The sequence below is a fragment of the Ornithorhynchus anatinus genome, chromosome 14 (genome assembly GCF_004115215.2).
Source record: "Ornithorhynchus anatinus isolate Pmale09 chromosome 14, mOrnAna1.pri.v4, whole genome shotgun sequence".
Lineage (NCBI taxonomy): Eukaryota > Metazoa > Chordata > Mammalia > Monotremata > Ornithorhynchidae > Ornithorhynchus > Ornithorhynchus anatinus.
The window spans coordinates 17,687,696-18,739,440 of record NC_041741.1 but is presented as its reverse complement, the minus strand read 5'-3'; the positions used below and the strand labels follow the sequence as shown (position 1 = coordinate 18,739,440).

At 46.8% G+C, this 1,051,745-nt stretch overlaps 9 protein-coding genes, 5 long non-coding RNA genes, 5 other non-coding genes and 1 pseudogene across 37 annotated transcripts; 9 read left to right on the top strand and 11 right to left on the bottom strand.

The window, feature by feature from the left end:
* Positions 1–4,894: 4,894 nt before the first annotated feature.
* TMEM19 (transmembrane protein 19) lies at positions 4,895–25,381 on the bottom strand. Of its 9 annotated transcripts, XR_003764317.2 has the most exons (9): positions 24,696–24,753; positions 23,956–24,111; positions 23,449–23,562; positions 19,693–19,830; positions 17,825–18,079; positions 13,438–13,647; positions 12,390–12,585; positions 11,375–11,466; positions 9,477–9,553 (listed from the first exon to the last, which is right to left on the bottom strand). XR_003764317.2 is itself a non-coding variant. In XM_029078869.2 (8 exons), exons 2-7 carry the CDS (start codon positions 24,086–24,088, stop codon positions 12,422–12,424), a joined length of 1,014 nt encoding a protein of 337 aa, XP_028934702.1. In that variant the 5' UTR covers positions 24,089–24,111; positions 24,696–24,753; the 3' UTR covers positions 4,895–5,869; positions 12,390–12,421. The 9 variants fall into 9 exon arrangements, 7 of the variants coding, with proteins under 7 accessions (XP_028934702.1, XP_028934703.1, XP_028934700.1 ...); XM_029078869.2 differs by lacking the exons at positions 9,477–9,553; positions 11,375–11,466 and adding an exon at positions 4,895–5,869; XM_029078870.2 differs by lacking the exons at positions 9,477–9,553; positions 11,375–11,466 and adding an exon at positions 4,895–5,448.
* A 5,822-nt stretch (positions 25,382–31,203) lies between these two features.
* THAP2 (THAP domain containing 2) lies at positions 31,204–38,246 on the bottom strand. Its single transcript, XM_029078460.2, has 3 exons — positions 38,128–38,246; positions 35,479–35,674; positions 31,204–32,078 (listed from the first exon to the last, which is right to left on the bottom strand). Exons 1-3 carry the CDS (start codon positions 38,196–38,198, stop codon positions 31,689–31,691), a joined length of 657 nt encoding a protein of 218 aa, XP_028934293.1. The 5' UTR covers positions 38,199–38,246; the 3' UTR covers positions 31,204–31,688.
* Positions 38,247–38,767: 521 nt separating this feature from the next.
* On the top strand, positions 38,768–90,021 carry ZFC3H1 (zinc finger C3H1-type containing). The gene is made up of 37 exons (XM_029079308.1): positions 38,768–38,870; positions 39,252–39,296; positions 47,006–47,416; positions 49,166–49,230; positions 52,160–52,358; positions 52,798–53,021; positions 55,415–55,538; positions 56,606–56,703; positions 58,511–58,720; positions 59,024–59,188; positions 60,864–60,968; positions 62,963–63,100; positions 63,379–63,500; positions 63,917–64,063; positions 65,737–65,911; positions 66,280–66,411; positions 66,766–67,308; positions 67,666–67,775; positions 68,742–68,873; positions 68,970–69,091; positions 70,374–70,475; positions 71,429–71,545; positions 72,222–72,405; positions 74,899–75,085; positions 76,471–76,659; positions 77,448–77,685; positions 78,197–78,302; positions 78,394–78,592; positions 78,887–78,981; positions 82,449–82,559; positions 82,866–82,970; positions 83,121–83,286; positions 85,623–85,723; positions 87,884–87,985; positions 88,539–88,578; positions 88,907–88,969; positions 89,099–90,021. The coding sequence occupies exons 1-37, from the start codon at positions 38,768–38,770 to the stop codon at positions 89,234–89,236; spliced, it is 5,613 nt and encodes a 1,870-aa protein (XP_028935141.1). The 3' UTR covers positions 89,237–90,021.
* LOC114816761 lies at positions 70,800–70,916 on the top strand (annotated as a pseudogene).
* A 7,088-nt stretch (positions 90,022–97,109) lies between the features above and the next one.
* Positions 97,110–199,778, bottom strand: LGR5 (leucine rich repeat containing G protein-coupled receptor 5). Its single transcript, XM_029079307.2, has 19 exons — positions 199,713–199,778; positions 199,423–199,553; positions 164,477–164,548; positions 140,046–140,117; positions 136,342–136,413; positions 127,764–127,979; positions 125,785–125,856; positions 118,680–118,748; positions 117,121–117,192; positions 115,813–115,884; positions 115,646–115,714; positions 115,443–115,514; positions 109,755–109,820; positions 109,485–109,556; positions 107,834–107,905; positions 107,192–107,317; positions 105,411–105,556; positions 104,218–104,301; positions 97,110–99,686 (listed from the first exon to the last, which is right to left on the bottom strand). Exons 1-19 carry the CDS (start codon positions 199,776–199,778, stop codon positions 98,602–98,604), a joined length of 2,706 nt encoding a protein of 901 aa, XP_028935140.1. The 3' UTR covers positions 97,110–98,601.
* Positions 176,472–176,609, top strand: LOC114816800. Its single transcript, XR_003764607.1, has one exon. It is a non-coding gene; the product is annotated as a small nucleolar RNA SNORA7 (small nucleolar RNA).
* A 41,369-nt stretch (positions 199,779–241,147) lies between the features above and the next one.
* LOC114816850 lies at positions 241,148–241,284 on the bottom strand. Its single transcript, XR_003764655.1, has one exon. It is a non-coding gene; the product is annotated as a small nucleolar RNA SNORA7 (small nucleolar RNA).
* A 1,489-nt stretch (positions 241,285–242,773) lies between these two features.
* On the top strand, positions 242,774–247,197 carry LOC120638804. The gene is made up of 2 exons (XR_005660761.1): positions 242,774–242,824; positions 246,942–247,197. It is a non-coding gene; the product is annotated as an uncharacterized LOC120638804 (long non-coding RNA).
* An 80,726-nt stretch (positions 247,198–327,923) lies between these two features.
* Positions 327,924–353,917, top strand: TSPAN8 (tetraspanin 8). Its single transcript, XM_007666314.3, has 9 exons — positions 327,924–328,012; positions 328,117–328,291; positions 334,325–334,387; positions 336,758–336,895; positions 339,494–339,568; positions 339,652–339,759; positions 342,227–342,364; positions 346,504–346,587; positions 353,637–353,917. Exons 2-9 carry the CDS (start codon positions 328,232–328,234, stop codon positions 353,688–353,690), a joined length of 720 nt encoding a protein of 239 aa, XP_007664504.1. The 5' UTR covers positions 327,924–328,012; positions 328,117–328,231; the 3' UTR covers positions 353,691–353,917.
* Positions 353,918–491,352: 137,435 nt separating this feature from the next.
* PTPRR (protein tyrosine phosphatase receptor type R) lies at positions 491,353–685,231 on the top strand. 3 transcript variants are annotated; one of them, XM_007666312.3, is made up of 14 exons: positions 491,353–491,635; positions 508,402–508,706; positions 576,043–576,156; positions 587,634–587,789; positions 592,747–592,857; positions 600,267–600,436; positions 637,915–638,101; positions 643,177–643,261; positions 655,389–655,468; positions 656,023–656,160; positions 669,530–669,640; positions 670,852–671,009; positions 671,427–671,540; positions 684,039–685,231. In XM_007666312.3, exons 1-14 carry the CDS (start codon positions 491,578–491,580, stop codon positions 684,130–684,132), a joined length of 1,881 nt encoding a protein of 626 aa, XP_007664502.1. In that variant the 5' UTR covers positions 491,353–491,577; the 3' UTR covers positions 684,133–685,231. The 3 variants fall into 3 exon arrangements, with proteins under 3 accessions (XP_007664502.1, XP_007664501.1, XP_007664503.1); XM_007666311.3 differs by having other exon boundaries at positions 600,174–600,436; XM_007666313.3 differs by lacking the exons at positions 491,353–491,635; positions 508,402–508,706 and adding an exon at positions 567,542–567,560 and having other exon boundaries at positions 600,174–600,436.
* On the bottom strand, positions 583,355–616,941 carry LOC103170030. The gene is made up of 3 exons (XR_485930.3): positions 616,743–616,941; positions 612,259–612,370; positions 583,355–584,035 (listed from the first exon to the last, which is right to left on the bottom strand). It is a non-coding gene; the product is annotated as an uncharacterized LOC103170030 (long non-coding RNA).
* Positions 638,341–638,478, bottom strand: LOC114816766. The gene has a single exon (XR_003764573.1). It is a non-coding gene; the product is annotated as a small nucleolar RNA SNORA7 (small nucleolar RNA).
* Positions 663,567–663,704, top strand: LOC114816775. Its single transcript, XR_003764582.1, has one exon. It is a non-coding gene; the product is annotated as a small nucleolar RNA SNORA7 (small nucleolar RNA).
* Positions 685,232–685,936: 705 nt separating the features above from the next.
* Positions 685,937–788,736, top strand: PTPRB (protein tyrosine phosphatase receptor type B). Its single transcript, XM_029078476.2, has 34 exons — positions 685,937–686,028; positions 687,251–687,646; positions 702,078–702,337; positions 718,024–718,312; positions 732,668–732,946; positions 735,582–735,839; positions 736,722–736,985; positions 740,021–740,290; positions 741,075–741,335; positions 742,390–742,656; positions 748,096–748,359; positions 751,178–751,441; positions 753,056–753,319; positions 754,444–754,707; positions 759,612–759,881; positions 760,545–760,808; positions 763,167–763,430; positions 764,617–764,898; positions 765,314–765,592; positions 767,379–767,528; positions 768,038–768,281; positions 770,860–770,966; positions 771,757–771,856; positions 772,996–773,079; positions 773,506–773,523; positions 773,649–773,730; positions 774,130–774,220; positions 775,337–775,413; positions 776,563–776,697; positions 779,798–779,920; positions 780,132–780,295; positions 783,595–783,730; positions 787,059–787,179; positions 788,402–788,736. The coding sequence occupies exons 1-34, from the start codon at positions 685,974–685,976 to the stop codon at positions 788,422–788,424; spliced, it is 6,669 nt and encodes a 2,222-aa protein (XP_028934309.1). The 5' UTR covers positions 685,937–685,973; the 3' UTR covers positions 788,425–788,736.
* On the bottom strand, positions 732,327–737,802 carry LOC114816368. 2 transcript variants are annotated; one of them, XR_005660797.1, is made up of 4 exons: positions 737,701–737,802; positions 736,658–736,774; positions 735,563–735,826; positions 732,327–732,953 (listed from the first exon to the last, which is right to left on the bottom strand). It is a non-coding gene; the product is annotated as an uncharacterized LOC114816368 (long non-coding RNA). The 2 variants fall into 2 exon arrangements; XR_003764135.2 differs by lacking the exon at positions 736,658–736,774.
* On the bottom strand, positions 771,202–802,406 carry LOC114816369. The gene is made up of 2 exons (XR_003764136.1): positions 802,059–802,406; positions 771,202–771,838 (listed from the first exon to the last, which is right to left on the bottom strand). It is a non-coding gene; the product is annotated as an uncharacterized LOC114816369 (long non-coding RNA).
* Positions 802,407–804,475: 2,069 nt separating this feature from the next.
* On the bottom strand, positions 804,476–848,663 carry KCNMB4 (potassium calcium-activated channel subfamily M regulatory beta subunit 4). The gene is made up of 3 exons (XM_001512240.3): positions 848,163–848,663; positions 831,210–831,337; positions 804,476–806,132 (listed from the first exon to the last, which is right to left on the bottom strand). Exons 1-3 carry the CDS (start codon positions 848,496–848,498, stop codon positions 805,964–805,966), a joined length of 633 nt encoding a protein of 210 aa, XP_001512290.1. The 5' UTR covers positions 848,499–848,663; the 3' UTR covers positions 804,476–805,963.
* Positions 848,323–853,335, top strand: LOC103170029. The gene is made up of 3 exons (XR_485929.1): positions 848,323–848,474; positions 850,527–850,573; positions 853,141–853,335. It is a non-coding gene; the product is annotated as an uncharacterized LOC103170029 (long non-coding RNA).
* An 8,637-nt stretch (positions 853,336–861,972) lies between these two features.
* CNOT2 (CCR4-NOT transcription complex subunit 2) lies at positions 861,973–981,616 on the bottom strand. Of its 8 annotated transcripts, none has more exons than XM_007666304.2 (16): positions 981,530–981,607; positions 950,196–950,268; positions 921,586–921,708; positions 896,948–897,014; positions 891,003–891,150; positions 890,208–890,390; positions 887,517–887,596; positions 884,535–884,660; positions 880,604–880,728; positions 879,162–879,282; positions 878,897–879,053; positions 876,426–876,487; positions 876,288–876,337; positions 872,880–872,980; positions 870,383–870,527; positions 861,973–863,164 (listed from the first exon to the last, which is right to left on the bottom strand). In XM_007666304.2, the coding sequence occupies exons 1-16, from the start codon at positions 981,532–981,534 to the stop codon at positions 863,078–863,080; spliced, it is 1,653 nt and encodes a 550-aa protein (XP_007664494.1). In that variant the 5' UTR covers positions 981,535–981,607; the 3' UTR covers positions 861,973–863,077. The 8 variants fall into 8 exon arrangements, with proteins under 8 accessions (XP_007664494.1, XP_007664497.1, XP_028934428.1 ...); XM_007666307.3 differs by having other exon boundaries at positions 950,196–950,339; positions 981,530–981,576; XM_029078595.2 differs by lacking the exon at positions 981,530–981,607 and adding an exon at positions 979,102–980,663.
* Positions 981,617–1,016,120: 34,504 nt separating this feature from the next.
* On the bottom strand, positions 1,016,121–1,016,258 carry LOC114816869. The gene has a single exon (XR_003764674.1). It is a non-coding gene; the product is annotated as a small nucleolar RNA SNORA7 (small nucleolar RNA).
* Between the last annotated feature and the right edge of the window lie 35,487 nt (positions 1,016,259–1,051,745).

The window sequence follows — 1,051,745 nt, the reverse complement described above, 5'->3', positions numbered from 1 at the left end:
ACAGGGACCCAGGGGTGGTTCTTAACTTCTCTGTGCCTCAGTGACCTCATCTGTAAAATGGGGATTAACTGTGAGCCTCACGTGGGACAACCTGATTACCCTGTATCTCCCCCAGCGCTTAGAACAGTGCTCGGCCCATAGTAGGCGCTTAACAAACACCAACATTATTATTACCCCCGGGCAGACACCGGCACCCTGTATTGTATTTATTATTCTTGCATTTCCTGAGTGTTCACTACGCGCCAGGCACTGTACAAACCCCGGAGGTGGATACCAGCAAATTCGCATTTAAGGAGGAGGGAGAGAGGACAGGCATCGAATCCCCATTTTTACAGATGAGGAAACTGAGCCCCGGAGAAGTGAGGCGGGTTGCCCAAGGTCACCCGGCAGGCAACCGGCGGACCCGGGATTAGACCGTGAGCCTGTCACTGGGCAGGGATTGTCTCTATCTGTTGCCGAATTGTACGTTCCAAGCGCTCTGCACGTGGTAAGCGCTCAATAAATACCGTTGAATAAACAAGGTAAGCGCCGGGCGAGAATACGGGGGTTGGAATTAGACGCGGTCCCCGTCCCTCTCGACGTTGTCGAACGTCCCGTCTGGCTCTGCAGGCTCGGGATGTCGGGATGTCGATTAGACCGTAAGCCCGTCAAACGGCAGGGACCGTCTCTATCTGTTGCCGACTTGTTCATCCCAAGCGCTTAGTACAGTGCTCTGCACATAGTAAGCGCTCAATAAATACTATTGAATGAATGAATGAATGAATGAATGTCTTTCTGGGGCTTCCGACGCAGCTGAGCGTCAGCACTTCGGCTCCCGAACTTCCGGGAGAAGACGACTTGGTGTAAGAAATTGTGTAGGCCGGTCTTGGGCGTGGAAGGAGGATAGTAGCTTAACAAATGTCGCCGTTATTATTATTAGGATTCGGGGCAGCGTAATATTGATTTGGGGGTTTGTTGAGCACTTTGGCCGCCAAGTACTTTAAAGCGCTGGGGTCGACGCAAGGTAGTCGGATCGGGCACGGTCCCTGTCCCAGCGGGGGGCTTCCCAGGCCGAGGGCTGGGAGAAGAGGTGTTGAACCCCCATTTTGCAGATGAGGAAAGGGAAGCAGAGAAACAGTAGAGGACTTGCCCAAGGTGTCTCAAAACAGGCAAGTGGCAGGGCTGGGGTTCGACCCCAGATGTCCTGCCTCCCCAGGCCTGGTCTTTCCTCACGGTTTCTCAGTGACACCTTGACGCTTCAGGGCTCGGGGGCGGAGGGAACGAAAACAGGACACCGGCAACTCGCCATCACGTTTAGATCGATAACCGAGATAACGGCTGTGGCTACTGGCTTCTGCTTTCCGTTCTTTACTATGTGAGCTCCTGGCAAGCCAGGAAAACCCCTGATATAGGAGCTACTTTGCTTTTGTCTTTTTTTTCCTTGAGGAGAAGCCACTCTTACGCCATGATTAACTTTTAAAATCTACCCCGCACCACCAGTTCACACAAGACTCGAATCCGGGCCCCCTTCGCCTCCGTCTGCAATCGTTCCGGTAGTGCATCCGTAGGGTTTTCTTGGTCAAAATACAAAGTGGTGGCATTAATATAAATGATTCACAGCATATATTGAAAGATGCGTAGATAAGTGCCGTGGGGCGAAGATCAAATGCCCCGAGTTCCCGGATCCACGGGACGGCACGGACGACGCAGAGGGGAGAGGGAGCCAGGGAGAAGAGGGTCACTTGGAGATGTGACCGTGATGATGCTTTGACGCTGGGGAGAGGGTGGTCTGGTGTTTACGGAAGGGAAGTACCAGGGTAGGGGAAAGATCTAATAATAATAATGATTATTTGTATTTATTAAGCGCTCACTACGTACCAAGCACTGCTCTAAGCCCTGGGGTAGATACAAGGTCATCGGGTTGTCCCACGTGGGGCTCACAGTCTTCATCCCCATTTTCCAGATGAGGGAACTGAGGCACAGAGAAGCGAAGGGGCTTGTCCAAGGTCACACAGCAGACAAGTGGCGGACCCGGGATTAGAACCCAGGTCTCTGACTCCCAAGCCCGGGCGCTTTCCACTAAACCGGGCCGGGTCGGCGGCTAGACAGGATCAGGACACGGTAAGCTGGTACCGGAGGAGCGGAATACGAAGCCTGGGCTGTAGTAGACGATCAGGGAGGTGAGGTAAGATGGGGAGAGCTCACTGAGTGCATTAAAACCAACGGTAAGGAGTTTCTCTTTGACGCAGAGGCGGACAGGCCGTCGTCGGAGAGACTCGAGGCGCGGGGAAGACGTGGACTGAACTTTTTTTTTTTAGAAAAGCGATCCGCGCAGCAGAACGAAGGATTCAGCGTGTCACCAGATCCCGTCGGTCCCGCCTTGACATCTCTAAGATCCGCCCTTCCCTCTCCATCCAGACCTCTACCACGTTAATTCGGTCGCGTATCCCCGCCCGCCCTGATTACCGTTTCAGCCTCCTGTCTCTCCCCGCTCCCTCCACACTTCACTCTCCTGCTTGGATCATTTGCCAACAAAAATGATCAGGTCACGTTTCCCCACTCCTCAGGACCCTCCGACGGCTGCCCGTCCACCTCTCCATCCAACAGAAACTCCTCACCGTCAGCTTGAAAGCATTCGGTCACCTTGTCCCTTCCGATCTCGACTCTGCTCTCCAATTATAACCCAGTCCACACACTTCACTCCTCTAATGGGACACTCCTCACTGCGCCTCCGTCCCGTCTCTCTCACCCCCGGCTCTCGCTCGCATCCTGCCTCTGGCCCGGAAAACTCTTCCGTCCTCGAATCCGACTATTACCCTCCCCGCCTCCAAAGCCTTATTGAAGGGACACCTCCACCCCGAGGCCTTCCTTAAGCCCTCCTTTCCTCTTCTCCCACTCCCTCATCCCTCCGACTTGCTCCCTTTATTCATCCTCCCTCCCAGCTCCGCGGGACTTTTGCACGTAACTGTAATTTATTTATGTATGTCAACGTCTGTTTCCTACTCTGGACTGCACGCTCGTTGTGGGCAGGGAATGTGTCTGTTTACTCTTACATTGTACTCTCCCAAGCGCTTAGAACAGTGCTCCGCACACTAAGCGCTCAATAAACACGGGTGACCGGAGTGGGGAAAGGAGGCGGAGAAGTCGGCGAGGAGGCAGACGGAAGCAGTCAATACCGTGGATCGATGCCGTTCGATGGCAGCCGACTCTTCCGTACGTACCCTGAACCCTGGGCCCGGTTGACGGTCGCAGGAGAGCATCACTGATTGGTGCTAACACTCATTCAGTCGTATTTATTGAGCGCTCACTGTGTGCAAAGCACTGTACTGCTTACTACTGACCCCCATCTTCAGCCTGTTTTTTTCAGGTAGCTCCTTTCCTTAACACTAATAATAACAACGTGGTATTTGCTCGCACTTACTATGCGTTAAGCCCTGGATTCAGTCCTAGGTAGCGTCACCGGTCCCGTAAGACCCGAGTTCCGGGCTAAGACTTCCGCCCGCCAGCACGAGCCCGGGGGCTAGAAAGGACAAGCCGAGAAGCATTCAAAATAGGAATCTTGATTTATTTGGTCTCACTCGCACACGGGCGAAAGCAGAATCACGGAAAGGTAGGCGCGCACCGTCACGGCCAAATAAGCGGGCTCCTCGACGTCGTCTTAATATACTAACCTGTCCCCCCAATCCCTTGTACAATGCGGATTGAATGCTTAGTTTGTATCGTCCCAAGCGCTCCAAACAGTGCCTGACACCCAGAGAGCGCTCTGCAAATTTAAAAAAGACCCGTTCCCTGCTCCTCTGCAGTCCAGAGCATATTCCAAGCTTCCTCAAAATTGATGGTTGGATGGGGGTACGAGATAAGAGGTTGTGGGGAGGCACGAGGCCTCATAGCTGCTCCTTTAACCTCCTTCTGTATGCCTAGGTGACAGATCCACATTTCCATATCACTAAGGAGTCAGAGGTCATGGGTTCTAATCCCGGCTCTGCCGCTCGTCAGCTGAGTGACTTTGGGTAAGTCAATTCACTTCTCCGTGCCTCAGTTCCCTCATCAGTAAAATGGGGATGAAGAGTGTAAGCCCCAAGTGGGACGGCCTGATGACCTTCTATCTACCCCAGCGCTTAGAACAGTGCTTGGCACACAGGAAGCGCCTAACAAATGCCATCATTATTATCCAAGCACGTTATGCCGCGCTAAGCTCCATCACGTGCATGGGAGGGAAGGAAAAAAAGGTCACTCGGAGCCGGTTACGGCATTCAAGGACGACGACGCTGACCAAGGACGAGACCTGTTTTCAGGCGTATGAGAAGTAGGTGAAATGTGCAGGGGCAAAAATTAATCCAGAGAACTATTGAATAATAAGGTTGGGGCGGATGGCCACACACGGACAACGGTCCATGGGGTGAAACCAGAAGGATCCGTCACTATTTTAGGACCTCTGTTCCAGGGACAAGACGACATCAGAGAGAATTTGGAGAGAAAACTGGAAGGGGGCGGAAAACGGACAGAGCTCCAAGAGGTGTGGAGATCATCGCTCGGTAAGGGTGGTAAACTTTTATTCCCAATGTTTTTTTAATACATCGCTCACATACAGATGATACCCGGGAGACTCTTATTTTAGGACCTCGTCTCACTCTCTAAAGGGAGGAATGGGCCGGGGGGCACCAAAGGAGATAAAACTTAACCGGACACGACGGATGCGGCTTTGGGGAAGATCCAAATGTGTTTCACGGACTGATTTTTATATATGTAAAAGCACAAAAGTCACCAGGAGAGACTGAGCAATGTTTTAAAAGTCCCATCCCGCAGCCGGCCGAGCAGGAGGAGAGCCGGGTGGTGGCAAAGCGGGGAAAGTGGGTTGGGAAGAAGCGGTGACGGAGTCGGTAGGACCGGGAAATCGGAAATATCAAGGACGAACTTAGAATGGAAAGGATTTATTATCATAAGGGGTAATTTTACATAAGCCCTGGAGTCGGGTTCAGCAGGAGTGATGCACAGTAGAGGAGATGAAAGAAACCCCCTACAGTTTGAACAGGTTGAAACTCAGGGAGGCAGAGGGATGTGGTATGGATGACAAAATGCGGTAAACCAAAGGTCAGAGGCAACATGACTACTGGGGGAACTGCGGAGGGAGAGGAACAAAACGTTCTGTCAGCGAGATCTCTGGAGGACTCGGGCAGAGGAGTCAGTTTCAATTGCTATCTACCCCAGTGGTTAGTGCCGTGCTTGGGAGGGTAGAATACAACAGAATTAGCGGCCCCTTTCCCCACCCAGAACAAACTCACCCTTAAAAAACAAACAAAAGACACCCAGAGGGAAAGGGCATATGGATGTTTTAAAAACCTACCAATTCGGAAGTGATGAAACCGCATCCTGGGGATGAACTTTTTATGGAAGGGGTAGAAAAAAGAAGGGTTCAGAAGCAGCCCCTAGTATGGTTACATTCTGAAGATCGCTAAGGTAAATTGGAAACTGCAAAAAAAAAAATAATCAGGGAACACAGTTTAAGAATCTTTAACCTAGCTTTGGTTGTATGAACTCAATGTCAAATTAAAAAAAAACAACACACACACAAAACTTCTCCAGACCAGACCAATCGCAATTCTTTTATATTGGGAGGGGGGATGAGGGTCTTAAGGTGATCCGATACTTGGAGGGGTGCGGGGTGATGAAGCGATGATTAAAAAAAGAGATGGTGATAGAAGGAAACCTGAAGAGGACGATGAGGGAGAGGAAGGAAAGCAAGAGGAGACGGAGGGAGAGCGCTTTAAGGGTGCTTCGAGTTAGAAATAACTACTCGATTCCAGAAGACCTTCCGGTCCCTGATATTCCCGTGACTATCCGCTGGACAGGGATTCTTCTCTTCCTTACGCTGCCTACTCCCAACGTGAACCTTTGAGGAAAAATACACGTTAGAACGCGCATGGAGATTGTAGGTTAACCTGAGTGGCAGACGACATAGCCCCGGGTGGCTCAGTGAGTGAGAAACGGACCCGCAAGACCTGTCCTAAAATCTCTTTCTGGAGCAGCTTGGCGCCCCGCTGGAAACTTCCAATATTTAGCCCGAGGATACTCGGGCTGCAGGACCACTCGAGGCTCGCCGGGAGCCGGGCTGCTGAAAAATAAACCCCAGCCCCACGGCCCTTAGGTAAATATCCTCCTATCGGTCAACGGTATTTATCGGAGGCATGGGTGGGCAGAGCACGGGAGGGTACAACACAACAGAGTCGGTGAACACGTTCGCTATTTCCCCTCTCCGTAATCTATTTCAGTACCTGTCCCCACCTTTAAACTCCTTGTAGGTAGGGATCACGTCCACTCTATCGCACCGTTCTTTCTCAAGCGATTAGTACAACGCTCTGGATACGGCGAGTCTTAGATAAATGCCGCTGATGGATGGAAATGAACACGCTCCTCACCTCCGTCACTCCAATTCGGAGCTAGGAAATCTAAGATCTAAAGTGGAGAGAGCAAGGTTTAAATCCAGATCTGAAGTGGAGAGAGCAAGATTTAAATCCAGATCTAAAGTGGAGAGAGCAAGATTTAAATCCAGATCTAAAGTGGAGAGAGCAAGGTTTAAATCCAGATCTACAGTGGAGAGAGCAAGATTTAAATCCAGATCTACAGTGGAGAGAGCAAGATTTAAATCCAGATCTAAAGTGGAAAGAGCGCTGAGCTAAGCTTTGAGACTTCAGCACTGGATTTCCCCAAAGGCTAAGAGAAAGCTCTGTCAACCATAAACCTTTGCCCTTTCGGGAACAAGGTGTGGGGCACCTAAATTCGGATAAAAGTCATGGAAAGAACCTCAGTGCGGTGGAGTAAAACCCTGGACTCACCCTGAAAGAAAGTTCCTTGAGTACCCAGAGCCCGGAGGATTGATTTGGAACATGAAAATCTACCACGGTAGGTGAACGCTAAGACAAATCTGTACTTCGATTTTAAAAACCGGGCATCCGTTGGCCCATTAGACAGAAAATATTTCATTATCTTCAAATGGACTCTTTCAATTTGTGGGAGCTGGTTAAAGATTAAAGATAAAGGTCAAAGATCAATTTCATCACATCATAAATTCATTTTTCTGACCAAAGGATTTTCCTTTTTTAGAAACTCACATCCCTGATTTTGCATTAAATAATATCACTATCCGTATTAATAACTCCAACGTACTGAATGAGAACACGAAACCAAAGTATCTATACGAATATTCAAAAAGAGTATACGATAAAGAAACACCTCTCTGCTCTAATTTTTTTTCTCCAACTTATCCACCTGCACGGTATTTAGTCTTCCTACTCTAACCTCTGGCTAAGATTCCTTCGGATCTTGATCTCTCCGTGTTCCTAATTTCATCCCTTTCCCGTGTCAGCAAATCTTCTCACTTTGGTCTGATTTACAATCCAGTTTAATGATATTCTCCCCTACCATTCCTTCTTAACCTGAATTTTAGTTAGGGCAGTAGTCCACGGATCTCTGTTTGACCCATTTAATACTTCCCACGCCAGAAAACACAGAAGCAGCGAGCGAAGAGAGGTCGGGCCTGGGAGTCGAAAGGACCCGAGTACTAATCCCAGCTCCGCCACTCGTCCGCTGTGTGACCTTGGGCCAGTCACTTAGCTTCTCCGTGCCTCGGTTACCTCGTCTGTAAAACGGGACACGTACCGGGTCTGACCTGATTAGCTTGTACCTACCCTGGCACGTAGTAAGCGCTTAACGAGTACCACCCAAAACCCCACGAACGCACACGTGCTCTTACACGACTTCACGCAATAGTGCCAACTACTTCAGCCCTTACGTCGTCCCCGTGCTTGGTACGCTGCCTGGCACAAAGGAAGCGCTTAACAAATACCGTAATAATGCCAAGATTTTAATTTTAAGAATCTGCAACTTTGAATCCTACATACACCCGACCCATTTTGGCGCCTCTGTGCCTTTCGGTTCTAAAAACTAACTCTCAGAGATGAGAGTCTGCAAGCCTCCTTTACCCCATTAACCTGCTTAGAAAACGATCCACCCAGGGCTGATTTATAACCACTTCAGAGATGGCCTGAGCAATTCAAAAATCTAACGAGGAAATCGTAATGGTGATGGGGAATCCCATAGGGCCCTTTAAATCACGTTCACGGTGGTTTAGAAGGAAAAAAAAACCACGAGACGGGGGCCTACGAAAGTAACGCTAAACACAAATCCGTCCACTGGAAAGCACTTAAGTCTGGGATCCGATGCAAAGGACCGGCGAGACCTAGCGGTTACAGCACGGGCAGGGGTGTAAGGAGGACCTGGGTTCCAGTCCCGGCTCCGCCACTCGTCCGCTGCCTGACCTCGGGCGAGTCACTTCACTTCTCTGTGCCTCAGTTCCCTCATCTGCAAAATGGGGATTGAGACTGTGAGCCCCGTGTGGGACAAGACTGGCCAGCCTGATTAGCTTGCACCCACCCCAGTGCTTAGAACAGTGCCTGGCACGTAATAAGCACTTAACTACCCTTCAAAAAATAAAAAATTCACAAAAAGTATACCCAAAATTAAACATTCACATTTTTTTAGAGACACCCCTTATCAAGCGGTCCTAATTCAGTGCAACATTCATCATCATCCAGAAAAACTAGGGTAAAGAGACAAGAGAAGCGGCTTGGCCTAGTGGCTAGAGCCCGGGCCGGAGACAGAAGGATCCGGGTTCTAATCCCGGCTCCGCCACTTTGTCTGATGTGTGATCCTGGACAAGTCACTTCACTTCTCTGTGCCTCAGTTACCTCATCTGTCAAATGGGGATGAAAACCGTGAGCCTCACCAGGGATTTGGACCATGTCCATCCGACTTGATTAGCCTTCTTCTACCCCAGAGCTTCCTACGATGGCTGGCACAGAGTAAGAGCTTACATACCATAAAGGCATATAAAAACGTTTTTACTGCTCAACATGAGAAGTTTAAACTGGATTCCTAAACCAAATTTAAAAACAGCTTCACGAGAGGAGGTTAAAAACATTCACTAAATTAATTACATACTGCCTGCAAATGGGCATTATGAACATAAATTCTTATCTCCATCACAAAAGAAAGATTTTTCAATCTCCCCGAATCGCACTCGTTCCCCTCAAATCTCGGCTTAGAGGCTTTTCCAACTCTTTGAAATCTGAGACTACCTAGTGCATTTATTTGCAATTTTTCATCAGACAAAACCTGGAGAGTGATCGATCCAAAGCCGAGGCTTTGGACCCTCGCGGCTTTCCGCCAGGTAAGCAGGACAGAAAAAAGGAAAGTTCCAATTCTGACAGTAATTTTCTTCCACCCTCTTTCGCCCGAATCAGGTAACATTCACTGGCATGTGGGTGGGCAGCACGGGTGGGATCCAGGTTGTTCAATTTCTTCATCCATTCTCTCGCTCCCCAAGGTCGCGGAAACCGAGAGATGCCGCGGGGCGGGGGAATCCGTTCCGCTTCCCAGAGGATGTGGTAAAGGAGCCGCTCTTCTCCTCTAAGGGTCCGTCGTCATCCGGCTGAAAAGCGGTCCCGACAAGTCCCCGGGGGGATGTTCTTATTCGGCGCCTCCAAGTCCCGGCTAGCTCACCGGAGCTACGGTCGTCCTGGGGTTCAACGACAGAGAAAACCCGTGAAAAAGGCAGCGGGAAAACGGCGGCCCCGTGGGACGCCGGGAAGCGGCTGCAAAATCGTGAGAGCGACCGCCCCGGGGAGAGGGGGCACCTGTCGCTCGGCGAACGGGCCGACAGGGCGCCGACTCCCCAGCCCTGGATCGGGCTGCCGGAGCAGACGGTTCGGCGACGGATGCCGGGGGCGGGCATCCATCCGGAGAAGACGTCCCCTTCTCCGGGGGCACCACAGAGACTGTCCTCCCAAATTGGCCGAGAGCCCTACGTGGCTCACTGATGTCCCTAGGCCAAAAGGGCTAAGCAAAAGCGCTTCGCTCTCCTCCTTAGTGCACACGGCCCTGTCGGGTCAAAGAGAGGCAAGAGAAAAGGATCCGGAGAGCCCTACGTATCGGCTTCCCAAGCTGACGAGCTCAGAATCACGGGAGATTTCAAGGCAAGAGAGGGTGGTCACGTTGAATTTCCTCCGGAGTACGATGGATACGGGAAATAATAATGACGGTTTTGTTATGCGCCGGGCACCGTTCTAAGCGCTGGATGCACCGGGAGCTACACCAGCGGTGTCCACTGACCGCGTAAAATCATCCGACACCATCAAAAGGCCGTGGCCCTGAAAAGGGCCGCGTCGATTTGGCAGCCTCGAGAAATTCACCGACGAGGAAATGGTTTATTGAGGAGGAGTGCCAGGTTTAGTCCTTTCCCCCATAACCAATGGACTGAGAAGCCTAGCCTAGGCTGGAGATGCGGCCCGGCCTAGTGGAAAAAGGCCAGACCTGGGGGCCGGAGGGCCTGGGTTCTAATCCCGACTCCGCCACTTGCCTGCTGTGTGACCCTGAGCAAGTGGCTTAACTGCCCTGGGCCTCAGTGCCCTCATCTGTAAAGGACGGATGAAGACCGTGAACCCCGTGTGGGACTTGGACTGTGCCCGACCTGATGATCTCTCTTAACGTGTGAGCCCCTGGCGGGGCGGGGATGTGTCTAATTCTCCCCTGCGCATTCTCTCCCAGAGCTCGGGACGGTGGTGTGCACAGAGTAAGCCCTTAATAAGCACCACTACTAGTAGGCCGCCGTGCCGGGAGAGGCCACGGGCCGCGAGCAGGAGTCAGACCAGCTCAACGGACCCCAGGCACCTTCAAAAATCTTCGAGACGGTCCCGCGGGAACTGCCCGAGGAAGCTGGCTGCGCTGCGGAGGTAAGAGACCGGGGAGCCCGACGAACCATCTTGAATTGCTTTGCGGTTATAGCACAAAGCTCCGGTCTGGCGGGCAGTCTGAAGCAAAGCTCACTGACGCACCAGTCCACACCCAGGAACGCTACACAGGTCAAAGGTTTCCGCTGACAACCCGGGAAGAGAAAACGGTTTCTTCACGCTCAGGTCGCCACCTCCTCTCCAACTTCCTCATCCTTCCCAACTCTCTCTCAAAGAGATCTATCCCGCTGAATCCATCCCCTCTCGCTTGCTCCCACCCTTCTTCCCTTCCCGCCTGCCATCTTCAACCACGCACCCCGATGGCTCCCCTCCGTCTACCTTTACGTGCGTTCAATTCGCCTCCCTACGGGTGTCCCCGCAAGGCTTTATTCTGAGTCTCTTTTCACTTTCTACTTAGGATGTTCATCTGTTCCCCCCATCTCAGCACCTTTCTCTATGCGGACGGTTCCTCAACCCCTCTCCCCGTCCGCCATCTCCTATTTCCTCTCCCCGCGGCACATCTCCAGAGGGATGTCCCACCGGCACCTTACGACACCCCGAACACCCTTCCGTCCAAATCCTCTCTCCGCTACTTAATTTTACAGTCGTACCTGACACTTTCTCAGGGCTTGCAACCTCGGCGGAGTCCTCGAATCCCCGCTCTCCTCCCTCTGCTACTCTTCCAGGTACTTAGTACAGTGCGCTGCACGGAAGAAAGCGCTTAATAAATATCACTGACTGACTGCGTCAGCCTTCTCGGCCACATGTGCGGCCACGGATAGGAGCACCGCCTTGGGAAATGAAGGACAGTCATATTCATTCGTTCAACTCTATTTACTGAGCGCTTACTGTGTGCACAGCACTGTACTAGCTGCTTGGGAAATGCAATTCAGCAATAGAGAGAGACGATCCCTGCCCACACCGGGCGGACGGTTTTGAAAGGGGGAGGCAGACGTAAAAAGCCATCGATATAAATGGAATCACGGCTATATACACATCAGAACGAGTAGAGAGGCATCGGTATAAATAGAATTATCGATATATATACGTATACTTAAGTGCTGTGGGGCGGGGAGGGGGGAGAGCAAAAGGGCGCGAGTCGAGGTGACGTGGAAGGGTGGGGGAGCTGAGGAAAAGTGGGGCTCAGTCTGGGGAGGCTTCTTGGAGGAGGTGAGCCTTCAGTAGGGCTTTGAAGGGGGGAAGAGGGATTGTTTAGCGGATTGGAGGAGAGAGGGCGTTCCAGGTCAGAGGTGGGAGGCGGGCCGGGGTCGACGGCGGGACAGGCGAGGTGGAGGCCCAAGGGAGAAGGTGAGCACCAGAGGAGCGGAGTGCGCGGGCTGGGATGGAGAAGGAGAGAAGGGAGGTGAGGTAAGAAGGGGCAAGGTGACGGAGAGTTCTGAAGTCAACAGTGAGGCGTTTTTGTCCGACGTGCGCTCTTCGGCTCTAAAGATCTCAACTGTCGCATGAGGTTCCAAGCCAGGAGAGGTTAAAATGAGGATTCCCCCTCCCAGTGCTTAACAAATCCCCCCACCTCCACCCACCCACGCATCAAAAAATAAAATAAATACCCATTAAAACGTCTGTGAGGAGAAAGCTCCCGTCCACGACCTATTTCTGTGAACTCACCATGGTTTCGGATTAGAAAGATTAAACGCGGCTCACTCTCGGGGCCAGAACGCCCAGGCTACACTAGGAAGCAACAGAGCGATGAGTACGGAAGAAAAGAGATTCACTGCATTGTTATCGAGGATCGGTTTCCCAGAGATGTGTCTCACAGCATTTCTAGGATGGTTGACGACGAGGCCGGTTTTTTCATCCAGACCTGGGGTGGGAAGTAAAGGAAGAGTCAGTTCTCAAGCTTTGCGGCACGAAGCGGTCTCCCAGAGACAGCTAGGGCGGGCATTCTGCCAAAGACCGACTCCTCTCACACCCACTGAAACTGTCTAATGCTTAATAAAAACTATTACTGCTGTTCAAGGGCTGGGATGGATACGAGAGAAGCAGGTCGGACCACTCGTTACTCATTTCCTCGATGCTCGTGATACGGACGGCGGGGGGGGGATATCGCCGATAGGCTTACGAATGCCGAGGATGCGGAACGCTCTCTGAGGTTGCCCTGCTCCTCATTTCGCACGAAAGAGCTACGGCTCCCGGAAATGCTAGCACGGAGTCTCCGACTGACATTCTCCTATGAGGAAAGAAGCGAGGAGGGCAGGAGGGGGGAGAGGAAGAAGAAAATCCCCGCGGAGAAACCCGAACGTCAATCGTCTGGGGAAAATAAACGGGCGAAAGGCATGCTTTCCATCATCTACTGGAAATCAAGCCTTTCGGTCCGGGATGTCCAGGGAAAGTTTACTTAGCGGTAACACGGCTCTTTTCACCCTCAACTCTCTCATCTCTTCTCCTAAGATCGCTCTTAATGTGGCAGAAACACATAAGCAAATTCTAGAAGAATCTTTGCACGTCCTGAGCGGTTCCCGATGACCGTAATTTTTCATCATTCTAGGGCTGAAAACTCCTTGCAGGCAAGACTCCTGTCACACACGTGCCTAGGCCCTTTCCGTCCACTGAGGAGGTGCTCCGATACAATCACCAACGGCACCCTCCCCGCCGACTTCCGCAACCTCCCGGGGCGCAACGTCGCCACTGAAACGAAAAGACACCACCTACGTACCGGTGAACTGCATTGTCGCTCCCAAGTAGGAGTCGAGGACCGACCCTAGTAATCCCGCCAGAGCGCCGAATGCCACGAGTGGCCACTGGGGAGCTGAAATGTCCAAATCGTTCACGAAAACCAGCTGGGCGAGAAAATAGGCCACGCCCACGAACGTGCCACCGAGGAGGCTCGAGATGACGCCCACTAAGGTGATCCCGCCGTGGGTCCCTGGAGAATAAAAGGGGTTCTTCGAGAAAGGCGCGTTCTTAAAGGACGATCACCCTGCCACCGTGAACCGGGACGTACGGATAATTAAAAATATAACTTCGACACCCGGGGGTTGCTTAGTCCCGGGCCCCGCCCAAGGGGAGCTTTCAGTCTAGAGGGGGAGAGGGACATAAAATTACGTATCCGTAATCTGCTATAACGTCCGTCTCCTCCCGCAGACTGGAAGCTCCTAGAAGACGACGATGGTTGTCTTACCTGTGAAGCACTTACTACGGGTCAAGCCCTAGACCGAACTCTGGGGTGGATACAAGATCATCGGATAATTACGCGCGCAGCCCAAGTAGGAGAGGGAACAGGCACTGAATCCCCATTTTGCAGATGAGGGAAATGAGAGACAGAGAGAAGTTAAATGACTTGTCCAGGGTGACCCAGAAGGCAAGTGGCAGAGCCGAGATTAGAACCCAGGTCCTCTGACTCCCAGGCCCGTGCTCCTCCCACTAGGCCACGCTGCTCCTCGTGAACGGGGAATGAGTCGACCAACTCCGTTAAACTGAACTCTCCCAAGAGCTCAGCAGAGTTCTCGGCACACAGTAAGCGCTCGATAAATACGTTTGACTAAAAATGAATACCGGGCCATGGAAAACAGCGGTGTAAAAGGATGTGTACATACATGAGAAGCAGCCTGGCCTCGCGGATAGAGCACAGGCCTGGGAGTCAGAGGACTTGGGTTCGAATCCCTACTCTGCCACCTGTCTGCCGTGTGACCTTGGACAAGTCAATTACCTTCTCTGTGCCTCATTTACCTCATCTGTAAAATGGGGATTAAGCCTGTGAGCCCGGGCGGGACAGGGACTGTGTCCGATCTGATCAGAGAAGCAGCGTGGCTTAGGGGGAAGAGCACGGTCTTGGGAGTCGGAGGACCCGGGTTCTAACACTCTGCTGTGTGACCTCGAGCAGGTCGCTTCACTTGCCCGTGACTCATTTCTCTCATCTGTAAAATGGGGATTAGGACGATCAGCTTGTATCTACACCAGCAGTCGGTTAAGTCCCTGCCACACGGTAAGTGCTTAACAGATAGCAATAAAAAAAAAACCTACCTCCCCTTTCATATACAACACATCACTACCCTCCCCATCCTCAAAGGCTTTCTGTCTTGTCTTCTGCTGTGAGGTCGTCTCCGACCCACAGCGACACGATGGACGCATCCCTCCCGGAACGCCCCGGTCCACCCGGGGTCGTTCCGGCAGCGTATCCGTGGAGTTTTTTTTTGGTAAAAATGCAGAAATGGTTTACCAGTCCTTCCTTCCACTAGGTAAGCCCCAATCTCCGCCCTCGACTCTCTCCCGTGCCGCCGCTGCCCAGCACGGGGGAGTTTTGACTGTAGCCGATGGCCTTCCACTCGCCGGCCGCTGGCCGAGCTAGGAATGGACTGGACTCTGCTCGACTCTCCCTCCCGGAGCGGAGGTAGAGTAGTGGAATCTCTCCAGGTGTGACCCTGAGAGGGGCTTAAAAGCCTCACTAAAATCTTCTCTCCTCCACTCGGCTTTCCCTAAGTCCTCATTTCCCCTTCTCTCTCTTCCTTCTGCTTTGCCTTCGATCTGTACTCGAAGAAATCGATTTTCACCGTCCACCAGGCCCTACAGCACTGATGTACAGATGTGTACTTTATTTTAAAGTCTGTCTTTTCCTCTAGACTGTCAGCTCCTGGTGGGCAGGGAACTGCTATAACTGTCTAGTGTCGTACTCTCCCAGCTGCTTAGTTCAGGGCTCTGCACCCAGGAAGTACTCAATAAATAATAACGTTGGTATTTGTTAAGCGCTTACTACGTGCAGAGCACTGTTCTAAGCGCTGGGGTAGACACAGGGGAATCAGGTTGTCCCACGTGGGGCTCACACTCTGAATCCCCATTTTACAGATGAGGTAACTGAGGCACAGAGAAGTTAAGTGACTTGCCCACAGTCACACAGCTGACGAGTGGCAGAGCTGGGATACCACTGACTGACTGGTTGATATAAGTATATTCTGGTCCTTCCTTCTAGGGGGTCTCTTCAAAGAGAGGCCTCTCCTACCTGGATTCCACCGTTAATGGAGAAGACCAGCAATTGTTGGAAAACCATAGCAAATGTGAGTATTGGCAGAGGACTATATACGGCATATGGAGGGAAATCAGACGGGAAGAGAGCCAAAACATAACTCCTTTGCTCGGAGGCCAAATTTAAGCAATAGCGTTGGCCGAGGGTGTGAGATGTACAGCGAGCAGATTTCGGTCACGGAGAAATAACCAAAGCGGGCTGAGGTGGGAGAGAAGTCCGCGAAAGAGCCAACGGGTTTCCACGGGAACGGGTCCGGCAAAAATCGAGGTCATAAACTCATAATCGGAGAGACAACGTTCTCTGGCGACAACCTGACCGACGGAATTAGAAACGGCCTGGCCCGGCGGAATGAAGGACCTGGGATGAAGGACCGGGGTTTGAATCCCAGCTCTGCCACTTGTGTGGGTGACCTCGGGCAAGTCGTTTGGCTTCTCTGGGCTTTAGTTTCCTTACCTGTAAAGTGGGAATTAAGACTGGGAACCCTGTTTGGGACAAGGACTGTGTCCAGCCCGATTATCTTCCATCTACCCCGGGGCACAGCTACGGTGCCTAGCACGTAGTAAGCGCTTAACGGATATCATTAAAAAACCCCAGACAACGATCGGGAAACCCAGTTTTTGGGGAGCGGAAGAGTCCGGGGGATAAAGTCCCTCCCGCTCGGCTCCCACAAGTTGAGAAAAGAGAGTAAAAAGACTGGGGCCCAAATTGGTTGCGGCTAAAAGGGAGTCGGATGTCGGCCGGGGCTGAGCGCAATCAATGGTTTTTTTACCGCGTGCTACCTCGGTGCAGGGGACTGTACTAAACACTGGGGAGAGCGTGGTAGGCAGGTGATAGACGTGATCTCTGCCCTCAAGGAACTTCCATTCTACCAGGGGATTCAGCCAATAAAGGAAACTGCAAGAGAGGCATCCCACGGGGTATACAGACAAGTAAATGTTGTGTTGTTGAGTGCGGGGATTAAGTGCACGGGAGAGGCAGAAGGGAGGGTAAACAGAATCTATATGAGGGCCTGGAGAGCTAGTCTGGGTGCCCTGTTGGCATTTAAACACACCACAGACTCAACTAATTGCATTAACTGTCACTGGGAAACAGTAATCCTGAACTGACTCTCAAGGAACGATCTGCCAGGCCACTTTTAAGGTTTCTTTCATTTAAGGTTCGGAAAAACCCACAGGCTCTACGTGGGTAGAACGCAATATTTTATTCTCGAGGGAGCTACCGCGTAGAAGCCGAAGCCCTCTACGCCGTGAAGACCGTGATCTCCTCGTGGGCGGGGAACGTGTCTACCAACTCCGCTACGCTGTCCTCTCCCAAAAGCTCAGTACAGCGCTCCGCACAATGTAAGCGCTCAATAAAGGCCACTGATGGAGAGGAGTGATCATTAGAGAGTCCGGTTGAATGAGCAATGTTTGGTTTAATGTTTTATGGTTTAAACAGCAGAGGGAGAAAGCCAATGCCAAGAACGGGGAAGAACGACCGGCATTCTTCTTGCCGGAGGATAAAGTCAAGGGCACGAGAAATGTTGGCATGGCCTCCGGGAGCTGAAAGTGGGAACAAATGTCTGACGCCCACCTGACCGCCAATTCCGAGACCGAAGCAGCTGTAAGGTAACCTTAAGACAAACCCTAGGTGAAAAGTCCTTCCTTTTTCCTTAATAATTCTCAAATTCCCTAAACGGAAATCGTACGTGCTCGACTACCCCTTTAAATGGTTACGTATATAACTGTAATTTATTTATATGAATGTCTGTCTCCTCCTCTTGACCCTAAGCTCACTATAGGCAGGCAATATGTCTGTTTATTATTATATTGTACTCTCCCAAGCGCCCAGTACAATACTTTGCACACTATAATTCCTCAATAAATACGCTTGAATGAACAAATTCCCACAGAACACTGCATTTATCTCTAGATCGCGGCTTTCTTTGACCAAATACCACACGGCAGGAGTACTTTACCAAACTGTCTCCAAGCTCGACTGACGAAATTTTCCAACTTAGAGAAATGAGAAACGTTCTGGAAAGTCACAAACAGGGAGAGAGTGTATGTAAATCAAGAGATAAGAAACACGAATAAAAACTCACCGACTGGAACTTTCTCCCACGTTGTTATCAGCCTCGGCTGGCTTTTACTCAGGACGGGACCAACTTCAGAAGCCCAGGTATCTCCGGCGGAGCAAGCCAACGCTCCCAAAAGGGACAAGCACATCCACGATGCAGTATACTGTTTGGTAAAATCGACCGGAATTTCCCCGGGCCCATTTTCAATCATATACAGCAGGGCCAATTCGGTGGGCACCGCTCCGTTACAGAAAACCTGAATCCAATTCCTCTGTCCACCTGAGAAAAAAATCAGGAACAGTTTTCATCTTCAAAGCACGGGGAAGGGGGAAAAAACCCCCAAACTACAATTCGTGGTGACAAACGACAAAATTTTAAATAATTTGAAATAACTGTACAATACCCTGACAAGTACTGTCGCATATTTTGAAAGCAAATGTTTTTTTCCAACATAATAATGACGATGGTATTTGTTAAGCGCTATGTTGCAAAGCGCTGTATGAGATGAGATGGGATGGGATGAAGGTGTCTGAAACACACGCAAGCCCACCCCATATGCATTCTATTTTATGACATTTTCCACACCCAGTCTCTTGAACGTCACTTTACGTAGCCTTCAAAATATAAAATAAGCTCAATATTTATTCATTCAATTGAATTTAAGCGCTATCTGTGCGCAGAGCACCGTACTGCGCTTGGGAAAGTACAATCCGACAATAAACCGTGACATGCCGTCTGTGGGGGAGACAACAGACATCAATACTATTTATTGCTACTGTTTTTGTCTGTCTCGCCCGATTAGACCGTAAGCCCGTCAAAGGGCAGGGACTGTCTCTATCTGTTACCGATTTGTACATTCCAAGCGCTTAGTACAGTGCTCTGCACATAGTAAGCGCTCAATAAATACTATTGAATGAACGAATACAGATAAATAAAATGACAGATATATACCTAAGTGCTGTGGGACCGGGAAGGGAGAAGAGCAAGGGGGAGCAAGTCGGGGTGATCCAGAAGGGAGTGGGAGATGAGGAAAAATGGGGTTTGGTCAGGGAAGGCCTCTTGGAGGAGACGGGCCTTCAATAAGGCTTTGAAGGGGAGAGAGTCATCGTCTGGTGGATTTGAGGAGGGAGAGAGGCCAGGGGCAGGATGTAGGCCGGGGTCGTCGGCGAGACAGGTGAGTTCATGCACAGTGAGAAGGTTGGCACGAGAGGAGCGAAGTGTGCGGGCTGCGACGCAGAAGGAGAGAAGCGAGGTGAGGCAGGAGGGGGCAAGTTGATGGACCGCTTTAAGGCCAACGGTGAGGGGTTTTTGTTTGATACGGAGCTGGATGGGCAACCACTGGAGATTTTTGAGGATGGGGATGACACAGAAAGATGTAGAAAGATGATCCGGGCAGCAGAGTGAAGTAGGGACTGCAGTGGGGAGAGACGGGAGGGTGGGACCGTCGGCAAGGAGGCCGATGCAGAAATCTAGGTGGGATAGGATGGGGGACTGTATTAACGTGATAGCAGTTTGGATGGAGAGGGACGGAGTTTAGCGCCGCCGCGGAGGTGGGACCGACAGGATTTGGCGACGGATTGACTAGGCGCTTGAATGACAGAGAGGAGTCAAACGTAACGCCGAGGTCACAGGCTTGTGAGACGGGAAGGATAAATGCACGATTTAAAAATCTACGAAATGACAGATTCTCTTCTTATCCGTTTCAGTACACTAGGCGACTCTTGGTGTCTGTAGATGTGAGAGCAGACTTATAAATTTCACAGTGCCAGACGATCTAAACATCTGATAGGAGTTTAAAAACCAACACCCAAAAACAAGACAGCAGAAGACGCTCTGATGTCACAGTTCCTGAGACGAGAGTGGTTCTGCGGCAAGTTTACTCTAGTGCTCACCTTCTTTATACTCGGAATCTATCAATTTCTTTGTTTTGCCCTTCCATTTAGTGAGTTTTGAGGAAGAAAGGAAAAACATCAGCAAAGCGGTGAAAAAACTCAGATTAGCGATGGTTAGGATGAAACCAACAACAAGTCCTGGAAGAAATAAAATACAGATAAAAGTTAGCTGACAGAAATCATTACTTTTTAAGTGGCGATCTATATGTTCGAGACATTAATAATAATAATAATAATAATGTCGGTATTTGTTAAGCGCTTACTATGTGCAGAGCACTGTTCTAAGCGCTGGGGTAGATACAGGGTCATCAGGTTGTCCCACGTGAGGCTCACAGTCTTCATCCTCATTTTACAGATGAGGTAACTGAGGCTCAGAGAAGTTAAGTGACTTGCCCACAGTCACACATTACCACTGTACCTATTTCCAAAGTATCTACACCACTTTAAGCTGGGGCCTTGCCCATCATCAAGGGCATTTATTGAGCGCTCACTATGCGCAGACCTCCATATTGAGCGCTTGGGCTTTACGATTAAGTTTTTAAACCACGACGGCTGGGTGACTCTTTATAATATCTTGATGTTCTCTTGTCTGTCTCAACACAGTTGCCTTTCGAAGCACACCCACTGATCCCTGATGAAATTTATAAAACGAAAGAATTATTCTAAACTTTAGGTTGCCTCTTAATGGCGACGTCAATGAGCGCAGTCAGACGCTCACCAAGAACCCACTGCGTGTTGAAATTTGCGGTTTCCGGAAACGGATCAATTTTTCAACCTCGAGAGTTCCGCACTTAGTCCCGAGCGCTGCTCTCGAACGGAATCACCGCGCCAAAGAGTTACAATTTAGCCATCTGACTCACTGGGACCCTGACCGAGATTAGATTATTTCATGGAGGAGAAGACCAACGTAAAAGTTAAAGCCCAATTCTCCCAACTCCTGAAGTTCGCCCCTGAAGCAGTAAATTCGTTTCTTTGGGAAGAACGGCGATTCTTCAAGACCGTCGAAGGTGGCAGAGCAGCAGGGGTGTTTGAGATCTGTCACACCGCAACTCCAGTGGTCTGAAGAAGGTGCCTCCACTTCAACTGTATCAAGCATCAGTGGGAAGTTACATCTTGGGCACCGGGTGAATCGATCTCCGATTAGAGCTTCGAGCAGCAAAAATCGGTGATATTTCTTCAGCACGTTCGCAGAGCGCTAAGCGCTTGGGAGAGAGGCGGCGTGGCCCAGTGAGGATGGGCCTGCAAGTCAGAAGGACCTGGGTCCTCATCCCGGCTCTGCCGCTCGGCTGCCGTGGGACCTTAGGCATGTCACTTCTCTGCGCCTCGCTCGCGTCATCTAGAAAATGGGCGTTAAGACCTTGAGCCCCACGTGGGACAGGGACGGTGTCCGACTCGATTCGCTTTTACCCACCCCGGCGCTCAGTCCGGTGCCTGGCACGGAGTAAGCGCTTAACAGAGACCCCAACACAGAGTTGTTAGACACGATCCCCGAAATTAAATGCTTGAGCTCTTCCCACAGGATGAAAACACAGCGAGGAGATCGGCCCACAATCAGGTCCACTTTTTTTGACTTGGTTTCGAAATACACACCCTGCCCGAACAAGATCAACGTTATGCAACATAACAGTGTCGACGTCCTCACGAGATACCTTTCTGGCTTGACTTATTGGCTGAGTACATTTCCGAAGCGCTCTCACCCGGTAACGGATCATACACTCAAAAGGAGAACCATTTGGGGAAGAGCTTAGAGTAACTTGTGGATAAATCTAGATTCACATCTCTTTTACTGACGTTGTGCTTCTAGTTCCTCTTCCCTCGCTCCTTCTTCCCCAGTACCGCCTCCGGAGGGAAGGATTTTCACTTTCCTATCTGCGGTCAGTCCAGCTGCATTAAAATAAGTCATTTAAGGAGAGTTTACTGCTGCATTTCAAACGTTGCCCTCCGACGAGAGGTCTCTGAAGTGCTTGGATCTGCACGGCAGCGGTTTGGATGGAGAGAAGAGGGCAGATTTTCATTCGTTCAATCGTATTGATTGAGTGCTGTCTGCAGAGCACTGTACTAAGCGCTTGGGAGCGTACAATTCAGCCGGAGAGATGATCCCTGCCCATAACGGACTTACAGTCTAGAAGGGGGGAGACGGACATCAAAACAAGTAAGCAGGCATCAACAGCAACAGTATTAAGAGAATTATAGAGATTTACACATCGAAACAAGTAAACAGGCATTAGTGTAAATACATAGAATTATAGACATGCGCATATTTAGCAACGTTGTGAAGATGGAACTGACGGGAATTGGTGACAGACGTTATGTGGGTGGAACGAGAGACGAGCAGAGGATGACGGCATTGTATTCTCGAGCGTTTAGTACAGGGTTCTGCGCATAATACTATATGTATTTAGCATATACCGTGCTCAAGACTATTGAAAGAGACAGTTTTCTATTCACAACCACCTGGAACACTCCCGTACAGGTCAGTTTGCCAACCTACTTCTGAGCACTCGCTAGTCGAACGCTCAATTTTCCTTCTCCCTCTTAATGAGGAGCTAGAGTCAGTATTCACTGCTAAACTGAAACCCAAAAAGGGCGGGAGACACCCCGCTAGCTCCCAAGCACTTAATATATCGTTCTTCGGATGTTCTCGGCGGACTGATTTCTGGTTCATGACTTCAAGTGGCCAAGTATCACGAACTGCTGGATAGTACAGACAATCCGAAGCGATTCCACAGAGCAGGAAGGTGACGGCACGCCGTTAATTTTCGAGACCCGCCAACGTGATGGATGCGAATGGCTGTTTCTTGGGATCACGTCTGAAACGGCGCCTTTAGCACAGTTCTGGGAAGTCACGGATTGGACAGGAAAACGGGGACGAAGAAAATAGGTTGGGCAGGTTGAAGACAGACTGAATAAATCCCGCGTTTCTACGAAGACGGATTCCCAAATCTACAGCTCAATCGGAGGAAGGTATTAATGGAGCACTTACAGTGTGCAGGGCAGACAGAGGCTACATTATAATAAATCGGTAGACACGATCCCTGCCCACAGTGAGCTTACAGTCTAGGGGAACACCACGGACCCAAGAACAGCAAAGCCTATGGGTTTCGGAGAGAATCCGTGGCTATTCTGGAGTCAGGGAGCCCCAGCAGTCAAAAGTGACCACATTTCCGCTTTAATCCCCGTGCCCCTGCTTCTCCACAGGCAGCTACAAAAAATGATGGGTTTCTAGAGGCACGAGGAGCTTACCCGAGGCACGAAATGGACATAAGGAGGGCAATTCTAGAACTGTTTCACCAAAGATCTTTTGGTGGCTGTTACCGGAGGCAGAATACCGGGTTGGTCAACCACCGACTTGAACCGCACTGGCACTTTCTTCCGTTCTCCCCTTTCCTCCCTGGCGGCGGCAAAGCTATTTCCTTAGTCCGAAAGGGGGTTCCTAGAGAATAATCTATTCACAGCAGTCCAAGAGCCAAACGATTTGACTGCAAGTCTGGACCACGCACAGACGTCCCTTGACTTATTTCATAAGAGTTCGGAACGTTGCAACATCCACCGACTGTAAATGAGTTTATCATTTTCTAATTGCCAACATCACGCACTTTGTCAAAGCGATACGAGATCCTCAAGCGCCTAGTCTACGTTCGTCCTCCACGTCTGCACTGGCTTTAGGAGAGAGAGGAGTTCAAAAGGTAAACTGCAGAAATCAAATAGTTTGCCGCCCTTAAATACTCTAACAGTTTAATTCCAATAAATAAATACCTCCCAAAGCTCCACCGTGATCTAAGCTCTTCTTCTTAAAGCCATTTGAGACGATCAAAACCGGAACGACCACCGAAAATAACCAGCGCCAGGGAGAGACGGGACGTAAGTTACCTGAAACATGTAAACAGGGGGTTTTCCGGGGTTATGCACATAAAGGTCAAGATACAGATGTTGTCGGTATTAAAAACCGTCAACGGAAGCTTTGCCAACGAGGAAGCGTGAAAAACACATTTGCAGAAAACACTGTTTTACCATTCACCGTTTCCTTTCAGAGTTACCATCGTAACTATTACGGGGCGGGGAGACAGACACCGAGACGAGTAAACAGGCATCGATGTAAATAGAATCAGAGAAATGGAAATATATACACAGGCGCTCTCTCCCAAGCGCTTAGAACGCTGCTCGGCACACGGTCGGCGCTTAAGAAATACTGTCATTATTACCGGAGTGCTCTGCACACACGGTAAGAGGTCAAAAGAAACCACCGATCCGGGGCTCACTTACCATAATAGGTACTTGCGGTCATAGAGATGATCCAGAAGGATAAAGAAATGCAGATGATGACGCTCAAAACGACTATATTGGTCATCATTTTGAAATATTCTTTGCAGATGCTGTCGGGAAGGAGGACCGTCATGGGCCGGCGCGGCTCCCGACCCCCTGTGGGGGAAGAGAAGTGGAGGCGGGCGGTGAGGGCGGGAGGGCCATCGGTCACGGGCAGGGTCCGGCCCGCGGCTCCTCGAGGGGTTGAGGAAAAGGCGGGAAACGCTGGGGCCGCGGAGGCTGTCGGGAGGATGGACGAGGGGCCGGGGGCCGACCCGCCTCTGCCCACCGCGGGGGCTGTCGGAGAATGGACAAGGGGTCGGGGCCTACGGAGAATGGACGAGGAGACGGGGCCTACCTGCCCGGCCGCGAAGGCCGTCGGGAGGATGGACAAGGGGCCGGGGGCCGACCTGCCCGGCCGCGGAGGCCGTCGGGAGGATGGACGAGGGGCCGGGGGCCGATCTGCCCAGCCGCGGAGGCTGTCGGGAGGATGGACGAGGGGCCGGGGGCCGACCTGCCCGGCCGCGGAGGCTGTCGGGAGGATGGACAAGGGGCCGGGGGCCGACCTGCCCGGCCGCGGAGGCTGTCGGGAGGATGGACAAGGGTCCGGGGGCCGACCCGCCTCTGCCCGCCGCGGGGGCTGTCAGAGAATGGACAAGGGGTCGGGGCCTACGGAGAATGGACGAGGAGACGGGGCCTACCTGCCCGGCCGCGGAGGCCGTCGGGAAGATGGACGAGGGGCCGGGGGCCGACCTGCCCGGCCGCGGAGGCCGTCGGGAGGATGGACAAGGGGCCGGGGGCCGACCTGCCCGGCCGCGGAGGCCGTCGGGAGGATGGACAAGGGGCCGGGGGCCGACCTGCCCGGCCGCGGAGGCTGTCGGGAGGATGGACGAGGGGCCGGGGGCCGACCTGCCCGGCCGCGGAGGCCGTCGGGAGGATGGACGAGGGGCCGGGGGCCGACCTGCCCCTGCCCTCCTCGGGGGCTGTCGGAGAATGGACAAGGGGCCGGGGATCTACCTCAGCGGCCGCGGAGGCTGTCGGGAGGATGGACGAGGGGACGGGGGCCAACCTGCCCCTGCCCACGCTCGGCCGCGGAGGCTGTCGGGAGGATGGACGAGGGGACGGGGGCCTACCTGCCCGGCCGCGGAGGCTGTCGGGAGAATGGCCAAGGGGCCGGGGGCCGCCCCGCCCGCCGCCGCCGCACCTCACCGAGGCCACCTATTGATGGCGGGGGAGGACCGGGGGCCGCCGAACCGCCGGGGAGACGCCCTCCCGGGCTGAGGGGAGGAGAAGGCCAAGGCCGCGCCGAGGCGACGCTCTGCCGGTGGCAAGGGGGAAGGCGCCGCGCCTCACCGGAGAGCACTGCACTGCGCTGAGGCGACGCACTGCCGCGGGGGGGAGGAGCCACCGCGCCTCGCGCACCGGGCCGACGCCCTGCTATTGGACGGAGAGGGACTAGGGGGCGGGGCCGGTTTATGACCCCGCCCCCGTCCCGCGCATGCGCCACGCTTAACCCACTCCCTACCACGCGCATGCGCCGGCCCCAACCCATTTCCCCGCCCCGCGCATGCGTCGGGCCCAACCCACTCCCCTCCCCCCCCCCACCTAGGGCCGCGCCTTTTTCCCCCCAAAAGGCATTTATAATAATGTTATTTGTTATTAATAATAATAATAATGTTGGTATTTGTTAGGCCTTTACTATGTGCAGAGCACTGTTCTAAGGGGCATCAGGTTGTCCCACATGAGGCTCAGTCTTCAACCCCATTTTGCAGATGAGGTCACTGAGGCCCAGAGAAGTGAAGTGACCTGCCCTCGGCCCCACAGCTGCCAAGTGGCAGAGCCGGGATTCGAACCCGTGACCTCTGACTCCCAAGCCCGGGCTCTTTCCACTGAGCCACGCTGCTTCTCTATTTACTGAGCACTCTGCTAGGCGCTGGCGTCGACCAAAGCCGACGGGGCCGGGCGCGGGCCCTGTCCCGCCAGACGCAGCGTGGCCTGGTGGATGGAGGCAGCAGGGTTCTAATCCCCACTCCGCCACTCAGCCGCTGTGTGACCGCGGGCCGGTCGCTTCATAAATAAAAATCAAAATAAATGGTGGCATTTGTTAAGCGCTTACTATGTGCAAAGCACTGTTCTAAGCGCTGGGGGATATAGGGTGATCAGTTTGTCCCACGTGGGGCTCACAGTTTTAATCCCCATTTGACAGATGAGGTAACTGAGGCACAGAGAAGTTAAGTGACTCGCCCAAGGTCACACAGCTGACTAGCGGCAGAGCAGGGATTAGAACCCGTGATCTCTGACTCCCAAGCCCGCGCTCTTTCCACTGAGCCACGCTTCGTCTGTCTGGGCCTCAGTTCCCTCCTCTGCAAAATGGGGATTTTACACGCCGACGGGGATTGGGACTAAGGCCCCCAACCCAATCCCTTTGCTCTCCCCCAGCACTTGTGGGTATAGGTACATAATTAGAATTCTATTTATTTTTATTCATGATGAGGATATATCTATAATTCTACTCATAATGATGCTACTGAAGCCTGTTTACTTGTTTTGATGTCTGCCTCCACCCTTCTAGACTGTGAGCCCGTTGTGGGCACGGATTGTTTCTATCCGTTGCTGAACTGTACTTCCCAAGCGCTTAGTACAGTGCTCTGCACACAGTAAGCGTTCAAGAAATACGATTGAATGAATGAATGAAGGATGTCCAACCCAATTATCACGTATCTACCCCAGGGCCTAGACCGGTGCAATATTATATTACATAATAATAGCAATAATAATAGTTATTATTGGCATTTGTTAAGCATTTACTATGTGCCAAGCACCGTTCTAAGCACTGGGGGGGATACAAGGTGATCAGGTTGTCCCACGTGGGGCTCACGGTCTTCATCCCCATTTTCCAGATGAGCTGAGGCCCGGTGAAGTGACTTACCCAAAGTCACACAGCTGACCAGCGGCGGAGCTGGGATTAGAACCCACGACCTCCGACTCCTAAGCCCGGACTCTTTCCACTGAGCCAGGCTGCCACTCAGCTTCTCCATAATAATAAAAAAGTGGCTCGTAGTTTAAATAGGGAGGAGGAGGAGGATTTAATCTTTTTCTTTTTTAACAGATGAGGAAACTGAGGCCCAGAAAAGTTAAGTGACTCCCCCAGGGTAATGCGGGTCCTCTGACGCCCAAACCCGTGCAATTCCACTAGGCCGCACCGCGCCCCGGGTGAGTGCCGACTCACGTGGCCACGGGATGGGAGGCAAGCACTTAGCCCGGTGTTCTGCGCCCAGGAAGAGCTCGATAAAGACGTCCGATTGGGAAGGGTCGGGGAAGAGCGAGGCAAGGCGGGTGGGGCACGAGGAGCGGGGTGAGGAGAATGGAGTCATCTCCCTCAGAGCTTCACCCAAAATCACACGTCCTCCGAGAGGCCAGCCCCACAGTAAGCCTTCCTTTCCCTTAATCGGTCAGTCGGACACGTTTACTGGGCATTTACCGCGGGCGGCCCGCCGTACTGAGCACTCGGTAGAGTATGAGAGAGTCGGTAGACACGGTCTCCCTTCGGCGTCACCTTTGGATTTGGATCTGTGCCCTTTGAGCCGTTTTTTCCATGATATCTGTTAAGCGTTCACTATCTGCCAGGCATTGTACTAAGCAAGCACTGCAGTAGATAAAAGGTAAGCAGGTTGGGCACGGTCCATATCTCACATAAAGCCCTCTGCCTTAATCTCCATCTCAGAGATGAGGTAACTGAGGCACAGAGAAGTCAGGTGACTTGCCCAGGGTTACGCAGCAGACCCGTGATTAGAACCCAGGTCCTCTGACTCCCAGGCCTGTTCTCTTTCTATTAGACCACACTGCTTCCCAATATTCACTCCACCCTCAGCACCTAATGATGATAATGTTGGTATCTGTTAAGTGCTTACTATGTGCAGAGCACTGTTCTAAGCACTGGGAGGGATGCAGGGTAATCAGGTTGTCTCACAGTCTTCATCCCCATTTTCCAGATGAGGTCACTGAGGCCCAGAGAAGTGAAGTGACTTGCCCAGAGTCACGCAGCTGACGAGTGGCAGAGCCGGGATTCGAACCCATGACCTCTGTCTCCCCAGCCCGGGCTCTTTCCACTGAGCCACGCGGCTTCGGTTATGGACGTAACCATCATTTAATGTTTTTCTCCCCCTCCAGACCGTAAACTCCTCGTGAACAGAGAACCCGCCCGTACCGTGCTCCTTGTACAGCTCGTATTTATTGAGCGTTTACCGCGTGCGGAGCAGAAGCAGCGCGGCGTAACGGACAGAGCACAAGCCTGGGAGTCAGGAGGTCGTGGGTTCTAATCCCGGCTCCGCCACGTGTCTGCTGGGTGGCCTTGGGTGAGTCACTTCACTTCTCTGGGCCTCAGTCGCCTCCTCTGTAAAATGGGGATTGAGACTGTGAGACTGTGAGGGACTGGGGTCGACATGATTAACCTGTATCTACCCAGCGCTTAGTACAGTGCCCGGAACATAGTAACCGCTTCATAATTATCATCGAGGAGGAGCTGGGCTGGAGCACTCGCCCGTCCCAAGCGTGAGCAGTCTCATCCATCCCGTGAGCCGCCGAGGCCGAGCGGGTGCAGCCGGGCGAGAGGTTCGCGCCTTACCTCCCTACTCGTGTTCTGAAGAAATACCTTAAGCAATTTTGATCTTTAAAGCTCGTATTTCTTTGAATTTAGAGAGACGCAGGGAGGGACATCTCGGACAACGGCACGCAGTGAAAGGACTCTAGAAGAAAGGTGTGAGGATGACAGTCTGCGGGGGGGAATTCACGAATTGTCTGCGTGTGTTTGCCCGCGCGCCTGTGTGTATGTAAGAGAGGAAGGGCACGGAGACAAAACGACAGTGGGATTCCCAGCGACGGTCAGGTGTGAACTGCCGAGGTGTCGGGCTGCGGCTTTGAGAGCAAATTCTTCCAAAAAAATTTGAAACAGCCGTCTCTTTTCCATAGCGTTACCTGCCATTTTTTCTGAGGTGCCAAAAGATGCTACTGGCCCGAAGAAAAAGAAGGGTGGGAGGGGAAAGCAAATCGATAGACCTGTATTTACTCTTCTAACCGTTACCACATAATTTCTTCCCTTCCCCCCAGATTTTTGGGGAGGAAACAAAAGATTAATTTTCTAAGGAGCGGGAGTGGTGTGAGCCAGGGTAAGAAGAGGAGTAATAATAATAATAATTGTGGTATTAAGTGCTTACTATGTGCCAGGCGCTGTACTTAGCGCTGGGGTGGATGCAAGCTCATCGGGTTGGACACGGTCCCTGTCCCAAACGGGGCTCAACATGGGAGAATTCAAGAGACGTGGTTCGGTCTAAATGCCCTCTTACATTTCTCTTCCTTCTTTCCTCCTTTTTTTTTTCCCTTCTTCTTTTTTCTCCTTCCTGCTCCCCTCGTCGTTGGACGTAATTCCCCAGAAAACAGCCCCTGTCCCGTTTCTGGATTGGAAAAACTATGCAAGTACATTCGGTGGGTACCACGTGCCACGTTTCAGGAACGCAAGGAAAACAAGGTTAATTTAAAGCAATGAAAAATTTTGCAAGGCCAAAAAAAAAGACACATTTCTGTCATTTTTAAAGAAAGAGTGGTTGTGTTTGATGAATAAGAACCTAAGAAATGCCATACTGGGTTGGACCAAGGGTCCATTCAGCCTAAAATTCTGTCTCCAACAGTGACAACAGATTGTCTCTATCCGTTGCCGAACTGTACATTCCAAGCGCGTAGGACAGTGCTCTGCACCGAGTAAGCACTCAATAAATACGATAAATAAATAATAATCGTCTTGTCTTTAGCCGTCGCGTCGTCTCCGTCCCGTGGCGACGCCACGGACGCAGCTCTCCCCGAACGCCCCGCCTCCGTCTGCGATCGTTCCCGGAGTGGATCCGTAGAGTCTTCTTGGTCAAAATCCGCATGCCGTTTACCGTCGCCCCCCCACGCGCCGTCAACTGGAGTCTCCGCCCTCGACCCTCTCCCGTGCCGCCGCTGGCCGGCACGGGTGAGTTTTGCCTCGTAGCCGATGGCCTGCCGCTCGCTAACCGCTGGCCGAGCGAGGAATGGAACGGACAGGCCTCTGGCTTGACTCTCCCTTCCGTAGCCGGACCGGTAGAAACCTGGGAACTCTCAGGAAGGCTATTTTTGCTGCCTTCCTTGACAGCCACCCATAAAATCTGTCTGATCTTAAAAAACAGATGGTGAGAATTCTTATTTTACGTAAGAAAACCAATCCCTAGTTAAGCAGTGCTAGCTCTTTGAATATATCCAAAAGAAAAGTAACTATGGGAACGTATTTGCCTGCTCACAAAGAATCATATAGTACAGGGTATTTCCTCCTGTTCCCACCATTGTGAGGATTTTTCTATCTCCCCAGTCGACTGTAAATTTCTCGACGGGAAGGGATCCGGTATTTTGCTTCTGCTGGAGTCTCTCCCTTATGTTTAACACTCAGTAGGTACTCCAAAAATACCACCGATTGATACATGCAACCCAACTGTATTGGAAGAAACGATTTCAATTATCCATCTGTGCAATAATTTTAGTCAGTGCTAGATGTGAATAGAGTCTCAAAATAAATATTAGAGTCTCAGTTCCAATTTTTACAGTTTTAAATTATCCAAGCTCTGGGTGAATCCTGGTGAAAAGCTCCATGACCAAAAATGGGAAAAATGTGTCACTCTTCACAACCAGATTACGTTCAGGATTGACTCATGTTTTGGTGCTGACCCTTAATGCTACGGTCACAAGATGCACGTTATCCTTCCTCCCCCACACAAAGCTGAATGAAAGAATGAATCCATCGATCCACGGCATTTACTGAGCGCTTACTATGTGCAGAGCACTGTACCGAGGGCTTGGGAGAATACAACACGACAGCCGAATGAATTTAGGTCATTTCTTCTGCTATATTCCTATTTTCACATCTTATTATGCCGGGGACTTCATTTAGTTGGGATAGTCTGGTTAGCTTCGGCACTGGGTGATTTCAGGAGATTTTACATTCATCATTTATATATTCACCATTCAGAAAATCTAATATTCCTATGAGGTGGGTTACTGTTTCCCCGCTTATATAACTAAATAAACGTGTCCAGTCGAAAGATAGGTGAAGTAACTTCTCGCAAGTTTGTCAGTATCATATTTCGAACTCGGGGATTCAGGCTAAACAACCTTCCAGAGCCACTGGGCCAGACAGCACAGAACTGGCTTTTATAAAATCATTTTTATTTCTACAAGTCCACCTCCTGCATCATCAAATACAGAACGGGACATCCCCTTCTTAACGCCCCCCCCGCCCCGCCCCCCTATTCAAATGTCTATTCTAATATATATTAAGCACCTGAAAATTTTTCCAAATATATTACCCAATACCGAGATTATTTCTTCAAAAATAGGTTTTCGTTAAAAAAGAATGTGACTTGTAAACGTCTTCACAATGCAAAACTGTTGAAAATGTAGGTAAGCCCCACTCAAGGCACTTGGGAAAGACTCACGAAAACGTAATTACCTTTACCAGGTATCGTGACAGAGTTTCCGTAAGCGATATTGAGCCCGTGAGGCGGTGTGAAGTAAAAAAACCTCCCGGGAAATCGACTTGCCTCAAAATTGCCCTAGCCACCCAATCGCCTGAGCACGGCGTTCAGGGCGAGTTAATCCCCTACGTTGAGCTTGCAAGATTTACTGTAGATTTAGAGGGCTGGAACCGTCGGACGATCTCGTGGATCCTGTTCCGGAATTTTGAAATCTTCCATGGGAAGGCTGCTTAAGGCACTCGGCAAAATGTGTTCTGATGTGCCCCTGGGCAAAACGTTATTTTCTTCCAAGCTCTTCACCAGACAGGTAGTTTTAATCCACCTCCTCGTTGCTCTGCGTTCTTTCTGCAAACAGTTCTTCATTCTTTTTCTCAGGCTCGCTATCTCCTTCTCCAGTTTAATTATCTTCTTCTTTGCTTCCATGGGACTTCCGAAGGCATAGCTGTGTTCAAGTAATACTTGCTGACTGCTGATATTTGCTTTGAAATGAGGTGATCCTTCAGGGGAGCAAGGGTTTCTCTTGAGAAGAGTTCTTGATTTGGGTTTCTGTTAGAAATAGAGCGACAGCGTCAAACGCGAAAACGGAAACGAACGGAATTACAAACCACGAACGTACCGTGATTAGATTGAGAACAGTGTGACTAAATTACTAACCTTTCAGAAATAAACTTTTGCCAGGAAGGTGCAGGTAAGGGGCATATAAATCTGGAGGGTTATATAAAAAACCTAGTAAACCTCAGTTTTCAACTTTCAGACAAGGACTTCTGGCTAATCATCTCCCCCCGCATACTCTTTTGGCTTTTCCTTTTAAAAAAATACATAATTACCGTCCAATTTTACAGAAAAATAGAACTCAAAACTAAACATTCAACCCCAGAATGGCACATTAGACAGTAAAGCATTTTTCTTTTCTTTTGAAACTACGGGTTTCAAAAGCATCCTAATAATTATAATAACAGGAATAATAACGATGGCGTTCGTTAAGCGCTTCCCACGTGCCAGGCACCGTTCTAAGCGCTGGGGCCGATATAAGGTAATCGGGTGGGACACGGTCCCTGTCCCGCACAGGGGTCACAGTCTTAATCCCCATTTTACCGATGAGGTAACCGAGGGCCAGGGAAGCGAAACGACTTGAGCAAGGTCGCCCGGCAGCCAAGCGGCAGAGCCGGAATTAGAACCCATGACCTTGCGGCTACCAGGCCCGTGCTCTATCCACTAGGCCCTGCTGCTTCTCTGATAATAATAATAATAATAATATTTGCACTTATTATTTCCTTAAAAATAACAAATCACGAATCAGGTACCAAACTCCGTACTCCGCACTGGGGTAGATATAGAAGATAAACGGGTCTGGTTCTGTCCCCGCTGCACGTGGCGTTCACTCCCAGGAAGGTACGGTATAGGCGTTTTTACAATTATACGTAATTCGCGTTCACGGGCCGCGTGAAATTATACGGGAGGCAAGTTTAAAGGTGAGGCGTGCTCTTTCCTCCTATTATAAGAAGCTTTTTTCCTCCAGGAAAGCAGCGGCTTGGTAGTAAAGAGCCGAAGGTCTTCTCCGTTGTCCCCCTGGGGCCTCCCCACTCCCAGCCGCACAGCACGTATGTCCATATCCTTCATTTATTAGTATCGATGTCTATGTGCCAGACGGTCTGTCCGTCGGTCTCCCCCTCTAGGCTGTAAGTTCACGGTGGGCGGGGAATGTGACTTTTAATTGTTGAATCTGTACTTTCCCAAACACACGGATCACACGTCGCCCTCGCCAGTTGTCCCATTCAACTCCCTCCTCGGGTCCCCTGTGCCTCCGTCTCCCCCATCCCTTGCCCCCCAGTGACCTGGCCGCTTATTTCATTAACAAAATTGATCCCATCAGGCGTCATCTCCTGAAAATCTCCCCCGCCCCCCATCCAGTCCCTCCCATCTCCCGCCCCCGCTTCTACTCTCCCATCTTTCCCAGCACTGTTTCCGGAGGACATCTCCTGCCTTCTCTCGGGATCCATCCCCTCCACCTGTTCACCCAATCCCGTTCCTTCACACCTCATCAAAACTCTTGTCCCCTCCCTAACTGCCATCTTCAACCGTTCACTCTCCAGTGACTACTTCCCCATCGCTTTTGAACACGTCCACGTCTCCCCTATCCTTAAAAAACCCTCCCCTGACCCCCCACCCCCAACCCCGGGTCCGTCCGGTTATCGCCCCGTCTCCCTCCTTCCATTCCTCTCCAGAATCCCTGAGCGAGTTGTCTACACCCGCTGTCTCAAATTCCTCTCCTCCAATTCTCTCCTGGATCCCCTCCAATCTGGCTTCCGTCCCCTTCGCTCCACAGAAACCGCCCTCTCAAAGGTCACCAGTGATCTCCTCCTTGCCAAATCCGACGGCCTCTATTCCACCCTTAATCCTCGTCGACCTCTCAGCTGCCTCTGACCCCGTGGACCGCCCCCTTCTCCTGGAACCGTTACCCGACCTCGGCTTCGGCGACACCGTCCTCTCCTGGTTCCCCTCCCATCTCTAAGGCCGCTCATCCTCAGACTCTTACGGGGGCTCCTCGCTTGCCTCCCACCCCCTAACCGTGGGGGGCCCTCAAGGTTCATTTCTGGGTCCCCTCCTTTTCTCCGTCTACACCCACTCCCCTGGAAAACTCATCCGCTCGCACGGCTTCTACGTTGATGACACCCAACTCTCCCTCTCCGGCCCTGATCTCTCTCCCTTTCTGCAATCTCGCACTTCCTCCTGCTTTCGAGACGTCTCCACTCGGATGGCCCCCCATCGCCTCAAATTTAATACGGCTAAAACCGAACCCACCCAAACCCCGTCCTCCCAGTCACTTTCCCACCACTGCCGACGACACCGCCGTCCTTCCTGTCTCGCCGGCCTGTAACGCTGCCAGTATCCTGGACTCCTTTCTCCGGTGCCACCCACGTATTCAAGCCATCACTAAATCCTGTCAGTTCTATCTTCGCATCATCTCCCAAATCTTCCCCTTCTCTCCGTCCAAATCACTACCACATTAACGGAAGCACTCATCCTATCCCGCCTCGATTACTGTAATATCAGCCTCCCTGCCTCCTGTCTCTCCCCACTCCAGTCCGTACTCCATTCTGCCGCCGGGATCATTTTCCTTCAAAAACGTTGAGACCGCGTCTCCCCGCTCCTCAAGGAGCTCCGGCGGTTGCCCTTCCTCCTCCGCCTCGAACAAAAACTCCTCACCATCGGCTTTAAAGCCCTTAATCACCTACCTCACCTCGCTACTCTCCTCCTACGACCCAGGCCGCACGCTCTGTTCCTCTAACGCCAGGCTTTTCCCCGTCCCTCCGTCTCGTCCGCCTCGCCGCCGATCTCTCGCCTACATCCTACCTCCGGCCTGGAACGCCCTCCCTCCTCATGTCAGACAGAGAATTGCTCTCCCGTCCTTCAAAGCCATACTGAAGGCCCATCTCCTCCAAGACACCTTCCCTGACTAAGCCCTCCTCTCCTCTTCTCCCACTCCCTTCTGCGCCGCTCTTACTTGCTCCTTCATTCATCCTCTCCCATCCCCACAGCACATACACATATATCTGTAGTTTATTTCTTTAATGTCTGTCTCCCCCTCTAGGCTGTGAGCTCCTTGTGGGCAGGAATGTGTCTATTACTGTGTCTTAGTACAGTGCTTTGCACACAGTAAGCGCTCAATAAATACCTTCGATCGAATGAATGAAAATCCGTAATACATACGGTTATTTATATTGATGTCCGTCTCCCCCTCTTGACCGTAAGCTCGTTGTGGGCTCAACACGTCTGACAGGTGAGGCCAGAGAAGTAGAGTGACTTGCCCGGGGTCGCCCAGCAGGCGAGGGGCGGAACTGGGATTAGAACCCAGCTCCCTTGCCTCCCAGTCTTCCGCTCTTGCCACTAGGCCACACAGCTTCTCTACAGATGGCAAAGTTCGACGGAGAAGAGTATTACTTACCACAGGCTTTAGATGAGTGCAGAAATCAAAAATCGTGGGAACTGCATCCATTTTCAGTCGTCTCGTCTGTCCAGTCAGGTCAAAGCAGGAGGCTTCAAAATGTTTGGAGCAAAGAAAAGCATGCTTCCCCGGCACGAAATTCTTGCGCCTAACTAGGCGAACCCATTCTTTTCTTCTTTTGGGATCTAAGGGAAATCTACAGAACGAATCGCACGAATCTCAAGCCAATATAACGGATGAAGAGCTCTCCTTCTAATTTTGAAAGATCCCCAAAGAAATAAACCAAATAAGAATCGAAGAATCTGAAGGACGCTCTCTGCGCTGCTAACCTAATTCTAACCTTCTCACTGTACCTCGATCTCACCTATCCCTCCGCCCACTTCTTGCCCACATCCTGTGTCCGGCCTGGAACGCCCTCCCTCCCATCAGGCAGATAACTGCTCTCCCCGACTTCAAAACCTCCGGCCTGGAACGCCCTCCCTCCTCGTATCAGACAGATAACTGCACTACTTCTTCGAAACCTTATTGAAGGCCCATCTCCTCCAAGAAGCGTTCCCTGACTAAGCCCTCCTCTCCTCCTCTCCCACTCCCTTTTACGTCGCTCTTACTCGCTTCTTCATTCATCCTCCCTCCCATCCCCACAGCACGTATCTGTAATTTCTTTATCTACGTATATTAATGTCTGTCTCCCCCTCTAGACTGTGAGCTCCTTGTGAGTGCGTCCGTTATACCGTACTCTCCCAAGCGCTCAGTACAGCAAGCGCTCGATAAATACGACTGAACGAACGCATGTGCCTTGACCTCGCCCGCCTCACCGCCAACCTCTAGCTCACACCCCGCCTCTGGCCTCCTCAAATCCGACAGAGAGCGACTCTCCCCCCGCCTTCAAAGCCTTATCGAAGGCCCGTCTCCTCCAAGAGGCGTTCCCTGACTAAGCCCCACTTTTCCTCCTCTCCCACTCCCTTCCTCCCTTTGCTCTTCCCCCCTCCCAGCCCCACAGCACTCACATACAACACTCGTGCACATATCTGTAATTGTATTTATTTGCATTGACGTCTGCCGCCCCCCCCCCCCCCAAAACCACAAGCTCATCGTGGGCAGGGAATGTACCTTGGGCATGTCACTTCACTTCTCTGTGGCTCAGTTCCCTCATCTGTAAAATGGGGATGGAGACCGTGCGCCCCACGTGGGACACGCCGATTACCCTGTATCTACCCTCGTGTTTAGAACAGTGCTTGGCACGTAGTAAGCGCTTAACAAATACCATAACACTGATAAAAAAGTAAGCGCTTAATACCGTCGTTATCATTATTAAACACGATTGACTGAATGGATAATAAGCGCTTAAATACCATTGTTATCAATGCTTTTAAATACGATTGAATGAATAGGAAGTGCTTAAATACCATCCTTATCATTACTATTAAATGCTATTGAATGAATGAATGAAGAGGAAGCCCTTAAATACAATCGTTACCATTACTATTAAATACTATCGGATGAATGAATGAATAGTAAGCGCTTAACAAATATCATCGTTATCACCATTGCTCAGTACGAATGAAGGTAGAGTAAGCATTTAACAAATACCACCGTTATCATCACGGCTGAATACGATCGAATGAACGAATGAGGAGGAAGCGCTTAAATACCATCGTTATCATCACTATTAAATACGATCGAATGAATGAATAAATAATAAGCGCTTAAATGTCATCGTTATCATCGTCGTCAAATACGAACGAATAGTAAGAGCTTAAATACCATCGTTATCGTTTAAATACGATCGAATGAATGAATGAAGAAATAGTAAGCGCTTAACACACACCGTCGTCATCATCGCTATTAAGTTCGACCGAGCGGATACGTAGTAAGCACTTAAATGTCATCGTTATCATTATTGTTAAATAGGAATGAATGAAGAGTAAGTGCTTAACCGATACCACCGTTATCGTGATTGTTAAATACGACTGAATGAACGAATGAAAAACGAATGCATGAACGAACGGCCTGGGGCTCCCTCCCTGGGGGCATCCTCGGGGCGCCCGGTCCGGGGCGGGGGCAAGCGGGGCTGGGGGGGGACGGGACATCCCCCCTTCCCCATGATAATGATGATGAGGATGATGAGGATGGTATTGATGACCCGCCCCCCCCCATGATGACGATAATAATGATGATGAGAATGATGACGATGGTATTGATGACCCCCCAACGATGATGATGGAAATGATGACCTCCCCCCGATGAAAATAATGACGAGGATGAGGATGGTAACGATGACCCCTCCCCGTGATGATGATGATGATGATGATGTAAATGATGATGATGATGGTATTGATGACCGCACCCCCCGATGACGATGGTAACGATGACCCCCCCCCACCGATAATAATGATGATGTGGATGATGATGATGGTATTGATGATCCCCCCGTGATAATAATGATGATGATGAGGATAATGATGATGACCCCCCGGCGCCCCCCATGATAATAATGATGCCCCCCCCCGCCCCCCCATGATAATGATGCAGATGATGAGGATGGTACTGATGACCCCCGCCCCTAATGATGAGGTCGGTAACGATGGCCCCGCTGAGGAGGAGGAGGCTGAGGAAGGTCACGAAGGGGGGGGGGGCGGGGCGGCTCACCTGTGGAAGCTGACGTTGATGTGTTTGTCGTAGGTGGCGGCGCAGCCCGCCGCGGCGCAGTTGGTGGGCATCGCCCGCCCCCCGGCATCCGGACCCGCCAAGCCCGGGGCCGGGGCCGAGGCCGACGCCGGGCCCCGGGGGAGGCCGCGGGCAGAGAGGGAGGCCGGGGAGGACGGGGCGGCCCGGGCCCCCGGCCCTTCCTCTTTACTAAGATGGCCCGTCCGCTCCTGCACCAATATGGCGGCCGCCCCTCGCCCGCCGCACGGACGGAGACAGAGCGGGCCCCCTCCGCTCCGCGCCGCCGCCACCTCCCTGCCTCCCTCCCTCCCTCCCTCTCCCTTGTCGTCGCCACAGGCGGACGGCGGTCCTCCGCTCGGCCCCGCCTCTGCTCCCCGCTTCGGAGGCCCCCGGCCCCGCCCACAACCCTCGCCCCCCGGGGGGCGGGGCGGGGCGGGGCGGGGCGGGACGGGCGCCGAGACTACAAGTCCCGTCGGGCCCCGCGCCGCCCCCCGCCTCGCGAGAGCCGGGCGCCGGAAGTGACGTGGGCCCCGGCCCCGCCTCTCTTCTCGCGAGGCGTCCGAGCGGGAGTTGGGGCGGGCGGCCGTGAGGGGCAGGAGCTTCGGCGGCGGCGGCGGCGGCGATGGCGGCGCCGGGTCCGGGCCGCAGCGGGCTGTCGCCCAAGGAGGAGGGCGAGCTGGAGGACGGCGAGATCAGCGACGACGACAACAGCAGCGGCGGGGGCGGCGGGAGCGGAGGCGGCGGCGGCGGCGGCGGCGGCGGCGGCGGCGGCGGCGGCGGGGGGGCGGGGCCCTACCCCCGGCGGAGGCCGCCCCGCGGCGACGCCTCGTCGTCGTCGTCGTCGTCGTCGTCCAGGAGCCTGTCGGGGCCGGCGGGGGGCCCGGGCGGGGCGGCGGCGGCGGCGGCGGCGGGCGGCGAGGGCGGCGGGCCCCGCCCGTCCTTCTGGGAGCGGAGCCACCTGGCCCTCCACCGCTTCCGCTTTCGGGGCCGGCCCGGCCGGGGCGGGGGCGGGGGCGGGGGCCGCTGGGCCCGGGGCCGCGGCGGGAGGCCCAGGGGGCCGCCCAACATCCCCGCCCCGCCCCCCGCGCCCCCGCCGCCCCCCCCGCCGCCGCCGCCGCCGCCCCGCAGGGACCCCGACGCCCGCAAGGCCCGTATCCTCCACCCCCGAGCCGCCGCGACCCCGGCGCCTCGTCTCGGGCTGCCTTGGTCATGGCGATGACAGCGCCGGGGCCGGTTAGGCCCCGTTGGAAGCGCTGGGGGAGGTGCGGGGGCATCCGCTCTTCATCCCCGTCTTCCAGGTGAGGGAAGTGGCCCCGAGCTCGACGACCGCTTTGTGGCCGTGTTTTATTAGGAGGACGGTAACGGTCGTGATCACGATGGCGTTTCAGCGCTTTCCGTGTGCCGAGCGCCGTTCTGAGCGCTGGGGAGGATGCGAGGTGACGAGGTCGTCCCACGAGGGGCTCCCGGTCTTCATCCCCGTCTTCCGGGGGAGGGAACCGAAGCCCGGAGGAGGGAAGTGGCCCCGAGCTTGATGACCGCTCTTTGGGCCGTATTTTAATAGGCGAAGCACCGTGATGACGCCGGCGATGGTATCCGTTAAGCGCTTTCTGTGTGCCGAGCACTCTTCTAAGCACTGGGGTCATCAGGTCGTCCCGCGTGAGGTTCCCAGTCTTCAGCCCCGTCGCCGAGGCCCAGAGGAGGGAAGTGGCCACGAGCTCGGTGACCGCTTTTCTGCCGTGTTTCAAGAGGAGAATGATGACCTTACTAACGTTGGTATTTGCTAAGCGCTTTCTGTGTGCCGAGCACTGCTCCAAGCGCCGGGGTAGATACAGGGTCATCGGGCCGTCCCACGTGAGGCTCACGGCTTTCATCCCCGTTCTCCGGATGAGGGGACCGAGGCCCCGAGAAGGGAAGTGTCCGAGAGCTCGGTGACCGCTTGTTTGCCCTATTTTAAGACGAGAATAATGGTGACGATGGCATTCGTTAAGCGTTTTGTACGTGCGGAGCGCCGCTCTGAGCCCTGGGGTAGGTACAAGGTCATCGGGTCCTCCCACGTGAGGCTCACGGCCTTCATCCCCATTTTCCAGGGGAGGGAACCGAGGCCCAGAGCAGGGAGGCGTCCACGAGCTCGATGACCACTTTTTTTGCCGTATTTTAATAGGAGGACGGTCGCAGTGACGGTGACGGTGGTATCCGTTAAGTGCCTTCTGTGTGCGGAGCACTGTACTAAGCACCGGGGTCATCAGGTCGCCCCACGTGGGGCTCCCGGGCCTCATCCCCGTTTTCCGGATGAGGGAACTGAAGCCCAGAGAAGTGAAGTGACTTGCCCTCAGTCACCCAGCGGACAAGTGGCGGGGCCAGGATCCGAACCCGTGACCGCCGACTCCCAAGCCCGGGCTCCTTCCGCCGAGCCTCGCCGCTTGACTGAGCGCCGGGGAGGATGCAGGGGGATGGGGCAGGCCCGCGGCCGGGGGGCGTTTAAAACAGTCTACCTCCCCGTTTTCCAGATGGGGTCACCGGGGCCCAGAGAAGAAGAATAATGATGGCATTTGGTAAGCGCTCATTATGCGCAAAGCACCGTTCTGTGCGCTGCGGTAGATACGAGGTGATCAGGTTGTCCCGCGTGGGGCTCACAGGCTTAATCCCCGTTTTACAGATGAGGTCACTGGGGCACAGAGAAGTGAGGCGACTGGCCCAAAGTCACCCAGCCGAGTGGCCGGGCCGGGATTTGAACCCGTGACCCCCGGCTCCCAAGCCGGGGCTCTCGCCCCCGAGCCGCGCTCCTGATCGTGCCGCTCCTTTACCGCCCGCGCCGTCCTCTCCGAAGCGCCGCGGGACACTCAAGCGACGCCGCGGCGTCGGCCCGCGCGCCCACTCCCTCCCGTTTTCCAGATGAGGTCACCGAGGCCCGGACCGGGGAAGTGACTCAGGAAGGGTCACCCGGGCAGGCGACCGACGGGGCCCGTCGTCGGGCGGGGATTCGGTCGTCCGTCCCGTCGGGTTAAGCGAGCGCTCACCGTGTGCGGGGCGCTGTACTGAGCGCTCGGAACGGACAGCGCGGCCCCCGAGAGAGGCGGGCGATCCCTGCCCGACAGCGGGCTCCCGGGCTAAACGGGGGAGACGGGCAACGGACCGGAACGAAGCGGGTGGTCTGGCCTAAGCCATCACCGGGGATCGTGCGTTCAATAGTTTCTATTGAGCGCTTCCGATGTGCAGAGCCCCGTACCAAGCGCTTGCAACGGACAATTTTGCGACAGAGAGAGACGCTCCCTGCCCGATAACGGGCTCACGGTCTAAATGGGTCGTCTCTCTCTGTTGCCGCACGTAGTCGAGCGCCCGGTAGATGCGACCGCATGGATGAAGAGCCCACGGACTCCGGCTCCCCACTCCGGGCTCCTGCCGCTGGGCCGCCGCGCGACGGCCTCCTGGGCCTCTTTGCCCGCGGCTAGGCACCCAGTCCCTCGGGGCCTCAGTCCCCTCATCTGCAAAATGGGGACGCGACACCCCTCCTCGCCCTTCCCGAGACCGCCCCCCATCCCCCTTCTCCTTCCCGCCGAGAGAGAGGCCCCCGTGGGACCTCGGCGGTCTTGTTTCTCGCCTCTAGAGAAGCGGCGCGGCCTAGGGGGACGGGCCCGGCCTGGGGAGTCCCGAGGGCGTGGGTTCGAGTCCCGGCCCCTCCACTCGACCGCTCCGAGACCGGGCAGGTCGCCTCGCTTCTCCGGGCCGCGGTCTGCCGAACGGGGATTAAGACTGTGAGCCCCACCTGGGACAAGCCTGTATCTCTCCCGGCGCCCGGAACGGGGCTTGGCCACAGTCAGCACTTGAATACCATCGTCATCTTGTATCTGCCCCGGCGCCTCGTACGGTGCTTGGCACACAGTACCGCGGTTATCTTCGTTATTATTAACGTTGATGGTCGGCGCTGGGCCCAGAATCCGAAATCTAGGGTAGAGCGATTTTTTCGTTTTTCCCGGCTAGTTGAGTTGGTTGTTAACCGTCGTGAGGTAAAGAACCTTAGGTTCCTTACGGCCGAAGGCCAAGCGTGTTGCGAAGAGCGATTCGGGGAACGTTCCCCGCCCGTCTGCCTAACCGGAGTTGTCGAGTCGCAGGCCGATTCTACCCCGCTCTTTTTATTTTTGATTCGGGGTCGGTGCCGTAGACCGTGTTTCCTGCGAGAGGTGGGGCCGGACCTTTTTTGGAAAAGAAATCGGACGGAATTATCCCTTCTTTTAAAGAACGGCCCAGGGCAAGCCCAGACACCAACCTGACCACGACGGGACGTGCCCCGGGAGGGCCAGACTGGTGACGCTAGTATCGCGATGGGAGCGTCTCTCCCCGATCGATAGCCGACCTGTGGCGTTTCCCGGGAGCCCGCTCTCCGCGGGCTGCCGTTCTACGGACTTGGAGAGCTCAGTGGGGGTAGGAGGCCTGGTGCCCGCCCTCCGGAGTTTGATGGAGTTGAGGGGGCAAGAAACGCTTGAGGGTTTGGAAGAAAAAGGCAAGCGGGTTACGCGGATCGACCGGGGACGCGGGACGAGGGCGTTCTTCAGTAGGGCGAGTCGACGGGTCCCGAAGCGCCGTGGGCCGGCGTGGAAGGGCTTGGTTGGCGCGGAAATCCACCGGGGAAGGCTTCCTGGAGGGCCGGTGATTTTTCAGAAGGCCTGGCTTATTTCGAGGCCGGCGGCAGGTGGGAGGAAATATTATTAATATAGTATTGTTATTATTCGAGAAGCGGCTCGGCGGACAGAGCGAGGGCCTGGGTGGCAGAAGCTCACGGGTCCTAATCCCGCCGCGTGTCGGCTGCGCGGCCTCGGGCAAGTGGCTTCGTTTCTCCGGGCCTCGGCTCCCTCGCCCGAAAGGGGCATTAAACGCGTGAGGCCTACGTGGGACAGGGACCGTGGTCATCCCCACTACCTTCTTACCACCCCCCGGCACTTAGAACGGCGCTCGGCGCGTAGTGAGCGCTTAACGAGGACCGGGATCGCTCTTACGAGGAACGGCGTGAGCAGAGAGTCGGAGGCGGGAGGGAGAGGATGCTGTCTGAAAGAGACGAAGGGGCCGAGTTGGGGTGTGATGATGGGAGAGGACGGTAAAGGGGGGGAGAGCCGATGGCGGAATAGGTTACCTTTTTGGACGTCCCCCAAGTTGCCCACCCTTCTGCTAACCCTCCGCGCCTACCTCAGGGCAGCCCAGACGCCTTCTGCGCGCCCTCTGACGTCGTTTTTCAGAAACCTCCGGCCTCGGTGAGTAGAAAACCACGGGAGGTAAGCCCGGGGAGTTTGATCGTGGATGGGGGTGGTCTGTGTTCCTGAAGAAACCGTGCTCCGGGAAGTAACGGCCGGTGATTTCACGTGTTAGCCGGTAAACGGTGAGAAGAAAGCACCGCGACGGACGTTTTTCTAGTACGAGTTCCAGGAGTACGTCTGCCGTTAGCGGAGTGCCTTATCCCCGTGCCTCGTTACTCCGTTAGATACCGTGAACTCGCAGACGTACAGACCCCCGTCCGGTTCGGTGTAGCCCGGCTGAGGCGGAGGAGGGAAATGTAGCAGGCAGCAGCAGCGTCTTCTGGTTGTCACGTCCGCGCGCCGGCGCCGGCTCCTAATCCGAGGGTCGGGATGGACGAGAACGGGGTCCGGCGGGATGAGGACGTTCCCTCCTGCCTCGTTCCTGTCACTGTGCGGCGAACTGGGTGTGCTTAGTCCGACCTTTTAAGAAAATAAAGGATGCTGCAGAATTATTTTCACACGTAGATTTGCCTCACGGAGCCTTGGCCAACTAATAATGGTGCTGATGATGATAATTGGGTTAGTAAGCGCCCCCCCCCCCCCCCCCCCCCCGTTGCCAGGCACCGCGCTAACCGCTGGGGCCGACCCGAGCTCGGCCGGTCAGACGCGATCCCCGCCCCAGAGGCGGGCGGCAGGGAGAACGGACGTCGGATCCCCATTTCACGGGGGGGGGGGGGGGGGAGCCGAGACAGGGAAGTGAAGTGACTCGTCCGAGGCCACACGACGGGCGGGTGGAGCACGTGGGGTGAGAACCCAGGTCTTCTGACTCCCAGGTCTGTGCTCGCTCCGCCAGGCCTTGGCGCTCCTATTCGACAGGCGTCTCGTTCGTAAACGATCCCGGTCTCCTCTTTCCCCGTCACCGTCCGCCCCCGCCGCTCCCGCTTCCTTTCGCGGGGGCGTTCGAACGTGACCGTCGGGGTCCCCGGACAGCGGGCGGAGGAAGGGAGATGAAGCAGTCGGTGCCGCTGTAGACTTTCTCGTAAAAATGTTGGGAAAGAGGAAGAAATCTCACGGCGGAAACGAAGCTTCTGGAGTCCCGATGGTTTTTGGTTGGCCGATCGGCCCCCCCCCCCCCGTGGCCGGTGCCGCATTCGTGAATTATTCGTTTTTGACCGTTCGAAGGCAGAACGCGTTCTCAGAAGTCGCTGGGATGGTGAGAGGGGTCGTAAGTCTGTCCCCGTTCCCCTCTGTCGCCGTCGTCACCATCTGCTCCGTGCACAGAACCGAGTGGTAGAGGGTCACCCCGAAAAGTAGATGGGATTCCTGCTTCCGTGGTACCTCTGGGGAACGTTAAAGGGGGTGCGGATAGATGAGGGTAAGAGAATAGATGGCACCGACGCCTCCGCCTGGCTGAAGAACAAATAGCCAGACCCCGCAGGGGGTTTGAGTGCAAGCGGATTTGGCATCGGGGAAGGCTCTCCGGGCCCAGCTCCGCATCCTCTTCTGTTCTCCTCCCCGTCCGGATCGCAGGCTCGGTAGGGGCGGGGAACACGTCGGCCGATTCCGTTGTGTCGTCCTCTCCCGACTGCCTGCCGGGGTTGTGAGCCTAGGAAGCCCTCGGTAAATACGCCCGATAGATTCGCCGTCGCCCAATTCATTCACTCCCGTAACTTGGACTCCCCTCCTCGCGTGGCCGGTATCCAGGTTTACCTCTCCAGCCCTGGCCCCTCTCCTCCCGCGGTCTTGCGTTTCCTCATTTCCTTCTACCTCTGGGACATCTCTACCCGGAACCCCCCCCCGCCCCCGCCCATCCTCGTCCGCACTAGAACGCTTCATTTTCCCACTCGCTCCCTTTGCCTTTTTCGTCACTGTAGGCGATACCGGTGGGTCAGATGTCTTGAGCGCTTGCCGTGTGCAGGGCGACGTGTCAGGCGCTTGGGAGAGCACGATCCGACGGCAGGACGGACACGTTCGCTGCCCGCGACGCGCTTACGGTCGAGGGGGGAGGGAGCGAGTCAGGGCGACGCAGAAGGGAGTGGGAAGAGAGGAAACCAGGGCTTAGGGAAGGCCTCTTGGAGGAGGCGGGCCTTCAAAAAGGCTTTGAGGGTGGGGAGTGTAACTTTCCGTCGGATACGACGAGGGAGGACGGTCGAGGCTCCTCGTGCTTCGAGTTCTCGGGACCTCAGCAGTAATAATGATAAAAATAATGGCGCTTGTTAAGCTCTTACTCTGTGCCGAGCACCGTTCCGAGCGAGGGAGGGGGACGAGACGAGGTGATCGGGCCGTCCCACGCGGGCCTCGAAGTAAGTCTCCGTCCCCGTTTTCCAGGTGAGGTAACCGAAGCACAGCGAAGTAAGCGACTTTCCCCGAGGCACACGGCCGACGGGTGGAGGAGCCGGGATTAGAACCCACAGCCTCCGACTCCCGAGCCCGGGTTCTTGCCGCCGAGCCGCGCCGCTTCCCTAGCGTGTAGCTGTCCAGGCACCGCGGGGGTCAGCTGTCAACCCAGTGTTCGGAGTGAATCGGACGTTCATTAGGTCATTCGTTCGATCGCATCTGAGCGCTTACCGTGTGCGGAGCACCGCACCGCGCGATCGGGAGAGGACAGGATAGCAATAAACGGCACCGTTCCCCGCCGTCAGTAGGCTTCGAGTCTAGAGGACATTTGTGCGTCCAAGTCCCCCGCCGTAGGCGGCAGCAAGCGCCGCCCTTCTGAGCGAGGAAAAAGTCTCCCGGAGGCTACCCCGTAGCGTCACTCGCTTCGCCGTAATTCCTTTCGGGACCAAACCGAGGGTTTTCTTGAGACGGCGTCGGCGCGGAGCCGGTAGAGTTCTGCTGCCGTTTCTCGGAGCCCTTTGCCGATCCGGTAAACAAGTGCGTCCTCCCGCAGAGGCCGCCCCGCCGGGTTGGTCGGGTAGCCGAATCGGTCCGGCCCCGGGGGCCGCTCTGTCGATGCCGGGCCCGGCCAGCTCCCCGGCGATCGGATCGCCGTCCGTCCGCCCCCCCCCGCCCCGAGGCAGCCGTCGTTCTCCGGCGGGGTCGGGACTATCCCGGGAAGCAACGGCCTGGCATTTCTTCCCGTCGAGACGGAACATCAGCACCGGCGCAGGGGATAGAGCGCGGGCCTGGGAGTCGGGAGGTCGTGGGATTCGAATCCCGGCTCCGCCGCTCGTCTGCCTTGGGACCTTGGGCGGGTCCCTTCGCTCCTCTGTGCCTCAGTTTCCTCAAAGGTAAGCTGTACGGGGCACTCCAGCCAGAAGTTTGAATGAACTCGGGGAAGCACGGTGCGGAAGAGGTGACTGCGAACCTTGGTAATAGCTTGTATGCGATAGTAATAGTATTCTCTGTGTGCGTGTACACGTACGTATACGCGCACGGACTTATACGTGGGCACGTACTTTCTGAGTGACGCTCACCTGACGAAAGCGTGAGTGGCGTGGTTGTCTTTTCCGGTGCAATTAGGGGTGGACAGCGTAGGAGAGAAACGAATATTTAGGGCCGAATCAGAGCTGTTGCATTTCCCTAGAAACCCCTCGCCAGAGGGTTTTTAGAACGGTTGACGAAGCCCAAATCTAGCGCGTAAAGTTTGGAGATCGCGAACTTCCTCGGGAAGTTTTCCTTAACGCGCTTCTCAGCCAAGAGTTTCGGGAGATCTCCCTCAAGGAAGCAGAATTATTCGAGCCGAAATGAGAACGGCGGCGAAGAGACTTTTGAGGATTTGCTTCTGAAGTACAAGCAGATTCAACTGGAGCTCGAGTGTATTAATAAAGATGAAAAATTGGCACTGAGTCACAAAGAAGAAAACGCGTTCGACCACGCTAAAATCTCTGAGGACCAAGCAGCCGACGCAAATGACAGTATTACGAAGGACCCAGTCAAAGAAGTATCTCCCGAGGAGCGGGCGCCAGTTAAAACTTTTCAGGCATTTGAACTGAAACCTCTCCGGCAGAAACTGACTTTGCCGGGAGACAGAAACCGATTGAAAAAGGTTAAAGATGGAGCCAAGCAGCCGTCGCTTAGATCGGAGCCTTCGGAATCCAGTCAAGGTAACCGAATCAACGTGTTCTCTCAGTAAAACTGCGGGGCTTTCCGTCGGGCTGAAATTTCGTTTTTTAGAAACTCTGATAACGGCCTTTCTCTGTCAAGCGCTGTACCGAGCACTGGGAAAGATAGAACCGAGTAAAGGCCCTGCCCCCTCGGGATTCGTAGCCTAAGGGGGAGGGAGAACAAATATTGTATAACCTCTTTATGGGGGAGGAAATAGAGGCACAGAGAAGTTGGACGTACCCCAGGACTCCCGATTTCTAGTCCTGTGCCCTTTCCCATAGGCCCTGCTCTTCTCTAAATTATATTCATGATATACTGCCCGCCACGAGGTTTGGAATTTAGATAGCTTCTCTAGAGCAGCATTTATCGCAGAATTAAAGTTCTTAATAAATCGGCACTCTTCTTTTGAGCGTGTACCTGGGCCTAATCTTCCCGTCTTCCAAAGATCATCCATGCCGACGGGAAGATTTGGCTACTTACTGGCGTTGAAAATTATCTTCCGTGAAAATCCGAATTATTTTGAAGGTGAGATTTCACAGTTCCCCCGAAGAGCTGGAAATCAAGGCAGCAGTATTTCAATCTCACCTTTGAGGAACGCTGGAGTCGAAGGAAAAATCCCAGAAACTACCGATCGGTACATTTTAAAACGGTTCGGAGAGGGCTCGCGCCGCTTTTCTTTTTCCTTCTGACTCTTCCGGAAGAGCATTTAATATGGGGGCCCGCATTTAATTTGATCGATTCCCCTAAAAAACGACCCAAGCAAGTAGTTTCTAACGAGCGGTAGATCAGCTCAAAGCGAGATTGCCCTTTTTTCTTTCTCTCCAGGGTTTTTAATCCTTCGTCAAGAAGGGTCTTGCCCTTTTTTCTAAATGAGCCCACCGAGCCCGGTTCACCCACTGCCTTAAGCCATCCCCTGAAAGTAAATGAGATTGTTTGGGTATTAACCTTTTACAGACAACCGAGGCGGTTATCGAGTGCGGTTTGCCAGTAATGGTATCGAACCGCGGAGATATGTATCCGATGGCCCCGTAGCGTTCGGGCGGAATTGACGGTATTCCCTGAGAACAGGCCTTTGGGGAATTAGATTCAATAAGCGGCGTGGCTCAGTGGAAAGAACAGGAGCTTGGGAGTCAGAGGTCGTGAGTTCTAATCCCGGCTCCGCCGCCTGCCGGCCGTGTGACCCTGGGCAAGTGGCTTAGCTTCTCTGGGCCTCAGTTCCCGCATCTTTAAAATGGGGATTAAGACCGTGAGCCCCACGTGGGACAACTTCCTTACCTCGTATCTACCCCAGTGTGCAGAACTGTGCTCGTTTGTGTATATTTTATTCCCCTATTTATTTGGCTAACGAGGTGTCCGTCCCCTTGATTCTCTTTGTCCTGATTATTTTGTCCGTCCGTCTCCCCCGATTAGACCGTGAGCCCGTCATTGGGCGGGGATCGTCTCTCTCTGTTGCCGAATTGTCCAATCCAAGCGCTTAGTACAGTGCTCTGCACATAGTAAGCGCTCAGTAAATACTATTGAATGAACAAACAGCGCTTGGCGCATAGTAAGCGCTTTACCAATGCCGTCATGATTATCCGTAGTATATCCTTTTTTTTTTTTTTTTTTTTTTTTTTTTTTTTTTTTTTACTCTCCAGGCCTTAGCATCTGCTGGTTTTGATTTTGGTTTAACCCCTTGAACGTTATTATCTTACTGTAACTCTGTGGGATTCTTCACACACTAAGAAAGATTCTGTTTTATTTTGAAGGTTTCGAAGATAGAGAGCCAAGTTTAACCCGGAAGATTAGCGCTTCAGATATTCTATCTGAAAAGGTAAAGAATAGTTTGGTACGGTTGAATTATCTTTATGAGAAACGGCTGTGGCCTGTCTTTAGACGTTTTCCTCTTCAGCTTTCTGAGCGGTGAATCTCATCTTTCCTTCCTGCCCCGGAGGGATCTGACGGGGCCTTCAGCTCCCCGACCTTGAAATGAGGCTTTTTTCGAAAGTACTTCGCTGGGTTTGGGGACTAGTAAATGGGATGTACGATTTGCTCTTCCTTCAGGCGTGAAGGTGAATAACGGCCTCTTATTCAAAGCCGTAGCGGCTACTGCGGGTTTACTTGCAGAATAGATTTTGGAGAAACTTAGTAAATTAAGACGTGAGCCAAAGTGATGAAATGTCGCCTGTGTCGCACGTTTCAATTTCCATCTCTGCTTTTGACTGAATTTGTCGTTTCTCTTTGCAAGTGGGGAGTAGATTATTTTTCTTTAAAGTGCAACTTTTTCCACGTTCCTGCGTCTTTAGGGTAATTCTCGGTTTTCTGCTAGAGCATCTAATATCCTTCTGACGCCTTCGTTTTATTTTAAATGAGCGCAGACGAGGAAACCGTCTCTTCCGTAGACTGAAGAACTACAGTAGGTCATTGTATGGCTCAGGAATCGCGTGGTGCAAAACTTTGATCGTAGGCCAAAATGTCACCTCATTTCTGGTCTAGATGATTAAAGTGGATGAGACACAAAACCAAAATAGTTAAGTGTTAGTGATAACCTGACTTTATCGATTTTTTTTTTTAAAGTTTTAAGAAAATGCAGAGGTTTCAGGTTGCACGAGGGCTTCAGTTCTAAATATTTCTTTTTAAATGCTTCTTCAGTATCTAACGAAGCTCCTTGGAGGGTGATAGGTTTTTTTTTTTTCTTTCCCCATCACGTTTCAGCGTTAATGAACATTTTAAAAAGGGCTTTTTTTAATGTGTAGCACGGTTCTCCTTGAAAAGCACAGCTCCTGCCCCGAGACCATTATTCGCCGGACAGAGTGTAGACGTCGGCTGATCTTGGTTTGCGTCTTCCTGCGTCTCGGCTTTTTTGCGAAAGGGTTTCGAAGCGTATTTTGAAGTCCCCTGGGCAAAATAAGCCGTGAAATGGTTAAACGTTTATAATGCCGAATTCTAAAGTAAGGTCTAGCACCTCTTCTGTTTTGTGACAGATATACACGCGGTTGCCCTCAGCCGTTAAAGATCCAAAGACCCTTAATATTTAGAATGAGAGAGAATCCTTCCGAAGTAGTCCTTTGCTCTTCCAGTAAGTCTTTGAACAACAGATGCCACTTGCTGACCTCTCCCATATACCATTTTTAGATCCCCTGGGCGTCGGGGAATGTCGTCTTTGAATTTAAGCGATTGCCGTCCTCGGAGGAACGTGCGATTCCGTGCCTGGGACGGAGCAACGATAGATCCTCGCGGGATCGGCGTTGGATGGTTGTCCTCTGACATCCGTCCTTCCGGTCAGGGCCGGAGGAGCCGGCCTGCCTCAGTGGGAGGCTTTTTGACCAGGACAGGCAGCTGTGCGTAGCCCACCCCACCCCTGGGAGCCGAAAAGGGCCAGTGCGTGGAGCCAAAATGTTGACTTTCTAAGCCAGAAGCTCCTCTTGCCCTTACCAGCAGATCGGGCTGGGCACAGTGCCTGTCCCACCCGGGGCTCCCACTCTTTTTACAGATGAGGTGCACTGAGGCCCAGAGAAGTGAAGTGACTTGCTTCGGGCGGTGGAGCCGGGAGTAGAACCCAGGTCCTTCTGACTCCCAGGCCTGTGCCCTGCCCGTATGGCCACACTGCCGCTCTGCCTGGGTAGCCCGAGAGGTCGTCCGGAGAGGAGGAGGGGTGGCCTACTGGCCAGAGCAAGGGCTTGGGAGCCGGGGGTCGTGGGTTCTCCTCCCGGCCCTGCCACTTATCGGCTGAGTGACTTTGGGCAAGTCGTTTCACTTCTCTGGGCCTCGGTTACCTCATCTGGAAAATGGGAATTAAGACCGGGAGCCCCACGGGGGACAGCCTGATTATCTGTGCAAACCCCAGCGCTTCGGACCGTGCTTGGCGCTTAGTAAGCCCTTAAATACCGTTATTGACCACACACGCTCAGCTTTCCGGACCAGAACCGCCGACTGCCGCGGCCTAGAGGCTCCTCCAGGCTCCCTGGCCGGATTGGGGCACCTCCACCTGGGTCGGGTGTCGGGAAACGGAGCTTCCCGGGGGTCTGGGGAGGCACAGAGAGGGCGAGTGCCTAATTCTCCTGACTTTCCTTCTCCCTTTCTTTTTCTCCTCTTCCCTCTCTCCTCGTCTCCCCTCTCCTCCGTTTTGTCTCTGCTCGTCCCCTCCCTTGACAGTCCCCACGGTCTGCCCCTGCGCTCGGAATGAGAAGCTTTCTGTCTGCCTCGTAATCGCGTTGACGTTTCTGGGTCAAGCACCCCAGAATTTTCACCTTCTGAACCGTTACTGCCCGTTTTCTGTCCTGTGAGTGCGGAGTTTTTACAGGTTACCAAGAAGGGGCAGTGACAGGGAGGAGAAAATCTGTTTTGGAGGGAGTTCTCTAAGCTTTGTAGCCCAGGGGATCGCGGGGAGGCCGCGGGACAGCAGCATTAATAAGGGCGTTTGCGGGACCGTTCTATCGCTTCACCTCCCCCCCACATAGGTCTTCTATTTTTCCTCGAGTTCCCTTTCTGTTTCTTTCACCTTCCTGGAGTCCCTTGCTTTCCAGCTAGACCTGTTTTCGAGTAGACCCAATATCTGCTTTTGCTCGAAGAACCGTCGTCGAGGGAGGGGGCCTAGGATAAATCAGTCAGGTTTCACTGTTCTTTGTTTGCGTAACCGTTACATTGGATCGATGTGTTCGTGGTGAGAACGAGACATTCCCGTCACGTTAGTCTGTTTTTCCTTAGTGAAACCTGAACCGTTTTCCTTTTTGAGCTTGTGTTCGTTGTTTTTTTATGTAAAGAAACTGGGTGAAGATGAAGAAGAGCTGTCCGAATTGCAGCTTCGGCTCCTGGCCCTTCAGTCTGCCAGCAAAAAATGGCAGCAGAAAGAACAACAGGTGATGAAGGAAAGCAAAGAGAAGTTGACAAAGACAAAGACTTTGCAACAAAAAGTCAAAACCAGTACGAAAACACACTCAACCAAAAAAGTTAGCACTACAGGTGAGTGATACTGGATGATCCCGATTTTTCATCCACCCCTAGTGTGGTTCAAACAGTAGGTGCGTATGGATCGCCTGGGAGGTATTTGAGCAGATTTTTGAAGTATCTTGAAGGCCCCGACGCAGCAGGGTGTCCGTAGGGAAGCGGCGTGAGCCGGTCCTCTGAGAGTCAGAGGACCTGGGTTCCAATCCCAGCTCTGCCACTTGTGTGCCTGGTGACCTTGGGTACGTCGCTTAGCTTCTCCGTGCCTCACTTTCCTCAACTGAGAAATGAGGACCCTCCTCCCTTCTTAGCCTGCGAACCCCGTGTGGGGAGAGGGATTGTGTCCGACCTGATGGATTTCCATCTACTCCAGCACTTAAAACAGCGCTTGACGCATAGTAAAGGCTTAAGAGATACCTCACCGCGGACTTAGACTGGGCATGTTTTGCATTTACAGCTAAGCAGGCTTTGAGAAAACAACAAACAAAGGCGTGGAAGAAAATGCAGATGCAGAAAGAACAAGAGAGACAAAAGGAAGAGGATCAGAGGAAGCAAGCCGAAGAAGAAGAAAGGCGAAAAAGAGAAGAGGAAATCAGGAAAATTCGAGATCTCTCGAATCAGGAGGAGCAGTACAATCGGTTCATGAAGTTAGTTGGGGGAAAGAGGAGATCGAGAAGCAAGGTAAGGCTTGCAAATGATGAACTTCAAACTTTGACAACAATCTCCGCTCAGATGCTCCCCCATATATTGCTCGTTTCCCAGAGCTCGCCCGGGAATAGGCGTAGCCTAAGGAAACCCTGGGGTTTATTGGATTTCCCGAGACGAGGGTGCTCGTCGAGCAGCCCGCTCTTAGTTATGAAACTTCGTACGAGTGGTGATGCCTTAAAATGGCTCCATCATCCTCCGTTATTGATGAGAAATACTAAGGCAACTAGCTGAAGGGTTCCAGACCCTTGGACTGTCATCAAGCTTCCTGACGAAGGGTTATCGATTCGAAGGGTTATCGATTTTATCACTCGGTCGTATTTATTGAGCGCTTTCTGTGTGCAGAGCGCTGTACTAAGCCCTTGGGAGAGCGCCACACACCAAAAACCAGTGCCGTTCCCCGCCCGCAGTGAGCTCACAGTCTGTTGAGGGGGAGACAGACATCAGTCCAACTACATAAAATGACAGATATGTTCCTAAGTGCCGTGGGGCTGGGTGAGGGGAGAACAAAGTCAGGGAGACGCAGAAGGGAGTGGGAGATGAGGAAAAGCGGGGCTTAGTCTGGGGGGGCCTCTTGGAGGAGATGGGCCTTCAAGGAGGCTTTGGAGCGGGGGGAGAATGATTGGTAGATTTGAGGAGGGAGGGCGTTCCGGGCCAGAAGCAGGACGTGGGCGAGGGGTCGGCGGCGAGACGGGTGAGATGGAGGCTCAGTGAGAAGGTTAGCGGTAGAGGAGCGAAGCGTGCGGGCTGGGTTGGAGAAGGAGAGAAGCGAGGATTGTAAATTCCTTGAGGGTAGGGACCCCGTCCTCTACTCTCATTCTGTGCTTTCGAGTGCCAAGCAACAGTGCCGGCTACACATTCACGTGGGTGAACGGCACGTGAGAGCAACAGATGGGGTTGGCATATGCCCGCCGCCGGGCATTTCACATTTTAGTCTTGAGTTTTCTGTGCTTTAGGCCTTTGGGCCTGGACCGTTTCAGTGCAACCGTAACGTGATAGCCGTTTGTGTGGACCGCCATAAAACTAAATGGAGTAAGAGCCACTCGGAGACCGAATCGGGAAAGGAAAGAAAGAGGTTCCAGGGCCGCAGACTCGGTGGTAGTCCGGGAATTGGGAATTTGGTGGCAGGAAAGAGCTAGAGAGTGGAATAAGTATGAAAAGGTCCAGAGCGGAGGTGAGGTGCCCACTAAAGGAGGAAAAACGTGCTTAGCGTTTTAGCCCCATGGGCCTGCACAGATGCTACGTTCTGTGACGTTCTCAAAATAGGCCAAGGAGGATGTGCTGACCAGGATAGCCAGACTTGAGAACCTTTCCTCCTTGCGTTGTCCTGGACTGCGGAGCGTGCTCAGCTGGAGCTTACGTTCCTGCTGTGTGGCCGCTGGAAAAATGACCTAGTTTGAAAAAAGCCAGAGGTAATTGAGGGAGGACAAGAGACTTAGTGTCGCTGTAGTTTCGGGTTTCGTAGCTTCTCTGTCCTTATCAAAACCGAGTTGACTTCATTCGGGGAATTGGCTAATTGGCGTGGGGGGCACCGGTGATCGTTACTCCCTCAGGCCCAGTGTTCGAAGGCTGATTCTGGCTGGTGCGTTAAGTTTGTGCGGGTGGGTGGTGGAGGCAGGGAAGCAGCTCTCTCCACAATGGAACTGCCCACCTTTCTGCCTCTCATCCTCCCTCAACTCACTCATTCCCATCCCGTTCCACTCGAAGGTAAAGGCTCTGCTCGGGGCCGTTGATACGAACGCAGGTCCTGTGGAGTTTGGGACTTCTCAGTTGGGGATTTTCAACAGAGAAAGGTACCTGGGTCCCCCCTCCGCTCCCCGCCAAAAGAATCCCGTAATGCTAAACTGCAAAAATACCCAGTAGATGACTGTTGCCTGGACACTCAGTAGGAGGAGAGCAAGCATCTGAGCTAGAAGACGATGTGGGGAAGGGAGGCAGGAGGTTTTTCAAAAGCTGTCTCTGCCTATATTAAACAGCCGTTGGGCGTCTCCCATTTCCGATCTCCAGGATCGACATTTCTCGCCAATTTTACAGTCTCCCTCCCTCCCAGTCCCCGTCTCACCACCGGGCTTGGAGCCAGAAGGCATCGGTTCCAAACCCTTTGTAGTAGGGAAGGAGCTCTGCCCGTCTCCGTAAGCAGCGTACTCAGTAAGTCCCGACGGTATCCAGTACAGTGTATGGTGTACGGTATCCAAGCCTTCCCGTGGGACATTCTGCTTCCAAAATCCAAATGACTCCCAGTGCAGATGGATAAATAGTTACTGTATGTCGCTGCTCTCTTGGCGTTCAGTTCCTGCAGTGAAGTAGAATCCTCTTTTCAATTTCCGCCCGAAAGTCCGGTTCAAAGCGGCCCCCTCCTGTGTTTTCAGTCTTCAGATACGGACCTGCGACGCTCTTTAGATAAACAGCCACCAGAGAACGCAGGCGGCATCTATCAGTATGACAACTATGAGGAGGTCGCGATGGATACAGATAGCGAAACAAACTCTCCGGGTAAGGTTCCGATTTTTAAGAGGTTTTCGGTTCTCGTGTCCCCGAGGGGCGTCTGTAAAATGACGTCACTTTCCCAGCACCTGATTAGGAGATCCCGGCGTTGTTCCAAAGGCGAAAGTAAGCGGACCGTGTGGGGTTTGTGAAATCCGTACCCTAGGCCAGGCGCCGTACCCGAGCGCTGAGGTGGATGCTCGCGGTCTTAGCGCCCATTTCGCAGATGAGATAACCGAGACCCGGAGAAGCGACTTGGCCGAGGGGACAGGCGGCGGAGCCGGAATTAGAACCCAGGTCTTCTGACTCCCAGGCCCGGGCTCTCTCCACCGGGCCACGCTGCCGCTCGGCATCCTGTCCCAGGGCGCTGTGTCTTGGTCACCGGGACCCGTCGAGACTTCACGGCGCACTAGGCGACCCGTAGCCCCAGCCCCTTTGGGAAGGGCATTCGCTCTCTCGAATTCCCAGGTCCCACCGGAGTTTATTCCGTGGAAGGAACGACAGACTCCGAATTTAAGGCAGGAGATGAGCCTTCCCGGATTATTCACATCATTTCGGAGATCGGGGAACAGTGAAGACTGCACACGGGAATTTGGCGTTTTATTTAGGCAGGGCCAGTGAAGGTCTTGGCCTCCACCTGACCAGTTGTCTTGCTAGGTGAAACTGTTGGAAGTCCGTACTTCTTATGTACGAGTGATACTAGGAGAAGACGAGCGCTTTGAAAGCAAACCACTAAGAACCTGATTCCCGTCTGCTACTCCTGACCTGTTCCCCTCCTGCTTGGGTGGGGAGAAGAGCCACTGGAAGGGGCCGTGATTTTAGCCTCCCTTTAGTTGAGAAGCGGCTTTTTTGATGGCCAGGTGGACTCAGAGGCGTAGGTTGTCGATTCTAGGCTCCGTCGATCCTCACTTGCCTCGCTGGCCTTCTCAGTTAAGGGTCGCTTTCATTTTCTAAGCCCCCAGGTCGGTCCCCTGTACACGGTAAGCGCTCAACACATCCCGTCGATTGCTGTCGTTTCTATTGGGGTGATTCTAGAAAAAGCACCCCCGCAATAACGGAACACGTTTTCTCCTCAGCCGCTTCTCCAATGCAGCCGGCTTTCTTCTCCGATTGCTCGTTGGGGTATTTTCCTCCGGTACCACCTATTTCCTTACCTCCACCACCTCAGGTTTCCGTGAGTAACGTTTTAATGATTTCTACTTCCTGAAGCGACCTTTAACTCGGTGCCCTCATCTCTGTCGCGCTAAAACCTTCGGGTTTCTAAGGTGCAGGCAAAGATCAGAAAATAAGCAGCGTGGCGCAGTGGAAAGAGCACGGGCTTTGGAGTCAGGGCTCATGAGTTCGAATCCCAGCTCTGCCACTTGTCAGCTGTGTGACTGTGGGCAAGTCACTTAACTTCTCTGGGCCTCAGTTCCCTCATCTGTAAAATGGGGATTAAGATTGTGAGCCCCACGTGGGACAACCTCATTCCCCTCTGTTTACCCCAGCGCTTAGAACAGTGCTCTGCACATAGTAAGCGCTTAACAAATACCAACATTATTATTAAATGCAACCGGGCCCTCCGATGACTCAACGGGTGGTGTCTGTGACGGTTTCCCATTGACATCTGGAAATGAAAGTGAAGTGAATTCTGACGGCTCTCCCTTCTCCACCCCGGGATAATAATAACAGAGTATTCGTTAATGATGATAATAATAACGTTGCTGGTATTTAAGCGCTTACTACGTGCAGAACACTGTTCTAAGCGCTGAGGTAGATACAGGGTAATCAGGTCGTCCCACGTGAGGCTCACAGTAAATCCCCATTTTACAGATGAGGGAACCGAGGCCCAGAGAAGTTAAGTGACTTGCCCACAGTCACACAGCCGACAAGTGGCGGAGCTGGGATTCGAACCCATGACCTCGGACTCCCAAGCCCGGGCTCTTTCCACTGAGCCACGCTGTTAAGTGTCTACGTGCCGAGCACTGGGATAGATACAAGGCAATCAGGTCGTCCCTCGTGGGGATCCTCATTTTACAGACGAGGCAATGAGGCACAGCGAAGTCAAGCGGCCCGCCGAAGGTCACGCGGCGGACGGGTGGCGGAGCCGGGATTAGAACCCGCGTCCCCGACTCCCGAGCCCGGGCTCTTGCCACTAAGCCGCGCGGTTTCTCGGGACGATGGGAACGGGGGTTGGTCCACACGCGCTCTCCCTCCAGAGTGCCGCCGTGCGCGATGGCTTTCTCTCGGCGCCAGACAGATATCCTCAGCGTTTAGCCAACATCCCTGGGGTGGCGTGGAGATGGGAGGACAGGAAACAACCCTTGACCTGGAGAGGAGTAAGGAGGGTGATTATCTGGCCCTCGTAGCTCCCCGCGGGCAAGGTGGAGGCGGTCGGTCGGCGCCCTTTGGCCTTCTCTTTCCAACCCCCGTCACGGCAGCTCTGCTTCAGTCCAGGCTCACTGGGGAGGCGGCAGGGCCAGGGGCTAATTCCCGTTCCGGCCTGACCGGGGATCCTCTCCGGGTCCACAGCAGAGAGTCCCCCGTAGGACGCCGGTCCGGAAGCAGAGAGGCAGGAAAGAAGGCGGGCCGTCCCGGGCACCGCTCCCCCGGGCGCGGAAAGGGTAGCTCGCGCCGCCTTTCGCAACCCCGGCCTTTTTGCGGGCACGGTGCACGCCCGGTCGGATGAAGGGAGACGGGGATCTGGTCAGAGTTCAGAAGACGACCGGTTGCTCCCCGTCCGAAAAAGCGCCTTCCTCTCCAGTCGCTACCCGTCGCGTCTCCTGAGGTGTTCCGGGAGCCGCGCCGTTGGTGTTTAAAATACGAACCCCTCCCTCGGAGCAGATTGAGGAGCAGGCTACTGTGACGTGAATTTTCACTCCGAAGTATTTTTTCGAAGCGAAATCTGTCACGCGTCCGTGATGGAGACTCATTCGAGCGACTCCCGGCGCGCGGGCGGCGGTGTGAACGTCTCTGCTTTTCACCTCTTTCGATGATTCTAGGCCATCCCGCCGTTGAACCAGCCTTATATCGAAGGGGTTTGCGTTTCCCTCGAGCCTCTGCCTCCTCTCCCGCCTCTTCCGCCGCTTCCCCCCGAAGATCCCGAACAGCCACCGAAGCCCCCTTTTGCGGATGAAGAGGAGGAAGAAGAAATGCTCCTTCGAGAGGAACTCCTCAAATCTCTGGCTAATAAAAGGGCATTTAAATCGGAGGTAACTAGAAGCTTGGACCTCAGGGTGGCATTCCCGAGCCAGGTTTACTTAGACAGTCTTCCGTTCCGTCGTATTTATTCATTCGTTCGTCGAGCCGAGGCGCTCGTCTCTCTCTACCGGGCTTCGGCGAGGAGTGCTTCGCCAGGGTTCTCTGTGCCTTCCCTCTGGAAGGTGAACGAGATTAGATTGAGTAGCACAGCCCGCTGAAGTTGTTGCCTCGATTCTTGAAAAATGTAGGTGTTCGGCACTGCCGTTTCACCTCGATGTGAACCTTTTCTCCCCCCCCCCCCCGCCCCGCACTAGGAGACGTCCAGTAACAGTGGGCCACCTTCCCCTCCGCTTCCGAACAATTCTCAACCCGTGCCAAGAAGTAATCTTTCTATCGTCAGTATTAATACCGTATCCCAGCCCCGGGTACAGAACCCCAAGTTTCACAGAGGACCCAGACTTCCACGGACTGTCATCTCGGTAAGTGAAACCGCCTTATGTAGACGGGGCATTTAGAGAGCGTTGCGTATGAAGGGGTCTTCGCGTGTAGAGAGCCGGGCGGGAGGTGAACCCCCGGGCGGCACGTGCCTTCGTGGCTCGCACAGCACCTGCCGCCTTAGAGCGGCAGGTGTTGCGACTGGCAGGGATGAGCGAGGGTTTAGGGAAAAGGGGGGTGGGGGGAGGAAAAGCAAGGGGAGCAAGGGAAAGGGAAGGAGGGGGAGCAAGGGAAGGGAAGGGGAAGGAGGGGGAGAAAGAAGGGAAGGGGGAAGGGAAGGAGGGGGAGAAAGAAGGGAGGGGGAAAGGGAAGGAGGGGGAGAAAGAAGGGAGGGGGAAAGGGAAGGAGGTAGGAAGGAAAAGGAGTAAAGGGAAGGAGGTGGGGAAAGGGAAGGAGGGGGAAGAGGAGGGGGAAAAGAGGAAGAAGGGAGTGAAGGGGAAGGGAGGAGGGGAAAGAGAAGCGAGGGGAAAGGGAGAGAAGCAAGGGGAAAAAGGAAGGCGAAGGAAAGAGGGCAAAGGGACAGAATTATCCACAGACATTCCCCTCTCGAGCTTCTGATAGCAGCAACAGGCAACTCGCCTGGAGCTCTCCGACGGGCAGAGTGTGTGGGTGCCGCCCTCCAGAAGGCCGGCGACTCAGCCTCCCGGGACCCAGGCAACCAGGCTCCTAGCACTCGGCCTGGGAGACGCTCACCCCGAACCATGCGGGGGAAGGGCTTTCCTCCCCTTGCGGCAGCCAAAGACGCTCCCGTGCCCTCGGCTGCCCCCCCGCCCCAGCCCCGCAACTCCTCCCCGCCCCCGGCCTTGAAAGCCGTCGGCCCGGCGGAGGGCTGAGCCCCGGCCCCCGACCGTGCACCCGCGCGCCCGCTCTTGCCCAGCCCGGGTGCCGATTCTGCGGAAGACTCTCCCCCGCATCAGTCCCGGCGGGGAAGCCGGGCGAAGAAGGGGTGGGTGGGGAGATTGGGTAAGACCGGGATTTCCTCTGCCCCGATAACTGGGAGGAAGGGGGAGAAGGGAAGGAGAGGGAGACACAGACGCTGAGGGGAGGGGGGACGGGGAGGAAACCGAACTTGGGGCTAGTTCGTCCTCTGCCGTCGCTTGACTCGGCCGCTCCGAGCGGCCGTGGCACGCGCGGGAGAGCCCGTGGTGAGCGGTTATCCACCTGGCCCGACACCCGAACTCGCCCCCTTCCTCGATGCCGGCCAGCTCCGTGCTTGATCCACCCGTGGCCGTTATCCGGGCACCCGGGGCCTGGTTCGGGCCCCTCTGGGCGTAAGGGGTGAACGGTCTCCTTTCCCGCCAGGGCCAGCCGGTCCACCTGCGCACGTCTGCCGCTTTCCGGGTGCGGGCGGCGTGCGTGGGGGCGGGACCGGAGCGGTTTGAATTGGCCCCGAGGGCCCAGAGCCGCCCATTTTGGCTCCCGCTTTCCGGCTCAGAGGGGCAGGAAGGTCCAGCGAAAAGTAAAGTGGAAAAGGGAAGCCGACGGCACGGCCCTCGTAGTGCCGAGTCCCCGGGCGGGCGGCCCGCTCGCCCGCCGCCTTTGGTTTCGAGAGGAGCCCCGTGTGACGCGCCAGCCGGGGGCGGGGGGTGGGGGGGACCTGCTTCCTGCGTCGAAGGAGTAGGCGTTGCCTAACGAGACCCCCTTCCCCCGCTTCGTCAGGTGGCCAGGGCATCTCGGAAGATCTGCGACGAAGTTACCAAATCCCTGGAGCTGCAGCCCTGTGTTCCCGGACCGAGAAGTGACAGCCTCGGCGGCGCTATGATGGTACGTCTCCGGAGGCCTGACGGACGGTGTGCCCACCCGTCCCCGGGCCGTGCGAACCGTAGGGCCCGCCCTCCCCCGCCCCCTCTGCCCAACGTCACCGGCCGCCACGGTATTGAGCGCTTACGGTGTACGGAGCACTGTGCCAGGCGGTGGGGTGAACACGGTCCGATGGGATCGGGGCCCGTCCCACAAGGGATTCAAATCCGCGTGGCTGGAGATAGAGGGATAACGATGAACTCCCGACAGTAATAAATAACAGCGTCGAGAGACCGAGGTATCATTGTTAATATCAGTCGTTAGGCCGTTCGCAGGGAGTTATTAGAAGGCATACGGTTCAACGGCTCTCACGGCTCCAGTCGAACGCGAGCCGTCCTCAAGTCACCCTTCCGGTCTGAGGACGGGAAACGGGGGTTCCGGCGCCCGGTGTTTTGGGGTGGCGGGTGCGAGGCTGGACGGGGAACTGGTCTTGAAGGGGCCCTGGGCCGTGTGGTTCCCCATCCCTCGTCCACTTCCAGCACGTGGGGTTCGGGGTTACCGATGCCCGTCTGTGAAAGAACCATCAGTTGGGTGGGAAGAGTCCCTAGGAAAAATACTTCCTCGGTCAAAGAGTAGGACTTAATCGGAGGGCCGGGGCTTATAATTAGCGCCTTTGTACGTTGGCGTTCTGAGGGAGATTTGCAAAATAAAAACAAAACGGCAAGGAGCGATCGTCCTCCCCTACCGTAGACCCCTCATCTTCTCCCCTTGGTTTCATCGTTGTGTTTTTGGGGCGTACCATCGGAATGAAGGCAGTGAGTGCATTTTCCAAACCAACCTAAAAGCGCCTACCGACATTTTTCGGAGATGGAAGAGCAATGCCGAGAGTGATTTCAGAATAGAGTAGAGGTGAACGTTGGGCCCAGGAGTTGTTTTCAGTTCTCGCTCTTCGTCGACTCATTCGGTCCGTCGCCGAACACGGCCGGTTTCCTCCGCGTCCGTCCCCTTCCGCTCCGTCGAGGTGGCCGCCGGCCTCCAATCCCCGTCAGACTTGTACGTCGCTCTCCTCGCTGCGCTCCCTGCCTGCCAGCAGCTCTTCTCCGCCCCAGTGCGTGCTTCCTTCTTCAGCCTGAGTGATCTTTCTAGAACCTCCTTCCCCGCTTCTCTCTCAAGTCCCCAGTGTTCCAGCGGCTCCCCAGTCCTCTCCGGGCCAAGCGGAGTCTCCGGGCTTTTGGCTTTAAGATGCTCTCTCATCCCGGTATCACCCCAGCTCGCGCTCTTCATTCCTCCTAAGTTAATGTCACCGAGTCTTGTTTTCCTTCACCTCTGACCCTATCGCCCGCCCTGAAACTCCACTTCAGATCAGCCGGACCACCGCTTTTCCCATCTTCAGAGCCCGGCTGGAAAGAGCCCGGGCTTGGAGTCAGAGGTCGTGGGTTCGATTCCCGGCTCTGCCACTTGTCAGCTGGGTGACTGTGGGCAAGTCACTTGGCTTCTCTGGGCCTCAGTGGCCTCATCTGTAAAATGGGGATGAAGACTGTGAGCCTCCCGTGGGACAACCTGATGACCCTGTATCTCCCCCAGCGCTTAGAACAGTGCTCTGCACATAGTAAGCGCTTAACAAATTCCAACATTATTATTACTGTTATCCCACCGCTTCCAGGAGGCGATTTCCGAGGAGTTTTTCTCTTCCACCGCTCAACTCTCACCTCAGCACCTGTGTGCTCTCGGCCCCCTTAAAACTTTAGTTCATGTCCATTTACCTTCTCCATTATCGAGGCACTTGCTCACCTATTCATTTTTTCCACTGGTAATTCTAGTTTTCGATTGTAAACTCTCTGGCGTCAGCGATTTTTTCTCCTGTCCCCTTTCAAGTGCTTACGCAGAAGGTGCTCGAGCAGTACCGTCGATTGGCACGTAACCAGGGCGTGATTAAGTGGGAGTAAAAGCGGAGTGCTGTCTGTTGGTCAGGACGCGTCCTCTTGCCGTTTAGCGTGACCGACGTGTTGTCATTGCAGCTTCCTAAACATAAATCCGTAGTGGTGACCCTCAACGGTTCCGATGACAGCGAGTCCGACGGCGAACCTTCCAACTCAACGAATAGCGTATTTGGAGGATTGGAATCTATGATAAAGGAAGCGAGACGAACCGCGGAGGTGAGTAGGACCTGGGGATATGAGGCAGAAGGGAGCATTCGAGTGTCCTTTCCAAGCAGAGGACCGGTGGAAAAACAGACAAGATGCGAGATAGCAAGACATTTAAGTGGCTGGCGCCGTTAGCCAACATACATTAGGCATGAAGTGACGAGCCAAAGATGACGTGCTTTAAAGTATTGCTATTTATATGTCATTTCTTATTATGGTCCCTGATTTTGAAGGTGACTCAGATTTTGTTGTTTGTTTTTCCACCCCCCCCACCCCCCCCCCCCCCCCAGCAGGCTTCGAAGCCCAAAGCGCCTCCAAAATCCGAAAAAGAAAATGATCCCATGAGAACCCCTGAGGCGTTACCAGAGGACAAGAAGATGGAATATAGACTGTTAAAGGAAGAGATCGCCAGGTAAGGGTGACATTTTTGTGCAGTCAGTTGGTCAGGGACTTGAACCTCCGTTGGAAATGATTGAGGAAGAATTTATCCTGGACCCAGCCGAGTGAAATGATTTTATAATCCTTATATTACGTTCAGACGCACAGGAAAATAAATTGCCCCCTAATTCAGATAGCATCGTGAGAAAAGAATTGATTTGAGGGAACAATCTTCAACGAAAGGGGGACCGAATTTAGATAACCAGTAAAAGTCAAGGAAAATAAGGGGTCTCTTTGCGAATGTAAAAATTGTGTTGTTGATTCACACTGGTGTTTACTGTAAAATCAGAAGCGATTTCTAACTGCTTCTTGATGGGTTTTATTAATTACCGTGTTTATGCTCTCTGATAATATAGCAATAATTAACTCCCTTTTTTGAACTTGTTATAGTCGTGAAAAGCAACGTTTAATAAAATCCGATCAGCTGAAGACAGGTTCATCCCCTGCAAACTCTGATGTTGAAATTGATGGGGTTTGTAGAATAGCAATGGTTACTAAACAGGTTACGGAAGCTGAAGCAAAGCTTAAGAAACACAAGTAAGTCCTTGATTTAAATAATGTGATGCAATTAAGTAGCTGAGATTCGGGGCGGTCTTTTACTTGAGGACTGGTTTTGGGGGGTTTTTGCTTTTTTTTTTTCCTTCCTCTGACTTCAGATTTCATTTGTGACCAATGAAGGATCTTGTACGGGACATTTTAGATGATTTTTTTTTTCATCCTGTCAGAGCCAGTAGGAATAGATTGGGGAAAATAGAGGGGAAAGTATCGGCCGAAGTGACCGAACGTCTTTTCCTCCTGCCGTTTGACCGTTGGGGGCCTTTGTGTATAATTTTAGCGGAACCTCTAGTGGCCTGCATGTTTTCCTCTGCTGCATTTTGGATCTAAGATCTAGTGGCCTTCAAAAATAACTAGTTTTATGACCAACCTCAGAGGGTTGAATGGTTAGAAAAAGTAATATTTCACCGATCTTCCATTTTTAGAACAAGAATCTCGAGAGTTTATCAGTAGATAATAATCAAGGCAACATGAGGCCAGCTTGCAGTATCACTCTTCGGGTTCTGTTAGAAATTGCCCTGCTCCTTGTGCTTTTGAGACTTAGGTTTGGATAGTCAAAGGGAGAGACTACTTTACGGACTTGTATTTAGAAAACTGAGAACATCTTATCGGTGGGAGTTTTTCTGGGGATGAAGGGTACACACTGATTTAGTAATGAAACCCCAAGAGTTCAAGTAGCATAAATCATTTTTATTTATGCTGATTGGCAGCCCTAACAAGTGTTGAATAGGGATTATATCTAAAGGAGGTGGATTTGAAAAAAATCTCACAGATAACGTAAAGACTTTTTTCTTACTCATGAAGTTTGCGTTAGAATTCTAACCTAATTATTTGCCCCTGTTAAAGGGTATTATATAAAATGAATATTTGCGTTGTCATTTTAAAAACCATGTTTTAGCATCTTTGGGTGTTTTCTTTTCCCCCCCACCCCTAACATTTTTTGAAATGATTCAGTAAGTCTGGCTGATAGAATTGTGACTAAATTGAAACTATCGGTGAGAAACAGTGAAAATGTGAAAAATGCTGATACTTCTGGAGTTTTAATTGCGTGCAGTTTTTTAAATGGAAAATAGCCTGGGGATTATTTGTTTATCTGTGTTGCAGCGTCTCCAGGGATTCTTGAAAAAGAGTGAGTTAATTTTTCAGCCACCTCATAAGTGTCGCTAGTGGTGATCCAAACTTATGCTACTTAAACCAGCAGGTAGCATTATAAATGAAAATGTGTTTAATGTTATTAGCCCGACCACTTTTATTTTTCTCAAAATAATTTAAAATTCCAAAGCCAGGATCTAATAAGGACACTCCCCGGATGTCTTCCGAGGTCTGTCAAAAATTGTGTTTTTTCTGTGGATCGCCATTTGTGTCCATAATCACTCTGGGGTGGCAGGTAGTCATTTTTCTCTTCGGGCTATTTGAATTCTGTGGTCTTGAAACATTCTTGTCTGGACACTTTTCTAGCAAATCATTTCCGGAAAAATGTTCTTCTAAATTGCATATCAAGATGAATGATACTCAAATCAGAAAATATTTCTTCTAGTCTAGGCCAGACAGTCTAATTCTTGAGCTAAAATGGAATAGCGATTAGGCTGTATTAATTACTGCAGGAACCTTTTTACGTGCAGTTTGTGTTTTCTAAACCCAAACTCTTTCTTCAGGCTACTCTTGTTGAAAGATGAGTCTGTGTTGAAGAATCTCTTGCAGCAAGAGGCCAAGAAAAAGGAATCTGTCCGAAATGCCGAAACGAAGGTTACAAAACTCACGGAACAGCTTCAAGCAACCGAGAAGATACTTAACGCCAATAGGATGTTTTTAAAAAAGCTTCAGGAACAAGTAATACTGCATTTTAAAATTCAAAAGTGCTCAAATTCCTGGACTCCACCCTACTCTGTCAGGCATTCCGCTTCCATTAAATGAAGCCCCGCGTAATTAGAGTTGGTTAAAGTGGTTTAGAATTTTCCAGCAATCTTTAAAAAAAAAAAAAAAACCCAACTTTAAATATGTTAAGTCATGCAGAGCTATAATTTTTTTTATATTTAGTCAATGATTTTTTTTTTTTTGGCAAGTTCCCATTTTTAATGAAACTTCAAGCGTTAGATCCATTTTTAAACTCGAGACTGTTCCCTCCCCCTCCCCCCCTTTAGGTTATTAGCTGCTTCTTGAGATTTATAGCACTATAAGCGTTCTTATCATCTTTGCAGATCCATAGAGTTCAACAGCGAGTTACTGTAAAGAAAGCACTGGCATTAAAATATGGAGAAGAACTTGCTCGAGCGAAAGCGGTGGCCAGTAAAGAAATAGGGAAGCGGAAACTGGAACAGGACCACCTCGGAGTAAGACACGGAAATATTACTGTATTTTTAATTATTTGAAGTGGAAGCTGTCTTTTTTATATTTGGAGGTAAGGGGGAGTGGAGTAAATGATCGTAAAAATATTTTGCCGTGGAACCCGAAAGGTGAGGAGAAATCACTTCGATGTTTGTAGACCTCTCTTCTCCCCGACTCCCGAGATATCCACGTTATTAATCTTTTCTAGAAACGCTATATTTCATTTAACTGGGAGACTAATGCGAACCACAGCCCTTGGTGTCGGATTTATCGGATAATTTTAAGCGGCTGCAGTCGTCTTGGTCGTGTTTAATGTCAAGCAGCAAATGTGGAAATAATCAGAGTTTTTCCCTCCGTAGCCAAACAAAATGTTAAAACTGGATATTTCTCCTGCGTCGAGTCCCAAAAAACATTCGGCCGAACTGATCGCTTTGGAAAAGAAGCGACTGCAGCAACTGGAATACGAGTACGCCCTGAAGATTCAGAAACTGAAAGAGGCCCGTGCGCTTAAAACCAAGGAACCGCCAAATATTGCCCCTCTAGTGGAAGAGGAGCCCGAATTCACGTTACCTCAGCCCTCCCTCCACGATCTGACCCAAGACAAATTGACTCTCGACAGTGGAGAGAATGACGTCGATGATGAGATTCTGTCTACGTCAAACAGGGAGCGAAGGAGATCCTTCCGGGAATCCAATTCGTTCACTAAACCCAACCTCAAGCACACGGACACCCCCAACAAAGACGGTGTAAATAAGAAAAGTAAAAACACTACGGAAAAACCCGAACTTTTTCTGGGGTTAAATATCGATGAGCTGAGAAGATTATATTCCAAGGCCGAGAGCTTGCAGGAACTGATTTTGCAAAGCACCGCCCTCACAGCTGACAGAGTTTTACGTGGTCAGGTGACTAGTCCATAACCGCTTTTGAAAATCGTTGTAGTGAGATTCGCATCTCAGAATAATAATAATGTTGGTATTTGTTAAGCGCTCACTACGTGCAGAGCACTGTTCTAAGCGCCGGGGGAGATACAGGGTAATCGGGTTGTCCCTCGTGAGGTTCCCGGTCTTCATCCCCATTTTCCAGATGAGGTCACTGAGGCCCAGAGGAGTCAAGTGACTCGCCCACAGTCACGCAGCCGACGAGTGGCGGAGCTGGGATTGGAACCCGGGACCTCTGACTCCCGAGCCCGGGCTCTTTCCATTGAGCCACGCCGCTTCTCATCTTTTATCTTCTGAACCGTTTGTCTTTTTATTTCTCAGGAAATTTCGGTGGATGTGGATATCGTTACAGCACAAAGTAAACCAACAGAAGGGAAGCCGTTTCCATTTGGACCGTATCATAGTCCTCTTCTTCTTTTCAAATCTTACAGGTATGATATAATAATGTTGATGTTTGTTAAGCGCTTACTATGTGCAGAGCACTGTTCTAAGCGCTGGGGGAGATGCAGGGTCATCAGGTTGTCTCACGTGAGGCTCACAGTTAATCCCCATTTTCCAGATGAGGCCCAGAGAAGCCAAGTGCCTTGCCCACAGTCACCCAGCTGACAAGTGGCAGAGCTGGGATTCGAACCCATGACCTCTGACTCCCAAGCCCGGGCTCTTTCCTCTGAGCCACGCTGCTTCTCTAATACGAAGGTCTGAGGGAACTTGTATTGCTTCCGGTGATGTTCTCAGGCCTTATTTTGTTTCATCTTTTCCTGAGAGATCGGAACCTCGTGAGAGCAGGTGGTCTTCCCAGAAATGATCTGCGGTTTTCAAGGGATGGCGGCGTCTCTTACCGGTGTCTGATCCCAGCCGGTTCTCGGGAAGCCAGTCCTTCCCGATGCTTCTGATGTCTGGCGAGTTTCAGTTTCAGAGTAGTGCGGGAAGGTGACTGAGAAGGTGATGCCAAAATTCGGGGTCGTCTTAGCCCTCTTCTCCTCGGCTCCCTCCCCGCTCTCGGTCATCTGGGCCCCTTTGGACGTTTGGTATTCGGCCCACCTCGGCTCCACGGCACCTACGTGCATATTTATCAATTATTTATGTTGATGTGTGTCTCCCCCTCCAGACACTTAGCTCGTTGTGGGCAGGGACCGAGTTCCGACTCGGTACTTTTGCACTCTCCCAGGCGCTTAGTGCGGTGCTCTGCACACGGACGCCCAATAAATACCACCGATTGACGTGAATGTTGTCAAGCAGCTCTGCGGATGTCCTTGGTAGTCATGCATGCCAAGGTTCTGGCTTACGTGAAGACGGAATTGAATGAATCTCGGGTTATTCAGCCGGCAGGATTTTTAAGATCCATCGATCCGCTCTCAGGGTTTAACCTGTTTTCTTTTTCCCTTTCTTCTTCCTAGGTTCAGTCCGTATTTTCGAACCAAGGAGAAACTTTACCTCAGCTCTGTATCATATAGCAACATGATTGAACCGAAACAGTGTTTCTGCCGGTTTGATTTGACGGGCACGTGTAATGACGACGACTGTCAGTGGTGAGTCATTTAAAGCCAGCAACGTTTCCTAAAACCGACAGCCCCTCGTTGGCCATTCAGATGCCTGAATCCCTCTTTCTTGCTTTGTCGATTTAGGCAGCACATGCAGGACTGCATTCTTAGCAGAAAACAACTATTCCAGGACATTCTTTCTTATAATTTAGCATTGATTGGCTGTTCAGAGAAAAGTACAGAGGAGGAAATCACCGCTGCAACAGGTTTTTAAAATTTTCGTTTTTTCTTCACGTGAAAAGTCGAAACAAGTTTGCCGCATCTCGTTTTTAAACTAGCTGATGCCGGCATTTTTTTTCAATCCGAGAAGATATTGTGTCACTCTCTTAAAAACCATCGTTCGATTTATTAAATGCTTGCTCTGTGCCAAGAACTCCAGGTTGGTTTTTCGGTTTTAAAACGTTACCCCTCCAGTGTAGAAATAGCTTGTATTCCCTAAAAAAAGTCCAGCCAAGTATTAATCAAACTCCTCCAGGTGTGGTTTTAAATATCAATTACGTCTGGAAAATACGCCTTGGCGTTTTTTGAATCGTGGATGGGGCAAGGATCATCCGAAGCTCATGTGAAATTACCCGACGTTTTTTGTTGGAAACCAGTAGCCTTTTTGAATGGGAAAACTACATTATAGTCGAATCACTGAACTATTTTCATTTATCGCGACTTCGGAACGGCTTAAAAAAAAAAAGTCGAAACCAAAGGTGTTTTTGAAGTTTACGTTTTGTAAGATTGCCTAACTCGGATTGTATTTTCACTTAGAAAACTCAACCCAAAGGATGATCCGCATTCAAAACAGTATTCAAAATATGTGATTCTTTGAAGCTTTAAAATCTGAGTAGTTTGATGCCTGACATGTTATCACTAATCCCCGACAGAAAATCTAAAAAGGACGTGAGGTTGCAATTTCCTTGTGTGTCATGGAGCAGCAGTTTTGTTTTGCAACCTCATTCAAACATTGTCATATATGTAATGTGGCGTGCACTTTTACATGTGATGGCTTGTGTTTGAAACCAGAGTAGATAGTGTGCACACGTTGAAGTGAGAGGTTTTTTTTAATTGCCACTGAAGGAACATAAACACTTCTTTCTCTCCTTTGCATAAAGAGTCATTTGTGGCGGGGCGGGTTTGAAAACATTTAATCGCACGTTAATACCATACACTCCACACAGTAGGTGCAATTTGAGTAGTTCTTTAGTTTGTTTTTATTGAAAGCCGTGTTTAGATTTGGGCACGGTTTTAAGAAAACGATCCCAAATTCTAAACCTAAGTGAATGAGGAATGCTTTCCAGCCGGCAGAAAATGAAAAGTTTGTAAAATACCATCTAATAGAAAACATATTCAAAACTACAAAAAGGAAGGTAGTCTCAATTTGGTGAGTGAATTAAAATCACTTTCAGTTTTTAAATTAACCGGTATAGTTTTGCTTTATAAGTACTTGAAACTCCAAAAACCTGCTCTTGCCTTTCTGATTTTCCAAACCGTGCATTTCAGAAAAGTACGTCGAAAAGCTTTTCGGTGTAAACAAAGATCGTATGTCAATGGATCAGATGGCCGTTCTCCTCGTTAGCAATATCAACGAAAGTAAAGGTCACAGTAAGTAGCTTTTCGTTTTCTAAACCTTCAGGTGCTTTTTCTGGTACCTTAAGGCGATGTACAATATATAACGGTGTATGTTGGGTTAATTCGTAGAGCTGCATTGTGTGTATCGACATGGGTATTTGTCGAGTGGTACTTTGTCCGATGAGATTACGGGTTGTAGACTAGTTTTAGTATAGAAACCTGTTTTCCTGCCACAACCCAGCCCGCCGCACTTGGCTCCTCTAATGCCAGGATCTCGTCTATCTTGCCGCCAACCCCTTGCCCGCGTTCTGCTTCTGGCCTGGAACACCCCTCCCTCTTCATAGCCTTCAGATGATCGCTCTCGCCACCTTCAAAGCCGGCAGCACATATACTAAAATTGGAACGATACAGAGAAGATTAGCGTGGCCCCTGCGCAAGGATGACACGCAAATTCGTGAAGCGTTCCATATTTTTCTATTTATTGCCATGGTTCTCGTCCGTCCGTCTCCCCCGATTAGACCGTAAGCCCGTCAAACGGCAGGGACCGTTTCTATCTGTCGCCGACTTGTTGGTTCCAAGCGCTTAGTACAGTGCTCTGCACATAGTAAGCGCTCAATCAATACTATTGAATGAATGAAAGTATTGAAGGCCCATCTCCTCCAAGAGGCCTCCACTGACGAAACCCCCATTTTCTCTTCTCCCCCTCCCTTCTGTAGCGCCCCTCCTTTAGCCCCACAGCACTGAGCTACATTTCCATCAATCTATTTCTATAAATGTCCGCCTCTCCCTCCAGACTCTAAGCTCGCTGTGGGCAGGGAACGTGTCTTCCACTTCCATTACAGTGTACCTCTCCCAAGCGCTCGGCACACAGCCGTGTTCGATAAATACAACCGACTGAATTCGGATGACCGTTTTGAGTCACAGAGCCACCCTTCTGAACGGAATACATTCCCAAACCAATGCACGTTGTCTTACCTTGCAAACAGCACCTCCGTTCACAACTTACAAAGAGAAGAGGAAATGGAGACCAAAGTTCTGGAGAAAACCTGTTTCGGATAGCAGCAGTGGGGACGAGGAACAGTCTGTGGGACCTATCAGATACGGTAAGAGAATGGGTCACATGGAACGATAAAAAGCAAGCGGCCCCGGAGCTGTAAGGATGATAGCGCACTGGCGACGCGTTCATGCAGATGAACCGAACGGGTCGTGGATTCAGGGCCTCTGCGGGATTAGTAATCGTGTCTGCAAGGGAAACGTCCTTCCGGATGTCGTCTTTCGCCGAGTTGTTCACTCGTAAGGCACCTTGAAGAAAATATGCAGGCATTTTTGCCGTCGTGTGTTTTCAAAACGTATGGCAGAATCAGAGGACTTTCTTCCGACAGAATTTCTCTAGCTGCGCGGACTGCGCTGTGCTCTCGGGAGAAAGGGTTGTCCCTACCTATCCATGTGGTGTTGGAAATAGAGCGGGTTCTGCCGTGCAAGTTTTCTTTACTCTGTGGTTCTGAAAGAACACAACCCCAGCATTACAGAAAAACCGACTGTTGAATTCAGCTGGAATGTAGTTTTACAGCAGAAGTGAACTGAATGTACCTTATCAGGCGATGGTGTGAAGCTAACGGACTGAATATGAGTGAATATTGTTTTAGGGATCTAAATGTTTAGTTTAATGAGTTATGAGGGCCGTTTTTTTTTTTTTTTTTTATAAAAATGTATATTGGAGGGTGTATGGGGCTGGGGCGTTTAAAAAATAGAAAAACAAAGGCATATTCTACCTTGTAGCTTCCCCACCAGAACAGCGGAGCAGTATCCCCGTTTTGGATGCAGTCGTCACTCCGGATGATGTCAGATATTTTACAAATGAAACAGATGACATTTCAAATTTAGAAGCAAGTGTGCTTGAAAACCCTTGCGATGTACAGCTTTGGCTCAAACTTGCATATAAGTATCTGAATCAAAATGATGGGTAAGTAGTGCTTATCTTTGTGTAAACAAGTTCATATTTATATGGTTCTGTGTTTTGGGACAGTTTCACCTGGGAATCACCAGGTTTCCTGCCTAAGTGGCAGAGGAGCTTTTGTTTCTTCATAAAGTCACACGCACATTATTGTTTAAAACCGATTTGAAACAGTTTACAATTAGATCTTCAGAGATACTTAACTCCACTCAGAGCGGAGTTAAGTAATAGTACTTATTACACAGAAGGGTCGCGTAGCTCTTGTTTTGGAGGATATGCACAAGTGATTGGCAGCGCTGTAGGTGAGACTGAGGTACAGATGGTCGGTTGGCTTTAGGAGCGAAGTGAGCGGGCTGTGTTGAAGTAGGAAAGCGGCGGCGTGAAGGTCGGAGGAGGAGAGCTGATTGAGTGAGTTAAAGCCGACGAAAAGGAGTTTCTATTGGCTGCGGAGACGGATGGGCCACCGCTGGAGGTTCTCGAGTCGGGAGATGAGGGCTGAATGTTTTTTTCTGAAAAATGGTCCGGGCAGCAGAGTGAAGGGGTAGATTTGGGAGAGACAAGAGGCAGGGAGTTGGACGGGGAAGCTGATACGTCAGTCAAGATGATAGATGTGTGCTTGGATCAGCATGGTAGGAGTGTGGATGGAGAGGAAAGGGTGAGTTTACGAAGGTAGAAGCTACAGGATTTTGTGGCAGATGGAATGGGTGGAGTCGAATGGGAGGGGTGAGTCTAGGGCAATGCCAAGGTTAGAGGCTTGTGAAGCATGGAGGTGACGCCTGCAGCGATGGGAAAGATGTGGGGAGGACGGGGTTTGGATGGAAAGAGGAAGAGTTCTGTTTGGACATGTTAAGTGTGAGGTTTCAGCAGGACACTGGAGTAGCGACGTCGTCAAGGCCGGAGGAAATGTGAAACCACAGAGGAGGAAAGAGATCAGGCCTGGAGAGGTATATTTGGGGATCATCCACGGAGAGATGGTAGTTGAAGCCGTGGGAGCGAACGAGTTCTCCAAGGGAGGGTGTGGAGAGAACCTAGAACTGAACCTCGAGGAGCCTCTGCGGTCAAAGAGGGGGAGGTAGAAGAGCCCGTGGAAGAGACGGAGAATCTGCCGCCAGAGAGCGAGGAGGAGAGAAGCAGGAGAGCCAAGGTTAAATGATGTTTCCAGGAGAAGAGGGGTGGTCCACAGTGTTGAAGGCAGCTGAAAAGTTGAGGACAATTAGGGTAGATTAGCGGCTGTGGAATTGGGCAAGAAGGAGGTCATCGGTGAGCTGAGATTACATGGGGTGAAGTGGGCAGAAAGAGAATTGGGGAGAAGAAATGGAGACAGCAGGTGTAGACAACTCACTGGAGGGAACTGGGACGACGAGGGAGCCGTGCGGCTAAGGGAGGGTTCTTTGAGGGTGGGGGTACGTGAGAATGTTTTTGTTTGAAAGCGGTTTGGAAGGAGCCATTGGCAAGTAAACATCTGAAGGTGGGGTGGTTGGTTATAACACCTAGCCAAATGACATTTTACCCGATTTCCCTTCTGATGCTGAATTCAGTTATACCAACATGCTCTGATTTATTTTTCAATCCTAACTCTAAAGTTGTAACGATTGTATTTTTGAGAATCACTTTTCGTCTTCTGAATCCTGTTTTCCAAAAGTTCCGTAATTTGAGAATGCAGACTTTCTCCTTCACCCTAAAATGGCCCCGAAAACGGACACTAAACAAAACGTCTGCTAAGCAGTAGCCGGCGACACGTGGAATGTTGTCTTTAAGGGGTAACATTTCAGAGTGATAATGTAAGAACTGTGAGTTTGGAACTAATTTAGCTTTTTCATCTTGCGGGGTATTCGGCCACATAGAAGCTACTGTTTTCTCTGCCGCCTCATTTGCCGAGTGAAGGTCGAAAGAACTATACGGTATCGGTACGAATGGGGTCATTAAAGAGAATTATCTTCTCAAAGAGATAGCAAGGCCCTTGACTGTTGAAAAGGGCTTTTTCTCTGAGTGCTTTGATAATTCTCTGCTAGCAGCTCTTAGCCTTGGAAGAGTTGTTTAACTTTTCCTGGGCAAATGTAAATCATAAAAGTACCACTGAAAAGTAACGGAAAACACGTTTGAGGAGATGGTCTTGTGGCTGTATTTTGTTTTGGCCTCCGATAAACCCCTGCTTACCTCTGTTTGCAGAGAGGTTTTGGTGTGGAGTTTCATGAGATTAAAGTGTCGTAAAATCATAACACACCCCCCCCCCCCCCCCCGGCTTCAAATATAACTCTCACCAGGGAAATGGTAATGCTTAGTTCGAATTAGACCCCGAGTGGGTGGATATAGTTTGCCGTATACCCATTGCACAACTTTCTGCAGGTGAGGCTGGCTCTTTACAAGCTGTTAATAGTGGAGTAATAGTCAAGATGAAGAAGTATAGTGCTGGCGGTCCTGGCGCGTGGGCTTTAAAGGTGAGCAAATTGAGTCCAAACCACAGTTTAAGCGGCTCTCTCTCTTTAAAAATGAAACCTGCAGGTCGTCCTCGGAGTGCTTGGATTCTGCTTTGAACGTCCTGGCCCGAGCCCTGGAAAACAATAAAGAAAATCCAGAAATCTGGTGCCATTACCTCAGGTTGTTTTCCAAAAGGGGAACCAAGGAGGAGGTGCAAGAAATGTGCGAGACGGCCGTCGAGTACGCCCCGACCTACCAGATTTGGTGGACCGTAAGTAAATATGTTTGGGTTCTCAGTCGTTTAAAATGGCGCAACCCTACGGTGGCGTGTAGTGAGCTAGTCATTCTGGGGGTGTCTTGTGAGCCGTATCAAAATAGATTGCTGGCTGAAACATGCAGAAGGATAATAATTGTGCCATTTAAGCACTTACTGCCTGTCAAGCACTATTTTAAACTTTGGGGTAGATACAAGAGATTACATTACGCATGCCGCATCTGGATTTGCACCTTTTATTCACCGTTCCGTTGACCTCCAGAGCGTTTATGTACACATCCTTAACTTATTTATTTACATCAGTGTCTGTTCCCCTTCTCGACGGTAAGCTCACCGTGGGCAGGAAACGTGTCTACCGCCGCTGTTCTCCCGAGTACTTAGTACCGTGCTCGGCACGCAGTGAGCTCTCAATAAATACAGTCGATTCATTGATCACCCTGTGGGAGGATCCGTTTTGCAGATGAGGGAACCGAGGCACGGAAGTTAATCGACTTGCCCAAGGTCACACGGCGGGTACGCGGCAGAGCTGGGATTAGAACCCAGGTCTTTTGACTCCCAGGCCACGCTGCTTCCCACAAGGGATGCATTCTTGTTACCTTCAAATCATGGAAACCTCACAGATAGCAATCTACCCCGGATAAATAGACATTGGGTAGGAAATCGTTTCACATCTGTGACTTTCCGATAAGGGCACGCTGAGACCTTTTCAGTTTTTTGCAGCACTGAAGCGGCTGAGCGTTTTCACTGTGTTAATATGTTCAGGTTATTTCAGGTTATGATGGCAGATTCATTTCAGAAATTCTGGGGAAGACCATCCATTTCAGAGCCAGAGAATTTTTTTTTTTTTTTTTACGGCATTAAGCGTTTACTTGTGTGCCAAGCGTTGGGATAGATAGGAGCTAACTCAGGTTGGACACCGTTCACGTACCACAGTGGTGCTCCCAGCCTTAATCCCCATTTTACAGATGAGGTCACTGAGGCACGGAGGAGCCAAGTGACTTGCCCAGGGTCACACAGCAGACACGTGGTACTAACCCCTGGATTAGGGATTAGATGCCCAGGCAGCGTCATACTTTTTCCCACCGTCCCTCGTCCACCCGATTTTCTGACCAAAAGAGTGACTGGGTAAGTGTCCTTTACCGCGCCTTTCGGCATCCTAAGGAATTCACTCCCCCCCCCCCCCCAGCCAAACCAGTTTGGGAGCAAACGATATGAAGAGGTCGTTGACCTGAAAAATATTTAAGATTACCCGGATATTGATTTGTGGTGATTTCAGATGAGATCTCATTTTTTAATGAATTCTCTTTTTTTTTTTTTAAAAAAAAAAAAGTGCCCTACAGTTTTCAGCCGTAATGAAATGATCAAAAAATATGTTTGTGTAGTTCCTCAACCTAGAAACGACCTTCGATGGGAAGGATTATGTATGTGGAAGAATGCTGCAGTTCCTGATGGAAGCGACAGAGAAAGACAAGTCAGACCTCCTCTCCTTTCACCTTTTGGAGACCCTTTTCTTCAGAGTTCAACTGAGTTTGTTCACTGGAAAGCACCAAAATGCCCTCGCTATTCTACAGGTGAATATTGGTGACAGGAGCATCTGAACCCATTTTAGGCTGGAGATTTTGACGTGTTTGTTTCGACCGTGCCTCCGCTACTGGCTTCTGAACTCATCCCTCTAGGAGAAGCAAATCTTACCAGCCAGGCCAAGTAGTAACTCTCCCTAACGGCCTCATCTGTCCTAAATTTACCAAGTCCCTACACTGCACAGGTATAATAAGAATTCCGAGTCAAGGTGAACAGCTGCCTGGCGGTTGAGGAATGATTATTGTTATCTGTGAAATACGGAGAATAAAGCCATTGAGAAATAACTTGCCGCGGGGCAGGGAATCTTCAGGGAGCATTTCCCCACGAAAGACATTCAACAGAAGGAAAATTTACACCAATCTGGAACCTCAGGGTGACTTAACACTTCTTTCTTTTCTCCCAGTGGCAGCACATTCTCCATATCAAGGCACTTTTAAATATATATAGACATTTTTTCCTTCCAGGTAGTCAGAAATGTATTTAAATTAATTGAAATACTACTTTATAGTTTTCATTATGTAAAAAAGAAATCAGCTAGGTCTTTTATGAACATATTCTCTTCGAAGTAACATGAATTTGAATTCATTGTGGCTGGAAAGGAGTCGTCAATCATTTTCCTTTATTTTCACTGTCTGTTCCTTAAATGCCTTCCTAGATGTGTTGTACTCTTGCGTTTTTGATTACCCCCGTCTGGTACGTGAGTGATCTTATTTTCAGAAATGATAATCATCTTTTGGATATAACTTTCGTGTTTTGTGGGGTTTTTTTTTTTACGTAGAATGCTCTGAAGTCAGCGAATGAGAGAATTGTAGCCGACCACCTTACGACGAGCGACCGCTGTTTGGCTTGGCTAGCCTATATACATCTCATTGAATTCAACGTTCTCCCTCTGAAATTTTACGACCCAACTAATGCCAATCCTTCAAGGATTGTTAACAAAGAGCCATTTTTAATACCCTGGAAAACGGTTCAAGATGTGAAAACCAACCCTGACATGCTGTTGGCTGTTTTCGAAGGTACGTCTTACACCTGTGACTCGAACTTGGGATTTCTCCCCTGTGTTTGTTTGTAACAGAAATGTGCCCATTTCTAAGCCCGCGCGTTTGAGAAACATAAATACGTGGTTGGCCTAGGCGAATTGAGAGTCTACCGGAAAAATGCGCGTTTGGTCGAGGGAAATTTACAGGTGTTAGTTTCCAAAGCGGACTGTAATTGCAAACGGAGTTAATATGTGAGGCGAGGTGGACTCTGACCACGTAGAGTATTTTTCTGTTTGTTTTCGCGAGGCGCGTGGGCTCCCTCGTAACAGAGAGCTGTAGAGCCGCGGAACGTATTCCGTACGTCGGTTCCGTGGTACGAGGATCGATGCCATTTGGTGGCATTGAGGAAGACCACCTAGCTGGCGACGCGAAGCACGTCCCGTATCGCTCTGGACGTCTCCGAATCGAAGCAGGTCATAGGGACTGCAGGTTGGTTCGCCATTAATTCCGTTGAATTTTCAGCAGCGGGTGTTTGTTTCTTGGGCAGACGCAGTCCGAGCCTGCACCGATGAAAGCCTGTCGGCTGCCGAGAGGATCGAGGTCTGTCTGCCGCTCTACACGAATATGATCGCTCTCCAGCAGCTTCTCGACAGGTGAAGCCGGATGCGAGAAAGAGGTAGATTTTTTTTACCCGGTGGATTCTTCCCGGTCCGCGTCTTCAAATGCGATCCCTTTGGCCTGCAGGGGTGAAGCCGCTACGGAGCTCTGCCGATCACTCCTGGAGTCGTGTCCCGTGAATTGCCAGCTGTTGGAATCCCTCGTTGCTTCGTATCTGCACGTGGACCAGGCTGACAAAGCTTGGGCAGTGTGGCTTTCGACATTTGAGAACCACCCTCAGAATGCACAGGTTTTTTATCACGCGTGCAGATTCCTGATTTTGCAGGTAAAACCCGAGATTTGATGGGATCGCCCATTTGCCGCGTGTGTTCGTTCGGTCACCAGGTCACGCTGCGGGAAGGCATTTGACGGTGTCAGCGGCACCTAGCGAGCGTGCTCGTCCCGGACGTTCCTGGCTAGCTGGGGGGATGCATTAAAAGGGTCCCCTTTTAATCCCCTTTCCGAGAAGCTCCCGTTCTAATCGGTTTCCTAGCTATTTTCAGGGCGGTTAAGCCTGTATTTAACGTCATGCTGTATTCTTCAAATCAGCGGAATATATATGATGTGCATCTGTTTATAGGACCGATCGGACAGTATTCCTCCATTGTTGCGAGAGTTTATCGCACCGTTCTTTGAACCCGGCTTCGAGGAGCATAACCCCTTAGATCTTTTCCGGTAAGTTTGCAGCTTCTTCTACGATTAGAATAGATTAAGTAATGCGGGGCCCAGCGAGATTTGTTTTTTTCCCTTACGTGATACTGTCGGAGGATGGCAGATGCCGTCTTCGAATCGAGAGCTTTCAGCCGTTTCTTGGAAATGGCCACCTCCCTTATAGTGATAATGTCGGTATTTGAGCGCTTACTCTGTGCCGAGCGCTCTTGTAAGCGCTGGGGTAGATAGGAGGGAATCAGGTTGTCCCACGTGGGGCTCACAGTCTTCATCCCCGTGTAGCGGCTGTGCCCTCCTACAGTCTCGGAAGTCACTGCTCCGGGGTCTCGGCTCCCGTCCCACCCCCAGGAGACGCAGCGGGAACACGGGGGCTGAGGGGATGAAAGTCGGGGCTGGAACCTCAGACAGAAATGCCCCCAAACCAGCCACCCCTGGTAGCTACTGCAGAGTTTTGATGGGCACGTCGCCCTTAGGGAAAGGGGTTGGCGGGCGCGTGATGGAGAACACTCCCCGACGACCCACTGGAGCGCATTCTGGCCCGGTGAGCCGGGGTTCCACTTGCATCCCGGCTCTGCCACTTTGTCAGCTGTGTGACTGTGGGCAAGTCACTTCGCTTCTCTGTGCCTCAGTTGCCTCATCTGTGAAATGGGGATGAAGACTGTGAGCCTCACGTGGGACAACCTGATGACCCTGTATCTCCCCCAGCGCTTAGAACAGTGCACATAGTAAGCTCTTAACAAATAGCAACATTATTATATCCTTCCGAGACCCATTATTTGGCCTCGATTAATGCGTTCAGCTGGTTTACGCCCGTTTCCTGTGCCTCTCTAATCTACAAAGGGAAATGGCCAATTCTGAGGAATGCATGTGAAGTGCTTTGCACACTTTGGAAATTCAGGACCGTGACAGTTCCATGAGGGATTATCAGTAGCGCACAATTCTAGGAATTCAATTCGTCAGCCGCATAAGCAGCTCTCTGTGGAGCATTCATTTTTTCCAACCGTAGAGCCCCGTTTAGTGCAGCTCAGCTCTGAAAGAGTTAGGAGCCTTCCCAAGGTGCCTACCTTGCTTTCGGGGCTCTGGGAGAATTGAGTTAAATATTTACCAAAGGAGCGACATTATAAAAGACTCGATGAGCCTTATTTTTTTCGTTTTTATCATTATGTATTTATTTATGTATTTATTTTGGGAGAGGAGGAATTGGCTTAAGACCTGGTCTTTCAAAGGATTTTTATTCCCACTCTACCCCTATACTTGGGGTTGTTTTAAAGTTTAATACAAAGCTGTTTGATTAGAAGTGAAGCTTTCATCTGGTGAGAATGTATTATTTCAGGGACAGTCCTCTGTAAAACAGCCTTATCTTACGTATGTATTTGCCTCATTCATCCATAAAAGCGGGTGGCATCTAGAAGGGGAGACAGACATTAAAAGAAATTACAGGTATAATAAATGATATGTCCATAAGTGCTGTGAGGCTAGTGGGGCAGGTGGGCTGAAAATCAAGTGCTTAAAGGGTTGAGATCCAAGGCGAAGGGCAGCGGGAGAGGGAGAGGGAGCAGGGGAGTCAGACCTGTGTTGTGATTCTGGCTCCTCCACTATTCTGCCGTGTGACCTTGGGCAAGTCACGTCACTTCTCTGCGCCTCAGTTGTCACCGCTAAGATGGGGAGCACTAGTCTGACCTGTCTGATTAGCTCGTCTCTACCCCGGTGCTCAGTTACGGTGCCTGGCACGTAGTGAGCTCTTAACAGATACCTTAAAAAGGCGAAGGGTGGAGGGGAATGAGGACTCGGTGGAGGAGATGCGATTTGAAGATGGAGAGAGTGCCGATCTGTCAGATGTGAAGGGGAAGAGAGTTCGGGGGCCAGAACGATGAGATCGACGGGCAGTGCGTGGGTTGGGCTTCGAGGAGTGAAGCGAGCGTTCTGGCCCGGAGCGGGAGATCAGCGAGGAGAGAAGTGCTGTGAAGCCCTCGATGAGAAGTTTCCATTTGTGGAGGTGGATGGACAATCTCCCGTGACTCTCAAGTAGCGGGGAAGCAGACTGAACGGTTTTTAGAAAGAGGAAATACACGCTGGAATGGGGAGAGGCAGGGAGGTCAGCAAGGACTCTCTTCCCTCGTCCTACCCCGTTTGCGCTGCTGTCAGGCCTTACAGAAATAATCCTGCTCCTCCTCAGAAATCAGTGGGGAGCTTAGGGGAAGGAGAGGGAAGGTGGGAATTATGCCGTGGAGACAGTCGTGCGAGTGACTACGGTAATTTTGTATCCCCAGATCAGTCGGCGTTGAATGGCTCTCAGAAACGTCATTGGAAAGCTGTTTTTTGGGGGGTTTTTTTGATTCTTTGATTTGCAACTGATCGGAACAAGGGACTTTCTGGGCAGGAATTTTGAAAATCTTTATAGCACACATTCTGTGGAGCAGGAATTTTGGGAGAGGAGGAATTGGCTCAAGACCTGGTCTTTGAAAGGGTTTTTATTCCCACTCTACCTCTATACTTTGGGTTGTTTTATTACAAAGCTATTTGATTAGAAGTAAAGCTTTCACCTGGTGAGAATGTATTATTTCAGGGACAGTCCTCTGTAAAACAACCTTTTCTTAGGTATGTATTTGCCTCATTCATCCATTCAATAGTATTTACTGAGCGCTTACTATGTGCAGAGCACTGTACTAAGCGCTTGGAATGTACAATTTGGCCACAGATAGAGACAATCCCTGCCCAGTGACGGGCTCACAGTCTAATCGGGGGAGACAGACGGACAGAAACAAGACAACATAATCACAATAAATAGAATCAAGGGGATGTGCACCTCATTATCAAAATAAATCGGGTAATAAATAATATAGGCATTATTTATAAAGGTGTAGGTAGGATAAATTTCTTCCGGTCTACTTTGTCAATCTGGGGTGTAAGGAGTTAGCGAGAACAGTTGTGTGAAAATAGGTTCTAATTTCAGTTTTGGCAAGTGTTTGTTTCGTCTTTCTGAGCTACCCGTGAGATTTCTTTTCTCCCTTTAGTATTCCATTCCTCAAAAAAAAAAAAAAAAAAAAAAAAAATTTGCTGATAGAGAAGTAGTTGGCTAGATTTTTTTTTTTTTTTTGGTTCCCTGATTCCAAAAGGCAAAGATCACTCAACCGATGAAGAAAATTCTCTTTCTTTACATGGAAATTTAAAAAAAGTGCACGCTGCTCTCCTGTGGTTGATTCGAAGGATGTAGCAGAGTAAAAAGAGTAGAAGTAGAGAACACTTTCTGGGAAAAGGAATATTCTCATTTAGCCGTCTTTGCTCTGTGTTAATGCAGCAACAAGCTGCCGTACAGGTATTGTGATGTCTAGGTACGTAAGTATGGCTCTTAAGTGTTTCCAATCAGCCAGGACGGGCTCTCTCTTTCACAACTGTATTTCTTTTTTAGACGACTTATTATATCACAGTAGACTGGAGATCATTTCCGACATTAGTTCGTGTTCTTGTTTCAGGTGTCTCTTGAACGTTCCGGGGCAGTTTGACTTTCCGTCACCTTTAAGTAAAGGAAATTTCGACGACGAGATGTTGAATCAACAAATCCCGTATTTGTGGCAAATTTACTGGTGAGAGATTATCTAGCCTGCAGTGAGGAAATGTAGAACACATCTTTCGTGAACATAAATGTTTAATGCATGCCTTGTTTTAAGAATGTCAACGTCTGAGTGACATCACAAAAACAAAACAAAACCCACAAAAAATTCCCTAATGTTGAAGGTAAGACGTGTAATCAGGCGGTTGACGTTTCCCTCCCGCTGAAACGATCCGTCTTTCGGTTAAAGCCTATCCTCTTTCCCGGCTCATCGGATACAATTCCAGACGAGAGGCAGGCCTGACTCGTTTCCTTTTTAACTTCAATTTTTTCACGACAGCCTCTGTCAGTCCGTTCACCCGAGCGTCGAAGAGGCCGTAGATGCGTTCGAGGCGGCCCTAGGGGCAGTCATGAGGTCGAAAACGGTACAGGACATTTGGATGGAGTAAGTGCCGTCCCCTCGTGAGAATTACGGTTTGGCGGCGGGCGGGGCGCGGGGGTGCGGGAGGGGAGGCGTCGCCCGGTTTCACGGTGATCAGACGAACCGCCGCAGACTCCGGAAGCACAATGTTCAATGTTTTCTTTATTTTGGCAGTTATCTGGTCTTTGCCAATAGTAAAGCTGTTGGATCTAAAAATAAAGTCCAAGAATTCAAACTTTTCACTGATTTAGTGAACAGATGCCTGGTTACGGTCCCCACCCGATACCCGATTCCTTTCAGTACTGCCGATTATTGGACCAACTATGAATTTCATAATAGGGTAAGACAACGTCTGTCACTTTTTGCAATCTCAGGGGCAGACTCTTGTGATATTTGTGTCTTTGCAGACTGGTTTCACAAACTTTGCATGCCATCAGAATAGATGTTCTTGTAGAATCCATCTGGAAGCCCGGCATTGGGCAGGGATTGTCTCTATCTGTTGCCGAACTGTATATTCCAAGTGCTTAGTACAGTGCTTTGCACATAGTAAGCGCTCAGTAAATACTGTCGAATGAATGAATGAACTTAAGGTGGGGGACTTGTCTCCCCCACTGCTCTCTCCTGAAGGAGGCCTCATCTCCCTCTCCCCAAGACTCACTGGGAAAGGGAGAAGGGTTGGCTTCTCCCCCCACCCTCCCCCCCCCCGCCCCCCGTGCCACTTCCTTACCATCCCACCTCTCCCGTTTCCTCTCTTTTTTCCCCCCTCTTTCCCCTTCCTCTGAAGCACATATCATCCGCCTCTACCGCCCGCACTCCATCTATTTGTTGACATCGTCTATCACCCCGCAGATCCCCGCCTCCAATTTCCAGAGCCATCTTAATCCCGCCCTCACGTTCCTTCTCTCTCTGTCCCTCAAATGATCCTCGGCAACTCCGGTATCCTTGCGGATGTTCCTGATGGTGAAGACCTTCCAGCCACCCGCCTCCTCTCACTCTTCAACTCCGTCGACTGTCTGTTCCTCCCCATCTCACCTTCTCACCGACCTGGACGCATGCTCGCTCTCATTGCCTGGACGCCGTACAGTCTCTAACCTCACCCAACTCTGAAATCCCACCCTCTGACCACAGTGTCCTCACCTGCCCCGTCCCACCCCGTCGTCCCCTTGCAGATCAGTCCCGTTCCCCCACGGAAAGCTCTGGTCTCTCGATCCGTCCCGTTTTCCGAAGTCGTCGTGCCCCATTGGGTCGCCGTACCCAACCTACCCCCACTCGTTGCACAAATCCACACCCTCAGCTCCGCCCATCCCCCGAACTCAACTCCCTCGCTTCCCCGTCCCTCTTTCGTTCTCGTACCTCCAGCCCACAGCCTTGGATCACCGGAGCAGTACATTCCCACTGCTCCTGTAAACCAGCCGCAGAGTGCTACTGGCGGAATCCACACGTCTCAGACCCGCCTCGTTCATCTCGAGCTCATTCCCTTCTGCCTGAATCTGCCCTCTCCCCCTCCCAGCGACTTGACTTCTCCACCCATATCGACTCGCCAGCCGATTCGGACGTTTAACCACCTATTTCATCGATTCACCCGAAACCACCATCATGTGTCATCTGTCTAAATTCTTCCCTGCTGCTCTCCAGTCCCACCCTCCTCCTGCTCCCTCTTTTAACTCTCCCATCCTTCTCGGCTGTATTGCAAGAGATCTCCCTCCTCCTCTTCAAATTTACCCCCTCCGTCTGTGCCTCTGACCCCATCCCATACACACACACACACACACACACACACAATATATATTATTATTATGTTAGAATCGATGAGTTTATATATTATAGCATTGATAAGTTTCACGATCTGTTCCTATTTTACATTAAGCAATGTCCAAATGGCTCAAAATGCTTAAATAAGGATCGTAACCAACTTGTATATACATATTTTTATATGTTTATTTATATAAATATATATATATATATATATATATACACACAAATTTGGGGGGCGGGGTTTTGAGGTGAAAGGGTGAGGAATTGATTTTAGAATTTCTTTACTAGCCCTAGTGTTAACTCCAAGTTTAATCCTACAGTGCATTGAACTCGAGATACCCTTCCAACTGTCGTGGAGGGTATTTCAGCCTTTTTTTTTTTTTAAATGGAAGGGGAAGTTTTTAAATGTGCCACTGAGGCACAGGGCTCAAGGTTGGATTTGTAATCAGTGAAAAATCCTTCTTTATCCTTCTTTCATGAAGCCCTTTGTTCAAGGATTCCAGCCACGGTAGTAGTTAATGCTCCTTAATGTCATTGTCAGGCTCCTTATAAACCAAATAGGAAAATATGAGCTGTGTCATTTAACCTGAAAGCATACATCAGATCCTGGATTCAAGAATGGAAGTAACGCTGACTACTAGGCCGCATCACCTCCTTTTATGGAGCAGTATCCAAATAGCCCACCAGTACAAAGTGCTGACTCTAGGCAATACCCTGGGCCGTTGGAAGAATGGCATGAATTCTTGGGTTAATTTTATCCGTGAAACACATACCGTCTTAAAGATCATGTTTTTGTTGTCAGACTCCCAGGCGTTTTATCAGTAAAACACACACCGTCTTAAAGATCACTTTGTTTTGGTTGGCAGACTCGCAGGCACTCATTTACTAATTGCCTTCATTTTGGGAACCTGAATTTTCCAGGTGATTTTCTATTATTTGAGCTGTGTTCCGAAGTCCCAGCATTCCAAAATCTTGGAACGGTTTTGCTCTACGATGCCTACCAATTCTGGACTTGCACTAAGGTAAGATAGCGGGGAAGATCGTCGCGGCGTTCTTCTCCTACCGCTGTCCGTGCGTCCAAGGAGATCCTTGGGTGTGACGGCATAACTTGGGAGAGCAGAAAAATTACGTTTTGTGTCGTTAGATCATCCGATTTCCTCTACACCTCCCCTTTCCCCCCCCATCATCCCCCCAACCGGGTCTCTTGTTCACAGGTGCCTCCTTTTCATTTTGGGCCCAGGGCGGGAAAGTGGGCCGAGGTTTTAGAAGGAATGAGTATGGGAAGGCCCAGGCTTCATTCTCGTACCTTTCCGACCCTGATTGGAAAAGCTTGAAGTCTTGTCAGAGAACTGGAGTGAACAATCCTGGAACTCAGCTCAAAAAGTCACCCCCCCCCCCCCCCCCCCCCCAAGGGCCTGGAGTGAATGTCCTTGTTCTGGCCTTTCTGGCAACTGGGAGATGATGGATTCCTTCATTACAGTCTCTTAGAGCAGGAACCCCGGAATCTTTTTCAAGCTCCCCCGGAGGTCTGGTTTCTAAACCTTTAGATTCACAAATTAAATGCATTTCCCCTACTTTCCATTGAATTCAGCCCAGCTTTTACCAACTGCCGGTCACGGGTCTTGGAGGTGAATCCAGATAAGAGCGCAGAAAGCGTTCCCGACGTTCACCCGCTTTGCGTGAGGGAGCGGACTCTGCCTACCTGGAGCTCTGTAAAGATGTCTTGGATCGAGGTTGAGCTCCTTGGGACTGTACTTAGCGTCAAGTGGGCCAACAGAGATAGCAGTGGAGGGCCTAGAGTGGATTTCGTGGGCTCACTCGTGGTCGGTTGACCACCAAAATCATTTGAAACCTAGAGGCTGTAAGATAATCTGCGGGGAGTAAAAGAGGGCAAAGCCAGACCAGAGGCAAATGTTAATATTTTTAATTTATACAGCCTCAATTTATACACTTTAATAGCAGTCGTGCGTTCACTCGACTAGGGCACAGGAGCAAAGACCCCCACGTCGTTTTGAGCTAGACTCCCAGGCCTGCTCATCGAACGCTCAGTACGGCGCTCTGCACCCGGTGGACGCTTAATAAATACAATTTTTAACGCAATTTATAATAAATGCAATATAATTCTGGCTCGTGAACACGTGACAAGCTTGATACCCACCCAGTCTTTGGCCCCCTTCCCACCTCCAGGCTCAAAGTGAAAAGTCGGCATCTATGGTAGTCCTTTGGAAGCGCCTTCTGGGTGGAAGGCGCTAGAGTGAGAATACAGGGGTGAGAATTAGACCCGCCCTTAGCACTGGAGGGGCCGGCTCACAGTCTAAGAATAATGATGAGGAGGGGTTTAGTGACAGGCACCGAAGATGAAACGGTAAGAATGCGAAAAAAAACCCACCGTGAAGGACCAGGCTCAGAGTTCGGCGGCTTCGTTGCCCAGGGTCCGGCCACGATCACAACCTTCCCAGGCTCCATGCCGCTTCTGCTTCCGCCTCCGCTTCTAAATCCCTCCTCTTGCAGCTTGCTCGGGGCATGCGGGAAGTGAGGGCCGGGATGTCCCTGTTGGGACAGGAGGAGTCCCTGGTGACCTTGGGGTACAAGGCAGAGTTCCCACGCAGCCGTTGCTCCAAAGTGGGGGGGAAAGAAACACGCGTGGACCGTGTAGGATGCGAACAAGTTGTCGATCCTTCTCAGCAGACCGTTTTGTTTGCCCCCATTCGTCTTTAGGCCCCGCCGGATTCTTCTAATGGGGAAACAAACGTCAGTTTTCCTAGGGTTCTGATCCACTTTGTAGTCCGTGGAGCACTTAGGATGCGTTCTCTCGTTTCCACGGAAAACGTAGCATCCGTATTCCCTTTTCAGATATGCCGTGTATTTTTTTAGAAGCTTGTGTGAAGGAGAAATACGTAGGTACAATAAGCGCCTGTGGAAAAGTTGACGGGTACGCTGTTATACGCTGTCACTTTTGCCCCGGGAAGAGGTTTGATGTGTGCTTTCCCGCCAAAGGGCAGCCGACAGCCCACTCGGCTTGCGGCCGCGTTTCTCGGCCGATATTCCTGGGTGCTGTTTAAGGGGGCTTTTGGGGGAAAATAAATCATTTAAAACCTCAGTTGGTCAGACGAGACCCCTTAGGGTACGGGGATGGTGCGTGACTTCAATGTTGCTTTCACTTCTCTGAATGTACTTCACAGGCTACTCCAGCAAGAATGGGAAGAGAACAATGTTCAGATTCTGAAACTGCAAGCCAAGATGTTTACGTATAATATCCCAACATGCCTGGCCATCTGGAAAATGTAATGCAACAATCCTATAACTGTTTTCCTAGCCATTGCTTTTGTTTGTAAGGTTTGCAACGCACAGGTAAACTGGAAAACGGTGTTTTCTTGGTCTTTAAAGGATTCTTCCCCCCCAGAATTTTAGTTTCTCCGCCCCGGCTGATGGGTGCAGATGAGAGGAAGGGTTAGGCCTTCCGGGAAGGAAAAGATGCAGAGAAAGCATCTAAATCCACGTGTTGGGGGGGCGGGGGCAGAATTTCCGCTTTGGTGTACGTGACTTACAGGGTGGTTTTTCTCTAGTGCTCCTCGGCCCCCGTCTTAGGAGGTCTTACCCTTGGGTCGATCTTCTTTATTGCTCTCTCACTGACGTGAAGCCGTTAAAAAAAGAAAAAAAATTGTCGAATTTCTCTTTTCGCTGTAGGTTCCCTTCGGTTGGAAGTTAGATTCCTGTTCCTTTCAGGGAGTTTTGCGCTCTGATCCCCGAAATCAGTATTGTTCCAGCAATGGCATCGAATTAATGTACAGAGATATGTAATTTCTTTTCCCCTTTTTTATATTCCTTCTTTCTCAGAGCCATTGCTGCCGAGTGCTTTCTAAAGGGACAGAGAGAGGTAAGCTGCCGATGACCGAACTGCTCGCTTTCTTCAAACCGCCTCTCAGTAGAGAGCGGGATCCGCCCCGGGTCTCGGCTCTCGACCCGGAATCGGAGCGAGAAACCGCGGGGTTAGCTTTCCGAGTCTCCCACCGAATCTGGGGAAATGGAAGTCAGAGCCCCGCGTGGCGTGGTGTCTCCGTAGCTACGCCGCGCGACGGGGTCGGTCGTTACGCGGGGCGGGTGGGGGGGGGTGGGGTGGGTTATTAGACCGGACGGCAGTCTGCGCCGTCGGAGTCTCTCCCGATGGGCTTCGGTGACGCGGAGTTGCCGTTCCTCTCTTACAGGTCCACCGTTTGTATCAGAGAGCCTTTCAGAAGTTACCTCTGTGTGCAACCCTGTGGAAAGATGTAATGTTTTCACTTTCTGTTTCAACTCGATGTTTCCGCACAAAATTTTCTGCATGTGCCACGTCCGTCGATGTGGTGATGCCCAGGCTGGGCCCGGGTCTGACCTGTCCCCTTCCCCGTCTCTTGCAGCAACTCTTGTTCGAAGCATCAGGAGGAGGTAAAACCGATAACCTGAGAAAACTAGTTTCCAAGTGCCAAGAGATTGGAGTCAGCCTAAATGAGCTCTTAAATTTAAACCTTTACAAAACAGAGAGCAAGAATCACTGAACGCCGCGTGCAGTCGGGCCTATAGAGCCTATTAGTAAATTGCCAAAAATCATTCGAATGATTCTTCAAGATTAGGCTGATCCCATGCCGAGGCCTGGGTAAGACAGAGGCCCGCTCCGGCGGTCCCACCGAATCCCTGCAATCTGTTGTCCGTGAAACCGGGCGTCACGAGCCTAATCCTCTCCGGTTGGATAAATGAACTCCCTCTTTGGCTTGCTTCTGGGTCCTGCCAGATTCTCATAACATCATGTACGTAAGTATAGCTCATCCGACTGACTGACATTGATGTTTATTTTATTTTATTCCTTTTATCTCCCTCTTCCTCCCCTCCCCTCCCCCCATCCCTCCTCCCCCGATGTCGTGCCGTTGTTCCTCATTCACCCGCCCCACTCTCTGGTGCTCAAGAGATTTGTGTTTGGGTTAGTTTCCTGGGGCTGTGTTTACAGTACAGAGCAAGCAGTCCCCTTTGCTTTTCCCTTTTTTGAACCTTTTGAGATTCTGCATTACAGGATTTAAACCAAAAGCAGCCAGTCTTAAGGAAAGTGTAACGGCCTTGGCCTCAGGTCCGCTAGTCACACTTGAAGGCCCTAAAAGAGGGTGGTTTACTGCCCTCTCCGCATTGTGGACTCATTGCCGAGACTGTTCGACTTGAAGAGTAAAGAAACTATCGCAAATGCCAGTGCATCAGAACCTAAGAGTGGTCGATTATTATGTGCAATTTTTTTTGTAAAGAAATTTTAATTTATAATAAAGTTTAACAGTTTAAAGAACGGTTAACATTTGAACGGCTTTGTATCGCAGACTGTTTTATACACGACTATTTTGAATATAAGTTCACTTTCTCAAAAAGAAACGGCTGTCTTTGTTATCCATGCACTTTTGCCTTCCAACCCGGGAAAGGGTCGGCACGCGAATCGCTGCCCGAAAGCCGGAGATCTCACCGGCGGAACTTTCGGGGGACGAGGAGCCCCTCTCAGCAGCGCGGGGTTACCGCCGCAGCAAGACCGGGGCGATTTCGAACCGGAGGGGGAAGATCTGCCGCCGTCCAACGGATTCCTAGGCTGGGACCGAGGCTGCTTGCCGCGGGGGCCCGTAGGCTTTGTTGGGTGTTGGGCGAATGCAGAGCACCGTGCTGAGCGCCGGCAAAGATAATAGCGTCGGTATTCGTTAAGCGCTCGCTGTGGGCCGAGCACCGTCCTAAGCGCCGGGGTGGGTGCGGGGTAATCGGGTCGTCCCGCGTGAGGCTCACGGCCTTAATCCCCATTTTCCAGATGAGGTCACTGAGGCACCGAGAAGTGAAGTGACTTGCCCAAAGTCACACAGCTGACAGGTGGCTGAGCGGGGATTAGCATCTGCTGCCTCCGGGACGTCTCCACCTGGATGTCGGCCCGCCGCCTAAAACTCAACCTGAGCGAGACCGAGCTCCTCATCTTCCCTCCCAAACCCGGTCCTCTCGCAGACTTCCCTATCACCGTGGATGGCACGACCGTCCCTCCCGTCTCTCGGGCCCGCGATCTCCGTGTCATCCTTGACCCCTCTCTCTCGTTCACCCCGCGCATCCTATCCGTTACCGAGACCTGCCGGTCTCACCTTTACAATATCGCCAAGATCCGCCCTTTCCTCTCCCAAACGGCTACCTTACTGCTACGGGCTCTCGTCATATCCCGGCTAGACTACCGTGTCGGCCTTCTCTCTGACCTCCCTTCCTCCTGTCTCGCCCCGCTCCGGTCTATTCTTCACTCCGCTGCCCGGCTCATCTTCCCGCAGAAACGCTCTGGGCCTGTCACTCCCCTTCTTAAACACCTCCAGTGGTTGCCTGTCGACCTCCGCATGAAACAAAAACTTCTCACTCTAGGCTTCAAGGCTCTACATCCCCTTGCCCCTCCTACCTCTCCTCCTTTCTCTCTTTCCACTGGCCACCCCGCACCCTCCGCTCCTCCGCCTCCCACCTCCTCACCGTCCCCCTCTCTCGCCCATCCCGCCGTCGACCCCCGGGCCGCGTCCTCCCGCGGTCCCGGAACGCCCTCCCTCCTCGCCTCCGCCAAACTGATTCTCTTGCCCTCTTCAAAACCCCACTTAAAACTCTCCTCCTCCAAGAGGCCTTCCCAGACTGAGCTCCCCTTCTCCCTCTGCTCCCTCTGCCGCCCCCCCCTTCACCTCTCCGCAGCTTAACCCTCTTTTCCCCCCATTTCCCTCTGCTCCTCCCCCCGCCTTCCCATCCCCTCAGCACTGTACACGTCTGCTCAACTGTATATATTTTCATTACCCTATTTATTTTGTTAATGAAATGTACATCGCCTCGATTCTATATAGTCGCCATCGGTTTTTACGAGATGTTCTTCCCCTCGACTCTATTTATCGCCACTGTTCTCGTCTGTCCGTCTCCCCCGATTAGGCCGTAAGCCCGTCAGAGGGCAGGGACCGTCTCTATCTGTTGCCGACCTGTTCATCCCAAGCGCTTAGTACGGTGCTCTGCACATAGTAAGCGCTCAATAAATACTATTGAATTAGAACCCGTGACCTCCGACTCCTAAGCCCCGGCTCTTTCCACTGAGCCACGCTGCTTCAAAAAGAATATAGTTGGGATTAGTGGCGTGACCAGAACTCTCCGTTTTTCCTTAAATTTTTCTGCCCCACCCGGAGTTCATTCATTTAGCCAAATTTGTGGAGCGCTTCCTGTGTGCAGAGCACTGTCCGAAGCGCTCGGAAAGTACAGTTCGGCAATAAAGAGAGCCGGTCCCTGCCCACAACGGGCTCACGGTCTAGAAGGGGGGAGCCAGACATCAAAAGAAGTCAACGGGCATCAAAAGCATCAATATAAATCAATAAAATTAGGTACCCACCAAAACAAAGGGGTATTAGGGTAAAGAAATAGAATTATAGATATATACGTATTTAGCAGTGATGTGAAGACAAAACCGACGGGATTCGATTAATCGTTCACTGACGTGGGTTTTGGGATCGCTCGGTCCCCGTGTTCGAGATGGCCCCCGCTCACCTCCCCGGTGGTCCGACCCCTACGGTTTAAGCCTCTTGCCTTCGCGTTGTGCGCGGCGTCGCCGCGCCCCTGCCCGAAAGGGAACTTCCCCGCTGACGGTGCCTTCGGGTGCGACCGCACGTATTCAGTTCGGGTGACGCCGAGGGAAGCCCGTCTGGGGATTTGCCAAAATGAATATTTTTTTTTTCAACTTCAGAAAAAGCAAGCAGCGCGGTGAAGGAGATTTTTGTTCAGTTTTTTTTTGTTGTTCTCGGGGAGGGAGGACTGGGGAGGGAGAGAAGCAACTAAAGCTTTGCCAGATTAGGGGCAGCGTCATTCTCCGTAAATGGTATTTTACCGTCTAGGGCCTTTTCTGATGGAAACTCCCCAGGTGACCCACAGGAGCCGTGTGGGAGCTCTGATTCCGTACTGCCTCGGAAGGAAAGATACATCAACCTTCAGTTTCCTTCCCCCCAGGAAGGGTAGACGTGGGCTTTACTTGGTGGGAAATGTCGTGCTTTTTGGAAGTTCGTAGGTTCAAAATCACTAGAGAAGCAGCGTGGCTCAGTGGAGAGAGCCCGGGCTTGGGAGTCGGAGGTCATGAGTTCGAATCCCAGATCTGCCACTTGGCAGCTGTGTGACTGTGGGGAGGTCACTTAACTTCTCTGTGCCTCAGTGACCTCATCTGTAAAATGGGGGTGAAGACTGTGAGCCTCACGTGGGCCCAACTGATTACCCTGTATCTACCCCAGCGCTTAGAACAGTGCTCTGCACATAGCGCTTAACAAATACCAACATTATTGTAGTCCTCCAAGTCTAGAGGTGAGAAAGTAAAAATAAGACATGCGATTTAAAAACTGATTTTCCATCTGTCGGACCGCGGCTTAAGTGGGAAGAGCCCGGGCTTGGGAGTCGGAGGTCGTGGGTTCTGATCCCGACTTCCCCACTGGTCAGCTGTGTGACTTTGGGCAAGCCGCTTCACCTCTCCGGGCCTCGGTTACCTCATCTGGGAAAATGGGGATTAAGACCGAGCCCCACGTGGGACGACCCGATCGCCTTGTATCCATCCAGGTGCTCTGAACGGGGCTTGGCACCTAGTAAGCGCTTCACGAATATTATCATCACAGCATCAGGAATATAGGGAGCGGTTAATGCTCAGGCAAAAGTTTCTAAGCAATAGCAGCCGCGGGGAGGCCGGAGGCCAGGGATCGAAGAAATAACCGCTGTCGTTAAACCCTGCGGTTATAGACCGGGCTTAAAGACGGGAGGATCGGAGCCGTAAGCAAGGGCGACTTCTAGCCGGCCGTGGGCAAGTGAAGACCGATGCCTCCGGAGAACAAATCTGCAAATAGGAAAGAACCCGATTCCACTGGCAGACGCGGTGGGGTGGGAAGGAGCGGCGAGTCTTCCTCGCGTCTTCGAGCGGGGCAGTTGGCGATCCTACGGCTGGGGACCGGGCAGAGGGCAGGACTGCGGTGTCCCCCTCACTGCAGCCTTTGACCCAGGGCCCGCAGGGCGAGCAAGCTCATCGCAAGGTGGATCGGGTAGGCGCAGACGGGTGGGAGGCAGACACGTCACCCGTGGCCGCGCTCCTCCGCTCCGGCTCGTTCCCGACTCCGTCGGCACCAAGCTTCCCTCCCACGCCAGGTGTCTCCGTGGATCTGAGACCTCTGGGCATCTATGTTCCCCAACCCCACGGCACTTTTGTACGTAGATTTATTATAAATTCCGTCCCCCCTTGGACTGTAAGCCCGTTACGGGAGGGGAACGAAAAGGCTAATTCTCCCCCGAGCGCTCTGCGCAGCAAGCGCTCAATAAATATATTGATTAATTGAAATAACTGGGGTATCAAACAAAAATAAGCCTCTCATCCCCAGAGCCGCTCCTACCCCAGGGTCCACGTCCCCTCATCCATGCCAACGCGGGTCCTACAGAGAACTGAGAATGGAATCTTGCATTTTTATGAAAATCAGAAAGCGCTCCCTGTCAGATTTCAGTCGACTCCGGGGCTCGGCTGGGTCTGTGCCAATTGGCACTATCAGCTGAAGCGGTGCATTTATTGAGCACTTTACTGACTTAATAATCATAATGTTGGTATTTGTTAAGCGCGTACTATGTGCAGAGCACTGTTCTAAGCGCTGGGGGAGATACAGGGTCATCAGGTTGTCCCACGTGAGGCTCACAGTTAATCCCCATTTTCCAGATGAGGGAACTGAGGCCCAGAGAAGTGAAGTGACTCGCCCACGGTCACCCAGCTGCCAAGTGGCCGAGCCGGGATTCGAACCCATGACCTCTGACTCCCAAGCCCGGGCTCTTTCCACTGAGCCACGCTGCTTCTCTAAGCATTTGGATCTGTGCCTTTAGACACTTGGTACTCAGCCCACCCTCAGTCCTACAGCATTTCAGTACACAACCGTCATCCATTTTCACGTCGGTCTCCCTGCTTGACTGTCAGCTCCTTGTGAGTAGGCAATATGTACCTACCACCGCTGCTGGATTGTACTCTTCCCAAGCACTTAATACAGCGCCCTGCGCTTAAGAAATACCGCGGATCGATTGGTCTCAAGCTGAAACCCAGCTCCCGGGGCTACCCATGACGGCAAGACAAGGAAGAGGTCCAGGACGTTGTCATCTTTCCAGATACCGGTATTTCAAAATATCTGCTTTTTATATAAATTACATTAGAAGATGCCTTCTGATTTGTGGGAAAATACGGTCTTCTAGAAGATATGAAGTACGTCTTTACACATCATATTCAGCAATAGCCAAGCCTCTATAAACTTTCCTTGAAACAGAGCGTAAATTTGGTCTCCGGCAGATTAAATAGAATGGAAAACAGGGAAGTAAGACCGAAAGAGGGAATCTAAATAAGTAGCTCATCGATATCACGGAGAAGAGGATTTTGACCCTCTTGGATAATGATTTCCTTAAATCCTATTATTCAGGTTATTCAAAGGGTTTTTTTTATGTTTTACATTTCCCCACTCTATTTCAGGAAGCCGTGAATGCAGCTTCAAACATTTTTGCCTGCGGTAAATTTCGAGGGCACAGGTTCGTGAAGGAATCGGTTAGCACCTGCTGAGCACTTTCGGCCAAAGAAAGATGCCCATTCTGCTTTGTTTTTCTTTTCAGAACTGCCTGCCGGTGTATCACTCTTTCTCTGAAGTGTTAGACGTTGGAATCGGAAGAGACAAAGCCCATTTTTTTCTCCTTTTTGACTTGTCTGGGTTCAAAGTGCCTATTGACTGAAAGAGAAGCACGTAGCAGATTGCTTTCCAAAGCAAGAGATTTTCAAATCCAAAGAATTTATTGAGCGTTTACGTGTGGAGGGCATTTTCTTAAGCGCTTGGGAGGGTTTGACACAACAACAGACACATTCCCTGCCCACAGTGAACTTATAGACTAGAGGGAGAGGCAGACATTAACGTGAATAAATTCATTATGGATTATGTACTCAGGTGCTGTGGGGCTGGGGGGTGGTGAATAAAAGGAGCAGGTCAGGGCGATGCAGAAGGGAGGGGGAGAGGAGGAAAGGAGGGCTTAGTCAGGGAGGGCCTCTTGGAGGAGGTGGGCCCTCGATAAGGCTTCGAAGGCGGGGAGAGTAATCGCCCGTCGGATATGAAGAGGGTGACACCCCGGGCCAGAGGTGGGACGTGGCTGAGAGGCTAGCGGCGAGATAGATGACATCCCGATGTACTTCGGCGAAGAATGTTCATTTCTTCATTCAGTTGTATTCACTGAGTACAGCAGAACACTGTACTAAGCGCTTGGGAGAGTTCAATATAACAAGAACGGACGCATTCCCCGCCCGCAACGACTTAGAGGGGGCCGCAGGCATTAATATAAATTATAGATATGTGAAGCGGCCTGGCTCGGTGGAAAGAGCCCGGGCTTGGGAGTCAGCGGTCATGGGTTGGAATCCCGGCTCTGCCTCTTGGCAGCTGTGGGACTGTGGGCAAGTCGCTTCACTTCCCTGTGCCTCGGTTACCTCATCTGGAAAATGGGGATTGACTGTGAGCCTCACGTGGGACAACCTGATTACCCTGTATGTACCCCAGCGCTCAGAACAGTGCTTGGCACATAGTAAGCGCTTCACAAACACCGACGTTATTATTATTATTGTTACCCGGATAGGGTAGGCCCGATTTTTTCGTTGCCTGAAATATTCGGCTGATGGAGATGCACGTTGCTTTTATCTGGATTTATTTGTGGTAGTCTCCCCTTCTAGACCGCTCACTGTGGGCAGGGACTGTGTCTGCCAACTGCGACGTATTTTCCTAAGCGTTTAGTACAGTGCGCTGCACACAGCAAGTGCTCAACCAACACAGTCGATGGATTGATTGATCGCTCGGTGATTTGCTTATGTGGACCTGCCTTCGTGTCTTTTGTGGTATTTGTTAAGTGCTTACTCCGTGCCAGGCACTGCACTAAGCGCCGTGGTAGATCGAAGCTAATCAGGATGGATGCGGTCCGTGTCCCACACGGGGCTCAGTCTGGACCCCCATTTTACAGATGAGGTGACTGAGGCCCAGAGAAGTTGAGGGATTTGCCCAAGGTCACACAGCAGACCAGTGGTGGATTCGGAATTAGAACCCAGGTCCTTCTGACTCCCAGGCCCGTTCTGGGTCCACTCGGCCAGGCTGCTTCCTGGGGAAATAGTCTTTATTTGAAACAGTTTAAATCTGAAAGCGCAATTGAAAGTAATTTAGAACCAAACCAAAACTCCCTGAGGTGCCAGTTGAATCTCCATCTGGAGCAGGCCCAATGTACTTAAAGAGTTTCCTCTTTCCGGCCAGTTTGGTGTAAGATAACGTCGTTCGGAGCGACTTCATCTAGACAGAACTGCAGAAGCAACTGGACATCTGCCTCTGCGAACAATAATTTAGCTGAACTCCCTTTTCCATTTTACAGTTACATTTTATTACAAATTAGTTTTATTTGGTACATCAATAGAAAAGCAGGAATGTAATCTATTTACAGACGCTTTACATTTACATATATACAGAGAACAAATGTAGTAAAATTAGACCAAAAATGCAATACTTAAGTAATAGGATGCAACTGTACATGGCTTATTGTCATGTTCCTTAAGAGTTACCGTGGCTTTAGTGGAGTAATAAATACAGTTCTATATTTACACATCTTATAAAAAAATCTCATTAATGTACTTTTCCAATTCTAAGTTAAAACATCTGATGGAAATATCTCAAACACGCTTATAAAAATAAACCCACCATTTGGTCTGGATGATTTACGGACTTAGAGCGTCCTGATAAAAGAAGCGTCAATCCATCTTCTAAGTAAGACTTTATTTCGCCTCGCAAACATCTTACATATGTACTCAATATGGCCAAGCCGAGAAGGAACGCCGCTGACGTCGTGCCCATCAGAACAGATGGAAAACAGTTAAGCCAAGCTAAAGGACAAGATAATGTGGTGGCTGTTTAATCTGGAATATCAAGCTTCATTTTCTAGCTACACGTTGCCCTCCTGGAAGTTTTACAGAGATTGAGAAAACAACCAAGACTCACTGAACATTCACCACTTCTGCATTCAGTCGTCTTCCAAAGGCGTCCATCCATCCAGATCGATTCATTAAGCCCTTAGGGAGAGAAAAAAAAGTCCAGAGAGAGAGAAAATCGTTTTTTCTAGGTGTGTCCCTTGCCAGTAACGGCCTCTGAAGCCTGCACATCCAGTTTTAGTCACTAAGGAGTGAAAAAGGGAGTTTCCATCTTTACTTGATTGACTTAATGGAAATCTGAATTCATTTAGCCTTGGAAGTGTCCAACCGTCCTTTAAATCAGTCTCGAAACAAAAAGCGGTTGCTCTGAAATAACCAATTTTGGATCCCGTCGTTATTCCTATACCGTCAGGGGACGGGAGCCTACGATGAGCCGAGTCGAGGCCGAGTACCTCCACGGATATTTCAACGAAGGCCAGTGTGTTTCCCTGGTTCCTTCACTCTCTTAATAACGAGGTCTATTTTAGGCAGCCCTGCTCCTTCCAGTTAGTTTGAGAGGTTTTAGAAGAGTTTCAGGAACTCATTTTCTTGAGGAATATTCTCTGAAGTTGACAGGCCTGGAATGATCGCCACAAAAACCTACCAGGAATTCTCCTCGGATGACACTTGCACCTACCGCCTGTGATCGACGCGGCGGTGAAGAGAACTCCAGAAGTCATTAATGGGTGGAGCTCTCCACGGGCCTCTTGCTCACTCGCCCTTCGTCCCCAGAGTTGGGGAGTTTCGGAGTCTTTCCCCGTCGGTTGCTCACCTGGGTCTCTGTTCTCGGATAGCGTTTCTGGAGGTGGGCCGAGAGAATAATATCCTCCATCCCCGTCACCCGCTTCGCCGACTCTAGAAGTGCTAACTCCCTTGCGTCCGCTCGACTCAGAGACAGGGCACGAATGCCACGGACGAAAGAGTACGGCTTTCAGTCATCGGACAAGATGGTGGCATTCGGGAAGGGGAGGTTCTGTGGTGGGAGACGCCCGGAAAGGTGACCAGGGCTTGAGTGGAATCACAGGACTGCTTCTCCGCGTCATCCGAGTTCACCGAGATCAGGCTGGTGTGATTCGCTCTTCTCCAGAAGAGAGTCTGTTTTCGGAGGCTGCCTATGTCCTCTTTAAAATGTGGATTGAAGAGGATGTAGAGGAGGGGGTTCAGACAGGCGGGTAACGGGACGATGACCAGAAGAATAGATTTCATCACTTCGGGGCTGATAAAGGTGAGGTTTAATAAGGTGGAAAAGGACAAGAAGGCCACAGGAGAGTAGAGGATACAGTTAGTGAAGAGTAACAGGGCTACGTGTTTCACCATAGAGCAGTCCAGAACCGTCGCCAGTTCCCGCTTCTCCACGCTGCAGTAGAGTTTGGTGTAGGCGACGGTCATCACGAGGAAGCAAAGGGAGTTCAGCAAGACTAGGGCCACCATATAACCTGTGGGGCTGGGCTCTCCGAAAGGCCAGGGTAGACAGAGCGGGGACGTGCCGCCGTAGTCACGGCCCCCAAACAGTGGAACCGTCGCGATACACAGGGCCAACAGAAAGCAGAGGAGGGTGATTATTTTCAGACCGGAGGGAGAGGCCTTCGTCCCCAGTTTGGCCGAACGTCTGACGGAGAAACTTCGCTCGAGGGTTGCCAGGGTAAGTAGGAAAATAGATGTCTCCGAGGCAAAGATGGACAGAAAAGCTGTGATTTGACAGCCTACCCCGCTTTCCCACCACGCACCATACTGCGCGAAGCTGCCAAAAGTGAACGCGTCCACAACAGCCAAAACGCCGCTGGAGGCCCCCGATAAAATGTTTACCGCCGCCATCAGTCCAATCAAAAGTTTGATCGAAGAAATACACAGGGGAGAGCTAAAGACGGTGGAGATCACCAGGGTATTGCAGATGAAAGCCAACCAGACTATGGTCCATACTCCAATCCGGATAAGCCAACTACCGAACAGATGGTCACATGGTTTGAAGGGCCCTGGAAAGACAAAAAGAAACGCAGGTCCGTTGGCGGTTCAAATGATAATTCTCGGCTTTCTCTTCATTTCTCTCTTTAGGACTAGTTCAGCAAGATGGCGGTTGGATTAGCGGCATGCCCAGGCGAAAGACTTCAGAGACACGAGCTCAAAATTACACGGGAAACCACAGTGGGAAAGGTATCCTATTACTCTATCAATGTGTTTGTCCAGGGGTGGATCCTGAAGAAGTACGTCGTGGGCGGGGAACGCGTCTACCAACTCTGTTACACTGTACTCTCCCAAGTGCTTAGAACAGTGCTCTGCACATAGTAAGCGCTCAGTAAATCCCACTGACTGATGGAGGAAAAATCAACAGCGTTCGTTGACCGAACAGATACGGGGTTGCGAGACGAGTCAAAGATATGAGGAGGAGGAATGGGGCGTTTTCAACTACGACAGGAAAATGAAGTGGAGGAAGGGATTTGGGAGGGTTAGATGAGTTCAGTTTTGGACCAACTGAGCTACAGGGAGGAGCAAATGTGACAGGAGAGAGAGAGAGATTGGGGCTAGTGAGGTTGATCTGGGGAAGCTGCGTGGCCCAGTGGATCGAGCATGGGCCCGGGAGTCAGGAGGACGCAGGTTATAATCCCGGCTCTGCCACTTGTCTGCTGGGTGACCTCGGACAGGTCACTTCACTCCTTTGCGCCTCAGTAACCTCATCTGTAAAATGGAGACTAAGACTCTGAGCCCCACGTGGGACAGGGTCTGTGTCCAGCTTGATTGGTTTGCATCCACCCCAGCACTTAGGACAGTGTCGGACAGATAGTACGTGCTTAACCAACACCGTCATTATTAAGTAGAGGTGGTAATCGAAGCCGAGGGAGCAGATGCGCTCCTGAAGGGAGAGGGCGAAGAGAAGAGCAAGGGACACAAAACGGAGCCTTCAAGGACTCCTACAGTAGGCAGTGGGAGGCAGAGGAGGAGAGGAGCAACTGGAGAAGTAAGAGGACCGAGAGGGGGGCTAGGCCAGTAAAAAACCGAGATCAGGCGGCATTTCCAAAGGAAAAGGAAGTAAATAGTTCCCAGTGTCAAGGATATATAGGCAGCCAAGACCTTGAGGAGAACGAGGATGAAGTCCACTAGATTTGGCAAGCTGGAGGTCATCGGTGACCATGGGCTCAGCACTTTCAGGAGACCGAAGGGGGCAGAGGTCCGACCGGGGAGGGTCAAGACCCGCATCGGTTGCATGCAACCTATTTGCGGAGTTTGGACAGAAATGGGAAGGAGGAGATGCACCGGTGGGGGGTGTAGTGGGATCCAGTGGAGGTTTTATTAGGTTGGCGGATGGGCAACCACTGGAGGCTCTTGAGGAGTAGGGAAACTCGGACTGAACGTTTTTGTAGGAAAATGACCCGGGCAGCAGTGTAAAATGTGGACTGGAGTGGGGAGAGACAGGCAGAGAGATCACCAAGGAGGATGATCCGGTAATCAAGGCGGGATAGGATAAGCGATTGGAGTAATATGGTCGTTTGGATGGAGAGGAGAGGGAGGATTTTAGCGATGTTGTGAAGGTTGAATCGACAGGATTTAGTGATGGTTTGAATCTGTGGGTTGAATGAGAGAGAAGAATTAAGGCTAACCCCAAGCTGATGGGTTGAGAGACAAGGAAGGATGGCGTGCTGTCTACAGTGATGGAGAGATGGGAAAAATCAGAGGTTTGAGTGGGAAGATGAGGAGTTCTGTTTTGCACAGGTTAAGATGGAGGTTTTGGTGGGTCATCCAAGTAGTAATGTCTTGAAGGCGGGAGGAAATGGAGAGAGAGAGAGAGAGAGAGAGAGAGATCAGGGTGGGAGATGCAGATTTGGGAATCACCTGCATTGAGGCGCTAGTTGAAGCCATGGGAGGGAATGAGTTCTCCAAGGGAGTGGGTGGAGATGGAGAATAGAAGGGACCCAGAACTGAACCTTGAGGGACCCCCACAGAGAGAGAGGATGGGAGGCAGAAGAGAAGCCAGTGAAAATGACTAAGAATGAGCATCTAGAGAGATAGAAGAACCGGGAGAAGACAGGGTCAGCCAAGCCGAGGTTGGATAATGTTTCCAGGCGAAGGGGGGTGGTTGACCATGTTGAAGGCGGTTGAGAGGTCGAGGAGATTTAGTATGGAAGAGAGACTGTTGGATGTGGCAAGAAGGAGATCACTGGTGACCTTTCAGAGGGTGGTTTCTGCAGAGCGAAGGGGACGGAAGCCAGATTGGAAGGGGTCAAGGAGAGAATTGGAGGAGAGGAATTTGAGTCAGAGGATACCGACATTTGGAGTTCGGACAGGAATGGTAGGTTGGAGATGGGGCGATAATCGGAGGGAGCCGTGGGGTCAAAGGAGGATTTTTTAAGGATAGGGGAGACACGGACCTTTTTGGAAGGAGTGGGGAAGACGCCACTGGAGAGCGAACAGTTGAAGATGGCGGTCGGGGAGGGAAGAAGAGAGGGAGAAAGTGCTATGATGTAGTACGAAGGGATGGGGTCAGCTGTGCAGGTGGAGGGGGTGGATTTTGAGAGAAGGCAGGAGATCTCTTGAATTACTGCTGGGAAAGATGGGAGAGCTGAAGAAGGGGCAGGAGGAGAGAGGGACCAAAAAGCAGGAAGGATTTTAGGGAGATCATGCTTGATAGTTTCAATTTTCTCAATAAAATGTGTGGCCAGGTCATCAGGAGCAAAAGATAGGGAAGGTGGGGGAGGGGTAGGGGGCGAAGGAGGGGGTTTGAAGAGGGAGTTGAAAGTCTGTAACATTTGGAGAGGGCAGTGGGCATGGGTGTCAATGAGGTTGGAGAATTAATTTTGCTGGGCAGAGGAGAGGATAGTTTTAAAGCAGAAAAGAATAAACTAGAAGTGGAGGAGGTGGGCCTGGTATCTAGATTTTCGCCAGCAGCCCTCTGCGGCCCGTGTACGGGAGAGAAGGATGTGAACTGTGAAGGTGATCCAGGGCTGTGGGTTGGAGGTACCATCTATGTCATCCGACGCCTGGCATGGGGCTCTGTAGGTGCCCCCGTCAGCACCATAGGCCTGGGGGTTGGAGGACCTGGGTTCTAATCCTGGCCTCACCACCTGTCTGCCGGTGATCTTGGGTCAAGCCACTAATTCTTTCTGGGCCTCAGTTACCTTATCTTTAAAATGGGGATAAAATACCTGAACTCCCTCTTACTTTGACTATGAGGCCCATGGTGGACAGGGACTGTGTCCAACTTGATTATCTGTGCTAACCACGATACTTAGTACCGTGGCAAGGATTTACATCGTCTGTTTGTCTCTGGAGTTGTCATCATCAAAGTGGCTCTGGCATTAAGACCGCCCCATCTGGAGATGTCCCCGACTGGCCTAATGGAGGCAGGACAGTCCTGAAATTTCAGGGGCATCCCTCTGCCCGCTCTGAGTTCCGCAGAACACTTTATGCCCCGGAGGACCTCTTCGTTACGGTATCTATTTAGCGTTCCCTGTGTGTCAAGCACTGTTTTAAACACCGGGGTAGATAATCAGGTTGGACACGGTCCCCGGAGGCAAGTGGTGGAGCTGGCATCAGAACCCAGATCCTCTGACTCCCAGGCTTGTGGTCTTTCCACTAGGCCACGCTGCTTCCCCGAAGAAGACCTAAAGAAAGAAAAAGACCCTCCACGGGTGCATGAATCGCGTATCCCGATACACAGGAGACGGTGGCCCGTGTCGACCCCCCGTCTCCCTCCCTCCGCTTCCGTGCAGGCCTGGGGTTCCCAGCAATCAAGGCTGGTCAACGGTGGGCATCCTCTGAACCTCGGGCCCAGGTGTGAGCCCCAGGAGACATCCCCGGGGCCCACGTGAGGAAGCGGAGGCGGCAGAAGGTGGGGGTTCTCCTCACTGTCCTTTGCTCTCCCTTTTTGCCCTCCTCCTTGTCCACACTTCCCCCATCTCTCCTTTCCTCCTTGCTTCCTTCCCTCCCACCTCCCGTGCTCTTCTATAATAATAACGATGGTATTTGTTAAGCGCTTACTATGTGCCAAGCGCCGTTCTAAGCGCTGGGGTAGTTACAGGGGTATCGGGTTGTCCCACGTGGGGCTCACGGTCTTAATCCCCATTTTACAGATGAGGTTAACTGAGGTGCAGAGAAGGGGAACGACTTGCTCAAGGTCACACAGAAGACAAGTGGAGGAGCGGGGATTAGAACCCACGTCCTCTGACTCCCAAACCCGGGCTCTTTCCACTAAGCCCCGCTGCTTCTCTGTTATGCTCCTTCTTCTCTGCTATTAGCCCCACTTTCCCTTGATTTTCCTGTCCCCGTTCTTCCTTTTCCCCTTCTCCACTTCTTTTCTTTCCTTCTCTTCTGGTCACTCTAGATTCCATCCACATTTTCAACAGATAACGTATCTCCCCTCCGGACATTTCCGGTAGGCACCATCGCCACGTTTTCCGATGGGAGTCAGATTCCAATATAACGATTCAAAGGATAATCTCTTTGAAACTTCTACGGGTTACAGTGGACTACGAAACATGCGTCCGCGGACACAGGTTTCCGGCCATTCTCTACCTGGACGTGGTGAGCACTGCACAGAATGATCAACCTTCAGATCTTCCTCGAAATCAAGCAGAAAATCCTCAAAGTCGCGTTCATCTGCAGAGGAGAGACATGCCTGCGAGTTAAATCCCGTCCCTATTGGCGTATCTCGTTCATGGGTTATAGATAATCGTCCTCTGTTCGCAAGGAAGATGTCACTGATGATGAGGGGAATTTGGACGGCGACAGCGGTTACACTCCACAGAATTAGAGTCCTCAAAAATGATATTTTCGGTGACAGGGGACTCTTTGACACGACTCTATTTTGATAAGCGCAACTGCCAAGGGTATGTTGAAAATGTTACGGAAGCCATTTCATTGGTCTGAAAATGCTTTATGAAAGGTTGGATGCCAAATACAAATCCATCAGTGGTACTGAGTGCTTACTGCGTGCAGAACATTCATTCTTTCATTCAGTCGTTATTTATTGAGCCGAGCGCTGTACTAAGCACTGGGAAAATACGGTTCGTTCATTCATTCGTTCAATAGTATTTATTGAGCGCTTAGTATGTGCAGAGCACCGTACTAAGCGCTTGGAATGGACAATTCGGCAACAGATAGAGAAAATCCCTGCCCAATGACGGGCTTACAGTCTAATACTAAATACTTGGGAGAGTTCAATATCATAGAATTGGTAGACATGTTCTCTGCCCATGAGGAGCTCACAGTCCAGTGAGGGAGAGTAAATTACAGGTAGGGGAAGCAGGAGTATAGAAGGGTATTTTCCTAAGCGTTGAAGGGCTGAGGGTGAGCTGAGTGTCAAAGTGCTTAGGCTTCATGGACCCAAGGGAATAGGTGACAAGGAAGGGAGGAAGAACAGAGTGGGGAGATGAGAGGTTAATCAATCAATCAGTGGTATCTATTGAGCGCTTTCTGTGTGCAGAGCACGGTACTAAGCGCTTGGGAGAGTCCCATATAACGGAGTTGGTAGACGCCCCTGCCCACATGGAGTTTACAGTCCAGAGGGAAGTCTTGACAGGAAAGAGAGGGATGAGAGGCTGGGGGACGCGGAAAACGTTCCTAAATTGGCCGAGTGCCCACACGGCTGGACCCGCTTGGAGTCCCGAAGGGGAATGAATGACCGCAGCGGGAATGACCCTACCCATCAGGAGCCCCTCCAGCCCAGAGCTCTCCGCTCGGCCGAAAGTAACCTTCTGCCAACTGACCTTGAAGATGCAGCATCCCAGAGTCTTTCCTGGGGAACTCATCCGGACTACTGTTGTCAGCTCGGTTCCCCTGACCGGCCGGTCGGTAGAGACTTTCACAGACTCCGAATGCACAGCACTGGTAAGCGTAAGGCATTTCCATGACCCTTGGCGTTCAGGAAAGATAGAGTCAGACATTAAATGGGGTGGTGGTTTCTTTGCCACCCTCTCAAGGCTCTCCCTAGCGCGCCGAGCCTGCACAGTTTCAAAGGGGAGATCTGGGGGTAAGGGTATTTATTTTGCACACTCTTGGTGCCAGGCACTGTACTGAGGGCTTGGGAAGTACAGGATAACCAAGTCGCTCGTTCTCCGCCCACATGGAGCTTAGACTCTAAGGACAACTCTGAATGTACCCTACTTAAAGCTCACCTCCTCCAAGAGGCCTTCCCAGACTGAGCTCCCCTTTTCCCTCTGCTCCCTCTACCCCCCTCTTCACCTCTCCACAGCTAAACCCTCTTCTCCCCCCTTTCCCTCTGCTCCTCCCCCTCTCCCTTCCCATCCCCTCAGCGCCGTACTCGTCCGCTCGACTGTATGTATCTTCATCACCCTATTTATTTTGTTAATGAGATGTACATCACCCTGATTCTATTTATTTGCTATTGTTTTAATGAGATGTCCTTCCCCTCGATTCTATTTATTGCCATGGTTCTTCTCTGTCCGTCTCCCCCGATTAGACCGTGAGCCCGTCAAAGGGCAGGGACTGTCTCTATCTGTTACCGATTTGCCCATTCCAAGCGCTTAGTACAGTGCTCTGCACATAGTAAGCGCTCAATAAATACTACTGAATGAATGTACTTTCCACTTGAATCAGAAGTGGAAAAAACACCAAAAATGCCCAACTATATTTTTCATAAACAGAAGGAACGTCCACAAGCCTCCTGACCACTTTTTTGCCATATTTTAATAGGAGAGTAATGCTAATAATAATAATGAGGATGATGGTATTTGTTAAGCGCTTTCTATGTGCCAAGCACTGGGGTAGATACAGGGTCATCAGGTTGTCCCACGTGGGGCTCACAGTCTTCATCCCCATTTTACAGATGAAGTTACTGAGGCACAGAGAAGTTAAGCGACTTGCCCAAAGTCACACAGCTGACACGTAGCGGAGCCAGAATTCGAACCCACGACCTCTGGCTCCCAAGCCCGGGCTCTTTCCACTGAGCCACGCTGCTTCTCCACTCTAAGGAAAAACGTCAAAATAGCTACAGCTCGAGTGGACAAAATACATAATTGTATAGACGTCAGTGCTGAGGAGGATGTAAATAAGTTCATAATTTGTAATTTCTCTGTGCCTCCGTTACCTCCTCTGTAAAATCTGGATAAGATAGCCTTTCTTCCTCCCATTTAGACTACGGGACAGAGACTGTGTCCAAACTGCTTGTATTATTTCTGCCCCGGTGCTTAATACAGTGCTTTGCACAAGATAAGCACCTAATAAATACCACTGCTATTATTAGTAGAGTTGACCAAAGTGATGGTTTGCCTCAGAGCACACTGGAAAATGAACGACACATGGGAATCCTCCAATTTGTTTTCTTTTTTTAAAAAAATCTACTCCCTCTGAATTAAAAGTAGTCGACAGGAGTATTCATCGTTTGAGAGAGAGAGCTCCTGTTTATTAGATGTTTTATCGTTGTACCTGTAGATCAATAGATAAGATATGGTTTGAGGTTGCATATTGTTGCACATTTACTGTTTCATGTGAACATAAGTGGTTCTATCAGTTTCAAGGACCTACTCACTTCAGTTCTGGAAAGTTCTCAAACGCTATCAAGCTCTGCAAGGCTGGATTTCCCGTTAATTTTAAATGGGTTAAACCATGTAGCCCGGTGACAGGAAAAGATGATAGATGATTGGAAGATAGATCCCTGCGTAACATCAAATAACAATTAGCTTTTAGGGATTAGCTGTCAGAAGAAAGTTGATGTTAAAAAAAAACACATTAAAGATCAAAGTCTCCAATAAAACAACTCCGAATGTACTTTCCACCTGAATCAGAAGTGGGATAAAACCAAAACCTCCAGCCTATTTTTTTCATAAAGAGAAGGAATGTCCACAAGCTTGATGACCACTTTTTTTTGCTGTATTTGCATAGGAGAATAATAATAATGGTATTTGATAAGCGCTTACTATGTGCCAAGCACTGTTCTAAGCACTGGGGTAGGTACAAGGTCATCGGGTTGTCCCACGTGGGGCTCACAGTCTTAATCCCCATTTTCCAGATGAGGTCACTGAGGTACAGAAAAGTGAAGTGACTTGCCCAAAGTCACACAGCTGACAAGTGGCGGACCTGGGATTCGAATCCACGACCTCTGGCTCCCAAGCCCGGGCTCTTTCCACTGAATCAGGCTGCTTCGCTCTCCAGCTGGGAATGAAATACTTACAGTTTGATCAGAGAAGGTACAGAAGAGAAAGCATCAGGATGAATATGTACAATTTTGTTCCAAGCTAAATCCCTAGGAAAAAGCAAATGACAGAATGATATAAACCCTTGTCATACATCCAAAAGGTGGATTTGCATTTCGATATTTCTTTTTGTCAATAGATTTCTATTTGGTTTTGAAAAGGGAAAACATTCTTTGAAATTGTTACGCTTTTCGCATAGAGCATACTTGAGGAAATTTGGAAAAACCACTCGTCAGGTTTCAATTTTTCAGGTTTACCCTTTGCCTGTTAATGACTTTGTTTCAGAAGTTTGATAAACCTCATTCATTAATCCTTAAAAGAAGATTAAAAAGGACAGGAGTCTTAAATACCCAATTTTGGTTTTGGGGGGGAAACGTTCTATATATTCCTACCTAGATAATAGCAATGTTATCCGGGGCATATTTTGAAAAAAGCTGGAGAAAGCATCTAAAACTGATTGGATATTTACCATTAAGTTTCAAAGCAATACACTTCTTGAAAAGGAAAAGTAGTTAATTGCATGGCGTTAGATTTTTAAGCAATCAACCAAAGGGGATTCAAATGTGGAAGCTTTTAAATTTGAAATCATAGCTAAGGTCCAATTTTTAGCTTTTAATTCCAATTATAACAACTATAACAATATAAATGATAATAATAATAATAACGATAGTGTTTGTTAATCATCTATGACACAGTCCCCCTCACACATGGGAAGGGAAAACAGATATTTAATCCCTATTTTACGGATGAGGAAACGGAAGCGCAGAGAGGCGAACCGACTTGCCCAAGGTCACACGCTAGGCAAGTGGCGGAGTCGGGATTAGAACCCATGTCCCCTGCCTTCCAGGTCTGTGCTCTTTCCACCAAACCCATATGTCAAAACAAAACACATATGTTTCAAAACATGACTTCAGACAAATTTCTACCCATCCCCCCATGGATCTTTACCAGAATCTTTTGTGGAGGAGCAAAGTGACCGATTACCATTTTACTTCTTTTCATTCCTGTTTACCTTCTGATCGAAAGGTGTATATTATATATTATATCCAACCCAGCGCTAAGTGCTTGGCACGTAGTAATCGCTTAACAAAAACCGTCATTATTATTATTTAGATGGCCACTTGGCAGATTGTCGAATGTCAGGCAGGTAGGGGAGGAGGGAGGGAGGAAAAGCAAAAGCCTGAGGCCTGGACAACACTGAGAGCAGCATTTCAAATTTTCCAGGGAATCCTAGGCTCTTTCCTGGGAAGCCCTGACCGAATCAAAGAGCGTAGAAGGTTAAATGAAAGAGATGGGGGCAGAAGAGGCTAGATTCAGTGCAATTCTTTGTCGTCGTCAGTTTTCATAGAAAACAATCCCAGCCAGTTCCAGCTAAGGGATGCGGATCGAATGACGTATTCTCCTTCTTCCTTATTAATGTTTAACTTCCCGAGATCCCGTGGCTCCCTGCTCCCATCTTGGAATTTACTCCTTGCTGTTTATCAGATCCAAAATGTCTATTCTGCATGGACAGATAAGTACCGGGGAACTAAATGTGATTAAGAAGGTACTTAACGGAAGGTCTTGGAAGACAGAGAAGGCTTCCACGTGCTTGAGGACCAAAGAGATAGTTCTAACCCTGGTACTCACAGTGAACGCAGGGTCCTCAGCTCCCGAAACGTGTCCGCCTGGATTTCACCGATTTCGTTGTGACGTAAGTCTCTGAAATGGCAAGCAGAGTCTGATTGGATTCGAGGATCACCCTCTCGAAGGATTTAGCTACCTCTACGGATCCAACAGACACAGAAATTGCCTCAGAACGCGTCCCCACGGCCGCACTGCCAGGGGCAGGATGCATTTACCTGAAAAAACCTTTGATTTTATTATTCAAAAATACCTTGGCGATGCTTCCCGACTTACATTTTCTGAAGTCTCCGGCAAGCCGAGAAATGGGGTAAATCTTCAAGCAGGTTATAAGACAGATCGCTGAAAAACAGAAGCGACCGAAGGGGGACATTACTTCTCAATCGTTTAAGAGAAACATGTTTGGATCCTTTTAATTCCATTGGTCTCTGGGAGAGAAACATTTGCAGCATGGCTCGGTGGAAAGAGTCCGGGCTTGGGAGTCAGAGGTCATGGGTTCGAATCCCGGATCTGCCACGTGTCAGCTGTGTGACTGTGGGCGAGTCACTTCACTGGGCCTCAGTTCCCTCATCTGTAAAATGGGGATGAAGACTGGGAGCCTCACGTGGGACAACCTGATTAGCCTGTATCTACTCCAGCGCTTAGAACAGCGCTCTGCACATAGGAAGCGCTTAACAAATACCAACATTATCTGTAAGCTCTCTGTGATCAGGGAGTGTGTCTACCAGGCTGTTGTATTTTACTCTCTCAGGCGCTAAATAAGCACAGGGTAAACACTCCTAAATACCACTGATTGACTGTTCTCTCCCAGATAGTTCGTAGACGCTCACTGAGGGAGAAGGGAGAGAAAGCCGGGGGAAAAAGGGCTTAATCGGGGAAGGCACCTTGGAGGAGATGTGACCTGAACGACGCTTTGCAGGTGGAGAGAGTGGTGGTCTGGTGCATATGGAGGGACAGCGAGTTCCAGGTTAGGGGGAGGAAATGGGAAAGGGGTCAGCGGGGAGATAGATGAGACGGGGACGCCGGAGGAGCAGGATGGGTGGGCCACGTTGAAGACTCTGAGCTCACTGCGGATGGGGAATGTGTCTGTTTATTAATGATAATATAATAATGTTGGTATTTAAGCGCTTACTAGTTGTAAGCGCTGGGGAGATACAGGGTAATCAGGTTGTCCCACTGGAGGCTCACAGTTTGTCCGCATTTTACAGATGAGGCATAGACTTGCCCACTGTCACACAGCTGACAAGTGGCAGAGCCGGGATTCGAACCCATGACCTCTGACTCCCAAGCCCGGGCTCTTCATTGTACTCTCCCAAATGCTTAGGACAGTGGTCAATAAAGAAACACCGTGGCTTAGTGGAAGAGCACGGGTTCGGGAGTCAGAGGACCCGGGGTCTAATCCCGGCTCCGCCGCCTGTCTGCTGTGCGACCTTGGGCGTGCCACCTAACTTCTCCGGGCCTCAGTTCCCTCATCGGTCAAATGGGGATGAAGACTGTGAGCCTCACGTGGGACAACCTGATTACCCTGTACCTACCCCAGCACTTAGAACAGTGCTCTGCACAAAGTAAGCGCTTGACGAATACCAACGTTATCATTACTCTTTCTCCTGCCTGAACATCCTCTCGTTTCGAATCTGCCAGATCTCACCACTCTCCATCTTCAAAGCCCTCCAAAATACCACCTTCCCCAAGAGGTTTCCAAGTTCCTTCTCCCCAGCTCATTTCTTCCCTATCACCTCATCACTGTGGCACTCTCAACCTGAACTCCCTGTAGCCCTTCGGAACACCCCCATTCACATGCTCAAATATCCGAGTCCGTCTCCCCTCCGTTCGGAAACGGTGTCACGCCGGCGTCTCCTGCTAGATCGTAAGCTCCTGGTGGGAAACCATCGCCCCTTCTATCCCCACCGCAATCGAATTGTTCTACATGCAGGTGATCAATGAATACTGAATTATATTGCCCAATTGCTGAACTGTACTTTCCAAGCGTGCTCCGCACACAGTGAGCCCTCAATAATAATAATCAATAATAATTTTGGTATTTGTTAAGCGCTTACTATGCGCCAAGCACTGTTCTAAGCGCTGGGTAGATACAAGATTAATCAGGTTGTCCCACGTGGGGCTCACAGTCTTAATCCCCATTTTACAGATGAGGTCACTGAGGCCCAGAGAAGTTGCCCAAAGTCACGCAGCTGAGAGCCGGGATTAGAATCCACGACCTCTGACTCCCAAGCCCGGGCACTTTCCACCGAGCCCCGCTGCTTCTCAATAAACACGACTGAATGAATGGGAGTGAAACTGAACGATCCCTTCCGCGGCCCAAAACCTTACTGGACCTTCAGCGGGGGAAAGGTAGTTTTTCCAGCAATTTAAAAAATTCAAGTCCCCTCCGAAATATAGTATTAACTATTGAAATCATTCGACTTACAAGGAAAAAAAAGAAAGAGAAGAATTCGGTCCAAATTCAACAAAGGATAGAGTAACGGAAACATCTGGAATGATTTATAGTAGAGTGCAACTATCATAAACAAGCCCGGGTAATTGCAGAAATTTCAAATAAAGAAAAAGAGAACAGATAAAAAAAGGATCTGTATATGTGTATTTGCGATCGACTCTCCTTTCTTCTATGATTTTCCATTAATCAACTAGCACGTTTCAGACACGATTCTTTTTTTTTTTAAAGTAAACATTCTGCAACTAAAAATGACGCCGTTTTCTAAATCTCCACCTTCCTCCTTTACCACTGGCAACGACACTGCTTGGGCCTTTGCGTTATTTCCTCTAAATTTGATTTCTTGAAGGCAATTAGCTGTGGTGTAAGCCTGCAATGTATTTTATTTGGGGAAAAGCAGATTAGCCGATTAAATCTAAGTCACGACGCACATGAACAGACGTCCTGTGAACATTTTGCCCCGGTCTCCTCCCTGCTGCCACGGTTGTGTCTGGACCTGGGCGCTGTGCATTGCTTCTAGGGAAGCAGCGTGGCTCAGTGGAAAGAGCCCGGGCTTGGGAGTCAGAAGTCGTGGGTTCGAATCCAGAATCTGCCACTTGGCAGCCGTGTGACTGTGGGCAAGTCACTTCACTTCTCTGGACCTCAGTGACCTCATCGGGAAAATGGGGATGAAGGCCGTGAGCCTCACGTGGGACAACCTGATGACCCTGTCTCTACCCCAGCGCTTAGAACAGGGCTCTGCACATAGTAAGCGCTGAACAAATACCAACACTGTTATTATTATTATTAGACTAGACATCCGTGAAGAGGGGATTGCCTGAGACTTGGTTAAAGTGTAAACCATGGCAAGCAGTGCGGCCTCATGGAAAGCGCACGGGTCCGGGAGTCAGACGACCTGGGTTCTAATCCCGGAACCGCCACTTGCCTGCTGGGTGACCGAGGCTCAGGCACTTAACTTCTCGGTGCCTCAGTTTCCTCATCTGTAAAATGGGGTTGAATACCAGTCCTCCCTCCTCCTTAGACTGGTAGACTCATGTCAGTCAGACAATGGAATTTATTGAGCGCTTACTGAGTGCAGAGCACTGTACTGAGAGCTTGGGAGAGGACAATAGAACAATATAACGGACACGTCCCCCGCCTACGACGGTGTGCGACAGGGACTGCGCCGGATCTATTTGCCTTGTTTCGACCTCAGCGCTTAGAAGAGTGCTTTGCACGTAGTAAGAGCTTAACAAATGCCATCATTATTATTATTCTTATTAATATAGGCTGGGTCTTGGGGGGGTCTGTTGACACTTCGAACTCAAAATGTGGGACTGGGTAAATGATCACCTTTTCTCCTCGGCTTTGGTGAGACTCTTAGCGACCGACGGAAAGCTTCAGTGAACTGATTACTCCCGGGGGGACGGATCTGTTGTTCACTTGGGGAAATGACCTTTACCGAAAGATCAGGTCGATGTCCTGGCAGAGCCATCAAAGAGGTTGGCAAAGGGCTCGGGCCGAAGCACCCCTGGAGCTCAGCGAGCCTCGTACGGGAAAGGAAAACCGAGAGACAGAGCTGGGAGGTGGATCAGTGGATGAATAAATCTCCTCTGGTGTGGAAGGACGTTGACATCCGTGAGTATTCTTAGGTGGAGTGAAGGCAGTGAACGTCTCTACCCCTAGGAGGTTTCCAGAGACAGGGAAATGGCAACTGAAGTAATTATTTGGCCAGCGTTTCTTTTGGTCCGAGTAGGAGCCTCCCTTAGGGAGTGCTTGTGGGCAGGGAATGCGGCTGCTAATTCTGTGGTACTCGCCCAAGCGCGTATTACAGTGCTCTGCGCAGAGTAAGTCTTCAGTAAATATTACCGATTGGTTGAGCGTGGGCCTGGGGAACTTGAAGGGTTGCGGGATCCTGTCGACGGGGCAGTGTTAAAGGGCAAAAAATGTGCTTTTAAACCTCTTCTCCCAAAACCTGAGCGGATGGTCCACCTTCTTGGGAATCGGCGTGGCCAAGTGGGAAGAAACCAGGTCAGAGGACCTGGGTTCTAATCCCGGCTCCACCACTTGTCTATTGTGCCATCTTGGACAAGTCACTTCTCTGTGCCTCAGTTTCCTCATCTGTAAAATGGGGACGAAGACCGCGAGCCCCACGTGGGACAGCCTGATGACCTTGTATCTACTTGGAACAGTGCTTGGCCCACAGTAAGCGCTTAACAGATACCATCATTCTTCTTATTATTAAGGTAACAGACATTCCCTGCCCACAACGAGCATTCAGTCTAGAGGAGGAGATAGACATGATTATGAACGAATCAATTTGGGATATGGATATAAGTTCTGTGGGGCTGCTGCGGGGGAGGATGGTGAGTAAAGGGAGCGGAAAAAGAGGACTCAGGGGAGGCTTCTTGGAGGAGTTGTGGCGTCCATAAGGTTTTGAGGGTGGGAATGGTGAGCATCTGTCACACGCGAAAGGGAGGGCGTCCCATGCCACAGAAACAGGGTGAAGGGTTGGAAGTGAGACAGACTTTCTTCCCCTATCTCTAATATATCTACCTATCTGTCTCTTCTTCTAAACCGTAAGCTCCTCGAGCCCAGGGATCTCATCTAGCAAGCCTCCCGAGATCTTGGCGCAGTGTTCTGCAAACAGGAAGTGCTCGATCAATACCACTGATTGGTTGACTGATTGATTGTTTCATCAGCATTCGAGGAACTAAGGCAGAAACAAATAAATTGAACAACTGAATTTCTTGTGGGCAGGGAATGTCTGTTGCATTTCCTCTCCCAAGGACTTAGATCAGTGCTCTGCGCACAGCAAGCGCTAAATAAATAGGATTGATGGACCGACTGAATTTAAAAAAATGCCACTGAGGAGAAACAAGAGAGTTTTTACTCATCATTTAGCTCTTCACTTCAGTCTGCCTTTCTGGACTTAGGCTGAGGAAACGAATCTGGAACGGAAGAATGGATTCAGGAGCCAAATACATGCAGCCTTTTCAACCGAGATGGGAAATCAGGACACCGTATTACGCTACACGCGAAGCAGCTCTGCTCTCGCCATCGGGGGTTGGGACGGTGTGGGAGGGGAGCCCCTTCTCCGCTTCCCACACTTTGAGTTCCTCCGCTTTTCATGTCAGCATCCATCTTGTTCGACTGACCCCTTTCAGTTTTTTTCTGCTCAGTTGAGTCTCCTGAGAGCTCATTGCCCATTTGATGTGTTTATTGCCCTCTCCCGGGAAGAAAACCGGGGACAACCGAAACAGTAGAAGAAAACTGCTCGTGACCGGCAGCAAAAGGGCGAACAAAAGAACGGGTCCCCCGGGGGTCACTCGTCAGGCCGAAAGGGGAGGAACCTTTCTAATGCTCATTGGCCCCGAAAAGAAGAATAGTGCAGAAAAGGCAAGCCAGGCCTTCCTGAAACTTGTGAGAAAAGGTTTCAGTTTGGAAGGACGATGGCAACGTTCCAAACTCTACCATCCCCAAATAGCGAATTTTTTGTCTGGCCCAGCATTATCAACTTTACTGTGACGTACAGCATTTGGAGATTCGGTAGCTGATCGCAGACGGCTTTGGGAAGAGAGGTGATCTTTGCGCCCGTCAGGGTCCTGTGAAAACACAAAATAGGTCAGTTCTTTTATTGGGCCATCATATAAAAATGGCTTAATTTCTTAAGGTCTGGTCAGAGTAGGAGCACATCTGTTCGGGACAACACGAAACCCCCAACTCACGCACTTACAGGCTTTCCAGACTTGTCGTCCCAGTCAGATCGGGAAACTCGGTTATCTGTGAAGCCCCATTCAGAGTCCTGGAGGTCAGAATATAAAATTGTTATAAGGGGTGGAGCCTAGGCGAAGTCACTAAAAAAAAAATCATTTCAAAAATGTTCTGAATGAAGCGACCTACAGTGTTTTGAGGTCAGGTAAATGCTGAAAAGCAGATTTCCCAACGAGCTGGATAGGATTGTCATAGAAATGTCTGTTTATAAAACAAAAGAAAAAGTGATTGATCTGCATTTAATGATTTTAAAAAGTACCAAAACACTTTTGCTCCCTACATGCTAATAAATGCACATCTAGTTCCCTTCCCCTGATGAGTAAGGTATCATGTAGAAGCTCCTGTTTCCTTAGCCATGGGTGAAAAGGATTTATTGCTTCGTTTAAATTTGGAGATGTGTAAAAATAAAAGGTCACACCCAGCTAAGTGAATCTGTGCAGCGGTGATTTTATTTTATTTGCAAAACGTCCCAGAAAGGAAGGTTCTTGATAACACAGAAAAATGACTTGCAGATAAAGGCAAATAAATAGGTCATTTTTCAGTATTTAATACTTGCTCATTAGCGACTGAGCGGCTGGCACGGTATTTGGCGAACAGTTTGGTGCTGAAGAAGCAGCAGTGCCATTTGGCGGGGGCCGGGGCGGTCAGGGAGGCCCCATTCAGGAATCGTCAGGGAAATGAACGGTAGCGAAGACACCCGGACGACAGCGGTAAATCGAGAAATAGAAAGTAAGGGGGATCGAGGAAGAATCTAAGGACGCGGTAAAACGAAGCCTTAGACAGTGCCGAATCCCAGTTAGAGAAGAATCCCGAGGAGAGAAGCGGCGCGACACACAACCCTCGAGAAAGGAGAGACTCCTTTTCGGCCAGACGTTCGTCCGGTTCAAGAGGTTAAGAGGTGAAAGAGAAAAGAGCGGCTGATGCTGTGGACATCTAACGAGGGTCATCCTTTTTGTGCGGGCGGCGCGGCCGGGAACGTGGAACCCGCGCTGGCCTTTGCGATCCCACGCGCCGAGAGCGGAGTCTCTTCCCAAGGCGAAGGATGACGAAATACATACGTGTGTACATACGTGTATAGAGAGGGGCCTAGGGTCTGAAAGCGAATTTTCATTGCAGTTTTCAACCTATCAGTGGCTAGAGAAGCAGCGTGGCTCAGTGGAAAGAGCCCGGGCTTGGGAGTCGGAGGTCACGGGTTCGAATCCCCACCCTGCCACTTGGCAGCTGTTTGTGACTCTGGGCGAGTCACTTCTCTGTGCCTCAGTGACCTCATCTGTAAAATGGGGATTGACTGTGAGGCTCACGTGGGACAACCTGATGACCCTGGATCTCCCCCAGCGCTTAGAACAGTGCTCTGCGCACAGTAAGCGCTTAACCAATACCAACATCATTATTATCAAGCCTTCGGCGTCGAATACGAAAGGAGTCACCGTTACTTACATTGTTATGAGCGAGGGGTTGCCTACAAAGGCTTGTTCAGGTATTGCTTTAATATTATTGCTGTGAAATCCCCTGTAGGGAAAGGAAAAGATCGTTAGAAGGCAAGACGTGATGCGAGTGATTTCCTGATGGGTTTATCTGTGTGGAGGTTTTCAGCAAGCCCAACGTTCCCCCCGATTAGACCGCAAGCCCGTCAAAGGGCAGGGACTGTCTCTATCTGTTGCCGATTTGTCCATTCCAAGCGCTTAGTGCAGTGCTCTGCACATAGTAAGCGCTCAATAAATACTATTGAATGAATGAATGAATGAACCTTCACGATTCCCAATTAGATGCTAAAATTTCACGGGACTCAGCGTTGCTGGAATGCCACTAGTGAACGGAAAGCCGTATATCAGATAAAAACTCAAGAGGAGCCTGTGCAGATTCCAAGCATGTGGTTTTTGAGATTCGTTTAGAATGTCACAGATTTGGGAGCAAAGGTGACTTTGCCGGTTTGACAGGCGCTCTCCAAAAGATAGAAGTGAAACAGCTGTGCCTACAGAAATTTCCCAATGCCCTTCAATTTTGGGGTTGGAATATTCGTTGTGGGAAGTAGAGTGGCCTGGTGGAAAGAATTTGACTCTGGGAGGCAGAGGACCTGGGTTCTAATCTGCCAGTCGCCAGCTGTGTGACCTTGGGCAAGTCGCTTAAGTTCCCTTTGCCTCAGTTTCCTCATCTGTAAAATTGGGACTTAATACCTGTCCTCCCTGCTATTTAGATTGTGAGCCCTATGTGGGGCAGGGATTGTGTCCCACCTGATTATCTTGCCATCTACCCCAGTTCTTAGTGCAGTGCTTGGCACATAGTAAGTGCTTAGCAACCATCATCAGAGTCACTATCGCCACTTAGGCAGACAGTGAGTGATTAACTTTATTTTGGCACAAGATTGCCTTTCAGATCGGAAGATTATGTTTAGAATTCCGAGAATTGGAAACTACTTCGGTGTAGAATGGTGCACCTTGGTTTGAGAGTATTTTTTCTTCAACGGTGCTCTGTAAATAACTGAATCTCCTTTTTATTAAATACAAAACTGTCTAGATGCAATAGATTTCTACAGAGCATCTGAGAAAATCGCAGGGTGGGGAATTTACAAAAATATCATTCATTCAATCAGTCAATCGGTGGTATTTATTGAGTGCTTACAGAACACCGTACTAAGCACTTGGGAGAGTACAACAGAATTGTTAAAAAAAAGGTAATTTATGCTTCAAAAGGGAAAAAAAAATCAAGCAATTGGGGGATTTACTATCTAAATTGAAAAGTGTCTTTAAGGGTTGCCTTTTTCTAGACTGTAAACCCGGTGGGGGCAGGGATTGTCTCTCTTTATTGCTGAATTGCCCTTTCCAGTAAATTAGTTCAGTGCTCTGCACACAGTAAGTGCTCCATAAATACGATTGAATGAATGATTTTCTTCAGTCTTTAACTTTTACTCGATTTTCCAGGAACCATTGGCTTTTTGAAATAAAGTCCCAACAGAGAAGGCAAAGTTTCCTCCCACGGAATTTGCGCTAAATACTTACAGTTCTTTGAGGTTTGAGAGCGTCCTGATAGCAGTGGGGAATTCATTTAGATGGTTGTAATTCAGGTCTCTGTGAAAATAAATGGATCGTATTTTTTCGCTTCTCACCAACAGGTCAATGAAAGAATAAAGAATAATTTATTTCAATAAAGGAGCAGCGGGGCTTAGTGGCCAGACTACAGAATTGGGAGTCAGAGGACGTGGGCTCTAATCCCTGCTCGGCCGCTCGGCAGCTGTGTGACCGTGGGCAAGTCACTTAACTTCTCTGTGCCTCAGTTCCCTCATCTGTAAAATGGGGATTAAGACTGTGAGCCCCACGTAGGACAACCTGATTACCTCGTGTCTACTCCAGTGCTTAGAACAGTGCTCGGCACCTAGTAGGTGTTTAACAAATACCATAATTATTATTATTATTATGTTCAAAGGGGGTCAAGAAATCCCAAACACCAGGTAAAGTAGGCTTTTCTCAGTCAGATGATAAACATTTTCTCCACTGACTACTCCGGGACGATTACCAGCATCAAAGATCCCATTTGACCAACATGCCTAATTTCCGAGCACTGACTGCATTTCCCAAATTTGCATTTGGAACTTGCATTCTTAACCCAGCTGCCTGAGGTAGCCTCATATTGTATAATAATAACCGCTGAAACGGTCAGTTTAAAGAGGGCAGTGGCCCGAAGTACAATAGGAAGGTAGCATAGGTTGTGAGTTCGTTGTGGGCGGGAAATGTGTTCATTTATTGTTGTACTGTACTCTTCCAAGTGCTTATTACAGGGCTCCGCACACAGTATGCGCTCAGTAAATACGACTGACCGACCGACTGACTGATGTAAGGAAAATGGAACTCCTGAGACTCGTTCAGCTCTGAAATGTGCGGAGGGGATGTGGTAATTCCTCACAGGTCACATGCTAAGAACAAGTCAAAACAATAATAATAATAATTATTATTATGGTATTTGTTAACCACTTACTAAGCACTGTTCTAAGCACTGGGGTAGATAAAAGGAAATTCATTCATTCAATCGTATTTATTGAGAGCTTACTGTGTGCAGAGCACTGTACTGAGCGCTTGGCAGGGACAGTTCAGCAATAAAGAGAGAAAATCCCTGCCCACAACGGGCTTACAGTCTAGAAGGGGGAAGAAGTAAACAGGCAATGAGGTTGGACACAGTCCCTATCCCACGCGGGGCTCACATTCAATCCCCATTTTACAGATGAGGTTACTGAGGCACAGAGAAGTTAAGTGATTTGTCCGACGTCACACAGCAGACAAGTGGGCAGCCGGGATTAGAACCCACGTCCTCGGGTAGGCCATGCTGCAGTCAAAATACTGCAGGTAGGTGCTCAAAAGGGAAGGAAGGAAAGGGTTTGGAGTCAGGTCTTATCGATAACTCTTCTTCCCACTACCTCCGGAGTCTTCCGCTTGGCTCCTTCTCCTTTTTTCCCCCCTTCAGAAGCATAATGAGATGAGAGAGCGAAGTGGAAAATCGGCAGGTTGTGACTGCGCTTACAGAGGCTGGTGATTTTGGAATCCATCCAGCCTGTGGCGGGGAATCCCCAAGGTGTAAAACCCCCCACTTCAGCCTACACGGTGGCGATGCCGATTTCAAAATCAACTGCTGCCTACTGCTCTAAACCTTTGCGACTTTGCCAACGCAGGGAGAGAACAATCCATCTGCATCTGAAAGTTGCGTCTTTTGTGCCACAGAGTTGAAGTAGATGCTGCGGTGGAAGTTTGAAGTGAAAACGTCCAAGACCAAGAGAGCCACGGGTCACGCTTTCCGCCGCACTCTGATGGAATGTGAGAATCTTACAGATGAGATTTCGAGTCTTTGTATGGTTCTTCCCTCAGCGCCAGAAAAACCGAATCAACGGGGCTGATCGAAAGAGCTCAGGGTCCCTTGGACCAGAGAGAAGATATTCCGAAAGCACACACAGGCCCAGCCTGATTAGATGTAAATTTGGAGGCCAACCAGGTGCGATCTTTCTTCCTCTGATGGCACGTAGGAAGAGGGAGGAGTGAGCTGCAATCAAATCAGGATGAGCTTGGTAACTGAAAATGAAGGCTCTGGGTTTGGAGCTGCGGAGGACTGGGGTGTCATGTTTAAGGTAACTCGTTTCTTTATGTTAAGCGTCGTTAGGGGGAATGAATCCTCAACTAGAAAATCAGAAGACTATGAAACTTCATAAAAAAATCAGATAAAGGTGCAAGCTTTTTAGCCGACGTATTCCCGGGGTGATACGCGGACAGAGTCGGCGGCGGAGCCAAAGGTGTCTGAGAGAATATCAGCCCCTGGAGCATTTGGGGAGGTTTGTGTCCAAAGGTTTTAGAAAAAGCAGCAAAGTAGAAGGGAGCTGGGGCTTGTGGTTGGAAATGAGGATTTGCATTTGGTTGTCCTTGAGAAGTTTATGAAGAACCTAAGGTTACTCCTCTCTGATATGTTTGGCTTGCTCAGAATTGAAGATTCCTTGTCTAATTACTAAAGGAGCAAAGCTGGGTTGGGTCCAGCCTTAATCCACCTATTTTAGGAAGCCATGCTCAAGGTTAGCAAAAGGAGTCAGGAAGACGGTGTTAGAAAATACTTCTGATTCTTCGGGACACTCTTTTACACGTATTTTTTTGTGGAGGCCTTGGGGACAGAGAGAAGAGGAGCAACAACGTGATCTTTCCCAGGAACTGAGAATCTGAGTTTCTATCCCGGCTCTACCAACTGTCCAATGTGTGACCTTGGGCAAGTCACTTAACTTCTCTGTGCCTCTGTTTCCTGATCTGTAAAATGGGGATTAAGTTATTGTTCTCTCCCTCTTAGACTGGGAACCCCATGCCTTCTGCAAAGAAACTCTACTTATTAAAACACAAAGATATTTGCATTTTATCCCATGTATCCAAATGGTGCTTCTTGTATCATTTAACTTTTAGCTTTATGGCAATTCTTCCAGTGCCAGAGAAAAAGGAACACCTCTGAACATTTTTGAAAATTGGAATGCCAATGAGAAACACATTCTCATCCTCTGTTTCACCCTCCCCACCCACCTGAAAAAAATATCGGGACTGGCAAAGCTCTATTAGTGGAGCAGGCCATGGAAGGGGGGGGATGGAGGAAGCAATACCTTCCCCTTGAACAGTGAGAGAACCAGCTTCCCTATGAATTCATCTGCTTCAGTAGGGTTCCACCCGGTTAGGATGCAGACTCAACTCATCCTCCGCTAATCATGAATCACCCTTCAGAGGGCAAGAGGCCGGATCTAAGGGGATTGAGGCAGTGATTTCAGGCTCCCACTCTAGTCCCGCTAACGAACAGCGCCGAGCACCGATGTACCAGTTGAGGAGGATTGTATTGCATCCCTGACCCGTAGGTGTGGATTCATGCGTGCGGTGGAGGAGGAAGAGAAAGGCCAAAGGCGAGTGTGTCCGGAGGAGGGAGAAAAGGCCCGTTCATTCATTCAATCGTATTTATTGAACCCTTACTGTACTAAGCGCTTGGGACAGTCCAATACTGAGCTTCCGTTCCTCCAATTCTCTGCTGTGGGGAAGAGCCAAGACTCTTGGCTTGAGTTTCACCGACTCCTCACGAGGAGAACCGTATGATCCATTTTCATTCTCAATAAATAGGATTGAATGAATGAGATGTGGTTTTAAGAAGGCTTTGAAAGTGGGAAGAGTGGGATCTGGCACACATGGATAAATGTCATTGATCGATCATTGATTTAATTGTTTGATTGGAGGGGGAGGGAGCTCTAGGTAAGAGGGATCACCGTTCAAAATGCTTCATCTAAATACAGGCACTGTTCTAAGCACTGGGGTGGATACAAGGTAATTGAATTGGACATAGTCCCTGTCCCACACAGGGCTTATAGTCTTAATCCCCATTTTACAGATGAGGTAACTGAGGCCCAGTGAAGTGACTTGCCCAAGGTCACACAACAGATAAGGGAGGAGCTGGGATTAGAACCCAGGTCCTTCTGACTCTCAGGCCCCTGTGTTATTCACTGGGACTGAGGACCTGTTTTGTTTTCTCCCAGATTTGGGATGCTTTCCCCCTTTAATGCCCAGTCCCGCCAGAGTCCACCTGGCTGTTCTCTGGTGCCCAGAGGAGTGGGATGGCCCTGCTATCTGGGGAAAGTGAAGAACACAGTTAAGTCTGGAGTCTTCTGTGACTTCACGTCCCCCCGGAGCAGGATAGAGAAGCAGCGTGGCGTAGTGGCTGGAGCACGGGCCTGCAAGTCAGAGGATCGTGAGTTCCAATCCCGGCTCCGCCACTTGTCTGCTGTGTGACCTTGGGCAAGTCGCTTCACTTCTCTGGGCCTCAGTTCCCTCATCTGTAAAATGGGGATTGAGACTGTGGGACAGGGACTGTGTCCAACCTGATTTGCTTGTATCCACCCCTGCTCTTAGAGTGCCTGGCACATAGTAAGTGCTTAATAATAATAATAATAATAGAATGTTGGTATTTGTTAAGCGCTTACTATGTGCAGAGCACTGTTCCAAGCGCTGGGGTACAGGGTAATCAGGTTCTCCCACGTGAGGCTCACAGTTAATCCCCATTTTACAGACGAGGTACCTGAGGCACAGAGAAGTTAAGTGACTTGTCCACAGTCACACAGCTGACAAGTGGCAGAGCTGGGAGTCGAACCCATGACCTCTGACTCCGAAGCCCAGGCTCTTTCCACTGAGCCTTGCTGCTTCCCCTACCATCATTATTATTATTATTTGGTGCCTGGGACCATACGACGGTGGTGATACCGAAGGATTCAAGCATCAGGGTTCTGCTAGAGAGCTTTCGTACCCTCAGGGTTTTCCCTCCTCCGGGAAACCCCCCCACCAGCGGCCGTCTTCTCTGGAAGATCTTCATCTTCCAGCTTTCCCTTTGGGCTAAGGGATGTGGTGTGTGCCTCTGAGCACAAGCTCCCAGTCCCTCACCCTGCAACCCCCAAAACACACAATGCACAGTCCCATAGGTGGGCTGGGGGCAGAGCGGAGGAGACCCCCTCCCACGCCCCCAAAGAAAAAGGGATGGATGGCAAATCAAAATTCCACATAGACAGGAAAGAGAGACAAGGAGGGAAAACAAAACCAGCCAAGGGAGAGACGGGAAGAAGGAGTAAACCCAAAATGGAAGATTAATACGGAATGGAATTCCAAAGGAGGACTGGAGGAAAACAGGGCTTAAAGGAGGGCAACAAGAAGTGGCACGGCCTAACGGAAAGATCAGCCGCTTGGGAGTCAGAGGATGTGGGTTCTAATCCTCGCTCTGCCACTCGCCGGCTCTGTGAATTTGGGCAGGTCATTTCACTTCTCTGTACCTCAGTTTCCTCATCTGTAAAATGGGGATTCAATATATTTCTCCTAGACTGTAAACTCCATGTGGGACCGAGATTACATCTGGCCTAATTTGTATCTACCCCAGTGCTTAGTACAATGCCTGGCACATAGTAAGTACTACTGCTAATAATAATTATGATAAAAAACCTATCCCCAGGAGCTCCACTCTCACAGGATGCAAATAGCTTAAGGAAAGTTTTGAATCTTTCTCTGACAGAAAAATAATCGCGGGATTACTAAATAGGGGGAATCGGTGAACGAACAACTTCCTAGTTATCTCGGGTAAACCTTTGGCTGATGAATCGAATGTGGTTCTCCGTGGAGAATAAATGGTTTTTAACCCTCACTTGATTGGTAAGTCATTTAATTCTGCTGCCCTCATACTGACAATCTCTAAGCCTCACTCTGGGCAGGAAATTTCTATCTGTGGTAGGCAGAGGTCAAAGATGAAGTTGTGTGGCAGTAAAATGCTACAAATAACGACGCAGGGGGTCTCGGGGAACCAGCCAGTATTCCACGGGGAAAAGGATAATGCGGGAACCATCAAGGTTGCCCTCCTTGCCATCCTGCTCACCCATGCTGCTGGGAAGTTCCCAGATCCCTAGGTTAATTACCAAGCCGAGGGTGAGGATGCCGTTTTGTCCTACAAGATGCAGTCGGGGGCTGGATCGGCCCCACAGGACGCTGGGAATGTCCCAGTCATCCAGGGACGAGGTTGGCCAGTTTAGGTCCATGCAGCAAAGTACTTGATGGGTGCTCCCGGCAACCTAGGGGTCGCTTGAAGCTAGTTAGAGAAACTCTGTGGAAAAAAGACATACGGGATTTCCCAGTCCTCAAACCCCCACCCCCTGATTTCCCAGTCAGCATTTCGGAGCCAGTTTAGTGCTGTGGAGAGTTCCGATTATTGCCTACTATTAGGGAAACTATTCTCCACCTTCATCTTACGTGACTGGTCTACGCAAAACTGGGATGTTGAACCCGTGGAGTAAGTTCATCGGAGACTCTGGAAGAGAATGCTTCGCAGGTCGTATAATCCCAGGGCAGAACCACCAGTCACTACTGCCCAGCTTGGTGGAGAAGGCAGCAATTAGGGAGACAGGTCTTCCCTATCGTTGATTCTGAAGTGGCTCCATTCTTCCACGGGGAGCTGAGCTGTCAAGACGTGAATGGCAGCCTGGCCCAGTGGAAGATATGGACATGGATTTGTGACTTTCCCCCGTTTACTGGTTGCTTCTCTAGATCTGGCTTCTACCAGGCAAGGGCGAGAGTTTCTTACACGTGCTCGGATGATCGATGGGCAATGACCAATCAGCCTTTTTGATCAATCAGGGATCGGTTCTTAATCCATTCCTTGACTTTTGCCATTTCCGGGAGGTAGGTGCCCTCCTTTTCCACCGGGTAGCTCGCGCTTCATTCAACCACCCCGCACCCTTCCTAAGCCTCACGCGAGACAGAGTTCAACGATTTAAAACCGAATAATTACAGTGAATTGGTCCTGAAAATGAGACTTGGATGACTATTTCTAAACAAAGGAGCGTAGATATTTCGCGGTACAAGGGCAGGCGTAATACTCATTCTAGTTATAAAGGCACAAATGAAAGGAAACCATCCCGTAAACTTCAATTGCATCGTTTAGAATCGAGTGGGAATTATCCAGTCATCAGAAACAATCGCTTCAAGCCCTTAGCAATTAAGCAAACCAAAAGTATGTCTGGCTTTTCGGCTATTTTTATTCTTTTGGAAACACTGAAAAAGGGAAACAAGGAAAAGGTCAACTCACAAAGTTTCTAGGTTGTGGAGCCCATCAAAGCACTTCTTTCCCAGGGAGTTGATCCTATTGTTATGAAGATGTCTGAAGGAGGACATGGAGAGCTCAGTCAGGCCAGCACACTGCAAACACTGGATTTGAGCTAAACATTGTGACGGGTTAAATCACAAGAAACTCATTTTCAAGGCTGCGCTAACTAAAGACAGGCCGTGTTTTGCCGAGAAGATGTCGCCCTTCCCTCCCTCACACAAAGACCCAGGCTTTCTTTTCAATGCTTCAGAAATTCACAGCGAGAAAAGAAAAGCCCGAATCACGTTCCATCAAGTTCATTAACCTAATGAGACTACGATTTTTAATGGCGTAGAGATGCAGACACTTATTTGCTTGGGATTTACTTCTATGTTACCACAAAATCGAGACTCCACAAGAAACAATCTGACCAAGTAGATTCTTATATTCTCAAATTGAGGCCCGAGCTCAAAACGTTGGCCCAGGAAGCGAAGCGACAATTATACCTTTGATAGGTAAAGGGGTCCTAGGTATTTCTGTGGAAAAATAACTGTAAATTAATCCAATTTTGATGTCTCACTGACTCATTGTGGGAGTCAGGAATGATATTTGCAAAACAGAGAAGGCAGTAATTCTGGGACTCATCATTCTAGAGGCCCAATGTCCGCTTGCTCCTAAGGCCAAATACAGAAGTGCAGACATTTTTGATACTGCACCACATTTTTTAATGGTGGTAGGTAGGTGCTTACTATGCGTCAGACACTGTACTAAGCACTGGGGTAGATAGAAGCTAATCAGGATGGACACAGCCCACCATATTTCATTATTCACTTACAAACTATTAACGAGCTTGGCCACCCCAGCTGTAATTCATTCTTGCAAGCACATTCCCGCCCCCCATTTTCCATCTATATTTTCGGGTGCTGGTGGATTTAGAGCTGTTCCCGGTACCCGGCATACTTTTCACTCCTAGAGGGCAGGAACCTCAGTGGATAGAGCACGGACCTGGGGAGTCAGAAGGACCTGGGTTCTAATTCTGCCTCCACTGCCTGTCTACTGTGTGACCTCGGGCGTCGGAGACCTCATCTGTAAAATGGGGATTGACTGTCAGCCCCACGTGGGACAGCGACGGTGTCCAACCTGATGAACTCGTAGGGAGGCAGCGTGGCTCAGAGGAAAGAGCCCGGGCTTGGGAGTCAGAGGTCATGGGTTCGAATTCAGGCTCTGCCCCTTGGCAGCTGTGTGACTGTGGGCAAGTCACTTCACTTCTCTAGGCCTCAGTTACCTCATCTGGAAAATGGGGATTAAGACTGTGAGCCTTAGAAGAGTGCTTAGAACAGTGCTCTGCACATAGTAAGCACTTAACAAATACCAACATTATTATTATTATTATCTACTCCAGTGCTTAGAACAGCGCTGGGAATTTAGTAAGTGTTTACCAAGCACCATTATTATTATTATTCCAAGTGCTTAGTGGAAGTCCTCTGCACCCAATAGGGGCTCAATAAATACTCACGAACGAGTGAAAGGATGTTGGCCGCCATCAAGCAGCCACGATTAGGAGTCCCGGAAGCAGTTATATATTTATTCTCTTCTTTGCCTGGGGGCAGTCTAGATGAAGGGATGAATATGCGAACCCCACGTGGGACAGGGACTGTGACCTGATTATCTCGTATTCACCCTAATGCTTAGTACAGATCTTGGCACGTAATAAGCGCTTAGCAAATTCCATCATTATTCTTAAGAGAAGAGGGGCTCCCCTTCCACTTCCCCCGTGGCACGTACCCTCCTCGGAGCTCAGGGGGATAACAAGCCAAAGGAACAATAACAACCCGAAACAAACCCTCCCTTGATATCCGTGGCCTCATTGCTACGGAACGCTCTCGATCCAAGTCTCAAGTCCGGACTTTTGAAATGAATACTGGGAAGGGGCCGGGCACTTACAGTGGAGCCGTAAATCATAGACTAGCAATAAAACCTACAGAACGACCAAACTGGAGAGGTTTCCAAAGGCGTGATCTGGTATGTGGTGAATTTTGTTCAGGGCCAGTGTCATGGCCTGCAGGGCCGGTAGACTCCTAAACGCCCGGATTGGAATTTCCGTCAGAGAGTTGTCATCGAGCCAGAGGTGTCTGAGAGAATGCAGGCCGCTGAAGCAGTTGGGTGGAACGGAGTTGATGTGGTTGGCATCCAAACGCCTACAAAAAACAGCAGAGCAGAAATGACCGACTCGGTGTACGCCCGAAGGAGCTACTCAGTGCTTTCTTTGGATGTCCCCAGATAACCAAAACCTTTCCTTTGTGTCCTTCTATCTCGGGCTTCATCTTGCGGCTACCATCTGCGTAGATCAGAGAGCCGCGATCCCAGGAAAATGTTTGGTTCTGAGGCCCGAGGCCAAAGGCTAGTCACGTAGATAATAAAGCACAGATCTCCCTAGGGGTTCGGCAGATGCCAGTTAATTCCCAGGGTCAAAGTCAGATCGACCCAAATGCTACCCCTTCCCTTATGTATTTATGATCATCTTCAACACCTACGTCCCTATGGAAATTCAATCGGATCCTCATTTGGACTGATTTAATCTGCTATTTCATCCTGGCATTTTCATTCCAGTACCAACCTGCCCTTGATCCCTCCCGCTGCTTCTGCTCTATGCTAATGATGTTGTGTGATTGTCTCCCTGCTCTGATGCTAAATTCTTTTTAGGTAGGCTGTTTTTCTTCCGGTATACTTTTCCCAGATCTTAGTACAGTGTGTTACACTCAGAAGGCACTCCAGATCTCCTCATCATTCATTCACTCAATCGCATTTATTGAGCGCTTACTACGTGCAGAGCACTGTACTAAGCGTTTGGAAAGTACAATTCAGCCATAAAGAGAGACAATCCCTGCCCACAACGGGCTTACAGGCTGGAAGTCATCCTTAGGTTGCGAGCTCGTTGGCGGCTAGGGTCTGTCCCTATATCTCATATGTGTATTTCTTTCCCCGGGCTCAGTACAGTGCTTTGCACATAGTGTTGAATAGATATCACCATGACTAAATACCATCACTGCTACCGTTCTGGTCGGTTTAAAATCTATGTGTGAACTTCTTTTGAAGGTTGTTGGCTAGAAGAGGGCAGGATGTGTCTACCAACTCTATATTGAGCGATATTGTGCTCTCCCAAGTGCTTAGCATTATACTCTGCTCTCCCGAGTACTTAGTACAGTCCTCTGCGCATAGTAAAAGTTCAGTGAATATAATGGAGGACGGTAGATTAACTTTTTCCTCCCCAAATACCATGTTGAAGTGGCTCTAAAATCAACCCTTTCCTCGTCATCCAAACTGGCACCGCACTATTACAGTCACTCATCCTATCTCTCCCGGATTACTCCATCAGCCTTCTTGCTGACCTCCCGGCCTCCTGTCTCTCCCCACTCCAGTCCCTACTTCACTCTGCTTTCCATATCATTTTTCTACAGAAACATTCAGAACGTCTCTTCCCACTCCTCAAAAAACTCTCGTGGCTGCCCAACCATCTGTGCATCAGAGAAAAACTCCTCACCTTCGGCTTTAAAGAACTCAACCACTTTGCCTCCTCCCACTTCACTTCACTAGTCTCCAGCTACAACCCAGCTAGCACACTTCACCCCTCTAATGCTGACCTTCTCACTGTGCCTCAGTCTCATCTATCTTGCCACCGACCCCTCGCCCACTTCCTGCCTCTGGCCTGGAACGTCCTCCCTCCTCAAATCCGACGGACAATTAATGACTCTCTCCTTTCTTCAAAGCCTTATTGAGCCCCCCTTTCATCTTCTCCACTCCCTTCTGCGTCGCCCTGACTTGCTCTCTTTGTTCAACCCCCTTCTCAGACCCCCCAGCACTCATGGACAAATCTATAATTTTATTTATTTATATTTATGTCTGTCTCTCTCCCCCCCGCAGCCTGGAAGCTCATTTGGGGCAGGAATGTGTCTGCTTATTGTGCCGTATGCTTCCAGGCGCTCAGTAAAGTGCGCTGCACACAGTAAGTGCTACAGAAATATAATTAAATGAATGAGTAAAGTCCCCGGTTGTCATCTCCGCCCTACTTAGTGTACTTCCTTACATTCATCAGATAATAATTGTCTTGGCATTTCTAACAATACTCTTGTCATTTGATTTCTTTCTTTGGGGCACGAAGAACCCCATGCCTGAGAATAGTGTCCGTTTGGGAGCAGTTGGCACAGAACCAGCAGACGATTTTGTCATTTATGTGCACAAAGCTCATGACATTCTGCAGCAAGTGTTTATTGGTGTGCGTGATATAATTCTAATATATATCTGCTTGCCTAAGTAAGTCTACTATGCTCTTGCAGCTCAAATAAACTATTTAGCCACATGGCACTAGGTTATTCTTTTTTCTGGAAGGGAGCACAGATGGATTCTGAAAAATGGTGAAGTGGAGTCTGGAAAGTGGCTAAGGTCATAAAGACCCAGAAAGCAGAATAGCAGGACCAAACAATCCTCTCTAAACCACATTCACACAGTTTGAAGAGGAAGGGAGCTGTTTATGACAGATGCCTTCCCCATTTTGAGTCACAGAAAAGGTCAAATCCACTCAGTCTCCCCAGCCATACTATTTATTCCCTCTCAATGGGAAACAAAAAAAAGTGATGTATTAGGCTGTAGCCCAAAGGCTGGCAAATAACTGGAACAAGGTCAGGTGGAACAAATTTTGTACGGTCAATGTCAGAGCCTTTTTACCGTTAAATTTCCAGGATAATAACTGACACGGAATTGAGTAGAACACGAATTCTAAAATAACTCAAGGTTTTATCAACAGATGGGGCTGGAAATGTTCAAAAAAACTCAACTCAATCCATCCTCTATGCCTGGCCAATAGTGGACTTTGATCTAATTTCAGCAGGGGGGAAAGGGAGTCGCCTGTTATTTTGTTATACCAAAAGAGAAATAATTTCTTTCTGTGAGATGCGTATTCATAAATGAAGGGGTTAGAGCCTCCCTTCTTAACTATTGAACTGATTGGAGATTGGAGCTCTAATTTCGATATAATATGCACTCCTGCATTTCTCGTAACATCTTTTCTCATCCCCCGTAGACTCCACAACTAACTTTCCTAAAATCGTTGCAGATAGTCTTCCTTTCCCACATTCAGCATCGCTGTAAAAGTAATGCAAGGAATAGATTTTTCAGGTCATTTAGAAATCAAACAGTAGATAACAGTGTTGGCCTTCAGAATCCTCGTTCTTGTAAATTCATCAGTAAATTCATTATGGCTGATTAGTAATAGAATGATTGGTAGGAATCTAAAGAAGCCATCGATTTCACCCTTGCTCACGTCCCCTCCCTGCTCCGAAACTCCTTCGTATCTGACAGATCAGCTCCCTCCCTATCTTTAAAGCCCCGCTGAAATCTTGTCTCTTTGAAAGAAGGCTCCCCGGACTAACTTCTCACTTCGCCACTCTATTCAGTCTCCCAGTGCACTTGGGATTGTAATAATAATAATGAAGGCATTTGGGAAGCGCTCACTATGTGCCAAGCGCTGTTCTAAGCGCTGGGGGTAGATACAAGGTCATCAGGTTGTCCCACGTGGGACTCAGTCTTCATCCCCATTTGACAGATGAGATAACTGAGGCCCAGAGAAGTTAAGCGACTCGATCAAGGTCACACAGCCCATAAGCGGCAGAGCGGGGATTAGAACCCACGTCCTCTGACTCCCAAACCCGGGTTCTTTCCACTTTGTTTCTTATCCCAGCCCCATAGCACTTATGTACATATCCTAAAACTTAGCTTTATCCCCTAGCGGCTATTTATTTTGATACGTCTCTCTATTTCTAGACTGTAAATTCTTCGAGTCAGGGATTGCGACTACTTACTCTATTATACAGTACTTTCCTAAGCACTTAGCACAGGGTTCTACACACAGTAAACCCTCAATAAATACAATTCACTGATTGGTGGCACACTGCATACTGATCCTATAGAAATACCTCCTCCGAGTCAGTCAGTCGTGTTGATTGAGCGCTCACTGTGTGCAGAACGCTGTACTAACTGCTTGGGCGAGTACAATATGACAATATAACAGACACAATCCCTGCACTCAACGAGCCTAAAGTCTGAGCCACGCAACACCAACAGAAACCAGTGACATTTGATAGGTTCAGCTTCAAATGATTCCTTTTCCTTTCCAGTTTGGTAGATCAAATGTGACATTGCGGGGAAAAATAACTGGAAGCCAGAGAACCTTGAGTTCAAGCGTCATTCAGACTCCTACTCTAGAAAGAGACATGACCACCCTCAGCGTGTTGTCCCCGATCAGGGAGGCACAGGCTGAGTTACCAGAATTTATCTACAATCAGTCACCTATAAGCAGCGTGGCTTCGTGGAAAGAAGCTTGGGCTTGGGAGTCGGATGTCGTGGGTTCTAATCCCAGCTCTTAGCTGTGTGACTTCGGGCTAGTCATTTAACTTCTCTGCACCTCGGTGACCTCATCTGTAAAATGGGGATTAAGACTGTGAGCCCCACGTGGGACAACCTGAAGACCTTGTATCTACCCGTGGCTCAGTGGAAAGAGCACGGGCTTTGGAGTCAGGGCTCATGAGTTCGAATCCCAGCTCTGCCACTTGTCGGCTGTGTGACTGTGGGCAAGTCACTTAACTTCTCTGTGCCTCAGTTCCCTCATCTGTAAAATGGGGATTAAGACTGTGAGCCCCACGTGGGACAACCTGATGCGCTTAAAACAGTGCTCGGCACATAGTGAGCGCTTAACAAATGCCATCATCATTGCTGTTCTTATTATATACTGGGTTCAGTGCCGGCTTTCTTACGTTTCGTTTGCGTCTCAATTTTCTGCCTTTCCTACTACGCATCTTGGACGTACCCTCCTCAGTCTCAGTTTATGCTGGAGAAAACAATTCCAGGCTTGGTCCCTTTCGGCTTCCTCCTCTGCACGACACTGCTTTCTCTCCTTCTCTGGGCACACTTTGCTCTTCTCACTTTCATGTCCCCGCCACACCCTGCAACTTCTACAAAAGTTCCCTCAACGTTCTCTCCTCTTCCTCCCAGACGGTAATCCCTTGCGATTTTACCAAGAAGCCTCACAAATGCCTTCCAAAGAGGATAACTCAAAGGGTGACCAGGTATCATCATCATCTCCATCTTCATATTTATTAAGTTCTTTCTGTGTGCCAAGCACTGTGCTAAGGAGTAGACAAGATAATCATATCTACCAATTCTGGTATATTGTTACACTAAACTCTCCCGAGTGCTTATTGACTTTATTCACTCTGTTGCGTATAAAGAGTTAAAATTCCTGCATTATCTTCCAATATCAGATGGCCAAATGGCAAGGGATATTGTTGTTGTTAATATTAATACACAGCACCTCCAGCAGCAGCTTTCAATCAAGCAGGAGGGATATAGGAAAGGGACAGTTTCGGAATTTCAAAATCGTATGGATGGCTACAATCCGAAAGTAAAACAAACCTAACGATTCAACTAGAAAAGAATAACATTTGGTAAGATGCTGGTTAGTAATTATCTTAGCACACCACGCATATTCATCATTTCTAAAGGGAACATCCCCAAGGAAAGCAGTAGACTGAAAAATACCTACTTCAGACTGATAGTGAACATCACTCAAAGCAACACCAAGCCAGAAATGCCCATTGAGCGGCTTCAAAATTCTAAATGAATTCAAAAAAAATTTACTCTTCTCTTTTTCACAGCCCAAATATTTATAGGATTTCAAAAAGTACTGAAATTGGTATTGTGAAAGAGCAAATAAAAAAGGAAACATCTGGTGAACAGGAAAACCTCTAGACTGTATGGATTGAGAAACTAAATCTGCACACCTTTATCAGACCGACAACAAAGAAACAAAAGAATCTCGGTTTTCTTTTCCTCAAAGGATTCCTTTTGCTAGTGATCTCTTTCAACTGAGAGAAGCTTTTAGTTAGAAACTCTTATCATCCCATCAGCTGTCTGCTACACAGCTGTTTAGAGTGACTACTGTCATTATCTGCATTTAATTCAGTCACTGCTCTTAGCCCTTTTCGCTGACAACACAGTCTGGATTTTTCTGCTTCTTTGACTTCTTTACTTCGGGGAAAGGCGCTTTCACGAACGAAGTATGGGTACTTTCGTGCTATTAAGCAGTAGTGCTGAAAATTTTACAGAATTTCCCGACAGAACAGAGAATCCCTGTAGGTTTGCTTATCTTTGGTCCCAACTACCAAATTCCAACATAATGAGAATTTCATATGAAGCCTATGAAGTTTGAAGAGAGCAAATGATCTGAAAGTAATCTGGAGTGCAGAATGTGGCTTTTGTTAAAACACTGAACAGCATTTGAGGGTTTTGTATTATCTTTCTCACCCGCTGCTTTCCTACTCAAGAACAATGAAAATATTGCATGCCAGACAGGAGACTTTGACAAATAATTTGTTCTTAAGCTCTCTATACAAAGTCAAAATCTAAATTCTTTCGTAAGACTCGGATAAGATGGAAATTAACCCTCAAAATCAGTCTGATACAGCTCAACTGGATAAGATTTTCAACTCATTCCCAGAATGTGTTTGTCGATAACCCACTGGACGTATTTTACCCGGATTTAAGATCTCTATAGTACGCATGCCCCTATGGCTATGCCTATATCATCAACTGGACTGCACTGTTGGTCCGAAAGGATTTTACTTTGATCTCTTGCAATCATGTAGTCAGCAAGGAAAAAGAGCAGAGACCATTTGGGACTCAGGGCTATAGTGGATTGTTCTATACGTTCAACTGCATGAAGCAAATCTCAGCGGCGTCCCATACAGTGCTGCAGATATTAGGAAGATGCTCGTCAAGCGATCCATGGTATTTATTGAGTGCTTACTAGGTGCAGAGCACTGTACTAGACTCCCCTGAGTCTCTCTCGAGGACTCAATATGAAGGTTTTTCTTGCCTGTTTAATATATCCCCCTATCTGATGATGATAACAACAATAATAATATTAATTGTGGTATTTGTTGAGTGCTTACAAATAATCGGGTCAGAGACCGTCCCTGTCCCACATGGGGCTCGCAGTCTTAATCCCCATTTTACAGATGAGGTAACTGAGGCACAGCTCTCTGATGGTGGGACTCGGGAGGGTCTTCTAACAACTCCCACAGATGGTTTTGGGTTGATTGCATGGCAGCTCACCGGGATTTGGTCAGAATTCTCCCCTCAGTGGGAAATCTTTGATAAGTATTTAACCAGGGGACCTGGCTTTAGCTATGAGCATATATCCAAGTGCGCTTCTTTCTCACATGCACCTGTGTCACCAGCAACAGCTTCACGGCACTAATTGATGCCAACACAGGGCTTTTCACATAGTAAGCACCTAACCATTAAAAAAAATTAAGGGCTATAATAATAATAATAATGATGGTATTTGTTGAGCGCTTACTATGTGCAGAGCACTGTTCTAAGCGCTGGGGTAGATACACGGTAATCAGTTTGTCCCACTTGGGGCTCACAGTCTTAATCCCCATTTTACAGATGAGAGAACTGAGGCACAGAGAAGTTAAGTGACTTGCCCACAATCACACAGCTGACAAGCGGCAGAGCCGGGATTCGAACCCATGACCTATGACTCCAAAGCCCTGGCTCTTTCCACTGAGCCCCGCTGCTCTAGCCAGTGGGGGAATTTACAGAACAAGAAGCAGCATGGCTTAGTAGAAAGAACACAGGCCTAGGAGTTGGAGGATGTGGGTTCTAATACCGGCTCTGCCAAGTGTTTGCTGTGTGACCTTGGGCAAGTCACTTAACTTCTCTGAGCCTCTGTTTCCTCAACTGTAAAATGGTGATTCAATACCTGTTCTCCCTCCTACTTGGACTTTGAGCCTCATGTCGGGCAGGGTCCGTGTCTGACCTAATTAACTTGTACTTACCCCGGCACTTAGATCAGTGTTTGACACAGTAAGTGCTTAATAAATTCCATAAAAAGGGTCATTTTCGTTCCCTAGAAGAGGACTATTTTCAAGTAGATATGACCTTAGAGAATAATCTGAAAAATAAAGCTCCGGTTCAGGAAGTACAGGCTGAGAGAAAGCAAGAAGAGATGCTTTCCTAAATTTGGTGAGAGATAATTGCGACTACGGGAATAGATCTTTCCTCAGATTTTGATCCAATTCAGAGACTGTAAAATGTCCATTTCGGATACGAATCACTTCTCTAACTTCCCAAAGGGAGCGTACAACTGTATTTCGTAGTTTATCAATGACCCGCTGCCGGTAAGATATATTCTTCCGCTCTTCAAAACTAAAGATCTAATACTCTTTGCGGTCATGGGCTCACTGAAGGAGAGAGACAGCGGTGCTAGTTGATAGCCCCCTGAGAGTCTCAGATATTCTAACCCAAATGGCAAAGGGCCAGAGAAGGTGCTCTGATGTATTTTTTTAGGCTCAACGCTTAAGCATGCAAGGAAAGATTCCTTCTCAGTGATTCACGCTCACTGTCAGCAGCAACGTCTCCACCCCGAAAGATATACTATTTAAATAATCCTGGGAGCCCAGTGCATTCCGAAATGCAGAGTGGAGGAAGAGAGATACTTGCAGGGACTGAAGACTTCGCAGATTCTGCAGTGCTTCGGAGGGAACCTGCCTGAGCCGATTGTTCTGCAGCATGCTGCCATGGAGAGACGAAGAGAAAACCATTAATGATATAGACTCATAGCGGTAAAAGAGCAGACGGAATTTCATATTTTCACTCATTCAATAGTATGTATTGAGCGCTTACTATGTGCAGAGCACTGTACTAAGCGCTTGGAATGGACAAATCGGCAACAGAGACAGTCCCTGCCCATTGATGGGTTTACGGGCTAATCGGGACTAATGTAATCTAGTCTAATATTTTCCAAACTTTGAAGCTAAAGACCAAAACCTTCCCAGTGGAAAGTTCTCCCTTTGGTAGAAGAACCTTTTTGAGGATATGAAAACGCATTGAGCTAGATTTGCCTTCTTTGAGGGATACTCTCTTCTTGCAACTCCTGGGGCACGACTGTAAGCCCTTGGAAGGGACCAAGTGGTGTGTAATTCAGCCTTCTCCTTGGGTTCTCTCACGGGAATACGGGAGTTGGTACGGGCTAGTAGACACACATTTGGGAGTCAAGAGATCTAGGTTCAGGTCCAACACCCGGCCGCTCTGTGACTTCAGCGAAGTCAATTAATCTCTCAGGCTTCAGTTTTCCCATCAGTAAAATGGGGGAATATCAACGGTCTCTCTTACCTCCCAGAGGTGAGGGGAGGATAAGGTGTGACAATTGGCAGGAAAGGGCTTTGGGAATGGAAACCCACTCTCCAGATTCAAGGTAATATTATTGTGTGTTCAGAATCCTGCCCTTGGCCATACCCACAAGTAGGAAAAGGTAGGCGGAGTCACGAACTGAGGATTGATGCAGAATGTCCACTGGGGTCCCTTGAAGGATTGGACATTCTCATTTTAGAGAGGATGAGAGTGGACTAAATTTAGATTGAATGATAGTAATAATGGTGGTATTTAAGCGCTTACTTTGTGCAAAGCACTGTTCTAAGTGCTGGGGTAGATACAAGGTGATCAGGTTGTCCCACGTGGGGCTCACAGTCTTAATCCCCATTTTATAGATGAGGTAACTGAGGCACAGAGAAGTGAAGTGACTTGCCCAAAGTCACGCAGCTGGCAAGCGGCTGAGCTGGGATTTGAACCCGTGACCTCTGACTCCAAAGCCCGGGCTCTTTCCACTGAGCCACACTGCTTCTCATATATCAGACATAACTACACCTATCTACAAGAGTGTAGATGCCGATTTTTGAAAGAGAATGCTGATTCTGGGGAAACCGTACTTTTCTGAATGATTGAGAGAGATTATCGGGGAAGAAAGACGTTGCTAACTTTCCCTACTGCGGTGCTGTTGTTTATATGAAATTCTAAGTAATTCAGATGCATTTTCTTCAGGAATTCATCTTGGAGAAAAGTATGTATTCCCAGCAATTGGGATTAAAGGTCATAATGATTCAAAGTGTGCCCTAATCAAAATCTAGATCCTTATATGTAGATCGGATCTGAAAAAACATGAATTTGAGGGAAAGAAAAAATCATTGCTTTCTTAAAATATGCCCAGGAGAAGACTTTCTAAACCTTATGTCTAAGTAGATACATGAACAAATATTTGAAATTAGTAGATGGAGATTTTACTATTAATTTTTAATGGCTTTCACGATGTAGATTGTAATTCCATGACTCAATACATCTTAAAACAAAAAAGTTTCAATATCTACTCTAGACTTATTATGGTTTCATAGAATCAAGCATCTCAGATCCACTCGGGGAATTTTTCTGAGCCTTCATCACCAGTGAGGGTGCGTGTGTGCGAGTGAACATATATGAACTTCGGGTTCAAAGTTAATGCTTTTAATGGTGGGATTTTATCAGAGTGTAAAAGCGTGGCTGACAAAACCAGTCCCCGATGGTTACTGACCCCACGTGAAAGATTGAAAAGCATGTCCCTTTTAGCAATATTGCATTTGCTATCTACAGTGTGTACCCCAATTTTTGGTCATAATTTTTTTGTTATAACTCCAATAAAAACATTTTTCCTGGTCGCTCTATGGCAGGCTGGTCTGTCTCCTGCCGTGTCTCCCAACCATCCATGGCTGTGCCTTGGCAACCGTGATGAACTGTTGTGGAAGTCAGATTCTGTTCCTGTCCCATACCTCAAAAAAGGATGAATGCTATAACTGATCCTATTTTGTCTGAATCTCTTGGTGCTGTTGACATCTCACCGTGAGATTTCCAAAGTCTTTGTTCTGTGATTTTATTTTTTGGACCAACTTGTGTATCTGTGCATCATTTGAATGGGCTGCCTTAGCAAAATTCTGTGACTCTGCTTCATTGATGGAGCTCCCAGCCATTCTGAGTCTTTGCTCTTCATTAAACTATTTCAGTTCAAAGCATTTTGCCGATTCCGAAAAGAGAATTGCCAACAGGAGTGTGTTTTCGTGTGTGTACGTGTGTATGTATGTGTGCTTCTGGAGGATAGTCAGCAATAAATATCCGCTCTTATAAAAATACGATTGGATGAATGAATAAGCGATGCGTGGACATTTTGATGATATTTTCAACTTGCTGACACCAGGTTTCCTTACTGTGATCAAAAGCATGGTGGTGTAGAATAGATTGAACGAGACTGGTCCTAAGAAATAGGCTTCTCCTCTCCCTTGGGGATGGGGGAAAGGATTAGATAGAGACCATCTAATTGGATGAGGCCAGGAATATCTTTGGAGTATCACAAGGCAGTCTTCAAAGTGTCAAATACTTTCGTGTTAATTTATTATTAACTATTATTGAGCCTACTTTGTGTATAGCCCTGTCCTAGATACTTGGGAACAGTACAGAGGAGTAAATTGAAGACAGTTACTATCCACCAAAAGCTAGCAATCCGGAGGAGGGAAGGACGAACACAACTACAAGGGGAGGGAGAGGGAGAAGAGGCAGATTGAAGAAATCAAACTACAGAAATAGATCTAAGGGTAATGGTCATTGATGCCTCTGTCCTTTTTTCCTCTCCCTCCCCTAGAAAATTAAATCTAGTCAGTGAAAAATCCTCAGTGTTCTAAATCCTCTGCACACAGAAAAGTGCTCAATAAATTCGATCGAATGAAATTACAAAAGACCCCATAGTTCGCTTCAACTGCTGTGATGGTGGGATGAGAATATCATTCTGTATCTGACTTACAGTAAACCTCAGGTCCAATCAGTCAATCAATCATACTTACTGAGCATTTACTGTGTGCAGAGCACTGTTAAAATGTACTCACCCAAGCATTTAGAATTAGAATTTAGAAAAAAACACCTGGATATTATTTTTGGTATCCTTGATTTAACCACAAGGCAGAAACTTCAAATATAGAAGCCATAACCTAATAACACAACATGCAATATAATTTATACATTATTTTCAGCCCTCAAAATTATATAAAACAATCTCCCTAACCTTATTTTATCATAGCAAAGTGATCTGAAAAGTTTGGATAGTATACTTTCAGGGCAAATGATTTTATTTTGGGGAAAATAAAGCGGTCCCTGATTTCAATTGTTTTCATTCTTAAACACACACTAGTACGATGTAGGGTTATAGTTTCAATATATTGGCCTCCCTCTGAATTATCCTCTGCGATATAAACACTTCATTAGAGCACTTTAAATTTTACAAGTTAATTAGTTCTCTGGAATACTTCAGGCTTAAAATAAAAAAAAAATCAAACAATACACAGTTTACTTACAGCACTTTCAGACTGGAAAGGCCAGCAAATGCTCCTTTGGGAATAGATGTTAAGCCATTTCCAGCAAGACGTCTGTAGAGGCAGACAGAGGGAGAGAGTAAATGCAAGTCTTTTCACGTGGAATTAATTTACTTGTTAAAAAATGCAACGTAATTATGTTCAAGCCACAGATGCCAAAAGCAATTGTTTCAGCCCTGTTTAGTTATATTTTATGGGGGAAAAAAAAGAAATCCTGGAAATTTACAGTCCAGTTGTTGGCAGCTGGGTCGTTCTGGGAGAAATAAATAACCGATTTCACCATGAACCTCCCTGATTTTACTGCTCCCTAATTGTTCTGCTTAAAGAGCCAAAATATTGCCTAGCGATTTATAGTAATCCTCAAAAACCTGCACATGCAGATTAAAGTGTTGTATGTATTAAAATCGTTTTTAAAAGTCGGATTAAAAATACTTGAGAAAACATCCAAAAGATGATTTCATTTTATGAAACATTTCACTGCCCAAACGTGACACCGAAATGTTTTATCTTGTCAACAGACTTGTCAAATAGCAATAAAGTATGCCCCCAAAGAATGATTTAAAATTCCTCTAGAATATTTAAAATCTCAGCGTTTTCATGCCAAGTTTACATAAAATATCGGTAGGTTTAACTGTCAGTTAAGTCAGTCATAAAAATGATTAAATATTTTAAATCCAGTGTAAACCAAGAAACAAGTGAAAGAGAAGGTGGCAGGTATTAATGAATAAGTTGGAATCCCTTTGAACAGTGCTCTCGTTGTTGATATAATTAACGCGAAACAAAAACACCTTTGGAAAGTTCACAAATGAGAAGATGTGGTAGTTGAAAAGCTGCTGATGCAATACCTTTTTTAGAGTCATATCAAAGTTGTGAAAAGAAAAATAATAAATGGAGACCATAACATGGAAAACCCAAGAGCAGAACCATTCATTTAGTTCATCACCTGCCTCAACCGGACACTTTGGGAGTAGTTATAAAATTTATTTTAGTGGCCTCTCAGATGACCTTTAAATTCCATTTTGTTTGAGCATGATGAAGAATGTTCTTCATAAATGGATTAATCTACTGAAATTTCCTGGACAGTGTTAATCGATCTCTCTGCTGTGTGTTCTCTTACCTACGATGGGCCTTTATTTCCTCTATTCACCTGTGGGTTTTTTTCCCTTAAACTCTGTTTAATCCTGGATTTATTTTAGCTCACCTTTTCTAAATGTTTTTCCTACTTTATCATTGAAATTTTCACCCAGAAATCAGGAATGAAATCATGGCGAGCTTCATCCTCTTTCCGGTGTCCCACTGGAATATTTTATTATTTGCGTTTATTTATCAATAACTCACTAGCTTCTATTGAGTGCCTACTCTAGCCACAACACTGCATTAAACAGTTGGGTCAGCACACGAAAAAATTAGAAGGCAGAGCCCCTCCTCTCCCAGGGTTTACAACCTAGTGAAGAGACAGACATTTAAAATATTACAGTTAAGGTGGAGAAATAGGGTTTAGAGATAGTACATAAGTACTTTGGGATGGAGGTGGAGAGTGAGTACTTTAGGACTTGGGGGTGAGGAGAAAAATGACTAGGTGATGTGAACGTGTGAAAGTACTGGTGGGTGAAAGAGGTGGGGAAGAAGACTGGCTCAGTGGAAAGAGCCCGGGCTTGGAAGTCAGATGTCATGGGTTCGAATCCCGGCTCCGCCGCTTGTCAACTGTGTGACTGTGGGCAAGTCACTTCACTTCTCTGTGCCTCAGTTCCCTCATCTGTAGAATGGGGAGTTAAACCTGTGAGCCTCACGTGGGACAACCTGATTACCCTTGATCTACCCCAGCGCTTAGAACGGTGCTCTGCACATAGTAAGCGCTTAACAAATACCAATATTATTATTATTATTATTAGTCAGGACAGGCCACCTCTGGAATAGATGAGATTCCAGTGGGGGAAAGTAAAATGGCCTGTCCAGTGCGAAAGGGGAAGGAGTTCCAGGCGAGAGGGAGGTCGTGAGCAAGGGCTCAGAGTCAAGAAGGAGATACATTGATTAGGTTGGCGGTGGGGACCAAAGTGTGTGGGCTGGTTGGAATGGGTGAGGAGTTGCTGAACTCTACTTTCATGACGTTGGAGAAGGCTTTTGAGAATACCATGGACTCCTTGAAAAACAAACAGATGGATTTTGGAGCAAATCAAGCCAAAGAGGTCTTTGGAAGACCAAATGACTCGACTTAGATTAGCTTATTTTGGACACATCACCGGGAGGACTCATTCTCTGGAGAAGACACTGATGCTAGGAAAAGTCCAGGGAAAACGTGGAAGAGGCAGACCGGCAGCTAGACGGATAGAGACCAAAACAACCATAACGGAAGAACCTTTAGAAAGGTCACGGATTATGGCAGAGGACAGGACGTTCTGGAGAAAGTATATCCATAGAGTCTTTATGAATCGGGAATGACTCTGACATATAATAATCATTTAAAAATTCTATTGACACCCATGCCCATTGCCTTCGTGAGTTTTTCCAGATATTTAACTCCCTCCTCAAACCTCTCCATCTCTTGCCCCTAATGACCCGGCCACCTACTTTATTGAGAAAATTGAAACCATCAGGGATGATCTACCTAAAACCTCCCTTGCTCCTCTCCAGCCCCCCTCTCCTCCTGCCCCTTCTTCATCTCTCCCATCGATCCCAGCAGGATCTCAAGCGATCTCCTGCCTTCTTTCAAAATTCATCCCCTCCGCTTGGGTCTCTGACCCCGACCCTTCACACCTTATCAAAGCGATTGTCCCCTCCCGTCTTCCCTCCTCGACTGCCATCTTCAACTCTTTGCTCTTTTTTTCAAGGTATTTGCTGAGTGCTTACTATGTGCCAAGGAATATACTAAGTACTGGGATAGGTACAAGCTAATCGGGTTGGACACAGTCCACGTCCCACGTGGGACTCACAATCTTAATCCCCATTTTACAGATGAGGGCACTGAGGCCCAGAGAAGCCAAGTGACTTGCCCAAGGTCATACAGTAGCCACGTGGCAGAGCTGGGATTAGAACCAGGTCGTTCTGACTCCCAGGCCTATTCTCTATAATAATGATTATGGCGTTTGTTAAAGCGCTTACCATGTGCCAGGTCCCGTACTAAGCGCTGGGGTGGATATAAGCAAATGGGGTCGGACACCGTCCCTGACCCGCTTAGGGATCACAGTCTTATTCCCCATTTTACAGATTTGGTAACGGGCACAGAGAAGCAAAGTGACTTGCCTAAGATCACACAGCAGACAAAAGTGGCAGAACTGGGATTAAAACCCATGACCTTCTGACTCCCAGGCCCGTGCTCTAACCGCTACGCCATGCTGCTTGCCCGTCTACTGGGCCACACCGCTTCCCTCCCGAGGCTTTTCCCTCTGCTTTCAAACGTGCTCATGTCTTCCTTATCCTAAAAAACATCCCCACCCCAAGGCTCTATCCAGTTATTGTCTCATCTCCCTCCTACCATTCCTCTCCAGACTCCCTGAGTGAGCTGTCTACACCCTCGGTTTCAAGATTCTCTCCTTAACGCCTTCCAATCTGGCTTCCGTCTCCTTCGCTCCACAGAAACTCTCACCTCAAAGGTCACCAGTGATCTCCTTCTTGCCAAATCCAACAACCTCTCCTCCATCCTAATCCTCCTCGACCTCTCAGCTGCCTTAGACACTGTTGACCAATCCCTCTCCTAGAAACATTATCCAACCTCGGCTTCACTGATGCTAACGTCTCCTGTTTCCCCTCCTATCTCTATGGCCACTCATTCTCAGTCTCTTTCATGGACTCCTCCTCTGCCTCCCATCCCCTAAATGTGGGAGTCCCTCAGAGTTCGGTTCTGGGTTCTATTTTCCATCTACACCCACTCCCTTGGAGAATTCATTTGCTCCCATGGCTTTAACTACCACGTCCATGCAGATGATTTCCAAATCTACATCTCCAGGTCTGAGATCTCTCTCTTTCTCTCTTTTTTCTTCTCTTTTCTCTTGTCCCTTCCTTCCTTCCTTCCTTCCTTCCTTCCTTCCTTCCTTCCTTCCTTCCTTCCTTCCTTCCTTCCTTCCTTCCTTCCTTCCTTCCTTCCTTCCTTCCTTCCTTCCTTCCTTCCTTCCCTCCTTTCTCTCTCGCTCTCTTTTTGCATTTCCTCCTGCCTTCAAGACAGCTATACTTGAATGTCCCGCCGACACCTCAAACTTATCCGAAACAGAACTCCTTATCTTCCCACCCAAACCCAGATTTTCCTCTCATTTTAGACGGCACCACCATCCTTCCTGTCTCACAAGCCCATAACCTTGGCCTTATCCCTGACTCTTCTCTCTCATTCAACCCACATATTCAATCTGTCACTAAATCCCGTCGGTTCGACTTTCACAAGACTAAAATGCTCTCTTTCCTCTCCATTCAAACTGCTATGACATTAATCCAAGCAATTATCCCATCCTGCCTTGATTACTTTACCAGACTTGTTGCTGAACTCCCCGTCGCATGTCTCTCCCCGCTCCAGTCCATACTTCACTCCGCTGCCCGGATCATTTTTCTACAGAAACGGTCAGTCCATGTTCCCCAATGCCTCAAGACCCTCAAGTGGTTTCCCATTCGCCTCTACATCAAACAGAACCTCCTTGCCATCTTACCTCATTACTCTCCTCCTGCAACCCAGTCCCCATCCTGCACTCCCCTAATGCCAACCTACCCACTGTTCCTGGATCTCATCTATCTCACCACTGACCTCTTGCCCACATCCTGCCTCTGGCCTGGAACACCCTCCCTCTTCATAGCCTACCGACACTTACTCTCTCTAACTTCAAAGCCTTTTTGAAAGCACATCACCAAGAGGCCTTCCATTCCCGCATTCATTCGATCGTATTTACTGAGCGCTTACTGTGTGCAAAGCACTGTATTAAGTGCTTGGGAGAGTACAATATAACAACAGACACATTCCTGCTCACAGCGAGTCGAGACTTCCTTGAGTCCTCATTTCCTCTTCTCCCACTCTCTTCTGTGTCACCCTCGTACTTCGATTTTTTCTCTTTATTCACCCCTCCATCAACCTCACAGCATTTATGCACATATCTATAATTTTTTTCGTATAATCGTTTATCTCCCTCTCTAGACTGTAGGCTTGTTGTGGGCAGGGAATATGACTGCCAACTCTGTTGTATTGTTACATTGTACTCTCCCATTCATTCAATTCAATAGTATTTATTGAACGCTTACTATGTGCAGAGCACTGTTCCAAGCACTTAGTATGTTGCTCTGCATAGAGTAAGCACTCAATAAATACAATTGATTGATTGGTTGAATGATTGAGGAGATGGATGATTGTTTCAGCTGATACTAATTTTAACTCATGCCTACACTAAGTCATTGTAAAAATTATAAAATAATCCTTACAATGAAGCATGGCTCAGTGGTAAGAGCCCGGGCTTGGAAGATAGAGGTCCTGGGTTCTAATCCCGGCTCCGCCGCTTGTCAGCTGGGTGACTTTGGACAAGTCACTTCACTTCTCTGTGCCTCAGTTACCTCATCTGTCAAATGGGGAGGAAGACTGAGCCCCGTGTGGGACAACCTCATTACCTTGTATCTACCCCAGCGCTTAGAACAGTGCTTGTCACATAGTAAGCGCTTAACAAATACCATTATTAGAGAAGCAGCGTGGCTCAGTGGAAAGAGCCCGGACTTGGGAGTCAGAGGTCATGGGTTCAAATGCCGGCTCAGCCGCTTGTCAGCTGTGTGACTTTGGGCAAATCACTTCTCTGTGCTTCAGTTGCTGTAAAATGGAGGTTAAGACTGTGAGCCCCACGTGGGACAACCTGATCACCTTTTATCCTCTCCAGTGCTTAGAACAGTGCTTTGCACATAGTAAGCTCTTAACAAATGCCATCATTATTCTTCCCCGTTTAGACGGTGAGCCCGTCATTGGGCAGGGATTGTCTCTGTTGCGGAACCGAACATTCCAAGCACTTAGTACAGTACTCTGCACATAGTAAGCGCTCAATAAATACTATTGAATGAATGAATGAATAACAAAGAAGTCCTCTTGGAGGAGATGTGACCTTAATGAGGGTTTGAAGATGGGGAGGGTGGTGGTCTGGGGTATGGAGATGGGGAGGGAGTTCCAGACCAGAGGGAGGATGTGGGAAAGGGGTCGGCGGTGAGGTAGAGGTGATGGTGACTAGGCGCTATCTTAATGAGTTTTTTCTTTGGACTTCTGCACTTTCATAGTGGGCTAGCTTAGATTGGTTGGTGTACGGAAGCACCAGAAATATCCTTAGTTCTCCTCTAATGGGGGCCTATGTTCTAGCAGAGCCCCCTCATTAAGAAAACCCTCGGGTCCTCGGACTTATCTAGTGTCCAACCCTGCTCTGTGCCTTCTTTCATCACCAGGCTGTGCCATATCCAGACCGATGAGCCTCATTAGAGGAGTGTTCCCCATTTTGCTGTCGTGTTCTTCCCAAAATACAGATTAAAAACTGGGTTTTTTAGACCAGAACAGAGAATATCAGACTTCAACTGATTATAGAAAGACTCACAGGGAAAGGCTTGTAAACAAAGACACACACACACACACATATATATATACATATATATATGCTCCCAAACAGGTCTATAAGATGTCAAGGCCCACAGGGAGACATATCCGCACATAAAGAAAACACGAAAAGCAGAGATGCTATTATGTTGCAGAAATGGAGACACACACTGTCCAGCTACAATGCTAGCTTGTCTTTAAATACTTTTCAAATTATTATTTTTTAAATATGAAAATTCTGGGACCTTAAAAATCTAATTCCCACTGATTTAATGACGCATTCATGGTTGCACAGAGAATAATTTCCAAAAATGTACGAAACAGGTTGCTGAGGACCCAGGGAAATTGTATGGAGAATTTTTGATAAAAGGACTTATTATAAAGAGCCTTTACTCGTAACTTCGGTTCGAGTCATTGACTACTACTTGCATTTCTCCCCGAGCTACAGTTTTTTTAATCAATCAGTCAATGAGTCAGCCATTTAAGGATCTGGTGCCTGTTAATCTGTAAGTCTTATGAGGACAGGTCTTCTCTCTTCTACTCTCCCAAGCAGTTAGTACTGTGCTCTGCACAAAATAGTGGGGTGGATAAAGCTGATGGCTTCAGCAGTTACTAATTTTAACTTTAATTTCCTATATTAAGATCAGGCCTGAAAGGCCGTTGTAAAACAGTGACTAAAAAGATTCCAGAATGAAATATCACAATGGAAATCAATTGCTTTTGGTAATCAGTTTTGTAGTCCAGGTAGCTAGCCATAAAGGAAAAGATTGCTGATTGCTGTGGTGTGGTAATAATGCTTTTTTTTTTTAATGGTATTTGTTAAGGTTTCTTATGTGCCAGGTATTGTACTAAGCGCTGGGGGAGATATAAATTCTCACTGTAAACAAGGAATAATATTGTTCCCAATTTTGCAGCTACAGCTGCTGAATAAGGAAAGGCAGGATGGTTTCACTGTGGGGCGATCTATCAGCTGCTGAAACTTTGGAGCTCCTGGATCAAGTTGGCCAGTTTGAGCATCTTACAGACGTCCATTTGGAGAGAAATGTTCCTTCCCTCAATACCGAAGCTGCATGGCTAGTGGAAAGATCCCGGGTCTTCGAATCGGAGGACCTGGGTTCTAATCCCAGCTCCGTCACGTATCTACTGTGTGAACTTGGACAAATCACTTCTCTGTGCCTCAGTTCCCTCAGCTGCAAAATGGGAATTTAATACCGGGTCTCCTTCGTACTTAGACTGTGAGCCCCATGTGGGACCTGATCATCTCGTATCGACCCCAGTGCTTAGTACAATACTTGCCAAATGAAAAGTGCTTAACAAATACCACAATTATTATTATTACCACCATGGACTCCTCATGTTAAGGGCATCCAGTAATTCCTCACTTCCAGCATTGCATATTTCTTTGAATTGAGCTGAGTGACCCAAGCGTATTACACTAATCACAGGATCCATGGGCTTCAAATTTCATACTTCCAGAGACAGGATGATAAAAGGTGGAATCTGTGATCCTCCCCTTTCCTCCTGAAGGCCTTGCTTGATGAAGACCAGTTTGAGAATCAGTGAGCTCAAAGACGTTTTGCCATCACGTAAGGTTCTCACAAGTGTCCTAGGTCACCAGAGGCCAAGCGGAGGCTTTGCAAGAACAATGTTGGAGAAGCAGAAGAGAAGTTGATTTTGAAAAAATAGAATAAAAAGTGAAAAGAAAGCAATGCTGATCAATCAATCGTATTTATGTAGTGGTTACTAAGCTCTAAGTGAAGTGTACTAAGCTCTTGGGAAGGTACAAAATAACAGACACATTCCCGGTCCACAAGGAGCTTACGCACTGTTAACCTGACAACTAAGAAACTCTTCCATAAATTTCTGGCGACTGGCTCACTTGGCTGTGTTTTTATGGCTTATATGTCTTATTTCAGAGTTTAGGTTTATTGGGTAGAAGCTGTGACTCCTGCATACTGTCAGTAAATAATAAAATACCAGGAAATGAAAATTGTGCAGTGTTATTTTCAGTGTCATTAGATCTCCTGCTAATATCTTGGATTTGGTTTCCAGTCATAAATCTCCTGGTAAACATGCATCGCTGATCCTAGCTAGGTTCAACCTCTTCTAAGGTCAAAGCCTCCATTTCCAAATATCAAACCTTCAGCGGTCTTATGTTCTTTGATACATCATTTAGCCTATTTGAATTCCTACTTAAAAGCCATTGGATTTAAAGTATTGGCTCTGAAATTGATCTTCTATTTCCCAGGGCACCACAAATGCGGAGATCAAAGAAATCCCTGTTTCATTGTATTGTGGGCTCTAGCCTCAGCTGAAGTTCTCACTGCCGTGAAAAAGGGCCTGCATGTTAGAGATATAACATCTGAAAATTAAAGGGAGACTCTTTAGAGACCCTTTTCTCTCCCTCTGTGGCTGGGGGGAAAAAAACTTCCTCATACTCATGCTATGTGTCATTCCCTGAATTCCTTGGGATGGGAACATCTGTGGGATAAGTTCTAGACCATCACAGAGAGTTGGGAAGAAGAGAGACAGGCACTAGATAAAGAGGTGTCTGGGGAAAAAAAAAATTACTGGAAGACTGAGCTTTCATAAGCACTGGATTTTTCTTTTTCATGGTACTTGTTATTACTATGTACCAGGCCCTGTACTAAGCACTGGGGTAGATTCATTCACTCAAGAGCATTTATTGAGTGCTTACTATGTGCAGAGCACTGTACTAAGCCCTTGGAGTGTACAAATCGGTAACAGATAGAGACAGTCCCTGCCCTCTGACGGGCTTACGGTCTAATCAGGGGAGACGGACTGGGTTGGGCACAGTCCATGTCCCACATGGGGCTCACAGTCAGTCTCCATTTTACAGACGAGGTCACCGAGGCACAGAGAAGTGAAGTGACTTGCCCAGGGTCACACAGCGGACGTGGCAGAGTCACGGCTAGAACGCAGATCCTTCTGACTCCCAGGCCCGTGCTCTATCCACTAGGCCATGCTGCTTCAGCTTTGGCACAATTCAGAGAGAATTGGCTTCAGATTAGAATGCAGGGAGTATATCACTAGGAGATTTACAAATCTGAAGATTTTTGATCGAATTCCATTTTCTGTTTTGTTAAGCTATCGTAGAATTGGCCTGGACTTTTACTGGACTGAGTGAAATCGAAGGCAGGATAGTAAATACCTTCTTCTCTTTTATAACAGAGTATTGGCCAATCCAACCTACAGAGCAGCACGGTATAGTCAGTTAATAATTTCTGCAGATGGCAGCAGCGGTTTGTTTTAAATACTCGGTAACGAAATATCTCCTTGATGTTATTTGTAAATGTTTTACCATTCAGCAAATAAATAAAGCTGCTTTAAGTATTTCACTTACAATTACCCGATTTCTTTGCTCCAGAATGATCGTGCTCAAGGCTAGGTTCAAGGCAATCTGATTTTATGGGCAGCTGGACCCGATTCTCAAAAGCTCAGCTCCTGAGGCCATTAAAGTCCCCCTCTAAAGCCGGGCAGAATAGTTCAGTCTCCTTTATTGTCTGCCAGAGGTGGCTTTCCGCGGTGAATCGGGGACAAGTGGGGTTTGCCTTGCTGCCCAGATTGGGATTTTGAACTGGAGGTTATCCTTTCCAGGGAACAAAGCGGTGACCGTTGTGATTCCAGCCACAACCGGAATGGGTGTCCGCTGGCTACCCCAAAAACCTCATGAGAAACAGTGAGGCCCAGTGGAAAGAGCACGGGCCTGGGAGTCCGAAGTCCCGGGTGCTAATCCCAGCTCCACCGCTCGCCTGCCGTATGACCTTGGATGAGCCTTCTAATTTCTCCATATCTGTTTGCTCATCGGTAAAATGGGAGTTCGGTACCTGTTCTCCCTCCTACGTAGACCGTGAGCCTCATGTGGAACCGAGATTGTGTCTGATCTGTACATATCGTACGTAACAGAATGTTTGGTGCAGAGTAAGTGCTTAACAAATATCACGATTCTTCGCAGTGTTATCACTCTTAGTATTTCAGCCTTGGTTATCGGCTGGTTTGGGTCAATGTGCTGGGATGGGGGAGCCCTGGGTGGAGTCCTATCAGGAGATAGACATGCAGAACGGAGCAGGAAAGGAAGAATTTCCCCCTTGAGAGCTGCTTCTAGAGGCTTATGACTGACAATTCCACTGGGCAGGTGGTATGAGGAGAATGGATGGCAGCAGGATGCCAAGCAGATGCTTTTTGGGGAACTAAAAGCAAAGGAAAGTAAAAGCACAGTCTCAAGGAAGAAATGGGTCACAGCCAGTGGACTGCTGGGCGATTCCTGCAGCACATAGACCACCCCGGAAGGCAGCAATCAGGAGAGGAGGCTCCTTGAGCAAAGACTGCACAAAAATTGGGTTAGTAAGGGCAGGCTTGAACCAGACAGACTCTGGGCAAGCCAATCAGTATGGCAAGAACCTACTCTTCCTGGCTGAAAAATGTAGAAAAGAGGGTAAGTCATGCTTCTGCCTTTTTAGCTACAGTCACCATGAAAAACAGCTCTTTCTCCCTTTCTTTTTCTGTCTCTCTCTTTCCTTCTATCTTTCTCTCTCTCTCCAGCCATCCATCCTCAGAAATAATATTACTGATTTTTGATAGAGGGAGCACTAGGCTAATGTGACTGAATAGCATTTTGCTTATAGCTTGCTTTTTTCAGAAAGCTCAACAACAATAGAGAAAACCCGATTTTTCAGGAGTGATAGTGTGAGCACATTCCATCTAGGTAAAAGGGTTTTTACTAGTTGAGGCGAGGAAATCATTTTTCCCATCTTCAAAGCCCTACTGAAATCATAGGGAAGCAGCGTGGCTCAGTGGAAAGAGGACTGGGTTGGGAGTCAGAGGTCGTGGGTTCTAATCCCCGCTCCGCCACCTGTCAGCTGTGTGACTTTGGGCAAGTCACTTCACTTCTCTGTGCTTCAGTTCCCTCATCTGTAAATTGGGGATTAAGACTGTGAGCCCCACGTGGGACAACCTGATGACCTCGTAACCGCCCCCCCCAAGCGCTTAGAAGAGTGCTTTGCACATACTAAGCACTTAACAAATACCATCATTATTATTATATCTCCTTCAAGAGGCCTTCCCTGACTTAACCCCTCATTTCCCCCCTCATTTCCCCACCCCAATAGTCCTCCTTTCTATGTTGCCTATAGAACTGTGCCTATTTTCCTTAGGCCCTTTAATATTCACTCATCCCCAGTCCCACAGGACTTTACACTCTGTACATGACCTTACACTCTGCCATTTCCCCTATCTGTAATTTAATTTAATATCTGCCTCCCCCTCTAGACCGTAAGCTTCTTGTGGGCGGGGATCATGTCTAACAATTCCATTTCACCGTGCTCTCCCAAGTGCTTAGGACAGTTTTTCGCACACAGTAAGTGGTCGATATATAGGAGTGATTAATAAACTCTATTCAGTAAAAAGAACTTAAGTGCTTTGAAGAAGATATTCACTCATTTTGTATTGTGGGGAGGGGGAGAAGGTAATCTGTTTCCAGATAACAGTTTCCTCTTAGAGTATGGGATACAAACTTGCAGAGACTCCATCAATCAATGAATTGGATCCACTGAGTGTTTACCCTGTGCAGAGCATTGTACTATCACTTGGGAGATAGCAATAGTAGGGTGGCTTAGTGGAAAGAGCCCAGGCTTGGGAGTTAGGGAACCTGGGTTCTAATCCCGACTCTGCCGCTTGTTTGACTCTGGGAAAGGCACTTAACTTTTTTATGTCTCAGTTACCTCATCTCTAAAGTGGGGAATTAAATCTTATTCCTCCTATTTAGACTGGGAGCGCCACGTGAGACAGGAACTTTTTTTTTCTTTTTTTCTTTTTTATGGTATTTGTTAAGCGCTTACTGGGTGCAGACCACTGTTCTAAGCGCTGGGGTAGATACAGGATAATCAGATTGTCCCACGTGGGGCTCACATTTTTTAATCCCCATTATTACAGATGAGGAACTGTCTACCAAGAACAGGTTCTGATTGTCTTCAGATTTGGTTCTAACGATATCGGTCGAGAACTGGTTGTGATCGCCTCCAGAATTGGCTCTAATGATTTCTGTCCAGAACTGGTTCGGATCATCTTTAGAAGTAGTTTTAATGACGTCTGTCCCGAACTGGTTCGGATCGTCTTCAGAATTGGTTCTAACGACATCTGCCCAGAATCGGTTCCGTTAGTCTCCGGAACTGTTTTTAATGCTCTCTGCCTAGAATTGGTTCTGACCGTCTCCAGAACTAGTCCTAATCATCTCTGGAGATGGGGCCTGGCCCCACGGCCCTCCCTCAGTCTCTAGACTGCAGGCTCCTTGTGGGGAGGGAATGTGAATGTTTACTGTTATATCGCACCATCCCAAACGCTCAGTACAGTCCCCTACACACGGTAAGGGCTCAATAACTATGATTGAATGCATGACTGAATCCCTCGGCTTCCCCGACCAGGAAAGAACCTTCACTGTGGATGTTTTCACGCTGCTCTGGGGCTGTTCAGGTGTGTGGCTGGCTTGGCCCGGGCTCTCAGTGGGTCTGAGGTTACAACGGTCAGAGCATACTGCGCTTATTCTCTACCTTGCCAGAACAGCCCAGATACAGAGGCGGGCGTGTGTCTACCGCAGTCCCCGAATTGAAACAAGGATATGTAGCAAGGCTGGACTCCCATCTGCAAGCAGTTTTAGAAACACATGTAGAGCAGAAAGCCTGACCCGCTCTTGAAATTAATTTAATGGGCTACAGAGTCCAGCTAATGAGTGTGTCATTCCACTAAGCTATTTTATGGAAACCGCTCCATTTCACTGGGGTACAGTATTATTCTGCTCAATTGACACAGTATGCCCAGGAAGAAGAGAAAGGCTTGATGATTTTATTTGTGCCCAAACACCTCCTCTTGTGAAACGTTAGTACTGGGCGAATTTTGAAGTGAAGATTCTGCCGTGAATGGGATCTCCTGCCGTGAAAGTGAAGATTAAGCTTTGGAAATCCTCATTAACTAAAGTCCTGTAAAACTTTTCCAAAGCAGGGAGCTCTGAGCCTGTCATCAGTTAAGCTCTTATTTTGTGGATGACACCAAATTTCTCTGAACTGCAAAGGGGCCCCAGTAAAATGAGTTCTTTGCCATAATGTTTCTTGCCCCTGTATCTTTAGTCTATCAGCTAGGGTTGAGGAAGATGGGTGGTTGTTCTTTTTCTAGAAAGTTCTATTCCGGGCTCCACCACTTGCCTGCTGGGTGACCTTGATCAAGTCACTAGACTCCTCTGGGCCTTAGTTTCTTCATCTGTAAAATGGGGATTAAATACCTGTTCTCCCTCCCTCCTAGACTGTGAGCTCCGTATGAAACAAGGCCTCTATCCAACTTGCTTAGTTTGTATTTACCCAAGAGTTTAGTGCAATTCTTGGCATGTGGAAAGCGCTTAACAAATACCAAAATTATTGTAAGTTATTACTGTATTTCCTCGCCTCAGATCTGGGATTTTTTTTTTCTTTCATGAAAAATTAACCGCGTTTCCTCTGCCTACAGACAAGTATTCTTATTCTCAAACTCCAAGTTGTCCTTTCTTGCTCTAGCGGAGGGGTCTCAGTTCCAAATATTTATTTATTCTACAAATAGAACCAGGGCCCGAGTTTAAGGACTGAGAAGCCCTAGTGCAGGGATGGCCCAGGCTCGAGAACTGAAGAGCCACAAACAAAAACATAATATGGCCAAGAGCTGCAGATAAAATAAAATAAACAACTCTTCAATTAGAGCGAGGAGCTGGTGTTTCCCCGGGGAGGGGATAGTGGTGAAATGTGGGGCCAGGTACTAGTCAAGAAAGGCAGAACAAGGGCTAGGAATGGGACCGGGTGACATTCCCCTCCCGCCTCAGGCCTATGTCAGAGCTATCCTAGTTGCTAAACACTTACTAAGTACCAAGCACTAAACTAAGCACTGGTGTAGATACAAGATAATCAAATCAGACACAGTCCCTGTCCTAAAAAGGGCTCACAGTCTGAGTAGGAGGGAGAATGGATACGAATGGAGAACGAATCCCAGTTTTACAGATGAGGAAACGGAGGCGCAGAGAAGGTAAATGACTCATCCAAGGTCACGCAACAGTCAAGCGGCGGAGCTGGGAATGAGAACCCTGGTCTGTGTTCTTTCATCTAGGTCACACTGCTTCTCACCGCGGCCCTGCCAGCAGAAGGGCGAGGCAGAGAGGTGTCGCTCGCAGCTCACTAAATAAGAAGTAGCAAAGCGTGGGTGGGAGTCCCACAGTGAAGGAGAATTGTGTGTGGTTCACAAACCAGGGTTTAGCCACCCCCTGCCCTAGTCTGATGTATTTACGTGTATATTTCTTTCTTAATCCTTAGAGAAACCCCCTTACAAGTCACTGCAAGGTGATAGATAAGAAATTAAATGGGCCCAGAACTCCTGACTCTCATCAATCTGAAGCGACTGAATGCTTAAGAATACTAGGGTCACTTGTCCCCACATTCTGGAGATCACAAGCTCTGTGGTTGGCTTCCCGGCACGGAGAAAGGAAACCAACCCCTCTGCCCAGGTTCTGGATCCTTCTTGGGGAAGGGGGGAGAGGAAATGGGAGGAGGGCAGGTTTAAACTTGCCCACTGCCTGGAACATGCGACTAGTGCAGCAGCCAAAAGAAGACTCGGTGCTGAAAATCACAGTCAGTCAGGCACCATGAGCCCTGGATTCTGTCCCTGGCCCATTTCCTCCACTCCTGCAATTGGGAAATTTTGGAAGTAGTGTGGTGCCGTGGAAATAACAGGGGCCTGGGAGTCGGAGGACCTGGGTTCTAAACCTGACTCTCCCTCTTGTCCGCTGCGTGACTTGGAGCAAGTCACTTCACTTCTCTGGGCCTCAGTTGCCTCATCTATAAAATGGAAGTTGGAGAGAAGCAGTGTGGCTTAATGGATAGAGCCCGGTGCTTGGGAGTCAGAAGGACCCGGGTTCTAATCCAGGCTCCGCCACATGTCCGCTGTGAGACCTCGGGCAAGTCACTTCACTTCTCGGGGCCTCATCTGCAAGATGGGGATGAAGACTGTGAGCCCCGTGTGGGACGGGGACTCTGTCCAACCTGATTAACTTGTATCTACCCCAAATGCTTAGAACAGTGCTTGGTATATAGTAAACACTTAATAAGTCCCATAATTAATTAATCTGTTCTCCTGCCTACTTAGCCTGTGAGCTCAATGTGGGATGGGGACTGTGTCCAACTCATCTTGTATCTACCCTAACTTTTAGTACGGTGCTTGGCTCACAATAAGCGCTTAACAAATACCACAGTCATTATAGAACCGCTGGTGGTAAACCAGACACCTGGCTGGTTATGGTCACTTCTCTTCACCCTCATCTGCTATAACCCTGCCCTCTCTTCCGCCCAGCAACATTACTTCTCCCTCATCAACACCCATTCCCAGACGCCCCCAACAGTTATTCCAGACTTTTTAACGACTTTCCGAAGTCTCCAACTGCCTCTAAACGATCTCTGCAAAAACTTGGTTGACAAAATAGAAACCATCGGGCTGAAGTTCCCCAAAGCCGCCCATCCAGCTCTCCGTTTCCCTCCAATGCCCATGTCCACTCACCCATCCTTTCCAGCTACCTCTCAAGTGGAAGTCTGCCTGCTTTCAACAGCTACCTCTCCTCCTATTCCTCTAAAAACACATATTTTTTCCCTCAAATTCAAAACTCACTCGCTGATGGCTCCCTTCTACTCTGCCTTCAAGCATGCTGAAATCTCCCCCATAAAAAAAAAAAAACCTTTCTCTGGATCCACTACACCCCACCCTCCAATCAATCAGTCGATCAATAGTATTTAATGAGCAGTTACGGAGTGCGGAGCCCCGTGATAAGCACTTGGGAGAGTACAGGAGCCTTAGAAGACACAGTTTCTGCCCTAAAGAGCTTACAAATCTAGTAAGAGAAACCTTAGAAGACACAATTCCTGCCCTAAAGAGCTTACAAATCTAGTAAGAGAAACGGAGGAAGAGGAAGAGTGGAAATGTAGAGGGATAAGTGCTTAAACAGTAAGACGTTTAAGTACACAGTTCTTCTTGCACAAAACGAAAACTCCTGACCATTGGCTTTAAGGTTCTCCACAAACCGTCTACTTGTCTCCCACCCACTACCATGGCCTAGTGGAGAGAGAATGTGCCTGGGAGTAATCCCAGCTCTGCCACTTGTCTGCTGTGTGACGTTGGGCAAGTCGCTTCACTTCTCTGGGCCTCACTTCCCTCATCCATAAAATGGGGAAATGTGAAATCCGTAAAATACTTTCCCACTTTTATTCTCCTGTCTGTATTTCCTTTCTCGCTGGACTGCGAGTGTACCTAATGTTTCACAGTTATCTGGAGAATTGCTATTTAGAGTTATAATTTAAAGTGAGAATTAGGCTCTGGATTTTCCACAGGTATCAAAAATGGTCAGCCCCATGTATGAAAACAATTGCTTTATTGTTTCCATCTCAAGCTTGATTTTGTTATTGTTGGCCTATCAGTAGGGGTTGGTTCAAAGGTTTAGTTTGGCACAGTGATATTATAGAACTTACTAGCGCTGTGGTAAAATCCACATGTACTCAGTAGAAAATAGCTCACGAACAAATAATTGGGTTTTGGCTAGAATTAAAAGGGTAATTCTGTGAGTATCTGAATGACAGATTAAATGGTCACTTTCAAATTTAATAATTAAACTTTAAAACAGCTGGAGTGTATAAAATCACATTACTATTGTTGTTGACAGTCTTAATGATTTTTTATAAATCAGATTTGGAGAGTGCCTACAAGGTTAAAAAAAAATGAAACTGAAAACTCCTTTTCTGCTAGTCTCCATTATTGTTTGGGTACATATTTCTCCTGGTTTCTTTTCACCTTCCTGGCTTCTCCTTAACAGTTTCCTTGACCGCTTTTCATCTCATCATCCTCCATTGTCCTGCATTTCTAATTCCCGAGGCTTCTACACTTCTCTAGACTGTAAACTCGTTATGGACAGGGAATGTGCCTGATAATTCTGTTGCATTGTACTCTCCCAAGCACTTAGTACAGTGTTCTGCACATAGTAAGCACCCAGTAAATACGACTGATTCTTATTCCACACGCTCACTTGGGGTGCTTATCACTGTTGCCATTCTGCAGATAACTTCCAAATATAGCGGACTATCCCCACTTTACAGAAAAGGAAACCAAAACATGGAAATGTGAAAAGACTAGGTCACCCAGCAGGCAAGAGGAAGAGCTGGGATTAGAATCCCGGTCCCCCGACTCTCAGGTCCATGCTTTTTCCACTTGGGTGTTAGTCTTTGCCAGAAGAAGATGATGGTGAGAGTGTGTTTCACTGGGTGGAAAGAGGGGAAATCCAGAAGGACGGAGATGAAGAGAATCATGGAGAAGAAAAAAATGGCCATGGGTGAAATACTGATTTCAATACTAAGTTTTTTGGAACAAAACATTTTGTTCTGAGAGGAAATGCTCCATGGGGCCACAATCCTCTGAAACTGGACAACTTTAATGAATAATCTGTCACAAAATCAATCATCAGTGATATTTACTGAACACTTAATGTTATGAAACACTGAACTAAGTGCTTGGGAAAACACAGTGCAGCAGAGTAGGTAGACACATCCCCTGCCCACGAGGACAAAAAAAGACAAAAGTCCTTCATTTACTTAAATAGACATCAGTGCAATTATTCAAATAAGGGTATTTCTAAAAGATGGTTCTGAAAAAGTCCTCTCCAACATTTTTTAAAAAAAGTAACATGAAGTGCAAGAAATTGCTCTGCACCTGCATACAGTTTAGAATTCAATTTAAGATGTCTTTGTTGCTTAGATTTGTAAAATGAAGTTATTTGAAACTTACTCCCAAATCTTTCTGTAAAAGAAATTGTGACACCCACCAATTAGAAAGACCATAGATTTCGGCCCTCTGTTCTACTGAAAGCACCTGCTTTGGGATGCTGAATAATAGTAAAGTGATTTAAAAAAAAAAATCACTTGGGTTTCTGCCCATTTCATCCAGATTTGGTACCTAAGGAACAAACTTCATCATGTGAAAGGAAACCGAATAGCTTTCACTCATCTTTGCTCTAAATACGTTGGGCATCCCTCTTAGTGAACTTCTCTAAGACTTCACAGATTCCATCATTTACTAAACCCAACGTACTCGATGAGTAGTTTTGGTTTTTTAAAAGTTATCGACTCTAAATGCGGGGTAATTTCAAAAGAGCTGGATCATCCCGATCTATCGGAAGGCCAGATCTGTGAGGTTAAACAGTTTTCTACAGGAAATAAGGTCGCTTTACCAGATTCCAGTATTTTTCTAGAAGGAGATCTTTATTTTTCCCTCTTGAAAACACTTCCTAAATATTATCCAAGGTTCACATTAGCCCTTTGGAACTGATGAAGGAGGCAGAGAGAGTTGTCTCTTTGGATCCACTTTGATAGCCAGTACCGTCCTATCGGTCAATCAACGGTATTTTGGTAATGGTATTTTGGGAGCACTTACAGTGTTCAGAGCACTGTACTAAGCACTTGGGAGAGCACACGTCAGTAGCACTGATAGACATGATTTCTGCCATCAAGGAGCTCACAATCTAGTGGAGGAGACCCACCTTAAAATATATGACAGTTAAGGGAAGCAGCAGAGTAAGCAGCATGATGATGTAGTGGACAGAGCACGGGCCTGGGAGTCAGAAGGTCATGGGTTCTAATCCCAGCTCTGCCACTTGTCTGCTGTGTGACCTTGAGCGAGTCACTTAACTTCCCTGTGCCTCTTTTACCTCATCTGTAAAATGGGGATCGAGACTGTGAGCCTTATGGAGGACAAAGGACCGCAACCAGCCCGATTAGCTTGTATTCACCCCAGAGCTTAGTACAGCACCTGGCACATAGTAAGCACTTAATACAAATAATTGTATTTGTTATTATTATGAACACCCTAAAATTGAAAAGGACTGACTGGATCCACCAGAAGAAGCAGGCAGATTCCTTGAGTCTAGATATGATGAAACAAAAAGCATATTTTCCATTTTGTAATACTACCTCCTCCACCTTTTCTTTGGCTCTTTCCTCTCCTGCCTCTTGACTCTTAATCAACCAATGGCATTATTGAGCGCCTATTATGTGCACAGCAGTGTAGTAAGCACTTGGGAGAGCACAGTACAACAGAATTAGCAGACATGTTCCCTGCCTATAACAAGCTTATAGTTTAGAGGCTACGGTTTTGGTTGTGAACACCTCGATGGACAAGGTCTGTGCCTAATTCCCACTTGCATATTTTTTTCCAGTTCTTAGTACAGTACTCTGCACAGAGTCAGAACTTCATAAATCCTCTTGTGACTATTACTCTCACCTGTGCTCTTAATAAATAAATAATAATGGCACTTGTTAAGCGCTTACTATGTGCAAAGCATTGTTCTAAGCGCCTCGAGGGGATGCAAGGCAATCAGGTTGTCCCACGTGGGACTCACAGTCTTCGTCCCCATTTTACAGATGAGGTAACTGAGGTCCAGAGAAGTGAAGTGAGTTGCCCAAAGTCACACAGCTGACAAGCGGCTTGGCTGGGATTTGAACCCATGACCTCTGGACTCCCAAGCCCGGACTCTTTCCACTGAGCTTCTTCCAGTGCATGTCCCCATGCTTCAGACCCTTTGTTCTTCATTCTTCCCCTCTTAGGGTTTGCAACCCCTTATTCAATATCCTCTACTTATTGCTTATGTGGCTGCTGACGGTGTTAATAATAGTAATGATAATAATGATAATAAATACTCTTTAGTTACTCCCAATACTTACTGGACAAAGTCTATTCTTAATTTTTTTTTAAAAAAGCTTGGAGTCCAAGATAGGCCTTGCATGAGGCCCAGTGACAAAATCTAAATAGGATGGAGAAATGTAGAATGCTACTTCATCTGTTTCATATTGAAAAAAAATTAAACATCAGGTTACTTTGACTTCCTTCTCAAATCGAGAGGGACAGACAACTGGGAAGCTGGGATTAGAACTCGGGATTTTCTAACTTCTAATCTTTATTAATCAAGATGTACTGACAGACTGTGAGATAAATGCTGTTCTAGGCCTATCGCTATCCAGAAAAGTTCCTTAGACTTGGAGATTCTCTGTTTCCTGAAACAAAGCTGACTGGGCTCTTTCCGCTGGGCCATACTGCTTACAGTAAATCATAGAGACCCAGTCTCGTGGTTTAAAATTTATAAATTAATAAAGTGCTAGTTTCACGATATTTAAGACCATTGACAAGCGGTTCCCCTTTCTACTTCCCAAACCCCTGTGGGTCAGGGCCATGTTTCAAATGTTAAGATTAGCGCTTTGCAGACCGTTGAACTGTATCCTGCCTAATTATCTCATGTCTAATCCAGGGTTTAGAGCAGTGCTCTGGTCCTAGTATATCTTACTAAATTCTATACTTATTAATTATGATTGTAGTTAAGCCTCTGGGTGTACAGTGAGCACAGTGAGCTAGAGTTTACAAGCGAGTAGCGTATCTACTAATTTCGATGAGAGGCACAGAAAGGACGGCAGTCAATCGAACTCTGGGGCCAGCAGTCAAGGAATCAGTGACCTCAAAAGAGAGGCTGGTTTATGCTAATATGGTTTAGCTGGAAATTCGCAGCTGCTCCAGATAATCAGCAAGGCTGCCCACAATTGACTGCTTATTCCAGAATGGAATGAGAGATAGTCGATGAACGACATTTATTCCTTCATGCATTTTGTTTCTCCTTCGTAAATGGCCTCCTTCAAGGTGTTCCATAATGTTAGTGAAGTCTGAAAAATTCCATTTAATTGTTACAGCTTTTTCCGATACCTCGATCTCATCTGTCTCACCGGCGACCTCTCGCCCACATCCTCACATCCGACAGACTCTTCCACCTTCAAATCCTTACTGAAAACAAATCTCCTCCAAAAGTCCTTCCTTGACTAAGCCCTTTCCTATTCTCCAAGTTTCACTTAATTGCTTCTTTTATTCATCCCCAACTCATTCAATAGTATTTATTGAGCGCTTACTATGTGTAGAGCACTCCAATTCCACAGCACTTACATACATATCTGTAATTTATTTATTTATATTAGTATCTGTCTCCCCCTCTAGACCAAACTCCTTGTGGGCAGGGAATGTATCTGGTTATTAAGTTGTACTCACCCAAGCATTTAGTACAGTGCTGTGCACACAGTAACTGTTCTCAACTCAGTAAATGTTCTCAATAAATATTACTGATTGATTGAAAGTTTTAACACTGTATTCCATTTACAGAGGCCTCCCTCAGTGATTGGTACTCTCCAGGTATTATAATAATAATATTTACGGTATTTGTTAAGCACGTCCCATGTGCCCAGCACTGTACTAAATTTTAGGGAAGATAACAAGATAATCCTGTTGGACATAGTTCCACATGGGACTCTCAGTCTAGGAAGGAAGGAGTAGGATTTAATCTCCTTTATACGGATGAGGTAACTGAGGCACAAAGATTTGCCCAAGGTCACACAGCAGACGAGCAGCCTCCTCCTCCCTAGGCCTCAATCTTATTCATCTCGCCGCCAACCTCTCGCTCAAGTCCTGCCTCTGGCCTGGAACACCCTCCCTTTTCATAACCGACAATTACTCTCCCCACCTTGGAAGCCTTATCAAAAGCCCGTCTCCTCCCAAAGGTCTTCCCTGACGAAGCTTCCCACTTCCCACTAAGCTTCTGTCTTCCCACTCCCTTTTGCATCGCCTTGACTCGCTCCCTTTATCACCACCACTTGTGTCTCATCTTCTAAGCCTGTCAATGGGCAGGGATTGTCTCTGTTACCGAATTGTACATTCCAAGCGCTTAGTACAGTGCTCTGCACATAGTAAGCGCTCAATAAATACTACTGAATGAATGAATCTCCGACCCAAAGCGATGCCATGGACGCCTCTCTCCCAGACCGCCCCACCTCCATCTGCAGTCGTTCTGGTAGTGGATCCAGAGAGTTTTCTTGGTAAAACGACGGAAATGGTTTGCCATCGCCTCCTTCCGCTCAGTAAAACTGAGTCTCCACCTTCAACTCTCTCCCATGCCGCTGCTGCCCAGCACAGGTGAGGTTTGACTTCTGGCAGATTGCCTTCCACTCGCTAGACACCTCCCAATCTAGGAATGAAGTGGATAGGCCTCTCTGCTTGACTCTCCCTCCTGTAGTCGAGACTGGTAGAGGACTGGAAACTCTCCACGTGCGACCCTGAGAGGGGAGCTCCTATGTACACAACCGTAAATTCAGTTATTTATATTACTGTCAGTCTCTAGACCGTAAGCTGAGTGTGGGCATGGAATGTGTCCATGATATTGCTGTGTGGTACTCTCCCAAGCACTCAGTGCCCTGTACACAGTAAGCATTCAATAAATATGATTGATTGATTGAGTGGGATATACACTCAGGCCCTCTGACTCCCAGACCCGCACTCTTTCCACTAGGCCACACTGCTTCTCAGGTATGAGTTCATCCTGTTCCGTTAGAAGGCTAAGGCAAGGCCGAGGTCTGAAACAAGTAATCATGTTTATTCGATTCTAAGTTAATTCTGTAAGTTGATTTTTTTGAAAAGAAAAATAGGCTGCTTTTGAAAGGCCCATACAGAGGCAAAGAGGTTTTCTGAAACTCTGCCTGGCAAAGTTTGGGCTGGAAAGGCAGTCCTCCTGGCTCATCCTGGATTGCCCATAGATAAGTCAAGGTCTTGTATGATCTTCTGTAAAGAGGACAGTAAAGGGTGATGTCAAAATCCTGAACCCACCCCGTTAGCAAACAATGAAACCGTGTCAATGGATTTCAAAACACAACAGAAAATGTGACTCTCAACTGACTGCAGTTCTTAGAGCAGATATGTCTTAAATTAGTATTTAAATGAGAGAATTAGAGGTTCATACCTTGTGATAGAAACCGAAATAAGTTACAGTAGAATAAAATTAGTGTGTTAAAAATATGCATCTGTATGGTTACATTGTACCATTTCTTTCTATTGCCTATGGTGAATTTTGGGATACATGAGCAACAATTTAAATTACCCTCAAATTGGGACCTTGAGTTTAGTAGAATTTTAAAAGGAAGTAGATTCAAAATTGACTGATGCCTGAACAGTTCCTTTAACCAACTGTCAGATGATTTCCTGCCACTGTCAGAGCCCACTTCTCCCCACTAAGACCCGCATATGTCACTACCCGGCTCTCTGCCACTCGAGGTTGTAAGAGTCTCAGATTTATTTTGAAACCCAGATTTTTGGTGTATGTGAGGTCATTGATCTTCTGGCATGGAATGACCGAGTTTAATCAAAATTCTTCTGCAAATCATTAGCTAATTTTTGCTGCCTGCACAATTTTTCTTTTAAAAGCAAATTTGGAATAACGCAGCTCTAAATTATTTGTGGGATTTCATATTTTATGGTTAGCCTTAAGGATAGCTAAATTTAAAAGTTGGAAAACGGTAATTAAAAGTGCTTCAGACCAGCAGAGTTGTTGCTATGAAACCCGGACTTTGAGTCGAACTGAACCGAGGAGCTGTTTTTGGTTTTGATTATAGCGGGACTGGCTATTTTAATCAACGTGAACCCGTCTTCAAACATTAATCTCCCGCTGCTTAACTGTTTCCCAAAACTTATCCAGCCCTTTCAAAAAGCCCTGGTTTTACATTTTTAATTCGTTTGGCTCCTTTTCCTTAGAAAAGTTGTAGCCTCCTGGTAACTCTGTTTTATAAGTTCATTTCCAGATTCACAAGCAATTCGTTTCGGCGACTAAGTGTTTCCTCCTGTGCCAGAAGTTTCAATCCTGACAACTTTCCCTCCGCTGTCCTAGTCGGTTCCCACAGTACGTGCGGGAGACAAACCCAGGAATGTGTGCCACGGTGAAAGTGCCAGTCGAGAAGACAGTGATACTTACAGCTCTTCCAGGAAGTGCAGATTATACAATGGGTTCGGGGGCAGCTTAGTAATGTTGTTCATACTGAGATCGCTGTAGGGGAAAACAGAGTGTTAATCAGCATATGTTGCCACAGCCACGGGCCCCAGCTGTTCATTCCAGACAAATTCAAGCAATACATTGGCAGGAATCAGGACCTGCTCGCGACTGCGGTGAATTGCTCTTTTGCATTTCAAGCAATCGTCCTTTCTAAACCCTACAGGCCTCTTCCCTGCCAAAGCAGTGGACGAGCATTAGGCCCTTCGGGATCATTTGGAGGGGCCAAAACGTCAGATTGAAGGGGCGAGGCTAAGTGCCGTAGATTGGTGGAGGAAGAAAGAATGGACATTTTAGGTTTCAGTTCGCATTTCGAGATGACAAGGAACGTCATTATAGCTGTAGCGCCTATTTGCTTTGGGCTTGTGACTTAAGTACCTTGTAAAAACAAATATTTTGATTCAAAGAAACACACTAAAAAAAAAAAAAGAGCACATTCTGCCCTCCTACCATGCTCCTTTTGCAGGTTCTCAGATTGCATTCAATAAGTGAAATGAACCATAAAACAAGGGTGTAATGCGATCCTTCTATGTGGCACATACTTCCTGCTGGGGTTCCACACTAGTTCCTGGCATAGGAAGCAACTGGCCACTCTGGGCAGAACTCAATCGATTCTCGTTTTGGGCCAAATTCCCTGTTATTTGATTTTATTCTATTTTGGCTAATTTCTCTACTCCCTCCACAATAGCATCACCAGGATGTGCTATACATGCTGCATAGGCAAAAGGAAAGCCAGCCCAACGTGGTGTTTGTCTAGGCTCGGTCTACACAAGTGTAATTATTCGGGCAAAGGCGCGGGTTTCTTTGGTTAAATTATCCAGATAATCCCCAAATCCAGATGAACTGGATACCCATCCTGGACTCTGCCATTCTATAATCCCCCTGTTTTCTGCTTTGTAGACCAGAAGTAGCCATATACTCAAAGCCATCGGCCGGATCAATCATATAAAATTGCAGATCAGACACAATTCCTGTTCCACCTGAATCTCACAGGTTAAGAAGGAGGTATGTCATCCCCAATTTTACGAATGAGGATACTGAGGCGCAGAGAAGTTAAGTGACTTGCCTAAAGTCACACAGCGGAACCCAGAACCCAGATCTTCTGATTCTCAGGCCTTTGGGCCACACTTCTTTTTTTAATCATCAAAAATATTCATTAAACATGTCTCTCTAGCATCCTTGAAGAAGACAGATCCAGGATGTTGTCTTACGGGAAGAGATCATTAGCGATTTGACACCCACAGTCTATCCGACTCTCCCCAGCCCCGTGGCTTTGGGCAGGTCAGGTTCTTGGTTCAGACCAAGGAGCTTCCCCTCTCCTGCCATACCTTGATCACTTGCTACTACAACTCAGCCGCACACGTTCCTCCCCTAACACCAACCTATTCACTGTATCTCTATTCCATCTATTTCTCCTCTGACCCCTTGCCCGTATCCTCCCTCTGGCCTGGAATTCCCCCACTCCTTCAAAGCCGGCAAGCCCAAGCCCTACTAAAATCATATCTTCTCCAAGGAGCCTTCCCCGCCTGAACCCTCAGTTCCTCACCCTCTTTACCTTCCCTTCTGCATCACCTATGCACCTTTGGCATTTCAATATTCATCTCATCCCCAGTCTCACAACACTTATGTGCCGATCTTTATACTCCGCTGCTTCCTTGTCTGTAATTTATTTTAATGAGCTCTCCTCCCCCAGAATGTAAACTATTTGAGGGCAGGGATCAACTCAATTGTATTGTGCTCTCCTAGACACGTAGTACAGTGTTCGGGACACAGGAAGCAATCAGTAAATCCCATGATTTTTTATATATAAGCTATTTGTTAAGCGCTTACATTGTGCCTGGCATTAAACCAAGCGCTGGGGTAGGTACAAGCTAATCAGGTTCAAAAGAGTCCATGTCCCACATGAGGCTCAGTATCTTAATGCACATTTAACAGGGGAGGTAACTGAGGTCCAGATCACACAGCAGACAAGTGAGGGAGCGAGGATTAGAACTCAGGTCCTTCTGAGCCCTAGAACGTGCTCTATCCACCCACGCTGCTTCTCGATCGATTGCCCAAGGTTTTGGGTTAGGACTGGAACCGTATCATCTCAGGCTCTTTTGGGCTGTAGACCTCGGGATATCCACCAGACAACCCCCTATCTCAAGAAGCGAAGGAACTGGTCTGGTTTACCCCCATTGGCCATCTAGGTCACCTCAAATGGTCAGTCCTAAAACTCATGGAGTCTACGGAGCAAACTACTCAACCCTGCCTGCATCTATTACTCTTCCCTTCCTTTCCCTTTTGAATTAGTAGCACAGATCTTTTGGAATTCTTGGACCCAAGGTGGTATGAATCAATCCACCTGCTGCCTTGGATTTCTGTATGACGGTTCCCAGCGAGTCCCAGTTATTAATCAATCAGTTGTACTTATTGAGCACTTAGTCTGGGCAGAGCACTGTACTGAGCACTTGGGAGAGTACAATATAAGAAATTGGGAAGAGATGTCCCCTGCTCACAGGGAGTTTAAAGTTTAGAGATGGAGACAGACATTAAAATAAATCACAGATATGTGCGTAAGTGCTGAGGGTGGGGAGAATGAAGGATACAAATCCAAGTGCCAGGGTGATACGGAAGCGAGAGGGAATAGGGGAGATGAGGGCTTAGTTGGGGAAGGCTTCCTCTGAGACAGACTGATTTTGACCCAAACCCTTAAACTCCTCACAGGAAGGGAAACGGTGACTTGATGTGGCTTGGTATCTATTTTGGCCAATCCTAGACTGCCATGAGAACAAATCAGTAGTATTTATTGAGTGCTCAATTTGTGGAGAACACTCTATTTAGCACTTGGGAGAATACAGGACAACTGACTTGGTAGAGGCATTCCCTACCCTAGAGAAATAAGTGAACAAGGTAAAATTTTAAAGTCTCAGGCTTTTAGATTGTGTTCATACTTTTTTTTTAGCATAACTTCCAATGTAGGACAAAAAAGAAAAGTAGAAAGTGAGATAAGACCATATGTGATGTCGTTGCTCGGTGAGACCAGGATCCACGCTGCCCAGCAGCACAGCCTAATGCATAGAGCAAGGGCCGGGGAGTCAGAAAGACCCGGTTTCTAATCCTGGCTCTGCACCTTGTCTGTTGTGAGACCTTGGGCAACTCATTTAATTTCTCTGGGCCTTAATTACCTCATCTGCAAAATGGGGATTAAGACTGTGAGCCCACGTGGGACATGGTCTGTGTCCAACCTCTTCAGCTTGTAACTACTCCATAACGGGGTTTGACACATAGAAAGTGCTTAATAAATACCAAAATAATAATAATAATATAATATGTGTCTGGCAGTGGTGACAGGCCGCTTGGAGGATGATGAGATCATAAATGACCTTTAATACTTTAGGGATAGTCTAGCTAACAGGCATCATTTTTTCCTTCACAAATTAGCCCATTATGGACCTCTAAACCCTGAATCTATCCAAACCCTTCTTGAACTGACTGATATTTTTGACCTACGCACTTCTTGTGGTCACAGATGCCATAAATCTGCAACTGGCTGCAAGAAATATTTCCTTTTGTTTGTTTTGAAGCTACCATCTCTAAGTTTCAATTATTTTTCCAGTCTTACTGTGAACTCTTGTTGATCATATCAATTTCAATCATATCCCTTATCCCATATCATATCAATTTCAATCATATCCCATATCACCTAATCTTTTGAGGCTATTCTCTGCTCCTCTCATCATCTTGGTCACTCTTCCCTATGGCTTCTCTAGTTCTACAGTGTCAGCAGTGTGTGGGATTCTTGCTGTTGCTCATTCTCCCCGCATGTCCCTCATCTGTAAAATGGAATTTGACGCATTTGACGCATTTTGTCCCTCCTACACTGGTAGCACCATGTGGCAGAGAAACTATTACCTTGATTACCTACCCACCTCCCAAGCCTTCTCTCAATCCATCATTGGAATTTGTGAGCACTTCTTCGGGGGAGAACACTGCCCTAAGCACTTGGGAAAGTACAATACAGTGGAGTTGGAGAAAGTCATCCCTGCTCATATAGAAGAGCTTGCATCTACAGGGGAAACAGATATTAAAATGAATTCCGAATAGGAAAAATACAATAGCATAAGGATATGTACTCATCAGTGCTGTGGGACTGGGGTGAGATTCAAAATACTTAAGGAGTACAGAGTCAAGTGATGCAGAGGGGAGGTTGGATGATGGAGATGAGGATTTAAGTCTTGCCTTCTTCTTTCTTTCCCACCCCCAATAGCAATCAAGATGGAGACCCCTACCCACATCAGCGGCATATGTGGACTTCTATTGCGTCCATCATCATCAGTGGACTTTACTGAGTACTTACTGTGTAAAGTTTACTTAGTACTTACTAAGGGCTTGGGAAAGTACAGTCCCAGGCCGTTGGTAGACGTACCCTGAGCCCAACAAGCTCCCCGATTAACTTCTCTTCACGTGAACTATACCACTTCAGCTCCCTGTGTACTCACAACCACCAGAAACCCTTCTGTGTATATTTACCTACCCTACTAATTCGGCAAAACCGGCATACATATCCACTTCTTCTTCTTCCAACTGTCAAACACTTCAGTTCTGTCTCCCCTGCAGTTTTGTAGGCTCCTTAAGGGCGGGGATCCAATCTACTCCCAGGCACTCTCCCAAGTGCTTAGTACAGTGCTCTGCACCCAGCAGGCATTTAAAAACTATCGATTGATTCCAAGTATCTTGTATAGTAATTCTCCACACCCGTCCCTTATTATCCCCTTTTTTCAGATGAGGACTCAACACCTTTTCTCCCTCCTCCTTAGACCGGGCACCCCACGTAGGACAGAGGCTGTGACTTATTTTATATCTGCCTACCGACCTCATTTAATCGTATATAATGAGGGCGCTTACTGTGTGCAAAGCACTATTAAGAGCATGGGAGAGCACAATACAAGTATAGTATCTTGTCCTCTAGACTCTAGGATGGTTGTGAGCAGGGGATGTGTCTATCAGGTCTGTTGTAATCTCCCAAGGGCTTAGTACAGTGCTCTGCACAGAGTAAGCACTCAATAAATACCATTGATTATAGTGCTCTGTCCACAGTGGGCATCCAAAAAATACTAACAGAGATAATGGTACGCTTGTCCTGGCTGTGGTCAGAGATACATCATATCACTGCACTGTCACTTTAGAAGAAAGTGTCACTGAGTACCTTACCCAGTGTGTCCTCAGAAATTAACCAGCATCATCAAATAATACTTAATATGAGTAAAGAGTTTTGTGGAGACAAGCAAGGTTTGCTTAGGTAGCCTACTAAGGTGGTCAAGGGATTTCAGTTCCTTGTCCAAAGGCCATTGTGTTACTGGATCAAAACAGGCAATAAAATGAAGGAATTTTGTCCATTAATATTTCAGGTAGCTGAATTGAGGTAGCTGAATTCCCATACATCAAGTGCTTAGGGCTACTTATTCCAGGTAATCATTTGTAAAACAACTTAAATAAGGGGGCACCTTAGCAATTGATCACAGTGGACCTTGAGATAAAATGTCTGTCGATTTAATTCTTTTTAAACTTAAAAAAAAGGCTCTTTCATGTTAATTATGAATAGGGTCTGAAAGAGGGTGTTCCTCTTCTGATGCTCCTAAAATGTCTAGTACAGTACTTTACACAGTAAGTGCTCAGTTTAACATTGATGAAATAATTAGTGCTCAGTACAGTGCTCTGCACACAGTAAGCGCTCAGTAAATACGAATGAATGAATTTAATTCAGTTCTGGAAGACAAAGCACTCTGCCATGTAAGAGTACTATTTGGCCAGTACTCTAGATTGTAAGCTCCTTATGATCATATCTACCAGTACGATAGATTGATAGATATGATAGGATAGATATAGTCTCCCAAGCATTCAGTACATAGTAAGCGCTCAAGTCTATACATAGTAACCCATCAATACCTACCACTGATTGACTGTAATACAGTGAACCCTCAATAAATAACCTATTAATTGATTAAATCAACATTTTTCTATTCTGGAAAAAAAAAGATGTTTGACATCTGTGTGCCGAACTTCAATTTGGGGGAACAATCCTCTCCAGTTCATTTATATAAGCAGATCTCCTCTACAGTGATAACTTTTGGGGCACACCTAGGTAAAGATGGCTGTAAAAAGAAATGAAGCTTTAATGAGGCAGGGTTTATACACATTAAAATCCCCTTTCTCTTATTTATTAAATTTCTCCACTGCGGGCAAGGTCTTTATCAGACTCCTTCTGCCCCACCTAGAGAAAAATACCAATAACTGCCAATTTCTGGAATCGCACCATGATTTCAGTCGGGAATGAAGGGCTGCAAAGATGATCTTTGTTGGTTGGAAGACCCTCAAATGGTTGTGGGAGTACCACCAAACCCTCTAAAATATATAATAATAATAATACTGTTGGTATGTGTTAATCGCTTACTATGTGCCACGCAATGTTCTAAGCGCTGGGGGTAGACACAGGGGAATCAGGTTGTCCCACGTGGGGCTCACAGCCTTATTCCCCATTTTCCAGATGAGGGAACAGAGGCACAGAGAAGTTAAGTGACTTGCCCAAGTTCACACAGCAGATGAGTGGCGGAGCCGGGACTGGAAGTCCCAGGAGCCTTTGTGCTACATTATCAAATGGGAGAGATGGAATCTCAGTCTCTGCATCACAGACACTCATGGGGGAACACTCCAAAGTGAAAGGGAATAGACATCAATGACCTGGAACTCCAAGGATGGACAGATGGACATACACTCTCGCTCTCTTTCTCTTTCCACGAGGAATTTAGGAGTTCCAACACCTTTCCTTTCTGTTCTTCTAAGGCTGCATGTAAGCAAGAAGAGCCCTGGACCATACTTGTGACTTATCATTCACCTCGCTGGGACTCCCTTCCTACACAACCTTCCTGGACCCTATGCTGATGATAATAATGATGACCATTGGACCAAGGTTGGACCACAGGAGGGTCGTAACGACTACGGCATCCCTCTCTCGTAAGAGAGCTTGTTATTAGTGAAGTCGATATTTGTGAACTATCGCTTCCTTGGGAAATAAGGGAATACATTCCAATGCCCTCCACCCAACTCCATCTGTGGGTGGATTTTAATATGTGCTTTTTCGAAGCCACAGGGATGCTTTGGGAGATGCTTTTCACCATAATACTGTCAAGTAAAAACAGTCTCCTGGAAAACAGGCGCATATGATTCAAACACCACACATTTGCTGGTGGGTTCACATTTCCCCCACCGTCGTCCTCATGTTTCCGCTCAAGTACATGACGCACACTGTCATAATACCACAATTCTTTGTTTGAAAATCTTCATTAAGAAAAGAAAAACAATCCCCCTAAACCCTTCCCATGTGAACCGCACTTGGGATCGATGAACCTTTGGTGTTAAAATGTTTTAATTGGAGGAATCCAAGCAACAGAGGCTTACCAGAAGCCTTTCATGCGTCATGGGCGGCATACATTAGCAAGCCGCAAACCTGTCTGTGCGCCTTCATTGCTCCTGGTATGGATGGAGCCTCCCCCACCCCTTGTGCTTCAACAATTTATTTGCATAATAGGAGGCATTTCCTAGCTGGAGCCGATAACTGGAAAAAGTCTCAAATCTACTGTAGAGAAGCTGCCTGACGGTTTTAACACATTTGGAGTCTAATTTGGAGACTGCCAGCAGGAACCGGGTAACCTCCCACAGAAATTAATAATGGGAGAGGAAACCACTAATACAGACAGATTAAAAAGCAGATGCACTTATTCTTGATTTCCTAATGCCTCCCCTCTTTACTTGGAAAAGCACATCAAAGGAAACTCTGGGTCTGTTAACCTAGCCTGCTTAATCTCGCATGGCCAACATCAAAGTTCTAGAGTAACTTTAAGCTAAGAAGCACCTTTTCCTCCTCCTCCAAGTTCAAGCATTATGCAGTTCATTTTATCAGCTCCATTTGTGTCGAGAGTTTTCATCTTGCTTGCGGTTTTGTAAAATGATCAAAAGGAAAACCTTTCCTGCTTAAAGTTATGAAACTGATTTTTCCACTCCTTGCCATAGGAAGCAGAATAGGAGTAACGCATAGGGCCCGTAATCAAAAACTCACCAGCCCAACTCACCCCCAATTTTTTAGCTTCAGGCTTTAAATATCACCATGTTTTACTAGTGGTTTAGTACACTCTTGGAATCAACTACTCTTATAGCTGGTTTAGGAAACCCAAACTAACCCCTGGGGGAAGGGATGAGTCATTTTGAGGGGAGACTCTGAGCTGTGGGAAAATCTTTTAGAGCTCAGTTCTTGCTGACTTTCCCCCACACGAGCTGTTTAAACTATAGAAGGACCGGTAGATTTCACAGGGAGGCAACCTTCTCTTTGCTGGGCTCCCAGGAGTAGGACTGGCTTTAAGAGGCCTAAAGCTGAGCATGTCGATGGGTTGGAGTTAAAATTCAAGTCCTGGTTCAAGTTCTAGCATTCTGGAAGCTGAGCAGAATGCACTCGCCTCTGAAAACAAAGGGATACCTAGATTTCTACATCCTCCCTTTCTAGATGCTCCCTTTATCTGTGAAGAAATAAAAATAGAATGGGAATAAGAGGCATGGTTTTTGATGGACAATGCCCCTAGGAGCCCAACCTGTATTCTAGAAATTCCAAAACCCTATTATTCCACTTGTGGAATTTGCAGAATAAGAGCAAAAGGAAACCACTGCTGGAGTGCTTTTTAGGGGAAACACGGATGCTTTACGTATTTTCTGCACGGAAACCTAAGAGCCTTATACATCACTTTTTAAACATATCCTGCAGAGTTTTGCACACTTCCTGTTCCATTAAACAGTAAAATACCTGATGTCCACGAACATCAGAAAGCTGAATGAAGGGAAGGCCTGTATGGCGATCCATCAATTTTCCCTGAAGTACTGCTGATTGATCTTTTTCCAGTTTATTTCAGCAGTTAATACTGGGTAGTTCTAATAAGAATTAACGCACAAGTGTTCACCATTTAGCAACTTCAGACCAGGAGAGATCTTTTTCCACCCATGGTTGGAACAGTAGTGATTAGTTGGACTGCCAGAAATGACCCCGGAGATGAGGAGTCACTTGTCAAGAAAGTTGCCTTACTCAAGCCGGTAGAAAACAAATTCAGGACAGATGTTGTAAAATAGATTCCCTACCATCTCATGGACAATGTCCTCTGATTTACTGCAAAGAGAATGAGTTTGAAATACTCCAAGATTGTATCTACCTTGGACAAAATGACATTTCCAACCTGTTGTATAATTTGGCACTTCACGCTTCTCCGCTTTCTACCCTCCACCCTGTATTCTGTGTCTATAAGGTGTTAATGAACATGTTAAATAGCAACTCTGGAGCCAGGCTAACCAAGAAGCTGTAATCATTTGCCTCATCAGGTGTTACTCAAGAAAGTCGACAATGAGTCCTTCGCAACTCTCAGTAACAAACAAAAACACTTTGGAAGAAGGGTATTGATAAATAAAGCATTTTTTTCTAATGTAAAGTCAGGTCTCATTTTCATAAATACCTATGTCATTTACACTTGTTGATTCTTTCCCCAAATTTTGGTTCACAAACCTGTGAAGATACAGTCTAAATTTCATTTTTTTCCCCATGGAAAAAACTGAATATGACCTGTGAATGAAACCTGTTTGGAGAAACCTTATTTTAGGAGAACAAATGCCCAACTGGACTATTTCCACTTTCCATATTAAAATCTATTAGCAGAAAAGAAAGCCAATTCTGAGCCCGGAAACAGTTCTTTTCAGGACTCTTAAAAGAACAAAAGTACGTCGGAACATTTTGCAGTATACAAATAGCCCTCAATGAAATCTTACTCTCCTCTTTTCCAGAGTGATGGTTTTGTGCCCCGAAGAAAGCCAGCTAAAGATTTCGAGTAAATTAGGGTAGAAACAACCCAACTCCAGACCCCTCAGAATCTGGGGGCGGACCATCACAGAGATTTTTTTAAGTCTTCTACCATGGTGGGAGGGTTTCCCTTCAAATCTCTTTCAATGGCATATTGATGGCTTTGAAAGCTTAAATGGCATGTGTCAACCGTCAGTAAATCTTTAAAATTGTTTCCGCAAATAGCCCAACTCAGAGTCTCGGTTTTTCCCATTAATTCCCGCGTAAGGCCGCTGAAGACTTTCAGAGGCCAGATAATGCCTAGATTAAAAGTTCCATTCAGCGCGGAAGCTTTAGCATTCCCCTTGTGTACATAGCCATTTCTCCGGTCGTATTCAGGCCTTGTTATTTCGACTCTGAATTGGGCCTGCAAACAAGACTCCTTGCCCCAAAGGTTTTGATGGAGAATGACTGAAACCTGGCCCGTCTATTTGTTGTAGCTTGTCATTTTATTATGTGTATTCAGTTCAAATAGGAGTCCTAGATTGACAACCTTACAATTATCTTATGACAGCAGTTCAAAGGAGAAGCAGTTCTCTTATTCTCCATTAATAACAGTATTGCTTAAAACATAGTCTTGCCTCGGTAGTTACCTGCTTCCTATTTTTTTTCTTTCAAAAAGTATGGGAAAAGCAAACACATTTTCTTCCACTGAAAAACTCCTACTCTCTACCCTTTACGTTTATGCTTTTGTTCGGAAGAAAATTCTACATGCTGATTTTAGGGCTGATATTGGGGTATGAGATTCGCAATACCTGGGTTAATTTAGGCTATTTATTTTATGCTATTATTGGGTTTGGGTAAGAATATCCACTGTTTGCAGAAATGTTGAATGAGTAGATCTGGTCGCAACTCCATCACTTGTCTGCTCTGTCCATGTCATTAAGCCTTACTGGGCCTCATTTTCCTCATCCATTAAATGGGAATTAAAGACTAGTTCTCCCTTCCCCTTAGGCCGCGAGTCCCATGTGGAATAGAGATTGTGTCTGAGCTGATTGTGTTGTAGCTACTCCAGCGTTTAGCACAGGGTTTGACACAATTAGTGTCTGGTGCTTCTGGGTTCCATATGCACAATCTCTGAAGTGGGGCGCCCAAGAGAAGGGGAAAAGAGTTTGATGTCCCTCTCAGGTGGCCTGATTTCTAAAGATTCTATTCTCTGCCTGCTTTCTACTCACTGCTTCCACATGCTTAGCGCCGATTCGAAGTGAACCTGACTTCAGGAATGATCTCATATTGTTTTTCTCTTCCTGCCCTTTTAACTTTACAGAAAGTCTTTATCAGTTAGGTTTTTACAATATCACCAGCCATTTCATAAGCTCCTCACAGAGAGCAGTCAGATCTCTGTGATCTGGGAAGCGGCGTGGCTCAGTGGAAAGAGCCTGGGCTACGGAGTCAGAGGTCATGAGTTCGACCCCCAACTCTGCCACTTGTCAGCTGTGTGACTGTGGGCAAGTCACTTCACTTCTCTGTGCTTCAGTTGCCTCATCTGTAAAATGGGGATTAATTGTGAGCCTCACGTGGGACAACCTGATTACCCTGTATCTACCCTAGCGCCTAGAACAGTGCTCTGCACATAGTAAGCGCTTAACAAATACCAACATTATTATTGTTATTATCTCTTAGGGAGGTCACTAGGTACTAAATTGCTACCGAAACAGGAATTATTTTTATCAACTCCCCCTCAACAGTTTATCCCAGATCTTCATGACATATTTGGACTCATTACAAAACAACCTCGCCGCTCGTTATACACATACATCCCCTTAACTCTGCCTTCTTCCTGCCAGGAGCTGCTTCCCTCTTCAAATCCACCCGGTCACAACTTTTTCCATCTTCAAAAACATCCTAAAGTCTCCCCTCCTGCAGTGGCCTTTCCAATTAATTTTTCTTCTCCTTAGGCCATACCCTCTCAGTGCTCATCTCAGGGCTTTTGCACCTTCTTAGCATTTAAGCACTCACAACCACTCATTCAAATACGAAGGACAACTATATATAGTTTGGCACACTGTTTGACCCCTCTCAGGATCACACCTGGAGACTTTCCAGTACTCTACCAGTCTCAGCTGGGCGAGGGAAAGTCAAGCGGAGGCCTACCCATTCCATTTCTAGCTTGAGCAGTGGCTGGCGAGTGGAAGGCCATCTGCTACAGGTCAAAACTCACCTGTCCTGGGCAGCAGCTGCATGGGAAAGAGTCGAGGGCGGAAACTGAAATTTACCGCGTGGAAGAAGGCGGTGGTAAAACTCTTCCGTATATTTACTAAGCAAACTCTATGGATAGAGAACCAGAACGATTATAGATGGAGATGGAGCGCTCTGGAAGAGATGAGTCCATGGAGTCACTAAGGATTGGAGATGACTCGATGGCATAATACAAGACAAGATGCCGTCTGACTCATCCTAATTGCTTAATAAATACCAAAAGCAGCCAACCAACCAGTCAACCTCTTTGCTGACCTCCCTGCCTCCTGTCTCTCCTCACTCCAGTCCATACTTCACTCTCCTGCCCGGATCATTTTTCTACAAAAACATTCGGTTCATGTTTTCCCACTTCTCAGGAACCTCCAGTGGTTGCCCATCCACCTCTGTATCAAACGGAAACTTCTTACCATCGGCTTTAAAGCCCACATTCACCTTGGCCCCTCCTACCTCACTACTCTCCTATTAAAACTCAGCCCTCATACTTCGCTCCTCTAATGCCAACCTACTCAATGTACCTCGACCCCATTTATCTCTCTACTTACCTCTCACACACATCCTGCCTCTGGCCTGGAACGCCCTCCCTCTTCATATCTGACATATAATACCGCCCTTTTCACCAGCTTCAAAGACTTATTGAAGCGCATCTCCTCCAAGAGGTCTTCCCTGACTAAGCCCTCTTTTCCTTTTCTTCCACTCCCTTCTGTGTTGCTTTGATTTACTCCCTTTATTCACCCCCTAACTCCCAGCCCCAGAGCACTCATGAACATATCTGTAATTCATTTATATCGTCTGTCTCTCCCTCTAATCTGTAAGCTTGTTATAGGCAGGGAATGTATCTGTTATATTGTACTCAGCCAAGCACTTAGTACAGCGCTCTGCCCACAGTAAGCACTCGATAAATATGATTGATTGCTAAGAGTTTGGGGGAGTATTTGTTTAATTGGTATCACTGCCGACTGGTATTTGAGAGTACAGTATAACAAAGTAGGAAGATATGTTCTCTGCCCACAAGGAGCTTTCAGCCTATAGGAGGAGCTTACAATCGTTCAATTTTTCCTCTGTAATAATAATAACGTTGGTACTTGTTAAGCGCTTACTATGTGCCGAGCACTGTTCTAAGCACTGGGGTAGATACAGGGTAATCAGGTTGTCCCACGTGAGGCTCACAGTTAATCCCCATTTTACAGATGAGGTAACTGAGGCACAGAGAAGTGAAGTGACTTGCCCACAGTCACACAGCTGACAAGTGGCAGAGCCGGGATTCGAACTCATGACCTCTGACTCCCAAGCCCGTGCTCTTTCCACTGAGCCACGCTGCTTCAAGATTTTCCGGATCCATCATCTCCTCTCCATCCAAACGGCTGCCATCCTGGGCCAGGCAGTTGTCGTATCTCGGACTGGAAAGAGCATCTTTCCTCCTTACTGGTCTCCCCGCTCCAACCTCTCCTCACTTGGCTGCTTACGTCATCTTTCTGAAACAGCATTCTGCACGTGTACTCCCACTCCCTGAAAACGTTTCATTCCTCTCCACCTCAAGGAGAAATTCCCGACTGTTGCCTCTAAGTCACACCGCTACTTTCTCCCTCTTAATTATTGACTTCCTTCTTCCCGCTCTCAGTTTCTGGTCCTCCCAAGATCACCTTCTCCCTTGTCCTTGTTCTCTACTCTCTCACATTCGACCGTTGCTTTCAATCTACTTCCTGCCCGGAACTCCCTCTCCTTTCAACCTAGACCACAGCTCTTCCCGCCCTCTAAAGCCCCAGGAGATTTTTCAAATTAAATTTTCTTCTCCCTAAATCCCACCCTCCCAACTATCATCTCAGCACTTCTGCAAAGACCATTACACACTCTCCAATTCAAACACTAATTCACATATCCATCTTTCCATGTTCTTTTTCCTCCTATCTGTATATAACTGTGTTTCTAAGCCTCTATTAAGGTATAAACTCCCGAGGGCAGGGATATATTCATTCCTATTTAGTGAGTGCTTACTGTGTGCATACACTCTACTAATCTTCTAATTAAGCACTTAATTTGGCACACAGAGCACTCAGTAAATACCATTAATTGATTGATCGATTAAAATACATAAGCGCTAAGGATTCTGAGGGATTGCTACAACTTCAGGTATTGGAATTATTCCAGTAAAACCTCTCAAGGAGGGGGCATTTTAGGAGGGTTCCGAAGATGGGGTGGGCTGTGGTCTGTGGGATTTGAGGAAAGAAGCGTTCCCAAACTGTGGAATAGTGTAAATTACTGGAGGCAGGAAAGGTGAGCTTGGGTTGCAGATGCAAGGTGAACGTGGGAAGAACAAAGAGTACAATCTGGGGAGGGTGGCAGTTGAATAGAGCTGGAGAGAACTGGTGTAGAGCATGGAAACAAACGGTAACAAGATTTTTCTCAGAGCAGGTAGAGACAATAACAATAATAATATTAATAATGTTGGTATTTGTTAAGCACTTACTATGTGCCGAGCACTGTGCTAAGTGCTGGGGTAGATAGAGGGTCATCAGGTTGTCCCACGTGCGGCTCACAATCTTAATCCCCATTTTACAGATGAGGTAACTGAGCCCCAGAGAAGTGAAGTGACTTGCCCACAGTCACCCAGCTGCCAAGGGGCAGAGCCGGGATTTGAACCCATGACCTCTGACTCCCAAGCGTGGGCTCTTTCCACTGAGCTATGCTGCTTCTCTAGAAGTGTAAGAGTCCTGGGGTCAGCAACAGCCCAGACGACCTTTGGAAAAATAGCAAGGCCAAGCGTATCGCTTTCTTTTTAAAATTCTTTTGCCTATGTGGTGCTCTAGCCACTCCTCCATAATTTCAAAGTCTAATAGGATGCAACCAGCCTCCATTTAAAGAGCAGAAGATATCTTTGGGGACGAGGAACTTTCTGTAAAGCGATATGCAAGATAACATGAACAAGGGAGAAAAGAAACCCCAGATTCATTAAACAGCAGGAAAGTTATACTTGTGGTTTTGGGTATAGCAGCTAACAAAAAAAAAGCAATACAAGGAACCAATGTTATAGAAACAAACAAAAAAATAACACCACAGATACTTTCCTGGTGTAACAAAATCTCTAGTTCTGCCCTTCTCTCTCAGCTACACGTGTTGGAATACTTGAGGCAGAAGGGGGTGGTGAGGGGAAGGGAAACTACTGAAACTAGTAGAAGTAGCAATAATAATAATAATAATTGTGGTATTTGTTACGTGCTTACTCTGTGTCAACCGCTGTACTAAGTCCGGGATAGAAACGAGATAATCAGGTCTTATATGGGGCTCACAATCTGAGTAGGAGGGAGAACAGGGTTTGAATCCCTATTTTTCCGACGAGGGAACTGAGGCACGGAGAAGTCGAACGACTTGTCCGAGGTCATACAGTAAGCCAGTGGGGGAGTCGGGATTAGAACCCAGGTCCGTGCTCTATCTGCTCGGCCAGGCCGCTCCACTCACTCTCCCCCGTTTAGACAGCGAGCCCGTCATTGGGTAGGGATTGTCTCTATCTGTTGCCGGGTTGTACGTTCCAAGTGCTTAGTACAGTGCTCTGCACATAGCAAGCGTTCAATAAATACTATTGAATGAATGAGTAGTATTTATTAAGCTTGAACAATGTGCCAAGCACTGTACTAAGCACTGGGAAAGAGTACCTGGTTGGAGATTTGTCAGGGTTCCTTGGCCGTCAAGGGGCTTGCAATCTCAGAACAAAAGTGGGGAGAGATGATACATAACGACGACAACATAAGAAAGGACAAGTACACACAAAGTGAAAACGAAATAAAAGCAGAAGGGAATTGGGGCCAGAGTATTTAATACTAGCTCGCCGGAGTGGATCTTAGGGTCTTTTGAGAGCAAACTTAGCGTGTTCCTCGTGGGCCTCCAGTCTGACCTGCATTGTTCAAATTTACCCCTATGATAGGCTGTGGAAAGGCGGGCACCGGATTCCTGGACGGATGAATAGCTCTTGGTTCAAACGCCCACTAAAAGCTAATGAAAGGGGCTGAACTTCAGAAAAAAATGGCACATGGCCTCGAAATGTACCGTTTCCCCAAAAGTTAATGCATCGTCCTCCCAGAAGAGCAATGCTGGGGGACCCTGAAACCAATTCTCCAACTGCCCTTTGGTGATTTTGGTTTGATTACACAGCCTTGCAGATCACGATCCCTCAGTGGCAACCCAGCCCACGAAACTACCGTGAGCCAGAATCCCACTTCTACGGCAGCTCCCTATTTTCTTTCGGATTAACAATGCTCTCGGATGAGTCCAAGAGATGTCCGCAGCTCCCACCATTCCCATTCCCGCTTTCCCTTTCATTGCCCTTTTCAAATAACATGAAAGCATTGGATTGCTAATTACTTTTATCCAGCACGTAGGAAAATTAGTTTATCTTCCTGATCAAAGGAAATCGGACAGATCACCACTGATTAGAATGCAACAGTAAAATCTCCGGACTTTCCTTTCCACCCCCTTTTCTCTCAAAAACGGGGCCTGTGTCAAAAATGTAGGTATTTCCCACGGCCAGACTCCACTCCGTTTCCATCAGGGGCTGCTCCTCGAACAATGGTTCTTACAGAGACACTAGAGTTCTTTAGTTCAGTCATTGTGCGAGAAAACAACTGGTAACCCCTTAGCTAGCGTTTGATGAAACATCTAGATTTACATATTTTCTTAATTGCATTCTTTGAATGTGAGTGAGATTTATCTGACGAGAGTTAAATAGATGCCTCCTTTATCCCTCTACCCAAGGCAAAATACAACCCCACGCTTTGGGAGGGAGAGAAAAAGAGAAAGAAACGAAGGAAGAACAGAGTGGAGAGCATCTTCTTCTCGTTTCGATCCAAACCAGTTTTAAGTTTTGAATAAAATGGGAGAAGGGTCTTCTCTTACTGGTATATATACCTTGACCTTTGAAAGTGTAAATGGTCATTTCTAAAGAAGGATGGGCTGAACTGTTTGAGTGGGGTCAGTTTTTTTTAAGAAATCACGAATGCTTTCCCTTATGGCTTAAACTCTTTCATCGGCATTTTGGGTGACCAGCAAAAAACCCGCAAAAATGACTTGTTTTTATCATTAAGGATACCCTTGAAACTTGTGTCCTGTGGCTCTGAAAGAGTTGAAAGCTCAGCTGTTATGCTTTATTTATAATCAATTACTCCAAATTAACAGTAAATCTTACATTTAGCTCCATTTAAGCATCACTATGCAGCTGCCCGTTTGAAAATAAAATGGTTGCCTTCTTTCAGTTCAATGGGCACAATACAAAACATTCATTGAGTTTTCCTTTATTGCAGCTGCCAATGCCCAGCCGACTTTAACAAACCAACCAAGCGGAATAACAATGCAGCTGCAACATTTTATGGTATTTCTGTTAGTTCTCTTGTGAGACCGAAGGTGTTAATTAGGAATCAAAGAACCCAACCCTGCCAGCTTTCTTTCCTAAACTATACACTGCCCACTGCCGTTTTCAGAAGAAAAATAAATCTAATAAAGGGATCAAAATGTTGTTTGTCACACCAGCAAAGTGTATTTAAAAGCCTTTGATCAAGAGCCGTTGTCAGACTGGCTGGAAATATTTTTTTTTTCCTTCTCTTCTTTTCCTGAGTGCCGACTCTAAGGATCTCCTAGAAGGCATAAAGTAGAATCGTTTAGAGAGGAAAATTGGTCCGAGTGTTTTGCTTAAGTATGGAAGTGTTCATAAAGAGCTTGGTACATTAAATCTCTAAAATGATCATGCTCTCCAGGAGTTTCGACAGGGTAACGGTATTCCGATTTAGAGGTTTACATGCGTTTTGTAGGTAGTCGGTGTGCAAAGAGCAAGCTTGTTTAGTGTTTTGTGAGATGACTTTTCAAAGCAACTGAACAAACCAGGCTCCTGAATACATATATAAAAAACCTCGGTGCCTGAAGAAATACACTAGGGGATATTCATCAGACGTACGCAAAGGCATACCTCGATATACACTTTTGAAGAAAATGTCAGTTATGTTTATCTTTTGGTGTAGCTTTTAATATGGTTAGGAAGCATAACAATCTGAGGAATTTCATGGCGTCGTTAATTCTGACCTTCGGTTTGAGTTATAAGCTAAAAGTCCGTTTATGAAGTTGGCACTGATGGGAACTAGTTAAGCTCGCTAGCTTTCTCAGCAAGAGACCTTGCTGCTAGATGCCCGATTCAAGCCAAAATCCATTAATCCTTCCAGACAGAGGCAAAAAGAAGCTCTGGTTGTTGATTTAATGTTAATGAACTGAATGGGTTCCAGAGGTTATCTACAAAGTCTTCTCAACTATAAAACAAAGCCACTTTAAGATACAAAGCAAGGAGAGTCAGCAATAATACTCATTTTGCTATCCATATAAAGGAAGTGTATATAGGAAGTGTGAGCAAATTCCACACTTCCTACAATCCTTTACATGGCCATTATACAGTTACCTCGTGGACTTAGGATAAACATGCTTATTAAGATGACAGCTAATTGATTGGCAGAGTAGATCCTTTAGACCTGGTCATTTCATAAAAAGTGATTGTACTCAGTTCCCACTTCAAAGATAATAATCATTATGGTATTTGTTATTCACTTACTATGTGCCAGGCACTAACTACTATTTAATTTTCATTACAAGCCCAGGGAGCAAGAACGGCATGCTTAGACATCATATTATATATTCTGCTGCTGCTCAAAAAGTCGACAGAAAAAATATAGTATTATCATTTCATGCTAGTAGAAGTATGAGTTTATTAGTCCTTTTAATTGTTACAAAACAGAGGAATGGAAGTGGCATGGCCTAGTGGATGGAGCGTGGGACTGGGCATCGGAAGGACCTGGGTTCTAATCCCGGCTCTGCCGTTTGTCTGCCGGGTGACCTTGGGAAAGTCGCTTAACTTCTCTGGGTCGCAGTTCCCTCATCTGTAAAATGGGGATTAAGACTTAGTCCCTAGTAGGACAGGGACAGTGTCTGACCTGATTAGCTTGGATCCGCCCCAGTGCTTAGAACGGGGCCTGACACACAGTAAGCACTCAAAAAAAAATCTTCTCTGCTCAAGGATGCAATGAGATATCTGTAAAATGGAATCACAATATATTTTCAATCCACTAGGAAACCCAGCTCAGAGGGTTAAAAGCCTCAGGACTCTTTAAGACTGTGGATCAGGACCTGCTATATTTGATGTCTGTCTCCCCACTTCTAGACTATAAGCCCGGTGTGGGCAGAGATTGTCTCTCTTTATTGCTGAAATGTACTTTCCAAGTGCTTAGTACAGCGCTCCTCACACAGTAAGCGCTCGATAAATACGATCGACTGAATCAGCAACACAGAACTCAAAGCAGGCAAAACATTCTGCTGCCTTGGCAGTAGCCTATCCCGTGATCGAAAGATAGAAAAAAGTATGAAAAAAGGCCCATATGCCCTATTGAAGGTTGAAGGTTCGGAAAACTCGGAGATTGTGAGCCCCTCGAGGGACGGGGTCTGTATCCATTTCCCACCCGAATAGTCTTTCTCAGCATTCTGTACAGTGTACTGTGCCCAGCAAGCACTTTATTCTGTGATGATGCTGATTTCTATTACTGCTGAAAAACAGATTGTGGGGGTAACAGAGCATCAAACTCCTCACCAAGTCGAGGGTCTATAATAATAATAATGATGATGTTGGTATTTGCTAAGCACTTACTATGTGCCGAGCACTGTTCTAAGCGCTGGGGTAGACATAGGGGAATCAGGTTGTCCCACATGGGGCTCACAGTCTTAATCCCCATTTTACAGATGAGGTAACTGAGGCCCAGAGAAGTTAAGTGACTTGCCCACAGTCACACAGCTGACAAGTGGCAGAGCTGGGATTCGAACTCATGACCCCTGACTCCAAAGCCCGTGCTCTTTCCACTGAGCCACGCTGTTTCTCAAGAAGTCTGTAAGAATGTCGTCATGCCTAACCTCCTTTCTATATGGCTAAAATCCAGATTTATTCCAGAATACACATTCCTTGAGCACTTTCATTATCAACAATGAACCATATTCAACATCAGATAGCAGGACAAGATTGCCAACAGTGAGACCCTCTAGCTCAGCCTGTTCACTAGGATCAGGGCAGTGATCACAGCAACGTATTGTGTGCAGGACACTTTACTAAGCGTTTGGAAGAGTACAACACAACAATATAGCAGATACATTCCCTCCCCAAGACGAGCTTACAGTCTAGATAGGAAGACAGACACGAACGAAAACAAATATGGATGAGTACGTAAGTGCTGTGGGGATGGAGGCAGGGGTGGCGAATGAAGAGAGTGAGTCAGGGTGACGCAGAAGGGAGTGGGAAAAGAGAAAATGAGGGCTTACCTAAGGAGAGTGGATGGCAACAGGATACCCAAACAGCTGATGAATAGGAAACTGGAAGGCGGGTCCACATACGCCCACAGTGGAGAGTCAACTTTATGGGCTCTTTAATAATGAAGACATATGGCTAATCACTTACTACCTACCCAACATTGTGGGAAATGCCAGGCTAGATACAAGATTATCACACTGGTCACAGTCCCCATCTCACAAGGGGCTCACGGTCTAAGTGGAAGGGAGAACAAGGTTTGAATCCCCATTTTACAGATGAGAGAACTGAGGTACTAGTCACACAGCAGATCAGTGGCCGACCCGGATTCAGAACCCAGGTCCTCTGACTCCCAGGCCCGTGCTCTTTCCTCTAGACCAAATGTAAGCTCCCTCTAGACTGTAAGCTTGTTTTGGGCGTGAAATGTTCCACCGACTCTTATAATGTAATCGCCGAAGAGTACAGTGCTCTGCACACAGTAAGCACTCAATAAAAATAATTGATTGAGGGAAGAAAAAACACTTTATAAATAGGGTGAAGCAGACTCTCAAATAAGGTGATATAGCATCATTCGACCACTACAGCAGACAGATAAGCCTGATGAGATGACATCGAGAAGAGCAGCGAGCTCAGTGGAAAGGGCCCGGGTTTGGGAGTCAGAGGTCATGGGTTCTAATCCCGACTCAGCCGCTCGTCGGCTGGTGACTTTGGGCAAGTCACTTCACTTCTCGGTGCCTCAGTTCCCTCATCTGTAAAATGGGGATTAAGACTGTGAGCCCCACGTGGGACAACCTGATTCCCCTGTGTCTACCCCAGCGCTTAGAACAGTGCTCGGCACATAGTAAGCGCTTAACAAATACCAACATTATTATTATTATTCTCTGCGCCTCAGTTACATCATCTGGAAAAAGGGGATTAAAAGTTTGAGCCCCACGTGGGACAACCTGATGACTTTGTATCTTCCCCAGAGCGCTTAGAACAGTGCTCTGCCCATGGTAAGTGCTTAACAAACGCCATTATTATTATTATTAGAGCAACTGGGACATCTGGAGGAGAATTTGAAGAGAGAGTCAGGCCGGACTCCTGAAGGGCAACATGCATCTATCTTTACGTGTAAATAATAGGGGAAATGTGTTGATTCTGCATAGACCAAATGCTTAGAACTGTGCTCTGCATGCAATAAGCGCTCAGTAAATACCCCTGATTGATAGATAGGTCTTTCCACATAAATTTACACTCATGGGTGAAGCCTCACCATCTTGGAATATGAATAGCATTTGCTCTCCACACACATCTCGGCATGGGACAAGTGAGGACTTTTAAAATGAATGTTCACCCAAAGCCCACTTGCTCACATCTGTGCTTTAGAAGAAAGGTCTCACACCTTGAAAGGTAGAAGGCGTTTCTTTTCCAAAGTATAGAGCTACAAAAACACAATTGAATTTTAGTTTCAGAAATTTAAGGCCAGACTTCAATAACAAGAAATTCCTAAGAGTCAAATTCTGCTGTAAGGTGCTTGCTTTGGACTTCATACCGATTTTAGTTGGAAGCCTTACACGTTTCCATACAAGGGCAGAATTTGGCCTTAGTTTTGCACTCTCTGAAGGAAATAAACCAAAATCATGTTAAAAGCCTGGAAGAACACTGAAGGCAATCAATTCATTTCCCGGCCTTCAGGCAGGCCCGTACCTGACCAATCACAAATAGATGATAATTTATTCAGCTCTTAATAGGCCTCCAGAAAAGCATATTCCATAACCAACTTCACGTTTCACGGTCCTTCCTGTCACTGATTTTTTTTTCTTTGTTTCTATCTTACTGCCTTCAGACTGTGGCATAAAGTGATTTCCTCCAGAAGGTATATAAAGGCTACAGAACTGAGCTCGTTTTTTGTTTTTTTTGTTTTATTTTTTACTATGCTGGAAGAGGTTATTGCATTCTGAGGGGTCATTATCCTTATCATAATAGTGATAAAAGTATTTCACTGTAAAGATATGAGAAGTTAGTGCCTCTGAAAGTTGGCAGGTGCTTTCTAGGTTATGCAACATATAAAGGAGTAGTCTGTTTTCCACACTGCTTTAGGAAATAACATCGGTCAGAGGCATGTAGGAATGTAATAGGATTAGCCATTACACAGGTTTTTACCGCTATTAAGAAAATCAAAGAGTTAGATGGTGTGTCTCATGTGGGGCGGGGGCTGTGTGCATCTAGATGATCTTGCGTCTACCCCGGTTCTTAATACAGTGCTTGGCACATAGAATGCACTTAACGCGGACCAAGATTACTATTATCATTTAGTTAGGCCTGAATTTAGTTGCCTAACTGCAAAATACTGTTATTGAAATGCCTCAAGATACAGTCTTTTGCATTTTAAGACCAATGAGGAAGAAGGACCTTGGGGAATTATTGACAGGGTAAAATTATTCCTTTCTGAAACTGAACAATTTTCTCTTGTTGAAACAAAAAGTGACTGTCAAAACACATTTCCTGAGTTCCTAGAAGATTCATAGCACTCTTCTTTTAGTGATTATGTCACTTTTTTCCTCAAGCACTTTTCTGTCTAATGAGAAGAAGGGAAGAAACAGGGGAATCAGCGTAGCCTAGTAGAAAGACACGGGCCTGAGAGTCAGAGGACATGGATTAGAACCCACGACCTCTGGCTCCCAAGCCAGTGGTCTTTCCACTAAGCCGCGCTGCTTCTCTGTACCTATTCATTCCTTCAATCGTATTTATTGAGCGCTTACTGTGTGCAGAGCACTGTACTAAGCGCTTGGAGTGTACAAATCGGCAACAGATAGAGGCAAGCCCTGCCCAACAATGGGCTAGATATATACACACAATTACTAAAATAGAGTAATGAATAATATATACAAATATCACAAGTGCTGTGGGGAGGGGAAGGGGGTAGAGCTGAGGCAGGGAATTCGGGGAATGGGGAGGGGACGAGGGGCTAAGGGAAAGGGAGGGCTCTGCCTGGGAAGGCCTCCTGGAGAAGGTGAGCTCTCAGTAGGGCTTTGAAGAAGGGAAGAGAGTTAGTTTACCTACCATAAAGTAAGTACTTAGCACATGCTATTATTACTGTCGTCCTTAAAAAAAGAATTTAAAGACCTAGCACCACGCTGCCTCAAACAATGCAACCTGATTATCTTGTATCTATCCCTGTGTTCAGTACAGTGCTTGGCCCATAGAAAGCGCTTAACAAATACAACAATTATTACAATCATCATCATCAGCGTAGATTCTTGAGAAACCTGCCTGACTGAGTGAAACCGAGCTGGTGCCATTATTATGCTATCTGTTAAGCGTTTACTAGGTGCCACGCACCGTTGTAAGCGCTGGGGTAGATACAAGGCAATCAGGTCGTCCCACCTGGGGCTCACGGTCTTCATCCCCATTTTACAGACGAGGTTACCGAGGCAGAGAGAAGTAAAGTGACTTGCCCAGGGTCACACTGCAGACAAGTGGCGGAGCAAGGATTAGAACCCATGACCTTCTGACTTCCAGGCCCACTAGGCCATGCTGCTTAGCATATTGCTTCTAGACGGAAAACTCCTTGTGGGCAGGGAACGTCCCTACCAAACTTTATTATATTGTGCTCTCTGAAGCAGTTAGTGCTGTGTCTGCACGCACTAGATTGTAAGTTTTTAGAGGGCAAAGATCATGTCTTCTAACTCTATTGAACACTCACGGCACTTACTCTTTGGTGTTCCACGTAATGGGTGCTCAATAAATACTAGTGATTACTTGATATCAGTTATCTCATTTCCCACTACTATTTGTCCACTTCTGCCTACATTTTCTCAAAGGCAGGGATTACGTTTTATCTCTTTTGTACATTACCCAAGTATCGCACATAAGGCCCTGCATACTGTAGCCATCAGTTAATACTGATTGTTTACGTAGGATAATATCTCGTTGTTTTTTCCAACATTCTCACCCAACGTGCCCTTGTTCCTGCTACCTGGAGTGAACCCCAGGAATTGTGGGGGGAGAAAAGAGAGAGAGCGAGAGACATCAGCCTCTCATACCCCTCAGGTAGCAGGATATGAAGGTTGGGAGAAGGAAGAAGGAGAGCTTGAGGTGACTGACTACTAAAAGGATCCTTCTTCTCATCCTTCCCCACATCCTTGGTGTTATCCAGTTTTGCTCCCTTGGTGTAGACAGATACAATGCGGATGCAGTTCTTACCCATCCTTCCACCCCTTCCCCTGGCTGCCCCCTCACTCTCTCCATCATGGAAGTGGAAATGACCCGCCTCTGCGGCACTAGAATGAATGTGGAAAGTAGGGGAATGTGACCATTTTAACTTCTCCCCACGCGGTTCCCGATTCTCTTTCTTTCATGTACTTGGCAGGGATATTGACTCACATACACTGCTTCCAAACAGATCAACTGATAGAGAAGATTAGAAAATAGAATCTGGGTTGTCGTTGGGTTTTTTTGGCTGGGAGATGTGGAGTCGGGCAAAAATAAACATTTCAGAGTAGCTATATCTAGAACTATTACCTTCGATGGAAACTACCGCACCTATGAAAACATAAGCCTTTACAAATTACCGAGAGTTTCCCTGCTTAACCTGAAACGGCTCCTTCCATACAGAGCAAAATCGTACCAAAAAAGGCTTTCAAAAACACATCCATATCCTGAAGACACTAAACACTATTTAGCGTTTGGTTCAGTGAACCAATAAACTAATGAAAATAGTCTGTAAACCTGCCCACAACCTAAAGATTCAATTTAGCCCTCATCGACCAAGTCTCTTTCAAATAATATCTGCACTATGCACTAAGGTTATGAATTCAGCACATTTTTCTGTTTTTCCATTTGAGGTCAAGTGTGGTTTTTCATTTTCTCGAGAAGGAGAAGTCGACTTCTGTGGCTTTTAGTTCAAAAGGCTACTGGCAAACAGAAACAAACTTCTTTTGTAGAGGTCTCTGCCCTATCTTATCTACAGTCATAAACAGTGGGTGGAAAGAGCACTGATTTGATAGTCAAATATCATAAAAACGCTTAAGCTTTATATTAAGCCTAGAAGTTGGAGAAGAAACGCAGGAATCCAAAGAAAGTTTCAAAGCAAAAGAAAAAGGAATTTGGCTCCAACATGAGATGATCATTTGAAGTGCTGAGCTCCCACTTCGGAAAGATGAGCAGCTCTGGGGAAAAAAAAAAATCAGCTGTATTAACAAGAGAGAGTTTAAAGAAAGCTTAATCTCAACTGGCGTGTTCACTGAGAGGTCAGCTCAGTGGATTTATTCACCGCCGGATTGAGAGGGGCTTGTCTTCGCCTCTTCAACTACTAAACCAAATTGGAGGTCTCTGCAGTCTGTCAAGTCCTTAAAATCTCTCTGCTAGGAATTGGCTCCCCTGCCCTGAGAAGGATTAGTTCAATTTACACTGCAAGTGCCACAAATAAAGACTTTGGTATGTGGATGCTCCATTTTTTGGTCCTGATTAAAATATGAAAATAAAAGGACAGGTATACGATTTGTCACCGTCTTGGGTGGCGGGAAGGCCGAGGACAGGAATAATTCATTATTTATCTTTAGGCTTCTGGGCATGTAACTAGAAAAGGTTGCTGGGTAGCAGGTATTTCAGAAGAAAGCTTTCCTTAGTCTGAGTAATGTGGATAATTGGTTTCTTTCTCCATTTTTCCGTGGTGGAAGTGAAGAGCTGGAATAACGCATGCAAAATGTGTTGCGTGATATTTACACGGAAGGAATTTTAAATATCTGAAATATTCTTTTGTAAATGCTCATTTAATTTGGGACAATAATGCCACTGAAGCAAGAAAACGAAGCAAGACAGTTCTCCAGTTACTCTTCACAGAAATATCTCAAAATTCAAGCTTTTCAAGAAGGTCAGCTGAGAACAATCTTTGTACCTTTAAACTCTGTGATGATGACAATAAGCTAGATACTATACTATATCCCTCCTCACTCATAGGTCTAGTTATCCTAAAAAAGAAAGCTCGGTTCTTGTCCACAAAGTTATGGGGCTACTGATCACTCCTCATGACAATCCCACAGTTCTAACAGTTTATCTTCAAATGCGGTTAAAATCTTCACAAATGATACAACAGATATAAAAAGAGGAGACACGCACCAACTCAACCTCAAATAGTAGAAAAATATGCATTCATCCCAGAATTCACAGAACCAACCTTTCTGGAGAGTGATTCAATTCAATCTGATTAATCGGTTGATTAATCACTTCACAATTCGTAAGCAAGCCATCGGATGCGGCTGCAGAATTACGCCACAGCAGTAACTTGAGAAACCATGATGGGTCCCGAGAGTGGTAAATCCATCACCTTGGCCCAGGGCAATCCTCACATCTGAAACGGAGTTGCCTGGAGGATTTCTGATCCCACCTGCCGGCCTAGCACATCAACTCACATCAGAAAATATTGCTAAATAGTGCTAAATAAAATCATACTGTAGTATTTGTTAAGCTCTTCCTATGGGTCAAGATCTGTTCTACGAGTTGGGGGCATGCCAGATAAACAGATCAGACTGTCTCGGACTCACACGGCTCGCAGCCCAAGTAGCCAAGGAGGAGAACAGGTATTGCACCCCCACTGTAAAGATGAGGCACCTGAGGCACAGGGAAGTGAAGTGACCTGGCCAAGGTCACACAGCAGGAATATGGCCGAGCTCGGATTAGCACCCAGGACCTCCTACTACCAGGAGCACGCTCTTTCCACCAGGCCACGCTGCTGCTACTGACGGCACGCTCCGATCGGAAATTTCACGGCTCTCGGGCTGTTTTATATCTTTCAGGCCTACCTTGATTCCCCCCTCCGCCCCCAACTCAGGCTATTTTTAGCTCCACGCATTTCTGCAGTCAAGTCAGACCAAATTTGAAGGCAGCAGACACCCTATTGTTTGAGCTCACTAGAATATTGATTCCCCTTTCTGACAGTTGAGAAAGTGGGTATTCATTCTGGCCTGACCCAGAAAAGGGGGCTTCAGGAGAAACGGGGGCTTCAGGGGAAGTTATCGCACGAGGAGCGACGGGGCCTAGTGGATCGAGCATGAGTCAGAAGGATCTGGGTTCTAATCCCAGCTCTGCCATTTGTCTGCTGGGTGACCTTGGGCAGGTCTTAATTTAACTTCTCTGTGCCTCGGTTATCTCATCTGTAAAATGGGGTTTGGGAGCCCCATGTGGGACCTGGTCTGTGCCCAACCTGATTAGTTGATATCTACCCCAGTGCTTAGTGCAGTGCCTGGCACATAGTAAGTGCTTAACAAATGCCATTAAACACACACACATACAAACATCAAAAAAACACCCCAAAACAAGCCAGTTTCAAATTTTGGGCTCAGCTTTTCTAGGCAAATGTGTCATTTCCCCCCCTCAACGAATTAGGCCAAAAAAGAATTGTGTTTAATGAATGTCTCAGACATTCATTTAATGTCTGAGAAAGCCCAGTCCACCAGTTTTTTTCCCCTTCTTGATGTGATATTTCCTGAAGACGAAACCATTCTTCAGAGAATGTAACTTAAAGTGACTGAAGTTATTCCTTAATAGTCATTCAGGCATTTGGGAAGGTGCATTAGCTCTTTGAGTTCACTAAAGGTTTAAGTTCAATGCGGTAGTTTCTCACTATGTCGCTTCTATATCTGTGGAGATCGGGCAAGATTGTTTTTTCCAGCTGCAATTATACCTGGGGTTACATTTCAGACAATAGCAGCATGGTCTCCAGCTCTGTAAAATAGACTTTTAGTGTACACGCAATGATACCCTCTAAATGGTTTCTCACGTCACCTGAAAGAGCTGGGGTGGCGGCACGGTCTGGTGGAAGGAACGGGGGATTGGGAATCGGAAGATTTCGATTTGAATCCTAGCTCCTCTACTGGTATGCTGAGCAAGACACTTGAACCTCTTTGGTTTCCTCATAGATAAAATGGGGATAAAATGGATTGTGAGTCCCCCGGGCGACAGGGACTGTGTCGATTCTCATCCACTCGTATCTGCCCCAGCACACGGTCGGCACTTCATAATTTCCCTCTAAGAACGTAAAGGAGTTAATGGTCCTCCTACATGCCCAATAAGGAGAAACTCTAGAGACTTTCATCTTGGAATTAGAGCTCTAGGTCAGGTTGTTTACATTTAATTTAATGAAATTATATTAATGTGAACTGCCTTCTAATATTCCATTTATAATCTTAGCATTCCATTAAATGACAGGCACAAGAGACCCCCAAGGTCAGAATGATTTCAAAATGAATTCTAGAATTGCTTAATTCTCCCTCCAGATACATCTTCAACCTCTTAAATGAACAAAGAAATAATAATACATCGATTATGTATCATGATAAGGATCATAATTACATCGATTAGACTGTAAGCCCATCAATGGGCAGGGACTGTCTCTATCTGTTGCCGATTTGTACATTCCAAGCACTTAGTACAGAGCTCTGCACATAGTAAGTGCTCAATAAATACTATTGAATAATGATAATAATAATAATAAAAAGTAAATCACACTCCTGGAGAAATTCAGATTAGATGTAAACCCAGATATTTTTAAAGCCATTCTGCTTTTTTGACAAATTTTAGAACTAGATTTCAAGGGTATTGTTTTTAGAAGTTAAATCAGATATGCGGTTGATTACTTAAATCTCTTTCCAAACTTTCAAGTTATTTCAAGTTTTCCTTCTGGAGGTTATGGGAAAAGGCGATGACCAAGACAATATATCTTTAAAAGTATACTAAAATAAACCTTTTAAAAAAGATATTGCTTTCTGGTCTTGAAATTGTAACGTAGCTGCCACAGAACTCTGCATATGGTTTGCATCTTCCTCTACAGCATGAAAGAATTATTTCTTACATCACAGAGAATTTCTGACATTTATTTTACATATTCAGAATACACCCTTAGTACAAAAAATGGAAGGTTGGCCTTTTGAAGAGAAGCAGCGTGGCTTAGTGGAAAGAGCACGGGCTCGGGAATCAGGTGAAGTGGGTTCTAATTTCGGCTCTGCCACTTATCTGCTGTGAGACCTTGGGCAATTCACTTAACTTCTCTGTACCTCAGTTACCTCATCTGTAAAATGGGCATTAAAGGTGTGAACCCCACGTGGGCAACCTCATTACCTTGTATCTACCCCAGTGCTTTGAACACTGCTTGGCACATAGTAAGCGCTTAACAAACACCACAATTATTATTTTGAAAATTTGCAAAAAGAAAATAAATAATAACAGATGTATAAGACAATGTAAATGGATACCTAAAAATGTTTAAATAGTTTACAATGAGTTTTATAAGGTCTAGGTAAAAAATAATTCTATTTTGCCACAAGAGAATGAAAAAAAGAGCACCTTGCTATTTTCAAAGGGAGTCTTACCCCTGTCTTACAGCGTTTTCTGAGTACTTCCTATTGAAGATGAAAGTTTTCTTCATGAATACAGGATTTGAATACTTTAGAGTAGAAAAAGAGGCTACAGTTATTTTTAAATATGAAATATATGTTAAGACAGAAAACAGAAAAACTTCTTTCAACAAGCTTCTTCACTGACTTATCTGAACAGAATCCACGAGCTCGACAATCTCTAAAGTACAGCCTCAAGAATTTAACTCAAACACACTCAATCTTTTGATCTCACAGACCTTTGGTTCTCCTTTTCCACAAAGTTTTCATCTCTCTCTCTCTCTCTGTGTAGATATATATGTGTACATTTTACACCGTGCCCATGAAATTACAGCTGTGCATCCTTTCTGTGACTCCTTGCTATTTGGGGTGAATCTTGTTCAGACACCAGTGATTGACTGGAAAGATGTGTTTTATTGCCAAACTTATCTCTTGGGGGTAAACAGTAAGAGTGGGAAAAAAATGTCAGCATTTTAATCAGTAATGCAGTCAGTGAAACTACTTAGACTTGAAATTCAATAGGAAGGAAATTCACTAGGAACATGGGATCGGCTTGAGGATTTAGTTTTATTCTAAGAGCTAATCTCATATATATGTATGTATTCATGTACATACATCATGGAAATAATGCTCTCTGCTGGTGAAATTATTTTGGGTGCTGTAATTCTACCATCGTTTGGCTGACCGGCTACAAATAACAGGTAAATATATTTTACAAATACGCGCTTCTGGGAACTTGACACTGTTTAACCACGTGTGGAAAATACCGCGTGGGTTCTTTTCAGGAAACCTAAGATATACAGTGTTTAATCAAATAAATGGTGGCAATCGAATGCGAAAAATAAAAGATAGCAACGCTAGCCATTAGAGAAGCAGCGTGGCTCAGTGGAAAGAGCCCGGGCTTGGGAGTCAGAGGTCATGGGTTCGAATCCCGGCTCTGCCACTTGTCAGCTGTGGGACTGTGGGCAAGTCACTTCACTTCTCTGGGCCTCAGTCCCCTCATCTGTAAAATGAGGATGAAGACTGTGAGCCTCACGTGGGACGACCTGCAGACCCTGTATCACCCCCAGCGCTGAGAACAGTGCTCTGCACATAGTAAGCTTTTAACAAATACCAACATTATTATTATTGTTATAAACTCACACCCACCTTTGCACATTTCTTACCTTACAGTGAACGGTAAAGGAGTGCAGTGCGAGGTCATGGAAAATAGTATAAATTGCTTAGAAACGTGAGGTTCTTTTTCATAAGGGAGGAAATGCTCACTTTTCTCGAAAAAAAATCTGATTTATTTGGGGGGGATGTAGCAGAATCAGACGGAAACCCTGAGAAAAAATCAGTACTAGGTGGAACCAGAAGAGGGCAGATTCTTCGCTTCATCTTTCAAATGGAAACGACGCGTGGGAAAAGGGCGATTTTAAGTATCTTTTCTCCAAGATTACCTGGTATTTCCGCGATGCATCATTTAATCAATTAGTCATTATTCTCTTTAGAAGCGAACAGTGCCCTGAAGCAGACTTCCTGACTTAACTTGTCATTCATTTTCCTGGACCAGGGCAAAGTTCTGGCGGGGGTTTGGCCTGGTTTTTTAAATAGTCACCCATTCCCACAGGAAAAACAAATCTATTTATCCACCTATTTATCTATCTACGTGGATATCAATTCACTTTGAAAACTGTCAGCACAATAACTAAAGGTAGAAAACGAGTCACAACACAAAGGAGGCTTTAGTGATGCGATTTGAGAAAAAGTCACACCCCAGTAATGGACACATCTTGTCTGTAAATCCACTCATATTACAGGGAGAAGAAAATTAAAGTCTAGCTAGCAAAATGATGATTCACAAAGCTTTTTGATATTTACTTTTAAGGGAGAGTTTTATACAGACACGGAACCAACGATAGTTACAACTGAACTTTTTTTTTCTTTCAAGCAGAAAGAATGAAATAACTACCTTTGTCATTTTTACCAACATTCAGTCACTAATTTTTCCATGTGGCCTATTTAGTCCCTTTTAACTTCTACGTTTTATTAGATTAGATTCATTATTTAATTAGATCTAGAACCCTGTCTGCATGGTAAATTTCAACTATAGTTTTGGAGTTGGTCAGTTTTCAAATTCTTAAAAACCCAATTTAATTCATCTGGGGCGGTGGAGAAGAAGACCCATGCTTGCTTAGCAAAGAAGTGCGGTGTTTTTTTGAAGAGGGGGTGGAAGGGGAGGAGACGGTTTTTAAATGTTTGAGTTTATGTGGATCCGTGGCTTAGTGGAAACAGCCCGGGCTTGGGAGTCAGAGGTCACGGGTTCTAATCCCGGCTCTGCCATTTATCAGCTGCGTGACTTTGGGCAAGTCACTTCACTTCTCTGGGCCTCGGTTACCTCAACTGTAAAATGGGGATTAAGACTGTGAGCCCCACGAGGGACAACCTGATGACTTCGTATCTGCCCCAGCGCTCAGAACAGTGCTTGGCGCATAGTAAGCGCTTAACAAATACCATCATCATCAGGAAGCTGGTTAAATGAGTGAAAACGTTTCATTTTTGTAGTTGGGCGTTATTCAAACCACTGGTAGCTTTTACCTTCCCCGGGGCTCAGAACAGTATTTGACACAGACTAAGCACTAAATGAAAAAAGTACGACTACTACTTCTAACAAGAATAAAAATGAAATAATGGTAAAGGAAAGATCAGATTTGATAGTGACAAAGAGCTACGCTCACTTGCAGTAAGGCCCAAGGGAAGATTAAATAGTTTCTTAAGCTCATGGGGTATGGAAACATCCAGTTATTATTTGAATCTGTTGGTGTCACGTCCGTGGGGTTACGAAGGTACCGGGCCCCGGTACAGTGGGTCGGTCCAGTACAGCGCTCTGCACTCACCGAGCGCTCAGTAAATACCGTCGATTGATCGATTGACCCCAGAGCTTCCGAGCTTGCCCGGAGAGCCCTAAATTAATTCTTTCTGCAATTTCTCCTTGGAAACCTGCCTGCCTCCCACTCCCAAGCCGAGCCCCCCGCCTGCCCTTCGGGGGTGGAAGAGCGGGCATCTCCGTCGGAGCTCAGAAGGCCGCGCATCTGCCTCACCGACTCCGAAACCAAGCGGTCCATGGACCTTCACCTGGCCCGGCCTTCTGATCCCTCTGGGATTCGAGGGTGGGCAGCAGAAGGACCGGGGGACCTCTGGTCCAGGTCCTTCCATCACAGACTGGGAGTTGTGGGGTGGGAAGAGGGAGAAGAGGACCGGCGGACCTCTGGTCCAGGGCCCAGCAGGTCCATCCATCACAGATTGGGAGTTGGGGGAGGGAGGGGAAAGGAACTGGGGAGCTCAGGTCCAGGGCCCGGTGGGTCCCTCCATCACGGACCAGGGGTTGGGAGTTGGGGGAGGGAGGGAAGGACCAGGGGAGCTCAGGTGGAGCTCAGGTCCAGGGTCCGGTGGGTTCCTCCATCACAGACTGGGAGTTGTTGGGGTGGGAAGAGGGAGCAGAGGACCGGGGGAGCTCTGGTCCAGGGCTTGGCAGGTCCCTCCACCACAGACCGGGAGTTGGGGGAGGGAGGGAAAGGAGCCGGGGAGCTCAGGTCCAGGGTCCGGCGGGTCCCTCCAGCCTGAACTGGGTTGGGGGGCGGGAAGAAGGATCAGAGGACCGGGAGAGCTCTGCTCCAGGGTCCGGCAGGACCCTCCATCACAGACTGGGAGTTGTGGAGCGGGAAGAAGGAGCAGAGGACCGGGGGAGCTCCGGTCCAGGGTCCGACTGGCCCCTCCATCACAGACCGGGAGTTGGGGGAGGGAGGGAAAGGAGGCGGGGAGCTCAGGTACAGGGTCCGGTGGGTCTCTCCAGCCTGAACTGGGTTGAGTGGCGGGGGAGGCACGGGAAGGGGGATCAGAGGACCGGAGGAGCTCTGGTCCAGGGTCCGGCAGGTGCCTCCATCACAGACCGGGAGTTGGGGGTCGGGAAGAGGGATCGGGGGGCCGGGGGAGCTCTGGTCCAGGGTCCGACGGGTCCCTCCATCACAGATCGGGAGTTGGGGGAAGGGGAGGAGCCGGGGAGCTTAGGTCCAGGGTCCGACGGGCCCCTCCATCACAGACTGGGAGTTGTTGGGGCGGGAAGAGGGAGCAGAGGACTAGGGGAGCTGAGGTCCAGGGTCCGGAGGGTCCCTCCATCACGGACCGGGAGTTGTGGGGCGGGAAGAGGGAGCAGAGGAGCGGGGGGGGGGGGGGGGGGGGGCTCTGGTCCGGGGTCCGGCGGCTCCCTCCATCACAGATCGGGAGTTGGGAGTTGGGGGAGGGAGAGAAAGGATCAGGACCAACGATTAGGGAGCCGGAGGAGCCGAGGTCCAGGGTCCGGCGGATCCCTCCATCACGGACCGGGAGAGCTATGGTCCGGGGTCCGACGGGTCCCTCCATCACAGACCGGGAGTCGTTGGGGCGGGAAGAGGGAGCAGGGGACCGGGGGAGCTCCGGTCCGGCAGGTCCGGCAGGTCCCTCCATCACAGACCGGGAGTTGGGGGAAGGTGGGAAAGGAGCCGGGGAGCTCAGGTCCGGGGTCCGGCGGGTCCCTCCATTAAGGACCGGGAGTTGGGAGTTGGGGGAGGGAGGAAAGGATCAGGACCGGGGATCGGGGGGCCGGAGGGGCCGAGGGCCAGGGTCCGACGGGTCCCTCCATCACGGACCGGGAGTTGGGGTCCGGGAAGAGGGATCGGGGGCGGAGGGCAGCCGAGGTCCAGGGTCCGACGGGTCCCTCCATCACAGAGCGGGATGGGGGGCGGGAAGAAGGATCGGAGGACCGGCGGAGCTCCGGGCCGGGGGCTCGGCGGGTCCCTCCGCCCTGAACTGGGTAGGGGGGGGGGGCGGGAAGAGGGAGCGGAGGGTGGGAGGAGCTGAGGTCCAGGGTCTCCGCCGCGAAGGATGCCGATGGGGCGGAGGGGGGGGGGAATCAATCTGCGGCAGGGGGCCGTCCCCATTGGCGCTCGGGGACCGGCCGGCTCGGGCGGGCGATGGGGATGGGGGGCTCAGAGACCCCCGGCGGGCGGGCGGGCAGTTTTGGGCGGCCCCCTCCCCCCCGCGCCCCGCGGCCCCTACTCACAGGTAGGAGGTGTGAGGGCTGAGGGCGGCGGGCAGCCCGCCGAGCCCCCGGTCGGAGCAGTCGATCCGCAGGCGCAGGCGGCCGTCCCGCTCGCAGCGGCAGTGCGGAGGGCAGCCCCGCGGCCGGCCCCCCGCCCAGCCCGGGCCCCCGGGCCCCGCGCCGCCGCCCCCGCCCCCGCCCCGCGCCCGCCCCCCGGCCGGCCCCGACCCCGGCCCCGGCCCCGGCCCCGGCCCCCCGCCGCCCGGCCCCGGCCCCCCGCCGCCCCCGGCCGGGCCCCCGCCGCCGCCCGCCTGCAGCAGCAGCGCCGGGCGCAGGAGGAGCAGCAGCAGCAGCGCGGCCGTCGGGGAGGCGTCCATGGGGCGGCGGGCCGGGGCCGGGGGCCGGGGGGCCGGGGGGCGGCGGGCCGGGCCGGGGGCGGGCGCGGAGCGGGCCGCTGTGCGGGGGCATCCCCGGCCGCTCGCCGCTTTTTGAACGGGCTGCGGCCCCGAGCCCGCGCCCCGTGACGTCACCGCCCCCGCCCCCCAGCCCAACCGGGACCGGCCCCGCACGCCCCCCACCCCGCCTCCCCGCCCCTCCCCTTTCTGCCTCCATCCCCCCTCTCCCCCCCTTTCTGCCTCCATCCTCCCTCTCCCCTCCCTTTCTGCCTCCTTCCCCCCTCCCCTTTCTGCCTCCATCCCTCCCGTCCCCCCTTTCTGCCTCCATCCTCCCTCTCCCCTCCCTTTCTGCCTCCTTCCCCCCTCCCCTTTCTGCCTCCATCCTCCCTCTCCCCTCCCTTTCTGCCTCCTTCCCCCCTCCCCTTTCTGCCTCCATCCCTCCCGTCCCCCCTTTCTGCCTCCATCCTCCCTCTCCCCACCCTTTCTGCCTCCATCCTCCCTCTCCCCCGCTTTCTGCCTCCTTCCTTCCTCTCCCCCTCCCTTTCTGCCTCCCCTTTCTGCCTCCTTCTCCCCTCCCCATTCTTCTTTCATCCTCCCTCTCCCCTCCCTTTCTGCCTCCTTCCCCCCCCCCCTTTCTGCCTCCATCCTTCTTCTCCCCGGCCCTTTCTGCCTTCAGCCCCCTTTTCCCCTCCCCTTTCTGCCTCCTTTCCCCCCCTCCCCTTTCTGCCTCCATCCTCCCTCTCCCCTCCCCTTTCTGCCTTCACCCCCCCCCTTCTGCCTCCTTTCCCTGTCTCCTCACTGTTTCCTCCCCCCTTCTGCCTCCTCCCTCCCCTTTCTGCCTCCTTTCCCCCCTTCTTCCTCCTCCTCCTCCTCCCCTCTCCCGTTCTTCCCTTTCTGCCTTCTTCATTCCTTCATTCGTTCAGTCGTATTTACTGAGCACCTACTGTGTGCAGGGTACTGGACTAAGCGGTTGGAAAGCCCAAGTCAGACATAAGGAGAGACGATCCCCGCCCATACAGACCTCACAGTCTAGAGGAGGTGGGAGGCGGACATCACTACACGTAAACGCACGTCAATATAAATCCTGCAGGGACCCGAGCTCGCCCTCCCTCCCCTCTCAGAGCATCTCTGTGGTTCCGCACCTCACCCTGCCTCTCTAAGGGTCTGCCTCCCTCGGACGAACGAGGGAGCCCCTTCGTCCCCAGATAAATCTCGGCTCGATGGAGATTGCCCCATTCCAGCTCCCCGGGGCATCCGGGCAAGTGGGGCCTATTGCTATTTTATAAAGTGCTTTGAGATCCCCCTAAAATCATCCTCTAGACTGTAAGCCCGTTGTGGGCGGGGATAGAGTCTATCTGTTGCCTGACTGTACTCTCCAAGCGCTTAGTACAGTGCCCTGCACACAGCGAGAGCTCAATAAGTACGGCTGAATGGCTCCCCTGGTCGAAGCAGGCCCCGTCGCTGTTTTCAGATTGGTTGAAGAGCCCAGATTCCCATTGACCATCCCCATGCAGGTCCTGATTCAGCTGGGATGGACGCGGATAAACCTGCTTTCTTCCGTTGGCATTCCTTCCCCACCCCAATTCCACAGGGACCGAGCTGCCCTCCTGGCATTAGTCCGAGACGGGGCCTCCAGCTAGCCAGCCACTGGGGACGTAGGCCTTTGAGCGTTGCCACGTGGATCCAAATGTGAGAATTTTGCACGGGACCCTCCCGAGGGATAGAGTAGCGGGAAACAGAAATAAAAAAAATCCTCAGATTGTCAAATAGGAACACCGCCGAGCTTTCCATACGTGGTCCTTGAGGATGTGGAGGAGTTCCCTCTAGTCCCCAACCGAGCAGCACAGGCTCAGAGAACCTTAGCACAACTGCAATAGGTTTCAACCTGTTTCCAGTCTTCAAAATGAGGCTTGAAACCAACTTGGACTGATAAACAGAGGGATCCATTCAGTTCCTTTTTTTTTTTTTCCCTTTCTCTGTCAGGCCGTTCACCTCACTGGTTAATCATTTGTGCGATAATAATGGGCGGTGCACGTAGACACAATAATAGCACACCTAGGAACATAGGTAAGTGTACATTCAAACTTCAAAAGGTGCCTTCCAGGTTGGCAGTGTTCCTGCAGAGTGAGAGCAAAAAAACAACCCCAACAGTCTCAGGATTTAAGCTTTCAACTGAAAAGCAGCTCCTCAGCCAAGCCGTGGACCTCCAGGTGCCTGTTTTCCAAGAAGGAAGTGTTCAAATGGCCCTTTCTAGATCTGGAATCATTTTAGAAGGGAGGGCAAATGAGCATCCATGGACGCAGTCTTATTTCCCAGACCACTGGGGTAACTCTTCGAAGGTTTCCGCACTGCTTCAGGAAAAAGTTTAGGTGGCACAGAAGCCTAATCCGCTTTAATAATAATGAATAATTATGGTATTTGTTAAGCGCTTACCGTGTGCCAAGCACCTCCGGGATAGACACAAGGTGATTACACACTCTTCATCCCCATTTTACAGATGAGGTAACCGAGGCACACAGAGGTTAAGTGGCTCGCTCAAGGTCACACAGCTGAAAGGCGGCGGATCCAGGATTAGAATCCAGGTCCTCTGACTCCCAAGCCCGGGCTCCTGCTACTAAGCCACGCTGCTTTGGAGACCGCCATTTGAAGTGGAGATAGTCTATCGGGGAAGGGGAGAGAAGGAATCCGATCTCTGAAACGAGTCTCGTATCAAGAAGCGGCGTGGCTCACTGGAAAGAGCCCGGCCTTGAGAGGCAGAGGTCATGGGTTCGGATCCCGACTCTGCCACTTGGCAGCTGGGTGACTGTGGGCAAGTCGCTTACCTTCTCTGTGCCTCAGTTCCCTCATCTGTAAAATGAGGATTAACTGGGAGCCTCACGTGGGACAACCTGATTACCCTGTATCTACTCCAGCGATTAGAACAGTGCTCTGCACATAGTAGGTGCTTAACAAATACCACCATTCATTCATTCAAAGTATTTACTGAGCGCTTACTATGTGCAGAGCACTGTACTAAGCGCTTGGAATGGACAAATCGGCAACAGAGAGAGACAGTCCCCGCCCTTTGACGGGCTTACAGTCTAAACATCATCATAAACCAGTACAGAAAACTACGCAGCAAAGAGTTACGCTTAGGTCCGGGGTGAAAGAAGCTCCCCTTTAGACTGTAAGTTCCCTGTGGGCAGGGAACACGTCTACCCAGTCTGTTACATTGTACTCTCCCAAATGTTCAGTACGGTGCTCTGCACACGGTGAGCGCTCAATCAATACCGTTGATTGATTGAATGACTGACAGCATTCAATCTCAGGTTCCACCTAGAGGAATCCACAATCCTCTGAAGTCCAGGGAAAACAAAGGAACAGGCCCTTCCCTGTCATTGCTCTTCTGTACGGGGCACAGCTTTTTCCACCCGAAGCGCAGGTTCTCGAGTGTGCTACCGAAAACGTTGGTTTTCATATATCATTCAGACGTGCCTCCAACACTATTAAGCTCTCCAGTGGTCTCGCGGCAACGTCCTCTAGGAATATTACAGTATATCCAGATATCAAACTGAGGGCGGGGGGTGGGGGGGAGCCCCGATAAACCCTCAGGTCTTTTTAAAGCAAGCGTGAAGAGACGGTATCGGGAGCATCAGAGATGATACGCAGAGGGAAGTGGGGATGGGGGCGAGGGGGGAAGGAAACCCCTGGGAAGCAGCGAGGCCTACGTCCTCCCGCTGTCCTGGAACGCCCTCCCTCCTCACCTCCGCCAAATTAACTCTCTTCCCCTCTTCAAAGCCCTACTGAGAGCTCACCTCCTCCAAGAGGCCTTCCCAGACTGAGCTTGCCCTTTTCCCTCTGCTCCCTCTCTGCCCCCACCTTCACCTCCCCTCAGCTAAGCCCCCTTTCCCTCTGTTTCTCCCCCATCCCTTCCCCTCCCCTCAGCACTGTGCTCGTTTGTAGATATTTTTATTGCCCTATTTATTTTGTTAATGAAGTGTCCATCCCCTTGAGTCTATTTATCACGCTTAAGTTGTCTCGTTTTAGTCCGTCTGCCTCCCCCGTTTAGACTGCGAGCCCGACACTGGGGAGGGATTGTCTCTATCTGTTGCCGAATTGTCCATTCCAAGCGCTTAGTACAGTGCTCCGCACATAGTAAGCGCTCAATAAATACTATTGAATGGACGAAAAGGGCACAGGCCTGGGAGGCAGAGGATATGCGTTCTAATCCTGGCTCTGCCACCTGCCTGCTTGGGGAAGTCGCCTACGGTTTCTGTGCCTCAGTTGCTTCATCTGTAGCAAAATGGAGATTAAATATCTGTATTTCCTCCTATCTGGTCTCTCATTCCCATGAGATCTAGGGATTATGTCTATTCTAATTATCTTGTTCAGTGCCGGGTGCCTGGACGGTGCTTAACAAATACTATCATGATTGTCAGGGGACGGGATATGGAGCCTGTTTCTGCTTTCAGCACCTTGTCCACACCTCAGGATATTTGTGAGGAGGAGGCAAGGAGGCAGGGAGCATGTCTATCGACACTAACACTGAAACAGTAGTAGCAACAATAATGATAGTAAACGATGATAATAACTGATAATTAGGTGCCAGGAACCATCACGGCCTAGTGGAAAGAGCACAGGCTTGGGAATCAGAAAGATCTGAGTTCACATCAATCGATCATGTTCCTGAAGTGCTTACGGTGTGCAGAGCGCTGCGCTAAGCGCCTGGGAAAGTGCGACAAAGCAATTTAATAATAATAACGTTGATATTTGTTAAGCGCTTCCTATGGGCAGAGCACTGTTCTAAGCACTGGGGTAGATACAGGGTCATCAGGTTGTCCCACGTGAGGCTCACAGTTAATCCCCATTTTACAGATGAGGTCACTGAGGCACAGAGAAGTTTAGTGACTTGCCCACAGTCACCCACCCCACACATCCAATCCGTTACCGAGACCTGCCGGTCTCACCTTTATAATATCGCCAAGATCCGCCCTCTCCTCTCCACCCAAACGGCTACCTTACTGCTACGGGCTCTCGTCATATCCCGGCTAGACTACTGTGTCGGCCTTCTCTCTGATCTCCCTTCCTCCTGTCTCTCCCCGCTCCGCTCTGTTCTTCACTCCGCTGCCCGGCTCATCTTCCTGCAGAAACGCTCTGGGCCTGTCACTCCCCTTGTTAAAAACCTCCAGTGTTGCCTATCGACCTCCGCACAAAACAAAAACTTCTCACTCTAGACTTCGAGGTTGTCCATCCCCTTGCCCCCCTCCTACCTCTCCTCCCTTCTCTCTTTCCACTGGCCACCCCGCAACCCTCCGCTCCTCTGCCTCCCACCTCCTCACCGTCCCCCTCTCTAGCCCATCCCGCCGTCGACCCCCGGGCCACGTCCTCCCGCGGTCCCGGAACGGCCTCCCTCCTCACCTCCGCCAAACTCATCCTCTTCCCCTCTTCAAAACCCTACTTTCAGCTCACCTCCTCCGAGAGGCCTTCCCAGACTGAGCTCCCCCTTTCCCTCTGCTCCTCCCCCTCTCCCGTCCCCTCCCCTCAGCACTGTACACGTCCGCTCAACTGTATATATCTTCATCACCCTATTTATTCTGTTTAATGAGATGTACATCGCCGTGATTCCATTTGCTATTGTTTTATTGAGATGTTCTTCCCCTCGACTCTATTTATTGCCATTGTTCTTGTCTGTCCGTCTCCCCCGATTAGACTGTAAGCCCGTCGAAGGGCAGGGACTGTCTCTACCTGTTACCGATTTGTCCATTCCAAGTGCGTAGTACAGTGCTCTGCACATAGTAAGCGCTCAATTGAATGAATGAAAGTGGCAGAGTCGGGATTCGAACCCGCGACCTCTGACTCCCAAGCCCAGGCTCTTTCCATTGAGCCACGCTGCTTCCGCCACCCAGCCGCACCGCTCGTCCGCTGGGTGACCTCGGGCAAGTCACTTAACTCCTCTGTGCCTCAGTTTCCTCATCTGTAAAATGAGGATTAAGACTGTGAGCCTCATACTCACATGGACCGTGTCCAATCTGATTAGCTCGTATCTACCCCAGCGTTTCGTACGGTGCTCTGCACACCGTGTGCATTTAAGAATTATCATTAAAAGACTATAGTGCTCTCCAAAGCATTTAATACAGCGCTCTGCACAGAATAAGGATTACAGAAATATTCTTGATCAAATGATCGGCGCCTCGGTGATAGAAATGGAGAGAAGCTTGCTTTCTTTCTTTCTTTCTTTCTTTCTTTCTTTCTTTCTTTCTTTCTTTCTTTCTTTCTTTCTTTCTTTCTTTCTTTCTTTCTTTCTTTCTTTCTTTCTTTCTTTCTTTCTTTCCTCCCTCCCTCCCTCCCTCCCTCTCCCTCTCTCTCTCTCTCTTTTTCTTTCTTTCTTTCTTTCTTTCTTTCTTTCTTTCTTTCTTTCTTTCTTTCTTTCTTTCTTTCTTTCTTTCTTTCTTTCATCCATCCACTCGCTCACTCACTCACTCAATCGTATTTATTGAGCGCTGACTGTGTGCAGAGCTCTTTACTAAGTGCTTGGAAAGTACAATTCAGCAACAAATAGAGATAATCCCTACCCAAACTTTCACTGAGGAAGGTCGTATGCCCCAGATAGAGTCACTGAATACAAACAGGGCTCGAGCAGGCTCCGGTCGTCTACGTTCCAGTTTTCCTGGGGGCTGGAGGAATGACAGCTCCCAGACAGCACAGCAGCTGGAGTGCAAAATTGCACACACATGGTTATCTCTTCTCAGGTCCATGTGTCCCAGCATCACAAAGAGACTGTCACGCACGGAAGCCGAATGCCCTTGTGGACTCCGATGTACCATTTCTCAGGAGAGGGCCCACGCTCCTGGAGTTAGGCCGGAGATTTTGGCTCAAGACAAAGAGGAGTCACAGAGATTCAACAGGTCTTGGATCTGTATGAGAAAATTTCTAATCCTTTTGGAAACAGTTCAGTGGAGATGAGGAAAGGTCCGATGGAAGGTATCATGAGGTGAAATTTAGAATCTGCACCTTAGCATAATTTCTATAACGATCCCACTAGAGTAGAATCAGATCCTTTCTGCACTACTTTCCCGATTTGACAAATAGGTATTTCCCTAATTTTAAAATCTGTAGTGAAAGTGCGTTACTAAAAGAGACGTGTGAGTTTCTCATACACTATTAAGGTGCTCAGCTGAAGAGTGCCAGGATAATTTTGGTTAACAGGTAAGCAAGTATTCTTTTACAAGTAGAGTGAAATAGTGTTTACTCAACTGGCGAGCTATTATGGATTTATTCAACTTGCTTGGAAGGGTTCATTGTTTACCCTGATCATTTTACGTTCATGATATAATCAGTCTGATGCTAAATTTCTTAACTTCCTTGAGATAAACCAAGTTAAATTGAGGAAGGAAGAAAGAGAATTTAGGAATAAAGACCTACTTTATATTTTTTGTGAGGAAAACACTAATTCGTTTAATTTATTACACTGAAATCATTTACTCCCAGCTCTGCCACTTGTCAGCTGTGTGACTGTGGGCAAGTCACTTAACTTCTCTGTGCCTCAGTTCCCTCATCTGTAAAATGGGGATTAAGACTGTGAGCCCCACGTGGGACAACCTGATTCCCCTGTGTCTACCCCAGCGCTTAGAACAGTGCTCTGCACATAGTAAGCGCTTAACAAATACCAACATTATTATTATTTATTACTCTGAAAAATCAATTAAATCTGCATTTGATCCCACTCACTGTAAAAATGTGAACTTACAAATAGATCTAGCTGTTTATAATTCCCTAAAAAGGTATGAGAGTGAACAATATGTATCTGTCCTTTTACTTGGGTAATTTCACAAGATCATTTGCATCCATTTTTAAATATAATGAGTATGAGTCTCATTCTTCTTTTGCAGATAACTTGCTTGTCTAAGAATATATTCAAGGACCGAAGGGTAATTGTTTTGGCTGCAGATAAAATGAATTTTATTATTTCTAAACTCTCAGGACATCTTATTAAGTCTAAAATGATATGAGAAAAGAAAACTGAGGAAATGACTAATAAAATGCTCCCAATGAATGCTTTCCCAGCTTTTCAACAAACTTTATTCTGTTTTGCTAAACAGCGGCTGAGAGCAGAATCCAGATACCTGGAACCACCATTTTGTGTTGTTTTTTTCTACAGCTTCCCTTTTCCTTTAGATGAGCGATTCGACCTCCGATTCCTGAAATTCCTAGATATGGGAGCGGGTTGGCCTGGGCTCAGATGGGAGCTGAGGGAGAATAAAGGGAGTGATGCGAAGGCACTGCTTTAGGGAGTGCACACGATCGAATGAGAGTGAAAGGATCCTGTCCAATAATATTCCTTTTGTGGAGCACAAGGAGTGGAAGAAGTGATCGTAATTGTTCTTGCTGCATAGTTGTAGAAGCTGTAGTAATAATAGAATAGAAGAAACAGTGATATTAGTTGTCATAGCAACAGTTGTGTTGCACCCACAACAAGCTGCCTTATTAGTGACTGTTTGTGATCCCGTGAACAACAAGGGAGAGACTCTGCGAAGGCCCTGATGGGCTCTACCTGAGGCAGGTGATTGCAGGTTTGTGGGGTCGAAGCGGGGAGGGAGGAGGGGCCTTTCTCTCCCTGTTCTACCCTGTAACTGGGCCTGGAGCAATCGATGCCGCTCCGAGTGCCGATAAAAGGCGCTCGTTTTGAATCACATGAGGCCACCTGTAAGAGCACATAAAGGCAAGTACCGGGAGGAGAAGCAAGAAAGAAACTGGCTGGAAAGCAGCAGTATTTGGAGGCAGAAAGAAGAAGCATTGGCAGGATGGGCTCCTTTGACCACAAACTGGTACCGAGCCCTTGGTGGAGTGAGTGTGAATATGTGTCACTCTCTTGCACGCTGGTAAAACTAAGTCAACAACTTTCCACATTAGCTTTGGTGATCAGCGGTGTGGTTTGTCTTCTAGAGAGCAAGTCAGGGTGAGACAGGAGGGAGAAAAGGGAAGGGGGGGCTTAGTCTGCTGAGTCTGTGGCTCTTGGAGAAGATGATCCCTCAATTTGAAGGAGGGGAGAGTAATTGTCTGTCGGATTTGAGGAAGGAGGATCTTGCAAGATGTGCGCTAGGGGTCTGTGGTGAGATAGGTAAGATAAAGGCACAGTGAAAAGACTAGCATTCATTAGGCACTCAGCCAAATGCACACTCACCAAACACTTTTTTGTTTCTTCCTTGCACACAGATCTCTTCTAAAGTGCTCAATAATGATGGTATTTGTAAAGTGCTTACTATTTGCCAAGCTCTGTTTGAAATGCTGGAGTAAATATGAGGAAATCAGGTTGTCCTACGAGGGGCTCACAGTCTTAATGCCCATTTTCCAGATGAGGTAAGTGAGGCACAGAGAAGTGAAGTGACTTGCCCAAGGTCACACAGCAGACAAGTGTTAGAGCCGAGTTTAGAACCTACGACCTCTGGCTCCCAAGTCTGGGCTCTTTCTGCTAAACCACGCTGTCCAATCACCTAGCAAATTATGCATTCACACACACCCTTAAAAATGCACTGACAGTGAAATTCACCTATGAATTTATATGCGATTGAAAAGGTCAGCAGTGGGACTCCCAAATTCCAGACACAATATGCTCACAAAAAGATTGTTCTTTTGGTGCCACTTGAGAGGTTTGCAGAGTCTGATGCTATTTTATCTTTTGCCTCCTTATCCCTTGGTCTTACAACACTTCTGCTCCAAAAGGGCGCTCCCCTTTTGGAATTTATTCCAAGTTTTCCTGAGATGCAGCCCAGTCTGAGACTCTGTTCAAATGTTGGAAGATTAGTCTCAGCCCACCATATGGCAGATTTTCGGATACCTTGAGGTCATTGGTTTGCTTCTTGTGTCCCCCTTAGTATATCCATGTTAAGTGGAGCAAAGCTTCAGGGCTAGCAGACTAGACTAACTAGTCGCTTTAGACCGTCAGCTTCCCAAGCACTTAGAACAATGCTCCGACTATGGCAAGCACTCATCAAATACCACTGATCGACTGATTGATTAAGTGATTTCATTCCCAAGCTTCATTGCGTGTGATGTCTTGCCAGTTGATGCTACAGGTAAATGATACAGGGTTCGACCCCTGGGCCACGTCCTCCCGCAGTCCTGGAATGTCCTCCCTCCTCACCTCCACCAAACTAATTCTCTTCCCCTCTTCAAAACCCTACTTAAAGCTCACCTCCTCCAAGAGGCCTTCCCTTTTCTGGACTGCCCAAATCACCAGGTCATTTCCAGAGCCCAGAATTACTGATGCTTTCCAGTGCTACTGAGGTATTTCAATTAAGGTACTCAATGCTGTTCCCTGAACTTTTCTTGCATCTGATGCACAACATTATTACAAATGGTGAAGATCTCTCAGAAGACTATCCCATGTTATGGGAGTCATATATTAGTAAACAGCTGACATAAATTGTGCATCCCTGTTTCTTGGAAAAGATCATTTTAGAAAAAAAGTTTTTTTTTTAAAAAAACCCACCCCAAAATGTTAAAACAAGTGAATTAAGTAGGAACAGTAGAAAATAAGAATAAGTAATTGCAAATTATCTGGAGAAAAGATGGATTTTTTTAGACCTATAAGAATTTTAAGAACTTCAGCAAAATGTGCTGAAAACATTATTTCATGACATTTTTATTAAGAATTGTATTTCAGTCATTTAGTATAGCATTTCAGTCCAATCACAATTACATAGAGTGCCCCAAAATATAACATTAGCAGAGTAAGTGCTTAATAAATACCATCATTAAAAAGTACCATCATTATAGCACAGTTAAATGAATCTTAATGGATCAATCTTTACTCCAGTTCTTTGTTGTTAAATTTTCCAGAAACATTTTATAGTTATTTGTTCAATTTGTGGATGGTAAAAAAATGAGACTGTTTTATTACATTATTATTATTTTTTTTTACAAGATGTAAAATCTTGTTAAGGCTTGGTTGCTTATTCATGTAATTTCTGGGCCTGCAATTATTTACAAGAGAAAATCAGGGTAGGGATTTTCAAGTTTCCTAAGACCCCATGCTTCCATTTGCTTACTCTGAGCTCTCTCTCCCATGGAGGCTTCCTTACTACCTGCATTTCAACAGAGGGTGTGGGAAACAGGATAGATAGAAGAGATGGTAAAGAATAGTACCAACTTTTAAATCTCCCTCGTTGACTTTTCCCCTGAGGTAAATGTGGGCAAACTTCACCTGGAGTGGTATTTACCCTTCTCACTGTTTTATGGTATTTGTTAAGCACTTACTATGTGCCAGGCACTGTACTAAACACTGGGGATAACGCAGGCTAATCAGGTTGGACACAGTCTATGTCTCATATGGGGCTCACAGCGTGGCTCAGTGGAAAGAGCCCAGGCTTGGGAGTCAGAGGTCATGGGTTCCGAATTCCAGATCTGCCACTTGTGAGCTGTGCGACTGTGTGCAAGTCACTTAACCTCTCTGTGGCTCAGTTACCTCATCTGTAAAATGGGGATTAATTGAGCCTCACGTGGGACAACCTGATTACCCTTTATCTACCCCAGCACTTAGAACAGTGCTCTGCACATAGTAAGTGCTTAACAAATACCAACATTATTATTATTAATCCCCATTTTGCAAATAAGATAACAGAGAAGTTAAGTAATTTGCCCAAGGTCACAAGGCACACATGTGGCAGAGCTGGGATTAGAACCCAGGTCCTCTATCCCCTAATAATGTTGGTATTTGTTAAGCGCTTACTATGTGCAGAACACTGTTTTAAGCACTGAGGTAGATACAGGGTAATCAGGTTGTCCCAAGTGAGGCTCACAGTCTTAATCCCCGTTTTCCAGATGAGGGAACTGAGGCACAGAGAAGTGAAGTGACTTGCCCACAGTCACACAGCTGCCAACTGGCGGAGCTGGGATTCGAACCCATGATCTCGGACTCCCAAGCCCGGGCTCTTTCCACTGAGCCACGCTGCTTCTTCTCCTCATTTCTTCACAGAATTATCTTGAGTGGAGTCAGGTTGGCATGGTAGAAATGTGGGGCTCATTAAACGTCAGGAGTGAGAGTTAAAAACTGCAAGAGTGAAGCCAATATTCCTCTTGTGCAAGTCAATAGACCCTAATGTGGCTCTGGAAAGGAATGGTGATCTCTTTCCACACCATGGGTTTGGGGACAGTCAATCAACAGCATTTATTGAGGGCTTCCGACCTTACACACACACCACACACGTGTAGACAGGCACCCAGGGTCACCTCTTATTTCAATCCCAGAGGAGGTGGTCTGCCCCCAGTCCTTGCCCCCAATATCTTTGCATTCCGGGTCTCCTTAAGCCTCTGGAGTTTAAAAACTACAATTCCCAGCTTGCGTGAGGGGACGGGGAGCCTGAAGATTGGCGTGTGGATTTTTGAGTATAGACAATCTGAATTACTCATAGATAATTTAATGTCAGAAACCATTAAGGCCGTTTTGAAGGAAGGGATTGAAGATGATGATATATCCTTCTGCATTTCCTCTTGCCTTTAAGATACGTCTACTTGGAAGTACTCCCGTCTCCACAAACTTAACAAGTCTAAAGCATAACTCCTTATCTTCCCACCCAAACTCCCTTCTGTCATCCGGACTTTCTCCTTTTATTCATCACCCCCCTCCCAGCCCCACAGCATTTTTGTACATATTTATTTATATTCATGTCTGCCTTCCCCTCTAGACTGTAAATCACTGTGGTCAAGAAATGTATCTGTTATATTGAACTCTCCCAAGTGCTTACTACAGTGCTCTGCTCACAGTAAGCCCCCAGTAGATACGATTCACTGGCTGACTGACAAGCCCGTGGTGTTTTCCTTGACTTCTCTCTCTCACTCACCCCACATCTTCAATTTATCACTAAATCCTGTCAGTTCAACCTCCACAATATTGCTAAAATCCACCCTTTCCTCTCCATCCGACCGCTAGCATGTTAATTCAAGCACTTATCCCATCCCACCTTGATTACTGCATCGGTCTCCTAGCTGGCCTCCCTTCATCCTGCCTCTCCCCACTCCAGTCCATACTTCACTCTGCGGCCCAGAGCATTTTTCTGCAGAAAAGTTCATGTTTTCCCCAATCTCCCAAGTGCTTAGCACAGTAATGATTGATTCGGAGAAGCTCAGGTTGTCTCATATGCATTCTCCTTTACTCTTCTAGATTGGAAAAGATTTCTGCAAAAGAATGCAAATACATAAAGCCACTTAAAATACTTAGAGTATATCTTTCTACCTATCTATCTATATAGATCATTAGCTTCTTCAGACCAAGGATTTTGTCTACTGACTATTGTACACTCTCAAGTACTTCATTGCTCTGCACAGAAAGAGGGCTCAAAATTATACCACTGACTGATATAGATATGCCTTTGTATAAGTGGAATAAATAAGTGAGAAGTAAGCTGGAATAATAATAATTGTGATATTTATTAAGCACTTACTATATGCCAAGCACACCTTTTAAGCGCTGGGAAAGATACAAGGTAATCAGGTTGGACACAGTCCCTGTCCCACATGGCTCTCACTGTCTTAATCCCCATCTCACAGAAGAGGTAGCTGAGGCACAGAGTAGTGAAGTGACTTGCCTAAGGTCACACAGCAGACACATGGCGGAGCTGAGATTAGAATCCCGAGCATTCGTGGCCTCCCTCCCCTGCCCGCCCCAGTTGGGAGAAGTCTCGCCTCTCCCAGATATAAGTGGGGAGGCAGAAGCTGAGCTGCGACAAACCAACGACAACTGGAAGAACGTGGAAAAGCCCCGGTGGGTTGCGGCAAGCCCAAAAGCTGCCATTTTAACAGTGGTGTAATGGTGACACTGTAAAAATCAGGGTATTTGTTAAGGACTCAGTGTGTGAGGAGCACTTTGTTGTGAGCCAGCGTGGATTAAAACGTATCAGTGGCGTTCACTGGGTGCTTACTGTGGAGAACTCTCTGCTAAACACTTGGGAGGGTACAATGCAGTAGGGTGGGTAGCCATGATTCTTGTCTTCCAGGAGCCTACGGACAAAATAAGTAGATTAAATGCAATGCCTGTCCTTCCATGGAGCTCGTGGGCTAAAATAGTCTTTTTTTTCTTATTGTTGCTGTTATTGTCGAGTTTATCGTTTTTGATTTAATATATTTTTTCTTTCCTTCTGTGTCCAACTCCAGTTTCCACCTTGGGCCCCCTTAAGACTTTTGAACCAGCTGGGGGCCAGGGCCCTGTCTGAATGGGCCTCTGGATCTTTTCCAAGTGCTTAGTACTCTAGTGTGCAGTGGCAATAAATAATTTCATATTTCATTTCATACTTCAATTCCATTGGTGATCTCAATTTTTAAAACACTGCCAACTTCAAAGAGCAATTACAAGGAAGAGAGGTTTCCCTAGCTAATACCTAGGATTCTATTTGTCTTATCCCCAGCATTTTTTCCCCTCCCACTGCTCGATCTTTTGAGACCTGTTTGGTCTTCTAACTTGCCATTTCCCTTAACTACTATGTTGAACAAAGCCATGTTTCTCTCGCTGGCAATTTAATTCTCTAGATTGTAAACTCACCTCTAGACTAAACCTGTCCTTAGACAGTAGCTCGCTGTGGGTAGAGAATGTGTCTACCAATTCTGTTGTATTCAACTCTCCAAAGTGCTCAGTACAGTGCTCTGCACATAGTAAGTGTTCAATAAATGCCACTGATGAAAATGTCAAATGCCTCCTTTATTCTACCTCCTCGTCCTTCAGACTTTGAATTTTTTTTTCCTGGGATCCATCTGGATGTAATTATTTTTAGGTTTGGGAACCTAAAATCCTCTCTCCCCTCTGTTTATGAAACTTTTTTTGCTACCTCTTCTTGTGCATGGCCACTTCCTAAATACATGTTATTTTCTTTATCAGTAGTGCTGACACCTTCCGCTATAGTTGGGGAAAACGATGCTTCTAATTCCCTCCCCAGGTGGACTCACAGTCTGTGCGGTGAACACATTGGCCTAATTGTCCAAAAGGCAATGAAACCCAGCCTCAACAAAAATACACCTATGCATTTTGGCAATAGTCGAAAATAATATATAAAAGTGAATTAAAAATTGATTTCTAAGCCAGACTCTGATTCAGTAGAGCCCCCACGCGGCACAAGGTTTTAGTTCTAGTTTTCTTCTTCTGTTTCTTTTTCCAGCTTCCTCCTTCTGATAATATTCCTATGATTTTTATTGGTTATTCTCCCACTTTCACTCTTTACATGCTCCATCTCTTCCTTCCTCACTCCAGTTCCTCCCCGCTGATATTTATGTGACTTGATCCCAGTAGTTCTGTATGTTTAGTGGAGATTTGGAAACAGTGCTTTCTTTTTTTAAACACGAACCCGAGGCCTGGGTGGTCCTACTTGCCCCTTGTATTTCCGGTTTTTACAATCCTCCTTTGTTATATTAGCATTTTTGGTATGCCAGGACCTGGCTCGATGAGATTGGTCAAAACTTTTCAGGCTGTGGCAGATTTTCTCCTTTACTGCCAATGCGGATAATAAAGGAACTCATAGCAATAGACCTTTTTCTTATTCCTCGTCTAATACTAATTGTTGTATTTGTTAAATGCTTATTATGTGTTAAGCACTGTACAAGTTTTGGAGTAGAGAGAAGATAATCAGGTTCCACATGAGGCTCAGAGTTGAAATAGGAAGAATAGCAGGTATTGAATCCCCATTTTGCAGATGAGGGAATTGAGACCACCCCTCCTCCCCCCCTACAAAAAAAATTGTGACTTGCCCAAGGTCACCCAGCAGGCAAATATGAGAACCAATATTAGAATCCACATCCTCAGACTCCCATGCTCATTTCACTAGGCTGTGATGCTTCTTTTTTTCTTGCAACCTTTTATCTCCCCTCCATATTATTATTCGCTATTAGAATGCTAAATACACTTGCGCAAAACATTCTGAAATAGATTGCACCAACTTGGCTTGCATCATTTAAAACATAAAATCATGCCTTATCTTGGCTCAGGCTTTCTGGGTAACCCAGTCATTTGCCCCACGTTCCCTGTTTCTTCCAGGCGAGTTCTTTCTAGAATATAATTTTACCTTGTTTCTCCCCTTCTTTTACCTCTTATGGCTAGTTTTGCAATACAATTCCCGTGAGTGCTTTAGTCACAGTTTCTATCAATCAATAGCATTTGTGGAGTTCTGATTGTGTGCAGAACCCTGAACTAAGCCCTTGGGAGAGTACAACATAATCAAGTTGGTAGGCATGATGGCAATATTATTAAGAGCCTTAAACACCCAATGTTCTCACTTATTTCTTAAGTCAGTCAGTAGACCAAGGGTCTTTGAAACCCACTGCTAAACTTCTGCTTAAGCAGTCAGTGAATTCTTTCAGAACTTCCCAGCTGAGCAAGTCTCTTCCGGAAGCATCCCTATTTTGCAAGGATTTTCTTGTTTACCTTCCTTTCAAGCCCTCAGATTTTTCCCTCTAAATTCTCACTCCCTCATCTTCCCAGAGATTCAAAGGGGAACACCCCAAATCACCACACCTCTCGTCAAGTGAATGGGAGAGTTTTCCTGAGGTTTTTGCAGAGGAAAGCTGAAAAGAACAGTGCTCTGAACACAGTACGTCCTCAATAATTCTGTAGATGGATTGAATTAGATAGATTAAATAACTTTTCTTTTGTCTAACCTGGCGGTACCCATTTTAATCTTTCAGAATGACAGCCAATTTTTCTACCCTTCTAGACTGCTCCCCTCTCCTCTCTTCTAGACTGTAAACTCGTTGTGGGCAGGGAATTTGTCCACTTATTGCTATATTGTACTTTCCCAAGTGCTAAGTACAGTGCTCTGCACAGAGTAAATGCTCAATAAATGCAAATAAATGAATGAATGAATGCATTTCCTTGGCCTTGAACACTTCAGTGTTCACACAGGCAAAACTTGATGTGCCTATTTTTTCCCCTTCCTCTAACATAATATTTTCTCTTTTCATAGTGTACTTTCCTCATTTCTGTTTTACTCTTGTCGCTTGTGTGTTTTCCCCTTCTCTCTTGTTCATCTACAAGAATTTTCTAGAAAATATCTATTTTATTTCTTGATGAGAGGTTTCAGAAGAAGACACTGAAGAGGAGGAACAATGTAAGGTGATTTAGAGAATACAATCCAAATCATTCTTATCTTATTTCTTATTTTGACATCTCCCAACCTTCTGATGAATTCTGAAGGGACCAGAACAACACATTGGTTTTTACTGTTATGTTTCAGCAGTGTCTTCGTCTCTTCTTGTTCTAAATGAAATTTCGTCAGGCTCCATATCTCTTCCTAAACTACCTTTCCAAAAGGAATGGTCCAAAGCATAGACTTCCTTCTCATTTTATTCCAGGACACAAGCTGTTAGAAGATTTTATGTATTCTGCTCAACTTCTCTTCCTTAAAAGTTAATTTGATTATTAGGGGGCTGTTGTGAGATCGATATTCTTCATTCCTGTCTCCTTACGTAAAATATCCAAATGCATTACTTCATATTTCTTTTTTTTTTATTGCCCTGCCCTTGTTTATTGCACAATTATAGCCTCCTCCAACACTACTCTAATTGTGATGTGTTGGAAGGGACCTAACTCTTCAAAGATTTTGGCATAGATGATAAGAACTATTATCTTCGACTGTGGTTGAGCATGCAACCCCTGTTTTCTCTTCAGCTGACTTGTTGTAACCTGCCTCCGGACAGAACAACTGGCCATCCAAACAAGGGCTAAATCACATTGGATTTTGGCTCTCCCCTCTAGACCGTAAGCTTCTTATAGGTAGGGAACATCTCTATCGACTCGGTTGTATTTTACTCTTCCAAGCAATTAGTACAGTGCTCTGCATACCAAAATCACTCAAAATACCAATTGAACAAAAACCTGCCAGTCATCTAGATCCCACGGTCGCAATTCAATCTCACATTTTCTTTTCTCACCCGGAAATGAAATAGTCTCATGGTCTTATGACGGGGCATGCTAAAGTACTTTTGAATATCCTCCACCACTGCTTTTCATTCCAATATATAATCAAATCCATTGAGACTTTATCTTAGACACAAAGGTATCTTTGAAAATTCCATGAAGCAAATCCATGTTCCCTTTTTTGTGTACTTATAGCAAAATCCATCATTATCCTACCCCTGAAACAGACATTGCATTGTTTTATGTCTGGGATTTCGCAGCAAAGACATTCCTGGACATCATTCCCATTATGTTTCTGCACATAATCCCTGGATTGACATTTTCTTTTTTGCATCTGTGCTCAGGAGATTGTCCCAGATTTCGATGATGAATCACTTTTTCAGTGGTTCGGTGATGCTTGTCCTTTCCCTCAGAGACCTCGCAATCTTTACTATCTCCTGTTCGCGTCTTCCTCTTGTCCTACATTAGCCTTTAAAGAGAAAGCAACAAGAGCATTACATTGGCACCAGAAATATCTCCTCCCTGCGTCTTTTCTCACTCTTTGTTGTGGCATATTCCTTCTTTCTCTCTTCTGCAGTATTTCCTTGATCTCTTTGGGGGAGTCAATTTGTTTGGTTGTTTTATTGGCTAGATTGTTTAATTTTGGGAAAGGTATCAAGTTCTAAACTAAATTCCACTTTCATTCTTTTGTATGAATCCACACATACATCTTGTATCTACCCTAGTGCTTAGTACAATGCTTGGCATATAGTAAGCACTTAACAAACCCAGAGTTATTGTTAATAGTATGTCATATAAAAACATATGGATGGATGGAGGATACCATGGTAAATGTTGGATCATGCACGGCATAAAGATTTAGAACCAAATCCTTGGGTTAAGGAATTGCAGCTTGGTTTAATGGAAGAAGTAAAGGCCTGGAAATCAGAGGACCTGGATTCTAATCCCAGCTCCACCACTTGCCTTCTGGGTGACCTTGGCCAAATCATTTCATTTCTCTATGAAGCAGTTTTCTCACCTGAACAATGGAGATTCAATACCTGTTCTCCCTCTTACTATGATTGTGAGTCCCATGCGGGAGAACAACTGTGCCCGACCCGATTAACTTAGAAGAGTCTATGACACATGGTAAGGGCTTAACAAATACTATAAGTAACATTAAACAAATAATTTCTGTCTGTGAGAAAACCGCCCCTCCAAGGAAAATTGAGTAAAACTGTATATTTCAACTTTAGAAAACTGGGTAACTTTTTTTTCATAATTTATTCTTTTTTAAATGTGGGTGTTTGTATTTTCAATGAGTACTGCCAAGTGCAGACAGGAAAATTCTCTATTCTATACAAATCCCATTTAATGGACTTAGTAACACAGGAGAAGGCCAGTCAGGAGGCCTTCAACAGCAGGATGCTGCTTCCTCTAAATCCACCTACTCTTTTTTTTCCTTTTCTTTGTTGTTCTCCATTCCCTTTACTTGGCAAGGATAAGAGAATATAAATGGAATTATACAAACCACTAGCACTTGAATAATAATCTTGGTATGTGTTTCAATTATGTTTCTCACACTCACCCCATCTCTCTGGTCAGAGCTATGGAGTTAAAGCGATCAGAAAGTTTGGATAACTATTTACTAATTTGAGTGAGTCTGGATTACCAATCCAGATCATTCAGGCAAAGGCAGACTTTTTTTTTTTGTCCTACATTTTTGTTTTTCCATTTTATTTGTCTTGTTCCTTTTTGAGATCAATCAGTTGGTCAGTGATATTTACTGAGTGCTTACTGTATGAAAAGCACTGTAGAACGCGCTTGGGAGAGTACAATGTAACCGTTTCCCTGGAAAAAATCTTTATTCATTGGGTGGATTGAAATTTTAATTTTGTACCGCGATTCTCTCTTTCTGTTCCTTTTTGTTTGTTCCATCCTACATTTCTAAAGTTCCAATTTCTACATACCTGCACAAAAGAAGCATATATCATCATCATCATCACCTTCATCGATGGTATTTTCTAAGTGCTTACTATGTATGCTAAGCATTTGGGAGAATACATTCCAGCAGAGTTAGCAGACATGTTCCCTGTCCACAGTGAGTTTACAGTCTAGAGGGCGAGAAAAACATTATATAAGTAGCATCGTATGGAGCATTTAGTCTTCAAGGAAATGGGCCTCAAATTGACAGCTATTTATTTTTAACTGTAGACCCCAACTTGCCATTATTTGGATGTTTCTTTCATATTTCACGAACCCTGGTCATTTACTACCAGATTCTGGTGACCGAAGATTGCCTATAAAATCCACCCTTGCAGATGGCCCTTCCAGAAATTAAATACTTCAAAACCTAAGAACAGAATCAGGCCCCACTGCAATTCCCCAAATTAAAAAGGTTACACTAGCCCCATGAATCATTTTGGTGGCATTACATATTTGATTTTTCTCCAAAAATGATAACAACATTGGAAATGTTTTACTGGATGCCCTAAGGAGTTTTTGCCTATGAGATCAGACTTCAGAATAATTGGTTAAGAAACAAGCTTAAAGCAATTTGAGTCTTGAAAAATATTTACTGTGTTTTTATAGGCAGCTTATTTGGCATACCAATTGCTTCAAATAACGAGAACAAAGAGATTTTTCAGTGAAGCCGTTGAATTTTTTTACCAACATAAACTCAAGAGAAGTTGAGCAGATATTTTTATCCATCAGTCTACTTATCTATCATGAGAAGCAGCATGGCCCAGTGGATAGAGCACAGGTCTGGGAGTCAGAAGGTCATGGGTTCTAATCCCAGCTCTGCCGCTTCATTCACTCAGTCGTATTTATTGAGTGCTTACTTTGTGCAGAGGACTGTACTGAGCACTTGGGAAAGGGCAATACAACAAAAAAGTGACATTCCCTACCCACAGCGAGCTCACAACCTAATATGTGTGTATTCGCTTGTGTCTGTGCTGTGTCCACTTGTGTGCTGTGTGACCTTGGGCAAGTCACTTCACTTCTCTGAGCCTTGGTTACCTCATCTGTAAAATGGGGATTAAGATTGTGAGCCCCATGTGGGACAGGGACTATGTCCAACCCGATTTGCTTGTATCCTCCTCCAAGCACTTAGGTTCAGTGGAAAGAGCAAGGGCTTGGGAGTCAGAGGATGTGGGTTCTAATCCCGACTCTGCCACTTATCTGCTGGATGACCTTGGACAAGTCATTTAACTTCTCGGTGCCTCAGTTACCTCATCTGTAAAATGGGGATTAAGACTGTGAGCCCCACGTGGGACGACCTGAATACCTTGTATCTACCCCAGAGCTTAGAACAGTGCTCAGCACATAGTAAGCGCTTAACAAATTATTAATAATAATGATGGTAGTTGTTAAGCGCTTACTATGTGCCAAGCACTGTTCTAAGCTCTGGGGTAGACACAGGGGAATCAGGTTATCCCACGTGGGGCTCACAGTCTTAATCCCCATTTTACAGATGAGGTAACTGAGGCACCGAGAAGTTAAGTGACTTGCCCAAAGTCACACAGCTACGTGGCCGAGCGGGGATTCGCACCCATGACCTCCGACTCCAAAGCCCGTGCTCTTTCCACTGAGCCAGTGCCTGGCAGATAGGGAGTGCTTAACAGATAACACGATTATTACAATCTCTCTCTTTCTTCATTTTCAAGGATAAAAGTAAGACCTGTGATTTTTAAGAGGTTGAAAAAATGGGTAGTAATATGATATTTGTTAAGCACCTACTCTGTGCCGGGAACTATTCTAAGCACTGACTGTATATCCAGGAATCTCTTCCATACCTACAGGATAAAGAAAAAACAGCCCCAGGGAGCGTGTTTGTAGCTTACGATTGAGTTTCCTCCTCCAGGACTCCTGCCCCATCCGGTTACTTGCCTGGAAAAACAGCATTCATTCATTCATTGAACACTTTATTGAGCACTTACTGTTTGCAGAGCACTGACCTAAGCTCTTGGGCAAGTACAATACAATAAAGAGAGACAATCCCTGCCCAAGTAGAGAGTAAACAGCAGCTTTAAGGAATCGCTTGGGATCAGACTCACCAATTAAGGGTCTACGTTCCCTCAAAAAACTGACCTAGCTTGACAATTCAGCATGGCCTAGAGGAAAGAGCAGAGGATGAGCAATCAGGAGCCCGAAATTCTCATCACAGCTCTGCCACTTGTCATCTGTGTGATAACGTATCCGTTCCTCAGCTTTCATAACTGTAGATGGGGATTGAATACTGTGAGCCCCATGAGGGACAGGGACTGTCTGATCTGATTGCATCGTATCTAACCCAGCGTTTAACCCAGTGCTGGTGCAGAGTAAGAGCTCAACAATTAGTATTATCATGACTTTCCCAGTTGCAGGGCTGGGGGTTGACTGCAGGTCGGTCATCGTATCTGAATTTCCCACTCTTGATTGCCCCATGTCTCCACTTTGATGTCCTCACCGCTCAGCTTCGTCGCCTCCATGTTTCAGACTGGGCTTTGGTGCATCTAAAGGAGTCCCATGGCCTCCTAGTAACTGATTGTCTTCCCTCTCTCTGCCTTGTGGAATTCTTGGGCGTATTCAGTCTGTCACCGAATCCTGTTCATCCTTCGTCCTCAACATTTCCCGAATGTGTCCCTCCCTCTATATCCTAACTACTACTAAGCAGGTCCAGGATTTTCACTCCCTATTTGACTACTGGATCCACCGTCTTCACTGAACTCCTGGTTTTCGGGCTCTCCCCTCAGGAGCTTGTACTTCCCAGCACCGCCTGCGTCATTTTTAATAAGACAACCTTCTACATAGACAGTCCTCAAACTTCTAGCTCTTGTACACTCCTTTCGGTATTAAACATAATGTCCTGTCCATGCGCATTAAATCATTCTATCGGCCTCTCCTTCGCATTTATCCATTCTCTTCTCCCACTCTACCCCAGGTGATAGTCTTGGTTCGTCTCAACCTATCCATCGTACTTCGTTCTCACCTCTCCCAACACTGAACATTTGCCTGTTGGTTCATCGTCGTATTTATTGAGAGCTTACCGTGTGCACGGCACTGTACTAAGCGCTTGGAATGTACAATTCGGCAACAGATAGAGACGATCGCCGCCCAACGGCGGGCTCGCAGTCCTCCCCGCTGTCTGCAACCACCTCCCGTTGTCAACTTTGACGGCTTCCACTTCTCCTCATTTTGAAGCCTTCTGAAACTGCACATCCTCCTGCAGAACTGACCCGATTAAGCTCTAATCTCTCCTGCTCATATTCCTTTCTTCTTCCCGTTCAGCACTTCTGGGTCCCGGAAGCACTAAAGTAATCGTAACCTCCTGTTACCTTTTTTTTCCACATATTTGCAAACCTTATTACTTAAACACTAACTCAGAATACATATCCTTACAGAATACAGAGAAGCAGCGTGGCTCAGTGGAAAGAGCCCAGGCTTGGGAGTCAGAGGTCATGCGTTCGAATACTGGCTCTGCCACTTGTCAGCTGTGTGATTGTGGGCAAGTCACTTCACTTCTCTGTGCCTCGGTTACCTCATCTGTAAAGTGGGAATTGAGACTGTGAGCCTCACGTGGGACAACCTGATTGCCCTGTATCTACCCCAGCGCTTAGAACAGTGCTCTGCACATAGTAAGCACTTAACGAATACCAACATTATTATTATTATTATTACTATCCTTCCATCTGAAATTTATTTTAGTGTCTGCTTCCTTCACTTGATTCTAAGTTCCTTGAGGGAAGGAATCATTTTAACTAATTATACTGTACTCAAGTGCTACTACTGTGTTCTAAACACATGGGGTGACCAATAAATACTACTGTTTATTGACAGATGAACGATGGTTCTGGATCCACTTGTCAGCTGTGTGACTGTGGGCAAGTCACTTAACTTCTCTGGGCCTCAGTGACCTCATCTGTAAAATGGGGATTAAGACTTTGAGCCCCACGTGGGACAACCTGGTTCCCCTGTGTCTACCCCAGCGTTTAGAACAGTGCTCGGCACATAGTAAGCGCTTAACAAATACCAACATCGTTATTATTATTATCACTGGTTCTGTGGCTTCAATGTTCACAGAGTGATTTTAGACTAATGCTTTAATCCTGGAAAATTCTGAATCAATAAGTGTAAGAGTGTTTAGAGATTTTAGGTGATATCAGAAAATCTAAAATAGCAAAAAAAATTGGTATATATGTACAGTAGATTTGTATGTAGCGCATATAGAACACACTTTAAAAAAATGTCATTTAAGTGCTTACTATGTGCCAAGAACCGTGCTAAGCACTGGGGTAGATACGAGCTAATCGGGTTTGACAGAGCCCGTATCTGCTATGGGGCCCACAGTCTTAAACCCCATTTTACAGATGAGGTAACTGAGGCACAAAGAACTTAATTGATTGCCCAAGGTCACCCAGCAGGCATGTGGCAAAACTGGGATTGGAACCTAGGTTTTCTGACTCCCGGGTCTGTCTGCTTCTCTTGTACACATACTTGCATATATTAACAAATATAGAATATATATATATATAGGTAATATAGGTAAATTTGTGTGGATATGTATACGTGCAACTATATCTGGGTACGTGTGGGGAAGCGGCATGGCTTAGAGGAAAGAACACAGGCTTGGTAGTTAGAGGTCATGGGTTCCAATCCCAGCTCTGCCACTTGTCAGCTGAGTGACTCTGGGCAAGTCATTCGCTCTCACGGCTTCGACTACCATCTCTACGCAGATGACACGCAGATCTCCATCTCCGCCCCCGTCCTCTCCCCCTCCCTTCGGGCTCGCGTCTCCTCCCGCCTCCGGGACGTCTCCGCCCGGATGTCGGCCCGCCACCTAAAACTCCACATGAGCGAGACCGAGCTCCTCGTCTTCCCTCCCGAACCCGGTCCTCTCCCAGACTTCTCTATCACCGTGGATGGCACGACCGTCCTTCCCGTCTCTCGGGCCCGCGATCTCGGTGTCATCCTTGACTCGTCTCTCTCGTTCACCCCGCGCATCCTATCCGTTACCGAGACCTGCCGGTCTCACCTCTACAATATCGCCAAGATCCGCCCTTTCCTCTCCACCCAGACGGCTACCTTACTGTTACGGGCTCTCGTTATATCCCGGCTAGACTACCGTGTCGGCCTTCTCTCTGCCCTCCCTTCCTCCTCTCTCGCCCCGCTCCGGTCTATTCTTCACTCCGCTGCCCGGCTCATCTTCCCGCAGAAACGATCTGGGCCTGTCACTCCCCTTCTTAAACACCTCCAGTGGTTGCCCATCGACCTCCGCTCCAAACAAAACCTCCTCACTCTAGGCTTCGAGGCTCTCCGTCACCTCGCCCCTTCCTACCTCTCCTCCCTTCTCTCTTTCTACCGCCCACCCCGCACGCTCCGCTCCTCCGCCTCCCACCTCCTCGCCGTCCCCCCTCTCGCCTATCCCGCCGTCGACCCCCGGGTCACGTCCTCCCGCGGTCCCGGAACGCCCTCCCTCCTCACCTCCGCCGAACTGATTCTCTTTCCCTCTTCGAAACCCTACTTAAAACTCACCTCCTCCGAGAGGCCTTCCCAGACTGAGCTCCTCTTCTCCCTCTACTCCCTCTGCCATCCCCCCCTTCACCTCTCCGCAGCTTAACCCTCTTTTTCCCCTTTTCCCTCTGCTCCTCCACCTCTCCCTTCCCATCCCCACAGCACCGTACTCGTCCGCTCGACCGTATATATTTTCGTCACCCTATTTATTTTGTTAATGAATTGTACATCGCCTTGATTCTATTTAGTTGCCACTGTTTTTACGAGATGTTCTTCCCCTTGACGCTGTTTAGTGCCATTGTTCTTGTCTGTCCGTCTCCCCCGATTAGACTGTAAGCCCGTCAAATGGCAGGGACCGTCTCTATCTGTTGCCGACTTGTTCATCCCAAGCGCTTAGTACGGTGCTCTGCACATAGTAAGCGCTCAATAAATACTATTGAATGAATGAATGAAGTCGCTTAACTTCTCTGTGCCTCAGTTACCTCATCTGTAAAATGGAGATTAAAACTCTGAGCCCCATGTGGGACAACCTGATTACCTTGTATCTACCCCAGCACTTAGAACAGTGCTTGCCACATAGTAAACACTTAACAAATACCATTATTTTATTATTATTATATATAGACTTTTTTTTTACTAATTCTCTCACTGTCTGAAAATAGCTAGAGGGATGGTACAGATAATGAAATTTTAATTTTATCCAGGCATGTAAGTGTGCCTCAAAATACCTATGCATGATTGATCATTTCTTCCCCATCATGAGCATTTAAAGAATGCTCTTTGCTTCATCTCCCTCTTGGTGTCCTGATTTTCCAAAAGCTTCTATTTTAAGACTGCCATGTCATTTCTAATCACTGTGTAAGGGCTGACTGCCTTCTGCTGCTGACACCCAACTGTTAACAGCTACTTCACATTATCTGAGGTTGTACTTCATTGTGTCTTTAGTAATAGGAGTAATAATAGTAATGACATTTATTAAGTGCTTACAATGTGTTAAGCACTGTTCTGAGTGCTGGAGAGAAATACAAGGATGTCGGTTCAATCCCAGTCTCTGACTCACATGGGGGTCACAATCTTCACTGGGATAGGACAAACAGAAAAAATAGCAATACCTTTTTATCCAAGGCAACAATTATACAAAAACAAGAGAAGAGGAGTCCTTTACTGCTGAGGAAAAAAATATAGTCTTCAGCTTCTTCATGATCACAGTGCTTTCATCACTGTGGACCTCCTCCGTCTCTTGGGAAGGCTATGGGATCTTGTGTTTGCCAGCTCAGGACTCTCCTGGTTTTCCACTTGCCTCTCTGACTGCTTCTTTCCCGGTTCCTCTCACTAGGTTCCTCTTCATCACTCACCCTCTCATCACAGGAATCTCGCACATCTCTGGGCTGGATCTTTTCTACTTCTACCTTGACACGCCCTCTCTAGAGGAACTCATGTGCTCGCATGATTCAAAAAATCCTCCTCTCTAGGTTTGATCTCTCTGATTTCAAATCCTGTGTCTTTGCTTCCAGGATATTTCCACTTTTGTTTTTTGGTATTCCCTAAGTGTTTACTATGGGCCTAGCACTGAACTAAACTCTGGTGTAGATACTAGCTAATAAAACGGGACAAAATCCAAGCAGGCGTCTCCCTGACTGCCAAACCAGGCTAAGTAGACACTCCCTAAATGCCTTGGGTTGATGGATTCACTAAGAAGAGCATTTAATGGGGACCCTCTTCAGGTTTGTAAATTTAGCTTTGTAGGTCTGGAGTTTTTGTTTTATTGTTAAGAGATTGAACTGGGATGGTAAGAAATGATCTCACATGCAGTATTCATTTTTCCATGGTCAGTAGAGTTTAATCCCCTCTTACTTGGTCAAAGGAATCTACGTCAGCCCTATACAATAGAAAGAATAAGCCCTGGCCATTCTCATCTACTTTTTCATTAATTATAGCTTTCTCGCTCATTGCCGAAAATCGTCTTTCTCAAACTTGTTTTTCCTGTTGCAGCGGTACACGGGAGTAATTAATGTTATTTTATTGAAAAGCTCCGGGAGGGAAAAATAGATGTCTTGATTTCTACTTTAAATTCTCATAATTGTAGTCCCAAATAACTGGTTGGGAAAGGTCTGTTATTTTACTGCAGTTCAAAATAAGACAGAGGAAAGGCAGTGCAAGGGAAACATTAAACAGTTGTTAACTCTATAGGGCAATTTTAATGGCGATGCATTCTAAGGAGTTCTTATCTTGGGTTTTACTTGCAGCTATAATATCTAATTATCGGGGACTACAGTTGTCTATGTACAACTATATTAGTATTATTATAATACCATTATTATTATTATATATATTCTTATACAGATTGAGTTGAGCACAGTTGAAAATTTCAAATAACTCCTCAAATACTTCTCCAATAAATTGCTTGATAGTTGAAGTCTTTAAAACCTAGGAGCACCTAGACAAGCTATCATTCGATCCATTTAGGACTGAGTTCAACTGAATTTCAAACACTCAAAGAATATGCTTAAATACTGCTCCATATTGTCCTTTTGAACTTATGAATTCCCAAGGAATTGGGACTGTTTGTTCTTGCTAACATTTCCTGTCCCTTCTTGCTGACAGTAGTGAGGCATAGCTTGATAGCTTGTGTGTCCTTACATTACAGTCAATACTGGAGGATGATTTATTTTATTGTATTTGTTAAGCACTTACTACATGCCAGGCACTGTAATAATAATAATCATTATGGTATTTAAGTGCTTACTATGCATGTACCAGGCACTCTACTAAGCACTGGGGTGGATACAAGCAAATCAGGTTGGACATAGTCCCTGTTCCACATGGGGTTCACAGTCTTCATGCTCATTTTTCAGATGAGGTAACTGAGGCCCAGAGAAGTGAAGTGATTTGCCCACGATCACACAGCTGACAAGTGGTGGAGTCAGGATTAGAACCCACGACTCCTGACTCCCAAGCCCGTGCTCTGGCACATGATCTTGGGCAAGCTACTTGTTAATCTCTCTGAGCTTCAGTTACCTCATCTGTAAAATAGGGATGCCTTGCCCTTCCTCAAATAGAGAAGCAGCGTGGCTCAGTGGAAAGAGCCCAGGTTTGGGAGTCAGAGGTCGTGGGTTCTAATCCAGGCTCCGCCACTTGTCTGCTGCGTGACCTTGGTCAAGACACTTCACTTCTCTGTGCTTCAGTTACCTCATCTGGAAAAATGGGTATTAAAAAATGTGAGCCCCACGAGGGACAATCTGATTACCCTGTATCTACCCCAGCGCTTAGAACAGTGCTCTGCATATAGTAAGCGCTTAATAAATGCCATTATTATTATTATTATTATTATAAATGTTGTGGGGACAGAATCGGGCACCTAATGTGAAAGCGCTTTGGATAGAGAAATAATAGAGTCGAGGTATTATCCGATGAGAAGAATCAATCAATCATTGGTATTTATTTTGCACCTGCGTGCGGAGCATTGTGCTAAGGGCTTTGGATACTACAATACAAGAGCTGGTAGACCCCTTTGCTGGATGAGGCAGACAATAATAATGATGATAATATTTAGTAGGCAGTTACTGGGGCAGCCCTTTATTACGCACTAGGTAGGTACGAGATAATCAGGTGGGACCCAGTTTCCATCCCACATGGGGAAGGGAGCAGGTATTTCATCCCCTTCAATCAATCACTGGTATTTATTGAGCACTTGATGTGTGCAGAGCACTGTACGAAGCACTCGGGGAAGTACAACAGAGTTAATAGACACCTTCCCTGCCCATTAAATGTTCTTACATTGAAAGCCTTTATTTTTCAGCACTTTTAAATCTGGCATTACCCCCTGGATTCTAGGAAAGGAAGAGGGAAAGCCCAGCAATTGGGGGAATTATGCAAGAGCGATCAGTTTAAGCGGAGTGAAAGGGCAGATAGGCGAAGCATCTATTCTCCTGTTGAGTTTCTTTGAATGCCGAGCAGAGAAGCCACACGGAAGAGAGGAAACGGGTGGAACCAAAGGTTTCCAGGCTAGTTTGCTGAACTTTTAAAATGAACCTACATTTTAATGGAATGGGTTGGAGCTGAGATGGTTAAAAATCATCATCTTAGCTCCACCTATTGGCAGCACATCCTGCTTTGAGCGAGCCTCCGATGAATTCCCATCGACTTGGAATGAAATGTATTGTGGAAAGGTAGAGTTTAGGAAATGGCCAAAGGAGGGAAGATAATCAGAACCGTTACCCTACCAGGGAAGAGAAGGTTGCGCCCTTCTGGATGATCTTATGCTTCAGAGAACAGTGGAAAACCCCAAGGTCTCTCTTAATAGTTTGCCAAATTCTGTAAATATAATATATAAATGTAATATATATTATATATGTTACATAAAAGCAATTTGGAATCCAAACACAAGAGGCCAGATGAAACTTGGTTCTCTTCGTTAAAGAAAATGCCAAGTATGCTCTGTTTTGCAGCTTGTTTGGAACTCAGAGAAACCAATTTCAGTTAAGAGATGTCACAACCCAGCTCCAGTTCTTGGGTTTCTAAACTGCATTTGAGGCTCTGTCTGTAGGGGGTCATTTGCTTGTTTGGAATATCTTTTGTTTTTTACAAAGATTTTTGTCCGAGAAACACAGGTGAATGCCACAACCCAACTGGATATTATTTAAAAACGTGGTTGTATAGTTCATCATGGGCTACTCTTTTCCCCCGACTTAGGTTCCAGCACTAGTTCCACTCAATTTGATTGGCAGTGGTTTGACAGGAACACTGATACTCTGAGCAAAATAAGGATTATGAATTTGAGTTTAGCCTTTTCTAATGACCAAAATAAACTGAAAAGCCACCCCCACCCCCCTCAAAGAAAACTGAGCTCAAATCAAAGCTCATGCTAAGATCTATCAAGTGGATGAAAATTGTGAAAATTACTAGTGAAAATTAATTACGGGCAATCAGAGGAAGTGTCATTTTGAGGGCAATCCCATCTTTTCTTTTGATTGAACACGTTGATTGCTATGAGGTAATTTAGAGAAGAGGAAGAGGAGTTTGATAGACACCTGGGATCAGAGTGTGCTTCAAAAGTAGCTAGGGGCTGGCTATCCTTGAACAGGCTAGAAAGAGGTTAAGGTTCATGTTTATACAAGATCCCTTATACTCTCTCTTTTATGATATTTAAGTGCTTACTGTGTCAAGTACTGTTTTGTGCTCTGGGGTAAATAGAAGTTAAGCCAGCCAGATACAGTCCCTATCCCACATGAAAGTCACAAGCTAAGTAGGAGGAAGAACAGGCATTGGATCCCCATTTTGCATCTGAGGGAACTGAGGCATGGAGAAGTTAAGTGACTTGTCCAAGTTCACATAGTGGGCAAGTGGCGGAGTCAGGATTAGAACCCAGGTCTTCTGACTCCCAGGGCTGAGATTTATCCTCTAGGTACCACTGCTTCCTGGGAAGAAATTGTGGGCCATACGATGGACGGACTGTCCACTGAGAAAATTGAAACTATCAGGTGTGATCTCCCTAAAATATCCCTTGCTTCTCTCCAGTCCCTCCCTCCTCCTGTTTCTTCTTCAACTCTCCCATCTTTGCCAGCAGTATCTCTAGATGAAATCTTCTTTCAAAATCCACCCCCTCCACTTGCTTATCCAACCCCATCACTTCACACCTTATCAAAGCACTTGTCCCCTCCCTTCTTTCCTCCTTGACTGTCATCTTCAACTGTTTGCTCTTCAGTGGCTTCTACCCCACTGCTTTCAAACATGCTCATGTCTCCTCTATCCTAAAAAAAAAAAAAAACCCTCCCTTGATCACACAGCTGCCTTCAGTTATCACCCCATCTCCCTCCTACCATTACTTTCCAAACTCCTTGGGTAAGTTGACTACACCTGCTGTTTCAAGTTCCCCTCCTCAGATCCTCTCCTTGATCCCCCCATTCTGGTTTCTGTCCCTTTTGCTCAACTGAAACCAGCTTCTCAAGGGTCACAAATGACCTTCTTGCCAAATCCAATGATATAATGATGGTATTTGCCTGGCACACTAACAGTGCTTAACAGTGTACTAAGCATTGGGGTGGGTACAAGCAAATGGGGTTGGATACGGTCCCTGTCCTATGTCGAGTTCACAATTTCAATCCCCATTTTACAGATAAGGTATCTGAGGCACAGAGAAGTGAAGTGACTGGCCCAAGGTCTCACAGCAGACAAGTGGCTGAGGCTGGATTAGAACCCATGACCTTCTGACTCCCATGGTCTATCTGCTGTGCCATGCTGCTTCTCTATGCTTCTCTTCATCTTCCCACCCAAAGCCTCCCATCCCCCTGACTTTCCCATCCTTCCTCTCTCTCCATCCCCATATTTATTCTGTATTCAAACCTGTCGCTTCTTCCTCCAAAACACTTCCAGAACCTGCCTCTTCCTCTCCATCCAAATGGCTACCACAGTGTTTCAGGCACAGGTAATATCCTAGCTTGGCTACTACGTCAATATCCTCACTGAACTCCCTGCCTCCAGACTCTCTTCCCTCTCCAATCCATACTTCTCTTTGCTTCTTAGATCATTTTGTCCAAATTGTCATTCTGTACACGCGCACGCCCTCTTCATAAACCTCAAACGGTTTTCCATTCTGCTCCACATCCGGTAGAAATTCCTGACCGTCGGCTTTAAGGCACTTAATCCCTCTCTTCTTCCACTACATCCATCAATCAATCAATCAATCAGAGGTATTTATTGAACACATGGTGTGTAGAACACTACAATAAGTGCTTGGAAAAGTACAATATAATTTATAGACATGCTCTCCACAGCTCAGAGACTTCATTCTTCTCAGGATAAACTATTCAGGATGCCTTGTTCTTGTCTCTTCCACTGCCATTCTGTCCCCTGCTCTCACTCATTCATTCAGTCATTTACTGAGCACCTACTGTGTGCGGAACACTGCACTGAGTGCGATACAAAAATAAATGGACACATCCCCTGCCCATGACGAGCTTACAGGCTAGAGGGAGACAGATAATAATATAAATAAATAAATTACAGCTCTGTACATAAGTGCTGTGGGGCCAGGAAAGGGGAAGAACAAAGGGAGCAAGTTGGGGTGACACAGAAAGGGGAGGGGGAAGAGGAAAGAGGGGCTTAATCAGGGAAGGCCTCTTGGAGGAGATGCTCCTTCAATAAGGTTTTGAAGGCACCCTTCCCCACCACAGGCCTTAGTTTCCTCCCCCTTCATACCCAATAGACTGCTTTTCCTTCCATCTTCAAAGCCCTTCTGAAATCACATCTCCTCCAGGAGGCCTTCCCTGATTAATTTCCAATATCCTCATTATATATTCTTCCAACTGCCCCTTCAGCATTTAAGAGCTCCAAACCTCTCACAACACTTCTGGGCATATCTTACATTCTTTATCACTTTCTGTGGAGAGGGATAACGTTTACTAAGTCCACCAAACTCTTCCAAGTGTCTAATACCGGGCACTGAGTGAGAGTAGGGACTCATTAAACACTATAGATGGATTGAGTGATAATGTGAAGTTAGAATGAGTAAAATGAATAAGGTGAGCACAATTTTTTTCTTCAAAATTTAAGCCAATGAAATGCTATAAAAATCTCAGGTACAGGATTTCTAGCATGCTTATTGTTTAAATTTCTGCAGATTATGAAGGAACATATACACTTGAGTGTATACATCTAAAGTCCATTTATTTATAGTTTCTAAAGGGTAAATTATTTAAAGTTAGTTCTAAGTACCCAGACGACTCTGGCAATGATTCCGTAAAACGTTTGTGGAATTTCTTAAGTAGGAAACTCATATTGAAAATAAACAAAAACATACTAATTTTGAGGTATTCATAAAGTTGCCTTGAGTACTTGGATCTTTTTTCTTTTATACTAACATTGTTAAAATCCCATCTGGTGTTTGTGAAATCGTTTAGTATCCCCTTCTGGGCCAGGAAGACACGGCTTTGCCTGCCTTTTCATTTCCAATCACATTTCCATTGCAGGGCCTTCAGGAACAGAGACAGTGCCTTAGAGTCACAAAAAAGATCCATCACTTTTCCACTGCGTGACACTTTTGGGAGCAAACGATTTGTATTCCCAAATGCTGCTTAGAGTTCAGTGTTGTGTGTAGATAGGATCATTTAAAGGGTACTTATGAATTTGGATTTAGCTGGTCGCTCTTGGTTTTCCATGGCATTCATTTTAGGACCCGTTAAGGACTCTTGGAGAGATGGGAGTTGCAGTAAACAGATGAATTACCCTTTTCTCTTTTCTGACATCTACCTGCTAATCATGATCTTGCTTCACTTTCCCTTAATGAGCTCTCTCCTTGGATCTGTTTCTCTTCGATCCATTTTTATATGGTGCTTTTTATATCTTTAGTTAAACATGCATGTTTTTTTTTAAGCTATGCGTTGTCTTTGATTTGGTTGTAGACCGTCCGCGTAGCTTTAGATTGTTTGGCATCTCCCCCCTCTCCCCCCCGTTTGTCACACGTGGCACTTAATTAGATTCATACATCACAATGTAGGCTTCTATAGGACTTTCCTATGTTCAGATTATGAGAGATCAAAGGATCGTTGAGACTTTTTTATGGTATTTGTTAAGTCCTTACTATGTCCTCCCCTCCTCATATCAGACAGATAATTGTTCTCCCCTACTTCAAAGCCTTTTTGAAGGCACATCTCCACCAAGAAGCTTCCCCTGGCTAAGCCCTCCTCTCTTCTTCTCCCACTCCCTTTTATGCCGCTCTTATTTGCTCCTTCATTCATCCTCCCTCCCATCCCCACAGCACTATATGTATATATCTGTAATTTATTCATTTATATTAAAGTCTGTCTCCTGAGCTCTTGGTGGGCAGAGAATGTCTATAATTGTACTGTACTCTCCCAGGTGCTTAGTACAGTGTTTTGCACATAATAAGCACTCAATAAATATAGTTGAATGAATATGTACTAGGCACTGTACTAAGACCTGGGGTAGGACAAGTTAATCAGGTTGGACACAGTCCCTGTCCCACAAGGGCTCACAGTCTTAATCCCTATTTACAGATGAGGTAAATAGGCAGACGGGAAGTTAAGTGACTTGCCCGAGGTCACACAGCAGACAAGCGTCGGAGCTGGGATTAGAACCCAGGTCCTTCTGAATCCCTGGCCTGAGTCCTCTCCATTGTGCGATGCTTCTTCCCCTATCGACAAGAAAAGTTCTTTAGTGTTTTTAGATTCTTAGATTTTTCACTTCTTCAAGTTGGAGCTGGGGAATTTCCTTGGTGACACATTGTAGAGAAGAGTGTGTGGGTATCCGTCATTGGAAATCTTAGCAGACTTTCAATCAGATCCAATCAATCACTCAGTGATACTCATGGAGTGTTTACTCTGTGAAAAGCATTGTACTAATTGCTTGGGAAAGTAGAATACAGCAGAGTTGGTAGAACCAATCCCTGCCTACAAGGAGCTTGCAATCTATAGCGACTTGACCATTTCCTTTCACTATTCTGATTGAATCACTGATTTGTTTAAAATTTGGGGGGAATGAAATCATTTCACACCAAGTTGTTGAGTTTTCTACATTATATAATCACTTATGATAGTGGAAAGCAGTTAAGGAAATTACTGAAGTATTGCAACAATCTTTCTGGATTTCTGTCACGATTTTATAACTGGAAAGATTCAAGAGGAGAACAGGGAGTTGCATAAATACCTCTACAGTGAATCTGTCGACATTTTAAAAGGTACTATTACATGGCTTGGGACTCTGGCAGCTACTAAATGCCTTTGGATGCCAATAGAAGATTATTAAGATTACATAAAAGCACACAGGCACACGGAAAGCAAAATCTTCTTCATTCGGATACTACTAAGGTGAAATTTGAGATCACTTATATATCTCCCTATACACTTCTATTGCTGCCAAAGGAATAATATAGGGTTGTGGTCTAAATTAAGAAACGTCTGATCTTCACTCTGGTTAACAAAGCCTCAATTAGCCTTCCTCAGGCAAGAAAATATGCAGAGGCAGCAAGACCTGGGTGGGGATGAAACAAAGAACACTTTCTGTGATCCCATCTCTGCTCCAGACAGATTCAAAGAGACAGCCAGGAAAAGAAACAAATCAAGAAAGACACCTGTGCAAACAGGCAGGCCTCCTAAAGATGATTAGTGAAACCGAGATGAAATATTAACCAAATCGGCTCAACAAGAAAGACTCACCTCTGTCATACGGGGAAAAAAACATGAAGGCAGGCAGCTAACTCTGTTTCCCAGCCAAGGAAGCCTTTGCACAGTCTCACTAACAATCAATCAATCAATCAATCAATCGGTCAATCAGTGGCACAGACTAAAAGCCGAGTGAATTTGTGAAAACGCCGAAGTCCATATGGGGCATGATGTCACCACGTCATGAAGTGAATGATGTCATAGAGCAGTGACAGCAGAATGAGAAAGGAGAGAGAGAGCCACTGAAAGAGGGTGGTAATAATAATAATTGTGGTATTTGTGAAGAGCTTACTATGTGCCAGGCACTGTTCTAAATGTTGGGGTGGATACAAGCTAATTAGGTTGAATATAGTCCCTGTCCCATATGTCTTAATCCCCACTTTTCAGATGAGATAACTGAGGCACAGAGAAGTGCTTAAGGTTACGCAGCAGACAAGTGGTGGAACCAGGATAAGAACCCAGGTCCTTCTGAATCTCAGGCCTGGGCTCGATCTGCTACGCCTTGGTCCCTTGGGTTGGATAGGAGCAGTCAGTGAGAGAGCATGCTCGTCTCTTTCCCCAAGTATGCCATTCCTTCCTCATCCCATCACCCGGACCTATCCATCTACCCTCTCATTCCCATCCAACCCAATTAGCTGCTACCCATCCTGGCGCTTAGAACATAGCCAGTGTTTTCCCTGCCCCACATCTTCTCACCCTAGCAGGGCCTACTCTCTCTGCCAATCATGTCCTGGAGCTGTCCCTGTCAACAAGTCAGAACTGGAGGAAGGGGAGGGAGGGAATATTCCACTTCAGCACGGGCAGAAACTGCAGAGGAAACCCACTTCATCCTAAAATCTCCCCTACTCGCTCTCCCTTCTCTCATCATCCTCGCACTTGGATCTGTGTCTTTTAAGCACTTGGAATTCACCCCACCCACAGCCCCACAACACTTATGTACACAGTAATTTATTTTACTGTTTGCCTTCCCCTCTAGACTGTATGTTCCTTGTGGGCAGGAACCATGTCTACGAACTCTGTTATATTGTACTCTCCCAAGTGCTTAGTTCCGTGCTCTGCATACGGCGAGCGTTCGGTAAATACCATTGTTTGATGGAGCGACTGAATGAATCATCCGGCTGTGCTTGAGGGCAGCTTTGCCGGAGATGGAGGCTACACGGGAAGTGGATATTTGGTCAGTTTGGGAGCCTTATTGTGAGCTCCAGCCCCAGGAACCCCTTGGGGGAACTCCATGGTTAAAGGATGGGCAGTAGAGGAGGAGCCAACAATTATTGTTAGTTTTTCTCAATCAATATTGCCAGCCTGTATTATAAATCTTCAGTGGATTTATACTGTTAAACACAAGTGTTATTTGACATTGATAATGGCTACCCTGTCTATTGGACCTTACGCAGCTGAATTCCATTCTAAATCCTGATATTACTTAGCGACCAGCATGGCCTAGTCGAAAGAGCAGGGATCTGGGAGTCAGAGGACCTGGGTTCTAATTCCGGCTCTGCCACGGGCCTGCTGTGGGACCTCGGGCAAGTCACTGAACTTCTCTGTGCCTCACTGAACTCATTTGTAAAATTAGGATTAAATCCTACTCCCTTCTACCTGGGATGGGGATTTTGTCAACCTGATTCATTTGTATCTACTCCAGAGTTTAGAACAGTGTTTGGCTCATAGTAAGCACTTAACGAGTACCGTAATTATTAGTAGCATGACTCAGAGGCAGAGAAGGGAAAGTATGAGTTATGGAATTTGATGTGAGACAGCTATATTATTATGTCAATTAGCTATTTGTGGTTTAAGCTCCACCACCCCAAAACTAGGGCTATGGTTTGTGGCTAGAGAGATGAATATGGAACTTATCCAAGTGGGTTGTGGTTTGGGCAACTGGAAAGACAATGGAATGTAGCTGTTGTTCATAAAGCAGGTGGGGCATTTTAGGATGATGGCCGAGCACAGGTTGTGAAAACTCTAGCCTCCAGCAATTATTTAGAAAAGTCCATTCTTCATCTTTGCTTTTTTTTTGTCTTCTTGTCTTGGCTCCTCTAGTTCGTTGGTGCATGTCCCTTGAAATTATCTCTAAGCTGTAGTAATTTCAAAACACAATAGTTTTGACTCATAAACAATGAGGGACAGAGTTGAATGTGATGTTCACTGGAAAAAGGACCAACAAGCTATATTAAGATCAACAATGGTTACTTAATTTTGACTATTTTATAGTGAAGGGCCCATTTACACAGACATACCAACTCTGCTATGGAACAATTTTAACCAAATTTAGTCTTGTAACAAAGCTAAACCCGATATATATATATATATATCTTTGAGTCAAAAAGCTCAAAGGAACACTAGATTTGGAGACAGGATTCTTGCGCTCTTGTCTCAGTTCTGTCATCGTATAACCAGAGACTAGTCACTTAACTGCATTTTGATACAATTCCCTATCTACATTTTGATACAACTCCCTATCCACGGCATGGAGATAATAATAGCATCCCCTTCTTACTTACTGGAGATTAAAAAAATGAGATAATGGATGCAATTGTGCTTTGAATTGATAAGAAAAATATTATTATTATTATCAAATGCCGTCGAGCCGTTTCCGATTCATACCAACTCTATGGATGTATTTTTCTCCAGAATGTCATATCTTTTGCCATAATCTGTAGCCTTGCTTACGGTTCTTCTGTTATTGTTACGGTTTCTACCCATCTAGCTGTTGGTCTGCCTCTTGCACATTTTCCCTGGACTTTTCCTAGCATTAGTGTCTTCTCCAGAGAATTAGATTAGCTTATTTTGAACTCTTCATCGGGAGGACTAAGTCAAGTCATTTGGCCTTCCAAAGACACATTGGCTTAATTTGCTCCAGTACCAAAAACAAATGTCTTCTCCAACACCACATTTCAAAAGAAACGTTGCTCTTTCTATCCTGTTCTTTTCACTGTCCAGCTTTCGGATCCAAACATTGTTACTGGAAACATCTTAGACTTGACAATTTGTATTTTTATGGCAATTGTTATATCAGCGCATTTTATGATTTTTTTTCCTGGCTCTTCATAGTAAATCTTTCTAACATTAATTAATCTTCAGTAGATGGAAAGAAGGTTGAATTAGGTGGCAATTTTTATCTCCTTGGAATGATAAGGAAAGATAAGGAGTAATGTAGTTAAATTTAGTTAATATTTTCAGTAATTTTCAATTTGTTTTCATCCTTTAGAATTTCCTGGTCATATTCTTTTCCCCAAAATATTTTCTGCCAATAATAATTGGAAGAGAGAGATATTAAAAGTTTGTTTTATATGTAATTAAATATGATCTCTGACTTTGATAAATTGCTGTTTACGGAATCCCCGAGTATCTTAGTTCCAATATCTTAGCAACATTTACAAAGCAGCTGAGAACTATTATATTAACTTATTATCATATTAATCATGTTGCATTCAACTGTGTCCAAAAACATGCCTTTTATTCATACCGTATTCTACTAAAGGACACTCAATCAATATTACTGAATACATTTGACATCTATTCTTATTTTGGAAGTTTCCATTTATCCTCATTTTCGAAAAAATATTCTGAAAATCATCTTTAAGTTTTTGGGTGGAAGATCAATTGACTTTCTCTTGCACTTTAGTAAATGGATTGGGCCTTGGGAAAATATTGTTTCATTCTTAAAACAACTTCAGTGCTGGGGACTATCTGCACACAGAAAGCACTCAATAAATACCACTGATTGATTAAAAAGGCAGCATGGCCTGGGGCATCTTTCTGATGCCCATTAATCAATCAAAATATTTACTGAACACTTTCTGTTTATAAAGTGCTTGGAGGAGTACAAGAGAATTAATAGACATGATCCCTCAATATTCTTCTTCAATCATATTTATGGAGAGCTTACTGTGGGCACAGCACACTGCTAAGCGTGTTAAAGTCTGTCCTTTTCTCTCCCTTCAAACCGCTACCATGTTAATAGAAACACTCATCCTAACCCTCCTGGATGGCTGCATCAGTCGCCTTGCTGGTCTCCCATCTCTCCCCACTCCCGTCCAAACTTCACTCTGCTGCCTGGCTCACTTTTGTACAGAAATGTTCAGGACGTGTTTCCCGATGCCTCAGACTCCAGTGGTTGCCCACCCTCCTCCGCATCAAACAAAAACTCCTCACCACTGGCTTTATAATACTCTCAATCACCTTATCCCTTCTTACTTCATCTCGCTACTCTCCTACTATGCCATTATACTTCTCTCCTCTAACGTTAGCCTTCTCACTGTGCCTCGATCTCACCTATCTCGCCACCGACCACTCGCCCCCATCCTGCCTCTGGCCTGGAATGCCCTCCCTCCTCAAATCCGACGGACAGTTACTCTCCCCCTCGTCAAAGCCTTATCGAAGGCACATCTCCTTTCATTCATTCATTCAATAGTATTTATTGAGCGCTTACTATGTGCAGAGCACTGTACTTAGCGCTTGGAATGAACAAGTCAGCAACAGATAGAGACAATCCCTGCCGTTTGACGGGCTTACAGTCTAATCGGGGGAGACAGGCAGACAAGAATCTCTTCCAAGAGGCCTTCTGTCACTAAACCCCCCTTTCCTTTTCTCCCACTCCCTTCTGCATCGCCCTGACTTGCTCCCTTTGCTCATCCCCCGTCCGCCCTCCCAGCCCCACAGCACCTATGTTCATGTCTGTTACGTTAATGTCTGCCTCCCCCTCTCTAGACTGTAAGCTCGATGTGGGCAGTGAATGTGTCTGTTCATTGTATTGTACTCTCCCAAGTGCTTAGTACAGTGCTCTGCACAAAGTAAGCGCTCAATAAATTTGAATGAATGAATGCATGGAAGACGGTAGACACATTCCTTGCCCATGGTGAGCTTACAGTCTAAAAGGGGAGACAGACATTAATATAAATAAAAAAATTACAGAGAAGTACATAAGTGCTCTGGGGCTGAAGGAAGGGTGAATTGTTTTCACAGTTGAGGAAATGAGGGCTTATTCAGGGAAGGCCTTTTAAAGCAGGGAGAGTGGTCTTTCGGATATGAAGAAGAAGGGAGTTCCAGGCCAGGGGCAGGACATAAACGAGAGGTTGACAGCTTGATAGATGACATCCAAGTGCAATGAATAGGTTGGCGTCAGGAGTGAAGTGTGTGGGCTAGGTTGCAGTAGGAGAGCAGAGAGGCAAGGTAAGAGGGGGCAAGGTGATTGAATGAGTGCTTAAAGCCAATAGTAAGGAGTTTGCGTTTGATGCAGAGGTGGATGGACAACTACTGGAGGTTCTTGAAGATTGACTCAAAACAAGAACATACGAAATGCCAATCTTCTTTAAGTTCCTTTCATCAAAATACCTTTTGTCTTCGTCTTGTCGAGAAAGTATGCTATAAAAGAGGGAGAAAAATCCAATCATGTTTTTAGTTTGATTCCTGTTAAGACACTGAAGTTAGAGCAGAGATATGAACAACAGTTCTAGGAGGAAACTGACTTCATTTCTTAATTATCTGTGGGCCCTCAGTGAGAGAGAGGTGGAGTTGGTGATGGGAGCGGGGAAGAAGATGCTCTTTCGGACCGTAGCTCCATCTGGCCTATGGCTGCCTCACCCTCACCTTGTCTTGTCTCGTCTTGCCTTATGCTGTGGAGCCCGTCTCCGAACCATAGCAACACTATGGACACATCTCTCCCAGAGCGCCCCACCTCCATCCGCAATCGTTCCGGTAGTGTGTTCACAGAGTTTTCTTGGTAAAAATTCAGAAGCGGTTTCCATCGCCTCTCTCCACGCAGTAAACTTGAGTCTCCACCCTTGACTCTCTCCCAAGCCACTGCTGCCCAGCACAGGTGAGTTTTGACTTGTAGCAGATTGCCTTCCATTCGCTAGCCACTGCCCAAGCTAGGAATGGAACGGATATGCCTCTGCTTGACTCTCCCTCCCTTAGTCAAGACTGGTAGAGTACTGGAAACTCTCAGGTGCGACCCTGAGAGGTGTACCTCACCTTAGAGTTCTTTTAAACTCAATTCTTTCTCAGCAAAACTGAATTAGAATGAGAGGGAGCTCCCCATTCATAATGGCACTGAGTTAATGCCTAATTAAAATGCCTGGCATTTTTCTAACATAACATATAATCTTTCTAATATAGCTAAGTACCAATTTTCAAGATAACATGTGTCCATCTGTATTTTGTTTGCACATTAAGGGATAACAACCAGTTAGTCATTTAGAGACAAAAGAGAAATAACTGAATAGTAATCACGTTAGTAATAGCATACCAATCATGTTGTTCATCTCCAAGGCATTTTATACCCCAGGATTCAGTAATTAATATTAACAGTTGAGCAAGGTTATCCAAAGTGTGAGGAGTCTTCAAACCGCATTTAAAATATCAGCCAGGCTGGTTTTAGGCTGTTAGATCAAGACAGCGCCACACGGAATCTATCTTCTGTCGTGATTACGGTTGAACTTTTTAACATCTATAAATCTTAGACTCTGAAAATCTTATTTGGAGACATCACTGAATGACTAAAATGTCTCACATCTTGGCCTCTAGAGGTCACAAATGCAACAGAATCTGGTTCTTTTGAAGCCTGATTTTTAGACAGATCGCAAAACCACTCTGGTTCCGATGAATGTGTGTGCGTCGTAATTCTTGGGATCGTAGGTTCAGACTAAAGGACTGCACTGAAAAACTGTTTTCCTGAAAATTCCAACTCTTGAATTTAACAAACATTAGCAGGGTGTTCATGGTCATTAAATAATTCCTTAGAGACGAGGAAGAAATAATAGAAAGATAATTCCTGCAATCCATGCAAATTGTTGGTTAAAGAGAAAGCGATCCCACAGTTTTCTGAGAAAAAGTTAGAGTGATATGGTATTCATTTTCAAATTTGGACTAGACATTAATATGCTCTCTCTCAATTTTGACAAGCAACCAAGCTGTCTATAAATTTGAATGCAAAAGTTGATTTGGAAAAAGGCACGTAATTTACACACACACACACAAAGTCTATTTATTTTCTATGATGAAGAGCAATGGAAGGCTGTAAAACATTTTGAAATGTCATATATCAACAAATGCTTAATAAGAGATTTAGCTGGGGTGTTTAGGATCCTCTGTCAAATTTAGTTTTTTCTCACTCATTCCTGAAAATGAAGAGTAAGAATTGTAAGAATTCCTCTCCATGCAGACATTCGCTACAGATCATTTCGACTCTCCTTGGCTACCAAACCTCAAATCACCTCTGATTTTCATGCCTCCCCTTCTCCATTTTCCTACTCTGATATTTCCACTGCAAGCCTTCCGAGACCTTTTTTTTCCCAGCACCTCTTTGACTCCAACATCTGCCCTCTGCTTGGGAAATATTAGATACCTTACATTTTAGAATGGATTATTCCCATGATATCTGCCCCCTGTGTGTGAGTGATGAAGGGAGAGGGCTTGAAGCATGGCTCTGAGGTGGAAACCAATATTTCTCACTGTTTCAGTGTACATGAAAGATGAGGGGCGAAAAAAAGGCTAAGAATGGCAAGGTGAGTAGTTTTCGATTTTGTCAAAGTTGAATTAGTTAAGTTTAAGTTTACCTACAGTCGAGTATATAAGAAATACAGGCACCGGGTGGTTAGTAATAAGAAGAGCAATAGAATTTATTGAGCTCCACTGAATCTAATGCTCTCTGTTAAGTGTTCAGGAAAGTTAAAAGAGAGCACAAGATACGTTTCCTGTCCAGAAGAAGCCTTCACACTGAGGGAGGGGTACAAAAAATATTTACAAATAATGGAATAACCTGATTACCTTGTTTTCACCCTAGCACTTAGAACAATGCTTTGCACATAGTAAGTGCTTAAAAAATACCATTATTATTATTAACGGAATCAATCAATCAGAGAAGCAGCATGGCCTAGGGATAGAGCGCAGGCCTGGGAGTCAGGAGGATCTGGGTTCTAATCCTGGCTCTGCCACATGTCTGCTGTGTGACCTCGGACACTTCACTTCTCTGTGCCTCAGTTACTTCATCTGTAAACAGTGCTTGGCACATAGTAAGAGCTTAACAAATACCATCATCATCATTAGCTTGTACCTACCCCAGCGCTTAGTACAGTGTCTGGCACATAGTAAGCATTTAACAAATACCATAAAATGATGCTGATGATAATAACAATAGGAGATTGACTAAATTCCAGAACTTCATTGTCTGGATTGATCTTATTCATGTTCATTTGCTATTGGGCAGGGTGGATAGAGCACAGTCTTGGGAGTCAGAAGGTTATGAGTTCTAATCCCGGCTCCACCACTTCATTCATTAAATCATATTTATTGAGCATTTACTGTGTGCAGAGCACTGTACTAAGCGCACAGCAAAGTACAATATGGCTATAAAGAGAGAAGTGAAGGTCAAGGTCCAAGGTCACCCAGCCGACAAGTGACAAATGCAGGATTAGAATTCAGGTCCTTCTGACTCCCAGGTCTCTACTCTATGTACTAGGCCATGTTGCTGCTTTTTCTTCTGAGATAGGCTTTATTCTTCATTCTATCAGACCACCAGGGCTCGCCAAAGCCAATCAATCGTATTTAATGAGCCCTTATCGTATGTAGAAAACTGTACAAAATGTGGAGGAGAGTACAATATACCACAATTGGTAGGCAAGATCCCTGCCAACAAGAAGCTGACAGTCTAGAGGGAGAGAGAGGCATTAAAATAAATTACAGATAGGGGAAATTGTAGAGTGAGTAGGTTGGCATTAGAAGAACAAAGTGGGTGACCTGGGTTGTAGTAAGAGATCGGTGAGGTAAGGTATGATGGGGAGAGCTGATTGAGTGCTTTAAGGCTGATGGTAGCTTGTTGTGGGCAGAAATGTGTCTACTGTTATATTGTTCTCTCCCAAGCGCTTAGTACAGTGCTTTGCACACATTAAGTGCTCAATAAATAATGATTGAATGAATGATGGTAAGGAGCTTCTGTTCTGGATGAATACCTAGTGGAGGTTTTTCGAGAAGTGGGGAGACATGGACTGAACTTTTATTTTTAAAAAAAAGGACCTGGGAAGCAGAGTGAAGGAAGGACTGGAAGAGGGAGAGCCAGGAGGCAGGGAAATCAGGGAGATTTTGAGAGGAGATGGAAGATTACCTCTTGAAACTGTTGGCAAAGATGGGAGAGTCAAACAGTGAGCAGGAGGAAGGTGAGGCTGGAGAGAACTAGGGAGATTTTAAGTATATCATATCTGATGGTTTCAACTTCAAAAATGAAGTACGTGGCCAGGTCACTAGGGGCAAGATGGGGAAGAGGTAATGCAGGTGGTTAGAGTAGGGAGTTAAACATCTGAAATAGCTCTTGCGGCGGTGATCATGAGGGTCATTAAGGATGGAGAAATGTTGTCAGGCAGAGAAAAAGGTAGAATTAGAGGTAGGGATGAGCTTGAGGTAGAGAAGTCTGATGGGATGTCTTGATTTCCACCCTGCAGTTGGTCACAGGAGTGGAGGAAACATACTCTGGAGGTGATCCAGGACTGCCGGGGAGTGGTAGGAGATCAACAGCAGGACAGTGGAGAGAAGGAGTTGAGCTTGGGGGAAAGGACAATGTTGAGACTGTGGATTTGTGTGTCAAGAGAAGGAAAATGGGGTATTAGGGACCAAATGGGGCGTAATCACTTTGGACAATTAGAGGGGGTCGAGAGATTGGAAGTCTCTGTGAGGGAACCAGACAGAATTTTTGGGCGGGGGGTGAAAGGGAGAGAAGGGAGGTGAGGAGGTTGTGGTCAGGGAGTGGAATTTCAGAGTTGGTGAGGGTAGAAATTGTACAGTGATTAGAGGTAATGAGATTGAGCCTGGGTCGATTTGGTGAACAGGTGAGGTGGAATGGAGCAGGAGGTCGATGGAGTTGAGGAGTGAGAGGAAGCAGATAGGGGAAAGGCCATCGGAATCATCTATTTGGCTATTGAATCCACATCTTTTTTGAAAGAGCATGGGCCTGGGAGTCGGAGGAACTGGGTTCTAATTCTGGCTCTGACGCTTGCTTGCTGGGTGACCTCGGGCAAGTCACTTCGCTTCTCTGCCTCAGTTTCCTCCACTGAAAAATTGCACTTAAATACCTATTCTCTCTTTTACTTAATTTTTTAAATAGTATTTGTTGAGTGCTTACTATATTAAAGGCACTTTACTCAGCACTGGGGTAGATACAAGTTAGGATGGACACAGTCCATACTCCACTTGGGGTTCACAGTCTCAATTCGCTTTTTAAACACTGCTACTTAGATTGTGAGCCCCAGGTGGGACAGGGGCTGCATCCAATGTGATTAACTTGTATCTACCCCAGCACATAGAACATTGCTTGATAAGTAGTAAACACTTTACAGATATCCTCTGTCCTCTCACCTAAAACTTGTCTTCCCTCTGAATTTCCTATCACTGTAGACAACACCACCCACCCTCCCTGTCTCAGAAGCCCCAACCCTTGGAATTATCCTCTACTCATCTTTCTCATTCAACACATATATTCAGTCTGTCACCAAATCCCGGCAGTTCCACCTTGACATTAGTAAAATTCCCTTCCCTCTCCATCCAAACTGCTACTAACTGATCCAAACACTTATCCTATCCCACCTTGACTACTGTATTTGTCTCCCTGCTGAGCTCTCTGCCATCAGAGGACCTGAATTCTAATCCTGACTCTGCTGCTTGTCTGCTGTGTGACCTTGGGCAAGTTGCACTTCTCTGTGCCTCAGTTACCTCATCTATAAAATTGGAATTAAAGCTGTGAGCCCTTTGTGAGACAAGGACTGTGCCTAATCTGATTATCTTGTATCTACCCCGGTGTTTAGTGGAGTGCCTGACAGATAATAAGCACTTAATAAATACCATGAAAAAACCCCAAACAAAAAAAAAAAACCCACCCTTTCTCTTTTTAGCAGTGGACCTGCTCTTAATTTAGAGTCCTAGACCAGTTCCTCAAATGGCAACTGTATTGACATACTTAACATCAAATGGCAAAATAGGATAACAAAGTCCTAGACCACACACAACCCATCAGCATCACAGCAATAGTTGGAAGATCACAGCTTCGCTGGGAGAGACAAGTGAGGAGATGGGCCCACAGCAGGATGCCCGAACAGCTGCTCTTTGTGGCATTCAGATGGGGAAACCATAAACAGATTGAACAGAAGAAACATTTTAAAGATCTTTTGAAGAGAAATCTTAAATAATGTAGCAGAGCCAAGGATAGTTGGAAGGCAGAAGCAACAATTGTTCAGCTGGCATTTAGGCATTAGAAAAGGGGTAACTCAGAACAGTGGCTTTGAGAAGATAGGACCACACAAAAATGGTGAAACTAAAATGGTGTCAAGGATTGTGGGAAGCAAAGCCATCAGTTCGGAAAGAAAGCTTGATACCCAGTGCTCTGCATACTAAGAGCTCAAAAACTGCCATTTATTAATTTACAAGCACAGGAAAGACATGGGTTTAATCAGTCATACATGCCCCCCTTGACAATTTCAGTCAGCAGCCCCATCTTTAAATCTAAAGGACTCAAAATGTATACACATACACTTTCCCCAAACACCCACACCAACACCCACACCAAATTATGTGAGACGTTATAGAGAGCTCTTCTGTAGATATTTATATTTCACAAAGTTCTTTTTTTTTCTTTGATAGGTTCCTCTCCAAAGCCTAAGAAAGGTTGGACAATTTTCCCTCTTTTTTTTTTTTCCCCCTCACAAGAAGACATTGAGGAAGGTTACTAACCGGCACTTCAAATCTGGCTAGTTCTTAGTCATAAAAAGAATTATTGTTGAAATTTTGTATAGCTGGGGAAACAAAATTTTGCTTTTAATGCATGTCACTTTCTTGAAATGAGTCTAATTTTTTCTTCTTCCTTGTCTGTCTTCATTCTAAACAAAAACTATACCAATTTTTCAGCCTCATATTCTCATTGCATTATGCAAGTAGTAGTTTTGCTTGCCAAACTAATTATTTATATTGCATCAAAATCTAATAGTCAAGCCAAATTCATTAGAGCATTTCCACTGCCAAACTTGTGCTTTTTATTTTTTCCACACGATTGAAGAATTCATATAAACTATTTAATGACCTGGAACCACTTAGTTGGCCATATGCAGTATCCCACTGGTCTTATTTACTGTTTCAAAGGCAAGAAAAAGCCAAATACTCCAATGGGGAAGATAATGATTACTTACACATTGAGCAAGATTTACTTAAAGATTTATATGCTTATGCCTAACACCTAGGAGAATAAAATATGGCTAAAAGAAATGAGTGGGATTAGAGTATTTGTTATAGGTGGCAAGATAACTTTCAGTGCCTTATCCTTGACTTGAACAATCATGCCAACCAGATCTCGTCACTAATAGAACAAAAATGTAAAAACAATGGCTATCAACCAAAATGAAGTCTTTTTTAGTTAGTGCATGGGACTACCAAGCTGTTACATAATTTTACTTAATATAGAAGTCATAAGATGGAGTTTCTATTTTATTCATTTGTTTCATTTATCTGGTGGACACCAAGCATAAATGATATCTGATAAGTTCATTCATTTCTTTTTCACGTTTTAATGCATTGTATAAGCAGTTATCGTTCTGTCTTTCTCATGCTGGAAGCAAAAGAGATAGAAATGTCTATATACACCCTATTTCTCTACTTTGCATGTCACCCTAAAAAAGAGATTTTTCTGTATAAAGGCAGTGTAAAAAGAGAAAGGAGGAAGGGAAAGGGTAGAGATAAGGATAAAGAGAGGAAGGGAAAGAGAAGGAGGAAAAGAGGGAAAATGAGAGGAGGAAGGGTAAAAATGGAAGGAGTTGAAGGGGAATGGGGAAAAAAAAAGAAAATAGGAGGAAAGAGGGGAAAGGGAAAGAGGAGGGGGAGGATGAGAGGAAGGGATGGGAATGGGAGGTGAAAAGACTAGGGGAAGGATTTACCTCCACTGTTGGAGAATCTTTCATTTATTCATCCATTCAGTCGTATTTATTGAGCACTTGCTGTGTGCAGAACACCATACTAAATGCTTGGGAGAGTACAGGACAACAAACAGGCACAATTCTGGCCCACAGTGAACTTAGAGGGGGAGAGACAGACATTAATATAAATAAATTACAGATATGTACGTAAGTGCTTTGGGGCTGGGAGAGGGCATGAATGAAAGGAGCAGGTCAGGGTGACACAGAAGGAAGAGGGAGAAGAGGAAAGGAGTACTTAGGGAAGGCCTCTTGGAGAAGATGTGCCTTCAGTAATGCTTTGAAGCAGGCGAGAGTATTTGTCCACTGGATTTGAAGAGGGAGGACATTGTAGGACATGGGTGAGAGGTCAGAGGCGAGATAGAGGAGACGGAGGTACAGTGAGAAGGTTAGCATTAGAGGAGCGAAGCGTGTGGGCTGGGATGTAGAAAGAGAGTAGGAGAGAATGTGCCCATCTCTGCCTGCCAAAACTATCCCCTGCTATTTTTAGCCACCCTCTCCTTCCCCACCTCCTCAGTATAAGAAAGGTATCAGTGACCAGTGGTGACAGTCAGGAGTCTCCCAGGATGGGGAATAGTTACTCAAACTGAACAATGCTATTTTTCCAGTTGAACTGGAAAGAAACTCAGCTTGATGGGAATCACATCACAAAAGACAGTTCAGTCTGGGGGCAGCGGTGCTGATCCTAGTATCAAAATTGAACCATTATAATAAAAATTGTTGCCTTGTGCTTTTGGATCCCTTCACCACAGCTGAGCATAACTGCCTCCTTCCCTTCGGCCACCCAGGTCTGGGTTCCCAGCATGTCCCGGGCCCGCCAGGATGGGGATAAGACTGTTTCTGTGCGCCCTTAGATCCCTCCATCACCACTGAGAAAAGCACTGTGCTGCTTTTATTTTCTTCACGTTACAGGCTCATGGACTGGGCTGGGGAGAAAAGCTACCACTGCTCACTGTAGGCAGCCCCATTTTTCCCTGGGAACAGACACTGGTTCTCCTCTGCTCTATTGAGGAGATGACTCCATCCTGCCTTACCTTCCACCACCTCGATGGAAAAGCAAAAAATACCCACAGTATAAGATCTCCATAAAACTTGGGGGGGCTGGGCCTTGGACAAGGAGTCCCACTTCGACAAGGCAAGGCCTTGGACAATATGAGACAAGGAGTCTGATATTCTGTTCCTCCAGCCACTTTACCCTGCTGATTTTTGGGGGTTTTTTCCATATATTTGTCTTTTGGGTTTTAATATTTCTCCATTCCTCTTGCCTGACTCAGGTCCTTTCTCCCTACTTATACTCTTAAATTATACTCTCCTGGGGAAGAGACAAGCTAATCAGTTCAGAAATTGTTCCACATGAGGGTCAAGGTCTAAATAGGAGGGAGAAAGAGAACTGAACTTTCAGTGCCTCAGTTTCTCATTTGTAAAACGGGAAGTTGTGGCGACCGAGGTCACGCAGCAGGCAGGCAGCGGGTCTAATATTAGAACCCAGGGTGTCTGACATCCAGACCCGTACTCTTTCCACTGGGCAACATTGCTTTTGTTTTTGTTTATTTTATTTACATATTTATCTGTACATTCAGTTAATCTTCCAGCTGTTTTGTTCTGATGTGTTTGTTTCCTGATTTACTCTTGTTCTTCCTCCTGGTTTCACTATCTGAAAATCATTTTTGTCTCTCTTCCCCATTAATTCATAAGTTTCTTGAAGGTTCTGTGCTCCTTTCTACTGCTATATTCTCCGATTGCTTAGTACAGTCCATAACAGGCACAACAAATACCATGGATTGATTGAGTAAACTTTCTAATTACTGTTTACTGTGTCTTTTGGAATGAATGCATATAGGTAAAGTTTTGCTTACCACAGTCTATAAACATTTAGTCTTTTTCATATTGTCTTCTAGGCTGAATATTGAGACCTTTAATACTATTATTCACCCAGTAATATTTATTAAGCACCTTCTGTGCGCAAATAACTGAAATCTTGGGGAAAGATACGTGAATGAAAATTATATATGGTCCCTGGATGTCAAGAGACTTACAACCTAAGAATAAGGTAGGAAAAAGGAGGTTGAGGGCAGGCGTATAAGGAAAGATGAATCAATAAAAATAAAATGTAACAGATAAGAATATAAATATAGTGAGCAATAGAGCACTGGGATTTCATGGCTCAGACGCCAAAACGAATAGCCACAAACACAGTCATAACCAACCCAACACTTTAAAGGTTAAGCAGCCTCTGGCTGCTGCTCTATCGTCACCATTGTGGGCTGGAGGAGAGGCTGAGGGAAGATTTCATGGCCTAGAGGCTCGGCAGCCTGGCTCCTCCTGGGCAGGAGAGTCAAGCTGTCCAGTTGGAAAGGATCTGGCCGAGGTCTACCACCCTCCCGGTCCCACCTCCGACTTCTTCAACCACCTTGACCCCTTTCTCACCTTCCTTCTCTCCTTCTCTCTGCCCACTCTGATCCTTGGAGATTTCAACATCCATACGGATGTACCCGACGACTCCTCTGCCGCCCGCCCGCTACCCCTCCTCGACTCTGCCGACCTCCTCCTCCACCATACCGCGCCCACTCACCGACTCGGTCACACCCTCGATCTCGTCATCTCCTACCGCTGCACTATCTCCTCCCTCACCGACTCTGAAATCCCTCTCTCTGACCATAACCTTCTCACCTGCCTCATCTCTCACACTCCCTCCCCCTGCAAATCTTCGCTACTGCCCCACAGAGACCTCCGCTCTCTCGATCCCATCCGTCTTTCCAATAGCATCTCTCCTCACCTTGCCGCCCTGTCCTCTCTTCCCACTCTCGACGAGCGGGTCTCCGCTCTCAACTCCACCCTCTCTACTCATCTCGACTCTCTCGCCCCCCTTTCCCTCCGCCGCTCTCGCTCCACTAACCCACGGCCCCGGATCACCTCCTCCGTCCGCCTCCTACGCTCCTATGCTCGAGCTGCTGAGCGCTGCTGGCGAAAGTCCAAGCACCGAGCCGACCTCACACACTTCAAATTTATCCGTTCCTGCCTTAACTCTGCCCTCTCCTCCGCCAGGCAAAGCTTCTTCTCCTCCCTCATCGACACCCATGCCCGTCACCCCCGCCGACTGTTCCGGACCTTTAACTCTCTCCTTAGGCCCCCTGTTCCTCCCCCTCCCCCATCTCTCACCCCCAATGATCTAGCCACCTATTTCCTCACGAAAATCAACACGATCAGGTCTGAGCTCCCCAGAGTCACCCCTCCGCCTCTCCCCTCCCCCCCACCGACCCCCTCCCCTACTTTCCCATCCTTCCCCGCAGTATCCTCAGAGGAGATCTCCTCCCTCCTCGCAAGTGCCACCCCCTCCACCTGCGCCTCGGACCCCATTCCCTCTCACCTTCTTAAAACCATCACCCCTGCCCTCCTCCCTTCCTTAACTTCTATTTTTAACCACTCAATCTCCAAGGGCTCCTTCCCCTCTGCCTTCAAACATGCCCACGTCTCCCCCATCCTAAAAAAACCCGCTCTTGACCCCACTTCCCCCTCCAGTTATCGTCCTATCTCCCTACTACCCTTCCTTTCCAAAATCCTAGAACGAGTCGTCTACAATCGATGCCTAGAATTCCTTAACTCCCATTCTCTCCTAGACCCCCTCCGATCTGGCTTCCGTCCCCTCCACTCTACCGAGACTGCTCTCTCTAAGGTCACCCGTGACCTCCTTCTTGCCAAATCCAATGGCTCCTACTCCATTCTGATCCTCCTTGACCTCTCTGCTGCCTTTGACACTGTCGACCATCCCCTCCTCCTCCATACCTTATCTCACCTTGGCTTCACGGACTCTGTCCTCTCCCGGTTCTCCTCTTACCTCTCTGGCCGATCATTCTCGGTCTCCTACGCTGGAGCCTCCTCCCCCTCCCATCCTTTAACTGTTGGAGTTCCTCAAGGGTCAGTTCTTGGCCCTCTTCTGTTCTCCATTTACACTCACTCCCTCGGTGAACTCATCCGCTCTCACGGCTTTGACTACCATCTCTACGCAGATGACACGCAGATCTACATCTCCGCCCCTGTCCTCTCCCCCTCCCTTCGGGCTCGCATCTCCTCCTGCCTCCGGGACGTCTCCACCTGGATGTCGGCCCGCCACCTAAAACTCAACATGAGCAAGACTGAGCTCCTCATCTTCCCGCCCAAACCCGGTCCGCTCCCAGACTTCTCTATCACCGTGGATGGCACGACCATCCTTCCCGTCCCGCAGGCCCACAATCTCGGTGTCATCCTTGACTCGTCTCTCTCGTTCACCCCACACATCCTATCCGTTACCGAGACCTGCCGGTTTCACCTCTACAATATCGCCAAGATCCGCCCTTTCCTCTCCACCCAAACGGCTACCTTACTATTACGGGCTCTCGTTATATCCCGGCTAGACTACCGTGTCAGCCTTCTCTCTGACCTCCCTTCCTCATCTCTCTCCCCGCTCCGGTCTATTCTTCACTCCGCTGTCCGGCTCATCTTCCCGCAGAAACGATCTGGGCATGTCACTCCCCTTCTTAAACAACTCCAGTGGTTGCCTATCGACCTCCGCTCCAAACAAAAACTCCTCACTCTAGGCTTCGAGGCTCTCCATCACCTTGCCCCTTCCTACCTCTCCTCCCTTCTCTCTTTCTACCGCCCACCCCGCACGCTCCGCTCCTCCGCCGCCCACCTCCTCGCCGTCCCTCGGTCTCGCCTATCCCGCCGTCGACCCCCGGGTCACGTCCTCCCGCGGTCCCGGAACGCCCTCCCTCCTCACCTCTGCCAAACTGATTCTCTTTCCCTCTTCAAAACCTTACTTAAAAATCACCTCCTCCAAGAGGCGTTCCCAGACTGAGCTCCTCTTCCCCCTCTACTCCCTCTGCCATCCCCCCTTTACCTCTCCGCAGCTAAAGCCTCATTTTCCCCTTTTCCCTCTGCTCCTCCACCTCTCCCTTCCCATCCCCACAGCACTGTACTCGTCCGCTCGACTGTATATATTTTCGTTACCCTATTTATTTTGTTAATGAATTGTACATCGCCTTGATTCTATTTAGTTGCCACTGTTTTTACGAGATGTTCTTCCCCTTGACGCTGTTTAGTGCCATTGTTCTTGTCTGTCCGTCTCCCCCGATTAGACTGTAAGCCCGTCAAATGGCAGGGACCATCTCTATCTGTTGCCGACTTGTTCATCCCAAGCGCTTAGTACAGTGCTCTGCACAGAGTAAGCGCTCAATAAATACTATTGAATGAATGAATGAATGAATGAATGAATGAATGAATGAATGAATGACTCAAAACTGCTATTATCTCTTCACTTTTTCTGGCTGGAGAAAGGGGCCGATGGGAGGTGACACTATTTCAGATGATTAAATGTCTTGGTGGTAATGATCACCTAACAACCTTGGAGATGGCACTTGCTTATATTAATAATGATAAATGTGATTTCTGTTAAGCACTTAGTATATACCAAGCACTCTACTAAGCTTCCGAATCTTTCTAAGTTCTCTCCCACTTGTTGCTCTTTAGGCTGGTTGTCTCTGTCCTACAGTTTTACCCTGGCAGCCACTACTCTGCCATTTAAGGTCCTATATTGTTTGAGGTCTTGTTTCACACTGCCTTCAAAATGTTTGTTCTGCCCTCCAGATTTGTTTGTGCCCATTTCAATTAATTCACTACGTAGCCGCTGTTTAGGTGTGCTGCTCTCATCAAATAATCTTTCAACAGCACTGATCGAGTATCTGTGGTGTGCAGAGCACTCTTCTATGCACTTAGTGTACACGCATTAATAGTATTTTTGAGGCCTTTCTGTGGACAGAACACTCTACTAAGCGCTGGGAAAGGGTACGCAGCTGGGAATTAGACTCCAACTCTGTCTCTCGGGAGGGTCACAGTCTAGGAATAGAAATAGTACACATACTGTGTCTATTAGGCAGCATTAGTAGACATAATCCCTGTACTGAAAGAGCGTACAATCTTGGGAGCAGACAGATACTTCAGTATATTACAAATTAGAGGGAGTGAAATAAGTGCTTCGGTGAGGAAGAAGTACTGAAGGGACAGCTGGAGAGATTAGAAAGTAGTTAAGGAAGTCCTCCTGGAAGAGGTGTGCTTTAGAAGGGCTTTGAAGATGGGGAGAGGTATGGTTCACAGGATATTAAGTGGGAGAGAATTCGAGGTGGGGCGGGGAGGGAAGGTTTAAGTAAGAGGTTAGTGGTAGGAAAGAGGAGAATGAGGCACAGTCCGCAGGTTAGTATGGGGAGAAAGAGATTGTGAGCTGGGGTGTAGTGGGAGAGGAGAGTAGATGAGTGGGGAAAAAGAGAGCTGATTGAGTGCCTTATAACCAATAATGCCTCACCCCACGAGATTAAACGTTGCCTCTATGTTGTCACTACTGAAAATGAAATAATCTTCATTCAAAAAAATGGATAGCTGATGAGGTAATTCCCCTGTTTTTCACACACAGATTTGTTTCAAGCAGGAACTGACAGCTTGAAATTCTGGCCCCCCAAATTTTTAGAACTTGTCTTTCTCCCAGCTTCCCTCAATCCCCAATTATTAGGATTTTCTTACTTTGTCTTCTGACCCTCTAGCAAATCAATTAATGTACAATATTTATCAAACCCCTACTGTGTGCAGAGCAATGCACTAAGTAAGCAATTAGGAAAATATAGTAGAAGAAAACAAAACCATATCTGGCCACAAGGAATTTATACTCTAATGGAGAAGAAATTGAGAGACAGATTATTGCCAAATAGTGGAAGCAGCAGGAAGAACACAGAGACAGCTGATGTCAAGAGGCCAGAAACCTGAATAGATGCATAAATAAAGGAATTAAAAAGTAGAATATGATAATCAATAGGCACTTGGCTCCCCTCTTCCTTGGCAGTTAATGTTCAGACGAGCCTTGCATTAAGGGAAGTTTCCATTATATTAAGGTGTGCCCACATGAGCGCAACAATTTCTTCCATCTCAACACACTTTATTCAGCTAGCCTTGCACTGTCAGAAGAACATTCCCTAATTCCTTAATAATGTTCTCTCCAAAGGTAAAAGTAAATATCTATGTGTTATCTAAGAACTGAAGGGTGGTTGTCAGGAGGATATGACCTGAAATGGTGGACCTTAATTTGGGAAAGAAAGCTTCTTGGAGAAGATGGAGTTTCAGGAGGGCTCTGAAGAGCAGAAAGCTGTAGTTTGATAATTCTGAAATGGATATGCAGTCTCTTGGTTTCTTAGATCCAAGCAGCTATCTCCCACATCTTCCTGCTTTCATTCCTGTCTAAACCTCTAGAACGTGTCCTGTTCCTCCACTACATCCTTTTGACCCACTGCAGCCAGACCTTGCTTTCTCTCCACTGACATGGCACTCCTTTAAGTCATCAGCGAGCTCCTTGTAGTCCAGGACCATCACAGTGTGGTACTCCCTCTTACCATCCTTGACCTCTTATTCACTTTTGACTAGGCGGACTTCTTTTTCATTCTCCTCTATCTTCTCCTCCTCCTTCTCCAAACCCTCCCAGGCTTGGAATTAGCTGTTACAGTCCTAACTCGATGCTGTTCCCCTTTTGGACTGTAAGCTTCTTGAGGGCAGGAAACATGTCTACCATCTCTATTGTATTGTAGCGTCCTCAGCAGAGTTGGGGAACCGGTTCACCAACTCTATTATATTGAGAAGCAGCACGGCCTAGTGGCAAGAATAGGGGCTTGGGAGTCACAGGATGTGGGTTCTAATCCCGGCTCCGCCACTTGTGTGATCTTGGGCGAGTCACTTAACTTCTCTGTGCCTCAGTTATCTCATCTGTAAAATGGGGATTAAGACCATGAGCCCATGTGGGATAACCTGAGGACCCTGTGTCTACCCCAGTGCTTAGAAAAGTGCTTGGCACATAGTAAGCTCTTAACAAATACCGTCATGATTTTTATTATTGCTCTCTCAAGTGCTTTGTAGAGTGTCCAGTTAAGTGCTCAATAAATACAATTGGTTGATTAAGTACAGTGTTCTGGTCAATAAATACAATTGATATATTGACTTAGTACAGAGCTCTGCACAAAGTAAGTGCTCAATAAAATACAATTGATAGATTACCTGCTCTGTCAGTTTCATTTGCTAGCCCCTTTTTCTACCATTCAGACTCTCATGTAATGTGATTCCCCCCCAAAGTCTATCTGGGCTCTCTACTCTTCTCATTTCCCACTCACTCTTTTGGGGAGCTCATCTGCTCTCATGGCTTCAGCTACGTTCCCCATTTGGATGACTGTCAAATCTACCTTTCTGTCCTGGCCTCTTACCTACCCTGCAAAACCAAGCGGTATTTTCATTTTTGCCTCCCTCCTAGACTGTAAGCTTGTTGTGGGCAGGGAATGTGACTGTTCATTGTTGTATTGTGCTCTCCCAAACCCTTAGTTCAGTGTTCTGCACACAGTGAGCGCTCAATAAATACAACTGAAGGAATGAATGAATGAGTGTAAGCTCCTTATGGTTATGGATTGTGTCACTTGTCCATTTTGTCCTCGTTTAGGAAAGGCATGAATAAAGGCTGAAGGTGAAAGAAATGAGAGTGAAAGACAGAAAGAAGTCAGGAGAAGTGAACAAGGGAAGAACAGGTGAGGAGAGCAGATATGAGGGAAGAGGATTTTGCGGTTGAGAGCTTTGATGCCAGGGATCACAGATTTCTGCTCAGTGTGGAAGGAAATGGGAGTTTTGAGAAGTGGATAGAGATACGTGCCAGTTGAAGACTTGAGCAGATAATATAGGCAGTTGATAGAATAAACTGAAGAAGGGAGAGACTGAAGGCAGGAGACCAGTAAAAAGGCTAATGATGTCTTAAAGACTTTTTCCCCCTACACGGGATCTTCATACAATCCAATATTAGAAGGCTTTCATGGTTTCTGTTATTTCATCCACCACTCTTTCTTGTTCTGGTTTAGAGCTAGTATTCCTTGCTGAGTATACTGTTTGGGGAAAAATAAATTCCACCACTGCCTCAAAGAAGAGAATGTGTTTTTGGTCTCTGACCACTCTGCTCAACAAAATTTAAAGCACAGAGGAGCATTTCCTTGGGTAAAAAGCAAGTATAACAGTGCCAGGGTGACTTAGTTATATGTGGAAGACAATGCTAAAGTTAATAAGGTGACCATATGGGAGAGTTTGATTCAACCAATAAATTCAAATGATCTTTCAAAACACAAAATATATTTAGTCTTGCCAAGGACAAATGGTTGGCACTGAAATTCCTTTGTTCACTTAAGTCATTGATATGTTTAAAGAAAAAAAGGAAAATTCTCTGGCAGAAAATGGGGAAAGTTCCAGATGGTTTCTATCCGTTTTCTCATTGATTGTCTAATTAAAGTTCCCCTTTGTCATTAGAAAATTGAGATAGACTGTGGTTAACAAAGAATATTCTTTCAACTGCTTAGCTTAGGAGAAGATTTATTAATAGTGGAAACTTGGCAATTATTAGGTGAATTCAAATTGTGAAGGCCGTAACCCATCGCTCCAGTTAACCAGATAAAAATTGCTCAACTTTCAGTGTTATTTTGGCTGTGTACGGCTGGCATAATCAAACCTATTTGAAATTAGCCTGAACTTCCAACTCCCCCTTTCCAAAATGAATCAGCTTCCCCAAAGTCTGAACAAAACTGACATATTGGTACATATGAGGGCCAGTTATTAAGGAAAATATCAATAAACCAACAGCATATTATTACTGTAGTTCCTGTTTGGGCATTGTGGTGAATGGAAACATTGAATCTGGGGATCTGTTTGAATTACCATTTAAATCATTCTATAAAAATGATTTACTATGTAATATGTCCTATTTGAAGTATGTCTATAAGTTTTCCTCCTCATTTCTGACAGTACCCATCAACCATTAGAGAGCACTGTATTAAGGGCGTGGGAGAATATAGTAGAGTTGGCAGACACGATCCGTGCTCACAAGACAGGCTTAAAAATGAATTAAAGATGGTGGAAGGAGCAGAGTAGGAGCAACATGACCCAGTGGATAAAGCACAGGCCTGGGAGTCAGAAGGACCTGAGTTCTAATCCCGACTCCTATGTCCTTAGGCGAGTCACTGTGCCTCAGATGTCTCCTCTGTAAAATGGGGATTAAGACTGAGAGTCCCACGTGGGACACGGACTGTGTGTTCAACCTGATTACCTTCTATCTACACCAGTGCTTAGTGTCTGATACATAATAAGCGCTTAACATATGCCATTTAATAAAAAGGAGGTGCCCATATGTGCTGTAGGGGTGAGGTGACTATCAGAGTGCTTAGAGGGTACGGAGTTAAGTGCATCTTGTCTTATGCAGCCGAGTCAACCCTGACCCAGAGTGACGCCATGGACACATCTCTCCCAGAACGTCCCACCTCCATCTACGGTTGTTCTCGTAGTGTATCTGTAGAGTTTTCTTGCATCCTTCCACACAGTAAACTTGAGTTTCCACCCTCGACTCTCTCCCGTGCCGCCGCTGCCCAGCGTGGGAGAGTTTTGACTTGTAGCATATGGCCTTCCGCTGGCTAGCCACTGCCTAATCTAGGAATGGAACGGGTAGGCCTCTCCTTGACTCTCCCTCCCCTAGTAGAGACTGGTAGAGGACTGGAAACTCTCCAGGTGCCACCCTGAAAGGGGACTTATGTGTGTACATAATATAAAAGAGAAGGAGAATCAGGAGGGGAGATAAGTTAATCGGGGAAGGCCTCTTGAGGGAGTTGTACCTTCAGTAAGGCTTTGAAGGGGGAGAGAGTAACTGTCTGTCAGATTTGAGGAGGAAGGGCATTCCGGGCCAGAAGCAGGAGATAGGTGGTGAGATAGATGACACTGAGGTACAGTGAGAAGCCTAGCATTAGGAGAATGATGTGTGCAGGTTGGGTTGAGGAAGGAGAATGGTGAGGTGAGGCAGGAGGGGGCAAGGTGATTGAGTGTTTTAAAGGCAACGGTGAGGAGTTTTTGTTTTAATTCTGAGGTGGATGGGCAACCAGTGGAGTTTCTTGAGAAGTGGGGAAACACGACTAGATGATTATCACTGAGATTATCAATCTCGTGAACAGATTGATTAGCTGAAGCCCCGTGCTGAGCTCCTCCAAGAGATCGGACCAATTGTTTCAGGACGCTTGTACCTTGTCGAGGTGGAAATGTTTACTGACTGCAAATGCACTGGATACCCAGCTTCCAGATTCTTGATTTCAGTTTTGAGCTTTCATGAGGAGAATAAATCTCAGAGGCCAGGCTCACTTATTTGGTATCTTTCCATTACATCAGAATGGGAAATAGATCAGGCAGAATTCTATCAAAATAGACTTGAGCAACCACACATCTGTGAGGCTTTTGGTGAAGTTGTCTTAGACACCAAACATACCGTGCAATTCCTAGAGTTGGTGAGCCCCATGGGGGACATGGACTCGATCCAATCTGATGTGCTTGTATCCACTCCAAAGCTTAGAACAGTGCCTGACACAGAGCAAGAGCTAAACAAATCAAGCAAAGCAAATGAAGAAGAGAATGTCTTGCAGAGGAAATATTCCCAGTCGTAAAAAGTGGAGGGGCATCTTAATTATTTCCTGAGGGTGATTTTTCTCCTTATCTCCGATTATTGATAAGAGCAGCAGCAACTTTGAAATGTCTTAGCATCTGCTCAGTCCTCCATATCGTCATCATCTTCGTCACTGGTAATTATAGACAGCGTAGAGCACTACGGTAAGCATCTGGGGAATTAGAATAAAACAGTGGACACATTCCCTGCCCACAACAACCTTACAGTCTAAGGGTTAAGAACAAGGCCAGGCAGAGAACTCCACATTTTTGGAATAGGTCAGCAGGTCAGAGTTCATCAGGACTGTGACCTTTGCTTTTCTTTGTGATGCTGGCTGTTTCCCAGAACACTCAGCCAAGTTCATGTTGTCACATTATGACACATATTAATAATGGATGGTTTGCCGAGATCACTGAGGTGTTATCCTCGATAAACCTCCCTCTTGATAGCAATCATAATGATAACTATGATTTATACAATGATGATGATGGTGTTTGTTAAATGCTTACCGTACGCCAGCCGCTGTTCTAAACACCGGGGTGGATTCAAGAAAACCAGGTTGGACACAGTCCCTGTCCCACATGGGGCTCACAGTCTTAATTCCCATTTTACAGATGAGGTAACTGAGGCACAGAGAAGTGAAGTGATATACCCAAGGCCCCCCAGCAGAGAAGTGGCCGAGCAGGGGTTAGAACCCATGACCTTCTGACTTCCATGCCCGTGCTCTATCTACTATGCCATGCTGCTCCCTCTATCTGTAAGTGCTTACTATGTGTGAAGCCCTGTATTAAGCTCAGTACAGTTGGATCAGATGCTGGCTCACAGTCTAGAACAAATTGAGAAGAAGTGCCTTATCCCCATTTTTACAGAAGAGGACACTGAGGCACAAGTAAGTTAGGTGGTTTAATAGTAATGATAATGTTGGTATTTGTTAAGCGCTTATATGTGCAGAGCACTGTTTTAAACGCTGGCATAGATACAGGGTAATCAGATTGACCCAAGTGAGGTCACAGTTAATCCCCATTTTACAGATGAGAGAACTGAGGCCCAGAGAAATGAAGTGACTTACCCATTGTCACATAGCTGACGAGTGGCGGAGCCGAGATTAGAACCCATGATCTCTGACTCCTAAGCCCGGGCTCTTTCCACTGAGCCACGCTGCTTCTCCAAGGTCTCACAGCAGACAACGGCGGAGTGGGATTAGAACCCAGGTCTCCTGACTTCCAGTTTTGTGCTCTTTCCACTAGTCCCTGCTTCTTCTCAGTGAATGGATTTCTCTTCAATAATCCTGAAGGGCTATTTCTCAGCATCACTTTTCAATCAAAGTCTTCAGCCTCATGGAGAGATTAGGCTGAGTATCAAAGGGCCCATATATTGGAGGCTTATCAGGGAATGTGTCTACCGACTCTGTTACATTGTATTCCCACGAGTGCTTAGAACAGTGCTATGCGCACAGTAAGTGCTCACTAAACCTGATTGCTTGATTCTGAGTTCCCTCCCAAATTATGTTGGGTACATTACCAAGAAACAAGCAGTGCAATAATCAGGTACCTTCACATATCAACTCTAGAGAAGCAGTTTGGTCTAATGGAAAGAGCATGGGCCTGGGAGTCAGAGGACTCGGTTTCTAACCTCAGCTCCACCATGAACCTGCTGTGTGACCTTAGGCAAGTCACAGTTTCTCTGCACCTCAGTTCCCTCATCTGTAAAAGAGAGGTTCAGTGGCTCTTCTGTTATTAGCTCCTGTTGCCCTTTGGCTGTATAAAAGGAGGTTTCATTATTTTAATCGGCATATTCTCCTTTTTACTTTTGACTTGGGCCGACAGTAAATGCATTCTTTAGGACACTAAGGATTAGCGGTAAAATGATCTTCAGTCGCTTTCTTTTGAGAATTTCTCTCTCATAACTCGATGAAATGTATCATGCTTGGTATTTCCAAGCCTACTCTACAGTAATGGAGCACAGGCAGGAAATCAAGCTCATCAGTTTTAGTAATGCCCTGAATGGTCAGGGGACTCCTTACCCCTTTTCCCAGAAAACCATTTCAGAAACAAACTATTTTCTCCTGGGTCGAAATGAAAAACAGACACAACAAAGGCTTTAAATTGAGAAATAATAGATTCACTGGCATCAGGTACTAAAGGAATTGCACATTATTTAGACTTCACAAAAATTGGCTATTTTTATTTGTTACGGTCCAACGTTTCTCTGGAAATTATTGTTCCGTTAAACGATAAAACTACTAAGCAGTTTATTATTGTCAAACTCAGTCAAAATGGATATCTTTGATCTGGGGGTAGCTCTCTTTTGGGAGTTATCTGTGGCAAAAGTACATTGGAGAGTCTCACTGTTGCTCATCTCAGTAAATCAAGTTTACACTGGAGACTCTGAGGTTCCTCTGGAATTTTCCATTAATTTCTGCTTTTCTTACACTTTTTTTTCAGAGTGCTATTAACACTTTTAGATCCGATGCTAAAGACTTCATATGTACGTATATTTATATTTAGAAAACTCATTTATAGACAATGATCATTAAAGATCTCTTACCTGGTAAAATCTGTTTTCCTTCTAGATAAATTATCTTGGTATTCTGTCAATTGCTAGTCCTGTGAAAGTTTTAGATCTATCTATGTTTCCCTCTTCATCTGTGATGAGAAAATTCTGTCCTCTTTAGCAGTGCCATGGTGATGAGAGAGCAATCTTAGTTAGCTGAATCTCTTATTCGGTGCTTAGTAGGATCTCTGAATCCCATTCCAAGTGTTTGCAGTTTGCGATTAATTTTGTTATGATTGAAAATGTTAAAATAAGATTGGTGACAATTAGGAATTTAGGGTGGGCTACACGGGAGGGAGCGACTGTTGTTTCTGGCACTGCTTGTTTCAGTGTATCTGCTGCACAATGTTGTTTTTGTTTTTTTAATGGTACTTACTGCATGTTAGGCATCGTACCTGGCAGGCACAAGGTAATCAGGTTGAACACAGGCCCCGTCCCACTTGGGGCTCAAGGTCCAAGTTATAGGAAGAAGGATTTAATCCCTATCTTACTGATGAAGTAACTGAGGTAGAGAGAAGTGAAGTGACTTGCCCAAGACTGCAGAAAAGTGCCAGAATTAGGATTAGAACCCAGGACCGATGACTCCTGGGCCCATGTTCTTTCCATTAGGCAATACTGCGTCCCTTTCTCTGACAAAGGAGCCTTTTGGCTTTAACAGCCTTTTCACAGACAAAGAATCCTCCTAGGATTTTAGGGTTTGAGCTCTCCCAGAGCTTTAGCCTATCTGGTCTTTTCAAAATAATTTATGTTTTGAGATTAATGACACGTAGCATCTGAGTCTTAGAGATTTACAAACAGGGTCAGATTCTGGAGATCTTCTGATTGGGAGAACAATAAAAGAAAAAGTCACTTCCATTCTTAGGCATCTCTGCTGATGGCAGGGAGGTTGTATAATCCCATCCAGGAGAGTGCTGAGAAAGGACGGGCCATCATCTGTCCTGCGTGAGTAAGGCGGAGACCTATTTGCAGGGAAGAAGACTGGACTATATGCCTTTTCCAGGTCTCTCTCAGATATCTGATTCCCAAGCCTGTAAACGAGCCATGAACGGTATTGTGAAATAAGAGCGAAACTTTGATTTGACCATAGTGACACAGTGCAGACCCCGGCAATGCAGTGGATAAAACATTTTTGAAAAACAAACACCCGATAATTGAATTTAGGATGACAATGGCACGATTTAAATGGCATACCCACACAGCCAGCCGGAGATCAGTTTGTGAGTCTTTGAACACAGCTTACCTAAAACAATGCATTAGACAGCAGATCCCTTCCATTGCAAGCCTTCTGAACTTATCCTGGAGAAAAAATGTTCTCATAGATAATGTACAGAAAGGGGCAGCTGGAGAATGAGGCTTGCAGCAGAGAAAGCAGAAGAGATGACACTGGTAAATTGTTAGAATAAAGCTCTGGCGATGGAGAACAGTTTCCTAAGGCCTCAGGTTTTTTTTAAACCTATCTGGGAGGCTGAGTAAATTAAATCTTTGACCCAAGAAGTAGAGGAATGATTTTTAATTCTGGTATTTATTAAGTACTTACTATGTTCTGGAGGCTGTACTAAGGGCTGAGATAGAGGCGAGTTAATCAGGTTGAACACAATCCATGCCTCACCTGGGGCTCACCCCCATTTTACAGATGAGGAATCTGAGGAGATTGAGTGCTTACTATGTGTAGAGCACTGATAGATTCGGCAACAGATAGAGACAATCCCTGACCAGTGACGGGCTCACACGTATCATAATAATAATATCATTTGTCTTGTGTATGTGTTGTACTCTACCAGATTGCTTAGACTGCATGGCATTCAACAAATGATCAATAAATGCCATTACTATTTACCAATAACTCACCACCATAGTAATAGTAGTAGAATTATCTTGAGCACAAACGTGGTGGAATGCACTGGTCTAAGCACGGGAGAAGTACAAAATAAAGACGTGACCTGTTTCCCGCTTATGGGGAGCTGACAGTCTAAAAGAGGAGGCAGACAGCGAAAAGGGAGAAAGTTGGAGATGTAGAAGAGACTGGCAAAAGAGGAAGTGAAGGCTTAGTCAGGGAAGGTCTCTTGGAGGAGATGGGCCTTCAATAAGGCTTTGAAGGTGGGGGGAGTAATTGTTGGATATGAAAAGACAGGGTGTTCCAGGCCAGTGGTAGGATGTGGGAGAGAGGTCAATGGTGAGATAGGTGACATTTAGGTACAACGAGTTGGTTGGCATTAGAAGCACAAAGTTTGTGGGCTGGGTTGTTGTAGAATAGTAGCGAGGAGAGGTAGGAGTGGGAGAGGTTATTAAGTGCTTTGAAGTCAATGGCAAGGAGTTTCTGTTTGATGGGAAGGTGAATGGGCAACCAATGAGGGTTCTTGAGGAGCAGGGAAACATGGACTAAATGTTTTTGTGGAAAAATGATCTGGATAGCAGAGTGAAGTGTGGACTGGAGTAGGGAGAGACAGGAGCAGTGAAGTCAGCAAGGAAGCTGATATAGTAATCAAGGCAGGATTAATGTGTTAGCTGTTTGGATGGAGAGGAAAGGGTGGATTTCACTGATGTCGTGAAGGTCAAACTAACAGGATTTGTGATAGATTGGATTTGTGGGTTGAATGAGAGAGAGGAGTCAAGGATAATGCCAAGATTACAGAGTTGTGAGACAGGAAGGATGGTGGTGCTGCCAGGGGAGGACAAGGTTTGGGTGGGAAGATAAGGGGTTCTTTTTTCAACATGTTAAATTTGAGGCGTATCCAAGTAGAGGTGTCTTGAGGTGGGAGGAAATGCAAGACTTCAAAGAGGGAGAGAGATTGGTGTTGGAGATGTAGGTTTGGGAATCATCTGCATAGAGGTGGTAGTTGAAGCCATGTGAGTGAATGAGTTCTCCAGGGGAGTGTGTGTAGATGGAGAATAGAAGAGGACCCAAAACTGAACCCTGAGGGATACCCACAGTTAGATGGTGGAAGGAAGAGGAGGAGGCCACAAAAGAAACTGAGAATAAGTGGCCAGAAAGATAGGAGGAGAACCAGGAGAGGACAGTGTTAGTGAAGCTGAGGTTGGATAACGTTTCCAGGAGAAGGGAAATGGTCTACAGTGTTAAAGGCAACTGAGAGATCGAGGAGAATTAGGACTGAGTAGAAGCTGTTGAATTTGGCAAGGAGATCATTTGTGACCTTTGAAAGGGTGGTTTCTGAGGAGCGAAGGGGACAGAAACAAGATTGGAGGGTGTCAAGGAGAGAATTGGAGGAGAGGAACTTTAGACAGCAGTGTAGACACTTTGCTCAAGGAGTTTGGAGAGGAATGGTAGGAGGGAGATGGAGTGATAACTGGAGGAAGGAGTGGGGTCAAAGGAGGGTTTTTTTAGGATGGGGAAACATGACCATGTTTGAAAGCGGTGGGGGAAAAAACAAGTGGAAAGCGAACTGGAGAGGAGTACGGGAGATCTCTCTCTCTCTCTCTCTCTCTCTCTCTCTCTCTGTCTCTCAGTCTCTCTTTCCCTCCCTGTCTTCCCGGCATATTTATCCGTTCTTTACCTTCCTATTCTGAAGTGCCCCAGTAAAGACTGCAAGTCTGTGGCCAGAATTCACTGCTGTATTCACAGATTCCTGAACTCTTGAAACAGGCTAAGAACCTCTGAGTGTGCTACTACTTGCCAGCTTGCACCAGACCCTGCTTCATCTAAATTCCACCTTGTCCTGTTTCTGGGCACATAGATTCCAAGTGCTAAATGGAAGGCAGTTTTGAAATAGCAGGGCTAAGGAATCAAATGCATCTTCATCGGTTGGAGAGTTACCATCGGGTCAGCAGATTGTGTGGCTCTATAAACTTCTGAAGTGGTCCTCATAACTCCTTTCCTTTTGAGCTAGCCCAACTTCCACCCAAGTACATAAATCCAAACCTTTCCCCTTCCATGTCATCTGGGTCAGAAAGTCCTAATACAAACTCTCAGCTAGTCCTGCTGGGATTCTCCGGTTTATACACTACTAGCAGCGGGAACCTGAAATTGGGGATGGTAAACCTGGAGCGCGACCCGTCTCAGAGAATCAGCCTTCCTAGGTCGTTGGGCTTGATTTCCCTCGGTCAGGTTCTGGAACAACTGAGTCACCGATGAACACTTAAAAATAAAATCTGCAGATTGGTCAGGAAACGTTATTATTTAGCATTTAGTGAAGGCCAAGATGCTTACGGGAGACTTAAAAAAGAGCAGAGCAAATGTTACATTTCACTGATCTCAGCAATAGCTTGAAGACCTCAGACCTGTATTCACACCCAAAGATCGCTCCAGCACACAAAGGAAAAAGCCAGTTCAAAAGAAAACTCTTGGCAGGCATTATTTGTAAAAACAGTTCTCACTTGACCACACTGCACAGCTCACAGTGGGCAGAGAAAAGACAGCAAGTCAACCCATTAGACTTTCAGGCACTGGGGGTCTGGATTTGTGAGTTAATCTCATTTTTTCTATGAGGAAATTGAATAGACTCTTTGAGAATTCATCTCTTAGCTTCATTAGAAAACTGCCATATAGCTTATCGGGGTGTATTCAATACCCTAGTAGTCCAGAGGGGTATTGAAGTGTCTTGAAAGATTCTCGCCAGCCATTTGCTTCTACTATAGACGTTCTGGGCTGCAAATGTGCCTCCCAATCAATGGATGGAATTTATTGAACACTCCCAGCCTGAATTTACTTTGGGTTATTTGATCAATCAATCAGTCAACCAATCAATCCTCTTTATTAAGCACTTACTGTTTCCAGAGCCCTCTCCTAAGTGCTTGGGTTAACACGTTCCCTGCCCACAATGCACTTTAGGTCCAGAGGAAAGTTACACGTGTTCTGGTATCTCATATCTTCCCCAGAACTTAGTTCAGTGCTCGGCACATAGTAAGTGCCTAAGAAATATCATCATTATTATAAAACCCATAAAGTTAAAGCGTGGCTCACTGGAAAGAGCACGGGCTTTGGAGTCAGAGGTCATGGGTTCGAACTCCGGCTCTACCACTTGTCAGCTGTGTGACTTTGGGCAAGTCACTTAACTTCTCGGTGCCTCAGTTACCTCATCTGTAAAGACTGTGAGCCCCACGTGGGACAACCTGATTCCCCTGTGTCTACCCCAGCGCTTAGAACAGTGCTCGGCACATAGTAAGCGCTTAACAAATACCAACATTATTATTATTATTAACTCTCCCCAATTTGAAATCCATGAAGGAATAAGAAAGAAACAGAGTTTAATGGAACCATTGGAATCCATAAACAAATCCAACTGTACCCAGTCGGAAAGGAAACCCCTTCTGGATTTCAGCTGTTAGCACCTGCAGAAGACCAGAGGATGGGTTTAGTCTTAAATTTATCCTGATTTCAGGAGTTTCCCAGAGAGGAAGCAGAAATGAGAACTAGTAGGGTTGATGTGTATAAATAATGATAATAACTGGGGTATTCAGTAAGCACTAACTATATTCCAAGCAATAATAATAATGTTGGTATTTGTTAAGCGCTTACTATGTGCCGAGCACTGTTCTAAGCGCTGGGGTAGACATAGGGGAATCAGGTTGTCCCACATGGGGGCTCACAGTCTTAATCCCCATTTTACAGATGAGGTAACTGAGGCCCAGAGAAGTTAAGTGACTTGCCCACAGTCACACAGCTGACAAGTGGCCGAACCGGGATTTGAACTCATGACCTCTGACTCCAAAGCCCGTGCTCTTTCCACTGAGCCACGCTGCTATGCGTGCTCTAAGCACTGCACTAAATGCTATGGACAGTCAGTCTAGACCCAATCTCTGGCCCATGCAGAGTCTAGGGTGTCTAGGGTGGAGGGAACATGTTAGTGAACCATTCCACAAAGGACACGTTCCAAACTCTCCCCTGCAGAAACCATTCTATTTATTGCCACGTAACCAAGAGGACTTGGCTGGAGAAATGAAGAGACAGCACAAAAACCTCTTGGGCATTACAGAACAGTTTAATTGGAAGTGCAAAATTGACAGAACAATTCAGTACTCACTCAAGTGAAAAGTTGTTTATGATGATTTCTCATTTTTTACTGCAAAATAGAGGGGAGAAGTGGTGAGGGGGTGGTGAGGGAGAAATCCACCTGGGTGACCACACCCAAGAATAGCCAGTTATATGGGGAGGGCTGAACTAAGGTCTTGGGAGAGTATAAAAGAATTAATAGATATAATGCTTACTCTAAAGAATCTAAAAGGTTAATAATAACTACGGTATTTGTTGAGCACTTACTATGTGCCAGGCACTCTACTAAGGTAGATATCAGGTTGGACACAGTCCCTGTCCCACATGGGGATCACTGTCTTTTACAGATGAGGTAACTGAGGCACAGAAAAGTAAAGTGACCTCCCCAAGGTCACACAGCAGACAAGTGGTGGAGGTAGAATTAGAAGACATGACCTTCTGCCTCCCAGACCTGTGAGGTATCCACTATACTGGGATGCTTTTTCTTTCTATCACTGAAACACAGTGATATATGACACAGGCATAGATGCAAACCTATGTAGTGTCAATTAATAAAATAAGGAGTATTGCTAACCAAAGCACACACAAATTATAGCTGCCAAGCTATAAGCATTTTTACAGCGGCTGTATGGCATAACCATATTGGGCTTCTAAAATACTAGTGCTTTAATTAGCACGAGAGGTTTAATGCTTTACCCTGATGAGAAACCTTAATTATTCAAGCCAGCTGTCCCTGAAATCTGTTACTTTCCTAACATTCCTATTCCTGAATGATTCGCTGTTCCTATATTCTTTCCACTACCATTATCCATAAAGCCAACATTATGTTGTGTAAGGATGGAAGGTATCGATCGTAGAGAACGTATAGAAGCTGGAATTTTTCTCTCCATTTTTCTACCAGAGAAACTTCAGCTGACAGAGGTTATCTCTTGCTAAGGGTCAGGTGAGTCAGTAACAAAATTGAGAACAGAACCAAGGACCCCAAAGCCCCAGTTCAAAGAATATCTCCATGAATGTAGATGCCGAAATTCAGATTATTTCTTAACAAACGCAAACAGCATTTTGCTGACAAAAAAACCGAGCATCACCCGATAAGGCTGCATTTGTTGCTTGATTAAAAATGCCTAAAGATTGTTTTACTAATCATCAGGTTGCCTTTCAGTTTGCCTTTCCCAAATACGGAATGACTAGATTAGCGAAGATTTAAATCTAGCAAATATCCTGTTCCTGTTTTTTCCTGAATTGAAGTTTTACAGGAGACATGGCCAGAGAAAACAAAAACGCAGTATAAATAACAATGTGGATTCTTATCAGCCCACTGTAAATAGATCCAGTTAACTCATTTAGAATTGGTACGAGAGTTGAAAACAAAACATTTTTTCGGGGGGTCATGCAGTAAGAAATCCTTATGTTGAGTCCAGCAATTCTCTTTAACCCCTGAGCTTAAGGCATGAGTTTGTGCGGACACAGAGTCCCTGTTGGATCACGGGAAGAAGTGCACTAGATGAACTAAAATCTAGTCAGTTAAATTAGGTAAGAGTATGAATCATTCAATTACTTATTGATGCCCCTCCTACATGCAAGTATTGTGTATCACCATCATCATCAGTGATATTTATCGAGCGCTTACTGTGTGCGGAGCACTGGACTAAGCATTTGGGAGAGTACAATACGACAGAGTCGTATTGCACTGTCCCAGAGACTAAGCCAGAATTCTCTGAGTGGTGGTCATTTGGTTGAAGATGAGGAAGTTGGTTGCATCCACACGTAGCCACTGGAGCTCTGAGGTCATGGGTCGTAGGTCATGGACAGGGTCGGAGATCTTCTTCTTCCTTCCTCCTGCCATCATTACAGAGAAAACCCGTCCTATTTCCAACTCTTTGACTGTGGGAAAGTTCAGGCTGTTTGGACCAAAGTCCGTCCTGCGTGGCGGTGAGAAGCCTGAGGATTGTGAATTGAGGCATTAAGGTACTCAATCTGCTGTCTTCCCATCTACCTATTCTTGCTCCTCTCCCACTGCGACCCATCTCGCATATTTTGCTCCTCTAACACCGACGTACTCACATCTCCTGGATCTTGTATGTCTCGTCTTAGATCCCTTACTCCTGCCTAAAACTCCCACCCTCTTGGTATCCTACAGATCAGCACTCTCCCCATCTCCAAAGCTCTACTAAAATCACATCTTCTCCACAAAGCCTTCCCAGACTTACCTCTCATCTCAATCCCTTCTCTGTTCCCCATACACTTAAATCTGTATCCCTGAAGCACTTGCTATTTACCCCACCCTCAGCCCCGCAGCACTTATTTACATATAATAATAATGTTGGTATTCGTTAAGTGCTTACTATGTGCCGAGTACTGTTCTAAGTGCTAAGGGTAATGAGGTTGTCTCACGTGGGCCTCTCAGTCTTAATCCCCATTTTACAGTTGAGGGAACTTAGGCACCGAGGAGTTAAGTGACTTGCCCAAGGTCACCCGGATCTATAACCTCTGCCACTTTTTCTATCAATGATGTATTTTAATATCTGTCTCCCCAGCTGGTTCGTAGGCTCTCTGGGTGCAGAGATAATAATAATAATAATACTGTTGGTATTTGTTTAGAGCTTACTATGTGCAGAGCACTGTTCTAAGTGCTGGGGTAGATACAGGGTAATCAGGTTGTCCCACGTGAGGTTCACAGTCTTCATCCCCATTTTACAGATGAGGTAACTGAGGCACAGAGAAGTTAAGTGACTTGCCCACAGTCACACAGCGGACTAGTGGCAGATCAGGGATTCGAACCCATGACCTCTCACTCCCAAGCCCCGGCTCTTTCCACTGAGCCACGCTGCTTCATGTCTACTTACTCTATCGCACTCTTCCGAGCACTCAATACGTGGACTTTATACGTGCTCAGTAAATACCATGGATTGATTCTCTTGTTGCTTTTGGGGGAATTTGCCCATTTACACCTTCCTCAATCTGTAGTGTTTGAGTGCTTACTTTATGTGGAGTAAGCCCTTCGGAGAGAAAAATCCAGTTGCCCAGTTTGGCTCTCTCGAACCCCTGGGCCAGAGTTCCCGTCCGAATGATCACCTCCTTGCTCTTTTCCCTAGCCCTTAGGACGGCTGTTGGCGTGCAGTATGTACTGTACTTCAGAAATGACAGAAATGATGACGATGACATTGATGACGGGTAATGGTGTTTTGTTGGCTGGCGATGATCAGCGGTTCCCCTCCACCTAGTAGTTAGGGTATTCCCTCTTTCTTCTCCCATAGCTCATCCCACCCCAAGTCTGCACTTCTGAGGCTCAGGGGACCACAGTCCCTCACAGATGTTTCCATTCCCAATTCGTCGTGCTTGCGTGTTTGCTTTGAAATGTTAAGGACCGCAGCGTCCACACCCTGCTCTCCTGTTTAGCCAGAGTCAGTTTAGAGCTCTTCCAATTGGGTTCCCCTCACAAAACAAAATAATCGGAGCAATGGTTAGAATGTTGCTCTCCACCCACTAGAGATCGGCCAGGCCAAGGCCGGCTACAAAATTCCATGGAAAAATATTACCTAAGCCAGGCCGGAGTTAGTTTGTGAATCGCACATCGTTTTTACCATAAACCGAAGTGGGTGAGAAACTGAGAGGATCATCCCAAAGGGAAATTTTCCCCCCTTAATACCCATATCGAGTTGGCTATCGACATTCATACTGATGAGTCCAAAATATAACTGTGCTCATTCACAAGTCTGGATGCCTCCATTCGGGCAGAAGCCAAGTGAATATGGATTTAATCCCAGCCTCCAAGTTGTAACAAATGTCATCTGAAGCAGCGTGGCGTAGCGGAGAGAGCGCGGATCTGGGAGTCAGAAGGTCCTGGGTTCCGATCCCGGCTCTGTCACTCATCTGCCGTGTGGCCTTGGGCAAGTCACTTAACTTCCCTGTGCCTCGATTGCCTCATCTATAAAATGGGGATTAAGACTGTGAGCCCCATTTGGGACCTGGGCTCTGTCCAACCTGATTTGAGAAGCAGCGTGGCTCAGTGGAAAGAGCCCGGGTGTGGGAGTCAGAGGTCATGGGTTCTAATCCCATCTCCGCCACTTGTCAGCCTAGAGACTCTGGGCAAGTCACTTAACTTGTCTGTGCTTCAGTTACCTCCTCTGGAAAATGGGGATTAAGACTGTGAGCCCCATGTGGAACAACCCGATTACCTTGTATCCCCCCAGAGTTTAGAACAGTGCTTGGCACATAATAAGCGCTTAACAAATGCCATCACCATCTGACTTCAGAAACTCCCTTTAAGTTTAAAGACAATTCTTGCTTTTCACTGTTCCACAACACTATATGGGTGCCTAATAAATACCGTCTGATGGTGATGACAGTGAAACCACCAAGTTCCTTTCAACTCCATTTCAAATGTTTTGTACTTTTCAGTGGAAACTAATAAACAAACAAACCCCTCCAGTATTTGAACTTCTCGTCATTTTGGCTACAACTCTGATGGTTTTATCTGTAGTACTATTACCATGGAGGAGGTAGAGCAGGTTAGTTTATCTCTGGTCTTGTTTTTCTTTTCTTTGAGTTTTTTTGTTAACTGATTTGGTTCCAGTGGGAAAGGAACCACGAGGGAAAAGCAAAGGCCATTTTGGAATGGGTACAACACCGAAGCCAACAGTAATAATAATAATAATAATTGTGGTGTTTGTTAAGCGCTTACTATGTGCAACGCACTGTTCTAAGCGCTGAGGGATACAAGATGATCAGGTTGTCCCACGTGGGGCTCACAGTTTTAATCCCCAGTAATGGACAGAACAGTAATGGACGGTTCTGGGACTCAAGATAGATTTTTTCACAAACTCATCAATGGAGTATTGAGAAATCAGGACTAAGAGGGTAGGAAAGGAAAAATAATCATCATGGACAAGCATTTATTGAGTGTTCTTTATTTTCTAAGAAGAATAACAAAAGACAGAGAAAAGGCTCACTTTATTCATTCACCCAGCTTTTTAAAGGGGTGGGACATGGGGAGATCTAAGCTTTTCAGTCCCTTTAAACTCTCCCCGTTCATTCCTGCTCTGACCCCCAGCTCTCCTTGCAATATAAATATTAAGTCACTCAATAGCTCGATGACATTTTGTTGGACCAGAAAGATATGTTGCTCGCAGATTTGTGATCTGCAGGATTTCCATCTGTGCCAGTTATTGGAGATTAGGCCATTAGTTAGGATTCAAAATGGCCAGCTCATTCTGTTTATTTACCTGGTTCAGTAAGAACAAAAGAATCTGAAACGACAGTTTGGACAAAGATTTATGAAGTCTTGACAGCTGAATTATTCATCCCAACGGCATGTGCGGAACAACAAGAATCTTGGTTTTTGCAAAGATTGGGACTAGAGGACGGTTACAACATTCACCTTTGATGCATTTTTTCTCTCAAATCAAGCAGTGATATTTATGGGCGCGCTCACTGTGTGCAAAGCACTATAGTAAGCACTTAGGAGAGTACAATATAACAGCACTGGTAGACACATTCCCCAGATGTTGACTCACAGATATGATGGGACAGTGCTTGGCACATAGTAAGCGCTTAAATATTATTATTATTATTGTTATTATGGGAACTCAGTACTAACGGGATCCGTGCTGTGGCTAATTTGAGTGATATAGGCCGGAATACGTTTAAAGCAATTCCCTTCTGGTCAAAGCCCCTCAAACAAAACCCGCCGACCCCCTGTAATACAGCATCACTCTCTGTCCCGAAGTGATACTTAACCTTTTTTACAAAAGCAGTGGAACCAGTGGAAGAAATGGGGGGCTGTGGGGAGATAGGTGAAAACACATGTTGTTGGTTTAATCTCGGGAAACCAATTATGAATATGGAGTTGGCAGCTATTGTCATGTCCACTTACGTGTCAAAGCTTTTGACATTCTTTTTCGTACCCTAACCCTACATGGAAACCATCGCTTTACTTTTCTGGCAGCCTTCCTAACCTAATTAGGAACTAACGCAGACCGGTGCATTTCTTGTAAACACATCAGTGGAGGAGGATGATGGTCTGGCTAGGGAGAAAGCATGATTGCGGCTCGATTGAGGGGTTTATCTCTTCTCCTCCTCCTTCCTGCAGCGCACTCATGGATCTGGATTACATTCGACAGACCTGTTTCCCCTGCTCCCCTCCGCCCCCACCTTTAGTTCAGCTCGACTGCTTTAAATTGATTGCGACGTATTTATGTTTTTCTCTTTTAACTCCTGTTCTTGCCCCCTCTTTCCCTTTTGACAGTTCTGACTTTCTTTCCGGTTCCAACATTTTCAGAGGGCCTGTCTGCTGGCTTGTGGAGGAACCCCGGGGTACTGCAGAAAACAGTCCAATTACTCTCTCAGTATTAAATCATCTTTATTAGCTACACTGATTCCCCTTCTGGTAATAATAATAATAATGATTACGGTATTTGTTAAGTGCTTACTATGTGCCAGGCACTCTAATAAGTGCTGGGGTGCAAATCGGGTTGGACACAGTCCCTGTCCCAGATGGGGCTCACGGTCTCAACTCCACTTTACAGATGGGGTAACTGAAGCACAGGGAAGTGAAGTGACTTGACCGAGATCACGCAGAAGACAAGTGGCAGAGCCATGCCATTTTTCAGTGGTCCCCGTGGCATTCCCAAACGATCCCCCTTGCATCTTTCTATAGAATAGCCTTAATCGCATCGGCAGATTTTAATGGCCACAACAAATTGTGGTGTCTGTTAAGCCCTTGACTATGCCCCGAATGCTGTCCTGAGCCATCTGGTAGATCCAAGATAATCAGGTTGGACCCAGTCCCTCTCCCACATGAGGCTCACATCCCATTTAAAAGAAGCGGCGTGTCTCAGTGGAAAGAGCCCGGGCTTGGGAGTCAGAGGTCGTGGGTTCTAATCCCGCCTCCTCCACTTGTCAGCTGTATGACTTTGGGCAAGTCACTTCAATTCTCTTGGCCCAGAGACCTCATCTGGAAAATGGGGATGAAGATTGCAAGCCCCATGAGGGACAACCTGATCACCTTGTATTCCCCCTGCACTTAGAACAGTACTCTGCCCATAGTAAGTGCTTAACAAATACCAACATTATTATTATTATTATTATTACATGGGAGAGAGAACAGATGCTCAAATTCCATTTTACAGATCGGAAAGCTGAAACACCGAAAAATTAGGTGACTTGCTCAGTCACACAGCAGGCAAGCGACAGGTTCCTGAGAAGCAGGGGGAGGGCCTTCAGGATTGTTTTCCCCATCCTGAACTTGACCAACGTTTTCAGCTGCCGCTCCCACGAATGCCATCGAGCCCAGGGGACCAGCTTCCCTCTTGGGGTCAGTTACGGGACAAGGGAGCTGCATTCCCCGTTTTAAATCTGCCAATCTAATCGACCATTAGATTTTTCAACTCTGAGGTTGTGGTTTGTGCTGATCCCTCAGGCTCTTTCTTCCATATCACCTCGAGTTTACAAATTCGACTAGCCCAGTTGTCAGCGGTGAGTAAAATATGTTGGCAAGAAGTGTCCTCTCTTGCAGATTTTGCTCCTGGCTTTGGCTGCTGGAAAGAACCAAGTTAGGGTTAGAGCTGGAGTTAGAAAAGACAGGCCCTGCGTAAGTAGTGTTGTAGCTGGAGAGCTAAGGGACCTCCAAGATGGACTGGGATAGGCAGGGTGAAGAAGTAAGTACACATTTCCAGGCCTTGCAGCAGAAGAACATTTGCCGGGATGTTGGACTGAAGCAGTCCAGGAGTAGAGTTGCAAGCAGGTTTTTTAAAGTTTAGGAATCTCGAGTATCCCTTAAGTCCTGGGAGAGATCTAGACATCAGTGGTGAGGAGTCATTTTAAAATTCTCTTTGCTCTTCTCTTCCTTTGTTCAGAAGAAGAAGGAAGGGAAAGAGAAGAATTTCCAGAAATTCTGAGAACAGCCAGTGTGTTCACTGGATGGGGTGGCTAGTGGTAAAACAGATGGAACAGGCTTCAAAACACCAGAGACGAAGCAAACTTGAGTCGTAAAAGAGGGAACGGGACCTGGTTTTCCCCAGTATTCCCTATTCTGGGGAGAATTTGTATAGGTTTAAGACAGTATGGTCCCAGGCTAGAGAATATTACAGCAACTTTTCTCCAAAGGGCAACCAGGTCACATAATCCGGTATATGTTTCTGGCTCTTTATGGTGTAATGGATTTGGTTTCCTAAGTGTCCCGAGCCTGGAATTTTCTTGCGACAGTATTAGTCTGGTGGGTTAAACCTAGGCGTATATTTACTTTAACCCTACAGCTGGCGGTATCATAAATTACCGAAACTCGTAATGTTAAAGTGCTTTGAAGTTTGGGTCTAAACCTCTGATCAGCTCTTGAGTATTTAGGGTAATAAGAGGGTTGTATAACCAGGTAAGGCAAAACCATAGATAATGCAAAGCACATGAAAAACAGGACATTTGAACTTCTATTAATATATATCTGCCTTATGAGACCCCAGAATATTTACAGGTTTCTAAGGCTCTTCATTGGGTAGCAAAGGGGAAGAAGGAATCTCAGACCTGGTTAGTCTTTCACCAAATGATGCATTTATTTGAAATTTGACATTTGATGGTATCTTGAAGAATTCCAAATTATGTCATTTCTGGGTTTTGGAAGAGCTCATTGAGCCTTATTTGTGAGGATACAACTTTCTTTTTCCTTGTGATTTATTTTAGTACCAGTTTCCTCTTTTAAATTCTAAGATCCCGTAGGTTAGAAATGGGGTTGGTTAATAGTCCTCTCCTCTCCTAAGGGTTCAGTACAGTGCTCTGAACAGAGTAAACACTTGATAATAATAATGACGATAATGATACTGCCAAGGACTGTACTAAGCACTGGGTTAGATGTATGATAATCAGGTTGGGCATCGTTCCTGCACCAGATAGGCCTCACAGTCTAAGTAAGAGGAAGAATAGGTATTGAATCTCCAGAAGACGACACTGAGGCACATAAAACTTAAGGTGATTTGCCCAAGGGCTCACAGTAGGTAAATGGCAGGGTCAGGATCAGAACCCAGATCCTCTGACTCATGACCTGTGTTCTTTCCACTGGTAGATTTCAGTCAATGTCTGGACATGGCAGATGGAGAGATTTCATTCTCCGAGACCCCGCAAAGCAGTGTACTGTTTCCCTAAGGATGATTTAGGTTGTCTTGTTGGCAGATGACCTCTTAAGATCCCCTGGAGTCCTGGATTCTATAGTTCTGTGCCATTAGTGATGTGCTATCACATTAATACAATCACTCATCCTATCCTGGCTGGATTACTGCATCGGCCTCCTTGCTGACCTCCCAGCCTCCTGTCTCACCCCACTCCGTTCCATATTTCACACTGCTGCCCAGATCAACGGAAATGTTCAGAACATGTCACCTCACTCCTCAAAAAACTCCAGTGGTTGCCTATCCGCCTCCGCCTCGAACAGAAACTCCTCACCGTTGGCAGTCAATCACCTTGTCCTCTCCTTCCTCATCTCCTCACCACTCTTCTACTGCAACCCAGTCTTCACATTTCACTCCTCTAATGCTAACCTTCTCACTGTGAGTTGAACTCTCCTGTCTCGCCTCTGACCCCTCGCCTATGTCCTACCTCTGGCCTGGAAAACCCTCCCTCCTCAAATCTGACAACAATTACTCTCTCCTCTTTCAAAGCCGTATTGAAGGCACATCTTCTCCAGGAGGTGTTCCCTGACTAAGCTCCCCACCCCCCCAAAAAAAAACCATTTTCCTCTTCTCCCACTCCCTTCTGCATCACCCTGACTTGCTCCCTTTGTCCTTCCCCCTGGAACCCCATAGCACATATGTACATATCTGTAATTTATATATATATATATATTAATGTTTGTCTCCTCCGGTCTAGACTGTAGGCTCATTATGGTCAGAGAAGGTGTCTGTTTATTGCTGTGTTGTACCCTCCCAGTCGCTTAGTACAGTGGTCTGCATAGAGTAAGTGCTCAATAAAAATAACTGAATAAATGAATGAATAATCACGACCACATTTTACGTGGGTGACATTTCTCTTCCACATTAATGCAGCTGTCTGAGCCAGACCTGGGATATTTCTGTGTGTGTTCTTGATCTATAAAGGGCAAGTTCCACATCAAGCACAGATCGGACAGTTGAGAATTGAACCTACTCAGATCCCTTGGGCTAGAATGCATTTAGTACAGTACTCTGCACACAGTAAGAGCTTAATAAATACAATCAAATGAATGAATGTTAGTTTGCTTATTAATTAGTGTCAGTGTAAATTAACTCCAGCTTTCTCTCTCTCCCTTTGGCTGTCCCTCTCACATTCACTATCTCTTCCCATTAACTCTCCTTCTGAGAATATGCAATCGATCAGTTCAATCAGTGACCTTTTTGAGCACTTACTAGGTTCAGAGCACCGTTCTAAGAGCTTGGGGAAAGTACGGTGTCAGAGAGCCGGTAGACACATTCCCTGCCCACAATAAGCATACAGTTAAGAAAAGGAGACAAACAGTAAAATAAATCACAGATGTGTACCGAAGTGCTGGGCGGAGGAGGGTGGGGTGAAGATCAAGCGCTTCAAGGGTACAGACCTAATTTCATATCCTCTTTTTTCCCCTCTATCCGTATTTCTCTTCGTCTTTCTTTAGGAGTGGCATTGATAGTATTCATCTGTGCCCTTTCCTTTCCCAATTGCCAACCCAAGCTTCCTGCTACTATCTATTCACCTTCGGAACCACAGGATGGCGCTCTTTCAACCTGCAGTGAATCTGCCTGTGCCAAATCCGGCTAATTCCTAACCATTTTCGAGATTCATTCCTCCTTCAAAAGAGTGCTCTGGATTTGGGTCCATCTAGAATGTGAAGGGTTCTGGAACATAGCTTGGAGGCAGAAATTCTAAGTCCCACTGGGCTTGATTGTTGGGGGATCGTGGAGGGGGGCGTGTGATGTGCAGAAGAGGCATTTGGTTGGATGATGAATTGGTCTACGGGTCCTATCAGTGCTATTAATTATTGTAAAAAGGGCCCAACTACAATCGGATGTGGCGCCGTCTACCAGTCATATGGCACCTGCCATCTACCAATCTGAGGCCGGCCTGGATCCCAGATGGACCTCAGACCTGGGTTCTAAACCCGACTCTATTACTCTTCTGCTTGGTGACCCTGGGCCGGTTGTTTAACATCTCTGTGCCTCAGTTACCTCATCTGTAAAATGGGAATTAGGACTACGAGCCCTGTGTCGGACAGGGACTGTGTCCAACCCGATTAACTTTTATCTACCCCCAGCGTTTAGTAGAGTGCTGCCATAGTAAGTGCTTAAGAAACTCCATATAAATACATAAATAAAGTGGACTCATGGGTGTGGGCTCAGGGCGGACATCAGGGTGGTATTGCACTCAGGAATGATAATAAATAATAATAATTAGGGTACTTGTTAAGCGCTTCCTATGGGCCAAGCACTCTTCTAAGTATTGGGGGTAGATATACTTTAATCAGGTGGGACACGGTCCCACACTCTTATCCCCATTTTTACAGATGCGGTAACTGAGGCACAGAGAAGTAAAATGACTTGCCAAGGTCACACAGCAGACAAGCGGCAGAGCCGGCATTAGAACCCAGGTCCTTCTGACTACCAGGTCAGGGCTCTATCCACTAAGCCACGCTGCAGTAAGTGCTCAGTATTGCTTGATCGATCGATGGGTTCGGTCGTGGAAACCGCACGGGTGTGTGTATCCATCTCCACCCACACAGCCCTTCCACCTCCTCTCTGTCGCCTGGAGGGACAGCAGCCCCTTCCGTTTTGGAGGAAACTTGGCTTGCGCATCTGTGGTGGGCTTCCTGCCCTTCCCTGGTTTGTCAGCCCTCAGTCGGCCTGGGCCCCTTCTTCCTACCGAGCTTCAAGAAAAGTCCCGCCTCCCAATTCCTCGGCGCTGCCTCCCGGTTGGAAGATCAGGCCACCTCGTGATTTAAACCACGAAGACGGCCCATCAGGAGGCTCTAGAGACCGCTCGTTTAGCGGATCATCTTGAGGGATTGAGCCTGATTAAAGTCACCGTAGTCCAAAATGTAGAACCGTTTATTGGTACTCCATCAGCTAACCCCCTCCTACCTCACTTCACTGATTTCCTACTATAACCTAGTCCGTTCACTTCAACCGTCTAACTCTAACGTGCTCGCCGTACCGCTATCTAGTCTGCCTAGCCACCGACCCCTTTCCCACGTCCTCCTTCTGACCTAGAACTCCCTCCCCTCCAAATATGACAGACAACAACTCTACCCACCTTCAAAGTCTTATTAGAGTCTGTAAAATAATAATAATAATAATAATGTTGGTTTTTGTTAAGCGCTTTGTAAGTGCTGAGCACTGTTCTAAGCACTGGGGTAGATACAGGGTAATCAGGTTGTCCCACGTGAGGCTCACAGTCTTAATCCCCATTTTGCAGATGAGGTAACCGAGGCACCGAGAAGTGAAGTGACTTGCCCAAAATCACACAGCTGACAGGTGGCAGAGCCGGGATTAGAACCCATGACCTCTGACTCCTAAACCCGGGCTCTTTCTACTGAGCCACGCTGCTTCTCTGATGGGGATTAAGATTATGAGCCCCGCGTGGGACAGGAACTGTGTCCAATCTGATTAACTTGTATCTACCCCAGCGCTTAGAGCGGCGCTGGGCACATAGTAAGCTCTTAGGAAGTACCGATATTATTATTATTATTAAAATTACAACTGCCCAGGAGGCCTTCCCTAACTAAATGCTTTTCCCCCTAATCTCTCTCCTTTCTGTGTTTCCTATGCAATTAGCTTGTACCCTCTAAGATCTGGATATTCACCCCACCCCCTCAGCACCACAGCCCGTATGCCTTATGTTCAAATCCACAATTTATTCACGGACAGGGTTGTTCCCCTGCTGGTTTAGAAGGAAGACTTGGGTATAGTAAGTGCTTAACAAATACCGTTATTTTGGGCTGAGGCTTCTCATCCACTCCACTGATTGCTCGACTGAATAATGCTTACCGATTTTATTGTACTGTACCCTCCCAAGTGCTTAGTACAGTGATAAGCACCTAGTAAATACCACTGATTGATTGGTTTCTGACCCTTTAAGTTGCAAGTTTGGCCTTGTCAATGTCCTGGGAGATGCTACAGTGACTAGGAATGATGAAACTTGGAACTGTATTCTGGGTGATAACCAGGAGATTAACCAATTAAATTTCACGGTGGGAAAGAGCAGGAGAGGGCAAGTAGGAGAAGGAGGATCTGGGAGAAGAAACAATTGATGTTTGAGAAAGGGGGAGAAAGGAAATAGAATCAAAGCATAGGAGAAAAAAACCCTGTTCCCAGTTTTACATCTGTGAATTGCTCTAAGGTCCGAAGAGGAGAAAAGGAAGTCAGACAGATCCCTGAATCGATCAATTCTATTTGTATATCTATAATTGTATTGCAATAATATTGGTGCCTGTTTGCTTGTTTTGCTGTCTGTCTCCCCCCTTATAGACTGTGAGTACGTTGTTGGGCAGGGATTGTCTCTATTTATTGCTGAATTGTACTTTCCAAGCATTTAGTACAGTGCTCTGCACACAGTAAGCGCTCCATCAATACACTTGAAGGAATGAATGAATCAGTGGTATTTATTCATTCATTCATTCAAGTGTATTTATGGAGCACTTACTATATGCAGAGCACTGTACTAAGTGCTTGGAATGTACAAATCTGTAACAGAGACAGTCCCTGCCCTTTGACGGGCTTACAGTCTGAGCACTTATCTATGTGCAGAACTCTGTACTAAGCCCTCGGGAGAATCCAATGCCACAGAGTTGACAGACACATTCCCTGTCTGCCAGGAGCTTGCAGTCTGAACTACTTCTTGTTTTCTTCAAGAGGAAGGCAGAAAATACCTGAGTCGTCGATGGCAATGTAGACCGAGTGTCCGTTCTGAAAGCGACTGGGAAATGATGTTTCGGTAGATGGCAGGATGGTACGGTAGGATAAAGCTTTGGGAAACCTGCAACACCTGAGCAAATAGAAAAAAAAATGAAAATTTCTGGCATGATTTTGCTGCAATACAGCAAATGCAGGCTAAGGATGAAAGCAGTGAACCTGCCCTTCAGAACTGAAGTAGGCCGTGTCTATTCAAGGATCAGAGTAGCAGAATTATATATATTATATCAATTAATTGTATTAACATATTAATATACAATCATAATATGATTGCAATATCAATATAATAATGCAATGAATTAATATATAATATACAATGATATATAATTGTAATATATTAAAATATAATTGTAATAATATATATATATATATATATATATATATATATATATATATATATACATACACACACACACTTTAGAAGCAGTGTGACTTAATGGAAAGAACACAGGACTGAGAATCAGGAGACCTGTTTTCTGGTTCCAGCTCCGCTGCTTACCTGTTGTGGGATACTGGGCAAGTCAGTTAACATTTCAGTGCCTCAGTTTCCTCATCTGAAAATGGGTATAAAATACCTGTTCTCCTCTCACTGAATTGTAGGCTACGTCCACCGACTCTATGATATTCTTCCAAGGGGTTAGCCCAGTGCTGTGCATATAGTAAGTGCTCATTAAATACTGTAAGCCCGTCATTGGGCAAGCATTGTCTCCATCTGTTGCCGAATTGTACATTCCAAGCGCTTAGTCCAGTGCTCTGCACATAGTAAGCGCTCAGTAAATACTACTGAATGAATTAAATACCACTGGTTGACAGGGTTGACAGTAAACACCAGATTGACAGTAAATACCAGCGTGGGACAGGAACTCAACAGGTCTGATAGTGATAAAAGTGTTTGTTAAGCACTTACTGTGTACCAAACACTGTACTAAGTGCTAGGGTAGGTACAAGGCATTCAGGTCAGACCCAATCCCTAGCCACATGGAGCTTACAGAGTAAGGGGGAAGGAAAACAGGTATTTCACCCCCATTTCCCAGGTAATGAAACTGAGGCAGAGAGCCATTAAGTGACCTGCACATGGCAGAACGGGGTTTAGAATCCAAGTCCTCTGACATCCAGACCCATGCCCTGTCCACCACGGTACTCTGCTTCTCATTATCTTGGATCTACCCAGTGCTTGGCACGGAGTAAGCACTTAACGAATATCATTATTATCATCGGCAGTGCCTACTACGTGCCCACCATGTGCAAATCACCGACCCAAGCACCGGGAGAAAAATCCACAGGCGAAAATTGGCTATGGCCCCTGAACTGCCTAGCACCACTAGACTGAGGAAGATTTCCAGTTCATCCATTTTGATTACTCACATGAAAATGATTAAAACTTGAAGGGATTTGGTCCGATACGCCTTTGGCTAGGGTCGAGGCCTCTGAATTTCTCAACCCCTGAGTCCCTGAGCTGATGAGGTGCTAATTGGGAAACCAAAGGGACTCCTCTGCATCTCTAATACTGCTCCTTCTTGCTCTCAGCAGAGCGGGGAGTTAGAAGAATAAATGGCAAAGGTCAGCCACCCAACCTGCTCTCTGTCTGTTATTTCATTTCTCAGAAGGACTAGGAAATCGTGAGAACAGCCTGGGCTGTTCTTTCCACGGAAGTTCTGGTTCGAGAGGAAGGTGGCGTCCGGCAGAGGGGACAGGAAGGGAACGAGAGATGAAAGCACTCGGGAGCCGGGAGAGGGGACCGAAGGAGGCCAAGCGAGGGAAGCGTATTCCAAAGAAGTAGGGAAGGAAAGCGATGGAGAAGTCCGAGAATGAGGATGTGGTCCATCAAAGGATGGAAGGAATGAGATGGGGGAAATGAAGCCAAGTAGGAAAAAGAAATGATGGAAGGGGGGAGAAATGAGAAGATGAGACCATGAGAAGGTGCAGATTTAATTAGAGGACCTTGTGTTTGCATTTTTATGTGTGCGTTTTCAGTGGTAATGTTGAAATCGATCCCCACTCTCCAGCTTTTATAATAAAAAAAATATGATTTAGGGAATTAGACGTGAGGAATGGAAAACAAAAATGTCCAAGTTTTCCAAGCCAAACCCAAACCAACCTCTTTCACTTCTAGGTTTTCTCTCTCTGGCTACCACTCATTTTATTTTCCACCAGCTGCTAGTGCTCCGACGACTATCAAACTTCAGGTAAATAACCCCGGGGGAACGTTTCTAACAGAGGAAGATCGAAAGTGGATTGCAGAATTTGTCATTGATCAATCGTGTAGCTATAACCTTCCTAAACTTTGTGATCTGCTCTCTTACTCTCTCAACTCAAGACAGTCTTTACGTTTTCATCGGGCCCAGTGTTTCAGCTGTTGGAAAATTTAAACCAACTAAAATGTATATGGAAAAAAAGAGAAAATAAGTCCATCCCCTTAAGTCTTAGGAAAAACAGTCATAACTTTCACAAAGGGATTTTTTTCGTACACATTTTGCTGGTTAGAAGGCACACAGGGTCTTGCCCTCTCTCAAACCCCACTTTCCATTCTTTCGCGAGGAGCTTGTAAACAACAGAAATATTTAGAAAGCAACCTTTGTATGCAGGTTCCCTATAACTAAGTCACGAACAATTTATTTCCATTCAAGCATTTAGGGAGTTAGAAAGTAAATGCTGTCCATTTCCATATATTTAAAGTTCTCAGCCAAACTCTTTAAAGAATTTAATTTTAGAACATACAAGAAAAATATACATAAAAATGAAAAATGTGTTTTGCAATGAATCTGCCCCTGATACCAGAGTATGATTAAATGGGCCATGCAAGAGAAGAAGAAAGATTTGTTTCTGGGATGATGCCAGCATTATCCTTTGACGCATCCAGGGTCTCATGTGTTCCTGATCAAACAGGCCAGAGTGTTAGAAATCCCAAGCCAGAAAGGTGGAAAACAGAAGAGATCTTACTTTCAATTAGGAAAAAAAATAGAGCAATCCAATATTTGGGTTTCAAATGTTGCACACCAAATTACAGCATAAAATTGCATTCCTTCCGAAGAAATCATTTCTGCCCGTTTGATGATATGGAACTTCTAATGGCATTTCAAATTTGAACCCAGAGGGGCTTTTTTTTTTTCCATATAAGAAAGGGAACTCAGAATTTTACCTTTTTAAATATTCCCCAGGGTATTTCTTGACCGAAATGACATTTGAATTTTGTTACATGTTGTTTCTGGCAAATGGAGTGCTTATATTTTTGTCATCTCTCAAGGCAGAATTGCATTTAGACGAGTACATCCCGAGCATGGAGGTTATGCATTTTGCCTGGTTCTTATAAGTCCCGTGTTATCCAGAACTCTTCCAAGCTTCCATTGCAGCCAAACCAAGACTGGGCCCAGAAAATGAAGTTATTCTTTATTTGGTTAGAAAGATCACCCAATTAAAAACAATTGATTGAAAACAAAGTTACATTGGAGTAGCTAAAAATACAAAGTGTTCCCTTTCTTTGGATGAATTCTCTGCTATTCCCCCATTTCTCTTTTCAACGCTCCATTACCACCCTCAGATATGCCCCCTACACAATCTGCATTCCTGTCTTCCCATAAAATGTTATTCCCAAGAGCAGGTTTTAACTGCAGGTCACGGTTCACGGTTCTTGGTTTTAAAAGCATCATGTAGTCTTTCTTTATGCATTCAAAATTCCATCTTTCAGCCACCCGACTCCACATACACCTACCCAAAGTCTTTCTTACATGGCCGACTGATATAAGCAGTTGCGTTTCTTCCCAATTTTTTATTGGAAAGTCATTCCCGGGATTTTACCATCCTTCACCGTCTACCCTGTTACACTGTAAACTCCTTGCGGGCAGGGATCGTGTCTACTAACTTTATTAGATTTAATCTTCTGAGTGCTTAATTTAGTGCTTGGCACAGAGTGAGTGCTCAAGCAATACTGTCGCGTGATTGACTTAACAACAAATTTTTCATGCCTCTGTTTCCGAATGGAATTTATTCACATGCGAAACGTTTCTTTGGTTCCTCACCAGAGTGTCCTTTCCATTGGATCTGATATCTGTTGGAGAATGAAGCAGAGAGCTCAGCAAAATACTGAGCGTCAATTGTGGCCCAAACAGTCTGAATAGGGAACAACAGATCATGTGCAATTTTCAAGCCAGAAACACCATCCCCTGATGCCTGAAGTCTAAAACATGTTTTTTTCAGGTCAGCTTTGTCCTGAATTTCTGATGCACCACTGAACCTGACCTGTGGCTACATTGTTCCCAAATTGTTGTTCTGGAAAAATAACAAGAACCTCCATGTTTTAAGGACTGGAAAGTGAGCAGTCTCTTTGGACCCTAAACTTATTTTCTTAAGAACCTGCTTGGTGGGAATCTTGCCTAGATGTAGACTATTAATATAACCCGATGTTTTGGAAATATCCAGCTGCAGTATAAAGTTGAAAAACATGCTTTATTTATGATGAAGTAGGAAAAAAACCTGGTTGCTTGGAAATAGTGGTTTTTGGCATTTAAAAAATGTCTTTCCAGTAATTCGTTCATTAATCCTTATAGGACCACTGAGTGCTAGCAACGTTCATATAATTAATTAATTTTGGCATTTGTGAAGTGTTTACTGTGTGCCAAGCACTTTTCTAAGCACTGGGGAAGATCCCAGTTAATCTAGTGGGGCAGAGTCATTGTCCCACTTGGACACGTGATCTAAGTAGGAGGTAGAACAGGTATTGAATCCCCATTTTACACATGAGGAAAAGGAGGCAGGGAGAATCACAGGATGTTACTATGGGGAAGGACTTCAAGACATCTCTCTGATCAGTCCTTTGCCCAGGAGAGTCTAATGGGCTAATGAAAAAAAAAACACCACTTAGATTCTATCTCATTTTTTCCACTGGCCTGCTGTGTGACTTTGGGCAAATCACTTAGGCACTCTGTGCTTCAATTCCCACATCCTTTAAATGGGCATAAAATACCAGCTTCCTTTATTTCTTAGACTGTGAGCACCATATGGGACAGGGATTGTATCTAACCTGGTTATTTTCTGTATGTCCCAACACTTAGCACAATACCAGAAAGTTGGAAGGTCTCAGAAACACCATAATCATGTATTATTTTCTTAAAAATCTCCAGGTTCAGAAATTCAACAACTTCCCTTGGGAGGCTTTTTTGATGTTCCATCATTGATAAATCAGAGTTCCCTCCTTGTGGCCAAGTGAAATTTTTCCTTTTTCAATTTGTCCATTGCTTGCTCAGTTCTCAGCAGCACTCAGAGATCACCTGGCCAGAACCTTCTCCTCATCTGTGTTTCATAAACTTGAAGGGAGTTATCAGGTTACCCTTCATCCCACGCCATCCAGGCTAAACTTCCCAATCCCTTTAACCTTTCTTCATCTGACTTCATTCTGTTATTATTGCTGTTATCATTGTTCTTCTTGCTATTATTATTCATAATAATAATAATGGTGATGATGATGTCTCACTTAGAGACAATCACTATGCTGAGGTCAGATACAATCAGCTGATGAGTTTGGACACAATCTCATGATCCAAGTGTCTCACAGCCTAAGATGTGAGGAGAACAGATACTTTCTCCAGGGCCCACAGCAAGTGAGTACAGACCCAGAATTAGAACACAGATCTCCTGGCTCCCAGTCCTGTGCTCTATCCATCACTGTTTTATTGCTATTATATTTGCTATTATTATTTCTATTATTTTTACCACATTCCAAGGGGACCATCTGAAATGAATGGCACAGGACAGTAGTGAAGAGGGAATAGAAAATAGGAGGGGGTGTAAAAGGGATAGAAACTCAAATGGAATCTCCATTTCAGTTCAGGATTCATCCAGTGGAGGGGTAGACATATGAAATACATTCACTGATTCCCCAGGAAGACGTGTTCATATGAAATACATTCACTGATTCCCCAGGAAGACGTGTTCGATAATAACGATTGTGGTATTTGCTGAGGGCTTCCTCTGTGCACAGTAAGCGCTCAATCAGTACGATTGAATGAAAGTGTCCTTCCTACCATTACTCTCCAAACTCCTTGAACAAGTCGTCTACACCTTGCTTCAAGTTCCTCTCCTCAGATTCTCTCCTTGACACCCTCCGGGCTGGCTTCTGTCCCCTCACTCAACTGAAATCACCTTCTCAAGGATCACAAATGAACTCTTTCTTGCCAAATCCAATGGCCTCTACTCCATCTTGATCCTCCTCGACCTCTCAGCCGCCTTCGACATTGTCAACCGCCTCCCTTCTCCTGGAAATATTATCCCTCCTCGGCTTCACTGTCACTGTCCTCTCCAGGTTCTCCTCCTATTCATTGGCTATTCATTCTCAACCTCTTTCATGGACTCCTTCTCTACCTCCGACTCCCTCGCTGTGGGAGTCCCTCCAGGGTCAGTTCTGGGTCCCCTTCTATTCTCCATCCGCACCCACTCTCTTGGAGAACTCATTCGCTCCCGTGGCTTCAACTACCACCTCTATGCAGACGGTTTCCAAATCTACAACTCCAGCCCTGATTTCTCTCCCTCTCTGCAGCCTCATATTTCCTCCTGCCTTCAAGACATCTCGATTTGGATGTCCAGCCGTCACCTCGAACTTAACTTGTCCAAAACAGAACTCCTTATCTTCCCACTCAAACCTTGTCCTCCCCCTGACTGTAGCATCACTGTAGACAGCACCACCATCCCCTCAATCACTCCTCACCTCTGGCTTTAAAGCACTCCATCACCTCAGAGACGGTATTAGAACCCTAGTCTTCTGGCTCCAGGCCTCTTCTCTTTCCACTAGGCCTTGTTGCCTCTCAGTGATTGATTGACTGACACTGATTAAAAACTGTCATAGGTATACAAAAAATCTCAGCCTGTGTCCATTCCCACACGGGTCCAGGGGCACTTTCTTTTATTCTCTCAGGACAAACAGGAGTCTGCCAGGAGCAGAGAAGAAACCAAACAGGAAATGAGCACAATAAGCACAGAGTCAGCAGAGATAGGGACAGGCAGGCAGCTGACATGTTCTTACCCTCTCAACTGACTGGGGGGGAGTGAAACTTTCAAACTGCCAATGACCTCAGAGACCCTTAGCACCAGGTAGACTTACTTCATCCTCCCCAAACACCAACAAGAGCCCACTGCAGTTTCGAAAAGAAAGATCCTTCTCGATAAAATTCTTCACCGAATGATTGATGTGTGGGATCTGTCGGTTGCTCCTGCCACATCCCCTGCATATCTTGGAACTGTTATCTTAGGATTTGATGTTGGAAGTTTCCATTTCTGACACTATCTGCTTCCCATGGGAACAGAAATGACTCCTACAGGAAAAAGTGGACCGAGTTTTTTGCCGGTAGCATTTTTAAACCAGATCTGGCAGAACTTGTTCCCTAAGGACTGAATCTCTGTTTTTTAAATGATATTTGTTATGAGGTTATACGTTTCAGACACTGCACTAAGTGCTGGGGTAGATACAAGCTAATAAGGTTGGACACAGTCCATGTCCCATGTGGGAATTGAGATCTCAATCCCTATTTTACGGGTGAGGTAACTGAGACATAGAGAAGCTAAATTACTTGCCCAAGGTGACCCAGCAGACATGTAGTGGAGCTGGGATTACAACCCAGGTCCTCTGACTTCCAGGCCCGTGCTCTTTCCGCTTTCCAAAACTATCCAGCTGTCTTCCCAGCATAAAATAGTAAAACTCAACCTGTATTATCTCTTGTTCTCTTTTCAGTAGAGCTGATTTTTCCATGGGAAAAACAATAACAAAAGAAAGGGAATCAGAAACTATCTCCACACATTTGTAGTAAAGATAATAATAATAATAATCACATTGTGGCATTTATTAAGCACTTACTGTATGTCGGGTACTGTACTAAACACTGGGTTGGAAACAAACAAATCGGGCTGGACACAGTCCCTGTCCCATGTAGGGCTCACAGTCTAACTCTCCATTTTACAGATGAGGTAACTGAGGCTCAGAGAAGTGAAATGACTTGCGCAGGGTCACACAGCAGACAAGTGGCGGGGCCGGGGTCGGAACCCGAGAGTGAGAGATACTGAGGGGGAAGTGGAGACAGGGTGGAGAGTTCAGGAGGTGTAGAAGGGGCCAGGAAATTGGCAACCTGGGCACTGGAGAGGACAGGGGTGAGAAGTAGGGGCAGAGTTATTTATTATTCATTCATTTCATTCAATCGTATATATTGAGCGCTTACTGTGTGCAGAGCACTGTACTAACTGCTTGGAAAATTCAATTCGGCAACAGATAGACAATCCCTACCCTACAACGGGCTCACAGTTTAGAAGGGGGAGACAGACAACAAAACAAAACAAGTAGACAGGCATCACTATCACCAGAATAGATAAATAGAACCATAGACAAATGCACATCATTAATAAAATAGAGCAGTAGATATGTACAATTACACACAAGTGCTGTGGGTAGGGGAAGGAGGTAGAGCAGAGGGAGGGAGTCGGGGCAATGGGGAGGGGAGGAGGAGCAGAGGGAAAGGGAGGGCTTCTTAGTCTGGGAAGGCCTCCTAGAGGAGGTGAGCTCTCATTAGGGCTTTGAAGAGGAGAAGAGAGTTTGGCGGATGTGAAGAGGGAGGGCATTCCAAGTCAGAGGTAGGACGTGGGCCTGGGGTCGACGGCGGGACAGGTGGGAACAAGGCACAGTGAGGAGGTGAGCGGCAGAGGAGCGGAGTGTGCAGGGTGGGCTGTAGACGGAGAGAAGGGAGGTGAGGTAGGAGGGGGCAAGGTGATGGAGAGCTTTGAAGCAAAGAGTGAGGAGTTTTTGCTTCATGCGAAGGTTGATAGGCAACCACTGGAGATTTTGGAGGAGGGGAATGACAGGCCCAGAGCGTTTCTGCAGAAAGATAATCCGGGCACCGGAGTGAAGTATAGACTGAAGTGGGGAGGGACAGGAGTATGGGAGATCCGAAAGGAGGCTGATGCAGTTCAGTTGGGATATTCTGATAGATTGTACCAACATAATATTATTCAGAATAGCAACAATATTAGAAATAATAAAGGAGTTCATAACTGGCAAATTCACAAAGGCACAGTTCTAAGGGGAAGACACTTTGAGAAGTGATTTCCACCAGGCTGATGTGATGGGATGAACTTATTGTCTCTCCGGCAAATAACTTGGCCAGTCCATCGGTCAATCAGCATTCTTTTTTTTTTTTGAGTGTTCACGGAAGGCAGAATACTCTACTAAGCGCTTGGGAGAGTGCAATATAACAGAGTTGGTAGACACATTCCCTGCCCACAAAGGAGTTTATAGACTAGAAAGGTAGGCGGGCACTAAAATACATTACATGTGTATATAAGTGCTGTGAAGCGGGGGGAAGAGCGAATAACAAAAGTGCTTAAGGAGAACAGACTCAAGTGCATAGGTGATGCAGAAGGGAAGGCCTCTTGGAGGAGATGAAATTTTAGTAGGGCTAAAGGGCTTTTGAAGCCCTTAGGCTTCAGCTCTGCGGACAGTCCTCCTGTTGTCAGACACCGGCCTTCTAAAGTGGCTTCGCTTACTGATCCAGAGCAGCTGGAAACAAAACTCTCTGCGGGCTGCCGTCTGAACGAGAGCTTTCTTTGAAGTAGGCTGGGCATGTTTTTGGAGGCGAGGCCCGCTGCCGGGTAGGAAGAAAGAGGAAACGGTCTGTTATACCGTATACAATTTACATTTCCTTGAGAGCAAACATCTCCATCTAACGAGGCCATTTATTTCCTTGGATGAGTGGCCAAGTGTTCAAAAATTGTTGTCCCTACCCCTCTCAACCACCACCTCTTCCCGTCTCTTTGGTATGTCTTGTAGGTGAAGCAGGGAGCTTGAGTGGATAGCGCTTTGACCTGGGAGTCAGAGGAACTGAGTTCTAATCCTGCTTCTGCCACTTGCCTGCTGAGTGATCTCGGGCAAGACGTTTCTTGTATATATTATTTATTACTCTATTTATTTTGTTAATGAGGTGTACATCCCCTTGCTTCTTTTTATCGTGATAATGTCATCTCGTTTTTGTTCTGTTCTGTTTTGCTCCGCCGTCTGTCTCCCCCGATTAGACTGTGAGCCCGTCACTGGGCAGGGATTGTCTCTATCTGTGGCCGAATTACCCATTCCGAGCGCTCAGTATGGCGCTCTGCACATAGTAAGCGCTCAATAAATACTATTGAATGAATTTCACTTCTCCAGATTTCAGTTTCCTCATCTGTCGAATGGGGATAAAATATTCGTTCTTCTTTCTTAAACTGCGAGCCCCATGTGGGCCAGGGACGGTGAGGGACACCCATCTGACTGTGAGGTAGCTGTGCTGACGCTTAGTACGGTTCTCGGCATGTAGTAGATGGTTATTAAACATCCGTGTCCTGCTTCCTTTTACTCTTCCTACTACCTGTTCTCTCCCTGCCAGTCCCTCCTTTCCAAGCCCTCCCCCCCTACATTCTCCCATCATATGTGTGACATCATTCCCGTGATAGAGAACTTAAAGAGCATTCGATAAAACTGGGAGATGCTGTATTACTGTTAAACTAGCTCTCAGAGCCCCCCGTCATCTGCCAAATCTCAACATCACTTTTGATTACTTGTGAGGCAAGCAAAGCCTTGGCTAATTCAAGCGGTTATCCAAACCCTAAAAAGATTCTGGAAGGAAATGAAAGTGATATAAATAAAAAGAAAAACCTTTAGGTTCATTTTTTTTCCTTTCAAAATTTTGAGCGACCTTATTTGATGGGTCGAATTTCCCTCCGACCTGCTGAGGTTCAACATATAGATATACAAACTAGATTAGTCAAAATCCAGAAAAGATTTATTGCGTTTAAATGATCTAGATTGGAGATTTCCGTTGCCTGTCCACGTCAGGTGTACGCATATGTCTTTCATGGTTCTGGCAAGAATTCCCAAAACTTTTCATAATTATAACGTTCATAAAGACTTATAGGATAAAGATGATTTTTATTAGTAGTATTAATAACTATAATAATCACTGTGGTATCTGTGAAGGGCTTACTATTTGCTAAGCACTGTAGTAAGCGCTGTGCTAGAAACAAAATAATCAGGTTGCATCGGTTTCTCTCACTTGGGGCTCACAGTCTAAGTAAGGTAGAGGATAGGCATTGAAACAATCGATCGATCAATCATTTTTATTGAGCACTTACTCTGTGCAGAGCACTGTACCAAGTGCTCGGGAGAGTAAAATACAAGAGAATTAGCAAACACCTTCCCTGCCCAGAAGTGTTTACGATCTAGAGGGGGAGATAGACATTAATATGAATAAATACATTACAGACAAGTAAATCAGTGGTTTATAATATAAAATTATCTGCTATATAAATCTATAATTAGACTATATATCGTTTATGTACAATATCATATAATCCCCACTCTACAGATGAAAAAACAGCGGCCCAGAGGCATTTAACATTCCAAGCGCTCAGTACAGTGCTCAATAAATATTATTGAATGAATTTAAGTGACTCGCCCAAAATCACAAAGCAGGCCATTAATAGCTGGGATTAGAACCCAAATCTTTGGTCTCCCAGGCTTGAGATTTTTGCACAAGGCTACTCTCCTCCCACTAGTTAGTCTGGGAGCCCACGTGAGGCAGGGACTATGTCCAATCCGATTATCTTGTATCCACCCCAATGTTTAATAATGTTGGTATTTGCTTAGCGCTTACTATGTGCAGAGCACTGTTCTAAGCCCTGGGGGAGATACATTCATTCATTCATTCATTCATTCAATAGTATTTATTGAGCGCTTACTATGTGCAGAGCACTGTACTAAGCGCTTGGGATGAACAAGTCGGCAACAGAGACAGTCCCTGCCGTTTGACGGGCTTACGGTCTAATCGGGGGAGACGGACAGACAAGAACAATGGCACTAAACAGCGTCAAGGGGAAGAACATCTCGTAAAAACAATGGCAACTAAATAGAATCAAGGCGATGTACAATTCATTAACAAAATAAATAGGGTAACGAAAATATATACAGTTGAGCGGATGAGTACAGTGCTGTGGGGATGGGAAGGGAGAGGTGGAGGAGCAGAGGGAAAAGGGGAAAATGAGGCTTTAGCTGCGGAGAGGTAAAGGGGGGATGGCAGAGGGAGTAGAGGGGGAAGAGGAGCTCAGTATGGGAACGCCTCTGACCCTTGAGGAACTCCAACAGTTAAAGGATGGGAGGGGGAGGAGGCTCCAGCATAGGAGACCGAGAATGATCGGCCAGAGAGGTAAGAGGAGAACCGGGAGAGGACAGAGTCCGTGAAGCCAAGGTGAGATAAGGTATGGAGGAGGAGGGGACGGTCGACAGTGTCAAAGGCAGCAGAGAGGTCAAGGAGGATCAGAATGGAGTAGGAGCCATTGGATTTGGCAAGAAGGAGGTCACGGGTGACCTTAGAGAGAGCAAGTCTCGGTAGAGTGGAGGGGACGGAAGCCAGATTGGAGGGGGTCTAGGAGAGAATGGGAGTTAAGGAATTCTAGGCATCGATTGTAGACGACTCGTTCTAAGATTTTGGAAAGGAAGGGTAGTAGGGAGATAGGACGATAACTGGAGGGGGAAGTGGGGTCAAGAGCGGGTTTTTTTAGGATGGGGGAGACGTGGGCATGTTTGAAGGCAGAGGGGAAGGAGCCCTTGGAGATTGAGTGGTTAAAAATAGAAGTTAAGGAAGGGAGGAGGGCAGGGGCGATGGTTTTAAGAAGGTGAGAGGGAATGGGGTCCGAGGCGCAGGTGGAGGGGGTGGCACTTGCGAGGAGGGAGGAGATCTCCTCTGAGGATACTGCGGGGAAGGATGGGAAAGTAGGGGAGGGGGAGATACAGGGTAATCAGGTTGTCCCATGTGAGGCTCACAATTAATTCCCATTTTACAGATGCGGTCACTGAGGCACAGAGAAGTGAAGTCACTTGCCCACAGTCACACAGCTGACAAGGGACAGAGCAAAATTCGAACCCATGACCTCTGATTCCCAAGCCCGGACTCTTTCCACTGAGCCACGTGCTTGGCGCACAGCAAACGTTTAACGCATACCCACGGTTGTTAAATCTCATATTCTGACTCAGAGATAAATTACATCACTCCCACCTCTACGCCATTCTTAACAGTTGTGGACCATGGCAGCAGATGCCAACTGGGTCCTCAAATGGCAGCCGAACGGTGAACTGAACTAGAGATACTCCAAACGACAAGGACAGAAATCACATTTTCAAACACAACACGTCGTAGTTGCGGACATCTGGGGGACAGTTAGGGAACCCAGACTCCGGCGGGGTTGGGGAGGATACGACAATTAAAGCAGGGTGACCCTCCTAGAGCAGACGGTCACCAGATCGAGAGATGGAAATTTAAACACACCAGTCACTGCTGGTGACAAATGCCTCAGGCCAGGCAGGGAGAGGCTTTTACACGCACGTGAGGTAGAAGGGATTGTTGATCCCACATTGCAGACATCTTTAAAGGCCACCATCGGTCGCCACGCTTCTGAATCCTGAGGGTAGCTGTATACTGTATTTACAGCCCCTATAAAACTTTCTCTTCTCCGCAAAGGGATGGCTGGTAATGGTTATCTCGGGTTCTGGGTTGACAGGAATTTCAAACCCAATTTTGTCCTCTTCTTTAATGGCCCAGATGAAATGGCGCCCGATCTTCCTACCTGGGGCTCTTCCGTGAAGCAGCAGCAGCAGATCTAACGAAGAGCAGGACCCAATTAAGCGGTCAGTCTAGAACCTCACGGCTTTTACTGAATTTCACTGGCACTGGGCGGGCCGGTGGATTTCCGAATTAGCAGCAGCTGCACTGTTTCTCATCCCCTCTGGCTGTCGGCAGCTGTTCTCTCTGTCCCAGCACACATCCAGCTGCAAACAGCTGCTCTACTTTCCGACCCCGCTGTCCTTCGGTCCCAACATACGAACACACGCAATTGCAGGAATCTACGTTAAGCTCGGAAGCGGAGGTTGCGGGGTAGGGAAACTGGAATGAGGTGGAGCTAGTGGGAAAATGGCGAGGGGCTATCAAGTGGGAAGATGATCTCTTTTTTAGGTACCAGTCAAAGACAGTGAATAATGATACGGGTAATCGTGGTGTTGGTTGAGCGTTCACTATGTGCCAAGCTCTAGGATGGTTACAAGATAATCAGGTTGGACGCGGTCCCTGTCCCACATGGTCTCAATCCCCATTTTACAAATGAGGTAACTGAGGCACAGAGAAGTCAAATGACCTGCCCAACGTCCCACAGCAGACACGTGACAGAGACGGATTAGAACCCATGTTCTCTGACTCCCAGACCCGCGCTCTGAATGCAGTTGTCGTAATAAAAGTGATATTTGGGAAATGCTACGAGCCAAGCACTGGGATAGATAGAAGACAGTGAGATCGTTATTATTATTACTAGAGTACTTGTTAAGTGCTTCCTATCCAGCGCTTAGAACAGTGCTTCACACATCGTGAGCACCCAACAAATGCCATCATCATCATCATCATTACTATATGTCAAGTACTGCTCTAAGCACTGGGGTACATACAAGTTAATCAGACAGGTCACAGTCCTTGTTCCACACCGGTCTCACAGTCTCAGAGGGAGGGGAAACTGGCATTTCATCCTCATTTTACAGATGGGGAAACTGAGGTACAAAAAAGTTAAGTGGCTTGCCCAAGGTCATACAGCAGGTAGGTGGCTGAGCCGGGATTAGAACCCAGGCCTTCTGACTCCCGGGGCCGTGCTTTTGCCAGTAGGCTTCGCTTCCTCTCATGGCACCCTTTCTGACTGAGCTGCAGTTGTGTTAGAATGAGGGTGGAATCCCAGGGCGGCACGTGGCAAGAGCTTAAGTCTGCGAGTTGGCCGCCTGAGGCCTAGTAACGGTGCCGGGTTCTTTGGTGGGGCCAGCGAACAGGATTCGGGAAGTCTTCAGTTGTAGATGTCTCAAGATGAGACGGATGGCCCTTACAACCTTTCTAAATTATCTCCTCACCATTGGCTTTAGAGCTCTCAATCCCCTTGCCCCCACCTATCTCACCTCGCTACTCTCCTACTTCAACCGAGCCCACACGCTTTGCTCTTCTAATGCGGACCTTCTCATTGTCCCTCCATGTCATGTCCCCGCCGACCTCTCGCCCACATCCTGCCTCTGGCCTGGAACTGCCTCCTTCCTCATATCTGTCACACAGTTAGCAGAGCGGCTCAGTGGAAAGAGCCTGGGCTTGGGAGTCGGGGGTCATGGGTTTGACTCCCGGCTCTGCCACTTGTCAGCTGTGTGACTGTGGGCAAGTCACTTCACTTCTCTGTGCCTCAGTTACCTTATCTGTAAAATGGAGATTAACTGTGAGCCTCACATTGGACGACCTGATTACCCTGTATCTCCCCCAGCGCTTAGAACAGTGCTCTGCACATAGTAAGCACTTAACGATTACCAATATTATTATTGTTATTATTACTCTCCCCTACTTCAAAACCTCCTCCAGATGAAGGACATCTCCTCCAAGAGGTCTTCCCTGACTAGCCCTCTTTTCCTCCTCTCCCCCTCTTTTCTGCGTTACCCCAACTTGCTCCCTTAATTCTTACCCCGTCCAAGCCCACAGCGTTTATGTTCATATTTGTAATTTTTTTATTTCTATCAACGTCCGTCTCCCACTCTAGACCGTAAGCTCGTTGCGGGCAGGGAACGGGTCTGTTTCTTGTTATGTTGTACTCTCCCAAACACTTGGTACACTGCTTTGCACAGAGTGAGCGCTCAATAAATATGATCGAGCCAATGAATCAATACAGTTGATTGACCGTTGTAAATTGGTTGGTACTTGAAGGAAACTAACCTTCTTAATGGCTGGCACTAGTTTTGAAAATGCAGGTGATGGGAAGTGTGCGTGGGAGCTGGGCGGAAATTTGGAAAATGAAATGGGGTTGGGGGAAAGAAGAAAGCTTAAGGGTGAGAGAAAGGAGGCACATCGATAGTGATGGTGATCAGCGTAGTAACGTGTTAGGTTCGGGGTGATTCAGCGGTGGTGGCCAGTTCAGCCCAGCCTTTCTCAAACCCCAGTGATCCATTCTTTTCTCAGATCATTTTGAAGGGAGATGGTACCATTTTTAAGACTGTGGACGTGTCCCTGGTGTCCTTCTCTTCTTTAGGAGATGAAAGATAACGTTAGTCATTACGAGTTTATCTTTCTAGACTCTGAGCCCATTGTTGGGTAGGGATTGTCCCTGTTGCCGAATTACACTTTCCAAGCGCTTAGTACAGTGGTCTGCACACAGTAAGCACTCAGTAAATAGAATAGAATGAATGAAAGAATGGATGTCATGGTTCTGTTGTTTATCAGGCACCCTCACATATACGGGTAGCTGCCTCTCCTCCAGTAACATCGCCTTGAAAACAACTGGTGGATATATGAATATCTGTCAACTTGAATGTGTACGTGTGCATGTGTATATCGAGGACATCAGGATCAAAAATATTCTTCAATGGACTCTGTATCCAAGGCCATTCTGCTTTTCAGAACACTTTGTGTGACTATCAGTGTGTCTCCCCATTGTTTGTGTCTTATAGCTATCTTAATAATAATAATGATAATAATATTCTCTTCTCAATAGCCTTTCACTCTCTGGCCTCCCTTTCTCGTTTCCTTCTTGGAAAGTCACACTTGAGAGCTAATGAAATCACAGTACCACCGCTCGTAAACCTGATTTTGAGACCGAATCTGTGACGTGGTATCTGGGTCCAGTGGAAATGTCATTTTCCTTTGGGAATAAAAGTTTGCATAAAAAAGAAGAGAGAGTAAGCCGCAGTTTCATTCCTTAGTAGATGAGAGGGCCTTCAGCTGGAGTGGAGACGACAGATGATTTGGATGTTAGCTCTTAGAAGAAACCACCAGTCCCCTTCTGCTAAGAAAAATGTGTTTGAAAGAGAATTTGGGTGTTACTTAAGGGACACAGGAGGGTTAGCATGACTCCATGTTTCCCTGTGACCCGGCTCCTCCGCTCATCAGAAATAAGCCAGTCGTTACCCTTTTGGAAGTCCAAGGAGAGAAAAAAAAGAACCAGCTGGCACCAAGAACGTTTCTTACGCCGAGGGTTTGATTTTGGGAATTCCGAAGACGTAGCGCCTTGTTCTTGTCATTGGCCAATTCTGTAGGTCCAAGAGTCAACCTTACAGAGAGGCCTGCCAAATTGAGTCTCAACAGTTCATTTGGCTCAGTAGACAAAGGAATGAGAAACAACTGACATTTGTATACTTGAAATTATGAGCTGTTTCTATAACAAAGAGACCAAACACTTTCAGCTTGTTTTACAGTAAACACTCACACGGAGCAATCTGGTTGGTAACAGCTGGGGAGTGCACATGTAAAGCATATGTGATCACATATGGATGCATAAAACGCACATAAGTCCACTTAAAAGGGCACTGTCAAGTCATTTTATAGCTGTTTTTGTTCTCTGCGCAACATTGTTTATAAAACCTTCTTAGAAGCTTAAAAATACAATTTCTTTCCCTACTGATATTTGTTCTTTTCCATTTGGTCTTTTTTCTCCCCCTGCATGGACCTCAAATGAGCGGGACCGGTTTTGTTTAATATCAAAACTCACTTGAACTCGTACAGCACATTAGCAAGCCAGAATCCTGATGGAAGGGTGGGGAAGCTGATTAAGAGCGAGTGTAACGAACCCCATTCCACGCTCGGAAGTGAACGCTTCAGGCCGGCATCCCTAACTGGGAGACCGGTTCTTAACGATGACGCTTGTTAAGCGCTTACTACGTACTAAGCGTTGGGGTGGATACAAGCAAATCGAGTCGGACCCGGTCCCTGGCCCATGTGGGGCTCACGGTCTCGATCCCCATTTCACAGACGAGGTAACCGAGGCCCAGAGAAGCGAGGTTACCCGAGGTCACGCAGCAGACAAGTGGCAGAGCCGGGATTAGAACCCATGACCTTTCGACTCCCGGGCCCGTGCTCTATCCACTGCGCCATGTTGGTCTTCATCCTGGGTGTCGAGGATAGGAAAGACAGACAGACAGTCGCTTTACAAGTCCTGAAGAAATAATAATAATGTCGGTATTTGTTAAGCGCTTACTATGTGCAGAGCACTCTTCTAAGCGCTGGGGTAGATCCAGGGCAATCAGGTCGTCCCACGGGAGGCTCCCAGTTAACCCCCATTTTGCAGATGTGGTAACTGAGGCCCGGGGAAGTCACCCCGCTGCCAAGTGGCAGAGCCGGATTTCGAACCCATGACCTCTGACTCCCAAGCCCGGGTTCTTTCCACTGAGCCATACTAGTTTCCCCCCTCCCGTATTGAAGCATCCTTCAAAGGTTTGGCCCTTGATTTCCAAGGCCGCGGTAGGCAGGGCTGGAAAACTCTGTGTCGGGCCGCCTAGGGTGGGAAAAGGGGAATAGTAGCTTTCAGTTAGCCTGGAGTAAAAAGCACTTAAAAAAAAATAGCCACAAAATTGATTTGAGACTTGAGTAGGAAGAGTTAGAGATGCAGCATGGGCCCGGGAATCAGAAAGACATGGGTTCTAATCCCACCTCCACCACTTGTCTGCTGTGTTACTGCCGGCAGGTCATTTCACGTCTCTGGGCCTCAGTTACCTCATCTGTAGAATGGGGCTTAAGACTGAGCCCCATGTGGGTCTTGAACTGTGTCCGACCTGATTAGCTTGCATCAACCCCAGCACTTGGTACGGTGCCTGTCACTTAGTAAGCGCCTCACAAATAATATAGATATAAAAACAAGTTTATTTGGTCATTTAGAAGTCAACCCTCTGGCATGACTCTCAGAAGTATGAAGTATGAAAAGCAGCATGGCCTAGTGGAAAGAACACAAGGCCTGGGGAGTCAGAGGGCCTGGTTTCAAATTCTGGCTCGGGTACCTACCTGCTGTGTGACCTTGGGCAAGCCACTTAACTTCTCTGGGCCTCGATTCCCTCATCTGCAAAATGAGGATTGACTACCTGTTCTCCCTTTCTTCTTAGACTGTGAAGATTTGGAGTGGGTCCCGCCTGATTTTCTTGCGTCTATCCCAGTGCTCAGTCCATGGCTTGGCACGCAGAGAAGCAGCGTGGTTCAGTGGCAAGAGCCCGGTCTTGGGAGTCAAAGGTCATGGGTTCAAATCCAGGCTCTGGCACTTGTCAGCTGTGTGACTGTGGGCAAGTCACTTCATTTCTCTGGGCCTCAGTGACCTCATCTGTAAAGTGGGGATTAAGACCGTGAGCCTCACGAGGGACAACCTGATTACCCTGTATCGACCCCAGCGCTTAGAACCGTGCTCTGCACATAGTAAGCGTTTAACAAATACCAACATTATTATTATTATTATTACATAGTAAGTGCTTAACAAATACCACAGTTTTTATTATATATTTTTCCCTTGGGAATGATGCAATGTTCCAGCTCCCTTCCAGTGCGATTCTTCTTCTGTGATTTCTTATTCACCCTTCCTGTCAGGTGGAAGATCAAGTTGGACGAAGATCTCATTTGTTTTGGCTATTAAACCCAAATTTCTTCCATATTAGACCGCAGAGTTCGTGATCTCATCTGAGTTATGAAAAGATCGTGGCCATTTTCCTCAGAGAAGTACATTTCGGAGATAGCAGCTAAACAAGGAACGGCCCGAGAGAGAAGCTTGGTGACCGTAGGGGACAAATCTAGTCCGTCTTTGAGGGGTTCAAAAAATCAGTGGGTTTTTTTTGAGCACTTACTGTGTGAAGAACACTGTACTAAGTGCTTGGAAGAGTAAAATACAGCAGAATTAGCAGATACATTCCCTGCCCATTTAACCTATTTCTCAATGCTCTTTATCTTCTGGACTGTAAAGCTCCTACTGGGCAGGGAACACGTCTACCAACTCTACTCTACTGAACTCGCCCAAGCTCTTAGATGTACAGTGCTCTGCACTCGATAAATACATAAAATACCGCTGATCGGGTGATAATGAAATCTGCATTGTTAGCCAGCTAATGAGAGTTGGATTTGCTAATATAAGCGCCGTCCTCTGTTTTTAAAAATGATTCTACCGATGGCGAGATCGAATCCGTGCAGGTTAGTGTGGCTGAAAGGATCAAGATGTAAATAGCAGTCTTCTGCATTAAAGGCACTCAAGTCGATCAATCAGTGGTGTTTATTTAATGCTTACCATGTGCAGAACCCTGTACTAGGCACTTGGGAGAGTACGATATAGTGGGCAGATACGTTCCCCGCCCACGACAGACTTTTAATCTAGAGCACATAGAAACACCTCCTTGCCGTCCTCATCCACTGGTACCAGGCAAGGCCTACCTCTGTTCTGGAGCTGAACTCCGCACTCCAGTCCATACTTCATTCTGCTGCCCAGATCATTTTTCTACAAAAATTTTCAGGACATGTCACCCCCCTCCTCAAAAAACTCCATTTGTTGCCCATCCACCTCTGCATCAAACAGAACCTCCTCGCCGTTGGCTTTAAAGCGGTCCATCAACTTGCCCGCTCCTACCTCACCTCGCTTCTCTCCTTCTCCAACGCAGCCCACACACTTCACTCCTCTAGTGCTAGTCATCTCACTGTGCCTCCATCTCTCCTGTCTCGCCGCCGACCCCTCGCCCACGTCCTGCCTCTGCCCTGGAACGCTCTCCCTCCTCTAACCCGACAACCACTCACTCACTTCAAAGCCTTACTTAAGGCCCATCGCCTCCAAGAAGCCTTCCCAGATTAAGCCCCAATTTTCCTCATCTCCCGCTCCCTTCTGCGTCACCCTGACTTGCTCCCTTTGCTCTTCCCCCCCTCCCAGGCCCACAGCACTTATGTAAATACCCATAACTTTAATAATAATAACAATTTTGGTGTTTGTTAAACGCTTACTATGTGCAGAGCACTGTTCTAAGCCCTGGGGTCGATACAGGGTAATCAGGTTGTCCCTCGTGAGGCTCACAATCTTAATCCCCATTTTCCAGACGAGGTAACTGAGGCACAGAGAAGTGAAGTGACTTGCCCACAGTCATACAGCTGACAGGTGGCAAATCCGAAATTCGAACCCATGACCGTTGATTCCCAAGCCGGGGCTCTTTCCACTGAGCCACGCTGCTTCTCTATATTTATTTGCACTGATGCAGAAGCAGCGTGGCTTAATGGAAAGAGCACGGGCTTGGGAGGTCGTGGGTTCTAATCCCGGCTCTGCTACTCGTCAGCTCTGTGACCTTGGGCAAGTCACTTAATTTCTCTGTGCCTTGGTTACCTCATCCGGAAAATGGGGATGAAGACTGTGAGCCCCACGTGGGACAACCTGATTCCCTTGTATCTACCCCGGCGCTTAGAACAGTAATAATAATGTTGGTATTTGTTAAGCGCTTACTAAGTGCCGAGCACTGTTCTAAGCGCTGGGAGAGATACAGGGTAATCAGGTCGTCCCACGTGAGGCTCACAGTTAATCCCCATTTTACAGATGAGGGAACTGAGGCACAGAGAAGTCAAGTGACTTGCCCACAGTCACACAGCCGACAAGTGGCAGAGCAGGGATTCGAACTCATGACCTATGACTCCCAAGCCCATGCTCTTTCCACTGAGCCAGTAAGCGCTTAACAAATATCAACATTATTGTTATTATTGATGTCTGTCTCCTCCCATCTAGACCGTAAACTCAATGTGGGCAGGGAATGTCACTGTTTATTGTTGTATTTTACCTTCCCAAGTGCTCAGTACAGTGCTTTACACACAGTAAGCGCTCAGTAAATATGATTGAATGAATGATCTTTGTATAGCCTTTACCCATGCAGAACAATAAACCATTTCACACCTGTTACCTGCCAGCTGGCCTGTCTGTTGCAGTAGTTTCTCAGGAACCCACTGATTAATTTCATTGTTTGAGTCTGGGCCTTGCCGTGTCTTCACATCGTTTTAAAAATTTAATCATTTTATTTGTTTTTGCAGTTATTTATTCAGCTAACAGATCTCAATCTGCTTCTACTCTTTTTTATCACTTTGTTTCTTCCTTCTGCTCCATCTGTTGGTAAATCAGTCTGTCTGGTTCTTTCTCCCAGGAGATTGTAAATTCCTTTAGGGTAAGAAAGTTGTGTCTTGCTTCTGCTCTGCTGTACCAAATGTCTTGAACCCCCTACTGTATGGATCATCTTCTTCAAGAGTCACTCAGCACATCTCCTTCTGCCTCAAGACTATCCCGTGGCTTCCCAATTCCCTCCACATCCAGCCAAAACTCCTTATGATTAGGTACCAAACTAGCACGGCATAGAGGAAAGAGTGAGTGCAGGCCCGGAAGTCAAAGGACCTGGGTTCTAATTCCGGCTCTGCCACTAGTCCGTTGTGTGATCTTTGGCAGTCACTCAACGTCTTTGGGCCTCAGTTACCTCATCTGTAAATTGGAGATTAAGAGTGTAAGCTTCATGTGAGACAGAGACCGTGTCTGACCTGATGAAGACCCACTATCTAGTCTGGCCCTGAAAAAGGTTTCAGGGGATTTTCCTTCTCACGGCCATCAGAGAATCCTTTCTAGGCCACTGATGTATTTACTAGCATGACTCCCCATCAGTCAGTCTGAATCAACCTCTGTCTTAGTGCTTATGCTGACCACCTCATGAATTTCCTAATGAGGGAATTTGTCCTCAGAATCTTATCCCAAGAAGGAGCAGGAAAGTAGTAGGCTGAGGTCCTGGAAGCAGGTAAAGTGCTACCGGATTGTATTCTCGGTTGTCTATTTCCTAATTGACCGAAGAGTTGGGCCAATTAGCATTATTTCTCAGGAGTCCTGGTGGTTCTGGGCCCTTCCGCTATCGCAGCCAGTCAACCCGAACTCTAGGATCTGCCTTGGGACACCCCCAGCGGCTGGTGGATGTGGAATAGAACAGATTGAAAAGTCTGCAATAGGCAGGAAAGGCTGATTCCAGGGTGCCTAAAATGGCCCCGAATGGGAAATATGAGAAGCAGCATGGCCTGGTGGAAAGAATACGGGCCTAGGAGTCAGAAGGATTGGGGTTCTAATCCCAGCTCCGTCACTTTTCTGCTATGAGATCTCGGGCAGGTTCTTTCATTTCTCTGTGTCTCAGTGATTTCATTTGTAACATAGGGATTAAGTCTTTGAGCCCCATGTGGGACATGGTCTGTGTCCAACCTGATTATCTTGCATCTAACTTGTTTGCTGATTAGTTTGTATAGAGAAGCAGTGTGGCCTAGCAGATAGAGCATGGGCCTGGGAGTAAGGGGGACCTGAGTTCTAATTCCTGTTCTGCCACTTGTCTGCTATGTGACCCTTAACTTCTCTGTGCCTCAGGTCCCTCATCTGTAAAATGGGGATTAAGGCTGTGAGCCCTCTGTGGGACAGAGAATGTGTCCAACCTGATTATCTCGTTTCTACCCCAACTCTTAGAACTATGCCTGGAACCTAGAAAGCTAGAAAGAGTTGGATAATCAGGTTGGACACATTCTCTGTCCCACAAAAGGCTCACAGCCTTAATCCCCAAATACCCTAAAAAAATTGCCTCCGGTCAACCTGGACTCTTAGGGTCTGCCTTCAGTTACCTCTAGCTGCCACTGGATGTGGGGCAGAAAGATCGAAAAGTCACCAATTGACATGAAAGGCTGATGCTGGGGTCCCTAAAATGTCCCAGCTTGGCCCATATCTACCCAATGCTTATCTCGCCTCCTAAATTTGGGGTGATCTTAGCAATCAGATTCACATTTGGACCCCAGATTAGAAAAACCGTCTTTAGAAATTCTGACCCAGAAGAGACCCGAGAGCTTACCGAACGCCAACTAGGTGTGTGATGCTGAATGAGGTGCTTGTACAATGGGTGGCATACCCAAAGAACTTCACTAGATCATCTGTGGTGCCACCGTTCACGGGGAAGTAAGGACCCAGAGAGGATAGAACAGATCGGGATTTGCCGAGGGAGGGAAGAGGATGAATTACTTTCATACTTCATAAACCCTGCCTTTGTGTAGTGAAATTTGGTTTCAGTATTCTCTACTGCCATCTTCTGTATGCCTCTGATTCCACAGATCGATTTTACAGCGCCGCAGTGTATCAAACCATTCTATTAGACCCAGCTGTTACCGCTGACGTACAAGAGCTGGATTGGAACCCCTCTGAATTCCAGAAAGTTAGATTCTGGCTGCGACCGTCTGTTGATAGCATACAGGCAGTGGCTAAAAGAATATTTATCCCTCAGGCTATTTCGCGGCGTCTACGTTGAGGAGGGAAAAGTTGAGTCCCTCCTTTGGACTTCTCAAATTCATCTGTTCCATTTCCCTGAGAAGCACAGAAGCGGTGGAATGGCCGTGAAATGGGCATGCGATAATCACGGAAGCAATGGAATCGCAATAGAACGGGTTATCATTGAGCACCTCAGACACTCTGCATCTAGGAATTCCTTGGTCTTTCCCCAGCGTGAGAGCTTTTCCAGCTAATTTTGATTGTAAGCCCAGGAATTTGGCCATAGCGTTCTGAGTAATGCTTAGTATCAATCAACCGATCAATCACTGTTATTTATCGACTGCTTATTGAGTGCAGAACACTGTACTAAGTGGTTGGGAGAATTGGTATACACATTTCCTGCCAACAAGGAGCTAGAGGGAGTTGTATATTCATTCAATCTTATTTAGGAGTTGTATATTCATTCAATCGTATTTATTAAGCACTTACGGTTACCAGAGGCCTGTACATATCAGCATCAAGGTAGCGACCGACTCGTAGTAATAGTAGTAATTGTCACAGTAATGCTATTTATTGAACACCTCCTGAGTGTCATGCACTCTACTAAGTGTTTGGGAAAGTCCTGCAGAAACCCAAGACACATCTCCATTGCCCTGTTTTCATTCTAAACACGAGAAATAGACATGAAAATATTTACAGACGGTGGAATCAGAAACAGCCTAGCTTTCGAGGGAAAAGCATGAGCCTGGAAGTAGGAGACCTGAGTTCTAATGCTGGCTCCACCACGTGCCTGCTGCGTGACCTCGGCCAAGTCACTTCACTCATCCGTGCTTCAGTTCCTTCCTCTGGAAAATGGACATTAAATATCGGTGCTTCCTTCCCATTAAATCGGAGGTCCTACGTGGGGCAGAAACTGTGCCTGACCTGGTAATTTTGTATCTACCCCAGAGTTCAAGTCAGTGCTTGGCGTGTGGTACGTGCTTAATAGATACTACAATTAAATTGGATGCTCAGTTGACTATACTTTTAAAGAGAGGCGCTGAGGATCGTGAGTATATATTCCAACCGTAAGTACCGACTCTTCCTCATGAGTGTGGTGGGCGGTCGGGGGGAGAGCACATAGGCCAGGGATTGTAGATCGTAGATTGGCGAGGACTGGAAGCACGAAGGTTTCCAGGAGCTCCCGGCCCAGAGAGCTGCCATTTTGGCCCCAACTAGGGAACTCTCCCAGGTCTCCTCAGAGCTGAGCCAGGCTGAGAGCCCAGGCCAAGAAGCGGTGGGTGCCCCTGGATCCATGGGCCCCGGGCAGGAAAAATGGACAATTCTATCTCTAACTAGACTGTAAGCTCGTTGTGGGCAGGGAATGTGTCATATTGTCAGTGATGCATTTTCATTTTTCTTTCCTACAACGATTGAACGTCTGTGTAAGGACTGGGCTAGGAATAGATCAGCCACTGGAACCTATATAGGATCGTTCCTAATTTTACCTATGTAGATTTGGCATGATGGCTCTGCCTGAATTGTTATTTACCTGGTTCAGTGTTATTGTCATGTCAATTCTACTTTGGTCCTGAAGTTGGAAATCTGACAAGCAAAAGCAGCTGATAGGCTCCACTGGACATCATTCCAGAGATGATTGTGCATTTTAGCTAGAAATATTTCCTTCTGCAGATAAACTCGTGTAAGTCCATTTGCTTCCCTGCCAGAGAACACAAGTGATCTTATGTCAAATATCCACTGTCTTTCACAGAAAGACTTCTGTCACTTCATGTTTTGTTTACTCATTGCTTTGAAACATGACTGTAATGCACTACAATTTTCTCAGTCGCATGTGACTTATTTAGATGAACGATCTCAATAGCACCTTTAGTCAGTATCTTTCTTCAACACATACTATTACTCAGGGGCAAATCTATGAGTAAAAAGTGAGTTCGCCCATCTAGACCCTGCACTTAGAGTGCTTAGTGTAAGTCCTCAATAAATACGATTGAGAAAGAGTTAAACTCTGAATCTACTCAAAGTGGCCTTGCTATCCAGAGGCAGTTTTAATCATCCCCACTCTGGGTCAAAGTTCCTGGATCCCCGTTATTCCCTGGGAAGGTTACGCAGTGCTACGGAATTGTGCTGATCCCATTTTCTCAACACAAGATATGAACCCTCCGAAAACCTCCAGTACTAACTCGGAGAAACAAGGAACCTGACTTGAAATATTTAGTACGGCAGGAATAATTGTAATACTTGCTCGGTCATGCAATCGTATTTATTGTTTCCTGTGTGCAGAGCACTGTACTGAGCGTTTGGGAGAGTACAATATAACAATGAACAGACACCTTCCCTGGACACAATGAGCTTACAGTCTAGAGAGGGGGACAGACTTCAATAAAAAATAAATATAAGATGTACATAAGTGGGGCTGGGAAAGGAGGAGAACCAAGGCAGCAAGTCAGGGTGATGCAGAAGGGAGTGGGAGAAGAGGAAAAGGGGGAGTGGTTAGTTTGGCACTCAAGCTTGCTATGTGCCAAGCATTGTACTAAGCGCTAGGGTAGATAGAAGTTCATGAGACACAGTCCTTATCCCATCTGAGCTCACAATCTAAGGAATAGGGAGGACTGGTATGGAATCCCCTTTTTATAGGTGAGGAAACTGAGGCCCAGAGAAGATGTGACCTCCTCAAGGACCCACATCAGACAAGTGGCCATTTGCTGACCCCGAGGAGCCACGCTCTTTCTACTAGGCTGCACTTCTTTTCCCCTGCCTTTTACGCAGTTTCCTGAAAAACCAAGGAACTATTTAATTACCACACAGAATGTAGCCTATTATGAATGTCGGTTTGGGCAGAATTAATTATATTGGGAAGTGGCAGTGGGTGGCATTAAGGTAAAAATACTAAAATGAAAATGTGGGGAGAGATAACACTGGTAACAAAGGCTAAGGCTAATGATAATGCTTCTCTCTGGTAGGTATCTTTCTCCCCACGCTATTCACTGTTGAATTATCATTGACCTATTGCCCCATACAAAGCAAATTAATCAGCAGGGCCCCAGTCTCCAGACTTTAACAGTTCCAAATAAACCATAATGGAAGGGCTGACACAGAAAGGATCAAACCACCCGTCGGGTCAGTTGGAGCAACGACACTGTAAAATTGTCAAGAAGATCCATAAACCCCAGAAACCATTCATTATTTTGAAATTACACCAGTCTGCAGCCGAAAACCATACCCAGACACTCATTCCTATCCACCTGCAGTGCACACTCCCCGGCTTTTGTGAGCCTCTGATCTGGAAAGTCCTAAGAGTCCTAATCCCAGGTTGCCAACTTGCTTGATGTGTGACCTGGGGCAAGTCACTTCACTTCTCTGTGCCTCACTTTCTCCATCTGTAAAATAGGGATTTAATCTCTGTTCTCCCTCCTCTTTAGACTGTAAGTCCCATCTCGGGCAGGCGCTGGTTTTGACCCATCTTTTCTCAACCCAGAGTTTAGTAAAGTGTTTGGCGTGTAGTAAATGCTTAATCAATATTATTATTATTATCAACATCTATCCCCAATGTTCAGGTCCCACTCCAGCTGGAATGTGGAGAGCGGACCTATAAGAGCTTTAGGGCATCACCATTGTGGACATCACGTCAGGAGAGAAGAAAGTGTGTCCAGTGAGTGCTTTCCAAGGAAAAAATAATAATGTTGGTATTTTTTAAGCACTTACTATGTGCAGAGCACTGTTCTAAGCGCTGGGATAGGTACAGGGTAATCAGGTTGTCTCACGTGAGGCTCATAGTTAATGCCCATTTTACAGATGAGGTGACTGAGGCACAGAGAAGTGAAGTGACTTGCCCACAGTCACCCAGTTGACAAGTAGCAGAGCGGGAATTCGAACCCATGACCTCTGACTCCCAAGCCCAAGCTCTTTCCGTTGAGCCACGCTGCAAGGGATTCCTAAATGTTAAACAGGTGAGGCAGAAGGGCATATCCCTGTTGGAAAGGGATCAGTAAGTGTAGGGTTGTCTCTGGTCAATGGCTTCAGAAAGGAAGACTTTGAACTTCCATAGTGGAGCAAGAGGAGGTTTCAGAATTCCTGACCGGCAGACATTCATACCGCAGATACGATCGGATGTTTTCTGCCAGGGAGTAACTTTCTACCCAAGTGAGATTTTAAAGGGAGGAGTGAAACAGATCGAGGTTTGCTCTTCAATTTGAAGTATTTGGATCCTTTTTCAAAGGATCCAATCCTCAAAGACTAGAGACTCCCCTTCCCAGGAATATAGCCATGAAGCAGCGTGGCTCAGTGGCAAGAGCCCGGGCTTGGGAATCAAAGGTCATGGGTTCTAATTCCAGCTCCGCCACTTGTCAGCTGTGTGACTGTGGGCAAGTCACTTAACTTCTCTGTGCCTCAGTTACCTCATCTGTAAAATGAGGATTACCTGTGAGCCTCACGTGGGACTACCTGATTACCCTGTATCTACCCCGGCACTTAGAACAGTGCTCTGCACATAGTAAGCGCTTAACAAATACCAACATTATTATTATTATTGGCCAAGACTTTGGGAATGCGGTAATTAACAAATTACCGATGAATACCGGCAATCTTAGTTCCTGGCACACTGAAAGGGGTCCTATTGTTCGCTTAGAATTTGAAGGATCTGAGAAAGTTTAAGATATAAGAATCGCTCGATAGAATTTCCTGAGCGTTTACTCCCTACCGAGCACTGTTACAATAATATTAATAATTTTAGGATTTGTTAAATGCTTACCTCAAGCCAAACACGGTACTAAGCACTGGGGCAGATGCGAGATGATCAGGTTGGGAACGTTATCAGTCCCATTCAGGGCTCACAGTACAAGTAGGAGGGAGATACTAAGCACTGTACTAAATGTTCGGGCGGACCCTGAGTTGAGAGAAAACCGGTCAACCTTCCAGCGTGATCCCACTGGGGTGAGATTTCAGCTACATAATCTGGACGATCTAATGCTTTATTTGGGGATTGAACATCTGTGACAGTTTAGACCGTGGATTGTTTTGCACTATTTTGCTTCTCACTAGAACACCTGGGATTTTTGTTCTCGTTCATTGCTATTTTATCGTACCCCGCTTGTAGTTATTAAAAGTTTCACAACTAGTGATTACTGTACGTATTGTCTCCTGGAATATTTTCGAGTATTACCTCATCACAGTTTGTATGTGCAACAAGAATAGTATTGAGCGAAGTTTTTTAACTGAGAAAGAAAATGCTCATTGATTGGCTTTAATCATTTCACCTCTCCTTAATCCACTTTAATGTCTGTCTCCCCCTGTAGAGTGTAAGCTTCCTGTGGGTAGGAATCATATCTACCAGCTCTGTTGTATTGCGTTTTCTCAAACCCTTAGTACAGTGCCCTGCAAACAGTGTGGGTTCAATAAATGCCATTGATTTATTGATTGAATAATTCACCCTGATAGCTCCTTTTCCTCTGCTCTTGAACATCAAATCAAGTCTGCTCCAAGCTTAAAAAAAAGTCTTCTCCAAAATACCGCATCTTCCAGCCACCGTCCCCCTTTCTCTACTCCAATCATTCAGTGGTATTTATTGATCACTTACTGTGTGCAGATCCCCTTACTAAGCACTAGGGAAAGTAAAATATGAAATACACAGTCCCAGTCTACGTGCAGTTTACAGTCCCATTCCTGTCCAAAACAGTGGCTCAGTGGAAAAAACACGGGCTTGGGAGTCGGAGGTCATGGGTTCTAGTCCCAACTCCGCCACTTGTCAGCTGTGTGAGTTTGGGCAAGTCACTTAACTTCTCCGTGCCTCAGTTACCTCATCTGTAAAATGGGGATTAAGACTGTGAGCCCCACGTGGGTCAGCCTGAATACCTTGTATCCCCCCCCACCAGGGCTTAGAAAAGTGCTTGGCACATAGCACTCAACAAATGCCATTATTATTATTATTTACTGGCAGCCTTCAATTCCTCTCTTCCAACAACCTTTATGACCCTTTACAATCCACCCTCTTCACTCCACTGAGATCACATTTGCCAAGGTGACCGATAACCCTCCCTTAGCTGAATTTAATGTTCTTTATTCTAGTTCTCCTTGACCTCTCAGCTGCTTTAGACACTTTAAACCACCCCTTCCTCCTGGAAATACTCCTGGAAGTAATCAATCTTAATAATGATTACTGTGATAACTGGGTTCAGGGCATACTGTGAGACAAGCACTAAGCCACAAATTAATCAGGCTAAACACAGTGCCTGTCCCACATGGTACAGTCTAGGAGAGATAGGTATTGAATCCCCATTTTACAGATGGGGAAACTAAGGCACAGAGAAGTTAAGTGACTTATGCAAAGTCAACCAGCAGGCAGGTGACTGAGCTGGGATCAGAATCCAAGTCCTCTGACTCCCGGGCCCATGCTCTTTGACCGGGCCACATTGTGCACAGTTCTTTTCTGCTTTTCATCCTACCTCTCTCCTCTTCTGCCCCTTTCTCCCCTAGCCATGGGTAAGGTCAATTGATCAATTTTATATATTAAGCTTTCACAGCATGCAGCACACGGAACTAACAATTTTGGCGGGGGGGGCAGGGGTTCAACAGAGTGGCTAAGCATGATTTCTACCCTCAAGAACCTTATAGTCTAGGGGAAGACAGACATTAATATAAATTACAGATATGGGAAAGAGTAGAGAATAAGAATATTTACATAATAATAATGCTGGTATTTGTTAAGCGATTACTATGCGCAGAGCACTGTTCTAAGCGCTGGAGAGGATACAAGGTGATCAGGTGGTCCCACATGGGGCTTCCAGTCTTAATCTACATAAGTTCTGTGGGGCTCAGGAAAGTATCAAAGTGCTTAAGGGGTTCACAGTCAAGTACGAAGTCAACACAGAGGGGAGGGTGGTTAGCTGAAATGTGGCCTTAAGGAAGCCCTCTTGAGGGAGGTTTAACTTTAGGAAGACTTTTAAGGTGGGGAGAGAGATGGTCTGTTAGATATGAAGTAGTCACACTTATTAAAGGCCTTGTGTGTGCAAAGAACTACATACATGAAGCACTGGGAAAAATCAAAACACGTAAAGCGTTCACAATCTAAAAATTGGGGAGGGGTCTAGCAATAGATGCATAAGAAAAAAAGAATAAAAAATATAAACAGAAGAGGCAAGGATTATAAACACAAATAGAACAGGCTAGAAGAGCAGAGCTTCAGGCTTGTCATGGTTTGGTCTGAAATTCACGCTAGTTACAGCTAGATCCAAAGATTTCCATCTCAACTCTTCCTTTTCAGTCTGTTGCTGAATTCTGTCAGTTTTTCGCCCATACTATTTCCTGGATCTGCCTCAACTTCTCCATCCAAAGTCTCATCATCCTGGTCCAGGTGTTTATTATATCCCGACTTGGGTGTTTTATCAGCCTCCTCACTGACCTCCCTGCCTCCAGCCTCCAGTCCATCCTATATGCTGCTGTTTGAATCAAACATGGTTCTGAACAGGTTATGCCACTCCTCAGAAACCTCTGATAATTACCCAGTCATCTCCACATCAAACAGAAATTTCTGACGAGTATCTCTGTGCTCTTTTTTTATAAATAGCATTGGTTAAGCACCTACTCTGTGTCAGCCAATGGAATAATAACGGTGGTATTTGTTAAACGCTTACTATGTGCAGAGTACCGTGCTAAGCACTGGGGTAGATACAAGGTAATCAGGCCCACGTGAGGCTCACAGTCTTTATCCCCATTTTACAGATGAGGTAACTGAGGCACAGAGAAGTGAAGTGACTTGCCCACAGTCACACAGCTGACAAGTGGCAGAGCTGGGATTAGAACCCATGACCTCTGACTCCCAAGCCCAGGCTCTTTCCACTGAGCCAAGCTATGGATAGATACAAGACGCAGACCCTGTCCCACACGGGGCTCACAGTCTTAATCCCCATTTGGCAGATGAGGTAACTGAGGCTCAGAGAAGCAAAATGACTTGCTCAAGGTCACACAGCAGACAAGTGGTGGAGCCGGGATTAGAATCCAGGTCCTTCAGGCTCCTAGGCCCGTGATCTATCCACTAGGCCACGCTGCTTCTCCTATTACCCACCACCTGCTTCTCCCAAGATGACCTCTCTCACTGTGCCTCATTCTTAACTTTCCCATCTCCAACCCCTGATTCACACCCATTCTCCTGACAGGAAATACCTCTCCTTTCAAAATCCACCAGACCCCAGATGTCCCCATCTTGAAGGCGCTCAGTACTCTCCCAAGCCTTAGTACAGTGCTCTCCACACAGCACTCAATAAATATGATTGAACGAATCCTATTTTGCAGATGAGAAAACCGAGGCACAGAGAAGTCAAATGACTTTCTTAAAGTCACACAGCGGGCAAGGTGAAGGAGTAGAGTTTTAAACCAAGGTCCTTTGACTCCCACACTTTCTACTAGGTCACTTTTCAGGTCTTAAAATGTTTGAAATTTTTGAAGCAAATAACGATTGCTACCAACCTTGAAGGGCAGTATTTATAAACAACCAAGTGATCTCTCCACATTTTCACATCTCCTTAAAAACGGTCAGAATGAAAAGAACTCCTGCAAGTCCCGGGCCTCACTGGGATTTGGAAAAATGGCAAGTCGTTATTTTAGAAAATGAAAATTTCCCAGGGTTTTGCTCTGGAGTTGAAAGAGAGCATACATGGTTTCATTGTTCTTTCAAGGACTGAATGATACTTGTCAGGGCTTGGGAATATAAAAATCCCTTGTTCGCAGTGACATAATAGTGTTTTCTGGGTCCACTAGAAAGGCTCGACATCAAAATGAGCATTTCTGCAGAAAATAAAAAGGGATATGCAGGAAAGCCTTTTTTTCCTTATAAAAGGACTCCTCACATCTGGTGAAGAATTCATGTGGAATCGTTCAACCTTGGGTCAAGATATACAGAGTGTGTTCTGTGATGGAACACTTGTTCCTTAATCTTATGTATGTACAGTGTACATCCCTTGTCTGTGACTGTGCCATAAAAAATAATGAGTTTTTGTTTCACCTTTCACCTGCTGGGTTTAACCCATGGGAGCGAGGGTGTTCTCTGTGCGGGTGAGGTGGGTATGTATTGCTTTTGTTTTGGGAGGAATTTTGATTTAAAATAATTTGCCGCTTATTTTATTTTATTTTTTAGCTGATCAAAATGTGCATGTTCCCTTCCTCTCTGAGCACAGGAACTTTAGTGAGAATAGTTAAGACAAAGATAGAATACAGATGCATTCACTGGAATCTCCAGAGCAATCAGACCAAAGATGACTCGAAACCCGTACTGTGAAGTCCGAGAATTGACCCTCCTTGAGTTGTAAAAGGAAGGAACTTTCAAGATGAAGGGTGGCTGGAAGTTTTCCAGCCGATATCAGACACTCACTCCCTGTGTCCCTGCTGATATTCTTTACTGTACCCACGTCAACCTCCTGGCTATACCTTCATCTCACCTTGCCCACCTTTGGCCAGAAGCTCATATTGTTTCCCAAGCTTGAAACTCCCCGACCTTTCAATCTGCCAGAACTAAGGTCTCCCTACCTTCAAAGTCTAGATTCCACTTCTTACCTCGAGCCTTCCCACACTAATTATCAGTACTCTGATTCTCCTCCACACTCTGGCACTTGTGCAGTTATATATTTATGTATGTATAATCATACTTGTGGTATCTGTTAATGGATTAGATGCAAAATAATCAGATGCCACTTGGGGCTCACACTCTAAGTAGGAGAGATGTATGTATATAAGTATATATGTATTTCTAAGAGTGGAGTGGTAGAAAGAGTTGTTAAGCATCTATTTGGTGCTGGAAAAAAGAAAAAAAATCAGTTGGGTGAGAATTAGACACAGTCCCAGGCTGAGGAGTGAGGATTCGGGGGGAGAGGGTTGAAAATAGGCACGTGAGCAGAGATAATAATAATAATGATGGTATTTAAGTGCTTACTATGTACCAAGCACTGTTTTAACACTGGGATAGATACAAGGTTACCAGGTGGCCCCACGTGGGGCTCCCAGTCTTAATCTCCATTTTCCAGATGAGGTAACTGAGGCACAGAGAAGTTAAGTGGCTTGCCCAAAGTCCCACAGCTGACTAGTAGCGGAGCCGGGATTAGAACCCACGATGTCTGACTCCCAAGCCCGTGGCCTTTCCACTAACCCATGCTGCTTTTCTCAAATGAAAGAATAAAGACGCAAGAATGATACGAAAGACGAGGATAGTGATGAACACAAGAAGTGCATTAGGCCATGTTCTCAGCCATGAGTTGGCTGATTCTCCGACTGCCTAGATTCATCCAGCTAAAGACTTGGATTCCCCAGTCACACCCCAATATCCACCCCGTCCCCAAATTCTCAAAGTTGAGAAGGCTTGACACTTGCCGGAGTTTACTCACATTCCCTACAGATCGGTCAGTCCGTCAATAGCATTTATTGAGCACTTACTGTCTGCTGAGCACTGTAGTAAGCCCTTGGAAGACCACGGTACAATAGCATCGACGGAGAAGTTCCCTGCCCACGAGGGGTTCACGGTCTAGAAGAAGAAGGGTCTAATGGGAGATCCGATCATGTGGGAGTGGGCAGCTTTTCTCTTGTGCAGCAAACCTCACGAGTCCAGTAAGAAGCTGCTATTATTACTGGGGTATTTATTAGGCACTTATTATGTGTCCAGCACTGTTCTAAGCACCAGGGTAGATGCAAATTAATTAGGTTGGACACTGACCTTGTCCCCCATGAGCCTCACAGTCTAAATAGAAGGAGAAACAGGCATTGAAACCCTATGTTCCAGATGTGAAAACTGAGGCTCAGAGAGGTGAAGTGACTCGCCGAAGGACACACAGCAGGCACCTGGCGGAGCTGGGATTAGAACCCAGGTCCTCTGACTCCCAGGACCTTTCTCTTTCCACTAGACCACACCTGCTGCTCCAGTCTGAGGAGGATTGTACCGAACGTTTGCAGATGGAGGTGGGGCATTCTGGGCGGGATGTGTCTATGGAGTCGCTACGGGTCCGAGACGACGCGACGGCAGAAGACAGGACACATTCACACTATCGTCCTGGAGCACATTTGTCTCAAAGATGAAAGTACTCCTGAGGTCAGGAAAAAAGGTTTTTCACTGAGAATACAATTTGATTACAAATTTGATTAAAATCAGCTCTCCGTCATTATTATTAATGTATTTATTGAGTGCTTACTATGTGCCAAGCACTCTAAGTGCTGGGATAGAAACACAGTTTATCAGGTTGGACACAGTTCCTGTCCTACAAGGGCTAATTATTGTATTGGTTAAGCGCTTACTATGTGCCAGACACTTAGTAGTGCTACTCTTACTAATACTATTACTGAAGAGAGAATTTTCTCAGCTACCAGATCCTAGACTCCTCTGCATTTGGTTGAAAGAGCAGTGGAATCGTACTATCAGTGAGTAGGGGCTATGGATCATGATGTCTGAGGGTCTGGGCACAGTGACTCATCCGGGAAGGGTCCAAATGTCCGGGAAAAAATGCATTATTGGTGTATTTGTGGGATCCTGTTCTGGGAACACCAGTCCTGACCAACAGACAGAGGGCTGGATGCCGCAGGAGTCTCTGAGCGAGGACAACTTTTGAGTCTGGCTTCAGGTTCCCGTTCTAAAACACTAGCACAGACCTTCCACCTCGAGGGCAGAACAAAGATGCTTTTGTCTTTCGGTATCCGGGACTCATCTGGGGACCTTATGGGGATGTGGAAATGGTGTCGAGGGTCTGGAAGGAGCAGTTGAAGCAAAAATTGCGTATTTACCCTCCGTTCAATCTATATCAAATGTTGATTTTTTTCCAATCTCACTTAGCCATCGGAAAGATCCCCTGTGATTCATCTCCCCGTGAAGTAAGGGGGAATAATAAATCTTCAAAAGCTGCAAGGGGCGAAGCAGTCAATTCAGGGTTGACGGGCCCGCAGTGGTTTCTCCGGGGTATGATGAAGAAAAAGGAAAAAGGGGGAGGGGGCTAATCTCTAACTACCTTCCCCCATGCTATGGGACTCTTATATCATGTCCTTCAACAAGTGATCGGGGCCGCTGCTGCCGATTTTGCTTTCCACTTACCCTTGTGTGTCTGAAAAGATAAAGCTGGGCCTGTCCTAGGTTTGCAGCTGGATATAGCCTTTGCAAAGCTTCTGGCTGCCCAAGACAGTACCTCTTGTCAGACCATGGACTCGATCCAACCTGATTAGCTTCTATACACCCCAGTGCTTAGTTCAGTGCCTGGCACAGAGTAAGGGCTTGACACCCACCAGTAACAAATAAACAGATAAGCACTACTGATAGATACCATTGATTTGAAAGTCGATTATTGCTGAGCCTGACCGATCCCATAGGCCCGAGCAGTGACCGGTGAGAGTGGCAGTTTCCCAACCTTCCGATTCCAGCAGAACTCCTTGGGATCTCCACCTGGAAAAGACCCGACTTTCCTGGGGCTGGGCGGCAGTGAGGAAGGAATTGCGATGGTGGATTTTCCCACGGAAAACAACGGATGAGTCTCGGGCCTGGGACTTTTGGGGCGCTCGCAATCTCTCTTCAGTCACGTTCGTGCTGGGACCTGCAGTACAAAGGGAAGGAGAAGGACAGTGGCTGAATGGTGACTCTCCCTCCTTCCTCTTGACGATGATGATGCTAATCAAATAATAATTGTGATATTAGTTAAAATAAGCAAGGTACTAAACGCTAAGGTAGATACAAGATCATCAGGTCCCACATGGGGGGCTCAGTCTAAATAGGAGGGATGACAGGTAATGAATCCCCATTTTGCAGATGAGAGAACTAAGCACAGAGAAGATAAGTGACTTGCCCAAGATCAGACAAGAGAAGTGGGAGAAGTGGTATTAGAACCCAGTTTCTTTGACTCCCAAGCCCATTTTCTTTCCACTAGGCCACTCTGGTCTTCTGTTTCTTCCCTTTCTTCCCCTTTATGTCTCTCTCCCTCTCTCTTTCTCCATTCTCCTGCCTTTTTCAGTCCTATCCTTCAGTCAAACATTCAATAGTATTTGCTTTAGACCTACTAACTGCAGACTACTACAATAAGGATACATTAAGGATAGTGCATCAGACTGAAAACACAAATATCCTGTGCTCTGAAGGTGCCCTGGGTGTGTGCCATCTCCATTCTACCTGGGTCCATTGGGAAGCTGGTTATTCTGGTCTTCTCGGTCTGGACGCCGCCTGGTTCATCTCTCTTTGCGCTACCAGTTATAATTCCCTACTCTCCTCCAGCCTCTTCACTTTCTTTCCCTTTCTCTCTCCCTTTCCTCACGACTCCTCTCCTTTTGCCTGTCCCTCTCTCTATTTCTCTCCCTGCCCTGGCCTATCCTGCCTAACATCTCCCTCTAGGTTTTCTAGTGTGTCAGTCTGGGTATTTGTGTGTGCTTTCTTCTACTGCCGTCGAATCATTTCCAACTCATAGCGACTTCATGACCCATTCTCTTCAGAACATTGTAGTCTGTAGGGTTTTCTTGGTAAAAAGACAGAAGTGGTATTTTTATGCCACCTTCTGCTCAGTAAAAACTCTCTGCCATCATCTTTGATCAACATTTCGATCACTCGATCATCCGCCTTTGACTCTTTCCCAAGCCACTGCAGCCCAGCACGGGTGCATCAACTTTGTCTGACGCTTCGACTTAGACCTCTCCATTATGGGTAACCCTGAAGGGAGAGTATCTCTCATGGGCGAAGTTCTAAGCTTCATTGTCATACCCAACCACCCCTGCCACAGTAAGACGTCGATTCGTCGGAGAGTGTGTGTGGTTTCCTTGAAAATCCTGGTCTGAGAGAGGAAAGAAAGAAGGTGGAATAGAAAGAGAGGGAAAGATAGGGAGGGAATGAAAGAGAATGAAATAAAGAGGTGAATGAGAGGGAGAGAGTTGTCTTTCATGCTCAAAGATGGTTCTTAGAACATGAGCCACATAAGGGGCAGGGACTGTCCAGAGTGATTATATTGTATTTATCTCAGAGCAAAGCATTTTGTTTGGCTTAGCAGTCAGTGAATCAGTGGTATTTATTTAGCAGGCAGTGCAGAGCACAGTACAGTCCAACAGACTTGGTAGGCATGTCCCCTGCCCACAAGGAGATTACAGTCTAGAGGGACATAGCAAATGCTTAATAAAGATCACATTTCTCATTGTTATTACTATTATCTTGCTGCTGGTGTGAGTTTGAGTGTCACTGGAAAGAAAGAAGGGAAGAATGAGAACAGTATTTCCCGTACCGCAGGTACATGCAGAGAGGACCGAAAACTTTTTAGCTCCTTGTTCTGAAAGGATGGGAGGGGGAATGGAGCAGAAGGAGGGAGTCGGGGCGATGGGGAGGGGAGGAAGAGCAGAGGAAAAGGGGAGTCAGTCTGGGAAGGCCTCCCGGAGGAGGTGAGCTTTCAGGAGGGTTTTGAAGGGGGGAGGTGTGCTAGTTTGGCGGCTGTGAGGAGGGAGAGCAGTCCAGGCCAGAGGTAGGACGTGGGCCAGGTGTCGACGGCTGGACAGGCGAGAACGAGGGCCGGTGAGGAGGTTAGCGGCACTAGAGAGGAGCGGAGTGTGTGGGCTGGGCTGTAGAAGGAGAGAAGGGAGGTGAGGTAGGAGGGGGACGAACAGCTTTGAAGCCAATAGTGAGGAGTTTTTGCTTCACACGAAGGTTGATAGGCAAGCAGAGTGAAGTATAGACTGAAGTGGGGAGAGACGGAAGGTTGGCAGATCAGAAAGGATTGATAATAAGCAGCACTCGCTTCTCTTCAGCCCTGGACTCTCTTTCTAGAATTTGGGAAGTAGAGCCTTTATACACAACATGGAAACTGGTGGGGGTCTTAATCACCCGTTAAGATGTTCCATCTTCTTGATTAGTGGATCAGAGCTGACAGATCCTATCCTCCCCTTCTGTCTCCAGCAGAAACTGGTCCCCACTCTTCAGAGCATAGAATAATAATAATAATAATGTTGGTATTTGTTAAGCGCTTACTATGTGCCGAGCACTGTTCTAAGTGCTGGGGTAGCTACAGGGTAATCAGGTTGTCCCATGTGAGGCTCACAATCTTAATCCCCATTTTCCAGATGAGGTAACTGAGGCACAGAGAAGTTAAGTGACTCACCCACAGTCACACAGCTGACAAGTGGCAGAGCTGGGAGTCAAACTCATGACCTCTGACTCCGAAGCCCAGGCTCTTTCCACTGAGCCACGCTGTGATGATTGGGGGGTTTGTTAAACACTTACTATGGGTCAGGCATCGTGCTGAGGTCTATGCAGGACAAGCAGATGAGACACGGTCCCTGTACCACTTGGGGCTCAGAATCTAAAGGGAAGGGAGGACAGGTATTTAATCTCAGTTTACAGATGAGGAAACACAGGCATGAAGAAGAGATTTGCTTAAGGATCCACAGCAGGCAAGGGGCAGAGGCTGGATTAGAACTCAGAACACCAGATTCCCAGTCCTATTCTCCCACTAGGCCTCATTTCTTTTAAGCTTCCCAGGAACTCATCTGTTATTTTTCTGTCTGGCTAAGGGCAATCTTTTATAGCTAAAAGAAAGTTCCTTTAGCGGGGGCCAAAAAGACTTTGAAAGCGAGCGTATTTCCCTTCCCTACCCAAGGGATCAGGCAGCTGCATAGCGCCGTCCTAGGCCGGGCCCAACTCCGTTTGCAGCTGACGATCTGGGATACGTTTGGCTATAATGTCGCCATCGTGCACTGACTGAAGCATCACCCGTGAGGCCAAGATGGGGCTTCCTCCTGCAAAAGCCTGCTGTGCCGACGCTTTGGTGCGCGATTTCAGACCCTGGGAGAAGAATCGAAGAGAGGTTTGGAAATTTAAACCGAGACCATCGGGACTGACGTTACATGCTCGGTTCCAGAATGAGAACTTTCTCATATTTTACCACTGTTCCGTCCCTGAGTGAATGACCCCTGTTTGAATTATTTCTCATCACGACCCCGCTCCATGAATGATTGTGTTTATGATCAGCGCTTCCTGAGATTCAGGCACTTTGATACCGTGGCCAGATCAATGGTTGTGAAATCTTTCTAAATGGAAACGTTGAGACCCTAGCAAAGCATAATGAGAACAGTATCCCCGTCAACTTTTGTGAATCATTCTCTTCATAGAGGACAAAGAATCAATTCAGAGAGCCCTCAGCCTGGAGCAGAATGGGGCTTAGACTTCGAACAGATAATAACAAAAAAGGATCCACATGGTAGCTGTCTTCAAAATAGAGCCGTTTGGCAGAAGTGAGGCATTTAATTTTAATAATTCAGGACGACGCGTTTCAGGTATTTTCCTCTCATCGAACCAAAAATGAGGATTTGAAAGTAACGTTCTGTTGTTTGATTCCGTTATTTCTTCACGAAGCTTTCCAGGGAAGACGTTCCCTAGCGTCTACAGATTAAGACACCTCACATCCATTGAAATGGCAGGTTCTAGTCGAAAGAGCATGGGTCCGAGTCAAGGGACTTACATTCTAATCCCAGCTCTGCCACATGCCTGCTGTGTGTTCTTGGGTAAGTCATCTCACCTTTCTGGGCCACGGTTTTCTCATTGGTAAAATGGAGTTTAATATGCTCCCTGTCTCTAAGAGAGCCCCATGTGGGTCAGAGACTATGTCTGAGCTGATTATCACGTATCTAACTCCAGCACTTAGTACAGAGCCTGACACAGTGTAAGCACTTAACAAATACCTTGCTTCGCTTGTATCCGCCCCAGTGTTTAGTACAGTGCCTGACACATAGAAAGCACTTAAATACCAGAATTATTATTATCATTGCTCTCAGATGGGTTGGTTGGGCGGGCGAGACTGGCCTGTCCAAGAGGATCCAAGGTGCAGCGGGTTGGAAGGAATCCCGTTTTTCCCTTAAAAGGTCACGTTCACGTTGAGTAAGACATTTTCATTCATTCAGTAGTATTTATTGAGCACTTACTACGTGCAGAGCACTGTACTAAGCGCTTGGAATGTACAAATCGGTAGTGAGAGTAGACTAGGAAATCAGGGTCAAATCGCAGGAGGAAGAAAATACCGCCGAGCGCACCAGCGCTCCAAAGCTTTCATTCCTGTTACCCTCCTGCATTTTAGTGAAATGTGAATTATACAGAGGGAACTGAGGGATTCCCAAACTCGTCCCAGGCACCTTAGCAATGGGGCCTGGGGCCAGGTTATCCCGGGTGTACCTTGGAGGCCATTGCCTTGGAAACAGGGTTGCCCGTCACAGCTCACTGCAGTCTGTAGGAATTGTTTCCACGTCAACTCCCGTGCCCCAGTTGGGGGTGAGCGAGTGCACGCGAGTGTGCTTGGGGGGGGGTGTGTGACTCGTTCAGTGAGTATTTATGAGAAGAGCATCGTCACCCCGAAGGGCAGGATATGAGGAGTACCACTGACCCCACAAAAATGACCTCAGGGCCGGGCACGTTGGAAATTGCTCAAAATGCCAAGGGGCGTCACAGCTCTGCTCTCTTGGAAAGGACCCTAACGTTTGGAGCACCTGTGAGTCATTAGGACTTCATCCTCATCAAGCACTGAAAATGTCTTACTCAATGTGAACGTGACCTTTTAGGGAAAAACAGGATTCCTTCTTTCCCGCTGCACCTTGGATCCTCTTTGACAGGCCAGTCTCGCCCAACCAACCAACCCATCTGGGAGCAATCACAATAATAATAATTATGGTATGCAGTGCTTACTGTGTGCCAGGCACTGTACTAAACCCTGGGGTGGCTAGAAGTAAATCAGGGTGGACACGGTCCCCGTCCCACATCAGGCTCACGGTTTCAATGCCCATTTTACAGATGAGGTAATGAGCCACAGAGAAGTGAAGTGACCTGCCCGAGGTCACACAGCAGACAGTGGCAGAGTCAGGATTAGAACCCATGACCTTTCGACTCCCAGGCCAGTGCTCTATCCACTGGGCCATACCGCATCTCAGGGACTAGTGGATAAGAATGAGAAACTCAATAAGAAAGAGGAGCAGGGTTGCTCAGTGGAAAGAGCCTGGGCTTCGGAGTCAGAGGTCATGGGTTCGACTCCCGGCTCTGCCACCTGTCAGCTGTGTGACTGTGGGCAAGTCACTTCGCTTCTCTGTGCCTCAGTTACCTCATCTGTAAAATGGGGGTGAAGACTGTGAGCCTCACGTTGGACAACCTGATTCCCCTGTATCTACCCCAGCGCTTAGAACAGTGCTCTGCACATAGTAAGCGCTTAACAAATACCAACATTGTTATTATCTCAATTTGCCCTAAAGTCTTTGGTGATGTAGCTTCTGTATTTAAAGAGCAGAGCGTTCAGAAAAGAGGAGGGTTGCAAGCTTACTGTGAACGTGTCTATAGACACGGTTGTTTTGTGTGTTTTCCCAATCAATAAAGCCATTTTATTGAATGCTTACTGTGTGCAGAGCACTGTCCTAAATGCTTGGCAGAGTAGAGAAGCAGCGTGGCTCAGTGGAAAGAGCACGGGCTGGGGAGTCGAAGGTCATGGGTTCAAATCCCGCTCAGCCGCTTGTCAGCTGTGTGACTTTGGGCAAGTCACTTCACTTCTCTGTGCCTCAGATACCTCATCTGTAAAATGGGCATTAAGACTGTGAGCCCCACGTGGGACAACCTGACCACCTTGTATCCTCCCCAGCGCTTAGAACAGTGCTATGCACATAGTAAGCGCTTAACAAATGCCATCATTAAGATTATTATGACAATATAACACAGTTGGTATTGATAATAATAACAATGACAGTATTTGTTCAGCGCTTACTATGTGCCAAGAACTGTTCTCACAGTCTTCATCTCCCCATTTTACAGATGCAGTAACAGAGGTGCAGAGAAGTGAAGTGACTTACCCAAAGTCACACAGCTGACAAGTGGCAGAGGCGGGATTAGAAGCCCCGACCTCTCTTTCCACTGAGCCACGTTGGTAGATACGTTCCTTGCCCACAGCGGGCTTACGAGGGGAGACACGCACTGATAGAAATTAGGGGAAGGTACATAAGTGCTGCGGGGCTCTGCACATTGTGAGCACTCATTAAATATCACTGATTGATTCAAATGCACTAGTTAACCATCCTTGCCTCCTGTGTGGAGGGTGCCAGCCTGCAGAAGTTGTTCCCTGAGGGAAAGAAGTGTCGCTGGCCCTCTACACACTTACTTGGCAGCTGTGTGACTGTGGGCAAGTCACTTAACTTCTCTGTGCCTCAGTTCCCTCATCTGTAAAATGGGGATTAACTGTGAGCCTCACGTGGGACAACCTGATTACCCTGTATCTCCCCCAGCGCTTAGAACAGTGCTCTGCACATAGTAAGCGCTTAACAAATACCAGTATTATTATTATTATGGATTTCTAGCAGAAGGCTGATGGGGACATGGCAGGAGTGGGGTAGCAGACACCCCCAGGGGACAGCAGTTTCTTGGACGCCCCCCCCTCCATTTTGTGCCTCCCAAATTTGACAACACTCAGGGCAGTGTTTTCAACAGACACAGCTGCAAGAGTTCAAAAACCCTTCAGCTATCCTGCCGAATTAGAACCCAGGTCCTCCGACTCCCGGGCCCGTGCTCTTTCTACTAGGCCGTGCTGCTTCTCTGGTGTATATGGTACTTATGAAGTAGGAGGGAGTTCCAGACCGGGGGAGGACGTGAGTAAGGGGTCAACGGCAGGAGAGACGAGATCGAGATACAGTGAGAAGGGGGCGTTAGAGGCATAAAGTGTGCGGGCTGGGTTGTAGTAGGAAATCAGCGAGGTAAATCAGGAGCGGGAGAGCTGATTGTCAACTCACTGCGTTAGTCGTGTGGGCTCCTGGCCAACTGGAGAAAGCATTCCCAGAAATAGAAACGTACGCAGAAGAGTCGCCCCGAAAGGCAGAATCCCGCTTCCATCAGCAGCTCAGTCTGCTTCTGCAACAGGAGCTTGTGGGCATCCAGCCGGGGACGAATCATGTTAACTATTAAACGTGCTGGAGGATGAAGAGGAGATAATAATGTTGGCATTTGTTAAGCGCTTATTATGTGCAGAGCACTGTTCTAAGCGCTGGGGTAGATACAGGATAATCAGGTTGTCCCTCGTGAGGCTCACAGTCTTCACCCCCATTTTACAGATGAGGTAACTGAGGCACAGAGAAGTGAAGTGACTTGCCCACAGTCACACAGCTGACGAGTTGCAGGGCCGGGATTCGAACCCATGACCTCTGACTCCCAAGCCCGGGCTCTTTCCACTGAGCCACGCTGCTTTCACAGACCCTTCACCTGATCAAAGATGGCTAGGTTCTTCTCTCCGCAACACACCCTATCTTCAAAAATCCTAATAATTCAAAATAACCGTATCTCGACGGCTAGTATTTCACAACCTTTTATGACATTTGGAAAATTTATGGAGTGACTTCAAAGAGTTCTCTTGGAGAAAAACCACAGACACTCATTTTCCATATAAAAAGAGGATATGAAGAACTCACCATTGCGGCTTACATATGGACAATTTTCTTTTCGATGAGTCTGAAAGTCCAAACGTGACCCTCGCCGTGGTAATGTTGGTTATCCTTCAGGGTGACTGTCTGCTGTAATTGTTTAAATTTTCTCGTTCCAGCCCTTTACGCTTCAAGCTGCTGGGAGATTCAGCGGCAGAGGAGCCATTTATCTTTGAATCTACTCAATCGATCAATCACTGGAATTCATTTTCTCTGTGAATACACTCCAAAGAAATGTATGCTTTAGGGTGTGAGGTCAGGTCAAGTTAGATGTCTCCTACTATTTTCTCTTTCAAAAGCACCTCATCCTGCCAAGTACTTTAGTTTGGGAATCTCTAGGAGATGAGAACCCTAAAGCAATTTTCCTGGGCACATAGGAGGTTCAGTGTCACGATACCTCATAGTCTTGAAACCTGGAATGAAAACAGAAGCCCTGTGGCTGCTTTACTCATTCATTCATTCAGTCGTATTTATTGAGCCCTTACTGTGTACAGAGCACTGTACTAAGCGCTTGGAAAGTACAATTGGGAAACAAATAGACACAATCCCTACCCAACAACGGGCTCACAGTCTAGAAAGGAGAGACGGACAACGAAACAAGTATTCAGGCATCAATAACATCCAGAAGGCCTTCCCAGACTGAGCCCCCCTTTTCCTCTGCTCCTCCTCCTCTCCCCTTCTCCCCTGCTCCCTCCGTCTGCTCTACTCCCTTCCCCACACCACGGCACTTGTGTATATTTGTACATATTTATTATTCTATTTATTTTATTAATGAAGTGAATATATATATATATATATAATTCTATTTATTTTGATGCTATTGATGCTTGTCTGCTTGTTTTCTTAGTACAGTGCTCTGCCCAAGGTAAGGGCTCAATAAACACCATTGATTGACCGACTGACTTTCCTAGAAGGGAATAAAGAAAATCTTCCTTATTAGAGAAAAACAAGTTTTGAGGTAGCAGGGCAACTATAATCATTGTGGTATTGGTTAAGCGCTTACTACGGGCCGGGAATTGTTCTCGCCAAATCCATCTGCCTTCCTACAATGCTTGGCAACCAGTAAGCGCTCACTAAACGCCACCGATTGATTTTCCTAGAAAGAAAAGTCAATAAGTTTCTTCCTTTGTGGTAAAGGAGGAAATAAAAAGCTTTGCCGTATTAAGGTAAATGTTCACGCCACAGAACAACCAGACGCTTAGTACAGTGCTCAGCACACAAAATGCCCTCAGAGATCCAACTGACTAATAAAGTTTCCTTGTTCAAATTCGACTTCCATGTCGTTTGACTTCTGAGGAGCCAAACTCTGAGGAAGGAGCCGTAAATCCGTTGCCCAACCCACAGCAGTGAGATAGCACCCCGCCTTATGAAACTTTTCAGTTTATTTTTTATCCTCTCCATAAACTGTCTTTATTTTCTTTCTCTCCTTTCCTCTTTGTTTTTTTTTCAGAGAAGGCAGTAGGAGGAAACTTAATCGAGAACATATCTCTGCTCAGAAGGAGAGGGACTCCTGAAAAGAAAAGCTAAATTCAAAGAATTTGGGTTTTTTTTTGCTATTTTTAAAAATGGCAGGTGTGAGTGGCTGTATAAAATATTCAATGTTTATCTTCAACTTCTTTTTCTGGGTAAGTAGTCTTTTTTAATGACAACTTTCAAGTAAGGGAAGTGACAGTGAAATGATAATCGTAAGTTAAATTAGACTCTAATTGAGACAAGAAAATGTATTTCCCTTCTGTAAATTTTGATTGGCTTGTGCCTTTTTCTACAGCAACATTTCAACTCTTTTGTTATATTATAATAATAATAACGATAGTATTTGTTAAGCGCTTACTATGTGCCAAGCACTGTTAGCGTACTCTCCCAGGAACTTAATACATTGCTCTGCACACAGCAAGCTCTCACTAAATGCGATCGATTAACTTTGGTTTCTTTGGTGAGGTTGTGGGAGAGAAATTTGTATAAATATTTCAGTATTGTTGGAAAAGAAATCAGAGGAAAATTCCTCTTGCTCTTCTCCCGGTCTCTTTCCCTAAGCTCAACTGTTTCTACTTGGTTTGAAAGAAAATGGCAGTTGGATGGTGGAAAAGCCCCGGGGTGAGGAGTTGTATGAGAAAGGGCACATTTTCAGAGCCTTAAAAACAACGGCCGAGGACTGATCCAAGAGAAAAGGAACCACAATAGTCAATTAATTACGTGTACTTTCTGAGCGCCAGTGGTGCTGTTTGAAGGTCTGGAAGTGGGCCTGACTCGCTTTGCCAAGATTTTGAATGAGAGCGATTTGTTAGTATTGCAAGGCAGCCCTTCTTCAAACTCATTTATTGAGCACTTACTGTGTGCAAAGCACTGTACTAAGCACTCGGACTAAGCCATGAGTTTGGTCGCTTGGCTCAGAAGAGGGAGATACCCGGAAGGGTAGAAATGAAAGTAGCCCATGACACATTCATCTTTGCTGGGATTTGGAAGGAAAACCGTGGTGTAATTCGGAGAAATATGTGAAAACCATAGATATATAAAGAAAAAGAAATAGATAAGAACTTTCCACCGACTTCAGTGGTGGGAAGAAATACAGTTGATCCGTGACAATGAGGAATATGAATCGGAGACCGTGGCACTAGGATGATGATGATGATATTTGTTAAGCTCTTACTATATACCAGGCACTGGTCTAAGCCGCGGGGTAGATATAAGCCGATCAGGTTGGATACAGTCCGTGTCCCACATGGGTCTCACAGCATTAATTCCCATTTTATAGATGAGATAACTGAGACACAGAGAAATGAAGTGACTCACCCAAGGTCACACAGCTGACAAGAGAAAATGCCGTTATTAGAATCCGTGTTCTTTTGACTCCCAGGCCTGTGCTTATCCACTAGACAACGCTGGCATGAATCAGAGTCCATAGTGCTATAATAATAAGAAGAAGAAGAATGATAAGAACGATGGTATTTAAGTGCTACTGTGTGCTGAGCACTGTTCTAGGCATTGGGGTAGATACATTGTAATCAGGAATGAATACAAGTTCATCAGGTCAGATAGAGTCCCTGTCCCACATGGGGCTCTAAGCCTGTGTATTCATAGATGAAATATTCAGAAGCTCAAATGCTGGAATATTTATTTTATTATTATTTATTTTATTAAGATGATTTTCTTCCAGTAGAGGACTGAAGAAAATGTTTTAATTTTTTCATTACATTTTTGAATGACTTGGTGACTGAAAGTGCCGACAGGTTTCCTAATTAAAATGAAAGTGGTCATAAGTCAGAAAGGTGTAAAGGGTCTGTCCTTTTCAAATCAGTAATTGACTTTTTCTCCCCTGAAAGTTGGACAGATGATATAAGGTGAATGAGGGCTTGTTATGGGCAGGGGACGTGTCTTCTAACTGTTTTACTGTACTTTCTCAAGTGTTCAGTACAGTATTCTCCCCATAGTTAGCTCAATAAACGCCACTGACTGAGAGTTAATTCTCCTAAAGGAATAGCAAAACCTTCCCCCCCAAAATCCTTCTCCAAGACACTGTTGTCAATCGGTCCTCTCCCTCTTCTCCGTCCTTCTGGCCATGCCAATATTTCAGCTACCATAACTTAACTAAACTTGACTTTTCATTTATGTGAGAAACAGTGTGGCCTATTAGGACAGGGGGCTTAGGAGTCAGAGGACCTGAGTTCTAATCTTAGCTCCACCATGTACCTGCTGTGTGACCTTGGGCAAGTCATTTAACTTATCTTTGCCTCAGTTCTCTCATCTGCAGATATTAAATACCTCTTTTCCCTCCTACTTAGGCTGTGAGCCCCATGTGGGGCCTGATTATCTTACATCTCCCCCAGCACTTAGTAAAGTGCTTGGTACGTGATAAACACTAAACAAATACCACTATTAATATTATTATTTTGCTTTATTTATCCACCTGTGTCTATTACTTGTATCTTCTGTCGAAATAAGGAGCAACGGACATATTTCTTCAAGGAACTTGCTTTCTAATGGGGAAGACAGTCAAATTTTTTTTTAATCGGGGAAGGCCTCTTGGAGGAAATTTGACCTTAATAAGGTTTTGAATAATGATCATAATAATAATTTTGGTATTAGTTAAGTTGTACTATGTCTCAAGCATTGAGCTAAGCCCTGGGGTAGATAAAAGATAATCAGTTCCCAAAGGAGGCTGGCAATCTAAGTAGGAGGGGGATCAGGTATTGACTCTCCATTTTGCAGATGAGACAGAGAAGTTGGGACTTGCCCAAGGTCATACAGCGGAAAAGTGGTAGAGCTAGGATTAGAATCTGTGACTCCCAGGCCTGCTCTCTTTCCACTCGGCTGTGCGGCTTCTCTGAAAGTGGGAGAGTGGTGGTCTGGTGTCTATGAAGCGGGGAGGAATTTCTAGGCAATAGGGAGGACGTGGGAAAGGGATCAGTGGCAAAATAAAGGAGATTGGGGGCACAGGGAGGAAGCTGACACTAGAAGAGCAAAATGTGTGAGGGGGCTGTAGTAAGAGATCAGGAAGGTAAGATAGGAGGGTCCAAGCTGAGTGCTTTAAAGCCGACGGTAAGGATTTTCTTTTAGATGTGGAGGTGGGAGTGGTGTGGATAATAATAATATTGGTATTTGTTAAGCGCTTACTATGTGCAGAGCACTGTTCTCAGCGCGGGGGGAGATACAGGGTAACCAGGTTGGTTGTCCCTCATGAGGCTCACAGTTAATCCCCATTTTACAGATGAGGTAACTGAGGCACAGAGAAGTGAAGTGACTTGCCCACAGTCACACAGCTGACAAGTGGTAGAGCTGGGATTCGAACCCATGACCTCTGACTCCGAAGTCCGGGCTCTTCCACTGAGCCGCGCTGCAAGAACAGAGCCTTGAAGGACAACCAATGACAGAGGGTGGGAGGCAGAGGAGGAGCCTGCAAAAGAAACAGAAAAGGAGCCCTCAGAGAGATAGGAGGAGAACGAGGAGAGGACAGTGTCAGTGAAGCCAAAGTTGGATAATGTGTCCAGGAGAAGGGGGTGGTCCACAGTGTTGAAGGCAGCCGATGGGTCTAGGAGGATGAGGATGGAGCAGAGACCGTCCGATTTGGTGAGATAATTAGAGAGGGCTCTTTCTGTGGAGCGAAGGAGGCAGACACCAGATTGGAGGGCTTAAGTAGAGAACTGCAGGAGATCAAGTTGGACCAGGTCATAACTCTGTATAAGCTCATTTTGGACAGAGAAAGTGTCCACCAACTCTTTCAGGTGTTTAATACAGTGCTCTGTATACAGTTAATCTTCCATAAATATCACTGAATGAATGATATTTGTGTGGAGAGTAAGGGTTGGATCTGGCAAATATAGAGTAAGAACTGTCAGGATTTAGTGACCAGAATACTTGAAAAACAATCAATCAATGGTATTTATTGAACACTTATTCGTGCAGAGTAGTGTACTAGGCACTTAAGATAGGGAAGAGTTGAGTATGGTGCCCATACTGATGGCTTGTGAGACAGGGAGGATGTTGGTGTTATCGATTTGAGATACAAAAAGTTGTTTTTAATGGTATTTGTTTAACATTTACTGTGTGTCAGGCACTATTTGAAGGTCTGGGCTAGATACAAGTTAATCAGGTTAGACACAGTCCCTGTCTCTCATGGGGTTCTTAATCAAAATAGGAGGGAGAACAGGTTTTGAATCCCCATTTTACAGATGAGGAAGCTGTAAAACGTAACAGCTGTGTGCAGAACAGTGTTCCAAGTGTTCGGGTGATACAACAGAGCTGGTGGATATATTCTGTGCCCACAAAGAGCTTATAATCAAGAGGGAGATACAGGCATAAATAGAAATCAATAATTTAAGGATTATGGATTTAAGGGCCATAGGTTTATGGGTGCGGCGACTGTCAAATGCCCGAAGATCCCGATCCGAGTACAAGAGAAGTGAAGTAACTTGGCCAAGATCACACAGCAGGGAAGTGGCAGAGCCGAGAGCAGAACCCAGGTCCTCTGACTCCCAATCCAGTCTTTCCACTAGGTCAAGCTGCTTCTCAAAGCAGGTAAGAGGAGAGAAGCGGTTAGGAAGGAAGATGAGAAGGCTCTGACAAATTCATCTCGTGTAACTCACCAGTATTTACCCCATTTACTCTTTCTTAGAGTTATTTCTCGGGAAAAAAAATTCAAGATGATATAAATTCACTTCTTCCTGCTTTTCCTTTCTGTAGTTTTTGTCTGGCTCCACAATAAATTCTAAGTTCCTTGAAGGGCAGAGAATGTGTGACTTTTTTTATTAATGGTATTTGTTAAACACTTACTATGTGTCAATCGCTGTTCTAAGCGCTGGGCTAGATACGAGTTTATCAGATTGCACATATGGGGCTCACTGTCTAAATTGGAGGAGGATTTAATCCTCATTTTGCAGATGAGATAACTGAGGCCCAGGGAAGTTTAATGACTTGGCCAAGGTCACCAGGCAAGCGAACAGGGAGTAGAACCCACGTCTTCTGGTTCACAGACCCATGCTCTTTCCAGGAGGCAACTCTGCTTGAGACTCTTACTGTTGTTAGTTACTTTTGTAGGCTTCCATGTCCACAACTCAGGCATTCAATAAATTATGTCAATGGATTGATTGATTGGGCCACATTATTGTTATGTTCCCAATGATTGTAATAATCAGGTTCACAAGTTTACGGACAATGAAGTGCCTGAGAAAATGCTTATTTCTTTTCAGAAGTGAATATAGATTTTCACAGCGATTGCAGTTTTAAAGAGTTTCAGCTCCGTAAACTCAACAGTCGTTCTTTGTTCTGGTTTATATTTAAGGGTAACTTTAGCAAAACGGTCTGTTATAAATGTGATAGAAAAATCTAATTGTTTTTGTGAAGAAGTTTAAATGGTTTACTCCAGGACTGAGTATAAGCAATCGGTTCATTCGTTGCTTGGGGGTCATGATGTATATCCAAAAAACCTGCAAGGCCAGGGTTTTATTTAGATGAAGAAAAATGTGTTTCCCGCATTATGAATTGGCTGGCAATTGCCCAAATTAAATAACCTGGTAGAGTCATTATGATGGTTAAAGATTTGCTAGGGGAGGGTAGGCAGGAAGGGGACATGCAAGTGGGAAGGGTTGGTATGAAGAATGTGTGTGTGGGGGGTTCGAACTAAGCAAACACGTGAAAAACATATGAGGAAACTTCTCTTTTCACAAACTATTAGTTGAGACATAGTTATATATCAACCCCATTTTGTCGATGTCCCGATGTCTTCTTACTTCTTCTACTACTTGCACCTTGAATGAATAATTTGCAGATTGCTAGCTGTTGCATCATTTGGTTGTTGAAGAGATGGACCCCCGGAACTGGCGAAGATATCTGTCTTTAAGCCAATGGGACCGATCACCGGCTTAATGCTGTCTTCTGAAAACCCCATGTTTGGAATGGAAAGATTGGGAAACTGGTCTTTACCAGTGGAGATACTTTTGCTTAACAATACATAAATAGGTTGTGCTTGGAACCTAGAAACCTTAGAAGAGAACCTGCAAAAAGAAGAGACGCGTACAGTGACATTTTTGTAGTTAATCTGCATAAACCACACCCGTAGTCCGTATGAAGTCTAGACTTGAGAGATATTTACAACCATCTGGATGTGCGGTTGGGAATTGTGAGTTTACCCTAGTTGTGTTCTAATAGAATCTTTTTCCTTCCAGTTATGTGGTTCTCTTATCCTGGGAGTATCAGTCTGGCTTCGTATAAGCAACAGCGGTCAAGAGGTAAAATAAATTCTTTTGGGGGACAAGAGGAGGTTGTATCTTACAACATAGCGATCCAGAATTCCCGTCTCTTCAGATGGAGGAAATGTGTGTTTGTACTTTTCTCTATTCCTCTAGAGTGCCGATGCCGGGATGGAGGGAAAGCCCAAACTATTTTGTTATACGTAAGCATAGTGCAACCATGCAAAGCTTCATTGCCTGAGCCAGGAACCTATCAGCCGTCAGTCGAAACTCTCTCGCTGGGTCACCGATCAGGGCCCTGAGTTGCTGAGCATCTGGAACTATTTCCATATATTAATGCCCTGCTTCGGTCCACCACACATTCACCTCATTGGTGAATTTCCTCTCATTTACTCTTTTGTGAAGTTACGTCTCAGTTATTGTCACAGTAACCCTGTGTATTTCGGCAACATCGAAACCTGGGAGCCCGGCAGTGGGCTTGCAGTGTGAAACAGTGCAACGTAGAAGATAGGGGGAAGCATCCATTACAGGTATCGGACAGGAGTCTCTCTGGGATGGTATGACCCTCCCCATTGGCTGTCCCCCTGGGCTTTGTTCTTTCTGCACCATAGAAACTACTTTTGGTGTTTAAAAAAGAGGGATATCTGCTATGTGGCACGTAGTAAGCGCTTAACTAATATCATTAAAAAGATACACACAGACCCCTCCAAGAAAAACAAGGATGGCAAGACAGAGGAGTGGAGGAGAGGTAATTTGTATGAGGTTGAATGTAACTCCAGCATTAGTAGAAAGATAAGATAACCCACCTATTCCTGCCCCACATAATTGTTCCCCGGGCAACTAGCTAGCCTATTTGAGCAGTCACTTTCTCCTCAGCTACCAGTACCAATTGCCATGAAAATCTAACTGAGGCAAGTTCCTGGCTGGGGCAGGACATGGTGTGTTGGTGGAGTGAGGGATTGTTTGCTGACTTCTGCCTTTAGGTCAGTGCCCTTCTGCCCACCCCCTGCCCCCAGACCCTGATGGATAACCATTGCCCTCCTGTCCATCTTTTATCGCCTGGGGTAATAGTAGAGCTCATTTGTCTATCCATGCTCTTGAGAATTACATTTTCAATTTCCAGTTTGAACTATGTGATCTTGACTTGAGTCTCTCCGTGGATTTAGGTAGGTGGATAGATTAAGCGTTCAGAGAGGTCAGATCAGCTCCTTCTTCCGAGCTAAGGCAGCTGACTCCATCTGCAAAATTTTGGTCCATTTAAGATGTGAGTAGGCTGCGTTATTTGGCTGGCACGCTGTTTTCCCCGACGGTGCTCACTGGTCACAGATCAAACCCCAAGATTTACTTAAGAAATTACACACATTGGACGGATTAAAGGAGAATTTCCATCCCTTTGAGAGTGCATTACTTCTCAGCAGGGAATAAGTGAATTAGGCATCAGACAAGCTGCCCCAGTTAAGCGACTTAAGGCTACATATCCTGTCTGTGTTTAGTCTCTACCGGAGGAACTACAGTACATATTAGTGTTGGCAAAATAGGTTTCCCGTGAGCTATATCAACTAATATCTGCAAAGGTAGGCACAGAGGAAGTACGCCTGGGCAAAAGGCTGAGGGCCAAAGAGGGTGAGTGGAGGCGGTGATTCCATGTAGGATTGGCAACCTGGACAAGCAAAAGAAAGATAAGAGGGGGAGGAAGATTCTTTCCCATAGCGCACAGCCACGACCGGTCATATTCATAGGACGAATTGGCTCCACCAAGTGATGGCCCTTTTCCTTTGAAGAAAGTATTGTCTTCCCTGAATTCTACAGAGAGTCACTGATCCAAATCAAGACAGCCCTACTGTGAATTATCCCAAGATACAGACTGAGGTAGAACTCACCGAGAAGACGCACAATCCTTTGCTCATGTCATGGTCCTTCCTCTTCGCTGCTCCCCCTCCAACTTGAAAATTCCTTGGGATATTTTTTTTTAATGGTATTTGTTAAGCACTTACTTAAGCACTTACTGTGTGCCAGGCACTGTACTATGTGCTGGGGTTCACAACCCACATGGGTTTCATAGTTTCCGTCCCTGTTGTACAGATGAGGTAACTGAGGCAAAAAGAACTTAAGTAACTTGCCCACGTTCACACAGCAAATAAGGAGAGCTGGGATTAGAACCCAAGTCCTCTGAGTCCCGGGCCTGAGAGCTAGGATTAGAACCCAAGTCCTCTGAGTCCCGGGCCTGTACATTTTCCCAGTAGGCCACTCTGCATCTCCCTTTAATTTAGCTCTGAGACTTCCTTAGCAAGTGTGCCTTCTGTTTCTCACCTCCACATTCTGTAGAAAAATGCACTTAGCAAATAACTTCTAGTACAAATTAGAGATGATTTGGAGTCTTTGGTTGATTAAACCGCTTCTTGCTTTCAGTTTCTGAAATCAGGTGAGTCCAAAGTGGATCTGAATCCAGCGATTGACCTATTGATTGCAGTGGGCACCACTATCATGGTACTGGGCTTCCTCGGCTGCTGTGGAGCTGTGAGAGAAAGCGAGTGTATGCTTGCCCTGGTAAGTTTAAAGGTCAAACGGCTACACCGTAGTGCTTCTCTCGTTTCCTTCCCAGAATCAACAGGGCTTGCAAACTGCACTGAACACCAGTCCTGTTTCTTGTTTCAAGGTTTGAATTATCAAACCGAGGCGTGTAAGAGGGAAGACCCAGTGTAACCTTGATCGTGCTGGGATGTAAATCCACGGGGCAGTGGGCTACCCATTTTTGCTGGAAGTACCATGGGTATTGTGGTGGTGGCTCAGATTTGGGCTGCATGGTGACTTTGGCGCTTCTCTCCTCACTGGGCAGCCACTTAACTCTAATAGGGTCTGGAAAAACTTCAGTAGCCTAGGGGTCCGGAGTCCTTGTCTCAGAAGAACATTTACCTCCTTCCCCCCGTCCACCAGCGGCAGAAAGGTAGCGTTGAGCTGATCAGTGCCTGGGAACCTACGTAGTCAAGCACATGGAGCTGCTCTAGCCCTTAAAATAGCCTGCCCTAGTTGTCCCTCAGCCAATGGCTGGAACTGCACCCCTGGTTTCTCCTCCTATGGCTACCAGCAGTTTTTCTCCTCAGCCCTAGACTCTGACCCAATGCTTCACACTCAGTGTCCCACAACCTTCTCTGTCCAGGGAGGTTCAATATGAGCTGTGTGAGTGACAGGGAGCCCGGGTGAAGCTGGCCGGTAAATCCCAGGGGTAGCCAACCCCCTCCAGCAGGGGAGCCTTATCAGGAGCCCTTGCCAACCTCCCAAGTGCTCAGTACAGTGCTCTGCACAGAGTAAGTGCTCAGTAAATAGTACTGATTGAGTGAGATACTGCCTGCAGGAAAAGTCTCCCAATTAGAACTTTGGGAACTAAGTCCTGTGGCAGGTGGCACTAGGAATATTATAGTCACCCTGACTGAAAATATTTAGGGTGAGATGGGACCTTTGCTCTTCTTGGCCCAGAAATCTGAGGAAGTAAAACATTCCCAGAAACATGTCAGATGGAGTTTTTCCAAGTAAATGTGACATTCTTATAAACGCTTTCTCCTCAGACCAGCAGTTTCTCTCCACAGCAAGGAGGATTATGCCAATCAGTTCAATCCATCAGTGGTATTTATTAAGTGTTTACTGTGTGCAGAGGACTGTCCTAAGTGCTTGGAAGAGTACAGTATAACAGAGTTGGTAGATGCATTCCCAGCCCACAAGGAACATAAAGTCTAAAAGGAGATACAGACATTTATATAAATAAATAAAGTACTGATATGTGCATATGTGCTGCAGGGCTAAGGGAGAGATGAATAAAGTGTGCAAATCCTAGTGAAAAGTGACCTAGAAGGGAATGGGACAGGAGGAAATGAGGGCTTAGGGAAGGCCTCTTGGAGGAGAGGTGCTTTTAATAACGATTTAATTTCCCTAATTTCCCCTGTTCAGCTTGGGGAAAGCCATAAATATGGACGGGAATGTTGGAAGGAATGGATAGCCCCCAATATCATGGTTTTCCCCTGACTCCAATCTGATAGTGGCCCAGGAGCCTCAGGAAAGATGAGACATTGGCCCCCAGCTCCCCTTAAGCCCTTAGGGCAGCAGGTTGCCCTTAGCAACAGGGCCGGTCGGGGGGGTATGGTGCAAGGCCAGAAGTCAGCCCCCCTACCTGGGTAAATCATGGCTCACCCCATAACCCTGAAGTAAATGTCTTGCCTCGGCATTTTGTAATTCACTTGCTTGACCACAGCACTAACTGGATCCAAACTTGCTTTACCTACTGCCAAATGATCCACCTGAAAGTACGAAACCCCTAGTGACCCCACATCTCAGATGAGCCGACAGTGGCAATCTGTCCCAAGACCAAACCTTACAAGTTCACCACAAGCAACACCGGAAGACTTTGAGTTTTGTCTGCGTTCCCTTCAGTCATTATCTAGTGGCTGAGGAACTATGTATGTGAAATGGTCCCATAGCAGGAATTGAAGCGGGCAGTGGAAGTTGAGGGCCACGAGAATTCACTAATTGGTCGATCAACTCCTAAAATAGTCAAGTGGTAACCATGAGGCAAAATGAATGCTACTTTATTGTCTTCTGTTACTCAATGAGCCAATAATATTTATTCAGCGCTTATTCTATACAGAACGCTGAACTAAACTCCTGGGAGTGCAATAGAGTAAATAAACTTAATCCTGATCTTCAAGGAGCTTGCAATCTAGTCGGGGAGACCACCAATAAAATAAAATAAGGGAAGGGAAACAATAGAGTATAAAGCACACATAAGTGCTGTGGGAGGGTGAATGTGCCGGTGTTTACTCAAGGACTCAAGAGTTGAAAATCTTGAGGTGGTGGAAGGGGAAGAAATAGGTGGAGAGATGAGACATTAAGCAGGGAAGACTTCTTGGAGGAGATATAGGAAGGGCCTTGAAGATGGCAGAGAAGTGGTCTGCTGGATGTACAGAGAGAGAGTTCCAGGCCAAAGGGAGGGTGTGAGCCAAAGGAGACGAGAACAAGGCACAGTGAGTAAAGATGGCTTGAGAGGAGAGGAGAGAGCTGAGGTGTAGTGAGAGGGGAGCAGAGAGAACTAGTAGGGAGGGAGAGACGACTGAATGAGAGGAAGTCACATTCCATTCTTTTCTTTTCCCGTTCTAGTTTTTCAGCGGATTGCTTCTGATACTGATTCTTCAGGTAGTGGCAGGGGCCCTAGCTGTCACAAAAAATCCTCAGGTGCGTACCTAGATGCCGTTCGGACCCCCAGACTACCTGAAATATCACTTGGTGGTTGACGTTCTTTTTAAATTCATTTGCAGATTGAACGGACTTTTAACAAGACCGTCGAAGAAAAACTACCCCTTCTACTATTGACAGGGCCTGAATCTGAAAAATTTCAGGATCTTTTAAAAGGATTTCAGAAGAAGGTGAGCAAACCCTTGTTAAAGATTCAGGGAGGTCCTCGCCTCCCATCTCCGTTCACCTCATGTTAGAAAGAAAAGAACTTAAGCTCGGAGTAGCCTGAACTGTCCTGGACCTTTATAGGCTGACCAGGCCAGTGGTCAAGAGCTCGATCCTGTAATTGGGATGCCGTGACTGTCTGGTGAGCCTACCTGAAATCAATCAGTCCTGAGCTTAACAGCTTAGTGCTCCTCTTCACTTCCATGTCCGGGCTTGGAGCATGGGCATTAAGTGATTGTCGCTTCAGTGTTCTGTACCATAAATCCCAGAATACTCGGGTGCCTCGGTTTCCTTTGCCTATGTTCTCAGAGTTGCCAAGATGCCATCTGAGGATCTGGGAGGGAGAGGGTGTTGGCGACTTTTGCTTAGGGAGCCAGCCTAGCTGACGATCCCAGATGCTCTAAGCCATCAGACAGCTGGGACCAAAATGGTTGTCTCTGGAGAAATCCTCCAATCAAAACTTGCTCTCCTTGTTTGGGGAAGGCTACTGCCACTTGTGCTCATCATCTGTGGCTGACTTGGGTAAATTGCCAAACTTCTGTAGTCTTTGGGAAGGCAGAGTTTGCAGTTTACCTGAAATGTATTGAGTGGTCTGTTGCAACTGAATTTATCACTCTCTCTTTTTATAAATGAAATTTTTACCCACAGTGTAACTGTTCTGTTTTATGCGAATGAGTGGTTCTGAAAGCCAGAAGTGATCGATCGATCAGTCAATAGGATTGAGCGCTTCATTGGGCACAGAGCATTATACTGAACACTTGAGACACATTGGTGGACGTGTTCCCTGCCCAAAATGAGCTTACAGTCCAGAGTGGGAGGTGGCGAATAAACACGGTCACAGCTAAAAGATTGAAGTCTCCTGAGTGGAAATGAAACTATGGAAGTGGAACTTCAACTGCAGAATGGTGCCGGCTTGATTGCTAGGTCACTGAGGCTTACCTGGATCTGGCCTAACCCGTGGGGACTGGATCAGTTCAGATTCACGAGGGGCCATCTCCTATTCGTAGTAATCTCGGTGTCGTGGCCGGCCCAGGTGACGATCTCCCCGGCTGGTATCCCTGGGTCTATGGAACAGTGACTCGGATATTTCGAGAGGTCAGTGGGACTGTAGCAAGCCCAAATGACTATTCGGTTTCCTGTATTTATTGCTCTCTGATGCTTCCTCCGCTGGAGAGGCGATACACAGTTGGGAAGTATGCCTGAATGACTCTGGGCCCGGTACTTCCTTGGACGATTGCCAAAGGCCAAAGGTCGTTCTTTGATTCCGGAGACCTGGCCAGTTATTCATGTCCATTTATATTCTGTGAACATGAAGAAATTGACTTCAAATGGATTTTGTAAAACATCTCTTCATTATGTTCTGCTAATATTAACTTCTATTGGATTCTAACATTTGCTAAAAGAAGGATATCGATCCTCTGGTTATTCTCATCCTATCTCAATCTGTTTCGTGGGGGTCCTCCTCTGCCTCCCACCCCCAAAGTGTGGGAGCTCCTCAAGGCCCCCTTCCATTCTCCATCTGCACCCACTCCCTTGGAAAACTCATTCGCACCCTTGACTTCAACTATCATTCTCTATGCAGAAGATTCCCAAATCTATATCCCAAATGTATATCTATATCTAGAACAGTACCTTGCACATAGTAAGCGCTTAACAAATGCCACAGTTTATATCTCCGGCCCTTATCTCTTTCCTTCTCTGCAGTCTCACATTTCCTTCTGCCCTCAGGACATCTTTTATTGGTTGTCCCGCCCACACCGCAAACAGAACCCTTGTTCTGTTTGACATGTCCAAAACAGAACTCCTTATCCTCCACCCAAACCCTGTCCTCCCCGGGACTTTCTCATCATCGTGGACAACCCGTAACGTTGGCATTATACTCAATTCGTTTTCCTCATTCGGTCCACGTATTCACTCTGTCGTCAAATCCTGTCCTACCTTCATAACGTGGCTAAAATCTGCTCTTCCCTCTCCATCCAAACTGCTAACACAATTGTTTCTCCCCACTCCAGTCCAAACTTCACTCTTGTGCCCAGATCATTTTTCTACAAAATCATTCAATCCGTGTTTCCCCGCTCCTTAAGGAACTCCACTCGTTGTCTGTCCACCTCCCTGTCAAACAAAAATTCCTTGCCTTAGGCTCTAAAGCACTCTATTACCTTGCCACTTTATTCACCTCCCTTCACCAGCCTCACAGCACTTTTGAACATATCCATAATTTCATTATTTATATTAAAATGTCTCCTCCCCTAGACTGTAAGCTCCCTGTGGGCAGGGAATGTATATACCAGCTCTGTTGTATTCTCCTGAGTGCTTTTTCAGTGTTCTGCACATAGTAAACACTCAATAAATTCGATTGATTGATTGATTGATTATCACTGAATAAGTTTTCTACTTTTAGAAATTCTCCTCAAAACCTCTTTTTTCTAACAGTATAAATGCTGTGGCTTAGTCAAAGGATATGAAGATTGGGGAGATAACTTTAAAAACCATTATGAAAGCTGTAGATGTCCCCAGGAGGTTATAGACAAATGCTTGAAGTGGAAGGAAGACATCTATATTTACCAAAAGGTGAGCTCTGATTTGGATTAAACATAGTTAAGGACTTTTATTATTTCATGAGTGGTTGCCACCAGAATGATGGGGGAAAATGAAATAGGGTATTGAAAATGGAAATTTTTTTGGTAATCTTATTTTTCCTGGAGTGACAATCTACGAGCTAAGGGCTCTACACTGCATTGTGGAAAGTAGTTGTGAATATAAGAAAAACGCGTGGCACTAAAGATCTAATTCATAGAAAGCATCTGGTGACAAAAATATATCCATTTGATGTTGAGGATTTTTTTTAAACTCTAAGGAGAGAATGTAAAAGTCTTGAATGGGTGAGTAATACTCATGCATTAGCCTAAAATTATGTAGAAAATAGCATTTAATTTTCTTGAGGGTGGATTTAATCCAAAATGTAATTTCATTTGGTTTTGACTTTTATTAATGAGATTAGGCAAGGTCTATAGAATAAAGAGTAGTTATTGGGAAAGTGTCACAACCCAGTTGCTTTTTGTGGGCTCGTGGGTTTGCTTGTTAAGCATGATCTATTTTTGAAATGGTGAAAGTATTTGATAATACTCTGGTGTAATAATTAATGTTGGTATTTGTTAAGCGCTTACTATGTGCAGAGCACTGTTCTAAACGCTGGGGTAGATACAGGGTCATCAGGTTGTCCCACGTGAGGCTCACAGTCTTCATCCCCATTTTACAGATGAGGTAACTGAGGCCCAGAGAAGTGAAGTGACTTGCCCACAGTTACACAACTGACAAGTGCAGCGTGGCTCATTGGAAAGAGCACGGGCTTTGGAGTCAGGGCTCATGAGTTTGAATCCCAGCTCTGCCACTTGTCAGCTGTGTGACTGTGGGCAAGTCACTTAACTTCTCTGTGCCTCAGTTCCCTCATCTGTAAAATGGGGATTAAGACTGTGAGCCCCACGTGGGACAACCTGATTCCCCTGTGTCTACCCCAGCTCTTAGAACAGTGCTTGGCACATAGTAAGCGCTTAACAAATACCAACATTATTATTATTATAAGTGGCAGAGCCGGGATTCAAACCCACGACCTCTGACTCCCAAGCCCGGCCTCTTTCCACTGAGCCACGCTGCTTTTCTAATGGATAGATCACAGGCCTGGGAGTCAGAAAGTCATGGGTTCTAATTCCAGCTCCACAACTTGTCTGCTTTGTGACCTTGGGCAAGTCACTTAAAGTTGTCTGTGCCTCAGTTACCTCATCTGTAAAAAATGGGGATGAAGAGTGTGAGCCTAATGTGGAACAGGGACTGTGTCCAACCTGATTAACTTGAATCTACCCTAGTGCTTAGAACAGTGCTTGGCACATAGCGCTTAACAAGTACCATTATTATTATTATTAGTGGAGATGGAGTTGTTAGCCTAAAAGCAAATGCTGTAGAAGTTCTCTATTTTCTAAAATGTGTTGTCTAAGAGGTTGATAACTAACGTTATTCAGAATCCAAAGAAAAGCGGGACTTTTTTATTTTTGGTTCAAGACTCTGGAGATTAGCTATCTGTTCTGTAATACAATAGGGAAAGAAAACGGATTTCATCTTCTTTCTCAGTATTTGTACTGTAAAAGGCTTCAACCTGCAGGCATATGGGATTTTTTGCGTGTTGGAAAGTTTATGCTGAAACATAAATTAAAATTAATGCTTTCCGAAGTAAGAGGCTGGTAGCCTGGTGATATTTTTTTATGATATTAAATGTGTACTGTACTTGGGGTAGATAGAAGCTAATCAGGTTGACACAGACCCTGTCCCTCATGGGGCTTGCAGTCTTAATCCCATTTTACAGATGAGGGAATTGAAGCGCAGAGAATTGAAGTGACCTGTCCAAGGTCACGCAGCAGGCCCGGGCTCCATCCACTAAGCCACCATGCTTCTCTACCCTTGAGACCTCCAATTGAGGAAGACTTTTTTTAAAGAAAGGAAAGGGACATAGTTCTTTGAGGGAAAGTGCCTAAATTAGGAGGAAATCTAGATTTAGGTGGCTGCCATAGCAGGTAGAACTAGATTCCACTCTCATAAGATTACTCTGGAAATAGATTGATCAGCATCTTGAATCATACTGGTTTTCCTCAAAATTGCTACCTTGATTGCTACCTTAAACTGGGTTATTCTAGCTGGCTACTAAAAACCTTAAAAGATGAAACAAATACTCCACACTTATAAATATGAATCAAGAGGGCAAAAATTTAGGTAAACTCAAAAAATCCCAAATAGGAATAAAATAATATGGAAATGAAAGATGGTATTAAAGCCATATTTAAAAAATCCAACAATAAAGCACTCAATTCCTCCAGAAACTGAATTTTATAAAACTAATTTTTTTTTAGCAAGTCCAGTTTTCCCGCTCCAGTGAGAGAAATTGACCTCCAGAGAAAGTAGAAATTAACCAAGAAAACAACACGGCCACCTCTTTAAAGTGTTTTTCATTGCCATTCTCCAAACTGTGGACTTTTCATTAAAACTCTCTTCTTTCTGGGATCCAAATTTCATCCATGTATCCAGTTAATAAAACCTGCATCTAACTCCAACTTTTCAATCTCCAGCATTTCTTCTCAAACTGAGAAGCTGAAAAATCTCCAGAATTGTTCTCAACCAAATTTTAAAAGAACTAGTCTTCCACATCCACCCGATTCAGCTGGATATAGGCTCTGTGCTGCCCCAGTTTCCCAAAGGCAGGTCATAAATCCATAAAATATTTCCATCTGCCTTGTGTCATTTGAGAAAAGTCTGGAAAAATAAGAACATCGGAATGACCATAATTCACATTCTCTTTTTTCCTCTTGCAAAGATAATCCATTTATCTGAAAAACCTCAAAATAATAAATGGGATTTATTAGATATCATTAATCTCACAGTTAAATTTTAAAAGACTTCAATACTTCCTCGGGTTATTTGTTGGAATGTATGGCGAAACACATTACAATACGGGGTGAGGACTCTGCAGCCTTGAAAAATTTTGATCATCTTTGCCAGCTTGAAATTGTCACAAGGAGGATGTATGTCTTGGCAACTTGTGCAGAATCTCTTCCATGCTGTGAAATGTGCTTTCAAATGCTGTTAACAACTGGCAGAGGATTTGAGCTATTTAAAAAGAAATAAATGGTTCCAAGCTTAATATGCGTGTCAGGATGCCGAGAGCGAAAGACTGCGGAAGCGGCATGGCCTGGAGGAGTGAAGGGAGTCAGAGGACCTTGGCTCTAATCCTGCCTCTGCCATTTGCCTGCTGTGTCATCTTGGGCAAGTCACTTCACTTCTCGGCACCCACCTATTCTGTCTCCCCCTTAGACTGTCAACCCGTATAGCACAGGGACAGTGTCTGACCTGATTGTCTCGTATCTTTCCCAGCACTTTATACGGTGGTTGGCACAGAGAAAGTACTTAACAAATCACACTTTTATGACCATTTTCCTCAGAACTTATTTGGTTAGGTTAAAGCAATGAGTTTCAGTACAGTTGTGTGTCTGGTTCTCCGACTCTTCTTTGAGTAAATGGTATTTATCCAATACATAAATAAAAACAATTTGTGCAAAGCTATTTGTAGAGTAGTTACTATACCGAGCACCACACTAAATATTGGGTAAACATAAAATCGTCAGTTCAGAGAAGGTTCCTGTCCTAAGTTTTGGGGCCTCCATTCATTCAGTCGTATTTATTGAGCGCTTACTGTGTGCAGAGTATTAAGCGCTTTCAAATCTCATCCCAACAGCAGGCACGACAAACGATATTCAAAAAGCCGGCAATTGCTCTCAGCACGCGGTCTTTCTAGCATGTAACCAAAGTAGATGGCTTCCTTCTTCTAGACTGTTAATCGATCAGTCGATCGTATTTAGTGACTACTTACTGTATGTACTAAACACTAGGCAAGCTCCCTTCCTACAGGAACGTACAGTCTATAGGGAGCTTTCGAAGATAGGATCGTAAGTGTCTCTTGTACATTTTGAAAATCAGGGCGCTCTACTAAATAATTGGGTAGGTTAAAACAGAATTCTTCAACTATCTGAGGTTGAATAATCCACAGCACATTCGAACTGCCCCTGTAGAAGGATTGTGTTTGTGTTTCGTGAGATTCTAGATAACCATTTAAAACATTCAGCATCCTAACCATTGGTGATTGCAACTGATGTGTGTTTCTCTTGTAGTCGTGCAGAACTGCGATAATGGAATACCTCAAGAACAACCTCCTTATAGTTGCTGGCATTGCATTTGGATTGGCCATTGTGGAGGTACCGTACATTTTTGATAGATCCCCTAAATGGAATTAAGCTGGAGGTGCCCCACCTGGATTACTTTACTACTGGAAACAGTGAATCAAAATAAAGTCCCGGATAATAGAATGGGTTCCTGTTAGTTTTGATTAGTTACTTGGAATCTGTTTCCTAACTTTGTTTGGGACAGGAAGTATTCATTGAACTGAAACTGTTTGAGAAGCTGTTATTGCACATTTCCACCCTATAACATCTTTGCTTCTCATTTTCTCAGTTTGGGATTCATCTGGACTGGCTGCTAAATAAGTCTGGTGGACCACCTTGAGTTCATTTTATGATTTGCTTTCTTCATTTCCAGGAGTATTTATGAAGCGCTAAATACGCACTAAGTGATTAGATTCTTTTTCCTCCTCAAACCCGCAATGTCTCTGCCCCCCCATAGGGCTCACAGTCTAAGAGTGAAGCCCAAAGAGGTTAAGGGACCGCCCAAGGTGACCCAGCAGACCAGAGGTTGATCTGGGATTAGAATAGTCACCTGATACCCAGAATATGTCTGTATTCTTCTTCCTAAACTCCACTGCCGTAATTTAGCGCAGTCTAACCGGATGGGGGCCGGGAATGGTTATAGACGCAGTTGCTTCCCGGGGATCCCGGACTTCTCAGGAAAAATCATCCAGTGTGAGAGCCCTGACATGAGCCTTGAAGGAGCCTAAACTCTTGTATCCACAAGGACTTCTCCTTAAACACTCTCCTGGTCTTCTCCTCTCCTGATGGATACAGTCCTGATGGGACTGACCCGAAAATACTTTTCCTCCCTATGGGCTAAGGCAAGTTCCAAGTCAGCTCACCTTCAGCTCCCTTCCTCCCTTCACCCTTCTTTCTTCAGTGACAAAACAACATTGAGAAGCAGCGTGACGGAGTGGAAATAGCACAACGAGGTCAGGGGATCCCCCTCCGTCACTTAGCTTCTCTATGCCTCAGTTGCCTCATCTGTAAAGTGGGGATTAAGACTGAGCCTATGTGGGACAGGGACTGTGTCCAAGCTATGTATCTTGAATCTATCTACCCCAGTGTTTACTACAGAGTCAGACACATAGTAAGCACTTAACAGATATGTACAAAACCCCCCAAAAAACTTCCCAGGGAAGGAATTCCTGTCCTAGAATTCAAAACATTCTCCATCCTGGAAGCCTCCAGAAGTCTTGTCTGCTCTCAGCGGCCACGAAGTATCACCCTTTCATCTTTCTGATTCATCTTTCTGCACTGGTTGGCTTCGTCTTGTGTAGTCTTGGAGTCTTCTGGAGTTGCTCACCTCTAAGTCCTCACCAGGAGCAGAGTCAGGGAGCCAGGGGTACAATCCCTTATAATGTTGATTTTGATCCTAGAATCTGGAATGTTGAATCTGCCTAGAAAATATGGAGTTGGGCGACCTTGCTTAATTTAGGAGCCATGCAGCTAAACTCTTTCACAATCCCTTTCAAGTTTATCAGGGGAATCAAACCGTCAAAGTTATTTACCGAGTGATTAATGTGTGAAGAGCACTGTACTAAACACTTGAGAAAGTACAGAACAAGAGATCTGTGATCTTGAGCAAGTTACTTGGCTGCGCCTCAGTCATGTCATCCGTAAAATGGGACTAAATCTGTGAACCTCATTATGGGACATGAACTGTGTCCAACCTGATGATCTCGTACCTACCCCAGCACTTAATACAGTGCCTGGCACATAGTAAGCACTTAACAAATGCCATTAAAAAAATGGTGAATGCGATCCACTGCCCACAAAGAGCTTACAGCGGGAGACAGACATTAAAAATTAGGGATAGGAGACATAGAAGAGTATAAGAATATTTACATGAGAATTGTGTTGCTGGGATGAGTATCGAGGTTCTGTTTTCCCGACATTCCTTCAGAATTTTCTTATTCATATGAAAAGCTATAGTCCCTTCCCAGCTGTCCTTATAGAGGGCTCTTCTCTTTGGTTCATTCGGGACAGGAGGGGAGATTTGAGCCAAGACTGTGGCATCCCAGGCTGCAAGGTAATTTAAGATACTTTGAAAATAAGGGGGTTCACAGTCAAATCTCCAGGAAAGGGCAACAGGCCAGAGATACCCAGGAATGACTAGTGGGACATCACATCCCCGTGGATTAGGGGACTTCCTGGACTCAAATTGCCGTAGTTGTCGGTAGTTTGATTTCTGATAAATGAACAAAACAGAAGATAGTGCACTTTCCTGGCTCGGCTTCTCGTTCCCAGCCCCCGTCTCGTCTAAACCACGTCCATGCTTTCCTGCTAACTATGTGCATGTCTGACTTCTCTCACCTCGCTTAAAAAGAATGGAGAGCTAACTGTTACAGGCAAGGCCTTAGAGAGGTTCACAGTTGACTACTGTTAGCTTGAGCAAATCTCTCCATCCTGAGGGACTCATTCCTTGCCTATAAATTGGGATTAGTTTGCATTTATAAGGCACACTTCAGGAGCAATGAAAATGTAAACTACTCCATCATCCTCCCGAGCAGACGAATTTTCACATACTCTGTTAAAATTCAAAAAATGGAAAATAAAACTTGCTGATTTCTGAACGAAGACATTGCCAACAAGCTACAGATACATTATCCAGGTACAGCAGGAAATCAAATTGCAAGAGAAACAGGACAACAGTTCTTTATTCATTAGACAGTATATCTATGGGGCATTTGGGGCGTCTGTTACACATTTAGGTATTTTAGTGGTTGCCTCAAAGATACACGTGAAAGTAAACCTCTGATTATAAACCTCAGTGAAGAAGGGGAAATAGGGGCTCTATATTTATGCCACAGTGGAGATTAGATGCAAGCAATTTATGAGTCACGGTTTCTAAATCAAGCCGATGGCCAGAACTTTCTTTTCTAATTGTACTATTTGTTAAGCATTTACTATATGCTAAGTATCAGGTCAGACGCAGTTCTGCCCCACATTGGGCTGACGGTCTACAAGTGAAAGAGAAAAGGCATTTAGTCCCCATTTTGCAGTTGAAACAGTGGCATGGAGAAATTAGGTGACTTGTCCAAGGTAACACAGCAGTCAGCTGGCAGAGATGGAATTAGAATACAGGTTTTCTTACTCCCAGGCCCGTGCGCTTTCCACTAGCCCACACGGCTTCTCTCTAGTTTTTAGCTTAAATAATTATAATGATACTAATATTGGTATTTAAGTGCTTACTATATGCCAAGTATTATACTAAGTGGTGGGGTAGGTAGAAGATAAGTCCTACATGAGGTTCCCAGTCACAGTAGGAGGGAGAAAGGTATTGAAGCCCATTTTTGAAGATGAGGGAACTGAGGGACAGAGAAGTTAAGTGTTTTCCCAAGTTCACACAGCAGGTAAGTGTCGACGCTGGAATCGGACTGTAAATTCCTTAAAGGCATGGAGCACGTCTGCCAAATCTATTGCATTATACAGTATATTTGCTTAGTACGGTGTTCGACACACTGTAAAAGCTCAAGAAGTACTACTGAAGCATTCATTCATAATCAAGCAGATCACTGATGGTTTAGAACAAATCATATAAAGCTTTGCACTAACCTTTAGACTTGAGCATATTTTTCTGAAAGACAATTGTCATATTTATTGAACACTTAAGTGTGTGCAGAGCACTCTACTAAGTGGTTGTTAGAGTACAGTAAATCAGATTCGGTAGACATGTTCCCTTCCCACAAGGAGCTTGCAATCTAGCGAACTATGATACAAAGAAACGTAGAGCATTATAGCTTTAGGCATTTTTCCTGTTTCTAGTGTTTAGGGCAACTGTGCAGATATTTTTGAAAAACCTGTCGGATTCATTCTCTTCATCCTCCACCCCTCCCTGCCAATTAGCATTTTACCTTCTCCTTTTCATAAGGGGTGCCTATTCCTTCCTTCTTCCCTTAGACAATCTCCACCATCTTTATCTGCTCCAAAATAATAATTGTTGTATTTGTTAAGTGCTTACTATGTGCCAGGCACTGCACTAAGCCCTGGGGGGGATTCAAGCAAATCAGGTTGGACACGGTTCCTGTCCCACATCGGGCCTGTAGTCTCAACCCCCATTTTACAGATGAGGTAACTGAGGCCCAGAGAAGGGTAGTGACTTGCCCGATGTCACACAGCAGACAAGTGGTGGAGCTGGAATTAGAACCTGTGTCCTTCTGACTCCCCGGCCCGTGCTCTCTCCACTAGGCCAGTCTTTCAGTGTCTCCTTTAGATTCCTCCAAATATTCAGGTTCCCAATAGATCCAACAATAAAGGCCGTGAAACCCAGCTAAGAGCTGTTAGGAAAGAAGGAAAGCTGCACGATCCTCTGCATGAAGGGATCCCAAGGTGATGATAATAATAATAGCATCTGTTCAGTGCTTACTATGTGTCCAGCCTGTTATAAGCGCTGGGGTAGATACAAGCTAATCAGGTTTGATACAGTCCCTGTCTCACATGGGTCTCAGTCTTAATCCCCATTTTACAGATGAGATAACTGAGGCCCAGAGAAGTGAAGTGACTTGCCCCAAATCACACAGCAGACAAGTGGCGGAGTCGGGTTTAGAATCCAGGTCCTTCTGACTCCCAGGCCCGGGCTCTATCCGTTAGGCCGTGCTTCTTCCCTGATCTCATCAGTCATTGCATCTCATCCAGTCCCCCGCCTCTTATGGGCCAGAGAAAGAATATAGAGAAGCAGCATGGCCTAGTGGAAAGAGCACAGGCCTGAGTGTCAAAAAGATCTGGTTTCTAATCCCATCTCCACCACTTGCCTGCTGTGTGTCCTTGGGCAAGTCGCCTAAATTCTCTGTGCCTCAGTTTCCGCTCCTGTAAAATGGGGGTTCAGACTGTGAGCCCCATGTGGGACGTGGACTGTGTCCAACCTGATTAACTGGTATCTACCCGAGGACTGAGTATGGTGCCTAGCACATAGTAATGCTTGATAAACACCATTTAAAAAACCCAAAAAAACAAAACAACTCTTCCCCGGCTCTGCCACTTGTCAGCTGTGTGACTGTGGGCAAGTCACTTAACTTCTCTGTGCCTCAGTTACCTCATCTGTAAAACGGGGATTAACTCTGAGCCTCATGTGGGACAACCTGATTACCCTGTATCTACCCCAGCGCTTAGAACAGTGCTCTGCACACAGTAAGCGCTTAACAAATACCAGCATTATTACATTATTATTCCACTAAGGAAGAGAAATCCGCAGAGCAGGAAAGATTTCAGAGAAGTTCCCTTGGGTTTGGTCAGTCCTTTCTTCTGGACTTTCAAGCACTCCAATATGATGAAAAAAACATTCTTCCTCATTTCGGCTGGGCCGTAACGAAGAGGTCCTGACTCTAGTAGTGGCGGCCTTGACGGGAGTAGAAACATTATTATTATTCTCAGAAATTCAGTCACCGAGGAGTGGATGAAGGATAACCTTAAGCCATTGTTCCAAAGAACACTTTGTTCCAGAGAGAGCATTTCTTTTGAGGTAGGGCTGGCATTTTCGCAAGTTTATCATGGAGCTTAGCATATGTATGCTCAAACTGGGCTGTTTTAATTGTTTCCTCATCTCCTGAACAAGAATAGATTATCTTTGTGTGACAGGACAATATAGGAGAATGTGATATTAGCCTGGGAGTCAACTGATAAATGCCCGCTTTGCATCTCAAGAACATGGCAGCAGAACAAGTGAATTTTGTCACATTGCCTTATCTCATCATTTTGCCTATTTAAATAATCCATCAACGCTATTTTTCCAGAAAACCAGAAGGCTTGAGGTCAGGACAGTGACAGATTTTCAGAGTTTTTTTTTTGCCAAGTGAAACTGAAAATCATAACTTTATTCTGGCAGAGTACTAGTATTGGTGACCTAAGGAAAAAAAAAATGCTGACGTTCCAACTAAAATACATTTCCAGGAAAGTATAGACCTGTATTCTCCCTAACTTCAAAGCCCTGCTGAAATCATTTCTCCTCCAAGAGGCCTTCCAGGACTAACTACTCCATTATTTCTCCACCCTTCTGCAGTCTCCCCTTCTGCTTTCCCTGCATATTTGGGTCTGTACCCCTTCGGTTCTTTGATGCTCACCCCACTCCCAGCTCCACAGCACTTAGATAATATCTTACACATTGCCACTTGACCGAAAGTTGATATATTTTAATGTCTGTCTCCCCGTCTATAATGTAAGTTCCCTGAGGAGAGAGAATGTGTCTACCAACTCCATTTTATTGTATTCTCCCAAGCAATAAGTACAGAGCTGTGCATACTGTAAACACGCAATAAATACCGTTGACTGATTGATTAGAAAGCCTCAGTACAGTAAGACAGTTTGCAGTGACGACTTAAGTGACAGTTGATCCAAACGGCAGTCTACGGGGAAGAGAGAAGGGAATGAGAAAGATCTGGCATGTCATTACTGGGTCAGTGTTCCCCAACTCAGAAATTGCAGGGCAGAACGTGAGTTTTCCCAAATTGGGGCATTAACTACGGTCGTGGTGAAAGTCATGGATCTTGTAGCTCTGGAGGAGTGAGAATTACACAGAGATTTTGGTCCCTCAAGTTTGACCTGATTGATATTCATATTAAAATTTGCCATTTGCTTGATGTATAGGCAGCTGGCTATCTACATTTTTTTAGACCTGTGACACTTTGAAAAATTTGATCTCTATTTTGTGGGCTGGCATTTACTTGAAAGTGTGTTTGTATTTGTGTGTGTGGCCTATTACTGTGGCTAGAAGCTCATTTCTTAACGTTTCTTTGACTTCTGACCTTCTTCAAATGCTCAATACTGTTAGAAACCATTATAATTCTATGTCAGGAAGCAAATGATTCTATCTCCCTGTCTTTGGTCAGATTGTACTCAGTCATTCCAAACAAGATGTGAATCTTGCTACCATATTTTATCCTCATAAATTTCTTTGAGTTCTTAAGCAGAAAAGGGACTACGAGATTCTAAAGGTAGGAATGCACAATCGCAAGCGAGATTGGGAATTGTAAAACTTAGCATTTATTTGAGCAAATGTTCCAGGTCTGTCTTTGCTACTTAGTGATTCTGTGACTGTCGTATAATTCTATAACTTTATGTTCTAGGTCCTCGGTTTGGTGTTTTCTCTGATTTTGCTCCTCCAGATTGGGAAGAGTTGAAAATGCAGATATGTTGAAGATTCACCAGTCAGACGTTTGTCTCTTTCCCACTTGTTTTTGGCTTTCGATGTTCAAGTAGACATCAGGAGCAGCTGTTCTGCTCAATTATATCATAGAGCCAGATACATAAATATCTTCCAGAATGAAACATATTTGAGATCTGTGAGACAGAGTTGATGCTTTGAGTATCAGTTTTCCTTGCAATAAAACATTTGTTCATACGGTGAGTTTTTTGTGTGGCTAGAGTATTTAGATGCTGATTACCTTTGAAGGTTCCTCCCCATCCACAGTCCACCGAGGTGAGGAGGTGCCATTAGAGAAGAAGGGGAATATGCACTGAAGCGCTGATAATAATAATAATTCTCATATTTGTTAAGCACTTTATGTCTTAGAACACTGTTCTAAGCACTGGGGTAGATACAAGCTAATTAGGTTGGACACAGTTCTTGTCCCACTTGGGGCTCACAGTCTTCATCCCTATTTTACAAATGTGGTACTGAGGCAGAGAGAAGTTAAATGATTTGCCCAAGGTCACACGGCAGACAAGCGGCAGAGCCGGGATTAGAACCCAGGTTCTTCCCAGTCCCATGCTCTATCCACTAGACCATGCTGCTTTACCATTAAGGCTGGGTAATTTTAACTGCTAAAACCAAATAGGGTTTCTCACATGGTGGATAGGCTCAGCAGGAACCCTGAAAAGTAGCGGCCCGATGTGGATGGCAAAGATGGAAACAGCCGACGGCTGGTGACCCTGGCACATGCGATTGAGTGAAGGGTCATAATCCTCATAGAGATGGTAATTGAAGCCCTGGGAGCAAATGAGTTCTCCAAAGGAGTGGGTGTAGATGAAGCATAGAAGGGGACCCGGAACAGAACCTTGAAGGACTCCCCACAGCTAGGGGGTGGGAGGCAGAGGAAGAGCCCCCCAAAGAGACTGAGAAGTATCGGCCAGAGAGATAGGAGGAGAACCAGGAGAGGAGAGTGTCGGTGAAGCCGAAATTGGATGATGTTTCCAGTAGAAGTTGGTGGTTGACAGTGTTGAAGGCAGCTGAGAGGTTGAGGAGGACTAGGATGGAGTAGAGGCTGTTGGGTTTGGCAAGAAGGAGATCACTGGTGACTTCTGAGAGGGCAGTTTCGGTAGCGTGAAGGAGGTGGAAGCCAGATTGGAGCGTATCCAGGAGAGAATTGGAGCAGATGAGGTTGAGGCAGTGAGTGTAGACAACTTGCTCAAGAAGTTTGGACAGGAAGGAGTTGGGGCAATAAACTGGAAAGAGTCATGGGGTCCTAGGAGGTCTTTTTTTTTTTTAGGATAGGGGAGACGTGAGTAGGTTTGAAAGCAGTGGGTAAGAAGCCATTGGAGAGTGAAGAGTTGAAGATGGTGGTTAGGGAGGGGAGGAGGGAAGAATATTTTGATAAGGTGCGAAGGGATGGATGGGGTGGAAGGTGAATGGGGAGGAGGAGGTGGTGAATATGGGCTTGCTGGGCTGGATTAAATCAGGGACTTTAGGGGCTTCAGCCCCCGAGCCTGGGGCTAAAGTGGGGACCTCAGACTGCCTCCCCGCCAAGATATGCAGCTCGAGCTGTTGCTGCTTCAGATGTCAACTGCTTCCCTCCTGACCCTACCAACATGGATGTCATTTAGGTCTTTATGAAGACGACATCCAAAGAGACCTTCCCCAAATGGCTACCTGACCGTTGGCAATGAAGGAGGGAGCAGGTGGGTTGAATAATGGACACTGCGTGTGCTCCTCTCCCTCCTCTTCCTGGTGAAGTGACTTGCTCAAAATCACACAGCAGACAAGAGGCGGAGTTGGAATTAGAACCCAGGCCCTCTGACTCCCAGCCCCGTACCTTTTCCACAGGCCGCCTCACTAACCCTAAGTAGCGAGGACCACTCAGGATATGCTCCATTCCCCGCATCCGGATTTGGCTGCTCACCCAGGATGGAGCCCCATGCGGGATCTGATTAATTGGAATCTATCCCAATGCTTAAAACAGTGTCCGAAACATAGTAACTGCATAACAAATATGACAGTCATAATAATGACAGTAAAAGCCTGCTTTTCCTCCCCCTTAGGTTGTTTGGACAAAGACTGTCCCCGATTTGCTTATATCGCATCTCCCTCAATGCTCAACTTGTCACAAACACCACCGTTATTTAATTGTTATTTAATTACGGAAAAGCAAGGGGAGGAAAAGAAAAGTCAGACTCTCCAGGCTAGCTGAGCGGCAAGAGGGCTTTTACTCAAAAATGGTTTGAGGCAGAAAAGGAGCTTTCTTTTTTGATGTGTGAATCGCGCATTTCTGACATACGCAACGCTTGTTTAAAAATAATCTCTGTTCTTCTCAAATGTCTGAAATACAGTCTTCTCTATGCCCCTCCTGGCTTAGAAAGTGATTTTGAAATTGTTAGTTGCCCAAGATTTGGATTTCTGTCTCCGTTTTAGAGCCCATATTTAATGAGGCTATTTTCCCCATTTAGATGCCTGCCATTTGGTTGCCTTAGCTTCCTGTTTTAGCGTGCCAAGGAGTCTGTATGGCGTGGAAGAAAACGATTTGTAGTTCAGCAGTTTCCTTCTGCTCCCCCTTAGGTATCAAATCTGTGTTGGCTTGTTGTCCCCTCAGATTGAAAACCCTTGAAGAGCAGGATCGTACCTTTTACTTTCATTTTTTGCTCCTAAGAACCTAGTTCAATATTCTCTGTACACACCGGAGATGCTTAATAAATAATAAGTACATTTAAGGCAATCCTGCATCAATTGAAAGCTGAGAGACATCTGCGTGGGACAGACCGGCAGGGTGCACTGCAATCAATAAATCGTATTTATTGAGCGCTCGCTGTGTGCAGAGCACTGCACCGAACGCTTGGGAGAGTACAGTATCATCAAGAAAGGAGGGGCTATTTTTTGAGCAGAAATTTTGACCGGATCGTGAAGCCGAGGAGCTAAAAATAACAGTCGTTGCCACCCATGGAGCAAGAGTACAGCAAAGGGCAATCTTGGTGCGTGCACAATGTGATGGAAGGGGAATACGGTGGAAGAATAACGAGGTGAGGTCTTGGTGGCACTTTACTGATCTCGCGTGGGAGGATCTCCCGGGGCCAGCCTGAGAACTGGGGGCCCCTCGATTCATATTCCTTGGAGGAAAGCCCCTGATAAAGAATAGCCGCACCCCTGCACCTGGTGCAGAATGGCCCGACTCCAGGAATGTAGTCCTTATCTCATAAAGCAAGGACAAACACAGAAGTCTGCACTGCGGGGAGAATGCTGGACGTGGTCGGTAGGATTCTTCACACCCATAGCCCCCACCCTCTACTGTTATGCATGAAACCAGCACGGATTTTAATAATAATAATAATAATGTTGGTATTTGTTAAGCGCTTACTATGTGCCGAGCACCATTCTAAGCGCTGGGGTAGACCCAGGGGAATCAGGTTGTCCCACTTGGGGCTCACAGTCTTAATCCCCATTTTACAGATGAGGTAACTGAGGCACCGAGAAGTTAAGTGACTTGCCCAAAGTCACACAGCTAAGTGGCCGAGCTGGGATTTGAACCCATGACCTCCGACTCCAAACCCTGTGCTCTTTCCACCGAGCCACGCTGTTCTCTTAAAAAGATTTTTTAAAAGTGCTGCTTCCCTCTTACTCTTGAGACCCACGATGGCCAGGGGTGCAGATCATCCTTTGTGTTCTCCGCGAATTTAGGTGTACCAGAGTGACTCCAGGGAAATATTGCTGACCCCTGGAAATCTTTAGAGTTGTGAGGCCAGCGCGCTCACTGTACCTCGCTCTCACATCCACCAGTGACCACTTCTTCCCCACGCCCTTCCCCTGGCGGGAACTCCCTCTCCCTTCAATCCAGGGACCACGTCTTCCAAGTCCTCCCCATCTTCAAAACCCTCCTTAAAAATCCCATCTCGTCCAGGAGGCTTTCCCCAGATTCATTTCCTCTATCCTCGGGTTTTATCCCTTCCATGTGGCATTTCGGCACTTCTGTGCCTCCCGAAATCTCACGTATTCACAAACTCACATAGCAAATACATATATAACTCACCTAAGTATTACCTCATGTGTACATCCCCTTTTCCTCCTTTTATTTTAGTGTCTATTTCCTCCACTAGATTGTACGTTCCTTGAGGGCGGGGATCGTGCCTACAGCGCTTAGAACAGTGTTTGGCACATAGCGCTTACCGTACTGTACTCTCTCAAGTGCTTAGTACAGTGCTCTTCACATAGCAGGGGTTCAATAAATACTATTGATTGATATCTGGAGCACCTGGGTGATGACGATGATGATTGTATTTGTTAAGCACTTACTGTGTTTCAGGCACTGTATTAAGCACTGGGGTGGATAGAAGCAAATGGGATTGGACACAGACCCTGCCCCAACAGTCTCAAATCCACATTTTGCAGATGAGGTAACTGAGGCACAGAGAAGTGAAGCGATTTACCCAAGGTCATACAGCGGACAGATGGTGGAACTGGGATTAGAAGACGAGGACCTTCTGACTCACAGGCCTGTCCTCTGTCTACTCTGCCCGAACCAAAGTTATCCAAATAAGAGGTGTTGGAAAATGCCTTGCAATATAGGTGAAAACTTTGCTCCCTAGAAGATTTAAGATTACTAATTACACTGGACATTTTTGTGCCTCAAATCTCTTCAGATCCTCCCCTCTAATAGTATCCTCTGCCATCTTGGTGGTGATCAGCTGATTTGGCTTCAAAACCTGATGTCCTTAAGGTGTATCTACCTCAGCACTACATAATAAGAATTGAAGGAATAACACAGTTAGGAAAGGGATCACTTTTGTTTCAGGCGTGACGTACCTCAGCACTACATAATAAGAATTGAAGGAATAACACAGTTAGGAAAGGGATCACTTTTGTTTCAGGCGTGACGTAATGGATAGAGCGCACGGGCGTAGGAGTCAGAAGGTCATGGGTGTAATGCTGGCTCTGCTACGTCTGCTGTGTGACCTTGGGTAAGCCACTTAACTTCTCTGTGTCTCCGTTACCTCATCTGTAAAATGATTGAAACTGTGAGCCCCACGAGGGACAGGAACTGTGTCTAACCCGATTTGCTTGAATCCACCCCAGCGCTTAATACAGTACTTGCCATGTTGTAAACACTTAAAAAATACCACAATTATTATTATTATTGACCCACGTTTTTTCAGGAAAATTTGCTGGAGTTCTGAGCAATATTACTGAGGTGCTGCACGATCCATACGGCCTTTTTAAACTAATTTTGTGGGACGTGATTTAGATCACAATCACAAAATGGTATCATTCATACGGTTGTTCAGTAGTTTAGGCTCTTCTAAGGAATCCAAAATTCATTCATTCAATCGTATTTACTGAGCACTTTCCATGTGCAGAGCACAGTACTAAGCGCTTGTGCACTGTACAAAAAAAAGCAGAAGAAATGGAACAAAATCTGTTCTGCCTCATGAACATGAAAAGCATACTCGATGTAGCTGCCGAGAGCCATCTTCATCATCAAAGAAATCCTGTAAGTGTGCTTCTAATTCGGGGTGAAGTTCCCCCTTCCGTCCTCGGACTCTGGTTTAAAAAAAAAAAAATCCTGATCAGAAAAGGGATCTTGGTGGAAGCTCAGCAAACCCAGGTTTTTACTGGGAGCGATTTCAATCTTTAAAGGCCTAAGCCTCCAACCACATCCACTGCTTCATCTTTTATGGTCTGGAACTCTGGAAATGGAATTTGACATCAAATCCTCCACAGGACGATAAATCTTCGTGTTTTCGGCACAGCGGTTATATTCAACGCTCTGTTGGGCTATCCGGTGAACCAGTGGAATCAAGCAGACAAAGATAGCAGGCCAGGAACCTAACCCCGTGGAATAACAGAAGAATCGAAAAGGAACGTAAAGGCAGATTATAGCGACGCTAAGCAGCACGGATAATGAAAAGGCGAAAAGCCCAATCAACCTTTCCAGGCGAGGTGATGCCCGATTAAGCTATGTCTGTTCAAAGGAGACCAATGAGGAGTCATAGCAAAGCCAAGTGGAATAACTAATTGAAGCAAATAAGACATTGCACCTGGGTCAGAATTTCTCCAAGAGCAATACGTGTCTCTACTGCAAAGTGATGCCAATAGAACACGCTGTTCTGCGGAGGGCTTAAAATCTTGGAAAATAGGTTAGAGTTCATGGCAATACTGGAGACGAGAATCGTCAGGAATGTTAAAAACAAGCAAGGAATCTTTAAATTCAAACTAGAAACTAGAGCAACTGACAAGAATTAATGTCTCAACGACTTAAGCAGCCTGATCCTACAATGAGGGACAACAATTTCCACTCAGAGATTTCTTATAAACAAGGAAATAGATGACCGTTTCGCAGTGTGACCATTGAATGGTCTCTGAAGGAATTCGATTGTCACTCAATTAATGCTACTTAGTGGATTCATTGCTTGGATTTCAGAATGTTCTCACGGTGACAGTTCTCTAGGTTCTTGGATATTTCATAATTCAAGACTCTCCTCAAGATTAACCATCAAACTGATAGTTAACAATGACCTAAGCTACATTTAGGAGACTAGATTCGGCCGGAAGAAGTTGATTTCCTCCACCCTAAGAAAAGTCTGAATTAAATTTTTGTACCTGAATTTTGTTCAGGCCATAGTAATATACAACTGTATCTTCTTATGAAGGATCAGAGATGTCAGTTTTACCTCAGAGTAGTGGCGTGGACCAGTGGAAAAAATGAAGGGATCAAGACACAGCCCTTATGTAACCCCCACGGCATTTATTAAATATCTGCAATTTACTTATTTATATTAATGCCTGTCTCCTCCTCAAGACTGTAAGCTTGTTGTGTGCAGTGGACATGTCTACTAATTCTGTTATATTGTACTCTCCCGAGCACTTAGTGCAGTGCTCTGCACAGAGTGAACCCTCAAAAAATAAGAGTGATTGATCGAGAGGCAGGATGCCTGGGTTCTAATATTGATTCTGCCACTTGGCTGCTGTGTGACCTTGGGGAAGTCACTTAGCTTCTCTGTGTCTGGATTTCCTCATCTGTAAAATAGGGATTCGGTATCCTTTTCCCCCTCTTTCTAGACTGTGAGCCCCTACTGGGACAGGGACGGTGTCAAATCTGGTTAGCTTGTATCTACCTCAGTGCGTGGCACCTAGTAAGCGCTTAAATTCCATTATTGAGAATTTGGCCTAAAGGGGAAGAGCCCGGGGCTGGGAGTCAGAAGGTCAAGGGTTCCAATCCCGGCTCTGCTACTTGTCTGCTGTGTGGGTAAGTCACTTCACTTCTCTGGGCCTCAATTTCTTCATCTGTAAAATGGGGATTTTTTTACCCGTGAGCCCTCTGTGGGACAAGGACTGTGTCTCGTATCTCGTATCTACCCCAGCCCCTAGAACAGTGTCTGGCACGTAGAAAGCATTTAACAGATAACATAATTATTATTGCTATTTTTATGAAGAAACTGGAACTGGTACCTATTTATCACTCTGTAACACCTTCACGTGCATAAGTTGTAAGGGTGCATCATCAGTGCTGAGGGAAATACAACTTGCAAAAAGCAGCCACACCATGGGGTTTCAAGGCGTAACCAAAAAACGAAATTTGCCAACGAGACTCCCCAGTGTGAATCTCAGGTTTATGGCAGCCGAGAAAAATCCCAGAAATGGCTTCTACTGAAAGCCTCGGAAATCCAGAACTCTATTGATTAGAAGAATCCTAGTCAAACCCACCTCTGGTTGCCATGACAATCTGGCACTTGGGCCACCTAATGAGAAGCAGAGTGGCTCAGTGGAAAGAGCACGGGCTCTGGAGTCAGAGGTCATGAGTTCGAATCCCAGCTCTGCCACTTGTCAGCTGTGTGACTGTGGGCAAGTCACTTCACTTCTCTGGGCCTCAGTTACCTCATCTGTAAAATGGGGATTAAGACTGTGAGCCCCACGTGGGAGATCCTGATTCCCCTGTGTCTACCCCAGCGCTTAGAACAGTGCTCGGCACATCGTAAGCGCTTAACAAATACCAACATTATTATTATTATTAATGGGTGATCCATATTTCCAGCCACTCAAGCCGAATTTAGCCCCGGGAGGGTGATAAATCACACGGTAACATGGTTTAGGATTTATTATGAGTAATTATTTAACAGCTTCCATTTACTCCGGATCAATTTCTTCCTGAAGATTGGCATGTTAGACATACCCAGACCTCTTATTGCAGGAGAGATGAGAATGAGAACTGGTAAGGTACAACAGTACTTAGAGAAGCAGTGTGGCCTAGGGGAAAGACACTGGGCCTGGGAATCGGGGGACCTGGGTTCTAATCCCGGCACCGCCGCTGCCCTGTTGTATGACCTTGAGCAAGTGGCTCCGTGAAAAGAGCGTGGGCTTGGGAGTCAGAGGTCATGGGTTCGAATCCCGGCTCTGCCACTTGTCAGATGTGTGACTGTGGGCAAGTCACTTCACTTCTCTGGGCCTCAGTTCCCTCATCTGTAAAATGGGGCTTAAGACTGTGAGCCTTATGTGGAACAACCTGATTCCCCTGTATCTCCCCCAGCGCTTAGAACAGTACTCTGCACATAGTAAGCGCCTAACAAATACCAACATTATTATTATTATTATTCTCTGTGCCTCAGTTTTCTCATCTATCAAATGTGGATTTGATACCCCTGTTCTCCCTCCTACTTAGACTGTGGGACAGAGACTGTGTCCGACCTGAGATAGATACAATCAGATTGGACACAGTCAGTGTCCCACATGGGACTCACAGTCTTAATCCTCATTTTACAGATGAGGTAACGGAGGCAGAAAGAAGTTACCCAAGGTCACACAGCGGACGAACAGCAGAACCGGGATTAGAACCCAGGTCTTTCCGACTTCCAGGCTCGTGCTTTATCCATTAAGTCACACTGCTTTTCTGACTTCAAACTTAACACATCCAAAAAAGATCTTATTTTCTTCCCATTCAAACCCTGTCCACTTCCAACTTGCCTATCACTGTAGACAACAGCACCCTCCTCCTCGCCTCACTGGTTCATAACCTCGGTGTTATCCTTGCCTCATTTCTCTCTCTCTCTCAACCGGAATATTCTGTCTGGCACCAAATCCTGTCAGTTTTTAACAACCTCTCTGGAATTCCAAAATGTTACCATGCTTATCCAAGCACTTATCGTAATTTGCCTTGACTACTGTGTCAGCCTCTTTGCTGACCCCCCTGCCTCCCGTCTCTCCCCTCTCCAGTCCACACCTCACTCTGCTGCCTGGATCATTTTGCAAAGAAAAATAAAAAATTCAGTCCACGTTTCTCCACTCTTCAAAAATGCCCGTTGGAGAGTATTATTACTCACCCAAGCGCTTAGCAGCGTGGCTCAGTGGAATGATCCCGGGCTTGGGAGTCAGAGGTCATGGGTTCGAATCCCGGTTCTGCCACTTGTCAGCTGTGTGACTGTGGGCAAGTCGCTTCACTTCTCTGGGCCTCAGTTCCCTCATCTGTAAAATGGAGGTTAGGACCGTGAGCCTCACGTGGGACAACCTGATGACTCTGTATCTACCCCAGCGCTTAGAACAGTGCTCGGCACATAGCGCCTAACAAATACCAACATTATTATTATTATTAGTACAGTATTCTGCCCACAGTAAGCACTCAATAAATGCCAATGATTGATTATAATCCCATGATGGTTGTGCTGTGGAGTGCTGATCACTCAGTAATTAGGATAGGCCTGTAAATCCTTTATTACTGTCCTTTCTCTACAGGGTTTCTTACGATAATAATGATCATAATGATGGTATTTGTTAAGCGCTTACTATGTGCAAAGCACTGTTCTAAGCGCTGTGGGGGGATACAAGGTGATCAGGTTGTCCCAGTGGGGCTCACGGTCTTAGTCCCCATTTTCCAGATGAGGTAGCTGAGGCCCAGAGAAGTGAAGTGACTTGTCCAAAGTCACTCAGCTGACAGAGAAGCAGCGTGGCTCAGTGGAAAGAGCCCGGGTTTAGGAGTCTGAGGTCATGGGTTCTAATCCCGGCTCTGCCGCTTGTCAGCTGTGTGACTTTGGGCAAGTCACTTAACTTCTCTGTGCCTCAGTTACCTCATCTGGAAAATGGGGATTAAGACTGTGAGCCCCGCATGGGACCTGATTACCCTGTATCTACCCCAGCGCTTAGAACAGTGCTCGGCACATAGTAAGCCCTTAACAAATACCAATATTATTATTATTAAGTGGCGGAGCAGGGATTAGAACCCATGACCTCTGACTCCCAAGCCCAGGCTCTTTCCACTGTGCCACGCTGCTTCTTATCTATGTACAATGAATTTTGATCAAACAAATTAGTATATTGATAAATTTATAAGGAACATATCTGATTTACATATCCAGAATTTGTATTCCTGCTTGCACTGAGAAAATTACTTTTCAAATATTCGAAATTGAGCCAAATGGCTACTTCTCTCTCTTGATCTCTCCCTCTGCCACCTCCTGCATTTCCTTCCCCATCTTCCCACCCTCCATCCCATCTATCCTGGCTCCGCCGCTTGTGGCCTTGGGCAAGTCACTTCACTGCTCTGTGCCTCAGTTAACCTCATCTGTAAAATGGGGATTGAGACCGTGAGCCCCACATGGGACAGGGACTCTGTCCCATTTGTTTGTATCCACCCCAGCTCTTTGTTCTGTGCTTAGCACATAGTAAGCGCTTAACAAATACCACAGTTATTTTTATTATTGTTATTATTATCTCCTCTCCGCTGGGAGTGCACTAGAAGAAGCTTCAGCCATTCGCAGCACATTTTAGAAATGCATATCATGATCTGAAAATCTATTCCTGAAATACCAGGGGAAGCCAACACAGGCCCATTAAAACTCACGAAGTCTCTCCTCAGAAGAGGAGGCCCAAAATGCGGGCCAAAGGCATAACAGTCGAGAAATTGCTTGGTTACTCGGAGGGAAGGCGGTCGTAAATGCCACAATCCCATCATTCCTGTTTTCCCTTTTTCCTTTCCCCCTCCCACCTTCTCCACTGGTTCAGAATGATAAATACTTGGTTCAAATAATAAACACTTGGCCACCACAGGATTTGAGAGGATTTAATGAGCATCCAAAAGAAAATGGATAGGATCGCACCTTTGTGTCCGTACGGCGCCGTTTACGTTCGCTAGAGGAAGATCACTTCCCAGTTCATTTTCAAATCGTGTATCGACCAGAACAAAAGACCTGCCTGTAATTGGGTCCAGAAGGTGTTTCGGGCCCTTTGGCAGTGGCGAAGTTCTCTCCCGGAGAAGGGAAGAGCCTCCAGAATGTTCCATGCTCCGTGGCTTCTCTGATTAAAATGGCCTGGGCTACTGCCAGGACAATCATCCCGCTGGCTCCGTGCCAGTTCCAAGCAAATCCTTGCGCCGGGCAGATCGGGAAATCCAAAGCTTATTTCGACTGGAGTAAAAGCAAGCGGCGAGGGTGCTCCGAATCACAACCCGTAACCTTGCCAGCACCGTTTTTCATTTCACAGGGCCCCAGAATAAAGCCTAAAGAAGAAATCTGGATATTCCCAGCCATCTGCTCGGCAGGTATTGCCCTGGTCTGTGCAGGGAAGGGTGCCTGGGGAAAAAGTCAGAGCCTTTAAAAACCCGATACATTTCCCCTGAGGGTCCTTTTGAAGCGTTTGAAGGCCAAAGATAAAGTTGGGGATTTTGGTTGGCCTTCGTTGAAAGGAGCGTAAGTGGATTCAGGTGGGGTATTTATTCGGCACCTGCCTGGTTTTTCATTCCGAAGCTGTGAACGCTGCACAGATACAGGTCGGAAATCGGAATCAGTTCCTCGGTCCAAGTTACAAGTTCTTCACTGGTGGGTTTACTTGCAGTGATTGTTTTGAAGATGAGATGGAGATGTCTCAATCAAGGCAGATTTCATAATAGTAATTATGGTATTTATTTAGCGCTTATTATGTACCAAGCACTGTTCTAAGCACTGGGGTGGATACACGGCTCTCAGGTTGTCCTACGTGGGGCTCCCAGTCTTCGTCCCCATTTTACAGATGAGGTAACTGAGAAACAGAGAAGTGAAGTGACTTACCCAAAGACGCACAGCTGATAAGAAGCAGCGTGGCTTAGTGGAAAGAGCCCGGGCTTGGAAGTCAGAGGTCGTGGGTTCTAATCCCGGCTCCGCCACTTGTCTGCTGTGTGACCTGGGGCAAGTCACTTCACTTCTCTGTGCCTCAGCTACCTCACCTGTAAAAAAAAAAAAGGGGATTAAAAAATGTGAGACCCACGTGGGACAATTTGATTACCCTGATTCTACCCCGGCGCTTAGAACAGTGCTCTGCACATAGTAAGCGCTTAACAAATACCACAATTATTATCATTATAAATGGTGGAGCCGAGATTAGAACCCATGACCTCTGACTCCCAAGCCCGGGCTCTTTCCGCTAAGCGACGCTTTTTCTCACTTACTCCTTCTTCTTACTTCATCACTCTCTCTCGCCCCACCTCCCTTCACTGTAAGTGAAATTGTGATAATGATAACTTAGGTCTTTGTAGGGCGCTTATTATGTACCAAACAAAAGTGCTGGGATAGATATCCACAACGTTCAGCGGTCAGGAGACAGTTGTACTACCCCAAGCATTTGTACAGGACTCTGCACACAATTAAATGTTCAATAAATACCACCGGTTGAATAGAAGCCATCCCTGTTCCACATAATGTGCCTGTCTACTTGTTTTGTTTTGGTGTCCGTCTCCCCCCTTGTAGACTGTGAGCTCGTTGCTAGGTGGGGATTGTCTCTATCTGTTGCTGAATTGTACTTTCCAAGCGCTTAGCACAGCGCTCTGCCCACAGAAAGCGCTCAATCAATACGATTGAATGAATGAATGAACACACACCAGGTGACAAATGCCTCTCAATTGGGCCTTAAAAAACAAAGCACTGGTCCAGACGTGATTTGATCAGAATCGTGAGGTTGGGCCACTCACTTAGCTTCTTCGGGCCTCAGTTATCTCATCTGTAAAATGGGGATTAGGACTGTGAGCCCCATGTGGGCAGGGACTGTGTCCAACCCGATATGCTTGATTCCATCCCACTGCTCAGTAGAGTGCCTGCCAATGTGTCCACCCTTAACAAATATCATAAAAACCCCTCAACGTTAGGCAGCGTTTTCAGTGAAGTTGAGCGCACGTATTTTTTCTTTTTATTTGCGTTCACTCTAACTCCTGATCTGGCGATTTGGGCAGCATGAGGAGCCGCTGTGGAGGCTGCTGAAGGGGTCGATAACGTCGCCCACTGCCACGAAAGCTGAGTGAGCTCTCTTGTGCCAGAGAGGGGTCTCTCTGAAATGCATCATCTGGGTTCCCCAGGGCCCACCCCAGCTCCCAAAGGCTGCAGTCTCGGCCCCTCGCTTCCCCTCTCCCTCGCCCCAGCCGCCTCTGCCCACAGGGGCCTCGGGTCTGGCTTACGGCTGGTGAGAGACGCGGCTCTCCGCTGCTCTACCTCTGGCAGAGCAGCTAGGTCTGGGTGTCAGTGGCGGGCAGTAGCGTCTTCTATTGAGAAGCAGCGTGGCTAAGTGGCAAGAGCACGCGCCTGGGAGGCAGAGGTCGGGGGTTCTAATCCCGGCTCCGCCGCTTGTCAGCTGTGTGACTTTGGGCGAGACACTTCACTTTTCTGGGCCTCGGTTACCTCATCTGGAAAATGGGGATGACTGTGAGCCTCACGTGGGACAACCTGATTACCTTGTATCTACCCCGGCGCTTAGAACGGTGCTTGGCACATAGTAAGCGCTTAATATAATTATTATTATTCTCTTCTCCTCCCTCTGTCCATTTGCTCCTTCTTCACCTTTTCCCCTCACTCCCTGACTGCCCTTCTCCATTTCCCATCTCCATTTCTATCTCTCCTCCCTGCTCGACTTTGCCCTTTCCCCCTCTCCTTCCACCTTTTCCTCCTTTCACTATACTTTTTCTTTCCCCACTTTTTTCTTCACCCTACCCTCTCTACACACGCCCCTTGCCCTCTGAGAACTCCCTCACCATTCGATCCTAACCCCAACCCCCTGAAATGGCTCACACTCCTAACTCTCTCCGCTAGTCCAAGCGGAAAGATAAAGAACCTAGAAGAGATGATCTCCCAACCCAGGAGTACCAGCTTCTGGGCAATCTCCCAATCCCACCAGTCTCTGGACAATTTCCCAATCCCATCAGTTGGATGTTCAAGACCAAGGAAAAACAGACAGGGGGTGTGGGGACAAAAAATGGGGAAAGAATGGAGGGGCCGATGTCACGGTGGGGGAGAGGGGCAGAGGTCAGGAGCTATAGGGTTAAGAGGGAAGGCACCTTAAGTCCTTCACTGTGGTCTGGCCCAGTCTGGTCCGAGACTGTGAGCCCCAGGTGGGTCAGGAACTACGTCTGATCTGGTTCTATTATATCTACCCCAGTGTTTAGCACAAAGTGCCTAACAAATACCACAATTATTAACTCCCAACCACTTCGTGCCAATTATTAATGCCCGACTCCTGGCCATGACAGTGGTCCAGGATTCTTACTTGAAGATCCGACAGGCCTTGTGCCCAAAGTGAGGCTGGAGAAAGGAATCAGTGGGGTTCGGAGTCTTGCAGATTTTTAACCACGGACGATTGAGAATCCGGGGGTCGGAAAGGGAATTACATCCCTGTTCCTAGATGTCACCCATTACCTGGGGACGGGTTTGTTCGGGCATCGGCGCAGCGAGAGAAAAAGAGAGAGACTGGAGACAGAAGGCCTGAGTTTTAAACAAAATTTATTCCGTGAGGTGAATTGAATTATTTGATTCTTTTAGACATGGTGGATTGAATTATTTATTTTAGACATGGTGGATTGAATTATTTATTTTAGACGCGGAGAATTGAACCTCTCTTTCGGGAGGAATGGATTATTTAATGATGTTAGAGCTTCCCTAATGGGGGGAATACACTTATGTGTTACGTGCACTTGGCAAAAACCCCTAGGTCCCACTCAGGAGTAATTCACTTATGGTTTGTTCACACGTGGTGAGGTGGCTAGCCCTCACCCACGTGCTCTTCCCACTCGGGAGGAATCCACTTATGCGTCACCCAGCCGTGGCGAAGCGCCTGGCTTCCATCCCCACGAGCATTCAGCGGGACGGGACACTCAACCATCCCGCGGCTCCTCACTCGGTGCAAGGAAAACGAGCATCTCACGCTCCGGGATAGAGGTGACCCGCAGCCGGCTCCTGCAAGCGTCGATCCGCTGCACAGAAGGTCAGAGGCCGTAGGTATTTATCACCTGTGCTCCTAGGCCTTTCCAGCTTCCAGCCTCAGTTCATCCAGTCCCCTCCCTCCCTCTTCTTCCATACCTACTTCGATTGGCACGGGGGTGAAGGACACGTTCCGTATTCACGGTTCGGGCTGTCGATCTAGCAGTTCGGATTACGGGGGCGGTATCCCATCTGCACTTCTGGGTTCCACCTTAATGGCTCCAGCAGTCATGAGATACCATTTGACCTTGAGATATGGGTACCCCGGGGTCACCTCGGGGCACGAGCTCTCGTGGGTTTCTGGGCAGCAGGAAGATAGGAAGCTGGTGGGAACCCTCTGCTTTACCCTAAAGGCATCGGGGAGGGTAATGTCAGAGTCTCTTCCTTCCCTAGGTTGTCGACTAACACGAGGTGACTTCTCAGGTTTAGTACTTCTCAGGGTGGGACTCGATAGCAGGGACCATGTCTACCAGTTCTTTTATATCGTACTCTCTCAAGAGCTCGGCACTCAGTAAGCACTCAATAAGTACCACTGATTGATTGATGGAGACTCGTTAGTCACATGGGAACTCGGGAAAAATCCCCTTGGAAATGACGGCCGGATCGGCCCCTGCCTAAATAGACGGTCGCTATCAGTTACCACTGCCTCTCCGCCCCTTCAGTTCTCCATCCGAGTATGGAAGGAGGGTGTTAGATGAACTGAGGCAGTGAGTTTTAAAGAGCAAGTGGGGTCTATGCTCAAAGTGATGAGATAATCAGGATCCACACCTTGCTGAGTTCATCTGGACCAGGAGAAGAATCAGCTCCCTGGCTATAGACTATGATGAGGAAAGAGGCTTAATGTAATAGTGAAATAGGCTTAACTGAACACAAATATAACCCCACTTCATTTTTAGCAAATGGAACCACTTCTGAGGCTCTGAAAAATGTTTATTTTTTCATTTTCCCTTTGGTCCTGCCTTTCTAAATTAAGACTTGAGCAGAATCAAGGCAAAAATGAAATGTGGTGAGGAGAACTTGCTCAGAAAGGCTTTTTCGGTCCAATTATGCCAGCCCACGATGTTTCTATCATTCCAACATGCTTCGAATAAGTATCTAAATTAAACCAGAATTCTAAACTCTTTGAAGTTCCTCAGTCACTAAATTTAACCTATATTTTCCATCATGAATTCTGAGCTGCCTTTTGGCTTTACTGGATATTTAAATAAATCTAACTCAAAGAGCTTTCCTTGGCAAATAATTATAGTAATAGAGCTTTGAGGAAGAGATCCTGAATTTGAGACATCTTATGCACTTCTGTGCATCTCCAAACCAGTTCATTCATTAATCCAGTAGTGTTTATTGAGCACTTCCTTGGAATAGCACTGTACTAAGGGGTGGAAACGGCGTGAGGGTGAAAATTCAGACAAGGTCTCTGCTCTCTTGGGGACTCAAAGTCTATGAATAAATTATAGGGAAGGGACATAGAGATTAAGTTGAAACGATAAATCCAGCAAAATCAGGGCAATGATAAAAAGTTTACGGGGTAAGGGGAGATAACAAAAGACATAAGGAGAGCAATGTGGCCTAATGGAAAGAGGATGGGCCTGGATGTAAAAGGGCTTGGGTCCTAATCCCGGCTCCACTCCTCATCTGCTGTGTGACCTTGAGCAGGTCATTTAATTTCTCTGTGCCTCAATTTCCTCATCTGGAAAGTAGGAATTTAAGTCTACTTAGACTGTGAGTCCTGTGTGGGGCAGGTCCACTGTCCAACCTGATTATCTTGTATCTACCCTAGCGCTTAGTACAGTTCAGGGCATAGAGTAAGCACTTAACCACTCTATGATTTGCTACAGTACTTTACAGTTAAAAGAGGGGAAATCAGTAGTTCTGGAAAGGGAGGAGAGGGCAGGGGGAGCAGACAAGCTTTGGAAAGCTTTACGGTCACAATTGGGCTGGCGGGGCTTTGGCTATTAAAGGAAAGCACTGAAGCCACGTGGCCGCCGTTTGGCCGGAGCCAAGGAAAGTTAGTGCTATAGGGTTGATCCATGGCTTCCCTCTGGGACAAGGGAGAGCCGAAGGGCAACCCTACTTGGCAGGTAACTCATTTCAGCACCCCCCAGACACTCCAAATATGCCTCACGGAGGCAGATCACCTTGAGAAAGGGACTCTGACAAAAGTCCGAGGAAGCCCAGCTTGATTCTCCCCCTCGCGTCCGGGAAGAGGCTCTCTTCCCGACCCCTCCGACCGCATTTCGTTCCTTACATTTCAGCCCGGCTGGCTCCAGGCTCAAAGGGAGGATTTGATTTCATGGTTTCTACAGGCTGGTGGTCAAATCCAGTTTTCTTGCTGGAGAATCGCCTAGGGCATTAGCCAGTGGAAGAGCACTCACCCCCAAGGAGAGGTGGAAGAGGTGAGTGAGGGTTTATGCCTGCTTCCCAGAGAACGGATTGGGAAGATTTGGGAGGTGCGGGAAGGGGGTCCCTGGGTAAGCCGCTGCTTGGGCTTTCTGGCTGACCACTTTCTCCACCCTCGGGGGTCCCTCTATGTGGTGGGCGTGGGCGGGGGAGCGGAGAGGTGCATGAGACAGCTCAATTTTCTTCAATTCTCCGTGCCATCACCCCCCCACAGAGGAGTATGGTTGCGTACTCTTGAATGAAAATATTCCCAGCTTCTCTTGCATCTATCCCAGCGCTTAGAACAGTGCCTGGCACAAAGCAAACACTTAACAAATATCACAGTTATTATTATTAGATTGTAAGCTTCTTGAGGGCACACAGCTGACAAGTGGTAGAGAAGCAGCGTGGCTTAGCGGAAAGAGCCCGGGCTTGGGAGTCAGAGGTCGTGGGTTCTAATCCCGGCTCCGCCACTTGTCTGCTGTGTGACCTTGGGCAAGTCATTTCACTTCTCTGGGCCTCAGTGACCTCATCTGTAAAAATGGGGATTAAAAAATATGAGCCCCACATGGGACAATCTGATTACCCTGTATCCACCCCAGCGCTTAGAACAGTGCTCTGCACATAGTAAGCACTTAACAATATCATAATTATTATTATTACCAGTCTCGACTACGGGAGGGAGAGTCAAGGGGAGGCCTATCCATTCCATTCCTACCTTGGAAGGCAATCTGCTGCAAGTCAACACTCACCTATGCTGGATAATAGAGGTATGGGAGAGGGTAGAGGGCGGAGACTCAAGTTTACCGTGTGGAAGGAGACAGTGGTAAATCACTTCCATATTTTGACCGAGAAAATCCTATGGATCAACGATTGCAGAGGGAGATGGGGCGTTCAGGGAGAGATGCACCCTTTGTATCGCTACGGGTCAGAGACGACTCGACAGCATAAGACAAGACAATCCTGCCGACAGAACACTGTACTAAGCAGACAAATCAATTAACCCCACTCACCCCTTGAAAAGATCTGACCAATCGTATCATCTCTGAAAAATCAGGCAGCCCTCTCTCCGTATTTGAGAGAGAAAGAGCACGAGAGCCGAATTTCATATCTGAAGATGCTTCTTCTTCCTCTTCCTCTACTTCTTCTTCTTTGTCTTCTTCGTCTTCTTCTTCATCTCCTTTCTGTTAAGCACCTACTATATGTCAAGCATTGTTCTAAGTGTTGGGTTAGATATAAGTTGATCAGGTTGGACCCAGTACCTGTCCCATGTGGGGCTTACACTCCATGTAGGAGGGAGAACAAGGATTTAATCCCATTTTATAATTGGGGAAACCGAGGCCCAGGGAAGTTGTGACTTGCCCAAAGTTACATAGCAGGCAATCGACAGAATCCAGGTCTGCTTTCTCCCACTCCTATGCTCTTTCCTTTAGGCATACCACTTCTTCTTTAAATGTATACGTGTGTGTATATACATATATATGTATATATATTTATATATAGACACACCATATATATGTGTATATACTTATATATATACATATATTCATAAATGTGTGTATATACATATATATGTGTGTGTATATATATCAAATATCATACACACACATATATGTATATACACACATTTATGCACATATGATATTTGCTAAGTGTGTACTCTGTGCCAGACCCTGTACAAAGTGTTGGGGTAGATACAAGATAATCAGGTTGGTCACAGCCCATGTCCCCATAGGGCTCACAGTTTTAAACCCCATTTTAAAGTTGAAGTAACTGAGGCACAGAGAAGTAAAGTGATTCACCCAAGGTCACACAGCAAAGTGGTGAAGCTGGGATTAGAATCTAAATCCTCTGGCTTCCAGGCCCATGCTCTTTCCACTAGGAAGACCCTCTCCATATGTTTCTCACCAATTCCCTAATTCCACCCTTTGGCTGATAAATATGGTCCTTTTATATTCTGATTGATTTGCCATCTGCAGCTCCTACGGCTGTTTTTAAATCTGCCTCTACTATCCCATCTTCCTGAAACCTCTTATCCCAGAGGGCCACACCTCTCCCGATTGCCATGTTGCCAAACCGCTCTGACAGCACCAGCATTATCAGTTTATCTGTTCGCGGGAGGCAGAGGTCAGTTGTACTTGCTGGCAGAGACCTTGTTTGTGCCTTCAGAGACTTCCTGATCCCAAGTTTCGGAGTTTCTGTATCAAAGTTCTCTCATACAACAGGTTTTTCTCTTGTTCACCTTTCTTCAGAACAATGGATGTTATGTTCTCTTAGAGTTATCGAAATATCATTTATTTTACTCCCCTTCCAGACAAATAGAGATAAATTCCTGAGGAACCCTTGGCATTCCTTTGATGCGTTTTTTTCTCCTCTATGTGTTTCTTTTAACAGTTTCCGCTTCTTATGTCACCAGTACATTTACCACGTTGAACAAATAGCCTCAAGGAGAGGAGTCTTTCAGAAAACGACCTGGGCCTGGGCCCTCTGTTTTCTCAGTGAATCAGCTCAGTCAGCAAACAAGGAAGGTGGTTGGGCAGGAGCTCTTTGAGGAAAACATCTGAGTTCGGAGTTCCTGACTTGCCAATTAACCTTTGGGGATGAGCCCAGAGTCAACTGCCTTGTTAGTGACTGTGTGTGATCCCACTAACAACAAGGGAGAGACTTTGCTAAGGCACTGATGGGCTATACCTGAGACAGGTGTATGCTGGCCTGAGGGGGACGGAGCACGGAGGGAGGCAGGGCTCTCTCTCCCTTTCTACTCAGTAACGGACCTGGACCAACCATTGACTGCTATGTAGAGCCCCAGTTGCCACACCTAAGGTGGTGAATAGAGAGGGGGTACTTGGATGCAGCATGGAAGCCTGCAGAGAAGCAGGAAAGTAGCACTTGGAAGCAGAAAGAAGAAGCGTTAGCGGAAAGGGCTCATTTGACCCCCCCCCGACTGGTATTGGACCCTTGATGGAGTGAGTGAGTGTGTGTATATGTCACTCCCTGGCACACTGGAACAACTAAATGAGAATCTTTCCACCTTAACCTTGGTGATCAGAGGTGTGGTTTGATTTCTATGTGTCGCCGAGGCTTTGGTATGAACTGGGGGCTTGTGATACTTGTGACAATTTAGTGGCAGGGACAGAAGCCATGGTATGTGGCTCGGTTGTGGTTTGAGACAGGGCCAGTTTCGGAAGAGATCTTGTGAGGTGGCTACCTCGGTGACCACCGTCAGGGTGAAGCCTGGAGACCCTAGTATTTCAGCGGGGGCCATTTAATAACCATTGTGGTATTTAAGTGCCTGTTATGGACCAAGGTTGGAGTAGATACAATACAGTTAGGTCAGTCAGTGTTATTTATAACAATAATAATGATGATGGTATTTGTTAAGTGCTTATTATGTGCCAAGCACTGTTCTAAGCTCTGGGGCAGCTATAAGATAATCAGGTCATCCCACTTGGGGTTCACAGTCTTCATCCCCATTTTACAGAGGAGGTAACTGAGGCACAGAGAAGTTAGGTGATTTGCCCAAGGTCACTCAGCAGACAAGTGGCAGAGCTGGGTTTAGAACCACGAAGCCAGTCAGCCAGCAGCCAGCACCTCTCCGCCTCTTCCAGAGAGCAGTCGCGGATTAATCCCAGTTACTTTCAGTTTTTAAACTGCCATAATAGTCAAAATTTATGTGCGTCTAGGTTTTCCTTCATTCAGGAGTATTTTTGATCATCTACTGTGTGCAGAATACTGTTACACTTTTCATACCCGGTTCTGTTGTTCTTCTTCTCGTGTATATTTGCATTTCTGTCATTTGGGCTATAGACATCTGAGTGAATTTATATTTTCTTAATTATTAGATTGTGTGCTTCTTGAGAACAGAGATGAGGTGCTTTTAGTTCTTTTGTAACCCTCTCATTGTCCAGTAGAGTGCTATGTTCATTCATTCATTCATTCAATAGTATTTATTGAGCGCTTACTATGTGCAGAGCACTGCACTAAGCGCTTGGAATGAACAAGTCGGCAACAGATAGAGACAGTCCCTGCCGTTTGACGGGCTTACGGTCTAATCGGGGGAGACGGACAGACGAGAACAGTGGCAATAAATAGAGTCAAGGGGAAGAACATCTCGAAAACAATGTCAACTAAATAGAACCAAGGCGATGTACATTTCATTAACAAAATGAATAGGGTAATGAAAATATATGCAGTTGAGCGGACGAGTACAGTGCTGAGGGGATGGGAAGGGAGAGGGGGAGGAGCAGAGGGAAATGGGGGGAAGAGAGGGTTAAGCTGTGGAGAGGTGAAGGGGGGGCGGTAGAGGGAGTAGAGGGAGAAGGGGAGCTCAGTCTGGGAAGGCCTCTCGGAGGAGGTGAGTTTTAAGTAGGGTTTTGAAGAGGGGAAGAGAATGAGTTTGGCGGAGGTGAGGAGGGAGGGCGTTCCGGGACCGCGGGAGGACGTGGCCCGGGGGTCGACGGCGGGATAGGCGAGACCGAGGGACGGTGAGGAGGTGGGTGGCAGAGGAGCGGAGCGTGCGGGATGGGCGATAGAGAGAAGGGAGGAGAGGTAGGAAGGGGCAAGGTGATGTAGAGCCTCGAAGCCTAGAGTGAGGAGTTTTTGTTTGGAGCGGAGGTTGATAGGCAACCACTGGAGGTGTTTAAGAAGGGGAGTGACAGGCCCAGATCGTTTCTGCGGGAAGATGAGCCGGGCAGCGGAGTGAAGAATAAAATATGTCAGTGTCAAGGGTCAAAAGATCCTGTTGACATTGTCTTCTCACAAACTTGCAGTTTGTTCACCTGCAAAACAGAAATCATGCTCAAATCCTCTACATTTTAGGCATTCTCTCTGCCTGCTTTTTAAGTTGCCAAAAATAGAATGTGGTTTAAATGTGATGCAAAAATTCCAGACTATACAGGAGTGGCCCCCAGTACGCGATGAAAAGTCGAAGGGAGCAGGAAGAAAGATAGTATAAACCGTGAAATGAAATATGAAACTATGAGAGATCAGGCTAGAGAGGGTCTAATATCAGAAGGCCGAAATATGTGCTGCAAGAAAGAGAGAATGGAGAAGGGGCAATAGTAAATGCAGATAGACAGGAGAAAGAAATCAGTAAAGAGACCGACATGGACAGAAAGAAGAGAAATAGAGGTAACCTAGGAATGAGAGGAGGAGGGCTTAGGGAGAGCAGGAGAAAGCTAACAAAAATGAAAAGAGGGATAGATTTGATGTGGAGATTAAGCAAGTATGAAAGGGAAAAATAAAAAGCAAGAAAAGGTAAGTCTGAAATGTTCAGAGCATTTCATTTTAATGGTGTTTTGAACTTCGACCATGCTTCATGTGTATGAAATGGATTTCAAGAAAGAAGTCAGCAGAGCTGTCAATTGCAGGAGGATAAGAGGGTTGATCATCCCTGCTGGATTTGCTACTGTGGGGATAAAGCCCTTAGCTCCTTTTCTCCAGATTTGGACCACAACAGACCTGTATAATTATCGTATTTGCCAAGCACTCTAATAAGCCCTGGGATATGTACAGTACAATCAGAACAGACACAGTCTTTGTCCCCCCAGGGGACCCCCAGCCTATGTCAGAAGGAGGACAGGTATTTAATCCCCATTTTACAGATGAGGAAAATAAGGCACGGAGGTGTTAAGTAACGAGGTCACACAACAGACAAGTGGTGAATCCGGGATTCGAACCCAGCTCCTCTGACCCCCAGGTCTGTGCTCCTTCCGGTAGGCCACACTGCTTTCCTAGAGCTAGCCCACCCTGTCCTTAGGAGCCGAATGGAGGCAAGGTCAAAGGAGAGTTGGGTCCATGATGGATGCTTAAATGGGGAATCCACGCCGGCCGCATCTCTGGGCACTCCTGTATCCCTCACCGTATGAGAAGGCAGGGTAAAAGTTCCCATCCCCTCTGCCGGACTCCACTGTTGAACTGAGCCCTTTTGTCCCTCTGCCAGTCTTCCTGGTTCTCCCGTCTTGTCATTCTTTACCTCTCTCCCCACCCAAGTGAATCGCCTTCCCAAGTTTTCCCTGGAGGCAAAAAAGTTGACATCTCTGAAACTCAATCATACCTATTAACAGGCATCGAAGCCTGGAAGAAATTACCTATACTGTGCCTGAATACTTCATTTTGTATTCACTTCAGCACTTAGCCTACTGCTATCTATATAGTAAGTGCTCGAGAGGCAGCTTGACTAAATAAATCCCTTCCCACTCCGTCATCCCGGGCTTCACCTCAAGACCCAACCTTTGCAAGCAGGGCAGGGAGGGATTTAGGCAGCGGTAACCTGAGGCCTCCACAGAATGTAAACCTTAGGATGATTTTGATTGTGGCTGGACTCTGGGTGTCCTGAGTTGTAACACCTCACAGCCTCAGCCTGATATCGATATATTAATATCACATGGACAGAGGGGAAATTGGCAGACTGCAGTCAAACGGACCAAACACCCTTGAAAATGATACTTTAAATGGTGGAGGTCCCAGAGAAGCCAAGGGATGTGAGGAATTGGTGAGTTGCCTCTGCTCACCTGGTTCTTTTAGCTCATCACCTGGACTGTCTTTGATCTTCCAAGTTAATGTCTCCTCACATTTGTCGGATACCTGTACGAGGTCAGATGTGCCCATATAAAGATAACTCTGAGATGCCACTTTCATGATGTTTTTGTCGTTCCATAAAATTTTTGATATTTGTTAAGCACTTACTATGTGCCAAGCACTGTATTGAACTCTGGGGTAGATTCAAAATAAGCAGGTCAGACGGAGCCCCAACTCTACTTAGGGCTCACAATCTAAGTGGCTTGGAGAACAAGTATCGAATTCCCCTTTTACAGGTGAGGGAAACCAAGGCCCAGATCATTTGCTCAGGTAAGCCAGTGACTTCCCAAATTTCTTGCAGTTTGCGTTAACTAATAAAATCTCACTTCTCTTCCCAAGAGGAAAAGAAATGAGAGGCAGAGAAGCAGCATTGCCTAGTAGATTGAGCACATCCCTGGGAGTCATAATGTACCTGGGTTCCAATCTTGGTTACTTTGCCGCTTGTCTACTGTGTGATCTTGGGCAAGTCACTTAACTTCTCTGGGTCTCGGTTTCCTCATCTGTAAAATGGGGATTCGATACCTGTTTTCCCTCCCCATTAGACCATGACTCCCATGTGGAACACAAGGACTGTCTGATCGTCTACTGTACCTACCCCAGTGCTTAATACAGTGCGTGGCGTAAAGTAAGCGCTTAAAAGCCACAATTATTTGTTAGATTACCCGATAGGAGCATTTATTTTCAGCTTCTCACTGGATGAAAGCAAATTCACGTAGTCTCAGCCATTCCTCACTGGGTTATAAAAGGAAAAGCTGTAATACTGGACAGTAAGAAAGTGACTTTTTCATTTTTGTCGCGTTATTTATAGAACGTTCTGGTTGACCATGGGACTGGATAGAACACGGCCAACAGGACGGTCCCCCAGGAGCTGACTGTAGAACTCAGATGGTCATGGCACGTAAGCAGATATCAGTAACTCCTCACGGGGCGGGTGCACAGAGGGTGAGCAGTGAGATCAGCTTTGGAAAGTTCTGCACGAGTAAGGATTTGGAAGGGAAAGAAGGGGGAAGGCTGTTTGACACACAAGAACCAGGATATCATTCCAAGTGTGGGGAGTAGCTTGAAAGCAAGCTAGAAAGAGAACAACGAGGTGGGAGGCTGAGGAAGAGCTCGGGGAAACGAGGCCAAGATCAAATCAGTCATGCACATCGACGCTAGTATAGACAAATGCCTGACCGAAAGGGGCACATGTTTTCCCTCTAGGCTTTGCGCTGAGAGAATGCTCTAGGCTTTTGTCGAGGGAAATGGTTTAACGTTATCCTAAGACTGGCTTGGGAAGTCTACAAGTGTAAAGTTATGTCACATCTGCGCTGGCTTGTAATCTCCTGTTGGTTTTGTTTGCTCAAGTTAATGAAAATGATGTGCTATCGTTAGCTAATGCCAAAAAAAAAAACCAAACCAGTTTCAACAGAGACTTCAGAAATATTTTGGTGCTTTTCCCAGTTTCATGTGGTTTCATTTTCCTCCCCCTTCTCTCTCTTCTTTTCTTCACCAGCCCTTAAAATCCCTCTGCTGATACTGATATATTAATATCACATGGACAGAGGGGAAATTGGCAGACTGCAGTCAAACAGACCAAACACCCTTGAAAATGATACTTTAAATGGTGGAGGTCCCAGAGAAGCCAGGGGATGTGAGGAATTGGTGAGTTGCCTCTGCTCACCTGGTTCTTTTAGCTCATCACCTGGACTGTCTTTGATCTTCCAAGTTAATGTCTCCTCACATTTGTCGGATACCTGTATGAGGCCAGATGTTGCCGTATAAAGATAAGTACACTGCTTTGTCGAAGAAGCTTCCGTTAACTTGCATGTGGGGAGGAGCGTGGCCCGGCGGAGAGAGCACAGGCCTGGGAGGCAGAAGACCAGTGCCTGCCAGTTGCCTGCTGTGTGACCTTGGACAAGTCACTTAACTTCTCTGTGCTTCAACTTTCTCAGTGGTGAAATGGGTATTCAATGCCTCTTCTCTTTCCTGCATATATATTTTGCTGTACAGATTTTATTTCTATATTTATCTGTACTTTCAATTATTTGTTCTTGGTGTGTTCGTATTGCCTTCTGCTTGATCTTTGTTTTTCCTCTGGCTTTCACTATCTATAAATACCTTTGCCTCTCTTCCCCAACAGACTGTAAGTCCCTTGAGGGCAGACCAACATATTCACAGATAGCGTATTGTACTCTCCCAGTGCTTAGAACAGTGCTCTGCACATAGTAAGCAGTTGATATTCACCCCTCCCTCAGCCAACAGCACTTAGGTACATAGCTATAGTTTATAATAATAATAATAATAATGTTGGTATTTGTTAAGCGCTTACTATGTGCAGAACACCGTTCTAAGCGCTGGGGTAGACATAGGGGAATCAGGTTGTCCCACGTGGGGCTCACAGCCTTAATCCCCATTTTACAGATGAGGGAACTGAGGCACAGAGAAGTTAAGTGACTTGCCCACAGTCACACAGTTGACAAGTGGCAAAGCCGGGATTCGAGCCCATGACCTCTGACTCCAAAGCCCGGGCTCTTTCCACTGAGCCACGCTGCTTCTTTTATATTAATGCCTGTCTCGCCCCTCTAGACTATAAGCTCCTTGTGGACAGGGAATCTGCCAAATAAATCTATTGAACCAAATCTATTGTATTGTTCCCTCCCAAACTCTTCATCCAGGGCTCTGCACATGGTAAATGGTCAATAACTACCACTGATTGACTGACTGGATGCCATCTCCACATCTACAGCATCAACTCTGGACCAAGAGGCAACCTCTTTTACATCTTTTTCTTCCCAAGATCCAGGATCATGGCGTAGAAATAGTGATGAAAATGAGGCTAGAATCCTAATCTCCTAAATCCCAGCGATCCTTATCTCACATGGGGCTCGCACTTTTAATCCTCATCTTACAGATGAGGTAACTGAGGCACGGAGAAGTGAAGTGAATGGCCCAAGGGCACACAGCAGATATGTGGTGGAGCTGGGATTAGAACCCAGCGGCCCGTGATCTATCCACCAAACCGTGCTGCTTCTAAGGTAAAAACAGTAGAAATCAAATCGTTTTCTACACATGGTTGAACCACATCCCTCTAATGGACGCCGATGACGAAAAGTTCTTGTTGTACAGGACTTTGAATCCATAATAAATGTTGTTGTTTCCCGCTTAAGCAAAACAGGACCTTTGTTCTAAAATACTTTCCAAAGGGTATACAGAAAGCTTTATCGCTCTTTCAACTCATTTTGAAGAATGAGTACATTGCTTTGAGCAGCTGACCAGAACCAGATCACAGTGTAGCTGAGAAGAGTAATTTTAAAAGAACTTAGGTTTGATAACTGTTTTTTACCTCAGTCGCAGTCTTGAAGACTTCAATTACCTCAGTGACCTCCCACAGCTCCAAATTGAATGTAACTGAAATCCAGGTATCAACCAGAAGAGGGATTCGAACCCCTCCAATTCCATTTATAAAAGTGCCAAGCCCTTAAGAAAATACTTCACTCTGCTACCCGGATCATTTTTCTATTTTCCATTTTTCAGGACATGTCACCCCGCTCCTCAGAACATTCCAGTGGTTGCCCACCCACCTCCGCATCAAACAAAAACTCCTCACCACTGGCCTTAAAGCAGTCCACCACCTTGCCCCCTCCTACCTCATCTCCCTTCTCTCCTTTTACAACGCAGCCCGCACGCTTCGCTCCTCTAGTGCTAACCTTCTCGCTGTGCCTCGATCTCTCCCGTCTCAACGCCGGTCCCTAGCCCACGGCCTGCCTCTCACACTCTTAATCCCCATTTTACAGATGCGGTAATGGAGGCACGGAGACGTGAAGTGACTTGCCCGAGGTCACACAGCAGAAAAGTGGCGCGGGGGATTTGAACCCACAGCTGTGTGACTTTGGGCAAGTCACTTAACTTCTCTGTGCCTCAGTGACCTCATCTGTAAAATGGGGATTAAGACTGTGAGCCCCACGTGGGACAACCTCATTCCCTTGTGTCTACCCCAGCGCTTAGAACAGTGCTCGGCACATAGTAAGCGCTTAACAAATACCAACAAAAAATACCAACTTCTGACTCCCAAGCCCATGCTCTTGCATTAGGCCATTCCCACCCAACAGCTTAGAGTTCTCGCACAGAGAAAGGGCTCAATAAATACATTTGGATGAATGAATAAAAATTTAAAAATGGCATTGGCTAATGGGAAAACTTTCACCAGCCTGGGGGTCAAAACTAATTGTTGTTATTAATCGTCCTTGGTACTTGGAGACGATGATATGATATGTAGATTTATTACTGGGTGTGAGTGTGTCTGAGGAAGCCAGTATAGTTGTAGTAATAATAATAGCATTCATTAGAAAGGCAGTGTGGCTCGGTGGAAAGAGACCGAGTCGAAGGTCGTGGGTTCTAATCCCGGCTCCGCCACTTGTCTGCTATGTGACATTTGGCAAGTCACTTGACTTCTCTGTGCCTCCATTACCTCATCTGGAAAATGGGGATGAAGACTGTGAGCCCCACGTGGGACAACCTGCTTACCTTGTATCTACCACAGTGCTTAGAACAGTGCTTGGCACATAGTAAGCGCTTACCAGATACCATAATTATTATTATTATTGAACATCCAGGAAGTGCAGCATGGTGTAGTGGAAAGAGCATGGGCCTGGGAGTCAGAGGACCTAGGTTCTAATCCCACCTCTGCTGTGTGATCTTGAGCAAGTCACTTAACTTCTCTCTGCTCCAGTTACCTTATCTAGAAATGATAATGGTATTTGTTAAGCACTTATTATACCCAAGGCGTTGTATTGAGTGCTTGGGTAGATACAAGATAATCTTGGACCTGGAGCATAGGTGACTTTTCCCTAGGGAGGTGGTGGGAAATGGGACAATGATCTGGCACTTAGTGGTCATGAGCAGGGTCGTTAGCATCTCAAGGGGAAACTCATTTTCCCTGTTTAAGGTCAGTTTCTAGTGAACGGTAAATTTGAAATACTTGCAATTGGTTCTCTTTGCACTGCTAATGAAGGACCGATAATAAGTTTGCACACTTCCTGTCATCTGCCTGTATCGGCATTTCTGGAAGAGACTTATCTTGGGATAATGAATTCACAGCTCATTCACAGTCAGGTTGTGGTAACTATGTTCCCCTATTTTCCACCACTTTCTCTCCAAATTGCATTCTAAAAATCACATTTCGAAATGAATGTCCATAAAAATAGCCACTGCTTGCTCAACACTTTGGTAAGAACTGGTAGGGAGAGCTAAGAGAGAGATTCCTACTTGAAGAATACTTAATATCCTTGCCTGGTGAGCGTGACCTTTTTGCTATTGGACTTGTGAAGTGAATTTATGGCCGTTGCAAAGCCCAGAACGGTTCACGGATGGATTTAGAGTACAGTTAAACATCTTAATTATGGGTCATCATCACTGGTATTTATTGAGCGCTTACTGTGTGCCTTGTATAAAGTGCCTTGGAAAGTGCAAGATAACAGAGTTGGTAGACATGTTCCATGCCCATAACGACCTTGCAATCTAGAGGGGGAGACGGTCATTTATGCACAGAAATAATTTAATATATAATTTAAAGATACGCACGTAAGTGCCGTGGGCTTGGGGACGGGGAGAATATCAAAGCCCAGAGGCCACAGATCCAAGTGCATAAACTACACAGAAGGGAGAGGGAGTGGGGAAAAGAGCTTAATCGGGGATAGTTTCTTCAATCATTGGTATTTACTGAGCACTTACCACGTGCAGATACTAAGTGCTTGGGAGAGTACTATTCAACAGAGTTGGTAGACACATTCTCTGAGCACGATGAGCGTACAGTGAACTTAATAAGGTCTTGATGGTGGGGAGGGTGGTGATCTGGTGTATATAGAGAGGGAGGTTGCTCCACGTCATCCTTAACATCTTAAATATACACCCTCAAAGCACTTTGACCCCTCCCGGGATCGCACCCGGAGCACTTCCAGTCCTCTACCAGTCTCGACTACGGGAGGGAGAGTCAAGCAGAGGTCTGTCCAGTCCATTCCTTGCTTGGGCAGTGGGTAGCGAGTGGAAGGCCATCTGCTACAAGGCAAAACTCATCTGTGCTGGGCAGCAGTGGCACGGGAGAGTTTACCGCGTGGAAGAAGAGAATGGTAAACCACTTACATATTTTGACCAAGAAAACTCTACGGGTACACTACCAGAAAGCTTGCAGAGAGAGCTGGGATGTTCTGGGAGAGATGCGTCCACGGCATCGCTGTCAGTCAGAGACGACTCGACGGCATAAGACAAGAAGCACTTCAATACGCACTCCATCTCCTAATTCCACAGCATTTATGCATCTATTTTATATCCTGTTGCTTCCCTTTCCCTGCAATTGATTTTAACGTCGTTCTCCCCGGTTAGAATGTAAACTCCTTGAGGGCAGGCGTGGTGTCTCTCAACTCTATTGTTCTCTCCAGAATGCTTAATTCAGTGCTCCATACGTGGTAAGTGCTCACTAAATAGCAAGGATGGACTGATCCATATTATCAATATATTAATTGCTTTGAAAAATGATATTGAAAAGCTAATATCTGTAGATGTGCTTAGCCCGGGTTAGAAAGATCCATCAATTAGTGGTATTTAGTGAGCACTTACTATGTGCCGAGCACTCCACTAAAATGTTTAGGAGAGAACAACGGAATTAGCGGACTCATTCTCTGCCTATAATGAGCTTACCGTCTAGAGGGGGAGACAGACATTAATAGGAATAAATAAGTAATTTCTAATATATGATTTAAAGACTGTACATAATTGCTGTGGGTTTCGGGGGCAGGACAAATATCAAATGTCCAAAGGTCGCAGATTCTATATAGAATACTCAGAAGGGAGAGCAAGTCAGGGAAAAGAGGACTTACTAGGGGAAGGCCTCTTAGAGACGATGATGATGATGATGGTATTTAAGTGCCTACAATGTGCCAAGCACTGTTCTCAACACTGGAGCACTGTTCGACCTTTAGTTTTTCTGATTCCTGTTCTTTCACCACCTCTTTTCTTATTCCTTCCCTTCAGTTACCTCTCTATCACTCTTCGTATCTTCCTGGGCCAGACTCCTTTCTGCCATAGCTGCGAGAAGCAGCGTGGCTCCGTGGAAAGAGCCCGGGTTTGGGAGTCAGAGGTCGTGGGTTCTAATCCCGGCTCCACCACTTGCCTGCTGTGTGACCTTGGGCAAGTCACTCAACTTCTCTGTGCCTGTTACCTCATCTGTAAAAATGGGGATTAAAAAATGTGAGCCCCACGTGGGGCAATCTGATTGCCCTGTATCTACCCCAGCGCTTAGAACAGTGCTCTGCACATAGCAAGCGCTTAACAAATACCATAATTATTATTATAATTCACAGCCCTTGTGCTGGTCTATCTGTCATCCCCATTTTACCTCTCTCCACTTAATTCCCCTAGATCTGTCCTGTCTTTTCCTTCATCCTCTGTCATTCTCGGGGTCTCTTCAGGACCCTTTTTAATTTTCCCTTCTCACTCTTCCTTTTTTATGCTATTTGTTAAGCACTTACTACGTGCCAGAAACTGTACTAAGCGCTGGGGTAGATGCAAGTTACTCAGGTTGGAAATAGTCCATGTCCCACATGGGGCTCACAGTCTTAATCCCCATTTTACGGGTGAAGTAACTGAGACACAGAGCAGTAAAGTGATTTGCCCAAGGTCCTATAGCAGATAAATGGCAGAGCTGGGTTTAGAATCTATGTCTTTATGACTTTCAGGCTTGTGCTCTAATAATAATAATATTTGTTTAGCACTTTACTATGAGCCAAGTACCGTTCTAAGCACCGGGTAGATACAGGTTAATCAGGTTGGACACAGTCCCTATTTCACATGGGGTTCATAGTCTCAATCCCTAATTCAGAGATGAGGTATTGAGGCCCAGAGAAGTGAAAAGACATGCCCGAGGTCACACAGCAGATAAGTGGCAGAACCAGGATTAAAACTCAAGTCCTTCTGATTCCCAAGCCCGTGCTCTATCCACGAAGCCACACTGCTTCTCTTTTTCAACCTTCCCCCCCTTTTCTGGTTCCACATTCTTGTCTGAACCTGTGATGGCTTTTCAGCATCCTTTCCTCCCCATACCCCCTTTTTCTGGTTTTCAGGGGGAAGCACCAAAGTGGTTGGGAAATCTTGGAAAAAGCACGACATTCTGGAAGGAGAGAAAAAGGAGGGAATGATATTGTAATTACAGAAAGTTAAAAAACTGTAAATAATTTATTATAAGCTGGTTTTAAATGGTGGAATTTTGTAATCTAAAATAAACAAAAAAAATTCCTTTACTGGACAGTCTTCTGTGAATGTGCTATTTTCTTACCTTTGTCCTCAATGTTACTCTGTCTATATCTTCTGCATCCTTCTCCTTTGCATCCTCTCCGCCCCCTTCCTCACTTTCCTGCTCTCATTCCCCTCTCATTCTCTCCCACTTTCTCTTTGCCTGCCTCTGTTTGAAGTCCATGACTTTTCCCTCTACCCACTTTCTCTTCCACCTCTCTATGTCCCTCTCTTCCACTCTCTTCCCTATTCTTCTCACCCACTTCCCCTTCTCTCTCTGTGTTCCACTCCCTCTCTCCTGCTCTCTCTCCCTCTTCTTTCTTTTATATCATTATCCTTCTATTTCTTTCTCCCCACTTTCCCTCTCTGTCACTCTTCCATTCTGTCTTCCTCTTTCTTTTCCCCATCTCTCTCTTCCACTCCCCGTCTCTCCTTCTATCTCTTTTTCCACTCTCTCTCCCTCTCCTTCACCTGCTCTTTCTTTCTTTTCTGCTCTGTCTCCTTTTGTCTTGGAAATTTTCTGATTTCTTTCCGGATTCCCTTCTCTCTAACCGGCTCCGGCCTTCCTGGTGGCAATCAGGTGAGGAGGGGTGGGCTCAGAACTCCTTCCAAGGGATTAGGGCTTGTGCCAAGGTGACAGTGAACACTAAGGAGGGGGAGCTTGGTTTCTCTGGCCTTCCGCTCCAACAGGGATGGGTGGTTTTGAGGGGGCAGTGAGGGACGATAGAAGGGAGCGGCCCGGAGAGCGGCCCCCTCCCGTAATCCCCCTCCAGTAGTTTAGAAGCAGCAAAATGGCATAATATATAGAGCTCAGGCCTGCGAGTCAGAAGGTCACGGGTTCTATGTGTGACCTTGGTCAAGTCACTTCACTTCTCTGCGCCTCAGTTACCCCATCAGTAAAATGGGGATTGAGACTGTGAGCCCCACATGGAATAGGGACTGCTTCCAACCCGATTTGCTTGTAATAATAATAATGTTGGTATTTGTTAAGCGCTTACTATGTGCCGAGCGCTGTTCTAAGCACTGGGGTAGATACAGGGGGATCAGGTTGTCCCACATGAGGCTCACAGTTAATCCCCATTTTCCAGATGAGGTAACTGAGGCACAGAGAAGTGAAGTGATTTGCCCACAGTCACCCAGCTGAAAGTGGCAGAGCTGGGATTCGAACCCATGACCTCTGACTCCCAAGCCCAGGCTCTTTCCACTGAGCTACGCCGCAGCACTTAGTACAGTGCCTGGTACATAGTAAGCACTTAACAAATACCAAAATTATTATTCATTCATTCATTCAATAGTATTTATTGAGCACTTACTATGTGCAGGGCACTGTACTAAGTGCTTGGAATGTACAAATCGGTAACAGATACAGTCCCTGCCCTTTGACGGGCTTACAGTCTAATCGGAGGAGACGGACAAGACCAATGGCAATAAATAGAATCAAGGGGAAGAACATCTCATTAAAACAATAGCAAATAAATAGAATCAGAGTGATGTACATCTCATTAACAAAATAAATATTACTACTTGTAGTTCCTAGCCCTCAAAGGACGTGCCTTGTCTCTGCTAGTAATAATAATAATGTCGGTACTTGTTAAGCGCTATGTGCAGAACACTGTTCTAAGCACTGGGGTAGATGCACAGGGAAGGATTTAGGGTGCTGCCCATTCTGTTCCAGCTTTATGCAGAGAGATTTATTTAATAATAACTAGCTCACTATGAGATGACTACTTTGGAACCCCTCTCCCTTGTAGTTAATTAACTCACGTTTCTTGAACATTCTATTGCCTTGCTCATAAAGTTTTACGAGGGCTGCAATTTGTGGTTCCCCACAAAATTCCCACAAAGAGTTATTAATTAGAGGCCTAGGGAAGCCTCTTGCCCACAGATCCCTGCAATTCCCCTGTCGGTTTCCAGGTTCCCCCATCCCGGGGAAGTTTACAAATTCAAAGAGAGGCCAGGGCCACCAGAGCAGCCGGAAAGAGGTCTGATAAAGGAGAGAACAATTCTGGGGTGAGAGGGAGTGATTTTTATAGGGATGGAAACAATCAGATTCTTTGACCCCCTTGGGAGGGAAGGCTTAATTAAAACTGGGGCACAATTAGGGCTCTCTTGTATTTGGAGGAGAAATCAGCAGGCAAATGGCAGCTGGAAAAATCGAGCTCCGCAGGTGAGGGCGACTTGGGAGGTAGCTTACTGTGATTTATGTAGCGCCGTGAATTAAGGAACAGATGAATACCACATTGGTAGGAGTAATATGAAGCAGCTCATTCACGGTTATAAGCAGAAGGGAATTTTAATCTCTGAAATTTATTGAAACGTGGAGGAGGATTGGACTGTTACAAATCGTCGTCACCCTCGTGACTCGTGCCCAGGTGTCCCACACTGGACACGATCATCACACAACTGAGCCCCCTCCTGCCCCTTGAGCCCCTTGACGGCGTTTAGAACGGTGCCCGGCACAGAGTAAGTGCTTAACGAATACCTTTTAAAAAAAAACTCAGTGACATTAATAATAATAGTATTAAGTGCATACTGTACTCAGAGCACTGGGAAAAAAGAATATGTAGGTGGGAATGGGTGGGATAGGGTCCCCGTCCCTCAGTGGGCTGAGCAGCTAGGGATGCGGTGATGAATTCGTAATACACTGTTGGCTAGAACCACCATCCCCCGTTCTCACTCCACACCCGCTACGGCCCGTGAGCTGCTCCCCAGAGATCTCTGATACGGTCGCTTCAAACACTCCGGGAAGGAGCCCACGGTTAAAGCGGGAATGATGATGGAAACGGAAGCAAGGTGAGAGATGAGCACCGAAGTGTGACGGGGGAGGCAGCAGGGACAGAGAGGGGCTGATGGCACAGGCTGGGACTTCCTTCTATCTGCTCTCGCTCCCACCCAGGATCTCGCTTCAGAGAATATTTAGCTCCGGGCATGAGTGATGTGGGTGGGAACACGGCACATTGGCAATAGTATGTCTTTTCCTTCTGCCTGAGCATCTGCTTTGATTTCTCTCTCTTTTGCTGTCCTTTTTACTTTCTTTTGGTCTCTTCTGATTTCGTTTCCGGCCCCTTTTATTCCCCACTATGGTAACACGTTGTCACTCTGAAATATATACATATAGGTCAAGACTGCACACAACTCAGGGGGGCCGGAGTCGTGTCTGATCACCTCTTCTGCGTATCATAAGCACCCCGCCGCAGTACTGTCTTTCACACAGCTGGCTCTCAGCCGTCACCGAAGAGAACATACCGGTGACCTTAGACTGATGCTCACGGCGAGGGTGCAGATCTCTTGGGTTCCGGATAAGCAAACCCTTGGCGACCTCAGACAACAGACGATCACTCTCCCCACCTTATAAACTTTATTGAAAGCACATCTCCTCCAAGAGGCTTTCCCCGACAAAGCCCTCGTTTCCTCTTCTCCCACTCCCTTCTGCATCAACCTTGCGCTTTTATTTGCACCCTTTATTTACCCCTCCCTCAGCCCCACGGCACTTACGTATATTGCCTTGATTTCTTTATAATGATGTCTTTCTCCCCCTTTAGACTGTAAACTTCTTGTGGGTAGAGAATGTATATACCAACTCTGCTCTACTGTACTCTCCCAAATGCTTAACGCAATGCTCGGCACGCGGTGATCGGAATCTGACATCGTTCGGTCATGATGATAAAGCTCTAGGATACTGAGCAGACTGTGGAAGGGGTCTGAGGCCTTGGAGAGCTGAAAATGCATGACAGATTCAGGAAAATGGGCCACTGGAAGGGAGAGACTGTGTTCAATCTATCACTCGCTCAATCAATAGTATTTATTGAGCTCTTGATTTATTCAGAGCACTGTAATAAGTGATTAGGGTGAGTATAATATACTTAGCAGAAACAATGCCTGCCCTGAAGGAGCCTGCACTCTAGTGGATGATAATAATAATGATAATGGTATTTAAGCGCTTACTATGTGCCGAGCACTGTTCTAAGCACTGGGGAGGATACAAGGTAATCAGGTTGTCCCACGTGGAGCTCATAGTCTTAATCCCCATTTTACAGATGAGGTCACTGAGGCCCAGAGAAGTGACATGACTTGCCCAAAGTCACACAGCTGACAAGCGGCGGAGCCGGGATTAGAACCCACGACCTCTGACTCCCAAGCCCGAGCTCTTTCCGCTGAGCCATGCTGCTTACAGACAACAAAATAAATCTCAGGTAGGGGAATTCAACAGAGTTAAAATATGTGAATATAAATGTTATGAGGGGAGGAAGAGAGGACTCGGGTGCATGGCTGATGCAAATAGGGGGAAATAGAGTGGGGAAAAGGGAGATGTCAAGGAAGGTCTCCTGGAGGAGCTGTGATTTGAGCAGCGTTTTGAAGAGGGGGAGAGTAGTGATCTGCTAGATGTGAAGAGAGAAGGAGTTCCAGCTAAGAAATAGGCCTATGGAAGAGGAGATGAGAGAATAAGGCATGTGAGTTGGTTGGCATTAGAGGAGCGAAGGGTGAGAGTTGAGGTGGAGTGAAAGAGGAGCAAGGATAAGAGACAGCTGACCGAGCATCCTGATTCTAAGTCCCATTTTAATGAGAGTAAATTAATTTCTAATCTCCGTTCCCTTTTGGCCAGCACAACCTTCAGAAGGAATCTTACCTTGTTTTTAGTGGTTGACATCTTGATGTTGATGACAGAGGATCAGACCCCTGGGACCTCTTTTACGTAAAATATAAAATAGGGCTGTGAGTTAAAATCTGCTCCAGTGGAATGAAAGAGTAGCTAAGGGAACAGATCGAGCATTGGTATTTATGCTTACTGTGTGCAGAGCACTGTACTAAATGCTTGGCAGAGAAATGCTTGGGGAAGCAGCGTGGCTCAGTGGAAAGAGCCCGGGCTTCGGAGTCAGAGGCCATGAGTTCTACTCCCGGCTCTGCCACTTGTCAGCTGTGGGACCGTGGGCAAGTCACTTCACTTCTCTATGCCTCAGTTCCCTCATCTGTAAAATAGGGATTATGACTGTGAGCCTCAAGTGGGACGACCTGATGACCCTGTATCTCCCCCAGCGCTTAGAACAGTGCTCTGCACATAGTAAGCGCTTAACAAATACCAACATTATTAACAATACAAAAGACTTGATAGACATGATCCCTGTCGCAAGGAGCTTACAGTTTAGTGACAATATGGCATCTGTCTTTCATTACTCCGATTTTCTCATTCCTCCCTCTTCACTGCCCCAGCGACAGAAGCGTTGCTTTTATTATATTGGACTCTTCCAAGCACTTAGGTGCTCTGCATTCAGTAAATGCTCAATAAATACCACTGCGATGGATTGAGGGAGACAAAAAACATGGACAGAGAAGTCTCTTCCCCAGCCGTAGGAAAGCAGTAGCGCCGGATACAGCCGAGAGACCCCGATAACGGACAAAAAAAAAAAAACCACCCAGTAAGGACACAAGGACAATTCTTTCCGTTAGCTACAAGTCAATAGATCAATCAACTGATCAGATGCATTTATTGAGCACTTACTGTGTGCAGAGCACTGTACTAAGTGCTTGGAAGAGTACAGCACGATAATATAACACGCTCCCTGCCCACAACGAGCTTGCAGTCTTGTCGACATCAGGGCTCCTGGGTGGGTAAGCTCAGTGTCAAAGGGTTTCAGATACCTAGCTGAACAGGTTCTCTCTTTAAGACTTGGATTCGTGGCAACCGCTAGTTCTAGTTCCTCATAATGTATTTTCGCATCATCAGAAAAATTTTCCACTTGTCCAAAAATACCCCATAGCTTCTGCTCTAAGGATCCCGGAGACACTAAATCATGATGAAAATTTAGAGCAGAAGATTACAGTCACTTCTCAACTGAATAATCTAAAAAATAACTTCCAGGGAAGAGATTTCAGAGATGACCACAAGACAATGATAGCAGAAGTGAAAAAGGAAAAATCTGAAACGGGAAATTCAGAATCATTTCTACTTCTCTCTAGTACCGAGCAATGTTTCCAGGAAGACTTGGTGAACTTGAACTATCTTCTGTCGGCCTCCTCAGGCATTCCCACAGACGTTCTCTTTTACCTTACCGGGGTCTGTAGAGAAAAACATAGCTTTGCTGTACAACCAGGCTGTAGGATTAGGAGGAATCACTTTTCCCGCGGGCTGTTAAACATTTCCTCTCCCAAGAAACCAGGTGGGTGGAGGAAAAAAGTGTATTTTTGCAGCCACTGAAGCAGAATGATGCCATCAAGGGGCACATGTGGCTGTCATTTCGCAGGTTGCTCTAGAAGTTTGATGCGACATTTATGCCAAGGCCAAATCTCTCCATAATAATAATAACAGTGATAATAATCAATCAGTGGTGTTTATTGAGCGCATGCTGTGTGCAGAGCACTGTGAAGTGCATGAGAGAGTATAAGCACTTGAAGAAGCAGCGTGGCCTCGTGAAGAGAGCACGGGCTTGGGAGTCAGAAGGACCCCGGTTTTAATCCTGGCTCTGTCAATTACTTGCCGTGTGACCTTGGACAAGTCACTTGGCTTCTCTGTGCCTCAGTTTCCACAACTGTAAAGTGGGGATACCTGTTCTCCCTCTTACTTAGACTGTAAGCAGGACTGTGTCTGACCTAGTTAACTTGTACCTACCCCAGCGCTTAAAACAGTGTTAGACACATAGTAAGTGCTTAACAAATACCTTGAAAAAAAGCACGACAAAGCTGATAGCCGTGTGCCCTGTCCACACTGAGCTGACAGTCTGGTGGCAGTTATTCAGTGCTCACTACGTGCCAAGCATTCTGCTAACTGTTGGGGTAGGTAAAAAATGATGATGTCAGACACAGTCCTTGCTCTCAATCATCACCACCCCCTTCAAGAAGATTGTTTGGGGGGACCCCGACTACAAGCAGCCCACAGTACAATCACCCTAAGGAGCCAACCTTTATTGTTTGAAACTTTAGACTGGGTTATAACTATCCTGCAATGTAACCACCCTGAGGAGGCCTTCTATATTATTTGACGCCTTTTCTCAGATTACTGCCAACTCATAATGGCATTTTTTGATGACTTACCCCACACAGTACCATGAGGCCGGTCCATCTTTATGAACAGCAATCCTCCTATTTGGCAAACTCCTCCAATATTTACCATTTTCGAGGCAGTTTATCAAGACAACTATTCCCTTTCTCATTTGCTCTAAGGCTCCGTTTCAGCACTGCTAGTAAAATGGTGGGGGCTGGGGAGTGAGGGGGCAGAGGGCAGAGTGGGGTAGGGTCCTGCCTGGGTTTTTCATTGACATTATATTTTATGCTTTTCCTCTCCCTTGTGTTCTGTTCATTATCTGCTCACCTCCCTCTGCCCTGCCTCACCCTGGTCCCCTCAAGGAAGAAAGCCATAGGTTTATCGAGGTGATAAGAATATTTTCTGCTTCCCCTCCCAGTTGTTTGCACTCTCTTATTGGACTCCTAAAGCTATGGACATTCCACCAGACTTGTAAGGGGAAAACACCATTTCTCTCCCACCCTAAACTCCAGCAATCACATTCTAATAGAAGACCTGGAAACAGAGTGACTCAGAGAGCACTCCACATCCACCCTCCCATGTTCAATACCAGAGGGGATTGCATCCCTGACATGGGGGCATTCGACAGGCAGATTTTCCCACTAATCGGATCCTGCCTGGGGAAACCAAGCAGAGGAAGGAGCCTCGGGGAGACAGTAAACCTATGTTTGAGCTCGAATAACCTGCATTGCCCTTTCCAAGTGACTAGTACAGTGCTCTGCTCACAGTAAGCGCTCAATAAGTACGATCGAAGGATGAATGAATGAACAACAAAAATTGTGGGCATCATAGATTAGCAAAATGCATATTTTTCATACTCCACCCCTCTCCACCTCCCACACCCCAGTGTTGTCCAAACACCTTAGGCAAATTAATCTCTCCATATCTCTATCTCCACTGGGCTGAGTTTAACCATTAAAGATTGGATCTGGAGGAAGCTTTCACTACAATCTGAATCGGAGTTTGAGGCATTGAAATGCCTCTTTGAGTAGATAATCAAATGTGTTATTGAACTGGGCAGGTAACTTCTTCAGAGATGGATGATGCACAGGTGGATAAACTAATTGTATCTGAGAAAAACACTGATCCACCAAGCACCTTGCGGAACTCTGATAACCCACTGTATTACTGCAAGATGCCAAAACAAATGAGGTTTGAAAGGAAAGAAACAAATGAAACAAAAGAAAAAAGGTGTTCTGTCAGGATTAGTCTTTTACAAGCTGATTAAGAAGAAAGGAAGGTTATTGTTAAACCTAAACAGGAAGGTCGTCGTTAATTCTAAACTGGACAGATTCTTCATTTGAGTTGATACATCACTGCCGTGATCAACAGAAAAAGTATAGTTCTGCAGCCTCCCATAAAAAAATCATAATCATACTATAACTTCGAATATAGTTAATATTGGGATATTATGTTTTCAATTCATGTAATAAAGACTAAATAAGATTTAGTGACTTTTGTCATTATTATACAACCACATTTTCAAAGAATATAACCCAGATATATTGTAAGGTAAACCTGTAGAACTCCCAAGAATTTGTAATGCTATTATTATCTCCCAAGTGTAGAGAAAAGTGTTCTGCACACAACATTGTGCATATTATTGTTATTTATACTAGTGAATGAATTAATCAGACAACTGGTAGAATGTAGTGAGGACCTATTTTGTGCAGAGCACCGCATTAAGCACTTGGGAAAGCAAAATTGAGGTAGTTGACACAATCCTTACCCTTAAGGAATTTCAAGTCTATCAAGATAGACTGACAAAAATTATGTGTTGTTAAAGGAAAAACAAAGTTACAGTAAGATTTGGACTTTGTCAGCCACAGAAAAAGTTTACCAGAGGAAGGTGATCAGGATCTTAGACCATCTCTAACAAGTCGTACAGTGACAAGGTCTGAACTCCTAGAGATCCACAGATATATTTTTTGGAAAATAGTTCCTGGAGAAAAGCCTACATTTTGTCCAAATCTGCACAGTGGAAATTTAAAATTAGGCACCAGTGTATTGGCTTCCATGACCCTGAATATTCTACGCTAGGCACCACAGTGTCAGCAAACTAGGTGGACAGATTGAGTTTGGGGCTTTTCATCTGTCTTCTCCAGGCCACCCCCATCTTTTGACCCTAGATCTCCTCTTAGCGTTCTCAGGACAATTCCCACCATCCACATCACCTGGGGTGGGGGCAGATGGCGCCGGGGAGGAGGGGGAATCCAGGGCCGCCAGCACTTCCTAGCAGGAGATTTCAAATAGATGGGTTACTTGGTTGGCACCTCATAGGTTGTCAAATTCAACCTAAAGTTGTAGGATCTTTCTGTGGCGAATGATCCCAAAGAGAAATAGTAGCAAATCCTAAGCTGCACCCTAGGAAACGGAGCACCACCTAAAGCAATTTCAGTCTAGCAATAGATTTTAGTCATCGTCTCTGCCTAACCCCGAGCGGTAATGTTTAACTACGAGTTCAGGAAATAAGCTTTTTCAAAATTCCACCATTATTTTTCTCAATCATTTATTTCCATCCATCAGGCAATCGATTAAATGCATTGAGTGCTTATTGTGTGCTAAGTGCTCAAGTGCTTGGGAAATTACAAAGCGGCAAAGTTGGTAGACATGTTCCCTGCCCACCAGGAGCTTACAGTGCAGAGGGCGTCTTGGGAGAGTACAGTAGAAATGGACTTTCAACCTGCTGTCTAGAAAGTGTATTAACCAACGAACCAATCAGTAATATCAGTGAATACCCACGGTTTAGGAGCTTTGGAATACTATGAAGGAGCAAGATTCATAGCAAGTTTCACTCAAGAATCTTACACCGTAATGGGACCCACTAAAATACGAACTGTACAAACGGATATCGATCAGTCAGTGGTATTTATTGAGCACTTATTGTGTGCAGAGCACTGTCCTAAGAGCTTATCAAGGAGAAACAGTAGAGACGAGTGCATGAAAAAACATGACATTACAAAGAACAGAAATACAAAGGTAAATTATTTACAGCCATGTAAAGTGCTTAATTCCTCCCAGTATCTGCCAACACTCAGCCTTGGCATCTCTAGAATTAGCCGTCTAAAGTCCTGGCACTTCTCCGCTAGTCTTGATAGGTATGGAAGTAGAGATGCAATCTCTATTTTAGAGGATCTATTTCACAGAAGCAGCATGGTGGTTAAAACCTCGGAGTCAGAGGACCTGGGGCCAAATCTTGCCTCCACCATTTGCCTGCTGTGTGACTTGGGCAAATCATTTAATTTCTCTCTGCCGCAGTTTTCTCATATGTAAAACGGGGATTCAATGCCTTTCCTCCCTCCTACTTAGACTGTGAGCCTCACGAGGGATATGGACTGCTCGGCCTGATCGACTTGTATCTCTCCCAGTGCTTAGAAAAAATGATTGTCATATAGTAAGCTCTTAACAAATATAATAACAATAATTTGCAAGCATAAGTTGCAAGCAGTCAAGATGTTCCAAATGGTCACACTGCACTAATTGCTGATGTAGCTCAGGATCCTAGAGACCGAACAGACATTACAGCCAATCACTTCAGGCAACTCAGTTCCCTCACTTGCCCCTTCAAGAGCGCGGACTTGAAGTCCAGCTTCCCTTCGGGCAGGATCTCGGGATGGAGGCAGCCTCGCCGTGGCCAGATTGAAGGGCCAGGGGTGTTAGACAAAGCCATCTCTCTTGTCCAGGTACTGGGCTGCTTTTGACTGAAGCAGGGGAGCCCCGTGGTGACGCTCCCCTCCTCCACCTCTCCTGCCTCTTCTCCTCTACCTCTCCTGGGACCTTCCCTGGTCACAGACCAGAAGCCACCTTCTCCACTTCATCCTAAAGCGGCACGGAATCACAGCGAGGAAAACTAAATCCATCTCAACTCTCTGCCCCTTGTACTCTGCCCTGATTTTGCAGTGTTTTCAGATGAAACTTGGAAACTTCACACTCGGGCCCTCCTCCCCCACACCTCCCCCACCTCTCCTGCCCCCCTGCAAAAACAGACCTGAAGCTCAGCCTCTCTGCTTCATCGGAAAACAGCAGAGACCAGGAGCAGGGTAGAAGAGAGAGGAGGAGGAAGGGGTGTCGTGGCCGCTGGTAAGGCCATCTTAGCCAAACCACCTGCAAAGATTTCGAAATTGAAATGACTGGCATCCATTTTCAACAGGGAGTAGAGCGACCAAAGTGGCTCTGCCACTTCTCTATGTGACCTTGGGCAAGTCACTTCACTTTTGCTGCCTCAGTTTCATCATGATCTGTAAAATGGGGATTAAGATTGTGAGCCCAAAGTGGGACAGGGGCTGGGTTCAACCTGATTAGCTTGATCTGGCCCAGTGCTTATTACAGCACTTGACACATAGTGAGCATTTAAGAAGTATTATTATTATTATTTAAAAAAGCCGATGAACTTTTAAAAATGACTGAAGAAGACACAAGTAGAGAGAGGAGTTCAAAGGTGGGCATAGATGCTCAGAAGGGGATGCTAAAGAAGTTCCCACCACAGGATACTTTGTGAAGAAGAGAAGAGACTTGTTTTTCAACCTAAAACTGTTCCACTCACATTGGAAAACCACCACCACAGTCAACAGAGTAAACTTCTACTCCTATAGTCTCTTGCAAAGACTAATCATATTACAAACTCCTTATTTTGTTAATATTGTAATGTTATCCTTCGAATGACTTTGAGGAAATAAATAATAGCATATTGATGTTTAATGTTATTGCACTTATAGGAATTTTCATGTGATTTTTCTAAAGGTTCTGGAAGAGATCCCAACTTACAAAGGTACGAAAGTACTCCATCATGCAGTCTTGTAATAAACATCCTTGATTTCAAAGAACATATTATGGTGGTATTATGGGATGTGATTTTTCAAATCAACTTGGTATGATTATATATATATAGTCTATGTATCCATAAAGTATAAACACACACACATATATATATATATATAATGTCTTAATGGTTGACTGGCACTGGGGCGCACAAAATCCACTTTCCAACCCCAATTCTCCTCTTTTCTCTAGGCTATCTCCACTAGGAGATATCTCCACTATCATATATATATATATATATATAGGTATATATATATATATATAGTCTATGTATCCATAAGGTTTTCTGGGTAAAAGTACAGAAGTGGTTTACCTTTGCTTCCTTCCACACAGTAAACTCGAGTCTCCACCCTCAACTCTCTCCCATTCCGCTGCTGCCCAGCACAGGTAAGTTTTGAGTTGTAGCAGAAGATTGCCTTCCACTCGCTAGCCACTGGCCAAGCTAGGAATGGAGTGGATCTACCTCTGTCTGACTCTTGCTCCTGTAGTCGAGACTGGCAGAGTACTGGGAACTCTCCAGGTGTGACCCTGAGAGGGTGTGTGCGTACATATACAAAATATATGTATGTATGCATATATTAAATGTATACAATATAATAATTTGTAATGACCTGTATATGCCTCAGAGCTTAATATAATGCTTGACACATAGTAAGTATTTAAGCCCTTTCATTATGAATTAAGCACTTGGTCATATTCTTAACTGTAAGGGGATAGCTGCAATAATCACAATGATGGGTGTCTGTTGGGGTTATTTGAGAAGACGGCACGGAGGGGTGTGTTCAGTAATAATTTGAAGGAGTAGAAAGGAATTGACAGTGCGATGATTTGGAAATGAGTTAGGATGGGACCTAGTAGGAGCAACAAGCAGTTCAATAGTAGTAATTGCATAGTAGAAAATAGTATTTTTATTATTAGTAGTAGTCATAATAATAATAATGATTGTGGTATTTGTTAAGTGCTTACTATGCGTCAAGGTAACTGAGGCACAGAGAAGTTAAATGAGTTGCCCAAGGTCACTCAGCAGACAGGTGGCAGAGCCGGGATTAGAACCCACAGCCTCTGAGTCCCAGGCCTCGCTGCTTCTCTAAGGGCCTACTGAATGCACTGGAGAAAGAGCTTCTGAAGAGGAATGGACGGGTTTTAGCAGGAGATTGGATGTGGGAACAGAATGCTAGGGAAGATCTGAGGATGACCCCAGGATTGTGGGTTTCAGGTCCAAGGCCCGTGTTTAGCGTTGGCAGCAGAGATGGAGAAATTGGGCAGAGGGCAGAGGTTAGGAGGGAAGATGAGAGGTTTGGTTTTGGATATGTTGGATATGATTGGATAGGCCGATCATGTTGCTTCTGAGGTGCCGGTGTTTGGACATGCTGGTTACCTTGCGTTTGAGGTGCCGGCAGGCCATCCCAGTGGAGGTAGCCTCGAGAAAAGAGGAGAATTAGGGTTGGAAAGTGGATTTTGTGCGCCCCAGTGCCAGTCAACCATTAAGCCATCAGCCCGCAAACCACCCCCTCAGTATGGGAGCGCACTCCATTTTGAAAGAAACGTTTTGGTAAAAATACTGTCGCGCTGACATGACAGTAGTTTCCGGGAGTCACCGCGGGGAAACTTCCACTTTTCTGTACATCTTGTCTGTTGGGACAGCTCTTTTAGTATTTCTTTTCCCTCGCATTTTATTGAGTTCGAATCGGAAGAGTGAGCAGATAGGTTTTTATAGGAAAAACCTGCCGGGATCGTGTTCCTCGGGGTTTTCGACTCACCTGCAATAATTGTGTCTCTCCACTGGATGTCAACACCGCTCAACACGATGCGACGCCAAAGGGCGAGCGGAAAGCCGCCAACTGCTTATGATTTCAAAGGAAGGTGTCCGTACTGTGACCGTTGGAAGGCCGCCCAAACCAAGCTGACTTCAAAGAGAGAGACGTGGATCTTTTGAATTACCCCGTGATTGGATGCTGCATGGTTAGTAGGGTTTTATGAGTAGTTGTCTCGTGATTTGATAATCTGTTCAATGAATAACTTGTTCCAGGACGCAGTGTTGAATCAGGCACAGCCTAGATCCTTGAAGTCAGGGCAACTTAAACTGAGAATGTGACAGCCCATTAATGGAATAAGAGAATCAACAGAGATGTGTGGTTTTTGATCTTGGCCTTTGAGGCTGTTCTTAGTCAAGGAAGTTTCTGAACTGAGTCCAGGCCAGAAATCAGATTGAAAGAGGGGGAGGGAGTTGTTTCACCGAGAGAGTGTAGATTATTGCAGTCGTCTAGAGAAGAGGAGATACCTGGAAACAACAAGCACCGGATCCTTTTATATTTGTTTCAGGAGAGTAGTGGAGATAACCCAGAATTCTGAAACAACCCAACCCGGACGGTGCATTATATAGCTTGTTTTTGTTAAAGGCTCACCAGATTTGCAAGGTAGAGAAAGAGAATATATGATTTTGGTGCAAGAGGATTTTTGAGGCACTGGGAAGAGACATTAAAAAAACAACAACTGTCTAATCCCCCAAAGTTGTACATCATATCACTTTAACTCCAGTGGACATGCATCAAGTAGGTGATTTTAAACATTAGATAAATGAATGGTTGGATGGATGAATGGATGAACCTCATGAGAATCAATAAGACACTCAATAGAACTCAGAATTTATGAGCCTACGGGTATATTTCTTAGTCCAATCCCAAAGATACAGAGATATTTCTTGGGATACCGGCGTTGCACTTTAGAGAAAAAAACTCGGATTCGGGCAGTGCCGGCCCATGAATGAATTTCATCTATTTTGGAGGACAGAAAGTTTTCGGTGAACTTTCTGGAGGATTAGTCACTATATGGCACAGGCCAATCAAGACCATTTATTGAACACCTACTACATACAGAACACTGTACAAAACACTAAGGAGAGTACGACGGACAGGCGAAACATGGTCCCTTCAAGGAGTTTACAATTTAAAGGGGGAGACAGGCAGACACACTCCCTTGGTGAACTCATTCGCTCTCACGGCTTTGACTACCATCTCTACGCAGATGACACACAGATCTACATCTCCGCCCGTGTCCTCTCCCCCTCCCTTCAGGCTCGCATCTCCTCCCGCCTCCGGGACGTCTCCGCCTGGATGTCGGCCCGCCACCTAAAACTCAACATGAGCGAGACTGAGCTCCTCATCTTCCCTCCCAAGCCCGATCCTCTCCCAGACTTCCCTATCACCGTGGATGGCACGACCGTCCTTCCCGTCTCTCGGGCCCGCGATCTCGGTGTCATCCTTAACCCGTCTCTCTCGTTCACCCCGCGCATCCTATCCGTTACCGAGACCTGCCGGTCTCACCTTTACAATATCGCCAAGATCCGCCCTTTCCTCTCCACCCAAACGGCTGGCTACCTTACTGCTACGGGCTCTCGTTATATCCCGGCTAGGCTACTGTGTCGGCCTTCTCTCTGACCTCCCTTCCTCCTCTCTCGCCCCGCTCCGGTCTATTCTTCACTCTGCTGCCCGGCTCATCTTCCTGCAGAAACGCTCTGGGCATGTCACTCCCCTTCTTAAACACCTCCAGTGGTTGCCTATCAACCTCCGCTCCAAACAAAAACTCCTCACTCTAGGCTTCGAGGCTCTCCATCACCTCGCCCCTTCCTACCTCTCCTCCCTTCTCTCTTTCTACCGCCCACCCCGCACGCTCCGCTCCTCTGCCGCCCACCTCCTCGCCGTCCCTCGGTCTCGCCCATCCCGCCGTCGACCGCCGGGTCACGTCCTCCCGCGGTCCCGGAACGCCCTCCCTCCTCACCTCCGCCAAACTGATTCTCTTCCCCTCTTCAAAACCCTACTTAAAACTCACCTCCTCCAAGAGGCCTTCCCAGACTGAGCTCCTCTTCTCCCTCTACTCCACCACCCCCCTTCACCTCTCCGTAGCTTAACCCTCTTTTCCCCCCATTTCCCTCTGCTCCTCCCCCTCTCCCGTCCCATCCCCTCAGCACTGTACCCGTCCGCTCGACCGTATATATTTTCATTACCCTATTTATTTTGTTAATGAAATGTACATCGCCTCGATTCTATTTAGTTGCCATCGGTTTTTACGAGATGTTCTTCCCCTCGACTCTATTCATCGCCATTGTTCTTGTCTGTCCGTCTCCCCCGATTAGACCGTTAGTCCGTCAAACGGCAGGGACCGTCTCTATCTGTTGCCGACTTGTTCATTCCAAGCGCTTAGTACAGTGCTCTGCACATAGTAAGCGCTCAATAAATACTATTGAATGAATGAATGAATATGATTTACAATTCATGGGCATAGGAGAAACCTACAGTTTATTCATTTAATCATATTTATTGAGCGCTTACTATGTGCAGAGCACTGTACTAAGCGCTTGGAATGTACCGTGGCTCAGTGGAAAGAGCACGGGCTTTGGAGTCCGAGGTCATGGGTTCGAATCCTGGCTCTGCCACTTGCTAGCTGTGTGACCGTGGGCAAGTCACTTCACTTCTCTGTGCCTCAGTTACCTCATCTGTAAAATGGGGATGAAGACTGTGAGCCCCACGTGGGACAACCTGATTCCCCCGTGTCTACCCCAGCACTTAGAACAGTGCTCTGCACATAGTAAGCGCTTAACAAATACCAACATTAATGTACAATTCGGCAACAGATAGAGACAATCCCTGCCCAGTGATGGGCTTACAGTCTAATAGTAGCAGTAATCATATTTACAGAGTATTTATAGAGGACCCATTTGGTGCTGGGCAAAGTATTAGGTGCTAGAGAAATACAGATTAATGAAGTGACATGTTCAGTACTCACACGAAACTTATACTCTAAAGGGAAAGACAAACACAAAAATATATGCAACACTCAAAATTAACAAATGGAGCAGATATGTATATACTTCCAGAGAGAGAGAGAGAGATAAGTTGGGTATAAATAAGTAAAAGCAGGAACAAAGAAAGGAGGTAGGTAGTGCTCACCGGTGCTAAGGGTGGCTGGGTGAACATGGCGCAGTGGAAAGAGCACGGGCTTTGGAGTCAGGGCTCATGAGTTCGAATCCCAGGTCTGCCACTTGTCAGCTGTGTGACTGTGGGCAAGTCACTTAACTTCTCTGTGCCTCAGTTCCCTCATCTGTAAAATGGGGATTAACTGTGAGCCCCACGTGGGACAACCTGATTCCCCTGTGTTTACCCCAGCGCTTAGAACAGTGCTCGACACATTGTAAGCGCTTAACAAATACCAACATTATTATATTTTGATGTGACTTGGGATGGTAGATTCTCTTCATATAATTCTCTCTGGCCTAGTAAAATCTCCCTTGGCAAAGATCAGCGAAGCAGCATGGCCTAATGGAAAGAACGCAGGCCTGGGAGTCGGAGAACTTGGGTTTTAATCCCAGCTCTTCCAATGACCTGCAGTATGACCTCAGGCAAGTCACTTAACTTCTCTATGGCTCCGTTTCCTCATCTGTAAAATGGGGATTCACTACCCTTTCTCTCTCCTCCTTAGACTACGAGCCCATGTGGAACAAGGACTGTACCCAACTTTATCTTATATCTATCCCGAAGCTTGACACACAGAAAAAACTTACCTAATGCCATAATTATTATCATCATTATTATCAGAGAACTTCATTCATTTAACTCATTCAATCATATTTATTGAGCACTTACTGTGCGCAGAGCACTGTACTAAGCACTTGGGAGAGTACAATATAACAATAAACTGACACATTCCCTGCCCACAGTGAGTTTATAGTCTAGAGGGGGAGACAAAACTACAACATTTTAGTTCAGACATCTGCAGAGTTGAGCACGTGACAATGATGACCTGTGAACCTCTTATTCAGCATAATAATGTTTATGGGGTTTACATTTCATGCAAATATAATATTTCACATAAAGATGATAATTTCTTCTAGTAGGGGATTTTTTTTTTGACCCAATTCTCCACAGAGTACCACATTTAAGAGCTCTCTAAGTGTATACATTTATTCCGTGCCTGTTAGCTCTCAGGACTGGCCTATTATTTGAAACCTAGACCGTGTAACCGATAGAAATTAACAGATATATTTATCAAATTTGCTCAATTCAAATGGCAGGCCTAGGTAGCTTTCTTGCATCTCTCACGGTCTGAGCTTTTCCTACAGACACCAGCAAATGAAGCAAGAGGATTCTAAAGGTGTAAATCATATTCCTACATGACAAAAGAATATTTTCCAGACACCATGCTGGCACAACACTCAGAACACTGAAGAAGTTTTCCATAAACGCAGCCCCTTGTTTTGCTGCGCATGATTTCCCTTCCAAATTATATCACCCGCGTTATTGCTTCAGTTCTGACATTCATTTTGTCTGACAGTCACATCTTCCCCAAATCATTTTCAAGTCATACCCTCACTGACGTGTATCAAACTTAAACAAAACAATAGAAACTCTGGGAAGATTACTCTGAATCTTTGGGGTGACCTCCTGAACGATAGGATAAAATATAAAACTAACTTCTTGAACAGTTCCATTAGGGTCACTTACAGGTAATACTCGGCGGCAATGGCAGAGCAGGATCGTAAACCACAAAATCCTCGTATGACAACAGACTCTCAACAGGGAAGCTATCTATGTTCACTTCCAGACAGCTGCATTTAGGAGTGACACGGGAGAACTACAGTAAAGTAGGCAGCCAGCTGCTGTTCTGGTCTTGTCTTTTGCCGTGGAGTCGTTTCCGACCCATAGCGACTCCATGGACGCATCTTGCCCGCAACACCCGTCCGCAGTCGTTCTGGTAATGTATCCGTAGGGTTTTCTGTCAGCGAGCTGAAATTAGCCAACCTAAAGCAAAAAGGCCAGAAGAAATGTTTGAACAAAATCTCTGACGCCAGATCACCGCTAAAATGCTGAGAGTGGATTTGCCTCAGTTCTCTAAGGACTTAGCCCACTGCAGTGCAATCATTTAGTTAATTAATCAGTGACATTTATTGAGCACTGACTGTATGCAGAGCACTGTATGATAGAGAAGATGTGTAAAATGTGATTCTCTACCCTTAAGCACTTACAGTCTAGTGGGGGTATCAATCAATCCCAGCTGGCCCTCCTACCATTTACCACTGCTGGTATTGAAGCCTGACTACTCGTTTTGTTTCGTTATCCGTCTTCCCCTTTTAGACCGTGAGCCCGCGCTTAGTACAGTGTTCTGCACACAGTAAGCGCTCAATAAATCCGATTGAATATCAATCAGTGGTATTTATGGAGCACTGAACATGCGTAGAGCACTGTGCTAAGGGCTTGGGAGAGTACAGTACAATGAAGTTGGTAGACATCATCCCTGCCCACAAGGAGCTTACAGTCTAGAGGGGGAGACGGACATGAAAATAAATTACAGATGAGGAAGTGCCAGATTATGAAGCCACTTGTCTGCTGTGTGACCTTGGGCAAGTCACCTAACTTCTCTGTGCCTCAGTTACCTCATCTGTAAAATGGGGATTAAGACTGTGAGCCCCATGTGGGACAACTTGTGTTGTCTACCCTAGTACTTAGAACAGTGCTTGGCACATAGTAAGCACTTAACAATTACCATTATTATTATTATTATTAATGAATGACTATGAACACTGAATCTTTTGGGAAACTGCCTTTGTTTTAGCATAAAATATAAGTCTGTAAGAAACTGCAGCCCCGGGAAATGATTCTAAGGGGGAAACGCTGAAGAATAAACCATCCAACGTGGGCGGGACCGGAGGTAAGCGAAAACCAGCCAGAACTCGGGTCTAGAACAAGAAAAAGTCCCAGAAAGACCATTCGGGGGAGGACTTAGCTCCACCCCATCCCTTTTTCTCCACCCTGACATCTGTCCACTGTAAGCTGTCTGTGGGCAGAGATCATGTCCGCCAACTCTATCATATTCTACTTTTCAAAGCACTTAGTACAGTGCTCTGCGTACAGCGAGAGCTCAGTAAATACTTTTGCTGGATTGACTGAGGCCCTGGGATGAATACCTGCTGCCCTTTTCATTGGCTGGGAGCTGGCTGCCCGCCTCGTCACACCATCGGAGTAAGGCGGACGCGGACCAAGGAGACCGAATACAGCCTATCTGCCAAACTCTAGATTCAGGCCGAGCCGCTCCTTGGTTCACCTTTTCACCTTTCAGAAAAACACAGCACCCCCTCGCCACCGCCATTCTCCACAGCTGGCCTTCCTACCACCCCCCTCCCTTACTCACCATGGCCGACCGGGTCACATTCACCACTTCCTCCCTGCTCACCCCAGCTGGCCCTCCTACCAATTACCACTGCTGGTATTGATGCCTGACTACTCGTTTTGTTTTGTTGTCCGTCTTCCCCTTTTAGACCGTGAGCCCGTTGTTGGCAGGGATTGTCTCTATCTGTTGCCGAATTGTACATTCCAAGCGCTTAGTACAGTGTTCTGCGCACAGTAAGCGCTCAATAAATCCGACTGAATGAATGAATAGCACTACCCCCTGCTCACCACATCTACCCCTCCTCCCAGCACCAACCTCCCCCTGCTCGCCATAGCTGGCCTTCTTAAAACCAACACCCTCCTGCTCACCAGCCTTCCAGTTAATGTCGGTATTCCAGTTAGATTTTTTTTAGCGCCGAATAAACGTCTGTTGGTTCCATTTACAGAGTTGTGTTGCGAATGATCAGGCCAAGTAACTCGAAGGGATTCAGGGACATATGTCATGATTCGTTTATTACAAACAACACTGTAGGCGTCTTTCCTAGAGAGAAAGGCCCAGAATGTCGGAACATTCCCTTCATATTTTCTTACACGGCCCCTCCCTAAGAACGGGTAACCGTTATAGGCCGTAGAGTTTGAGAAACTGCAGAGGGCACACAGTAAAGGTAACACAACCCTGCTTGTTGGGTAGCGGCTCTTCACGCCGAGGAATCTTCCCGTCTTCCGAAATCCTCCCATTCCGCCTCCGCCACCAAAGCCAGAGGGTTTTATCAATAGTAGCTGTCTTGGGTAACTGAGGAAAGAAGGACCCGCTTTTTAGCCGTTCGTTCACGGTTCCTCGTTGTTTCTATCCCATGGCAGACCTTGGTTTGTCAGGTTCACGGGTCAGTCCACCGAGCCCTGTGAATTTCTTTGTTAGCAATTATTCAGTGCTTCAATCACTCAGCACTTTGCTCCCCCGTCTTCTCTACCTGAACGGGTTGATTATTAGAAGCGGTTTAAACATCTCGTCAGATGGAAACTCTGCCCAGCTCAAGTGAATTAAACACGTCTTCACTTGTGTGGCACAATAAATCTTGGCTCTTTCGTGTTTTTTGCTCTCGGGGACTATGACTAGCCCCTGGGATAGAGTATTGTTGTGTTTCATATTAAAAAGTCCTGTCTCTGCAGCTGAAAAAACCCCACCCCTTAACAAATAAAACAGATGTTATGAGATCAGAATTTCAAATAGCTTTTGGTGCTAAAGATTACTTCCCTTCAGTTTGACTGGATGCCTCAAAAATATAGTAGTTTTCATGTCGAACTTTCATTAAAAAATTCCTTTGAGTGGAAAGAGTGAGGGCACATTTCACTTTTTAGGTTATTCATAATAATAATGATGGCATTTGTTAAGCGCTTACTATGTGCCAAGCACTGTTCTAATTACTGACCTCAGAACAATCCTTATGCTCTGAAGCATGACACTGCAAGGAGTTAAGGCGCTTTGTCATTCTCATGATTCAACCTGTAAGATATTTTTTATAATAATTGTGTTTTTTCTTAAGTGCTTACTAAGTGCCAAGCTCTGGGCTAGATACAAGATCATCAGTTCTCATCTGGGGCTCACAGACTGAGTATTCATTCGTTCAATCGTATTTATTGAGCGCTTACCGTGTGCAGAACACTGTACTGAGCACTTGGAACACACAGCTGGGCAACAGATAGAGACAAACCCTGCCCAACAACGGGTTCACGGTCTAAAAGGGGAGAGACAGACAGCCAAACAAAACAAGTAGGCATCAAGAGGTATCGAATATCCATTTTGCGGATGAGGGAACCGAGGCATAGAGAGGTTGACGGACTTGCCCAAGGTAACACTGAAGAGAAGCACCAAGAGAAGCAGCATGGCTCAGTGGAAAGAGCCAGGGCTTGGGAGTCAGAGGTTGTGGGTTCGAATCCCAGCTCCGCCCCTTGTCAGCTGTGTGACTGTGGGCAAGTCACTTCACTTTTCTGAGCCTCAGTTACCTCATCTGTAAAATGGGGATTAAGACTGTGAGGCTCACGTGGGACAACCTGATTACCTGTATCTACCCCAGCGCTTAGAACAGTGCTCTGCACATAGTATGCGCTTAACAAATACCAACATTATTAACACCGCAAGTAAGGGGCGGGGCCGGTATTAGAACCCAGCTCCTCCGACTTCAAGTCCTGTGCTCTCTCCATTAGGTAACACTGCTTCCAGGAAAAATTCCTTCGGGAACAGGAATTTCTGTACTCAATCTTCTTCCCTAACTCATCTTTCCCTCTCTTGGGGAACTCTACTACTCCTGATCCTATCTTCCACCAGGGTCGGCAGACACATTCCCTGTCCACAAGGAGCTTACAATCTAGAGGATGAGGCAGACATTAAAATGAATTAGGACTATGTACACAAGTGCCGTGGGACTGAGGGCGGGGTGAATACCAGCTGCTTAAAAGCTACAGATCCGAGTGCAAAAGTGACGCAGAATGGGGGGGACAGAGGAAATGAGGGCTTAAGTCGGGGAAAGCTGCTTAGGGGAGATGTGATTTTAATAAGGATTTCAAGGTGGGGAGAGTGAAGGTCTATCGTTTAGGAACGGGGAGGGAGTTCCAGGCCAGAGGCAGGGTGTGAGCAAGGGGTGGGCTGTAAGATAAAAGAGACTGAGATACAGCGGCCGGCTTGACGGTAGAGAAAGTAAGCGAGCGGTCCGAGTTGTGGCAGAAATTCAGCAAGGTGAGATACGAGGGGGAGAGCTGACGGACTGCTTTAAACCCGACGGTAAGGAATGATCAGTAAACACCACTGGATGATACTGATCCTTAAAAAAGTCACAGCACAGACATAAATCGTAAATGCAAATGAATAAATCGATGAAAACAAGAAGGCTGTGGTGGCTTAGTGCCCCACCCCAAACCCCATAGCATTTATGCACATATCTATAATTTATTAAAAAGTCATATGAATGTCTGTCTCCCCCTCTAGACTGTAAGTGCGTTATGGGCAGGAAGCCTGTCTGCTGATTCTCTTGTACTCTCCCAAGCATTTAGAACAGTGCTCTGCTGTAAAAGCTCAATAGATACCGTCGATCGATTGATGGTGGCATAGCTCGATGAAGAATATAGGCACATTTTCCATATACTCAAACTCTTCCATTTGCAGCCCTCCTATTTCACAGTAAAGCAGTAGAGTTAATAATAATGATAATACGAACAACTGTGGTGTCTGTTAAGCAATTACTATGTGCCAAGCACTGTTCTAAGCGCTGGGGTAGATACAAGGTGATCAGGTTAGACGCAGTCCCCGTCCCACGTGGGGATCACAGTCTTCATCCCAATTTTATAGATGAAGAAACAGATCCACAGAGATGTGAAGCGACCTGCCCAAGGTCACACAACAGACGCGTGGCAGATCCGGGATTAGAACCTACATCTTCTGACGCCCAGGACCATGCTGCATCTTGTCATTCCTCTTTGAACCTGAACGTTTTGAAGACTGAGAGGAAAATGCAGTCCCACGGTCGCTGCTCTGTCCCAGATCTGTGCCTTTCTACCCACCTTCGGCTGTAGAACAGGGAGGAGTGGGGATTTCGGGAGCTGCTGGGAGATGGCGCGGGAAAATGTCAGCACTCTTATCCTAGTTATTACTACAACATCATTTCTCTCCTTAGAGCTCTAAACAAGAGCTCTATTAAGCCTTCAGTGTGTAACACAAGAGTCTAATCAGTACTGCTGAAAAAGCTCCCTCAAATTTAGTGTTCTCAACAATATCTGTCAAAAACCACACAATTAATCACTCAAGGGCATTTATGGAGTGCTTACTGTGTGCAGCGCACTGTACTGAATGCTTTGGAGAATACAACAGAACGGATCGATCTGTACCAGTCCTACCAGGAGCATAACTAGGGCATAGCTAAAAATGAGAAAAGTTGAGGTAGTTCTGTGTCTGCTTTGCAGTGTGTTTTAAAGTGTAGATCAGGTTTCTTAACTTAGGGGGTTGGGTGGGCCATTCCTCTAGGCCGACGCAATATAAGAACTGACTGTTTCTGAACTCCCCTGATTTTTCATCTAGAGGTTTGGCATTCTTCTGGTTGCCACGTTCTCTTTGAACTTGGAAGTTGAACGATCAGTTGGAAACACTATTACCATGTTCCATTTCCAATTTGTTCCTGATGCCAAGAACAGAAATCTGGATGAAAACAAAAGAAGATGAATCTCGCTGGCTCACTCCAACTAAAAGAGCTAGTTGAGTTAGGTGTGTTAGCGGCTCACACAGTCAGAGGAGTTGTCCTAGAGGTTTAATTCAGCTCTTCAGCTGGAAATGTAAATCCCAAAGGAGGCTCCACAAAGGAGACTCTGGACTTTTTCCAGTTTCACTGAAGGGAAATTAACTCCCCCTGCAAAGGAAGCAAAATTGCTTTCAGAATCTATCATCGGTGTCTCTGATCCCATCCCTTCTAATCTTCTGAAAACACTTGCTCCCAACTTTCTTCTCTTCTTAGATGCCATCTTGAACCACTTACTCTTTCATGACACTTTCTCCTCCGCCTTCAAACTCGCTTAACTCTTCTCTAGTCCAAAAAGATCTTCCCAGGATCCCACTGAACCATCCAGCTATTGCTCCGTTTCCCTCCTTCCATTCCTATCTGTACTCCTAGAATGGGTTGTGTACTTCCATTATCTTAACTTCCTCTTTCCCAACTCCCTCCTAGGCTCACTACAATCTGGTAGTCTCCACCTCCTCATTCCGTGAGACTGCACCCTCCAAAGTTACTAATGATCTCCTCCTTGCCCAATCTAAGGGTCTCTAGTCTGTCCTGATCCTTCCCGCTGCCTTTGACATTGTGGGCCAACCACCAGACGTTAGTTCTGTATATGTTCCGGAGAATAAAGTCAGTATCACAAGCATGCGTGCATACAAAAATAGAGAAGCAGCATGGGGAGACAGACATTCATATGACTTTATAATAAATAATTTATAGATATGTGCGTAAGTGCTATGGGGTTTGGGGTGGGGCCCTAAGCCACCACAGCCTTCTTGTATTCATCGAATTATTCACTCGCATTTATGATTTATGTCTGTGCTGTGACTTTTTTAAGGATCACTGAATGATTCAGTGGTGTTTACTGAACATTCCTTACTGTCGGGTTTAAAGCACTCACCAAACACACATGCACAGGCCCGGGAGTCAGAAGGTCATGGGTTCCCAGCTCTGCCACTTGTCGGCTGCGTGGCCTCGGTCGAGTAACTTCATTTCTCTGGGCCTCAGCTACCTCATCTGTAAAATGGGGATCGAGACTGTGGGCCCTAGGTGGGACAGGGACTGTGCCCAACCTGATTTCCTTGTATCCACCCCAGCGCTTAAATCAGCACTTAGAACAGTGCTGTGCACATAGTACGCGCTTAACGAATGCCATCATCATTATTATTATTATTGTTAGAGTGCCTGGCACGGAGTAACCGCTTAACAAATACCATAATAATAATTGCTATTGTTATTATTATTACCGTCAGATTCTGGAACCTCATTTTTCATGGTCTTGTCTTTTGTATTTAGTATGGTCCGTAAATGATGGCGACGGAACTGCTTACTTGGGTGTTGTCCAGTCTCGCAGACATACGAGATGACGTTGGACAACTCTACGGCTCTGTAGACCTTTAGTTCGGTCTGAAGCCTGCCATGCCCTGCCACCACACTCCGACAGTCTCCCGAAGGATTCATTCGTCCATTCAACCGTATTTATTGAGCGCTCACTGTGTGCGGAGCGCTGTACTAAGCACTTGGGAGGGATGTGGTGACCTTCTCGATTCCGTTTTCTATTTTCCTTTCTATCTTCTAGATATTAGTAATCAATAGCGTTTATTTTAGCATAAAAAATAGCATTTTTGAGTGTTTACTTGGTGCACAGCACTATACTGTGTGGGAGAGAGTGCGATAGAGTTACTTGACTTGATCGTTGCATTCAGTCGGAGAGTGATGCTAAGCTTATAGCTACGGGAGAAGAAACTTGAACCTATTCGATACACAGAGGAATAAGGTGTGAGAACACACATCTTTCTCTGAGGTAATCTTGATAATTGGCCGAACTGTTGTTCTTTTATTCAAAAGTTTTCTATCATTTAAACAGTACGAGAAAAGTCTGTATTCTTCTGAACCTTAAAGTTCCAACTCGGAGGATCATTTTCAATTAAGCTGACTAAAAGAGGAATGAATATTTAGCAGATGGGGGACGAGGACTAAAAATGCTACATGTATCCCCCAAACAAAACAGCCATCTCTGTAGAAAATGTTAGAATATGCTATTAGTAGAAAAATGTGAACCAAAACTGTCAAGGGTATTTTTGGATTTTAAAGTTTATATATTTTAGACTCAGTGCAATTTGGATCAGTCCTGAAGTTACGAGAAAATAGTGAGGCGACAAGAAGAGAGTTTCTAAAGTTTATATTCTTTGGTCGTCAATTCCGTTCTATAAAAAGAACAGCTTTAGAGCTCATTATTCACCAAGAACATATTTTCTATCTATCTATTGCTGAACGATAAAGTAAACTGGGGATGTTGCGTATAATGCCTTCTACGTATCCTCTGTGCCTCTGCCTGGGGAGTCTTTGTGAAAATTTTATAAAAAATGATCGAGACTATTGAATCTGCTGCCTGGGTCAGTATTGAATAGGTAATATAATAATGTTGGTATTTGTTAAGCGCTACGTGCGGAGCACCGTTCTAAGCGCTGAGGTTGATACGGGGTAACCAGGTTGTCCCACGTGAGGCTCACAGTCTTCATCCCCATTTTACAGATGAGGTCACTGAGGCACAGAGAAGTGAAATGACTTGCCCACAGTCACACAGCTGACAAGCAGCCGAGCCGGGTTTCGAACCCATGACCTCTGGCTCCCAAGCCCATGCTCTTTCCACTGAGCCACGTAATATGAATAATCCTACTTGCTAAGTGCTTATTATGTGCCCAAATCTGTACTAAGCGCTCAGTTAGGTACAAAGTAATCAGGTCAGACACAGTCCCTGTCCCAACTGAGGGCTCACAGTCTAAGTGGGAAGGAGAACAGGGACCGAATCTTCATCTTACCGATGAGGAAACTCAGACCCAGAGATGTTACTAGACTTGCCCCAGGTCTCACACAGGGTAAGTGGCAGAGCTAAGATTTTAAAACCCAAGTCCTCTGTCTGGGGTCCACGCTCTTCCCGTAAGTCCATGCCGGAAAATGTTGAGAAATAAAAGTATGACTAGCTCGGATTGGAGATCAGCATTTGAAGTCCCAGGCAGAGAAGTATCTGGGCTGGGTCTCACTCAGGGAATGGACGTGACATGGATTCCTGAGAGTATTTGGGCAGTCAAGGAATAGTTAATGGTCGGATAATGAGCGATTGCGTACCCACGTACGTATCTGTAACCCCTGCACCCATCCACTCACCAGACACACATGTACACATTCACTCACCTCAGGATTATAAGAGCTGAGCAAGTGGGATATTGGAAATGAAATTCAGTAGACTCTATTGCAACCCAACTCTCACAGCAGATTAGGAATCTCTTATAAAGAATGAATACTGTGCCTTTCCACTATCCAAAGGGCTGTCCACATCTAGGGGCAAGTCGCTTAGCTTCTCTGGGCCTCAGTTCCCGCATCTCTAAAATGGGGATTAAGACCGTGAGCCCCACGTGGGACAACTTGGTTACCTTGTATCTACCCCAGTGTGCAGAACTGCGCTCATTTGTATATATTTTATTATTTATTTTGCTAATGAGGTGTCCATCCCCTTGATTCTATTTATCGTGATTACGTTGTCCGTCTGTCTCCCCGGATTAATAATAATGTTGGTATTTGTTAAGCGCTTACTATGTGCAGAACACTGCTCTAAGCGCTGGGGGAGATACAGGGTGATCAGGTTGTCCCACGTGGGGCTCACAGTTTTAATCCCCATTTTACAGATGAGGTAACTGAGGCACAGAGAAGTGAAGTGACTTGCCCACAGTCACACAGCTGACAAGTGGCGGAGCCGGGATTCGAACCCATGACCTATGACTCCCAAGCCCGTGCTCTTTCCACTGAGCCACACTGCTTCGATTAGACTGTGAGCCCATCACTGGGCAGAGATTGTCCCTCTCTGTTGCCGAATTGTCCATTCCAGGCCTTAGTACAGTGCTTCGCACATAGTAAGCGCTCAATAAATACTACTGAATGAATGATTTCAGTACTTGTCCTACACACTGTTTCCCCATTCTGAGACAAAGGCCAACCTGTCGGAATGGATTTGTGCCTAAAAAATCTCCCCAAGGAACTCATCTCAAGCTAACGTTAGCAAAAACTCCTCCACGAATACAACCATAACATTTCTGGAGCTACACACCATTGTTCTCACTGTTCAGAGAAGCAGCGTGGCTCGGTGGAAAGAGCCCGGGCTTGGGAGTCAGAGATCATGGGTTCGAATCCCGGCTCCGCCACTTGTCAGCTGTGTGACTGTGGGCGAGTCACTTCACTTCTCTGGGCCTCAGTTACCTCATCTGTAAAATGGGGATTAACTGTGAGCCTCACGTGGGACAACCTGATGACCCTGTGTCTACCCCAGCGCTTAGAACAGTGCTCTGCACATAGTAAGCGCTTAACAAATACCAACATTATTATTATTATTATTCTCTCCTCAGAGCCTTCCCTGAGTCGCCATCTGACTTAGTGGACGTAGCACGAGCCGGGGAAGGACCTGAGTTCTCATCTAATGTCTGCTGTGTGACCTCGGGCAAGTCACTTAACCTCTCTGTGCCTCGGTTACCTCGTCTGTAAAACGGGGATTGAGAGCGCGAGCCCCATGTGGGACAGGCCTGGGTCCAACTTGTGTCCACCCCAGCGCTTAGAACAGTGCTTGGAGCATAGTAAGAACTTTTCAAGTACCAGAATCATTCCAAATTGACAGATCTCATTCCAGGCTTTCTGTTCCCCTCCGCCCGGCCCTCTGGAGAGCTTCAACTCGGATACCTGCTCCCAATCCAGTTGGCAGGAGTGTAAAGCGGTAGGGGGGAGGTGGAGGGGACAACTCCTCTAGGGAAAACTTTGCCAAGCAGGCCGACTTGAGGGCCAAGCCGAGGCCTGCAGGAGTGCTCAGTCCCGCCGCCAAAACTCTGTATCTGCTTGGTTTGTAGCAATCAGCTTTCGGCCAATTACAAATGATTTCTAATGCAGCTTTCTGTTGGACCACCCCCATTGTTTGGACTGAAAAGGATCCTGGAATGATTGTGTCATTACAGAACATATGAATTCAGGATTGATGCTTGAGAAATGAGTTCTGGCTTTGACCAGGGCGGGCTTGTTCAAAGACAAACATTGGAGAGCATTCCGTTGGAGGTGGTTTGAATAGCACCGCAGTTTGACTCCTGGCAGGGTTAGAAAGCAACTGCATTGTTTGGAGGCATTTTAGGATTAGCCACCTGAGCATTCTTCCACGCATGGATCCGCTTCCCTCCGACAAGCGGTGCCTTTAGTGGGTTAGATTCTGCATCGGTTCGCCTAACCAACTGTGGGAAAAATCTTTCGTTTCTGTTGAACTTGGTGCATGTGCTTGCTAATTGGATACATTTGGCCCACCGATGTCTCAAAACCCACTCAAGATAAATATGAAGAAAACCACTCGGTTTCTCATGGAATTTACCAGGCTTCCTAGATTACACTTAAATCTGAACATAATTATTGCTTTTAACCCTGACCTAGAGTATCTCATTAGTCATCCCCGATTCACGTAAAAGGAATGGATTTGCCTTGCAGACATCGGTTCGGTGTACGTTCTGGAGAATAATGTCAGTACCCCAAGCGTGCATGCAGACGTATATGGAGAAACGGCGTGCTGTAGGAGATAGAGCACAGGCCTGGGAGTCAGAAGGTCATGGGTTCTAATTCCGCATCTGCCACTTGTCGGCCGTGTGACCTCGGGTAAGTCACTTCACTTCTCTGTGCCTCAGTTCTTTCCTCTGTAAAATGGGGATCGAGACTGGGGGCCCCATGTGGGACAGAGATTGGGTCCAACCCAGTTTGCTTGCATCCACCCCAACACATAATAGAGTGCCTGACACGTAGAAAGCGCTTAACAAATATAATTATTATTATATGCATCCACATATAGTATATGAATATAAATAAACAGATGCACACACATAAGCACAAACACACCCACACATATATTCAATATATATCACGCTTTTTCTACATTATGCAGACTTTGGTAGGAGAAGTTGGATTTTTCCTCTATCATTGGATTCACTGAGTTCCTACCGAGAGGTAAGTCCTGTGCTAAATGCTTGGGGGAGTATAATAATAATAATGATGATGATGATGATGGTATTTGTTAAGCGCTTACTATATGCCAAGCACAATTCTAACAGAAACAAGACACGTGTTCCCCCTGAGGGAGATGAAACAGAAAAAAAATGTTCTTATCAAATAGCGGGAGCAAAAGGAAGATAAAGGATTCAGGAGGAAATGGTATTGCTGCGTTATGATGAAATAGCCGAATAGGCGATTGAATAGACAAATAAATATATCAAATAATTTACCTAAACAATCTTATGTACCTTAAGTGCTGTGGAAAGGAATTAAATTCAAGAGAATCTTGTCATTTCTATATCTGAACATTTTATAACAGTATGGTGCTTTGTGGTTTTCCCTTTGAATTTCTATGCACCGTGGAAAAATTCCATACTTTTGTAATGTCTCCATCTCAAAACACCTTATGAGAGTCCAGACATTTGACATACCTCAAGAGGAATAAATGTCAATTGAGTACCCAAGTAGAACATCAATTAGCATATCTTTGAAAGTTTCATTATTGAAAAAATCAATTACTTATCCTGGGGTTGATTATGCATAATCTGGAATAAGAGGAGAGGAATATTATTGGAAGAGTTGATGCAGAGGAGAACGACCTACATTTTTGTGGGCCCGCTATTCATGGTAAGATGGTCACGAGGACGGTTTCTCCCTTTTGTAAAATAGTTTTGGAAGGGTTTTTCCCGTTTTTTTCTCTTGATATTTGTTAAGCACTTACTGTGTGCACTGTACTAAGCACTGGGATAGATACAAGATCGTCACTTAACCCCATTTGTAAAATGGAGGTTAAGACTGTGAGCCCCATGTGAGACAGGGACTGTGTCCAATCTGATTAGGAAGCGGCACGGGAAGGAGCATGGCTCAGTGGAAAGAGCCCGGGCTTGGGAGTCAGAGGGCATGGGTTCGAATCCTGGCTCTGCCACTTGTCAGCTGTGTGACTGTGGGCAAGTCACTTCACTTCTCTGGGCCTCAGTTCCCTCATCTGGAAAATGGGGATGAAGACTGTGAGCCTCACGTGGGACAACCTGATTACCCTGTATCTATCCCAGTGCTTAGAACAGTGCTTTGCACATAGTAAGCGTTTAACAAATACCAACATTATTATTATTAGCTTATATCTACCCCAGCATTTCGAACAGTGCTTGACATATAGTAAGAGTTTAGCAAATGCCGTCATCCAATACCATCATCAACTGCTTCTCCATGCCAAGGAATCTCACCATCTCCCATGACTCCAGGCCTGGGCATCTCTCTCCGCCTCAATTCTGGGATGGCTTTAGGTTCCCCAGGGGAGTCAAGATCGAAGATCAAGATGTTCTTGTGGCAGATCAGAGGCCTCCCATCTAGACCATTCCTTGAGGGGTTTCCTCACCAAGATGACCCAGGAAAGGTACAATAGGGTTCAGTGTTCAATCAATCGATGGTAACTACTGAGCGCTTATTACTGAGCGCTTCCATGCTGGGGAAGCAGCGTGGCTCAGTGGAAAGAGCCCGGGCTTGTGAGTCAGAGGTCATGGGTTTGAATCCCTGCTCTGCCACTTCTCCGCTTTGTGACTGCAGGCAAGTCACTTCACTTCTCTGGGCCTCAGTGACCTCATCTGTAAAATGGGGATTAAGAGTGTGAGCCTCACATGGGACAACCTGATGACCCTGTGTCTCCCCCAGCGCTTAGAACAGTGCTCTGTACATAGTAAGCGCTTAACAAATGCCAACATTATCATTATTATTATTATTATTATTATTATGTGGAGAGCAGTCAGTCAATCACATTTATTGAGTGATTACTATAAGCAGAGTACTGTACTAAGTGACTGGGAGCGTACAACATAACAATATAACAGATACGTTCTCTGCTGGGCCTGGGAGAGTACAGTTTGACAGAGAGAGTAGAAACAATCTGTGTTTACAGACAGTCTCATTTTGTGGGTGAACTGCCTCTCCAACGTGGAATGACCTAATTTGGAATGGGGCAGAACCTCTAACAAGTAATAGTATTAGTATTATTAATCATAATGAATCTATCATACTAGATTGTAATAATATAATTAGGGAGAAAGATAAAGTGTATTCATAGAGAGTAAAAGCTAGGGAAGCAATGAGTAAAATCAGGGAATAGTTCTAACACGTCGAGATGAAACAGGTGAAAAATTATTCAGTGTATAAGTTATTTCTAAATATATAAAGAATATGTGTGTGTGCATGTACAGTAAGAACGGGATGAAAATACCTATATGGTAAGGTGGGCATTGATCTGACACAACTGGAATGCTGTGAAGTAGCTGAGGAAAACTTGTAGAAGGAATAAGTGAGATCTTATGAGGCCCTAAAAGATGGGGAAAGCCATGTAGTCAGTGATTTTCACGGGGAAAATAGCTCTGGGTGGGGAAACAGCGTGGACTAGGGACTGGAAGGTGGGGGGGGTGTCAAGCTTGAAGTGCAGTTAGAGCAGGGACTTAACAAGAGCAAACAATGAAAGTTGGATAGTACTATGTGAGGAGAGTCAATGTGAGAGGTGGAGAGGCTGGTGGAAATCCTTGAAGCCATCGGTAAGGAGTTTCTGTTTGATGCAAAGGGAGAAGATAACTGCGGGAGGCTTTTAAGGACTGGAGAAATAGGTGTGGAGCAGCACGATAAGATGATCTTTGCAGGAAAATGGAGTATGGATTGAAGGGAGGAGAGGCTGGAGGCAGGGAGGCCAGTGAAGAGGCTGATACGACAATCTCACCAGGATATGACCAGAGGGTGACTCAGGTGGTAGCTTTTTGAGTGAGGGGAAGGGGCAGAAAAGAGAGCTGCTTTGGAGGAAAAATCACAACTGACCAGTTATGAGGGCAGAAATACAGGGAGGAGTTTAAAATGATGTCAAGGTTATGGGCTTCTAAGGCCCGGAGGGCGGGGGCGGTGGTGACGGAGATAAGAAGGTTAGGAGGACTTGTTTAAGGGGAAAAATGTTCCCAGTACAGTTAAGGGATGAGAGACGGAAGAGAAGACAAAGAACAAGACTGAGGAGAAAACTACAGCAGCTACTGAAGTGAGAGAGAACCTAATGAGGGCTTTGCCCAAGGAAGAGGGAGAAGTCCCGGGTGTCAAAGGTAGTTGAGAGGTGAAAGGGGATTAGACTAGAGCCCCGTGGATTTGGCAATTAAGAAGTCGCTGGTGACCTTGGGGAACGCAGTCTCGGCAGAGTGAAGGGCGCCAGAGCCAGGTTGAAGTAGGTTAAGAAGAGAGTCGATGGGGAGGAAGTCAAGGCAGCAGCTGTGTGCAATTTAAGGATTTTGTACAGGAATGAGAACAGGGAGCTGATGCAAAGTTTTTGCAATAGAAGGGAAACTTGAGCACGCTCGAAGGTGCAGAGGAAGGAGCCATTTGAGAGTGAGAGATCGAAGATAAGGGTAAGGAAGGGGAGAAGAGTTTTTTTATGAGGTGAGAGGGGATGGGGTTGAGGGCACAAGCAAAGGGATTCGATTTAGAGCAAAGTCCTTTCGGAGAGGCCACCGAGGAGGAGGAAAGAAAGGAGAAAGGGAAAGTAAGAGTGGCAAATAGGCTACCTGATTGGGTCTAGTTTATCAACGAATTAGATGTCCAGGTCAACAGGGGATGGGGAGGAAGATGGTCTGGAGAGATGGACGGGGAAGGAGGATGTGTTTTAGGAGGGAGCTAAATATTTGGGGGAGTTGATGGGGTTGCGAGCTTGGGAGTCGATAAGGTGGGGCGAGAAGAGTTGGTAAAAAGAAGCAAGAGTTGAAATATGACGTGTTAAGAGAGGGGATAAATGAAGCAAAGATCCTTATCAAAATAATACTTTGGATGGGCTAAGCCTGGAGGGTCAAACTCTAGAAAACCAGTTCAACTCTCCTCTTGGCATAAAGAGCGCGGACAGTGTGAGCTTGTGTGTTGGTGGCAAATTTCTTCTGCTCTCACCAGGTGAAATCCACCTAATGTCATCTGTTCCCCAGCCCACTGCACCCCAAAGCAGAGTGTCCAGGAACGGGAAGGTTTTACCAGAAGAAACCACCCGCAGACTTGGCCAAACTCACTTACTTTTTAATTTTAGTGGATTTGCTTACTATGTGTCAAACACTCCAATAAGCGCTAGGCTAGTCACAAGATAATCAGGTTAGGCATAGTCTCTGTCGCACATGAGACTCCGCGTCTTAATAGGAGGGAGTAGGATTTACTTGCTGTGCGACCTTGGGCGAGTCACCTAACTTCTCTGTGCCTCAGTTTCCTTATCTGCAAAATGGAGATTATATGTCTGTTCCATCTCCTCCCTTAGACTTTGAGTCCATGTGGGACAGGGACTGTGTCCAACCAGAATATCTTGTAATTACCCGAGTTCTTAGAACAGTGCTTGGCATCTAGTAAAGGCTTCGCGTGACCTGCCCTCTGAATCTGGCACAAATTCAGCCAGCACTGGTGGGTCCCTGGCTATGGCCACCCTATTCTCCTTTTTTAAATTGTATTTGCTAAGCAGTTACAATGTGCCAGGCTCTTTTACTAAGCACTGGGGCAGATACAAGCTCATCACGTTAACGATAATAATGATAATTATGGCATTTAAGTGCTTACTTTGTGCCCAGCACTGTTCTAAGCGCTGGGGTAGATACAAGGTAATCAGGTCGTCCCGTGTGGGGCTCACAGTCTTAATCCCCATTTTACAGATGAGGTAACTGAGACACAGAGAAGTTAGGTGGCTTTCCCGAGGTCACCCAGCAGACAGGTGACAGAGATGGGATTAGAACCCACATCTTCTGGCTCCCAAACTCATGTTCTTTCCACTAAACCGTGCTGCTTGGACTCAAGTCTATGTCCCACACGGAGTTCACAGTACGAATCCCCATTTTACGGGTGAGGTAACCGAGACCCAGAGAAGTTAAGCGACTTGCTCAGGGTCACTTCTTATTGCCTGGATGGATTCCAGGGCGATTGGAGAAAATCGATCAATCGGTGGTATTTAATGAGTGCTTGCTGGCAATGCAGTAGAGTTGGTAGTCAAAATCCCCGCCCACGAGGACCCTACGGTCTAGTGGGTAAGGGGGATCGAAGCAAAGGACAGTTTTTCTCCTGGATCGCCAGTGAAGTAAGGATCAGCGATAGAGAGGAGAGACTCAAGCTCACAGAGGTGAAATGTGCAAAAAACAGGAGGCAGCTGAAGTCATTCATTCATTCATTCAGGAGTATTTATTGAGCGCTTACTATGTGCAGAGCACTGTACTAAGTGCTTGGAATGGACAATTCGGCAACAGATAGAGACAATCCCTGCCCATGGACGGGTTTACAGTCTATCTGGGGGAGACAGACGGACAAAAACAAGACAACTTAATCACAGTCCTTCAGCAGAGGGGCCCATCACAGCAGTGGAGGAAACCATAAGCATGGCAGGCCCTCCATGCATCAGTCAATCCGTAGCATTTACTGAGCGCTTACTCTACGCAGAACACTAAGCCCCTGGAAGAGTCCGATAGAGATAATCACGATCCCGCCCCTCAAGGAGCTAAGGTCTTCCACCTGGAAGTCTCCAGACTAAACTCGTTGCGGGCAGGGAATGTGTCTACCACCTCTGTCGGATTGTATTTCCTGAGTGCTCAGTAATAATAATAATAATGTTGGTCTTTGTTAAGCGCTTACTACGTGCAGGGCACTGTTCTGAGCGCTGGGGTGGATACAGGGTAATCAGGTTGTCCCATTTGAGGCTCACAGTTAATCCCCATTTTCCAGATGAGGTAACTGAGGCACAGAGAAGTTAAATGACAAGCCCACGGTCACACAGCTGACAAGTGGCTGAGCGGGGATTCGAACCTATGACCAGGTACAGTGCTCTGCACGTAGTAAGCTATCGGTAAATATCGCAGATGATTGATCCTTTTGGAACCTGGCTGACCTGAGGTATCATGTCAGCAGTGCTTATGTAGTTTAGCGAAGAGAATTCGGTATATTAGATTTTATTTTCCGCTGCTAATCCAATCAGTGTCCAGTTTGTATATAACAGGAGCCTTTAGGCAACATGTTTTTAGAAGCAGTTTTTTGCTTGTTAATCACCGGGATCCATTGATCATATATCACAAGGCTTTAGCAAGATTTATTATGACAGCTGCGGGCACACCATGGCCAGGTCGAGTTCAGTATATAATAGTGGATAAAGGCTATAGAAACCAGGCTTTCCGTTATAAGAGGGGGAAGCTTTAACAACAAGAAGAAGTATTAAGTGTAATATGAAATATTGTATCCATATGTTCCGTAAAACCACATGTCTAAAGATGGAATGGTAAGCTATCAAAGTGGGAAGCTGAAGTTTGTTGGGTTTGGCAACCGAACTCATATTCAGAACAATAAACAGAGCCCTCAAATGCCTAAATAACCCTGGAGAAATATTGCCACTAAAATCAATTTTTGTTAAGCTCTTGATTCAAAGAGAAGAGGTGTTTTTTTTTTCAAGGATTTCAGGGCTTTATGATAAATATCTGACATACTTGAAAGTATAGTCTATGTTGGACGTATTTTATAAATGCAGATTTGAAGAACGAAAGCACCGGGGAAACAAATTCAAGATGGCCATACACTACTATTGAATTTTCAAATATTCTCTGAGTACTTCGTGGCATTATTAATGGGCACTAATATAGCATGGATTATGCATGAAATAAAGCTTTTCCTTTAATGGATAGAAACGATTTAGCTTCCTTCCCTTCATTCAGGCGCAGAGAATTATCTTCAAATATTAAGCTATCTACAAGCATAGGATCTGGAAATATGGCTATGATTATCTGCTGTTTCTTTGTATTTTAATGGGTAATGAGAAATCAATAATTTACAAAGTAGCGTGAGGCCATTGAAAACCAAATCGATCTTACAGTTTTAAGTGTGGATATTTCGGGTCTGGGGAGGGACTTAATTAAAAATAAGGTTAAACTCCCGGAGTAACAGACAGTCCAAAATTTTAGATTTCATTTTAGGTTTTATGTTTTATGATTCACTTGCAACCACATCTGCATGGCAGGTGTTCTTTTGCAAATACCAATATTTCTGGCTTTCGCAAGTGGCCTAGATAATTAAATTAGTCCGTACTGCAAGAACTAACTAATGGCATACCTTGTTTTGCAATAATTCAAGATAAGCACGTATACTATTGAGTCGACTTCAATTTTTATAAGTGATGTGTAGATATCTGTAATTCTATTCATTTATAATGATGCTACTGATGCATGCTTACTAGATTTGATGTCTGTCTGCCCCCACTTCTAGATTGTAAGCCTGTTGTAGGCAGGGATCGTCTCCATTTGTTGCCGACTCCCAAGCTCTTAGTACAGTGCTCTGCACGCAGTAAGTGCTCAAGAAATACGTCTGAATGAACGAAGGAATGAATTTGGCTTTCCCAATATTCCTACCCGAAGATATTATGACATCATTAGAAAAGACCTAGTGGAAACAGCATGGTCCTGGGAATCAGGAGACTGGGTTCTAATCCTAGCACTGTCACTTCTCTGTGCCTCAGTTTCCTCATCTGCTAAATGAGAACTGAATACCTCTACTCCCTCTCCCTTAGGACAGGGATCCCTGGGGGGATAAAGATGGTGTCTGATCAGATTTGAGAGCTCTCTGTGGGCAGGGAATGTGTCTGCTGCTGTATTCTCCCAAATGCTTAATAATAATAATAATAATGTTGGTATTTGTTAAGCGCTTACTATGTGCAGAGCACTGTTCTAAGTGCTGGGGTAGACACAGGGGAATCAGATTGTCCCACGTGGGGCTCAAAGTCTTCACGTGGGGCTCACAGTCTTAATCCCCATTTTACAGATGAGGTAACTGAGGTACAGAGAAGTTAAGTGACTTGCCCGCAGTCACACAGCTGACAAGTGGCAGAGCCGGGATTCGAACCCATGACCCCCGACTCCAAAGCCCGTGCTCTTTCCACTGAGCCACGCTGCTTCTCAAATGCTTAGTACAGCACTCAGGACTTTCCTTCCCTAGGGCTGGAAAAGCCAATCCCATAGGCCTACAGCGGCATTCCCAGGATTTCCCAGGGCTCCTGAGCTTTGCAGAGCTCAGTGAAGGAAGCTATCGGTCTCACTAGGGCTCACAGTTCAAGTAGCCTAGTGGAAAGGGCACAGGACCGGGATTCAGAAGACTCGGCTTCTAATTCAGACTCTACCACTTGCCTGCTGTGTGACCTTGGCAAGTCATTTAGCTTCTCTGTGCTTCATTTTCCTCATCTGTAAACATGGGGATTAAATAGCTGTTCCCCTCCTCCTAGACCGTGAAATCCATTTTGGATGGGGATTTTTATCTGATCATTATCTACCCACAGCAGTGATTAGCACAGTGCTTGGCACATACAAAAGAGTTCAATACCCCTATTATTATTGTCCAATAATTCAGCACAATGGAAACATGGAGGACACGAGCATGTAAGGCATCACGTAACATCTAATTAGGTCCAAAATGGATTTTTTTTTTTACATAAACTCCGAAACAGATCTGATTTTTGCAGACAGAGATCCGAATTGCAGACCTGGAAGAAGGAGAAGAAGAAATCTTTATATTGAAGCCAAGCTTACTCTTTAACATTTTTGTCCAGGAACAAGGTTCCTGGCAAACCTGAGGAGCCTGGAAAACAATCTTTACTTGATTCCTTGGGACAGTGACGAGAGAGTCAGCAACAAATACGGAATGCTATTCTCGACTGACTGATTTGGCAAAAGGGGGATCTGTCACTTTGTCTTTGCAAATTTTCAGTTAATGGCTTCACTTGGTATTGGAAAGTTTTCCAAACACGGCAGTCAGGAACACTTGAGTGTTCCCAGTTATCTGCGGGGAGGCCACGGGCAAATCTTCATGCTTTGGTTCCAACGGGGGAATCGTCCTTCAGTACAGCTCCAAGTTAGAATCTCAATGAGAGTAGTTGGGCAAATCTTTTCTCCTTCTGGCATTTTAAAAATGACATCGAGTTGACCGTTTTTTCCCCTTAGGAAGCGGCACGGCCTTGCGGGAAGAGCACAGACCTGGAAGGCAGAGGAGTTGGGTTCTAATTCCAGCTCTGTCACTTGGCTGCTGTGTGCTCTTGGACAAGTCACTTCACTTCTATGTGTCTGTTATGTGTAAATCGGAGTGGGTCAGGGAAGGTATCTAACCTAACTTGCATCCACCGTAGTGCTTAGAACAGTAGTTGACACCTAGTAAGTGCTTAACAAGAACCATAACTCTTATATGTGACAACTGTAGTTGTCAGTTGGCGGTTATTGTCGTAGTGTACTCTCCCAGGTGCTTAATACAGTGCTCCGTACCCAGTAAGGGTTCAGTAAATACGAATTAATAAATAAGTGGAGAAATTTCTGAGAGAATATTTGTCCAATTAAATGAGATGTAAATACTGATTCTTAGAACTGGGAGTCTCAGAGATAATCTAAGTCCCCTGTATCTATTGTAAGGAAGCAGAGATGCCTATAAATCTGCAATTTTACTGCATCTCTCTAGCGGCTTTTTGTCTTGACCCATTTGAGACAAAATTCATTCAAACAGGCAGTGCTCTGGCTCTGTAGCTTCTCCTCTTTTTCTTTATAAGTCATCTATCATAGGCAAATTGTGTATTTAACTCTTTTAAATTAGATTAAGGACTATTGATGTCCTATTCTCAATGGTTCATTTAACCATATGAATTTACATATCTGATGTTATAGAAATTATAATCCTAACAGGGAATGAGCTAACCCAGCTGGATTTAGAGCTGTCAGGCATCTCAAGCAAGTTTTCAGATATTTGGGGTACTGCCAAGCTCTTCATCCATCAGTTTTCAATATACAGTCCTCTAAGAGAAATGCAATTTGCATGTTTCATTTCTTCCATGACACGTACGTCGTTAGATCGCAATTTAATAAGGACCGTTTTCTGGGCAAGAATATTTTCACGGAACTTCTCGGAAACAGTGAGTAAAGGGTATACCTTGGATTCAAAATTCAGATTGTGTATGTGAAGGGTCTTAAACGCCTTTTTAAATATCTTAATCTAGGCTGTGAGATCCTCGTGGGCAGGGAACAATTCTGACAGTTCTATTGTATTGGACTCTCCCTAGCACTTAGTACAGTGAGAAACAGCGTGGCTTAGTGGTTAGATCGTGGGCCTGTGAGTCGGAAGCTCATGGGTTCTAATCCCACCCCTGCCGCTTGTCAACTGTGTCACCTTGGGCAAGTCGCTTCTCTTCTCTGTGCCTCAGTTACCTCATCTGTAAAATGAGGATTGAGACCGCGAGCCCCATGTGGGTCAGGGACTGTGGCCAACCCGATTTGCTTGTATCCACCCCAGTGCTTAGTACGGTGCCTGGGACATAGTAAGCACCTAACAAATGCCGTAATTATTATTATTACAGTGCTCTGTATGCAGGAAGTGATCAATAAATACCAGTGATCGAATGCTTGATTAATCTAGAGCACAAGCACCAGGCTGATGAAGCAGTTGCATGTGGCTTATTGCAAACTCAACCTGGAGGCTTCTTCCCATGACTCTGTAGCCCAAGAAGGATGAGAGATCACGGTAAGTGCTCAGCAAATATAGATGAATAAATCAACAGCAGCAAAATGAGGGTCCTGCCTCTGCCTTAACGTGGGATTATAGGCCTGAAGCCTGGGAGAGAAGCACCCCGGGCCCAACCCCATTGGGATTTCTCATCAGCCCCTGCTTCAGCCCAGGAAAACCAGCATCGGAAGAAGGCCTCAACTTTTAGAATGCTGGGAAGGCCGGGACTATGGCTGTGATTCTCTGTAAATTGTTATGGCCTCCGGACTCTGAGCCGTAAGAAGCCTCAGAATCTGTTCTTCTAGCTTCAGTACCCTAGTGACCTTCCTGTATTTTTCACGATCTGTCCTTGAGGTTGCTTTTCCGTTCTCACTGTTTTGTTTTTCTTTATATATCCCAAATACCCTTTATTCTGGGCCCCTTATTCTAAGAGTCCAGAAACATTGTTTTATTTTCGCACGTGCATATTTTCCCAGCACTTAGTACAGCATTTGAAACAAAGAAGTTGCTTAATATGATAATGGTATCTGCTAAGTTACTGTTATGTGCCAAGCACTAGGGTAGGCAAAAATAATCAGTTAGGACATGGTTCCTATCCTACATCGGACTCACGATCTAAGGGGGAAGGAGAACAGGTACTCAATCTTCATTTTACAAACGAGGAAAACTGAGGCACTGAGAAGTTAAGTGACTTTCCCAAGGTCACACAATAGGCAAGTGGTAGAGCCAGGGAAGCAGCATGGTCTAGTGGAAAGAATATGAGACTGGAATTGGGAGTATATGGGTTCCATTCCCGGATCCAGGCAAATCATTTAACGTCTCTGGCTTTCAGTCATCTGTAGACTAGGGATTGACCTCCTCCCTCCAATTTAGACATAGCCTCGTGTAGGATAGGGACTGTGTCCAACGCGATGATTTTGTATCTACCCCAGTGTTTAATCCGATGACTGGCCACAATAGGTGATTAACAAGTACCTTAAAACACACACATACACACACAACAAACACACGTCCTTTGATTGCCAAGCATGCATATCTTCCCTAGCACTTCCTAGAGAGTTCTGGGCAAATTCCTGTTCAGGTGGGACAAGGGCACTTGGAAAACCCCCACACTGATTCACCAGACACAAGGAGGCCATTATACTGCCCCTCTGGCCCTACTTCCAGAGGAACCCTCTCCTAGCTTAATAATTATTGTTACTCTTCCTGTTAGTTCTCTTTTATTCCATTCCAATTATGGGTTTTCAGGCAATCGGAAGAAATTGTGTGGGAGTGAGAAAGGGTTTGAATTTTATAGGCGTCACTGATAATTTACATTTTCAATGAGGAATTATTTTTTACAATTAGAAAAAATTTAGTTTTACTTTGAACACAACTTCTGAGCAGTGAAATCCCTCTCCTGCCTCGCCTCGCTACTCTCCTATTACAACCCAGCCTGCAACTTGGCTTCTCTAGTGCCAACCTACTCGTTGTACTTCGAGTTCATCTATCTCTCCGCCGACATCCTGCCTCCGGCCTGGAACGCCCACCCTTTTCGTATCTGACGGACAATTATTCTCACCATCATTAAAGCCTTATTGAAAGCACATCTTGTCCAAGAAGCCTTCCCCGACTAAGGCCTTCATTTCCTCTTTTTCCACTCCCTTCTGTGCCTCCCTGACTTGCTGCCTTTATTCACCCTCGCCTCTAGCCCCACAGCTCTTTTGTCTATAACGGCAATTTAGTAATTTATATCAGTGTCCATCTGCCCCTCTAAACTGAAAGCATGATGTGAGCAGGGAACGCAACCATTATATCGTTGTGTTGCACTCTCCTAAGCACATGGGAAGTGCTCAATAAATATGATTGATTGAAATATTATGAAAAAAACCTACTGGATATTCCACCGCTTCTCATCCATTAAAACAACTCAGGTCTCTCCTGGGCCGAGAGCTAAGTGACTTCTAGAATCAGACTGCTCCAGACCTGTCCTTAGTAGCAACATCTTGCAGCCCACACAGAGGGTGCTCTTCAAAACATTGGGAAAAATGAGAAGGAAACCCCCAGCTACCTAACACAGATGAATATAGCCACAACTGCAAGATATTACAGAAGGCTCACAGTGAGTGAGTGGAGTCGAGATTGAATCAACCTGATGGAAGGAAACTCAACTTCTCCTCTTGTTTTGAGAGATTATTTGTTTGCAGTGATATTAACGGTGATAATCAAGTGCCCACTATGTGCCAAGCACTGTACTAACTGCTGGGGAAGGTAAACTGCAAGGACCTCGTTCACAACCTCTCTGACTCGTAGAGAGAGAACAGGTGTTTATCCCCCAATTCACAGACGAGGAAACTGAGGTGCAGAAAAGCTGAGTGACTTGCCCAAGGTCACAGTGCAGGCAAGTGGCAAAGCTGGGTTAGAACGCAGGTCTCCTGACTCTGAGGCTTGTGTTTTTTCCATGCTGCTGCTCCAAACAGTTTTCTTTTTTTCACATACGTATCGACACCTGAGTTCATACCCTGAAACTGAAACTAATTCATAAGTGCTTCAGAAAAGAAAAGATAGAAAAGCACTGCTCTGACTGTTCTTATCACAGGCATCATTTCTAACCAGAAGGCGATACCACATCCATTTAGGAAAGATAATATTCCACCACCCCATGACGTCTTTTCTCCTCTGATTAGAAAAGGGAGCATTGGCAGCAGGTATTAGGGAACGGGATTCCCCTTAAGCAGGCTTATCCTCTTGACAAATGAGAAATTTAGCCTTCTGACCTCTCATTTGACATTTAATTACAAGTACCATGTACTTTAGAGATGATCCTTTTTCCTACCTTGTGATCTTGGTCTAGCTAACATTCCTAATCCTGCATTTCTGACAACTTCAGCAAATGAGCTGGGTGTGGAGGAAGTAGATGTTTCCTTTAGTTGGTTTCCTTTCTGGACAGATGCTTGTGCTAGATTTTTTTTGACTCATGGCTGATTATTTTTAGGGTCTATATTCTCTGCTCTCAGTGGACTGGACATTAATAGCTCCCCAAATGGGAGATTGCCAAAAGAACTGTTTTTCAGGCAAGAAGAAACTGACAAGTGCCCACGACAATGGCCTAGTGTAAAGAGCCTGGGCCTGATAGTAAAAGGACCTGGGTTCTAATCCTGACTCTGCCACTTGTCTGCTGGGTGATCTTGAGCAAGTCACTTAACTTCCCTGTGCCTCAGTTTTTCATCTCTAAAATGTTTTCCCTCTCTCCCTTACACTGTGAGTCCCGTAGGGAACAGTGACAGTATTCAACCTGAGTAACTTCTTTCTACCCCAGTGCTTGGCACTCAGTAACTGCTTAACAGATGCCACATTTAAAGATTTTTTTCCATAAGACTGGCTGCTCGAGCAATATCAACAGGCTCTGAAAATCTATTCCCTGCACGGGATTCAGTCCATACTTCAGAAGCAGACGCTACCGACTGGAAGCTCTGACACCGTCTGATGGTGCCACGGAGGAATGAGTAGTCGTGGATTGTTTAATGCAAGACAAAGCGACGGTGCACAAAAGCCAATCAATCAATCCACCAGTCAATCAGTGGTATTTATCGAGCCCGTAACTTGGAAGAGGACTATTATTTTCCTTCAGAAACGTTCAGACCATGTTTCTCCACTCTTCAAGAAACTCCAGGGGTTGCCCATCCACCTCCACATCAAACAGAAGCTCCTCACCATTGGGTTCGAAGCAGGCAATCACCTTGCCCGCTCCTACCTCACCTCGCTACCCTCTTACTACAACCCGGCCCGTACTCTTAACTCGTCTAATGCTAACCTTCTCACTCTATCTCGATCTCGTTCATCTCGCTGCCCACCTCTCGCCCACCTCCTGTGTCTGGCCTGGAACGCCCTCCCTCGTCATATCCGATAGAATTGCTCTCCCTCACTTCAAGGTCTTATTGAAGGCACATTGCCTCCAAAAAGCCTTCCATGACTAAGCCCTCTCGACCTCATCTCCCACTCCATTCTACGTCACCCTGACTTGCTCCCTCCCAACCCCACAGCCCGTATTCATATATCTGTAATTTATTTATTTATCTATATTAATGTCTGTCTCCCCGTCTAGACTGTGAGCTCGTTGCGAATAGGGAATGTGTCGGTTTGTTATTCTACTGTACTCTCCCAAATGCTTCGTGCAATGCTTTGCACACAGTAAGCACTCAATAATCTTCCCTTTTGCATCGGCCTGACTTGCTCCCTTTTCTCTTTCCCCTTCCCAGCCCCACAGCACTACTTATTTGTAGTGATAACTGTCTCCCCCTCCCCAGACTGTAAGCTTGTTGTGAGCAGGGCGTGTTACTGTTTATGGTTGTGCGGCACTTTCCCAAGCGCTTAGTACAGTGTTCTGCATACAGTAAGTGCTCAATAAATACGACTGAATGCATGAATGAACGATTGAATGAATGACTATGAGGAAATCGAAGCATGGAGAAAGCAAATGACTTGCCCAGGTCACACAGCGGTTCAGGATTAGAACCAAGGTCCTCCGACTCCCTGTGTTCTTTCCACTAGGCCATGCTGCTTCCCAAAGCACCGGTGTAGTTTGGTGGTTCTCATTCTCAACTCTCCTGCCACTGAAGCAGCGTGGCTTAATGGAAAAAGCCCGGGCTTGGGAGTCAGAAGTCATGGGTTCTAATCCCGGCTCCGCCACTTGTCAGCTGTGTGACTCTGGGCAAGCCACTTCACTTCTCTGTGACTCAGGTACCTCATCTGGAAAATGGGGTTTAAGACTGTGAGCCCCACATGGGACAACCTGACTGCTTTGTATCTCCCCCAGTGCTTAGAACGGTGCTCTGCACATAGTAAGCGCTTAACAAATACCATCATTATTATTACTGACCCTGGAACTCCTTCCCCTTTCACATCTGGCAGACCGCTGCTCTCCCACCTTTAAAACCTTCTGAAACCACATCTCCTCCAGAAGGCCTACTTTGATTAATCTCTTATCTCCTCACCTTATATCTCCCACAGCTTCAGCACTTCCAAATCATCTAAGTACTTGGGTATGCCCACTGAGGCACTTATGGATATATTTAGTGTTTTGCCACTTCCTCCAGTAGTTTTCTTCAGCGTCCATCTTCCACATTAAATTGTAAACTTCTTAGGGCAGGGATCATGGCTACTAATTCGATTTTATTCTCTCAGTTGCTTAGTGCAGTGCTTTATCTCAATGCTTTATCATCATTCATCTCAGATACTCCTCTCAATGTCCTTAAGTAGATGGGAGAGATATCATTACCCCCATTTCATAGATGGGGACGCTGAGGCAGAGCGAGCCTCAGTGACTTTCCTAAATTCACCCAGCTGGAGACTGACTCTGAGCCCGAGTTTTTGTCTCTTGGCAGTGTGACCGCAGAAGACGTCTTAGATTCAACCCCCAAAATTCAAGTTACAAATTGCGGGGGGCGAAGAGAGGAAAGCAGAAAAATGGAGAAGCAAAATGGGAAGGAAGCGGTATTTTCATTGACAACTCCAGCACCTGGACACTGAATCTCAGTAGTCAGGCACAGAGCTCTCAGATCATTTTATAGAAAGTGCTGTTTCAGAACCCGGCTATGGTCAAGAAATCCCCAGTGAGTTTTGCACGTATTGTATTTCGGTACAACTCCAAGCATTAAGGTACCAGTGACCCAAATTGGTTAATTTGGTATGAGTGTTTTCAGAGTTGTTTCCTCTTGTCATTTCCAAGATGGCTAAAAGGTTTCAAAAGGCTGGAAGGAGCCGAGAGTGTAATGGAATCTGGAAGCGCTTTGTACTGAATCTAGCGTGACCTGGTGCTTTATCTAAACATAAAATACTAGCACTTGACTTTCTTTCAGTGCTGAAGTACTTAAAAATCTCAGCTGGCCTCCTGCAATTTCCCAAAGAAATGTTGATCTTCTAAGACCTTCATTGTGGAGGAACTTATAGTGGCATGCGAGTCCGTCCTTTTTTATTTTCTTTAAATACCCCTGGTTTGGAGGTCCATCTGGATTTCTGGGCTAGATATAATGCTTTCCCTTCCTGAGGTTTAACTAGTCAAACTAACTTCCCCTCAGATTTATCGGCAGCAGTGAGAGAGCACTCCGTTTTGCCTGGAGTTTGGGTTTATTTATTTGCCTTTCCATTACTATACCTAATTGCTCCCTGGTGTGTTTTATTTCAACCATTAAGTCCGACGACTTACTTCAGCAAATTGTTTATGGAGAGTTATCAATTTCTGTCCCCCCAGTTCGCGATCTGCTCTGGTTTATTTTCTTGTCATTGCGTTTGAGTGCATATAAAGGATGGTGTGTATATGTACACATCTACCATATATACACACATACTTCTGTGATATTGTTCTGGTTCTCAAACGGGTATTCACTGATTTCCAGACCACATCTGGCACTACTTTCCCTCGAACATTGTTTCCAAATATGTTGTGATCCATATTTGTACATGGTGAGCCAAGGTTTCACCTTTAATTTAAAAAGGAATTCCAAATTTAAGACTTTCTCCAGCCTGATTTTTCACAAGCTATCACGTTAGCAAAGAAACTTCGGGTCCACATCTGGATCTGCCGTCACATTACTTGTGTGTCGATGGGCAGTTGTCAGTGAGTGATCCATTCTTAGAGTCTTCGTTTGGTGAGTGGTGTGCGGACACCGTAACATTAAGGAATAGTTTATTAAAAAATTGGAATGGTGGATGAGCCTGTGCTTGCAGGAAATCTAAATAACTCATTGTTGTGCGCTTTTCTAATATCTGGCATTTTAATTGTATATGCAGAGGGCCTTCCAGCGTATGTGTTCTGGGCAACACCCAGTAATCCCATTAAATGTTGAATCAGTGGTATTTATCAATCAGTGGTATTTATTGAGTTTATTATTAACCATACAGAGGGCACTTTACTAAGCACTTAATAGCAATAATAACAATTATGGAATATGTTAAGTATTAACTATGCGCCAAGCCCTGTTCTAAGCACCGAGGTAGATATGAAGTAGGGACACCAGTCCCTGTCCTACTTGGGGCTCCCGGTCTTAATCCCAATTTTACAGATGAAGTAACTGAGGCACAGAGAAGTGAACTGACTTGCCCAAGGACACACAGCAGACAAGTGGCAGAGCCGGGATTTGAATCCACTTATTCTGTCGCCCAAGCCAGTGCTTTCGCCAGTAGGCCATGCTGCTTCTTCACTTTGGAGAGTAGGATACGACAGAATTCACGAGGAGCTTAAAGCGTAGAGGGGGAGACAGATATTGAAATAAATTTCAGTTATGTACATATTGCGGATATATACTTATCCACGAGACTCCCCTAATCACAAGATTACATTTCACTGGTCTCACAAGATGTTTAACCTATAAGTCTCTGTCTTTCAACATACCTTTTTTTCTACCGCCTCTTACCTCTCATCACGCAGAAACGCACACCTAAGTGGATTATTGCTATTGGGAATCATATTACATTTCTGAATCCTTGAATCATGGTTTTAAGCTCTCTCTCCTAGCAATTCTTTCAAGTTGTGTTTAGTAAGCTTTGAGTCTGAGGATTATTACACTCAGGGGCCACATGTCTATCCCATGTGCTGAAAAGGGAATAAAACCATCGAACGATCCAGGACCAATTCTTTGCACTAGAGTTTTCTCTGAAATAGTAGTTTCTGAGGCCTGATTTAAATGACTGGGTCCAATTCCGAATTCTACCATTAGCGAGGTTTACAAAAGAGCATCGGCTATGACTGAAGTGTTCGGAAACGTGACCAAAGAGAGGAATGTGAAATAAGAAGCAAAGCGACTTGTGGAAAGGGCATGGGCCTGAGATTCGGAAGACCTGAGTTCTAATTCCGGCTGCGCGACCTTGGGCAGCTCACTTCTCTGTGCCTCTGTTCCCTCATCTGCAAAGCGGGGATTCAATACGAGTTCTCTCTCCTACTTAGACTATGAGCCCATGCGGGACTTGATTACCTCAGCACAAAGTAAGCGCTTAACAATACCAAAATTATTGACTGTGGTGAGCCCACAGCAAGCTGCCTTATTAGTGACTGTGATCCCGCGAACAACAACAAAGAAGAGACTTTGCAAAGGCACTGATGAGCTATACCTGAGGCAGGTGATTGCTGGCCTTGGGGGAAGCGGAGCGTGGAGGGAGGTGGAGCCTTTTCTCCTCGTTCTACCTGATGATGGGCTTGGGCCAATCAATGACTGCCGCAGAGCCACAGCTGCAATGCCTAAGGCAGATAAAAAGGGCATCTAGAGGCAGCACAGAGCCCTGGAGAGGGTCAGAAGTATGTAGAAAAGCAAGAAGGAAGCACACTGAGAGCAGCACTTAGAGGTAGAAAGAAGAAACATTGGCAGGATGGGCTCCTTTGACCACAGAGTGGTGTTGGACCCTTGGTGGAGTGAGTGAGTGTATGCATCACTCTCTTGCATGCTGGTAAAGCTAAGTAAAAAACTTTCCACATTAATCTTGGTGATCAGAGGTGTGGTTTGACTTATACTATGTGTCACCATGGCTCACCCGGTCCAGGAAGGTCCTGGTTGGTATGATTTGGGGGTGGGGAGGACTGTGGCAATAATTATCATTATTGTTATTAAGAGGCTAGCAAATGAGATTGAGGCATAGCTTTAAAATAGTTTTCAAGCATGAAAGATCCTCCTAAAAAGTTTGGTCATCAGCCATGTTTTCTTAAATCAGAGGAAGAACTAGGGTGGTAAATCCTTCTTGTCTGTAATTTATATGTAACATACATCGATTAGACTGTAAGCCTGTCAAACGGCAGGGACTGTCTCTATCTGTTGCTGACTTGTTCATCCCAAGCGCTTAGTACAGTGCTCTGCACATAGTAAGTGCTCAATAAATACTATTGAATGAATGAATAATCTCTGTCTCCCCTTCTAGACTGTAAACTCGTTGTGGGAAGGGATTGGATCTGCTGTTATATTGTACTTTGCCAAGTGCTTAGTGCGGCGCTCGGCTGGCGGACTGAGAGACTGACTGATTCTGGTCAGGGGTGTTCAGGTGAGACTCATTATGGACCAGATTTTTTCCAGCACCTGAATTAATTTCTCAATTCCTACAATATGGAATGCAAAGTAAGGAATGCCAAATAATAATAATTACTGCAGTGAGTGAGTAGGTAAAGATGCAGAGCACTGCAAAGTGCAGCTGGGATTTTATACCCGACCGATTTACATCCACCTGTCTCCAACATAGCGGAAGCAGGACCTGGTAGAAATAGCCCAGGCTGGGAGTCAGAAGACCTGGGTTTTAACCCCAACTCTGCCACTTTGCTGTTAGGCTTAGGACTAGTCACTTCTTTGTACCTCAGTTTCCTCAGCTGTATAATGGGGATTCCAATACCTGTTCTCCCTCCTATTTTAGACATTTTGCCCCATCTGGGACAATGACTGTAACTTGTACCTACCACAGTATTTAGTGCAGTGCCTGGAACATAGTAAACCCTTAACAAATACCATAATGACCATTAGCACAGTGGTGATTTGTGCCGCTATGACCAGCAAGGCATTTGCCATGGTCTTTGCTGCCTACATTAGCTAACTATTTTTTGGGATTCTCTTTAAACCATCATCACTGATGGCATAGTTTCAAAAGAACAAGGGCTAGTAGCCCCATATTCTGTTCCTAAACCGGCTCGTTCCACTGAACAAACAAGGCAGTCACTTCAATCCAGTGCTTAGAACAGTGCTTGGCACAGAGTAAGCGCTTAACAAATGCCATCATTATTATTATTATAACTGGTGGGTATACATTGACACATTTAATATAATAATCAATCAGCACTATTTATAGCACATCTATATGCAGAATAGTGTTCTAAGGACTTGGGAGAATTCAAGGAACTTAAATTTAATGGGGGAGGCTTTTTCATTCATTCAGTTGTATTTATAGAGTGCTTATCTTGTGCAGAGCACCGTACTAAGCACTTGGGAAAGTACAATACGGCAATACAGAGAGACAATCCCTGCCCACAACGAGCTCACAGTCTAGAAGGGACAGGTCTACCAACTCTGTTATACTTTCCCCAGTGCTTAGTAGAATGCTCTGCACACTGTAAGTGTTCAATAAACATGATTGATTTTACAAATAGTAAGAAGCCAGTAGAAGAGCAAAGATACAAGTACTAGTAGAATTATAGAAAGATTAGTAGATGAAAAATATATAAAATGTAGGAAGCCAAATCTTGCCTTCTTGCCAAATCCAATGGCTCCTACTCCATTCTGATCCTCCTTGACCTCTCTGCTGCCTTTGACACTGTCGACCATCCCCTCCTCCTCCATACCTTATCTCACCTTGGCTTCACGGACTCTGTCCTCTCCCGGTTCTCCTCTTACCTCTCTGGCCGATCATTCTCGGTCTCCTACGCTGGAGCCTCCTCCCCCTCCCATCCTTTAACTGTTGGAGTTCCTCAAGGGTCAGTTCTTGGCCCTCTTCTGTTCTCCATTTACACTCACTCCCTCGGTGAACTCATCCACTCTCACGGCTTTGACTACCATCTCTACGCAGATGACACGCAGATCTACATCTCCGCCCCTGTCCTCTCCCCCTCCCTTCAGGCTCGCATCTCCTCCTGCCTCCGGGACGTCTCCACCTGGATGTCGGCCCGCCACCTAAAACTCAACATGAACAAGACTGAGCTCCTCATCTTCCCTCCCAAGCCCGGTCCGCTCCCAGACTTCTCCATCACCGTGGATGGCACGACTGTCCTTCCCGTCCCGCAGGCCCGCAATCTCGGTGTCATCCTTGACTCGTCCCTCTCGTTCACCCCACACATCCTATCTGTTACCGAGACCTGCCGGTTTCACCTCTACAATATCGCCAAGATCCGCCCTTTCCTCTCCACCCAGACGGCTACCTTACTATTACGGGCTCTCGTTATATCCCGGCTAGACTACCGTGTCAGCCTTCTCTCTGACCTCCCTTCCTCCTCTCTCGCCCCGCTCCGGTCTATTCTTCACTCCGCTGCCCGGCTCATCTTCCCGCAGAAACGATCTGGGCATGTCACTCCCCTTCTTAAACAACTCCAGTGGTTGCCTATCGACCTCCGCTCCAAACAAAAACTCCTCACTCTAGGCTTCGAGGCTCTCCATCACCTTGCCCCTTCCTACCTCTCCTCCCTTCTCTCTTTCTACCGCCCACCCCGCACGCTCCGCTCCTCTGCCGCCCACCTCCTCGCCGTCCCTCGGTCTCGCCTATCCCGCCGTCGACCCCTGGGTCACGTCCTCCCGCGGTCCCGGAACGCCCTCCCTCCTCACCTCCGCCAAACTGATTCTCTTTCCCTCTTCAAAACCTTACTTAAAAATCACCTCCTCCGAGAGGCCTTCCCAGACTGAGCTCCTCTTCCCCCTCTACTCCCTCTGCCATCCCCCCTTTACCTCTCCGCAGCTAAAGCCTCATTTTCCCCTTTTCCCTCTGCTCCTCCACCTCTCCCTTCCCATCCCCACAGCACTGTACCCGTCCGCTCAACTGTATATATTTTCGTTACCCTATTTATTTTGTTAATGAATTGTACATCGCCTTGATTCTGTTTAGTTGCCATTGTTTTTACGAGATGTTCTTCCCCTTGACGCTGTTTAGTGCCATTGTTCTTGTCTGTCCGTCTCCCCCGATTAGACTGTAAGCCCGTCAAATGGCAGGGACTGTCTCTATCTGTTGCCGACTTGTTCATCCCAAGCGCTTAGTACAGTGCTCTGCACATGGTAAGCGCTCAATAAATACTATTGAATGAATGAATAGGAAGCAAAATACATATGCTATTTTAGCTCTATATTAGCTGATCAAAAATAATATCCCCTATTTCTGTAGGATCTCACTGTCGTCTCCGTAGATCCTAAGGAAACATTTGTAACCTTAGCAGACCTAGCCTCTGGCTTCTTGGAGAAGCTTATCAAAATCTTAATAGTATTCCATGCGGATTTAGCTGGTCGTGTCAGAATTATGGGGGTCTGGATCAGATAACTTTCCCATTAGTAACAGATTAAAGCAGAGTTCTGAGTATATCATAGGCATTCATCCTGGAAGACGCAGGAAGGCATCAGGAAGCCGGGCTTAGAATACTACTAGAAAACTCTTCCAGCCCTATAGGCTATCTACTGTGTGATCTTGGGCAAGTCATTTAACTTCTCTGTGCGTCAGTTACCTCATCTGTAAAAGAGGGATTAGGACGGTGAAGCCACTGTGGGGCTTGGAGTGTGTCCAAAGTGATTAGTTTGTCTCTACTTCAGCACTTAGTACAGGGCGTGGCACAAAGTATACACTTAAAAAAATCATTGGCAAAATGAATGGATCCAAAAGCCTTGAGTCACTTAGAAGAGGTCCTATGTACAAATAAATCACTGTATTCCTAGGTACGTAACTCAGACTAGCGGCAGGTAATCATGAACCACTTTGTACCAGATCACAGCCCACAAATCCTTTTCATAGCTAAGTTTCTCCATGGGTGACTCAAGGTTGAAGGCTGTTGCTGAATTCTGCTACTTATACTGACCAATGATGCCTAGATAGAAAAAAGAGAAAATAAAATCAACAAGGCTAATATGTCCTTTGGGTGACTGACAGACGATGCAGAGTGCCATCACGACATCAGTATTCTCTAGAAGATCTATAAAGCAATTATCATATCCCAACCCTTTCGTAGTTGCGGTGCTTTGACCACATCTGATTTCTAGAACAGATATTTAAGAAGAAATGAAAATATCGTCAAATTCTAAAAGTGACAAATGCAATATCACGGGAAAGGGCAATCTTAGAATATTGAGAAGCAGCATGGCGTAGTGGATAGAACACGGTCCTGGGAGTCAGAGGACCTGAGTTCAAATTTCCCCTCTGCCACTTGTCTGCTGTGTGAAACTGGGCAGGTCACTTCACTTCTCCATGCCTGTTCCCTCTTCTGTAAAATGGGGATGGAGACTTAGGTGGGACACGGACTGTGTCCTTAGCTTGTATCTACCCTACCCTTAGCTTGCTTCTACCCTAGCATGTAGTACAGTATCTGGCACACAAGAAGCACTTAACAAATAGCGTTTTTAAAAAAAAATAGCAAAAAGACAAAACTAATGGCCATGAGCCAGGGGAGGAAGGTGAGCTGAGGGGTGAAAATGTGACAGCATAATATGACAACGTCATTCATTAAGACTGGGTCTCTTAGACTGGCAAAAGTAACAGAGTGTGTAGGCCATGACGGTGAACTCATTTTTCATTTGAGCCAGGCCCCGCGACCCGAATGGCTACTCCTGATATTTAATACTCTGCAAAATGGGAGGTTTATCCCCACTGCCCGTCCACTCTAAAGCTGCCAGTACTGAATTTTATTGTCATATTTGGCCTGGGTACAAGTCCAGCCCCCAAATGGCACTTAAAATATCCATTAAGTGAAATCGGCAAGGTGCCTGCTTCACTCTGGAGCCAAGATCTCAGGGTAGATAGGAGTTTTGCCCGCAAAACATCAGTTCTACAACCTCTCTCCTTTAAGTTCCCTCGAGACCTTTCTGAGACCTTTTTGTATTCTTAATCCATTCAAACTGGAGTAGAGAGTGGAGACACAGCAATGACAGAGTTTCTATGCCTCAGCTGCTCTCCGCAGCTGGATTGTTAGCTGTATGCTACAGTTCCAGGGTCCCATCTAGTGTGGGACTAGTGAAATGTTGACTCAGATCCATCACCTAATCTGCATGGTGTTAACCCGGCTAGCATCAGTGTGGTAATGAAAGCTAAGTCGAAATTCCCTTTCAAACTTTCTCCTAATGTCTTACAGACTTGGCCATTTCAGTCAGTCGATAATCAATTGATCTCCTGCCGGGGACAGAGCCGGATTCATCTCTTGAGAGATGCAGGAGACAAGATCTCAGCCCTTGAGGACATTCCGGTCTATCAGGGGAAACCGACGAGAAGGACCTTTACAGTTAGAAGCAAGGAGTGCATCAAATGTACAGATGGATAAAGTACACCATGAGATTGTGAGTGCAGAAGTGTTTAGTTGCCAGGTTGGGGGATGTAACCAGGGAAGAACAAAAATTTATCAGGGAAAATTTCCTATAGAAGGTGGGATTTCAGAAGGTGTAGAAGATGGGAAGCAGTGGGGCCTACTGAGAAGACTATGGGCCTGGCAGGCAGAGGACCTGGGTTCTAATCCTACTCTGCCACTTGCCTGCTGGGTGACCTTGGGCAAGTCACTTAACTTCTTTGTGCCTCCGTTATCTCGTCGCAAAATGGGGATTAAATCTCTCCCCCTCCAACTTAGACTGTGGGACAGGGACTGTGTCCAACCTGATTACTATCAACCCCTGAGCTTAGAACGGTACACATTATAGGATTAGCAAACATCAGTATTACTGTTGTTATTATTAGAGCCAAGAGCTGGCAGGCTTGAAGGAAGAGGGAATTTCAAAAAAGGAGTCAGCGAGTCAGAGAAGAGAGAATTAAGAATGAGGCATGTGAGATGAGTTTGAGGGGAACAGGGTGTGAGCTGGGGGGTGGTAGAAAAAGAGAGTTGATATGGAAGAGAGAATAACCGGGCGGAAGACCATAAAGCCAATGGTCAGAAGTTTCTGCTTATGAGAAGTTGAATGGTTAACCACTGAAGTAGATAGTCCCTGAAAGGTTTTGAGGAGAGGAGAGATCGGTGCAGAACGTTATTTTATAGTGATGGACCCTCTGGAGAGGGGAAAGCCCGGAGGCGCGTAGACTAGAGAGTAGGATAGGTCACCAAACTCAGGATGAAGAGTGCCGGGATCAGGGGGTGGTGACTGTTTGAATGGAATAAGTGGAAATCATATCCAGCTACCCCGCCAAACCTGACAATAAAAATTATAAAACAACTAGCTTATGAAATGTATCAAATTTATTCCCAGTCCCACGGTTGGCTTGATGCCCGCTAGAATAGTGTGAACTGATATTGTTCGTTCTATTTTACTAGCCCAAGTGGCCGGTAACAGTTCCTTTCGCAGTCGTGACATCACAATTATAGCACTACGGGACTGGCAGAGGCCAAGGGCATATGCGTTTGCGTGTGAAGAAAATTTCTCTAGAGGCTTCGCCAATAAGTAACTTGAAAGTTATTTGCCCATCCACTTCGGAAACCCTGGATTTAATGAGGAACAGATCTCTCCTCCTGCGGCCCAATTGAAAAGGATTAGGATTCCTCAAAAATTGCAGAGCATTCAAAGCCAAATAAGGTGACAAGTAGCTCCACTCGTGGGCTTTGGTGAATTTGACCAACTTCTATAGGCCTCATGGCTCCCTATGTTTACCCTCACTTGGTGGTTTTTATCACAGACTCACTGTGGGCCAAGGACTGCTGTGGTGACAGATAATCAGACCAGAACCGGTCCCTGAGAACAGGTAGTTTAATCCTCGCTTTACGGACGAGACACCTCAGGCCCAGAGCAGTTAAACTACTTGCCCGAGGTCGCCCAGCGGCCCAGTGTCAGAGCTGGGACTCCACGCCTAGTCCCTGGATTCCCAGCCCTGTGTTCATTCCACTAGACCCCAGGGGCTCCGCTCTGCCACCAGAAGGGTTGAAGCAAGACTCAGAATGGCTGACAGAAGCAGCATTCCTGGGCCAGTGAGTCAGTTAGCCAGTCAGTCGTATTTATGGAGCGCTTACTGTGTGCAGAACACCGTACCAAGCACTTGGGAGAGTATAATATGACAAAGACCCATTCCTGGACCACAACGAGCTTTCAGACTAGAGAGGGAGACAGACATAGATGTAATTAAAAAAATTACAGATATGTGCCTAAGTGCTGAGGGGAAACAGGGGCCTGGAAACAGAGGGCTAGAAGTCACCATCTCCCATCAGCGTGTTCTCTGGCCCCTGTTCCTTCCTCAAATACCCATTTCCCTGCCTACTGCTCCCTGGATCAAATCCCAGAGCAACTATTTTCCAGTAGCTAGGGTGCCCTTGGGAGGACCCCGTCAGGAAAGGTTGACTACGAAAGCTCCTGAGGGGAGAAGCCACTCCTTCGACCCGCACTGCACTCTCTCCCAAGCACCCAGTAGAGAGTTCTGGCCCAGAGCAGACGCTCAGCAAACACTGATCATGATGTCACGGAGGAAGTTACAAATAAAAATGATGAATGTCTACACTTCTGTGTCTTGGGGACGGATTTGGGGAGCCTGTAGTATTGGTCATTCCGAGGATGGTTGGCATTAAGCCGCATAGCACTTACATACATATCTGTAATTTATTTGATTAGGATTGATGTCTGTCTCCCCCTCCCCAGACTCTAAGCTTGTCGTGGGCAGGGAATGTGTGTGTTTATTGTCGTATTATACTCTCCCAAGCACTTAGTACAGTGTGCTGCACACAGTAAGCGTTCCATAAATATGATTGAACGAATGAATGAAAGAACATCCCCAAATTAAACCTTTTCAGTGTCCTTGGGAGATGGCTTATTTCTCTAGGAAAATAGGGAAAGGGTGACTCAATTTCAACATTTTTGTGGGGCAGGGAGTTTTGTTGACTCTCTCTCGGTCTTTTCAGCTTCTTGACTCTGTCTGGAGCTTCGATATGGGGGCACTGCTTGATAAACAGAAGAAATGTGGATGCTGCATCTTCTACAGTGAAACTAATCTTGGTCCAACAGGCAATATTCCTTGCCTGGAGATGAATTAACATGTCAAATTTGGACTGCGTATTAGAGGACTGTATAGTTGTATAAGCATTTGGAGGCAGTCAATGAGAAGAGCAACAATTCATTCATTCAATAGTATTTATTGAGCGCTTACTATATGCAGAGCACTGTACTAAGTGCTTGGAATGTACAACTCGGCAACAGATAAAGACAATCCCTGCCCATCGACGGGCTAACAGTCTAGTCGGGGGAGACAGACGGACAAAAATAAGATAACTTAATAGCAATAAATAGAATCAAGGGGATGTATACCTCGTTAACAAAATAAATAGGGTAATAAAAATATATATAAATGAGCACAGTGCCGAGGGGAGGGGAAGGAAGAGGGGGAGGAGCAGAGGGAAAGGGGGGAAAGGGAGCTTAGCTGAGGGCGTATTGGAGTGTGAATCCTGCCTTGGGATCAGAGCGCTCAGGATCTACAAATCGGTTAGATGTTTTAGGGATTTCAATGGGGTTTGGACTTGAACCAAAGCAAGAAGCTCAAATCCGTTGCTATCATTAAACGGGATGCCTGGACTCCACTGCTTAAAAATATCTTTTTTTTAGCATACCGCAAGCTTTCCCGTTGCCAAAGAAGTAACCGAATTTCACAAGAAATAACCCATTCTATCCGGTCTGGAGAAGGCGCACATCCTCTTCAGCCGAAGATGGATGAGGCTTCTCTAGGCTCGGTACAGGAGAGGAAGCTTATCCCTGATAGTGGCACCAGTGTCAACTCAGATCCGTAGCTTTTCCCCGGCTGTGCTATGGGAAGGACGCTAGGCCTTATGCCTAGAGGAGGATCTCTCCTGTATGCCGCGGGTGGCAAGCAGGGCATTCGGGGACAGGTGGCTACTCTATTGTGGTAGTAATCTCTGGGGATGGCCAGTTGAAAGTTTGTACATTCTGCTCTCTTCCCCCAAGAAGTTGAAATTAATTCCTGTGCATCTCAGAATGGAAAGGGTGACTAGACACTGCCGTTGTAGGGATCATTTTTCAAAAAGGAACACCTGACCTGTGATTTCAAGTCTTCTAGCAGACCAGTGGCAGAGCCCAGAATAGAACCCATGATATTCTGACTCCCAGGCCCCTGTTCTATCCACTAGGCCGATCTTGGTAATAATAATAGTGATGTTTGTTAAGCACTAATCAGATGCCAAGCCCTGGGGTAGATACAAATGAATCAGGGTGGATAAAGTCCCTGCCCTAATGTGGAGCTCAGAATCTGAGTAGGGAAAGAGCACAGGTATTTGTATTTAATCCTACTTTTATGGAAGAGGCACAGAAAAGTAAAGTGACTTTTCCAAGATCACAGAACAGGCAAGTGACAGAGCTGGGATCAGGACCTAGGTTTTTAGGTATTTTGGCTATGGCACTGGAAGCTTCGATCGTGGCTGTTCAGGATGTGGCTCTCAAGCTACAAGGCTGAAGGAGAAAGTTTCAAAACGTGAGGCCTTACTTGCTTCTCGGAGAGGAAATGTCTAACATCCTGGCTTCAGATCATCAGCTGAAATATTAGGAGTTGGATGAGTTCATCAATTTACCCAGAAATCCTCCACTCAGAATTATCTTAAAAAATGATCCTTTCTTTTATTAGAAGTGACCAAAGATGACCGAAGTGTAAATCAAAAGACCTTTATTAAAATGATATGGGCTCATTGAAAAAGAGGACCTGTCCGTTTCCACCACTTAAATTCCACGTCTCTCAAAATCTTTCCTCTCTGTAAGTGGAAATTAAAGCAAAACAAACTCTGGAAACTTAAATGTACTTTTAGCTGAAATGATGAGTCTAATGGCCAGCTTAAGGAGTTGATTATCATGGTTAAATGAACTTGATGTAAACCATAACTATCAAGTTTCCAGACCCTCTTCTTCGCTGGAACTATTCCTGCATTTGAGGGAAAGATACTGGAGAGAGTTGAGTTCCATATTTAAAACAAACAAAAAAACAACCACCAGAAAACCCCCCCACCTCCTCTTTAACAGCCAGAGAACAAAATGGTTTTTGACGATGCGAGAGGCTCATTCTTTGACCCTTACGAAGGAAGCTTTGCGGACTCCTGCTTAGTTACTGCCCCAGGCATTCATAATGACAATGCCAGATTCATCCAAAATTCAGCAACGAGAATGACAGATTAGATTCGAGTAGGCTTGCGAAAATAAGAATGAGGTTTGGGAAGTCGGTGAGAAAGACAAGATTCCTTAAGGAAACTGGCAGACGGAAGAAAACACTTTGCAGATCCTATGACCTTGAAAGCTTTATTAAGCTACTCAAGAGCCAACTACATGATGAGGAAATCCGTTTGCAGACGGAAAGCGCGGCAGAAAGTGGAGTCAGACATTAGAGCCATCAGGATACCGCCGGGCGTACGCAAAGGGTGTTTCTTGCACAGTCTTGGTCCAGATCAGGTGGGCAGCTGTCATTAAACCATTGGATTTTAGGAAAAACACAAGTGGATCAAAAAAATAAAAAATAGGGTGAAATTAAAGAGCTATCCAAATGTCCCAAGAGAAGCAGCGTGGCCTAATGGATAGAGCGCTGGCCTGGGAGTCGGAAGGACCTGTGTTCTAATCCTGGTTCCACCACTTGTCTGATGTGTGACCTTGGTTGAGTCGCTTAACTTCTGTCTATCTCAGTTCCTTCATCTGTAAAATGGGGATTAAGACTGTGAGCCCCTTGGGTGACGGGGGCTGTATCCAACCTTATTAACTTGTATCTGCTCCGCTCTGCGCTTAGTACAGTGTCTGGCATGTAGTAAGCTTTTAACAAACACCATTAAAATAAAAAAATCTATCAAAAAAAACCCTGGGTTCTAATCCTAGCTCTGCCAGTGGCCTGCTGTGTGACCTTGGGCAAGTCACTCATCTGCAAAATAATAATGATAATGTTGGTATTTGCTAAGCGCTTACTATGTGCAGAACACTGTTCTAAGCGCTGGGGTAGATAAAGGGTAATCAGGTCGTCCCACGTGAGGCTCACAGTTAATCCCCATTTTACAGATGAGGTCACTGAGGTACAGAGAAGTGACTTGCCCACAGTCACACAGCTGACAAGTGGCAGAGCAAGGATTCGAACCCATGACCTCTGACTCCCAAGCCCAGGCTCTGTCACTGAGCCACACTGCTTCTCTAAAAGCCTCAAAAGGGGGCTTCAATACCCGTTCTCCCTTCTGCTAGACACTCTAATCCCTATGTGGAACAGAGATTGTGTTAAACCTGATTAAATTTATAAAAGTCCCCATAGGGGACATAAACTGTGTCCACCCCGATTATCTTGTATCTACCTCAGCTCCGCTACTTGTTCTGATCTTGGCTCCGCCGCTTGTCTGCGGTGTGACCTTGGACAAGTCACTTCACTTCTCTGTGTCTCCGCTACCTCACCTGTAAAATGGGGATTGAGACTGTGAGCCCCACAGAGGACAGGGATTGTGTCCAACCTGATCTGCTCGTATCCACCCCAGTGCTTAGTACAGAGTCTGGCACATAGTAAGTGCTTAAAAAGCGGGGCGCAGTGGAAAGAGCCTGGGCTTCGGAGTCAGAGGTCATGGGTTCGACTCCCCGCTCTGCCACTTGTCAGCTGTGTGACTGTGGGCAAGTCACTTAACTTCTCGGTGCCTCAGTGACCTCGTCTGTAAAATGGGGATTAACTGTGAGCCTCACCTGATTACCCTATATCTCCCCCAGCGCTTAGAACAGTGCTCTGCACATAGTAAGCGCTTAACAAATACCAACATTATTATAATCATTATTATTGTTATTACTATCATTAATTCTTATCCCAATGCTTAGAAGAGTGCCTGACACGTAGTAAGGGCTTAACAAATCCTATTTGAAAAAATATCCCTGAAGTTGGATGGTGCTTGGCCATCAATAAGCACTTAAAAATACAATAATTTTATATATTAGGTTATATATAAATAATAATAATAGTGCTTTCTGATGTAGATTTGCTGAATGGAAATGCGGAGAGAAATCTGAAAGGAAATACTGCTTCCCCCACGTTGATTTCTCCTCGGGAGGAGAATGAGGGGGACGGTGGTCTTTGAGAGCCTGGTGCCTGGCTGCCCACTTTGGGAGAGTACGGAACCATACCGCTGTCAGACAGGTTCCCTACCCATTCATTAATTCATTCCATCGTATTTATTGAGCGCTTACTGTGTGCAAAGCACTGTACTAAGTGCTTAGCCCACGGTGGGCTCACGGTCAAGAGGGAGAGACAGAGTGTCAAGAGGGAGATGGTACATTTCCACAGTAGATGTGTGTGCTCAGGTAGGAGGACAGACATTTTACCGTCCTACCAGACGTCGGTTGCTACTTTCAGACCTCGGCGGATCTGGCTTGGTTATAGACACATTCGATCCTTCGGCCTTTATTCCACGGGCCGAAGCTGCCAGAAGCCCAGACTATATATCTTACGCTCACAGGCAGTGTAAGAAACTTTCCTTGTATTCAACTCTACACATGTCAACAACATATTGATCCTTAACAGCACTTTATGTGTCGCAAGACTCATTCGAACCTTTTCTGGGAGGCTTTCTTTTTTTCCTCTGAAAGTAAGCAGAGAAAGAGTCGCACCAAAAGGAAATTGGCTTTTGCCCAGCATTTGCTAACGTAAACAGGATACGCTGTGGTTCGTTTAAGATTTCAGCCCGAGAGCTCCGAACAGGTTCGATAGTGGGCTGATTCAGCCTCCTTTCCATGACTTACGATTACAAGGGAAAGTAGGAATTAGAAAGAACACTTGAGTTAGAGTATTGTGAACTGTGAAACTCAGAATTATCCTTTGTCCTAGGCTCTTTTTTTAAAAATGGTATTTGTTAAGCGCTTACTCCGTTCCAGGCACTGTACTAAGCCCTGGGGGTAAATACGACCTAATTAAGTAGGTCACAGTCCCTGTTCCGCATGGGACTCATAGTATTGATCCCCATTTTACAGATGGGTAACTGAGGCCCAGAGAAGTGAAGTGACTTGCCCACAGTCACCCAGCTGACGAGTGGCGGAGCCGGGATTAGAACCCACGACCTCCGACTCCCAAGCCCCTGCTCTTTCCACCGAGCCATGCCGCTTCCCTAGTAGTATTTGACACCATCGTTTATTAAGTAGCCACTTGGTGCTGCCGCTGTGTAAGACACTGACACATTCCCTACTCACAAGAAGCTTACATTCTAATGGGAGAGACAAACGTGAAAGTATTTCTTAATAATAATAATAATAATGTTGGTATTTGTTAAGCACTTACTATGTGCAGAGCACTGTTCTAAGCGTTGGGGAAGATACAGGGTCATCAGGTTGTCCCACGTGGGGCTCACAGTTAAGCCCCATTTTCCAGATGAGGGAACTGAGGCACAGAGAAGTGAAGTGACTTGCCCACGGTCACACAGCTGACAAGTGGCGGAGGCGGGATTTGAACCCATGACCCCTGACTCCCAAGCCCGGGCTCTTTTCCTTCTCAACTGGAAAGTTCAAAAACAAATAAATAAAGTGGACATATATTGTCTTCTAGGCAAGATGAAATGCAAGATGGCAGAAGGGAAGCCAGGTAGGGGTTTAGGGTGATAGGCGTGAAAGTTATCTGGGTAGAGGTGGCTGGAAGTCGATGAGCTCTCCAAGGGAGCGGGTGAAGGTGGAGAAAATAGAAGGGGACCCAAAACTGAGCCTTTAGGGGCATCCACTGTAATCCTGTGCATTGTACGCTCCCAATCACTTAGTACGGTGCTCTGCGCATAGTAAGTGCTCAATCAGTACAACTGACTGATCCGCAGTTAGGGGTGAGAGTCCCTCACTCCGCGAGGGTCCATGAAATCAAGATTAGTGAGGAAAGCTTGACCCTCAGTGTCGGAGGTGGCTGAGAGATGAAAGGGGTTAAGAAGTAGAGACCATTAGATTTGTCAAGGGGGTTGTCGGTGACCTTGGAGATGATGATAATAATAACGATGTTGGTATTTGTTAAGCGCTTACTATGTGCCAAGCACTGTTCTAAGCGCTGGAGGGATACAAGGTGATCGGGTTGTCCCTCATGGGACAGTCTTCACCCCCCATTTTACAGATGAGGTAACTGAGCCCCAGAGAAGTGAAGTGACTTGCCCAAAGTCACCCAGCTGACAAGCGGCGGAGCCGGGATTAGAACCCATGACCTCTGACTCCCAGGCCCGGGCTCTTGCCACTGAGCCACGCTGCCTCTCTAGCCACGCTGCTTCTCTTGTATCTGCTATCAATTCTTAGAACAGTGATTGAATATAGCAAGTACTTAAATACATTTATGATCATGAATTACATCATTACATTGCGATCATTTAATTAATTAATTATGATACTCTTCCCCCAGGCCCTTCTGCAGTGCCACTGAACCACAAACCTGGCCTGCCCTGCCTGGTTCAGGAGACGGCGGTTCGCCGGATCGCTCAGGGAAACTAGATTGAGGTGGATCCGGTAGGGCCTTGGAAGAGAGGAAGTGGATCTGTGGATGTAGGGAACCAGTTCCGGGGATTTTGACAGGAATAGGAGCAGGGAATCCCGCCCGGGGTCACACCTGGAGAGTTTCCAGTCAATACCGGGATTGACTATAATTCACCGGAGACTCGAGCGTGTTTGAAGACAGAGGGAAAAGAGTCAGACTGTGAGTGAAGATGGCGGTTTGGGAAGGAATAATAATAATAACAATAATGATGATGGCATTTGTTAAGGACTAACCACGGGCCAGGAACCGTGCTAAGCGCTGGAGTGGACACAAGCAAATCGGGTTGGACGCAGTCGCCGTCCCACATGGAGGGCAGCGTGGCTCAGTGGAAAGAGCACGGGCTTTGGAGTCAGGGCTCATGAGTTCGAATCCCGGCTCTGCCACGTGTCGGCTGTGTGACTGTGGGCAAGTCACTTCACTTCTCTGCGCCTCAGTTCCCTCATCTGTAAAATGGGGATTAAGACTGTGAGCCCCACGTGGGACAACCTGATTCCCCTATGTCTACCCCAGCGCATAGAACAGTGCTCGGCACATAGTAAGCGCTTAACAAATACCAACGTTATCATTATTATTATTATTATTACTTGGGGCTCACCATCTTAATCCCCACTTTTCAGATGAGGTAACTGAGGCACGGGGAAGTGAAGCGACTTGCCCGAGGCCACACAGCGGACAAGCGGCAGAGACGGGATCAGATCCCGGGGCCATCCGACTCCCGGGCCCCAGTTCTAATAATAATAATAATAATGTTGGTATTGGTTAAGCGCTTACTATGTGCAGAGCGCTGTTCTAAGCGCTGGGGTAGACACGGGGGAATCGGGTTGTCCCACGTGGGGCTCGCAGTCTTCATCCCCATTTCACAGACGAGGTAACTGAGGAGCAGAGAAGTGAAGCGACTTGCCCACAGTCACCCAGCTGACAAGTGGCAGAGCCGGGATTCGAACCCATGACCCCTGACTTCAAAGCCCGTGCTCTTTCCACTGAGCCACGCTGCCTCTCGTTACCAACTCTGTTGTACTCTACTTTCCGGAGTGTTTAGTAGGGTGCTCTTCGCAAAGTAAACACTCGATAAATTACACGGATTCATTGTTTACAAGGTGGGAGATTGAAGAGGGGGAGGGCGTGAGGGGATGGATCGGATAGGAGCGCGGAGAGGGGGCGTTTAGCTGGGGATTGGTGTTGCGGGGGCGAGTGACGAGAGAGAACAGAACCAGGATGAGGACAGTAGGTAGAAGGAATGGAGACAGCGGACAACGGCTGCAAATATCCCAACGTTGCAAAAGTGTAAAGGTTTTTAAATACTCTGCTCCCTTCCCGGTGTGAAAGATCTCCCGTCTCTGGCAAGGATGTGACTCAAGGTGTTGGGAGTTTTATTTTTGTTTTCTGGTATTTGTTAGGCGTTTACTATGTGTCAAGCACTGTTCGAAGCACTGGGGTAGATAGAAACAAAATAATCAGGTTGGACACGGTTTTTGTCCCCGGTTCACAGTCTGAATCGGACGGAGGAGGATTTATTCCCCATTTTACGGATAAGGTTAACTGAGGCCCAGAGAAGGTTGCACCGCAGACAGGTGGCAGAGCCGGGATTAGAACTCAGGCCCTCTGATAACCGGGCCCTGGTTTGTTTGTTTTTTTTTCCATTAGGCCACGCCGCTTCCCTCATCAGAAGCAGCGTGGCTCAGTGGAAAGAGCCCGGGTTTGGGAATCGGAGGTCATGGGTTCGAATCCCGGCTCTGCCACTTAGCTGTGCGACTGTGGGCAAGTCACTAAACTTCTCTGTGCCTCACTTACCTCATCTGTATAATGGGGCTTGACTGTGAGCCTCACGTGGGACAACCTGATTACCCTGTATCTCCCCCGGCGCTTAGGACAGTGCTCTGCACATAGTAAGCGCTTAACAAATATCAACATTATTATTATTACTATTAATCAGGGCGGTCTTCTTGGAGAAGGTGAGATTTCAGGAGGCCTTCGAACTTGGGAAGAGCTGTGGTCCGCTGGATTTTGAGGGACGGGAGGGAGTCCTGCCCAAAAGACCCAATCGCTGCCCCCCGAAGCATTTATAGTCTTAACGATTTCAGATTCTATGCCCAAGCTTCTCGAAGAGGGAGACTTCGGCCGCCCTCACTAGTCTTAGCCCTTCAAAAATCTCACCATCGGGAGCGTCACCTTTCAACCCCAGCCCCAGAAAGAGAATGAGAAATGAATTTCGTCACGGAATACAACAGAAGTTTCGTTATAAATTCCGATATCTGGTGGCTGTCTTCTGAACTGCTGATATCTCAACAGCGGCGCTTTAGTAGAATCTCTCCGTTCTACGGATGCCGAGGACACAAGAGTTTCCAACTCTGAGAAAGATCCTATTTGAATCCGTAAACGCCGGCCTCCACCGTTCTTTTTATGGAACAGTGACATCTACTGATCAGTGGGGCTAGACCTAAGGGTTGGTTGTTATGAAACTTGAAGAAACTCATGGTTTTGCGACAGCTAAACTGAGCTTTCCTTCGGCACGGGGGCATAACGTTCCTAAAGAGCCCCATGATCTAGCTTATCGATGGGCCCGAACGTTTCTTCTGCGAGATCACATTGTGTTCTGTCCCCATGGACCTTAGCGCCTAATTAATATCATAACCGTCATAGATGCACGTTGTCGCAAGGAAGTTCCCTAATTCCCAACAGCTTCTTAACCAAAATGTGCGGTGGAAACACATGTGATGGGAGAACTCGGCGTACTAAGCCATCGAGTTCACTTGAAGGGTGACTACTGGGGACTGCACGTGATTCGGGCAGAGGCATTGGCCGGAGACGAACGTAACGGTTGGGTTAACCAGCAAGATAGGAAGAGGAGAACCCCAAAATAATTACGAAGAGAAGGCAGGCGGAAAATATGCCTTATCGTTAGGCAAAAAGCCTGCCGACTGGTTGTAGCATCAATCTGTGACTCTTTACTCCGTAAAGCGTGCCACGTGGGTGAACTGCTGAAATCAAGGCCGGTGTTGGTCCAAATATATGTGTATTAATCACTATAAATGTCATCTACCTTACCTATTTCAATATAGACTCCACAATCGAGTGATGATAACTGTGGCATTTATTAAGGGGTAACTATTTGCCAAGCACCGAAATAAATATAATCACTATAAATGTCATCTACCTAACCTATTTCAATATAGACTCCACAATCGAGGGATGATGATAACTGTGGCATTTATTAAGGGGTAACTATTTGCCAAGCACCGAAATAAATATAATCACTATAAATGTCATCTACCTAACCTATTTCAAGATAGACTCCACAATCGAGGGATGATGATAACTGTGGCTTTTATTAAGGGGTAAGTATTTGCCAAGCACCGAAATAAATATAATGCTCCAAATCAATCGCCTTTATTGAGCACTTATTGTATGCAGAGCACTGTACTAAACACTTGGGAGAGTACAATAGAACAGAGGTGGTATACGTATTCAAACTAGGCACGATTCCTATCCCACGCGGGGGGTCACAATCTAAATGGGAGGGAAAGCAGGTATTTAAACCCCATTTTACAGAAGAGGAAACTGAGACAGCGAGTTAAGTGACCTGCCCTAGAGACTCATGAGCTCTTTTCACTTATAGCCACGCTGCTTCTCCAGAAATTCCGGTCTTCACACCAAAGAAAAACTCCACACCAGCGGCTTTAAAGCAGTCACCTCACCCCCTCCCACCTCGCCACTCTCCTACTAGAACCCAGCCTGCACCCTTCACTCCGCTCAGTAAATACGATTGAATGAATAAGGCTAACCTTCTCACTGTGCCTCGAGTTCACTGGGGAAGCAGCGCGGCTCAGTGGAAAGAGCCTGGGCTGCGGAGTCAGAGGTCATGGGTTCGACTCCCGGCTCTGCCACTTGTCAGCTGGGTGACTGTGGGCGAGTGACTTCACTTCTCTGGGCCTCAGTTACCTCATCTGTAAAATGGGGATTAACTGTGAGCCTCACGTGGGACAACCTTTCATTCATTCATTCAATAGTATTTATTGAGCGCTTACTATGTGCAGAGCACCGTACTAAGCGCTTGGGATGAACAAGTCGGCAACAGATGGAGACGGTCCCTGGCGTCTGACGGGCTTACGGTCTAATCGGGGGAGACGGACAGACGAGAACGATGGCGATAAATAGAGTCGGGGGAAGAACATCTCGTAAAAACCGATGGCGACTAAATAGAATCGAGGCGATGTACAATTCATTAACAAAATAAATAGGGTGACGAAAATATATACGGTCGAGCCGACGAGTACGGTGCTGTGGGGATGGGAAGGGAGAGGTGGAGGAGCAGAGGGAAAAGGGGAAAAAGAGGGTTTAGCTGCGGAGAGGTAAAGGGGGGATGGCAGAGGGAGTAGAGGGGGAAGAGGAGCTCAGTCTGGGAAGGCCTCTCGGAGGAGGTGAGTTTTAAGTCGGGTTTTGAAGAGGGAAAGAGAATCAGTTTGGCGGAGGTGAGGAGGGAGGGCGTTCCGGGACCGCGGGAGGACGTGACCCGGGGGTCGACGGCGGGACGGGCGAGACCGAGGGACGGTGAGGAGGCGGGCGGCAGAGGAGCGGAGCGTGCGGGGTGGGCGGTAGAAAGAGAGAAGGGAGGAGAGGTAGGAAGGGGTGAGGTGACGGAGAGCCTCGAAGCCTAGAGTGAGGAGTTTTTGTTTGGAGCGGAGGTCGATAGGCAACCACTGGAGGTGTTTAAGAAGGGGAGTGACAGGCCCAGATCGTTTCCGCGGGAAGATGAGCCGGGCAGAGGAGTGAAGAATAGACCGGAGCGGGGCGAGAGAGGAGGAAGGGAGGGCAGAGAGAAGGCCGACACGGTAGTCTAGCCGGGATATAACGAGAGCCCGTAACAGTAAGGTAGCCGTCTGGGTGGAGAGGAGAGGGCGGATCTTGGAAAGAGTCTGGGCTGCGGAGTCAGAGGTCATGGGTTCGACTCCCGGCTCTGCCACTTGTCAGCTGGGTGACTGTGGGCGAGTCACTTCACTTCTCTGGGCCTCAGTTACCTCATCTGTAAAATGGGGATTAACTGTGAGCCTCACGTGGGACAACCTTTCATTCATTCATTCAATGCCCCTGTATCTCCCCCAGCGCTTAGAACAGTGCTCTGCACATAGTAAGCGCTTAACAAATACCAACATTATTATTATTATCTATCTTGCTACAGATCTCTCAACCGTGTCCTGCTTCTGGTCTGGAACACCCTCCCTCTTCAAATCTGACAGTTACTCTCCCCACTTTCAAAGCCTGATTTGAAGGGGTCTTCCTTGCCTAAGCCCCACTTTCCTCTTCTCCCGCTCTCTTCAGAGGTCATGGGTTCAAATGCCAGCTCTGCCATTTGTCAGCTGTGTGACTGTGGGCAAGTCACAACTTCTCTGTGCCTCAGTTCCCTCATCTGGAAAATGGGGATGAAGATTGTGAGCCTCACATGGGACAACCTGATTACCCTGTATCTACCCCGGCGCTTAGCACAGTGTTCTGCACATAGCGCTCAACAAACACCAACATTATTATTATTATTCAGCATCGCCCTGACTTGCTCCCGCTTTTCATCCCCCCTCCCAGGCCCGTAGCCCTTATGAACATATCTGTAATTTATTTATTTGTATTGATGTCTGTCTCCCCCTCTCTAGACTGTAAACTCATTGTGGGCAGGAAATTTGTCTGGTTTTTTTTTGTACTCTCCCAAGTGCTTAGTACAGTGCTCTGCACACAGTAAGCCCTCAGTAAATATGACTGACTGAATGAATTAAGCTTTTACTGAGTGCAGAACACTGTACTAAGTCCTGGGACAGGAAAAACAGGTGGGAGGGGATTCGCAGTTTAAGAGAATGGAACTGACCTATTAACTTGGCACCGTACCTAAAGCTCAACGGATGCTGACAGCACCGAGTCCCCAGTTTAAAGACAGTCGAGGTGGGACAATGGAAAGAAATTCAAAACATCTCATATGAGGGAAAATCCAACCTCGGATGCTTTCCAAGCTGGAAAACCAACGAAGCCACCTGATCTCTGGTGCGGGATCAAGGACCCTGGCTATGAGAAGGAGCACGGTCGAGAGGATAAAGCATGGACCTGGGAGTCAGAAGGACCTGGGTTCCAATCCTGGCTCCGCCACTTGTCTTCTCCGTGACTTTGGGCGGCTCCTTTAACTTCTCTTAGCCTCAATTACCTCATCTGTAAAATGGGGATGAAGACTGTGGGCCCCACGTGGGACATGGACTGTGTCTAACCTGATTACTTTGCAGTTACCCCAGAGCTTTGAGCAGTGTCTAGCACGTAACAGGGACTTAACAAATACCATAAAAAATAAAATGCAGCATCAAGCAAGGGTCGGGCTGTCCCAGGGGGCCCAGGAGGATGGCACAAAGGCTCCTCGATTCGTCGCCTCCGGTGCTCTTCCTAAAGGGGTGCCAGGGGCTCTGCAAGTTGGGCAGGAATATTCTGAGAGCTTAATGCCTTTTCTCATAGCCCCGGGCACACCATTTCCCTTGGAAAATAGGCTTTGCGAATCCTACGTGTGTCGCTCCTAGTGGAAAATGATCGCCTCTATCAGTACAGAATTACATTGTTCCCTCTCAGGCGTTTAGTACAGTGCTCAGCACATTCATTCACTCACAACGGTGCTCTGCGTGCAGAAAGTGCTCAATAAATATGATTGAATGAATTTATTGAGTGCTTACTATGTGCACAGCACTGTAGTAAGCGCTTGGGAGAGCACAATACAACAATAGACAGACCCATTTCCTGCCCACAACAAAGTTACAGTCTAGAGGAGCAGAGACAGACATCAATACAAATAAATTAGATACGCGTACGGTGAGCCCTCAGTAAACACCGTTGATTGATAGATTCATTTGCTCTACTTCTTCCTCCCAGCTTAAAGAGAGACCCAAACAATCAATCATTGGTGTTTACTGAGCGCTTACTGTGTGCACGGCACTGCACTAAGTGCTTGGGAGAGTACAGTTGCAGCTGCTGGGTAGGATCCCTGCCCTCAGAGAGCTACAATCTTGCAGGAGAAGAGAGTTCAGTGCATTTGCCTGACATCTGTGCTGTTGCAATGTGTAAAGACTAGATTATTCTTGAGACATAAAAATTCAAAATAGTAATACTGCTAAGCCATTCCAAGAAACGCCCCAAGCTAGGGCAGAATGGAACCGTATAGCATCTCCCTTAAGGGAAATAAATTCTTCCCCGTAATTTTGCATTCACTCTGTGCCCTGACTCTAGATTTTGGAAATGAACAGGATATTGAAATACATAATTGAATTATCAATAAAGTATATTAGGTACTAAAATATAGAGTTACACATTTCTCTAGGGAATACTATATCTTATTGACTATAAAAAGCAACCTGTATGCTTTCAGTTTTTCCTTCAGTGAGTCCATTAAAAAGTTGAAATAAAACACAAACTACATTCCTCAGCTCTAGTCTTTATGGAGGGGAAAATGAATTTAACCTCTCTAGGTCATGATGTTGATTTCTTGGGCTCCCTTATACGAAAACATGTAGGAAAATTATATGTTCATTCATATTAATGTTTGTCTCTACCTCTAGATAGAAAGCTCATTTTGATCGGAGAACATGTCTGCTAATCCTGCTGCATTATACTCTACCAAGTGCTTAGTACAGTTCCCTAATAATAATAATAGTAATTTTGCTATTTATTAAGTGCTTACTACATGCTTGCACTGTTCTAAGCGCTGGGGTAGATACAAGCTAATCAGGTTGTCCCACGTGGGGCTCACAGTCTTAATCCCCATTTTACAGATGAAGGAACTGAGGCACAGAGAAGTTAAGCACAGAGAAGTCCAGAAGCTTACCCAAGGTCACTCAGCAGACAAGTGGGAGATCCGGGTTTAGAACCCACGTCCTCTGACTCCCAAGCCCGTGCTCTTGCCACGAGGCCAAGCTGCTTCCATAGTAAGTGCTCAATAAATACAATTGACCGATTGATTGAAAAATGGAGCAAAGATGGGAATTCCTTAATTTCAAGAATTAAAGAAACACCCACATCCCCCCCTCCCCTCCTCGTCCTGGGTTCGAGGTACTGAAGTCGGCTTGGCCTTGTCAACAATTCTCCCTCTGAAAATGTCCTTTCATTTGGTCCTCTTCCTCACACCTGGCCGTGGAGGACCCTATCTTTAAATATGAAGTACTAAAAATTTCCAACTTAAATCTAGCTAAGGAACTTCTTTGCTGGAAGGACGATCCAGCCAGGTCCCCACTGGCAAAGAGCCATAGAGAGGATGGACAAGTTGTGGAGAACTCAAGAATGAAAGAAAACATTTTCATCCAAATGTCCGGCCTAATCAAGGAAAATAGGGGTCTTTATCTGGATAATTTCAGGAAGTTTCAGTATGAACTTGAAGGGGGAGAGGCTGGAAGCAGAGAAGTCAGTGAGGGGTGGTGATAGCACAAAAAAAATCTGGATCAGCTGGAGAGGAAGGAGTGGATTCTGAAAATATTATGGAGGAAGAATTGACAAGGATTTGGGAACTGACAAATGATGATGGCATTTGTTAAGCACTTACTATGTGTCAAGAACTTTGCTAAGAGCTAAGATAATCAAGTTCCATGTGGAGTCTGAGTAGGAGGAGGAAAATTGAATCCTCATTTTGCAGATGCGGGAACTGAGGCCCAGAAAAGTGAAGTGTCTTGCCCAAGGTCACACAGCAGACAAATGGCGCAGCCAAGAGTGGAACCCACATCCTCTGACTCTCAGGTCCCTGCTCTTTCCTCTAGGTCACCTTGCTTCACCAATATGGAATATAGACTGAATCTTTCATTCCAAAGATTTAAATTGGTGATACAGAGTTGAATTTCAATCAGTGGCATTTTTTGAGTGCTTAGGCTGTGCAGAGCACTGCACTAAGCTCTTGGGAGAGTACAATGTAACAGAGTTGGTTGACACAGGCCCCGCTCACAACAAGGTTGCAGTCTCGAGGTAGTGACGGGCTTTCATAATAAATAAATTACGGATATGCGCATAAGTGCTGAGGGGCCGAGGGGGACTGAATACCAAATGCCCAGAGGTTACGGATCCAAATGCACAGACGACGCAGAAGGGAGAGGGAATCGGGGAAAAGAGGACTTAATCGGGAAGGCTTCTTGGAGGAGATGTGTTTTCAATAAGACTTTGAAAAGTGGGGAGAGCGGTGGGGTGACGCATATTGAGGAGGTCGACGAGGGGGGAGGAGAGACTTCCAGGCCGGATGGAAATTTCAGGTCAAGACTGCGTTTATCCAAGAATCAAAGTCCAGGCCATTCCTGCCCATCATTTTAGAGATAGAATGAAGCAAAACCACAGGAAATTTGGCAGAGCACTGGACAGATGGAAGTATAACTGACAGACTCGCTCCATTCAGATCTAGGAACCAGAAAGAAGGCAGCTCCCCTGGAGCAAAAGTTTCAGGAAAATTCCAGGAGGCAGAATCACAATATAAATAGCCAATTAAGTATCACAGAAATGGGCTTTCCCGGTGTGTGACCGGGTGTGGGAGGGACAATCCACATGTGGCTTTTTTCCGCCACCCTTGCCCAAATGGATAAAATCTCCCCGTTAGCGGCGGTACCTCTAGACGTGAAAGGCAGTTTTTCTCTCGTTTCTTTCCGAATTACTCCAGGAGCCATTCCAGCCACAAAGCAGGAGCAAACTCTGACTCCAAGAGGGGAATGCGGTTTTTGAAGATGGGAATACAACAGTGTCTGGTTGAAGCCGGAGGGCCGAGGAACGCTGTTACGAAATCAAAAGTCATTAAGGGTGCCATGTCACCGGGAAAATAATCTGAATAATAATGATAACGATGGCGGGCCAGTGGGTATACACGAGGATGTTTGAAGGCCGTGGTTTCTACAAATAGCTATCCTCCCAAAATGTCAAAATGCCCACTGGCTTCTAACACTAATCAATGCTCAGGATATTAACAGATTATTGACATTTTAACGTTTTATTGTTATACTATCCGAGTCTGCAGTGCTATCATCAGCCTTGAATTATTGGGTGGGTCACTGGTGACAGAGTTTGGGACAAATGACCCCAACTTTTATCATAGCGCTTCCTGTCTATGTAGCGCTCATCACAGTTTTAACTGTGACTTTAATTTGCAGCCCTGTTTGTATCCTTCTAAATAATAACGTTGGTATTTGTCTAAAGACACATTTGGGGTACTTTAAAATAAGGTACACTATTATCTCTGGCATTTGTTCAGTTCTCTCTTGCCTGTGCACATCCTTAAATATTAATGTGATTTCTATTAACCATAAGCTAGCTGTCGCAGATGAAAATTCACAGATGCTGATCAGCATCATCCATTCATTGATTTCTGGAGTCGGAGTCTCTCGAGCGTGTCACCGAATCCAAAGTGCTGCATCCAAGCCGAGCTTAATGCATTTGAAATTTTGATATATCTGAAAGATGTTCAAATTATCACGTATCAGTTTGGGTGCCCTCCGGCTATAGAACTAAGAAAGCTCATCTTTTCCCCGAAGCAAGGGTGTGAAACGAATTATCCTGCATAATTTGGCACCCAATTAATGAATTCCAATGTACCACATAAACATTTCATTCAAATCTCTCACATTACATTAAAGCCTGTCTATTAAAGAGGCTGGTATCCCAAATGTTGAAGGTACCCTAATCGAGAGATCTTGCCCGAATCGAAAGTCAACTATTTATTGAGGAACCTTGGTAAATCTTACTATGAAAAATAATTTAGGCATTTATTAAGCATTTACTCTGTGCTAAGCACTGGGGTAGATAAAAAGTTTTTCAGATTGGATTCAATCTCTGTCCCACATAGACTTACCATCTATTTCATCCCCATTTTATAGATGAATAAATTGAGACCCAGAGAGGTTAAGTGACTTGCCCATCACGAAAAGATCCCTTTCAAAGAAAAGGGTGACACACTTATAGTGGTCAGCAGAAATATCCCATGAATAGGGAATTTATCTATTGTATCGTACTCTCCCAAGCGCTCAGTACAGCGCTCTGCACACGGTAAGCACTCAATAAATACGAGTGAATGAATGAATGAACCAGGTTTCAAGGGCATTGGTTTAATTTCCCTTGGAGGGAAAGGCTCCATAGCAGCTTCTTTGTCATTTACTTCTTTTCCTGAGAGATCTTAGTTGGTATTGTTGTGTTGTTTCCTTTTTTTTCCTCCTAGATATCTTGACTGTCATTATCAGAGACCAGTTAATCAATCAAAGATATTTATCGGACGATTACAGTGTGGAGTACACTTTAGTAAACATTTGGACCTCATTGAGTCGTGGGTGAGGTTCCAGGGTAAAGGTGGTACGGTAAGGAGGGAAATTAGGATAAGGAGATTATTATGACGGCAAAGGCTGAATTTATTATGAAAATGACCTCTGATCACCGATCACAGAACCCACCTGTTGAAGGTGCCTCTCCTGCCTGCAACAGTGGGATATCAACAGTTAATAAGTTCCAGGATAGTCACTTATTTCTACATGTTTCCTGCTTCCATGACAACCTGAATTACCAAGGGTTGACAGGAGTTTCTCTCAAAGAATTCTTCATGAAGGCGAATGGCAACGCTTTATTACTTTAGGCCACGGTTTGAGTACGAAGGGTAGGATAAAAACACCCCCAGCCTTCTTCTTCTTTTAGAAGATTTTCCCATTTCACTTGAGAGAGTCTGTTTAGCCCATGACGAGTCCACCGGAATGAAGCAGGGTAATAACGGTAAAAGGGCCTGTCATTAAGCGCTTAGTACAGTGCTCTGCGCACAGTAAGCACTCAATAAATACGACTGACTGAATCAATAATGCAAACCATCAGGTCAAAGTCACAGATGAGCAGCAAATATATCGGTTAAGGCAAAGAAAGACGTATGTAACCTCCTGGAAATGACACTTCACGCGCAACATCAGATGTCTTCAGATCTGTCTTTTAAAAATCTTGCTGAAATAATAATAATAATAATGTGGGTATTTGTTAAGCACTTACTATGTGCAGAGCACTGTTCTAAGCGCTGGGGGAGATACAGGGCAATCAGGTTGCCCCACGTGAGGCTCACAGTTAATCCCCATTTGACAGATGAGGGAACCGAGGCCCAGAGAAGTGAAGTGACTTGCCCACAGTCACACAGCTGACAAGTGGCAGAGCCGGGGTTCGAACACGTGACCTCTGACTCCCAAGCCCGGGTTCTTTCCACTGAGCCAAGTAGAAAGTGAGCTGTCACCGTTTATATATTTCCTCAGATTATTTTTGTTACTGAGAAATCATCTCTTTTGAACATTCCGGTGGACCTTGCCCCATTTTCTGTCATGTTTATCTGGATATCTGTAATTTATTTAGTATTTATGTTAATGTCTGTCTCTCCCTGTAGACTGTAAGATCTTTAAGGGCTGGGAATATTTTGACCCCTGGCCCACTTCCTACCTCTGGCCTGGTGCGCCCTCCCTCCTCAAATCCGCCAAACAATCACACTTTCCCCCTTTCAGAGCCCTATTGCAGGTCACCTCCTCCAAGAGGCCTTCCCGGACTAAGCCCCCCTTTTCCTCGGCTCCCCCTCCCCTCCGCATCGTCTCGACTCGCTCCCTTTGCTCTACCCCCACCCCCACCCCCACCCCACAGCACTTCTGTATATATGTACGTATCTATAATTCTATTTACTTTCTTTCTGTCCTTTAAAAATCTTGCTGAAGTAAAAATAATAATGTTGGTATTTGTTAAGCGCTTACTACGGGCAGAGCACTGTTTTAAGCGCTGGGGTAGATACGGGGTAATCAAGAAAGAGCCCGGGCTTGGAAGTCAGAGGTCAGGGGTTCGAATCCCGGCTCCGCCACTTGTCAGCTGTGTGACTGTGGGCGAGTCACTTAACTTCTCTGAGCCTCATTTCCCTCATCTGTAAAATGGGGATTAAAACTGTGAGCCCCACGTGGGACAATCTGATCACCCTGTATCTACTCCAGCGCTTAGAACAGTGCTCTGCACATAGTAGGCGCTTAACAAATACCAACATTATTATTATTAATCAGTTTATTTACATTGATGCCGGTTTACTTGGTTTGATGTGTATATATCTATAATTCTGTGATTTATATTGATGTCTGTCTCCCCCTTCTAGATTTTAAACCCGGTGTGGGTAGGGATTGTCTCTATTGCCGAATTGCACTTTCCAAGCGCTTAGTACAGTGGTCTGCACCCAGCGAGCACTCAGTAAATACCGTCGATCGATCGATTCCTCCAATCTCTGTTCCCTTTTTGTTAATGTAAGTGTAAGGGGTTGTCATATGGTTGGCCCGAGTGTGAGGGTTGGAAAGGCGTAGGTAGGGGGCTGGGAGGTTTCACTGGCTGTGGGAATCATGGCAGGAGCATCGAAGTAATAGACTCTAAGCTCACTGTGGATGGAAAACCTGCCTACGGTGGAGTGGATAGAGCATGGGCCCGGGAAGCAGAAGATTATGGGTTCTAATTCTGGTTCCACTATTTGCTGTGTGACCTTGAGCGAGTCACTTCACTGCTCTGTGCCTCAGTTACCTCATCTGTAAAATGGGGATTGAGATTGTGGGAGCCCCACGTGGGACAAGGACCGTGTTCAACTTGATTTGCTCGTATTCCCCCGGGTGCTTAGTGGAGTGCCTGGCACGTAGTAAGCACTTAGCAAATGCCAGCATTTTTATTACTAATTCTTGTATCGCTCAATCACATTTATTGAGCGCTGCGTGCAGAGCTTTGTACTAAGTGCTGGGGAGAGTAGAACGCAACAACGTGACAGACGCTCTCCCTGCCCACAGTGAGTTTACGGTCTGTTGTACTCTCCCAAGTGCTTGGTACAGTAATCTACACCCGGTAAGCATTCAATAAATACTACTGATCGATTTAATATCTGCCTCCCTTGCTGGATGGTAAAGCCTCGAGGGAAGGGATTGTGTCTTCTGCTTCTACTGTATTCCCCCAAATGTGACTGATTCTTTGATCGATTGATTGAGACAGGTCTGCTGTGTCCACAGCCAGAGAGCTGGCCCCGGGGGAGGTTGGGGAAATAAAGTCAGGAGAGCTGGAGAGATTGGCTACTGTAAGAATCCCAGTTCATCTGTCCCCTAATTACTCCTCCTCTCACAGTTCCCCCAGGTTCCCTCCCATCTTCAAACCCCAACTAAAAATCACATCTCCTCCAGAAAACCTTCTTTGACGAATCTCTCACCTCCTTAACCTATTTCCCTCCCTATCTGACCAGCTAAGCACTTAAGCACTCATTCATTCATTCACTAGTATTTATTGAGCGCTTGCTATGTGCAGAGCACCGGACTAAGCGCTCGGAATGTACAAATCGGCAACAGATAGAGCCAGTCCCTGCCCAATGACGGGCTCACCCCTATTCCAACAGCATTTCTGTCCATATCTTTATACTTGTTTGCTTTTCTTTCCTGCATTTTTTTTTTCATGGTGGACAGGGAATGTCTACCAACTCTATTATATTGCAATTTCTATTGCACTTGGGTTCTGCACACAGTAATCACTCGATAAATGATTGATTGGGTTGATTTAGCGCCTGCCTCCCTTGCTAGATTGTGATGTCCTTGAAGGTAGGAATTGTGACTGCCAACTCTAAAGTACTCCCTTAATATCACCCTGTGCACTCTGTAAATGCTATTGTTTGACCGGATCGGCAGGATGGATGTTGATTTGTCGGAATCTTCATATATTCACTCATTCATTCAATAGTATTTATTGAGCGCTTACTATGTGCGCTGTACTAAGCGCTTGGAATGTACGATTAGGCAACGGATAGAGACAATCCCTGCCCACTGACGGGCTTACGGTCTAATCGGGGGAGACGGATGGACAAAAACAATAGCGATAAATAGAATCGAGGGGATGTCCATCTCATTAACAAAATAAATAGGGTAATAAAAATATATACAAATGAGCGAACGAGCACAGTGCTGAGGGGAGGAGGAGGGAGAGGGGGAGGAGCAGAGGGAAAGGAGGGGGAAGGGGGCTTAGCTGAGGGGAGGTGAAGAGGGGGGCAGAGAGGGAGCAGAGGGAAAAGGGGAAGCTCAGTCTGGGAAGGCCTCTTGGAGGAGGTGAGCTCTCAGTAGGGTTTTGAAGAGGGGAAGAGAGTTTGGCGGAGATGAGGAGGGAGGGCGTTCCAGGCCAGCGAGAGGATGTGGCCCAGGGGTCGACGGCCGGATAGGCGAGAACGGGGGACAAGTACAGCCGGTCAAAATTTTTGGTGCAGCTAAAATAATAGAGCGTTGATTTCTAATATTCTGATTTATTAAGGTTAGATTCTCATTTTTAGCTCTCATATTTTTCTGGTCTCGAATATGTGGTCATTGATCAAGCAGATTAGAATTATCTGCAAAATGTTCTTGCCGAGATTATTACGCAAGAAAGATGACAACGGTCCGAAATTCTGCAATTTTGGAATTATGCTATAATTGTGACATCTCCCTTTGGTAAATCCTAAAAGGAGAATCTATCCCTTGCTCCTTAACTGTAGAAAAGAAACATGAACTCCAGCGTTTGAGGATTGCCCCTTGACCATAGTGTCCCATGGGAGGAAATATGAGATAGGAGGGAAGCAGCCAGCAATCAATAAGCAAAGGCAGAAGTTAAGCACTTATTATGGGCTCGTAGGAGTGGGTGAATCTTTAGCTGGAAAACCCATAGAAAATTGGGAAATGGCTCATTCTAAAATAGTTTCCTTCCAGTGGATCATTTTAAGAGAAACAGGATGGTCTAGTGGAGAGGACACAGGCCTGGGAGTCAGAGGACCTGGGTTCTAATTCCAGCTCTGCCAGTTCCCTGCTTGGGAAAGTCCTAAACTTCTCTGTGCCTCAGTTTACCTCAACTATAAAATGGTGATTCAATACCAGTTCTCCCTCGGACTTAGAACCGTGAGGCCCAGGTGGAACAGGGACCGGATATCTCGTCCCTACCCCGGTGCTTAATGCAGGGCTTGGTACTTAGAACCCTGAGGCCCAGGTGGAAAAGGGACTGGATTCTTGTACCCCAGTGCTTAATGTAGTGCTTGGAACATAGTAAGAGTTCATTCATTCATTCATTCAATAGTATTTATTGAGCGCTTACTATGTGCAGAGCACTGTACTAAGCGCTTGGAATGTACAAATCGGCGACAGATAGAGACAGTCCCTGCCCTTTGACGGGCTTACGGTCTAATCGGGGGAGACAGATAAAAACAATAGCAATAAATAGAATTAAGGGGATATAAATAGAATCAAGGCGATATAAATAGAATCAAGGAATCAAGAGTTTAACAAATGCCACTATTAATATAGTGAGGTGACTAGGTTCCGGTTTCTGTCCTCCCTCTGCCCTTCTGGGGATGGGGCTTCCTTCCTCCCGGTTGAAGTATTTAGGTATTCCTGGAGCGCTGATAACCAATCAAGAGTTCTAATCTTTGGACCTCATAAAATGTATTTAATAGTAATAATAAGTGTTGTCACTTGTTAAGCACTTACTATGTGCCAAGCGCCGTACTAAGCTCTGTGGTAGATACAAGATAATCGCGTCTCACATGGGGCTCACAGTCTAAGAGGGAGACAGGTACTGAATCCGCACTTTGCAGATAAGGGAACTGAGGCACAGAGAAGTTAACTGACTTGCCTAAGGTCACACAGCAGACGAGTGGAGGAGCCAGGATTAGAACCCAGAGCCTCTGACTCCCAGGCCCAAGCTTTTTCCTCTAGGCCATGCCGCTTTCCATATTCCTCTAGGTACCTTAAGGACAATTGCTTTGAGTGGAAAAAAAAACCAGTGCAGAATTCATAGTAACGTTCCCTGTTCCCTGTTGATTACTTGCAGCTAGAAGTGTCATTCTCTGGACTGTTAGCTCATTTTGGCAGGGACTGTCTCTGTTTGTTGTTGTATCGTACTCTCCCAAGCGCTTAGTACAGTGCTTTGCACACGGTAAGTGCCCGATAAATACGATTGATTGAATGAATGAAATACGATTGAATACAGTCAGCACTCACTACATACAGTTGATTGATGGATGGATCCTGCTGCCTTTTAACACACCATACTTGTAATTTTTCCAGAACAGTAATGGGAAAGAAGCATTTCCATGTTCCCACATACCTTTCAACCTCTCAAATGTCTTTCCACTACAGGTGGAAATTCTATAGGATTTAAAATTAGGACAGAAGGATCTTTAATCGACAGGTAAACACCCCATAAAGAATACAAACCCAGTAATAGTTTGAATCTTCTATTTTTAGAAATCACTTTAGGGCCCCCTTCTACTGAAGAATGTTTGGTATGACTAAAGTCTCTGGGGAAAATAGCAAAAAAAAAACAACATGAATTTTGCTTCTCCTTACCAGCCATGTTAAAAATAGATTTGAGCCTGGTTTAACATGAATACATTTGGGGCCCTGCTTATTTGCCAGGGGTTCAGATCGTGACTCAGATTCTCTCATTCTCCACTCCTGTCATCTGATTTTGAGAGTTTAGAAATTCTTCCGGCTCCACGGGTTTACTGATTCACAGTAAGCCGGGCAATGTGTCTACGATTTTGTTCTCGGGGCTCTGTGGAAAATTAACACTGGGGACCGCGATAATGTGTTTTCTTCAGTCTTGGGGGCGAATTTAGAAAGAGAGGATTCTTTTAATGGAAAGACCTTGTCAAAAAGAGCTAATATGATGGAAGAGGACCTTTAAAATGGTAATGCGTTGCCTCTTGCTTACTTAATGGAAACTGTAAGGACGTGACTACTTTGAAGAACATCATGAGCTAATTGATTCGTGTAATTGTATTTAGGGCTGACGCGGGAAGAGTGAACTGAGTTTTATTTCACTTCCCAAAGCTGAATTTGGTTTGTGGTTGTAAAAAAATCTTGTATTCTACTTTCCCAGGTACTGAGTTCAGTGCTCTGCACACGGTGTAAAGGCTCAATAAATCGCATCGATCGACCGACTGATTGATTCATCACTGTCGGGACAATCGTCTCCGGCGCAGATCTTGGTAGTTTCTCCCGACCCATCCCCTCAGCACCGTACTCGTCCGCTCAACCGTACATATCTTCATTACCCTATTTATTTTGTTAATGAGATGTACATCACCTTGATTCTGTTTATTTGCTCTCGTTTTAATGAGATGTTCTTCCCCTCGATTCTATTTATTGATATTGTTCTCGTCCGTCCGTCTCCCCCGATTAGACCGTAAGCCCGTCAAAGGGCAGGGACTGTCTCTATCTGTTACCGATTTGTTCATTCCAAGCGCTTAGTACAGTGCTCTGCACATAGTTAGCGCTCAATAAATACTATTGAATGAATGAATGGTTTCCAGATTGTAAGAGCTAGACTGTAAGTTTTTTGAGGCAGGGATCTTGTTTACCAACTCTGTTCTTTTGTATTCCCTTAGCGCTTAGTAAAGCGACTGAAGTAACGTAAAGAGTAAATATGATTGACTGATTAATTGATTGGAACCAGCGCACTATAAAGGGAACAGACAGCCCCGGGAGCCAGTTCCTTACGGGCCCTCACGATGGAGAACGGCTGAATTCAGACACAGTCAATCAAATCGGTCGTATTTATGGAGCGCTTACTGCGTGCAGAACACTGTACTAAGCACTTGGGAGAATACAATGTAATAGAGTTGAGAGACACTTTTCCAGCCCATAAAGTCACCTCTAGACTGTGAGCTCATCGTGGACAGCGATGCGTCTGTTAATCTGCTGCACTCTCCCAAGTCCTTTGCACACGGTAAGTGCTCAGTGAATACGATCGAATGAATGAATCCCCGTTTATATGGCCATCTGATGAGAACAAGTGCTTGGCACACGGTAAGCGTTCAATAAATACAGCTGAATGAATGAGCACTTGGCAGATGGATCAGGATCCAGTGTGCGACTGACTTTGAATTCGCTCATTCTCAAATGAGGTCATCGACAGCGCTGCGGGCCTCGGCACACGACCACACCCTTGACGCCAAAACATCTCCTTCGGTGCGGAGATTCGATTTAAAACTGATGTGGGAACTCCAGGGAGTCCATGCTAAAAGGCTCTTTATTTAATGCTCTCTCCTGATAACGTGATTGATCTTCAATCCCAGTATTTAATGCAATATTCTCAGTTTAAAGCACTCAGTCGCCTCTCCCCCTCTTACTTCACCTCACTTCTCTCCCACTACGACCCAGCCCGCACACTTGGCTAATGCCAACCTACTTAGCGTATCTCGATCTCGTCTACCTCGCCGTCGACATCTCGCCTACATCCTGCCTCCGGCCTGGAACGCTCTTCCTCTTTACGTCCGGCAGACAATTACTCTCTCCACCTTCAAAGCCTTTTTGAAGGCGCATCTCCAAGAAACCTTCCCTGACTAAACCCTCCTTTCCTCTTCTCCCGCTCCCTTCTGCATCACCCTGGAATTTGGATTTCTTTCCTTCTGTCATCCGTAAAAAATGTAGTTGTCCTGACCGGTATCTTTGCATACACACTGATTTGATGCTCACCAGGCCTGAACCTCTAGCCAATTCTGCCAGACTTAAACTCCTTCAATTTTGGGGCCCCGGAACACCTCACTCACTCTGCTCCGAAAGACAGATGATTGCCCTGCGCTGGGCTATTGATTCCTGTTGTTTCCCGGCAGAGTGCTACTCCACTGCATTAGTTGAGATTGGCTCAGAGGACACGACGTTTTGTGCCGTCTCTATTTCAGGACTAACTAACTACGAGCCCAAATCCCAGTGCTCTTCCGAGGGTTAAGCGTGCAGGGAGGACTACAGGAAGATAACACTCGTTCACATCCTCACCACAAAGCCCCGAAAGAAGAATGATTTACTGACATTTTACCAGCGGCAATATTGTCAAGGGGAAATAATCGTAGTGTTGGTATTTAAGTGCTTACCACGTGCAGAGCACTGTTCTAAGCGCTGGGGGAGATACAGGGTAACCAGGTTGTCCCACGTGAGGCTCCCAGTCTTCATCCCCATTTCCCAGATGAGGGAACTGAGGCACAGAGAAGTGAAGTGACTTGTCCACGGTCACACAGCTGGCAAATGGCAGAGAGGGAAATGACCTCTGGGGCCGGAAAAAAGTCAGAGACGATAGTCCGTGGCAACTACGTTTAGTTGTCTCATGCTGTCCATTGCTTGTAGAGATGAGGCCTTTTTCCATGGAAGTAATTTCAGAAGATGAACTCAGATGTACTATTTGCCTCTAGTAGAGCGGAGCCACCCCGAAGGTTTTCCTTATTGTCACAGACACGGAAAACCTCAAGAAGCCCCTTTAAAAAATACTATTTAGTGGCATTAAAGAGCAACATCTTAACTAGAGGTTTAATACACTCGGCTCTATAAAATCGATCCATCAGTAGTATTCAGCGAATGCTCACTCTGTGCAGAAAGAGCACCGTACTGAGCAGTTGGAAGAGTCCCAGACATAGCCCCCCTTTCCCCTGCTCCCCCTCCCCACTCACTGCCTCTGCTGTACCCCCCTCCCCGCCCCACAGCACTTGCGTGTGTATATATATATATTTATAATTCTATTTATTGACAGCCTGTATATCTCTATAATTCTATTTATATTGATGCTACTGATGCCCGTTTACTTGTTTTGACGTCTGTCTCCCCCCTTCTAGACTGGGAGCCCACTGCGGGCAGGGATCGTCTCTATTTGTTACTGAATTATACTTTCCAAGCGCTTAGTACGGTGCTCTGCACACAGTAAGCGCTCAATAAACACAAATGAACGAATGAGAGTACAGGGGAGATAGGTACGATCCCTGCCTTCAGGGATTTTATAATCTAGGCTGACCCTAAACATTCATCTCATTCATTCGGTAGTATTTATTGAGCGCTTATTATGTGCAGAGCACTGTACTAAGCGCTTGGAATGGACAAATCGGTAACAGATACAGTCCCTGCCCTTTGACGGGCTCACAGTCTAATCGGGGGAGAAGGACGGACAAGAACAGTGGCAGTAAATAGAATCGAGGGGATGAACATCTCATTAAAACAAGAGCAAATAAATAGAATCAAGGCGATGTACATCTCTTTAACAAAATAAATAGGGTGATGAAAATATATAGAGTTGAGCGGACGAGTACGGTGCTGAGGGGATGGGAAGGGGGGGGGGAGCAGAGGGAAAGGGGGGAGAAGAGGGTTTAGCTGCGGAGAGGTGAAGTGGGGGGGTAGAGGGAGTAGAGGGAAAAGGGGAGCTCGGTCTGGGAAGGCCTCTCGGAGGAGGTGAGCTCTAAGAAGGGTTTTGAAGAGGGGAAGAGAATGAGTTAGGCGGAGGCGAGGAGGGAGGGCGTTCCGGGACCTCGGGAGGACGCGGCCCGGGGGTCGACGGCGGGACGGGCGAGACCGAGGGACGGCGAGGAGGCGGGCGGCGGAGGAGCGGAGCGTGCGGGGTGGCCGGTGGAAAGAGAGAAGGGAGGAGACGTAGGAAGGGGCGAGGTGATGGAGAGCCTTGAAGCCTAGAGTGAGGAGTTTTTGTTTTGTATTCCCGCCACCTCCAGGATGGACTTTTCCCTAGGGGAAGGCTCGATATATTCATCGCCGTAGGCACCGGTGGCTCCGAAATCGAACTACAGCTGCCCTTCGGAGTTGAGGAAGATGTCGCCCACGGTGAAATTTTCCTTTGGGTGCGTGTGAGGCTGAAAAGGGCACTTAGAAGAAAGACTATCCTCTCGGTATTCACCACGGAGCTAGCAGCACCCGGGAGGATCCAGGTGGAGTCTTGGATGACTTCCCGGGCTTGGGAAAAGTGAGTTATCGATCTCGCTCTCTGCCCCTTTGTACTGCACTTTGTATTTTTCTCGGATGTTTTCTCAAGGGAGGAATGAAGAATTTTATCGTTACTGGCAACCTCCTGGGTGAGTTTCTCAATAGATGAATACCGACAGAGTAAGGCCACACGGCGTCTCGTGCCCGCTCTGACCGCAGCCAAGGGCTCTGCTGGGAACCCGGGAAGGTGTACCGTTGAGTAGGGCGCCAGATCCGCCAAGAAATAATGACAACAATATTAACCGGGGTATTCGTGAAGCGCTCACCGTGTGCCGAGCACCGGGACGGATACAAAGCAATCAGACTGTCCCACGTGGGACACGCGGTCTTAACCCCCATTTTACAGATGAGATAACTGAGCCACGGAGAAGCGACTTGCCCGAGGTCACCCAGCGGACAAGTGGCGGAGGCGGGATTGGAACGCGTGTCCCAAGTCTGGGCTCTCGCCACCGGGCCGTGCTGCTTCGATGGGAGAGAGGGGGTTGGCGCTAAGGCTTAAAGCCGCTAGTCCATCCTCTTGGATCTTGGTCACGATGGGCACCTCTTTTTTTTTTTATGGCGAAGCACTTGTTACGTGCCAGGAACTGAATAAAGCACTGGAGTGGATACAAGTTAGTCAGATTGGACACAGTACCTAACCCAGAAGGGAGCTCACATTCTTCTTCCCCACTTTACAGGCCCAGAGAAGTGAAGTGACTTATCCAAGGTCACACGGCTGACGCGTGGCGGAGCCGGGATTAACGATGTTGGTATCTGATAAGCGCTTACCATGTGCCGAGCACCGTTCTAAGCCCTGGGGGAGACACAGGGGAATCGGGTTGTCCCACGTGGGGCTCACAGTCTTCATCCCCGTTTTACAGATGAGGTAACTGAGGCACCGAGAAGTCAAGGGACCGGCCCAAAGTCCCACAGCTGACAAATGGCTGAGCCGGGATTAGAACCCACGACCTCTGATTCCACTAAGCCACGCTGCTTCTCGTGACATTTGGGTGCGGCCTTGGGCAAATCCCTTCTCTGTGACTCAGTTCCCTCACCTGAAAAATGGGGATTCAATACCCGTTCTCCCTTCTACTTAGACTGTGAGCCCCATGTGGGACCTTTTGCTCTTGTAATTACTCTGGTGCTGAGCACAGTGCTAGCACATAGTAAGCGCTTAATAAATTCTACCACTGTCATCATCACCTTCCAGTCTGGAGCCGCAGTCTGCTCACGGGCGCTGGCAACATCTCAGCAGCAGTGGTGTCGGCTTAGTCGTTGTATTTTTTTCAATGGTATTTGTTGAGCGCTTACTACGTGCTAGGCACTGTACTAACCTCTGGGATAGCTGATCAGGTTGGACACGGTCCACGGCCCACCTGGGACTCCCAGTCTTTATCCTCATTTTACAGAGGAGGGAACTGAGAAGGTAAGTTACTTGCCCAAGGTCACACGGCAGACAAGTGGTGGAGTTGGGATTAAAATCACACTATTACTAATAGTAGTAATCATATTTATTAAGGACTTACTCTGAACGGAGGAAGCCGCGTGCAGCAGCGTGGAGTGGTAGATAGAGCACCGGTCTGGGAGTGGGAAGGTCATGGGTTGTCTGCTGGGTGACCTTGGGCAAGTCACTTAACTTCTCTGTGCCTCAGTTACCTCATCTAAAAAACGGGGATCGAGACTGTGAGCCCCATGTGGGACAGGGATCGTGTCCGTCCTGATTAGCTTAGTGGATAGAGCACAGGCCTGGGAGTCAGAGGGACTTGGGTTCTGATTCTGGCTCCGCCACTCGTCCCCTGTGTGACCTTGGATAAGTCACTTCTCTGGGCTGAAGTTCCCTCACCTGTAAAATGGGGGAAAAGAATGTGAGCTCCCTTCTGGGTCAGGTACTGTGTCCAATCTGATTAACTTGTATCTACTCCAGCGCTTAATACAGTGCCTGGCACACAGGAAGTGCTTAACAAATACACGGTTATGATTATGGAGCACCGTAATAATAATGCTGGTATTTGTTAAGCGCTTACTATGTGCAGAGCACTGTTCTAAGCGCTGAGGTAGATAGAGGGTAATCAAGTTGTCCCCCGTGAGGCTCAGATAACAGAAGAGGGAACGTAGGCCCAGAGAAGTTAAGTGACTCGCCCACAGTCACACAGCTGACAAGTGGCGGGGCCGGGATTCTAATGTTGGTATTTGTTAAGCGCTTACTATGTGCAGAGCACCGTTCTAAGCGCTGGGGTAGATACAGGGTCATCAGGCTGTCCCACGTGAGGCTCACGGTTAATCCCCATTTTCCAGATGAGGTAACCGAGGCACAGAGAAGTGAAGTGACTCGCCCACAGTCACCCAGCTGACAAGTGGCGGAGCCGGGAGTCGAACCCATGACCCGTGACTCCGAAGCCCGGGCTCTTTCCACTGAGCCACGCGGCCTCCCACTGTACTGAACAGTTGGGAGAACACAGTAAGTTTGGTAGACCGGATCCCTGCACTCCAGGAGCTTACAGTCTAGCAGAGGAGTCAGATACTAAAAAAGAAATTACAGGTGAGGGAAGCCACCGAGAACAAAAATAGATGCCCAAGTTCTGTGAGGATGGGATGACTCCCTAGGTGCTAAGTCCCGTAAACTATAAGAAATCTCATCGTTCAACCCTAAAGAACGACACTTTCCCAAGTGCTTAGTGGAGTCTCCCCCGGTTAGACCGTAAGCCCGTCAGAGGGCGGGGGCTGTCTCTGTCTGTTACCCATTTGTCCATTCCAAGCGCTCAGTACGGTGCTCTGCACATAGTAAGCGCTCGATAGATGCTATCGAATGCATGAATGAATGCTCTGCCGGGCCGTCGGCACTCTGCAAATACCGTTGATTGACTTGATTGCTTAGGGCTCGAGGACTCAGGTGCGTAGGTGATGCGGTCGGGTGGGGAGATGAGAGACGTGTCAGGGGAAGCTACCCGGAGGGGATGAGATTGGAGTAGGGCTGTGGAGATGGGGACAGTCAGATATAAATGGGGTGCGGAAACCAGGGAGGTGGGAAGTTGTTGATGAGAGTTTGCTCTGTCTTGGGCTGGCACTGGAATTTCCGGTGCTTTGGCCGCTGACGGAGTTAGAAAGGGTAGATGAGGGGGAGATATCTCGGCAGGAGCAGCAGCAGGTGAGCCTTTTTCTTCCTTCCTCTCCACTCCCTCTGCTCCTCTTTCCTTACCTCTCTCCTTTAGCCTCCCCTTTCTTCCCCCTTCTCCCTCCTCTACCTTCCCTTTTCTCTCTTTCCCTGTTTTCTCCCATCCTTTCCTCCCTCAAAACCCCAGCCCAGTAAAGGCCACCCCGACACCCCACCCCAAGTTGACCCCGGCCACCCCCATAACTGCTGATATACTTCTACTGGAAAGTAGTGAACTCAAAGTTACCAAACCAGTGGGGCAAAGATGGATTCTTTACTTTCAATGGATTTGGGTCAGCAGGATCTCTTGGAGGGAATCAGGAAACCCAGGTCCTAATTCCAGCTGTTTTGGGACACTGGGCAATTCAGAACAGTGCTCTGCACATAGTACCAACAAATACCAACATTATTATTATTATTATTATTATTATTCGTTCAATAGTATTTATTGAGCACTCTCTATGTGCAGAGCACGTCTCCTCCCTGGACCTTAGTTTCCTCCTCCGTAAACTGGGAATCAAATTCTTGCCTCTCTCTAGTGCTTAGATTGTGAAGTGAAATTGTGATATGGTAAGGTTCGGGGGCGATATCTGTTCTGATTATTTTGTACCTACCCCAGGGCATAGCACAGTGTTTAGCAACTCGAAAGTGCTTAGTAAACAACTCTTCGCTGTTACTTATGGAATATTGGTGGACATTTTCTGTGCTGTCGCGTTAAGGCATTGACGCAGACCAGAGTCTTGAGAGAGTTAACCGCTATCCCTTCCTCACGGAATCACTCACTGCAGATTTGCTACCGGGCGCAAAAATCCCTACGGAGTTCAGGCAGCATGGCATGAAAATGTAAATGAGCCTTTCGATTTAGCTGTGTCAATAATAGCTGAGTTTACGGGATTCTTTCAAGCAGAAAGTTCTTGAAGGCCCAGGACAAGAGCAATCTTGGGCAGCTGGTCTCTTCTGAGGAAAACGGGCAGAGTCTCTGAGGATAAAAATGGGCTGGAGCCCCGGTATGATCTGGCTTATAAAGTCCAGTTAAATCCGGTTCCCCTAAAACTCCCCATATACATTTGAACGGGATCTTAACCCATCGATTAATGGTATTTATTGAATGCTTACTGTGTGCAGAGCATCGTACTAAGCACTTGGGAAAGTAGAATACAACAGAATTGGTAGACAAGATCCCTCCCACAGGGAGCTTGCAATTTACAGGGGGAAACAGTCATTATTCATTCAGTAGTATTTATTGAGCGCTTACTAGGTGCAGAGCACTGTACTGAGCGCTCGGAACGGACAGTACGGCAACAGAGAGAGACGATCCCTGCCCAGTGACGGGCTCACGGTCTAATCGGGGGAGACAGACGGACAAAAACAAGACAACGTAATCACGATGAATAGAATCGAGGGGACGGACACCTCATTAGCAAAATAAATAGGGTAATAAAATATATACAAACGAACACGGTGCTTACTATGTGCCAAGCACTCTTGTAAGCGCCGGGGCAGATAGGAGTTAGATTGACACTTTCCACTATCACAACAGAAAAAGCATTTCATTTCTTTCGTTAGGCGTAGGATAATGCCTGTAGCCAGGATTAGCGCTTTCTCCAAAATCCTGTTTACTGACCTAAGCCAGAAAAGACATTTCTTTTTGCAGAGAAAACACATCAATAGTTCTGACTGCCTAAGTAAATCCTCCTTATGAATAGCCAAATGTTTTAAATATAAAAGCCGGGGAAGGGAGGGGCATTCCACTATAAATGACAGGGGAAATTGTAGAGAATAAGGCTATTTCTCCGTGTGCTGTGGGGTAGAAGGAGGGGGAGATAGGTCAGTCCTAGGACCCCCGGAAGAAGGGAAAAGGTGTTGGGGGGGATACAAGCACATAAACAAGTGGGACAAATGTGCCCAATCCTCCCCCAATTACCATCTGGCAGACACATCAACTCTGGCTCATTAAGAAGGTAGGTCAAACGTGATAGAAGGACAATCATCACATTCGTTTAGCGCTTACTATATGCCAAGCACTGTACTAGTCACAGGATAATCCCCCTGGAGGCAGTCCCTCTCCCGCAGTCTAGGGAGAGGATAGGTATTAAATTCCCATTTTACAGATGAAGAAACTGAGGTACAGAGAAGCAAAATGACTTGCCCAAGGTCAAGCAGCAGGTCAGTGGTGGCAGAGCCGGGGTTAGAACGCACGTGTTCAGACCCCTAAGTCTGCTCTCTTTCCACTAGGCTACGCTGCCTTGTTTGAAGGCGCAAGGTGGAGCTGGAGGGGGGTGGCGAGGTTGACCTTCCTAGAAGAGGCAAGACGTGGGCAGATTTATGTAAGAAAGAAATGACAAAAATTGCTGAAGCGGAGCAGGGGAGCACTCAAGCGAGAGAGTGGAGAAAGCACCGGCCGGGAGACAGAGGACCTAATAATAACAATAATAATTGTGGTAAATCATTAAGAGCTTACTATGTGTCAAGCAGGTCACTTAACTTTTCTGTGCAAAATAGGGATTTAATACCTATTCTCCCTCCTACTTAGATTGTGAGCCCCATGTGGGACAGGGATTATATTCAGTCTGATTTTCTAGTATTTTACCCTAGGGTTTAGAACGGAACACACAGTATACGTTTAATAAATACCATTTGAAAAAAAGCAAAGCCAACAGTCCGTTCACGGCTCCACGGCAGGAGAGCCGCATGTAGAGAAACAGTGATGGCGATGATGATAATTTGAATGTATGCAGTGCACGTATTTTTCAAAAAGCTGGTCTTATGGGAGCCGGAGAAAAGCAATTCTCTCTGCATTGTTTGGAATGGAAAGAATAGAGGTTAGGCCGGAATCCCTTAGACTGGTCCCAACCCGACGTCAAAGAGAGGGAAATTTCTGTACCATCCCTGGCTTCTGGAACACTGACCACCTTCAACCCTAACGCCTCCTTTTAGTTAGGCCTAATGAAAAGAATACCAATAACTATGGCATGTGAAATTCTATAATTATTTATGATCATAATTATAAGTGCTCTCTCTGTTTCAAGCACCGTACAAAGCACTGACGTAAAGACAAAATAACGGGTCGGACACAGTCCTTGCCCCACTTGGGACTCAGAGTCTAAATATGAGGGAGTAGGATTTAATCTCCATTCTTCACATGAGGAAACGGAGGTACGGAGAAGTCAAGCGACTTGTCCGAGGTCAGGCGGCTGACAAGCGGCAGAGCTGGGATTAGAATCCGGGTCCTCTGATTCCCAGGCCTGTGCTTTTTACATTAAAACGCTTTTTCCCAGTACTGTCCTAAACACTAAGGTAGACGCAGCGTCTGCAGATCGAGCACAGGCCCCACGCCGTGGCTCACGGAAAGAGCCCGGGCTTGGGAGTCAAGGTCATGGGTTCCAATCCCGGCTCTGCCACTTGGCAGCTGTGTGACTGTGGGCGAGTCACTTCACTTCTCTGGGCCTCAGTTACCTCATCTGTAAAATGGGGATTAACTGTGAGCCTCACGTGGGATGACCCTGTATCTACCCCAGCGCTTAGAACAGTGCTCTGCACCTAATAAGCGCTTAACAAATACCAACGTTATTATTATTATTATTATTATATCCAAGCGCTTACTTGATTTCTAAGAAGGGAGTGTCATCCCCGCTCGTGTCTTCCCCGAGCCTCGCTGATTCTTATGTTCCAGCGAAGGCTTCTCCACACCTATCCGGCGGGGACTCCCACTCCGAGCAGTAGTCAAAGTCATTCATTCATTCATTCAATAGCATTTATTGAGCGCTTACTAGATGCAGAGCACTGTACTAAGCGCTTGGAATGGACAATCGGGCGACAGATAGAGACAACCCCCGCCCAGTGACGGACTCGCGGTCTAAACGGGGGAGACAGCAAAGCAAAACAGAACAAAACAGAAAGCAGAAGGAAGTCGCTAGGATAGTAGCCCCCTCTCGGGATCGCACCTGGAGAGATTCCAGTCCTGTACCAGTCTCGGCTACGGGATGGAGAATCGCGCAGAGGCCTGTCCGTTCCACTCCTAGCCTTGGGCGGTGGCTAGCGCGTGGAAGGCCGTCGGCTACGAGTCGAAACTCACCCTTGCCGGGCAGCGGCGGCTTAGCAGAGGATCGGGGTCAGAGGCTCAAGTTTACCGTGCCGAAGAAGGCAGTGGAAAACCACTACCGTGAGCGGCGTGACTCAGTGGAAAGAACCCGGGCTTGGGAGTCGGAGGCCATGGGGTCGAATCCCCGCTCTGCCACCTGTTAGCTGTGTGACTGTGGGCAAGTCACTTCACCTCGCTGTGCCTCATCTGGAAAATAGGGATTAACTGTGAGCCTCACGTGGGACAACCTGATGACCCTGCGTCTACCCCAGCGCTTAGAATGGTGCTCTGCACATAGTAAGCGCTTAACAAATACCAACATTATTACCGTGTTTTTATCAAGGAAACCGCGCGTACACTACCAGAACGTTACTGGTGGATTTGGAGTGTTCTGGGAGAGATGTGTCCATGGAGTTGTTTTGGGTCGGAAATGACTCGACGGCAGAAGATAATAATAGTGGGAGGAGCATTTATGAAGTGCTTACACTGTGCGGAGCGCTATATTATTCCGTTATCAATAGCACCTTTTCGACAGTGAAGGACGATGACCTTTAACCGCCTCCTCTTTGAAGACGACGCTACCGACAGTGAGATTCTGTTGATGTATCACGGTTCGCGGTTCACTCCACGCCGAATATGCGAAATGGTCTTTGATTTGGGCTGTTGCTTTTGCCATTCCGAAGACTGGCCGGTATTTGAGATTAATTCTTGATATCTCAATCTTTCCCAAACTTCCACTCAAGGGAAGTAGAGTCCTCTCTAGGCTGGTGTGTCCACTGTGGTCGTCTCCCGGAAACCATCCAATCCCCTTCATCTCCCTTATATTGACCGTCAGGGACTTCAGTATCCATGTGGACGTTTCTGAGGAGTAGGGGAAACACAAACTGGACATTTCTGTAAAAAAAAAAAACCCAATCCGGGCGGCTAAGTGAAATGTGGACTGAAATGAGGAGAGGCAGGGAGATCAGCAAGGAGGGCTGATGCAGCGATTAAGGTAGGATAGGATAAGAGGTTGGGACAGTGGTTTGGATGGAGAAGGAAAGGACGGATTATAGTGATGAAGAGAAGGTTGAACCGATAGGATTTGATGACAGTCGGAATAGGTGGGTTATGAGAAAGATTCATCGAGGATAATAACGTTGGCATTTGTCAAGCGCTTAGTATGTGCAGGGCACTGTTCTAAGCGCTGGGGGAGATACAGGGTCATCAGGTTATCCCACATAAAGCTCACAGTTCATCCCCATTTGACAGATGAGGTAACTGAGGCCCAGTGAATTGACTTGCCCACAGTCACCCAGCTGACAAGGGGCAGAGCCGGCATTCGAACCCATGACCTCTGACTCCCAAGCCCGGGCTCTTTCCGCTGAGCCCCGCTGCTTCCCTGTGACACTGAGGTTACGGCTTTTGAGAAACCTCCTCTTCCCCGACTCTCTCTGTGATTCTCCACAATGAGGCTTTAACCCTCTTCACTGCGGTCGGACCCTCTCTCCTCGAGGTTATCGACGACCTCCTCCTTTTTCCAGCTTTACTGGACTCCTCTATTCTTTCCTCATCCGCTTCCACCTCTTGGTCGCCTTAGACCCTGGAGACGCCCCCCCGTCCTCAAGAAATACTATCCAGCCTCGATTTAACCTGCAGAGTTCTCTTCCTAGCTCTCTGGCTGATCCTTCGCCGTCTTCTCCACTGGGTCTTCCTCTTCCTCCCCGTCCCTAGCTGTGGGTGTCCCCTAAGACTCGCTTCTGCGTCCTCTTCCATCCACATCCACTCCCTCGAGGAGCCCTTCTCCTCCCACGGCTTCGACCCCCAAATCCACTTCACCAGCCTGGATTTTGGCCACAGTGAGCTGAAGAGCCCAGAGCACACGTAATAAGAAGAACATCATCGATAATAATCGTAATGATTGTGGTATTTATTAAGCGCTTACTCTGTGCCAGGCACTGTACTAAGTACCGGGGTATGTACAAGCAAATCGGGTTGGACACACTCGCTGTCCCACGTAGGGCTCTCAGGCTTAATCGCCATTTTACAAACGAGGTAGCAGGCACAGAGAAGTAAAGTGACTTGCCCGAGGTCACACAGCAGAAAAAATGGCATGGGAGGGATTAGCACCCAGGTCTTTCTGACTCCCAGTTCCGTGCTCTATCCGCTAGGCCGTGCTGCTAATTAAGTTCATTAAGACTGTGAGCCCCAGGTGGGCCAACCCGATTACCTTGTGTCTACCCCGGCGCTTAGAACAGTGCTTGGTGCTGAACAGGTATAATTATTATCATTATCATTATTATTAGCCGTGAGTCAGCTTCCATAAGAGCCCCTTGCCTTCCGCCCCAGGGCCATTCCGGGACCCAGTTAAAATACCAAAAAAGAAAAACAACCCCCCGAAACCAGTCGTTCTTCTGTCACATCCAAAAAGCGCCCCAAGATTTTTCGAGTCGGTTTTCTGCGGCGGCACTTCTGAGACTCCTCCGAACCCCGGAAATGATAATGTTGGTATTTGTTAAGCGCTTACTATGGGCAGAGCACTGTTCTGAGCGCTGGGGGAGATACAGGGTCGTCAGGTTGTCCCACGTGAGGCTCGCAGTTAATCCCCATTGTACAGATGAGGTAACTGAGGCACAGAGAAGTGACTCGCCCACAGTCCCACAGCTGACAGGTGGCCGAGCCGGGAGTCGAACCCGTGACCCCTGACTCCGAAGCCCAGGCTCTTTCCACTGAGCCACGCCGCTTCCCCCCCGAGGGGTAAAGGAGGTAAAGGATCGCGTGCCCCCGGGCCCAAGTGCGGGCAGCTCTCTGAGCCCAGTGGACCCCGAGAGCCGGGAGGGAAGGAGGAAACGTCAGGGAGCGACTGGCCACGGGGGCTCTCGGGCCTGTAGGAACCAGATCGGCTGGCAGGGTGTCAAATCGACCCACGGTATTTACTGAGCACCTACTGTGTGTACAGCCCTCTGCTAATAATAATGATTCTGGTATCTGTTAAGCGCTTACTGTGCTCCAGGCGCTGTATTAAAGGCCGGGGTGGATACAAGCAAATGAGGTTGGACACGGTCCGTGTCCCACGTGGGACTCCCGGTCTCAATCCCCATCTTACAGATGAGGTAACTGAGGCCCAGAGAAGTGACTCACCCAAGGTCCCGCAGAAGACACGTGGCAGGGATATTGACGATGGCATTTGTTAAGCGCTATGTGCCTAGCACTTTTCTAAATGCTGGGGTGGATGCAAGCGGTCCGTGTCCCACGTGGAGCTTACGGTCTTAATCCCCACTTTACAGATGAGGCAACTGAGACCCAGAGAAGTTAAGTGAGTCGGCCAGGGTCACGCAGCAGGCGGGCGATGGGGCCAGGATTAGAACCCAGGTCTCTCCGACTCCCAGGCCAGTATTCTGTCCACTAGGCCGTGCCGCTGCCCTGTGCTAAGTACTTGGGAGCAGCTCGAAGAAACGCTAAGAAGCAGAATGCCCCGGGGGGTCAGAGAACCTGGGTTCTAATCTCCGCCCCGCCACTTGCCTGCTGTGTAATAACGTTTGGTATTCGTTAAGCGCTTACTATGTGCAGAGCACTGTTCTAAGCGCTGGGGGAGATACAGAGTAATCAGGTTGTCCCACGTGAGGCTCACGGTCTTCATCCCCGTTTTCCAGATGAGGTGACTGAGGCCCAGAGAAGTGAAGTGACTTGCCCACGCAGCTGACAAGCGGCAGAGCCGGAATTCGAACCCATGACCTCCGACTCTCTCTACTGGGCCCGGCTGCTTCTCGTGTGACCTAGGTAGGTCAACATCTCCGTGCCTCCACCGCATCTTCAAAATGGGGATTCGATGCCTGTCCTCCCTCCTCCCGAGACTGCGAGCCCCACGCGGGGCTTGGCACATAGTAAGCGCCTAACAAATGCCGATTATTATTACCTCATTATGGCTCCGCTCAGTCTGCCATCTGTGGGGGACGATGTCAGGTAGGTGAATCTGCTGAAATTGCCCAAAAGGTTCGTTGTGTTTCCCATGGATCTCCGACGTAACCTCAACCTCATCGACCCTTGTTTCGGTGCGGAAGGGGATGGCCCGGGCCATCGGACTGTCATCCTGACATTCTTGATTTCCTTGTCTATTTGATCCATCCGGGCGGCCTCGGCCAGAACACCGCGGAATTGGGTTACAATATTAAATTTGAGTTGTCCGTGAGCAGCTTTGCTGGGTTGTAGGTCTCCCCAGGCGTTGGCTCCGGCTTCAATCCGCTCCGGTGTCTTTGCCAATTCGTAGCAACACGTTGACTCCGAGGAAAGCCTCACGATTACCTGCGATAACTCCTTGTGCACAGGTGCTTCGAGAGCGTAGTTAATAATAATAATAATAATGTAGGCATTTGTTAAGCGCTTACTATGTGCAGGGCACTGTTCTAAGCGCTGGGGGAGATACAGGGTCATCAGGTGGTCCCACGTGAGGCTCGCAGTTAATCCCCGTTTTCCAGATGAGGTAACTGAGGCCCAGAGAAGTGGAGTGCCTTGCCCACAGTCACACAGCTGACAAGTGGCGGAGCTGGGACTCGAACCCATGACCTCTGACTCCGACGTTCGATGGTGCTTAAGTCCAGATGAACTGAGTGTCCAGGGTAGGACGGAAGGAAACTGGAAAGCGAGATTCTCGATCGCTCGTTATATCCTCGGATGGATATTTATAGGTGAAATGGGGATCAGTGTGGCTTCCTGGAGATTCAAGAGACCTGGGATTCTAATGCCGCGCTCCTCCACTTGCCTGCTGTGTGACACTGGGCAAGTCGCTTAGCTTCTCTGTGCCTCAGTTTCCTCATCTGTAAAGGAGGAATGAAATACCTGTTGTCACTCGTCATTTCCGCGTGGCACAGGGATGGCGTCCGAGCCGATCGTATCGCGTCTATCCCAGCCACAGAGGTTGGCACGTGGTGAGTACAAATTCCACAGTTATCATTAGAATTATCGTTAAATCATCCTCGACCCTGCTTCGTTTTGACGGCACCGGGGAAACGATTCGGCGGGGCACCTTCAACTGGAACGATGACGACGGTGGGGTTTGTTGAGCGCTTACTATGTACTAAGTTCTGGGGAGGATACAAGCAAATCGAGTTCGAAACAGTCCCTGTCCCGTGGGGGCTCACACTCTCAATCTCCATTTTATAGATGAGGTAATTGAGGCACAGAGAATAATAATAATAATAATCACGTTGGTATTTGTTAAGCATTTCCTACGTGCAGAGCACTGTTCTAAGCGCTCGGGGAGATTCAGGGCGATCAGGTTGTCCCACGTGAGGCTCACAGTCTTAATCCCCATTTTTCAGATGAGGTAACTGGGGCACCGAGAATAATAATAATGATAATGTCGGTATTTGTTAAGCGCTTACTATGTGCAGAGCACTGTTCTAAGCGCTCGGGGAGATTCAGGGCGATCAGGTTGTCCCACGTGAGGCTCGCGGTCTTCATCCCCGTTTTACAGGTGAGGTCACTGAGGCACAGAGAAGTGAAGTGACTTGCCCACAGTCACACAGCTGACAAGTGGCGGAGCTGGGATTAGAACCCATGACCTTCTGACACCCGGGCCCGTGTTCTACCCACTGTGCTATTTTACTTCTCTGTTATGTCGCGCCTCTACTCTACCGTGTCGTCCTGCTTCTCTTGACCTACTACGACTTGACCTACTACACGGTCGTGGAACAGCCTAAAGATCCGCGTAGTTTATCAGTGCCCCGTGGCTGATAAAAATGTCATCACCCAACTGTCTAAACATGAGACCCTATCCTTGGTTTTTTGTTTTTGTTTTTTCAGTGGTATCTGTTAAGCGCTTACTAGGTGTCCGGCACCGTACTAAGCCCTGGGGTAGGAACGAGGCCGGGCACAGTCCGTGTCCCACGCGGGGCTCACGGTCTTGATCCCCATTTTACGGACGAGGGAACTGAGGCGCAGAGAAGTGAAGTGACATGCCCAAAGTCACGCAGCAGACCCGCGGTGGAGCCGGAATTAGAACCCAGGTCCTTGGCCTCCCAGGGCCGGGTCCTTTCCACTAGGTCACACCGCTTTATAGATTAGAGATTTCTGCTGGAAATCTCTGATCCTGATCCTGATCCTGAACAACCTGATCCGGATGTTTTCAGTGACACAGAATGAGGTAGTAGTTTACTCAAAAATCGGTTCTGCGGTCGTGTCTTCGATTTCTGGCTTATTTTCGAGGCTTTAAAAGGTTTCTTCCTCGGTGCTCAAAGACACGCTCAGAAGACGACTAGAGCGTTCTTGCCCTCCCTGCAAAATTCCATCTTTTGTTTGAGGAAAGAGTAGGGCCACCTGCATACTTCAATGAATCGATCAATTTTTATTGAGCGATTATTCTGTGTCAACACTAGGTAGAATCCAATTAAGTTAGAAGACATGATTCCGGCCCTCAAAGAATTTACCATCCCGCGGGGAGGCCAACAGGCAGAAGAAGACCGCCAACTCCTCTAGGGCCGGGATTGTGTCAACTAATTAATAAGGTTGGTATTTGTTAAGCGCTTACTACGCGCCGAGCACTGTTCTAAGCGCTGGGGTAATCAGGTTGTCCCACGTGAGGCTCACGGTTAATCCCCATTTTCCAGATGAGGTCACTGAGGCCCAGAGAAGTGAAGTGACTCGCCCGCAGTCACGCAGCTGACGAGTGGCGGAGCCGGGAGTCGAACTCATGACTTCTGACTCCGCAGCCCAGGCTCTTTCCCCTGAGCCACGCTGCTTCCCCCAATTCAACTAATTCTGTTATCCTGTAGTTTCCCAAGGCTCAGCGCAGTGCTCTGCACCCGGTAAGGGTGCGGTAGATACCGCTGATGGATCGATTGATAAATTACAGGTGGGAGAGGCCACCAAACTTAAAGCTTTGTGCATACGTTTGCGCTCCTCAGTGCTTGCCGGGTGCAAACTCGAGAACGTGGGCGACGAAGGAGGGAGGGAAACGAGGTGGGGAGAGGAGGAGTTAATCAGAGAAGGCTCCCTGGAAGAAATGTCATTTCAGAACCCCACGATTGTTCTTGCATATTTCCTCTTACAGGTTAATAATAATAATGTTGGTATTTGTTAAGCGCTCACTATGTGCAGAGCGCTGTTCTAAGCGCTGGGGTCGACGCCGGGTAATCCAGTTGTCCCACGTGAGGCTCACAATCCCCATTTTCCAGATGAGGTAACTGAGGCCCAGAGAAGCCACTTGCCCACAGTCACGCCGCTGACAGGCGGCCGAGGCGGGATTCGAACTCATGACCGCGGACTCCCAAGCCCTTGCTCTTTCCACTGAGCCACGCCGCTTCTCTACCCTTCGGGTTACTGAAGGCCTCCCTTCTCTGATAATCACGAGGAGCGACAGCTTACGGATTCTGCATTTCTTTGCTTCTCTAACTGTTCACTGTGCGTATCATTCGGACCGAGCCAGTTTTAACGGCCTCTCTTTTGCCGGGCCACAGGCCTCGAGAGCGGTGTGCGAAACGGTACCACGGAGAAGTGATACTGATTTATTAACCGATTCTAAATAAGCAGATACTCAATAAGTAGACGCTTATTTCTGGGGCTCCTTATTTAAATACGGCTTCGGCAATATTGTCGAACGCAGGTGTCTCTGTATTGGGAAGCAGCGTGGCTCAGTGGAAAAGAGCCTGGGCTTCGGAGTCAGAGGTCACGGGTTCGACTCCCGGCTCCGCCACTTGGCAGCTGTGTGTCTGTGGGCAAGTCACTTCACTTCTCTGGGCCTCAGTTACCTCCTCTGTAAAATGGGGATTAACTGTGAGCCTCACGGGGGACAACCTGATTCCCCTGTGTCTACCCCAGCGCTTGGAACGGTGCTCTGCACGTAGTAAGCGCTTCAAAAATACCAACATTATCATTATTATTATTGCAGGAGCTTGACTCGGTGGTTCGTTCTCCACATGAGAGGGCGGCGTCGGCCTGACGGGAACACGACAGGTCTGGCCATCGACAGTATCGGATTCTAGTCCCGGCTTCACCCCTTGGCTGCTGTGTGGCTTCGGGCAAGTCACTTAACTTCTCTCAGTGGAAAGAGCCCGGGCTTGGGAGTCAGAGGTCACGGGTTCTAATCCCGGCTCCGCCGCTTGTCCGCTGTGTGACTTTGGGCAAGTCACTTCACTTCTCTGAGCCTCAGTTACTTCATCTGTAAAATGGCGATGCAGACCGTGACCCCCCCGTGGGACAATTTTTAGAGAAGCGGCGTGGCTCGGTGGAAAGAGCCCAGACTTGGGAATCGGAGGTCATGGGTTCGAGGCCCGAATCTGCCACTTGTCAGCTGTGTGACCGTAGGCCAGTCGCTTAACTCCTCTGTGCTTCATCTGTAAAATGGGGATTAACCGTGAGCCTCACGTGGGACAACCTGATTCCCCTGTATCTCCCCCAGCGCTTAGAACAGTGCTCTGCACGTAGTAAGCGCTTAACAAATACCAACGTTATTCTTCTCGGTTTACTCACCCTTTTTTAATGGTATCTGTTAAGCATTTATTATGTGACAGACTGGGTTTCAAGTGCTGGGCACAGTCCACGTCCCACAGTCTGAGGGGCAGGGAGGACGGGGCATTTTATCCCCATTTTACAGAGGAGGGAACTGAGGCCCGGAAAAGTTAAATGACTTCTCCAAGGCCACCCAGCAGACAAGAGGTGGAGTGTGATTAGAACCCAGACGTCCTAACTCCCAATCCAGGGTTCTTTACACCAGACCCCCACCGCCTCTTAATCTTCAATCTTCACTTCAGGGGAAATGTAACATCCTCACTTTAGCGCTTGGGAATCTTTCCGTCGGAACGCAAGGGAGATCTCATTCTTCCGTTGCCGATCTGTCCGTTCCAAGCGCTTAGTACAGTGTTCTGCACATAGTCAGCACTCAATAAATACTATTGAATGAATGAATTCTTCGCTAAATGGGAAGATGAAAAGCACAGAGCAGCCATTCAGTAAATCTGACTCCCTGGAGAAGGGCAAATACCTAAGCTTCAGAAACCCAGAGGGAGGGAAGCACGTAAGAAATCCCAGCTCTGATCTCTGGTTCCGATATTACCCGGGAATATTTTTCATCTTCTACCGCCCCTCTGGTCCCACAGTCAGGCTAGAGCTGGAAGCTGGCATCCCCACTACGAACACTATTTTCCCGTTATAAAGTTTCCCATTCGGTACAACATATGCGGACTAGAATGAAGAAAACGCAACTAATCTATGAAATCAAATGAAGAATTCAGAATAAAGGCCCATACCGTAGGAATTCAGGGGAAGGTATCCAATACCTTAGGGACAGATAGAGAAGCAGCGTGGCTCAGTGGAAAGAGCCCGGGCTTGGGAGTCAGAGGTCATGGGTTCGAATCCCGGCTCTGCCACTTGTCAGCTGTGTGACTGTGGCCAAGTCATTTCACTTCTCAGTGCCTCAGTTACCTCATCTGTAAAGTGGGGATGAAGACTGTGAGCCTCACCTGCGACAACCTGATGACCCTGTATCTCCCCCAGTGCCTAGAACAGAGTTCTGCGCATAGTAAGCGCTTAACAAATACCGACATTATTATTATTATTTAAAACACTTGCACAGCTTGAGGCAGATATAGGCTAGGAGATTCCCCCCGGTGCAGCTCAGGCTGAGATCTCCAGGGATTAGTCCAGACTCCTGGGGTGATTGACAACCTCGCCTCGTCTCTCGCTTCTTCGAGGAAACAAAATCAGTCATCTGTAGAATTTCAGTTCCTTCCAAAAGGGACTAATTTTAATCTGGGACACTGTTTTGGGGCTCGGCTAACTTTTTCTGTTCGATGAAAAAGTGAGGCTGTTAAGGAGAACCTTTCTCCTTGTAAATAACTCAAGTATAAACCTCTCTGGAAGTGGGAACCTCTTGTATTTTGCTTCTTGGCAGAATCACACCCAATCACATTAATTGACACACAAATCCCCCAGGGGACATGTGGGTATCGCTTATGCCATTTGAAGCGTTTACCTTGGTTCCTAGAAAATTTTCACCCAGTCGAGTCACACGTTTTCTCCCCTGAACGGGAAGCCTTTCGCGGACCCGAGCGAGCGTGGGCTACCGTCCGCTAGACGGGAGGGCGTAGGAGCTCAGGTCCCAGTCAAAGTCACCAGCGGTTGCTCTTCGCTCCCCCCCTTTCCCTCTTCTGCCCTCATGCATGGCCAACTAGAATGATAATAATAATATCTGTGGTATTTGCTAAGCACTTCCTAGTGCCAAGCACCGTACTAAGCACTGGGGTAGATAGGCAGGTCGAACGCTGTCCCTTCCCCACAGTGGGGACTCACAATCTAAGGGGGAGGGACAATCCTCGTTATATAGATAAGGAAACTGAGGCACAGATAATTTAAATGATTTGTCCAAGCTTACGTAGCAGGCGAGTGATGGAGACGGAGCTAGAACCCAGATCCTCTGACTTCCAGGTCTGTGCACTGACCACCGGGCCACAGTGGACAAAGTGGGTTAACACTTTACATCCTCCAAACTGTGGAGGAAATAGGCATAAATATTAACTTGGAGAGTTGCTAGAGGGGGCACCTTTGCCATAATAATAATAATAATAAGCACTGTTCTGAGCACTGGGGTAGATACAAGCTAATCAGGTTGGACATAGTCCCTGCCCCACATGGGGCTGACAGTCTTAATTCCCATTTTACAGATGAGGCACAGAACGGTTAAGTGACTTGCCCTAGGTCACACCTTAGGCAAGCGGAAGAGCCGAATTAGAACTCAGGCCCTTCTGGGTCCCGGGCCCGTGCTCTACCCTCTAGGTCAAGGTATGATTTTCCCACTACGGTTGTTGCCCTGCCATGACAGCTAGATTGCATTTTTTTTAAAAGAATAATGTGGGCATTTGTGAAGCGCTTACTATGTCCAGAGCACTATTCTAAGCGCTGGGGTAGATACAGGGTCATCAGGTCGTCTCACCTGAGGCTCACAGTTAATTCCCATTTTACAGATGAGGGAACTGAGGCACCGAGAAGTGAAGTGACTTGCCCACAGTCACACAGCTGACGAGTGGCGTGGTTCTTATCCTCCACTTCGTTTACCAGAGGGGGATGGAGTTCAAAACTCCCCTTTCTGCTATTGAGATAAAAACAATTCTAGCAAATGATTCAATCGCGGACTCGTCGGGACGCCTTCCGGCTTGGACCGGGGACCGTAAGAGGGAAACTTTGTGAGACCGAGAGCGAAGCATTGTTTTTCCTCTGTGTTCCCCGTGGTAGTGGATTTGAAATTGGGTTGGGGCGCGGGGAGGGTTGAAGCCAGGAGAAGAAAGCAACACCACCTAACCACCTCTGTCCCCCCTTAGGCAGGGCCGAGTGGGAGATCCCCTCTTTGCAAAGTGGGGCGCTGAGTGAGGGGTCTCTGGGCGAATCTCTAATTGAGCAAAGATCAAGCAAGCGCCTTACACCTCCTGCCCGGAAACCTCCAGAATACCGTCAGGCAACAAACCTGGCGGCGCCCAGGGACGGGAGTGTCTGCAGAAACAGACGGAGCGGGACGACTCTGCCATTTGTCAGCTGTGTGACCGTGGGCAAGTCACTTCACTTCTCGGTGCCTCAGTGACCTCATCTGGAAAATGGGGATTAACCGTGAGCCTCACGTGGGACGACCTGATGGCCCTGCACATAGGAAGCCCTTAACAAATACCGACATTATTATTCTAGGGGGTCTAGGCCTGGTAAAAGAAGCGTTGATCCCCCTTCCAGGCCAGGCCTGGCCACTCTGTCTCCGACGCGACCACAGATTTTCAATTTCCTTTCTCTTATCAGGCCCATCTCCTCCAAGAGGCCTTCCCAGCCCCCAGCCCCACCTTCCCTCATCTCCCACTCCCTTCCGCATCTCTCCGACTCGTTTCCCTTCGCTCTCCCCCGGCCCCACAGCCCTTATGTGTACATCTGTCATTTTATATATTTATACTGCCGTCTGCTTATTTGCAACGATGACTACGAGCTCGTCGTGGGCAGGGATTGTCACTCTTCATTGCTGCCCCGTACCTTCCCAAGCTCTCGACCCAGCGCTCCGCACACAGTGAGCGCTCCACACTGGAATGAACGAATGAATGAGGATCTGGCTCCCTTTCGGGCGGCCTGGGCTCTTCTCAGCTGCTGCTAAATCCTGGAAAAGCGGACTCTCCAGGTCCCAACTCGCGTGTGTTTGTGTGTTTGTGTGTGCTTGTGTGTCTCCGGCCCTGAGGCCGGGCATGCTCAGTAGCCTGGGCAGGTTTGGGTTACAAATAGGAAGCTTTTTGTACGATCCAGCAGTGCATCAGACCCTGAGCAGCCCCTGCAGAGTCGATCCTGGGGTGGGGGGAGAGAGGGATGGGACTGCCTCCGGGAGGTGGGGCATGAGCCATAATTAATTAGACATCCATCCCCCTTCTACTCGGAGCCAACCCACTCTTCTTCCTCCCTCCTGGGCTCCAAACCAACCAGGAGAGGAGGTTTATTCCGCCTCGTTTTTGTTTTTTCCAACGGACCCTCTGCAAAATCCAGGGCCGAAGGCAGGAACTCGAGGACAGGGGAGCAGGATTGACCCTCAGACGTCCAGGATCTCTCTTCTTTGGGGTCGGGTGGAAGGGGGGGGTCTCCACAGCCCTCCCCACCACCAGCATGCAGAGAGCGGTGGCTTTTCCTGCGCTGTGTCTGCTCCTGAATCTCCACGCTGCAGGTAAGGGGCCGCCGATGAGCTCGGGGCTGCACTAAGCTGAACGCTCCGCTGGCTCCGGAGGACCCAGGCTAGGAGGGGCCGGTCGCCCGGTTGTGGAAGCCGATGGGGAATGAGGGATGGGGGAGGATGGCCACACCTGTTGTCCCTTGCCCTAAGATGCCATCTGGCTCAATGCAGGCTGCCAAAATAAAGTCCCAGGGCTGGTAGCAATCCTTTCCTCCCTTTAGAGGATGGAGCTTTCCTGCTTTCCCCCTTCTTCCCCAGCCTCTCCTCTTCGGCTCCAGTTATGCAAGAGCAGGCCAGGGATGCGTCTCGGCCGGTTGCCGTTAGCCAAAAGGGCTCCCGGGAGAGGGTTTGGAGAGAAATCCCACTGATGCATCCTCCCCTCCCCCCGGAGAGCTCAGAATCAAAGGATCCGATCAATGGATTTGGCCTCCTCCATCCCCTCTTGCAGGGGCTGCAGGAGGAGGGATAAGGGGGGGCCCTACAGCAGCGGAGACAGCGCCCCGGATAATGGGGAAAAATCCTGCGAAAAGAGGTTTCCCAAAAGGGATTGCTGAATCCGGGGGTGAGGGGAGCAGCAATCCTGCCTCCTGAACCCCCTGGCTGGGAATTGTAGCTTGAAAGGACGTGTTGAACCCTGACCGCTTTCCCCCCTCACAAAAGATGCCAGAATATGGCAGGGAGGTTTAAGGATCTTGCTGCGGCAGTGGGCTTCCATGTGGCAACCCTCAAATTCCTCCATCTCCCCACTTCTGAGCCTCCACCCTTCGGAAAGCTGGGGAGGAAGCACTGGGTCGAACGGCCAGCCTTATCATTTTAGCCTTCGCCGGGGGGCTAGCGGTAGTTTTTGAGGAGCGCGGCTATAGGCATCGACCCATCGATCGGAGAGTTCCGGTGAAAATTTAGAGTAGATGCGTTTTTTCTCTAGATGTTTCTAGGTAAAAAGGACTCTGATCTTTTACACTTTGGTGCTTCTCTTCTTGCCACTTACTAAAGACCTCTGAAGGACGCAGAACATACCCGTATCGATATATAGTCTCGGTTGTGGCTGTGTGGGGCTCCCGAGATCCCAATAGTCCCTTTCTGTCGATCAGAAATGAACTAAAATTTAGTTCGCTTCATTCAAAATGATAGCAAACACCCTTTCTTTCGTTTTATTCCTCATGATGACATAGTGAACCCCCAGGATCCTCTCTAGACAAGGAAGGGAAAAATCCCGATTTTATTGACGTCTCTACTTATAAAGGAGTTTGTGAATGTCTGATTGAGATGACCTGACTCTGATGGAGTTTGGCAGCTGTTACGTAAGAAAGTTTGTTTTAGTTTGTGTAAGTTGTATATCAATCAATCAATCAATCAATCTATTGAGCACTTACTGCGTGCAGAGCACTCTACTATCCACTGCACAACATAGGAGAGTTAAATCATTACAGTAATTCTGTGAAGTCTATTTTAAAAAAACCACCTTGACTGCATCTCAGTCTAGGGAGGAGTAGTCACTCTCAATGTCTGTTATCTTCAAAGTTTCATTGTTTATATTACTTCATTTATTCAATCAGTCCTATTTACTGAGTATTTACTGAGTGCTTACTGCGTGCAGAGCACTTAAGCATTTGGGAGAGTACAATATAAGAATAAACAGACACGTTCCCTGCCCACAGTGGGCTTAGAGTCTAGGGGCGGGGATAGACCTTAATAGAAATAAGTAAATTACTGATCTTCTTAGGGATTAGGATGGATTGCTTCGCTTCACCTTGCCTAAAGCATGCAGTAAGCGCTCAGTAAGTATGATAGATTGATTTAAAGTAAGAAGTCTGGAGTCTTAGATTATATCCAGGGAGCTACCATTGACTGGGCAGTTCTTGCCAAATCAGTTAATCATCGTACCTTTGCCTGGATCTGAAAATGGGAATACTGACACCTACAAGCTCCCAGAGACCAGTAGTTGCCTGTCCATTTCTGGGCTGCTTTGTGAAGACTCGGGAGTAGACGTGGCAACCATTTTTAAGTGACCCCAGGAAGAGATTTTTAGATGGGTGATACGTTGTCCGTGTTGCCGAACATGCAAGATGCTTGGCAGAGCAGTTCACTTCATCTCTGTTTCTCAATCTTAACGAGCAAATGGTTAGCGATGACCAAAACACCTCAAAAATGTGAGTAATGATTGCTCTGAATTTATTGCACCCAGAAAGGAGATTTTTCTCTTAGCTTCCTACCCATTTTAGCCATTGGAAGGAAGCGAGAGAGGGGAGACCTCAAAACGTGGGTCAGTCCCTGAAACATCCACCGAATGCCTTGTTTAAAGGTGGAGTCTGTAGTGCTGAAAGGAAAGAGTTCTTGCAGAAAATATACTCTATTGCTCCGAAACAGGTGGTGGGAAGGCATTTTGATGCTTGAGGCGAAACCGTCGCAACGTAATGCTTTTATCCCCTTGCTGCCTAGAGACAGTGACCAAAGCGAGCTCCTGCTATCTCCCCCGGTCTTGCACTCTTTCCCCATTCCTGGAAAGGAAACTGAGGACTCTGTGACTCGGAGCAGCAGTCCCAGTTGCCTCCCCTCCCACCATACTGGCACACCCTCGCTTTTGAATTATAATTAGCTGCTTCTGTGAGGAGAAGCGTTCTAAAATCAGAAACCTACTTTCCTTCCACTGGGCCTTGATTACAAATGATCTATTGTGATTTTCCTACTGAAGAGGTCCACATTCCTCTGCAAATGGCCTGAAACTAAAAACGTAAAAGGCAAAGCTAAATATTTACTGCCTTTCTGAGGGGAATCTCGAGAGGTATGGGGATGCTCATATAGTACTTAGCACTTACATGCATTTTTAATTCTCAAACCACTTACAGATGCTGACACACTCAGAAGGGCATTGTTCCCCAACATTAAGAATTTTAATAGCTTTAAAGGAAAAGAAGTAATGGTGAAATACAGTTGTCAGATCAAATTTTCGAGTGCCCATAACACCATATAATGTAACAAAGTGCTTGTTGTGGTGCAGGTATTCATCATTGAGTGGCAATTAGCAATTGATTATTAGCCTTTGAAATTCAAATCATTTTTTCCGATGGATAGCTGGGGTTCTCTGTCCATCTAATCTCAACTAGATGTTGATGGCCACATGGAATAGAAGCTAAAACTAAATGTTTACATTAAGCGAGGGATGAAAGGCCAACGTGTCTCATTACCTTGAAGAAAATGACAAGTTTATTCAGGGTGACTAATGCAGATCCCTTGCCAAGATAGTCTAGGAAGCGATTTCCATTTTGTTTTCAGCACCAAATGTTGAAAATAGACCAAGTTAACCCCGGATCGCTGTTTCTTTGCAACGGAATGATTTCTCAGAGGGATAACGTATGATGGCTGATTCACTGATATGTACAGCTTTACCGATTGAGACCACATCTGCTTTTTGTGGCAAGGGTACGAGAGATGGTTTTGGGATCGCCCAAATCTATGTTCTCCATTCGGATCTGGGAGATACTGTTTTAACTTATTTGAAAATAAGGCCAATTAAGGGTATTCTGCATGGAACAACTTGGGGATTTTGCTCAAATGCTGCTCATGTCAGTTCGGGAGCTTCTGCTTAGCAATTCATTTTCTTTTTTACTCCCTTAATAGGAAATAAAGAGGAGGTGAGTAATAAATTGGGAGAACATAGGGAAAGACTTGCCCAAAGGATGGTTTTCTCGATTTGCCCCTGGGGCCATGTTGGATGACAGCCCCAGGAGCTTCTCTTAGCGCATTCAGTGGTAGCATTGGCGGCCTTGAGGCTTGTTGGGTAACCTGGTGGTGCCAGTCTTTACTTACCTCTGCCAGCTATTTCTAGCAGGTCCAGAAGAAGTTTGAGCAGTTCCAGACTACAGTGAAGATGTGAAGGAAACGGGCTATCATGCCACATTGCCTTTTCCTTGCTGTCTTTGGAGGACTGACCCACAGTATTTACTATGTGCGGAGCACTGTATTGAGCACTGGGAAATACTACATGGGTGGGAAGGAGATGCATTCCCTGGCCCTCAAGGGGCTCACAATCTAAGAATATAAGCTGAGAAAGGGAGCACTGGAAACAAGAGATATTGGATTGGGGGCAGGGTCACAGCTCCCAGTACAGGCTCACCTTTGGAGAACTGGTTGTCCCCATTGAAGAGAACGGCTTCTACGGGAGGAAGACTGGTGTCCATAATAACAGTGGTGGAGTCCCCTTCCAGGAACAATAAGTGAGTTTCGATCCCGAGATTTTATGACGGAAAAAGTGCAGAACCTGTAAAATGAGGATGCCAGAACTGTTCTCTTCCCCCCTTAGTTTGTAAGCCCCATGTGGGACAGGGACTATATCTGATCTGATTATCTTGTATCTATCCCAGTGCTTAGCATAGTGCTTGGCAGATAACTAATACAATTATTATTGGGTGGCTGCCTTGGGAGCTACTGTGATCTTCTCCACCCACAATAGCCAGCGGTTTTTCAACCTTGATCACGTATGGCCCAGCTCTAGCGAAAAAGGACCTCTCGCCCATATCCTAGCTCTGGCCAGGAACGCCCTCCCTCCTCAAATCCGACAGACAATGACTCTCCCCCACTTCAAAGCCTTATTGAAGGCACATCTCCTCCAAGAGGTCTTCCTCGACTCTATCCTCCCTTCCTCTTCTCCCACTCCCTTCTGTGCCACCTCGACCCGATCCCTTGATTCATTCCCCATTCCCAGCACACGAAACTTATGTACGTATCTGTCATTTATTTATGTATATTAATGTCCGTCTCCCCCTCTAGACTGCAAGTTGGCCGTGGGCAGGGACTGCGTCTGCTGTATTATTATATTGTAGTCTCCCAAGTGCTGTGCACACAGTAAGTGCTCAATAAATACGATTGACTGACCGACAGGATGGAAACTCAGAACAGAGTTCCCCCCCACTGCTGGCCACCATCAGGGCAAGAATAATAGTAGAGATAGTCGTCGAGTGCTGCGTGTGCTCTAGGAGACATTTGAGACTTGCTCATAATTATCTTGGGTTTGTTGGAAGGCAATTCTTTGAGGACAGGTTCTATCATCAACACTCCAACTAAGATTTCCCTGTCAGATATAGCATTTAACACAATGTGGAGGCCTCTAGATGTTATATAACAGTGTCTGTAATGTTTTCATCATGGTTTTCTGTGGCCATACTCTTTTTAGTAAGATCCAAATTTGTACATAAATTGCAAGTTCTCCATCCAAATATAATCAAAGTGCATTTCTAAGGCTGGAGAACTGAAGAATCCAGGATAGAAAAACAACTTCAGCTGTTACATTTTCCCAAGAGAAAATTGTCTCTACAGATCCTGTTTTCTCTTGAGATGAAAAAAGGATAGAAAGATCAGTGTCCAAGTGTTTTATAAACAGCCAAAGACATATGCTTAGACAGTGCTAAGTGCTTAGTACAGTGCTCTGCATACAGTAAGTGCTCAGTTTTCTGGGCCCGTGAGTCTGTAAAGGTATAATTCTGGCTAGATTACTGTGTCAGCCTTCTCTCTGATCTCCCCTCCTCCTGTCTCTCCCCGCTCCGGTCTATTCTTCACTCCGCTGCCCGGCTCATCTTCCTGCAGAAACGCTCTGGGCCTGTCGCTCCCCTTCTTAAAAACCTCCAGTGGTTGCCTATCGACCTCCGCATAAAACAAAAACTTCTCACTCTAGGCTTCAAGGTTCTCCATCACCTTGCCCCTCCTACTTCTCCTCCCTTCTCCCTTTCCACTGGCTACCCCGCACGCTCCGCTCCTCCGCCGCCCACCTCCTCGCCGTCCCCCGTTCTCGCCCATCCCACCGTCGACCCCCGGGCCACGTCCTCCCGCGGTCCCGGAACGCCCTCCCTCCTCACCTCCGCCAAACTAATTCTCTTCCCCTCTTCAAAACCCTACTTAGAGCTCACCTCCTCCGAGAGGCCTTCCCAGACTGAGCTCCCCCTTTTCCCTCTGCTCCCTCTGCTCCCCCTCTACCCCCCGCTTCATCTCCCCTCAGCTAAGCCCTCTTTTCCCCCCTTTCCCTCTGCTCCTCCCCCTCTCCCTTCTCCTCAGCCCTGTACTCGTCTGCTCAGCTGTATATATTTTCATTACCCTATTTATTTTGTTAATGAGATGTACATCACTTTGATTCTATGTATTTGCTATTGTTTCAATGAGATGTTCATCCCCTTGATTCTATTTATTGCCATTGTTCTTGTCTGCCCGTCTCCCCCGATTAGACCGTGAGCCCGTCAAAGGGCAGGGACTGTCTCTATCTGTTACCGATTGGTACATTCCAAGCGCTCAGTACAGTGCTCTGCACATAGTAAGCGCTCAATAAATGCTATTGAATGAATGAATGAATATTCATTCCTGTCAGTGTAGTAGAATCAGGTAATTTGTGAGATTTATATTCAGGGAAGAAAAGTTCTCTTCTAAAGCAAATCTATCCAAGCGCCTGCTTATCCACCTAAGCATTCCCTATGGTCTTCCGGGAGCTAGAATGTTTCCACACATTCCATTTTCAGGAGACGGGGGCCGTGTTTGCCCCGGGCATGGGTGGCGTTTGAAGGCCACTTGGGCCGAACATCTCACGACACAAAGCAAAGGAACCTTGGTTTGTATCAACCAAGCTGGAGCAACGTTTTTGCTGGTTCCAAATGTTAGTGGTTCTCTGAGTCCCGATTCACAAAACTCCACAACTCTGATGTCGGCTTGTCGGCTTGACGCATTGGCTGCGTTTCAGACTGCACGTCCATCCCTGCCCTCTCTCTCCCGGCTGTGGCCAGGAAGGGCATCAGGGTTGTTCCCGGAATGGGGAGGATGAGCTTTAATGAAATGTCATCAGTGCACCCCTTAATACTTGTGAAGCGGGCGGGGGCCGCTGACCATGAAATGAGAAGCAATTTGGCCTAGTGGAAAGAGCCCAGGCCTAGGAGATTTAATCTCAACTCTGCCTTTGGCCCACTGTGTGACCTTGGGCAAGTTACTTAGCTCTTCTGGGCCTCAGTTGCCTCATCTAGAGGTTAATTATCTGCTCTCTCCCCCAACCCACATGCACACTTTAGTCTGGGAGCCCCAGCAAACAGGGACTGTGTCTGATCTGCTTATATTGTACCTATCCCAGGGTTTTGGAGAAGCAGCGTGGCTCAGCGGCAAGAGCCCGGGCTTGGGAGCCGGAGGTCATGGGTTCGACTCCCGGCTTCGCCGCTTGTCAGCTGTGTGACTGTGGGCAAGTCACTTACCTTCTCTGTGCCTCAGCTACCTCATCTGTAAAATGGGGATTGACTGTGAGCCTCGCGTGGGACAACCTGATTACCCTGTATCTACTCCAGCGCTTAGAACAGTGCTCTGCACATAGTAAGCGCTTAACAAATACCAGCATTATTATTATTTAGTTTGTTGCTTGGCACATGGAGGCCGCTTAACGAGTACCACGCTTATTAGCAGAGCTAGATACGGGATACTCCCATCAGACACTGCCCGTGGGAAGAGAATGGGTCAGTCACCTCTGTTACAGTGCGCTCTCTCGAGGTCACACAGCAGACAAGTGGTGGAGCCTGGATTAGAACCCATGTCCTGCTGACTCCCAGGCCCGCGTTCTATCCTCTCCACCTTGCTGCTTCTCTATCCTGCATCTCTTACTACGTCAGGCACCGGCGAGGACACGAGTTACTCAGGTAAGACGCGGTCCTTGTCCCACGTGGGGCTTGCGGTCTAAGTAGACGGGAGAAAGGGTATTAGATCATCATTAGATCACTGAGGAACCGAGGCACAGAGAAGTTAGGCGACTTGCCCAAGGTCACACAGCAGGCAAGTGGCAAAGCTGGGATTAGAACTCAGATCCTCTGACTCCCGGGCCCTTTCCACTAAGCTACACTGCTTCTCTGCGTGAATGCCAACTACTCCCCGGCTCTCTCTTCATTCCTGCCAAACAAACCTGGCTCTCGATCCTCCCATCCCCATTCCTGTGCTCCCACTGCTCTTCTGCCCTGGAAATCCCTCGCCAACTTAATTTGATAGAGCCACTCTCCCCACGTGAACCATCCTCCTAAAACCCCACTTTCTCTCATTTATACCCACCTCATACCCTCCCTGGACTGAAAGCTCCCTTTGGGCAGACAGGGTGTCTACCAATTCTTTCATTCATTCAATAGTATTTATTGAGCGCTTACTATGTGCAGAGCACTGTACTAAGCGCTTGGAATGTACAAATCGGTAACAGATAGAGGCAGTCCCTGCCCTTTGACGGGCTTACGGTCTAATCGGGGGAGACGGGCAGACAAGAACAGTGGCAATAAATAGAGTCGAGGGGATGAACATCTCATTGAAACAATAACAAATAAACAGAATCAAGATGATGTACATTTCATTAACAAAATAAATAGGGTAATGAAAATATATACAGTTGAGCGGACGAGTACGGTGCTGAGGGGATGGGAAGGGAGAGGGGGAGGAGCAGAGGGAAATGGGGGGAAAAGAGGGTTTAGCTGCAGAGAGGTGAAGGGGGACGGTAGAGGGAGTAGAGGGAGAAGGGGAGCTCAGTCTGGGAAGGCCTCTTGGAGGAGGTGAGCTGTAAGTAAGGTTTTGAAGAGGGGAAGAGAATGAGTTTGGCGGAGGTGAGGAGGGAGGGCGTTCCGGGACCGCGGGAGGACGTGGCCCGGGGGTCGACGGCGGGATAGGTGAGAACGGGGGACGGTGAGGAGGTGGGCGACAGAGGAGCTATCCCCTCCCAAGCACATGGTACAGTGCTCTGCACACAGTAAGCGCTCGGTAAATACCAGTGGTTGATTAATTGACGTCAACTAACCCAACACCTCTAGTGTTTACGTACCTATTAATTCCCATCTTCAGCACCTGCATAGATATGCTCTTTCAACTTATTTGGTGACTTATTCTGATGGATCACTCTATTTGTAAATATTTAGAGTGCCTTAGAGTATAAATAAGCTCCTGGTTGGAAAAGAATAGGTCTCTTCTGCCTGGTGTATCTTCCCAAGTCCTTAGTACGGTTCAGCATATCTAGTGGGTGGCCAATAAATACCAGCGTGGTTTAGTGGAGAGAGCACGGGCTTGGGAGTCAGAGGTCATGGGTTCTAATCCCGGCTCCGCCACTTGTCAGCTGTGTGACCTTGGGTAAGTCACTTCACTTCTCCGGGCCTCCACCACCTCATCTGTAAAATAAGGATTGAGACTGTGAGTCCCACGTGGAACCGGGACCGTCTCCAGCCCAATTTGCTGGTATTCACCCCAGCGCTCAGTGCAGCTCCTGGCACGTAGTAAGCACTTAACAGATACCGTAATTATTATTATTAAGTCATGAAGGGCAGTGAGAGGGCAATGTTTGGGAGCATGTGTTTAATCAGAAGCCTCTTTAAAGAAAGTTTCACTGTAAAATGTGACAACTTTGAATTAACGGATTACTGAACTTCCTAAGAGTTCAGAGCCCTTTACAACACGATCTCATTAGCCCTGAAGTGTCATCTGAGGGAGATGGCCAGGTCTCTCGCTGTCAATCCGGGAAGACCTCTCTCTGGGGAGATCTGGGAGGAGGAGAAGTCTGCCTCTCTCGCCTGTCGTCGTCACACACTTCCCCGCTGGCGCTGTAAGAACCAACATTCAGCGGAGGCCAACCTATACTATCGCCTTCCTAACCCTAGCTCTGCCTACCACGTAGGTTACTGGTTACTTATCAGAAATTACCGCGAACCTCCTCGGTATAAGTGACCAATGGAATCCATCTTGGCATCTTTCGGGGTCCTTAAAAAATCGCGGGAAGATCTGGTTCGGTTAAACTTCTGGGAGAAGCAGCAGAGGCCTCTGGGGGAGAATGTGGCAAACAGAATTAGAAGAGACTCACTGACCCTCCTGATCTACCTCCTTGGGCCTGCTGCTCCTGCCTGTCTTTCCTCCTTCAGTAGATCCTATGGCTAATCCCTGATATTTAGCTAAATTTGGTCAGAAATATGCTTTTAGCTCCTTTCGCTAGACCCGGAGATGCAACCCAAGTTTCTGATTCCAGCAGGAGGACATCCATGTTTATCAACTTCTGTAAGGGTTGACAGTTTTTCTTTGTCCTTCATCAATGGTATTTGTAAAGCGCTTACTATATGTCACACACTGAGGTGGTTATAAAAATCAGAGCGGACACAATCCCTGTCCCATACGGAGCTCACGGTCTCTGGGGGAGGGAGTAAAGGTGTTTAATCCCCATTTTACCACCGAGGAGAGTGGGGCCCAGAGAAGTGAAGTGACTTACCCGAGGCCACAAGGCAGGCAAGCGACAATGATGGGATTGGAACCCGGGTCCCCTGACTCCTGGTCCCGCGCTCTTTCCTGGAGACCTCTCTTGCTTTTCTCCGGAACTTCCCTATAAATGCCATTTCTCGGAGGATGGCATGTTAAAACTCACGAATCTTGTCAGGGGCTCTGCCGGGCCTCACGGCCTGAAGAAATCCAATACCAACTGTGTGTCTCAGTGATTCAAATCAAACTGTACTTAACATCAACCCCCCTCCGCCCCGCCCAGATGAAGCTTAACTTTCAGAGGTATCAAGCTGATGATCCTTTGATCCTCATTCATTTTTAGTGAGTTCTAGCCAGTTTCACCATCCCAAGGGTATACCTTCTAATTCTATCAGATGCCAATTCTGAAAATGTAGAACATATTAAATAAAAACTCCATTAATGCAGCATTAAGGTCACGCCGAAGTCAGAACTTTAGAAATCCTCTCATTATTTGGCTCTTAGGCACAGCTCGTGGCAGACGTCTGTTGCGGTGACCAATGCGTCTACGACTCCGAAATGGATTTTCCCCTTGTCATTTTCCTGTATCGCCAACCGCGGCTCATGGTCCACAACGGGTGAGAGAGAGGAATCTGGAGCAGCGGTTATTCTGGAAGAGCTATGACTGACTGGTTCTAATGAGGAATTCTTAGGACTCCCCCCTTAAGGCTGTCAGAAACGGAAAGGCACCGGATCAAAAATGAAAGCACTGCTCTGCCCCTGGAGGGAAAGGGTTTCTTTTTCAGAAGTGCAAACATGGCAGTGGCTGAATCACAAAGGGAGTGCTATCGTGAAGGGCTAAATGCGGTCTTAGCAGCGCGTCGAAAGAACATTAAGCCAATATTACCCGACCTCTTGGGAACTATCTGCTGGTGAAGGCAAAAAGAGAGGTTGAGGCTTGGCCCTCTGCTCTCTTTGATCGTTTCCCATCGTACCTCAAACAGGAAGCTGCATCCCAAATGGACAGCTACCTGCCCCATCATGGCTTCCATCATGCCAGTATCTTCCCGAGTGCCCTCTAATGCCTTCTGAGCTATCAGTATTTTCTCAAAACATATTCTTCAAACTATTGGCTCTCCTCTAAGGGAAGCCCTCCGGCTCCTCCCCGCCCCAACCTTTCCAAAACCGCCTCCGGAATTGAATTTCCGGATCAGTGCTTTGATTTCGGCAGAACCAGCACATTCTGTTTAACCTCTGACTCTTCCCCTTTGATTGGTTCCGCTTCGAACCCTGGGGAGGAGAGGAGAAGAGGAAGAAGCACACCCATATGACTATTTTCATATGCCATTCTTACCCAGGGAGGGGAAAGGGAATTTTTATTTCCAGGCCACCTAATGGGCAGATAAAGGCGAGAGAAATGCCTTACCACAGAGGGATATGTCTTCAAAGGCAGAAAAGAGCTTAGCATCCAAGCAACCACCCCTAGACCCGCTCCTGCAGTGGATTGAAGTGGGACAGCTGGTGTGCAAAGCCTCCTAGGTACATTAGGATTCTCTTCCATCAATCTCTTGCCTTGGGCAGAATGAATCTGTTTTTTTTTTTCCTACACTGGATACTTCTTGAAGCTACACCCCTGAAGTCTTGGTGGTCATGATAGAGTATTCTTCTTAGGCCAGGCGGCCACAGAGGCGCCTTTCAGGAATCATTCAGGACCTCTCTTTCCTTTGTGTGGGGTGAATATTCCGATGGCCAGTTTAAAGGTCAAGTCTTTGTTCCCACCAGCAATGAGGTGGCACGGTCAGGAGGACTCTTTTCAGGGAAAACAATAAGAGAAGTGTGTCCTTAATTAATTATGACCATTGTGAAGCGCTTACTATGTGCCAAGCACTGTTCTAAGGACAGGTAGATACAAGTTAATCAGGTTGGACACAGTTCTTGTCCCACCTGCGGCTCACAGTCTTAATCCCCATTTTGCATTTGAGGTAAGTGAGGTCCAAAGAAGTTAAATGACTTGCCCAAGGTCACACAGCAGACACGTGGCAGAGCTGGGATTAGATCCCAGGTCCTTCTGACTCCCAGGCCCAGGCTCTACCCACTAAGTTACTTTTAACTCTACTAGATTCATTTTTCTTTGTGAGAATCGGGACATAATGAATTAATGTTATTTTTAATCAATCAGTGGTTTTATTGAATGCTGTGTGCAGAGCACTGTACTAAGCGCTTGGGAGAGTACGAAATTCAGTGGATACTTTCCCTGCCCACGAGGATGTTATAGTCGAGAAAAAATCTCCTCCACCGAGCCCACATTCGTAGTATTTTGAGGTGCTCAAGGCACAACCCATAGGGAAGCGGCATGGCTTAGCGGAAGGAGCATGGGCTTGGAAGTCAGAGGACATGGGTGCTAATTCCAGCTCCGCCGCTTGTCTGCTGTGTGACCATGGGTGAGCCGCTTAACTTCTCTGGGCCTCAGTTACCTCATCTGTAAAATGAAAACTGTGAGCACCACGTGGGACAACCTGATTACCTTGATTCTGCCGCAGTGCTTAGAACAGTGCTTGACACATAGTAAGTGCTTAACAAATACCATCATTATAATCATTATTATTAGGGAAGTGATTGTTCTTTGGGTTTGCTCCTCATGGTAGAGTTGCCAAGGATGACCCACTTCCTATTGGTCAGTTTGCTGATGAGGAGCTAATTTCCGATGCTCCGATCAACCAGGGTCCTTCCTGGGAGACCTGTAGTCATCACTTGTGGCCAGAACCAGCTTCAGGACTGTGATGCAGGGAAAAGTTTCCCCCTCTTCCCGCCGACCCCAATCATTATATTCTGTTTTATGGACAAGCAGCATGCTGTAATGAGCTCCTGAATCTAGAGCATTGACCCGGAGGGACCACTAGCCCAAATCTGGCCCAAATGGAAGGGCATGGCCTAGTGGATAGAGCACGGACCTGGGAGTAGAAGATCATAGGTCCCTGCCACTTCTCTGCTGTGTGACCTTGGACAAATCGCCTCACTTATCTGTGCCTCAGGTCTTTAATCCGTAAAATGGGGATTAAGACTGTGAGGGACAGGGACTGTGTCCAACCCGATCTTGTATCTACTCCAGGGCTTAGAACAGTGCCTAACAAATACCAAAATTATTATTAATTAATATTATCTTGCTCCAAGGTCTCTGCTTTCCCATCAACATCCCTGTTCACACAGGTGCTCCCTCTGCCCTGGGCTGGGCACTTTTCAGTCATTACCAGCTACTGCACTGCGTCACCGTCCCCATGAGGCTGCTTCCTGAGGCAGTGGCTTCCCTCACCTCTCACTGCAGTGACTTCCCTAAATCCCAACTGAGGCAGGCCCACTCTGAGGCTCCCATACTGCTCTGGCAGGTCAGTGGCCCCAGCTGAAACCTGCTACCCAAAAGCCGAAAAGGGTCCTAAAGCATTCAAACTGAACGTCTACCCACTGTGGACAAAATTGAAGAGCCAGTTGACTTCTTGATTTTACATTTCTGTAGGGTTCTCACTCGAGAGCGCTCAATTTTAACCTTTTCGTTTTTCTTTCTTGAGCACCGAAATCGATCGCAAGCACTACTGGTACGGGGACCTGCTCCAGAATTGTGTTGTCCGGGCCAGATCACCTTCCCTTGTGAGGCTGGAAATTGTCTCTAGTGAAATCTGACATAATAAATCATAACGAGCTTTGACCTGACACTCTAACTCGATCCATTCCCCTCTGTTTGCTACACATCTCATGAAAAATTCTGATGACTATTCCCAGAACGAACTTTCTATCGTGATATTTTATGCCCTTAGATTCAAGTGCCCTCTCCATCAGTATTTGACTCTTTAGGAAAACAATAATTCTTTTTGACTGTAGATGAGTCCCCTCTGCAAAATTGTGTCAAAATAATCTACGAAACGCAATGCTGATCGCTCCGCTATAGAGTCCACGAAGAACGTAGGCACTTATAGTCCAGCATGCCAGTATCGTCCCGATTGCCCTCTTAGGCCTTCTGAGTTATCAGTATTTTCTCTTCAGTATCTTCTTCAGCATATGGGTTCAAAGACCCAATAGTAATTTTTAAAAGTTGAGGGCTTGCTTTGTTTTCACTGGGGATAAAATGTGTCACCTTTCAAAAGAATGGAGAAACAGCGAGGGGCTGGATTTAGGAGATCCAACAGGCCTTCTATATGACTTTGAACTCATCACTTAACTTCTCCGGGTTCCTCATCTGTAAAATAGGGGTAAGATAACTCCTATGTGGGACAGACTATGTCCGATCTATTTAATGATAATTGTGGTGTGGTATTTTTGAAGCACTTAGCATGTTCCGAGGATACTGTTACCGTATATCTACCCCAGACTCTGCACAGGAGGTAGAGAACTCATGAGAGAAGCTGCTGGGTTCATAGCAGAATTGCCCCCGGCTTGCCTTCAACCTGGGCCTGTGCACAAAAACATTCTAGCTTCCCGTTTGGGCGAGGGGTTTTTTTTAATGGTATTTCTTAAGCTCTTACTGTACGTTACGCAATGTTCTAAGCTCTGGGCTAGATACAAGTTAATTAGGTCAGACACAGTCCATTTCCCACATGGCCCAGAGTCTAAGGAGGAGGGAGAACAGGTATTGAATCTCCATTTTACTAAGCACTGGACTCATCAGGTTGGACAAAGACTGGGTAGGAGGGAGAACAGGTACTGAATCCCTATTTTTCAACCGAGGCAACCGAAGCCCCGAGAAGTTAAGTGACTTGTCCAAAGTCACAAAGCAGGTGTTTTGGCAGAGCCGGGATTAGAATCCAGGTCCTCTGACTCCCAGGCTCCTGCTCTTTCCACTAGGCCGTTGTAGAACCGTCTCTCTCCTTCCTCTAATTCCTCGGTATACCCCTTGACGATCGGTGCGGTGTATAATCAATCGCTAGTCTTACGGACTCTCGGAAGCACTTCGTACCTGGGATCTCCGGATGCCCCCCACCAAAGGATCCCACCGATGTGCCCTCATCTTCCTGGTGAGAAACGGATTTTATTTTCTCGCCTCAGCCAGATTGCGATCCGCTTCCTGGATCTTGTGATTAGTTCAGTTGAGGATCATGATTGCAAGGTCCCTGGATTTTTAGTTAGATGAGAAAAGACCCCTCAACTCTGTATCCAGCCGGCAGGAGTACCACACGCTATGGCCACACCAGATCTCTTGGGAACCAGGCGAAAGTCACAGCAGCCCCTGCTGCTGAAAATGATCTCACAGAGCTGTTGGACAACCACGAGCTGCGAATGGTCCCTGAGAGGAAATGTCCTAAATTTTCTCCTGCTGGACTAATCAATCAATCAAAGGAATTTATTGAGTGCTTACTGTGTGCGGAGCGCTGCACTAAGTGTTTGGGAGCGTACAATACAACAGAGTAAAACAGTTAATGCTCCTCCCAAAGTGCATAGCTTCTACTAAGGCGGAAACTAAGACGACGGGAGAGTGAATTTAAGGTTGTTGTTGAGGGTTGTGGTTGTCTTTCCGATGTAATAATCTTTTCAGTCGATATCAGTAGGCCCGTCCTATCTTTATTTGCCTTTGTTTTAAAATTACTCTTCATTTAAGGCTGGCGCGTTACTTTGGGAGAATGCAATTGCATTTCTGAACTGAGGTAGGTTTCCCTAACCAAGAGGCTGGCCCACTGCCAAACATCCAGCTAAAGCGCTCACCAGCGTATGCAGTACGTCTGTCATTGGCTGCCCTTCGATTCTTGCTTTGGGAATTGACGGATATTGGCAGTCAATCGGTGGTACTTATTGAGTCCTTACTGTACCGAGTACTTGGGAGAGCACAATTCAGTAGAGGAGTAGATACAAGCACTGCCCAGCGGGAGCTTACGCTCTAGAGGGGAGAGAATTACAGAAAGCTGAAATGGCCTAATATATGACTAGGTACATAAGTGTTGTCGGACTGGGGTGGGGTAAATCTCAAGTTCTCAAGGGCTGCAGATCCAAACACATAAGGGGGAGGGTGCAGAGGAGAAATGAGAAGCAGCGTGGCCTAACGGAAAGAGCATGGGCCTGGAAGTCAGAGGTCCTGGCTTCTAATCTCAGCTCTACCACTTGTCTGTTGGGTGACCTTGGGCGAGTCACGTAACTTCTCTGTGCCTCAGTTACCTCATCTGTAAAATGAGGATTAGGACTGTGAGCCCTATGTGGGACAGGGACTGTGTCCAACCTGACTAGCTTGTATCTACCCAAGCGCTTAGTACAGTATAGTAAGTGCTTAGGAAATACCATAAAAAAATCCCACTGGAATTTATTCCAGTTCTGCCAGGTTCTGGTGCTTATAAAGGGTCTGTGTGCCGGCTATACTCGAGGAGCAACCATTGAAATGTCTGGAGATCCAGCAGAAGTTTTATTAATCAGTCGTATTTATTGAGCACCCACCGTGTACAGAGTGGGAGAATACACTATAACAGAGTTGCAGTCTTGCAGTCTTTCCATTGCCAAGGGACAATCTTTATGGGATGATTCCCTGTGCCTGAATCATGAAATAAAGCTTTTTAAGGGATTGATTTTTTTTCTTTCCTTTTTCCCTACAGGGTCCTTTTCAGGAGACAATGACCGCTTCTTGCCCATCCATCAGAGGAAGAGTGGGAAACCTATATTTATCCATCGCCACGTGCAAGGTATTGAGAAAAGCTTGGACACTAACCACCAGAAGACTTATAAACACAATGTCCGCTCCCTCTTTCATTCAAAAGTAAGCAATCTCCAGCCGGGGATAATAGAGAAATCCACATTCCCTAGATCCGCGTACGATCCGTCTCTCAACTTGTTAGCTATGACCGGTCAAGATCTAGAAGTGGAGAATCTTCCCGTCCCAGCAGTTAATTTGATTGTTGTGGTAAGTGCAGTTTTCAGTCTTCGTTATTCCACTCTTTGGGAAGGGGGTTTATATCACTGAAAATACAGTAGTCCACTCTCATAGCAGTTCTCAATAGGTAATCAACACGTGTCTTTTAAGTGGAAATTTAACGGCTTATCCTAATAGATAGAAGATTGGAGAAGGAGATGGTAGCTCTTCGTGTCCCCCTACTTGGTTGTATCGTGTTCTCCCCAGTGCTTAGAACAGCCCTCTGCACCCAGTCGTTGCTGTCAAATGCCTTTGAGGTGCTTCCGACCCATGGTGACTCCACTGACGTATCTTCTCCAGTGTCGTCCTGGGGTCCACAGAGATTTCTTGGTAAAAAATATGAGAATGATTTACCATCACCTTCTCGCAGTACTCAATAAATAGCACTGATCGACAGACATGTAACTCTCGGTACTAGGTGATGAAATGCAGCATTTTCTTTTGCTTTTTTGTGAAATTAAAATAAAGTATGGTATTTAAGTACTTACTATGTGCCAGGCACTGTACGAAGCACCAGTATTTGTGAGCAATAACAATGATAATCCTAACTGTGGTGTATTTTAAAGCACTTACTCTGTGCCAGGCACTGTTCTGAGCACTGGGGTGGATACGAGTAAATCAGTTTGGACACAGTCCCTGTCCCACACGGTGCTCACAATCTTAATCCCCGCTTTACAGATGAGGTAACTGAGACTCAGAGAAGTTAAGTGACTCACCCAAGGTCATACCGAAGATAAGTGGCAGAGCCAGGATTAGAACTCAGTTCCTTGACTCCCCGGCCCGTGCTCCATCCGCTAGGCATCTCTTCTTCAAGTGAAGTGCTTACTATGTGTCAGACGCTGTTCTCAGCACTGGGGTAGATGCGAGTTAATTAGGTGACACACTTTCGAAACACCGAAGAATTACTTAATGAATTAAGTTCAGATTTCATTCATTCAGTAGTATTTATTGAGTGCTTACTATGTGCAGAGCACTGTACTAAGCGCTTGGAATGTACAAATCGGTAACAGATTTCCATTCTAATGTATAGTGCTGCCTAATGGAAATAGCTGATAGCTGAGTGTCAAGAGACTTGGGTTCTAATCCCCACTCCGCCACCTAATAATAGTAATGATCACGGTACTAGTTAAGCACTCACTCTGTGCCAAGCACTGCTCTACTTGCCTGCTCTGTGACGTTTGGCAAGTCCTGTCACTTCTCTGTGTCTCAGTTTCTGCATCTGTAAAATGGGGATTAAGCTACCTGTTGTCCCTCCCCCTCAGACTGTGAGCCCTATGTGAGACAGGAACTGCATTTGATCTGACTGTGTCTATGCCAGTGCTTAGTAAAGTTCTTTAAAAGGTGCTCGACAAATACCGCTATTATTATTATTAATAATAATGATAAGTGTTAACTCACATTCATGTCAGTGGAAGTTTGAAATTCTTCAAAGAAACCGTCCAGAGTTCCAGGGTCCACCAAGCAACACTTATTCCTCTCCAAATAAATTGTGTTTTTCTTGCTGCAGTTTTATCTGTCTCTTTGCATCTTCTCTCCTCCCACTCTTCCCTTATTCTATATCCGTGGTCTTCTTTGGACAGAGGGCTAGTCCACAGGGGAAAAATGGGTGATCGCCCCCATAGAACTAGCATTTCGATAGAGGGAAGAGGTGCAAATAAAAAAGATGTCATTCTACAAATAATAGAACCATATATCAGTCTATAAAAGGAGGCTTAACTGACAGAGGAGGAAAGTACCATCACATTCATTTCTGCTATGCCCTAAAACTCTGCCCTTTTCCAAATCCAGAGCCCCTCACCCTAATATACAAAACAGAAATAAAGAGGTAGCTTGTCTTTTCTCAACAGTATACGTTATCTTGGGTCTAGTAGCTTACTCTTAAAAATCTCCCCTGTGGGTCTTCAGTTTTGGCAGAATTATTAAAAGTTCCTCAGGGTTAACTCTTAGAGTTTTAAAATCTATTTGGGAAGCTGGGTAATCTGAATTTATCATTAACTCCATTTCGGTTTTTTAGTGCAAAAATAATGCATACTATGCGTATTTATGAGACTGCAATAATTTATTTTAAGGAACCAATTAGAGGAGCAGTGTTGACTAGTGGAAAGAGGATCTGGGTTCTACTCCCAGCTCCACCACTTGCATGATGTATATGCCCTTGGGCAAGTCACTTCAGTTCTCTGTGGTTCATTTTCCTCATCTGTGAAATGGGAATTCAAATTCCTCCTCTCCCTCTTCTCTAGACTGTGAGCCCCATATGGAACGTGGACTGCATCTGACCCGATTAGCTACCCTAGTGTTTAGTGCAGTGCCTGGCCCATAAAAGCATTTAACGAATACTATAATTATCATTACTATTTAGGCATCCCCAAGATACATATATCTGTAGAGGACAGCAGAGCCAGAATCCAGGACAAAGATGAAATAATGGGTACAGATTAGTAACTACTAACACAGTGTTATTACAATTTTCTTCTTCCATTTGCCAAAAGACTGTATGAGTCAGAGGAATGATATCGCCTTACCCTTTTTGTTAAGAGGCAGTGAGGGAATTTAGGAATTCAAAAACCTCACTGTTATTCATTCATTAATTCAGTCAGTCATTCATATTTATTGACTATGTAACAATAAACAGACACATTCCCTTCCGGCAGTTACTTTAGGTGGCATAAGTCAGGGGAAGCAGGTGGAAAAAAATACTTCCAGCCTAAAAATCAAGCCCCAATAAAGGCGTGTTTCTTTGTAATCTTCCTGATTATAAAATTCTTAAAGGTAAACATGGCCTCTTCTCTTCCTTCCTCCACAATATGTCTAAAATGTAATATTTGCTGCATGTTGGCAGATGGGTAGATGATGGTTTTACAGCCATTCGAGGAAATCTCGTAGGATAATAAGGAAATAAACCATCCACTGGTCCGAGACTTCTTTCCTCCCCCAGTATGTTGAGTTTCATCACATATACGAAGTTTGCCGTAGAGTTTTGAAGCGATTCATAAGGAAGAAAAGCAGTACGACTAATATCTAGAGCCTGGACCTGGGAATCAAAAGGAACTTGATTTCTAATCCTGGCTCTGCCCCGTATCTGCTGTATGATCTTGAGCGAGTCACTTAACCATAGAAGAAGAACCCCGGCTCTGCCACTTGTCAGCTGTGTGACTTTGGGCAAGTCACTTAACTTCTCGGTGCCTCAGTTCCCTCATCTGTAAAATGGGGATGAAGACTGTGAGCCCCATGTGGGACAACCTGATTCCCCTGTGTCTACCCCAGCGCTTAGAACAGTGCTCGGCACATAGTAAGCGCTTAATAAATACCAACATTAAGACGAAACGCTCACACTGCAAGCACCGAGCCAGATTATTCTCCAGACTCAAGTCACAATTTTAGTGGTGAAACCAATCAGAGCTTCACTCTGCAGGCATCTCTGAAACCATTTAGTGCTTTCCAGTCCTAATGGCTTAAGAGTGTTAGAAGGTGAAGTTCCAGAAAAGGGAGCAACTCGGGCTGGGAGGAAGCAATAGCACATTGCATCAGTTGAAATACCCCATCAGATCCAAATAATAATAATGATGGCATTTGTTAAGCGCTTACTATGTGCGAAGCGCTGCTCTAAGTGCTGGGGGGGATACCAGGTAATCAAGTTGTCCCACGAGGGATTCACAGTCTTAATTCCCATTTTACAGATGAGGTAACTGAAGCACAGAGAAGTCCAAAGTCTGAAGTCACACAGCTAAGTGGCGGAGCGGGGATTAGAACCCATGACCTCTGACTCCCCAGCCTGGGCTCTTTCCACTGAGCCACCAAACGGGCTGGGAGACGTCCACATTTTAAGCTCCTTTGAATTGCTCAACTCTGAGCAGGGAGTGGAAACTGCCATCTAGACAATGAGATCGGTGCACTTAGAAATTCCACGGTGAGGGTGTGGGTGGAGAGACGGGGAGGGAAGGAAGAGGGTAGGTAATGAACAACTCTAGGCTGAAGGATGGAGTTAAGCCAGAGGGGTGCTGGGGTTTGTGGGCTATTAGCCTCCGATGGGGAAGAAGAGCCTTCCTCGCGGGGATGACGATTACTGAAATGTCAGCTGGGACAGCTTTAGTGGTTTCTTGTCTGAACGAGCTAAACGGATGTTAAAATAGAACAAATGGGCCTAAAACGGCCTTTAGGAAAAAAATGGGCACTGCTCTATTGTCTTAGAAGTGTAAAGTCGAATACGGAGCCTAAGAACAAAATGAAAAAATGAGTTATGGTTGTCAAGTAGAGCTATTATCAGCAATGACCATGAAATAAATGGCTTGAAGCAATTTGCCTTGAAAGAGGCAGATGGAGTTTCCTGTTCCAATTGAAAAGCTTCTCGCCGGTGTCTTTATCCTCCCAGAATTCAGTACTCTCTTTAGTGATGAGGATGCCAAGCTCGGGTACCTTCTTTATCCCAAGCAAAAATCAAAAGCTGGTTACCACTCGGCAATCTCACGTAGGATGAATATTTTGCAGGTCTTGCTGACGGACAAAAATAGTAATTAATTAATTTGTTCAATCGTGTTTATTGAGCACTGACTGGGTGCAGAGCACTGTGCTAAGCTCTTGGGAGAGTACAGTGCAATAATAAAGAGACACATTCCCTGCCCACAGTGAGCTTACGGTTTAAGTGGGGGAGCAGATACTACTTTCAAGCAATGAATTACGGAGCTGTACCTAAGTGCTGTGAGGCTGGGAGGGTATTTGTTAAGCACTTACTATGTGCGAGGCACTGCTCTAAGCGGTGGGGTAGATGCGAGGTAATCAGGTTGTCCCGGGCTCACAGTCCTAATCCCCATTTTCCAGATGAGGGAACTGAGGCCCAGAGAAGTTACGTGACTTGCCCAAGGTCACACAGCAGGTAAGTAGCGGAGCCGGGATTAGAACCCATGACTTCTGACTCCCAAACCTGTGCTCTTTCCACCAAGCCACGCTCCTTCCCCTAGCAGAGAGGAGATATAATTTCACTAGGGCTTTGAAGAGGAGGAGATTGGTGGTCTGTTAAATATAAAGGGGGAAGGGGTTCCAGGTTAAAGGGAGGACGTGGGCAAGAGGTCAGCGACAAGACAGACGAGGTCTGGGTACAGTGAGTAGGTTGGTGTTAGAAGATCGACGTGTGCAGGCTGGGCTTTAGTAGATCGGTTAGGCAAGATAGGAGGGGGGAAGACGATCGAGTGCTTTAAAGTCAGTGGTAAGGAGTTTCTGTTTGATGCAGAGGTGGGTGGGAAACTCCTGGAGGTTCTTGAGGAGTGGGGAGAGGTGACTGAACTTTTTTTAGAAAAACGATTCAGGCTGTGGGGGTGGAGGAGGTAGAGTGAATACCAAAGTCCCACTCGTACCTCACCTCGCTACTCTCTTACAACGACCCAGCCCGCACGATTCCCTCCTCTAGCGCTAACCTTCTCACTGTACCTCGATTTCGTGTACCTCACTGACGACCCCCAGCCCTCGCCCTGCCTCTGGACCGGAACGCCCTCCCTCTTCATATCCGACAAACAATTACTCTCTCCCCACTTGAAAGTACTTAACAGATATCATCATCAACTGATAGGATGCCCAGATCCATTCATAATCCGAACAAACACCTCTTATGTGGTAACCCCCGTCATGGCCCCTTGACATGATCAGAACTTTATATGTGTAACCAAAGAGGTTTTATTGAGTATCTATTATTTTTTTGTTAGGGAACATTAGGAATGTTAGGGGTATTAGGATGATTAGATTTTTCTTAAAATTATTTCTTAATATTGTGGTATTTTCTTAAACATTTACCATCTGGTAAGCATTGAACTGAACGAAGTTAGAAGATAACCGCGTCGGATTTAGTCACTGTCCCACAGAGGGCTCACAGTGAAAGTAGGAGGGGGAAGAGGTATTTAATCCCCATTTTACAGATGAGGAAACTGATATGCCCAAGGTCACATAAGTGAAAGGACCTGAATTAGAATCCAGGTCCCCCAACTCTGAGGCCCTTGCGCTTTCCACTAGGCCCGAGGGCATAATGCTAGGCAGAAGAAACTGAGTCTGATGTAATTATGGAATGTCTCGCTTTCATTTTGTAAACTGAAAAGGTGCCCCCATCCATCCATAGATTCTACCTTTTTGATTTTTTTTGGAAGTTGAAGCCGTGTTGCCTGGTAGAAAGCATACGGGCCTGTGAATCAGAGGACCTGTAATTCTTACCCTGCCACCTGCCTGCTGTGTGACCTTGGGCAAGTCACAACTTCTCTATGCCTCAGTGTCCTCCTCTTTAAAATAATATTCCATACCTATTCTCCCTCCCACTTGGAGCCCCAAGACGACACAGGGATCGTGTCTGACCTGATTATCTTGCATCTACCCCAGTACTTGATACGTAGCATGACACCCAAAATCCACTACTATTATTATCACGTCTTTTCTATGCTTCTGAGAGCAGTGTGGCTTAGTGGAAACAGCATGGGACTAGGATTCAGAGGACCTGAGTTCTAGTGCTGGCTCATCTGCTGAGTGACCTTGGGCGAGTCACTTAAAGTCTCGGCGCCTCAGTTACCTTATCTGTAAAAGAAGGGATAAGATTCTGAGCTCCATGTGGGACAGGGACTGTGTCCAACCTGATTATCCTGAATCTACCTACAGTGCTTGGCACATAGTAGGTACTTAACAAATACCGTTTTAAACAAGTGTCAAATGTGTAGGATTAAATTATGTGTTCCGAGTTAGGGAAAAAGCCTGTGCCCATTTTACTGGGAGAAATTATTGTATCTACCCCTTTACTTAATTGATGGATTCCAGTTTGGTCAGTTCAGACTATTCATCTGTATTGCATCTCCTTAATTTTCACCAGTCTTTCCATCAGTTACCAGTACTGTATTATAAGAATGCGCATTTTGACTGATGGACTATCAGTAGCCTGAAGGGAAAACCGTGATATTTCAATAAAAATTTAAAATACCACAGATGACTTCTTTTCTGGCATATCTTGATTTATTTTAGGCATGTTCGGTTTTTTTTTCAGTAACTGGAGCTGTGGGCTCATCTACTTAGTACAGTGCTCCGCTCCCAATAAGTACTGAATAAATATCATTGATCGATTGACTGAGGCGGGTTAAGTGACCTGCCCGAGGCCACACTGCTGGCCAATGAAAGATCTGGCATTCGAACTCAGTCCTGTGCTCTTTGAATGAATGAATACCCACGGCTACTCAGCAAATCTAAAAATAATAATGTGTTTGCAACAATCCACCTTGAATAAAGAGGGACTTTAGCAACTTATGGCAAGATGATATAAGAGAGCATCCAATACCTGACTAACATGGGGATGGTTGCTTGTGGGAAACGTGTTTACCCACCCTGTGTACCGTACTCTCCCAAGCGCTTAGTACAGACCTGTGCACATAGTAAACACTCAGAAAACACAGTTGATTGATAATGTTGAATTCAGTGCATTCTGGCAGAGATGAAGATGGGCGTGTCTTAATCATCACAGCACAGTTGCCAGTCAACATAAATCAAAGTGGATGGTGGGACATGTTCAAGGCAACTGTCCTAGGAGAGAGAGCTTTAAATATGCCACTCTAGAGAGAGAGGGATTGTGTGCGTGCAAGCCTAGAGGGCTAAATATTCCAGAATGATGATTCCTTGGGGCCCCGGAGCCTCTAGAGGGATGGAATCAGGACTCAAAAACTTCTCCAGACTTTACAGATGTTCTATCTCGGAGTCGATTAGCTCAGAAATATTGGGGTTTGAGTTGCTGCACGGAAAATACTCCCAGATATGCCTAATAGAGATTGCACTGAGAGAAGACGTTCTCTTCGGATTCATTAAAGTCAGAGAGCCGAAAAGGACGCCGGTTCGAAAGTGAATAAGAACATTAAAATTTAATTGGCTATTTTAGGAACCCGCTTGATAAATTAAAAAAGATTGCCAGCTTAGTTGGAAATCGGCTTCCTGGGAAAGAGGTCTTCAAAGTGGATATAGTCTTCATCGTATAGCCTCGGCATTAGTCTTTCAGGAATTAAATGGCATGCTAGAGGATGAAAGGAGAATAATAAATGTACCATTACATAAAAGTAGGCCACCCATAAATCATTCATGACTTCCCTACTCATCAGTACTTGGCTCTTTGATTTTTAATTGAAAGGTGGTCTAGATATTAGAAAAAGGAAATTGGTAGATCTGATAACAGGCAACTTTCATTAGGGCATTAATTAATATCAGGAGGGTAAGGAGCCTTGAATACAAAAAAATGTTTTCAAAGTTGTGTTTCATCATGGGGACTTAATTTTGCTCATCTTGTCAATGAGCCCAATAAAAATATGCATAATTGTCAACTATTTATGCAGCATGACTCAGTTGTATAACAGCAAGAGGAACTGGGTTAAATGCCCACTGAGGAAATCAGTCACGGTTGGCAAGGAGACCTTGCCGTGTTGAATCCTCGCCATGAACCTCCTCTGCCCACTCAGTCGACGGGCTCCCCACCTAATATGCTGCTCGCTAATTTCTGAAATTCGTTCGATTTTATGAATTGGCAAATTAGAGAAATGATCGGGATAACTTGGGTACGATCAGGCCTTCGCGTTGAAACTACTTAGATGATGATGCAAGGCCCTACTTTGTTTCGGTCTTGGAAACGTGGCCCTCCTGCAGTCACGGCCCTTCTCCGCGCCTACGTCCTCCATCTCTTTCCTTCTCTTTCGTGGTTCTCTGGACAATCAATGAATCAATTAAGCCATGGTATTGATGGAGTGCTTACTGTGTGCAGAGTGAGCTTTTTAAAGCGCTTTTGTGCTGTTGAATTGGTAGACACGTTCCCTGTCCTCAAGGAGTTTACAGTCTAACGGGAAACTGCCATGCTCTCACCAATCAATAAATATTTACTGAGCGTGTATTCTATGCCCAGGGCTGTATTTAGTGCTTGGGAGATTGTAGTAGAGTGAGTCAATACGATTCCTGACCTCAAAGAGTTTAGAGTCCGGTGGGACAATTGCCATGTTCCCACCAATCAATAAGTGACATTTATTGATCACCTGCTCTGTGCCGAGCACTGTGCTGAGTACTTGAGAGAGTACGATAGAGGTGGAAGACGCGATTCCTGCCGTCGAGGACCTCGCAGAGAAAAGCGGTTCCGTATTTTCCGATCAGATGGCGCTCAAATTTCATGAACGAGAAGTACCTTGGCCTGGTGGGAAGAGACAGGTCTGGGAATCAGAGGGTCTTAGTTCTAATCCCAACTCCTCCGCTTGCCTGTCGTGTGACCCTGGGGAGTCCCTTAACTACCATATGACTCAGTTTCCTCATTTAGAAAATTGGATTTAAATACCTGTTCTCTCTCCCTCTACGACAGCGAGCCTCGTGTGTGTCAGGGACTGCGTCTGTACCGATTGTATCATATATGCCTCAGTGCTTAGTACACAGTAAACACATTATTATTATTATTATTATTAATTAATAATTATACTGAAGTCTAAGCGCACAGGGGCATTTGTCAACTGGACAAACCCCCTCCCCCAAGCTATCCAGCTGTTTTGCTTCAAATCCCTACTTAGAATAGTTTGAAAACATCACTCTCACTCACATCTAAACTTGGCAGACAGCGTGACTGTGTCCAATTCAAAATCTCTCTCTTGAAACACTAAACTAAGGAATAAGCAGCTTATTCAAGGCCACCTGCTTCTTCATATCTAAAACACTCCGTCTCGGAAGCACCGTTCCCAGGAAAAAAAAAGATTTATTGTTTTGAACATTCCTTCAGCAGTCAAGTGGCTCCATTTGGGATACAAATATTGCCACGTTGGCCGAAACAAATCCTGAACAGAGGAGTGATCCCCACTGAACTGGTGTGAGTTACAACCTAGAGTGGTTCTGATCTCTCAAACCGTGAGCCCCAAGAGGGATCAGGACCGTGACCAATCGGATTATTTTGTAACGAACTCAGTGCTTAGCACATTGTAGCTCTTAATAAATGTCATCATCTAAGCACATCAGTAGGAACGCCATCATTTAATCCTTCAAGCAAGCGATCAATCCATCAACCAAGGGTATTCACTGAATTCTTACTGTGTCTGTGTCCCCTGTTATCTTGGATCTACCACAGCGCTTGGCACAAAGTAAGCACTTAGTACCGCTTTTTAAAAAAGGTGTTTTCCAAGGTGTCCCAATGCATGCCCCCCCTCTCCCAACACACTCCGCTTCTAGACTGTGAGGCCGTTGTTGGGTAGGAATTGTCTCTATTTGTTGCTAAATTATACTCTCCAAGAGCTTAGTAATAATAGTAATAATGCTGGCATTTGTTAAGCGCTTACTATGTGCAGAGCACTGTTCTAAGCACAGGGGAGATACAAGGTAATCAGGTTGTCCCACGTGAGGCTCACAGTCTTTATCCCCATTTTACAGATGAGATAACTGAGGCGCCGAGCAGTCAAGCGACTTGCCCAAAGTCACACAGCTGACAGGTGGCGGAGCCGGGATTAGAACCCATGATCTCTGACTCCTAAACCCGGGCTCTCTCCACTGAGCCACGCTGTAGTACAGTTCTCTGCACACAGTAAGCGCTCAATAAATATAATTGAATGAATGAATGTATTAATTAGTTAATTAATTATTCCTTGACGTTGTGGGCTCAAAAGGATCTAGCCTTTCGGCACTGTTACACTTGTTATCAAAATGTCCCGCGACTCTACCATTCCTCTTCTCAAATTATGTCTTCTGAGGGGTCCCCTATTTTAACTTCGGGGCACAAAACTCACATTCCTCCTGTTTCTCTCCCCTCTTCACCATTATGGCACATTGTTCGTTTTTGCTTCATTATAGTAGTCATAGTATCTATTAAGCGCTTACCACATGCAAGGCACTGTCCTTAGTGGAAAGAGCACGGGCTTGGGAGTCAGAGGTCGTGGGTTCTAATCCCGACTCCGCCACTTGTCTGCCGTGTGACCTTGGGCAAGTCGCTTAACTTGTCTGGGCCTCAGTTACCTCATCTGTAAAAATGCGGATTAAAAAATGTGAGCCCCACGTGGGACAATCTGATTCCCCTGTGTCTACCCCAGGGCTTAGAACAGTGCTCTGCACATAGTAACTGCTTAACAAATACCATAATTATTATTATTACTAAGCTCTGGGAGAGAATCCACAGTTGAGAATTAGCCACGGTGCCTGGAAAGGGTTTCATCTGTCCACTCTGTTTAAGATTTGTCTTTTACAATTCTCCATGGAGTTGTCACCTTTGCTCTCTCCACGTTCTTGTAACGTTTCGGGGCCTTTTAAAGTCGGACGCCCTTTTGTGAGCACCAGAGTCCCAGTGGCTTCAGGACAGGGGTTGTGACTCCCAAATGCTCAGCACAGGGCCCTGCACGTGGTAAGCACTCGATAAATGCCAATTTATCCACACCCTCCCATTTCTCAGCTAGTTTACTACCATCACTTCTTGAGTCCTAGATTTACTTCTTCGCCCAAACGCACGGAAAGTAGTCAGGCTTCTCCTCGCTAGTCTTGCACTTTGCCGGCTGATTGCGGCAGTTTGGAACGATGCCAGATGCCCTACTCCTTTTTTTACTTAACTGTCATTCACTAAGTGCTTTCTCTTGGCTAAGTGCTGGGGTAAGTGCAGACTAATCAGATCTGTGCCTGTCCCATAGCGGGGCTCAAAATCTAAGAGAGTAAGTTTCTCAGTTCAAGCTTCCTCCCCTCGCTCTTTGATACACAGGCAACCGATATTTATTTAATTGAATGGTTTAACTGCAAAACCACCTTTGGTTTTCCTACCTGCAAAAAATTCCTATGGAACCTCAGGAGCACTTCGCAGCGAACGCCTCGTGGACAAGGAATGGTTATGTTGTCCTCTCCCAGGCATCTAGTACAGTGCTCTGCACACAATAAATGCTCAAGAAAGACCATTGATGATGATGATAGAATGTAGTTAGAGCAGTACCGTATAATGTTACAAGCAGGATTTTTAAATGGGTCCAGGAATAGACCCTTTCCCCTAAACTGGTACTGGTTCCTAATTTATCCCCCCTAAATCGTAAGTTTATTATGGGTGGGGAAAGTGTCTATCAACTCTGCTTTGTTGTTTGTTTTGTTTTTAATGGCATTTGTTAAGTTTTTACCATGTTCCAGGCACTGTATTAAGCACTGGGGTAGATACAAGTTAATCAAGTTGGACGCGGTCTCACTTGGGGCTCGCGGTCGTAACCCCCATTTTATAGATGAGGTAACTGAGACGCAGACTTGCCCATGGTCACGCAGCAGACAAGTAGCGGAGCCGGTGCTCAAACCCAGGTCCTCTGACTCCCAGGCCCGTGCTCTATCCACTGTTGAATGTACTCTCCTAAATGTTTGGTAAAGTGCTCTGCACACAGTAAGCACTCAATAAATACCACTGATGAGACTGATACCCAGAGGTCACCTCCTCTCCGAAACCGTGGCAATATTTCCTTTAGCGGCTCCTCCATGTGCTTCTTTGGGAGTTCACTCTGCTTCTGACTGAAACCTTCCTGAGCGCAAACTTCGCACTTCCTTCCTCATTAAAAGCCTGATAGAATCTCTGCCTTCCTCTGACTCTAGAACTTCTCACTTTCCCAACCTCTTTTTCCTTGAGCACCAACCCCCACCCCCATTTTCCAACTTATCAACCAGTCAATCAGTGGTATTTATTGACCTCGTGAGGAGGGCTTCCCCTCTGAAAATTGAGGCCTGGGATCTAATCCCCGGGCCACGTCCTCCCGCGGTCCCGGAACGGCCTCCCTCCTCACCTCCGCCAAACTCATTCCCTTCCCCTCTTCAAAACCCTACTTAAAGCTCACCTCCTCCAAGAGGCCTTCCCAGACTGAGCTCCCCTTTTCCCTCTGCTCCCTCTACCCCGCCTTCACCTCTCCGCAGCTAAACCCTCTTCTCCTCCCTTTCCCTCTGCTCCTCTCCCTCTCCCGTCCCATCCTCTCAGCACTGTACTCATCCTCTCGACTGTATATATCTTCATCACCCTATTTATTTTGTTTAATGAGATGTACATTACCCTGATTCTATTTATTTGCTATTGTTTTAATGAGATGTTCTTCCCCTCGATTCTATTTATTGCCATGGTTCTTGTCTGTCCGTCTCCCCCGATTAGACCGTGAGCCCGTCAAAGGGCGGGGACTGTCTCTATCTGTTACCGATTTGTCCATTCCAAGCTCTTAGTACAGTGCTCTGCACATAGTAAGCGCTCAATAAATACTACTGAATGAATGAACAATCCCAGAATTGCCACTTGCCTGCTGCGTGACTTTGATCAAGGCACTAACTTCAGTGTGCCTCAGTTTCCTAGCCTGAAATTTGACTTGAATGCCTGTTTCCTCCACTATCTTGATCATGCCATTGTTTTTACGAGCTGTTCTTCCCCTTGACGCTGTTTATTGCCATTGTTCTCGTCTGTCCGTCTCCCGATTAGACCGGAAGCCCGTCAAACGGCAGGGACTGTCTCTATCTGTTGCCGACTTGTTCATCCCAAGCGCTTAGTACAGTGCTCTGCACATAGTAAGCGCTCAATAAATACTATTGAATGAACTCTATTATACTCTCCCAATCGGTTAGAACAGTGCTTTTTACACTCTAAGCACTCAATAAATATCACTGATTGGTTCATTAGAGTTAAATACCTGTTTTATCTCCTTAGATTGTGAGTCCTACTTGGCGAAAGAATTGCATCAGAGCTGATTATCCTCTATCTACCCCAGCACTTACCACATAGTAAACATTTTGCAAATACTCCAATTATCAGTATTGCCAACGCTACTGATTGAAATTCCCTGGTCCCTATAAAGCATTAATATCTCTAAAGGATTTATGGACAGAAGGAAAGACAAAAGTAGCAATATGAATTTTAAAAAGGCAGATAAGACTGGTGAAAAGAGGAATCTGAGGAGTAAGTGGGTTTTTTTTTTTTATTCTTTTATGCTTTTATTTCTGATCCCTCTACGGGGAAGTGATTTGAAAGAAGCCATCTGAGTTTTGCAATTGGATTGGGGGCATATTTGATTTTGCTTCTCCAGGAAGTAATACAGGAAATGGTAATCAGGAGGCACGGATCTAATTTCAGAGTGCAAGGAAATCGAATTTGCAGTGATGGAGCATCCTTTAGCCTGCACTCGGTCTGGAAATCTCTTGTCAGCCGAGGAGCCAGTTGGAGCTGGACCCCAGGGTAATGAGGTGGCGTTTCCTGGCAAGCAGCGAAGCTCTCGGAATAACAAAACCGTTCTGCATTTCGTTTGGGTGGTGGCTGCTTGGGAGCTCCGTTGTAAGCTCTTAGAGTCAAATAGAGTTGGCAGGCTTAATCCCTGCCCTGGAGGAGCTTTATCGTAACCTTTCCCTGCTATCGCTATTATTACCTCCACCAATAAATCAGTGGTATTTGTTCCAAACTCCCCTGCGCTGGGCAGCAGTGACACAGGAGAGAGTCAAGGGCAGAGACTCGAGTTTACTGCGCGGAAGAAGGCAGTGGTAACCCACTTCCATAGCTTTTACCAAGAAAACTCTACGGATCCACTACCGGAACGATTGCAGATGGAGGTGGGGCGTTCAGGGAGAGAGGTGTCCGTGGTGTCGCTATGGGTCGGAGACGACTCGACGGCGCAAGGCCAGACAAGACCCCAGCATTTAGAACAGCGTTTGACACACAGTAAGAGCTTAATAAATACCGTAAAAACTCCCAAGAGCAACAATCAGGAGGATAAATGACCAACCCAATGGCCGCGTTTATTGTTGAAGCTGCAAGTAGTGTTGGGGGGCATCTTGTAGCGATACCTGGTGGACGATGAATACTGAATTGATGGACTTGATGCAAGTCAGCCAGTCAGTCGTATTTATTGAGCTCTTACTATGTGCAGAGCGCTGGATTAAGCACTTGGGAGAGTACTACATAACAATGTAATGTTCCCTGCCCAGAATGAGTTTACCGTCAAGAGGAGGAGACACATATTAATACAAATAAATAAAACTACAGATCTACACAAAAGTGCTGTGGGAGTGAAGGTTCATTAGTCACATGGGTGAATAATTGGATTTTGGAGCAAATGAAAGCAAAGTGGTCTTTGGAAGGCCAATGATTCGACTCAGATTAGCATGCTTTGGACATATAATCAGGAGGACTAATTCTCTGGAGAAGACACTGATGCTAGGAAAAGTCCAGGGAAAACGTGGAAGAGGCAGACCGGAGAAGCAGCGTGGCTCAGTGGAAAGAGCCCGGGCTTGGGAGTCAGAGGTCATGGGTTCGAATCCAAGCTCTGCCTCTTGTCAGCTGTGTGACTGTGGGCAAGGCACTTAACTTCTCTGGGCCTCGGTTCCCTCATCTGTAAAACGGGGATTAACTGTGAGCCTCACGTGGGACAACCTGATGACCCTGTATCTCCCCCAGCGCTTAGAACAGTGCTCTGCACATAGTAAGCGCTTAACAAATACCAACGTTATCATTAGTATTAGAGATCATAACAACGGTAACGGAAGAACCATTAGAAAGGTGGCGGATTATGGCAGGGGACAGGACGTTCTGGAGAAAGTATATCCATGGAGTCGCTGTGAATTGGAAACGACTTGACTTGGCACTTAATATTAATAATGATAACGGGTGAATCAAGAGAGCAAGTCAGGGAGACACAGAAGCGAGTGAGAGACAAGGAAAGGAGGGCGTAGTCAGGGAAGGCCTCTTGGAGGCGATTTGCCTTCAATAAGGCTTCGAAGGGTGGGAGAGTCATTGTCTGCCCGAGGTTGCATTTCGCCCTGGGCTCAGTTTTATCCTTAGGAAATGGAATATATTGCACAGGCTAATAGCGATGTGAGCTGGATCGATGTTTGAAAGAATAAAATCCCCACGGTGAATACATACCACTGAGAAGCAGCATAGAGCAAGGGCCTAGGAGTGAGAAGGTCATGAGTTCTAATCCCGGATCTGCCACTTGTCTGCTGTGTGACCTTGGGCAAGTCACTTCACTTCTCTGGGCCTCAGTTCTCTCATCTGTAAAATGGGGATTGAGACTGCGAGCCCCATAAGGGACAGGGACTGTGTCCAACCCAATTCGCTTGTATCCACCCCAGCGCTTAGCACAGTGCCTGGCACATAGTAAGCACTTAACAAATACCATTAAGATTACTGATGGATTGATTGATTGCAGCCACTCAGTTACCCAAATCCAAGCTAATTCAGGTAATAATAATAATAATAATGTTGGTATTTGTTAAGCGCTTACTATGTGCCGAGCACTGTTCTAAGCGCTGGGGTAGACATAGGGGAATCAGGTTGTCCCACGTGGGGCTCACAGTCTTCATCCCCATTTTACAGATGAGGGAACTGAGGCACAGAGAAGTTAAGTGACTTACCCACAGTCACACAGCCGACAAGTGGCAGAGCTGGGATTCGAACTCATGAGCCCTGACTCCAAAGCCCGTGCTCTTTCCACTGAGCCACGCTGCTTCTCTACGGAGGAATTTGAATGGATCCATTCTTGACACTTTTCATTCACAATAAAATGATTATTCTGATTGACATTAGGACACTGAACTTTGCAGGGATGAGATTACCAGAACTGCAAGTGCACAGTGAGGTTATTTCCTTTTCTAAAAAAATGAAGATTTCTGAGCGGGGGCGATTAAACTTGAGTCAAACTCAGAACCAGGGCTCTCTTTCACTTTCAAAAGCAAGAATCCTTTTGTTTGCTTGTTTGTTTCTTTAGTAGACACGAGTGAAGATGTGGAGAAAAGGTTATCGGGCAGTACGGAGTGAAGCAGCGTTGCCTAATGGAAAGAACACGGGCCTGGAAGTCAGAAAGACTTGGATTCTAATCCCCGCTCGATCACTTGTCTGCTGTAGGACCTTGGGCGAGTCACATAACTTCTCTGCGCCTGTTTCCTCATCTGTACACTCCTTCCCACCACTCCTTCCTACCTAGACTGGGAGCCCCATGCAGAACAGGAACCGTGTCCAATCCGATAGCCTTGTATCTCCCCCAGTGCTTAGAACAGTGCTTGGCACCTTAGTGAGCTCTTGACAAATACGATAAAAATTATGGAGGGAGAGGGTCTTGCCTTTGATGAAAGGGATAGCATTAGAAATGGTGTGGGAGGAGGGACGAATGGGGGAGGGTGTCATTCTTTACCAAATGAGAAGTGATCAGCGTCCAGTGAGAACTCCATCTTACCTCAGCGGTGTTTACCGTGTGCCTCTTTGGACACTGGAGAAAGACACCGAGAGCCTAATTAACATTTATCTGCAGTTTCTGTCAAAAACATGAAACTGGCGCATGCTGTGACCTCATTTAATCTCAAAGTAGATCAGCCTCACCATGGCATCCGCAAGCTTCCTTGCCTTTGGAGTGATGCAATTAGAAAGCAGCTGTTTTTTCTCTTCTGGCAGACCTCCTTCCTCTTCACAGTTCACTGGTTTGGTAGCCCAACAAATGGCCGGTGCCCAGTTAAAGCCACGGAAGCGACACCTGAATGGTTGGTTTTCTTCCAAGGCCAGACGGGAGGCGATGGGGAGGAAGGAAGATGCAGAATCCAGTTGTCCCTTACAGATCCTTGGATAAAAAAGATGCCGTTTACTTGCGCTTGGCACTTTTAAATCGGAACAGGGAAATAATGGTTTGTGGAAATGGTTCTTCCATGTTTGAGTGTTGGGAGAAAAGCCAAATAGATATTAATAATAACGATGATCATCCTCATGCCCTCATTTTCCTTTTTCTCTACCAGAGCTCAACACTCTTAATTGACATCCTGAAACGATTCTTTCCATTCCTAGAAGTCATGAAATAAGGAAAATGATGGAAGGCGCCTCTGCCCCTTTGTTATTCTTAATACGGATTGCATTTAATGAGCATTTACTTTGTTCAGAACAGTTTACCAGATAGTGGGGTAAGACACGAGGATGGAAATTTAGACAGAGTCCCTGGCAAACCAGGGGATTACGTTCTAAAAGTGGAAGGGAGAAGGAGAACTGAGTGTAGCTACACAAGAGAGAAATAAAAGAAGTAAGCAATGAAAATGAGATATTAGCTATATAGAGAAAAACCCGTTACAGCTCTTATAGCTGCAGGTTATACAAAGAGGATAATAACAGTAATGATGATGATGATGGTATTTGTTAAGCGCTTACTACGTGCCAGCCACTGTACTAAGCACTGGGGTGAATACAAGCAAATAGGGTGGGACGCAGTCTCTGTCCCACGTGGGACTCACAGTCTCGATCCCCATTTTACAGATGAGGTAACTGAGGTCCAGAAAACTGAAGTGACTTGCCCAATTCACACAGTAGACAAGTGACAGAGCTGGGATTAGAATTAGAATTCGATTGGAATCCAGGCCCAGGCTTTTTCTACTAGGCCATTCTGTGTATTTTGGATCCTATCCTCAGCCCTCCTGTAAGTGTGCATAGTTTTTTTTTATATATTGCTTATGTTTTTGTCAGCACATTCAACTGTGGTTCAGGTTTTTTGTTCTGTTGCATCTGTACTGCTATTTACTTTATACTCGTTATTCTTCCAGCTTCCCCCGGCTGAAAATAATTTTGGTCTCTCCCTCAAGCAGCATTAAGCTCCCTGAGGGAAAGAAACATATATTGCTGAATTCTCCCAAGAACTTAGTACGGTGCCTAGCCCTCGCTAGGTGAATAATAATAATTGTGGAATCTGTTAACCGTTTACTGCGCGCCAGCCACTGTACTAAATGCCGAAGTAGATACAAGGTAACTGGGTTGGACCCAGTCCCTAACCCACATGAGGCTCACAATCTTAATCCTCATTTTACAGATGAGATCACTGAGGCCCAGTGAAGTGACTTGCCCAAGGTCACACAGCAGTTAAGTGGCAGAGCTGGGATTAGAACCCAGGTCCTTCTGACTCCCAGCTCATTCAGTGTCACTGATTGGTTTGATCAATTAATTACCCTACAAGCCGGATGCGTTTTCTTTAACGGGTCTACAACCTTGTGGACCTTCAACTTAATCCAGTGTTCGATGCTCCATCGCTGCTAAAGGCTGTTTTGCAGTCTGGAGAAAGCCATACTGGCTTTTGAGAGGAAACAGCACAGACCTGGGAGTCAGGGGACCTGGGTTCTAATTTCCTGGCTCCGCCACTTACCAGCTGTGTGACCTTGGGCAAGTCGCTTAACGTCTCTCTATCTCAGTTCCCAAAACTACAAATTGGGGATTCAGTGCCTGTTCTCCCTCTTGCTTAGACTGTGAGGACCTGATTCTCTTCCTTCGGTCGTATTTATTGAGCACTTACTGTGTACAGAGCACTATACTAAGCAGTCGGGAGAGCAACATACAACAATAAACAGATACATTCCCTGCCCACAATGACCTTACAGTCTAGGGGGACGAGACAGATGTCAATATAAATGAATAAATGACAGATATGTGCATAAATGTTATAGGGATGGGAAGGGGGAAGGGAGAAGCCAGGTCGACACAGAAGCCAGTGGGAGAAGAGGAAAGGAGGGCTTAGTGTGGGGAAAAGGAGGGCTTATTTATTCGTTCAATTCTTCATTCAATCATATTTATTAAGCACTTACTGTGTGCGAAGCACTTTACTAAGAGCTTGGAAAGCACAGTGCAGCAATAAAAAGGGACAATCCCTGCCCACAATGGGCTCACAGTCTAGAGAAGCAGCGTGGCTCAGTGGCAGGAGCCCGGGCTTGGGAGTCAGAGGGCACGGGTTCTAATCCCGGCTCTGCCGCTTGTCAGCTGCGTGACTTTGGGCAAGTCACTTCACTTCTCTGTGCCTCAGTTACCTCATCTGCAAAATGGGGATTAAGACTGTGAGCCCCAAGTGGGACAACCCGATCACCTTGTATCTCCCAGCGCTTAGAACAGTGCTTTGCACATAGTAAGCGCTTACGAAATGCCATCATTATTATTAGTATTAGAGGGGAGGAGACAGACCTCAAAACAAGTAAAGAGGCATCAATATAAAGAAATAGAGTTATAGATGCCTACATATAAGCATAAGTGCTATGGGGTGGCGGGGCGGAGGAAAGGGAGTGAGACGTTATTAGCACATTATGAGCTAGGAATGTGTCTGCTAATTCTGTTGTCCTGTAGCCTCCCAAGTGCTTAGCCCAGTGCTCTTCACATAGTAAGAGTTCAATCGGTACGATTGATTATTTGATTTTTGTTTTCTACCTCTATCTACTCATGCGTTATTGGACAACGTAATAGCTAGTTAGCAGAATTCAGCGCCCGCTTTAAGTTGTGTTTTGTTGATAAAAACCCTGTGTTGGGTACAGGTTTTCCCAGCTGTGGACCGGTAACTAATTTTCACTTGTTTATGCGTATCTTTATTGTTATTATAATAGTAATGATGATCATATTTGGTTTTTTATAGCATTTGTTAAGCGTTCGTTGTGTTCCAAGTGCTGGGGTTGATATAAGCTAAGCAGACAGTCCCACATGAGGCTCACAGACTTAATTCCCATCTTACAGGTGAGGCAACCGAGTTCAGTGCTCTGCACAAAGTAAGCGCTCACGAAATGCGTTTGAATGAGTGAATGAATGAATATGATTGAGTAAAATTCATTCTAACTTTGTAAAACAATTTACAGTTCCGTGATAAAAAAAAGAAACTTTCCTTTTACATTTTACATCCACCAGAGGTCACCCCACACAAATCTGATCCTCTAGAAATTCCCATTTAATATCTTGCTTAATTTCTGGGCCAGTTTAAACGCTCCTAAAATAGACCCATATTTATCCCATGCAATGAGGAAAAAGGGGTAACATGCCGCCCCATGGGCAATTCTAAAATCTTCTTTATAGCCATTTACATTCACTCCATCTCCCCATTAAATCTCACCTCTGAGAGCGTCCGGCAGCGGAATGTCTTGTTTTGAATTTCCGTTCTCTTTCTCGTCTCTGGATGGTCAGTACTCCAACAATTGGAATTCAACAGGATGTCAAGTTGCGGCCTTACTGAAGGCCCATCTCCTCCAAGAGGCCTTCCCCAAGCCCTCCTTTCCTCTTCTCCCACCCCCTTCTGCGTCACCCTGACCTTCTCCCTCCCAGCCCTTCGGCGCTTAGTATGTACAGAGCTGTAATCGATTTATTTATATTAATGTCCTCCTCCTCTTCTAGACCGTAAGCTCGTCGTGGGCAGGGGATGTGTCTGTTCATCGTCATATTGTGCCCCACCAAGCGCTTACACAGCAAGGGCTCGATAAATACCATTGAATGAAGCAGCAGAGCTCTGGTTGGACTTAATGCCTGCATATACTTTCTCAGCAGCAACGCTGCTCTACCGAGCAAGTCAGGTGAGCCCAGTTCTACCCCAACGGCTTCTTCATGGTGAACTCGGGCGGTCCACGTAAGCGCAAGAGGTATAAAGAGAAAGCTTAAAGATATAGCGGAGCCGTGCCACATGGCAGTTAGCTGACGGGAGGCCGCTGCAGCAGTCAGACGAGGATTGCTCTCCCCGAGTAAAGGTTTCACGAATATTGGAATACTCCATATATCCGCTCCCTAACACTTGAGATTTTCAGCTCCCTTTAGAGTGTAATCAATCCATCAGGGATTTTTATCTTACACTTCCTGTGTGTGCAGCACTGCACTTGGGAGAGTACAAAGCAACGGAGTTGGTAGATATGATCCCTGCCCACAAGGAGATCGCGGCGTAGAGGAGAGCGGCGTTAAAATTAACGATGGATATGTATGTAAGTGCCTTGGGGCTGAGAGTGTCAATAGCAGATGTTTAAAGGGTTCAGACCCAAGTATATAGGTGACGCAGAAGAGAGAGGGAGAAGGGGAAAAGAGGGCTTAGTCGGGGAAGGCCTCTTGGAGGAGATGTGAATATTCCTTCATTCTTTCAATCGTATGTATCGATCGCTCACTGGGTGCAGAGCACTGTGCTAAGTGCTGGGGAAGTACAATTCAGCAACCAATAGAGACAATCCCTGCTCACAACGGGCACACAGTCTAGAAGGGGGAGACAGACATCCAAAGAAGTAAACAGGCATCAATAGCATCAATATAAATAAGTAGAATTATAGCTATATACACATCAAAAGAAGTAAACAGGCATTAATACAAATAAATGTAATTATAGATATGTACACATATACCCAAGTGCCGTGGGGGTGGAGTAGAGGTAGAGATTGTAAGCTCACTGTGGACAATGATACCAATTCTATTATATTGAATTCTTCCAAGCACTTAGTATATTGCTTGATTGACTTGAACATAAGAAAAAAGAGGATGGATATTCAATATATAACAATTGTACTAAGTCCGGGATAGATATAAGATAATCATGTCGGACAATGTCCCTATCCTACAACGTGTTCCTAGTGTGAGGGAGAGGCAAAACACGGATTGAATCCCCGTTTTACAGATGAGGAAACTGAGACTCAGAGAAGTTAAGCGATTTGCCCTAGGTCACGCAGCAAGCAATTAGTGGAGTAGGGATGAGAACCCGGGTCTCTTAACTGTGCTCTTTCCACTAGGCCATGCTGCTTCTCACCACCGCCCGCTTTCCTAAAACCTCCCTTTGGCTTGGAACTCCCCCCTTCTCCATGAAAGGAGACCACCATCTCCCAACCTCGGAGTCAGAGGTCATGGGTTCGAATCCCGCCTCTGACACTTGTCAGCTGTGTGACTGTGGGCAGGTCACAACTTCTCTGGGCCTCAGTTACCTCATCTGTAAAATGGGGATTAAGACTCTGAGCCCCACGTGGGACAACCTGATTCTCCTGTGTCCACCCCAGCGCTTAGAACAGTGCTCGGCACATAGTAAGCGCTTAACAAATAACGACATTATTAACCTTCAAGATTTCATTCAGGTCATCTTCTCCCAGAGGCCTTTCTGGATTAAGCCTTGTTTTCCCTTGCTCTCTCTCCCTTCTGCATCAATACCCTCGGAACTGTACCCTTTGGGCACTTGGTATTTACTCCACCCTCAGCCCCACAGCACCTATGTAGATATCCAAAAATAATTGACTTATGTTAATATCTGTCTCCCCCCTCAAGACTGTAAACTCGTTGTGGGCTGAGAATAGGTCTACCAACTCTTTTGTACTCTCCCACTGCTCAATAATATCACTGATTCTTAATGCAAAAATACAGTACGACTGAATATAGTAGAAAAAACCCTTGTCTTATCATTTTTGAACACAACTGGTTCTGCGGGAAAGGACTGAAACTCACCAACCCCATATCAGTACTACAATGAAGTGATGTACCGCTCTGTAACTAATATCAAGTTTCAGTACAATTGAGGAATATTAGCTAAATAGGCAGGATCCCTCCTATCAATCCCTCCTGATCAATTAAACCTTTGTTTTATAAGGAGACTCCTTTTAAGAATGTAAAACTATTAAGAAATGTGAAAAATAATCGTTTGAATACCACTTTTAGCGCTCATAAACTACCAATGTTTCATCCTTGAAACCCTTTAGTGAAAGTAGAACTCCAATTACCATTTTAAATCCTGCCTGGTGTTTTGGGAAATTGGAAGTCAATTAATCAGTGGTATTTACTGAGCACTGACTTTATATAGAGGACTATGCTAAGCACTTGGATGAGTAAAACAGAGAAGGTAAATAGGATCCCCACCTTCAAGGAATTTACAATCTAGAGGAGGAGTTTACAGGCCTCCCAAGTTCGTAATGATCTCATATGTTAGGAAAAATATTAATGAAAATCAACACCCCTAAAGACGCTGTATTCATTTTTCAATTCTTAAAAATACCAGATAAATACCTAATCTGGCACTAAGTGATCTGTATTAACAACAAAAAGAGAAGTTTATAAATGCTAAGAGGGAAGAGCTTTTTGAAAATGAAAGTTGATTCATAGAGTAAGGTAATTATCCCGGATGGTGACTGTTAAAACCACGTGGAACTGTCTACTTGCAAAGTCATTTCCAGTATATTTTTAGAAACATTTGTCAAAAGAATGCAGGCTTACTCCCTTTTCTTATAATGTCTCCCATTGCTTAATCCAGGTGTTGCACTACTCCGTAGAACTTTTTCCCTCCAATTAGTCTTTCATATCTAACACGATTTAAGAGTCTGTTATTCGTTATTAAACTTTTCGCTTCCCTTCGTGACTGCCATGATGATGCTTTTAGTTTAGGGTTGTAAAAGAGGTGGTATAATTTTCAAAGAAAAGCCAGGATGATAAATCGCTGATTTTTTTTTTCCGTTTCTCATCGTAGTTCACTTACGTTATTCACCAACCACAAAAGATAGACTCACCTGTGCTTTCACCCCCTCCAACCATCACTTCTTCGGAAAGATACCGGATGACTCTTTGAGATAGATTCCATCTAACCCTGAGGTCTAGTCTCGGGAAATAGAAGTTCCTCCATTTGACCTGAGAAACGAATCGAACCAAACCCACTCCTGGCCAGGAAGCTATTCCCGATTGACATTGGTTCAATGCAGTCAGGATCGTCCCTAAAGGAGCCCACTCAACTCACGTGAGCCAGACCTCAGGGGCTTAGGCATATTTCCCCACTGTGTCAGGATGGGGACAAATCTGGTCAGGGCAGTGACGGCGGAGTTGGGGGGAACCCACTCAACCCACTGCCCAACATTGGCGCCGCGGAAGATTCTGGGACACGTAGCTGTAGGCTGAGAAGCAACGTTGCCAGGTGTTCCCGAAATGTCGGGGTGATGAAGAGACTTTATTTTCACCCAGGGTTACGGAAGACATCCAGCTGCTTTGATGGACGCCACAGTAATTCCGTCACACTACAATGTAGTGACGCTATATGCAACATTCTGTCGAAAACCATTTCTTAGCCACCATGGCCCGCCATCCAATGAGACCCCAGGGCAGTTTGGCTCTGAGACCCAATTTTCCCCACTCTATCAGATCATTTCTGTCCTGCCTCCATCTATGGAAGGTCAGATGCAGCTTTCTCTACCGCACAATGCTCTGAGGTGACAATTTACCTCACTTTTTTCCTGAAACCACCTCAGCTCTCATCTCTTGCACTGGGCCCTGTCCCCCGGACATTGGTTCCGGCCAAAATATTTTCATTTCTCATTTCTTTCCCTCTCAGTCGTTGCTGCATGCTTTTTCCTTCCCCATTGGAATTTAGGTCTAGCAAATATTGGCAGATGGTTATCTTAGTTCCTTCTAGTCATTGCTTATTCAAGCCAGAAATACCATTTCACTCGTATTACCTGTCCTCATAAATGGCTTTACCTATGGTGCTCTGAATGTTTCTTGAAGGGAAACCTTGGTGACACCTATACCACCCACTGCGGCATCACTTTCAAGCAGCGTGGCTCAGTGGAAAGAGCCTGGGCTTCGGAGTCAGAGGTCATGGGTTCGACTCCCGGCTCTGCCACTTGTCAGCTGTGTGACTGTGGGCGAGTCACTTCACTTCTCTGTGCCTCAGTTACCTCATCTGTAAAATGGGGATTAACCGTGAGCCTCACGTGGGGCAACCTGACGACCCTGTATCTACTTCCCCTTGACGCTGTTTAGTGCCATTGTTCTTGTCTGTCCGTCTCCCCCGATTAGACCGTAAGCCCGTCAAACGGCAGGGACCGTCTCTATCTGTTGCCGACTTGTTCATCCCAAGCGCTTAGTACAGTGCTCTGCACATAGTAAGCGCTCAATAAATACTATTGAATGAATGAATGAATACTTCAGCGCTTAGAACAGTGCTCTGCACATAGTAAGCGCTTAATAAATACCAACATTATTATAAATGCGTCTTACAGTAGAAAGATTATGCCTAACGTTCTCTGCACGGCCACCCAAAACAACACTGCGTTCTAGGTTTTCCTATTCCACCAATTTTTTCTAAATTTGGATTTTTCAAAATAATTTTACTGGATACCCCAGCTTCAACCTTCTGGGACTCCTGTGCCTATTGCCTGGGAATTGTTCAAAGTTCCCGTTACCTCCTTTACATTTGTAATTTCATTCCCCACTACAGAGTCAAACTTTGCAAGGTCCAGTCCCAGCTGGTATTGAAAGCAGGCTGACCCCTGACCCAGAAACAGAGTCGGATCTGGGCTCCACACATTTCTGACGGGAATTTGAAATGGTACCATTTTCAGATCCAGCTCTGAAACACCGTCCCTCTGCCACCAGATTGCGCTTGCATAAGGGGATGTCACTGGGCAAAGGGAAATGAGGAAGAGGGGCACCTGATACAGTTGCCCGGGGGAAACAAGGAAGATTGTGGTTATAAATCAATTAATCAGTGGTATTTATTGAGCCTTTTCTGTTTGCAGAAAGGGAGGAGATGGATTCTACCCAGACTAAATAGCTCTCTTGTCTCTTCTCCTTAGAACAGTGCTCTGCACACAATAAGCACTCAATAAACACCACTGACAAATTGATTGCCCTTTCCCACACTCAAGAAAAGCAGTAATTTTGCTGGGTGACTGCTACTTCAAAGGATTCTCTAGGCTTTCCTATTTGTTCATTTGTTTTATAGTACTTGTTGGGCGCTTACTATGTGCCCCGGGCTGTATTAATCAGGTCAGACACAATCCATGTCCCCCGGGCGGCTCACAGTCTTAATCCCCATTTTACAGGTGAGGTAACTGAGACCCAGAGAATCAAAGTGACTTGCCCAGGGTCACACAGCAGACAAATGGTGGAGTCAGGATTAGAACCCCTGTCCTCTGTCTCCAGGCTCCTGCTCTTTCTACCAGACCATGCTGCTTCTTGTACATTTCTTTACGTGCACATCCCATACCATCCCTTATCAGAGCACTTGCCCTCTCCCTTCTTCCCTCCCTGACCGCCATCTTCGACTGTTTGCTCTCCAGTGGCTTCTTCCCCCTTGCTTTCGAACATGCTCTTGTCTCCCCTGTTCTAAAAAAAAATCCTCCTCTGACCCCGTGTTCCCACCATTCCTCTACAAACTCCCCGAGTTATCTGCACCTACTGTCTCAAGTTCCTCTCCTCCAGTTCTCTGATTGACCCCCTTCAATCTGGTTTTCACTCCCTTCATCCCACAGAAACGACCCTCTCAAAGGTCACAAAAGGTCTCCTTCTTGCCAAATCAGTGGCCTCTACTCCATCCTTATCCTCCCTGACCTCTTAACTGCCCTTGATAATGTTGACCTCCCCCTTCTGAAACAATACCCATCCTTGGCTTCACTGTCACTACCCTCTCCTGCTTCTCTTCCTATCTCTCTGGCCGCTCATTCTCAACGTCTTTGGCAGGTTCCTCTTCTTCCTCCCACCCCCAGTGTTCAGTTCTGGGTCCCCTTGTAGTCTCCATCTACACTTACTCCCTTGGAGAACTCATTCGCTCCCATGGCTTCAACTGCCACCTCTATGTGGACGATGCCCAAATCTACATCTCGAGCCAGGATCTCGCTCCCTCTCTGCCATCTCACATTCCCTCCTGCCTTCAAGACTTCTCTACTTGAATATCCTGCCATTACCTCCATCTTAACATGTCCAAAACAGAATTCCTTATCTTCTCACCCGAAGCCTGTCCTCCCCCTGACTTTCCCATCACTGTAGACGGCACCACCATCCTTCCTGTCTCACAAGCCTAGGTGTTATCCTTGACTCCTCTCTCTCATTCCATCCAAATATTCAAACTACCACTAAATCCTATCGGTTCAACCTTCAGAGCATCGCTAAAATCCGCCTTTTCCTCTCCATCCAAATAGCTACCGTGTTAACCCAAGCACTTATCCTATCCCGCCTCGATTGCTGCATCAGACTCCTTGCCGACCTCCCTGCCTCCCGTCTCTCCCCACGTCAGCCTGCTGCCTGGATCGGTTTTTTGCAAAAATATTCAAACTTTGTTTCCCCACTCCTCAAGAGCCTCCAGTCGTTGCCCGTCCACCTCCTCATCAACCCGAAACTCTTTTATCATCAGGTTAAATCACTCAAATCACCTTGCCCCTCCTACCTCACCTCACTATTCTCCTACTACAGCCCAGCCCACACATTTGGCTCCTCTAAAGCCAACCTACTCACTGTACCTCGATCCCATCTATCTCACCGCCAACCTCTTGTCCACATCCTGGCCCTGGCCTGGATTGCCCGGACCTTTCGTATCGGACAGACAATTACTCTCCCCCACTTCAAAGGCTTATTGAAAGTTCATCTCCTCCAAGAGGTCTTCCCTGACTAAGCCCTCTCTTCCTTTTCTTCCATTCCCTTCTGCGTTGTCCTGTTTGGCTCCCTTTGTTCATTCCGGCTCCTCAACGCCACGGCACTTATGTACATATCTTTAATTTTTTATTACTACGAATCCCCCTCTAGAGTGAAAGCTCATTGTGAGGAGGGAATGTCTATTATATTGTTGTACTGTAGTCTTCCAGGCACTTATTACAGCGCCCTGAACACAATAAGCACTCAGTAAATACTATTCATTGACTGACATATAGAAAAGCTCTTTAAGAGCTCCTGGCAAGAAATTAAGGGACCAATACAGATTTAGAGCTTAATCTAGGGAACATGTTTCTAGACTTAGAAATGTAACTCACAGTTCCTCCTCACAAGTCCTGTTAACCTTCCCTTCCTCTTTCATTTAAAATGTGTTACCTCATTTAACCCCTGAGATGCATGATACATAATAAGCAAATAACACCATCATTATCATCAAAAGGTCAGGCAAAGAAACCTCAGCTCCTTATGAGCTGGGAACAGAAACGTGTCTGCTATTTTTGTCATATTTTACTCTCCCAACCACTTAGTACAGTGCTCCGCCCACAGTAGGCCTTCAACGAATACTGTTTCCTAATTGAGTGAATTGAATTCCGTCACAGAGTAGCCAAAGGATCTGTCTCCTGACTTCTGGCCTTTTGTTCTTTCTCCTTGGCCATGCTGTAGGGAATTCAAGAAAAAACAAAATATAAACCAATAAAAAATGAATTTGAAAAATAACCATGGACTATCTATTGGTCCAGCACCTCCGAAATAGCACCCACGGTACTTACTGAGCCGCTAAGGTGGGCAGAGCATTTAGAAAAACACAATAAAAATTGAAGACACAGTTCCTGACTTAGAGGCATTTACACACTAAAGGGAGAAGAGAGGTGGATAAAAATTGTCAAAAATATGCAAGGTAAAAAGAAGCAGTATAAATACACAAAATTATAACAATTAATTTATAAGTATCAAATGAATTTTTAAAAAAAGGAAACAGAGGTGCTCCGATGACCAACTGGGTGGTATGAATAGGAAGGTAGTATAAATTAGAGAATGCTTCCTATAGGAGGTGGAGTTTTAGGGGCAATTTGGAGTTGGAGAGGGACATTGCTTGGTAAGAGGAGAGAATTTCTTGGAATCAGGGGGATGAAAGCATCAGGGTGGCCATTCAATAATGGGAGTGCTTATTATGTGCAGAGCTCTGTATTAAGTGCTTGAGAGAGCACGATAAAAGAGATATGGTAGACGTGTTCCCGGCTCACCAGGTGGTTACAGCCTAGAAGGGGAGTCAGACATTAAAATAAATTACAGAAAGGGGAAATGGCAGAGGGTAAGTTACAGGTCGTAGCATGGCCTAGTGGTTACAGCATGAGTTTGGGAGTCAGAAGATCATGATCATGGTTTCTAATCCTGGCTTTGCCACTTGTCTGCTGTGTGGCCTTGGGCAAGTCCCTTCACTTCTCTGGGTCTCAGTTACCTCAGCTGTAAAATGGGGGGATTAAGACGGCAGGGCAGATACTGTGTCCAAACCGATGTGCTTGTACCCGACCCGGTAGTAAGTGCTTAACAAACACCGCAATTATTATCATTATATGAACACAAGGTATTGTATGTGTTATGTGTTCACCAGGCTGCATTCAATGGCAAGCTCCTAGAGAACGAGAATATTTTCACCCATGATCTGAGCAGAAACCAGTTTATTGTGGTTGCCCAGTGCATTTGGAAAAACGATACGATTACAGCTAGATACTTCAAAGTGCCTCTTTAAAAGCAAGTTTTTATTTTTCAGCCCCTGGATAAAAATGTAAAAATGACATGGATTTAAAAATTAGTCTCAAAAATCATTGTACCAAAAAAAGACAAACATTTTCCAAATAAAAATGCTCCCCTAGAAGGAGATTAGGATGATTTCAGTTCTTGTATTAGCTTCATTTTACCCATTTTCCTCTTCTCTTTAGACAGTTTTATACACTCAATTCTTGGAAACAAAATAAAATGCTGATATTTATCTCGATTATCAAACACGAGTTTTAAAAATAACTCGGAAGAAATAAAAACTAGTGTCGATTATTTTTGAGGAATAAGACAAACGAAAATCATCTCAATTCCATGGAATAACCTATGTATTTTAGTCTTCCAACAATTTAGAGGGGTTTTATTACATATTTTTTATGGCATTCATTAGGTGCTTACTATGTGCCAGGCACTGTACTAAGTCTCTGTGTAGAGACAGTCCCTGACCTAAATGAGGCTCACAGTCTTAATGGCCATTTTACAGATAAGGAAATGAGGCACAGAGAAGTTACCTGACTTGCCCAAGGTCACAGAGCAGACAGGTGGCAGAGTAGGAATTGGAATTAGAATTCAAATCCTTCTGACTCTCGGATTTGTGCCTCTATCCATTGAGCGATGCTGTTATCAGCGTTACTTCTAGTTCGGTCAATCCTTTGTTCCTGAAACTGGATACTTGGGGGGGGAAATTCTTCAATTCTGAGGCAGACATACTAACATATTTCAGGCACGATTTCCATATGGTTCAGTGTAAATAAACTACCTAACTGCAAACTGCACCTAATAATAATAATAATGATAATGGTATTTATTAAGCACCTGCTATGTGCCAGGCACTGTTCTAAGCACTGGGGGGGGATACAAACAAATTGGGTTGGACACCGTCCCGCATGGGGCTCACAGTCCCAATCCCCATTTTACAGATGAGATAACTGAGACCCAGAGAAGTGAAGTGACTTACCCATGGTCACCCAGCAGACGTGTGACAGAGTGGAGATTATAACCCATGACCTTCTGACTCCCAGATGCATCTGTCCGCTATGCCACGCTGCAGGCTGTTCATCCTGTATTGTCCTGTGATTATGTATGATAAATTTTAACGATGTTTGTGTTTAACAGGACAATTTAGAAATAGATGTTCTGTGATATTCTAGTTCTATATCCATCCTTTGGAGACTATGTGGGTTTTACTTACATGTGTGAATTTGGATTCAGAATGGCTAGGCAAAGAATGGTATTGTGAATTCAAAAAATGCGTCGGTATGGTGTTGCAGTTTGATGAAAAAAACTAGAAGTGCTTTAGTTCGCATTCGTTCTAAGACAAGCTTCTGTAAATCATCAGATAAAGAAAACATATACGTTCTGGTCTGATAACTGCAGAAAAAGAAATGTTACTATGCTGTTTGTCATACGCATAGCAGTGTCTTCGGTAAACTTTCAAGGGTAAGTTACCGGAATGTCTTATTTTCACAGAAACCGCTTAAGACTCCTTTAGGAAATTCAGGGTAGCGACTAACTTATTAAAATTATTTGTTAATAAAACTTAAATTTAAAAATGACAATATGAGAACATTAGCAAAATGAATCTGGGATTGTTACTAGCGCTGAGGTGTTCTAAGAGTGCCATTTAGTCGGAAAGAAAACAATAATAAAGAGTTTTATATGTACCATGTTCCATGCATGTGCCCAGATTAATAATTGCATAGAATCAGGAGTTTGGATTTATAATGGAAAACTGCTGCCTTGAGTAATAAAATGAATGAGCCAGAGTCTGCAACATGTCATGTCCCCAGAGTCGTGGGAGTATCCATTTGATTAAGCTCTGTAAGAATTACCCTCACTTTAATAATGCACCCTGTGCAGGAAAGTACATATAGGACAACATCCACAATCTTCTTAAATATTGAGAATTATATTTGATTCTCTTTATTTGAATTTAACGTGCAATTTCTTCTCTTTCAACCTGCATCTGTCTACTTCCCAGCACCTTTTTCCAGTCTGTCTTTGAATTTCCTCGCCATAATGTTGGAGAAACAGGATCAAACACATACTCTCTCTCTCTCTGTCTCTCTTTCTCAGTGAAATTGGCACCCCGTCCAATTTTCAGCTGGTCTGCCCCCTGTCCAGTACTGGTAATCAACCGATCGATCAATCAGAGGTGTTTACCGAAGACTTCCTGTGTGCAGAGCACTGCGATAATAGGATAGAGAGCCGGATGGCTTTAAGTCCAATATTTTTACTTTAAGCACCTGGCTTCCCTCCACCTCAAGTCCTGCTGCCACGTCCTGTGACGTGTTAAAGTCAGACTAGCCGTTCAAGCTCTTGTTTTCTTGCCCGAGGCTGGTTCCAAAGTGTCCCGGGCTACTTCCATTACTGGCCCGGGCCCTAAAGAAGGCTCAAAATGTGCAGTACCATATGAGTAAGCGGGGGCTGACGAGCTTAGATCAGGATAAACATGTCGAGTCTCTAAAAAATGATAAATCTATCATTACTGGGGCAGCGTAGGAGCGGGGTGGCCGAGTGGAAAGAGCTAGAGCCGGACGCTGGCAGTCAGAGGACCTGGGTTCTAATCTGGCTCAGCCTTTTACCTGCTGTGAAACTTTGGGCAAGTCACTTAAATTCTCTGTGCCTCAGTTTCCTCAAATAATAACAGTAATAATAATAATGGTATTTGTTTAGCGCTTACTATGTGCTGAGCACTAAATGAGGGTTCAATACTTGTTCTCCCTCCTAATTAGACCATGAATCTTATGTGGGACAGGAACCGTACCCCAACTAAATATCTTATATCTACCCCTAGTGCTTGATAGATAATAAGTTCTCAAGAAATACCACAATTACTATTACTATAATGCGGGGAATGCTGATTTTGGTATTGCAGATACAAAATCTTCGGGAGGGTAAAGGATTTTGTGGGTGCTGATGACACGGAAACTTGTTTTCTTGTGGTTTATTGTCAGTCAGTCCAGGAAATTCAGAATCCTTTGCAAATCATTCTGTGTATGAGCCTCAGGAGCACAGTCATAAGGAAACAACAGTTCCCGGACGACTGTTGGATGACTATCTCAGAGACTTGAGGATGCTGCTGGGTCGTCTCCAGAGGGGGGATGAATTAAGGGAGCAAGTCAGGGCGACGCAGAAGGGAGTCGAAGAAGAAAGGAGGGAATTCACAGTCTAAGGGGGAGGGAGAAAAGGGATTGAATCCCCATTTTATAGATGAAGAAATAGAGGCATAGAGGAGTTAAACAACTTGCCCAGGTAAGTGTCAGAATGAAGGATAATAATATTTTGATGTATTTCCCAGGTTGACTGAGACATTCGTGGCTTCCTAAACATTCAGTGGAATGAAATGAAGATGCAGTACAAAATCTTCTTCTCTGCCAGGTTCCTGGGGCTTTTTCTGCTAATTTCCCTTATCCTCCTCACCCCACCCCTACAATTCTGAATCTTCTGCCTGAATAATCCAGAATTGAATTGATTAGCTCCAGGGTCTCTGAAAACAGCAGGAACAATAGTTCGAATGAAACTGCACTCTTGGAAACCAAACTGATGAGTCAGAAGCTATAAATACAATTCTTAAATCAAAAAAAAAAAGCTTGCTTAGTAAACTCAAGAGCCAGGTTTATGCAGGTGAGCCAAAATCGCCGCCTGAAATTACAGCCTGACATCTGCCTTGCAGCAGCTCGCTTTTCGAAACGGCTGTACCTCAATCTGCTCCGTCGGCTGTGTCTCCCAACAGTCTTCTACTCTTCCAAATAATTTCAGACTATATTTCACTTCCGTTGTTTAATATTTTTCTGCTCTCCCTGTTGGGGAACGTTTTGTCGTACTTCCCCGTATAGATGTCATATAGAATCCTGCTGTAATTCTTGTCGCAAGTCCAGCGGAGTGAAATTGATTACTGAGAACAATGCCTCAATAAATAATAACAGTGATTGTATTGTTTGTTAAGGAGTTGCTGTGTTCCAAGCATTTTGCTGAGCACCGGAGTGGATACGCTGCAATTAAATCAAACACGGTCCCAGTCCCACATGGGGTTCATAGTTTAAAGGGGAAGGAGAACAGGTATTTAATCCCCATTCGACAGATGGGAAAACTAAGGCACAGAGAAGTTGAGTTACTTGTCCTAGGTTCCACAGCAGGCAAGTAGCAGAGCTAGAATAGAACTCAGGTCTGCTGTCTCTCACTCTGCACACTCTCCTCTAGGCCACGCTGCTTCTTAATGCTAGATAGTTGACTAAATCCCACAACACTGTTGTAGGTGAGATATTTTACCATTCGATCAGACCGTGGCTCACCGGCCACTCAGATGAAACGCTTCAAGGAGGCCTTTTATTTGGTAGGCATAATCATGGTACCTGTTAAGCGCTTACTATGTGCCAAGCGCTGTTCTAAGCCATTCAGGTTGGACACGGTCCCTGTCCCCTGTGGGGCTCACAGTCCGATTCCTCATTTTACAGATGAGGCAACTGAGGCCCGGAGAAGTTAAGTGACCTCCCCTAGGTCACCCAGCAGACACGTAGCAGAGCCGGGATTAGAACCAGGTCCTTCTGACCCCCAGACCCGTGCCCTATCCCCTCAGGACCTGTGTTCTATCCCCCAAACCACGCTTCTAAACCTCAGTAGAAGACCCTGAAATACTGTAGTCAGTCTTCGACTTTGTTCTTGAAGACAGTCAACGTGGTGACGTATTTGAAGCCCCATGGGATTTCTGCAGGAACCACATGCAAGGATTATGTCGCCAAGACATCCTCCCCTTAAGTGTCCTCCCAGTTCATTGATTTCTTCAGGAGTTTAATCAGATCTAAGTGTTTCATTACTTTCCATGGCTTTGCCTGTGGGGGTGACTTTCTCAAGGGAGGGAATGAAGATCTCGCTTTCTTATTTTGGCTAGTCCCCCTCCGATCCCTAGGTCCTCAGGTAATTTAGCGAAAGCTATGTTCAGAAGATTATTAGATGCAGCATGATCTAGGGGAAATAGCACAGGCCTGGGAATCAGAGGACCTGGGCTCCACCCCTGGCTCTCCCACTTGCCTGCCGTGTGACCTCGGGGAAGTCATTTAACCTTTCCGTGCCCCAGTTTCCACACGTGTAAAATGGGGATTCAATACTTGTCTGCCTTTTAATTGGACTGTGAACCCCCTGTGGAACAAGCGTTGTGTCCAACCTGATTATCTGGTGTCTACTCCAGTGCTTAGTGCAGAGTTTGCCACATACTATTTTCTTAACAAGCACCATATTAATATTGATAATGATTAATGAATGATGTTACCTGTTGCCCGGGATTCCCTCATTGTCTGCGAGGACAGTGGAATAGTGCTGTGGTAGTGGGTCGAAGGGTTTTCTTGGGGGTAATTAAAAGTGTTTGGAGGTGATAATGTGTTTTTGCATCTCATTAAAAGGGAAATGAAGAAACTAGCTGTATAGGGTCTTTTGAAGACTGCAGTTCTACCAAAGAGGGGGAAGAGATAGGTGGAGGGTTAGGGTTGAGGTAAAGAAATTTATTTTCAATATGGGGGAATGCTGGTGTGTTTGATGGCCTAAGGGAAGAAGCTAAAGAGGGAAAAACGGGTTAGAGCAAGAGAGGGGAGGAGGGTGAAAGCAAGGATTTTTATGAGGGAAGGATGGGAGTCCCAGCCCCGGATAAGGGGTTAATTTTCAAGAGTAAGAAGCTCTCCTCTTGGGAGACAGCTGGGAAGGAGGAAAATATGGATATGGGGGAGGAAGACTAAATTGGGGAGAGGAAGAAGGCACTCATGATGTCTATCTTCATCTTAAAATAACTTGCAAGGTTTTTGGTCATTAGTCGGGGAGGAGGAGAGGGGAGTTAGGGGCTTTAGTAGTCAGTTGAGTACACCAAGTATCTAGGGAGGGCTTTGGGTAAGGGTGGTGGTGAGGAAGAAAAAATATTTTTTTTTTACAAGAGAAAGGGCAGACTTGTAAAATGAAAAGATAAATTTATAGGAGCAAAAGTTAGCATAGTTTTTTTGGATTCCTATCAAGATTGCTTAGCTACATGACTGTGAAAGCAGAGGAAGCAGACATAAGGGAGATAAGAAAATAAAAAAGGCCATTGGGAAGTCAGAACAATAGCCAATCCACCCCCGTCTTCTGACTCCAACATGGCAACAGGATGATTTAGAGGAACACCGATGCAAGTCTGGGGAACTCGGGGGATGAGGGAGGGTAAAGAGGTCAAGGGAGTTGAGGGTGCCACAGTGGGCGATATTAAGAGTTTAGGCACTTGATTTTGAGGGATTTTTAGGCATTGGGAAATGAGGGGTTAGTCAGAGAATGCCTCTTTGGGGAAGTATTTCATCCCCACTAAATTAAAAGCAGGTATTTCGTCTCCATTTTGAGAGACTTTATAAAAAGGGATATGATGTCATCAGGAGAAAGCCATGTTTCGGGGATGGCATAGAAATGAACCAGAAATGGAGCAAAAGGGGATTCCACAGAGTGAAACAGAGAAGGAATGGAGGAAGCAGCTGAGGATGGGAAGGAGGTTGCAAGAGCAGTGTGGTGCAGTGGAAAGAGCCCGGGCTTGGGAGTCAGAGGTCATGGGTTCGAGTCCCGGCTCCGCCGCTTGTCAGCTGTGTGACTGTGGGCAAGTCACTTAACTTCTCTGTGCCTCAGTTACCTCATCTGTAAAATGGGGATTAAGACTGTGAGCCTCATTTGGGACAACCTGATTACGCTGTATCTCCCCCATGCGCTGAGAACAGTGTTCTGAGCGTAGTAAGCACTTAACAAATGCCAACATTATTATTATTATTATTATTATTATTAAGAGGAGATGTCCTGGAGGGAAGAATTGGGGCCGGTGTGGGTAGGAGATAAAAAATGATAGGCACAATGAGCAATAGGCAGGGGGATGAGACAGAATAGATGCACAGAACCTATCTCCAGTTTCTTAATGATGAAAACAAGCTTTATAAGCAGCACGGCCTACTGGAAAGAGCACAGGCCTGGGAGTCAGAGAATCTGGGTTCTCATTCCAGCCCAACCACTTACCTGCTTTGTGACCTAGGATAAGTCACTTAACTTCCCTGTGCCTCAGTTACCTCATCTGTAAAATAGGGATTAGGACAGCGAGCCCTCTGTGGCACAGGCACGAGAAGCAGCGTGGCTCAGTGGGAAGAGCACGGGCTTGGGAGTCAGAGGTCATGAGTTCGAATTCCGACTCTGCCACTTGTCAGCTGTGTTACTGTGGGCAAGTCACTTCACTTCTCTGTGCCTCAGTTACCTCATCTGGAAAATGGGGATTAAGACTGTGAGCCTCACGTGGGACGACCTGATTACCCTGTATCTACCCCAGCGCTTAGAACAGTGCTCTGCACATAGGAAGCGCTTAATAAATACCAACATCACTATTGTCCCGTATCCATCCCAGCGTTTAGAACGGTACCTGACACATACTAAGCGCTCTAACAAATGCCATCAAAAATACTGCAAATATGGAAAGCGGTATAAATGTTATATAATGAGAGGTGACCGTAGCATGGTCAAGAGTGGGAATCAATAATCAATCAAAGATAACCGTGTGCAGAGCACTTGGTTAAATACCAGAAGCAAAAACCTAGTTCCTGCTCCTAAGAAATTAAAAATGTATTTGGGGAGTCAGGTGGACATAATTCCCATCCAACCCCTCCTCACCACTCACACTGTCTCCCCTCCCTCCCCCACTAACCTCCCCACAGCCTCAGCTGAGTGAGGCCTGTGAAACGTCCCTTCATCATGGGGAAGCTTCCCTTCATCCTTGAACGTTCCTGATCCGATTACAGCTCCCCCTCGCCGTTCCTGAAACCTGGCTCTCCCCAGATGACACAGTCTCCCCTGCTGCTCTCTCCAGAAGAGACCTCATCTTCTCCCACTCCCCCAGACTCACTAGGAAAGGAGAAGGTGTTGGCTTCCTTCTCGCGCCCCGGTGTCGCTTTCTCACCGCCCCCCCCATTCCTTTCCTTCGCTATCATCCGCCTCTACCACCCACTCCAGATCCCAGTAACGGTCATCTCCCGCCACTTTCCTCCCCCAGGCCCCACCTACAACTTCATGAACCATTTTAATCCCTTTCTCACATTACTTCTCTCTTTCTCCCTCCCTAAAGTGATCCTCTGGGGCTTTAATATCCACACAGGTGTTCCCGCTGATCCTTCCGCTACCCGCTTTCCGTTACTCCTCAACTCCGCTGACCTCCTGCTCCGCCCCAGATCTCCCACTCACCAACTTGGACACACTCGATAGCATCATCTCTGGCCTCTGCACAATCCCTACCCTCACTAACTCTGACGTGGCCTTCTGTGGAACCTATTTAACCCCTATAAATCGATGGTATTTATTGCGTGCCTATGCCTCTGGAAGTATTTCTTTGGCCGTTCATTTCATGGGGGAAAGATACAACATATGAGAGATAAATAAGTGCCCCTCGGCACTTACGTACATGTCCGTAATTGATTTTAATGTTTGTCTCCCTCTCTAGACCGTAAGCTTCTTGTGAGTAGGGAACATGTCTACAAACTCTCTTTTATTGGACTCTCCCAAGCACTTAGTGCAGCGTTCTGCACCTAGCAAGTGCCCAGTAATTGTTATTGATTGATTGAAATGACCGGGTGCTTAGATTTTCTTTCAGGCCGAGCCAGAGGTGCCTCTTCCCCATTCGACAGCTCTCTGCTTCGCCCCACTAAGTGGAGTTCTGAGATGTCTGCGATGTTTTTTCTGCATCGTGGCCCATCAGTCAGCTGTATTTACTGAGAGCTTGCCATGAGGAGAGCACTGTGCTAAGCGTTTGGGAGAGTACACTGCAACAGACGTGATTCCTGCCCACAACGAGCTTACGGTCTAAAGACCTTGGCTAATGGATGACTCCTGTGGGCTCTCTAAGTCCCTCCTGTCCTCAAGTTCAAGAATCCTCAGCAAATGGACTTGGGTGCACTTGCTATTCACCATACCCTCAGCCCCATGATCCTTAACAATAATAATAATAGTAATAATGGTACTTGTGAAGCACTTACTATGTGCCAAGCACTGTTCTAAAAGCTGGAGTGGATGCCAGTTTATCAAGTTGGACACAGTCCCCTGTCCCACATGGGACTCACAGTCTCAATCCCCATTTTGCAGATGAGGTAACTAAGGCCCAGAGAAATGAAGTGACTTGCCCAAGGTCACCCAGCAAAGATGTGGCGGAGGCAGGATCAGAACCCAGATCCTTCTGACTCCCAGGCCCATGCTCTATGCATTAAACCACACCATTTCTCTGCAGTGGTGGTGATTTTCACATCACTTGGCTTTTGTACCCTTCATTCATCCTATCTCCAGCCCCACAGCACTCAAGTACCTATCTGTGATTGATTGATTTATATTAATGCCTGTCTCCCCCATACACTCTAAGCTCCTTGTGGGCAGGGAACATGTCTGCCGACTCTGAGATATTGGTCTTTCCTAAGCATTTAGTACAGTGCTCTGCACACAATAAGTGCTCAATGAACACTACTGTGTGATTCACTGATTATCACTCCACTTAGTACAGTGCTTGGAATGTAGTGGGTCCTTAATAAATGCCAGGTTTAACTTGTTTGAAAGAATGTAATTGTTAGACAAGATTAAACCCGATTCTTCTATACTCCTCTCTTCCGGAAAAGCTTTACTGAATCTTCTAATATGCTTTCTTTTGACATGCCCACATGTCAAATATGCTTTCTTTTGACTTTTGAGGTGCTGTTGCTATTTAGAAATGGTTCATTCCCCAAAAAACTAAACTTGCATATTCTAGTAAGTCTCCATTTCTGCTAGCAGTCATTTTTCCTCAATCGGTGTGAGTGGTTTATTTTCCAAAGGCCCAGGGAGCATTTTAACAGTTTGTTCTTACGTGACTGTTCAGTTGAGGACGGATTCATTTGATTTCCTTTACCTTGTGTTACTTCTGTGTTCTTTGAGTGAGAAGAGGCATGACACGCTGCCTATTTTAACTGCTTTGCGGAATCTCTGGCACCTCCTCCATCCTTGCTCCTCTGTGCTGGATTCTTTCCATGTATCCGGCATGAAAATAGCAAATTATCCATCAGCGGCTAACTGGCTCTCCGTCTCTGGAGTGCATGATTTCTTCTATAACATTTAGAAGGAAATTAAGCTCAGATTTTACCATCCGTTCTCATATCATTCTTCATTCCCTCATTTCTGTTTAGAGCAGTATGGAAAAGGATACCAACTTTGCTATTTTTGCATTTGAAAGCATCATTCATCTCGATGGAGTTCCTTCTGTCTCTGTACCTCGCCGAAAGGCACGCGCTACAATTAATAATGCAAGTTTTCTGAATTCTTCTTTGGATCCCGGGACTTTCTTCATACTGACTCTAGTAGGAGGAGAATCAGTGCAACTTGGGATGGAGATGAATAGTCCATTATCTTCTGGATTAGTATTTCAGTTCGATAAACACCTCATCTGCCAAAACCCCGTAGTTAGAGATTATTGTGATTTTAATGGTTATTATTATGGTATTCGTTAAGCATTTACTCTGCATCAAACGCTGTTCTAAGCTCTGGGGTAAGTATGAGTTAATCAGGTCAGACACACCCCTGCCCCACATGGGACTCACAGGCTAATTAAGCAGCGTGGCTCAGGGGAAAGAGCACGGGCTTTGGAGTCAGAGGTCATGGGTTCGAATCCCGGCTCCGCCACCGGTCAGCTGTGTGCCTGTGGGCAAGTCACTTAACTTCTCTGGGGCTCAGTTACCTCATCTGTAAAATGGGGATGAAGACTGTGAGCTCCACGTGGGACAACTTGATTCCCCTGTGTCTACCCCAGCGCTTAGAACAGTGCTCTGCACATAGTAAGCGCTTAACAAATACCGACATTATTAATTAAGGTATTTGTTAAATGCTTACTAAAGATCAAGTATTGTTCTAATTAATTAATGATGGTATTTGTTAAGCGCTTACTGTGTGCCAAACACTGTTCTAAGCGCTGGGGTAGATACCAGGTTATCAGGTTGTCCCACATGGGGCTCACAATCTTAATCCCCATCTTACAGATGAGGTAACTGAGGCTCAGAGAAGTTAAGTGCTGTGCCCGAAGTCACACAGCTGACAAGCGGCAGAGCTGGGATTCGAACCCGTGACTTCTGACTCCCAAGTCCATGCTCTTTCCACCAAGCCATGCTGCTTCTTGCTGCTTCTAAGCAGTTAACCAGATCAAATAGGTGGGAGAACAGACGATGACTCGCCATTTTATTGTTGAGGAAACCGAGGCACAGCAGGCAGAGCAGGATTAGAACCCAGGCCCTCTGACCCTCAGGCCTGTGCTCTCTCCACTAGGCCACACTGTCCTTCAAGTTCACGTCCATCACATGGGGTACATCAATTGGCTGCCCAGATATGGAATCTGCTAAATTGGATCCTTAAACTAAGCCGTATTTACACCACATCTAAAATCAGATTAATTTAAACAGTGACAGGGAGAGGACACTACACTCCTCCTCACTGTTTAGAATATTAATTTCAAAGCAAGCTGAAGATCATTCAGTATGATTTGATCGTAAAATAAAAAGTGAATTGCTTTTCTAAATTATTAGCAGAAATCCCTGATCTACGCCATTATTTCTGTCCTCGTCCCTACCCCTGTCTCTCTTTTCTCTGTCAGTCTGTGCCTCCAAGCCAGAGCGCTCAGCAGGGACCCAGAAAGACATAGCTCCTCCCCTCTTTACCCCCGATTCTCCCTTCTCCTTACCCCTCCCCGCCCTGTTCTGTCACCGGGGTTCATGCTCTCTCACACACTCGCTCTGTCCAAACAAGTCAATAAAAACGCAACGGTCGAAATAAATGAACACACTCAACAGCTCAGGTCAAGGGATTATCTCTACCGTTCATTTCCTCGGAGACGTTATCGTCCGGGCCTACGCCGCTTCCTTGTCGATACTTGACAGTCTCCGTTTTCCACCCAGTCTAATGCGATATTATCCTTGTTTCACACTTAATCTTTGTAAGTACGATGAAGATCTGTGTGTTCATCTCCAAGAGAGGTAAATACAGAGGGCATTGGGCTTCTTTTTTCGATTAAGCGTCGTCTGTGTGCACGTGTGTGGATGTGCCTGGAACCACATTTAGCTTCTGAGCAATTTCGTCAGAACCATCCACTCAACGGATACAGTCTACAAAGGGAATGGCCAAATTGCCCCCAATAAAGTCCTGGAGAGGGGCCAACCTCTAGCATCAAAGCTCCATTATTTTTGCAAGGAAATCTATTTTTAGACTCCCTCCAGAACACACCTCTCCTTTCAGAAACAAGAGCTATTGTGTGTTCACGCAAAAAACGAACTTTGTTTGGAACAGCTGGCAACACCCTTTCTTCCAAAGCTGTAATTTGGAGTTAATAATAATAATGTTGGTATTTGTTAAGCGCTTACTATGTGCCAAGCACTGTTCTAAGCGCTGGGGTAGACATAGGGGAATCAGGTTGTCCCACGTGGGGCTCACAGTCTTAATCCCCATTTTACAGATGAGGGAACTGAGGCACAGAGAAGTTAAGTGACTTGCCCACAGTCACACAGCCGACAAGTGGCAGAGCTGGGATTCGAACTCATGAGCCCTGACTCTAAAGCCCGTGCTCTTTCCACTGAGCCACGCTGCTTCGATATGTGTGGTTCATTCAACCCAACACTTAAAGGGAAAGAGATCCAGTTTGAGCTCCTATCTGGACATCATAAAGCGAATCTGAAAACTCGGGCTATTCATAGCTCCTGACTGGCTCTAAAAACCAAGTTTATGAAACAATGAGTATTACATAACCAGGAACATACTCTTTAGAGTGTCGGTCAAAGATGTTCAGGAATGAAACTGTGCTAATAATGATCCCAAGTCATCAGGCTGCAAAATTTCTACACGGCCAACACGGTTTTCACAGCGTTCTCTCCCCTGTTCGCTGATGTTTCTCTCCCCTCCTCCCGTTCATCCCCTCTTTCTTCTATGGCTTTCCGTACCCCTAAATCTGAGAGAACCAGAGCATCTTCCTCCAATAGATGTAGTCAAACTGCACAAGGATGAGAAATCAATCCAGGGGAAAGTTGAGTGAATCAATCTATTGTATTTACTGAGCATTTACTGTGTGCATCGATTTCTTTCCAGAGGCTCTCTGTCTGACATTCATTAAGCTCATCCTGATTATTAATTCTTGCTCCATAAGCCATTGATAATTTTCATGGCTGCAATCATTTCCTTATTTTCTAGTCTCCAGAACAGGAATATCACTTTATGACTATATCAGAGTTAGCAGCCTTCACGCTTGCTTAAAGGTCATTTTTTTTCTGGGAGTGCTCATTTACCTTTCACGTTTACCGTTCGTAAATATTTAAGACAGCCAAGAACTGTGCTGCTTTATTTTTCTGCAATAAAACTTCAGATAAGTAGGTGCAGGAAACACGTTGATGTTTGTTAGCTGCTGAATGGTGAATCAACAAGGTGACTGTTTGGAAAACTATTTTTACCCAAACCATGACCACCCACACAGTCCTGCTTAGAAACGATTTAGTATTTGAGAACGATATTGTCCAAGAAGGGTACATTTCTCCAGATAAGTCGCTCCCGAATGATCCGTGCTCTGTATGAATAAATTGTGGGGAAAAGGCCAAAGCCTAGAATCGTGTTTGCTCTCATAATTGAAATATTATAATTTTCTTAGCGCTTATGGCAAACTCAGTTTTTATAATCTCGTTTCCAACAAAAAAAATCTATTCAGTGATACGTTTTCAAATATTTTAACGTGATTGTGTTTTCTAAAGAATCAATAAAGTTGGCATACATACCGAAGAGGAAGAGCTACAAAAATGGTTAGAGGGAAATGTTGATGATACAATTTTGAGGATGGAAATCTTTCATTAATGGAGGTAAGCTTCATAGATTTGAATAGTTAGGAGCTTAGTGCAATCAGTCAGTCCATCATATTTATTGGACGCTTACTGTGTGCAGAGCACTGTACTAAATCCTTGGGAGAGTACACTATAACAATAAGCAGGCACATTCTCTGCCCACAAAAAGCTTTCAGTCTAGAGTCTAGCACACTCCTCTGCATGTAATGAGCGCTTAATAAATACCACTGAGTGATTGATTATGGGTTTCATTAGAAGCTACAGCAGAGCAATGCCCCAAATCTGTGGGAGGATAAATTCAGACGTTTGGATCTGCTGAAACAGATCACTCCACTGTTGATTTGGATTCTTGGTCTTTTCTTTCATTCATTCAATAGTATTTATTGAGCGCTTACTATGTACAGAGCACTGTACTAAGCGCTTGGAATGTACAAATCGGTAGCAGAGACAGTCCCTGCCCTTTGACGGGCTTACGGTCTAATCGGGGGAGACAGACAAAACAGAAAACAGACAGTTTTCTAACACAGGGAGCATCATTTCCTTTTGTCGGAAAGAGTAGGGATGAAGGGTGTGTCCATTCTGGGATCTGTGACCGTAGACAAGATGCTTGCGTATGATATGCAGGAAAATGAACTCAGTTTGGGCCCTAAGACGACGTCTCCGTGGAAGTTGTTCAGGAAGAGCCAAGATTCCACCTCCTAAGGGGAAAGACATTTACTGCCGATACTTCCCGCCTGGGCAAAGGTGTTGATAATTAGAGTTTGCCGTGTAAACATGGAAGACGAATCCAGTTCTGCTATTTCCCTCCACTGGTTTTCAGCACTGCGATATGCTATTTTGTTCAGGCATGCGACTACTTGGAAATGCACCGGGAAAATAAGGATATTCCTTTCAGAGAGGCACAGTCGCCTGTCTCTCCTTCGCACTGACCTTGGAAAGAGGTGATTATCATTCTCATTAAGAATTTATGGAGTCGCCAACCACATAGAAAGCACTACTAAATAAGACATACAAAGGAGACGGGCCCTGTTTCTCATAGAATTACCGGGTCCTAGGCACTTGAGGACGAGCCAATAATTTTAATCCACATAAGGGAACACATTTCCATACCTCATTTATCAACGATACTAATTTGCAGCTATGCTACATCTGTCTCCGAGGAGCCGAAAGCATTTTAGAATTGAAATCTGTTGTGGCTTTTTTTTTAACTGTTATTATCGTAACATCTTTCTGAGGTTGTCAAGGAAAAGGGAACGTTGTCTTGTGGTAGATAAGAGCTCCCAAAGGCCGTACCTCCACTTTAGGGCTTGAGGAGAGAAGCTGTGCCCTTCTGCCTGCTTAGTACGGTGCCCGGCACTTAGTACAGTGCCTGACGCATAGTAAACGCTTAACCAATGCCGTTGAAAAAAAAAAGTGCTGCAGGGAAATATTTATTGATAGCAAGGGGGAAGGAAAGAGGTAAGATTACCTACCTGTTACAAGAATCCAATCAGTCACTCAGTGTTATATTTCTTGAGCGCTTACTGTGTGCCAGGCACTGTATTACTACTATCGAATAGAGTCGTTAGGCACAATCCCTGCCCTCAGAGAGTTCGCGATCCAAGCCCACTGTTACGGCCACAAGCCAACAGAGGCCGGAATGTCTGTCAGCTTGAGAGTTCCAAGATTCACGGGTAACCGTATTCATTTACCTCAGGTCTCTGGGCCCCTCTAGACTATAGGTCTTTGTGGACAGGGAATGGGTCGGTTTATTGTTATATTGTACTCTCCCAAGCGTTTAGTATATTCTCTGCGCACAGTAAGCGCTCAGTATATATGATTGACCCACTAATTGTCAGCCAACCCATCCATTAAACAATCAATCAGTAGTATTTATTGTGCGCTGTCTGGGCAGGGGACGTATCTATCAACTCTGTTATATTGAACTATCCCAGGGCTCTGCACACAGTAAGCGCTCCATAAATACCATTTCTTGATCTGTCGATCACAGAGCACTGCAATTCACCAGATGCAGGTCCATCCAAATGGCTTCTGATAAGCATCCATCTAGACCAACATGAAATACACTTCCATATGCCTAGTAGGTGCTGAGGAACCGTTGGATGATTATCACGCTGAAGTCATCAGTAAGGAGCAAGTGAAAACAACTTCCCTTCTTCTTCCTCCGCTCCCTGCTCTTCCTTAGAGCAATAGCTTAATTTTTTCTTAAAAGTTAAAAAAAAGCCATTATATTCTGGATAGGAAGAAGGAAGGCATGGCATTTTATAATTAGGAGTTCAATTTCTTTAGTGTAGGTGTTTTTCATTATCAAGCCAACTCTAAGAATGGATTTTTAATTGATGATAAACCTTTTGGCTCTTTTTTTTTTTTATCTGGGGAGAGAGTAGATTCCTGAGGAGCACACGTTTGCTGCATTTCCTAAGTCTAAAATGTTCAGGCTTTCTTCTGATATTCTCTGAGAGATAAATGAACCCAATTACTTTTCAGCTGCTTTTCAAGCTTCCTAACTACTTGTAGCCAAACACCCTGAAATGAAAAGTGAAAAAAATAGGCTTGCTTTCTTGACTTCATTAATATTTCATGGTTATTGCAACAACTCAGTTGGGAGACATATGTTAGGGAAAGCATTTATCTCTCCCTAAAAGCTCTGTGATATTATTAGCAATGATAATAAGGCAGCAGATAAACCAAGCCCTTATCCAAAAAAAAAATCTATCTTATGAGTCTATAGCTTTTTTATCTTTATCATACACTCAAAACCCTTATAGTAGCCATGCTCTAACTCACGTACCACATCTGGGAAAACAAATCAATGCTAACAGTTCGTGAAAGAGAAATCTCGTTTGGATCTCAGAAATAACAATTGGTCACATTATTCAGGAGTGAATTTATCAGACTGTGCTCTGTCAGCCTCTTGACGGACTCTTGATGAAATTTAACACAGACTTTCCCAGAATGAGGAATTATGACCTCAGTATCTCTGGGAGGGCAGGAGAGGGTTGATGGAGAAAGGTACGTAACTTAAGCTTGGTTCTTCACGGCAAGATCACTTTGGTGGGAAAATATACTTGCAAGATCTTATTGAAGGGGGCAGAGTGAGCTGAAGAACCAACGTGAAAATGGCATCTTTACACATAGGAATGTATTTCAAATAGAAAGCAGCCTTGATTCAATGGACTTTAGGCTCTACATTTGTTGAAACTCCATACGGTTGCATTAGAGTCAAAGTCCGAGCACTTTATAAACATTAAAATTTTTGATCTTGATTATTTAGCCAGTGGATTCTTCCTAAATATGGCAGGATTAGTAGCAAACAGACACTGGATGGATTTTCATGGAAAGGCTATGAAAAGGACATTCAGGTCTGTTTTTTGCTACAAAAGCTGCGAAGAAAATTGCATATATGAGGACGTTTCCAGGGACTCCGCCACAGAATGCAAATACAATCGAAATGAGAGCATTCATTTGGTGGGCAACTGGCAGAATTGAAATTGTAATAGCTTCCTGCTAAGTTATGACCGTGGGGCAGTGTGTCCCCTAGCCATTTTATGCCCTATCCATAATGCGTTTGATTGTAACAATTTATTAATAAATGCATTTATGAATTTACTTTTAGGTCTGCCTCTCTCTGTAGACTGGGAGGTCCTTATGGGAAGGAATCGTGTACTATGAAGTAATGTAGCTCCCTAAGGTCTTAATACCCCTCTCAGAATGGCACCTGGAGAGTTTCCAGCGCTCTACCAGTCTCGGCTACGGGAGGGAGAGTCAAGCAGAGGCCTGTCCGTTCCGTTCCTAGATCGGCCAGTGGCTAGCGAGGGGAAGGTAACCCGCTACAAGTCAAAACTCACCCGTGCCGGGCTGCAGCGGCACGGGAGAGGGTCGAGGGTGGAGACTCACGTTTCCTGCGCAGAAGGAGGCAGTGGTCAAGCCACTTTTCTATTTTTACCATGAAAACTCTGTGGATACACCACCGGAATGACTGCAGATGGAGATGGGGCGTTCGGGGAGAGACATGTCCACGGCTCCGCTATGGGCCGGAGGCGACTCGGCAGCGTAAGACAAGCACTTAGCAGAGAGCTCTGTACATAGTAAGAACTCAGTATCTACCACTGACCAATTAATTCATTGCTCTGCACATAGCATTCGATAGATTCTATTGATTGATTGACTGATTTTACCTTGGAGGATGAAAAGCGAAGTTGTGCCTATCGAGTGAAAACGGGATTAGCATCTTCTTATATTTCATTAAGATGTCTATTTTGTTCGCTTCTTAGTGTGATGAGTGTGCTTTCTGATAAATGCTTGAAGCCTTGTGGCTTCCCAGGAATGGCTTGCTCTGTGGTGGAGGAGAGGGAGGGAAGAGATTGTAGTATTTTCCTGAAATAGTGAGAAGTAGTACAGCTTAAAGGGAAGAGCACAGGTCTGGGAGTCAGAGGACCAGGACTCAAATCCCAGCTCCTCATTTATCTGCTGTGTGTCCTTGGGCAAGTCACTTAGCTTCTCTGTGCCTCAGTTTCCTCATCTGTAAAATGGGAATTAAATCCTACTCCCTCCTCCTTAAGACTGTGAGCCCTAGGTTGGACAGGGACTCTGTCCAACCAGATTATCACGTATCTTCCCCAGTGTTTAGAACAGTGCTTGGCACCTAGTAAGCACTTACACATATAATAACGATTACAGTTATAATCATGATAAAAACGATACAATTACCTCATCTGTAAAACTGGGATTAAGACTTTGAGTTTCACGTAGGATTTGGAGAGTAAGCGCTCAATAAATACAATTGAATGGATGAATGAACGAAGGAGACAGAGAGTGTGTCTGATCTGATTCTCTCGCATCTATCCCAGAGCTTAATGCAGTGCTTGGCACATAGTAAGCGCTTACCAAATGCCGCAGTTACTGTTATTAACGGTATTCATAAGAAGAGAAGTAGGTGATTATAAAGTGCCGCTCGGCCAGAACAGCGCTCTGAACTTCAGGCTTAATTTCAGACAACTCAGTTTGGATGCACCCCCGATTCCATTTTCACCCGTAACACAGAGCTAATTACTTGAATGCTGCAACTAAATTCTACCACCTGAGCAGGAAACTAGATGATAATGCACAGATTATTACCATTGTTATTATTATTACATTTGTTAAGCACTTACTATATGTCAAGCGCGGTTCTAAGCCCTGGGACAGATACAAATGAGTCAGGTTGGACGCGGTCCCTGTTCAACTTGGGGTTCACCGTCTAAATAGGAGGGGAAACAGGTACTGAATCCTTATTTTACAATTGAGGAACCTGAGGCACAGAGAAGTTAGGTGACTCGCCTAAGGTCACCCAGAAAACAGGTGGCTGATCTGGAATTAGAACCCAGGTCCTCTGACTCCCAAGCCCATGCTCTTTCCACGGGGAAGCAGCGTGGCTCAGTGGAAAGAGCCCGGGCTTCGGAGTGAGAGGTCATGGGTTCGACTCCCGGCTCTGCCTCTTGTCAGCTGTGTGACTGTGGGCGAGTCACTTCACTTCTCTGTGCCTCAGTTACCTCATCGGTAAAATGAGGATTAAAACTGTGAGCCCCACGGGGGACAGTCTGATCACCCTGAATCCCCCCAGTGCTTAGAACAGTGCTTTGCACATAGTAAGCGCTTATCAAATACCACCATTATTATTTCCACTAGGCCGTACTGCTGCAAAGGTAGAGAAAAGTGAATCAAGAAGGGCGGTACTTGTTTTGGGATGATAATGGACAGATCATGCAGCTAAACAAAGGCCTACTCTTAAGAAATATGTTCTAGGGTGTGACCTCGGAGAGGTAACCGAAGAAAAACTGGTGGGCCGTAAGCTCTCAAATCAATACGACTGAATGCATAATAAGGAGAAGGGGTGGCTTTCCTCAAATAGAAACTTGCAAGAATTAAGCTACCGAGAAGCCGACTGAAAAAGTAGTCACGGAGGTGGGAAGAAGCAAACACATCATCTCGCCCAAGGGAATGGCTTATTTGTGAACCATGTGGATTGAGCTGTCCATCACGGATCACACTCTGTAGCCACACAGGCGTGACTGGATAGGATGATCATCATCAGAAGCATGACCTCTGGGTACGCACTTCATAGCTGGAACCCCCTCTCACCTTCCAGTGTTGTTGCCAGATAGCCTTGCCTCGCATTCGATAGGGGCGCGACTAATCGGATAAGTCCGATCCCCTTTAATGCCGACGAGACTTGCGGCAGTCGAACTGTCAGAGGCTATTCGGTTAGGTTTGATTTCCTTACCTAGGAGGTCTTAAAAGCTAATCAGCCAAGTGGACTCTTGTCTTCCCAGGAAAGGGGAAAGGGAGAGACGTCATTAGAAAATATTGCTGGGGCAGAGGGGATGTTGCAGGCAAGGTTGTTTTTATTGGCACTTAAAATGGATGGCACATTTATTACAACGGTGAGCTTATTCTAGTTGCTTAAGGACACGGTGAAACCAGGCCCCAGACAGTGCAGCATCTCTGCCGAGGACAGTTGCCCTGATCTCTCTCTTTCTCTGCAGTCTCCCATTTCTTCCCGACTTCAGGTTCTCTCTACTTGAATTTCCCACCCAAAGTGTCGAAAATAATGATAGCGATTATAATCACGGCGTCTGTTAAGCGCTTACTTGTGCCAGGCACTGTACTAAACGCTGGGGTGGATACAGGCAAATCAATGTGGACACAGTCCCTGTCCCACTTCATTCATTCATTCAGTCATATTTGTTGAGCGCTTACTGTGTGCAGAGCGCTTGGAAAGTACAATTCAGCAATAAAGAGACCCAATCCCTGCCCACACCAGGCTTACGGTCTAGAAGGGTCTTGGGACTCACAGTCTTGATCCCCATTTAGCAGATGAGGTCGCTGAGGCCCAGAGAAGTGAAGTGACTTGCCCAAGATCACACAGCAGACACGTAGTGGAGCCAGGATTAGAACTCCTGACCTCTGACTCCCGGGCCCGTGCTCCAGCCACTACGTCACGCTGCAAAGCAGATCTCTTCCTCTTCACACCCAAATCCAGCCCTCTCGCTGACTTTCCCGTCGCTGTGGGCAAACCCAATAAGCTCCCCGTTTCTTAAGCCCGGGATCTTGGCACTATCCTTTTTTAAACGGCAAATTCAGTCTGTCGCCGAATCCCTGTCACGGACCATTTCAATTGCTGCGTCATCCTTCTTCCCGCCTCCTGCCTTCCCCCTCTCCGGTCCCTGTTTCACTCTGCTGCCGGGAGCAAAGTACGAAAATCATTCAGTCCATTTCTTCCCACTGCTCATAAACCTCCAGCGACTGCCCATCCATCTCCGCTTCCAAGAGAAGCTCCTTACCGTCGGCTTTAAAGGCACTCAGTCGGCTCTCCCCTTCCTACCCAACCCTCCTAATCTTCCACTACAGCCCGGCCTGCCCGCTTCGCTCCTCTTAGACCAACGTACTCGCTGTACCTTGATCTCATTTGTCACGGCAACAGCCCCCTGGCCACATCCTCCGTCTGGCCCGGACCACCGCTCCCGCCGTCTTGCTCTCCCAAGCGCTTTGTACAGTAATTTGCACGCGGTGAGCGCTCAATAAATACGATCGAGTGACTGAATGAAAGTCCCACTCAAATTACGTCTCCTCCGAGAGGCCTTCCCTGACAATCCCATCATTTTCGCATCCTCTTCGCCCTCCCTTCTTCTTCATCTTGGAGGTGTACTCCTTAAGCACTTTGATACCCTCAACGATTCTGTGCATAGCCCTATACACTCCCATTTCCCCTACTCGTAACTTATTTTAACGTCTGTCTCGATCTCAAGACTCGAAGTCCCTCAAGGGCAGGGATCTTGTCTACCACCTTGATTGCAATGAACTTTCCCAAGCACTTAGCCCAGTGCTCTGCACCCAGAAAGAGCTCAATAAAAGTCACTCAACTGACAAGAAATTGTAGTCAAGACCCAGAACTGAGCCTTGAAGGACTCCCACGGTAACAGCGGGAGAGGAGGAAGAGCTGGTGACAGAGAGTGAGAAGTGCCACTTAAAAGCCATAAAAAACTACGTGACCGGAGAGATCGGAGGAGAATCGGGAAAGGACGGGGTCAGAAAAAGGGGCTGGTCCACAGTGCCAAAGGCAACTAAAAAGTCTAGGAGGATTAGGATGGAAGAGAGGTTATCGGGAAGCAGCGTGGCTCGGTGGCTTTGGAGTCGGAGGTCGTGGGTTTGAATCCCGGCTCTGCCACTTGTCAGCTGTGTGACTGTGGGCAAGTCACTACTTCACTTCTCTGGCCTCACTGACCTCATCTGTCAAATGGGGATTAAGACTATGAGCCCCACGTGGAACAACCTGTTTCCCCTGTGCCTACCCCAGCGCTTAGAACAGTGCCCTGCACATAGTAAGCGCTTAACAAATACCACCAATATTATTATTGGATTTGCAAACTGAAGAGGACTGAGGCTTTGTAGCAAGGAAAGGCCAGGAAGATTCCTGCGTCCTTAGGGGTTCTGATATTTCACTACTCATTTATTAGTCATTTACAGTTATTTTAAAGTGTGATCCACAAAGGCATATTTAACAGCATAAACCGCCCATGAAAGTAGAGAATTTCTCATGGCAGTTGGGGTTAATTTGATTCATGTAACCATAGCAATATTTTGTTCTGTTCAAGAATACCAAAAGAAGCGGAGCGGAAAGAATACGGGAATGGAAGTCAGGGGACCTGGGTTCTAATCTCGACTCCTCCACTTGCCTGTTGCGTGACCTAGGCCAAGTCGCTTAGTTTCTCCGTGCTTTACTTTCCCCGTGTGAAAAACGGGGATTAAATACCCGATCTCCCTCCCCCTTAGATGTCAGCCTCGTGTGGGACGGGGACTACATCTGTATTGTATTCATTCAATAGCATTTCTTGAGCGCTTACTCTGTGCAGAGCACTGTACTAAGCGCTTGGAATGGACAAATCGGCAACAGATAGAGACAGTCCCTGCCCTTTGACGGGCTTACAGTCCATTGTGCAGTCAGAGAAGCAGCGTGGCTCAGTGGAAAGAGCACGGGCTTTGGAGGCAGAGGTCATGGGTTCGAATCCCGGCTCCGCCACTGGTCAGCTGTGTGACTGTGGGCAAGTCACTTCACTTCTCTGGGCCTCAGTTACCTCATCTGTAAAATGGGGGTGAAAACTGTGAGCCCCACGTGGGACAACCTGATTCCCTTGTGTCTACCCCAGCGCTTAGAACCGTGCTCTGCACATAGTAAGCGCTTAACAAATACCAACATTATCATTATTACTGTATCTGTCTCAGTGTTTGGATTCATAGTTAGCACTTAACACATACCATAATTCTTATTATTATTACAGAAATGAAATCTGTCTGAAAAGTTGCACTCGAATAAATGGATTTTCATTGTAAAGATTTGGATAATTTCATTTTAAAATGTTTTTGAGTGAGAGCAGTGTGGCCTAGTGGAAAGAAGACAGCCCTGAGAGTCAGAGGACCTGGGTTCTAATCCCTTATCTGTCAATTGCCTCAGTTCCTCATCTGTAAAATGGGGATTCAATCAGAGTTCTCCCTTCTACTTAGATTATGAACCCTGTTTGCAACAGCGACTGTGACCTGATTAACTTGTATCTCCCCCTCTAGGCTTTAAGATTGTTGGGGGCAGGGAACGCATCTGTGGACTCTGTTACGGTGTACTCTCCCAAGCACTTAGTACAGGTGCTCTGCACACAGAAAGCGCCCAACAAGTACTATTGTTTGAGCTCCCCCACCACTTAGAAGAGTGCTTGGCTCATAATAGACGCTTAACAAATGAAACAATAATAATAACGAACATCTTCTATCACAGACTCCGTCTTCAGTGCTTCATTGGGAAATCAGGGAGAAGATCTCTTTGAAAAAACAAGTTCTCATTCATGTCCAAATATGTAGTTGAAAAGAGTCTTTTTAAAGTTCCAACGGCACGTAATAAATTAGAGAGGTTGGATATTGTGTTTGCACCGTGTTGATACGGATATTTCTGGCTCTTTTTCTAGATGAATGAATTGCGCCTTTAGAACCCTCAGCGATTCAAACCACAGCAGTTGCTTATTAATTTTACATGAGGCTTTTTTTTTTTTAACTCTAACCTCTAAACGTGGCTTCGGGGTGGGTTGTTTGGATGATTAACATGGCAGGTGCTTACCTGGCTGTGTTTTCCTGGAATATTCCAAACAAGGCGTGATGTTTAGTAAATCCTAATGACATCACTCGTAAATTACAGCCGTATTGAGGTGTCTTCTTGGTAATTGTTTCCTTTGCCTTTGTAGTCTAACAAAAAGCAATTTCGAGCCCTTTGCTTTTGCTTCGCCATTGCAAAATGATGCATGAAGATTTATCTCGTTCTTTCTTTAGCTCTTAATAGTAATGATGATGTGGCTTTTTATTAACTGCTTACGAGGTGCCAAGCACTGTACTAAGAGTTGGGATAGAAGCAAGATAATCAGATTACCTCCTGTCCCACTTGGGGCCCACAGCCTTAATCCCCATTGTACAAATGAGGTAACTGAGGCACAGTGAGAGCTGGACTTTTTGATGCAAATGGTTTCTCTCCCTCATTCTAGATCATGCAATCCCTGAACTGTCTCATCCCAGGCTTTAACCATGGGTTTAGTACGTCGCAGTTGCGACGATGGAGCGATGATGATGACGATGACGATGCGACAGAGTAATGAGGTGTTCTGGGCAGCGACAAGTAGTATGGACTACTGGGAAGAACACGGGTCTGGGAGTCAAGGGACTCGGCTTCTAATCCCGGTTCCGCCTCTTGCCTCCTGTGCGACTTTGGGCCGGTCACTTCACTTCTCTGGGCCTCAGTCTTCTCATCTTGTAAAATGGATGCCTCTTTTCCCTCCGATTCAGACTATCAGCCCTGTGTAGGACAGGGACCGGGTCTGGTCCGCTTACACGGTGTGTGCCCCGGCGATTAGTACGGCCCTTCGTACATAGCAAGTGCTTAATAAATATCATAATCGTTATGATTTTTATTTCTAGACAGTGCTCCATTGAAGTCAGTAAGGAGAAAGTCAGGATTTGGGATAAAAAGATGCATCTTCAGGAAAAACAAAAGCAAGATTAGTCCTCAGTGACTAAGGCAGGGCAGTTTTCCTCTTCTCCCACTCCCTTCTGCGTCGCCCCGACTCGCTCCCTTTGCTCTTCCCCCCCCCCCCCCCCCAGCCCCACAACACTTGTGTACAGATCTGCCATTTGATTTATTTACACTGATGTCTGTCTCCCCGCCTTTCGACTGTAAACTCGTCATGGGCAGGGACTGTCACAGTTTATTGCCGTAATGTACTCGCCCATGAGAGACAGGGATTGAGTTTGCCCGATTATCTTGTTTCTTTTGGTGCATAAAGCAGTGCTTAGCAGATTTATTATTATCAGTATATTTTAGTTTGCTATTCTCTGTGAACTGTTGGCGTCTGGGAAGACGTTGGATATAAACCCAAAGCAAAATGCCAGTTTCTTAGTTCTGAACTTCAAAAATGGGCAGATTTCAAAATTGGAAAAGTCAATCGCACTAATATTTACTGAGCAGCCTCTGTGTACACAGAGCTGGGTGTCTGAAAGCGTACCATCGAATAAGAAAACGTCATCCCTGCTTTTGAGAGGTTTACGATTATTACTACTGCTGCTACTGTGGCCTAGTGATAGGGCCGGGCCCTGGGACTAGAAGGTCATGGGTTCTGAGGCCAGCTCGGCCACTTGTCTTCTGTGTGACTACGGGCAAGTCACTTCGCTTCTCTGGGCCTCGGTTGCCTCATTGAGACCGTGAGTCCCATGTGGGACAGGGACCGCGTCGAATCCACTCCAGGACTAGGTACAGTGCCTGGTACGTAGTAAGTGCTTAATAAATGCCACAATTATCGATGCTATTATTACTGCTGTCTTGATGTCTCTGTGCATTACTGCTGTATAAACCAAGAATTTCTGGCCCAGAAAGGATGTCTTCCTTCATAATTTAAGAGTTCCTGGTTGGAGCTGTTAATCCCTAAGTAAGTGATGGAGATTTGCATCTCAATCTACGATCTTCTCCACTTTGGCCCCTCGAGAGATACGCGTTTGCGGTGTAGTTTGTTACAACTGAACGCCGAGCCTTGCGGATCAGTTCTTGGCACACTTTTCCTCCCGAGGATTCTCCTAGAGAGAGGGGGCCGTAATTTCTTGAAATGCCGGTCATTCAGAACGTCTAGCCAGGAAGCTGTAAATGTTAATTCATGTGGACACCAAGTCCTAAAGCTCTCTGCCATTACATCTCTTGCCAAATCCCTGTCATGAAGCCACCATGTGGGTGTGTAAGGAAGCCAGCAAAAAAGCTTAACTGACCTGCTCTATTTCCTCTTCACTCAGGACTTCAGCAGCCGTGTTGCCAACTGGCCGTAATAATGAATTAGTAATTGTGGCATTTTTGGAGTGCTACCTATATAATAATAATAAAGTTGGTATTTATTAAGCGCTTACTATGTGCAGAGCACTGTTTTAAGCGCTGGCGTAGATACAGGGTAATCGGGTTGTCCCACGTGAGGTTCACGGTCTTCATCCCCGTTTTACAGACGAGGGAACTGAGGCCCAGAGAAGTTAAGTGACTTGCCCACAGTCACCCAGCTGGCAAGTGGCAGGGCCGGGATCCGAACCCATGCTAAGAGTAGGGGTAGGTATAGGAGAGTCAGATTCCACGTGGGGCTCAGAGCGTTAAGAAGGAATTAGAACGGATTTTGAATCCCCATTTTGCAGGTGAGGGAACTGAGGCCCAGAGAAGTCAAGTGACTCACCCAAGTCAAGCAGCAAAGTGGTGGAAGTGGGATGAGAATTCAGGTCCTCTCACTTCCAGGCCCATACTCTTTCCAGTAGGCCGTGCTGCTTTCCCTGTAAGTTCACATATCTGTGCCCGCCGGAGGGAATGCCAGCGACTCTTCATTCAGTTATATCTATTGAGCAGTTTCTGCGTAGGGCACTGTATTAAGCGCTTGGGAGAGTACAATGTAACAATAAGCAGACACATTCCCTGCCCACTGAGAAGCAGCATGGTTTAGTGGATAGAGCCCGGGCCTGGGAGTCAGAGACACGGGTTCTGATCCTGGCTCCTCCACTTGTCTGCTGGGAGACCTCGGTCAAGTCACGTAACTTCTCTGTGCCTCAGTTACCTCAACTGTAAATGGAGGATTAAGACTAAGAGTCCCAAGTGGGTCATGAACTGTGTCCAATTTAACTGTATCTACCCCAGGGCTTAGGACAGTGCCTGGCATATAACAAATACTATTAAAAAAACAAACATACCCACTAAAACAGCTATGGCCAGCACCACAGATTCCCCTGCAAGGGTTTCAACGGGAGTGCAGTGGTTGCCAGCTCTTCCTCAATTCATGAACCTGTAAAAATGAATTAATATCGGTCCTTGCTCATAAAGGACCATCGACCCGAAGGCACTCAGCCAGCCAGTTCTCTCCCTGCCGCTTCTCCTCGGTCCTCTCCCGCTACAAACCCAGAAGGTGCACTTTGCTCCTTAATCGAAACGCTGCTAAAATCAGAACTCCTCCGGAAAATCTACCCTGGGCAATCTTTCACTTCCCCATTTTCTCCCTTCTGCATCACCTGTGAACCTGAGTCTGTCCACCTAAACATTTAGGTTCCTCAGCCCCCGCACCCTTAAAGCACATAAATAAAGCAGAGTGGCTTAGTGGGAAAAGCACGGGCTTGGGAGTCAGAGGACGTGGGTTCTAATCTCAGATCCGCCACTTGTCCGCGGCGTGACCTCAGGCAAGCCACTTAACCTCTCTGTGCCTCAGTTACCTCATCTGGAAAATTGGGATTAAGACGGTGAGCCCCACGTGGGACAACGTGATCACCACGTGTGTACCTCAGCGCTTAGAACAGTGCTTGGCACATAGTAAGCGCTTCACAAATACCATAACTATCTTCCCACTTGGTTGCCTCCCCTATGTACTTTATTTTAGTGTCTGTCTCCCCAGCTAGACTGTATGATCCCTGAAGGCAGGGATCGTGTAAACTAACTCAGTTGTACCTTCCCAAGCGCTTAGTACGGTGCTCTGAACCCAGAGTAAGCAGTCAGTACATATTACCGATCGAAAGACGGTAAAATATTGCAGTATCTAGTAATACCGCGGCAGCAGAAGTGAGCTTCAGGGTGCCCCTGCTCCAGTGCTTGTTTGATTTTTTTGTGGAGGGCACAGTTGTGCAGATTTGCCGGCAAAGGGTAATTGTCCTCGGACCTCACCGTCAAGAGGGGAAAGAGCAGGGCACGTGACTCAGTTGTTTTACACCGTTCAGGAGAAGCAGCACGGCCTAGTGGACAGGGCGTGATCCTGGGGGGCAGAGGACCTGAATTCTAATCCCACCTCCACCACTTGTCTGCTGTGTGACCAAGTCACTCAACTTCTCGGTGCCTCGGTGACCTCATCTGCAAAATGGGGACGAAGACCGTGAGCCGCATGCGGGACAGGGACCGTGTCCAACCTGATCAGCTTGTATCTACCCCCCGAATTGAGTGAGGTGGCTGGCAGATAGTAGGCACTGAGCAAATACCTTTCTTCTTTCAGAAAAAAAAGGCTGTAGTGAAGGTTTGGGGAATCATTCCCTCGTCAGAAATCCCACCGTGTATTCAGATAGCTAACGATCATCCAGCGATGGTGGTGACGTCTTTGACAGTGGACGAGCCCCGAAAAGCCGGCGAATAAGTACTCCGGGGCTACCTCATTCACAGCCAAGTTATCCGATGGCTGTCTGACAAATAACTGCCTCACGTAAACACCTTGTCTGCAGCCCACAAAGTTCTTCTCTTCGCTTTCCGCTAATCACCAGGCAGAACATCCCCGCGGGCTCCCGTTTGGTAAACTGCAGAGACTCCAGCACCTGCCGAGTCTCCCGGGAGAGCGAGCTCCAGCGGACCTGGGACTGGCTGCGTCTCCAGAAATAATCCCAGGCAGTCACCATCTGGGGGGGGGGGGGGGCTGAACGGGATTCGTTTCTCTTGCCGAATCAGTGGAGAGACCTGGATGATCCACGGAGAGCCCGGGATGAGGCCGAGGCGTAGAGGGGCTTGCAGATGGAAGTGGAATCTTCGGCTCCATCCGATCAGTTTTTGGCACAGTAAGAGCCCTTCCAGCCAGAGAAGATATTGGGTTGTAGCTGGGCAGGGGAGGACGGCAGAGTGAGGTGGCAAGCGATCGAGATCGCGTGCATGCGTGCGACTCTGTGCGTGTCTTCGTTATACATTGGCGTATTTGACTCTCTAGTAAGGTGGAAATGAAAACTCCGTGAGAAATCGTTATTTAGCAAGAGCAAGGACCCTGTCGGTGTTCACCTGAGATTTCATATAACACGAGAAGGAACATTTTGGGGGATCGTGTCATCCTCTTCGCGGAGCTTTACGTTGTCCCTAGAGAGCGGGGTTACCGACTGGCATGCTTTATAAAATGGATTTGGGGGCAGGCATTTCCTTACCGTTGCTAAATCGAGTTGTGTTTTATAGTCGTTGGGTGCTCTTCTTCATCCTAGGAGATTAGCCTCGCCAAGGGGAGATTTGTCTCGGCGCTGTTTAGGACGTTGAGGGGGAAAAGCACAGTAGGTCGGATAGTTCCTCCATTTCTCGATCATTTGATAGACGGAATAAAGATTATTTCCCTTTTAATCTGTCAGATACAGAACTGACTTTACAGTTAATTAATTTGCAGGTAATGGGCTTTTCAACACGAGAACAAAATATTGGGGCTAGAAATAATATTTAAGAATCTTTTTTTACAAATAGATGTCACAGAACACGCACTCCAACCTAAGAACCTAAGATACCGTTTCTTAATTCTCCGAATGTGGTCAAAAGGACAAATCTGAAAATCTATCCAACAGGCTTTCGAAGAGGTGATCACAAATTATTAATATTCAGTGATATTCACTGACCGCTTACTTTGTGCAGAGCGTCGTACTAAGCGCTTGGAAAAGTACAACAGAGTTGATAGATACATTCCCTGCCCATAATGAGCTTACAGTCTAGACAGGAAGACAGATAGTAAATCAAGAAATTGTGGATATATACATAAGTGCTGTGGAGCCGAGGAAGAAGTGAGTAAGGGGTGCAAATTCAAGCGCGAGGACTTTGTGGACGGGGGTTGGAGAAGAGGAAAGGAGGACTTAGGCTGGGAAGGCCTCTAGGAGGAAATGCGCCTTCAAAAATGCCTTGAAGGTGGGGAGCGTGATCGTCTGTCGGATATGAAGAGGGAGGGCTTTCCGACCCAAAGGCGTGGCGTGGGCGAGGGTTTGGCGACAAGATAGATGAGATCGAGGTACAGTGAGCAGTTGGCATTAGAGGAAAAAAGTGTGTGGGATGGATTGTGGTAGGGATTGTTTTTAATTAGCGCCTTATATTCAGTTCCAATAAGTCGACGCTTCTCAGACCTTTTTTCCAGTTCATTTGACCCTGTCATTCTCTGCTTGTCAATCAATCAACCCATCAATCGATGGCGCTTATTCTGTGCAGAGCGCTCTAGTAAGTAAGGGGAAGCAGCGCGGCTCAGTGGAAGAAGCCTGGGCTTCGGAGTCCGAGGTCACGGGTTCGACTCCCGGCTCTGCCACTTGTCAGCTGGGTGACTGTGGGCGAGTCACTTAACTTCTCTGTGCCTCAGTTCCCTCATCTGTAAAACGGGGATTGACTGTGAGCCTCACGTGGGACGACCTGATGACCCTGTATCTCCCCCAGCGCTTAGAACGGTGCTCTGCACCTAGTAAGCGCTTAACAAATGCCAACGTTATTAGTAAGCGCCTGCGAGAATATGATACAATACGGTTGTTAAATGCAGTGGGAAAGCGGCTGAGTAGAAGGTTGTGTATCCAAGTCCTGTGGGGCTGGTGAGTAGCAAAGTGCTTAAGGGCAACAGTCAGTCCATCAGTGGTATTTATTAAACACTTTCTATGCGCAGAGCACTGTACTAAGCGCTTGGAAGAGTACAAGACAACAGAATTAATGGGGACATTCCCCGCCGCCGCCGAGTTTCCGGTCGAGGGTACAATCTACAGTCCTAAGTGCAGAGACGACGCGGATTCGAGGATGAGAAGGGCGAGAAAATGAGGGCTTAGTCAGGGAAGGCTTCTTGGAGAAGGTGTGATCCTAGCACGGCTTCGCAGGTGGGAAGACTGGAGGTCTGTCGGATGCGAAGGGAGAAGGAATTCCAGGCCAGAGGGAGGATGTTGGGCGATGGTGTCGACAGCGGGACAGACAAGACTGAGGTCCGGTGAGCAGGTTGATGCTAGAGGAGTCAAGGGTGTGGGCTGGGTCGTAATAGGAAATCGGCGAAGCGAAATAGGAGGGGGTGGACTGAGCGGGTGCTTTAAAACGGAAAGTAAGTAGTTTTTGTTTTCCCGGGGAGATGGAAGGGAAACCACTTGAGCTTTTCGTGGACAAGGGACAGGGAGGCAAGGAGACGAGCGAGGAGGCTGATAAAGTAGTTGAGGCAGGATATGATAAGTGCTTGGACCAGCGCGGCAACAGTTTGGGTGGAGAGGATGGAGTTCTCCTGTTGAGTGACAGAGAGGAAAGCGTAGACAGAAGTTAGGTTGCTAGATATCATTTCCGTCCCATAGAGCAGAGGGCGTGGGTAGTTTGCGAGTCAAATGGACCCGTCCGGTACTTTCGGACATATTTTATGTATCCTATTCCTTGAGGATTAACTTTCTTTTTTAATGGTACTTGTAAAGTTCTTCTTGTGTGCTGGGCACTACCCATAAATGCACATCTCCTTTTCCTACTTCCACCTGTCATTTATTTTAGCGTCCGTCTCCCCAGCATGGCTTGGCGGATAGAGCGCGGGCCTGGGAGTCCGAAGGACTTGGGTTCTAATCCCGGCTCTGCCACGTGTTTGCTGTGTAACCTTGGGTAGGTCACTTAACTTCTCTGTGCCTCACTTACCTCATCTGTAAAATGGGGATTAAGAGTGTGAGCCCCACGTGGGGCAGAGACCGCGTCCAACTTGATCTCTACCCAAGCGTCTCTACCCCAGCGCTTAGAACAGCGCTCGGCACAGAGTGAGCGCTTAACAAATGCCATTATCATCATCATTATTAATTCTAGTAATTTTGTGGTACTCTTCCAAGCACTCACCACAGTAATTGTCACACAGCAGGCTCCCAATAGATAGATTGACTGGTGACTCCCAGATCTCTTTCTAATCCTGCCTTTTTATCCTCTCTGCAATCTCACTTTTCTTCTAGCCTCACGTACGTACCCTGCTAGTACCATGATGTCAGATACCCTAGCGTAATGTCAGAATGCTCAAAGCTGAACTCCTCATCCTCCCTCCTAAACCTTCGCTCCCACCTATCTTTCCCGTCGCGGCGGACGGCACCACCATCCTCCGCGTCAGAGAGGCCTGACAGCGTAATCTTAATATCATCCCTGCCGCTTCGGAGTTTTCGAATTATCACCGTTATTAAATCCTTATCAGTCTTCCCTCCGCAGTATTTCCACATCCTTCCCTTCCTCTGCATCCAGATGGAAACTGCTCTGGTCTAAGCGCTCATCGTAGCCCAGTGATCGTGTCAACCTCCTCACTGGTCCCCCTGGCTTCAGTCTCTCCTCTCCCAGTAGTTCTTCACTCTGATGACCGCGTTTTCTTTCTAAACCATCATTCTCCACACCCCTTCTCCCTCCTCCAAAACCTCAGACGGCAAAAGAAGCTCCTGACCGTTGACCTTGAAGCATCCCATCGGCTCCTTCCCGTCCCCTATCCTCTCTCTACCTGCTACACCCCAGCCGGCATTCTCCATTCTTCCCCTGTGGTCTGCCACTTGCCTGCTCGGTATCTTTAACTTCCCAGGGCCTTAGTTTCCTCATCTGTTAAATGGGGATTAAATTCCTGTTCTCCTTCCTATTTAGTCTGTGAGCCCCACTATCTCGTACGTTGCTTAGTAGAGTGCTCGGCACTTAGTGGGTGCTTCACAAAAACCACTTTTAATATTACTATTATCATGATTGTTATTTTATTAACCTGCTCTAGTGCCTAGTTTTCAACTATCCTTCCTATGATGCCTGGCTCACAAGCTTCCCTCTCTCTGGAATTCCCTCCCACTTCATCGATTCCACCTCTATTCCTTTTTAAGGGCTGGATTGGTGGAGGGCTCCCCTGGACTCTCATTCTAAGTGGTCTATTAAGGTGGCCCCTGCCTCATAAAACATTCGGGGCGCCTATCTCCCGTTCTGTGCATCCCTCCACGGGCTACCAAACAGCCACCAAAACTACCGAAGCTACCCAGACTAAGGTTTTCAAGAAGTCTCTCATTGCTGCGGGGATCCTAGGTTAGCAAATTACAAACCCATCGGGTACCTGTCGCGGCTGATGACTTGGGAATGGTCTGCGCAGAGTGGGCGGCTAACGCCCTAGTCGGAGCAAAAGGCAACTTCAGTATTTCAGGCCAAGGCAAATGAAAAGCGGAACGGTTTGGGTCGAATTCTTCGTGACCTCTTCTAGATAATCGCTGCGATTTCTTTTCTCCCGCTAGCGGGGTAGATCAACGCAGCAGTCGAATGGGTGTTGTCGTCCCCTGGTTCGCGTCGATCCTACTTTCTTGGAAGGTAACTTTCCCCAAACCGGAAGACATCAGCTCTCATCCTCCGGGCGCCTCTGCGTAGCCAGTTGCTCCCAGACCGTGAAACTGTCACCCGAGTTGCAAGTCTCCGTTGGCTCAGCCCCTCGGGAATTGAGGCCTCGGGCAAACACCCCGACCTCTACGCTCCTGGCGACGCTGCTGCCGGGAAGGGCGATAGATTCAAAACTACTTTTCCCCCGGGGGAGCAGGTGCGGCGCAAGATAAACAGTACTGAGGAGCGAGAAGTAATTGGGTCATTCGGTTTGATAATGCAGGATCTGATGGTTCCTTTTTTGATTGAAAAGGAAATAGTGAAATCAGTCGCTCGCTCAATCAGTGGCATGTATTGAGCGCTTACTGTGCGTAGAGCACTGTACTAAACGCTTGCGACTGTACGGTACGCTAGAGTCGGTAGACGTGTTCCTCTCGCGTCCAGGGACACTGTTTTAATAGCGGTGCTAAAAACCCTACGAGTTTTGAGTGCAGAGAAATGAGATTGAAAGCTCCTTGTGGGCAGAGAAATCATCTGATTCTTCTGTTGTTAGAGTTTCCCACGTTCTTAGTACGTGGCGCTCAGTAGGCCCTAAATGAATACGATTACTAATAATTCTGGTATTTTTAAGTGCTTTCCGCGTGCCGGGCACCGCAGACGGCGACGGGGCCTTCCGGGAGAGACGCGTCCGTGGCGTCGCTATGGGTCGAGGGCGACTCGACGGCATAAGGCAAGACAGACCGAGGCACAGGGAAGTGACGTGATTCGTCCAAGGTCACACAGCAGACCAGGAGCAGAGCGGCATTAGAACCCAGATCCTCCGGACTCCCAAGCCAGTGATCTTTCTACTAGTCCAAGCGGCTTCTCACTGATCCACCGGGGTGTGTGCACCTTAAGCGCTTGATATTCAGATATTTACCCTACCCTCCGCCCCCTGGCATTATGTATTTAGAATTAGACCCTCCCATTTCCCCTCTCTGTAATTTACCCCTCTGGACTGAAAACCCTTTGTGGGCAGGGATCTGCCAACTCTGTTATATTGTGCTCTCCCAAGTATTCATTCATTCAACCCCATTTATTGAGTGCTTACTGTGTGCAGAGCACTGTACTAAACACTTGGGAGGGTACTATACAACAATAAACGGGCACAGTCCCTGCTCACAGTGAGCTTACGGTCTAGCCGGGGGGAGACAGACATGAACAGAAATAAATAAGTTGCACATATGTACGTAAGTGTACGGAGAAGTAGCGTGGCTCAGGGGAAAGAGCACGGGCTAGGGAGTCAGAGATCATGGGTTCAAATCCCAGCTCTGCCACTTGTCATCTGTGTGACTGTGGGCAAGTCACTTCCCTTCTCTGTGCCTCGGTGACCTCGGCTGTAAAATGGGGATTAACTGTGAGCCTCACGTGGGGCAGTTAGAACAGTGCTCGGCACATAGTAAGCGCTTAACTAATGCCGGCGTTATTATTATCGTCAGCTGTGTGGCTTTGGGCAAGTCACTCGACTGCTCTGTGCCTCAGGGACCTCATCTGCAAAATGGGGATTAAGACTGTGAGCCCCACGTGGGACATCCTGATCACCTTCTATCCCCCCAGCGCTTAGAACAGTGCTTTGCACTTAGTAAGCGCTTAACAAATGCCAACGTTATTACTATAAGTGCTGTGGGGCTCGTAGGGGGGAGAGAAAAAAGGGAGCCAGTCAGGGTGACGCGGAAACGAGTGGGAGAAGAGGAAAGGGGAGTTTAGTCTTGGAAGAGATGTGCCTTCAATAAGGTCTTGAAGAGGGGGGCAATAATTGCCGGATTTGAGGAGGGAGAGCGTTCCAGGCCAGAGGCAGGACGGGGGAGAGGGGGTTGGCATCAAAATAGGTGAGATTAAGGCCCAGTGAGGAGGTCAGCACTACGGGAGTGAAGTGCGCGGGCTGAGTTGTAGTAGGAGAGTAGCAAAATGAGGTAGGAGGGGGCAAAGTGATTGACTGCTTTAAATAATAATCATTTTGGTATTCGTTAAGCACTTACTACGTGCAGAGCACCGTTCTAAGCGCTGGGGTAGACCCGGGGTGATCAGGTCGTCCCACGTGAGGCTCACAGTTAATCCCCATTTGACAGATGAGGTCACTGAGGCACAGAGAAGTGAAGTGACTTGCCTACAGTCACACAGCTGACAAGGGGCAGAGCTGGGATCCGAACTCGTGACCTCTGGCTCCCAAGCCCGTGCTCTTTCCGCTAAGCGTAATGGTGAGGAGTTTTAGTTTCACGCGGAGGCAGATGGGCAGCGACTGGAGTCTCTCGAAGGGTGGGGAAACACCGTCCGAACGTTTTCGAAGGAAAATGATCCGGGCAACAGAGCGAAGTGTGGACTGGAGTGGGGAGAGGCAGGAGGCCTGGAGGTCAGCAAGAGGGCTGAGGCAGGAATTTTTTTTTAATGCAGGATTTTGGCGATGTTGCGAAGGTGGGACCGACAGGACCTAGTGGTGGATTGAATATGTGGGTTGAATGAGAGAGAGAAGTCAAGGCTAACGCCAAGGTTACGGGCTTGTGAGACGGGAAGGATGGCGGTTCGGTCCACGGGGATGAGAACGTGAGGGGGAAGACAAGGAGATAAGGAGAAGATAAAGCAGCGTGCCTAGTGGCTAGAGCACAGGCCTGGGAGTTAGAAGGTCATGGGTTCTAATCCTGGCCCCGCCACTTGTCTGCTGTGTGACCTTGAGCAAGTCACTTCACTTCTCTGTGCCTGAGTTCCCTCATCTGTAAAAATCCCTCTGTGGACAGGGACCGTGTCCAACCAGATTATCTTGTATCTACCCCGGCGCTTAGAACGGGGCCCGGCACCTGGGAAGTGCCTAACAAATGCCACAGTTATTATGATTTTTACTAGTAGTAGTAATAATCATGAGCAACAAGAGCTAGTTTAGAGAAATAGCGTATTCAACTAGGGAGTCGAACCCTCGGTCTCCCCCCAGTTCGTTCACACGTAGAGTGGACTAAACTCCTTAGATTCCCTGAAACATCCCTGCTAAAACAGCTCGCCGGATGAGTTGAAGCGACACATTTCCAAGAGTTTTGTGAGCCGAGGCCATTTAAACATTCATCTGAACTCAAGGGTGTAATCAAGGGACACTGTTCTTCCATTTCTTCCTCCAGGTCCCCTCTGCCTTTCACTGGCATCAGATCTCTCGCTTTTCAAGGCTGGGGAAAAGAGGCCAGAGAACTGTGAGGTTCTTTGCCCGCTGGGCTCAGTCCCCGCGGCCCTGATCGGTAAATTTCCCGGACTGGACAGTCTACTCAAATGCATTTAGCATTTCCTGAAAGGGAAATTGAATTTGAATAGATCTGCACCCGATTTCCTTTCGTCTGGATTATTAGACGTTCTTCTGAGAAAAGGCGGCACCCATTCAATGGCTGGAGCCATCGAGCCTGCTTTTATTAGATCATTAGATCTATGCCCCAGCCTAGGACATTTTGTGCCAGCTGAAGTTGTTTTGGCCGAAAACCTGGGTGGACACGAGGCTGTGTCTGTTTAGCCGGGAAGCCGGAGCGATGGACCTAGAACGAGCCTGGGCGTTTGAGGTTCTCGAAACAATGAAACAACTTTCCTAGGGAATGCACGGACCATCTGACGTATTTTCGTAGGACTAAATGCTAAGAAATTCGAGGAATTGCCTAAAACAAGGTGGTTCCCCCCTCTGACACGACCGATCCCCACGGCGAGAAACTCTGATTTAGGGTGAGACTTTTCCTCCTTCTAACTGCTTCCTCCCTGAACGGGCAGGCAGCTCCTGCAAATCAAAACGGGTGGATTCTAGGGATTCTGAGTTCACACGAAATGCCCTGAAAGACAGTTGACATCTTTCGCTCGTGGCTCATTTGCGACTCGCTGAGAAACGCCGAAATAGACTTCCGCATCCTCCTGGGATGGTGGGTTTCGGGGGTCGGGAGCCGGTCAAGAGCCAGACATGCCAAGCACGAGACTCACTGAGGTTTTCTTCTTTTTCCTTTTCTCCAGACGCTGCAAATGGACGTCAACAAGCTGAATAGAACCTTACTGCAGCTATTTCGCCGGGGGGTGGCTTCTTCCCTAGGCATCCAACCTCAGCAGGTTCACATCAACCGCCTCATCGTAAGTGGGTCGGATCTCTCTGTCTGGATGAAACACCGCCTCCGTACTGGTCGCGATAGTAGGAGCACTTATTGAGCGCCCGGTCGGTGCAGTATTGGGTACCTGGGAGATACAAAATATCAGCCAGCCACCCGTATTTATTGAGCACTTACCGTGTGCTCGGCACCGTCCTAGGCGCTTGGAAGGATACAGCATGGTGTGGTGGCTAGAGCGCTTGCCTGGGAGTCGGAAGGTCATGGGTTCTGATCCTGACTCCGCCCCTCGTCTGCTGTGTGACCTTGGGGAAGCCACTTCACTTCTCTGAACCTCAGTTATCTCATTTGCAAAATGGCGATTCCCACGGGGGACAAGGACGGTGTCCAACCCGAATTTTTTGTGCTTAGTGGAGTGGCTGGCACGTAGTAAGCGCTTAACAAATACCATGATTAATAGTATCATTACCAGTATTACAGTAGAAAAGATCAGAATAAAGAGTAAAGGGCTAGAAGCTCGTTGTGGGCACGGAACAAGTCTACCAAGTCTGTTACGTTGTACTCTCCCAAGCACTTAGTACAGCGCTCCGCACACAGTAAGCGCTCAGTAAACAGCCCCGATTGATCGAAATGACCCATTCCTTGTACACGGGGACGTTATACCGTGCTAGGGAGAACCAACGTAAGAGCGTTTACGGCCAGAATGGTCAGAATAAATGATTGAGTGTATGCACACGCGAACCGAGGAGGGTGTAAATATGTTTTTGTTCATTCAGGCGTATCTATTGAGTGCTTACTGTATGCGGAGCACCGTATTAGGATATTTTGGGGGTCGTTGTTGTTCATTACGGTACTTATTAAGCCCTTACTACTCGACAAGATAGATACGAGATAATTAGGTTCCAAATGGTCCCTGTCCCACGTGCGGTCATCACGGTCTATTTTGGAGGGAGACGGATTTGGTCCCCATTTTATAGACGAGGTAACTGAGGCACAGAGAATTTAAATGACTTGCCCGAGATCACATGGCAGACGAGTGGTTGAAGCCGGATTAGAATTCAGGTCCTCTGACCCCCGGGTCCGTGCTCTTTCCACTAATAATAAGAATGTCGGTATTTGTCAAGCGCTTACTAGGTGCAGAGCACTGTTCTAAGCGCCGGGGTAGACGCGGGGGAATCCGGTTGGCCCCACGTGGGGCTCACGGTCTTAATCCCCATTTTACAGAGGAGGGAACTGAGGCCCAGAGAAGTGAAGTGACCCGCCCACAGTCACACAGCTGACAGGTGGCAGAGCTGGAATTCGAACTCATGACCCCCGACTCCCAAGCCCGGGCTCTTTCCACTGAGCCACGCTGCTTCCCTAGGCCACACTGTTTCCCAGGGGACTGCCGATGGGTAGATTTCCAGGGACCGATAGCCGTTTTGTTGGTTATCTCCTTGGTCCCATTTCCCTTGCACCCACCACTGGGCTCTTTCACTGCTCATTCCCAACCTACAGAAGGGGACACAAAGAAAGCAGGTTAAACTGAAAACAGTAACCGATGAATAATAATAATAATGATGATGATGATGATTATGGTATTTATGAAGCGCTTACTAGGTGCAGAACACTGTTCTAAGCACTGGGGTAGATACAGGGTCATCAGGCTGTCCCCCGTGGGGCTCACCTTTTTGACAGATGAGGTAACTGAGGCTCAGAGAATAATAATAATGTTGGTATTGGTTAAGCGCTTACTAGGTGCAGGGCACCGTTCGAAGCGCCGGGGGAGATGCAGGGTCATCGGGTTGTCCCACGGGAGGCTCACAGTTACTCCCCATTTTCCAGATGAGGTCACTGAGGCCCAGAGAAGTGAAGTGACTTGCCCACGGTCACCCAGCTGACAAGTGGCAGAGGCGGGATTGGAACCCACGACCTCTGACCCCCAAGGCCGGGCTCTTTCCACTGAACCGCGCTGCTTCTAGTGACCGGTGGAGCCTCCTACCAGCCCACACGTCAATATTATTATCATTATGGTATTTGTTAAGAGCTTACTATATGTCAAGCACCGTTCTAAGCGCTGGGGTAGATACAAGTTAATCCGGTCGGACAGTCTCCGGTCCCACACGGGCTCACAGCTTCCCTGTCTCCCTCCCTCTGGGAAGCTGATTTGGTGACAGGAAACCCGACCCTTTACGGTGGGATACACTTTCTGGACAATCCGTTCAAGCGAATTTAATTCGCGGGCTTGAGCTTTCCGACGGTCTCCGACGCTCCGCAAACCTAGAGCGGGTGACAGCTTCAGCAGAGTGTTTCCGCTGTTGCTGCCGCGGCGTTATCCTGCCCCGGCCCCGGCCGTCCATCTCGCGTCGCCTGCGATAGACCACCGTAATGATAGCGACGGTGTTTCCGAAGCGGTTCCTTTGCGCCGGGCACCGTACGAAGCGCCGGGGCGGATGCGAGCCAGTCGGGTTGGACACAGTCTCCGTCTCAGGTGGGGCTCAGGGTCTCCCTCCCCATTTCACAAATGAGGTGACCGAGGCCCAGAGAAGTGAAGCGGCTTGCTCAAGGTCACGCAGCAGACGAGCGGCGGAGCCGGGATTAGAACCCGGGACCCTCCGACGCCCGGGCCCGGGCTTCGCACCACGGCGGGGACCGGCCGGGGAGCGTGGACGGTTCGTAGCGAATCAGCGCCACTGGCGAAACAACTCGACCGCGTGCTAGACCAGCCCCTTCTCCTACCCCCAACGTCCCGTTAGTGACTCGATCGTAGTGCTTGTTAAGCACTCACTCGGTGCCAAGCGCTGTTCTAAGCGCTGGGATAGATACAGTTTAATCCAATCAGACACAATCCCCGTCCCCCACGGGACTCACAGTCTAAAAAAAGAGGAAGAACAGGGATCGAAACCCCATTTTATAGTTGAGGAAGGACAGATGGGCCTCGGTCTTTGGATCTGAGTCACTGCCGCTCTCCACGTTCTCACTCGTGGGACAGTAATGATAGCGTTGGTATCTGTTAAGCGCTTACTATGTGCCGAGCACCGTTCTGAGCGCTGGGGGAGATATCGGGTCATCAGGTCGTCCCGCTTTGGGCTCACGGTCTTCATCCCCATTTTACAGATGAGGTAACTGAGGCACCGAGGAGTCAAGCGACTTGCCCCAAAGGCACACAGCTGACAGGTGGCGGAGCCGGGATTAGAACCCACGACCTCTGACTCCTAAATCCATTCTCTTTCCGCTGAGCCACGCTGCTTCTCATAAAGTGGGATCCGTGTCTTCGTTGGTTCCTTCCGTTGTGCTTATGGAAAGCTTACACCGTGCGGAGCGCCGTGTCCTAAGCGCTTGGGAGAGTACAATCCAGCCATCAAGAGAGACGCTCCCCGCCCGCGATGCCGTGATACCTGTGGGCGAGGCACACGTCGGCCCTCTCTGTTGTCTCAGGCTCTCCCGTGCTCTGCGCATAGTAAGCGCGCAGTAAATACCATTGATCGTTTGATTGGTTACAGGGAAACCCAAGGCTGGAACCCAGGTCGTCTCCTGATTCAGATCAGTACTCTCAACACATATATAAATATATTATGAATGTGTAATTATAAATATATACAGATAATTGTATTGTTTGTGATCATAATGCTTATATAATAATATCTAATAACGTATATATGGTATAAATCTATACAGAATTGTATGGGGGTTGTTTATAATAATTATAAAAATAATTACATCATAATTTATAGTGCAGTTATAAATGTATTATAAGTATAATTCGAAATGTATATAAAATAATGATATGCGTATTGTTTATAATAATCATAAATACATGTTTATAATATATTTATAACTGTGTGCATATATGATGATAATTATGATCTTTGTTAAGCACTTACCACGTGCTGAGCACTGTTCTGAGCGCTGGGGTAGATGCAGGTTAATCAGATTGTCCCGCATGGGGCTCACATCTCCCCCGACTAGACCGTAAGCCCGTCAGAGGGCAGGGGCCGTCTCTATCCGTTACCGATTTGTCCATTCCGAGCGCTTGGCACAGTGCTCTGCGCAGAGTAAGCGCCCGCTCAATGCTATTGAATGAATTGAATGAATGAATAATCCCACTTTTACAGATGAGGTAACAGGCACAGAGAAGTGAAGTGACTTGCCCAAGGTCACCCAGCAGGCAAGTGGTGGAGTCGGGTCATGTATACATAATTATGTAGTCATTCGATCGTATTCACTGAGCGCTTCCTGTGTGCCGAGCGCTGTACCGAGCACTTGGAACGTACAATTCGGGCAACACGTAGTGCAGATATGGCGTCCACGGATAGGTACTTCCCAATTCATCGTATTTATTGAGCACCTACTGTGTGCAGAGCACCGTGGTGAGTGCTTGTCTCGTCTTCTGCCGCCGAGTCGTCTCCGACCCGTAGCCGACTCCGTGGACGCGTCTCTCCCAGAAGGCCCCGCCTCCGCGTGCAGTTGTTCTGGTAGTGGATCCGTAGCGTTCTCTGGGTAAAAATACGGAGAGCTGGGTGGCTTGATCCCTGCCCACAAGGAGGGAAGCACCGTGGCTTAGTTGGAAAGACCCATGGGCTTGGGAGTCAGAGGTCCTGGGTTCTAATCCTGGTCCGCCACTTGTCAGCTGTGTGACTCTTGGGCAAGTCACTTCACTTCTCTGGGTCTCAGTTACCTCATTTGTAAAACGGGGATGAAGACTGTGAGCCCCCTCCTGGGACAACCTGATTCACTGATTCAGTAGTATTTACTGAGCGCTTACTATGTGCCGAGCACTGTGCCGAGCGCCTGGAATGGACAGTTCGGCAACAGAGAGAGACCATCCCTGCCCGATGACGGGCTCACGGTCTAATCGGGGGAGACAGACGGACAAAAACAAGACAACGTAATCACGATTAATAGAATCGAGGGGATGGACGCCTCATTAACGGAATAAATAGGGGAATAAAATATATACTAACGAGCACAGTGCTGCACACTGGGGTAGATACGAGGTAATGAAGTCGTCCCACGTGGGGCTCACGGTCTTGATCCCCGTTTTACAGATGCGGGAACTGAGGCCCAGAGACGCTAAGCGACTCGCCCGGAGTCACACGGCCGACAGGCGGCGGAGCCCTGATCGCCTCCTATCTACCCCAGTGCTTAGAACAGTGCCTGGCCCATAGTCAGCGCTTAACAAACGCCATTATAATCCCAGACTATAATTGCGGGGACCCTCTAAACTGCACCATCTTTGAAGTCATCAAGAAGTAGACCAGGCATCTCCCTCACATTTCCCACAGGCACCTGCCTTTGGGCCATTCCACTGACCGTAACACCATAATAATAATAATAATGTTGGCATTTGTCAAGCGCTTACTACGTGCAGAGCACCGTTCCAAGCGCTGGGATAGATGCAGGGTCATCAGATTGCCCCACGTGGGGCTCACATTTTTTAATCCCCATGTTTACAGATGAGGTAACAGGCACAGAGAAGTTAAGTGACTTGCCCAAGGTCACACAGCAGGCAAGTGGTGGAGCCGGCATTCGAACCCATGACCTCTGACTCCCAAGCCCGGGCTCTTTCCACTGAGCCACGCTGCTTCACCATAAGGAGAAGTGGCGGAAAGAAATGAGGTAAAACCCCTAAGGGTCGACAAACTCAGTGGATAATTCAAGACAGGTGGAGAAGGAGATAATAATAATGACGATGGTGGTATTCGTTAAGCGCTTACTATGTGCGAAGCACTGTTCTAAGCGCTGGGGTGATACAGGGTGATCAGGTTGTCCCACTTGGGGCTCACAGTCTTAATCCCCATTTCCAGATGAGGTCACTGAGGCCCAGAGAAGCGAAGCGACTTGCCCACAGTCACACAGCTGGCAAGCGGCGGGGTGGGGTTTCGAACCCATGACCTCTGACTCCCAAGCCCGGGCTCTTTCCGCTGAGTGGGGCTTAGGGGAAGGAGCACAGGTCTGCGAGGCGTAGGCTTGTGAGTTCTCATTCCGGCTCTGCCGCTTGTCTGCCGCGTGACCTTGGGTAAGTCACTTCACTTCTCTGTGCCTCAGTTACCTCGCCTGTAAAACAGGAATTCAGACCGGGAGCCATATTTTGGGACAAGGACTACGGCCGTCCGACCCCAGAAAAGCAGCGTGGCTTAGTGGAAAGAGCCCGGTCTTGGGAGTCAGAGGTCATGGGTTCAAATCCCAGCTCTGCCACTTAGCTGGGTGACTGTGGGCAAGTCGCTTCACTTCTCTGTGCCTCAGTTCCCTCATCTGTAAAATGGAGATGAAGACCGTGAGCCTCACGTGGGACAACCTGATGACCCTGTATCTACCCCAGCGCTTAGAACAGTGCAAGCACCTAGTAAGCGCTTAACAAATACCGACATTATTATTATTATTATTATTACTAGTATCTTGTTTCTACCCCAGGATTTAGCACAGCGCCTGGCACATAGTAAGTGCTTAACAAATGCCATAAAAAAAAATACAGGTCTGGGAGTCCAAAGACCTGGGTTTTAGTCTTGGCACTGGCATTTGCCTGCCGTATGACCTTGGGCAGGTCGTTTAACTTCTCCGTGCCTAAATTTCCTCAGCTGTGAACCCACTGTAGGACAGCAAATGGTTCTGACCTCGTTACCTTATAGCCATCCCAGCGCTTAGTACAGTTCCTGGACCCTAATAAGCACTTAACAGTAGCTACAAATATTCAGCTTCCCTGCCTGAAAATGTGGTTTCGCTCTACCCTGGGAAATGCATTAATCCACAGCGTGGCTCAGTGTGGAAAGAGCCCGGGCTTCGGAGTCAGAGGTCACGGGTTCGACTCCCGGCTCTGCCGCTTGCCGGCTGTGTGACCGTGGGCCAGTCACCTCACTTCTCTGGGCCTCAGTGACCTCATCTGGAAAATGGGGATTAACTGTGAGCCTCACGTGGGACCACCTGATGACCCTGTATCTCCCCCAGCGCTTAGAACGGTGCTCTGCACATAGTAAGCGCTTAATACCAACATTATCAATCCCCTGCCACAGGCAACTGATCCAAATCTGGTCTGTCTTAAAGTCTTGCTGGGGTTCTCGATCGCGGATTAAGACACTCGCTTCTCTCTCTGGGAGATTAAGATTTGGCCATTGGGTAAAATTACTGTTTGGCTTTTCGTCGGGGTCTCTTGGAGATGCGCCAGTTAGGTCAGGACTGTGGAGTACTAAGCCAACAACTGGAACTTGAGCGATCTAACAAAGAAAAATACGGAGAAATATTTCATTTGCATCGAGAGAGCAGCTCCCTCAACCTGGAGCGGATGGCCTGCTCGATTTTATTTTTCACCGTGGGCCTCGCCATTTTCATCGAGGGGGGCGGCGGCTGTGAGAGTGCGGTGACGGGGAAGCGGGAAAGTCAGGATGCCCTTCCCAGAGAGGAATTCACATCTCTCCAGGGGTGATTTTCAGTTCACACTACGGGGCAGGAAGAATAAACAGGGTCGTTCGTTTTTTCCCACCGAGCGGAAACACGGTTTCTCCTCTTTGGACGGCTGAGGTTATTTTTAATGTGCGCCTCAATTAGACGTCTTGAGTCATGCCACACGGAGAAAGCACTAATGAAACACAGTGTGCACCCATCACTAGCTGTTTCCCGTGGGGTGTTTCTGCTCTCAGACAAGGAAGTGTTCGTCTTCTGACTGCTAGTGTTCCATTAATATTCCTCTTCCCTCCGGTGTGGGCTGAATACCAAGGGATGGGATGAACCGTTTCCAAAGACGTGAATTATCTGGCGGGATGGCTCTCTGATCCTCCAAAGGGATAAAGCCTCCAAAGCAGTTCTTTGGAAGAGGATGGAAAGAGAGTCGTCCACAGCAGTGCCGTTACCATTTTCTCTTTTCCCTTGGAGTGAGCATTTTCTTCAGGACGAAAGGCGTGTTTCCTCAGATCCGTTGGATGTGCGTTTTCTGCCTGAAAAAGCACATTAAAGAAGCAGAAAGAGAGAGTGTGGGGCGGGGGGGGGGGGGGGGGACAGACAGAAACGGACAGACGCGCCGAAGCCGCGCCCTTTGCTTATTTCCCAAAATACGTTGGCAGGAGAAAAGTTTTATCTGAATCACCCGTCTAAGATCGTCTTCACAAACCTAAGGCTCTAGGGAAAATGCAGCCAAATTTGGGATTCAATCTAAAAATGTATTTATAAAATACTAATAATGATGTTGGTATTTGTTAAGCGCTTACTATGTGCAGAGCACTGTTCTGAGCGCTGGGGGAGATACAGGATGATCAGGTTGTCCCACGTGAGGCTCACAGTTAATCCCCATTTTCCAGATGAGGTCACTGAGGCCCAGAGAAGTGAAGTGACTCGCCCACAGTCACACGGCTGCCAAGTGGCAGAGCCGGGAGTCGAACCCGTGACCTCTGACTCCGAAGCCCGGGCTCTTTCCGCTGAGCCACGCTGCTTCTCCACATAGATGTATAAAAATATAGCAAATAGATATGCGTGTATGTTTAAGAAATACCCTAACAAATACCATAGGTAAGGTATATACATATGTATATACCTTAAATTATAATAATAATGGTGGTATCTGTTAAGCGCTTACTAGGTGCAGAGCACTGTTCTAAGCGCTGGGGTAGACACGGGGGAATCAGGTTGTCCCACGTGGGGCTCACGGTCTTAATCCCCATTTTACAGATGAGGTCACTGAGGCACGGAGAAGTTGGGACTTGCCCACGGTCACACAGCTGCCAAGTGGCAGAGCGCCGGGATTCGAATCCATGACCTCCGACTCCCGAGCCCGAGCTCTTTCCACAGAGCCACGCTGCTTCCCCATCATTTAGTGCTTTCCCGCGTATTCTGCCACGTACATCCCGCCCAGCTCCCCGCCGCTGAGAGCGGCACCGTTCCAAGCACCGGGGGTAGAGGAGCAGCGTGGCTCAGTGCAGAGAGCCCGGGCTTTGGAGTCAGAGGTCGTGAGTTCGAATCCCAGCTCTGCCACTTGTCAGCTGGGTGACTGTGGGCAAGTCACTTCACCTCTCTGTGCCTCAGTTCCCTCATCTGTAAAATGGGGATTAAGAGTGTGAGCCCCACGTGGGACATCCTGATTCCCCTGTGTCTACCCCAGCGCTTAGAACAGTGCTCGGCACATAGTAAGTGCTTAACGAATACCAACATTATTATTATTATTATTATTAACCGCCAACAAATCGGGTTGGACGCGGTGCTTGTCCCGCATGGAGCTCCCAGTCTCAATCCCCATTTTACAGATGAGGTGACTGAGGAAAAGAGAAACGAAACGACTCGTGCGAGGTCACACGGCAGACGGGGCGGGCGGGGGGGGGGGCCGGAATTAGAATCCACGGCCTTCCGACTCCCAGGCCCCTGCTCTGTCCACCGCAGGATGCTGCGTCGCTGTGACTGTTTACCGTCACGTAGTACTCTCCCAAGTGCTTAACGCAACGCTCTGCGCACGGTAAGCACTTGGTACCTCCGATTCACTGGGTGACTGACCCGGCAGAGCAGAGCTCCGTTGGGACTCACTTGCCCCGACGGGCCTAGTCCCGGCCTTCTTGGCTCAAGTTGGCGGTAGATGAAGCGGAGAGCGGGGCCTGCTCAGTGGCATAGAACCAGCGTGGCGGAGCGGATGGGGCCAGGACCTGCCAGTCCGAAGGTCAGGGCTTCTAGTCCCGGGCCCTGTCCGCCGTGTGACCTTGGGCAGGTCGCCTCGTTTCTCTGTGCCTCGGTTACCTCATCCATAAATTGGGGCTTGAAACAGTGACCCCCGGGGATCCAATTTGCTTGGATCCATCCCGGCCTTAGCATAATGCCTGGCACGCAGTAAGTGCTCGTGGGTTAGAATCCCAGCTCTGCCACCTGTCAGCTGTGTGACTGTGGGCAAGTCACTTCACTTCTCTGGGCCTCAGTTCCCTCATCCGGAAAATGGGGATGAAGACTGTGAGCCTCACGGGGGACAACCCGATGCCCCGGAATCTGCCCCAGCGCTTAGAACGGTGCTCTGCACATAGTAGGTGCTTAACGAATACCAACAGTGTTATTATTAACAGATACCACAGTTATTATTATTACTATTATTTATTGGAAACCATTCAGAGGGTGCATTCCATGAGCAACATCCTGTAAAAGATCCTTTCAACTGATAGGATAGGATCGTGGAGGGTCTCCCGGAGGTGAACCGTTTCCTGGTCCTCCACACAGCGTGGCTCAGCGGAAAGAGCCCCGTCTTCGGAGTCAGAGGTCACGGGTTCGACTCCCGGCTCTGCCACTTGGCAGCCGTGTGACTGGGGGCGAGTCACTTCACTTCTCTGGGCCTCAGTTCCCTCATCTGGAAAATGGGGATTAACTGTGAGCCTCACGTGGGACGACCTGATGACCCTGTATCTCCCCCAGCGCTTGGAACGGTGCTCTGCATATAGTAAGTGCTTAACAGATACCAACATTATTATTATTATTATATTTTAGTTTTCCTCATGCACCCCACAAGAGACCAGGGCCTTTTTTCCCGCTTTGCTTCCTCTGCCTCTTGCCTAATGGTCCCCTTCTCCCCAAGCCCTTTCCTTTGGCCTGGAGCACCAGAATACCTAGAGTTGGCCCCGGCCTTGGTTTGGTGAATGAGGTGACGGAGCTGCGGAGAGGAGCAAAAATCAGATCGGATAAGGACCCTGAGCCGAAAGGAGCGGTGCGAGTCAGGCAGGGCCCGGCGGAGCACGGCTCCCACGGCTCCGCGGGGAAAGCCACTGGCGGTGAAAACCTAGACGGATGAGATTCAGCCAATCGCTGTAAATTACGAGGAATGGGATTAGTCGCGAATCCCCCTTGGTTTGATTGAAAGCCACCCTGCTTCCATTCTGACATTCCACAAATACATCTGGGATATTAAAAAAAAAAAAACACAAAACAAAAGCAAGCATCAGTTTTGCCAAGATGTAGTAACAGGACTAATCTATTCCGCTATGAAATCACCCGAGGGGACTGTACGTGAGTAGATGTGAGTGTGTTTGTGTGTACTATCCTCACAACTTTGCATAAGATTGTATGATTACTGGAGAGTGTTTGGCAAAATGACAAAAAAAAAGAAATTGAGGCATCATTTTTCACCACCGAAAGGCCAAACGTGAAGGTGGAAAGAGCGTTTAAGGTTAAACGGGTCAACCATTAGCAAGGGAAAGATTGAGTAGATATAACATGCGACTTACTCAGTATTTACCTCATAAATGATTTGAATTCACGTATCAGATTTTTTTTAACGGTACCGTCTGCATGAACGGCCTGAGAGCACGGGATCGATAAAATAGAGCACGAATTAAAATTAATGAAACAACTAGCAGCAGCAGAGAAAAGGCAAAGGGTAATATAAAAATACAAGCCTTCAGGTGCCACTAAGAAAATATAGGTCTTTGAGGAACGTGATGTTTTGTGAGTTGGAAGACGGCCGTGCCCTCCGTATCTCGGTCAAATTGTTGGGGTTTTTTTTTAGAAAAAATGTTAAGACGATCCCCAAATTAAAAAAAAATGCTTCCGTGTCTCAAAATGTTCTCATTTTCCTAGGGGAAGAAGAATAGTGTCGAGCTCTTTGTGTCTCCAGCAAACAGAAAAGCGGGAACTTTTGAAGCCCTGCCATCCGAAGAGGTGTTGCAATCTCTTGACATTAATGTTTTGCATCAGAGTCTATCTCAGTTTGGAATTACAGACATCTCCCCTGAGGTATGTGATTGCATGGATAATATCGTCAAAGTTTGCACGTACAGTATAAATCAGTACGGACATTGAAAAGGTACTTTTTCTCTTAAATATCCTTGCGTGACGCCAACAGCTAGGAATTTTTTTATAGTATATGTTAAGCGCATCAGCTGCGTGACTGTGTCGGCTGTGTGACTGTGGGCAAGTCACTTTACTTCTCTGGGCCTCAGTTCCCTCATCTGTAAAATGGGGCTGAAGACTGTGAGCCTCCCGTGGGACGACCTGATGACCCTGTATCTCCCCCAGCGCTTAGAACAGTGCTCTGCACACAGTTAGCGCTTAACAAATACCAACATTATTATTACTGTGAGCCAGGCACTGGGATAGTTTCAAGCTGATCAGGTTGGACATAGTCCGTGTCCTAAATGGGGCTCACAGTCTTCATCCCCATTTCACAGATGAGGTAACTGAGGCGCAGAGAAGCGAAGTGACTTAGCCAAGGTCACACAGCGGACAAGTGGCGGTGCTTGGATTAGAACCCATGCCCTTCCGACTCTCAGGCCTGATAGGGCGGGTAGGAGAAATAGGGGAAATGGGATCTTAGTTAATAATGTTGGTATTTGTTAAGCGCTTACTATGGGCAGAGCACTGTTCTAAGCGCTGGGGGGGGATGCGGGGTCATCAGGCTGTCCCACGTGAGGCTCCCAGTCTTCATCCCCATTTGACAGATGAGGGAACCGAGGCCCAGAGAAGTGAAGCGCCTTGCCCACGGTCACCCAGCTGCCAAGTGGCAGAGCGGGGATTCGAACCCATGGCCTCTGACTCCCAAGCCCGGTCTCTTTCCACTGTTAGGGAGGGCCTCCTGGAGGAGATGTAATTTTCATTAATCTGGATGCAATAGACTGTAGACTATTGACTGTAGAGAAGCAGCGTGGCTCAGTGGAAAGAGCACGGGCTTTGGAGTCAGAAGAGGTCATGGGTTCGAACCCCAGCTCGGCCGCTTGACAGCTGTGTGATCTTGGGCAAGTCACTTAACCTCTCGGGGCCTCAGTTACCTCATCTGTAAATGAGGATTAAGACTGTGAGCCCCACGTGGGACAACCTGATTCCCCTCCCGGCGCTTAGAACAGAGCTCGGCACATAGTAGGCGCTTAACACATACCAACATTATTATTATTATTATTATTAGACTATAAGCTCGCTATGGGCAGGGAACATGTCTGTTTATCCTGTCATTCTCCCAGGCGTCTAGTACAGTGCTCTGCACATAGTAAGTGCTCAATAAATACCACCGATTGCCTAACCGACTGAAGGAACTAGACATTGGCCCTTTCCAGCCATCTGGGGGAAGCAAAGCTCCCCGGCTAATAACCCCCGTAACACCATTTGATACTAGGGAAACCAAATCTCTCCATCAGTGGTAATCTAAAATCATGAGCTTTGACTGCTCGGATGATAGCGATGATAGAGAGTATTCATTCAATAGTATTTTTAGTATTTATTGAGCGCTTACTATGTGCAGAGCACTGTCCTGAGCACTTGGGTGGTAACAGAGACAGTCCCTGCCCTTTGCCGGGCTTACAGTCTAATCTGTGGGCAAGCCACTTAACTTCTCTGTGCCTCAGTTACCTCATCTGTCAAATGGGGGTGAAGACCGGGAGCCTCACGTGGACCACCTGATTCCCCTGTAACTCCCCCAGCGCTTAGAACAGCGCTCTGCACATAGTAAGCGCTTAACAAATACCAACATTATTATTATTATTATTAATCGGGGGAGTTATGACCTAGTGGATACAGCTCCAGATTGGGAGTCAGAGGACCTGAGTTCTAATCCCCACTCGGCCACGTGCCTGCTGTGTGACTTGGGACAAGGAGCTGAACTTCTCTGGGCCGGTTTCCGTATCTGGGAAATGAGGATTAGATAGCCGTTCACTCTTCTCCTCAGACTGTGAGCCACATGTGGGATAGGAACTGCGTCTGGGAGTCAGGGGATCTGGGTTCTAATCCCCACTCGGCCACGTGCCTGCTGTGTGACTTGGGACAAGGAGCTGAACTTCTCTGGGCCGGTTTCCGTATCTGGGAAATGAGGATTAGATAGCTGTTCTCTCTCCCCATTCGACCGTGAGCCACATGTGGGATAGGGACTGTGTCTGCTCCGACTGTGTCTACCCCAGTGCTTAGCCGAGTGCTTAACAAATATCCCAATTTATTACTGAGATGATCTCGAGTGCGTCTCTTCCCTGGAGAAGTGAGAGTAACACTTTCAACAGACTCAGGTATCGAGAGCCTCACTGTAAACCCCTCATCTGCTTGATAAATCACTCTTGGGTAGGAGGCCTCTTTAATAGAAACCTGACAGTTTCCTGAAAGGAGAAGAATTCTAGTTTTCTGAAGACCCTGAAGCGCTCAGAAAAATAATGCATTAAGGGCGAAAGGAAGCGACCGATTTCGGTAAATGGAAGTCACGTGGACAGGGATTTAGACTGTGAGCCTCATGTGGAACAGAGATTAGGTCCCACCTGATTCTCTCGTATCTACCCCGGTGCTTAGAACGGGGCTTGGACCGTACTAAGCATGGATCAAACACCGCGATTATTACTGTGAATGAAACTGAATGCAAGTATAATGCCAGACCCACAAGGAGGAGGGTCTTTCTCTTGGGAAATTAAGACACTGGCCTAATGATGAAGATAATAACTTTGGTATCTGTGAAGCACCTATTACAGTGCTTAATACAGTTCCCCGGATATAGTAAGCGCTCAATAAATGCGACGGACAGGTGAAAGCCACGTGCTAAGCTCAGGGGTACGTGCAAGATAATACAGCGCTTATCTCCCGAGGGGCTCACGGTCTAAGGAGGTGGGAGAACGGCTATCCCCCTTGTACAGATGAAGCAACTGAGGCACAGGCAAATGAAGCGACGTGCCCCAGGTCACACGGCAGGCAACGGGCGTCCCACCGACTCCCAGGCCCTTGCCCTTCCCGCTGGACGACACTGCTTCTCCAGATAGCCTAAGCTCACCGATGGGCCTCACCCGGGTAGAACCTTCATTTCCCGGTCTTTTACCGATAATCTTGACGGTTCACTGACCCGGGTTTCTGTACAAGCCCAGCGGTGCTGAGTCGTTCGGTGAGTCAGAAGGGGATTTGTCGGCTGAGCGGAGTGACTCAGTTCTCCGGGATGAGAACATCTGTCTGCCTCCCCGAGGGGGAGTGCGGTGCGTGTTTGCAACCGAAAGGGCGTCCGGTTCAGGGAAACAGGTACAAATGGAGCATATTCTAGAACGTGTGGGATCTGAGCCGAATAGAGGGACGAGCCGGATAATTAGCCCTCTCAGGTATTTAAATATTCAAATGCTGGTGAATAAGTATCGGCTCTGAGGTCAAAGGGCATGGTTTATTTGTCTCTGAAGATCCATCCCCGAAAAGCACCTACTTTCCTGCTAGAACTTGCTCGAAGCCAGTGAATTCCTGGGTTTGCTGAGAGATGGGGAGATCACGTCACCTACGCTCGAGTAATCGGGTGAGACGGGCAAGCCCTTGAACCTTATGACCCTTTTCGCATCCGTCTTGCAAACCGCAAACCCTTTCGCTGAATCTCTCCACGGTTGTTGGTGCTCCTTTGTCTGCATGCTTAGAAGGTTAAATATTCATTAGAGAGTTAATCCACACATTCGCCTCCCGGACGGTGGCTAAATGATTATCTGCCTTTTGCCCACCTGTTTCGCTCTCCTGACTCGAGTCATCGGAACGCTTCTGGATCAAAATGCTGCACGCTTGAACACCGTTGAAAAAGATTTAATAATGTGTCGTTTCTGAATGTGGTCGAGGGCTTGTTGTTTTTCTTAAATGGAATTTACAGTTTCAGGGACGAAGTCCAAGGGATAGTTTCGCTGACGTTACCGTTGGACATTTCCACCTGCACGGTTGTTTTGCCCGTATTCCTTGCTCTTCTTAGAGTCTGTAAATACCCATTTTTTTCCCTTAATAGCCCGAGCGCTGTTGTTTTATCAACCGTTTCTGTGCATCTTCCTCGTGTGGGTTCACTTAAATATGTAGATACAACTGGACTGACTGTCAAAAGACCCAGTTGGCCCTTAGAATTTCCCAAATCTCCATTCAGGGAATCCTAAAATCCACAGATCCTTTCCAAGACATGATCCCAATCCACAGAAATTACAAAGGATGATTCCCGTTCTCTACAGGTTCAGTTTAATCGTCAGTCAGAGCGAAATAAACCTTTTGTTTTTCTATTTTATTCTCCGGTTGCCCCATCGTTCTCGGTGGGCGCAGCTGCTTCAGAAATGTCTCGTCGCTGAGGTTTTTATCAGGATCTGACCTGATTGATGCTGTCTGTACCCCGGCCCTGGGTTCAGTGCTTGGCACACAGTGAGTGCTTAGCAAATATCACCAGTCACGAGGATGAGGATGAATTTAGCCCCGTGGATGTTTTCGAAAGACCGAGGAGACGATCCTGTCGGTTTCTCGGTTGATTCATGCAGCGTGAGATTTTGTTTGCGCCTCTTTCACTTTTGTTTAAAGGTAGAGAGCACCGTGACAGTACGTAAACTCGGGTGTAGGTGTTGTGGGAGGAGATTCGAAGCCGACGAAAGAGGTCGTGGGAGCAATATTCACTCAGCTCCCGGAACGTTAACTCTCTTACCTGATGGACCAGGTAGCTATCCAGAGGGGACTTGAGCCGTGTTGACGTAGCCTAAGCCAGACCACCACCTCTGGGAGGAGATTGCGCCAGCACTTATTCTGAAGATTTTAAGCCATCTTAAAACGTTTTAGAATTATTCCAGCAAGCATATGTACCAGCCTGTTTGCTTAATTTTGGTTTGGGTGCTCTGGCAGCAGTGAATGTAAGGGTTCCGCACTCCACAGTATGGAATAAAGCTAAAAATATGTTTAGTGCTTGATTAGAATGCTCATCTACCGAGTCCTTTGGTAACTCTGGGATTTTTATTTTGTTTTAAAGACAAATGTCTTACAAGGGCAGCATGAAGCGGATAAAATCTGGAGCAAAGAAGGATTTTATGCCGTTGTCATATTCTTCAGCATCTTTGTTATTATAGTTACATGCTTGATGGTAAGTTTCTCTCTTTTCATTTTTCATCATTTGATCCGACTTCTGATTTTATAAGAATAACAACCTGGACATAAGTAATGAACTGAAATTGGAGAAGGCTGAATGGCAAAGATAGAACTTTATTTCATTGCAATGTTTGCCTGTGATGGTTAGAATATTTCCTACCTGACAGCTAAGGGATTACTAAAGGGAAAGCCCCTCAGAATAACGAATGCCTAAGTAATAAAGGTTAGAACTGCATCGACGGCTGCATGTACCTTGATCAAACCTGAGAGGGAAACCGTAGAAAATGGTTTCTCGGAGGTCAGGGAAGACCTCAGTGTCACCGTAAACCTACGGGCACACTTCCGGCCGGCTTCGTTTCTCCTCTCGCCGCTTTGCTGTGAAGCACGCATTAAAGGAGCGTGGCCGAGGGAGCGACTTCGGGCTCCCCTAATCCTAATTAGATGGCAACTCTTGCCACCAAATGCCAGTTGATTCTGATTTTATAGAAATCTCTGAGACCCTGCCCTGAAGAGAGTAGAGGGACACTGTTTGAGTCTAAGCTGCACGATGAAAACCCCTGATTTTCATGGGCAATTGCGAAGCGCCGGTGTGATGGAAATTTAGGTTCGGGGCAAGAGACGCTATCGATCGACACCGCTGATTGACTGCCGCTGCCGATGGCCGAGGTTAAAGCGATCTTATGTCATCCTCTTGTCGTGATCTCATTAAATGAATGCGATTTGAACTCAGACTTCTCCGAGCATTGGCAGTGGTAACCGAAGGGGTCCTTTCATGTGACTTCTGTGCTTCTAAATTTCAGGGGCTTCGTCCTCCACCACGAAGTTGCGATTGGGCTTTTTATTAGCTTCCCTGTTCTGTTTCAGAGAGGGCACGAAAGCCGTGCGCTTGGTTTATGCCGGGCCCCCTCAATGTTCCCAGCACCATTCAAAGGTTCATAACTTCTGCTCCCTCTACTGGATGGAGTTTTTCAATTCCGATTTGGTAAAAATACTGAGTGAGGGGAGGCTATCTTGAAAAATAAAACATCTCCCTTCCCCCCAACCAACTCTGTTTGCGAGTGATTCATTTTCGGAGTGACTAAACTGGTATTTTCCGTCGCATAAAAGCAACTGTAATTGACATCAAAAAAATGGTATCTATTGAGCACCTACTGTGTGCAGAGGACTGGCGATTGGGAGCGTACACAGTTGGCTGACACGATCCCTAGCCACAAGGAGATTACGGTCTAGAGGGGGAGACAGACATTAAATTATGGGTATGTACGTGAATGCTGTGGGACTGAGGGGGGAGGGAATAGCAGATGCTCAAAGGGTCCGGATCCAAATGCATAGATGATGCGGAACATTGCTAAAATCCACTCTTTCCCCCTCCATCCAAAGCGCTGCTACCCTGATCCTCGCACTTATTTGTATCGTGCCTTGACTACTGAGTCAGCCTCCTCGCCGATCTCCCTGCCTCCTGCTTCTCCCGACTCCGGTCCATACTTGGCTCCGCTGAACAGATCATTTTTCGAAAAGGACATTCAGTCCGCATGCCCCCGCTCATCAGGAATCTCCAGCGACTACCCATCCATCCCCACTTCAAATAGAAACCCCTCACTGTCGGCACTCAGTCGGGTTGTCCCTTCCTACTTTACCTCCCTAATCTCCCAGCCCAGTCCACACATTTCACTCCTCTAGTGCCAACCTCCTCACTGCGCCCGTGATACTGACCTCTTCTTATGTCCCCCCTCTTAGCCTGGAACTCCCTTCCCCTCCTCATACACCAGACCGCCCCTCTCCCCACCTTGGGAAGCCTTAATAAATTCACATCTCCTCCAAAAGGCCTTCTCCAATTAAGCCCTCTTTTCCCCAACTCCCTCTCCCTTCTGCATCATCTGTGCGCTGGGATCTCTACGATTTGGACATTTGGTATCCCCCCTCCCCCACCCCCAGTCTCACACGTATCTATAAATTATTTATTTACATTAATGTCCGTATATTTAAGTTTGTTGTGGGCAGAGAACATATCTACCATCTCAGTTGTATTGAACTCCCCAGGTGCCTAGTACAGTGCTCTGCACAGTAAGCATTTAATAAATACCACGGATTGATTGATTGATTGAAGGGACGTAGGGGAAAAAAGGGCTCAATCAGGAAAGCCCTCTTGGAGGACATGGGATTTTAATAAGACTTTAAATATAGAGAGGGTGATGATCTATGAGCTATGAAGGGGGAAGGAGTTCCAGGCCAGAGGAAAGGCGTGGGCAAGAGGTTGGCAACGAGATAGAGGAAATCGCGCTACAGAGTGAGTAGGTTGGCATTAGCGGAGGGAAGCGCGCAGGTTGTGTTGTGAGAAATAAGTGAAGTGAGGTAGGAGGAAAACAGCTTTCCCTAAAGGCCCCTGAAGTCACAAGGACCTGGGTTCTAATCTTGACTCTACCACTTGTCTGCTGTGTGACCCTGGGCAAATCACTTAGCTTCTCTGTGCCTCAGTTACCTCATCTGTAAAATGGAGATGCAGACTGTGAGCCCCATGTGGAACAGGGACTGGGGCCAACCTGATAAGCTTATATCTCCCCAAGCTCTTAATACAGTACCTGGCCCTTAGTAAGTACTTAACAAATGCCATTAAAAAAAAGGAGCGGGCAAGGTAATCGAGTGTTTTAAAACCGATGGTAAAAAGTTTCCGTTTGCTGTGTAGTGGATGGGCAATGACTGGAGGTTGCTGAGGAGTTGGGAGACTTGGAGTGGACAATTTTTGAGGAGATATGTATGATCCGGGCAGCAAAGTGAAGTATGGACTGAAGTGGGGAGAGACAGGAGACAGGGAGGCTAACAAAGAGGCTGATGCACTCTCTTCACCCTTTCTACTCTTTATTCACTCCACCCTCAGCCCCACTGTCAGAAATTTTGAGGCAGGGGAGGAGCCTGCAAAAGTAACTGAGAAGAAGCAGTCGGAGCGGTAGGAGGAGAACCAGGAGGGGACAGTGTCAGTGAAGCCGAAATGAAATAATGTTTCAAGGAGAAAGGGGTGTCTAGAGTGTCAAAGGAAGCTGAGAGGTTGACGAGGATTAGGATGGAACAGAGGCCGTTGGATCTGGCAAGAAGAGGGTGATTGATGACTTCAGAGAAGATCGTTCCCATGGAGGGAAGGGGACGGGAACCAGATTGGAGGAGGTCAAGGAAAGAATCAGGGAAGCGGAAGTTGAGGCGTTGGGTGAAGGTAACTCACTGGAGAAGTTTGGAGAGGAAAGGTTAGAGGAAGATGGGGTGATACCAGGAGGGATTCTTGGGGTAAAGGGAGTTTGCTTTTTGTGGGGGACAAGGGATGCGTGACCATGTTTGAAGATATTAGGGGAAGAAGCCATCGGAAAGTGAATGGTTGAAGATGGCGGTCAGGGAGGGAAGGAAGGAGGGGACAAGTGTTCTTATAAGGCACGAAGTGTTTTTATAAGGGGACAAGTGTTTATAAGGGGACGGGTGTTTTTATAAGGGGTCAGAGGGGCAGGTGGAGTGGGTAGATTTCAAGAGGAGGCTAGAGCGCTTCTCTTGTGATAACTGCTGGGAAATACGGGAAAGTCAAAGAAGGAGCAGGAGGAGGGAGAGATTGGAGAGGAGCCAGGGAGATTTTAGGGTGATCACTCCTGGTGGTTTCAATTTTACCAATCAAGGCCACGGTCAGGCCAGTAGGGGCAAGAGATGGGGTGGGAGGAGGCCCAGTGGTTTAAGGAGGGAGTTAAACATCTGAAACAGCCGGGGAGGACAACGGGCAGTCAGTCAAAAAGGATGGAGAAATAATATTGCCAGGCAGAGGAGAGGGCAGAATTTAAGCCGGTGAGGGCGACACTGAGATGGACGAGGCCACCGGGAGCTTTCCGCAGCTCGAACACAGGGGTGGGGGAAATAACTGTGGAGGTGTTCCAGGGCTCAGGTTGTGATACGAGATTGGCAGAGGGACAGGGATCCGAGGGAGTAGCGTTGAGTGGAGAGGACGGTGTTGATTTGAGAGTTAAGAGAAGGAAGCTTGGGTGTGGAGAAAAAATGGAGCATGATGACTTTGGAAAATTAAAGGGGAGTCAAAAGACTGGTGGTCTCTGTGGGGAGTGGCTGTGTGGGAGAGAAGGCAGTCACATTGAGCGCTTACTGTGTGCAGAGCAGTATACTAAGCGCTCGGGAGACTATAGCACAACAGCTCTTCTGACGTCTAGGCCCGTGCTCTATCCACTAGGCCATGTTACTTCCCTTGATCTTGCATCTACCCCAGTGCTTAACACACAGTAAGCATCAAGTATCAAAATATATTAGACAATCAATGGTATTTATTGAGCCCTCACTATGTGCAGAGCACTTGCCTGTGTACCGGGAGAGTACAACAGATAATACCAATAATAATGATGGTGTTGATATTCTAATAACCAGTAGGCATTCACACACAGTTCTACTGGAAAGCATCTCTCTGTAGCAGAACATACCAGATTCTTTGTTTCGTTAACTTTTTTCTTCTGATTCTTTTTTACTCAGAGAAGTTTTCAGAACTTTCATTATAGGGGAATTTTTAAAGATGGGCTCTTTGTAATTATACTTTCAGATCCTGGATCCTCTCAGTCCATGGAAAAATAAGTTTTGGTTTGTAGGGTTGTTTTTTTTTTTTCACAACGGAGAACTGCACCCTGAAAAGTAGATCAAATACTGCCGTTTGTGTCTAATCTTATATGTTTCAAAGCTGAAATAGAAGCAATAGAATGAAATATGTGTATTTATGTTATAAAACTAAAGTGGTATGTTGTGGTAATGGAGAATTGCATGTGCTGGATCACAGTAACATATAACTGGCGTCGAGGTTCAGAATGAGGCATGTTATTTACATTCCTTAAAAAAAAAATGAAAGCTCCAGGAGCTTAAGAAGCTGCCAGGCCCCAAATTAGACATGCATGACATTTTCAAATATGCACAGCTTATTTAGCACCTCTCAGGAGTGAATGTGGAGTGGGCGGTGCAACAAACAGTCAGACAAATACAATTTTCCAAGAAAAATTGTGTGGGCAAATTCCGTTCCATTCAAACAGTTTTAGATGGATGGAATTTATGACTAAGAAGAATTAGTCCCCAATATTGAATAAAAAACAGCAAGAACACTCCTTATCATTCAAAATAAATGCAACTAGTAGTTTCTCAGGAAGGCGGAGGGCATCCGTGAGACGTAGGCAGCGGCGTTCAGAGTGGAAAATCGCTACGTGGCAAACACTTCCGGAAAATGGCAAAAGCACAGTGGTTTGGGAGTGGTACCAAAATTTTGCCAAGTCAAACGCACAGGAGCCGTAGCGGTTAGACTTTCTAGATTAGCATGGCCTTCGGTGTTCAGTAGAATCTGATTTTTTAGAAGACCATCATTAGTTCAGTGCCCACCACTCAGCGAACATTTATTGAAGACGATCATGAAAAGGTATTAATGTTATGCTTCGGATAGTATCCAAGATAGTCCATGACTAAACCCCGTGACTGTGTGTGCTTCCCCAGTTCCTAAGGCAAAAATGGGTTAAACAATCCTCGAGGATGTCTCTCCATCAGAATACATGGGAGCAGTAGACTATCTCTGTTCTCGTTTCGTACGTGATTTGCATCTCAGTTCATTCATTCAGGAGCATTTATTGAGCACCATTTATTGAGCACCTAATGTGCGTAGGATACGGTACTAAGCACAGAGAAGAATATATCCTCAGTCGGTAGCTTTTGTGGCTGGGGTGGGGGCTTGGCTATTATTTCCGGCGGCTCTTTCTAAACTCCCGCTGTCGTTACCCTTCCTGGGAGGTGTCTGCAACTGCTGGCCCCCATTTAGGGAACAATTCTCGATCGGTGGTATTTATCGGGGGCTCACTCCATACGGTGTTCTGTACTAAGCACTTAGGAGGGTCCCACAGAGTAAGCAGAAGCAATTCCAGCTCTCATGGAGCTTACAATCTCGGGGACTCCGAAACTCTCCAATTCTAGCGGAGAATATTGGGGAGGGAAGACGGGGGCTTCGTAGCTAACGGAGGATAATAAACGGTATATCCGGCTCTTGCAGAAACTTGGTTTTTACCGCATGCTCCGTAAGGACATCCTTAGCAAATTCGGGAGTGAGCTACGGCGTCGGAAGACACGCTCGTGCGTTGAACCTGGCACCAGTCGAGGCACCCGATACGTCTGTGTGTTTTCTTTAGCGTGGGATTACATCTGACATTTAGGAGAACTGAGTATTTGATTTCAATTACAGTGGTTCTAGAAATTCTAGAAAATGGCTCTAGGTTTAGCTGACCGATGTCTGATTGGGAGGCACAAAATTGGCGATGCTTTTGAGTGAAGTACCCGTTTCAAACTAGTTTTCAAAGAAAACGAAGACCATTTCCCTGGGTAACCTTGTTTCACCATAAAACACTGAGCGTGGCCCATTTCTTGCAGGTGAACATTCTTTTCAAGGAACTCCTGATTGTTTGAGATATCTTTAGGGCCTGCTCTTTTCCTCGATTCTGTCTTTCCCTTCGTCTTGTCTCTCTGCTTCTCTTATGTCAATCAGTCAAATGAGTGGTATTTCGTGAGCACTTCCTGTGTGCAGAGCACCGTGCCCGGGAAAATCCAATTCACAACCTCAATCCCCACTTTACAGGCCCAGAGAAGTAGATTGGCCTGCCCGAGGTCACGCGGCAGAGGAGCGGCGGTGCCGGGATTAGAACCCATGACCTTCTGACTCCTAGGCCCGGGCTCTCTTTCCGCTAGGCCAAGCCGCTGCTCTGTCCGAAGAGATTCTCATCCCAGGAAGGTACAGTGGGAAGCTCCTCTCTGGCGGCAGCGGGGGAGCCGTGCTCACCAAACCCAGCCGACCTCCGGGAAGGTCTTTGGTCACTAGCCATTCGCGCACCCGTTCTGAACGCCGCCCGTGGCAGCAAGCAGGATGAAGAGGTGTCCGCCTATGAAATCAATCAGTGGTCTTTACTGAGCACCTACCACATGCAGAGCGCTGTACTAACCGCTCGGGAGAGCACGATACAACAGAACGGGTAACCCAGCCCTGCCAACCAGGACCTCTTCCAAGCACTTAGCGCAGTGCTCTCCGTAAGTGCTCAATAAATATGACTGAAGGACTGAAGGAACGAACGAGTGAACGTAAGAAAGGAGTTTACTGTCTAGTGAAAACCCAGGCACCCAGTGGCAATTTGTTCTCCTCGTTTTTCCTCCTGGTAGAATTGGGAGCTTTCACTTTCAGCGGGGAAGAATTACTGCCCATTTTTCTTTCGTTCATTTTTATCTCTCATGAGGAAAGTGGTTGATATTTGGTTCTTTCTCTTCCCCTAGGTCCTTTACAGGTTGAAGGAAAAATTTCGCTTTTCGCTGAGACGGGCGAAGGAGAAAAACCAAGAGATCCACCTTTCCCCCATCCCGTTACAGGCAACTCAGACCGAGACAAAGACAGTGAACGCTATGGTCCAGCCGCGGCTCGCCCCTAAAGCGGTGAACACCACAGTGGACCCTCCAAACCGAGGCACCGCTGACATCAAAGCTTCTATATCTGCCGGGCCTTCTCCTTTCAAAATGAAACCGGTGGGACTTCAAGAGAGGTAGGGAGTGTGCCTGGTGGGCAAGGTTTTGGAGGTCGGGGGGGTGGGGGGAGTCGACGTTTATTTTTTTCCCCAAATGCTCGACGCTACAGGCTAATGCAGCATCACCAGGATTCTGTTTCCTCTTCCTGTCAGGTGAAATTTAAATTTCTGGCTTTGAAGCACTTCTCTCTGCCAATGCTTTCTTTCTAGGTGGTCCTGAAAAATTCTGAAAGCATCCTGTGGTGTTTTCCTTGTTTTTCTCCCACGCTTAGCTTCCCATTTTTACCCCTACATTCTTCCCATCTTCTCAACTGAGTCAATCTTCTCAATTAGAGTAACAGTGGAATGTATCTATGTGCCAAACATTGGAGAAGCAGCGTGGCTCAGTGGAAAGAGCCTGGAGGTAGAGGTCATGGGTTCGGATTCCGGCTCTGCCACTTGTCGGCTGTGTGACTGCGGGCGAGTCACTTCACTTCTCTGGGCCTCAGTTCCCTCATCTGTCAAATGGGGATTGAGACTGTGAGCCCCACGTGGGACAACCTGATTCCCCTGGGTCTACACCAGCGCTTACAACAGTTCTCTGCACATAGTAAGCGCTTAACAAATACCAACATTATCATTATTATTATTACAGGCCCAGGGGCGGGTACGAGATAATCATATTGGACACAGCCCTTGTCCTACCCAGTGCTCCCAGTTTAAGAGGGAAGGAGAAGAGGTATTCGATCCCCATTTTACAGATGAAGAATCTGAGGTCCAGAGAAATTAAATGACTTGCCCCAGATCACCCGGTAGGCAAGCGGCAGAGCCGGATTTAGAACCCAGATCCCCTGACTTCCAATCGCATGTTCTTTCTACTAAGCCAAGCTTCTTTCCTTATTCCATTTCATTCATTCATTCCATCGTATTTATTGAGCGCTTACTGTGTGCGGAGCACTGTACCAAGCGCTTGGAATGTGCAATTCTTATTTCTCTTTCTCCCTTTCTTTTTCTTTCTTCCTTTCTCTATCTTCTTTTGTCTTTCTTGTTCATTCTCCCTCTCTTCCTAGTGATCTCTCTTTCTTTCTCCTTTTTTTCTTCCTCCCTACCTCACGATGACTCTGTCTACCCACGGAGAAGCCTAGGAAAGTCACTTTCAGGGAGTTGTTCCAAGTACTGTTATCAAAATTTTTACTTCATTCTTTGCCCCAAGAGGGATTCAAGTCTCAGGTGTACTCTTTCTCGCCGACAGCAACAAGTACCGGGGCAAAGATCTATTTTTGCTTAATTAAAAGCAACCATTTTGGCATAATGATAGGATTATACCCAATTTTACCCTAATGGAAAGAGTAAAGGACAGAGAGTCAGGAGGCTGAGGTTCATTCACGCATTCATGCAATCGTATTTACTGAGGGTTTTATTAAGCACATTTTTCAGTATGACTATGTCTCAGCTTTAGCTACAATCTCAGACGTCGTGTGAGTGCAATCTCAGAAATTGGTTTGGGATTTTTCAGTAGTTATGCCTTTCCTTTATTCCATCTCAGCTGTGTGACTGTGGGCAAGTCACTTAACTTCTCTGTGCCTCAGTTACCTCATCTGGAAAATGGGGATTAACTGTGAGCCTCAAGTGGGACAACCTGATGACCCTGTAGCTACCCCAGCGCTTAGAACAGTGCCCTGCACGTAGTAAGCGCTTAACAAATACCAACGTTATTATAAAGTGAGGCAGCTGTGAGGTCCTGGAAGAGAGAGAAAAGAGCTGTGGAAACATCTTTAATATTCCAAGAGTGCAGAAGACTTCACTGTCAAATTTAGGGTTTAAACACTCCCGGCTTTGCCGGCTGGGTCCGTTGCAGGCAGGGAATGTGTCTGTTTTATATCGCCCTCTCCAAAGCGCTTAGTACAGCGCCCCGGTGCGCCGGAAGCGCTCGATAAACATGATTGACCGAGGAAAAGAAACCCAAAGTCTTCTGATCCGGTTTCTCTTGAGGCTGCAGTAAAATCGTATTCCTCTGTTTATGACAGAAGTCTGTTTTCATCAAAGCATAGGAGGAGGTCCAGGGAGACCGCATCATGGCTTGGTTTTCCGATAGATGTCCATCGTTACGGCACATAAACCTGTCACCACAGATCGGGGATTTCATTACCGGGCCCGCAAGCCCAGGCGCGGCAATAATAAAGGAAGCCAGAGATGAAAAGCATATGTTAAACTGGAAAAAGAAGGGGGACTCGAACTAACGAAGGACAACTGGACTTAAATTGTAGAGTCTTTTCAGATCGGAAAGCCAGTCCCCGAGGCTCTTTGAGAAATCGAACAACCAGTCAGTCGATGGCCCCGCTCCCAGTTGAGGCTCAGAATAATTTGGGTTTCTATATTACTGTCAACTCCTGAATTTGGACATGACCAAACGGGGTAGTCGGGAGATTCGGAGGTAGCGTGGCCTAGCGGAAAAAGCCCGGGCCTGGGAGTTAGAGGGCCTGGGTTCGGATCCCGGCTCCGCCACCTGCCCGCTGTGTGACCTCGGGCAAGTCATTTCACTTCTCTGTGCCACAGTTCCCTCGTGCAAAATGGGGGTTCAATACCTGTTCTCCCTCTTACTTAGATTGGGAGCCCCATGTGGGACCTGATTATCTTTTAACTACCCCAGCGCTAAATACACATAGTAAGCCCTTAAGCAATGCTATGATTATTATTATCGTTATTATTAATAATAAATTTAATGCCAGCTTGGGGACTGACAACTGGGAGATCATAGGGAAATCACTTCAGAGGGAAATCACGAGAAGCGGCGTGGCTCAGTGGAAAGAGCCTGGGCTTGGGAGTCAGAGGTCATGGGTTCGGATCCCACCTCTGCCACTTGTCAGCTGTGTGACTGTGGGCTTCTCTGTGCCTCAGTTCCCTCATCTGGAAAATGGGGATTAAGACCGTGAGCCTCATGGGGGACAACCTGATGACCCTGTATGTACCCCAGCGCTCCGAACAGTGCTCTGCCCATAGTAAGCGCTTAACAGATACCAACATCATTACTTGTGCCTTGGGACTCAGATTGCCCTTTTGGAAACCAGGAATAATAATTTTGGCATCTCCTCAAACCATGGAGATTCTTTTAGGTCAGTCATGTATTTGTGGCAGAGGTCTAAACTCTGCGAAGAAGAAGCCATACGAGTCTAGGCTCTAGATCTGGGGCTCAGTACTACTATTTAAATCGAAGAGAATACGAATGTATCCTTCCTGGTATGTACGGGAGAGGAACCTGTCTCCGGCCCCTTGGATTTTAGGGATTGGAGCTGTAAAAGGGTTGGCGTCTCCTGGGTAGAGAGAAATCTCTCTGTGAAGGTAAAAAATACTCTTAAGGAAACCCAGTCAAACAGTGGGGGAGAAAATTCTCCAGTTTCCCTTCGTACTGATTACCAGTCTCTCGAAAACCTTTCGCTGCCTGTCAATGTAGGCTAGTGGGTCAGAATTCTTCCACGTCTCGATCTCATCGTGGCAACTGAGAACATTTCATTAGAGGAGCATCTGTTTCTGTAGTTAAAATACTTCTTTAAGACAGCGGATATTCAGAGATGGGTTAGCAGTAAGAATTATGGTATTTGTTAAGCGCTTACCAGGTGCCAGGCACTGTACTAAGCGCTGGGGGTGGATACAAGCAAATGGGGTTGGGACAGTCCCTTGTCCCAGGAGGGGTTCACAGTCCCAATCCCCCTTTTATAGATGAGGTAACCGAAGCCCGGGGAAGTGAAGTGACTTGCTCAACAAGGTCACACAGCAGACAAGTGGGATTAGAACCCGTGACTTTCTGACTCCCGGGTCCGTGTTCTATCCACTACCGTTCAACAAATCAAGACTAGCAGACTAGCGTCTTCGTTCGCTCTGTCATTTTTTTCAATTTTCTTTTCTTCTTTCCCCTTCGATCTTTACTGAATTGGAAAGAGCAATCCCAGAAAATGGGCTGGGATCAAAATCCCTCATCGTCCCGAGAGCCTCCGGAACGCCCTCCTCTCTCTGGAGGAGTTCCTTCTAGGGGAGGCTGACCACCTCTCGGTGGCTGACAGCAGTTAGGAACGGCTAAAGTACGATCCAGTATAACTTCTAGGTTGTGGAAAGGTAGCGCTGCGTGTTATAGGGTGTGAAATCAACTTGCGATGGGTTAATGCCTGCCTGATTCCTCATCTTCTTCGCGTGAATTTCTCCGAAAATCAAAAATTGAGCAAGAACGGTGGGGAAGCCCATCAGCTGTCTGCCGTAGAAGCAGAAGCAGCGGAAAGAGCCCAGGCCTGGGAGTCAGGAGACCTGAATTCTAAGAATGGCCCTGCCCCTCGCCTGCAGCGTGTGACCTTGGGCAAGTTATTCAACTTCCCTGTGCCTCAGTTTCCTCCTCTGTAAAATGGGGAGTAGATACCGGCTCCCCCCAGTTTGAGCTCAGTGTGGGACAGGGACCGTGTCTGCATCTGCCCCAGGGCTTAGCACAATACACACACCGGGTACTGCCTTGTTGCAGATACAAGATGATCAGATTGAACACAGTCCATATCCCACCCGGGGCTCACAGTCTTAATCCCCACTTTACAGATGAGGTAACTGAGGCCCAGAGAAGTGAAGTGACTCACCCGAGGTCACACGGGAGACGAGAATAAGTACCCAGGTCCTCCCGACTCCTAGGCCCACACTCTACCCCCTGAGCGGCGTGACTCAGTGGAAGGAGCCCGGGCTTCGGAGTCAGGGGTCATGGGTTCGAGTCCCGGCTCTGCCACTTGGCAGCTGTGTGACTGCGGGCAAGTCACTTCGCTTCTCTGGGCCTCAGTTCCCTCATCTGGAAAATGGGGATTAAGACTGTGGGCCCCACGTGGGACAACCCGATGACCCTGGGTCTCCCCCAGCGCTTAGAACGGTGCTCCGCACAGAGTACGCGCTTAACAGATACCAACGTTATTAGTATCCTCACCACTGTTATTATTATAATTACCGCAGGAGCCGTGGCGCACGATCTGTCTGCTCGGGGGGGTGGGGGGGGGCGGGGGTTGGTTTACAGGGAGCCAGAAATGGAGGTCGGCTACGGGAAAGTGCAACAGCCCATCCACCAACACCTAGGGCTGCGTGACAGCAAACGGCGTCTGACCTTTCTTCCATCCCGTGCCATAATGTGCTTCATTTTCATCCTCCGTAAATATCACGTAGGCCGGTGGTGGCCAGGAGGCGGTTAAAGGGGACCGAGGGTGGGGCCACCTGAAACTCTTATCTGGATCGGGGAGTGCGGGGAGGACCGAAGTGCAAGACCGGCCAAGCTCGCCGGGAAAGGGGTGTTTGGAAATACCACGTGGGAGCAAAGTTCCCATTTCCTGCTGTTTACGCGCCGCAAGTGGAAATGCCTGGGCAGTTCTCCCATGCTCCCCTGGATGGAGAACCTTCCAGGAGAAGCACTGCGGCCCAGAGAAAGAGCCTGGGAGTCCGAGGTTGTGGGTTCTAATTCCTCACATCTGCTGGGTGACTTTGGACAAGTCACTTCACTTCTCTGGGCCTCAGTTACCTCCTCTGTAAAATGGGGATTGAGACTGTGAACCCCACTTGGGACAGAGACTGTGCCTGACCTGATTACCTTGTATCTGCCCCAGAGCTGAGAACAGTGCTTGGCACATAGTAAGCGCTTATCATTATTATTATTATTAAATTCATCGAAGACGAGGAGGGGATACGAAAGGGATGGCGAGAACATTTCAACCTCCTCCTCAACATCTTCCTCTACAGTTCATTCGGTAGTATCTATTGAGCGCTTACTATGTGCAGAGCGCTGTACTGAGTGCTTGGAATGTACAGTTTGGCAATTGAAATCGAGGCTCTGAAAACCCTACAAAGCCATCCAAATATGCAGAGGCCCGGCACATGCCAACGATTGGCTAAATCCTCGAAGCAGTCGGAGCCGTGCAAAATCCAAAAAGCACCTGGACCCAGTGACGTCTAGCGCATAGAGCCCGGGCCCGGCGATCGGAAGGTCCTGGGTTCTAATCTCTCCGCCGCCGCTCGGCTTCCGGGTGACCTTGGGCAAATCGCTTCACTCCTCTGGGCCTCCCTTCCCTCATCTGAAAAATGGGGATTAAGACCGTGAGCCCCATGCGGGACAGGGACTGTGCCCGACCCGATTTGCTTGCATCCGGTGCTTAGGACAGTGCATGGCACACCTAGTAAGTGCTTAACGAGTAGCACAGTTATTATGGCTAGGTAACAGGATCAGGTGATAGCTTTTAGGTTGCCAATCTCAGTTGCCAATCTGAATTTCTGGTGGTTTGCGACGGCTTCCCCGATGCAGGCTTATCGATCATCCCGGCTTTGATAATAATGATGACGACGGTATTTGTGGAGCGCTTCCCAGGTGCCAAGCACTGTCCTGAGCGCTGGGGGAGGTACAAGGGAATCAGGTCGCCCCAGATGGGGCTCGCAGTCTTAATCCCCATTTTACAGATGAGGTAACTGAGGCAGGGAGAGGAACTTTCTTCAGATCTACCAGCCTGTAGCAGCTGGTCGATTCGGCGAACGCCGCCTTAAGATCATCTGCTCGTCTTCTTGGGTGTGGGCCTCTAGGGGAGCGGTATTAGTTATCTGCAAACGGTAATTCTCGAGTGACTGTTTCTGGCACTTTGGACGGTGCATGAAGTCTGTCGAGTTGGAAGAGCGTCCCGAAGTTGCAAAAGTGAATAACGATGACCGCATGCCGGTCTTTAATTGTACCCTCCAGCGTGGCTGCCTAGAACAAGTTTTTTTAAATTTATTTTACCTTTAATGGCATTTGTTAAGCACTTACTATACGCCAGGCACTCTACTGAGCGCTGGGGTACTAAGGGCTCAACCCTACGTGGCGCCAACGGTAGTGATTTTACAGGTGAGGTAACCGAGGCACCGAAAAGTTAAGGGACCTGCCCAAGGTAAGTCGCGGAGCCGGGATGAGAACCCAGGTCCTTCCGACTCCCAGGCTGGAGCTCTGTCCACTGGGCCGCACTGCTGCTCGATTCAGGAATGATAATAATAAAAATCAGTAATTGTGGCATTTGTTAAGCACTTCTTATGGGCCAAGCACTGGATTAAATATGGGCTAATCAGGTTGGACACAGTCACTGCCCCCGTCCCCATTTTACAGAGGAGGAAACTGAGGCACGGGGCACCCAGCCGGCAGATGTCGGAGCCGGAATTAGAACCCAGAGCCTCCTTTCCACCAGGCCCCACCGCTAGCCAGAGGATTCTCTGGCTGGGATCCTGCCAACCGTGGGGCGTTTGCTGTGGGGAGGGAATGTCACTGGTTGTTGTTGTACTTTCCCAAGTGCTTAGTACGGCGCTCTGCACACAGGAAGCGCTCATTGAATCCGATTGAATGATCGAACGATGGGAGAGCAGTGAGATACCCAGAAATCGGACGTGATCCGACACTCTCCCCTTCCTTCTTGAAGTTGGCGTTGATAGTGGCGTCTCTGATGTCCTCTGGCATTTCCCTGACGGTCCACGTTTGAAGAAATGTTTGCGCACGTGCTTATAGAGAGGGTCCCCTCCACGCGTGTGAAAATGACAGTAATAATTGTGGTATCAAGATCATACTCTGTGCCAGGCACCGTATTAAGCGTTGGGGCGGATACCAATTTGTCAGGTCGGACAACGGTTCCCCGGCCCACAAGGGGCTCACGGTCTTAATCCCCATTTTACAGGTGAGGCCCCGAGAAGTGAAGTGACTTGCCCAAGGTGGCCCAGCGGGCCCGTGGCAGAGGAGAGATTAGAACCCAGGTCCTTCCGACTCCCAGGCCCGTGCACTGTCCAAGATGCTTCTCAGCCTAGGCCGCCCCCTGACCGATGTCGCTGTGAGGGACAAGGAAATAGAAAACGGAATCAAGAAGGGCAGCGCTTTAGGAGACTCAGAGCGTGGGGATTCTGTGGTGTTAGAAAAAAACCAAACGTCTACAGAACTATAGCACTGTCCAGTGTTGTCTACAGCTGGGAAACCAGCTGGAGAGTTGGAATACATCACTCTGTAGCCCCAATCCCAGGCGGATTCCTGGACTGACTGAAGTAAACGCTGGGAACGTTTCTACCAACTCTCTTATATTGTACTCCCGCGGGTGTTTATTTCAGTGGTCTGGGCACAATAAAAAGTCAAGAAATACGATTGCTTGATTGATTGTTCTGAACTAGGGTGGCATTTCTTATGTTCCTACGGTCCTAAGACAAAGATGCAGTGGAACGTTTGCTAATCCATCACGTAACTATCTTTAGACCCCCCCCCCCCCACGTGACCGTAATGCGATATCTTTTACAACCCTTGCTTTTAATTCACTTGTGGTTTTTATTAAGCACTTATTGGGTGCCAGCCCCTATACTGAGTACTGGGATAAACGCAGGAAAATCAGTCTCTGTCTCGCATGGCAATCAACGTCTAAGTAGGTGGGGGAAATAGCATTAAATCCCCATTTCCAGGTGAGGAAAATGAGGCAAAGGGAAGTTAGATGACTTGCCCGAGGTCAAACGGCAGACGTGTGACGGAGGCAGGATTAGAACCCGGGTTTCCTGACTTCCGGGCCTGAGCTTTTTCCACTCTAAGAGTTTTCCACTTTCCACTTCAAGTGTTCCTCAAATACAAAGAGCGTTCGGGATGAGAAGCAGCCAGGCTTGCTCTCTAAACATGAAAAACTGAACACGAGCAGCACTGTATCAGAGAAGAGCAGCTTTTGTCTCCATGAATATGAAAATGAGAAGTCTCTCGGAACTTAAGAGGCTCGGATCAGACAGAGACGTTCCGTTTCCAAGAGGCTCTTTGCAAGAGATGGCACTGCGCTTGGCAAATAGTAAGTGCGTTACAAATATCACCTTAAAAATTAAAAAAAAAAAAAATCGACGCGGTAAATTCCCAAGAACTGGCAGGTCCCGGAGGTTTAAGCGAAGGATTCTATAGGCAAATCAAAGGCAGAGATTGTTTCTTCGAGTCTGTTCATACCATATTCGAAAGTCATTCAAGGATGTGATCGCCAAAAGGCTAATTCCATGCTAAATGAGCTCATTAGCTGAGAAGACCCATTTTTCATCATAGTTTTTTGTGACGTACCTTGAAAACCTCCATATCTTGGGAGGTATAAGCTCAGTTTTTCAGCATCGGAAAAGTAGTTGCAACTGTTCCATTTTTGAAAGTTTCAAAACCTAATAGGGCCCAGAGAAACGTAGAGCCCGAAGTTTCAAAAGTCTGTCCAAAATTGAAGAATAGTTCTGGATCTCCTGGGACTAGTCCGAAACCAGGCGTCCGAAGAGAACGGCGCAGGGGAAGGAGAAAAGGAAGCATACACGAGAAAGACGAGGAAACAAAATAAAATGCAGTCTTGAAGCCATAAAGTACAAAGTGAGTGTTTAAAATGGTGATAAGTCCTAACCCGTTTTTAAACTCGTGTTCTGGAGCTCTAGTTCTGAAAAGATAATTGTGTTTGCCTCCATTCACCCTGAAAGTTTAACGATCCTACGCTCTGGTCGTCATCCTGGATTCGAAACACGCACCGCGCTCTCTCAATGGTAGCCACTACACTGAGCTTTCTCTTTCTTGGTGGATCGATTAGGCTGTAAGCCCGTCGGTGGGCAGGGACCGTCTCTGTCTGTTGCCGATTTGTACTTTCCAAGCGCTTAGCGCAGTGCTCTGCACGTAGTAAGCGCTCAATAACTACTGTCGAATGCATGTTATCCGCACAGATTTCGTCAGAAATGGTACTGGATAGGGTCATTAATAGTAGGGATAGCATTGCTATTATTATTGATATCGTTGTATTTCTTAAGCACTTCCTGTGCGCCAAACACTGTCCTAAGCGCTGGGGCAAATACAATTCATCGGGTGAACACCGTGCCCTGTCCCACGTGGGATTCCACGGCCTAAATAGGAGGGAGAATCAGTATCGAATCCCCATTTTACAGGTGAGGAGCAGCTTAGCTTCGTGGAAGGAGCCCGGGCTCGGCAGTCCGAGGTCGTGGGTTCTGAATCTGGCTCTGCCACTTATCAGCCGGGTGACTCCGGGCAAGTCACTTCACTTCTCTGTGCTTCAGTGACCTCATCTGTAAAATGGGGATTAAGACTGTGAGCCCCACGTAGAACAACCTGATTACCTCGTATCTACCCCAGCGCTCAGAAGAGTGCTTGGCACATAGTAAGCGCTTAACAAATGCCATCCTCGTTATTCTTATTCGTGCTGAGTAGGAGGGAGAATCAGTATTGAATCCCTCTTTTACAGGTGAGAAGCAGCGTGGCTTAGCGGAAAGAGCCCGGGCTTGGCAGTCAGAGGACATGGGTTCTAATCCCGCTGCTTCTCTGCTGTGTGACCTTGGGCAAGTCACGTCACTTCTCTGGGCCTCGGTGACCTCATCTGTAAAACGGGGATGGAGACAGCGAGCCCCACATGGGACAGGGACTGTGTCCAACCTGATCTGCTTGGATCCGCCCCAGTGCTTATTACAGTGCCCGGCACAGGGTTCAGCTCTTAACAAATACCCTAATTATCATTATTATCACAGAGGGGGAACTAGTGTCTCCTCTCCTCTGGCATCTCCAAAACGAAGCCCGGTCTACCCGCAGCGGTAGCGAGGTATTGCTGTCGCACTCGCCTGTGTGTTCAGTTCAGTGTTTTGCACGCAGTCAGCGCTCGATAAATACCACCGATTGACTGCAAGCTCGCTGCGGGCGGGGAATGGGTCCATCGATTCTATTATACTCTCCCAAGTCCTTAACAGCGCCCCGCACACAGTAAGTGTTCGGCAGATACCCTCGTCGATTGATCGATTAACGAGAATCATAGGGGACGGCCTCTTTTTAAGAGCCTGAATCTGAAACCGTGTTTTAACTAGGACTGGTTTGATCCCGGCTCCGCCGCTTGTCAGCTGTGTGACTGTGGGCAAGTCACTTCACTTCTCTGGGCCTCAGTCGCCCCATCTGTAAAATGGAGATTAACCGTGAGCCTCCCCGGGGGACGACCTGATGACCCTGTGTCGCCCCCGGCGCTTTAGAACGGTGCTCGGCACATAGTAAGCGCTTAACGGACACCGACGTTATTATTGGCCTCACTAGCACTTGAGAAGCAGCGTGGCGCAGCGGAAAGAGCCCGGGCTTCGGAGTCAGAGGCCATGGGTTCGAATCCCGGCTCCGCCCCTTGGCAGCTGCGTGACTGTGGGCGAGTCACTTCGCTTCTCTCTCAGTTCGCTCATCTGGAAAATGGGGATGAAGACTGTGAGCCTCACGTGGGACAAGCCGGTGACCCTGTGTCTCCCCCAGCGCTTAGAACGGTGCTCGGCACATAGTAAGCGCTTAACAACTACCAACATTATTACCCTTACCTAGCGCGTTTTGATATCTTCCATTTTGGAAACGCACTTTCCATGAGAGATGATTTGGAATCCGCTCCTCTAGCGCTAACCTTGTCGCTCCGCTTCGATCTCGCCCGTCCCGGCCCACGTCCTGCCTCTGGCCTGGAACGTCCTCCCTCCTCAAATCCGACCAGACTGTTATTCTCTCCCGCTCCCAAGCCCTGTTGAGGGCACAGCTTCACCAGGAGGCCGCCCCGGACGAAGCCCCATCTTTCCTCGCCTCCCACACCCTTCCCGCGTCGCCCTGACTTGCTTCCTCCGCTCTTCCCCCCACCCCAGGCCCACAGCCCTTATGTCTGTCTTTTAATTATTTGTATTGCTGTCTGTCTCCCGCCTCTAGACTGGGAGCTCGCTGAGGGAAGGTCACTGCTTTACGGTTGAATCGTATTTTTCCAAGTGCTTGGTGCAAGGCCCCGCACGACCCAGTAAGCACTTAATGAATGCAGCGGAACGAATGGATGAAGGTAGAGTCGTAATTAACGTGAATGACGTACCTGGAGCGAGGCTTTCTAGGATCTTGACGCAGTTTAAACCTTAGCGTGAACGGATGGTGTCACCCTGTGGCCGAACGGTGCAGCAAAAGGAGTGGCTTGTTCCACTGAGCATCTGGAGAAAATGAGACCTTCACTAGTTTCTAAGAAGATTTTCGATCTTTAGCTCTTCAGGCGGACGAGGCAGCGGTTTTGCCGTGTCGGCCTAAAAGAAAATGATTGGAGTGGAGACAGCCCGGGCTCGGGACTCAGAGGTCGTGGCTTCTAATCCCGCCTCTGCCACTTGTCAGCTGTGTGACCTTGGGCAAGTCGCTTAAAAAAAAAATTGGCATCTGTTAAGCGCTTACTATGTGCAGAGCACCGTTCTAAGCGCCGGGGGAGATACAGGATAATCGGGCGGTCCCACGTGAGGCTCACGGTCTTCATCCCCATTTTCCAGATGAGGGAACTGAGGCCCGGAGAAGGTAAGTGACTCGCCCGCAGTCGCACAGCTGACACGGGGCAGAGCCGGCAGTCGAACCCATGACCTCTGACTCCGAAGCCCGGGCTCTTTCCACTGAGCCGCGCTGCTTCCCCGTGGCTTAACTTAGCTTCCACGCTGCTTAACTTCTCTGTGCCTCGGTTACCTCATCCGAAAAACGGGGATTAAGAGCCCCACCTGCGACCACGTGATGACCTTGTATCTCCCCCAGCGCTTAGAACAGCGCTTGGCACGCGGTAAGCGTTAACAAACGCCACTATTATCATTGTCATTATTGAGGAATAAAAATATTTGAAAATCTCCGGTGATTTAAAAGGCCCCGAGTGAATCCTTAATCATCAAGTAATCAATCAATTGTATTTGTCGAGCATTTATTAGGTTCAGAGCACTGTACTGAGTGCTAGAGAAGCAGCGTGGCTCCGTGGAAAAAGCAGGGGCTTAGGAGTCGGAGGTCATGGGTTCTAATCCCGGCACCGCCACCTGTCAGCTGTGTGACTTTGGGCAAGTCACTTTACTTCTCGGGGCCTCAGTTACCTCATCTGTAAAATGGGGGTGAAGACCGTGAGCCTCACGCGGAACAACCTGACTACCCTGTATCTACCCCAGCGCTTAGAACGGTGCTCGGCACATAGTAAGTGCTTAACAGATACCGACGTTCTTATTACCTGGGAGAGTACAGTACAACAGAGTTAGCGGACCTGTTCCCTGCCCGTAACGAGCTTGCGGTCTAGACGGGGAGACAGACATCACCCCCTGAGAAGCAGCGTGGAAAAAGCACGGGCTTGGGAGTGAGAAGGACCTGGGTTCTAATCCCGACTCTGCCGCTCGTCTGCTGTGTGATGTCGGGAAAGTCGCTTCACTTCTCTGGGCCTCAGTTACCTCATCTGGAAAATGGAGATTAAGACTGTGAGCTCAATGTGGGACGGGGACTGTGTCCAACCGGATTATCTTGCACTCATTCATTCATTCATTAAATCAATCGTATTTATTGAGTGCTTACAGTGTACCCTGTACTAAGCGCTTGGACGATTACGCTACAGTGATAAACGGACACGTCCCCCGCCCGCAGTGAGCTTACCGTTTATTTACCCCACCGCTTAGTATAGTGCGCGGCGAATACTATTATTCCCTCAAGCCGTTACTGTGTTTCAATCAATTCGTCAATCGTATTTATTGAGCGTTCACTGGGTGCGGAGCACTATACTAAGTGGGGAAGCAGCGCGGCTCAGTGGAAAGAGCCCGGGCTTCGGAGTCGGAGGCCATGGGTTCGACTCCCGGCTCTGCCGCTTGTCAGCTGGGTGACTGTGGGCGAGTCACTTCGCTTCTCCGTGCCTCGGTTACCTCATCTGTAAAATGGGGATTAGCTGTGAGCCTCACGTGGGACCACCTGATTCCCCTGGGTCTACCCCAGGGCTTAGAACGGTGCTCGGCACATAGTAAGCGCTTAACAAATGCCAACATTGTTACTAAGCGTTCGGGAGGGTACAGCACAACAATATAACAGATACATCCCCCGTCCACAACGAGCTTACAGTCTAGAGGGAGGAAAGCCCATGTTCTCTGTCTGGTAGCCCCAAGAGGCCTCTGGGAGAGGCGTGATGGAGCTGGAGGATTCTTAAATCAAGTTAAGGTTCTCTGGCTTCCAATTCTCATATTTAATATACTTCCGCGTTATTTTGGTATCCGTTTAGTAACAGGTCGCTCTCCGTCATCCCGAGGGCCGCGGACACAAGACGCTTGGTGATTTTTACAAGAATTCTCCTTTGCCCTCCCTTCTCCCCCTTTCTCCCTCCTCCTGCAAACTTCCCGACCCCTCCCAATATTTCATTCTGGTTTGTGTTGCGCTGCCCCAGATTTCCTCATTATCCCATCACCACCGGTCAAGAAAGGAGCATATGCCACTTTCTCGGGCATCTGGCATTCTGAGGAGCCGTTCACAGTAAGGAGGACTGAAAAGAGGCCTCAGTCACCTCCTTGAGGCCCCGAGAGACAAAGGAACCGCCGCCTTGGCAGACGGCCCAGCTTCGTTACTGACCCACGAAACAGGCCGGGGAACATCGCTCTTTCATGCGTGTTTCCACCGGAGCGCGGAAGCTGCGCCACGGGGCTTTGGGGCGAGAATATTAAATCCCTTTTCTCCTTCTTGGAGTATCATTTTCCGAGGGGGATTTACTATTCTATGCCTAGTCGCCCTTCAGTTCCTCCTTTTCAATTGGCGATTTTCATCAGACGTTTGTTCTAAGAGGACAGTCGGTTCCCCACGGCCGGGTAACGAGGCCGGGTAACTCCTCTTTGTGATCTTTCGTGGGAGAACTGGCATTTTATACCCAAGAACTCTCCGTTACCGGCGGAACCATCAGAGGTGATTAAAAGTTGTTCGGTTGACTTGTAAAGATAAGTGAAACTGATGCAAGTTGAAAAGATGAACTTTTTTAGGGGACCATTTAATTTTCATTATGGAAAATTCCAAAGGTGTTGAAAAACAGTCGTTTGCTTCCTGCGTTTCATTTCCCATCTTAAACTGGTAGAAAACTTTCTTTGACTTCCATATTTTTTTTTTTTTTACTTATCCTGGATCTAAAAACAGTCATTTGCTTCCTGCGTTTCATTTCCCATCTTAAACTGGTAGAAAACTTTCTTTGACTTCCATATTTTTTTTTTTTACTTATCCTGGATCTAGAGCCATTGAAATACAGTAGAAAGCGCGGCAATAGCCAATAATTAGGGGAAAGATGTAGGAAATCATAAGAACGTAGTTTTTGAATACTGAAATCCTCCAGGACTTAGTCCTGCCATCGAACAAGCCCTTAATTTCGTAATCGATGCTGACCTAAATAGCCTCTTTTTCCCGTTCTTATCTGAGCTCAAATTTCCTTTTCAAAGTGAGCCAAGTATTTAGAGAAGAATCTATCACCTCTGCTGGATATATTCTTAAGGGTCCACAATTGGCGGGCGGGGGATTTGCGTGAGGCATCTGATAGGCTGAAGATTTTATCTGTATTTCCTATCAAATCCACCGACCTTTAAGTAGACGGGGTTGAACTCCGACCCAATATGGTGCTAATCAATCGCGCTGATAATGCGAGACAGGCAGAGACTGGCAGACTCTCTGGTCTGGGGGTCACCCCTACCTCAGAGAGCTGCTGGCCTTGGGGATTCATTTTGGTGATTTTGTTTTTAAATAAAAAGAAAACAACACACAAGCCTTCGTATTTCAGCTCCTCTCCCCACCCCGGGGCTGGGGCCATGGGGTCTGGGGTCTGGTGAATAATAATAATAGTACTTGTTAAGCACTTACTATGTGCCAAGCACTGTTCTAAGCGCACGTTAATCAGGTTGGACACGATCCCTGTCCCACGTGGGGTTCACAGACTTAATCCCCATTTTACAGATGAGGTAAATGAGGCACAGAGAAGTTAAGTGGCTTGTCCAAGGTCACACAGCAGACATGCGGCAGAGCTGGGATTCAAGCTCACCTCCTCCAAGAGGCCTTCCCAGACTGAGCTCCCCTTTTCCCTCTGCTCCCTCTACCCCTCCCCGCTTCACCTCTCCGCAGCTAAACCCTCTTCTCCCCCACTTTCCCTCTGCTCCTCCCCCTCTCCCGTCCCGTCCCCTCAGCGCCGTACTCGTCCGTTTCTATCTTCATCACCCTATTTATTTTGTCAATGAGATGTACATCACCCCGATTCTATTTATTTGCTATTGTTTTAATGAGCTGTTCCTCCCCTCGATTCTATTTATTGCCATTGCTCTCGTCTGTCCGTCTCCCCCGATCGGACCGTAAGGCCGTCAAAGGGCGGGGACCGTCTCTATCTGTTACCGACCTGTCCATTCCAAGCGCTCAGTACGGTGCTCTGCACATAGTAAGCGCTCAAGAAATACTATTGAATGAATGAATGAATTAGAACCCAGGCCCTTCTGACTCCCAGCCCCACTGAGACACGCACGGGAAGAACTGCAGGTGCTTTCTTGCTTTCCCCACTCTGGGCTGGTGAGTCCCGCCTACCTCTGGCGTGAGAGTCAGCTCCAGGTTCACCCACATAGCCTTCATTTTTGGAGGAAAGCGAGCACATTCGCCTCCCCGGTCCGCTCCCCACGCACGAGTCCCTTCCTCCTTCAGAGCGTCACGGAAAGTCTCGCCTCCGTCTTCCCCGGGCACCGTCCCCTGCTCGGAAGATCTCGTCGTTGGAACTTCGAGCCGATCCATCCGTAGCCGTTAAAAGCCGCCGGTCTGTCGTATCGACCGGAAGGATTTTGCCTCATTAACGTCGCTAAATGCAAACCGCGCCAACCCGGCGGGGAACTGTTCTTAATGAATCCCAAACTATTATCGAAGTGGACGGATCTCCCCTCTCAGAGTTGCTCCGCTCCGAGATTCAAATGCCAACGCGTTTTCAGTGAATTCGAGCTCCATTTGAACCTCAGAGCCGACGTGGAAGTCTCTCCTATTAGAAGCGCAGTCCTGCCCTTTTTAAGGAGAAGCCAGCCTCCGCCTTCGGGAGCTCACGGAGATTTTAGATTTGCTTCTCTGGGAGTATAATCGGACACAAAGAGGTCTCGTTCGCCCCTTTGACCCCAGACTCGGCCGGGATGAGGGGTATCTCTCCTACATTCTCTCAGCTTGAAGTCTACCAAGTCGAGGCAAAGGAGTTTTGTTCGCCCGCTTCCAAGACGACGTACTAAAACCGAACCCTTGGTGGAAGCCTCTTTGTCTCTCATCACCCCATCTTATTCTCCCTCCCGTCCACTCTTTCGACGCTTCCCTCCCCCAAGCATTTGGGTGCCGACTCAAATTTGGCGAGCGCCCGCTGTGTGCGGATCAAGCGCTCGGAAGAGTTGTAAGTGCGACGCTTCTAACTGCTCTGTGCCTCAGTTACCTCATCTGTAAAATGGGGATTAAGACTGTGAACCCCCGTGGACAGTGGGTCAATCGTATTTCCTGAGCACTTTTCACATTTAGAGCACTGTATTATAGAGAACTGGGGAGAGCGACGGGCTTCTTCCCCGCCCACAGCGAGCTCACAGTCCAGAGGGGGAGGGGGACCGTGTCCCACCCAATTTACTTGTAGCCACCCCACCACTTAGTAGAATGCCGGGCACATAGTAAGCTCTTAACCAACACCGCAATGATTATAATTATCGTTGTTTTATTATTGATACGGTGAGCTTCATCCTCAAAGTGACGCGTAACCATTTGCCTGTCTTGTAGGAGTGTGCCTGAATCAGAGTTGTCTGGAGAAAACCAGACTTATCTACCCGCCTTCAGAGAAGCGGCGTGGCTCAGTGGAAAGAGCACGGGCTTGGGAGTCCGAGGTCACGGGTTCGCATCCGGGCTCTGCCACTTGGCAGCTGGGTGACTGTGGGCAGGTCACTTCACTTCTCTGGGCCTCAGTGACCGCATCTGGAAAATGGGGATCAAGACTGTGAGCCTCACGTGGGACCCCCTGATGACCCCGTATCTCCCCCCAGCGCTTAGAACGGTGCTCTGCACATAGTGAGCGCTTAACAAATACCAACATTATTATTATTATTCTTTACCCAGGAAGCACTGCACAGCGTGGCTCAGTGGAAAGAGTCCGGGCTTGGGAGTCGGAGGTCATGGGTTCGAATCCCGGCTCTGCCACTTGGCAGCTGTGAGACTGTGGGCAAGGCACTTCACTTCTCTGGGCCTCAGTTACCTCATCTGTAAAATGGGGATTAACTGGGAGCCTCACGTGGGACGACCCGATTACCCTGTATCTCCCCCGGCGCTTGCAACAGTGCTCTGCACGGAGTAAGCGCTTAACAAATACCAACATCATCGTTGTTATTATTATTACACCCTGTCAAAGACTTTCATCACCGGATACTAATAATGGTATTTGTTAAGAGATTACTATGTGCCAGACACCTTATTAAGTAGAGGGGTAGATACAAGATAATCAGGTCGGATACAGACTTCGTCCTTCAACGGGCTCAGAGTTCGATCAGAAGGGAGAACAGACATTGAAACCCCGTTTTACCGAGGTGGAAACTGAGACACAGAGCATTTCAGTGACTTGCCCAAGGTCACACAACAGGCAAGTGGCACAGGAGGGATTAGAACCCAGGCCCTCTGTCACCAGGCCAATGTTCTTTCCACTAGGCCACACTGCTTTAAGACCCCCATCAGGAACTAGAGAAGGCAGGGTACAGGTTCCAACATGTTACATGTTAGAGAAGCAGCGCGGCTCAGTGGAAAGAGCCTGGGCTTGGGAGTCAGAGGTCATGGGTTCGACTCCCGGCTCTGGCACTTGTCAGCCGTGTGACTGTGGGCGAGTCACTTCACTTCTCTGGGCCTCAGTTCCCTCATCTGTAAAATGGGGATTAACTGGGAGCCTCACGTGGGACGACCCGATGACCCTGTATCTCCCCCAGCGCTTAGAACAGTGCTCTGCACATAGTAAGCGCTTAACAAATACCAACATTATTATCATTATTCCAATATGGCTGGCATAACCAAGATGGGAAGGCGGATCCCAGTCATCGGACACTCCATTTTTCCCCACCCACTGGTCAGGGCAAACACCAAACTCTAAGGTCGGGCCATGCTGCCCTATGTTCCGCTCCGGCTTCCTAATGTTTTTGACTTCCCTGTGTTGGAAGCAAAGATAAACCCCTGCAACAGCGGATAAACCATCACTTTCTCGCTACCTAATAATGTCGGTATTTGTGCAGCGCTTACTTTGCGCAGAGCGCTGCTCTAAGCGCTGGGGGAGAGACAGGGTGATCGGGTCGTCCCACGTGAGGCTCGCAGTTAATCCCCATTTTACAGATGAGGTAAGTGAGGCGCAGAGAAGTTAAGTGACTCGCCCACAGTCGCACAGCTGACAAGAGGCGGAGGCGGCATTCGAACCCATGACCTCTGACTCCCAAGCCCGGGCGTTTTCCACCGAGCCATGCTGCTTCTTAGGGGTCCACCTCAGAGATATCACAGACAATTCCTGCTGAAACTAGCATAATATCCCACCCCCGGAAGCCTATCCTAGATATTCCGCAGCTGCAAGAATGCCCTCGACAGAAAGGGAATCGCTGGTGATGCTCGCCGTTTTAAGAACTATTGAATGCATTCGCGGCTTTTTTCTGTATCCGCCCCCCAAATGCCAGCACTCCCAGTGAATGCGTCCAAGGCAAATGAGAGGTCGAGGAGGATTAGGATGGAGAAGTGGCCACTGGATCTGGCAAGGAGGAGATCATCGGTGACCTTCGAGAGGACGGTTTCCGCGGGGCGAGGGGAGCAGAAGCCAGACTGAAGGGGGTCAAGGAGAGAAGTGGAGGAGAGGAAGCGGAGACGGCGGCCGTAGGCATCTCACTCAAGGAGTTTGGAGAGGAATAATAATAATAATAATAATGTTGGTATTTGTTAAGCGCTTACTATGTGCAGAGAGCCCTGTTCTAAGCGCTGGGGTAGATACGGGGGAATCAGGTGGTCCCACGTGAGGCTCACAGTTAATCCCCATTTTACAGGTGAGGTAACTGAGGAACGGTAGGAGGGAGATGGGGTGATAACTGGAGGGTGTTGTGGGGTCAAGGGAGGGTTGTTGTTTTTTAGGTCAGGGGATCACTCATATATATTGAGCTCTTGCCATGTGCAGAGCGCTGCACTAAACACTTGGGAGAGTGCGATGTAACCGAACTGGTAGATACATTCCCTGCACACGACGAGCTCACGGTCTAGACGGGGTGATATACGTTACTATAAAAAAATAAAATCAGAGAGAGGTACATCAGCGCTGTGGGGATGAGGGAGGGGTCAATAAAGGGAGCAAATCCAAGGGCAGGGGTGAAGCGGAAGGGAGTGGGAGAAGAGGAAATGAGGGCTCAGTCAGGGAAGGCCTCGTGGAGAAGACGAACCTTCAGTAAGACTTTGATGGAGAGTCATTGTCAGATAGGAATAGGGAGGGCGTTCCAAGCCAGAGGCGGGCTCCTTGTGGGCAAGGAATGTGTTGTTGTTGCTCCCAAGCTCTCAATGCAGCGCTCTGCACATAGTAAGCGCTCAGTAAATACGACTGAACGGAGGGATGTGGGCGAGAGGTCGGCCACGACATAGATGAGCTTGAGGTGCAAGCGAGTGGGCCGGCATTCAAGGAGCGGAGAGTGTGGGCTGGGTTCTAATAAGAGAGCGGCGAGGTAAGGTAGGAGGGGGGCAAGGTGATTGACGGTAAGGGCAGACATGAGCATGTTTGAAAGCAGTTGGGAAAAAACCACTGGAAAGTGAATATTTGAAGATGGCAATGAGGGAGGGAAAATGGAGGGAGCCAGGGCTTTGAAAAGGTGGGAAGGGATGGGAAGTTGCAGGTGGAGGGAGTGGATTTCATCCAAACGGATTTATTGAGCACTTACTGTGTGCAGAGCACTGTGCTAACCGCTTGGAAAGTACAATTCAGCAACAAAGAGACGATTCCTGCCCGCAGCGGGCTCACAGTCTCTACCCCGGGGCTTCGAGACGGAGCAAGCGATCGATCTCCTCTTGAGATACCGCTGGGAAAGATGGGAGAGTTCGGAGATTAGCGGCTGGGAACTTGAAATGGATTGGAATCGCCGTCTCCACCCCTGCAGCCGGCATTCTCCCCAGCATGTCTTTCCTTCCTGGAGCCAGCCCCTGGAGCCTTTGAAGCAGCAGGACCACTGGAGATTTTTTTTGGAAGAAATCAATAACCTTATTTGGCGTTTCTGAAAGATACAGGACAGACATTCACCTCTTGGCTGGCACTTACATTCGCTGGATGATCTTTGTGATTTCCCGAAAAGCCCAATCAGTAGCAGGGAGCACAGAATTCTCATTTTCTTCCTCTCCCACTCTGACTCCCACTTCCCTTGCGTTTCCCATTAAATTCTCTCCGCTCTCTAAATAGGAGTGCGAGAGCGTGTTTCCTGAGGCGAGTAACTTCCTTTGCACTCAAAATCTCTCAGGATCAGTATTTGGAGAATTTTAATGTTATAAAAACAGACAAAATTCTGGGATGATGAAAGAGTGAGAATTTAATATACTGTCAGGAAGACTTTCAGGTTGAGGTTTTTAACTCTACCTGGTGAAGTGGAGTAGGCTTTATTTATCCTCACTGTGACTCTGAGCCTTGTATTGGGGAAAATGTCAGGAGACTTGTTCAGAGTGGAGTAATGGGCCTACCGGACACCGTCATCTCGAGAATGCCTTTTCTAAATTTCACAAAATATCCCCCGCCCGACCTCAACTAGCTCTCCATTGGTGTTTTATACAATAAGAATAATAATAATAATAACGGTTTATTAAGCCCTTACAATGTGCCACGTTCTATACCAAGTGCTGGGGCGGATACAAGCAAATCGGGTTGGACACAGTCCCTGTCCCACATGCGGCTCGCACTCTGAATCTCCATTTTACAGATGAGGTAACTGAGGCCCAGAGAAGTGAAGTGACTTGCCCAGAGTCCCACAGCAGACAAGTGGCGGGGCCAGGATTAGAACCCATGACCTTCTGACTTCCACGTCTGCGTTCTATCCACTACGCCATGGAGGCGTGAGTGGGAAAAAGGCAGTAGAAGATTGTACCAGCCTCTCCCCTTTTTCTTCAACTCCTTTGTAAGCTCCTTGAGGCCAAAGATCATGTCTGCTTACTCTATTATACTCTCCCAAGTTCTCAGTACAGTGCTCTTGCTTACGGTGGCCCTAATCCGGGCTCTGCCACTTGTCTGCTGTGTGACCGTGGGCAAGTCACTTCACTTCTCTGGGCCTCAGTTACCTCACCTGTCAAATGAGGATGGAGACTTTGAGCCCCATGTGGGGCAGGGACTGTGTCTGACTCAATTATCTTGTATCTATTCCAGCGCTTAGAAGAGTGCTTGGCACATAGTAAGCGCTTAACAAATGCCATCATTATGATTATTATTACAGTAAGAACCCAGTGAAGGCCACTGATTGATTTCCCCTTTCTTCTCTCTTCCTCTCTCCCCACTTTCATCTCTCCCTCCAGCCACTTGCCCAAATTCTGGGCTCTTTAGGGCGGGATGCGTTCGTGTCCTACTTATTCAGAGCCAGGCCCTAGGCGCCGCACGTTCTCTCTGATCCTGCCTGTGAATAAGGACTTCAGAGGAGGAAGGAGATACCTGAATCCCTGTTTGGTCTCTGGAAGAGATAAGATGTCCCTACCAAGATCTGAAAAAAGGAAAAAATCCATCTGTCCCCGTCCATTCCTGCAGCCTCAGTTTCCTGGGGGTGGCAAGCCCTGAGCAGGACATTTCCCCCTCCTCTCCATGGGCAGTGACAAATTATCGGAATCCACGTGGGCGCTTTCTGAGGACTTGTATGGGAATTCTGCGGTCCATAGTTAGGATTCGTAGGATATCCATAAGATAGGTCTCCAGATTCTTCCACAAGGAAGAAAATCCACTTCATATCAAATCAGACACATTCAGTATCAGAGAGCCTCAACTGTGAAACTCAGTAGTTCTCTCTGACCTTTCGACTCGTACTTGGAATGATAGGATTTGATTCCATTTCCAAGCCGCTTATCTTGGGTTTATTCTTGTTACTCTAGTTGCTACTGGTTTTAGCTTGTCCGCAGGAAACGCAGTGCCAATCAGTTTTGTTCCCGAGGTGACAGGAAACCCTGGTTGGTCGGATGTTGATTGTGCTGCCTTTAATGCTCCACCCATTACATTTTCTTCCTCTCTGGCTGAACTTAAAGAGAAATTAATCAGTGGCCGACATCTGGCAGACAGTTTGGGTGCTTTGTCTGTGATTCGTTCAGCTGATGAGTTCAAAAGTAAAACTTGGGCGTGTGAGCGTCACGCGAGGCTCTAGAAGCCCTGAGGGTCGCTGATTTATCTTTTGGGTTTTTGCGGCAAAAAGGTGATTTCGGTTTCAGGGACGGATGAAGGAGAGGAAAACTTTCCCTTTTTGTTAAGTGATATTTCTTAAGCGCTTACTTTGTGCCAGGCAACGTGCTAACTCCGGGGTAGATACAAGCTAATCAGGTTGGACTCAGGCCCTGTCCCACATGGGGCTCACACTCTCAGTCCCCGTTTTACAGATGAGGTGACTGAGGCACAGGGAAGTTAACTGTCTCACCCAAGGTCACCCAGCGGACGAGTGGTGGAGCCGGGATTAGAACTCAGCTCCTCTGACTCCCAGGCCTATGTCCTTTCCACTGGGCCTCGCTGGCTTCCCTTATTTGCTTTATTCTTAGCAGAGTCCCCTCCCACTTTCTAAATTCCAGAAAGCTTATCCGAGTTGGGGGTGGCGGGGTTAGGAAATGGGAGAGAAGGAAGGAAGGTTAGGCTGAAACTTAAAATTAAAGCTAAGCATCTTCCTCGTGTCCATCCCCTGCACCTTTTCTGGATCCTGATTTGATGCACGTGGAATGTCGATTTGTCTAATCAGTCAGTGACATTTAGGACAGCTTCCCGTCCACAGAATGCCATACTAAGCTCAGTCCTCTAGACTTAGAGCTCCTTGTGAGCAGAGAATGGGTCTACCAGATTTGTTGTATTGGACTCCCCCAAGCATTTAGTACAGTGTGCCTCCGGTCCTCCATCTGTAAAATGGGCTCTAAGACTGTGAGCCCCACATGGGACAACCCGATTACCTCGTATCTACGGCGTTAAGAGCTGATATTGAAAAAAGTTCAAGGGAAACCTCGACCTGAACTGGAAGAAGGAAGAAGGCGAGGTAAAGATAAACCTAAAAGGGGGAGGCACATTGGACCGGAAAGGCTCTTCCTGTTCCGAAAATGTCTTGTGCTCTGCACAGGAAAAGAATTCCTACTTATCCGAAGTCCAGGCAGGCAGTTCTCAGGAGAGGCATGACCAATGCTTCAAATTTTAGGGGGCTCTAGACACACCCCTCAGTGACCCCCACTTGGATAGAATGTTCCTCACGGGCCCGGGAGTCAGTAGGTCATGGGTTCTAATCCCTGGTCCGCCCCTTGCCTGCTGTCTGACCTTGGGTAAGTCACTTCATTTCTCTGTGCCTCAGTTATCTCCTCTGTGAAATGGGGATTGAGACCGTGAGCCCCACGTGGGACGGGGACTGTGTCCAACTCAATTTACCTATAACCACCGCAACGCTTAGTATGGTGCTTGGCACCTAGTAAACACTTAACCAATCCCTTCATTATCATTATTATTAGTTTCTCATAACCTAACTCACCGCCTCAATGGATGGAAGGCAAATGGAAGCTGTGAGTGTGTTTGTGTGACTATGTGTGACTCTGTGTGTGTGATGGGCCCAGGGCAGCCAGAGCCTAGGAGACTCCCCAAGTCAAAGTTCATAGCCTCAGCCATTGCTGACTACTTTCTGCGGGGACGGTCCGATTAAAATCTGCCACTGATTAAAATCTGTCATTTAGAAGCATTCAGGATTGTGGTTTTCTCCCTCGTTCTTCTGCTCTCTTTAATTACCCTTCTGAAAAGCTGAAAGTGCAGTCTCTTTTCCTATAGATGGCACGAGTGTGCTGAATTCCCACCCGGGCCTCATTCTTCCTCACCAGTGATTTTATTATTCCTTCAAAGAGTACAAACGGTGTATTTTTCTACGCATATACAATCCTCTACGATGTGCTCCCAGTCATTTTAAGCTAGAAGGCGAAGTCAAATAAATAAGAATTGTGGCGTTTTATCGTTTTACTGTGGCCATGGCTTTGTAGAACCCTCCTCAGACATTCTCTCCTGTGCTTTTTTTTTCCTTTCACAAGGAGCAACACCACTATTGTGTGTATTATCCTTCAAGCCACAGCAAGCTTTGATTTCGCCTCATTGATGCTGGTACACCTTTCTGACTGCAAGCTGTTCCACAAATGCTCTCAGCAGGACTCTACTGAGAGCCCTGCTATGGTTTCGGTGGTCCTTTTGGAAGCTGCCTTTTAAAATCTTAAACAATGAGTAATTTTCACCTCTTTTTTAGCAAGAAAACAGATGATTCTTTGCTGTTTCCCAAGCATCTACTTTCCTCAATGATTCTCTGTTAGGACACCTTTGATAAATCTTTCACTCAAGCGTCTTTCTTTCTTTAAAAGCGTCTTACTCAAGGTCACTACATCATGAGTATAGCCCAGTTTCGGTTTGGGTCTCTGGAAAGAAGTGTGTCTCGGTCATAAAATGCCATATCAATCAGGAGTTTTAATTTGTACTCTCTCAAATGCTTGGTACAGTGCTCTGCGCACAGTAAATGCGATTGATTGAGCTTTTGTGTGCAGAACACTGTACTAAATGCTTGGGAAAGTTGAACACAACAGAGTTGATAGGCGGTCTTTGAAAGTATCATGTAGGGTTTGTTTTCCAGCGAGGCTTGAATGATAAAATCCAATTTCATTGTAAAAGTAATCTACAGGAAAAGATGGGAGGTGTGCAAGTCCGTATTTATGAATCTTTCATTCTTCCAAACTGCCCGGGGCGGCCTTATCGAAGGCAGAACTCTTGTGACTGAATTGGCAGGGCGTTCGAAGCATGATTAAAAGAAGGAAAGCTGAAATGGCTCTCGTGTCAGCTGTTTTCCGCGACAGGATACTGAGGGATTACTGTCCTAACTAGATACTGATTACTTAAGGCTTAGCCCTGGAGTTCTTGTCAAAACTGTTTCCTTAGGCGAGTTTGACTTGCTGAGATTTGGAGACCTTTAGAAATTGTTAGACTTGTGGTTAACACAACCGAGTAGCGTGTGGATTTCCGTTAGCAAGTTGCGGTTCCTTTCACTGTTCGTCTCCCAATTTCTAATGCATCCTTCATTACTCGCACACCTAATTTAATACCAAATTTCTGACCGTAAAATATGTTCATTGATAAATGTGAAGAGTAAATCTGAATGCAGTTAGAGAGTGAATAATTTCATCACACGCCAAAACATAATTTTGACCTTGCTTTGCCCTCAAACCGTGTGCAACATTCTGCTTGACTGTTCTTTTGCTTAAAGCATTGTGGGCTAGTGGGAAGAGCATGGGCTTGGGAGTCAGAAGACCTGGGTTCTAATCCTGACTCCACCCCATGGTGTGTTATCTTGGACTTAACAACTCTATCGTCATCATCAATGGTATTTATTGAGAGTTTACTATGTGCAGAGTACTGTATTATGCCCTCGGGAGAGTATAATTCAACCGAGTTGACAGACATGTTCCCTTCTCATGTCGATCTTACAGTCTAGAAGATCCTCGGTTTCCTCATCTGTAAAATGGGGATTCAATATCTGTTCTCCCTCCTATTTAAACTGCGAGCCCCGGGTGGATAGGGACTGGGTCCTACCTGATAATTTGGTATCTACCCCGGTGCTCAGTGAGGTACTTGGCAGAGAGTAAGCGCTTAACTGATAATATCGAATGGCTTAAAATTTTGAATATATTGAAGAATTCATCTCCCTAAGGTGAGTTACAAGTGCTTGGATAAAACATAGAGTTTTCCAAATAAGTTCCGAGCCTTCCCCTAGGTCTAAAGTGGCCATCCCACCCGTAATAGGAACGTTGGTCGTGAACTTAGGGGATACGATCCTGCCACCCTAAAAAGTGCTTGACACCTAGTAAGCTCTTAACAAATACAAAAATTGTTATTACTATTGTTATCACTAAGGGGTCAGCGCAACCTTACACTCCCCAGTTTGGCAGAGGAAGCGGGAGGAAGGGTAGGCCCGGCAGCCGTGAAACAGCCAGCGAAGAGAAGAAAGGAGATGAGGTTGTCCAGCCTCCTCTGCCCTCTGCCACCCAGGGCCACTTCTTTGTGCCATTTCCTGCATGTTTGCAGAATTGCGTCAGGGAAGCCACTCCAGAAAGCCTCAGGAAATAACCCACGATAGCCGTAACCATGCCACGAACAGCGCGGGCCGCTGCAGTTTTACCATGGAGGCGACCGTGGAGGAGGAGGGTAATCAGCCGTGGCGGAGAAAGCAACAGTCTCTGAGCATGTGTGAAGAGATAGGTCTGGATCGTACCTTTCCTTCTCTCTCCCCGCTCCTTTCCTTTTGGTCTATTTCTTCTCCTTTTCTGTCTCTGCCTCTTTGTCTCCCTCTCTTCTTCTTTCCCTGTCCCTCAGTTGCCTCCTCCCTTTCTCTTTCCTATCTCTGTCTCCCTTTTTTTCACTCTCAGTCCACCGATAACTGTGATATTTGTCAAGCCCTTGCTTCTCTTTTGTTATTTGTTAAGCGCTTACTATCTGTCAAACACTGTTCTAAGTGCTGGGGTTGTTACAAGTCCATTCGGACGGACACGGTCCCTGTCCTGCATGTCCCTAAGGAGAACGGTTGTCGAATCCTCATTTTTCAGATGAGGGAACTGAGGCACAGAGAAGTTAAGTGAAGCCAGCTCCCCCAACTGCTAGGCCTGTGCCCTCTCCAGAGGCCACACTCCTTCTCGAGTGAGAAGAGATGCCCGCTTGGGGACGTTCCACCATTGGCGAAGGGATCTGACTGACTGTGAGCCCGTTGCTGGGTGGGGATTGTCTCTATTTGTTGCCGAATTGTACTTTCCAAGCGCTTAGTACAGTGCTCTGCACACAGTAAGCGCTCGATAAATCCGACTGAACGAAGCAACTAGGAAGATCTGCAAGGTGGACAGACCAAGGAGGAATCCTGAAACATAGGTTGCTCGTGTGAAGACCCCCAGCAGCTACCAAGAGAACCACCTGCTGGGTTCAGGGTCTAAAGTATTTATGGTGTTTGTTAGGCACTTACTGCGTGCCAGGCTCTGTACTAAGCACGGGGATGAATACGAGCAAATCCCCGTCCCACGTGTCTCCTACCTCACCTTGCTACTCTCCTACTACAACCCAGCCCACACACTTCGTTCCTCTAACGCTGACCTTCTCACCGGGCCTCGATCTCGTCTATCTCGCCGCTGACCTCGCACCCACACCCTGCCCCTGGCCCGGAACCCCCTCCCTCCTCATATGGGGCAGATAATTGCTCTCCCCCACTTCAAAGCTTTGTTGAAGGCTCATCTCCTCCAAGAAGCCCTCTCTGACTAAATCCTTTCTCCTCTTCTCCCACTCCCTTCTGCCGCCCTGACTTTCTCCCTTCATTCAACCTCCCAGCCCCACAGTACATATGTATATATCTGTCATTCATTTATTTATTTATGCATATTAATGTCTGTCCCTCTAGACTGTGAGCTCGTTGCGGTCAGGGAACGTGTCTGCTTGTTGTTAGACTGCGCATATCCCAAGCGCATAGGTTGCTGCTTCTATGCAACGTAGCAGGTTGCTACGCCATGCTGCTTCTCACGCTGTGCGCTGTGCACTACTGCTATACTATGCTATACACACTGTGCACTAGGCTGTGGTCCCTTCAGCCAAAACGGCTCCTCCATATACAACTCTTGTTAACCTTTCCTGTGTAAAACCTTACAGGAACCAGCCTGGAGGGACGCTGCTAAATAAGTCACTAACCCTATAACCAATTCCTTCTCCCAGGTTCTCAGTCCTTAAGTTTTAGGACCCGGGCTGATCTGGTGTTCCCATTGGGAGACTCTGTCATCGTCAGATAAATTCACATAAAAAGCTGATCTCTCCTAGGATTTCCCAATGGCGATGTTTTTACGAGCGAAACAGCTCAAACCGTTTTTAATTTAAAATCGAGGAGTCATTTAAATTCTACAAACTTGTGTTTAATCGCAGTAGCGAGAGGTGCAATAAGACCCATTTTATTTTTCCAAGCAGCCACCTTCATCAGCCTTTTCAAATAGATGGAAGGGAATTCCATTTAAGAGGGGACAAACGGCTGTGATTTTCACTCTCTGAAATTCCGTAACCGTAATAGTAAAAACCGGACCCCGGTCAAAAGGACTACGCTCCTGTTGTTCAGTCCATCAAGAAAATGCCAATTATAATGTTTTATTCCCTTCCATTAGCCAAACAGGTTAATGTTCACTAAATATTTCTTTCTTAGTCGGGCATTTTATCATTCTTCCTGCACAGATCTCTATGGACCTGATCCTCATTGCTCTTCATACACCTACGGATTTCGCCCACACATGGAAAAATCGCACAGATGTTCAGAAAATTAGGTCAATTATGTTCCTTGCCTGTCTTTTCTTGTTAGTGTCTTGGATTCATCAGGTTCATTTGCATATCTCCTGTATCCACTCATGCTCAGAAAAGATTAATTTCAGAATACTTACATCTTGCCCTGTTCCACAAGACTACATTACTGCTCAAATAAAGGAATGAAGGAAGTCATTCTATTTTGTAACATTGTCCTTCTGAGGAAGGTTTATGATGAAAAGCTATAAATATATATATATATATATATATATAGGTATATAATGTGTGTCTTTATTGCAACCCTATTGAACACAAAACTGGGATTAGGTGATGCATTTTTCCTCTCCAGTAGGGTGGGTTTTCCCAGCTGGCTAGATTCCCAATAGGAAACTAATTTCTCTGTTTATTGTACTCTCACAAGCTCTTATTGCAGAGCTCTGCAGAGTTAGCACTCAATAAATACTATGGATCGATTGATTATTGGGGGCTGTTTTTATACCGCAGTCTGAACGTGATAAAAATACTTTGTATATTCTATATACTTTTAGGTATCCTTTCCAGTTCATCCTTGAAATAACCATCGGCATTTTTCATTTGTGTCTTCTTCTTCTTGAAGCGTATTTATTGAGTGCTTACTGTGTCCACAGCACTGTACTAAGCGATTGGGAGAGTACAATACAACAAACGCATTCCCTGCCCACAGTGAGCTCAGTCTAGAGTGTCCAATAGTTCACGCCACCAAAGTGATGCAGCTGATAAGATGCATGGAAATTGGGATATATTTAGTATCTATCTGACTTCAGTCATCTCTTTTCTTGCTCCAATGACTGTTATGAAGGCTGATTCACCTATATTTTTAGCTTGCATCACGTGGAAGCGTTCAAAGTGGCCACAGCTTCAAAATCCCAATTCTGAAACCGTCGCAGCTTCTTGTGCTCTTTTAGGGGGTATGTTAGGTAAAGAGCATCGACCCTCCTGCCCCTTCACTGAGCGCTACTCGTTCCTCTCGCGCCGACAAGGAAGTCATCTCGGAGATCAAATCGAGCTTTCTCCTCGGCAAGCACGGCCAACGCTGCTCTTTCAGCTAATTGATGTCTTCCTTCCACTTGCACAATCAACAGCGCTTTCTGCTCAATCCACGGCCCACGGAAAGGAGGAAACCTTCCACAGAAGGAGCCGGCGTTTATAATCCCGAAAGGAAATAGCTCGCTTCTCTGAAATTTCAAGGTGAAAGTGCAGTGACTCCTGGAAGGCAGGAGTCTGTCCTGGGTTTATTCTAAAAACATTCGAACAGACCTATGGCCCAGGATTGGGGCAGAGGGTGTGGTGATTTGAAAGCGCTCTGAATAAACAGGGGAGTGTCGATTTAATGAAATTACTGACCTCAGATAAACGCTAGAAAAACTTGGAAGTAGGCAGAATTTCCACCTTCTTGATCAACCGTTAATTTTAGGGTTAGATTTTTGACCCCACTAATAATTTATAGCTAATCAAGGTGTCGAATGACTGGGAAGGCTTTGGGAAAGAGACACTATGTAAATCGCCTATGCAAAATGTCCCATTTTATCCCCAGAAGTTAAGAAATCATATAGAAAACTCTAGGCTGGGCTTAGGTTTTTGACTTTTTTTAACAATATTTGTTAAGCACTTACTATGTACCAGGCACTGTACTAAGCACTGGGGTAGATAAAAGCTAATCAGGTTGGGCGCAGCCCATATCTCACATGGGGCTCACAGTAACAATCCCCATTTTACAGATGAGGGAACTGAGGCTCAGAGAAGCTAAGTGACTTGCCCAAGGTCACACAGCAGACAAGTGGAGGAGCCAGGATTAGACTCCAGGTCCTTCTGACTCTCAGGCCTACGCGCTATACCACTCTGCTTCTCTGACTTTCCTTGCTCGAAATGGGAAAACTGTACAGGTCGCTCAAGCTTTTGCAAAACTAAAAGGGATTATTGAGATGGTAAAAACAGATTTCTCCATGGAAGGCCCTATTTTTCAATATCAAAATGATTTTCAACTGGTACACTCAGAACCCTTTTGTGCTGAGTAACATTTTAATTTAAAAAGTCATTCTTTCCACCATTTTATCTCTCTAATTTCCATAAATCAGTACTGAAATAATTGCCTTTATTTTTATTTCATTTTCCTGAGGTAAAAGTGGTTTTCCAGAAAGTTTTCAAATGACTTCTGCAATGGTTAGCTATTTTCACTACGTGTACCAATATCCAGATCAAACATCAGACTATCTGATCTCATCTGTCTACCAACTAACTCCCAAGCACACAGTGTTGCACATGTTCTGCACACAGTGAACACTCAATATCATTGATTGATCGATTGATTGACCGATCTGGGACCTGAAGAAGGATCCCCAGCTTCAAAAAGGCGGTCGTTGTTTCACGACATTCACTATATGACCCTGATGGTTCTCCAGGAAAGTATTTTCTTCGTTCGTTCCCACGAACCGGGAAAAACTAAAAATGAAAGTTAAAATTAGAGCCGGTGTCATTTTGTTCTTTGGTTAGAAGGGAAACGACTCTTTTCCAGGGAGTGACAGGCAGGACAATGTTTGTAGCCAAAAAAAAAAAAAATGTGATTTTAGATGCACTTTGTTATAAAACAATAAGGTGCCTTTTTCTTTTTTCTCTTTTTACCAGCAAACCTAGCAGAGCTTTTTATAGATTTAATGCTACTCCCTAATCTATGTATAACTAAAATCCCGCCTCGATTTTTTATCAGTATTGTCTCTTCCACACTACCAATCTTCTCCATCCCCTCTTTCAACCAATGTATTCACAGATCCAGTGCAAAAACCAATAAATCCGTGTTGCTTCAGAGAAGCAATATGGCCTAGTGAATAGACCACGGGCCTGGGAGTCAGAAGGACCTGGGTTCTAATCCTGGCTCTGCCACTTGTCTGCAGGGTGACCGTGGGCATGTCACTTCACTTCCTCTGTGCCTCAGTTCCCTCATCTGTCAGATGGGGATTAAGACTGTGAGCCCCTTGTGGGGCAGGGACTGTGCCCAGCCCGATTTGCTTGTATCTATCGCAGTGCTTAATACAGTGCCTTGCGCATAGTAAGTGCTTAATAAATACCACCGTTATTCTTATTTATTTTCCTCAGAAGGATGGAAAAACCTGGCAATAGGAAGGTGTATACCAGGGAATATTAATAATGGTATTTCGGAAAGTATTTATGATACACTTTTCCCCTCTCTATAATTGATTTGAATGTTGGTCTCTCCCTGTAGACTGTAAACTTCTTGAGGACAGGGATCCCATCCACCAATTTTACTTTCCGAAGCGCTTAGCACAGTGTTCTGCACAAAGTAAGTGCTCAATAAATTCCATTCATTTACTGATTGCCGAGGGCTGAGAAATATATTAAATAATCAGACTGGACACAGTCCATGTCCCTGACTGGTTCCCAATCTAAGAGGGAGGGTGAAGAGGGCTCATTTTACCTACGAGGAAACTGAGGCACAGGTGAAATGGCTGGGAATAGAAGTCAGGTTTTCCGAGCCCCAACCCTGTGCTCTTTCCACTGTAAAGCGCTGCTCCTCCCCACGTCGTCTAGCGTGAAGTATCCTAATTGGGATACTTTACACCAAGTAGCCCTATTTGAAATACAAAACGCGTGGGCTCCAGAGCCTACACTGAGTTCTAGGCGTAACTGGAGATCTAACTGACTGTGCATCTGCTCTAAATGAAAACCTTTATCAGTTTCACCCAGAGTACCTATAAATTCCCCGCAGACCTACTTCCTCACTATTACTAGGGGAATCCAGCCCCAAAGCCATCAAGTCATCGCAGCCTAGCCTAGAATGAGGTAGGATAGGCCTCACATTCCAGCCAGAAATCACAGCCAGAGTCCTTAATGGGGGCCAGCAGATCCTCCAAGGAGGGCTGTCCTGCGGGTGGTATTTGTTGAGCGCTTACTGTGGTGCCAGACGCTGAACTTAGTGCCGGAGACGATACGAGCGAATCAGGTTGGACACAGTCCCTTGGGGTTCAGAGTCTCGATCCCCATTTGACAGATGAGATAACTGAGGCCGAGTGAAGTGACTTCCCCAAGGTCACAGGGCGGACAAGTGGCCGAGCTGAGATTAGAACCCATGACCTTGCTCTGTCAGCTAAACCATATTGGGTATGTAAGTGGCCTTCTGGCTGCGAGCCCAAGTGGGACAGGGACTCCGTCTGATGTCCTTATATTGTATCTACCCCAGTGCTCGGCACATGATCATAATAATCGGGGTATTTGTTAAGCGCTAACTTTGTGCCAAGCACTGTACTAACTGCTGGGGTAGGTGAAGATAATAAGGTCCCACACGGGGCTGACAGTCTAAGGAGAAGGGAGAACAGGTATAGAATCCCCATTTTGCAGATGAGGAAACTGAGGCCCAGAAAAGTGAAATGACTTGTCCAAGGTCACCCAGGAGGAAAATGGCGGAGCTGGGATTAGAACCCAGGTCCTCTGACTCCCAGGCCCATGTTCTTTCCACTAGGCCACCCAGCACATAGTCAGCACTTAACAGATACCCTTATTTTTGTCAGCGATTCACCGAAGGTCTCATTTCCTCAGGTACTAGACTTAATGTTTGAAAACCTCACAAAAGTAAATGATGTTATCCCAACCCCAGGGAGAATTCCGGTCTATCTGGGGGAAAAAAAGCAAATATTTTCTCCATTCTTTGGCTATGCATATATCTACTACATAGATGTAGTCAAAGAATGGGGAAAAAGATAACAGTGAACCCATAATGAAAGCACCTATATTTACCGTTGTGGCCAATGAAATGACTAACCCGAGAAGGTGGGGATTAATCAGGGAAGTCTTTCAAGAGGCAGTGACTTTAAAAAAAAATGGTTTGAAGGAGAGGAGGGAGATGATTTGACAATGGGAAAAGAAGTGTTTCAAGAAAGGCAGAGGGTCAAGAGCACAGGACAGTAGATGTTTTCTTGAGATGGGTGAAGAGCAGGTGAAGAGAAGGCTGGGAAAGAGGGAGTTTGCTGATAAGGACTCTCGAAACCGATCGGAAGTTTAAGATTTAAAGGACAAGCAATGGAGTGGCATGGTTGGAATCCACATTATGACTTTTGTGGGCTTTGAAGCTGTAAAGGGAATTATATTTATATTATTTATATAAATATATGTATATTTATATTATATTTCAAGAAGGAGTTTACATGCTGGAAGGATCTGACCGTTGATATACTCTAAACCTTAGTTTTAAAGTCACCTAAATCCCTAATCGGACATCCGTGGAAGCTATAGGGCATGTCGGCTGTTGGTCCTCGATATTTAACTCCACTCTTGCCCTCCCTTCCAATCACACCCTTAAAAGACCAGGTTAATAGTTAAAAAAAAGTAGGTATACTCAATCAAAACAGCTTCAGCGAGGGAAGAGCCAGATAAAAAATGCCAGTAGGAGTGGGGAGAGGGTAATGGACTGAGGAGTCGAGAAGGGCCGGGGAAATCACGAGAGGATTTTCAAATAATAATCGTCACATCTGTTAAGTGTTTACTGGGCGAAATTCCTGTATTAAATACCGGTCAGATACAAGATAATCAGATCAGATACAGTCCCTGCTTCATATGGGAATCCATCAGTCAGTCACATTTACTGACTGCTTACTATGGGCAGAGGATGGAACTAAACGCTTGGGAGAGTACAGTATCACAGAATTGGTAGAAATGTTCCCTGCCCACAAGGAGTTTACAGTCTAATGGGAGAGACAGACATTAATAACATTTATTCTCCATTTTACAGTTGAGGAAGCTGAAGCACAGAGAGGTAGGATGACTTGCCCAGAGTCACACAGCAGACACAGGATTAGAACCCAAGCCCCCTAACCCCCCCCCCCCCCCATCCCCAGACCATTTTCCCCTTGGCCAACCCAGTTTCTCTGATTATAGGCTTATTATGATCATACTGACAGAATCTTGGTCGAATAGCATGAACCACACCCCTGCAATACCAGTTCTTAGTTCAAAGAGCTGAAAATACGCCGTTTTGTTTCATCTCTCGGTTATGATGCATTTCTGTCAGCCCTGGAGGACTCTTTATTTTCCGATTTCCAAAGCAACAGCTGTTGCTAGGCCTCAAACTTCCTTAGCGCAGACCCTCCTAGCAACCCTCCTCTCTGAGCCCGATGTGGGACAGGGACCGTGTCCAACCTGATTACCTTGTATCTACCTCGGAGCTTAGTACAGTGTCTGGCACGTAGTAAGCACTTAAATACCATGACATTTTTAAAAATCCCTAAATGCTACATCACGTTCATAATGTTGGTATTTGTTAAGCGCTTACTATGTGCAGAGCACCGTTCTAGGCGCTGGGGAATCGGGGGAATCAGGGGAATCAGGTTGTCAGGTTGTCCCACGTGGGGCTCACAGTCTTAATCCCCATTTTACAGGTGAGGTAACTGAGGCCCAGAGAAGTGAAGTGACTTGCCCACAGTCACACAGCTGACAAGCGGCAGAGCCGGGATTCGAACCCGTGACCTCTGACTCCAAAGCCCGTGCTCTCTCCACTGAGCCACGCTGCTTCTCCTTACTACGCTGATAGAAATGGCCACCCCCTGATTTCAGAACTCCCACACCACTGAGAAAGAAAAGTTGATAAATAAGATGAGTAAGGCTACGTTTTAGAAACATATTGCTTCCCTCAAAAGAGAGAGGAAAACCACGACTCTGGAGGGAGATTTTAATTCTGCCTCTGATGGTACTTAACTGCTTAGCTTTCCTCACTTAGCATTTTACACTTTTCCGTAAATCCAGATTTTTCCACGTCCACGACAGAAATCTGTAGTATTTCACCCTCGGGCGGGCAAGATCTTTATATACAGGATCACTTGGCTTTGTGGAAATGCTATTTTTTAAGGTCAACAACATGGGTGTCTTTAACTGGATAAGTGAATTTAATGACATTATTTGAGTGTCTGAGGTGAAGTGCTTTGAAATTGCTTGGAGTTTAGGGGAAATGGGATTGTAATTGAAAAGAGACATGTCAAGATAAGGGGGTTATCAAGGAGCCAGTACTGCATATAAATCATGAAAATGCTTGTCCTACACCACCGATTTAATAGATTCTTGGAAATCTCCGTATCATGGTAAAGTTAATCGATTTGGAGAAATCTCTAAATCATAACAAACTTAAGAATCGGTGATCGTGGAAAGGGGGTGCAGGATAGCAAGAAGGGCATATCGTCTGTGGAACTTCTGATCGCGTGATAACCCAGTTACAGTTGCTTCCTATTTGAAATTCTTAACGTCAGTGTGTTTGCACTGGAATTTACTTCATTTCTTTGAGGCCTCCTTTCAGACTCCCCAAAGGTAATTGGTAATTGATAATAATAGCGGCATTTAGTAAACACTTACTATGTGCCCGGCACTGGGGTAGATACAGATAGAGACTCAGTCTCTGTCCCACATGGGGCTCAAAAACTAAAGGGGGAGGGTGAACATGAATTTAATACCCATTTTACAGATGAAGAAACTGAGGCGCACACAAATTAAGTGACTTACCCAAGATCACACAGCGGGCAAGTATCAGAGCAGGATTAGAACTTCCTTCCTCTAGACCGTAAGCTCAATTTGGGCAGGGAATGTGTCTGCTCATTCAGTTGTACTGTATTCTTCCCAAGCATTTAGTACAGTGCTCTGTACTAAGCACTCAATAAATACTACTGATTGATTGATTTGACTCCCAGGCCCACGCTCTTTCCACTAGACCACACTGCTTCTTCTTATTGTTGTTATCATTCATTATTTACCGTGATGCCATAACTGCCCCTCCTTCCTTCAGATCCCTGGCATTCCTCAGTTTTGGACCGACACAGAAACTCAGGGGGCAGCACCCGTTTTCTCAAAGTCGGATTCGGGACTGATTTCAAAATGCATTCATTTTCCACTTTTCTTTCTCCGTCTTATATTTCTTTCTATCCCATTCTAAGGGTTCCATCATTTGTTATCATGCTCCAAGTTGTTTCTAACAAAATGAATGAGTGGTTTCTCTGAAGGAATAATGTCTGACTGTTGCAATCTAATAGGAAACATGCGAACCATGGCCTGATATGTTTTGCTCTAAATGCGTCCTCTCTCTCTCTTTGCCTCTCATTCGCACTTTCTTCCATCTCCTTCATCTGTAAGAGTTCAGGATGCTAAATAGATTCCTTCGGAAAGACAGCAACTAACCAAACCTCTTGTCAATCACAGGCGTGGGTCCAACGTATCTCTCACTCTGGACATGAGCGGTTTGGGGAGTGTCGATCCTTTCGCGGCTGTGCCTATCCCACGGGAGAAGGTTTCCTTGGAATACCTGCAGACGGCGAGTCGTGTTCTCACCAAATCCCAGCTGCAGGACACAGTGGCCACTTCTCACGTACTCCAGACCGAATTCATGGTGAGTCCATCCCTGTCTTGTTTTGTGCCGTCGAGTCGTCTCCAGCCCGTAGCGGCATCATGGACGCAGCTCTCCCAGAACGCCCCACCTCCGTCTGCAGTCGTTCCGGTAGTGTATCCATAGAGTTTTGGATACGGAATACGGAAGTGGTTTACCATCGCCTCCTTCTGCGCAGTAAACTCGAGTCTCCGCCCTCGGCTCTCTCCCGTGCCGCTGCTGCCCAGCATGGGTGAGTTTTGACTTGTAGCAGGTTGCCTGCCACTCGCTAGCCGCCGCCCGAGCTAGGAATGGAACGGGTAGGCCTCTGCTTGACTCTCCCTCCCATAGTCGAGACTGGTAGAGTACTGGAAACTCTCCAGGTGCGACCCTGAAAGGGGGAGTCCACCCTACCTTAGCTTAAAAGGATTTTCAAGTTTGTCGTTCGAAAGGACTGTGGAGTATGTGAAAAATAACTCACCCCCCCCCTCCCCCCGGGGGAATAATGATTTCTTAAGTTCTCACTATGGGTCAAGTACTGTACTAAGCGATTAGGTCTACGAAGGCGGGAGAACAGATATTGGATTCCCATTTTGCACATGAGGGAACTGAGGCACAGAGAAGTTAATTGACTTTTCCAAAGACACCTAGAATACAGTTGGCGGAGCTGGGGTTAGACCCCAATCCTCTGACTCACAGGCCTGATCTCTTTTCACTATGTCACATAAATAGACATAAAGTCACAATGCCTGTTTATGTGTGTTTTGAGGCAAAAAGGGGAAAGCAAAGACTTTACAGGACCACCTGTGATATTCCGTGTTCTCCTCTAGACCGTATGTTCATTATGGGCAGGGAATTTGTCTACCAACTCTGTTATAATGTACTCTCCCAAGCACTTAGTTCAGTGCTCTGCCCACAGAAAGCACTCAATAAATACGATTGATTGATACTGTCCGAAGAGCTCAGTACAGTGTTTTGCACATAGTAAGGAAATAAATATGATTAATTGATTTACCATCACGTAATTCAAGTTGGCACACCTCAAGATGATACAGAGATTTCAGGTGTGTTGTTAATGCTGAATAACTTTTAGTGTTTTTGTTTATGATTTTTAGACAGGTTTATCTTTTTTGGCAAAGTTAAAAATATCTAATATCTAAAGTTAAAAATATCTGTGGCAATGGTAAAAATATACTGCACCTTTTGTATAATTAACTCAAGAGTCTGGATCGATGACCCAGATTCTTGCTGCTAAACTTGCAGGCTGAATTGCAATTCGGCTTATTTTTATTCGGCATTTCATTTATCCCCCAGACAATGAGGCTGGAAAGGCCCAGTGATTTTTATGGGGTCTCCAAGGGCTGTGGTTGTGAGATTTTCATAGAAGGAAGTTTAAATCAAATCAAAATAATGCTGCCTATTGATAAAGTGTCTTAATTTTAAAGCATTTTTCAGATGTTAAATCACTAGCTACTCGAATTTAGTGGATACCATTCTTAGATTGCTGAAACATAGTCCATAAGAGTGCCATGAGAACTTTTAGACTTCTTTCTGGCTTTTTCGAGTCCATGAGCAAATTTCACTACAAATGCTTCTGAAATGGAAAAAAAAATTATGTAAAACACTCAAGATTTTCCAAATTGTACTTTTTCAGACCACGTAAACGATGTCACATACCTTTGGAGAAAATATGAGATGTAAAGCTCAGGTAGTTATCTGAGTCTCTCAGGCAAAAAAAGGCTCTGTAAATGGCATTAGCTGCCTTAATCGCCTGGAGAGACAGTTGCCATTGATTGAATTCTCTGGAGAATTACTCCATTATCAGAGTCACTTTGCCAGAGAGCTTGTTCTGCGTGCCGGTCGCTCTAGTTGTGCCTAGTTGTGGTTGGTTTGAAATGATCCTCCATTAACAGGATGGAATTCAGTGGGATCAAGTGCCCAGAAGAGCTCTTAGGGATGAAAAAGAAATGCAAATTCCGATTGAGTGAATTCTGGCTAAATATAAATGTGGCTGAAAAAGTGCGAGAGTAAATAGCTAACCAGAAGCTGAATAGAAGCCTGAAATCCAGTTCCAGAAAAGTCATTAGGGTATTTGGATCCACCAACAGGATGACACCATGAAATAGTGGGGAAGAATTCAATTCACTGTGTTCCACATTAGCCAGAGCCTTTTTGGAGAAATGTATCCAGTTTAAGTCACTAGAGAGGGTCCAGAAAAGAGCAGTGTAGCAAAGCAGAGCTAGGAAATGCTTTCTAAGAGGAAAAGTTAAGTAAGCTTTGGAGGTCTTGAGAAGAACAGGCTGAAGAGAGATTCCATGGTCTTTAGGTTTCTGAAGGGCTTTTTATGACAAGGATGCTGATGATTTGTTCTCCATGTCCACTAAGAAACAAATTAATTTGTCTTAAAGTAAGAGACATTGCAGTTAGTCAGAGAAATCATTTCTGGACGCTTGGGGTGATAAACCATGAAATGAGCTTCATGAGGAGCAGTGTGGTCTAATGGAAAGAGCACAGTCCTGGGAGTCACAGGATCTGGGTTCTGATCCTCCTCTGTCACTTGCCTGCTGTCTGAACTTGGGCAAGTCCCTTCACTTCTCTGTTGCTCAGTTTCTTCATTGGTAAAGTGGGGATTCAGTGCCCGTTTTCCCTCCTAGTAGATTATGGGCCTCATGTAAGATGGAGACTGTGTCTATCCTGATTATCTGCCCCACCATTTAAAACAGTGGTTGACACATAGTAAGTGTCTAACAAATAACACAGTAATGAATAATAATTACTGAAAAATTGAGCAGCTTCCTGTCCCAGCAGTCCTTGAAAAAAGAATAGAAAGCCATCTTCCCAGGTGAATTAGTAATTTACCTTCAGAGAAACAATGAATTGGGCCAGATTTCAGATTATTTCCCAAATTCCTTCCAGCTCCACAATTTCACAGTTCATCCTAAAATGACAGCAATATTAATCATGGCATTTAAGTGCATATTATGTGTCAAACCCTTTGCTAAGCACTGAGGCAGATACAACACAATGAGATCAGATATAATCCCTGGTTCAAATATAATCCCTGGTGCACACAGCATTGCCAGTCTAAGGGGGAGGGAGTACAGGTATTTAATCCCCATTTTACATTTATATTAAAGTCTGTCTCCCCTTCTCAGGTCATTATGAGAAGGGACCGTCACTGTTCAATGTTGTATTGTACTTTCCCGAGCACTTAGTACAGTGGTCCGCACACAGTAAGCGCTCAATAAATACGAGTCACTGATCGAGGAAGGTGAGCCACAGGGAAGGTCACTGATTTGCCGAGGCTTCCACGGGAGACAGGTGGCAAAGCCAGACTTAGAAACCAGGTCTCCCAACTCCCAGCCTCGTGTTCTTCCCATTGCACCACACTGCTTCATTCTGCTATGGCAGCTGCTACGTCTGCAGGAAAGTGGAGGCCAAAAGGGGATTACGGGGACCTGAGAGTTCCTGCCCGATCGGAATGGTCTCCCAACTCGTTTGCATTATACTCTCCCAAGTGTCTAGTACAGTACTCCGCGCACGGTGTCCTCAATAAGTACAATTGATGGATTGCCCCATATATGTAACTGATCGACTGCTCAGTAAATGCAACTGATTGATTGATTGATGGGTTAACTAATCAGAACCTGAGGCAGAAGAGGGTTTGTAGGTGTCGGGCCCAGAGGGACACTGGGGGATTTTGTTTTGAAGCTTTCCCCGGACTGTCCAGCCTCAATTAGACAGTGACTTTGTAACTCAATCACCAGGTTTGTCCTGAGAGTATTAGAATTTGCAATGGGAAATCATCCCCCCAAAATGACAACCTATGGAAAGTCCCCCCTTTTATAACTGGTTCAGAGTTTTCAACACTTTAAAAGACAGCACCAACTGGCAATTTAACTTGGCATCCTTTCCTTCCAGGAGATTCGGGAAAAGGCCTTGTCACAGTTGCTTCCCGAGACATGATTTTCCTATCGGTCGATCAATCAATTGTATTTGTTGAGCACTGACTGTGTGCAGAGCACTGTACTAAGCACTAAAGATAGTACGATATAACAGAGCCGGGAGACAATTTCCCTTGCCCTAGTTTACAGTCTGGGGAAAGAGACAGACATTTATACAAAAAATTACATTACAGATAAGGACATAAGTGCTAAGGGGCTGAAGGTGGGGCAACTTATGGGTGCCGATCCAAGGGCATCCCTTTCATTCATCAACCGGGATTTCTCGGTGGCTTTTAGACTCCTTGGTAAATCCTCCAGGTGGGCACAAGATGAGTTAAACTAGCCAGGGTCAAGGACTCTTTGCTAGCGCGATTTCCCTTTGGTTCCTAAAATGACTTCATATTTGAGAAAATGAGAAAAACAAATGTCTGTTACCTATCGGCATATATTTTCCTGTCACCTTAATATTTTATATAGACTTTAGAAGGACCACTCTTGTACAGCACTGATTTAAATGCAAATAATTTGTCTCATAAAGCATTCCGTGGTTGCACTGGTGTATTCGGAAATCTGTTCCTATAGAAGGACACTTTTATAAGTACAGGTCTGTCTTGGGCTCTGAATTCCCCCCCAGGGAATTCCCGAGTCCAAGCAGGAGATGTCTTTCCTTAAAGGTAAGGAAATCTGGACTTGTGTGACATTAAAAACACATCTTGTTGTCATTATGAAAAATAATAATATAATAAAAATAATTATAGTCAGATTTTATATACACGACTTGAAGACACCTGAGCTTCCAGTGAAAATCTGTAGATTCTCAGGAATAAGAAATTGATGTCATGGAACATATCGTAGGTTTTTGCTCACCATTATCACTAACGTCAACTCCTGACAAGCTACGTATTTTAACTATCACATTAACTGGTGAAAATAGCCTCTGTTCATAATGGAACAAAAGTAATCTTTGGAAGTTGAAGCGTCAACGTGCAACTCAAGTGTTTACGAAGGGAAGGATGTTGACATCACAGAGGTGGGAATCTAAGTTTCTTGAAATGGCTTTGATGTCCAGGTTAGTTGTGTAGCAGATGGCCTTCTGAGAAGGTTTCCTGGAGGGTGTCACTAGATACACCGATTCAACATAATTTATTTCTTTAGGAAATACCAATGAACTTTGTGGATCCCAAAGAAATTGACATCCCACGTCATGGAACTAAAAATCGCTACAAAACCATATTGCCAAGTAAGTTTTTTTTAACTGGATGTTTTCCACTGTCACGTTTTATAACAGATTTTCCTAGACCGGGGGAAGGAGAAAGACGCTACCCAGGGCCTTAAGTTATCATCCTGAAGTCCCATGAGCTTTTTCATGGGAAGCAGCATGGCTCAGTGGAAAGAGCCCGGGCTTGGGAGTCAGAGGTCATGGGTTCGAATTCCGGCTCTGCCACTTGGCAGCTGTGTGACTGTGGGCAAGTCACTTAAATTCTCTCTGACTCAGTTCCCTCATCTGTAAAATGGGGATGAAGATTGTGAGCCTCACGTGGGACAACCTGATGACCCCGTATCTACCCCAGCGCTTAGAACAGTGCTCGGCGTATAGTAAGCGCTTAACAAATACCAACATTATTATTAATGCACAACCCTCATCGGAAAGTGGAATATCTCAACATTTTCGGTCAGACGTACATAAATTCTGTATATCGAAGTGTGTAGTTTGTGGCGGTAGTAATCAGTGCAATTTTTAAAGGCCTAAAAGTGAAACCCCAGTACACATAGTAAGCAGAACTGCTCGGGAAGGATAATGATAACACAGGGGCTTTAGAACTTGTAACTCGGGACTTCGGGCTAAGGGAAGCCCCACTGAAATAAACCCATAATTATATACATGAAAACACATGTATATATTATATATATATATAAAATGCATGATCTGTGGTTTGGGGTACATATATAAAACAGCTGTTTCAAGATAAAAATGAGCTCTTTTGAATTAAAATTCTTTTCTAACCACCACAGTCTAACACCACAGTGAGTCCTAACCACCACAGAATGGCTCTGTGTTCATTAAAAGACAAATTAGGTATGTAGCATTAATAGCTTCTATGCCAGAATCATTATTACTTTATTCTGAATTATGAGAAGGACATGTAGAGATCCCACAAAATCTAGTATCTCCAGTCCCACAGGGCAGTTAATCTGGCCATGGTCAGAGGAAATTAAAATAAAAGTTTTAGCCTTGCAGATCAGCTAATCCCCTTAACTGATTTAGCATTGTTTGGAAATAACTCCTGGTGTAGAATAGTTGTCTCTTGATTAGACAGTTAGGTGGATGGAGTCAATAAAAGCTATAGAAAATATCCAAGCTTCATTCTATCCTCTGGTTTCAACTTCTTCCTCCACTGGAGATTTCCCTTTACTATCTAGCAGGAAAACTATTTATTTAAAGTTTCATCTTCTCTTTCTTCTACTCTTTATCCCCCGGTTGGTGGAGGTAAAGAAGGATTTAATAGACCGAAGGCAGGAAACAGGAGAAAAAGCAGATAGGGAAGTCGGAGGTGGGGATAATAACAATAATAATAATGTTTGTTAAGCACTTACTGCTTGTCAAGCACTGTTCTAAGGAGGTCCAGCTCCTCCCATCTGGCAAAATCCAACTCCTTAGTACCAGTATTTGTGGGCAGGGAACATGTCAACCAACTCCGCTGCGTTGTATTCGCGAGGGCAAGGTTGGGGAACGTCTCTCTGTCTGGATGCCCTGGTGACAGAAGAAACGGTTGTAGGCATTATTTAAGCGCTTACTCTGTGCCAAGCCCCGTTCTAAGCGCTGGGGTAGATACGAGGTCATCAGCTTGCCCCATGTGGGGCTCACAGGTTGGGGAACGTCTCTCTGTCTGGATGCCCTGGTGGCAGAAGAAAAGGTTGTAGGCATAATAATAATATTTGTTAAGCGCTTACTCTGTGCCAAACCCCGTTCTAAGCACTGGGTAGATACGAGGTCATCAGGTTGCCCCATGTGGGGCTCACAGTCTTCATCCCCATTTTCCAGAGGAGATAACTGAGCCCAGAGAAGCGAAGTGTTAGCCCACGGTCACCCAGCTGACAAGCGGCGGAGCCGGGATTAAAACCCACGACATCTGACTCCCAAGACCGGGCTCTGTCTACTGAGCCACGCTGCTTCTCTAGTATTATTATTCCTATTACTGTTACGACAGCTGTTAGTAGCATTAATATTAGTATTATTATTGCTATTACAACTAACGCTGGGGCTACTGTTAGTATTATTTCTACTATCGCAACTCCTTAGGTTCTGGGAAATGTAGGCAAAAAGCCCTTTCACACCATGGAGTTTGAGACCGTGAACCCCATGGGGGCCACGGACTGTGTCCGACCTCATTAACTTGTATCTCCCCCCCCCCCGCCCCCACTGCCTGGCACGTAGTAAACGCTTAACAAATGCCATTAAAAATAGATAAATGCATGCTACTGTTCCATGATACAGGAAAACCACCGAGAAGGAATCTAATTTTATTATATATTCACTCTAAACTATCCCTGCCTTCTACTTTTAGACAGAAATAATCTTTGCTTTTGAACATTCTTATTATAGCTTTAGCTGTCTGTGTTGCATTTGTCAATCTCTGCTGTGGCATATCTTAGAGAAGACCACTGAAGTTCCTCCGTCACTCTACCGATACATTTATTCAGTTGTATTTCTTAAGCACCTACCGTAGGAAGGACACTGTGCTAGGTGCTTAGGAAAGTATAATAATAATAATAATAATGTTGGTATTTGTTAAGCGCTTACTATGTGCCGAGCACTGTTCTAAGCGCCGGGGTAAGACCCAGGGGAATCAGGTTGTCCCACGTGGGGCTCACGGTCTTAATCCCCATTTTACAGATGAGGTAACTGAGGCACCGAGAAGTGAAGTGACTTGCCCCGACTCACACAGCTGATGAGTGGCTGAGCCGGGATTCGAACCCATGACCTCTGACTCCAGAGCCCGTGCTCTTTCCGCTGAGCCACGCTGCTTCTCCAGTAATAAAAGCTACAGCCCCCTCGTAGATCTTCCAGAATAACGCAGGGAGGAGACAGGCATACCGATACAGTGGGTGATGTATGGGAAAACTGAATCGGTAATAACTGTATTTGTTAAGCACTTATTTGGAAAAACTGAATCGGTAATAATAACTGTATTTGCTAAGCACCTGTAATCCAGGCACAGTTCCAGTCCCACGTCGGGCTGAACGTTTGAAGGGGAGGGAGAGCAGATATATAATCCCCGTTTTGCAGAGGAGAAAACCGAGGGGCTTGTCCAGGGTCACGACAGGCAAGTGGCAGAGTTGGGATTAGAACCCGCGCCTCCTAAATCTCGCGAAAGTTCTCTTTCCACTCGGCCCCAGTGTTTCGGCCGCGAAGTAAATGGCTGTAGACGTAAATGACGAGGGTGGCTGCCTGAATGACTCAAGCTGCAGTGGTGGAATTCCTTTGGGGAATGTCTCCTGAAGAAAGGGATTTTCAGGAGAACTCTGAAGGTAGGTAGAACTGGGATTTGGCAGATTTACCCACTCTGAGAGCAGGTAAATCATCTAGTAATCAGTAACTCTGTCGGAGTTTCCCAGCGTTCTTCACACAGTAGGTGCTCAATAAATATTATTCATTAATTTTCCGACTCATTAAAGGAGTACGTGGACTTGTGGAGAGAGCGCGGGACAGGGAGTCAGAAGGACCTGGGTTCTAATCCCGGCTCTGCCAATTGCTTGCTGTGTGACCCGGGGCAAGTCACTTCACTTCTCTGTGACTCAGTTTCCGCAGCTGTAAAATGGGGATTCAATGACTTTTCTCCCTCCCACTGGGACCGTGAGCCCCACGATGAACGAGGATTGTGTCCAACCTAATTAAACTGTGTCTCCCCCAGCGTTTAGAACCGTGTTTGACACATAAGTGCTTAACAAGTACCATAAAAAAGGCAACCATTTGTCTCTTGTCCCGGAGGTTTAGTTATCCACCTGCTTGAGAACAAGGACTTGACCAGATGATCTTTTGAAGTCCTACTAGAGTTTTTATTTCCATGATCCTCTTTCTGCCCACACTAGAGATGTAACTGCTAGAGTCTAAACTTTCTGGAGGTGCACGAATCCTGGATTAAATACCTTATCATGTCTTCATATCCCATTAATAACCATTTGGCCCCTCCGTGGTTTCAAATTACGTACTTTTCATAAAAATAACGATATGGAATAAAAGACATGTGGCATGTAGCTATGCAGAGTAAATTTATCGCTGTTTCACATTCCTTCTGTTATGACCAACTGCTCACCATGGCAAAATAACACACTGAGAGTGAAGATCTTAAAAATCAGCCCCCAAACAGGCCTTGTTGGGCTTTAGAAAAAAAATCCATAAACTTGTCAAGGCGCTGGACATTAGAAAGAAAACCATTGATGAGCAAACCTCCCTAATGAATACAGTCTATCGGTATTCCTGCTAAGCTTTAGTAAAATGACGACATTCCCCAAGGAGGAGGGATTCTTCCTAATATTGGCATCCGAATGCCTTCCGGAAAAGGCAACCGAGTATCCTAACCGTGGTACTTTTTAGAATCATATTATGTGCCAAGCACTGAACTGAAAAACACTGATTGGGATTGAGTAGGCTTTAATTCCCATTTTACAGATGAGGAAACTGAGGCATTGAGAAGTGAAATGACTTGCCCGGAGTCACTCAGCAGAAAGGTGGGGGGGGGGGCCAGGATTAGAACCCAGGTCCCCCGACTCCCGGGCCCCCGCTCTTCCCAGTAGACCACACTGCTTCCCTATCCTGTTGAAAATGAAGATGTTTAGTGATAGATTAAAATCAGATGATCGTGGAATGATTTAGTCATCGGCCCTGGGAGTCAGCGTCTGCCTGAGTAGTTTCCTTTTGGTGAAGCTGGGCTGCACCTTTATCTTTCCACCACTGAAATCCTTCTTGAATGTACCTACATAGTCGCATCTTGGTATATGAGCTCAAGTCTTGGTTGAAACCTATTTTAGAACTGCTTTAAACAGAAGTTGAAAGTGAATAAAGGGAGCGTTGCTCACTTAACTTCTCTGTGCCTCAGTTCCCTCATCTGTAAAATGGGGATCAACTGTGAGCCTCACGTGGGACAACCTGATTACCCGGTATCTACTCCAGCGCTTAGAACAGTGCTCTGCACCTAGTAAACGCTTAACCAATGCCAACGTTATTATTACTATCTTCAAAATGGCTTCTCCCGTAGGCTTCTAAATCTAAAGTAAAGGTCCTGGGAATCCAGATCCATCCTAATAACGCACCCCTCAAACCGTCTCCACCCCACCCCCCGATACGGACAGATGGATTTGGAAATAATTTGAACGATCGAAAAGCGCAACCTTCCAGTTTCCTGCTCAGATGCTATCAGGTTCCTGCTTAGCGTCCCGGGTCAATTTTTCCGTTCCCGGAACTGGGTGGGGTCCCTCGGACCAGGGCACCTGCGGTGACAGCTGGCGTGAAAAACGATGAATTGTTTGTTGACGGTGTCTGTGGTGTGACTACTCCACCCTTGGCCCCGTTGAGAGATTTCTAATTTTATGAACTGTACCTTAGTCAGAACTATTCTATTGGTGGCAAAACTGCCAGAGAAGACACATGCATCTGTGTGTTTATGTTGACGTATTTGTATGTGTAAGCGTGGCTTAGTGGAAAGAGCCCGGGCTTGGGAGTCAGAGGTCGCGGGTTCTGATCCTCGCTCTGCCACTTGTCAGCTGTGTGACCTTGGGCAAGTCCACTTAACTTCTCTGTGCCTCAGTGACCCCATCTGGAAAATGGGGATGAAGACTCTGAGCCCCACATGGGACAGCCTGATCACCTCGTATCTCCCCCAGCGCTTAGAACGGTGCTCGGCACATAGTGAGCGCTTAACAAATGCCAACAGTATTGTTATGAATCCAGTCCCTTCTTACTCTCCTCATCTCTCTCTCTGACTCCTTCTCTCTCTCTGTCTCTCTCTCTCACACACACATTTAAATGCTGTCGGGTGGGTTCTTGCTTTAAAGTTCCGCGCTTTGCCATAGGAGAATCACTTCATGAACTGCTTGGATAAAAGCAGTTCTTTTCAAGAAGCGATCCAAAATCCCTTAATGCAATCACTTCCTTATCCGGCCCCCAAACGTAAGGTTTCAGTGAGCTCCTGCGGCGTATTAGTAAGAAGCATGACCTAGTGAAAAGAGCTCAGGCCTGGGTTCTAATCCCACCTCTGCCACTTATCTGCTGTTTGACCTTGGGAAAGTCACTTCACCTCTCTATGCCTCAGTTTCCTCCTCTATAAAATGGGGATCAAATCCTACTCCCTCCTACTTAAGCTATAAATCCCAAGAAGGACATGGACTCTACCCAACCTGATAACCTTCTATCTACCCAAGCATTTAGAACAATGCTTGGCGCATAGTACGTTCTTAGACTGTAGGCCCGTCGATTAATAATGATGTTGGTATTTGTTAAGCGCTTACTATGTGCAGAGCACTGTTCCAAGCGCCGGGGGAGATACAGGGTAACCAGGTCGTCCCACGTGAGGCTCACGGTTAATCCCCATTTGACAGATGAGGTAACTGAGGCACAGAGCAGTGAAGTGACTTGCCCACGGTCACACAGCTGACAAGTGGCAGAGCCGCGATTCGAACTCATGACCTCTGACTCCCAAGCCCATGCTCTTTCCACTGAGCCACACTGCTTCTCTGACTGTAAGCCCCTCGGAAGGGCAGGGACAGTCTCTGTCTGTTGCCGACTTGTCCATTCCGAGCGCTTAGTACAGTGCTCTGCACATAGTAAGCGCTCAATAAATACTATTGAATGAATAATAAATAACCTAACTATATGAATGTCAATCTTTCCTCTTACTGAAGGGCCGTCCCGGAGAAGCAGCGTGGCTCGGAGAAGCAGCGCGGCTCAGTGGAAAGAGCTCGGGCCTGGGAGTCAGAGGTCACGGGTTCGATTCCCGGCTCGGCCACTTGTGAGCTGGGTGACTGTGGGCAAGTCACTTCACTTCTCTGGGCCTCAGTTCCCTCATCTGTAAAATGGGGATGAGGACTGTGAGCCTCACGTGGGACAACCCGATTACCCTGTATCTCCCCCAGCGCTTGGAACTGTGCTCGGCACATAGTAAGCGCTTAGCAAATACAAATACCGACATTATTATCCTTTTCTTTGACTTGTATTTATCAACCCGTCCATCAGGCAGTGGAATTTATTGAACATCTACTCATTCGGGGTGGGGCAGGGTGACAAAAAATAAGTTATGCTCATATGATAATAATAATGGTGGTGTTTGTTAAGCGCTTACTATGTGCAAAGCACTGTTCTAAGCGCTGGGGGATACAAGGTGATCAGGTTGTCCCACGTGGGGCTCGCAGTTTTGATCCCCATTTTACAGATGAGGTGACTGAGGCACAGAGAAGTGTATAATATACATATATATGTATATGATAATGGTTAAGGATATGTACAGAAGCGCTGTGTGGGGAAGTGAGATTAACACCCTGATCCTTGGAGATAGTACTAAGCGAAGAGGTGATGCGATAAGGAGGGGAAATCGGGGGGCGGGATGAGGCAGGTAGGGCTTCCTGGAGGAGGTGAGATTTCAGTAGGTCTTTGAAGACGGAAAGAACGGTGGTCTGTTAGATATCGGGTTGAGGGGACTTCCCGGCAAGAGAAGAATATCAGAAAGATGAGGTGAAGGGAAATAGGTTGGCATTAGAAAAGGAAAGTGTTTGGACTGGGCTGTAGCGGAGAGCAGAGAGGATAGGAAGGGGAGAAAGAGCTAACTGAGTGTCTAAATGAAACTTGATTGAGTGTCCTGCTTAAGGGGGATGCTTTGGGGATGAGGAAAAATTTCTTGGTTGTGGCCCTTAGCTAGAGCCTAATGAACCTCTATTAAAAATAATGATTACTACTATGATTATCGAATAAGAAGCCATTCCTTGCACTTAAACCCTGTATTCACCTCACAACACTTGTGCACAAATCCCTAATTTATTTATTCATATTAATGTCCGTCTCTAGACATTCGTATTAATGTCTCTAGACTGCCGGCTCGTTTTGGGCCAAGGGTCCGCCAACTCTACCGTATCGTAGTCTCCCAAGTGCTAGCACAGTGCTCTGCAGACAGTAGATGCTCCGTAAATACGACAGATTGATTGATTAACCCAGTAGGGGCCATGACACAGCTTACAAAAGGATTTTAACCGAAATTATTTCCCCAGCAAATTTTGTACTCTTGATAAAAGTATCACAAAACACAGATTTAATGTTGGTATTTGTTAAGCGCTTACTATGTGCAGAGCACCGTTCTAAGCGCTGGGGTAGATACAGGGTCATCAGGTCGTCCCACGTGGGGCTCACAGTTAATCCCCACTTTACAGATGAGGGAACTGAGGCCCAGAGAAGTGAAGTGACTTGCCCACAGTCACACAGCCGACGAGTGGCGGAGCCGGGATTCGAACCCGTGACCTCTGACTCCCAAGCCCGGGCTTTTTCCACTGAGCCACGCTGAATCCTGCCTTAGCTAGCTCCTAAAGGCTGTTTAGTAGGGTAAAGGCCATACTGCCTCAGGCTCATCATAGGCACATTGTGAAAGCTAAAGGAAACAGGAGGGATTTATTTTTTTTTCACGACTGGAAGTTGGTGGAAACTGCAACTAATCAGTGGCAAGCGAAAAGAAATGAGAAGCTTCCTGTCCTTATAGGCTGAAGAAAGGCAAAATTCTCCTAGTGAAGGAGGCAGGAATGGGACCAGTTAGGGACCATTTTGTGTGATTGCGTCTTGTTTCACTGGTTTCGTCAATCCCGATGTGTCTCTCTCCAGTCCTTTCACCCCACCTGTACTCTGTGAGGCCCCCCAAGAGACAGGGATTATGTTTAGGATTCCACTTTTGAATTCTCTTAGTCCAGTGCTCTGCACACAGTAAGCATTTAATAAATTAAATAAATTACTACCATCCTGCCATCCTCACAAATGCTCATTTTTGTTGTCCTTTACATCTTTTGACTTAACCTGGGGAAAATCCCAAATTACCGATGCCGGATGTTCTCTGCTAGTCGCGCTGAAGAAGCCGCGAACGATTACTCCGCGTTAAATGGCAATGTGGTTTTATTACACTCCTTCAAAATGGACTTTTGAAAATACAATGCAATCATGCCCCTGTGCCTAATTGAACGGCTGTAGGAATAACTGAGTGGCGTAACCAAGCGCGGCTTCTTCCCTGATTCAAAAATGCGGGACTCCCGTCTGCCCGGTCTGCTACTAATCTACCGTATGGTTAATCACTGGTATTTATTCAGCACTTACCATGTGCAGAGCACTGTACTAAGCGCTTGGGACAGTACAGTGGAGCTGATAGACAACCCTTCACTCTATGCCCGTGAGGAGCTTGTTATTAATAATAATAATGGTATTTGTTAAATGCTTCCTATGCGCCAGACACTGTTACTAAGGGCTGGGATGGATACAAGATAAATAAATCGTGGTATTTGTTAAGCGCTTACTACGTGCGAAGCCCTGTTCTAAGCGCTGGGGGATACAAGGTGATCAGGTTGTCCCATGCGGGGCTCACAATTTTCATCCCCGTTTGACAGATGAGGTAACTGAGGCACAGAGAAGTTAAGTGACTTGCCCAAGGTCACACAGCTGACCAGCGGCAGAGCCGGGATTAGAACCCGTGACCTCTGACTCCCGAGCCCGCGCTCCTTCCACTGAGCCACGCTGCTTCGGGTTGGTCACAGCCTTCATCCCCGTTTTCCAGACGAGGGAACCGAGGCAGAGAGAAGTGAAGTGACTTGCCGAAGATGACACAGCGGAGAAGTGGCGGAGCCGGGATTTAGAACCCAGGTCCTTCTGACTCCCAGGACCCTGCTCTTTCCACCTGTCCCCGCTGTTTCGCAATTTACAGTCCGCCATCCCACGTGTGAGAAAGAAGAAACCTTCCCTCTTCCCATCCATCCAGTCATCCATTCCGTCAGACAGACAATCCCTCCCTTCCTCCCTCCCTGTTCTCTCCAGGGTTTTTCCCACAGTCCGGATGGAGCGTCTCATCGCAGAAGAAGCGCGGCGTAGTGGAAAGAGCCAGAGCTCCCGGATTCCGGTCCCGGCTCCGCCGCTCGTCTGCTGTGTGACCTTGAGCAGGCCACTTAACCTCTCTGTGCTTCAGTTAGCTCGTCTGTAAAACGGGGATTAAGGCTGTGAGCCCCACGTGGGACAACCTGATGACCTTGTATCTAGCCCAGCGCTTAGAACAGGGCTTGGCACATAGTAAGCGCTTAACAAATTATGATGATGATGATGACGATCAGGATCGATGGATGAATCTCAGACTTGGGGACTGAGAACCTGCACAGATTATAGTGACAGTAGTTTGCGCGAAACGACGCGGTCGAATTTACTGAGCGCTTACTGCACGCAAAGCACTGTACTAAGCGCTTGGGAGAACACACTACAACTCTCATTCCTTCCAGTCACCCTCCTGCAGGGACGCGGGATGCAGTGAGGTGGGATTTCAGCTCATCGCGAAGTGCGCGTGCAGGCAAAGACCAGGATTAGGACCCGGGTGTCGCGATTCGCGGAGCCGTGACCTTTCCGCTGGACCAAGCAGAGGGCTTCGTCTCCAGGCCGAAAGAATCACTCCCTCCCAGCGACTGTTGACCTTAACAGCCGTGGACTCTCCGGTTTTCAAAACTGGGGCCGTTAGGGGAGTCAGCAAGTGTGACCTGCGAAGTCTCGCTCGACTGCAGCTCCGCTGGTCCGCGGAATTTCTGCCTCCATAAATCCCCCTCGAACTCCTGTACGTATAGATTGACGTACTCCGCTATTTAGGCACCCGTCCATTTTTCCAGTCTCTTCTTCCTCCCATTGGGAATTTATTTTACGCCTCTAATTTGTAAGCTTTTTTAAAGGGAGGTGATAAGGTCTACTAATAATAAGAATGTTGGTGTTGGTTAAGCGCTTACGATGTGCAGGGCCCTGTTCTGAGCGCTGGGGGAGATACAAGGTAATCGGGTCGTCCCACGTGAGGCTCACGGTCTTGATCCCCATTTTACAGATGAGGTAACTGAGGCACAGAGAAGTTAAGTGACTTGCCCACCCGTCACACAGCCGCCGAGTGGCAGAGCCGGGATTCGAACCCATGTCCTCTGACTCCCAAGCCCGGGCTCTTTCCGCTGAGCTACGCCGTTTCTTATATCGTACTCTCCAAAGCTCTTAGTACAGGGAGGTATATTTATTATACAACAAATGCACACACATACACGCGCGTACAAATGTAGCATTCACTGGGGGCTTACTATATCCCAAACTCTGTGCTAAACACCGGGGAAGATACACGATAAGGAGATCGGACGTGATTCCTGTACCAAACAAAGCTAACCCTTTAAGAGGGCGGGAGAAGAGTTCTTTTATCCCCATTTTACAGATGAGAAAACTGAGGTATGGAGGTCACGCAGCCAGCAAGTGGAGGAGCCCGCACTTGAACCTAGGTTTTCCGACTCCCAAGCCCACGCTCTTTCCACTAGGCTTCACCGTCATCCAGTACACTACATCCAGTAGGCGTCCAATAAATGCGGATCGACCCCCAGCCAGAAGCCACCGATGGATCGACTGAGTCACGTTCCCCCTTAAACCAAAAAAACCCCGTCCCGAGGATGAAGCAGTCTTCTCACGTGGATAGATCCCGGACCTGGGAGGCAGAAGGATCTGAGTTTCATTTCCGGTTCTGCCACCCGTCTGCTGCGTGACCTTAGACGAATCCTTATCTTCTCTGTGCTTCGGTTGCCTCGTCCGTAAAACGGGGATTAAAACTGTGAGCCTCAAGTGGGACATGGCCTGTGTTCAACCTGATTATGTTGTATCTATCCCAGCGCTTAACACAGTGCCTGGCCCATAGTCAGTGCTTAACAAATAGCATTTTAAAAAAAAAAAGAACGAAGATAATTTGTCACTGTCCACAGGTCAGACTGCCCCATTCTTCCGGTCAGTCGGCCAACTGGCCGACTGGTATTTAATGTGCTCCGTCACGGTGTCTTCCTCCGTACCAAGCATTCGACCAAACCGTTTCTCTCTTTCCCGTCTCTCATCTCCATCCCCAGTAACCTCTTGGACTGTGTGTTTACTCTGGCAAAACCGAAGTCCATAAGAATGGGAGTTTCTTCCACTCTGATATTTTCTAAATTAACAAATAGGGTTGAAACAGAACCTTTATCCGCCTTAAGAAGCTTCCGTCTCCTTTGCGGAGCTTTCTACCTGCTCCTGTTCGTGTCCGCTGAGGAGAGGTGACAGAAACCCTCCAGTGTGTTTAATTTTCTATTCATCTTGTTTTCATTCTTAGATCCGCTCAGCAGAGTGTGTCTGAAGCCAAAAAACGCCACTGACGCGTTGAGCACCTACATTAATGCTAATTACATCCGGGTGAGTGAGTAAACGTGTTTCTCGGACCATCTTGTCGGAATGATTTTTTAATAGAGCAGACTCTGATAAATTTGATTTGATTTCTGATTCGTCTGCCTTGCTAATTAACCCTCATCATCCCCTGAGCTACATTCATCGCCCGCTAACTGCCAGGCTCCAGCAAGGGCTCGCGGATTCGCTCACGACTTATCTCACAAAACGCGGACCAGTGCGCGGTTTTACCGGAAAAGGAAAAGTCTAGTGAACCGGTCTGCGGTTTGGGCATCGCACCCTCAGCCCCACAGCACTTCTGTCCGCATCCATAGTTTATCTTACCGCCCGGCTCCCCGGCCCGTGTGAACAGGGAACACCTCTTCCAACACTGTCTTATTATACTCCCCCAAAAGCGTAGTAAGCGCTCATTAAATACCACCGACTGATCGATTCTGCCGTGGTCTCGTAAATTCCTTTCCCACCGTCTGTGTTGCTTTTGGAGCGAACGTCCCCTAAAATCTTTCAGTATTGGCGCAAGGCAGGATTGAAAGTCAATATTTTCGTGTCCGCTTCCAAACCAGGGTTACGGTGGTAAGGAGAGAGCTTTCATTGCTACCCAGGGACCGATGATCACCACCGTGAACGACTTCTGGCAGATGATCTGGCAGGAAGACAGCCCCGTCATCGTCATGATCACCAAGCTGAAAGAAAAAAATGAGGTAGGAACTCTCCGGAAGGATTGCAAGTGTGACCTAGAGGAAAGAGTGGGGGTCCAGGAGTCAGGAGGACCTGAGTTCTAATTCCTGCTCCGCCACATGTCTGCTCTGTGACCTGGGACGCGTCACTTAACCTCTCCGGGCCCCAGTTACCTCATCTGTAAAATGGGGATTCGGAGTGCGAGCCTCATGTGGGACAGGGACCGTGTCCGACCGGCTTAACTTGATCCACCCCGGCACTAGAACAGGGATCGGTACAGAGGAAGTGCTTAACGAGTACCGTGGCTCAGCGGAAAGAGCCTGGGCTTCGGAGTCAGAGGTCACGGGTTCCGCTCCCGGCTCCGCCACTTGTCGGCCGTGTGACTGTGGGCGAGTCACTTCACTTCTCTGGGCCTCAGTTCCCTCATCTGTAAAATGGGGATTAACTGTGAGCCTCGCGTGGGACAGCCTGATTACCCTGTATCTACCCCAGGGCTTAGAACGGTGCTCTGCACAGAGGAAGCGCTTAACAAAGAGCAACATTATTATTATTATTATTATAGTAATATTAATTATTATTATTATTTTGATCCTAGTTTCGCTATTTAGCTGCGTTGTGACTTTGGGAAAGTCACTTAACTTCTCTCTATCTCAATACCCTCTCCTAGTTAGAATGTGAACCCCTCGCGGGACTTGATTTTCTTGTATCTACCCCAGCACATAGTACAGTGCTTAGCATATAGTACATGCTTAATAAATACCACAACTATTATTATCATTATTATTATTCTGAGGGGCAAGCCTGGTTCTGCCCTGTTTCTTAGGGAGGAGCAGATAATGATAATTAATAATAATAATGATAATGATGGTATTCGTTAGGCGCTTCCTCTGTGCCGAGCACCGTTCTAAGCCCTGGGGTAGATACAGGGTAAGCAGGTCGTCCCACATGGGGCTCACACTTGGAATCCCCATTTTACAGATGAGGTAACTGAGGCACAGAGAAGATAAGTGACTTGCCCAAAGTCTCACAGCTGCTAAGTGGCGGAGCAGGGATTAGAACCCACAACCTCTGACTCCCAAGCCCGGGCTCTTTCCACTAAGCCACGCTGCACTGAGTAAGGGTTCTCTGGGTGCGTCGGAAAGAGCTCGGGTCTGGGAGTCAGGAGAGCTGGGTTCTAATCCTGGCTCTTCTTCTTCCTTGCTAAGTGACCTTGTCCAAGTCATTTAACTTTTCTGTGCCTCAGTATCCTCATCCAGAAATCTGGAAATGCAGTACTTGTCTCCTTTCCCTCCCCGTGCGTGACAGGGATCATGTCTCATGCAATCTAATTACCTCGTATCTACCCAGCGTTTGCACGTAGTAAATCCTTAACAAATATTCTCATTATTGGTGTTATTATCATCGTTATCATTACTGTAAGTATGAAACAAGAAAGTGACACATCGCCTGCTCAGAAGAAGCTGGAGGAGACAGACATAAAACTAGTTACCGAGTAACAAAATAAGTAATTGAATGTAATTGAATGAACATGTATGTATAAATGCTGAGGGTGGTGGATATGAGAATGGCGTTCAGTACAGTGCCCGGAATAGAGTAAGCACTTAATAAATACCACGAAGAAAAAAAATCCTAGCGGTAACTGAAGGGTTTATACGATTTGGGATGCCGAGAATTAATCAGGGAAGGCGAGATGGAGGAGGTGGGCTTTCAGGGGGCTTTGCATATGGGGCTGCTGTGTTTCTGTCAGATTTGGGGAGCGAGACTGTGCCGGGTCAGGGGGAAGAAGGAGCACGGCCTCGTGGAAAGAGCAGGGGCCTGGGAGTCAGAGGACCTGGGTTCTAATTCCGGCTCTGCCAAATGCTGGCTGTGGGACCTTGGGCAAGTCACTTCACTTCTCTGTGCCTCGGCTCTCAGTTCTCCTTCAGAACAGAAGCTTGTCGTGGGCAGGGAATATGGTAAGGTCGTAGAGCGCTCTGCACACAGTGAGCCCTCAGTAGATAATAACGTTGGTATTTGCTAAGCGCTTACTAGGTGCAGAGCACTGTTCTAAGCGCTGGAGTAGATACAGGGTCATCAGGTTGTCCCACGTGAGGCTCACGGTCTTCATCCCCATTTTCCAGATTGAGGTAATTGAGGCCCAGAGAAGTGAAGTGACTTGCCCACAGTCACACAGCTGCCAAGTGGCAGAGCCGGGATTCGAACCCGTGATCTCCGACTCCCAAGCCCGGGCTCTTTCCACTGAGCCATGCCGCTTCCCATACTATCGGCCGACTGAGTGATTCAGACCGATTAGACTGTGATCCCGTCATTGGGCAGGGATTGTCTCTCTCTGTTGCCAAGTTGTACATTCCAAGCGCTTAGTACGGTGCTCCGCACATAGGAAGCGCTCAATAAATACTACTGAACGAACGAATGAATGATTCCCTCTCTCTTAGGCCGTGAGCCCCATGCGGCACAGGGACTGTGTCCAACCTAGAGAAGCAGCGTGGCTCAGTGGAAAGAGCCTGGGCTTCGGAGTCAGGGGTCATGAGTTCGACTCCCAGCTCTGCCACTTGTCAGCTGTGTGACTGTGGGCAAGTCACTTAACTTCTCTGTGCCTCAGTTCCCTCATCTGTAAAAAGAGGGATTAAAAGTGTGTGAGCCCCACGTGGGACGACCTGATTACCCTGTACCTTCCCCAGCGCTTAGAACAGTGCTCGGCACCTAGTAAGCGCTTAACGAATACCAACATTATTATTATTATTATTATTATTAACCTATCTCCTTGCATCTACCCCAGCGCTTAGAAGAGTGTTTGACACATAATAAGTGCTTAACAGTAAAAAAAAAATGTAACTCAGGAGCTAGGTAGTCTTGCCCGTGTAATTTAGAGAAACAAAGAGAGAAGATGAAATGTCATTCCGCGTTCGGCAGCGGACGTTCTTATGAAGTTGGGGTTCAGAGCATTTAGGACCCGATCGCAGCGTTTCAGAGTGGTTGATATTGCTATTATCTTAGTGTGTGCAGAGGGCTCTGCGTACAAAGTGTGTAATTATCTCGATGGTCCTCGGAGGAAGGGAGGGGTAGGTTTTGCCATCCTTCCTTAGGAGATAGGAAACAGAGGCCCAGCAGAGGAAAGTGACTTAAACGCTTTGATACTCACCCCACCACAGCCCATAAGTAAATATCCTTTTACTCGGTTGCTTCCCCTAGGAGTCATTTATTTTAAGGTCTGTCCTTCTGGTAGACTGGAAGCTTTTTGAGGTCAGGGATCGTGCCTGTCCGCTCTAATGCACTCTCCCAGGCACTTGTTACGGTGGTCTGAACACACGAAGTGCTCAGTAAATACCATTGATCGATCGATTGATTGATCGATCAGGCATGAGCTCCCTGAGAAGTCCCAGTGCATATTACAGTACTTCCTACATGATAAACTCTTAAAAATACTATTATTAATAAGAATTATTACTATTTGTCTGCAGCAATAATGAACACCTACATGGCACCACCTGCTCTTGTTCTTCCTCTGGTCTTAAGGGGACAAAAATGTCACTCCTTCTGGACCTGAGAAGCAATTTTACCTGATTACATTCATAATATGGAGTGCAAGAAAGTCTGTCCATAACTGAAAAATCCTTCTGCTAGATTTTAAGCTCCTTAAGGATTAAGATCATGTCTACTAACTCTGTTGTCCTCTCCCAAGCACTTATTACGGTGCCCTTAATAAATACCATCTATGGATTTATTGATAATCTAGAGAAGCCCAAATGTTTTGACTGATTGCTGGTGGATTTGCAAACCAGGAATATGGCCGGTGCTTTGAATTTTAGCTTCCGAAATCTATTTCCCATCTCTGTAATTTATTAAATTGTCTTTCTCCCTCTCTAGAGCGTGAGCTTGCCGTGGGCCGGGATCGTCTCCGTTTATTGCCGTGTCGTGCTTTCCCGAACATTTAGTACAGTGCTCTGCACACAGTAAGTGCTCAGTAAATACGGATGGAACGATTGATTCTGAAAGATGTCTGGGGGCACCGTAAGACTATTTTGAAGAAACGGCTCGAGTTCTGTCCTTCAGATCCTTCATTCAGTCGTTCGTTTAAGCCTATTTATTGAGCACCTGGGAGAGTACAGTATAACGATCAGTGTCACGTGCCTGGATTTCCACAGAGCCGGCTATACCGATAGGGCACGCTGTCACCGTGAGCATGTGGGAAGTTTTCACTATTGATCTGCTCCTGAAAACCTCCCGCTGCCCAGACAGTTCAGAAATGCAATCTGGGAGGTTATAGAGGAAATTCTGAAATTTCAGCTATTCAAACAAAACGGAGAGAAGAATGGCTTTGAAAAGAAGGGCGCAGTGGATTTCAGACTCTCAGGAAACCATCTGAATAACAAATTTGCACTGCCCGTTCAGTTGGTGTTTACCGTCATTGTTCGGGGCAGACGGCAGTCATTTCCTCCCAGTAGCAAGGGAGGGCGAGAGACTGAGAGGGCCATCTTTAGGAATTCCCAGGCTACGTGGAATGGGCTCCTGTTTGATCCCAGCGTTCCAAAGGGACACTGAGGCCGCAGTGGACAGCGAGTGCTATTACATTCGTTCGTTCATTCAATCGTATTTATTGAGCACTTACTGGGTGCAGAGCACTGTACTAAGTGCTTGGGAGAGTACGATGTAACATCACGAGTTTTCAGTCAAGAGGGGGAGACAGACGTTAATATAAATAAATAAATAACAGGTCTGTACATAAGCCAGTGAGGCCGGGAGGGGTGATTATGCAATTCCAGCCTTTTACTGGGCACTTTTTATGTTTTATTTTTTGCAAAATGGGATTGGCACAAGATATAGAGAACCTAAAATCTTCTTGCTTTTAAGAAGAAATAAAAATGAATGGCTGTCTTCCCCACTAGGCTGTTATCTCCTTGAGGACAGGGGTCATGTCCATCAACTCTATTGTACTGTACTCTCCCAGGTGCTTAGGAAAATGTTCTGCATAAAGATCTCGATAAATACCATCGATGAATAGATTGGGTTGGACATACTAGTTTAAAATCCCCTGCCCCTCCTACCTGACCTCGCTGTTCTCCTGCTGTAATCCAGCGCGCACACTTCACTCCTCTAACATCAACCTCTTCGCCGGGCGGCAATCTCGTCTATCTCACCGCCGACCTCTCGCCCACGTCCAGCCTCTGGCCTGGAACACCCTCTCTCTTCATAACCAACAGATAATGACTCTCCCCAGCTTCAAAGCCTTATTGAAGGCCCATCTCTTCCAATAGGCCTTCCCCGACTAAGCCCTCATTTCCCCTTTCCCACTCCCTTCTGGGTCACCCTTGCGCTTGGATTTGCTCCCTTTATTCACCCCTCCCTCAGTCCCCTTCCATCGATCAATCAATCGAGTGTATTTATCGAGCGCTTACTAGGTGCAGAGCACTTTTCTAAGGGCTTGGGAGAGTTCAACACAACAGAATTGGCAGACGCGTTCCGTGCCCATAACAAGCTTATATGTGTCTACCAACTCTGTTATAGTGTTATATTGCTACATTTTACACTCCCAACCACTTACTACAGTGCTCATCACACAGAGCGCGATCAATAAGTACGATTGATTGATTGAGTGGTTGTTTCCATCAAAATTGCAAGAGAAGGGGACCAGATGATTTTTAAATGGTTGTTTCGTGCTGCTTGGAAATCACCCCAGTTGAAGCTCTAGGGCCCAAATTCCTCGAATCAGTGCTGTGCAAATAGGAAGTAATTCTTTCAACCTGAACTGTAAGTATTTGCCCCATAAAATTTCCTCCACTTCACTCTAACACCAATCAACTAAAATAGGGTGAAAGTACATAAGTTGAGTTTTAACCAGATCCAGGAAGAGAGTGGATAAAACCAGCTTGTCCAGATCTGGGGCTTCCCAACACACCAGGCCAAAACCACTTTATCTTTAATGCCATTTAGGAGCAGAGGGGTGAGGAATGGCTGTAATGTTATTGTCTTATTTATTGATATATATAGTCAGTCAGTCAGTCATATTTACTGAACGTTTATTGTGTGCCGAGCACTCTACTAAGCGCTTGGGAGACTCCAGTTCAACAATAAACAGACATATTCCCTGCCCACAATGAGCTTACAGTCTTGAGGACAAGCTTGAACCATTCGCAGCCATTCGCATGGCATCTGGTCTGGAAATCATCAGCTCCTAAGCAGAACATTGTTATTTGAATGAAACATTTTCACAAAATATTTTCTTAGAGTCTATGCCCATTCTCAAAATATCTGTTTACTGGCTAGTTAACAGGAGCTAATGGTGGGGCCAGTGCCTTTAATTACACATTTACACTCTTAAAAATGGGATGAAGTAGCTGAGAGAGCCAATAAAAGCACCATTATTTGTAGACGACAAAAACATGCGGTTGGATTTTTAAAAAAAACAAGAAGCTGTTAAAATTTAAAAAAAATACGATTCTCGAAAGTGTGAGATCCCATATGCTCTTAATTCAGAACTGTTCAGTAAGCAGGGCATGGGTTTTTTTAGGATTAAGAAACATGGTAGGAGAGCAACACAGCCGAGTGGATAGAGCACGGGCCTGGGAGTCAGTGGGATCTGGGTTCTCATTCTGACTCCGCCACTTGTCTGCTGTGTCCCTTCAGTCCTCCGTGCCTCAGTTACCTCACCGATCAAATGGGGATTGAGGCTGGGACGGGGACGGGGTCTCTGTCCAACCCGACTTGCTCGTGTCCACCCCGGTGCTTAATACGGTGCCTGGAAGTGCTTAACGAATAACAAATACCACAGTTTTCATGTACGATTGGTCGGGACTTAATGCTACATTTTATTTCCGGGACTGCGTGGTTAATAATCTGTTCGGCTAAGGGCTTAGTATGACACGTCAGACTTGATAGGTACTGAATCAGTGGTATTTCTACCGCCACCATGACTTCTATGGCTAAGATTTACTGGCAGCGGAAGCTCGAGATATATCATAATGGTTTCCTCTTTCAGCTCTTTCCTCCTCTAGATGGTAAGCTTCCTGTTGTCAGGGGACACGTCTACCGCGTCTACTCTGTTACACTGTACTCTATCAAGTGCTTGGCACAGCGCTCTGCACCCAGTAAGTTCTCAGTAAAAATGATCGATTGATTAATGATGACGACTGTGGCATTTTTAAGCATTTCCCAAGTGCCAAGCATTATATACTAAGCACTGTGGTAGATACAGTCACTTAATCAATGGTATTTATTGAGCGCGCACTGTGTGCAGAGCACTGTTCTGAGGACGTGGGGGAGTACAGATAGGAAACAGTCCCTGTTCCACATCAGTAGGATGGAAAACAGAGAACAGAGAAGCTAAGTGACGTGCCCGAGGTCACGTAGTAAATAAGTGGTGAAGCCAGGATTAGAGCCCAGGCCCCCGACTCCCGGGCCTTGGACTTCCTACTAGGCCACAGTGCTTCTTCTCCTCTCAAAATGGCACCTGGAGAGTTACCAGTCTTCTACCAGTCTCGGCTTCAGGTGGAAGAGTTAAGCAGAGGCCTACCCATTCCATTCCTAGCTTGGGCAGTGGCTAGCGAGTGGAAGGTGATCTGCTACAAGTCAAAACTCACCTGTGCTGGCCAGCGGTGGCAAGGGAGAGAGTCGAGGGCGGAGTCTCGAGTTGACTGCGCGGAAGGAGGCGATGGTAAACCACTTCCGGATTTTTACCCAGAAAACTCTACGGATACGCTACCGGAACGATTGCAGGTGGAGGCGGGGTGTTCCGGGAGAGATGTGTCCGTGGATTCGCCGTGGGTCGGAGACGACTCGACAGCGTGAGACGAGACAAGACGGTGCTTCTCGATCCCTCCTAATTATATCTCTCTCTCTCAACTGCCCCCACTCCATCCCATTACCCACTTTGTTCCCTCCGAGGGAATTTTGGGGTCTGAGACCTCGCAAGTACTTTTTGCTCCTATGTCAGAGCTTCTGTGTGTGCAGCTGGGACTGTGTAGAATTCCCTAGATTTTGGAGATATACCTCCTTTTTAAGTTCAGACACATTCAAGATCTTTAAAGAGTTCCATTTGCTACTCCTCCCTCCATTCCACAGAATTAGACCACATCTAATTCCCAAACGTGTTTTTTTTCCCAGCACTTAATACAATACTCGGCACAGTCAGCGCTTAATAAATACTATTAGGACTAATTCTACGGTCTTTTAGGCATGCAGCCTGACCTACCGGAAAGAAAACAGGCCTGGAAGTTCTGATCCTGAGTTCTAATCCCAGCTCTTCTACCTTGAGCAAATCCCCAGGCTTCTTTGTGCCTCAGTTTCCTCATCTGTAAAATGGGCATCCAATACCCGTTCTCCCTTCCACTTAGACTGTGAGCCCCAGGTGAGGCAGGGACTGTATGCGGCCTAATTAGGGAAGCAGCACGGCCCAGTGGCTAGACCACGGACCTGGGAGTGAGAAGGTCATGGGTTCTGATCCTGCTTCCGCCACTTACCAGCTGTGTGACCTTGGGGAGGTCACTTCACTTCTCTGGGCTTCCCTCGGCTGTAAAATGGGGATTAAGACTGTGAACTCTACGTTGGACAAGAACTGTGTCCAATCCAATTATCTTATATCTACCCCGGTGCTTAGAACAGTTCCTGGCACATAATAAGCGCTTAACAAATACCGTTATCATTATTTTCTTGAACCTACCCCAGGCCTTAGTACAGTGCTTGGCATCTAGTAGGTGTTTAGTGAATACCGTCAGTATCATCACTATTCCTTGCTCTCTCAAGACAACTGTTTTCTCTTACCTAGCTGTGTCAGTATTCTAATTCCTTGGGATTAGATTGGATTTGGGAGATATAATTGCAGGTTCCAGTGAGTGAATTCATGTAAATACACTGGGAAAAACCCACCAAAGCAACTAGAGGCACAGGGCTCATTTTGAACACGAGAGCTCTCCTAAACCCGGGAAGTACAGGCGAACGTAAAATTGCAAGAAGCCCGGTGGCGGTTCCTACTCATTGGACATTCATCTAAACTCCGTGTGTCCGTGAGCTGTATATTTAGAATCCGTTTCATTTGTTTGAGAGGAAACAGGTGACTATCTATTCTGGAAAAGCTAACAAAGGCTGGGAGCCGACACCAAGAGAGAGCGAGGTTAGGAGCAGTTATAATTCTGATAAAAGTACTTCAACCCAAACCGGGTGTGGATGTATATACAACAGAAGTGGTCAGTAACTCTCGCTTTTGGTTTCCTTTACTCATGCACAAAGGAGTGTATGTGCATAGTCCCAATTTAAAAGCTCGAATCTTTCTGTAATGAGAGTGTTTAATGAAGCAGTGATATGTATTGAGCACTTAATAATCTTAATAATAATAATCTTGGTATTTGTTAAGCGCTTACTATGTGCAGAGCACTGTTCTAAGCGCTGGGGTAGACACAGGGGAATCAGGATGTCCCACGTGGGGCTCACAGTCTTAATCCCCATTTTACAGATGAGGTAACTGAGGCACAGAGAAGTGAAGTGACAGTCACACAGCTGACAAGTGGCAGATCCGGGATTCGAACCACACTATACTGTTTGGGGGAGCTCACCCCTCTTCTCTCTTCCTCTTTTTAATAATAATGAACAGCTTGGCCGAGTGGAAACAATAAGGGCCTGGGAGTCAGAGGACCTGGGTTTTCACCTTGGTTCTGCCCCTTCTCTGCTAGGTGACCTTGGGACAGTCACTTAACTTCTCTGGGCCTCCAGTTCCTCATCTGTGCGATGTTGACTGAATACTTTTTCTCCTCCTATTTAGGCCGTGAGCCACCTGCGGAAAAGAGACAGTGTCCAACTTGACTAATCTATGTCTATCCCAGCACTTAGTACAGGGCTTGGCACATAGTAAGCACTTAACAAACATTGTTATTATTACTGCTACTAATAACAACTTCCTACGGAATAATTTCTCCTAGGAAAAACCCCACTCATCCCTGCCTTTTTTTCAAAAATGCCCCAAGCTTCTGTTCTCCTCTCAATCAGTCGTGTTGACTGAGTGTTTACTATGTTCAAAGCTCTGTGCCGAGCACAGTGAGAGCGTGACCTAACCGTAAAACAGAGTTGGTAGACACATTCCCTGCTCATGATGACTTTAGAGTCTAGAGGAGGAGACAGACAACGATATAAATAACTAAATCACGGAGATCTTCGTAAGCGCTATGGGGCCGAGGGGGTAAATAAAGGGAGCAAATCGCGGCAACGCGGAACTCGACTACTTTCTTGTGAAATAGCTGGGACTCCGGGGTGAAAAATGAGCTATAGTGCTGCGAAATGGAGATGGGGAATTAAAGATTGTTTGTTGACACAGTGCTTGCTGCTAATTGCTTCGCTGGTGAAGAGTTAAGGAAAACCCTCCAGTTGAGAGCTCTCGAGTCTAAGGATATCTATCTTTATCTATCTATGCCTATCTTTAATAAGCAACTTGTTCACTGGTGTTGATAATACAGTTTTATTCTCTTTATGTTACTGCGTTCTTATAAGGAGGAAGCTCAGGGTGCTTCCATTTATCCAGAAGGCTCCGAAGAGGGTTTAAGTATCGCTGCGAGACGGGGAGTGCCTTCACACTGACACCATTCTTGTCCTTTTAGCTGCGGGCCCCTCCCCCGGGGAGGATGGACAATCTTCACCACTAAATTCTCAGTCTGGATAATGGGGCGTACATGGGCCACCAGGTGGCTGCTCTGCCTCTGAATGCCTTCTGATTTTTCCCATGCATTTTTGAGAGGTTTCTGTGGCTTTCCTTGGCACCTTTTGGAGGCAGAAGCTGTAAGATGCCCCGTAACTCCGGGACTCTTGCACTGACACAGATGATGCTCCTCTGAACCCAATCCGATTGGTCAGTATGATTTCTTTTAGTAAACCCGTTGGATGTGAGATATTTTGTAAGGGGATGAATTGCTATTTAAACCGTCTTTCTGGGTCTTTAACCTTTAATCTTTACCGTTCTAGCTAATTGGGCCCTAAAGCGGCAGTTAGACTATAGACCTACCGCCTGATTATCTGGCATTCAGCAGCGACTAATGCTCAAATGATTTCCTTCTGTTTGAAGAGCATCAGGATGGAAATCCCTTTTTTATTGCAGGCTGTGCCACTGAAGGGGCGATTTCACTGTAATAGAAATGGTCTATAACCTGCCTGTTGCTCCGTAGCTCCTGACACGTGACGGGTTTCAAAATCATGTTTCAGAATGTTGTGATGGACGTGCAGGATGAAAGCCTCTTTTTCCTTATTATGCCCTGTGATTTCAAGATGATTTATCTTCTGCTTCCTTTCTTTTACTCTGTAGAATTAGGAGAGATGATTTTGCAACGTTAGGTTCTCAGTTACATTTGCAGTAGTTTTGACAAAGCAGGTGTAATCTAGGCTTCTGTCCCTAGTTGTTTAACTGATATTAACTAATAAGTAATGTTTGACCAGTGAATTAAGGGTTGGCTTTATAAAAATCCCCCTGCTTGCCTTTGAACAAAGTCTTGGCACCTTGGTTTGGTAACAGAAAACATACAACAAATTTGGCTATATTGGTAAAGTGAGAAAACCTAACTGCTTAGGTCAAATAGTAATTTTACATTTTTTCATTGAGCAATAGTATATTTCTAGTGCTTTAAGAGACAAACTTCAGTTAACTGCTAACTGGATTTGGAAAGTTTATTCCTGAATGAGCATGAGTTCAGCATACACTTTGTTTTATAATTGTCAGTTGTCCCAGAAAAGTTTCACCTGAATTTTGACCACAATATAAAGCCTTAATCGTATCTTAGGACTATGACGGAAGTCAGATATCATGACGAAAGGTGGTCTTGATTTCTAATACTGCAGTAGTAAGTGTTTTCCTTTGATTGCTATTATTATGAACCCTCGCTTTCATACATTAGTCTTTTTATCAACCTCATGAGGTAGAAGAGTGTTGCTCTCTGCATTCTCTGAACCAGAAACCCGTAGCGGGATCCAGGACTCCTTCTCGCAGTGGCTACTTCTTCTCCAAGATTTGCTAGTTTCGAATCCTGAGGAAACAATAATAATAATGATAATGATGCTATCTGTTAAGCACTTACTTATACGAAGCACTGTTTTAAGTGCCGGGGTTAGATACAAGCTAATCCGGTTCTCCCACGTCTTAATCCCCATTTTCCAGATGAGGTAACTGAGGCACAGAGAAGTGAATTGACTTGCCCAAAGTCACCCAGCTGATAAGTGGCGAGCCGGGATTAGAACCCTCGACCTCTGACTCCCAAACCCGTGCTCTTTCCACTAAACCGCCATGCTTCCCTAACAGCGTCACTCTAGAGCAGCTGAGGTAGTTCTTTGACAGCAATCTCTTTAACAAATATGTTTACTGATGGAAGGGATAGCAGTAATTATCCAAGCGTCATAATGAGTTCATTCATTCTTTCAGTCATATTTATTGGGCGCTTACTGTGTGCAGAACACCGTACTAAGCGTTTGGGACAGTACATTACAACACCAAACAAAAACATTCCCTGCCCACGAGTTCACAGTCTTCGAGGTGGAATGATCTTTAGGGTCTTAGAATACTAACTGTGGTATTTGTTAAACCCTTACTATGTACTGTACTAAACACCTGAGGAGATATAAAATAATATGGCTGGGCACGATCCCTGTCCCACATGGGACTCACAGTAGGAGGAAGAATGGGTATTTAATCCCCGTTTTACAGATGAGGAAGTCGAGGCCCCGAGAAGTTGTGACCTGCCCAAGGTCACACATAATAGAGAAGCAGCGTGGCTCAGTGGAAAGAGCGCGGGCTTGGGAGTCAGAGGTCACGGGTTCGAATCCCCACTCCGCTGCTAGTCAGCTGTGTGACCTTGGGCAAGTCACTTCACTTCTCTGGGCCTCAGTGACCTCATCTGCCAAATGGGGAGTAAGACTGTGAGCCCCACATGGGACAACCTGATCACCTTGTATCCCCCAGCGCTTAGAACAGTGCTTTGCACATAGTGAGCGCCTAACAAATAACACAATTTATTTTTATAATAATGAATAATTATTGATAACGTGCAAGCGAGTAGCAGAGCTGGGATTAGACACCCAAGGCCGTGGTCTTTTCATTAGGCCGCACCACTTCTCAGTGGAAAAACCCGCTCAGGACCCTACGGTATTTTCCCATGGAGTAACAGTTCCCAATTTCTGATCATCCTCTTATCCCCATTTAGACTGTGAGCTCGTTATTGGGCAGGGATTGTCTCTATCTGTTGCCCAATTGTACATTCCAAGCGCTTAGTACAGTGCTCTACACATAGTAAGCGCTCAATAAATACTATTGAGTGAATCCATCTAGTTAAAGAAACTGATACCTTCTGAAGGATTTTGAAATGCTGGTGGTGTTGAGAGCAATCCAGACTATTAATATTTACTAGGTTAATCTGTGTTTTTTTCCTCCAGAAATGTGTACTCTACTGGCCTGAGAAGAGAGGAATCTATGGAAAAGTTGAAGTTTTGGTTATCGGTGTGAAAGAATGTGATAACTACACAGTCCGTGACCTTACCCTAAAGGTAATGATCCTCTCGCTTAGAATTGGTGCTCTATTCTATTTCTTAGAATAGAAAGTGAATATTTTAGCATCAAGTTTCTAGAACGCGTTATTCTTCTATGGGGGAATTGATGCACATTAAATAATGGCACAGTAGGTTAAAAGAAATTCAATCATTCAGGGTCTGAAAAAAAGTTAAATTCCATTCATAATGCATTTTTTGCACTAGAAAGAGCATAGGGAAGGGTTGTTAAACGGATTCCTGATGTCAGGTTTTGGACCCCATTTCGAATAGCTTAGCTGTCATACATATATCTTGCGGAAGAATATTTAATAATTTCATCCACTTTTCTGGGATGTGGTTGAGACACTGTGATGTCAAAACTCATTTTGTCTTAGGAAAAGCGAAAAGGGAAATGGTGTTTGTAGGCGTGGGAAGCAATGTGATTATGTTTCCAGGCGAACTACGTAAACCCATTTTTTCCTGTTCCGAATCTTTTCTAATTATCTGCAGAGTAGGCTGTTTCAGAGCAAGGTTGTTCATCAAATTTAGGGAAAGTTGAAATCATCCTAGGGAATGGAGATAGAAGCTTGTTTTCTCTTAAGATAACAACCGTCTCAGTGCTCTCAGTCTTACCTGTAACGTTCCTGCTAGAAAGTGTGGATTAAAATGATACAGAATAGAGATGGTTGTAATAGAAGCGAATCTTGCAAAATAATCTTTACAGGGATTCATTCATTCATTCAATAGTATTTATTGAGCGTTTACTATGTGCAGAGCACTGTACTAAGCACTTGGAATATGCAACTCGGCAACAGATAGAGACAATCCCTGCCCAGTGACGGGTTTACAGTCTAATCGGGGGATCGGAAATGATGGATTCCACTGGTCGGGGGTGGGGGGGTGGTTACGTATAAGAATAACGGGCCTTCCGCTAGTAAATATAAAGAACATCTCTAGACTCAAGAACCATGAATCGCATTTCTCTTTTGGCACGGCAATTAGCTCGTGGCCATCGTGCTAAGCCAACTAAAGGCAAGGCTTCCTAGAGCTCCGTCCCGATGACAAAACTTTCTCCAAACAAATGAGCTTCCAAAGAGCAACTAGAAAGTTAGGAAAGAGTTGTCTGGCACATTTACCGAAGTTATGTCCAATGAATTGATTGAACTCGATCCCTCTGAAATGATTCCACGATTGATGGCGTGTTGCTCTCTGGCCATGGCCTTTTCCAGCAAGGGAGCCAATCCCAAAATGTGAAGCATTATTGGTACACGTCCTGGCCGGACCACAAGACCCCGGACAGCGCTCAGCCTCTTCTGCAGCTCATGCTGGACGTGGAGATGGACAGAATGGCCTCCGCTGGAAGGGGGCCGATTGTTGTACACTGCAGGTAGGACACTGTGACGTAATCTGAATGAGAGATCGAAAACCTTCGATCCCGGTCGACCCTGCCCTCAGAGTGACACCAGATCGTATCTAGATGTTCAGAACGAGACACAGTTTCTCTAAAGTTGGACTTTGTGTGTGTGTGTGTTTTGAAGAATTGACAAGGAGAGATATTTGCAAGCAATCTGAGCTACTCAGAAGGAAGGTGCTATCAGAATAATTATTAGAAAATGACATAGGGGACCATTTCCATTCATTCTTCCAGACATTACAGAGTTGTTTGAATGAGGAATGGATACTGTCCTGGGACCATACTTGAAAGTCTCTGATTTGGTTTCTTTGGTGGGTTGTTTTTGGTTTTTCAGGCCAAAACATCATCTGAAAAAATGTGACTTGATATTTTTATTTTGTGTCTTTTCAGCGCTGGAATAGGAAGAACTGGGTGTTTCATTGCTACGTGCATCGGTTGTCAACAATTGAAGGAAGAAGGAGTAGTAGACATATTAAGCATTGTTTGTCAGCTACGGGTAGACAGGTGAGTTGCTAAGAGAACTACTTAAAAGGGAGCACAAACAAACAAGCACAAACAAGCCCGTGCTCTTTTAGAACTCACTGAGCTGAAAGAAGCAGTGTGGCCTAGTAGAAAGAGCATGGACCTGAGTTCTAATTCCTGCTCCACCACGTGTCTTCTGTGTGACCCGGGGCAAGTCACTTAACTTCTCTGTGCCTCAGTTACCTCATCTGTAAAATGGGGATGAAAACCGTGAGTCCCTTGTGGGGCATGGACTGTGTCTAACCTGGTCATCTTCTAGGTACGCTTAGTACAGTGCCTGGCACAGAGCGAATGCCATTTTTCAAAAAGAAGTGAACACAGCATTAGTGAGGTGTGGATGGCTCCTAAGTCAGCATCCCATATCTGACGGTCTTGCTTAAATAAGTGTTGCTTGGAACCCATAATTAACAAATGCAAGAAAATCCCAAATTAACACTTGCATTTTCACATCTTAGTGTGGTCCACCACTGGGGTGTGTGTTTGCTGCCTTTGCCTTTATTTCTCTGTCTGCTTTTCTTTGCCAGAGCCCGGCCCGTTTGCTTACTTTTCCCAAGCGTACTAGTCTTGATCCTCCCCAGCACAGCCTGGCAGAACCTATTCAATCCATCGGTGGTATTTATTAAGCACTTACTATGGGCAGAGCACTGTACTAACTGCTTGGGAAAGTACAACACAGTTAACAGACACATTCCCTGCCCTTAATGAGTTTACAGTCTAGAGGACTAGACTGTAAGAATGAAGTGCTTCATTTATCAAAAGGGTGCTCCTCATTCACAGCTTTATATGAATCAACAGTCCATCTTACTGACCCTACTTGAAGCGAGTTTTGCTAGCCCATCTGCTCAAGATGCAGCTCATTCTAGAGAAATAGAACCCCAGGGTAAACTCCAAAAGTGGCTCTTTAGGACAGAGGCAGCTCAGCTGGTGCTTGTTGGGGAAAAAAAAAACCCAAATCTTTAGAAAAAACGTAGAAAAGGAAGTGGCAATCTAGAAGGAGCACCTGGCTGAGCTCTGGTAATTCCTGCAGACCATCTGGAGGGCATTTCGTTGACGAAGTCAAGGTATTGCAATAGAAGGCGGAGGTCTTAAGCTCTTGGAATCCATAAAAGGCAGCCACACGGTTGCAAAAGGTCACAACTGTTAGGTGCCTTACTTCACGGCACAGGGGATTCCAGTCTGTCTGAAGGTACGAGTCAGGGAAAAGATACAGAAGGAAAATTGGGGCCCTTCTCTAAGAGTTCTGACTGCAACATCCCCTTGGCAGAACAGAAAGGACCCAATCGGGTTGGGTGGGACGGTGGCTGAGGGAGGGAGAGGAGGGTGAATGAAGAGGAAATTCAACTCCCCTGACCATCTATGGCACTGACCAGAGTAGGCTATATGCTGTGGGATATGGAATAATCAATTAATCATATTTATTGAGCGCTTACTGTGTGTAAAGCTCAATACTAAGCACTGGGAAGGGTGCAACAGAGTTCGTAGTCACATTCCCTGGCAAACAATAAGCTTGTAGCCTAGAGGAGGAGGAGGACATTCATATAAATAAATTCTGGGTAGGTACATAAAATTCTGTGGGGTTGAGGAAGGGCTAAGGGGAGAAAATCCAAGGTGATACAGAAGGGAGTGGGAGAAGAGGAAATGAGGGTTTTCTCTGGGAAGGCTTCTTGGATGAGATGCGCCTTCACTAAGGCTTTGAATGTAAGGAGAGGGATAGACCTCTTGAGATTGAAAGGAGTCCAACCTATAAGTTTGTATTTACAACCTCTACCAAGTGTAGAAAAGTGCAGAAGTCGCTGGAGAGTCCGATTTCCTGTCTGGAGGACTAGATGACTGCTTCTTGGCCATGCAGCCAGGTAACTGAATGGGTAGGATTCCATCTCTCATTCAACTGTAAGCTATTCCCACTTTGCCGATGGTTACAGTAATTCAATGTTCTCATAGTCCAGGGTTCTTCAAGAATACGACCCTGGGTTATAGGAGAACTCTCTGGATTGGTTTCAAATGCTTACTATGAGGTTGGTCTATTCACTCACATTTGAAGGTTCATTCGTGATGGAACCGTTTGCAACTTTACTGTTCTCGTTGCTATAAGCTGTAAAATGATCCATTTTCCAATTAGATGTCCAGTTGTCCCATTTTAGATTCTATGCCACACAAGCCCTTACTGTGCTGTTTTACCCCAGCATACTTTGAATCGCCCCCCTGCCCTTCCTGATTCGCCCTGCAAAACCTCCAGTCTTAGCATTTTAGTACATCTAGCTTCTCTCAGAGGGTAGGCACAGTTGTGTCTCCAGCTAAACTGATACGGAAAAATAATGTGAAACTGTTCTGGTTTCCAAGTCTGAAATTGCTGTTGAATTATTTAGAGATCTGTTGCTGAGTCATAGGCTTTTGATCAATGCTTTAGAGATGTGAAACTCATCTTTTTCAGTGGCAAATTCAAGATTCCCAGACCCTCGGCCACTCGGCCTTGTAGCTGAAGAGGGAACCTCATTCATTCATTCAGTTGTATTTGTTGAGCGCTTCCTCTGTGCAGAGCACTGTACTAAGCGCTCCTCCTCCCCACTCCCTCTTGTCTCCTCCCCTGTCCTCCCACCTCTCTTCCTCCTCCTTCTCTCTCCTTCCTCGTCCCTCTTCTCCTCCCTTCCCCTGAAGCAGCATAGCCTAGCGGCAAGAGCACGGACTTGGGAGTCAGAGACAGTGGGTTCTAATCCCGAGTCTGCCACTGTCTGCTCAGGGACCTTGGGAAAGTCATTTAACTTCTCTGTGCCTCAGTTAGCTCATCTATAAAATGGGGATTAAGAGTGTGAGCCTCATGAGGGACAGGGACTGTCCCCAAACTGATTACCTTGTATCTACCCCATCGCTTAGAACAGTGCTTGGCACATAGTGCTTAAAAAATATCATTATTATTATTATTCCTTCTTCCCACCCTTCTTTCTTACTGCCTCCATTCCTCCTTCCCTCTATCCTCCCCATTTCCTCTCTCTTAGCCCAGGGTCCTCATAGCGCAAGGGTCTCATAGCCCAAGTTTCTCATAGCCTAAAGTTCTAATATCCCAAGATCCTAATAGCCTAAGGTCCTCCTAGCTCAGGATTCTCATAGCCCAAGATTCCTATAGCCCACAGTCCTCGTAGCCCAGGACTATTTAAAAATCTATGGTTTTTTACCTGCTTTTAAGGGGAATTACTGCATCACAGTGTTCTGCTCCACCTATTATTCTACCCTTTCCTGCATCATTCTCTGAGCTGAGTACAGAAGGGGTGGGAAGGATGATCCCGTGCCCCCCATCAGGTGAAGCTGTGCGGTCTTACACCGTGATATGGCTTTGGGGGGTGGTGGGGGAGAGGAAAGATGCATTCTTCCCCTCCCCTTTAGGGCTGACAGAAGCCTCCCACCACAAACTTATGGTAACCCACTCTGTCTACTCAGTCATCGGGCTCATTGTCATCACTGCTGTTGTCATGGTTGTAATGATGACCAGTGCATTTTCACTGGTGTTTTACTCTACACTCATTTCTCCTGTAATTCAGGGGCTGCGTTAAGGATAATTCATGCTGTAACACTCACAGTATCTAACTGCGTACTTACGTGTTCATGTACAGAATGCATAGTGAAAATAGGTGTTAAGGCAGTTACGAGTGAACGAACATCAGCTTTCCAGTGGCTGGTCGTTCACTTAGCAACAGAAGCCCACGCTGGGCTCTTAGCATCCGCACCCCCTGTTCCCTGAGGGCGATCAGCATCTCTCAAGGACTAAGACGCCCCGAGCCTGTCCCCCCAGGTCCCAGAAAGGCTCAGTATACTCTAAGCCGACCTCACCCAGGGCAGACGAGGACTTCCCCCGTCTGTAACCCACAGCCCGCACACTTCTCTCCGTTAATGCTAACCTTCTCTCTGTACTTCGATCTCATCTGACTCGGCTCCCAACCTACCACTCGCATCCTGCCTCCGTCCTGAAACCCCCTCCCTCCTCATATCCGACAGACAATTACCATCCCCCTCTTCAAAGTCTTATTGAGGGCACATCCCGTCCAAGGGGCCTTCCCTGACTAAGCCTTCTTTTCCTTTGCTTCAACTCCCTTCTGTGATGCCTTGACTTGCTCCCTTTATTAAACCCCTCTCCCAGCCCCACAGCATTTATGTATATATCTGTAACTTATCGATTTATATTAATGCCCGTCTTCCCCTCTGGACTGTGAGCTTGTCATGGGCAGGGAAAGTGCCCGTTATATTGGACTCTCCCAAGCATTCAGTACAGAGCTCGGCGCACAGTAAGTGCTCAGTAAATCCAATTGACTAACAAACTGTCAGAGTACTTCCTCTGTAGCCTTGGTCTCTGCCCAGCTGAGAACTGGTGTGGCTTCTCCCACACCCTAAGCCACTTACCTGTCTTCTTTGCAAATCGTGAAGCTGCCTTGGATGGCAAGTGAACGAGACAGGAATAGGAGGCTGTACAAGACCAGAACACAGACTGTCGATCAGTCCACTGGGCTCCAGTTGGGTTCCCGACGTGGGCATCCGGTAGGGCTGTGAAACCGGCAGCGTCTCTGACCACTGAGCAGACGGGGCAACTGGCCTGGACTCAGAGTACTCTAGAGCGTAGCCGGCTTTGGAAGCTCTTCATTCTCTTCCTATCACTGAGGAAAAATCTTCAACCAGACCGGAGACTTATCTAATGTTAAAAATAATTGTGCCATTAAGCATTTACCATGTGCCAAGCATTGTACTAACCACTAATCCTATGAACGGATTGGACATAGACCCTGTCTCACATACAGCTGGCTCTTAGCCTAAGGGGAAGGTGGAACAGGTATTTCATCCCCATTTTACAGATGAGGAACCTGAAGCACAGAGAGATTGAGCCGCTTTTTCAAGGTCACACAGCAGGCAAGTGGCAGAACTTGCCTGAGAACCCAGCCCTGTGCTCTTTCCCCGAAGCAGTCGGTTTTCACGTAGCTTGCGTTCTGGTTGTTCTTGGTGGTGGTGTTCTTGCGATATAGAAAACTGAGAAGTTCAGAGTGGACAATGAGTAACTTATGTTTTAAATCAGAGAAGAGCATTTTGGCCATCACAGACGCACTGAAATGGGACGGTCGGAGCAAATAATAGTGAGACCATTTACTAAGATTATAGGAAGCCAGACTCTGGATATTCAGGTACTCCCCTGTCTCTTTAAAATATTATTTTTCAGGAACACTCTAAAAGCGCTTAGACGTGCGAGAGGAAATTGCAGTGGGAATTGCATTACATTAATAAGCAATACGTGATTTTCTACAGAGAACGATAGGGAAGGAGGAAAGAAGTGTGACCCGCTGCTACTTAACCTCTGTCAGCCTTTTTCTCCTTATAATTTCTTTAAAAGAAATGTCTTTGGAAGCCTGAGGTACTGGCAGGAGATTTTTGAAAAAGCTGGAATCAGATTTGGAAGCAAAGGTCATCATAAAGGGAGTATGTTCCAATCTGTGTTCTTTTTTTAAAAAATTTCATTTTTCACAGAAACAGGAAACAATCTGTTTAAAGCTACTTTTAGAGACTTGATGATAATGTCTGTAGCTCCTCTGCACACCCTTAACTCTAGAGGCTTGATTTGGGGAATAAAATCCCAAAACATTAATTTTGGCAATTCCCAGCCAAAATCTTATCATTCATCTTATCGGTTTCATCCTTTTACACTAAATGTTGTTGGCGCGCATGGAGGAGACAGTGCGCCTGCAGAGGTAGAAGTTTCTTGGACAGTGAGAGCCAAACAATCGCATTTGTTTTAAGGGCTGGCTGAAGCGGCTTGAGGATGTGACTTTGAAATTCTCTTCAACCCTACTCTCTTCAATTCCTTACAAAATGTTTGCTGGCCTCCCTTTCCCGGACGCTCTCAGCTCCGATCCACTGTCACCCACACTGTTAAACTAACAGGGCAGAAGCCTTACCTTCAACTTGCAATGTGCATGTGTTGACCACCTCCATCCTCAAATTCCAAGCAGAGGTAATACATTTGCTTGTCCAGATCCTGAATATTTTATAGATTTCCTACGCGCTGCCAGATCGGCTCGGCTCAGGAGACTGAAGAACACTTAGAAGACTCACTCATGGGGATAGATTGCAAGCTTCTTGCGGGTAGGGGTTGTGTCTATCAACTTTATTGTATTATACCCTCCCGAGTGCTTAATACGGTGCTCAGTAAATATCACCGTTTCATTCATTCTGTCATTTATTGAGCACTTAGTGTGGGCAGAGCACTCTACTAAGCGTTCGGAGGAGTACAGTATAATAATAAAAAGATATATTCCCTGCCCACAACAAGCTTACAGTCTAGAAGGCTGATTGATTGGCTGATGGTGTTGGTGTGGGTGAATGTTTATCCCTAATTGAGTAGGATAGTCATACCTTTGGTGATTCCATTCCACGATGAAAATGCGTTCTGGCAGAAACCATAAAGGTAGAGGATGAGAAGCCATGGCTCACGAGTTACATCTGACTCTCCTTGGACGCAAATTTGGCTCTCGAGAACAGGCCCCAAACCCGGGCTTGGCACCACAGAGGCGATGCCGTTAGTTTCTGCCACCGCAGCAAAAAGCCATGCAGGAAACTGGGCAGGAAGTAGGCAGGTCGCCCCACCCTTCGGAGCGGAAAAGGGGCTGAGGTGGAGCCAAATGGCTGGTCGATGTCTCACCGGATGGAAGGGTGAGCTCAAGTTGTCCTCGCCCCTACTGCTCCCTGCACTCGCCACCCGCCCTCCTGAAGCAGCGTGGCCTAGTGGTTAAAACACGGGCCTAGGAGTCAGAAGGACCTGGGTTCTAATCCCGGCTCTGCCACTTGTCTGCTGCGTGACCGTAGGCGAGTCACTTCTCCGTTGTGCCTCGGCTCCCTCATCTGTACATTGGGGATGAAGACCGTGAGCTCCATATGGGACAGGGACTGTGGCCAGCAGGATTCCCTTGTCTCCACTCCAATGCTTGCAACAGTGCCTTGCACACAGTAAGCACTAAACAGATACCATTAAAAAAAAAAAAGTAGGGGCTCCGAGGCCAGCCAGCCCCGCCGGCCGTGGGAAGAGACCGCTCCTCAAGCATGTGTGAAAAGGCTAGAGGCAGCCTTTGGGACTCACAGCAGTCCGCATATAGGAGCGCTGCAGGCTGGACAGGGAATCACCAGGCCAGAGAGCAAGTTCACCCACAGTTTCGCGAGTCAGGACTTATTTCGGGCCCCCAGGTGAGCTAGACTACAGAACATAGTTCAGTGTAGGCTTCTTGTTTCAGTAGCCATAAGTCTGTTGATCTGTTTCTCCGGAATGGTTTGAAGTGCCTCAGTTACCTCATCTGTAAAATGGGGATTAAAAACTGTGAGCCCCCCACGGGACAACCTGATCACCTTGTATCCCCGCCAGCGCTTAGAACAGTGCTTTGCACATAGTAAGCGCTCAACAAATACCAACATTATTATTATTAACATGCATGGTGGAGGAGGAAGAAAACACTTAGCAGGGAATGTGTCTGTTTATTGTTATACTGAATGCTCCCAAGCCCTTAGTACAGTGCTCTGCACACGGTAAGTGCTCGATAAATACGATCGGATGGATGAATGAATAAATGTAGCTGATAGTCCAGTGTTCACTCGTGCTCCCATCCACTCTCTTTCCCTTTTCTCGTCTCCCTCACTCGAGATCATCCTCTCCCTCGGTGGTAGCTTAGGGGAAACCCAGTTCCCGCCTCACTAATGTGCATGGAGCATTCCCCACTTGGCTCTAGGGGCCGGGCGTGGGAATGAGATGGGAATGGAAGCATGGGAGGGGACCCTTCCACCTTCCTCCTCCCTTCCTGACTGGGCCGGAGGGAAAAGGCGAGCGCGATCAGGGCGAGAGTCGGCTAAAAGGCTGCAGAGCAAGTAGGAGCATCCAGAGTGGGGATTCCCCTCCCTCCAGCTAATGCCGGAAAGACGAGTGTAGCCGTCCTCGCCGGAGTGTGTGTCTAAGCCTTGGGAGATCTTGAGGCAGGGGACTGGGTCGAGCGATGCCTGGGGGTCAGCCAGTCCGTTGTATTTATTGAGTGCTTACCGTGTGCGGAGCACTGTACTAAGCGCTTGGAAAGTACAGTTTGGCAACAGATAGAGACAATCCCTACCCAACAATGGGCTCACATACCATCGGGGTGAATTATGACAAGCTGTGTCATCATCGGTCCCCAATCCCCACGGAACTCTAGGTTAGAGGAGGACGGACTCACAGAAAAGATAAATGAATTACAGATAATGGAACGGAACTCCAGAGGAGGACAACTCACAGAAAAGAGAAATGAATTACAGATAATGGAAGCATTTTAAAATGAAAACAGTCAAGGGGGAAATAGAATAAACGAATACTGGAAAAAGCCAACAATCAATCAGTAGTATTTATTAAACAGCTACAGTGTGCAGAGCACAGTAGCTAAGCACTTGGGAGCGGACAATAAAAAGAAAACATGATCTCTGCCTTCAAGGAGTTTACAGTCTAGCTGGGGAGGCATTCATTAAAATCCATGAATTTCATTAAAATTTAATGAATTAAAATTCATTAAATTTAATTCATTAAAATGAATTACAGATAGGAGAAAGAAAAGCAGATATGTATGTAGGCATAAATGTCTATATTAGTTAGAGCTTCATAGGGTATTATGTAGTGATTGCAGTATTTAAGTGCTTTCTATGTGCCAAACCCTGAGGTAGGTAGGAAATAATGAGATCGGACACAGTCCCTGCCCCCGTGGGGCTCACCGTCTGTGTGAAGAGGAAGAAGAATTTTATTCCCATTTTATAGATGAGGAAGCTGAGACCCAGAGGAAGTTAGGTGACTTGCCCAGGGTCACACAACAGGCAAGTGGCAAAGTGGGGATTAGAAGCCGAGTTTTTGTACAAGGTTAGTTCAAAGACCCAAGAGAAGTTGTTCGACGTATTCCCATCAAGAGGACTATGGTAAGGATTACAACAACTTTAATTTTGAGTTCATTAAAAGATTGCAAAATCTGACCTGAAAAGATAATGTGCATGTCAAAAATAGATATCAAGAGATATTTGAGGGAAGTGGAATCAGCTATAAAATTGGGGTTAAGAAAGACTATCTTCCAGTTTTGTATGCTGAAAGGAAAGTACTATTAACTTTAAGGAAGGATTTAATTAGAAATACAAGAAATAACGGAGGAAGTATGCTGACACCTGGAATGGGTTCATTCATAGGGGAAAAAGGGTGGGTAACTTAGACTGTCTTTAGATGCCAATTTTAAGAGCATGGGCTTGGGAGCCAGAGGTCATGGGTTCGAATGGTGGCTCTGCCACTTGTCAGCTGTGTGACTGTGGGCAAGTCACTTCTCTTCGCCTCAGTTCCCTCATCTGTAAAATGGGGATTAAGACTCTGAGCCTCATGTGAGCATGATTAAGACTGTAATCATGTGAGCCTGATTACCCTGTATCTACCCCAGCGCTCAGAACAGTGCTCTGCACATAGTAAGCGCTTAACGAATACCAACATTATTATTATTATTGTTTCCTATGTGTCAGGCGCTGTACTAAGTGCTGGGGTGGATACATGCTGACCAGTTGGGTCACAGTCCATATCCCAATGACGTGATTTCAGAAGGGTCTTCAAGATGGGGAGAGAAGCGGTCTGCCGGAGGGGGAGGGTGTTCTGGAAAGCCTGGAGGAAGTGAACAAGAAATCAGTGTGGAGAGAGATGACTAAGAGGCAGGGTCAGTAGCTGGGTAACCGAGGAGCGACGTAGGCAAGCTGATGTGTAATGGGAGGGGAGGGAAGATAAGTAAGGGGGGAGTGAGCTAGACTGCCTGGTTAAAATCAAGGGTCAGGCTTCCGTAAGTGCGATATACTAAAGAAAGCATTTTTCCATCCCTAGGAGAGAGGAGATTTTTGATAAAAGGGTGAGGGATAAATACCTTTTTTCCATCGGAAGGGTATTATAAGCTGATGTACATTCTATTCACCACTTGGGAATTAATGTTTTACGTGGCTCCGTTTGTTTTGGTTTGTGTTCCGTCCCTAAAGTTTTCCAAAAGAGTAAAACAAACCCTGGAAGACGTAGGAAGGTCAGAAGTGTACCCTCATGTCATTTCTAGGGCAGGACCTCCTCACCGGTAAAGGATGACACGTTCGGTAGGTAGTGATGATGATAATAATCATGACAATGATAATTAAGTGCTTACTTATATGCTAAGCACTGTGTTAAGCCCTGGGGTAGATGCAATACCATCGGGTTGGACACATCTCTGAACCACATATGGCTCACCGTCTGTGTTTGAGGGAGAAAAGGGTATTTATTCCCCATTTTGCTGATGAGGAAACTGAAGCGCCGAGAAAATAATAATAGTAATAATAATAATGGTATTTGTTAAGCACTTACTGTGTGCCAAGCACTGTTCTAAGGGCTGGGGTAGATACGAGGGTCATCAGGTTGGCCCATGTGGGGCTCATAGTCTTGATCCCCATTTTACAGATGAGGGAACTGAAGCTCAGAGAAGTTAAGTGACTTCCCCAGGGTTACACAGCCGGCAAGTGGCAAAAATGGGATTAGAACCCAGGTCCTCCGATTCCCAGGGCCTTGCTGTTTCCAATAAGCTGCACTGCTTCTCCTGAGCTCTTTTTAATGGGCACGTCAAAGGAGTGGCTTCTCCTCAACCTGGGCCAAATATTTTTTAAAAAAAATATCAATCTCATAACCGATCACCATTCATGTAAAAAGGAAGATAGCTCCTCATCTGTAAAATGGGGATTAAGACTGTGAGCCCCATGCGGGACATAGACTGTCCAATCTGTAGTCCGGTGCCCGACACATAGGAAGCGCTTAGCAAATACCATTAAAAAAAAGTAGAAGTCTAGTGTGGGCGACATCTTTGCCTGCCCTAAGAGGGAATCTCAGTTCGAGATTAAAACGTTATCTCGCACCTTGTCCTGAGAAGGGAGCTTTCCTCTCACAGTTCAGAAAATTCTAGGCATTTATTGACCAATCTTTACCAGAAGAATTTCAGATGCAAAAAGAAAAATGACCTTGAATTCCATAGAAGGCCCCTGGCATGAGTCACCGCGACAGAATTTCTTCTGTCTGCTGATGAGGCTGGATGCACGGTGGGTGTTAGAGAGAGAACAGGAAGAGCTGTTCCCCGTATGCGAATTAGTGCTCTAAAAAGGCTGTGATTGTAACGCGTTAAAAACCAAACACCTAACGCTGTGGAGACGGTAGGGCTCGAAGTTGAAACTGAATCGACGGCACAGTGGACTTAGAGATCGTAGAACTCCACGGTTTCACCGTAGCAGTGGTCGGTCTGAGGGAGTCCTTGAAGGTTGAGTCAGTCCTGTGGCTCTCTCGGGTTTAGTGGCCCCAGAATGGGTCCATGTCCTGGGGACATTTGATTTTCACCCCACCTCAGCCCCACAACACTTACGTACATTTTTAGAAAGTATTTATTCATATACATGTCTGCCCCCCTCCTCTAGACCGTAAGCTTTTGTGGGCAGGGAACGTGTCTACCAAATCTGTCATGGCCAAGTGGATAGAGCACCAGCCTGGGAGTCAGAAGGTCATGGGTTCTAATCCCCGCTCTGCCACTTATCTGCCGGGTGACCTTGGGCAAGTCACTTCACTTCTCTGGCTTCAGTAAAATGGGGATTGGGACTGTGAGGCCCATGTGGATGGGCACTTCAAGCACTTCAGAGAAGCAGCGTGGTTCAGTGGAAAGGGCAGGGGCTTGGGAGTCAGAGGTCGTGGGTTCTAATCCCGGCTCCTCCAACTGTCTGCTGTGTGACTCTGGGCAAGTTGCTTAACTTCTCTTTGCCTCAGTTCCCTCATCTGGAAAATGAGGATTAAGGCTGTGAGCCCCACATGGGACAATCTACCTTGCATCTATCCCAGCACTTAAGAACGATGCATGGCACATAGTAAGTGCTTAACAAATACCATCATTCTTCTTCTTATTATTATTACTCTCAGTAATAATCCCCGCTCACAGAGATTGTGTGATCTGGAGTCTCTGGTCAGGAGAGGGACTTAGTTAACAGTTTTAGGCCGCTGGGACTTAGAGCCCAGTAAGCTCTTTGTGAGCAGGGAATCTATCTACCAATTCGATTGTATTTTGCTCTCCCGTGTTCTGCATACGGTAAGCGCTCAATAAATAGGACTGATTGATAAATACATCAGTGCTTTGGGGCTGGGAGTGGGGTGGATTATCAAAGACTGTAAGCCCGTCAAACGGCAGGGACTGTCTCTGTTGCCGACTTGTTCATCCCAAGCGCTTAGTACAGTGCTCTGCACATAGTAAGCGCTCAATAAATACTATTGAATGAATGAATGAAAGTGCTGATGGAAAAGAATATTGCCACCTTTGCTAATGAGTCAAAACTGTTGTTTCTATTTGAACCATTTTGAACCACTGGACGTTGCTGGTGATTTCTGAGAGAAACACGGCTATTTACAGGGGTCTAAATGATTATTTTATTGTTTCTTTGCAGAGGCGGAATGGTTCAGACGAGTGAACAGTACGAGTTTGTTCACCACGCGCTGAGTCTGTATGAGAGCAGACACTCTGCGGAAGCCATCCAGTGAAATGCCGAAGGGGAAAAAAAAAAGTCCTTCTCTTGAGGTAATGTGTTTTATTACCTATGAGCAGCTTCTTCAAGGAACATCCGGGTAAGGAAAGGCAAGCTCTGAAGACCACCTGAGTTAGTGAGGAGAAAAGAAGCTTGGGGAAACTAGGGGAAGACTGCCAGATTGTTTTGTATTTGAATGTATCGTAAGTTCCCAAAAATAATTTTAAAGAAGGGTCTGCGTTGATGGTGCAATGATTTCTCGTCCATCTTAAAGGTGGATGTTTCTCTTTTAATAACTTTCTGCCACCCCGAGTGCACGTCTGTAATATAGCCGCACCGGGGCAGAGGGTGAGCTGTCCGCTGGAGAAGTGATTCCTGAGTGTTTAGATGCTTTAACATTTGCGAAATCTGTCTTGTGAATGGATTGTCAGCTGTTAACCTGTACCTGTTTTGAAGTGCTATCACCTGTGATGTGGTGAGCTCTGTTTCAGACCACCAGAATCTCGCTGCTAAAGTCTCAAGTGATTGACGACGGAATTTAATAAGGAAAGCCGTTTGTTTTTTGACTAAAAGCAAAAGCAGTAAAAACCTTTATATGGAACTATGTTCATATCTATTAACGTGCATTTACGGTAGCTCCTATAAAGCAGTGACAAAAAGCACAATGTCTGTTATTTGGCATATATGTATTTTACTCTATACTATCACCTTATACGTTGCTTCCGCCCCAGAGCTAAATCCCGTATAACTGTAAATGGTGTGAGTCATTTTACTTTCAAAAACTTTGGAGCCTATAATGCTACCAAGCATTTTATCCACTCGTCTGTCTTTTGCTGAGGGAATTTTTAAACGCGTGTGTTGTCGACTGACGTCTCTCTCCCCCGAAAGAGCTGAATGCACTGGGATAAGAAGTAGACCAACTCCCATTCAAAGGTTCTTCGAGACGATGCTGCTATGAGTTTCTGTATTGATTACATTTCTGTAAAGAGTTCACGTCTTTGAAGTTGGTGTAACAATATTTGGTAAACACTATCTGCTCACAGAGTATGTTGAGTTTTTAATGCAGTGTTGTTGACTTTGCTTCATACTGCCAATAAACTACAGTTGATACTAAACACTGTGTGAAGTCTCTATGTTCCTTTGCCCGTGGAATGAGCCATCACAATTATTCTAAAGCGTTCAAGTGGTAAATGCAGACCTGACTCATCGATTGCTCTGGACACCGGAAGTACGTAATAAATGCTATCGATTGATAGGTTAATCGGTTCCATGTCTGATTTCCCTTTCCGTTCCCTGGAAATTGCTGTTTCTCAAAGTGTAATGTTGTGAAAACGTGGAGGATAATGAGCTGAGAGGAATATCATCCTAACATGATTTTCTTCGACACCCACGGCACATCGTGAGACAAACGGTTCATGCTTACAGAGCCAGATTGTTTGGGAAAGATGCTTATAGATTGATTATACGGTTTGTGTTGACCCAGCGGAGTCCAGATCACCTGTGGAGGTCTAATGTAGGCTGAACATTCATTATACAAGATTATAGTCCTTTTCTTAGCACTTTGCAAGGGAGTGTTCGTGTGTCAAAGTGTTCTTAGGAGTTTTAAAGCTCGTTCCTTTCTTCCTAAATTCAACAGGGAGATAGCCCGAGTCAGGCCATTCTGAGGAAACAGACGAAAGGACGATGTGGTGTAAAAATCCCCCAAACAATTGAATAGAAGGAAGTGCTCGTCACTGACTTTTCCCCCCAACGGTGAAGGCACATTTCCTTCCTAGCCTTGGCTTCTCTTATCTGGGAGGGTGGTTGTTTTTTTTTTTTTTTTTTTCCGAGAGAGCATGGAGTGTTGTTAGCTGGAAAATGGAGCCTGTGCTATACCTGGTCTTCTGTACATTCCTGGCCTTTGGGAACTCAGGTAAGCGCAGTTCTCCCGGCTGTTCTCTTGCCCCTCACCCAGGGCCTCCTGGGATTGTGAGAATTTCTGAAATGCAATGGAAATGGAACTCGTTCTCCCCCTCTATCGCTTTACAAAAACGACAAGGAGGGGAGAGATGACCACCATGTCCAGGAGGCTTAGGTTTATTTCCACAAAACCTTCTGGGTTCCTTCCTCGATCTGTTAAGCTGAGACCCCAATAACCAAGTCTCAATCCCCCTAAAGAGGAAGTAACACTGTTTATCAGCAAACTGTGGGATTCCCAATATTATATCATAGTGGCTTAAAACCTAAGTGTATTATCTTGATCCTAAGAAAGCGGAAAATGTTTAAAAATAATGGCTTGGAGGGAATGTGTGTCTTTTTCCAAGAGTCTTCATCAGTGAGCTGTAGTGGTGTACTGCCTTTATTTTTCTTTTCATTTGGAAGAAAGCTGTTTGAGAGTCATTTCTGAGTTGGAATCTAGTTTGCTAAATCTTAACTGTTCACTATTCTGATTACATTTAGTGTTAGCTTATATTGATGATTGCTTATTTCTCCATTTCAAAGATATTAATGTTTAAGTGTGTGCACTCAGGCAGAGAAGGATTAAAATCAATTGTTTGGTGAAGAGGGAAAATAACTGAGTAGAAAATACTGATCGGAAAGTGAGAACCTCAGAGCTTGTTCTCAGTACAGTTTCACCCACGTAAATCATGAATTATCTTTCTGGGAAGGAAATACGTTTCACAAAGAGTTTTCCCCTCATTTTCTGGGGTGGTAATGGAGAAATGGAAAGATGAGGTGTTTCCCAAGGGTGAGAAAGAGGAGTAGGAGGAGAAAGAATGGAACAAAGACATTTGCAAATGAAGGCTTTTAAGAGCCACTGAAGAGCAGAACATTCTGAATCCTACAAGCTTTTAGACCGCTAACTTTCTACCCAAGCTTCTTTTCAATAACTTAGTATTGGGTGATCTTTCCCTCTATTATTAGGGATAATTCTGGTAACAGGAAGTTAAAGGTGGGAGGAGCCAGGAGGGGGAAGAGTAAGGGCTAAAGGGACTTTATCCTTCCCAAATCTAAGTGTAAATTGTTTCAATGGCCAGGGACATGGGCACAAATTAGCAGCATAAAGGGTTGTGTGCTTTGTTGGTTATGTTTGAGTTGGGGCATTCAGGGAGCCCTGCGATTGGTTATATCTTTGAGTTTTTCCCATCTTTCAGAGGGGTTTCAGATTGTCCATATCCAGAAACAGCAATGCCTTTTCAAAAGTAGGATAGTGGCCGTGGGCAACTGCAATGGAACCAGTCCAAACCAGCAGTGGATGTGGACAGACGATGAGAAACTTCTCCACATTAGCTCTGCCTTATGTCTGGGCATCTCCAACTCCTCCGCTACCCACACCCGTTCTGCCGTCTTCATCAGCTGCAGCCAGGCCCCCAGATGGACCTGCCACGACAAGGAAGGGCTCCTTGAGGTGGCAAACTCGTCTCTCTTTCTCAAGAAACACGGCTCCAAGGTAATGGTCAAGAAGGATAGGAAATACCCACACAGCTGGATGAAGATAGAGGTCGACCATAAGGGAGAGCTTGCCAATGGAAGCCTGTGCCTGAAGAAAGGTGAGCCATTCCTCTCTGGAAGAATCTTGGAATTCTTATAATCAAAATCACGTGTATCCCCAACCCCAAGAAATCCAGATACAATTTTTTTTTTTATAGGGAATTCATGTAACAATTCATAAGGTTCAAGACTACAGCAACGCAGAGAAAAACTAGACTTCGTTAGAGGCGAAGTAATCCTCAGTACCGTTGTCAATCGCTTATTTCCTTCAAACATACATTTTTCTTTATTTCCTTATAAATGTATATCCATGGATAAACACCAAAATGTGTAAGTATACACAAACATACCCATATACCAAACATTGTGACAACATCTATACGCAAGACATGTAAATTTACATTTGTACCAAACAAATTCAATTATCCCAGGCACGGGTAGTAATATCCCTTGATTTTCCTTTTGGCCTTTAAGCCATTTCATGGTTATTTGTATCGGAAAGTGGGGGGCGGGGAGGATAGGGAAAAAAGATGAAAATCAAGTCCATTTATTTCAAATGTTTGGCTCTGAGTGCTCAATTCAGGTCTCAACACCCATTAAGCGCTCAATAAATCCACTGATTGATTACTTTCGCTTCACACCTCATTATCCTAGTGGGTATTTTCCTGTATTATTTGAATCTAAGGAAAAATTTATTCCACCGATTGTTTCTTCTGTACAGGAACTACCATGGGATCCTTGGTGGTGGTAGTAATAGGCCATTTATTAGTTCTATACAGTTTTTGAAACAACTCTACCTTCTTTGCATTGATAATTTCTACTTTTAAAAAGGGGCAGGCTTAGCCAGGTCTATGCCAATGTTAACGAAGACTATCTGTGTTTGGCCTAATCCATTTTTTGGTTGCCTCATCTCCTTGTCTGTGCTTACACGTACCCATATTACATTGGCTGAAAAAGGTAAGCAAATGCCCTGTATCGTTCGACCGTTACAGAATTGATCCAGTGTCTTTATCCATCTCCCCATTCCCCTTACCATTCTTTTAACAAATGTGTTTAAACATTTGGAAGCCAGACAAAAATGTTCTTTTAAAAAAGTAAAGAATGAACATACGTCTGATAGACAAATAATTGTCATACCAATAAATCATTTGATTGTTTATCGCCAACAGAGCACTGTACTAAATGCTTGGAAGAGTACAGTAAATCAGAGTATAAGCTCATTATGGGCAGGTAACGTGTCTGTTAATTCTGTTGTACTCTCCCAAGGACCTAGAACTGTGCTTTGCACATAGTAAGCGCTCAGTAAATACCATCGACTGATTGACGTGTTCCCTGCCCACAGTGAGCTTACAGTCTAGAAGAACTGGATGCATTTGATATTCTCCCTACTGTCAGCCCCACAGTAATTAAGTACATATCTATGAAATAACTATCTATGAATGATGACTGTCTCCCCCTCTAGACCATAAGTTTGTTGTGGGCAGGAAACATGTCTACCAACTCTAATTGTATTGTACTCTCCCAAGCGCTTACTCGGTACAGTGCTCTACCCAAAGTAAATACTCAAATACCACTGATGATGATGATGGAGTTTATAAGGGAATACACAGAGAAACAAATTATCCAGCAACCCAGTTAAGTCAGATGAAAATATCTCCAGCTAAATTATAGTAATATAATAATTACTATATTAATTCACCCTAGAAAATCCTTTATCAAATTGAATGCAAAACCAGAAAGCATATTTAGTGAAGAAACCATCTGTAAATGGGGTAAGCATTGTGAAATTTTAAATGAAGGAAATGAAGATTAATCAGATTGCATTTCTTAGATTTTCATGAAATGAGCCAAAGTGTTTTTGAAGATCTGAGTACAAAATAATGTCATTTAAAAAAAAAAAAATCACAAAAATTTGATAGATGGGAGTTAGTTTTTTATTGGGTGGTTTCCTAGAATAAATCACAGTTGTCTAGACGAAAACTGAATCCTGTGACTCATCCTTGCTTCTAACTAGGGAACAGATTTATGCACATTCAGGGTGTCTTGCTGACCACCTCTAATTTTAGAGAAAAAAAGTGGGCTTGTGGTAAAAAAGCCTTTTCTTCATCACATTCTGGAGGGTTATTTTAAGCTCTGTTTCTCATCCCTTCCCAGCTCCCTGGTCTCCATTTGTTCTTTTCCCAGGATTCAGCCCAAAGTGTTGTGGAGATTTGCCAATTATCTGATAGGGTAGTTAAGTTGCTCAAAGTGAATCACTCGGACCATAAATTATTATTTGTTTTGGAGAAGCTAAGCACCATGTTTCCTTTGAAATATCCTTTCTAGAAGAAACATGAACAAGATGAAAAATCAGTGTTTTCTTGTGATTAATATTAAATCTTTCCTATTTCTGGGCATTCTTTTAAAATAGTGCCATTTATTTTATCAAGGGAGAAATTTTAGAATTGAGATCATCTGGTACATTTCCCAGGTTGGGGGTAGGGGAGTGATGCCTATCGGACAAAACCTTTGGGGTTCTGTCTTGGGGGATGATGACCTTAATATTAACAATGAAAAGATTGGTTTGGAAGTTCAGCCTCACTCTCAAGAGTTCAGCTCTCACCTTATTTTACAGAATGCTCAAAGAGCAAAAAGAGATTGAATATCCTTTGCTTTGTGACCTTGGGCTTCACTTCACTTCTCTACCTCAGTTACCTCATCTGTAAAATGGAGATTAAGACGGTGAGCCTCAGGTGGGACAGGGACTGTGTCCAGCCTGATTATCTTGTATCTACCTCAGTGCGTAGAACAGTGCTTGGCACATAGTAAGTGCTTAACAAATACCACTATTACTATTATTGTTATTATTATTAAAAGGACCTCCAAGAGAGCAAATATTCAAAGAGAAGCTACACAGTGAATATGATTTTAAATTGCTGAAATCCATTCTTCCCTACAAAATATTTAATGTTTCAAACTAGAGGGTTCTGCCTATTAAGAAGAATTATCCAGGCTAAAACCTCTCAAATGCCTAACAATAGACTATAAAATTTTTTATGACCTTTGTTAGGTGCTGACTATGCGGTCAAGCCCCGTTTGAAGTGCTGGGATAGATACAGATCAATCACACCAGATACAGTCCTTGTCCCACATGGAGGTCACAGTTTGTGTAGCGGGGAGAACAGGTATTGAATCCCCATTTTGCAGTTCAGGAAACTGAGGCCCAGAGAATTAGTAGGCAAATGTACAGAAACAGCATGGCTTAGTGGAAACAGCATGGGCTTGGGAGTCAGAGGTTTTGGGTTCTAATTTCCGGTCCACCACTTGTCAGCTTTGTGACTTTGGGCAAGTTGCTTCACTTCTCCGTGCCTCAGTGACCTCATCTGTAAAATGGGGATTAAGACTGTGAGCCCCACCTGGGACAGCCTGTTAACCTTGTATCTCCCCCAGGGCTTAGAACAGTGCTTAGCCTATAGTAAACACTTAACAGATGCCATCATTATTATTATTAAATGGTGGAGTCAGAATCAGAAACCAAGTCCTTAGGCTCCCAGACTTAGGCTTTAATCGACTAATCCAAACCACTTCCCAATGTGATACCTAGTAACATTTTACACTGTCTTTCCTTTGATGTTGTTTACAGCATCATGGAGACAAATTGAAGGGATTAAAAAAGTTTGGGGTTCCAAAGCACACTATATGTTTGGAAACTGCTGTGTCTTCATAGGCTTTGGAACACAAAATTCTATCTTATTAACATCAAGCTTTCCCACTGATTAAGAAGAGATATTTCCTTACCATGCTGGTGAGAAGAGTATAATCCAGTAAGGCATGGAACATGTTAACCGGCTCTGCCGCTTGTCAGCTGTGTGACTGTGGGCAAGTCACTTAACCTCTCTGTGCCGCAGCTCCCTCATCTGTAAAATGGGGATGAAGACTGTGAGCCTCACGTGGGACAACCTGATGACCCCGTATCTTCCCCAGTGCTTAGAATAGTGCTCTGCACCTAGTAAGCGCTTAACAAATACCAACATTATTATTATTACTACCGTACTCTTCCAAGGGCCCAGTTCAGTGCTCTGCACATAGTAGGCTCTCAATAAGTGTGATTGATAAAGATGCTGGATATGCATTCTGCAGCCTCATTCAAGGACAGAGCCAAGCAAGCAATAGGCAGCACTACGAATTTTGAAGAAGGATAATATTGTGCCTAGTGTTTAAATATTAGGTAATTATCACCATAACCAATATTTATTGACTGTACAAAAGAGGCAGAAATTCAGTCTCTGCCCTCAGACAGCTTGCAGTCTAACATCTGATTACGGTTTTACTTTCTGCGAAGTACTGCACCTCGACAGTGGTTGCAGGAACTAGTTTGGGACACTGAAATTACACTTCACTCCCTTTCAATCCATTTCAGCAGCCAGGAAGTTGGGTTTGACTATAGCTAACTTCATGAAAACCCAGTTTTCCCACACATCCCGTCCTCCTAAAATGTGAGGATGGCTTTCCTTGTAAACTCCTTGTGACAATGCAACTGGTCTACCCACTCTATGTTGTACTCTCTCAAGAGCTCAGTACAGTTCTCTGCACACAGGAAGTGCTCAGTATACAGGATGGACTGATTTCATGTAAAAATTCCAGGTGAAGAACAATTTGTGGCACAGTACTCATGACGACTCATGCTGTAGTGGTTATTATGACCATGCTTTAGTACCCGTGATGTCCATATTCTGATTCATAGGCTTACGCACCTGTCTATTACCACCAACTCCAAGGCACCAGACTGTATCTAAACAGGCTCACGTTGTCAGGCAGAGGCTCCCTAATGCCCTAATGGCATATGAGCCAAAACCTAAATAAAATTAATACCATTGGGTGCTTACTGTGTGCAGAGCACTGAACTAAACACTTGGAAAATACGATTCGGCAACAGAGAGAGGCAATCCCAACCCACAACGGGCTCACAGTCCGTGAGAAGGGAATGGGCTCACAGTCTGAGAGAAGGGGGAAACAGACATCAAGACAAGTAAACAGACAACAATAGCATCAATATAAATAGAATTATAGAAATATACACATCAAAACAAGTAAATAGGCATTAATTATAAATAAATAGAATTATAGATATATTCATATATATACACAAGTGCTGTGGAGTAGGGTTGGGGGTAGAGCAAAGGGAGCGAGTCAGGGTGATGGGAGGGGGAGCTGAGAAAAAAGGGAGGGCTTAGTCTGGGAAGGCCTCCTGGAGGAGGTGAGCCTTAAGTAGGGCTTTGAAGGGGGCAAGTGTGACTCTTAGGTGGATTTGAGGAGGGAGGACAATCCACCACTAGCTGTGCCTCTGCCTCTCCCTTTCGATACCGACATACCAGGAAAGCTAGGAAAGCAGTCTCATACTGGTTTCCTAGGGGATAAACTAATAATCACTATTTCACAGTTACACAACGCAAAAGACGTTTTTGGCCCCAAGCACTTCTGGCTGGCTGTATGTCTCCTCAACCAATGTGACAGGACAGGGTTTGGGTGGGAATATTTGAACACGTTAAGTCTGAGGAGTCAGGGAGACCTACAAGTAGAGATGTCCTGCAGGCAGGAGGAAATACAAGACTGCAGAGAAGGAGAGAGATCAGGGCTGGAGAGGTGGGAATCATCTGCAGAGAGATGGTAGTTAAAGCCATGGGAGTAGATGAGTTCTCTAAGCGAGTGTAAATGGAGAATAGAAGGAGATCCAGAACTGAACCTTGAGGGATCCCCACAGTTAGAGGGTGAGAGGTAGAGGAGGAGTCCACCAAAGAGACTGAAAACGAAGAGCCAGAGAGACGGGTGGTGAACCTGGAAAGGACAGTGTCAGGGATGCCAAGGTTGGATAACGTTTTCAGGAGAAGGAAGTGGTCGACATTGTCAAAGACAGCTGAGAGGTCAAGGGGATTAGGACAGAGTAGAGGCCATTAGATTTGACAAGAAGAAGATCACTGGTGACCTTTGAGAGGTCAGTTTCGGGGAGTGAAGTGGCCAGAAATCAGATTGGAGGGTGTCAAGGAGAGACCTGGAAGAGAGGAAGTGGAGGTCGTGGGTGTAGGCAACTCGCTCAAGGAGTTTGGAGAGGAATGATAGGAGAGAGTTGCAGAGAGAGCTGAAGGGACCTCTCAGGCACTTACTATCATTTCCAGAACACTGACTCTCAGGATACCAGAGCGAAACACAGCTCACTGGGCTTGCCCTGATTCATGACTCTGATTAAAAAAAAAAGGAATGAGTCACTCTTGATTACTCTTCTTCACAAATCTTAAGAACCATTTACATAATTCAACATTATCAGTGATTAAAATGCCTTTACTTTTATACTAGTCTCTAAAGGACCACTGAGAAGATGTTATACATTCAACAAACTCTTCTGATACTTCCTGGGAGAAAATACATTTGCTTTAAGTCCACACTTGTAGTCAGGCCTATCAGATCTGGTAAACTGATTTACAGCTAAAGAAATAGATATCAAGGAAAATAAATATCTACCCCAGAGCCTTGCCAAAAGTCAGTGACAAATTAAATACCGCCATTCATCTATCATCTCCTTTTGCAGTTACACCACCTTTCCCATGTTTGGTCATATTGACAATTAAAATGAAAAACTAAAACATCAATATTATGATAGTAAGTTTGGAAGGAGCGGAAAAGGAAGAATTTGGCTTTAAAATGTGTGTTCAGTCCCAAAACACTGCCTGCACTGGTACCCTCAGGAAAACCGTAGCTATAAAGAGCAGGACTTTGGACAGAAATATTAACTGAATCCTATTCCTCCCGACTGTGGAATGGGAAGCAGTCAGAAACTTTGCATGTTGATCCAAAAGTACGAGAAAGTCTCTTCTCCCAAGCTGAGGCTGTAGAGCCATTTAGTATAATAAAAGTGTAAAAGGCAGGACATTCCCTAGAAAGGAACCCTAGATGGGGTGGGATAGTGTAAATACTGTCCATTCAGAGTGGACTGATACTGAGCCTGGGTGGCCTCTCTATCCTCTCTCCCTGATGGACTAAATGATAATAATGATAGTGGTATTTAAGTGCTTACTTCATGCCAGGCACTGAACTAAGGGGTGGGGTGGACACGAGGCCTTCCCAGGAAAAGCCCCACTTTTCCTCATCTCCCACTTCCTTCTGCAGCTCCCTGACTTGCTCCCTTGACTCTTCCCCCCCTCTCGCAGCCCCACAGCACTTATGTATCTATCTGTAATTTTATATATTTGTATTAATGTGTGTCTCCTCCTCTCTAGTCTGTGAGCTCGTTGTGAGCAGGGATTGTCACTCTTTATTGTTGTATTGTACTTTTCCAAGCACTTAATACAGTGCTCTGTACACAGTAGGCGCTGAATAAATACAATTGAATGAACCCAAGCCAATCAGATTGGACACAGTCCCTGTTCCCATATGGGGCTCACAGTCTCAATCCCCATTTTACAAGTGAGGTAATTGAAGCACAGAAAAGTTGAGTGATTTGCCCAAGGTCACACAGCAGACAAGTGGCAGGACAGGATTAGAACCCATGACCCTCTGACTCCCAAAATTGAGCTCTATCCACTATGTCATGCTGCTTTAAGGGCAAATCGAAACTGCACTGCCAGCAGTTAGTCATCTGTGAAATCCCTGGTCTGAGGTTTTCAGCTAGAGCTGTATGTCAGCTTGATTCAGTGGAGCAGCCAGGGGCTTAAAGGAGAGTCTTCTATTTGCAGCTATCCAAGATGTATTTTGCCTCCCCTCTAGCTACCTGGGGAAGCTCTATCCTTTCAAGAACATTAAAAAGATGAGCATTTGTCCAGACGTAGAACCCAATCACATAACTCTGTGCTTTCAAAAATTCAGTCTCCAGTTCCAGTGAGGAAGTACCTAATGGAAAGTCCACAAATAAATATTCACTGAGTGTTGACTGATTTTTTTTTAAATTGTGGCTTTGTTTTTTTTTGGTGGGGAAGCACTGTGGTCTAGTGAAAAAAGAATGGACCAGGGAGTCAGAAGACTTGGGTTATAAGCCAAATTCTGCCACTTGCCTATTCTGTGATGTTGGGCAATTTCTCTGTGCCTCAGTTTCCTCATCAGTAGATTGGGGATTGAATGCCAATTCTCCCCCCTACTTAGACTGTGCGGCCCCTCAGGGGCAAGGCTGTGTCTGTATTATCTTCTGTCTCCACTACACGTGGTAAGCACTTAACAAAACAAAGACCACAATTATTATTATATGGTCTTTGTCTTCCAGGGAGTTTGGGAAACGGCCCAAAACCTAAAGAAGAGAACTGAAATGGGAAATACTCATCGAGAGCTTATAGGCTAGACCTAGGCAAAGGTGAGATTGTAGAATCTCTCCTGCCACAACCCAGAATAACTAACCACTCCTGCCACTGACAATTTAGAGATCACAGGAACCCAGGCCTGATTGCTTCAAAAATTTCCCTAAAACTCCTCCTTCAATCAATCCAAACCTTCTAATGGCTCGGGATTGGTTTCTGACATTGCAGATCATAAAGTAAAATTGCTCCTTCGAAGAAGCTGGAAATTTTAGAATCATCTTCATTATCTCCAACAGTCAGGCAATCGTATTTGTTGAGTGCTTACTGTGTGCAGGGCACTGTACTAAGCACTTGGGATGGTACAAAATAACAGTGTAACAGACACATTCCCTGCCCACAGTGAGCTTACAGCCTAAAGGGGGAGACAGAAAAGAATAAAAATAAAGTTCAGATATGTGTGTAAGTTCTCAGGGGCTAGGAAGGGAGTTGAACAAAGAGAACAAGTCAGGGCCAAGCAGAAGGGAGTGGGAGAAGTGGAAAGGAAGGCTTAGGGAAAGCCTCTTGGAGAAAATGTGCCTTCGATAAGCTGGGAAAAATCTGTCCATCAGATATGAGGAGGGAAGGCATTCCAGGCCAGGGGCAGGCTGTGGGTGAGAGGTCAGCAGCGAGATGGATGAGATCAAGGTACAGTGAGAAGTTTAGCATTAGAGGAGCCAAGTGTTCAGCCTGGGATGTAGTGGAAGAATACCTAGGTGAGGTAGGAAGGGGCAAGATAAGGAATTTTTATCTGATGCAGAGGTAGATCATCAATAGAATTTATGTGCATAGTGTGTGCGGAGCATTATACTCTGTGCTTGGGTACAAGAGTTTATAGGCTTGATCTGTGCCTCAAGAAGGTTACAGTCTAAAAGAGGAAACAAGCACTAAAATAATTTTAAAATAATCAGAAGCAGCAGCAAAGGAAGCTATGCGTTTGAGTTAGTGCTTAAGGAATAAGGCCCGATGTTCTGTATCTAGAGGTGATAATTGAAGCCCCGGGAGGGGATGAGCTAGTGAGTGTAAACTGAGCAGAGAACAGAGAAGTGATGGAAACCCTGCTGTGCACGCAGAATGCTCAATAAATCTCACCCACTGATAGACCTACAACTAGAAAGTGGGAGGAAGAGCAGAGAAAAGAGACTGAGGTGTGTCTAAAGAAGTAAGAGAACAGAAAGAGAACCGTGGCAGTGAAGCCAAGGCTAGGTCATGTTGCCAGTAGAGAAAGTGATGTTGAAGGCAGTTCGGCAATCGAAACGAATTAATAATAATAATGTTGGTATTTGTTAAGCGCTTACTATGTGCAGAACACTGTTCTAAGCGCTGGGGTAATCAGGTTGTCCAACGTGAGGCTCACAGTTAATCCCCATTTTACAGATGAGGTAACTGAGGCACAGAGAAGTGAAGTGACTTGCCCACAGTCACCCAGCTGACAAGCGGCAGAGCCGGGAGTCGAACTCACGACCTCTGACTCCGAAGCCCAGGCTCTTTTCCACTGAGCCACGCTGCTTCCCGTGGGAATTGGGTAGGGTTCACTAAATTCTGCTAGGAGGGGATTCTAAGACAGCAATCCCTAGTGGAAAGAACACAGCCTGGGAGACGGAGAACCTGGATTCTAAATCTGGCTCTGCCATATGTCTGCTGTGTAACCTTGGGCAAGGAGCTGTGTGACTTTGGGCAAGTCACCTAACTTCTCGGTACCTCACTTACCTCATCTGTAAAATGGGGATTAAGACTGTGAGCCCCACGTGGGACAACCTGATTCTCCTGTGTCTATCCCAGCGCTTAGAACAGTGCTCGGCACATAGTAAGCGCTTAACAAATACCAACATTATTATTATTCTCTGGGCTTCAGCTCCCTCACCTGCAACAGGGGGATTTAATGTCTGTACTCCCTCCTAGTTAGACTGTGAGCCCCATGTGGGACCTGTTTATCTAGGATCTACCCCAGTGATGAGTACAGTGCTTGACACATAATAAGCCTTTAATGAATACCACAGTTACTGTTGACCTTGGAGAGAGCAGTCTCAGCGAATGAAGGGGATGGAATCAGGATTTTAGGGGGTCAAGAAGGGAGGTGGAGAGAGGAGGTGAAGACAGCAGGGTTTAAAGAATTTTGACAGGAAAAGGAACAAGGAGACTAGGCAGTGGGATCCAGAGAATGGTTACTGTTGGAAGGAAAAGTTATAATCCGTTTGTTTGAGGACTTTGTGGATTCTCTGTTTTTCCTTCTGGCCCTTCTTGGGCATATTAGCTGTCTCCAGAAGAGGTTTTTCTTAATTTATTCTTCTCTTCTTCTTCCCTCAAATGCAAATAAAAACATTTGTGGTTTCCCCAAAACTATGCAGTGAAAATTGCCAAAATGAATTTCTGAAAATCTGAATACAGTAATTAAACATAGGATGGGAAAATGCTCTTTAGTCTGAGAGAAAACAATGATAATAGTGATTAATATTCCCCTTTAATACCAAAACAACTTAAACTAATCCAGCCCGTTTTGTTCATATCAGATCATGTCTATAAAGTTAAGAACTTAGAAGCTGAGGCTGCTTCTGTGAAAAACATTGACCCAAAATGAAGGGTACCAGGATCAGATAACCCATAATTCCTTTTTAGGGGGAAAAAAAGGTGAAAAATAAGATTGGTTTGGGCAAAGATAGTGCATATGTGTGTAGGTAATTGTATGTATTGGTATATGAATATACTCACATATTTAAAGCTAAATTAGAAACTGAATTAGAGATGACAGTGGGAGCCCTCTGTAAAATTCACTTAAAATTACTCCAAAAAAAATGCACAATGCTGTATCCTGAACTTTTCTCAGTGGAGACTTTCAAGGGTGGGAACCTTAAGTCATCAGGTTACTTCTTTCCTGGGAGGCTAAATGCATGGTGTAGTGGATAGAGCAAGGGCCTGGGAGTCAGAAAGCCATGGGTTCTAATCCCAGTTCTGCCACTTGCCTGCTGTGTGGTCTTGGGCCAGTCACTTCATTTCACTATGCCTCAGTTACCTCAACTGTAAATTGGGGATTAAGACTGTGAGCCCAAAGTGGGTCAGGAACTATGTCCAACACAATTATCTTGTATCCACCCCAGCGCTTAGGACAGTGCCTGGCACAGAGAAAGTGCTTAACAAATACCATTATTATTCAAGGACATTGGATAGATGAGTTTATTTTTAAAATAACGTTCATTTCGGGACGAAAACTCACCCACTGCTACTTATGTCAAGAGCAGTCAGCCACTGACATGCTAAAACAACATAATTGCATGTTGGGAATTGCTATTTGGAAGCTTGGGTTAAGATAACCCCCTCAACTACACTATTGTTAGAGGGTCAGAGATCTAAAGTTACCACAGGCAATGCTGTGGAGAGTGTTTAGGACAGACACTTAGCCTCCCCTCCTCCCCCTACCAACTCCCGGCCAGCGCCAAGCCAGAGATTCACAGAGAAAGAAAAGAACATTTCAGAGAAACTCCTGATAAATCCTTCCTTTGATGCCTTTTACTTGTAAATGATTTTTGTGTACCTTCCCCACTGAATCATAAGCTTCCAGAGAGCTTGGAAGATGGTTTTAGCTATTGTTTACTCATCCAAAGTGTGTAGAATAGTGTTTAGGACTTGATAAGCATTCAATAAATACCATGATTGATTCTCAAATCAGCCTACCCAAAGAGGATTAGATGGAAGCAAAACAAATAAAGTCAGGCTCCTTCGCTAATTCCTGGCATAAACTGGTAAGAGTTTAGCATACTTAAACATAGCAAGTGGGCAAGTCACTTAACATCTCTGTGCCTCAGTTACCTCATCTGTAAAATGGGGATGAAGACTGTGAGCCCCACGTGGGACAACCTGATTACCCTGTATCTAGCCAGGGCTTAGAGCAGTGCTGTGCACATAGTAAGCGCTTAACAAATACCAACATCATCATAAACTAGTTTAGGTAAGAGTGGAAGTGGCTTTTTGCCAGGCTGAGTAGCTCATAGTCAAAGCTGTATTTACATTCCCTTCAAACAACAATATTCCTTTGCACATGAGACAGATAAATCAGAATGTGACAGTTTCCAATCAGAAACGACATAGGATCCCTGGCCCAACACTACTGGAGGTCTCTTTGTGTTTACTTTCTTTAACATAGATTAGAAAAAAAGCTTGGCAAACGTTTGAAAGAACTATAACCAGAGAATTCCAATGGCTCACCTCCAGCTATAGTCTCACCACCACGGCTTTAGTCTCACCACTCCTGCACCTGATTCCTTCCTCATCTCCCTCCTACCTGGAACTCCCACCTTCTTCATAACGACCACCCCACAACCGCCCACGTTTTCAGAGCCCTTCTGAAATCATATCTTCTCCAGGAAGCCCTGCCCCCACTTACTCTTCTCCCCAGGTGAGCAGACCTGGGCCTATTACACATTTACATATTCACCACACCTGCAATCTATCGCCTTGAAGACCTTATTAGTGAAACACTCACTCGCATTCGGTTTTTCCTTCTTTCTCCTATCTGGAAGTTACTTCAGTGGCTGACTTCTCCCAAGACATCGTAAAATCTATGAGGGCAGTAAAATCTATCAACCATCTCCACGGTAATCTTCCAAGTGATTAGTCAAGTGACCTAGACAGTAGTCATTCAGTAAGTACTATTGGATTGATCATTAATTGCTACAACCTGACTCTCACTGCCAGGATAAAACACTTAATCTTGACGCCATTACAGGGAATGGGGGAGTCAGACTTAATTATAAGAATTGCAGTATCTGTTAAATACCAAACACTGTAATAATAATGTCGGTATCTGTTAAGCGCTTACCATGTTCAAAGCGCTGGGTTAGATCCAGGGTAATCAGAATGTCCCACGTGAGGCTCACAGTTAATCCCCATTTTACAGATGAGGGAACTGAGGCACAGAGAAGTTAAGTGACTTGCCCACAGTCACACAGCTGACACGTGGCAGAGCTGGGATTCGAACCCATGACTTCTGACTCCCAAGCCCAGACTCTTTCCCCCGAGCCACGCTGCTTCTCCTTGTATACTGTACAAAGCACTGGGGGGATTACAAGCAAACGGGATTGGATACAGTCCCTGGACCACATCAGACTCACCTGGCCGTAGCACTTGTCCACTCTGTGACCTTGGGTAAGTCACTTACCTTCTCTGTGCCTCGGTTACCTCATCTGTAAAAAATGAGGATTAAGAATATGAGCCTAATGTGGAACAGGAAGAGCCCACGCTTGGGAGTCAGAGGTCATGGGTTCTAATCCTGCCTCTGCCACTTGTCAGCTGTGTGACTTTGAGCAAGTCACTAACTTCTCTGTGCCTCAGTTAACTCATCTGTAAAAGGGGGGTAAGACTATGAGCCCCATGTGGGACAACCTGATGACCTTGTATAAGCAGCGTGGCTCAGTGGAAAGAGCCTGGGCTTGGGAGTCAGAGGTCATGGGTTCGAATCCCAGCTCTGCCACGTGTCAGCTGTGTGACTGTGGGCAAGTCACTTAACTTCTCTGTGCCTCAGTTACCTCATATGTAAAATGGGGATTAGGACAACCTGATCACCCTGTATCTACCCCAACGCTTGGAACAGTGCTCTGCACATAGTAAGCGCTTAACAAATACCAACATTATTATTATTATTACCCCAGTGCTTAGAACACTGTTTGGCACATAGTAAGAACTTATCAAATACCATCATTATTATTGTATCTACTTCAATGCTTGGCACATAGTAAGCACTTAAGTACTCCAATTCTTATTAATTCCTCTTTTACAAATGATGTAAAATAGGCACAGAGAAGTGAAGTTACTTGCCCAGGGTCACACATTCATTCAATAGTATTTATTGAGCACTTACTATGTACAGAGCACTGTACTAAGCGCTTGGAATGTACAAATCAGTAACAAATAGAGACAGTCCCCGCCCTTTGACGGGCTTACGGTCTAATCGAAGCAGACAAGTGGAAGAGTCAGGATTAGAAGACAAGACCTTCTGACTCCCAGGCCCGTGTTTTATCCACTAAGCCATGCTGCTTCGCCAGGTCTCAAAACATTCTAGCCTCATTAGCTTCCAAAACCCTTTCCACCTGGGTTCACTCTGAGCTACTGGCTGGAGAATTTAAGGCTATTAAGGGAGATTATGCGTCTCTGAAGGCATTTAAAGATGAGGCTAACGGTAGCCACCGTGTTTTATTCCCAACAGCTCGCCACGGAGGAGAAGTTTCTGTGAGAAGTGCTAGACACACGACTCCTTCCAAGATCCCCCGTACTTTTAACGCGATTACCTATAGGCCAGAGACTCTCAACAAGAGTATCGCAGAGGTCTTTGTCGGGAGTGCTACTGAAAACTACGGCAAAAATAGCACGGTGACCCAAGACCCTGATTCGCAGATGACAGGAGTTACGGAGAAATCTTGGGTTTCGACGACCACCACCCGTCTCTACTCCAGCACAGTGGAAGAGGTAAGGCAGGACGATTGTTGCGTAAGGGGGTGTTTATGACAGTTTCAGCGTCCTCTGCTTTTCAAGATCCTCTGGGCTAAAAGTTCATCTTAGAAGATGCGTTTTTCTGCCATTTATCAAACGCCTCCTTTTGATTCTTCCTACTGTCCCTAAGGAGTTTGAGAGAAGGTGATTTTTTGGGTGTAGAAAAAACTCTCTGATTTTTTTTTTTTTAGATTTTCCCCTCTGACAGGGTTTACAGGGAGAGAATCACTAACCTTGTGGTTTTTTCGTCACTCAGAGTTAGCCTACACCATTTCCGTTTGGTCACCGGCAAACTAACACTGGAGTAGAACTGAGAGAACAATAAGACCAAGAATCCCCTCAAACATTGCCCCAAGATGGCCTGGCCTCAGCCCATTTTGATAAGGATTCAAGGATCTCTAGATTTGGTTCAGGGACAGTTCCTTCCTTCCTCCCTCACCTTGCCAAGATGGGTTTATACAGAGTCGGTCTCACTTTTAATGGAGTGGTGGCTAAGGAGGAAAGGGGGTTGAATGGGGAGAAGGGGAAGGAGTTCATTCAATAGTATTTATTGAGCACTTACTATGTGCAGAGCACTGTACTAATAATAATGTTGGTATTTGTTAAGCGCTTACTATGTGCCGAGCACTGTTCTAAGCGCTGGGGTAGATGCAGGGAATCAGGTTGTCCCACGTGAGGCTCACAGTTAATCCCCATTTTACAGATGACACTTGTCAGCTGTGTGACTGTGGGCAAGTCACTTAACTTCTCTGTGCCTCAGTTCCCTCATCTGTAAAATGGGGATTAAGACTGTGAGCCCCACGTGGGACAACCTGATTCCCCTGTGTTTACCCCAGCGCTTAGAACAGTGCTCTGTACATAGTAAGCGCTTAACAAATACCAACATTATTAGATGAGGTAACTGAGGCACAGAGAAGTTGTGACTTGTCCACAGTCACACAGCTAAGTGGCAGAGCCAGGAGTCGAACTCATGACCTCTGACTCCGAAGCCCAGGCTCTTTCCACTGAGCCACGGTGCTTCCCCAGCTACTAAGCGCTTGGAATGTACAAATTGGCAACAGATAGGGACCGTCCCTGCCCACTGACGGGCTTACAGTCTAATCGGGGGAGACAGACGGTATTATTATATTCAGTTGCCCTTCAGTTTCAAAGATAAAGCTACTGATGGGTGAAGGCAAGCACTTAGTACGGTGCTCTGCACACAGTAGGTGCTCAAATATAATTTACTTATTGATTTAAATTTAATGACAGTGTGTATGGCTGAAAGGCTAGTGCCCCGTGGCAGAATAACCTCACCCCCCAACACACACATAGGAATACCTATGCACAAAAACTGCTGGCCTCTGTTTACTTAAACTGTGAGCCTCATGTGGGATAATACTAATAATAATAATGTTGGTATTTGTTAAGCACTTACTATGTGCAGAGCACCGTTCTAAGCACTGGGGTAGATACAGGGTAATCAGGTTGTCTCACGTGAGGCTCACGGTCTTCGTCCCCATTTTACAGATGAGGTCACTGAGGCACAGAGAAGTGAAGTGACTTGCCCAAAGTCACACAGCTGACAAGCGGCAGAGCTGGGATTCGAACCCATGACCTCTGACTCCCAAGCCCGGACTCTTTCCGCTGGGCCACGCTGGGATAGGGACTGTGTCTGACCTGATCATCTTGTATCTACCCCAGCGCTTAGCATAGTGCTCGGTACATAAGTGCTTAACATTTACCACTTTTCAATAGTATTTGTTAAGCACTTACTATGTGTCAAAGATTGTTCTAAATACTGGGGTAGAAATATTTGGAGAAAAGGCAACCTCACATTGATTAATCTAGTTTTAATAGCATCGTGGTGGCTTCCTAGGACATGACCGACCTTCGGGTGAAATGTACTAGAACTGGTCCAACCATCAATCATTCGATTAATCGTACTGATTGAGCACTTGTGCAGAGCACAGAATGGAGATACAGAGCACACTCTAATGCCGGTGATTTCCTGCCCACTATTAGGCAGAACATTAACTGGTCCTTTTTTGCCCTTCCATAAAATGACAGCTATAACATGCTTATTATCTTCCCTTGAAGTGGACCCAAGGGATGGCCAAGCTTTACTTGGTGAAAAAAGTTATTTTTTTTTTCAAATGATTGCCTCCAATTGCCATTCCCCGGAGTGGTCTTTCTTCTGTGTCGTCCTGACTTGCTCCCATTGTTCATCCCCTTCTCGGCCCCACGGCACTTACCTATATATCTGTAATTTATTTATATTAGTGTCTGTCTCCCCCACCAGACTGGCAGCTCATTGAGGGCAAGGAATGTGTCTGCTTATTGTTATATTCTCCCTAGCACAGTGCTCTACGCATAGTAAGTGCAATTGAATGAACTCCCCCTCTAGACCGCAAGCTCATCATGGGCAGGGAATTTGTCCATTCACTGTTCTTTGTACTCTCCCAAGCATTCAGTGCAGTGCTTGGCACACGGTAAGCGCCTATTAAATACAATTGGATGAATGACTGAACTCCTCAGAGCGTAGTGGTTAAAGCGTGGGCCTGGGAGGCAGAAGGTCACGGGTTCTAATCCTAGCTCTGCCACTTGTCTGCTGTGCGACCGTGGGCAAGTCAATTCACATCTCTGTGCCTGTTACCTCATCTGTAAAATGGAGATTGAGATGTGAGCCCCACGTGGGACAGGGACTGTGTCCAACCCCATTTGCTTGTATCCACCCTAGCGCTTAGTAAGCACTTAACAAATACCATAATTATTATTGATTATCAACAGTTGGGTTAGCGATGCCGTTCACTTTTTTAAAAAAATGCAAGAGGAGCAGTCACAGCTGGAACAAGCAATGCAGTTGAGGGTCGGTTTGCTCAGCAAATGTCATGAATGTTCAAATGGAAATTTCCATCTTTGAAACAAGCATCTCTTTGAGTGTCATGGGGCTGAGAATGCGGGTTGGGATTGACCACGGTTTATATTCCCGTTTTACCTTCCTTTACCTTTTTTGGTTTGGCCGTTTCGCTATTTAAAACCTCCTCTACTGGAGAGTGGAAAAAAGATAAGGAGATGGGGAAAAGTTTGTTGAGTGATTAATTGAGTTATCTTTGGAGTTCATGTATCCTGTCCCCTCCTTCCCTCTCCCCGCTGATGGATTGGCCGGCACGGATAGCCCATTAATTCCCACATTTTCCCTTCCCCCAGATGGAATTCTATTTAGGAGAGTTCCGAAGTCTAAGGAATTGCTCTTCTGGAATTCTATTTTCAGGTTGTTCACTTGGGCACCCAGCACACATTCAGAAGGGGACTAATCCTTCCCACTCACCCCAACACGCTATTTATTCTTACTGCCCCCCACCCATTTGCTCCAATATATGGACACTGGGTTTCTGTGCATACAAAAAACCTCAGGAGGGTAGAGCTTATGTTGCAAGAGTTAGAGAGAAAGGAAATCCGTTCTTAAAGCAATTCTCCAGAGCAATCATATTTATTGAGTGCTTATCAGTGCACTGCACTGTACTAAACACTTAGGAGAATACAATTTTAAAAGTTAATAGACACATCCACTGCTCACATCAAGCTCACTGTCTAGAGGGGGAGAAAGACATTGATATTAATAAATATAAGGATACATTCATAAGTGCTGTGGGGCTGAGGGAAAGGTGAATAAAGGGAGCGAATCAGGGTGACACAGACGGGAGTGGAGAAAGAGGAAAGGAGGGCTTAGTCAAGGAAGGCCTCTCGGAGGAGATGTGCTTTTAATAAGGCTCCGAAGGTGGAGAGAGTAATTGTGAGATATGAAGAGGGAGGGCCTTCCAGGCCAGAGGTAGGACACAGGTGAGAGGTCGGTAGGCAGTTTTCTCTTCTCCGGTTACTCCTCTCTCTCCTAATCTTCACCGGTCAGAGTGTCACTGGAGATGGCTCCAAGATAATTCTCTCTCTCAGCTAGACATAATCCGGGAGAACAGCAGAGTCACAGAGTCTGGGACTGGTTCTTCTTGGAGCTTGAGTTCTGTGAACGGATCGCCTGCCATTTGGAAGGGGCTAATCAAGTCGCATGAGTTCCTGCTTCTTTGTCTTGGCATATGTTTATATGCCCGTTCGCACTGATATCTGTGTTTGCTGGAGGGGAGGGTGAGAGGAGGGTAGAGAGTGTGTGAGTGTGTGTCCATGCATGGAAGATGGCATCTCAGTAAAAGAATGAAGTCGCCTCGACTAAGAAGACTCACGGAGAATTCCAAACAGTCCATAAATGGAATAGAAAGGAAGTGAAGAGATCAACAAGAAAGGGAAAGGATCACTAAACTATAAATCAAATAGCTGTTCCTCTAATCCAAAGAGCACTTTCCCACATTAGCCTCCTCCCTGCCCAAGTCCCATCCCCATCTTCCCTCCCACCCCATATTTTCGACCACCTCATTTGGTATTGTTAAATATGGACCGTTTTTGCTTTGTGGCTTTTCTTTGGAGGTCTTCAGTGCCTATAGGCACTATTCTAAGCACTGGGGTAGATATGAGATAATTGGATTGGACACAGTCCCTGTCCCACACGGGGCTCACAGTCTTCCCATTTTACAGATATGAAAACTGAGGCACAGAGAAATGAAGCGACTTACCCAAAGTCACACAGCAGACAAGTGGCAGAGCCGGGATTAGAACCCCAGGTTTTCTGCCGCCCGGGTCTGTCTACTTTCCACTAGGCCACCCTGATCGCCATTGTAATCAGGATGTGATCGTGATTGCCTTTTTCCACCATGATTGCAAGCATCCTCAAATGGATTTAAATTATTTTCAAGTCTTTCATTTCAGACCCAGCCATTTTGGCTTGGTTCCTAAAATTCAGGTGGTTCTTTTCTCCACCCATAATCCAACGGCCTTCAAATCCTGTATTCCATTCCAGTCACCCCTAAGCAAACAATCCGGTGACCATGACCTACTTCTACCTAGTGAGCCCCCCCCAAAGGATAGGGACCAGGTCTAATTCCTTCCCAGGGCTTAGTACAGTGCTCTACACATAATCAGCACAGTATAGATCCTATTACTAGCAATGACAACACCTCTCTCCTCTCTCTCCCTCCCAGCTCTCCACCCTGGTTAGAAATGAGCGTGTAGGAGAAATGATTTGGGCTGCCCAAAAATCTCAGGTGTTTTTGCTTAGCACAGGTGATTTTGAACAGATGTGGGAAGGTCAGAGAACTGCAGGAAGGTTCAACTGCTGAGGAAACAGGGCACAGGTGACCCACCTTCAGATAGAAAAAGGGAGAGGAGCAGACTATGGGGAGAGCTTGAGGTTTTCAGGGCTTAGTAGGAAAAAGTGGGAGAATTTAGAAGTGGATTGAGAAAAATCCACCTGTTTAGGAAAAGGTATTTTTTAAAAAAGGGTATTTAAGGGCTTACCATGTGCCAGGCACTGTATTAAGCTAATCAGGTTGGACACAGTCTGTGTCCCACATCCTCTTTTACAGATCAGGTAATTGAGGCACAGAGAGGTTAAGTGACACACTCAAGGTCACCAAGTGTGTCACACTTGTGACACATCAAGGTCACACAGCACACAAGAAGCAGAGGTGGGATTAGAACCCAGATCCTTCTGACTCCCAGGCCCATGCTCTATCCGTTAGGCTATACTTTGCCGTATCACTTGCGAATAAAGATATTTTTGAAGAATTCATTCCCATAACATGGGTAGATCCCCATACGTACTAATGTAGAAATTTGAGAAACCCTGTCAGAGGCATCGGATAGGAGACGATTGTGCGTGACTGCTCTTCATCCTGGAAGATGATGATAATTCTGGCATCCGTTTAAGCACTTAATATGTGCCAGGCGCTGTACCAGGGTGGATACAAGCAAATTTGGGTTGGACACAGTCCCTGTCTCACGTGGGAATCACAGTCTCAATCCCCCTTTTACAGACGAGGTGACCGAGGCACAGAGCATTTACAGTATCGTAAGCCGTAAACATTTACAGTAGGCAGGCCCAAGTTGATCTAATATATCTTTTCCTTTAAGCCCAGTGACATTTTAAACCAGATTCAATGTTTCCAATAGTTCCCTCTGACCCGGTCAACAGAGTTTATGAAAAGAATATGATTATTCTACTAATCAAACAATGGTTAATGCCAACCGTACCAGCACAGACAGATTCCCTGGTTTTGAGAATAAGAGTCTTAAGGTCGTTTGGCTCTAAGCAAACCCATTTTAGACGGCGGAGGTAGGACTGAGCACAATAGAGGGCTTTCGAATCCAAAAAGTGTTTAGTTTATAACTGCTTTGGGTCAGCAAGTAAATCTGCTGCTTTCAAAGCTATGACAAAAGCTCTGCAAAGCACATTTCCTCCTGATAAAAATGTGGTGCAGGGGGAGAGCAGTTAGTGTAAAAAAAAAAAAATGCCAGGAAACCTTAGAAAAGTGTCTGAGAGATTCTGGAGCCTGCTATTAGAGTCGTATCCGGACACTCCCCAAGCTCACTTCCAGCACTGAGAAAAAATCTTGGCACCACGAGGAGTTTAACAACCCTTAAAAACCTTGTTTGCTGCTCTGCTGAGAGCAGGATATAGGGTACCAGTTTGAAAGTAATTACAATTTGATGGCATGTAGAGTCTTCCACGGTGAGCCATCTCATCAGTGCACTTTGACATCCCTTTGTTTCCCTGTAGAAAAAAACACTGAAGTTTTTTGGTCCTTTTAATTCGCCACAGACCTAAGTACCCAGCAATACACAGCTCATATGCAAACTAGATGGGACACTTTGGGTTGTTTTTTTTTTTAAAATGCTCTAATGCTTTGAATGAAAAAGTGGATTTTTCTCCAGACCGTAGCACGTGTCATTCACTTCTACCAGTGCTGGAGCCAGGTTCTGGAGGGGCAGGCAACCGCTCAGAGCCCCGAATTTGAGGGAGCCTCAGACTGGCTGTGGGGAACACAGGTACCCAGTTAGCCTGGGACAGTTTCATTCGATCGTATTTATTGCGTGCTTACTGTGTGCAAAGCACAGGGACATGCTGGCAAGTCAGAGGTGGCAGCTGCTTCCAAGCACTGAAGAAGCAGATCCTGGCATCACCAACCCGCCCCAAGTATTTCTAGGAGTGTAGCTGTTGAAGTCCCATCTGTTTTCCTCCTAACAATTCTGATATGGACTCCTCCATCACCGAGACCCTTAAAGGCATAGAAGCTCCAGAGAAGGGTGTGTGGTCTAGTGATAAGAGCCCAGGCCTGGGTGTCAGAAGACCCGAGTTTTAAACCTAACGGGCACTCGTCTGCTGTGTGACCTCAGGCGAATGACTTCTCTTCTCTGTGCTCATGTCATCTGTAAAATGGAGATTCAATCCAACTCTCCAGTACTGAAACTGTGAGACCCGTGTGGGACAGAGACTGCGTCCACCCTGATTAACATGCATCTAGCTCAGTTCTTAGGACGGTGTCGGACAGGGAGTGAGCACTTAACAAATACCGCAAAAGAAGCTCCCTTGTTAATTTGAAGTCCAGATCAACCTTGTAAGCAGATTAGAGGAGTTTTAGCACCAGTAATCGGGCTCCCCTTGAAGTGCAGCATAGGAGCTTCCATCGAGATGTATTATTAGCATTGCATAGGAACTGTGGAGGTAACTTTGAGAAATGAAGCTGAAGAATATTCTTTAAAATTGCCTCAACTCCCAAATGCCACTGATCCGTCTCTTTTCATCCCTAAATGAAAATTCCTATGTAGAGCACGCCACTTAAAACTGGGCTTAGGAAAAGGGTTGTCAGAGGGTACTCATGATTCCATATCGAATTATCTGTCAATGCTTTTCTTTAGTGAATGTGTATATTCATTTCATTCATTTCATTCATATATTCATTTGACTATATCATCCATATATTCATATGGATGAATATATCATCCATATATTCATTTCATTCATCATTCATTCAGTCATGGAGAAGCAGCGTGGCTCAGTGGAAAGAGCACGGGCTTTGGAGTCAGGGCTCATGAGTTTGAATCCCAGCTCTGCCACTTGTCAGCTGTGTGACTGTGGGCAAGTCACTTAACTTCTCTGCGCCTCAGTTCCCTCATCTGTAAAATGGGGATGAAAACTGTGAGCCCCACGTGGGACAACCTGATTCCCCTATGTCTACCCCAGTGCTTAGAACAGTGCTCGGCACATAGTAAGCGCTTAACAAATACCAACATTCCATCGTATTGATTGAGAGCTTACTGTGTGCAGAGCACTGTACTGAGCGCTTGGAAAGGACAATTCAGCAACAGATAGAGATAATCCCTACCCAACAACGGGCTCACAGTCTAGAAAGGCGGGAGACAGATGAGACTACAAAGCAAAACAAGTAGGCAGGCATCAATAGCATCAATATAAATAGAATTATAGATAAATACACATCATTAATCCAATAAATAGAATAATATGTACATATGTAAAATGAGAAGTCTTAGAAGAGAAATCCTAGGGAAATAAATATTGGAGAATCAAACAATTTGAAAGGTCCATATAGTCCCGAAAGGAATGATCTAAAGTTGGGTGGGAGTTTTCCCTTTGGCTTCTTATATTCAGGTCCTGGAGCAATGCTCCGTAATGCCTATGTTGGTAGAGGGAATTCAGTGAAGACTGGGAGATTATACCCAATCTTCTGCATCCACATTACCATTACCGGTTAAGTCACGTCAGTGCTAGTATATGAAATAGACAGGTTTGAAACTGCTGAGAAGCTTAAAGCAAGTGAAAGTTTCAGAAGAAACCAATGAAAACGCATCAGTGTGTATATGCACTCCAATTTTTTTTAAACCAGAAGCTAGGGCTGCTGTGATATAATAACGGTGGTATTTGTTAAATGCTTACTATATGTGCCAAGCACTGTACTAGCGCTGGGGTAGAAACAGGGATGGACACAATCCCTGGCCCACGCGGAGCTCCCAGTCTCAATCTCCGTTTTACCGATGAGGTAACTGAGGCACAGAGAAGTTAAGTGACTTGCCCAAGGTCACATAGCTGACAAGTGGCAGAGCCAGGATTAGAACTCCAAGACCTTCTGACTCCCAGGCCCGTAATCCTTTGTTTTTCTGCCAAAGTCCTCTGGGTGAATGCATTCATGTTTCCCTCAATAGGACATTGGGGGATTTCTGAATCTCACTGTATAACTGAGTACTATCGGAGGAGAAATGGATGAATTGGAAGAAATGTCCCTCCAGCAAGGCAACACTTTGTGAAAAGCAGTGTGATTCCAGAAGTGAATGGGAGAAATTGATCTGGGCTAGGCTTATTTTTGTTAGTGTATTTAAGGGCTCACTGCGTGTCAAGCACTGTTCTAAGCACTGGGGTAGATACAAAGAGAGATTGGACAGAGTTCCTGTTCCACATGGGGCTCACAGTCAAAGAGAGAGGGAGAACAGTATTTAATACTCATTTTACAGATGAGGAAATTGAGGCCCGGAGAATTAAATGACTTACCCATGGTCACACAGCAATCAGTCGGCCGAGCCAGCACTAGAAACCAGGGCCTCTGACTGCCAAGCCTCTTTCCACTAGGCCATGCTGCTTCCAAATGCAATGTATTTTTTGAGTTTGGGAAACAACTCAAAAACCTGGGCTGTGACAGACTGAGAATTGTTCCATCAGAGATGTGACTTGTCCAGGTAGTCATGCTTCCAGAAATCCTAACCGAACATGTTCATTTATTATCAAGGAGACAACTATTTGCATTCCTAGAGTTTGGAAGTGTTTTTATTTCTGAACAAATACACAGTGACCATAGTGTAGTCTCCCAAGCGCTTAGAACAGTGCTCTGCAGAGAGAAGTGCTCAGTAAATACCATTGATTGGCTGAGAGGCAGCGTGAACTAGTGGAAAGAACGTGGAGCTGAGAGTCAGGAGATCTGGGTTCTAATTCTGACTCCACTATTTGGCTGCCGTGTGACCTTGGACAAGTCAATTAAATTCTCTATGCCTCAGTATCCTCATCTGTGAAATGGGGATTCAGTAATGACTCTCCCTCTTAGACTGGGAACACAGGGTTGGATTAAATGATCTTGTATCATTTCAGTGCTTGGCACATAGTAAGCACTTTCCAATACCGCAGGAATGACAGTAATGATTTATCTTTTGCTGCCTTTGATTGTTGCCCCCTTTTTTTTTTTGTCCTGGATTTCTTGAGCTCACTGTGACTCATGAAATTGTAAGCAGAGACGTTCAGTCTGTAAAGGCCACGACAGCCCTGTAAGACCGAGGGAAATAGAAGAATTATGCCTAGAGGACTCGTGCTGAGAATAAGTAGAACATCCCAAACAAGCCTGCTTTGAGCTCTCTTCCCTTGCTGTAACAGCTCTATATTTGTTTGCTCCGCACATTGTCCCAATCTGGGATATGACAAAATTACTTTACCTTAAATGCCAGGTTTCGAATCTTGAAACCATCCACTTCCATTTACGTCTTCCTCCTCCTTGGACCATGAGCCCCTTGTGCAAGAGGGACTGAGCCAGGCACTGTGCTGAGCTCTGGGGTGGTTACAGGCAAATTGGGTTGGACACAATCCCTGTTCAACATGGGGCTCACGGTCTCAATCCCCATTTTACAGATGAGGAAACTGGGGTTCAGAGAGATGAAGAGACTTGCCCAAGGTCACACAGCAGGCAAGTGGCGGAGCCAAGATTAAAACCCGCTACCTTCTGACTCCCAGGCCTGCGCTCTATCCGCTATGCCATGCTGCTTCCCAGAATCACCAAAGCAAAACTTCCTTCTCCATTTTTTCCTGCTACTTTTCCTCTTCCTCCTCTCCGTTCTACTCCAAAGACCAGCATGACTTACTATCATCAAAACAAGGAGTGTCTTTTGGGGAATAAACCCTTCATAAGAATAACCGCAAGCTCGTCTCTAGACTGTAAGCGGATTGTAGGCAGGGAACGTCCCCACCAACTCTGTTGTACTCTCCTAAGCACTTAGTACAGTGTTCTGCACACAGTACGCGAAAAACACCACTGATTCAGTGAGAGAGAAGGAGGCACAACAGAGTCCGGGACGACACAACAAAGGACGACTGCTTTGAATACGCAATTTGGCCGATATGTAAATTGCACGGTCAGAAGTGTTATCGTCAAGCACAAAGGCCAGTCTATACGATTTCTTAATAGAGAACAGCGAGTTCTAGTGGAGAGAGCACCGGCCTGGGAGTCGGAAGGACCTGAGTTCTAATCCTGACTGCCACGTGTCTCTTGTGTGACCTTGGGCAAGTCGTTTTGCTTCTCTGAGCCTACCTCATCTGTAAAGTAGGGACTTGGAGTAGGTGCCCCAGGTGGGACATGGACTGGGTCCAACCCGATTAAACTTGTATCTACCTCAGCACTTAATAAAGGGCCTGGTACAAAGTGAGTGCTTAACAAGTACAGTGAGAAAAGTGTTTGAGATGTGCTGAACCACGTGTGTACCACAGCTCCATGAGCGGAGACATTCTTCAGTAGTTCGCTGGATGATATTCCTGTGAAAGCGTCAGGAGTTTTGAACCCATCAGTGTCTACTCCGCTGCTCTCCCGCCTTTATAGTTCTTTCTCCCCGGAGCCGATCTGGGGAAACTTCAAGGAAAAGCCGTAGGGGGTCATAGGGTCGGGTCTTCCCTCAGCTCAGCGGGGTGGCAGAAGGAATTAGGCTTCTGAGTACAGGCCTCTCCCTTGCCCTACTCTTTTTTCTTCCCCAGGCTGCCGCTCCAGCAGCCTCTTCCACCCCAACGGTCACTGCTCCCCAAAAACCTCTTCCCAGGGCCAGTTTAAACCCTTGTGGATCCGGGGCTATCGGATTTTGGAGGGCCTCATGTGATGTCGTTACGTCATACTGCATATTATCATAGAGAAGCAGCGTGGCTCCGTGGATAGAGCCCAGGCCTGCCAGTCGGAAGGACCTGGGTTCTAATCCTGGCTTAGCCACGTCTGCTGGGTGACCTTGGGCAAGTCTCTCGATTTCTCTGGGCCTCAGATAGCTCATCTGGAAAGTAAGGATTTAGACTGAGCCCCATGAAACATGGACTGTGTCCGACCTGATTAACTCGAATCTACTCCAGGGCTTAGAATAGTGCTTGGCACACAGTAAGCGCTGAACAAGTACCGTTAATATTAACGAGTACCATTATTACAACTCTGGTGCTCAGTCCTCAGCTTCATTCCCATCTCCGTACTGGCTCCCCTGTATCCAGTAGGGGCTCTTGCATATACGCAGGATGTAACTCTCATTTAAAAACCATCAGTAGCCGGGGCTATTAGCGAGTTCAGGCCTGGGTCGGTGTTTTCTCAGGGTCTAGTTGGTGTACCTTTGGCCTGGGGCAGATCCCAAGCCTTGTGAGGGGCAGGGAGAGAGGAGAAGAACCTACCAAAATTGAGCCAGGACTTCAGCTCTCGCACCACTCCTGCAGACCACCCCCAGCAATAAGCCAGAGCCACAGGGAGCGGAATGAGGAGAAAATATCGTTATTTAGTGCTCTCCCGAGCACTTTGCACAGTGTTCTGCACATAGCGAACTCAAACAGGATTGAACGTTCTCGAGGATGACTTGGTGGGAGAAGGGGCTGGAGCAACGTTGGCAGCTCACAGCTGGGGACCCCACTGTGGGCTATTCGGGAGACTCCCCTTAGCCTGGCTCCCCTGGGCTTCAGCCCCGCGAACATCTTTTGTTAATCCAGCCCTACTCCCACCCCCATCCCTTGGCTCTTTACCACCACTACTGACTCTTTTACTGATGGGACCTTAGAATATTTTTTTTATCAGAAACAGTTTCCCAGAAATCGCACCTTCCATTCTTGTCCAAGTGGAAAAATCTGTATCCCGTGCAGGTATAGCAAGCCTATTTAAAAAGGAAGAGAAAATACCCTGTTAATTCGGTCTCCGTTCATCTTCAGCGTTATCCCTTCTCCCTCTGAGCCTGGGAAATGACAACGTGAATTCATTTATAGCTCCCTTTCTCGGACTGGTTGTTATGGGTGAAGTCTAAAGGAAATAGTAGTCAATTATAGATGGTGTAGGCTCTGCTTTCATTGCTGGTGTCCCTATGGATTTCATTTTCTTTGTTCCCTGAGAAATGGAATTTTTTTTTTTAACTTTGTCGAGTGTATTTTTAGTTTCATTTATTCGGGGGACTAGAAAGAGGCCATTTTCAGGGCAAAAAGCTTGAGGGAACTCTGTCTCCTCAGACCCGTCCTTCAGCAAGGAGCAGGTTGCTCCGTGAGCGGGTGGAAAGCTGTAACTGTCCACACTAGAAGACCCCTTTGGTGCGACCTTAAAAAGCCGGAATACGGGAACTAGGTCGGGGGGGGGTCATCCTTCTGCCACTCCTTAAAGGGGTGGAAAGAAATAAAGCGAAAGACCAGATGGGCGATGGGCAGAGTAGGAAGCGTATTTATTAAGCGCCTACTACGTGCGGAGCACCGTTCCACGTAAGCACCGGTGGGGAATACACGGGGAAGTGGATACGGTCCCTGTCCCTCAAGGGCCTCACGATCTAAGGAGAGATTTGACCGGGCTTGGGGAAAAGAGAATAATCATAACCGCAGGTTCCGTTGAGCGCCTACTACGCGCCGGGCGCCGTACCGAGCGCCGGGGTGGGTACGAGCAGATCCGGTTGGACACGGTCCCTCTCCCGTACGGGGCTCACGGTCTCAATCCCCATATTCAGATGAGGTAACCGAGGCCCAGACAAGTGGCAGAGTCGGGGTTCTGACCCCCAAGGCCCACGCTCTCTCCACGACACCACGAAGCCGAAAGCCCCCAGGCGGTCTCAGAAAAGACCCCCGCCAAGGGCGTGGGGAAGGGGACGGCCAGGTAACCGAAGGACGAGGAAGCCGAGTGGCCCAGCGGAGAGAGCACGGGCCCGAAAGTCACGGGCGCCGATCCCAGCTCCGCCACCCGTCCGCCGTGACATCTCGGGCGAGAAGCGTAAGCGACCCCGTTCCCTCATCTGCGAAATGGGGACTGAGAGCTTGAGCCCTAGGTGGGACTGGGACTCGGTCCAACCTGGCTCCCTCGGATCCACCCCGGTGCTCCGGACGGCGGTCGGCCCATACCTCGTTCTTAGCATTCCCTCTCCCCCAGGCCCGTCGGTCAAATCTCCTCTTAGAGCGTGAGCCCCCTGAGGCTCACGTCTAGTATTTATTCTTGCGATGGGGGAGGTGGGGAAAGGAAGAGGGAGAAAAGTAACGTTTGCGGGCAGAGGATCGGGCAGGGTGGAGGGAAAAGTGAGAGTGCGGAGGGTGTGGGGATGGAGGGGGGGGCCGCTCCGGAGGGCCGGGGCGGGGACCCGGCCCCCCGCCGGCCCCCCGCACATTGTTCCTCGGCCCGAGACGAGGAAATTGGGATTTGATTGCGGAAGTGGGCGGGCGGGCGGGCGCAGTGCGGGGCAGGATGGCAGCGGGGGGTGGGCGGCCCCCGCGGCCCCCGCAGCCCGGCGCGGGCGGGAGCAGCGGCGGCGGCGGCGGCGGGACCCCCGGCCCTCCGGCCCTCCGGCCCTCCGGCCCTCCCAGCCCCCGGACGCCGGGGTCCCCGCCCCGAGGCGGCCCGCCATGCTCAGCCGGCCCGCCCGCCCGCTCCTCCTCCTCCTCCTCCTCCTCCTCCTCCTCCTCCGCATCGCTCTCGGCCGCGCGCAGGTGAGACCCAAACGCGGGCCGGAGGGGCATGGAGGGGGACCCACCCCGGGGGGCACGGCTCAGGAGGGGGAGGAGGGGACCCGGGTGAGAAGGTTGGGACACAAGGGATGGGGGAGAAGGGGGCACGGGGGAGGGGGAGGAGGGGGCGCGGGGGAGGAGGGGACCCAGGCGAGGGGGGATAAAAGGGTTGGGGAAGAGGGGGCCCAGGTGAGAAGGTTGGGACACAAGGGATGGGGGAGAGGGGGCACGGGAGAGGGGGGGACCCAGGCGAGGGGGGATAAAAGGGATGGGGAAGAGGGGGCACAGGTGAGGAGGAGGAGGAGGGGACCCGGGTGAGGGGGGGGGGACACAAGCGATGGGGAGGAGGGGGCCCAGGTGAGAAGGTTGGGACACGAGGGATGGGGGAGAGGGGGCACGGGGGAGGGGGAAGAGGAGGCACGGGGGAGGAGGGGACCCAGGCGAGGGGGGATAAAAGGGATGGGGAAGAGGGGGCACAGGTGAGGAGGAGGAGGGGACCCAGGTGAGAAGGGGGGGACACAAGCGAGGGTGAGGAGGGGGCCCAGGTGAGAAGGTTGGGACACAAGGGATGGGGGAGAGGGAGCACGGGGGAGGAGGGGACCCAGGCGAGGGGGGATAAAAGGGATGGGGGAGAGGGGACACAGGTGAAGAGGACGAGGGCCCCCAGGGGAGGGGGAGGAGGGGACCCTGGTAATGGGAAGAGGGGGCGCAGGAGGAGGAGGAAGGGACCCAGGGTAGGGGGGACCCAGGTGAGAAGGGGCCACAGGTGAAGAGGAGGGGACACGGGTAATGGGAAGAGGGGCCACAGTCGGAGGAGGGGGGGACCCAGGTGATGGAGAAGAGGGGACACAGGAGGAGGAGGAGGAGGGGACCCGAGCGAGAAGGGGGCACAGGTGATGGGGAAGAGGGGGCACGGGTGAGGAGGAGGAGGGGACCCAGGTGATGGGGAAGAGGGGGCACGGAGGAGGAGGAGGAGGAGGGAGGGACCCGGGCGAGGAGAGGAGAAGGAGCCGAGGGCCAGGTGTCCGGTTCCCCCGTCCCGTCGCCGCAGGAGCCCGCGCGATGCGCCGTCCACTGGACAGAGTGGACGGTGTCCGGCACATCCATCCGGCTCCGCTGGACCGTCCCCGCCGCCCCCTGCAACTTCAGCCTCCTCTACGGCCCGGCCCCCGACCCCGACCCCGACCCCGGCCCCTCGGGGGGTCGGCCCTGCCCCGGGCCCCGGCCGGACAACGACACCTACGAATGCGGAGCCGAGGGGCTGCGCCCGGGGACCCTCTACCGGCTCCGCCTGCTGGACCTCACCGACGGCCAGACCCGCCACATTGCTCTGCAGACAGGTAGGAGGGACGGGAGGGCGGAGAGGCGCGCTCCCTGCCCGACCCTGCGCCGAGCGCTGGGCTCCACCCGCGGGCCCCGGGGCCGCTTCTGCCCCGGGGGGACATTTTGCTGTTTTGATCACGATCCCCCCCTCCCCTCCCCTCCCCCTGCGGAATCCTAGAGCGGAGTTTGGTGGCGCCTCCGCCTTCTAATTCCCCGGGAAGGGGCTCGCCCAAGCGCTTAGCACAGTGCTCTGCGCCTAGTAAGCGCTCAGATGTCACTGATGATAAGCGAGCGGTTTCAGGTGCCGACCGTTCAACCGGGGAGGCGGGAGAGAATAAAACTGCACCTTAGGATGGAGGTCGGCGCTTAGTACAGTGCTTTGCACAGAGTAAGCGCTTTATAAAATACCACCATCGTCATTACTGCATAGCGTCGGGAGACGAAAATCGCACCTAATTGAGCAAAACCGCCTCGGAAAGAAGAGCGGGAGGGCCCAGCCGAGCCCTGCCGCGTGTTGTTTAATGGAGAAATTTGCTTTTTTTCCCCCTAATACTTTTTTATTAGCATCGACTTATTCGTGGCCGAAGGTCAGTTTCCCAAAATGACTTGAACCCCGCTGAGCTTGGCGAGCTCATCTCCGTTTATAAGGGTCGATTCGATTCCCAAACTTTACATTCGCGGCGTGAAGACACAGTTTGGGTCGTTTGGCGAGAACTGGGCTATTTTTAGAAGGATGGGTTGGCACTTTAAATCTGTGCGTTTATTTGGGTGTTTAAAAAGGTCGTGGAGATAAGGCGCTTCTTAAATCTTGTTGCTTTCTGTGCGGTGAATGTCAGCTTTTCTTAAACCTTTCTAAAGTATCTTTACCGCTTTTTTTAATGTCCTCTTACCCTTAGTGACCCCTCGTGTTTTCTGTGAAGGGTTTTAAGGCTAAATCCTGTAAAATCTGGAAGGCGACCTGATGCTCCATGAACCGGATGATACGTAGAATGGTAATACGTTCAAGCATCCACACCTGTAAAAGGTTCGGTTCCTAAACTCCTAGTTCTTAAAACGAGTATTAGAGTGAATGGTCAATGGAGTACGTGGTTAATGGTCACAACTGACCACCCCCAAATTTTTGGCACAAGTATTGCTGCTTTTTACGTATAAAAACGCTTACCTCGTCCACAGAGGGTAAACCTGAAACTTGATATTGTTTCCTTCGGTTCGTTTGAAAAACAACTTTGAGTTTCGCCGAGAGAGCGAAAAAAGGAAAGACGTGGAAATAACTTCACTGTATTACTCTGAGTATATCTGGAGAATAAAATATATTTGATAGCCGCTTTAGGTATTGGGTATGAGTTGGTCGCGTCGACTATGCCCTGTAGTTCTTTTCGTATTTTAAAGTAAGAATCTAGCTGAGGATATTATTTTAAATAGTTTTCTTGTGTTCACGTAATTCAAATTAAGGATAAGCAGATGCAAGTTTTAATTTAAACAATCATTTAGAAGTTAACTAAGATTCTAGTCTACTATTGCTTTTTGTTTTCACTGGGAGCATGATTCGTTATACACCAGAAAACTTGTTTTATCTTGTCCCATGTTTTATTTATATTTTGAACTGAATAAATTGGTTCGTGAGCACCCATAACCCCTCAACTCATATTAATAATGATGGTATTTAAGCGCTTACTATGTGCCAAGCACTGGGATAGATACAGGGCTATTAGGTTGTCCCACGTGGGGCTCACAATCTTAATCCCCATTTTGCAGATGAGGGAACTGAGGCACAGAGAAGCAAAGTGACTTGCCCCAAGTCACTCAGCTGACAAGTGGTGGAGCCAGGATTAGAATCTATGACCTCTGACTCCCAAGCCTGGGATCTTTCCACTGAGCCAAGCTGCTTCCTACCCAAAAAAGTCAAAGATTTCAATCTAAATTATAGAAATGTCTGTCACCCACTCTAGATTGTAAGGTCACTGTGGACAGGGAACATGCCTTACTCTCTACCTCCTCTCTTATATTACACAAGCACTTACCACAGGGTTCTTTACAGAGTAAGCCCTCAAATGCCATTGATTTTGATATTGACTTTATTGGGAGAGATCATTAAGGCAAATATATCCAAACGGTTTGCGTTATTTGCTCTAGGACAGATTTTTCTCCATTGAAATAATAATGTCGGTATTTGTATTTCTTAAGCGCTTACTATGTGCAGAGCACTGTTCTAAGCGCTGGGGTAGACTCAGGGGAATCAGGTTGTCCCACGTGGGGCTCACAGTCTTAATCCCCATTTTACAGATGAGGGAACTGAGGCACAGAGAAGTGAAGTGACTTGCCCACAGTCACACTGCTGACAAGTGGCAGAGCTGGGATTCGAACTCATGACCTCCGACTCCAAAGCCCGTGCTCTTTCCACTGAGCCATGCTGCTTCTCTAATTGAACTGAATTGTCTCTCTAAACTGTGGTGACCTGAAGTGAGAGAGCAAATGCTGCTTTTGGATGAGTTTTCTGGTCTGAATAGTTGAAGTTTTAGGGTTGCTTCTTTGAGCAGGAATGCTCTAAGAGTGTGGATGATTAATAATTATAATTATTATGATATTTAAGCACTTACTATGTGCCAAGTGCTCTTTTTTAAGCACTGGAGTAGAATCAAGATCATCAGAGTGGATACACTCCCCGTCCCACCTGGGGCTCATAGCCTAAATTTGAGGGAGAACAGGTATGGAATCCCTGTTTTCCCAGATGAGGAAACTGAGGCACAAAGTTAAATGATTGACTCAAGGTCATCCAGTCAACTCTGTCATGATGACAGAGTTATCATCAGCAGTGATGTTTATTGAGCGCTTATTTTGTGGGATTAGTAGCAGATCCTCTGACTCCCGGATCAGGGCTCTTTCCACCAGGACATGTTGCTTCTCAGATCAATTTAGAGTCCGGGGTGCAGTAATCATTCTTTGGCTTGTTTCGTCTTGCAGTGGGACTTTTGCCTCTCTATAGATGCTGAATGTCACTTTCCTCCTTTACCCCTTCATTAAAACGTTTGACATTAACCTCTGGTGTCTAAGTGTAAGTGATCCAATTTCTCCCCAAATGATCTGTCCCTGCCTTTGTAGATTAATGCAAACTCATTTAAGTCACTCTATAATAATTCACAGATTTATTTCATTTTTAAATCAACTTCTCCAGAGAGGAGTGGGAGTCAAATAAAGAGGATAAGCTGAAGCTTTTCAGATAGCTTCAGAAGAAAGGAGTTGGAACGTAAGCAACTATTAGCCGCATACATTTCTCCACCAACAACTGTTATCATAGGAAACCCCAACTGTCCTCTCTAGCGGATTCTTTGTTAAAGCCCCTTTCGGGACCCTCTAATTGGTACTTTATCAGTACAACAGATCTGGAAGTTTAAGTGCTCTGTCCTGACCAAAATAATCTATCTTCTATCTCTCCATATTAGCCTTTGGGTGAAAGGTGATCAAAGCTATGTACCCACATAATGTTTCTCCAGTAGGGGGGTAAAAAGAACACATTTCAAAAATTTTGAATTGAAAAGGTAAATTTGGGCTGTGTTTAATACTGAGCGCAGACATAGGACCAAGCTATTGTCCTATGCTGTTGGATGGTGTGTGTACATACCCTCACATACACACTTATATATACATATGAAATTTATTTTGTTTATGGTATTTGTTAAGCACTGATTGTGTGCCAAGCACTAGGATGGCTAAAAGCTAATCAGGTCGGACACAGTCCCTATCCTGCATGGGGCTCTCAATTTTAATCCCCATTTTATAGATGAGGGAACTGAGGCACAGAGAAGTGAAGTGACTGACCCAAGGTCACACTGCAGATGTTGGACACCTCAGAACCTTTTGTATTTCCTCAGGTCTTTGTCCCCAAAAGGGGACGTGCCAAGGAGAGGTAAAACGAGGCAGAACCAGTCATTGTGCTAGGAACAAAGAGTCTACTAAGCAGTTGGTCACTGAATGAACACTATGGAAAATTACTAGGATGAACAAGCAGAGCCTCCAGTCTAGTCAATCGAATAGTATTTAGCTCCTACTGTGTGCAGAGCACTGTACTGAATGTTCGGGAGAGTTCAGTCAAGTTAATTAGACATGAATCCTGGTCTTCAGCAGCTTATTATCTAACAGGGGAGGCAAGCAAATAATACCCTTCTTCCTCCTATGTAAAAGCAGATATGTGTAACTATAAGGTCGTGGCGGGCAGGGAACGTGGCTACCGATTCTGTTTCGTACTCTCCCAAGTGCTTAGTACAAGGCTCTGCATACAGTAAAACCTCAAAAAATGCCCTTGATGATGATGTGTATGTTAGTGCTTAGATAATCAGGTGTGTAGGATGTGATTCAGAAGCTGCTACCAGTTGTTGTGAGTACACCAGGGTGTAGTTGGCACTGAAGTACTGAACTCCCAGTTGGTGGCTGCGACCTGGGAAGGGCCTCCTGGAGTGAGGTGATTTCAGAAGGGCTTTGAAGTTGGGGAGAACTATGCGAGCTAGCACAGGGAGGGCCGGGAGCAGAAGTAAGTGGGAGTCGGAGGCGGAAAAGCCCCACAAATGTACAAGGGGAACAGAAGAAGCAGGAAGCGTAGAGTAGAAGAGAATAACACAAGAGTACTTATGCACATGGATAAAAAGCACCCAAGCGATGATGTGCTGGGTCAATGACCCTGCCCGGTATTCCCTCTGAGACGTGACACCAAAGGACCCTTTCCATTTCAATAGTCCATTATGGACCCTTCGACCTCAAATCTATTTAGGCTCTCTTGAGCCTTTTACTATCCCTTTTTCCTCTAATTACCCAGCACAGATCTCTTGTCCGTGACAAACCCTTCTGGAAAATATTGATATTTTCTGCCTCCACAACTCCAGAAATGATGAATTCTCCTCCATGTTTCACCACTTAGTGAAAATAATCTCTGGTGTTTCTTGGCCCTTTCGAACTCAAACGCTGTTATCCCGATGTCCTTCGATGTTACCCCTTTGTGACTTTGTAAACTTCAGTCAAGTTCCTCGGAGCCTTCATTTTTACAGGTTAAGGAGTTTGAATGGTTTCAACTCATCACCTTAGACCTTAAGCCCCATGTTGGACTCAAACTGTCCTATCTGCTTACCTTGAATCTAGCCCAGCCTTAGCACAGAACTTGCAAATAATAAGTGCGTACTAATCAATCAATCGTATTTATCGAGTGCTTACCGTGTGCAGAGGGAGAGTACAATAGATACTTATTATATCTATTGTAGATAGGCACATTATTGTAGCTAGATTCCCTGCCCACGATGAGCTTATAGTCTAGAGGGAGAAGCACTTCATGACTATAGCACAGTTATTAAAATCTTTAAAACGGCAACTGCTTCTGTTCCCTTTGTGGCCTTTTTCTGAACTTTCTCCAGCCCTGTGATGTACCAGCAATGCCATGGGTTACGCGCAGAAAATGTGGGGACCGAAGTCAGGTGGAATGATGGAGGGAGGTATTTCTTTTGTAGAATTTGAAATAAGGTAGAGATGTGGTTTGACACAAAACAGAGCATTCTGAGAGCAGGGGCTGGCATGTGAAGTAGCTGGGAGCGGGCTGGGTACGAACAGGTGACGATGAGCAGATTTGTTTGTCCCCGCTAGATTGTAAACTCGAAGGCAGAGCTCATGTCTAATAATTATAGTAATTGCAGTGTTTGAGTGCCAACTACATCCCAGGCACAATTCTAACTCCTGGAAATAATGATGGCACTTGTTAAGCACTTACTATGTATCAAGCACCACTCTAAGCGTTGGGATAGATAGAAGCTAGTCAGGCTGGACACTGACCCTGTCCCACATGGGGCTCACAGTTTTAATCCCCATTTTACAGTTGAGGAACTGAAGCACAAAGAAAGTGACTTGCCCAAGGTCACACAGCAGGAGTCAACCAACTCCACTGCAATGTACACTCCCAAGTGCTTAGTTCTTCTTCAGGTGCCTTTGAGTTGTTTCCGACCCACAGCGACTCCGTGGACACACCCTCTTCAGACCGTCCTCTTACGAAGCCTTCTGTCTTAAAATCGTTCTGGTGTATGTTTTCTTGGTAAAGGTACAGAAGTGGTTTACCATCGCTCTCTTCCGTGCAGTAAAAACTTGAGTCTCTGCCGTTGTGGTCCAGGAATGTGACTGTTGTTGTATTGTACTCTCCCAAGCGCTTAATACAGTGCTGTGCACACGGTAAACACTCAACAAATACGACTGAACGAATGAATGTCGTTGTCTTTGATCAACGTTTTGATCACTTGATCGTCTGCCTTTGACTCTTTCCCATGCCGCTGATGCACAGCATAGGTGAATCGACTTAGCGCTCAATCAATACCACTGATTAATGGATTGATTGGAGCAGAGAGCTAGAGCCCAGTAGTACTGGGGCCTGTTACCCTGCCGGGGAGAAGAGAGGGAATGGCGACAAGTCAAATCCCGGCTCTGCCACTTGTCTGCTCTGTGACCTCGGGCAAGTCACTTCACTTCTCTGTGCCTCAGTTATCCCTTCTGTAAAATAGGGATTGAGACAGTGAGCCCCCCGTGGGACGGGGACTGCATCCAACCCGATTTGCGTATAACCACCCAAGGGTTTGGCGCATATTAAGCGTTTAACAAGTACTACAATTATTATTATCAAGTCTGGCACGGCACAGAACGCTCCTCTCTTCCTGCAGGCGGCACCTCCGTGCCTGAGTTAGGCACTGCCCTGGCCTTCTGGCCCGACACGAATGAGTCCCGTTACAGCCGGGAATTCAGGAGGGGAGTGGACACTGACTCCCTCTCCTCCCCCTCTGCCCTTGGGAGGATGCGATGCTCGTGCTTCCGTGGGCTGGAATGGGAGCATCCAGCCCATTGGGTTCAATTGCTTTGACTCCTGATGGAAATCGCCGGCTGGGCTCGTGCCATGGGAAAATAACCGGTAAATAGGCTTACTGTGGGATGAATCAGCGCGGCCTTTCGATTGATGTTACACTACAGACGGCCTGGCCATTATGGGAATGGTGGGTTTCAAGTGATGCATGATCTCTTATAATAATAAGAAGAAGAATTGTGACATTTAAGCATTCAGTGTATGCCAAGAACTCTACCAAGCACTGGGGATGATACAGTAGTAATAATAATAGTAATACTGGCATTAAAGTCCTTACTGTGTGCACTGTACTACGCACTGGAGTAGATACAAGATACTCAGGCCATCCCTGGTACTCAAAACCCCTCTCAAGTTCACACCTGGAGAGTTTCCAGTACTCTACCAGTCTCTACTATGGGAGAGTCAAGCAGAGACATTTCCATTCCATTCCTAGCTTGGGCAGGGGCTAGCGAGTGGAAGGCAGAGTCAAGCAGAGACATTTCCATTCCATTCCTAGCTTGGGCAGGGGCTAGCGAGTGGAAGGCAATCTGCTACAAGTCAAAACTCTCGTGTGCTGGGCAGCAGCGGCACGGGAGAGAGTCAAGGGCGAAGATTCAAGTTTACTGTACGGAAGGAAGCAGTGGAAAATCACTTTAGTATTTTTACCAAGAAAACTCTATGGATCCACTACCAGAACAATTTCAGGCGGAGGTGGGGCGTTCTGGGAGAGATGCGTCCGTGGCGTCCCTGTGGGTCCGAGACGAGTCGCCAGCATAAGACAAGACTTGCTCAAAGCCCAAGTAGGAAGGAGAACAGGTATTGGCTCCCCATTTTGCAAATAAGGGAACTGGAACACAGAAAAGTTAAGCGACTTGCCCAAGGTCACAAAGCAGGCAAGTGGTGGACTAGGGATTAGAACCCAGGCCCTCTGACTCCCAGGTCTGAGCTCTCTCCATTCAGCCACACTGTTTCTCCAGTAGTTTTCAAAGGGAAAATTGAAATTCACATCCCAGAGTCACATTCAGTGGGTGCCTATTAATCAGGTGCTTTTATAGAAAAGTTTTCATTACTTTTTTATGCTGTTTAGTAGTGATGTTTTATGGCTCGCTAATGATTCCATAATAGATTGTTCTAGAACTGTTTATCTCTAATTCCCCTAATCTCCGAGCACGATTTATCAGAGCATTTATCACAATGATCCATAAAACATTCCCCCAAGAGATCATTGGTAAAATGGTAAATCATCAAGCCACTAGCTGTATCAAGAATGAAAGATGAAGACAACTTTTCTAGGGATAAAGCTGCAATGGATCCGTTACTAGTCTTCATTTCATTATATCACCGAAACAATCTTTTTAAAGGTTGATGCATTCTGAAACATTTTTAGCAGAGTAGAAATCAAAAGCGGGGAACGAGAGCTAAAACAAAATGCTGCCAGAATAGAAATCCGGAGTTAATTCTATTTTCACTTGAACATGAATGCTGCTTCCAAAATAAATGGGAAAATTATAAAATCACAGTATCCCGGAAGTCGCGTCGCTAGCGTTCCCGACAAAGAATGAAACCCACTCTGCATTTGTGTGTCTTCCTTTCTGGAAAACACTTAGGAAGCGAATCTTGGGGCAAGCGTTTAGCCAAATTTTCCTCAGTCTCAGAGTCCTGTGAGCTTTCTTTTCCTTAAGATTTCAGGTACTTCCTGTTACTGGTGTGGGCGGAAACACCCAGAAAATCAGCCTCTCTCCTGGCAGTTTGGCATTTTCATTTCCTGTTGTGTCTGAAACCAGAAAACACGGGGTTGCCAACAATGTGACTAATGTTTTTCAAGATGCAGTTATTTTATTTCTCGGGTGTTTAAAACGGGCCCATTATCACCAGCATCACGAGGGCATCTACTGATTTAGCACCCACAGGCTGTTCAGCTTAACACTGTACCAGGAGCTATACTCCACTATTGAGGGGCATTCGGTATCTCCCCACAGCTTTTACGTACCTATCTGTAAATTATGTATTTATATTAATGTCTGCCTCCCCCTCTAGACGGTAAGCTCGTTGCAGGCAGGGAAGGGGTCTCCCACCTCTGCACCGTACTCCCCCAAGCACTTAGACCAGCGCTCTGTATAGAGTAAACGCTCAATAAATATGACTGACAATCGCTCATCTTTGCCCACGCACGTGCATGCGAAATACATCGATCTTTTACGTTTAGTCCATCCAGCGAATAAACTAGCTTCCTTGATAAAATGCTTTTCAACACATCTAAAGCAGATCGCTTCAAAGTTCTAATGTGGAAAACTTCCAAGAATGGAACCAAAATTAGAGGCCCCTTTAAGGACAGATTTGAAAATACGAATCTGAACATTTCACTTATATAATATAAAAGCCTTGGAGCTCAGCCAGAAGAGACCTTTATCACAATAAAAATGGTATTTTAAGTGTTTGCTTCCAGCCCAAACTCTCTCAGCCTCTGCACTTCCCAACTTCATTGTTTCTTTGTTCTAACGGATGTACGAAGGACTAAGTGTTTTGTTTTCGGGCCCAGATATATTAGATAAAGTCTGCACTTCTGAATTCCACCTTTTAGGCACGCAAAGTATTTTTTTTGTTTAATATACCTTAGAAATTGTATTTCTGTTAAGTAGACTCTACAAAATGTGTAATAATCATTTGATCTGGCTCAGAGCAGAGATTCCAATGTTAATTACTGTAAGAAAAAATTAAAATATCCAGCTAAATTAATCTCGACCTCAGCTGTCATGTCAGCATGAAGAAGGGTTTTCACTTGCCAAATGTCACAGGGTCTCTTCTAAGGTATTCTGGGAGTTCGAGACTGTTTAGTGGTGTGCTTTTTCTGAATCCCGAGGTGACCCTCCCAAAAAGAAACATCCACTTTAAATCGTGATTCTCTCCATCCATTTTGGTTTCTCTGTAATTGTTGCCGTTTAGGTTATTATTTAAGATAAAAGCGAGTTGCAAAAATTGCTATTTTGAGCTAGAAATTGTAGATGAAAATCCCCTCTTTAGAAATGGCTGAAACAGATCCTTCCTATTTGCTGCAGGTGTGTTCGCCTTCAGAAGAGAATCCACTTGTATGACACCATTCGGACCCTCTCTGTCTAAAGTGGGAATCATTTACTCAGATGATAATAATGTTGGTATCTGTTAAGCGCTTACTATGTGCAGAGCACTGTTCTAAGCGCTGGTTGTCCAACGTGAGGCTCACAGTTAATCCCCATTTTACAGATGAGGGAACTGAGGCACAGAGAAGTGAAGTGACAGTTACACAGCTGACAAGTGGCAGAGCCGGGAGTCGAACCCATGACCTCTGACTCCGAAGCCCAGGCTCTTTCCACTGAGCCACGCTGCAGTTGAGTCCTGTGCAAGGGCAAGAAAAGGAAAGCAGTTTCTCTCCTAACTGGGGAAGTCTCACAGAGTCTACCGTTTTGTTTTGGGGACCCTGTGGTGAGCTGCCATCTTTGATTTTATTGCACAGGTGCGGGCATATGCCCCAGCCCAGGACTGAGGCGGGCACATACAAATAAATCAGAATTTGCTGTTCCTGGGACCAGGAACCTAAATGCTACCTGGTCTGTGAGTGTTAAATAGTAATAATAATAGTAATTGTGCTATTTGTTAGACACTTACTATCTGCCAGTCACTGTATTAAGCACTGGGATAGATACAAGTTAATAAGGTTGGACAGGATAGATACAAGTTAATAAGGTTGGACACAGTCCCTGTCCCACATGGGGCTCACAGTCTTAATCCCCAATTTACAGATGAGGAAATTGAGGCAGAGAAAAGTTAAGTGACTTGCCCACTGCTGCTTTTTACTGTGGCCTAGAGGAAAGAACATGGGCTGTTAGAGGACCTGGATTCTAAAGCCAGTTGTGCCACTTTCCTGCTGTATGACCTTGAGCAAGTCACTTTTCTCTGTGCCTCAGTTTCTCCATCCGTAAAATGAGAATTCAATACCTATTCTTTTGCCTGCTTGGACTGGGGTCCTCCTGTGGGACAGTGACCGAGTCCTACCAGATTATCTTGTATCTCAGTGCCTAGTACAGTGCTGGATATATCGTTAGCTCATAATATTATCATTACTATTATTATTATGGAGCAAGCCCCACTACCCATATTCTGGCTTTGGGGAGTGAGGAAAGGTCCCCACATATTTGTTAGTATTTATAGAGCTCTTACTGCGTGCAGAGCACTGTATTAAGCACTTGGGAGTGTACAAGATAACAATAAATACCTCCAATGCGTTTACGGTCTAGAGGGAAGCAGCGATCAGTCGTTTGATCAGTAGCTTGTTTTAATTGACGTAAGTGTATGATTAAACATGTAAGGAGGTTGTTTTCACTCCCGTCAGGGCTCCTCAAATATTCTGTATAAGGTCATTACATGAGACCTCGGGCCCAGCCTTGCTCAGGCACCAAAATATGCCTCGAGAGTCGTGAGGGAGGGGATTTTAGAGGCCAGCGGTTTCCTCTCTGAGGGAGGCCAAATGTCCGAAGTTGACTTGGCCTCACCGTTTAAGGAAGAGGACGGATGCCCAGTCAACGTGAGATGAAATCAGAGCAAGGAAATAATAAAAATAATGGTGGTAGTGGTTAAGCCCTTACTGTGCGCCAAACACCGTGCTAAACTCTGAGGTAGATACAGTGCAATCAGATCATATACAGTCCCCGTCTCACATGGGGCCTACAGTTTAAGGGCAAAGGAAGAACGGATGTCCAATTCCCATTTTACAGATAAGGAAACTGAGACACAGAAGTTTAGTGGTCTGCCCGAGGTCACATGGTGGACGAGTGGTGGAGCTGGGATTAGAAAACAGAAGCAGCAGGGTATAGTGGATAGAACACGGGACTGGAAGTCAGAGGACCTGGTTTTAATCCCAGCTCCTCCGCTTGTCTATCGAGGGCTCTTGGGCAAGTCACTTCTCTGTTCTCAGTTACCTCATCTGCAAAATGGGAGTAAAATACTTGCTCCCCCTACTTCTTAGATTGTGAGCTCCCCGTTGGACAGGGAATGTGTTCGATCCTCTTATATCAACACCAACACTTAGTACAGTGTTTGCCATATAGTAAGCACTTCAGACACCACAGTTTTGATAGAGAAACCTTCCCCGCTTTCGAAATGAGCTGGAGACACTCTTACTCAACTCCAATCTGGTGCGGGCGGATGGAGGGGTGAGATCGACTCCGTGCTCAGAATCAGACCTCTGGACGGGGGATCTCACCTAGCTCCTGCCCTGAATGAGATCTACCCTGGTATCCCGTCTTCAAAGCGGACTTTCAGAATTATCTTGAGAAAGTCAAGCAGATCACCTGTGTCCCGATTGGCCAATCGGTTAGTCTTCACCTCCGGGTAAGACACGGAAAGGATTTCAAAATTCTCCCTTAGATTCTGCTGGAGTCCGTGTGACTTTTAGAGTGTATTTTTTTTTTATTTTTAGATTACCCACATCTCTTGTGTTTAGCAAGAGCCTGCTTCCTAAGCAGTTTTCTTTAGTCTGCCACATAATCAAAATTTAGGTCAGCTCTGAAGCTCTCAAAAGCATACGTCATAATAATATCTGCGGTATCCGTTAAGCACTTACTACGTGCCAAGCACCACACTGAGCCTGGGGTAGATGATCAGGTCGGACACAGGTCTCGTTTTACGATATAAAAGGGAGGGAGAACAGGTAGATAGTCCTCGTTTTACGGAGAGAGAAGCAACGTGGCCTAGGGGAGAGAGTACAGGCCTGGGAGTTAGAAGGATCTGGGTTCTAATCTTGGCTCTGCCAGTTGCTTTATGTGACTCCTTAGGCAAGTCTCTTAACCTCCCTGTGCTCCAGCTTCCTCATCTGTAAAACTGGGATATCTGTTTTCCCTCCTGATTAAGCTATGAGCCCCACATGGGGCAGGGACTTAATCAGATTGTCCCATGTGGGGCTCACGGTCTTAATCCCCATCTTACAGATGAGGTAACTGAGGCACAGAGAAGTTAAGTGGCTTGCCCCAGGTCACACAGCAGACAAGTGGCAGAGCTGGGATTAGCTATGATCCCTTTGGTAATTAGAGTGGGGATGAGAGGGCCTCCCTCTCCCCACCCTCCCGACCATCCCATCGATGAAAGAGGAACTACCCCATCAGCAGCTGCCAACGTGTACTCTGATTAGGCTGGGATCCACGAGGTGGAAAACCACCCATGCCTTGAGATAACATAATTGTGGTATTCGTTAAGCACTCACTATGTGCCAGGCTCTGGGGTAGATACAAGGTAATCGGGTTATGCCAGCCATATTGGAATAATGATAATAATGTTGGTATTTGTTAAGTGCTTACTATGTGCAGAGCACTGTTCTGAGCGCTGGGGTAGACACAGGGGAATCAGGTTGTCCCACGTGGGGCTCACAGTCTCAATCCCCATTTTACAGATGAGGTAACTGAGGCACATAGAAGTGAAGTGACTTGCCCACAGTCACACAGCTGACAAGTGGCAGAGCAGGGATTTGAACCCACGAGCTCTGACTCCAAAGCCCGGGCTCTTTCCGCTGAGCCACGCATGTTCTCCGTAACAGTCCCTGTAACACATAGAGCTCACGGTCTTCATCCCCATTTTAAAGATGAGGTATGAGGCCCAGTGAAGTGAAATGACTTGCCCAAGGTGACAGCAGACAAGTGGCAGAGCCGGGATTAGAACCCATGACCTTCTGACTCCCAGGCCCCTGCTCTGCCATGTAGCCTGAGGCAGCTGCAAATGCCACAGAACTACACAGTGCATGAATAGGGAAGCCAGCCATTTCCCGTTTCCCACTCGCACGTAAGGGCAACTGAGGACATGGCAGAGGATCCCGATGTGGCCTTGTGACAACTTCCTTTTCCTGATTTACTGAGTTTGGGGCAAGAATTCGCATGTCTAACGTCCGCTCCGTTCAAGGTAATTGTTAACGTCTCAGAAGACTGTAGTGGTCCGAATCTTGAGTTTTTGTCAGACGTGTTCTATGCGATGTAGTTCAGGGTAGAAATGCCACGGAGCCGAACACACAGACTGAATTGAGAACAGTAGTGTATCCCAGAGTGCTCTGTCCCTAAAGACATTTGGATTATAGTGCCCCCATGACGCCATTTTGACTTTCTCTGGCTGCAGTCTACCTTTTGTTTCTGAATACAATGCCTCGAGTTTTCTGGAACTGTTTTCTCATCACCGATAGCATTTATTAGTTTTGTGAGGTAACTAATTTTCGGGGCACATTAACTTTTAGGAGGGGTAAGGCCTATTTTGATCAGATAGAACACTATTTAGAAGTAGACCTTTGCTGTGCCATACATGGTCGTTTAGGCCATTTTGCACTGGTCGAGTGCCAGATCAGCTACAGGGATCGGTGTTTCTGGCGTGATAAATTCCTCCAATCTTGAGAACCCAAGGAAAAGACCCTGTTTTGGAAAGCGGCAAAGCGTTGACCCGCCGCACAAATATCGCCGTCTAAAAATGGGCAGCTCAAACGTTCTTTCTCTGATTGGTTTCCTCCCAGATCCCTTGCCTCCTTCTCGGTTTGAAGTGGACAGAGACAAGACCACTTCGACCAGCCTGCGGGTGACGTGGACTCCGTCTTTGGGGAAGGTCACCCAGTATGAAGTTCAGTTGTCGGATGACGAGAACGAGAAGCTTCAGAGCGTTCTGATCCCAGGGAGTGGCTCCCTCAAAGAAACGACTTTCTTCAACCTCACTGCTGGTAGTAAATACAACATTGCCATCACAGCCATTTCTGGAAATAAAAGTTCCCAAGCAGTACACATCAGTGGTTCGACCGGTAAGACCTGTTAAAATAGTATGAGATATTAAGCAGGGTTAAATCCTGGGAACTCTTTGAAATTATGAGTGTTCAGAAGGACAGGAATCAGTGATCCAAAAGTCGACTTATTTTCTAAGTTGGAATCTTGAGCATGAAGCCTCCTTGAATTGACAACTTTTCTACAGTTGTGGTATTTGTTAAGCACTTACTATTAGCAGCACTGTACTAAGCGCTGGACTAGATGCAAGGTAATTGGGTTGGACACAATCCCTGTCCCACATAGGGCTCCCCGTCCTAATCCTCATTTTCCAGATGAGGTAGCTGAGGCACAGAGAAGTGAAGTGACTTGCCTAAGATCACACAGCAGACAAGTGGCAGAGCTGGGATTAGAACGCAGGTCCTCCGGCTCTAATGATTTCCTGCTAATCTTCATGAGGTAGCCTGGCCACTGTTAATCTTCCCCTGGCAGGAACGTTTGAAAGTTGGGATGAAGAGGGGAGGAAAATGGTCTCCCACTCACCCTCATCACCACCACCCATCCATTTTCTTCCCAGCTCCGATTGTTCCTCACTCTCTCCTTCCCTCCTCAACTTGCTTCCCTCGTCTGGGGATGCTGTCAGGCAGGATATAAACAGCCCAGATATCCTGAACTTGGAGCAAGAATTACAAGTGTATCCATGTTTTTCAGGGTAACTGCTCAAGTTCCCAAAGCCTGAAATGGTTTGTACTTCTTCTTACCACCCACACACATTTATCTTCCCAGGCTAATAATAATTAATTGTAATTATTGTGGTATTTAAGTGCTCACTATGTGCCAAGCACCGGAATAGTTGATATAAGCGGATCAGACGCTGTCTCTGTCCCAGATGGGACTCCCAGTCTAAGGGGAGAAAGAACAAATATTTAATCCTTGTTTTACGGGTGAATAAACTGAGGGGCAGAAAAGTTGTGACTTGCCCAAGGTTACACAGCTGGCAAGTGACAAAATTGGGATTAGAACCCAGATCCCCTGACTCCCAGCCCTGTTTTTTAGGCCATGGTTGGGTTTTCCTATCTGGCCCTGCCTGCATTCCTCTTGTGGCCTGTGACACTCATTGTTTTACTCTGTATTCTAGAATCATTTTTTGTAGTATTTCTTAAGCACTCACTGTTTGTCTAGGACCGTTCTAAGCGCTGGGGTAGATACAGGTTAATCAGCCTGGATAAAGTCCCTGTCCCACGTGGGGCGCACAGCCTAAGCAGGAGGGAGTACAGGCATCAAATCCCTATTTTGGAGTTGAGGAAACTGAGGCACAGAAAAGATAAGTGACTTGTCCAAGGTCACATAGGCAGAGCGGGGATTCTGGCTCCCAGGCCCATGCTTTATCCACTAGGCCACGCTACTTTCCATTAGGTTGTAAGGTCCCTAGAGGCTAGCATATTACGAGTGTCTCACTTGTAATAATAATAATTGTGGTATTTAAGAGCTTACTGTGTGCCAGGCACCGTATTAAGCACTGGGGTAAACGCAAGCACATCGGGTTGGACACAGTCCTTGTCCCCCACGGGCCTCACAGTTTCAATCAGTGATATTTATTGAGAGCTTACAATGTCCACAGCATCGTGTCAAGAGCTTGGGAGAGTAAAACACAATAGAATTAGCGGGCACGTTCCCTGCCCGTCACACCATTCTCCCAAGTGTTTAGTGCAGTGTTTTGCAGTCAGTGGGTGCTTGATAAATATAATCGATGATAATGATGGTGCTATTGCCCTGGCCACAGCAGTTATCTGCTCTGTACGTAGAAAGCACTCGATAAATATCAGACCGATCAATTGATGTCCCTCTCAGGGTCATATCTGCAGAGTTTCCAGTTCTCCACCAGTCTCAGCTATGGGAGGGAGAGTCGAGCAGAGGCCTACCCATTCCATTCCAAGCTCGGGCAGCGGCTAGCGAGCGGCAGGCCATCTGCTACGAGTCAAAACTCCCCCGTGCTGGGCAGCAGCGGCACGGGAGAGAGTGGAGGGCGGAGGCTCAAGCTGACCGCGCGGAAGGAGGCGATGGGAAACCACTTCCGTATTTTTACCAAGAAAACTCAGTGGATCCGCTACCAGCACGATTGCAGACGGAGTTGGGACGCTGTGGGCGAGATGTGGCCATGGAGTTGCTATGGGTCAGAAACGACTCAAAGGAATAAAACAAGATCAATTGATTCTGCGACTGGAGCCTCGGGGACGTTGCTTGTGGGCAGGGAACGTGTCTACCAACTCTGTCGTATTGTACTTTCCCAAGTGCTTAGGACAGTGCTCTGCACACAGTAAGCACTCGGATACCATTGGTTGATTGATGGTACATCACTTCATTTCAACCCGATCCTGACTTATAGAGAGCAGCAAGTGACTAGATGTAAGTCACGCCCCTAAGTCTGTGAACCTTAATGTTGGTATTTGTTAAGCGCTTACTATGTGCAGAGCACTGTTCTAAGCGCTGGGGGAGATACAGGGTCATCAGGTTGTCCCACGTGAGGCTCACAGTCTTCATCCCCATTTGACATTTGGGGTCACTGAGGCACAGAGAAGTTAAGTGACTTGCCCACAGTCACACAGCTGACAAGGGGCAGAGTCGGGATAAAAATGATTGTCTACAACATCACTGACCGGTCTTTTACTCCATCAGTTCCATCGCCGGTGAAAGCCCTCCAGGTTTTCCACCAAAGAGACTCCCTCCAGGTAACTTGGATGCGTGGCCCCGGGAAGGCGGACCGAATCAGGTTGCTGTTGCTGGACAAGGGAAGCTGGGTTCACAACGTCGTCGTCGATAATCACCTCACCTCCTACGTTTTCCGTGGATTGACGGCAGGCCACCTCTATAACCTCACAGTCGTCACGGAAGCCTCGGAACTGCAGAGCTCCACTTTTAAGCTTGTACGGACAGGTAAGATGTTCCCGTTTGGGGGGGAAAAAAAAATAAAGAATTCTAAAAGAAAATGCTATGTGACATAATCAATCATTGGTATTTATTGAGCTCTAATTGTAATAATAATAAATATGGTATTTTTTAAGCACTTACTATGCGTCAGGCACCGTGCTAAGCGCTGGGGTCAGTACAAACAAATCGGGTTGGACACGGTCCCTGTCCCACATAGACAGTCTCACAGTCTCAATCCCCATTTTGCAGATGAGGTAACTGAGGCTTAGAGAAGTGAAATCACTTTCCAGGTCACACAGCAGACAAGTGGTGGAACCAGGATTAGAACCCAGGACCTTCTGCCTGCCAGGCTTGTGCTCTATCCACTGTGTCATAAGTGCTTCGGAACAGTTATTCAGAACAGAACTGCTTATTGTGGGCAGAACACCGTCCGGAGCACTTGGGAGACTACAGTGGAACAGAGTTGATAATCATAACTATGGTACTTCTTAAGCGCTTACTAAGTGCTAAGCACTGTTCTAAGCACTGAGGTAGATACAAATTAATTAAACTGGACACGGTCCCTATCCCACATGGGACTCAGAGTCTTAATCCCCATTTTACAGAGGAGAAAACCGGTTCCCCTGAGTTTCCTATAGAGTGTAAGCTCCTTGTGGGCAGGGAACGTGTCTACCAACTCTTTGCCTTATACTCTCCCAAGAGCTCAGAATAGTGCTGTGAACACAGTAGGCGCTCAATAAATACCACTGAGTGACGTAGCATGCGTAGGTGTGATGGGAAGCTTTTGAGTAATAACTGTACCTATAGGAAAGTTAAAGAGGTACCTCTGTGTGGCCAAGGAACGTCAATGAACCTCTAAATCCCACGGTTTTCTCATTTTTCTCATAGCCCCGATGGAAGTCTCCAATTTGGCAGTGTCCAATGAGGGCAGTTTGAATTCTCTGAAAGTCAGATGGAAAAGACCTCCTGGAGATCTGGATTCCTACAACGTCACTCTGTCTCATCGAGGGTCCGTGAGCGAATTCAGAACCCTTGAGCAGCAGGTGACGGAGACCGTCTTCGAGGGGCTAACGCCCGGGCGTCTCTATCAAGTCTCCGTCAGCACAGTCAGCGGGGAGTTGTACTCCAGCAAGGTGGCCGTGGGCAGAACAGGTGAGTCTAAGAAGCCCCAGGCAGCCGGGATTCGTCAAAAGGCAGACGGTTTATGGTCTTAATCACCGATACCTGGGATCACTCCGGTATGATTTAATTGTTTTCTTCTAAGAATTACGCTTCTGCTTCTGTTTCCCTGATGATAATGTTGGTATTTGTTAAGCGCTTACTATGTGCAGAGCACCGTTCTAAGCGCTGGGGGAGATACAGGGTCATCAGGTTGTCCCACGTGAGGCTCACAGTTAATCCCCATTTTCCAGATGAGGTAACTGAGGGACAGAGAAGTGAAGTGACTCGCCCACAGTCACCCAGCTGGCAAGTGGCAGAGCCGGGAGTCGAACCCATGACCTCTGACTCCCAAGCCCGAGCTCTTTCCACCGAGCCACGCTGCTTCTCCATTGGCCTGTAGGCAATGGGAAAACTGCTTTTGGCCTCATTTCTCCTAATCCTTTACACTTCCTGAAATCATTAAATGGCAGGGATTTTCTACTATTTGAGTAAATGAGGAAATCCGGAGGGTTGAAGTCAGCCAGGCAATCCTACTTATTGAACACACTGCGTGCAGAGCACTGTACTAAGCACTTAGGAGAGTACAGAATAATATTATAGACTCTTTCCCACAACGAAGTGAGGCAGGAGAGTCCAGAACGGGGCATCCGTAAAAGAGTAAGCGCTGAGGCATCCTTTCCGGATTGAGTTATTTTAAAGCAGTTACATTTGTTCTTTTCTTCTGGCTCCATGGTGGCAGGGCCATTTGTGTCGGTGGCTTGGGTAAGGGCTGCCAGTTGACCCCCCAGCAGCAGTGTCTGTTCCTGCAGAGAGCCTGTAATAATAATAATAATAATTATTATTATAGCATTTGTTAACTAAGGTCTGTGCCAGGCACTGTCCTAAGCACTGGGGTAGATACAAGCAAAGCATGAGTCCCTGTCCCTCATGGGCCTCACTGTCTTAATCCCCATTTTACATTCGAGATAACGGGCATTCGTTCAATCGTATTTATCGAGCGCTTACTGTGTGCAGAGCACTGTACTAAGTGCTCGGAAAGTACAGCTTTAGCAATAAAGAGTAATAATAATAATGTTGGTATTTGTTAAGCGCTTACTATGTGCCGAGCACTGTTCTAAGCGCTGGGGTAGACACAGGGGAATCAGGTTGTCCCACGTGGGGCTCACAGTCTTAATCCCCATTTTACAGATGAGGTAACTGAGGCACCGAGAAGTTAAATGACTTTGCCAAAGTCAGCTGACAAGTGGTAGAGCCGGGGTTCGAACCCATGACCTCTGACTCCAAAGCCCGTGCTCTTTCCAGTGAGCCACGCTGCTTCCCTAGACAATCCCTTCCCAACAATGTGCTGTCTAGAAATGAAGTGACTTACCCAAGGTCACACAGCAGAAAAGTGGCAGAGCCAGGATTAGAATCCGGGTCCTTCCGACTCCCCAGGCCTAATCACAATAACTGTGGCATTTCTTAAGTGCTTACTAGATGTCAAGCACTGTACTAAGCACTGGGGTAGATACAAGATAATCGGGTTGGACACAGTCCCTGTCCCACAGAGGGCTCAAAGTCTAAATCCCCATTTTACAGATGAGGGAACCGAGGCACAGAGAAGTTAAGTGATTTGCCCAAGGTCTCACAGCGGACAAGTGGCTGCTCTGGGCAGGGAATGTGTCTGTTTGTTGTATCGTACTCTCCCTAGCGCTTAGTACAGTGCTCTGCACTTAGTAAGAGCTCAGTAAATACGATTGAATGAAGTGGCGGAGGAAGGATTAGAACCCAGGTCCTTCTGACTCCCAGACCTGTGCTTTATCCACTACGCTCTATCCACCAGGCCGTGCTGCTTCTTAGGGGTCTGGGTGCGGGGGTGTCGTGACGGGGCCGGTGGAAAGCCAGCCCACACCCCTACCGCTCCCGCGCTCTGGGCTGGACGCAGCCTCCGCACAGGCCCAGAAACTGGTGGTTTTTCCCCTCATCTGCACCGGGCCGCAGGGCAAACTGGAGTTTGGCTTCCACAGTCTGAATGCAAAACTCCCTCCTCCAACCCCGTCATTGACCAGCACGACCAGACTATAGGCTCCCTGTGGACAGAGAACACGTCTTCCAAATCTGCTGTATTTATTGAGCACTTATGTGCGGAGCACTGTACTCCGCTGCACACAGTAAGCGCTCAATAATCGCTACTGGGACTGGGAGTCCGAAGACCTGGGTTCTAATGCTGACTCCACCGCTTGCCTGCTCTTTGACCTTGGATAAGTCACTTAACCTCTCTGCGCCACTTTCCTCTCCTGGAAAATGAGGACAAAGTACCTGTTCTCTTGGACCGTGAGTCCCGCGAAGGCTGTCGGAGTTATCTTGGATCTACTCCAGCCCTTAGCACAGTGGTTAGAACATAGTAAGTGCATAACCACCAGTAGTATTATTGGTTCTCTCTTATATATTTGCCTTCTCTCCCACACCCTTTTAAATATCATCTTATTCTCACATTGTCCTCCAAAATGGATTAAAAGGGAAATTCATTAGCTCTTTTGCGGTCTAAAAAGCCTAGAAACAGAATTCAAATCCCCCCCACACACACACACACATTCTTTCAATAGTATTTATTGAGCGCTGGCTATGTGCAGAGCACTGTACTTAGCGCTTGGAATGTACAATTCGGCAAGAGATAGAGACAATCCCTGCCTAATGACAGGCTCACAGTCTAAACAGTCTCTCTTTCTCGCTCTCTCTCTCTCTTTTACACACAAACACACTTTCTTTTAAGAAGTGACCATTTTGGACAAGGGACTTCCACAAATTACATGGTGGAAAAGTGCAGAAACCACCAATCTAGGCAGGGAGGTGGATAGAAAAAAAAAAGAGCTATGTCATTAGACTAATAATAGTAGAATAATGCTAACCACTGGTAAGGAATCCTGAAATAGCTCCAAATGGAGACACCTCTGTAGTGCGAGGTAATCTACCTAAGCCTCCCTGTAAATGTTCCTGTATTGTTTCTCAACTTTTCATCAACTGCCTTAAAATGTTTTATGTTTCAGTTCCTCAGCAAGTTTCAGAGCTGAAGGCAAGCAGCAACGGCTGGCTGACGTCCCTCAAAGTGACTTGGCTTCCCCCGGCTGGAGATTGGGAACGATATTACCTTGTGCTGCTCAACCACTCTTCGGTGCTCCTCAACACGACCGTGGAGAAGGACAGACGGGAGTATGTCATCAGCCAACTGGGCCTCAGACCTGGGAAGCAGTATCAGGTGGTGGTTACTGTAGAGAGTGGAGATCTGCAGAATTCTGCTCGGTGTCTAGGGCGAACAGGTAAGCGGCCACACAGCCCTCTTCTAACCCTCGAGGCCTAAATCTTGAGATAGAAGTTCCTTTTTTTCATATGGTATTTGTTAAGCCCTTACTATGTGCCCGGAACTGGGTTAGATACAAACTAGACAGGTTGGAAGCAGTCCGTGTTCCACATGGGGCTCACGGTCTCAATCCCCATTTTTCAGATGAAGTAACTGAAATCCCCATTTTACAGATGAGGTGACTGAAGTTAGGAAGTAAAATTAAGCCCCAGGTCACGGGCCGGGATTAGAACCCGGGTCCTACTGACTCCTGGGCCCGTGCTCTATCCGCTGAGCCGCACTGCTTCTCTAAGTTTTAACGTGGGAAGTTTTAACGAAATGAATTTAATTTTGTGTGGGAGCTAAATGAGAATTAGGGTTAATTGTTGGGGGTGGGATCCTTCCAGAAGAAGTAGGAGGGGTGACTGGAAGAATGAAGTGTTTAATGGAAGCTTCTCGAGGGGCTGACCTACTGTGACATGGACCCTTAAAAAGCAGCTTGGGTGGGCAGGGGGAGATGAGAAAGCCACTGGCAGCAGTAATGTGCACATCTGTAATTTTATTTATTTGTATTAACGGCTGTCACCCCCTCTAGACTGTAAGCTCATTCTGGATAGGGAATGTATCTGTTGGACTCTCCCAAGCGCTCAGTACAGTGGTCTCCACACAGTAAGCACTCAATAAATATGATTGACTGCTTTGTGTCAGTTTGCGCGTCAACCACCCGTACGGTACTTCCATGATTTCCCCCTTTCTCTCCTCAGCTCCCCAGCCCGTCCTGCATCTCCGCGTCAAACATGCCAACGAATCATCCCTAAGCATCACGTGGATGACCCCTGAAGCCGAGTGGGAGAGTTACGTGGTTTCACTGGGAGACAGAGATCTCACTCTCATCAACAAAGCCCTGGCCAGAGAGGCTAAAGAATTCACTTTCACCGATCTGGTGCCTGGACGGAAATACACCGCAACCGTCACCAGTATCAGCGGGGATTTGAGCAACTGGACTGCTATAGAAGGAAGAACAGGTATCCGCTTTCATTCATTTCCTGCTGGAAAAATGAAATTCATCTCAACCAAGTATGTGCCTCAAACAGTCGCATATCACCAAGCTTTAGGGCTAAGCACCCGGATACGCATCGCCGTGTAATTTATTACTGAAATTACAGTCCGCTAGACTGTAAGCTCCTTGTGGATAGGGAATGCGACTACCAGCTCTGTTGTATTATACTCTCCCGAGCACTTAAGACTAGAGTACGAGCCTAGGTGTCAGAAGGTCATGGGTTCTAATCCCGCCTCTGCCGCTTGTCTGCTGTGTGACCTTGGGCAAGTAACTTCACTTCTCCGAGCCTCAGTTACCTCATCTATAAAATGGAGATCGACAAGGTGAGCCCCCCGTGGGACTGTGTCTAAGCCTGTTTGCTCGTATCCACCCCGGCGCTTAGTACAGTACCTGGCACACGGCACTTAACAAATACCATAATTATCATTTTAACAGTGCTCTGCTAAATAAATACCACTGATTGAATGACTGAAAATATTTTCATAAAGCGGTTTAAATGACGATAAATCTGCGCATGTTTTTTGTCATGGATTTTGGGGCCACCCTACCTCGGCGTGATAGAAAGATTCTTCAGTGGTGTTGGTAAACAACTTCTACGTCTTAATCTCTCAGATTCCCCTCATGAATGCCTCCTCTGTATTTTATTGCTTTGAGACAGCACTAGTTTATTCTGAGATTTCTTTCAGGTGTCATTTAGAAATGGCAGCCTTGCGTTATTTGAAGGTTGCTTGCATCCTAAAGCCCTTGGATTTTAAAGAATTTCTCTTTCGGGTTAGAGAAGAGAGTTTTCGCCCAGGTAGCCGCGTCGTTCTCCGTACGTGGTTTCCCCGGAGGCCGCAGCCCATCCGGCAGGAAACGATGATTAGAGTCCAGAGCAGAAAAGGTTGCCAGCTGAGCTCTGCTATTGGCTTGCCCAGCACGGCACCCATTATGCGCTCGATAAATTCCACGGCTCCAGCCGCTACTGCATTTCCTCAGGGTGACTCGATGCCATTTGTTCTGTGTTTTCTCGATTCCAGTGCCTGCGCACGTGACCGGCTTGCACATAGCCAACCAAGGGACCACCGATAGTTTATTCACCAACTGGACCAGGGCACCGGGCGACGTCGAGTTCTACCAGGTCCTCCTGATTCATGAAAATGTGGTCATTAAGAATGAAAGTGTGCCCAGTGAAACCAGCGGGTACAGCTTCCATTCCCTGAGGTCCGGGGGGCTCTACTCGGTCGTGGTCACCACAGTGAGTGGTGGGATCTCTTCCCGGCAGATGGTGGCCGAGGGGAGGACTGGTAAGCAAAGTGAAAGCTCCTCTACGTCTGAGACTCTGGGTCCAAGGGGGGTCGGAATAGCTCTGGAGTTTTCCCTTACACCCCCCACAATTCCCAAATGCACTCCCCAAATCATCTTTGGTGTGCAGTTTTCTACGTTTTTAAATGAAATTTAAGCATTTACTAATAATTATAATAATGATGGTATTTGTTAAGCACTTACTACGTGCAGGAATTGAGAATATTTCCTTGCCCTGGGCAGAGGGTTAAAGGGGCAGAGGGATGGAGGGTGGGGAGAGCAGATTCTTCTCCCCTGCCAAGTGTGTGGGGCTTTAGAGAGCAGGGTTATGATGTTTTCCGCAGAGGAGACCAAACCAGGGCAGAATGGCCAAAGCTTCACCTGGTACAGATGCATCCATGCAGCATCCCACGTCTTTTTCTTCCTGGGAAAGGCAACAGGGAAAGCGAGTGACATGCAATTTAGTATCCTTTTCCAGAAGAGTCCAGAAAGGACAAAAAAAAGTGTGACATAAAATGATAGAAACTGGAGAGTAAATGACAGGCATAAACAAAAATTACCCTAGAGAATTATGTGGGCACCAACTTTAACAAGAAGTGCCCAATAAATAATTGTAATTGCGGTATTTGTTAAGCGCTTAATATCTGCCAAGCACAAAAGGAAAGAACTTCTTATCTTCCCACCCAAACCCAGTCCTCCCCCTGACATTCCCATCACTGTAGACGGCACCACCATCCTTCCTGTCTCACAAGTCCGCCACCGTGGCATTAGCCTTGACTCCTCTCTCCTTCAATCCACATATTCGGTCCATTACTAAATCCTGTCAGTTCCACCTTCGCAACATGGATGTAATCAACCCTTTCCTCTCCATCCAAACTGGTAATCCAATCATTTATCCTTTCCTGCCTTGATTACTAAATCAGCCTGCTGGCTCTCCCCACTCCAGTCCATAGTTCACTCTGCTGCCTGGATCATTTTTCTATAGAGGCATTCTCCCTCTTCCCTCCTCTGCCCCTCACACTGTTCCACTTTCCTGGAACATTCACTTTCCTTAAGTTGGACAGGCCACAGGTTTTCCCATTTTCAGTGCCCTCCTAAAATCCCATATCCCCCAACAAGCATTCCCTGATCCAGTCCCGGCAATCCTGTCATCCATTCCACGTCTTATGTACTTACTGTATTTACTTGCGCGATTGCCCCACTTTCTGGGCTATTTTAAAAAATTAGGCCTGACAGAGAGGAGGAAAATAGGATAAAAGGGCACTTGAGATTCTGTCTCTTCTAGTGCACTCTCTCAAGTGCTCTCAGTGAACTAAATCCACCCCTTCCCCCCACAACTCCTGCTGAGTCATTTGCAAACTGAGGCAGACGATTACTCTCCCCTGCTTCAAATCCTTATCGAAGTCACATCTCCTCCAAGAGGTCTTCCCCGACTAATCCCCCCTTTCCTCTTCTCCTACTCCCCTCTGTGTCGCTCTAAGCACCCTTTCATCCTCTCCCACTCCCTTCCGCGGCTCCCTTTATTCATCCCCGCTCCCGGCCCCACTTATTTATGTATATTAATGGACTGTAAGCTCGTTGTGGGCAGGGAATGCTTCTGTTTATTGTTGGATTGTACTCTCCCAAACTCTTAATACAGTGCTCTGCTCACATGAGTGCTCAATAAATATGACTGTGAATGAATACTCACCCTTCTGCTCCTCCTCCTCTCCTGGCCAGAAGTAGTTTTAATGAATGGATGAATCAATCAGCGGTATGTTTTGAGCCCGTCAAAGGGCAGGGACTGTATCTGTTACCGATTTGTCCATTCCAAGCGCTTAGTACAGTGCTCTGCACAGAGTAAGCGCTCAAGAAATCCTATCGAATGAATGAGCACTTAAGGGGGGGTGTGATAGAGCACTGTACTATACCCTTAGAGGTATACAGTAGTGTATACAGACGTGATACCTGCCCGCAAGGAGTTCTGCAATCTAGTGGGAAAGACGGACATTAAAATAAATTACAGGTATGCCCTGGAGCATTTTGATACCCCTCCCTGAGCCCCTCAGTACTCTGCCATTATGTCAATCTATCTATTATTGTATTTATTAAGCAGCGTGGCTCAGTGGAAAGAGCCTGGGCTTCGGAGTCAGAGGTCATGGGTTCGACTCCCGGCTCTGCCACTTGTCAGCCGTGTGACCGTGGGCGAGTCACTTCACTTCTCTGTGCCTCAGTTACCTCCTCTGTAAAATGGGGATTAACTGTGAGCCTCACGTGGGACAACCTGATTACCCTGTATCTACCCCAGCGCTTAGAACAGTGCCCTGCACATAGTAAGTGCTTAACAAATACCAACATTATTATTACTACATACCAGGCACTATACTAACCCCCGGGATGGATACCCCTGGGATGGATTGATTGATTAGAGAAGCAGCGTGGCTCAGTGGAAAGAGCCCGGGCTTGGGTGTCAGAGGTCACGGGTTCGTATCCCTGCTCTTCCCCTTGTCAGCTGTGTGACTGTGGGCAAGTCACTTCACTTCTCTGTGCCTCAGTTACCTCATCTGTAAAATGGGGAATAACTGTGAGCCTCACCTCATTCCCCTGTATCTACCCCAGTGCTTAGAACAGTGCCCTGCACATAGTAAGCGCTTAACAGATACCAACATTATTATACCAGCTAGTCAGGTTAGACCGAGTCCACGTCCCACTAGGCACTCACAGTCTCAATCCCTAATTTACAGATGAGGTAAACTGAGGCCCAGAGAAGTTGTGACCTTCCCTAGACCACACAGCAGGCAGGTGGCAGAGCTGGGATTAGAACCCAGGTCTTCCTGAGCTCCCAGAATTAGCAGACACGTTCCCTGCCCCTAGCAACTTTACGGTCTAGCGGATTCACTTAGATGATCTGCACTCGGACGGTGGCAACGGCAGGAGCCTGGCTAAGGATCCTCCAGCTTCCTCCTGCTCCTGCTTCCCAGTTTGCTCCATAAATACGATTGATTGATTAGAGAAGCAGCGTGGCTCAGTGGAAAGAGCCCGGGCTTGGGAGTCAGAGGTCATGGGTTCGATTTCCGGCTCTGCCACTTGTCGGCTGTGTGACTGTGGGCGACTCACTTCACTTCTCTGGGCCCCATCTGGAAAATGGGGATTAACTGTGAGCCTCACGTGGGACAGTCTGATTCCCCTGTATCTCCCCCAGCGCTTAGAACAGCGCTCTGCACATAGTAAGCGCTTAACAAATACCAACATTATTATTATTGATTGATTGATTGACCGCTTTGTGCAGCTCGAATTTGACGGACCTGCTGTAAGGCACACTTCTTGCCACCAGAGGGCGGAAAGCTCTTGCTCGGTAGAAACCCCTGAATAATAATAATAATAATAATGTTGGTATTTGTTAAGCGCCTACTATGTGCAGAGCGCTGTTCTAAGCGCTGGGGGAGATACAGGGTCACCAGGTTGTCCCACGTGAGGCTCACCGTCTTCAGATGAGGGAACTGAGGCCCGGAGAATAATAATGTTAATAATGTTGGTATTTGTTAAGCGCTTACTATGTGCCGAGCACTGTTCTAAGCCCTGGGGTAGACACAGGGTAATCAGATTGTCCCACGTGGGGCTCACACTAAATCCCCATTTTCCAGATGAGGCAACCGAGGCCCAGAGAAGTGAAGTGACTTGCCCACAGTCACACACCTGATAAGTGGTGGAGCCGGGATTCGAACCCATGACCTCTGACTCCCAAGCCCGGGCTCTTTCCACTGAGCCAAGCTGCTTCCCTGAAACTTGGAGAAATGATTATCAATTCGTGGTATTTATTGAGCGCCTATTCTGTGCTGGGCACTGTACTAAGCTCTTGGGAGAGTACAACAGAGGCAGTGGACGTGCTTCCTAGAAGCAGCGTGGCTCAGTGGAAGGAGCCCGGGCTTGGGAGTCAGAGGTCATGGGTTCGAATCCCGCCTCGGCCACTTGGCAGCTGTGGGACTGGGGGCCAGTCACTTCACTTCTCTGGGCCTCAGTGACCTCATCCGGAAAATGGGGATTAAGACTGTGGGCCTCACGAGGGACAACCTGATTACCCTGTATCTCCCCCGGCGCTTAGAACAGTGCTCTGCACATAGTAAGCGCTTAACAAATACCAACATCATTATTATTACTATTATCTGCTAGATTGTTATTAATAGTAATAATGGTAGTGATAGTACTTATTAAGTGCTTCCTGTGTGCAGAGCACTGTTGCCGAATTGTACATGCCAAGCGCTTAGTACAGTGCTCTGCACATAGTAAGCGCTCAATAAATACTATTTAATGAATATAGTAAGTAGTGGGAGAAAATGAATGCCCAGGAGACAGCTGGAGGATGTCCTTTCTGCAGAGGGCTTCATTTTAAGAATGAATGCAGTTTTTATCTGATTTATTGAATTTAACCGTTGCTCTCTTCGTAAAACCCCACATAAAACTGTCAGCTCTAAAGCAATTTTAAACAAAGCCATAAAATAGCAACTCCAAAACCGGCGACGTAAGGGCCGCTTTTCCTTCCCCACTGGCGTCTGCCAACTTAGAAAGCATCGCTCCCTGGGTTCTGGCCTATCGGATTTTCTAGGGAAGAGATGCGATCCGATCCCGACTCTGCCCCTTGGCAGCTGTGTGACTGTGGGCAAGTCGCTTCAGTTCTCTGGGCCTCAGTTCCCTCATCTGTAAAATGGGGATAAAGACTGTGAGCGTCACGTGGGACAACCTCATTCCCCGGATCTCCCCCAGCGCTTAGAACAGTGCTCTGCACCTGGTAAGCGCTTAACAAATACCAACATTATTATTAGTCGGAAGCGGAGCCTTTCCTTGTCTCTGAGCTTTTGTTTGGGTTTTAGTTTATGGTATTTGCTAAGTACTTACTATGTGTCAGGCACTGTTCGAAGCGTTGCGGTAGATACAAGCGGCGTGGCTCAGTGGAAGGAGCCCGGGCTTGGGAGTCCGAGATCATGGGTTCGAATCCCGGCTCCACCACTCATCAGGTGTGTGACTGTGGGCAAGTCACTTCACTTCTCTGGGCCTCAGTTGCCTCATCTGGAAAATGGGGATTTAGCGTGAGCCCCACGTGGGACAACCTGATTACCCTGAGTCTACCCCAGCGCTTAGAACAGTGCTCTGCACATAGTAAGCGCTTAACAAATACCAACGTTATTACAAACTAATCAGGTTGGACACAGCCCGTGTCCTGCTCGGGGCTGACAGTCTTAGTCCCCACTGTGCCTGAGGCACAGAGAAGGGAAGTGACCTGCTCAAGTTAACACAGCGGAAAAGTGACGGAGCCGAGATTAGAACCCAGGGTCCAGGCCCTCGCTCTGTCCTCTGGGCCGTGCTGCTTCTCTCGGGCTCGACTCTGTGAGGAAAGGAACTCTTGCCTGCGGTGGCAGTTAGGCGTATGGCATAAAATTCACGGCAGGCTTTCGCTTTCCTTCCAGTGCCTTCCAGCGTGAGCGGAGTAACGGTGAATAATTCCGGGCGCAGTGACTACCTGGCCATTTCCTGGCTGCCAGCTGCCGGAGATGTGGAGAGCTATTTGGTGACGCTCTCTCACAACGACAGGGTCGTCCAGACCCTCGCCATACCCAAGTCTGCGAGCGAGTGCTCCTTCAGCTCGCTCGTTCCCGGCCGCCTGTTCGACGTGACGATCACTACGAGGAGTGGGAAGTATGAGAACCAGTCCTTCAGCCAGGAACGCACAGGTAAAGGGGAGCGGGAGGGGCAAGAAAGAATATCGGTTCCTTGGGACTCTTGGTCTGGCCCGGATTTTGCACGGCGTCGCTATCAATCAGTCGGATTTATTGAGCACCGTGTCCAGGGCTCCGTACCAAGTGCTCGGGAGAGTACTGGGTACCACACGATTTTTTAAAAACGGCATTTGTTAAGCACTTACTATGTGCCGGGCACTGGACTAAGCACTGGGGTAGATACAAGATGATCAGGTTGGAAACAATCCATATCCCATTTTACAGATGAGGTAACAGAGGCCCAGAGAAGTGAAGTGACTTGCCCAAAGTTGCACGATAGAGAAGTGATAGAGCCGGGATTAGAACTCAGGTCCTCTGACTCCCAAGGTCGGGCTCTTTGCACGATGCCGTGCTGCTTCTGACAGGATTAATAGCATCTGGAGCAATGACCGTGCCGTAACATTAATTTTCTTGTCTGACGGATCGATCCCTCTGTGCAGATGGATTTCCTATGATGTTAGCATTTGTGTAGTATCATAAATTCATATAACATTAGGTCAGGGTCACGTTTTGCTCCTTATAGCGCAGGTTCTCAGGGCCAGCATTCATTTATCCGGTGCTCAGACATCTCCAGCAGAAGTTCTTGCCATGGTGGTACTGTCTGGAGGGTGTTTTTTTAATATTTTTTTTTGAATTTTCCAAAACGCTTCCATGGGAATTAGTTCATTCTATCCTGCCAACCTCCGTGTGAAATAGGAATTACTCTCCCCTTTTTACAAAAGAGGAAACTGGGGTACAGTTTGCTCAACTTGTGTCTAGTTTTATTTTTCCTCACGGGTCCGTCATTTAACTCTCTTCCCTGCTTATTCTAGATTGTGAGTCCCTTAATGGCCGAGACCTTGTCCAATTCTTCCCCATTATTCAGGATGAGCCTTGTCCTATAGTAATTAATCCATTAGTCAGTGGAATTTATTGAGCACCTACGGTATGCAGAGCACTGTGTTTGGTGTTTGTAGATACGTTCTCGCCCCACGAGGATCTTACAGTCTAGAGGACTTGGGGAAGCAGCGTGGCTCAGTGGAAAGAGCCCGGGCTTGGGAGTCGGAGGTTATGGGTTCGATTCCCGGCTCTGCCGCTTGTCAGCTGCGTGACTGTGGGCGAGTCACTTAGCTTCTCTGGGCCTCAGTTTCCTCATCTGTCAAATGGGGATGAAGACTGTGAGCCTCACGTGGGACAACCTCATTCCCCTGAATCTACCCCAGCGCTTAGAACAGTGCTCGGCACGTAGTGAGCGTTTAACAAATACCAACATTATTATTATTAGAGGAGCACTTAAAAAACGATGACTGCTGCTGTGGTTTTCGCAAACTTGGCTGAAGTCCGGCAGGCAGCCGGTGTCGGAACCGGTCCAGGAACCCAACTTTCCTGTCTGCCGGATTCTCGGTCTTTTCACGAGACCCTGCTGGTTTCCTCCAACTTCCCCTCGAGCCTCCCGTCGGCGCGGAGAGATTTTGCCGTGACGCCTGATCCCGTCCTTCCTGGCTGTCATCCACCTGCTCCTCCCACCCTCAGGATCCCCCGCCTCACCGCCCCCTCCACGTTTGCCTCTTCCAAGCAACGCCCTGGGTTGGTATGATGATCAGTCAGCCGATCGCTGGGATTTTTTGAAGGCTTCCTCTGCATAGAGCACTGTACTAAACGCTTAGGAGAGTGCAGTTGTAACAGCACTGTATTAAACGCTTGGGAGAGTATAGTTCAACAGAGTCGATAGACACATTCCCTGCCCACAAGGAGCTAGAGGTGAGCCAGTGCCCCCGGGGTATCATGTTAACGTATTAAAACTGTATCGACGGGACACCGGAAAAGCCCTGAGGACTTTTGACTAATAATAGTAACTGTGGTATTTATTGAGTGCTTTCTAGGTGTGAAGCTCTTGTACTGGGCGGTGGGATGAATTCAAGATAATCAGGTTGGACAAAGGGCCAGTCCCATATGGGACTTATAGTTTAAGGAGGAGGGAGAACAGATATTGACTGCCCATTTTACAGATAAGGAAACTGAAGTGTCACTCTTCCCAAGCAAACCTTCTCAACTATCTCTCACTCTCGCCTCTCCCACTCCACTGTCCCTCGATCTCGTCTGTCTTGCCGTCGACCCCTTGTTCAAGTCCTCCCTCCTGCGTGGAACTCCCTCCCCCTTCGCATCCGACAGACCACCACTCTCCCCAGTTTCAAAACCCACTAAGATTGCAGCTCCTCCAGGAAGCCTTCCCTGACTAACCCGTCATCTCCCCACCCAATTCTCCCTGTCTTCTGTCTCATCCAAAGTGAATCCCTCCCCTCTCCATCCTATTTTCCCTCCCTTCTCTGCCAAGAGGTCTTCCCCGATTGAGCCCTCTTAATCCGCCCACGGTATTCGTTCAGTCGTATTTATTGAGCGCTTACTTTGTGCAGGGGAAGTAAGCGCTCAGTCAGTGCCACTGATGGATTCTTCGTCACGTACGCCCTCACGTCTGTACCCCTCGGGTCTCTTCACACCCGCTCCACCGCCACAGAACTTACGTACGTCATCCGATGCACGGTTGCTTCCCTTAACTATAACTTGTTTTTAGGTCCGTTCCCGTGCTCGCCTACTCCTCGAGGGCAGAGAACACATCTACCTAGTCAACCGCACTCTCCTAACCGCTCGGTACGCCGCTTCACACAGAATAAGAGCTCAATAGATACCACTGATCGAACTGCAAAGGCATCCCGGGGTAGCCCATGTGCCATCTCCTCCTGCCAAGCATTTCCCATTGCCGTTTCTGAATCCTGCCCCATGCTCTCTCTTTCAGTGCCTTCCAAGGTCCAGGGACTCGCCATCAGCAACTCGGCCAGAAGCGACTATTTAAAGGTATCCTGGCTACACGCCACTGGAGATTTTGACAATTACGAGGTCGTCATCAAGAACAAAAACAACTACATTCAAACCAAGAGCCTCCCCAAGATGGACAACGAATGCGTGTTCGAGAATCTCGTTCCCGGCAGGCTCTATAGCGTCACCGTTACTACGAGGAGTGGGAAATACGGAGCGAGCGATCGGGTGAATGGGCGAACAAGTAAGTGAATTTACCGGAAGGCGTAGGTTGGTATCCAAAGGAAGTACTTTTCGGAGGCGGGTTTTATTTATTTCCCCCAGCAATCCTGCATAGAAGCAACGACTCATTCCTTCGGTTGTACTCATTGAGCGCTTACTGTGTGCAAAACACTGTGGGAAGCGCTTGGGAGGGTCTGCAGCTTGGCTTAGTTTGGATCCTGTATCGTAGTTCATCTCAAAAAGAGACTGTGCTACTCTTGAACAAACGAGATCTCGTTTCAGCTAAATCAGCAACACTCTGGTAGTTAGTTGGGGGGGAAAAATACCTTTTGGAAGATAGGGGCCAACGGGGTTGATGTAAAGAAATATTTTAGAATCCTTTTAAAACTAGGGATCGTGAACCACAGTCAAGACTTGCTCTGGGCATTCATGGTTTATGGGAAAGCAGGATTTGAGAATTGTTTAGGTGGAGGTCGAGTGATGGGTTTGGAATTCTAGTCTGTAAGCCCGGTGTGGGCAGGGATTGTCTTTATTGCTGAATTGTACTTTCCAAGCACTTAGTACAGTGCTCTGCATACAGTAAGCGCTCAGTAAATGCAATTGACTCAATGAATGAATTATGAAAGGGGCATAGCCAAAAAATCACAATAAGTAAGGAATTTTCATGCAATTTTGTCTTAATAAACTGTTTTTTATCATGCCACTCTCCCCTCCTTCGAATCCCTCCTAAAATGACATCTCTAAAATTACTGCAATACGGGGTCCAAACTAAGCTAAACTATAGACTCCTAAAATTACATCTCTAAGAGGGTTTTCCAGAGTAAGCCCTTTACCTCCTCTATCCAACCTCTCCTCTGTGTCCACTCTGTCCCCTCTAGAATGAAAGATCCTTGTGGGCAGGGAGCATGTCAGTCACTTTGTTCAATAGTCCTCTCCCAAGCGCTTAGTAAAGAGCTCTGCACACAGTAAGCACGCAATAAATACGACTGACTGGCTGACTGACTACCCCTTAAGCACTTTGATACCCCAACCCCATAATACTTGTGTAAATATTCTTGTACTCTACTGTTTTCCCTTATTCCTAATCTATTTTAATTCCCACTCCCCTTGTAAGCTGTAAGCTCCTTGTGGGCGTCTACAGACTCTGTTGTATTGTAGTCTCCAAAACGTTTAGTACAGTGCTCTGCAGAAGTATTCGCCCCAGCCTCAACCCCACTGCACTTATATACATATCTATAAACTATATATTATAAGCTATTTATTTAAATTGACGTCTGCCTCCCCCTCAGACTGTAAGGCTGGGAACTTGCCTACCGACTCTGTTGAGCTGTACTCTCCCAAGCGCTTAGAACAGTGCTCTGCTCACAGTAAGTGCTCAATAAATATGATTAATTGATTGCAGGCAGTAAGTGCGCAATAAATACCACTTCCTGATTGATTGGATGATTCTTATAAAAACGAAATAAAGAAAAACATCAGTAGCAATCTCCAAACTTGGCCCCGCGACGTTACTTGGAGGATTTTTAGATAAGTATTGTAGGTGACCTTGGGTGACTTTGCAGACGATTTATAAACTTACCACGCCGTCAGACCCTGATCAGTTGGGGACATTTTTCTGAATTTCTCTCCACCTCAGTTCCAGGGTCAGTGAAGGAGCTCACTCTTCGTAACAGAAGCACTGAACACCTGCAAGTGACGTGGTCCAGAGCCGATGGAGACGTCGATCAGTATGAGATTCAGCTTCTTTTCAATGACATGAAGGTCTTTCCTCCCTATCATCTCATGAATACCGCTACGCAGTATCGATTCACAGCCCTGACGCCGGGGCGCCTCTATAAAATTCTGGTATTGACGATCAGTGGAGAAGCTCAGCAGTCAACATTCATCGAGGGTTTGACAGGTAAGGAATCCGTTCCTCGACTGAATTGAAATTGGCTAAATTAGAGTAGCCGGCACTGAGGGTGTGTGTCCGTTCAGAGAGAGCAGCGTGGGTTAGCGGATAGGGCATTGGCATAGGAGTTGTTAGGACCTGGGTGCTAATCTCGCTTCTGCCCTGCATCTGCCAGGTGACCTTGGGCAAGTCACTTCACTTCTCTGGGCCTCAGTTACCTCGTTTTAAAATGTTGGTTGGGACTCAAGTGACTCAACTTTTCTATACGTCGGTTTCCCCATCTGAAAATGGGGCTTCAATACTTATTCTCCCTCCTACTTAGATCGAGTCCACGAGGGGCGGGAATTAAATCCAGTCTCATCATCCTATATATTCCTCAGTATGCCACTTGGTGAACACTTAACAAATACCACAATTATCATTATACCTATTAATAATAATAATTGTGGTATTTGTTAAGCACTTAGTATGTGCCAAGCACGAATACCATACAAATACCATAAAAAAAAAAAAGATGCTTAAGCCGTGAGCCAGATGAGGGACGGGACGGTGTCTGACCTGATGATCTTGTATCTACCCCAGCGCCTAGTACAGTGCTTGGCACAGAGTAAGCACTTTAATAAATACCATCACCTTTATTATTATTATGTGCTCTCAGACTTTATCTCTGGGATGGAGGAATAAAACTATAGGAGCAGGGCTCAGCCCCTCTCCTCTTCCTCCTCCCCCTCCTCCTCCCCTCTTTCAAACTCCCTCCAATCCTGGAGTCCCAATAAATTCTAATCCTGGCTCCACCACTGTCTGCTGTGTGATCTTGGGCAACTCACTTTACTTCTCTGTGCCTCCGTTACGTCATCTGTAAAACGGGGATTGAGACTGTGAGCCGCACGTGGGACAGGGATTGCGTCCAACCCGATTTGCTTGTATCCACCCCAGTGCTTAGTGCCTGGGACTTGGTAAGCGCTTAACAAATACCACAGTTATTATTACGTTAGGCAGATGGCTCCCGGGCCCCTCTTTCAACATACCTCTCCAAAGGCGGAGACTGGAACGGCAAAACTTGGGTGGGATGGAAAAAGTTCCCAGCTGATTTTTCTCAACCGTGCCCCCCTTCCGCGTGCTTCTCCGTTAAGTCCCCAGTGCCGTCAAAAACATTCACGTGTCCCCCAATGGGATGACGGACAGTCTGAAGGTCAACTGGACGCCCGGGGGAGGCGATGTCGATTCCTATAAAGTGACGGTATTCAGACAGACCCACGAGGCCGACTCGCAGTTCGTCCCCAAGCACGTCTACGAGCACACCTTCCACAAATTGGAGGCAGGGGAGCAGTACCGGATCGTCGTCCAATCCATCAGCGGCTCCTTGACTAATCACTTAGAAGCCCTGGGACGCACAGGTAAGTTTCCGAATCGGTCCGACCGGATCGAAGCAGCGTGGCCTAGGGGAAAGAGCTCGGGCCTGGGAGGCAGTGGACCTCCGTCAATATTCATCGAGCGCCTGCTGTGAGCAGAACTCTGTACTAAGCGCTCGGGAGAGTACAGTATAACCGGAACATTCCCTGTCCCCAACAGTCGAGCGGACGAGTGACCTGGCTTCTAATCCCGGCTCCGTCACTTGCCTGCTGTGCGACCTTGGACAAGTCACTTCTCTGGGCCTCAGTTTCCTCATTTGCAGAAAGGGGATTCAATACCTATTCTTCCTCCTATTTAGACTCTGAGCCCCTTGTGGGACAGGGACTGTGCCCAACCTGATAAACATGTATCTGTCACAGTGCTTGGAACGGTGCTTGACACATTGTGAGCCCTTAACAAATGCCATAAAAAAAATTCAAGGGTAAGGCAACATAGGATCAAATTCTGACTTGTGCCACAAACTGCTGCAGTCTAATAAAGTGCCTGAGTGAAGACATGCTTGAATGAAGCCAGGCAGCTACCTTAGAAAATACACCATCTGGCAGGTTCAAAGTTGTGAAGATACATTTTCCCTGTTCCTTTTTTGTGCTTATCACTATTATTGGGAATGTCGACGGAGAAATGAGATCTGATATGCGTGCAATTTAAGGAAACATTGAAATGATAAGAATTACAGAAATTGAAAGTTTAATACCAATCCACCCACTTCCCATATTTATGGAATTTTTAAAGTTTCTTCTCCGGTCTCTATGCCCAGTGGAAAGAGCCTGGGCTTCGGAGTCAGAGCTCATGGGTTCGACTCCCGGCTCTGCCACTTGTCAGCTGTGTGACCGTGGGCGAGTCGCTTCACTTCTCTGTCCCTCAGTTCCCTCATCTGGAAAACGGGGATTAACTGTGAGCCTCACGTGGGACAACCTGATTACCCTGTATCTCCCCCAGCGCTTAGAACAGTGCTCTGCACATAGTAAGCGCTTACCAAATACCAACATCGTTATGCATAAAATACTATACGTCGGATTTGAAGATAAAGGAAAAAAGTCAATAATCCTGCAGAAATGAATCCTTAAATGTCCACCAGCTCTATCCAACATTTATGATGCCCTTCTGATTCCCATATTGCCATAAGAGAACATGAAGCAGCATAGTGGATAGAGTCCGGGCCTGTGAATGAGAAGGTTGTGGGTTCTAATTCCCGCTCTGCCACTTGTCTGCTGTGTGACCTTGGGCGGTTCACTTCACTGTGCCTTAGTTGCCTCATCTGTAAAATGGTGATTAAAGCTGTGAACCCCATGTGGGACAGGGACTGTGTCCAATCTGATTTGCTTGTATTCCCCTCCCCAAACGCTTAGTACAGTGCCTGGCACATAGTAAGCACTTTACAATAATAATAATGAGATTTGTTAAGCGCTTACTATGTGCCAAGTACTGTTCAAAGCGCTGGGGTAGATACGAGGTAATCGAGTTGTCCCACGTGGGGCTCGCAGTCTTAATCCCCATTTTACAGATGAGGCCACTGAAGCACAGAGAAGTGAAGTGACTTGCCTAAAGTCACACAGCTCATAAGTGGCAGAGGGGGATTTAGAACCCATGACCTCTGACTGCCAAGCTGGCTGCAGACATTTCGCCCATAAAACGGTGGTACTACTCGGCAAACTCCTCTGTTTTCTAAAAATCATGTTGGGTCAACTATTGTTTCAGTGGAAATAGGGTTGAGGGAGAAGACGGTTCCAAAGCTTGCACCATCCTTCATTTCATTCAATCGTATGTATCGAGCGCTTACTGTGTGCAGAGCACTGTACTAAGCAGTTGGGAGAGGGCAACAGAACAATAAACAGACACATTCCCTGCCCACAGTGAGCTCACAATCTAGAGGATTTGCCTGTCTGTGCCGCCTCCACCTCCCCATCCCTGCCATCCTGTCCCACAGACGCCCCTCGTACCCCTCCCCCTAAGCCGGCTCCTGTCAGCTCACTCCCGTCTCTACTCGGATGTCCTGCCATCGCCTCAAACTTAACATGTTCCAAACGGAACCCCTTACCTTCCCGTCTAAACCCTCTCCTCCCCCTGACTTTCCCATCACTGTAGACGGCACCACCATCCTTCCTGTCTCACAAGCCCGAAACCTTGCCGTTAGCCTTGAGTCCTCTCTCTCATTCGACCCACACGTTCAATCTATCACTTAATCCTGTCGGTTCAACTTTCAAAACATCATTAAAATCGTCCTTTCTTCCCCATCCGAACTGCTGGAACATTGATACAAGCACTTATCCTATCCCGCCTCGATTACTGGGTCGGCCTCCTTGCTGACCTCCCTGCCTCCTGTCTCTCCCGTCCATGCTTCGCTCTGCCGCCCAGGTCGTTTTTCTACAAAAACGTTCAATCCAAGTTTCCCCACTCCTCAAGGACCTCCAATGGTTGCCCATCCACGCCTGCATTAAACAGAAACTCCTTACCATCACCTTTAAAGCACTTAATCACCTCGTCCCATCCTACCTCACCTTGCTACCCTCAGCCCGTACACATCGCTCGTCTAAAGCTAAACTCACTTTGCCTCGATCGTTTATCTCACCCCCGACCCCTCACCCCCGTCCTGCCTCTGACCTGGAACGCCCTCCCGCCTCAAATCCAACAGACAGTGACTCTCCCCCACCATTCAGAGCCTCACTGAAGGCACTTTCCTGACTAAGCTTTCATTTCCTCTCTTCCCACTCCCTTCTGTGTCGCCGTGATTTGTTTCCTTTATTCATTCCCCCTCCCAGCCCCACAGCGCTTACGTACATCTCCATAATTCATTCATTTATATTAACATCTGTCTCCCCCTGTAAACTGTAAGCTCACCGTGGGCAGGCAATGTGTCTATTATAGTGTTGTGTTGTACTCTCCCAAGCGCTTAGTACACTGGCCCGCACACAGTAGGCCCTCAATAAATACAATTCATTGATTAAAGCTACTGAGATAGTAAATGACTTGGGTCACCCTGTGAAATTCAAAAAGCCTCATAATAGATTTGAGTTCTCCCCCAACCTTCTTCAGTTTTGCGTGAGTGGAAAGAGCACGGGCTTGGGAGTCAGAGGTCGTGGGTTCTAATCCCGACTCCGCCACTGGTCTGCTGTGTGACCTTGGGCAAGTCGCTTAACTCTCTGCGCCTCAGATACCTCATCTGTGAAAATGGGGATTTAAAAAAAAAAAAGTGAGCCCCACGAGGGACAATCTGATTACCCTGTATCTACCCCAGCGCTTAGAACAGTGCCCAACACATAGTAAGCACTTAATACCATAATTATTATTATTATTATTCTCCTTAAAAAGCTCAAAATTTTATAAAGCTGAAACCTGGAGTGAAGAAGCGTACTGCACTTTTTTCTCTGGCATTTCTTAGAAACTTCTCCAACAGGAATCTGTTTATTTGTTTCTACCCCAGTACTTAGCACAGTGCTTGGCAAAGTACATGATTAATCCATCACTGATACTTATAGGTGGTCATAAGCCCCTTCTGGGGAACAAACTTGCAACTGCTTAAAGTCAGTTTCTAGTAAGGAATGAATTGAAAAAGTCGCATTTATTGAGTACCCACATGGTGCAAATTACTACCTTGCAACGGGTTCCCTTTGCACTGCAGATTGCTTGAAAGAACAATATTAGCATTTCAACATTTTATGATAACCATAAATTCCTACCCATGATTTAGTAAATATGTTCCCCTATTCTTCTATTGCATCTCAGCCAAATCACATAATAAAAATATGTACCGTAAGCGGAAATGACTTCATTTGCCTGTCCCAGTAATAGATCCAGAAACATGGGTTCACATGCAAAACCAAAATATGACAGAGAGGAAACTATATTTTTAACAGCTTTTTTCTAAGGCCTGATCGTTGTTTCTTTGGCATTTAGCATGTAAACACATGCTAATTTTGTGTGTGTGTGTATGTAGTAGAATAGTAAATTAAGCAGTCCTGTATAACTAGAAAACCAACAGGGACGTCGCAGAGTATTGAAATAAAATAAAGCAACAACAAAATAAATCAAATGGGACTGGAAGCAGTGTGGCCTAGTCGATTTAAAGCATAGGCCTCAGGAGTCAGAGGACCTGGGTTCTAATTCCCACTCCGCCACTTGTCTGCTGGACAAGTCACTTAACTTTTCTGTGCCTCAGTTTCCTCAGCTGTAAAATGGGGATTCAATTCCTGTTCTCCTTCCTACTTGGACTGCGTGCCCAGTGTGGGACAGAGACAGGTCCTGATTAACTTGCATCTACTCCAGGGCTTAGAACATATAGTAAGTGCTTAACAAATACCACAAAACAAATCTGGCAAATAGTAAATTTTGTTTGAACTAAGCCAATGTTAGTTGAGTCCTGTATATCTGCAAATATTGTGTTCAATTATAGTACTTATAGTACCTAAAGTTTTACCTAGTCTTAAATTGGCCACTTGCCAAGGAACATCGACTACTTCAGACTGCTTAATGCTCTTTAATGCCAGTTAGCTGTTCAATGCTAGGGAAGCAGCCGGGTCTAACGGATAGAGCACAGGCCTGGGAGTCAGAAGGACCTGGGTTCTAATCTCAGCTGCTCCATTTGTCGGCTGTGTGACCTTCGGCGAGTCACTTAGCTTCTCTGCTCCTCGTTTCCCTCACCTGTAAAATGGAGATTAAGACAGTGAGCCATGTGTGGGACAGGGATTGTGTTCCACATGATTCCTTGTAACTGCCCCAACCCCCCCTACCTTACTGTTTTCAGTAAGATATAGGGAGCTATAGGATCATTTTCTATATCTGAGGGGAAGTTGGCAGTTGGGTGGGGTGTGTAGGTGTATTTGTCCAGTACATGGTGCCTTAAAACGACCCACGTTAAATTCTCGGTCGTTCTTCTGTTTCGCTTTCCTAGTCCCTGCTTCAGTCCAGGGGCTGTACGCAGACAACGCTTACAGCAGTCATTCGCTGATCGTCAACTGGAACAGGGGCACGGGAGTGGCCGAGAGGTACGATATCCTGCTCCTAAACGAACAAGGGATCCTCCTCAGCAACAAATCGGAGCTGGCGACTGCCAAGCAGCACAGATTTGGAGATTTAATACCTGGGAAGAAGTATAAGATCCAGATGTTAACGATGAGCGGAGGTCTCTTCAGTGTTAGAGCCGAAACGGAAGGGCGCACAGGTAATTGAACCACTCACCTCATCGATAGAAAGAACCAGAGAGTCCGTTTATCCCATATTCCTTCTTAGTACTTCCTTCGATTCCCAAACGGACCTGGGCACACTCGTCCATTCGGTAATACTTACTGAGCACCTCCTGTGTGCAGAACACTGTGTTGGTCGCTTGGGAAAGTACGGTATGATATTCATTCTATTTTTCTAAAGACTTTCCAGGATGGGAATTCCTTAACCTAACACGGAAATGCCTGATAGATGGTTTTAAGGAATTCTCACACAGCTCTTCCTCTGCCTCTTACCCACTCTGATGGGTGAATTAAGCACTCTATAGCCTCTCAGTACTGCTGATATTCCTTTGAAATTTTGCATCCGTGAAGGATGAGGACCTAGCCTTTGATATGATGGGTATAATTCCTGTTAATATCTATAAATTATAAATTATTTATTGATATTAATGTCTGTCTCCCCCTCGAGACTAAGCTCACTGGGGGCAGGAAACCCGTCTACCAGCTCTGTCGTATCATCGTCACCCAACTGCTTAGTACGGTGCTCTGCACAGGGAAAGCGCTCGATAAATACAAACACTGTTGGGGGATGGTTTAATAAATACCGTTTGATCACCGTAGTTTAACGAACGAGATTTTCAAACTCTTTCCTGAATTTCCAGTCCCAGCAGCTGTCACCAATTTGAAAATTATAGAAAATACCACCGGGCACCTTTCGTTCACCTGGACAACCGCTGAGGGAGAACTGGACTGGTACAATATCTTTCTGTATAATCCGGACCGATCTCTTCAAGAACGAGCCAAGGTGGAACCAAAAATTCAGCATTGGTCTTTCCAGAATTTGCTGCAAGGCCGACTGTATAAAATGGTGATTGTCACCCAGAGCGGGGAGCTTTCAAACGAGTCATTCGTCTATGGAAGGACAGGTAAGAGCATTTAAGAAATTGCCACTGAATTTCTGACAATCATCCCCGCTTCGCACACCGCAGGTTTTCAGTATTTTACCCCTTGAGTTCAACGTTTTCTTTCTCGGTGGTTTCTCACCTGGGTATACAGCTGTTAATCAGTAGGCGTATTTGGAACTTTCCTGCTAACTCAGTAGGAAGGAGCGTGTCCTGGTGGAAAAAGCAAGGACCTGGGTTCTAATCCCAACTCTGTCACTTGCCTGCTGTGAAACCCTGGGCAAGTCACTTAACTTCTCTATGCCTCAGTTTCCTCATCTAAAAAAAGGGAATTCAATATCTTCTCCCGCCTACTTATGCTGTGAGCCCCATGTGGAACGGGAACTTGTGTCCAGCGTGACTGTCTCACATCTACCTCAGTGCTTGGCATAAAGTAAGCACTTAACCAATAAGACCAGTATTTTTGCTCCCAGGTAGCACCTGTGGTGAATTCATACAGATTCTTCCTGAAGCTTCATAATGCTTATGCTCAAATCAAATCTGCCTCTCTCCTTGCACTGCTGGTTGATTCCACTTCCAAAATTCACATCACTGTTTCAAGTTGTGCATCGGGTGCCCTTCAGTTGTTTCTCGGTCTCGTCTGACTTGTCTTTGCCCCATTTCAGCTCGTTCTTCACTGTGAATTAAGAATTCCCTGACTCTCCTATCTACCCACAAGCCCAGCCTTGGCTACCCTGTTGATGGATTGGCCACACTGCATGCAGTATTTTGTTGTCGATTGGTGAACCTTCCTGTTGTTTAGCGCAATAATAGTGTAGATAAAAATCAGCAGGGTCTTGTGGCTAGAGGAGCGGAATTTCAGGCCCCGTGGGGCTCGGAGCCCAAGGTACATCCATAGCCAAAGTGAACACGCCAGCAGCCACCCATCTTCCGGAGGATTTTAGGAGGGCTCACGATGAGGGTGCTTTTCTCTTTCCCGTCGGGGCGGTGGGAGGCAGGATGGCACAGAGTCTCCTCAGTGGTCCGGAGGAGAGCCGGTGGGACAGCTTGGCTGTCGCACAGCATCCTGAGAGCGGGGACCCGCGGTGGCGGAAGAGAAACCAGTTACTTACCAGTTGCCTAGCTCCGGGCGGGTGGGGTAGGACTGGTTCCCTCTTATTGTTGCAGTGGAGCGTCAGGCTACGGGTTAGGGTTTGAAGAGCAAGATTTGACCTCGAGCAGACACTGATAAGAGTTACAGGAGGGCCTGTGTTCTGCAAACAAAAGAGGATCCCTTTCTTGAAAAGTTCACTCATTTGCCTGGGATTGCTTCATCCTATTCCCCTTTCCTTAATCACAAACTCGTCTCTTTCGCTTTGTGCGAGTGACTGTCATCCACGGACCACCGGTGTGGAAATCCCCATCTCTAGCCAGACCCCAGGAATCTTATGTAGAGAAGCAGCGTGGCTCAGTGGAAAGAGCACGAGCTAGGGAGTCAGAGGTCATGGGTTCAAATCCCGGCTCCGCCGCTGGTCAGCTGTGTGATTTTGGGCAAGTCACTTAACTTCTCTGTGCCTCAGTTACCTTATCTGCTGAAGACTATGAGCCCCACGTGGGACAACCTGATCACTTTGTATCCCCCCCAGCGCTTAGAACTGTGCTTTGCACATAGTAAGTGCTTAACAAATGCCATTATTATTATTATTATTATTATGTTTTCATGTCTCTCGACTAAAGTCCTTCCTTTCAAAAAGGCCTACCCTTAGTAGAATCAATCGGTCGATCGTATTTATTGAGTGCTTTCTGTGTCCAGAGCAACGTGCGAAGCACTTGGGAGAGTACAATATGACCATATGACACATTCCCTGCCCACAAAGAGCTTACAGTCTGGAGCAGGAGACAGAGGTTAATAAATAAATTGCAGATATGTACGTAAGTACTGTGGGACTGGCGGGGGGGATGAATAAAGGGAGCAAGTCAGGGCATCGCAGAAGGGAGTGAGAGAAGAGGAAATGAGGGATTTAGGGAAGGCCTTTTGGAGAAGTGCCTTCAATAAGGCTTTGAAGAGGGGGAGAGTAATTTTTTGTCAGATACGAGGAGGGGAGGGCGTTCCAGGCCAGAGGTAGGATGTGGGCGAGAGGTCGGTGGTGAGGTAGACGTGATCGAGGCACAGTGAGAAGGTTAGTACCAGAGGATCGAACTGCGGGTTGGGTTGTAGTAGGAGAGCAGCCAGGTGAGGTAGGAGGGGACAAGACCGTAATCACACTGTGGGCAGGGATTGTGTCCGTTTATCGCTGTTTTGTACTCTCCCAAACACTTAGTACGGTGCTCCACACCCGGTAAGCGCTCAATAAGTGCGATTGAACGAATGGTAACTGAAGTAATTGTTTTCCTCCGGCTCAGTTCCAGCTCCAGTGAACAGTCTCAAGGGATCGAATCGGAACATGACAGACAGCCTCTGGTTCACGTGGAGTCCAGCCTCTGGAGACCTTGACCACTATGAGCTGATTCTGACTAACCCCAATGGCACGCAGAAGGAGAGCCTGAAACACAAAGACTTGACAGAATGGCACTTTCAAGGCCTCGTTCCCGGGAGAAAGTACACCTTGGTCGTCGTGACTCACAGTGGCGACCTGGCTAATACCGTCACCGCTGAAAGTAGAACAGGTAAGGACCCCGCTGCCGCTGCTGGTCAAATTTCAGCGAGAATCGGAATTGGAAAAGGCAGTTTCAGTGCCCCTCTGACGAGGGATTTTGGGCCCGCGAGCAGTTGCGATGACCACAGGCGATCGGGGTGTCGATCCAGAGAAGCAGCATGGCACAGTGGATAGAGAGCAGGCCTTGGAGCCAGAAGTACCTGGATTCTAATCCCAGCTCTTCCCCTTGTCCGACGTGTGACCGCGGGCAAGTCACTTCACTTCTCTGGGCCTCAGTAACCTCATCTGGAAAATGGGGATTGAAACTGTAAACCCCATGTGGAACAGGGTCTGTGTCCAACTCAATTTTCTTGTATTCACCCCAGCGCTTAGTAGAGTGCCTGGCATATAATAAGTGCTTAACAAATGCCACAATTACTATTAATTATTATTCGTTCGCTAGGATTTACTGAGACCAGGGTATTAAGCACCAGGGTAGGTACAAGCTAATCAGGTAGAATACATTCCATGTCCCACACGGGGCTCACAGTCTTAATCGCCATTTTACAGATGAGGTGATTGAGGCCCAGAGAAGTAAAGTGAGTTGCCCAAGGTCACACAGTAGACATGTGGCGGAGCTGGGATTAGAACCCGGGTCCTTCTGACCCCCAGGCCTGTGCTCTATCCATTAAGCCACACTGCTTTCTTCTCCCATGTTATCTAGGCCTCTTCTCAGGATTAGAAACCCAAACCTGTCCGTTATTATAAGCGTCCCTGAAGCCAGATGGTTTTTCATGCTCCTCCCTCCCATCCCCACAGCACCTATGTGTATATAACTATAACTCTACTTATGTTGATGCCTGTCTACTTGTTTTGTCTCCCCCCCCTTCTAGACTGTGAGCCCATTGTTGGGTAGGGATTGTCTCTATTTGTGGCCGATTTGTACTTTCCAAGCACTTAGTACAGTGCTCTGCTCACAGTAAGCGCTCAAATATGATTGAGTAAATATGTATATATCTGTAGATATCTATAATGTATTTATTTCTTTATATTAATGTCTGTCATCCCCTCTAGACGGTGAGTTCATTGTGGGCAGGAATGTGTCCGTTCATTGTTCTATTGTGCTCTCCCAAGTGCTTAGTACAGTGCTCTGCACACAGTAAGTGCTCAATAAATCCGACTGAATGAATGAATGAACGTTCTTCCTTACTCCGTAGCACCCAGTCCTCCCAACACGATGGCATTTGCGGATGTCGCCAACACTTCCCTGGCCATCACGTGGAAGGGCCCACCCAACTGGACGGACTACGATGATTTTGAACTGCAGTGGACTCCAAGAGATCAACTCAACATCTTCAACCCGTACAGCACCAGGAAATCACAGGGGCGTATCGTGTATGGCCTCCGACCCGGCCGGTTCTATCAATTCAGCCTGCGGAGTTCCAGTGGGGATGTCCTGAGAACCTACAGCCAACCAATTTTTGGAACAGTGAGAACCAGTATGCCATTTTTGAGTCCTTGGGTCTCCGGCGGGACGGATTACAAGGGATTATCCCTTCTTAGTGGAGCGGTGGGGTTTTCAGTCCATTGACTGGTGTTGGAAGAGCGAGATTCAAAGTCATGTGGAAACCAGTAAGAGCTACGGAGAGGGCCTGCATCCCGCAAGCATAACAGGACACGTTTCTTGAAAGGTTCACTCGTTTTCCTAATTAGAATAGAAGTAATTCCGGTGCTCGTTAAGCGTTTACTATGTGCCAACCACTGTTCTAAGCACTGAGGTAGAAACAAGTTAATCAGGGTTAGCCCAGTCCCTGTCCCACATGGGGCTCGAATTCTTAATCCCCATTTTACAGACAACGGAAAGTTCACCTACTGTCGGATATTCAAAATGTTCGTTTCCTCATCTTCCTTCAGAGCCAGACAAGATACAAAACCTCCACTGCCGGCCACAGAACTCCACCGCCATTGCCTGTTCCTGGATCCCTCCCGATTCCGATTTTGATAGTTACAGTATTGAATGTAAGAAGATGGATACCCGAGAAGTCGAATTTTCCAAAACGCTGGAGAAAGAGAGGTCTCTGCTCAACATTATGACGCTAGTACCCCACAAAAGGTACTTGGTGTCTATCAAAGTACAGTCTGCTGGTATGACCAGTGAGGTCGTTGAAGACAGCACCATCACCATGATCGATCGTAAGTAATGATAATAATCATGGTGTTCGTGAAGCACTTACTACGTGCCGGGCGCTGTACTAAGCACTGGGGTGGATACAAGCAGATCAGGTTGAACACTGTCCCTGTCCCACGTGGGGCTCACGGTCGCAATTCCCATTTTACCGATGAGGTAACTGAGGCACAGAGAAGTGAAGTGACTTGCCCAGGGTCCCACAGCAGACGAGTGGCAGAGCCAGGATTAGAACCCATGACCCTCTGCCTCCCAGGCCTGTGCTCTATCCACTAGGCCATGCTGCTTCTCATAAGCTATTTGTCCTCTCCAACATGGAGCTAGAAACGTGCACTCCCTCTTCCAGAAAACTTGTGAAGAAGTTTAACCGGTTGTCTGTAACCGCTCCAGTGCTCAGTACGGTGCTTGGCACACAGTAAGCACTTAACAAATACGACAGTTATTATTAAACAAAACCAGTTCTAGCCTTGTTCCCTGAAGGGCCCTGCAATTTACACTTCTCCTGCCAAAATGTGCCAGATCATCCCTACTGGTTTATCCTGTCTGTCAGCTAATTTTCAAGCCATGACAAAACATTCCCACAAATCCCATGATTACTCAGGTTTGGTGGTTTGTTTTGTGGTTTTTTGTGTGTGTGTGTAGGTGGATGTGGGGGTTGGGATTAATCCTTGGTTATGGAACCCTGTCAGATTCCTTTGGAAATTATAAATACACCTCATTCTCCTGTAACATGGGTGTGGTATTGTTGCAAAAGCTACGATAAGAAAATGCATTCGCGGCGTCTGATGCCAACACGGGCACGCGGGTGTTGTCGGAAGAACGTTCCGTGATTCCGACTTCACAGCCTAGCCCAAACGGGTGGTGAAAACGTGTCATGACTGCGTATTTTATGTTATACACACTCTGTCCGTATGCTTATCGACCCCTTCCAAAGAGTCCCGCAGAGCAGTGAGGTAGGATTTCCCCTTAGAGAAACCAATGCCTCATTGATCCTAAACCGAAATGTCGATTTTGCCACTTTTCCAGGTACAAAGCCGGGACTTACCGCTCACTCGGTAATGTCCAGAGTCACTCGGGGAAATCCCGATTTGCAGATAGGACTTATACTGGTGATCCCTCTGACCCTCCCCCCAGTAGCCAACTGCCCTGATGGGCTCCACACTCTTGCCATGTGGTCTGGAACTTCTCCTGTGAGGTCGTTCCGAGCGTTCAGGTGAACGCCATCTTGTCCCGGTGCTTAATTTTGGTTAGAACCCACAACCTCTGACTCCCAATCCCGTGCTCTTTCCACTGAGCCACTCTGTTCTCCTTCCTATCTAGACTGTGAGCCCCATGTGGGACCTGATTATCTTGGGTCAATCCCAGTGCTTGGCCCCTAGTAAGCGCTTAACAAATTAGAAGCAGACTGGCCTTGTGAATAGAGCAAGGGCCTGGGAGTCAGAAGAACCTGGGCTCTAATTCCGGCTCTGCCATTTTTCTTCCGTGACCTTGGACAAGTCACTTCACTTCTCTGTGCCTCAGTCACCTCATCTGTAAAATGGGGATTGACCCTGTGTGGGTCATGGACTGTGTCCAACCTGTCTTGTCTCTACCCCAGTGCTTAATGCAGTGCCTGGCACATAGGAAAGGCTAAGCAAACACTATTAAAAAATATCACTGTTATCCTCATCATTAGCCGATGGTTTGAGTGGATCCTTCTCAATCTCTGCTGCATGTGGTAAAACCTTTTGCATTTTTCATGATTTTATTGATTTCATTCTTCATTTCTATTTCTCCTACCCATCCCTATACCAGGACCACCACCTCCTCCGTCACATATTCGGGTGAATAAGAAGGAGGCCCTCATCAGCAAATCTTCCATCAACTTTCGTTTCAACTGCAGCTGGTTCAGTGACACCAACGGAGCTGTCAAATACTTTACCGTGGTGGTGAGCGAGGCGGACGGTAAGTTTACGGTGACTAACCGGACCTCGGAAAGGCTCCTGAATCCGACCCAGGATTCCATCCGGCTTAGATGCTTCTCGCGGCTCCTTCCAGTTTTAGGATCTGCAGTCTCCTGGGATGCCGCTGGGATCCCGTTTCTACAATTCCCTGAGAAAATAGCTTCAGGCCAACGGTTCATTTCAGGTTAGGGAATCTGGTAACCTCTGTTGCAGAGGAGGCATGGCGTAGTGGATGGAGCACGGGCCCGGGAGTCAGAAGGTCATGGGTTTTAATCCTGGCTCCACCGCTTGTCTGCTGTGTGACCTCGGCCAGGTCACTTCACTCCTCTGTGCCTCAGTTACCTCATCTGTAAAATGGCGATTAAGACCGTGAGCCCCACGTGGGTCAGGGACCGTGTCCAACCTCAGCACTTAGTACAGTGCCTGCTACATAATAAGTGCTTAACAAATACCACTATTTTATTAGTATCGAATGTACGAATGAATGAATGTGGGCCCTTCTCCTTCCAGGCAATGAGGAACTGAAACCAGAGCAGCAGCACCCTTTACCTTCCTACCTGGAATACCGGAACAATTCCTCCGTCCGGATGTATCAGACAAACTACTTTGCAAGCAAATGTGCAGAAAGTCCGGACGTCAACGCCAAGAGCTTCGACATAAAGCTCGGCGCCGAGATGGAAAGCCTCGGGGGGAAATGTGATCCAAATCAGCAGAAATTCTGCGATGGTCCGCTAAAGCCCAGGACAGCTTACAGGTAGGATTTACTGAAGTCATCTTGTCTGGAGCGGCGGGTTCATCTTGTCATCTTGTTTGGAGCACTAAAAGGCGGGCTCTCTTGCTAGGCTCTGGGCTGTCTGGACTCCCCCAGCTGTTGCAGATTCATTAGTCACTTCCAGGAATGCTCCGCGTTTTACTGGGCTCCTGACTTGGGTGAAGAATCCCTTCAGCAATCTGTGCCTGCTGCCATTTGCTCTGTGCAGTCTTGGAGGCTGGGTCCACTGCTCCGCCTCTTGGGTGTTCTGATGGAAGGATTGTTTACCCTCCAGGCCTAACAGACCAAATTTCTCAATAAATAGGATTGATTGATTGAATCTCCTATCTCCTCCTGCTTCTAGAACATTCCTACCTACCTAGTTGACTCCAGGTACCTTAAACTCAATAAGGCAAAAACTCAACTCCTCGTTTTCCTTCCTAAGCCTTCTCTTTCTCCCAGTTTTCCCATCCCTGCGGATAACCACCCCATGCTCCCACTTTGATTTATTCATTCAATAGTATTTATTGAGCGCTTACTATGTGCAGAGCACTGTACTAAGCACTTGGAATGAACAAGTTGGCAACAGATAGAGACAGTCCCTGCCGTTTGACGGGCTTACGGTCTAATCGGGGGAGACGGACAGACGAGAACAATGGCAATAAATCACTTCCAGAAACTCGTGACCTCGGTATCTGTCCTTCGCTTCCCACATTCTGTCTTTCTCTAAATCCTTCCAGTCTCTCCCTCCCCCTCACCCTCCCACCAACAGTATTTCTTGGATCTGCCATCCTCTCCATCTTTGTGTCCTCTATCTTGCCCTCATCACCGCACGGGAGAATTATTACAAAAACTTCCTTACTGGCCTTTCCATCTCAACCCCCTTCATTTTATCCGGTTGGGATCGTCACCTTAGAATGTCTTCCAGAACACATCATTCTCCTCCTCAAAAACCTTCCAATAAGCTACCCATTTCTCTAACAGGATTTGTTAAGTACTTACTATGTGTCAGGCACTGTACTAAGTGCTAGGATAGATACAAGGTAATCAGGTTGGACACAGTCCATGGCACATATGGGACTCAGGGTATTACCCCCCATTTCACAGATGAGGTAACTGGAGCCCGGAGAAGTTAAGTGACTCTCCCAAGGTCACCCAGAAGTAAACAAAAATTCGGACTTATTCGATTTAGAGCTCGCTGTGGATAGGGAACGTGTCTACCAACTCGGTTGTACTGTATTCTTAGCACTCCCAAGTGCTTAGTACAGTGCTCTGCACAGAATAAGCACTCAATTAATACCGTTGATTGATTTAGAGCTCTCCACTCTCTTCTCCTACCACACCCCAACTTGTACTCCTCACCTCTCTCGGGATACTCCTCGAGCTGACACGTCCTTGTGGTTTTCCTATGTCTTAATAATAACGATAATAATAGCGATGGCATTTGTTAAGCACTCACTATGTGCCAGGCACTGTACTGAGTGCCGGGGTAGGTACAAGCAAGTTGAGTTGGACGCAGCCCCACTCCCCATTTCACAGATGAGGTAACTGAGGCAGAGAGAAGTGACTCGTCCAAGGTCACACAGCAAACAAGCGGCAGAGCCGGGAGTCGTACCTGTTGTCACCCTCTTCCCTAGAATAAAACTTCCTCTCTCCAACCCTCCTAAAATTTGCCAAACTCCGTCTCTTCATGCCTTACAGAGCCACCTCCTCCAAGGAGAATTCTCTGATAATCCTCACCTTTATGGTCATATCACCCTATTAGCTACCTTAGCAAGCATATCTATTTAAGCAGCGGGGCTCAGTGGAAAAAGCACGGGCTTTGGAGTCAGAGGTCATGGGTTTGAATCCCGGCTCTGCCACTTGTCAGCTGGGTGACTATGGGCAAGTCACTTAACTTCTCGGCGCCTCAGTTCCCTCATCTGTAAAATGGGGATTAAGACTGTGAGCCCCACGTGGGACAACCTGATTCCCCTGTGTCTACCCCTGCGCTTAGAACAGTGCTCTGCACGTAGTAAGCGCTTAACAAATACCAACATTATTATTATTTATGTCTACTTATGGGTCTACTTTCCTTTTTATCGTTTGTCTCCTTTAGCAGTTGGAGGTCTGCAATCTGTGTCTACTCGTTTGCCCCATTAGACTGTTAGCATCTCAGGGGTTTCTACTCAATGTTCCCAAGTGCCCAGTACAGGGTGAGAATACAAAGGTAGGAATCAGACATGGTCTCCCGTTCCTTGATTGAAAAGGCAAGTAGTGTCACCTATGTAGGTGTGCTTAAATCAGGGACACACTAGGTAAATGAAAATCAATCCAACAGTCGATCGTATTTATTGAGCACTTTACTGTTCGCAGAGCACTGTACTAAGCGCTTGGGAGGTTACAATACAGCAGAGTTGGTAAACACATTCCCTGCCTACAACGAAAATCGCCGTCGTTCCCTGGTATTTGGACACCTCGGCCTCGCACAATCCTGTGTTCCTGACCTAGTGCTCCAAATTCCTGGGAGAATCGGACGGGGTATTTCCGCCCACCCGGGGCAGCCTCAGCTATCGCTAACGTAAATCCACCTCCTTCCCAGGATCAGCATCCGAGCCTTCACCCAGCTGTTCGACGAGGACCTGAGGGAATTCACTGAGCCGCTCTTCTCAGATACGTTTTTCTCTTTGCCCATCACCACGGAATCAGGTTGGTTTAACTTTTCCAGATCAGACACTGTGCCGTGTCAGCCACCTGCTGCCTCATGCACCCGAGAAACCCAGGGGGACTCATGGCTTGGGGATTCCAAATTCATTGGGTTCCAACTTGAAATGGCCTGGGGTCAGAATCAAGTTGATGTGGCAGGCTCCGCTTTCTCGTCTCCATATCCACCCCCAGAAATTCACACCTCGGAGAATCGCTAGGCAGCAGTCAGAGCCATATGTCAGAGAAGATGGCGGCCAGCAGTGTAACTGGGCAGACGAGCAAACATGGCAGCCCTCCAGCTCCACCCTGTTCTTTATTAACAGAAGCAAGGGATGCCATTTGCCACCTCGGGGTGAATGAATGGGGATCGGAAGGCCTGGAGAGAAACTTGTTGCCTTGCTCCAATTTCTGTGAACCATTCCTCAACTTTGGAAGTTTTGTGGAAGGACGTTTTTATGATTGCGCCTACGGTGTTAAGCCAGGCCTTTCTACACCATCATTCCTCCATTTAGGGCATTTCAACCATCCGCTGAATGGTCCCTCACTACCCAAGGATCTCTGGAAATCTCCCTTTCATTTTTTAGGGGCCGGGAGAACCCAACGAGAACTCACTGGCTCAGTTCCTCTCATGTGCCAGGATGTTCACAGGCGTAGTTAGGGAGAGAATAACCTTAGAGGCTAAAATCTACCCCCTCAATTAGGGAAATGGCCTGCATCTGTCAAGAAGAAAAGGGTCTTCCTCAGTGGGCCTCATTTTTGTGCCTGGGAATCGAGCACTCTCTTCAATTTTCAGAACCCTTGTTTGGCGTGATCGAAGGTGTGAGTGCCGGCCTGGTCCTGATTGGGATGCTGGTGGCTGTCATCGCCTTGTTTATCTGCAGGCAGAAAGTCAGGTGAGTATGAAATGCTTTTGAGCGTTTTCTCAACCAGCCAGCTTTGGCTTAAAATACATTTTCATCCATAATTCAGGAATATCCTTTAGAAATTTTAAAAGCTGAAGTCCTCAAAGACTCTTAATGAAAAGGAAATTCAAACCACCCCATATTCCTTGGTTGACTCAGTTCTATTAGTTTAACTTCTATTCACATTGCAAGTGATGACTCTTTGAAATATGGCATGTTGCGGTCCTCTCTGCTTAGCTGAATCATGATTATGCTCCGGCAGTCTGATCCTGATCTCTCCCGACAAGCGTGCAATCATATCTGAGAATGTTCTCCAGGAAGTAGCGTGGGCCTAGGAGCCAGAGGACCTGAGTTCTAGTGCCAGTTCCATCGCTTGCCTGCTGCTTGACCTAGACCAAGTCACTTCTCTGTGCCTCAGTTTCCCCAACCAAAATGGGGATTCGATACCCGTTCTCCCTCTTACTTAGACTGTGAGCCCCACATGGGACAGGGACCATGTCCACCTTGATTATCTTGTAGCTACCCCAGTGCTTAGAGCAGTTCTTGATGCATAGTAAGTGCTTAAATACCATAAAAAAAGTGTTGGGAATATAATGGAATGAATGTACACCTTTGGGAATTTTTGATTCGTACATATCTGTCTTTTCTCATTCTATCAGACCATATTGTACCATATTTAAGGGTCTTGCAAGGAAGGTGTCTTGGTAATAATAATTATTATTATAACAATAGCAGTATTAAAGTGTTTTATATATGCTAAGCACTGTACTAAGTACTAGGTTAAATGTAAGATAATCAACTTGGAGACAATCCCTGTGCCAAAAGGGATTTACAGTCTAAGGACAAGGAAGGGCATGATCCCTGTCCTAAGAGAGTTTTCAGTCTAGCACGGACTAAAATCATCTGTCCCTCTAGCAGGGACAGAGACTAAAATCAATTAGTAAATAAATAAATTAGCAATGGGCATTCTAAAGCAAAAAAAGACATAGCCTCAACCCCCGCAAAGACCTATTCCTGGTTATTTCTCTCTTCCTACTTCCTTCCATAAGAGAAACCAACGGGGCCTGCTCAGATTTGTGTTTGAATTTTACCACAGAACCCTAACGAGAACCGTTCCCTTTGTATTTCAGCCACAGCCAAGAGCGACCATCTGCCCGTCTCAGCATTCGCCGGGACAGGCCTCTGTCCGTCCATCTCAACTTGGGCCAGAAAGGGTAACGTCCCACTTATCTTCAGAGATGCCAACAACACTCTGGTTTTTTCAATCACTCCATCGATGGTATTTATTGAGTACTTGCTGTGTGCAGAGCACTGTATTAAGCCCTTGGGAGAGCACGGTACAGTAGAGTTGGGAAACACACATCCCTACCCTGAAGGAGCTTACAAGGGGAAGACACACATTAAAGTAAATTACAGATAGTACAAGGATGGGTCCATAGGTCCCGTGGGGCTGGGGTGGGGTGAGTATCAGAGTGCTTAAGAGTGACAGACCCAAGTACATAGATGATGCAGAAGTTAGGGCAAATAGGATGGGACAGAAAGAAATGAATCAGGGAAGGCTTCTTGGAGGGGGTATCACTTTAGTAGGGCCTTGAAGATGGTTTTTGAAAATAATTTGGTCTTTTTTTTTTTTAAAACAGGAACCGGAGAACTTCTAGGTAAGAGAAATAGCCCGTTCATCATGGTATCTTCCTTCGTGACACAGTTCAGATTGGCTTGGCCCTGTTTTTCCTCTCCCAGTAACCGAGGTGTCTTTGCTTTTATCTATCTTTGACCATGGAAGCCCCATTCGAGTCAGTCAGTTTGAAGGACACTTCATGAAGCTCCAGGCGGACTCCAACTACCTCCTGTCCAGGGAATATGAGGTAGGGATCAAGCCCAAGTAAATCCACGGACCGAGTTCCCCGGACAACCCATCGAAATGGGCCCTGATTCAACTCTCGGCTGGGCTTGCCAGCCCGATTAGTTCGAACGTTTCAGCCGAGCTACGGCGCTCCGCTTCCTCTGCTGATGGGGATTTGGTGGATGCCCAATCCAGTAAAGCCAGGCCAGGATTGACATATGTTAATTCACCCTTTAAAAGAAGCAACTGGTTTTGAGACCAAGCTGTGGTTACTGTCATCCCTATTGATTTTTTTTTTTTTTTTTAAAAAAAAAAAAGGCAGAGAGCCCTAATTTTGCTTCGGGAAGCCACACGTTTGATGCCATTTGCATCCCACCATTTTGTTATTTTCATTCACCCATCTTTATTTCTGCTTCTACAGGACTTAAAAGACGTGGGTCGCAATCAATCCTGTGACACGGCACTGTTGCCAGAAAATCGAGGGAAAAATCGCTACAACAATATACTACCCTGTAAGTTTTAAGTTGGGATATTTGACAGTCCCCAGAATGTCCCACTTTCCACAGAAAAATGGAGCAGGGGTAAGTGGTGCCTCTTCTACCCCAGGAAAAAACTGGCACTTGCCAGGCGAGAGCTTGGGGTTCGTCACAGGAAAGCCACGTGTCTGAGAGCCTGTAAATGGAACCAGTTTCCACACCGAGCGCTTTCCCTAAGAATGGCTTTATAAAGTCTCCAGCTGCCCCGGTGATATTGCTCAGAAATAACACACCAGACATGGCTGCTGTACACTTGGGGACAGTTGATTGTATCACAAAGCACAGGCTGTGTGTCAAAGAGCTGCTCAGACTAATCGATTGTAAAATCATTAGCTACATTAACAGATCATTATTCAGTAGAACAGAAAGACATGAAATCGGTAAATAGAGAACTCTAGGAATTATTTTCTTGTAGAGTCGATGTTCACGGGAGGGGGCTATTGTGGGAGTGGGGACTGAAGAAGGCAGGAAATAGAGACAGACTCAGATATACAGAGTAAGACAGAGCTTTTCGCTGCATGGAACTGTGAGCCCCATCTGGGACGGGGACTGTGTCCAACCCGATTATCTACCCCAGCCTTCAGTACAATGCCTGGCACACTGTAAATCCTTAAACACAATTAATTAATCAGCCTCAGAAAGCAACGTGGCCTAGCAGATAGAAGAAGAGTCTGGATGCCAGAGGACCTGGGTTCTAATCCCAGCTCTGCCACTCTGCTGCGGAGAGACCTTGGGCAAGTCACTTAGCTTCTCTGTGCTTCAGTTCCCTCATCTGTAAAATGGGGATTAAGATGGTAAATCCCATGTGGGACTGGACAGTGTCCACTCTGATTCCCTTGTGTCTACCCCAGCACATAGGAAGTGCCTAACAAATACCATTCAAAAAGAAGGAAAAATAGGCAGTGGAACTTTGTGGAAACTATGGTCATCTGCAGGGATTTGGATGCCCCTCATGACTGGCATGACTAGCAGCTTTGAAGATAATGGCCTCCAGAGGCCATTCATTTATAACCATGCGCATCCCCGCCAGGGCCACCGTGGAAACCGTCCCCAAAGCTGGGTGACCAATTCTTTCGACCAATTCTTTTCCAGATGACCCGACCAGAGTGAAACTTGCCAATGTGGATGACGACCCTTGCTCAGATTACATCAACGCTAGCTACATACCCGTAAGTGGCAGAGAAGGACACAGCTGCCGTTTTCTCCCCACACGGAGCTGGAATTGTGTCTCTCTTGAATACGTTCCAACGACCTTGTCTAAAAGCCTGTGAACTAACTCCATGTCTCACTGTCTTAACCTAACAAGCAGCTGATACAAATAGGGCTAAGAGCTAAATTGGCCAACTCTCTGGCTGTCCCTGAACCCTGTCCAAAGCACTGGCTGTCAGGATTGGTAGCGACTTTTCCTATTCTGATTCCCGGCCAGACACCTCACTGGGTCTGATTCTGGATTACGAGTCGAGAACATGTCTGCTAATTCTCTTGGATTGTACTCTCCCAAGCACTTAGAACAGTGCTCGGCACATAGTAAGTGCCCAGATAGCACCAAGGACCACCCAACTCCTACTGAATGGGCTAAGACTGTACTAAACTTAGAAAGAAATTGTGGTAAAAGTGATGATGAAAAATCCAGTGGTCTAGTGAAAAGAGCACGGGCCTGGGAGGCAGAGGACCTGAGTTCTAATCCCAGCTCTATCACCTGTCACTCTGTGACCTTATCTCACCTGTAAAATGGGAATTCTGAGTAGCCCCACATGGGACATGGACATTGTCCAACCTAATTAGTTTGACTCTATCCCAGCACTTAATACAGTGCCTGGCACATAGTAAGTGTTTAACAGATACAATTAAAAAAAAAAAATCAGGAGATCTGGTTTCTAACCTTGACTCTGCCATGTATCTGCTGTGTGACCTTGGGCAAGTCACCTTCTCCAAGTCTCCTCTTTTCTAAAATAGGGATTCAATACCTGCTCGCCTTCCCCGTTTGATTGTGAGCCCCATTTGAGGCAGGGACTGACTGTATCATATCTTTCCCAGCATTCGGTACGTAGTAATTGCTTAACCAATGTTACGATTATCACCACCAATAGTATTGTAGGAAAGATGTTTGCCACCCCTCCAAAACCTTGCTTTTAAAATTTTGGCTTTCTCCTTCCGTGTCCAAGGACTCTGATCTCGGGGACAATTTTAGCCCTTCTTTTTGTCATCTCAGATGGAACCAGAGAGAGCCATATCAACCAGTCTGCAACCCTGCCCTTTGTTTACAATTTTTAAAGGATCTATTGTTTCTAGTATCCCATACTGAAAATTCATTTCAGGGCAACAACTTCAGAAGAGAATACATTGCTACTCAAGGACCACTTCCCGGAACAAAGGATGACTTCTGGAAGATGGCGTGGGAACAGAACGTTCACAATATTGTTATGGTGACCCAGTGCGTGGAAAAGGGCCGGGTGAGTAAGCTGTCTTGCTGATAGGAAAGTAACTTTCTTCACCTGGGAGAATTCAAGCAAGGCTTTCTGGAGCTACGATCATAGAAGTACAATAGTCACGGGAGTACAGTATGAACACAGAGCGGCAGTGTGGTCTAGTGGAAAGAGCACAGGCCAGGGAGTAAGAGGACTTGGGTTCTAATCCTAGTTCCACCATTTGTCTGCTGTGTGACCATGGGCAAGTCACTTCACTTCTCTGTGCCTTGGTTACCTCATCTGTAAAATGGAGAGATGGGCGGTGAGCCCCATGTGGGACATGGTCTGCGTCCAACCCGATTAACTTCTACCTACCCCGATTCTTAGTACAGCGCTTGGCACATAGTAAGCGCTGAACAAATACTATAAAAAAGCAGTCAATCACTCATACCTTACCTCACTATTCTCCTACCTACCTGTACTTGCTGTTCCTCCCAAGCACACCTCACTGGGCCTCATTCTTGACTCACTTGTCTCTGGCTCATATGTCCTTTCTCCTTTCTGGAACTCCCTCGCTGATTGAATCCTCCAGGCCACAGCTCTTTGACTATGGTCAAAGCCCTTCTGAAATCCCGCCTCGCCCAGGAAGCCTTCCTTGACTTCGGTTTTCTTCTCCCCAGGTTACAACCTCCTCCTACCATCTCAGCATGTTTGCACCCCCTTAGAATTTTTATGTTCTCAATCTCCCATTGCGCTTTTGTACACATTGATTTATAAGCTCTATTTCAGAACTTCCTCTTGTTTGTAAATTATTTTACGTCTGTCCCTGTTAGACTGTAAGCTCCTATCGGTCTAGGATCGGTCTCATGACTCTATTGTATTTTCCCAAGTGCTTAATACAGTGTTCTATACGCAGCAGACACTGGATAAATACTATAGATTGACTGACTGCTGGGTCCTTCATGATTCGGACCTTTTCCTTCAGGTTACCTTCCTTCTGGGTTTCAGGACTTCACACAGTCCTCTTTCAACCTCTCCCAGCATATACACACACACACATCCACCAGTTGTCTGCTGTGTGGCCTTGAGCAAGTCACTTCACTTCTCTGTGCCTCAGTTACCCCATACATAAAATGGGGATGAAGACTCTGAGCCCTACGCGGGACAGGGACTGTGTCCAACCCGATTTGCTCATATCCACCCAGCACATAGTACAGTGCCTGGCACATAATCGCTTAACAAATACCATTATTATTACTATAATTATGCATAGGCATATACATACTCTCTCTTTCTCTCTCTCCTCTCTTTTTCTCAGCTTAAATGAATACTACAAGTTCCCCTAACTTTTGTCCTATATTTTTAATCATGAGTTACCCAGTTTTCCCTTCCCTTTTGTTTTCAATGCTCCCTCCCTTCTCTCTGAAATTTAGAATCACTTCAAACCCTTGGAGAGAAAACTTCCTTGTTTGACTATTTCTTAGTTTCTTCAATTGGCTTTCCTAGGAATAATAATTATAATAATAATAGTAACATCATCATAATAGTAATAACTATGGTATTTAAGTGTTCTGTATGTGCCAAACACTGCAGTAAGCAGTGGGATGGAAACAAGATAAGCAAGTCCCTGTCCCATATGGGGATTATTCCCTGCTAAAATTGTTATTATAATAATAATGATGGTATTTGTTAAGCGCTTACCATGTGCCAAGCACTTTTCTCAGTGCTGGGGGAGATACAAGGTCATCGGGTTGTCCCACGTGGGGCTCGCAGTCTTAATCCCCACTTTACAGATGAGGTAACTGAGGCACAGAGAAGTTAAGTGATTTGCCCAAAGTCACATAGCTGATAAGTGGCAGAGCAGGGATTAGAACCCACGACCTTTTGACTCCCAAACCTGAGCTCTTTCCACTAATCTACTACCATTTATCCCCTGTGGAAGGCAGTTTGGCCAAATTGAAATTGGCACCTGGTTTGACAAAGAAAAAATTGCATACAGCATTAGATCCTCTTAACTCAAGGGCTACAGGATGTTGGGTCAAAATAGTATCATCATCAATGGTATTTACTGAGCACTTACTGCATGCAGAGCACCGTACTAAACGTTTGGGAGAGTACAATAAAACCGAGTTGGTAGAAACTTTCCCTGCCTATAGTGAGATTACAGTCTTGAGGGGAGACTCATAAATAAAGGATTATAACTATACATTACAAATAATTTATAGTACGTAATTTATAGAAATGTACGTAAGCACTGTGGGATGAATATCAAATGCCCGAAGGTCACAGATCTAAGTGCATAGATGACACACGAGGGAGAACGAGCCGGGGAAAAAGCGGGCTTAATTGGGAAAGGCCTCCTGGAGGAGATGTGACCTTAATAAAGCTTTGAAAGTGGGAAGAGTGATGGTCTGGCATATATTAGGGGGAGGGAGCTCCAGGCTAGAGGGAGCATGTGGAAGAGGGTTTGGCAGCAAAATAGACTGATCTGGCACTAGAGGAGCAAAGTTTGCAGGATGGGTTGAGGTAGGAGATCAGGAAAGTAAGGTAGGAGAGAGCGAGCTGCGTGAGTGCTTAAAAGCCAATGATAAGGAGTTTCCTTTAATGTGGAGGTGGATGAGTAACTACTGGAAGTTCTTGAGGAGGGGAGACACATGGACAATTATTTTTTTTTTAGGAAAAATGATCCGGTCAACAGAGTGAAATATGGACCGGACGGAGTAGGGAGAGACAGGAGGCAGGGAGGTCAGCAAAGAGGTTGATGCAGTAGTCAAGTCAATGGGTGTGAGCCCACTCTGGGCAGGGATTGTCTCTATTTGTTGAGGAATTGTACTGCCCAAGTGCTTAGTACAGTGCTCTTTACACAGTAAGCACTCAAACACGATTGAACAATAGAAAGAAACAGATAAACAAAGTGCTCTGATAAACCAAACTCAAAATTCTTCCCTAGCTGCCAATAGATCTGTACAACAACAACAACAGAAATTCTGTTCCGCTTCCACACTGTTTTGGCGAGCTGACCCGAAGCCCTTATCACCCCCTAGGAGGATTTGCTTGGAGGAAAGCTATTTGAGAGGGCAGAAGCCAATTTCGTAAATGCCATGGATGTCTCCATTTTCTGAGCCCGCTTTTTTCCCCCATTTAGGTGAAGTGTGATCACTACTGGCCGGCAGACCAGGACTCCCTCTATTACGGAGACCTTATAGTACAGATGCTGTCCGAGTCCGTGCTACCCGAATGGACCATCAGGGAGTTTAAGATCTGCAGTGTACGTCGGCTTGTTTTGCATTATATTTCATAGACCACCCCGTCCTGCAACGGTCAACGAGACCAAGTAACCCTGCCGTACCCCGGTTACCCTTCAGTGAAAACCGTTAACTGGGGTCCTCTGATTCAATGCGATATTTCCTGCGCGGATATGACTGGCGTTCTCTGTCGACTAATCTTTCTCGTTGGTCAAATCTCCTCTGTTGCGACAGGAGGAACAGCTAGATGTGAACAGACTGATCCGTCACTTTCACTACACCGTGTGGCCCGACCACGGTGTGCCAGAGACCACCCAGTCCCTGATCCAGTTTGTGAGGACAGTGAGGGACTACGTTAACAGAACGCCAGGTGCTGGACCTTCCATCGTGCACTGCAGGTACGATGCCATAACCGAAATCTACCCGGGGCTGTGATGAGACAGAGCCTCCAAAACTCTTCAAAATGGGTAGCCTTGATTTCGGGGAGGGAAGAATCAGCCAGGCCGGTGCTCTTTTCACCAGGCCATTCTCTCGTTCGTTCGTTCTTTCATTCTCTCATTTACTCTTCCGTTCATTTTCTCATGCAATCTCTCATTCGCTCCCTCTCCCTGTACCACCCCGCACCTCACCTACCTTGCCTGAGGTATCATGTTTAAGCAGAAGTCTTGGATGTATCTTTCTGGGGAACTAATGCTATGCTCCTAAATTAAGGAAGAAAAATTGAAGTTTCCAATCCCCTCCCTTGATGCAAGAGGAGGAGAAGGTGGAACTGGCTTCTGCCTGCAGCTGTACCTCTGCTCCTCCTCCCCTCCCCATCGCCCCTACTCCCTCCCTCTGCTCTACCCTCTCCCCGCCCCACTGCACTTGTGTATATATGAACAGATTTATTATTCTATTTATTTTATTAATGATGCATATATATCTATAGTTGTTTATATTGATGCTTTTGATGCCTGTGTACTTGTTTTGTTGTCTGTCTCCCCCCTTCTGGACTGTGAGCCCGTTGTTGGGTAGGGACTGTCTCTATTTGTTGCCCAATTGTACTTTCCAAGCACTTAGTACACTGCTCTGCACACAGTAAGTGCTCAATAAATACGACTGAAGACCTTCCCCCCACTCCCCCCCAAAAAAGCTTGACTTTAGCAACTGAAGTAGGACATTTGCCGAGGACAGCCCAAAACACCCAAGACCATCTAGTCCACAACAGGTGGCATGGTCAGTCTAGAACACAATCCCCACTTGAGAACAGTGGTAGTAAACTATGGGCTTGGGGACAAAACCTGCCCCCTCGCCCAATCACTGTATTCCAGGAGACCCCGGGGTGCATTTAGCACCTCGAGGAGTGGTCCAGGCACCTCTGTTCTCTGAGCTAGATGTGTGAGCTTATAAGGATCATGGCAGAAGGGATAGAGAAGGGGCCTGGGAGTCAGAAGATCATGGATTCCAATCCCAGGTCCACCACTTGTCTGCTGGGCGATCCTGGGCAAGTCACTTCACTTCTCCATGCCTCAGTTCCCTCATCTGCAAAATGGGGATTGAGACCGTGAGCCCCTCGTGGGACCGGGACTGTGTCCAACCCAATTTGCTTGCATCCCCCCAGTGCTTAGAACAGTGCCTGGCACATGGTAAGTGCTTAGCAAATACCATCATAAATTTGTGTTATTGTCACCTATCCCCAGCTCACAGAGGGAGAACACAGGGGCCTGGTCCCTCTGTGACACAGGAGAGTTCCAGCGACTTCTCCTAGACCCTTCCCTCCCTCCTCCCTACTACAGACTTCTTCATCCATGGTTAAAAACAGAAACCTCTCCTGGAACCCCCTACACCCCCAATCTGGCATTCATCCATGATTAAAACATTTCCACCCTCCTATTAGAAGCAGAATAAAAGCATTACTCTTTCTTTTCCCCTAAACATCCTTTCTCTTATCTTTTAATTGGGTCTTCAGATGAGAACACTTGAATATACTTAATGGCAAATAGCCACTTGTCCTTTTCAGGTCAAGACACAGCGAGTGTGGTGGGTGGCATTTATAAATACAGAGGGGTCAGTAAAAATGTTTTAGAATAGTGGGAATTTGAGAAATTGTGGAATTAAGCTGCAGGGCTACATATAATGATTATCACCGCTGGTGTTACGTCTTTACCGAGTGGTGACTATGGGCTGTACTAAGCACTGGGGTAAATACAAGCTAACCAAATTACACTCAGTCCCTGCCCTGCATGGGGTTCAGTCTAAATGGGGGAAAAATAGACCGAAAGAAAAATAAGAGCAAATACGACAAAGAGCAAACTGAACAGTTCTGGCCTGACTTCCATAACTCTCTTAGATCCTTCATCCAATCACCTTCCCTTCCTTGGCCTCTGTTTGTTCTTCCCCACAACTGGGTGGACATTCTCAGTGATAACAACAACTATGGTACTTGTTAAGCACTTACTATGTGCCAAGCACTACTCTAAGCACTGGGGTAGAAACAAGCTAACCAGGTTGGACTCAGACCTTGTCCTATATGGGGCTCACACTCAATCCCCATTTTATAGATGAGGTAACTGAGACCTAGAGAAGTGAAGTGACTTGCCCTAGGTCACACAGCAGACAAGTGGCAGAGACAGGATTAGAATCCAGGTCCTTTGTCTCCCGGGCCTCTGCTTTATCCACCGAGCTACACTTCTTAACAAAGCCCTTAAAATGATGGATACAAAGCTCTTTTAGGCTCCTTGCTAAAAGTTACCCCAGTGATCCACAGTCCGAGGTAGTGTAAATAGTATACTGGGGTGTTTTTTTTTGGTTTTGGGTTTTGTTTTGTTTTTTAATCCATTATGGGAATGGAAACCAGGCCAGCATGGAGAGCCAAACGAAATGCTGGGGGAATTGGCCCCAGTGTCAGCGAGAGGTGTTGAATGATCAGCAGGGAGAGGCAGAATTTGGAGGTGTCCCCAAAATTGTCAAATTCGCATGTTTTCCCTAGAAGTAAATAAAATTCAGGTGTAGGGATAAGAGGTGATTGGTTTGCTTAATCTTCCACCAGATCAATGTCTTAAAAGCCCTGCTTTAACTCTCATTTGCTTCTTGGTCATACTACTATAAATTTAAGACATGGACAGTCCCTTGTTCTAGAGGGATCAATGGATTTCTTCCAGTCTGCCCAGGGAAAAAGCCTTCCCTGCTCTCCCAACTCAGGACTCACACCCATTTCAAAAATATAGTAAAAACCTTATTCACGGCAATTAGCTAATCTGGAATTCAGGGTAATTGAATCCCAGACTTCCAAAAGAAACAATCATCTAGAGCAGCGAGTATTTAATTTAGTCGGTTGTTAACAAAGCATGAATTAATCTGCTGGCAGCAGGAAAGAAACCAAAGCTGCAGGGAGTCTGTTGGGAAGTTTATCCTTTGCTGAATGTCCAGCTACCCTGATCAAATTTAGAAATAATTAAAAACAATCACAGACACACACACACACACACCACCCCTCAAGTAAAATTTCAAAATTGACAACAACCTCAATAATTTAGACTTTTCAGTAGTTCAGACTGAATTCCCTTCCCCCAAACCCTCGGTCCAAGTTAATAAGGTTTAAGGATGGTGCAATTAGCGCAGTCATAAGAATGACTGGATCTTACTGCAAATCCACCACCCGCAGAAACGTGAAGCAAACGAAAGACTAATTCAGCCCCTCATCCTCCATCTTTTTCAGTGCCGGTGTTGGAAGGACAGGAACTTTCATTGCTTTGGACCGAATTCTTCAGCAGTTAGACTCCAAGGACTCGGTGGATATTTATGGAGCCGTACATGATTTAAGACTTCACAGGGTTCACATGGTCCAGACTGAGGTAAGACCTTGGCAGCCCTATGGGGTCACAAGATGAAGAAGCAGGTGAAAATAACTGAACTAGTTGGAATTGTGACTGGAATACTAATAATGGTATTTGTTAAGCGCTTACTATGTGCCAGGCACTATACTAAGCACTGGGGTGGATACAAGTAAATCGGGTTGAAAACAATCCCTGTCCTACACGGGGCTCACAGCCTCGAGCCCCATTTTATAGAAGAGAAAACCGGCACAGAGAAGTGAAGTGACTTGTCCAAGATCACACAGCAAATGAGTGACGGAGCCAGCATTAGAACCCATGACTTTCTGACTCCCAGACCTGTACTCTAACCCAAAAAAACCCAAAAAACCCTAATGAACTCTTTACACTACCTCGGACCCTGGATCACTAGGATAACTTTTAGCAAGGAGTCTTAAAGAGCTGTTACTGCGTGCATCTGTTACTTTGTTAAACACTTCATTAAGAAGTAGCAAGATAGAGCCTGGGCCTGGGAGGCAGAAGGACTTGGGTTCTAATCCCTGCTCTACCACATGTCTGCTGTGGGACCTTGGGCAAGTCCCTGGGCCTCAGTTACCTCATCTGTAAACTGGGGATTAAGAGTGTGAGCCCCATGGGGGACAGGGACTGTGTCCAACCTGATTAGCTTATATCTACCCCAACTCATGTGGGCAGGGAATGTGTCTGTTTATTGTTATATTGTACTCTCCCAAGCCCTTAGATTAGTGCTTTGCACATAGAAAGCACTCAATAAATACAATTGAATGAAGAAAGTCACCATAAAATGCACTAGCAAAATTCTTTACTGTCCTCCCGAGTGAGGCTGGCTGTAGAGGTGGATCTGGGATGATGAGGTAGAGGATTGATTGATTTGGAGAACAGTCCAGAAGAGCTGAAGGGATTCGGAGTGAGCCGCGGAAGGAGGACGTAACTTGAGAAAAGAACCAGAGATGGGGCAGGGAGGAATTGTGCGGGATTGAAGTAAAGAGATTTGTCTGGTTGGAGAGAAAGGGTGGAAGGAGGGAGAAGAGGTGATCAACATAGTTCAATAAGATGTAGTCTCCCAAGTGCTTAATAAAGTGCTCTGCACACAGTAAGCACTCAATAAATACAATTGAATAAGTGAATGAAGATGGGACAGGCATGCTAAGGTGTCTTTGAGCTTACTGGCAACAGAGCAGTTTGTATGAATTTGGGGAGGAGAAAACAGATTAGGGACAGGAAGAGAGAGACGTACTCCAATCCGCCAAAAGGATCCATTCTTTCTCCAGTAGTAACTGCGGACAACAGAGTCTACGCTGAGGTTGGGCCAGAGCCTGCTGTAGAATAAATACTAAGCAACCCGATTCAACGCCAACTCCTTCCTCAGAGGCATCACTCTATAGACACCACATACAGGCCCCTCTCCTTCTCAGATGAGGAAACAGACGCTGAGAAGTTAAGTGACTCACCCAAGGTCACAGAGCTGGCAAGAAGCTGAGCTGCGATTAGAACCCAGAACTCCCGACACCCATACCTGTGCTCTTTCCCCTCAAAATAGACCTATCCATCTATGTAACTATGCCATAAACATCTAGAACAAACTCTCCCCTATTGCCACATCAAAAGCGACAGACACATGTTGTTGCAGAGCTAAATATCTCAGGGTGTGGATGTGTGTGTGAGATTGTTGTGCAGTTAACAAATGTCTCAGCTCCAAGATGGCATGCTAACACCAATGCCCACACACTTGTTCATTCCCAGAACCGAATCTCCAGTTTCTCCCTGATTAGCCGGCCTGGGCAATGGGTTTTGGCTTTCGGCTGGAAGTGTCTAGGATGTGTGTGTCTTCTTTTCATAAGTCATCCCGCAGCAAGCTGTTCAGGATGTCACAAGCGTTTCCTGAAATAATGAAACAAAGACAGGATCTGCTGGGAGAGAAATGTTTGTATTTCAGAAAGCGAGCCTTTGCCAGGAATTCCTGAGCCGGGCGGGACTATGCCACAAAGATCCCAGGCCAAGGGGCACTGCTCAGTAGATCAGTCAGTGGTATTTGAGTGCTTACTATGTACAGAACATTTGGGAGAGTATAGAGCAACAGAGTTGGTAATAATAATAATCATGACATTTGTAAAGTGCTTGCTATGAGCCAGGTACTGTATTAAGCGCTGGGATGGATACAAGCAAATGTCCCTGTCCCACATGGGGCTTAGAGTCTCAATGTCCATTTTACAGATGAAGTTCTGAGCCCAGGGAAGTGAAGTGACTTATCCAAGGTCACACAGCAGACAAGGGGCAGAGTCAGGATTAGAACTCATGACTTACTGACTCCCTGGCCCATGCTCTAGCAACGATGCCATGCCGCTTCCTTGGTAGACAAATTCCCTGACTTGTAAGGGGCTTACAGTCTAGAGAGAGAGAGACAGACATTAAAAGTCAGTTACAGACATGAACTTAGTGCTGTGGGCAGGGTGAATAACAAGTGCTTGAAGAGTACAGATCCATGTGCACAGCCATTACAGAAGGGAAGAGAAATGAGGGCTTAATCAGACAAGTTCTTTTGGAATGTGGTTTCAGTAAGGCTTCGAAGGTGGGGTGAGTGATGGTCTGCCGTGTATGAAGGAGAAAGGAACTCCGGGCCAGAGAGAGGATGTGGGTAAGAATTCAGCTTGGGATTCTTCAAGATTTCCATCTCCCTGGATTCCCTGGTCTAGTGGAGATGGCACCAGGTTTAGTGTGGAAAAATATCTTGGTATTTCAGTTTAAAGAAGTATTACTAGGCTATTATGAGTGAAAGTGATTTGGTTTTTACCTAACCAAGCAGCACGGCCTAGTGGAGAGAGCACAGGTGTGGGAGTCGGAAGGACCGGGGTTCTAATCCTGGCTCTGCCACTGGTCTGCTGTCTGACCTTGGGCAAGTCACTTCACTGGGCCTCAGTTACCTCAACTGTAAAATGGGGATTAAGACTGTGGGCCCCATGTGGAACAGGGACAGTGTCCAACGTGGTTAGCTTGTATCTACCCCAGCGCTTAGGACAACTCGACACATAGTAAGCGCTTAAAAATATCATTATTATAAGAAGGATAGTGTGTATTGACTGAGGTTATCCACATGATTTGCTCATAAGAACCTTGTCCCCCTCATCCGAAGGTTATTAAACTGCTATTTAACCCCATTTCTTCCCAGCCAATCCTTGGCAGCTGGTCACTATATGTATCCTGGCTAGCTGGGCCAGAACTGTGGATGAAAGGATTTGTAACTAGGTTGAGTCATGCCAAGAGAGCTTTCATTTGTGAGAATTCCCACCCAAAGTCTGTTCCCCTTTTAACATTTCCCTTCCCTCTTTTTCAGTGTCAATATGTGTACTTACACCAGTGTGTGCGAGACGTGTTAAGAGCGAGGAAACTGCGCAGCGAACAAGAAAATCCCTTGTTTCCAATCTATGAAAATGTGAATCCGGAGTATCACAGAGGTAACGGCCAACGCGTACGCTTTCGTAACCCATCAGTGGGTTCGTACATCTTGCCGACAGCTGGAGGGAAATCAACTTCCCCTGGCTGTCTCGCTGGCCTTTCCGCCCTCCGAAAGCAAGGCCAGGGAGGGCCTAGAAGTGGCAATCGGTGGGACAAGAGGGAGCGGAGCTCTCCCGTATAAGGCAGGCGAGATCGTCAGAGATATTTACCGAGTGCTAACTGTGTGCAGAGCACTGTACTAAGCACTTGGGAGAATATAACACAGCAGGGTTGGTAGACACATTCCTTGCCCACAGTAAACTTCCAGTCTAGATGGGCTGTGTTCCACCACTGTCCAAGTGTGGGGAATGAGAAGGGTGAGAAGCAGAGGACGGGCTAGAGCCTCAAGTCCACACAGAAGGCACAAAGTCTTCAGGCCAAGCCCGCTGGCCAGATCGATTAATCATACTTATTGAATGCTTACTGTGTTCAGAGCACTGTACTAAGCAGCTGGGAGAATACAATAAAACAGGCACATTCTCTGCCCACAAAAGGACTCAAAGACCCCTCTGTCTCTTAAACTTCATCAAAGTGATCACTATTAGAAATTCATTCAATCATTTATTGAGCACTGTGTGCAGAGCACTGTACTAAGCACTTGGGAGAGTATAATATAACAATGAACAGACATCCCCCGCCCACAACAATCTTACAGTCTACAGTGTAAACTCCAGCAGCTAGCCATCCACCTCTGGAACAAACAGAAACTCCTCACCATTGGCTTTAAAGCAGTCCATCATGTTGCCCCTTACTACCTCACCTTGCGACTCTCCTACTAGAACCCAGCCCACACACTCTGCTCCTCTAATGCTAAACTTCTCCATCTCGCCTGTCTCTTCGCCGACCCCTCACCCACGTCCTGCCTCTGGCCTGGAGCCCCTCCCTCCTCAAATCCGATAGACAATTTCCCCCCCACCACCCCGCCCCTTCAAAACCTTATTGAAGGCACATCTCCTCCAGAAGGCCTTCCCTAAGTACCCCCCTTTCCTCTTCTCCCACTCCCTTCTGCATCTCCCTGACTTGTTCCCTTTGTTCTTCCCCCGTCCCAGCTCCACAGCACATATGTACATATCTGTCATTTATTTATGTCTATTAATGTCTGTTTTCCCCCCTCTAGACTTTAGAAGAGCCCAGACCAGCAGAGCAATCTGACATTCTAACTGGCCTTTCCCTTGTTTCCAGATGCTGTCTATTCAAGGCATTAGGAATGGAACCGAGTGATTCCCTTTAAACCAGTTCATCATGTTATTTTTTGAAAATTTCAAACTTGCACTAGAGAGGTGCCAACTATTTCTGTCGATACTGTGTATAATTTATTAATCTGGTAAATTTTAAAGAATTTATGTAATTTAAGTGCCATAGATATTATTGTACATAGTTGTATTTTGATGTTATTCTGTAAATATGTATTTTTCATAATGATTAATATGAAGCTTCAGATATTACTATTTTTCCATACTAAATTTTTAAATGAGTTTTTCTGCATAAACTTTTAACCTGCGTGACAGGAAGAATGAGTCTGTGTTGGATTTGCATGGGCTCTTTTTGAACAGGAACAATCCTTCAGGAAAGAGAAAAATCTGACATTTTATTCATCAGAGAAGATAAACCGTGATTGGGTGAGGCCAGCCAGTCTCTCTGGCTATGAAATCAAAGTGGTAGTTTATCCGAAAAGCTGCGTCATTTGGGTTGCTTCTGATCTGAGCCAAAGGATTATTTCCATTGCAGAATGGCAACAATACCGAGGCACATCATCTCCAGGCAACTTTAAAACTCATTACCGCCTGCTAGACGCGGTCATCTCACTGCAGATTCATTCATATATAGCTATACAGTAAATGAAGTAGATATATGCCCATTCCCATGTCCGTTTTACAGATATGTTCACAACAAATGAATATCTGGCATCCTCTGAGAAAAGAGATCCCATAGCACGAGCCGGAGTTAAACAAGTAGAAAACCTTATGTACTGGGATGCTTTCTCCTATTTAGTCTGAGAAGCCCAAGTGAGTCAGGAACTGTGTCCAACCTGATCATCTGTATCAGTCAATCATATGTATTGGGCAGAACACTGTACTAAGCACTCGGGAGAGTACAATAAAAGAGGTGGTAGACACACTGCCATATCTTCCCCAGTATTTAGTACGTTGCTTGGCCCATAGAAAGTGCTTAGCAGATGCCCCAATTATTATTATTTTATTGTTGATGGTTTTGTTGTGTTCTAAGCACCTCCCAGAAAGTCAAAACTGAATTATGTTGGGATACTGTCACAATATAGGGGTTGATTTTTGATACGATTGTACTCTAAACAGTGTGGGGTTGAACTCCTAAAGAGAGAATGTGTGAAAGAGGATGAGTGAGATAAAAGGGAGAATAAGAAGAGGAGAGAGAAAAAAGGAATAATAGAATATACAGTCTCAGTCTGGTCTAATTTGAGAATGTTAAAGTAAATTACTGATTTTGAAACTATCTGCTATCAGCTTAATAGTCCACCAAGAGTTGCTGCATTTAAATTCTATAAATTCAATTGTTTTAGTTCATTTTTATAAAGGTGAAACAGCATATCCAGCTGCACCACGTGAGATCCGAGAAGCGAGTTCAAAAATAAGCTAATTGATTCTGGGGAAAAGACTACTTTACTGCAGATGCCAATATCTACAACGTGTAGCGAGAATCCTGTTATCCAACATCCACAACCGGGAAAGTGATGAAATATATACATTCGGGAGTGAAAGTTTAGTGGCCACCACACTTCGGGGAAAGTTGGAGAGAAAAGCAGTTTAAACAATACCGCTGGCTAATTCCAAATTTCCCCTACAGCAAGCGTACACTGGATTACACCTGACACAGTTTTCTTCTAGGAACACTGAATCAAACTGAATTGATCCATTTGTCATAAACTGGTTTGTTGGGGTTTTTTTTGTTGTTGTTATTCTGTCCAATATGTTTTCATATCACTGCACAATACCCACCATATCATGGGAAATAATCCACTTCCCTGGTTCAATGTGAATTCTGTCTATGCAACTGCTTGTTTGTATAGTGTCTGCGTAATGACATCAAAATCTTATAGCCATAAAATGTTGGAGACTATCAGATTGTATTTAGTAATTAATCCAAGCTATTTATAATTAGTTCTTTAATTATTCTTGTGAGATGAGTCCCTTATTCCCCTTACTATCATTATATTGTTCTTCAGTGAATACAGTTAATTTTCAACAGCTCAGAATGCTTCCCTACTTGCCTTAAGGTGTAAAGCCTATAAAATGTCTTTTGCTGTCTGTCAATTCCTATGGGTTTCCTCGGGTTTCTCCCTGCCTCCTGCCCACAAAACAGGCGTTCTGATTATCCCATGGATTCCAATTTTATTTTCTAATTCTGTTCCTAACATCTTTACATCCAACAGGCACCTCTCCAATGCCAGCAGTCTAAATGAGAGCTAGAGGTGTTCTCTTTAAATACTTGATAAAGGTCACTCCTCATTAACTTTCTCTTCCTCTCGGTCTCTTCTTTGGAGAAAAACTACAGAGAACCAAGGCCCTGTGTGTGTTCGGCTTTAATTTGCCCTGGGAGGGGGACCTGGAGCTCAGATCATTAGAAAATTGCCCCCCTCCCACTGACTGAAATGTCTCCTGTGCACCCGGAGGGATGAGAGCTGGTGGGGGAGGGAGGTTTAAGGAGCAGAAACTTCATTACTCCCATGTAGCTCCTGACTCGGTTGACTCACTCCTGATCTAGACAACACCCCGCTTGGGGCTAAGAATAGTACCTGGGCTCTCCATCCAGCTGCCAGTACCTAAAACAAGTCCTGGAAATCTGCACCCGTGCCCCACGGCTGAGATCCCAGCAAGGCCTGGCTTCGATTAAGCTCTCTACAAACACACACGCACACAGTCTTATTTGAGTGCTTATAGTGGGCCGAGCACTGTACTAAACACTCGGGAGAGAATGATATTCATTCAGTCATACTGAGTGCTTACTGTGTGCAGAGCACTGTTCTAACAGCTTGATTACAATGAACAGAAATATTCTTTGCCCAGTTTGAGCTTACAGTCTAGACACACACTCAATCTAATCATTCGTATTGGAGTGCTTATACTGTGCAGAGCACTGTGCACTTGACTTCCATATAACAATGAAAAGACACATTCCCTGCCCACAATGAGCTTACACATGCATGCACACAAACACACCTTACCCAAGTATTTTCATTAGTATTTCTCTGTATTTGGGGATAAAACGTTTAGTAGTGGGGTAGATTTCTCATTCTCTGCATTCAATCGCAATCATTGAGCGCTTACTGTGTGCACAGCACTGTACTAAGTGCTTGGAAAGTTAAATTCTGCAACAAATAGAGACAATACCTGCCCACAATGGGCCCCCAGTCTTGAAACTATTCCAGTCTCTGGAAACCGGGGGAATGTGATCACATTATTGGAATTCTCTGAAGTAAACAGAATGCAGATTCTTGGATATTGCCTAATGTAAGTCAAAAAAAAAAAAAAAACAAAGACCTAGCTTCATAAATTTCCTTTGTTTTGTTTTTGAGCAGTTGGAAATTGTTCCAGCCACTGGTTAGAAGAGAAAATTTACTAAATGAAATCAAGTAGATCAAAGGTAGCTGCGCTTGCTCTTTCAGAGCAGCCAAAATGCTCAGTGAACATACTTTTATACCTTTGTCATTGAGAGGGTTGGTGGGGGGCGTGAATCCAAAAATGCACAGCTGTCCTGTCAGGCCAAAGTATAAAGATTTGGTTCAGTTGTAATGCAAAACCATATTCTAGTCTAAAAATGCTTCCAGGCAATGGAGCTTATCAACATAAAATAATATGTTTGGCCCATAAAAACACCCCAAGGGGAAGTAGCTTTCTTTTATTATTTCCAGGATATTTGGCTATATAGGTATTACCATTTAGTAATGGCAATCGTTGTTTAATGCTCTTAAAAATAAAGGTCTGTATAAGAAATAAAAGGTCTATTATGAATTTTTCTAAGTATTACATTCATAACTCATATGTCAATTCTTGTAAAAAAAATTTTTAAATTCAATCTTAAATTAATCTACGCTAAACAGACCAAGACAAATTGTGAGACGTGTCCAATACAACTATGTAAATATTTCTATCATTCTTTAGCTAAAACTGCATAGGAAAATCCTACAAGGCTGAATGATCAGTATTTCACACCTTCTAATGTCCTTTTGAATTACTGCTCTGACAGCACAGCCCTTCTCTAGGTTTGAACGTCGGAATCTTGCAGGGGCCTGGATGGTTTGCCTTCGTGTATTGAGTTAATTTAAACACCCGTCTCACAGGCGCAGACTCTGGTGGAGAGTATCTGCTAATTTATACAGCAGTCGAGTTGACCAATTTCAATCTATAAGTGATTCCGGACCAATCTAATAGTGTAGTCTATGATGCTTGGTGGAATCCATCTCTACTTCTCCTGGAACAAGGGAAAATGGAAGTTTCAAGACCAATGGTCTTGAAGACTGGTCTTCAAAGGGCAAACTGTAGGCAAAGTTGTAATGATTTTCCAGGATTCCCCAAGTGTCTTTACAGAGGTGAAGGTTATATGTTTTGTGGACAGGGAACAAAAGGGGATTTGCTACTAGAATGATCTGTTGTGCTTCAGCACTGTAGGGACAATCATGAGGTGACAGCCCTTGGGACCTCGGGATCTGCCCTATTACCAGCGGCTGCTTATGGATGCTGTAATCTTCCACTCCTCTCCCTCCCCAGACCTGTCCTTTCATTCCCACCTGACCTGGATTCAGGCAATATTGTGGGAGCGAAGGGTTGCTGGAGTTGAAACATCCAGAACTTGGGGGATGTTATTTTTTTTGTTGTTTCTCTTTTATGGTATTTGTTCGGTGCTTTACCATGTGTCAAGCACTGCTTTCCGTTCTGTGGAAGATACAAATTCATCAGGTTGGGCAAAGTCAATCTCCCTCAAGGGACTCACAGTCTAACAGGGAGAATAGGTATCGCACCGCCCCCATTTTACAGTTGAGGAACCTGAGGTACAGACAAGTGAAGTGACTTGTCCAAGGACACACAGCAGGCAAATGGTGGAGCTGGGATTAGAATTTAGGTCCTCTGATTCCTAGGCCTGGGCTCTTTCCACTAGGCCATGCTGCTTGCTAAACTGTGGCTGTCGTCTCACTGCAGCATGAGCTAGTGGAAAGAGCATAGGACAGGGAGTCAGAAAACCTATATACTTGTCCTGGATTGGCATTTGCCCACCACATGACCTGGGTCAGTCACTTATCTTCTCTGCCCTTTTTTTAAAAAAAAACAAAAACAAAAAGAGGCATTTGTTAAGCACTTACTGTGTGCCAGGCACCATTCTAGGCACTGAGGTAGTTACCAGATCATCAGGTTGGACACAGCCCATGTCCCACATGGGGCTCACAGTCTTCAGCCCCATTTTAAAGATGAGGTAACTGAGGCACAGAGAAGTTAAGTGACTTGTCCAGTGGCTAGGTCGGCATTAGAACCCAGGCCTGCGCTTTATAATAATGTTGGTATTTGTTAAGCGCTTACTATGTGCCGAGCACTGTTCTAAGCGCTGGGGTAGATACAGGGTAATCAGGTCGTCCCACGTGAGGCTCACAGTCTTAATCCCCATTTTCAAGATGAGGTGACTGAGGCACAGAGAAGTTAAGTGACTTGCCCACAGTCACACAGCTGACAAGCGGCAGAGCCGAGATTCGAACCCATGACCTCTGACTCCCAAGCCCGGGCTCTTTCCACTGAGCCACACTGTTCTCACTTCTTATCCACCAGGCCACACTGCTCTTCTACTTCCTTATCTGTGAAACAGAGATAATACCCATACCAAGTTCCTGTCCCACATGGGGCTTATTCCATTCCATTCAATTGTATTCTTTGAGCACTTACTGAGTGCACAGCACTGTGCTAAATGTTTGGAAAGTGCAATTCAGCTTCTCTCCCTCAGTGTTTAGTATATGTAGTGATCAGTACAATTATCATTGTCTTGCTAATGCTTCTATTTAGCAGAAAACATGTCCTATGAACTTTGAGGCCCAAACTGTATTTATCTACTGAAAAAAAGAAAAAAGTCTCCTCAAAGCAAACCTGCTCCATGAAGGTGAATTCTTGGGCCCTCCGAGTCATATTTCGACTTTGAAAAGGGGCAGAAACAATATCTGGGCGACCGTCTACCCCACTCAGCACTTACCAGCTCCCTAACTCAGGGCACGGGGGCGGGATCGGATTAAGTTAGATGCAGTAGCATCAGTGGCTTTGGTTCATTCTCCTCAGTGGCAGAGGTCGTGGGTTCTAATCCCCACTCCGCCACTTGTCAGCTGTGTGACTTTGGGCAAGTCACTTCACTTCTCTGGGCCTCAATTACCTCATCTGTAAAATGGGGATTAAGACTGAGCCCCACGTGGGACAACCTGATGACCCTGTATCTACCCCCACTATGTGCTTGGCACATAATAAGTGCTTAACAAATACCATTATTATTATTTAACCTTTATTCTGGGTGTGCTGAGATGGCTACCAAGGGTTCTCTGCACTTGTCTTTTTCCCCCACCTTAGATTCTGATTTGGGTTCTTATTTAGTTCTTCACTTCACTGGTAATCAACCATCTTATCAACTTCAGGGTATTCCAGGAGTCTTAGCCTCAGCAGACGTTTCAATGGTGTCCCCTCAAAAGCACTTTAAAAAATATCACCAATCTAGTCTGTGGCATTGAATTTAGTTCCAGAATTATTATTTTGTCTTTTCATAGTTCAGCTGAAAAACCGATGCCATTTCCCACAACCGTATCTTTTCGTTTGAACTCGCTCAGAGGAGTCTGTTTTCAGAAATTTACTTCCCTTATATAGCCATTTTCCCCTCTCAAAGTATCAAACCCCATTTTCACCACAACATTCAGTGAAAAAAAAAGTAGGGAGATTCTGTTCAAGCACATTAGAAAAATAGTAGGTTATTATATTCTGAACTTGAGACCTTATTTCAGATTTTCTGTCTCCTGCGTGATTATATATGAAATTTACTTTTATAACACCTAGGACTATAAAAAATTAGAGGGGCAACTTGCATCAAACAAGTTTAAGAGAATTAAGGCTTAACCTCACTCTGCCTCAGTTTTCCCATCTTTAAAGCAGGGTTGATAGGACCTTCTCTTCCTTACCTCCCGAGGATGGTACAAGTAATTTGATGTAAAAGAGCTTTGAGTATTTAGGAAGAAAAGTGCTGCACAAATCCTAGGGATTCATATTAGTTTGAATTTAGCTTCAATACAAATAATTATGCTGTGCATGAAAATATATGAAAAGGGAGAGAAAAAAATCTTATTCTTAGAACTCTCATTCAAGCATTCAGATGTGCCTGATGAGAGCCCACGGAGTTTTATCAATCAGTGGTATTCACTGAGATTACTGTGCGTACTAAGCACTTCTCTTGGGAGAGAGCAATGCAATAATTATTATTACGGTATTTAAGCGCTTACTATGTGCCAAGCACTGGTCTATGAAATTGGTAGAAGCGTTCCCTGTCCACAAGGAGTCTATGGCGGGAAGCTGCACTTTCTGATGGAAAGACTCATCCTGTCTTTGAGACACCTGCACACTTTGTTTAGGAAAACACAGTAGGACACCGTCAACACCTACTCCGAGAAGGGCGTGTGCTTGAATCCATTTGGCAGTAGAAGTGATAGTTGGCACTGAACCATCCCCACACCCTCTTCCCTCAGTACTCCTGTGCCCAGCCCCCTGCACCGTAAAAGGGCTGGTAATGACAACTAACGCAGCTGGTGGACTCACACCAGAATATTCCTGAAGCCGCAACAGCAGCAGACACTACTGTGCCCTCCCCTATTTGGTGAGCCATATTTGAGTATAACATTCAGATTGACTTTCTTCAAAAGCCAGAGGAAGAGCAAAGAGACACACACAGACACACACACAGTTGCCATCTCCACAACTAGAAACTGGAGCCGAAATGTAGGCAAGCATCAGAACAGGTCACATAAAGGCAAAGCTGGTTCTTTGGGAGTCTATCCCAGCACGTAATAATAACGGTGGTATTTGTTAAGGGCTTACTATGTGCCAAGCACTGGCATAGATACCAGGTAGTCACTTCCACCAGTGACCAGATTTGGCAGATCTGATCCCTCCTCCCATCCACTACGGTTCTGAAGGATGTGGGTTCTAATCCTGTCTGTTGTATGACCTTGAGCAAGTCACTTCACTTCTCTGGGCCTTAGCTAACTCATCTGTAAAATGGGGAATGAGACCGTGAGCCCCTTGTGGGACAGGGACACTGTCCAACCCGACTTACTTGTATCCATCCCAGCTTTTAGTACGGTGCCTAGCACACAGTAAGTGCTTAATACCACAATCGTTATTCAAAAGAAAGAACAATTACCTCAGAGCTCCCGGGTTTTGGAGCCCCAGTTGCACAGGAAAGTTGTCGCCCTTCCCACAAAACACCTAGATCCCCACAGTTCAATCACTTGTATTTACTGAGTGCGTATTGTGTGCACAGTACTGTGCTAAGCATTTGGGAGAGTATTCTCTAACGGAGTTGGTAGACACGTCCCCTTCCTATGAGATTACAGTCTAGAAGGGGATTACAGACCTTAAAAGAGAAGCAAACCCCCTGCCCTCAAGATCCTTACAGAGGAAAAAGACCCTAAATTAAGATCGATCTAAATAATCTTCATCAAACCTGCCAGAGTTGATGCGTTTGGGGTGCGTGTGTGGGTGGGTGAAGAGGCTGTCCTTCACATTCACGAACGACAGGTGAAGTTTCCTTTGGGGAAACTGAGCCCCAAGGCAGTCACAAGGACCTTGTGAAACCACTGAGATTTTCTCTTGTGCATTAATATGGCTGTTCAGCCACGATTAATACTTATGTTGGAAATTTTACAATTCCCCTTTGAACTCCTCGTATTAAAATAGCAGTGTGCTGGAACACTTTACCCCACCTGCTGAGAGAATGAGGCCAGGTTACCCGAGGTGAAACACAATCATTTTAGGGTGAAATGCCCTTCTGGGCCTTGGGTGAACTTGGGAATATGACAGCCCATCACACATTACCATTCTTAATTATCTGTTAGATTCATGGAAGTAAACGCTATAATTAAGAGCCCCCAGAGGGAGGTTTCCATTACTGCCTGATTTGCGTTTTACTCTTAAACTAACAAAGTCCCTCCTCGCTTAGCGCATTGCAAGACAAACTCTGTTTTGGGGAATCGGGGAGGAAATCCACTTAATTATTGGGAAAGTGAATACACTTTCAATCTTTTTTTTTTAACATGGTTTATTGCTCATTCACCACCACCATCGTCAATAATGGTAATTATTGAGCATTTACTCTGTGCACAGCTCGGTACTAAGCACTTGGAAAAGTACAATACAAAGTTATGTCCCCTGCTTACAATGAGCTTACAGTCTAGAGGGGGAGACAGACATTAATATAAAGAAATAATATAAAATATATAATTTATAGATATGTACTGAGCCTTGAGGGACACCCCCCCCCCACTATCAGAAGGCAGGAGGCAGAGGAGGAGCCTGCTAAAAAGCCTCTGAAGGAGCAGTCGGAGAGACAGGTGAACCAAGAAAGGACAGTGTCAGTGGAGGTTATTAATAACTGTCCATTCTTATTCTGCAAACACTTTTTTGTTTTACTAAAAGTCTCATAAATGTTTGGAAACTGGGTCTTCCCTTTTTTTTGAAAAAAAAAAAGGAGCCCCTACATCCCTATTTGAAACCCAAATTCGAAAGACCTAGACATTTCTAGAGAAGACTACTCCTTTGGGATTACATGGTTCTCTCATAACTTGTGTTTTCATTATGAGTTTTGGAAGAAACTTTGTTAGGGACCTATAGAATAATAATGTTGGTATTTGTTAAGCGCTTACTATGTGCCGAGCACTGTTCTAAGCGCTGGGGTAGACACAGGGGAATCAGGTTGTCCCACGTGGGGCTCACAGTCTTAACGTTCTTCTGACAGCCTGCATTCATCTGGGAAACAGGGCACCCATGTTCCACTCCAAGCTCAGCCTCTGGCCTGCTGTGTGACCACAGGCGAGTCGCTTAACCCCTCTGTGCTTCCGTTCCTTGATCTGTACAGTGGGAATAAGGCACACGCTCTCCCTCCCTCACAGAGAGCCCCAAGTGGGACAGCGACAGGACCTGATCGGACTATCGTGTATTTACCCAACTCATAGTAGATGCCATTATTATTAAGGTTAGGACACTATATGATGTCAGGACCTGGGCACCAGTTAAGCCGCACACAACATGACCTCTCCAAGAATGTAACCCCCGTGTTTTAGGAGATTGCAATGAACTCCTCTGTGATTAGAGTGGTGATAATATTTGCTAAGCACTTAATGAATCAGAGGATCTGGGTTCTAATCCTGTCTCTCTCACTTGCCTGCTGCACAACCTTGGGGAAGTCACTTTTCTGTGCATCATCAGTAAAATAGGGATTAAGACCGTGAACTCCACATGGGACAGGGGCTGTGTGCAACCTGATTAGCTTGTATCTATCCCACAATGCTTAATACAGTGGCTGGCACAAAATAAGCACTTAGCAAATCCATTTTAAAAAAAAGTATGTATTAAGCACTAAAGTAAATAAAAGAAAATCAGACCAGACAGAATCCCTCTCCCGCATGGGGCTCAGAGTCTACCAGGGAGGGGAGAATAGGTATTGAATCCACCTTTTATAGATGAGGAAACCGAGGTACACAGAAGTCAATTGCCCAAGGACTCATGGCAGTCAAGGGATGGAGCTGGGATTAGATCTGACTCCCAGTTCTATGCTCTTTCCACTAGACCAGTCTGCTTCGCCTAATTATATTTTTACTCATCCAGAAAACAGAATTACATCACTTCCTCTGCACTCCCGAGCCCTCAATAACAGGATATTTTCCCTGGTAGTCAACATAAAGAACCTCTCCTTTCAGTTGACCTATACTAAAATCCATGAACTGAACCCCAGACCCAGATGCTTGCCCTCTCTGAATTCAGCCTTGCCTAAATTTGCACATCCTCCCCACCACCCTCATTTGCATTCTTTCAATAAATTCACTGCTGTCAACTTTTTAGGCCACGCTAGATTAGGTCTTCTGCACCCATCCTGCTCATACCTTTGCAAGAATCTATAAAAACCTAAAGACTTCAATCGCATTTGGACGTGGGGAGAGAAAAGTCTGTGCAATCAATGCTGGCCAAAAGGTCAGACATCTGCTAAGCAGCCATCCAGGTGAGTTTCTTAAATGCCAAATTTCTTAGACAGCAAGTAACGGCAGCATCAGTTTTCAATCATCTTAACGAGGGAGGGCTAATCCCCCACCCCCACCCAGCAACAGCCCTAGTTGCCCATAGATTAGTCAGTCGTGATCTTTGAAAAGCAGCCAGTAATTGAGCCACATGAAAGAGACTGCATATCTTTAAATAAAGCAGGAAATTGGGAACATGATAAAACAGAACTACTCAAAGCACCCAGTGATATAACTGTTGACTGAAACAGAGAATTCAGAACAGGCAAAGCTATTTTAGGAGTTCTCCTCGTTCAATAGGGAATCAACTTCATGGAAGGAAATCCCAGGCTTAACTCTGAGGAATAGAGATTAAGGTGGCCTTAAAACTAAGTAAAGCTTTAGTGGCACTTCAGGAACTGGGTCCACCCAATTTGCTCGCATCCACTCCAGCATTTAGTACAGTACCCGGCATAACATAAGCGCTTAGATACCGCAATTATTAGTATTATTAATAATCCTTGGTATGCTAAAGAGCATACCTACACAACATTCATTCAATCCTATTTATTGAGCGCTTACTGTGTGCAGAGCACTAGGTGCTTGGGAGAGTACAAAAATAAACACATTCCCCCTCCCCCAGTAAGATCAGTATTATTACTATTAGGTGGTATTTGTTAGGCATTTACCACATGCCTAACACTGTACTGAGCCCTGGGGTAGATAAAAATGCTTGGCACATAGTAAGTGTTTAACAAATACCATCATTATTATAAAAGATATTCAGGTTGGACACAGTCCATGTCCCACGTGGGGGTTACAGTCTTAATCCCCATTTTGCTAATGCAGTAACTGAGGCACAAAGAAGTCCAGTGACTTACTCAAAGTCACACAGCGGACAAGTGTCAGAGGCAGGATTAGAATCCAGGCCCCGGGATTCCCAGGCACCTGCTCCTTCCACTAGGCCACACTGCTTCTCAACCTAACATCGTATTTCCAGAAATTGAGGCTGACCTAAACGCACAGTTGATTCTTCAAATTCAAGTGAATTTTACAAAGAATCCAAACTAATCTAGAATCCCTTACTGGTCATGTAGGTAGGAGTTTCTGCTCAACTAGTATCCGGTGGCAAGGACAGAGGGTCAGGGGAATTGCCGGGCAGAGGCACTGGGGGAAGGAAAACCAGCTGGTCTTTGTCTCTCTACCAGGTTCTATTTAACAGCTCTGCCATTCTCTCCCTCAGGCATTCAATTATATTTATTGAGCACTTAACTGTGTGCAAAGCACTGTATGACCACCATAATGCACCTGTCATATCAATCAACAGTACCTACTGAGTGCTTATGAAACAATAATAATTAAATGTTATTGCAAATATTATTAAATTATATATGAAACAGAAGCAAACACATACTATGTGCCAAGCACTGTTCTAAGCACTGGTACATATACAAGATAATTGGGCTGGACACAGTCCCTGTCCCACATAGGACTCACAGTCTTAACCCCCATTTTACAGATGAGGTAACAAAGGCTCAGAGAAGTGACTTGTCCAAGATCACACAGTAGACAAGTGGCAGGATTAGAACCCAAGTCCTTCTGAAACCCAGGTCCATGCCCTACCCATTAGGCCACACTTTCCCATTTAGTCATATTAATATTCTATTATTAATATTCTAATAATAGAGAAGCAGCATGGTTCGGTGGAAAGAGCATGGGCTTTGGAGTCAGAGGTCATGAGTTTGAATCCCAGCTCTGCCACTTGTCAGCTGTGTGACTGTGGTCAAGTCACTTCACTTCTCTGTGCCTCAGTTACTTCATCTGTAAAATGGGGATTAAGACTGTGAGCCCCATGTGGGACAACCTGATTCCTCTGTCTCTACCCCACCGCTTAGAACAGTGCTCTGCACATAGTAAGTGCTTAACAAATACCAACATTATTATTATTATATTCTATTAATTGCCTCAGTACCCTTTCTTCCCCATAAATCTTTCCTTCATTCTCTAAGCAATCACTCAAGAGCTCTCACTGGACTCCCACCATGATATGATATGCTGTGTGTGTGTGTATGAGGTGGGTGGGGGGGGGGGGCAAGTTCTGCTTAACTACGGTGGTCTCTTCTTTTAATCAATCAATAGCATTTATCAAGTAATTACTAGGTGCCGAGCACTGTACTAAGCATATGGGAGAAAATAATAATAATAATAATGATGTTGGTATTTGTTAAGCGCTTACTATGTGCAGAGCACTGTTCTAAGCGCTGGGGTAGACACAGGGGAATCAGGTTGTCCCACGTGGGGCTCACAGTCTTAATCCCCATTTTACAGATAAGGGAACTGAGGCCCAGAGAAGTGAAGCGACTTGCCCACAGTCACACAGCTGACAAGTGGCAGAGCTGGGATTCGAACTCATGAGCCCTGACTCCAAAGGCCATGCTCTTTCCACTGCGCCACGCTGCTTCTCAATATACAGCAAACAGTATAACAGAGTTGGTAGACACATCCCCTGCCCACAAAGAACAAATCTATAGGAAGGACAAACAGAGGAAGAACAGGTGAGTTCTGATACATTAAATCCATCTTACTGACCTTTCCTCTCTCCTCCTTCCGGCCTGTCTTCTTTCAGGAGCTTCTTCCTCAGCAGAACCTCAGAGCGCTTCAGCTTTCTCTTTACCAGATCATACCAGATCATCTCTTTCTAAACCCCTCCTAAAAAGTCATCACCTCCAGCAGGCATTCCCTAATTAGTCCTATCACCTTCCCACTTCCACCACCCTCTCAGCTACCACAACATTCACCACCGCCTCCTCTCGGGCCTTTCAAATTCCTCTCCACCTGTAGACCATTAAACTCCGGGCTGGCCCACCCTCCTTTCACTCAATTCATCTCCCTCCCATTCAATTGTATTTATTCAAGTGCTTGGGAGAGTACAATATAACAATGAGGACACATTCCCTGCCCCCATTGAGCAGTAAAAGTAGTTTTCAGATTGTGAACCCCATGAGGAGCAGGGATTGTGTTTATCTCCCACCTGTATATTTTCTTCCAGCACTTAGTAGAGTGCACTTCACACAGTAAACACCTGATAAATATTATTACTACCAGCGGCATTTACAAGTGTCCACGGGGCACAGTACATTGTAAAAAAAAAAAAAACCTCATGGAAAGTACAAGTGACATTATCCCGGCCCATAAAGAGCTGACACTCTAAAGAGAGAAAAATGCTCTGTGGCCTACCGAAGTGTTATACTGTATTCTCCCAAGCACTTGACAGATGCACTATATACTTAATAAACTTACCAAAGCTAATATACTCATTACAATTAATATCCACCCTCTGCACACACTAAGCACTCAAATACTACTGATGAAATCATAGAGCAAATGGAGTAATCGAATGTGCAATTGATTAAACACATATAAACACTGCGGATAGGATAGATAAGTAACTATGTGCTGGAGATAGCTGATGGGACTATACAACTTTGGATCCAGGGGGATAATCAGGGGAGGCTTCCTGGAGGAGGACTTGTTAGAATCTGGGGAAGAAACTGGGCCCTCCCCGGGTCGTGCTGCAATATACCCATAAACCAGGGATAATCCCAACTTCCCTCTGTTTATTAATCCATCAACGGTATCGATGAAAGAGTTCTCTTCAGCTCCTCAAATAGAAACAGTGTGGCTTTAGTGGAAAGATCCCGGGCATGGAAGCCAGAAAACCTGAATTCTAATCCCAGCTCCACTGCTTGCTTGCTTTGTAACCTTGCGCAAGTCACTTAACTTCTCTGTGCCTCAGTCACCTCATCTGCAAAATGGGGATTAAATCCTCCTATTTAGACTATGAACCGCATGTGGGTCAGGGACTTTGTCCAACCTGATTATTTTGTATCTACCCCTGAGTTTAATACAGCGAAGCACCTAGTAATCACATAACAAGTATTAAAAGAAACAAAAAACAGTAAAAGACCAGTTATTTGGTCTTTGCTCGTGCCGCCCTGCAGTTTGCCACATCCTGCGTGTGCGATAGACGTGTGATTGAAGAGTTTTCCCTTGGAGTTCAGACCTGTCATTTTTACGTGTCTTCGGCTGATCCCTACAACCAAAATAAATTGCGTGTAGCAATGGAAGATTACTTCTAGCGGCAGCGAGGAGCCATAATCTAGCGGGGTAAGAATAGGGTGACCTATAAAACTAAGCTTGGCTATACGGAATTCATCTATTTGCTAAGAGAATTAATTGCCTAATGCAGTCTCAAGCCCTGCTAGGGCCCAAATGGAAGGATTCAGTTAATCTGGATTTATGAGACTCGAGCCGCAAATATGTGCCCTATCTCTTTTTCTCCTTGACCAACAAACAGAGGGCTTTCTACTGGAAGCTCTTATATTCTGCCCCTAAAGAATCGCATGCGTCCTGAGCACGTTAACTACCAAGTGGATGAAGAGGTCTTCGCCATCTCCCTCAGTGACAAAATGACCCAAAGATAGCAATTTCCTCTGATGTTCAATCATTCAATGAAACGCAGTAAGGAATGTTTCAGTCGGTTGCTAAGGCAACAAGATTACCACAAAGGAAACATAGACTTGAAGTCAAGGTAGTATAGCTGAATAAAATAAAAGTGTTATCTCCTGAACACCGTCACTCCCCTCTCTCCCTCCCCTCCCCTGGAATTTAGCCAAACATAAGCACTGCTTTTGTTGTCCCTGCTGGTTTCATAATCAAATATTTGATACCTTAATGAGAGGAAAACAGAAATCTTATTCCCGCTGAAATATGAACTGGGGCCATCCAAATGAAGTGTTCTTAAAGTGGTATAATTCATTATTCGGAGTGATCGATACCCGATGAGGCAGTCGAACCTGTTATCCCAGAAAATGCAGTTCTTTTCTTCATTCTTCCTTGGAAAACAGCCGGGAGGGCTTAAGCCTTGAATTCCAATTGGAAAATTGTTGCAGAGGAGTCAGAAGACACAAGGGCTTTATCAGCTATAGTAAGGTCAAAGTACCCGATGGCATTTTATAATATTTTTAATAAAGGGCAGGTTTGAAATCCAAGCCTTACAACGAAGGATTACAGTTGTACCTCATCAAGTATTTATCAAGGGCATGTTTTGCGAGGGGACACGGTTACAGACACCAGTTAAGGTGGCTTCACTAATCAGCTTTCTGTTAAAGCACAGGAAGCTCAGAACGCTGGACCTGGAACACAACTGGAAGTACTTTAGATTGATTCAGACGACTGAACACCTCGAGGAATTTCCCTGCTTTATGCTAATGAGAATGGAAAAAGACCAAGAAAGAAGACAGAAAATAAACATTTAACATGGCAGAGTGTCCCGAAGGAGCTCAACAGCTCCGATGCGGACCTCCAAGCCGATCGCTAGCTGAACCAGTTTAACGTCAATCATCTTGACGGGCTCTTTTGGATCAGACGGGAGGCGGTTTTGCTACACCCAAGGATAGAGCGTAGGCTTCTAACAGCCACTTGGACAAACGAAACGGAAAGTATTGTAGTCACTGGAAAGGCTGCGGTTGACCAGAACACTCACACGCTCCCAGCGGGCTCTCGGATAAAACAGTATTTAGGCAGAGATGATTCGGTTAACAGAACACCTTCTCTCCGGTCTACGAGGCTTATGGCAAAGAGAGATAGTCTTTAATTAAGCATCGCAAATAACTGGAGACTAGAAACACTGAATCAAGGGAATAATAATCTTCTTTCAAGCAAGAGCCAGTCTGCCTTTTTAATAAAGGTAGCAGAACTCTTTCTGGACATTAATAGCCACTTTGACAAGCAGAATAATCGAGCGATACAGTTTGGTCCAGAGTGGGGCATAAATCAACATACCAAATTGACACTCCCGTACCCAGCGAAATCAACAGAAGAATTCTCAGAGCCTTACCCTTGGCCTTGGATGCCAAAAGAAAAATATATGAAAAACTAAATGAACCCAGAAGGGTCTGTTTTAATAGTTTACGTACCTCTAGTCATAATAGTTAGATACTGCATGATACCAAGAGAAAGGGTATTGAGGTTTAAACGAAAGTAAGTGCGGTCGGTCTTCTAAAATGATCTTGCCAGACAGCTAACTGAACGGGTGAGACGTTGCTCAGCTATGTCTAACCTTCAGACCGTGAGCCCCAAGTGAGACGGGGTCTGCGTCTGATCTGACTGAAGCGCTCGGTAGCCGGCGCGGTGCTCGGCACACGGTGAGCGCTTGACAGATAGCACAATTATTTAGTTTCTATTATCGAGAGATTGAGAGTAGAGTCTCGGGTGGCACCCCGGCCGTTCCTACGGCTACGGAGGAAGAAGCCATCAACGGGCATCCCACAGGACACCGTCCTCAGGGGTCTTCGGCCGGTCACCGGCTCCGGACACCTTTCTCAAGCCGGCCCGCCGAAAGGCGCCCGCCGGGGAGCCCCAGACAAGTGCACCTCGCACTCTGTCCCTCCCCCATCTTGGCTGGCTGTCCCGAACCGGAGGGTGGTTTCCCCCTAGGAGTATTTGCGCTTCTTCATGGCCTCCGCTTTGACGGCCAGGCTCTTGGTACAGATGGTCAGCAGCACGATGAGGACTCCCACCAGGAAGGCCACCACGGGCCAGAGGAAGCAGTGCAGGAGGACGATGTCGTCGTGGGTCCGCCTGAGGAGCACGTCGTCTGGTCTGCAGGGCGGACGGGGAGAGGGGAGCGGAGGGGAGGGGAAGAAACACCGGATCAGCGAGCTGCCAAAAAACAGTCGTTCCGAGCCGTCTGGCAAGGGAAAAGCCGGTCAGTAAGAAAACAAGACCCATGCTCGCTTTTATCCTTTATAATAATAACTAGTGGTAATTATCATTACGGTATTTGTTAAGCGCTCACTACGTGCCAAGCGCTGTTCTAAGCGCTAGGGTAGATACGAGTTAATCAGGTTGGACACAGTCCCTGTCCCACGAGGGGCTCACAGTCTTAATCCTCATTTTACAGATGAGGGAACTGAGGCGCAGCGGAGTTAAGTGACTTGCCCAAGGTCACGCAGCAGACAAGGGGCAGAGCTGCGATTAGAACCCACGACCTCTGACTCCCAAGCCCATGCTCTTGCCACTAGGCCAAACTGCTTCATGCCCGTCAACAGTTCAATCCGTGGTATTTCAATCAGTCAGTCGACTTGATTGAGAGCTTGCTGCGGGCAGAGCCCTGTCCTAAGCGCTTGGGAGAGTACGACAGAGCACTCGGTAGACACAACCAGGGAACTCTCGATGATTTATTTATCGGTTCCATAATTGAACACTGATGATACACTATCCAAATCAGATGACCAACTCTAAGAGACGCCTCGCACGCAACCCGGGAGAGGAGAAAGCACCAGGGTTGGGAGCCAGGAGACCCGGGTTTTAGCCCCAGCTCAACTACTCCCTTGCTGTGTGAACGTGGCTGGTCACTTAACCTCTCTGTGTCTCGGTTTCCTCAATGGTTGCAAAGCGGCGTGGCGTAGTGGATAGGCCTGGGAGTCAGTAGGTGGGGGTTCTGATCCCGGCTCCATCACTTCTCTGCTGTGTGACCCTGGGCAAGTCACTGCTCTGTGCCTCAGTTATCTCATCTGAAAAATGGGGGTGAAGACTGTGAGCCCCAAATGGACCAGGGAATGTGTCCAACCTGATTACCCTGTACCTACCCCAGCTCATAGAATGGTGCTTGGCACATAGTAAGTGCAATAAATACCTTCAAAAGTAGTAAATGTGGAGAAAACACTCACCTCCCTCCCTCTTAGTTTTGAGGGCCCCGTATTCATTCATTCACTCAATAGTATTTATGGAGCGCTTACTATGTGCAGAGCACTGTACTAAGTGCTTGGAATGTACAAATCGGCAACAGATACAGTCCCTGCCCATTGACGGGCTTACAGTCTAATCGGGGGAGACAGACAGACAAAAACAATAGCAATAAATAGAATCAAGACAAAAACAATAGCAATGAATAGAATCAAGTATGGGACAGGGACCGTTCAATCTGATTATCCCACACTGGCCCCAGCACTTAGCATAGTGCTTGGCACTTGGTAAGTGCTTAACAAATACTATTATCATCATATTACTCAATAGGATAATAATAATTTAAAAAGTGTGGAACACCTGACCTTCCCCTTATACTGCGACCCTATGTGGGACAGGGCTTCTTTTCTGTATATAGTAAGCATTCGATCAATACCACTGATCAATCGATTGACTGATTGATTTGTGTCTTCCTCAGCGCTTAGAACAGTGCTTGCGACACAGTAAGCATACCTTAACAGGTACCGTAATCATTATTAATTATTATTATCTCATTAAGGAAGAAGATGTAACTCCTTCGGATAGAACTGCTTGATATTTAGGGCTCTAGCGGAGGTAAAAAGGAGCCTTAATCAATTGACCAATCGGTGGATTTATCGAGCACTTACTGATTGCTGAGTACTGACCCACAGTAGCGAGACACACATTTCCTGCCGGCAATAACCTAACAATTGCAGGATAATTTAGGAAATGACCAATTTGTAGCCTCAGTCAGTGGTTAAACCATAAAACTGGCCCATCTGGGCAACAGTAAAGCCACGCATTGAGCAAATGGCACGATGAAAATAACACAGAACATTTTTAACGGGGCCCTGTCTTGGATTTCGTTTTATTTATCAATCAATCAGTCCTACTCATTGAGCGCTTACTGTATGCACAGCCCTCTATTAAGCGGTTGGGAGAACACATTGTAACAGAGCTGGTAGATACACTACCTGCCCACGAGTTTATAGTCTAGAGGGTGGGGGGGGGGGGGTTTGTTGTTAATTTCCCCGGGGTTTGTGAGGCAGATGGAAATGGCAATTGTGGCACGTCCCCGGAGCTGGGAGGGATCAACTATAGCTGGTGGAGGGGGGAAAAAGGTGAAGCAAAGAGAGCAGACAAATGTCAGGGTGTCAAGGGGAGCAGGATCTCTGTTCCCTCTGCCCTATACTTCCCAATCTTAAATTGGCCCTTCTCCAGCTCTACTGCTGCGGAGGAGAAATAAAAGGAAAAATAAAGCACAGGGCTTCCTGGGGCCTCAGAAGAGATCACCTAAATCATTCGTAGAGCTAGTTATGAACTAGACTTTGGTACAGTATTTGCTAAGCGTTTACTACATGCCAGGCATGGTACTAAACACTGAGCAACAAGATAGACCCGGCCCATGTCCCACAAGGGGCTCCCAGTATAAATTGGGGGGGGTCAAACCCCATTTTACAGAAGAGGAAACTGAGGCACAGAGAAGTGAAGTGCCTTGAGCGAGATCACCCAGCCGGCAAGCATTAGAGCCAAGATCACAATCCAGGTCCTCTCCCTCCCAGGTTCGTGCTCCTTCCACCGAGACACGCTGCTTCCCCCTGATTCTCCCAATCTTTGGAACCTTGCAAACATTAAATATAAAGGCCCCTAAATCCATAGTTCCAGCCAAGTACCATGGACCTCGCTTCCTCCGACCCTTCCCGGAAAACCTGGCCCCGACTCTCTGAAGCGTTGTCTTCCATCACGGAACTTAATATTGGCATTTGTTAAGTGCCAACTATGTGTCGAGCACTGTTCTAAGCGTTGGGGTAGTTAATCGGGTTGGATGCAGTCCTTGTCCCCCATGGGACTCTCAGTCTAAATAGGACCATTTCACAGATGAGAAGACTGAGGCCCAGAGAAATTGGGTGAATCGTCCAAGTCGGTGCAACGGGCAAACGGTGGAGCTGGAATTAAAGCCCAGGTTTTCTGGCTCCCGGGTGTGTGAGCTCGTGTTCTTTCCACCAGGCCTCGCCGCTTCCATTCCGCCCCGGTCTCACTGCACCTCGACCGCGCCTATCCCGTCGCCGACCTCTCGCCCACATCCTGCTTCTGGCTTGGAACGCCCTTCCCTCCTCAAGTCCGACGGAGGAGGCCTCTCCCCCACTTCAAAGCCTCTCTTCATTCGCTAGTATTTATTGAGCGCCTACTAGGTGCCGAGCACTGTCGAAGGCACACCTGTTAAAAAACTGGGGATTTAAAAGATGTGAGCCCCACGTGGGACAATCTGACAATCTGATTACCCTGTATCTACCCCAGCGCTTAGAACAGGACATAGTAAGCGCTTAACAAAGCAGCGTGGCTCAGTGGAAAGAGCCCGGGCTTGGGAGTCAGAGGTCATGGGTTCGAATCCCGGCTCTGCCACTTGGCAACTGACTGCGGGCAAGTCACTTCACTTCTCGGTGCCTCGGTTCCCTCATCTGTAAAATGGGGAGTAAGGCTGTGAGCCTCACGGGGGACAACCTGATGACCCCGTATCTCCCCCAGCGCTTAGAACAGTGCTCTGCACATAATAAGCGCTTAACAAATACCAACATTATTATTATTATTATAATCTCTTCCTACAGGCCTTCCCTGACTAAGGCCTCCTTCCCTCTCCCCCCTCTCCTCGGCCTTGCCCCGTCTGGCGCCCCGCCCCGGACCGCTGAGGGCAGGGAATGTGTCCGTTCAATGTTCGTCGCCCAAGAGCCGCCTAGCACAGTGCTTTGCACACAGTAAGCGCTCAATAAGAACGACTGACTGAATGCAAGAACCCAGCGAGGGCCGTGAATCCGGGAACTTTCCACTCACTTTGCTACTGCAGGTATAGGGAATGGCCGCTAGGGGGGGCACCACACCCGATGTGCAGCACCGAGAAGCCCCAATCCTTCCAATCCGTCATAATGACCTCATTCTTTCCCCCACTGCAGGTTGCCATAATCCTGGGAATTTTAGCCCTAAAATACCCTATTGCCCCCGGCTCCGCCACACTCTTCCATTCCCATCCTCTCACTGGACACCAGTGGAATAGGGAGGAGGATTTACTCACAGACTAAGATTTACTCACAGACCCTTCAGACATCACCGTGCGCTAGGCAAATAGTTAAGGCCTCTAAAATAATAATAATAATAATAATACCGTTGGTATTTGTTAAGCGCTTACTATGTGCAGAGCACTGTTCTAAGCGCTGGGGGAGATACAGGGGCATCAGGTTGTCCCACATGAGGCTCACAGATGAGGGAACTGAGGCACAGAGAAGTGAACTGACTTGCCCACAGTCACACAGCTGCCAAGTGGAGGCGCCGGGATTCGAACCCATGACCTCTGACTCCCAAGCCCGGGCTCTTTCCACTGAGTCGGGCTGCTTCTCTATGTTTTGGGGCCTGAATAATTCAGATATGGGTAAGTGCTTAGCCAGTGGAAGAATGAACAAACCGACTGGACAGTTGGCATTTTCTTCCAATTGGTGTTCGGGAGACCTGAGACCCCCGGGCCTCCGGGGGCAAAGTGATGCCAAGGACATATTACGAGCCACGGGGCCGACAATGTCCACGTTTGTTCTGAGCGGCAGATGGCCCCCATAGAGCTGGCGGAAAGGTAAAAAACTAGTAGTTCATAACCACTGTTTCCGCCTTGCTCCCATTCCCAGAGCCACGGAGATGAAGACTCAGGTGGGATTGGCGGAGGGTTATACAACCCCCCGGGGGTCGATCTCGTCTATCTGGCCGCGGAGCTCTCGCCCACATCCTGCCTCTGGCCTGGAACACCCTCCCTCAAATCTGACAGACGATTACTCTCCTTGCCTTCAAAGCCTTACAGAAGGCCCACCTCCTCCGAGAGGCCTTCCCTGACTAAGCCCTCCTTTCCTCTTCTCCCACTCCCTTCTGCGTCGCCCTGACTCGCTCCCTTCGTTCAACCCCCCTCTCAGCCCCACGACACTTATGTATATCCCTGTAATTTATTTATTTATACTGATCTGTCTTTTCCGCTAGACTGTGAGCTCACTGTGGGCAGGAATATGTCTTTTATATTTCTCTATTGTACTCTCCCAAGCGTCTAGTACAGAGCTCTGCATACAGTAAGCGCTCAATAAATACAACAGACTGACTGAAACTGCAAAGGATCCCGGGGCAGAATCCCGGTAGCACCACGCGGTCTCGGCTATTCTCCCTCGAATGGGACGTGGACCTGAGGGAGAGATGTTCCCTCCTCAACAAGTGCCTAGAGGTTCCAGCAGGGCAGAAGCTGGAAAGTTGCTCCTCAGTGGCCCTGGTCTTCTGAAGCGAGGTTGCTTGTCTTTATCCTTTCGATCTTCTCCAGACATCTGTGTCACCTTATCTTCCTCCCTCTTATCTTTAGAACCTCCTGTGGACCAAGGACTCTGTCTGAATTATCTTCCTCGTAGCTAGTAGAAAGCTGGCAGGGCACGGCCTATCGGCAGCAGCATGGGCATGAGGTCAGGGGGCCGGAATTCTAATCTCAGATCCGTCACTTACCTCCGGTGAATTTGGGCAAGTAACTTAGCATCTCCGGGCCTCAGTTTGCTCACCTGTAAAATGAGGATGAAATACGCATTCTCCTTCCCCCTCACTCAGTCAGCCAGTCGTATTTGTTGAGTGTTTAATAATAACGTTGGTATTTGTTAAGTGTTTACTATGTGCAGAGCACTGTTCTAGGCGCTGGGGTAGATACAGGGTAATCAGGTTGTCCCACGAGAGGCTCACAATCTTCATCCCCATTTTTACAGATGAGGGAACTGAGGCACAGAGAAGTGAAGTGACTTGACCACAGTCACACAGCTGACGAGTGGCAGAGCTGGGATTCGAACTCATGACCTCTGACTCCCAAGCCCAAGCTCTTTGCCACTGAGCCACTGCTGCATCCTCCCGCCGGCCAGTGTTTACTGGGTGCAGAGCACTGTACTACTACATACTTGGGAGAGTACAATAGAGCAATACAATAGATAACGTTCCCTGCCCACCTTGAGCTTACAATCTCTAGGGAGAGACGGACATTAAATAAATAAATGAATTACAGATGTCTGTGATTTAGACTGTGACCCCTCTGTGGGTCAGGGACTGGGTTAGATCTAAAGATCTGGTATCTGCCCTTGTGTTCAGTTCAGTGCTTGGCACAAAGTAAGCCTTAACGAATACCACAGTTAACATTATCATCATTATTATTATCATCCTAGAGTAGGTGCTTGGTAAAAACTCTTGAAAGGATGAATTTTTTTTGGACTACAGTCTGATTTCCTTATGTCCAGCCTAATCTCCTTTTTGTTTTATACCTGTGTAACTGTGCTGTGGCTTCCAGGCTACGGATGAGATGAGAGTTTGGAGTGATTATGACCCAGGAAAGCTAAACGATTGAGGGGAGGAAGCTGGGGGAGAATTTAAGAAAAGAACCTGGAGTTGGATCAAAGTCAAACACATGGGGAAGGCTGGTTTAGGATTAAGTATGAGATGACCAGAGGGAGCTGAGTTCAGAGGAGAGGATGGTATTGAGGGCATAGAATTGGGTACCAAACTCTGAGGCTTGATGACTTTAAAAATTGGAGGGGGTGAAAAGATCAGCCAAGGGGGACGGACAGGACAGATTTATTATTTTTTTTAATGTTTTTTGTTACGCACTTACTCTACGCCAAGCACTGTACTAAATGCTGGGGTAAGATACAAGATAATCAGATTGGACACAGTCCACGTCCCACACGGGGCTCACAGTCTTAATCCCCATTTTACAGATGAGGTAACTAAGACACAGAGAAGTTCAGCGACTTGCCCAAGTTCACATGACAGACAAGTGGGGGAGCTGAGATTAGAATCCCGGTCCTTTTGACTCCCAGAAGCGTGCTCTATCTCCATGCTGATCTGCAGGAAGAGGTGTGTGGGACGGAAGGTGAGGAGGTAGCTGTGGGGCAGAGGGATTTCAGAACTGGGGAGGGTAGAGACTGCATAAAAGAAGTCTGAACGTCAGTAGAAGGACCATAAAGATGAAATCATAATAGGATAAGAATAGCCCCAGCACCATCAAAAACTGTTTAATTATAGTAATCGATAATATTTATGGAGCACTTACTGTGGGCAGGGCACTCTACTAAGCGCTTGGGAGAGTACGGTACTACAGAATTGGCGGACACGTTCCCTGCCCACAGGGAGCTTATAGTCTAAAGGGGGAGACAGACGTTAAAATAAATTACAAATGAGGGGAATGGGAGGTGTACAGATTTAAGGACTGTATGTTGAGTATCAAGTGCTTAAAGGGTTTATATCCAAATGTCTAGGTGACCCAGCAGGGTCAGGGGATAGAGAAAATGTAAGGGTTTAGTCGGGGAAGGCCACTTGGAGGTGACGTCCTTTTACTAAGGCTCTGAAGGTGTGGTCGGGGGGACCGAACCACTCTGTGAGCAGGCTCTGGGACTGGGCGCTGAGTTCTTGCCCAAGAGTAACTTGATTTTCTGGAGATCCTTAAGAGGTGAACCAGGAGGACAGGGTGGACCAGGGAGAGTGACACCCGAGAGTGACACCAAGCCGCTGCCAACCCAGCCGTTCAAAATGGCGCCTCTCCACAGGAGCTGCCGTGAGTGCCGAGGCCCGTGAGGCAAGGCACTAGAAAAAGACAGTGGCAAGTGCTCAGTACCGTCCTCTACGCACGCAAGTGGTGTGGCCTAGTGAATAATGCACGGCCCTGGGACCTAGGTTCTAATCCCCGTTCTGCCCCTGGCCTGCTGTAGGATCTTGGTAATTAATTTCTCTGTGCCTCGGTTTCTTCATCTGTAAAATGAGGATTCAGTACCCGTTCTGCCTCCTACTTGGACTGTGTCCACCCCGATTATCTTACATCTACCCCAGTGCTTAGTACAGAGCTCGGCACACAGTAAGCGCTTAACAAAATACCACAATTTTGGTTACTATTATCAGGAGTAAAATCCACTCCATTGCCTCCTCCCTGCTTCTCTGGACCTCAGTGACCTCATCCGTAAAATGGGGATTAAGACCGTGAGCCTCGCTTTTGACTCCAGTCGCCTCCTGTTCCCTGACCGTAGTGGTCTAAAGAAGCCACGCGAAACAGCATCCCCTATACAGCTGGTATGCACTCATTATGCAGAGCTTTGACAAGTCACCGGTAACACAGTCATATGATCCATTGTTATACAACGCTCACCGCTATTCTTTTCTCCCTCTCCCTACAGAGATGACTTAGAAAACTACCAAGCCGGATCCAAATTTTTGTCCCTTGGCGGATAGGAATGTCACAGAAAACTAATATGAGACACAATCAGCGATCCCACATCTGCAATGTGGGTGTGAGAGTCTGCCTCCCGAGAGATAACGGTAAACACACGATGGAAAAGAAAAATGCACGCTAGCGGGGAAATTTTAAATGCTTAAGAAAGCAGTGTGGGTCAGAGCCTGTGGGTCTGAGGAAAGGAGGTGGGAAGGTGTTTCCCAAACTGGAATGTAGTTCAATTTAGGGGCATGGAATTTTAGCGTTTTGCCTGACTTACCCTGCTTTCTTCCCTTCCCCAGCTCTTTTTTTTTTAAAAAAAAAATTAGTGCTCAAACCCAGAAATATGAAAAAAATGTAATTATTTTGACAATTATGCTGGGGGTTTTTTACATCCTCATTGCCATAACGAATTTCAGCAATTCACAAATCTATCTTAGGTCTGCTGGGTTCATTTACATACATTCAGCACATTTGTGTGTGATGAACTGTCAATACCTCCACTGTCATTAATGGAAATGACACGTATTGTGCAATGTGACATCTGGAAGGTTTGGACTATTTTGCATTGCATTAATTTTGGTGGTGGGAAGGAAGGGTGCATTTCTCTTCTCCCAAGTCTGAGAAACATTTGGAATTTTCTGAGTGTGGCAAGGGAAGGCTGGAGCAGCACTGAGAGGCAGGGCTGCCTCTTTGTGATGAGAACCCAGAGGCCCACGAGTCCCTGAGAGAGACCACCAGCCTCCGTACCATCCGGACTCCAGAAGCCCCTTCTCCAGCACAGGAGAGAGAGGAGAGCATGGCTTATGGGATAGAGCCCAGACCTGGGCGTCAGAAAGACCTGGGTTCCAACCCCAGCTCCGTCACTTGTCTGCTGGGTGACTTTGGGCAAGTCACTTCACTTCTCTGTGCCTCAGTTACCCCATCTGTAAAATGGGGATGAAGACTTTGAGTCCCATGTATCTAACCAGCGCCCAGTATGGTGCCTGGCCCACTGTAAACACTGAACAGACACCCTTTTTTTAAGAATAATAATAATGTTGGTATTTGTTAAGCGCTTACTAGGTGCAGTAAGTGCTAGTTCTAAGCGCTGGGGGAGATACGGGGTCGTCAGGTTGTCCCACGTGAGGCTCACAGTCTTCATCCCCATTTTCCAGATGAGGTCACTGAGGCCCAGAGAAGTGAAGTGACTTGCCCACAGTCCCCCAGCTGACAAGTGGCAGAGCCGGGATTCGAAGCCGTGACCTCTGACTCCCAAGCCCGGGCTCTTTCCACTGAGCCACGCTGCTTCTCTAGGACACAGCAGGAGTGAGAGGCTGGGCTGCCTATTTAAGACAAGAGCCTGGAGACCCACCATCCTGGAGAAAGACCACCAGACCACACAACATTCAGGCTTCCAGAAGCCCCTTCTCCGGCACGGCAGAGGGAGGACGCAGCAGCAGTCAGAGACTGGGCTGACCTTTTAAGACAAGAGTCTGGAGCCCCATTTATTCATTCAAAACTATTGAGCGCTTACTATGTGCAAAGCACTGTACTAACTGCTTGGGAGAGTACAATGCAACAACAAACAGATTCATTCCCTGCCTGCAACGAGTCACAGTCTAGAGGGGAAGACAGCCATTAATAGATATAAATAAATAAATTACAGACATATGCATATGTGCTGTGGGGAGAGGAGGGAGGGTGAATGAAGGGAGCAAGTCAGGGTGATGCAGAAGGGAGTGGGAGAAGAGGAGAGGTCGGCTCAGTCAGGGAAGGCTTCTTGGAGGAGATGGGTCTTCAATAAGGCTTTGAAGTGAGGGAGTGCAATTATCTGTCTCATATGAGGAGGGAGGGTGTTCCAGGCCAGAGGTAGGAGGCGGGTGAGAGGTCGGAGGCGAGAGAGATGAGACGGAGGTACGGTGAGAAGGTGAGCATTAGAGGAACGAAGCGGACGGGCTGGGTTGGAGTAGGAGAGTCGCGAGCTGAGCAGCCCACCATCCCCAACCGAGACCACCAGCCTCCACACCATCTGGGCTCCTGGATAGCGCTTCTCCACCGTGGCGGAGGGAGGATGCAGCGGTAGCGAGAGGCTGGGCTGCCATTTTAAGAAAAGAGCCCAGAGGCCCACAGTCCTGAAGCCAGACCACCAGCCAACACACCATCCGGGTTCACGGAAACCCCCTCTCTAGAGTGACAGAGGAAGGACGCGGCAGCAGTGAGAGACTGGACTGCCATTTTATGACCAGAGCCCCAGAGGCCCACGGTCCTAGAGCAACAACCGCCAGCCTCCACATCATCCAGACTCACAGATGCCCCTTCTCTAGAGTGGCAGAGGAAGCTTGAAGAGGCAGAACGGACCCTTTCCAACTTATAGACCGTCGGGGAGGAGCCTGTGGTTGTGGCCACCATCACGCCCAGTGCAGCGAGACATTGTGCTTGAGAAGCCCGCTCCCTGCACAGAAGGGAGTGGGCAACCATGATCACCTCATGGCTCAAAGACCCCTCGAGACTGAGGCTCTGAGGTCTGTCACCACCAACTGGACCCAGTCTTCCCCGCTCCCTCCCACCCGGCTCTCAAGGATCGTGGTACTGGACCACGATACCGTTATATCCAAGGAGTCCTTAGTTCGAATTCCTGAACCAGTTTATAACTGAGGAGTATTGACTTGAAGCAGTGGGGAGTCTGAAGATTATCACCTCCTAGGTCTAATCTTTTACTTGATATGGTCATCTTGGTTCGCGCTGAGTTAAGCACTGGGGTTGTGGTAATACTATTTATTTGGCACTTACTGGGTGGAGAGCACTGTACTGTGCACTGGGAGAGAATACACAGTTGGAAATTAGAGACAGTCCCTGACTCTTGGTGAGCTCACCAACTAGATGCAAGATAATCAGGTGAGATAATATCCCTCTATCACACTGGGCTCACAGTCTAAGTAGGAGGCAGAACAAGTATTTAATTCCCATTTTACAGTTGAGGAAACTGAGGCCCAGAGGACTTGCCTAAGGTCACACAGTAGGCAAGCAGTGTACCTAGGATTCCAAGGCCCCTGCTCTTTCCACCTTGGGCAAATCACTTTACTTCTCTGGGCTTCAGTACCCTCATCTGGAAAATGGGGAGTGAAACTGTGAGCTCCACGTGGGACAGGGCCTGTGTCCAACCTGATTTGCTTGTATCTACCCCAGCACTTTATATGGTGCCTGGCATATAGTACGCGCTTAACAAATGCCATTATTATTATTATTATTGGGCCATGCTGCTAGTCTATATATGTCGACCCCTCTCAATTCTGAGAATCCCACGTGGGATAAGGACTATACTTGATCTCTATCTACCCAGAGTTTATCACAGTCCTTGGCACATAGGAAGAGCTTAATAAAACCACAACTAATTAACTAATTTGGGTGACGGGAAACACGGTACATCGATTAGACTGTAAGCCCGTCAAAGGGCAGGGACTGTCTCTATCTGTTACCGATTTGTACATTCCAAGCGCTTAGTACAGTGCTCTGCACATAGTAAGTGCTCAATAAATACTATTGAATGAATTTCTGCTCATCTCTTGCGTGTGCACGTCATTCTTCCTCACACTGCGATCTAGGGCCCTCACGTCAAAGCCAAGATCGGGACATTGTTACATTATGCCCGGATTAGCAGGACAGCCCAGATGAAGCCGGGTCGTCTTGTTATGCCAACAGGGATTTCGGACTTGGAGCAAGCATCCTTAGACACTTGAAAATGCCAGACAGGATTAATCTCACTGAAGAAGTCCATGCCACACCAATGTTGTTGTACAGGAATCTTGAAAATGCAAGCTAAATTAACACTGGAAATTTCTGAAACCGACTCTGATTTCTTCCCCAAGTTAAAGTCTGTCAAATACTCCCAAAATGAGGTATTTTTAAGCCTCCAAATTGCAAACCCAAATGTAATGAATATAAATAGCTTATGCTCTTTGATAGTGTAATATGTGATTCTGCATAATATAAGGCAGGTTGCGTGGAATTTCAATCTAGCTTTCAAACAGACGTCTGGACACTAGTTATTATGCATTACGCTTCATTTTCCCCCCTCTTTTAAGCCCCATATTCACAAATCTAGTCGATACTGCACAACATTTCCAGAATTCCTCCCTCCTCTCCATCCAAACTGCCATCATGTGATCAGGCACTTGTTCTACCAACCACTGGCGCTTACTCTGCACAGGCACCATACTAAGCACTTGGGAGAATACAACATAATTAGCAGATACGCTCCCCGCCCTCAACGAGCTTACAGTCTAGAGTCTCGACTACTGCATCGGCCTCCTCGCTGACCTCTCCCCTCCAGTCTACACTTCACTCTGCATTTTTGAGAAGCAGCGTGGCGCAGTGGAAAGAGCACGGGCTTTGGAGTCAGGGCTCATGAGTTCGAATCCCAGCTCTGCCACTTGTCAGCTGTGGGACTGTGGGCAAGTCACTTCACTTCTCTGGGCCTCAGTTCCCTCATCTGTAAAATGGGGATTAAGACTGTGAGCCCCACGTGGGACAACCTGATTCCCCTGTGTTTACCCCAGCGCTTAGAACAGTGCTCTGCACATAGTAAGCGCTTAACAAATACCAACATTATTATTTTTCTAAAACAGTGCGACGCACAAATCTCCCCGCTCCTGAAAAACCTGCAAAGATTACCCGTTCCACTCCGCATCATCCATCGTCTTTAGGGACCTCCATCGCCTCTCGGGCCCCTATTTATCCTCTCTCCCCCCCAACTACGCCCAGTTTTGACACTCCATTCATCTCAAACCAGTTTACACACTGCCTTGTTCTGGTCTCCCCGATCTCCCACCTCGTGCTCATACCTTTCATCCTACCTAGAACCTCCTTCTCCTTCGCAACTGGCAGATCGCGGTTCTCCCTTCTGAATCAGATCTCCTCTAAAAGGCCTTCCTGATTAATCTCTCATCTCCAATCAATCCATCGATGGTCTTTATTGAACATTTACCGTGTGGAGAACACTATACTAAGCGCTTGAGAGGGTACGATACAACAGCTGGTAGACAGTTTCCCTGCTCACAATGAGCTTAACTCCCCTAAACTTGTCATTTCAGCATAATTATTATTATTATTCAGCATTTCTGCTCCACTTAGGCTAAGTACTCAGAACCCCCATAGACAAATCCGCTCTTTTCTCTGTCCAAACTGCTACTATGTTAATCCAAGGACTTGATCCTCGTTAATCCTATCCCGCCTTGATTACTGCATCATCTCCCTTGCTGACCTGCCTCTTTTCTCTCCCCAGGCCAGTCCATACTTCACTCTGCTGCCCAGATCATTTTTCTACAAAGCCTTTCAGTCCACGTTTCCCCACTCCTCAAGACGCTCCAGTGGTTGCCCATCCACCCCCGCATCAAACAGAAAGTCCTTACCATCGGCTTTAAAGCAGTCAATCGCCTCGCCCCCTCCTACCTCACCTCGCTACTCTCCTACTACAACCCAGCCCGCACACTTCCCTCCTCTAATGCCAACCTACTCACCGTAGCTAGATCGCGTCGTCTATCTCGCCGCCGACCCCTCGCCCACGTCCCGCCGGTGGCCTGGAACACCGTTCATCCTCAAATCCGACAGACGACCACTCTACCCACCTTCAAAGCCTGCGCTGCACATAGTAAGCGCTTAATACCAACATTATTATTATTATTATTATTGTTATTAAAAGCACATATCCTCCAAGAGGCCTTCCTCCACTAAAGCCCTCCTTTCCTCTTCTCCCACTCCCTTCTGCATCACCCTTTCATTTGGATTTGTACCTTTATTCACCCCTCCCTCAGCCGCACAGCATTTTCGTGCATATCTGTAATTTATGTTTATATTAATGTCCGTCTCCCCCACTAAATTGTAAGGTCTTGTGGGCAGGGAAGGGGTCTATTGTTCTACTGTACTCTCCCAAGCATTTAGTACAGTGCTCTGCACACAGTAAGTGCTCAATAAACACGATTAATTAATTGATTACTGTTCTCCCTCTTACTTAGACAGTCAGTCCCATGTGGGAAGCAGCATGGCTTAGTGGATAGAGCGCCGGCCTGGGAGTTGGAAGGTCGTGGGTTCTAATCTTGGTTCCGCCACTTGTCTGCTGTGTGACCTTGGGCAAGTCACTTAACTTCTCTGGGCCTCAGTCACCTCATCTGTAAAATGGGGACTGAGACTGTGAGCCCCACATGGGACATGGATTGTGTTCAACTTGATTTGCTTGTATCCACCCCAGCACTTAATGCAGTGCCTGGCACCAAGTAAGGACTTAAATACCAGACTTATTATTATTATTATTATTATGTGGGACCTGATTGATTTGCACATACTCGAGTACTTAGTACAGTGCTTGGCACATAGTAAGCGCTTAACAAACACCACGATTAACTGCCTTGGCTGGCCCATTATTTCACTCCAGCCCTGGGCTCCAGCTGCATGATACTGCCCTGATGTCAAATATTTTTCCAACGGACAGTAATACCAGTGTGCTGACTGGTTTCTACCGGCACGGATTTTGCTGGCTAGCACTTTTACCATCACAACCACTGCAGCCCAATATACAGTCACTGATAGCAGTAATATAATTTACTAAGCGCTTACTATATGCAGAACACTGTACTAAAGCTGGGAAAATGCGGTGGGAACTAACCGCGGACTCCGTCCCTCGAGGGGCTCACAACCTATGAAGAAAATTAATAGGTGAAAGAAGTGAAAATTCCTGGAAGCAAGACTCCGCAACAACTCCTGAAGAACATCTTTAACCCGTGGCATTAGGTTGCCATGTGAACCGTCAAACACAATCCTTGATCGCTTAGAACGGTGCTTGGCACGCCATTATTATTATTATTATTATTATTACTGTCAGTTATTTTTGACCTCACAAAAACAGTTAACTCCACTGGTTAACCTAGCCACTGCGGTTATTTTAGTAATAATAATAATAATAATGATGGTATTTGTTAAACGCTTACTATGTGCCAAGCACTGTTCTAAGCCCTGGGGTAATAATAATAATAATGTCGGTATTTGTTAAGCGCTTACTATGTGCAGAGCACTATTCTAAGCGCTGGGGGAGATACAGGGTCATCAGGTTGTCCCACGTGAGGCTCACAGTTTTCATCCCCATTTTCCAGATGAGGTCACTGAGGCACCGAGAAGTGAAGTGACTTGCCCACAGTCGCACAGCTGACAAGTGGCAGAGCCGGGATTCGAACCCATGATCTCTGACTCCCAAGCCCGGGCTCTTCCCACTGAGCCATGCATGTAACCAGGTTGTCCCACGTGAGGCTCACAGACTTAATCCTCATATTACCGAGAAGTGAAGTGACTTGCCCACAGTCACACAGTTGACAAGTGGTGAAGCCGGGATCAGAGCCCACGACCTCTGAAAGGTCACACAGCGGAAGAGTGGCAGAGCTGGGATCAGAACCCGGGTCTTCTGGCTCCCAGACGTGCTCTTTCCATTAGACCATTCTGCTTCCTACTAGGTCACCTTGGCGAAGTGGACTCTCCCAAGCGCTTAGTTCAGGGTTTTGAACAAAGGAAGCGCTCAATAAATACCACCTGACTGATGGATGGACAGGCGAGGAGAGATTTAAGGTTCTGCTCTTTGAACTCTCCTTTTCCCCTACCAGCAGCAAGCCTCGCCGCGCGTCCCACGGGACCACTACCGCTCCGGTTATATGATTCTCCTGATTATTATCACCTTCCCAACAGTCCAATGAGCAAAACAGGTTAATAGGTTTCCTCTAAAGCACTGAGGTGCCTCAGCGACCACTGTCCTATAAAGACGAAGTAGAGTTGGGTGCTGGGAGGCTGAAATAGAGAATGTACGTCAAGCCCTTGGAATCCCCCAGAGAAAGGGGATGGGAGGTTGAGAGCTGGCCTCGAACGCAATCCCCGTTTCACTCGGCTTGGGGGAGTGGTGACTGACGGCCGAAGGGAAGAAAGAACGCTCCTGTCTCCCCTTCTGTTTCATATCGCTGACCCGCGTAGGGGTGTGGGAGGGTGAAAGCGAGCCCCATGAGGGACGGGGACCGTGTCCAACCTAATAAACGTGTACCTACCCCAGAGCTTTGAACTGTGTTTGACACACAATAAGCGCTTAACGAATACCCTAAAATAAAATAAATAAATAAGGTCAGAATAGTTCAGGGTTTGATACATACCGAGTGCTGATTGTGTGCAGAGCACTGGCCTGAGCGCCTGGGAGAGTTTACTACAACAGAGTTGGCAGGCCCCTTCTCTGCCCACCAGGAGTTTACAGTCTAGAGAGGAAGAGGGACATTAAACTACACGAGGTTAGGGCCGTGGGGCCGAAGACGGGGCGAATATCAAAGCGATTAAAGGGAACCGATATAATTCGCCCGGGGAGCGCAGTAGGGAGAGGGAGTAGGGGAAAAGAGGGCTTAGCTGGTGGTGGCTGAGGTGGTGGGATTTGGGAAATAACAATTCCGTGTTCATCTTGTCCCCAGCCCTGATGACTTTGGCAATTTCAATCCTGTTCGTTCTGAGCCTTCGCATTTGCATCGGAAGGCCTCGTGTACCACCTGTTCTAAACCTGATCATTTTCATTTCTTTTGTCCCTGTGTTTTTTGACTCTGCCCTATCTTTTCTACGCTACAACAATCGCCTGCCAATAGCATTCCTGGTGCATATGTGCATTTTTTTTCTATAATGGCAATGTTACACCTTAAATAATAACTAATTATCAGGGTATTTGTTAAGCACTTACTACGTGCCAGACTTTGTTCTAAGCACTGAGGCAGACACAAGTTAATCAGGTCGGACACAGTTCCTGTCAGACATGAAGCTCACAGTCTAAACAGGAGGGAGGACAGGCATTTCATCCTCATTTTACAGTTGAGGAAACTGAGGCAGAGAGAAGTTACGTGTCTTGCCCAAGGTCACACAGCAGACAAGTGGCGGAGCTGGGATTAGAACCCAGGTCCCCTGAGTCCCAGCCCCGAAACCTTGTCTAAGGAGAATCAGCGTGGCTTAGTGGATAGAACATGGCGCTGGGAGTCAGAAGGACCTGGGTTCTAATCCCACTTCCCCACAAGTCTGCTGTGTGACCTGGGGCAAGTTCCTTCGCTTCTCCGTGCCTCGGTTACCTCATCTGTAAAATGGGGATAAGAATGTGAGCCCCATGTGGGACAGGGCCTGTGCCCCACCTGATTAACTCGCGTTTACTCCAGTGCTTAGAACAGTGCTTGGCACATGCTATAAGCACTTAACAAGGACCATAATTAATATCATTATTATTATCGAGAACCAGAATTTTGCTGGCCTTTCTGATTATTCCCGCGCATTAAGCCAATGACTGGGGAAACGGTCTGGAAAGACTCCCTGATCTCATTCCTGAGTCATGGCTGGAAGTTCAGAGCCCATCACCGCATAATTACAATCTGTATTATGATCTCTTTCTTCCAGATGATTTAAAAAGGGCTTTCCCCAAACCGGTTCCAGCCCTGATCCCTTAAGGGCATCGTTACTTAGAGCTCTCAGTCAGAAAAGAGGCCATTTTCCCCAACCCCTTGTTTTCTATCTTTTAATCGGTTTTCTCTCCTTGACGGAATGTTCCGTCCCGCCCCAAATGAAAACTGTAAAAACCTTATGGGGAGACCCTTGCCCAAGAACCTTTGAAACCACAGAGGACCTTCCATGGTTTTCTTCTATCAAAATGCTCGTCCCTTCCTTTTGAGAACCTCATCTAATAGTAACTGCAATAAGTAATAATTGCGGCATTTGTTACGCGCTTACCGTGCGCCATGCACTGTACTAAACGCTGGGGTAGGTACAATAACAATAATTATGGTATTTGTTAAGAGCTTACTATGTGCCAAGCACTGTGGTAGATAGGAGGTGATCGGGTTGTCCCACGTGGGGCTCACAGTCTTATCCCCATTTTACAGATGAGGGAACTGAGCCCAGAGAAGTGAAGTGACTTGCACAAGGTCACTCAACAGACAAGTGGTGGAGCTGGGACTAGAACCCAGGTCCTTCTGACTCCACGCTGCTTCCCTATGAGATTCCCTTTGGTCACCCCTGAGTACGCTGGGTATTCCTTGATTTTCGAGGGGCCGTACTGATTTCCTAACTTGCTGCTTTTGCTATTCTTTAGCGGTGCGGTTTGGTGGAAAGGGCAAAACTCTGAGCACCAGAAGACCTCGGACGTAATCTCAGATCCCCCACTTGCCTGCCGTGTGAACTCGGGCAAGTCATTTAACTTCTCCGGGCCTGTTTTCTCTTATGGAAAAAGGGATTCCTACCAGTCCTCTCTCCCCCTTAGATTGTGAGCCCCATGTGGGACAGGAACTATGTCTGATCTAATTGCATTTTACCTACCCCGGCACTAAATAGGAGTGCGTGGCACGTTGAAAACTCTCAACAAATGCAACCATCACTATACTTAGACACCGCAAGTGTGCTCGTATTTCTGATTTACTTCATCCTTCTTTTATGAGCTCTCCTATTCTCCTCACGTAAGTAAATTTCCTGTTGTATAAAGAATAACTTCCCTCGCTTTCTGTAGTTTGTGTTCCTCTGTCCTGTTCTATGGCAATTGGATTTGCTCTCTTTATTCACCCCCTTCAGCCTCTCAGCACTTAGGTGCGTCACCATAATTCATTTGTTGATATTTACATCCAACTCCCACTCTAGACTGTAAGCTCGTTATGGGCAGGGTGAACGTCAACCAACTCCGTCGTACGGACTCTCCCAAACACTCGGTACAGTGTTCTTCTACACCCAGTACGTGCTCAATAAATACGATCGATTGAGAATAAGTCCAAAGATGCATTCGAGAGACTGTACCAAATAGAGAGGGGACTACGCTTAGGGAACAAAAATTGAATTGGAATTGAAGCTGGGGGTTCAGAATCTGTCATCATCTGAAATCTCAAGATCAAATAATCTTCTAGAATTCTATCAGTTTAATGGCGTCTGTGACAGATTGTCCAAGTAGGGTGATAAAAGCCCTGTCGTTTTTTCTCGTCTGACATCTCAGAAGCTCTGGTTGCTCCCAAGAAGTTCCGATCAGTTTCCAATACCTACGTACATAAACATAACTGACCTCCACGGCATCCCTTAAAGTTGCCTCCGATTGGCTATCGTCCCCATTTGCAGAGCGTGAAACTGAGGCCCAGGATCCATAAAGGACGGGCCCAAGTTCATTTGAAAGGAAGTGGACTACAGGTCTATGAATAGAAGTGAAATCCTCTAACTCCCAGCCCTCTGTTTCCTCACTTAGCTCACTGCCGTCCTTAACCTTTCTGTCCTACATTTCACCGGAAGGAATTCCTCCGGGGTTTGGTTTAATGGCTGTTTAAAAATATCGTAAATGGAAAATAGCTCCATGGCAGTTAGTTGTGTTGTTCAAATGCTTTCGCATTAAGTGCTCAAGACGTTTCCTCGATCGTCGGAAAAATGAACCTTTTCATTCACATCGCACTGAGCTCAATTCATAATTTTTCTCCGAACGTTCTTCGGTGGCATTGTCGGAGATGAAATGCCGAGCCGAGTGGATTTAACTTGGCATTCCTAACGTCCTAATTCCTCCCAATAAGCTGGGGGATGTATGTTTAATAACAACGACCGTGAGATTTAAGTTCTTCCCTATATTCCAAGCGCTGGGGTAGATATAATACCTACAGAGATAAGATACATCTCCCACATGAGTCTAAGAGGGAGGGAACTTTCTGCCTCCCGGAGAAGACCCAGCGCCATGCCCAAGGCCACATGGTAGGCAAGTGGCGGAGCCGAATCAGAACCCAGGTCCTCTGATTCCCAGCCCTGGACTCTTTCCACTCGGCCACACTGTTTCCTTAGTGCAGAAGAGGTCAGAGATTCCCGAGTCCAAGCTAGAATATTCCCTTTCATCTCCATCCAAACTGCTCCTGAGCACTTACCCTATCCTTCCCTGACTTCTGCAACAGCCTCCCTGCTTCCCTCCCTGTCTCCTGTCTCTTCCTTCTCCAGTCCTTATTTCATTCTGCTGCCCAGATCATTTTGTTGAAAAACAACAAAAGTCCCTCCCTGTTTGTAGATTTCTGCAACCGATCAGTGGTGTGTCTTGAGCGCTTGTTGTGTTCAGAGGACTGCACTAAGCATTTGGGAGAGGACACTATGAGAGTTGGTAGAGTTGTACTTTGCAAGCGCTTAGTACAGTGTTCTGCATACAGTAAGCGCTCAACAAATACGATTGGGTGAATGAATGGAGCCGCTCCCTGCCCACAGTCCCACCAGGGTCTGAATGCGTTTTCACTTCTCATGAGTAGGTGAAGTGTTATCCTTCATGTGGCCACGTTCGCCCCGAGGCATGTGTGCCGGGTCGGGGGCCCTTGGGATCTCTCTCCCCGAAAGAGGGGTGTATCGAAAATCCACAGGAACGTAAGCTAACATCCCCTGATCCACATGCGGCATGAAAACCCCTGACAACACTCGGCTCCGCTATGGCGGACGGACGTTCCGCTGATTTCTGACCTGATGTAAAACAGCAGAGAGATCCCTGCAGCTGCTGGTTCTCTCTGCTGACCAAGGACTGCAGTAGGTGCATAATAATAATCATAATAATAGTCATAATAATAATAATAATGGCATTTGTTAGCACTTACTATGTGCCAGGCACCGTACTAAGCACCGGGGTGAATACAAGCGAAACACGTTGGGCACCGTCCCTGTCCCACGTGGGGCTCACAGTCTCCATCCCCGTTTTACAGATGAGGGAAGTGAGGCCCAGAGAAGTGAACTGACTTGCCCAAGGTCCCACGGCAGACAAGTGGGGGATCCGGGATTAGAACTCATGACCTTCCGACTCCCAGGCCCATGTTCTATCCACTACGTCATGCTGCTTCCCAGGGAAATGCTCCCAGGAAAATCAGCTCAAAGCAATCAATCAATTAATTAATAAATGGCATTTGTTAAGCACTTACCACGTGTCAGGTACTGTACTAAGCGCTGGGGTGGAGACGAGCAAATCGAGTTAGATGCAGAAGGGAGTGGGAGATACCTGCCAAGCAGCCAATCACAGATTCAGCAGCCTCCCAGAGGCTTCCCTCTCCCTCTCCCTTCTGCGTCTTCCACTCGAATCCGTGACCGTTGGGCATTTGATATTCGCCGCATCCTCAACCCCCACAGCACTTCTGTCCATATGTTTAAATGATTTACTCTACATTATCCATTTATATTAACGTCCATCTACCCCACTAGAATGTAAGCCCGTTGTGGGCAGGGAACGTGTCGGCCAACTCTGTTGAACTGTACTCTCCCAAGCGCTCAGTACAGTGCTCTGCACGTAGTAAGCGCTCGATAAAGCTCACCACTGAGGAGGAGGAGGAGGAGCCACCTGGGAACTTTAACAGCCGAACCCAAGTCCCGGAACCTGCATCCCTACCTTTAATTTTTCATTTTAAATTCCTCTTGAGTCTCCTACCTATATAAAATCCTAAATTCCTGCCAAATACAGTTTATTCTGAAAAATGAATGGTATACTTTTAAATACATTCAACGCGATAGAATGAACTTGGCAAGCTCCTGCTTATGATTCATTCAGATTTTCAGATTCTGTCTTTTCCTCCATAATTTTCTATTTGCCTCCTCTTCAGAATGTTCCTTAAGAAGTTTTTAGCGGCCAGCTCCTTGAAAAACATCTTAAGAGGATTTTCTTTTACATTAATATTTTCAGAGTTAGAGTTACGAGATCAAAAATGTTTGCAAACCTCTGCCAAAATAAACCACTCGTGAGCCCTTAGCAAACACACTTTTCTTATCTGCCATGGTAACCGATTTTCTATTAATACTGCCACTGCGCCTCGTCTGCTTGTTTGATTTTTTTTTAATCAACATCCACATTTATGATTTCTCCCGAAAGATTGATCTGCCTCTGAAAATGCCTGCAAATGACTCGTAAATCATCCGTGAGCAGACACTAGACGATAAGCTCCGTGAGGGGAGGGATCACGTCTACCAACTCTGTTGTACTGTACTTTCCCAATAATCATTATTATTATTGGGGAGTTGAGTTAAGCCCTCTCGGGGTGGCACCTGGAGGGTTTCCAGTCCTCTACCAGTCACGACTACGGGAGGGAGAGTCAAGCAGAGGCCTGTCCGTCCCATCCCTAGCTTGGCCGGTGGCTAGCGAGCGGCAGGCCGTCTGCTACGAGTCAAAACTCACCCGTGCCGGGCAGCAGCGGCACGGGAGTCAGGGATGGAGACTCGTTTACGGTGCAGAGGGAGGCGATGGTAAACCACCTCCGTATTTTTGCCAAGAAAACTCTCTGGATCCGCTACCGGAACGACTGTCCATGGAGAGTGGGGCGTTCTGGGAGAGATGTGTCTCTGGTGGCGCTACGGTGGTCCTCTCTGCTGACCAAGGACTGCAGTAAGTGCAAAATAATAACAGTCATAACAATAATAATAATGGCATTTGTTAGCACTCTGTACTAAGCACTGGGGTGGATACAAGCAAATCAAGATTAATACCGTGAGCCCCACGTGGGATGACCTGATTACCTTGTACCTACCCCAGCGCTTAGAACAGTAACATAGTAAGCACTTAACAAATGCCATCATTATTATCATTTATTATTATTATTAGTGGGCAGAGCACGGGCTTGGGAGTCAGAGGTCATGGGTTCTAATCCAGGCTCCGCCACTTCTCAGCTGTGTGACTTTGGGCAAGTCACTTAACTTTTCTGTGCCTCTGCGGGCTCATCAGTAAGATGGGGATTAAGACTGTGAGCCCCACGTGGAACAACCTGATGACCTTGTATCTTGGCACATCGTAAGCGCTTAACGAATGCCATCATTATGGTTACTATACACCGCAGGGCCAAGATGGCTTCCCCGTCACCAGAGGAGAGAAAGAAACAGCTGACGACACTTCAGTGGCTTCCTGGACACGCCTTCCTCCTCTGAGGATGACATTCCGCAGAGAATAGTCTGCCTGACTGTGGATTCGAGACACGGCTTTCGCCCCGCCATCTGACGGCAGTCACCGCCGTGATGGAAGCGATGAGAATGGCAAAGCTCCCGGACCTGATGGTATATCGGTTAAGATGTCAAGCAGGGAGGGGGTGTTGAGCTCAGACATCTGCACAGACTCTTCTTTAACATACGGAAGATACGTGACGAGATTTCCAAGCTATCACCGCCATGACCATGTTCCAAGAGACGGAGAGAGAGCTGACAGGGAAAGTGTTCCGCGGGTCATATTGCTTTCCGTGGCTGCCAAATTGCTTGGCTGCATTTTATCCCGACTGACACGGGCTCCTGGGTCTTAACACAACTTCAAACTACAGCAGGGCATAAGACGGGCAACGAGAACAATAACTGTGGTAACGGTTAAGTGCTTACTAGGTGCTGAGCACTGCGTTGAGTGCTGGGATACCTACGGGATAATCACGTTGGACACAGTCCCTGTCCCACCTGGGGCTCGCAGTCTCAATCCCCATTTTACAGGTGCGGTGACTGAGGTCCAGAGAAGTGAAGTGGCTTGCCCAAGGTCACACGGCAGGCAAGTGGCGGAGCCAGGATTGGAACCCAGGTCCTTCTGGCTCCCAGGCCCCTGCTCTATCCGCTAGGCCACGCTGCTGGGAACGGGCCTGTCGACTCGGTCGTACTGTACTTTCCCAAGCTCTTAGTAGAGTAAGTGCTCGGCATACCCTAAGCGCTCAATAAATTCCACCGATCGATGGGTCGCTGGGAGATTTGAGTATACTAAACGCTTGGGAGAGCACAACAGAAGCAAGAATCAAGGGAAGGACACGATAAATCATTTTTCTCTCCGCTTGATTCTTGCTTCGGTTGTGGAATACAGTGAAAACAAGAGGAGGAACATGAATTTAGGAGGTAGTACGAATATATCAGGATGGAAGAGCTGAAAATATAACTGAATGCATGGCTGACTGTATAAATATACAAAGAAATAAAAATATATACATGTACATAAATGCTAAGGGTGGGTGTTGGGTTGATGTAATTAAGATGTTGTGAATTGCGTAGTGGAAAAAGCACAGCCAGAGACAGAGGAGGTGGGTTCTAATCCCAGCCCTGCCACGAGCCTGCTGTGTGGCCATGGGCAAGTCACTTAAACTCTGTGCCTCGGTTTCCTCATCTATAAAGTGAGGAGTTAACACCTGTTCTCCCTCCTATTTAGATTGTGTGCCCACTGGGGGACAGGGACTTCGAACAGAGTCTTTAGTACAGAACCTGCCCCTTGGCCTAGTAGATAGAGCACGGGCCCGGGATTCAGAAGGACCTGGGTTCTAATCCTGGCTCCGTCACCTGTCTGCTGCGTAACCTAGGACAAGTCACTTCACTTCTCCGTGCCTGTTATCCCACCTGTAAAATGGGGATTAGGACGGCGAGCCCTGTGTGGGACCCGGACGGTCGCCGCACGCCACTGTGACCTCGGGCAAGTGACTTGACCAAGGTCACACAGCAGTCAAGCGGCAGAACCGGGATTAGAACTTCTCTGTGCTTCAGCTTCCTCGCCTGCCAAATGGGGATTCGATACCTGTTCTCCCTCCTACTTGGGCCGTGAGCCCCACGTATCCGAAAGAACAGCGTCTGCATCCGACCTGATTGACTGGTATCTACCGCAGTGCTTAGAACAGTGCCTGTCACGTAGTAAGCGCTTAACAGATACCGTGAAAATGCAAGGAGGGGAGAGAGACAGGTGAAAAGCAGGAGACAAATGGTGTCTCGGAAAGCACAGGCGTAGGGTGACTTACCTCTGGTACTGATTAAAATAGCAAGTGAATGGTTGAGAACCAATTTCATCTTTCCAGTACTGCTGCCAGTGCAAAACACTTTCTGAGTTCTTCTGGTTTTCTCTCTCACAAGGAGGAATATATGAACACTGGCAAAAAAAAAATAAAAAGGGACAGAAAGGAAAATTATTCAACTCCAAACCCGGATAGAAAAATTTCTAGAAAATCAATCAATCAATTAAGCGCTAACTGTGTACACAGCACGGGGCTAAATTGGTTGAGTATGGCACGACAGAGTTGGCAAATTCCCTGCCCACCATGAGTTTACACCTTGGAGGGAAATCTGGAAGTGTAGGAAATCTGACCTAAGGGGAACACACTGAAACCCAGGTTTGTGGGAAAAGAAACACATTCATTTTTCCTTGTCTTCTCTTACGCTGTCCAGTCGTTTCTGACCCGTAACAACTCCATGGACACATCTGTCCCAGAACGCCCCACCTCCATCTGCAATCGTTCCGGTAGTGGATCCATAGAGTTTTTCTGGGTAAAAATACGGAAGTGGTTTACCATTGCCTTCTTTCGTGCGGTAAACTCGAATCTCCGCCCTCGACTCTCTCCCGGGCCGCCCACCCCGGGTGAGTTTTGACTTGGAGCTGATGGCCTGCCACTCGCTAGCCCCTGCCCGAGCTAGGACTGGAACGGGTAGGCCTCTGTTTGACTCTCCGCCCCGTAGCCGAGACTGGTAGAGGACTGGAAATTCTCCAGGTGCCATTCTGAGAGGGGGTTGTTTTTCCTAGAGGGACAGAAATGGACACAAGTGTGACCTACCCCAGGGACATTTGGGCACTTCCTGGTGGTCTGACGCGGGATCGGGAGGGGCCACCGGAAACGAACTAAGTGAGCCTCCCGTGTACTCTACCCCTCTCACCTTCCGCATATCGGGTCAATGGGCACCATTTCACGCAAGTCCCACCCTTGGAAGTCCCATCCTGGAAGAGGAAGAGCAAATGGTGGGAATTGCGTCTCCCTTACCCTGACTGGCGGGGCGGCCTTAGAGGGAAGAAGAGTTAGCTCTGAGCTTTTATCTCCACAGCTAGTGCACTACCTTGGTTTTCTAGCTCGCTAGGTGCTTGGGCCCTCAACTGATTAAGAACTGATCAACCGATTCATCTGTAAAATGGGGATGAAGACTGTGAGCCTCACGTGGGAGAACCTGATGACCTTGTATCTCCCCCAGCGCTTAGAACAGTGCTCTGCACATAGTAAGCGCTTAACAACTACCAACCTTATTAAGAAGCAGCATGGCTTAGTGGAAAGAGCAAGGGCTGGGGAATCAGAGGTCGTGGGTTCTAATCCCGGCTCCGCCACCTGTCTGCCGGGTGACCCTGAGCAAGTCACTTCACTTCTCTGGGCCTCAGTTACCTCATCTGTAAAATGAGGATTATGTCCATGAGCCTTGCGTGGGACAGGGACTTTATCCAACCACATCACTCTGCATCTACCCCAGAGCTCAGAACAGTGCCTGGCACATAGTAAGTGCTTAACAGATATGACATATTATTATTATTATTATTATTTGAGGCACTAGGCCAACTCTCTTCCAACTATTTCCACTCCTCGCATACCTCCAACGCCTGCCCATCAACCACTGGCCTCAAGACTCTCCAACACCTTCTTTCCATCTTTCATATTGGCTCTCTCCATCTCTTCCCCAACTCTTCTTTTCACTCTTCTTGAACTAACTGAATTCATTCATTCAATTGTATTTATTGAGCGTTTACTGTGTGCGGAGCACTGTACTAAGCACTTGGGAAAGTAAAATATGACAGTAACTGAATTTCATTCCCAGCCCTGACCCAATTAACTTCCTTCACCACCCAAATCCACCAGACCAAAGCTCTCCCCTCCCTGAAAGCCAACGTCCTCCAGGAAGCCTTCTCGAGTAATTCACATCACAGTCGTGATGTGAACCCAACACTCATTCTACGCAGTTATATATTTTCATTTATCTGTGTTATTTATATTCTCATCATGCATTGGAGAAGCAGCGTGGCTTAGTGGAGAGAGCACAGGCTTGGGAGCCAGAGGTCATGGGTTCTAATCAAGACTCTGCCACTTGTCAGCTGTGTGACTTTGGGTAAGTCACTTCCCTTCTCGGGGACTCAGTGACCTCATCTGTAAAATGGGGATTAAGACTGTGAGCCCCACGTGGGACAACCTGATTACCTTGTATCTACCCCAGCGCTTAGAAGAGTGCTTGGCACACGTAATAAGCACTTAACACATAAGCTCGTCTTTGGGCAGGGATGGTCTCTATCTGTTGCCAAACTGTGCATTCCAAACGCTTAGTACAGTGCTCTGCACATAGTAAGTGCTGAATACTATTGAATGAACAAATACCATTGTTATTATTATTCAATTATTCAATTACTTTTTCTCTATACATAGGTCCTGCTATACCCTTTCTCTTCCTCCCGCTCAATTTATAAATGACTTTTCTCTTTCTCTCCCACTAGGGAACATGCGTCTTGCTTCTGCTGTGCTCCCCCTAAGGCTTTAAGGAGCTTAATACAGCATTTAATACTCACTGGGGACTCAATAATCCCATCAGTCAAAAGAAAAAGGCCGATTTGAGACATATCGTCGAGAAAGAAACGGCAACTTTTAGCAAACAGACTGAAGTTGAAAGACAGCAGGTAGTCGAAGCTGACATCCAAGTTGCCTTGCCAACATCAGGCCCAGAAGGAGTGGAATGATTTCAATCCATGAATCGAGGGAGAAGCAGCATGGCTCAGTGGAAAGAGCCCGGGCTTGGGAGTCCGAGGTCATGGGTTCGAATCCCGGCCCTGCCACTTGTCAGCTGTGTGACTGTGGGCAAGTCGCTTCACTTCTCTGGGCCTCAGTTACCTCATCTGTAAAATGGGGATGAAGACTGTGAGCCCCACGTGGGACATCCTGATTCCCCTGCGTCTACCCCAGCGCTTAGAACAGTGCTCGGCACATAGTGAGCGCTTAACAGATACCAACACTAAATGGGTGCAGAGCACAGTATTGAGTACTTGGGATTGAGTTGATCAGCACATTCCCTGTCCACAGGGAGTTTATCGTCTAGAGGAGCTTAAGAGTCTACAGGAGGAGCTTAGACTCTAGAGGAGGAGCCTACTCTAGAAGAGGAACACACAGTGTAGAGACCTGTAGGGAGCAAGCATTATTCGCGGAGGAATTCAGGATCACGCCCCTCACGGCCTTCCCAGCACAGCGATTTCCAAGCCTGCTGAGGAGCTACTGTATGAGCAACACGGGATCAGGACTGAAGAAATGGGTCTGGGATCCCTCCTGGTAGGGTGTCTTAGACGGTAGATGGTTCTAAGACGGATAGAGCCCGGACCTGGGAGTCAGAAGGTCATGGGTTCTAATCCCGGCTCCGCCACTGTCTGCTGGGTGACCTTGGGCAGGTCACTTCAATTCTCTGGGCCTCAGTTACCCTGTCTGTAAAAGGGGCACTGCGACTGTGAGCCCAACGTGGAACAGTGACTTGACCAACCCGATTTGCTTGGATCCACCCCAGCGCTTAGTACAGTGCTTAGTAAAGCACTTAACAAATACCGTAATTATTAATATTATAATTCTGGGGGAAAAAGCTTTAGAGCACATTGGAGGTTCACAGGATGGTCTTACTATCCAAATATGCCTAGATAACTAGAATAGTGAAGGCATTTCTCCTACAATGGAGGAGTTAAATTCAGGCAAACTCCCAAGCCTTCCCAAAATCACGTTATCTCGATCATTTCAAAAAAAAATACGGAGTTAGGGAGGAAACGGCTCAAAAATTGGAAAGAGTATATAGCTTCTATCATATTGGGTGAAAATCAAGACGGCTGTGGAAGATAGAAAAGACTTCTGAAACCTAAATTCAAGCTCGTTTAAACTTCAAGTGAGCTCTTGTATTTCCCCTGCTTCTGACATTTCTCTGACTCTCACCTGACATTTACCAGTTGCCATTAGCATCTCAAGGGGAATTAATTGGCACTGCCTAAAATGAGTTTCTAGTAAACAAGAAATGGTAAGTACTGCCCATGTTAACGAAAGATGGATAAAGGAATTTCCAAAAGGTCCTAATGACTTTTGCAACCGGGACCACCACCCTCAAGCCAATTCACAATCCACACTCTTATTGGGGTAACTGTGTTCTCCTATTCTTCCATCATGTTCTGGGGGAAGCAGCATGGCCTCGTGGATAGAGCTCGGGCCTGGAAGTCAGATGGATCTGAGCTCTAATCTCTGCTCCGCCACGAGTCTGCTGTGTAAAGATCCCGGGCTTGGGAGTCCGAGGTCATGGGTTCGAATCCCGACTCGGCCACTTGTCAGCTGTGTGACTGTGGGCAAGTCACTTAACTTCCCTGGGCCTCAGTTACCTCATCTGGAAAGTAGAGGTTAAGACTGTGCGCCTCACGTGGGACAACCTGATGACCCTGTATCCACCCCAGCGCTTAGAACAGTGCTCTGCACAGAGTAAGTGCTTAACAAATACCAACATTATTATTATCATTATTAACGGTGGGCAAGCCACTTCACTTCCCTGGGCCTCAGTTACCTCATCCGTACCCTGTATCTACCAAAGAGCTCAGTACTGTGCCTGGCACAAATACCACAATGATTAACAAAAACCACAATTATTATTCAAAGTGCTTAATGAAAACATGCACAACGGCAGAATAATAATAATAACTGTGGTATTTGTTAAGCACTTACTGTTTGTCAGACTGGAGTGGATATATGCAAATCAGGTCCCTGTCCCCTATGGGGCTCCCAGTTTAGATCCCTATTTTACAGATGAGGTAACTGAGGCACAGAGAAGTGAAGTGATTTGCCCAAGGTCACAGAGCAGACAAGTGACAGAGCTGGGAGTAGAATAATAATAATTATTATTATGGTATTTGTTAAGTGCTTCCTACGTGCTAAGCACTGTTCTAAGCATTGGGGTAGATGCAAGGTGATCAGGTTGTCCCACATGGGGCTCACACACTTAATTCCCATTTTACAGATGAGGTAACTGAGGCACAGAGAAGTTAAGTGACTTGCCCAAGGTCACACAGTAGACGACTGGCAAAGCCAGCATTAGAACCCAAGTCCTCAGACCCCCAGACGTGTGATCTTTCCACTAGGCCCTGCTGCTTCTCCAGCTTTGTTTACAGAGACCCTGAGCAAACTATAACTCGCTTCAGAAGTACAGATCCATATGCAATTTATTTCCGCTGCATCTTATTTCACGGACTTTGATCTGTATCCTTTAAGCACCTGATATCCATCCCACCCTCAGCCCCTAAGCACTTACGTACACATCCATATTTTATTTATATTAATGCCTTTCACCCCCTCTAGACCATCAGCTCCTTGTGGGTAGGAAACGTGTCTGCCAACTCTGTTGCGCTTTAGTCTCTCAAGCACTTAGTACGCTGCTCTTCATACAGTAAGCGCTCGATAAATTCGACTGACTAAATACCCTTGATGGACCTCAAGAGCAGACCAAAGTGTGACAGGCCATAAAATCAATTGGTTTTTTGAATGATAGTGAAAGTTCGATTTTCATATATAAAAACCCAAATATTTGATCATTTTAGTCCTCTTATTTAATCAATAAGTTCCTAAAAAGAGTGTCTAACATTTATGCTTTTTATGAAAATAAAAACATTCCTGCGTTTCTCAGATGAGGCCACCTCATCCCTCAGATGGAATGTTTAAAGCCTCACAAAACTTTTATGCCTCATATTTATGTTGTTAATTTTCCGCTTTGCTGCTCTGGGAAATCAAATAAACATCAACCGAAAATCACTGAAGGGCAAAGAGTTAGAAACTAACGAGAGAAAAATAGATACGCCGGAGATCGGATATGGATCTGGATGATAAATGTGAATCAAATAAAACTCTCAAGTAGTTGTGGAAGTCGAGTGTTCGTGTTTTTCCTCAAAATCTGAGGAAGCGTCTATTTCCACCGTCTATTTCCAGGCACTGTTCTAAGCGCTGGGGTAGATACAAAGTAATCGGGTTGGACACGGTTCATGTCCCACATGGGACTCACAGTCTTAATCCTCGTTCTGCAGATGAGGGAACTGAGGCATAGAGAAATGAAGTGACTTGCCCAAGGTCACCCAACAGACAAGTGGCAGAGCCGGGATCAGAACCCACGGACCTGTTCTCTGAGCGCTTACTATGTGACAGGCACTGTACTCAGTGCTGGCATAGATACGAGCTGATCAGGTTGGACACAGTCCCTGCCCAATATGGGGCTCACTGTCTTAAACCCCATTTTACAGATGAGGTAACCGAGGCCAAGAGAAGAGATGTGACTTGCTCAAGGTCACACAGCAGACAAGTGGCGGAGTCAGGATTAGAACCCAGGTCCTTCTGACTCCCAGGCCTGTGCTCTACCCACTAGGCCATGCCTGGAGAATGGATCGCTAGACCCTTGCCCCAAACAAGACAGCCGTACTAGAGCTTAGCACAGCAGTCTGCACCAAGTAAGGGCATGGAGAAAATATAAAAGGGAATAAATCCCTTTTTTGTCTTTGAAACTGCTTTTGTAAATCATTCTCTGATAACCACCCTACCTCCAAATTGCATTGTTAAATGCTAAGATGCTTAAAAATGACAAGGGTCTCAGTAACTAAGTTCCATTTTGTTGTCAGTGAATACATTTTATCTGATATCTACGGAAGATATATATATAGATCTCTTAAACTCTCAGTTCGTATCAATGGTGAAGAACAGACTGAAGTGCCTGGAAAACGCTTTGGTGCAAAATGTAGTTTATTTTGGCTAGTTGTGGACAATAATATTGGTTATGTGTTTGTTGGCTTTGCCAACAGGTCAGTAATTTAGAAAGGGTCAATATAGAAGAAAAACTCCTCCATATCTTTTCCCGTGGAAAGTGACCTTAGAGTTTATTTGGCCTTTTGAAAAAGCCAGAGAGTTGACTAAATCAACACTTGTGGTTCAATCTAAGGCATAGGCCCTTTAAAAAAAAATTCTCATGATGTTAAAAGTCCAAACTGCCAGTAGGAGAAGGACCCGTGAGGGTTGTTTAGAAATGGGCTTATCTGCCCAGGAGGAGGAACAGGAGCGGGTCTGAACTTTCTCCTTCCCGGCCTCGGCTTGGGAAAAAAAGGCCTACATAACTCTTCTTGATGTTTCTGGAAGTAAGCATCACCTACCAATGAAATGGCCCATGAATTCGCTGGCCGAGGTTCCTCGTAGCAACACGTTTTCACTACGCACCTTGAACGGAACGCTACGGTGGAATTAGGGAACGCTCTTCCCGTAATGCACGTCAGTCTGGATGGAAGGCGGTGGGAGGAGAAAAGCTTTTGCTCGTACGTAGGGGACGAACGTGGCGGGGGGTTTTAGGCATGCAAAATCCTTTCCCAACAATTCCAGCATCCCTGAAGGATCGATTGGCGGAAGGCACCGTCTAGTGCAGACGATTCTACAAACTGTGGCTGTGGGGATGGAAAAGGATTCCACCCACCACAGAGCAAGCCCTTGGGATAGCATCTGATTTGGGTGGGGGAACCTTACTCACGACAGCAGCGATGGCGGCCAGGCACTGGCTTGGCCAGAAGGCGACTTCTACTTTGGCAAAAGCACCTGGGACCTTCAGTTTCCCAATACCATGGCAACTATTAGGTGGTGATAAAACCTCCCAGCCAATATTTAAATGTCTCAGCCTTCCATGGTAACTGCAGGAGGGTTGCCCATCTCCCAGTTGTCATGGTGACGCACACTGGTATGGAAGAGGAAGAAGGACAAGTGCAGCGCTCACTTAGTAACTGAAGGTGGATTTTCATCCGAAATGAATTCATCTTTTCAATCTCTAAACTTAATTGGACGTTAAGCGCTTCTAGCTCACGTTAGTACAGAGGTCAATTGCACTCAGCTGTGAGAAAGAGTCAAACAATGATATTTGAACACTAATTTCACAATTCAATAAATGACCATTCTTTTAATTGTACAAACCACATCCTCTTATATTGTTTTTGCTTACTGGTAATCCCAAACTATATCCTGGTTTCAAAATAAACCCAAATGAATCAAAGCTAAAGTTTTTTCTTCTTTTAAAGATAATTTCAAGTATGGCTTTTCCCACTTTCCCTGAAATAGTTTTGTGATTACTATATGTTTAAAGATTTTGGAAAAGTTTTAATAATGCTAGCGCTGGGGGCGATACAAGGTGATCGGGTTGTCCCACGTGGGGCTCACAGTCTTAATCCCCATTTCACAGATGAGGGAACTGAGGCACAGAGAAGTTAAGTGACTTGCCCAAAGTCACACAGCTGACAAGCGGCGGAGCCGGGATTAGAACTCATGACCTCTGATGCCCAAGCCCAGGGTCTTTCCACTGAGCCACACTGCACTGTTTGGCTGTGCTGTCTCCCCCGATTAGGCCATGAGCCCGTCATTGGGCAGGGATTGTCTCTGCTGCCAAATTGCACATTCTAAGAGCTTAGTACAGTGCTCTGCACATACTAAGCGCTCAATAAATACCATTGAATGAATGAATGAATGAAAGAATGAAAGCCCATTTTCCAAATTACCTCAAAAATACAATGGTTGTTCCAGGTATACATGACAGTCAAAATTTGGTTTGGAATTTAAATAACCAAAAGCACTTTTTTCTCTGTCCTTGAAAAATTTCTCCTTCCATAATAAAAACTGAAAGTGGTAGAAGGCTAGATTGCTACTCATTCCAGTTTAATAATAATGTTGGTATTTGTTAAGCGTTTACTATGTGCCGAGCACTGTTCTAAGCGCTAGGGTAGATACAGGGTAATCAGATTGCCCCACGTGAGGCTCACAGTCTTCATCCCCATTTTACAGATGAGGTAACTGAGACCCCGAGAAGTTATGTGACTTGCTCAAAGTCACACAGCTGACAGGTGGCGGAGCCGGGATTAGAAGCCATGACCTCTGACTCCTAAACCCGTGCTCTTTACACTGAGCCAAGTTTAAGCAAATTCACACTTGCTATTGTGTGAATACAATATCTACCCCTATGCTAATTTAAAATTCAGTTGAAGTTAGTTGCAAACCATTCTCTTTACCCCATATTGTACTTTCCAAATGCTCAGTACATTGTGCTGCACACAGTAAGCGCTCAATAAATATGAATTAATGAAAGGGAGAATAAGGGAAATGAGGGCCTAGTCAGAGAAGACCTCTTAGAAGAGATATGATTTTATTGTGATTTACTTCGTCCATATCCGGATCCCTCAAAACTAAGATTTGGTTATTTTTAAGTTTCGGATTGTCGCTGGAGACCGATACCCAAAAGCAGAACGCTTGCTTCAGTATTGCAGTCAGGGAGGGAGCGGTGATGACGGAGAAGCAGCGTGGCCTAGTGGATAGGCCTTAGAGCCAGAAGGACCTGGGTTCTAATCCTGGCTCTGCCATTTGTCTGCTGTGAGACCTTGGGCAAGTCATTTCACTTCACTGGGCCTCAGTGACCTCATCTGTAAAATGGGGATTAAGATCATGAGCCCCATGTGGGACAGGGGCTGTGTCCAGCCAGATGACCTTGTTATCCATCCCAGAGTTTGGAACGTATAGTAAATGCATAACAAATGCCATGAGAAAAATTGTACTCTCCCAAGTGCTTAGTTCAGGGCTCTGCAAATAGCAGGTGCTCAATAAAAACCGGCGACTGAACATGTGATTATTTTCCCATATGTTTACGTGTGTGAATTTACATTACTGGTATTTTCTAGAGCCTCTGCAAAAAATAACATGAAAGTCCTTTAGTGCGGTAGACCTTATCCTTTCATTTTTGTTAAAGTAGTTCAAGGCATAACACCACAACCTTAACTAAATAAAGAGTTGTATTATGACTGATTGGGTCTTTTTTATGGTATGTCTGAAGCGCTCACCATGTGCCAGACACTGTACTAAGCCCAGGGGTAGATATAAGATAATCAGATTGGATCCTGTCCCTGTCCCACATGGGGTTCAAAGTCTTAATCCCCATTTTTCAGATGAGAAAACCAAGGCAGTTATCACCTCCTCCAAGAGGCCTTCCCAGACTGAGCTCCCCTTTTCCCTCTGCTCCCTCTACGCCCCCCTTCACCTCTCCGCAGCTAAACCCTCTTCTCCCCCCTTTCCCTCTGCTCCTCCCCCTCTCCCGACCCGTCCCCTCAGCGCCGTGCTCGTCCGCTCGACTGTATATATCTTCATCACCCTATTTATTTTGTTAATGAGATGTACATCACCCTGATTCTATTTATTTGCTCTTGTTTTAATGAGATGTTCTTCCCCTCGATTCTATTTATTGCCATTGCTCTCGTCTGTCCGTCTCCCCCGATCGGACCGTAAGCCCGTCAAAGGGCGGGGACTGTCTCTGTTACCGATTGGTACATTTCAAGCGCTTAGTATGGTGCTCTGCACGTAGTAAGCGCTCAATAAATACTATTGAATGAATGAATCATCTACTAGAGTGAATTCTCGACTTTTTGATTTATCTGTGCCAGATGCCTAACATCTCACCCATCTGTGAGGCTGCTTTCTCTCCATCCTTTTCCTATATTATGGACCCCCAGATAGCTCTCTTCGAGAGCAACATATTCATTTTATCCAAACAGGTGCTGAGACCCTTCTTCCCAAGCGCATCTAACACATCACTGTCCAGGAAATGATGACTGCAAGCTCGTTGTGGTCAGGGAATGTGTCTGTTTATTGAAATATTGTACTCTCCCAAGGGCTTAGTACAGTGTTCTGCACCCAGTAAGCGCTCAATAAATATGACTGAATGAATGAATGACTGCACAGATGCCCTCCACAGGGGCCGGGGAGGAGAGGAGGTGACCTCCTTGGCCGGTATTTGCACCGGACCGAGCAGGACACGGACAGGTGAAATGGCAAAGGCCGGGGGCAAAGTAGCCACTTTCCACTCGGTCGGCTCCCGATGTCCATGGATAAATTTGAAAGGTTATCATTTCACAGATAATGATTGATCAAGAGACTCGCTCCCATTCTTCCCAAATGAAGTCAAAGCCACCTGTGTTCTGCCTTTCATTTTGCCGTTGTTTAACCCGGACCGCTTCTCTACTTCCACGGTATGGATAAACAAAAGTTGCATTTGTCAACATAAAGAACCTTTCTGGAACTTTGGAACCGAGTGCCAAAATAAGCTCTGGATCCAGGTTCCAAAGTACAACTATTCAGCTGCATTAATTGAATTAATAGTGCAGAAGGCACATGTTCTGATATTCTTGCACTTCTTTTTGAGCATGGAAGGACTCCAATGACCCAAGCTGTTTGTCTTGGCAGTGAGATGATTATTGCTAGCCAAGCAACTTAAGAAAGGCCGCAATAAATTATTTTAGTTAATAAACACTCAGGGAAACCAAACTACAGCAGGAAATATCGCACAGTTCAAAATGTGGTTCTGTGATTATACTCTAGGAAGTATTTAGTACAGTGCTCTACACCCATTAGGCATTCAATAAATAACACGGATTCACGGATCGATCGCTATTTAAACAGGAGGCGGGGGAGAAATCCACTGGTGTTCCAGAAAGGTTCCTTATATTGACAGAAGCAACTTTCGTTTGCATATTATACATCCTAAAGGCATACGCTACTGCTTTTACCAGGAATGGGTACCTATCCTACAGAATGTCTAAAATATGAAAAATACAGTAGTGTGAGAAACGGTTCAGACCACAGGTAATCATCGTAATGGCATTTACTGAGTACTTACTGTGTGCAGAGCACTGCGCTAAGCATTCGGGAGAGTACAGTAAAAGAGTTGGGAGACAGGCTTGTGAGGTAATTTTTAAAAGCTCTCTAATGAGAATAACTGCAATAAATGTTCTTAAATCGAAGAACTCAACTGCAAGTAATATTCTGAAAAAAGGTGGAGGTTTTAATAGAGTATTTGAAGTAAGCAAAATTTAACTATGTTCCCCACATATTCTACTAGCAAAATTTGCACCTGGGTAAACTTTCAGTTTTTTTTTTTTATCCTTATGACAATGGTCAAAGTGAGACTAATAATAACTGTGGTGTTTGTTGAGCGCTTATTGTGTGCCAATTACTGTGTGTGCTTATTGTGTGTGAGGTACGGTGAAGATCCTGTATATGCAGATCGGAACCAGTCTCCATCTAAGGGGGAAGGAAAATGGTATTTTATCCTCATTTTACAGATGTGAAAGCTGAGGCACAGAGAAATTAAGTGACTTGCCTAAAGTCACACAGCAAGAAAGTGGCAGAGGCGGGATCAGAACCGGGGTCCTCTGATTCCCAGGGCCCACTGCTTCTTGGTCACAGCCGAACAAAAAGTCCTTACAGCTGGTCAGTAAATGCTTGCCCAGGATGTAAGTTTGGACAACTGCTGAATCACGGGCTCGAGATGACTTAGGATGTTTTTATAGTCCCAGACAGGAGGGGAAACTGCTCAGACGGTGAATTATTTTTGTAGTCAGGGATTTCCATGGTTTACCCCTCCCACTTTCCCCAGGCCTTCTTTTCCCAAATCTCCCCGCCCTTTTCCTTCCCTCCAGTTTGCACCTGTCTGAAGTTGCTTTGAAGAGTTATGATGCTCTTCTCTCCTATAGTGGAGGATTACAGAATTCTCTCAATTTGTGATAACAGTGAAGTTTACCTTGGTTAAGTGACTTCCCCTCTCCTCTGAAGTAATTGGAAATCGAGCAGCTAATGAGATCTTTTTTTTAGTACGGATAATGGCACGGGGTGCCTTTTTTCTGATCAGTCTCCCACATCTGCAAAGGGGAGATTCCATACCTCTTTCTGCTTCTGTTTTTCTATAGTATTTAAGCGAGTACTATGTACTAAGCACCGCTGGGGGTGCTTATCAGGTTGGACAGAGTCCCTGACCGGCACAGGACTCAGAGGCTTAATCCCCATTTTGCAGGTGAGTTAACTGAGGCTCAGAGAAGCAGCGTGGCTCAGTGGAAAGAGCACGGGCTTGGGAGTCAGAGGTCATGGGTTCGAATCCCGGCTCTGCCACTTGTCAGCTGTGTGACTGTGGGCAAGTCACTTAACTTCTCTGTGCCTCAGTTCCCTCATCTGGAAAATGGGGATGAAGACTGTGAGGCTCACGTGGGACAACCTGATGACCCTGTATCTACCCCAGCGCTTAGAACAGTGCTGCGCACATAGTAAGCGCTTAACAAATACCAACATTATTATTAAGTGACCTGCCCCAGGTCAGACAGCAGCCAAGCGGCAGAGCCTGTTCTCTCTCTTCCTTAGACTATGAGCCCCATATTGGCCCTAATCATCTTGTTTCTGCCCCAGCGCTTAGTACAGTGCCTGGCATACAGTAAGCGCTTACCAAATACCCCAATTATTATTCAATATCATTAATCATAACTTAACTAAAGCGAAACCCAGCAAGGGTTTAGGCTGAAGAAATTGCTACGGGATGTTATCCCAGAGAAACTGTTCTATGGATACATTTAATTTCAGCTCTCTTGAGCCTTGAATTTTGCTCTCTTCCCCTGTGCCCTTTTGCTCCAAAGAGTTTTTCAAAAGTTGACAGTGCCAGAAACAGAACTGACGCTGAGAAACATACTCATCTTTAAAAAAGTACATCTTGGTATATGCCTTTCACTAAGTTTCTCTACATTCCAAGGATATTCTGTTGCCTCCAAATGATTTGATATTCATCTGCTGCTGCTGCTGCCTACGTTTTCTCTGCCAATTCCTTCGAAACTTGTCTGGGCGACCGTGAAGCAGCATTTTTCCAAGGTGTTTTGTAGGTTTTCAGTACCCTCTGCATTTCTGGTAATACTAGCAATTTATAGATACATATGACTTCCAACCGGAGCCATTTTTCCATTTAAAAGATAGGTGATCAAATCGACGATAAGAATTCCAACGTAGCCTGCCGATAGAAGCGACACCTAACGCTAAAATAAGAGTTGGGTTCCTCTGAAACCTGAACAGTTTCATTTGTAAATACTTCTCTTTTAGTGTCACTTGCTTCCCCCTCCCTGAAAACGGGAGTTTATTCTTTTCCGAAACTTCTGGGAATTTTCCTTCGTTCTTGAATCCCACCTCTTCGGTTTTATTCCCTCTGTTCCTCATCGTTATCGAGGGAAAGAATGGTTTTTAGAACCAAGGATCCTCTGTTAGTCAAAAATCACCCTGGGCAAAACAGACCTTATCTTTCACATACGAACAACAATTGAAAGACTTCTCGAAGCATCTTTTAAAAAGGTCGAGGAAAAGGTGTGTTTGACAAAAACAGACAAGCTCCCTCGGGGCGTGATTATACTGGAATCATCTGACACAGCACCAGGACTAGGCTACAAGTTCCCTGAGTTTTGCTCAGGAAGCAGCATGGCAGGGTGGATCGAGCACGGGCCTGGGAGTCAGGTCACGGGTCCTAATCCTGCTCCGCCACTTGTCCGCTGGGTGACCCTGGGCAAATCACCTCACTCCTTTCCCGTCTCAGTTACTTCATCTGTAAAACGGGAAGACTGTTTGAGTCCTCTGAGGGCCAGGGACCGTGTCCAATTTGATTTGCTTCTATCCGCCCCTGCGCTTAGCATAATGCCCGGCACATAGTGAGCGCCTAACAAATACCATAATTGTCATTATTATTGTCGAAATGAACCGTAAGCGTCTGTCCTTCGAATGGCCTCCTTCCAGCTAGCAGGTGTACACAACTAATCGAATTACACACACGGCTGGATCCGCTGTCTCCTGAAAGATGATCTGTGGAGACGGAAAGCCCTGGGGCACACGTGCCCAAGAGTTCAATATTTTCCTTGCCACACTTTGATTAAAGAGTGTTTCGTGTACACGAGGGCTGACTCTGACCCAGATTAGTTTCCCATACGAAAGCGAATCGCAATACATTAGTCACAACGGATCGGGGGCATCTTTAACGTCACGCCAGGGTCCACTCTATTGGAGGGCGACCGTGGGGAGCCGTTGAAAGCTCAAAGAGAGGGGTGGGAGTCCTTTTCCCGAGCAGCAAATTCATTAAAAGGAATGAACTGTTGAAAGATGGAGGAACCCGTTTCAATTAGCCCGGCTCATCGAGTCGGACGCCATCCCCGCCGCCGCCGCTCCTCTCCCGAGAGAGGCGGGGGGTTCCTCGGAGCCAGCCGATCCGCTCGGCGTCCCCAGCCCATCGTTCGGAATTCCCAATCCGTGGCCCTGAACGTCAAGCTGACAACCCGCTGTAGTTCCGGGACTGGGAAAAAGAACGGTTCTTTCCAAGCGTCAGCAGGAGAGGCACAGAAGTCACAGCTGACCGTGTAGTTCCCAGCATGGGGGACGGGGACTGTGTCCCACCTAACTCGTATCCACCCCGGCGCCTGGAACAGTGTTTGACGCAGAGTAGGCTCTTGGCAAATACCTTAGTGATTCCATTACAATTTTTATGATCACCCCATGTCATTAGGCCCCCGATCCTGGTCCTTGCCCCCCACCCCGGGTACTCCCCCTACTCGTCCCTGCCCTCTGGATTTCTGCCCCATCTTTATACTTTCCCCAGGGCTTAGTACAGCGCTCTGCACACAGTAAGTGCTCAGTAAATAGCACCGACTGATCGATCCTCTGTTGCCTCCCTCTCTACCTGCAGTTGATTTTTTAGTGACCGTCTCCTCCTCAGGACCGCAAGCCCGCCGTGAGCTGGAGTCGAGTCTTCTAACCGTATTGTCCTCTCCCAAGCGTTTAGTCCGGTGCTGCGCACCCAGTAAGCGCCCGGAAATCCTGATGGATGGATGAGCAAGTGGAAGGGCCGAGAGAAGAGTTGTGAGCTCCACGTGGGATGGGACTGTGATTCATCTGATCGCGTTGCTTCGGTCCCAGAGCTCAGCACCGGATCAACCCTTAACAGATGCTACGTTTCTTATTATTAACGCGCCTCAGGGAGAGAGAGGACAAGCGGGAACTTCTACATCCAGGCAGCTACCTTCCGCCGGCCGGGGCTCGGCCAGCTGTCCGCTGTGTGACCTTGGGCAAGTCACTTCCCTTCTCCGCGCCTCAGTTTCCTCATCTGCAGAATGGGGATTAAGACGGTGAGCCCCACGTGGGACCGGGACCGCGTCCAACCTGATTAGCCTGGCACAGAGCTAGCGCTTACCAAATACCATAATTATTATTTCTCCAAGGAAAGCCAGGATGACAGGAAACCTCTGAGGCGGGGGGGGGAGGGGGGCTCCCGGGGAGCAGTGCGGCTTAGCGGCTAGAGTCCGGGCCCGGGAACCGAAAGGTCACGGGTTCCAACGCCGACTCCGCCACGGCTGCTGTGCGACCTTGGGCAAGACACCGCACTTCCCCGGGGCCTCAGTTCCCTCATCTGGAAGACGGAAATTAAGACCGTGAGCCCCAAGCGGGACAGGGACCGTGTCCAAGCTAAGTTGCGTCTACCCCGGTGCTTAGGACAGCGCTGGATACATAAGGGCGTGCTTAATACGTACCGTGATCATCATCACCGGCCGTGCAAAGGGGATCGAGACGGTGAGCCCTAGGTGGGACGGGGACCGCATCTACGCCAGCGCTCAGATCGGTGCTCGGCGCACAGCCGTCGCTTCCCGGGCACCACGGTTATCGTCACGGTGCTCGGCTCGAGAGACGGCGTGGCTTGGTGGGAAGGGCACGGGTCGGGGAGTCCCGGGTCCCGGGTCCCGATCCCGGCTCCTCCATTTATCAACCGCGTGCCTGCGGGCCGGTCCCTTCACTCCTCTGTCCTCGGTTCCCTCCTCCGTAAAAGGGGGGTCGAGACCGTCGGCCCCACGAGGGGCAACCCCGGATCTCCCCCGGGGTTCGGAACGGTGCCTGGCACATAGTAAGCGCTTAACGGGTACCATCCCGATGGATAACGGGGGGGCGGCCTTGGGGTGGCTTACCCGACTCAGCTGCGACGGGTTTGGGGTTGACGCCCTGCGGGCGGGGGTGCCCTCCCCGCCCGGGCCCCGACCGCGAGGCGCCCGTGCCTCGGTTTACCTTGGGGTTGGTGAGGAGCTGGTGCTCGTCCCGGTGCAGCAGAGCCCTGGAGTTGGAGTGGGAGTTGTTGACGAAGACCTGGAGGCAGGGGTAGTGGGCGGTGCCCCGGCAGTCGGTGCCACAGGTGAAGGTGCACTGGAAGGCCTCCCCGATGAGCTGCACGGACAGCACGGTGCAGTTGGCCGCCTTGGCTTGCAGGTCCTGCAGGGCGGGGCTGAGCCAGCAGAAGCCGAAGACGAAGAGCGACGTGATGCCCGAGATGATGAGCAGCAAGCCCAGGCGGATGCTTTTGTCTTCCGCTTCCGTGTACTCGTAAGCCACCCGCATCTTCGCCATCGCCCCCCTCGGAGCCACCACCCTTCCTCCTCCTCCTCCTCCTCCTCCCCACCTCCGGACCCCCAGCACCCCCAATTCGGCCAGTCTCCGGCAGGACCGGCCTGCGGCGGCGGCGGCGGCGGAGGAGGAGGAGGAATCGGAGGGGAGGAAGAGGAGAGGAGGAGGAAAACGACGGGAGGAGGAGGAGGAAGAGGAGAGGGACGGGGGGAGCAGGGGAGGAGGAGGAAGAGGAGAGGGACGGGGGGAGCAGGGGAGGAGGAGGAAGAGGAGAGAAGGAAGAGGAGAGGGACGGGGGAGCAGGAGAGGAGGAAGAGGAGAGGGGGAGGAAGAGGAGAGGGACGGGGGAAGCAGGAGAGGAGGAAGAGGAGAGGGACAGGGGAAGCAGAAGAGGAGAGGAGGAAGAGGAGAGGGACGGGGGAAGCAGGAGAGGAGGAGGAAGAGGAGAGGGACCGGGGGAGCAGGAGAGGAGGAAGAGGAGGAGGAATTGGAGGCGATTGCGAGAGGAGGAGGAAGAGGAGAGTGGGAGGAGAAGAGGAAGAAGAGGAGGAGAGTGGGAGGAGAGGAGGAGGAGGAGGAGAATGGGAGGAGGAGGAGGAAGAAAAAGGGTGTCCCCTCGCGGGGGCTGGGGCTGCCGAGCCCGATGGATGGGTCGGTGGGATCTCCCGGGTCCCGAGCTCTGCGGCTCTGTTGGGTGCGGAGCGGTGCGGTGCGGTGCGGTGCGCTCCGCCGGACTCCCCTGACTTCACCATCGCGCCGCCTCGGCCCTGACGGCTTACTCCTACCTGCCGAGCGCCGCGCCGGAGCCCGGCCAAGGGCATTCCTCCTCCCCCCCCACCCCCAACTGGAGCTGCGATGACTTGGTCGGGGAGGGATTAGAACCCGGGACCCCGGAGAGAACTGGAAGCAGGAAGCCCGGAAGCGGAGAGAAGGAAGAGGAGAGGGACAGGAGGAGGAGGAGGAATTCTGGAAGCAGAATTCCTCCTCCCCCTCCCCGCCGGCCTGGGTCCCCTTTCCTTTCCTCCCCGCCTCGTCCCGCTCCGGCTTTTCCCGCTCATCCTCCCTCCTTCCCTCCCGCAGGAAAGCTGCTGGCTGCCAGCCCGGAGGAGACATCTGCCAGGAGCTATATTCGTGCACACACACACACCCCCCCCCCCCTACGCGCCCCTGCATGCGTGCATGCATGCCTGCACGCCTGCACCCCGCAAAACCGTTGTTGGGCAGGGTCTGTTGCCGGATTGTACTCTCCGAGCGCTCGGTGCGGTGCTCTGCACTCGGTGAGCGCTCAGTAAACACCCCTGAATTCTCCCCAGGGCATTTTGTGAAGGGCCTCCTCCGTGCCCTGCACTGTGCCGAGCGCTGGGGTGGATACAGGCCAATGGGGGTGGGGGGGGAGCGGAGGCAGCCCCTGCCCCCCACGTGGGGCTCCCGGGCCGAGCCCCCGTTGTCCGGAGGAGGGAACTGAGGCCCAGAGAAGCGAAGGGACCCGCCCCGAGGTGACGCGGCAGACAGGCGGCGGAGTGGGGATTAGAACTCACGTCCTCGGACTCCCCGGCCCGGGTTCTGTCCGCCGAGCTTCGATGCTCCCCCACAGCGCACGGCTCACCCACACCACACGTGCGCCTGCATGCGTGGGTCGAGGCGGCGCGACACATTGTGCGGGGCGTCACCCCCCACGTGCGCCTGCACGCATGCATCTCACACACACACACAAGCGCTCCTGCGTGCATGCATGCGTGCACTCACACACTCACAAGCGCTCCTGCATGCATGCATCGAGGCGGCGCGACACATTGTGCAGGGCGTCCCTGCCGCGCGGACGATTTTCGTCATCTCCCCCTCCCTTCTGCCTCACCCGGACTCGCTCCCTTTGCCCTCCCCACCCCTCACCGTGTATCTATCTATGAAACTTAATGAATAGAATCGTAACGGTATTTGGTAAGCGCTTACTATGTGCCAAACACCGTTTCGAGCCCTGGGGTCATCCGGCTGTCCCGCGTGGGGCTCACGGTCTCAATCCCCATTTTACAGATGAGGTCGCTGAGGCCCAGAGAAGTAAAGTGACTTTACTCAAAACGGTAAGCTCCTTGAGGGTGGGATTCATGACTTTAATCCTAGTAGTAATAGTGATGATAACGATGATGACTGTACTTAGAGAAGCGGCGTGGCTCAATGGAAAGAGCCCGGGCTTGGGAGTCCGAGGTCGTGGGTTCGAATCCCGGCCCACTTGTCAGCCGTGTGACTGTGGGCAAGTCACTTCGCTTCTCTGTGCCTCAGTCACCTCATCTGGAAAATGGGGATTGACTGTGAGCCTCACGTGGGACGACCTGATGACCCTGTACCTACCCCAGAGCTTAGAACAGCGCTCTGCACATAGTAAGCGCTTAACAAATACCAACATTATCATCATTATGTTAATGTGTACTAAGCACTGGGGTAGATTCAAACAAATAGGGTTGGACACAGCCCCCGTCCCATGAGGGGCTCACAGTCTTAATCCCCATTTTACAGATGAAGTAACTGAGGGACAGAAAAGTGAAGTGACTTGCCCAAGGGAGCTGAATTTGAACCCAGGTCCTTCTGTCTCCCTGGCCTGCTTCTGCTAGACTCCTTACTCTAGTGTGCTCTCTCAAGTGCTTAAGGCCTAAAGAGCTAAATAGATACCCTTGATTAATTGATTCCGTTGAATATTAGGCTACAGTGGCCTGTGCCTTTGAAATATTTCTTTGGTACTTTGCTCTGGGAAAGTCCCTTGGCAGAAGTCACAAACTTTTTTGTAAGAGACTTATTAACGTTGTTATCAAGAGCTATTAAAACATTTAACATTTGAGAGCGTGAGCCCCCGGTGTGGGACGGGGACTCGGTCCAACGCGTTTTGCGGTATCCGCCCCAGCGCTCAGTACAGTGCCTGGCACATAGCAAGCGCTTAACAAATCCCATAATTATTCATTATCATTTAAGGAGTAGATTTTTGAGACATTCAACCGATCTGTACATTCCAAGCGCTTAGTATCCCGGCTCTGCCACTTGTCAGCTGTGTGACTGTGGGCGAGTCACTTCTCTGTGCCTCAGTCACCTCATCTGTAAAATGGGGATTAAGACTGTGAGCCCCACGTGGGACAACCTGATTCCCCTGTGTCTACCCCAGCGCTTAGCACAGTGCTCTGCACATAGGAAGCGCTTTAACAAATACCGACATTATTATTATTACAGTGCTCTGCACATAGTAAGCGCTCAATAAATACTGTTGAATGATCATGTTTCGCAGATTACTTTCACGATCTGCAGTGGCAAGTATTTAGGAATCTACTCAGTTCGTTCCTGCATTCATTCAACCATATTTCTTGAGCGCTGACTGGGTGCAGAGCCCTGTACTAAGCGCTTGGGAAGTTCTTCGATAACGTGGTTGCAACCCATTTGGGTTAGAACGTTTTTAGGAAATTAGGGAACGTTCTTCCAAAGCCGGCTTCCTGAAGAAACTGTGATCGCAATGGGGAATAACAGTGTTTTCTCTTAATGGGAAATGCAAAACTGTAAACCTTCCTTCACAGGTGAGTTATTTTTCAACATATAGCTCGGCATAGGAAAAAAAAACCTATTCATGTTTCATCGTTTATATCTTGGTCTTGTCGGGGACATCTTCGTTCCTTATACCTACCTGTCTCCCTCAAAAGCTCCCTGAGGGCAGGAGCGTCTCCTGGTTTCATCGGACTCTTCGAACTTGGCGTGGCATAGGAATTTCAATCAACGATATTCATTGAGCGCTTACCGTGTGCGGAGCGCTGTGCTAAGCATCCGGTAGGGTACAGTACAATAGTAGGCAGGCGGGATCCCTGCCCTCGAGGACCATACACATTTGGAAGTGGAGATTTAAACAATTTACGTGAGAAATCAATGTAGGTTCTAAAACAGTGGTGTCCAATAACCAAATCAAATATCCCTCTCCGACTTGGGGGCTAGAGGGTACAGAGAAGCGGTGTGGCTTAGCGGAAAGAGCCCGGGCTTGGGAGTCAAGAGGACGTGGGTTCTAATCCCGACTCCAACTGTCTGCTGTGTGACCTTGGGGAAGCCACTTAACTTCTCTGCGCCTCAGTTACCTCCTCTGGAAAAGAGGGATTAAGACTGTGCGCCCCAGGTGTGACAACCTGATTACACTGTATCTACCTCAGCGCTCTGAACAGTGCTTGGCACGAAGCGCTTAAAAAACGCAATAATAACTATTATCATCCTCTAGACTGTAAACTCCTTGGGGGCAGGGAGCACGCCTGCCGACTCTGACATTCTAACTTCCCAAGTGCTTGGTACAGTGCTCTTTACATGGCACTCAATAAATGCAACTGACGGACAGAGGGAAGAGACAATTATTAAGTTTATCATTAACCAGTTAGGGCCTGGTAAGGGGATGGAGAGGGAAACGATTTTTAGAAGGAAAGAAAATTTAAAGAGGAGAACTTAGGCAACATCCAGCTTTTTGTTAAAAAAAAAAACCAAAACAAACAGGGGGTGGTGTTCTACCTATTTGTAGGTAGTGGTAATGCACATTATATAATACAGTGTATTATATTTTTCTTGATGTGGAAACAGTTGTTACAGTATAAATCACTCTTGCTTAGTGGAATTAAATAAACAATTTGATTTTCCCCAGTCCTGTTTATGTGAAACAGCTGCTGGGCATCAGAACGTGAGACCACCGGCGGCGCCCAACCAGATCGAAGCAGTGACCCACCTGGCTCCCTATTTTGTCTCTTCGGTGGCAAGAAAAGAAAAAGGGAACTTGGAGTAACTTTGACGGTTGCCCTTGGTTGGTTATAATAAACTTACTAATCCTTTTTCAATGAAATGCAACTTTCCCTAGCTCTTTCATTCCTAATCAAAATCCTTTAACTTCCCCGCCGTCGATCAATCATATTTATTGAGCACTTACTCTGTATAAAGTACTGTACTAAGTGCTCGGAAGAGTACGATATAACAGTTGGGCAGACCCGTTCCCTGTCCACCGAGAGCTTACAGTCTAGAGATGAACTTACAGTCCAGATAGGCAAAACGCATCTGTTCTGTTTCCCATTTCATTAATAATCGTTGAGATTGCTGTTCCCTAGGGCCTGTCAAATTCTCAATATTTTTCTTAAAAACATGTCTAAGTAAGGGCTTGCTGCAAACTTTCAAAAATGTAAATGTATCGCTCCATCTAATAGCAGGAAGTACAAAAAAAAAAAGATTCTACATCTCCAAAGCAAGAATTGTAAATTTGGTTTTACCATTGGGGCTCCCCTTCAGGAAAGCCTAGTAACTGATGACAGTTACAATTTCCATGCCAAAGAAGTGACAGCATGAAATCTTTTGCAGATTTTTGAAAGGAGCTACAGTAACAGATAATAGGAAAAAAGAAGAAAGTAAATCCTTGTAGAATAACGTGACAGACTGGAAAGTACAATCCTGGAGACTGTAATCCTAAACTCTAACAGGCAAATGGAATGGTACCCATACTCTCCTTCGGGTCCTTAAACTTCCATATTTCACCTAGCAGAGTCAATATCTAGCTGGGGGATTTGAAGCAATGTATAATTACTCTTTACATCGTTGTTTCCAGTTAAATTACAATTTCTGAATAGAAATTACATATATTAGAATATTATTAACTTTCAATAGTTAAACTGTCATTTTGTCTTTAGAGTACTATTTCAAACTTTTTAAAATAAAGGGCAAATAAGGAGCTGGCAAAATGACTACATAGATTTATAAATGAATCCCGGCTCCGCCACTTGTCTGCTGGGTGACCTGGGACAAGCTACTTAACTTCTCTGTGCCTCGGTTACCTCATCTGTAAAATGGGGATGAAGACCGGGAGCCCTGCGTGGGTGCGTTGTATCTACCCCAGTGCTTAGAACAGTGCTCGGGACATAGTAAAGGCTTAATAAATACAATCATTATTATTATTATTCGAAAATCAAACTATTATGTAAGACAGAAAAGTGAAGTTAAGGAAACAAGTACAATATTTAACCCTCACATTAATACACTCATAGTAATTCAAGAAAACCAAGATTACTTGCTCTTGCTAGTCAGTGGAAATGAACTTTTCATTCAACATCTAATCTTGATTGTTCCTTAGGTATAGTTCTTATGTATTCATTTTAATTTATGGTAAGATTTACAAATTATAACAATTATCTTCCAATTACAGAGGAATCAACTGAACAAAAGAAGCGACCTTTAATTTAGCAAAGTTTACAGCTTCTTTACTTTACCCCCTACAATTTTTAAAGAAGAAAATACTCTATTTCTTTTTGCTTTTGAATGCCAGCAGCCTCAAGGACAAAAGGATGTATTTTTCTCTGGCGAGAAGAACCAAAATAGCAACAAAAGTTTCCTCCAGGCTGAGCAGCAGCATGGCATAGTGGAAAGAGGATGGGCCTGGGAGTCAAAGGACCTGGGTTCCAATCTAAGCTCTGCCACTTCCTGTTGTGTCACCTTGGGCAGGAGGTCACAACCTCTCTCTGCCTCAGTTTCCTCATCTGTAAAATTGGAATTCAACACCTGTTATTAATGATAGTAATAATAATGATGATGGTACTTGTTAAGCACTTATTATGTGCCAAGCACTGTTTGTTCTAAGCGCTGGGGTAGATACAAGGTAATCAGGTTGTCCCACGTGGGGCTCACAGTCCTAGTCCCCATTTTACAGATGAGGTTAACAGGCACAGAGAAATTAAGTGACTTGCCCAAAGTCACACAGCTGACAAGCAGCAGACCCACAACCTCTGACTCCCAAGCCCGTGCTCTTTCCGCTAAGCCACGCTGCTTCTCTTACCTGTTCTTCCTCCCACTTAGACTGTGAGCCCCATGTGGGAACAGGGACTGCCTTATATCGTCCGTAGTGCTTAGTACAGTGCTTGGCACTTGCAGTGCTTAGAACAGTGCTTGGCACATAGTAAGGGCTTAACAAATACCATCATCGTCATTATTATTATTATTATTGGTAGTAAGCACTTAACAAATACCCCAGTTATTCTTAGTATTAGGATACCTACCTACCAAGTGCCCTACCACTGCACTCATAAATGCAATCATTATTCCTTGACGATGACGACACTACGTTGCTGGGTCCGCATGTAGTAATACAGATCTTGAACAGTATTGTGCAGATCTTCAATTCGCTAAGGAAATCCTATCTGCGAGGCCGTTCCCCACAACCTCTCCAAACTGGAAATTCCTTGAGGGCCAAGTTCATCTCTACTCTTGTTTAGTGACTGTCTCCCCATCCCCATCTCTGAGGTGTAAATTCGCTGACCGTCAAATCACACCTAATAGTGGTGTACTCTCCAAATCGCTCAGTTCACCGCTCTGCGAAAAGCCTTCCAAAAATATGGGCCGAGCAGAATGCATGAAGCACAGAAATGTTTTCAAAAGGGCAGTCATTAGGTGCGTTTTTCAGTCTCTAAGAAGGGATTAATCAACACGTTCACGTTTTCAACTCATGGATTCAAAATATTCAAGACCAAATATTGGTCAATAAGGCTATACGGGGACAAGCTTTATTTCCATTCAAAATCCGCTCTTCTCCAGGCAACTGTGACAGACATAGTGGATCAAATCACAACTTAAACATTTGAATCTAATAAAGGTATGGATACCTTGAAAATTAAATTACCGGATTCAAACATATATTGAAAAGAGAGGGAAACCACATTTACCACGGCTATTTTCTCAGCCCTTTATGAATAAGAGTTTTATTCAACACTTTTAGAGAAATCTATGGGAGATTGGTCTGTGGTATGCCACTCTCTGGCTTAGGTTATTTTGCTTTAACAACATCAATAGGGTTTCCTCTAGTAAATAGCAATTAAAACTAAATCCATTTCACTCTATTTTCCAAAAATCCCAACCAAAGCCAGGCAGACGGGGCCATTTATAGAAACACTATTATGTATAATTTAGAGAGTGTGCTCGATGACAAAAGTCAGATACAATTTTACATATGAACTAATTTCACCACATTCCCTATTAAGATGACAGCGGTGGGTATGGGAGGGGAAATAGGCTGCACATCGGCTTTCACAAATGACGTGAGGTGTTGGGATTTTGGAAAACTCTCAAGAATGTCTTGTGCACAGACAGTCTGAAGCACATCCTAATTCACCTGCAGCATCGTTGTCCACAGGAGCACTGATATTTCAAGAACAGTATCTTCCAATACACTCCTCCTCAAATTACTGATCAAGTCACCATGTTGGGGTGGTTTGGGCCTGGGCTAACACCCCCAAATGACACGCCCACGTTGTGTCGAGGCTCCCACTGCCTGCACAAGCCAGAAATGATCCCAAGCCAAACAGCGTGGCTTAGTGGAAAGAGCACGGGCATGGGAGTCAGAGGTCTAATCCGGCTCCACCACCTGTCCGCTGTGTGACTTTGGGCAAGTCATTTAACTTTTCTGTGCCTCAGTTACCTCCATCTCTAAAAGGGGGATTATGACTGTGAGGCCCACGTGGGACAAGCTCATTAACTTGTTCCACCCCAGCGCACGGCACATAGTAAACGCTTAACAAATACCACCGCCATTATTATTATTATTTTTAATACTGTAAACTTGAAGACTTCGCCCTTCCACACTGCCCGGTGAATGTTCCCTAAGGTACCCGGGCAGACTGACCCTGCCACCCTATGACTCCGCGATAAAGCCCGGTTCTAGGCCGGGGAACGTTTTCCAAACCTCAATCCCTCCCACAGTAGTGGGGTTTAACAGTGGACATGGGGGCCTGGGTCCCGTGGAGAAGAAATGAGATGAAATCACTTACTTAAATTAAAGAAGGGAAGGTCAGAACCAAGTAAAATCATACACATCGCTCAGTATGGAAAAAGTTTACAGTATATAAAGAGGTTAGAGAAACAGCGTGGCTAGTGGAAACAAGAGCTCCGATGGGAGTCAGAGACCCTGCGTTCTAATCTTGGCTCTTTCACTTGTCTGCTCTGTGACCTTAAGCAAGTCACTTAACTTCTCTGTGCCTCAGTTCCGTCATCCGCAAAATGGGGACTTAATATCTGTTCTCCCTCTTAAAGGATTATTAGTAGTTGGCACATAGCAAGTGTTTAACAAATGCCGCAATTATTATTATTATTAAGGTTCCATCCTCTAGACTGTAAGCTCATCGTGGACAGGGAATGTGTCTATCGACTCTGTTATACTGTACTCTCCCAAGCGCTTAGTATACAGCGGTCTGCACACAGTAAGCACTCAATCAATACTACTGATTGATTGATCAATCATTCCAAGGTGAAAAAAGCATAAAATCCAATCCAGTCACAAAATGCAAACGTCTGTACACAGACAGAATCTGAGCTAGATTCAAGCTCAGAGACTATTGGAGGTTACTTATCCTTTCAAGGGCATGAAGTCGGTCTTTCTCTTTTTATGCCATGTGCTTCCTTCAGCCCCTCCAAAGTGGAAATCCTAGACTGTCAAAACTATGGCTCCAGGCTCTTGTGGCAAAAATCCCTTCTTGCTCCGAGGTCTTTTACTCTCTCTCCTCCATCTAACACTCTAGCTCCTTGGCTCAACTCCTCTGTTGGCAATGGAAGGGCTCCCACGTAATGTCCACCATCGTCTTCCACCTACGTCTCTTTTATTCTCATTTTAGGCCAGGCAGCGGCTTGGAAGTTGTGACCTCTCCAAAGCCTTTCTCTATACCGGTTAATCAAGCTATTGTTTTTAGTCTTGCATGTCACTGATGGTTTCAGAAGAGATGAGGTGTAACAAGAATTGCTATTCAGTGATGAGTTCAAAACCCTGGGAGAGATTCAGACCAAATGCAGGAAGCGGCGTGGCCTGGTGGAAAGAGTACAGGTCTGGGAGTAGGAGGATCTGAATTCAAATCTCCCTCTGCCACTTGTCTGCTATATGATCTTGGGCAAGTCACAACTGCTCTGTTCCTCAAATTAAATCCTACTCCCTCCTACTAAGACCGTGAGCCCCAAGAGGGACAGGGACCGTGTTCAACCTGATTATCTTGTATATGTCCCAGGACTTAGTATGGTGTTTAGCACATAGTAAGGGCAAAACAAGTACCACTAAAAAAAAAAAAAGTTTAAAGAAAGCCTGGAAGTCGGGGAGGGAGAATGAAAAGACTTTACTTTTGATAATTATTTTTGCCACACATCCCAGTGATCTGGATGATTCAAAGCCCAAGAAACCCATCCTCTAGATATGTCGGATAATTGAGGCCAAACGCATTTCTGAGCCCAAATGATCTAAATATCAGCATATGTAGACTCAGACACAAGTGATATATATATATATATATAGTAAAAATCTTTCAGGGGAAGATCATTCTACATGCCATGAAATTCTACTGAAGGTATTTTCAGGTACAACTAAATGCCTGATCAATTTTTACTATTGAAATTGAAAGAGTAATCAACCAAAAAAAATTGATACGTGTCTGAAAGTGCTTAGACTAAAAAAAAAAAAAAATCAAAAAAACAACAGAAAACACCCAAAACGCAAAGCAAAGGAAAAAAGTTATCCCGTCAATTCCAGCTCCGCCACTTGCCCATCCTGTGATGTTGGGCAAGTCGATACTACTCTGTGCCTCAGTTTCCTCATCTGTAAAATGGATTCAATACCTGTTTTCCCTCCGCTTCAGACTGTCAGCCTCATGTGGGTCAGGGCCCCTGTCTAACCTGATTATCTTGTACCTATCCCAACACTTTTTATACTGCTTGGCACATGGTAAGTGCTTAAAAAAACCACAATTATTATTAGTAGTAGTACATTATGAATAGTATGACTTCTTTATCCAAAGCAAACAATGTTGCGAAATGACAAACTACTGAAAACCTAAGTTTGAAATAAAAATTCCTACGCCATTATCACTACAGCAGTAGAAATGTTTTTTTGGTACTTACAGAAAGTCGAGAGGTGTTTCCTTTGCAATTAATACCTTCTTTTCCCGGACAAAGTCAACTGTAGTTACTGCTCCAATTTTATTTTTGATACGCCTATGCCTTAATGTCAGAATCACATTTGAAAAGGCATAAATCTTTCCAAGAATAATCACGGGGACCACTTTAATACATTAGCTGCCATGGTTAGATGCAGATTCCATCTCCGGATTTGATGAGAAAAAATACCCAAATTCACTAACTTGAAGTTTACGTATACCAAACTGCGCACTGGGCAATAAAATAAGAACGAAGGCACCTAAAGGCAAGTCATTATATACAATATAATGACGTACACACACACACACACACACACCCCCAATTTTATCTTCGTTCAAACAGCTGTTGTGTCTACATTAAGAATAAGATTGTAACTTTTGCACCCTCAGCAAGCCCCCTCATATTTCCTCCACCCTCATTCCCGTACAACTCCTGGCCACCCCGGAAAGAGGTTACCTTTATTTTAACTTCTCGGTGCCTCATTTCCCTCATCTGTAAAGCGGGGATTAAGACTGTGAGCCCCATGTGGGATGAGGACTCTGTCCAATCCGATTTGCTTACGTCAACCCCAGTGAATAGTACAGTGCCCGGCACATAGCAAACGCTAACAGATACCACGATTCTTATTATTATGAATTCCCTATCTTAAAAACCCTCCTCTGACTCCATGGCACCGTCCAGTTACTGCTCCATCTCTCTCCTACCTAGCCGCGTCCATTTCCTACTGCAATCCAATGGGCACACACCGTTCCTTTAACACCAGCTCTGTACCTCAACTTCATCTCTCCTGACACAGACCCGTTGCCCACGTTCTCCCGTGGGCCTGGAACTCCCTCCCCCTTCGTGTCTGACGTTCTACCACTCTCCCTACCTTCAAAACTCTCCTAAAATCACATCTCCTCCAAGAGGCTTCTCAGACTAAGCCTTTTAATGCCCTTATCCGTCCTTGCCTCTGCGTTGACTATAAACCTGGCTGTGTAACCCCCGTTAAGCACCTTTATACTAACCCCAGGCCCACAATAGAGAAGCAGCGTGGCTCAGTGGAAAGAGCCCGGGCTTGGGAGTCAGAGGTCATGGGTTCTAATCCCGGCTCCGCCACTTAGCAGCTGTGTGACTTTGGGCAAGTCACTTCTCTGTGCCTCAGGAACCTCATCTGTAAAATGGGGATTAAGACTGTGAGCCCCACGTGGGACAACCTGATTACCTTATCTCTACCCCAGCGCTTAGAACGGTGCTTTGCATAGAGTAAGCACCTAACAAATACCATCATTATTATACTACTTATGTAAATATTATGTTCCTCTATTATTTCCCCTATCCCTAATCTATTTTACAGTCTGCCTCCCCTGCCCAAAAGGAGCTTACAGACTATAGTGGATCACATCTACAACTCTGTTGTGCTGTACTCTCCTAAGCACCTGTGCACTGCTAGGCCACCCATCAAGCATTCAATAAAACAAGTGACTGATTAACTAAATTTTACCTAATTTGGAGCTGAGGTCCATTCTAGCATACGCTTTGTTTTAAAAGTGACATTTTCTACTAATTAAAAAAAGGGCTCTTTACAATACTCGTTCTTTCCACTCATTCTCAATTACTGTACAGGAAATATCACCAAATTAGTCAATGAACAATGAAATGGAGTCTAAAACCTTAAACTGAACAGATGTCCAGGAGCATTTACCCTGATTTATGTGAAAAATTGAGTTAAATTCCTGGGAAATTATCTATTTTGTAAACCTATGGCCATCAATTTACCTTCTGTCTGAGGAGATACATTACGTGAAATTAGGATATATCTGGGGAATCTATACAAAATGTAGAATTTTGCTCCGTATAGAAAAATGGCTTAAAAATGAATTAAAAAAAAAAATCACTGAGAGTTTGGCTCCCTTTTTCTTACTTTGGTTACCCAGTCTTTAGAAATTTTGAAACAGAATACATAAAAGGATTTACAAATAGATAGATGTGGAGTAGCCAGCACAGCAAATTTAAGGAGTAATCTGCCCATGTTTTATTTATTTATTTGGGGGGAGAAGGGGATGGGGAGGGGATTTTAGAAACAAATGCTTTCCAGAATTAATGAATTATTTCAAATAGAAATACCCTTGGAATCAAATGCAGCATTAGTCTGTCAAACTGTCAGAATGGTAAAATATCCATTGGAGGTAAACTGCAATCAGTTAAGACATGTTCATTTAAGGAAACAAGCTTCCCACATAAAGAACACTATTTTATAACTGGCTTTTTTAAAGTCTTAGAACATTTTATTTCAAATACTACCAGGATCCCACTTGCAAAAATAGTTGTCCATTGTATAATCGGCTGTATAATACTATGATTTTCCTATAGTTCTTGATCTATATGTGAAAAGGTTTCATTAAACTGAGTAGCCAGTAGCAAAAAGTCTCTTTCCTTTTAAGCCCCATAACCGCTGTTTAGCTTGATATTTTAAGAATTTCAACAGGCTTTTTTTTTTTGTCCATTTTTCATGTTGAAGAAATGACTTCACAATCTTAAATCAAAGTCAACACTGTAGTGAGGAGAGCTTTTCTACTTTATTACAAAGAGAAGAAGCCTTTATGTGGTCAGAAAATACAAGATTGATTTTTTTTTTCTCTTCCTATGAAACGCTGCTGTTCACACAGCCAGAGTGAATTGTCTCAGTTCACTTCTTTAAGTCCCATCACATTCACTTGGGTATGGATGTCCTTGGCTGCTGAAAATCTGGCCCTTTAGTGCACAGGCGACAAAGACGTCCCCTGACCAGCAGTTCCAGAATGTCCCGTTTTCATATATTGCATCCATGCACACCTCCTAAAAATGAGGTACAGCAGGGCAAACATTTTCCAAAATAGATGTCATATATATAATATATACACATTCGTACATACATACCTTTATTCATGTGATGTCCAAAAATTTAAAAAAAATGTACACATTTATTACAAAATCGTAACAAAGACTGGACAGTGTTTTGCTCATTCTGGAAAGATGAAGCTCAGTAATACACAACCCAGGAAATCATCCAGAGGTTGTGGCAATATCTTTCTTTAAACAGTCAAGATATTCTTGCATTAAGCTTGGCGAAAACTGCCTTTCAAAAACAGAAGGGGAAGTAAAATGAAGGAAGCAGACCTTGCTCATCTTTCCCAATGAAATACGAGAAGGATCTTCACATAAAAATGCACAAACATTTTGTTTTATTACCAATAGAGCTACAATGAACAATGCAAATTTTGTCAAATTTTTCGTTGGTTTTGGTCGGGGGCGTGGGGAAGGATTTTTGGTTTTTGGTTATTTTTTTTTCCTTTACATTTTGGAAACTTAAGTGGTCAACTTCTGTCAGTGTACTTGTTTGTCTTTCTGTACAGACCCAAATCTGTCTGCTGGCAAAAAAAAAAAAATACGGTAAAATAAATGGAAAAATCCAGACCCTGCTCAAACTAGAAAACAAAAAAATGACAAATTTAGTTGTTGGGCAGCACATAATTAGTAAGGCAGGTCCTCACGTAGTGACCCTTTGCATGAGCCAATTGCCAGATCCTCAAGGAATTAAAACCGGGGTGCCTGAGCCACATCAGTTCTGCAGTTATGTTGAGTATTGTGCTGAGACAGCCATACCCCAAGAAAAGGGAAGTCTTTTAGAAGGCTTGCTGAGCAGGGTTGTAGTTGAAGGTTGATGGCAGATGAGGCCTTTCTTCTAATTTGTCATATTCCAGATGGAACTCCTACAACAGAAAATAATTGCAAGATCAGAAGTCTTTACTGCAAATTCGCTCCCCGATCAAGGCCTTTGGCCCGACCAATTATTTGGACTTAAGACTGTGAGCCCCACGTGGGACAGGGACTGTGTCCAACCTGATTAGGTGGTATCTGCCCCAGTGCTTGCCACAGAGTAAGCGCTCAACAAATAATAATAATGATAATAATAGGACGATATAGAGTCACATAGAAACATACGCAGATCCCTTTCATTTCTCCCTTTGTTACTGGCTCGTACGGTGCCATTAACTGTCACTTTTCATTTGATTAGTCGGGGGAAATTAAGGCTGATCAGAACGTAAGTAACCACTAGGATACTGCCTTGAGCCTACATCAGGCGAACCTCTTCATCTCGCTATGGAAATTAATAACTCAGCTCTGGCTATTAAATAAAAAAGTACTGCTGAATGGATAGTCAACACAAACACCTAGAAAATAATGGGGTTCTAAGGAATGAATTGCTTTGAGGCATCTGTCACCCTTATACATTGTCCTTTAAATGCGGTAACACTGACTCTCCAGATCGTTTTAAATGAACATATCTTTGTACTATTTAATCCGTGTTACGGTCGAATTAGCTGGCAACTGCTCCAAACGTCCATCGGAGGAATCTGGTAAAAGGATTTGGGGTCATGTTTTACATGTGTTTCTTTAAAAATCATTGGACAGAAGCATTTTAGCCTGTTTCAAAAACTGAGAAAAACAACAGATTGCAAAAACTCTTATCTCACTCTTATCACTAGCCTAGCCTCATTCATAAACCACATGCCATGAAAAACATGTAAAGTGGTTTAAATTTGGTTTAGAAAGCTTAACTAATAAATACACTCACTGAGTTGCCCAAATTTCAAAACGGCTGGTGGAGATCTGTCTTTGGCTCTCCCAGCATCGCACTACAGGGTAAGCAGACAATTGTGGAGGGGAAGGAGGGTGAAAAGGAGAAAACGCGCAGTATTTAAGAGGTGTATCGACTGAGGAAACAGAAAATGAGTGCCGTGCCCATTTAAATTTAGAAAAGAGCAAGAAAGTTCCGTTGTAAGTTTAAACTGATTTTTTTTGTTAATTGATCATCCAATATTACTAACTGTACCCTAGTGGCTAGAAAGGTCATCTAATGGTGCTCCTTAAAGATCTAATTCATTTCTGGCCAAAAACTTGAATTTGGCTCAATGCACCCTAATGGCTTGGTTTCACCTCCGAATTTTGACTAAATGCTAACAATCAAAATAAGAATTGAAAGTTTTAACTTCTAAGGTCAAAGTTGGTGTGATAATTATTCTTTTGGGGAGCAGTGATGGGGAGAAGTGCAGGGTGGTGAGAGGAGGACGGAGTAAAAGGGAAGAAGCAGGGCAGTTTTAAATAGATTCACTAGTGTTTTTCCATGCTATGAATACTCAGTCAAAATTCCATTAAAGAAAATTACCTCACACAACTTCCCAGAATTGAAGCTGAAAAAAATTCAGGTGCCTGAAGAGCTCAAATTAGTTTAAAAAGTTACCCCTATTTTAGACAAACGGGTAACTAAGGTAAAGGAGAAATGTTACTTGGTAAGGTCAGAGTTGAAGTGAACAAGCAACAACAATAGGTGGAAGAACTGATATTTATTCTAACATATCTGAAGCGCTTTCTGCATTTTATATAGAGATTAAACAAGCGTGGAGAAATAAACAGGACTTTTGATTCCCCAGCCACAAGACGACAGTTCCAATTCTTCCATTTAGACAATTAATATTGGTCATTCAGCCTCAGAATTTCACTTACTGTACTTTAACTCTGAGATGCCGTAATAGCAACTGTGTAATAAGCAGAAAATACAGAACGCCCTACGACTCAAAAAGATACTTAATTTTAATTCAAGTCTTTGCCAAGGAAAATTTAATTTGGCTCTAAAAGCTGAACTATATTAAACTCCTCATCTATAATGGAAAGATAAATCTTTCTAAACCTCCAGAAGTCCCTTTTAAATCCAGGGCACACGAGTTGAATACTCCCAATATTTTGTCTTCTGTTTCTCTAAACTATTCTAAACATAGGCATCGTTCTCTTCCCCTCAATTGTGGCAGCAACTGGCGCTGAGAAGCAGCACGGCCGAGTGGCGAGAACCTGGGAGGCGGAAGGACCTGGGTTCCGATCCTGGCTCTGCCACTTGTCTGCTGTGTGACCTTGGGCAAGTCACTTAACTTCTCTGGGCCTCAGTTCTCTGGGGTTTAAGACTGCCGGACAAGGACTGTGTCCAACCTGATTACCTTGCATCGACCCCAGCTCTCAGTATAGTGCCTGGCACATAGTAAGCGCCACACAAATACCATTAAAAAGAAAAATTTAATCAGGAAAAAAAAATCAATCCCCTTCCTCTCTCTCTTCATGGTACCTCAGATCCCCGGAATTATGACAGTCTCTCACCAATTTTGTTGTTGTGTTGCTCAGGAATGAATGTTCAAAAGAGAGATTAGAGTTTAAAGATGAAAAGAGTAGACAAAAGAAACCAGAGCCCTGGTTTCCATTTGTGGCACGTCTTTATGCCACTCACGGAACTTCCCCTTCCTTAATTCTTCCATGAGCAAAAGGAGTAGAGTAATATTGAAGAGCACTGGGATGAGTGCTTTCGTGAACTGCATTTCTGTCATTACAATATAGGAATTAAAAGGACAGGCTTTATTAAACTCTATCAAATATCAACAGATTCAATGGGAAGTTCAATTTTTCGATAAGCCAAAAGCCTTCCTTTAAAAATTATCCTAACCCTAAAGGCGGCCTGGCAGATCGTATGTGTTATTTGAGGAAAAGTTAAATAACGACAATTTAAACAGTTCACTGAAGAGGATTAGAGGCAATGTGACGTAGCGGGTAGAGTGCGAGCCGGGGAGGCAGAAGGACATGGGTTCTTGTCCCAGCTCCGCCACTTGTCTGCTGGTTGACCTTGGGCAAGTCATTTCACTTCTCTGGGTCTCACTTACCTCATCTGTACAGTGGAGATTAAGACTTTGAGCCCCGTGTGAGATATGGACTCTGCCCAACCCGAGTAGCATCTATCTACCCCAGCGCTTAGTACAGTGCCTGGAACATAATAAGCGCTTAAGAAATACCACTGAAATATGTAAATAGATATATATGATGCCCAGTTATCTGGTTCTTGCTTTACTGTTTAATGAGAGCCTTTGAATTTCCACAGTGATATTGCCATTAGCTTCCCTTTCCTTCCAAACATTCTGACTGGCTTGCCAAGTAGATAATGACATCTATTTAGTGTAGCTATTGACACAAGTAGCCCAAGGGTTTGTTAAATACCCAAGTATTAGCAATAATTACTAAAGCATCTTATTTAACACTTGTCTTCCAAAGATCACTAAATAGAATGAGAAAGGCAACAGTAAAAATTGCAATAGCTACATCTGCACTCAAAAATAGCATCTAAAATTTTTATTTTGGGAACATCTTTACCTGGCTATTTGATCGCTCAACTAGATTTTTAAAAATCATACTTGAAAAAATATTTGTAATGTTTTGGTCCATTTTTTTGATCTGGGGAATCGCACTCCGTACAGCGCCCTTTCACTTATCATGCTCTTTTCACGGGACCCATGAAGAGGACCGTGCTGGCTAGGGTAGCAATTTACACATTTTCCACAAATATGGACCGATTCTCCCTGTTTTAATGGGAAGTTCTTATAAGCAAACAATGAGTCCGATTCTGACGCTGAGAAAGAAACACACCTGAGGAATGTTCATTTTTTCAAATCACCAGGCAACCAGTTTGAGCACCGGAAGGAGTTGGTTTGGTTTATTGAAGGGAAGTTGAAATATATTATTTCTAGCATGATCTGACCTGATATTTTATAAATGAAAGCAAATTACAGATATGTTACATAATGACAATAGTCTACCTAGAGGTTTCTAGCACTAAAAAGAACTACTCTGTATTGGCCTTATAAGAAAGTGCCCAACACCCCTTGAGGATTTGATAACATAAAATGTACAAGTATTAGCAATTCAGATAACAGCATCTTATTTAATACATTTCTTCCAGAGATCACAATACCGTAAAAGCTCCTTGAGGGCATCATGCCTACCACCTCTACTACATTGTTTTCTCCAAAGGGCTTAGGACAGCGCTCTGTACACAGTTAAGTGCTCAATAAACAGCGCTCCAGCACTTAGAACAGGGCTTGGCACATGGTGAGCGCTTAACAAATACCATTATTATTAATATCTCTGAACAATGAAGACAGTACCATTTTCATTTTACATAGAGGAAAATTAGGGCCAAGCAAGAGATCAGTATCTTTTTTTATGTGTTGAACACTGTTCTAAGCGCTGGGGTAGATACAAGTTAATTAGGTTGGACATAGTCCCTGCCTCGTCTGGGGCTCACAGCCCAAGTAGCTTGCACAGATTAGTTGACTTGGAATTTTTATTTCTGCATGGACTCTACACTTCAGGTTTCCTGTGTCTCAGTCTAGTTTTCTCAGGGAAGCACTCTGTACCTCTCGGACGTAGTACACACAGAAACAGAAATCAATTAGAAAACGTTACATGGCATAAATTCCAAATACATAAATATTTTAATAACAAAGCCTTTCTGAAGTCACATTTCCTTCAGGAGGCCTTCGCTGATCGTTTTCTTCTCCCGAAGTCATCCTCCCCAACTATATACCTATGCCCTGAGACCCATCTGTAGCACTTTTATACATAACGTACATACCCGACTATTAAAGCACTTACTCTTCTACATATCCATTTTCCCTTTTTCTACCTCTACCTGTACATTATTTTGTGTTTGCCTCTCCCGCCTCCCTGAAAGTTCCGTAAGGCCAGGGATGGTGTGTCTTACATCGATTGTACTCTCCCAGGCTCTGAAGACAGTGCTTCTCACACAGCAGGAGGATGAATGATTTTATATCCTGTTAGTCACAGAAGAGTGGCTAACTGTGACTTGGCGGCCTGAAGTGGCCAATTCATTGAAAACCTTTAGCTTTTCCAATTCATATAAAAAGAACTGTGCTTCCCAGTTAATTAATTAATTCAAGCAATTAATTTACATGGTGAGAAGCAGCAGGCGTAGTGGATAGAGCACGGGCCTGGGAATCAGAAGGTCATGAGCTCTAATCCTGGCTCTGCCACTTGCCTGCTGTGTGACCTTGGGCAAGTCACTTATTTCTCCGTGCCTCAGTTACCTCATCTGTAAAACGGGGATTGAGACTGGGAGCCCCAGGGGGGACAGAGCCTGTGTCTAACCCGAATTGCCTGGGGCCCTCCCAGCATCTAGTACAGTGCCTGGAACATAGTAAACGCTTAACCAAAACCATAGTAATAATAATAGTAACAGCTTAAAAGTGTGAGAAGCAGCATGGCTTAATGGAAAAGGCATGGATCTGGAAGTCAGGGGACCTGGGTTCTAATCCTGGCTCCACCACATGTCTGCTTGGTGACCTTAGGCAAGTCACGTAACTTCTCTAAGCCTCAGTTGAGCCCTATGTGGGATAGGGTCTGTGTCCAACCCAATTACCTTAGTCTGTGTCCAACGTGTGCTCAGAATAGTGTTTGACGCATATTAGGTGCTTAACCGATACCATAAAAAGTGCTATTCTAGAAATTAGGCAAAATGAAATTTCTGAAAATCTTCACATCAACATTTTTTGAAGAATATAAACGCTAAACAGAGATGAAAATGGTTTTCGATACTTCTAAAAGGAAATAGAAAAGAGTAATGGGATAAAACAAGGTGAAGAAAATGGAGGGGGCAGGGGAGGAACTGGACTGGAAAAAAGCCTTCCTAGGAGATGGGAGAAGTCTCCACTTATAGAGTAATTTTAAACATTTTACAGAATGATTTCAAACTGTGAAAAGAAGATATTGTTACTTACTGTACCGTTTACACTGCCTAGCATATTACCAGCATTCAATGAATTTTAAATGTCAATGATCATAAATCAATCCATTTTTGAATTTAAAAGACAAATTCCCCTCAGGATGACTATTTCAAAATACTTACAAATGGATTCTTAAATCACAAAAGCGATAATCTGCAATTCCCGGTGGCCACTGTCTGAAACATCTCTAACGTCAACGATTAAAATAAAAATATGTTACCTTTTCTTTTTCTGAGCGGGGACTTTTTAAGAATCCCATCCTTCCCTACGTTTTTTTTAAACCTAATGCCTCAAAAGTTTTGGTTTCTATTTACAAAAATCTCTTCCATTTGGTAAATGTAGCCCCAGTAGAGGCTGGTGGTACTTTTGTTTTCAGACCCTTGAGCTTTTTCTTTCTAGTTGTCTGATTCTGTACCAATTTTCTCGGGAAGGTACGGCTTCATGACACATACCGGGTAAGTGGCACATCCATTTCATGTTTTTTAAAAACATGTTTTGGGGAGGTGCTAAATGATTAGATGGACGCATCATTTTTTATAACGACAGAAACAGATCCTGAGTTGCGAAAGTACAGAAGCTAAGCTACCGTCCCCCTAAACCATTAACGTAACCTGTCCTGAAGGGTAATTCTGAATTCCAGGGTAGTAGAACCATTTCCTTACCCACTTAGTTCTAATCCCCTGGATTGAGGATTAGAAGGTTTAGTGACAGCAGTGACGGTTGTGGGCATGACACAGGAGTAATACACAGCACTCCTGGACTATAAGCCCACGCTTTCCTGAGGATCCAATCAACAGAGGGTATACAATTGCTTTTTCAGATCCATAGCTTCCCATTTGCCCGGACACACTCATCTTATCAGCTTTGCTTTATTCTTATGAATCGAGTCCCTTCTTTTCTTTTTTACGTTTCAAACAAGCTCGGGTACCTTGCATCAGAATGAGTAAAACATCCCAGTGTCAAAATCTGTTTTTCTCAACACAGTTGTGTGTTAAGCACAATAATATATGAATACAGGAGTTTAGGAATGCAAGAGTGTGTCTTTATTTTACAATTCAGTAGTCAGAGAAAATATTTTGAGTGACACCAGGTCATGGGCAAGATTCCCAAAATGTCTTTACTCTGCTGAGTCTGTTTTCCTGGCTTTCGATGGCTTAGGCCCACCTCCTAAAGTCTTCAGACGTGGAACAGAGAAACGATTTGGCCAAGAATGGGCAACTTATAGACCCTACACAGAGGTGACAAACAAGGAGGCTTTTTAAAAAGGAGCCCAAGTTTTGACATTTACACATTCGCACAAGGAAAAAAATATACCTTAGCTACTTTCCTCCAGTTAAGACAGTCAAAGAAGTAATATGTTCCCCTCTCATACGTATTGGTTTTCATTGTTGGCTCCATGCCCGGTGCCCTGGTAATCCATACTCGCTCTTCTTTGTGGTATCTCCAATCTCGATTGAAACTTTTATTTTTAAAAGAAAAAAGGGAGTTATTTTTTGGCATTCCCAAGTTACACACTTTCATACAAAGCTCATACAAATTATTTCAACAGGCATGATTGTAAATAGGTAATAATGTGTGATTTATTTCTCCCTCCTGAATCTCATACCCTACTTAGCCATCACACACTCGCTGTATTGAACGTTGAAAAGGGAGATCTTTTTACCATCGGTTCAAGAACAGAGTCTTTCATCAACATTCCTAAAAACCTATTTCACCTGTTTTCTTAAGACACCTTTTGGTGCTTCGAAAAAATGGGGGGCTTACAGCAGAACACTGACAGAAAAATGGATCAATCAGGGGCACTTAAGTACTTACTATGTGTAGATCACTGTACTACGCGCTTGGGAGAGTACGATACAACAGATTTAGCAGACATATTCCCTGCCCATAACGAGCTTCAACCACATACTCTTGGTAATGCCCCCAGCTCCTACTACGTTTAATCCTCAATTTAAATTTAATGACGAAGTCTGTGGTAGTGATTAACTTGAGGGTCGCAAGAGAAGATTGGGAGGAGTACTGATCTGCTGTACTTCATTGGAACTGAATCTTGGTCCATTAAAGGTACCATCTCGCTTGAAGGTCCCAATAGAAAAATCAAGAAAAGATGTCACTAATGACAGTTCTTAAAATAAGCGAATTTGCAGAAAATAAATCTCACCCAATTCTCCTAATACTAAACGTCTATAGTAATCTGACCCAACTGAACTCGGGAAATTCTGGTTCCACAACTGAAAACAAGGTGAATTTCTATAGTTTGGGAAAGGGGATGGAAACAAGAAATGCTAGCTCCAGAGAGATGAACAGGGCAGCATTTCTGGGTAGATAAAATAAGACTCTGCCTGATCCAGTACAAAAAGAGAAAAACAGCTTCCCAAGTCAGATATCAGCACAGTGGAAGTTGACTTCAGCGTTTAAACACCGAGAACAACAGCACAGAGGCTGTTGCTCTGTGTAATGGGTGCAACGTGGATGCTTTGGTAAATATATCCTTTATTCTATTTTGGTTTTAAAAACAGCTTGGTAACAGTGACAGTACTCAGGTCAGACCCTGAAGATTAATTAAGTACTCAATATTAAATTCCCCTGCAATTCTCCCCTTACTTTCTTTGGATTTACAATGCAAATCTTTTTTTTATTTAAAAAAAATTCCAGAAAGATAGTCATCGGTCCCTTTTCGTGGAAGTCAACTTGAGTTCTTACAGGTAATAAGAACCCAAAAGGAAGGATAGCAGAGTCCACAGGGTTAAGTCGACATAAAATACACTGCCATCAGGGAAAGTTAGACTCTACGATTCAAAGTTCTTGCTCTTGGGCAAACGGGAGGAGGCAGAAGCAGGGGGAAAAGGACATGGCTCAAAATTAAGTGGTGAAGTGTTGCTTTGCACTCAGCTGTCATTTTACCTCGAGTGGCCTGATTTTGAGAAATAGGGGGATTGATTTTTCCTTTGTTTTTAAAAAACCATCAATCTAATATAAAACAGTTCATTTCTTGCCACCCACCGAATGCAGACTTAACATAAATACACCCCAGAAAGACTCAGCTCAAAATGCAATATGGTTTTCCTCCTGGGTTTTTTTTTGTTTTATTTAGTTGTTTTTCTGTGGGGCGGAGGCAGAAATTTGGTGCTCCTCTCCCTTTTCTAGGCAGTAGGTTCGTAATGGGCAGGGAAAGTGATCGCTAATTCCGTAATACTGTACTCTCCCGTGTGTTTAATACAGTGTGCTCTGGGCATGGCGTTCAATAAATACCATTGATTGACTGACTGTGTGTCATCTCCGTCCTTGGATCTGTACCCTTTAAGCAAATGGTATTCACCCAACTCTCAGACCCACACCATTTATACACAGAGCCATAATTTATTTAAATTTAAGCCTGTCTCTCACTCCGCACTGCAAGCTCGTTGCGGGCAGAGAACGTATCTAAGAACGTTGTCGTATCGGACTCTCCCAAGCACGCAGTACAGTGTTCGGCAAACGGTAAGTGCTCAATGAACACCACCGATCCATCGGGGCTCTGGCTAAGGAGATACAAACTGCAATGAACATAAATCGTGTTTCATTTCAGTATTTTTTAACTTCACGCAATACACTCTAATTCACGGGACTATTATCCCAGAATAAAATCACTTTTACCAATTATAAAAATGTACGGCTTAATTCTTTTTTTTTTCCCCTCGTGGCAGATGTCTTTGCTCAGAATCAAGCAACACACAAAATTTTAACATCACGTCTGCGGTGGTACGATCGAAAGCTCTCAATCCATACATGCTATCGCAACCCCAAAATGAACAAAATACTTTGGACATACAGCTCTACTGCCGCTAAAAGCTGTAATACGTCTCCTCCGTTCATGTAATAGAGATAAAACAGTAGATCTTCTCCATATCGACCAAGTTTTATTGCAGCCAGCTACGAAAGATGAGAAAATTAGGATGAAAATCAAAAATATAAAGACGATCCAGCAAAATAAGTCTCCACACCCATATGCAGGCACTTCTTTTCCCCCTCCCCCGTCTCTAGCTACCGCTAAATCTGGGCAGTGGCAGGGCAAAGTCGCACGGGAGCCCAGTTGCGGGATGCTGAGGGGACCTCACCTCATTTGGGCCGGTACAAAGGCAAACCTGGCTAGGTTCAGAAAAGTTCCCGGGGGCTATGGCCAACCTCCGGGAACTCCCCACTCCATGGGCTTCTGACATTCCTTAAGGAGACTACAGCCGCAAACTCTCTCCGGGGTCTTCTCTCCTTCCTAGATTCCGCCTTCAGCCCCTGGGACAATTCTCCTCGACAGCCACTGCACGTAGATACTTTTCTACATTGTAAGCTCGCTGTGGGCAGGGATCGGGTCTGCCAACTCTACTGTAGTGTTCTCCCCCAAGTGCTTAGTACAGTGCTCTGCACATAGTGAGCACTCGACAGATACCGTGGATTGACTGATGTCACCATCTGACTCCCCCTTGACCACTCGATGGCTTTCGACTGTCCATTTCTGTCTCTCTGAAATTTTGGGGGGGGCTAGGTTTAATGCCTCGCTCTCACACCCGGCCCTTCTTCACAACCTTAAAAATGTGGTTTCCTCTTCACTCTCTTGGTCAAGGTACAAAGCTCTTAAAGAAAGGCATCTGCGCTCCCGGTTTCAAAGACCACCTTTATACATCAAGTAACATCAAAGTCGCCTTCAGGCCTGATCTCTTTCATCTGCTCACCAGACTACTTTACTTCCTCTCGCCTCCAGAACATCTCCACCTGCCATCTCAAAGAATCGATTAATTTTCCCTCCTAAGATCTCCTGTTTTCCTCTCTGTCCCTCCTCTTTCGACTATGCCACAGCCCTGCCAGACGCTCACGACCTTAGAGTCGCCTTTGACACCTTTCTCTCGTCGGCTTCCCGCAGCCCGGGCTACCGCCAAAGCCCGCCAATTTTTCTATCATTCTCCCCTACGCTAACCTGGATACAAACGCTGGTCACCTTCCCCTGGAAGAAGGCCGTAGCCTCCCCACCACCTGGCCAATGTACCCACAGTGGAAAGAATGATCTTTCTCAAGCGCAAATTCCATCCTCATCAAAATCCTCACGACTCCCTTTTGCACCCTGGCAACTGGTTCCCTTGTATCTGGGTACCCCAGATAATAACAATAACTACTATGGTATTTGTTAAGCGCTTACTATGTGTCAAGCACTCTTCTAAGCGCTGGGGTAGATACAATGTAATCAGGTTGACCCACATGGGGCGCTCAGTCTTAATCCCCGTTTTACAGATGAGGTAACTGAGGCCCGGAGAAGTGAAGTGACTTGCTCAAGGTCACACTGCAGACGAGTGGCGGAGCCGGGATTAGAACCCATGACCTTCTGACTCCCAGGGCCGTGCTCTATCCGCTACGCCGTGCTGCTTCTCTTAACTCCTGTTCTGCCTAAGCTCACCTCCCGGCCGGCTACTGTTCCACGTTCCCTTGTGTTCGAGTCAGTACTAACACCCGGCCCTGAACCCCCATCCTTCTTCCCACTTCCACCTGGAAGGCCCCCTCCTTCCACTTCTGCAAATCCGGACGGGGCTTAAAAACACAGCTTTATATTGGGCGGGTGAAATGAAGTCCGCCAAGTCCACAGCTCCTGCGGGTGAGAGTGACAGGCCGTGCTCCCCTTTTGCCCCCACCCCGCAGACTCCTTTTCACCCATTATTAACCAAGGGGGCTGCAACCCGAGCTGTCCCGCCTGTCCTATGGGATGCTTTCTCTGACTCGCCCCATCTGGACATCCACAGAGGGATTCCTAATTTAGAGAAAGATTGCTCTTAACTGTCGGCCCTGTTTTTAGTCCAGAGAAAGAGAGTGGCTCTTGGGACGGGGAGACCTCTGTCAGCCCTGGCTCTGTACGGACAGCGAAGCCTTCTGACCGATGAAGCACCTTCGGCATTCTACGATATCGGTAGTCCCAACGAGTGTTCTGCGAGATCGGCTGGCTAATGCGGGCGGCAAATAACACCTTGGCCACCAACCCCTGCGCAGTGGTGCAAAGGCACAAAAGGGCCCAGCCCGCGACAAACCTTTCTGCGCATTTCAACACCCCGGACCCACGTCCCCCATCGCTCACTGCGCTACGTGCCCTTGAGAAATCACAACCGGCACTGGGCGAATCACCGGCCCGTCAATCAACTCCTCCTAAGAGGTTCTCCGCGCTGGGGTCTCCTCTATCGTTCTCGCGAGAAGGCTCCGGAATCCCACCTACTCCGCCACCGCCACTACCTGGCCCTCCTTGTCGGCTCTTTCGGTAAGTTACGGGAGATTCACTCATTCACTCGTGTTTACTGAGCGCTTACTGTGTGCAGAGCACTGTACTAAGTGCTTGGAAAGTACAATACAGCAGTAAAGAGTGCCAATCCCTGGCCACAATGGGCTTGCAGTCTACAGGAGCTATATCCCTTTCCCGAATGTCTTGAAAAACTTCCCTTCTCTCTTTTCGAAACCCACACCCTTCAGCTTGGCACAACTTCCGGCATTAAAGAACTAATGCTGCAGTCAGTGCAGAACAGGGATGACACCCGCTGCCTAACGATCCGCTTTCTCTCACTGCACCCACCTCATGTCATTTCCCCCCAGACACACCAGCTTGACTGGAAGAGGGGGAGACTCCCTTGGCAATGTTATCTTTCTCTCTCACAAAAGCTGAAAACCGTTCTTTTTCAACCATTTCCTTCCTGAGCCTCAGTCGATAGGCTGAAATCAGATAACACATAATCTGTGCGGGGCTTCGGAAACTTGCACTACATATTCTGTATTCACAGACCAAAAGCCCACACGTATTCTAGATTTTCTACGGGTAGAATGATTAAAGAATGATAAATTGCACTACCTCGATTGTCAGGTCATATAAACCGATTATGATAAAAACCCAGCAAATAGAACGGTAACTTCAAATTAGAGGAATGATATATGGACAAAAATGACAGCTGCCTTTCTAGCATTCTGGAATTGGTCATTTTTTGAAGTAGAACATTAGTACCTTTGCCAGGAAATCCTAACACCTTCAGGTAAGGAAGGAAAGACAGATAGTTGGGGAACAAAACTGAGAAAACAATCTAGATGACTGGGAAGACAAGATCTCTACGTATTTTTAAAATACACTGCAAACTCACTTGAAAAATTAATTATCTGTACGACGATAAAAGCAGTAAACCTTCAAACCAATCCTAAGATCAGTAAAGCAATAAAATGCACCCACCTTATCCCGAATGTGAATGTTCGTCAAGTACTCAGATGGAACATGGAAGTCTAGATTGAAAAAAAACAAAGAGACTTATTAATCAGTTCTCATTTATAAATATTCATCAAAATATTGAACACAAACACTTTCCCCTACCTATGTCTTGAGGTCGACAAGGCGAAGATGCCCAGGGCGATGCAAATTTGGGATAGAGATTCCTGAATAGGAAAAGGAAAGTTACTGGCAAGTTAGTACCCCATCCCCACCCTTTCCAAAATGGTGAACTTCTTTCGTTTAGGGTGGGGAGAACCTTGCTAAACCACTTCCACGCACGAAACCTAAGCACCTTGGGTGCTCACTTTCTTTGCTGCGTATCGGCTGACTGGACTTACCACATAAAGGAGACACGGCACCTCTGGTTTCTGACAGAAAGCAGAAGGAACGTTTACCTCTGTGTCAACTCTGATGATGCAGGACGGATGATGAACTGACTCTGGGGTCGAGGAGGAGGGATCAATCGGTCAATCGGGGCTATTTATTGAGCGCTTACTGTGTGCAGGGCACTGTACTACTAAGCGCTTAGGAGAGTACGATATAAGAGTCAGTAGACATGTTCCCTGCTCACGACGAGTTGCCGGCCACTGCCCTGGGCTCACCAGTCTTAGACAGGGAACCGGGGGACCGGCAAGTTGAGCAAGTGAAAGTCTTCTGGAGTCCTCGGGCAAAGCTTAACGGTTGGGCCGGCCTGCGATAGCCGGCTCTAGAAAATCTGTTTTCACTCGATGACTTTTACTTTCTTTTTTCGTTCGTGACATAGTCTACAATACTTTCAGATTTTCCTGATACTCTTGCCACACTTCTTCGTGAATGCTGACAAATTTGAAACGGGGTGACTAAAGGTTTCCTCAATTTTATGGAAAGCTTAGAAAACAAGTTAGAAGTTAACAGTTGCTGGAGAACCCCCAAGTACTGATGTGACTCATTACATCAAACTCAAACCACTTGCGGCTAAATGATTAAAATCTACTCTTTAGAGGAGTAGCTCTCTCCTTCTGGGGGCCCTGGGGGCGAACTACGCAGTTATTATTTGTTGTTTCGGTACTTCCAGTGGTGTGCCAGAACGTCTGCGTGGACTGCCCAACTGTATCTGAGAGGGAAACGAGGTGCCGTGGAGTTTAAACCAACTGAGGCTTGGACTGTGTATAACACTTATTTTTCCAAACTGCTTTCACGACGGCGGCGGGGCGACGACCACAGGTGTTAACTTCAGAACTGTTCCAAGTGAGAAACCAGGACGTGGAGAAGTTAAAATGGTCTGTCGGTGCAAAGCTGGGACTAGAACCTGACTCCGAATTCCTTGATCTGGGCTCTTTCCACTACATCCCCCTGCCTTTCTTCATCTCCCCCCGCTCCTCCTCTACACTGTAAGCTTCTCGTGGGCAGGGATCGCGTCTACCGACTCTGGATGTACCGTGCTCTCCCCAGCGCCTCGTACGGGGCTTTGCACCCAGTAAGCACTTGATAAATACCACCACTTGACTGATGGATCGCGTCTCGCTTCTTACACGCTCAGGAGAGGGGCTCTGAATCCAAATGGGATGGTCTCTCCAAGTAACTGGGGGTCTCTGGGGCAGAAATGCTCGGGGTCAAGATGTGAGGTGAAGAGGAGAGAAAAGGGCAGGAGAGGGAGGAAATCCTACAGTGTTGGCATCAGTTAACATTTCTTCAAGCTGTAGAGAAAGAATAATGGCCCACTGGGAGATGAAAAACTGCTCGCTTGCCATTATGAACCATCAGCTGGAGACCCAGCCTCCTCTCTTTAAGGCAAGAAAACCTTAAAGAAAAGTTTCAAGTCTCTCAATCTGTCTCAACTAGAGGGGTCTGCAGTGGGCCCTAACGAAATCGAGTTCATTTAAAAACAAAACGGGATCGTATCAAAACCTCGCAATACACTGAACACCATGGACGGTCGGTTTTCCAAAACAAGAATAACATTTAATCGAATGTACTGTTTACCAAAGGGCGCAGTCATACCTTCAAAATGAATTTCCTCCCTGACCCAAGTTTTACAGGGCAGAACAGGGTGGAACACCTTAAAATCGTAATGCAAGTCCCAGAGGAACATTCAAAAACAATGCCAGGTGAAGCAAATCCAGCTACGCATCATCAACTACACGGGCATACGAAATGGAATGCCCTGCTGTTCACAAATAGGATGCTACACACGTACATATTCGCTCTAAGAGTTCAGAGGCAACCCCTTTGAAGGACAGCTAAGTGTACACGTCTTGGAGCTTTCTCTCTCGAGCAACTTCGGTTCCAAGACACCTGCAGCACCACTGAACAGAGAATTCAAAAGGTATGCGGGGCTTTGGCCAAAAAACAGAAAGCCACCCAGAATTTCTTCCAGTTCAACTGGGAGCAGTCAAGTGTGGGACCCCGAAACATAAAAGTACGACGCCTCGACATCGACTGGTGGCCGTCAAAACCGACAGGGCAGCGCACGGGAGTGTGCGGAAACGCAAAACCATTTCAGGGTGTGTGGAGCCCCCGGATACCTGGTTTTTGGAAGAGCGGTGGATATCACAATTACGCAACAAATGTTGTTACCGGAAAATCGGACTTACTCTGGGGAGTTGAGATTGAGGCCTAGTGTTGTTAAGTCACTTCCTAATGCAAGGTGTACCATCCCGGGGTCCGTCTCCGCTGCCCTTATGAACGTTAGCAAGCCGATCATTCCAAACTGGTCCGTCACCATCCCTTGAGGAATGTTAGTAACCCGGCCTGAAGAAGAAGAAGAAGAAAAGAAGGGACATTTTCTTCATAAGCAAAACAAACGAAGGAAGGGCATTTGAATATTCTTCCTAAAAATATGCATTCAAATGGGCCCACCGTCAGGTAACACCTGGATCCCCTTTTTCTGCTGGTTGTTGTTTTGTGTTGTTGAACTTTTATCTCCAGGGAATTTGGGTCCATCTGTACTTGAAGAAGTCTTGCCTGATGTATTCAAATTCTAACACGAGAAATAATTTCCAAATATAAGTACAGAATTGCCCGTATGCAAAAGTTCTTAGTTCACAAATCCTCTTGTGAGTCATTGTTCGATTATTCTCACGTGGTGGCAGGATGACTTCTATTTCCCCTAGTTTCAATAAGTTCTACTAAAGTGCTTAGTACAGTGCCTGGCACATAGTAAGCGCGTCGCAAATACCATCATTATTATTATTATTTTCAAGCCAAGCCAAATTCTGCTCTGGATTCCCCAGTGCACTGGTTCCCCCAACAAGAGATATGTGAATAAATCCACGATCACGGAGACGCAATATCCAAATACTGATATTACTTAATGAAGTAAAAATGCTGCTGCCCAAACATTGCGTGGGGGACCCTCTGCAAAAATTTTCAGTGGACTCCGTTACAAGTCCCCAAATCATATGCACTTTCTAAAATAGCATCCAAAGTGGCACAGAATGTACACGCAAAGCCACCTGATCCCTACTACAATTGAAATAGGATCCCTTTTTTTCAGTGACATTTTACAAATATTCCAAACACCCAATGGTTCACTTATTACTTTGTGTAAAAAATTTTTCTTGCACAAGCATGAAAAAAAAAGCATCGGGTGAACCGGGAAAAGAAAGCCGGGTTCGTCTCCCGACTGCTTAGGACGGTGCTCTGCACGCAGGGAGTGCTCAATAAATAACTCAACTGACTGATCAAAATCAGCAAGTAACAAGAATGCAGAAGGAGAGTCTCCACAACTGACTCAGTGAGGAAAAAGTCATTAGAAGAGTGAAATATTGAAGCAGCGTCGCCTGTTGGATAGAACATGGGCCTGGGAATCAGAAGGACCTGGGTTCGAATCCCAGCTCCACCACTTGTCTGTTGCGTGACCTCGGGCAAGCCGCTTAAATTCTCTGTGCCCCAGTTACCGCATCTGTAAAACGGGAATTAAGACTGTGGGCCCCATGGGGGACAGGGACTCTGCCCAACCTGATTAGCTCGCATCTATCCCAGTGTTTAGTACAGTGCCTGGCACATAGTAAGCACTTAACAAATACCATTAAAAAAAAATAAAATCAGAGTTTACGGGATCCTGATGACAGGGACAATAATAAAAATCTAAACGAACCATGAAATCATCAGGAATTCACGATATTTTCTAAGACAAGGAAAAACGGGTTTTCTTCTGACAGGTTACATTTCTTGTTCACGCTCTTCAAAGGTTACACTGGCCAGAGGAACTGAACTATGACTATGAATTGTCAAATATAGTGTTTCTAAAACAAGGCAGGAGGAGCGGGGAAAGCAACAGAGCTCTCACGGTGACTTACGGATTTACTGTCGTCATTACTAGATGTTGGGTCTTTATAGCTGGAACCTGGTAATGCTGGAAAATCCTCATTGTGTATTGAGAAGTCCTGGGATTGCTCACTTGCTGGTTTTGTTACCATTCCAACTGTGTAATGAAAATAAAGGGGGAGGTAGAGTTGAGATTTTTAAGGTACATTTATCTCGATGATTAAAATTTAGTTGCAGATTTCCTAATTACATTTTTCCCAACGCATCTTTTTTAAAGTCAGTGTTCAATTCTCGCCTAAATTAGGATTTAAGATACTGCTGTGAAAAGACTTCTGCTGTTCAATTTTGATTTTGCTCTCCTACTCACATCTCAATCAACACAAGCGAGACAGACCTCCAGCCCAGTGCAATATGTGAATGCTTAATAAATATTATTTATGGGCAACGATAGCAACAAAGCCATTAATTTGATTATAGGAATTTGGTTTCCCTCATACATTTTCTAAATCGAACAACGAACACGCTAGGTAACTGGCAACACTATATCCAAAATCGATTTTCAAAGAACCCAGCCATGACCTTCAGAAGAGAAGGCTGACCCCTTTCCCACATCCTCCTTCCAGCTTGGAGCTTCCACTAAGCAGACCGCTACTTACCCCACCGTCAAAGCCCTATTAAGGTCAAATCCTCCTCCCAGAGGCCCTGAACCTTTCCCTGGCTCCCTCAACCTTCTGCACTTGGATCTGTGACCTTTGGACATTTGATATCCGTCCCAGCTTCAGCCCCGCAGCACGTATACTCATGCCTATAAACTGCATATTATAAATTAGTTATTTATATTAATAACCATCACTCCCTCCAGACTGTAAGCTCACCGTGGGCAGAGAAAGTGTCCACCAACTCTGTCGGGTTGGACTCACCCAAGCACTTAGTACGGTGCCCTGCACACGGTAAGCGCTCGATAAATACCATTAATGATAACGACTTCCCCATTAGTTCTGATTTTTGCTAACTTCCACATTCTGAACCAGCGTTAAGGAATATTTTGCGGTGGCTACTGGCCACATCTTATAAAATTAGGCAAATTAAACAAAACGCATGGAAAGTGAATTTCTCAATGAGGACATTTATGAGCTGCTAATTTCGGAGGGAGGGTGTAACCACAAATTTCCAAAACCCATTTGTTTGTTTTTGGGCAGGTTATTTACAAAAGCCTTCTCCAATACCACACTTCAAATTCTTTTCAAATCCTCTATCCCATTTTTTCACCGTCCAGCTTTCGGATCCATTCACTGTCACGGGAAACACCAGAGAAATGGCAATTTATATTTTTTGTGGCAACTGGTACATCAGCATCTTTCATGACTTTTTCCAGGCTCCTCGGAGTAAATCTTCCTAACATTAATCTCTGGGGGAATTCTTGACTACTAGGTTCCTTTATCATTATCGATCCCAGGAGAGAAAAACTGTCCAATATGTTCAATCTTCTCTCCATCCACTATAAATGTTAAAACTGCCAGTTGGCATGATCTTTGTTTTCTTGCCATTCAAATGTAGGCCCATCTTTCTGCTCCGATCCTTAACTTTTAATAATAAGCCTTTCAAATCATCTTCACTTTCTACTAGCAGGGCAGTATCATCAGCATAAGGAAGGTTGTTTATATTCCTTCCTCTCTTTTGTCTTCATCCCAGCCAACTTCTCTCATTAAGTATTCAGCATAAAGGATGAACAGATAAGGTGATAAGATTCAACCCTGTCTTACTGTAAACAGTAAGCACTCAATAAATACCACTGATGATGATGATAAAGCCCCGAGCTCCTGCTCTTACTGCTTGACATGTTGCCAGCAGAAGCAGCACTGCCTCACCGACAGAGGATGGGCCTGGAAGGCAGGAGGACCTGGGTTCTAATCCTGCCTCCGCCAACTGACCGCTGGGTGACCTTGGGCAAGTTGCTTCCCGTCTCTGTGCCTCTCCCCTCAGTTGAAAAATGGGAATCAAGATCGCGAGCCCCATGTGGGACTGTGGCCAACCCGATTTGCTTGTATAACGATAATAACGATGAGGGCATTTGTTAAGGGCTATGTGCCAAGCACTGTTCTCAGCAAGGTAATCAGGTTGTCCCACGTGGGGCTCTCAGGCTTCATCCCCATTTTACAGATGAGGTAACTGAGGTACAGAGAAGTGGCTTGCCCAAAGTCACACAGCTGACAAGTGGCAGGGGCGGGATTAGAACTCACAACCTCTGACTCCCAAACCCGGGCTCCTTCCACTAAGCCACGCTTGTACCTACCCCACGGGTTAGTACAGTGCCTGGTGCATAGGAAGTACTCAACAGATGCTATTTAAAAAATCAAATACAACAAAAACAGTCCAATGCATCACTCCAAGATGCCAACACACATGAAGGAGTTGGGAGTCTCTCCACCATCAGCTAATATTCTGGAATTAAGTAGTCTTACATCCACTTAAAAAAAAAAAGCAGATGCAGTTATACGCATGCCTGAAGGGGATCCAGGAGGAGAGAGATGTTCAAAGGCATCTGCAGCCTCCTTTAAAAGATTCATATTCACACGACAACTTCTCATTTAGTTAATGCTGGGACATTACGCTAGGAATTGCTTTAGCAAAGACTAAAGTAAGCGCTCAATAAATACCATTGGGAGCGACTGATTCAAGAATAGGTGAGTGATGCCTAGTTTCACGTTACTATTCCAGAGGTTTTCAAAGGGACGCGTTTATCAGAAACATATAAACAGATCTATGGGAAAATATATCCCACAATGCAGTCATGAATGACAAGAGTTCGATTTTCAAGGACTATTACACGACCCTACTTGGCTACACGCCTGCCCAAACTGAAGTTTGGGGTGGGAGAGTAAGGGGAAGAGGACGAAGAACAGGGCAAAGGGGAAAGAGCACGGGGCCGGGGAGTCAGAGGACCTGAGTTTTAATCGCGCTTTACCAACCTGCCTGCTGTGTGACCTAGGACAAGACACTTGACTTCTCTGTGCCTCAGTTACCTCAACTGCAAAATGAGGGTTCAATTCCTGTTTTCCCTTCTGTTCACACTATGAGCCCCATGTGGGCCAGGGACTGTCCCCGACTTGATTAACCTGCATCTACCCCGTGCTTAGAACAGTACTTGACACGTAGTAAGCACGTTTTGTTGTCTGTCTCCCCGCTTCTAGACTGTGAGCCTGCTGGGTAGGGATTGTCTCTGTTGCCGAATTAGCGCTTAGTACGGTGCTCTGCACAGGGTAAGCGCCCAATAAATACGACTGAACAAATACCATTTCAGAAAAAAAAAAAAATAAAAGGAGCAAAAAACTCCCTAGGAACAAGGGAGGGGAATAACTGAGAGGAGAAGATATATATAGTGTAATTTTTACTTGTAGTCTTTAGTTACTATATATGGGGTGATTCTGTAACAGAATCTAACAAACTGCATGAAAGTCTACAGGAAAGAATGCTACACGTTTCTGAGGACATATTATGGCCGTATTGGGGAACGCAATGGAATTGCTTTGAAAAAGAAAGTAAAATTGTAAGAATCTTCTTTTGAACATCACAACCTATGCCTTCACATTTCCATCTTAAAGGGTATTTCCCGATGATGAATCTCTCAAGCGACATAGTCACACGTACAGGCTAAAATGGCACTGAAAGAAGGACTGTGTGTTCACGAATTCTCCGATTTTCCTAATACTGGATTTTCAGCTAGTATCACACATCTGGAAAACTTATATTTCATTTAAATGAGCCATTTAAAATACACCTTTAAAATACACATTTGAAATACAAAATGTTCTTGTCTGTCCGTCTCCCCCGATTAGACCGTAAGCCCGTCAAAGGGCAGGGACCGTCTCTATCTGTTACCGATTTGTACGTTCCAAGCGCTTAGTACAGTGCTCTGCACATAGTAAGCGCTCAATAAATACTACTGAATGAACACCAGCTTACCGTAAGGAGCTCTTCCGGCTAACGGGTTTATTAACGGTGTTGGATTGCCACTTCCTTCCCTCCTATTTCGGTCTGCTAGCGCTGGAAAATCTGAAAGGTCCAATCCTGTCACGTTTTCACTTCCATCTAAACGCCAATGAAGAAAACAGGTTATTAATCCCTCTGATGCTTCTTTGGGATGGTCGAGCCGAACACCAACTCTACCGGCTAGCCCGGAGAGAACTTTCATTTCAGCGTGGGCAGGCACGACTCAAACCTGAAGTCGCCGAGGAGTCATCCGAACGTCGCTGTTGGTAGGACAAAACCCTGCCTGCCACGCGGATACCTGAAATCTTGGGGAATTCAGACCCGGGAGCTAAGTGTGAAATGATTCATCATTTTTGTTTGGAAAATACCATTTCAAAGGGCTGGTCTGCCGGCAACTGAGGAAAGGGATTACGGGGAAATCTGAGGGCTAGACTGGTTCGGAAGGCCTGGCCTCTTTGCTGTTACTATTCTCTCTCCCAGCTGGTCGAACGGCTCCCCGGCTCCGGCTCGCTATCTTCCCGGCTCCCTCTTTTTTCTCCTCCTCCCCTCCCTGCCCGATGGGAGGTAGTGCCCCCGTCCTTCCCCCTCCTCTCCACAGATGTTCTTCTCTTTTGCTCCACTGCTCTTCCTCCTCCTTTCCATACAGGTCTTTCGCTTTTGCTCCACTGACCTGTCCTGGAAGAGTCACAGTATGTTTTCGGGGTTCATCGAGGGGAGCAAAGGTGTAGATACCCTTGAAGGGGAGAGAACCCTACATCCCTGGCCGCTCCGAGAGCCACTCTCCCTTTCCCAGCCTGAGACCTTTTGGCTTTGAAGCTGCCCGGGAGGATGGGAGAGGGGGAGGGAGGGAAGAGAAGAAGGGAAGAAAAAACACAAACCATTTCTCTCCCGTCCCGAGGAGGTGACAGGACCGAGGTGCTGGTTTTGTCTCTAAAACGATGGGGAAGGACCTGAGCGATGATTTGGAAAATTCTTCCGGGCCCTTCCCGGTTTGAGACCTACCAACTCATTACTACGATACAGGCCGTGAGGTAATTTTCAGAGCACTTTTCCGACGCTACAGGATCACAACCTGAGAAGCAGCTCCGGCTTGGGGTACGGGAAGATCCAGGAAATGCACCTGGGAAGGGACTGCCTAGGGCCCTCCTGCTGGCTACACCACCTTCCCTACTCGGAAAGTCCAGCCTGAAGGGAGCTCTGCTCTTAATCTCCGTTTCAGAAGAGTTGCTTGACTGCCTGACCTCTTTTCGGGATCCGGCTCTACGGGGCCCAGGGCAACCACACTTGCATCCAGCTGCCCTGGGGCCTGGGAACATGTTTCCAATCATTTTCGGGCATTCGTTTAGAAGCTGCTAGCTTTCCTCGGGTTCCGTTTCACGTTTCGTGTTCAAGAGAGGGGGCTGACGGTAGTTTTTGCTTATTTTACTCTGCTCCCAATGGAAAAAAGAAGAACATTTTCAATGCACACTTTTAATTTTTTAATGTTCTCCGAAAATGTGAAATGTCATACTGCAGCTGTGTTCAGGGACGTTTTTGCTCCTGCACACCCCAAGTTCATCCTCTCAACCTGTGTCTCTCGAGCTCCTTCCCCTCGTTACTGGGTCCCCCTCCCAATGCCTGGATACCTGGGTCTCCGCCCCGAGGTCCGATGAACCTTGCTGTCTTGAAGGTCCCTGAATGGCTCCGATCTCCGTCCTCTAGTGCCTAGGCACCGTGAACTTTGAACCTGCGCCCCTGGATTAAATCGGTTTCTCCAGGCCCACACTGCTGCTACAGACCAAAGGGGTTGGGAGCCAGGTAAGTTCAGTAACATCGTTGGAATAAGGCCATATCACCCCTGTACTGTTTTTGTTAGTCTGTTTCTTTAATGAGGGGGGTTAGGGAGGAACAGGAGAGGGAGGGGCCGGGAAAAGAGTCTAAAGAGGCCAGAAAACTGCTCAGGACAGGGCAGAGCGAAAAGTGAACACTGTAAGAGGAGGAGGAAGAGGCGGGAAGGGAGTTGATTTTCCGGCAGCGACTGGATGTAATGTCAGACGGGGCTACGTCGGCATTAAGTGCGTGACGCGGCTCCGGATTTTAGGTACTGTGGTTGTTGGGAACTGGGGGGGGTCTGCCAGTATACTTGTTTTTCTGCCTGCCCCATTTCCTGTGGTTCCATACATCTTTACCCACTTTGTGAACAAGTATTCCTCGGTGATTTAAAGCTACTCCCATCGAATTTCAACAAGTGTCCTCTTATGTGGGATCTGGTGGTAAACAATTCCGGGCTCACCCTGTCCACACAATATACGGCATCGTAGGCTTCGATCCCAACACCGCCCCAATCGCCCCCGGCCTGGTAAGCCTTCGTGTCACCCGATTCTCCGTCTTTTCTGTTTCCTCCCCACGAGCGGCTCCATCCCACCTGAAGATTTTGGTCGCCCTTCTTGGTTTCTTTTCCGGGCCTGTCACATCGTTCTTAAAATGCACCGGCCAGAAATGCCTACCGGCTCGTAAGTGTGAATTCACATAGCTTTGAAACAGCGGTAAAACCATTCTGTTTGATTTTCGAAACCTTTCCTGACGGCGCCTGAAACTCTGTCGATACGTTCTGGCTGCCGCTCCATATACCGGATGGATAATTTAAGGAACCCATCGAAGGTGAAGGCCTGTTTCCTCGGCCATGAACGCTACCCTCACGGTCCATCGTCCGGTAGGCTTGTGGTGGATTACTTCCACCTACATGCACTCCCTGCCTTACATTTCCTCCCACTGTTCTGCCCTCTGAGCCAGTTTGGCATTCCGTGCCAAAGGGAGAAAGGCTCAATCTGTCCAATACGACGGGAGAAGGGGCAATCTCTCGCCACGATTCCTGCGTAGCCGGAACACAACACATCAGAGCCAGCATTTTACATGGTCTTAGGGTTCTCGTGACTTAAAGCTTCTTCCAGGACACCCTCCCAAAATTAAGCTTACCTGTTCCATTAAAAATGTTACTTGATAAGGAGTTATTCATTCCAAAAGCTTGATTCCTGTTCATTCCAAATCCAGACATACTGTGTGCGTAGAAAATAATTTTAGATTGAAAATCGCTGTCATTTACTTGAGGAAAATGAGAAACAACTGGACACTGTCTCTTTCGTGTTCCTGATACAGTCAGGTTAGAAAGCAGTACTGGTCATAATTTTCTAAATTCAGTACTCCTTGCTTTTCTGTGTCCTTGTTAATTATCTTGTTATCGGCCCAATTAAAGCTGCTTTTCTATTACAGATATGGAAATCGCAGAATGTCCGAATAGATCAGCACCGTGGTAGAGCATAAATATTGTCAGGGTTCCCTCTGGGCTACCGGAAGGCAACAGTAAACAGGAAGTCCGAGGGCCTAACACTTCACCCACCTACGGGTGTTTCACTTGGAGAGGATTCACTTGCCCTGGCTTACTATCGTAAGAGCCAAGCTAGCAGCGTGGCTCAGTGGCAAGAGCGTGGGCTTGGGAGTCGGAGGACATGGGTTCTAATCCCGGCTCCGTCACTTGTCTGCTGTGTGACCTTGGGCAAGCCACTTTACTTCTCTGGGCCTCAATTACCTCATCTGGAAAATGGGGATTAAGACTGTGAGCCCCAGGTGGGACAACTTGATTACCTTGGATCTACCCCAGTGCTTAGAACAGTGCTTGGGACATAGCAAGCACTTAACAAATACCATCATCATCATCATTATTATTATTATTACTATGCAACCTTCACTCTTTCTGTCCAAATCGCATCATTTTCTACTTGCAGCATTACGCTCAGCATCATAAAAAGAATCTTGGAAAGAATGGCGAGTGGAGCTAAATAAAGTTGGGTCCGGACAAGTAAGAATTCTAATAAAAATCAGAAATACAACCCCATAACTGCCATTTCTCTGGATACAGAGTGCATCATTGTGGGCATTATTGGTCCCCTTGGGCAGGCAAGGACAAAGGGATATTTCAGCAATTTCAGAAACATAATCATGGCCTAGTGGATAAACCTCGGGCCTGGGAGTCAGGGGAGCTGGGTTCTAATCCCAGCTCCACCACTGGCCAGCTGTGTGACTTTGGGTGAATTCACTTAATTTCTGTGTGCATCAGCTTCCTCAATTGCAAAATGAGGGTTCAATACCTCTGGCAGTTTGAGTCCCATGTGGCAAAGAGACTGTATTTGGTCTGGTTAACTTGTCCTACCTTAGAGGTTGGAACAGCACTGGACACATAGTATGCATTAAGGAAACACCATTTAAAAAACAAATGCATGCAAATGATAAAACCAGAAACTTCCAACACCTAAAACCTCATCACAGAAAATTCTGTGAGAATTTCAGAGCAGTGCTGGTGAGCTTTCTGGGGCGGGGGGGTCGTTCGGCAACTTCAAAGAACAAACTTACAAGCGAAAGTTCAATAAATCTCAACAGAAGCTAAAATATTCGAAGACAAAATCCATTCAAAAACATACACAATCAATGAGAGGCACTACAGTACACAGTAACAAATCCAACAACATTACGGTCTGCTTAAAAAAAATAGAGGATGCCGAAAGGGCAATTCCTCGTAACAAAAAAAAAAAAATCAGAAAAATGAAATTAGAAAGGGATCGAATGTAAGCATAAGATTAAAGCAAAGAACTGGAATTTGCCAGGCGACAGTAAACAGGAAATGTGCTAACTACCTAAAATATTTGAAGTATTTGCAGGGGGCAAAACCTAAAAGAGGAAGTAGACCCAGGGAAGGAGATAAGAAAGGGCCTTCTGCAACTCTTGTCTCATCTCAATCATTGCCCACTTACAACTTTTCCAAAAACCTTTCTCCAATCAAGTTCCCGTAAAGGAATATTAACATTCCTGACAGGGTAACAGGTTCCTTTTAGAGGCCTGAAAGACTCAGTTTGCCAACCAAGCCTGCTGCTCTGTTGGTCTAACACAAGCTGTAATTATATGGGGGGGGGGGAGAAAATATAAAAACAAAACGGTATAACATCGTGGGTAGGCTTCTTCAGAGATCCCTTTTTGGTAAACATTTCTTCATTCAGTCTAATTAGTCATAAGCAGAGGACTGAATGTGTATCAATCTGCAGATCGATCACTTAATTGATCTTCCACCTCTTTCTACACTCTCTACTCTCATTCGCACGGACGGCCCCTGTACTGCACGCGTCTCTTGCCTTCGCTGGGACGAGGGAGAACGCGCCAGCGGAACGTGGCCAGTGGGCACTTAGGATGAGACCGTCTGCCAGAACGGAGCTCTTCACATTAAACATCTCGCCGTGATTTTTCGGAGGATTTTTTTTGTAAAGCCAGGGATTTTGGAAAAAAAAAAAAAAAAGGAGAAGTACTGCACTGAAAGAGTTTTCCCTATCTGAAGGTCCCGGCTGCTCCCTGGGGGGGGGGGGGGGGGGGTCTATTTTTAGAATGGGGACGTGCTACAACCCTCCTGCCCTTCCCCAGCCCGCCCCCCGGGGCCGGGGCCTCTGAAGCCCTTCTCAGCAGCCCTGATCCTCTGGCATCTTGTGGAGACTCTACCTGACTGCTGAACTGCCGGAGAGGGGAAGGCCTAAGACAGACGTCGCCAGAGAATAGAGGGGTCAGAGACACAGAGACATCGGTGATAAGGCGAAAGACCAAACAGAGCACACGATCGAACCACCTTACCTGTTCACAGTAAAAGGTTGTCGAGAGGGTTGCTGCTTTGGCATACAGATTATGCTTGGCGAGCTTCTGTTAGGGCTACCTAATCCTGAACTGCTCATGCTATTTGTCCTGCTGGGAATTCCAATGCCCTGACCAACCTGGGAGTGGTTCATCATATTCCTAGGATTCATAGGCAATATACCTCTGAAAGACAAACCCGTTACACCAAAGTAAGTTTCCAACTCTCCTCCTAGGTCCCCACAAGAAATCCGGCGGACCCCGGGATTGGGAAATGGCTCTCTGAGCTGAAATGACCTCGTTCTTAGAAGGGTCTGCCTCTCCTCCCTTCTCCCCACACCTCCTCCCCCGACCCCCACCTCTGGAATCCGACGGAGGGTGGGCAGATCCGAGACGATTGACAACGTGCGTTCAACTTAAGCTCTTCTCGCAGATTCCATAATGCAAACGTTGGCTCCGTACCCGCTTTTTATTTTGATATCATGACTGCCGGATATCGGAGCGTGGCCAAGTGAGGCCATCCTGTCCAGTACGCCGGACCGTCGGCATACGCCCTCTCGCTCCCCCAGCCCGGTCGCGTAGAAACGCTCCTGACCGCCGCTGAACGTCAGGCATTTCTGACCGTACAGAAAGCCTCGTCCTCTAACGTACGGGCAGTCTATTTGTTTTCTGGCGGTGAGATGCCCTGAACCAGAAAACGGAGGGACCGGAGAGTTTTCCTTTTACGAAAAACACAGCCAGACTGTTTTCATCACAACTGTATGTTTTGCAGAAATATTCTGATTCACCAAAAAATACCTGCTGGGAGATGGAGGCGTATGAAGTGACATGGTCGGTACCCCTGTTGTTGGCGTTACATGACTAGGTAACTGAGTGCCTTGTGATAAGCTGCGATTTAACTGAGGAGTATTGTTGCTCATTCCCCTCATTGGAAGGCCTAGTGCACCTATTAAAAAAGGAAAAAGAGGAAAAAATGCAGAGTGGGGAAATTCATCGTCAAAAGGAACACACGTGCTTCCCATCCGCTGGAAGTGGAAAACTCACACTATCCCATCATGGATATTTTCTTCAAAGGGGTAAAACGGAAAAATCATACGTCTAACAGGATCTGGTCAATTAAAGTAGATTCTGGAAAGAAATCTGGTGAATAAAATGGTGGCAAGTTCAAGGGATTTTTTTTTTTTTACCCATCTATATTCACTTTAATTTCAACTCTAAATAAATCGGGGGGCGGGGGGTTCAATTTGTGCAATTAAAAAAACTCTACAGTTGCCATTGACTTACTGATAAAATCGACTACAGGAAGTTTGGAAGCTTAAGAGTCGTGATACGAAAAGGTGTTTCGCTTTTGTACAGTTTTAAATACGTAATGTATTACCTCCGTCCAAAGTGTCATACTTTATGAAATGTCACCATCTTGTAGGGGGTTTTCATTTTAAAAACAGATATACCTTTTGATTTGCCCTGTCAAAACCATAAGCCGAGAAAGTGGAAAAGTTTAAAAGGCAGATAAGGAAAGGGAATCCCGCTTAACTGAAGTCCTTCATTCACCGGTCCCTTTCAAGACGTATGTTAAAAATACGTAGCCTCGCACTGTTTTTTCAATCGTATTTATAAATTAAGCTTGCATCTCTAACAGTGCTAGACAATTTACAGTAAAATGGCTGCAGCTGTTAATTTACCTCAGGGAAACTAGAAAAGGTGAAGCCTCGATTGGTCATATTTGGTCTCGGCTGGCTCACGGGTAGCATCCAAAGCAGAGCCATTAACGGCTCAGAATTCACCTAGAGTTTTTTTTGGGGGGGTGGGCGGGGGAGGTTGCCACAGGGATACTCCTCAGGGACCAGACCTAGGACTAGTGGTTTTTTTTTTTTTAATTGGTGATCTGGACAGAGAAATGGAAACTATATTCCACATCTGCAGACGTCAAAACTGGATGGGACTGAAAGACTGAAAAACTCACAGTCGTCCTGATAAATTGGGGAAACGGTCCTCTTAAAAAAAATCGGGTTCGAATTCAAAGATGGGAAATGCAATTTAAAGCTATTATGGACCAAAGTACAGAACGGGGAAAGGCTGGCTAAGGCGACCTACGACAGGAATGACCTGGATGCTGTTTCTAGATGCTCGGAATTCAAATAAAAGAGTAATGCCGCGTGTACTTACTGTAGATTCAATCGTACTGCGGGTCTACATTACAGGATTAGTGGCCGCAAGACTTGGGAAGTGCTTTTTCTGGGATACTCTCCGCTCATTAGAGAATTCTACCTCTCCGTACTTCAGTATCAACGATTGATAGACGGGTGACAAAACTTATGTAAGGAGATGAAGAAGTCATCCCATAAGGAAAATGGAAGGAATTCTGGAGTCCTCAGGCTAGAGAAGGCTGAGGAGTGACTATTTCCAAATATATGATTTCTATGAGGATTCCCTGCTCTCTTTAGAATAAAACGAGGAAAGGGCCTTGAATTAAAAAGCAGGAGAGGATTTTAATGGGCTAAAATTCTCTTCCATCTCTTGCTCCCTTGCAGAGGTGCTAATGAGTAGTGATAACACCAAAGGGCTAGGAAGAAGCAAAACAAAACCTCTAGTAATCCACCCTCTTGGATACTGAATCCTAGATTTAAAATGTCTATATTTTCCAAGTTCGATTAAACAGTCACAATGCAGGTTTTCTGATAACTGCAGCTTAGATTGACGCTGGGTAAAACAGACCCAAAATTTTCCTTTCCATCAGGTCTGAGCTAAGTTGGCCCTTAGAGACTGTGAGCTAGCTGTAGGCAGGAATGTGTCCGTCGGTATATTGTACTCTCCCAAGAGTTTAGAACCGTGCTTTGCGCACAGTAAGCGCTCAATTATAACTATGGAGAAAAAGAAGACGATTTTAAGTGTTTTAGATTTATCTGTAAGTAATGTAAACTGTTTTTTAACACTACCCCAAACCCAAGTTCTGGAACCTAAATGTGTGGGCTACAATAATAAGTATGCACGGGAGGACAAAGCGGGTGAAAAGTTAAATAAATTGCCAAATAGATAGATCACTTTCCACTAACTCCTGCTATTTTTTAAAAAAGATGACAACAGAGTTCAAAATAGTTTTCTTTTTCAATTTATCTCAATGGAGAATTATGGCGAGAAGCAAGACAATCAAATTAATGACTACCTGGAAATACGGATTGGAGCTGAAAAGGATTCCTATTTTCTGCTTGACCCAGAAGGAGACAATTGGTTTAGAAAATAACTCTTTTTTAAAAATGATTCAATAAAATGTAGACTGTGTTCTATTTAATAATAAGCTGCTGTCTGATGAAAACCAATTGATGTTTCACTACAGGGAAGCAGCATGGCTTAGTGGACACAGCCCGGGCTTGGGAGTCAGAGGACGTGGGTTCTAATCCCGCTCTGCCACTTTTCTGCTGTGTGACCTTGGGCAAGCCACTTAACTTCTCAGTTTCCTCATCTGGAAAATGGGGACTGTGAGCCCCACGTGGGACAACCTGATTACCTTGTCTCTACCCCCGCCGCTTCGAACAGCGCTCGGTACGCAGTAAGCGCTTAACAAATACTATAATAATAACTGTAACAACAGACTAATTATCCACTATTCGACTTACAGCAGGCAAAGCTCATAAAATCCTCACGGCTCAATAGGAAAAACTCAATAACGGTCGAGCTAAGCCTATTCTGTTCCTGAAAAGACAGAACCACGGCAGATACAATCCCCGGTCGTAGCGTGCCTTTCCTCCCGGGAAGAAAGTTAGGGAAGCCTTCCCGAAGAGGAAGTTTCTAGTGCTCTTCGACCAGTTACTCGAGGCCCGGGAAACACGGAGCTCTGGTCCTATCGCCGGTAGCACGCTGTCCAAACACTGTGCCTTGCTCCAAGTAAAGCATCCCTGGGGCAAAAGTTTAGAAGGAGTAGGCGACAAATGATCTCAGATGCAAGGCAGCTACTTCAGGGTAGCTGAGATGTGCCTCTACTAAAGTGGTGGACTCCTCCTTGGAAGTGTAGTTAGCGTTTCTGAGGTTCTTGGGGAAGGCTATCTTCAGTAAACAAGTGTTTATCTCTACCCACATTTGATGTAATTACAAGCCCAGCTTTCTGCAGGGGAAGGTTTCCGCACAATTCTCTAAAACAAATGTTAGCATCACTTATGAAAGTTGAGGTTCTCAGCCTACTTAAAATCCACGCTAATTGGGCTACCGGACAAAAATGGAAAGCAAAAAGGTCTGCTAAATTCAGAACTGAGATTTGGAAATATTTGCTACTCTGTTTTTATTGACTGGACCCACATCACTTCCCTAAGAATCTAATCTCTTTTAAATGCTCCCTTAAATGTCTACTCATCTTCCCGCCAGACCATTTCTTTTCCCGTTAGTCCGAAAAAAGTACAATTTTTTACAGACATCTGGCAATATATACCAGGTGCTTCCTAAGCAATAGCTGGCGACAGGCAGAGAGCCCACCTACAAAGCAGTAGTGTGCAAGATTAGAGGCCACTGAAGGCACCTCTCAATTCTACTGTATTATCCTCCCCCAAGCGATCAGTATAGTGCCCTGCCGCTCAGTAATCGCTCAATAACTACCACTGATTGATCGATGAGAATATGCTCATAATAATAATAATGTTGGCATTTGTTAAGCGCTTACTAGGTGCAGAGCACTGTTCTAAGTGTTGGGTAATCAGGTTGTCCCACGTGAGGCTCACAGTTAATCCCCATTTTACAGACGAGGGAACTGAGGCACAGAGAAGTGAAGTGACTTGCCCACAGTCGCACAGCTGACAAGTGGCGGGGCCGGGATTCGAACCCATGACCTCGGACTCCCGAGCCCGGTCTCTCTTCCACTGAGCCACGCTGCTTCTCCGTTCATGTGCTGGACGGTAGGGAACCCTACCCAGAATTGATATACAGAATGTCAAACATACTGTTCTTACTCCGGGAAACTGCTGCGGCCCGTCGAGAGCGTACGAGTTCACTGAGTAACAGGTCCTACCGAAACCAGCGTGGCTGAATGGAGAGAGCACGGGCCTGGGAGTCGGAAAGACCTGGATTCTAATCCCGGCTCCGCCACTTGTCTGCTGTGTGACCTTGGGCATGCCCCTTCACTTCCCTGGGCCTCAGTTACCTCACTCATTCGGTCGTATTTATCTGACAGATGGATTGAGAGTGGGAGCCCCATGTGGGACAGGGACTGTGTCCAACCTAATAAACTTGTATCTACCCCAGTGCTTAGCACGTAGTAAGTACTTAACAAGTACCATTATAAATGTTGTTATTTTTATTGTTACTATTAGGCTGTCAGCATGACAAAAATTCCAGTAAATTCCCGAGTCAGGGTTGCCACGGGGAAACCTCTCCAGACGAGCCTTCGCATAGTTCGTGCAGATGATGTGCGAGGGTCACGTAAAACCGAGGTCACTGTATCAATCGGTGGTATTTATTAAGCGCTTACCGTGTGCAGAGCGCCGGACTGAGCGGTTGGGAGAGTACAGTTCGACATATAAAGGGACACATTCCCCGCCCACGACGAGCTGACGGTCTAGAGGCCAGCTGACAGACTCGACAGACGAGCTCCCTGCCCACCACGAGCTAAATCTTAGCAGGCCTCAATTAGTGAGGATAAACTCCCCGGCGCTGGACATTCAGAGGGGGGATTCTGCCCTAGCCAAACCGGCCGAGCACCTCTGCGACCAACGGACGGGGCCTGGCCTATTACCACCTTGCTAGGTCTCCCCAGGAGGGCTCGTACGGAAGACTTCGGAAGAACCGCTTAGGGTCCAACCTATTTGTTCATTTCGTCGACCATCTCCCCGACAGACTGTTAAGGTCCTCGCATTTAGACCGTGAGCTCGTGGTGGGCAGGGAGCGTGTCTGTTCACTGTTATACCGTACGCTCCCAAGCACTCTGCACACAGTAAGCGCTCGATAAATACAAGCGGAGGAACAGATGAACGAATCTGAATTCCCCTGTCTGTTCCCCAAAGTCTAGTTCGGGGCCCTGTACCCAGGAGGTATTCGATAAACGTGACTGACATTGATTGCTTCACTTTATCGACCCCTCCCTTCCACTGCGAAGAATTCAAATAGAGTCTGGCATTAGTCTTTTCCCCCGTCGGGGATCAATCGGCCAAGATTGCTCTCGATTTGGAGAACAGCAGAAATGCGGGTTACTAGAGCTTTCTAGTTGATGAAATGCCAGACAGCATGGCTTTTACTGCACTGTTCCTTAAGTAGCAGCCGATTCATGTCTAAAAAAGGCAAGGGAGAAACCAGAGGGCACGGGGGGAAAAAAAAGGAAACACAAAATAATTTCCTGACACAATCGCAGCGTAATGCGGTATGCCAGTTTTTTACGATCCACGTACATTTTGCTTTTTGGAAAAACTGAAGATAAAATCCAAAGCAATTTGTTTGCTTTCATCTGACCTATAAATGCGTTTGGTCTCGATTTTTTTTATTTATCGTTTAGCTTCTGATGTAGATATTTTCGGATAATGTCGGTTCGACTGCACACTGCTTTATAGAGAAATATAATTAGGGTACCCAATTCGTGATAATGGAATTCCGACATTTCTATCCCCAAAATAATCGAAACATGCAGAATAAGCAAGCATGAGAGGATAAACAATAATATAAGAAAAGCAAAGAAAGTTACCTGCCTACCCTTCCCAAAGCCCATATATAAATGTACATTAAAGCAACTCTTACTCTTAAAAAGGACCACGAAATTGCAAAATTCTTACTTTGTTGCCCGTATAAACTTGCCCCAAACTGAGACAGCTGACCTGATGTTGATGGTGATGCCAGCATCTACAAACAAATTAATTATGAATTAGATTAAAGCCCCGAGAAATGACACAAATTACAGCGCGAAGATTCTGAAGTGCAGCGTTATAATCCGGCTCGGCACACTACATTAATTCGATTCCATTTTTATTAAGCTATCAATTCCCAGAAGAAGTTCAGAACAATAACAGGCAGCGTGATCACAAAATATAAACGGTAATAAATGAAAACGAACACTCTCTCCGATAAAATGGACCCGACGCGCTAACTGGAAGGACTCGGAGGACGAAATGGAAATTGCAGTTTTAATCAAGTCCTCTAGACTGTGAGCCTGTCGTGGGCAGGAAGGTGTCCGTTGTTACTGTGTATCCTCCCAAGCGCTTGGTACAGCGCTCCGCACGCAGTGAGCGCTCACTAAATACGACCGAATGAATAAAGCGAAACGGCAGTGGAAATGGTACTTGGTGAGGTTCTTCTCGGTGCCATGTACACGATTAAGCGCTTGGAAAGAACAAAACAAGCTGGTGACACATGCCCTACCCACGAGAGTTTACACGCTAACTGGGGGAGTCAAGCATAAAAGTATTACACAATAATCACAACAAACAACTGGATGCACGATGGAATAAATATCTCTCCGTAAGTGCTGCGGGTGGGTGTAAATGAGCCCGGAAGCGCTAGAAGTGACCGACTTGATATGGTTGTAGGCTATTACTTGGGGATCAGGAGGGGAGGAACGAGCACGAGGAAGGGAATGAAATCGCGGAATCGAGAGAGCGCGGTCCAGTCGGGAGGAACGAAGAAAGCGATTAGGGGGAAGTGGCCAAGCAGCACGACGTGGTGGAGAGGGCCCGGCAGCGGGAGTCGGGGGTTCTAATCCCGGCTCCGTCGCTGGTCTCCTGTGGGGCCTCGGGCAAGTCACTTCGCTTCTCTGTGCCTCAGTTACCTCATCTGGAAAACGGGGATTGAGCCCGGGAGCCCCAGGTGGGACAGGGACGGCGTCCAACCCGACTGGACTGTAGCGTGGACTGGGGCTTGGAGACGAGCAGAGCGGCCAATGCAGTATGCGGTGGCAAGGCCAGAGTGTGGGACAGGAGAGTAGCAGCTCGGACGGAGCGGAAGGGGTGATTCAGGAAGATATCGTGCAGGGAAAACCCACCAGGATTGGGCAGGAGACTGGAAAATGACAAGCTACAAATAATAAAACCCAAAGAGCAGCCACGCACGGTAGTTGTTTTTCCAGTTCTAAAGAAGCCGATTTTGCAGTCACCTTCGATCCAGGTACAGCTTGGGTTTGAAACAGCATGTGTGTTGAGAAATGCTTTTTAGGCCGTGCTAAGTATTGGCACGGCTACTAGTTGACCCCAGCGCTTAGTACAGTGCCTGGCACATAGAACGTGTTTTAACAAATACCTTCACTATTATTATTACTAACGGTGAGCAGTCACAGCGCACGTACGTTGAGAAATGTTTTTAGGCTGTGCTAAGTATTGGCACGGCTACTAGTTAACCCCAGCGCTTAGTACAGTGCCTGGCACATAATAAGTGTTTAACAAATATCTTCGTTATTATTATTATTATTATTATTAACTGTGAGGAGTAACAGCATGTATATTGAGAAATGCTTTTAGGCTGTGCTAAGTATTGGCATAGCTACTAGCTGACCCCAGCGCTTAGTACAGTGCCTGGCACGTAGTACGTGTTTAACAAATACCTTCATTATTATTATTATTACTAACGGTGAGCATTAACAGCACACGTATGTTGAGAAATGTTTTTAGGCGGTGCTAAGTATTGGCCCGGCTACTAGTTAACCCCGGCGCTTACTACAGTGCCTGGCACATAATAAGTGTTTAACAAATATCTTCGTCATTATTGCTATTATTATTATTATTATTATTATTAAGTGTGAGGAGTAACAGCACGTATACTGAGAAATGCTTTTAGGCCGTGCTAAGTATTGGCATGGCTACCAGTTGACCCCAGCGCTTAGTACAGTGCCTGGCACGTAGTGCGTGTTTAACAAATACCTTCGCTATTATTACTATTATTAACCGTGTGGAGTTTCTGCTTGACATGAAGGGAACCGAAGAGGCCCAGGACGCCGTACAGGTTTTGGGGAGTGGAGAGACAGAGAAGCAGCGTGGCTCAGTGGCAAGGGCTTGGGCTTGGGAGTCAGAGGTCGTGGGTTCGAATCCCAGCCCGGCCACTCGTCAGCTGGGTGACTGTGGGCAAGTCGCTTAACTTCTCTGTGCTTCGGTTCCCTCATCTGTAAAATGGGGATTAACTGTGAGCCTCACGCGGACAACCTGATTACCCTGTATCTCCCGCAGCGCTTAGAACAGTGCCCCGCACACAGTGAGTGCTTAACGAATGCCAACGTTATTATTATTACGGGTGCCGGGTGGCCTTCGGAGAGATGACCAGGGCCGCCGGGTGAGGTTCAGACCGAAAAGGTGAGCTCAGAGGCTGGGGGCAGAGAGATCCGCAAAGCAGCTGTTAAAATTATCAGGGAAGCGGCGTGGCCTAGAGGGAAGGGCCCGGGCTTCGGAGTCAGAAGGACCAGGGTTCTTATCCCGGCTCCGCCACTTGTCTGCCGTGTGATTTTTGGACAAGTCAGCTACCTCATCTGGAAAATAGGGATCCACTTCCTATTCTCCCCCCTTCTTAGACGGGGAACGCCTTGTGGGGTTAGGACCGCATCCAGCCTAACTGGTACCTTTGGCAGCACTCGGCACAGTCTGAAAATACCGCTCGACGTACATGTCGTTTCAACCCCGAACTGCACCCGGATTGAAGGCGACCGCAGAATTGGATTCATCGGAATTGGAAAAATACCTGTGGGTTGCTGCTCTTTCGGTTTTATTCCTTGTACTTCGTCTTTAACCGGTCTGCTGTCAAATCCCGGCGGTTTCTCCTGCACGAGTTCTTCCCGATCCACCCCTTCCTCTCTATCCAACTTGCTACTCTCCTGTCCCGCGCCGTAGCCCTGCCACGGCAAGCTTATCGCATTAGCTGCTTCGCCAGTCGCCAAGCTCCGATCCACACCACACGCCGCTTCCCGGATCACCTTCCCGACGTCCGGCTCGGCCCGTCAAAGCTGTCCACTTCCCATCTTGCCGTATCTGCTCTCTTCACAGCCATCCCCCCATTTGCTGTCTTCCTTCCTCCCAAGCTAACCCTTCGGGTCGTACCTCGCCTAGCATCCGATGTCCGATCCCCCCGGCGCTTACGCGCCTATCCCTAGCTCTATTTTAATATCTGCAGGGATCACCAGGAGTTTCCCAACTCTCCCAAGTGTTTAGTACAGTACTCCGCACGTGGAAGGTGCTCAATAAAGAGCACTGACTGATTGGTTGATCCCTAGCTCATGTGGTTCCCTCTGGCTTGGAACTCCCTCCCTCCCCACTTGTCAGGCAGACTACAATTCTCCGCCCGCTCAAATCCCTCCTAGAATCTCACCCCCTCCAACATAAGCCGCGGGGCCTAGGGGATAAAAATGTCCTGAAGGCCGGAGGACCTGGCTCTAACCTCAGCTCTACAGCTCGGCTGCTCTCCCCCGATCAGACCGTAAGCCCGTCAAACGGCAGGGACTGTATCTGTTGCCGACTTGTTCATTCCAAGCGCTTAGTACGGTGCTCGGCACACAGTAAGCGCTCAACAAATACTACTGAATGAAAGTGTGACTCTGGGCAAGTCACCTCACTTCTCTGTGCCTCGGTTTCCTCGGCAACAAAACGGGGACTCAATACCCGCTCTCCCTCCTACTCGGACTGGGAGCCCAAGGATTGTGTCCGACCTGATTAACCTGTCTCTGTCGAAGCTCTCCACCACCTTGCCCCTTTTTACCACAGCTCCCGTCTCTCCGTCTCCATCCCAAGCCCACACACTGCTTCTCTGGTGCTGCTAACCGTCTCACCGGGCCTCGTCCTCGCCTGTCTCGCCGTCGATCCCTGGCCCACATCCTACCTCTGGCTTGGAACGTCCTCCCTCCTCACATCTGCCAAAAAAAAAAAAAAAATCACACTTCCCCGCTTCAAAGCCCTACTGAAGGCTCACCTCCTCCAAGAGGCCTTCCCAGACTAAACCCTCCTTTTCCTCACCTCCCCCTCGTCACCCCGACTCGCTCCCTAAGCTCTGCCCGCCCCTGCGCCCCACAGCACTTGCGCCTATACGAACACATCTAAAATTCTATACATTTCTACGGAGGCCCGTTTACTTGTTTTGATGCCTGTCGACTTGTTTTGATGTGCGTCTCCCCCTTTCTAGACTGTAAGCCCAGGGTGGGGAGAGACGATCTCTCTCTACTGCTGAACTGTACTTTCCAAGCTTTTCATTCAATAGTATTTACTGAGCGCTTACTACGTGCGGAGCACTGTACTAAGCGCTTGGAATGGACAAATCGGTAACAGACACAGTCCCTGCCCTTTGACGGGCTTACGGTCTAATCTTGCTCTGCACACAGTAAGCGCTCAATAAATACGACTGAATGAACGACTAGCCCGGCGCTTTGAAGAGCGCTTGACACACAGTAAGCATTTAACCAATACCATAAAAAAAGCCTATCCTACTTGAATTTCCCAGCCCCTTGAGCCAGATCATCCCTTCGGCCAACTCTAGCACTTCTGAATTTATATACACTCTCCTTAGCACTCACGAAGACCAGTCCATTTTATTTAGTTTTGACCACCTTGATTGCAGGCATCTTTACGTTTGTCTCCCTGATTACGAGTACACGACTCCCTTTGGGCAGGAAACGTGTCAGTCCGTTATTCGGTACTTTTCGAGGGTCTGAATACAGTTCCCTGCAACAAGTGGGTATTCAGTCAATGTTATCACTAATACAACTATTAATTCCATCACCGTCGCCGTGACCGCACCCACCACCTTTCATCCCCAAGGCGTGCCGCCCTGTCCTACCACGAGAAGCCGGGTGGCCTAGTGGCAAGAGCCCGGGCCTGGGAGTCGGAGGACCTGGGTTCTAATCCCGGCTCCTCCACCTGTCTGTTGGGTGACCCTGGGCGGGTCACTTCACGTCCCTGTGTCTCTGTCTCCTTGTCTATCAAAATGGGGATTAAATCCTACTCCCGTCTAGACCGAGAGAGGTCCGAGTGGGACGGGGACGGTGTCCAAAATGATTACCTTCCATCTACTAAAATAAACACTTAACAAATACTTCTCTCTGCTGCCCAGATCACTTTTCTACCAAAAGGTTCAGTCCACGTTTCCCCACTCCTCGAGAAACTCCCGGTTGCCCATCCACCTCCGCCTCAAACGGAAACTCTTCACCGTCGGCTGTGAGGCCGTCAATCCCCTTGCCCCCGCCTACCTCACCTCACTATTCTCCTACCACCACCCAGCCCGCAACATTTCGCTCCTCTGATGCTAACCTTCCCGTTGTGCCTCCTTCTCGTCTATCTCGCCACGTCCTGCCTCTGGCCTGGATCACCCCCCCCCCCCCCATCGTATCCTGCAATCACTCTCCCCCACAACAGAGCCTTCCTGAAAGCCCATCTCCTCCAAGAGGCCCTCCCTGACTAAACCCTTTCTTCTTCTCTCACTCCCTTCTGCATCGCCCCGACTCGCTCCCTTGATTCACCTCTCTTCCCGGGCCCACAGCACTTACGTAATTCACTTTTTATTAATGTCTCTCTCCCCCTCTAGACTATAAGCTTATTACGGACAGGGAGCGTGTCTGCTTATTGCTACGCTGCCCTCTCCCAAACGCCTAGTACGGTGCTCTGCCTACAGTAAGCGCTCGATAAATACAACTGCCATAATTCTGGCTATCGTCATCCCCGTCGTCATCACCCCCAACGCACCAGATCACGGAGCAGGAACGCCCGCGCCCCGCGCCGCTCGCCTCCCTGGGGTCTCGTCGTGCCCCGCTCTGCCCTGCCCCGGAAGGGCTCGAGAGGAGCCACGAAACTTAGAACGCCGGGAAGGCTGCGGCGGGGGCTGCAGCTGGCGGCACTTCCTGTGACGGAGGCCGACGGGCACCTCCGGGCTCTGAGCTGCCAGCGGCCCGAGACGCCGCTCCGCTCCCCACGGCCCCTTCCCGCTCCCCTGACTGTGCTTAAATGTACTTAAATGCTGTTCTCCCCCCGTAGACTGGAAGCTCCTGTGGGCAGGGAACTCTATTGTATCGTTATCTCTGTTGGATTAGAGAAGTCGCACGGCCTAGTGGAAAGGGCACGGACCTGGGAGTCAGAGGTCATGGGTTCTAATGCCGGCTGCTGTGTGACCCTGGGCAAATCACTTCACTTCTCTGGGCCTCGGTTACCTCATCTGGAAAATGGGAATCAAGACTGCGAGTCCCACGAGAGACAGGGACTGTGGTCCAACCTGATTAGCTTCTATCTACCCCAGTGTGTAGAACAGTGCTTGGCACACAGTAGGCACTTAACAAATGCCACGATGCTTGAAAGTGCTCTGCATACAGTCAGCTCTCAACAAATACCCCCGCTCGACTGATTCCTCTTTAAGTTTCACTTGTTGTATTTCATCACTGCTCTCGTATTTCATGTGGTTTGGTGCTTCCTTTTTCCAGTTTTCCTCGGACGCCTGTCGTCAGCCCCCTTTTCTCCCTTATTCTTAGACTGTGATCCCCTTAAGGGCCAGGAATGCTATTTCTCACCTGTGGATTTCCCCCGCGGCTCTCAGTGCTGAATAAATACTATTATTACTACTCCTGGACTCATATTCCTTTCGGTTTTCTTAAATCGGTTTTTCAGAAACTGACCTGAAGATAACAGCAGAAATGCTCCGGTAAAGGTAACAGGTTTTCTCTTGAGGAAACAGGGAGGGAAGGGGTCGCTTTGCTAAGAGATTTCCAGAGACTGGGACAAAGCCCACAAGAGTAGTTTCCAGGTCCCTGAAAGGTACAGGACTCCAATCTTCAAAAGGATATTTGAAACAGCGTGGTGGAAAGAGACCGGGCTTGGGAGTCAGAGGTCATGGGTTCGAATCCCAGCTCTGCCACTCGGCAGCTGGGTGACTGTGGGCAAGTCACTTCACTTCTCTGGGCCTCGGTGACCTCATCTGGAAAATGGGGATTAACTGTGCGCCTCACGTGGGACAACCTGATGACCCTGTATCTACCCCAGCGCTCAGAACAGTGCTCTGCGCATAGTAAGCGCTTGACAAATACCAACATTATTATTATTATATTTTGTCTCCAGGCTGTAAGCTCTTCTTGGGGGGGGGGGGGGAACGTATCTACCAACTCTGCTGTACTGTAATCTCCCAAGCACGGGAGACTCCTCAGTACAGTGCTCTGCAAAACAGTAAACACTAAATACATATCGTTGACTGATGGATTCTACGGAACTGAACTCTTCTCCACATCTGGAGGACCCCCCCAGACGGACGTGGATTCACTTGCTTCCAGCAGTCAGATCAAGAGGTAGCTTAAGAAAGGCTAGTAATGATAATCGTATTTGCCAAGCACTTACTATACGCCAAGCACTGTACTGAGTGCTTGGGGTAGGTTTAAGATAATCGGGCCCATTTGGGGCTTGGTCTAAATAAGAGGGAGGTGGATTTACTCCTCATTTTACAGATGTGAAAGCTGATTCACAGAGAAGCTAAGCGTCTTGCCCAGGGCCACAAAGCAGGCAAGGGGCAGAGACGGGATTAGCACCCAGGTCCTCTGACTCCCAGGCCCGTGCTTTTCCCACCAGGCCACGCTGCTTCTAGGGGACGTAAGAAAGCAAAACCCTCGGAGAAACGCGGAGGCAGTGGAAGACGCCAGGGACTGTGTCTGAGCTGCTTCAAATCTACCTACCACAGAAGCTTGGCACATAAGCAAATACCATGATTATTATTGTTATTATTGGAGAGGAAGAGAGGAAGAGTCGGAGATAAGAGCAGAGACGCACACTCGGGGTATCGCCAGAGAGGGAAGGGCGGAACGAGAGCGTGAAAGACAGCAAGCAAGTCAGAGAGCTGGTGAAGCAAGACGCAAAGGAGGGGGATGGAGAGGGGGAGAAGTAGGGGGGAACCATACGCGTCTGATCTGATTAACGTGCATCTACCCCCTTAGTACGATGCCTGGTATACTGCAAGCGCTTAACAAATACCACAGTCGTTCACATTTACTGAACGCTCACCTTGTGCAAAATAACGTTTTATGCACTTGGGAGAGCACAATAAAACAGAGTGGGTAGAAGCGTTTCCCTACCCACAAAGAGTTTACAGTCTAGAGGAGAAGGCGGGCATCAAATAAATGAAAATAAGGATATGTACGTAATGCTGTGGAACTGAGAGCGGGGTGAATAAAAGGTAAAAGTTTAATAATAATTGTGGTATTTATTAAGCACGTACTAAGCGTCAGGTACTGTCCTAAGTGGATACAAGGAAATCAGGGCGGGCACAGTGCCCGTCCCACGTGGGGCTCACAGTCTTAATCCCCACTTTACAGATGAGGGAACTGAGGCCCGGAGAAGTGAAGTGACTTGCCCAAGGTCACACAGCAGGCTAAGTGGCGGAAGCGGAATCAGAGCCCGTGACCTTCCGACTCCCAGGCCCGTGTTTCATCCACTAAGCCACGCTGCAAATCCAGATGCAGGGGCGATGCAAAGGGAATGGAAGAAGAGAAAATGAGGGTTTAGTAGGGGAAGGCCTCTTGGAAGAGATGAGCTTTTAATAAGATTTTGAAGGTGGAGAGAGTAACCGTCTGTCAGATACAAAGGGGGAGGGAGTTAAAGGACAGAGGTAGGACGTGGGGGAGGGCTCAGTGGCGAGACAGATGAGACCGAGGTACAGTGAGAAACAGAGTGAATGTGCTGGGCTGTAGAAAGAAATCAGGGAGGTATAAGGTAGGAGGGGGAAGCTGATTGCTTTAAAGCCAATTGTAAGAAATTTCTATTTGACGTAGAGGTAGTTGGGCAACCACTGGAGGTTCTTGAGAAGTGGGGGAAATTGCAATTATTATTAAAGATGGCCCCTCTCAGGGTCACACCTGGAGAGCTTCCAGTACTTTATCGGTTTCGACAGTGGGAGGGCGAGTCACGCGGAGGCCTACCTATTTCCAAACCTAGCTTGGCCAGTGGCCAGCGAGTGGAAGGCAATCTGCTACAAGTCAAAACTCCCCCGTGCTGGGCAGCAGCGGCATGGGAGAGGGTTGAGTGTGGAGACTCGAGTTTACTGCGCGGAAGGAGGCGACGGCACACCGCTTCTGTATTTTTAACGAGAAAACGCCACGGATGCACAGCCGCAACGACTGCAGATGGAGGTGGGGCGTTCTGGGAGAGATGCGTCCACGGTGTCGCTGTGGGTCGGAGATGACTCGACCGCAAGATCAGAGATGGAGTGAAAAGTGCTAAGGTCCTAACTGGGAGGTGTGCCCTGGAGAGAAGAAAAACTAAATGGGGAAAGCCTCCTGGAAGAGCTTGGTTTTCAGAAGGTTTTGGAAGATGGGGAGAGTTCTGTTCTGGATGATTCGGAGGGGAAGGATGTTCCAGGCAAGGAGGAAGGCGGCGAGCAAGGGGTCGGAACTGGGAGAGTCCGCGCCGGGGGAGGGAAGCGGAGAAGAGGGAGAGAGCCGATGGTTTAAGCCAGCCCAGAGATCACCAGCTTAAACCCAGAGATCACCAGCTTCTGCTTGATGTGGAGACGAACGGATAATCACTGAAGATTCTGGGGGGAGTGGGGAGATGTACGTAAAGTGATGTCTTATAATCTGTGATCTATGCAACGGAGTGAAGCATGGAGAGATTAGAGGCCCAGAGCCCTGAGAGGAGGAGGCTGATTCAGAAGTCGAGACTGGATAAGGGAAGGTCAAGGACCGGGGTGGTGACCATCTGGATGGAGCAAAAGGGGCAGATCTGGGGAACGTCGTGGAGGAAAAACTGACAGGAATTAGCAACAGGCTGAATGTCAAAACTGAATGAGAGCGAAGCGGCAAGGAAAACACCAAGGTCGAGGGCCTTGGAGGCATGGGTGATCACGGTGGCGTTGTCAATTGTGATCTAACTCCCTCCTCAAACTCCACGTCCTTCTCCCCTCCCCATCTATTGCCCCTAAAGACCAAGCCATGCACTTCAATCAATCAATGGAATTTACTGAAGCTTACTGCGTGCGCTCGATAGAACAGTTGATGGACAAGATCCCTGCCCACGAGGAGCTACTTCGCTGAAAAACTGGGACCATTAAAAGCTGTCTCCCTGATATCTCCCCTGCTCCTCTACAGTCCCTTCCTCTTCCAGCCCCAATCTTTAGTATCTTTAGAGGAGTTCTCCCACATCCTCTCAAATTCTAGCCCCTCCACCTGTACCTCTGACCCCACCCCTGCTCACCTTCTCACGGCAACTGCCCTCTCCTTTCAGAGGGAACCTGAAACAGTGCGCTTTCCAACGACTCTCTCTCGCTGCTGCTGCTTTCAAGCACGCCCGTGTCTCCCCTATCCTAAAAAAACCCTCTAGAGACCCCACGACCCCGTCCAGTCATCGCCCCATCTCCCTGCTATCATTCCTCTCCGAACTCCCACAGCGAGTAGTCTACACTCGTTGCTTCCACTTCTCCTCCAATTCCCCTCTTGACCCCTTCCGGCACCACTGAGGGGAGGAGAAGTCAGTGGAAGAGAATCAAACAGAGCTGCCGGTGAGGTAGGGTGAGATATGAGAACCAGGAGAGAAATGACAGTAAAACCAAGATTGCTGAAGCAATCGCTCATCCCTTACTAGTTTCACCGGGCCCCGCCCAGGTACCCAAAGAGATCTAGGCGAGGCCAACTCATCCTTACGGTCAAGAGGATCACTTTTCTACAAAAACGTTCGGTCCACGTTTCCCTAAACCTCAAGAACCTCCAGCGGCTGCCTATCTGGCTCTGAATCGAACAGGAACTCCTTAATCGGCAGCTTTAAAGCACTCAATCACCTTGCCCCCTCCTACCTCACTACTCCCTTTTTACAACCCAGCTCGCACACTTCACTCTTCTAATACTAACCTTCTCACTGTATCTCAACCTCACCTATCTCGCTACTGACCTCTCGCCCACGTCCTGCCTCTGGCCTTCGTATCGCCCCCCCCCCCCTTTTAAATCCTTATTGGAAGCACATCTCCTCCAAGAGACCTTCCCCGACTAAGCCCTCCTCTCCCCTTCTCCCACTCCCTTCTGAGTCACCCTGTCTTGCTCCCATTATTCATCCCCACTTCCCGCCCCTCAGCACACTCATATCTGTCATTTTATTTATATGAATGTCTGTCTCCCCCCTCTGGACTGTAAACTCACTGTGGGCAGGGGATGTGTCTGCTTTACTGTTATCCTGTACTCTCCCAAGCACTTCATTCAGTGCTCTGCACACAGTGAGCACTCGAAAAATCCGACGGAAAAGACAGCAGCAGCAAGGAGCAGGTGAGAACAACAGAATTCTCCTGCTTTCCCTCTCACTACTGTGGAACTGAATAGAGCACTCTACTCACACCTGTGACTCACTCCCCGTAGCTTCTGCCACAAAAGGTGCCGTTTATTTTGGTCTCCTCTTCTGGAGCTACTGCTCTCCACTCTATCACATTACAATCTGCAAAAGTTGTGGGCAGGGAACGTACCTACTAGCTCTGTTATACCGTACTCTCCAGAGCACTTACTACAGTGTTCTGCACCCAGTAAGAGCTCATTAAATATGACTGACTGATTGCAAAAGACTGACGGAGCTCTTGAACTCATTTGTTAATGCCTAGAAATTTGTAAAGTTGGCAGTTGATAATCACTGTTTACTACCGTAATTTTCCGCTCTTTAGGGTACAACAATTTTCACCGTAATAAGAATCCTTCAATTATGTCTGTGTAAAAAATGTTTTTTCATTAACAGAATGACAGTGATTCTACGACAGAAAGTCACTGAATTCATCCCCAGAAATCTATCATCCAGCTACCCTAGATATCACCAAAAGAGACAAAATCCCCTCACCCTGATCCCTTGACTTTGCCCCGGGTCCTTTTCTCAATAACTTTCTAACCAATCTGCTGCAAAATGGAAGCCGTTCGGGGTCATTTTTGATCACTCACTCCAACCCTAAACTTTGGATATAGAGGCTCAGAGTGAACCCAAGAAGAAGTAATCTAGCGATCTTGGAACTCAGAGCCAAACTCAGTTCAGAAGAACACACAAGGGCAATTAAAAAAAAAAAAACTCCCTCTGGTATCATTTCCCAGTTCTGCCACTTGTCAACTGTGTGACTGTGGGCAAGTCACTTAACTTCTCGGCGCCTCAGTGACCTCATCTGTAAAATGGGGATTAAGACTGTGAACCTCCCGTGGGGCAACCTGATTACCCTGTATCTACCCCAGCGCTTAGAACAGTGCTCTGCACATGGTAAGCGCTTAACACATACCAACATTATTTCCCCGGTGCCCTCTACGAAACCGGGGAGAGAGCATTTTCCCCAGCGAGGAGCTGGTTCTGTCGACTGTTACAAGTAGCCTCGAGGCGGGGAATGCGTCTGTTTACCGTTGCACTCTACGCTCCCAAGCGCTCGGCACAGTGCTCTGCACACGGTTAGAGCCCGATAAATACGAGTGGATCGACGAACGAACAGCGGTCGAAGGCCTGACCGTGGAGAGGCCCGAGGGAATGAGATGGGTTGGGCAGTGCTTTGCCAGACGGGGCTCGGGCTTCTCCCCGCAAGTCGTCGTGCTCTTGAGAGTCACCGTCTGCCCCACCCGAGGCGGAAACGTGCAGTGATGGGGGAGTGGAGGTGCCAACGGAAGAGGAACTGGAATGGAAAGTCCCTCCGGACGAGCCGGCGATGCCAAGGGCAGTTCAGACGACGGGTGCTCTGCCCGACTGAGTGGTTGTGAAATCCTGGCATCCCAGTCGCACGGACTGGGAAAAGGGGCAAACGGAAGAGGAAGAAGAGGCAAAGAAAAGTGGCAAGGTTGTGCCGGAGCCCCTTCAAACCGCCTGACGAGTGTGGGGTGGGGCGGAGGGGGCGGGGAATTGGGGAAGGGTGAGAAAACCTCAACTTGCCGCTCCAACCGCTGGCCACGTGATGCAAATGTTTGCCGGGGGCTCTCAAACCGAGCGTTGTAATCCCAAGAGACTAAAGGACACACCCAAGAGAAGAACAAATAAAAATATCAATCAACCCTATTTCTTGAGCGCTTACTGTGTACAGAGCACTGTACTAAGTGCTTGGCAGAGGGACAGTTGGTGGACACGTTCCCTGCCCACAAGAGGCGTACAGTCGAGACGGAATCTCCTAAATGTCTTCAAACCTCCTAAATATAGTTTTGGAAGACAAAGCCAAGGATCTAACTCCTTCACCTGATTCTTCCACCCCACCCTTCCCATTTACGAGAAGCAGCATAGCCTAGTGGCAGTAGCACGGGCTTGGGAGTCAGAGGTCATGGGTTCTAAATCCGGCTCTGCCACTTGTCTGCTGTGTGACCTTGGGCAAATCACTTCACTTCTCTGGGCCTCAGTTACCTCATCTGTAAAATGGGGATTGAGACTGTGAGCCCCATGGGGGACAGGGACTGTGTCCAACTTGATTACCTTGCATCTACCCCGGCGTTTAGAACAGTGTTTGGCACATCGTCAGCGCTTAAGTAATACCGTAATTATTATTATTATTTAATTAAAAAACCCTTGCACCCACTCTGCTCCTCTCTCTGACCACCAATCCGCTCTCTGATGCCTCCTTCCCCTCTGCTTTCAAATACACCCCAAACCTTCCTCAACCCATCAGCGGCATTTTCTGAGCACTTTCAGCTCGCACAGCACTGTCATAGGCGCTTGGGAGAGTACAATGCAAGACAGTGGATGGACAGGTTCCCGGCCCACATGGGGTCCAGATGAAAACCTCTTCCCCCCACTGCACCATCCGCTTATCGCTCTCTCTCCATCCTCTGGTTCCTGCCCAAAATCCCCCAGCGGGACTTGGTTGCTCATTGCCTCCACTTCTCCAACTCTCACCTAAACCCTCTACGAGACGGCTCTGCTCCTTTGACTCTCCTGGCGCTGCCCTCGCCAAGATCAGCAGTGACCTTCTTGCAGAATCGAACCGACGTTACTCCATCCTAACCCCCCCCTTGACCTCTTGGCGGCCTTCTCGACCGAGATTTTAACGCCGCTGCCTGACCACTGGGCACACGTCTCCCTACTCCTCCCGAGCGTCTAATCGTCACCCATTCCTCTGAGCATCCGGCTGACGCTCCAAACTATTGCCCCTAAGGTACTCGCTCAGTTCTTTCTCGCCTCCCTTCATCCTCCCCCCTCTCCCTCTATACGGCAGCTCCGTCTACTCCATTCCTCTCCAGCCAACCTTCTTCTCTGTACTTTGTTCTCGTCTCTTTCATCCCCTCATCACCATCATCATTAATGGCATTTATTGAGCACTTACTCTGGATAGAGCACTGTACTAAGCGCTCGGAGTAGCAGAATAAAAAAGGGTTGGCAGACACGATACAGTCTAGAGGGAAAGATCGCGTCCACATCTTCCCCTCTGCCCGGAAGCCCCTCCCGATTCATATCGGGCAGATTCCCCAATCGACCCTACTAAAATCACATCGATCAAGCAACTAATCAATGGTACTGCCTGCGCAGAGCACTGTACTAAGAGCTTGGGAAAATCCGATATCACAGAATTGGCAGAGAAGCAGCTATGGCCTAGTAGATAGAAAACGGGTCCGGGAGGCAGAAGGACCTGGGTTCTAAGCCCGGCTCCGCTCCTCGTCTGCTGGATGACCTTGGACAAGTCACTTCCCTTCTCTGTTCCTCAGTTACCTTGTCTATAAAATGGGGATTATGGTCGAGAGACCCATGTGGGACAGGGACTGTGTCCAAACTATCTGGTATCTACCCCGGGCTCAGAACTGTGCCCGGCACAGAGTAAGTGCTTAACAAATACAAGGTTTTTCGAAAAAAGTTGGTGGACACAATCCCCGCCCGCAGAAGTTTACAGTCCACGGGGAGACAGACATTAAAATTATGGACAGGAAAAGTAGTAAAGTAAAAGGATGTGTAAATGAGAAGCAGCGTGGCTTAGTGGCTTGGGAGTCTGAGGACCCGGGTTCTAATCCCTGCTCCGCCCCGTGTCGGCTGTGTGACCTCAGGCGAGCCATTTAACTCCTCAGTGCCTCAGCTACCTCATCTGGAAAATGGGAATAAGACTGCGAGCCCCACGTGGGACAACCTGATTAACCCTGTATGTACCCCAGTGCTCTGAACAGTGCCTGGCACGTGGTAAACGCTTACCGAATACCATAATAATAATTACTGCCATCGGGTAGCCGAGTGCTGTGGGGCTGGGGTGAGTGGCAAAATGCTCATGGGGAACACAGACAAACGCAGAATTGACGCAGAGGGGAGAGAAAGGGCTTAGTCGGGGAAGGCCTCAAGGAGGAGATGTGAATTTAAGAGGGATGTGATTTCAGGTGGGAACAGTGGTGGACGTTTGGGGGTGAATGGGGAGGGAGTTCCAGGCCCAAGGGGGTCACTATTTCTCCCACCTGCCACTTTAGCACTTTCGCCTCGCAATCACAGGGTGATCAAACCCTGCCTGTAAGCTTATTTACATTGCTTTATACCCCACTGCTTCTTCCTAACTGTAAATCATTTTCAGGCCTGGCCCCGTGATTGTACTATCCTCGGGCCAGAGAGCAGGTCGCCTAACTCCATCTCTCAAGCGTTCAGTTCGGTGCTCTGCACCGATATTCACTGACTGACTGGAAGAAGAAATGTGGGACGGGAAGCAAAGTTATTGGTGTTGAAAGGAGACCAACTGAGAAGCCTGAAGCAACGTCTCCCCCAAGAAGCCACGTGTCAAGCTACAAAAAAACTCATAAATTGTCCTTCAGGGTTATTTCCATCAGTGAGAGATTGCTGAGGCCTATTATGCCAAAATGGGCCTTAATCAAGCACATCAGTGAACAATAATCTACTGTTAAGGGATCAAAAAAATCTCCCGGTTACAGTGTAGCGATTCACCGAGACCAGTATATAACCAGTTCCCACTCCTCACTGTTTTGAGGAGCCACTCCAATTACCGGGCAGATCACAGGCTTTACGATCGGTCTCTCTGATCTATTTCAGTTTGCCGATTTGACTCGTCTCTGCTCCCCTACCCGACCGATAACTGCGCATTTCTGAAAGGCCTCCGCTTCCTTGTTTACTCGTTTTGACGTCTGTCTCCCCGCTTCTGGACTGTGAGCCTGTGGACTGTGGGCTGAGACTGTCTCTATTTGTTGCTGAATTGTACTTTCCAAACGCTTAGCTCAGTGCTCTGCCCGCGGTAAGCGCTCAATAAATACGATTGAATGAATGAATGAATGAATACTAAGAACAACCAAGTGGCTGATTTGCGGGACCAGGACTTGTTATCGCATCTTTGCCCCAGAAGAATTTACAACAGCTTCTCCCATCATGGTTTAGGTTCATAGTTCTCAATCAACCAGTGGTATTTACTGAGCGCCTGCTATGTGCACAGTTGAATGGTGAGAATTCTCCAACTTGCAACTGAATATCGTGACATACGAACCATGCTAACTGTGCAGTCGGCTAAGCACTCATATGCCAAGCACTGTACTTAGCACTGGGATAGATACACTATAAACAGATTGGATTCAATCCCTGCAATACATTCCACCCAGTCTTCCTATAAAGTGAGGGGACAGTGGCGCTCTTGCAAAAGCTTTTAACAATTAACAAGCTGGTGCTGTAATACTCCATCGGTTGTATTTACCGAGCGCTTACTTTGGGCGGAGGACAGCGCGGTGCATTTTGAATCTCCTGTAGAGGCACACAGTTTCTCGGACACCGTGGCATGCCAGGTCCAGACACGTTCACGATCAATCCGTCGTGCTTTACCGAGTGCTGACTCTTTGGAGGGACAACCTCGCCCAGGAGACAAACTCAAATGAATTACAAGTAGGGGAAGCAACAGAGTTTCAAGATATGCACCTGAGTCTGGGGTTCATCGTGACGGAACAATGATAACAATAATAATAATGTTGGTTCCCCGATTCTCTAAATGTGCCCTGTCCAAAAGAAATTTTGAAAATAAGTGTTGGGGCAGAACTGATTGCACTGGGCTTGTACAGCCCACGGCAGACATGACAATAACTACATCTTCCAATAGCATAATCAACCGTCTGGTGGACAGAGCACGGGACCCGGGGGTCCGAACGATCTGGGTTCTAATCCTGGCTCCGCCACTCGCGGCTCCGTGACCTCGGGCAAGTCATCTCACTTCTCCGTGCCTCAGTTCCCTCATCTTTAAAAGGGGGGATTAAGACCGTGAGCTCCATGTGGAACAGAGACTTTGCTCAATTTGACTGCCTTATATCTATCCCAGTGCTTAGTACAGTGTTTGGCACATATTAAGCACTTAAATACCATAATTATTATTACAGTAAATCATCCTTGAACCATATGTTACCAATGCTCGGGGAGAACACAGTTCAAACCACACGACATAATAATAATTAATAATTCTGGTATTTATTAAGCTCTTGCTACGTGCCAAGCATTGTTTCAAGCGCTGGGATAGATACAGGGTAATCAGCTTGGACACGGTCCCCGTCCCACATGGGGCTCATGCATAGTCTCAATCCCCATTTTAGAGATGAGGCAACTGAGGCACGGAGAAGTGAAGCGACTTGCCCCAGGTCGCGCGGTGGACGGGTGGCGGAGGCGGGACTGGGACCCACGGACTGCCAAGCCCGTGCTCTTGCCCCTGGGCCGTGCTGTTTTCTGTCAACGTGGCGACAGGAAGATGGGAGCTCTGCTATTCTGCGGTTCGTGCGTGAACCCCCAAGTCGGGAAGTGGGGGGCTCCAGCCCAATGCTGGGATGACTTCCTCCTGCGGTATTTTATTTAGCGTACGCGCGGGGGCGGGGCCACACATCCAGACGAACGCACAGCCTGGCGCTCCCTCCCCCTCCAGCAGCCGCAATCCCGCCCGGCTCAGCTCCGCAGTCCCCGGACAGGGCCGGATAATCCGGAACAGGGAGGGCGGCAGCAAAGGGGAGAGGGGGAAACAACTCGGAGAGGGTGAACGGTAGTAAAAGAGGCCTCCGGATTCACACTGAAAGGCACGGTGACCGAAACGTGACGGCTTGGAGAGGGAGATGGGACGGTGGACCTCGCTTCGCTCGTCAGAGTGAGGTTATAATCAAAACCGCTCACGCAACAGCCCTGCTTCTTCCCCTTAAGAGAGGCACGGCGGCTTCTGACGACGCCTGTGGCTTACTCTCGCCGGGACCGTGCCGAAGCGCGTCCTCTAAGCGCATCGCCGTACTACGCGCTTGACTAGGCCATGCTCCACAATAAACAATGATAATGCTGCTATTTGTTAAGCGCTTACTATGTGCCAGGCCCTGTTCTAGGCGCTGGGGTAGATACAAGGGAATTAGGTTGTCCCACACGGGGGGGGGCTCACAATCTTCATCCCCATTTTACAGATGAGGTAACCGAGGCACATTAAGTGACTTGCCCAAGGTCACCCAGCTGACAAGTGGCGGAGCCGGGATTCGAACAACGCACCCGGGCTAGGTTAGGAGTCTCTTCGGTTGAAAATGACCTACAGGATATTTTCAAGACACACTCACTTTCAATGCTTTTCATCAGGGCAACAATTTAAATGGAACCACGGAGCTGCTCCAAAGGAAAGTAACGGGCCCTATTAGGCAAAGAGGATTTGGAAAAGTGAGCGTCTTGGAGTTTTTAGGGAAAGGGGAGTTAACTCCTGGGGGAAAGGTCCGTGTCTGCTTACCCCTACGGTGCTCTCCCAAGCCGTCAGTGGCGTTCGGCGCGCAGTAAGCGCCTGATACATACCACTGACTGACTGACTAGGGAAGGTGCTACCTGTGAAACAGTGAGAGTAATGAGACTGGAGAGGAGGAATGAACTCAGGGCTATGTAGAAGACCTCCATTTTTGGCAGAGAAGCGGCATGGCCTAGTGGATAGAGCACCGGCCTGGACTCAGAAGGACCCAGCTCTGCCGCTTGTCTGCTGTGTCGCTTCACTTCTCTGGGCCTCAGTTACCTCATCTGTAAAATGGGAATTAAGACTGTGAGCCCCATGCGGGGCATGGGCTGTGCCCAACCTGATGAGTTTTGTATCTACCCCGGTGCTTAGTACAGTGCCTGGCACATGGTAGGCGCTTTGCAAATACCATGCTGTTATTTTTAGTTGCCATATTTGCACGTAAAATTGCCCCCCCCAAGCCACCCCCCTCCCTTGCCCATTTTTGAGGGGGATATAAAAGCTTGGGTTTTTGTGTTTTGTTTTTTTTAAAGCCACGATAAGGGCACGTGCCAAGGTCAAACTGCAAAGGATTCTTTTCCCACACACGCATCCAGACCACGGTGGGATGAGGGGAAAGGGTCCTGCGTGGATCATTTTTCTGAAAAACCGTTCAGTCCACACCTCCCCGCTCCTAAAAACCCTTCAGTGGTTGCCCACCCACCTCCACAACAAGCAGAAACCTCTCACCGTCGGCTCCGAAGCACACCACTGGCTCGCCCTCCCACCTTACCTCGCCGCTCTCCCGCTACAGTGCGACGGACGCTTCTCCCCGTACCCTCCGGCTTGTCTTTTCTCACGGTCCGCCCCTTACCCACATCCTCTCTCTGGTTTGGAACTCCTCTTCCCTCTTCACAGCTGACACACCAGCTCTCTCTCCATCTTTCGAGTCTTACTAAAATCACATCCCTCCTAAGAGGCCTTCCCCGAATAAGCCTCCCTTTCCCGTCTAAGCCCTCTACGCACCTGGTTCCCCTTATGCATTTTCATCCGCACCCTCTCTCCGGCTTCCCAGCACTTGCAGATATAAACCTGTGTGTAATTTATCTTAATGTCTGTCTCCCCCCCTAGACTGTAAGCTCCTTGAGGGCAGGGATCATCTAACCCTCTCTTCCGTGCTGAATCCTCCCAAGCGATCAGTACAGTATTCTTCACACAGTAATACTACTCACTGAATGACTGATTCAATAAGTGGGGTTACCACACTTCGTTGGGTGTCCTAGAAATAAGAAACCTCTCACTCTTTCTTCTCCCCTCCTTTCTTCCCCGCTTTTTCTCCTGTTCCTCTTTTTGCTAGACTCTATTTCTCACAGAAGAGCCCCCCTCCTGTTTGGGGGCCGTGAAAATTAAGCAAAAATGAGCAATTCTGTGAGTACATAGGGTAATTATTACACGTAAGGCTCAATAAATGCAATTAACTGATGGGTTGAAGGGTTTTTTTTATATAAAGTCTGGACACCCTTTTAAAAACTCTTATCCCTGACGCCTTTGTTTTGAATATTATTTTTGCGCAAACAAAGATGGGGGTGAGAAAAGCAGAGAACCTATTTTTTTTTTTTTAATCCCCACAGATGAGCTGTACGGCTGCCGATTAATGATAATCGACAAATTTTTACTGTGCACCTAAACTGTGCAGGGGACTATGCTAGGCCTTTACAGGAATTTACAGTGGAGGAAAAATAGAGTCCCTGCCTTAGGGGAGTTTATATCCTAGGAACTCCTGAATTGCGTCTTGATTTCCTAAAACTGCATCTTGCGGCAGTGGATAGAACAAAAACTTGGTTATAACTATGTAATTTTTAGATCACGGGGATAGAATCAACCACCCAGGAGTAGGGAATGAGCCCCACCATTTCCTAATTTGAAAGATAGAGTGTAATGATCATATGCATATCATACAGTATAATGATGCCTACTCTGTAAAGCGGTTTTCAGAGCCAAATGCTGACTGAACATGGGTGACATAAGGGATTTTGTTTTCACTGCTAAGCTGGTTGTCCTTGAGCATCCCTTTCCCTCCGTTTCTTTCAAACCCGGCGAAGACCGGGAAGCCGTTAAGTCCTAGACTTCCCCTAGGTCTCGGGGTAGGAGGGGCTGGGGTGAGCTCCCCTCCCCTCTCACGACTTCTCTGGAGCTCACTGGATTGGTCCAGATCACCCCAGAATACAGTCAACGAAAGGGTCCTCAGGCTAGACTTGTCCCATTCCAAATTTAGGGAATTCCAGCAGAAATGGATGCTCTTTGGGTGCCAAGGAGAGAACCGGGGACCAACCCCATTCTGATTGTTGTTTCCTGTCAGCAAACATCAAAAAAAATCACAAATGACAGGGATTTGTCCGGTCATATGTGAAGGAAAAGAGGCTCCCAAAAACCTACTTTTCCACGATTCTGGGCTACCACATGGCTCGAATCTAAGGGGTTTTGCTTTCCACTGGGCCAAGAGCGGGGTTATTTGGGAAACGTACAAAAGAAGTCTCACTCTCTGCCTTCAAGGAGATTACAAACGGCTCACAGCACACGAACCCGAGTCCGTGGGGATAGGTCTGCTGTCCTAAGCAACTTCCCAGCTTCTGCAGAGCCAGACGGGAGAAACAACCCACCCTGAAAGAACAGAAGATGGAACGTGACTCTAGTGGATAGAGCTCGGGCCTGGGAGCCAAAGGGACCTGGGTTCTAATCCCAGCTCCGCCACTTGGCTGCGTGACCTTGGGCAAGTCATTTCACTTCCCTGGGCCTCAGTTACCTCATCTGTAAAACGTGGGTTAAGACCGCGAGCCCCGTGTTGAGACACAGGGTGTGATCAAACCGATCTGCTTCTATCTACCCCAGCACTTAATACGGTGGCTGGCATACCACAGTTACTATTAGAGGGAATGGCTTCGGGAAAGCCACGGGGACTCCGGAATCCATGGGACTCTGCTTAAATCCTGGAGTTAGAATCTTTCCAGCTTCCAGCAACTATCGGGAAAGGATTTTTACCATTTACAGTCCTCTAGATTGTAAGCTCACTGTGGAAAGGGAACAAGTCTACCCGTTCTGTTTTATTGTACTCTCCCAAGCACTTACTGCACACGTTAAACGCTTAATAAATACCACTGATAGACTGATTTAGAAAGCTGGGAAGTCTACTGCAGTCTGAACACACTGAACAGAAGAGTGAGGTCCCTGAACACTGACCTCTACGATGACTGTTTTTCCACATATTTTAGCACTGCTCGCTTGGTCTATTGTGTTTATTCCTTACCGCTTAAAATCATTCATTATCACTGGTCTCCGTATCCTTCTATCCCTGTTTAGATCATTAGCCTCAAGGGCGATAAGGCCCATTTATGACCCAATTATTTCTTGTATTTACCCCAGTTCTTAGCATGGAGTAAATAATAAATGATTATAATATTTTATTGGGGATTAAATAATAAATAATAAAATCCATTATTTCTACCCTCTAGTAGGGATATCAGGAGAAAGGGGTAAATTCACATGTTAGAATTTTAAAGGGGGGGAAAAAAAGACTCCCATGCCACATCTGAGGTGCGCCCTTGTTTGATTTCCACAAAAACAGACATGAGATTTCTGAACGCAAGCTTACTGCTGCCGACACCTATTTTAAAGGTAACCCCAAGGAAGGCTTGGGTTTGCAAGTTATGCTGACAGCTCGCCGAAATTTGATTCAAGTCAGAACTTCCAATATGGTGCAATCGTCTCTGAACTCTTAAGAGCTTAAGAGGTCCAGAAGAAACACAATTATACGCTCAAATGTCCGCTCTCCCCAGAAGAGCATTCTGCCTTCAAATCACGGGTCCTAACCACCTTAACTTTCCCTCAGCCGTGAATTAGCCAACTCTTTCTCAAACCTGCTGATGCTTTACCACAGCGTAAGTTGCTGGGTTAAACGACTGTCGTGTGGTCCGCCGATCGCTCGATAGAATTGAGTGCTCATTACCCTGTACCTACCCCGGCGCTTACAACAGTGCTTGGCACACAGCGCTTAGCAAATACTTTCATTATTATTATTATTTTTCCTTCGATGAAACACGTCACTTTATTTTCTTGTACTGAGTACCTTAGTCCCCAGCCTCCCAAACCCTAAAACAAAGCTCTAGGCACGTACCGAGTCCTATTTTGGTTTTCCGGGGGAGAGGGAGCTGTGCTTTTCAAAGGCTCCTTTTTGAGCAAGGGGCTCACAGATCATGAATGTTAGCAGTGGGGCTGAGGGAGGGGTGAATAAAGAGCACGGATCCAAATGCCAAGGCGATGCCGAAGAGGGTGGGAGAAGAGGAAAACGAGGGCTTAGTCAGGGAAGGCTTCTAGGAGGAGAAGCCCTTTCGGTAAGGCTTTGAACAATCAAAGCTAACAACTTTTAGCCCTCTTGCTGGAAAACTCATCAAAAAGCCCTTTAGGAACTGGGCTCAGGGGGCAGGTCCCAAACATTATCCGCCCTAAGGGCTGGGTGGGCCAGGCCGAAAAGAAAACTAATCTGGCTCCTTACCTGGTCTCCCGTCCCTTCTCATCAAAATGGGAACTTCCTCGGGCGATTACGAGGCATTCTGGGACCCCGAGTCCCAATATCTTCTATTCAGCCCACTGCTTAGCACATAGTAGATGCTGGATATAGGCAAATACTTCCACTACAGCTTAGCGTAGTGGAAAGAGCCCTGGATGGGAGTTAAGGAGACCTGATGCAAACCCCTGCTCCGCCTCTTATCTGCTGTGGGATTTGGGGCAAGTCTTTTAACTTCTCTGGGCCTCGTCTTCTCATCCGTAAAATGAGGATTAAATACCTGTTCTCGCTTCTCCTTACACAGCAAGCCCCGCGCAGTCCTGGGCCTGGGTCTGATCTGATCATCCCGTATCCATCCTAGCGCCTAGTAAATTATTGTTGGTGTATCTGTTAAGCACTTTACTAGGTGCCAAGCACTGTTCTAAGCGCTGGGGTGGATATAAGGTAATTAGGTTGTCCCACAGGGAGCTCAAGGTCTTAATCCCCATTTTGCAGATGAGGTCACCGATGCACCAAGTTAAGTGGCTTGCACAGCAGACAAGTGGCGGAGCTGGGATTAGAACCCATGACCTCTGACTCCCAAGCCCGTGCTCTTTCCACTAAGCCACGCTGCGCTTAGAAAATGCTTCACAAATATCACATTTATTACTACTGGTGCCCAGCACTTAGAACAGTGCTTGGCACATAGTAAGCGCTTAACAAATACCTAAATGATTATTATTAATATTATTAACACTACCACATGTATCAGTTTCCACTGGAACAATTTCATTTTAACGGCCCTCACTGCAGGGGCAGCCCAAGACGCGACCCATTCTGAGCAGGAAATCTAACTGGAGGGACGGAGTAAGCCCTCGATAAATACGACTGAATGAAATACGACGGAAGGGATGAACCACGGCTGCCGAGGGCAGCCTCTGCGCATACGGAACCCCTGCCCGGGGTTTGTGGGGAGAATCAGAATTGGCTTTCGCCCCAAGGACATAGACGTTGCTTCAGCCATCCTTTCTCCAAGGGAAACAAAGAGGGTTTTACTGGGGGACACAAGGGAGTAGGGCAAATTTCAGACTGAAAAAGAAAGAAAGAAAACAAAAAAGATCTCCCTTCACTGGGCCCAAGTGGGCCACAAGTCTTCTTCAAGCGCCCACACTCCTCCATTTCATTCGATCGTATTTACTGAGCGCTTACTCCAGCTGGAGAAACACTGGCCACAGATCACCCGCCGTCTTCTAGACGCACATAACCCGTCTTGGGGACACCCCACTTGACACTGCTGTCTTTGAGTCAACATACTGCTGTGGGAAAAATCAAGACCGGACACACACTGGGGTGACTCCAACTTACATCTTTTTCTGACCGATGTGGGAACATCGAAGACTGGCTGTAGTACATGTTTTCATCATGGTAGTCACTGTCGACACCCTCTACAAACTTCTTTCTTGAAGCACCAAACATACTGTTTGTCACCTAGACGACAAAGAGGTGGTTATAAGGCAGTGTGTCTTTCTGGCAAAAACATCCATTCCTCTCAGTTATCCGAAACCGCAGATACCAGGACGCGCCTGTCGTCCCAGATCGGATCAATGGCTCAGTCGGTCCAGGATCCTCTTTTTGACAAAAGGCCCGGTGATATTTTGGAAACTCACTTCGCCACGGATTTTGCGGGTCTTCTACAAGACTACCCTGGAAGACGTTTGCCTAAATTCTAAGACCACTGTAAAAATGTCATCCGTTTTTAAAAAATGATCTCGTTCAGACTTTGAAGACTTTGACAGTCATCAGAATCATTCCTTAACACACTGCGCTCCGCTCCACTACTCGGGTCCTGGGAAAATATAACAAAAGTCAGCAGAGACCGTCCCTGGAGCTCTTGTTTTTAAATTCAAGTAATTGTGTTTACTCTCAGTAAGTCATTAGTTTCAGTCGTGCCAGAGTTTAGCACCTTGGAGAATAGCACAGCAGATCTGAATAGAAGGTTTGCTTTCCTTCAGGTTATATCGCAGATATGCCATCGACAGAAAATAAGTTACCTGCACATGGTATTTAGAACTCGAAAACTGCCTCATCTCGTCATACTAATAAAGATGGATTTCTAGACTAATTTGCAAGGTTTTTGGTGTTTTTTTATTTTAAAAGCAAATAATGCATTCCATGGACCGGCTGCCATTTTATTAAATTTCCGGCCTGCAGCCAGCCTGGGTCATCATCATCCTAATTATTTAACAATACGTGTCGATGCACCGAGAACTAATATGGATCCTGGGCAAAATACGATGAGAGTCACGCAGCAGAGCTCCTGGCTTCGAGGAGCTCACAATCTAAAAGGTCACTAGTTGGCCTTCTCTTCAAAATTAAACCAGCTGAAAACCTAAGACTCACAAACCGGTTTTAATATTGGCCGAGCCATTACCACTGAACACTCTGCAAGGATGCATCCCTTTGTAAAAACACTCCATTCTCCCTAAAATCCGGGGATTATATTCTTGTTCGTTACGGGCAGGAAACGTGCCAGCTAATTCTACTGGGCTGTACGCTCCCGAGCGCTCAGTACAGTGCTCTGCAAATAGGAAGCGCTCCGCAAATACCAATAGGGAAACCGGTGCTGCAGCACTCATGATGTTTAAGGCTACATTTCCCCTACCTTTCCCTCCCTGGGGTTCGTCTGATACTATGACAGTCTCTCTCCAGACAGGCTCCTGTTCCTGGACGAACATACCCTGGCCGAGCCGGCTGTAATCGGGAACTAATTCTCACCGCAACACCATTGTCAAGCACGTAATGGACTTTCATCGGGCGAAAACGTAGCACGAAAAGCGAGGAAATTTAAATTAAGCTCAGGAAGCAATGCCACTCGGTTTCTTGGAGCCGGCTTTCTGCACGACGCCTCTGAGGTCGGCAGCAAGTCGTTCCATTTCGTACGGTCTCTGTTTTCGGTACACCTCCGCGCTCGCTGCGGCGCTGATTTCTTTGAGCTAATCGGTCGACCGAGAGTATTTACTGAGCGTCTACTACCCCCCGGGGCACTATACTAGGTGCCTGGGAGAATACGGTTCGCCGGGGTTGGCAGGCACGTTCCCCGTCCACAAAGAGCTCACGGTCTAGAGGGGGAGGCGGATGTTAGAATAAATCGGGAGAGCGTACGCAAGTGCTGTGGGGCTGAGGATGGGGTGAATAGCAAATACTTCATTCATTCGACTGTATTTACTGAACGCTTACCGGGTGCAGGGCCCTGTACAAAGCGCTTGGAAAGTACAATTCGGCAACAATACTTAAAGGGTACGGAACCAAGTGCGTAGGCGACGCAGAAGGTGGGGTGGGGGGAGAAGGGGAAACGAGGGTTCTGGAAGGGAGGGTCTCCCGGAGAACATGTGGTTTTAATATGGCTTTCAAGGTGGGGAGAACGGGGGGGGGGGGGTCTCTCAGACAGGAAAGGGGAAATAACTGAGCTTTTCTCTCCCAGTGTTGCTTAAAATCTGCCCATTTCTCGCACGCAAACTGAGACTACGCTCGTTCAAGCACTTATCCTACCCCTCCTGGACTACTGCATAAGACTCCTCGCTGACCTCCCCGGCGACCGTCTCTCCTCACGCCAGTCCTTACTTCAGTCTGCTGTCCGCGTCGTTCTTCTCAAAAACCGTTCAGTTCACGTCTCCCCACTCCTCAAAATCCTCCAGTCGTTGCCCATCCACCTCGGCATCAACCAGAAACTCCTCGCTAGCAGCCTTAAAGCTCTTAATTAGCTCACTCCCTCCAACCTTTCCTTGCGGATTTCCTACTACGGCCCAGGCTACGAAGCTTGCCGGGCCTGGACCCGGTCCACCTCACCACAGACCCCTCGCCCGCTCCTCCCTGTGGCCTGGAACTCCTTCCCCCTTCACATTCCACAGATGAGCGCCCGCCCCACCTTCAAAGCCTCGCTGAAGGCACATCTCTGACCGTGCCCTCGTTTGCCTGGCCCCGCCGCTTGTCTGCTGTGTGACCTTGGGCAAGTCATTTAACTTCTCAGGGCCTCAGGTACCTCATCTGTAAAATGGGGATTGAGACCATGAGCCCCACAGGGAACAGAGACTGTGTCCAATCCTATCTGCTCGTAAATACCCAGCCTGACACCTGGTAAGCACTGAACAAATACATTATTATTATTATTATTATTACTATCATTATTTTTGAGCTGGTTCATCCTGGCCCTTGGAGGCAGAGCCAAGTTGGCGGCTCTCCGCCTCAAACTCTGGGCACTTCCCAGGAAGGATCCCAAAGGAGCGGTGGAGGAAGCTTCCTTCCTCCCTCTCCCACCTCACCTCCTCTTTCCTTCCCCCTCCCTCTCAATGCTCTACTTCCAAGTTCACCCCCCCCCGCTCCAAATGAAAAATGGGCACCCCTGTCTTCGCATAAATCAATTAAAAAATCGAGTGACTCAAAATAGAGGGTTCTAGAAGAGCACAACCCAAAGAAAGGGAAAGCAAAAAGAGCATCGAGTATCACGGGCATCAGAGATTACTTTGTTCATCCACACGCTGTATAAGGAAGCATCGAGCACCTTCTATGCCCCATCTGCACACGGAATAAAACTCTCACCATCAGAAGCATCATCCCGGAACACCGAGAGACAGCCACACATACGTAGCTCCCCTCAAAGTTGCATTCTGATTACAGCTGGCGTCTCATTTTGCAGAGCTCACTGGTACTCTCACCCTGCACCCTGAATGCAAAACGTTCGATCCGATCCTTTCGCCGTGGGTACCGCATGAACTCCCGAACACAGAGAGCCTAAATCAACGTTTTTCTTCTTCTGGCTTCAGTTCATCTATGGAAGTCCCCGGTGATTTACCTTTCACGCATTTTTTTCACTGACTCTCTTCCAAAGCACCGATCAGGCGCCAGAACGACTGAAGCTACGACGGTCCTGTTCTCCCCAAAGAAATGGAATACGCTGCTTCGGGAAAAGGCTATTACTTGGCCAATGTCTATGTGCCATTTTGCAAAGAACCAATGACCACCATGGCAGCAGACTGCAAGCCCTTTGTGGGCAGGGCTCTCGTCGGCCAACTCTGCCGTACTGTACTCTCCCAAGCGCTTAACTGTTCTGCACGCAGCGTGCGCTCAATAAATACCACCGATCGACTGGTTGATCTATCACTCATCGATCCATCATTAATACTGATAGAATGCCCGTCGGACGCGGAGCCCTGTCCTAAATGCTTGGGAGAATGCGGCGAAGGCAAAAATTCCTTGCCCTCCGGGACTTTAGGACTGACCGTAATTAGGATCTATCTGTTCGATTCCTACATTATCGCCGCTGAATTCCTCTGCCGGGGCCCGTCACCGACGGCCACCTTGCCTCCCAGGTCTGCCGACGTTCAGTTGACTTCCGGCCGAAGCAGTCGGCACCCGCGTCTCTTCAGCTACACACAGAGCGGGGTTAAAGGAAAGCCAGTGGAGGCACGAGGGAGTTATTTTAGGGGCAGCTTGGGCGAGAGTCCACTGGAGAGAGAGGAAGGCTGCGGTAATGCGGGAATGTCTGTCTCCCCCGCTCTAGACTGTAAGTCCCCTGTTTATTGCTGTATTGTACTCTCCCAAGCGCTTAGTACAGTGCTCTGCACACAGTAAGCGCTCACTAAATATGACTGAATGAATCAAGTGGATGCAGAAAGGTACACCGAAGCCCGGGACATTAACGGGGTGTTGGCAAGCTAGATTCTAGAGGGGCCAAAGTTCTTCTGGCGGAAAGGCCAAGACGCATGGACTGAAGGAGACCGGCGAGTCACCAGTCGTGGACGGTGGTTGAGGAACGGATGACGGTCGCTCATTCATTCAGTCACATTTACTGAGCGCTTACGGTGTGCAGAGCACTGTATAAAGCATTCGGGTGAGTACGGTATAACAATAAACAGACATTCTCTGCCCACAATGAAGAATACAGTATACTAATAGCGTACGTCCCGGCGGTTCTCTCAGGGGACTAAAACTTTGGCCCTGGAGACTAAAATCCAAGCAGGACGACGAGCTCTTTCGGCGGGTCAGAAGGGCAACAGAGGAAATTTGCCTCTCGGGCTCTTCCTCTCCCTTCATCTTTGGGTTCCTGCTCACTTTCCCCCCGCCAGAGGCCACTTCTCCTCTTACCGTCGGGCCCCTAAAGCCCTGCCTATAATCTTGCAAGGCCGGGCAGAGGTGCCGCTGGCCGCGGCGGTAAGCAGGGACGCGCGAAGATAAAATACTGGCCACCAGAGTGGCTCTGAAGGGGATGCACACAGGCGGCTGAGTACACATACGTACACACATACTCAGAGGCAGTGGGCAGATGTTATTGCAATCCCAAAGTCTCTTCTGCAGAGGGCATTGCTATATTTTATTCCTGCCCCTTCCGTACAAATTTTTAATTTAATCTAGGCCATCCAATCCAGTCCAACCCATGCAGATCGATTCCTCCCTCCCTCACCCCATCCCACCATCTGTCACCAAGAAGCAGACCGTTTCTTCCGTAAATTTCAAAATAGGCGCGTTTACACAGCCTATTAATTTAAACGATCAGTTCTACCGCACGGTCAATTCAACGACATTAGAGTTCGGTAACGGGAACCCAATTCGGAACGCCACCAATCCAAGCTTCTTTCTCTCGGTCTTCTAACTGAAGACCGGAACGAGAGAGAGTAAACACAATCGCTATTTTGGTGTCCGGCTTCAGTTTGGAGATGTTACTAAAGTACGATTTCTTTTATATACATCCTGAAGCGGGGGAAGGCTCGAGCGCTCCATTTGTTTTTTACATTTGGTAAAGGAGAGTTTTCCCTCATCTCTCTGCAATAAAGCAGAGTGTACGTTAAGAACGGTGGAATAAGAAAACGGTTGTTTTAATTTGGACTGGGAAGAAAAGCATTTGTTCAAGTGATTTAGTGACCTCTCATTTTCCCTTTTGACTTCTGGGTTCCTCTTGAAGCTCACTTCTGTACGGTTCCATCCCTGCTCAAGCGAGGGAGTCACGTCTTTACCATTAAGGGGAGCCCTGCGCTAACGGACTTTACGACCATGCTCCAAATAGGATTTAAAAATGTCTTTCCTGTGGAATGCTTCGCTCGTCTACCCGGTAGAAAATGTAAGCATCATGCAGAATTCAACTATAAAAGGTTAGCCCGGGGAGATTTCAATGACGTCATTCAAATGACCACCACACTCCCTAGGAAATTAGAGCGCTTAAAGAAGCCTGCAAGTACAAGGCCGGTTAACTAAATATCGTCGGTCGAAGTATCCCCAAGAACCGAACCGAAACATGACTGAAACGGAGCGCCCAGAAATTCCATCTAAATGCTTTCTTAGCCTAAACTATCAAATTACGGCGTATGCAAGTTATTTTCCTTTGAGGAAATGCCTCGGAACTTTATATTGTCATCTCTTTCGTTCCAGCCTCTGGAAAAATCTCAGGTAGAATACCCGTTCAGTGGACTTCAATGTCTGAATTTGGTAGGGAAGAGGTTTAAGCTAATATCCATTCAAATGAGCATTTACTAGCGTGAAAGAAAACGCAGAGAGATTGCAACAGATTCAGCTACAGTTAGCTAGCTCTGGGTATTACTCGGTCCGAAAATTTCATGCTACCATAATTGAGTTCTGAAGTTATTTTTCTGATGGAACCCCTTGCCCACATTCTCCTGGACCTTCTTCCCCCTTCTCCTGTGACCTCCACCGGTCTTCCCACTTTCAAAACCCTTCTCAAATCCAATCTCCTCCAAGAGGCCTTTACATTCATTCCCGCTCCATGGTACTTCCATAAATTACATTCTACCATTTCCTGTATCCTTAATCCGCTTTAATGACTGTCCCTTCCTCTAGACTGCAAACTCGCGATGGGCGGGGAACATGTCTGCCAATTCTGTTGTACTATACTCTCCCAAGCGCTTAGTACAGTGCTCTGCACAGAGGAAGCGCTCGATAAATATCACTGATGGATTGGCTGATCGACGACGGCTCCTACCTTCAATTTCCAGCTTTCTCTCTCTGCTTCACTACACCCTACCTTCATCAATGCAAGTCCACAGGGTGATTAAATGCACACCTGAGCTGTGGGGACGGGGGGCGGGAGGGGACGAGGGGTGCGTGCACTTTAATGATGGGGTCAAGATCATTCCCCAAAGTTCCCCTTATGACAACTGAGAGATGGAGGGGAAATGAGGGGGGAGCAAAGACTGTTATTGTTAAGACTGGATCCCCCCGATGCATTCAGCTCAGTGGTTTTGAAATAAACAAGGCTTGGTGAAACCAACCAGAAAATCACAGGTGCTCTGAGGGACTGGATTTTAATATTCTAGTTTGCGAGAACGTAGGTAGTTGGTATCCTTACGTAAGTTATCCTTTGCCATATATTCCAAAATGGGGAGTAAATGATTTGAAGAATTCTCTATGCTCTCTGTTCCTTTCTCCTGAATTGAGCACAGAACGGGGAAAGTTAAGGGAAGAGACCCTCACATCACTCTTAAACAATCTCGGTTCAGGTGGGTTTAGCGGCCGCATCAGTGGAAGACACTTTCAAATCCAGATTTATAGTATTTTGCTATTTTAATATCAATACGCTTTTCAACTGCTGCAGAGTCTTTTACCTCTCTCTTCTTCATAGCAAAATCTACAACTCTTCATTTTCTCTAAACTATAGACTAAATGAGGGCAAGCAACCTGTCTACCCACTCTGCTATACCGAACTCTCCCAAGGGTTCAGTACAGTGCTCTGCGAACAGTAAGCGTTCGATACAACTGAGTTATTTTAAACCAACCCCCCTTACAATTTTCCATATCTATATTACGCTTATTTGCATGACACTAAACCAGCACACTCAGGTTGCTCGGTAAATACTTCCCTAACAGTAGGTTTTAAAAAACAAACAGACCCAAAACCAAGTTATTCCCAGGAGATGCTCAATGAACGTGACTCACAGTAAACTGAAAACAAACTTCTAAACTATTACCTCAGAGCTTTGAAGTCTCTTCCCAACAAAACTACCGACAGTAGCGTGCAACTCGCTCTCCTAAAAGGGTAGCTTTCTTGCTTTGGTGAGCCTAGGCAATGGCAGCTGTTGATCTTTTTTTGTCAGTCAATATACTGTGAGCACCTATTTTGCTCTGAAAATGTGATGAGCACTTCACACGGAGCAAACACAAAAACTGGAACACATAAACAAATCTGTTATAGCACAAAGCCCAAATAATAGGCATTTATAAACAGGTGATGTAAAACGATGAGCAAAGTACTGGAAAATCACTCGAGAAATCTTTTTCAGAAATCGGAACGGGCATTATTGAGATCTCAACTGGTCTACCTACTACCCAAGTAACCGTACATATTTACAGTAAAGTATAATGTCTGTTCAACTAACTTGATTCATTCACTGGTTCTCATTGTTTGCAATTTCTAAAAATATTTCCAACCTCGGGTGAAAATAGTATCTGCCCTGACTTAATATGTAAGACTACGGTGAGCTGCAAACGGCAGGGCCTCAATAACTACAACAGACTGACCGTGTAAATTCTCGCAATTCAAAATGTTAAACCGCTCTCCTTTTCGTTGAAAAGGGATATTCCGACAAGACCTTTCTACTCCAGGAGTACAAAGGAAATTAAAAAAAAAAAACCAGATTAAATGTATTGGGGTAAAAAAAAATAACTGAACTCAAAATTACCCCAGGATTTGAAAACAAAGAGCTCGATTCTCTCATTGTCCAGGCTTACTCACTGGCTCATTCATAGTCACCACTATGTGAGGAGCACTGGATTGTATGAGGGACTTGGAAGGGTACAAGAAAAGACAGAGACTTGGGCCCTGCTCTGGAGGCTCTTGAAAATTGACAGGAAGACAAATATTGCCTTCAAAGGGTGGAAACGAGGAGAGGGGAGCAGAGGGAATATACATGCAAAAGTAGGGTTGTAGCCACCAACTCTAACGCATTCAGCCAATCGATGGTATTTATACACTGTACTCTCCCAAGTGTTTAGTACAGTACTCGGCACACCAAAAAGTGCTCCGGAAATACGACTGACGGATTAAGTACAGAGAAAAAAAATTAAATAAATGGACTACATAAATTCCCACGTATAAAAGCTACCGCAACTAAATTTCATCGGCCCCCAATTAGAAACTTCGAGTCTTCAAAAAATCAATTTGGGGGGGGCTCCTCTGACACCGCTGACCGCTCTCTTCTTTGGAAAGCTACCGGTCTTGCCTGGTTCTCCCACCTCTCCGATGGCTCCTTTTCCGTTTCCTTCGCTGGCTCCTCTCCCACGTATCATCCCCTAGTCTCCGTCCCGGATCCCCTACCCTTCTTGTTCTTCATCTTTGGTTCTCGGGGCGCTCGCCCACCTACTATCACCGTTTGCACTGCCCAGGATTGTCTGGAAGGTCGAACGGTTAGCGTCGCCTCTCCCCGGTCTGCCGGCACTCCACCTTCCAAAGGACGGCGGTAATTTTGTGCCGCTCCTCTCGGCATCCTGCCCGTTTGTCTCACCTCTACTGACTTCCCTGAAATCACCCCTCTGATCCGGGGCGCTTCCGGTCCTTCCACAAAAGGCCTCCTTCTCACTTCACGTTTTCGTTAGAACACGTGGGAAGATTTAAGTTCTTTGGTGTCCAAAAGAACAGCTCTGCACCAAGCACCTGCCAGGCGAGGCCAAAGAACTCCAAGCTGAGTTCTTCCACTGGACAGAGTTCCTTCCCCTTATCCGAGAAATGTTGCAGGGTGGCCTGGTGGAAGGAGCCGAGGCCTGAGAATCAGAGGACCTGGGTTCTAATCCCAGCTCTGCCACATGTCAGCTAAGTGACCCTGGGCAAGTCATTCCTCTTCTCTGTTCCTCAGTTCTCTCATCTGGAAAATGGGGATTAAAACTGGGAGTCCCATGAGGCTCACACGGTGCCCGGCACCATTAAGTGCTCTCACGCTTACTATTCCGAGGATTTCGCCTGTCTCAATGCGATGCAACTGATAAGAAACACGCAACTCTCAAATTCTCCTTTAAATATTTTAGACACCCAGAAGATGTTTCCTGTGAATTCGTTCTACTGATTTTGCTAACTATTTTTAAAACTGGAGAGTAGCAATCGGAGTCTGGGTCTCTTTGGCTGTTTATTTTCCCAAAAAAAGCAAGAAACTCCCTCATTACCCCACTTTGCCTCCCGGGATAATGACAAACATTTTAGCCTATAAATTCACCTTCTCCTGAGAAACGCTTCATGAAATCTCTCAGATGGCTCAAATTAAGCCCGGAATCGACCGACAGGATGAGCACCTACTGTCTGCGGAACTCTGCACCGTTATGAAAACGTCGGATGGCGCGATCCCTGCCCTCAAGGAACTGAAATTTGGGGGGGAGAGGCAGGCTCCGATAATTACAGAGGGGAGGAAGAAGGATATATGAACGAGCACGTGCTTAGTTAGTGAATGTATAAGTCTGTATGCCCAGAAGTGCTGCTCCTACAAAGCGGGGATTGCGTCTCCGAAGACCCAACCGCCAGCCCTGTCACGGAATAATCAGACCCTCTCACCGGCACAACCTCCGGGTTCGAGGAATCCTACTATTCCGATCCTACATTAAAGCGAAAAACCCAAGAAATGCCATTAGGAATTGTGCTGCAATATTCACGCTGCACGTGATGCCATGCACGGGCGTGGGACCATTTCTTCCGACACTGTATCGCATTGTACCCAGACAGAGGCACATTGTTGGGAAAACGCTACCCGATTCCGCACTAGCGTGTTTTTGTTTTGGCTTTTTATGTTATTCGTTAAACGCCGACTCTGGGCCAAACGCTCTTCTAGGCGCCAGTGGAGGTACGAGTCGTTCAGGTTGGACAGAGTCCCTAATCCCACATGGGGCTCACCGTCTAAGCAGGAGAGAGAACAGCCCGATCCAAAATGTGTGATGAAAGCGTGTTTCGGCAGAAATGACTATTTGTTATTACTTCGCTTATCGGTGTGTATTATCTATTTATTCAGGTATGCCTGTCTCCGGTATTACGTTTCTTAACCTTCTTGAGGAAACGAAACCAACGGGACGCAGCACGGCTTAATGGATGGAGCACGGGCCTGCGAGTCGAAAGGTCACGGGTTCTAATCCCGGCTCTGCCGCCTGTCAGCCGCGTGACCCTGGCCAGGTCACATCACTTTCCTGGGCCCCAGTTCTTTCATCTGTAAAATGGAGACTGTGAGCTCCACGCGGGACAGGGACTGTGTCCAACCCGACCTGCTCGTACCCACCCCGGCGCTTAGTACAGTAAAGGCTTAACAAATACCATAATTATTACGCTTTTTTTCTTCTTCCTCCCAAGTGCCAAGGAGAGGGTCTGGCACCCAGTACTCACTGAATGCTGCTCCTGCAGCTCATCTAGCTGAAAAAAGCCCTTACGCTCCTCTAAACCGTAAGCTCGCCGTGGCCGGGGAATGCGTCTGCCAACCGTTACGCTGTACTCTCCCAGGCGCTTAGTTCAGTGTTCTGCACACAGTAAGCACCCAATAAGTACGACCGAACGAATGAATACCGTTGACTGGTAAACCCAGCAGCACCGGTAAAGCGACACAACCGTCAAACCAAACTTCATGCAAAATTCAGTATTTAGAGCCAAAACCTAAGACCATAAGGAATTCCACTATAGAGGAAGACCAAAGCCCTCTCGGATCTAGCACTCGTTCTCTGACGGCGCTAACACTCGGCTTGGGGAAAGAGTGTAATCAGTTCTTCTCCTCGACATCCACCCTGCCGCCCGTGGACGTACGGAAGGTGTCTGTTTACTGCTGTGTTGTACTGTCCCAAGCGCTCAGGAGAGTGTTCTGCACAGTACATAACAACTGAATGAATGAATACGTGTTCTGTCCTTTCGCCGTCAGACGGCAACTCTCTCAGAGCCGCGGACGGCCGTCGTCCCCGAAGAGCTGCCCTATCGACTTGAGCAGCGACGGCTGGAGCTCAGCCGGCTCCGCTGGCGGGTGGCGGGTATTCTTTCGGCGGTCTGGCAATCCGCTCCGAGAGAGCCGGCTGGCGGTGTACGTTTCATCGTCAACACTCCTCTCGTCGAAGCATCGCGGCTGGCCCCCAGGAGGACCTGACAGACGCCTGATGTGGCTCCAGCTGGATCGTACCCCGGCACCTCGACGTCGCCAGGGCGGACGGCTCACCGACCGTCCAACCACGTCGGCGATCGAGGGCGTTTCTACGGGGCCCTGGTAAATGCCGGCAGAGCCGTCCCGAGGGAGGACCAGCTCGTCGTCCTGGGCAGGTTGAACGACAGGGTCGGTTGGGACTCGAAGGCCAGGACAAGTATCCTAAGTCAGCCCGGGTTCGGTAAAATGGCGCTCTTCTTGCAAACACGAGTGCGGGCGATCAGCAGCTATCCCAGTCCTGGTGAGCCGGCTGGCAGATAAACCTAAAACCACATGGATGCGCACACCCAGGCGCCCAACGCTGGCATCTAAAAGACAGCATGGAAGACGGGGCGATAGTCAGCAGAGGACGAAGGCCCGGGATCTGCCTGGAAACAGAGAAGCGGCACAGTGGATCGAGCCCGGCCGCGGGAGTCCGGCGGTCATGGGTTCTAATCCCGGCTCCGCCACTTGTCCGCTGTGTGACCTTGGGCCATTCGCTTAACTTCTCTGGGCCTCGGTGACCTCATCTGGAAAACGGGGCTTGAGACCGTGAGCCCCACTTGGGACAGGGATAACGTCCAACCCGATTTGCTTGTATCCACCCCAGCGCTTAAGGCAGTGCCCGGCCCAGAGTAAGCGCTTAGCAAATACCAAAATGATTATTACCATTATTAAAACATCCACGCGTTCTGACCTGAGGCCTCGTGGCCAGCGGAATGAGGACTGAGCCGGCACTACTCCGGCCAAGGCAACGCAGATCGCCCTCAGAGAAGGTCGGCGTGTGACCGTGTTCGGAAGCTCGTGTCACCGGGAGCTGGCCAAAAGAAAGGATCGGGTTCTTGCCCCACTCTTCCCGCTGAGACGGGCCGCTCGGTATTCAGAGACGCCGTGGACGCGAAGTCCACGGAGGTCCTCGGCTCGACCAAGAGAAACGGCCGAGCCTCATCTGGCGGAAATAACGGCGAGGCCGAACGGCCGCACGGATCCGCAACTCGGCTGGATGAGAAACGTGGCCCACCGGGACCCCAACCAGCTGGTTCGAGCCCAGCTATGCCAGATAAAAGAGAAGTGGGGAACGACGAAAGCTAAGGAACCGAGGGAGCTGCTTACCATGAGGACAGCCTGAGGGTTTGCAAAGAGCTTCGGCCGGCCTACGGAACGACGTCCGCGACGCGCGACTCTGCCCGGCTCATCGGCACCGGCTGGAGTGGCACGGGGGTGGCGAGATCGAAACCCGGACCCCTCGATCTCGCAACCCAGTGGGCTCCCGGGGAGCCGGGCAACGGTGACCGGCCTTCACTTGAGGAGGCGTGGATTGCCGGCATGCAGAAATGAGAGGAAGATTCCTGGGACGATCTGGGTTACAGAGAGCTAAAAACTGGAACGTGCCGCGGGGGCGGTCAGAGGAAGCCACGTTTCTGCGCTTCCGCACCAACTAAATACTTGGGTACCGCCCCGCTCCCATCACAATTACCTACGTGTCTTCGATACTTGCCTAGTGACCTCTTCCTATCCGTACTGTCTATCAGTGTCTATTTTCCTGCCACGTTCCACGATCCTGGAGGGCACGGATCCAGTTTCCTCATTCTACTGTTCTCTCTCTCTCCCGAGCACCGGTACCGCGGGCACTCGATAAATAACTGTGATCGACCGCCCGACGCTGACAGGCCACCTTAAAACACGCTCCACTGACCTCGCCGTTCGGGAACGTGTAGCCCGTAACCGGACTTCGTAGACTCAGATCTGCCATCCGACCACCGCATCTGCCTCCTCGCCGATCTCCCGTCTCTAGTCACTCCAATCGATACTTCACTCCGCTGCACAGATCGTTTCTCAACCAAGACGGTCGGTCCGTGTCTCCCCGCTGCTCGAGAGCCTCCGATGGTTATCCGTCCACGTCCGGGTCCAAAAGAAACTCCTTCCGCTGGCTTTAAATCGATGGGCTTCCTTCGTCCCACCTCACCTCACTAATCTCCTACTGCAACGGGCCTCTATCGCTTCTATTTCGCCAACCACCCCTTTCCCACGTCCTCCCTATAGCGGGACCTCCCTCCCAGACCGTACATGCCAGACCTCCACCTTCAAAGGCCACATCTTTCCCCAGTCGAGCCCTCTCTCCCCCGCCTTTCTCCCTTCTGCATTGTCTGTGGGCTTTGATCTGTGACCTTCGGTGACCGTAAGCCCGTTGTGGGCAGGAACAGTCTCTCTCTCTTGCCGAGCTGTAATAATGTTGGTATTTGTTAAGCGCTTACTATGTGCCGAGCACTGCTCTAAGCGCTGAGGTGGATACAGGATAATCAGGTTGTCCCACGTGAGGCTCACGGTCTTCATCCCCATTTAACAGAGGAGGGAACGGAGGCCCAGAGAAGTGAAGTGACTGGCCCCCAGTCACACAGCCGACAAGTGGCCGAGCCGGGATTCAAACCCATGACCTCTGACTCCCAAGCCCGGGCTCTTTCCACTGAGCCACGCTGCTTCTCTACTGTACTTTCCAAGCACTCGGCACAGCGCTCTGCACACGCTAAGCGCTCAATAAATGCCACTGAATCAAAGATCTACCCGCCCCACCTCCAGCCCTTCAGCATTTACCTCCAGGACTTGAAATTTACGTTGTCAACTATTTATTTCGATTAATGTCCGTCTCCCCCTCTAGACCGTAAGCTCGTTGTGGGCGGGAAACGTGTCCGTTTATTCTGTTGCACTGAACCCTCCCAAGTGCTTAATTCAGTGCTCTGCACACAGTAAGCGCTCAATAAATACTATCGATTGATTTCAGTCTTTTACAGGTAAACGGGCAGCAACGAGGAACACGCTAACCGACGCTGGCCTTCGCATGAACGGTCTGCAGTAGTTAAGCGGGGACCTTACACCTCGGACTCTACGAGACCCAGGCTCCTCCGTCACTTCCTTCGGGAGGCCCCGTCATCACATCTAACCCTCCTCCGGTTTCCCTTCGTTCTCCTCCTACACCGTGCTACCTGTCAGCGCTTACTGTGCCAGCCGCTGCACTAAGCACCGGGGCAGATGCGAGATACTCGGGTCGGACACGGTCCCTTCTCCCCCACGGGGCTCACGGTCTAAGTACGGTGGAGGGCAAGTATTTACCCCCGTACTTTACAGATGAGGAAACCGAGGCACGGAAAAGCTAAGTGACTTGCCCAAGGCCACTCAGCAGACAAGAGGCAGGGACCAGGGTTCGAAGCCGGGTCCCCCGACTCCTAGCCCCGGGGCCCTTCCACTAGGCCTTGCTGTTTCCCCAGTCTGTAAGAGAGGATCTCTTGATAAGAACAGATGCAAAACAGAGCGCAAGCACCAAAAGCACACCAAGTAAGTAGGCCCGACCTTTATTTCATCACCCTAATCGGATACGCTATTTGCTCCAGGGTTCCAGGTTTGATCGCTCTTTGGCCGAGCTCGTTGTAGCGGGGTACGCGACTGCTATATCGTACCTTCCCCAGTGCTTAATAGAGCGCCCTAAATACGACCGACTTGACTGCCTGCCTCGGTATCCCTCCGGCCGATCCGGCTTGGTACTATACGGGCAGCCCGAGAATCACAGGGATGGGATTTCCTCTGAGACTGCTGGTGGTCAACATCTGAAACGAGGGAAGGCCCGCGTAATCGATTCAACTGGCCTTCTGGGGATCCAAGTGCCACCTCACACCATCTGCAGAGAAGTGGACAGTCATCCTATAAATCACTCAAAGGCATTTATTGAGCGCTTACAGGTGGAGGGCACCGTACTGAACGCTCGGGGGAGTACAATAAAGACGGTCGGTGGACGTGTTCCCTGCTCACGCCGAGCTTACGGTCTAGACAGGACCTCGTTGATGTGGGATCTCGGATCCCAATTTGGGGAGGAACCGACGGTGACTCTGGACTGTTGTTGCAATGTGTCTGTCTGTTGTTATATCGTAATGGTAACGATGGTGTTTGTGAAGCGCTTACTCTGTGCAAAGCACTGTTCTAAGCATCTGGGAGGATACAAGGTGATCAGGTTGTCTCACGGTCTTAATGCCCATTTTACAGATGAGGTAACCGAGGCGCAGAGAAGTTAAGGGACTCGCCCGGCGTCACACCGCCGACAAGCGGCAGAGCCGGGATCCGAACCCCTGACCTCCGGCTCCCCAGTCCGGGCTCTTTCCACTGAGCTACGCTGCTTCTCTGCACACAGTAAGCGCTCGATAAATACAACTGGACGAACTGAATGAAGGCAGAGGGTCGCCTTATCCCGAAGGTCAGGATTATGAGCCGGACCAACCAATCGCTAGCCCTGCAGCCCGAGTGACCATCAGCGGGAAATTTCTAATCCAAATGCGGTGTTTGAAGAGGCGGCTTGTCATGGGTTTGAATGGATCCCTGGATGGTTCGCGTGTTGGCATCCCCAGAGGGTCAGGACGGCATTCAGAAGGTACCGGGTTCTAATGCCGGCTCCGCTGCTTGTCTGTTGAGTGATCTGGGGCAACTCACTTCACTTCTCTGTGCCTCAGTTCCCTCATCTGGAAAATGGGGGTTGAGACTGTGAGCCCCTCGTCGGACAGACCCCCCCCCGTATAGACTGTGAGCCCGTCACTGGGCAGGGATTGTCTCTATCTGTTGCCGAACTGTACATTCCAAGCGCTCAGTACAGCGCTCCGCACATAGCAAGCGCTCAATAAATACGACTGAATGAATATACTCGAGGTCTGAAGTTCCTTAGCCCATTCCTGAAATGCTTAAACATCAGCAGCATCTGCTAAATGCTACGTGCCAAGCACTGTACTAAGCGCTGCGGGAGATACAAGATCAACAGGTCCCACGTGGGGCTCACAGAGGGAGTAGGAGGGAGAACAGGTACTGAACCCCCCGTTACGCAGATGCGGCACAAAGGTGTCTTAAGTGGCTTGCCCAAGGTCACCCAGCAGACGAGCGGTTGGAGCCGGGGATTTGAACCCGGGTCCTCTGACTCCCGGGCCCATGCTCTTTTCCACTAGGCCACACCGCTTCCCTAATCGATCAATCAGGGGTATTTATTGATCGCTACGTGCCGCGCACTGTTCCAAGCGCTTGAGAGAGTACAATATAAGAGAAATTAGCGGACACATTCCCTGCCCGAAATGAGCTTACAGTCTGGAGGGGGAGAGAGACGTTAATGTGAATAAATAATTTACGATAAATAATCTAAGGAAATGTGCAAAGCCGGTTCAGTCACGTAACAACTGACCTTATCTTCCTGTGCCTGCCAACCTGCAGGATAAGGACGCTGGGAGAAAAGCACACGGGGAACTAGGCCTTAAATGGAATATGACTGTCCTCTGATTTTGGCTTTCGGCACGCAGGCTTCCTCTTTTAAACACGGGAGGTTTCTCGTGGGCCTTCCTGGAGGGTTTCCGGGAAGGGGCAGCTCCGAGACGCACTGTCAGAGCCCTTCCACCATCTCGCCGCTCCCCACCGGCAAAATCGAGATGGAAGTCATTCGCTCTGCTGCCGGCTATGGGAACCGCAAAGGGTTTTCGGGGAATTCCGGGGGTGGGCACATCCCGCAGACACGGGCGCGAAAAATTCCATCTACTGCTGCGGCCTGGGGAACTGGTGCCGGGTCTCTGTCTGCCGCACTCTTCTCAACAGAAGGCCTGCGTTTTTTAGGGTGATGAGCTGGGCAGCTATTAGGTCTAGTTGCTGGAGAGGAATCAAGCAGCGATTTCCTTCTGTCCAGTCTGAACCTGAGCAAATGAAGAGGGGGAGGCTGATTAATGTAACCGGACTTGTTCTCCGGGCTTGGCTCTGCTGAGTTCCCCAGTGAGGATCCTCCACCTTCAGGAGCCAAGTCCTTGAGGCGTCAAGCACCGAGGGCTGAGTCTCAGGCAATCGGAGGAGGCAGAGCTGGTAACGCTGTGGACCTGCAGTGCATCAGGAAGAATCTCTTCTTATTTGGATGAATCTTGAGATCCATGACAGAGTTATGGAGGATGAAGACACCCAATCCCTTTCTTCTTTCACGTGTATCTTTTTCGTCCCCTCCCCGTCTCCCCGCAGGTCTACCTTTTGCTCTCTTTTCTACGAGGACGAACGCGTCGAGCTCTGTGGGATCGGATACGGTCGTTCTCATTCCTCTTGTGGGCAAGTACTCTCCCAAGCACTTAGCTCTGCACATGGTAAGCGCTCAATACATAGCACTGATTGATTGAGAACACAAGTAGGATTAATAGCATTCGTGCCAAGGCAGGGCTCAGGTGAAAGGGGAGACCTGCTTACTTAGAATATCCAGGTTTCGCGTGTGTTGGGAGCTCGGCGGCTTCAAGTGGCTCCACACTGTTCACTCCTCAAGAGAGGGAGAGTCAGGACCGAGGGGGAGGATGCGAAGCTGGATACTCTTCTGCCTGATTAGGGGTTCGCTGGCCTTCAGCAAACCGTTCCGGGTCAGTTAATCACTGCTGCCCCAGTTTGGGGTTTGGTTTTAATTCTGTTCACCCTAGTAGATCTGAATATTCTGCTGCTGGTGCCCCTGTTTGCCCGACTCCACTGTGAGGTGGTAAGACATGAAACTTACTTCGGCTTTACCTCTGCCCCTACCGAATCTGTACGACTTCCAAATTCAGGCTTTTATGAATGCTTGCCCTCTCCTTCCTTCCTTGCTGCGGGGCGGCCAGACCATCCCCGCCCCCGAGAGGAGGAGGATCGAGGGATATACGGCGCAGCTTCACAGCGGGTCTCGATTCCTCCGTTGAGTTTTCCTACTAACAACCAATCTCGACCGGTGATTTCTACCACAAGCCGGTCGCCGTGTAACGCTTGCGGATTATCGGATGTTCCCCTGTCGTGGCCGGGGTGGAGGCTTGGTGGTCTCAAGAGTTCCCACCGGGATTCTTTGGGAGGAGGAAGAGAAGCGGAAAGCCAACCCACGCGAGAGGGAGGACGGCAGGGTCCCCCCCCGCGCCGCACGATCCTCTCCTATGGACTTCTCCGCTTGTTCCCTCTGCTACATCTTCGGATTCCGCTTCCCTTTTCGAAAAGGCCCCGGGCTCTGGAGAGTCCTGAGGTTGGGAGGCATCTGACCGGGGCTCTCTCTGTTTGCTCTGGAGGTAACGGGAGCTTAGAACAAAGTCTGACCCATAGTAAGCGCTTAAGAAATACCATAAAAATAAATAAAAGAAAGCTATCCCGGAGCTTTTGGCTTCGGGCTTTACGGCGGGATGACGGAAAACCCGGCTTTCTAGTCATCGCTGTCACTGTGCCCAAAACGTATGCAGCAGAAATCTCTTTGCTACCCGCTCTGGAAGTGGTGCACTGAGCACTGTGAACGCGTGTCCCCACCAACGGCCATTGAGCAGGAAACTTCCGGGCCTAGAAAGGACGGAGGCGAGTTGCGATGTGACATATAAAAAGTTTTAATCCATCTAGGGGACCCGGGGGGGGGGGGGGGGGGGGGGGGCAGGCAGGATTCCCTGCAAAATGGTCCAGGGGAGTGAGCAGCAGGAAGGGCTGGAGGAAAGGAAGACATCAGAGAGCGCAAACTTGGTTTCAACAGAGAGGAGGGAGTGGGAACTTGATCCTTTCCCGAGGGTGGACAGAAGAGAAAGTGAGACTGAGATTTTGGTTAGGGATGAAGCTACATACCGGAACAGGAGACTCCTTGGGGCGGGGGGGGGGGGGGGAATGACTATCCACATCTGGAGCAACTGCCTACTTCTCTGCCCTAATTTGAGTTTATATCCAAAATGAACGGCTTGTTCAAACTGGCCAACTTCTTTTCCATTTTCTCACTGGACCAGGAAGTAAGCTATTCTTAACATGAAGGTCTACTGGGAGGGAGAACAAGCAACTGCCCGGCTTGGACGGAGGGGAAGGAAGGGAAGGAGGGAAAGCATTTATTGAGCACCCACTTGGTATGGTGCACTCAACTAGGCCCTGGGGAAATACAGAATTGTGATATATGTTCCCTGCCCACAAGGAATTTACACCCGCAAAGGGGAGACAAACATAAAAATATCTACAGCCAAAGAGGTCAAAAACCAATATGTTAAGTAATATTAATAATAATAATAACGTTGGTATCTGTCAAGCGCTTACTATGTGCCGAGCACTATTCTAAGCGCTGGGGTAGACGCGGGAATCAGGTTGCCCCGCGTGGGGCTCACAGTCTTAATCCCCATTTTACAGATGAGGTCACTGAGGCACCGAGGAGTTAAGTGACTTGCCCAAAATCACACAGCTGACAAGTGGCCGAGCCGGGATTCGAACCCGTGATCTGTGACCCCAAAGCCCGTGCTCTTTCCACTGAGCCACGCTGCTTACATACCTTCGCGAGAAGGAGGTTTGACTAAGCTCTGTAGTGCTAGAGTTGGTTGAGGGGGACGTATGGCTCACGGTATTTATTCGTATCGACGTCTCTCTCCCCTCCCTAGACTGTGAGAGCATTGTGGACAGGGACTGTCAGCGTTTATTGTTGTACTGTTCTTTCCCAAGCGCTCAGTACAGTGCTCTGCACCCAGTAAGCGCTTAACAAATACGACTGAATGAATGCAAGTGGGGAAGCCTGTTGGACAAGGTGGGATTTTTGGAAGGATTTCAGTGTGGGAAGCCCTGGGGTCTAATTCCAAGCCGAGGTAACACCATGAACGAGAGGACGGAGGCAACACAGGCCGGTGAGAGGTTCAGCTACATGGCTGGCTTGGGAGCAAAGAAGACCACGAGGTGTGAAAGAGGCAGAGAAGAGAACAGATAGGTAAAGCGGGGCCAGATGGTGAAAACTGATTGTGAGGCCCTGTCGTGCGATGCGGAGAGATCTGGGGAGCCAATGACAGGTTCTGAGGAGAGACGTGACCCGGCGACGCTTCGAGATGAGGAGGGTGATCTGTGCGCAGGTTGCATGTTCTGGAGGGGCAAGAAGCCGAAGGGAGGGCTTCTGCAACAATCTAAGCACGGGCAAATCCAGAGCTCGTGCCAGCCTGGTAGCGGCTTGGTTGGCGGAAAGGCGGATCTGCAAAATGCGGTGCGAGAAAAACGGGCCAGATTGGGCAGGGGGCGGCGGGCGGATGAACCCGGCTCCTTCCCAGAAGCCCAGAAAGAGAGTGCTCCAAGATAAAGAGGTCCCCTTCACGTAGTGCCTCACACAAGGAAGAAAAATGATCCCCGTAATCACCGGTAAAAAGTACTCGGGGAAGAAATGTACGCAGTAAAAACTTAATCACCACAAATATGCTCAGGAACATAGCCAATCTGAATTTGTGGAATTCTGAATGATTTAGTTTTTATCTTTATTGAAATGCGATTACATCTACTTTCATTTTTGGACTGTGGGAACGTGTTACTATACTTCACGTTATTTCCTATGGGAACCTGTCCTCCGCTTAACACTCTATTTTAATGAAACCAATTAAAAGTGACAACCGGGGAGACTCGCTACGCTATTTGACCCTGCTTTTTCTTCCCACTTACGCTAGCGTTCTATACCACCTCACCCTCCAGCTTTCCCGAGGTTTTTCCCAAAAGCATTTATCCAAAATCGGGACTACTGTGAATAAGAAGGTCAACCCGGGATGCCAGAGCACTCTGGAAAATACGAATCCGGAATTTCTACCGTCGACGACAAAACCGCTCTTCCGGTTCCCATTACGACGGCAGGATCGGATGGGGTTCGAAACCCAATCTGGCTACATTTGGCATTAAAATCCGTAAAGAGGGTTCGGTGTAAATTCGGCAAACGCCACATGGGAAAAGTAAGAGGCAGAGAAGGCGTATGACTCGGGCAAAAGCCACAAGCCGGAATTTTAACTACGGGCAGCCCTCCCGAAACGATCGTGATGTGTTCTTTGAAGACGGGGATGTAACACGGGTTTCCCGGAAGTTTATATGTTACAAATTGGGATCGACTCCCAAAACTTCTGGAAAGGGAATATTGAATTCTTTCCCGTACCTTATACGGTTACAGTGAGCGGCCCTTAGCTATTGTTTAATCCGGTAAAATAATTTCAGAGCATCCCATCGCAACATTAAATGTAGTGATAACAATAATAGTAATGATAAAATATTGGTTAAGCGCTTACTACGAGCCAAGCGTTGTCCTAAACACTGGGGTAGACCCAAGGTAATCAGGTTGTCCCACGTGGGGCTCACAGTCTTAATCCGCATTTTACAGATGGGGTAACTGAGGCACTGGGGAGATCAGTGACTTGCCCAAGGTCACCCAGCAGACGAGTGGCGGATCCGGGAATAGAACCCACGTCCTCTGACTCCCAAACCCGTGTTCTTGCCACTAAGCCAGGGCGCTTCTCTTAGGATCGGGGATCCTTGCGGAAGGCTGCAAAAGTAGAAGCTTATTCTGCAGACTGGGAGAGTAGTTTTTCAACGGCCTTCTTGTCGTCGTAAAGTAGCTTACGGCAGACCGACTCCTCCTGAACAGCCCTTCACACTTCTGAACTCCTCTTTTCCATCGGGGTCTTCTTCCGTCAGCTGTACAAATTTGACCTGCTTTCTTTACGACTGATGCAAAACATCTTATTCCCCAAATCTTAGCTGAGGGTGGAGAGGGTAACTTCAGCTCCATCACAATGCGATGGATTCTCCTGATGCCCAACCACACGGCTGTAATTCCGATTTGGCCGTAGCGTTATGGGGTGGCTGGAAACTGACACATGCGTGGATTGTTTGGTTAGGTTGAAAATCTATCGCACTGAAGTGAACGCAAGACAAAGGCTTATTTGTAAATATTTTTTATCTGCTCCCCCCAAGAGAGAGGAACCTCTTTTCAACGGATCTTTAAATTATATATTATAAATCATTTGTTCATATTAATGTCTGCCTCCCCCTTTAGACTGGAAGCTCGTTATGGGCAGGGAAGACTGTGAGACCGCTGTGGGCCGGGATTGTCTCTCTCTGCGGCTGCATTGTACTTTCCAAGCGCTTGATACAGTGCTCTGCACACAGTGAGCGCTCAATAAATACGACAGAGTGAATGAGTCCACTAATTCTGTTGTACTGGACTCTCCCAACCGCTTACTACGGGGCTCTGCCCCCAGTAAGCACTCAACAAATAGGATAGAATGAATGAATGAATGAGTCCACTAATTCTGCTGTACTGGACTCTCCCAAGCGCTTATTTCAGTGCTCTGCTCACAGTAAAGGCACGATAAATACAATTGATTGATCCAACTTAACTGAGGGCACCGCACTCAACAAGTACTCAGTAAATGTAGTCTCGTTACGGGCAGGGAACAAATCTACCGACTCTGTTATACTGTACTCACCCGAATGGTTAGTACGGTGCTCTGCAAATAGTAAGTGCTCAATACATACCACCAACTACTTCTACTCCCACCTCCGCCACTCGTCTGCTGTGTGACCTTGGGCAAGTCACTTAACTTCTGTGGGCCTTAGTCACCTCATCTGTAAAACGGGGATTAGGACTGTGAACTGACAACCTGACTGCCCTGTATCCACCCCAGTGCTTGGCACACAGTAAGTGCTTAACCAACACCGTAATTATTATTATTACTACTACTACTTCTACTTCCGTTACCACTAAAAGTTGTAAGAAACACCTAAATGTGAATTTTGCTGCTTCTTTCCTTCTGTGCAATCATTTCATTTGCCTGTTTTCTTACATTTTAAACCTCTTAAAAGAGAGAAGGCTTCCCGTACTAGATCATTTTCCTAAATCTTCCCTGAAACCTAAAATCTTCGTGGGGATGGAGGGAAAAGGAACTAACTTTAACCTTCCCCCTTTTCAAAATGGGAGGGCAATCTTAGGGTTTGGTTTTTTTAATGATATCTGTTAAGCACTTATTACGTGCCAGGCACTTACTAAGCGCTGGGGTAGATCCAAGCTAATCAGGTTGGACTCAGTCCACGTCCCACACGGGGCTCACGGTCTTAATCCCCGTATTACCAATGTGGTAACCGCGGAACAGAGAAGTCAAGTGACTTGCCCACGGTCACGTGGCATACAAGTGGCGGAGCTGGGATTGGAACCCAGGCCGCTACGTCACGCTGCTTCTCCCACACCGGTTCCCAACACCTTCTGTCTAAACAATATTCCCTGGACCAGCGAAGAGCCAGGACATACTGGGAACAAAGGGAAGACCATCACAGTCCCTAAAACACAACACACATACATACTTCCAAGAACACACGCATGCGTCCGAGAGCACGAGCGGACACACACACACATACCCCCCCCTCCCCTCCCCTGGTATCCACGCTCTCCCTTTCTCTGGCTGTTCGCAATTGCAAAATTTGCATTTCAATATATGTCTTGGAGGTGGTGGACTTTGAATCAGAAGCGCTGGCCCGAACTAACAGTTACGCCTTACCCCAAGACCACAGTCTGTCTTCTTATCGCTCTTCCTTTTTCATCAACCCGCCGCAATTCCCTGTAGTTACGCTAACCGTCCGTTTCCGGCCTAATTCGTCCAGTCGCCTTTTCTCCCGGCTCTCTACCTTCTCATCCAACAAGGTGACAGAATTCCTATCATCAAGACTGTAACCTCTACCCTCCTGTTGGAATCACCCCAGTTGATAAGCTGAGCCAAAAGGGGTTTCAAGATCCCCGGGTTCGGAGGTGGTCTCACCCTTGGCCAGATGCGGCAACATACTCGGGTGTCCGGGTGGCTCGTTGACCGCCTGCCTGGGCTACCCAACCTTCCATATTGTGGTTTCTTCGGGTCGGGGGTGGGGTAGGGGAAAGAAGTCACAGGAATTTACTGCTCCTTTCCCAAAGAACCCATCAACAAATCCTGCTGTGCGCAAGAGCTCTTGGGAGACTACACAATCCCTGCCCTCCAGAAGCTTACTATCTAGTGGGATAGAGGGAAACAAAGTAAATTACAGCTACGCGGAAGAAGAGACCGGAGATGGAGATGTGGAAGTACGGCCTCGTGTGTCCAGATGAGCTATGGGGGCTTCTGAACCTGGGTGCCAATGTGCTGAGGTGGGAGCTGGGAGGATACGAATTGGGAGAAGAAGAATTAAACGGGGAAAGTCTTTGCTTCGCTCGGTTTTATGTTCCGCTTTGCCCTTCCCGCTCACCTATGCCCCATTTTCAGTTTTCATTCAGCAGCGGCATTTTGCCTCTTCCTAACTCTGTCTTGGTGTTTCTCCGGTTGGAAAAGGATCCTGAAAGCTCAGTCCCTTCGGCATTTGCAACGCGGAAGGCCATTCATCTCTCGGTTAGGATCCGTGGGGAGAGGAGAGTCTGGACCCGGGTGCGACAGGCATCTTCTACTTCCCAGAGGTCAGCAAGCAGTAAACACCTAGCAGATCCTTTTTTACTCTCCTTAGGAGAACTAGCTGCCTGAATGGCCGGGGGCGGGGGGAGGAATTCATGTTTGCACTGTATTATTACGCAGTTTGGGAGGGAAAGGGGCGGCGGATATTTTCCGTGCACACGAGGCAGCAGCACGTTTTCCCAACACTCGGCTCGGCGTGCAGTGGGAGTGCAATACCGGACACGTCTGCGAGCTATGCGTTATCCTCTCCCCTGGCCTCACCTCCCCATCGACTTGGAAGTGAGGCTGGGAGTCCAGCGGAGTGACATCCTCCTCCCTCGCGGGGAGAGGGTCTCCAGGCCCGCAAAGACCCCTCTCCCTCCTCTCTGCCCACCACAGGCTGCCGCCTAAAGGGCGCGCGACCGAGCTGTGGGGGAGCCAAGCGAGAAGGGAAGCAGCCTGGCCTAGTGGATAGAGCAGGGGCCTGGGAGTCAGGAGGACCTGAGTTCTAATCCCGGCTCCGCCACCTGTCTGCTGCGTGACCTCGGACAAGTCGCTTCACTTCTCTATGCCTCCGTGACCTCATCGCGAAAATGGGGATTGAGACTGGGAGCTCCATGTGGGCCAGGGCCTGCGTCCAATCCGATCTACTCCAGGTACAGTACCTGGCACACAGTAAGTACTTAAACGCCACAAAAATAATACTGTTGTTATTAAGAAGGGATAGTAAAAGGATTAGTGCTACAGCTAAGAGAAGCACAGGGAGAGAAGTTGGGCCTTTTCACCCAGCCCTTCCCCTTCCTTCTCCCCTGGAGCATCAGGGAAGAAGGGCAGTGGGAGAAGGTAGGGTTTCCCAGAAAGGAGACGCTTAAATCAACGTTTTAAACTGCCCGGCCGAATCCCTCTTGGGTTTCCCATAGAAGCGCTGCCAGGTCCAGACGCTTTCCCCCGGGCCGTGAAAGCCCAAGAATAAAACCAGAAGTCAGAAACCATTCTAGGGCTTCTTAAGTCGAGAAGAGAGGAAAACAAGGCAGGCGGGGAGTCATTTCAGGACCAAAAGGACAGAAGACAGGATATGCCCCTCCCTAGGACACCCTCATCTCACTGTCCACGGGAGGTCTGAGGCACAATAATAATAATAGTAACTGTGGTATTTGTTAAGCACTTGGTACATGCCAAGTACTGTACTAAATGCTGGGATGGATATAAGCAAATCAGCTTGGACACAGTCCCGGTCTCCCAAGGGGCTCACAATCAATCCCCATTTTCCAGATGAGGGAAATGAGGCTCAGAGAAGTGAAGTGACTTGTCCAAGGTCACAGAGAAGATAAGTGGCAGAGCTGGGATCAGAACCCAGGACCTTCTGACTCCTCGGCCTATGCTCTATCCACTAGGGCACACTGCTTCTCCTCCGATTAGAAACTGGAAGGATGGGAAGGGGCCGTGTCGCTCAGGTCACTCTTCCACCTCCCCAGCCAAGCTCTATTCCCTTTTTCCTGACATCACTGAAGAGAATCCAAATTTCTCTATAAGGACCCAGGACTAACCAGGAGGAAAGACAGCAGCTTGACCTCGAGGGAAGGCAAAGTCTGATCTCGCCTGAAATTGCTTCCTTGAGGGCAGGGATTGTTCCTACCAACTGTACTGTAGTCGCCCATCTGCAGAGTACAGTGCTCAGCACAAAGTAAACGCTCAATACATACCACTGATTCAATGACTGATTGACTGAACTTTCGACCGGCACAGCCTTCGAGCCTTACAGTGAACGAATCTCGAAAGTATCTGGGAGCAAGAGCCGGGAGGCAGCGTTCATTTACCCACTTCCGGAGAGTAACTGTGTCTGTACTACAACCCAAAGATATTTGAGAGTTTTTGAGACTGGCATACTCCTCAAAATTTACCTGAGCAGTTCACTGGCCATAGCCGCAATTTCAGACACAGTCCATACTGGGAATTTTATGAGGGAGGGAAAAAAAAAGAGGGGACTGTTTTCAGCCAGTGCAACCCCAATCAAGAGGATAAGGATCCCCAAGTGACACCCAAGAGGCTACCTGGTAGGAAATAGGGATTCGGAGAATCTTTGAACAATGTGTTATCAACTCTACGTAAAGAAGTCAATCTTTTCTTTTTTTTTTTTTTTTTTTTTTTTAATAAAAGACTCAAGTGATGGGAACGGGGGTAGGAAAACAGCTTCCATATTGAGATCTGCAAGAACCCCTGGGGTCTCTCGGCACCCAACTGCCAAAATAACCAAATTTAGAAAAGGATTGATAATGGGAGCAGGAATTCAACATGTGTTACTTATCCTGAAATCTCTTAGAGGTCCCTCTCCCTTCTGTGCACTTGGACTTTTGGGCATTCGGTATTCACCAAACCCTCCACTCCAAAGCATTTAGTACATAACTTTAAATTATATAATGTACATTGCTTATTTATGTTAATGTCCGTCTCCCCCCCACTCTGTAAGCTCGCTATGGGCAGGGAATGTGCCTAACTCTTTTGTAAGGTACTTTCCCCAGCGCTTAGCAAAGTGCTCCGCAAATAGTAAGCCCTCAGTAAATGCCAGTGATTGAAATACCACTGATTAACTCTTGCCTCCACTTCCGCTGTGGAAAGGGCAAGGAAGGGGGGCGGCGCGTGTGAATGAATTTCAAGGCTAAACTGGCACACTGCCTGACAAACTTCCTCCCGGGGAGACGGCTAGCAGGGGCTTCAGTTACTGATTCCCTCATTTTACAATTTAAAGCACCTACCCGTCGGCATTCAGTAAAAGCCTTTAGTGATGGTGAGGGTGTCCTTCCAAGCCATTTGCCTTCCACTGAACGGGCCCAATTTGTTCACGAGGACCCACGGGGCCCAGAATTGCACTTTTCTTAGCCATAATCTTCCGACTCTCGGTAACTCTGTGAATCCACTTAAATAATTCCTCTCTTTCCATCTTAAAACCTTTAATAATGTATGGGCATTATTTACGTGGCATCTGGCAATCTATGCAGATGTTTTAAGCTTTCTTTCTAAATCAATCCAATTATATCTTAGATACACACATTATAATTGAAGAATCGAGGTTATATACCATGCTATTCTCCAAGGAGCTCGGGGTAGTTTATAGCAACTATTTTATTCATACTCACAACATTCTAGGGATGAGGCCCGAATCATCAACCTTTTAGGGATGGGGAAACAGGTGTCAAGAGCTTCGGGGACGGGAAGTCGGAGACAGAGACAAAAAGCAGAGCCCAGATATCCTGATCCTCACCCAATACCTCTTGCTTCTGTTTCTTGTTTGCCTTCTTCATCATTTCTCTGCTACCGTAGTACCCAGAATTGAACCTAAGAATCCAGGTTATCTTACAAAGTTACATGGAGGAAATCAATCACCGCTCAGTACACACTCTACAATCGGGGCCCAAAATGGTGCTTTTTCAAAGGAAATTATAAACAGTGTGCGGGAACTGGAAACAAAGTGAACAGACTCCATATTGCAAGCAAAGTGGGCACATTTTTGGTTACAATTGTCAAATATGGCATGTAAATTCTTCGCTTCACAGTTACAAAACACAGTGGGTGTCCCAATTACTGACTTCAGTAATTCATTGTACAACTAAATTATTGTATACAGCTAAATGACCACTGGGGGAAAATAAATTGGTCTTACCTGGTAGTTTCTTTTCTCAGATAATGTATGTCCATCAGTCCTCACCATAGAGTCGTGTCCTTTCCTCACAGTACTGGAGGCAATCAAACAGAACTGTCACTCAAGGGTCGTGTCACAGGAAGGACCGCCCACCAAGTTCTCCCTCTAGAGTGGAATTATCCAAAAGCCGTCAAAATTACTAACATATAAAAAATATGAACAGCAGCAAAAATATCCAATATGACATCAAAAAAAAAATAGAAAGAAACAAGAAAGGATTAAAAACAAACTAGAGAGAGCTCTTACTGTATTACAAAGTAACTGCTCTTCCTCTGCCAGGTCTAGGGAGGGACGGACTGGCGGACGGGCTTTATCCAAGATAAGAAAGGGCCAGATGGGACAAATTTGTTTCCTCGCTCAAGCAAAAACTGTCCGCCAGTCCTCACTCCAGGGAAGTAGCCCGCGGCGAATGAAATGGGGAGGACACGGACTTCCCCCACCTTCTGACTTTAAATTGGCCCTCCCTTGTCGACCTCAGAAGCATCCGATGATGGTTGTAGGTATAGCCCTCCCACTCCCCACAAAAAAAAAAACAACAACAAAACCCAACAAAACAAAACCTCCCCCCTCCGAAAACGCTTGTTTGTGAAGGTGGAAGACCACTGGTCGAACGGCATGTATTCCACAAAGACGCTTATGTTCTTGCTCTTTCTTCGTGAAGAAGCAACTAACTACTTTAAAGAAATAAGCTTAGATTTTCCAAGAAAGAAGTCGCCAGGCTCATCGGTCACGGAGTAAACTCTAACCCATCTTTCGACTGAAGATCTTTTCCTCACTTTCCTTCCGAAAAGAACGAAAACAAATGCCTCTGTCGTTCATCTAATTTCTTGTTAGCACTCCAAGCCATCAAGCATGTGCTGAGTGCATTCTTTCTCCTCACACTGAATTAGGAGAGAAAGAAGGTAGTGTTTCGCTCTTTATCTAGATGGAGTTGACACTGGCCATTCTGTCTCACATTCCACCTCTTGTGCCTCTCTTCAGATATTATTCAAGCAGATATGATAGTCACCAGAAAGGAAGGCTACAGTGATAGCTAAAGTGAAAGGGATATGGCTCAAGAATTCAAAATGAGGAGCTGGAAGAACATGGAAGTACGACGATACTTTCTATTTCAAGCGTCTTCTCACCAAAGAAGGTTTATCAAAATGACTGGGGTGGGAGAGGTGGGGAAGGAGGAGGGAATGATGGAGGGGCGACACTTTTTTGTTTTCGCTTTTGCCCTACCAAACGGCGAGTACCATATCGCAGAGCCGGCCAAGGCGGCTAACCGGCCTATAAAAATTAAAGCTGTTATTTCAGAAGAAATCTGCGAGTGAGACTATGGAACTACAGACATTTCATGGATCTTCTCTTGGTTCTTCTGGAAAATTCTGTCCCCACACCTTTAGGAAAAACTAATTCCGGATCACACATCGAAGGTTAAAGGGTACGCTCCCTAATGGATGACGACATCACTTCCGTTAGAGCCGAAAGTTATCTTGGTCTGGCATCCTCTGCCATTTAGCCTTGAGGGTGGCTTGCTTCGGACTCGCTTGCTACCAAGCGCTTAGCAGAGTGCTCCGCACACAGAAAGCTCTCAGTAAATACGACTGCCTGACTAGCCGGTTTAGGTTAGCACACACCAGCAAGTCCGACCCTCACCGGGAATGCTTCCTTAAGGTTGGCGGAAAACTACCCGGTCATTGTAAATTTTGCATCAGACTGTTTAAAGCTTCTGAATGTCCGTTCATCAAAATAACGTATTTAATTCTACAATGATTTCTGACACTTATCCACATGAAAACCAACATGTTTTGCACACGTCGGCAAGACAAGCAGCCACTTACAGAAGTGGACGTTAGTTGCTACCGACAATTGGTGGAGAGCAGAGAAGTCCATATTTAAACCCCTACTTTGGCGTTCGGCCAAGATTTCCACCCAAAGATCCTGTAACGTTTGGAACTTTCAGGCTAGCCTATTTTGGAAATCATAAACAGAGTTTATGAAAAGCAAAGTATAGAGGATTATTACACTGCAGCTTTACAAACCCTTACTCAGGCACCCATTAGACTGAAAGATCTCTGAGGAAAAAACCTCACTCCTGTATTTCCTCTGAAGCACCCGTCGGCCTCCACCCACGACAGGCACACCACGAATAGTGACGGACTTACTGACAGCCAATAAAGATATTTTCTGCCTCTTGATATGTGATTCGTATCCATTAACTTTCCTTTAATTTTATCTACACTTTAACAGAACCTGTGTATTCATGGATAAAAATAATAATAATGTTGGCATTTCTTAAGCGCTTACTATATGCAGAGCACTGTTCTAAGCACTGGGGTAGATACAGGGTAATCAGGGTGTCCCACGTGAGGCTCACAGTTAATCCCCATTTTACAGACGAGATAACTGAGGCACAGAGAAGTTAAGTGACTTGCCCACAGTCACACACAGCTGACAAGTGGCAGAGCCGGGATTCGACGTGAATACATAGGCACATATACAATTGTGCTTCTTTTGATAACTGAGATAAGCCTTCTGGTGTAGTTACATGGATTTTTACCGAGGGTTAGCCTCGGTAGAGTTCAAGGAATCCATGATGGCACTCCACTCCAACTCCCTGTTCTACTCCATAAATATGCTCCACTAAAAACGATGAATGCTTGTGCCATGACCGAATTAAATAATCAGTCCTGCCCATAATGAATTGGTCAAGAGAACAGGAATATTTTCCTACCATAACGAAATCCTCATCGTACGGCAAAAAAGCAGCTGCTCATAAGAGACACAAAAAGAAAATGGTAATAGTAATAAATCCATCTCCAATTTAAATGGTCTTGACTATTTTTCCGAGTAAGATTCCGCAGAAATTATACATGCAAGGATGCGATTGTTTTACAACTCCCCAGCGATATCATCCCTACCCGTCTGAAGGAGTAACTTTGAATTCAAGGAAGAATACCCTAAAACCTGGGTAATCAATCGATGGTATTTATTGGGTGTTCACGGTGTGCAGAGCACTGTACTAAGCGCTCAGAAGAATACAGTATAAGAGAGATGGTAAAGACATTCCCTGCCCAAAAGGAGCTAATCTCTCCATGGAGAAAAAGGCTCTTCTTAAGAAGTATAACCCGTGGGAATTCAGGCACTCTCTTTGCTGTTATGTCTGCAGTCAATACCCACCAAAAGAACTTCACCTCACAAAAGTGTGGGTTAAACATGACATCCAAAGAAACTACATGTAAAGTAGATTTCAATTCTTAACTCTGTGCACCTGTAAGGTTATCAGTTTGCCAAAATTTGCACCTAAATAATTGTTGAAATCTGGATACATTTTCTTCCTCTAAATCCTCCTATCCCTACAGCCTCTGAGGGAGGCTGATTGTAGAGAAGACAGTCGCCATTTTGTTGCATTTTTAGGCTTAAAATGTGATTCCTCTGGGGTTCACAAAACATTTTACAGTTAGAAGATCGAGTGAGTATCCTTAACAGAACTAATAATCTACAGTGCGAACAAAGACTCAGTGTCACATTTTAGAAAACAAAGGGATGGGGTGTTCCTTGCAAGGGTGCAAGCCAAAATCTGCCACTCCTTTTTCCACTGTATGAAACGTTCTTTTCCAGACAGATCTCCTTGATACTCTTGAGGCCCAGGAGAAAAGATTAATCCTTTTGTGAAAGAGGATGAGGACAGAGGGCAACGGCGGCTTAGATTTACTAAAATGTTTGAGCTTTCTATTATTTTTCCAAGCAAAATCGTGTCTTCTCTACATTCTGCAAAAGCTCGCTAAAAAATCCGGTATAGTGATCACGTCCTTAATGAGCAATAACTGACGATGGCGACGATTATGATGATCTCTCCTCTCTGGAACTCACTTTTCTTTCCCTTTTTTAAAGAAAGCCATCAGTAGACTACCTAGTACAAGAAGTTTCCTGTTCAATCTGATACTGGGAAAAAGAAGTCCTCTCCTTATCGATGGCAATAAAACCTCATTTCATCAGAAGTCAATCCAACAGTCTCTCCACAGAAAATAAAAGGCTTAGGATCGGTTCTTTACAGCGGGGCCTATTTATCCAGAATCAGCTGCTTGGAGAGACCTGGCCTGATTTAGCAGTTTGCTAGATACACGTAGTCCGTCTCTCCCGAAAACTCTCTGAGGACAGGGACTGTGTCTTCTAGCTCTATCGCACTCGTCCAAGTGTTTAATACAGTGCTCGGTCTAAGAGGCGCTGAATAAATATGACTTTATTACCAGCCATGGTTTGAAGGGGAGGACAGGACAGATTGAAAAAAAAATAAGAAGCGCAACATCCTTTGATGGGAAAAATCAAAAATAATTTAAGTTCAGGTGCAGAAGTGGCTGAGCAGACTGAGCTCAGAGAACAAAGACCAGAAATCTGAGAGAAGTCTGTGGGCGGTCCTTCCTGTAACTTGACCCTAAGTGACAGTTCTGACCGCCACCAGTACTAGAAGAGGAGGACACAACCCTGCCGGTGAGAGCTGGCGAACAACTTTTGCTCAGAACGTTTCTACTTTGAATCCAGTTTTTGTTTTGATCTCTTGAAAATGTTCAGTATTGGATGGAAGGTAAAACAAAATTGAAAATCAAAATGAACTTAACTGCAGGTATAACTGAAACCACCAGAAATACATTTTTGTTTCCATAAACTGACTCACAGGATAATCTGTTGACGATCAGGTGCCCCCCAGCTTAATGACAAACTTTGGGTAGAAAAGTTAATTACCACCTAAAAAATGTACCACGAGCAGGACATATTCTCTCTGGTTTCTCTTCTCCCACCACAGTATTACCACTCATCTGTAGGATGTCATTTAAAACAGATATGTATTTCGAGCAGCCAGATTTTTTTTTTTTTTGAAATTTCAAAGACAATTTTCTCTCACATCTTTATCAAAGGACCTGAAAGATATTTACAGTTAGTAAATCCATTAAGAAAGCACCAAAGACACGCATCTCAATCCAAATGTTAACTCAGAGGAAGGCTACGAGACTATTAGTGCAGTGTATATACAGATATTCCTCCGGCAGCACAGAAAAGATGTTAAAAAAAAAATTCAAGTGATGTCAACCATTACCTCAACAGGAAGGAATTAGAGAGGAGATGGTTTGAAAACGATTGAGAAAGTATAGTTTCTGTCACCTGGTGAAATGCAAAGAGGGTTGTGGAACACAAAAAACTTGAGTCAATGGGTAGGCACTTTCTGAGACATTCTCTTGACATTTTCTCCATAACCGCTTCAGCGAGTAGCTATTTTATTCAATCTGCAACTGCGGAAAAACATCACTGTTTCTAGTAAACAATAGCATGAACTTTAAAACAGCTGCAAAGTGGTTGCCTGAACTAAACTAATGAATTAGGAAGTGTAGCCATGTGATCCTGTGGTCCTAACTGAAGCAAGTCTTCAAAAGCATTCTTGGGCAGATTCCCACAAAATTCTAGAAAACTCTCAACTCCCTTATAACTCTGCCCCTCATCCTCGAACTGTACTTACCCCAATCTCCCTCTAAAACATCACACACTTTGTCAGGAGCGACTGTGGGATCAGGTGTATACTTCACCCACACAAACTACACGATTGCAGTTGATTCGCAATGTGAATTCCAAATAGCTTTTACTGTACTATGCTCTCTCTTGCAAAATCCAGGTCCAATGAGGGATCTGTTCTAAAACAGGCAACCGTCCGGGTCTGTCAGTTTGGGACACCTTTTCATTAGAGTTTGTCCCACACAATGAAGTATGACACAGGCTAAGTGACTCCTTCGCCGCTCAGAAAAAGAAGGTCCCGATTTTATGAACTCAATTGCAAGTCGTGGCGGCGTTGGCACTAGGCCGCAGTCATTTCGGCTGGAAGTGAAAGGGCTTGGGTGCTCCCGGTCAAGTGACACCCCGGCCCTTCTAATGGCTCGCTATTAGTAATAATAATAATGGTGTTTGTAAGTGCTTACTATGTGCCTAACACTGTTTTAACTGCTGGGGTAGATACCGGGTAATCAGGTTGGATACAGTCCCTGTCCCAGTTGGGGCTCACAGTCTTAACCCCCATATTACAGATGGGGCAACTAGAGCCCAGAGAGGTGAAGCGACACCCCCAAGGTCACACGGCAGAGAAGCGGCGGGGGCGGAAATAGAACCCAGGTCCTTCTGACTCCCACGCCCGTGCTCTATCCATTAGGCCGCATTGCTTGGGGCTGCAATCTGTGCCCCTGAGGTGGTGGTGGGGATGGGGGAAGAATGTGAGTGGCCCTTCTCAAACCACCCGTGCTATAATGGTCTGTGGCCAACCTGATTTGCCCGTACCCACCTCAGTGTTTAGTACAATGCCTGGCACATAGTAAGTGCTCAACAAACACTACCATCATCAAATCCTCCACACAGGCTTTCCATCTGAGCCTTTAAAACTCTAGATCCTTTGAACGTTTCTCATGACTGTTTTTTTACCGGTATGACTAGCGATCCTTCTCCATTAGCTCATCATCCATGCCTAACGGAGTATTAACAAAGAGAGATTATCAAGAGCAAAGAGCATTGAAAGTTCTCCGGAAAACAAACCAAACTCACCAGGGAAATTCAAGGAAATTCCTTGCAAACCTTTAAGAATATTATGGCTATGAATCTCAAAACACAAATAACGTATCTGAACACAAGGGCATCTAATTCCTCATTCTATTTGATAAAAACCCTAAAGAAAGCTACGAAGAACCTTTTCTATCCCACTTGTTTTGAATTTTAAAAAGACCAACTGGCTTAAATGTCCTACCATTCCGAATGCTGCAGAATCGATCGTTTGGGCAACAAAATGTTATTTTTCATGAAATCAAAAAACTAACTTGAATAAAGCTTCACTGGAACAAAACCGAAGTCAGTGGGGATGGCACAAAAATGTTTTTAAGGCAGTAAGAGGAAGGCTTATACTCTGATTTTTAAAAAGCCTTGGTTGACGAAAATATTTCAATAGGGGCAGATAAAACTGGAGAAGAACTCAATTTGATATGCCAGTGGCTTCGAAACGCAAACAGAAGCAAGGGTGGGAAGGGTATCCTAATTCAGACCCCACCTCCTAGCCAAAGTGCACTGGCAGAGGCTCTGACCTGAGAGCAATGAGTTCACCTGGAGTCCCAGCTCCCTGCCAGCTAATGGACAATAATAATAAAATAGTAATAATAATAATTATTATTATGGTACTTGTTAAGGGTTTACTATGTGCCAAGCGCTGATCTAAGCGATTGGATAAAAGTTACTCAAGTTGGATCCAGTCCCTGTCCCACCTGGGGCTCACACCCTTAATCCCCATTTTACAGGTGAGGAAACGGAGGCACGGAGAAGTGAAGTGACTTGCCCAGGATCACACAGCAGACATGTGGCGGACCCGGGATTAGAACCCATGTCCTTCTGACTCCCAGGTGAGGTTTGTGACCTGTTCTTTGAGTCTATCTGGGAACCTTTGCTCCAAAGACCTCCAAGTCCTTTCATTTTTATCATCATATCGGTCCTTCCGATTTTTCAGATGGAAACCCTGAGGTAAAGCTTTGCACAGTTACTGAGGCTGTGGGTCAGATCCTTCAAAGGCCAGCAAGGTTTGAAATGAGCCTTTGAAGGTGGGAGAAAGAGAAAGAGAGAAAAAGAGGAGCATCGCAGCAGCTAGCAACTGGGATTAATCAACAAATCAATGGTGTTTACTGAGTCCTAACTGTGTGCAGAGCACTGTAAGAAGAGTAATAATAATAATAATAATTGTGGGATTTGTTAAGCACTTATCATGTGCCAAGCACTGTTCTAAGCGTTGGGGTGGATATAGGGTGATCAGGTTATCCCTCGTGGGGCTCACGGTTTTAATGCCCATTTTACAGATGAGGTAACTGAGGCACAGAGAAGTTAAGTGACTTGCCCGAGGTCACACAGCAGACAACTGGCGGAGCCGGGACTCAGTGCTTGGCAGAGTACAATAAGAGTTAGTAGACAAAATCCCTGCCCACAGGAGCTGACAGTCTAGTGAGAGACAGACAGTGGAATAAATTACAGATAAGGACGGGTTAATTCATTTATTCATTCAATCAAATTTACTGAGTGCTGTGTTCCGAGTACTGTACTAAGCACATGTTCCCTGCCCACAACCAGCTTACAGTCTAGAGGGGAGAGACAGACGCTAATATAAAAAACCAAATTAAAGACAAGTACATGAGTTCTGTGGGGTTGGGAGGGAGGAAGAACAGAGGGAGCAAGTCAGGGCGATGCAGAAGAGAGTAGATGAAGAGGAAACGGGGGCTTAGTCAGGCAAGATCTCTTGGCCGAGATGCGTCTTCAATAAGGCTTTGAAGGGGGGGAGAGAGCAACTGTCCGTCGGATTTGAGGAGGGAGGGCGTTCCAGGACAGAGGCAGGACGTGGGCGAGGGGTCGGCGGCAAGACAGGCGAGATTGAGGCGCAGCGAGAAGTTTAGCATTCGAGAAGTAAAGTCTGCGGGCTGGATTGTATCCGGAGAAGAGCAAGGTGAGTTAGGATGGGGCAAGGTGAGAGACTGCTTTAAAGCCAATGGTTAATAAACTCACGCAAACATGGAAGGCCCCAAGAAGGCCAGAACTACATATAACTTATTTATATTAATGTCCGCCTCCCCCCTAGACTGTAAGCTCACTGTGGCAGGGAATGTGTCCGTTATATTGTTATACCGTACTCTCCCAAGAGCTTAATTCAGTGCTTTGCACATAGTAAGTGCTCATTAAATACAACTGATCGACTGATATCCCAGATACCTACAGAATGCCACACAGGAGTGGCACGGCTCCTCAGAAACGAGGCCCCGATCTCCTTCCAATTTCAACCAATCCCGGGCCGCAGGGAGGTTATCGTGGGCCAGTTCAGGCCCGAGTTGGGCTCCGGTCAGGTTGTTACATTCATTCCATCGTATTTATTGAGCACTTACCGTGCGCAGAGCACCGTACTCAGCGCTTGGAAAGTTCAAGTCAGCAACAGAGAGAGACATTCGCTGCCCAGATGCAGACCAGCTCCTAAGCTACAGATGAGACAGTTCGTTACACCACCTTGGGTTGTGTAGAAAGGTCAAGGAAACCCAGAACGGCAAGAGGTGCAGATTCCAAATGGCAGTCATATCAAAATGTACTTGGTTCTCACAATGACTCACAGTTCAAATGATTCTCCCAAGATATTCACCCTTCCCTCCCCTAAAGGAGGGACTCTGGTTAGTTGAGATTTTTCGGTTGGCAAGGCGGTCGCTGATATACTCTACGCTAGTTTAAACAAGTCGAAGGTTTGCCTTTAAGACAACTTGGGTGAAATCATAACCACCAGAACTTTACCCATGCTGATGAAAACGGAGTGGCCTGCCAATGTTGTAGGTTCAGAAAAAAAAATAATAAATCCAGTTTACTGCCAGCCCAGCTGTTCTAATAATCTCTGTGCCTCTCCACTGCCAGCAGAGAAAACAGGCTTAATCGTCCCAGCAAACCTGCTCTCCTCTGGCCTGCGACCGCATCCCCGAGACATTCTTGCTCACCGCGCCCCCATCGTCAAAAATGTACGGCTTTAGGAGGAGCCAGGCGTGATTCCGGACTCTCTTCTCTGCCCCTTCCGGACGTGATGTGTGCCACATAGCGGGCAAAGGAAATGGGCCTTAAAGTTTCCAGGCGGTTCTCGGGCAAAAAGGAAAATTCCACCAAGAGGCAAGCTAACTTCCCATGTAATAAAACACGCTGCCAGCTTTGATCCTCTGCCATCAGGCAGGATGGAGGAGTAAATATCCCGAAGATCCCAGAAGTAGATGTCTTTCCCTGTCCAGATTTTCCTGCCGAGTCTCCTTAACCCTGTCACAGCTGCTCTGAGACGCTTGTGGTGACTTCTGCCCCAATTTTTTTTAATATATCCCCATCTGGACACTGTCCCAAGACAGCAAGCTTAGGGATGGCCTACACGCAAGAAGAAGAAGAGATGTATAAATAGCTTTAATATCATGTTTTTACTCTACTTTCCCCTCTGCCAAATATACCACAGCTAATTTACAGGGCCTTGATTTGGGAAGCATAAAGGATTGAATTTGGGGAGCAATTTATAGGTTGAAAGTGTAGATGCATATACATTTAAAATCTGATACAATTTCAGCGTTTATTTTAGCTTTTATTTTGCCATAGAATATTGGAATGGCAAAGATTTCTATGGTAATACTGCCTTCCAGTGTAGCCAAATATCATAATATATCCAATAACCCCCACTTCAAAGCCTTACTGAAGGCACACCTCCTCCAAGAAACATTCCCTAAGCCCTCCTCTCCTCTTTTCCCAATCCTTTCTGCCTCGCTCTTATTTGCTCCTTCATTCATCCTCCCTCCCATCCTCGGAGCACATTATCTGTATATTATCTGTAATATACTTAATTTTTGTACATTAATGTCTGTCTCCTCCTCCAGAATGTGAGCTCATTGTGGGCAGGGAATGTGTCTGTTGTTGTACTCTCCCAAGCGCTTTGAACAGTGCTTCGCACACGGCAAGTGCTCAATAAATAACTGAATGAGTGAGTCATAAATTACTAATCTAGTGGGATTTGTTTGTCTTTTTTAATGGTATTTGTTAAGCGCTTACTGTGTGCCAGAAACTCTTCCAAGAGCTGAGGTAGATACAAGGTAATCAGTTGGACATGGTCCCTGCTCCACCCAGGGCTCAGGCTTAATCCCCATTTCACCAATAAGGTAACTGAGGCACAGGGAATTTAAGTGACTTGCCTAAGGTCACAGAGCAAATGGCGGAGCTGGAACTAGAACCCAGATCCTTCTGACTCCCAGGCCTGTGCTCTATCCACTAGGCCAAGCTGCTTTTCCATCATCACAGCTTCCTGAATGCAGTACTAACGCAACCTTGCTGAATTTGGGGTATTGGTCGTCAGCGACAAACCAAAACTTAAAAATATCTAAATCTCAGTTTTGAGGGCTCTGGATATGGATGAACTAAATCACACTAAAATCACATCTCCTCCAAGAGGCCTTCCCTGAATAGGTCCCTCATTTCCTCTATTGGCATTCCCTTCTGCAACACCTGTGACCCTTAGATCTCAACCCTTTAAAGCACTTGATATTCATCCCTCACATTCGTATCCTATTCATCCTCTAGACGCCAAGCTCATTATGGGCAAGGAACCTATCTACTAATTCTACTGTATTGTATTCTAAGAATTTAGTACAGTACTCTGCACATAGTAAGTGCTCAATAAATACAACTGACTGGCTCACCCGGCCCCACTCCACTCATGTACATATTTTTATACTCTTCCATTTCCCCTTTCTGAAATTTATTTTAATGTCTACCTCCTCATCGGGACTGCAAACTCCTTGGGGGAAGGGATCATGTCTATCAACTCTGTATTCTTCCAGGTGCTCAACAGAGTGCACTTCATGCAAAAAACACTCAAATACCAATGACTGACTGACTGAAACCAAGACTGGACAATAAATAGAGGCCCTCAACTGCTTCTCTGTGGCCTTGGGTATCGAATGATGGAATACAAGCAATTGCAGTCTCAGCTACGGTGGTTTCTTGCGGTCTCCAAGCCTGCTCTGGAGGTAGTCGGCAAAACCATAGCCGCCTCATAGCAAGTTAAGAGTCGCAGCGGGTGACAGGACCGCCATCCCCTTGTCTTTTTCCCTGCCTCTCCCCACCTCCGGCTCCTGATTCCTGACAGATCTGTGGAATCGGTTAAGTGATCCTTCAGCCGATACAATTACCCACGATTAATCCATACCAATGCTCAGCCCCTTCTGGACCACCGACACGACTGACTTTACAAGAGGAAGGACTGCTGAAAAAGACAAGGACAGGAGTGAGAGGGAGAGAGACAGAGAAGAGTGCTGTCCTTCATAGTCTAAGACGACACCAGTGATATGAAATTAATGGAAGAGAAAAAGTGAGGTTGGGGGGGGGGGGTGGAGGGTGTAAAGTACATAAAATTATAAAGCATGTATAGTCCCAGCCACACTGTGCACACAAAAAGGCTGTCTCTCACCAGTAAAATGAATAGGATCAGAACCTCTAGACTGTAAACTCATTGTGGGCAAGACCTCTAGACTGTAAACTCATTGTGGGCAGGGAACGTGTCTACCAATTCGGTTAAGTTTTACTCCCCGAAGCACCTAATCCACTCTCCATACACAGTTAGTGCTCAATAAATAGGACTGGCTGGTTGACTGACTACTGTGTGTCCCTTGTTTTACACTCAGCTCTGATCCGACCAGCCATGTCGTCATAAAGTCGTCTCCCGACCACGATGGATTTCACTCGGCAGCCAAACGTGCTGAGTAAATTCCAGAGCCCAGACACGCTCTTGGGGTGCTCCGGTCCAAAGTGGTAGACCAAACTCAGAAAGTTTACCCAGCACCAAAGTACACAATCTACAAGGTCACTTCTAATAGTTTTAACCACTCTGTGCCCTTTTCCTCACCTATAAAATAGAAATAAAAACACCTGTTCTCCCTCCATCTTTGAACCTGAGTCCTGCATGGGACAGGAAATGTGCCTGGTCTGATTACCTTGTGTCTAGGCTGAAACATAACATGGTGCTTGGCAAGATAGTAGGCGCTAAATGCCATCACTATTATTATGCTGATGGTGTGCAGATGCCCCCAAAGAATCGACAATACTGGGTAAGTTACCAGGCCGGATTCTGGGTGTGTGAATATTCAGTCCCCAAATGAATTCACACCTTAAAGCTCACCCCATGACCGACTCGTGTTTATGCTCTTCAATACTCTTTCCCATCGGGGCCCGGCCCCACTGTCAATGAATTCCTGGCAACTACCACAAAGTGGCGCTTAGACGCTGCATAATAATAATAATAATAATGTTGGTATTTGTTAAGCGCTTACTATGTGCAGAGCATTGTTCTAAGCGCTGGGGTAAACACAGGGGAATCAGGTTGTCCCACGTGGGGCTCACAGTCTTAATCCCCATTTTACAGATGAGGTAACTGAGGCACAGAGAAGTTAAGCGACTTGCCCACAGTCACACAGCTGACAAGTGGCAGAGCTAAGAAACCGCTTTTGAAAAGAACTTAAATAATTGCCATTCCAAATCAAATCGACGGTTCGTCCGGCCCAGTATTTAGTCTCTCACAAAGCATGATGGACCAGAAATAGTACCCCGCATTTCAGATACACCGGGAACACGTCTACCGGTATTGTACTTTCCCAAGAGCTTAGTACAGCCCTCTGCACACCGTAAGTGCTCAATAAATATCATCGATGGACTGACAGCTAATTATGTTTACGCTCTATCTTCCGTACTTGATCACTTCAGTCCCAGAGGGAGGATTAAAAGAGAAAATCTACCGCAAAAACTTCAACGAGAGCATGTTCTATGGCAGCTTCCCATCGACATCTTCTCCCACTTGCATGGGCACCGGGAGAAACAGCAATTTACCCCGACTTCCAGCCCCCCACAGTACTCCCACTGTCCAAGGAGGTAGCGCAGATCAAGCAGCTTGAGGTGGGGGTGGAGGGAGGAACGTCTACCAACTGTGATATTGCTATATTAGACTCCCCCAAGCTCTTGGTACGGTGCTTTGGACAGGGTAAGTGCTTAATAAATAGGATTGATTGATTATTGAGCGTTTACTATGTGCACAGCACTCAACTAGAGAAGCAGCGTGGCTCAGTGGAAAGAGCACGGGCTTTGGAGTCAGAGGTCATGGGTTCGAATCCCAGCTCGGCCACTTGTCAGCTGTGTGACTTGGGGCAAGTCACTTAACTTCTCGGTGCCTCAGTTACCTCGTCTGTAAAATGGGGATTAAGACTGTGAGCCCCACGTGGGACAACCTGATTCCCGTGTCTACCCCAGCGCTTAGAACAGTGCTCGGCACATAGTAAGCGCTTAACAAATACCAACATTATTATTATTATTATGGCTCAGTGGAAAGAGCACGGGCTTTGGAGTCAGAGTTCATGGGTTCAAATGCCGGCTCGGCCACTTGTCAGCTGTGTGACTTGGGGCAAGTCACTTAACTCCTCTGTGCCTCAGTTACCTCATCTGTAAAATGGGGATTAAGACTGTGAGCCCCACGTGGGACAACCTGATTCCCCTGTGTCTACCCCAGCACTTAGAACAGTGCTTGGCACATAGTAAGCGCTTAACAAATACCAACATTATTATTATTATTATTATTATTAACTTAAGGCGCTTGGGAGAGCATAGTCCATCAGTTTAGAGAGTGGAGAGGCCAGGGAAGTCGGCCACATGGACCCTAAAGCTCCCTTGATAACTCCTTCCATTCATTCAATTCCTTGTCGTATTTATGGAGCGCTTACTGTGTGCAGAGCACTGTAATAATAATAATAATAATGTTGGTATTTGTTAAGCGTTTACTATGCGCAGAGCACTGTTCTAAGCGCTGGGGTAGATACAGGGTAATCAGGTTGTCCCACGTGAGGCTCACAGTTAATCCCCATTTGCCAGATGAGGTAACTGAGGCACAGAGAAGTGACTCGCCCACAGTCACACAGCTGCCAGGTGGCAGAGCCGGGATTCGAAGCCATGACTTCGGACTCCCAAAGCCCGGGCTCTTTCCACTGAGCCACGCTGGTTCTCACGAAGCGCTTGGGAAAGTACGACACGACAATAAACATCGACATTCCCGGCCCACAGCGAGCTTCCGGTTTACTGCCAAATGGACTAGACCACCCTTGCCCCCGCCCCTCCGTCCCCCGAGGGGGACGGCCAGCACCCCTGGCGCACAACAGGTCCAACACCCATTTCCCTCCAGTGCCTCTCCCAACCAGAGGTGGAAGAGACAGAGCAGGAGATGCTCGGATCCAAGGTGCTCGGTTTCCTGAAGCTCTGGCAGCTTGTCTTGGCCACTTTGGAGGCTGGGGCGTCTCAAGGAATTCAGAGACACAAATTCCTACATTACCCCGGGCTGGTTACTTGTGTCTCTTTAAGGGGGTGGGGGGAAGGAGGGGGAGGTCACAGTTGACCCTGCTGCATAATTACAATCGGAATACAGTGGATTGAGAGGTCTGCGGATCGTGTAAAAGAACGCAGGACGACGGCAGTGCTGGGGAAAACTGAGCAGCGTGGCTCTATGGAAAGAGCCTGGGCTTTGGAGTCCGAGGTCATGAGTTCGAATCCCAGCTCTGCCACTTGTCAGCTGTGTGACTGTGGGCAAGTCACTTCACTTCTCTGGGCCTCAGTTCCCTCATCTGTAAAATGGGGATGAAGGCTGTGAGCTCCAAGTGGGACAGCCTGATTCCCCTGTGTCTACCCCAGCGCTTAGAACAGTGCTCTGCACATAGTAAGCGCTTAACAAATACCAACATTATTATTATTATTATTATTATTAAAACGGGAGGAACGCCAGATAGTTTTAAAGGTCAAAAGATGGGAGTCAAAGCCACTGACACCGCTTGCCTCTAAATTCTGGTGCTGGCTTTTAGTTCTGATTCAGCGACGCAATGAGGCGGTAACTACGTTAACGAAGATTTTAAACTATCTACGTCTGGCATTGGGAAAAACTTGAATGTTTGGTTTCTTCTCTTTGGGGGTAGGGGAGAGAGCTGGGCCTTCAAGCCTAACCCCTTCTATGCCCCTTAGGAGTTTAGAGTCTTGACCGGAATACAAAGGCAAGAGTCTAAATACAGTCAATATTAAAATTGGCCCCTGGGCAGAACTGTTTGGAAATAAAAGCTAGGCTGCCTTTAGCCTCCTGCAAATGATTTGTTTCCCATTACTGAGGCACCCTGAAGAGGTTTGTTGTTCCAGCAGTCATTTATTGAGCACCAAAATTACGCAGTTACTGTAAATGATTATTAACAACTCCGTAAGCAAACACTGTCCACTGGATTGCTTCTCCTTTTCTGACTACCTCTCAGTCTCTGGGCCTCAACCTATCAAATCAATCTTCTTCCAGGTTTCCCTCTGAAGTTCTACAGCCTTCTTCTGTGAAGTCCAGCCGCACCTTCTTCTCCGACTCTGGCCCCCAGAGACATTTTTTTCCTTTCATTTCCTCTCCTTCTCCAAGGACCAAACAAAAGAAAGATGAAAACCAGCAGTGGTTTGGATCGTCGTTAAGGGGTGAATTTGGATGGGCTGAGAAACTCTACGGCAGGGTAACGCGATGAATAGGTATCACTGCCCTAACATGACGGTACTCTGAAAATTACTTGCCAAAAGGGTGCCGGAAACAAGAATTTCTCTCTGCGGCACATCCCCTTAAAGGACTCCGATCCTTTCGGCTCTACTTGTTTCACAAAATGTCATGCAAAACTTACAAACTGCTGGCAGTCGACAAACTAGGTGGGGAGAAAAACAATTTAAATGCAATGAACTCGCACACTGGGGAAGATCTGGCCACGCACAGACTCTGTTTTCCCGGAAACGTATGCAGAACGTAGGACAAGAGGTTCTAAATGGGTCCTTGAAGGTGATAACAGGTCACAAGAGAGAAAGCTGGGGGTGAAGAGGGGAAAGTTCGGGACATTAGACACTTCATTTCGAATCCAAAGAGAATCACCATCACCTGTTTTCCCTCGAGTCAGAGACGTGATGGGCCGGAGACATTGGTTAAGCCTGCAAATGGCATTTCTTCTGTCCCTTGGCTGAATTTTCTGCATAGTAGATTGATGGGTTCATGCCAGGTAATCCTAAATTATTTCCCCAAAGGTTGCAATATCGACACTGGGGAGCATATTCTGTCATCAACTGGCCTCCTCACCTAAGGTTTTGGAGTAGGCCTGGCGGAAGACACATCCACCCAGGTGACAAGAGGCTTCCTCCAGCTAACAGAGAGTTGGGCACTTATATATTTCATTCCTACCCTCAGGATTTATGTATCCATATTTGTTTTGAATTTCTGCCCATCTCCTCCCAGCCCCCCGTTAAGAGTTTAAACTCCTTGGAGGCAGAGAACACATCTGTCTCTGTTGCCCTCGCCCAACTCCAGTGCTTAGCACTCAGTAGGTATTCAATAAATACCACAGAATTTTTGACTGGTTGCAGTTCACAATTTCTAACCAGGCATCTTTGTCCTTTCCCCCCCACATTCACCTCTGGACTACCTTTATATCACCTTCCTTCCCCACCTCTGTTCCTGCCTCTTTCTCCATCCCACCACAGCACTCTCCTCGCACTGCCTGGCACATGGTAAGCGCTTAACAAATACATTATTATACCCTGCGCAGAGAGGTCGCTTCTCTCTTTTTGACTTTTTCCCTTTGGCAGCCAATTTCTCTGGCTGATTTTTACAGCATGTGCTGTACTTTGGGTTGATACAATGATCTCGGTCCGAATGATCATGAATTCTGATTTAGAAGGGTGCAAATCTGTGAGGTTACATTCACCTTGAGGTGAATTAGCATTATTTATAGGCAACCATGCCAAAAAGAATTATACTTGCATTGTTTTTCTAAAATGTCATCCCTCCGCCCATAGCTCTATTCCTCCAAACCTCCAGGTTACCCACTCCTCACTGCATCTCGCAGAAATTCCAAAACACTGCTTTTAAGGCAGTCCACTGCGGCTCTCTTTCACCATCTCCAGCCCCTAGACTGCAAGCTCATTGTGGGTAGGGAGCGTGTCTACCAACCCTGTCATTTTGTACTCCCCCAAGCCCTTAGTAGTGCTCTGCACACAGTAAGCGCTAAGATGAATAACACTGACTGACTACAACATCCCGGCTTGAATTCTTCATTCCTCTCAGGCTAACCTAACTAGTCCTCATTCTCCATTTGCTCAAACCCTAACGTCGGGATCGCTCTCCCCATGTTCAAAGTCTCACGAAAACCCACCTCCTCCACGAACCCTTCCCCAATTAAGCGCCACCTTCCCAAGTCACATCCATCCAACCACTGCCTTCAACTGTATATTTATATGCCTTTAAATATAGGCATTTAGGGACAAAAGCATGTCTCACATAGGCATACAGAGACACAGGCATGTCCTCAACTTTTTTTGTTTACCTTCAAAGACTTTGGGAGGGCTGGTCAACTGTCCACCTTGACTGACAAACATTACGAGCTAGATGTGGTTCCTTCCGTATTTTAAACGAACACTTTTCAAAGCTAAGAATGCGATTTTGTGAGTGAAATCACTCTTACCTTTCCCATTTATCCTCCCTTAAAAACAAAAGTTCCTTTAAACTATCTAACAAATGGGCCCACCCAGCTCTTCCACGGTGAGTGTTTTTATTGCACATTTCGCCAGAAAGCTGTCAGGGAATTAAGAAGCCTTTTTCCAAAAGCCTATGCCTATCTGGTGAGAATGTTATGTGGTGCTGGAAGAAATGGCTGTGCGCACATACAGAGTCCCGGTTAAGCCTGTAGCACGTAACCCGGCAAGACAGGAGAGCTGAGGGAAATAGACAAAAAGGACTCATTTACATTCCTATCGGCCCACTTAATTAATGCTCAGATGTACTCCGGAGTTTCCATCGGGCCCAAGTTCGTTTATTTTTGTGTACAAATGCTCTCACATGGATGCACCCACCCAGAGAAAGCAGAGTCAGTTTCCCAAACTGACTCCAAGAGAAGGTGACTAGGTGAAGCCTTGAGTCCACCAAGTAACAGCTTCCATAACAAGCTTTGGAGGAGCTGGGACTGAGCCAAGTGAAGGAGATGCTTCACATAAACAATAAATCATTTTGGTACTTGTTATGCGCTTACTACGGGTCAAGCACTGTTCTAAGCACTAGGGTAGATGCAAGTTAACCAGGTTGGACATAGTCTCCGTTCCACATCGGGCTCACACTCTTAATCCCCATTTTACAGATGAGGTAACAGAGGCCCAGAGAAGTGAAGCGACTTGCCCACGGTCAAACTGCAGGTACGTGACAGGGCTGGGATTGGAACACAGGTCCTTCTGACTTCCAGACCCACGCTCTATCCACTGAGCCACACTGCTTCTCTACCACAGCGAGCCTCCTGCCTACATACCCATCTCCAGCAATTCTATCAGCCCAGGAAAACACTCAGAATGATCCTCAGTCAGGTAGCTCCAGTGACCGGAACACCTCACCTTCTCCCTACCAACATCTTGTTCGCGCTGTCTGGGGCGGAACACTGGGTCGGAGGGATCCCAGATATGGCATTTCTTATATTCTTCATTTTTATCTAATGATCCACCTGAAAAGGGACTTACATATTAAAATCATTTCCCCTCCTTACTTATTCAGGAAGACTAAGACGGATCGAATTTTTAAAACAAAAAAAAAATTCCGTAAATAAAATTTCCACTAAAGGAAAAGTTAAAATAAAAGTCTTTTCAACTACACTTATAATGTCCACTCTGGGCCGAATCTATGAATCAGTCCATAATGGGATTTACTGAGCGTTTCCTGTGAGCAGAGAGATATGCCAAGTGCTCGAGAGAGAGAGTAAGAGTACAACAGAGTTGATAGCCGTGTTCCCTGCCCACAAGGACGTTTTCCAGCTAAGCTGAAGATGGCCAAGAAGCCTTTGTGAAAGCCATCTTCTGAAAACGTAGCTTAATACGCTGGCATTTTACAGAACTTCCCCTATCGACTAATTCGCCATTAAGATCCCAATGGCATGACGGAACTCTTGACTCAGAAGACCTCCCATATGCTCGCTCGGCACAGCAGGGAGGCAAAATTTTCTCTGGGCGTTTCAGCTGGGACACAACTGCCGAGTTGGGGAACATCCCTCTGACCACGGGAGACGGTCCGAAGGACGTGCAACATGTTGTCGGGAGAAGTGGTCGTGTGCACGCCAGTGGCATCACACACAGCGAGTACTACAGAGCACTGCGACCGCCTCGCCGTAGGAGATCTAGAGGCACCCCTACTCGTAGGCCTTTAAGAGATCTGGGAGAGCGGTACTCACTTGGGAATAAATTCAATTCCATCCTAACTGATGCTCAGTTCGTGAGGTCTTTCTATTACAGGGGCTTTCTGAACTGAGATGAACTAAAGCGCTCTTTCGGTTCATTTTTCAGATAAAATAATTTCCCAAGATAAAGAGAGAAACCAACAGACAAGAACAGATCCCAACAGGCTAATAAATATAAATACTGCCAATTTTAACTGACAGGTTTCTGGTAAGGTGGGTCTTCCAAACAATTCTCCCATCCTTATTTTTGTTCAGAGTAGAATTTTAGCCCAATCACGATGGACTCGCTCTATGGACGTATAAACAGAAGGACCGCCTAAAAGGGAAAGGTAAGAAAAACAATGACAAGAAGAAGCCTCTGGGAAAGACGGTGGAAAAGATACAAAAGCCACACAGGCAAGGGGCTATTCAGAGAAGGAAGAGTGGAGAGTTCGTCAAGAAAGCTTATGTTTTCTAAAATGTTGGCACTTGATAGACTTCGTAGCCGGGAAGTGAAAGACAATCGAAGACATATAGACATGTGACATATGTCAAAGACATATGACACACAGGCGTAGGATAAAAACATAGACGTATCTTCATACAGACATACAAAGGCATATAGCTTTCACAGTTTGCTCTTCCGCATCAAGGATAAGTAGTGGGGTCATTACATTTTATCCCCGAGTCCACATCTAATATCTTTCTCTTCTGATAAGGTGGGGGCAGACTGACATAAGAGCATTGGACTCTTATGTCAACAGACCTGGGCTCTAAACGTCTAGGCCACTGACCTTCTTTGTGACCATGGACAAGACACCTCACCTCCCAAGGCCTCAGTTTAGTCCTCTGCGGGGAATAAATAATGAGGGGGAGGAGGAGGACTAATAGCATTTATTAATGGCTAGCTTGTACGGAACACTGTACAGAGCACTGAGAGAAAAATATACTGGTGAGAATTAAACACGGACCCAGGCCCTCAATGGCGCTCACGCTTTTAAAGCGGGAAGAAGAGACCAGGGACAGATGCAACAGGAATGATAAAATATATTAAAACACAACCCAAACACAAATGAGGAGAGGATAACTACATTTGGGAGGCCTAGACGGGGCAGAGAATGAAATAACGTGGCCTAATGGACAGAGAACGGGCCTGGGAGTCAGAAGGTCATGGGTTCTAATCCAAGCTCCATCACCTGTCTGTTGTGTGACCTTGAGCAACTCACTTCACTGCCCTGGGCCTCAGTGACCTCATCTGTAAAATGGGGATTAAGACCATGAGCTCCGTGTGGGACAGCGACTGTGTCCGGCCTGATGATTTTGTATCTACCCCAGCAGGCTGAACGGTGTCGGGCACCAGGAAGCACTTAACAGATACTACAGTAATAAAATAATAATTACTATGATCTTGTCATTAGGTTGCTGATCCCTGACAAAGCCCCACTGGCCCCGGTGCTCTGAGGTATTTGCTTTGTGAGAGAGAGAAGGAAGTGCCAGGCTGCTAAAGGTGCTTTCTTCTGTTGATCTTTGCTCAGTAAGGGTGTAACTGCCTGACCCCTCCACAGAGAGCTCTCGCTAGACGGGCCAGTTTGGAACTGTTACCTGGGCTGAGTCCACGGAAAACTGCGTTACGACTGCACTGTGATAACCCAAAAGGCTTTTCAGGGTATTGTGGGAGGAGTCTCAAAACCGTGACGAGGGAATCCTCAAGCTGCATTTGTTTGGGAATTCAATTCAGGGCGGCAAAATGGCACAGTGACTATATGCAGTTCCACAATGCCTACATAATTTTCCTATTAGTCTCTAGTTTTAAGACAATGGGTTGTGAGCTTGCAAATCTTAAATATTGAAGGGCTTATTCTCAACTCTATCAAACTTATTTCCTTGCCATCTGCTCGACATGAAGACACCAACTTTTCCGTCTTGGCTCCTGGGTACCTCACGGTTCCCTAATGAGAGCTCACCTGCATAAATTTATCTCCCTCCAACTGCTCTAGGAGAAATTCAATATTTGAAAGTAATTAACTGTAAAGGGGTTAACTATTTTCTGCTAAAAACTCTATTTACAAAATAGTCTTGTATCATATCTTGTTTATTCCACTTAACCAACGTCTTAGAAAAATAATGTCGCCTTGCAACAATATAGTCTTCCTGCACCCATCGTGTCTCCCTGACGTACCTCCAAACTTTTGCCCGGCGAAAAATACCTCCTGCCAAATGTCCCCCGCTTCGGAGTCCAGAATTCAATTCCCCAATTCTCAGGTAAATTCCCAGAGGACCAGATTTTACTAACGCGGCCTCCTTTTTCAGTTGCCCATCCTGGGACTGTGCTGGGGACGAACCTGTAGCTTTTGCAAATGCCAAATAAATCCTGGAGCGAATCTCCATCTGCTTTCGCTGAGACCTTTTGGACACGTCCAGCCTCACACTCCATCCCTCCAGCCCGAACTTGATGGTAAACACGTGGGGCACCAGGGCAGATCCAAACTTGGCTGTAACCTGCCGCCAGCCCGGCCAGGTCAATCAGCCAATCGTATTTATTCAGTGCTTACTGTGTGCCCGGCTCTGTACTAAGCGCTTGGAGGAGTACAACACAACAATGTAACAGACGCATCTCCTCCCCACAAGGAGCTTACGGTCCAGAAGGACGAGCTTACAGTCTAGCGGTCCCCCAGACCTGTGGGACGGCCAGGGCAACTGAAGGGCAGGAAGACACAGCCCATCTCTTAAAGAGCTCACAATACAATGGGAGAGTTGGGCAAACACAAATGAAAGGTAATTACTGAAGACCTGATTGGATCATCAGGACCATATAATGTCTGTAGCATAGTTAATAACGGCAGCCCAAGCTGCCTTGCAGTGAACTCAGTTCTTTCAACCAAGCAGAGGGATTTTTTTCCACAAACCCTGCTGAGTGTGAACTCTTCTCCGGTTTGGCTCCCATCTGTTGAGACTATTGAGAAGTTAACTACCCCTGAGAGACAAGCCGCTGTGGGAAGATTGGGAGTAGGAAAGCTGTGCTCTGTCTTTCAAAATCCAAAGTGGCCCGCTTCTGTTATTCATTTACAAGGCCTACATTAGGAGTGAGCAAAGTGCAAGCCTTAGCGGAGACTAGCTGTGGTTCACGAAGATACACGACCTGATTACTTTCCATCCTCAGAGAGGCAGGGCCCCAAAAAACCACAAGTTTGTACTTGCATCTGTGCCACTCTGGTGAAGAGAGAGCGCTGCATGAAGGGACCTGCAAATCCAATTCGGCAGCACTCTATAATAGGTACGTGGCTGAAATCTGCTCCATTTTACTCAAGGTAGGGGCGGTCCCACTTGCATTCCACATAAAGCTCTTTCCTATTCATTTTCAAGTCAATTCCAACTAACAGAAAACGGTAAAAACTTGACGCAGGTGTATAAGCACCGAGGCAGTGTAATACAGAAAGCCAGACAAAATGCGCACACTAGGTTCTCCCACAGCTCCAATTTTCACTATCATTTAGGGAACTGGGAATGCTCTTCTATGCTCATGTGTCTCTCCGGAGGGCACACGACGTGACGTCCGAAGAAATGTTGAACGAGGGGTATGACAAAAAACACAACCCTTGTACGAGTGACAGGAGATGGCTGAATCCCTTTTCCGCTACGTATCGGGGATTGGTCTGGCCGACCCATATTAGTAAGGGCATAATGGGGAACCGGAGAAGATTTCGGAGCAAGAGAGGCAGCCAAAATCGGCAGGAGGAGAAACTTCCAATTGAGGTTAAACTGAAAAGGGGAAGGATTCAGTCTGCAGAAGGAAAGGCTGCCAGGGAGACAGGGCTGTAATTTACAGAATCAAGAAGGCCACACTAATGAGAGGCGGAGGGGGGCTTGAACCAGAGAAGGGAGAGAGTTCTGGGTGGCGGGACTACCACATGCAGCAGCTTTGAGGGGAGGAAGTGAAAACAGGTGATGCTGAGCACAATTGCTTGGATAATACTAGTAATAATAATAACCGTAGTATTTGTTAAGCACTTTCTGTGCGCCAGGCTCCGTATCGAGTACTGGGGTGGATCCGGGCAAATCGTGTCGGACACGGTCTCTGTCCCATGTGGGACTCACAGTCTTAATCCCCATTTTATAGCCGAGGGCCCAGAGAAGTGGAATGATTTGCCCAAGGTCACACGGCAACAAGTGGCGGGGGCCAGGATTAGAACCCAGAACCTTCAGACATCCAGGCCTGCGCTTTATCCACTAAGCCATCTCCTTGATGGCGGGGAAGGTATCTTAGTACAGAGCTCTGCCCACAGTAGGCACTCAATAAATGCCAAATAATTGATTAGTCCCACAACCGGAGGGGACATCCATTGATGCGCCGAGCCAACAAAGGAACCCCTTCAGCTTCGAGCCAGTGGGAGGCGTAGGGAATATGTCACATCCCACGTGGGGACGGCTGAAGTTATCTGTAAATTCCAAGAGACCTTTGGATCCATTCATGGCTGTGAGAGAGGTCCACCTCAGGTAACTAAAGGTAGGGGGTGGAGAGAGAAAAGGTAGGAATGCTTAAATGGACCGCCATTAGGACGGATATTACAGTGGGCAATCACCTCAAAGGATCCCCCAAAGATCTTGTTGCAGCTGCTACAGGCAGGATACTGAGCTGAGGGCATCACTGATCTGACTCAGTAATGGTATTCCTCTCGCTCTACGCTGCAACATTAAGTATACCGCGTCCAAAAAGTAAAATAATAAAATCGGGGAAACGTTTAACATTTTTAGGTTTGTCTCTCCCAAAAGGAGTTTAAGCTCCTTGTGGGCAGGAAGCGTGCCGCTTCTTTATTCTGTATTTTCCAAGGGCCGAGAAGAGCGCCCTGCACCGACTGGGCCTCCAATGATCCCTACAACTACTGATCACCGACACCCCTTTCCGCCCAACACATTTCTGTCACAGAAGATGACAATTCCACTCTTCACAAGTACTGTACGTATTCCAAAGAGAAGCAGCACGGCGTAGTGGATAGAGCACGTGCCTGGGTGTCAAAAGGTTCTAATCCCAGCTCTGCCACTAGTCTGCCGTGTGACCTTAGGCAAGTCACTTCACTTCTCTGGGCCTCAGTTATCTCCCCTGTAGAATGGGGACTGAGACTGAGGCCCACGTGGGACAGAGACTGTGTCCAACCCAATATGCTTGCATCCACCCCAGCGCTTAGTTCAGTGGCGCAAAGGGAGCACTGAACAAATACCAGAATTATTATTATTACAAAATATCCTAGCACCCCCTCTCTCTTTTTAAGTTGCTAATGCCATGCTAATTTGGCCTTCATAATTTAGAGCCCAAAATTTTCAGGAGCAAGGGTCTAGTAATCGGCACCCTAACTCTGGCTACTCAAAAACATCAATCAATGGTATTTACTGAGCGCCTGCTGTGTGTAGAGCACCGTGAAGCACTTGGGCGAGTACAACGTAACAGATTTGTTAGACGTTCCCTGCCCACAACGAGTTTACAGTCTCGTGGGGGAGAATGTTGCATATCTAATTTTCCCATGAAAACAAAAAACATTTGATTTGTGGGAACTACGTTTGGAATATCTATAAGTAAAAGACTTATATTTGGGCAACATAACAGCTGCACTCAATCACTAGACAAAGCTTCCAGAGACTACTTTTTAAACTACACTTTAAGGCTAAACTTCAATACCCATTCTGACGAAAGGAAAGGAAGCAAAATAGAATATGTAGATTACCTTAATTGTACACGCACCAACAAAAAATTGTAATTGTGCTGAAATATAAAATAACACATTTATCTCTGACCAAGAACGGGATTTTAAATGGCTCCTAAACCACTTCCCAACTACAGGAGGCCACTGAACGTGCAAAACTGACAACTGTTTAAGGAAGTTTTCATGTACCTTATAAATACCTGGCGCTGAAACACTTAAGAGTCCCATTAAAATATGAAATCAGCCACATATTAACTGATAATTTAGTCATTCCAGTTAGGCAAACCCGGTTACTAGCTTATGCCTTCTATTTCCAATACCTATATAAAATGCTCATTCTAATTTAAGGGGGAAAAAAATTGGGCAGCAGTGGTGTATTTACATACGTGCTGTTGGGATTGGGCAATCTCGTTTTGCAAAGTAAGATTTCAACAATAACTATCTTTACCAATAAAAGGAACCACGTCCTTTCTAATACTGGGGGTGAGGACACTAGTATCGAAGGGGCAACCCAACTTATCCCTGGAATGTTGTTTTAGACACGGAAAAACAGGACTGAAAAAGTGTCTCATTGAAAATCTTATCTCATAAATTATACAGAAGTAAATCACGCTACGTAGTGGAGATGTGGAAAATACTATCCCATTAGAACATTAAACAATTTAAAGATACATCAAATTCTGCACATTAATGTGTACCTCCAAGAAAACACACTGGAACCGGAGACACGAAGCCAACCCCAATTTTCCACGGTTCCGAGTATTTTTAACACTGACTGACACGAAGGGCCATCGCGTCTAGTCTGGATGCTGATCCGTAAAAGGGAGGCTTGACCCTGCATCCAGAAACTAAAATGGAAAAATCAGCTACCTCACTGGAAGCGCCCAGGTGCAGGGAAAACTGCTACCTATTCGGTTCATCCGCCAGGAAGAGTTAGCCAGGCGGCGAACGTCCTCCGACCCGCGGCTAACTGGTACCACGTCTCTGACACGTGCTTTCTCCCTGCGTACTGGATGGGAAGGAGGGTGGAAGATACCTGCACCACCCATTGGCTCGGCGGGCCCGTTGAGACGAATGACACCAACTCTCCCAAGGGCCAGCTCTTATCTACCGTCGGCTTTGCTAAACACGTCACTGAAAATGGTTCAGGAAAGACCCGAAGCCAACATAAACAGGCCTCCGTACCGCAGGACCCGGGTTCTCGAAGGACCCCGCATTTAGGGGAAATCGGGCTACGACGTTAAATCGCCTCGACCGCTGATGGGTACCTGTGCGTGTGTATGGACCCGAGTGGGAAGAATCAGCGAGCACCCATCGCATCCTATCCAGGCGGATGGGTGTTGTCAGAACGTTCCCCGGGGCCTCAAAGGGCGCCCTTGCATAATGAAAACCCACTTTACAAGAGAACTGACTTGCCAAAAAAAAAAAAATTAAAAAAAAATTCCACACTTTGGCCCAAAATGTCAAATATGGGAAATTTTGTATTAAAAAACCATCTGAGCCCAAAATTAGCCTTGAGCCACACGTCCACAAAATAGGCACTGTATTGACGACCTCAAGGAACGCTTACGAGGAAAATCAGTAACTAAATTTGCAGATAGCCCCGCAGGTACCCACCGCTAAATTGCGGAAAATAAATATTCGCTGGATTCCCCTTATCACTGAAGAATTGACACGTAACTTCCATGACATTCATTCCCACATAACATGACTTGCTCTTGAAAGACAGAGGTCACCCAAACATTAAGAAAAAATATAGACTTAAGAATCCTATTAACGGAAATATACTGGGGTCGCTAGGGGCTAAGACACTTAGCTTTGTGTGGCTTTAGCTACGTAAGGAGTTGAGAAATCAAATAATGCCTGGTGGAAGATGGTGGTATGGATGCATCTGTAATATATTTTTTTGAATCGATGTCTGCCTCTCCCTCCCACCCACCCCTACCCTGTAAGCTCAATGTGGGCAGGAAATGTGTCCGTTTATTGTTCCACTGCACTCTCCCAAGCGCTCGGTACAGTGGTCTGCACACAGTAAGCGCTCAATAAATACGATGGGATGAATGAATTTAAACGTTTACCTTGTGCCAGGCACTGAACTAAACACTAGGTTAGATGCAGTATAAATAAATAAAACTAACTGGAAAGCAAACACTTGGAGTTTCCCTCCAGGACGGTCAACAAAAGAAAAAAAATACTGACATTTGACAATACCTAGAGGTTCCTATTATGGCTTTTTGTTTTCTGGTTTTAAATAGAGTTGTTGTTTTTTTTTGTGGGGGGTGGTGGATGCCATCACTGACAGCTCGATCTTATTATTCTTGTTCCATCTTCTTACTGAGATTAATACCTCAAAATACGACCCAAAAAGGAAGTCGAAAATGGAAATAATGCCACCACAAATGAAGTCCACCTGATATCCCGGACCTCAGCAACATTCTAAGGCAGTGATTATAATCCAAATGATTTCAGTATTATTACTGTACAGCATTGGTGTTCCAGCGTTGGAAATCACTGGCTTAAACGAACCCACTGGTACCTTCACCCCTTTCATTCTTTGGCTCTCTAGATTACACTTAAAACCATAAATATTTAGTAGTATCTTTTGTGTAACCAACACTATCATCATTTCCACAACCTCGCCTCAAATATCTTCTGAGTCACGTTTTCAGGTATGTGACGGAGGCAGAGTGGGCTAAGTTTTTTGGGGTTTTTTTAGTGCAAAATAAATTGAACACATTTCCTGTTATTACTTTTTGTATACACTCAACCCTCCCATCACCCAGAGCCCCACATTATGGAAAAATTATGCAATAATATAACATGCAAGCCTTGCCTAGCACTGCACGCATCACACACACAACTACTTCTTCGATCCGCAGCGACACAAGTTTTTTGAAGAACACTTCCTAATTCCCTAACCGCCTTCTATCCCAAACCTGCCATCAAAGCGCCCGCTCTGGAAGAACTGAGTGCGAGGAATATAAGTCTAGGAAAACCTAAGTCTTTAGGGGGCAAGATCTACTAAGGTCGACACTCCACAGACAGAATAAACAAAGCCTGAATTAGAGATTACATTTTAATTCCCCTCCATTTCTTTGTTAATCTCAGGACCTATGTAATACGTATTAGCGTGGAATAAATGAGGGCAATCAAAGATTTTCAACAAGTTGCGAAAAGGCCCCGATGTCTATTTACCTTTCTGTAATTCAGGCCATTTGAGTTGGATCTTTCGAAAGATAAATAAATATTTTCTTTTAAAAACTGTATTTACTCAAGAGATAGAAAGCAAAGCAATGGAAGCCCAGATATTTCTGGAAGGGGGAGGGGGAGTCTAGTCAAAACCCTGAAAATACTTACTTTCAGCGACTACGCAAAAGGCTTAAGTGACCCACGAGGTTGATACGTTTCTATATGCCTTAAAGACGACGGGAGATTCGGGTTCCTCGATGGTGGGTCCTATTACAACCCGCTTAATTTTATAGGATGCTTTACATCCTATATCACTTGTTTGTTTTCGCTGCCCCTTAAGTGGTGAGAAGACAATCCCCTATGACATCTGCTCTCCTGTTTTCAAGAGTCCAGTTCATTTTTAATGTACATGGGATTCTATGACCTGCCTATTGGGATTTATTTTTTTTTTCTGTATCAACTCTAAGGATCTGGAAGAAGAACTAAAAGTAAAAGAGTCTCTGTTGCTCTTTGGGAGCACAGGAAGTTAGTTTCCTACAGAGTGGGACGATCGAGTCGGTAAACCGCTAAGCTCTGAACAATAGGAATCTGCCAAGAAATGATGTTTAGGTTTGGGCTGAAATGGTCAAAGTATTGAAGAGACTAGTGGGGGACTCTTATTTTACCTCTGTAATGCCACAGTGCCAAGGGAAAGATACTCATTTCCTCAATCCCTTTCCTGCAGTGGCAAGACAGCACTTATTTTAGAGAACAATGGCAAAATGAAAAGAAACCTTCTTCTTGAGCCGGAGAAGCTAAACCCTCAAATCAAGGCCGAAATTTGAACTTTTTCTGTCTGGAACCATTCTCTACTCAAAGGCCACCCCCCCCTAAAAATCAGACACCCTCCAAAAATCGAGACTTTTCAAGACGCTTCTATATAAAATGTAATATTCGGGAAAAATCACTTCTCTTTCCCTGAACTTTCTGACCAACCCCATTTCCTCGGGCCTCAAGGTGCTATTCGGTAATAATTTGGAAACCCTGGGAGCCGTACCTTTCCCACCAAAAAAAAACAAAAAAAAAACAAACTTTCTGGAAACGCACTTCGGCGTAGATTGCACGGCAAGGTACTAAAGGCTTCGGGCTAGGAGAACGAGGCTTTTTAATATTACTGAGGAGGAGTAACATCCAAATACCTATTAGCAGCCACACTACCACTATGCCAGTTCGGGCAAATCCTCAGCTCATCAAGAAGAACCTGGCGCACACTGAAATCCTGAAATTTAACTACTTATCCCAGGGGCGATCTCCAGCTACTCTCCCTCTTGAAAAGGACAGTGTTCGGGGGAGGGGAAATACGAAACGGGACCTGTATCTGGCCGTTCCATTGTAAAGAAAAAGCCAGGCAACCCAAGCCACCATGATTTCCAGGGGGTGGATCACTCTCGGGCTCCCTTCCTCTCCAGAATCGGGGCTATTTAATGAACCTTCGTTGGGTTTTCGGTATTTTGGGGGGGACGTGGAGGTCGCCGGTTAGAAGCACATCTGGGTCCCCGGCATTTTCACGGTTTCTCTTGGTCCGTCTGGCGGCCAAGCGCTACCGAAGCCTGTTCTTCCTCGGATGTTCCCTCCCCTATCGATAGACATGGCTGGACTCGAGAGGTTTTCGGTCACCGATTTTTCTTCCCCCATCCAACTACCCCGCGGCGGGGAGAAGAACTCGAGCAAGGAGCCGAGAGGAGACGTCGCGGGCCACCCCGGAGGGTTGGGGAGAGAGGGGGGGTCTTTTTGTGCGCCCGGATCGCCTTTAAAACCGTAAACGGGCCCCTTCCCAGCTGCCGGATGAAGGCGGGAGGCGGTGGAGCGGGGGAGGGAAGGAGAAGAAAAGGCATCCGGGGACGAGAGGGAGATTAATGGCCGAGCGGGGCGGGGGGAAGCCCCGTGGCCGCTCCGGTGCCCCTCACCGACGGGACCCCCACGACTAGAAGGCGGGGGGAGGGACGGTGGAGGGTCGGGGGGGTCACCCCGGTGGAAAAGTTGGCCATCGGGGGAGGGGGCACGTCCTCGGGGACGGAGGCCCGCGGCCCAACTTTCATGGAGGAGGAGGCCGGAGGGGGAGGCCGGAGGGGGAGGCACTAAGGAGGAGGGCGAGGCCGGCCGGGGAGGCGGCCCGTTAAGGCCGGCGCAGGGGCACAAGGTGAGGGAGGAAGGAAGGAAGGAAGGGAGAAGAGGAGGGCCGCCTCGGCCGCCCTTTCCTCAGGGAGCGACGACGACGACGGCGGCGATGGCGGGCCGCCTCCTTCCTCCCGGGCCGCCGCCGCCGCCTGGCCCGGGCCCGAGGCCTGAGGCGAACGTCGCTTTACGTGCCTCGCGCCTCAGCCTCCCCCTCCCTCCTCCTCCTCCTCCTCCTCCTCCCCCCCCCCTCCCGCTCTCCCTCTCTCCCTCGGAGCCGAGACAAAAGCAACGGGGAGCGCCGGGCCGCGCCGGCCGCCGCCGACCCCCGGACGCGCCTTCCCCGGCCCCGGCGCCTTCCCCCGGCCGGCGGGGACGGCGGATCGGCAGCCCCCGCCGCGCGCCCCGCCGCCGGACTTCCCAAAATTGGCCCAAAACTCACCGCATGAATTTTCTTCTCCCGCGAATCCAAGATGGCGACGTATCCACCGCGGAGGCTGCTGGGAGCAGGACCTTTCCCCTCTGACCCCCGCGGCCGCCCGCCCGCCCGCCCGGCTCGGCCCGGCCCGGCCTTCCCCCCGTCGCTCCGCTCCGCTCCGCTCCTCGGCCCGCCGGGACCACCGCGGGAGGAGGACGACGAAGGGTGGAGGAGGAGGTCGAGCCCGGTCCTGCGCCTTCCTCTCCTCCTCCTCCTCCTCCTCCCGCCTTTAATCGGAGGGAGCGGGGGGGGGGGGGGCTTCTTCACCCCGCGATGAGGGGGCCAGGCGATGGCGGCCTCCCGGGCCCGGCCGGCCGGGGGAGCGTTGGCGTGAGGCGGCCGAGGCCCGGTGTGGCGGCTGTGCGGCCCGGCCCGACCCGACCCGGCCCGGCCCGACCCGGCGCGCTCTGCCCTCATGGGGCCCGCGGCCCCCTCCCGGCCCGCTGCCGCCACTGCACGGCCCACCGGGGCCGAGGGGGCCCCCGCGCCGCCATCTTCCTCCCCCCCAGCCGGGACCAGCCCATGACGACCGGCACTCACCCCCCCTTGCCTCGGCCTCGGCCTCGGCCTCCCCTCACCGGGACGGCCCGTCCCCCACACCTCAGAGACGCGGGGCTCTTCCTTAGGAGCCTTCCAAAGCATAATAATAACAACGATGATGGTATTCGTTAAGCGCTTACTATGTCCCAAGCACTCTACTGGGCGCTGAAACCATCTCCCCCTCCAAAAGATGCGGGGCTCTTCCTTGGCCTTCCAAAGCGTAATCATAATAACGATGATGGTATTCGATCAGCGCTTACTATGTCCCGAGCACTCTGCTGAGCGCTGAAAGTATCTTCCCCCCGCAAAAGATGCGGGGCTCTTCCTTGGTCTTCCAAAGGATAGTAACGATGATGGTATTCGATCAGCGCTTACTGTGTCCCGAGCACTCTACTGAGCGCTGAAACTATCTTCCCCCCCCGCAAAAGATGCGGGGCTCTTCCTTGGTCTTCCAAAGCATCATAATGATGATGGTATTCGTTAAGCACTGACTATGTCCCAAACACTCTACTGAGCGCTGAAACTATCTCCCCCTCCAAAAGATGCAGGGCTCTTCCTTACCCTTCCCAAACGTAACAGTAATAACGATGATGGTATTCGTTCGTTAAGCGCTTACTATGTCCCAAACACTCTACTGAGCGCTGAAAGTATCTCCCCCTCCAAAAGATGCCGGGCTCTTCCTTGGCCTTCCAAAGCATAATCATAATAATAAAAATGGTGGTGTTAAGCGCTTACTATGTGCAAAGCACTGTTCTAAGCGCTGGGGGGATACAAGGTGATCGGGTTGTCCCACGTGGGGGTCACAGTATTAATCCCCATTTTACAGATGAGGCACAGAGAAGTCAGGTCACATGGCTGATAAGCGGCGGAGCCGGGATTAGAACCCATGGCCTCTGACTCCCAAGCCCAGGCTCTTTCCACTGAGCCACGCTCATAACAATGATGGTGTTGGTTAAACACTTTGTCCCGAGCACTCTACTAGGCGCTGAAAGTATCTTCACCACCCCCCCAGGATGCGGGCCTCTTCCTTAGTCTTCCAAAGCATAATAATAATAACGATGATGGTATTCGTTAAACGCTTACTATGTCCCGAGCACTCTACTAGGCGCTGAAAGTATCTTCACACACACACCCTCCCCAAAGATGCGGGGCTCTTCCTTAGTCTTCCAAAGCATAATAATAACGATGATGGTATTCGTTAAGCGCTTACTATGTCCCAAGCACTCTACTAGGCACTGAAAGTATCCCCTCATCTTCCGTTCTAAAGGCGCTTGGCGGGGAAATAAAGGCAAAGTCCACGCAGACCAAGCGAGACGATACCACTGCTGGCACATTGGAGCCCACTTTAGGGCAGGTTATAATAGTAGTGGTATTTGTTAAGCGCTTGCTATGTCCCAAGCACTGTACTAAGTGCTGAAAGAGTCCCCCCCATCTTCTGTTCTGAAGGCGCTTGGCAGGAAAATAAAGGCAAAGCCCACCCAGACCAAAGGGGAGATTACCCCTGCCGGCACATCGGAGCCCATTTTTTAGGGCAGGTAATAATAATGGTGATATTTGTTAAGCGCTTGCTATGTCCCAAGCACTCTATTAGGCGCTGAAAGTATCCCCCTCATCTTCTGTTCTAAAGGTGCTTGGTGGGGAAATAAAGGCAAAGCCCACATAAACTGAGAGGTTACCTCTGCTGGCACAATGGAGTCCATTTTAGGGCAGATTATAATATTGGTGGTATTCGTTAAGCGCTTGCTATGTCCCAAGCACTCTACTGAGCGCTGAAAGCATCCCCCCCCCCATCTTCTCTTCTAAAGGCGCTTGGTGGGGAAATAAAGGCAAAGCCCGTGCAGACCAAGGGGGAGGTTACCCCTGCCGGCACATTGGAGCCCATTTTAGGATAGGTCATAATAATAACAATGGTATTTGTTAAGCTCTTGCTGTGTGCCAAGCACTGTGCTAAGCAATGAAAGTATCCGTTCATCTTCTATTTTGAAGGCGCTTGGTGGGGAAATAAAGGCAAAGCCCATGCAGACCAAAGGGGAGGTTACCCCTGCCGGCACATTGGAGCCCGTTTTAGGGTAGGTCATCGTAATAATAATGGTATTTGTTAAGCTCTTGCTATGTGCCAAGCACCGCACTAAGCAATGAAACTATCCGTTCATCTTCTATTTTAAAGGCACTCGACCGGGAAAATAAAGACGTAGCCCACGCGGCCCAAGGCAGAGGTTACCCCTGCTGGCACACCGGAGCCCGTTTTAGGGCAGGTAATAATAAAGACGGCATTTGTAAAGCACTGTTGTAAGCGCTGGGGTCGGTACAGGGTAATAATAAAAATAATGATGGTATTTGTTAAGCGCTTACTACGTGCCAAGCCCCGTTCTAAGCGCTGGGGGTAGATACAGGGTAATCAGGTTGTCCCACGTGAGGCTCTCACCGTTTCAATCCCTGTTTTACAGATGAGGTAACTGGGGCACAGAGAAGTGAAGCGGCTTGCCCAAGATCACACAGCAGACAAGTGGTGGAGCCGGGATTAGAACCCACATCCTCTGACTCCCAAGGCCGGATTCTTTCCGCTAAGCCACGCTGCTTACTCTGTATCACTCAGTCAGTTGTATTTATTGAACACTTACCTTTTCAGAGCACTGTACTGAGCGCTAGGGAGAGTACAATACAACGGAATCAGTGGATGTGTTCCCAGCCCATCCCGAGCATACAGTCTAGAGGACGAGTTTAGCGTCCTTGCTTGATGTCTGCCCCCGTTCCAGACCGTGAGCTCGTCGTGGGTAGGGATCAAAACCGTCGCTGTATCGTAGTTTCCCAAGTGCTTAGTACGGTGCTCTGCACACAGAAAGCACTTAATAGGTATGAATGAATGAATGCATCACCCCAAAATAGCGAATGTTGAAAAGTAAGAGCAAGATTGGGGAGGGAAAGCTAAGGGAGGGCAAAGAACTTCCTCTTCACTGTTGAGCAACTGGATCCTCTTTCTACCTAATTATGTTTTCTGTCTGACCAACTTCCACTGATACTGTGTTCTGGCTTATGTACCCAAATAAACAGATCTTGTAGGCTGTGACCCTTCTATAAATGTATAGCAAAAAGTAGATGGATCGGGGGTCTTCATATGGACTCCATATGTTGGTATTTATCCGAGCGTTATCTCCGTCCCCAGCGCTGTACTAAGCACTTGGGAGACTGCAATACAACAGAGCTGCCCACAACCAGCTTACAGTCTGGAGGGGGAGTCAATACAGCTAATTTACAGATATTAAGTGCTTTGGGGCTCAGCTGGGGTGAACGAAAGGGAGAGGGAGTTGGGGGAAAGAGGGTTTAATCGGGGAAGGCTTCTCGGAGGAGATGTATCCTTAGACGATGGTAGACTGGCTTACGTAGAGGAGGAGCGGTGTCTAGGCCAGAAGACGTGGGAAAGGGGTCGGTGGTGAGATGGACGAGATCGGCGTACAGTGAGTCAGCTGGCGCTAGAGGAATGAAGTGTGCGCGCTAGATCACAGTAATAATAATAATGTTGGTATTTGTGAAGCACTTACTATGTGCAGAGCACTGTTCTAAGCACCGGGGGAGATACAGGGTCATCAGGTGGTCCCACGTCAGGCTCACACTTAATCCCCATTTTCCAGATGAGGTCACTGAGGCCCAGAGAAGTGAAGTGACTTGCCCACAGTCGCACAGCTGCCGAGTGACAGAGGCGGGAGTCGAACCCATGACCTCTGACTCCGAAGCCCGGGCTCTTTCCACTGAGCCACGCTGCTTCTCAGTGAGGTAACTGAGTGGGAGAGAAAAGAGGAAGGGAGGTCAGCGAGGAGACAGATGCAGTAGTCAAAGCAGAAAAAGTGAAGTGCTTGGTTCAGCATAGTAGCAGTTTGGGTGGAGAGGAAAGGGTGGATTCAGTCCAAGACTCTTTATTTTTTGATCATTCCATCCAAAGCTCGCCACGCCCAAATCTCCCCATCTCTTATTCCTATTAATGTTGGTATTTTGTTAAGCGCTTACTATGTGCCGAGCACTGTTCTAAGCGCTGGGGTAGACACAGGGGAATCAGGTTGTCTCACGTGGGGCTCACAGTCTTAATCCTCATTTTACAGATGAGGTAACTGAGGCACCGAGAAGTGAAGTGACTTACCCAAAGTCACACAGTTGACAAGTGGCCCGGCCGGGATTCGAACCCATGACCTCTGACTCCAAAGCCCGTGCTCTTTCCACTGAGCCACGCTGCTTCTCTAATTAACCGCTAATCTACTACCTTTCCCCTCATAGTCAGCAACCCTACCATCTCTAGACCGTGACCTCGTTGTGGGCAGAAATCTGTCTCCGTGTTGTTATACTGTACTCTCCCAAGCGCTTAGTACAGTGCTTTGCACGCAGTCCCGAATTTGCCACGGATTTCCTCTCCATTCCAGTGGCCACCATCTTGGTTCAAACTCTTGTCATGTGAAAACTACTGTTGTCAAGCTACTCCCTGGTCTCCCAACCTCCAGCCTCTTCCCCCTTCAATCTATACAAAACGCTGCCTCCCCGCTCTGTGCCTTACGACATTGCTCACGGTGCTGTCTTTCCGTCCCTCCAAAACTTCCAGTGGCGATCTTTTTTCCCACAGCATCTAACAGAAACCTCTTCCTTGACTCTTCCGCTCTTATCTTTCTAAAGCGTCATTCTGCACTCCACGCTTCAAAAACTTCCAATATTTATTCACTCACTTTCGCATCAAACAGAAATTCCTGACTTGGTCTTAATAATCTCACCTCTATAGTCTCTTCTACTGTACCTCAGTTAAGACTCTGTATTATCCGAGTTCACCTCATCGCCTCATTCTCGACTTTCTCTCCATGACCCCTTCCTTCACCCTTCCTCCTTCCTGGAACCCCCACCCAGTCACTGAATCCACCGTATTTATTGAGCGCTTCCTATACGCGGGGCATTGGATTAAGCCCTGTATTAAGTCCCACGTGGGGTTCACAGTCATAGTCGCCATTTTACCGTTGCGGTAACTGAGGCCCAGAGAAGTGAAGCGACTTGCTCAAGGTCACAGAGCAGACAAGCTGCAGATCTGGGATCAGAATCCACGTCCTCTGGCTCCCGAGCCCGTGCTCTTGCCACTAGACCATGCTGCTTCACGTATACGTCCACTGCCTTCTCTTCCTCTTCTCCAAATCTCTTCATGAACTACTCTAGTCAGGCTTTCGTCCCCTTCACTCCATCGAGTCTGCGCTTATCAAAGCCACCAGCGACCTCGTAGACAAAACCACGGGCTCTTCTCTGTCCTAATCCTTCTGGACCTCTCGGCTGCTTTGGACACTGGGCTGTGTCCCTTTCTCCTGACGTCGCTCTCAGAGCTCAGTTTTGCCCATTCAAAATTCTCCTGATCCTCCTCTTTTCTCCAACTGCTCCTCCATTCATTACACTAGTTCTCCTTCCACCTATCATTCCCTAACTTGGCATTCTCACGAGACTCTGCGTCGGGTTTCTTCCACTTCCGTACTCTCACTTTCTTGGGGAACTCTGCTTCTGTGGCTTCAACCACCACCTCTATAAAGATGTCTCACACATCTGCCTCTCTAGCTCCGACCTCTGTGCTCTTCAATCCTGCATCACCTCTTATAATAATGACTGTGGTATTTGTTCAGCGCTCACTCTGTGCCAGGCACTCTACTAAGCGCTGGGATGGATACAAGCGAATCGGGTTGGACACCGTCCCTGTCCCACGTGAGGCTCACAGTCTCAGTCCCCATTTTCCAGATGAGGGAACTGAGGCCCAGAGAAGTGAAGTGACTTGCCAAGGCCACACAGCAGACTAGTGGCGGAGCCGGGATTAGAGCCCGTGACCTTCCGACTCCCAGGCCCGTGCTCCATCCACTGCTCTATCCAAGCCGCTTAGGAGTAGTCGTAGGATTTATTAAGCACTTACAGGGAGCAGAGCACTGTAGTGAGTGCTGGGAGAGAATACACAGGTCTCCTGTCTCTTGCCGGGTTTACACCCGTCTCCGGGACATCGTCACTCGGACGGCCTCAGACTCAACGCGGTTAACGCTAAACTACTCATCCACCCTTTCCTCTCCACGCTGAAGGCAAAAGTTCTGGTTTCAAGCATCCATCGTATTGGATCGTCGTAACAGCCTCTGGTTTCTCTGCCTCCAGTCTCTCCCACCTTCCGTCCGTACTCCATACTGTTGCCGGGATAATCTGAAGCATCATCCCGCCCACCTCTCCTAAGCCTAGAGCCCTCTCTTCGTCGGCCGTCACCCTCTCCGCGTGAGCGGAGGTGCTTTACCAATCGTAAGGAATCTCTTCGCTCCTCCCACATCCACCCCCGGTTGTCCCCCAGTCTGGTCGTTCCCACTTCCAAACCCTTGCTCACGGACCAAGGTCTGGAAATCTCTTCCCCCACAAATCCATTAGATTCAGCCCTTACCACATTAAAAGCTGTCATAAAGTCCCAGTGACATAATAATCGCGATATCTATTAAGCGCTAACTCTGTGCCAGGCACCGAACTAAGCCCGGGGGTGGATTCGAGCGAATGGGGTCGGACGCAGACCCTGCCCCAATATGGGACTCACAGTCTTAATCCCCATTTTCCAGATGAGGTAACTGAGGGACAGAGAAGTGAAGCGACTTGGCCAAGGTCACACAGCTGACAAGTGGCAGAGCCGGGATTAGAACCCAGGTCCTGACTCCCAGGCCCTTGCTCTGACCTGTAGACCATGCTGACTAATGGTCATTTCCCCCTCGGCCACCTCTCACACGTATTTATTCCTCCCATTCTCCTGATTTTGGGATATGTGTTTTTCTGAAAATATAATTTTGTTCATTCTGATTCCACCCCTTGTGAATATTTTCATATCTGCCTGCCCCGTTGGACCGTAAGCTCCTCGTGGACAGTGATCGGTACTTTATTTGTACTTCCTAAGCTTTTAGTATGTTGCATTAAATAGGCGCTCAATAGATAATTAAATGTCATTACTACTACCGGTTATAATCCCATTTATGCCATACCCGCACTACCTTTTTCATTCATTGTGACCTAGTGAAAAGAGCACAGAACTGGGGAGGCAGGAGACCTGGGTTTCATTCTTGCCTCTGACCCCTGCCTCCCGCAGCGTGGCTCAGTGGAAAGAGCACGGGCTGGGGACTCAGAGGTCATGGGTTCAAATCCCAGCTCCGCCGCTTGTCAGCTGTGTGACTTTGGGCGAGTCACCTGCCTTCTCTGTGCCTCAGTTCCCTCAACTGTAAAACGGGGATGAAGACTGTGAGCCCCACGCGGGACAACCTGACGAGCTTGTATCCTCCCCAGCGCTTAGAACAGTGCTTTGCACATAGTAAGCGCTTAACAAAGGCCATCATTATCACTATTACCTGCGTGACCTTGGGCAAGCCATTCAAATCTGCACCCAGTAAGCACTCAAGAAATACCATCCATCAGTTGACGGACGGATTGATTTAACCCCCGGTTCCTCAGTTTCTTCATCTGTAAAATCGCACACCCTCCCTCTTAGACTGCGGGCCCCAGGTGGGCCAGGGTGTGTCCAGTCTTGTATCTGCCCCAGCGCTTAGCACAGCAAGCCCTTAATAAAAACCACCGTCATTATTATCATCATCATCTGTCGGTCTAGCTCCAGACAATTCTACATTCCTGCTTCCCCGTAACATGTCCGTCCCAAGATAACGACTGTTTGTAATTCTTGATTTGGAAAGCATCTGATCATCTTTCGCATTACCAAAATAATCCATCTTTGGTTCCCTCAACTCTTTATCCTTGGTCACTAGACACTCTGATATCAGGTGTTCCTGCATATCTACTTTGCCCCCGTCTTCTTGGGGCAATATTCACCCGAGCTTGCCCCTTACTTTGGTGTTTACTTTCGTTTTTGGCTTTTTCACGCCTGGCCAGTCATACCACATCCTTCAGCTTCTCACCCCCGTTTCACTTGTACAAATGTCTTAAAGTTGATTTTTCCATCGGCTCTGTTGCCGCCGCTTGTCTTCCCCTGCAGACTGTAAGCTCTTTGTGGGCAAGGGTCATGATTACCAACTGGATTGTACTCTCCCAGAATGGTGCTGTGCACAGAGTAAGCGCTGAATAAAAAGTGATTGATTCTTGAAAACTCCTTATAGAAAGGTGGTTTTTTTTCTTCTTGTAGTTGCAGGTCAGTTTTCAGTATCGTCCATTGGATCTTCTTTTGACAATTTCTGCGTCACAGCTCTCTGGGCTCCTCCCATCCTCCTGCTCCTGAATGAGAGGAAGAACCTTCCCACTTCCATTTTTAGATTGTAATAATGATGATAATTGTGGTATTTGTTAGGTGCTTACTATGTGCCTGGCATTATACTAAGCGCTGGGCTGGATTCCAGAAAGTCAGGTTAGACACAGTCCCTGTCCCACCTGGGTCTCACTATCTCACTCCCCATTTTACAGAAGAGGGAACTGAGGCCCAGAGAAGTGAAGTGACTTGTCTAAGGTCACTCAGCAGACAAGTGGCAGAGGTGGGATTAAAACCCAGGTCTTTCTGACTCCCAGGCCCATGCTCTATCCACTACATCATGTAGCTTGTAAGTTCCTTAAGGGCAGGGAACATGTCTAGACTGTGAACCCGTTGTTGGGTAAGGATTGTCTCTTTTTGTTGCCGAATTGTACTTTCCAAGCGCTCAGTACAGTGCTCTGCACACAGTAAGCACTCAGTAAATGCCATTGAATGAACGAATGAATGTCTATGAACTCTGCCGAACTCTCCCATGTGCTTAGTACCCAGTAGGCCCTCAATAAATACGATTGATAGATTGATTCACTTGCTTTTCCAGCTGTGGAAAAATTCCATCTTCGCTCTGTTTCCATTGCCAATTTCCCAAAGTTTAAATATCTGTTGCTGATTTGTACATTCCAAGCACTTAGTACAGTGCTCTGCACATAGTAAGCGCTCAATAAATACTATTGAATGAATGAAAATACACAAAAATCCAACCTTAAAATACATCTGGATGCATCATTCCCAACTCTCCATCTTTCATATCCGTGTTTGTTACTTTTCCCTGAACAATGTCAATTCTGCATACTTACAGGGTGTAAAAGGAAGCCTTCAGTAAAAATCTCAGGCTAGGTCCATATAAAAACTAACATTTAAAAACACCGGGTTTGAAAACTACCCGATTGCCTTCACTTCTGCTTTCAACAGATACCTTCCACAATTCCCATTGTTTCATCCTTTTGGGGGGCCTCTGGCAGTTCTATTCACCAATTTCGGTTTTTGCCTTATTTCATCTCCCGCCAAAAGAGAATCCCCAAACTATAATAATAACGGAAGTCTTTATTAAGGACTTAACGTACCGTGTGCGTTATGTTAATTACATGGTAATCAGGTGGTAATCATGGTCATCACACGGGGTGATCACATGATAATCAGTCCCTGCCCCACAGGGGCTCAGAGGGGGAACGGGGATTTTATCCCCATTTTACGGATGAGACGACTGAGGCCCGGAGAAATTCAAATGTCAATTTCTTAACCCGAATCCCGCAGCAGGCGAGTGACAGAGGCAGAATTTGAACCCAGGTCTCCAGACTCCCCATCCCATTCTCTGTTCACAAGACCGCATTGCCTCCCTTTCCTGTTTTTAACCCATTGGCCACTTCTGGCAGCCAAACCCTCCAGCCTAATAATCCTGCCTTTTCAGCTGTTCATCTTTGCCCGGAGAAAGAAAGGCCTGAATCCGCTGGCGATCCCCGACTTGTCGCTCTTCTGCTCCAATAAAGACGTCATCTGCGCCAACTGGCCCTTCCAATTTTCACCCTCCTCTTTTCTCCAGAAGAAAGAAAGCGTGGCCCAGGTGTAAGGGAGGGGGTTCCAGAATCACTCCCTCCCTCACCCCCCTTCCAATCTCTATATCCTCTTCAGTCCACCCCATTCACCTTGGCTATGCTCGCCACGGGCTCGGAAGTTGAACTCTCCCCTGTTTCAGATGCCCTCGGCACACTTGGGATTCGAAAGCCGCGGTTCGCTTTCTCCCGATCCAGGTTACTGAGCCGCCCGCTCCGGCTCCTTGCCTTCGATTTCCGGGCCTCTCTCTCCTCCTTTTATTCCACTTCCCCGCGTGCCACGGAAGGTTTCGCCTGCCACCTCCCCCAGGCCCCGTAGCAGCTCACCCACATAGTAGCAGCGTTTAGCAGAGGGAGCGGCCTCCGATTTTCAGTGCCCGTCTTGCCTCTCCTATTCAGCAGGGGACGATCAGCCAATCGGTGGGATTTATCGTGCACTGTACTAAGTGCTCGGGGGAGTACCACGTAGTGGAGACACAACTGCACCCTCAGGGAGTTTACGGTCAAGCGGGGGAGACGCACTAAACTAAATTACAGGTCGGCGGAAGCAATAGAGTTTAAAGATATAAACACGTAAGTGTAGATGTATACGCTTTCCATATATATGTGGGAAGCGGTATGGCCTAGTGAATAAAGCAGTCAGAAGAACCTGGGTTCTAATCCCAGCTCTGCCGCTTGCCTGGTGCGTGACCTTGGGCGAGTCACTTAACTTCTCTGGGCCTCAGTCCCCCCATCTGTAAAATGGGAATCAAGAACGCGAGCCCTGTGAGGGATAGGGACTTCGTCCAACCCAATTATCTTGTATCGACCCGGCTCTTAGAACAGAGTGTTAATAAACACTCAACAAATATCACTATTACTATAGGCCTTAACAAATGCTTTTTTAAAAAAAACCTCCTAAATGCTATATGGGGATGGGGGCAGGTTGCCCACCTGTTTGTTGTTGTACTGCACTCTCCTAAGTGCTTAATACAGTGCTTTGCACACGGTAAGCGCTCAATAAATACAACTGGGTGAATGAATGACTAGGGGATGTCAAAATGCTAAAGGGGCAGTAGGGAGGGAAATAGGTGGGAGACGAGAGACTAATCAGGGAAGACCTCCTGGAGGAGATGGGATTTCAGCAGAGCCTTGAAGATGGGGCGCGCAGTGATCTGCCGGATTTGAAAGGGGTAGGAGGTCTGAGGGAGTCGATCGAGTGCCTTAAAGCCAGTGGTCAGGAGATGCTGCTTGAAGTAGAGGCCTTAACAGTAATAACGTTGGTAACTATTATGCCCTCCCTCCTGACTTCATTAAACTCAGCTAATGATTTGCACACCACATCTGCACAAATAATAATAATAATAATAATGGTGGTATTTGTTAAGCGCTTACTATGTGCAGAGCACTGTTCTAAGCACTGGGGTAGATACATGGTAATCAGGTTGTCCCACGTGAGGCTCACAGTTAATCCCCATTTTACAGATGAGGGAACTGAGGCACGGAGAAGTGAAGTGACTCGCCCACAGTCACACAGCTGACAAGTGGCAGAGCCGAGAGTCGAACTCATGACCTCTGACTCCGAAGCCCAGGCTCTTTCCACTGAGCCACGCTGCTTCCCCAATGATACAACGACATGAAACGAAGCCATCCCTCTCCCCTTCTCGTTCATGAATCTTGTTTATGGTAGAAAGTCTGGTGCCCAGAAGATAATACTGTTAGCAGAGTCACCTCTCATTAGGAAAATCAATGATTATTAACATACCCGTTGCCGATTAATATGTTTGGACAACGTTCACATCTTTCTTTATGGATTGTGTGATATAAGTGAAATGTTGTCTTAAAATGGAGAAGTGGCACGGTGTAGTGGTTAGAGCACGGGCCAGGGAGGCAGAAGGTCCTGGGTTCCAATCCCAGCTCAGCCACTTGTCTGCTGGGTGACCCTTGGTGAGTCACTTCACTTCTCAGTGCCTCAGTCACTTCATCTGTAAAATGGGGATTGAGACTGTAAGCCCCACATGGGACAGGGACTGTGTCCAGCTTGATATGCTTATATCCACCCCAGCGCTTAGTACAGGCCTGGCCCTTTAGAAGGCACTTAACAAATACCATTATTATTATTATTATTAATATTATCATTATTATTAAAATTCCAGATTCTACAAATACAGGGATCACACCACAGGGTGTCTCTTGGGCCTTGTGGATGCTCAAATATTAAAGCAAAAAAATGAAGTGTAATTTCAATGCTGATCAGCCTTTACAAAACCTGTTCTGTTTATAGCTTCGGTCCTTGGTGTTTAGTAATATTTACCTTACTATTATAAAACCAAAATAAAATATTTGGGGACTATTTTTAGCATTGAAAAACAAAGTCTCATCTGCAAATACTGATGTAAACAGTTACATACTCGCTCTGTCTTTCTGGAGTCTGTGCTGGCAAGCAAAAACCTTTCTCACAAAAAACTGGAAGGACCAAGCCTGGAGTTCTTCAGAACAGGAAAAGAAAGAAAGAAACTAGATTTTGCCTGTTACATTCCAAGGGTGTGGCTCCATTCATCTCCTCGGTCCCTCTCTGTCTCTCTGCTTGGAAGCCTGGGTCTCTGTTTCTCTGTTTCTTTATCTTTCCCTATTCCAGGATCTGCATGTTTCACCTGTTACTGCTTCAGTGTGAGGTCCTAGGAGCCTCTACCTCTGCTGTTGGAAACAAGTAATAAAGGGAAGGCCACAGTTTGGAAAATACAGGAGAATATCAGAGAGGAGTGACCCAAAAGTCGATGTACAAGTAGATAAGTGGCAAAGACACATGGATGGAGAGTGTGGAGAAGGATGGATTGAGATGCGAATCGGTTTTCCATTTTAGAGCCTCGAATTTTAAAGAATCGCCAAATGCGGGGTGGCCTTAATTTTGGATCCATTTGATACTCATGCTCGAAAAATAATATTTTCCAGGTAAGAGCTTGAAAACGTAAATCTTCTCCGAACACTTCAGTTCTCCAAAAGATCATCCTAGCCCAATATGAATTTCTTGTAAATTTTAATTTGAAGCAAAGCTCTAATTCAAGCACGAGGTCATGATGAGCTACTCTTCCATATAAATACAAAATTCTTTTCATGCGTCACATGTTGGACGTACAAGAATGTCCTATTATTCAGGCAAGATCTATTGCTATAGCCCATAAGTTTATCAACATCTGAAACGATACTTGTCATCACATCATTTCAAGGGGTATGTGATACAAAAACTGAGTACTTTCAGAATGATTCACTCAGTTGCTATTTGATGAAACAAAGTGGGTGATCATAAAAAAGTGAACAGAAAAAAATATTTTTAGCAAAATAATGAAGCAAAACCTGAATTGCTCAGGCCAGCCTCGTTACTCACATAAGTAGATGTTTTTTCACAATGTAAAATGAAGAAAAAAAATCCTCAAGTATATAGGTAGAAATTACCAGAAGCTTCTCAGACTGCAAATCTGCTCATTCAGGATCCTCCAGAGGGAAAGCTATTTTAAATACTAATAATAATTGTGGTACTTGTTGAGCACTTACCTATATTTCAAGCACATAGTAAGTCGACATAGGCTGGGCACATGCCCTGCCTGACATGAGGAGAACAGAACGGGGACTGAATCCCCATTTTACAGATGGGGAAACTGAAGCACAGAGAAATTAAATGACTCGCCCACGGTCACACAGCCGGCAAGTGGCAGACCCGGGATCAGATCTCAAGTTCCCTAATTCTCGGGCCAGTTCTCTTTCCCATCAACTGCGGAAAAGGCCTTGTCGACCCGCAAATCTCGATCCAAGAAGGGTGAGGTCAGGGGTAGGAGAGATTTTCTTCCCCGGGCGAGTGGGCTTCAGTGTGGGTTACGTCATCAGACCAACAGAACAGTTAATATCACCAGCGTGGTTACAAGCTGTACCCCTGGATTTAGAATAAGAAGAAGTGCAGCATCACGGGTAGCGCGTTAATTCTCAGATCTGGTCTCAGATCTTGTTTTACACGTCCGGTGACTGCTGTCATCCTCATATCAACTGAGTACCACTTATCTGTTCACCCCCAAAGACGGCACCGTGTGTGGTGATCCCGCTAATTCAGAGAGCTTCGAGGTCAGCGGGAGGGACCTGATCAGTGGACATTCCCTTCTGCCTCAGCAGCAGCAGAATCTCGGGAGCTTCCGGGGCCTTCCTCCGGGGACCGAACGTAATTGTCGCAGGACGGGGCAGCAACGGGCCCCAGCGTTTGGGGAGCGCGCTAGTGTGGAGTCCCAAAGTGACCCCGCAGCAGCGTCCCGTAATAAAGCTGTTCGGAACTAGGACCCCAGGGGTACAAATGGGAGTTGGCCCTCACGAAGAAAGCCACGCTCCGCGGCAACCTCAGTCGACGCGGCGAAGATGTGATTGCTGGGGAATAGCAAGCCGACTTGGTGTGCAGAGTCAGAACGAGATGGCCTTGGGTGAGCAAAAGCTTGAAGGAAACTGAAAGTCTCCGAGGCCCAGAAGAGAATCGCACCAATCCCGGTGAAGAGCAGTTAGAGCCAGAAACAAGTGCAATTTTGCTGAGTATTGTGAGGAAGGGAATGATTGGTTAGTGTTTTGATCTGTTCTTATCTTCATCAGTGGTGCTAACCATCTTAGCATAATTTTAAAATAAGAAGGAGATGCATATGTACCCATTTGAACTCTAAAAGATATCAAAAAGAGGAGCTGGGAAATGGCAGGTTGAGTTTCATGCTTTACATGGGATTCAAGACTATGATTATGATTATTATTAGTAATAATAATAATGGCATTTGTGAAGTGCTTCTTATATGTCAAGCACTGTTCGAAGTGCTGGAGTAGATACAAGGTAATCGGTTGGACCCAGTCCGCGTCCCACAATAGGGCTGACAGTCTTGATCCCATTTTTCAGATAAGGGAACTGAGGCACGGAGGAGTTAAGGGATTTGCCCAAAGTCCCACAGCAGACAGTTGGCGGAACTGGGATTAGAACCCAGGTCCTTCTGACTCCCAGGCCTGTGCTCCATCCACTAGCCTATCCTGAATTGACTGGGCACTTACCGAGTGCAGAACACTGTACTAAGAACTTGGGAGAGCGCAAGACGATAAAGTTGGTGACACGTTCCCTGCCCAAAGTTAGTTAAGCTGCCACTGATGTGAATTAGATTCACATGATTATGGAGATCTGGATTTTAATTGCCCTTGCTGATCAAGTTGAAACATCTATCAAAAAAAACTTATTTCCTCAATCAGTTCTGTCATCTGATTTTCTGTAACCTTAGGTAAATATATCACCTTCAGATGAATTGGAAATATTCCTTTTTGATAACTTAAGCTATTTAAGAAATGAAAGCAACTTAGAACCTAGTTAGTTTTCCTTTTATCATTCTGGCTATATGGCATAACTTTTCTTTGTGCATCTAAATCAGGTTCACATTTGTAGGTAAACACATTCACTTCATTCAGAATTTGCCTTTTTCCTTTCAATTTTCATATAATAATATATTTTTTTTTGAAGTACACTGCTCTTTGTAAGTACCGCCGAACCAACCCAGCTGGTTAAAAGTGTGAATTTTGCTCAAGTAACTTTCCCGATACAGTATTAATTGAAAGCAAAACCATACGCATTTCCTAAACTAGCATACTTGTCGATATCTTCGAGCCACACATTACAAAATGACACGCTGGATTTGCTTGTTAAAGTTTTGTGAGCTGCGGGTTGAAAAATAATTTTGAAGGCAACTCTAGTACGCCGTTAATTTGATGGAAGAGCAGCCTTATTTCAGTGGGGGTGGATAAAGGCACCCATAACAAAGATTCTGCCTTTTAGAAATACGCACCTGTAGATGTTCTTCAATTCTACCAGACTCCTTCGCACATACGGAAAACGTTACCCAGCCAATCCCATCCACCTTTTCCTTTTTCTAAAGAGCCGGGAGAGAACAGGTACGACTTAACTCCCGTTACGCAGAAGAGGAGACGGCGGCCCAGCGAAGTGAAGTGACTTGTCCAGGGTCTCACATCAGCCAAGCGGCGGAGTCACTCCCGGGCCCTTGCTCTTTCCACTTGGCCCCACTGCTTCTGTTTCCATGACTCATCCTTCATCAGCGGAGTCATTACTTCTGGGCTGGGCAGTAATTTTTTGTAATCGTGCCCAGGAAGGTTTTCCTTCCACCTTCACCTTTTATACAGTTAGCCTTGGGCTGGGGTGGGGGGCATAGTGTATATGCGTGAGTGTGTACGTGCGTGTAAACTGCCTGGCCGGTGCCCTGACAGTATGGTGAATTTTTATTCGGAACCTCAAATAGATTTCCCTACCTTGTGGTGAAACTCTGCCAAGTACTATTATCTCTCTCTTCTCCCCCCAACCCCCGAAGCTCAACCTAATCCAGTGCTTAAATCTAAAGACATTAAAAGCATTTCCAAAAATCGGGTGTGTACGAAACAATACAACGCAAAATTGGTGTGTCTATCAGTGGTATCTATTGAGCACCACCTGAGAGGAGAGCAGTGTACTAACTGCTCCGGGGAGTGCGACAGGAACAAAGCCTGCCTGCCCTCAGGGAGCTCACAGGCCAAAGGCAGAGACAGATGAAGAAAAACTATTTGCAAAAAGTGTGCAGATACAACAGAAAGTAGTCCAACTATATCAGAGTGCACTAGAAAAAGTCAGTGAAATTCCATACGTATCGGAATAAAATAAAACACACGAGTGCTGTTAGTTCTCATAGAATACGTTTCCACAACTCATTTTAGATTGAATCCAAGGACAGAATTAGAAACTTTCATCCAATTAAAATATCTGAATAAAGTGTGATGTTATGTCAGAAGAAAGGGTGTGTGTTATATAATGAAAGTTTTCCTTAACAGGCGGTTCTTTAAGAGAAACGATGTGGGAAAATCACAAGCCTGGGAGTAAAAGGAACTGGGTTCTAATCCAGGCTCTGCCACTTGCCTGTGATCTTGGGCAAGTCACTTAACTTTTCTGTGCCCTCGGTTTCCTTATATGTAAAATGAGGCATCAATTCCTGTTCTCTCTCCCTCACTGTGAATCTCCCGTGGGACAGGGACCGTCTCTAGTCTGATCCATACCGGAGCTTAGCACAGTGCTTGGCAACGGAGTAAGTGCCTAACAAATACCACTGTTATCATTATTTTACGAACCAGCTTTCATGAATTCTGTCCACATTTCTGCTTCTTGCTGTTTCTTAGAAACAGAAAGCAGAAAATAGAAGGCAGAAAAGACGAATAAGAGAAACCAGGTACGTCAAACTCCACAAAAGAGAAGTAAAAAGAAAAGCAGAAAAGCTCACTGATAATTTTTGTCTCTGAATATTTGAAAACCGATAACGCTTGGATGTAACTCTTCAAACGAGGAGAGCCTGGACCTTCCTTCGCTTTTCCAGTTTACAAGCCTGGGCTTGTTTCTAAAGTGGCTTAAAAAAGAATTTCCCCAAGAGATTCTGAATTTTCAGAATCAACAGGGAACCATTTCAAGTCCTTTCTATTCTCAGGAATGTTTGTTTCTGTCCAAAATGACCATTTTTCATGGGTTTAATCCATTAACTCTTTTCTCCCTTTTCAGCAGACGATACCTGTATTTACATGAGACAAAACTAATGGCGGATTGAAGAAAATCCACCCCAGGGCGTAGTACAGTGTGGGGCACACAGTAAGCGCTTAACAAATACCACAGTTAGGAGAAGCAGCATGGCCTAGTGGAAAGACCACGGGTCTGACAGTCGGAAGTCTTGGGTTCTAATCCCGGCTCCACCACGTGTCTGCTGTGTGATCTTGGGCAAGTCACTGAACTTCTCTGTGCCTCAGGTACCTCATCTGTAAAATAGGGACCAAGATTGTGAGCCTCATGAGGGACAAGGACAGTGTCCAACCTATTACCTTGTGTCTACCCCAGCGTTTAGAACAATGCTTGGAATAAAGTAAGCGCTTAACAAATACCACAGTCATTATCATTATTATTATTATTATTAAAATGTTAGGGTGTCTCTCTGGATCGAGAAGCAGCATGGCTTAGTGGAAAGAGCACAGGCTTGAGAGTCAGAAGTTGTGGGTTCCGCCACTGATCAGCTGTGTGACTTTGGGCAAGTCATTTGACTTCTCTGTGCCTCAGTTACCTCATCTGTAAAATGGGGATTAAGACTTTGAGCCCCACGTGGGACAACCTGATTACCTTGTATCTATCCCAGCTCTTAGAACAGTGCTTGGAGAATAGTAGTAACGCCATCGTTATTATTATTATTATCCCACTGTGATGGTTTTCCCCTCCAGACCTTAAGTTCAGTGGAAAGAGCACGGGCTTTGGAGTCAGAGGTCATGAGTTCGAATCCCAGCTCTGCCACTTGTCAGCTGTGTGACTGTGGGCAAGTCACTTCACTTCTCTGGGCCTCAGTTACCTCATCTGTAAAATGGGGATTAAGACTGTGAGCCCCATGTGGGACAACCTGATTCCCCTATGTCTATCCCAGCGCTTAGGACAGTGCTCTGCACATAGTAAGCGCTTAACAAATACCAACATTATTATTAAGCTCCTTGAGGGCAGGGATCCTGTCTACTAGCTCTGTTGTAGTCTCCCAAGCACTCAGTACAGCGCTTTTTACACAATAAGTGCTCCAAAAATACCATTTTTTCGATTGATCGAGTGGTTGCCCCTCCAGGACCGGAGTAAACAAATCACTGCCCTGGCCCTCCAGGCCCTGAGAGCCTCCGTCCTGCGGCTGCTGCAGAAAAGTCAAACGAGGGAGATCCGGCGCGGTCTTCCCCTTCCCCGGCCTCTCCCCAGAGCCCTGATCCTGCCAGGCTGAAAGGCCCCGCTGCTCCTAGGACCCGCCGCTTTGAGAAAAGTCCGGCAGACTCCAGTGAGAAGTCCCCGCAGCAGCCCGGAGCAGCAGCGATCCACGGGATTGTGCTGGGAAAGTAGGGCTTGGCTGGACCTCACTTCCCCAGCAGCCCATCGCCTGTCGCCTTCAGGGAAGATCATCTGTTGGGCCACCCTGTGTGCATGCTAGTGACTCGAGTCTCTGTTCTTACCGCTGCGCCTCCGTCCCTCCCTAGCAGTGGGGCCTAGTGGCTAGATCCCGGGCCTGGGAGTCAGAAGGATCTGGGTTCTAATCCCAGCTGCGCCACTTGTCTGCTGTGTGACCTCGGGCAAGTCGCTTCACTTCTCTGGGCCTCAGATGTAAAATGGGGATTAAGACTGGGAGCCCCGTGTGGGCCATGGACTGTGTCCAACCTGATTTGTTTGTACCCACGCCAGTGCCTAGTCAAGTGCCTGGCACATAGTAAGCGCTTAACAAATACTACTATGAGAAGCATACTGGATAGAACAGAGGCCTGGGAGTCAGAAGGTCATGGGTTCTAATCCCAGCTCTGCCACTTTGCTGTGTGACCTTGGGCAGGTCACTTCATTTCTCTGTGCCTCAGTTATCTCATCTGTAAAATGCTATATTTGTTAATAGTAATAGTGTATTCATCAAGCACTTACTATGTGTCAAGGACTGTTCTAAGCACTGGGGTAGATACAAGTTAATTAAGATGGATAAAATCCCCCGTCCCACATGGGGCTCATAATCTATGTAGGAGGGAGAACAGGTATTTAATCCCTGTTTCACAGTTGAGGAAAATGAGGAGAAGAGAAGTGACTCGCCCCAAATCCCACAGCAAGCAATTGACAGAGCTGGGATTAGAACCCAGGTCCTCTGACCTCCAAGCCCGTGCTCTTTCAACTAGGACGTGTTACTTGTTAATGCAGACACGATCACAGCTAAAGAATGATCTCCTCTACCTCAGTTTACCATCACAGTAGTTCATTCCATGATCCTCCCTTTTTCTCAAGTCCTTAACTTTGGCCTTCTACTTACCGTGTTACACACGCACATACACACAAAGCCCTACAGAACTTGTGGGCACCCCCCTGTATTCTCCCGTTTCCCCATCTCTAATGTCTGCCTCCGACTTCCGGGCTGAGAGTGTATCTTCCAATTCTTTAGTACTGTACTCCCCTAAGCGCTTAGTACAGAGCACTGCAGACTATAAGCTCATTTTGGGCAGGGAAAGCGTCTCTTAATTCTCTTATATTGTACTCTCCTAAGTTGTTAGGACAGTGTTCTGCATATAGTAAGTGCTCAATAAATACCACCGATCGATTAATTGATTGCCCACAAGAAGCACCCAAAAAATAACCACTGATCGATCGATTGACTCCTTTCCCTTCTCTTGCCCATATTTAGTCTGTCACCATATCCTGTCAGTTCTTCCTCCATGACACTTCCCTTCCTTTCTATGCAAACGACCTCCACCTTGGTCCAGGCACTTGTGAGAATACAGGTCACTAATATTAATATTAATAATGGTATTCGTTAAGTGCTTACTATGAAAATACACCCTAATGGCCACCAGACCCTAAGAGAGACAGAAGCAACCTTGTCTGACAGTGGTGGAGGGTTTAGGCTTGTGTAACAGCAGTTACACTGATAGGTGCTCAGCAGAGTGACTAATCATTCAGAGTTTTAAATAAAGACGAAAAACTTTAATGAATGATTAATTTTACAACATCCCACCCCAGGCAATCGGCATCTGTTTCAGATGTCTATAGAAATCAGGATTCCCTGACCGAACATCATCTTCTTCTCATCTCAGAGAGCTCACTTGGCCCTCAGGTTTTGCACAGAGCAAGCGGCCCGATACAAGTAGGATGGCCTAGTTGAAAGAGCAGAGGCCTGAAAGTGTGAGCTGGTTTTCTAATCTTGGCTCTGCTACTTGCCTGCTGGGTGATCTTGGGCAAGCACTTCATTTTTTTGAACCTCAGTTTCCTCATCTGTAAAACGCGGATTCAAAATTTGTTCTCGTTTTCTCGTTCCTTAGACTGTGAGCCCTATAAGGAACAGGGACTGAGTCTGACCTGATTATCTAATATCCACCCCAGCATTTAGTACTGCGCTTAGAACATATTAAGTGCTTAACAATTTACCGTTATCACGATGACATCTACTCTAGGCTTAGTACACTACTCGATATTTACGAAATACTACCGTTACCATTATTCACAGCCTTTTCTTCCCTAGTACAGCTATTCTCAGAGGGCCAAAATTACAAAATAAATCAAATAATTGTTGTTCTGTGGCTGCGCATAGCGTGGGCATCAGTTGCAAAGCAAAGAAGAGTATGGGTAGAATGTACACTCACCAGTAAACCCGTAGGTTTCGAATTGTGACTGTGTTTGTCTAACTTGATACTGAGAGAATTTGAAAGTCAATTACATCTGTAGGAAGTGAATCTGATTCTAAAGAATGACTCTAACACAATTATTTCTAAATTTGTTTTCTATTTTTAAATGGAGCTAGACCTGGCCCGGTAACACGGACGATAGACTGTAGAGATTTCTGCCCCTCCTATTGCGCTTTCGGTCTTAGAAAGGCAGTGCGGGCTAGTGGAGAGGTCGTGAGTCTGCAGATTGGAGGAGCTGGGTTCAACCAGCTCTGCCACTTGGCTTGTTGTGATGGATGCTGCTTAGTTGTTCTCTGTAAACCCTGACTCGACTGGGCAACGGGACGGTCTCGCTTGGCAGCCACTCCCGGAGGGACCGAACACCAGGATTAGGGGCACTGTACTAAGCGCTTGGGAGAATACAACAGAGCTGGTGACCATGTATCTGCAAATTCTGGTGTACTGTACTCTCCCGAGTGCTTAGTAGAGAGCTCTGCACATAGTAAGCACTTACTAAATACCATTGATCGATTGATTGATTGACGTGGACTTAAGTACCGCGGAACTGGCGATATATCAAAGTGCCAAGGTGCACGCAGCCAAGGGGGAAGGGGAGAGAGGGGAAATGGGAGCTTAGGGAAGACCTCTTGGAGGAGATGTGATTGCAGGAGAGTTTTGAACCTGGGGAGAGTCGTGGACCGAGATTCTTGGTTTTGATGCCGGTGTGCACGACTCTTGAGAGGAAGTTTCTCCTGGAGCAGGTCCAGAGCTGACCAAACTGTGGTCTGACCCCGGTTCAGTGTATTATCTCTGCTGCTGTTACTCCGCGCTTTTTGTGGTGGATGCCCATTGGCCCTCTGAACCCTCGGGTAATATTCTCCAGGACTCTAGAGGATTAAACCAAGAGAAAGGATTTAAATTACAACTGAGGAGAATTTGGCTTGATTTAAGGAAGAATATCTTGATTGGGATTCACTCTTACCTCTCTCTTGGTCAACTTCTTACTCAAGCCCTCCTTCCTGCTTGGACATCCCTCCCCCTTCAAATCCAACAGACCACTGCTCTCTCCATCTTCAAAGCCCTACATCTCCTCCCAGAAGCCTTCCCTGACTAACCTCTTATTTCTCCATCCTATTTTCCACCCAAACTGCAACACCCATGCACTTGAGTCCATATCCCATAAGCACACATCCCACCCTCTACCCCCACAGAACTTGTGCTCATATATCAGTTTATAACGGTTTCTTCCCGTACCTCTAATTTATTTCTTTGTCAATCTAGATGACACAAGATGACCTCTTCAGGGTCCTTACCACGTCGACGAGACAAACTTTCAAATGGCTGCATTCAAGTTTCTCACAAATACTTCCCTGAGAACTCTTTCTTCAAATGGCGTCGTTTCTGGCCCTCAGCGATTCCATGGACACACAATCTTCAGAACTTCCCATCTTTGGTCATAAAGTCATTCTGAACATAGCGTTTTCTCTTGAGAGCTCTTTCTTCCCCTAATATTTTTGAGGATGAGAATTTGCACTTACATTCTCTATATTAGTGAACTACCTGGGAGGCCTAAAAGATAGCTCAGAAATCAGTGTTGTGCCACCATGAAATATGTTTCATTCAAACCTCACTCGCTGGGTTTTTCTCCTCTGGAAACAAAAAAGGAGAAGGCTCCCCAAAATGAGGAGAACGGGACAGTCCCTAAAGAGGAGCAGGGCAGGTATAAACAGGAAATGAAGTAAGCCACAGAGGAATTTCAAGAGCACCTTGCAAGAGGCATCAAAGCTATTAATAGAAGATTCTTCAAGTAAAACAAAAACAACAAGCTAACTATGGCATCATTAGGGCCGCCTGATGCTCTTGGGGTAAAAGGGGCCCTTGGGAAAAAGATCGTGGGGCCATTATGGCCCTGTACAGGACACTGAACCTCACACTTGGAAAGCTATAACAGAAACCCAAAACTTGTTTCCTGTCAGGGGACAGGCATAAAAATCCTTACAAATAGTGGAATCAGAATAAATAATTGAACATACAGTTACCTTTCCATCTAATATACAAACAAGCTCTGAGGATGGATACGATTAAATTCATAGAGGGAACTATTGGGTTCATTCATTCTACAGACTAGAAATTAATTGGGGAAGGCTTGTTGAAGGAGGTGGGGTTTTAGGAGGTTTTGAAGGGGTGGCTCAAATGTTCTAGAAGGCTGGATTAATCGTCAACTCTCCCTTCCAATCATCACCCCAGTGTGGGGTAGAAGGCAGAAAGGCCAGGTGAATTCAGGGCATCATTAGAAAGGGGCCAGGAAACTAAAACACGGTTTTGCCGATCTAAAAATCCAAGATCGACGTGCAATTGAAATACGGCAGGACGTTCGATAGCTGCGTAACCAAACGAGAAGAGAGACTGAGAAAACGTAACGGAGACCATCAGGGGATTGGGGGGCGGATTGAAAAGGGGTTAGGATTCTCCAGGCGGGGAAGAGAAAGCCTAGGAAATGAGGTCCTGAAATATAGAAGAAAATGAAGGGCGCGGGCAGGGTGACCCCTAAATTGTTTTTCGCCAAATCCGCACACCAGGACAAAGGCGCTCCCGTTGAACCTTGAAGCTGGTAAGTTCAAAGAAAAAGGAAATATTTCTTCACACAGGAGGTGGTAAGCATCTGGAGTTCATTACCACAGGAAGTTGTGCAGACTGAAAATATCTGTACTTTCAAAAGCAGTTTGAATAGATTTATGGATTGGAGGTCTCTAATTGGTTACTAACGGGAAATTTGGAGACGTAGAGGCAAAAACCAGGGTGTGAGGAGGGCAACCAAACATAATAATTCCAATCACTCCGTCACCAATCCTGGAAAGACAATACCGTGATGAATGGATTGTATTTTATCGCACTGGAACTGTAGCTGGATTACATACCTACATACCCGATTACGGTAAGGGATGTGGAAGCATTTTGCTAAAAAAGGCCCTTGAAATGTAAACTCCAGTCTCCAGCTTAGTTCAGCTATCTCGATCTTTATCTAGCTGGCGAATCAGAAGAGCCTTTACCCAAGACTGAAAGAAAGAAACTGTAGGAGAGTGGGCCAGACCTAGCCGGCTGCTCCTCCCTGCCAGTAGCGACTTCTGGTCTACCAATCAATCAAGCAGCGTGGCTTAGTGGCTAGAGCACGCGTGGGCCTGGGAGTCAGAGGGACCTGGGTTCTAATCCCGGATCCATCACGTCTGCTGTGTGACCTTGGCCATGTCACTTCACTTCTCTGTGCCTCCAGCTACCTCATCCGTAAAATGGGGATAAGAGTGTGAGCCCCATGTGGGACAGGGACTGTGTCTAACCTAATTAATTTATACTTACTCCAGGGCTTAGAACAGTGCTTGGGATATAGTAAGCACTTAGCAGATAACATCATCATCATTATTAATAGCACTTAATTCTTGGGGGAGTATCATGCAACAGAGTTGGGAGACTTGATTCCTGCCCTCAAAGAGCTTCATTCATTCAATCGTATTTTTTTAAGCGCTTACTGTGTGCAGAGGACTGTACTAAGCGTACGCTAGAGTTATGCAGACTGTACTAAGCGCTTCAAGTCAAAATGCTAGAGTTTGGCACAGGGTGTCTCCGTACCTCTCCCTCAGCTCTCACAGCAAGGGGGAGAAAGAGTATGTGAACTAAAGGTACGTTTCGGTTTTTCGAAGGAGGGTAAGAGCTCAGAGAAAAAACACCGGCATAGAGCAAGGGCCTAGGAGTCGGAAGGTCCTGGGTTCTAATCCCGGCTCCACCGCTAGTCCGCCGTGTGACCTTGGGTAAGGCACTTCATTTCTCTATGCCTCAGTTACCTCATCTGTCAAATGGGGATTGAGACTATGAGCCCCACGTGGGGCAGGGACTACGTCCAAGCCAGTTTGCTTGTCTCCACCCAAGTGCTTAGTGATAATAATAATGATAATAATGATGTTGGTATTTGTTAAGCGCTTACTATGTGCAGAGCACTGTTCTAAGCACTGGGGTAGATACAGGGTAATCAGGTTGTCCCACGTGAGGCTCACAGTTAATCCCCATTTTACAGATGAGGTAACTGAGGCACGGAGAAGTTAAGTGACTTGCCCACAGTCACACAGCTGACAAGTGGCAGAGCCGGGAGTCGAACCCATGACTCAGAAGCCCAGGCTCTTTCCACTGAGCCACGCTGCTTCCCAGTTCCTGACACAGAGTAAGCATTTAACAAATACCCTAAAAAAAGTTTTAATTTCATACTAATTCTTCTTTGGTCTGAATGGTACGGTCTCCCGGTTTGGGGAAGAAAATGGCACACGGTAAACATGGCCTATAACTTTCCGCTTGGAAAATGGAAAATTCAGATCTGCAAAAAAAAGCCTGAGTTACTGTTTTGGGAATGGTAACTTTACAATAAGTAAGGCCCGGTTTTCCTTACAAAATATCACAATTCCATAGTAGACTTGGCACGGAGTCATGCGTGAAATTCACATTCCAATTATAACACACATCACAAAATACAAATGGGGTTGTTGGTGATGGGTTTTTTGATTAGTCAGCTGTCCCTTGTCAGGGCTTCATTTGCAGTGTTCCCACATGGAAGGATTTTCTTAAAACAAACTAAGTGAGCAGCTTCAGGAACGCTGACTGTTCTCCCCTTTTCTCCCTAATTGCTTTCTCTCCCAGCTTCCCAGATTCTTCCTTCTACTCCCATTATTTGTACATAATTTTAATTTGTGTCTCCCCATTGGATTGAAAACTCCACGAAGGCTGGACTGTATCATTTAATCCCTCTTGGACTTTCCCAAGTGCTTAGGACAGTGCTCTGCACGTAGTACGTTCTCAATAAAATACCAGAGTTAATAATAATAATAATAATGTTGGTATTGGTTAAGCGCTTACTGTGTGCAGAGCACCTTTCTAAGCGCTGGGGGTAGATACAGGGGAATCAGGTTGTCCCACATGAGGCTCACAGTCTTCATCCCCATTTTCCAGATGAGGTAACTGAGGCACAGAGAAGTTAAGTGACTCGCCCACAGTCCCACAGCTGACAAGTGGCAGAGCGAGGATTCGAACCCATGATCTCTGACTTCCAAGCCTCAGGCTCTTTCCACTGAGCCACGCTGCTTCTCATTAAGGAGAATGATTATGATTTCCATTCTCGGTTTTTCTCTTCCCTTTCTTTCCTTTCCACCGCTTCCCTTCCTTTTCTTTCCTTCTTTTGCTTTTTCTTACATCTCAAACATTTTCATCCCTGATATACGTCTTGACCACAATGGGAGTCAGGCAAAATTGTGGGCTCGGATGTTTTTGAATCCACCAGGCTTAGTTACTTTGAAAATTCTCTCAAGCTACTCATGTCCAAGCTTTGTTTTGTTTTTAGGGCATCTGTGGAGCGCTTACTATGCGCCAGGCACCTGTTCTAAGCGCTGGGGTGGATGCAAACTTTATGGGGTTGGACACAGCCCCTGTTCCATTGTGCCAGACTACGACTTATCTATAATAATAATAATAATGCTGGTATTTGTTAAGCGCTTACTATGTGCAGGGCACTGTTCTAAGCGCTGGGGGAGATACAGGGGAATCAGGTGGCCCCACGTGAGGCTCACAGTTAATCCCCATTTTCCAGATGAGGGAACTGAGGCCCAGAGAAGTTAAGTGACTTGCCCACAGTCACACAGCTACCAAATCCCGGTGACACGTGATCCTTCCACATTTTGGGGTCTGGAGAAGAAGATTCCGGACTGGTCGCCGAAAGGAAAACCTGGTAGTTATTCGTTGAAGAAAACAGTTGGTTCCTCTCTAATGAGAATTTATTTAAATTTAATTTTCAGTGCCACCTACTGGTAAATTGGGTCAGAGCTGATCTGGTTAATGGTGCCTAAGCATTACGAGAAAAGCTAAGCAAAATCAACTTCCTCTTGATATCGCTCACACGGGGAACCCGGTGTGAGGTGCTTGTAGTCTGTAGAAGCAGCGTGGCTCAGTGGAAAGAGCCCGGGCTTGGGAGTCTAGAGGTCATGGGTTCGAATCCCGGCTCGGCCACTTGTCAGCTGGGTGACTGCGGGCGAGTCACTTCACTTCTCTGGGCCTCAGTTACCTCATCTGGAAAATGGGGATGAAGACTGTGAGCCCCACGTGGGGCAACCTGATTCCCCTGTGACTACCCCAGCTCTGCACATAGTGAGTGCTTAACAAATACCAACATTATTATTATTATTATTATATCTACCCCACTGCTTAGTACAGTGCCTGGCACATAGTAAGTGCTTAACAAATGGCACAATTATTACTATCGTAAAACTCACCTCCTCCAAGAGGCCTTCCCAGACTGAGCTCCTCTTCTCCCTCTACTCCCTCTACCACCCCCCCTTCACCTCTCCGCAGCTAAACCCTCTTTTCCCCCTTTCCCTCTGCTCCTCCCCCTCTCCCTTCCCATCCCCTCAGCACTGTACTCGTCCGCTCAACTGTATATATTTCCATTACCCTATTTAGTTTGTTAATGAAATGTACATCGCCTCGATTCTATTTAGTCGCCATCGGTTTTTACGAGATGTTCTTCCCCTCGACTCTGTTTATCGCCATCGTTCTCGTCCGTCCGTCTCCCCCGATTAGACCGTAAGCCCGTCAAACGGCAGGGACCGTCTCTATCTGTTGCCGACTTGTTCATTCCAAGCGCTTAGTACGGTGCTCTGCACATAGTAAGCGCTCAATAAATACTATTGAACGAATTGTAACAATAGACACATTTCCTGCCCACAGTGAACTTAATAATAATAATGTTGGTATTTGTTAAGCGCTTACTAGGCTCAGAGCACTGTTCTAAGCGCTGGGGTAGATATAGTAATCAGGTTGCCCCACGTGAGGCTCACAGTCTTCATCCCCATTTTCCAGATGGGGAAACTGAGGCACAGAGAAGTGAAGTTGGTATTTGTTAAGCGCTTACTATGTGCAGAGCACCGTTCTAAGCGGTGGGGCAGATACAGGGTCATCAGGTTGTCCCACGTGAGGCTCAAAGTTAATCCCCATTTTCCAGATGAGGGAACTGAGGCCCAGAGAAGTGATGTGACTTGCCCACGGTCCCACAGCTGACAAGTGGCGGAGCCGGGATTCTAACTCATGACCTCTGACTTCCAAGCCCGGGTTCTTTCCACTGAACCATGCTGCTTCCCATTAACTTACAGTCTAGAGGGGGAGACAGATGTTAATATAAATAAATTACAGATCTCTACACAAGTGCTGTGGGGCTGGGATGAATAAGGGGGGCAAGTCGGGGTGACTGCAGAAGGGAGAAGGGAGCGAGAGAAGAAGCAAGGAAGGCTTAGTCAGGGAAAGGCCTCTTGGAGGAGATGGGCCTCCGTTAAGGCTTTGAAGAAATCATCTGTCGGATATGAGGAGGGAGGGCGTTCCAGGCCAGAAGCAGGACGTGGGCGAGAGGTCGTGGCGAGATGAAAATGAAAGTGGCTATGGGGTTAAGGGGTGGGGGAGGAGAAAGAAGAGAGGGAGCCTCCCCGTCCCCCCCCCCCCCCGGACATGGTGACACCCTGCAGAGGGATGACACCCCACAAGCGTACACACACCCACACAGGTCATTTCTGCTCCCCTGGGAAAGCAGCACGTCCTAGAGAAAAGAGCACAGGCCTGGAAGTCAGAAGACGACACTTCTGGAGAAGCAACGTGGCGTAGTAGATAGAGCAGGGGCCTGGGAATCCAGAGATCGCGGGTTCTCATCCCGCCTCCACCCCTTGTCTGTTCTGTGACCTTGGGCAAGTCACTTAACTTCCCTGTTCCTCAGTACCTCTTCTGGAAAATGAGCCCCAGGTGGGACAGGGACCGTGTCCAACCCGATTGGCTTGTATCCACCCCAGGGCTTAGTATGTATTCATTCATTCAATAGTATTTATTGAGCGCTTACTATGTGCACTGTACTAAGCGCTTGGAATGTACAAATCGGTAACAGATACAGTCCCTGCCCTCTGACGGGCTCACGGTCTCATGGGGGGAGACGGACAGACAAGAAAAATAGCAATAAAATGTCCATAGTAAGTACTTAACAAATATCACAATTATTATTAGAATTGTTTTTATTATTATTCCAGGCTCTGCTATTCGCTGCTGTATGAACTCGGTCAAGGCACTTAACTTCTCTGTGCCTCAGTTTCCTCATCTGTAAAATGAGGATTCGATACCCGTTTTCCTTCTCCTACGGCCTAAAAACCCCCATACGGGACACAGATCGTGTCTGATCTGATTCTATAGGACCTATTGAAGCACTCAGCCCAGAGTGTGGGATAAAGGAAGCCCTTCACAAATACCCCAATTATCATTATCTCCGAAGTGCCTCTTAAACCTACAATCCACTCTTCTCTCCCTACGGATTAGCTGGTAATGACCTCCCTCAACCAAGAAATAAAGAAGAACCTTCCTGGAGGCACAGAGATAAAGAGCTAAAAGGAGAGGCTGGTGTAGGCCTGGTGATTAGCACCTATTTGTGTTGATCACTAGTTCCTCCCATCACTAACCAGGTGGGTTAGCTGATAAGAAGGAAGACATGGCGGGGAGCATCCCTAAATCCCTTCTAGGGCGAACTCCAGGGCACACAGGCTCCTCCCGGCAGGAAATTTCCTGAAATTTACAGAAGGCCAGCACATACTATTTGGCAGAAGACCTCTGGAGAAGAGTGCTGGCCTTCAAAATGGCCCAAGTGTTTACTGTGTGCACAGCCCTGTACTAAGTGCTTGGGATAGTACAACGTAACAGTAAAAAGACACATTCCCTGCCCACAGTGAGGTTACAATCTAGGAGTTACAGTCTAAAGGTTGTCTAGAGCTTACAGTCTACTTAACTCCCACATTAACTTGACCCTGCTAATTTGGAAATTGATTATGCAGCTATCAGGGAGTAAATTTGATCTCATTCAGAGGAATCTCCGTTTCATGAAGACCTCATCTCCATCATCATCGTTCTCAACGGTGTTTAGGGAGCGCCTACTACATAGAGAGCACGGTACTAAGCGCTTGGGAGAGTACAACGCAACACAGTTGGTAGACACATTTCCTGCCCACAAGGAGCTTACGGTCTAGATTGCCGACAATCTACTACGTCACTAAGAGGAGCTGAAACGGATGAAGTTCTAGTTTCCCCCACTTCGAGCTTAAGTTTGGGGAGGAAAAATCTTGCATCAGCTTACAAGAAAGAGGATGAATTGATATGATTGAGTCATAGAAGTAGCGGGGAATAAATGGTATTTAGTGAGCGCTTACGGTGCGCAGAGCACTGTACTAACCACTTGGGAGAGTACAGCGCGACAGAGTTGGTAGACGTGTTCCCTGCCCGCAAAGAGCTTACGGTCTCGAGGGGAGAGAGGAGTTCAAAGGTGTGCAGAGGTGATCAGAAGGAAAGAGCAGGTACAGAGTACTTCAGGGAGAGACAAAGAAGGCTACCGATCAACCAAAGTTAGACGGATTCTTTCCAAATATGAAAAACCAGTCATTGGACCAATCTCCCGCTTCTGCGGCCTCCCGCAAAGACTCCTCATCATAATAATAATGATAAGTATGGTATTTATTAAGCACTGACTATGTACCAGGGACTGTACTAAGCGCTTGGGAGAGTATAGTACAACATTAAACCGACACATTCCCCACTTCCGCAAAGCAGCACGGCCTAGTGAGGAGCGGTGTGGCCTAGTCGAAAGAGCAGGGGCCTGGGAGTCCAAAGGACCTGAGTTCTAATTCTAACTCTGCCACTCGCCTGTTGTGCGACCTTGGGCAGGTCACTTCACTTCTCTGTGCCTCAGTTCCCTCAACTGCAAAACAGGGATTCAATACCTGTTCTCCCCTCTGAGCCCCATGTATGATCTGATTATCTTGAACTAGACCAGTGCTCGGCACATAGTAAGCATTCAACAAATACCACTATTAGTATGAAGATTAAACAATAGTTGAGTGGCTCGTGGGCAGATAATGTGTCTGTTTATTGATGTAGCATACTTTCCCTTAGTGCTTTGCACATGGTAAGTGTTCAATAAATATGACTGAATGAATTATAACAAGAGCTTATAGAAGGCTTTCGTTTTACTTTTCTAGAGGTTCTGGAATGGGTTCTAGTTTCCAGGAAAACACACCCGATGATACAGTGTACTCTTCTAAACACTTGGTGCTCTGCACACAGTAAGTTCTCAACAAAGAGAAGCAGTAGGGCCTAGTGGAAAGAGGGCGGGCCTGGAAGTCGGAGGATCTGGGTTCTAATCCCGGCTCTGGAAACTGCTTGCTCTGTGACCTTAGGCGGGTCACTTAACTTCTCTTTACCTCAGATCTCCTGTACTCCCTCGTATTTAGACTGCGAGTCCCTTGCGGGACAGGGGCTGGGTCCAACCTAATTAACTTGTATCTACCCCAGAACTTAGAACAGTGTTTGACACAGAGTAAGCACTTAACAAATACCATACAAAATAATGGATAGAACGATGGATTGATTTGTGTCAAGAACATACGCACACCCCAGAAAACATCCAACGTTCCCGCTAGAAAGGCAATTCAGCCCACTTGTAGGGCAAACTATAAGCCAAAGCAAGATCCTGCAAGTTTCATATCAAGCACCGAATAGAAAATAATGGAGTTCTCCACAAATATCACCACATGGGGCAGAGATGGCTAAAACGCAGTTGTTTTTTTTCTGCTGGCATTACAAAGCGAGCCAAAGGGAGAGCGGCACATTTGGTTTTAAGAAAAGCAGTTAATAGGTCTGGTCCTATCAGCACTTTTATTTGCATTTTTAATTTAGCAGCTCCAATGAGAAAGAGAAGAGTAACAAAGGGACAAATGGAAAGGAACAGGGGACAAGAAGACAGTGGATTTATCTGGGAAAAAATGCCAACAAATGTGAGCATGTATTTGCCCTTCAGGAAATTAGATCGAAATCGCCAGAACTCTGGGGCTGGAAGAGAATTGAGGAGAAACAGCAGATGGCCCGTTTAGTCCAAGTTACAGTGTGAAATGGCAGCAAAGAAGCAGATTCCAGGACTTCTGCCCAGAGGAAGGAATTTCCTCTCAAGGCCTGTCCCTTGGGCTGCTGCTTTGGCAGGTAAGAAAACTTGTCCTCTCCTGATTCTACTTTCCTACCTGTCACCACCATCATCATCATTATCATAGTATTTATCGAGTCCTTACTATGTACAGAACACTGTACTAAGCGCTTGGGAGAGTATAGCGTGACAGAGAGTATGATATGATAATTTTACTGGTTCCTGACCCTCGGTCTTCCGGTCCCCCTTCCCCAAGCCCCGAAATCACCCTCGTGTCTCCCCCATTCTCTGTATCCCCCACTTCTATTTCTATTATTTAACCAATTTTTAAAAATCAATGGGATTAATTGAGGATGTACTAGGTACAGAGCAGGAGGAAAAAGGGGAGGAGATGGAGGGGGAGGGAGAGAAAAAGGAGGGAGAGGAGCATCAGCGGAAAAACTGGGAGGAAAAATAGGGAGGGATCATTAATTTATTTATTGATATTAATGTCTAGACTGGAAGCTCCCTGTGGGCAGGGAACGTGTCTACCAACTCTGATATAGTGTACTCTCCCAAGCACTTAGTACAGCGCTCTGAGCACAGTAAGCACTCCGTAAATACCATCGATGGCTTGATTGGTTGACGGGGGTGGGGAAAAAGTCTAAAATAGGTGGGAGTTGAGCTTCTCCCCAGCTTCCTCCCCTCCCTGTCTGCCGCTTCGGCCTTTCCTCATCCCACCTTGATCAACCCGGCAGTCAGTCGATCGATCTCATTAATGGATTGACTGGTATGATGTGGATCTTCTGGCTTTGCAGTCCCAGAAGGGTCAACACGGGGGCTTGTGCACTTGACGAATGCTGTGATCCTCACCCACAGCATTTATGTCCATACCTTTCTAATCTCCCACTTTCCCTGTCCGTATTTATTTTAATGCCTGTCTCTCCCTCTAGAGTGTAAGCTCCTTGTGGGCAGGAATTGTCTATCAACTCTGCCAGAGAAGCAGCGTGGCCTAGTGGGACGAGCACAGGCTTGGGAGTCAGAGCACCTGGGTTCGAATCCCACTCCACCACTTGTATGCTGTGTGATCATGGGCAAGTCATTCACATCTCTGTGCCCTAGTTACCTCATCTGTAAATGGGGATTAACAATGCGAGCCCTATGTGGGACAGGGACTGTGTCTGACCTGATTATCTTTTATCTACCCCAGCGCTTAATACAGTGCCTGGCACATGGTACGCCCTAAAATACCACAAGTGTTATTATTGTATTTTACTCTCCCATGTGATTAGTTGAGTGGTCTGTACTGAAGAGCAGCGTGGCTTAGTGGCTAAGCAGGGGTTTGGGAACCTCATTCTAATCCCGGCTCTGCCACGTGTCCGTTGTGTGACCTTGGACAAGTCACTTAGCTTCTCTGGGCCTCAGTTCTCTCAGCTGGAAAATGGGGAGAAGAGTGTGACTGTGTCCAACCTGATTAACTACCCCAGTACATAGAACAGTACTTTGCACATAGTAAGCCCTTAACAAGTGCCGTGATTATTCTTATTAATTATTGGTAAATTCTCCATAAATATCATGGATTGATTGACAGGGACTACCTGAAATTGAAGTGGCCGGGACCGGTGGGGCAGCGGCAGGACCAGAAAAGTGGAGCTGGACAAAAATAAATCAATCATAGGATGGATAAGGAATGGGGGGGGGGGATTTTGAGAGGGGAATCAGGGAGACAGCTCCCTTTATTCATCCCCCCTCCCAGCCCCCAGCACTCAGGTCTTGTCTTATGCTGTTGGATCATTTACGACCCATAGCGACTCCATGGACAACATCTCTCCTATAACGCCCCTCTCTCCCTCTGCAACCGTTCTGGTAGTGTATCCAGAGAGTTCTCTTGGTAAAAATCCAGAATCGGTTGACCACTGCCTTCCTCCGGGCAGCAAACCTGAGTCTCCTCCCTCGACCCTCTCCCGTGCCGCGGCTGCCCAGGACGGGTGAGTTTTGACTTGTAGCAGATTGCCTGCCACTCGCTAGCCACTGCCCAAGCTAGGAATGGAACGGAGAGGCCTCCGCTTGACTCTCCCTCCCATAGCCGACACTGGTAGAATACTGGAAACTCTCCAGATGCCATCCTGAGAGGAGTAGCACTTATGTACATATCTGCAATTTATTTATTTCTATTAATATCTGCTTCCCCCTCTAGGCTCCTCATGGACAGGAAATGTGTCCGTTTACTATTATATTGTACTCTCCCAATCGCTTAGTCCAGTTCTCTGTGCGCAGCGAGCGCTCAATAAATACGACCCACTGAATGAATGACAGGAAGGGGGGTTTGGGAGACCAAAACCTGGGGGAACTGTGGGAGGGAAGGGAGGGAGGGGGCCGTGTTTACGTACCTCGACAGGAGCAGGGCTAGATTTGCTGGTGCGGACAGAATAGGGTTCATGTGGCTGTCTTCTGAGTTCACGGCACATCAAGACCAGCTGAGGGGAAACGAACCAAATCCAAGCCATAGTTGTACTTTACACCATGCTCTCAACTCAGGAAACCACACTGTCACTGCACCATGTCACACCTGCAAGTTGTCAGGGAACTTGAGAGAACTGAGAGAAGCGATGAGATCAAGTGGAGATCAAGATTAACGGAACTGAACACGTTCAATCTCCTTAGAGGAAAGCTAAATGAAGGAGATGAAGAGATACCCAAGAATGAAAAGGAAAGAAAAATGAAATAGCCAGATTAAGGAGCCATAAATTCAAGAAATAATAATAACAATAGTGCTTGTTAAGCGCTTACTACGAGCCAGGCACTGTTCTAAGTGCTGGGGTAGATACACGATAATTGGGTTGGGCGCAGTCCCTGTCCCACAAAGGGCTCACAGTCTTGATCCCCATTTTACAAATGAGGGAACTGAGGCCAAGAGAAGTTAAAGTCACCCAGCAGACAAGTGGCAGAGCCGGGACCAGAACCCATGACCTTCGGACTCCCAAGCCTGTGCTCTATCCACTAGGCCAAGAAAGAGAGGAAATAGAGAAAAGCTCCCAACAGAACTTGCAAGAACTCTAAGAACTGTGAAAATTAATAGAATTAACCTCTAAAGGGCGTAACCAGACTGGTGCTGGTGACTTGGAGGCCGACAGAATTATTTTTTATTATAGCATCTGTTCAGCACTTATTACATGCCAAGCCCTCTACTAAGTGCTGGGGTAGATACAAAATTATTAGTTTAGACACAGCTCCTGTCCCATATAGGGATCATAGTCTGAATCCCCATTTTACAGATGAGGTAACTGAGGCCCACAGAAGGTAAGTGACTTGCCCCAAGTCACCCAGTAGATGAGTGAAGACGAGTGGCTGAGTTGGGATTAGATTAGAGCCCAGGCCCTCTGACTTCCAAGTCTGTTCTCTGTCCACTAGACCCCACTGCTTCTCAGCTGTCTTTTCCAAATGGTCTTCTTAAATTCTGGGTTGTTTTGCACAAATTTATAGATGGCTTTCTTGAATGTTTTCTCCCAGTGAACTAATATGTTCTTCGGTATCACTTTTCAACAAGTGAAACCTATTGCAGGATGCTGATGGAGTTAGAAGGTATAATATTAACATTCAGGGCCTGGGATTCCTCCACTCTTCATATCCAGCACTTAGTGCCCAGTGTTTAGTAAAGTGCCCGCACATAGTAAGCGCTTAACAAATGCCTTAATAGTAATAATTCGTTCCATAGTATTTCATTCATTCAATAGTATTTATTGAGCGCTAACTATGTGCTCTGCACTGTACTAAGCGCTTGGAATGTACAAATTGGTAACAGAGAGAGACAGACCCTGCCCTTTGACGGGCTTACAGTCTAATTGGGGGAGATTATAAATAATGATAAGAGAAATAATAATCTTTAAATGCTTAGTACAGGGCATTGGGAGCAGTAAGCACTCAGTAAATACAATTGAATGAAAGGTTTCTTTCATCAAAACTCTAGGAAGAAAGGATAAGCCAGTTGAGGATTAGAAAATTTTATAAGGACATGACAGAGGGTACATGTAGAACGTACCTTGGAAGGCTGTAGGAATTCATTAAGAAATTCATCGGAAGCTGTCGGTCTCACCCACAGAGCCTGTGTAGGTTTTTTGGAGTCGACAAAAACATTATGGTCAGAAGTTACTATCTGCGTTTGCAGGTTGACTGAGAAGACAGAACAACAACTAATTCTGAAGCACACTTTCGTTTTTGGCTGCAGCTGCCAGTCACAGCACCCGGTGTCATTTTCCTTTCTGTCTCCTGGATTCTCAGTCTGACTCAGCAAAGCCTTTATTCAATTTGCCCCTTTCCTAACTTCTGCTCAGCCTAGTTGCCATTTTTTAATGGTGCATGTCAAGTGCTTCCTTTGTGCCCAGCCACTTTACTAAGAACCGGGGTAGATACAAATAATCAGGTTTGGACACAAGGCTCACGGTCTTAATCCCCATTTTACAGAAGAGGGAACTGAGGCACAGAGAAGTGAAATGATTTGCCCAAGGCCACACAGCAGACAAGCAGCAGAGCAGGGATTAGAAGCCTGGTCCTACTGACTCCCAGGCCCCTGCTCTATCCACGGTACCACACTGCTTCCTTGTTCCTTCCTCTGGACTGCCCACGTCTGTAGCCCGTCGTAAGACATTGTGCTTCCCGTGTCTTTAGAGTTTGCTCTCCTCTCTGGCTAGAGTGACTGCACTTCAATTCCTTCTACAGTCACTGTTTGGATATCTCGTTATCATTCATTCTCTGCACATAATCTGCCCAGTGGTTTTGTATCACCTCAATCGATCAGTCAACCGATCGTATTTATTGAGCACTTTCTGCGTGCAGGGCACATTACTAAGCACTTTCGAGAGTACAAGCAACAATAAAATAGACGCAGTCCCCGCCCACAGTGAGCTTACGGTCTAAAATTTTCTTACGAAACTGGTCAAGAAACTGGCTAGAACCTCTGGGGTAGCTCTGTAGTAGTCTCCCAAGAGCTTAGTACAGTGCTTCGTGCCCGGTAAGCGCTCGATAAATACGACTGACTGAATGAATGAGGTCAGAGACAATCACCATTCTGTATATCTTCAACGGGGTCTGGAATTTAGGAACTCAATCGTGCCTCCCCAGTTGGCTAAAGGATTTTCATTCCTTACTTTGCCTTCTGCTACTTCCTACTGCTCAATCCATGGTATTTATACTATGTGCAGAGCACTGAACTAAGCGCTTGGAAGAATACAACAGAGTAAGCAGACACATTCCCTGTCCACAGTGAGCTTACGGTCTAGAGAGGGAGACAGACAATTATATTTATGAGCAATTATAATGCATCATTTAAAGATATGTACATAAGTGCCGTAATGTCCAAAGGTCAAATAGGCGACTCAGAAGGGAGAGGGAGGAGAAGGGCTTAATTGGAGAAGATATGACCTCAATAACGATTTGAATAGTGATAGTCCGGCATATACGGAACAGAAGGGAGTTCCAGGCTAGGGGGAGGAGGTGGGAAAGGGATCAGCGGCGAGATAGATGAGACCGGAGCACAGGGGGTAAGCAGGCTATAGAAGAGCCAAGTGTATGGAATGGACCGTAGTAGGAGATCAGTGAAGTGAGGTAGGACGGGGCGAGCTGATTGAGTGCTTTAAAAGCCGACGGTAAGGTGTTTCTGTTTGATGCGGATAGGAGGTTCTAGAGGAGTGGGGAGACATGGACTGAATGATAGTTTTAGAAAAACGATCCAGGCAGGAGAGTGAAGTATGGACTGGAGCGGGGAAGGCCAGGAGGCAGGGAGGTCAGCGAGGAGACAGATGCGGAAGTCCAGGGAGGAGAGGAAAAATGCTTGGATCAGCACGTAGAGTTTGGATGGAGAGGGAAGGGTGGATTTTAGCCCCTTTGTGAAGGCAGAACTGACAGGATTTGGTGACAGAATGTGTGGGTGGAAAGAGAGAGATGAGTCCAGGACAACCCCAAGGTTATGGGTTGTGAGAGAGGGAGGGGAGCGGTATTGTCTACAGCGGTGGGAAAATCAAGAGAAGGGCAGGGTTTGAGCTGGAAGATAAAGAGTTCAATTTTGGACATGTTCGGTTTGAGGTGTCGGCGGGACATCCGCGTAGAAATGTTCTGTGAGGAGGAGGAATTGTGAGAGTGCAGGGAAGGAGAGAAGCAGCGTGGCTCAGTGGAAAAGAGCACGGGCTTTGGAGTCAGAGGTCATGGGTTCGAACCCCAGCTCTGCCACTCGTCAGCTGTGTGACTTTGGGCAAGTCACTTCACTTCTCGGTGCCTCAGTTCCCTCATCTGTAAAATGGGGATGAAGACTGTGAGCCCCACGTGGGACAACCTGATTCCCCTGTGTCTACCCCAGCGCTCAGAGCAGTGCTCGGCATGTAGTAAGCACTTAACAAATACCAACATTATTATTATTATTATTAAGGAGAGAGGTCAGGGCTTGAGAGGTAGATTTGGGGATCATCTGCCTAGAGATGGCAGATGCTCAGACCCATAACTTCAGCCTGGAGCTCCTTCCACCTGCCCGTCTGGCAGATTATTGTTGTCCTCACCTTCAAAGCCCCTCTGAAATTGCCTCTCCTCCAAGAGGCCTCTAGGAATGGAAGAGAGTTGATAATAATAATAATGATAATAATAGTATCGATTAAGTGGTATTTGTTAAGCGCTTACTATGTGTCAAACATTAGAGAAGCAGCATGGCTCAGTGGAAAGAGCCTGAGCTTGAGAGTCAGAGGTCATGGGTTCCAATCCCGGCTCTGCCCCTTGCCAGCTGTGTGACTTTGGTCAAGTCACTTAACTTCTCTGTGCCTCAGATACCTCATCTGTAAAACGGGGATTAAAACTGTGAGCCCCGCGTGGGACAATCCGATCCCCCCGTATCGCCCCGGCGCTTAGAACAGTGCTTTGCACATAGTAAGCGCTTAACAAATACCACCGTTATTATTATTACTATTAAACATTGTTCTAAGCACTGGGATAGGTACAAGTTAATGGGGTCAGACACGGTTGCTGTCCCACGAGGGATTCACAGTCTAAGTAGGAGGGAGAACAGGTATTGAATCCCCATTTTGCAGATGAAGGAACTGAGGCACAGAGAAGTTAAATGACTTGCCCAAGGTCACACAGCAAGCAATTGGCAAATCAGCACCCCGGTCCTCTGATTCCCGGGCCCATGCCCTTTCCGCTAGGTCAAGCTGCTCTAGGTTCTCAGCTAATTCTCGCGGGAGCCAAACTTTGTATCTGACAGAACCTAAATCCACCGAAGGGGTCGAAGGTTTTGCAAGAGAGATGTGCATTTCCTATCTTTCTCTTGTACCTGACATACCCAAAGATGGTGTGTTGTGGTAAACTGCACTTCTAGAGGAGTTCTGTGAATGATGATGTCCAGTAACACAAATGACAGAGTCTCTCAAAAGTAAGCCAGAAGCAGCGTGGCTCAGTGGAAAGAGCCCGGGCTTGGGAGTCAGAAGTCATGGGTTCGAATTCCAGCTCTGCCACTTGTCAGCTGTGTGACTGTGGGCAAGTCACTTCATTCTCTGTGCCTCAGTTCCCTCATCTGTAAAATGGGGATTAAGACTGTGAGCCTCAAGTGGGACAACCTGATTACCCTGTTTCTACCCCCCAGCGCTTAGGACAGTGCTCTGCACATAGTAAGCGCTTAACAAATACCAACATTATTAAGTCGTCAATTTACAGATTTCAACTTCAATCCCTTTATCAGTCCAGCTCCAAGTTTGCCCTCTGCCCCCAGGGGGGCCTGAAGTTTGATCTATGACTAGTTGATTCCGGATTTTTCTTTCAGCTTTAAAGTCATCATTGAACTATCGGAGACCGGATTTGATCGTCTTTTACTGTCCTACCTCCATAGTGTGGTAAATGTAAATCTCAGCTACGTCGGCAGCAGGTACCTTGATAATAATTTCCCAAGAGCGATATAAAGCCCAGTATCTGGAACAGTCAGCTCAAGGTAAAACTAGTTTTCAGAGATGGCTGATAGAGATAATGCACTTTTCAGACATCTCATTAGACCACTCTCGATCATTGTTTTTATTGATCCACTTAATCTATTACAAATTAAATTTCCACCACTGTTTCTTTTAGGCTAATGGGAATTGGGTTTTTTCATAATATTTATTGGACCATAAAATCTTACAAATTTTTTTTTTTAGGAAGTTGATAAATCAGTATGATTGCGTTGCCCTTTTAAAATCTACAGATGTAGATTTTTTTCACATTCTCGGCTTTGCGTGGCAGATGGCACGGAAACATTTGTCATAAATCTAGGAAAGAATGGCAGCGCCATAAAAATTAAAAAAAATCTAAATTATGCGTCTAGTTCGCAGTATTTCCAAGTAGCGTTTTTCTTATATGTTTAATTCAATATATATGTGTCTGCACTAAAAAGAAGACAAACATGGACGTGGACTAGGATAAACATACATACCGCATTTATATCCGGAAAAATATCATCCTCAAAATGATTTGGTAGAAAACAAATCAGTGAGTCACAGTCTCCCAATGCATAACGATTCCTCTGGGTATTAATAGACACTTGTCTCATCTATTGTGTATCATTTAAAAGGGCAGAGAAAAGAAAACTAAAGAGAGAACTTTGTCCCACCCTAGGATGGACAAAATTGAGTCCAAAATCTCCAGTAATAATTTTAACAACAACAACAATAATGATAATGGTATTTATTAAGTGCTGAGTATGTGTCAAGCACTGTACTAAACGCTGGGTAGATACAAGTTAATGAGGTTGGATGATCTGCGCACGACAATGAATCAGAGACTGGAGAGGAGAGAGATTGGAGGTAGGGAGAGGAAACTGATGCTATAGTCAAGTCAGGAATGGATAAGTGCCTGGACCAGCCTGGTGGCCAGTTGAGATGAAAAGTAAGAATAATAATAATGATAATAATATTCATTAAGAGCTCACTATGCCAAACACTGTGGTAGAAACAGGTTTATCAAGTCAAGCCAAGTTCCTGTCCCATATGGGGCTCACAATCAAAGTAGGAGGGAGAACCCTAACCCTAATGTAATCCCCATTACAGATGAGGAAACTGAGGTACAAAGAAGAGAAGTGACTAACCCAGGGTCACACAGCAGGCAAGTGGCAGAGTCAGGATTAGAACCCAGGTCCTCTGACTCCCAGACCTGTGCTCTTTCCACTAAGCTACGCTGCTTCTCTAGGGAAGAAATGACTGTCCTCTAAACTATACCTCCCTTTTCACTGTCGCATGGCTGGCCTGAGCAAGAGAATCTACCAAAGCAAGTTCTGTGGACGAGATGGAGTCCCACAGCATTTATGTACGTATACTCCACCGTTTCCCTTTGTGATCATTTCTTTTAATGTCTGTCTCCAGCTACAGACTATAAGCTCACTGTGGGCAGAGATCGTATCCACCAACTTTTGAATTTTATTAATAATAATAATAATGATGATGACGACGGTTGTTTGGGGTGGATCCAAGCGAAACGAGTCGGACGCAGTCCCTGTCCCACGTGGGGCTCATGGTCTCGATCTCCATTTTCCAGATGAGGTAACTGAGGCAGAGAGAAGTGAATGGACTTGCCCAAGGTCACATTGCCCAAGCACTTAGGACAGTGCTCTGCACACAGTAAGCACCCGATAAGTACCATTGGTTGATTGATTGATAATCCACACAGACACGCACCTAAATATACCGGTAGTGATAGTGATTCTTGGTCCCAAAGTATGGTAATGTAGGTCTGGGCCACATCAACTCTTCCTTGCCCTACAGATCATCCTTCTTGATGGCAAGGGATCTCCCAGCAACCAGCCCTTGGCAACAGGGCAGAGCTGGACAGCCTAGGCTATCTCTTGCCCGCTCCCCTCCACTGGCTTTCTACCTCTCTGGACGGTAAGCCCCTTCTCGGGGTGGCACCTGGAGAGTTTCCAGTCCTCTACCAGTCTCGGCTAGGGGAGGGAGAGTCAAGCAGAGGCCTGTCCACTCCACTCCTAGCTTGGGCAGGGGCTAGCGAGTGGCAGGCAATCTGCTACAAGTCAAAGCTCACCTGTGCCGGGCAGCAGCGACATAAGAAAATGTCGAGGGAGGAGACCCGAATCTACCGTGAAGAAGTAAGCAACGGCAAACCACGTCTGTATTTTCACCAAGAAAACTCTCTGGATCCACTCCCGGAACGACCGTAGATGGAGGTGGCGCGTTCTGGGAGAGATGTGTCCCTAGCGTCTCTATGGGTCGGAGACGACTCGACGGCATAAAACAAGACGAGACCGTAGGCTCGCTGTGGGCCGGGAATGCGTCTGTTACACCGTTGTATCGTACTCTCCGGAGCTCTAAGTACAGTGTTCTGCACACACGGAAAGCACTCAATAAATACGACTAATGGACGGCATTCCCTTCGCCTTGAAGTGGTCGGTCACCGGGGGCCCGATGTGACCGAACTGTAATCAGACAAGTCGTCGGCCTGTGCTGACACAGGCATGAACAGCTGGAGGTCCCCAGGCATGCCGGCAAAATCTGCACCCAGAGCGCACAGCAGATGCCGTCGACACCAGGCCGTTGGCAGAGACAAACCCTTTCGGAACGGCTGGCTATTTAAATGGCTCGAGACAGGACGCGGAAGTGTAGCGGCGGAATTTTAGAACGCTTTTGGTTCGGTGCTATGGTGTTAGTCAGCCCAAGGAAATCTCCAGTGGCACACACACAAAGACTCACTCACACTCTCTCTCTCCGTCTCCAAATCTTATTGGAAGTGGATCAGAAAAAGGGCCTTTCAGCAATAAGCAGAAGTCAAGTGGCTTCACTAGTAATCAAATCCATTAGATTTCACAGTGGGAGGAGGGAGCGATCCGGTATTACGCTGTTAAGGACAAATTCATCTCGATTGGATCCCTTTCTGCCTCCCAAATTGAATTCATTATTCTACTCTGTGCAGGGGGAGGCTTGTGTTCCTCAAGCCTTCTTTTTAAATAAAAATGGTAGGATAATGTGGTTCAGAAAACGGACGGAGTAAACTGAGTATCAGTCTACTTTGATTTCGGATGAGAGGGTTTTAACAAATTATTTTGAGTGTAGGGTATTATATGTAGTCATGAGACCTTGGTTTTTGTTGATTGCTTTGATTCCCAGAGTGCTCTCACATTAATTATCTCATTTTTGCCCTCACGACAACCCTGTGAGGTAGGAAGAGAGGCAGGTACTGTCATCCTTATTTTGCAGGTGATGAAATGGAGGAACAGAGAGGCTAAGTGACTTATCCACAGTCGCACAGTAGTGTGGTTTCAGATTTCGGGCTCGAACACGGGTCCTCCGGCTTCCAGACTGACATTCTTCCCCTATACCACCCTGCCTTCCCTGAGAGTACTGTGTATGGTAAAAACCAGTTTTTTCCTATTAAGAATGGTGCTCACGCGTTCTATTTTCTGGCTGTGGCATTTTCCTACCCAGTGTAGCGTCTAACTTCTCACCCAGTTAATGCTAGGGACACTTCAAGGTTCGGACAAGAATCCACCATCGCACTAGCTGAGGGTCGGGGTTTTGAGCGTTGAAAATTGAAGGAGATCGGAGTTAATCCTCGGTCACAGAAAACCATGGGGATCCTAGAAGCCCCTTCGAGAGGCTTGGGTTGATGAGGGGGGCGTCAGATTCCCCAGGGGAGAAAGCGGAAGATATCGGCGCGGGCAGGAAGCGTGGCCCCTTCGGCCTTTGGTCAGGGTAATCCTGTCTGTTACGGCTGGGCTTGAAGGGTCCATTTGGCCGTCTCCCAGTCCCACTCCCAGCTCTGGGCAGCAGCAAAGAGGAAGTGAAAAAGGCAAGAAAAGCAGCGTGGCCCAGTGGATAGGGCCTCGGAGTCAGAAGGACCTGGGTTCTAATCCCAGCTCTGCCACTTGTCTGCTGCGTGACCCTGGATAAGTCACTACACTCCTCTGGGCCTCTCAGTTCCCTCATCTGTAAAAAGGGGATTTAATAATAATAACAATGATAATAATGGTATTTGTTAGGTGCTTGCTATGTGCCAGGCACTGAACTACGCGCCGGGATAGATATGAGCAAATCGGGTCGGACACAGCCCCGTCCCACATCCTTAATCCCCATTTTACAGATGAAGGAACTGAGGCCCAGAGAAGTACAAACGGCTTGCCCGAGGTCTTACGACGGAAAAGTGGCAGAGCTGGGTTTAGAACCCATAACCTTTGACTCCCAGGCCCATCCACTTAGAGTGTGAGACCCAGCTGGGGCAGGGACCATGTAGTCTGTATTTACCCTAGCACTTAGTAGAGTGCCTAGCCAATCATAAGGACTTAAAAATACCTTTTTTTTTTTTTTAAAAAAAAAAGAAAAGCAGCCAAATTAATCCTCTCTTCCAGAAACACGTTAAGGTAGCGGTTTGCTTGTCAGTAACTCCCACAGACAGGTGATAAGAGTCTGCAAAACCTTTGTTGTTTGGCTTCTTCCGATTAAAATTTGGCTTCTTCCAATTAAAACATCGATTTGCCATCAACCCTCTCCTCAGATTGGCTCCCCTGGCAGGATCTGATTGGTATAAAAATCTGCTGCTTGAGTCTCCCTTGCCAGTTTGGAAGTGATCAGGAAGGAATCTGGGGGTGCAGAGGGGGAGGGGACCAGTCCTGGTGCCCAGTCTGCCTCAGCGGAGGCTCCTCCAGAGACGAGAAGTCAGCTCACCGTCGTCACCGTCCCCCAAACACCCACCCCTGAACTGGTGGTGATATCTGTTAAGCGTTCACTATGTGCCAGGCACTGTATTAAGCCCTGGGGTAGACAGAAGATAATCGGGTTGGACACAGCCCCTGCCCCACGCAGGACTCCCGGTCTCAATCCCCACGGAGGCCCAGAGAAGTGAAGTGACTTGCCCAAGGTCACACAACAGACAGGTAGTGGAGGTAGAATTAGAACCCAGGTCCTTCTGACTCCCAGGCTGGAGAAGCAGCGTGGCTTAGTGGAAAGAGCACGGGCTTGGGAGTCAGAGGTCGTGGGTTCTAGTTCCGGCTCCGCCATTTATCAGCTGGGTGACTTTGGGCCAGTCACTTAACTCCTCTGTGCCTCAGTTACCTCATCTGTAAAGACTGCGAGCCCCACGTGGGACAACCTGATGACCTTGTATCTACCCCAGCGCTTGGAACAGTGCGTGGCACGGAGTAAGCACTTAACAAATACCATCATTATTATTATTACTATCATTTATCCACTGAGCCACGCTGCTTAATGAATGAATCCTCCAGGAGGAAACTAAGAGATCACGGTCTCTCCTGCTCGTTGTCCCTCTTCCTTTCTGGGTGACTGACGTTTTTACTGCGACTGGAAAAGAGCTAAGGACGCAGCTCCGGGGAACGAAAGCACTGAGGTTTGCAGGTCTCTCGGAGACCAGAAGAGATGAATTTCTGGCCTGGGGGGCCTTCGAGGAGAGAGGAAAGAGATGATGCGACTTAAACTTAGAGAAGCAGCATGGCTTAGTGGAAAGAGCCAGGGCTTGGGCGTCAGAGGACGTGCGTTCCGACCCCGGCTCTGCCACTTGTCTGCTGTGTGGCCTCGGGCAAGCCGCTTCACTTCTCTGGGCTTCAGTTACCTCATCCGTAAAATGGGGAATTAAGACTGCGAGCCTCACGAGGGACAACCTGAATACCTTGTCTCCACCCCAGCGCTTAGAACAGTGCTCGGCACACAGGAAGCGCTTAACAAATACTGTCGTTATTATTATCTATTCATTGTTGTACTGGACTCTTCCAAGCACTTAGTGCAGTGCGCTGCACACAGTAAGCGCTCAATAAATACAACCGACCGATTATTCTGATGTTTTCGACATTCAGCTGGGTTAGAGAGTGTAGTAGCGAAGGAGAGTCGTAGGGGTAGAGGTAGAAAATGGTTTTAGGAGTTTCTGATGAGGTTGGTATTCGTTAAGCGCTTACTACGTGCAGAGCACTGTTCTAAGCGCTGGGGTAGATACAGGGTAATCGGGTTGTCCCACGTGAGGCTCACAGTTAATCCCCATTTTACAGATGAGGTAACTGAGGCCCAGAGACGTGAAGTGACTCGCCCACAGACACCCAGCTGGCAGGTGGCGGAGCCGGGAGTCGAACCCATGACCTCGGACTCCCAAGCCCAGGCTCTTTCCAGTGAGCCACGCTGCTTCTCTGGAGTTTTTGTCCTGCACGGTGAGACTGTGGAAAAAAAATAAAATACCCGTTAGTAACATCTCCCCATTATCAGCTTCCCAAAGAAGGAAATATTTACATTAAGCGGGTTCCTCTCAAGCTGGGCTAGACGGAATAGGAGGAAAGGAGAGCGGTAGTGGAAAATCGGTTTTAAGAGTCTCTGTTGGAATAGCGTGAGAATCTGGAAAAAAAAATCATCAGTAGTGTTTCCCCGTCATCAGCTTCCCAAAGAAGGAAATATTTATATTTGGCAGGCTCCCTCTCAAATCTGGTGATGTTGAGCAAGGAGTCACAGTAAGTGATTAAAGGGACTCCCCAGGTACAGCTTTTAATTGGTTCTGTGAAAATAGAGAGCTAAGCAAGTACTGAGCGAACTATATTTCCCACAGTACATATCTTAAAAAAGCAAGGCTAGAAATACTATATATGGAGAGAGTTAAACAATTGAATAGCAGTGTAACCGTAAACCTAGACTACGAGATTTGGAATTAGGTCAACGGTATATACTGAGCACCGTATGCAGAGCGCTGTACTAAACACTTCGATGTTCTCTATCCGTCCATAGGTAAATACTGAATTTTCAAAATGCTACCTTTCCCATCCTCCGCGGCAAAAAGACACTTTGTACCGAGGCCGATCCGTCGTTAATCAGCGCTTAGAACAGTGCTCTGCACAGAGTAAGCGCTTAACAAATACCAACATTATTATTAATCTAATGCCGAGCAGCTGAAATGGATTTTTAATCCCTCTCTTCAAGTGAGTTAAGAGACTTCAAGGTAGGGAAGAATACGGAATGTGAAAGAAGGGAGTGTTTCAACCTATATAAACTTTTCACATACTTCAAAGCTAAAGTGCACTCACAAAAGTGGGAGAATTATAGAACTCTTCCAGTCTACAGGGGGAAATCTCCCCCAAGGATTAATCAGTGATACTTATTGAGCGCCTACTATTATGCAGGACCCCGTTCTAAATGCTTGGGAGGGTACGACACGAGAGAATAAGCAGACACGTTCCCTGCCCTCAACGAATGTACAGAGAAGCAGCGTGGCTCAGCAGAAAGAGCCTGGGCTCGGGAGTCAGAGGTCATGGGTTCGAATCCCCGCTCGGCCACTTGTCAGCTGTGTGACTGTGGGCGAGTCACTTCACTTCTCTGGGCCTCGGTTCCCTCATCTGGAAAATGGGGATTAAGACTGTGAGCCCCAAGTGGGACAACCTGATTGCCCTGTATTTACCCCAGCGCTTAGGACAGTGCTCTGCACATAGTAAGCGCTTAACAAATATCAACATTATTATTGCAGTTTAATGGATTATTCATTCATTCATTCAATCGTCTTCACTAAGCGCTTTACTACAGTAACGAGCAGACCTATTCCCTGCCCACGGCCAGGTTACAGTCTAGAGGGGGAGACAGAGATTACTCTCCCAAGGGCTTAGTACAGTGCTCGGCACCCAGTAAGCGTTCAATAAATACCACCGATTGATCGACTGATGTTACAGAGGGGTTGACTGCATTGACAGCGGCAGGCGCAATCCGGCTCACGCTCTCTCTTCCCTTGCCAGTCACATCCCCAAGGAGTGTGGGAGTGTAATGAGCGAATGAGTAGGCAGTGGGGTGAGCGCCCTGCGAAGCGTATCTACGGGGGTTTTTTTCCGGGCAGGACCCGTTTGCAGCCAAAGTGACCCCAGCGCTGCTGGGTCGTAGCACCGTGATCCTGAAAGTGATTAATTTGACAACCGATGCTGTCTTTTCTGTCCCAAATTACCAGCTTTTTTTCCAGATTCCTGCAGGAACTGCCCGCTTAAAGGAACGCCGGAAGCAGCGTGGCTCAGTGGAAAGAACGCGGGCTTGGGAGTCAGAGGTCATGGGTTCGAATCCCCACTCTGCTGGGTGACCGTGGGCAAGTCACTTCACTTCTCTGGGCCTCAGTTCCCTCATCTGTAAAATGGGGATGAAGACTGTGAGCCCCCCGTGGGACAACCTGATTACACTGTATCTCCCCCAGCGCTTAGAACAGTGCTCTGCACGTAGCAAGCGCTTAACCAATACCAACATTATCAGAGAAGCAGCGTGGCTCAGCGGAAAGAGCCCGGGCTTGGGAGTCAGAGGTCATGAGTTCGAATCCCTGCTCTGCCACTTGTCAGCTGTGTGGCTGTGGGCGAGTCACTTCACTTCTCTGGGCCTCAGCTCCCTCATCTGTAAAATGGGGATGAAGACTGTGAGCCTCACGTGGGGCAATCTGATTACCCTGTATCTACCCCGGGGCTTAGAACAGGGCTCTGCACATAGTAAGCGCTTAACAAATACCAACGTTATTATTATTCTTTAACAAAGAATAATAATAACAATAATTATAATAATAATTTGTATGGTACTTGTTAAGTGCTTACTATGTGCCAGGCACTGTACTAAGCACTGGGTAGATACAGGTTTTTCAGGTAATAATAATAATAACGCTGGTATTTGTTAAGCGCTTACTATGTGCCGAGCACCGTTCTAAGCGCTGGGGTAGACACAGGGGAATGAGGTTGTCCCACGTGGGGCTCACAGTCTGCATCCCCATTTTACAGATGAGGTAACTGAGGCACCGAGAAGTGAAGTGACTCGCCCAAAGTCACACAGCTGACAAGTGACCGAGCCGCGATTCGAACCCATGACCTCTGACTCCAAAGCCCGTGCTCTTTCCACTGAGCCACGCTGCTTCTCAGGAATTGCCTCGCTCTATTGCCGTACTGTACATTCCCAAGCGCTTAGTACAGTGCTCTGCATGCAGTAGGGGCTCAATAAATACAACTGAATGAATGAATGGCGCAGTCCCTGTCCCACATGGGGATGACGGTCTTAATCTCCACTTTACAGATGAGGTAACTGAGGACCAAAGCAGCAAAGTGACTTGCCCAGGGTCACACAGCAGACAGATGGGGAAGTCGACATTAGAACCCAGATCCTTTTGACTCCCTTGCCTCTATCCACTAGACCATGCCGTTTCTCAATAATAATAAAAATAATAATAATAGTATTTAAGTGCTTACTATGGGTTAAGTACGGATCACGGGTACAAGAACATGAAAAGCAGCACGGTCTATGTAGAGCATGGGTCTGGGAGTCGGAAGGACCTGGGTTTTGTTGCCAACTCCGCCACTTGTCTACTGTGTGACCTTGGGCGAGTCACTTCACTTCTCTGTGCCTTAATTACCTCACCTGTAAAATGGGGATTAAAACCGGGAGCCCCATGTGGGACAGGGATTCTGTCCAACACGATTAACTTGTATCTACCCCAGCGCTTAGTACAGTGCCTGACGCGTAGTCAGCACTTAACAAATACCATAAAAGCAAACAGATACAGTGGCTCTCCCACGGAGGGTTTACCGTCTAAGTAGGAGGGAAAACAGGTATTGAATGTGAAAACAGTGGGACAGCATCAGCGGACACACTCCCTGCCCGTGACGAGTTGACAATCTAGAGGGAGGGAGGGGTAAAAGCAACAGGCTACATAAAGACCGTCAAAAGTGTTGGCGATATTCACCCAGGAACTGTTCTGTGCCGAGGACGGTGTTTTTAAGGAACACGAGCAAGAGGATGTGCAGATTATTACGGATCGCTCTGCGGTCAGCTGAGTGCCGAAGGAGAGCTTGAAACAAACGCAGTTGCGAACAATTGCGCATCGGGGAAGATGTACAAGGCTGCGGCTACACGGTCACATGGAGGGAGGGAACCAAGGCGATGATCTAGATAATCAGAGAAAAAGGGGGAGTGTGTGTGGAAGGGGTGAATAATTCAATAGGATTGTTTACGCTGATCTAATTCCCTGAATATTTTGCTCAATTTCTCCCCTGCCCCCGGAGCGTGGAAACACATCCACTTTAATGCACCTTAGAATCAGTCGATGATATTTACCGAGCGCTTAGAGTGTTCAGGGCACCATGCTAAGCGCTTGGGAGACTACAATAGAACAAAGTTACTAGACACGTTCCCTGCCCACACTGAGCTTACAGTCTAGAAGGGGAGACAGGCTGTAACAGTAACAACTATAATGATAATAATTAGGGTACTTGTTCAGCGCTTACTGTGTTCCAGGCACTGTACCGAGCGCTGCGGTGAATACAAGCAAATGATAATAATGTTGGTATCTGTTAAGCGCTTACTATGTGCAGAGTACTGTTCTAAGCGCTGGGGGAGATACAGGGTGATCAGGTTGTCCCACCTGAGGCTTACAGTCTTAATCCCCAGTTTACAGATGAGGGAACTGAGGCACAGAGAAGTGAAGTGACTAGGGTTGGATACGGTTCCTGTCCCGCACTGGGCTCACGGTGTTTAATCTCCATTTTACAGATGAGGTAACTGAGGCACAGAGAAGTGAAGGGACTAACCCTAGGTCACCCAGCAGACAAGTGGCAGAGCTGGGATTGGAACCCAGGACCTTCTGCCTCCCAGGCCCGTGCTCTATCCACCAGGCCACACGGCTACGATAATGACGGTATCTGCTATGCGCTCATCACGGGTCAAGCACTGTTCTAGGCGCTGAGGTAGATACAAATTAATCAGGTTGGACACAGTCTCTATCCCACATGGGGCTCACAGTCTTCATCCCATTCTGCAGACGAGGTCACCGAGGCCCAGAGAAGTTAAGTGACTGGGCCAGGGTCACACAGCAGACAAGTGGCGGAGCTGGGATGACTCCCAGGCCTGCGCTCTATCCACTAGACCATGCGCTTCTCCAGCTATAAGGCACGGGGACGGTTTGTCGCCTTCTTTTTATTACTTTGGATTATCCTGCGCTGTCACAGCTGGTCACGGCTGGTCTTTCCCACCTTTTAAAACATGGCCTAAGATCGGAAAAAAATTACAGTTCCTCGCAAAAGCAAACCGACAGGCAGAGGTATCATAAAAGCCGTTGTCAGCGTAAGGTTGCTAATGAGCTCCACGGCACAGTTCTTTGAACAAAAGGAAATTGGTTCCAGATGCAGGTAATACTTGGTTGCCATTTAAAACTGCAAAGGCAGCAACTGCAGCAAAAGGCAGGGACATTGTTTAGACAATTGACCGGCAAATAACCCTGGCCTTCTTTTGAGAGATACAGAGATTATAAGGCTCCGGGCCCGCTGACTTCCTCTTCCTTTGAAATGAAAAAAAAAAATTGACACCCGGTATAAAGATCATAACACATGAAATATAAGCGATTATCACGACGCGCAAAATAATGGCTCCCTGCGTCAACTGCTTATCTGTGCAGCCGTTCGTCAAAATCACACAACAGGCTTTCAGGCCCCAGGGAGGAATTTCAACAGAATGCATCTATATTTTTAAAAATTGTAATATTTGCTGAGCACTTACTACGTGGCAAGCGCTATACTCAACGCTGGAGTAGATTCGGGATAATCAAGTTGGATATAGTCTCTGTCGCACAAGGAGCTCAAAGACTCATAAGGAAGGAGTTCGGGTCTCGAATCCCCATTTTACGGAGGAGGAAACTGAGGCACAGAGAAGTTTTGACGACTCGGCCGAGGCCACACAACAGGCAAGTGGCAAAGTTAGAATTAGAAGCCGGGTCTCTTAGCTCCCAGTTCTATGGTCTTTCCCAGTTCTTTCTCCTAAGACCCCTGTTTTTTCAACAGGAATCAAATCCATCATTAAGGAATGTCAGATTTAGATTCACCAATAAGTCAATCAATCAGTGGAATTTATTAAAACACTTACTATACTCTACTAAGTGCTTAGGAGAGTACCGTACAAGAGGGTTGGTAGAAGCAATCCTTTCCCACAAGAAGTTTACAGTCTAATGGGGAATGAATAATAATAATAATGTGGGTATCTGTTAAGCGCTTACTACGTGCCGAGCGCTGTTCTAAGCGCTGGGGTAGATACAGGGTAATCAGGTGGTCCCACGTGAGGCTCACGGTTAATCCCCATTTTACAGATGAGGTAACTGAGGCCCAGAGAAGTGAAGTGACTCGCCCACAGTCACACGGCTGACAAGTGGCCGAGCCGGGATTCGAACCCATGACCTCTGACTCCGAAGCCATGACCTCTTTCCACTGAGCCACGCTGCTTCAAATAGCAGCAGACTACTAGACGCACTCATTTTTCAGTGGCCACCTTGCTAAGAGGCGAAATGAAGCCCTTAATAATAAGAATTGGGGTATTTTATAAGTGCTTACTTCATGTCAGGCACTGTACTAAGCACTGGGGTGGATACAAGTAAATCGGGTTGGACACAGTCCCTGTCCCACACGGGGCTCACCGTCTCAATCCCCATTTTACAGATGAGGGAACTGAGGCCCGGAGAAGTGAAGTGACTTATCCGAGGTCACACAGCAGACAAGAGGCAGAGCCTTCACCAATTATGACCTCAGGAAGAACGGAGGAAATCCAAAATCTGGCCCAAATCTCAAAGGGCGCTCTGTCTGAGTCCTTTGAAGAGCCATAAAATGATGTCAGAACGATGCTTTAATCACGGGTTCAGTCGGAGAGAATGAAAAAGGAAATTCAAATGTAGATATAAGACCATAACCTTAAGATTTCAATCCCTTTCTTCCAGTGGACCTTTCCAATCAATCGATCAATCAGTGGTATTTATCGAGCGCTTATTGTGTGCAGAGCCACGTACTAAGTGCTTGGGAGAGGGCAATGTAACATTTGGTAGACACTTTCCCTCATCAGTTTAGTTAGCGTCTGGAGTCGGCTTCTCAGAGCCTGAAGGAGGTACACTTTCCTCAAAACCCCCAGGAGAGAAGAGAAAGATTTGGTTTCTCCTTCTACCATCCCCCAGCACCCCTCAAACCTCGAGGGGCAAAAAGCAGCATGACCTAGTGGATAGACCCCAGGCCTGGGAGTCAGAGGAACTGGGTTCTAATCCCTGCTCCACCCACTTGTCTGCTATGTGACCTCGGGCAAGTCATTTAAATGCTGTGGGCCTCAGTTATCTCCTCTGCAAAATGGGGATTAAGACCGCGAGCCCCAAGTGGGACAGGGACTGTGTCCAACCTGGTTAGCTTGTTTCTCCCCCGGAGCTTAGAACAATGCCTGACACTTCTAGAAGCAGCGGGGCTCAGTGGAAAGAGCCCGGCCTTTGGAGTCCAAGGTCATGGGTTCGAATCCCGGCTCGGCCACTTGTCAGCCGTGTGACTTTGGGCAAGTCACTTAACTTCTCGGTGCTTCAGTTACTTCATCTGTAAAATGGGGATTAAGACTGTGAGCTCCAGGTGGGACAACCTGATTCCCCTGTGCCTTCCCCAGCGCTTAGAAGAGTGCTCGGCACATAGTAAGTGCTTAACAAATACCAACATTATTATTATTATTATTATTATTAAGCAATTAACAAATACCATCATTATTATTATTAAGAAGTTGGCTCCATCTGGGGTCAACCCCGAACTGAAGCAGAAAGTTAGAGACTAGGAACATTCCCTTTGTTCCTTGGGAAATGCTGTTTCTCCTTTCCTTCTTTGTTAAATAGAAGCAGCTTGGTCTAGTGAAGCAGCAGGGGCCTGGAAATCAGAAGATCTGGACTCTAATCCCAGCTCTGCCACTTGCTTGCTGTGTGAACTTGGGCAAGTCACTAGATTTCTCTGTGCCTCAATTTCCTCAACCGTAAAGTGGGGATTCAATACCTGTTCTCCCTCTGCTTGGACTGTGTACCCCATAGCAGGACAGAGACGGGGCTCCAACCTGATCGACTTAGAATAGCGCTCGACACTGTAGTAAGTGCTTAACAAAGACCATAAAAAAAAATCCCCTTGCACCTCCAGTTTGACATTTTGAAAACACACGGCTCTCACCAAAGACTGACCGTAATACAGCGCGATCTTACACAAAATGGCCACCACTCATTTCTGCGATCACTTGGTCTTGATTTGCCATCTCTCCTCCTTTGCTCTCCTTTGGTAGAATGACTCCGGTCCCGCGTGCAGTTGAGCATAACTGATAACCGAAATTTCAGCGCGGGCCCCAGGGTCAGCGCTAGACAAAGAAAGGCCCAAGGCCAACAGCCTGCACTTGGGCACAAATTGCGGGTCACAAGGACGCTTTCTTGATTTCAGTTGAAATCATCATAGAAAAGTGCATTTATTTCAAAAAAAACAATTTGGGGCTTTTTGCATCGTGTAGAAATACACCCTGGGTCTGCAGAGTTAATGGACAGGCTATTCTAAGACAGCGCCTTTAGAAACTGTCTGAATTTCAAGGCAGCTTTTTCTTTCCTTTCCACAGCTAATGCCTTTGTCCATAAATGAAGTATCGCATTTTCCCAATCTTCTGGAATTCATTAGACGTTGTGCTTTCCGCATCCTTTAAAGACTTTGGCAGTTTACTCCTTCCCCGGCTCAGCCAGCTGGGGAACAGCGAGTCCTCCTAAATGCTGTCTTGAAGATGCTCAATTAATGCCAAGATATTTATTCTGAATAAAGGATGAGACCGCTTTATTAGCATGTTTTAATGTTTGCCTTTACAAAACATTTCTTCATCAAGTGATAATTGCTTCTGTAATTTAGAAAGTGAGCTATTAAACTCAGGAGGAAAACACATTTTGACTTTGGAAAGGATTTTAAGACTCAGGCTTGTTAAAAATTTTTACTTCATTTGACTATAGTGACCAATACTAGAGGCAGGCTCTGCATGCCTTCTGATAATATTTTGCGTGACTCCTATTGAGATAGATATCCAGTCCAGTGCTTAATACAGTGCCTAGCACAGATCAATAAATACCACAGTTATAATAATTATTATTATTTTAGTATTAAATTAGTTAAAAGCAGAAGTCTAGAAATTAAATTAGCTTAGAATTTTGTAGTAGTAAGAAGACATCATTTCTTGGTAAATTTGAGTGATAGGAAAATACATCGTCGTAAAAGCGTGAGATGAAAACAATAGAATTGTAATTAATCCATTCATTCATTCATTCAGTCGTATTTATCGAGTGCATACTGTGTGCAGAGCACTGGGCTAAGCACTCGGGAAAATGCAGTATAGCCATAAACGGATACATTCCCTACCCACAGCGAGCTTACAGTACGAAGATGAGAGAATATGTTATAAAATTGTTGCTTTTATCACAAAAAAAAATCAATTATCCCCGTTTAAGTTCATATATTATGTATTTCTAAAATGATACCTTTTTCTTTTTTTTCTGGCTATTATTTATGATGCCTCAGCAATTCTATCTGTCCCCTCTAGACTGTAAGCTCATCCTGGGCAGGGAATGTGTCTGTTTATTGTTTTACTGTACTCTCCCAAGGGCTTAGTACAGTGCTCTGCACACAGTAAGTGCTCAATAAGTTCTTGTGAACGAATGAATGAACTCCTCAAGGGCAAGGGGCTGATTCTCTTTCTTTAATTGTGCTTTCCCAAGTGTCTAATACAGTGCCCTGCAAAGACTAGGCACTCCAAAAGTATGAATGAATGAATGGCTTTGTACTACTAAGAGACCATTCCACGTGTTTCCTCAGAGAGCAAAATACTAAAGCTCGCCGTTAATCTCGTAGCTTGCAGTTTTCACTGAAGTAGAAAATAGCTAGAGTTTTGCGGTAACCCAAGCTTCCAAAACCTTTTTGACTAGAACACTATTAGGGATTTGGGGCACATCCTTTGGACACCAAGATCTTGCCCAGACTCAAAGGGAATTGCATTTTCCAAGAAGTTGTCCGGGTGCCCGTGAAGAGGCATTAGAATGGGTGAGTAATGCCGGCCACATTTTTCTCAATGGGAAGTTCCTCGCGATATAGGAGGACTGGATGTCTTGTCCTTATGTTATTCCAGTTTGAAATCCTGCCCCCAGAATCATCTCTGTAGGAGTGTATGTTGAGGAAATAGAAATGATCCTGTAAAACACATTATCTTTTTGCCAGTGGGAGAGGAATGTGGATGCAGAGATCCTCAAGGAATTGAGGATCCTCGAGGAACTGATGCAGAGATGCAGCAGAGATCCGTGAGGAATTGAATTTGGGGTGTCATCAAGTGGGAAGGATCAGATGGTGTTTTTAAAATGCCCGGAAGCACAGACTCAAAGGTTGCAGTGTGAGCCCGTTGTGGGCAGGGATTGTCTCTCTTTATTTGCTGTATGGCACTTTCCGGTTGCTTAGTACAGTGCTCTGCACACGGTAAGCGCTCAATAAATACGGTTGAATGAATGAATGAGCAGTGGCGGCCACAACAGTCACGAGACGGGTGACGCTACTTGAGCAGGGACTTTGAGGAGAGCAAGACACGGAAGCAGAAATGTTTAAGCGGAGAGTCAGTGTGGCCTAGTGGGAAGAGCACAGGCCTGAGAGCAAGAGGCTCTGGGATCGAATTCCGGCTCCGCCACTTGCCTGCAGTGTGACCTTGGGCCAGTCACTTAACTTGTCTGGGCCTCAGATTCCTCATCTGTAGAGTGAAAGTTCGTTAGTCGTCCTCCCCTCTGCTTACACTGATTATCTGATAACCTGGTATCTCTCCCAGCGCTTAATCAATCGGTCAATCAATCATATTTATTGAGTGCTTAGTGTGTGCAGAATACCGTGCTCAGCACTTGGGAGAGAATAATACAAGAGAGTTGGTAGACGTGCCCACAGAGAGCTTACAGTCTAGAGGGCTGACTACAGTGTTTGGCACATACTGAGCACTTTTTTAAATGGTATCTGTTCAACGATTACTATGTGACAAGCGCCGTTCTAAGCTCTGGGGTAGATACTAGTGAATCGGGTCGGACCCATCCCTTTATCCCACATAGGGCTTACAATCTAAATTGGAGGAAGGAGGATTTAAATACTCATTTTAAAGACAAGGAAACCGAGACACAGAGAAGTGACCCAGCAAGCGGTCGGCAGAGCCCATAACAAATAACCTTTCTGTGATGTTTATGTGATAGGACATAAGAAGCAGCGTGGCCTAGTGGATAGAGCACAGGCCTCGGAGTCTAGTCCAGGACCTGGGTTCTAATCCCGGCTCCACCACTTGCCTGCTGTGTGACACTGGGCAAGTCACTTAACGTCTCCGTGCCTCAGTTACCTCATCTGTAAAACGGGGATTAAGACTGTGAGCCCCATGCGGGACGTGGACTGAATCCAACCTGATAAGCCTGTAGCCCCCCCCCCCCAGCTTAGAACAGTGCTGGGCATATTAGTAAGGACTTAACAAAGACCATTAAAAAAATGTGGTAAATCTGTCAACACAACAAAGGATAGTAATCAAGTGTGCTGGGCTGGATCGACTGATTTTAGTATCTTCCGAGGGTGAGATTCTAACCTTTTGTGCAAGAAGGTCTGTAAAGGCCAAGTGGAGACTGAAACCCCTTGTTCGTTGTTTGCGGTTAAGGATAGTTCCTTGCTTCACTAATGGATTTGGTCAATACAGGCCCCTTCTCTTTTCATTTTTGGGCCTGTCTCTTGGAATCCTTCTCCCGCTTGATGCCTGCCGACCTGGTCCGTCTACAGCCGTGGTGACCCTATTTGGAGGGTCCAAAAATGGCGGTGGCCAAATTTGGGTTGGTCCAGAAATGGGGATGGGCCATATTTGGGAGAAGTGATGGGGACTGCGATCAACCTGCTTGTCTTGTAGCTACCTCTGTACTTAGTACAGTGTTTGGCACATTGTAAGAACATAAATGCCATGATTATTATTATTATTATCCTCCTTCTTATTATTATTATCTTTGGTCGGACCTGAAACCGTACTTAACCATTCTCTTCTCCCACTGCTCAATTTCATTGTTTGAGGATGCGTCTTCAAATGATTTATTCTACCCTCCTGACTTGTTGGTGCTCTGTTTCGGTGACCCACTCTAGACTGTGAGCTCCCTGTGGGCAGGGATCATAATAATAATAATGTTGGTATTTGTTAAGCGCTTACTATGTGCCGAGCACTGTTCCAAGCACTGGGGTAGACATAGGGGAATCAGGTTGTCCCACGTGGGGCTCACAGTCTTAAACCCCATTTTACAGATGAGGGACCTGAGGCACAGAGAAGTTAAGTGACTTGCCCACAGTCACACAGCCGACAAGTGGCAGAGCTGGGATTCGAACTCATGAGCCCTGACTCCAAAGCCCATGCTCTTTCCACTGAGCCACGCTGCTTCTACCAACCCTGTACTCTCCCAAGTGTTTAGGAGCAGCATGGCCTGGTACAAAGATCCCAGGCCTGGGAGGCAGAGGACTTGGCTTCTAGAACCAGCTCTGCAACTTGCCTGCTGTGCGACCTAGGACGAGGTACTTAATTTTTCTGTGCCTCAGTTTCCTCGACTGTAATGTGGTGATTCAAAATTTGTTCTCACGCCTACTTAGACGGTGAGCCACTGTACAACAGGCGCTGTGGCCGACCTCGATTAACTTGTATTTGCCACGGGGCTTAGAACAGTGCTTGACATATTATAAGTACTTAACAATTATTGTGATGATGGTATTTAAGCACTTAGTATGTGTCAAGCACTGTTCTAAGTGCTGTGCTCTGCACACATTAAGCACACAGTAAATACCACTGACTGATTGAAATACCACTGATTGATTCACCATGCTCTACCTGCTTAGGAATCCTGCTGTTTACCATTACATGTCTTCCCTCTAGACTGTGTGCTCGTTGTGGGCAGGGAATGTGTCTGTTGTTATAGCGTACTCTCCCGAGTGCTTAGTACAGTGCTTTGCACACAGTAAACACTCAATATATGAATGAATTCCTCTCGCATGCCCTGCTCAGTGGACTTCAGATACCTGACATATAGATTCTATCAGAAGAGTCATGTTTCAACTCTAATAATAATAATGTTCTCTCTTTCTCACTCTCTATTTCTTTCTCTCTTTCTTTCTTCCCCCCTTCTGTCTCTCCCTTTCCTTCTTTGTCCCTCTCTCTCTCCCCCCCACCCCCATTTTTCCCCTCTCCATCTCTGTTTCTATCTCTCAGTCTTTCTCTCCCTCTCATTCTGTCTCTCTTCGTTTAAACACATTTTCTCCCCAAAGAACTCTTCTAAATTTCCCCAAAGGCCAGAATACTGGAATTATTTTCCACACGCTATATCAGCTGCAGAGAAGATTGGAGGAACTGAAATCTTTAGAGGCCTGAGGATTTTGAGGCCCTGGGGAGTACAATGTATATACTAGAACATTTAATATAACTGCATAAAGTATAACATACGATGATAATAATAATAATGATGATGGTATTTGTTAAGCCCTTATTATGTGGTAAGCACTGTACTAAGAACTGAGGTGAATACCCACAAATCGGGTTGGACACAGTCCCCGACCCACGTGGGGCTCACAGTCTCAATCCCCATTTTACAGATGAGATAACTGGGGCTCAGAGAAGTTAAGCAACTTACCCAAGGTCGCACAGCAGGCGAGAGGCAGATTCCCGGATTAGAACCCATGACCTTCTGACTCCCAGGCCCGTGCTCCATCCACTACGCCGTGCTGCTTCACCAGGAGATGCCGCGAAGGGAAGCTGGACGCTGAAGAAGAAATTGTCAGACTTAAAGGTGTCCAGTGCTGGACAGGTGACCGAGCGGCGGAAAGTCTAGGAGAAAACTGGATGAAACCTGCACGGATTAAGTGCTCAATAAATTCCATCGCGTGACCAATCGATTGTAAGCTCCTTGTGGGCAGGGGAACCTGTCTGCCAACTCCTTTACGTCACAGTGCTCTGCATACAGTATTCATCCATTCGTTCAGTCGCCTTTATTGAGTGCTAACTGTGTGCAGAGCCCTGTACTGAGCGCTTGGGAGAGGACAATATAACAATAAATAGACACATACCCGGCTCACAACGAACTTAACAGTGGAGAGGTTACGGTCTACAGTTTTACAGTAGCACTCAGTATACACCACTTTTCAACTAATCGGTCGATCGACTGTATCACGTTTCCTGAGCCTTATTACTTCTGGGTTTAAAGCTCAGGTGCTGCCAAACAATATTGCAAAAAGCAGCATGGCGTAGCAGATAGAGCACAGGCCTGGGAGTCGGAAGGTCACGGGTTCTAATCCCGGCTCCGCCACGTCACTTCTCTGGGCCTCAGTTCCCTCATCTGTAAAATGGGGATTGAGACTGTGAGCCCCACGTGGGGCAGGGACTGTGTCCAACCCGATTTGCTTGTAACCACCTCAGCGCTTAGTACAGCGCTTTGGCTTAACAAAGACCACAGTTATTATTGCCGTGAGGAATACGATGTAGACCAAGCTCCGCGGCCCGTGAATCGCAAGGATAACTCCGGTTTAGACGTTAATGAGGAAACGGGCTCGCCAAAGCGACTTAGGGTGTGCCAGAGCTGGAATGTGGGAAGCATGGCCTGCAGCATTCAAGGAACCCAAACGCTGCTGGATTCACTCACCCCTAATTACATCTGCCATTGTTTACTGCCTTATGTTTATCCCAGCAAAATGGCATCAGGATTTCAGGCGGTTTAAACAGCCAAAGGCTGAGTGCGTCTGGACTCTGTCACCGTGCTCACGAAACTTTGAAAAAACAGGGGCTCAGTGAGTCTCCGTCTACCTTCCCCTCCAAAGAATCAGTGTCTCTAGAGACGCACGCTCTTCAGTGGAGTGGAGAGGTTCTTATTTTAACAGACTTTCCCCGGTTGGCTCAGAGAGGTTGGACGACGCTCTCAGCGACTTAAAATCGCACTCAGCTAGGTTTCCTCAGCACAAAATAAAGCAGAAAGCTAACAGATATCCAGCTAATTTGATCCATGAGGATAATCTGTGAAGATAACTCAGCTCCTGAAGGATCTGGTTGTATTCTGTACGTGGAGCAGCTGGCTTGGAAAATTGCCAAATCACCACTTCACTTGCTAGGTCTGGTCTTAATGGTTTAACTGCAGCCACGAGGTTCAGTGGAATGCTTCCAGTGGTTTACGAGTCTATCGCACTCTTCCATTCGCTTAGTACAGCGCTTGGCACAGAGTAAGCGCTCGGTATATATCGATCGCTTCATAGCATTTCCACTCAAGGAGTTCTCTGAATGATCCTGTTTGACCAAAACAAAGGCCAGAAAAGGGGTCTTCATTCATTCATTCGTTGGATCGAATTTACTGAGTGCTTACCGTGTGCACAGCACTGTACTAAGCTCTTGGAAAGTACAATTTGTCAACATAATTATCCAACACCTCCCAATAACAGCTTGAGAAGCAGTCACCATGATGAACATTTCTTTCTCACACGACGCAAGGAGGATGATTCTGTCATTTGAAGCTACGGTTTTCCTTGCTTCAGTTTCGTTCGATTGCTCCTAAATTTGAAAATCACTTCAACAATCCTTATAATTCAGCTTTGAAGCAGCATGGGAAGCAGCATGACTTAGTTGATAGAGCATGGGCCTGGTAGTCAGAAGGACTTGGGTTCTAATCCTGGCTCCGCCTCTTAACTGTTGTGCGACCTTAGGCAAGTCACTTCACTTCTCTGGGCCTCAGTGACCTCACTTGGAAAATGGGCAGTAAGACTGAGAGGCCCACGTGGGACAAACTGATTACCTTGTATCTACCCCAGCGTTTAGTGGTTCGGTGTTCAGTGCTTGGTTCATAGTAAGCGCTTAACAAATGCCATTATCATCATCGACAAGGAGAGTGGCGCTTGTTAAGCGCTTAATATGTGCCAAGCACTGTGCTAAATGCTGGGGTGGATACCCTGCAACCAGACTAGACACAGTCCCTGTCCCACACAGCCCAGTTTCCTAGATAATTAGAGGTTAGTTAATCCCCCGTGTGTGGTGGAATCATGGCCAGAAAACCTGCATTCCCAAGACAAGAAAAGGAGGGAGGTGAAGGCAGACATATAAAGGTTAAAGGACCCTTGGAGCTGGTGCAGCTGGGCGTCGTTAGCAATAATCAAGCTTCATCTGGGAAAAAAAAAAAGAGCAACAGGAAGTGGGGGAGGGGAGGATTGGATCCCGCTCCCTAATTGGAATCCATTTTCCAGAGCGAAGACGTTTGATTGCAGCTTCCGCCATGCATATGAGCCTGAGAATTTCAACATCTTTGAGTCAGAAATAATGACTTTGGCTTTTTGTTGGAGGCCTAAATAATTCTGTCATCCAATCCATTAACATCTGGTGACCTCCGAGCCATTTATTTGATTGTCAGAGTAGCCGTAGCGCTTAGGACGTAGACCTAAGACTGCTCTTAGGCTGCTCTTTCCAAATGCAACGTCGAGAGATTGACTTAGGGTACTTGGAATTTCCAAAAACTTAACTGAGGACTTAGTTTAGTAGGGCACATGATTTTCTAATAATAATAATGGTATTTGTTACGTGCTTACTCTGTGCCAAGCACTGTACTAACCCAAATGGACCCAGTCCCTGTCCCTCAAGGACTTCATAGTCTAATGGGCTAAGGAGGAGGGAGAATACGAATTGACTTCTCATTTTACAGAAGAAGAAACAGGCACAGAGAAATTAAGTGACTTACCAAGGTCACACGGCAGGCAAAAATCCAAACCGAGATAAGAACCCCGGTCTCCTGGCTCCCAGGTTGGTTCTATTTCCACTAGGCCATGTGGCTTCTCTTTCTGTCCTAGACATTTTGTTATTTATCTATTGCATTTGTTATGTACTTCCATGTGCCAAGCATCATCCTAGAGGCTGGGGCAATGAATTAAAGGGACGATTCAGGTAAGGTTGCTGGCCATTGTGGGCTAACTGCGGGGAGGAAACGGACAAAAGATTGGCATGAAAAGCCTAGAATGCTAAATACAGCAAAACCAGTTCAAGGACTAGAACGGTACGGTTGTGGCTCACACGGTTAGAGGTAATAGCTTCTAGGTTCTTCATTCTTGTGGGGTAGCAACCTTCAGACTAATAGCCATGCTGAGAAGTAAGCACACAGTAAGCATTTAACAAATACCCTTATTATTATTATCGTTATTATTATTATTACATCTCCTCTTTTTGCCCTCCAGATCATCGGGATGAAAGCATACAAGTCTACATATACAGCCAATACCAGCAGCACTCCTCCTCCATGCCAGGCCTCCACAGTAATACCCCAGGAAAATGAGAAAGCAGAGTCTCTTAGGTTTCTTTCAGCCCCGATTTCCTTTGGGCCCCCAAAAGACAGGCCTAAGCGTATTCCCATAGCTGTGTCAAAGGTAGAAATCACCAGTGTTTGAGCAGAGCAAGTGATTGCAGTTTCCTCTTCCTCCCCTCCCCAGGTGTCCTTCTGTAACATCTCTCCTTCCACTCCATGGCCACAGAGCACCCAAGTAGGGCATTGGTCACTAGTTCATTCATTAATTCAATCGTATTTACTGAGCTCTTACTGTGTACAAAGCGCTGGACTAAGGGCTTGCGAGAGTATAGACGGACACACTCCCAACCCTCAATGAGCTCACAGTCCAGAGAGCTGGTCCGGGGGATCCACTGGACAAGGGAGTTGTAATTCCCGGAAACCCCCACGAGATCGGAGGTTGAGAAAGTACTCTTATTTCAGCCATGGAAACGCCCCGTGAGACCGGCAAGCAGTTTCTAGAAGGACCATTGATTTGAGCCGGCGAAAGTTATGTAGAAGCGTCTTTCTCGTGTGAGCACCTGTCTTAGGACGTTTATTACCCTGTAAATATCAAGTAACTGCTCATGGATTTTCTTCAGATCTGCTGAATATGTAGTTATGCTTCCATCAGTTGTAATGTCGGTGTGGTGCTGCATTAGATGAGATGTGAAAGGAGGCTATTTCAGTGACAAATGAAGTTGAAGGGCAACTGAATATTAAGGAATTTTGTCATCGCTATACTAAAGGGAAAGTGTGGTGTCTGTTGACAGAGGGTCAATCGGTAATATTTATTGAGTGTCTACTAGGGGCAGAACACTGTACTAAGCACTTGGCAGAGCCGTAGAACTACCAGAATGATTGCAGATGGAGAGCGGGGCATCCTGGGAGAGTTGTTGTGTCCGTGATGTCGCTGTGGGTCGGAAACGGCTCGACGGCATAAGACGAGACAAGAGCTGTAGAAGAAACGATCCCTCCCCTCAGGAATCTTACAGTGCTGTGACAATCCCTCCCCTCAGGAATCTTACAGTGTTGTGGGAATTGTAAGCTCAATGAGGGCAGGAAACACATCTACCAACTCTGTTGCATTGTACTCTCTCAATCGCTTTGTACAGTGCTCTGCACACAGTAAGCGCTCAATAAATACGACTGAATGACTGAACGAAGGCATGTACAAAGGTGCTACGGGGATTGTGGCAACGCAAGTGTTCGATGGTGCAGAAGGGCCAAAATATCTGTTGGGGGAAATAGGATGAACCGATGAGATATTAGTCAGGTAAGGCCTCTTGGAGAAGGTTTGAGTTTAGGAGGGCTTTGAAGGTGAGGAAAGCGGAGGTCTGTCAGATCAATCACATTTAATGAGCACTTACTGGGTCTTGGAAGAGTACAGTAGAACAGAGTTGGTGGACACATTCCCTGCCCACAAGGAGCTTACAGTCTAGATAGGGAGAGAAACCTTAATATCAATGAATTATGACTATGTCCAGAAGTGCTGTGGGGCTGAGGGTGGGGTGCAAATCCAAGGAACAGCGATGCAGAAGGAGGTGGGTGAAGAGGAAAAGAGAGGCCGGGGTTCCAGGTGTGAACAAGGGGTTGGAGCTCATCGTGGGCAAGGAACGCGACTACGACTCTGTCGAACTGTACTCTCCCAAGCGCTTAGCTCAGTGCTCTGCATGCAGTAAGTGTTCGATTAATACCATTGACTGATTGGGTAGACGGGAACAGGCACCAAATTTTTTACAGGTAGGAGGAAGAAGTGCTCAAAGAGTAGAATACATAAATCAACAGGGATAAAAGTATGAGGGGAAGCTGCAGTCGTAATTGTGCTCGGGTGGCGTCAACATGTCGAGGTGAGAGTTGGAAAGATGTAACCTGAGGAGAAGAAAAATGAATTAGGAAAAGCTTCCTAGAAGATGTGGGCTTTCGAAAGAGCCTTGAAGCTGGGAAGAGCTCGTGTCCTGCCATGTTTAAAGGGGGAAGGAATTCAAGGCAAGAGGAAGAGGGCGAGCCAGGGGACATCTTTGGAGAAGCAGCATGGCTTGATAATCAGGTCCCACATGGGCCTGACAGTTTACCTAGAAGGGAGAACAAGTATTGAATCCCCATTTTGTAGATGAGGGATCTGAGGCCCAGAGACGTTCTGACTTGCCCAAGATCACACAGCAGACAGAGTGGCAGAGCAGGGATTAGAAACCAGGTTCTCCGACTCTCCGGCCGGTGTCCTTTCCGACACGCCACGCTACTCGGAGCTGAGTAGCTGCCGTGTTCACCTAAAGCTCAGACTTTCAGGGCTTCAGAGATCTTGAAGAGAAGCTGGAAAGAATTTTCTAGCGGGCTGGTGTAGGGACTCGTGCCCTCCATATGGAAGTGCTTGTTCCACGGGGCTGTGCCTGTATGCAGATTCAGTGCTCCCCATCAAAGCAGTCGTGGTCACCGGCGGGAATCCAAGCTTCAGTTCAGACTGAAGGTGACCAAGGGCTTGAACCAAGAGAGGCAGGAGGACACAATTTTTGTAGCAAAGCGAGGTTGGCAAAGTGCCCTCCAAAAACCAATACAGCCAGTTTCCCCTCCAAGCCGTTGTACGAGTTGCTTGAAAAGCTCATCAGACTGGCTAGGCTCCCGTTCAACCCAGGGGACTGAGGCTTGTTGGAGCACAGGTACCGAAAACACCCAGTCCCCACCTGGCCACCCATTCCACTTGCAATTCCCCCGACCCAGAGGACAAATAAACACACGCAGGCCACCCCGCGACCAGATTAATACCACGTCAGCTCCAGCACCACCCCCTGACTGCCTCATCTGATGGTTTTTCTGCACGGCCACCACCTTGGGGAAGTCTGTTTGGCTTCTATCTTGGAAATGTCCTGAGCTGGTGCCATCTTGGGAGGATCTGGAGACAAATGGTCTCCCTTGTCTCACGCTTTCCTGAGACAACCTACGGCCTCACTTAATGCCTGAAGTTATCCCCGTTCTTGGAGTGCTGTGGCAGCCGGCTTTTCTTACTTTCTCCAACACTGACATACCTCTTCAGCATGCAAAACTGAGCAGGGGTGGAGAGAGAGAGAGAAAAGGCGGGGAATCTAGTGGATTGACTGTAAGGAGAGGAGTCAGGAGGAAGGATCCCTGAATGAGGCGAATCTTAAAAACTGGGAATAGAAAATTCTGTTTATGGCTTCTCTTATGGAGGGTTCTGTGCCTATTAAAAAAAGCTGACATCGGGCCATCAATTATTTGGTCCCTGATTAAGAACTTGTCACTTATCCAGTCTCTTAATGTAAATGAAATTATTTAGAAAAATGAACTTCGAAATAGTATTCTGCCGGAGAGGTAGCATGGCTTATTGGAAAGAACACAGGACTGGAAGCCAGGAGACCTGGGTTCTAATCTGGACCCCGCCACTTGCCTGCTGTGTGACCGTGGGCAGTTCACTTACCTTCTCTGGGCCTCAGATTCCTCCTCTTTAAATGTTCTCCCTCCCCTTTAGACTATGAGCGCCATGAGGGACAGGGGTTGTATCCCATTGCATTGTATCTATCCCACTGCTCAGCACAGTGCTTGGCAAATGGTTAGCACTTAACGGCTACTACACATTATTATTATTATTAATAGGGAGTATGTTACTCTCTCTCCATACCCCACTCTAAGCATTATTTAACAGCTGACTCTTTTCTGATCCTTAAAACTGTACTAGATCATCGTAACTGATTTCTTTTCTTTCCCCACTCTAAGCATTATTTAGCAGTTGGCTATTATCCGATCCTTTAAACTACTAGATCATCGTAACCATTTCTTTCCTTTTCCACCCGAACGCACGGTTGTTGAGCAGAAAAGTCATTGAGTTTTTTCATATATTAGCACCGAGCGAGGGAGTTGCATAACACCTGCTTCCCATTAATCCAGAGTTGATGACTTTCCATCTGATATTTATTATGCATAAACTCATTAGTTGCCCCACAGCAGCCTCAAGAGGGGAATGTCCCCTTTATTGAAAAATAAACTTAAGGTTGCTCTGGGAACTTTATTTTCACCCAGCTGTGGCCTTCTTAGAAGACTCCACCAAGTCTATTAGACGCCTATTAGATGCCTTTCTCGAAGGAGCAAAGCCGATCGTTCATCTGGACTCCTGCTCCGGTGACATCAAGGTTCACGAACGCTGAAACTGGGAGAAATGATCGCTGACCACAATTTGCTTCTCCGGCTTAAACGTCGCCCTGAATCCCGAGCTCTGACGGCTCAGAGAATAAGAATTGCCCAAATAAATAACTGTATCTCTCCGGCCTTGAGTTATGACTCCCCTTCCCAGCTCCAGACATTACAGTCCTCTCATTAAAACCGAAACATTGCTTACTCCTCAGACCGATCATTCATCTGGCACTTTCGGAAGGGTTTCAGAGCCATCCATCAATCCAGACGGCTCTCGCGCCAGGTTCAATCTCACCCCAGCGGTTCACTGAGTTTGCAAGGATACTGAGCAATGCCATGCTGAGCAATGCCCAGGAACATGTCCAAATTCACAAGGAATCAGAGACCCAGCGGACGGTCAGAGCCCCTGACCCTCTCTCTCCATGATGGCCGGAGAGAGTCTTTTCTCTTCAGTGTCTAGTTCACGCACTCAGGAATTGCCTGGAAAGGAACTTTAATGTCACCATCATCATCATCAATAGCATTGACTGAATGTCTATTGCGTGCAGAGCAAGCCACTTAACTTCTCTGGGCCTCAGTTACCTCATCTGTAAAATGGGGATTAAGACTATGAGCCCCACGTGGGACAACCTGACTACCTTGTATCTCCCCCAGCTCTAAGAACAGTGCCTGGCACATAGGAAGCGCTAAACAAATACCATCTTCATCACTTAGGAAAAAACAAAGGAGTTGGAAGTCACTATCCCCGGCCTCAAGGAGCTTTACTTTAAAAAAAGTAAAATGATAAGCTGATACTTGGGTTTTGTGGGGTCAGATTCATTCATGAGCTTTTATTGTGTACAAAGCACTATACTAAACACTCGGGAGAGTACACTATAACAATAAACAGACACATTCCCTCCCCACAACGCGATTTCAGTCTATTAAAAAGTCTAGTCAAAGTATTTTCCTTGGCCCGTTTTATTTAACCAATCTGCAGCAAATGATTCTGACCTTAAGGGGGCCAAAAATCTCAGTTTAATTAAATTTATTGGTTCACATTACAGAAGACAGAAGAGATATGTGGTACTGAGAAATGATTTGCTCAGAATTAATGATTAATGAGAACATTGATTTCATAATTCGATCTTTTCTGCCTAACCCAAAAGGGGTTGGATTATTCATAATCAATTAACCAATCAATTGTACTTATTGAGCACTTAATGTATGCAGAGCACTGTACTAAGCACTTGGGAGAGTACAATAAAACAGAGTCGGTAGACACCTCCCCACAACGAGCTTGCAGTCCAGAGGATGACTCTAATGGAGACAGTCTGATGTCAGTCTCTGACATGGAGTTGTTGATATTCCTAGTGGTTAAGGTGCCTAGCAAATGATTTTCTCATTTTGCATGACTTTGCGACCTAGGTTGCTCAGAGAAGTCTTCAAAAGGGCTCTGACATCCCACAGTTAAGGCGGGACGTCTACCTGGCTGTCCCGCCGATATCTTAACCTTAACATGGCCAAAACAGAACTCCTCACCTTTCCACCGGAACCCTGTCCTCCCCCTGACCTTTTCTTTTACAGTAAGCAACACCTCCTTCCTCCCTGTCTCACAAACCCATAACCTTGGCATTATCCTCGACCATCTCTCTCACTCAACCGCACGTTCAGTCTGTCATCAAATCCTGTCAGTTCTACCTTCATAACATCTCTAGACTCCTCCCTTTCGTCTCCATCCGAAGTGCTACCGTGCTGATCTGAGTGCTTCTCATTTCCCGCCTTGACTACTGTATCAGCTTTCTCCCTGCCTCCGGTCTCTCCCCTCTCCAGTCCATACTTCACTAGGCTGTTCGGATCATTTTTCTGAAAACTCAGTCAGTCCTTCTCTCCCCGTTCCTCCGAAATCTCCAATAGTTGCCCATCCACCTCCACATCATATAGAAACTTCTTACCATTGTCTGTAAGCCTCTTAATCAACTCGCTCCCTCCTTCCTTACTCTGGCGGTCTCCTACTACAACCTTATTCTCTCACTCCGCTCTTCCGCTCATTGCAGTGGGAGGCCGAGATTACGCGCTGCAAAGAGGGAAGAAGAGAAAGAGGATTTCAACCACAGGGAAGGGGCAGAGAATAAAGGAGCCTCAAGGGATGGTTTTATTTATTCGACTTGATGTCTGCCTCCCTGCCAACCCAGACTGTCAGCTCACTGTGGGCAGGGAATGTCACTGTTTATTGTTGTCTGGTACTTTCCCGAGCGCTTCGTTAAGTGCTTACTACGTGTCAGGCACTGTTCTAAGCGATGGGGTAGATACAAGCTAATCAGGCTGGACATAGCCTGTTGCTTTTATCCATCTCCCCCTCTAGATTGTCAGCTCGTTATGGGCAGGGGTGTTTCCGCTAATTCTGGAGTA

Excerpts from the sequence above, each read along its gene's own strand:
- TMEM19 (XM_029078867.2), bottom strand. The coding sequence starts at position 24,088 with ATGACGGTCCTCCTTCCCGACAGCATCTGCAAAGAATATTTCAAAATG. Across the intron at positions 18,080-19,692 it reads AGATTCCGAGTATAAAGAAG|GTGGACAGAGGAATTGGATT; the intron begins GTGAGCACTAGA and ends TTTTTTTCTCAG. Across the intron at positions 12,586-13,437 it reads AGCGACAATGCAGTTCACCG|GTCTGGATGAAAAAACCGGC; the intron begins GTACGTAGGTGG and ends TTCCCACCCCAG.
- THAP2 (XM_029078460.2), bottom strand. The coding sequence starts at position 38,198 with ATGCCCACCAACTGCGCCGCGGCGGGCTGCGCCGCCACCTACGACAAA. Across the intron at positions 35,675-38,127 it reads ATCAACGTCAGCTTCCACAG|ATTTCCCTTAGATCCCAAAA; the intron begins GTGAGCCGCCCC and ends TTCGTTCTGTAG. Across the intron at positions 32,079-35,478 it reads GCACTCATCTAAAGCCTGTG|AAACCCAAATCAAGAACTCT; the intron begins GTAAGTAATACT and ends TATTTCTAACAG.
- ZFC3H1 (XM_029079308.1), top strand. The coding sequence starts at position 38,768 with ATGGCGGCGCCGGGTCCGGGCCGCAGCGGGCTGTCGCCCAAGGAGGAG. Across the intron at positions 63,501-63,916 it reads TTAAAGGAAGAGATCGCCAG|TCGTGAAAAGCAACGTTTAA; the intron begins GTAAGGGTGACA and ends AACTTGTTATAG. Across the intron at positions 87,986-88,538 it reads TGCCTGGCCATCTGGAAAAT|AGCCATTGCTGCCGAGTGCT; the intron begins GTAATGCAACAA and ends CTTCTTTCTCAG.
- LGR5 (XM_029079307.2), bottom strand. The coding sequence starts at position 199,778 with ATGGACGCCTCCCCGACGGCCGCGCTGCTGCTGCTGCTCCTCCTGCGC. Across the intron at positions 164,549-199,422 it reads AGCCCTCACACCTCCTACCT|CGATCTCAGTATGAACAACA; the intron begins GTGAGTAGGGGC and ends TTTCCCCTACAG. Across the intron at positions 104,302-105,410 it reads TGGGATGCTGCATCTTCAAG|ATGAACGCGACTTTGAGGAT; the intron begins GTCAGTTGGCAG and ends TCTCCTCTGCAG.
- TSPAN8 (XM_007666314.3), top strand. The coding sequence starts at position 328,232 with ATGGCAGGTGTGAGTGGCTGTATAAAATATTCAATGTTTATCTTCAAC. Across the intron at positions 328,292-334,324 it reads TCTTCAACTTCTTTTTCTGG|TTATGTGGTTCTCTTATCCT; the intron begins GTAAGTAGTCTT and ends TTTTCCTTCCAG. Across the intron at positions 339,569-339,651 it reads CTGTCACAAAAAATCCTCAG|ATTGAACGGACTTTTAACAA; the intron begins GTGCGTACCTAG and ends ATTCATTTGCAG.
- PTPRR (XM_007666311.3), top strand. The coding sequence starts at position 491,578 with ATGCAGAGAGCGGTGGCTTTTCCTGCGCTGTGTCTGCTCCTGAATCTC. Across the intron at positions 592,858-600,173 it reads TTATAGTTACATGCTTGATG|GTCCTTTACAGGTTGAAGGA; the intron begins GTAAGTTTCTCT and ends CTCTTCCCCTAG. Across the intron at positions 643,262-655,388 it reads CTACAAAACCATATTGCCAA|ATCCGCTCAGCAGAGTGTGT; the intron begins GTAAGTTTTTTT and ends TTTCATTCTTAG.
- PTPRB (XM_029078476.2), top strand. The coding sequence starts at position 685,974 with ATGGAGCCTGTGCTATACCTGGTCTTCTGTACATTCCTGGCCTTTGGG. Across the intron at positions 718,313-732,667 it reads CCACATTGCTCTGCAGACAG|ATCCCTTGCCTCCTTCTCGG; the intron begins GTAGGAGGGACG and ends GTTTCCTCCCAG. Across the intron at positions 760,809-763,166 it reads ATTCGTCTATGGAAGGACAG|TTCCAGCTCCAGTGAACAGT; the intron begins GTAAGAGCATTT and ends CCTCCGGCTCAG.
- KCNMB4 (XM_001512240.3), bottom strand. The coding sequence starts at position 848,498 with ATGGCGAAGATGCGGGTGGCTTACGAGTACACGGAAGCGGAAGACAAA. Across the intron at positions 831,338-848,162 it reads AGCTCCTCACCAACCCCAAG|TGTTCATATATTCCTCCTTG; the intron begins GTAAACCGAGGC and ends TTTTTTTGCCAG. Across the intron at positions 806,133-831,209 it reads TATTTTAATCAGTACCAGAG|ACCAGACGACGTGCTCCTCA; the intron begins GTAAGTCACCCT and ends TCCGCCCTGCAG.
- CNOT2 (XM_007666304.2), bottom strand. Across the intron at positions 891,151-896,947 it reads AAGTTTATACGGGCAACAAA|GTGCACTAGGCCTTCCAATG; the intron begins GTAAGAATTTTG and ends CTTTTTTAATAG. Across the intron at positions 876,488-878,896 it reads CTCAATCTCAACTCCCCAGA|GAATCTCTATCCCAAATTTG; the intron begins GTAAGTCCGATT and ends TTTCCTATTCAG.